This window comes from Ambystoma mexicanum, chromosome 6q (assembly GCF_040938575.1).
Source record: "Ambystoma mexicanum isolate Mex_15411 chromosome 6q, UKY_AmexF1_1, whole genome shotgun sequence".
In the NCBI taxonomy this organism is placed as follows: Eukaryota; Metazoa; Chordata; class Amphibia; order Caudata; family Ambystomatidae; genus Ambystoma; species Ambystoma mexicanum.
The window spans coordinates 217,716,546-218,528,228 of record NC_090937.1 but is presented as its reverse complement, the minus strand read 5'-3'; the positions used below and the strand labels follow the sequence as shown (position 1 = coordinate 218,528,228).

Genomic DNA, 811,683 nt, shown 5'->3' with positions numbered 1-811,683 from the left:
AGATTAAGGTGCATTTGAAACGCAAGGGGGATTTGTTCATGCCAGCTGTTACTCACTGGGGGATACGTCAGGGATGCATCGTGACGCCTGCCCTCTTCAATTTGTATCTGCTGGATATCCCTGAATAGCTAGGTCAAATTGTAGCCTTTCCTCCAAAGCTTGCGTCTCTGTGCATGATATATGATATATGCCATTTAAAACGCGTCTGTACACAAGTGTTTCTAGGCATGACAAGACAAGGGAGGGAAGACAGAGGGAAGACAAACCAAACAAGCTTACTAGGTCTTGTGACATTCAGATCGTGCAAGTGTGACAGCAAGGGAGATGGGAGGGGGGAGTGCCAGGGAGAGGGAGCGGAGTGCGATCAGGGTATCAATGCTCTGAACAGGTGCAACCAGGGCAGTGCAACTCTGGGAAAGTTCAGGGAGGCAGGGGACTGTAGAGGTTACATTTACAGTCACTAAGTGCATTGAAGACTGATCATGGGGGGGCCTGGTACCCGTTATGCTCAGAGGGCAGCCAGGCGACCAGTTGGTGCGGCAGACAGGTAAGTCAGCAGGGGAGGGAGAAAGAGAAAGCAGAGGAGGATAGGAAGGTCTTGAGCTGCTTCCGGAACTTCAGGTGGCCAACTCAAGTTTGACAAGGGCAGGGAGGCCATTCCAGGGGGAGGCACCTGCAGAAGAGAGAGATATACCCCCCACTCTCTGCCTAGCAAAGCGTCTGACCCTCAGAGGGTTGGAGGTAGTTGAGCGAAGGGCTCGAGAAGGAAGAAGGCCACTGGCCCCAGAAAGCCGTGTGGACGATTCAAAGGTTCTTCAACTTGATCCTAGCAGCCACGGGGAGCCAGTGGGGAGATTTCAGTGCTGGAGAGATATGGTCCATGAGCTTGAGGCTAAGTTCTGTTCTTGATTAGTCGCAGGGGACGAAGAGTAGAGGAAGGCAGATTGAGAAAGAGGCTGTTGCAGTAGTCTAGCCTAGAGAAAACCAGGACTCTGGAGACAGTGAGCTTCTGGGGGAAGGTGAGAAAAGGAAGAAGACCTCTGAAGAGGTGCAGCTGGTAGTGGGACCTCTTGGCGAGGTCCGAGATGTGAGAAGCGAAGGAGAGAGTGGAGTCGAAGATGACATCAAGGGTTTTTGCCTCAGAGAAAGGCAGAGGAAGAAGGCCCAAGGATGGTGGCCAGAGTGCGAGAGGGAAAGCGGGACCAGGTGTCACACTTAGCCTTGAAACTCACCTGTTTATCTTTTGAAGTCTTGGTCTGGGGTTTTTCTTTCTTCCGTACGACTCGGGTCTTGTAAAAGCACGGGCGAGTGTCCTCAGTCACCAGTGTGCAGGTAGGAATCCGACCGTAGATAAGCAGGCGTTCACAACTCCAGGAAGGATCAGGTAAGAAGTCCCGGGAAGAAGGAAGTCAGGAAGGAACCAGAACTCGTACCGAAAGCAGGTAGGGAATGAGTGCAGAAGGGCACCTGGAAGGCGGTGCGCAAGGGAATTACAAGCGGGAGGCGTGGATGGTAATTGTAATCTGCCTGGAAGGATAGAATACGCTAACAAGGAATAGCACGTAAAAGAAGGAAAGTACGACACGCACTTGCCGAAAGTTCAGAAGGCAGCATTGAGACGCGCAGCGCCGCGGGAGAGCATCTATTTTCAAGGAGATGGAGAATCCTTGGAAACACTAGAGCGGTAACTCAGCACTGGCGTCAGCCATGTTGGAATTACGCTTGAAGGAACGTTGCAGTGTCTTATGGACCACGTAGTCCAGAAAGGACTGAAAAGGAAAATCATGACAGCATGCCCCCTCTTAAACTGCGATCCACCTGGTTTGCCTGGATGGATTAAGTGGATTTGTCATAGCAAACACGGGGCATTCATGTTGGACATTGGTTCCCAAGTACGTTCGCTGGGTGGATATCCGTTCCATTCCACTAAATATTGTAGCCGACCCCTTCTATATCTGGAGTCACAAATCCTGGAAACTTCAAATTCAACTTGTTCATTGTTAAGTACGGGGGTAGGTCGAGCAGTAGTTCTGGTGGTTTGAGAATAAGGTTTTAGCAAGGATGTGTGAAAAACAGGATGGATCTTCTTCCATGAATCTGTTAATTGTAGTCGGAAGGCTGCAGGGTTGATGATTTCTTTTATCGCAAAAGGCCCATAGAAATGTGGAGCCAACTTGTTGGGTCTTAAGTGTCGAGGTACGAGTCTAGAGGAAAGCCAGACCTTGTCGCCGATGGCATATTTGGGACCGGGTCTTCTCTTGGTATCAGCATATCGTTTGACGTCCATCCTGGCCTTTTCCAAATGTCCTTTCACATCATTGTGAACTGTGACCAAGTGCTCTATCCAGGAATAGACCGATGGAACCAGGGTGGAGTGAGGCAGGACTGTAGGTAGGACAGATGGGTGAAATACTTGAGAGCGAAAGAACGGACTGGTCTTCATGGCAGCATGGTCAGAGTTGTTATAAGCAAATTCAGCCACTGGAATCAACACAGATCCATCATCCTGGACCTTGGAGGCAAAGCATCGTAGGTATTGTTCAAGTGTCTGATTTACTCGTTCTGTTATCCCATTGGTTTGAGGATGATATCCTGGAGACAAGGCACATTGAATACCCAACATCTTGCACAAGTACTTCCAGAATTTCAAAATATACTGTGGACCACGGTCAGAAATGATTTTGGAAGGGAGGCCATGAGGTCTGGAGATATGGCTTAAGAAAATCCCTGTCATTTCTTGTGCTGATGGTAGATTTTCCAGGGGAATGAAATGGGCCATATGGGAAAACAGGTCGATGGTAACCATAATGGTTGTGAAGCCCTTGGACGGAGGTAATTCCACAATAAAGTCAGTGGCAATTGTCTCCCAAGGTCGATCCGGTAATGCAGGTTGATACAGAAGACCAGTTGTTTTCTTATTGTCACATTTATTTTGACTAAAGACAGCGCAGGCTTGGATGTATGCTTTTATATCATCGGCCATTCTGGGCCACCAAAAGTTCCTCTGGATGAGTCTAAGAGTTGCCGTAATGCCCCGATGTCCAGAATGGAAGGTATCATCACACAGGTTTGTTATCTTGGAACTCAATTCTTGTGTAGGTATAACCAGACACTTGTCCTTGAAAAACTACCGTCTTTAGCCATGAGAACCCATCTGTTCATCTTAGAGTATTCCTTCCACAGATCAGAGAATGGGGTCTCTGTGCGGATTTTATCCAATAAAGAATTGGCCTGGGCTATAAAGACGGACTCGGGAAACATCTTTGGAAGGGCACAGGTTTCATCAGGTTCATAGTCAGGAAGTCTGGATAAGGCGTAAGCTATAATGTTGGTTGTTCCTGGTACATGGTGTATATGAAACTGGTATTGGGCAAAAAAGAAGGCCCAGCGAGCCTGACGACTGTTTCTACACACCAAGGACTGAAGGACCTGTACATTCTGATGATCAGTCCGAACTTGAATTGGAAACTTGGCACCCAATAGCAGATGGTGCCATTCGGTAAAAGCCTGGCAGATGGCAAGCAATTCCTCTCCAGCACTGAGTAATGTGTTTCGCTAGAATTCAGAGTACGAGACAGATAAGCAATGGGATGTTCTTTCTTATCTTCAGATTCTTTTTTTAGAACTGCCCCATAGCGTAATCCGAGGCATCTGTTTCCACCAGGAAGGGTTTGTTGATGTCAGGTTGAGCCAGGATGGGTCCTTGGGTAAACCTTTGCTTTAATTCTTGGAAGGCGGATTCTTGGTCATTTGTCCAGTTGAAAGGAACATCTTTCTTCAGTAATGCAACTATAGGCTATACAATAGCAGAAATGGTAGGAATGAATTTCCGATAATAGTTTGCAAGTCCCAGGAATGATTGCATTTGTTTTACTGATGTGGGAGTCGGCCACGAAAATATTGAGTTGGCAGGATCCATCTCAATTCCTTGAGGACCTAAGACGAAACCCAGATGATGAACAGTAGGAACATGAAAAATACACTTCTCTGGCTTAGCCAGTAGTTTATTCTCTCGTAAACGTTGTAAGACCAGAGACACATGTTCTTGATGTAGTTTGGGATTCTTGGAATAAATCAGGATGTCGTCCAGATAGATGATAACAAAAAGGAATAGCATGTCTGAGAATACTCTGTCCATAAAGCGCTGAAAAACTGCTGGAGCGTTGGTTAAACCGAATGGCATCACTAGATACTCGAAATGGCCGAAGGGTGTTCTGAAGGCTGTTTTCCACTCATCGCCTTCCCTTACCCGGATCAGATGGAATGCACCCCGTAGATCAAGTTTGGTAAAAATAACGGGCCGCGAACTACTGCCAGGATATCTGAAATGAGTGACAATGGATAACGGTCCTTATGAGTGCACTGATTAAGACCTCGGTAGTCCAGGCAGGGTCGAAGTTAATTGGTATCTTTCCTAGGAACAAAGAATAAGGATGTCCCTGTGGGGGACTTAGAAGGGCGAATGGTTCCATTGGTGAGACTGGTGTCCAAGTATTCACATAGAGCTCTCTTCTCAGGTTCAGAAAGTATGAACATCCTTCCAAATGGTATGACTGCAGATTCATCAGTGTCGATGGCACAATCTTCAGGACGATGGAGAGGTAATGCTTGAACGATATCTGATGAGAATACGTCTGAGAATTGCTGATATATCTCAGGCACCTGGGTAATGTTGGACACACTAATGGATGATTTCTTAGAATCCAGGTTTTTGGAGGAAATGGGTTGCATCCCCTGGGACAGGCAATGTGAAAGACAATATTCTGACCCTAGAAACAAGGAATCCACTGCCCAGTTGATATATGGGTTGTGTCTTTGAAGCCAAGGCATGCCTAGAACCATCGGGTAATGGGTAGCTTTTATAATGCCGAAATGTAGAGCCTCCTGATGTTTGTTTATTGTTAGTAGCAATTCCGTAGTTTGCTGAGTTATGGGCCCTGAAATAATGGTTTCCCATTGATTCCTTCGACTGCTTGTATGATATCCTTGGCTTCTCGGGGAATATGGTGTTTCAGAGCTCAATCATGGTCCAGAAATATGCCCATTGCTCCGGAATCTACCAGGGCCAGGACGGGGTGCTTTTCCTTATTGGTAGTTGACAGGAATACCTGAAGAATCACCAAGCTATTTGTGAGTTGACTGCTTTCGCTTGGAGAAGATTCAGAGCATGTACATTTCTCCCGAAGCTGGGCTCCGTTCAAGATCGAGAGCTGGCATTTCCCGAACGCTGAGGTGGAGCTATTGGGCAATTTCTTATAAAGTGTTTGTCAGAAGCACAATAAATGCAAAGTCCAGTATTGATTCTATGAGTTCTTTCCTGTGAAGAAATGGGTCCCCGTAAGGAACCAGGTTGCATAGGCTCAGAATCTGGTGAAGGAGTAGGAACTGGCTCCTTTGGACTAGGATAATCCAAGGGACCCCTTGCTGGTAAAGAGCGTGTCTTTTTCTTTTCTGCATTTCTTTCCTGGATGCTGAAATCGATTTGCAAAGACAAATCCAACAAAGCCTGGAAGGAACTTGGGCGGGTCACTCTGGTGAGTTCCTCCTTGATTTCATCTTTCAATCCTCTACAAAACAACGTGAAACAGGCTTCTGGTGTCCAGTCAGCCTCCTTGGCCAATTGTTTGAAGTGGGTAACACAAGACAACATATCTTGAGTGCTTGTTGGAATTCCAATAGCTTCTCTTGGGCACTGTATACTTGTTCTGGTCGGTCAAACATGGTTTTAATGGCGTCCACAAATCCCTCATAGTTGTCCAGGAGCGGGTCCCCTGAATTTACTAAGGGAGTTGCCCAGGCCAATGCGTTTCCCAAAAGGTGAGAGATTATAAATCCCATCTTGGCCCTGGGTGTAGAGAAGTAGTATGGGTTGAAGGGAAAGTGCACTAAACATGAATCAAGGAAGGAACTTAGTGCCTTGGTGGTTCCATCGTATTTGTCCACTATGCCCCTGACCATGGCACTTTCTTGGAACGCTGAATCCCTGGACAGCACAAGCTGTTTCAATGCTGCATTTTCAGCTTAAAGGTTCTGCACTTCAGTGGTTAGCTCTTGCATACCACTCATGAGGTCCTGAAAAGCGGATTCCATATATGTATCAATATCCAATCCTTAGCGTCTCAAACTATCACACTTAGCCTTGAATCTCACCTGTTTATCTTTTGAAGTCTTGGTCTGGGGTTTTTCTTTCTTCCGTACGACTCGGGTCTTATAAAAGCATGGGCGAGTGTCCTCAGTCGCCAGTGTGCAGGTAGGAATCTGACCATAGATAAGCAGGCGTTCAGAACTCCAGGAAGGATCAGGTAAGAAGTCCCGGGAAGAAGGAAGCCAGGAAGGAACCAGAACTCGTACCAAAAGCAAGGAGGGAATGAGTGCACAGCGGCCCAGAAGGGGCCCCTGGAAGGAGGTGTGCGAGGGAATTACAAGCGGGAGGCGTGGATGGAAATTGTAATCTGCCTGGAAGGATAGAATGCACTAACAAAGTGATAGCATGAAAAAGAAGGAAAGTACGACACACACTTGCCGAAAGTTCAGAAGGTAGCGTTGAGACGCGCAGCGCCATGGGGGCGCGTCTATTTTCAAGGAGATGCCAAATCCTGGGAAACACTAGAGCGGTAACTCAGCACTGGCGTCGGCCATGTTGGAATTACTCTTGAAGGAACGTTGCAGTGTCATATGGACCACGTAGTCTCGAAAGGACTGAAGCAGCGAATCATGACAGCAAGGGTCCCAATTAGAAGGATCTCCATCTTACTGGCATTAAGGCAGAGATTGTTGGAGGTGCACCAGTCCTGAATCACGGATAGACAGTCAGGAATGAGTGAGAGAGAAAAGGAGGCTCAAGGGAGCCTGCAAGAGAGCTGGGTATTTGCTGATCACAATTTAATGAAACTAAAATCTTGCCTCCCTTGCTGTACAATGTTTTTCTACTTTTCTTTGTGGAAGTTGGCAGCTGGCACATTTTAAAGAGCCTGATAGGGATAGGTGTTTTGGGCCTACCCACCTGTGTTCCAGCTGCAAAAATCCATCACATTTAGGCTTGAATTCCATCAGAGTGTGGCTAGATTGGAAAGCCTTGTCCTTTTAGAAGGAGATTAGGCTCTCGGCTCATAGTTCTCATTTTTTAGATCTGAATTCTATGTGTGACGAATCCCTGGATATCATCCCTTCACCACTAGGGAGAGCTCTTCCCATGATGCCAGGGAAGTGAGGCTGCTACCTGGTGGTGGTACTCAGCAGGTGGATCTCATGGGGAGGGATCTCCCATGTGGGACTAGGGACGACTCTCTGGTGAAATTGAGGTATTCTCATACTCCCCAAAAAACCCCCTCACCTTCCTATCCTATCCATGTCACCTCTGTGCTTCACACTTCTATGTACAGGAGTAGAATAGAAACCTCAACCTCTTTGAGAAGTACAGAGGTGAAGAAGAGTAGCGAATTCCCACTGGAAACATGCTCAAGTACTGGGATGAGGAAGAACCAAATAAATTGCATGGAGATTACTGAGATAGGTACTGGAAAGAGGAGGAGGTGCGGAAACATGAACACTGTTTCTGATGAAAGCAATGAGCATTCTAGTTGTTCGAGAATGCTCATTGGAGAAACCACAGTAGAAATAGAAGAAAGTCTCCAGAAGAAGGAGAGAACCCTCCCTGGAGGGGCCACGAGATGGGGAGCGGAGAACAGAGAAGCTTGTAGCTGTGGACAGTGCCCCACAGGAGGAGCTGGCCCTTTCCGGTCTGCCATGAAGAGATTGTCCAGAGCCGTGGAGAAGCAGCTGTTCAGACAGGAGAAAAAGCTGGAACACACAGTTGACAGGAGATGCGCAGCCCAGAGGAGCCAAATACTGCAGAGCCACTGCAGCGCACGCAGAAGCAGCAGGGGCTATGAGAGGTCCGAAGGGGCACGGAGAAGAGCTCCTGACTGGTTGAAGAACACTGGCAATCCCCCTCCAGGTACCTGGGTTGCCGGACAGTTGGTGGGTCTTCAGAAGAGCTGAAAAGTATCCAAACACAGGTACGGGACCCGCACCTTTTTATGAAGAGTAACGCAAGTCATCTTCATAGTCACAGTACCTGGCAGGATAGCGAACCAGGTCTACACCAAAAGGACAATGAAGTACATGTGTCTGTGTGCCGCACCCATAAGACTGGGAGTTAATGTTGTTTGAGGACTTTTTAAGTGCAACCCAAGCCAGAGGAAAGGAGGCATTCCCCTTAGTAACATTGAACTGTGAATTGTGAAACCAAAAAGACAAAAAGCCAGGGCAAGGGAGGTATTCTCCCTGGCAGTGTGAACTGCATACTAAAACCTGAGAAAGTCCAAGGGAAGGGAAACATTCTTGCTGGCATTGCGATGAGCCTGTAAAAGGCCAAGAGGAAGGGAGGCACCCCCCGCCGGACATTGTGAAGTGTGAGACAAAAGCCAGAGAAAGACCAGGGGGGAGACATTAGCACTTGAACTGTGACACCTAAAGAAAGTTAGGGGGATGGAGCCATCCACCTGACATTGTAATTGTTGACCAGATGGGAGAGACTCATCCCCCGGCCTACTGAACTGTGAAACCCAGTGTGGGAAAAAGCCTGGGGAAGGGAGACATTCCCCCTAGTACTGTGAACTGGAAAGCTAATGTTAATGACTTTATTTTCTAGTGTGGAAGAACCAACCCCACAGAGTCATTGGATCCTTTGTTTTGTTTTTTCATAAAGAACTCTTTTTTCCTCACCAGGAGGTGAACCTCGATCCCCATTCCAGAAGAATGGAGTCTTTCTTCTGGACCAAGATAGTTGACTTTTTGTTTAGTTTAATCTTAGATGTAAAGGACAGAAGTAGGTTTTGATGCAGGATGGTGGACTGTTACTTTTACAGACATTCTGACGTGACCCCTAGTATTTTAGGCAGGGAAACCCCTCTTAGAGATAGGGATAGATAGTTTTTCTCTTTATTTGATTTATGAATAAAATACTTTAACAACAACCATGCCACCTGTGTGTCATTCTCCTCCTTCTGCACCCTTAGATCTGGTGTCAGGATTGGGATGCTACCCAACCGAAACAGATTGGGGTACCCTCAAGAATAGTCAGCAGGACAATATGAATTCTAGGGCTCCGATTGATACACTCAGAAAGGAGTTGGCTAAAATTCTCTTCTCCACCAGTATAACATCCACACATAATAGGGACAAGACAACAAGGTCCTGTCCGTGCCAGGGGTCACAGACCTTTTTTCACTTGGGTCATAGGATGGCACTCACATTTGTACCAGTAACTTCCTTAGCCATCCTATAGGTGAGAAAGATGGTTGAGAGGAACGATTACAACCTTTTCTTTTCCCACAATTGGCCTGCTTCCGATAGAGATGGGATTGTACTCTCCTTGGACTTCAGAGTAGATATTCCTCCTTACTCTGTGATATATTTGTATTTGTATTTAATTGTGACTGATATATATTATGCCCCAGGAAGAAATGAGTGGAAAGAGAACATTAAAAGTGCTACCCTTCCTATCCTGTGGAGGCATGATTAAAATTGCCCTCTTGAATTTCTCCCCCAGTTTTATTAAAATTAAGAGGGGTCGAGTTGGTGGGACATCTATTTCATTTATTTATTTATTTATTTGTTATTTATAATCCCACTGTACATGAGAATTGTGTTTCAATGCGCAACAAGACAAGGTGGGGGACAAGGGGGAAACAGTATAGAAGATGAAGAAGAAAACAAAATCAGAACATTCCTGCTAGATCTTGAGACATTCCGATCGTGCAAGTGCTATGGCATATGGTATGGGGAGAGGGGACTGCGGGAAGGCTAGGGATAAGGAGGGCAGACACAAAGCATCCCTACTAGGCCGTTAGGTGATTTGGGTAGTGCAAGTGCTGCAACATGAAGTGGGTAGAGGGGGAGGAAGGGGAAGAAGGGAAGGTACATTTAGTGCAAAACAAGTTCAGCACAGACCGTACTGAGTCACAGTAATTCAACTCACAGAGTAAAGGGTTAAAGTAAGAGTATAGATGAGTAGGAAAAGTGAAACAATGGACTGCCACAGCTTCAGACGCAGGGGCCGAAACAATGGGGTTTAAAAGGAAAATGTGACATTTTGTAATGACTGCAAGTACAGAAGGTAGGCAATTTAGACAAAGCGTGTGTAGACCTTGTGATGCATGTGGTTGGTAAGTAGGTGACAGTAGTACAGTGTGATGAGTAAGCATGAATTCAGACAAGTCAAGCGTTAAAGTCAGTACTTCAAGGGGGCAATGTTGAACTCAGCGGTCAGGAAGGATACAACAAGGTGTGTAGAGTGGAACAGCACAGGTAAAGTGGGTACATAGAGAGGGTAATGCAGAAATTACATGCAGTGCAGGGATGCAGGGGAGGGATACCAGGAAGGAAGGGAGAAGAGGAGAACAGAGAAGTTATTGTCAACGTAAATGCACCACGTAGTAACGGCTACGTTAGAAGTCCGAGGACGATCACGGCAAGTCAATGCAACAGGAGTTAGCGGCAAAGTCCAAAGTAACAGGAAGGTGTTGGCAGAGTCACAGAACTGGAAGTTGTATGAATGACATGTACAAGCAGTGTCATAAGGCGTGAACAGAGGTAGGAGGACAAAAGACCTGAATCAGGGAGGCTAATCAGAGGTATGTTGCTTCAGTCTCCAAGGCATGATGGAGAGGGATCCGAAAGGCAAGACCTTACCCAAGTAGGCAAACTTGTGGGCGGCAGCGAAGCAGCAGGAACAAAACGATAGTAGTGTCTGTCTCTCAGTCCTGAACAGGGCTAGGTAAGCAGAAGTTGATGGAAACAGAGTGTGCCAGCCATGACGACCAGGCCCGCACAGGGTCAGAAAGGGGTATTGAAAAAGTCCTGAAACACAAGCCTTTAACGGGGCTGGCGTCGTCTGCTGGCTCCACTGAGGAAGTCACAGAAAAGATGAAGCAGCCCAATCAGTGCTCTGCAGAGCCAGAATCATGCTGGGCCTGCAGCCCCCAGCGTCATCGTCAGGAATCCTGAGACCATGTTAGAAGACCAAAGGATTCAATTCAATATTAAGCCCCACAGAGCTTACCTCTGGGTGATGCAGGTATGGGGAGACACAAGGCACTGCAGTGCCACAAAGATGTTGTAAATGAAAGGATGCTCTATGGGAAACCCCAGACAACAAGAACTGTAGAGAGGGAGAAAGAGATAAACCAGAGAAACAATATGTTGGGAATAGGATACCTGAAAATGTTTTCTGTTACCCGTAATTGGAGACTGAGTCACAACTTGACTTGGATAATGATAAAATTGAGGGCAAAGTTTCATTAAAAAAATGTAGGAGCTTCCAGTCCTCCGATGTCCTGAAAGATCTTCTTCCCTCTGAAAATCGGACATTTTGAAAGCCCAGAAGCCACAGACTCCATATCAGCCCACTGGGACAATAGCCTTATAGAACATCGAGTCTCGCAGGTACACCTTAAAGCTGAAAATAACTCATACAGCCCAATAAAGTTTGCAACACAGGAAACAGCAAAATGGAAATCTCAAACAACGCTCCAAATCAGTGAAGCCCTGAGTATAACACCTGCCAGAGAAACTAGTTGCAACCCTATCTCCTTAGTGTCATCACTACCCTCCACCCAAAATACCCCAAAACTACAGAGAGGTACATGGGAAACATTCCAGATGTTCCTTACGTCCACCACAGATACAAAGAAAAACTTGCCACATGGTACAGGGAAAGCCTCCAGATCTGCCATTTCCTGCAGGTGGACCAGAGAGTCTCGGAATCCCTCTGTTTGTAGTTTCATGCTAAAATAGCTTTCAGCGAGAACACGAAGAGAAGGGAAAACCATCTACCTTAGTATAACCCCTTCCTAATTCCCAGGAGTTGTAGATTTGCAAACCATACTGAGAGTTCATAATACCGGAAAGATCAAGGGATAGCAAATCCTCAATAGACACTCTCATAGTAGGAGGGGAAGAAGGAGATGTATGTTTCTCCACACCACCAGCACAGACCCGAAGCCGAACATGTTACTCTTGTGGATAATACAAGCATTTACCATTGAATTTGCTAAAGTCTCTCCAACCACCATCTACCCAAAACCACAAACAGAGTGGGGTAGGTAAAGAACCCAGGACTTGGCTGTCTTATGCTAGCATCCTTTGTACCCAGGCTAGGGAAATAAAAACAACTCAGTGGGAAGAACCACCTAAAGACCTCACACAAGGGAAGAATAATAAAAATAAGAAAAATAATACTGGGGCGAGGAAGAACCTAATAGGTCTCAGGGAGATTACTGTAATAGGTGTTGTTTTGTTTTTTCATAAAGGAGGAGGTGCGGAAACAAGAAGATTGCTTCAGGCAAAAGCAATGAGCATTCTAGTTGTTTGAGAATGCTCATTGGAGAAACGACAGTGGAAATAGAAGAAGTTCTCCGGAAGAAGGATCAACGCCTGCCATGGAGGAACCGCAAGACGGGAAACCGACCAGAGAGGAGAATTTAGAAGCTTGTAGCTGGGGATGCTGCCCTGCAGGCAGAGCTATCCCTCTCCAGTCAGCAGTGGAAATACCGACTGGAGCCATTGAGAAGCAGGCATACAGACATGAGAAGCAGCTGGAACACACAGTTGACAGTTGATGCCCGCAATCATCCAAATGCTGCAGAGCCACCACAGCATACAAGGAAGCAGCAGGGGCCGCAACAGACCCGAAAGGATTTGGATAAGAGCCTCCCTCCAACTCAAGAACACCGGCAAGCCCCTTCCAGGTACCTGTGTTGCTGGGACAGTTGATGGGTCTTCAGAAGGGCTGAAAAGTATCCAAACATGGGTCTGGGACCTGCAACCTTTTATGAAGAGCAACCTAAGTCATCTTCAAACTCACAGTACCTGGCAAGATAGTAAACCAAGTCTGCAGCACCAGAGAGGATCCCATGGGTCTGGGACCCGTACCCTTTTATGAAGAGTAACTCAAGCCATCTTCGTAGTCACAGTACCTGGCAGGATAGTGAACCAGGTCTACAGCAAAAGGATAAGAGAAGTATACAGGGCTGGGACCAGCACCCATGAGACTGGAAGTTAATGTTGTTGAAGGGCTTTTTAAGTGCAAATCAAGCATGGGGATGTGAGGCATTTCCTCCGGTAACATTGAACTGTGAATTGTGAAACCAAAAAGGCAAAGAAGCCAGGGGAAGGGAGGCATTGCCCTTTGAAGTGTGAACAGTGAACTGAAACCTTATTAAAGTCCAGGGGAAGGGCGGCATTCCCACTGGCATTGTGAGTAGCCTGAGAAAGGCCAAGGGGACAGGAGGCATTCCCCCGGACGTTGTTAAGTATGCAACAAAAACTGGAGAAAGACATGGGGAAGGGAGACATTCCCACTGGCACTGTGAAACCTAAAGAAAGTTAGGGGAAGTGGGCCATCCCTCTGGGACTGTGAATTGTGAATCGGAGGGGAGGGAGTCATTCCCCTGGGCAAATGAACTTTGAAACCCAGTGTGGGGAAAAAGCAGGGGAAGGGAGTCAGTCCCCCTGGGACTGTTAACTGGAAAGCTAATGTTAGATGCGTTCTTTTCTATTGTGGAAAAACCAACCCAAGGGGGTCGGTAGAACGTTTGTTTTGTCTTTTCATAAAGAACTCCTTTCATCACCAAGAGTCGAACTTCGATCCCCAGTCCAGAAGAATGGAGTCATTCTTCCCAGCCCCTTCCCAAATCTGCAGCTTCAAATGCCATTTGATATGCAAACCCTAATTTGAGACAGGCCTTTTTATGGGTGTGACTCTTGAAATATCTGGTCAGGAGACCTCCTGGTGAGAGCTCCTTTGCTTAAGAGTAAGTGCTCCCAATCTTCCCAGAGAATCAAATGAGTTACCATTCCTTAGTTTTGTCCCAATTGCTGAAATAAAGAAAAGAAGGCTAGCTATGACTCCACATAGCCTTTGCATAGATAATCTGAGCTCACAGGGTTGACTTTTGTATGATATCAGTTTGATGTGATTTTAATAATTGGTTGCACTATCAGTCACCATACAAAACCAAATATGGTTTATGTGTAGAGCTTACTCAAAATCAGACTAATAGAGCCATTTTTGGATTAGAGGTGCAGAAGTTATATTCACCCTCTGTCTTCGGAGGCATGGGGTCCTAGCAGCTGTCAATTCACATGTAACCTTTGAACATACCCTGTGCCACTGAAGGGCAGGTGATTTAGATGCCAGGAAACGTATGCAGCAAGGCACATGTGTGCACTATGCTTTTGGCATGGAGCTTTAATGTGAAGTGTGTCTGATAAGCAGACATCCCTTTCTAAAATTAATACACACATCATTTTATTTTTTTATAAAAATCAAAAACGCTCTGGCTATATCGCATTCACCAGATGGCAATCCTTCACATGCCACCCAGCCAAGTAGGTTGAACACCACCTTTTTAAATATCAGGCTCATCCTCAAGGCAAACATATTACTGAGGCCGTCGGCATTAGAGTGCTGTAATCTGGGCTTGTGGTGGATGCATATGTCCAATCCCTGTAGGGATATGGCCCTAGCAACAGCTTGGGATTCCTGCTTTGCAAAGCCATTAGCTACATCAGAGGTTTGTGGTCTGTTTGGACTGTAAAGTGAAAACCAAACCATGTGCATGGCCTATACCACCACAAATGCCTCTTTTCCAATGGTGGTCCAGGTAGTTGCTATCATGTTGTCAAGCTCCCACTTTGTCAAACTCCTAATTATATAGGGGCTTGGTTGTTCAACCACCTCAGAGTTTATTTGTACCAACACTGCACCAATTTCAAAATCACAAGGCTCTATCTGTATGATGAATAAGTGCCCATAATCCTGGATCTTCAGGACTTGGGCCTTGCACAAACCATTCTTCAAATTATGGAAGTCTGTTGGGCAGGCAGGAATCTAGTGACTTTCTTAGGCTTCTTTTTGGATGCCAAATCATTCAGAGGATGGGCAATAATTCCACACTCCTTGATGAAAGAACTGTAGTATCTGGTGAGGTCCAAGAAAGCTCTCACCTGGGTCGGTGTGGTGGGGATGTCCAAATCTAGCCTCCCCTGAACTTTGGCCTGGAAAGGCTGTTTCTTACCGACACCTACTTAGTGTCGTGGGTAAGTCACAGTTCTCTGCACTATCGGCATTTGGAAGCCTTGATAGTAAAGACAGCCTTCCGCATAGCTTGAAGCACCTGTTTCAGGTGGCATAGAAGGTCATCCCAGGTATTGCTGAAGACAGCAAAGTCATGTAAACAGGCAACACTAAAGTCCTCTAACCTTGATGACAAGGACTGATTCACCATCCTCTGGAAGGTGGTAGTGCCATTCTGGTTTGTAAAATGCAGACGCCTCCTTTGCTTTGTTGTTTAGACCAACCTGCCAGTACCTAGCCATAAGGTCAAAGGTACTCCTGAACTGCGCAGTGCCTAATCTTTCAATGAGTGTGTCTGCTCTAGGTATGACATGTGTATCCCTCTTGCTGACAAAAATGGACTTCAGCTTTCCCATTGCTGGACTTTTTGGTCCATGGGATATGGGAAGGCTCAATAAGCCGCACATCCAAACTCATGGAGACTTTCTCCTTGATGTTGTCCTTAACCTTGTCAAACATATGATGAATTCTGCTCTTCACCAACGTATTTTCCCCAGTGTCAATATTATGGATGGACAAATCAATTTGTCCATGAGTAACTGAAAACAGACCCATGAACTGACCAAGCAGCTGCTGGCCTTCCAACAATTGCTGTTCATTGAGGTTAAGGAAATCTGAAATCCTTGTAGAGACTAATTGGTGGATGCTGAGTGCAGCAAGCCTGCAAAGGGATCTGTCTCCTCCCCAGTCGTGTCATCTGTCACAAGTTCAAGCACCCAGTAATTCCAGCCGCAGCAAGGTTTTTGCCAGTTGACATGAAAGACTGTGTGTTTGTCAGGCATTTGTCAAATGTTTTATTTTTTTATTTTATTGGAAACATATATATAGGAGCCAGATTGCACAAGTGCCGCAAGGCGCTGGGATGTAAGATCTTGCACAGAACATTGATATTTAATTAGAGTTGATAAGCAAATACTTTCAAGGCAAAAAAAGAATACATTTTAGAATTGCTAAGGAGACATAGAGGGGGAAAGTGTGGGTATAGAGAGGGTAGGGTTGTAATGAGAGTAAGTATAGTTTACTTAAGAGGATAAGGTGCTATGGGGTCTGAAAGTGCTATTGCAGTAAAAGGGAGATGGAAGGAAGGGGTGGCAGAGGAAGTGTTAACCAAGGTATAAGAAGGGAGAGTTGGAGAAAAAGTAAACGTGGGTCTGAATGCAGGAAGGAGTGGAGTCATGAGGGTGGTGTGTTTCCTATGGTTTCCTATGTCAGTGGGCCATATAAAAGGAAGGTGTGCATGTGTTGGGTGCCAAAGACCATGACCCTTTCTTGCTGGAGGTGAGGCAAAAGTTGTTTTGCAACATCCATTTTTTGTATGGCTTTAAGGCATTGGCTAAAGGAGATGTTGGTTTCGATGTTGGGTAAAATGGAGAAGGAAAGTTGTGTGTCGTCTGTATATTATTGAAATGTAGGTGTGAATTGTTCTATAATGTATGTGAAGGGCTTGGCATTGAAGAGTCACATGGATGAGGAGGATCCCTGAAGCACTCTTTCTCTAGGGCTTGATAGGAAATCTCCAACTTGTAGTGTGGTGGTGTGGTTTTTGAAAACAAGCCTCAATCCATTTAAGGTCAGAGTCTTTTATGTCTATATTGGAATGCAGGTGTTTAAGAAATGCAGGGTGAGTGACTGTATCAAATGCTGAAAAGAGAGTTCTGCAGGTCGTAGTGTTATTATCTAGTGCGTGTATGATGTGTTCTGTCATGTATTGTAGTGCTGTTTCAGTGTTTTGGTGGTGTCTGCAACCCAATTGATTGCTGTGGAGGAGGCTGCAGGGCATTCAACCTCACTGACCATCCCCAGAATCACATAAAGCCCAGTCTACTCATCATGAAGGGTGCTGGGCTTGAAAGGTGTCAGAATCCAAATTATTTGTACTGGAATGTACTCTGTCACTACCACTTTCACTAATCATGCCGGTGCTTAGTGAACGTTGGTTGACCTTGAGGTTCTGTGTACCCTTTTCTCTGTGTTTTGCCATTTTGGATCTGACGCCAATAACATAATCCACTAAGCTGTGGGAAGGAGCTTGGAGATTGCCAACCCATTCTTCCTGCAGCAGTCTCAGGGGACCCCTAACAGGATGGCCAAATAGAGATTCAAAGGGACTGAACACTACTCCACTCTGTGCCAACTCTTGATAGGCAAACAGGAGACATGGAAGGGGAATATCCAATTTTCTCCTGTGCTGCTCTTCTGAGCCACCAATCATGCCAATCATTCACCACTCAACAAGCGTATTGGTTTGTGGGTGTAAAGTGATAGAGTACTTGTATATAACTAAACATTCCTCTCACATAGCCTTCATACAGGTATGAATGTAGAATCCCTGTCAGAAATTACATCTTTACGGAACACCACATGAGAGAATATCCTTATCAACGCCTTTGCCACAACTGTGTCCTTTCTGATTCTCAAGAGTACTGACTCTGGGTTGCGGGTAGAGTGATCGGCCATGGCCAAGATTCCCGTTCCCTGAGGAGGTCAGAGGATTTAAAGGATCCACAATGGCTATGCCTATTCTTTCAAAATGATGCCCAATAACACCAGGGAAGAGCGATAAGTGGGGGCGAGATTGTGGAGGCATTAGAAAATCATACAGAGAAAGTTCAATTTCAACCTGGTGTGAAAGGGTAACCTTCGAAGACAAGATGGCCTACATGCAAATTAAAAAATACCTGGAATTACACCACTTACTAGGAGCTAGACAGTCAGGATTCCACCCACAACACGGAATGGAGACTGCCCTCATTGATCTCAAGACCCAAGTCAATGTGCTCAGAGACAATAGCAAATCAGCACTGCTCCTCCTCCTAGATCTCGCAGCTGCGTTCGATTTGATGGATCACACGATGTTTGTTTGTTTATTTGTTTTATTACTTATATTGCGCACCAGACCCAAGGGTATAAGGGTGCATAGCATAAGGCATCATACAGCTTGGTTACAAAAACAGCTTGGTTACAAAGGCAATTTCAATGCAAAGACAATTTCAATACAAACACAATTTCAATACTCGAGTGGAACAATAATGATACAAACAGAGCAACTCAATATCATATATACATGTAGTGCCAGAGGTAGGCATACGTAGGCACTAGGAGGGGAGCCCCACAAGTCCATGTGGGTCAAGGAGATTGTAAAATATGTAAGGTGGCCAGGATAGCCCAGACGGAGCAGTCAAGGTGGGTGAAGGGCTAGTCCTTAGTAGTCATGATCTTTAATCCACCTTGTGAGGTTCTGTCGGAATGTAAAGTAGGGTTGATCTGATCGCAGAGCGTGAGGTAGGGAGTTCCAAAGTTGAGCTGCTTTGACCTGGAAGCTGCCTCCCCCAAATCTAGCAAGGCTGAATTTAGGTAGTGTGATGTGATTGGAGTTGGCAGACCTGGTCTGGTAGAACATTTTCTGGTGATTCTCTCAGAGAGATAGCAGGGAGCGGCATTGTTTAGGCATTTGTATACAAGTGATGCAACTTTTAGTTGGATTTTCTCATGTGTTGACAGCCAGTTGTTGGATCTTCTGGTGTAAGAAATATGGTCTCTCTTGGAGATACATAGTGCTGCTCTAACCGCATTATTCTGAAGGAGTTGGATTCTCTTAATTGTAGTTTTATTTGCCCCAATATAGAGAGAGTTACAATAATCTAACTTTTAGAGAATAAGTGCTCTGGCCAAAGTAATACAGCTGTTGTTGGAAAGGAAGGGTTTACCTGCTCTAATCAATTTGCAAGTATAAGCAGTGGCGGACGCCATCGCATTAACTTGCTTGTTAAAGGATAGGGTGGAATCGAGATAAAAACCTAAGGTTTTTACCTCATGAGCAGTGGTAATCAGGTTATTATCAATGTTGAAGGTGGAGTAATTAGGTCCCAGTTTTTTTAAGGGTAGTGGTTGTACCTAGGATGATGATCTCAGTCTTATCATCATTCAGGCATAGTCCATGGGTGGCCATCCATGCCTGAATGATGAGATACACCCTGTTCACCAAGGCCAAATCCTTGTCATAATCACCCGTAAGAGGTAGGAGAATCTGGGTATCATCTGCATAGTTAGTGTAGGTGATACCAAGAGAGGTCAGATCATCGAAAAGGGGCTTGGTGAAAATATTGTAGAGGGTGGGTGAGACACAGGAGCCCTGGGGTACTCCACATGTAATGGGGATGGGGTCTGCAGCCGCCGAGGGAGAGAAGACTCTCATGGTCCTGTTTTTGAGAAAGGATTGTATCCAAGCTATGGCTTCTTCGGGGAAGTGGGCAGCCATGTCAAGGTGCCTGCATAAAACCTTGTGATCAACCAGGTCAAATGTGGCAGATAAGCCCAGAAGGAGGAGTAGCGCTGACTTCCCTTTGTCACTAAGCTCATCAGTCTGCGCCTTGAGATCTATTAAGGCAGTTTCAGTCCCGTGCTGGGGTCGGAAACCAGACTGGTGTGCGCCTAGCAGGTGGTTAGTTTCCAGATGTTTTTGAATTTGTAGGTACGCCATTTTGTCTATAATTTTTAATAGAAAGTGTACTGTTGTGATAGGGCGGTAGTTAGTGGGAATGGAGGGTTCTAGCATCTGTTTTTTGAGTAAGGGCAGCACCCAGGATTCTTTAAGGTTACTGGGTATAGTGTTGTGTCTTGACTGTCATGTAGTCGAAAAGTCCTCTGTCCACAAGTGCCGCACAGAGAGAATCAAAGTCACTCTCTGTACAACATTTGAGGCCACAGGTGGGAGATGTTCTTCCAGAACTGCGGAACTCGTGGAACCCCGAACCACTGTAAGGGAAGCACTGATTAAGTATCAAGCCAAAATAGTATCAACAACCAATCAACAAGTAAGTGGAACGATCTTACCAAGAGGTGTCCGTGGCGTATCAGTTGGGCCTATAGGGGAGGTTCCAAGACCCAACAAGGCTGTTCCTTCAGCACTGTAGCAATCCCAGCAGTGTTGTAAGAGCCGGGCCCACCGGGTGCCAGAATCCGCAAAATGAAGGTGGAACGTAGTGGATAGAAGACCGAGAGGCAGTTGTGATCGTAACAATGAATCCAAGAAGCAGAAACCAGAGCCAGGGGTAATCCGATAACAGTCTGTAGTGAAATCCGAGTCCAAAATCCAGAGGTGACAAAAGATAAGTATAGCGCCGTACAGGAGTCCAAGAGAACAGCTGTGAAGCACCGAAGCACTACGATGCAGCCGTTTAAATACTAGCGCTGCTATTTCCTCCCGGTCACATGAGCCGCGACCGCATCACGTGAGCGTAGCTGAGAAACACACGAGCGGGGAACGGTGGTCATGTGACGCGGAAGAAGCCGGTCTCGCAACCGCCAGGGAAGACGCCAATGGAGCGGGCATCTCCGTGGGCAAGCAGCATGCCGAACAATGCGCTGTGGCACTTGGCGCCGTGGCACCTGGGGATTCGAGGAAAGCACATGTGAGTCCCAGAACCGGGCAAGAGGACGGGGGGAAATGGAGGTACGGGGGCGGGAAACGGGAACCCTAGAGGAACTGAAGGGAGAGTGAGTGGAATGCGTGACAGAGTGCGTGACATATAGTTTCGTTGGCAAATGAGGCATTAATGAGTTCTGAAATTACAGGGGCTAGGTCTCTCGCTGCATCCTTTATAAGTTAGGCTGGACATTGGTCTCCTTTGCAATTTGATGGTTTGAGCAATAGGATGATTTTTTCTGTCTTGGTAATGGACACTTTAGTGAACTTGAACGGTGGGTGGTTGAAAGTTTTAGGAGACAAGTTAGGAGTTTTGGGCATGGATGTTTGTGTTAGAGAGTCTTTTTTCTTGGCAATTTTGGCCTGATGAGTTGAGACTTTGTTGGCCAAAGTTTGCTGTATATTAGAGAACCAGTCTTTGTCTTTTGCACAGTTGTCTGGCACTGGGATAGTAGATTCTATTTCTTTCAGGATAACAACAAGTTCCTTTATACATGAATTGGCTTGAAATATTCTGTTGTTGTAGGTTTCCCGCTTAGCCATCAGTATTTCTTTTTTATAGGTTCTTGCTATATCTTTGAGATTATTTTAGTTTAAATCAGAGGGGTGTAGTCACCAAGGGACCTCGCATTGTCTTTTTTTGGTACGGAGAGTTTTCAGTTGGGGTGTAAACCAGGAATTGAGGTGGGCTTTGGGTTTGCTTTGTCTCATTTTGAGAGGTGCAATTAAGTCAAGAGCTGTAACCATTGATTTATTGAACTCATTCACCAGGACTTCAGGGTCCTAGTTTTCTGGTAGCGAGCTGAGTTTGGGTAAGATCAAGGGAAGAAACTTATCCGGGGTGATATTTTTTTTGTTGCTTGTAAGAATAGGTGGAGGCTGTTGGGAATGAGTGGAGTTAAATCTGTTAGTTTCAAGGGTAAATATTATGAGATGGTGGTCGGTCCAAATCTGGGGGGAGATAGATGAAATGGAGACATTACCATTGTAGTCCGCGACCCACTTGAGTATTCTTCCTTTGTTGTGGGTGGGGTAGAGTACTCTTTGGGAGATGCCTAATTCAGTGAGAATGTTAGCCACGCTAGTAGCACAAAGGTCTTTGGGGTTGTTGAAACCCAAGTTGAGGTCACCAAGGAAGACAACTTGTTAATGTTAAAGGATATTTGTACCGCGCACTATCACCACCGGAGTGGTCCCCCGGTGCTCTGGTGGCTCTGAAAAAGGGAAGGGGGGGTGAGTTAGTGGGAATAAGCTGGAAAAGTGCAAGAGAGCAGTGATGTGCTGTTGGCTGCCTCAGCCCGGTAGGTCAGTTGGCTGCGCTTCGGGTGTTTTACGGTCGGTAGTCGTCGTGTGCTGTTGTGCGAGTCTATGTGTCGTTTGTTTTGTTGTTGTAGTGTAGTGAAGTTTGTGCAGAGTGTTGTGTTGTAGGCTTGTGGTGTTGAAGGTTTTAAGTTATTGGAAAGGATAGTTGAAATATCCTCCTCAAAGGTTCCAATAGGGCCTGGCGGCCTATATATCAAGTGAATTGTTAGGGTCTAAGCGTTGTTGATCGATAATTTAGCTGTGAGGCTTTCGCAGGAATTGATATCATTAGATGGAGCTAGTCTGATAGGCAGACTCGATTTGACAATCAAGGCTATGCCTCCTCCATGTGCTTCGCTTATCTCCGCTCTTAGAATAGTGTATCCACTGGGAATTGCTAACATACGGGCTGGATCTGCAGCGGCGTGTAGCCAGGATTCGGTGACGGCCAGGAAGTCTAGATTATCAGTTTGGATTAGGTCTGAGATCTCTATGGCATGAGCTTCCATGGATCTAGCATTGATTAAGGCACCTTTAAGGTGAGGGATGGACGTTGTAGGTGTGCTTTTAGATTGAGTTGTGGTTATTACATTAGTAGTTTATTTGTGAACCCTCTGAGGGGGGTTGTGTGGACTTCTAGCACTCTTGTGCAGGATTACAGGAGTGGTGATTTTCCTGCGGTTCGAATTAGTGAGAGTTCTGGCTAAAGGTTCGTATAATTTGGTGAGTCTGGAGCATAGTCTGAGATTTCTAGAGGTAGTGTTACATGGATGGATGTTGTATATGAGATGCTGTTGAAGATCTATATGATCATTATGGTTAAGCAGTATGCAGGTTTGTATCTGTGTCATAGTGGAATAGTAGCCTACAAATTGGAAAGTTGACAGTTTCCCATTATTGCAGGCTAGGGTTAAAAGCAGTATGAGGAGGGGTAGAAAGACTCCTGGGGAACACATCTTATAGTGAAACAGTCGTCTAGTTGTGTAGGATATGCTGGGATAAGGTCAGATGCCTTAAACTGTATGAGCACAAGAATAGGTATGGTGTACCAGATGTAAGGGTGGGTTGAAGACAGTATATGTCAGTGAGTATGGCGCTGTGTGCAGCTATCAAAATAAAATAATACAATTGCGCACAAAGCTGTGTAGGGAAGCTAAATCTAACTTAACGTGCTAGGATATGTTGAATAGTTTAGGCAGCAGATGAGGTAGTACAGTGTGCACTATGTGCAGCTAGCATAGGTGCTTCACAGTGTATTGGGTACGAGGGCTTGAATCCAGTACTAGTGGTCATAGCTAGACAGCACACAGTAAAAACAGTACACAAATGCATTGCCTCTGTTTGGTCCATGCACACTGAGGGCTAAAGCAGACTGTGCAATAATTTCTGGTAGTTGTGTATAGAAACAGTTGGCCAAACAATAAGAGGCATGCCAGTATAGGTGATTGATTAGGTTACTGAGATAATAGTACAGTCAAGACGCAGGACTACGACGATGACCATTCAAACAGAACTAGCAGTTGAGCAGTAATGTTTGGGTGCATACAGCAATTAGGCAAAGCAGTGTTTAGGTCATGCACATATTGAAGGTAAAGGTGCAGTTGGCCTAGTGGGAAGCACTAGACATGGACATTAGGTGCTACCGACTGAAGTACTCAGTTTACTCAATGATTTTTGAATACGGAGGTCAGTGTACAGAACCTGAGAAACTGCAATAATGAGTGGGATACAAAGTACGGTGCCAGGGCTGCTAAAATACTGTGACAACAATGCAGGGATGTTCCGGCTGTAAGAGGTTTGTGTCCAAGTCGCCGGAGAGCTTGTAGCACAATGGGTTGTGGCGGTAGGAGTGCGGCACTCAAAGGGGTGGCAAAGCCGTACTATGAGCACTATAAACATGGGGGATCCAGAAGACAGGAGACAGTTAGCTGAGCCTACCTTTAGTTTAGATAATAGTCACTCTCTTATAGGCGTGGATCAAGTGGAGGTAAGTTGGGCAATGGCAATGTACTTACAGTTTTGATGAGCTTTAGGCAGAATGGGTGGCCGACGGCACGACCAGCATAGACAGGCTAAGACAGGTGCCTTTTTCGGGGTGCCTTCGTCGGGTGGGCCGCTCACGCCTGCTGGTCCTCCCTATTGGATTAAGAGCAAATGGGTGGCCAATCACAGGGTGCTATGGTGATTGTGGATGCAGTAAGTCTGGGCACAGCAGAAAAATCGAATCATGCGGCCATCTTGAACTGTGTGACAATATTGTTTGTTTGTTTGTTTGTTTATTTATTTGTATGGCGCACCTTACCCAGGGGCAACAGGGTGCAGGCAAAAGATAATTCGAAGCTTACAATGTTGCAGAAATATACACTTTGAAGTAGTAATAAAAATGATCAGAATTACAGGAATAAAAAATATACAAATCTTCATACATACAAAGTCAATATCTATGCAGGGGTAAATATACAGATATGTGCAGGGCTGTTAGAGGCGGGTAAACCTAAAAGAATATTCAGGATTACAGGAATAAGAGGTATACAAGTCTTCAAACATAAAAAGTCAATATCTATACAGGAGGTAAGTGTACACAAGTGTGCAGGGCTGTTAGAGGCGAAGGCAGAATCACGAACAAGAGTATCACTATCTATACATAGGTGTAGAAAGTGCAGCTAAATACAAGGGTTATTGGAGTTAAGGTGACTGATGAGGTGTCTTCTAAAGTGCAAGTATGGTTGGTCAGCTCTTAGGTTGTGAGGCAGAGAGTTCCAGAGCGTGGCAGCTTTCACCGGGAAACTGTTCCCACCAATGGTGGAGAGTTTGAATCTGGGAATTATCAGACGGTTGGAATTGATAGTTCTTGTTTGTCGGATTGAGGACTTTCTCTTTACCTTGTCCATCAGATAACTGGGGGCGGCATTGTTGAGGGCTTTATGGGTTAGGGAGGCCAACTTTAGTTTGATTTTGTTGTCTGTAGAGAGCCATTTCTGTTGGCGTCTAGTGGTATTATGCAACCATCTTAATACAGCAGCACATTTCTGGAAGGACGCTGTAATCTGGATTCGATCCTTCCTCAGTGGCAAACTATGAGTGTCTTTTCACCCTCTGCCGCTGCAGATCCCATACCTATCACTTGCGGTGTCCCACAGGGATCCTGCATTTCGCCCACACTGTACAACGTATTCACCAAGCCCCTTTTCGATGATCTGGACCATCTTGGTATCACCTACACTAATTATGCAGACGATATCCAGATCCTCCTCCCACTTTTAGGGGATTACGACAAGGATTTGGCCTTGCTGAACAGAGTGTACATCATCATCCAGGCATGGATGGCCGTGCGTGGTCTATGCCTGAATGATGATAAACCAGAACTCATCATCCTGGGTACCCGTTCCAACTTAAAAAAACTGTAACCTGACTACTCTTCATTCATAATTGACGGCAACCGCATCAAGGTAGCACAAGAGCTAAGAATACTAGGTTTTTATCTCTACTCTACTCTCTCATTCTCCATACAGGTCAACATGCTAGAGTCCTCCAGAACAGGCAAGCCATTTCTCTCCAACAACAGTTGCATCATCCTGGCCAGAGCACTCATCCTGTCCTGCCTGGATTACTGCAATGCCCTGTACATAGGCTCAAACAAATCCATCATTAGAAAAATTCAAACTTTACAAAATAATGCCCTTAGAGCAGCACTAGGCATCTCCAAAAGAAACCACATTTCTGAGAATAGACGACAAAATAATTGGCTCCGTACCAATGACAAAATACTTCTAAAAACCTTGTCACTCACTCATAAATCTCTCAATAACACAGCCCCTATCTATCTCTCCGAGAGATTCCACAAACAGACTTCTATAAGACCCACCAGATCAACAAACAGGGACCATCTGTCCATCCCTAAATTCAAACTTACCACGATCGGAGGTAATAGTTTCCCAGTTAAAGCGGCCAAACTTTGGAACTCCCTGCCTCCCACACTGAGAATAGACCAACCCTATCTCAACTTCAGAACTAACACCATCCTATGGCTGAAAGCCAATGACTACTAATTCACATGATGTCCACTGAACGGTAACCATTGCCTACCACTAGCTGCAACCCCTACCGGTGACTCTCAGTGCATAACTGTTGTAAATATTTGTAAATTTTGCCATTGTAAGAATTTGTATTCGTGACTCAACACTTGTTACCCTGCGGGGACTACTACTACTTTCTTGTACATAACACCTAAAATATCTTTAAATAGCAACTTATCCTGTAATGCATACATCACATTTTGACTCCCTGTAACTAAGCTTCGCATTATCCTGTAACTGTTGCGCCCTGTTACCCCTGTGTCTGGCGCGCATTATAAATAATAAACAAACAAACAACAAACAAACAAATCCATAAAATCCATAATAAGAAAGAGAGGAGAGAATAAGGGAGTGATCAACGGTGTCTAAAGTGGCTGACATATCAAGAAGAGTGTTTCGTATAGCAAGCAGAAAGAAGAGAGTCACAGACAGAGAGTAATACCATCGCTGTGGAGTGGTGAGAAAGGAAATCAAATTGGAAGCAGAGAAGAATGGGGTTAGAAGAGATAAAAGGAGAGATGTGGGAGTAGACACAGTGTTCCAAGAGCTTGAAGGCAAAGAAGAGATATTAAAAAGCGAGGTAAGGCAAGACAATAAAGAGAGATAGAATTTACAAATGAGAGAGAGGAAGGAATTGGATCAGAGGGATCAGAAGTGGGATGCGCTCTAGAAGCACAGTGTCTGAGGGAGAGAGTTGGAGAAAAGAAGACATACACGCAGATTGGGTGGAAGGAGAGGTGGTGGAAGTGAAAGAATAAGGAGCGATAGCAGAGCAGAGAAGGGCAACCTTGGAGCTATAGTAGGAGGCGAGGTCAGTAGCAGAGGGGGAAGAAGTAGGAATTGGGTCTGGAGGAGGAGGAGAGAGTTTACGTTACAGAATTTGGAAAAAAGCAACAGGAATTAGAAGAATAGGAATTAATAAGATTGCTTAGCGGAAAGAAAATCAACATCAAAGAAGTGTGAAAGGAGGAGAGTAAAGAAGAGTAGGAGTGTGATTTACGCCAACATCGCTTGATACCTGAGCATTTGTCCCTCCATCAGACTTTCCAGATGCTTGACAAGTATGACAGGACTTTACAAACTCCTTTATTTTTATGCCCATCTGAGGCCATTAAAATTGGCCAGCTTGTCAGCTGTCTTGGTCCCTCATAAATCGCCTGCCAAAGGAATGTCATGAGCCGAGTTCACAAGGGACATCCTGTAGCATTGTGGCACAACCAACCTCCAGTTAGCCACTGCCTCAGAATTCTTGAGTTCACTGTACAGGAAACCATTCTCCCAGGACAACCTGAGCATACCAGGAGCGTCTCCATGAACCTATTGCTCTGCCTGATCACAAAGATCAGCCAGAGTGGCGGTGTCTCTATACCCTGACTTGGTCCCCAGCAGATGACAACTCATTCAGTGCCGCCAGGCCCTTGAGACCTGAAACTACTGTGTACACCACCCAAGGAACTGGCTCTGTACCTGTGGGCAACCTTAAGGTCACTGAATCCAGTGCCAATACAATAGGCACCTACAGTGGCCACTAGGCCCAGTACAGCTGAAGAAGGCATCTCTGTGGATTTGGCTATAATGGGGTCTCAGGTCTTTCAACATCTCCAGCTGGAATAACCTCTGGGCTCAGCGCCTTAAGTGCTGCTTCCCTTGCCGCTTCGTTTGTCCAAGGTCTACTGACAGCGGCAATGATTTCTTAGTTGGGCAGCTCATTCCATAGCAGACAGTCCTCTGAACCTGCGTTCTTTACACCTAAACTCCATGGTTGCCAGTGGGCATTAAAACCCCTTTACTAACTTATCAGAGCTCATAATGATCTGGTCCTCTTGCACCCACTGTCACTAGACAGCAGTGATACTCATGCTGGTGCTTTGTTCCCATTTCTGAAGGCATGCTTCAAAAAGATCTGATTATTCACACGGACAAGGGCCTCCACAGGGGACCCAGTACCTTTCTCATTCAGAGTTACCATGGTCTTGGTGTAATTAATTGTCACAGATGCCCATGCTGACTATGGCCTCTTCTTCCCTGGGAATGGCACTGACTATGGCTTGCTTGCGTCTCCCCTTGCAAACTGGATCTCCCATCCTATCTATCAGATTTACGCACAGGAAGCAGCATCTTGGTGCTCAATGTGTCATTGCCACAGTGTTAGAGGAAACATCACTCATCTTTTCTTTGGCAGATGATGAGTCATGTGGTGGGGATTTTCCATTGTGCTTCTGGGGACCTTTCCTAGCAACCCGGTGAGGACCTTTACCCTTCTTTGGTTTACTTTTATCAGATACATTCTCATCTGGTTTGTATTTATTTGTCTGAGCCTTTTTCTGAAGACATGCTCACATACCTGTCGGCTGCCTTTGCAAGCACCCTAGTCTTTATGATACTCTTGTCAACTAAATGCAGGTGTTCTTGCATGCTGACAAAATGTACAAGCCACTCCTCAGGACCAAATTGGATAGTTACATTAGTTCCAGCTGTTGGTAGTGAGCTTATAAGGGCTCAACTCCTCTTCCACTTCCAATGGGCAGAGAGATAGTTCCTGTACCTTAAACCAATCAAAGATGTCTTTCCCACCCCATAGGGTAGGTTTACGTCCTTGGTGATGTGGCACCTAATGTTTCCTTGTGTTCCGCACTGGAAACACTTCCCTCCCCACTTAAAGTCTACTTGTGTGCCTCCCTCTCATCCTCCAGTTCCAGCTGCCCACAAACCCCATTGCTGCACCCGCTCCCATGCACAATACAATCCCCCAAGCAAATGCGCATGTTGTTTAAGGACACATTCAGTGCAGTGCACTGAAGTGCAGGTTTCCAACTTATTCCTACACTTTTATTTTAAAACGAATCCATTCCGGAATGGTTTCTTTTTAAAATAAAAATATAGGAACAGTAAAACATAATTTAAAAAAAGTAGAGGAGCAGCGCTCCAACCGCTCTTGCCCACTTCAACCACTGATTACATCATGTCTTTGCTTCTGCTCCAGAAGAGCTGCTGTCTCCCTCTGTCTTTGCCTTTAAGTCCTCTATTAGGGTCACCCTCCTTCACTCTAGGAGGGTGTTTCTAGTGGCTAGAGACCCTCCCCAATGAGACTCACCTGTGATATAACTTCAGCTTTGAATCTCACTGAAGCATGGAACCTAAATAATGCAAGGGATTTAACTGAGGTATGCAATCAGTGAGACACGTGGGATCTCATGGAAACTGCGCTACCCACCCTCTGGGAAGAATGTCACTACCTCCTTCACTTTTGTGCCTCTCAGTGAATAAGGTATTTAAACTGGAGGCTCCACATCCTACTGATCCCCTGGTAGGATTTCACTACCCCCCAGCTTATACAAACATCAGAAGGATATTTACTAGTTCACCCCTCTTTAATGCTGAATGGATTCACTTCTGCTGATATAGCTCATGAAGGTCCCTTGCTCTCAGGCCCTGCATGCCAAGTTGAACACTTTTTTAATTTGAGAAGGCCAAGCTGTAGGCACTGTCTGTCTCAAATTCCAACCTTTACCAACCAGTGTGATGAAATGACTACTGTTCTGCAGCTAGTGGCTAATCTATCTACACAGTCAACATACTACAACAAACCAACAGTGATCCAAATTACAAAGGTGAAACAGTCACAATCAAAAGATATACCTCCTTCGCCTTTAGTGGTAACATGAGTTGAGGGGAGCCTATTCTCTTAAGCGGAGTGAAAATGTTATTAGAGCAGCAACCCAAAAATCAATACTACAATGACTCTGAAATCCTATCAGGATTTCATAAAAATATATATACTTAATATAACAAACCAATATGCAATTAATTATCTAGAAAAACACTAAAAAAAACGACCCCTCATAAGAGAAAACAGACAATGCAGAACCTATATGTGATAGCACTATGGGTACCGAAGCAGGGGTGAATAGGCAAGAAATAGTCATTTGAAAAAATATGTCTATGAAAAGGTACAAAATAGTAGCTTATCAGTCACTAATTCCACAAAAGTGGACTGGGGTCCGGGCCTCTCAAAAGTGCCTTAATATGTTCATAGTTGGTTCAACAGCATCGAATTGGTCTTCTCAGTGCTGTTATTGTGGGTTGAACTGGATGAGTTTTGCAAGTCACGTTAATCCTGGTAGGAATTTGGCATAGAGTGGGTTTTGAAGTAAAGCTCTGTGCGCATTGATGTGGCGTCCGAACAGTGCAGTTTGAAGAGGCCAACAGGATTAGTAAAATCGTCGATCGGTACTGCAGGGTTGTGTTGGCTAGTGACACGATACTTCCAGGGGTTGAAGTCGAGGACCAGGTACAGATCGATGTGAAGGTCCTGGTGGCTCAATGCGTTTGCAAAGCTGAGGCAGTTTGATGACTTCTGCAGCAGTGAGCAATTTTTAGAGCTGAAGTGGCGATGAGCCCTTCTAGTGTGATGAGGTGGCAATCCAGTTTGACAGGTACACGAAGAAGTTAAAAGTTTGATTAGAGTGCTGAAGACAGCACTGCTGGTCCTGTGTGGTTCAAGTCTCACAGATTGCTCAGACTGGTTTAAGCACACTTGGCAGAATAGGAGTTCAGCTACATTGAGCTTCTCAGGTTGCCACAAGTCTCACTCCCACTTGATGGCAGTGAAGAGTACCAAGGAAAAGTAGAGTTCTTGCTACTCTTCACTCTTAGTCCAGGGAGTTTAATTCAACCTCCAGTGAGGAACCTGGTTCCAGTGCAGCAGGCAGAGTGGCAGGCCTTGTTGCAAACAGCAGCTATCTACAGTGTTTCCTGTGGATGTTTCGGAGGCAAAGCTTTCCTCTGACTTAGAAACACCTGTCTTCACCTCTGGCAGAGGACCTTGGAATGGACTGCACAACCAGTAGGGGCCAATTAATTATTTATGTCTTATAGAATGTCAAAAAGCAACCATGAAAGGAGTAGACAACCCAATTATTTATCAAGTTAAAAACGCACAGGGGATTTGACAATAGCTAGCCTGCTGTAGGGGGCTCCCATAACCATTGCCTTCTTGCACCATACCCAAACTGGTTTGTTCCACAGAAAGTGGGGTACAGGGAAGAGAGACAGAGCCCCCCAACAGCAAAGCAAAATGGTGAAAACCATCTCTGTCCTCTCCTGCTACGCCAACTCCGTCCCATCCCAAGCTTGCAGCTTCAAAGGCCCTCAAGACCCTAGTGTGAGGCAGGCCATTGTTACATGTGGGCCTCTTTATTATATGATTCCCAGGAGACCTCCTGTTGAGAGCTCTTGTGCTGGAGGGGAGGTGTTATCCATCCTCCCACAGAGTCTAAGGAACAACATTCCTGCCTTTGTCTTACTTTATTTATTTATTGTGCATTTGTAAGGTACTTGTACATCAAGAAAGTGTGTTTCAAATCACCAACAGGGCAAAGGGGAGGGAACAAGGGAGCAAAACACTAGAATAAATTAACAATGATGAGCAGAAGGCAGAGGCGATCCTACTAGGCCTTGTGAACATTTGGAGTGTGGAAGAGCAGAGAGAGAGAGAAGGGACTGGGGAGGCGCGGAGAGTGAGTGTTAGAGGTTTCACAGAGGGGGAAGTGCAAGAGAGCCAGTTGCAGGCCAACTGGTAGGTGCAGGGTGGTGAACCTTGGTGGGAGAGTGGTCACATGCAGTTGATTGGATAGAAGGCTCGGGCCCAGAAGGACGCATAAGTGCCCAGGCCACCAATCACAGCGACTAGGGGTTAGCACGGCAGGGAGAGTAGGAAGGAGGAAGAGAAGAGGAAAGTCTTGAGGAGCTTGCAGATTTTGATGCGATCCGGCTCAAGACAGAGAGAAAGTGGGAGGCTGATCAAGAGGAGGGAGCCAGCGAGGAAAGAGATTGACCACCAGCTCGCTGCTTAGAGAAGTGCTTGACAAGCAATGAGTTGGAGACAGAAGATCGCAGAGATCTGGAGGGAGAGTATTTGGTGAGAGCAAGATGTCGATAGTGTGGTTCCAGTCCCCAGACAGCCTTATGGATGATGCAGATGGATTTTAATTTGATACTTGCAGCAACAAATATCCAGTTAAGTGGATTTAGGGCTAGAGAGATGTGGCCCTCGGGCTCGAGGGGATGAGCCTTGCGGCCCTATTCTGGATTAGCTGGAGGGGGCAGAGGGAAGAAGAGGGTAGATTAAGGAAGAGGCTTTTGCAATAGTCCAGCCTAGAAAGTACCAGAGCTCTGGAGACATTGAGATTCTGCAGAAAATTTAGGAAAGGAAGGGTTCCTCTGAGGAGGTGGAGTTGGAAATGGGTCTTCTTGGCAAGGTCCAGGATGTGAGGAAGGAAGGAGGGCGAGGAGTCAAAGATGACTCCAATGTTTCTGCATCCAGATGAAGGAAATGGGGTAGAGCCCAAAGAGTGTGGCCACAGTGCAGGGAGGAAACAAGGAACAGGAGGCCCAATAGGGACAATATCAGTGTTGCTGGCATTGAGACACAGGTCATTAGAGGCACACCAAGACTGGACAGCAGACAATCAGTCAGGAATGGTAGAATGGTAGAGGAAGTGGGAAGAGATTTAGAGGGAAGTTTGAAGAAGAGTTGGGTGTCATCTGCATAACACTTGAAGTGTGGTGAAAAAGTGGATATAAGGTGGGCAAGTGGAGCAAGACAGATGTAAAAAAAAAGAGCGAGAGGATATCCCCTTGGGGAACACCACAGTAGAAGTAAAGACAGGCAGGCTAGCTATGAAACAACATAGCCTTTCTATAGCTGATCTGAAGCCACAGGATTGACATGTATATGATACCAATGTGATGGTGCTTTAATAATTGTGTGCTTATTCTTAGAGTTTACCCTGCCACCAGACTGACAGGGCCACCATCACAAGGTTTTTGGATCTGAGGCGCAGAAGTTAGTTTTAAGCCTTTGTCTGCAAGGACATTTTGTCACATCAGCTGTTCTTTATGATATTTTTATCATCAAATTACCACTATTCTGCAATGACCTTCCAAAATGTTCTGTTAGTTTTATGCCTTTCACTTTAGGTTTAGTGTAACATCAGACAACACACATCAAATGTTGTCAAGATGAGCACTATGCATTTACCCGCAACATGAACATATTATTAGCCAGCATGCTTATCTTGCTTTCATAACCTGCATCAGATAGCAAATTCACTGGTATTCACGGCAACACCTGGCACTAGCGGTTCAGCATTGGTTAGAAAGTTAGCACAAAAAATTTCAAATCTATTGTGCAGTTTGTTTGTGGCTAATTTTCTTTGAAATGATAGGGAATGCTTGAAGTTATAGCTGTATGAATAAATATACTTCAGCTTGAGAGCAGATGCTGCAACAATCAATTCTGGGGGGTAACCAGAGATTTTGTTATAGGAGGAAAAAAAAGAGTAATAAAATAAAGAGTACAAAATATCGAATTTGGTTAATAAAGAGGGCACAAAATATCTACTAGAGGTATAAATGTCAAAATACTGGTGGGAATGTAGAATTACAGGTGCAACTTTTAGTTGTAAAAAAAGTCCAATTAGACTTTAGCATAAAATATTCTAAAGGGGAGGGAGAAAAACAATGTTCACAGATGGAATTGGTCCAATGGGTTCAGGGGGTGTCCCCCCATAAAGGGTATTTGCAAGGCAAATGTAGGTAGAAAGTGGTGAACTTATGGTCCTTCATAACACGTCATGCAATGGATGGGATGCAGAGTAACTCTTACACCGAATAATAAGACTGACTCAGGCAGTTGGCAAAATTGTGTTCAACTGTTTTAATATCTATTGTCTAAAACAGGAGTTGCAACGGTCATCAACGGACGTTCGCTCATGTTCTCTCAAACATATCACATAAAAAACACATCTTTATACTAAAAATGTATCATCAGTGATGTCATATTACGTGGCAAATAAGACAAACCTTTGGGGAGTTGTGGTTGGACTAAGGGGAACATCTAAGTATCCTTTCTATGAGGGATCGGCTTGTGATTGGACATCTCCTATCAGGTGGACAATTTAAGCCTGCGTCTAGTGCAAATCATCCTCATATTAGATACACAGTATATTATTGGCTCTCAAAATATATGCCCCTTCATTATATGGCCCATTATAATTGGTTGGCACTTCTCATACCCCTCTGGAACATTCGATTCACTGGCAGCACATAAACTCAGACCCCTGGTGCTGGGAGGTGGACTTGACCAACCCTGTCTCCCCTCCCAATTAGCCCTACATCATTCACCACTCACACCCTCTGCCACGAAGATTGCCTTTGAACTTGGCCTTCAGTAGTTTCTCTTATCTTGGGAATAAAAGGGAGTGTGAGCACATACTTATCAATGTTCTCGTCCTCATGCCCACTTCTATTTCCATCCTCAATTCACGTGATAGGAGATCATGCTTCAGCCTGATTTTCATCATTTAATTGTCTTGAATTAATTAACTTGGCATTCATGGTGTTCTCTGTTTGCAACTTAACAAGGAGCGATTTTGCTTCTCAATATTACTGCCTTTGAGAATAGATAACAAGTTCTTGGCTGCCCCAGCCCTTGACACCGGGCCAGACAGCCCTTCTTGGTCCTTCCATGATTCTTAGCTACTTTCCATGCTGCGACACAGCTTCAGCTCTTGATCCTTCTTTCTCCGTGGACTTGAGCTTTCCTAGTATTGTGACATCGACGTCCATCTTCTATAGAATGGTGGTATCGCCTGCAGTCTATTCACTACGAATAGCCAGACTTTATGATTACTTAGTCTACTTGCATTGCTGCATCTGTACAGTTATCAAACAGCGTGCATTTTCTGCAGTGCCCTCTTCATTCTGCATATGAAAGTTACTTGTATCGTTATTTCATCATAGATTCCATAAATCTATACATTTTCATCTTTAGCCACTCTTCTTAGTGTGTCACGCTCACTTTTTGTGACATCACCAGGTTCCCCTTTTCTTGTTTTCATATTCCTTTGGGGGCTTTTTCCAAGAGGTTATCATCTTTCGGGCATACATCTGGTAGGGCTTTTTTAACAGATACCTTTTCTCAAACATTTGCCACGGTATGGTTACAATTACTGGTGTCAAATATGGAGAAGGTCAGGCTTCTAACATACAGGTAGCAGGGGAGCGGGATTTCCTGCAGAGGCCTTCGACTGCTCCTTTACCCTCCCCCCTCTGGTTGATTCATCAACCACTTCTTCACCAGTTTCCACAGCTTGAAACTGTTTCTTGAAAAAGTCCTTCTTTGATGTCCAGATCTTCATCACTCCTTTCAGGGACCCTGCTGATTTTACATGTTCATCAACACTCCAGGACCTGTAGCTGCACTGTCCATTCGGATTAAAATAGACCCATCGTACCACGTACTTCGTGTGGTTATTTGGATATAGGAACTTCGCTCCCTCAAGTGTTATAATGTTGGCCTTTATGCATTTTCTGATTTCTTCATCAGTCCATGGGCCCAAATCTTGATTCGACATTGATCATTATCTTCATTCCTACTGCTTTCTTTGCTATCTTCTTGCACTGTGTGATTATTATCCTTTTTACACAGAATCCAAACGTCACCATCGCCAAGATTGCTCTAAGAAACTTGAAGATACTTGTCATCCAATATGGAACCCATGAAAAGATAGAAGCAAACCAACTGTCATCTACAATATCTTCTGTCTCATCTTCCATTTTGTTGTGGAGGTTCGTGAGCAAAATTATGGCCTCTGTCAAGGTCCCATTTTTGTCATCGTGAGAAAGCATGAACGTGCAACATGATGGCCCGATTTTGGCACAAACTCCTCAGTCCATCGCTGTGATCATATCAAGGACATATCGGTTCTGGAGGGTCATTAGTCGTATGTCCCTCAATTCCTCTTTAATAGCATTGAATCCCTTTATGGGGTGTTGATCATCTGGAGGAGCTCACAGCAAGTGATTTGCAACCACTTAGCATTGTCCATCATCTGGATCGCAGGCATAAAGATAGTCGTGAAGATTGAAGCAGTATACGGCATAGCATCAAAGGCTCCTATTGATTTGGCTGAGAAGTAATTCTCCCTCTTGGTTCTATTGAGAGATCCAGGTGACCTTCTCCTTCTCAAATGGGCATCTGCTTTTGGAAACTCTCCAATGTTCAGGTCACTCTGAGGAATTACTAACACTGGAGCATGAATGATCACCAAGGAACACGTTCCTCCCCAATCTTTGGCGAGCTTCATGTAGGCTCTGGACCCACAAGCCCAATATTGATCCATCAGGACAGCCGTCCCTGCTCCCATCTTGGAGACATCAACTGTAGTCTTGCAACCTATGTTAACTCTCACATGCTTCTTTCCATCCCACTGAAAGCATGGTGTCACATTTGCCAATGGAATTATGATCATTGGGCCTAACTCTTCTTCTACCCATGTCAGCAGCTTGGCATGTTCAGCCCATGACTTCAAAGATTCACCATTTACCTTCTGTACTTCTTGCACGTAGTAGTATTAATAATAATAATAATAAATGAGCTGCACAGGACATCAATCCTTCTTCCTATCCCTTCTTGGTTTTCACTCGTCCAGCTCACTGTGCCTGAGAATAAAAGGGAGTGAAGGCATGGCCTTATCTTCTGGTCTCAGTGTAGCTCGCCCCAAAGTCTATTTTCACCTGATCATGTGACTAGAGACCACATTTTGTGCTCCTTCATTGTATTTAATATTATTAAATGAAGAAAATCTGGCACTTCTAGTGTTTTTCCATTACACCTCAAACAGGATTTAAGCTTGATTCTTACGTTCATTGTATCTTCCCGAGTAGATAACCAGGCTCTTGGCTGCCCCAACTTTTTACACTTGGCCAGGCAAGCCTTCTTGAATCTTCCTTCGCCATCAGTTTGTTTTATTCTGCTGCGCCACACTTCCAGCCCTTTCATTCATGGGGTCCAAGTTTGCTAAATGTGTCATGGAACATCCAGATTCCATACATTACTATATATATATATTGGTGGCACCACCTGCAGTCAATTCACTACATAGTTTGTCTCATGATTACTTCGTCTACTTGCGTTACTGCGTCTGTACAATTGTAAAATGGCTTTGCATTTTCTTCAGTGCTTCTCTGCACATCCAATCTTCATTTTGCTCCGAAATGTTGCTTAGTTTGCTACTTTGTCATCAGTTTCTATAAGGTCTATATACTTTCTTCATTGGCATCTCTCCTAGGTGCGTCATTTCTTCTTCATGTGATGTCATCAGTCTTCTCTTTCATTCATTTTCACACTTTTTCCTGAACGTCCTTCAGAAGACCGTCATTTCTCAGCGGGTACATATAGGGTTTTCTCAATGGATACCTTGTTCCAAGGACTCTTCGCGGTATAGGTACCATTATTAGCTTTTCGCATGTTGCAATTTATGGCTGCCTGTCCGGTAGAGGTACATAGCTCCTCCTCTACACTCCCACCTCTGGTTGATTTAACGATCACTCTCCCATCAATCGTCACATCTAGACATCCTCGTATGAAGAAGTGCTTCTTTGGAGTCCTCATCTTTATTACTCCTTTCAGACATCCTACTGATTTCACATGTTCATCAACACTCCAGGTCATGAGATTACATTGCCATTCAGGATACAGTAAATCCATCTTCCCACAATACTTATGGTTTTTCGGATACAGGAATTTCGTTCTCTCAGGTGCATGAATACTGGTCTCTGATTTCTTCATCTGTCAGCTCATTGGATTCAAACCTTGACTCGACATCAATCATGATCTTCATTCCTGTTGCTTTCTTTGCTGTCTTCTTGCACTGTATGATTATTATTCTGATTACACAGAATCCAAACATGATCATCACCAACAAGGCTCCAAGAAACTTGACGATATTCACCATCCATTGTGTAACCCATGAGAAGATCGATGCAAGCCAATTGTCATCAGAAATGTCTTCTACTTCATCTGCCAACTTGACAAGTACGTTTGTGAGCATCGTTCTGGCCTCTGTCAAGGTCCCATACTCTTCATCCTGAGAAGGTATGAATGTGCAAGATGATTCTCTGCATTTGGCACAAACACCACCTTCCATAGGTGTAATCATATCCAAGACATAGCTTTTCTGAAGAGTCATCAGTCTAATGGCTCTCAGCACTTCTTTAATAGCACTGAATCCCTTTAGGATAGTGTCAATTGCCTGCAGTATCTCCCATCTGTTTATCTGTAACCATCTTGCATTTGCCATTGTCTGGATCCCTGGCATGAAGATTGTTGTGACTATCACTGAAGTCTGGCTGGTATGGAAGGTCATTGATAGATTCTATCGATTTAGCTGAGAAGTAATGCTCTCTCTTTATTCGATTGAGGAATCCAACAGACCTCTTCTTTCTCAGGTGAGCATCTGCTTTTGGAAATTCTCCAATGTTCAGTTCACTCTTCGGTATCACCAATGCTGGGACATAAACAATCACTATAGAACATAGTCCTCTGGAAAATCTGGGCAGCTTCATGTATGCTCTGAATACCCAGGCCCAGCAGTTTTCCATTATCACTACTGTTCCATCCTTCATTCCTGGTATAGCGAAGATTTGACCACACTGCTGATTCTCACCAACTGTTCTTAGGCCATTATTTCTGAAGCATAGCTCTGCACTAGCCAGAGGCATTATCTGCAACGGGCTTCCTTTGTCTTCGATCCATGTCAGCAACTTTGCAAGCTTTAGACATAGAGGTTTGCATCCTTTTTCTACATGATCTATAACTGTTTTGTGATGTCCTGTTACTGCCACAGCTCTGCATACGACTATGCCTTCTTCCCAACGATCTGGAGAAAGTACTGTTCCCAGATCTGCATTTTTCCCTCTCCTCTTGCATCTTTGTATTTCTTCATCAGTTTTTCCTTGGCAATTGAGCTTCTTATTTATGTCCAATCTGATTCCAGCTCTTGTCATTCCTGGCTGCTCATATCTTATCACATGATATCTGGTGTGTGCTCTTGTTCTTTTCTTCAAATCCTGAACATAATCATATTCTTCTGGATCTGACCATTCCATCACCCATACCAAGTGGCTGTTCGAGCCTTAAATTTACCTCTTGTATGGCAGAGTGCAAGGTGGATCAGGCAATAAGCTGTTTGGACATCTATTTCTATAGCTATGAATATATTGGACTTCCCTATAGCATAAGGTAGGAGAGCACAAACATAGCAATCCTCATCAGAGGTTCTCTTTCCCACCTCTTTCATGTGTTGATACCACATGCTGTTTCCCAAATGTGCTGTACTATCTACATAATTATTTATCTCATAATCATCTTCCCTTGCACTTCTCTTGGGTCTCTTTCTTGCCAAAAGAATGCGTGCATAATGCTCATGGAGTATATCAGTCATCATCCTTCCTACAGGGGGAATCGTAGGAACATTTGTCAGAGAAATAGGTGACCATGCGTGTGTCACTGGTGTAGTGATAATCACATATGGCCTCTGTCTCTGTGCAACATCTAACTCAGCATATATCACTGGAGTGGGAAGAATCACAAAGGGACTCCTATCTTTCTAGGACCAGCATGATAAGTAGTGTGTATTAGCAAAAACAGAAAAAAAACAATGATAGATGCTGTGCACACATGTATTATGCACCAGTACTTGAGACCCCACCACTGGTTTCTCTCCACATGTCATGAGTCTGTTCACTTTCTAGAACTGCATTATTCTCACCGGACCACATTGTCGCTGTGTACCATTTTTTAAGGAAGGAAAAAAACATTTTAATCAAGAAGCCTTGTTAGATGCTCAGGTAGCTGCCAAATCTGCTCAATTATCACTGCAAGCAATCTTCTAATCGCAGGGCCATTCTTAGGATCCTGCACAAAAGTATGTATTTCAGTGCTATGTTCAACAAGAGCCGAGTAAGCTTGGAGTATGAAAACGAAGACAGCGAGAAGGAGTCTATGGCTATCAACATCAGATAGGACTATGAATCTAACCAAAGAAAAACTCAGTGAGGAACGAATCAGGGAACTGCTCTCTTTCCAGTAATCAAATATTAAATCAAGATCTCGCATTATTTGCACACCAGCACTTTCTAAAATTCCAATTAAAAAGATTCATGTGGCTCAAGAACGTCGACTTCTGCACTCCTGCTAAAATATGTATAAAGAATGTTTGGGGCAAGCCACAGTCCAAATAAACGCTTGCATCTATTTAATCAGCAATCTTAGCGTCCTTCTTCCTCATCATCGATCGAGTCTGCATGTGCTGAACTGCTTCTTCTTGTCTTGCTTCTGAATCAACAGGTGGGGTGTATCGGTCTCACCAGCATACGGCTTCACGACACTCAGGTGAATCCAGGCACCTCTTTCTTGGACTTTTACTGCTGAGGGAGTGACATTCTCGACGATGTATGATCCACTAAACCAGGGCTTGTGCCACTTCCTAGTGAAGTTACGTACTAAAACTGCTTCTCCAACAAATAACTTGGGTATTGATAGTAATTTAGTACATACGGTTGCTGAATGTTCTTCATATGTGCCCTGAGATCGACACCCCTTACGCTTGAGTTGATCTGAAATGACAGAGATACTAGCGGCCATACATGTTAAATACGCAAGTAGCTCATTTCCTAACAATTCTGTAGTTGTCTGGGCATCACTTCTACTCCTCGATGGCAGGGACAGGGGCATTCTCATTTTCCTTCCTGTCACTAACTTATGGGGTGTGAGGTGGGTGTCCAACGCAGGCTGATTCCTTAATGCATATAATGCAAGGGGCAGGCAATACAGCCATCCCTTCTTCAGTGTCAATTTGAGTTTAGCGATTCTTTCTTTGAGAAGACCGTTGAGTCTCTCACATTTTCTGTTCACTTGCGGGTGATAAGCAGAAGAAAATTTGTGTTTTATACTAAGCAATAGGCTGATCTGTTCAAATACTTCAGTAAGAAATGGGGCCCATTGTCAGATCTCAGCACCTCACATACTCCCCATCTAGGAAAGACTTTGCGGACTAAAAACTTCACAGTGCAAGTGGCATCAGGGTGTGTACATGGACCAGCTTCAATCCATCTCGTAAAGGTGGACACCACCACTATCATATACCTATATCCACTACAACTTGCAGCATATCGACATAATCGTTATGTAAATGCTGAAAAGGACCGTTCGGTCATGGAATTACTCCTCTGATTGTTCGCAGTATGTGTCCAGTGGTAAACTTTTGACATACGATGCAATTTACTACATAAAATGCAATGTGTTCTAACAGTGCTCTGCAATAGCTGCTGCAAGGCTTTCCCTAGTTACATGCACAGGGTAGTGCAGCTGTTCAAGTGCTACCCTTAATAAGGCTACAGGCATCACCGGTTTACCAGTGCTGTCCTGTCACGACAATGCTTCAGATGGGGATAATGAACACCCCCTCCGTTTCCAAAATTCTTGCTCTTCCTGAGGAGCACTGCCTTGAACTTCCATCAACTGTGTTCTGGACAAATTATTAAACTCCTTTATTTACAATCATAATCTTGACCACTTTTGCCTATACATCTGGAGTATCAAAACTAGAAATATCTGGAGAATATGCAACACTTTTGGCCTCTTCGGCTGCGGCTTCATTCCTGAAATGAAATGAGTTGTCTTAATATGTGCTGCACATTTAACTATTGTAATGGCTACTGGAAGTTGTAGTACCTTAATAAGCCAATCCAATAATGCAGCGTGTTGCAATGGAGTGCCGTCTGCTTGGAGGTAGCCCTCCTTTTCCAATGTGCTAGCCCTGCGTGCACGGTTGACGTCATGTAGGCAGAGTCACTCTACACTGTTACTTCCTGCCCTGTGTTTTTCTCGTGCGCGACAATAAATGCCACCAATTCTGCAACCTGTGCCAAAAAGTGAGACGTAGTCTTGCACTTGCTACCACTTCGAATTTCCCATTAGCTCTGTGCCTTACCACAGCTGAACCTGAATGCCTTTCCCCATCATTTCGATCAACTGTTGATGACCTGTCAATAAAGAGAACCCCCCCCTTCCCACTAGAGCATTCTCCTTTAACCATGGGATCTCGTTATAGAACTACTCATAGTTGGAGCAATCATTCAGTTGCTCATCCTCTGTCACAAGTTCGGCTATGAATATGGCAGGGTTCATTATTTTACACCTAACAATTTTGATTGCTGTGTTCGATATAGCTACCTCATATGCAGAAGCCCTCTGAGATGTCAGTGAACCCTTAGGTTTCTTCAAAACAGCAAACAGAGCATGCTCAGCAAATAATGTTATAGAATACCCCATTACAATGCTTGTAGACTTCTCAATGGCAGATGCGGCTGCTGCCAGCGATTGTTTGCAAAGAAAGTGTCCTCTCATAACTGGATCTAGAATCCCACTATGATATGCCAGAGGTTTGTACCCTATTGTAGTCCTCTGTGTAAGCACCGCTGTCATAACTGTTCTATTTGTGCGCGAAAACAAGAAATCCTCAGAATAATTGGGAATTCCTAAAACTGGAGCTATACAAATTGCTTTTCCAATTCTTCAAACCCTCCCCCCATTTCCTGAGTCCACTCTATTTTTTCCTTGTTCACTTGGGCTTTCTTTAAAGCGTACAAAGGGGGTCTCGTGTATGAACTATAATCAAATATCCATGCTCTAACATAGTCGCTCAATCCCAGAAACTGCTGCATTTGCTTTATTGTGTGTGGTCTTGGTGTTTTCATAATTGCCTCAGTTCTTTAAGCTGTGACTTTCTTTCCTTCATGTGAGATTAACTGGCCTATATATAACACCTCTTCCTGATAATATTTGAATTTGTCCTTGTCTACTTTATATCCTTTGTCTGCTAGGATAGTCATTAACTGAATAAAATCTTTTGTGCACTTGTCTTCTTTTGTGCTAAAAAACTAAAATGCCATCTACGTATTGCAGCACAACACTTTGCAAATCAATATTGCTTAGGTCCATCTGCAAGACTCTGTTGAAGATCGATGGAGATTCACAATACCTTGGGGCAAACGAGTATTCTTCATCTTAGTCTGACGAAACGTGAATCACGTGAGGTTTTGAGAGTATTTATTCAACGGGATTAAGAATAATGCATTTTTCAAGTCAATCACCGTGAAATATCGTGCCTTTGTGGGGATACTACATAAAATTGTTGCAGGATTCAGAACTAGAGGAAACTCTGCCTCTACAATCTGGTTGATTGGTCTCATGTCCTGAATTAATCTCCAGAACCCCCCTTTTGATTTTTTCACAGGATGCACAGAGGTATTACACGATGACTCTGACATCACCAAGATACCTTGTTGCATCATAGCTGATATAGTCTTAAAAATACCCTCATCCACCTCTTGAGACATCGGGTACTGTCATGCTTGAGGTAAAATTGCTCCTGGTTTAAGCTTAATATTAACCTTCTCCCACCCCCCTCCATAGGCCTATGTCATAGGGGCCTCTAGTCCATAAAGAGGTTGGCACTTTTTCCATGTCCTCATTAAAAAATGTTGGGTGCTATTGCATTATCACCATTAGCAGTGGGATTTCCCTTCTCTCTATTCAGATCCAATATATAATACTCATCTCAAATCCTACTTCATCACCTGAATGATCATCTCTAGACATATCTTCATGACCTGCCCTCGTCATCGGTTCCTTTGAGCATGGTCAATTCCCCTCACACTATGGCTGTCTGTAGCTCTAGGGGAATAATCTGCCCCCCTCTTCGTCTATAGGTACCTGTGGCCTGAACAAGAACTCATCAGGTATCCTCATAGTTTTGCCCACTAAGCCGGTAGCCATGTCAAACAAAATGCATGGAACACACTATGCCTTGATCAGTGAAATCTGGGCCCAACATATTAACCAGTGTCTGCCTTGAATATAATAATGGAACAGACATATAACACTCTCCGATAGACACTGGTAACTCATCAGTAAAAGGAACTCTACCTGCAGCTCCAGAGAAGCCCTAAGCATTCATGGCATTTCGTGCTAACAGATATTTTCCCTCTCGTATACATGAGCGAGTTGCCCCAGTGTCCACTAAAAAAGAAAATGATTTGCCTCCTATGGTAATATAAACCCTTGGTTCCTCTTGGGGGTTCGGTGCCACTGATAGTTCTGAACACATCAAGTCAACCTGTGAGCTGATCTATTGTGGGTACATGCTTATTACCATTCCTGTGAAAGGAATTCCTCCCACGACAGTGACACCCCCTACTCTAGGTGTCCATAACTGTCCCGTATTTACACTCTGCTGTATCTGCATGGGTGTGTGCTGTGACTGCCCTCGTGGCGTATTTAATGGTGTTTGCTATGGTTGCAAAGTATGTTGCATTTGCGGCACTTGTGCTTGATACACTGTCTGATCTTGGGAAAACCAATCCCTAATTTGTGAGCTATATGCTGGAGGATAAGCTGTCCCCAATCTTGAGAATTGCCCATTCTCTACATATCCTTGGCTCTAAACACTAATGCGCGATGTGCCCTTGAGGGGCTTGTCTGACTAGAACCCCCTTGATCAGAACCTCCTTGCACATTTTGGTTATCATTCTGCATATTGTGACACCCGCCTGGGTTATTTTGAAAACCGTCCTGATTATTCTGGGAACCACCTCTTTCTCTAAAATCCATTCCTCTGGCTCGTGGCGGGAACCCGTTCCCTCCTTGATCCATCTGACGTTGATTATTCGCCTGCGATATACATAGTGCTTGCTGCATTCCCAGTCCTTCACGCTTGTCAGTACCACCCCCTTCTATGGCATACTTTGACAATTCCTTCTGCACTAACTTAGCCTCCTCAAGTTTCCTAGCATCTTCCTTCTTTTTATTTTTCTCGTGTAACAATCTGTAGTGATGCTTGATAGTCAACTGTATCTCTGCCCATGGCTTTGCTTCCATTCCCACCAGGGACGTCATTTAGGGGTCACCAGAGGTCGCAAGAGTGACCGCTGCCAATTGGACAGCAACCTCTGCCAATCTCTTGCGACCTCTGGGATTCCTCCAATCAGAGGGAGGGGGCGTGGCCACAGCTATCTACGCAGCGGTGCTGCGTGCCTTGTTTCCTCCATTTTGGGAGAGCACCCAGCACTGTCTGCATGTGTCTGCACATGTGGTTCATTTAGTTGGTTTATCTGCGTCGATGGCGTGCCTCCAACTCCTGTTTGTCTGTTGTGTTGCAGCATCCAAGTGCGAAAATTAATCGGTAAGTTAATAATTATTATGTCATTATTATGTCATGACTGTATGACTGAGGCGGGGTGCTGCTGTTGCTGGGTTAGGGACCGAGACGGTCATGACAAACCGCACTGCGGCCCGTGGCATGGCTAATGCCGTCCGAGTTGCTGCCAAGCTGCAATGCAACGGTATTCCAAATGGCCGCGCGGCGCCGGTCCGGCTGCCACAGGTCCCGGTCCGAGGGTCCGCCGAGCCGCGGTGCGGCAGTATTTGAAATGGTTGCGTGACCAGCCCAGCCGCCGTAGGTTCATGATCCCCCCAGGCAAAGCGTGGATGTGAGGTGTACTGCGGTGTGAGTTGTGTACTGCAGCCTGATGCTGTGTTTTGTGCGACTGGCCCGTGACCCTCTCCAGCTCACTGAGGTTGCCATTAGCAATGATCACAGTTCCCACTGGCAGAATACTGGCATATATGGAAGCAGCTTCATGAAAATGCATTGGAAAATGCTCCAGTCCACTGTTGGTGACTTGACTTCTTTTGGATTATTACCCTACAAAACTGATTATAAACTGGGTGGCTTTTTACCCGATATTTCACAGTAATTTTCTTTAGGAAAGCCTCCCAACTCACCGTTTGTTGTTTTCAAGATCCTCGATGCGCTTGTTCACTCCTGAATATTCATGCTAAATGTTAACCCCCTCTAATTAAATAACTCACCAGCCCCCAACGGCCATGAGCAGTGAAGGCCAGTGGACAAACTATACTTACTAAAGCCTTTTGTTGTTTTGTGCTGCAACCAAAATGTTTAACCATAGATATTTCAATAAACTTCAAAGACATTTAGGAGGTAATTCATAGAATTTAGCGCACAAGTGGTGCACGCGACTGGCGCACAGTGTGCACATGCGATTGTCTGCGTCAGCCGCGTGCACTAAAATCCATTTCCGCGCACAGCGTATTCATGGATTTCAGCTACCAAAACCAGCCGTGGTGCAGAGTGGCACAGCGACCCTGCAGCAGTGCCAGTTACGCCCCCAAAAACGCCCCTCCCGCAAGGAAAAGCCATCAAAATCCCCAATCCAGCGCAAAGGGCTGCGCTAATCCCTGGACCATTATACAGGCCGCCACACAGCACACGGCAAGCAGGGCACGTGTATTACTGGGGTTCACGGGAATTATCACACGCGATAGGCCCTGTGCGAGTGGGGTACGTGTATTACTGGGGTTCACGGGAAATTTCACACGTGATAGGCCCTGTGCGAGTGGGGTACGTGTATTACTGGGGTTTGCAGGAAGTTTCACACGCGATAGGCCCTGTGCGATTGGGGTACGTGTATTACTGGGGTTCGCAAGAAGTTTCACACGCGATCGGAGCAGGGTACGTGTATTTCGGTGGTGTGCGTGAAGTTTCACACGTGATCGGAGCAGGGTACGTGTATTTCGGGGGTGCGTGGGAAGATTCACACGCGATAGGCCCTGTGCGCGTGGGGTACGTGTATTAATGGGGTTCGCGGGAAGTTTCACATGCGATCGGAGCCGGGTTCGTGTATTTCGGGGGTGCGTGTGAAGTTTCACACATGATCGGAGCAGGGTACGTGTATTTCGGGTTGCGCGTGAAGTTTCACACAGAAGGGCCCTGTGTGAGTGGGGTACGTGTATTACTGGGGTTCGCGGGAAATTTCACACGTGATAGGCCCTGTGCGAGTGGGGTACGTGCATTACTGGGGTTTGCAGGAAGTTTCACACGCGATTGGCCCTGTGCGAGTGGGGTACGTGTATTACTGGGGTTCGATGGAATTTTCACACGCGAAAGGGCCCTGTGCGAGTGGGGTACGTGTATTACTGGGGTTTGTGGGAAGTTTTACACGCGATTGGCCCTGTGCGAGCGGGGTACGTGTATTACTGGGGTTCGCAGGAATTTTCACATGCGAAAGGGGCCTGTGCGAGTGGGGTACGTGTATTACTGGGGTTCGCGAGAAGTTTTACGTGCGCTAGGACCTGTGCGAGTGGGGTACGTGTATTACTGGGTTTTGCGAGAAGTTTCACACGCGAAGGGCCCTGTGCGAGTGGAGTACGTCTACTACTGGGGTTCGGGGGAAGTTTTACATGCGATTGGCCCTGTGCGAGTGGGGTACATGTATTACTGGGGTTCACGGGAAGTTTTACACGCGATTGGCCCTGTGCGAGTGGGGTACGTGTATTACTGGGATTCGCGGGAAGTTTCACACGTGAAGGGCCCTGTGCGAGTAGAGTACGTCTATTACTGGGGTTCGAGGGAATTTTCACACGCGAAAGGGCCCTGTGTGAGTGGGGTACATGTATTACTGGGATTCGCAGGAAGTTTCACACGCGAAGGGCCTTGTGCGAGTGGAGTACGTCTACTACTGGGGTTTGCGTGAACCTTCACACGTGATTCCGCTATCAGAGCGGGTACGTGTATCTAGTGGGGTGCACTGAGAGTCCCACATGTGAATTGGCAGTGTGGGTCCTCCCAGGTGTGCCCTCCACCCCATCCATGGCCCCTGCAGGCAATCCATAACACAGGGGACTACCCTGCACCCCTGGCCATGCCCCTCCAGCCAGCAAACAAGTCACCTTCCACTAGTGATCACCAACTCATGTCCCCCTGCACCCCTACCCCCCATCAGTCAGGGGCATCTGCCAGCAGGCCCCCACTCATGTCCCACTCATGTCCTCCTGCGCCCCCACCCCCCAGCAGTCAGGAGCACCTGCCAGCAGGCCCCCACCTCATGTCCCACTCATGTCCCTCTGCACCCCCACCCCCCAACAGTCAGGGGCACCTGCCAGCAGGCCCTCACTCCTGTCCCCCTGCACCCCCACCCCCCAGCAGTCAGGGGCACCTGCCAGCAGGCCCCCACTCATGTCCCCCTGCACCCCCACACCCCAACAGTCAGGGGCACCTGCCAGCAGGCCCCCACTCATGTCCCCCTGCTCCCCCACCTCCCAGCAGTCAGGGGCACCTGCCAGCAGGCCCCCACTCATGTCTCCCTGCGCCCCACCCCCCAGCAGTTAGGGGCACCTGCCAGCAGGCCCCCACTCATGTCCCACTCATGTCCCCCTGCGCCCCCATCCCCCATTAGTCAGGGGCACCTGCCAGCAGGCCCCCACTCATGTCCCACTCATGTCCCCCTGCGCCCCCACCCACCAGCAGTCAGGGGCACCTGCCAGCAGGCCCCCACTCATGTCCCACTCATGTCCCCCTGCACCCCTCCCCCCAGAAGTCAGGGGCATCTGCCAGCAGGCCCCCACTCATGTCCCCCTGTGCCCCCACCCCCCAGCAGTCGGGGGCATCTGCCAGCAGGCCCCCACCTCATGTCCCACTCATGTCCCTCTGCACCCCCACCCCCCAACAGTCAGGGGCACCTGCCAGCAGGCCCTCATTCCTGTCCCCCTGCGCCCCCACCCCCCAGCAGTCAGGGGCACCTGCCAGCAGGCCCCCACTCATGTCCCACTCATGTCCTCCTGCACCCCCACCCCCCAGCAGTCAGGAGCACCTGCCAGCAGGCCCCCAACTCATGTCCCACTCATGTCCCTCTGCACCCCCACCCCCCAACAGTCAGGGGCACCTGCCAGCAGGCCCTCACTCCTGTCCCCCTGCGCCCCCACCCCCCAGCAGTCAGGGGCACCTGCCAGCAGGCCCCCACTCATGTCCCCCTGCACCCCCACGCCCCAGCAGTCGGGGCACCTGCCAGCAGGCCCCCACTCATGTCCCCCTGCTCCCCCACCTCCCAGCAGTCAGGGGCACCTGCCAGCAGGCCCCCACTCATGTCTCCCTGCACCCCCACCCCCCAGCAGTTAGGGGCACCTGCCAGCAGGCCCCCACTCATGTCCCACTCATGTCCCCCTGCGCCCCATCCCCCATCAGTCAGGGGCAGCTGCCAGCAGGCCCCCACTCATGTCCCACTCATGTCCCCCTGCGCCCCCACCCACCAGCAGTCAGGGGCACCTGCCAGCAGGCCCCCACTCATGTCCCACTCATGTCCCCCTGCACCCCTCCCCCCAGCAGTCAGGGGCATCTGCCAGCAGGCCCCCACTCATGTCCCCCTGTGCCCCCACCCCCCAGCAGTCAGGGGCACCTGCCAGCAGGCACCCACTCATGTCCCACTCATGTCCCCTTGCGCCCCCACCCCCCATCAGTCAGGGGCACCTCAGGCCCCCACTCATGTCCCACTCATGTCCCCCTGCGCCCCCACCCCCCATCAGTCAGGGGCACCTGCCAGCAGGCCCCCACTCATGTCCCACTCATGTCCCCCTGCGTCCCACCCCCATCAGTCAGTGGCACCTGCCAGCAGGCCCCCACTCATGTCCCACTCATGTCCCCTTGCGCCCCCACCCCCCAGCAGTCAGGGGCACCTGCCAGCAGGCCCCCACTGATGTCCCACTCATGTCCCCCTGCGCCCCCACCCCCCAGCAGTCAGGGGCACCTGCCAGCAGGACCCCACTCATGTCCCCCCATGCACAAAATAAAAAAGCACAATCATGGCCCACTTCTACACCAAAAAACCACATCACGCCACCCCATTCTTGAGACGCAATGATTTCCCAATCCACCCCACACTGACATGCCTATCTCAAGACACAAACCAAAAGTCAACTATGTACATCAAGACATGTCTGTCACGCAGATACACTTGTTGGCATTGATTGTGTAAACCCACATTTTCACATGCATCAACCCAATGAGCAAATCCCACACATGGAAATAAAACATGAAAATGTATTATGTACAAAAATAAATAAATGAAATGAAATCACACAAAATACCAAACATGAAATGAAAAGCATGTGCAAAAGATGAGTGAATGAAAGTTATAACCAATCCCAAAAAAATCGAAAGAAAAACAGTCCAAACTCTCCCTCCACCAACGCAAATCCAAAGGAAATGTAAAAAAAGAAAATCCATTGCTTCATGTCCATAAGAAAAAAAAACAAACAAATTAATCCATGATCAAACTATTCACAATCCATTATCCAAAAGAAAATTCCATGATTCCATGTGCAAAATCAAAAAAACATATCAAATCAATCCATTGTCCAACTATGTATAGGGTCCATGAGCCCAACCAAACAAATAAAACCTACGTAAGAAACTACCTAAAAATAGAACCATATACAAATGTGTGTGGCATTGTCCCTTGACCACAAATAAAAGGAAAAGGAAAAGGAAGCCTAACTCTAAAAACTATTTACAATGGCAGCGAGCAAGTCCGATGGCTCACTTCCTGATTTCCCGGGCCAGGGCATCATCGAACTCCTGCTCGATGTCCCGGAGGCGGTCCTCTTCCATGGCCGGAGGGTTCGCAGGGACGATGACATGTGGACCTCCAGGTCCCTGTGAATTTCCTCAAGGCACTCGGCCCGCCTCAGAGCCCTACGCATGGAATTCTCCGCCCTGACCATCGTGAGCCGTGCCTCTTCTGCCCGCTGCCGCTCCGCATCTATAGCATGGCCTAACCGCTGTCACACGGAAGACACTTCCAGTCCTAGGTCCTCGTGCCCTCTGGCCGATACCTGCCCCTCCGATGTTGAAGGCTCCAAGCCATCATGGGTCCCACCCTGTTGCTGCTGCTGCTGTGCCTCTGCCTGTGCCCTGGCTCTTGCTGCCTGCACATCCTCCTCCAGCTGGGGTGCAGTTGTTGAGGTGGCCACCCCTGCTGGATGTCCGACTCCCGACTGTGGCAGGGCGTATCCTCCACCAGCCTGGCGCAGGGTCAGAGGCAGATCCACAGGGTACCCAGGTGATACATGGGTGGGAAGATGGCCTGGAGGATGACTGGCGCGTAGGGGGCTCAGGTGAGGAGGGGGTCACAAGAAGGTCCAGCACACGGAAGAATCCAGCACTGGTGACCCGTCCCAGCAGATCAACGCGGTCTAAGAGGTACCCGAGATGACATGCAGACTCTTCACGAAAAGACGGCATGTCAACTCGCATGCCCCGTTGACGCAATGCTATCCCGGCCAGGACAGGGTCAACACGGTCCCGGATAGCCACCTCCGCAGGGAGAGGAAGGCCAGTTGATGTGCGCTCATCCCCTCCCTGAAAACGGGTCTGGACGTAGGCATCCCTGCTGGTGCCAGATGATGCAGTGACATGATCAGGGACAGGATTGCACACAGGCACCTCTGCCGTGGCCTGTGCTGCCTCCTGTCCATGGTCCTGCACTGCACCACTAGCACCACTGGAATCCCCACCTCCAGACCCTGTGTGTGTCCCTTCCAGGGCCTCCTCCTCCACCAAACCCCCCACCAACCTGGATGACTCCATGCTACCTTCCTCCGTCGGACCCTGTGGGGTCTCAGCTGCCCCTTCTGCTGCTGAGGAGTCCACCTGCAACCTCCGCCTCTTGGACCTACCCTTGGCAGCTGCGGCCAGGGACGCGGCACCAGACTCCTCACTCCCCGATGAGATGACAATCTGGGAGGGGAGCCGGGCCTTGCGTCTCCGGCTGGTGGTGTGATCCCTGCCGTTGTGCTCCACAGCACCCTCTCTGCCCTCTTCATCAGTCAACGCTGCAGACAGGGAGAGATAAAACACAGGCATCAGGGCGCAGTACATTGGACTGATACACACATGACAGTTGTACATGAGTGGCATTGTCAAACTTCAGACACGGCATCACACTCAACGACACACATGTCATTTTAACTCACACACATGAGCATTTACACAGCAATATTGCACCAGGCAGCACCATCCATACACATACAACAACATGTACAGCCAAAGGTGAGCCTGACATCACATGAAACACTGGGAGTGCACTAAACATGCACACACGCCACCACACTTAGATGCATGTATACATCTCCTCCAACTGTCGCAGTGATGAGATCGTCATACATGTCACATCTGACATTCAGCCTTCTACATATCAGTGTCACGTGCATCCATGTTGCATCACAGTTGCACACTTGTCAAATACACATACATGTACATGTACACAGTGCAGATACATGCATTATGAACCACCATCCATGCCACAACCATGCCAATGTACATACACAGAAATTCAAACATGTGTGCTCCCACACCTGCATTTGCCCAGCATGCTTACCAACACATACACCATCAATGCGTCTCACACCTGAGAGAACTCACATGTGGCAGCATCACACCCATTTTCATACACATCCCTACATGGCCCTACAAAAACACATGTGCAACCTGCACACTACTGGCACACCACGACACGCACAGCGTCCAATCACCATGCATGTACACTTACTGCTCGACTCCAGACGGGTCTGCCTCTCAAGGATCTGGATGTAGAGCGCTGGGCATATGCGTTCCAGGACCCTCATTTGGTGGTCCGACAGCTGGCCCTGGCGCCCCTTGGCATCCACTGCCTTGGAGAGGCGCCAGGCCTTGTTGAGGGTCCTGGACCTGAAGTCCTCCCAGCGCTTCTTGACATGATGTAAGTCGCGGACTGCCACCCCCTCCACGTTGATGGCAGTCATGATGTCCATCCAGATCCTGGTCCGTCCTTCATAGTTGGCGCGCAAACTTCCAAAGTGGGCATCATACTGCCCCAGGACTTGCTCCACCAGGACACCAACTTCCCTGGCACTGAAGCTGGTGGCCCTCTGCCTCTCTGGCTGGGGGTTGCCAGTGGTCTCAGATGGTGTTGTGCCTGACATGGCAACCACAGAGGCAGGAGTGGGTGGGCAACTGGGTCCTGGGGCTGGACTGTGGAGTGATGGAATCCCAGTCGGGAGTCTTCGGTTCCAGCTGGGGTGGTCACAGCAACTTTACCCCTGGCTGACGTACAGGCAGCAAATGGAAGGGCACGTGGGCAGCAGGCAGTCAGGCAGCAGCAGATGGCAGGTGGCAGCGTGCTCAGGGCTCTGGGGGCAGTAATTCGGCCTTCTGGGCAGGAGCATGGTCTTCCGTGTGTTTTCGCATGGCCAGCTTGACACGGAGTGATTTGGCACGTGAAAAAATTGCACGACAGCGTGTAATTGGAGGGAAGGCCCTTAGCACGTAAGCACGTCAGCACACGTACGCGTTTTCATTAGACCAAATGGCCTTAGCGCGTAAGCGCTTCTCTGACGTTACGTGCACGGGCATTTCCCTCATGACGTGGGCATAGTGGATCAGCGTGAAATAACTGCACGTCCGCCTGTGAATGCGTGTAATCCGAGAAAAGGGCCTATGCGCGTAAGTGATGTGATGCGCGCGGGTGTTTCCCACAGCACGGGTTAAAGGTGAGCGGGGCCAGCAGTTCGCTGTACGTGCCTTTCGTGGAGACTGACATGTGTAGCTGCTTCGTGTTGTTTCGCGCGCCATCACATCTTCACAGCGATCAAGGACGTATCTCTTCTTTTGGCGGTGGTATTGGCTACGCATGTTTTTCATTATCACGCTAGTCAGAGGGTGAGTCACGCACACTATTTTTCCCACTGCGGGTGCCCCTGTGTATCGCACCCGTTTTCGAGGTCATAGTGGCCTGCGTGTCCCACGCGTACGCATTTTTTGTGTTACTGGGTGCCACCGCGTACTGCGGGAGGTTGATTCCATGCACGTAGGCTGCAGGGTTGTGTGCACGCTTTTACTACAGTTTTGGGGTGCCTGAGCATAGCGTGACCCGTCACTACATCACCGGGGTCACATACAGCCTTGCAGGTGCAGGGGGGCTGTTAACATCTTGCATACCACCCCATTCACCCCAATTGCCCAGGTCAATTGTGGTGTGCACCTCCCATTGGCACTACTCCATCTGTGCCGGCACTGCTCCATCTGTGCCATGGTTGGGAGGCCACCAAAGGTGAGGGGTGCCTCAGCTGGGCGTACTCCTCGTGGCGGGCGTGGTCAGGGACTTGGGCAGGGTGACCAGGGAGTTGGGGGACTCCAGGGTGTCCAGGGTGGCCACAGAGGGGGAAGAGGCAGGGGTGCGACACTTGAGCACGATGTTGTGCCATGTGTCAGTGCAGCCATGCCACCACCCCCTGTGGTTCTGGGAGATGCAGCTTCTGCATCTGGCACTGGCACCCGTGTGACCCGGCAGTCCGTTTCATCGACTGCCACGGGCCCAAGGGTAGTGGTGGCTGCAGGTGCAGCTGTGGACACCACCACCCAGGTTCAGGGTCTGCCAGCGCAGGCTGCGTCGGCAATTCAAGAGCCCTTGGAAGATTTCCAACAGGCCCGGAGGGAAACCGTAGGGGCACGCAGGGATGCCCTGACCAAGACACGTGTCCCTGGGGCAGTAATGTCATCTGCTGCCCCGAACAGCCAGGTGTTGGCAAGTGCAGAGGCAGATGCAGCCAACAACACCCCGGTTGTGAGTCTGCCAACCAGGACCGTCGCGGGCAATGACCCTGCCACAGCGGATGTTGATGCGCAGGGTCCATTAGAGGGCACCCAGCTGCCACTGACACAAGTCAGCCCTTTGGTCATCCCTCCACCTGCCACTCCCTTGGCTCAATCCACCGGTCCCACTGGCCATACTGAAATGGGCGGCATCAGCCAGCCAGGGTCTGCGCATACAATCCAAGAGGAGGAAGGTTGCACCTGCAGCACAGGCTGGGACCCCACACACAGCCACAACCTCCTGCACATCGAGGAAGAAGCCTTTCTGCAACCAGGAACTGAACTTCCTCGTGGGCTACATGCGGGACCACAGCCGTGACATGCTAGTGGGTGCTAATTGTCAGACTACGGCTGCCCACCGTGATACCCACTGGAAGCAAGTTGCGCAACATGTGAGTGCATTTGGCCATGAGGTGCGCACAGCGCAAGAGTGCAAAAAGCGTTGGAATGACCTCAAACGCAGTGCTAAGGCTAAGCGTGCCTCAAATTACAACTTGACTCTGGTGACTGGTGGTGGTCCTTCACCAGAGGAGGAAGACCTCACTCCGCATGAGTCACTCGTTGCAGAGTTCATACCATCTGAATCGGTCGAAGGAGTGGGAGAGATGCCGGACTTTGATGCCCAGTCCAGTGAGTGTTGATGCGTGTTTGTCGAGGACGTGTGTGTTTTACTTGTGTGATGTGTTGTGCTTGACTGCCACTACATGTCACGTGTACATGGTTATGATGTGCAAGTAATACAATGCTTCCCTGATGCATGTCTACTCTGCTGGATGGTGGACATGTGGAGCAGACGGGGACTGTCCACATCACCAATTTTGCACCCTAGTCACATGCTGGTTACCAGTATGCCCCTCCGGTCCATGTTCCAGCTCACTGGCACTTCTGCATGTAGCGGGGGGTGACCTTCCTCTCAGCCCAGGAACTATGCATAGCATGACTGACGTGCATGTGTCCTCTGCCTGCAAGGGGGTAGCCAATGTAGGCATGCTCCCTTGCCCCTCAACCTCCTGCTCTGCACTCCAATTCCATCTTAGCACTGGTCTGCTACAATATTGCCCTTGGTTACTTCCCTGGTCATGCCCCCTGTGTACATTCTAACATCCAGCGGCCAATCTGCCAGACATATTCATTGAGGTACATCCTTAGTACTTGATGCAGGGTGTCTCACTTGGACTGTGCAGAGGTCAGATGCCCCGCAGGGACATGAGTGCCCATTCATGCTCCATGTGCATTTCACGCATGCCCATATGTGTCCATGACTGGATGATCACTGTTACACAAGTCCATGATGACCCAAATTGCATGGCATTTCATCTGCCTTCCCATGTCAACTGTGGCTCAGTACTGCGTTGCACACATGTTTATGGTCTGACAATCTGTGTGGGTCACAGGCCTCAGCCTGTTTAATGGACAATGACTCTGTCCAACTGGTGTAGTGTCTTCTTCACACGTGGGTGGACTCCAGAGGTTTCATCATGTGTCCTGCTTACTGTCCCATCATCATTTGCAGTGTTGTCACTTGACTCACATGAAGCTGTTGATGCTAGTCAACACTGTCAATACACAGGTCTATGGCCAGCCTTTTGATACCATGCTAGGCATCCCTGCTTTTGCACTTGGGTGGAGGGGTGCTTTGCTTGTAGATATGCTACCCATTGAATGCCCATTGCATGTGATGCCTGAAGTTGACCTTGCACTGCCTTCACATTTTCTGACACACACCATGAAGTCCTTGTACATGTAGATAGTGAGTGCCATACATATTTGCTGCACTGCATAGACCCACTTCAATGCAAACTGCCACCTTTCAACAGCTCTGATCACAGAAGCAATTTCAAGTTGACCCAGCATGCATGCCAGGTTCTATTTTGTGTGTCACATGTCTGCCTGATGTGTTTGGTGTCGGTGTGTGTGTGTGTTGTGTGCTTCTAACATGTGTAGTGACCTTTTTTCTCTCTATTTTTTAGATGATGACCCAATGGAGCCGGAGGATGGTGTTGTCATGCTAGGCACAGGGTTGTTGTCACTACATCTACCCAGCACAAGTGGGGGTAGTGGGGTGGTAGGCCACGAAAACCCCCAAGTGCTACAGTCCATCTTGTCTCTGGCTGCCTATGAGAAAGCCCTGAAGAGCACTCTGACGACCATGTCGAGTTGGATGAGCATCAGGTCCATATGTCAGTGGTGAGTGATTCTGATGTGGACACTCCTCTGTCCGCGACACCTGCACTGAGGGGTCAGACAGTCTTGGAACCTCCGCCCGTGGTGGATCAGGACGCAGGGTCACCCTCCACACCGGTCACTGATGTGCCTGGGACATCACGTCGACGGGGGCATGTAGTGGTGCAGCCGCGGGCGCTGCCAACACAACGAGGACACCCGGTCCTTGGGTCCCGCAGGGGTCAATCCCAGCAACGTGGTCGCCGCGCGCAACCACAGTATACTGAGTGGGAGCAAGACATGACTGCCAATTCTGAACGGCAGGGGGCAGCAATGGAGAACATCGCTGAGAGCATGGAGCGTGTGGCCCAATCTGTGCTCCCCCCTACTAGGCAGGTGCTTCTCCACCAGCAGGCGGCACAGTCCACGGCCCGCTCGCTCAGGCTGGGCATGGGGGCCTCAGACAGGGCACGCCAGGCTGAAATGTCGTCTCTGCCTCAAGCAATTGCTGCTCACGCAGAGGCACACATGAGGGCCCTGAGGGAGGAGCATGCTTCCCTCAGATCCACTCTGGGTGTCCTTCTGATGTCCCAGAGGGAGCGGGCGGAGGAGAGGTTTGCACAGCTTGAGCGTACCATCCCGGCTGAGCTACATGCTTGCTGGGAGGTGCAGCAGTTGTCAAGCCAGGCCTTGCAGGAGGAACTCCGTGTTACACGTGCTACCTTGCAAGAGGAAGCACGTGTATCACGGGAGATTCTGCATGCAGACCTACATGTCATTGCCACACAGCACCAGGCTCACCCGTCCGGCAGACCTGCTGCTGATGAGGAGCAAGCTGCGGCTAGACGTGGTCATGCTCCTGTGCCACGTCCTCCTTTCCAGGAAGAGCCAGACTCAGATGACAATCTATCTCCCACATAGGTCGGGCTTTGCAGGCGTTGAGCCCATGGAGGTTTTTTTTTTCCCTCAGCATCTTTGCATGTGGGTGTTGAGCAGCACCCTGTACCTCCCCCCTCCTGGGAGCCTCCCCCCCGGGTCATATGTGGCCATTTTTGATTTTTCTTTTAGTTTAGTTAGTTAAGTTTCTGTTTGATAGTTAGTTTAAATAGGTAAAGTAGGTTTTTTATAGTTAGTGTAATTAGTTAATATAGTTTAAAATTGCTAGTCTATTGGTGCTTTGTGGCTGTTGAAAGCATCCACTGTCTGTTCCAGCTGGGCCCTTCAAGCTTGTCTTTTGTATGTGTTTGCTGCTTTGGGTCCTTTACTCACATATGCCACTCCTCCTTCCCTTATCCATGGGCTTGCAAGGATGGTTCAGTGTAACAGCCTATTACACAAGGGCAATGGACTGTCATATCTGTGGCATGTCTTCTACTGTGGAACTTGTTTTAACACCCCTAGTGGGGATGATTGGGGTGTAATTGTCTACTGTTCTTCTTTTGCTAGATGGGGTGTTTCATGAGTACATTCATTGCTATGCATTGTGTAGTATGTTTCTTATCTTTAATGAACATGTGCTTGTTGCAAATCATGCCGTAGATAGTGTGTTCCGCACTGTTGCTGTGAAAGACAGACTGATGGGGCCTCATTACACGGTAGGCGGTAAAAAACGGGATTTACTGGCATGGCGCTATTAGAGTGTCCGCCCTCACAGGAGACCGCCAATAGCGTACCATTACGAGTAAGCGGACATGCGCATAGGGCCATGGCGGTAAATGACCCTACTGCCATGCCGCAAAAGCACCTTACCGGGGCCGACCAAAGTGCTGATAGCACCTCTGCCCTCACTCTACATGCTATTAGCGGTCACCGCTACTAGCGGTGACCGCTATTAGCATCGACCGTTAAATAGCGGAACCAGAAATAGCGTCATATCACCGGAACGGGAAAGAGCACAGCGGTCATCTTTAAAAACACAATCCATTGCCATCCTCTGCCCCCTGGACCATTTTGGAGTTGGGAGCTGTGTTAAATCATCCGTGACACCTGCATCATGCCCAAGGCCTTGAAGAAAACCTGTGACAGGCAGCGGAAGGAAAAATATACTAACGAGGAACTGGTCATGTTGACACAGACCCTTGCAGAGCATGCAGAGGTAGTCTTTGCCAATGACATGCCCGCGCTACCTCCTGAAGAAGAAAGCCATCTTGGAGGAGGTGGCTGTCAAAGTCAGTGCCGTGGGCAGCAGCACGCGCACTGTGCGCGAATGCAGGAAGAGGTGGGACGACCTCAGGCTGCGGGTGAGGGGCATCCTGGCGGAGAACCACCACATTGCCAGTGCCGGTGGAGATGGCTCCCCAATACGCCTGTAGGAATGGGAGGAGACATGCGCCAACATGATTGCCACCGAAAGCATCGAGAGAGTGGGCAGCATGGAGGTCGGCGTGGCTACCACTTCCGATGGAGGTGAGTGTACACATGACAGGATGCGGTGTGAATGTATAGTCACCCCCATATGTGAGCACAGACCCCACTCATGCATGGACACACATCCACACATGCATCCATCCATCACCATGTCAGTGTCAGACCCAAACACACAGACATGCACACATCACCAGAGACAAGTCCCAAACTCAACCATGCATGGATGAGGCACTGAACTGGCACATCACCTGCATCCACAACTGCTAAGTCCCAATGGCCACAACTGCATAATTCCTGTAATTTACATTGAGTATATTGAAACGCAACCAATGCCATCCCCCTTCTCGTCCCTGACAGGCTCACATTCAGATGTGGAGGATGCCGCTGATGCATCAAAGGCACCACCTACATCCAAGAGGCCAAGGGCACAGGAGCCGGAGGATACCCCTGCAACATCCAGTGGCAAGGGGGGAAGGCCACACCTGAAGAGTGGCAGCCTACGTCATAGTGCCACTGCCAGGGCAGCAGTAGCTGCACCACCAACTGTGGCTCCACCACCAGAGGCAAACCCACTAGCAACAATGCCAGACACCCAGGGCCCACCATCAGCTGCGGCAAGCTCCGCTGGTGAGGCAGCCGCCACTGGCCCCCTGTCCGATCCAGAGGACACCCTACTCCAGCACATGGAGATGGACACCCCAAGCCCCCCAGGAAGCCCAGAGGCAGTGGCATCCCAGACCCCTGGTTCTGATGGGACTTTCGAGGACACCAACCCTGCAATCATGTCACCCATGCTACCATCACCTGTTGCATTGGAGCCGTCTGAGGGCACGGCATCCAGTGCACGGTCACCCGGCACTGACCTCCAAATTTCCACCATCCTGCAGCGCCAACAGGAGCTGACCGTGCTGGTTGGCCAGCATGTCGCTGAGGCTGCCAATCTCAGTGAGAACATTGTCCAGACGGTGAGGCACTCCACTGAGCGCATGGACGCCAACACGGACAGGATATGCAATGAAATTGCAAGGCTTAGGGAGGTGCTTGTCCGCATGGCAGACACAATGGACCGCCACTTTCACCAACAAGGCCAGTCTGCCCCATCCTCGTCTTCCGGGTCAACACAAACAAGCCCCCTCAGGCGCTCAATGCGAACCACCAGGCGCACGTCTGGCAACCCTCAAGATCCTTCCAAGGACAATTGAAATTAGGGGGTTGATGGGGATACCTCGGTGTGCATTGGCCATGGCAAAAATGGCAGAGACATGAGGGACTGTTGTGGGGGGTGGTGGGAAGGGTGTTATGGGTCTGTTGTGGGGGGTGGTGGGAAGGGTGTTATGGGTCTGTTGTGGGGTTGGTGGGAAGGGTGTTATGGGTCTGTTGTGGGGGGTGGTGGGAAGGGTGTTATGGGTCTGTTGGGGGGGTGGGAAGGGTGGTGGGATGTTGTGGGGCTTGCACTTCTTCACCTTTATGTTAGTCAATACACTGGTTCTGATGAAAACACAGCCTTGGACATCTTCATTGTGTGTGTGTGTGTACTTCATTGGCGACAGGGTCCATTGCGTGCTCTGAGACATACACCAGTGCATTCCTCCCCATATCCATGTGACAGTACGAAAACATGTTCCGCTGATTGATTGGCTGATCAGATGCTGTCTCACAGCACGTGCCTCCTGGCCATCCCCTCTTGCAACACCTGCATCCCCTTCACCTCCGTCCTCATCAACATCATCATCCTCATCATGTGCTTCTATTCCAACGTCAGGGGGCAGTGGGCCATTCCGTCTGTCACACATATTGTGCAGCATTTCACATGCCATGGTGATCTTGGCCACCTTCTCATGTCCATACAGGAGAGCAGCACCAGACCTGGTAATGCACATTCAACGTGACTTCAAAAGTCCAAAGGCGTGCTCGGTCACGATGCGGGTACGGGTATGTGCACGATTGATTACCTCCTCGTGCCTGTTCTGTGGTCTCCGTACACGTGTGAGGAGCCAGGTTTTCAGGGGATAGGCCGCATCACCGTATGGGGGGATAAATGTGGTCCTGTTACTGTTCACCTCAAGGGCGGCCTGTTCACATCACACAAATTGACATAGCATTGTGATGCAAGTGCTGAAATGAGAGCATACATGCAGATGGTCTGTGTGACAGCAACGTGCAAGTGTGTGGCCGACCCTGCAAGTAGAAATGGCACAATAATGCCTACAACAGTAATTTTGACATGTCCTGGGTGTGGCCAGGTCTTAGGTGTCCCTGGCCCAGGCAAATTTTGTAGCACACTGCTTGTGTACTGACATTCTGACACCAATGTTGCCATGCTGTGAAGCATCACTTCCGTGGTGCTATAGGTGTGTGGTTCAGTGCTATGTCTGGGGGTGTTCCCTTTGCATGCATTCAAGGGTACATTGCTGGATTGATGCTGTGATGCGCTGATTCTGTATTACCATCTTGATGCCATGTTGCTGATTTGTGTAATATGTGGCGTGGCATGATGTGCAATGGGGATGGATGTGTAATATTTTGCAGCCTGCATTGTTCTCATAGTCGTGCACCTTCAAATTACATGTGGGTTCTTCTCAGGTACATCGTGGCCTTCCCTGAAGGACATTGGCGTACATCTATATGTCCATTTTCCCTACGGATGCCAGTCAACACCCAGTTGGAGTATGTATCTCCCCCCCCCATTCACACCCAGTTGGAGTATGTATCCCCCCCCCATTCACACCCAGTTGGAGTATGTATCTCTCCCCCCCCATTCACACCCAGTTGGAGTATGTATCTCTCCCCCCCCATTCACACCCAGTTGGAGTATGTATCTCTCCCCCCCCATTCACACCCAGTTGGAGTATGTATCTCTCCCCCCCCATTCACACCCAGTTGGAGTATGTATCTCTCCCCCCCCATTCACACCCAGTTGGAGTATGTATCTCCCCCCCCCATTCACACCCAGTTGGAGTATGTATCCCCCCCCCATTCAAACCCAGTTGGAGTATGTATCTCTCCCCCCCCCATTCACACCCAGTTGGAGTATGTATCTCTCCCCCCCCATTCACACCCAGTTGGAGTATGTATCTCTCCCCCCCATTCACACCCAGTTGGAGTATGTATCTCTCCCCCCCATTCACACCCAGTTGGAGTATGTATCCCCCCATTCACACCCAGTTGGAGTATGTATCTCTCCCCCCCATTCACACCCAGTTGGAGTATGTATCTCCCCCCCCATTCACACCCAGTTGGAGTATGTATCTCTCACCCCCCCATTCACACCCTGTTGGAGTATGTATCTCCCCCCCCCATTCACACCCAGTTGGAGTATGTATCTCTTCCCCCCCAAATCACGCTGCCATGTGCTTGCCCTGCTACTCACCAAGTAGCCACGAATGTTGTCCGGTGTGTCGCTCCATGTAGCGTGGGATACTTGAGTTCCGCAGAACCATGGAATCATGTGTTGATCCTGGGAATCTGGAACAGCAATGTGTGATTATCTTGTTGGCGTCACATACCATTTGGACATTGATAGAGTGGAATTGCTGCCTGTTTCGGTACACTACTTCATTGTGATGTGGGACCACCAATTCCGCATGGGTACAGTTGATGGCCCCGATGCAACTTGGAATGCCTGCCAGTGAATAGAAGCCAACTTTTGTGTTTGCAATCTCCTGGGCAGTCTGTGGCATGGATATGTGTTCAGGTGCATGCTTCAGGAGTGCATCGAGTACCTGGTTCAGCGTGCGTGAGGATACTGGTTGTGAGATGCCATGCATCTGTGCCACTGTATGCTGATAGGTGCCTGTGGCCAGGAAGTGGAGCACACTCACCACCTTCAGTAGCGGGGGGATGGCAGTTCTGATGTCTATGAGGCTCGCAATGTCGTAGTGGATCATATCCTCGATGCTGGTGATGGGAGGTGTGCTCCTTTTGAGCTGCCACAGTCTCCATTGCCTTCACCTGTGCTGATGTGGTCCACCTGTGGCAGGTGGGAACACTGCTCATTTCCCTTAAAGGGTGGCCCGCAATGCCGGTATTTGCACCATGGCGGTAAGGGGTTTGGGGGGATTTACCATGCCGCTATTAGCATGTGCACTGGCCTTGTGATGCTGTGCTAATAGCGGCATGGCGTAATTAACGGGATGGAGGGTCGCGCGCACGCGGCCTGCCCACTATTAGTGGCACCGTAATTAGCGGTGCCGCTAATAGCGGTGTGCCGGGTCGTGATCCACATGGGGATTTAACGTTACCGGTAATACATTACCGGTAACGTTAAATCCCTACCGCCATCCGTGTAATGAGGCCCACGGTGTGATTTCTGATGTACGTCTCTGACATGGTCCAGTCATGTAATGCCTGAAGAGACACACACAGATGAATATTAAGCATTAATCATGTGTTTCATGCACTTTCTGCGGGGGCATGAGCCTCAAGACCACCTTTGCCAGCAGACATGGGCCATTGGACGTCTGGAATCAGGACAGGTTTGGTGCTGCCGACATGCGCATGTGTGCGCAAGCAGAGGCACAGGGATTGCGATCATAAATCCGAAAACCGATGACGTGTTTCAAGGGACTCCAGGCAAGGTGAGCAGCACAGGGGGGTCACAACACAGCAAACCTTCCACCTGGCCAGTTGAACATGCATGCTCAGTAGCAGCACTGACGGTGAACTTGGACAAATATTGGTGTAGAAGCGCACAATACAGCTCAGATGTGTTAGTGGACTGATGGCTAGTTGATGTGAAAGTTGTCTGGGGCACCTGCAGGGGCAGTGGCACATACCCTCCGGTCCACCATGGTCCATTGAGGCACTTGTATTAGCCATGTAGCGTTCCCGAGACATGGAATGAAGCATCTTACAGGGACAGACAGCAAGGGACAGACTCGGGTGCAGTGCATTTCATTTCCAAGTAGAAATTGATACATGCATTGGCTACTTTATTTAGGTCATGGTGGTACAGGACTTGTTGTGAAGTCAGACCTTGCTATATGTGTCTGTCTGCTTATACAGGGAACATTGCATGTTGTGTGAACGGTGACACATTGCCTGATTTACTGCATTGACTGTGTATGAACCATCACAGGGGTAATGTTACGTATGGGTATGAAGCATCCACACAAGTTTGTCTGTTTGTAGTGTATTTTGTTACTTTGGGGCATATTTGGTGGTGTGTTTGTGTGTTTTGGGCATGCACAGATTATTAACTGTGGCTCTCTTTGCAGCATTGAAATGCTCCTGTTACCGGACTTGAGAGTGCGCAGGCAGGAGGCCAGCACTCACCCCAGAGATAAGTTTCTCTTTGACTTACATTTGAGTAATTTGGTGCTATGTGCATGTGAATAAGTTTGATCTAATTGTGTATGTGTTAATGTGTGTACTACATTTTGGTGCATTCCCTACTTTCCCGTGTCAATCCTACTCCCCTCTCCTGGCCCTCATTCCAGTTATCCAGTATGCCAATGCCTGTCCCGACTGCATATCCCTGACCCTCCTTGCCCACCAGGGTCTCAGAGGCCTGTGTGGGTTAGACCTTGCAGGCACCCAGACCACAGTGGGGGTGGTTGTTTCGTGCCACTCCTGCGCCTGTACACGGGAGCTGTGACAGTAGACATCCGTTCATCGTGCATCATTCTATGTTATGTACCACACATGGTTCAGATCCTGTTGTGACATTGTTTTAATGTGCTACCTTGATTGTTAACATCATTGTGGTTGTACTTGGCCTTTGTGGCGTATTGCTACTTCAAGTCATCTACTGGAGGCTGTTCTGGTTTGTTTTACTGCCTGCAGGATATTTGCTTGGCTTCTGTGTTGTCCTGCTTTGAGTTGTGTTGGATTTTGTGCTTTTGCAAATCTAGATGGACTCTCAGGGTGCTGGCAACTTTTTACACACAAGGTGGGAGATGGTGAAAAAGGGGAAAGGTGATCCTGTGGCCAGGTGGAATTCAAGGATGTCGGATGAATAACCGAGATGCAGTTGTTCAGTGGGTCGTGGTGATTTGTGAGGGGGGGGGGGTGTTTTGTTGTTGATAGTTGCCTTGCCCTGCAGTGTGATGGGCACCCTGAAATTGTAATTGTGCTTTCCTATTTACATGATGTATTCTGCTGATCAATGCCTGTTCATGTGTTGTGTGAGGGGATAGTTGTGATTTGACATGCTGGGGTATACACATGGTGAATGTTCACATGTGATGTGTAGAGGACACTGATGGTCACTTGATTTCACATGCATATGTTGAGTGCATGTCCCTACTGACCCACACACTCGTACTACGATCCACTACATGTACAAGCACCGTTCCATGTCCATGTGTACACTCTGTTCGCCTTCTGGTTCCCACTGTCTCCCTGCAGCACATGTTCTATGACCATTTGTGGATCCTGTACATGCCTATTTTTTTTTTATGTAGTTTGTCGCTTAGATGTGATGCTCAGGGTGTGCATCACACAAAATGGCTGTTCACTGTGCTGTGCGCTGAGCAGTGTGTTGCAGGAGGTGGACACGGCACACAGTAGCTGCAGTGTTGATTTTGCAATGCACATTGTGCATGTGGACAGGCATTCATTGTTATGTTTAAAATAAAACTTTTGGAATGCATTTGGGTATGACTTATTTTAGGTGGGAGGTTGTTGGTCAGTTATTTCATCTGATTCCATGTCAGGAATCATTGTCTGATGCCCATTTACATTTGTCACATGGCAATGTGTACCTTATTGGTACTGTGTTGGTGTATGGCTATTGCTTGCCATGTCATGTTGTGGTTTGAGAGGGTTTGAGTGACATACCAGTGATAGTCATGTCCTGTTTTGCAGGTCTGTGTGATTCACACCTTGCATGTGTGCATTTTGGTCACACAGGATTGCTTGTGTTTAAGTATCTAGGGATGCACACAATGTGGCAATTCCATGGCAACAATCTCAGGGTGGTAAGGTTGTGACAGTTGACTGTCTCTTTGTCATCATCGATTGTCACCTGGTATGTGCCAAGCCTGTGTGCAATCCGCAGGGTTGGGAGTTTAGGTGAAAAATCTGGCCACAAGCTGGGTCCGGTCTTCCTCGCCACGCGCCCTATCCCCTCCCATGGGCAGCGCCTGTGCCTGTGGTTGGGGATGTGGGGGCACCACCATGTCCACCGGTACGCCCTGCCGTGTTGCAACATTGTGCAGGACACATGCTGCCACAATGATCCTGCACACTACTGGGGGTGCATAGAGCAGCTGCCCGCCAGAGTGGTCAAGGGAGCGGAAGCGTGACTTGAGCACTACGAATGTGCGCTCCACTATGGCCTTGGTTGCAATATGGGCCGCATTGTATTGTATCTTACCTGGGGTGGTGTGGTGGGGTTCCGGATTGGCGTCATCATGTGGTTGCTCAGAGGGTAGGCACTGTCCCCTGGAGAGGTGATAATGGTTGTGATTATTGGGGTTTGTGTATTTGTGTGTGTGTGTGACATGCATGCATGTGCACGGGCATTTGTACTCACCTAGGAGCCATGTGTTGCCATGCTGCCCAGCTACCAGGGCCCGGCTCAGGGCGGACATTCTGTATATGAAACTGTCATGGGTGGAGCCAGGGTAGTTTGCATAGACAGAAGTGATGATTCCCTTTGCATCGCATACCACCTGTACATTGATGGAATGCCAGTGCTTGCGGTTTCGGTAGATGTGCTCAGTGGCCCTAGGTGGACGTAGGGCCACATGGGTGCAATCTATGGCACCGAGCACTTTGGGGAAGTGTGCCACCCTGTAAAAGTCTTGGACAACGGCCTGCCTTTCTGCGGGTGTTCTGGGCATGTATATGTGCCTGCGGACACATTTCTGAAGCTTTACAGTTAACCAAATAGAGCTCCCCTGCACTTTCCACAAAGCAAACATTGGCAGCCGTTTCTAATGGGTCTGTGGACAGGCCCGATATAATACCACAGGGTGATGAAACACTTCCTGGAACGGAATAGCAGTTATGGGTGGTACGAACGACTTCCTGCGGTCTGCTACTGAAGGAAATCCAACGGAAAGCTATTTATATACAGCATTCTGGAGAAATAGTTCCAGGTGGGGCTGCGGAATAATTTATGTCTAACATCCGGTCAGGCATGTGTGGTTGCTATCTGGCATCGAGTTACAAAAAACTGTGCTCTGTAGTTAGTCATACAAGATACGCAAAGAATATAAAGGCCTTTGGGGAAGTAAAGAGTGCTATAGTGCATATGTTGCGCCCCCCGAGACATCGGGCCTCATTACCACCCAGGCGCTAAGTGTTTAACGGCACCGTAAAAGGCTGCGGTGCCGTTAAACACTTAGCGCCTAATTACGAGGTCCCTTTGCGGGACCCGACCTTAACGGCTGGTTTTACCAGCCGTTAAAGTAGGGTGCCGCAAAGGGACCTTGGTGCTAAGTACGGTGCCGCAAATTGCGGCACCGTACCTAGCACCTTCCCCATTCCCATTGAGCCCTATGGGGCAAAAATGGGAATGGGGAAGGGCCCATGGTGAATGGGGAATTACCGCCCCGCCAACCTTGGAATGGGGTGGTAATTCCGCCATTCACCATGGCGGACCCCGGCATGGACCATGGTGCTAGTAGCACCATGGTTTAGCGCCAGGGTCGTAATGAGGCCCATCATGTTGTTGAACTTGGCAAGTCAGTGTACTTGGTAGCTTCTATCTGTATTGGAGAAGAATATAAAAGCGGAAGAAAATAGGTGGTAAATAAATAAGATAAAAAGATAAGTGTGTTTATTTGGAATTTTATAGTTTCACCACGTGCACACTGTTGGCAATTAACAATCCTACTCACTGAAATTGGGTTATGTGATTTACATGGCGAAACAAATAAATGGGGGCAGTGCTGGAAATGGAAATTATTAACTGGGGGATCCCATCAGCAGCCGGATGAGGGGACGCTGCCAGGAAAAGGCACTAGGGAGTTGGAGAACACTGGAGAACACTGGAAGCACCCCTCCCCATAAATACACTTTTCCAGTTCAGGAGCTCAATTAGTTAGTAACAGCTGGAAAATAATCCAGTAAAGAGTGCTTCCTATGATGCTGCACACCTTTAAACCTACAAAGATTGCTGACATTATTTCTGCAGTGTGCACTCCTAACAGAGATATTCAGAGGTTTCCAGATATAATTTCAGAAGACGGTTGGCAACACAATGTACTCCATAGGTGTCCTGTCAGAAACCACCATGGGTAAGAACCTTGGATGTGGTTTGAGTGTGACTTTATCTTTGTGAAAAACAGAAAGATTCTCTGCCTTGTTGACTTTTGACACCTGATGTCTGCACTTACCTAAGCACTTGCCACCTTGGCCGTTACTTTACTATTGTCTTTATTCTATGCCCATGTACTGTCCCTTCCCCCTTCACCCTGTACATTACCCTTTCCCCATCCAATGCACTTGCACGATCTGAATGACACCTGGCCTAGTAGGATCGTTCTCTGTCCTCCCTTTGTTCCCCCTTCCTTGCCTCGCCGTGCCTTGAAACACTTGTGTATAGGCGCGTTATAAATGCCATATCATATCATACAAGCCAGTGGGTGTGGAAACAAGTCCATTGGTGTAATTTGTACAGAAATTGAATTTAGCCCAGCAATGCTAACATGCACCGGGTGGCGCAGTCAGTGGAACAGTGGGCCCGATTTATAAAGCATCACGTGTGTCCCTTGCAATATTCTAAAATGTCATTGATATAATTTGATGTATAATATGGCATTTATAACGCGCCTATACACAAAGTAAAACACAGTACCATTGGAGAATGACAAAGCTTCTCTCCGCCTCTTTCCATAGAATTGGGGTTTTTGTGAATTTACCTCGTCGGCGAAGGAACGTGCATTCAATACAGCTACTAAGTGCGCTGCACACATCTGTAATAGCTCAAATACTTACACACAATTAGAGCTAAAAGTCTAAAATCTGATTCCTCAAGCAGAATATAATCAGGGTCCCAACACATTCCACTGGAAGGGTGCCTGTGGCCAAGGACATGGGAGCTCTGCTTTCGGGGTGAGGGTGCGCATGCATGCGAATGCCTGCTTGCACTAGTCTGTGTGTGCGTTTGTGGGATGTGGGGGGCCTGTATCCGGAGTGCTGCAGGGCTTGGTCTGCCCAAAGCAGGGGCATTTATCTGGAGTGCTGCAGACTGCGCTCTTGGCCCCCTTGGTGTGTGGTCTGTGCGCGCCCTGGTATCTGGTAGGGGCCCCTGTGCCTGGGGTGCTTCTCTGGCCCCTGGGTCTGTGCTGTGGAGGTGTGTCAGGAGTGTGGGGTTCTCTGTCTCTCTGTGGCCTCCCTTCTCTCACGCCTCCTTGACTGGGCAAGTGTGGTGGGAGTCTCGGGACCCTGCGGACCGGATTCCCATTATTTATGCCGTCCCTCGCACAAAGGGGACAATGCGGACACCCAAATACCTGCTCTCACTGAAGGCCAGAGGACCCAGGGACACTTTCACTGCCGAGTTAACAGTTAGCAAGTGCCCTGGTATTTTAACCCCAGTCCCTTGTTCTGCCTTTGTTTGGGGCCTGCTATTCTTCCCGGTACCCCAGATCCCCCGCACTTAGCCCTGAGATGACATGTTGGAAAATTAAAAGTCTGCCCTCTCCTCCCCCACTGCCCCGCCTGTCCAATCTCTGCATAAACGGCCCCTGTCTTTATATCTCCCTTTCCACCAAGCAGGGCTCTGTGGAACTGTTAATAAAGCAGTATTGTAAAATAACATATTGCATCTGCGGGGATCGAAATTAAGATTGGATGTCCATCATTAACCAATGGCCAGGAACTACTACAGGGGAACGAGGAGCTAGTGCACAGTGTTCCGCAAATCTATCTTTCAACGTAAACGCTCTTATGCTTGAAATGTCATACAGACGTGTCCTAAAGTTTTTTTGTAGATTGTCCCAAATGCGCAGAGTTAAATTCGGCATCAGTTGTTCCATCTGATTGTTCGAATGAAGGGGAGTTGGGTTTAATAATAATTATGGAACAAAATGTGTTTACTAAAGGCCCGCGTGATTATTTAATTTGTAGCTTGTTATACAACTGGTTAATATGGTTATTGACAAATGTAGACTTTTGAACAGAATCGCTCCGCAACACAATCGCTCCTTACCTGAGACAACTGTCCTTCTTGCATCTTCCTTGAAACGCCTCCTATGCAGCAGAGATTATATTGAGTTGTTCAGTTCTTGCTGGAATCCAGCTCTGTGCATTCGAAATATCACCATAAAAATAATAGGCCAATGAATATCTGCCGCAATAATCAGTTCTGCCTATGGGTAAATAGTGAGAGGTTACGCTGCACGCCCTAGTTTCCCAGTGTATGGCCTCACATGGTGATGGGACACCGCCATCCACCTCTGTCCTACCACATTAGGGTCCCTGGGTATAGGGTATTCAGTTTCGGGAGGATAATTCGATAATATCACTTCACCCCAAGTGCTGATGTGAGTGAGGAGAGGCTACAGGGGCTGGGTTGAGAGGTACCACAGGCTCCAGGGATGCCGGGAAACGGACAATGGAATGGGCTGCTAGGGTGGCCGAATTGCAAGGTCAGAAGCAGGGCACTGCAGTTAATGGCAGTGTGGAAAGCACACCTCTCAGTGTGTTGGCACTGTGATGTCACTTCTGCTACCCCAGGCATTTTGGTGAAATGACGTCCCTGATTCCCACTAACATTTTGAGCTGTCTCTGTACCTGCTCTGGCATTCCCTAACACAAAAATGTGGTAAAATACTGGCACTGATTTCCCCCAAGGCTCCCTTGTTTTCAAAGTCCACCGTTCCTGAATACTTTGAATGTAAGCAAGCAGATCTTCATCATCTTTCATTTTACGTGCCATAATTGCACCCATATCTGATGTATCAGGATACTGTACCCTGAATGCTCGCCAAACATCTGCTCTGCAATTATTAAATAGCACTACATCATGGGCTGTGTTCTGCGTTGTCACACTTGAGTAACCTTCTCTTGTCCAAATGTCATCAACTCTTTCCCCAAGAATAGCTGCTATGAGACCTTTAATGTCCCCTATGGCTAAAGTATTTCCTCCTGTCATTTTTTCTTGCTTGTAAATCCATTTTACCGTACCCGCCATTAAACTAGGGAGTTTACATCTTAAATTATCCTTGTCCATCTGAGGCCAAGGGATATACTGTGGTCTGGTCCCTCCTTTCGCCAATAAGGGGAACTCTGTGAACCCAAATTCGCAATTTGCTCCCATCGTCTGCCTATCCATAGTGGGGAAAATGGTTCCTGATTGCCTTCCACCTGGCAATGACCTCAACCTGTTTACATATGGTGGCGATTCCCCCCTCTCGCTATGCAATCGTTATTTAGGTTGCTCTGGGTACACCATGGGGTCTGGTGTCCTATCTTTAGGTTGCTCTAGATCCAACCTTCTCACTTCCTTGTCTGTCTGCAAAAATCCCTCTGGATCGCATGCACTTTCTCCCTCCTCCCAACAGAAGGTTTCTCTGTCTTCATCTGACATATCTAGTCCCCAACTAGTATAGCGTTCATCCTTTTCATCCCTATTTAAAGTCAGCCTGTCTAAAGACAAGGCTCTATACTCAAGACTGAATGGGCTTCCTTCTTTGTCTTGTGACTGGGCAACTATACATCGATCTTCTTTTCCTCTCCTTCCCAATTCACCTTTTGTCCTCATCTCCTGATAAGCTTTATTGATCCTATCTCTGATGCTTCCTATCTCAAAATTCCCATCTAGGTGTCCCCTAGATTGTCCTGGCATTACTCCTTGCGACTGGAGAAACTCCTCTATATCGCCCCATGATATTACTGGACTCCGTTCCATCAGCTCTTTCTCAATGCGATCAATATTGCATGCCCTCAGTCTCCTTTTCTGCTCCATTTCTTCATCTAAATCCCTTTGTTTCTTCGCTTCCCATCTAACCCTTTCCTCTTCTTGTCTTCTCTTCCCTTCTTTCGTTTGCTCTACACACTTCCTCTTCCCTTCGTCTTTGCATTTATTTATCCCGTAATATCTCAGCCTCTTCCTCTTCTCTCTTCTTTTTGAACCTGTCTTGTTCTTCAATTGCCCTCTGCCTGTTATAGTACTTCCTTTGCTACTCTGCCTGCCCTTTCTTCCTTTCTTAGCTGCTCCTCCTGATACATCTGTTCTAGTCTTTGTCTACTCTTCCTTTTATTCTCATCCTCCTTCAATTGTTTTTCTCATTCCCTGTCTTTCTATCCTGTTCGTCTTGATCTTCCCCTTGCCTTACTTCCTCGATACTCTTCCCATCGAGCTTGAGCAATATTTGTCCACCCATGCATTTGTTCTGTACGAGCGTAACCTCGTCAGCTCTAACTTTTTCTCCTTTCCATCTCTTAATCTCCTGTTCTATATCTAGGGTCACATTTGGTTGTTCACTTTTCTCATCTTTGTCTTGCAAGACCTTAAAGGTCTCCAATTTTCCTTTTGCCTTTTCTGAGCTATCATCACTGCTGTAATTAGGCAGTTCATGTTTCGGATTACTATGTCCTGTCGCCGTTTTAATTCCCTTAATGGATACAATCTTTCATCTTTTGTACTTTTTCCATTTACTTCGGGCGTAAGAGGAGCAGAAGGTTCAATACCTTCCAGCCTACACTGATTAAGCATCCAGTCTTCAGGAGGTGGATCTTCTCGTTTCTCCTGGTACATTTTCGAGAAGTCTAAACTAGTTAGCCTTTTCTCCAATTTATTTCCTCTGTACACAGCGTGCAAATATGTGGTCATGTGTTGCAAAACCGCTTTTGACAGCGATCTCCCTTGCAGCCATGGCATGAACATTTTATCTGCGGTACACTTAACCCATTCAGCACTATACTGTTTGAGCTTGGGTGCGTGTTTTGGCAGTTGCTTGCAAAGATCCATCAGTGGAGTAACATCCTCCATTGCGACAAGTCTCAATTGACTTTTGATACTTACTGTTGATTCACCCAAAATGCATGTCAGAAAAATAACAAATATTAGCATGCACCACTCTCGCCGCTCAAAGCCTCTATTTCTCAATTTACTTCAATCTACCTCTTCAGTCTGCGCTGACAATTGCTAAAAAGATAGACAACAACTTTTCATTTCTATTCAACACAGCCTATCTTTGTCGTTCTTCGACACTTAACTTTTTCATTACACAAAATACCCAAATGGACAAATGAGTCAACATTTACATATATTGTTGTCATGACACTCCTTTTATCTCAGCCCCTAAAATACTCCGACTAGAGTTTGAATTATTTACTCTCATAGACCTGTCTAAGTGCCACCTATGTACTCTCTGGGTTTTGAAATGACTCCTTCTAAAAGTTGCTTGAGTTTAGGACTCTGGGCTTCTTCTGACTCTCCTTGTCATATATCTCTGATGCTCCTCATCATATATTAACCAAACACGTTACCTTATACTTTTACCACAATTCCCATTCCCTTATTTTGCTAGCCCACTCAATCTACTCACCATTCGCCTTAAAAATCTTGACCCTCAGGATCATCTCCTCCTCCAATCAGCCACCGTTGCCTTTGGTCCACTCAGCGTCTGTGGAAACCAGGAGGGATTTTGTGAAAGAGGCACCTGCCCCAACTGTATCAACTTTTCTTTCAAGAGTTCTATATCGGCCACTCTCCACAGGAAGCCTCGTGATAAATGGCGGAGGACGCCCGGTTCAGAAATTCTAAAAGCCTACTGGGTCGATTGGTCTTTAACCATCCTCTTCTGCTACAAAATGAACCTGGAGGTCCTTTAAGATGAGGTAACAGTATCTGAGATGGACGGGAATGCAGATCTTATTAATACATCAATAATCAGATCTACTCAGGAGGTTTGGCAAAATCACGGCTGTTTTATTAACAATTATCTAAAACAGGGAGCACAACAGACATCAACGGATGTTCAAGTCTCTCAACAATTTACATGAAAAAACAACTTTATACTAAAAATGTGTCATAAGTGATGTCATACTATGTGGCAAAATAAGAAAACCTGCTAGGGGATGTGATAGGCTTAAAGGGAACATCTAAGTATACTTTCTGTAGGGACGAGGATTGTGTTTGGGTCTCTAAGGTCAGGTGGACAACTAAGCCCACCCCAAGTTCAAGTCATCTTCCTTGTTAAACAAATACACAATGTTCTATTGGCTTCTGAAAATACAGGGCCTTTGCTACATGGCCCTCTACAATTGGTTGTCACGCTTGTACCCTTCTAGAATATTCCACTCGCTAGCAGCAGGCAAGCTGGTACCCGAGGTGCTGGGGTGTTGTTCTGGTCATGCCTCCCCATCCAATTAGCCCAACATCCCTCATCACTCCTACACTCTGCCATTCAATTACTGCATTTGAACTCGGCCTCGAGAGGGCTCACTGTGCCTGAGAATAAAAGAGAGTGAAGGCATGGCCTTATCTTCTGGTCTCGGTGTAGCTCGCCCCAAAGTCTATATTCATCTGATCATGTGACTAGAGACCACACTTTGAGCTCTGTTGTATTTAATACTACTAATGAAGAAAACATGGCACTTCTAGTGTTTTTCTATTACACCTCAAACAGGAGCTCAACTCGATTCTCACGTTCATTGTATCTTCCCGAGTAGATAACCAGGTTCTTGGCAGCCCGACTCTTGACATTGGGCCAGGCAAGCCTTCTAAATCTTCCTTCGTCTTCAGCTTGTTTTATTCTGCTTCGCCACACTTCCTCACCATTCATTCACGGGGTCCAAGTTTGCTAAAATGCGTCATGCAACATCCAGATTATATACATTCCTATATATCTATTGGCGGCACCGCGTGGAGTCTATTCACCATGTAGCCAGCCTCATGATTATTTTTTCTAGTTGCGTTAATGCGTCTGTACATTTGTAAAATGGCTTTGCATTTTCTTCAGTGCTTCTCCGCACATGCAATCTTCATTTTGCTCCCAAAATGTTGCTTAATTCGTTACTTCATCATCAGATTCTGTAAAGTCTATATACTTTCTTCATTGCCATCTCTTCTAGTTGCATAATTTCTGCTTCATGTGACGTCACCAGTCTTCTCTTTCATTCATTTTTACACTTCTTATGGAACTTCCTTCAGAAGACATTAATTTCTCCGCAGATACATATAGGGTTTTCTCAATGGATATCTTGTTTCAAGGACTATTCGCGGTATAGGTACCCTTATTGGCTTTGCGCATGTCACAATTTCCATCTGCCAAAATATAGGCAGAATGAGGGCGGAACTTCCGGTAGAGGTACTTGGCTCCTCCACTACACTAGTGTATGTGAGCATATTGCTCTTCCATGCAGGTTCCTTTTCCATCTGCATAGTTTTAATATAATTGTCCTGAAATGGAAATGACTATTTCGATATCCATTGTAGAGTGGCCCAATTTCCTTGGAACTGTCCTTGAGGCATGCATGCAGCAAGGTGAACAAGACATCCGGCATCATATTCTGGAATTTCTTTGGCAATGAAAGTTTGAGCGGCATTCATGGCATAAGGTATGATGGCACAAACGTAACAACTCTCTTTAGACTTTCTTTCCACTATACTTTTCATGTGTTGATACCATATGCTGTGACCCAGATGTGCTGCATTATCTAAATATGTATTTATCCCCTCATTATCCTCTTCTACACTTATGTCTCCCTCTTAAAATGTTTGCAGCTCATGGAAATAATTCTAAAGCAGCTCTACTATGGGAAGACAATACAAAGGGCTTTAGCTCATTGGTAATAGGTAAATCAACAACAGATCCAGGAGTGGGGAGCATCAAAGGGATATCTGCCTTGCTTGGATTAATGAAATAGAAAAGGTGAATCAAGAGATATAAAAAGACACAAAGCATAATCGGACATATATACATCACGAACCAACATAGTAGTCCCCACCATGTATGCCACTCTTGAATTTCTTGGGGTTGCTCATTCTCAAAAACTATATTTACCTCGTTATTTCTCATTTATACTGTGATTGTTTTAAAGGAAAATTAAACACTTCTACTTCTATAATAACAATACTTGTTCAATAATTGCAATTAGCAACCCTCAGATCACTGGGCCATTCTTAGGATCCTGTAGAAAGGTACGGATATCAATATTTCTTCTGACAGGAGCAGGATAAGCTTGAAGAATAAACACAAAAACAGCAAAGACAAGTCGATGTGCATTACCGTTGTTCAGGACCATTGATTTAACCAAATAGATCTTCAGTGAGAAAATGAATCAAGGTACTGCTCTTGTTTCCAATTAATGAACTCGAAATCCAAATCAGGCATACTAGTGATACATCAATGTTTTTCTAAAGTTCATTTTAAAAGATTCCTGGGACTCCTGGCAAAAGATCTGCACGCCTGCTATAATATCTATAAAGAGTGTCCAAGGGGAATCACAGTCCAAATACAATCTGCATTTTTTAATCAATTTGTTGATTTATCAACCTTCTTCTTTGTCATTGATGGAGTCTGCAGCAGCTGAAATTCTTCTTATTGTTTTGCTTCTGGATCGACAACTATGGGAGGCTCGGTCTTGCGGCAGTATAGTTTAGTGTCATTCAAATGTATCCATGCTCGTTTACCTTGGACTTTAACTACTAAAGGAGTGACATTTTCGACAATGTGCAGTTCATTAGAGCGCAGCTCGTGCAGCTTCCTAGTGAAGTTTCTGATTAGCACGGTATCACCAGCAAATAACTTGGATGCTGATAATAGTTCATTTGCTGAATGGTTTTCATCTGTGTTCTAAGATCGACCCCCCTGGCGCATGAGTTGATCTGAAATTAAAGAGATTTTAGAGGTCATACATGTTAAATAATCACGTAACTCATTTCCTAACATTTTTGCTGTACTCTGGGCATCACTTCTACTCCTCGATGGAGGTGTAAGAGGTGTTCTGATTTGCCTCCCAGTCACTACTTCATGGGGTGTGAGGTGGTTGTCCAAACCAGGCTGATTCCTTAGGGCATATAAAGCTAAGGGCATGCAGTATAGCCATCCCTTTTTCAGCGTAAGCTTGAGTTTGGCAATCCCTTATTTAAGGAGGCCATTTTCCTATGTTTAACACCTCTTCTTGACAATATTGTTGTTTCTCTTTGTTTATTTTATATCCCTTGTCAGCTAAAATAGTCATCAACTGAATCAAGTCCTGTCTGCACTCATCTTCTGTGGTGCTACAAATTAAAATGTCATCTATGTACTGTATCACAGCACTTTTTAAGTCAATATTGCCTAAATCCATTTGTAGGACTCTATTAAAGATAGATGGAGACTCATAGTACCCTTGGGGCAGCCTAGTATGTTTCTCACAAGTCTGGCATAATGTAAATGAAGTCAAGTCTTGTGAGTCCTTGTGCAACAGGTGTCATGCATGCTGGACGCCACGCTCGTAGGACAGCGAGACCGTTCTACTCCAAATGGAGGCTATTCGATACGTTACCGGGAAAACGACGTTTACACTTTTCACGTCGCTAACTTCACGTGACTTTTGCTTCGTCACGTGAACTACGGTATTACGTATTTAAGCAGCGTAGAAACTTCACTCGCTGCTTCTGATCGTCTCTATTGGCGTTGTGTAGCTGAACCTCTGATCTACATCCTGGCATAATCCTACAGCTACTTTTGGGCCTTCGATAGCGTGTGTTCCGCCACACGCTGATTCCTGGAGCTATCCCTTCGCGTGATAATGCACACGCGTTCTCTGTCTTCAATTGCGGCTGGCCAAGGCTGCGTGAATCCTGCTCGCGTGTAAAATCCACACGCGCTCTTTTGTCTTCAAGTGCGGCTGGCCACGGCTGCGTGAATCCTGCCCGCGTGTAGAATCCACACGCGCTCTTCGTCTTCAAGTGCGGCTGGCCAAGGCTGCACGAATCCTGCCCGCGTGTAAATCCACACGCGCACGTTGTCTTCACACGCGGCTGGCCCAGGCTGCGCGAATCCTGCCCGCGTGTAAAATCCACACGCGCTCTTCGTCTTCAAGTGCGGCTGGCCAAGGCTGCGCGAATCCTGCCCGCGTGTAAATCCACACGCGTACGTTGTCTTCACACGTGGCTGGCCAAGGCTGCGTGAATCCTGCCCGCGTGTAAAATCCACACGCGCTCTTCGTCTTCAAGTGCGGCTGGCCAAGGCTGCGCGAATCCTGCCCGCGTGTAAATCCACACGCGTACGTTGTCTTCACACGCGGCTGGCCAAGGCTGCGTGAATCCTGCCCACGTGTAGAATCCACACGCGCTCTTCGTCTTCAAGTGCGGCTGGCCAAGGCTGCGCGAATCCTGCCCGCGTGTAAATCCACACGCGCACGTTGTCTTCACACGCGGCTGGCCCAGGCTGCGCGAATCCTGCCCGCGTGTAAATCCACACGCTCACGTTGTCTTCAAACGCTATTTTCTTCTAACTCCTGCATCTGTGGAATTAACAGAAGGATTGATCCCTAAAGTGGGAAGGAAGCCTTTCAAGGATCATTGGAAGTGACTTTGAACTGAACTTTGGACGCTATCCTGTGGTGAATTCAACCCGTATCTAGCGTGAGCCTCGTTCCGTTCGGGATAAGTCTCCCTTACTAATTTTCCCTTCCCTGTCGTTTTGTTCTTCATTTCAAATCCATCAAGAGACTTCTGGATTGTTCTACCCGGAGATACAGGTCAGTGTGATCATTCCTGTCATTATCTAATTCATCATACTCAGATTGGAGCAGTTATTCATGATACTTTAATTTGTCCTAGGCTGGATTACTATACCTTACCCACGCCCTTTCCAGTGATCCATCGCTCTGCCTGTTTTATCAGCCAGAGGGTTGTATCATTTGGAAGGTCTTTGTTGACTTCACGACTATCAAGTCGGGTGAACAGGGATCCGGAAGACCCTACCTCCTGTATCCTTTTGAGTATTGTATCCTTTTCAGTTGATACTTTGGTACATTTCTGACAGAATCAGAAGCCATGGAGGGTACGGATCCTTTAACTGTTTTGACACAGTTGATCAATGATTTGAGAAACGAAATGGTTACTGCACAGGACATGTTACGGCACCGTATGGACGTTATGCAAGACGCCCTACATGGTAGTCCTCAGGGAGCACAGGCGCCGATGGCTACTGCATCTGGATCTGGGACTACGGCACCCCCACAGGAAACTATTAATGTGGTTATGCCCACTCAGTTTCCCTTGGCCCCTCCGGAAAGGTTCACGGGTGATCCCAAAACCTACAGAACCTTTGTAAATCAGTGCCGACTCCATTTTCTTTGCCGTCCTACATCTTTTCCTGATCTAACCACAAAAGCAGCCTTCTTGCTTTCCCATTTAGGGGGCACAGCCGCTGCTTGGGCTAACCCTTTGTTGGAAACTAATAGCCCTTTGTTGTACGATTGTGACGATCTCTTGACTGCTATGAGTAAAGTCTTTGACATGCGTTACTCTACTCAAGCCACAGATCTAGAGTTGCTTAACCTACAACAGGGCAGCCAACCCCTTATGTCTTACGTTGCCCGGTTCAATCAACTGACGGCGGAAACCCAATGGCCTGACAGCAAGAAAACGGCTGTTTTTTACAGGGGTCTTTCTGAAGAACTGAAAGACGCCTTATCTACTGTTCCTGTGGTTCCTACGGGTTTCCCAGAGCTGCTCGATTTGGTTCTACAAATCGACGCCCGAAGGAATGCTCGAAAGGGAGAGAAAAAGCCCTTCATGCCAGTCTCGGGGCGGTCAGAGACACCAGCAGTCGTCTCTAACGACCCTGAACCCATGCAAATAGGCGCCGTGAGAGGCCGATTGTCCAATGCAGAACGGGAGAACCGAAGAAAAAACCACTTATGTATGTACTGTGGTTCTTCCGAGCATTTATTGGCAACATGTCCTAAAAAACCCGTCAAGCGTGCGGGAAACGCCAAAACTCGACATTAGCAGGAGTCCCTATGTCGAGTGTTTCATCGGACTCCAGTACCATTCCTAAACATGCACCTGTAATAGTTCAGGTGACGTTACATTGTGATGAGCGAGAAGTGGCTTCCAAGGCCATGGTTGATTCTGGAGCCACCAGCAATTATATAGACATCACCTATGCCAAGAACCATTCCTTACCCCTTGTAAACAAAAAAAGACCTGAAACGGTGAACACCGTGGACGGATCTGTTTTAGTTTCTGGTATGGTAACCCAGGAGACGGTACCGGTTCAGATGACGTTATCTAATAACCATTCAGAAGAAATCATCTTCGATGTTATTGCTGCTCCACAGTACGAGATCATACTTGGTCTTGCATGGTTAACCCTTCACAATCCTGCTGTTGACTGGGTTTCGGGATCGCTCCAATATCCTTCGACTCATTGCAATGAACATTGCTTTACCAGTCAGGAGGTGTCAAATAAACAACACATATTGGCCTCTATGGTGGAGGATTCTACTATCAGCGTTGTACATCGATGCGACAATATAATACCATGCGAATACGCTGATTATGCTGATGTCTTTGATAAAGGCCAGGCAGAACGATTACCTCCTCATCGACAGTACGACTGTCCTATCGAATTGATTCCTGGTGCCAAAATTCCTACAGGCCGTGTTTATTCTTTAACACCTAAAGAAGATGTCGTGTTAAAAGAATACATTGACAAAGCGCTAGCAACGGGCTTTATACGGCCCTCACAATCTCCTGCTGCATCTCCTCTATTCTTTGTTCCTAAGAAAGAGGGAGACCTCAGACCATGCATTGATTACAGGGCACTTAATGATATCACCATCAAAAACCAATACCCCTTACCACTAATAAACGTTCTGTTGGATCAGTTAGGCACTTCCAGTTACTTCACCAAATTGGACTTGCGAGGTGCATACAATTTGGTTCGCATTCGTGAAGGCGACGAATGGAAGACCGCTTTTAAGACACGGTATGGTCTTTACGAATATCTGGTGATGCCTTTTGGTCTGTGCAATGCTCCCGCCACATTTCAATTCTTCATGAATGACATATTCAGAGACATAATGGACCGATTTGTGGTTGTCTATCTGGACGACATTTTGATCTACTCATCATCTTTATCGGAACACGTCAGACATGTTTCTACAGTCCTACAAAGACTTAGGGAGAACCATCTTTATGTGAAAGCCGAAAAATGTGTCTTTCATTCACAGGAAGTGGAATTCCTGGGTTACGACATTACCAATCTAGGTGCTCGAATGAGTCGTTCCAAGGTAAAGGCCGTCTTGAACTGGCCAATTCCACATAACGTCAAGTCACTACAGTCTTTCTTGGGCTTTGCGAATTTCTATCGCAGATTTATCCATTCCTTTTCCAAAACAGTAGCTCCTTTGATGGCTTTAACTAGTTCCAAAGTACCTTTCTGTTGGAACCAACATGCCCAAGCAGCATTCGAAAAGCTGAAGGAAGCATTTACCACTGCACCCGTGCTTCAACATCCGGATCCTGATCGCCAGTTTGTCGTTGAAGCGGATGCATCCAGTGTCGCTATTGGCGCAGTGCTCTCACAGGTTTGCACGGAAACCAAGGAGGAACACCCAGTGGCTTTCTTCTCTCATAAACTCACCTCATATGAACGGAACTACACCGTTACTGAGCGGGAACTACTGGCTATCAAAGATGCCTTCCGAGAATGGCATCATCATCTTCTTGGGGCCAAACAACAGGTGTTGGTGTACTCTGACCATAGAAATCTCCAAGCATTCAAATCCATGAAATGCCTTACGGCCCGTCAGGCCAGATGGCATGTCTTTTTTGCCCAATACGATTTCCAGGTCACCTATCGTCCTGCCCGAGAACATGTTAAGTCGGACGCTTTGTCCCGTATGAGTAAAGAGGCGCAGGAAGAAAAACAAGTACAGACCCAGCTGTTGGCAGATCATGTGATTTGTAGTTGTTCGGTTCAACCATCCTTAAAAACCGAAATACAAGAGTGGGTAAAAAATAATCCACAAGTAGTCCAGGATATGAATCTGGACGTGCATAACGGTTTACCATTCACACAAGGAGTGCTTTATCTACCAACTCCTTCAATGCAGAATAAAGCCCTCAAATGGAATCATGATTCCTTGATTGCAGCCCATCCTGGACGGAAGAAAACACTGGACCTGCTCAAAAGGTGGTGCTGGTGGCCATCCATGGCAAAAGACGTTATAAACTACGTATCTTCTTGTTCTGTATGTATCCAATGTAAAAATACACCTGGTAAACCAGTGGGCTTACTCCAATCCCTGCCTGTCCCTACCAAACCATGGGACATGATATCTATGGACTTTGTGGTGGAACTCCCCCCAAATCAGGGATATGATACCCTATGGGTCGTAGTGGATTATTTCACTAAATTGGCCCTATTTATTCCTTGTATTGGTTTACCAACTGCTACTGTTCTGGCTGAACTGTTCATCCAACATATATTTTGTTTCTTTGGTCTACCGTCAGTAATCATTACTGACAGGGGCTCGCAGTTTGCGTCACGCTTTTGGGGAGCTTTAACATCTGCATTACTAATTGATGATAGAATGTCCAGCGCTTATCATCCTCAAACCGACGGACAGACTGAAAGGGTCAATTGTACTATGGAACAATATCTGCGGTGTCTGTGTTTGCAATACCAATCGGATTGGCTCACGGTACTGCCGGCGGCTGAATTTGCCTATAACAACTCTTATCATAGTGCCATAGGCACTTCACCGTTCTATGCTCTCTATGGACAACACCCCCGATCAATACCTCTGGATTCCGGTCTATCCCTGGACACGCCTGCCGCAGGCCGTACTCTTCGTGATCTGAAGAGATTACAAAGAAAGGTGAAGCAGCAATTGGAGCAGGCTAAACGACGTGACAAGTTCTATGCCGATGCTCATAGGGTATCCGCACCTGTCTATAAGGCTGGGATGAAAGTCTGGCTATCCACTAAGAACTTAAGGATTCCAGGCAAAAAGAAATTGTTGCCTAGATACATCGGTCCGTATGAAGTGCTCCATGTTCTTAATCCTGCTGCTGTACGTCTGGCTTTGCCACAACGATGGCGGGTGCATCCTGTATTCCACGTCTCGCTCATTAAGCCGTTCTCTGACACTACTAGACTGCCTGTACGGCCTGTTGCTATTTCTGTGCGGGGGTCTGATGAATACGAGGTACAGGACATACTGGATATGAAACTCCGTTCTGGTAGACCATATTATCTGGTGGACTGGAAGGGCTATGGTCCCGAAGATAGGTCCTGGGAACCTCTTTCCAACATACATGCTCCTGCTTTATTGAAGCGCTTTCACACAAGAAGGGCAGAGGTTGTCCCTTTGGGGGTTGGCACTGTCATGCATGCTGGACGCTACGCTCGTAGGACAGCGAGACCGTTCTACTCCAAATGGAGGCTATTCGATACGTTACCGGGAAAACGACGTTTACACTTTTCACGTCGCTAACTTCACGTGACTTTTGCTTCGTCACGTGAACTACGGTATTACGTATTTAAGCAGCGTAGAAACTTCACTCGCTGCTTCTGATCGTCTCTATTGGCGTTGTGTAGCTGAACCTCTGATCTACATCCTGGCATAATCTTACAGCTACTTTTGGGCCTTCGATAGCGTGTGTTCCGCCACACGCTGATTCCTGGAGCTATCCCTTCGCGTGATAATGCACACGCGTTCTCTGTCTTCAATTGCGGCTGGCCAAGGCTGCGTGAATCCTGCTCGCGTGTAAAATCCACACGCGCTCTTTTGTCTTCAAGTGCGGCTGGCCACGGCTGCGTGAATCCTGCCCGCGTGTAGAATCCACACGCGCTCTTCGTCTTCAAGTGCGGCTGGCCAAGGCTGCGCGAATCCTGCCCGCGTGTAAATCCACACGCGCACGTTGTCTTCACACGCGGCTGGCCCAGGCTGCGCGAATCCTGCCCGCGTGTAAAATCCACACGCGCTCTTCGTCTTCAAGTGCGGCTGGCCAAGGCTGCGCGAATCCTGCCCGCGTGTAAATCCACACGCGTACGTTGTCTTCACACGCGGCTGGCCAAGGCTGCGTGAATCCTGCCCACGTGTAGAATCCACACGCGCTCTTCGTCTTCAAGTGCGGCTGACCAAGGCTGCGCGAATCCTGCCCACGTGTAAATCCACACGCGCACGTTGTCTTCACACGCGGCTGGCCCAGGCTGCGCGAATCCTGCCCGCGTGTAAATCCACACGCTCACGTTGTCTTCAAACGCTATTTTCTTCTAACTCCTGCATCTGTGGAATTAACAGAAGGATTGATCCCTAAAGTGGGAAGGAAGCCTTTCAAGGATCATTGGAAGTGACTTTGAACTGAACTTTGGATGCTATCCTGTGGTGAATTCAACCCGTATCTAGCGTGAGCCTCGTTCCGTTCGGGATAAGTCTCCCTTACTAATTTTCCCTTCCCTGTCGTTTTGTTCTTCATTTCAAATCCATCAAGAGACTTCTGGATTGTTCTACCCGGAGATACAGGTCAGTGTGATCATTCCTGTCATTATCTAATTCATCATACTCAGATTGGAGCAGTTATTCATGATACTTTAATTTGTCCTAGGCTGGATTACTATACCTTACCCACGCCCTTTCCAGTGATCCATCGCTCTGCCTGTTTTATCAGCCAGAGGGTTGTATCATTTGGAAGGTCTTTGTTGACTTCACGACTATCAAGTCGGGTGAACAGGGATCCGGAAGACCCTACCTCCTGTATCCTTTTGAGTATTGTATCCTTTTCAGTTGATACTTTGGTACATTTCTGACACAGGATTGAGAAAAATGCATTTTTCAAATCAACCACTGTGAAATATTGAGTTTCCACCAGGATAATGCATAGTATCATCGCCGGATTAGGAACTAAAGGAAACCCTGCTTCTACAATCTAGTTAATCGGTCTCATATCTTGCATGAATCTCCATGACCCTGCCTTTGATTTTTTCAAAAGGCACACTGCGGTACTTAAACAATGATTCTGATGGTACTAGAATGCCTTACTTCTATATACAAAAATAAAGTCTGATATTTCCGTAGGTGTCACTAAACACTCTTCCCACAACCAAAATGGTATCAAATATCACAACATTTTATTAAGATTCTATATTTCATAAAACAATCATACACATGATCACAGTACATAAAACATATACATTATGTTTAAAACCACACAAGTAGAAACACCATAAGTGAGTCATATTTGCATTTATTCCTTAGGGATCTTACACTGTGTGTATATTTCACACTCTGATTCCTATGCCACACTACTAATGGCATATTTTCTATTGGTGTAATACAAACAACCCGACTTTTACAAGTTTCTGTCCTTGAGATACAGTCATGTAGGAAATTCTTCAGGGGAAATTGTCTTGTGCCGGAATTTAAAAATTCTTCTTTTCTAGGGGAGAACCCTGTTAATCAAAATAATGGACACCCTATTAGTATCTAGTAACCAAGTATCAATCTCTATTGCCATAAACAATATGTATGTACCCTCATCCCTCAAAGGGTAAAAGATATGTCTAGAATTACATACCTCTCTTCCCAATAATGAATCTTGGGCTTTTTCTGTTGTGTGTTGCAGATTCCCAATTTCTTCAGGAATTCTTGCGTTTCCTTTCTCTCCCTTCTCTATAGTAGTGTGCAATTAGGGCAAAATTAATGGGGAATTTTACAAAAACTCCCATATTTATTAACTTCCTAGGTTAATAAAAAATATCTATGTAGGTGGTCAATCTTACCTATTTCAATGCAGGATTATGCTGCAGTATGGCTAAACATCTTGGTCCCGAGTATTCCATAAGAATCTTGCCCATATATGGGTAAGTGCCAAAATCTCCACTCCCCTTAATGGGTCAATTATCTGTAAAGAATAGAAATAGAACCCCCATTCAAATACCTCTCATCTCGAAATTATTCAGTACATTGTCACCTCCAGAAAGGAGCTTCACAAAAGACCTGGCCTCACTTACTTGTAGGTGTCTTCCCTTTCCTGCCAAATCGCGCTCCTTCTATGTTCCTGCTAGGATCTGTGGCCCCGAGAAATTCGTGGGTAAAAACGACCCAAAACGTGACGCCGTGACGTCATCGCACACAAAACGGCACGCAATGACGTCACGGCACGTCCAAAACGTGTCGCACGGCCCTTACTTGGTAAACCCATGCAGTTCTGGGACTCGTAGGCACCGTGTATAAATACATCAATATGCCGTGAAGCTAGAAAACGGCAGTCCCGTGTCCTTCTGGGACTGAGTGGCTAACCCATGTGGTACTGGGATTTGTAGGCGCCAAGTGTGTACACACCAAAAAATGCCGTGAAGCAAAAGTGTCCTTCAGGGACTGGGAGGTAAGCCAACCCACCTAAATTTTAAAAGTTGACAGTCATCTCTCTTCTAAATTGACTCAAAGCACGGAAATACCGGCCACGTAGAAAAACCCCTCAGATTTCATTTCGAGCCTCCTGTTTTTTTAGATGGAAATGGTAGTGGCTATGTAGCCATCACGTGGTATTGTTACAACCTGCTATAATCGTTGGTCTTTGTGGCATCGCGGCAGGACGTGCCGTTCGGCATTCGTGAATCCCCCTAGCATGGTGACATATCTTTCTTGCCATCCTGTGAGTGCCGGTCTAGTTGTTTCACGCACTTCGAAGACGTCGCCAGCGGGTCATGTGACCAGATATAAGGAACCGAGCGCTTTGCCTCTGCGCGTCGCTACTCCTTTAGCCCAGACGCTTCGTAAGTGATTGCCTTCTAGGGATCTTTACTCTCAGACTTGTGTCCTCTTGCTAACTCTCTCCCTCTTGTGTGCATTAGTATTTACTTTTCCAGAATTCAGGGATTCTTTGACTTCAACTGCCAAGACCTCCTGCCGTGTATCTCCGGACCTCTATCCGCATTCAGCCCAAGCATTTTCATTCTATGGTATTTACTTTAAGATCCTTTCCTCTCCTCTTTGCCTAGCCCCGTCATTCTACTAACCTTCCTCCTCTTCCCTACCTTCCAGGAGTGTTCCTTCCATCTCTTCCGTCTTCCAAGTTCCTGAAGTGCAATTTGTCTGCACTATAACATCCAAGGCAGATATAGGTAGGCGCAGGGATTCTGGGGAACTCTCCTTTTCCGACCCTTACCTCTCTCATCAGCTCTTTCTCATTTCTACAGAACCCATCCTTCCGAGCTCGTACCTCAGTATGACAGTTCCCGCAAGATTCCAGGACATTGAACCCAGCCCAGAACCTGAGTCTTCAGTGCCGCGCAGGGTTTTTTTCCCATAGAGGGTTTCCCTGGGGGCACAGTCCTTCCTGCTCCTGGTTGTTCAATCCGGGTGAGGAGGATTTGGCTTAAAGGGAAGCCTTCACAATCATCAGTACCTTTGCCTTTCCTGTTTACGCTGGATGTGCAAGTTAGTGCATTCCTCTTTTAAATATCTAATCGCTAAACAGATAACAGATAGCGACGCCATAATACTTCTTTTTGTACTTCTGGCAAGTGACCATGGAACAGCAAATGCAACAACTCATGGCCGCCATGCAGTCCATGTCTATGGAACTGCAAAGTGTCAAGCAAGATAATGCGCAGCTCTGCCAACAAATAGCTCGAGTAGCCCCTGAGAACCCTCCGTCCTCTCTGCCCTCGGCCAAATTTGATGGAAGTCCTCATAAGTTAAAAGAGTTTTTGGACAGTTGCACTGTACAGTTTACTTTCAAACCAAGATATTTCCCTACTGATAAGGATAAGGTGGGTTTTTTAATTTCTCAACTTACCGGCCCTGCATCAGCATGGGCAACCCCTTTAGTTACCTCAGGAAATGCGATTCTGGATTCGTATCCAGCCTTTACTAACAGCCTTAAATCCATGTTTAACAGGCAAGAGATATCAGTGGCCTCCCAGGAGATCTTAGGCAAGGGAAAGAGGATCTCCTGGCCTACATTACCTTGTTTAAACAGTTATCCTCTTAAACTAATTGGACGGACGACACTCTTCTAACGCTATTCCGAAGAGGACTCTCTGAGGAGCTAAAAGATGAAGTGTCCAGAGTTCCCCGTCCTGCCAATTTAGCTGACATGATTACTATCACCATGCAGATGGACTATCGTCTCCATGAGAGATTAGCTGAAAGAAAGAAAGGAAAGGGGTTTTGTCCACGATCCGAGCTCTACCATCCACTTAACAAGACCCCACAGACAGAAGAGCCAATGCAGATTGGAACAGCCCGGGGTCCATTGTCATTGAATGAAAAGGAACGACGTAACACATTAGGTCTATGCATGTATTGCGGTTCCTCCACTCATGTGTTATGAGATTATCCGACTGTACCGCCCCACAGAGCAGGAGCACCAGCCTCGGGAAACTCCAAATCCCAGTCGTAGGAGGAACCACGGCTGGGAAAAAAGAAAGAGGTTCCTCAACCCAGATAGATGATTCACACACATCCCAATCACAAGATCTTACTATGGTGGTGGTATCAATGACTCTGATGTTCCAAGACCAAGTAATTCAGAGGGTCCCAGATTTAGTGGATTGTGGAGCCGCGGGAAATTTCATTGATGATAAATGGGCCTGAAGCAAAGGAATTGCCCGGATCGCTAAGACTTGCATTACGCCCATTCAAGGGGTGGATGGGAGCCCTTTAAGCTCTGGGCCTATTCAGGAGCAAACTAAACCCTTAACTTGTTTAATAGCGTCTCATAAGGAAACCCTTACGTTTGATTTGATCAAGGCAGCACATTTTCCCATCATACTAGGCTTGCCCTGGTTGCGGTTACACAATCCGTTTATTAATTGGTCCGCTGGTACCCTATTTCTGGGGTCAGAATTTTGTGTGACTCATTGTCTCTCCCATGAATCTGTGGGACTTCGCATCCCTCAACAGGAGCCCAGTCACACTCAGATCACAACGATTTCTCAGTTAGGAAACGTCCCTGTATACTATCAGAAATACCTATCGGTATTTTCCACACCGCAATTTCCTACCTTACCTCCGCATCGGAGAGATGACTGTCATATAGAGTTGCTTCCCGATCAGCCAGTTCCATTTGGAAGAATGTATGTTTTGTCCCAGCGAGAGAAAGAGGCTCTCAAGGAGTACCTTTATACCAACTTACAAAACGGCCTAATTACTGAATCCACCTCCTCTGCAGGGGCATCTCTGTTCTTTATTCCAAAGAAAGATATGGAGGAGCTCCGGCCTTGTATCGACTATAGAGGCCTCAATAGAATCACCATACCAGACAAATATCTGATGCCTCTAATTCCAGACATCCTTGAAGCAGTGCAAGGGGCTTCCATTTACACAAAGCTGGATCTCCGAGGGGCTTACCATCTCATCCGTATCGCTCCAGGAGATGAATGGAAGACAGCCTTCCGGATACCCTTTGGGCATTATGAGTATCAGGTAATGCCTTTTGGGCTCTCAAATGCCCCAGCCATATTCCAAAGATTCATGGACCATTTGTTTGCGGACATCTTAATGCACTATTTAATTGTATATTTGGACGACATATTGGTTTTCTCAGCAAATGAAACGGATCACACCCGACATGTGAGGGAAGTCCTAGACCGACTTCAAGCTAACCAGTTGTATTGCAAAGCGAAGAAATGCGAATTCCACAAGACCCAGGTTAACTATCTGGGGTTCGTGCTATCGGCTCAGGGAGTTTCGATGGACCCCAGAAAGGTATCGGCCGTTTTGGAATGGCCATCTCCATCAAACATAAAGGAGATACAACAGTTTTTGGGCTTAGCAAATTTCTATCGTAAATTCATCCCATGTTTTTCTGACATCATTCTTCCCATCACAAGATCGTTGAAAAAAGATGAACCTTTTTCTTGGGATTCAAAGACAGAAGAGGCCTTTGATAAACTGAAAGGATTGTTTTCCTCTGGCCCGATACTGTCAACCCCTGACCAGTCCAAACAATTTATTGTAGAGAGTGACGCCTCTCACTACGCTTTGGGAGCAGTCCTCCTGCAGAAGTCCAGCCAAGGGGTGGAGTTACCAGTTGCCTATTTATCCAAGACCTTTAATCCATCAGAAATAAACTACTCGGTACTGAAAAAAGAACTACTGGCCATCAAGAGATCATTTGAGGAGTGGAGGCAGTTGTTATTGGGGTCTCCATTCCCGGTGGAAGTCCGTACTGACCATCAAAACCTGAAAGTGCTTCAACAGGCCCAGACTACTAATAGTCGTCAAGCACGATGGGCACATTTCTTCCTCCCCTATCGTATCAAATTCACCTTCTTACCGGGAAGCCAAAACCTTAGAGCAGACGCTCTATCTCGGAAGGACCATCCTACGGCTAGCTTTTGCCCAGAAAGTCTGTTTCCGAGGGCTCGATTAATTTCAGTTCTAACTGATTTCCTCCAGACCCTTAAGCAGGACACCATTCTACATCTTCAATCCTGTGAAGATCTTGAGCGGAGATACCACTTAACAAGGAGCAATGGAAACTTCTTTCATAAGGAGCAAGTGCTAGTACCTTCCACCACCCTTCAGAAGGAAGTATTATATATGTGCCATGATTCTAAAGCAGCTGGACATCGTGGATATCAGTCCACATTAGATCTTATCCAACGTCATTTCTGGTGGCCTGACCTTCTCTCAGACGTGCATGATTATGTCTCTGCGTGTGTTACCTATCTGCAGTCCAAATCACCTAGACAGCCTCCGTTGGGATTACTTACCCGAATGCCTATCCCCGAAAGACCCTGGCAGCGGATCTCTACAGATTTCATAGTGGATCTTCCCCAATCCTCTCATCACTCTGTGATTATGGTTACGATAGACTATTTCACTAAGATAGCTCACTTCACCCCATTGTCTAAACTTCCTAATGCAGACCAGATGGCCAGAGTCTTCATTTCTGAGATCTTCTCACGTCATGGAGTCCCAGACACAATCGTGTCGGAACGAGGACCCCAGTACATTTCCCTTTTTTGGCAGTGGTTGAGTTCTTTTTTGGGAATCAGAAGGGCCCTGAGCTCAGGGTATCACCCACAGACTAACGGGCAAAAAGAACGCTTAAATCAAACGCTGGAATGCTATTTACATTGTTTCATATCAGCGGCCCAAGACGACTGAGTTGAACTCTTACCACTGGCGGAATTCGCTTATAATGACGCCAAGCATTCAGCGTTGAAAGCCAGCTCTTTCTATTGCACTTATGGTTACCATCCAGCTTACATTCCGACCATTTCACCTACTCCTTCCCGTTGTCCTGGAGTGGACCAGCTTGTTGCAGACATTCAACAGGGTCATCTAGTTGCCCAAAGGGCTCTTCGCTCGGCTCAGGATCGGGCCAAGGAGGTTGTGAATCGCCATCGAAGGCCAGCTCCCAAGGTGTCGATTGGCGACAATGTATGGCTATCTTCTAGGTTTCTTCCTCGCCATTTGGTTCCTTCTAAGCTGTCTCCCCGGTTCTTTGGTCCCTTCAGGGTGGTGTCTCTGGTGGGTACGGCAGCACTCAGACTCTCACTGCCTCCTTCTTGGTCTCGGATACATCCTGTGTTTCACCTCTCCCAGATTAAGTTGGAAGTGCCTGATCGTTTTCTACACTCCCCTGTTTCTCGTCCTCCCCCGGTATCTACTGCTACGGCTCCTGAATTTGAGGTGGCTGCTATTTGTGATTCCCGCTACCACTGGGGGCATCTTCAATTCTTCATCGATTGGAAGGGGTTTTCTCCAGCTGAGAGGTCCTGGGAACCAGCAACGGGGGTTCATGCCCCCCGTTTGGTTCGCAAGTTCTTCCGACTGCATCCCGGCCTTTGCGGAGGGGGCATACTGTTACAACCTGCTATAATCGTTGGTCTTTGTGGCATCGCAGCAGGACGTGCCGTTCGGCATTCGTGAATCCCCCTAGCATGGTGACGTATCTTTCTTGCCATCCTGTGAGTGCCGGTCTAGTTGTTTCACGCACTTCGAAGACGTCGCCAGCGGGTCATTGACCAGATATAAGGAACCGAGCGCTTTGCCTCTGCGCGTCGCTACTCCTTTAGCCCAGACGCTTCGTAAGTGATCGCCTTCTAGGGATCTTTACTCTCAGACTTGTGTCCTCTTGCTAACTCTCTCCCTCTTGTGTGCATTAGTATTTACTTTTCCAGAATTCAGGGATTCTTTGACTTCAACTGCCAAGACCTCCTGCCGTGTATCTCCGGACCTCTATCCGCATTCAGCCCAATCATTTTCATTCTATGGTATTTACTTTAAGATCCTTTCCTCTCCTCTTTGCCTAGCCCCGTCATTCTACTAACCTTCCTCCTCTTCCCTACCTTCCAGGAGTGTTCCTTCCATCTCTTCCATCTTCCGAGTTCCTGAAGTGCAATTTGTCTGCACTATAACATCCAAGGCAGATATAGGTAGGCACAGGGATTCTGGAGAACTCTCCTTTTCCCACCCTTACCTCTCTCATCAGCTCTTTCTCATTTCTACAGAACCCATCCTTCTGAGCTCGTACCTCAGCATCACAGTTCCTGCAAGATTCCAGGACATTGAACCCAGCCCAGAACCTGAGTCTTCAGTGCCGCGCAGGGTTTTTTTCCCATAGAGGGTTTCCCTGGGGGCACAGTCCTTCCTGCTCCTGGTTGTTCAATCCGGGTGAGGAGGATTGGGCTTAAAGGGAAGCCTTCACAATCATCAGTACCTTTGCCTTTCCTGGTTACCGCTGGATGTGCAGGTTAGTGCATTCCTCTTTTAAATATCTAATCTGGTTCTGCATTTTCTATGCCGTATTATTGCTATTCACTGTGGAATCTCCCTTTTCTCTATTCTAATCCAATAAGTGATGCTCATGTGAAACACTACTTTATCGTCTGTGGGGTCATCCCTAAACATGTCATCGTCAATAATGTCAGTCAGTCTATAACCTTCTTCGAGAGCTATCACTGTTCTCCATGATCTACCCTCATCATCCCATCCTTCAAGCATTGCCATTTCCCTTCGTACTATGGCTGTCCCCCCCTCTTGGTCCATGTGTATCTGTGGTCTGAACATAAACTCATCAGGTATTCTCACCGTCTTTCCCACTAAGCCAGTAAACCATGTTAATAGAATGCTCACCCCATAGAGGAAAACCTATGGCTCAATTGGAATGCCTCACAGAGCCACTTGCCCTGTGAATGCCAATTTCAATTCTCCCACATTTAAATAGTGTATCCCAGGAGTGGAACACACAATACCTTTGTCAGTAAATGAAATCGTCATGTTAAGTTTTGTCATCAAATCTCTTCCCAAAATATTAACTCATGTCTGTCATGAATTCAATAATGGAACAGACATGTCACACTCTCCTATAGAGACTGGTCATTTGCCAGTAAAAGGAACTCAACTTGTAGCTCCAGAGAACCCTTGAGCATTCATGGCAATTCCGGATATTGGATATTTTCCATCTTGTATACATGAACGAGTAACCCCAGTGTCCACAAAAAAAAAATGCTTTGCCTCCTATTGTCACATCGACTCTTGGCTCCTCTTGGGGGTCTGGTGTCACAGATAGTACTGAACACATCAAGTCAACTTGTGAGCTGTCCTATTGTGAATACATGCATACCCCTGTACCTGTGAAAGGATTTCACTTCCACTACAGTGACACCTGTATCTTAGTTGTCAACAATTGTCCCGTGTTTACATTCTGCTGTATTTGAATAGGGGCGTGTTGTGATTTCCCTTGTGGCAGGTTCATTTGTACTTGTTCTGGTTGCTGTGCTTGTGTCTGATACACTGTCTGATCTTGTGCAAACCCTTCCCTAATTTGTGTTCTATATGGTGGAGGATAAGCTGTCCCCCCTTTTGAGAATTGGCCATTCTGTACATTCCCTTGACTCCCACATAAGACCGCAATGTGCCCTACCATCCATGTCAAACGTACATGTGGTGAGTGTCTGACTAGTCCCGCTTGGTTAAATCCTCCTTGTACATTCTGATTCTCATTTTGCGCATTTTGAAAACCACCTTGATTGTTTTGAAATCCACCCCTTCCTCTGTATCCCATACCTCTGCCTAATGGCATGAACCCATTCCCTTGGTCCATCTGGCACAGATTATTCGTCTGCGATGTACCCACTGCTTGTTGTATCCCTGGCCCCTCTACACTTGTCAATACCGCCTCTTCTATGGCGTACTTTGACAATTTCTTCTGAACTAATTTAGGTCCCTCGGCTTTCCTAGCCTCATCTTTCTTCTTTTTTTTTCTCCTGCAAAAGCTGACAGTGATGCTCTATTGTCAACTGTATCTCAGCCAAAGGTTTGGCTTCCATCCCACTCATTTCTTCATCTTTCTCTGCACTTGCTCTGGTAACCCTTGACATAAAATGTGATAAAACAATGCCAGCATTTTTCCCATGGCTCTTTCATTTCAAGAGTCCAACGCTCTTGAATATCCCGATTGTAAGCAATAGGATCTTCATCTTCTTTCAGTTTATGCGTCATAATTGCACCCATGTCTGACCTATCAGGATACTGTACCCTGAGAGCCCTCCAAATATCTGCTCTACAATTATTAAACGGTGCTCCAACGTGTACTGTGTTCTGTGCTGTCACACTTGAATGGCTTGCTCTCTTCCATATGTCATCAGCTCTCTCTCCAATAATAGCTGCCAAGAGACCCTTAATGTCTTCTATGGTCAACGGATTTCCTCCTGTCATTTTTTCTAATTCATAAATCCACTTTCCTGCACCCGATGTCAATCTCGTAAGTTTGCATCTTAAATTATCCTTATCCATCTGAGGCCATGGAATATACTGTGGTCTTGCTCCCCCTTTTTCTAATGAGGCCAATTGCGAGAATCCTAACCCACAATCAGCTCCCATTGTCTGCCTCATCCACAGCATGGACAATCGTTCCTTACCGTTTCCTTCCTGGTAACGATCTTAACCTGCTGACATATGGCAGTGACTCTCCCTTCTCAATATGTAATCGTCCTTGGGAATGCTATGGATATTCCATGATATTTGGCGTTGGTCTGTCTTTTGGTTGTTCCAGATTTTACCATCTTACTTCCTTATCTGCCTCACTCAGAGGCACATGCACCTCCTTCCTCTTCCCCACGGAAGGATCCTCTTGTCATGGTGCGTGCTCCAAAACCCCTGGAACTGTTGGGCCCACTCCAGTCCCTGTCACCCAGAAGGACTTGTCAGGCCCCAAAGAAGTGCCCCAGAGCCTCATGATAGCCATTGGCGTTGGCGCCAGGCTCATGAAATGGGCTGAATTTATGGAACTACTTAATCTGCCTAGTGAGGCTGAGCCTTCTGTATATCCAGGGTGTGGCAGAGGGACTACTTTTCCTGAGAGACAGGGTGTGGTAAAGGGACTATTTTACCTGGAACTACTTGCAAGGCTATTTAAGCCACACCCTGCAGGCAGAACACGCTTCGCGTTATTCTGCACTCCTGCAGCGTAACGCTCACTGTGTCTGCTCTGTCCTCGAGTTTCTATAGCCATGCCCATCTGAGATTTCCATCCATCAGTGCCTGGAAGAAGAAAAGGAGAAGAACAGGTGTTACTACAGCGACAAAGCCTTACCTGCAATTCCGTCCATCGGTCTCGTCTCCAGCTGGTCCTTCGATGGCCGCCCCTGTTGGGAAAGGACTTCTGCGCAGGCTTCCAATACTCACCCGGGACTCTGCATTCCTCCGAGTTACTTCGGAGCAGTTCTTCCATTCTTCATATTGGGGCTGCGCTGCGCCTGCAAAAAGGGAACAGAAAACAGCAGGTTAGTCACGCACAATACAAAACGAACAATTGTTCAGCCATCCAGCGCCACTCATCCGCGCTAATACTCACCTGGAGGCAACCAGTTCAGCATCCTAGGAGAGTCAATTCTTCTTCTAACCTTCCGTACGAAGCCACGTCTGCAAAAAAGACAAAACACGTTTAAACCTTGGAACAATAAGACTTTCAGCATCTATACCAAGCTGTCATTGGGATAGAGACTTACCTGATTAATCCAAGCATTCCCAAAACACAGCAATAGACACTCTGGAACAGTGAAGTAACTGTGCCCAGAGGAAGACTGAGCCTAATGCGCCCCTGCTGAAGGTCAAGCAGGAAGGAGAGCCAACCTCACCAAACTCAAAGGTGAGCAGGAGAGGAGTCGGGCATCAGGAGGTTGCAGGAATTGGGACCAATCCAACCCACTCATTAGCCAACATCTTGTTTCAACATTGCAGGGAGATAACAGGGGAGAGGACACCATCATACCATCAAAACTACGCCAGTACAGATATCAGTCATACGGCTACGTGCTACGCCCCCGTGGAGACCAGGTGAGTGTGACACCTCTCTCCTCGTCTGACATGTCTAGTTCCCAATTAGTATGACTCTCATCCTCTTTACCCCTATTGAATGTTAGTCTGCTTAAGGATAAGGATCTTTGCTCGAGACTGAATGGATTTCCTTCTTTGCTTTGTACTTGAAATGCAGGGGATTGCTGTCCCTTCCCTCAGCTTCCTGATTTGCTACCTATTTTTATTTCCTGATATGCTTTATCGACCCTATATCCGATACTTCCTATATGAAAGTCCTCTCCACTCAGTGTTGCTCTAGATGCCCCTGATGTTGCTCCATTTAATGGAAGAAACTCTTCTATTCGGTCCCATTGCATTGGTGGACTTGATTCCTTAACTCCTTTTGAATGTGATTGATATCAAGCTCCCGTTGTCTTCTCTTTCATTCGAATTCTTCATCTAATTCTCTTCATTTTCTTGCTTCCCTTCTAATTCTCTCCTCCTCTTGTCTTATCTCTTCCCTCCTTATTCCTGCTCTCCTTTCTTCCTCTTCTCTTTGCCTCTTTATTCTTTTGTCCCTTCATTTCTGTGCTTCCTCCTCTTCTCTTTTCCTATCTTGCCTGTCCCTATTTTCTATTGATCTATGCTTGTTATCGTACTTCCTTTGTTCTTCTGCCTTTTCTTCTTTCTTTTGTTGCTCCTCCTGATACATCTGTTCCCACCTCTCTTTATTCTTCCTTTTAAGTTTGTCTTTGTTTGAACTTTCTTTAGGTTCCCTGTCTTTTCTATCTTGTTCATCCTTATCTTCTATTTGCCTTACTTCCTCAATGGTTTTCCCATCTAGCTTGAGTAAGATCTGTCCTGCCATCCATTCATTCTGTAAGAGCTTTACCTCGTCAGCTTTTTCCCTTTCTCCTTTCCATCTCTTAATCTCCCGTTCTATCTCTTTCGATAAGTTCGATCACTCACTTTTCTCTTCCCTGTATTGTATGATCTTAAGTATCTTCTCTTTCCTCTTACTCTTTTCTGGACTATCATCACTACTATAAGCGGCTGGTTCATATATCGGGTTACTATATACTGCTGCCGCTTTTAATTACATTAATGGATACAACCCTTCGTCTTCTATATCAATGCTTTCATTTCAGGCGAAGAAAGACGAGCTGAAGGCTCGACACCTTCCTCCTTTCTCTCACTAAGCATCCACTCCTCAGGTGGCATATCCTCTCTATCTCCCTGGAGCATTTGCCAAAGCTCTAAAATAGCTAACCTTTTCTTTAATTTCTTCCCTTTGTGTGCAGTGTGCAAGTATGTGGTCATGTGTTGCAATACCGCTTTTGACAGCGACTCCCTTTGTGGCCACGGTATGAACACCGTAACTGCTGGGCCTTTCACCAATTGCGCACTGTACTGTTTGAGCTTGGGCATATGTTTTGAAAATGCCTTTACATAAATGCATCAAAGGAGTAATATCTCCCATTGTAACAAGTCTGTACTGACTGTCAGTACTTACCAGAATTTATCAAATAACTTTGCAGCTTTTCAATTCTTAAACATAATAAATATGAGCGTGATCCAACAATCGCTGCTAAAAACCCTCTAATTCTCAAATTTTCTCTGTCTACCACTGGATTGGTACCAACCACTTTCCTACATAGATAGTATAACTTCTTGACTTTGTCTCAATTCTTACAGAACTGTTTGTGTTGCTCCTTGACACCTTAAACAAATACAAAAACAAACAGACTAGTCAACTCTTTACATAGAAACAATGGTGATCACCCTCTATTTTTCTCTGCCCCTAATTAATACTCTGATCACAGAGTTGAGGTCATCTCCTTATGCAGACCTGTCCTGAACATGGGCGAGTTTACTCCAATTGGAGTGTGAGACAACCTCTTCTGTACTCCTTGAGTAAGGACTCGTTAAGCATTATTTTTATTTCTTCTCACAATACTTCTCGTTACTCCTGCTACTCTCAAAATGACCACAACTTTGTTCCCTTAATTTGCCATTCTCCTCAATCCACTCACTATTCGATCATTCTGCTCAAGGCCTTCGGTATCGTCTCCTCCTCCAACCAACCACTTTACTCTTCAGTCCGCAAAGCGCGCGTGGAAACCAGGCAGGGATTTTGCCAAATAGGACCCTACCCACCATCTCGATTGTTTTGCAAGAATTCTATTCGCCCACTCTCCACAGGAAACCCTGCAATCTTCCAGCTAGATGGCAGAGGATGTCTGATCGTCCAATACTCTAGAGTCCTAACAGGTCAACGTGTATTACAAAACCATCCGACAGTGCTACCAAGTGAACTTATGGTCCTTAGTCAATAACACATCATGCAATGGATGGGATGTAGAGTAACTCTTACACCGAATAATAAGACCGATTCAGGAAGTTGGCAAAATTGTGTTTGACTGTTTTGTAATCAATTGTCTAAAACAGGGAGTTACAACAGACATCAACAGACATTCGCTCGTGTTCTCTCAAGCATTTCACATAAAAACACAGATTTATACTAAATATTCATCATAAGTGATGTTATACTACGTGGCAAATAAGAAAAACCTATGGGGAGTTGTGGTTGTACAAAAGGGAACATCTAAGTATACTTTCTAGAAGGGATCGGGTTGTGATTGGACATCTACTATCAGGTGGACAACTTAAGCCTGCCTCTAGTGCAAGTCAACCTCATCAGTTATTAGATAGCTGTATATTATTGGCTCTCAAAATATATGGCCCTTTGTTATATGGCCTTTTATGATTGGTTGGGTCTTCTCGTACCCATCTGGAACATTCAATTCACTAGCAGCACGTAAACTCAGACCCCAGGTGCTGGGAGGTGGACTTGACTGTGTCTCCCCTCCCAATTAGCCCTACATACTTCACCAATCATACTCTCTGCCACGAAGATTGCCTTTGAACTCGGCCTTCAGTAGTTTCTCTTCTCTTTGGATTAAAAGGGAGTATGAGCACATGCTTATCAATGTTCTACTCTACATGCCCACTTCTATTTCCTTCCTCGACTCACGTGACAGGAGACCATGTTTCAGCCTGATTTTCAGCATTTAATTGTCTTGAATTAATAAACTTGCCACTCATGGTGTTCTCTGTTTGCAACAAGAAACGATTTTGCTTCTCACATTTTTCTGCCTTTGAGAATAGATAACAAGTTATTGGCTGCCCCAGCCCTTGACAACGGGCCAGACAGCCCTTCTTGTTCCTTCCATGATTCTTAGCTGCTTTTCTTGCCGCGACACAGCTTCAGCTCTTGATCCTTCTTTCTCCGTGAACTTGAGCTTTCCTAGTATTGTGACATTGACGTCCATCTTCTATATAATGGTGGCATTGCCTGCATTCTATTCACTACGTATAGCCAGCCTTTATGATTACTTAGTATACTTGCATTGCTGCATCTGTACAGTTATTAAACAGTGTGCATTTTCTGCAGTGCTCTTCACATGTGCAATCTTCATTCTGCATATGAAAGTTACTTGCTTCTTTATTTCGTCATCAGATTCCATAAGTCTATACCTTTTCTTCTTTAGCCACTCTTCTTAGTGTGTCACGCTTACTTCTTGTGACGTCGCCAGCTTCTCCTTGTCTTGTTTTCATATTCCTTCGTGGACCTTTTCCAAGAGGTTATCATCTCTTTGGGCTTACATCTGGAAGGGCTTTCTTAACGGATACCTTTTCTCAAACAGTTGTTGCGGTATGGTTACAATTACTGGTGGCAAACATGGTGCAGGTTCAGGCTTGCAACATACAGGTAGCAGGGGGGCGAAGTTTTGTTATATGTGTATTTAGATGTTATCCCAGTGATAAAATCACAAAAAACCTTCTGAGGGTCAATACTTAGAGGCATCCCTCCAGAAGTAGTCATAGCTATCGAATTGTTCTGACTAATATGTGTAAGAGAAAATGTGCTGCAAGCACAGCCCACTTTGCTGAGATTGTGTGGTGTGGAAAGACAATTCTGCCTCGTGTAGCTGAACCTGTATGAGACCTCGACAATGCCCTATCTCCCTCCTTCTCTTGCCCAGTTGGTGTCTGCCTTGCTGGCACATGCTCTGCCTCCAGATGTTCCAGGTGGAATTTAGCAAGACTTTTGCCGGCCTGGGAGAGTGACCTGGTTCTAACCACTTTATGTTATCAATACCTCCTGCTAACTCTTAAACTTTTTACTTTACTTCTGAGCAAGATCATGTAGCTAGTAGCCCAAAATAATGTAGACAATATCTCAGACTCCACTGACAAATTGGTGACTCTTAGATCTTAGTCAGGCACCTAGTTTGCCTAGTGCACCGGCCATGAGCATCAATCCTGCATGAGGAATGAAAGCAAGTTTTAACATGCTTCACACAATGGGCCTCATTAGGACCCTGGCGGAGAGGGTGTTACGCCAGCGTAGTGCATGGCGTACCTCTCCGCCATACTACGAGTTCCCGTAGCGCCATGGAGGTTTTCTCCGCCTGGTTTTACCAGCCGGAGAAAACCATGGCGCTACGGGACCTCGTTGTTAATTACGCCACCGTATTTTACGGTGGCGTAATTAACTCCTTCCCCACTCCCATTATACCCTATGGGGCGAAAATGGGAATGGGGAAGGGCAGAATGGGGATTGGGGATTTACCGCTCCGCCGAGGTCGGAATGGGGCGGTAAATCCGCCAACCCCCATGGCGCTATCGGCGGCTTTCCGCCATGCTTCGCGGTGCATTTAGCACCGCGAAGTCCGCCTGGGTCGTAATGAGGCCCAATGTAAGAAAATGTCAGATTAGTAGAAAAGAAAATGGTTCACACAATTTTAGGCAATGAATCTACTCTTAAGAGCATCGCAAGGAACGGAGAAGGAATATTATGGAAGTGGAAAGCGTCTCCCCAGACGCGCCTGGCATGAACAAGTATTTTAATCAAGCAACCATTACATTTTGAAAGCAAGTTTACACAGTTTAACTGTAACTGGATACAATTGCTTTCATATCTGGGGGGTATGGTTTTGCTGTATCACACACACTATTAAATATGCAAGCATATACACTCGCACTCATGAAAAAAGGAATACCTGGAGATTTCTTTTGAAAACATTTGTAATTTAAATGTGAAACCCTAGTATGCAAAAATACACAAATGCACACAACATATGCCACATCTACTGAAGGAAAAACAAGTTATAGTGTGCGCATCGACGTCTTTTTCCCTCAGTAGCTTTGGCATATTGTTGCATAGTTTAAGAGAATGTTGTGTGCATTTGTACATTTTTGCATGCTAGCTTTTCAAATTTAAATTACAAATGTTTTAGAAAATAGCTGAGACACCACTAACAAATTGGTGAGTCTTAGATCTGTGAGCAAGCAGTTTTCAAGAAGGACATCATGCAGCTACTCTAAAATAAGATTGGTTTACTTTTCTGTTGTAATTCATGATAAAATGGAAAAACCTTCTGTTTGGCACCCCCTGCTGGCCAGAGCCCTAGTCAAGCACCTACTTTTCCTATTGCTTGCACCGGCCATGAGCTTCAACCGTGCATGAAGAACGAAAACAAGTTTTAACATGCTTTACAAGAAAATGTTTCACCACCTTTAGGCTATAAATCTGCTCTAATAGCACCACAAAGAAGGGAGAAAGCATTGTATGGAAGCGGAAAGTGGCTCCCAAGACACACCCGGCATGAACAGTTGCTTTAATCAAGCATTCATTACAATTTGACTATTAAACATGCAAGCATATACACCCACACTCATGGAAAAAGGAATACCTGTAGATTTCTTTTGGAAACATTTGTAATTTAAATTTGAAAAACTAGTATGCAAAAATACACAAATGCACACAACATACTGTTAAAATATGCAACAATACGCCAAAGCTACTGAAGGAAAAAGAAGACGTAGATGCACACACTGTTCAATAATTATGCATGCACACAAAACATACAGCCCCACATGCTTAAAACACCCCATCTACAATCATCCCCCGCACACGTGCTACGTTATTATGACCCGCTGAAATGTGTATTACAAAAGGTATTTGTCATATGTATCCGTCAACACACAACAGCTGTCTTGCTCAGTACTCTGACATTCAGCAATCTATATTACAATACCCACATCTTAGTATACAGACACCCCCTCCCACCACACACATCCACACAGAATCCATCAGACTACACATCAAGGGGGAAATTCATAGATTTCAGCAGAGGCAGCGCACGCGAGCAACGCAGAGAGGGATCGTGCGCCAGCGTGCACCAGCCGTGTGCGCTAAACAGCATTCTGACGCACCGCGTATTCATGGAATTTCCAAGGCAAAAAGAGCCCTGGCGCAGAGAACATCCCGCAGCGCCAGTTACGCCCCCAAGAACGCCCCTCGCGCAAGGAAAAGCCATCAAAATCCCCAATCCAGTGCAAAGGGCTGCGCCAAGCCTGGACCAGCTTAAAGGGCAGCTGCACAGCAAACGCTGAGTGGGGAACGTGTATTCCTGGGGTGCGCTGGAATTATCACACGCGATTGGCCCTGTGCGAGCGGGGTACGTGTATTACTGGGGTACGCAGGAAGTTTCACACGTGATTGGCCCTGTGCGAGCGGGGTACGTGTATTCCTGTGGTGCGCTGGAATTATCACACGCGATTGGCCCTGTGTGAGCGGGGTACGTGGATTTCGGGGGTGCGCGGGAAGTTTGACACGCGATTGGACCTGTGCGAGTGGGGTACGTGTATTCTTGGGGTACCCTGGAATTATCACAAGGGATTGGCCCTGTGCGAGTGGGGTACGTGTATTGCTGGGGTACGCGGGCAGTTTCACATGCGATTGGCCCTGTGTAAGCAGGGTACGTGTATTGCTGGGGTACGCGGGAAGTTTCACACGTGATTGGCCCTGTGCGAGAAGGGTACGTGTATTCCTGGGTGCGCTGGAATTATCACACGCGATTGGCCCTGTGCGAGTGGGGTACGTGGATTTCGGGGGTGCGCAGGAAGTTTCACACGCGATTGGCAATGTGCGAGCGGGGTACATGTATTCCTGGGGTACGCGGGAAGTTTCACACACAATTGGCCCTGTGCGAGCGGGGTACGTGTATTACTGGGGTACGCAGGAAGTTTCACTCGCGATTGGCCCTGTGCAAGCGGGGTACGTGTATTAGTGGGGTACAAGGGAAGTTTCACACGCGATTTCGCTGTCAGAGCGGGGTACGTGTATCCAGTGGGGTGCGCAGGGAGTCCCACACGTGAATTAGCAGTGTAGGTCGGCCCAGGTGTGCCCTCTACCCCCTCCACGGCCCCTGCAGCCAGCCCACACCACAGGGGACTACCCTGCACCCCTGGCCATGTCCCGCAGGCAGCCCATCCACCATGGCCATGCCCCCCAGCCAGGCCACATGTCACCTTGCACTAGTGATCACCAACTCATGCCCCCCTGCACCCCCACCCCCCAGCAGTGAGGGGCACCTGCCAGCAGGCCCCCACTCATGTCCCCCTGAACCCCTACCCCCCAGCAGTGAGGGGCACCTGCCAGCAGGCCCCCACTCATGTCCCCCAGCACCCCCACCCCCCAGCAGTGAGGGGCACCTGCCAGCAGGACCTCACTCATTTCCCCCAGCACCCCCAGCCCCCAGCAGTGAGGGGCACCTACCAGCAGGCCCCCACTTATGTCCCCCAGCGCCCCCACCCCTCAGCAGTGAGGGGCACCTGCCAGCAGGCCCCCACTCATGTCCCCCAGCACCCCCACACCCCAGCAGTGAGGAGCACCAGCCAGCAGGCCCCCACTCATGTCCCCCAGCACCCCCACCCCCCAGCAGTGAGGGGCACCTGCCAGCATGTCCCCCACACATGTCCCCCAGCACCCCCACCCCCCAGCAGTGAATGGCACCTGCCAGCAGGCCCCCACTCATGTCCCCAAGCACCCCCACCCCCGACCAGTGAGGAGCACCAGCCAGCAGGCCTCCACTCATGTCCCCCAGCACCCCCACCCCCCAGCAGTGAGGGGCACCTGACAGCAGGCCCCCACTCATGTCCCCCAGCACCCCCACCCCTCAGCAGTGAGGGGCACCAGCCAGCAGGCCCCCACTCATGTCCCCCAGCACCCCCACCCCCACCCCCCAGGAGTGAGGGGCACCTGCCAGCAGGCCCCCACTCATGTCCCCCAGCACCCCCACCCCCAGCAATGAGGGTCACCAGCCAGCAGGCCCCCACTCATGTCCCCCAGCACCCCCACCCCCCAGCAGTGAGGGGCACGTGCCAGCAGGTCCCCACTCATGTCCCCCAGCACCCCCACCTCCCAGCAGTGAGGGGCACCAGCTAGCAGGCCCCCACTCATGTACCCCAGCACCCCCACCCCCCCAGCAGTGAGGGGCACCTGCCAGTAGGCCCCCACTCATGTATCACTCATGTCCCCCAGCACCCCCACCGCCCAGCAGTGAGGGGCACCTGCCAGCAGGCCCCCACTCATGTCCCCCAGCACCCCCACCCCCCAGCAGTGAGGGGTACCAGCCAGCAGGCCCCCACTCATGCCCCCAGCAACCCACCCCCCAGCAGTAAGGGGCACCTGCCAGCAGGCCCCCACTCATGTCCCACTCATGTCCCCCAGCCTGCCACCACCCAGCAGTGAGTGGCACCTGCCAGCAGGCCCCCACTCATGTCCCCCAGCACCCCCACCCCCCAGCAGTGAGGGGTACCAGCCAGCAGGCCCCCACTCATGTCCCCCAGCACCCCCACCACCCAGCAGTGAGAGGCACCAGCCAGCAGGCCCCCACTCATGTCCCCCAGCACCCCCACCCCCAGCAGTGAGGGGCACCTGCCAGCAGGCCCCCACTCATGTCCCCCAGCACCCCCACCCCCAGCAGTGAGGGTCACCAGCCAGCAAGCCCCTACTCATGTCCTCCAGCACCCCCACCCCCCAGCAGTGAGGGGCACCTGCCAGCAGGCCCCCACTCATGTCCCCCAGCACCCACACCTCCCAGCAGTGAGGGGCACCAGCCAGCAGGCCCCCACTCATGTCCCCCAGCACCCCCACCCCCCCCCAGCAGTGAGGGGCACTTACCAGCAGGCCCCCACTCATGTCCCACTCATGTCCCCCAGCACCCCCACCGCCCAGCAGTGAGGGGCACCTGCCAGCAGGCCCCCACTCATGTCCTCCAGCACCCCACCCCCAGCAGTGAGGGGCACCTGCCAGCAGACCCCCACTCATTTCCCCCAGCACCCCCACCCCCCAGCAGTGAGGGGCACCTGCCAGCTGGCCCCACTCATGTCCCCCCACCCACTCACCCACCCAGCAGTGACATGCCTATCTCATGACACAAACCAAAAGTCAACTATGTACATCAACAAATGTCCTTCACACACACACACCCACACTGGTTGCCATTGATTGAGTAAACCCACATGTTCACATGCATGAACCCAATGAGCGAATCCCACACATTGAAGTAAAACATCAAAATGTATTAATATGAAAATCAATGTAAAGAAATTAAAGCATAAAATAATGGCAAACATGAAATGAAATGCATGTCCAATTGAAAAATAATGAAATCCCGAATAAATCCCAAGTGATCCAAAAGAAAAATGGCCAAAACTCTCTGTCCACCAAACCAAATCCAAATGAAACGCAAAAAGGTAAATCCATTGATCCATGGTTAAATGAAATTAAAAAGCCCAAATAAATCCAACGTCCAACTATGTACAATCCAATTTTCAAGGTTACATGAGCCCAACGAAATAAATGAAACCTATCTGATAACCTACCTAACAAAAAACCTGTATACAAAAGTGTAGGGCATAGTCCAAAAGCCCCAAAAGAAAAAAAAAAGGAAAGGAAACCTAACACTATAAACTATTTACAATGGGGGTGGGCAAGTCCTATGGCTCACTCAGTGATGTTGTCAGCCAGGGCATCATCGAACTCCATGTCTATTTGCTGGAGGCGGGCCTCTGTCCTGGCCCCGAGGTCTCGCAGGGAGTTACTCATGGCCTGTTCCAACTCCCTGCGAGTCGCCTCGAGGCACTCTGTCCGCCTCAATGCCCGACGCATGGAGAACTCCGCCCTGACCATGGTGAGCTGAGCCTCTTCGCCCGCCGCCGCTCCGCACCTATACGCTGGCCCAACTGCAGCCACACGGAAGACACACCCATTCCAGGGTCCTCCTGCCCTCTGGCCAATGCCTGCCCCCCTGATGTCAATGGCCCCGAGCCATCATTGCTCCCACCTAGAGCCTACTCCTGCTGCTACTTCTGCTGCTGCTGCTATCTATGTGCCCTGTCAGATGATGCCTGCACATCCTCCATCAGCTGGTCTCCAGTTGTGGTGTCTACCCCTGCTGGACCGCCGACTCCCGACTGTGGCAGGGATGGGATCTCCACCAATCTGGCTGAGTTGGTCAGGCCAGGTCCACAGGGGGCCCTGGTGGAATCTGGGCCGGAAGACGGCAGAGAGAACGACTGGCGCATAGTCTCCACAGAGAAGGAGTGGTCCGCCAGAGTGCGCGTCACATGTAGGAACCCACCGGCCAGGGCCCCTCCCAACAGTGCCACGTCGTGATGCTGCTGTTCATGATGGCGTGCGTTCACCACCCAGGAAGAACGCACGTCATCACGTTTATCACGCGTGCGCAACGCAACACCAATCAGGACGGAGCCCATACGGTTATGGGACCCCTCGTCTGCAGGTAGTGGAGAGGCAGATGACATGGCACTCTCCCCTACCTGCGGACGGGTTGGCACGGGGCATCCCTGCAGGTGCGTGGTGGTGCAGTCACAGGGTCAAGGACAGCGACATGCACAGGCCCCTCCGCGGTGACCTGTGCTGCCTCCTGACCCTGGCCCTGGACTGCACCACTTGCACCAGTGGTACTACCCCTACCAGGCCCTATGTGCGGCTCAGTAGCGGGCTCCTCCTCCTCTGTGGAGACCACCAACATGGATGTCTCCACGCCGTCTTCCGCCATTGCAAGCCCCTGTGGGGGCTCACCCGGCCCTTCCGCCACAGCCGTAGTGGCAGACGCGGCACCAGCCCCCTCGCTCCCGGATGATGGCAAGTCCTGGGAGGGTGGCTGGGCCTTGCGTCGCCGCCCGGTGGTGGCATCCCCGCCGCTTGGCTCCACAGCGCCGTCTCTGCCCTCTTCTTCACTTGACGCAGCGTAGAGGGAGACATAGAACACAAGCATCAGGGTACAGTACAATATTCCTCTAGACAGGAAGCAATAACACATGAGTGGCAGTGTCAAACGTCACTTCCATCCTGTCCCTCCACAACACATGGGTGAATGCACACAGCACACATGCAGAAACAGGCACGGCGCCTGCAATCAACATCAGCATCCATGTACAAGGGCCTCTATTAACCAAAATGTTGCCTTCAAACTCACATGCATCATGGCTCACCCTGATCCCATGCTCACACATCACTGGAGGGTCATGCATCATGGCTTGTACACTACAGACACAGTGGATAGACACAGTGGAAACAACGGTGACCGCACTGCATGAGTGAATCTACACATCATCACGGACATGTGTCATGCATCCATGGCGTTTCAAAGTCACACACACACTTTTCAGACACACACACATGTGCCCCATACATGTACATGACAGCAGCACCCATCCCTTACACCCCCTCCATGTCCAAGAACAGAGACTGGCATGCTTTCATGTGTGCATTCCGCATACAGCTCCCCATGTTGCATTGTAACACATGCACCAACCATACGGTTCACACATTACTGTTCTCACATGCATGACCATGATGTCCCTGCACACACACATCCATACATGGCCTATGTCACACATACAGGCAAGTATCAGACTACCAGCACACTGCAACATGTCCTGTCTCACACAGCAATGCTTGGCCACTTACCGCTCAACTCCAGATGGGTCTTCCTCCGAAGGATCTGGGCGTGGAGCGCTGGGCATACATGTGCCAGGACCCTCATCTGGATGTCACTCATGCTGACCCGGCACCCCTCCGCGAGGCGCCGGGCCTTGTAGAGGGTCATGGACCCGAAGTCCTCCCAGCGCTTCTTGACATGCTTGATGTCGCAGGTTGCCACCCCCTCCTCGTTGATGACAACCACTACATCGTCCCAGATCCTATCCCGTCCTTCCTTGTTGGCACATGATGTTCCGAAGAGGGCATCAAAATGCCCCAGGACATGCTCCACCAGGACACCAACTTCCTTCTCACTGAAGCTGGTGGCCCTCTGCCTCTCTGGCTGGGGGTCGCCAGTGGTCTAACATGGTGTTTGCCCCAACATGGCGACCCCCGAAGCAGGCGTGGGTGGGCAACTGGGTCCTGGGGCTGGGCTGTGGAGCGATGGTATCCCAGTCGGGAGTCTTCTGTTCCAGCAGGGTTGGACACAGCAACTGGAACCCTGGCTGACGTGCAGGCACCAAATAGCAGGGCACGTGGGCAGCAGGCAGGCAGGCAGCAGCAGATGGCAAGTGGGAGCGTGCTCGGGGCTCTCGGGGGCAGTAATTCGGCCTTCTGGGCAGGAGCATGGTCGTCCGTGTGTTGTTGCGTGGCCAGCTTGATACGGAGTGTTTTGGCACGTGAAAAAATTGCACGTCAGCATGTAATTCGAGGAAAGGCCCTTAACGCGTAAGCACGTCTGTGACGTTACACGTGCGGGTGTTTCCCTCGTGACTGGTGCATAGTGAATCAGCACGTGAAGACACATCACGTACGCAAATTCATTGGACCAAAGGCCCTTAGCGCATCAGCGCGTCTGTGACATGACGTGCAAGGGCATTTCCCTCAACACGGGTGCATGTTCATTGTACACGTGCAAAAACTGCACGTCCGAGTGTCAGCTCGTGTAATTGGAGGAAAGGGCCATTTGTGGGTGAATTTTGTACTTCTTGTCGGTTCACAGGCGATTACTTCACAGCGTTTCAAGTTCGTACTCCCTGTTACCTCTGACAGCGTTCAATTTTTTTGTTGGGCCTGTTTCCTCAAACAGCGTTCACTTCTTCTTTTGTCCTGTTTCCTCAGACAGCGTACAATTCTTCTTTTGGCAGCGGTGTTGCCAACGCACACACGTGTGTCTTTTTCACGTTCGTTTTCCAGGCATACGGTGAGTCGCGCACGTATTTACCAACTCTGCTTGCCCCGTGTGTCACGTACCGCTTCAGAGGTCATTGTAGGCTGCGTGTATTACGCGTACGCTTATTTTTGTATTTCTGGTTGCCACAGCGTAGTGCGGGTTCATTTTTCCACGCGCGTGATCTACAAGGGGTTGCGTGCACGTTCATTTTTGTTTTCGGGGTGCCTATGCATTGCGTGACCCGTCATCTTCCCCCAGGGGTCACAGACAGCCTTGCTAGAGCACTAGGGTACAAATTCCATCTAGTACCCTACCCCTTTCACCACCAATTGCCCAGGACAATAGTTTACTGCTACTCCCATACGCACAACAACATCAGTGCCATGGTTGGGAGGCGACCAAGCGGTAAGGGAGGCAAAGGAGGCCGACCTTCAAAAGGTGGGCGTGGTGGGCGCGGTAGGGTGCATGGCCAGTATTTTCAGGGTGCCCCTAGACCCCCATGTGTGGAGGACCAATCAGGGACACCCATGCCCCACCCCCCCATGGTTGTGGGAAACGTAGCTGACACCATCCCAGCTCAGCCCTTGTTGGACCGGCCCATTGTTGCACCTGAACCAGCACAGGATGACTCCCAGGCTGACTTCCAGGTCAAGCTCCCAGCACTGACACCAAGCTTACCTTTCAAGACTGTGGAAGAAGGGTGAGTTTCTCTCCTTCTATCCTTCCACCTCTTTTTTTTAAAAAAAGGGTCATCACAAGTTAGCCTTCCCATTCACAAACTCTAAGTGTGTTACTTTAGTTGAAACAAAGCACAAAACACCATGCTTTTTTGAAATTTTGCGAATTTTAACAAGATGGGTTCTGGTACCCATATTATAATTACTCACATAAAAACGTATCTCTTACAAATGTTTGATCACTAGATGATTGAGATTTAGGCTTTTCCAGACAGCCAATGACATAAAGGACATGTTATCCATCCTAGACCATTTCTTGGTTTGATTACAGAATCTGTGTTGAAAATTAAGTTTTGCTTGAATAAGAAAAGCTACTTTATATAAAAAAGCTCTTTGATTATTAAGGTGTGATTTTCTGAAAAATAGTATTGAATTTGATTTATTTTGTATATATGTTTCTTATAGATGCTTGTGAAATCCAATTTTGAAACCTAAGCCCCTGATGAAGAAAAAAGAATCTCGAAACGCGTTGGGCAACTAGAAATAATCAATAAAAAAAGAGAAGACCATCTTTCTCTAAAGAAAACGACCCTTGGAATTTCTCCTCTTTTTTGAATTCTTACACATTTGAACTTTAAACTTTAAGAGACACTAAATTACATTGTTGAAAACCTTTTGATCAACTCCCTTAGGCCTTTGGCCGTTTTGAAAGTGTGCAGGGGACGCAGTTATCCATAAATTGGATTTCTTCTTGCTATGGTGCTCAAGCCTGTTTCCATTTGTTGTATTTCATGTTTTTGCAGGTGATGACGCATTTGATGCTGGTGAGGTTGAGGAGATGGTGCAGACCCAGGAGGGATATCAGCCACCACCGGGCACCAGTGGAGGACGTGGTGTGGTGGTGGGTGTGGTGGGTGAAAACCCTTTGTTTCTGCAGACCATAATGTCCAGGGGTGTCTCTGGGTGCACCTCCCCAGACATCTATTCAGGTGCTGAATCGGATGATGAGACTTATGTGCTGTCGCAGGTGAGTGCTTCTGGCAGGGATTCTGTTCTGTCCAACCCACCTGTACCAGGGGTAGAACCCTCTATGGGGATGTCAGTGTTGGTAGGTCCGCCTTTGGCGGTTACGGATGCAGGGTCACACTCCACAACATCTGATCCTGTTCCTGGGCCAGCAGATCAGAGGGGGAATGCAGTCCTGCCGCCTCAGGCAGTGCCAGCACAGCAAGGTGCAGATCGCCTTGCCCCAAACAGGTGTGGTGCCCGCCAACACGGTGGCCATGCGCCACCAGGCAATACTGTATGGGAAAACTCCATGTACGGTATGGCAACCAAACAGGCAGCATAAGTTGAAATGATGGCTCAGGCAATGGAGAGGGTGGCCACTTCCATTCTCCCCTCTGAAAGGCAGATGGAGCAACAACAGCAGGCAACAGACTCCATTTGCCAATCACACGGGGAAGACATGTTGGCGTCCAACAGAGACCGACGGGCGGCACTGGAGACTCTGTGCGAGGCCATATCACTAGAGTCACAGGGCCACAGGGAAGCCCTGAGGGTAGAACTCCATAACGTCAGGGAGACTCTGCTTGAACTTAAGGCTTCCCGAAATTTTAGGGCAGAACAGCAGCTGGAGCAGCTCACACATTCGATATCAGCTGAGCTGCAGGCAACCCGTCAGGAGATCCGGGCATCACGCGAGGCCATGCGTGCAGAAATGCAGGCAACCCGTGAGGTGCTGCATGGGGATCTCTGCACTTTCATCCTCCAGAATCAGACCTTCCAGACCCGCATGCTTGCTGCCATGGAGGGCCATACCAGGGCTTTGCGTGGGCTGCCTCCCATAGCACCACCGCCTCCTGATGCAGCAGCAGAGGGTGAAGAGACTGACAGCAGTTCTCCCACAATGGCATAGCCGTGCAGGCCATGAGCCCATGGAGGTATTTTTTTTTTCGCAACATCCACGCAGGTGGGTGTTGGTGTGCACCCTGTCCTTGAACCTCCTGGATGACCTCCCCCCTGAACCCCACATGGCAATTTTTATTTATTTATGTATTTATTTTTTACAGTGTGTTGCCTTGTGTGGCTCCCTGGGCATCCACTGTGTATTACGGCTGGGCACATGCAGGCTTGTCCTGAGTTTGGGTTAGATGCTTGGGTTCGTGACACACACACCCCTCCTGCTTCCCATTTCCATGGGCTTGCAAAGGGTATGACCAAGTGACAGTGACTTACACAGTGACATTGGGCTCCCATGAGCTGTGTGGCCAGTCTGTAGTCAATACTGTGTGGACATCCCTAGTGGGTATTGTTGTTGTATTGAACACTGCATGGTGTATTGATATGTGCTTGTGCATCCATGTCTTCCTCAAAATTCGCAGGTACCTTCTTCATGTCTTCACAAGGTTGTCTCCTTTGCAGATGGAGTTCATGTTGTATGCAGTACACTGACACATTTGCGTGGCAGCAACACTCCGCAGTTGGAAGGGGTCGATGTGCTGGCTTATTCAGGTTGTAAGACTACCACAACTTTGACTTTGTACTGTCATGTTTTTGCAATGTTTCATGTTGTGTTGCTGTATTGTGTTGGTGGTAAGTATTTGGTCATGTGTGCTGTTTGTTATTGATTACTGGGAGCATATTGTCTGTGGGCTGTTTCCGTTTGGGACAGTGCACTTTGTGACACTTGTGTCAGGTCTTGTGCATTGCTTTGTTTGCTTTCACATTGCATGACATGCCATGGTGTGTTCGGTGGCGGAGATGGGGAGGGGTTGGGTGACATGGTGCTATTTTCATGTTGTATTTTGCAAGGGGGTAGTCATTCATGCAGCATGAATGTATGTCTTTTAATGACACAGCATTGGTTGTCTTTTGGTAGGTAGGGATGCACACAATGTAACACTTCCAGGTGACCAATCTCAGGCTGGTATGGTTGTGACAGTTGACTGTCCCTTATGTCATCATCATTGATTGTCAGCTGGTATGTGCCAGGGCTGTGTGCACTCCACAGGGGTGTGATTTTAGGTGAAGTAATTATCCACCAGCTGCGTACGGGCTGCCTCACCACGTGCCCTTTCCCCTTTCCACGTGCATGTGGTTGGGGATGTGGGGGCACCGCCATGTCCACCCGCAGGCCCCGGCGTGTTGCAAACTTTTGCAGGAACCATGCTGCCACTATGATCCTGCACACTACTGGGGGAGCGTATAGCAGCTGCCCACCTGAACGGTCAAGGGAGAGAAAGCATGACTTGAGCACTCCGAATGTGCGCTCCACTATGCCCCGGGTTGCAATATGGGCTGTGCTGTATCTTAACTCAGGTGGTGTGGTGGGGTTCCGAATTGGCGTCATCATGTGGGTGCTCAGAGGGTAGGCACTGTCCCCTGGGGAGGTGATGATGGGTATCATTAGTGGGGTTGTGATATTATTCAGTATCTGACATGCATGCATGTGCAGTGGCATTTATACTCACCAAGCAGCCATGTATCGCCATGCCGCCCAGCTTCTAGGTCCCGGTTTAGGGTTGACATTCTGTATATGAAACTGTCATGGTTGGACCCTGGATAGTTGGCATATACTGAGGTGATGATTCCCTTGGCATCACATACTACCTGCACGTTGATGGAATGCCAGTGCTTGTGTTTTCTATAGATGTGCTCTGAGGCCCTCGGAGGATGTAGAGCCACATGGGTGCAATCAATGGCACCTAGCACTTTGGGGAAGTGTGCCACCCAATAAAAATCCTGGACAACAGCCCTTTCTGCAGGTGTTCTGGGCAGGTATATGTGCCTGCGGACTGATGGCCGTGCAGTCATGATGGCCAAGACCTGGTGTAGGCAGCGTGACTGCGTGGCCTGTGACACCCCCCCACTATGGCACTTGTCCGCTGAAATGAACCAGTAGCCAAGAAGTGCAGTACATTGAGCACCTTTTCTCAAGGGGCTCAGTGCTTGGGAGCATATGGTGAGTGATGTGAGGTCATCCTCCCACTCACTCACCAGGTTGAGTATTATGTGAGGTGGAAACCTGTACCTCCCATACACCTGGTCATCAGGCATCCCAAAAAGGCTGGTCCTGGGTGTAGAAGTTCTGGCACTGACTATCATCCTCCTCCTCTTCCTGCGGTATCCCACGACCACTGCTGCGAGGAACGGTATATTCATCGTAGCGTCTGAGCTTGTTTGTTGTTTGTGCACACTTTTATGCTGCGCGGGTCTTCCTGCTGGCGTACGTGTTTCTGGATTAGCGCGTCTTTTTTGACGCATTCGTTAGCCCTGTTCGATTCCATGAATAGGTGTTGTAGGCGTGCGTGTGGGCGTTCCGCGCATTTGCCTCCAGTACTTCCCCCGTAAGGCCCACATTTTCACGCGTTGTTCCCCATTACGCATGTTACACCCCATGTTCCGCCTACTTTTGTTGTATGCGCCGCGCCATGCGCGCTTTCGGTGTGCGCGTAGCGCACGCTGTTTGGTGAAGTGTTTGCCCGCGTGCGTCACGCAGGATTTCAGCGCACATCCATGGATTTACACGTGCACAGACTTCCGTGAATCCATATGCATGGGTTTTGCTGCGATTTTTGCACTTGCGCTGCGATTCACACGCTTTCGCACGCTTGCACGGACATTTTCAGCGCACATTAATTCCATGAATCGGCCTGTAAATCTTAACTACATTTACACCACTATTTCCCAACACTTGCCTGCGTCAATAATATCGAGACCTTCAGTCTAGTGAAGTCGTGCGGTCCTGTATGTTACACATGGCTGTAGATGGTCGCTATGGTCCCGTACCCGCTTGTGCGGTAAACATGCCCGCTTGTGCGTTTGCCTTTGGAGAGGCAGTTCCAAGATGGACGCCCATAGGGATCTTCGAGCGGACAGCAGTGGTCCAGTCTTTCCACGCCTTTTCGAGATGCCGCAGACCGCTCACGTGACCCTATTTCCTGATTCGAAACCTACGGATCATTGCGTCGCTTCTGCTATTGACGCTCCGTGAGTTCGTTATTCTATCCCTTGTCTACTTTGCTGAATATTTCATGCTAACCCTGTCTCACTCTTCTAATTCGATATCTCTTAGACGTTTTCAACAGTTGCTCGACTCAGCCCCTGATCCCTATGAGTGCAGACCATAATGTGTTTATATGTTCAATGTTTAGCCTCACACTGACTCTTTTTTACCTTAATTATGGTATTCCCAAAGTTTTTAGACTGTGTATCCATAGTAACTGTAGCTCTTTGTAAAAAAATGGCAACAATGTTGTCATATGGGAACCGTTTTAAACACCACATTGTCACTTTAAAATCCCACATAAGATCCTAATTTTTTTTATAAGAATGCATACCAAAATACAGCTATATATTATTTGTCCTGATACTATTAGATTATGTGTACAGTTATGTTAGAACTGGTTGAATGTTTGGTTTCTGTACATTCAGAATAAGCATATATTATTCAATAAAACCATATTAACTAAGTGCAATATGCATATCACGCATGCGTTAATGTTTTACTAAACATGACTCATTATGGTAGCAAATCAAAAACGTGGTCACTCTTTTACCAAAAACAGGCTTTTTATTATTATAACGATTTTGTATTTAATTATTGTGTGGAGTTAGAAGGCGCATTCAATATTAGATACAAACTGATTTTTTAGAACTACTTAATAAAAGTATGGGCTACAATCAGACATAATTGCAAACATCAGGAGATCAAGGAATGTAGCATCATTTACCCAAACTGTACAAAATAGTCTCTGTTCAAGAATACAAATTAATGTCTTTGTATCACCTCACCAAGCCTCATACAGGTTTTAGAATTGTACACAAGATTTAAAACATGTCCACGCAGTGTTTCAGACCAAAAATAAACGGTTCAGCTATTACCTCAGTCCCACCAAGTATTTCACAAATAACCTGCATCAGGAAATGAAACCTATCTTACATAGTGAGCACATGTTTTCCCAGGCTTATTCATATTGCAATATGAGTTAGTATTAGCACCTATTCATTAATTCATTCATTCATCCACCATGTGCATCAAAGTGTTGTAGTGGTCTTACTCCCAGCTGCGGAGGAGCTGCGTTACAACTATTCTGTAAGGTTCTAGAATTTCTCAGAATCATTAAGTGACCAGAAAAACTCTGCCACAGCGGGTTAAAACCTGCAGCTCTTTTGTATCAAATGATGCAGACCTGTGCCGCCGGATGGAGCACATTTTAAATAAGTTGTAATATGTCGGTGGGAGCTGTTACATTATCACTGCCACCAGATTTTCATCAGTTGCACAGAGGAGTGCAAAAAGGGAGGTCAAAAGGCAGTGTACAAGCATTTATGCTGCCTTCTACCCTCCCTTTTTTCATTCCGCCATGCAAACAGAACAAACACTATCTGCCATGCACTCATGTGGTGTTTACAGTGGATCCCAATGGAGTCCTCCTGCTTTTTGATGGTGCAAAAGGCCAGCGGACTCCATGATCACCAGAATTTGTGCTCCAATAAAAATGCATGCCTGTGCAAATGCTGGAGCATTTATGTGGCGAAGAGGAAGAGAGCGACAGAAATGCAAGTTGCGTTTTGCTCCTCCTCTCCACCATATATACACAGGAAAATTAGAGGTGACGGGAATCAACAGGCTTGCATCAGGATTTGACACTGTTCATTCCCATTACGCTGAGCCAAAAAAGAGCTCCTATGTGTAATGAAGACTATGACCCTGATGTGGTCTATCAATCACAATGTGGTGTTCATTTCAAGAGTTAATATGCATAGTTTGTCAAATGCAATCTTTTGTGGAAATACAAGCTTACCTATATACCTTTTCCACCACCAAATTAGTGGCATATTACTTGCTGTATGTGGCATGTGCTGCTGCTGGTCTCTGCTGGGGTCTGGCTTCGGCTCCAGGTGTCCTGCCCCCTCCCACCCCTGGAAACCTATAACAACTCCTCCACAAAGTCCAGGCTAAGTCACGCTGTCTGTGGCTTGTCAATGGCATCACATTCGTCAACTATGATGCTGCCTGTAGCCGTGTTTCAACATCTATCGGTCAGCTACATTCTTGCCCCTGGCTTCCAACCTCATAAGTGCCCACTCTTCTTTCTTCATGAAGGGTTATTTGTAAAAGCTTGGCCCTTCTACATCTACTCCTGTGCAAATATGTATCTTTCTACCTTGCTTTTTGCTACAGTCATGCCCTCTCTCTTTAGTATACCTTATCTTAATTATCCTTCTTGTTCCAGGCGCTCCTGCCCTCAGGTCTCCTTTACTCGCAACCTTGGCAATTGTGTCCCCCTGACCTTACTGATTCTATTAATTTTGCATCATTACTCATCATTCTCTCGTCCTGTCCTCATTGTTTTTTTAGTTATCATCGCTGGACCAGTCGTTTCTTTCTGCGATCATCTTGACGCACTCTTGTTTCGTCTACAACCATCTGATCTCTCATTATTCCTTATGGGTGAGTTTAATGTCCTCCCATCCTTTGATTGTAATGTTCCTCTTTTAGTTCTTCTTGACTCGTACTCCCTGTTGCACGTTTATAATGCTCCCTCTCACACGTCTGGCTCTCCCTTGGATATATTTTCCACAATCCTGAATTTCTCACTCTGTCACATTGCGAACACTCTTCTCGTCACACCATGTTCTTCTCTCCTTTTTCATTTCTCTCTTCTTTGCCCTCTTACCCATCTTCTTCATCTACCTTTCTTCGTTGTGATATTCGCTCCTTTCAACTGTCTTCTTTTATTTCTGCAATTATGTCCCATCTTCCTTCTATTGACACCTTCGCTTCTCTTACTATTGACACTACTACATCTTCTTACATAACTAGTCTTACTGATACTCTTGATCTTATCTATTGTTTTTTTTTTAAACAGTTTTTATTATTTTTAAAACAAAGAAACAATACAAACCAAACTGGCAGCGCTTTTTGCAACAAACACATGAACATCAATTAGTCAAGACCACTGCTCCCCCAATCACTCCCCCCTCAAGCTTGTTTGTCCCTTTCATTCCGTATCTGCTGCTTGTGGCGGGGTATCACCTTCTTCTGAGACTGCAGAATCCGTTATTGTTCCAAACAGTCCTGCTATAAATACTCTCCATGCTAGCAGGGTACTCACTTCTTCTTCCCCACACTTGCTACATGCCTCCTGCCATACCACCGTTTCAGCCTCTGCCCATTTTTGCAAATCCCGCCACCATACCTCCACCCGTGGCTTATGGCACTGCTTCCATCCCATGGCAATCCTTCTTTTTGCAAGCACATATGCCAAGTCCTTCAATTTCCCAACATGTTTAAGTTTCCGTGGTCTGGTTAACACTCCTAACAGGCAGGCCCAGGCCGAGTCTATAGTGAGCGTGACCCCTTTGTCCGCTAGTTTTTGCGCCACTTCTCCCCAGAAACTCTCAATCACTGGGCAAGACCAAAACATGTGTGTCATATCAGCATCTTCCTTATCGCATTTTGGGCACGCTTGTCGTCCCGCATTTACAAACTTCGATATTCTCATCGGGGTCATGTAAGCTCTGTGCGTTATGTATAACTGTATTTGCTGTAATCTGGCATTTCTTGACACCTTCTTGTGGTATCCCATAGCACGCTCCCACATCCCATCTTCCATCTGTGCTCCCACCTCTGTTTCCCATTCCAACCTCAAATGCATCAATTCCTTCCCAACCCGAGTCATCACCATCTCATACAGTCTAGAGATCTCATGCCCTCCTTCTGATATATTATATATTGTCCCCATAATGGCGTCTGGTTCCTCCGCCAATACAGTCTCAGGCCAGATTTTACGAATATTCTGCACCAGCCTTAGATACGTGACATACTGGCCCCTATGCAAGCCCGCCTCTTCCCCTAGTCCTTCAAAATCCTTAATGGCACCCTCTTGCCAGACATCCCCCAATGTAACCAGCCCGACCGACTCTCAGTAGGTCCAGATTATCATCCTTAGTTGTGTGTCTTCCCCTGCCAAGGCAACCAACGGCACCTGCGGGGAACACGGGTACAGGTACTCCATCATTCGACATACTCTACGCCACATCTTCCACCCAAGCAACATCATACCCGGGCGCTCCTTCATTTCTGACCTAGGCAACCAAATAATTTCCTTCAGGTAAAACGGAGTGCAGTCCTGTCCAAACAGCTTAAATTCGGGAGTTACCTCATCAGAGAGCCATTTGACCACATATTGCAACTGGCCAGCTACATAATAGGCCTCAAAATTAGGCAGCTTAATACCCCCTTTTTCATAGAAATTCTGCAACTTCCATAGCGCCACTCTATTCCGAGTGCCATGCCATAGGACGTCTCTGCACATACTATTCAGCTTGGCAAAAAACTTCTTAGGTATCATGTACGGAATATTGCTGAAAAAAAGTAAGAGCCTAGGTAGGACCACCATTTTGAGCATCGCCCCCCGTCCCATCATCGCCAACGGCAACTTCTCCTAAAACTTCATACTTATACAGATTTTTCCCACAGCCACCTCGGTGTTGTGCAAATGTTCCTCCTCTACCGTGTGGTACACATCTATTCCGAGGTAGCGGAAGGAGCCAACCGCCCATGGTATCGACAAAACTGGCAACCGCTCCGGAGGGGTTCCTATGTAGCTACCCAATGGGAACATGATCCATTTTTGGGGGTTCACCGCTATGCCAGACAGTTCTGCATACCTTTCCATTACCTCCAGAATATATTGAAGATTTTCCTCCGGATATTTCAGATATAATAGCAAATTGTCAGCATACAGGGATATTAGGTGTTTCTCTCCCCCTACCTCAATGCCTATCATGTCATATTGTTGTCGAAGGTACACTGCCAGGGGCTCCAGGGCCAGAATATATAACATCGGGGACCCGGGGCACCCTTGTCTGGTGCCTCTGCTAAGTTGCCACCTCTCGGATATCACCGCTCCTGTACGTACCCTAGCCAGCGGCTCACTGTACAGCAACTTCGCCCACCTAACATAGCCCGACCCCATCCCGTATTCCTTCAGGGCCTCCTGCAACCACGACCACCTGACTGAGTCGAAAGCTTTGACTGCATATAGGGACACAACCGCCATTTCACCCTCGCTCCTGCTCCCCCATTTAATCACCCGGTGGAGTCGCCTATGGTTGTGGGTAATATTTCTGTTGGGGACATAACCTGTCTGGTCCGGATGTATCAATTTACTAATAACTCTCTGGCCAGAACCGCCGTCAATATCTTGCCGTCCTTGTTCAGCATTGACAAGGGCCTATAGGAGCCGCAGCTATGCCCTGGTTTGTTGGGCTTAGGGAGCGGTATTATTATCGCTTCTCTAAGCGATTCCGGCAGCCGGACCACCTCAAATGATTCATTAAACATTTCTAGCATGGGGGGAGTACCTCCTCTCTATATGCTTTATAAAATTCGCCAGGGATTCCGTCCGCACCTGGGGTCTTACTGGTGGGCAGCTGCCTCACCACCTCTTCCAATTCCTCCAAAGTAATCAGTGCATCCAGCTCCTCTCTTTCTTTGGCACTAATCTTAGTTAATCCCATATCTCTTAAAGTTTCTCTTATCTCCTCTCGGTTGCCCCCCCCCTTTTGTCTTCATATAGTGCCCTATATAAGAATGCCTCATTGACTTCTTCTTGGGTGTTCCCTACCTCTCCATCCTCTCTGGTTATCGTCCTAATCGGGGGCCTAGGGGTTTCACTCTTGTATAACCACGCCAAGAGACAGCCCGTTTTATCCCCACTGCATGCTGTCTCTCATCATACTTCTTATAGTTGAGGTTGCAGAGCCTTTCCCAAAGTTCCGCACACCGCTGCTGTTGTTTAAGTACTAGCTCTACATCTCCCCCTCCCCTATTGAGTTCCCGTTCCAGTTCATCCTCAGCTTCCCCTAACTCTGTTAGGACCCCACCTTGCAGGCCCTTTGATTTAGCAATGGCAGCACCCCGCAATACCACCTTAAAGGCTTCCCAGAGAGTGCCCGCCGAATCCACACTACCAGCGTTCTCCTCGAAATAATGTGTGATCTCATCCCTGATATCCTCTCTAAAGACCAGATCCTTGAGCGCCTCAGCCCGGAGGCGCCACATCGGTATCCGCGCTCTGGGGCGGCAGTACTGCCAACCCAGGACCAGAGGCGAGTGGTCCGACAGGACCCTCGCTTTGTAGACTATTTGGGTGGTCTCTATCACCACATCTGGCGTGGCAAAAAAATAATCAAGTCTTGTATGCAGTTGTTGCGGGGCTGAGTAATGCGAGTACTGTTCCTCATTAGGGTGTTTCAGCCTCCAAACATCTGCCAGCCCGAAGTCGTCGAGCAGTGTCTGCAATGCCCTGGCCGCTGGGGTGGGCCTATCAATCTTATCATCAGATCTGTCTACCCTGGGGTTCAGCACACAATTAAAATCCCCTCCACAAATAACCGCCCCACCCACACACCCACCCAGGTTGGTACACAGAGTCCTGAAATATGCCGCCGTATTCTGATTGGGGGCATGCGTATTTACAATGCACAACTCCCTATTCTCCACCAGTGCCTTCAATATGACCATCCTCCCCTCCGTATCCACCGCCTCTTGTGTAAATTGGAGCGGAACGTGCAGTGCCACCCAGACCAACACTCCCCTAGCGTAGGCAGAATACAGAGAGCCCACTACAGTACCTCTCCACTTCTTCCCACCAGTTCCAACTTTTGCCGAGTCAGATGCGTCTCTTGCAACAGTGCAATATCAATCTTCTGTCTTTTCAAATACATCATGACCTTGTTCCTCTTTAAGTAACTATTGAGTCCCCTGACATTCTACGTTACGATCTTAAGATCCCCCATAGCTCATAAGTATCCTCCCCCCTTCCGTGCAGCAAATCCCACCTGCCCACGCGATACAGATACAGCCCTCTGGTTTTTCCTTGTAGCCTCTTGTACAAACTCGAACTCCCCTTAACTATACACCCCCCAAACTCCCCACTTCCCTCCCCACCCTCTACCTATCCCTTCCCCAACACCACACTCCCCAACTGCTGCCCAGCTCCATCCATGGAACTCAGGCACCCCCACATCTAGCCCTGCAAGCACCAAACAATGCCCAGAGCTCAGTAGGGTGAAGTCGCCCTAATGGCCACTTAACTAAAGTTACTAAGTGGGGTAAAGAGATCCACTCTGCAAGGCTCCTCAAAATACAGCAATAGTCACAGTGCTCGTAATATATTGTGCAACAGTCTGACCTTTTCTGCCTAAAGCCGCGCAAATGACTATAATCAAGTCCCAGAGATCTATTCAGCGCCATCTTGTAGCACCCTCCTCGTGCACTACTTATCTCCTCCATCTCCTTTTCCCGTCCAAACGTCAGGCTCCTGGGGACATCCCTGCGTGTCGAGCCATCCCATGGCATCCTCCGGAGTCCCAAAAAACAAAGTTTTGTGTTTATGAAAAACTTTCAATTTCGGCGGATACAGCAACATGTATTTATGGCCCACCTCTCTCAATCTCCACTTTACCGTCCCAAAGTTCATGCGGCTATGCTGCACAGTCAGGGTATAGTCCGGGTAGGCCGTTATGTTTGCCGATCCTCGTGTAATCGTTCCTCCCTTACGGAAGTGTTCTAGTATCCTCTCCCGGTCCCGGGAATTAAGGATTTTGCCAATTACTGGCCTAGGTGGGTTTCCCGGCGGCGGCCTCCTTGTTAGAGCTCTATGCGCACGTTCCACCACGAATCCGTGAGATAAGGCTCCTCCGGGTATCTCCTGCAACAGCATAGATTCGATGAACTCCGTGGGATCGTGGCCCTCCGATCCTTCTGGCAGCCCCACAATGCGAATGTTGTTCCGTCGGGCGCGTCCTTCTGCCTCCTCCGCCCTGCTCTCCAAGTTGCCCACTCTCTGCACCAGGGCATGCAATTCGGCCTTATGGGAGGCATAATCCGCAGTGTTCGGGCTCACCTCTTTCTCGAGGGTCTCAGTACGCTCCGCCAAGTACCTGACGTCCTGCCGGAGTAAATTCACTTCCTCCTGCACCTCACCAACCATAAGGTCCAATGCCGTTTTCAGCTCAGTTACGGCCAGTTCAAGCTCAGCTTCCCAGGTCGCCTTCAAGTCCGCAATCGCAGCCAGGACCTCTTGGTTAGTACCCGTCACAGGCATGCCGCCTGTAGGCGACTTATCCTTACTCTTGGAACGTTCCGGACCAGGGGACGACTTGTCGAAGTCATCCAACGTGGGCTGCTTCGCCTTCGGTCTCACTGTTCTATTAGACATGACCCAGAGGACCTGCGTTCTGCACAAGTTACAAATGCACACCCAGTTTGCTCCTATTGCCCGACCACCGTGCGGCCTGCTCCTTCCTTTGTTCCGGTCATTGACCGGCACTCCTTATCTTTTTCGCACAAAGCTCCACCACCGTTTCTCCCACGCCTTTCAAAAGTTCACCAAGTGCAGTCAGACCGTTCACACATTGGCATGTGTGTTTTCAGCAGTCAAAGGCACATTGTTATGCACTATTTTGCCAGGATCATTTCAGGATCTCAGGAGCTCCTCCAGATCGCGTCCTCCTACATGGCCCTCGTAGCCACGCCCCCCATCTTATCTATTGTTCTTCCCCTTTTTCTCCCTCACATTAACATCTCAGCCTGGATGTCCTTCTCTCTTTGCTCTGCCCGTCAAATTCTAGGTAAAGCTGGGCATCACTGGCGTGAATCTATATCTACCTTTGATCTTCTCTTCATTCTGAGTATGATTTCTTGCTTCTTTCTGATAAATAGCATTACTTTCAAAGTCTTATTGACTGCTTCTCCTTTCATCCTCATTGTTATTCCAGAACCTTAACCATATTCTTTCTCCCAGTGCTTAATTTGTGTCAGTGTTTGCCGGTGGCCAACACCGCAGTCTTTTTTGGGCACTGGAACATCAGGGGGCCAGCGCACATGCAATTTAAATTGTTTTGTTTGTTCTTTGTTCTGCACCTCGCTTCCATCATAAATCATTAAAGGCCATGGACGTTTCCTGAAAGCAATTTGGCTTTAAATGGGATGATTTTATCTCCTAATGTGTGTGGGCTGATTTTCCTCCAGCTGCCTTTCATTAAAGTTTTACTTTTGTTAATTTCTTGCTGAGCTGCACCTATTGTGTCAGCTCTGCAGGAAACATGGTGCCATTTAAGAGTTCAAGAAGTGATACAGTCCTGCTCCAGCCCAGGTTGCATGGCAACAAGCCATTAATCAAGTTCCCGGGCCCTCACATGTGATTCCTGTCACAGGCCCGGCCTGCCGCTCTCCAAACCCTGCTTCTGACAGACACTGGAGCCTCGGAGATAAAAATGACCAAACTTGGGAAACTGAAGGTAAGCAAACCTTAAAAGGTTTAAGAGTTTATATACACGTAAGAGAATTTTTCAAATTGTAGAAGCTCTACAAACGGCTGCTCTATGAGAGTTGAGATGCAGCCCATGCATGCATTATTGGTACTCTAGGCAACTTGCAATGAAGGGTTAAAACGCTAGTCTCCCTCCACCTTTAGGCTGTAAACTGAACAAGAAAAAAAAACGTTTGTTTTACTTCAACATTTCCCGCCCTCTATCTGCATTTTGCATTTTCAAATAGTGCTTATGACAGCTGCTGTAATGTGAAGTGTTGAAGAGAAATGGATACCATTTTCAATCATGTATTTTCACGTACCAGAATTGATTGACAGATTTGCCTTTTTGTTTGTTTATTCTTCTCACTTCTGAGCCCTGTGATAATCATTTGTAACATGGACCTAAGTTATGGAAATAATATTTTGCTAGTAAAGTGGATGATAATAACCTATCAAATTGGGTATTCAGTTGATCAACTTTGAAGTGCACTTGTAGGGTTCAGACTGTGGCCATCCATCAGTTTGGTGGGATAAAATGACTCCAAAGTCTATGCACACCATTTCACAGTCCTGGGCTTTCATGAAATAACAATGTATTCTGGGAGCTGTAGTCTTTTAACTTTAATTAGACATAAGTAGCAGATTCATGTGATTTGCAAAAAAGGAAGCCCAGGACTGGAAAGTGGTGACCTGTTGTCATGAAGCTTTCCGGAAACTTTATCCTCAGTACTTTGTTAGCATGTCTTCTTGAGTGCCTCTGGACCTCTTGGGAAAAGTTGGACACTTTAATTTTTGGTGCCCGGATTGATTTTTTGTTCCAGTCCAACCCTGTATGTTGGTGTTTGTTTGTGTCAATGCTGTTTGGTTTTATGTATGCGTGCATGCAGAGTTGTGTGACTGGTGGATGAATGCATAGGTAAAAATGGTGTATGTGAGTGTGTGTGCCAGCCCCAACTCCTACATTTATTGGCCAACAGGCCACTAAATTTAGAAGTGGGGGCATGGCATCAGGGTTGCACCTAGGATACAATTTCAGGGGGAGGAGCTAAGACCTAAATGTTGGGGGAGGCGCTAACTTCAGAGGTTACGAGGCAGAGGTTAACTTACTGGTGTGGGGGCATCTAACTAAATTGCGCATTCAAATGAGACTATTCTGGTGATACTTCAATGTTACAAGCAGTTAACTCTCTCCTTCCTTTCTGAAATGTCACACTTATGGACTGGTGTGAGAATGAGCTGTTTTATATCCCATGTCCCCATTTGCCTTCTTATCACTCCCCTTGCATGCAAGTGCTAACCCCACATCATGATTTCAATTGCCTAAAAATGTATGCATATGAATGCAGGTGCTAACAGCGAAATGTTTTATTAATTGAAAGACCTTTATTATCAGCGAAGCCCAGGCACCATTTAACATCTGTGTCCTGTTCCATCCGCTCTGGCTCTGTACGTCAGCCAGGCAGGGGTGCAGTCAGCCTCAACATTTTGGGGGGCTAGATGACAGTTTTGAAAGTGGCTAGTGAGTGGGGTCAATAAACTAATTGCGCTGTTGGACTCTCCACTGAGGGATGGTGCCTGGGTCTTTCAGCTTTTACAGTTGAAAGGGTCCCTCAAGCAGCTGCCCCATATTGGCAGTCTTATGACACAGAAACATACTGATAGTCTGTAGCTTTTAACCTCCTTTCTGCATTCTTTTGATTTCATTATTGATTTAAGCACTCCATAGGTGCCTTGGCCTATTTTCCCAAATGGTAAGGCAAGGGGTGCCCCCACCAACATCAAGGTGAAATGGGCGCCCACCAGCCCTGACACATCTTCATCCAGTCCTGCTCCCACTTCCCTCCCAATTCCCTGAGCCCTGTTAGGAAGCTGAATAGCAGTTTCGTGTTCCCTTTGGCCATTAGTCGTACCACCCCAATTCAGTGGCTGTTTAATTTAATAATGCTATGCTAATCACTGGAGGCGTGAGCTATCTAAAAGCTGAGCCCAGAAGTTAAGACATGACCAAAGCAAACATAAGTGTTACTACGGGGCTAAACTGGATTACATTGAATGTAGGCAAGTCTAGCCAGTAATAACACTAGCCTGGACATGCTTTCTGCAGCATGCCATTTTTACTGGCTGGGAGTCCTTGTATGGTAATACTGGCATATATTGGTGCAGCCTGCATGCACATACATTGGAACAACCAGCATGAATATATTTTTATACTGGCATAAGTCGTGAGCAAAGGTTGGTGACTTGCAACTATTAGATTGTTCCATGTGCTACCATACAAAACCATTTGCAAACGGTATGGCTTTCTACCCAATTTGCAAAGAAAGTGTGGTAAAATGCATCATTTTAACCCAATGTTTCAAACATTTTCGTGGGATTGAGAAACCCCCTCAAGCGCCCCTTGGTTGGTTTGTTTTCCCTTACTGTGCTCTGTCGATCCTGCATAATTGGTGCAAACATTTAAGCCTCTTCAGTTCAGAAATTCACCAGCCTCTACTGTACCTCATCTATCTGTCACTGGGCATGATGTGTGTTTTAATGCGCACACAGGGGCAGGGTTCTCCTCATGCACCACACGCTGTCATGCCATCCTACATATTTTTAAGCATACGATACAAAAGTTAGTCTGGCATAAACCTCTCTTTAGTAGAGAAATCTAACATTGCTGTAGTTGATTTGCAGTTGTAGTAATAAAGCATATTTGTGTCTCCACACAAACTCAGGGGGAGATTTCTCGCATCTCCTGTTTGCAGCAGTGCCTCCGCTGGCCCAGTTCAAAAAATGGTAAGGGGGCATCACCAAATGTTTTGCCCCGGACCTCACCAACCCTTGTGACAGCCCGGGGACCAGCAATAGCAATGCAACAACAAACTGTTGCAAACAGCCAATGAAAACTACCATTCTGTTGTTACTATGCAGTATTTTGACAAATTCTGTATAGTTACCAGAATGTGCAGTTTTCATTGGCTGTTCAGACTGACATGGTGACGTGTTGTTGTTGCCAAAGGAGGTAGCAAAGCGCAACCTTCGTTTCACGAGTTACTGTGAACTGAAGGTGTCTAGGCAAGAGCCTGCTGCACTGCTTTGTTGCATGCGGTCTAATTGCTAGGGGCTGGGCCCTGCTTTTTCACTCACACTAGTGCCTGTCAGTCTGCCACTCCCCCCCCAGGCTCCGACAGGAGACAGAGAGTCCCCGCCAGGAGCCGACTTCAAAATCAGGTAAGTGGACACTCTCTGACAGTGTAATTTAAGCAGTGTGAAGATTCCAAGGTCCGGGCCGGGCCGGCCCGTAAGGCGGCGCAGTCCCCTGGTGGTGTCCACACTCCTCCTGGGGCCTGGCTGGGCCTGGGCCCTTGCCAGGACTAAGGACCCAGAGCCAGGACTCAGGAGTCACTGAGCCAGGAGGACACCAGGAGACCGTGCTGCCGCCCGAGCCCGGCTGTCTTGTGGTTGCGCTTCTAGTCACGGAGGTAGCCACCCCACCACATACAAAGGCAGATGTCTGTCTGGAAGCCCTTTCGAGAGGGAGAGCGAGTGCGCCACGAAATCGCTAGCTTTGGTCCTGGTGGTTAGTTGGACGCGACGTAAGCAGAGGACTGTCTGTTTGAGATTGTTTCGTTCAAGAGGAGTCAAAGAGGGACCAGCATCTTTGTCGTCATTCTAGAGATGTGCGTCAAAGTTCCCATCAGTGGCCATTTGTGTGGCTGTCCTTGAAGGCTCTGTTTTGTTGTAATTTGGCACTCCTACTCCTTTGAAGTCATTGGCGTTTGGTGTTTATTAGTGATTTTCATTTGCCTCACTGATGAACCCTGAAGTGACTTTATACATTTCTTCATCCATGTTTTTTTTACCAGGTGTTTGCTGCCAGTACTATGTGGCTCTTGTCCCCCAATGTGCAGTTTCCCCCCTTGGGAATTCAGGAAGGTGTATGTATGAGGTCAGTATTGTGCCCTCCAGGAGTGCTGTTTTCAGTGCTGCTATGTTGATTTTTACTGTGCAGAGCACACTCTTGCAGTTCCGAAATGTTTTTCTGTCATCAAAGTGAGTACACCAGTTGTGTTTGGACTATATTATGATAGGGTACCGTGGAACTCGCGTTTGTTTAACAGGCTGTTAGGGGCGCTCCGCCTTCGCTGGTGTTTCCCAACCCTTTATCATCCTGAATACAATGCTCGCATGGGTTTTTAATGTGCTGCCTATGGTGCTGATGTGAGGTACTCCAATCTTTGCTCCAAGGAGCATGCCATGTATTCTTTAGTCTTTGCTAGTCTTTGTAGTATGGGTCCAGGGATTGGGAAGGCACAGCGTCACCCGTCACATAGTCCCGTTATATGTAACCAAAGGGTCCCTCGCCACTACGTAGGGGGCTCATTATGTTGTCCTCGGTTTCCTTTCCATCTGTGTCCCAGGGAATTCAGGCGGCATGGATTGGGAGTCCAGCTGTAAGTGTTTCAAAAAATGATTACCATGTTTTGGACCCACAATGAATTTGGATGTTGCTTGGTTTGGGTGATCAGTACTGCGAACATTGGTTGGTGTGTTCTGGGGATGGAACTCATTTCTACTTGCTGGAGGCCGCAATGCTCTGAATACACATTTGCCAACATGATCCATTCCACTCTGTCTCTGTGGGTGATTGCAGTCCGTGTTTTTTCTTTAAATTCGGGGACTTGTAGTCTGAGTTTTATAAAGAGATAAGCAGAACTACAAGTCCCAGAATGCAAAGAAAAGACCCGGACTGGATAAGCACCAGATTAGAATGGAACATGTTGGCAACTATGTGAACATTAGTTGCTTGTGTGAGCTCCAATATGTTGTTTGTTATCATTCCCTGTTTTAGAGCTGCACTGTAAGAACATTAGCAGTAGTACTGGGAGCTGTGCTATATTATCATTGGGTTGTGGCCACAATACAAAGAGAGTGAATTTCGATGTATTCTCTTTGGGGGCTTGGGCCCTGCACAGAAACTACCGCAAATGCTGCATAGAGCTTCTCCAAAGAGGACAGATTTACCTCCCAACCATTTGCAACCCTACAGAAGTAATACAATGAAATAAACTGAGATCCATAAAAATAAAGTGTATGGTGGATTTTGATTCCCCCTAAACGATGTTGTTTCCCAATTTCATCCCCCTTTACCGATCCATTCACTTTGAAGAGACCATACACACCCATACAACTACAGCATTTTCTACCATTTTGTGACTTCCTCTTGCATCAACCACTGTTCAACTGCAAACAAATAATATACACATTATAGTCAGGTATATTACAGTCAAGGTATCCAACAATGATAACATGTCCCAAATTCCTAGCACTTCTCCATGAGTCAACACTTGACCCTTAATTATCTAAGAATGTTTCCAAGGGCCTTACTTTTTCATGCTTATAAATGTTGATAGATAATACCCAGACCCTATCCTTAGAGGGACCCATCATAAATTCCATGGCCAGGACGATTCATTCTAAACCTTACAGCCATCACCTCTTTGTTTTTGCAAATGATTAGGTACCACTGTGGGAACAAAATAAGTTTGGGATTTTGAAACAATGAATTATGTCCCCGCGAGTTCAAAGTCAGGGGTCTGAAGGTCGGCTTTTCAGCTAGAGGGAGTCATGTCTGTCATTGTCATACCTTTTGTTTGTAATAGCACAAGCAAGCCAAGACCAATCCTCCTTCTCTTAATTCCCTCTCGCATTACTTTCAATCAAATGTACTTTTCTCTGTGTCTCCTCTCTGTTTTCAACTGAAACAGTAATGTCCTTACATTTAATTTGTTGTTTAAAATGGGCCTGATTCTCCCGCTTTCGATCATTCACTGTAAAAATGTCATTCACCTCAAAGTCTAATTTTTTAATTTGGACCGATTCTCATAAAATTGCCTCCTTTAGCAAGTTGGATACAACATGGACTATTGCGACGTTAGTGCAGAAAGAGTGACAACATTTCACAAGATCAAGATCTCAGGTGTTTAAGCTATATAAATTGAGGATCTCAGAGAAGAGTGTTAGTGCGGCAGATTGATTCAAGATCAATCAAAGATCCTCCCTGAAAACACTTTCAAAGAGGATTGTTAGATTAATCTTCGTCTCACAAGACAGTGTCTTAGACCTAATTCTACCATCATGGTTAGTCACAATGCTACTTGAGGAAGGGAGAGCCTTAGAATTTCCCCCCTTTACCTCATATTTTCTGTTAGTAAGTAACTGCTTACCTTTGGCACATGATTTCAGATGTAAAGAGTTTGCATCATCCATGTACCCTGGTGAAATTATTGAAGAGTGAGCAATTGAGGAGCTTCATGCTTTTGAGCTGCTCCTGCTTTCCAGTGGTTCAAAAAATCTTCTCTCCTGTCCACATAATTTGTACCCATGCCAGACGAGCTTTCCTCATGTTGGTCTTGCAAGCTGATATACTTATAAACCACAATGTGCCCTGCTTGGGATTAAAACATGTGAGGAGCATTTTCAGTTTGTACTGAAGTGCTACATTTTAAAGTCTTTGTTGGTAGCTTACTTGGTACTACTGTCATTAGTTGAACACTTCATTCTTGGCATAGACTGATTTGCTGATTGGCGCCAATCAAGATGTTTTTCTCAGCAGTGGCTTCCAGGTCTATAACCAACTTACTAAAATCTGTTTGCACTGACACAGAGACCACCTCTCTTTGTATCCACGGAGAAGTGCTGCTGGTTAAGCATGAGGGATTTCCTATTGAAGACCAAAGGTAACTCCTGAGATGGCACCACAGATGTAATCATCAGTGAGTCGATCTCCAATAGGTCTCCAGCTTTGGAGAAACTGTCTATTATCACCTTTACAGAATGTTTCACTGGTAAATCCATGAACTTTTGCTGAATGGGTTTTACATTTGCAAATGTGTCTGTTATTGTTATGTTTCGAAGGAATTTTCTTGAAGAATTTTTGTTAGCCATATTACCTTTTTTAGGTGCATCTCCTTCTGTTTCTGGTGATGATTACGCTTTTGTGAAAACTTTCTATGCGTAGGCGTCATAGGATTGCTCTGCACCTTCTAGGGGCCTGTACTTGTAGAAACCTCATTCATGAATGCTATGTCCTGGGGTAACGTTTCAGCTGTTTTAGGTTCTGATGCTGGCAAGACTCCTACGTCATGCAACATTAGAATGGCTTGCGTTAAGTCCGAATTTCCGTCTTCCTCGACTCTGGATTTTGGGCAGAAAGTGTGCCTTTAAGTCGGCTTCATTTGTAGTAGTGTCCAATTTAGTCTGTATGGAAGCTAGGGCAATAGTATGAAGTTGGATCTCCTGCTTTATACTTTTATGCAATGTGTCGAAGGATGACAGGACGCAATTTAGGGCAAATCATTCTTTTTCAGCATCTGCAGAGGAAGCCTCATTTTCAACCATGTCATCTGGCGCCAATTGTTCTTGCAAAATCCGGTGTGGTGTGGAAGCATATGAAGTGCCTGAAGTATCCGAGTCACTATCTGCTTCCTCACAGTCTGAAAAAATGGGCGGAGAGGAAGGTAGGATCACTACTGTGGGTTTAACAAGAGGGACCCCCAAGCAGGTCTGGACGTCTATGAGATTCTCCAGTTCATCCAGTATTTTAAGGTGTTCTTTGGTGAAACTCTGGTCGCGTTCTCAGCTTGCTTAGGCTTACTTTGATCTAATTGTTCCATCTGTATTAACTGGTCTCTGGAGTTACTTTGGGTCGCCATATTTACCCCAGCATTTCCTTTCTGCAGAGAGATTGGCAAAGGCAATTTTCTTTCCATTTCGAACATTTGCACTGCGATTGTCACGTCAGAGTGTTTGGCAAGACTTTGTAGGGAATAAATAGTTTCAAAGTTCACCAAAATGATGAGGCTCACCTCTTTTCTCCTCTGTTCACTATCACGCAAGGTCCGTTAATGAAGCTGTTCACTCAGATGAAGATTTATTTTCCTTGCCACTAACCAAACCTCCAAACACACTGCGCCGCACACCACCCGTGCTCCGCGCTGGGACTGGAGTTTTGCATGTTAGGTACTTCCTACTTTGATGGAAAGCAAATTCAGACTCCAATTCTGCACACCAAGCCAAAGTCTCCTGCTGACACTTTGACTCCCAACACACTTCGCTGCACTGCAGTAGGAAGTACAACTAGACTGATCAGCAGCCTTCGACACAGTCTACCACAAACACCTAATGAAAAGACTCAGTGAAATAGGAATCAATAAAATAGCTTTATTATGGTTAAAATTCTTCCTCACAGAAAGGATGTAAACAATGTGGCTAAGTGCCTGCAACTCAGCTACGCACAGCAACCTGTGGAGTTCCACAATGCTTATCACTCTTGCTGCTGCTATTTAACATCTACATGACCCCACTCATCAATCTGATCAAAGGACATAGACTCACCTGCCACAACTACGCAGACAACACACAAATCATCTACAAAATCAGCACAAGTGGAGAACCAGACCTAACCCTCATAAACTGCCTCTCAGAAATAAACAAAATGGATGGACACCAACAGCCTTAAACTCAACCCACACAAAACAAAAATTATGATAACGCCCAACAACCCCTAAAACCCACTTTACATTCCATGGCCTATGGAAATGGGAAAGGAACCGGAAGCCTCCAAAGTAGTTAGGAACCTCGGAATACTAATAGAAAGCAACTTAACTCTAGAACAACAAGTCAACGCAGTTGTAAGGAGATGCCTTTACACCCCACACAATCAAAGAGATACTATCTTATCTGACCTCTCAACATAGAATGCTTGCTGTCATTTCCCTCATCATGCCAAGAATAGACTACGCTAACAGCATCTCTCAGAATGCCAGACCACCTCACCAAAAACTACAAAGAATTCAGAACACAGCCGCAAGACTACTCCTCAGGCTCAACAAGAGGGAACACATCACACCAGCACTGAGGACCCTTCATTGGCTGCCTGCAAAAGAGAACCTTCTTCAAGACACTCTGCATAACCCACAGAGCAATCCATGGGCAAGGAGCAGAATTCATATAAGAAACAATCTCCATTTACAAACCAAATCAACCATTAAGATCCAACCATGACATCCACCTTGAACCAAAACTGTACTCTAAGCTGAAATTTGGCGGATCAGCATTCTTCTGCATCACTGCAAAACTTTGGAATTCACTCTCAAAGGAAATATGAAGTACAGAAGAAAACCCAAAATATAGAAAACTACTCAAACATGACTCAACGAACTGAACAGAAACTCCATAGAAGAGAAACAGCCACCAAAACACAACACAACACAACCCAACACAACACAACACAACACAACACAAGAGAAACGCTTAAAACAACCTAAACATAATGAAACAAAACCTGGATATCCCAACGAAAATAAAACATCTTAACAAAGACCAGTATAAAAAAATCTGTACCTTGCCAACCAACATAATCCCGACTGAGAAGCGCAATAACCACCCTCCTCAGTACCCCTAATGAAATGTCAAATTATACTGCATCATACATCAAAATAAATCTCACACATCCATCTACCTCTACAGAAACCTGAAACCATCACAAACCACACACATTCTGCAGTGCAACACCCACTGCACCAAACACACCACAGAAAAACAAAACACTGACACACAAAGGGGGGATAACATAAAAGAGAAAGCAATTGATGAACTAAAAAGTACAATTTCTAAGGAAAAGTAGTCAACGAACTCGGAGACCAAGAGGGCAGAAAGTGAATCAAGATCTGGAGAAGGGGGAGAAAGCAGTGCTACATTTGTAAAAAAATAAGTGTCAGGGCCCAAAAAATCTTGGGCAAATAATTCCGGCCCCGGGGCCTGTTCAGTGCTAGACCTAGATCGGCCCACCACCAGCCCATCACACTGCTGTTGCTCCATGTCACATGTTTGGTGCTGCAGCAACTGCTGGTACATGCTAGTAGTGAGATGGATGGGGAAAGCATCGGCTGAGGCACACGATGCAGACCCCTGCACTACAGTGGCCTTCAGTCTGAGTACATGATGGATTCCATAATATCATGGGCAGCCATGTGATACGGGAAGGTGGAGATCATTCTCAGGTCCGTGAAGGCCAAAGGACTCAGTCACAAGGCCAATCGTTCAGCTGTAAAGGGTGTTTCGGCAGCCAATGAGTGTTGAGCAGCAATGTTCTGCGATATGCATGCAACACACACACTGCTTGCATAGTTGTACTTCAATAACCTATACCACCTTGCAACATGGCCTAAATAAACATTTGTCGCTTGCATTCAATCACTATTAAAAGAAGTGACACGTGTTCATGACACACCCTTATACGCGGTTATGCTATGATTCATTACTATACTTAGTTGTGTTATTTTATGAAATGTATGGAATGTTTACTATGGTGTGCCCATTACACTTGTGAGCAATCTACTGAATTATTTTCTTAACTTCAAAGAGCTGCACAAGCTTGTCAAATAGCACAGCAAGTTGAGTGCTCATTCTGACATCTGTGCACAGCTTGCTGATGCCGGTTCAAATCTTGTCAGGGCCAACCCAGTCCTTTATCCTTTTGAGGTCGAAGAATTGAGTACCACGCAATGGGATGATAATATCAACTTAGATACCTGAGGGTTTGTAGCATTATAAAACTATATGTTATTCGATAATATTATTTCAGTGCACCCGCCGCCCTGACACTGAACTATGTGTCCCAACCTGCTGCCATGGGGACACCAAGAAATTGGCCACACCACATGTATGTGCATTTTTGGTTCTTTAGCCTGAGGGCACGCTAACAAATGTTAATAAACTGCAATGGGTGTTATGTACTTGTGCGCTGCAATGCAAGCATGCCAAGCAACAATCACGTCAAGATGGCTTACCATTTTATTTATTTATTGTTTGCTTGTTAGGCGAACAATACATAAATCAATAAAATGGCCTGCCCTATGCTGGCTCGCTGCTGAGGAAGTGTGCGCGTGCGGCAGTCTGTGCCAGCCGCGTGCGCCAAAATTACCCTGCATCAGTGGCAGTTACGCCCCCAACCCCTCCCAGTGCGCCATGAACAGCGCACAAATCCCATACATGGCGCACAGGCCAGTGGACCAGCATACAGCCCCCAACCACAAAAACGTCTGTAAAACTCCCCACTCACCCCTTTGACACGCGATTGGCCCTGTGCGAGTGGGGTACGAGTATTTCTGGAGTGCGCGGGAAGTTTGACACTCGATTGGCCCTGTGCGAGCGGGGTACGTGTATTTTGGGGGTGCATTGGAACTTTCACACGCGATCAGCCCTGTGCGAGTGGGGTACGTGTATTTCGGGGGTGCGCGGGAACTTTCACATGCGATCGTGTCAGAATGCACCAAAGTATCAACCGAAAAGGATACAATATTCAAAAGGATACAGGAGGTAGGGTCTTCCGGATCCCTGTTCACCCGACTTGATAGTCGTGAAGTCAACAAAGACCTTCCAAATGATACAACCCTCTGACTGATAAAACAGGCAGAGCGATGGATCACTGGAAAGGGCGTGGGTAAGGTATAGTAATCCAGCCTAGGACAAATTAAAGTATCATGAATAACTGCTCCAACCTGAGTATGATGAGTTAGATAATGACAGGAATGATCACACTGACCTGTATCTCTGGGTAGAACAATCCAGAAGTCTCTTGATGGATTTGAAATGAAGAACAAAACGACAGGGAAGGGAAAATTAGTAAGGGAGACTTATCCCGGACGGAACGAGGCTCACGCTAGATACGGGTTGAATTCACCACAGGATAGCGTCCAAAGTTCAGTTCAAAGTCACTTCCAATAATCCTTGAAAGGCTTCCTTCCCACTTAGGGATCAATCCTTCTGTTAATTCCACAGATGCAGGAGTTAGAAGAAAAATAGTGTTTGAAGACAACGTGAGCGTGTGGATTTACACGCGGGCAGGAATCGCGCAGCCTGGGCCAGCCGCGTGTGAAGACAACGTGCGCGTGTGGATTTACACGCGGGCAGGGTTCGCGCAGCCTTGGCCAGCCGCACTTGAAGACGAAGAGCGCGTGTGGATTTTACACGCGGGCAGGATTCACGCAGCCTGGGCCGGCCGCACTTGAAGACGAAGAGCGCGTGTGGATGTTACACGCGGGCAGGATTTACGCAGCCTTGGCCAGCCGCGTATGAAGACAAAGAGCGCGTGTGGACTTTACACGCGGGCAGGATTCACGCAGCCTGGGCCGGCCGCACTTGGAGACGAAGAGCGCGTGTGGATGTTACACGCGGGCAGGTTTTACGCAGCCTTGGCCAGCCGCGTATGAAGACAAAGAGCGTGTGTGGATTTTACACGCGGGCAGGATTCACGCAGCCTGGGCCGGCCGCACTTGCAGACGAAGAGCGCGTGTGGAAAAGCACGCGAAGGGATAGCTCCAGGAATCAGCGTGTGGCGGAACACACGCTATCGAAGACCCAAAAGTAGCTGTAGGAATATACCAGGATGTAGATCAGAGGTTCAGCTACACGACGCCAATAGAGACGATCAGAAGCAGCGAGTGAAGTTTCTACGCTGCTTAAATACGTGATACCGTAGTTCACGTGACGAAGCAAAAGTCACGTGAAGTTAGCGACGTGAAAAGTGTAAACGTCGTTTTCCCGGTAACGTATCGAATAGCCTCCATTTGGAGTAGAACGGTCTAGCTGTTCTACGAGCGTAGCGTCCAGCATGCATGACAGTGCCATCCCCCAAAGGGACAACCTCTCCCCTTCTTGTGTGGAAGCGCTTCAATAAAGCAGGAGCATGAATGTTGGAAAGAGGTTCCCAGGACCTATCTTCGGGTCCATAGCCCTTCCAGTCCACCAGATAAAATGGTCTACCAGAACGGAGTTTCATATCCAGTATGTCTTGTACCTCGTATTCATCAGACCCCCGCACAGAAATAGCAACAGGCCGTACCGGCAGTCTAGTAGTGTCAGAGAAAGGCTTGATGAGCGAGACGTGGAATACAGGATGCACCCGCCATCGTTGTGGCAAAGCCAGACGTACAGCAGCAGGATTAAGAACATGGAGCACAACATACGGACCGATGAATCTAGGCAACAATTTCTTTTTGCCCGGAATTCTTAAGTTCTTAGTGGATAGCCAGACTTTCATCCCAGCCTTATAGACAGGTGCAGACACCCTATGAGCATCGGCATAGAACTTGTCACGTCGTTTGGCCAGCTCCAAATGCTGCTTCACCTTTCTTTGTAATCTCTTCAGATCACGAAGCGTACGGCCTGCGGCAGGCGTGTCCAGGGATAGACCGGAGTCTAGAGGTATTGATCGGGGGTGTTGTCCATAGAGAGCATAGAACGGTGAAGTGCCTATGGCACTATGATAAGAGTTGTTATAGGCGAATTCAGCCGCCGGCAGTACCGTGAGCCAATCCGATTGGTATTGCAAACACAGACACCGCAGATATTGTTCCATAGTACAATTGACCCTTTCGGTCTGTCCGTCGGTTTGAGGATGATAAGCGCTGGACATTCTATCATCAATTAGCAATGCAGATGTTAAGGCTCTCCAAAAGCGTGACGCAAACTGCGAGCCCCTGTCAGTAATGATTACTGATGGTAGACCAAAGAAACGGAATATATGTTGGATGAATAGATCAGCCAGAACAGTAGCAGTTGGTAAACCAATACAAGGAATAAATAGGGCCAATTTAGTGAAATAATCCACTACGACCCATAGGGTATCATATCCTTGATTTGGGGGGAGTTCCACCACAAAGTCCATAGATATCATGTCCCATGGTTTGGTAGGGACAGGCAGGGATTGGAGTAAGCCCACTGGTTTACCAGGAGTATTTTTACATTGGATACATACAGAACAAGAAGATACATAGTTTATAACGTCTTTTGCCATGGATGGCCACCAGCACCACCTTTTGAGCAGGTCCAGTGTTTTCTTCTGTCCAGGATGGGCTGCAATCAAGGAATCATGATTCCATTTGAGGGCTTTATCCCGCATTGAAGGAGTTGATAGATAAAGCACCCCCTGTGTGAATGGTAAACCGTTATGCACGTCTAGATTCATATCCTGGACTACTTGTGGATTATTTTTTACCCACTCTTGTATTTCGGTTTTTAAGGATGGTTGAACCGAACAACCACAAATCACATGATCTGCCAACAGCTGGATCTGTACTTGTTTTTCTTCCTGCGCCTCTTTACTCATACGGGACAAAGCGTCCGACTTAACATGTTCTCGGGCAGGACGATAGGTGACCTGGAAATCGTATTGGGCAAAAAAGACATGCCATCTGGCCTGACGGGCCGTAAGGCATTTCATGGATTTGAATGCTTGGAGATTTCTATGGTCAGAGTACACCAACACCTGTTGTTTGGCCCCAAGAAGATGATGACGCCATTCTCGGAAGGCATCTTTGATAGCCAGTAGTTCCCGTTCAGTAACGGTGTAGTTCCGTTCATATGAGGTGAGTTTACGAGAGAAGAAAGCCACTGGGTGTTCCTCCTTGGTTTCTGTGCAGACTTGTGAGAGCACTGCGCCAATAGCGACACTGGATGCATCCGCTTCAACGACAAACTGGCGATCAGGATCCGGATGTTGAAGCACGGGTGCAGTGGTGAATGCTTCCTTCAGTTTTTCGAATGCTGCTTGGGCATGTTGGTTCCAACAGAAAGGTACTTTGGAACTAGTTAAAGCCGTCAAAGGAGCTACTGTTTTGGAAAAGGAATGGATGAATCTGCGATAGAAATTCGCAAAGCCCAAGAAAGACTGTAGCGATTTGACGTTATGTGGAACTGGCCAATTCAAGACGGCCTTTACCTTGGAACGACTCATTCGAGCACCTAGATTGGTAATGTCGTAACCAAGGAATTCCACTTCCTGCGAATGAAAGACACATTTTTCGGCTTTCACATAGAGGTGGTTCTCCCTAAGTCTTTGTAGGACTGTAGAAACATGTCTGACGTGTTCCGATAGAGATGAGGAGTAAATCAAAATGTCGTCCGAACAGGTACCGTCTCCTGGGTTACCATACCAGAAGTTAACACAGATCCGTCCACGGTATTCACCGTTTCAGGTTTTTTTTTGTTTACTAGGGGTAAGGAACGGTTCTTGGCATAGGTGATGTCTATATAATTGCTGGTGGCGCCAGAATCAACCATGGCCTTGGAAACCACTTCTCGCTCATCACAATGTAACGTCACCTGTACTATTACAGGTGCATGTTTAGGAATGGTACTGGAGTCCGATGAAACACTCGACATAGGGACTCCTGCTAATGTCGAGTTTTGGCGTTTCCCGCACGCTTGACGGGTTTTTTAGGACATGTTGCCAATAAATGCTCGGAAGAACCACAATACATACATAAGTGGTTTTTTCTTCGGTTCTCCCGTTCTGTATTGGACAATCGGCCTCTCACGGCGCCTATTTGCATGGGTTCAGGGTCGTTAGAGATGACTGCTGGTGTCTCTGACCGCCCCGAGACTGGCATGAAGGGCTTTTTCTCTCCCTTTCGAGCATTCCTTCGGGCGTCGATTTGTAGAACCAAATCAAGCAGCTCTGGGAAACCCGTAGGAACCACAGGAACAGTAGATAAGGCGTCTTTCAGTTCTTCAGAAAGACCCTTGTAAAAAACAGCCGTTTTCTTGCTGTCAGGCCATTGGGTTTCCGCCGTCAGTTGATTAAACCGGGCGACGTAAGACATAAGGGGTTGGCTGCCTTGTTGTAGGTTAAGCAACTCCAAATCTGTGGCTTGAGTAGAGTAACGCATGTCAAAGACTTTACTCATAGCAGTCAAGAGATCGTCACAATCGTACAACAAAGGGCTATTAGTTTCCAACAAAGGGTTAGCCCAAGCAGCAGCCGTGCCCCCTAAATGGGAAAGCACGAAGGCTGCTTTTGTGGTTAGGTCAGGAAAAGACGTAGGACGGCAAAGGAAATGGAGTCGGCACTGGTTTACAAAGGTTCTGTAGGTTTTGGGATCACCCGTGAACCTTTCTGGAGGGGCCAAGGGAAACTGAGTGGGCATAACCACGTTAATAGTCTCCTGTGGGGGTGCCGTAGTCCCAGATCCGGATGCGGTAGCCATCGGCGCTTGTGTTCCCTGAGGACTACCATGTAGGGCGTCTTGCATAACGTCCATACGGTGCCGTAACATGTCCTGTGCAGTAACCATTTCGTTTCTCAAATCGTGGATCAACTGTGTCAAAACAGTTAAAGGATCCGTACCCTCCATGGCTTCTGATTCTGTCAGAATGCACCAAAGTATCAACCGAAAAGGATACAATATTCAAAAGGATACAGGAGGTAGGGTCTTCCGGATCCCTGTTCACCCGACTTGATAGTCGTGAAGTCAACAAAGACCTTCCAAATGATACAACCCTCTGACTGATAAAACAGGCAGAGCGATGGATCACTGGAAAGGGCGTGGGTAAGGTATAGTAATCCAGCCTAGGACAAATTAAAGTATCATGAATAACTGCTCCAACCTGAGTATGATGAGTTAGATAATGACAGGAATGATCACACTGACCTGTATCTCTGGGTAGAACAATCCAGAAGTCTCTTGATGGATTTGAAATGAAGAACAAAACGACAGGGAAGGGAAAATTAGTAAGGGAGACTTATCCCGGACGGAACGAGGCTCACGCTAGATACGGGTTGAATTCACCACAGGATAGCGTCCAAAGTTCAGTTCAAAGTCACTTCCAATAATCCTTGAAAGGCTTCCTTCCCACTTAGGGATCAATCCTTCTGTTAATTCCACAGATGCAGGAGTTAGAAGAAAAATAGTGTTTGAAGACAACGTGAGCGTGTGGATTTACACGCGGGCAGGAATCGCGCAGCCTGGGCCAGCCGCGTGTGAAGACAACGTGCGCGTGTGGATTTACACGCGGGCAGGGTTCGCGCAGCCTTGGCCAGCCGCACTTGAAGACGAAGAGCGCGTGTGGATTTTACACGCGGGCAGGATTCACGCAGCCTGGGCCGGCCGCACTTGAAGACGAAGAGCGCGTGTGGATGTTACACGCGGGCAGGATTTACGCAGCCTTGGCCAGCCGCGTATGAAGACAAAGAGCGCGTGTGGACTTTACACGCGGGCAGGATTCACGCAGCCTGGGCCGGCCGCACTTGGAGACGAAGAGCGCGTGTGGATGTTACACGCGGGCAGGTTTTACGCAGCCTTGGCCAGCCGCGTATGAAGACAAAGAGCGCGTGTGGATTTTACACGCGGGCAGGATTCACGCAGCCTGGGCCGGCCGCACTTGCAGACGAAGAGCGCGTGTGGAAAAGCACGCGAAGGGATAGCTCCAGGAATCAGCGTGTGGCGGAACACACGCTATCGAAGACCCAAAAGTAGCTGTAGGAATATACCAGGATGTAGATCAGAGGTTCAGCTACACGACGCCAATAGAGACGATCAGAAGCAGCGAGTGAAGTTTCTACGCTGCTTAAATACGTGATACCGTAGTTCACGTGACGAAGCAAAAGTCACGTGAAGTTAGCGACGTGAAAAGTGTAAACGTCGTTTTCCCGGTAACGTATCGAATAGCCTCCATTTGGAGTAGAACGGTCTAGCTGTTCTACGAGCGTAGCGTCCAGCATGCACGACAGATCGGCCCTGTGCGAGCAGGGTATGTGTATTTCGGGGGTGGGCAGGAACTTTCACACGCGATTGGCCCTGTGCGAGCGGGGTATGTGTATTTCTGGGGTGCGCATGAACTTTCACACGCGATTGGCTCTGTGCGAGCGGGGTACGTTTATTTCGGGGGTGCGCGGGAAGTTTCACACACGATTGGCCCTGTGCGAGTGGGGTACGTGTAATTCTGTGGTGTGCGGGAACTTTCACACGCGATTGGCCCTTTGCGAGCAGGGTACGTGTATTTCGGGGTGGGCAGGAACTTTCACACGCGATTGGCCCTGTGCGAGCGGGGTATGTGTATTTCTGGGGTGCGCATGAACTTTCACACGCGATTGGTTCTGTGCGAGCGGGGTACGTTTATTTCGGGGGTGCGCGGGAAGTTTCACACACGATTGGCCCTGTGCGAGTGGGGTACGTGTAATTCTGTGGTGTGCGGGAACTTTCACACGCGATTGGCCCTTTGCGAGCAGGGTACGTGTATTTCTGGGGTGCGCGGCAACTTTTACACGTGATTTGCCCTGTGCGAGCGGGGTATGTGTATTTCGGGGGTGCGTGGGAAGTTTCACACGCAATTTCGCTGTCTGAGTGGGGTATGTGTATCCAATGGGGTGTGCGGGGTGTTACACACGTGAATTGCCAGTGTGGGTCCCCCCAGGTGTGCCCTCGACGCCCTCCCCAGCCCGTGCAGGCAGCCCACACCAGAGGGGACTACCCTGCACCCCTGGTCATGTCCCACAGGCAGCCCATCCACCATGGGCATGCCCCCCACCCAGCCCACATGTCACCTTGCACTAGTGATGACCGACTCATGTCCCTCAGCACCCCCACCCACCCAGCATTGAGGGGCACCTGCCAGCAGGCCCCGACTCATGTCCCTCAGCACCCCCACCCACCCAGCATTGACAGGCACATGCAAGCAGGCCCCGACTCATGTCCCTCAGCACCTCCACCCACCCAGCATTGAGGGGCACCTGCCAGCAGGCCCCGACCCATGTCCCTCAGTACCCCCACCCACCCAGCATTGACAGGCACCTGCCAGCAGGCCCCGACTCACGTCCCTCAGCACCCCCACCAACCCAACATTGACGGGCACCTGCCAGCAGGCCCCGACTCATGTTCCTCAGCACCCCCACCCACCCAGCATTGACGGGCACCTGCCAGCAGGCCCCGACTCATGTCCCTCAGCACCCCCACTCACCCAGCATTGACGGGCACCTGCCACCAGGCCCGACTCATGTCCCTCAGCACCCCCACCCACCCAGCATTGAGGGACACCTGCCAGCAGGCCCCGACTCATGTCCCTCAGCACCCCCACCCACCCAGCATTGAGGGGCACCTGCCAGCAGGCCCCGACTCATGTCCCTCAGCACCCCCACCCACCCACCATTGAGGGGCACCTGCCAGCAGGCACGACTCATGTCCCTCAGCACCCCCACCCATCCAAGATTGACGGGCACCTGCCAGCAGGCCCCGACTCATGTCCCTCAGCACCCCCACCCACCCAGCATTGATGGGCACCTGCCATCAGGCCCCGACTCATGTCCCTCAGCACCCCCACCCACCCAACATTGAGGGACACCTGCCAGCAGGCCCCGACTCATGTCCCTCAGCACCCCCACCCACCCAGCATTGACGGGCAACTGCCAGCAGGCCCAGACTCATGTCCCTCAGCACCCCCACCCACTATTGATGGGCACCTGCCACCAGGCCCCGACTCATGTCCCTCAGCACCCCCACCCACCCAGCATTGAGGGACACCTGCCAGCAGGCCCTGACTCATTTCCCTTAGCACCCCCACCGACCCAGCATTGAGGGGCACCTGCCAGCAGGCCCCGACTCATGTTCCTCAGCACCCCCACCCACCCAGCATTGAGGGGCACCTGCCAGCAGGCACCGACTCATGTCCCTCAGCACCCCCACCCACCCAGCATTGACGGGCACCTGCCAGCAGGCCCCGACTTATGTCCCCCTGCACCCCCAACCACCAAGCATTGACGGGCACCTGCCAGCAGGCCCCGACTCATGTCCCCCCCAACACATCATAAAGATGCAAAATCATGGGCCTCATGTGCACCAAAATCCCACAGCACGCCACCCCAGTCTTGAGAGGCAATCAAGTCCCCAATCCACCCCACACTGAAATGGCTATTCCATGACACAAAACGAAAGTGAACTATGTATATCAAAACATGTCCCTCACACACATACACTGGGTGCAAGTGATTGTCTAAATCCACTTTTTCACATGCAGTAACCCAATGAGCGAATACCACACATGGAAGTAAGAACCAAAAATGTATTATTAACAAAATGAATGAAATGAAATGAAACCTTGACGCCCTCCCCAGCCTGTGCAGGCAGCCCACACCACAGGGGACTACCCTGCACCCCTGGTCATGTCCCACAGGCAGCCCATCCACCATGGGCATGCCCCCCAACCAGCCCACATGTCACCTTGCACTAGTGATCACCGACTCGTGTCCCTCAGCACCCCCACCCACCCAGCATTGAGGGGCACCTGCCAGCAGGCCCCGACTCATGTCCCTCAGCACCCCCACCCAGCCAGCATTGAGGGGCACCTGCCAGCAGGCCCCGATACATGTCCCTCAGCACCCCCACCCACCCAGCATTGACCGGCAAATGCAAGCAGGCCCCGACTCATGTCCCTCAGCACCTCCACCCACCCAGCATTGAGGGGCACCTGCCAGCAGGCCCCGACTCATGTCCCTCAGTACCCCCACCCACCCAGCATTGAGGGGCACCTGCCAGCAGGCCCTGACTCATGTCCCTCAGCACCCCCACCCACCCAGCATTGACAGGCACCTGCCAGCAGGCCCTGACTCATGTCCCTCAGCACCCCCACCCACCCAGCATTGACAGGCACCTGCCAGCAGGCCCCGACTCATGTCCCTCAGCACCCCCACCCACCCAGCATTGAGGGGCACCTGCCAGCAGGCCCCGACTCATGTCCCTCAGCACCCCCACCCACCTAGCATTGAGGGGCACCTGCCAGCAGGCACCGACTCATGTCCCTCAGCACCCCCACCCACCCAGCATTGACGGGCACCTGCCAGCAGGCCCCGACTCATGTCCCTCAGCACCCCCACCCACCCAGCATTGACAGGCACCTGCCAGCAGGCCCTGACTCATGTCCCTCAGCACCCCCACCCACCCAGCATTGACAGGCACCTGCCAGCAGGCCCCGACTTATGTCCCCCTGCACCCCCAAACACCAAGCATTGACGGGCACCTGCCAGCAGGCCCCGACTCATGTCCCCGCCAACACATCATAAAGATGCACAATCATGGGCCTCATGTGCACCAAAATCCCACAGCACGCCACCCCAGTCTTGAGAGGCAATCAAGTCCCCAATCCACCCCACACTGAAATGGCTATTCCATGACACAAAACGAAAGTGAACTATGTACATCAAAACATGTCCCTCACACACATACACTGGGTGCAAGTGATTGTCTAAATCCACTTTTTCACATGCAGTAACCCAATGAGCGAATACCACACATGGAAGTAAGAAACAAAAATGTATTATTAACAAAATGAATGAAATGAAATGAAAGCATAAAACATATTTCAAATGATGAAATGAAATGTATGTCCAAAACAGAATAAAAAAACATATGAATAACCAATCCAAAGTGATGAAAAAAAACATGTGTCCAATCTCAAGAGTGTAGATTGAGATGAGGTCGTGGTTGGAGATTTATGAGACCCATCACAATTGTGTAGGCCACTGATATCATCCATTGTGGTCCGACATATGGATTAAACATTCTTTCTATAAATGTTCTTGATGAATTACATGTCATGAATTTTCTTATAGATTTTATATTGTATATTTAATGTTGTGTAGTATGAGTGGATTATTGGACGGATGCCTGTGGATGAATGTTTGGACGATTGAATATGATGAATTTTATTACTTAGATGTGGATTTTTATAAATAAACTGTTTCCTGCGATGTAAATTGTATTTTACAAGTGCAGATTTAATCATGATTTGTTTCATACATTAAACTTGTATTAGGTTAAATAAAATTTCTTGATACCCAATCCTTGATTTGTATCCTTTGGATGCCTTTCCGTGATCCAATCTCACGGTCCACCAAATGAAATGCAAAGGAAATGGAAATTGAAAAATCCATTGATCCATGGTGATTAATAAAATAAAATCCTCACATGATCCACTGTTCAACTATGTACACCGAGTTCATCCAGGGTCCATGAGCCCAATGAAAGAAATGAAACCTATCCAAAAAACTACCTAAGACAAGAACGATATACAAAAGTATGGGGCATAGTCCAATCACCCCAAAATAAAGCAAAACGAAAAGGAAACCTAACACTAAAAACTATTTACAATGGCAACGGGCTAGTCCGATGGCTCACTTTCCGATGTCCCGGGCCAGGGCATCATCGAACTCCTGCTCAATGTCCTGGAGGCTGTCCTCTTCCATGGCCCCAAGGGTTTGCAGGGATGATGCCATGTTGGACTCCAAATCCCTGCGAATAGCCTCGAGGCACTCGGCCCACCTCAGTGCCCTCCGCATGGAGTTCTCCACCCTGACCATTGTGAGCCGTGCCTCTTCTGCCCGCCGCCGCTCTGCACCTATGGCCTGGCCCAATCGCTGCCACACGGAATACACTTCCAATCCTGGGTCCTCCTGCCCTGTGGCCGATGCCTGCCCCTCCGTTGTTGATGGCCCCGAGCCATCATCGCTCCCACCTTGTTTCTGCTGCTGCTGCTGTGCCTGTGTCCTGGCTCTTGCTGCCTGCACGTCCTCCTCCGGCTGGGGTGCAGTTGTTGTGGTGGCCACCCCTGCTGGACGTCCGACTCCCGACTTTGGCAGGGATGTGTCCTCCACCAGCCTGGCCGCTGGGTCAGAGGCAGCTACACCGGGTACTCAGGTGATACATGGGTGGGAAGATGGCATGGAGGACGACTGGCTCATAGGGTGTTCAGGTGAGGAGGGTGTCAGAATAAGGTCCAGCATACGGAGGATTCCAGCCCTGGTGACCCGTCCCAGTAGGTCAACGTGGTCAATGAGGCATCCAAGATGATGTGCAGTGTCTTCACGAAAACACTGCAGATCACCTTGCATGCCCCGTTGACGCAACGCCATCCCAGCCAGGACAGGCTCAACTCGGTCCCGGATTGCCACGTCTGCAGGGAGAGGAAGGCCAGTTGTTGTGCGCTCATCCCCTCCCTGAAAACGGGTCTGGACGTAGGCATCTCTGCTGGTGCAGGATGATGCAGTCACAGGATCGGGGACAGGATTACACACAAGCACCTCCGCGGTGGCCAGTGCTGCCTCCTGTCCCTGCCCCTGCACTGCACTACTAGCACCAGTGGAATCCCCACCTATAGACCCCGTGTGTGTCCCTTCCACGGCCTCCTCCTCCACAAAACCCCACGCCAACCTGGATGACTCCATGCCATCTTCCTCCGTCGGACCCTGTGGGGTCTAAGCTAACCCTTCTGCTGCCGAAGAGTCCACCTACGACCTCTGCCTCTTGGACATACCCTCGGCAGCTGCGGCCTGGGACGCGGCACCAGACTCCTCACTCCCCGACAAGATGACAACGTGGGAGGGGAGCCGGGCCATGCATCTCCGGCTGGTGGTGCGATCCCTGCCACTTTGCTCCACAGCACCCTCTCCGCCCTCTTCATCAGTTGACGCTGAAGACAGGGAGAAATAGAACACAGGCATCAGGGCACTGTACAATGGACTGATACACACATGACAGTTGCACATGAGTGGCAGTGTAAAACTACAGAAATGGCATCACACTCCCCAACACACATGTCATTTCAACTCACACACATGAGCAAATCAACAGGAATGTTGCACCAGGCAGCACCGTCCATACACAAACAACAGCACGAGCAGCCGAAGGTGAGACTGACATCACATGAAACACGGGAAGTGCACAACACATGCACACACGCCAACAGACTTACATGCATGTGTACATCTCCACCAACTGTCGCAGTGATGAGATCGCCATCCATGTCACATCTCGCATTCAGCCTTCTACATGTCAGTGTCACATGCATCCATGTTGCATCACAGTTGCACACTTGTCAAATACAACCACATGCACATGTGCATAGTGCAGATAAATGCAGCATGAACCAGCATCCATGTGTGACACCACAACCATGCCACAGTACATACTCATAATTCATTACATGTATGCACCCACACATACATTTGCACAGCATGCTTACCAACACATACACCATCGATGTGTCTCACACTTGATAGGAATCACATGTGGCAGGTACACGTCCCTGTACATATGCAGCCATACATGTTCCTACAAAGACATATGTGCAACCTGAACACTCCTGGCACACCACAACACGCACATCGTCCGATCAGTTTGCATGTACACTTACCGCTTGACTCCAGATGGGTCTGCCCCTCAAGGACCTGGACGTGGAGCATTGGGCGTATGCGTTCCAGGACCCTCATCTGGTTGTCGGTCAGGTCGACCCAGCACCCCTTGGCATCCGCTGCCTTCAAGAGGCGCTGGGCCTTGTTGAGGGTCCTGGACCGGAAGTCCTCCCAGCGCTTCCGGACATGTTTGATCTCGTGGACTGCCACCCCCTCCTCGTTGATGGCAGTCACAATGTCCATCCAGATCCTCTTCCGTCCTTCATTGTCGGCGCACAAACTTCCTAAGAGGGCATCATACTGCCCCAGGACTTTCTCCACCAGGACACCAACCTTTTTTTATTTTTTTATTTTCTTTTATTTTTATGGTTAATAAAATCAACCTTTCAAATGTTACACAGTATCAAAATATCAAAACACTACAATTGATACAATTTCTTTCATAGTCAAGATAAGGATATACATTGTCTAATTATTACAATAATAATGTAAAAAAATATAGAATTAATTCAATTAAATTAAATAGTACTAAACAGAAAAAAATGCATCCAAAAATTGCACAGTAGCTATTTTGATGCCTAATGATGTAGATGAAAAAATACATTGCCACATATTCTTTTGAATATACACATTTTGGTCTTCAAAATAATTTCCAAAACATTTTTTTTCGGAAGATGACTAAATTTGGACAATGAACTAGACAATGTTCCAACGTTTCTCTTTGGTCAGCATTTTTACAAAAATGACACACATTCTCTGCCTCCGTGATTTGTTTTCTACACGCCAAAACATCTAGGGTCGGCCAAAGGTTCAAACGGAAGCGGAGAAACTTCTGACGAGTCTTTGAACATGGAAATTTGGCCAGATAATCGGTCATTACTCTACAGCACTTGTGACCGAATAGAGTTCGATCAAAGTCCTTATAATTAAGGCATTTGGTCTGAGTTATGATCCAATCATGTTGATGGATTTTTGTTTTGGCTCGCGCTTCATTGGACAAGAGTAATTCCAGGTCAACAGACGCGTCGGACAGTGCATTCATAGTAAAAGCACACCATTGTCTAGAAAAGACCTGATTTTGTTTGAGAAGGTGTGATGCCACTTTTCCCAAAATGTCTAGACGCTTTAATGACAGTAGACACTTGCGGAAAAAAGCGCAATATTTCCAAATAACGAAAGAGAAAATTAAGAGTGAACCTAGTTCGAATCGAATCAGAGGTAAAGGCGTACACACTGGTAAATGCAAGACTTGTTTCCAGAACAAAGATTCAACTCTGTCCCACCACTCCACAGGTTTAGGACTGCGGGCTTCGGACCCATAAGTCAGAATTGGCAACACTTTCTGAAGATAGAAGGTGAGTATACGCTTAAGTGTAAATTTGCCAAATTTGCCCATAAGGATCCTTGCTTGGGCAACTAGAGAGCGCAATTTACCATTAATTTCCATATCAGGTTCAAGACTTGGTAAAGTATCCACTATTAAAGTACCCAAGTACTTGTATCCGGCTACCTGTTCTAAGGGAGCATTATGAAGTTGCCAGGAAAAAGATTTAACTTTACAAATTTTGTGCCTCTTGCAGACCATTATTTGGGTTTTGTTAATATTGATTTTCAAATGATTTGTATCTACTTATGATTCTAGACCATGCAACAATTTCTGAAGACCAGTATGCGTTTTTGATATGAAGATCAAATCATCAGCATAGAAAAAATAGGGGATTCTATGCGTACCCAAACATGGAGGATCACTTAAAATTTTACTGAGAGTAAGACCCAAATCAGAAATAAAGAAGTTGAAAATTGATGAAGCCAAAATACAACCTTGTTTCAGCCCTCTAAATGTTCGAAATTTCGAGGTCATATCACCACTTAAATTAAGTCGAACCTGCATGGTAGTATTGGAATGTAAAAGAACTATTAGTGATATTAGAGAGGGCGGACATTTGTATTTAATCTATTTGAGATATAGCAAAGTTTGATCGATTGAGTCGAATGCAACCTGAAAATCCACGAAGGCCAGATACTGGCACTGAAGCTGGTGGCCCTCTGGCTCTCTGCCTGGGGGTTGCCAGTGGTGCCAGATGGTGTAGTGTCCGACATGGCAACCCCAGAGGCAGGTGTGGGTGGGCAACTGGGTCCTGGGGCTGGGCTGTGGAGTGATGGTATCCCAGTTGGGAGTCTTCAGTTCCAGCAGGGGTGGTCACAGCAACTGCACCCCTGATGACGTGCAGGCACCAAATAGCAGGGCACGTGGGCAGCAGGCAGGCAGGCAGCAGCAGATGGCAGGAGGGAGCATGCTCGGGGCTCTGGGGGGCAGGAATATGGCCTTCTGGGCAGGAGAGTGGTCTTCCGTGTGTTTTCGCGTGGCCAGCTTGATACGGAGTGATTTGGCATGTGAAAAAAGTGAACGTCAGCGTGAAATCCGAGGATAGGCCCTTAGCGCGTAAGCTCGTCTGTGACATTATGCGTGCGGGCGTTTCCCTTGTGACGTGTGCATAGTGGTTCAGCGTGTGAAAAAACTGCACGTCCGCGTGTGAATGCGTGTAATCCGAGGAAAGGGCCTACGCGCGTAAGTGACGCGACGTGCGCGGGCGTTTCCCTCAGCACGGGTTAAAGGTGAGCGGGGCCAGCAGTTCGCTGTATGTGCCTTTCGTGGAGACCGACGTGTGTGTTGCTACTTCGTGTTGTTTTGCGCGCCATCACAACTTCACAGCGGATCAAGGACGTATCTCTTCTTTTGGCGGGGGTATTGGCTACGCATGTTTTTCATCATCGCGCTAGTCTGACGGTGAGTCGCGCATGCTATTTTTACCACTGCGGGTGCCCCTGTGTATCGCGTACACGTTTTCGAGGTCACGGTAGCCTGCGTGTCCCACGCATATGCGTTTTTCGTGTTACTGGGTGCCACCGCGTACTGCGGAAGGTTAATTCCATGCACGTAGGCTGCAGGGGTTGTGGCACGGTTTTACTGCAGTTTTGTGGTGCCTGAGTGTTGCGTGACCCGTCACTACATCACTGGGGTCACATACAGCCTTGCAGGTGCAGAATTGCTGTTAACATCTTGCATCCCACCCCCTTCACCTCCATCTGTGCCGGCACTACTCCATCTGTGCCATGGTTGGGAGGCCACCAAAGGTGAGGGGCGCCTCAGCTGGGAGTCCTCCTCGTGGCGGGTGTGGTCAGGGATGTGGCCGGGGTGTCCAGGGAGTAGGGGGACTCCAGGGTGTCCAGGGTGGCCGCAGAGGGGGAAGAGGCAGGGGTGCGCCACTTGTGCACGATGTTGTGCCATGTGTCGGTGCAGTCATGCCACCATCCCCTGTGGTTCTCGGAGATGCAGCTTCTGCATCTGGCACTGGTGCCCGTGTGACCCGGTAGTCCGTTTCATCGACTGCCACGGGCCCAAGGGTAGTGGTAGCTGCAGGTGCAGCTGTGGACACCACCACCCAGGCTCAGGCTCTGCCAGCGCAGGCTGCGTTGGCACTTGAGGAGTCCTTGGAAGATTTCCAACAGGGCAGGAGGGAAACCGTAAGTGCACGCAGGGCTGCCCTGACAAAGACACGTATCCCTGGGGCAGTAATGTCATCTGCTGCCCTGACCATCCGGGTGTTGGCAAGTGCAGGGGCAGATGCAGCCAACAACACCCCGGTTGTGAGTCTGCCAGCCAGGACAGTCACGGTCAATGACCCTGCCACAGCGGATGCTGCTGCGCAGGATCCATTAGAGGGCACCCAGCTGCCACTGACGCAAGTCAGGCCTTTGGTCGTCCCTCCACCTGCCACTCTCTTGGCTCAATCCACCGGTGCCACTGGCCATACTGATCAGGGCGGCCTTTGCCAGCCAGGGTCTGCGCCACAATCCAAGAGGAGGAAGGTTGCACCTGCAGCACAGGCTGGGACCCCACACACTGCCACGACCTCCTGCATGTCAAGGAAGAAGCCTTTCTGCAACCAGGAACTGGACTTCCTCGTGGACTACGTGCAGGACCACAGCCGTGACATGCTAGTGAGGCCTAATTGTCAGACTACGGCTGCCCACCGTGATACCTACTGGAAGCAAGTTGCGGAATATGTGAGTGCATTCGGCCATGAGGTGCGCACGGCGCAAGAGTGCAAAAAGCGTTGGAATGACCTCAAACGCAGCGTTAAGGCTAAGCGTGCCTCAAATTACAACTTGACTCTGGTGACTGGCAGTGGGCCTACACCTGTTGAGGAAGACCTCACTCCGCACGAGTCACTCGTTGCGGAGTTCATACCACCTGAATCGGTCGAAGGAGTGGGAGAGATGCCGGACTTTGATGCCCAGTCCATTGAGTGTTGCTACGTGTTTGTTGAGGACATGTGTGTTTTACTTGTGTGATGTGTTGTGCATGACTGCCACTGCATGTCATGTGTACATGGTCCTGATGTGCAAGTAATGCAATGCTTCACTGATGCATGGCTGCTCTGCAGGATGGTGGACATGTGGAGCGGACGGGGACTGTCCGGATCACCACTATTGCACCCTACTCACATGCTGGTCACCAGGATGCCCCTCCGGTCCATGTTCCAGCTCACTGGCCCCTCTGCATGTAGCCTGGGGTAACCTTCCTCTCAGTCCTGGGACTATATCATAGCATGACTGACGTGCATGTGTCCTCTGCCTGCATGCAGGTACTCCACGTAGGCTCCCTTGCCCCCCCACACCCTTCTGCACCCCAATTTCACCTTTGCACTGGTATACTTCAATTTTGCCGTTGATTACTTGCCTGTTCATGCGTCCTGTGTACATGTTAACTTCCACCAGCCAATCTGCCAGACATATGCTGTGGGGTACATCCTTTGTACTTGATGCAGGGTGTCTCACTTGGACTGTGCAGAGGTCAGATGCCCCGCAGGGACATGAGTGCCCATTCATGCTCCATGTGGATTCCATGCATGCCCCTATGTGTCCTTCACTGGATGATCATTGTAGTATGTGTCCTGGGTGACCTACATTGCATGGCATTTCATCAGCCTTCCCATGGCCAGTGTGGCTCAGTCCTGCGCCGCAACATGTTTAGGGTGTGACAGTCTGTGTGGGTCCCAGGCCTCAGCCTGTTTCATGGCCAATGGCTCTGTCCAACTGGTGTAGTGTCTTCTTCACACGTGGGTGTACTCCTGAGGTTTCATCATGTGTCCTGCTTACTGTCCCATCATCATCTGCTGTGTTGTCACTTGACTCACGTGATGCAATTGATGCTAGTCAACACTGTCTGTCAATACACATGTCTATGGTCATCCTTGTGATGCCATGCAAGGCATCCCTGCATTTGCACTTGGGGGGAGGGGTGGTTTCCTTGTAGCCATGCTACCCATTGCATGCACATTGCATGTGATGGCTGAAGTTGACCTTGCACTGCCTTCACATTTTCTGATACACATCATGAAGTACTTGTACATATGGATAGTGAGTAACGTACAAATGTGCTGCACTGCATCGACCCACTTCACAGCGATATAACACTCTTCTACATGCCTAATCACAGAACCAATGTCAAGTTGACCCAGCATGCATGGCAGGTTGTCTTTTGTGTGTGACATGTCTGCTTCATGCGTTTGGTGTCTGTGTGATGTCTATGTGTGTGTGTGTGTTGTGTGCTTCTAACATGTGTAGTGACCTTTTTTCTGTCTACTTTTCAGATGATGATGCAATGGAGCCAGAGGATGGTGTTGTCATGCCAGGCACAGGGTTGTTATCGCTACAGCAACCTGGCACAAGTGGGGGTAGTGGGGTGGTAGGCCACGAAAACCCACATGTGCTACAGTCCATCTTGTCTTTGGCTGGCAATGAGTCCAGCCCTGATGACCACTCTGACGTCCGTGTCGAGTTGGATGTGCATCAGGTCCATATGTCAGGTGTTAGTGATTCTGATGTGGGCACTCCTCTGTCCGTGACACCTGCACTGAGGGGTCACACAGTCTTGGAACCTCCGCCTGTGGTGGATTGTGACACAGGGTCACCCTCAACACCAGTCACTAATGTGCCTGGGCCATCACGTCAACAGGGGCATGTAGTCGTGCAGCCATGGGTGATGCCAACACAACGAGGACACCCATTCCTTGCGTCCCACAGGTGTCAAGCCCAGCAACGCAGTCACCGCGCGCAACCGCTGTATACTGAGTGGGAGCAAGACATGACTGCCAATTCTGGACGCCAGGGGGGCAGCAATGGAGAACATCGCTGTGAGCATGGAGCGTGTGGCCCAATCCGTGCTCCCCCCTGCTAGGCAGGTGCTTCTCCAGCAGCAGGCGGCACAGTCCACGGCCCGCTCGCTCAGGCTGGGCATGGCGGCCTCAGGCAGGGCACGCCAGGGTGAAATGTTGTCTATGCATGAAGCAATTGCTGCTCACGCAGAGGCATACATGGAGGCCCTGAGGGAGGAGTATGCTTCCCTCCGATCCACTCTGGGTGTCCTTCTGATGTCCCAGAGGGAGCGGTCAGAGGAGAGGTTTGCGCAGCTTGAGCGTACCATCTCAGCTGAGCTACATGGTTGTCGGGAGGTGCATCAGTTGTCCAGCCAGGCCTTGCAGGAGGAACTCCGTATTGCGCGTTACCTTGCAAGAGGAAACACGCATATCACGTGAGGATCTGCATGCAGACCTACGTTTCATCGCCGCACAGAACCCGGCTCACCCGTCCGGCAGACTTGCTGCCGACGAGGGGCAAGCTGTGGCTAGGCATGGTCAGGCTCCTGTGACACGTCCTCCTTTCCAGGAAGAGCAAGAATCGGACGACGAGGTATCTCCCACATAGGTCGGGCTGTGCAGGCGTTGAGCCCATGGAGGTTTTTTTTTTTTCCTCAACATCATCGCATGTGGGTGTTGAGCAGCACCCTGTACCTCCCCCCTCCTGGGTGCCTCCCCCCCGGGTTGTATGTGGTATTGCAGGTTTTTGATAATCAGTGTAATTAGTTAATATAGTTTAAAATTGCTTGTCTGTGGTGCTTTCATGTGACGGTGTGGTGCTTTGTGGCTTTTGAAAGCATCCACTGTCTGTTCCAGCTGGTCCCTTCAAGCTTGTCTCGTGTATGTGTTTGCAGCTTGGGGTCCTGACTCACATATGCCACTCCTGCTTCCCTTATCCATGGGCTCGCAAGGATGGTTTGGTGTAACAGCCTATTACACAAGGGCTTAGGACTGTCATATCTGTGGCATGTCTGCTGCTGTACTACTTGTGTTGACACCCCTAGTGGGGATGATAGGGGTGATTTTGACCGCAGTTCTTCCTATGCTAGATGGATGGTTTCATGATTCATGTGTGCATTCATTGCTATACATTGTGTAGTGTGTTTCTTATCTTTGCTATACATGTGCTTCATGTAATTCATGCTGTAGACAGTGGCTGACACACTTTGGCTGAGAAATTTGCACTTATGGAGTGATTTCAGATGTACGTCTCTGACATGGTCCACTCATGACATGCCTGAGGGGACACACACAGGGAAATTTCATGCATTACTCATGTGTTTTCTGCCCTTTCTGCAGGGGGATGAGCCTCCAGGCCACCTTTCCCAGAAGACATGTCCCATTGGATGTCTGGAAGCTGGCCACGTTCGGTGGTGCAGACATGCACATGTGTGTGCAGGCAGAGCCACAGGGATTGCGCTCATACATCATACAGAAGCTGACGTGTTTCAAGGAATTCCAGGAAAGGTGAGCAGCACAAGGGGGCCACACCGCAGCCAACCGTTGACCAGGACAGTTGCACATGCATGCTAAGTAGCACCACTGACGGTGTGCTTGGACAGATATTGGTGTTGAAGCGCACAGTATAGCTAAGATGCGTTGGTGGAGTAATGAATAGCTAATGGGAAAGTTGTCAGGGGCACATGCAGGGGCAGTGGCACATATCCTCCGGTCCAACATGGTCCATTGAGGCAGTTGTATTAGCCATGTAGCTTTCCAAGACAGGTAAAGAAGCAGCTCACAGGGACAGACAGCGAGGGACAGACTTGTGTGCAGTGCATTTCATTTACAGGTTTGAATTGCCACATGCACTACCTACTTTATTTAGTTTATGCTGGAACACGACTTGTACTGAAGTCATACCTTGCTAAATGCGTCTGGATGCTTAACCAGGGAACATTGGATGTTGTGTGAATCTTGACACATTGGTCTTACATTTGCCACGCACCCACCGGCGCATTACTTACTGCATTGACTGTGTATGAACCATCATGGGGGGAATGTTACATATGGGTACGCAGCACCACACCAGATAGTTTGTAGAGTATCTTGTTACTCTGGGGCATGCATGGTGGTGTGTGTGTGTGTGTTATGGGCACGCACAGATTAGTGACTCTGGCTCTCTTTGCAGCATTGAACTGCTCATGTCACTGGACCTGAGAGTGCACAGGCAGGAGGCCAGCACTCCCCCCAGAGATAAGTTTCTCTTTCTTTAACTTCAATTTGAGTAATTTGGTACTATGTGCATGATGTACACGTTTGGTCTGATTGTGTATGTGTTAATGTGATTATTATGTTTTTGTACATTCCCTACTTTCCCTTGTCAATCCTACTCCCCTCTCCTGCCCCTCATTCCGATTATCCAGTATACCAATGCCTGTCCCGACTGCATATCCCTGACCCTCCTTCCCCACCAGGGCCTCAGAGGCCTGTGTGAGTTTGACCTTGCAGGCACCCAGACCACGGTGGGGGTGGTTGGTTCGTGCCACTCCTGCGCCTGTACACGGGAGCTGTGACAGTACACATCAGTTTGTGGTGCATCATTCGATATTATGTACCACACATGGTACACATCCTGTTGTGACATTGTTTTACTGTGCTACCTTGGTTGTTCCATCATTGTGCTAGTACTTGGGTTTTGTGACGTTCTACTACTTCAAGTCATCTACTGGAGGCTTTTCTGGTTTGTTTTGCTGCCTGCAGGCTTTTTGCTTGCCTTATGTGTTGGCCTACTTTGAGTTCTCTTTGATTTGTTGTTTTTGCAAGTCAAGGTGGTCTCTGAGGATGCTGGACACTTTTTACACGCAAGGTGGAAGATGGAGACAAAGGGGAAGGGTGATCCTGTGACCAAGTGAACTTCAAGGATGAAGGCTACATACCCCATGTACAGTTGTTCAGTGGGTCATGGTGATATGTGAGGGAGGGGAGTATTTTGTTGTTGGACAGTTGCCTTGCCCCACAGTGTGATGGGCACCCTGACATTGTAATTGTGGTATCCTATGTACATGATGTATTCTGCTGATCAATGGCTGTTCATGTGTTGTGTTTACCTTTCAGGTGTGAGGGTATAGTTGTGATTTGACATGCTGGGGTGTACACATGGGCAATGTTCACATGTGATGAGGACACTGATGGTCACTTGATTGCACTTGCATGTATTGAGTGCATTTCCCTACTGACACACACACTCGCACTATGATCCACAACATGTACAACCACCCTTCCATGTCCACATGTGCACACAGTTAGCCTTCGGGGGGCAACTGTGTCCCTGCAGCACATGATCTATGACCATTTGTGGATCCTGTACATGCGTGATTTGTTTTTTTATTTAGTTTGGCATTTTCATGTGATGCTCAGGGTGTGCATCACACACAATGACTGGTCACTATGCTGTGTGCTGAGCAGTGTGTTGCAGGAGATGGACACAGCACACATATTATGCAGTGTTTATTTTGCCATGCACAATGTGCATGTGAACAGGCATTCATTGTTAGGTTCAAGCTACAACTGTTGTTATGCATTTGGGTATGATTTGCATTGTGTGGGAGGTTGTTGGTCAGTCATTTCATCTGATTCCATGTCAGGCATCATTGTCTGACGTCACTTTGCATTTTTCACATGTCAATGTGTAGATTATTGTTATTGTGTTGGTGTTTTGCTATTGCTTGCCATGTCATGTTGTGGTTTTGGTGGCTTTGTGTGACATACCAGTGATTGTCATGGCCTGTTTTGCAAGTCTGTGTGATACACACCTTGTATGTGTACCTTTTGGTCACACAGGATTGGTTAGGTTTGAGTAGCTAGGGATGCACACAATGTGACACTTCCATGGCAACATTCTCAGGGTGGTAAGGTTGTGACAGTTGACTGTCTCTTTGTCATCATCGATTGTCACCTGGTAAGTGCCAGGCCTGTGTGCACTCCGCAGGGGTGGGAGTTTAGGTGAAAAATGTGGCCACAAGCTGGGTCCGGGCTGCCTCGCCACTTGCCCTATCCCCTCCCATGGGCATCACCTGTGCCTGTGGTTGGGGATGTGGGGGCACCACCATGTCCACCAGTACGCCCTGCTGTGTTGCAACATTGTGCAGGACACATGCTGTCACAATGATCCTGCACACTACTAGGGGTGCATAGAGTAGCTGGCCGCCAGAGTGGTCAAGGGAGCGGAAGCGTGACTTTAGCACGCCGAATGTGCGCTCCACTATGGCCCTGGTTGCAATATGGAAAGCGTTGTATCTTACTTGGGGTGGTGTGGTGGGGTTCCGGATTGGCGTCATCATGTGGTTGCTCAGAGGGTAGGCACTGTCCCCTGGAGAGGTGATAATGGTTGTGATTATTGGGGTTTGTGAATTTGTCTGTGTGTGACATGCATGCATGTGCACGGGCATTTGCACTCACCTAGGAGCCAGGTGTCGCCATGCTGCCCAGCTTCCAGGGCCCGGCTCAGGGCGGATATTCTGTATATGAAACTGTCATGGGTGGAGCCAGGGTAGTTTGCATAGACAGAGGTGATGATTCCCTTGGCATTGCATACCACCTGCACATTGATGGAATGCCGGTGCTTGCGGTATCGGTAGATGTGCTCAGTGGCCCTAGGTGGACGTAGGGCCACATGGGTGCAATCTATGGCACTGAGCACTTTGGGGAAGTGTGCCACCCTGTAAAAGTCCTGGACAACAGCCTGCCTTTCTGCGGGTGTTCTGGGCATGTATATGTGCCTGCGGACTGAGGGGCGCACAGTCATGATTGCCAACACCTGGTGTAGGCAGGGTGACTGCGTGGCCTGTGAGACCCCCCCACTATGGCAGTAGTCCGCTGAAATGACCCAGTGGCCAAAAAATGCAGGACATTGAGCACCTTCTCCAAGGGGCTCAATGCTTGGGAGCAGAGGGTGGGTGATGTAAGGTCATCTTCCCACTCCCTGACCAGGTCTAGGATGATACGAGGTGGAAACCTATACCTGCCGTAGACCTGGTCGTCAGGCGTCCCAAAAAGGCTTGTCCGGGGGGAAAAAATGCAGGCCCTGGCTATTGTCCTCTTCCTGCGGTGTCCCACGATCAGTGCTGCGACAAATGGGGCATTCATTGTAGCGGTATGTACGTGTTTGTTGTTTGTGCATGCTTTTATACTGTGCGCGGGGATGCTTACGCCTGCCTTTCTGTGGCGGACGTGTTGACATCTGTGCGCGCCTTTTGCGTGCGCTTGTTTCCCGTATTCAAATCCATGAATACGAGTTGTTCGCATGCGTGTGGGCGTTCCGTGTATTTCCCTGCAGTACTTCCCCAGTTACGCCTTGTTTTTCACGCTTTGTTCCCCATTCCATGCGTTACGGCCCATGCCCCGCCCCCTTTTTGGTATGTGCGCGGACGTTGTGCGCTTTCCCTGTGCGCATCGCGCACAGCGTTCGGGATGTTGCAATGACGTGGGCGCCCGTGTGCGTCATGCACGGGTTTGGCACACATCCCGAGAAAAACACGTACAGAGACTTCCATGAATCGCACGCGTGCGCATGCACTTCATTTTTCACGCTTGCGCCTGCTTGCACCAGCTTGCAACACTTTTTTCGGCGCACATTTGTTCCATGAATCGGCCCCTCAATTGTTTACTGAATCTTAATGGTGTAGGGGCTGAAACAGTCTACTATTTCTACTAATTGTTGTCACTATGGGGGACAATAGAGCCTTGTGGAACAGGAGAACCATTAGTAGATTTAATATGAAAAGTGACTTGATAATGGCCTTTACTGATTTACAATGGGCTTGTTCACTATTGACACTTTGGATGAGTTAATGATGTCGAATTTGACTCTAGAAAATCATAAACCTCAAAATCAGCTAAAAATGAAATCTCACGTTTTTGATAAGCTGCTCGCTACAAAAAAATTAAGAAATGAGGGTCGCCCTACAGTCGTTGAAAAATTCTGGTATGTCTGCTATAGAAAAGCAGGAAATGACCAATAAAATAGCCTTACAATTCAAAAATTTGAACAAGAGACAGAGGGCAAGGCTACAGGGCCAGGACTCTTTAGTGATGCTGGAATCCCTAAAAAATAACAAAGCAAGCCATTTTTGGCATTTAGTCAATTAGGAATTTAGACCTGCCAATGCTAAGACTGATGAGGATTTTCAGGATTGCACTGATTTCCCGTCTCAGAGAATTCTGAATATAAAAAAAGATCTAGTGACTTTAGGGCCCGAGGTCCAAATAAACTCTCCAACAAATGATTTACTATATAAATATTTTGTCATTTTTGTTTTTGACATATTCAAAAAAGATAGTTTTCCAGCCTCTTGGAAGATTTCTTATATCATTCCAGTACACAAACGAGGCCCTTGTTCTGATCCTAAATTCTGCCCCTCTATATCAATTCTCGACACTGGTAGTAAGATTTTTGCTGTGGTCTTGTTAGAACATTTAGAGCAATGGGAGGTGAGCAAGGGTTGTCTGAGCTTGTGACAAACAGGTTTCTGGAAATTAAAAAGTGTCAAATGGTTTTATCCTGAAACTATGTGAAGACTTGGTGTATGAAGGGTGATATAAATCCATAAACATTGCCAGCATAGATTTCAGTTCGGATTTTGATCTTGTTAGCAGAAATAAACTTTGGATAATGCTTAGTGAATGGGGAATTCCTCTGGGGTAGTTAAAGCTCAAAATAAGGCTACATGAAAATACTGTGATTCAAGTTAGAAAGAATAAAGAAGTGGACATGTCGCAAGAAATCTCAGTGAAAAATTGACTAAAACAGGGGTGCATTTTGGCCCCCTGTCTTTTCAGATGTGTAGGAAACTTTAAACTCATCCCCTCTAATATCACGTAAATTGGGCCAAGTTCGAGTATCCTGTCTGGCCTACGCTGGCAATTTTCATTTGGTAGATTGTACTGTAGTGGGCCCACAGAGGCTATTATCAGCCTTTGAGGATTTTGTTGAGAAAAACTCCTTGAAAGTGAATTTTTCGAAAACAAAGATTCTGAATCTCACTACAGGTCGTATGAAGGTTAAAGGGAAATGGTTTTTAGGAGGTAAACAAATGTGGAATGTTAAAGAGATAAACTACTTAGGGTTTTACATCCAGAGCTCTTCAAATAAGGAAAACATAAAGAATTATTTTAGGCAGAAGACATTGGTGTTCCTTCCACAAATGTGTTTCAAAAAAACAGATATTGTAAATTCTCAGTGATACCATTAGTCAAGTTTTATGTTGGTACGGTTATACCAAAACTGATTTATGGAATTGAGGGTTACCCCAGCTGTGTTCAGGACTTTCTTGTTAAAATGGAAGGTCAACTGTGGAGAAGAGTTTTGGGGATTCCTAACTCTGTGCCCACTTTGGCTATATTCTTTGACTTAGGTCTTTGTAGCATAATTCTTGTGGTGAAGTGGAAAAATGTTTAATTCCATCGTACATTATTGTTACCTTATGTAAATACGATATATGCTGAACTTAATGCTGTACACAAAGGAGGAATTTTGTGGAATTTTTGACATCTTGTGAGCAACAGTTATGTGATTTAGGCCTGTCAAGAATAGATTTCCTAGTGGGGTAAAATGAGCCTTAAAACAAAATGAATGTTGTACACTTAAAGATGGATTATATCAACAGAAGAGTTTAAAGTTCTTGTCTCTTGAGCATAAGTGCATGGGGCAGTTGAAGCAACATTGGAAACTCTTCCCGTGCCAAGAAGTGAGTCAAGATATTTCTCAGTTTCGATGGAGTCTAGTCAAGACTTGTGAAGTTCTCAGGAAATATAAACTTGTGGAAATTTTGTCGTTTCTGCCGGGACACAGATTCAATTGAAACTTTGGAGCATTAGGTAATGGAATGGCCACAACTAATTCACAAAGAAGACCTATATTTTGTTAAATTTAAGAATAAGGTCTTGTTGCTTTTTAAAATAAATGTGAAACTTTATTTTTAACTTACACAGACATAACATCACAACTTGACGTTACATTATTATCATCGTCACCGTTACTTGCTTCGCATCCTGCGGGTTCACTTTACATACATTATTACAGTGTGTCTGAGTTTCCTTCCCTTATATATTTATCGGATAGGTACTGCTTGTATCTGCTCTATACGTCTCTGGGGCAGCTGTGTACGGGTAGTAGGCCGGAATACACTTCCTCAAAATCATTCGCCCATATCATGTCTCTTTTCCAATCGTTTTTCATGGGTGGTTCTTTACATTTCCATCGCATCAATATTGTTTGTTTTGCTAGTATCAAACTTAGATTAAGTAGCTTACGCCAAGCGGGGTTCATTCCTCTCATTGTACCCAACATGCATGTACCTGGATCCCACACCATGGGCTGATCTGACATTTCGTCTAGAACGCTACACACGTCCACCCAGTATTTAGACAGCCATGTACACAACCACAGCATGTGGAGCATGGCGGCCTCCTCACTTCCGCATCTGGGACATCTCCCATCTGCTGTGGGATATATGATGCTTAGGTTAGCCGGGGTGTAGTAGACCCTATGCAATACCTTATAGTGTATCAGCCGATACCGTGAGTTATATGAGATATTCCTTGTCAGTGTACACAGCTTTGTCCACTGCTGGTCATTGATAGTATGGCCCAGATCATTTTCCCATAAGGAACAGTTTTGGAAGAATTGCCGAAAGGTAACCCATCGTTTTCAGCAATAGCAATTGTGACCTTTATTAACTCTTCTTTGGACTTGCAAGAAGATCTTGAAGTAGGTGACAGTTGATAAGTAGTTTTAATAAAGAACATTATTTTGACTGTATTGTAATAAATTGAATTTGGAAGTTTTGTATGTTAAATTTGTTTACCTTTTTTACTATTTTTAACATCTAACAAATTGTGTCATGTGTTTTAATATTTTTGTACAGTGGCGGCTGGTGAGTTTGAAAGATGTGCAATTTACTGTCCAAAAAACCTATTGAAATATGAAAAAAGCATTCGGTTTTACATATTAATCATGGTACACTATTCTTACGTGTGCAAGTGTGATGGTGTATTTTACAGCAGCTTGTATTGAGAATAGCTGGTACTATGGTGTATGCATAAAGAAAGTCATTATATAGTCAGTAATGATGGAAACATATGTTTGTCATGCTGTTACTGGCATTCACATGCTTTCATCCTCTTACCAAGGTGGGATTTTAGGCATTTTCTGAAAGGGGGAAACTAAGCTAAAATATTACTTTAGTTTTTAACCACTTAATTAACGCAACATTTGTCCTACCTCTAATGGCTGTCTGCCTCGCTGAGTTGCCATTGCTTCAGTTGCTCAAAGTTGCAACACGTTGTATGCACATTCCCTGCCCTTTTACTGGGAGTGGCTGGCAGCCTGCAAATGGAAAGTGTGTTTCATCAACTTTCAAACAGTCTATTTATTGCAGAGAAATACCTGATCACAGGCTGCTTCTGGGGCGCACCCATTTAAACATTGTGTTCCAAAAAGAGAGATAACAGACTTACATGCTGACTAGACTCATCTGAAGCATTCACACACACAGCCACTTACTCTAAGGCACTGATTCACAGAATGTTTTCCAATGGGGTTTTGCCATTATGAAACGCTTCTGTGAATTAGGCCCTAAAGGTCTTTGCACATGCAGGATGGGTGGTTGATGCGCTGAGTATGGCGGCAGTATCATAATTTTCTTGTAGGACTGAATGGCCAGCCTGGACAGTAGCATCCATACTCTACACAGCCATTGCGTCATCCTGGCATTTGGGGTCCATCGACGGAAAGTTTGTGGCTGTTGATTACAATAGCAGTAGCAGAGTCTACGCTGTGCCCACCTAATCAGCCACCTTAAAGCTCTCCTCTGTATGTGCCTCAAACACTCCCAGAATATTAAAACCCATGCATTCACAAGCTACCATACAGCACGAGCAGCAGGCTGCTACTCAAGCATTTCAGACTCACCGCTCTCAGCAAGCGTCCTTAAAAATGATATCAGCTGTCAGTTATGGAGGGCAGGCTGATTGTCTAAGCTTCCTGTGCTCACTCATGTGTGCCCTGATACTGTTGTCTCATCCTTATAGGGCCTGCTTCTTATTGCCTAGAGGACAAGGGCTTAAGTAAACAGAAGCGGCTGAAACAGTCACTTTTAATGTCCCTAGAGGTACTTTTATGCAATAGGACTGTATGTCTTTTCACAGACTTAGCCCACTGTTCTCAGGTTATGCTAGTAATTGACAATTCAGCAGCAAAATATTTGACATCAATGTTGGATGAACTGCGCCTCCAAAGGGACAACCCCCCTGGGGCATCCCTTACAGCAGAATTCTGGAGCAAGTACCTGCCTGAACCCTTAATGGTACCACGAAAAAAAGACATTCCTCCGTGCCCCAGGCAGGCAGCCACTGCTCCTAAAGTGTAGGGCATTCTTTCATTGGAGGACGCGCGCTTCGTAGGGACTACCCCGCTCCCTGCTAACATTTCATGCGGCAGAGAAAACACATCCTCTCTAAAGAGTCCGCGAGGGTCCCCAAGTGAAATGTGTGCCACCAGCACTGGCAGAGAAATCGCCCCTTCTGGATCTCGTGTTCCCCTCACTACGCCTCCGATACGATTTGTACGCAAATATCTTTGGAAGAAACCAAACCTGCATGCACACTGTAAAATGTTTGCCCCAAGCAACTGATCCAGTCTGTCGCCTGTGACTGTTGAGGGGTGATGCTCTCCCACTGTGGTGGTGTGGAAATTCCCACCTTGCATTACATCGCCCTTGAGTAACAGAGGGATGCTTGCAAGCAACCAAACAAGCACTTACAACATACACGTCAACATCTGCCATGTTGTTTTGGAGTTGCTCATCTAGTCCTTGCTTTTGCGCTGCATTCTGGGACTTGTAGTTACAGATTTCTGGTTGGTGGAAAAAACATACCACAAGACAAAAATGCACAGAAAAAATCGACTGGATGAGCATCTCTTCTACTTCGTTCTCAAGCTTCGGCGTGGTCGTGCACGAGAAGGACAACCAGTCTTGCGTTTTGCCTTTGGAGTCTAGAAATTGTCTTTCTTACCCATTTGAAATGTACGAAAACTACAAGTCCCAGAATTCCAAGAAAAAACAGGACTTGATGGCCTTCTCACTGCATGGCCATGGGAGACATCTGAGCTCTGCTTATGCACACGCGCACAGGAGCAGATGCATCTACCGCGAGGATGGCAATGTTTGGTTGCATTCATTGTTGGGGTGTCTGAGGTGTATCTGTCAGCAGTGCATCGTGACAGAAACAGCCCAGTAAATAATACACACTGACGGGTTTTAAGCATTCCTGGGCCACATGTTAATCAAACATTATTCAGTGCTAATGTTCATTGTAAGGACCATGAACTTGCAAATTGTTCTGGTGCTTAATTACTCAAGGGATGCCTGCCACGTGGCTCTGACTTCAGAAGTGCCGAGTAGGGAAACATGCCATAACATCTGTAACAGATTAAACCAACAAGAAAAGGACATCCGTGACAAACCGTGCCCCTCGCATTTGAGCAACTAACCAAAGACCTCTGGGCACCGTATCAAAGCCGGTAACCTCTGAGGTGAATTTCTCACACTTCCTATATTTTTCACCCACCTCACAGAGCTCTTGTGAGATATTCTGTGCATGTGCACCTAACAGCATGCATGCGCTCCCCTTACACTGCTCTCTTGCGCTCTGGTACAGACTTCCCAGAGAATCAATCGCCTGTTGACCAACATCTCGATTGCAGTCTGATCAACCGGACCCAATCAGTGTGGAGCAATTTCATAAGTCCAAGAGAAGTTATCTCGGGACTAGAATAGCTCAGGGCACCGTGCTCGCCATAAAAGCAAGACGAGTGGAGCAACACAGGTTTGATCCCCAGGTCCGCGCTTAGAAACCTCTGGGTATTACGTGCGTTATAAATAATCAAGCATATCCTCAGACAGGGATCCGAAGCCAAGACGTTGGCCAATCCAATATGTAGCCCTTTCAGCGAGGTAAACTGATGCAGTCATTGCTCCAACACTGACCCCATTTCCAAGGGCTTCCTCAAACGATCCTTTTGGTCCTGAGCAGCCGCGGCCTGCGACCACTCCCGCATTTGCTAACTGTGCCGTTTTATATTTTCGGCATTTATTGTCGAAAAATGCCGAAAGTATAAAATGGCACAATTAGCAGATGCGGGAGTGGTCACGGCTGCAGTATGGGCAACAGCAGTGCACGCCTGCCTGCCCTGGGCCTTCCTTGCATACCGATCCGGGGGTAAACAAAGTAGGCTAGGCCCAGGCCGCGGTGGTAGTGGGCCGCCCGCTACCACCAAGGCTCGCCCCAAGTTGACGGCAGTCAGCTCGACAGCAACACTGAACGACGTGTAGGCCCTAGCCTACACGTCGTTCAGTGTTGACTGGGACTGGGCCGTGGTGGACCACATAGTTTGGGCCCGGGGACGGTAGTGTAAGTGCAACACTCCCGAGTCCCCAGGCCCAAACAGAGAAGAAACAATGGGGTACTTACTGCGGCGCCGCTTGGCTGGTCACTGTGCAGCAGCACACTCGTGTGTTGTTGTTGACTCATCATAGGGCTGAAAGAAAAGAAAGAGAAACAGTCAACAGATGTGTGAAGGCGGAGCAGGCGCACGCACACACCCTGCGCTGCCAATCATAGATACATTAATGTCATTGGCTGTTTGCCAGCCAATGACATTACTGTATCCATGGCAGGAGAGGGAATAAGTGTGCTGTTTGCGCACATTTTATACTGGCGGGGCCACCACTGAGCACCCCGCCAGGCTTCTAATTAAAGGGGCTACGTAGAGTGCGTGGAGCTACGAGCTCCACGTACTCTACTATAGAAATAAATATACTGAATTGGGACACGCCCCGCTGTGAAAGCTGGGCCGGCCTATTCCTATTGTTTCCTTGCCATAGCGCCCCCGCGCTGTTGGCAAAAGAAATGCAGCATCTTCTAAGCTTTTAGCTTCTCTCTTTTTTCTGGGGGGGCGGCACCCAGCCGCCCTATGATAGCAGCTGCCACTGTTTTTGTATACAATTGCTAAGGTTAAAACAAGGTTTATAGCAAATAAATAATAGTAAAAACACAAATTGCCTACTCCATATGGGTCAAGGAGGTGGTTAGCCAAGTTTCTGTGATGAGGTGTCAGTCATGATTGTGGGTGATAACAGTGACTGCAATGCCAGCTGATTGTGTGATTGATTATTGAGCATTGATCTTGAGCTTCAACGTCTGTGTGTTGCTATAGGGGCAGACCTCTAATCACCTTAACCCAGAGTAGGCCCACCTCTCAAGAAGTGAGTGCATGTTTGTCCATAAAGCAAGTATATTGTACAAATGGACAGGAGGGGATAGATGACGCTGTACAGTGAAACTAACCTAAGTCTCCTGAACCACACAAAATTTCACATTGTATACATTTGCAACAGTTGAAACACTCCCACATATTGTATTACAAATCATCCTCCCACATATGATTGGTCAAACCTATACAAAGGAAATCCAATCTTCTCTAATTCCCACATTCTTATTGTTAACATTTATTTAACTGTCATCATAAGCTCATATTCGTAACACACCCCTTTCCGAGTCTGGCCTGGGAACATCTAACCCCTGACGTGATGCACTGTTACGCTCACCTGGTATCCACAGGGACGCCACCCAGCCGGGTTACTCGCTGGTATGCTTCTCAGCTTTGCCCTGATGTGGTCTGAGGGGAAGGTTCTGCCTGAAAATACAGGAGGACTGTGTTCAAGACTGACCGACTGGGGTAAGTATCCTCCCTCCACCCCCATATGATTTCAGTCCCTCTGGCGCCCTCTCCTCACCTTGTGGTAGAATTAGGCATGCTCGCCATCCTGCCTTCTTTGCACGGGCGCGTTGTCTTTCATGGGCGAGTGCAGTCCAGTTACTCCACTGATGCCGGCCCGTTTCATATTGTTCAGGTAGGTATTATTGCTGTTCTTTAGTTTTGTTGCTATCCTGCATGCCTTTCTTTGTTTAAAATGTCTCTTTTTCTCCCTTAGGTATGCAGAGCTTCAGCGTGGCGAACTGGCTTGGTTGAGCCCAGCTGGTAAATGATGGCACATTAAGAGCGCTGTGATGCGGTAAGTAAGCGCTATGCGCAGCGCTGCGAAGTCTTGTCTTTGCTAACTTGTGTTTTCCTAGCTTATAGGTCGCGGTGTTCTTCAGCGCGAGTGGAATGTCCGGAGTGGTGCCAGCCGAGAGGCAACCAGCCAGGTAAGCCTTTTGAGCAGTTCGTAATTTGTAAATGTCTCTACTGCTTTCTTTAATGTTGCCTCTATCTTCCTCTTTCAGGTCATTCTGTCCGGGAGGCGTGCAGATTCGAGGAAGCTGTTCTCAGTAGCTCCGAGTGTTTAGAGATGAAGACTGCAGGTAAGATGCTGCTGATAATGATGTTCCTTTTGTCTCCTTGGAGCTTCTGCTTCTCTGAGGTTCGAGGGAATAGCTGGACACGATGAGCGTCACGTTGCAAGATGCAAAGTAACGCAAAGCGTGTTGTCTTGCTCGGGTGTGGTTTAAATAGCCCCTACAAAATAGTCCAGGTAAAGTAGTCCCTAGGATACCACACCCAAAACACTAGACTGCATAACTTGGTTCTTAGGAACCAAGCTATGTGGATGCCTCCATGTTGGCTGACAATACAATAAAGTAGTTCCAAGGCACATTGTTTTTCATGGTGCATGAGCCTGGCACCATAGGCGCCAGGACTGGCCCCATGAGTGCTTTTGAAGAGGATGCCAGGCTCTAGAGGCCCGAGTCCTGACTCCACATGGCCAATGGGTTTGCCAGAGGGGGTTTTTGGCGAGGGTCGTGACATGCACATGGTTTGCAAGAACACTTCAACACTTCAAACAATATGAGCAGGGGGATAAACAAGTACCCTTTGCACTTGAAATATCTATCTCACCCCCCCAGACTTGCTGGTGTCCTTGTTTCACTCCAATTGAAACGACTACCAATTCAACACGCATGGCCTCCGGACCCAACCTGTGAAAATAATAAAGTATTGGTCAACTCTACTTTTGAGTGAACCTTACACAGACTGTATTGCTGGGTCACAAACAGATGGCTGGACTCCCCTGGACAATAAATAACAAACTCACAGGCACATAAAAAGATTGCTTCTCCTTTCCGCAATAGTGCCAAGTGGTAAACACCCTGAGCTTGCCTGTGGCTGGTCATCTGATATTGTTGCAGCTCCTCATTGCCATTCCTCAACCTTCAACCTTGCTAAACCAGTTTTCCCAGTCACAGAGTTCCCCTTGCAAACCTTGGCTTCAGGGCCTGCCCAGACTATGAAAGGGAATGCAGCATACAGATGTGTGTATTTCCCATGCATCCCAACTGTCCCAAACATATGTCCCTTAAACCTCATGTATGTATGTTGGTGCATGCATGTTTAAAACTCCTGCAAACTCTTTACAGTGGTTTCTTCATTGTCAATCGCTTTTCCTGCATGCGCATGTGGAGCTTGTCGCTGCTGATCTTCTTGGTGCTTACGTGGCACACTACACCTATATTATGTTTATATTTCCTAAGCAGTTCAGACATTTATCTTGCTGCACACTTGCAAATCTAAATGTATCAACTTAAACACAAAGTAACACTAAAAGTAACACATAGCCCATTCTCATTAACTATGCTAGATACATGTAAAATTGAAACATCGCACCAACTTCCCATGCTCTCAGTCACCAATATGGCACATGCAACATGAACCCCTCCTTCTCATGGGGACCTTTAGCGACCACCCCATCAGTGGTAAGTTGTGTTTGTTGGCCTGGGGCAATATGGTTGAGGATGCTGTAAATAAAGTTCATGACAGTGACATAGTTGTATGTCATTTGCATTGTCTGATGAGAGTAGATATGTGATGTGAAGAAAGAAGGGTAGCACACACGATGTGTGGCTTATCTGAGGTGTCATGTATTGGGGTTGTGGATCCTCAAGTCCTGTAACAGGCCAAACAGGAGTCTGTCCTTGTCCTTGTGAGCCATTCGCTTCAGGCACCCCGGTGAGAGTTACCCTTGGAAGGAGGGTTTAAGAGTGGGAAAGGTGAGGGGAGGCTCAATAAAGAAGCCTGGTGGAAGGTCGGGGGAAAACAAAGCAAACTATTACTACAAGACAGAGAAAGAAGAGAAGAAAATAGAAGGAACAGCAAAGAGGGCTGAGCTTTGGTGGGGAAAAAGAGAAAAAATCTCAAGGAAAAGTGGTTAAGGAAAGGAGAGGAAATGAGCGAGGGCTGGAGGTGGGAGGAGAAAAAATCTGGAGTTGGAAAGCAGTGTGAGGAACAACTCAAATGTCTGGAAGTGGGTGGGGGAACAACTGAGAAAATAATTGTGGAAAATGTGGGGAAGAAAAGAGGAGGAACAGCAGAGAGGGCTGGAGGTGAGTGGAGGAAAACTAAAAAAAATGGGCAGAACAAGTGGAAATGGGGAGGGGAGGAACAGCACAGTGTGCCAGAGGCAGGTGGGGGCAAAAAAGAGATGAAAAGGAGAAAGACATTTCCGGTGAGCAACAGAACAGAGGACTGAATGTTAGTGGTGGACAAATATAATGAAAAGAATGGCCAGAAAAAGAAGGAAAGAAGAAAGGAGAAAGAACACATAGGGCTATCGGAGGGTGGTGGGTTAATGAGAAAAAAAAGACCACATAAATAAAATAAAAATAAATCAAATAAAATATCAATACATATTATAAGGAAGAAGAGGGGAGGAATAGCACAAAGGGTTGGAATTAGGTGGATGAATACAGAGAAAGAAGACTGTTAGAATTAGCAGGAAAGGAAAAGGGAAGAACAGAACAGCACACAGGCCTCGATGTGGGTGGGAGTAAAACTGAAGAAAAAATTGCCTGAAAATGGAAGAAAGGGATGGGGACCAATAGTCCGGAGAACTGAAGTCAGGTGGGAAAAACATTCAGAGCTTGGTCAGTAGCAGAGGTCACATGACGGATATCATAAAAACCAAAATCTCGAACTACAAAATAACGAACACAATAGATTTGCATTTTGTAATTCGACATTTTTCTTTTTTTTGCCATCCTCCCCAACCCCCTGCAACTCCTGCTCCCCTAAATCGTTTTTTTGGAATACAAGATTTTTTTGGTTCCCAAAATGCAGGACATTGGGTGATGCAGTATTTTAAATACAGTATTTTTTGTTGAATACCCACATGACCTGATGCTCCTTGGCCATGAGGCGGCACAGATAAATATGGAGAGAAGAGGGGAAGAGTACAAAAAGGATTTTCATATAGATTTTATTCAAACCGTATTGTTAGACTTTTAGTAGTGGGAAACCTAGGCTGTTCTTTGTGGATGAGAGTAGAGCACAGAATTGTCGCCCCACAAACTCATTCCTGTCACAATAGTTTATATTCAGCTGTTGGGTAAAAAGGAGTATTAACAACCAAATTTCCCTTCCAATACTTCCTGCTTTTCACAGGATTCACTGCCCAAATGTTTACGCAAAAAGAGCTTTCAGTCTAGTTTCTAGCAAACAGACCCTTAATAGTCAGGTGGGATATTACCCACTTATTGGCAATTGAATGTTAATATGGCTAGAAGTGGGGGTCAAAGAGCTATCACACTGCACATTAAGTTTACACAAAGAGATATTTGGGACAAAGAGTAAACCAAGATTTTTACTCCAGCCCTATTTTCCTTACATGATCGACATTTGGTTTTCCCGACCCATTCCCAAATTAATTGTTTCCATCACGTACTTATTTGTTCTTCTAGTATTCTAACATACTCCCACTCCAAATAAGGACCATATCATTGGCCTAGATCATGCTGGAGAGTGGTTTGCCATTGATTCAATGGGCAAATCCATCCATCCTTTTTAGTGTAATCAGGACAAATACAATAAAGGCAGTTGTCCGCAGACATCTGTTTCAATCCCACTATCATATTGACTCTGCTTGTGCTTCCTGCATCCCCTTACCACTTTTGCCTGTGTCCATGTCTTTAGGTGGAGTTTAAAGTTGATCATCTTTCATCTACTCATTTTCTTCAACTTGAAACCCATAAAATCCCTCATTACCAATGCTCAAGAATAATTGTGGCCATATAGCCTTTGGGCATTGCTCTCAGTGTATTGTATGGCAAGGTGAAATACAGCATGCTAGACCAGGAATCTTCAACCTGTCACTTTCCGGATGCATTGGATTTATGCTGTATACATATACAGAATGTGGCGGTAAGGATGCCGGTGCTGTTAACTCCTTACTGCCGCACTCGTAATGAGGCCCATTGTTTTGACAGAAGTACATTTTTCTTCAAACACTCCCGGACTATTCAAAAATATGTTTTAATTTAAAGATAGACGGACACACAAATCATTACAGAAAGAACCAAAAAACAAAATTGATAAACAGACATTTCAATTAAACATGCAAACAGTAAAATCGCTAGAGAAAACGCAAGGTAGAGAAAAATGTGTAAATGTCCACCAGATCCCTTAAAATAATGTGCACTGTCTAACTAGCAGAGAGGAATTTGAACTTTTCAAATGGGACCTTTCAGACCAGGGTATAAAGCCGGCAGACTCCTTAGGGATTTGTTGGGGGAAACTCCCAGGTATGCCAGAGGGATACTTGAAGTTTGTGGACCTGGAGGGCTCAACACCCTCCCCCAAGATACACAGCCAATGGCAAGTTCAAACTGTGGTTTATTACAGAAAAACCAACAGGGATCAGCAAAGGAACAGAGAATATTCATGCACATCTAGCTCTTCCTCTGTTTGCAGGCTGGTTTTACCCTCAAATGGCATCAGCACTTTGTCACAACCTTGGCCCTTCTCCAGAAAACCTATCGCACCAGGATATTGGATACTGGGCCCTCTATAACCTATACATGACACTATAGATATTATTCTACTGGCCCTGGCATGTCAGGTGGCTGGCCTGTCCGCTACCCAAACTCCAACTATAACATTGTTGCTGAATAGTGGACTTACCACAGGCTCTCCTTTCCCACCGTTGATCACTGTCCATTGTCTTCTCCAGCCGCGCCACATGTTCAGGGACCACGAATTTGAGTCGTCAGCTCTGAATTATGAGGATTTGTTTGTATTTTCTGCAGCTGGTCCCTTTGTTGTCTGGCGATTGGAATGTCCTCTGTATCTCTTGACCTTGGCTGCCGGTCCGTCTCACACTTCTTGCTCTCTGTCCAGCCTGAATCAGCTCAGCTCGACTCTTGCTCAGAGGCATGAGGCCTGCTGTAATTTTCCTAAACCTTATAATGTGGTTTCTACGTTGTTCATGCTATACTATATTCTCCATAGGTAAGTCACACTTGGCTCTGTCAGGTTCCATAGGTGCTCCTGCAGTTCCATACGGTTATATGCATGTAAGCATCTGAAAGCTTTGCTCAGGATCTCTTGCGCTTTGCGGTTTCTGCGTTGCTGCATTTGGTTAATGGCAAAAATAATAAAAGCAATGACAGTATTTATATGTATCTGTCTTCGAACTACAGAACTGTATGCTCGTGTTATTCATGTATTCGAGTGTGTGTTTGTTTCCCGAAGTGCGGATGGCAAGTGTGCTTCATGTCTAATGCTGCTATGTCGTGGTATCTCTATTGACGTCAGCAAGATAACTTCTTGGTGCTTTAGTCCAGACTGGCCATATAGATACCCCTGCCATGGCCTGTAGCACTACATCCACACATGGATAGATCTGTACAGCACCTGGTCTGTATGGCTGACTGAAGGGATAACTCTCAACGTATTTGTCAATCATTGGTCCCTTAGGAATTCTTCCGAAATAGAAAGGATGATTGCAGTGTTTCCTGGCCTTCTTTCTTGTCATGAATTTAGTGGGGGGGTGGTGGCAAGATCCCGACCCCCTCTTCAGATTCAATGTAAGTGCTGACTGCCATGCCCGAATTAGGCATATTTCATCATCATGTAATAGACACATTGTTCTGGTGCTATGTATGTACAGATGTAAGTCTGATCAACACATAATATGTAAACCGCCATTCAAAGCACAGTACGAATCATTAAACATAGACTTAACACACATTTGTATACATATGTTAAACCTTAATTTGAATAAATCGGCCTGAGATTTATTAATGTGGACTAAGGAAAATGGTGCTGCATTGCAAGCACCCTGCGTATTTACTGGTATATGGCATTTTAAAATAAAATTCTTGGTCCCTAATCATCACATGCTATTAAAACTTCTCTGTTCTGGCACCGACATTATGGAACTCCCTCCCAGTTTATCGTCAGTGTTAAGATGGATTTCTAAACTTTGACCTAGTGGGCAGAAGTTTAGGAGGCCACCCTAGTTTAGTGGAACAGGGGAACCTTCTGGACAAGCCAAACTAATCAAGGTAGCTTGGCGGCGGTCTAGACTAAGGGCCTCATCTCCAGTTGGGCAGTAACGCCGGCACTATTACCGCCGGCGCCATTAGCCCTACCGCCAACCCCCCGGCGCTATTAGCGCCGGATTACGGGTTTGGCAGAACGGTTAGTGCCCATTCCCCATTGGGCCCATTCGGTAATTCCTCATTCCCCATTGGGCCCAATGAGGAAAATTCACCCTATTACCGCCGGCGGATTTCCCACCAGCGGTAATAGCGCCGAAAATCGGCAAATTTGCTGCAGATTTCACCCCAGCTCACAGTTGGGGGGAAATACTCCAAGGCTATGATCTGTCAGACCATTAAATGTGGCGGTAATAGCACTACTGCCACATTTAAGGGTTACCGCCAGACTCGTGATGAGGCCCTAAGTCTCAGGAAGGGTGAGAGTGATCGGACGCCCACAATGAGCACACTGAGTAACGAGCCACAGATTACTCTTAGACAGGTGTATATCAAAAATACATATACATTTATGATAGTTCTTATAATAAAACTTGAATAACCACAGTAATAAGAAACAATAACCACACAAGCTTATCACTACATTACATCTATACAATTTCTTTTAGCCTAATGCAAGATGGGGGAAAACACATCCACAAAACTGTAAGAGATGGGGGTTAACACGAGTATTCAGTCAGTCAGTCAGGCAGTCAGAAAAACGTTTATTCAACAAGCAATTGGTGTCAGTTTCCCCATAACAAATTAGCAAAATCCCAGGGGAGTACAGCTGAAGGCTGGGCTCCACTGGAAAAAGTCAGGTTAGGTCAGTCAAACAAAAGCAAAAAGTTTGGGGGTCCATAATATGGAGGGAAAATTGCACTTAAGGAAATCTTTCCTAACACACACACCCCACCTTTAGACCAGAGACCTGGATGGGCCTCTTGTTCAGTTTGGGTAAACATTCTGGACAACCCATCAGCATTGCTATGTTGGACACCTGGTCTGTGATCAATGGGGAAGTCAAAACCTTGCAGGCTAATGGACAACCTGAGCAATTTTGGATTCTCTCCCTTAATTTTCATTGACGTCTTTAGGGGCTTATGCTCAGTTTGCACAGTGAAGTGGTTCCCATACAGGTAGGGCCTCAGCTTCCTTAGGGCCCACATTACAGAGAAACATTCTTTCCTACAGTGGACCACCTGAGCTCTCTGTCCTTAAGCTGGCGGCTAATGAATCCAATCAGTTGTTCCTTGCCTTTCTTATCTACCTGTGATAGCACAGCACCTATCCAGTGTCAGAGGCATCTTCCTGCAAAATAAAAGAACATTTGTAGTCAGGGGCCCTGAGAACAGGGGCCTGGCACAGCGAGTCGTTCAAGGCTTGGAGGGCCTTCCCACACTCCTCAGACCAAGAGATGTTCTTGGGTTTCTTTGGAGTAGTGAAAGCATTCAGAGGGGCAGCCACGGTCCCATACTCTGCCATGAAATTCTGGTAATACCCAGTGAGGCCCAAAAAGGCTCTGACTTGGGTTTGGGTAGTAGGGGTTGGCCAGTGTTGTACTGCTTGTACTTTACTGGGTAGAGTCTGTATCCTCCCTCCAACAACCTCATGCCCAAGGTAGACCACTGAACCCGACCAATTTGACACTTGGTGGCCTTTATGGTCAGGTCAGCCTAGTGAAGGACCTGCAACAATATTCTCAGGTGTTTCACATTGTCTTCCCAGGTGGCACCGAAAACTGCTATATCGTCCAGATATGCGAGGCAGAATTCACCCAACCCATTTAGAATATGATTCACTAGTCTTTGAAAAGTCGTAGGTGCATTCTCCAACCCAAATGGCATTACCCTGAACTGGTAAAGCCCATCTGAAGTTGAGAATGCTGTCTTCTCCTTGGCATGTTCTTCTAGGGCAATTTGGCAATACCCTTCAGTGAGGTCAAAAGTGGTGAGGTACTTGGAAGCACAGAGTGTGTCCGCCAACTTGTTAGTTCTTGGCAGAGGGTGAGCATCTGTCCTGGTGACAGCATTCAGAGCCCTGTAATCCACACAGAACCCCAATTCAGAAGTAACTGCCTTTGGCACCAAATACTGGACTGGATCATGGAATACTGGAGGGCTCAATCACTCCTAGATCCAAGATTCTATTCACCTATGTTTTGATGTTGTATGTTAATTTATCTGACATCCTATAACCCCTACTGTTGGTGGGAACACTACCCCAAGTGTCAATGTCATGTTTGCACCAAGGTGTCAAATCTGGAGTAAGTGAAAACAATGGGGTGAACTGCCTCAGTAAAGTTCTTACTTCCTCGTGTTGGTTAAGAGTCAGGTGAGGGGCCAATTTGACACCCTCAATGGAGTCATCTGAAGGACTACTCTGGAACAAGTTAGGAAGAGGTTCTGATTCCTCCTCTTCTATATCTGAGAATTTTTGTGGCACTTATGGGAGAAAGATTAATCAGTACCCCACCATCTTTCTCTTTGTGCTTCTTCCCCTCCTCCTGCTTACCAGAAGCAGGCTTGTCCTTATGGGACACTCTGTCTGACACCCATAAATCTGCTGCAATGGCCACCTTCTTAGGATCTATCTCCTTAGAATCAGCCAAATTCTGCTTAAGCTCTGGAGAACAAGAAGCACAAATATGTCCAAGCATGACTAAATGAATCATACCCTCAAAGGAGGTGACCTTGTAACCTTCTACCGAACCATTAAAGTTTTTCAAGGAATCAGTCACATACAAAATCAAAGTACTGCCTTCTTTCTTTTTGTATTCTATAAATCTTTTCAGGTATTGGGCAGAGTCTTCCCAAACTTCAATATCAGAGCTTGCTGTCATTTTGCAAAGTCTTTTTCTGTCAGATTTCGATCCATAATAGCACTGCAGCCAGAATAGGGTAGTCGACTGAGCAACCATGCAATCAGCATCTACAACCTTGTGTACCTCACATGCATACTCAAATGCAGTTAACCAGTCATGATGTCATTCTTGTTATGTGAGAAACCTGAAGGTGTCTCCCTGACTGGTCCCCGGGGATCTGTCATCCAGGTGGCCAGGTCACAGCCATCGCCATTGTTTCCAGTTTCTATGGTGGACCAGTGAGGGAGGATCTCCTGGATGGGAGGTCCTCAGGGAGTGGAGGTGGGACACTGACGGGTAAGACACATTATCCCCCTTCTTTGACATCTTTTCCCCAACCTACCACATAGGAACCGCAAACACTCTAGCCCCCCCTTTTCTGACGCAAACACTTTCGCACATCACAAAGGATAACGGACTAACACCCGACCCATTTACCTGATATGTGCCAACACAAGGGTCAGGCAAAGTCAGGCAATTGACCAGATTCACACACACCTGACGGTCCTTTCCCTTCCCCACAGAGATAAAAGGTGGAGTACAAGAGCACAATATGAGCAAGGCGGACCGCATGTCGAGAGAGCTAACTCAGCACGGCAGTTCAAGAGGAGGAGAACGACGGTGCAAACCGAGAGGGTGACGAGGAGAGAAGCGCCTTGCCCTTTCCAACCAAGGTCTATGAAACCTCTGCATAAGGAATCGTAAGAACACAAACAATAGCCAGCGCGTGTTGCAGCAGATGTCAACGGTACACAAGACCCTCCTCCGCTGATACCCAGGCCGGGGAGAGACGGTTGTCTCCGGGGTATCTACCTTGACTCCAAGGAGAAGAAAAGCCGAGCGGTTCATCACAGCTGGTGAGTCGAGGGGAGAGCCGAAAAGAAACCGAACTATGTTGAACAAAAAGTAGAAAATGGATAATTGAACCCAGACGAGTGAAGTCCACAGTGAACTGTGTAAAAAGACATTAAGATTTGTGAATGTCACAGACAAAATTACATCGAAAGCCCTAGTGAGCCTGATGAAGGGAAGTAAACCTTCAAGAAGAGTCTAAGCACGGAAGAGGGGATCCAGGGGTGGAAAAGGCATCACCCAATGTATGTACCAAAATTAACTTGTGTTCATTATTTTGAACTCTGACCTGGTGGAGAGAAGTTTAGGAGGCCACCCTAGTTTAATGGAACAGGGGAACATTCTGGACAAACCAGACCAATCAAGGTAGCTTAGCGGCGGACAAGACTAAGGTATCAGAAGCCCACAATGAGCACACACAGTAACAAGCCACAGATTACTCTTAGACAGGTGTGTATCAAAAATACACACACATTTATTATAGGCCTTATAATCAAACACGAATAACCACAGTAATAAGAAACAATTACAATACAAGTGTATCACTAAATTTAATATATAAAATAGATTTTAGCCTAATGCAAGTTGTGAAAACACATCCACAACTTGTAAGAGAAGGGGGGTTAACACAAGTATTGCATTGGGCGATCTTCAGCATCCAAACCCTAACTTAAGTAGCCTAACCCTACGAAGTGGGTAGCCTTGCTTAAAAATACAGCAGTGCAGATACAACACCGAGTCGTGATCAAGAGCAAAAACGTACCTCTTCAGGGGGCTGTAGCAGTTCAGGAAGGGGCTTGAGGTGATGAAGAATGAGGTACCTTCATTCAAGGAGGGTCTACCCTTGCAGGTAGAGCGACTTTCGACATTCACAAATAGCTAGGGAGCGCAGGCTAGCCCAGCCAATTGAGGATCTTTTTAGGGATTCTCATGCCTAAAAATGTATTGGCTGTGCCAGTGGCCACCAGTAAGGGAAGCAAGTACTCACCGTCCTTTGGCACAGTTCGGACCAAACTTTGTCAATTTAGTCGAGGTTGCTTCTAGGTTGGAGCTGTTTCTGAGCAATCTGACTTTCAGCAGTTGCAGGACAGGATGATCGTCCATGATGGGACAGTAGCCTTTTGTCAACTCACGAAGAAGAGAGGAAGAACATTCCAATGCAGCAGGCTTCAGGACAAAGGAGGGAAGATAGGCAAAGCACCTACAGCGACCACCACCACAACGTAGTGACGTAGGAATCACAAAGGCTTACGGCATGGCACACTCTCTTTGTTCGCGATCCAGAGGCGCTAGCAGCACAAAATATGGTGGGAGAGGGCCGAGGACCACCGATTAACGATTCCCGAAGTTTTGAGTGTCAACTCAGGACAGTGGTGCTCCTCTGTGATACCCTGGGGTAGAGCTAGTCAGTTCACTGGACGGCATTGGAAAAACTTCTGAGGAGGCTCTTTTGGCACATAATCAGGAGGTGCCGAGAGTAGTGGGTCCCACTACTCCAAAGGGTCAAAGCACCCTTGCAGGCCTTTGGGATCAACGACAAAAGAAGGGGTCCGATGGGACAGCAGCGGGCTCAGGGTTCCAAACCTTCCAGTGCATCTCCAGCAGTTCCACTGGTCTGCTTCAGCATTTCAGGATACTTGGATCCTTCTGTAGTTTGGAGTTAACTTCAGTTGATGGACCTGGAATAGATTCAGAGCCCCTTCTCTTATCCAATATTCGTTTTGCGCTCGAATCCAGTATAACCAATGGAAGATCTGTTCTGTTGCATGCACACCAGGCATGGGCCAATCTTGGCCCACAGTTGTCTCAGTCATTCAGGCACAACAGCCATCCTGGCACCAGTAGTGTGGATTGGACCCAGACAGTCCCATTCCTCTTCCTGGGCACTAGCACACATGACATGTAGGAGCCCGCGAAAGATGCTGTTTTCTCAGGAGACTGCATGCTCAATGTCCTGGGTCAGCTCGACCTGGGTGAAGAGTACGTACAAGATGACCAAAGGACAGAAGAAAGGACTTTGCGGTATGGCCATTTTCAGCATTGGCCACCATCAGGGACCAAACGTGATAAAGGTGGTATGGTTTGATCAAAAGAAGTAAACATACCAGTAAATTAAACTGCTGCTCCCAATTCGTCCTAGGCACACTTGTATAACCACCAGAAATCCTTAGAGGGTGACTAGGGCCTTCAAAATTAAAAGACCCCTGTGTGCGGTACAGTAAAGTATTTTGCTCACAGATAAAAAGTTACCAAGAAATGGCAACATAGTCAAAGACTAAGGGAAACATAGTTTACCAGTACTGACAATCTGAAGGACGTGTCAGTTTCCCCATAAAAAATGAGCAAAAGCCTAAGGGAGTACAGCTGAAGACTGGGATCCCCTTTGAAAAAGTCAGATTAGGTCAGTCAAACAAAAGCAAAAAGGTTTGGGGGAAATCTTTCGTAACAGTGAGGACACTAGATCATTCTCAATATCACAAGCTCCTGAAAACTCTTTTAAGTCGGTTTGTCTTCTCACAGTTCTCTGAGCTGCTTGCTTGTATAGTTTGTTTAGAGTCTAGATGCCTTTGGGCCATAGACCGCACTCTATAAATTCCGTACTATAATATACCATACCATATCAAAGGTGGCTTGATAGCATTCTAAGGTGCAGAAAGCCGTGCCTCTGAATATGATCTGTTCAGCAGGAAACCCATCAGATCTTTGACATGCCATAGCCGTGTTCATTTCACCGCATTTGTATGCGTTTTTTTAATGACTGTCAGCCCCAGCTGTAAAAACCTGGTAAAATGCTGTGAAATGTCATGTGATGAAAAGGGGCTTCTGTGGTTTCGGGGGAACACCAATCAATCAATTTTGCTTTCAGTCCGGTTTCTAAACAGCCTGAGATACAAAGCGAACAACATGCATACTTGCCAACCCTACAGATTTAGGCAGTAGGCTACTGCTTTTTAAGCAATCCTACCGCCTACAGATTTGGGTGACAGATCCTACTGCTTTTTACAGTGGCAAGTAATTTATGTGACTCTAAGGCAGGCTGCAGAACAAAGCATGCAACACATTAATTAGTCTGTATGTGCAGTGCGCTAGTAGGTGATTACTTTGATTGGGCTCAGACCAATCCACTGACCTGCCAGCTATGTGACTCTGTCCTGCACTCTCGTCTGGACAACCCTTAGGTGAACCACCAGTGAAGGCAAGTGGTAGAGCGTAATACCATCACCCAGCATCTGCCTATCAGACTGAGGGGGGTATCAGCCTCCAAGGCATCCAGTGTTCAACTTTCACTGAAGGAATACTTATGTATTGCCCAGGCTGCTGCTACAGAGCAGTGGCAAATGTTGCCTGACAGCACCTTCTGTGTAATTGAATTTGGTCTAAACTTACCATTCAGAATTATACATTTTTAACATTTGAACATCTTTCCATGTTGTGCTGTTTGCTGGGTTGTGTATTTTAGAATGCTTCAATGGTGCCAACAATGTATGTTTTTTATTTTCCTGTGATGTCATTGTTATGCGAATTATTATTTTTGAAACTTTAAAAATCCTACACATTTTTGGTCACAGAATGTTGGCAAGTATGAACATGGCGCTCTAAAAAAGAGGACCACCGTTGAAAAAAGTAATGCTGTGATTTATTGGGAACAAAGGAATCAGGGACCTAATAGTGCTTCTGGCTGTACCTTGCTTTGTCGTAGGCCGAGAACAGACGGCCTACTTAGAGATAGCGTTAATACACATTGTAAGAGGTGGGGCTCCACAGAGCTTGGAGAACGACTCAAAGGACCGAGAATGAAAGGCCCTGTTCCCAATCCTTCGCAGCTGCGTGATCGTGACGCATTTACCTGTCCTGACCTGCCATCCTCGCCTGCTATTTGATAACAGGGAGCAACCTGAAAGCTCTTTTTGTCTGATGCAGGAATGGACAGCCTAGAAGCAGTTGCCAAACCACAAAGAGCTCTGAGGTAAGAGCTCACGCCAGCTGGTATTTGAGTTATGACCCAATGAGTCAGTCAAGAGAGCCCATGCTCCTCCAATAGAGCTCACAAGCAAAGGTGTGTGCCCAGGGGCAGTGTTCACGTGTGGACAGCAGTAGAAGCTTATTTCATATTCATAAAACGAGTCGGTGATTTGTTTTGCCTCGTGCAGGTGACTCACATGTTAGTATTGAGGTTGACTAAAACATGATGCCCTTTTTGCTTTAATGTGAAATAACACAGCAGCATTATCATTTTCGAAATATGATTTGGGGTGCATTTTTGAAACAGTCATATTCTTCCCTAGCAGAATCTGTTAGGTATGCACTCCCTTTTCAATGGATCAAAAACCTGACAAGCTTTCCTGAAACCCTTGCTGAGAGACATGCACTTCTATTTGCGGAGGCGGGGATGCCCCAAGGCCACTCCCTCCATCTCTCCCCAGAACCTGTCCACCCACAATAGCATACGTATATATAGATATATATTCACTGAAAGAACTTTGTTAAAGGGACGTTATGGTTAAGTTGCACTAATAAAAACCTATGAAATACAGTGAAAGAATGTTGTTAAAGGGACGTTATGGTTACAAGTAAAAGTGGAAAACCTCAGAAATTCACAGTGCACTGCTAAGACTAACACCCAGGGCATCAAAAATGACATCACAAATGTCATTGATGGCATCACTGATGGCATCACATGTCTGGGCCACTTGTTTTTGTTTACTGACATGATTAGGCACATTTTTTGTTTTTACTGACAATAAAAATGTCCGAAGTTTAGAAGGTGCTATATATCTACACATTAACCTTTTTATGTGTTCTTAAAATACTGTTAAATTAAAGTTCAGAGTCAGAGCCCTGGTTTTACACATGTCTTTCAGTTGTTCTACTGTCAGGACAATCAGGGCTGCCTCATTAAATGTATCCATATTTGGCATGTTACAATTGTTTAACTTTTTGATGGAGCTTAGCCTTGTGGCTGGTTTAGTTGGGCACAAGTACAGCAAATAATCAATGTAACCACTCTACATCTATCCCACCGCTTGCCACCAGTTTTAGGCAAGAATTGATGTAGTAACCCTGTGGGAGACTACACAACGGTTTTCCTCTTGGTGTTAGGTAATCCTACTTTTGGTATAGGCCTGTACTTCACAAGATGGTAGTGTGACTGAGCAGCCAGGCTTATCTCAAGAGGGGTAAATGTGAGCTATAGATCTGTAGCAATGATATCCACACATAAAGGTAGACAAGTAACACTTACACTCAACAAGGTTGTAGTTATAAATAATTATTTATGTATTTAACAGTAATTTTTAAATAAGCATTCTTTAAAAAGGGCAATATATGTAACAATCAAATATACTTTAAAATACTTTTCCAGAATCAACACAAAGCTAGTAGATACTCTTTAGAGATGCTTTTTACACACTTCCTACATCCTGAGGTGACTTCACTAACTAGGACAGTAATGGCATTTAGATATCACTAGTACACGTTGCAGATTCGGAGGTTGTCAGAAAGGAATGGTTAAGGGAAGGAAAAAGGTTAAACAGGTTCTCAGAGCATGTGAGCACTTAAATCTTCCAATGAAATCTAGATAAAAATGTTTCCCATCAATAATAGTTTAAAACCAAGTTATCACCTCTGAGGGACAGAAAATATCAAACTCAAATGGACTAGAAGAGTCTGCATGGAGCCAGAACATGGAGCCAGGACAGCCCAAGTCAGTTGGAGCACAGCCTATGGACCTGAGACACTTCTTAGATAACAAAGTCTTGCACAAATTTAGAGAGTTTGATGAAGAATAATCACCGTAGGGTCACAAGCTGTTACACTTGTGAAGGATAGAGCTGAAATCAACTCTAGAAAAATATCTACTGCAAGTCTCAACTGAGAAGAGCAAAGCAACAGACTCTGAGGTAAGTACCCCAAGACGGAACAGTACCTTTGGTTAGAAGGAGAGTGGTCCAGCTCTTTGCAGTTTCAGCGCTTGGTAAACATCACCACTGCGGATATTGGACAATAGTTGGGCTTCCTTCACTTCTTGAGTCCTGTACTCTGGTGAGAGGACTCAAGCTCTGGTCGTCCTGCTTCTGAAGGGTCCTGGGGAGACTCCTGGAGATTCTGGTTGGCTTTCAGATGTTGCACTCGACTACAGATTTCTCGACCCCTGGTACTTGGATCCTGCAGCAGCAAAGAAGTAAAGCCAGTCGGGGAAGATGGTCCAGTGAAGTTCATCTCAGGGTTAATTGGTCCCACTAACCCAAGGGAAGAAGTCGTCCCTTCTGGAGTTTCTCTTGTCGATCAGAAAAAGGAGTTTCAGTACAGCTGCAGGGCCTACCGGGCTATTCAAAGGTCCAGGAGGATGCAGCAAGCTTTGTTCACAGTTTCTCCATCGCGTTGTTCTTCCCAGTGGTCGACTCTGCCTCTAGTTCTAAAACCCTTGCCTTTTAAGCAGGTTTCTCCCATTCATGAACAGCCTAGCTGTCACTCAAACAGCAGGGTGGCTGTCCGGTCAGCCAGCCAGCTATTCAGGACTTGCTGCATTCAGGCATTCCTAAAGACAAAGGACAGGAGAGTTTCAGGATCCTCCATCACTTCCTGCCCTTCCAGACACACTGGTGCCAGAGGCAGGTTTCAGTACTGAAGCCCACCAAAGGCAAAATGAACAAATGGCTCAAACCTGTCTTGGCACCCAGAGTAAAACCTAAGACCTCACAAAAAGAAAATGGTAAAAAAAGAAGACCGGGCCCATTTTGACAAAATGGTCACCCCTGGGTTCTATACTGCAGCTGAGGACACAGCCTGCAGTAAAAAAGCACAATGTTAGGAAAATTAAACCACTGCCACCAGCCATGCAAAGTAGTGAGGGTAACATAAACAATGTTACATGAGTAGGTAGGATAAGGGGCTACTAGGTAACTCGCCAGTACTCCACTTAAGATGGGGTGTGCTGGACCTATAAAGAGAAAAGGTAAGTAAAGTCAGTTTCACTTTACTATTCTTGGGAACAGTAGATCACACAAGAAAAGGTACTTAAACCTTATGAGAAATCTAAACTGAAGGTGCTGTGTGTCACCATACAAAAAGTAGATGCCTATGGAGTTTGTCACACTCCAAATACAAAGGAAACACATAATCCAAATCAGGTCAAAACACATTAGAGAGTGAGAAAAAGGTCTCACTCACTACAGAGTTAAAATTAAAAGTCCTAAAGACCAGCAAAAGAGCTGTGAGTCTCTAAGGTGGGAGGAATTAATCACTACAAATGAAAATTCTCCCTAACAATGTGCCCTTATGATGCATTACTCCGCTTCTCGGAGATTACCTAAATAAGCACCACACCCAAAAAGTTGCCACCAACAACAAGCTGCATGGGTCCTGTTGGTGGATGAGGACAACGGCACAGAATGCAGTGAGGGCAGAGGTGCTTTGACAGTTTCATAGGGTGTGGGACTGAAGGCCAGGTGTGCTGATGTGTCTTGCAATGAGCATATGTGTGAGAAACCTGTAGACACTCCATCATTGCCATCTTCATTGTTGGAGGATGCTGTGGAAGAGCGATCAGTGGAAGCATGTATGTGTGCTCTAGCAGTAGTTTAGCCATGCCTTTGATTCATGTGCATGTGCTTTGATCTGGTTCTTAAAGCCCAAACCTTCCTTGTTGTACCTCACTTGACAGGGATCTTGCAAAGTTTGCACATACATGTCTTTTAGTCCCTCTTCACAATATTTCTGTCAGGCAAGTTAAAGTGGAATTATGATGAGGTGTGCACTGTCGTGAATATCGATATACTTGTGTCCCAAATGAAGCCCGAGAAGGCAAGCCTGTGCCTCCTCTCTTAACTGATCTGCAAGGGCACACATGGGTACAGAGGCCTCAGACTACCTCTGTTACCTCCACCTGTGACTCTGCAGTTTCCTGCAGCGCATCACCAGCACCATTTCCACGCCTGCTTCTGTGCTGGCCCACCACCTTCCTGCTGAGTTAATGTCATATCCTCTACAATCTTGAATCATTTTCCAGCAACTCCTGTAGTGTACCCGTAGCTACAATGCCTTCCTAACACATAATCACTGTAAGTGCCTCCTAGTATCCCCAGACACCTTGCCAGCTCATTTCACCACCTCTGAAACAAGGTTTCCATGGATGCCCCCCTCTGGTGATTCTGCTTCCTTTAGCCCCGCCTTCATCTCCATCTCCACCTCCACCTTCTCCTCCTCCTGTGGCAATGTCAAATCCTCCTTTGTCAACCTCATCCTTTCCTCTTCCTGAATTGTCTCCCAGTGGCTCTCCCATCTGAGGCAGCTCTTGCTATGGATGTAGGCATCTGGCATCTGTTTCCACAAGCACAAGACAAACACCATTCTCTACTTAAACCTGACAGTAGAGAATAACATCCATGTCCTCCAAAATGAGAACTTCATCTTCCTCTTCCTGCAGTCCCACAAAGTACAACTCCCAGCTCTGCTTCATGATTTCAATTTGAGCTTAAGTAATTGTTTCAACCGACTGTTTTAAAAAATGTATGTTTATTGGTATGTTGGCATAAAACAACGCAAGAAACATCAAGAACAAAAACAGTCCTCCCTCCTCACCTCGCCTGCCTCCACCTCAATGTCAGTCGGAGCTTGACTCTGCTTACAGTTTTGCACCACCACCAACCAAGCGGCTGTTAAAAGAACCACGCATGCATTCTTTTGTTCCCTTGACATTAAACCATCCACTCTAACCCCTCATTCCCATCATCCATTCCCTGGGGCCCAAGCTCTTGCTTATACCAAATATTACTTCCATTTGCTTAATAACATCTTCTCAGTAGAGTCAGATCCCCGGTCATGACAAGGCCATTACCTTACAACCCACCAACAATAAGGGGATGTGTTCGGAAATGTCTATACAGCACCTCTGGTGTATAATGCCTTTGCAGCATTATTCTGTACCATGCCTCCCTTAACTGGATCGAGCACGTTAGCTTGGGTACATTATGCCACACATGTTCCCAATGTTCTTATGGTATATTCCATCCAGGGTAACTTCCCACTTCAACATATAGCGCCACTTATGGTGCACAGGGTTCTCCAAAACTGTAAAGCAGAGCATCGCGCTTGCGCTTCGTACCAGATGTTCCTGGTGACGGTGGAGTTGACGCCAAACTGCCTTGGGATCAGTAGATAAGGTGACGTGAGAAACCAACCCAAGACCCACCAAAATGGGACTAGGGGATGCTTGATCAGGTCCCCACGCCACGGGACAGCACTTCCCAGATTTACGTGGCACAGGAACAGTGCAAGCACTGACAAAGAAGGCTGATGGTGATAAGTCCAAGGGTCCGGTCAGAATGGATGATGGATCCAAAGGTCCCGTCAGGAGTAGCAGGAGACAGTAACCAGGCAGCATATGATCTGCACCAGTAGCACAAGGAGAAGGGAAGCAAGGCATAAAGGAAGGAAGGGAGCAGGCAGCACAAGGGGAATGGCTAGAAGGCAGGCCACAGGGGGGCGAGAGAGAGAGCATGGGCAGGCTGCAATAGGCCGAGGCAAGAGGGTCAGGGCATAGAGAGCAGGAGCAAGGCTTCAAGGAGCAAGGCAACAAAGAGCAAGGACCACATCCCGTGGAGTGAAGAGCAGGGAAATCCATGCATGCGTGGGAAGCCCTCAACAGACCTACCCTGGCACCGCTGCAACCCATACCGCAAAGCAGAGGGAACCGACAATGCGGGTAGAGGCACCAGGACCCTACCACGGAAGGAAGATGCCAAGAAGCCAGCCCCCGTGAGGTAAGTAAGGGAATACGGGGAGGGTTTTGAAGCGGGTGGCGGGACGAGCTGCGTAGCGGGGAGCTCCTAACACTATACCCCCTCCCAGGAAGGCCAGAAGCTCCAGGTTTTCCCTAGGTGCCGAAGGAGGAACTCTCGCACTAAGCTCGGAGCATGAACATGAGATCATGGTTCCCAAGTACGATCACTCGCCGGATAGCCCTTCCAATCAAACAGAAACTGAAGAGCCCCACGTCTAATGCGAGAATCGCAGATCTCCTGAACCTCAAATTTGGGGACCCCAGGACAGAGAACAGGAGCTGGGCGGAGATGGGACTTCCCAAAAGAATCCGGCACAAAAGGCTTCAGAAGGGAGACATGAAAGACAGGATGAATGTGCCAAGAAGAGGGAACCTGCAATTTGTATGCCACAGTGGACAAGCACCGAAGGACCCAGAACGGACCTAGAAAATGAGGAGCCAACTTAGTGGGCAGGTTCCGAAGTGGGAGATTCCTGAATGACAGCCAAACCCTGTCCCCATCCACAAATACCAGTTCAGGAGTACGGTGCTTGTGCTTCTGCTCCTTCATGCAGACCTTCGCCAACTCCAGAAGTTCCCTGGCTAACTGGTGTGGAGACTGGATCCCTGCAACCAAGGCATCTGCTAATGGAACTGTACTGTGTAAGACTGAACGGAAAGGAACTACCTTTGGATGTTGTCCATAAGTACAGTAGAATGGGCTGCAATTGATGGAAGCATGGAAGGAGTTGTTATAGGGCACCTCCGCAACATCCAGAATAGGATACCAATTGTCTTGAGTGGCACTGACGAAGCAAAGCAGATATTGTTCAAGCTTCTGATTGGTCCTCTCAGTCTGGCAATCGGTTTGTGGATGATATCCAGAGCTTAGGGCATGCTGCACCCCCACATGTTTGCAGACTTGTGTCCAGAAAAAAGAGAGAAACTGAGACCCACAATCAGAAAGGATCTTCTCAGGAAGGCTTTGAACCCGATAGATGTTGTGAAGGAAGGTTCTGGCCATCTGGACCACAGAAGGCAAACCAAGAAAATTAATGAAATGTGCCATCTTTGAAAAACAATCGACCACAACCATGATACATTTATGTCCCGCAGAGGGTGGCAGTTCCACTGTGAAATCCATGGCCCCAGTATGCCAGGAAAAAGGAGGTAGTTCTGTTGGTTTCAACAACCCCAGAGATCTCCTGCGCACAGTCTTGGTTTGGGCACAAATATGGCATGAATCCACATAATTCTAAACTTCAAAAGCCCATCCTGGCCACCAGAATTGTTGAGCAATCAGTTCCCGGGTTGCCTTCACACCTCGGTGCACCCTGACCTTGGAGTCATGGAATCCCTGTAGAATTGACAAACGCAGATCCAAGCTAGTTATGTACCGACGTTACTGGTGAAATAACACACCAGCTCACTCAGTAACCCTTTTCTTACACAAAAGATGAGGCCTAGCTGGGTTGGATAAGGTGTCACGTCATAAGCCTTCCAAATGAGGCTGCAATGTAGACAAAAAATGACTTAGGGCAATGACAGGTGTGTCGGGAGCATGAGGACACTTTACATTTTCCGTAGACTGGGACAAGGCATCGGCCTTTCGGTTCTGCCCCACTGGAATATACAAGATGGTAAAGTCATAGTGGGAAAAGAAAAAAGCCCAACAAGCCTGTCTGGTGTTCCGGCACTGAAGAGAACGCAGGAACTGGAGGTTTCTATGGTCAGTCCGAACCTCCACCGGGAACTGTCCCCCCAAAATATGGTGCCTCCATTCTTCAAAGGCCACCTTACTTTACTTTACTTTATTTATTTGTAGTGCGCAGCCATAAACCCATGGGCGTAAGGGCGCAAACAGAGACAGAAAAAAACAAATAACACAAGCAGCCCAAGACAATGGGAGAGCAGTCAAGCAGCAGAGAAATACTAGGTGTGAGCTGAATTATCGGAACTACCACTTCTTGAGCTCTTTCTTAAAGGATGTCAGAGAAGAGTAGTCTCTCAATGAGGAAGGTAGAGCATTTCATAGTACGGGAGCAGCGCAGAAAAGGCTCCTCCCTGGACCTTCTTGTTTTTACATTTTTGTAGAAAGAGAGAATTTTGGTTGCTAGACCTCAGATTTCTTTAGTTAGGTTTTTCCCTAATATGATCTTAGAGATAGGATGGCATAGTGCCCACTCTACATTTAAATGTGATGACTAAAACCCTGAAGATGATTTGTGCTTCCACAGGGAGCCAGTGGAGTGAGCGTCTAGCCTCCGTAACATGGGATCGTGAGGCCAGACCGATGACTACTCTAACTGTGCCATTTCGGAACTCTTGGAGTCTTTTGATGGTTACTTTGCTAACTCCTGCCAGGAGAGTGCAACAATAATCAATTTTGGCCCCTATTATTGCTCGTGCAATGGCTTCCGCATTGTCATGGGAGATGTACGGTCTGAGATGGCTAATAGTTTAATATAATAGATTGCTGTTGCAACCGTACTTCCCACATAGGATTTCATGTTCAATGCCTGGTCAAGAATAACTGCCAGGATTTTGACCTTGGGAAGCAGAGAAATATCCACATCCCATAGCTGAAAATGCGTGTAAACCGGGTCCAGTTTGACAAGTGTCCCTGTAGATCCCACAATCAATAGTTCAGTTTTTCCTCGGTTAGGGCGAAGAGGTTATTCAGCATCATCCGGAGTTCAATAATACAAAATATTCTATTCAATTCAATTTAATCTTGAACGCCAACAGTTCCTTCTCAATTATGGTATAGTTCCGTTTACTAGAGGACAGTTTCTGAGACAGGTATGCGATTGGATGTTCTATTCCTGTGCTGAGCTCCATAAGGAGAAGAACCGCCCTAATGGCAAAGTCTGAGGTATCGTCTTCAAGAATGAAAGGCGACTCCTCTGTGGGATGACAAAGAATGGGTGCAGAGACAAAGGCCTTCTTCAGATGATCGAATGCTGTGCTAGCGTCAGAGTCCCAAACATACGGCACCTTAGTGCTGGTGAAACGTGTCAAGACAGAAGCGAGATGGGAAAACCAGGGATAAAGCAACAGTAGAAATTAGCAAAGCCCAGGAAGCAGTGTAGGATTTTGAGGTCTTGAGGAGGCGTTCATTGTAGAATGGCCTTTATCTTGGCATGATTCATCTGTATGCCAGAGCTGCTGATCACATATCCCAAGAACTCAACTCTTTCCTAATGAAAAGGGCACTTCTCTGCCTTAGCATAAAGTTGATTCTTGGCCAAACGAGGCAGAACCTCCTGTACGTGAGGGACATGTTGCTCCAAAGAGGTGGAAAAACAAGGATGTCGTCTAGGTAGATCCAGATATTCAGACCAATAAAATCAGAAAAGATCAAATCCATAAAATGCTGAAAGACTGAGGGGGTGTTGCGTAGACTGAATGGCATCACTCTCTATTCATAATGCCCACTGGGGGTCTTGAAGGCTGTCTTCCATTCATCACCCATCCTGATCCGGACCAGATGGTATGCCCCTCTGAGATCCAACTTGGAGAAGACTTTGGCAGAATGAAGAGATTCAATAATGGTACATATTAAAGGCAAGGGATACCGATCTTTGCATGTTATACTGTTTAGTAGACGATAATCAATACAGGGCCACGGGGTGCCCTCCTTCTTCCGCACAAAGAATAAAGGAAAACCTGCCAGTGATCTTGAGGGAACTATATATCCCTTGGGCAAACAGTCATCTATGTAGGTCTGTAAAGCTTCCTTTTCAGGACGAGACAAGGAATAGGTTTTTCCATGTGGTATCTCCTTGTCAGGTAGGAGGTCAATAGAATAGTCGAAGGCCCTATGAGGAAGCAAAGGCATCAGATCTGGTTCAGAAAATATGTGAAGATACTGATGGTAAGCTTTTAGTATAGTTTCCAAGGAACAAAGCAGATGAGTCAAGTTGGCCAAGGAGGGTTTCAGCATGGTAGATCCTATTTTCGGAGACTAGTTCCTCACAACAATGCCAAATTGTTAAGGATTTCAATCAGGCAATACACCCGGGTCTCGCCTAGCATGCAATGCACAAATGAAATATTTATTGTGTCTATTTGTTCAATATTCTGAGTGATATACCACTCATATCACACCCCGTCTCAAAAAAAACCCAGGTAACAATGGACCAGGAATCAGGCTGGTTGTTAAAGGTAATATTTATTTATTTATTGAAAATTCAAATCAAACACAGGTTTTAATATATGGGGCAGCAATCACCAATGTGGTGACAATACAATTAAGAAAGTAGGTAAGTGTCAAGTTAGTCCGACTCGTGATCTGGAGGCCTGGAAGAAGAACTCGAAGAGTAGCCGTTGAGTTCTTCCTACCAATGTGTCCCTTTGTATTTCCAAGTAAAACTAAAAAGGAACCAATTAGTCAAAAGATGGATCTACTGCCGTAGCTGGAGATGGACACAGACACCGTGGAGCATAGACAATGCAGCCGATCAAGGAATGCTGTAGCGGGTGTTGACGTACACTGAGAATATGGGCAATGGGTAGACAGTGGGAAGGCACTACTGAGAAAACTCTGCAAACCCAACCTATCCCTAACTCACGACGAAACGAGGATGCCTAGACTGAAATTTGGCAGTCTCTAGTCCCAGACTATCCCGACGAAACAAGGACACCTAACGACCTGAGCGCAGGGTGTCAGTCTCTAGCTCGTGCGCTATTCTCTTCGGTATGCAGATTTACTCAGGTGAGGTGATGATGATGTCACATTGTAGAGAATTCGGTTGTTGTCCCTTTGCAGCCGGCGTGATGAATCTGAGGTGTTGAAGAAAGGTTTTGTTGGAAGACCGGTGCGAACAGTAGAGGCAGAGCAGGTCAGATCAAGTTCTGGGATTCGGCAGCATGCAGACAGAAATGCAGAACAGAACGGCAGGCAAAGTAGGTCAAATAACGTACCGAGGGTTGGCAGCGTGTGGACAGCAATGCAGAACAGAACGGCATGCAAGGCAGGTCAATAGCGTTCCGAGTTTGGCAGCGTGCGGACAGTAATGCAGAACAGAACGACAGGCAAGGCAGGTCAAATAGCGTTCCGGAGCCCGGCAGCATGAAAGCAGTTCAGGAGGTAACAAACAGTAGACAAAGGCAGGTCAATTAGTGTTCGCGGGGTTTGGCAACGTGTAAACAATCCAAGTGCAGGTAAACAAGGAAGCAAAAGAGTTCAAGAAACACAGACTGCGATCAAAGGCCAGGAAAAGAACAGGCGCAGTCAAGGGGGTCAAGACATGGGAACGAGAGCTTGCTGTGATTCAGATGAAAATCAGAAGCAGCGAGTACGGCTACCCGGAAGTGTTATAACGGGTAGCTGCGACATCGTTTGGCTCCTCCTCCTTCGTACAGCACGGTAGTTTTGTTTGTGGAGAGGACGCCATAGTCACCATGGCAACATGGCAGCACGGGTTCGGAAAGGGCATTTTGGCTCTTTAACAAAGGAACAGAGTTTCCTTAAAACGGGGAAGACCCGTTGTCGAATACTTTGGGCTGGATGTCTTGTGGCAATCTTGACAGTTCCCTGCCCCAAAGAAGGCCTCCCTGTCCTGGACCAGAAATCCGCAACCAACCGGGAAACATGTATATTCAAAGCAGGCTCCCAGGTCCTGTCCTCTGGACCAAAACCCTTCCAATCCACTAAGTAATGACAAACCCCTCTACGAACGTTGGTATCCAGGATGCGGCTTACTTCGTATTCATCACATCCTTGAACGTTGAACGGAGAGGGAGGCTAAGGCAATCAAGAGGAAGGAAGACAAGGTTTCAACAAAGAAACATGAAACACGTGATGGGTATGCAAAGTATCCAGCTGATCCAGACGTACTGCAACAGGATTAATGATAGCAGTGACCAGATAGGGTCCAAAAAAGCATGGCAAAAGGAAATGACGACCTGGAATACGAAGATTCCTAGTTGCCAACCAGACCTTGGAACCCACCCTACATTCAGGCGCTGGGAGTCTGTGAGTGCCGGCTTGAGCCTTCTGTTGTAACTTAGCCTTCTGCAAATGTGAAGAAACCTCATTTCGACTTCTAGCCAAGTCCCGTACGCAGGCCCCGGCCGCAGGGCTAGAGGATGACAGGTTTGGCTGCATGGGCAGGATACGAGGATCACGCCCATACATAGCAAAAAAGAGTGATGTTCCAGTAGGCGAGTGCACTGAATTATTGTATGCAAACTCAGATTTCCAACAAGGGCAACCAAGATTCCTGGTGTTGCAACGTAAGACACCGAAGGTATTGCTCTAGAGTGGCATTCAGCCTTTCGGTTTGCCCATCCATCTGAGGATGGTATACGGTAGAGAAACGATCTTCGATCCCCAAGGAGGCGGTAAGAGCTCGCCAGAAACGAGACGTGAATTGTGATCCACAATCCGTTACAATCACACAAGGAAGACCAAACACCCTCAAAACATGGTGCAAAAATAGTTTAGCCAAAGCAGGTGCCGTAGGAAGCCCTTTGCAGGGCACAAAAAGGGCCAACTTCGTGAAGTAGTCAATAATGACCCAAATAGTATTGCGGCCTCGATCACATGGCAATTCGACAATGAAGTCCATCGAGATCATGATCCATGGTTCTCCAGGAGTCGGCAATGGTTGTAACCGGCCAATGGGTTGGAATGCTCTTGCATTGAGCACAAACGGCACAAGTGGCGACATATTCCAGAACGTCCTTAGACATTGTTGGCCAACAAGACCAGCGTCGTAGTAACTCCAATGTTTTACGACTGCCAGGATGAGCTGAGAACTTGGTCTTATGACACCAGCGCATAGCAGTTATGTGTTTCTGAGTCAGGGAGATACGCCATTCCATCATGGTAAGGAATGCCAAGAAACACAGTCAGATTCAATTCTTGGATGACTTGCGGATTAGAGTTTGCCCATCGCATCAGGGCTAATCATAAAGGTTTTTGTATTCCACAAGCACATGCTACCTGAGCAGTTCGAAGAACAGTTTGTTCGTCCCCTGACGAGTGTGAAACACCATGTAACCTGGAAAGAGCATCTGCTTTAGAGTGTCGGGAGCCGGGTCTGTAGGTGATATGGAACGGGCATGTCTAGCGGTAGTGGATTTTACCGACTGCAGACCCAAGAGGTTGCGGTGATCTATGAAAACCTGAACTGGTAGAGCAGTCCCCAAGAGATGGTGACGCCATACGAGGAATGCATCCCTAATGGCCAATAGTTCCTTTTTTGTAATAGTATAGTTCGCCTCGTAAGAGGTGAGTTTCCTGGAATAAAAAGCTACCGGATGTAGGTGACCACTGTCTTTGCATTCCTGTGAAAGAATGGCCCCGACCGCAATGTCCAAGGCGTCATCCTCTACCACAAATGGTAGGTATGGATTAGGATGCATTAAAACAGGGGCGGAGGTGAACGAGGACTTTAGATGGTCAAAAGCCGTCTGAGCTGCTGGACTCCAATGGAAGGTTTGTTTAGAACTGGTCAAGGAAGTAAGGGGAGCAGCGATATTAGAAAAGGATTTTATGAAACGCCAGTAGAAGTTTGAAAACCCTAAGAAGGATTGTAATTGCTTAAGGGTAGAAGGAACCGGCCATTTCAAAACCGCCTTGACCTTAGTGTCGTTCCTTTGTACGCCCTTGTCTGTGATGTTATAACCTAAAAATTCAATTGAGGTAGCATGAAACACACATTTCTCTAACTTGGCGTACAATTGGTTTTCTCTTAACACTTGGAGGACTGCAGACACATGTTCAATGTGGGTCTGGTACGATGGAGAATAAATGAGGATGTCGTCGAGTTATACCACCACATAAGTGTCCAACATGTCCCGGAAGACATCATTGATGAAATGCTGAAAATTACCAGGGGCATTGCATAGCCCAAAGGGCATAACACAATACTCATAGAGACCGTATTTAGTCTTAAATGCAGTCTTCCATTCATCCCCTGAACGCATTCTCACAAGATTGTATGCACCTCTTAGATCCAATTTCGTGAATATTTTGGAACTGCCTAATTGGTCTAAGAGTACCGAAATCAATGGTATTGGGTATTTATTTCAGACCGTGACTGCATTTAATTCCTGGTAATCAATACAGGGGAGAAGATCCCCTTCTTTCTCTGGTACAAAGAACATAGGTGAGGCCACAGGAGACCGAGATGGACGGATAAAGCCCCTACTGAGGGCCTTATCGATATATTCTTTTAGGATAACATCCTCTTTGGTGGTTAGGTAATATACCCTTCCATTAGGTATTTTAGCACCAGGTATTAAATCAATTGGGCAGTCACAGGGTCGGTGGGGTGGTAGAACCTCGGCTCCTTTGGCATCGAAAACATCCTGATAAGCCGAATATTCGTGAGGCAAGGATGTGACAACAAGAGCCCCCACCGTGGACGCAACGTCCATGAGAGCTCGACAAGGACCTTCTTTAGTCATTTGGTGTTTTTTACAATGACTTTCACAGTACTTAGAGTCAAAGGAAACCGTCCCTTCGATCCAGTCAACAGTAGGGTAATGTGTTCTGAGCCAAGGTAAACCAAGGATGATTCTGAATTTTGGTGCTGTGATAACACCAAAGGTGATAGTTTCAACATGACCTGTGTGTGTGGTCATAACCAAGGGCACTGTTTGTTCAGTGACTAAGCCGGACAATAATGAGGTACCATCAACGGCATTCACAACCTCTGGGTGGGTTTTGGCCACAAAGGTCATGCCTTTCTCACGAGCGTAAGAGAGATTAATATAGTTTTCAGTGGCCCCTGAGTCCAGAATCGGACAACCAAACCAGGAAGAACCTGACATGGGTTGAAAATAGGCATTGAGCGTGACTGCAGAGTACATCATGGAGTCATGGGACACTGGACTCAGAAGGGGGACCCCATCCACTACCGAGTCAGTGCGTTTCTTGACTTCTTGGGTTTCTTTGGACAAGCCTTCAAAAGATGGTCGGGAGACCCGCAATAGAAACAAAGATTGTTCAAACGTCTCCTTTCTCTTTCCATGGACGTTACAGGACCCCGCACGGCACCAATTTGGATAAGCTCAGGAGCGTTAGGGGACACAAGAGAAGGGGTGACCAACACAGGCATTGTGCCCCTTTTTTCGCCCTTCCTTTCTTCTCTCTGAACATCTATCTGAAGGATGAGGTATAACAACTCATAGAAGGCCGTAGACACCACTGGAACCGTAGCAAGGATGTCCTTGATATTATACGATAAGCCCTTATAGAACAATGAGGCCTTCTTGTCCTCAGGCCAACCTGTTTCGGCTACCAGTTGGTTCAACTTAGCTATATATGATAACTGTTAAGATGGATTTCTGAACTCTGTCCTGGAGGGGCAGAGGTTCAGAAGGCCAGACTAGTTTCTTGGAACAGGGTAACCTCTGGACAAGCCAGACCAATCAAGGTAGCGATCGCGGCGGTCAAGACTAGGTCTCAAGAGGGGTGAGGGTGACTGAAAGCCCGCAATCAGCACACAAAGCACGGAGACTTACAAATTACTCCAAGCAGGTGTTATATTAAAAATATAGACACATTTATTACAAGGCCTTTGTAACATTGACCATAGCGAGAAATCACAATAAAACTCAAGTAAACCAACACATCACAATCAAATGCAACATATATACAATTACCAATGAGTCTAACGAGTTAGACGCACAAAATGTGCAGACCACCTAGATGGGGAGGAAAACAGGCAGTGCGAATAATGGTTAGACCCAGTCCGACTTCAGAGGCACCTAACTAGAAGGAAGTCCGAGCCCTACGAAGAGTGGAGCCTTGTGCTCAAAAGTACCTGCAAACGCGGGTGCCAATGGGCAAAGGGGAGTCTCCTCGAGGGAATCAGGCAGTTCAGTTCAGTGAACAAATGAAGATGAACAGAGCTCCGTGACTCAAGCGCAGCCTTCACTGTGGGCAGAAGCAGAGCGCGAGTACGGAAAGGCGTGCTGTTTGACACAGCGGGAAAAAGCTATGGGATACTGCAGGAGGGCGACCAGTTCCTAGCGATGCTACTCACCGGTCCCCGATGCAGGCAGACCCAGGCTTCTCCGCGTCAGTTTCAGTGCTGGCAGGTTCAGATACGAGCAGGGGACGTCTCGGCGTCGTGTAGATTCCGTGGCAGCAGAAGTTAGAGTTGAGGATGTCCCAAACGCAGTGAACCCGCACAGTTTGTTACCACAGCAGGGCAACGGAGCGGCCGTGTGTATTTCAGCCCAATGTACACTACTCACTTCAGACCTGGGAATGCCAAGAGTACGAATCGTGTGAGAGTGACAAAGACTCGTAATACAACACAACCTGATGGTGGTTACAGAGCAAGACTCCTGGGTAGGCTGGTCAGTCCACTGGATGGCCCAGAGACACTTCCGAAGGCTTACGTGCAGGAGATGGTGAAGATGCCGAGAATAGTTGTTCCCACTATTCCAAGGGGTCGAAGTACCAATACAGGCCTTCTCGTTCGAACAGAGGTAGAAAGGGTATCACCAAGTAACAGCAGTGCAGAGGAGCAGTCCTTCAGCGGGTCACCAGCGATTCCTCGGTTCAGCCTCGTGGTTGCAGGATACTTGGCTCCTGTATTCCTTTGTTCGTGAGAACTCAGGAGATCGACCTGGTAGTGGTGTTTCCAGCCTCCTCTTATCCACGGTTCCCTTTGCGCCAAAACGGAGGGGACCCAACGGGAGATCTGCTCACAAAACACTCATACCGTACGTGGACCTATCACGGACCACGGTGGTCCCAGGCATTCACGACACACTAGACTCTCTGGCACCCAGGATGTGTATTGGGACCAGACATCCCAGCCCACATCCTGGAGACACACACAAGGCCTGTAGAAGCCCGCGAAAGCATTTGTTTTTCACGGGAAAGTACATGCCCAAATAAGTAAGGCCCTGGGTCAGCTCATCCTGGGAAAGGTGAAGGGGGCAAGAAGGTCAGCGGGCAGGACAAAGAGCCTCGTGGTCTGGCCATTTTGGGAGTCAGGCCACCATTTTGGGCTAAGCGCGAGAAACGCGTTTAAATGCCAAAAGGAGCTCAAAAACACAAAGAAACGATTGCTGCCACCAGTCCCGTCCGTGATTCACATGCATCGTTCATTAACAATCCAAAGAGAGTATCTAGGGCCTGTAGAAGATTACAGACCCAAGAGAGCAGTAACTTAGCTTACAGTGCCCTCTTGAGCCATGCTGCGCGAAAGCTGCAACATGATAAAAGAACTACTGAAAACAACGTTTCCCGGTACTGACTGTCTTAAGGGCATGTCAGTTTCCCCGTATGAATGGAGCGAAAACCCAGAGGAGTGCGGCAGTAGGCTGCACTTCACTGGCAAAGTCTAGTTCACAGTGAAAACAACAGCAAAAGGTTTAGGGGTTGCCACATGGAAGGAACATTACTCACAATTAAGAAATCTTTCCTAACACTTGCCCCTCCCAGACTATGGACAGGGGGAACTAATCCACCCCTGGATGAGTCTCTTGTTCAGGTCGGTTAAACATTCTGGACAACCCATCAGCATTGCTATGTTGGACACCTGGCCTATGCTCAATAGTGAAGTCAAAGCCTTGTAGACTTATGGACCACCTAAGTAACTTTGGATTCTCTCCCTTCATGTTCATTACCCACTTTAAGGGCTTATGGTCAGTTTGCACAGTGAAGTGGGTCCCATAGAGGTAGGGCCTCAGCTTCCGTAGGGCCCACACAACAGAGAAACATTATTTCTCCACTGTGGACCATCTGAGCTCTCTGTCCTTAAGCTGGCGACTAATAAAACCAATAGGGTGTTCCTTACCCTTCTCATCTACTTGCGATAGTACAGCTCCTATCCCAGTGTCAGAGGTGTCCGTCTGTACAATAAAAGGTCTTTGATAATCAGGAGCCCTGAGGACAGGGGCGTGGCACAAGGAGACTTTTAAGCCGTTGAAGGCCTTCTCACACTCGTCGGTCCAAGTTACCTTCTTGGGTTTCTTCGGAGTGTTGAGGGCAGTGACAAGGGCAGCTATGGTGCCATAGTCTGCCACGAAGTTGCGGTAATACCCCGTGAGTCCTAAGAAGGCTCTCACTTGGGTCTGTGTAGTGGGGGTAGGCCAGTCTTGTACTGCTTGTACTTTACTAGGAAGAGGCTGTGTCCTCCGTCCACCTACTTCATGTCCAAGGTAAACCACTGAGCCTTGTCCAATCTGGCATTTAGTAGCCTTTATGGTCAAGTGTGCTTTCTGAAGAGCCTGGAGCACAATCCCGAGCTGTTTCACATGGTCTTCCCAGGTGGCACTGAAAACTGCTATATCATCCAGATATGCAAGACAGAATTCGTCCAACCCATTCAACACATGATTCACAAGCCTCTGGAAAGTGGCAGGTGCATTCTTCAACCCGAACGGCATTACCCTGAATTGATAAAGGCCGTCTGGAGTAGAAAACGCTGTCTTCTCCTTGGCATGTTCTGCTAAAGCTATTTGCCAATAGCCAGCAGTGAGGTCAAACGTGCTGAGGTACTTGGAGGCACCCAAGGTATCCACCAGCTCATCTGTTCGAGGCAAGGGGTGTGCATCTGTCTTGGTGACAGCATTCAGAGCCCTGTAATCCACGCAGAACCTCAATTCAGAAGTGCCTGCCTTTGGAACCAAAACCACAGGGCTGGACCAAGGACTACTAGAGGGTTCAATCACCCCAAGGTCTAACATCTTGTTGACCTTGGTCTTAATGTAAGACCGTACTTTGTCTGACATCCTGTATCCCCTACTTTTGGTAGGTACACTGTCTCCTGTGTCTATGTTATGTTTGCACCAAGGTGTCAAACCAGGCGAATGTGAAAAGAGGGGGGAAAACTGCCTAAGCAAACTTTTCACCCCAGCCTGTTGATCAGAAGTCAGGTGAGGGGCCACTTGGACACCCTCAAAGGAGCTATCTGAAGGACTGCTTTGGAACAGGTCGGGGAGAGGTTCAGATTCCTCTTCCTCAACATGTGAAGCGTTTGACTCTTGGGACGAAAGCCTTCAGCCTATTTAGTGGAACACTTTTGGAGCCTGTCCAGGCCTTCCAAGGTCCACTAAATAGTTAACCTCACCCAGGGGCTCCTCCACTGTGTAAGGGCCTGACCATTTGTCCTGTAAAGCTCGAGGCCATATGGGATTCATGATCAGGACTTGCTGACCAGCTGTAAAGTTGATGAGGGAAGCTTTCTGGTCGTACCAATGTTTCACCAGCGCTTGTCCTGCCTTCAATTTATCACTAGCCAAGCCCATCAGAAGTACCATCTGTTTTCTGAGCCCTACATAATCTACTACGTTGGTAGTAACAGGGGGAGTGGGCATCTCCCATCCCTCTTTGACTATGGCTAAGGGTCCCCGCACAGGATGACCAAACAGAAGTTCGAAGGGGCTGAAGCCAACACCCTCCTGTGGTACCTCTCGGTAGGCAAACAGTAAGCATGGTAAAAGAAGATCCCATTTTCTTCTCTGAGGTTCTTCCAGAGCCCCAATCATGCTCTTTAACGTTCTGTTGAAACGTTCCACCAGACCATTGGTCTGGGGGTGGTATGCAGAAGAGAACTTGTAGGTGACCCCACATTCTTTCCACATAGCCTGCATATACTTTGACATAAAGTTGCTGCCTCTGTCAGACACAACTTCTTTAGGGAAGCCAACCCTAGTGAAGATGCCAAGCAACGCTTTTGCAACTGACTTGGCAGTTACAGTTTTCAATGGGATGGCCTCAGTATATCTGGTAGCATAGTCGACTAGCACCAAGATAAACCTATTGCCTGAGGATGTCTGCAGGTCAAGGGGACCAACGATGTCGATCCCTACCCTTTCGAATGGTATTCCCACAACTGGGAGTGGTACCAATGGAGCTTGGATTGTTGAGCCACTCTCACCAGATAACTGGCAGGAGGCACAACTCCTGCAGTGACTTTCTACTTGCAACCCCATCTTGGGCCAGTAGAAGTGCATGGATAACCTTTGCTTGGTCCTCTTAATACCAAGGTGACCAGCAAGGGGCACTTCATGCGCCAGCTGCAGGAGGAAGGGTCTTACAGCAAGGGGAACCACCAACCTCCTATGGTCTCCTTCTGTAGACTCTGTGGGCTCACTATACAGGAGTCCACCTTCCCAACAAATCCGATGCGGCTCAAAGGCCTGTCTCCGTAGGCTTTCCAGAGATGGGCACTCACGTTGGCCTTTACTGAATTCTTCCCTGTCAGGACCACCTTCTACTAACAAGTCTTTTAGTTCAGGATGGTCGTTTGGGTCAAATACTTCAGGCATCACCACCTCCTCGTCAGGTCCGGGTGTAACGCTCACCTGGCTCCCACGGAGGTGCTGGTCTGGTCTGGACTGCTGTGGCCTCTTCAAGCGTGATGTGCAGAATTCGGACCACCGATTGAACAGGACCCCCAAATCTTGCTTGTCTGACCCGTAGGAATATCCTTCTGCAGATGAGAAAGGGGATTAACTGTCTGCTGAATAATGTGCTTGCTCCCTCCTTTCCCCCTTTGTGCTCCTCTGACTTCCTCCAAAACCCCCGATTTAAGCTCACCTTATGGTTTGGAAGGATGAACTCTCCATCCTGCTTCTGGTGCAGGGGCGCGCGTTCGTCCAGTTACTTCACAGGTTTTCAGAATGGCGCTGGCAAATCCACTTGACTTTACTGAGCGATACGCCGTAAGTATGAAGATGCAAAAGTTCAAGTGTGAGCCTCCTTTTATGTTGTCTTTTTCTGTCCTTTATTTCAGGTGCAGAACAAAGGCGATGCGTTGAGGTGTTAAATTGCCGGGGTAAAATCAGATGAGTTAGTGATGAGGGCGACCCCTCTAAATGTCTTTATAATTCCCCAGTAATGTCTTTTGTCCTTTCCCCATAGGGGCCGGGGTGCGGTACCTGCCAGAGATGTGGCGCCGACCCGAGATGTGGAATGGTTCACCAAGAATAGCCGGTAAGTAATATGGCTGAAAATTCGGCTTTCCTCTTGTGTTCCCTTGCTCACCTTTTGTCTCTTCTTCTCTCCCTTAGGTGCGGTGCAGAGATGTGGCGACCGGCACTGAGAGCCGCGATGGAGCTGGGCGGCGTCTCGGAAACAGGTGAGTGAAGCGCTGCGCTGCAGTGAGCAACGCAGTGCTTTTAAATGGAAGTCTTCCTTCAGGAATGCTGGCGTGAAGATTCCGGATGCAGGTAAGAAGGTTGAAATAGTTCTTGGTTTTCACCTTTCTCTTCTCTTATTCCCTTACAGGTGTTCCAGGTTCGAGGCGGGCGTGGCTGGAGTCCAGGTGCAGGAGCAGACACGGTGAACGTTCAGCTGCTGGGATGCAGAACAACGCGAAGCACGTGTGGCTGTCCGGGCGTGGCTTAAATAGCCTTGGAAGAAGTTCCAGGTGAGTATTCTTCCACAGCCCCACCCAAGTAACAAAATAGATCCTTCAGAAAAATAGTCCCTCTTAAGCCTCATTTGGCTTGGTTCTTCATGCAGCATGGTCTGCATCAGGTGAGTGTGCAGCATGGTCTGCTTCAGGTAAGTGCACCAAACACTTCCCCTTATGAGCCTGGCGCCTATGGCGCCAGGACTGATGTCCAACATGAGCCTGGCGCCAACGGCACCAGGACAGAGTCCAAAGAGCCCCTATAAAGGGCCGCTGGGCTTTTACCCGGGGGCGTGATGCCTGCTCCCGGGGGTGCTGGGCCTGGCCTGGTGCTCCGGGGGTAGGCATCATGACAGCACTCCCCCCCAAGGCCCCTCCCAAGGCCTTTTCCCCAGGAGGTTTCGGTTTGTTCGGGAAATTCCGATGGAACCTTTTTACTAGCCGAGGTGCATGTACGTGGTCGCTGGGTTCCCAAGATCTTTCCTGAGGCCCGTACCCCTTCCAATCAATTAGATAGAAAAGTTTTGATTTTGAGATCTTAGAGTCCAAAATGTTCTTCACCTCGAATTCAGGCTCCCCATCTATCTGGATTGGTTCTGGTGGCTTTATTAATCTGGTTCCTGGTTACACTGGTTTCAAAAGCGGCACATGAAAGACGGGATGAATCCGCATGTTAGCTGGTAGATCTAGCTTGACTGCCACTGGGTTAATTATAGCTTTGATCGAGTAAGGGCCTAAATACCTTGGATTAAAAGTCTGAGGTCCCTTGAGCGATAAGTGTTTGGTAGCCAACCATACTTGATCCCCTATTTGGTATGGAGGCGCCTCCTTGCGATGCAGATCCGCATTCTTTTTGTATTTCCCTTTCGCATGTTGTAAGTGTGCAGTAGCATCCTTGAAGGCTTGAGTAATCGTAGAATGCAAATGGTCCACTGCGGGCATTTCGAGGCTCAAAGGTGAGTCCAGGTCTGAAGTACGAGGGTGATGTCCATATAGGGTATAAAAGGGGCTCTGACCAGTTCCAGAGTGTATCGAGTTATTGTATGCATATTCAGCCACCCATAAAATGTCCTTCCAATTACCCTCCGATTGGTGTAACATACATCGTAGATATTGTTCAAGGGTCTGGTTCGTTCTCTCCGTCTGACCATCTGTCTGTGGGTGGTGGCTGGTTGAGAGTCTTATGTCGATTTGTGCCAGTTGACAACACTTTTTCCAAAAAAACGAGAAATGAACTGGCTTCCCCGATCAGAGATTAGTATGGACGGGAATCCATGCAGACGGATGACATTTTCAAGGAATTCCTTGGCAAGAACAAAAGCTGAAGGTAATCCTTTCAACGGAATAAAATGGGCCATCTTGGAAAATAAATCCTCCACAACCAGAATAGTATCATATCCATTACAAGAGGGCAGGTCCGTGATAAAATCTAGTGACAAGGTGTGCCAAGGTGCAGGTGGAATGTCTAAGGGTTGAAGAAGACCGGCGGGTTTAGTTTTTTGACCTTTGTTTTGGGCGCAAACTCCACAGGACATCACAAAAGATTTAATATCTTTTCGCCAGGATGGCCACCAGAATTGTCGTTGAATTTTTTCCTCTGTTTTGGCAATGCCAGGATGTCCTTCCATCAGAGTATCATGATGACGGGAAATAACCAGTTCTTGCAATTCCTTTTCTGGCAAAAATAAACGTCCTTGGAAGTAAGGTAAGCCATCGTTGATTGAAAAGGCAGACCCCCTTTTGATCCAATCCTGCAAAGCTGAAGAGTCCAGGAATAGTTTTACCCGTGCTTGAATGTCTTCAAGGTTTGTAAAGTGGTTATCCCCAAGATTCTTTGTTGGGGAATTATCGGCACAGGTTCTGAGTTTGTGTCCATTTCTCCCATTCCAATTCGAGATAGCGCGTCCGCTTTGCCATTCTTACAGCCAGGACGGTAGGTGATTACAAAATCGAACTCAGCAAAGAATAAAACCCATCGGAGCTGTTGTGAAGACTAAGTCTTGGCAGTTTTTAAATATTGTAAATTTCGGTGATCAGTGATCACGGTGATGGTATGCCTGGCGCCAAGAAGATAATGCCGCCAAGCCTTAAAGGCGGACTTAATGGCTAATAATTCCTTATCGGTGATTGCATAATTTATCTCCGGCGGCGAGAACTTTCTTGACCAAAATGCTACGGGGTGCAGTTGGTTGGTTTCGGGGTCTCTCTGAGACAGGACAGCTCCCATGGCTAAGCTGGATGCATCGGTTTCGACTATATATGGGAGATCAGGACGCGGATGTTTCAAAATAGGTGCGGACGTAAATTTAGCTTTTAATTCCTGAAAGGCCTGTTCAGCTTCCTCGGTCCATTCAAAACGTTTATTCTTCCGCAAGAGTGCAGTGATGGGTTGCACCACCCGTGAAAATTCTGGGATAAACCTGCGATAAAAATTGGCAAAATCAAGCATACTTTGGACACCTTTCACCGAACTAGGTGATGGCCATTTCAGGATGGCATCCACTTTCCGTGAGTCCATTCAGACCCCTTTAGGTGTCAAGATGAATCCAAGAAATTCAACCTCGGTGGTATGGAAAACACATTTTTCCAGCTTTGCAAACAGTTTGTGCTGGCGCAATTTCTCAAGGACGGCCCTGACATGTTTTCTGTGATCAGATTCCGAAGAGGAGTACACCAGAATGTCATCGATATACACGACAACACAGACATCGATGAGTTCCCGAAGGACATCGTTCATGAAGAATTGGAAGGCAGCAGGCGCGTTGCACAACCCGAAAGGCATCACCTGGCATTCGAATAGTCCATATTTTGTACGAAAGGCCGTTTTCCATTCGTCGCCTTCTTTAACTCGTACCAGATGATAAGCCCCCCGGAGATTTAACTTGGTGTATATGCAAGCGTCCTTCACCTGGTCAAGGAGTTCAGGGATCAAAGGCAGAGGGTAACAATTTTTAACAGTTATCTGGTTCAATGTGCGGTAATCGATACAAGTTCTAAGGTCGCCTTCTTTTTTTGGCACGAAGAACAAAGCCGAGGATGCCGGAGACTTTGACGGGCGAATGAAACCATTGGCTAGGTATTGATCTAAATATTGTCTCAAATGCAGATTCTCCGGCTCAGTAAGGGCATAAATCCTGCTACAAGGGGGTTGTGCACCGGGCACCAGATCGATTTGGCAATCGTACGATCTGTGAGGAGGTAACATGTTGGCCTGTTCCTTTTGGAAGACGTCCTGAAAGTCTTGGTATTCCGGAGGTAGTTGCATGGAGACAGAGGTTACTAATGCTAGACTGACCTTCAGATTTTCTGGGTAGCAGGTTTGTGCACACTCTGGAAAGGTTATTCTCTTCTCTCGCCAATCAATTCGAGGATTATGTGTCTCTAACCAAGGGATTCCGAGTATAACCTGAAACTGTGGAGCCTTGATTACATCAAACACAACTGCCTCCCGATGGCCGTCCGGACTTACAAGTGTTACCTCAGCTGTGGAATGTGTTACCGGTCCCGAGGCAATTTCGGTTCCATCGACTGTGGTGATGACATCTTTGCTGGTTTTAGGACGCAGGGGGAGGTTAATCCTGGAGACCAATTCACGATCCACGTAGTTTCCTATAGCCCCACTATCGATGTATGCCTTTATTGCATGCAACTGCTTAGGCTGTTCCGGATCTACGAGGACCATTGGCACAGTAAAATGCGAGGTCTGAGAGTTCGTTTTCAAGCTCGGCAAGCGGACCCCTACGCTTGTCGGGCGGGGTCGTTTCCCGATACAGAGGTTTCATGGATTTTTTCAGCGACTCCTACCACCTTCCTGGGTGGCCTTGCCGGGCAATCTCGTAGAAAGTGTCCAGAGGATCCACAATAAAGACCATAAGTGCATCTGCCGTCTTCTTTCACGTTCCTTTTGCGTTAAAGGTCCTTTAACTCCTCCTATTTGCATTGGCTCAGAGGCTTCAGCCCCCTTGAGGTTAGCGTGGGTCTTGACTAACACCCGGGTCTCAAACTTGGACCGATCTGCTTTTCTGTTTTGCAGTCTGTGATCCAATTGGACCACTAAGTCTATATATTCTGAGCACTCTTGGGGCAGATTTACAACTTGGGCCAGGACATCTTTAAGTTCTCCGCGTAGACCTCGATAAAATAACGTGATTCTTTTATCCTCTGGCCACCCAGTTTCCACAATTAGTCTATTAAAGGTTGCAATGTAGGAAAGGAGGTCTTGATTGCCCTGTCCATGCTTGCTTGAAATCTTTGAAAATCACGAAGAATCGGGTCATCTTGAGTTACCAGTGGAACTGACCAATCGGCAGCACTGCCGTTGAGATATGACAATACAAAGGCTACCTTGGTCTGGTCATTAGGGAAGGCCCCAGGTCTGCACAGGAAATGCAAACGACACTGATTCATGAATACGGCGAATCGTTTGGGGTCCCCAGCAAAACGTTCGGGTGGGGCCAGCGGCATGTTTCCAGGTAGATTAATCTGCACCGGGTTACTGTAAAGCACAGGAGCGGGGTTCCCTCCGGAACCGGGTAAAGGAGTTTGTCCAGCTTGACCTTGCAAAAGCTGTCTAGCCAGGTCATCAGCTCTTTCCTTTGTTACAATCACTTCCCTCCTGAGAGCATTAGTCTCTTGACGAGCGGCGTGTACTTCGGCCCGTAATTCCCCCAGTAGTTGGGCCAACTGGTCAGTCTCGGAAGTTTCCATAGCGCCTGGGTGGGAATTTGTAGAAAGGCTTCGCGTTCTGTAACGCTCACCTGGCTCCCACGGAGGCGCTGGTCTGGACTGGTCTGGACTGCTGTGGCCTCTTCAAGCATGATGCGCAGAATTCGGACCACCGATTGAACAGGACCCCCAAATCTTGCTTGTCTGGCCCATAGGAATATCCTTCTGCAGATGAGAAAGGGGATTAACTGTCTGCTGAATAATGTGCTTGCTCTCCCCTTTCCCACTTCATGCTCCTCTGACTTCCTCCAAAACCCCCGGTTTAAGCTCACCTTATGGTTTGGAAGGATGAACTCTCCATCCTGCTTCTGGTGCAGGGGGGCGCGTTCGTCCAGTTACTTCACTGGTTTTCAGAATGGCGCTGGCAAATCCACTTGACTTTACTGAGCGATACGCCGTAAGTATGAAGATGCAAAAGTTCAAGTGTGAGCCTCCTTTTATGTTGTCTTTTTCTGTCCTTTATTTCAGGTGCAGAACAAAGGCGATGCGTTGAGGGGTTAAATTGCCGGGGTAAAATCAGGTGAGTTAGTGATGAGGGCGACCCCTCTAAATGTCTTTATAATTCCCCAGTAATGTCTTTTGTCCTTTCCCCATAGGGGCCGGGGTGCGGTACCTGCCAGAGATGTGGCGCCGACCCGAGATGTGGAATGGTTCACCAAGAATAGCCGGTAAGTAATATGGCTGAAAATTCGGCTTTCCTCTTGCGTTCCCTTGCTCACCTTTTGTCTCTTCTTCTCTCCCTTAGGTGCGGTGCAGAGATGTGGCGACCGACACTGAGAGCCGCGATGGAGCTGGGCGGCGTCTCGGGAACAGGTGAGTGAAGCGCGGCGCTGCAGTGAGCAACGCGGTGCTTTTAAATGGAAGTCTTCCTTCAGGAATGCTTGCGTGAAGATTCCGGATGCAGGTAAGAAGGTTGAAATAGTTCTTGGTTTTCACCTTTCTCTTCTCTTATTCCCTTACAGGTGTTCCAGGTTCGAGGCGGACGTGGCTGGAGTCCAGGTGCAGGAGCAGACACGGTGAGCGTTCAGCTGCTGGGATGCAGAACAACGCGAAGCACGTGTGGCTGTCTGGGCGTGGCTTAAATAGCCTTGGAAGAAGTTCCAGGTGAGTATTCTTCCACAGCCCCACCAAGTAGCAAAATAGTTCCTTCAGAAAAATAGTCCCTCTTAAGCCTCATTTGGCTTGGTTCTTCATGCAGCATGGTCTGCATCAGGTGAGGCTTCGCGTTCTGTAACGCTCACCTGGCTCCCACGGAGGCGCTGGTCTGGTCTGGACTGTTGTGGCCTCTTCAAGCGTGATGCGCAGAATTCGGACCACCGATTGAACAGGACCCCCAAATCTTGCTTGTCTGGCCCGTAGGAATATCCTTCTGCAGATGAGAAAGGGGGTTAACTGTCTGCTGAATAATGTGGTTGCTCCCCCCTTTCCCCCTTCATGCTCCTCTGATTTCCTCCAAAACCCCCGGATTAAGCTCACCTTATGGTTTGGAAGGATGAACTCTCCATCCTGCTTCTGGTGCAGGGGCGCGCGTTCGTCCAGTTACTTCACTGGTTTTCAGAATGGCGCTGGCAAATCCACTTGACTTTACTGAGCGATACGCCGTAAGTATGAAGAAGCAAAAGTTCAAGTGTGAGCCTTCTTTTATGTTGTCTTTTTCTGTCCTTTATTTCAGGTGCAGAACAAAGGCGATGCGTTGAGGGGTTAAATTGCCGGGGTAAAATCAGGTGAGTTAGTGATGAGGGCGACCCCTCTAAATGTCTTTATAATTCCCCAGTAATGTCTTTTGTCCTTTCCCCATAGGGGCCGGGGTGCGGTACCTGCCAGAGATGTGGCGCCGACCCTAGATGTGGAATGGTTCACCAAGAATAGCCGGTAAGTAATATGGCTGAAAATTCGACTTTCCTCTTGTGTTCCCTTGCTTACCTTTTGTCTCTTCTTCTCTCCCTTAGGTGCGGTGCAGAGATGTGGCGACCGGCACTGAGAGCCGCGATGGAGCTGGGCGGCGTCTCGGGAACAGGTGAGTGAAGCGCGGCGCTGCAGTGAGCAACGCAGTGCTTTTAAATGGAAGTCTTCCTTCAGGAATGCTGGCATGAAGATTCCGGATGCAGGTAAGAAGGTTGAAATAGTTCTTGGTTTTCACCTTTCTCTTCTCTTATTCCCTTACAGGTGTTCCAGGTTCGAGGCGGGCGTGGCTGGAGTCCAGGTGCAGGAGCAGACACGGTGAACGTTCAGCTGCTGGGATGCAGAACAACACGAAGCACGTGTGCTGTCCGGGCGTGGCTTAAATAGCCTTGGAAGAAGTTCCAGGTGAGTATTCTTCCACAACCCCACCCAAGTAACAAAATAGTTCCTTCAGAAAAATAGTCCCTCTTAAGCCTCATTTGCCTTGGTTCTTCATGCAGCATGGTCTGCATCAGGTGAGTGTGCAGCATGGTCTGCTTCAGGTAAGTGCACCAAACACTTCCCCTTATGAGCCTGGCGCCTATGGCGCCAGGACTGATGTCCAACATGAGCCTGGCGCCAACGCGCCAGGACAGAGTCCAAAGAGCCCCTATAAAGGGCCGCTGGGCTTTTACCTGGGGGCGTGATGCCTGCTCCCGGGGGTGCTGGGCCTGGCCTGGTGCTCCGGGGGTAGGCATCATGACACCGGGCGATTGACCAACTTCCTCCACCGCAGTGGTAGGCGAGTTCGTGGGAATGTTCTCTTTCCCTCATCTTGACTTGCTTACTCCTTTCGCCTTGGGTTTCCCCTTGGGCTGGGGCGGCGTATTGGTCTTGGCCAATGCTGCCCGTGTTTGAGACCGTGTCCAGGGTCTGTCGGCAGTGTCTCCTACGAGCTCTAAAGCTCTGAGATCGTTGCCTAACAAGACCTTTCCTGGGACATTTCTCTGAATGCTCACTGGAATCCTGACTGCTGTACCATTTAAAGTAAGATTTACAGGTATTACTGGAAACATGCGAGGTGGGCCGTCAGCCAACTTAGTGGGCATCAGAGTAGCTCTGGCAACTTCCTCTGAGTGTACCAAGGTAGAATCCACTACAGTTCGACTGCACCCACTATCCCTAAGAGCTGGAGTATCTACTCCATTGTTCGGCACACTGTCTTTAAAGTAGTGCTTGGTATTATCTGGAATCCTAGCATAAGCCCCTGCGACTTTAGGCTCCCAGGAACCCAGGGAAACTAAAACTACCACAGCTTCTATCCCACTGGGTAAGGAGTCTGAGGAGAAGGATGCTCCTGTAATCTCTTCTTCCTCGTAGGAGGAGAAGGGCAGATTAGCGGAGTGGACCCCCAAAGGTTTAACCTTACACCGGGGATCCCCCTTCACGTGGTCAGTTGCTCCACAAGCAAAACAAGATCCATTAGGTCTGTATACATAGTGAGGCTTAGTGTAACCAGAATTCTGTTTCGGAGGCTGACCTCCACTGCCCTGTGAGTTCTCTTGTGTCTTACCCTTATTTTTCTTTTTGTGGCCCTTTTGAGAAGAAGATTTATCAGATTCTCCACCCTCTTTATCTTTGGACTTTTGCCCTTCCTCCTGCTTACCAGGATGAGTTTTGTCCTCATGGGACACTCGATGTGACACCCATAAATCTGCGGCAATGGCAAGCTTCTTAGGATCTATCTCCTTCGAATCGGCCAAATGCTGCTTAAGCTCTGTGGAAGAAGATGCAAAAATATGTTCCAGCATGACAAGACTTATCATGCCTTCAAAGGTAGAAACCTTATAACCTTCGACCCAGCCAGTCAAGATTTTTAAGGATTCGGTTACATAAGATACCCAATTACCACCTTCTTTTTTCTTATACTCTCGGAATCGTTTTAAATATTGGGCAGGAGTCTTTCCAAACTTTAAAATGAGAGTTTGCTTTTACATTGCAAAATCCGCTCGCTCAGCCTTCGACATTTCTATAATGGCACTACAGCCAGAATGGGGCAGTCTGCTGAGTAACCAGGCAATCTTATAAGCATTGTCATCTTGTTGAACTTCACATGCATACTCAAACGTATTCAGCCAGTCCATAATGTCATTCTTTTCCTCATACACACTGAACAGATCTTTTGGAAACCGTGGATGAGAGGAGGCCCCAGACCCATGTCTTGGACCCTTGGATCCATTTGCAACCTGAAGCTTGGCCAGTTCCAACTGGTGATCCCTGTCTTTCTGTTTTTCTGCATGTTCGATTTTTAGCTTGACCCTATTGAACTGAAGCTCTTCCTGTAGTTTGGCCATATTGAATTCAAGCTCCTTCTGCCTAAACAGCAGCTCTTGCTTCTTGAATTCAAGCATGGCCTCCCCATCGACACTGGCAGAGGAAACATTAGACATCTCATCCTCCCTGTCCTCGTGGTCACGGTGGACCAGTGCAGCGGCAGAACCGTCGGTTCTACCAGTGAGAGCAGCCCCACCTCCTTCCGCACTGTCCTCAGAAGTTATAGCCTCAAGCTGCGCTTCTTGCCACGCCACGATTCTTTGGATCATATCCAATTTGGTGCCTTGAGAGGATACACCTCTCTCTGCACACATCTTTTTCAATGTTTCGGATTTAGAAGCATTTAAAGTTAACAAGGTATTTGTTTCCAAACTGTTAGATAGGACTATGGCCTTTTAAAAGTTATACTACGACAATTCACTACGTGTCCTGGTAGGAATAACTTGAAATGCCTTCGCTCGTGCGCAACACTGGATACCTTCAATAGTATCCCACCGCTGTACACCAATTTGTTAAGATGGATTTCTGAACTCTGTCCTGGAGGGGCAGAGGTTCAGAAGGCCAGCCTACTTTCTTGGAACAGGGTAACCTCTGGACAAGCCAGACCAATCAAGGTAGCGATCGCAGAGGTCAAGACTAGGTCTCAAGAGGGGTGAGGGTGACTGAAAGCCCGCAATGAGCACACAAAGCAAGGACACTTACAAATTACTCCAAGCAGGTGTTATATTAAAAATATAGACATATTTATTACAAGGCCTTTGTAACATTGACCGTAGCGAGAAATCACAATAAAACTCAAGTAAACCAACACATCACAAACAAATACAATATATATACATTTACCAACGAATCTAACGAGTTAGACGCACGAAATGTGCAGACCACCTAGATGGGAAGGAAAACAGGCAGTGCGAATAATAGTTAGAAGAGTGCAGCCTTGTGCTCAAAAGTACCTGCACACGCGGGTGCCAACGGGCAAAGGGGAGTCTCCTCGAAGGAATCAGGCAGTTCAGTTTGGTGAACAAATGAAGATGAACAGAGCTCCGCGACTCAAGCGCAGCCTCCACTGTGGGCAGAAGCAGAGCGCGAGTATGGAAAGTTGTGCTGTTTGACACAGCGGGGAAAAGCAATGGGCTACTGCAGGAGGGCAACCAGTTCCTAGCGATGCTACTCACCGGTCCCCGATGCAGGCAGACCCAGGCTTCTCCACGTCAGTTTCAGTGCTGGCAGGTTCAGATACGAGCAGGGGACGTCTCGGCATCGTGTAGATTCCACGGCAGCAGAAGTTAGAGTTGAGGATGTCCCAAACGCATTGAACCCGCACAGTTTGTTACCTCTGCAGGGCAACGGAACGGCCGTGTGTATTTCAGCCCAATGTACACTACTCACTTCAGACCTGGGAATGCCAAGTGTACGAATCGTGTGAGAGTGACAAAGACTCGTAATACAACACAACCTGACGGCGGTTACAGAGCAAGACTCCTGGGTAGGCTGGTCAGTCCACTGGATGGCCCAGAGACACTTCCGAAGGCTTACGTACAGGAGGTGGTGAAGATGCCGAGAATAGTTGTTCCCACTATTCCAATGGGTCGAAGTACCGGTACATGCCTTCTCGTTCGATCAGAGGTAGAAAGGGTTTCACCAAGCGATAGCAGTGCAGAGGAGCAGTCCTTCAGCGGGTCACCAGCGATTCCTCGGTTCAGCCTCGTGGTTGCAGGATACTTGGCTCCTGTATTCCTTTGTTTGTGAGAACTCAGGAGATCGACCTGGTAGTGGTGTTTCCAGCCTCCTCTTATCCACGGTTCCCTTCACGCCAAAACAGAGGGGACCCAATGGGAGATCTGCTCACCAAACACTCACACTATACATGGACCTATCACGGACCACGGTGGTCCCAGGCATTCATGACACACTAGACTATCTGGCACCCAGGATGTGTATTGGGACCAGACATCCCAGCCCACATCCTGGAGGCACACACAAGGCCTGTTGAAGCCCGCAAAAGCATCTGTGTTTCTCGGGAAAGTACATGCCCAAATAAGGAAGACCCCGGGTCGGCTCAACCTGGGGAAGGTGAAGGGGGCAAGACAGTCAGCGGGCAGGACAAAGAGCCTCGTGTTCTGGCCATTTTGGGAGCCAGGCCACCATTTTGGGCTAAGCGCGAGAAACGCACTTAAACGCCAGAAGGAGCTCAAAAACACAAAGAAATGATCGCTTCCACCAGTCCCGTCCATGATTCACTTGCACCGTTCATTAACAATCCAAAGAGAGTATCTAGGGCCTGTAGAAGACTAGAGACCCAAGAGAGCAGTAACTTAGCTTACAGTGCCCTCTTGTGCCATGTTGCGCGAAAGCTGCAACATGATAAAAGAACTACGGAAAACAACGTTTCCCGGTACTGATTGTCTTAAGGGCATGTCAGTTTCCCTGTAAGTATGGAGCGAAAGCCCAGAGGAGTGTGGCAGAAGGCTGCACTTCGCTGGCAAAGTCTAGATCACGGTGAAACCAACAGCAAAAGGTTTAGGGGTTGCCACATGGAAGGAAAATTACCCACAATTAAGAAATCTTTCCTAACAATAACAAAGGCAAGTTCCCCTGTTGAATAGCCAGGAGTTCTAGTTTGGTGGCTTGGTTTCTATAGCGAGTATCAAATACCCGACTGATAGCCTCCAGCAAGGCATCACAATCAAAGAGCAGAGGGCTGCCGGCCTCCAATAGGGGGTTAGCCCATGTGGCTGCGGTACCGGCTAAATGTGACAAGACAAAGACTGCCTTTGTAGCCGAGTCAGGAAAGGCCATGGGGCGACACAAAAAATGCAGGCGACATTGGTTTAAAAAGGTCTGGTAAACTTTAGGGTCACCATGAAATCGCTCAGGAGGAGCTAATGGGAAATGTGTGGCCATGACCACCGAAAGTTGTATGGCTGGCTGAGGATTCGGAGAGGCAGAACCGGAGGCCACTGCCAGTGAGGGCACTGGCGCCATAGAAGGGGCACGTGCTTGTAGTTCGTCAATCCTTGCTTGAGTGGCATTATGAGCGGCCGTCATATCCGTCCTCAATTCAGCCATCAGTTGCATAAGATTGACCAAAGTATCATTAATATCCATCTTTCTATTTATATGGCTTCTGATTATGTCAAGATAGTCCGACTCGAGATCAGGAGGCCTGGTAGAAGAACTCAAAGAGTAGCCATTGAGTTCTTCCTAACAATGTGTCTCTTTGTATTTCCAAGTAAAACTACAAAGGAACCAATTAGTCAAAAGATGGATCTACTGCCGTAGCTGGAGATGGACACAGACACCGTGGAGCGTAGACAATGCAGCCGATCAAGGGTAGCGGGTGTTGACGTACACTGAGAATATGGGCCATGGGTAGACAGTGGGAAGGCACTACTGAGAAAACTCTGCAAACCCAACCTATCCCTAACTCACGACGAAACGAGGACGCCTAGATGGAAATTTGGCAGTCTCTAGTCCCAGACTATCCTGACGAAACGAGGACGCCTAACGACCTGAGCGCAGGGTGTCAGTCTCTAGTTCGTGCGCTATTCTCTTGGGTATGCAGATTTACTCAGGTAAGGTGATGATGATGTCACAGTGTAGAGAATTCGGTTGTTGTCCCTTTGGAGCCGGCGTGATGAATCCGAGGTGTTGAAGAAAGATTTTGTTGGAAGACCGGTGCGAACAGTAGAGGCAGAGCAGGTCAGATCACGTTCCGGGATTCGGCAGCGTGCGGACAGAAATGCAGAACAGAATGGCAGGCAAGGTAGGTCAAATAGCATTCCAAAGTTTGGCAGCGTGCGGACAGCAATGCAGAACAGAACGGCAGGCAAGGCAGGTCAATAGCGTTCCGAGGTTTGGCAGTGTGCGGACAGTAATGCAGAACAGAACGGCAGGCAAGGCAGGTCAAATAGCGTTCCGGAGCCCGGCAATGTGAAAGCAGTTCAGGAGGTAACAAACAGTAGACAAAGGCAGGTTGATTAGCGTTCCGAGGTTTGGCAACGTGTAAACAATCCAAATGCAGGTAAACAAGGAAACAAAAGAGTTCAATAAACACAGACTGCGGTCAAAGGCCAGGAAAAGAACAGGCGCAGTCAAGGGGATCAAGATATGGGAACGAGAGCTTGCTGTGATTCAGACGAAAATCAGAAGCAGCAAGTACGGCTAACCGGAAGCGTTATAACGGGTAGCCGCAACCTCGTTTGGCTCCTCCTCCTTCGTACAGCGCGGTAGTTTTGTTTGTGGAGAGGATGCCATAGTCGCCATGGCAACATGGCAGCATAGGTTTGGAAAGGGCATTTTGGCTCTTTAACAAAGGAAAAGAGTTTCCTTAAAACGGGGAAGACCCGTTGTAGAACACTTTGGGCTGGATGTGTTGTGGCAATCTTGACAGTAAGGTAGCTGAATTCACTTATAGCAATACAGAAGAGAAAACACAAGGAAAAGAACAGTTTTGACTGGTTGAAAGATAGCATTTAAGTTAAGATTTCCCCCTGCTAATTTCTCAACTCACAAACAAGCAATTCTACACAGATGTAAGTAAGCAGCAGGTATTCAGAACTATAGATCAGTGTACAGGGTTTGAATACAATCTTCCCTCCCAAAACAAGAGAGAAAAACGTTTTGGAAATTTTACACTTTTAAAATGACACTGGAAAATGGCTAGGCAAAACAATGAAAAATGTGCAAAAATCCTTAAATTGATATAAATCTCTATGGGAGCAACACTGAAAAGATCCTAACAAACATAATCTACAAGATGAACAACAATACACACTTTGAACCAGAATGGAAGTCTGGAAATACCTTGAATTGGAAATCACATGTGTAAAACTTTTGAAAAAATGCGAATTCCTGCCTAAATTTCACTATGTGATTTTTAAGAAATACACTGTTTTGGATGCAGTTTTTAGGTGCGGATGTAGCTAAGGGTCTTAGGTTTAAGTCAGAGTTGAAATTAAGGCTCTAACTATTACATTGAGGAAGTTATGCAAGTTTGAATGAGAGGCGTTTTTAGAAAAATAGAACAGAGAAAAGCAGAAAATCGGTTTTAAAATGACAGGTTGATTTTACTTAAACTAGATTAAGGGCTTAGTAAAAGAAGAATGCCACCCATGAATGTCCACAATTACTTGGCCACTGTAAACCTTCACGTGGTGGATACCCCGTTTTCTTTATGGGAATCACTTAATTTAATTCAAATAACTAATGGCTTATGGTCTAGTACAACACAATGAGATAAAATCAGTGCTAACACTAAGAATCACAGACAGAGTTGCAAGAATGGTTCGGATAAGATTATAGGTTCTTAAGTTAAAGAGGGGATAGGTTATAGGTTGAGATAGGACAAGGCAATATATGCTATGGTTTACTATGATTCCTATTGATATTTACAGTCCACTTTAATTTAAGATTGGACCGTCAAGGGATCTGGTCATCAGGGATCGGGTCTACAGGCAGCAGGGCACTTCTGGCGGGATAGGTCAGCTGGGTGGTTTTGGTCAACTGGACTGGCACCTCAGACTGGATTGGATTGGATTGGACCTTCTGGTTGCTGGCCACTGTCGATCAGTGGGATGCCAAGTTTCAGCAGACAAGCCTTAATGGTTGCAAGCCAAGCTGAAAAAGAGTTCAGCCATTTTGAGGCCTTGACTTTGCAAAGAAATCTGGAATCAGGAACAAGATGGAGAATTCAGGAAAAAGGTGCCAGTCGGAAATCAGGATGGAGTCAGTAATCAGTGTGTCTTGTGTGTTGTGAGGTTCCCTTATTTATCCTGCCAAATGACAACACTACGTTTATGGTAGGGGCAGACTTACAACCCATACCCACAAGTCTACAATTGGTCAAAGGCACAGTTCCTGCCTTGCTTTTCTCTGGTTGGATGACAGAAAGGGTTGTCATATTTTGTGATGTGACTTGGGAACCTCCCATAATTATTAGGACCAAAATTTAACTTTCCTACAAATACATATTTATATAATTATGCCCTCTAATAAAATCGGACACATACATTACATATTTTGTGGGTTACATTTACATCCAACTCCCAAGTCAGTGGAACCTGGCTTTGTCTTTCCGTGGAATTTTGTCAATTTTAATCATAAAGGTTTGGCCTAACATTTTCTACTTCGGTACATATATGTGCAATCACCCCTAGGATATGGGTACACAATATTAGATTTGCAGCATTAATAGTTTCTGCGCAATTAATAATTTTTCATAACTTCAGTTCCTTACGCAGTAAGAAATCCTATCAAGTCTTCAGATGTCTGTCATAAAGTCAGATTTCCATGTAGGTACTTTTCATTACTTTACTTATTGTTGCTGCCAAGGTAAATGTCATGAGGTTCTGTGGCAAAATAAGCAACTTAAATCCAAAATCACAGGTCAGTTTTATTTTTCTTGCTTCCCAAGTGTGAGCAAATGGCCAGTCCCTTGAAGTTCACTGAGAAGCCCCTCCCAACATCCTGCCCCTACCCTGGTCTGATGGGTGTCCAAGCCTTCTATTGTCTTTGCCTGGGACACAGCCGAATGTCTAATGAGTCCTTTGTCATGAGTATGAAAAGCCTCCAAGCAGCAATCAGTCCTTTCCTGCCAGCAGTGAAGTGTCAACCTTTCCCAGGCTGAGGATTGTAAAGGCAGAATTCTTTTTTTAAAATAGTTAATTAACTCAAGACTGGGTTACTTTAAGCTTCACCTAAATCTTTCATTTAAACATATAAAATGAACACAGTTAATAGGTGGATTTTTACATTAGCAATCCCTTGACATTTCTTAAAGAATTAGGCCTTTCAACAAAAACATGCTTTCAAAACAGGCGATTTTGCACTTTCTTCATGGAAAAACACATTAAACCGAGTTCTTTTAAAACCAATTTTCCTATGCAGCACATACACATTTGATTCAGCACCAGTTCTTCCCTGGAGTGCTGGGATTGTTTGCAGTCTGGATACATGTATTCAGCCTTTGTTTGGAGTTTCTGTCTGCACAGCTGATTCTGTTACGTGTTGCAATTTTAGCCGCGTTTTTCCCCGTTGAAATGAAAACCAATGTTCCTGTGCTGCTTTTTCCCTAGATACATTTCATAACTACTGTCAGTCAATGAGGCCCGGTTCCTCTGAGCCGCACTGGATGATCCTGACATTTCAGTATCCTTTTCAATCTCAGTGATTCAAAGGACATAAATTAATCTAGTGCCAAAAACAGCACTTTTGAAGGTTGCAAAGGCATTTTCAGTTTTCAGCACAATTCTGCTGCTTTGCTCCATGTTGAATGTAACAGAACCCACTGGCATGCTCCTGCAGTGAGAACTCTGTTTTTCACCCACCCTGACTGTGTGTGGCAGGGTGTGCAGCTTTTTGTGGTTGTGACCCAAACGCAGTTTTGCAGATTTTGGTGCGCACAGGAGTCAGTGGGCCTCATTCCGAGTACGGCGCTAACCAATGGCGCTATTAACGCCCTGGTTGACGCCGTACCCGGACCGGCAGCGCCTTGGTGGATGGCAGAATTACCACCCCATTCCAAGGGTGGCGGGGCGGTAATTCCCCAATCCCCATTTACCCTTCCCCATTCCCATTTTTGCCCCATAGGGCATAATGGGAGTGGGGAAGGCGTTAATTACGCCACCGTAAATTACGGTGGCGTAATTAACATCAAGGTCCCTTAGCGCCATGGTTTTTAACACCTGCTAAAAGCAGGTGTTAATACCTCCATGGCGCAAAGGGAACTCGGAGTATGGCAGTAAGGGATTACCGCCACCGCTCTCGTTAGCGGTGGCCGCTATCCCTTAGCGCCATACTCGGAATGAGGCCCAGTGCATCCATTTTGGGCTGTTTCTTTCACCATTTGTAAAGTGATGCAGTGGGGCACATTAGAATGGGTCAAAATATCACACAGAAGCCCCCCCGCAACTTCGGCTTGACTTCCTGTCGTGGGGAAGTCGGACACTTGAGATTTTTCTTTCTTCTCATGAAGAACACAGGTTTCTTCCGGAAGCTCTTCGTCCCTCATTGAATGATACAACACGCTCTCCTCACTGGCTCTGGTTAGAATAGGAACGATACCCCTGTCGTCTCTCATGCTTTATTTTCTGTTGTGTAGAGCGACACTCCGGGTCTCGTTGGTTTTTCCTCCTGGGTCCCTGAGAAGGTCCTGCTTGGTTATTAAGTATGATTTGTGCAACTATAAAACAGAACACAACCCAGTTATGAAAATGTTCCCACTACTGCCTCCAATAGGGATGACAGCCATGGGATATACATATGCATTCAGTTTACAATATTCCCTGCATGTATTTAATGACAATTTAAAATGCCCTAAATGTCATCATTCTCTCCCTGGGTTTTCTGTAGGCTCTTCTATTTGCCGCAAAGCATGCTTGGGGTGGGTCTGGTTGATGTGGACCCACTTTTTCTTTCATCCAATCACATCTGGGGATGTGGATTCTGTAGGTGCGGCCTGGGATGGTGACCCCTCCTCCATTTCTGAACTTCCATTTCCTACCGTAGCACCTGGGCTGACCGGAAGGCTTTCTTTAGGACTGTCAGGACCCTGAGATTTACTCTCCGGTTGGGACCGGGCTTGGCAATAACTGGGGTCCAAATTAATCTCAAGCTGGTTGAGGAGGTGATTGCCCATGTGCAAGGCGGAAGGAACACCTCGCATGACCCAACAATTATGTACTATGCTTTTCTCACCTCTAGAAATTTTGATCATGCAACTGCTAAGCAGAAGATGTTTGGTACGGGGAATTTCCAGGCCCCATACCCATGGACCAATTGACTCAACGGCGGCCAGGCTCTGGTCTTTTGGGAGTTTCTTGAATAACACTTCGCTGATGAAGCTTTCTCCGCTATTCAAGTCAACTCGGGCGAGGACAGACTCCTTCCCTTCATTTAACTGAATCGGGAGGAAGAGCTGTTCACCCTTCTTCAGAATGCCAGTTACACTTGGTGCTGGTTTGAAATCAATTTTGGCTATGGAATTGGGATTTTCTGATTGTGAATTAGTATAGAATTTTAGAGTATTTCCTTCCAGTGTGGAATGCCACTTGAGACTGGCGGGAAGGTTGATTTGCAGAAATAGAGAGGAGATCCCATCACCAGTTTGTTGTCCCACAGCAATTATGGTAATGTCGGGTATGTCATTATTTTGAATATAGAACTTAATTTGGTCTGGTTTTGTTCAACCATGTTTCATGTGCCATTTAGACTAACATGGTTGACACTCTGTTTTAATTTGATTGACCTGTGAGTCTGGGTCCAGAGTACCTTATTCACACAGCCTATTAGGGGAGACAATCTACGGAGGATGTCATTCCCTAACAGACAGGGGGTTCCCTCTGGCCCCACGATTAAGACCGGGTGCTTCATCTTGTGTTGCACAATTTTAATTTCCAGCTCTGCAGACCCCTCAACGGGAATTTCCTTCCCGTCGAAGTTCTGGAGCTGTCCAGGAAGAGGGGTGAGAGGGATTTGGTATCTCTCCCCCCTTCCTGACTTCAGCTGATCCAAGGCTCTCTTTGACCGAAGAGTGGCTTAGGATCCAGTGTCCACCAGTGCCGAAAATGTACATTGCCCTTGTACTTGGACCGGGGCATACAATCTTCCATCCTTCTCCTCAAGGGGGCAAGATAATGTGCATTTTGGGCCAGTTGGTGGGTTAGTTTCTTGACTCGTGATTCAGACACCTGGGTAGTTTGGGCAGGATTCTGTGTGGGAGCTTGGGGATCTGTAAGAAAAATATGGCAGTTGGATATTGGGGGAATTTTGGGCTACCCTGGTTCTGATTCTGAGCCCCCCCCCCCTTGTTGGAGGCAGTACCCCATAGGTTTGGGCAAGGTGGTTTTCTGGATTATCAGTCTGGGGTTCAATGAGGAGCGATCCTAACTCAGTCCCCACATTCACCCAGTCTTCATTAGGATCTATCAGAACCTATTTTTCTTTGGGAGGAGTTCCCCCATCCCTGAAGGAGAAGATCTTTTTCCCAGAGTCCTCTGAGGACCCCTCTCCTTCAAATTGGAGGACACTAACCTCCTCCACAAAATGGTTCTTTTTAGGTCCTTTATTTCCCCTACCCGCCCTCTGTTCCTTGGGTTGCAGACTTTCGGGGGCAGGAGATTTTGGTTACGGTTCCTGGGATTCCAGGGGCTTTTCACAAGTGGGGAAGGAAGCTTTCTCTAAGTCTTTACACCCACCTCCCTCTGTGCCTCCTCCTTTGGGTTATTAGGGTTCTCTCCCCGTCATTGTTCTGGAGTACCAGACCCTTGGTTTGTGGAGTTCTGAGCCGCCATGTTCATCTGAGGGTACTGCTGAGCCCTCAACATGTGACCCAGATCCTGGGACAAGTTCTGGACCTGGCGCTCCAGTTGGGACACCCGCTCTAGCTGGCACGGGGGTCTCTGGTCCATCCTAGGTGGATCACGGGAAGGGTAACTGTCCCTTCTCCCATAATACCCTGGGTTGGGATAGTTTGGATAACCCTCCACCCTTGGCCTCCCCTCTCCCGGATTGGGTTGTCTGGGCTCAGGAAAGTGGGTAAAGAAAGGAGGGTTGTTTTGTGGGTTGAAGCTTTGAGGGTACCGGGGAAAGAAACTCAACCCTGCATTTGGGGGATTACCGCCCTCCTGGGAAAGTTAGGAGGGAAGTTTCCCGGGGCGTACCTACCTGGTTGGATCCCTCCCCTTGGGCAGCGGGAGTCCACACATACCCCAGGATGGGTTTGTTGCCCTTGTTTCAGGGGCTAATGTAATCAGGGGAGTTAGGGGTCCCATTTGTGGGATTATCTCCCTGACTACCTGTCTGGGATTGGCCCGAGGGCCTTCTGGTTCTTTGGCTGGATGGATTCTGTGCAGGTATATTCTTAGGCCCCCCCCATCTCCAGATCTAAAATGGGGGCAACCTTCACCTCCACCACTTTAGCAGCAGTAGGGGTGTTGGCTGGTTTGGGGGTTTTATTGGTGTTTTTACTATCTACAGGTTTCTGCACTTCATAAATACGGGTTGCCTGTTCTATGACCCAGTTCAGTGATCTCTTCTCGTGAAAGTCCCTCACCAGCTGAGTCATGATGTATTTGGGGAGTGCATGGAAGAAGGTATTGATGAACTCCCTACTATCTGTGCGCACCCTCCTGGTGGTCTGCGCAAAGGTACATTTGAGTTCCTGCACAAATTCTTGTGGGGCCTGGTCTTCGCCACACTGCAGATTGTAGTCTGCCTTGTGGGCCTCTTGGGGGTTTCTATGGACAGAGAAGTGTTTTAAGATGGCCGCCCTGTGGCTAGACCATCTTAAGTGGTTCTGATCCACAAGCCCCGCAAAGAAGCTGGAGTCCTCAGGGGAAAATGTCCATTTCACATATTGGATGCAATTCTGACTATCTTTCAGATTAAAAGTATCCATCATCTGCTCGTACAATTCATGGTGTTCCCAGACTGAATACTTGCAATTTTTGTGATAGGGAGTTATAACACTGCTAATGTCCGTGATCTGCTCCAGGGGATCTTTTTGTATAGCCCTTTTCATTTGTTTGCCTTTTTGGTCTTAGTCACCCGGGTCCACTCATCCTCTGACTCAGAGGCACTACTACTGGAGGTGGCTATCTGATCCCCTAGGCCCTCCCTGATTCTGCGAGCTTGAGAAGGGCTTGCAGAATGTGGGGGCCTAGTTTCCCTATGACTGTGGTGCTCAGAAGCGTCTTCTGACTCTCCCCTGCTCCCAGGATTGGCAGAGTACTCCCCCAACTGCCCTACCTGGGAAGAGGTTTTTAGGATACTCTTTTTGGGCTTTATTTCCTGGAGGTCCCCACCAAATTTAACAAACTGATGTCTTGGAAGGCAGTAGTTTTGTGGATCCAGTTCCCGGACTCTCCCCACATAGGAGTCTTCCTAATCAGAGATGTTAGCCCTAACATTTGGGGATCTGTACAGAGACACCCGTCCATCAATTTCTGTCAGTCCCATCTTACCCATTTTGTTGAAGTCTCCATCCCCATGGCCCCTGGTTCATATGAGTCAGAAGACATGAAGGTGGCAGAGTTCATGGCACTGAAGGGGTCAGAATCCCTGATTACAGGGGTCCTGATGTTATGCTCAGGGGTTTCTCTGTCCCTCCCTACCTCTTCTCTTTCAGCCCTTATTCCCTGGTGATATGCCAAAATCTGAATCTTTTGTTCCTCTATCTGGGCCTTACTGGTCTCAATAATTCGCTATTGCATTGCTATCTGTTTGTGGACAACATCATTCTTTTCACAGAGAGCCTCATTGTCTTTCTCAGCTTCCTGCCTGGTTTGGAAATACTGGGCCAATTTCTGCTGCAGGAGACTCACCTCCTGAGTTTTATCATCATTGGTCTGGGTGTTCTCTTCCAGAGCATCCTCTATGCGCCTGGTGTGCTCTAGTAGCTTCTCATATTCTGTTTTTACTTCATTGAGCTCCTGGAGGGCCAGCTTTCTTTCCTCTAGCTTGGTTTTTAATTGGCTTACTTCCTGGCACAGGGTGCCCCTCTTCTGATTTAGGGTGCCCCTCTGTTCAGCCAGGTCATCCCTTTGTTTTTTGAATGCACTGGATTTCTGGTGCTCCTCATCAAATTCCTCTTGAGAGTGGAAGTCTTTAATAATGAATTCATTATTTTCCTCTTTCAAGGATTCCATGTGGTTTTGTAGGGTGACTATCTGTTCTGTGCATGCTCTATTATAATTTAACTGTTGCGGAAGTTTCTGTTTACTCTGTTCTAAAAAGTCAACCCTTTCCTGATACTCCTCTTTCAGTGCCTGTAAATGGGGTGTCTTGCTCTGCCCTCTCTTGCTGTAGGAGAGCCAGATCTTCTTTTAATTTTGTAAAATACTGCCTAGATTCTGTCTCTAATTCTTGGCTCCTCAGTAATAGTTGCCCTGCAGGGTCTAGATCAGTCTGGATTCTTTCTAGTGTTTCCATTTGATTCTTTACCAGAACTGTTTTATGCATGCTTTTCCTGCATTACTCATATGTGGAGGTATAGGTAGGGCGCAATTTTGGCAATTTTACTCTGCTCCTCTTTCGCTTTCGGGGCCATGTACAGTTCACTAAGAGGTTGGTGTAATGGGCCCTTGACCTGTTCTTTAATTTCCTGCAGCCAGACATGTTCATTCTGTTCTGGCCACTCACCCCTGACAAACAGTTTGTGCATGGTGTTCCCTAGCCATACTGATTTCTACTGGATCGCCATTTCGGAAATATCAATTTCTTTATGAATTATTTCAGGGTTAATTTACTTTTACTTTTACAAACAAGCCTGATTTTGGAGTATTTATTTTGAGAGGTGCGTGTACGGTGTAGCACAGCACACCAACCAAACAAAATGTCTGCACCCTGCAGGTAAGTCTGCTGTGTTAGACTGTCATGGGTGGTAACTCGAACTCAAAATCCCGGCATGAGCACCCAAATCTGTTAAGGATTTCAATCAGAGGATATACCCGGGTCCCGCCTATCATGCAATGCACAAATTAAATACGTATTTACTGTGTCTATAGGATCAATAATCTGAGTGATATACCACTCATATCACACCCCTTCTCAAAATACCCCCAGGTCACAATGGACCAGGAATCAGGCTGGTTGGTAAAGGTAATATTTATTTATTTATTAAAAATTCAAATTAAACATAGGTATTAATATATGGGGCAGCAATCACCAATGTGGTGACAATACAATTAAGAAAGTAGGTAAGGTAGTTGAATTCACTTATAGCAATACGGAAGACAAAACACAAGGAAAAGAACAGTTTTGGCTGGTTGAAAGATAGCACTTAAGTTAAGATTTCCCCCTGCAAATTTCTCAACTCACAAGGAAGCAATTCTACACAGATGTAAGTAAGCAGCAGGTATTCAGGACTATAGAACAATGTACATGGTTTGAATGCAATCGTCCCTTCCCAAACAAGAGAGAAAAACGTTTTGGAAATTTTACACTTTTAAAATGGCACTGAAAAATGGCTGGGCAAAACAATGAAAAATGTGCAAAAATCCTTAAATTGATATACATATCTATGGGAGCAACACTGAAAAGATCCTAACAAACATAAGCTACAAGATGAGCAACAATACACACTTTGAATCAGAATGGAAGTTTGGAAATACCTTGAATTGGAAATCACATGTGTAAAACATTTGCAAAATGCAAATTCCCGCCGAAATTTCACTATGCGATTTTTAACAAAAACGGGTCAAATACATTTGGGATGCGTTTTTTAGGTGTGGGTGTAGCTAAGGGTCTTAGGTTTAAGTCAGAGTTGAAATTAAGTCTCTAACTATTAAATTGAGGAAGTAATGCAAATTTGAATGAGAGGTGTTTTTAGAAAAATAGAACAGAGAACAGCAGAAAATCGTTTTTAAAATGACAGGTTGATTTTACTTAAACTAGAATAAGGGCTAAGGAAAAAGAAGAATGCCACCCGTGAATCTCCACAGTTACTTGGCCACTGTAACCCTTCACGTGGTGGATACTCCCTTTTCTTTATGGGAATCACTTTATTTAATCCAAATCACTAATTGCTTATGGTCTAGTACAACACAATGAGATAAAATCGGTGCTAACACTAAGAATCACAGACAGAGATGCAAGAATGGTTCTGACAAGATTATAGGTTCTTAAGTTAAAGATGGGATAGGTTATAGGTTGAGATAGGACAAGGCAATATATGCTATGGTTTACTATGATTCCTATTGATACTTACAGTTCACTTTAATTTAAGATTGGACCTTCAAGGGCTCTGGTCATCACGGATCGGGTCTACAGGCAGCAGGGCACTCTTGCGGGATAGGTCAGCAGGGCGGTTCTGGTCAACTGGATTGGCACCTCAGACTGGATTGGATTGGATTGGCCCTTCTGGTTGCTGGCTACTGTCGATCAGTGGTATGGCGAGTTTCAGCAGGCAAGCCTTAATGGTAGCAAGCCAAACTGGATCAAAATTGTTTCCCTTTGGTTGTGGGATAGTTTCAGGATTTTGGGCCTAGCTGAAAAAGTGTTTAGCAATTCTGAGGCCTTGGCTTTGCAAAGAAATCTGGAATCAGGAACAAGATTGAGAATTCAGGGACAAGGGGCCACGCGGAAATCAGGATGGAGTCAGGAATCAGTGTGTCTTGTGTGTTGTGTGGTTCCCTTATTTCTCCTGCCAAATGACATCACTAAGTTTATGGTAGGGGCAGACTTACAACCCACACTCACAAGTCTATGATTAGTCAAAGGCACAGTTCTCGCCTTGCTTTTCGCTGGTTGGATGACAGAAAGGGTTGTCATATGATGTGATATGACTTGGGAACCTCCCATAATTATTATTACCAAAATGTAACTTTCCCACAAATACATATTTATATAATGATGCCCTCTAATAAAATCAGACACATACATTACATATTTTGTGGGTTACAGTTAGATCCAACTTCCAAGTCGGTGGAACCTGGCTTTGTCTTTCTGTGAAATTTTGTCAATTTTAATCATAAAGGTTTGGCCTAACATTTCCTACTTCAGTACAAATATGTGCAATCACCCCTAGGACATGGGTACACCATATTAGATTTGCAGCATTAATAGTTTCCGTGCAATTAATAATTTTTCATAACTTCAGTTCCTTACGCAGTGAGAAATCCTACCAAGCCTTCACATGTCTGTCATAAATTCAGATTTCCATGTAGGTAGTTTTCATTCCTTTACTTATTTTTGCTGCCAAATTAAATGTCAAGTTCTGTGGCAAAATAAGCAATTTAAATTGAAAATCACAGGTCTGTTTTTTCTTCTTGCTTCCCATGTGTGAGTAAATGGCCAGTCCTTTGAAGTTCACTGAGAAGCCTCTCCCAGGATCCTGCCCCTCCCCTGGAGGGATGGGTGTCCAAGCCTTCTATTGTCTTTGCCTGGGCCACAGACAAATGTCTAATGAGTCCTTTGTCATGAGTATGTGAGGCTTCCCAGCAGCAATTAGTCCTTTCCTGCCCGCAGTGAAGTGTCAACCTTTCCCAGGCTGAGGATTGTCAAGGCAGAATTGTTTTTTTTAAACAGTTCATTAACTCAAGACTGAGTTACATTAAGCTTCACCTAAATCTTTCATTTAAACATATAAGTTTTTAGGTGGATTTTTACATTAGCAATCCTTTGACATTTCTGAAAGAATTAGGCCTTTCAACAAAAACATGCTTTCAAAACAGGCACTTTTGTACTTTCTTCATGGAAAAACTCATTAAACTGAGTTCTTTTAAATCCGATTTTCCTATGCAGCACATACACATTTGATTCAGTAGCAGTTCTTCCCTTGAGTGCTGGGATTTTTTGCAGTCTGGATACATGTATTCAGCCTTTGTTTGGAGTTTCTGTCTGCACAGCTGATTCTGTTACATGTTGCAATTTTAGCCGCGTTTTTCCCTGTTGAAATGAAAACCAATGTTCCTGGGCTGCTTTTTCCTTAGATATATTTTATAACTGCTGTCAGTCAATGAGGTCCGGTTCCTCTGAGCCACACTGGATGATCCTGCAATTTCAGTACCCTTTTTAATCTCAATGATTCAATGGACATAAATGAATCTAGAGCCAGAAACAGCACTTTTGAAGGTTGCAAAGCTAACATTTTAAAAGGCATTTTCAGTTTTCAGCACAATTCTGCTGCTTTACTCCATGTTGAATGTAACAGAACCCACTGGCATGCTCCTGCAGTGAGAACTCGGTTTTTCACCCACCCTGAATGTGTGTGGCAGGGTGTGCATCTTTTTGTGGTTGTGACCCAAACGCAGTTTTGCAGATTTTGGCACGCACAGGAGTTAGTGCATCCATTTTGGGCCGTTTCTTTCACCATTTGTAAAGTGATGCAGTGGGGCACATTGGAATGGGTCAAAATATCCCACAGAATACAATGACTGGATGCGAAAATTAGGGTCCATGATTCCTAGTTCACATGAGAGTTATGGTGCAATACCCAAGGCAAACCCAACACTACTGGGTAGTTTGGGATCTTTATAACATTGAACGAGATCTGTTCCAAATGATCGTTTATACGAACAGAGAGAAGTCCTGTGTGTTGACGAACTGGACCAGAAGATAGTGGTGTCCGATCGATGACTTCCACAGGAGTAGCTACCTCCTTCTGAAGCACTGGAAGGCAAAGGCTATGTCAATGTAATTTCTGGATGCCCCACAATCAAGCAATGCTGTGGATTCCTCACTGTAATCACCCCAAGCGATCAGGATCCCTAGAACAAAAAGAGGTACTGGCTGCATGGGTACCACAGGAAGAAGGGCTGGAGTAGACTGCAGGCTTGTTGTTGCCTTCTTATCCGACAACAAGCCGTCTTTTTTTCTGAATGCCTGGGAGACATAGTGGGCAAGTACCCAAAAAATGACCAGATGCTCCACAATACAACCAAAGGTGATTGATACGCCGGTGTTGCTTTTTCAGTTCAGATAACAGACCACATAGGGCACATAATTGCATGGGTTCCGGAGACGAATCTGCAGGACCAACCAAAGCGACTGGATGGACCAGGGGTCTTGAATACATCCACTAAATTCTCCTTCTCCCCCCTCTCCTTTCAGTTAAACGATGATCAATCTTCAACACTTGTTTGATGAGGTCAGGCAGGATTCCAGGTTCAGTAATATGTAGTAGTTTGTCCTTATATCCGTCTCTCAATCCTCTGAGGAATAAAGTCTTCTGGGTTATTTCTGGCCACTGAGAATCCGCTGCCAGTTGTTTAAACTGACTCTGATAGGATATGATGTCGCTTCCACCCTGAAAAACTTCAATCATCTGGTTCTGAGCTGTTCCGGACAAATTAGGGTGTATCTGATCTTGCTATTCTCTCAAGTGAAATGTGAGGGCCAAAACAGAAAATGGACCTTGCAGTGATTACATAATTCTGCCAAATGCTGAGGATCCCCATCGAACTTCATAGGAGGTGTATGTGCCAGGGCTGCTTCGGCTTTGGCTTTTGGTGCAGCAGAATCTCCCTGAGTAACCACCAATTGGCGTAAAGTAATTTTTTCCTGCTGAAGAGCTGACATTTCCTGATGGAGGGCTCAGAGTTCTTCCTGTATTTCCTGGTCGGGATCCATGTCAGAGCCTGAGGATAGGCGTATTAATCTGTTAATCTGTTAATCCGAGTGTCACGCTGGCGATTCAGACCTGATGTTCCTGGTGGCGGTGGAGTTGACACCAGACTACATCGGGATCAGTAGATAAGGTGACGTGAGAAACTAACACAAGACCCACCAGAATACGACTAGCGGATCATAGATCGGTTCCCCACACCATGGGACAGTACTTCCCAGATTTATGTGGAGCAGGAACAGTGCAAGCACTGACAGGGAAGGATGATAGTGATAAGTCCAAGGGTCCAGTCAGCATGGATGATGGATCCAAAGATCCGGTCAGGAGTAGCAGGAGACAGCAACCGGGCAGCATGGTATCCACACCAGTAGCACAAGGAGAAGGGAAGCAAGGGATAGAGGAAGGAAGGGAGCAGGCAACATAAGTGGAAGGGGTACAAGGCAGGCCACAATGGGGCGATAGAGAGAGCAGGGGCAGGCAGGAATATGTCAAGGCAAGAGGGTCAGGGCACAGAGAGCAGGAGCAAGGCTTCAAGGAGCAAGGCAACAAGGAGCGAGGACCACAGTCCGGGGCGAAGCAGGAGTGCTATGCACATGTTAAGACGCAATGCACTGTTCTCCCCCGGATGCATTTGTAATGGCGGCACTATAACGAGGCTTGCAACGCAAGCCCCCGTTGCTTAGAGCCTAAAAGACCACGCATGCGCGGAGAGAAGAGCAGGGAAATCTGTGCATGCGTGGGGAGCCCTCAAAAGACTTACCCTATAACCGCTGCGACCCATACCACAAAGTGGAGGGAACCGCCAATGCGGATAGAGGCACCAGGACCCTACCAAGGAAGGAAGATACCAAGAAGCCAGCTCCTGTGTGGTAAGAAAGGGCTTGTCAGGAGGGCTTCGGAGCGGGTGGCAGGAAGATCTGCGTAGCTGGAGGTGCATAACAAACACTAGTTTGCAAAGGGAAGATATCCGATTTTTTTAATCGTCATAAGTGGTTATGAATTTCTCAAAAGATTGAAGTGGTCTAGTCGCAGCCTCCCAAAGTGATTTCTTGACCAGCCAATGCCTTAGCTGAATGTACCTATGCCTGTCTTTTTCAGTCACTCCAAAATTCTGTTTGCATTGTTTAAAGGTCATTATATCTGAGACTATGTACATGTCCCCCACTTTTGTACACCCCACCCTCTTCCACTGCTGGAATTCCCCCCTGGCTCCATTCCCGGTGCATACTGTGGGTTCCAAAATAACAGGGTGAAGGGAGACAGAGAACTTGACAGTCATACACACACCACCAGGGAATCCCAGACTTCCACTCCCTCTGAAAGTATACAACTTATACACACATTGGGCGGCCTATCTACCCTATCTAGACACAAGGAACCCTGCAGTGGGGTTGACACCACCACCCTAAACATGCTTACCCAGCATTTGGAATTATCCCCTATTAGCCATTCCCTAAGGACCCTAATCTGGGCCACCTCAAAATACTTATGGAAGTTAGGTACCCCCATGACTTCCCCACCCCTGGCAGTCATCATAGTTCTGATTCCGACTCTAGGGCATTAGTTTCGCCATATGAATGCCATGATGATCTTCATGAGGGTTCTGAAGAAAGAGCTGGGAAGAGCAATTGGGAGAACCTGAAAATAATATAGGACCAGAGGGAGGACAACTATATTCACCAAAGCTATTCTTCCATGCCACAATGTGATCAAGAGGTTCCATCTTGACACATACTCTTTTACCTTTTGTAAAAGGGAATGGTAGTTTGTGTCATATAGTTGATCTAATGACTTACTGATGACTACCAGTAGATACTTCAATCCCCTCTTGGCCCATTTGAATGGGAGTCTGCCTTGTATTCTATACTTCCTCTCCGGTCCCAGTGAAAGGTTCAGTATCTCTGACTTCTGTATGTTCACTTTCAACCCAGCGACCCTGCCAAAGTTCTCCAGCTCCAACCCCTGCGCTTCCAAGGACGATTCCATCTTAGTATGGGTCAGTAGCATATCATCTGCACATGTCATAATCGGATGCGTTTCCCTGCCGAACTGAACCCCCCATACTACTGTGGATGCTCGAATTCTCAACACGAAAAGTTACAGAACCAAAGCATGGAGCAGAGCACAGTCTTGTTTCATGCCCTCGGCAAGGGGAATCTTCCTGGACAGGTGGCCATTGATTGCAAGTCATATTGAGGGAGAGCTGTAATTAGCCCTTAAAGATTGCACACATTTTGGCCCAAATCCCATGCAACTGAGGGCCCGGAAGAGAAATGGCCATTTTACGTGATCAAATGCCTTTTGGGCATCTAATTCAACCGCGGCCGACAGTGTCTGCTTGATCTCTATCTTTCCTATTGTTAGGCAGAAACCTGTGCAGTTCCCTTGGGGAACACTGCAAAAGATTTAAGACTACAGGTATAGCAGTAAACCCACTTGGTAGCAGCCTGCACCACCCTGATTTACCTGCTAGCTGTGGCTGAGCAGTCAGACTTCCCTCAAGAAGAGTTAGGCAGTATGCAAAGTATACACAATATGTACTCAGACACAATAGCACAAGCAAACACTGACCAGAGCTTGGTTTCAAAAGTATATAGTTATTTATTTTTTTAAGAACACATAAGTTGAAAACACTCTAGCAAAGTATAGTAAAAACACTTAAAACACAGTTATAAGGAAAGCAGTTTCAACCCTTACTCCTATCTAGACAACTCTAAGTTAACCCCACATAATTAAAACAGAGGTGAGCGCTTAACGTTAGATGACACTCTAGTAGGTTTAAGGAAGGGATAAAAAGAAACAGAAATGGGTTAAACACACCACTCTAAGGTCCAGAACACTTGCAATAGGCTCAAAGAAGCACAAAGTCACAGGTGAGCAAAAGTCACTAGGCAGGGCCCACTCTTAGAGTAGCCGGAGCGAAAATGTGCCCAAGATCACACTGTTATTAGGGATTCAAAGTCTTGCAAAGAGTTAGAAAGAGTTTAGAGTGGCTTAGAAGTTTAGCCAGGGTATTCCAGGCACTCCCAGGTTCGAAAGCCGGGGGCTAAATCTACCCCGTACAGTCGGTGGCAAGGGAAGCCAGGCGGAACACGGTACCTTAAGCGGGAAGGATCCTCCAGCGGTGGCAGTCGTTCCAGGCAGTGGCAGCAAGGCTCGACGTCGGTCAGGGGAGAAGAAGTTCTCGCAGAAGAGCAGATGAAGAAGGTCGTTGCACTGCCCGGGAAGAAACCAGCCGCGGAGTCCTCCGGTCAAAGGGTTGTACCGACTTTCGTGGTTGGGGTAAAAGTGGTGGGGTTCCGGTTGCCGGGGTGCTTGGCACTGGCAAGGCGGCCACGAGATACCTCGAGAAGCGAAAAGAAGGCGAAAACTGGTTGTCCCCACCAGTCAAGGGAAGGAGCCACTCCGTTAAGAGTTCTCCTCGGTCGTCGGGAAAAGTGGTGAGACGGTTCAGCAGGGCTCCACCGGGTGGTGTCGTCGAAGCAGGTCGGCTCAGCTCTTCCCTCGTCGGATTCTTGGTCCTGTGGCGACTTCTAAAGTTCCAGTCCCCAAAGCCCTGCTTTTATGCAGCAAACCCCCATTCACCCAGCCTAGCTGTCACTCAAACATGCTAAGTGGTGAGCCGGCCGGCTCACCACTTGGGCCAATCAGGACGGAGTGCGACTTGAGTTACCAAGGTAACTCAGTCCAGGGTGCCTAAACCCCCCTCCACCCCTCCTAAGTACCCCAGACAGAGTGGCACCACTTTGGAGGGCTTCTGTGGAGAAGCCCGCCAAAAGTGGAACAAAGGGCTCCACTTTGGGTCAGAGTTACAGAGGCGAACGCCAACGCCATTTTAGAATCAAGTTTTGGCAAAAAGTCCCAACCGGAGTTATAATAATAAATATATAAACCGGCGGTATGTTTAAGGCTACCGTAAATAAATAATTAAATGTGTTAGCCTAAAACAATGGGAAATCCCATAGGAAAATATTCGCGGTTGAATATAAAACGTAGTTTCCACTGCCACCAGCCAAAACTCGATCAGGGGGGACGGAGACGTGCCCCCTCGACTAACAGACCCTGGGGCAATCGAATTGCCCCAGCCAGTACGTCCACAATATGATGGTTTGTACTGGTTCTGTTCAGGATTCAAGACTAGCAAAGTCTTTGGTGACTTTACATGCCCTGGGAGACAGTAGTCAGTCCCAGGGTATGGAGTCTATGTTGGGGAGTCCCTAGGACGCCCCTGGGTCACGGCACAGAGGGTGCTGTGTAACCCACATCACAAAAATACATGAGGCCCTATGGAGTAAAAGACCCCATAGCCCATTCAACACAAGGTTTAACCAAGAAAACACACTTCAACATGTCCAAGAGTGAGGGTAAAAGAGTCTCACTCTTGGCAGGAGGAAAAAAGAAACCCCAGAAATCCAGCAAAGCTGCTGGGGGACTCACTAGGTAGGGAAATTCAGCCTAAACAGAGAATTCTCCCTAACACTCGCCCCCCCCAGACTAAGGGACAGGAGGATTTAATCCACTCCTGGATGAACCTCATACCTCTAGTCGATGATATACATCCTAGAGAGTCCATCAGCATTTTGATGGTGACACCCTGACCTGTGCTCAATGGTGAAATCAAACCCTTGCAGGCAGATTGACCATCTCAATAGTTTTGGATTTTCCCCTTTCATTTGCATTAACCATCTCAAGGGTTGGTGGTCAGTCTGAATAACAAAAGTAGAACCATACAAGTATGGCCTAAACTTCTTCAGTGCCCACACAATAGCAAAGCATTCTCTTTCGATAGTTGCCCACCTTGTCTCAGGATCCTTCAGTTTTCTACTGATGAAGCAAATGGGGTGCTCCCTACCCTTCTCATCCAGTTGGCTTAGAACTGCACCTATACCTACATTGGAAGCATCAGTTTGTACAATGAAAGGTTGGTGGTAGTCAGGAGCTCTCAAGACTGGAGCTTGGCAAAGAGCTCTCTTCAGTTTTTCAAAGGCCTGATTGCACTCCTCATTCCATTTTATCTTTTTAGGGAATTTGGGAGAGGAGATTACATTCAGTGGAGAAGCTATGGTCCCATAGTTCTCAATGAAATTCCTGTAATATCCAGTGAGGCCTAGAAAAGCTCTCACTTGGGTTTGAGTAGTTGGTGTTGTCCAATTTTGCACAGCTTCAATCTTGCTGGGCAAAGGCCTTATTTCTCCACCTCCTACCTCATGTCCAAGGTAGACCACTTTACTTTGATCAATCTGGCACTTACTGGCTTTGATTGTCAAATGGGCCTGTTCCAGAGCCTGCAACACATGTCCTAGGTGGGTCACATGTTCTTCCCAGGAGTGGCTGAAGACTGCAATGTCATCCAAGTATGCCATGCAGAAGTCTTCCATCCCAGCCAGAACTTGGTTCACCATCCTTTGGAATGTGGCAGGTGCATTTTTTAGTCCAAAAGGCATGACCTTAAACTGGTACAAGCCAACTGGGGTTGAAAATGCAGTTTTCTCCTTGGCATGGTCTGTCAGGGCTATTTGCCAATAGCCTGACGTCAGGTCAAATGTGCTGAGGTACTTGGCTGCACCAAGTTTATCCACCAACTCATCTGTCCTGGGCAAAGGGTGGGCATCAGTCTTGGTGACTGCATTTAGAGCTCTATAGTCCACACAGAATCTCAAGTCTTTGGATCCTGCCTTTGGTACTAACACAACTGGGCTAGACCATGGACTAGTAGAGGGCTCTATTACCCCGAGATCAAGCATCTTCTTGACCTCTCCTTTGATGTGGGTTCTGACATGTTCTGACATTCTGTATCCTCTGCTTTTGACTGGCAGACAGTCACCAGTGAGTATCTCATGCTGACCCCACGGGGTCAAGCCTGGTGACAGTGAGAACAGGGAGGCAAACTGATTTAACATAGATTTGCACTCCTCTTGTTGCTCAGGTGTCAGGTCTGAAGAAAGATTGACTCCTTCAACTTTTTCGTCTAAAGGCACACCTCTGAGGAGATCAGGGAGAGATTCACTCTCTTCTTCCTCTGCAGCTGAAGCTAGAAGCAAGGCTCCTACATCAGGTCTGGAGATGTATGCTTTTAGTCGGTTGGTGTGGAAGACTCTAGGAGCTTCCCTGGGTCTGCCCAGATCCACCAGATAGTTGACCTCTCCAAGTTTTCCCACAATCTTGAAGGGTCCCATCCATTTGTCTTGCAAGGCCCTCTGCCTTGTTGGGAGCATAACTAGAACTAGCTGGTCTTGAGTAAACTCAACCATGTTAGCCTTCTGGTCGTGCCAATGTTTGACCAGAGCTTGACCAGCTTTCAAGTTGTCACTTGCTTCTGCCATCATGTGTGACATTCTCCTCCGGAGACCTATCACATAGTCAGTCACTCTGACTGGCTTGAGGGGAGGAGCACCTTCCAATCCCTCCTTAATCAGGGCCAATGGACCTCTGACTGGATGGCCATAGAGAAGCTCAAAGGGAGAATAACCTACTCCCTCCTGAGGGACTTCTCTATAAGCAAAGAGAAGGCATGGCAGTAGAAGGTCCCACTTTTTCTTAAGGGGTTCTTCTAAAGCACCTATCATGCTCTTCATGGTTCTGTTAAACCTTTCAACCAACCCGTTTGTCTGAGGGTGGTAAGCGGTTGAGAACTTGTAGGTAACTCCACAGGTTTTCCACATGGCTTTCATGTAGTGGGACATAAAGTTTGACCCTCTGTCAGAGATTACCTCCTTAGGAAACCCAACCCTGGTAAAAATACCGAGGAGGGCCTTAGCCACAGCCGGAGCTGTAACAGTCCTCATAGGAATTGCCTCAGGGTACCTAGTAGCATGGTCTACTACAACAAGGATAAACCTGTTGCCTGAGGAGGTTGGAGGATCAAGGGGACCAACAATATCAATCCCTACCCTCTCAAATGGGACTCCCACAACTGGGAGAGGCACTAAAGGTGCCACATTCTTGGAACCAACCTTACCAGAAGTCTGGCAGGTATGGCAGCTCTTACAATATCTATCTACTTCAGCCCCCATCTTTGGCCAATAAAAGTAGAGTGAGAGCCTTTCCTTGGTCTTCTTGAAACTCAAGTGACCAGCCAAAGGTATCTCATGGGCTAGTTGTAAGAACTGTTGTCTGTTCTCTTGTGGGACTACAAGGCGTTTGTAGTCTCCAGGTTCAGACTCAGTGGGTTCACTGTAGAAGAGGCCATCTTCCCAGTGTAACCTATACTTCCCAGGCTCTTGCCCATCAGCTTGAGAAGCTGCCTGGTGGCGGAGACCCTCCAGAGTTGGACATTCTCTTTGCCCCTTACGAAAAGCTGCCCTGCTAGGCCCACCTTCTGCCAGCAACGACTGCAGCTCAGGATGGTCCTCAGGGTCCAAATCTCCAATAAGGTTGGGGCCTCCTTCTAGCTCTTCCTCAGAGTCTAGCTCAACCACACAGGGTTGTACCTCCCTCTCAGCCTCAGCTGGAGATGGAGTTACAGGTGTAACTTTGGACAACCTTGGGGAAGTCCTTGTTGGAAGCACTGGGGTGCTTGCTGCTGGCTTTTTCCTAGGAGTCTTGGGTTGCCCCTTTGCTCCTGATCTGGTAGTTACTGCAGTAAGTTGCTCCAGTGGGAGAGGAGTGATTTCTGTCATCATCTCCTGAGATAACCCTCTCAGGGTTTTCTCTCTTGCAGGTTTTGTGAGTTCCTGTAACCTTTTGCTAGGGGGTCTGGGGGTATGAGATACAACTCCAAGAGCTTTGAGGTCATTACCCAACAGAACCCTACCTGGCACTTCACATTGTACACTGACAGGTATTTTTACAGCCATATCATTACATTGGATGAGAACTGGTAACTGGGGACACATCTGCACAGGCCCACCAGCTAACTTGGTGAGGCATTTGGGTGCCTTAGCAACATCCTCTGCCTTGAAAAATGATTCATCCACCACAGTTATGCTGGCTCCAGTGTCCCTAATGGCAGGAGTCTCCTGACCATTCACCTGGACACTGTCCTTATAATACTCTTTAGTATTATCTGGGATAGAGTTATAGACATCTAAATTCTGTTGTTCCCACAACCCCAGAGAGACTAAAGAAACACTAGCTGAGACTCCAGTGGGTTCATCAGCTAGTAATAGAAAGTTTCCACTTGCCATATGTACTTCCTCTTCTGGAGCGAAGGCTAAGGAGGCAAGCTGGACCCCGGAAGGTTTACCCTTACATCTGGGATCTCCTTTCACATGGTCAGTAGCCTTACAAACAAAGCATGAGCCAAAGGCTCGCTGGAATGGAGGCTTGTTCTGACCTCCTTCTGGTCTGGGACCAGGAGGTATACTAGCCTGATTTGGTTTCCCTGGTGGCTTACCCTTATAGTTTTGTTTGGGGCCCTCTTTGGAATTTGTAGTATTAGAATTCTCTTTAGAGTCCTTTTTAGACTGTTTCTCCCCATCCTTCTTCTGAGTTACCCCAGAATCCTTGTGAGGGGCCCTGTTGGCAACCCACAAGTCAGCAGCCTTAGCTAGTTTCCGGGAATCCAATTCCCTGGATCAGCCAAGTGTTGTCTGAGCTCAGGAGAGCAGGCATCATAAATAGTCTCCAACATAAACAAATTCTTCATACCTTCATAAGTGTTCACCTTGTAACCCTTAATCCATCCCTCTAAGTTTTTCAAACATTCATTCACCCAGGTAGCCCAAGGGGTACCATCATGCTTTTTGAGGCTCCTAAACCTCTTAAGATACTGGGAAGGGGTCTTCCCAAACCTAGCTATCAAAGCTAGTTTCACACATTCATAGTCCTTCCTATCCTCCTCCCCCATCTCCATTACCACATCAGTTGCAACAGGGGGAAGCCTAGAGAACAACCAGGTGAGTAAGTCATTTCCTGTGATGTTCTGGAGCCCATGATTATATTCAAACAGAGACAACCAATCCAACACATCCAATTTAGGCTCATACATACCAACCAATTCTTTAGGCATCCGGGGTCTTTTAGGACTGGAACTTCTAGAGGAGCCGGAGAGAGAAGCATTCTCAACAGATAATTTCTTCATTTCCAAGTCATACTTGAGCTCCATTTCCCTTAGCCTTAGTTCTTTGTCAGTTTGAGCATTACGTTTCTTATACTCCAATTCTAGCTTCATTTTCTCCAGTTCAAAGTACTGAGGACTAAATGTGGGACCTGGTAAAGGTCCAGTAGGTACAGCAGGTAGAGCAGGCAGAGGCCTAGGGGGGACAGTCACAACAGCCTCACCCTCCTCTTCTGACTCTTCCTCAGAATCATCAACATTTTGCTCCATGTTAATTTCAATACTGTCATCTACAGTTACTGGAGTGGTAGGTTCCTCTGAACCATCACCCAGGCTTTGGTTAGCTAGCAATCTTTCAATCAGCTCCATTTTCTTGCCCTTAGTCAGGAGATCCTTATGTTTACAGAGCACTCTTAAACAATCAGCAGTTTTGGCTGCAAGGGACTCTTGACTATAGCTTTCTATAACTGACATGTTAGAGGATTACTTTTACAGTGCTAAGCTTTGTGGTTAGTTGCACTAAGGTATCTAAAGCACAATAAAATGTATACTCAATACAAATCCCACCGCTGTACACCAGTGTTAGGCAGAAACCTGTGCAGTTCCCTTGGGGAACACTGCAAAAGATTTAAGACTACAGGTATAGCAGTAAACCCACTTGGTAGCAGTCTGCACCACCCAGATTTACCTGGTAGCTGTGGCTGAGCAGTCAGACTTCCCTCAAGAAGAGTTAGGCAGTATGCAAAGTATACACAATATGTACTCAGACACAATAGCACAAGCAAACACTGACCAGAGCTTGGTTTCAAAAGTATATAGTTATTTATTTTTTTAAGAACACATAAGTTGAAAACACTCTAGCAAAGTATAGTAAAAACACTTAAAACACAGTTATAAGGAAAGCAGTTTCAACCCTTACTCCTATCTAGACAACTCTAAGTTAACCCCACATAATTAAAACAGAGGTGAGCGCTTAACGTTAGATGACACTCTAGTAGGTTTAAGGAAGGGATAAAAAGAAACAGAAATGGGTTAAACACACCACTCTAAGGTCCAGAACACTTGCAATAGGCTCAAAGAAGCACAAAGTCACAGGTGAGCAAAAGTCACTAGGCAGGGCCCACTCTTAGAGTAGCCGGAGCGAAAATGTGCCCAAGATCACACTGTTATTAGGGATTCAAAGTCTTGCAAAGAGTTAGAAAGAGTTTAGAGTGGCTTAGAAGTTTAGCCAGGGTATTCCAGGCACTCCCAGGTTCGAAAGCCGGGGGCTAAATCTACCCCGTACAGTCGGTGGCAAGGGAAGCCAGGCGGAACACGGTACCTTAAGCGGGAAGGATCCTCCAGCGGTGGCAGTCGTTCCAGGCAGTGGCAGCAAGGCTCGACGTCGGTCAGGGGAGAAGAAGTTCTCGCAGAAGAGCAGATGAAGAAGGTCGTTGCACTGCCCGGGAAGAAACCAGCCGCGGAGTCCTCCGGTCAAAGGGTTGTACCGACTTTCGTGGTTGGGGTAAAAGTGGTGGGGTTCCGGTTGCCGGGGTGCTTGGCACTGGCAAGGCGGCCACGAGATACCTCGAGAAGCGAAAAGAAGGCGAAAACTGGTTGTCCCCACCAGTCAAGGGAAGGAGCCACTCCGTTAAGAGTTCTCCTCGGTCGTCGGGAAAAGTGGTGAGACGGTTCAGCAGGGCTCCACCGGGTGGTGTCGTCGAAGCAGGTCGGCTCAGCTCTTCCCTCGTCGGATTCTTGGTCCTGTGGCGACTTCTAAAGTTCCAGTCCCCAAAGCCCTGCTTTTATGCAGCAAACCCCCATTCACCCAGCCTAGCTGTCACTCAAACATGCTAAGTGGTGAGCCGGCCGGCTCACCACTTGGGCCAATCAGGACGGAGTGCGACTTGAGTTACCAAGGTAACTCAGTCCAGGGTGCCTAAACCCCCCTCCACCCCTCCTAAGTACCCCAGACAGAGTGGCACCACTTTGGAGGGCTTCTGTGGAGAAGCCCGCCAAAAGTGGAACAAAGGGCTCCACTTTGGGTCAGAGTTACAGAGGCGAACGCCAACGCCATTTTAGAATCAAGTTTTGGCAAAAAGTCCCAACCGGAGTTATAATAATAAATATATAAACCGGCGGTATGTTTAAGGCTACCGTAAATAAATAATTAAATGTGTTAGCCTAAAACAATGGGAAATCCCATAGGAAAATATTCGCGGTTGAATATAAAACGTAGTTTCCACTGCCACCAGCCAAAACTCGATCAGGGGGGACGGAGACGTGCCCCCTCGACTAACAGACCCTGGGGCAATCGAATTGCCCCAGCCAGTACGTCCACAATATGATGGTTTGTACTGGTTCTGTTCAGGATTCAAGACTAGCAAAGTCTTTGGTGACTTTACATGCCCTGGGAGACAGTAGTCAGTCCCAGGGTATGGAGTCTATGTTGGGGAGTCCCTAGGACACCCCTGGGTCACGGCACAGAGGGTGCTGTGTAACCCACATCACAAAAATACATGAGGCCCTATGGAGTAAAAGACCCCATAGCCCATTCAACACAAGGTTTAACCAAGAAAACACACTTCAACATGTCCAAGAGTGAGGGTAAAAGAGTCTCACTCTTGGCAGGAGGAAAAAAGAAACCCCAGAAATCCAGCAAAGCTGCTGGGGGACTCACTAGGTAGGGAAATTCAGCCTAAACAGAGAATTCTCCCTAACACCTATAATGTGGCAGACCCTCTTGATATTATCAAAGGTCTGTCTCCCTGCGATAAAACCTGTCCGATCAGGGACTACCAGTTTGGAGAGCAGAAGGTTCAGTCTCCCGGCCACAATTTTGTTACACATTTTTGCATCCAGATTCATTAGCGATATGGGTCGAAAGGAACTGCAGCAAGGGGTCCTTGCCGGGTTTACGGAAGATAACCGTTTTTGCCTTTTCCTCGACCCGGTGACCGCCCTGTCTCCCAGAATGTATTAAATAGGTGTGTCAATCGAGGCACAAGTTTAGATCTGAATTCTTTATAAAAATAGGGGCGTATAAACATTCGGTTATGGCTCCTTGTTGAGTGTGCAAGACTTAGGGGGTAATTCATAGAATTCAGCGCACAAGTGGCGCACGCGGCTGGCGCACAGTGTGTGCGCACGACTGTCTGCACCAGCTGCGTGCGCCAAACTCCATTTCCGCGCACAGCGTATTCATGGATTTCAACATCCACTACCAGCCGTGGCGCAGAGTGGCGCAGCGAACCTGCAGCAGCGCCAGTTACGCCCACAGCCCCTCCCTGTGCGCCATGTACAGCGCACAAATCCCGTACATAGCGCACAGGCCAGTGGACCAGCATACAGGCCCCCAACCATGAAAACGCCTATAAAACTCCCCGCGCACCCCTCCGAATACACGTACCCCGCTGCGCGGGGAGAATCACATGCGATTCGCCTTGTGCGAGCGGGGTACGTGTATTTCGGGGGTTTGCGGGGAGTTTCACATGCGATTGGCCCTGTGCGAGTGGGGTACGTGTATTTCAGGGTTGTGCGGGAAGTTTCACATGCGATTGGCCCTGTGCGAGCGGGGTACGTGTATTTCAGGGGTGCACGGGAAGTTTCACACGCGATTGGCCCTGTGCAAGCGGGGTACGTGTATTTCGGGGGTGCGCGGGAAGTTTCACACGTGATTGGCCCTGTGCGAGCGGGGTACGTGTGTTAATGGGGTTCGCGGGAAGTTTCACACGCGATTTTGCTGTCAGAGCGGGGTACATGTATCCAGTGGGGTGCGCGGGGGGTCCCACACGTGAATTGGCAGTGTGGGTCCTCCCAGGTGTGCCCTCTACCCCCTCCATGGCCCCTGCAGGCAGCCCACACCACAGGGGACTACCCAGCACCCCTGGTCATGTCCCGCACACAGCCCATCCACCATAGGCATGCCCCCCAGCCAGCCCACATGTCACCTTGCACTAGTGATCACCAACTCATGTCCCTCAGCACCCCCACCCACCCAGCAGTGAGCCTCAGGCCCTGACTCATGTCCCCCAGCACCCCCACCCCCCAGCAGTGAGGGGCACCTGCCAGCAGGCCCCGACTCATGTCCCCCAGCACCCCCACCCACCCAGCAGTGAGGGGCACCTGCCAGCAGGCCCCAACTCATGTCCCCCAGCACCCCCCACCCACCCAGCAGTGAGGGGCACCTGCCAGAAGGCCCCGACTCATGTCCCCCAGCACCCCACCCACCCAGCAGTGAGCCTCAGGCCCTGACTCATGTCCCCCAGCACTCCCAGCCCCCAGCAGTGAGGGGCACCTGCCAGCAGGCCCCGACTCATGTCCCCCAGCACCCCCACCCATCCAGCAGTGAGCCTCAGGCCCTGACTCATGTCCCCCAGCACCCCCACCCACCCAGCAGTGAGGGGTACCTGCCAACAAGCCCGACTCATGTCCCCCAGAACCCCCACCCACCCAGCAGTGAGCCTCAGGCCCTGACTCATGTCCCCCAGCACCCCCACCCACCCAGCATTGACGGGCACCTCCCAGCAGGCCCCGACTCATGTCCCCCAACACCCCACCCACCCAGCATTGACGGGCACCTGCCAGCAGGCCCTGAATCATGCCCCCCCCTACATGACATAAAGATGCACAATCATGGCCCACATCTCCACCAAAATACCACAGCACGCCACCCCAGTCTTGAGACGGAATGATTTCCCAATCCACCCCACACTGACATGCCTATCTCAAGACACAAACCAAAAGTCAACTATGTACATCAACACATGTCCGTCACACACACACACACACACTGGTTAGCATTGATTGTGTAAACCCACATTTTCACATGCATGAACTTTAAGAGCGAATTATACACATGGAAGTAAAATATCAAAATGTATTATGGACAAAAATAAAGCAATGAAATGAAAGCTTAAAAAAATTGCAAACATGAAATGAAAAGCATGTCCAAAAGATGAGTACATGAAAAGTATAACCAATCCAAAGAAATCCAGAAGAAAAATAGTCCAAACTCTCCCTCCACCAAAGCAAATCCAAAGGAAACGTAAAAAGTAAAATCCATTAATCCATGGTGAAATCCAAAGAAAAAGTTCCAATAAATCCATTCTCCAACTATGCACAATCAATTGTCAAGGGTCAATGAGCCCAACGAAAGAACAGAAACCTATGAAAAAAACTACCTAATAAAAAATCTATATACAAATTTGTGGGGCAAAGTCCAAACACCCCAAAATAAAGGAAAACGAAAATGAAGCCTAACACTAAAAACTATATACAATGGCAGCGGGCTAGTCCGACGGATCACTTTCTGATTTCCCGGGCCAGGGCATCATCGAACTCCTGCTCAATGTCCTGGAGGCAGTCCTCTTCCATGGCCCCGAGGGTTCGCAGAGACAATGCCATGTTGGACTCCAACTCCCTGCGAATAGCCTCGAGGCACTCGGCCCGCCTCAGTGCCCTCCGCATGGAGTTCTCCACCGTGACCATTGTGAGCCGTGCCTCTTCTGCCCGCTGCCGCTTCGCATCTATACGCCGGCCCAACCGCAGCCACATGGAAGACACACCCATTCCAGGGTCCTCCTGCCCTCTGGCCGATGCCTGCCCCTCTGATGTCGATGGCCCCGAGCCATCATTGCTCCCACCTAGAGTCTGCTGTTGCTGTCCATGTGCCCTGTCCAATGATGCCTGCACATCCTCCATGAGCTGGTCTCCAGTTGTTGTTGGGTCCACCCCTGCTGGACTGCCGACTCCCAACTGTGGCAGGGATGGGATCTCCACCAAGCTGGCTGTGTTGGTCAGGCCGGGTCCACAGGGGGCCCTGGTGGAATCTGGGCTGGAAGACGGCAGGGAGAATGACTGGTGCATAGTCTCCACAGAGGAGGAAAGGTCCGCCAGAGTGCGCGACACATGTAGGAACCCACCGACCAGGGCCCCTCCCAACAGTGCCATGTCGCAACGCTGCTGTTCGTGATGGCGTGCGTGCTCCACCCAGGAAGCACGCACGTCATCACGAATGTCACTCGTGCGCAACGCGACACCAATCAGGACGGAGCCCATATGTTCATGGGACCCCACGTCCACAGGTAGTGGAGAGGCAGATGACGTGGCACTCCCCCCTACCTGCGGACGGGCCTGGGACGGGGCATCCCTGCTGGTGCATGGTGGTGCAGTCACAGGGTCAAGGACAGCGACATGCACAGGCCCCTCAGCGGTGACCTGTGCTGTCTCCTGACCCTGGCCCTGGACTGCACCACTTGCACCAGTGGTACTACCCCCACCAGGCCCCATGAGCGGCTCAGTAGCGAGCTCCTCCTCCTCTGTGGAGACCACCACCCTGGATGTCTCCACACCGTCTTCCGCCATTGCAAGCCCCTGTGGGGGCTCACCTGGCCCTTCCGCTACAGCCGTAGTGGCAGACGCGGCACCAGTCCCCTCGCTCCCGGATGATGGCAATTCCTGGGAGGGTGGCTGGGCCTTGCGTCGCCACCCGGTGGAGGCATTCCCCCCGCTTGGCTCCACAGTGCCATCTCCGCCCTCTTCTTCACTTGACGCTGCGTAGAGGGAGACATAGAACACAAGCATCAGGGTACAGTACAATATTCCCCTAGACAGGAAGCAATAACATATGAGTGGCACTGTCAAATGTCACTTCCATCCTGTCCCTCCACAATACATGGGTGAATGCACGCAACACACATGCAGAAACAGGCACGGCGCCTGCAATCAACATCAGCATCCATGTACAAGGGCCTCTTTTAACCAAAATGTTGCCTTCAAACTCACATGCATCATGGCTCACACTGATCCCATGCACACACATCACCGGAGGGTCATGCATCATGGCTTGTACACCACAGACACAGTGGATAGACACAGTGGATACAACGGTGACCGCACTGCATGAGTGAATCTACAATCTACACATTATCACGGACATGTGTCATGCATCCATGGCGTTTCAAAGTCACACACACACTTCTCAGACACACACACATTTGCACCATGCATGTATATGAGAGCAGCACCCATCCCTCACACCCCTCCATGTCCAAGAACAGAGACTGGCATGCATTCGTGTGTGCATTCCGCCTACAGCTCCCCATGTTGCATTGGAACACATGCACCATCCAAGTGGTTCACACATTACTGGTCTCACATGCATGACCATGATGTCCCTGCACACACACATCCATACATGGCCTATGTCACACATACAGGCAAGTATCAGACTACCAGCACACTGCAACATGCCCTGTCTCACATAGCAATGCTTGGCCACTTACCACTCAACTCCAGACGGGTCTGCCTCCGAAGGATCTGGGCATGGAGCGCTGGGCCTACGCGTTCCAGGACCCTCATCTGGATGTTGCTCATGCTGACCGGCCTTCAAGAGGCGCCGGGCCTTGTAGAGAGTCCTGGACCTGAAATCCTCCCAGCGCTTCCGGACGTGCTTGATGTCGCGTGTTGCCCCCCCCCTCCGTGTTGGTGGCAACCACTGTGTCCTCCCAGATCCTCTCCCGTCCTTCTTTGTTGGCGCGTGATGTTCCGAAGAGGACATCAACTTCCTTCTCACTGAAACTGGTGGCCCTCTGCCTCTCTGTCTGGGGGTCGCCAGTGGTCTCAGATGGTGTTTGCCCCGACATGGCGACCCCCGAGGCAGGCATTGATGGGTAACTGGGTCCTGGGGCTGGGCTGTGGAGCGATGGTATCCCAGTCGGGAGTCTTCTGTTCGAGCAGGGGTGGACACAGCAACTGGATCCCTGCAGATGGCTGATGTGCAGGCACCAAATAGCAGGGGACATGGGCAGCAGGCAGGCAGCAGCAGATGGCTGGTGGGAGCGTGCTCGGGGCTCTTGGGGGAAGGAAAATGGCCTTTTGGGCAGGAGCGTGGTCTTCCATGTTTTTTTGCGTGGCCAGCTTTATACAAAGTGTTTTGGCACGTGACAAAAGTGCACGTCAACGTGAAATCCGAGGAAAGGCCCTTAGCGCGTAAGCGCATAAGTGACGTTATGTGCGTGGCGTTCCCCACAACACGGGTGCATTGTGAATCAGCACGTGAGAAAACTGAACGTCACCGTGCTATTGTATTGGAGGAAAGGCCCTTAGATCGTAAGCACGTAAGTGACGTTTCACGTGTGGGCTGGCTTAAAAGGTACGAGTATCACGCTATTTTCTTGTACGTGCTTTTTGTGGAGAGCGAGCGGGTGTTTCTTGTAGTTCTTGTCAGTTCACAAGCGATTACTTCACAACATTTCCAGGTCGTACTCCCTGTTTCCTCAGACTGAGTTCTTTTCTTCTTTTGGCGGGGGTGTTGCCAACGTGCACACATGCGTCTTTTTCACGTTCTTTTTCAAGGCAGATGGTGAGTTGCGCATGTATTTTCCAACTGTGGTTGCCCCCGTGTGTCGCGTACCCCTTCAGAGGTCATTGTAGGCTGTGTGTAACACGCGTACGCTTATTTTTGTGTTTCTGGGTGCCACAGCGTAATGGGGTTCATTTTTCCACGCACATGGTCTACCAGGGGTTGCGTGCACATGTACTTTTGTTTTTGGGGTGCTTGTGCGTTACGTGACCCGTCATCTTACCCCAGGGGTCACATACAGCCTTGCTAGAGCACTAGGGTATGAATTCCATCTAGTACCCTACCCCTTTCACCCCATTTGCCTAGGACAATTGTTTACTTCAACTCTCATTCGCACAACAACATCAGTGCCATGGTTGGGAGGCGACCAAGCAGTAAGGGAGGCAAAGGTGGCCGACCTCCCAAAGGTGGGCGTGGTGGGCGTGGTAGGGGACGTGGCCAGGATTTGTAAGGTGCCTGTAGATCCCCGTGTGTGGAGGACCAATCAGGGCCACCTATGCCCCCCAATGGTTGTGGGAAACGTAGCTGACACCATCCCAGCTCAGCCCTTGCTGGACCGGCCCATTTTGTCACCTGAACAGCCACAGGATGACTCCCAGGCTGACTTCCAGATCAGCAAGTCTAATCCACGTGTGGCGGTGAAAGTTGCTGTCACCAGGCCACATGGATCTGGGGCAGCAATGTCATCTGCAGCCCCAAGTAGCCAGTGTGGGGAGGCTGCAGGGGCAGCTGCAGCTCAATCCACCCCAGCTCCGAGTCTCCCAGGCGGGATAGTGTCGGTCCAGGTCCATCACACCGACATTGGCCCTGCTGACATCACCCTACAGCCAATGCCTGCACCAAGACCTATGGTCATTGTGCCTTTACAGGCTTCTAGTACCCAGTCCACCTGAGCTTCTGCCCCTACTGACCAGAGCGGCGTAAGCCACTCAGAATCTGCACCACCTTCCAAGAAGAAGAAGAAGGGTGCTCTTGCACTACAGGCTGAGAACCCAGAAAGGGCTACACACTGCGGCACGTCAAGGAAGCCTAGCTTCAATGATGCCGAACTTGATGCACTTGTGGTCTATGTGTCGGCACATAGCCACGAAATGTTGGTGACTGCAGGCTGTAAGACTTCGACTGCTCAACATAGGGCCCACTAGCAGACCATCGCGGACCACATTAGTGCCCTTGGATTTGTGAGGCGCAGAGCTGATGATTGCTACAAGCGGTGGAATGACCTTAAACGCGGAGCAAAGAACAAGCTGGCTTCTAATCATGCCTCTACTCTGGAGACTGGAGGTGAGTCTCCACCAGAGGACGACCAACTCACTGAACATGAGTCTGTTGCTGGAACCTTCATCACAGAGGAACAGATCCAAGGCGTGGGAGACCTACCAGATTATGAGGCATTGTCCGGTGAGTGCCCATGCAAGTGTGTGTAATCCATGTGTATGTTTCTTGGGTGATGTGTAATGATTGGGTGCCAGGTGAGGGTGTGTACTCCTGAGTGGTATGGGTCACCCATGTGCTTTCTCCAAACCATTCACCGGCTTTGGGTTTGGGTATGATAGTATCCCTTCTGAACACAGTAGCCAATTAGCGCCACATTACTGCAGTTGCCCTTGAACTGTCATCTTGCAACAACATTGTTATGATTTTTCAGTGTTCATTCAGCCTGATTGTTTCAGTCCTCCCATTTTTGCAACGCATTTTTCTGCCCTAATGCCACATATGTGACATGCTTCTGTCATAGATTACAACCCACATTGCCCCACATTTATTACCTTGTTATGGGAATGATTTGACCATTCAGGCTGATTGAGTAAGGGCCTGCTCACATAAATTTTTGGGGCCTGTTTAAATGTGGAACATGATTGTTGTTTCTTGTCATGTTGAAGTGACCAACCATTGATGTATCCATCTGCCTGCCATCACTGTATTATTGCACACTGGATGTGTTGAAGTGTGTGGCACATGCATATTTTGTCACACTATTTTGCATTTTTCATCTCATCATGTCCATCTTACATGGATGGGTGACAGTACTCATTCACTGACATATGGCTGTACTTGTCAAATGTACCATGGCTACGCTACATGCCATCTGTGTGCTGGCATGTGTCATGTATGTGGATTGCCCATGCCACTCACAGGCTAATCTGTGATGCCAGTGCTATCCAGCATGCAGCACATGTGTTGATTTTCCATCTTGGAGTCCTCAGTGTCTGCTTTTTGCCTCCCCTTCCAACTCATTGACAGTGCATGCATGCCAGGGTTATAGTCGTGTGGGACATGTGTTATTCATGTACTGGATCTCTGCCTTGTCAGTCCTATGTGTGTGCTATGGTGCTCATGCCTGTTTCCATTTGTTGTCTTTCATGTTTTTGCAGGTGATGACGCACTTGATGCTGTTGAGGTGGAGGAGATGGTACAGACCCAGGAGGAATCTCAGCCACGACCGGGCACCAGTGGAGGACGTGGTGTGGTGGTGGGTGAAAACCCTATCCTCCTGCAGACCACACTGTCCACGGGTGTCTCTGGGTGCACCTCCCCAGACCTCTATGATTCAGGTGCTGAATCGGACAGTGGGACTTATGTGCTGTCGCAGGTGAGTGTTTCTGGCAGGGATGCTGTTCTGTCCAACCCACCTGCACCAGGGGTAGGCCCCTCTATGGGAATATCAGTGTTGGTAACTACGCCTTTGGCGGTTACAGATGCAGGGTCGCACTACACTACATCTGATCCTGTTCCTGGGCCAGCAGATCAGAGGGGGAATGTAGTCCTGCAGCCTCAGGCAGTGCCAGCACAGCAAGGTGCAGATCGCCTTGCCCCAAACAGGTGTGGTGCCCGCCGATGCGGTGGCCGTACGCCACCAGGCAATACTGTATGGGAAAACTCCATGCTCTCAGCTGAGCTGCAGGCAACTCGCGAGGAGATCCGGGCATCACGCGATGCCATGCGTGCAGAAATGCAGGAAACCCGTGAGGTGCTGCATGGGTATCTCCGTACTATCATCCTCCAGAACCAGACCTTCAACACCCGCATGCTTGCTGCCATGGAGGATCATACCAGGGCTTTGCGTGGGCTGCCTCCCATAGCACAGCCACCTCCTGATGTAGCAGCAGAGGGTGAAGAGAGCGACAGCAGTTCTCCCACATTGGCATAGCCGTGCAGGCCATGAGCCCATGGAGGTATTTGTTTTTTCGCAACATCCACGCCGGTGGGTGTTGGGGTGCACCCTGTCCTCGAACCTCCTGGGTGGCTCGGTTAGATGCTTGGGTTCATGACACACACACCCCTCCTGCTTCCTCTTTCCATGGGCTTGCAAAGGGTGTGACCAAGTGACAGTGACTTACACAGTGACATTGGGCTCCCATGAGCTGTGTGGGCAGTCTGTAGTCAAAACAGTGTGGACATCCCTAGTGGGGATTGTTGTTGTATTGAACACTGCACGGTGTATTGATATGTGCTTGTGCATCCATGTCTTCCTCCTTATTCACAGGTACCTTCTTCATGTCTTCACAAGGCTGTCTCCTTTGCAGATGCAGTTCATGTTGTATGCAGTACACTGACACATTTGCCTGACAGCAACATTCTGCAGTTGGAAGGGGTCGATGTGCTGGCTTATTCAGGTTGTAAGACTTGCACTACTTTGATTTTGTACTGTCATATTTTCCCACTGTTTCATCCTGTTTTGCTGGATTGTGTTGCTGGTGAGTATTTGTTCATGTGTGCTGTTTGTTATTGATTACTAGGAGCATATTGTCTGTGGCCTGTTTCCATTTGGGACAGTGCACTTTGTGACACTTGTGTCATGCATTCATTTGGTTGCTTTCACATTGCATGACATGCCATGGTGTGTTGGGTAGCTGAGATGGGGGGGGGGGTGGTGACATGGCACTATTTCCATGTTGTATTTTGCAAGGGGGTAGTCATTCATGCAGCATAAATGTGTGTCTTCTTGTGACACAGCATTGGTTGTCTTTCAGTAGGTAGGGATGCACACAATGTAACAATTCCAGGTGACCAATCTCAGGCTGGTATGGTTGTGACAGTTTACTGTCCCTTATGTCATCATCATTGATTGTCAGCTGGTATGTGCCAGGGCTGTGTGCACTCCACAGGGGTATGATTTTAGGTGAAGTAATTATCCACCAGCTGCGTACGGGCTGCCTCACCACGTGCCCTTTCCCCTCCCATGCGCAGCGGCCGTGTATGTGGTGTGGGATGTGGGGGCACCACCATGTCCACCAGCAGGCCCTGGCGGGTTGCAACGTTGTCCAGGACACATGCTGCCACTATGATCCTGCACAATACTAGGGGCGCGTATAGCACTCCGAATGTGCACTCCACTATGCCCCGGGTTGCAATATGGGCTGTGTTGTATCTTACCTCGGGTGGTGTGGTGGGGTTCCAAATTGGCGTCATCATGTGGGTGCTCAGAGGGTAGGCACTGTCCCCTGGGGAGGTGATGCTGGATATCATTAGGTGGGTTGTGACATTACTCAGTATCTTACTTGCATGCATGTGCAGAGGCATTTATACTCACCAAGCAGCCATGTATCGCCATGCCGCCCAGCTTCTAGGTCCCAGTTTAGGGGTGACATTCTGAAAATGAACTGTCATGGGTGGACCCTGGATAGTTGGCATATACTGAGGTGATGATTCCCTTGGCATCACATACTACCTGCACGTTGATGGAATGCCAGTGCTTGCTGTTTCTATAGATGTGCTCAGTTGCCCTGGGAGGACGTAGAACCACATGGGTGCAATCAATGGCACCTAGCACTTTGGGGAAGTGTGCCACCCGGTAAAAGTCCTGGACAGCAGCCTGCCTTTCTGCAGGTGTTCTGGGCATGTATATGTGCCTGCGGACTGAAGAGCGTGCGGTCATGATGGCCAACACCTGGTGTAGGCAGCGTGACTGCGTGGCCTGTGACACCCACCCCCCCACTATGGCACTTGTCCGCTGAAATAAACCAGTGGCCAAGAAGTCCAGTACATTGAGCACCTTTTCCAAGGGGCTCAGTGCTTGGGAGCACAGGGTGGGTGATGTGAGGTCATCCTCCCTCTCACTCACCAGGTCGAGTATTATGTGTGGTGGGAACCTGTACCTCCCATACACCTGGTCATCAGGCATCCCAAAAAGGCTGGTCCTGGGTGTAAAAATTCTGGGCCTGGCTATCCTCCTCCTCCTGCAGTGTCCCACGACCACTGCTGCGAGGAATGGTATATTCATCGTAGTGTCTGAGCTTGTTTGCTGTTTGCGTGCACTTTTATGCTGCACGGGGCCGTGTACGCCTTCTTCCTGCTGGAGTACGTGTTTCCGGATTAGCGCGTCTTTTTTGGCGCACGCGTTTCCGCTGTTTGATTCCATGAATACATGTTGTAGGCACGCGTGTGGGCGTTCTGCGCATTTACCTCCTGTGCTTCCCCCATAACGCCCACATTTTCACGCATTGTTCCCCATTCCCCGTGTTACGCCCCGTGTTCCACCCACTTTTGTTGTCTGCACCGCGCTATGTGCGGTTTCGCTGTACGCGTAGCGCACGCCGTTTGATGACATGTGCACCTGCGTGCGCCACACGCGATTTTAGCGCACATCCCAGGATTAACACGCGCACGGACTTCCATGAATCGATGTGCGTTGCTTTCGCACACTTGTGCTGCGATTTTCGCGCTTGCACTGCGATTTGCACGCTTTTGCACGCTTGCGCTGCAATTTTCGGTGCACATTAATTCAATGAATCGGCCTGTTAATCGCCTCCTCGACCTCCTCCAGCAGAATGCCCCTCTCCAGGTTATCCCTTTCCACGCTAGTCAGCTGAGGCAGCTGGACTGTATCTAAATAAGAGTCCTGCTCCTTTTCCTCAGGGAGGTCTGAGGCGTAGAGCCGCTCATAAAAGGCTGCAAATGGTCACCCCATTTTCGGTAATTGTTTCCCCAGTTTCTAATATTATCTTCAGGACTGTCTGGGCTGCTGCTTTCCCTTTGAGCTGTCAGGCCAACAGAGGATCAGCCTTGTTCACCGCTAAGTAATATCTTTGCTTCAAGTACAAGAGGGACTTCTCCGCTCTGTGAATCCAGAGCAGGTCTATTTGGCCCAAGCTATGTTAGTATTCCCTGCACAGCTCAATGGTCTGTTTCCCAACTAATACCTGCATCATCTTGTTTGACCAGTCATCTAGCTCCCTTCCCAACCATGCCCACTGCTTCTCCCGCATAGCCTTTATAGCTATATGTTCCCCCTCGACACTACCTTAAAGGAGTCCCACATCATAGCCTGACTAATCGGAGGTATGTCATTCTCTCTGAAATATTGTTCTATCTTTTACCCTATCAATTCTGCCAGGACCGGGTCCCCCAGAATATCACTGGGACATCCCCATCACCACTTCTTCTGCCCTATCCCTGGGGAGCTACGCATCATTCGTAAAGGGGCATGGTCAGCTATTGACATTGGGCACCGCTCCAAGTCCAGCACCCTCCCTATTTGTCAGGGAGTCACCCATGTGTAATAAATTTGTGACATTGTGTACATGTGAGTAATATGCATACCCTTGTTTCTCCACCTTTAGTACCCTCCAGGCATCCCGGAAAGACAGCCCCTCACATGTTTCTCTCAATGCCTTCATCGGGGCCCGTATGTCCTGAGCTCCTGCCAATCTTTGGGAACCAGGCCAAATTAAAGGTTCCTGCTAAGATCATCTTTCCATCAGCGAATTTTCCCAACATTGTGAGAACTTCTCTCAGAATGCCATCTTGGCCGCTATTCGGAGCATACACAAAGGTGAGTGTATACAGCTGCCCTTCTATTCAAGCTCTAACAAACAGGTACTGGCCTTCCTTGTCCCCTTGTGTGTTCAATACATGTATGTGTAGGGAGTCCATGAAGGCCACAAGCACCCCACATGTCTTCCCCTGTGTGTTTGCATTGTATATGTGTGGGTAGTGTGGGAGCCTTCCCACCAGTCGGTCCTGCTTCCTGATATGCATCTCCTGTAATAATAAGGCATCCATGTTTCCCCTCTTCATATAAATTGCTATCATTTTCCATTTGACCAGCATGTTCATCCCCAGAACATTATAGGTTATCATCTTAAAAGACCTCCCCATGTTTCCTTTCTCCTGTTCCCAGGCCACTGTTCATCAAACTTCCATGGCCTTCCTGCCCCCCTCCGGTTGTGCCCCATTCCTCCTTGACCCCCCAACAACTTTCCCCAAACCCCACCTCCAATTCACCCTAACCTCCCGGGTCGAATCACTAATCCTAAGGATCTCGGGGATTCGCGCTCCCTTGATTTGACCCAGTTGAATATGCGAACCATAATACAAAAACCAGATGAGCCCCTCCTCAACCACCCACCTTGCCCCTGTCCCGAGGCCTCATGAACTCCAACCTTTAGCACCCTCTCCCCTCCTGCATTATGTCCCCAGTTTCACTGACCGAGCAGTGGAACCCATTCATCCAACAAACACCCCTCCTATACATATGCATAATGATTCATGTCTGATCAGCAAAGTTAGATTTCTGAGCTTCAAAGGGCAATGACATCACCCGTGGCTCCATCCGTCGATACTCACACCGCTCTCCTACCTCACACCGCTCTCCTACCTCGGGACGAGTTCCCACTCCCAGCCCTGTCTGCTCTTCAACATCGGCTTCCTGGCCAACTTAGTTTTTACGCCCTCATCATTGAGCTGCAGAATTCTTTCCCCTTCTTCCACTGTTGTGATCCACTGCTGCCTGCCGTCCCAGGTGAAAAGCAGTCCAAAGGAGAAGGTCCACCGGTATCGGACACATATCATTGTTAGGAATTTAGTGATTGGGCCCATTGCTCACCTCTTTTGTAGTTTTAAATGAGCAGGGTCTTTTCAGAGTGAGATTTCCATCCCATTTACCATGAGGCATTGTTCCGCTCTTGCCGCTCTCAAAATGCTCTACTTTTGGCCGTACAAAGTCATGGCGGCCAACACATCCCACGGACTGGCCCCTGGTTCTGATCTTTTAGGGTCCACACTATGAATTCTGTCGATGCCAGTATCCTCACTTGGGAGGTCGGGGACCAGTCCCCGAAGCAATGTTGCATCGTGCCATTCAGATCCTTGTCCGCGATAGCTTTTGGAAGATCTTTTATCCTGATATTGGACCTTGCAGCGGATCTCTAGATTTTGCGAAAGAGTAGCAAGGTGGTCCAAGGCTTCATCAGTCTTTTTGGCATTGTAAATCAGGTCCTGCAGAGCCCATTCTGTAGTGTCCACTCTCTCCTCCATTTTCCAAATTTTAGCTTTCAACCTCCTGGTGGACTGCGTAATCTCCTCTCAGTGCAGTAAACTGATCCGCTTCATGAAGTCATTCAGGCATTGGATATGTTCTTCTTTGCTAGCCACCATGTTGTCCACACCAATGTCAGGAGACTTTGTCCTTGGGGAGTCTTGTTTACCTTTGGCCCCTACTACCGCCACCTGCTTGTTGAAGACACCCTTCATGTGTCTTGGGAGCAGGGGGTTGTGGAAGGGTTGCGTCCGGCCTCCCCTGTGGTGTCTTTGTCTTTGAACGTGGCATCAGCTGGTCCCCTGCCGGCTGCACACCTAACCGGGTCTCTTCCAGTGCCTGCTGCATACTGTCCTTGTGTCCCATATGTCACACAGTCCTGGATGGACCCTCAGCGCTTCTGCCCTGCTCCAATCCTGATTTCAATACAAGGGGTCCGCTGCAGCTTATGTCTTCCCCCTCCGTGGTCGAGCAGGCCGCTCAGGGCTCTCTCGCCATCCTCCTGTATGAGGCCCTGTCCTCCTCGCCAATATTGCTGAGAGATAGCCCAGAGACTGCCTGAATGATGCAGCTGCTCCCCTCTTACTGGCCCGCTACTGCAGCCACTACTGCTCAGGATCCACCTGCCCCCCCGCAGTCCACTCCTCACCTGCTTATCTGCATGGGCTGGGCCAATTCCATCATGTTGATGGTATCTCTGGGTGTATACCTCCCCATCCAGTTTCCTTCTCTGCAGGCCCTTCATCATCCAGCACAAGCAGGCCTTGCTGTTCGCTTCTCTAATTGGGGCGTAGGATGGCTCTCTGCTACACTCGCGAGTCTCTCGGTCGTGGCACTGCTACATCTGCAATGGCCTTTTCCCAGCAGGCTTTCACTTCAAATGCAAGCACCCACAATCTCACCGGCCATGCCTGTGGGGCACCACAGTGGCAGGGTCCCCCACACACCTTCTGGAGGAGTGATCCTCCACACGATGCGCCCACAGGTTTGCAAGTCGAGTGCGCGGTCCCCGGTTGCACACTCACTGTGTTGTCAGTCCCTTTGGTCTGGGCCCCGCACGGCTCACACCCACTTAGCCACTTTTCTTCTGGCCACACGTTACCAACACCCAAGGGTTGCAGCAGCTGTTATGGAGGGGGTTGTAGCCTCTAGAAGGTGCTTCACATGCTTCAAATCATTGCTGCATTGAGGCCTACAGGGAGAGCCGACTTCACTTCCTTTCTCATCCGGAAGCCATCTTGGAGTCCCTGACTGCTTTTTGAGTGAGTTGCATTTTTTATTATTATTGTCTTGATCTTCGTGTTTTAGTGCTGTCTGATGTTTTATTTTCTTTGTCCGAAATAAAATAGAATTGATTTGAATTCCTTTATAAGAAAGGACACTCACTAGAAGAAACAACAATGAAATGTGACGGACAAAGACAAACAAATGAATACACATGAGACGACAACTGAAAAGGGTTTTCAGAGTAGAAAACGAATTTAAATCTCTGGTTTGTATGTCTGTGTCATGGTGTTTAAGGTTTCAAACAAAGGCGCAGGAATACAAAAGGGGAACAGGTCTTTATTATGCGTATGTTTTGGTTAAAAGTCATGGTAAGGGAACATTTGGAAAAGAATTGGGATTAGGAATACGAAAAGAAAAAATTGGGATTAGGAATATAAAAGGAAAATTGCTTTTGTTGCATATTTTTACTTTTTGGATTGACAGAATGAGGTATAGGAAGATTTAAAAGACATTGTGCCTCATTACAAGTATGGCGGTAAGGCAACAATGGCGCTCGTATCGCTACCGGCACCATTGCTACCGTACCGGCATACTAGGAGTTGTGCTCGCGGGTGCCATGCTGCCCGCCAGGTCTGACCTGCCGGGCAGAAAGACACCTGCAAGCACAGCATGTCGGAGTCACCGGCACAGTTTGTAACGGTGCCGGTGCATCCAACCTCCCGGGCTCAATGGGAATGGGGAGCATTCCGTTCCGGCGCCCGCGAAAGGGCAATTACCGGGTCCGGCAGGGCCGTAAAGACCCGGTAATTACCCATTCCCGGGTACCGGAAATTTTCAGAAGTTTGGCAGCAGCCTGCCGGTTTTACCGGCAAGGCTACCGCCAAACTTCTAATGAGGCCCAGTATTTTATGTTTATAAACATTTTCTCAGGAAATGTAAGGCTAAAAAGGAAAGCCTAATAAACAAAATAAAGCAAATATGGGTCAAAAAGCTCTCAGAACTAATACACTGACAAATACCATCAAGGTACAAGAAAAACGGTGTGCAGTCAAAATGTCGAATCAATAAATTCGAATGCATTAAATTCGAGAAAAAAAATGTAGAAAAAAAATGTTGAATATTTATTTTTTATTTGATATTTTTTTTGGGGTTTTGATAGTAAAATAAGGATTATTAAAAAAAACAGGGGTTTGGGTGGAACCCCCCCATAAAAAAAACAATGAAACAAAAAAAAAGTCGAAATTTTTTTTTCGACATTATTGATTCGACAATAATGCATTCGAAATTACTGATTTCGAAAATATGACTATAAACCAAGAAAAACTCCACTGAAACACAAGATTGGTACCTGCCCTGTACAATCCTCCACTTACACCCTAACAAAACCCAGAAGAGGAAAGCGAAAGCAATCTGGGCCTTTAAAGGATGCTTAAAGGTAAACCTGCACCACAAAATCTGTGTTTGGGTACTGTTGTGGGCTACCGTAGAGTCCTGGTAGATCTTGTGGGTGTTCCATAACCCAACCATGAGATTTAAATCTGGCCTGAGAAATGCGACGGGTGGTGGATCGACCGCTCTCAACCAGATGTTAATGCTCCAATCATCACGAACTTCATTGGACAGATGAACCACAGTAAAGATACTTTAACATGCATGATCTCACACATTATGTAAATGATCCATATGTGCAAGACTCCCTCGCAAACATCCTACTACAACCTCATTTGGAATTATACCTCAGCCCTCAAATCCCCTTATGAATTGGTCTGGTTGTACACACTGTTCCCAAAGACATGTAAGCTTGCAAGGGACAGAAACCTTGTCTACTAAAAATGTGTCTCTATGTCTCTGCTCTTTAGTCCATCCTCCTTCTCTGTTCTCTTGGCCTCAGCCTCTTGCCTTCACGTTGTACCTTAAGCTATGATTTTCAGATTCATAACTTCTGCTTTCCTGCACTCCCCCGATTTCACACAAGTATTATTGCTTCTTTCTGTTCAATGTTCCCCTCGATACAGGCAAATATATTTATTCTCCAAGACAGATTTTTTAAGTATGGGGCACATCTTTGGCCATGTGAAGTATTTTACAGCTACCGACATTTTCTATGTGAAAAGCCCCCTTCTCTTAACATTGACAAAATCAAAAATTAGTCACATAACCTTTGTCTCTACACGTTCAATTGAACATGTCCGACCTATGTAGGGTCTATCAAATCTGTTATTTCCATTTGTGTGGGGCAGGGGGTGAGGGAGAAGCTCAAAGGGAAAAATAACCAAATGTGATCTCTGCCTGGGCACAAATGGGTTCCTCTATGATGTGTATACAAAAGTGTGCATATGTGTGAATGAGTGCACAAATGGTCAGACAGGGGAACATGGCCTCACATGTGTGGGAACATCCCATATTCACAAACTGGATGTGATCGCAACTACGAGAAGAAAATGTGTGTTGTGTTCCCTGTTCCTCCGGGAAGCAGATGCAGAGCAATGCACAATGCACAGGAGGACCATTCCTGACCCTTCTGAGCATTGCCACATCTCGAGGCCTCAGCAACACGAGTTGCTGCCGTCCAGAAAAGTGGAAATATAAATCTTTGTTTCATTTGATATTCAGCATGGCAGGCTGCTGACGACATTACATGCCTTCTAATCTTGTCATGCTGCTCTGCCCTATTGGCATGGGAGCACTGGGGCCTGCTGTGCATACAGCCTTGTACTCACACGCATGCTAGGATATGAACTATTAGACGCATGCTGCCCTACTCCCAAAGTTGTAAAGTTGAAAACGTCCCAGATTTTTAGAGTTGGAATTTGAATAGTAAATTACCCACACCTAGAATATTTAGACGGAAACAACTTCTTTTCTCTATCGTTTTTAATATACCTTTCTTAGAGCATTGTATAAATTGACCCTAGAATGGGTCTGGTGTGCAGAGGAGGATGCATTCTGCCAATGTCTGTGCTGTCTTTTTTTTTCTCAACTACTCTCGAGCAGGCACACTTAGGCGTCATTGCTTCAATACATAACAAGAAAAAAAAAACACCAAGTAATAAATATTGATGTGGCAATGCATCCACATATTTGTATTCGCCGATCCTTATTAAGGCTGAGTTTGAACATTAACAATTAGGTGCCTGGCTCGTGTGCTATAGCTACACCCCCTTTTTTAAACTCTCCCTTTTTTTTAATTTGCTGGTAAAAGGAACAGTCTGTTTTTCTCAGCAGCTAGAGTGCTGCGAAAAGCTGAAGAGGGACGGAAGCAATGGACACTGCTGGGAACGTAAGGACTCTTAAATATTTAAAATAGCAATAACGGAGACATTTTGTGTAATAATTCAATAATCATGCAGTAGGTTGTAATGAGAATGCACTTCCTAACGTAGATAGTTTCACGTAGGGATGGTCCACTGCTGGGAAACGCATGGTTGCTTTACCTCAATGGGAATTCCCTTGTGACATGGGTTTCTGGACCACGGGTTGCTGTACTTGATTTATGGTTGTTTCACCTCAATAGGAATTCCCTTGTGACACGGGTTTCTGGACTTGATTTATGGTTGTTTCACCTCAATAGGAATTCCCTTGTGACACGGGTTTCTGGACTTGATTTATGGTTGTTTCACCTCAATAGGAATTCCCTTGTGACACGGGTTGCTGTACTTGATTTATGGTTGTTTCACCTCAATAGGAATTCCCTTGTGACACGGGTTTCTGGACTTGATTTATGGTTGTTTCACCTCAATAGGAATTCCCTTGTGACACGGGTTGCTGTACTTGATTTATGGTTGTTTCACCTCAATAGGAATTCCCTTGTGACACGGGTTTCTGGACTTGATTTATGGTTGTTTCACCTCAATAGGAATTCCCTTGTGACACGGGTTGCTGTACTTGATTTATGGTTGTTTCACCTCAATAGGAATTCCCTTGTGACACGGGTTGGTGTACTTGATTTATGATTGTTGCGCATCAATGGGAATTACATTGCGACTTGGGTTGCTGTACTTGATTTAAGGTCGTTGTTCCTGAATGAAAATTCCCCTTGTGACATGGCTTGCTGTACATGATTTATGATTGTTGTGCCTCAATGAGGTGATACTAACCGAGGTGGCAGGCCGACCCTGTCGGTAATGACCCACTGCCCAAGGTAAGGGGCGAGCGTAGCGAGGGTCCCTTAACGAGGGCGGTTGGTGTTGTTACCGACAGGGTCGGCCTGCCGCCAACATTAATATCGCCATTAGCCCCCACGTGGATTCCCTACACGGGTGCTAATGGTGTTTCTAAGAAAATAGGAAGAGACTTACTTTTATGTTGCAGATCGGCTCTGGCAGTCCTCTCACGGAAGTACATTTTCCATGTTGATGACTGTGACATCATCAACATGGACAATAAACTTCCTGAAGAGCAGCACTGCTGGAGCCGAGACGCACCACATAGGTACGTTTTATTTTTATTATCCTTTTGGAAAAAAGGACACCATTAGCACCTGTGTAGGGAAAGTACACATTGCTAAACTGTGAAGGGGGATCAGAATGCGGGTATTCCTTGGTGAATACAGCCCACGTTCCAAGCTTTCTTATTGGTGGATGGCGCCTCCCACGGTGCAAATGAGAATTCCCTTGTGACATGGGTTGCTTTACCTGGGTTGCTGCACTTGATTTATGGTTGCTGCACCTCAATGATAATTGCCTTGTTACATGGGTTGCTGTACTTGATTTATGGTTGCTGTATCTCAAGGGGAATTCACATGTAACATGGGTTGCTGCACTTGATTTATGGTTGCTGCACCTCAATGATAATTGCCTTGGGACATGGGTTGCTGTACTTGATTCCTAGAAAGTTATTACTAATGTTGTGAAACTCACGTCATAATTTTATTGACTATAATTGTGTTGGAGTGAGGGTGATTTTAGACCTACTGAAGTGCGTTTGGTTCATTTTTTTTAATCTCAACAAGTTTTCACAAGTCATTCGAAAATATGTTATTTGTTGTATTGTATATGTGGAGCACATTTTTCCAGTTTTCATTTTTGTATTTAAGGTTCTTCAAAACTAAAAAATACTGATTAAAAACTCAGTAATGCAATGTAGCTATATATATCAAAGTCAAAGGTTGTGTGTGGGTTTGTGGGTGTGGGCAAAGCGTTCTTCCTTATACAATGCCACACAGTTTCTCCAATCTGCACCACATTTTTCACAGTTACCTATTAGGACCCTCCAGATAATACTGACTACATGACATGTGGACACCCCACCCCTTTAGGTGAATTTCAGCAAAAGTCGAAATGTGTTTGTGAGTTTGTGGCTTGGAGAAGTGTTGTTCCTTATACAATTCCACACCATTTCACCAATCTCAACCAAATGTTGTATAGTTAGCTGTTAGTATCCTCCAGACATTATTGGCCACATGACATTTGCCTAAGCCCCCCCTGTTCCCCGGATTTCAGCACAAGTCAACATAGGTTTGTGGTTTGTGGCTTTGCGAAGCGTTGTTCCTTATACAATTCCACACCTTTTCACCAATCTGCACCAAATATTGCATAATTGCCTGTTAGTACACTCCGGACATTACTAGCTACATGACATTTGGACACACCACCACTTTCCAGGAATTTCAGCAGCTTCACACCTGAGATGTTGCCTGAAATCAGGCAAACATCAATGTGGTCGTAGATGGACCGATCCAGACACAATAAATAAAACTCACGTTTCAAGTCCCTAGGTTGCACGGTTTCTGAGATATTTGCACTGCAACGTACTGCACCACGCCAGGGTGAGGCAACAGGTGGGGAGAAAGCACCGAAGTTCCCAGTATGCATAAGCACACCAACGCATGCTTCGCTCCGACGTCTGCTCCGGGATATGTCAGCCAGCCACGTGCACCCATTATCAGTGCAGTTTACTTCAGGGTGCAAAGTACACCCATTGATAAGCGAGATCGGAACATCGACCTACAGGATCAGTGCTATCACGTCTGTCTACAGAACCCATTCGCAGAACGCGTACTTCTGCTAGTATATTATAAATTTAAACATTTCTGAAATCATGCAGGTTTCAAAGCAGTAAATTGAACATGCAGCCCTCAAATCTACTCCTTTGCAAACCCATTCCTCAAATAGAGAGGTTTCTTTACAAATGATAGTTTTGAAGCAATGAAATCTAAAGAAACAAATGACTGTGATCATTCATTGCGTTATTAGAGAGGCTTTCAGGGTGATATTGAAGCGTGATAATCTCTGTCACCTTCTTAGCTGGGAAAGAGTCCAGATCAGAGGATTTGGCGTGGCTGTTGCTTTTATTTGTGTTCGCTTTGGAAACACACACAATTAAACTGACTGACTCAGGTTCAGGTCTGGTTACTAAAATGTCCACCTGAACGCAGCTTTGTGGGGCAATAACTTGGTGCCATGTGGAAGCTTGTGTACAGTTTCTTGGATGGTAAATAAGCTATACATTGATAGAGGACTGAAGTTGCCAGAGCCAGGATCTTTTCACATGATGTACATTATTGACCCAAAAGAGGCAGAAGCGAAGTGAGAAATGACAGTACTGTTCGTTTTAATATTAGAACATCGGCTGTTCCATTCTGCAAAATGAGGCGGGAGTAGGCCTTAATTGCTTTTAGAAGGCCTACTCCTGACTCACAGCAACGTTCCAATTTCCCTACGGTGACATCACTCCTGCTCCCGTGTTGTTGACTGCATGGCTTTGAAGCGCTTTGTGTATAGGCGCTATATAAATAAACTATCATATCATATCCTTTTTTCATCACCCCCGCCCAGATTCTCCTCCCGAGCCGTACTTTTGAATCTTATCAGCTCAGCCATTAACTCTTCTCCTCGACCCTCCCTCCTCATTGTGATTTTGCCCCTCCTTAGACCTCTGTGCCCTCTGTTCCATTGACTCTGGCAGGTGTAGCTTTCCCTCCATGTCCTGTCCCTCTACTAGTTCTCACCAACGCCTCTCGCCTCGCCCTATGCTGCACGGAATCTCCCCGTTGTCTCCCCAGCATCGCTTGCCATACCTCTTCTTTACCCGCCTTGCTCACCTTACACTGTCTTAGTTTCTCTTACTGCCAGCTCGTTGTCTGCTCCTGTGCTCCAGACCCTTCTATGGACATTGGGCAGTCTTTCCCTTTCTCACAACCTCCACGTCCCCACCGCATGAATGTGACATCCCACAGGTCACAATATGTCACTGTTTACAAGGAGCATGGAGGAGTCCTGCTCCCCTGTTTTTGTTTTCCTCTTTCCACTCCCTTGTTTTGTCTCCCTCATATTTTGGGTGACTAGCCAACAACATAATGCTACATGTTTCATTGTCGTCTCTCCTCTATCGCTAAATAATAACATGCATTCCAGCCCACAAAGGCAGGCTGGCACTCCTCATTGGAATATTGGAATGTTGGAATGTTGACGGGCCATTGTGAACAACGGGCCAGCAGCGGGCTTTACCACTGTTACAAAACTTGAGGTTTCTCTCCCAACATTTCACCTCATTGCTCAGTGTCTTTCTAAGCCACCATTCTACCAGGACAATGCTCACGGTAAAGCACCTTCTCCAAGTTTTTTTCTTTTATTTTGACCTGTTTTAGCATGTTTTTGCGATTCAACCAGATTACAATTGCAATACAGTGTGGTGGCCCTCAATCAATACAGGACACTTAGGTGAGGCAAGGGTGTTTATTGGGACACCGTGATGCAGCAGGGTAGGAAAGGATTTGTTCAGGGCTGGGGGTAGTACTCACAGTTAAGTCCTGTTACCCCTGTGCAGTTGACTTCACTGCACAAGAAATATACTGGGTAGTCTTTACATTCCCTGACTGCCAGAGCACCCACGTGGCTTTCCTTCAGGGTCAGACTGGGACAAGAAATAGGCCCGGACACCCCAAAAAAAAGGCCCACCCCTCACCTTCTCTCATCCGTCTCCAACTCCCTCAGGGTCAGCCGCTTCTCGAAGCAACGAGCTGGGGGTAGATCTCTCTCCGCGGCAGGGGCCTCCCTCTGGAACAGCCTTCCTGCCTCCCTGAAACTTGAGGAGAGCCATCTCCGGTTCCGGAAGCACCTCAAAACCTTCCTCTTTGCTTCTGCTTTCTCTCTCCCTCTCCCCTGTTAATTCCTCGCTGAAACTGCACCGCATCTGCAACTGGGCCACTCTCACTGACCTCGGTACTGGGCCCAGCCACTCTCCACTTGCATTGCCTCCCTGGCAACCCCTGCACTGCGCGACTGTCTCTGTATCCCTACACCCCCCCCCCTTCCCAGCACTTGTCTGCACTTACCTTGCACTTGCCACCAGCTGGCCCTTATTTATTTTATTCTACTTACCTTGTACTGCACTTTCCCCCTCCCCTTCCCCATGCACTTTCTCCCTTCCCCCTACCCCTGCACTTGCGCGATCTGAATGACACCTGGCCTAGTAGGATCGTTGTCTGTCTTCCCCTTGTCCCCCCTCCCTGCCTCGTCACGCCTTGAAACACTTGTGTATAGGCGCGTTACAAATGCCATATCATATCATATCATACCTCAAGAAAGTGGCCCACCCCTCGCCTCAAAAAAAGGCCCTCAAACCATCATCCGTGAATCGCGTCAATTCACGACTTTACAGAAAATGCAACTTATGGAGGGTTCATGTGTCTGTTACATTACAACACAACTCATAAAATAGCATAACGTTGCGTACAGTTCTGTGACAGGGTCCACAGATCCAAGGCGCAGGAGTGGCATGAACCAACCAACCCCACTGCGGTTTTGGGACCTGCTGCAAGTCGCTGCTTATACAGGGCTCTGCAACCCCAGCAGGGAACGAGGGTTAGGGTGACGATGGTTGGATAGGAAGGGGGAAATAGGGAAACCGGAATGAGGCTCTGGTAAGTGATAGCGTGTTAGTTAGGGCATGCACGAGTAAGCAGTTAGTAACGCCTTGGGGTTCAAGAACTAAACGGACATGGAGGCCGAATGTCATGAATGGCTCTGCCTTCAAAGTTTTAATACCCCTGTGCCTTCACGTCAGTATTAAAGACCCAATTCCCTGGCCTGCCCAAATCCATCTACCCCACATTTAGCAGACAATGGCTTAATACATTGCTCACTGTTTTTATTTTAGTTTTTGGGGGGGTTTGTCTATCAGGTGCCGCTTTCGCTTTAAGCCCAAACTATTGCATTAGAGTACATATAGGGAGAATGGTAAATGAGGAGGGACACAAAACTTGTAGGTGTTGTTTGGTTATTTGCCCACCCATTGACTGCCCATGGCCATGCTAATCCCCATGGCCATATCCACCCAGTTCCTGCCCCTTCCCTTCCAAAACACCTCTTCAAGGGAATTCTTTGAGCTTGCTTTTTTGAAGCCTTACCATCAAACTTTGCAGTATTTCCTCAGAGCAGCCTTTAAGAGTTAAAGACTTAATTGGAGCTGTAAACCCGGTAATGGTGTAATAGAAAATGTCTTAGACAGGTCTGCCTTCAGCCCCCATGTGTGTCCTTCACTGAAGTCCTGTTAAATAAATATACATCCTTGTCAAAACGCAGCAAAAGTATTCCTCTTCTGATTGTACGAACCATGACACAGACCCACCCAGCCAGCTTCCGACCCAATCTGTATGGGCGGCCTGACAAGCAGTCTACAGTCCAAGTTCCACTTTTGGCAAACGTGTTCTCTCGGTCGCCACAGCAGCCCACTGCCTTTCACCGCTGCCTGCACTGCCAGTCCAGCAGGCTGCGCAAACAAAGACCGCATTCTGAGCAAGTAGCTTCATTGGACACACATCTGCAGCAATAAACAAACCAAGTTCAGCGCCAATCTGAATTCACCCAATTGCCTTAGGCCACGGCACTATGCATAAAGGCAATCTGGCTGGCAGCAAGCAGGCTTCTTATAACATATGCTGTAGGGGACTCTGCCAACAGGCTGAATCGATTTTAAGATAGATATTATTTAATAATTTCAGTACTTTCCTTTAAGCGTTAGAAACCGCCCCCTCAGTGGGACCATTACACACTTTTCCTTTTCTGACAGGAAAAGGGCTTTGATGGTTGTAGTAACTCTACAGGCATACAAACTATCACACACTCCATCTCTTCCCCCATTCCCTTTCAAACCCGGACAAATCTTGCATGTGCCTTTAGCCTTTCTCCCCTTTTGCCTTCCCCTCCTCTGCTGCCCTTTTCCATTCTCTCGCAGAGACAGGTATGGACACCCTGGGCTCTGTGCCACTCTCCAGACAATCCTCTGTGTGGTTAGAGCACACTGTGGCAATTGACTAATACAACAAAAGACTCAAAATAATATATATTACACGGCACGCGGTAGCGGCTGTCTAGTTATGGTTAAGTTTCTAAACTCATAGGAAGAGCACTTTTTCGGCAGCTTCTAACTTTGCTACCCCTGGAGGAATCCTCACCAAACTTTGCAATAAAAGTATAGGGCCGGCTCTGAATTTCTTTGCCAAGTTGGGTTAGGTTTCGTGCAGGGGAGGCAAAGTTATAGGGGGGTCCCAAAACATTATTTTTTCCATAGACTGAATGGGGAAAAACTTTGTGCACGGTTACAGGCCAAACGGCTGGAAGGATTTTCACCAAATTTGTGGCAGGAGCAGGGGCTTGGGTCAGAAAGCATGTCTTTGTGTGTTTGGTCGAAATCTGACCGGTACTTTTGTTGCAAAGAACTGAAATGTATGTCCCTAAATATTTGTGATATCTGGGTCCGTAGACCCATTTTCCTGTTTGCTTCGCGGACCGAACTCTCATTGGCCTGCAGTATGCCGTGATGTCAGGGAACATTGGACAGAGCTAGTGGTTGGCTGCAGGGAAGCGTGCTGTGCCTCAAAGTTTTTGAGGAACACTGCAATGGTGTATCGGAGGATAGTATTGTGCTGTGTGTGGCAAGGCTCTAAGCCATTGTGTGCATGACTGGGCCTCGTGTACGTATCATTGTGCGCACTATAATTAGTCTTATCTGGCTCCGCTCCAGCGTCCCATTTCCCTGTTCGCCACGTGGTCAAAAATGTTATTGCAACGCAGTGTGCAATGACGGGATGTGTGTCAAAAGTGTTCCATGACGGCGGCATGTTGTATCACAGGACAATGCGGCAGCGAAAGGGCCTGAAAACATAGTGTACGGCATCTGGGGATGGGAAGAAGGGATGGAAAGGATGCGGGGGTGAGAAGTGCTTCATGTGATATATCTCATTAGAAGAAGACTGTGATGTGACAGCACTATCCATGCATGCTCTTCCAATGTGCAGATACCTCAACAGGCAACAATCTTGTGTGGTGATTGCAGGCAGCCTTCGTTATGGCATGCCAGCTTCAATGGCAATGTCTTTCTGTGATGAGTGGTGGCAAGCACATTTGCAGAAGGGGAGGGCATTCCACAAGACATGAGGATTTAAATATAGTTGCCCTCATTACAAGTCAGGCGGTGGACCATGGTGCTATCAGCACCATGGTCCATGCCGGATTCCGCCATGGTGGATGGCGGAATTACCGCCCCATTCCAAGGTGAGTGGGGTGGTAATTCCCCATTCCCCATTTGCCCTTCCCCATTCCCATTTTTGCCCCATAGGGCATAATGGGGATGGCGCTAATTACGGCACCGTAAATTACATTGCCGTAATTAGCACCAAGGTCGCTTAGCGCCTTGGACTTTGACGCCTGCAAAAAGCAGGCGAAAAAGCAGGCGTTAAAGTGTGAATCAGGCGTTAAGGGTTAACGGCGCCGACGGCCAGTGTGTACTATGGTATGCTGTATGAGGTAACTCTGTAGCCCCATCGATTCATGGCTTCAGCCCTAGCACAAAAAAGTATGTCCACTGGTTGAAAAGGTATGTCCACTGGTTGAAAGTAGGTGCCACATTGTTGCTTTTTGTGTGTGGTTTGGCTGCAGTGTACACAATGTTGTTTGCATGGGTTTGGTGATTGGTAGAACAACGTATAGTTGTCGGTGTATGGGTGGAGATGTTGCAGTGACCAGTCGTGCAGTGTGTCCACTGGGTGCATATGGAACAGGTCACGGTGCAACTGGTTCTTATATGTGTTTGCGTAGTGTGGATTTGGCAGATTAGTACGTGTTGCATTGCACTATGCACCATTGCTTCTATGCATGTACTAGAGTGTTGGGAGCAGGCCCAATGTTGTGAAGATTGTCTTGTTTGGTTGGCATGCTTATAATGCTTTGTGATTGGAAGTGGGTAGCGGTGCCAAACACAGCAATATGTTTCTGCATTACAGTAAGTGGAACACGTGTCCGTGCCTCCCTGATTTATGGTCCAGCAGTTGGGTGGAAGTGCTGGTGCGTATGTTGCCTTTCTGATTTTTGGCACATGCCTACATGGTTGGCTGTATGGCTCTGTTATGTTATGGTGAGTGTTGCCAAGGCCTAGACTGTTGGATGCATGGCCGAAGGGCATAGGCCGTAGGCCATGCACCCAACAGCTAAGGCCTTCATCACAACGACCACAACATCATGAGACGCAGTTGTCACTCTGCATGCATTTGAAGTTGGTGAGTAGCACACAATGGTTGTGGAGGACATTGTGCACTTGGTAGACCAGAAGACGTGAGCTGTTTTGCGTACATTAGCATATGGTGTTCATCATTGCCCCTGGTGCACAATAGGGATCCAGATGTCACCATTTGCATTTGCTATAGTTAGGCCCTTATAAGACTCTTGCTTGAGAAAGCGTTTGAACACATTGCTCCATGAAAGGAAGTCATCAGCAGCAGAAAGTTGCAATATGGACAATGTACACAGCCACTCACATACCGTTCAGCGCAGGCAACACAACGGCATGGAGCCTTGCATGTAAAGATGTGGCCAGGGTGAAAGTTGGCAGGCGCAATTGCAGATGGTGAGTGCATTACATATGACATGAGGAGAACAAAATGGGTTGTACTAGGGTGTGCTGTGTGTGGTGAGGCCCTAGCAGTCAGTGATGGTACAGCAATGACAGAAGGGGAGTACAATGAAGACCACATGAAACTTGAAACGTACACTGCAGTACGGTGTGTTGAGTGTGCTAAGCCCGTAGCCCCTTCGGTGAATGGGTGGCCACCTTGCACAGCCAAATATGTGCCCTGGGGTGAAGTAGGTTTCACATTGTTGCCTTCGGTATGCGGTTTGTGATCATTGCGTAAAATGTTGCTTTCATGGTTGTGGGGATTTGCGATTCTTACACTGTGTAGTACATGCCTGGACCTGATGGAGTGACGACTTCTCTAGTGTGTCCTGTGGGTGCAGTGGTGAAGAAGTGGATGCTTAGAAGTGGCTAGGGTTGACCTGCATGTACCTGGCCACTTGTTCACCTGCATGACTCTGTTATGTTGTGCTGGGTGTGGCCAAGACCTACACTGTTGGGTGTATGGCAAAAGGCCGTAGGCCAGACACCGAAGAGCCTAGGCCTTTGCCATAGCACACCACCATAACGCAGACATGCATTTTTAAGTATGCATGTCTCCAATGGTAGTGACACTCAAAAAATGGTTCTGCAGGACCTGTAGACGTGGTAGAACAGCACAAGTGACCTGATATACGTCCAGTACCATATTGTGTAGATTATGCTACCAACTTGGACATTAGGGAGGCAGATGGCGCTATTGCCTTTGGCATGAGTTGCCCTTTGCACCACCCATCATCCTATGTTACCTTTGTGGATTGTGGTATGTGGCAAATGTTGTGCTGGGTATGGGTAAGGCATAGACTATTGGGTACATGGCCAAAGGCCGTAGTCTGTTGGCCATGCACCCAAGAGCCTATCCCTTGACGACAGCCAGCACACCATACTGCTGCCATGCAGAGTTGCCTCTGCATCTCTCCGAGGATGGTTATATTTGAATAATGGGTGTGGAGAGCATTTCACACTTGGTGGAACAACCAAAGTGAGGTGCAATGCGTTCACAAGCACCTGGTGAAGGTCATTGCACATGTTGCACATTATGGAGCCATGTGTTAGCATTTCCGTTTGCTATGGGATGCCCTTTACAAGACCCTTGCTTGAGGAAGTGTTTTAATATATTGCGCCATGAAAGGACAACATCAGCATCAGAAAGTTGCAATATGGACAATGCACACAGCCACTCATATACCGTTGAGCACAGGCCACGCAACGTCATGGAGCCATGCATGTAAAGATGTGGCCAGGGTGAAAGATGTCAGGCGCAATTGCAGATGGGGAGTGCATTACACATGACATGAGGAGTTAAACGTGGGGTACACTAGGGTGTGCTGTGTGTGGTGAGGCCCTAGCATTTTGGATGGATGGCTGGAGGCCTTAGAGGAACAGCTATGTGGGTTGCTTGCAACTACTCTTCAGAGTGTTGCGTTTCGTGTGTGGTTTGTGAGTTGTGCATGCATTGTTGATTCCATGGGTGTGCTCATTGTTAGCACATGGTACATTTTCCAGTGCATGGCCGGAGCTTATGGAGGGAACAGTTCTGCAGTGTGTCCACTGAGTGCTGTGGTGAGAAAGTGTCTGTGTACCAGTGAATAGGGTTCACTTGCATAGTGTATATGCTTGGGTAGTGTGCATTGCGTAGATTACTAACTATTGGACTGCACTTTCAGTATTGTATCTTTGCATATGGTGGAGTGCTGGGAGGAAAATAAATATTGCCACCTGCAGTTTGTGATGCTGGGCGCCGCTCTGGGGGAATGTGGATGCTGAAAGCATGGATAGGTTTGGAGAACTGTTACCTGGAGGTACTTTCACATGACACAAAACCTGTACTGTGAGTGTGTAATGGTTCGTCTGCAGTGCTGTACAGAAATCATAGTGTTCGCTGTGGAGGACTTGGATGTGAATGCCACATGCATGTGTAACTATTTAATACTACCTAATTGGGAGTGTTACAAAAAGAATAGTGGAAACGGAAGAAGGAGTGGCTAATCTTTACTGGGGTGTGGCCCTTGCTGTAGCTGGGAAGGCGCACGTGGTACATTCTGCTCTTCTCACTATGGTGCCTTTGCAAATGGAACTGTGGGGATTATCCAATCAGGTGTCGAGGGTGTGCTTCACAGGAAGGGGTAGTGATATATTGCCCGAAACCTCGCTGCAGTGAGGTTGGCAGAGATGTACAGATGCAGAGTGCTTATCGTGGGTGATAGTTTTGTGCAAGATCTGCACAGGTATGCCGTGGAAAGAGGCTTTGATATTAACTTTCAGTTGGAAGGAGTGGAGGCTTCTTGGGGCACAGTGTATGAGTGGGGTTTCGGTGCCATGGTTCTCCTTTGTACATGTGTGGCCTCTGTCAGTACCCTGGATGTTGTGGTCGTGCATTATGGAGCACTAAATTTGGGGTACATGTTGTGCGCACGTTTGCTCCGTCACCTGAAAAAGATGATGACAGCAGTGATGCAGATTTTTCCCATGGCTATGGTGATTTTCTCACCTATACCACCAAGAGGTGCATGGGACCATGCAAGTGTAATTTGACCACAGCCAGAGGTCAGCAGGTGTTTTATAAACAGAAGCATGTGTGACTTTATGTGCACTGCTGGGATGTTCTGCACCGACTATGACAGCATTAACAAGCAAGATTTGCAGTGATTACAAGGAAATGGCATTTTTTTAACCTCCATTGGCAATGCTGTTTTGTTTGCCACTCTGCACGAAGCGTTGCAGAGAATCAGAGAAGTGTTGATGTCCATACAAATGTCAGCAGGAGAAGCAAACAGAAACACATCGAAAGAAATAAAAAATAAAAAAAATTGTATGCAAGCATGTACATAACATAAACAGGACAAAAAATATATTTTTTAAAAACATACCTTTTCTGGGACAGTACTACAGACCCAAACCCCTACCCTGTTTTACATTCAACTCCCACCCCTCCCCCGTCCCTAGGAGAGGAACTCAGCAGATTACGCTGTACTTTCACAAAAACACGTGCCACATCCAGCCATTTTCAGGATGGCAGCCATGGAAACGAAACTGTGGAGCGAAAGACACTACTGTATAAGGTTTGTGGTTCTGGTGTGTACGCAAACACTATGGCAGAAGGTCTCTTTGTACAAAGAAGTGCAGAAGGCTATGATGGAAGTGTGCAAGGTGAAGGGCATGCATCCTGGGTTTATGCATGACCTATATGTTTTTGTTTGAAGTTGGTAACATGCATGCAGTGCTGCTTTTGAGTAAGATTTTTGGAAAAGTGTGAAGTAAGAGGGGTACTGCGGAACACAAAAAAAAAACTTTGCAGTGTAAACATGAAGGGCCAGGTATCCTATTGATATGAATGTATTGTGTGTATGCTAACATATGATGTGTAATTGTATGCTATGGCATTTGTAATGCGTCTATACACACGTTTAGCAAAGCGCAATGACGCAAGGGAGGTGGAACAGAGGGAAGACAAAGACAACAACCCTACTAGGCCAGGTGTGACTTAAATAGCCCAAGTGCATGGGTGGAGGGAGGGGAAGGTAAGGTACATGGGAAGGAGAACAAATGACAATAAGCAAAAATACGGGTTGATTGTGCCAAGTGCACAGATAAGTAAACACATTAGATGGTGGAGGAAGTGTTAGGGGCACAGAAACCAGTCCCCAAGTGCAGGGTGTGGTAGAAAGGCAGGGGAGGGGTTAGCCTGGCAGGGTAAGTGTCATGGGCCCGACATCACAGAGTCACCAGGTAACCAGTGCAGAATCATTTTACACCAGGCAGTCCGCTGAGGTGAGGAGCAGAAACAGCAAACGCTAAAAGAAATGCTTTGAGGTGCTTCTGGAACCGGCAATGGTTCTCCTCATGTTTCAGTGAGGCAGGAGGCAAGGGAGGCTTTTGCAGAGGGAGGCCCAAGGTGAAAAAAAACATCTACCACCAACTGGGTTCTTCCAGAAACAACTAACCCTGAGGGAGTTGGAGGCAGTACAATTTCACCTTTGGTACAAGCCTGTACTACACAGTTATAGTGCTAGCAGTAGCGGAGCAGCCAGACTTATCTCAAGAGTAAGTGAGCAGTACAAATAGTTACACAAAGGACAGCAATTACTATGATTCAGGCAAACAATGACTCAAGGTTTCTAAGTAAAAGATTATATATTTATTTACTCAACAGTTGTATAACATTTCACTATTCTAAGCAAGGTCAAAATCACAATCATAAATACACCACACCACTTCCCTTAAATTCCAGACAAGTTAAGCTCACAAAATGAAGTGGGAGCAAAATGGCACTCCAGCAATTTAAAAGGGAGGGAAAGCCAAAGTTATCAGCAATTAGGCAAAACCAACAGGTCAGTATTCTGAGCAGTTGAACAAGAGAGACTACAGTGAGGAGATCAGCTAGAAAAGGCTTGGGGCCAAAGTCAATAGGTAAAAAGTATTTTGCTCCGACCTTCCTGGCTATCAGGCCCACTGTAGATCTGTACAGCACATTTTCGACCAGAGGAGGGGTTCTGACTTGTAGTTTGGGCGAACTGGTTGGTCCCTCCAGCTCAAGGGAAGGAGTTTCCTGGAGGATCTTCTCTGTCGTCGGATTTGGAGATTCAGACCTGCAGCAGGGCTTCACCGGGTGGTTCAGTCGTTGTAGGGGTCCTCTTCTTCCAGTTCCTCATTGGTTCTTTCGTTCCAGCCGCGACTCTGCTCGTCCAGTCCCAGAGACATGCTTTTTATGCAGTTTTCCCCCATTCATACAGCCTGGCTGTCAATCACACAGCAGGGTGGCTGGCCTGGCAAGTCCAGTCCCCTTAGCCAATCAGACAAGAGTGCGACTTGGGTTACCAAGGGAACCCATGGCAGGGGTCCAAAGATCCCTCCCTCACATCCTGCCTACCTAGACTCTCAGGCGCCTTAAGGAGGGCTTCTGTGCAGAAGCCCGTGAAAAGACAGCGAACAAAGGAGTCATCCCTGGTTTGGCGCACAGAGAAAAACACGAGAAAGACTTTAACAAAAAGAAATGATGACTAAACCCAGCCGGAACCAAAATAAGACATATATGGTCAAGCAAGTTTTATGTTTTAGGCTAATATAATAGCCTAAAACATTACCACGTTATGGAAGATAACCGGGGTAGAAAAGTTAGGATAGATACCACTGCCACCAGCCAAGTCCTAATGTTAAGGGAGCGAAACAAGGCTCCAAGAGGCACAGACAAAAAGGGGTAAGAGTTAACCCTTTCCAATACTCCACGTAAAATGGGGTGTACAGGGTCTGTGGTTTTCAGTGACTATATAAAGTTAATGGCAACTTTACCTGTATCTGGGGGACAGTAGTCAGCCCCAGGAAAATTGAGTCAGTGGGAAGTCTCATGTCATGATCTCTGCTTCCAAAAGGTCAGGGTTTTCCCAACTCCCTTGGAAGCAGATCCATAACCCAGGTTCAGAGTGCCAACCAGTCCCAATTGGGACCTTTTGGACCCAGTCCTGGCGCCAGTGGCACCAGGCTCATAAATATGCCCAGTCCCAGCGCTGGAAGCGCCGGGCTCATAATGCTTGGGTGGACTTACCTGCAGCAGACCATGCTGCTTACTTGCCTGCCAGTTGAGTCTCTGATCCTCTTCTGTTTGGAACTACTTTTCCTGTTGGGTGGGGCAGGAGCCACTCCCTAGATTCAGAACACTGGAACTCTTCTGGAAAGCAGGAACTCTTTTCTTACCTAGGCGTGGCTGTGGAAGGAGACACCTAAGCACTACAGGAGGCTATTTAAACCACACCCGATGGATGAATCTTGCTTTGCGTTATTCTGCATCCTCAGCAGCAGAACGCTCATCGTGTCTTCTGCATCTGATCCTGGGCCTAAGGAAAAAGGCTTACCATTCTGAATCCAGTCTTTAGCAACACCTATAAAGACAAGAAAGAACAGGTTAGCATTACGGTCTTCAGTGACAGCTCTTCACTTACCTGGTCCATCGGCTGTCACCAACGCCTCGTGCTGCATTCCGGCATCTGAAAGACAAAGGCATACCTACTCTTCGTGCTCTCCGGAGGTCTTCACACTGCATTCCGGCATCTGAAAGACAAAAGCTTACCAACTCTTTGCACGCTCCGGAGGCCTTCGGCGCTGCATCCCGCATCTGAAAGACAAAACAAGGTGCGTTTAAAGACATTGGGGAACTTTAATACTCACGTGCCATTACTCCTTTCCACATCTAACCCAGTGGGTATTCCGGCACCCTGCAGCCGCCCCGAACTTGTACCTGCAAAATAAAAAGACAGTTAGAGCGCATCGTGAAGCAGGCAACAAGCGCTTACTTACGTGCTTCCAGGCGCTTCTATTCATCACACGGGCTCCATCTTCAACTCACTTCAGCCCGCCATCGCCGGAACCCTGCAAAACAAGAGACATCATTACTAAAGACTTTAAAGATATTAGAATTACTCGAAACTTACCGTTCGTGCAGTAAACGACGGACAGCAGTCCTCTGAAGTCAAGAGGCCTGCTCCCCTTATCCAGTGAAGAAACTGGTTACAGCACCCTGCCTCGAGGCAGATGGAGAGCACGGCGTTCACTTACCTAAGGTGAGAGCGTTAACCTTTGGGGTTCTACAGGAGAAGAGAAAGGGAAGAAGAGAGAGACATTCAATAACCCAGTTCATTAATCCCACATTTTCTATCTGCAGACATCTTACCCTTCGAGCCAGACATACAGTGCACAGAGGTCCAGCCCAAAGAGCCAGCCGTGTGTTACACATCACCTTTGAAGATACGGTCTACGCCCAGTCAAGACCGGCGCCTCTACGGGAATCAGGTGAGCGTTACATCTCAAGGACAACCCTGTGTCACTGCACTGAAGGTGCTGTGTAACACACACAAAAAGTGGTGCACATGGAGTAGTTGAGGCTTCAGTGCCCAGGATCACACAGAAAGTAGAAATACACATAGCATAACACATGTAAGAGTGGGAAAAATGGTTCACACTCTTACCAGGTGAAAATAATACATCCTAGAAATCCAGCAAAGCTGCTGTGGGACTCTTTAGGTAAGGGAAATCAACCATTTATGAGAATTCTCCCTAACAGCGCACTCCTCTTCTGGATGCGTTCCAGAGGGAGGAGGGTAGAAGTGGGCAGATTTAAAAAAAAAAAACTGTTGCAATAGTGCAGCCTAGAAAAAAGTACAGCTGTGCAGACAGTGATATTTCAGGACAGTTGCTTTCGGTTGGTATGATACATGCAAGGGGAAGAAGGAATGCTCCTGCTTTACTGGGGTGCGGCCCTCACAGTACTTTGGGAAACGCACGTGCCCCAATCTGTGCTTCTCACCATGCTGCCCAATAGATATTGCACTGTGGGGATTTTCCAATCAGGTAATGTGGGTGTGGTTCACAGGAAGGGGTGGTCCAACTGTTGTACATCATACTCTGCATAGTGAGGGTAGCTAACATGGCGAAAAAACGCATTGTGTTGACTGTAGGTGATACTTTTGTCATATATCTGCACAGGTATGCCCTGGAAAGACACTTTGATGACAATTTCAGTTTGGAAGGAGTGGACGCATTGTGGAACGCTGTCTAAGAGTGCCATTTCAGCGATATGCATGCACTTTGCAAAGACCTGGCCACTTTTGCTAATGGCGATGTTATCGTCATCAACTACAGACAGCATGCATATGGGTTATGTGGCATGCTTAGATTTGTTCAGTCGGCTGAGGAGATTGCTGAATTTAGTGAAGAGGCTTTTCCCACTGCCTAGGTGCTTTTATCATCCATAATGCCATGAAGAGTATGGGGCAATGCTCATGGATGTTGTTCTGAGCCAGACGCAGTAAGGTGTCTTATCAGCAGAAGTATGTACACTTTTTTGTCCGCTCGTGGAATGTTCTGCTGCAACAATGACCTCATTAGTTGTAGAAATGTCCAAGAAAATTGCATTTTGTTGTCCCCCATTGGTAATGCAGTTTTTTTTGCCCGTCTACAGGATGCGGTGAAGAGTTTACTGTAATTATGTGCGCACAAGAAAACACAAAATCAAATGAAAACCCAAAAAAGGTGTTTCTCTAGAAGCATCTAAAATCTAAAAAAAATAATAATAAAATAAGCTCCTTTCAGAGGCGCCCCTTACAACGAAGTCCCCCTACCCTGGTTGCAAGTTATTCCACCACGCCTGCACGCCGCTTGAAAACCACATCCAGGGATGTTCATGTTGGAGGCCATGGAAATGAGACTGTGGGGATTGTCCAATCAGGTGCTCAGGGTGTGCGGCAATAGGAAGAAGGACTCCTCCTGCTTCACTGGGACACAGCCCTCGTGGTAATTGGGGTAGCGCACGTGCCACAATATGTGCTTCTTACCATGCCGGCCAATGGAAATGGGACTGTGGGGATTGTCCAATTAGGTGCTCATGGTGAGAGTCACAGGAAAGGGCGACAGTATATTTTCCCATTACTATATGTACTGAGGGTAGCAGGCTTAGAGGGAGAGACGCACTGTCTTGATAGTCAGTGACGCCTTTGTGGAAGATTTGGGCGTGGTGTGTACGCAGAGGACTTTTGTACAGAACTGATACTGTTACATGCAGAGCTCTTCAATGTCATTAGTGGAAGCATGTGCAACTTTTTGAGAGTACAGAATGACGGCATGCTCCAAAGAAGAAAGTCGAAATGGAAGAAGGAATGTTTGTGCTTCATTGGGACACGGCCCTCGCCGTCCTTGGGTAAAAACATGTGTGCATACTCCCGTTTTCCGCCAGCTACCCATCAGATTGGGACAATGGGGACTATCGCTACTGTGGGTGTGGGTCACAGCAAGGGCCGTTCTTAATTTTATCCATTGCTATGTGTGCTCACCCAGACTGGCATGGTTGCTATTAGTTGCAAACACACTGTAGCACAGCAGATTTGAAGCACCATGACTTACAGGGCAAACCTATGTGGCCTGCTACTCTGTTCTGAAAAGCTGCAAACAGATTGCAGAGCAGCTCTGGGACGTGCTCTTTTGTAGGGTTGCTGTGGGGAACTTCCACCTGGAAAACAGGCCTACATTGTTCAAAACCATACATACATGTGCAACGGCACATTGAGATGCGTTTGTAAGCGTGTACTTTATGAAAAACACCCAATGCATTACTCAACCCTGTACTTTGTCGAGTGTCCGGCTCGTGTCCCCGCAATAAGGGCCCATGTGCAGGGCGGGTACGGTCGCATGGTGATGTTGCCACTGTTCTCCTTTGGGACAGCTGCCCGCTGGACGTGTTTTGGGCGGAATATGTTGTGCGCATGTGCATGGGTGTCCTATGAACACCATTGACACTGCTCTACTGAATAATAGTGCTCGAAACGTGTGCCAACCATTTTGAGAGACACTGGCTATTTATAGGGTACAGCAGGTGGGGTGTTTATTTGTATAGCTACCTATAGGACATGTGTGGCTGCCTCGACTTAATTAACGTTCCTTTGCATATGCTGCACAGTGCCGATGTTACCAAGTCACAGAGGAACACATACACAAGCGTGTACTTGCACAACAAACAAACGTCTGGTCCCACACGCATTGATAGGTGGTGGACAACATGCGGACATGCAGAGCCTGCTGGCATAGTACAGATGCCTCCATTGTCATTGTGCATAGGACGGGCAGCTGTGGTGTCCATAGGACACCTACCTTTTTCTTAATTGTGGTCATTGCAACGAGGACTGTGTGCCGCTGAGTCAGAGCGGCATTTCAGGAATAAAACAATACCACACATACACACATCAACGTTTCTATTATTAATGTTTACTTGTTCACATTCATACACACCTTTAACAAAGGGAAGGGGTAGTAGAAGTGGATACTTATTGAGGGGAAATGGTGATTTGCACAACTTGGTTGTGAGGGGAGGAAGAGATTGATGTATCACCATAACGTCTCCCATCACATAGATTTTGAGGGGATGGTGGCATCTGACATGGGCAAGAGGTACACGTGCAGATGTGCCAGTGATGTTTGATTTTGTCCAAAATATATCGTAGTATGCAATCTTTAAAGCAGCACATTTGTTCACCAATTTGTCCACTTTAGCTTCCAGGCTGTCCATTTTCCTATGCACGGAGTTTCATTCCTTTCCTATGCTTGTATGCTGTTGTGGAAGTGTTGCTGCTTGTACTGCCTTGCTTTCCTTTCCAATATGTTCTCTTACCGAAAAGAGAATGAGTTTGGTGTACATGCAGCAATATATATTACATAATGTATGGTTCACACTACTGTGCATACCAAGAGGTTACTACATTAAGTCATTGCGGCATAAAAGAAATGTTCTTCCTGCCACTCTAAGGTGCTTGCCATTGCTGCGTTACAACAAACACACGTTATGCTTCTGTAACATTGTATACTACAGCACCTGTGAAATTATTAGACAAAGATTAGTGTCCTTACTACATTGTAGTGACGCTTTGGTTTTAGTACTTTCCACTCCTTACTCTGGGCGTTCGTTCTTTGTTCTCATTTACAGTAGCAGTGTGGTAAGATTGTTGAAGGCAGACGTCACTTCTGTTGTTGATGCATTCAGTTATGCTGTATTCCCTATGCCTTTGTCCTGTTTGCCTCATAAGTACACAATTTGAAAACCTACTCTATTTTCCCTTACAATTCTTGCAAATGGTGCTGTTTGTCTATTTCTTTGAGTTTGGTGATTGGTACCACTATGTAAGAGAGCACTTGCCTTCCTGAGCAGGTTCGATGCCACCCGAGCTCCACAAACAGATGCATAGTCTGCGACTGCTGTCCGCATTACCATGGTGCCAGCAGTTTCACTATGTTGCACAGTCCATCTTTAGAAAATAAGGGTATCTTGCTAAAAACCAATGAAATTCACTGACAAAAAACGTTGTTAAAGGGACATTTGTGATGTTATCTTTGAGGTCATGGGTGTTAGTCCGTGCAGAGCACAGTGGTTGCGCGAGTTATGTTTGCGTACCTTAATGGCACATTTCTGGGGTTTTTCAGTTTTACCTGTAATCATAACGTCCCTGTAACAACGTTTGTCCACTGAATTACATAGGTTTTTACTAGTGCAACTTAACCACAACGTCCCTTTAAGAACGTTTTTTGTCAGTGAATACATATATACACATACATATATCTTATTTTTTTTAAAGGGACTGTCAACTATTGATGTCACAAATGCCTAGTAGGATCATGTGCGGCAGGCAGCAAATAGGATAATGCAAGCTAGTCCTACCCGCCACACACCAAGAGCTGAGTTGCCTCTAGACGCTTGAACTTTAGACAAACTAGTGAAATATACCAGATAGTATTCATCTGCGCCATACCCAGTATAGGTTATCCCTCAAGCATACCATGACGGAGTCACCCCTGTCACCTGAGTGTGTGCCCTGTGCCTAACATAGCTTTGTATTTAACGCTTCTATTAGGTCAACACAAAACGATGCCTGAATCAACAAGCAGAAGGACAAAACAAACACCCTCTGCATGTCCAATCTAGCTCTACCTCTCACCGTTGCTACAATGTAACCAGTGTCCTGATTGCTAATCATACAGGTTCTGTGAGCAGAGCACGCTTGTGATAACGGATATAAGACCCGAAGGCTGAACTGTTAGTTACGTTATTTATCACTTTTAGATCACTTACTTGTTACCAGTTACAATGCTCTAAGCCCCTCTTATGCGGCTGCCTCCAGTCCCAGAAGTGCCCGAGGGCTGGGGGTGGGGGTTCATGGAAGAGGAATCTCTCGTTATTGGCTTTCATTGCATCACAGCTTCCGGAAACTGGAATGCGGCCAAAAGTGAAACCTGCCATGCACAGAGCTCACAGGCTGGGATGGCGCAAGGTTGGCGTGACACTCAGTGAATTGTCACTGATTGGCTGCTTGGCCTGGCTGGGCCAAGCAAGCTCACAAATCCAGGGCAGGCGCCAGTGAGGCCAGGCCACTGAGGCCAGCATGTTGTTGATGGTGTGAATCACACTGTGAAATTGACAGTCTTGAGTGAGCACCCCAGGACTGTCCTCCCTCCCCCCCAACTTAACCTTTGTTTTGTTGTGTGTCTGCTGTCTGCAGGCTGGCACTGCAGCCAGCAAATCAATGGCACACCTGCAGCCGTGCGAGGCCCGGGGCAGTTTGCCCCCCCTCTTGACAGGCCTCAGCATGGGCAGAAACCAGCCCCCAGGGCCTCGCCCACTTTCACATGATTTCGGCCCGGCCTTGGGCCGAGCAGCCGAAGGGGCAGTCTGACCCTGCAGAGTATATTATATTATGTAATGTTCTGTTCATTTACTTTTATATTGCACTCATCACCACCATAATGATCACAATTCGCTGAGACCTTAAGGGGCCTCATTACGACATCCTATCTGGAACGGCATAATCCGACAATGCTGGTAGGGGCCTGCGGATCCCCCAGCAGGTTTGACTTGGCAGGAATTCTGGCCCCTACCAGCATTGTCTTCATTGAAGAACTGGCACCGTTAGCAATGCTGCCGTTGCTTCAGTGCCACATTCCTGTGGAGTCCAATGGGACTCCACAGGAATGGCAAATTATCCTTTCTGCCACCTGACATCCTGGTCCGCCGCCACTTGTAATATCCCATGTGGCACCGTAATATCAGGAGGCGTAAACAGTGTTACGAGGTTGGTGGGGTACTGCAACCTGTCCATATGGGCGAACTGTAACCCCACCCAGGGTGTAAACCAGACCATGGTCTGTGAGGTGTAATGAAAAAGAGGAAAGGGTAAGTGGGAGATTGCAAAGAGGGAGATTGGAGAACAAAGCAGACAGGCAAAGGACACAACATAAAGGAAAAGAGAACATACGGTTCAGCGGTAGTGATTGCTGGGACTCATGTAAATTAGTATGGGTTTTAACCAAAAACGGTCATGAAAAGAGCAGGGAACTGTACATATTGGATGAGTCATTTGTCAGTTAGCAGTGCCATGTGTTGATGGGTTCCTTTTAAGTAGAGATATGGATCTGTGATGGCCTTGAGATGTGCTCAAGAGTTCCTGCGAGTTGTAGTGGCTTACAAAACAGATATTTGTAAGGCGTTCCCTTATGAGGAGTACTCAAGAGACCTGGTGATGCTGAGTCCGCTGAAGAGGTGTCAGAGCCAAGAGTTCTGGCATGCAGAATGAAAGCTGGGAGAAAATAAAATAGCAGCATGTCAAAGAATCTCCCCACCCCGGAGTCATACTAGGATATCATCCTATGAAATGCAGAGCGTGAGTGTGACAATGTATAATAGAATGGCCTGTCCTTGTCCTTTGCTATAGGGGACCACTGGACATTATAATGAGCATGGCGCTTTACTGTGCAGTGTTGGTTAGAGCCGGAACAGTAAATACAAATAAATATTAAGAGATTGTAACTTGGTGGCCATTGTTCCGTGACAAAGAGGAGAAAATACAATTTATAGAAACATTTCTTATAAGTATTTGCAAAAGAGAGTGCATTTCGTGGTTTCAGGGGTGTGCCAGCTTTTTAAAAATAAAATAAGGACATTACATATTGCAAAGAAATAGTCTTACAATCATTTTGTGGACAGGAGGAGAGAGAACCATGTGCCAAGTATACACAATCCACATCACTCTCTTGTGCAGACAATAGTAGTACGTGCTCAGATATTGCTTCTGGAGGAGGATGAAGAGGAGACTAATCCCAATGTCAGTGTAGAGTCTGCATCTACTTATGAGCAAGGAGAAACAAAACACAATTCAGAGGCCTAGGACAGTTTAAGTTCCTAGGCCCTTATGCTCCACAACCAGGCACATCTACTGCCAAGTCGTGATGATAAGCAAGATAAAGTTGACCTCTCTGAACAACACATGATTTGATTTTGTAAACAGGTTTTAGCAATGAAGAGAAGGAAGAGAATGGATCCAATTTCACAGTTGCAGGTTGCAGAGACGGGGGAGGGGTGGATACAAAGCTACTATTCCACCTTTGTATGTGCCTTACACGCATAGCCTGGAAGAGCTACAAGTAAAAACACTTCAGCACGTGGCCGCCATATCCACGGGTCCACCACCAATATCTGGATTACCAGATTAGCATAGTAGTATATTTCTTTAGTCCAAGCAAGAAAACTGAAAGGGTAGAACGTCTTCATGCAGGATAAAGAATGACAGTATCTTGGCTCTTGCAAAAAAACGGTGTGAAATATAAGTGAAGGCACCCGGTTAGGAACTGCATCTTTGCTGTGCCATATGATGCAGAATCATGCACAGGACTGGGATGAACCCAAACGACTGCTACTGCTGTTCTCCAACCAGTACCGGGCCACCCTAGCCCATTCTGTTAGCCCAGAAAACGTTGCTGCTGGGGCTTGGTCTCATTACCTATTGCAATGGTGACTCCTAATACGGCCCCAGGTGATTATTTTGTCTCTGTCTATTAAAAGAGAGAAGCAAAGATGAACATTTTTTGGTACTCCCATCACTGCTACTCAGGTTACGGTAGCATGCAAGTTCGATCGCCCACAGATGTTCATCCAGAATCGAAGCAAAGGTGCTTTTTAGATGGAGCATCATTCAGATTTGTTATTATACAACTTGAGAAAGTCATATGTTCCCAGTCAACATTATCTGATGTTATATTACAGTGTGTACCAACTGCACTAATTTCCTGTGGTTTGTTTTAATGTTCAATGGCAAACATCTAAACAGTTGCTTCAGAGAACAAACCATCATCATAAACAATGACAACATTTCAACTTCAATGAATTAAGTATGATATTCAAGCAGACTTTACACCCTTACATCTTTCACGGCTCTGGTCTTCGGCATCTCCAACTTATGGCCACCTGGTAATGCATGTAGCACACGCCATCATGACTCATCAGCCAGAACCGTTGTTAATGCATAAATAGTGACATGCACACAAGGCTACCATCACCACCAACATCAAGCTGCATTGGTGATGCTGAAAATAAGGCCAGCTGGTGGATGATGCCACTGGCACAGTGTGCTCACTGGGCAGGGGTGTTTGTGTAGGCTGAGAACATTGGGAGTACCAATGTTTACAGCAACAGGCATGTGTGTCCTCGTGGGAGGAACCTGCAACCAATCCATCATTTCCATCCACGCTGCTATAGGGTCTTCTGTTAAAGGGTCTCAGAAAGATGCCATGTGAACTCTAGGACTAGCGAGACCATGCCGCTAATTCATGGGCCTAAACATCGCAATGGTTCCCAATGCCCAACCCCTCCTCGATAAATCCAGCCTGATGTCTTCCAAGTGGTGCATTTCACTGTGCTTGCCTCCTGGGTTGCAATGTTCCTTTGCAGCAAGGGAAAGTGATTGAGGGCTAAATGGCAAAATACCAGAAACATATCTTCGAAGCCACAGAAGGTCTACCTAAACACAGCCAAAGGTGGTTAGAAATACAAATGGACACCCAAGGGAAAGAAGCAGGACAAAGGTCAGGGAGAATTATGGTAATTTATTTATGTTTTTATGAGGCAAAATAAGGGGAAAATAGGAAAGATGGCAAAGGCTGCATAATGAAAAAACTAAATGGACAAAGGAAGCACATAAGGTTCAAAAAGCACAAAAACGAATATACCGGAAAAATAGGCCACCAGACTCTGCCATAGTCTACCAAAACGCAGGATATGAGTTTTCTCTGTACCCTCCTACTCTTACAACACTTCACTACCCACAAAAGGAAAGGGAATATGAGGTGGACCTTTTCTAGTGCATCCTAAATCTCCTGCAAGCCTGTTAAATCCGCAGTTTGGCTTGACCCACTGAAGTAGAACACACGCCAGAGAACTTGTGTGCAAGTGTGTTTTGTTGTCTGTAATGGTTGGAAATACGTGTGCCTTCTGAATCCCAGATATGCGATGCATTTCAGCTCGCCAGATTGAGAAAGCATATTTTGCCCAGTCTTAATTATTTCATTAGTGAAAGGTTTTGCCATTCCTTATTCGGGATGATCTTACCAAAGGATTATTTTTGTGATGTGAAGTACCCGTCCGCCTTCCACTTCTTTTGCTTACTACCCCATGAAGATGTTCTTCTGTGGTTATATTTATTTCGCTCTTTCTCTAAATGGGCGATACACTTGTATCCTCTCTTTTGAAAAACGTGACAGCAAAGTTGAACGCAAAGTTGAACGCAAAAAGAACGCTACAGTCAAATGTCCAGGCGCCCTCATGTCAATTCTTGCAATCTTTTCATGGTCAAAGGTCATATGTGACTTAACAGGAGGAGGCAGAGGGTATGCAATGATAATTCTGATACCCCATGATTTTTATGAAATGACCCAAGTGTTCCATTGTTGTCAGACGGGCTCTGGGTGGAGTCAAAGCTGTTGTCTCAGCACTTCCACCATGCGTCAGACTTCGATATTGTGAGTTAGATTGAAAGGTCCTGTTTTGGTTCAAATACACGAGTAATACACCAGGCGTGATATCATCAACAAATCTCACAAATTATGTTGCAGTGATCACAATGGCAAATAAATAATGTGTGGGTGTGTTTGGTGTTCTGTATTGACAGAAATGACTGCTTCAATCATTTCCCTATTCATCAGAGACAACCTCATTCAACAAAGGTGTAAACAAATGCAGATTTCAAGCTGCCAGAGTAGAGTGTGAACATCAGTGCACTAAACGGTATGCAGTGTCTTACCGGCCCCCTGAGAACAGGGGGATCTGTTACAGTATTATAGCTGATTGGTGACTTCAATCATAAAGACCCAAGGGGTAATTGTACACCAAGTGCCTTAATGCTTTCATGTTGGGCCTCATCTCATGTTTGTGCCTTTCCAAGGTGCAGGGGAGCAGCAAAGTGGACTATGCATCCCTGCTTTGCTTTCCTCCACTGTCTTGGAACAGCACTTGAAGGGTATCGCTCCCAAGGCTGTGGGACCAAGAGGCAACCGCAAAACCTGTAAAGTGGAATGCAAGTGGAATGCAAATAATCGTAAGGGTCGTGATAAACTGGGTGAATTAATTAATGTTTGCAAGAAATGAAAAGAGGTTAATTTCAGCTTGTTTGAGTACCTGAGTCCGTCAATCCATCCCTCCCTTATGATATGATAGGTTATTTATAACGCGCTTAATACCCAGAGCTTTCTAAGCACAGACCCGGGATCGAACCTGTGTTGCTCCTTGTGGTCTTGCTTCCAAGGCGAGCACGTTGCCCCTGAGCTATCCTCCTGAGACTCTTTCCTTGGTTTCATATAAAATGAAATCTCCTGGTGATCTAATGAAAGTCACCTTCAGTCTGTGGGGTTTGAGTGTCCTCTGCACTTCTTTTTTATTTTACTTGGGTGCTTTCTCTTTGGTTGTTTTGGCCAGGATGCCGAGTCTCTAGGTGGTCCCTTCTACCTACCAGGCTTGCAGAGCCCTGACTTGACGCACATGGTGCAATGACTGGGTATGAATTTGGCAGATCTTGCTTCTTCCTGGGCAGTGTCTAGTGTGAGCCCAAGGGTACCGACATTTGACTCTGCCAGAGTCCATGGGAGCACTGTAGTCAGGTGCCTCATCCTCATACCTCTTGATTACTCTTTGATCTCTTGTGTTTGTATACGCTCTGTTTCCCCTTTTTTGTTGTCTCTTTTTACCTCCTTCATGCACTGAAAAAACTGTGCCCTCATTTGCTTCCCTCTTATCGCTGCTTCCTTCTCAACTTCTCTTTCTGCACCTTCCTCTCCTGAGGTTTAGCTGATCTTCCTTCTTGACTGCTCTCCCTGCATCTTTATCTCCTGATGCTTATTCCTTCTGAGATGGTTCTGCTTTTCAACCATTATAAACATTCAAAGCAATAACATTTCACATAATGATTTGATAGCATCAAAAACATCAGAGCATTTTTATAATGAACAACTTGAGATCTGTAACTTGGAACCCATTGAAAGTGCATTAAATCAGTAGGAGGAATGGTACACGCTTGCATAGAATGAAATGTGTATTGACACCATCTTATTTGCCTATGATAAAGTTGTCATTGTGGCACGCATGACTATTTAGTCCTCTGTTTATGTTTACTGCATATACAATCTGCCCATTTTTTTGGCAAGGCAGCAGTTTTCTAATTGGCATGATAGCACGGTATAAATGAAAAACATCGCTGTCAGTAATGATTAACTGTACTGTTGGTACGTGAAGGTAGAGATTTATACTGCCCAAAATTGTCATCTATATGTAGATACCAAGGCAAGGGCCTGTGTTACAATGGTTGTTGTGGTGCACGTGAACATTAATTCCATGTTGTAAACCTTTCTCTATGTTGATTGTTTATTCAACTCAGAGCCTTTTAGTGGCGAGAGAGTGGCATTGAAAACAAGGAAAAAAGTACAACAAAATTGAAATGCTGGCATAAATTATGATTTTAAATATTGATGTTGCCAGCAGTGATTAATTATGTTCAGGTATGTGGAGGTATTGTCCATATTGCATAAGCGCCTCATTTGGGTAATGGGCACATGGAGTCATGACTCTCTGCTTTACCACTTATAGCTATTAAGTCTTGATCAATGTCTGTGTCATAGCACTGTGAGTATAATTCATTGCTTGAACACATTGTAATTAAAAGCGTAGGAATATAAGTTGTGCATTATTTTAAAATTGAGCTAATTGTGTACAGTTCAGTAACCATGGGAATGATATTGCGCACCTTGGTCTTGATGTCGAAATCCGTTGGTGACAGTGTTTCAACTTGAAAAATCATGATGGATCGGAAAGAACTTTTCATGGTGTTGATGTCACCGCTGTGAATTGGGCCCCCTAAACCTGGGCCCTCTAATTGAACAAATATGATGTATTGACATAAGTAGTTATCATTGTAAGGTTCTTGTGGATTTAGGGTACTTTTTTGATGGGTTGCCAGACATTTCGTCGAAAAAAATTGGTCGACCAGACAAATGGTCGAACCAATTTGGTCGAAAACCAAATGGTCGAAAAAAAATTTTTTTTATTTTAACGCTTTTTTTTTTTTTTGGGGGGGGGTCATCCCCAACCCCCTTTTTTTCTCTAAAAACCCCTTTTTTAACTAAACGAAAACCCGAAAAATAAATATATAAATAAAAAAAAAATTCGACCATTTGGTTTTCGACCAAATTGCGTCGACCAAATTGCAGTTGACCAGTTTTTTTTCGACGAGTTGACTGGACACCTTTTTGATGCACATATTAGGACTCTACATATGAAATTGCATTGCTGTTGTCTGTATGTTTTTGTATATGTGTTGGAAATTGTTCTTACTTAACTTTTTACACATGTACTTGAGTTTTTTATGTTTCACAACCTTTTACCGTGTGTAAAATCTGTTAAAGGTGCTTTTATGTAGAGTAACGTTCATTTAGTTTAATGGCCCTGTTCATTTGCTGCTTGTTTTAATATGCTCTGAAGTTTGTTAAAATGATCAAATAATGATGTACAATTATTAAATGTGAAATGCTATTGTTTTGAATTTGTTTGTCTTCTCGTTAACTCCCGGTTTTCAGTTGGTTTAATTGAATCCTGCCCTTCTGTATAACACTGTGCTTTCTAACCAAAATTAACCTTCCCTCAGTCCAGCTCTCCTAGTCGTGTTGCTATTTATTTTATATTCCTAGTACCCCTGTTCATTTGTTAGATGTAGACACCATCTATATCCTCCACTGTCCATTCCCCTTGCTAGATATTTCTATTATCTTCTCCTCACTTCTGTCAACTTTCCTCTTCATCTGCTATTTATCCCCCTCACCTTTTCAAACTCTCCTCTTCAGGTCTCTTAGATTTTCACCTCCTGTGATTTATATTCCCCTCCCCAGCTCTTTCCAATCTCCTCTCTGCTTTTGCCTGCCTTCTTCTATCCCTCTACGGCTTCCTGTCCCTTTCCCTTTCCTGTTCTTTGAACCAGAACCTACATTCAGCCCCAAACATAGGCAGTTCAGTCCAGAAACAGCAAGCAGCTCTCAACTGTAGTGCAGCAAACATTGATAGCGTGGGTGGCCTTTTTGAATTTGGAGTGTTCTTCACAGATGTTTCTGGTTAGCCCATGTTCCCATGCATGAGTCCGGCGAATGAACCCACAAGAACGTTGTCTGCCATTTTGGATTTCATACAGCTTCTATTGTTCATTGTCCCCATGGCCACCGCCTGGCAGATCCAAACCTTCCCCCTGATTACAAGCAACCTTCCGTAAACTTGTAGCTAGGTTTTGAAAGGTAAAAGCTGGTCCTTCGTGCATTGGACCACTCTTAGATGTTTGCTGCATTATAGCTGCAGGACAACAAGTCTGTCCATTCTATATCAGGTTCTGCTGTCAATGCTGCACTTTCTTGATCACGCTACATATGCCAAACACATTTTGATAGTGAATTTTCATTTGAGTGGTGTTTCACTTCAGGCACGTGTTCCGTTATAAAGTCTTGCAGTTTTACCAGGCTTTAATAGGGAGTGGATGTTTGGGGAATCCAGGGGCATTGCATGTTGGTTCAGTTTTAAAGACGGTAGATAATGAGAGAACAGGGAATGGCAAGGGGGACAAGATGAGTCAACCCCTACTGATTCAGGAAATAAAAGGGTAAATTATTTCTATACCCTTGACTACAATCTGTAGGGGATTTGTTGGTAGGAAAATGGTCATTCAGGGTGGGCCCCTGTTTCTTCCGTAGTGTTTACCCTCGCTTGATCAACACATTTTTCCCCACCTTCTGGCATAGGATTCCTGAGCTTAGTCTTTTCGTCTCCTGCATAAAAATTACTCCCGGGGTACCAATGTCTCCTATCATGGGTCCCCTTGGGACTAATAAGAGAGTATTTCTCTTAAAACTGCTAATGTCTTGGGGTTTGTCAAGGCCTATCCATCTACCTCGTCAGGGTGCTACATCATGGAATGGGTGGTGGCACCCATCGCCCATGGTCATCCCAAACTCACCATCCAGCCTGAGAAATTAGACATTTTCACATCCTCTAGTTTCCACCAAACCAAACAAAGGATCTCTGTGCACTGACATTATCACAACACATGCACAATATGTTCATGGATTGGACAAATCATGAAACAGTTCTCTTTTGCTTGTCACTGTTTCTAAGTCACTTCTACTACTCAAGCCTGTAGCATTAATGTTTCTTATCAAAATAATAAAGCTTTCTGTTGACACATGAATTCCTTATCCAAACGATTTGATATTCATATATAATTGAAGAGCCCTAGACTGAGGGCAACACAATTATTTATAATACCCCTCTTTCGCCAACAATTGATAGGATAGCCTATTCAAGCAAAAATCATAAAAACAAAAACTATCTCGGTTGAAATCTCAGTACTAAAAAGACTCTCCAGAAAGCAGAACTGAAATGGAGAGGGGTTCAGAGTAAAATGATTTGCTTTTTTTTTAAAAAAAAGAAGCAGTCTTTAAACAATATAGACATGCCATTAGTGAAGCCGAAAGGTTGTTTGATGCTGAAGCAATAGAAGCATCATCTAACTCTGCAACCCAATTAATGCCCATGTCTCCTACCTCATGCTGGTGCAATAAATAACAGACATTCTTCTCTGAATTAGGTAAGCTCTCAAGCTCAAGCATCCAAGCTCAAACCATTGTGTGTCTGCACCATATTCACCCCTTACATTACACAAGACTTAACTCTCTTTATCGAGCACTGCACCACCCACTAAACTATTTTAAGGACTAGCTTCTTTTCAGTCTTGATCAAGGGCACTCAGGTCTGTTGATATTACTGATTAAGTCATCAGCGTTTGACAATCTGGATCATACATCAAACTTCATCATTTACAAGGGAGAGCCGGAGAGAACCACCTCCTGGCTAATGTCGTACCTGAGTAGCGGAATGTCATGTATGATGATAATAAATTACTCCTCTAAGTCAGAAGCCTTACAACACAGTGTGCCACAAGGGACATATCCTCATATCCTTTTTAGTATATGGATATACATGATATCTTACTAAAACTTGGAACAGAGTTCCAAATCTATGCAGATGATATGCAAATCATATTCTTGCTTGAAGGTGACCCTCAATCCTATCAATCCAAAGGCCAGTCCAGGTGTCAGTGCGTAGAGCACAGGATGGTTGGGAAATGGCTATGCGTAAACAAAGGTAAGAAATAACTTATGTGGGGAACTTCTGTGACATCCCTTTAAGACATGTTTGAGGTATGCCAAATGTTCTCACTATCAGCCTGCTGTTAAAACACAGACCACTGTTAAAATATTAGTCAATATGCTTATTTTTTATTTTATTTTATTTGAATTTTTGTTTAGCGCTGGCCCTACTCAGTGGGCGTCAGAGCACTTTACATGATTCAACGTTTGAAAAGGTGGGAGTTGAAAAAAGAAGTTAAAAAACATTTTCAGGAAAGGATAGGAAGATTAGGATAGATATGTGATAGCAGTGGAGGAGGGTATGGTTATGTGTAGGGAATACAATGCAGAGTCCTTTGAATTCAATTCTCTGTGGTAAGGGGAGTCAGTGGATCTGGGCAGTAGAGGAAGGTGATGTGTGAATGTTTGGGTAGGTGGAGGATGATTCTGGCTGCTGCATTTTTTATGATGACTTACAGGTGGGCATGTTTGCTTTTGGGGAGTCCAGTGAGGAGAGCATTTCCATAATTTAACTTGGAGAGAACCAGTGCTTGAACTGCAGTGTGGAAGTCATTTGCAAGAGGGATATGTCTGATTTTACACAGGAGGTGTAGTAGTAGATTGCATGTTTGGATGACAGAGCATATGTGGTGTGTGAAGGAAAGTTGTAGGTTGATGGTGAAGACAAAGGATGTGACAGGTGTGGAGAGGGATATGTGTGTGTTGTCTGCAGTGAGTTCTTGGAGGCAGACAGTGAAGTTTAGTTTGTACCTTTGGGATCAGATGAGGAGGTAATCTGTTTTGGAAAGGCTGAGTTTGAGAAAGTGGGTGGCCATCCAGTTGGTGATGGTGGAGAGACAGGTTTTGAGGGTGTGGAGTTATGAAGGGGATGGCATTTCCAAATCAATTTGTGTGTCATCTGCGTATTGGTGAAAATTGATGTTGTGTTTGCTAAGGGTCTGTCAAAGGGATCTAAAGTATAGGTTAAAGAAGGGTGGAAATAGGGAGGACCCTTGACAGGGGTGGGGTCTGATCGATAAAGGGCAATGAAGACAAAGTGTGTCATGTCAGTGTGAAAGGAGGTGAACCAGTCAAGTACGGTGCCAGATCGATTCATCCTGTGGGCTAGGATGTCTAGTAGAATGGTGTGCTCAATAGTGCAGAAGGCTGCAGAGGAGTCAAGGAGTATGAGTAGTGCTGTGTGGCCTTTGTCTGTGATGTTGTGGAGGTCATAGAGGATGTGAAGAGTAGCGTTCCCAGTGTTGGGCCCAGGCCGAAAGCCAGATTGGTCTTGAGTAGGTTGTGGTGATGTGTTGTTGCAGTTGGGTAGTGACAAAGCATTGAATGACTCTGGCAAGGTATGGTTGGATAGTAATGGGCAGAGTGTGGGGTTGAGCGATGGTTCTTTTGAAGAGGGTGAAATTTGTCCAGTTATGAGTGTACTGGAGATAGTACCCTGTGGGAGATAGGAGCTAATGATGTTTTGCCAGTGTGGAGATAGTGTGGTGATGCGATTGGGTGCAGCTTGAGGTAGACACATATCATCCAGGAAGTGTGCAGATTTTGTTTTGGCAGTGAGGGTGATGAGGGTGTCATTGTCAATGGGGTGAAAGGTGTTTCATGGTTTGGAATGTTTTGGAGTAGGATACCTGTGGGATGGCTGTCCTCATGTTGTGTATTTTGGAGTTGAAGAAGTTCATGAGGGAGTTGCATTCTGCAGTGGATGGGGGCAGAAGGAGTGGATGGTGTTTTAGAAAGGGGCTTGATGATGTTGAATAGTTTCTGGGTACAATTGATGGCTGATTGGAGTTCTTGGAGGTAATGGATGGCTTTGCATTACGTATGGCTGTTTTGTATTTGTTGCGGCAGATTCTGAGAGGTGCTCTGGTTGAGGGGCACAGTTATTTTATTTTTTACCATTTACATTTTATTGAAAAACATGAAAGCATATTACAGAAAATAATGCTATCAAGGAGACATGAAAATCAAACTAGTATCATATGTTGATGGACAGCAAAATAAATATCACATCTGTAATGATTGACCAAAAATCGTAATAATAACAAGCCTGTTACTGCATGGGACAAAACATAACATAAAACCACAAAGGTACTTATGAACAACATCCGGACCACGCATATCAAGTAGCATTGGAGGACAAACCGCTAAGGACTACAACTGTGGGTAGGCACGCGTGGACTCAGGAATTACAAAAGCGTAAAAGATCTCATGTCATGCAGCCTGTAGTGCAGAGTGGGATTATCATTTTGGGCTATACATTGAATAAACGAGTTCCAGTCTAACAAAAATGGGGATATTTCCCCTTTGGGAGTGGCCTAAATTTTGCACATAGCTACAATAAACCATATTTTAACCAACCGTTCTCTACTATCTGGTGCAGCAGGGGACTTCCAATTGCGTGCCACCAGCACTCTGGCTGCAATCAGAAAAAGCGCAAACAATTGGGCTGATCTAGCTTACAATTTATAGTGCCCCTCTAAATCTTCATATCCCAGTGGTATCACCAAGGGCTTTATTGGGAGTTCTATCCCAGTAATCAGCTTAATCTCAGCCAGATTTTCTTTCTAATATGTTTGAATTAGTGTGCAGGACCACCATGTGTGGAATAGGGTTCCCAGGGCTTGTTCAAACCTACACCCTCGGTCCGATACAGCAGGATTCATATTATGAATCCATACAGGGGTGAGATACCACTGGAATATCAATGTATAACTATTCTCCTGCAATAAGACACATCTAAATGATTTAACAGCTGTAGCCCATACAGCATACCATGCAAGGTCACTTATGGGGCATTCAGAACCTCCTCCCATTTTACCATATAAGTGTGCAGGGGTTTAAAACGTCAGGCATTAAGGACTTGATACAGTGCTGGAACTGTCTGGGACGGGGGATCACCTTCAAGGAGCTCTACAAACAGGGTTGTGTCCCACTAAGCATAGTGTCAGAATTCCTCTTCACTGGTTGACCCCGTAGTGTAGAAGAAGAATTCTTCCCACCAATGTATCCCTCTGAACGGTAATAAACCACATACAGAGGGATCAATTAATTGAAAGACGTTTTCAAGGATATTTGGAATTCCCTCAGAGACCACGTAGCTGTTTAGCGATATACCAGATATCGAGTTGATTGGCCTCAATCTCACAGGCTTCGGGAGACAATGGAAGTATTCTGCAAAAGATAAACCTCTCTAGTTACTTAATCCTTTTCTTTTCTCTACAATGAACAATCGGATAAGTAGAAAAGACACAAAGACTCTTACCAGAAGGAATCCAGGGTTTAGCTCTTCGTGGAAAATGTTCGTGATGTAAGAAAACGGCACAGCCGATGCTGTCCCGCGATGCAGCGGAGGCTGTCCCGCGGTGAGGATGAAGCAGTCCCGCGGTGCAGCGGAGGCTGTCCCGCGGCGCAGCCGATGCTGTCCCGCGATGCAGCGGAGGCTGTCCCGCGGCGAGGATGAAGCAGTCCCGCGGTGCAGCGGAGGCTGTCCCTCGGCGCAGTCTATGATTACCAAAAGCAGTCCTTTTAACAGTCCGGGTCAATCCAAGCGAGCAAAGTTAAACACAAGGAAAATACGAAAACCAATTCCAAAATCAGAAGGCACGGGTCAAAATACCGGGAGATCACTGAATTCCAAAACAGACTAGGACAATCCACAAGCAAGGTCGTTATGAAGGCAAAGGTTCAGGTAATTAGATAAACTAGATGCAAGAGAAACAAGACGTAGCTCAGAGAAAACTAAATCAGAAGCACTGAGCAAGCCAAGGAGCGGAGTTATATATCCAGTGTCACGTGATCACCGCCGTGAACCGAAGCGTACGTTGCGTCTTCTTAGCAACGTATCAGAAAGTCTCCATGGTAACCTCCAGCCACCTCAGAGGCCCGTAGATCGGGATCTTCCTTTCTGTGACCCATAACGTGAAACCCGATTGAGTACCGTGTTCTTTGTGGGGACACGAAAAATACGTGTCCCATTCCGGGAACCTGAGCGCATAACAGTACCCTCTCCCAAAGATGGGCCCCGTCTTCTCGAGGCCCAAAACTCAGATATCAACTGAGGAGCATGGATATGACCAACAGGTTCCCATGTCCTATCCTCCGGACCATAACCTTTCCAGTCTACATAATACATCCTGACACCCCTGGAAACCTTGGTGTCCAGGATCCTGTGGACTTCATACTCCTCCTCACCTTGCACAGACAGGGGAGGCGGACGGGAAGGGAGCGAGGTACCAGGATGAAAGGCCTTGAGAAGGGACACATGGAAAACAGGGTGTACTCTCCATTTGGCAGGGAGAGACAGTCGTACAACGACAGGGTTTATTACTGCTGTGATAACGAATGGACCGACGTACCGCGGGAGAAGAGCACGTCTACCAGGGATACGCAAATTCTTAGTAGAGAGCCAAACTTGACCCCCAACCACATACTTAGGAGACGTAGAGCGACGGGCATCAGCGTATTGTTTGGCAGTAGAGTGAGCATTGTTCAAGTGTAACTTAACCTGTGACTGTATCGAAGCAAGTTGCCGAATGCAAGAGGAGGCTGCAGGGTGGTGAGCAGGTAAGACCGGAGAAAGAGGCATTGACCTGGGGTGTCTGCCGTATAAAGCAAAAAACGGCGAAGAACATGTAGAGGTATGGAGAGAATTATTATATGCGAACTCTGCCATAGGAAGCAAGGATAACCAGGTGTCCTGGTACTGATGAGTAAGACATCTAAGGAACTGTTCCATTGTTGAGTTGAGGCGTTCTGTCTGTCCGTCCGTTTGAGGATGGTACGAGCTGGAGTACCGATCATCAATACCAAAAGAAGCAGTAAGAGATTTCCAAAAACGAGAAGTGAATTGCGAGCCCCTATCAGTAATGATAATGAAAGGGAGACCAAAGGAGCGAAACACATGTTTAAGAAACAGATCCGCCAATATAGGAGCAGTAGGAAGTCCTTGACAAGGTACAAACAAAGCCAGTTTAGTAAAGTAGTCAATGACCACCCAAATGGTATTAAAGCCCGAGACAGGGGGCAAATCCACCACGAAATCCATGGAAATCATATGCCATGGATAATCAGGAACAGGCATAGACTGAAGTAAGCCGACAGGTTTGGAACGAGGACTTTTACATTGTGCACAAACGTAACAACAAGCAACATGTTTAGTAACATCTTTAGCCATAGAGGGCCACCAGCACCACCGCTGTAATAGATCGATGGTTTTCTTAATACCCGGGTGTGCTGATAGCATCGAATCATGACACCACTTGATGGCCTTCGTACGCATATCCTCGTCTGGAAGAAACAGAAGACCCTTGATATGAGGTAACCCTTGTATGACTTCAATGTCGAGTCTAGTGATTTCCCCAGGATTATCTCTCGCCCAATCTTGTAATCCACCCCTCAAGGTGGGTTGTAACGTACAAGCGCATATCACTTGGTGAGGTAATAGCGGACGACCATCCGTACTTGGAGAAGACGACTCGCCATGAATGCGTGAAAGTGCATCGGCCTTCGTGTTTAACGAACCCGGCCGGTAGGTAATGGTGAAATTAAACATAGAAAAGAATTCATGCCACCTAGCATGCCGAGCAGTGGAACACTTAACGGACTGTAAAGCCATTAGATTCTTATGGTCGGAATAAACCTGAACAGGGAATGCTGTACCCAATAAGTGATGACGCCAGGTCAAAAAAGAATCCCGAACTGCTAACAACTCTCTTTCCGTTATGGTATAATTCCGCTCATAGGAAGTCAATTTCCTTGAATGAAAAGCTACCGGATGCAACCCCTTGGTTTCAGGACACTCCTGAGACAATATGGCACCAAGAGCAATGTCTGAAGCGTCGGCCTCTACTATGAAAGGCAGATTGGGATTTGGGTGTTGAAGTACCGGAGCACTGGTGAAAGCTGTCTTGAGAGTCCGAAAAGCCTGTTCACACACATGGTCCCAAATGAAAGCCATTTTGCTGCTCGTCAAAGATGTCAAAGGAGCGACCAGAGTGGAGAAATCCTTAACAAACCGCCTGTAAAAGTTTGCAAAACCCAAGAAAGATTGCAAGGCTTTCAAAGAGTTGGGCGAAGGCCATTCCAGGACTACCTTGACCTTGGACTGGCTCATTTGGATTCCTTTGCTGGTTATCTCATAACCCAAAAATTCCACTTCCGAAGCATGGAAAACACACTTCTCTAGCTTAGCAAACAGATTGTTCTCACGCAATCTGTGTAATACACGGGAAACGTGTTTAACATGTAATTCGTAGGATTCGGAGTATATTAATATGTCGTCCAAGTAGACTATAAGGAACTGGTCCATCATGTCATGAAAAACATCGTTGATGAAATATTGAAATGTGGCGGGAGCGTTACAAAGCCCAAACGGCATGACTCTGTATTCAAACAAGCCATACCTGGTTTTAAAGGCTGTTTTCCACTCGTCTCCACTACGAATTCTTACTAAGTTGTAAGCACCGCGTAGGTCTAATTTGGTGAATATAACAGAAGAACCCAACTGATCCAGAAGCACTGAGATGAGAGGAATAGGATATTGGTTCCGAACAGTAATGGAATTGAGAGCCCTATAATCAATACACGGCCGGAGATCCCCTTCTTTTTTAGGCACAAAGAATAAAGGAGAGGCCGCAGGTGAACGAGAAGGGCGAATGAACCCAGTTTTCAACGCCTGATCAATGTAATCCTTTAGAATGAGGTCTTCCTTATGGGTTAATGAATATATTCTACCGGAGGGTAGTTTACCCCCCGGAACCAAATCAATAGGACAGTCGTATGGTCTGTGTGGAGGCAAAACCAAAGCACCTCCTTCGTCAAACACATCTTTGTATGTCGAATATTCATTAGGCAATACACTGGTGAGAACTGCTCCGACAGTAGGAGCGATATCAAAAAGAGAACGACACGGACTACTCACTGGGAGTTTGTCCTTCCAACATCGGCTCTCGCAGAACTCTGACATAAGTTCTATATTGCCCGAGTGCCAATCAATGATAGGGTTGTGCAACCGTAACCAAGGAAGACCCAATATGAGCCGGAACTGAGGTGCAGAGATAAGATCAAAAAAGATGATTTCGGAATGCCCCTTTAAGGTTTCCATTTTCAGATTCTCTGTCTGGTGGATGACCATTCCAGAAACCAAGGAAGAACCATCAACAGCATTAACCAAAACGGTATTTGCTTTATCAATGGTAGGAAGACCCAGATTCTTGGCGTATAAAGAATCGATGTAGTTACCTGTAGCGCCAGAATCTATGATTGCTGTGGCTTGAACTATCTTGTCATGTGGTAACCTGAAGATTACCGCTATTTCAATTGGTTGAATAGCTATGGAATCCTTGGATACGTAATTGCTCGGCAACTGGACTCCTTTCATTGCCGAGCTCTCGCGTTTCCCTGTTTCTTGGAAGGTTTCTTAGAACAAACTCTCAACAAGTGTTCCGAAGATCCACAATAGAAACATAGGTTGTTCTTCTTTCGATACTCTCTTTCTTCTGGTGAAAGAGGACCGCGAATAGCTGCCCCAATTTGCATCGGTTCGGATGTACTGGGAGAAGGTAAAGGGTTGACTTGAACTTCCGGAGTTAGACCACGTTTCTCCCCTTTTCTAGCAGCTTTCCGAGCATCTATCTGAAGAACTAGTTCCAGTAGTTCCGGAAATGACGTAGGTACTACAGGTACTATAGCAAGGGTATCTTTGAGGGATTCAGACAGGCCCTTATAGAACAATGAAGCCTTCTTATCATCAGGCCAAGCCGTCTCAGCGGCTAACTGATTGAATTTGGCTATATAAGCCAACAGTGTCATATCCCCTTGTTGCAAACTTAGTAACTCCAGTTCCATGACCTGGGCTTTATATCGAGTATCAAACACCTTCCCCATGGCTTCAATCAAAGCGTCACAATCGAACAATAAGGGACTACCCTCCTCCAAAAGAGGATTAGCCCAAGCAGAGGCTGTACCCCCCAGATGGGACAACAAGAAGGCTGCTTTAGTAGCAGAATCAGGAAAAGAGCCTGGCCGACATAAGAAATGTAAACGACATTGATTCAGAAACGTTCTGAACTGTTTCGGATCCCCATGGAATCTTTCCGGGGGAGCCAATGGAAACTGGGAAGCAACATACACCGGACCGACCCCCGCCTGTGCAGGTTCAACGACCGGAGGTGTTGGTAAAACCGGTGCTGCATGAGACAAGGGTTGTATGGCTGTCTGGAGCTATAGTATTTGTTGTTGAGTGGCGGCATGAGCGGTAGCCATATCCGATCTTAAATCCGCTACTAACTGGAGGAGGTTAGCTAGGGTCTCATTGGGGTCCATGTTTAAAGGCTTCTGATTATGTCAGAATTCCTCTTCACTGGTTGACCCCGTAGTGTAGAAGAAGAATTCTTCCCACCAATGTATCCCTCTGAACGGTAATAAACCACATACAGAGGGATCAATTAATTGAAAGACGTTTTCAAGGATATTTGGAATTCCCTCAGAGACCACGTAGCTGTTTAGCGATATACCAGATATCGAGTTGATTGGCCTCAATCTCACAGGCTTCGGGAGACAATGGAAGTATTCTGCAAAAGATAAACCTCTCTAGTTACTTAATCCTTTTCTTTTCTCTACAATGAACAATCGGATAAGTAGAAAAGACACAAAGGCTCTTACCAGAAGGAATCCAGGGTTTAGCTCTTCGTGGAAAATGTTCGTGATGTAAGAAAACGGCACAGCCGATGCTGTCCCGCGATGCAGCGGAGGCTGTCCCGCGGTGAGGATGAAGCAGTCCCGCGGTGCAGCGGAGGCTGTCCCGCGGCGCAGCCGATGCTGTCCCGCGATGCAGCGGAGGCTGTCCCGCGGCGAGGATGAAGCAGTCCCGCGGTGCAGCGGAGGCTGTCCCTCGGCGCAGTCTATGATTACCAAAAGCAGTCCTTTTAACAGTCCGGGTCAATCCAAGCGAGCAAAGTTAAACACAAGGAAAATACGAAAACCAATTCCAAAATCAGAAGGCACGGGTCAAAATACCGGGAGATCACTGAATTCCAAAACAGACTAGGACACTCCACAAGCAAGGTCGTTATGAAGGCAAAGGTTCAGGTAATTAGATAAACTAGATGCAAGAGAAACAAGACGTAGCTCCGAGAAAACTAAATCAGAAGCACTGAGCAAGCCAAGGAGCGGAGTTATATATCCAGTGTCACGTGATCACCGCCGTGAACCGAAGCGTACGTTGCGTCTTCTTAGCAACGTATCACTAAGTCTCCATGGTAACCTCCAGCCACCTCGGAGGCCCGTAGATCGGGATCTTCCTTTCTGTGACCCATAACGTGAAACCCAATTGAGTACCGTGTTCTTTGTGGGGACACGAAAAATACGTGTCCCATTCCGGGAACCTGAGCGCATAACACATAGGTACTTCTGAGCTGCTTTGACCCCAATAGGTCATCAGGACCCAGGTCACCGGCAAGAGTACGGTTTGTATTATTTGAACCTTAGGGGACCTGCAGCACCAATCGAAAAGAGCTATCAGAACCATAATCTGATCAATGTGCAACCAATGTTTAGGGTTACAGGCTGCAGTCATACTGTCCAACAGAGGAGCTGTGTAGAGGTAACTGTCTTATCTTTAGCAGTCATCAGCATACGCCAGGAAACCCACAGGAATGTCTTTGCCCAAATACACCTTAAAAGAAGGGATTGCAAATCTCAAAGTACTTGTTTGGGAATCCAAATCAGAAAGGCTTGAACGACATATAAAAGTGGAGGCAACAACTTCATCTTAAGAGCACCCACCCGCCCAAGCCAGGAGATGTCTGATTGTGCCCATCGAAGCAGGACTGACTTAGATGCAGAAATCAAGTTGGGCACATTTTTAGCATAAACTTGAGAATGGCAGGGTGTAATCTGAAGCCCTAAGTATTTTAAAGACTCCCCAGACCATTGAAATTCAAACCTCCCTTGAAGGTCTCTCTCCACCTCTGGCTTTACTGAGATGTTAAGAATGGTGGATATAGTATAATTAATCTTAAAGCTGGACACTCGGTGGAAGGAGTCCATTAGAGAAGCTACATGAGACAGGGCCTTGGAAAACGGATCCCCTAAATATCTGCGGCCGACCAGATGCGGGCTGCCATGGGCTACATCGATAGTGTAAATAAAAGCGAGGACAATGGCCATCCCTGACGAGTCCCTCTAGACAAAGCCAGTGGTTCCAACAGGGCACCATTCAATTTTATCCGGGAGAACAATGCTTTCTCTGCATCAATAGATAGCGTGGCCAATTCCTGGCCACATTGCCTCGCATGCTCAATCACATTCAAGGTCCTGCGAACATTATCAGATGTTTCACATCCCGGAAATAAAACCTGTCTGGTCCAACTGGACTACACTGGGGAGGACGCCCACTAATCTAGCCGCAAGGACCTTAGAATAGATCAGAGTATCATAGTTCAATACTGCAATAGGCTGATAAAATGTACAAAGAGTATGATCTTTGTCTGACTTACCAATGAGTGTTAACAGGGACTCACCCTTAATAGGTGAGATTGTTCCAGTATTAGTGAAGTGGTAAATAAGGTAACCAGATGGGGTGCCAGTAGGTCTATAAATGTCTTATAAAAGAGGGCTGAGTACCCGTTGGGTCACTGGGCTTTGTTATTAGGGAGGGACTGAGTAACCAGAAGCACCACATCTAATGTGACAGCACTCTCCAGACTTCGCCAGTCCTCTGCTGATATGGAAGGTAAATTTGCTCCAACAACAAAGTCCTTTTGAGCTTCCGAGTTCCATGTGTCTGCCCCAAATAGGGACGAATAGTACCCCATTAAAGTGCACATCTTAGAGGCTTTGCCTTCCAGTACCTGACCAACACCATCCTGCAGTTGTGCAATAGTTTTCTTAGCCGTCTGAGCCTTCAACCTATAAGCTAGAAAGTGCAAAGATTTATTAGAAGTGCTGAAGTAAAACTGCTTGATCTGCAGTATTTTATAGGAGACGTCCACCGGCCAAAGTGTCTTAATCTCAGACATGGCTACCTGGAGCTGCCTATACACCCTTTTGGACCCTGCCTCTTTGTATTGTTGGCCCAGCTCTAACACTCGCTTCTCAGCTTCCTCCCTCTGAGACATCAACATACGCTACCTAGAAGTGCCAAAACAAATAAGTTCCCCCTCAGCATGGGCTTAAAGGCATCCCAAATTGTGACAATGGGCACGTCACCAGTAACGTTTTCCTGGAAATATTGGGCAATTCAATCCAAAACGGCAGTGCCATAGGCCACGTCCATTAGCAACAAATCATTAATTTTCCAAATATTTGTTTTCTTGGCTCCCAGCGCTAATGCATCAACACAAATCATGATTGGGGCATGATCCGATACCACTGTCAGCCCTATAGATAAGTCTGCCACCTTTGGGACAAGGGAATGAGAAACCAAGAAGAAGTACAATCAAGCGTGGTAGTGGTTGCACATGGGAGAAATAAGTATAATCCCTTGTAAGGGGGTGGTGTGGTCTCCCAATACCCACCAACTGTAGGTTCACCCAGCTCTAACTACCCCTCTGCCCCACCAGATCTATCCAATTCTCCCTCCAGCACCATGTTAAAATCGGCTCCCAATATGAGTTCATCCACTTGGAAATGAGTAGTATGCAGAATAATGTGGGATGAATGTGAAGACATGAATAGCAACCTTGCTGGTCCCTAGTCATTTTGATGGGGGTGAAGATTAGAGAATGAATAAATATATAATGTGAAGTAACCTAAATGCAACTTCAAAACAACAGGTCCAGTGCCTTATAGAATAGAAATAAAAGAACAAACCAAAAACCCCAAAAGAAAAAATGGAAGGAAACCGTCCCAAATGGGATAAACATTGGGCCACCAATGAACCCGATCAAGGCAGGTACTCCTGATTCCCTGCTCATGTATGCAAAAATATGAAACAGCAAGCAGCCCATTTGCTGCCCAAGTCCAAGTCATCCATAGCCAGAATTAGCAACAGCAGCAAACCCTTCGAAACTGGACCCTGAACATTAAAGAGCAAACACCAGAGAAGAGGGGCAGATCACATTATATGATATTATATGATTGGTTATTTATAAAGCGCTTAATACCCAGAGGTTTCTAAGCGTGGATCGAATCTGTGTTGCTCCATGTCGTCTTGCTTCCAAGGCGAGCACGTTGCCCTTGAGCTATTCTCCCTAGACTAGACAATCATGTGGGTACCTATGTGGCCCTACTTCTCTCTCCTCTGTCCATCAGGGTCTTCTCTGATCTTCACGCCTGCCCCTCCCGGGACGCACTCTTGCTCTGGTTCCTCGGGCAACTGTAGCTCTGCACGGGAGATCTTCAACACCTCCAAAGCCGCAGCAAGTGTGACAAATTGGTACTGAATCACCTCGTGTGTGAACATTATGTGGAAAGTATAGCCCCTTCTGTACTGGATCTCCTTCTTTATCAGCCACTGGGTAAATGGCTTCATCTGCCGATGACACTGAACAGTTCCATGGGAAAAAACCTGAAATATCTGCAGGCGGTGCCTCAAAATGAAAACATGCACTGGCCCCTGTGGTTCTGGAAAATGAGTTTCTTGGTCCTGAAGAAGTGAACTCTGGACAGTGCATCCAGGAGAAGGTTTTGACACTGCTGAAAATTGGAGAATAGCCTGTGTGTACGGTCCAGCATCAAATCTGTTTGCTCAGTGTCCCCAAGAATGCTACGAAAGAGATCTCTCACATATGCCTTCAAATCTTGGTCCAGGATGTCCCTTGGAAATCCGCAGATCCGGACATTATTTCTTCGAGAGCGATTCTCACTGTCCTCCAGTCATTCATCTGTAATCTTCTTGTGCATCTCCAGAGCCGCCACTCTTTGCTCAAGCTGATCATGGGAATTGGCTTGGTCACAAAAAGCAGTCTCCATGTCACTTAGCCGATGTTCCATCTACTGGACAGACAGCGACAATTCTTGGAAGGATCCTTTCAACTTTGAAGAGTGGACACCATCTCCTTCTGGATGGATTGGATTAGCTGAGCAATATCTGCTTTAATGACTGGTTGTGAGTTGGAATCCATTAACAAAGCTGAGTCTACTGCTAACTGCCCAGTCGACGACGGCCTGGAGGATTTGCAGCAGGTTTAATGCAGGCCATGGACTTATCTTTAGACTTGAAAGATTTCATGATCAAGCCTCACACCGCACCCCTGACAATTTGAAGCAAAACATTCACTCACAAGGGTGACCTCACAGAGCCACAGAGACCGCAACGTGCCACTTCCAAGAGGAGCACAGCTCAGCATGTTCAGTTATCCCAAGTCCAGGTATGACCAGTAGTCAAATATAGTTTGTTAAAGCACCCTCAGTGGCCTCAACCAGTGTGCTGAACCTTTCCAAACAGAGCCAGAATACCCCTAACACTAGCAAGTGTTGCCACTCCAAAAGAGCTTCTGGGCCACCAAAGGGCTATGGGGGGGATGCTACACAGTCAGTCGTGTAACCAAGGTGCCCGCCGAGGAAGGGGGCACATACTGTGAACCTAGAAACATGCGATTGGAGGATGCCATAAAGGGATAGGTCCCCACGATACTGCAACCCAAGCAGTAAAGTGCTCCCCCACAAGCTCACTCCCTGCTCCTCCTCAAATCCATTCCATTGACATGAGTTGGTCGGCATGAGAGAGAAGTGTGGTGCCCCCGCATCACAGCTTCACAACCTCGATCGAGGACCGTTATGGTGGTGATACGTTACACCAAGCGGGTGACAGACAGAGCTGGAGGGGGAGCTGGGGTAGGTCACACGTACCTGGAATTAGCTTCACTTTGTGCCCATACTGTGGGTATCAAGTATGGCAAAAAGTTTCAGGTCCACTGGGGGCAAGCCTGTCGCAAACATTCAAAAGCTACGTGTTGGGTGGGCACCCGATGGGGCGCTATCCATCCAATCAAGCATATGCCACCCGCTAGCTCACATGCGCAGGCCGCAGGCAGATGTTGAGATGCATTGCAGGCCCCACGTATCCTGCGGGAGTCCCAATGCACATGAAGCGGCTGCCAGCAGCATGTGGGTGAGCGGTCCAAAGCATTCAGTTCGCCTGCTGACACATGGGATCCGACAGCGCCACCACAGAATGGCAGAGCACGACAAGTCCTATGCTGTGGATGTCGCAACCATCTTAAGTTAGCAGGCAGGTTGGTCACTCAGCTGGGGATGCCTCCAGGAAAGCAGCGTGACCGCTGCATGAAAAAGCCCTGGAAATGCAGTATAAAATGCTCAGGCTCCTCTGACATCTGAATCCGGCTCAGGGACGGCAAATAGCTGGGCTGGGATGCTGCGGGGCTTCAGCTCCTTCGGCAGGGCTACAGAGTTTACGACTCCATTGGCATCCACCCAGGGACGCCCTTTGGGGGTCACCAGGGGCTGCAACCCCTGGCGGCCACAGTTGCGACCCCAAATTAAAAAGGAAAAAAGAAAAAAACAAAGCTCCTGGTATAACAGGGATGCCGCAGTGCAGTGGGCCCCACCACACCAGGTTGGGTGGGCCCCTGCACCAGGCCTCGCCCATCAGAGTGAAAGCTCAGTAGGGGTTGGGTTTGGAGCGGACCATGACATGTCACACATATCCCATGCCACGTTCAGCTCCAAACCCTTCTCCCTCAGCTTCCTTGCAGCTCAAATACAGGAACCAGGATGCTCTTGCAGCTTCCTAGATCGTGTTTGTGAGCAGCATGGAGGAGCCGAGGGTGGCCTGGAAGGATGGACTGAAGCTGCAAGGAAAAGGTAAGAAGGCTTTAAAAAAATATATATGATGTGTATTTTACATGTGTGAAGTGTGTGTCAGGTGTATGTATGATGTGAATGGTGGGTGAATGAGAATGACTGTGATTTGATGTATGTTTTCGAATGTTCTGGATTGGTGGGTCAGTGTGTGCCTGTGTAGAGAATGCAATGAGTGGATTGAAGAGAAGGTGTGATTGAGTGACTGGTGGGTGAATGAGTATGAATGTGATGGTGTGTTTTGGAATGTTGCAGGTGGGTATGAGCCTGTGTAGAGAATGCCAAGAGTGGATTGAAGGGAAGGTGTGAGTGACTGGAGGGTGAATGAGTATGAATGTGATGGTGTGTTTTTGAATGTTTGGGTGGGTGTGTGTGTGCCTGTGTCGAGAATGCAATGAATGGATGTTTCTGGCTGGGTGGGAGTGTGCCTGTGTAAAGAATACAATGGGTGGAGGTAAGAAAGGGTGTATGAGTGAGTGACTGGTGGGTGAAAGATTATGAATGTGATGGTGTGTTTTTAAATGTTCTGGTGGGTGCCTGTGTAGAGAATGCAGTGAGTGGATGTAAGAGAAGGGGTGATTGAGTGACTGGCGGGTGAATGAGTATGAATGTGATGGTGTGTTTTTGAATATTGTGGGTGGGTTTGAGTGTGTGTAGAGAATGCTATGAGTGGATTTAAGAGAAGGTGTGAGTGAGTGACTGGCGGGTGAATGAATATGAATGAGATGGTGTGTTTTTGAATGTTCTGGGTGGGTGGGTGTGTGCCTGTGTAGAGAATGCAATGAGTGGATGTAAGAGAAGCTGTGAGTGAGTAACTGGTGGGTGAATATGGAATACGTTTGAATGTGATGGTGTGTTTTTGAACGCTTTGGGTGAGTGTATGCCTGTGTATAGAATGCAATGCGTGGATTTAAGAGAAGGTGTGATTGAGTGACTGGTGGGTGAATGAGTATGAATGTGATGGTGTGTTTTTGAATGTTCTAGGTGGGTGTGAGCCTGTGTAGAGAATGCAATGAGTGGATGAAAGAGATGGTCTGAGTGACTGCTGGGTGAATGAGCATGAATGTGACGGTATGTTTTTGAATGTTCTGTGTCTGTGCCTTTGTAGAGAATGCACTGAGTGGATGTAAGAGAATGTGTTATTGAGTGACTGGTGGGTGAATGAGTATGAATAATATGATGTGCTTTGGAATTATGCGGGTGTGTGCATGTCTAGAGAATGGTATGAGTGGATGTAAGAGAAGGTGCGAGTGAGTGACTGGTGGGTGAATGAGTATGAATGAGATGGTGTGTTTTTGAATGTTCTGTGGGTGGGTGTGTGCCTGTGTAGAGAATGCAATGAGTGGATGTAAGAGAAGGTGCAAGTGAGTGACTGGTGGGTGAATATGTCTGAATGTGATGGTGTTTTTTTAATGTTGTGGGTTGTTGTGTGCCTTTGTATAGAATGCAATAAGTGAGTGTAAGAAAAGGTGTGAGTGACTTGTAGGTGAATGAGTATGAATGTAATGTTTTTTTTTTAATGTTCTGGGTGGGTGGGTGTGTGCCTGTGTAGAGAATGCAATGAGTGGATGTGGGAGAAGGTGTGAGTGAGTGACTGGTGGGTGAATGTGTATAGATGTGGTAGTGTGTGTTTAAATGTTCTGGGTGGGGGTTGGGTGTGTGTCTGTGTGGTGAATACAGTGTGAATGAACGTGAGAGGGGATTCATGGGTGAGTGACAGTTGGATGAATTGGGATGCATTTCATCCATTTCATGCATGTGTTGTAAGGCCCTGGGAGGCTGTAGATCACTGGAGCATTTCTGCCACCTCCTTTATTGACTTTTCATGTTTTACTGGTATTTTTGGGCACAGCCATGTTTATGTGTGTCGTTACCTGGCTGGACTGTCATTTTGGTGCAGTCAGTCTAGCCATTGCTTACAGTGCATGACATTTATTACTCTGCATCTTTAAAAAAGAAAGCATAATAAGTAGTGTTACCTCACTAGACTGATGTTTTGGTGTAGTTGCCTGTATATTTTTTACTGTAGCATGACATTTTATTAACTGAGTATCTATGATAAATCAAGCAAGATAAGTGTTCTTAGGGGTCCAGACTGGCTTACATTGGAAGCAGTTTTGACAGGTTTTCATATTGTCACATGTCTCTTTTAATGGCTAAACCATTATATCATATTAAGTTTATTCGGAAGCAAATTATCCATAAACCATACACAAAATAGAACTGCATAGTAATACAAAATCCAATTCAACATTTTTTTTATAAAAAAGTCCACTTCATTAACTTACAAACATTACATATGTATAAAAAAGATTGAAATATGCATGTGTGTAAATCAAGATAAAATCCACAGGAAGCGTCCAAACGATTCAATAACATTTTCAGGTGATCATATTTTGGACAGTGAATTAGGTTCTCTGATACCAGGCCCTTCTCAAGTAGTCCACCATGCCCCAGGCCACTGGCATTGTAGTGGCTGAAAGCAGATAACATAAAGCAGGCCTAGCCTGAGACAAGCCAGCGGACCTAAGTAGTGGCAGAAGTGTTTTTTGTTTTAGGTCTGTGTAATGTGGGCAAAACAACACAAAATGTAGAAGGTCCTCCACTGGCCACTGACAGCAGGTGCAAGCTGTAGTTGCACAATATGAGTCCAGCTTTTTGTTTGTGCCCTTAGCCATAGGCAATCAAACCGGGATCGAGTCAAGGCCCAGCGATCTGCAGGAGTATCACTGTGGAGCAAGTACGGCTGAATAGCATCTGCAGATGTTAACTCAATATGCCTTCTGTTTGCAAGAATACCCAAGGCAGCGGACTCCCTATTTGCCACCAAGATAGAATTAAACATTTGTTTGTATGCCCTGACCGCACAGGGGGTCAAGAAGATTGAGGGGCAGACAAGATTAGCACAATGTAACTGTCTAATGCATTTCTGGATGTACATAAACCAGGGGATTTTCTTTACAGCTGAGCTACTCACCAGGGCTCTTATGATCTTATGTTAAAGAGTGGCTTTCTGGTTAGCCCATAGTGCCAGCCAATGCGAGACTGGAGCCAATAGCCAGTCATCGGCAATGTGTGGACATCCCAGTTCTAAATGTGTCCCATAGTTTGGAGCAGACTGTCGTAGCCCAAGCAGTTTTTTAAGAAAGGAGTTCTCCACGTTTTCGATTTTTGGAATCCTTTCCATACCCCACAGTGCTGCCCCATAATTAGTGGCAGTTTTTGTTTGAGCCCTGTATACTTCGAGAATTAATTTGATTGGGTGCCCCACGCAGTTATGTTGAAAGCACCACAAACCCCCAAGCGCTGTCTCATCCTCATACATTGCTTATGGACATGGCCAAACCCTTGCCAATTCTCTGTAAAACAAATTCCCAGATAATCAAAGCTGGTGACCCTCGGGATAGGCTTGCCTCCACTCCATATCGTGCGCATCTTGAGATGTCTAACACCTGAACTCTTACATGCCATAACTGCTGATTTTTGTGAATTCACAGTCAGCTCATGAGAAGCCATAAATTGGGTGTAGACATCCACCAGGCATTGCAAAGCTCTGGAGGTACGGGCAATTAAAACCATATCATCGGCATAACCTAAGACTGGGAGGGGGACGGCACCCACTGTGATATAGTCGGTATGGGAGTTAACCAATGCCTGGTAGACACCATTTATGTAAAGGGCAAACAATACCGGGCCACAACACAGCCCTGGCGGACACCCAAGAAGGTCTCAAAAAAGGATGTGCACTGTCCCTGTTCCCCGAATCTGACACAAGCCAATGTATGTTCATGGATTATCTGGAGGACTTTGACCAAATCCTCCGGGCAACCCATGGACCTGAGCACCGCCGAGAGCATAGCCCTGTCTACTTTGTCAAACGCGGTGCTCAGGTCCATGAATGCTAAGTACAAAGGCTCACCCCTCACATGTACGGACGTAGCTCCCACCATATACAGGTTCAAAGCCTGGTCCCTATTTCCTAGGCCCGGGCGAAAACCATATTGAGTCTCTGTAAGAACCCCAGAGTCAGAAATCCATTGTTCTAGCCGTGCCAAAACCGCACGTTCGAAGATTTTGAAGGAGGTATCAAGCAGAGAGATGGGTCTATAAGAAAGGGGGCTACTAGGGTCATCCTTCTTAAAAATAGGAAAAATTATTGCCTGCCTCCATGTTGCCGGGTAGGTACCAAGCTCCAAAAATGCATTGAAGCACTTAGTCAAAACTGGGGCCCATAGGTCCACCTCATCACAGAAAATATCCGCAAGGATAGAGTCTGGTCCGGGAGCTCGATTAGGGAGTTGCTTGTTAATAGCCATCTCTACCTTGTTTATGGTTAATCGGAGAGGGGAATCACTGGGCCCACTATAGGAAGTTGAGGGATTTGCCCTATACAGGGTGCTAAAATGATTAGACCAAGCCAGTGCACTAACATTATTCTCTTTGTGTGTTTTTACTCTTTTGTGGGGGGTCCATTAGCCACAAATTCCCAAAAGGTCTTCGAGTCCTTTGACTGCACAGCCTGGATCAGGTCTTCCCAGGCTTGCTCTTCCAGCTGGGCCTTCCTTTTTGCCAAGACGCGTTTATACTGCGCCCGGGCAGTAATTATCTCATGTCGGGTACTGTCTTTTTTCTCTAAAATACCTTTAAGATCTTTCTGTGCTATCCGGCAAAGGTCATTGAACCATGTTTCCAGGTTCTTTTTCCCTTTTTTAAATTCCCTTTGAAAAGTGGCAGACATATAGTTCCAAATTGATTCGGATGCCAAAATTATGGAGCCTGGGGAAGATCCATTTGCCAAAATAATAGAAAGTTCCCCCAAATTGGATTTGCAAACGGACGATTGAGTGTCCACAGGGTCCAGTCTGGCCCATTTAATCCTCTGCTTGCACAGGGGATTGATGCCACACTGATCCAGTTGGGGAAAATTGACAAATGGGACCACTGGCGGGGCTATTCCTATGACCAACAAGGAGTGCATGATGGTCACGCTGTAGGTTATTAAGTACCTCAAATTCCTTAATTAAATGCTAATCCCTCATGTGGGCACAGAAGTAATCAATCGTAGACGATCCCTGAGTGCCCACAAAGGTTGGCCTCCCAGGTCGATCCGCTCCCACCCGACCATTCAATGAGTGAATGCCCCACTCCAGAAACCACTCACAGAGCTGGGAGTATGTTCTTACATAGGAGTACTGGCATATATTGGCAGAGCCAGTTTTGTGGCCAGTGCCAGTAATGATACTGTAAATAAAAATAGTAAAGCGAACATGAGTATGGTTTTATATGGGAATACCAGCATATGTTTGTGGAGCCAGCATGGAAATGTATGGGCACAGCCACATGAAAATGTTTTTTATACTGGTATATATTGCAGGCGCCGGCATGATAATGTATTGGGAAATGCCCTGTGCACTTTTGGTGACTTGCATCTATTGTACTTTTTTCATGATTTACCCTACACCCTACAACACTGATTGTTATCCTTTTAACCAAATTATTGGCCTTTTAGCCAAATCTTCACAGAAATGTGCTGTGTGATGCACCATTTTAACCCATCATTCAAAACAGTTTCTCAGGCGAGGCGACTAATCCCCCTGCCCCCTCCCAAACCCATTTTTGTTAGTTCAGGCTCCCTCGCTACACTCGCTCGCAATCGCATATTTGTAGCAAATATTTGCACCCCCCTTTGTGGACCAGGCGCTGCACCCTTCTTTCCAAGCTATGTGAAACATTTAAGCTTTGATTTAAAAATATATTTACTTCTTTCACTTGCAGCAGTGCTTGCCAATGCAGCGCATGATCATCATGGACATTGCACACACATGGTGGTCCGGGCCCTCCCATGGTGTGGCATGCCCTGTGCTTTGTTACAGATCTGGGGGGCGGGCAAATTGTGTGTTATGCTATTGGACACCACTGTGTCTGACAAAGGGATAGTGTGCAGTGCACGCCTTGAAGTTTGCCAGTGATTCCCTGGGTGAGAAACAACTTGTGTGTGTTTTCAATTTAAAATAACTGTGTGGTGCCAGATATATGTGTGCAGCAATGATATTACATTAAATGGTGGGAGCTTTTTAAGTCCTCTGGCACCCAGTATTATGCTTAGGTAATGAGAATATGGGGGGTCTTGAGTATATTGAAAGAACCTTTCCCAAGTATTGTACTCCAGCAAAGATAACATGATCAAGTGCACTCCTCTGTGTGCACGCAGAACAGTCTAATAGTGTTCTTCCATCATAGTGGTAGCTGACTCAAAGATACATTTATAACAAGGGAATTTTGTTGATACTAAATCCTGGTCAATGATTTAATTTTCAGGCTTTGCTCTTGCAGCATTTTTGCCTCCCCGGGTCAGTGCTTTTTTGGTGAGTTTAACACAGCAATAGCAGAGATTACTAGTACTTCTGTATCCATTGATCTATAGATGTTTCATACACTAGCTGCAGCCTGCGTTAGAGATTTTGTTTACCCTGTTAAAAGTACATCATAATGTATGTTTTACATAGGGACCCCATGTTGAATTTGGAAAATTACATTTCCCAAATGTGTGATTGTGAACACATTATGCCTCGCTCTGTGCCTCGGTTCTTATATCTGGGTGAAATGAGAGCATCTGGAAACAAGGGTGTTAGACACATTCCGAAAAATCTGAAGGTAATTTGGGGCGTGGGATTACTAAGTGTGAGTATGTCTTTATGTATGATGGCAATGCCACCACCTTGTAGGCGGTCCCTTTGGTGAATGAGACAGTGCAGGGGTAGCATGTCAGGGATAATAGGTGAGTGGTGGGGTTTAAGTCTTGTTTCTGTATGGAAGACTAAATCTGGGGGGTATGTGCTAATGAGCTCATTAATTTCATGTGTCTGATGTGAAGGGTCAGGAATAAAAGCTGCACACACAATTGTCATGTTTTTGGTTAAAGACTTTTATTTAAATGAAAATGGGTTGGGAAAATGCCCCTCAGACCCTATGCTGAAGAGGAGTTTTCTTACCAAAAATACAAAAACTAAGGATCTATCTGTGTCAGGATGTCAATAACTGAAAAGCAGTCCTTGTGTCCAAAATGTCCTATCCTGACCCTCACACAATAAACAAAACAATACAGTGTGCAAGGAAATGTCTTCAACCTGATATTGGCAGAAAAGTGTTCACAACTGAAGATTAGAATAACTCCAACAAAAACGTTCTCCAAGGTGAAAGCCCTTGGACCCAGAGTGTGGTTCCCTGCCCCTGGATTCGAAATAGATGGCAATGTCTCATTTAGTAGTTTATTTTGTGTCTCTCCTGGATTCACAATGTTCCTGGTATGTCTTGTACCTTGGCAACTCTCCTGGTATACTCCCCTGCCAAGACTCTTTGTGCAATTCCAAACATCCTTGCGTACTCCCCTTGCGGGGCTTCTCTTGTCATTTCACTTGCCTGCTATCTTTCCTTTGCCAGGACTTCTAATGCATTTCACAGTTTCTCTGTATCACCAACACAGCATATATCACTTTTGGCTCAGTATATCTTTGTGCAGTAATGTGTTTTCAAGCTTTGTCCCACAATTGCATCTCATGCATCCATATCTCATTGGGGGTTGAATCTGTACTTTGCCATTTCTGCATTCAAACAAGCTTCTTGTATTCTTTGTATAAGCAATGTCATTACCTTCAAATAGTCGTTTACGTGTTCACCGGACCGCCACAGGGTCCCCACTTTCTTCGGGTTCACTCACCGGTTCTCTCCAGCGTCTCTTTTCCTGCTTGCGCTTCAGCAGGGTGGCTCTGCTGCTCGCTTCCCACTGCTGGATCATGCAGATGTTCTTCTGGCTTCCTTCATGGCTCTGCTGTCACATGCCTGCTTCCTTTCAGGTCCGGTGTGGAGAAGGCTGCCTGTTTGAGCTGCTGAGCACCCAGGAACATTCTCGTGGCTCCCAGCATCTCCTTTCTGCTCAGGCAGTGCATTTCTCCTACTTCCTCAATGGATTCCTCTTCTCCACAACACCGGTGCATGTCTCTCACATTCAGAAGCCTCTGCATAGGAGCTAACGTCTTCTCCTGCACTGCCACACTCAGTAGTGTGGTTGCCATCTTTAAATATCCCTTGCACAGGTGATTCAGGAAATCCACTCACTAGTATACATATGAAGCTTTGAGGTCCTGTTACCTTCGATGAACTCCTTCATCTTCCTCATCTCTGCATTGCTGTGAGTCTATGAATGTCATCGGACATATAGCATTTTGGTAATTTTTCTCGGTTGTTTTTACATGAGAGAACACTTTATATAAAAACATGTATATCAGAATCAAAAAGGGTTTTGTTGGAGCTTTGTGCGTTTAGGTCATAAATGGGTTTAAGACCTAAAGATTATGGGGAAGAGGTTTCATTACTTCCTCTACGAGGTGGAACAAACAGTTGACAATAGGCCAATACGGTTGTGGACATTAAAGGGTCTTCCTCATTCGAAAGGGGGATACCACGTCTCGTCAAATGAAGTCATGGCACCTCCCCGGAGGCCGTCTCCCCCCATGTGATTCTCCCTCATACCACCACCCCCAGGGTCAGGATCAGGTAGCAGCGGCCATCCACTGGTCACATGGGATGAGGTCACTGCCAGGAAAACACTAATGAGCCCATCGGATTCATCACAGTGAGCAGTTGCAGAGTAGCAGTTGAGAAGAATGAAGGTGTATGCAATAAGTTGTTTTAGTTGAGTGGAGTGATGTGTTGGGGTTTGATTTGGATGTTGTTTGTGAGCTTCATTTGTGTGGCAAAGAAAGGCTAACAGTGAACACACGAGGAAACAGAGAAGACTTTACCTTCAACCCTTAGTTGTGCCTTCCCTTTTCTCTTAACTTCCGGGCTAATCAGCGCCAAGAGGAAATTGTTTTAATACCCAAATTAACCCAGAAGCAACTTTGTCAGAGGTCATGTGAGCAGTCCCTAAATTGATCCTGGATCCTTCTTGTAAGCCCCCTCACCTTGTAAGCCCCCTCACCTCTGCAGGCAGTCTGAGGCAGATAGAGAGTTTTTGTTGGTGTCCGATGAGCTCTGTGGTCCTCTCAGCCAAGTTGAAGCCCCTTTTGGAGGTGGAAGTCGCATGAGGTAAGCAATATATTAAGGTCTACTAATTAGCATCTCATGATACTTAGACACATCAAGCTGCTGCCATCAGCTGCCCATTGTACCACAATAGCCAAAGCCATAGTGGGTGAAAAGTTGGATTACTTTATGCAGTGATTGGTCATCACATTGCCTCGTGCCTACAACCACTGCAAGATACTGCTGCTTGTACAGTAACCAACACCACCAAACGTTTACATACCACACCAGTATCCAGATGGCTACACTGGCTGCCAGCAAAAGCAATAATCATGTTCCAACTTCTTATTATGGCTCATAAGGCTTCACATGGCAGAGCTCCTAAATATCTTAAGCAGCGCTTGAAACAGAATGTGTCCTCCTGACCTCAAAAGCAGAAAAAGAGGCACTATGAATATGGATTGTTTTCGCCACTCACAAGCAGTAGTTAAGTCATGCTATGTATTGACTGCTAAGCAGTGGAACATTGATCTGGTTGACCTGCGGAATACAAGTCACCTTTATGCTCCAAGTAAAAACCTTCTTGTTGTAAATGTTTGAACAGCTCCTGGTTCCACTTTTCTCTGATGCATTCCTTCTTTTTTCTGTTTCCTGCATCTCTCTTAACTCAACAGAAACCTTTTCCAAGCTAGCTACCACTGGCTAAGGTAGTCGCTGTCACGTGCTTAGATATTCTGGAGATGCAGTGCCTAAACTCCCCCTAACTAGCCTCGTTACCCGAATTTGTAAAGGGTGGGAACAATAACAAATAACAAAAGAAAATTGTTCATTGTTTTATTATCCGAAAAAAACACATAGAAGGCCAGTAACTATTTAAAGAAATATAAACATCTAACAACAAACGTAGCGCAGAGTTGCGACCAGTTCATCCCTACTGTCAAGTAGTCACACATGGTGAATCATAGGATGTAGTGCAAAGTGATCTAGGCATTTATTTGAGAACACAACTTCAATGCAACCTGTTATGAAACTAATGCAACTGAATACTCAGCTAGTGAGAAATCAGTGGAATGGGGTGGGGAAATCCAGGCAAGGGGGACCGTGAATACAACATTGCTGGGGAATTCAGCACCAGAGGGACAGTCACTAGATAAATAGGAGACCACCAACAGAGAAAAAACAAGATGGACCCCCTTATGACTTTGCTTCTTGATTTTGAGCTCTTCCTAACACAAAGAGAAGCCCTATTGTTATCAAACATTGTCCGACCATACTAAGAGAGATTAGTAGCAGGTTCTGGTTTATCCAGATCCTGAATCTTCATCAGGGTACTGTGGCTACCTCTAGAATGAGCTGGTAGGTTTTGTGAAGTTGAGTTTATGCATTTAATTCCCTTAAAAGATTCACACAAAATATTTTGAAACACTGACAAATTTGCTGCACTTGACTCAGGCCTGCGTTCATGCATAAAGATTGACAGGTTCTGTACCTAGGATTACTGTTCTGAATATGCTCATTCTTGCTTTGGTTAGGGAGATATGTTTATGTTTCAGCACAATTTAACTTTTGTTCATTATGTTTTCTTCCTTAGGTTATAAAATGCTGGGCAGCAATTGCCTGGGAGGCCAACAAACCACTCTCAATTGAGGAGATAGAGGTTGCCCCACCTAAGGATCATGAAGTGAGGATTAAGGTAAAGAAATAGTTTAATACATTACTACTTTTTATGAACATGTTACTAGCACTTTGTTTTTCAACAGTACTTAATATAGTATTGAAGGTTCCATTGCAGCTAATCCAAAATGATCTCACCACAATTGTCCATATCACGGGTTGAAGAACACCCTTTCTATCATTTGCAATCTGAAGACTGTGTACCGGAAGATTGAGACACAATAGGCCGCACACAGAAGTGCAATATGTTGGACATCAGGCGTCCGAGTTCTTGGGCTTCAGAATGTGATTGGATGCCTGCAGTGCCCGCAACAGGTGAGTGTGTGGCGGTGCGCAGGGGAAGAGGGTCAGTGTGGGATACGCAAAAGAGGAGGCAGCAGAGCAGGTCCCCCAAAAAGGACTGGGAGAGGGCTGTGAACAAAAGACTGTCGGTGCAGTGTTTTCAGCCTAGAATCTGCAAGGTTGCTCTTTTGTACACTGTCTTCAGCCATAGATCCTGTTCTATTTGATTTGTACATGGGTTACAAATGAATATACTAACATTATTCTAAATGGTTATAAAAGTATGACACACGAGAGATACCTGCTTTGTGCATGCCAGCAGGAGATCTGGAATCAAGTTTTGGATGGAGACTGATTATCTTCTTTTTCAAAGGGTATTGTATTTATACTATTCGTTGAGCAAAAGGAACGCCATTTAAACAGAAAAGTCATGCATAGGATACATAACAGATGGTGGCGGGATTCTCTAGGTAGGGTTTCTCTACAGTATACATGAGGTCAGCTGTACGAGAGTGCATCAGGTGATGGAGGAGTAATATAAAAAGGCATACATTGGGGACAAGGATTGGGGGATAGACATCACTATGATATAGATTAAGGGCCTAGTGCCATCATCTACTGAGATGGCTGAAGGGTAAACAAACCACTCAAAAGAAAAATGTGAATTCTCTAGTTTCTATATTCTTGTCATAACAGTGAAAATAGGGGACAACATAATGCTCTGCCCTGCCGTTTCCCTGATGAAACCTCTCTTTCTATGAATGTCTCTCCCGGGGACTCATGAACCAGCATATGTGACAGGCATGAGAAGAGGAGAAGAAAGTCTGTGCTTTGCGGTATGATCGCAAAGCACAGACATGCAATTTCTGGGTTGTAGACATGGTTGTCACCTACCCTCAACCTCGTGCAACCAGCTACTCATATAGTGGCATGGGCCGTACCTTGTTACTGAGGTAATCAGTGACTTCCATAATTGAATCCAATTATTGAGTTATAAGGTTGGTCCGCCATCATGGAATAATGGTGGTCTCATCTTCATGGCCTCCCGACTGAAGGAAGGTGTTGCTTGAGAACACTCACGCTGTGATACTCTGCATGCTGGCTTCCTTGTTCCACATTTCACACTGCAAGCACCCTTCCTCCAGCTCTGGGACGCTTTGTGGTGGTCTTCTCGAATTGTGTTTTTCACACATTTCATTGCAGACATTTTGTTTCGTTTTGATGAAAAAGGTGTCTAATGGAATCCTGTGGGGAAGGGCTCATGAACCAGATTTCCTGGGCCTGATGTTCTCCCACTCCTCAATGCATGCTGTAATTCACACTTAAGGGTCACAGGGTATGTTTATTGTGACTAGGTGGAGTACAATGCACTAAAATAGCATTAATGCAGCTGGGGCCGGAATCACAGAGCAGGTTGTGGACCCCAGTCCCCAGGGTTTCGGTTGGATACTTGGCTATTTGGGTGGATCTGAACCGTCTTCCTCCCCTCTGGGTTTACTTCCTGCACCATGGGATAAAAACATAATTTGCAAATGAGGTGCATTATCAGTTAAGCCTGTTGGATGGGGGTGACTGTGCTTAATATTTAATGAAAAAAGCCATTACACCCCAGTTGTCTTTATCATTCATCATGGCTCTAACACCAGCGTAATGATTAGCTGCCAACTCAAACTTGCATGTTGTCCACCTGTAGGTACCTCTGCAGAGCTGCATTTTTAAGTCTGTGCAGAAAGAACTCTATCTCATTCTGGTATGTCTATGGTGACTGTGCTTTACAAATAAAACCCAGTCATCCCTGATGTGGCATAATTAGATAGGTTGACCTGGTTTCATCCAATAAACACATTCTGCGGTGAAGGCACTGTGCAATTTGGGACTCTTAGTTTGTGTCCTTTTAATCCCACATAAGATGTGACGGCCGAGTGATCAACAAATGATTCAAAACCAATCATGAGTTCTCTAGTTTCTTTATCAGAGTGGTCAATAGGGTCAGAATAATAAGTGCCAGTTTCTTTTCTTGAGTCTGAACTTTATTTAGGTCTGTCATTCTCAGTCTGTCCCTCACATTGTAGATGAGGGTGTTCACCCTGCCTAGACCAAACAGTCACTCAAAGTCCCTGGAATTGTATCGTGCTCCTGAGTACTCACTTCTTGGTCTGAGGTCTTGCATGGCTCACAGCAAATTCATCAGAATGTTAAGTTGGTCCTCCTGGACTCTCAGTGCTAGCAGGTGCACCACCCCATAAATCTTATTAAATCTGATGGGGGTCAGGAGTCAGACCTTTAAGGAAACACAAGGACCCCATGTTCCTTTATCTTTCCCTTCCTAGTAAGGCTTTAAGTAGCCTATTCTAATGTCATGGCTGCACTGGAGATTGCTTCCACTAGTTTCTTTATGCTAGTTATGGCTCACCCGTCATTGCCACCTGCTCCATTAGCTCCTGAGCCCACTACTGGCCCAGTTCTTCAACCCCTTTTGTCTCTACTCTGTCTTTCCTTCTCCGCACTCCAAGCTTTCTCTTCTCTCTGAATTTTCCTGCCTACTCCTCCACTCTTATTTGTCTCCCATCATGTTTCTTCACTTCCACTCCCCTCTATTGATGTTTATCCACCTCCTCTGCTCTCTAACCTGCACAACTCCATCCTCTCCCTCCTCTTTCCACCTTCTCTCTTTCATCTTATTTCCTTCGCCTCTCTCCATATTTGCTTTCCAACTGCTAACTTCCTCACTACTGCTCTGCTCAGGCTGTCTTTTAAACCCCAGCCCAGAATGTAACTGGGATCCGAGAAAGCTTTTTAGCAATTTGGAGAGGATTCTCTGATTGGCAGGCCTGTGATTGAACTAATGATTTTAGGATGTGAGCCTCATTGAATGGTGAACCAGGTGGCCGCTCTGAGTTTTGAAGGCTCAAAAGTGTGGTCTGGCATTTTGGAGTGAGGCGTCTCATCTTAATGTCCACCTGTCTCAAGACAATGTCACCAATGCTGCTGGGGAACACTCTCACTGGGCTCCTCTGCATGTGGGCCCTCCTGTTCCTGTGGCACAACTCAGACCACCAGCTCCTATCATACAGACTGGGGTGCTTCATGGCGCACTCCAAAAACTAAATTCAGCACATTGCTGAGTGGACAGTTATCATCTGTTACCTCAATTTCCCACGGAGAGCTCTTGTAATCATCTCCTTGGTGTTATCTAAAATAGACTATGCACATAGTCTCTATCGGGAATGCCTGAACGCCTCACCAAAAAACAACAACACATTCAAAATACTGTGGCAAGACTAGTCCTGAACCTAAACAGAAGAGTACACATCACACCAGCCCTGAGAAGGCTACACTGGCTACCAATACAGAAACCTAGCAACTTTAAAGCTCTATGCATTGCCCATAAATCACTACAAGCACAAGAAGACAAATTCCTCCAAGCAAAAATCAGCTGATACCAACCGAGAATAGACTTAGGGCCTGATTCACAGAGCATTTTCAATGGGAATGCACCATTATAAAACACTTCTGTGAATCAAGGACTTCAAACCTAGAGCCAAACTCCAAATAGAAACAAGACACTAAGAGAAAACTATATTCTGAGGAACAGCCTTCTCGTACCAGATAGGCAAACTATGAAAATCCAATCTGAAGGCAATCAGAGCAACGGAAAACCACCTAACTTTTAGGAAGCTGCTAAAAACCTGGCTATTTAACTTGCTGTGATAAACATAGACCAACTATACAACAACCTTCCCCACGAGTAGCCCAACCAAACCACATTCAACGCCCAAACCTCATCTACAAACTGAGCCTGGAAAAAAGAAACTGTAAGTTAAATGTCTGCAAAAAATGAAATATCAACACATCAACGAAATGCTAAGAGACCACCCAAATCCCACTAACATCACCCTTTCTCTTCCACCCCCCCACAAACATCTCACTTGCCACACATGCCCAGAGGGCCAGCGAAACAACTTCCAAAACATGCAAACCACACACCGCTCTCTAACCAAGTTAAAAACCCAATACCCATCAACATCAAACAACAAAAACACTGGAAGCCACCTATCCCGATGCAACAAGACCCAGTGCACAAAATAGAGCACACTGAGAAAGCATAAACACACTGATGCTGATTTCTCTGGTTCTGCATTGATGAACAGATGAGCACAGCATCTATCCTGTCCCACTCTGCCACACTAACTAACCCAACTCACTTTACCTTGCAGAGCCATGTGAGTGCCTGGAAACTATGAAAATTACAGTGGTGCATAGTATGGATCAACTTAACATAACGTAACCTGTCATTGGAGATTATTTGTTTTCCATTTGGTGTGCAGAATGGCTCATGGAGTCCTGCAAGAAGGGTCTGGAGAAATAAATGTCTTTAAATAGATATTTCTCCCCTTTTAAATGCATACTGCATTTCATTCTCAGGGCCCTTGGGAAGGTTCCTTATGGTTAGGTGAAGTGTAATACTCAAGGCCAGTGATTGGGTGGAGGCCCTTGAGGGTCCCTTGTTTTCCAACTTGGGAGCCCATATTGCTGATTGGGCAGCAGCCCCTGGCCCAAAGGTCCGCCAAGGACCAATCCTCTATACTCCCTGAGTTTACTTTGACACACCACATAGCAACAATGTACATATTTACATATGTGTGATGCATAATTGCGAGAGTTAGGCTGGGAATATTGGAGTGGAAGGGGAGCAGGAACACCCTTCTCCAGCTAGCAAGTTGAGCTTGAGTCAGGGCTGTGTGGGAGAGCATTCCAGCCAGGTTGGTAAAGGTGTGGAAGTGAAGGGAGGCACACAGGGAGCATGCCATGGGAAGATTTTGGAGAGAGGCAGATTGTGGAGATCTAGGGTGAGAGTAAAGTGAGATGGTGTCAGCAGGTTAGTGGGGGCAAGCCTAAGGATCAATTTTCAGATGTGGAGTGCTACTTAAAGAGAGCTATTTTGAAAGGGGAGCCACCCTGTTTAGTGTCATTATGTAGAGGTAGGAGAGGTGGTAGAGATTGTGTCTGGCAAAGTTGAGAACTTTGATTGGGGTGCAGGGGTAGTGGCGGGGAAGACCAAGAAGTAGGTTGCATCAGTAGTCCACTTTGCTGAACATGAAGGTAGAGAGCAGATTTGTGGTAAAATCTTAAATGGGATGAGGGATTGATATTCTGTATATTTAGAAGGTTTATCCTATTAGTAATGGCAGTGGCCACAATACATCTATGTAGTCGTAGGTCACTGTCACAGCAAACACAAAGGGAGTAAGCCTTGGATGTTGGAATGAGGGGAGAATGTGTGAAATGGAAAAGTGGGTTAGCAATAGAGTTAGGGAAAACAATGACTTACATCTTGGGGAGTGGCAGTGTAATGCTATTGAGTGTCAGATATCTCTGAGGAGCCTTGTGATATATTTAGAGATATCAGGGATGAAGGAGGAAAGGAGATAAATAGTTGGGTGTAATTGACAAAGACATGATAGTGAAAGACAAGTTATGAGATGTGTTTTCCTATAGAGGAGTTATGGAGGGTGATGAGGAGTGGGCTGAGAACCAGTCTTAGAGGAGCTCTCTCGTCAAGGGGGTAGGTGAGGAGGTGTTAGAGTCCCATGAGATAGAGAAGGAGAAGCATAAGAGATAGGCAGCCATTTTGTCGAGTCTGGTGTGCTTAATTTCAAGAATGGAGAGGGTTTGTGGGAGATAGGCTTCACAGTGTTGAAGGCTACCGTGAGATCAAGTTGAAGCAAGATGGAGGAGAGATCAGAGTGAAGACCAGGGTTCACATGTGTGGAGCCATGAGTGAGACTAGTCTCAGAAGAGTATTTGCTCAGGGAACCTGATTGGAGGGATCACAGATTGAATAAACCTTTTGGTGGTTGGGGACAGGCATGGCTGTTGCAAAGTATACATAGGGGTCAGGTTCCAAACAATACTCTTGTAAATACCTTTAGAGCTGAGATGTCTACATTCACTTGCTTTTCCAGCAGCTAAGATAGTACCATAATAGCCCTCCAAGTACACCGGATGTTGCAGGCCCAGGAGACCGCACAACATCTACTGGAGCTCATCACATCTTCGATCAGCTAGGTAATTTAATGAAGGATCCAAGGCTTCCCTCAACGTAATCCAGTAAAGTAGAGGGCTAAAATGAATGGAGTCCTCTATGGGACTAAAGCATTATTACAAAATCCCTTGTTGTATCTGAGATACCCCCATAATGGAAAACCTTGATCTCGGTGAAAACCCCCAATATGTGCTGCTCATGGCCCTGGGTTTGTGTTTAAGGATGCCCTGACAACTGAGCCCATAGCATTTCATTGAAGGTAGTAATGCCAGAGTTAAAACACACTTAATGATGGCTGGATTCTCCCAGTGTGTTTCCTCCATCTTAGATAAGTACTAGGTAACCATAGTCTTTAATTCAAAAGGACCAAAAAGGCGGTGACCTCTTTGTGACTTAGTTTTGCTCTAACAATCAAAACCTTTAACTTTGCCACATTGGGCTTCAATGCATAATCTGCATAAAAGGCTGCATAGGCATTATTTGATCGCTACAATGAATTTCCTGTTTTGCTAATTCAGACTGCTCTGCCATCAAACAATTGAATTTGAACCCTGTGGTTATGATTTTTTGGAACACCATGTGTAACTTAATGATAGGTTTTGCACATTGCATTAATATAGCAAATACAAACAATAAGCACCACTACACAACACTGGTGAAGCACTCTGTCAATTAAGGAAGTTTTGTCAGAATGCTCTCTTAACCAAATCTTATTCTTGCTGTACTATCTTTTTTATTTTTTATTTTTTTTATTGAGCATTTTCTTAAGGTACAACAAACAATCGGATTAGGCATTAGCTCACAATGTTTTATCATAACATGAGATTAAACAAAAACTCCCCTCCCTCGCCCCTCCCCCAATAAGTGTAAACGGGTAGCGGAGGTTAGTCTGTGGGGAGGTAAGTTTCCCTTCAATTGGGGCAACTGCGGGGCAGTCGTCGTCCTCCTCTGTACTGTCTTTTTAACCCCTTAAATGCAGAGCTACATGCAAGTCTATGCAAATGGGACAAGCATACTCGTCCTCAGCACTTAAGGGATTAAAGGGCAATTGTAAAAGAAACTAAACACTCATCTATCCTCCAATGACTCCAGGACCTGACACAACTGGTTTTGATCTAAGATATCAAATGCTGTTCTCAGCTCTCTTACAGTCAAGCACAGTGGGAACACCATCAATAAGCAACCACCTTGCAATACTCAAATACACATTCATGCAGTGGTTAACTTTGTCAGACTGAAAATCATACTGATCCTGATATATCAGATTTTTAGTTTCCACCAATTGTAACAGATGATCCTGAAAAACCTTAGGGACCAATTTTGAAATTACATTCAGAAATAAAATTGGCATAGAACATGTTAGTGATAAAAGTAGCTCTTTTGAAAAATCCTGACAATAACAGCTTGTCTTCATGTCCAAGATATTATAAAAGATGCTGCTATTGCATTAAATACCCATTTTATTACTGGGGCTTTGAATCAGCTATTTTTTTTGAAACTTCAGCAGATATAAATGACCCTAATGCTCTCTTTAATTGAGAATACGGGTTAGGTAAAATAAAGTGAGTGTGAAGCAAGTAGAGACTAAGCATGTGAAGTATTTAAATGTTAAAATGTCAGAAGTATTTCATTGTATTTACTCCTGAAGAATGTCCAGCCACTGGAGTGATTAGGGACAGAAACATATAGAAAACAGTGGAATACAGAGACATGATGTCATGACTCTTGCCCCTGGCCCTCACTGGCCAGTCAGCCTTCCAGTTAGGGCCAGGTCAAAGGCCTTAAAACCTCATCCAAGACTCTTGTGGAGTCAGTCCTTTGGCTCCAGGCTCATAACCATCAAGAAGACCAACATTAGAATGGGACTATTTACTTGGGACTATTTAACTTGAGGGGGTTCAGCCAACATGGAAGCACACACATAGCTCAGTTACAAGGAACTGAGATATGCAGTCTAGTCTTTTGGCTGTGGCAGGCCTGGAACTACTTTACCTGGACTACTTTGGGTGTGGCAGGCCTGGGACTACTTTACCTGGACTACTTTACCTGAGACTATTTAAACCGCACCCAAGCAGCAGAACATGCTTTGCATTATTCTGCTGTGGGCAGAGTAATGCTCACCGTGTCCAGTTCTTTGATGCCAGTTTACCTGAAACCAAGGACCAGCAGAGAGAGAAAGAACACTACAAAACTTACCTGGAACAGTATCCTGTCTTCAATCCAACGCCGACATCATTTCCACTCACCTGAAGGTACGAACTCCATCATCCGGCACCGCATGCATCCTGGATTACCACAACCTGGAAAGAGGAGAAATAAAGACAGCATTAGTAAGCGTTTACTCACGTTTCCTCCCGAATGAAGAAAGCCACACAATTCTTAACTGTGAAGTCATCTCCTGGTCAGTATCATTGCTGGAACATTACGGCGCTCGGCGAGGAACATCGCAACCTGCAAGGAGAGAAAAGACACAGGTTAGTAATATAAAAGGCAAAACAGCGCCGCGCATCATGCATTACTCACCGGACAGCATCGCGCACAACGCGCTTTCGCCTACCGGCCCATGCTTATCTTCAAACTGCATGACAACACCAAAATACCTTTCCATACCTAAAAGAAAAGAAGCAAGACATTATTATTTGAACTAAGAGGAACATAAGAACTGCATATAAAGACTGTAAAGCAGCAAATCTACTGAGTCGCTGCAGGCCTGGAGTCCCACAGAGGGGCTTGCACCAGTGAAGTAACTTGGTTGCTGCTCGCCCCCACATCTACGCGCCCCTGCCACGAGGAGCAGGACGGAGAATCCATCTTTTACAATATTAAGACCCATCTTTAACCAGAGGCATTACCAAGGGACCAGGAGGGGGTTTGAGAGTGCAAATCACCCAACCAGGGCTGGGTGGCATTCCTGTGGATACCAGATGAGCGTAACAAAATGTCTCCTTTCCCATGGCCCTTCTCAAGCTTATTCGGCTATTCAACAACGGATGGGGCAATGTCTCCCTTACCCTTGCCTTTCTCAGGCTTATGCGGGAGTCCAACAACTGATGGCGGAATGTCTCCCTTCCCCTGGCCTTTCTCAGGCTTAGGCATCAGTCCAATAACTGATGGGAGAATGTCTCCCTTTCCCTGGCCTTTCCAGGCTTATGCAGCAGTCCAACAAGTGATGGGGGAATGTCTTCCTTCCCCAGGCCTTTCTCAGGCTTATGCGGCAGTCCAACAACTGATTGGGGATTGCCTCCCCTCCCCCTTGCCTTTCTTAGGCTTAGGTGGCAGTCCAATGACTGATCGGGGAAGGTCTCCCTTCCCCTGGCCTTTCTCAGGCTAATTCTGTGCATGGATACCAGACCCCTGCTGACATACCTGGTTCACTCCTGTGCCATGTACTGTGCCGAGGAAGAGGGATTGTATTTCTCTCCCTCTTTGGTTGTGGGTCCCAGACCCTTATGTTATCTTCTGTATATGATTTACCTGGCTCACCAGGTATTTTCTTGGCTCATTCTCTTTAAGATTGTCTCTGTCCACGCGTATGAGTCCCAGGTCATGGTTCTCTGGCTTCTCAGATGTGTCCTGCTTTCCCCAACAACCTTGTCATCTTTGGGTTCATTGATGAGTCTTCGTTGCAGGTGTGGCGCACTCCTGCAGCTCTGTTTGGTTCCTCATGTCCTCTTTTTCTCACAGGCTCTGCCCTCTTCACGGCAGCTCTGCAGTTATGTTTCCCCGTTCCTGTTTGCTAGGCTTCTCGCCAGCAAGGAGCATTCTTGTTGCACCCTTCTGTTTCCAGAATGATTTTTCTTCACAGGATGGTCTCTCTCTGTGGCGGCTCTGCAGTGGCAGAGGCTGGGCAGTTGCAGTCCCTCCCCACAGCCGCTTGGTTCCAGGGCTTGATTCCATTCTTCTCCCGTTCCTCCAGCTCTCTTTTTTGTCTGTCCACTGCAAACCAAAAAAGGGCATTGCCGCCACGTCCCATCTGGCATCCTCCTCTTTGTCCCAAGCCGGACTTCCATAAGGCTTTCAGGAGGATTTACCCTTTTTGGTAGTTCTTCCTTCCTTTTGATCACTAGGCTTGTCTTACTTGGTTCTTGTTGTCTAGACTGCTTAGGTTCGTTCTACTGTCTATTTGGTAGGGCTCAGCAGCTCTTCCTCATCTTAGAAGTGTTACACATTAGATCCTTCAACTCCTGCCTATTCTTCCTCATCTCTGTGGTTTCTATTTTGGTAGCTCTACAGAAACAGAGAGAGCGGGTTTGAAGGAAATGTGTGGGTGTTGTTTGTATACTGTGTTCTCCCTGAATAGTGGTCACTGGTCCTACCCAAGTACATGGGGTGGTTGGGTATGGTATGTTGGTGCCACAGGTGTAGGTGGAAGAGAGGTAATTGGGGAGCTGGTCATACTGTGTTCTCCCTAGATATTGTCCCTGCTCCCAGAGGGGGAGTCCCTCCCATGAGAGCCTCCCACTGCATACCACCCCCAGGGGGACTATCGGGTAGCAGCATCACCTCCCTGACCACATGGAAAGGAGCTCCGCCTCGGGGAGATGTGATGACATCTATGGATTTGTCACAGTATAAATACTTATCATTGTGTTTAGATGATTTCAAACAATGAAAACTATGAACATAGGCTGAATTCTGTAATTGTTGCACCTCTATGCCCCCGGGCTATTGACGCGGTACAAACAAATAAACAAATAGATATAAATGTAGATATTTTCTCCATCTTTTAAGTACATTTTTATGTGTAAACCAGATAGTGGGAGTCAGACCTCTGTACTGGGGCTTCCCCAGTTTTTTTTATTGAGGTAAAAAAAATACTCTTTGTTTGTGGTCTTCTAACTCCCCGAGATTGTACGAACTATATCCATGCTGGCAAATGGCTTACCCCAGCTTCTTGGTCAGGTGAGGTGGACCTCAATTTGAGCTTGGCAGACTTATAAAAAGGTGGTGGTAATTCCGTTTTCTGGTAGTAACGGACTTCTAACATTTTTTACCGCTCCACCAATACCCGAGTTTGGTATTGAAGTGGAGGATTTACCTGCAATATTGTGCTGGGGTAAATCCTCAACTTGAATGCCACAAAACAGCGAAATTACCTCTCGTGCTAATTCTGCCAAAATCCCCATGGGGTCCTATGGACTACAAAAATGGGGACTAACCCCACTTGTAATACCATGGTAAATCCACAGGAACAAGTGGTGCCAACTGTAAATGATTATGGTGGTAATTAGGCTAAATTACCACAGAATTACCACCAAACTCAGCTTTTATAATTGCTAGGCTTTGCCACGATTTGATAAAACATTCTTGTGTCATTTCTGTCTATTACACCAAGCTATTTCACTTAGATATTTGATCTGAACTTTTTTCCCCCTCTGAGTCAGACTCTTGAATTGCTTGCAAGTCTGTATTAAAACTGCCTTCTCTGAATTGAGACCCATAACGGTTACCATAATTGCTGCTTTTGCATTCAGTATCAAACCAAGATGAATGCCGGTCTTGGTTCATAGTTGTGTGCAATGACCCATATGTTCTGCTCTGCAGCAGACATGCCCCATCTCGATGGACATTTATTCATAGGCCATGGGGACTTTCATGGCCACGCAAGTTGGGTCAAGAATAATTTCCCTACTACTACTAGAAATATACAAGTCCCTAGAGCAGATACCCTATGTTAGGTTCAAACTAATCCCATCATATCCTTTCCTTTGATAGGAAACTGCATACTTTGCTTGCCTGGGAACTCATGAGCAGTAGCACTTAACTTAGTAACATTAGCTTAGGATCAAGCCCACTTTTCAGTATATACTGGAACTGGACATCAACTACCGTCCACAATGCCCACATTAAAAATATATAGGGCCTCATTACGAGTTTGGCGGGATGGGTTTACCGGCACCGGTAATGTTGCCGGTAAGCCCATTCCACCCTATTACGAGGTTCCCTTGCGGGACCCACACAGAACGTCTGGTCAGACCAGACGTCCTTAGCGGGTCCCGCAAAGGGACCAAGGAGCTAATAACGGGCCTGTTATTAACGGGCCCATTTTAGCTCCATCCCCATTCCCATTGAGCCCTATGGGGGCACATTGGGAATAGGGATTGGTTTTGTGAATGAGGAAATACCGGGTACTCCAAGGTTGGAATGACCCGGTAATTCCTCATTCACAGAGCCTGGAGCTGGAACCCGGTATGGAGGTATCCATGCCCTTAATAAGGGCATGGGTGCCTCCATACTCGTAATGAGGCCCATTTTTCAATGAAGGAGTGACTTTTTTCACTTCCAAAAGTATATCCTGCTCTGGTATCCCTCTTAAATCTCTGATTTAATAATAAAATCAATAACACATAGTCATTTTTAGAATCAGAGAACCCTTGTTCTTTCACCTGCTCTTTTCAATTCTTTGAGATGAAATCCCCTCTCCTTGTTCTTCCATATCATATTCGTTCACCCATTTCTACTATCCTAGTATTGACATCTTCAAGGACCATTAGAACAGGGCTTTCCAAGGAATCCATTATGTCATTAGTATTAGCCCAGCGCTGTGTCCATATGAATAGTGTCACAGATGTCACACAAATCACTCTAAGCCTCAGAGATGGCCAAGAGTCTTTATTGAAATTCTCGTGGCCCATCCCTCTCTCTCTCATCTTATATTGCACCTCCTCCCTAACTCAGACATCCGAGACCCCAGGTCAGCAGATACCTATGATTGATCCCTACTCTCTAGTTCGTCCTTCGACTAATCGTGAGGCCATAAAGGTAGAAATCATTTTCTAACTAAACTTCCTTAGGAACATTCTGACTGTCCCTACTCTATCCAAAGTTAGTGTTCTACTAGGATTTGGGGAAATGTGCCTCGCAGACACCCTTTTGGATTGAATCCTCCTACAATGCTCACTCTCACCTCTCCCTCTATTGCTTCCTCTTCATCTTTCCTTCCTCGACTCTACCCGCTGCTCCTCAAACCTCCCTTCGATCTTCTGTCCCTCCAACGTCTTTCACTCCTTCTGGGCATCGCATCCACACTTTGATGTTACTCCTCCACACTTCTACTCCCTTCACCTCCAACTACTATTCTCTAATGTACATCAATAGTCACTCATCCCCCCAACTACTACTCCATCCTCTACAATACTACTCCCTTCTCCATAGTACTACTCCCTCCTCTATCGAACTTCCTCTCTCTTCTGCGCTAATACTCCCTCCTCCACACCACTACTCCCTCCTCACTCCAACTACTGCTCACTCCTTTACACTCCTACTTCCACCTCCCTCCAACTACTACTCTCTCCTGCACACTACAACTACTAAGCCAACCCCCTTTCACTCAGTAATGTACCCTTCACAATCATTCCTTACACTAACCACACTCACCACACTAATGTGCACACTGCAGTACCACTTTCACTCACTAGCCAATGCCTCCTCGTCTCTAGAAAACACCTCCACCCTTTGCCTCTTCTCCCTCCTGCTGCTCTCTTGGTTGTCCACATCCTCCTCCACTGACCTCACCCGAAACACCCACCCTTCATGCTTCCTATGGTTTTGTTTTCATCCCTCATCCTCCTTCCTGGATTGGGCCTCTGCTCCTGGCCCACATGCCCCTCCCCCCCGGATATGTTGTATGCGGTCAAATCCACAAATTTGGGGACAGGCTCTGCTCACTTTCTCCATGCAGGCCTGCCGCACAACAGCCTTGAGGGCATGGGAGGCTGAAGGGACAAGTTCGTGTTCTGGCCCGTGGTTCTTTCAACCTCATAGGTAAGTCCCAGTGTTGGATGAGGTGGTATGCCCTGTATTAGTCCTGATGGTCTAGGGTTAGCTGTAGCTCAGGGTGCTTGCTGCATCTTCATGGTAGTGCCGCGTGGCTTCTCAGACAGCCCCATGCTGGAGGCGCAGCAGCTATCTCTTTCTATTGATCTTCCTTCTGCTCCAGCTGAATGCCAAATCCTGCAGGATTTGCTTTTGGTGGTCTGCTGGCGATTGGTCTGCAGCGCCGTATTATTGCTTCCAATCTTGCTGGTTTCTCTTTGGATTCGGATGTCACTTGGACAAATCAAAGAACACTGGCAAGTAACTTGTTGCAGAGGCGTGGCTTGAGTCAAAGGTGGACTGCTTAGAAACATGCTGGTACTATGGGAGGGACAGGACTGGTGGCCCTATCAATGCCCACCACCTTCCTCAGGGTAAGAACTGGCTCTGGATTTCTTCCATGAGACGGTCCCCTATCCCTGCTTGACAAGGCCCTGTCACAATAGTATTGGTAACACATTCACGTTATATGTCAATTTGTTTGGAGCAACTATCTCTGGCAATTTACTACAGGGGTGCACTACTGTAATTTCTTGCAGTGTTTTAGGTAAACGTCCAGCTCCCAAAGGCTTCAGTTTCATCCTTGTTTGCTAGTGATTAACATCAGATGGCAGTATTTGCCATAGTCAACGTTAAGGCTATGTCTATAGGTAGATTACAGGCAGTCTTCACCCGCCCCAGGATAGTCTCAGACATTATTGTGAGACAGCAAGGTACTTCATTGGATTATGTCAGGTGTCCATACTTTTTACTGCAGAAAAGTCTCTGTGTAGTTTTTGTACCATGCCTTTTTTTTTAACCGAAACCTTGCCGCAAAACGCTGTGAGGGAGGTTTGGGTGGGGCAATATGGGATGGGGAGAGTGTGAAGGGGAGAGAGGGGGGGGAGCGGGGGCTGAGCAAAAAGAGAGGGCCAGATTTTGGAGCAAAGAAAATCCGTAATAAATGTGCAGAAAATAAAAATAAACGTGTAGTGAAAATATATGAAATTATTGTGCATACTTGTAGACAGATTACATAGGCCTAATTCTAAGGTTGTCACTCTTGTCACATCTGTGAAGTGCATACGTGCCGCCACTGCGTTGCATGGAAGGCCCTTTACTATTCAACTCCCCCTTGTTAGCAACCCACGTGACCCTCTTAATGATGGTATTGTATGACGGTGATTTACTAAAGTACCTCTATATAGAGATGGACCTTTATCATCTGCAAAGGTGCTAGTGAATTGAGAAGTGATATTCTAATAGCTGGATAAGTGATCTAAGCCACCTAGTAACACAGATTTCAGTTCTTCTTGGTCCAGTCTAGTTATGGAACAGTACTAGTCTATGTTCCGTATCTGTACAGTCTTCCAAGTTTATTTCAAGGAGGATTGCTTCTGGGTCTTGGATTCTACCAACGTGAGGGTTTACCGCTTGGCAACCACCTGTTTATTTCTTCCCTGTACTGTTTATTGACATGACTGGCCATTATGTATAGCACCAAGAAGTCCGTGTTTTTATGTTCTCACATTTCTCTGCTGCTACTCCCCCATAATGCTTATGTCCCTCCTATTTCTCTCATTCACCAAACCGGTAGAAGGAATATTATTAACATTAGTTCTCCCCATTGCAGAAGCACCAGCGTTGCTCTTCTTCGTCCTCCTTTTTGTATAACCTTTTGTGGGCGATAAATAAATAAACTAATTATCATTATTCGTATAAGTTGCCATATTTCCATCTTCCAAAGCATTCACGTGAATCATGCTAATCAAAGCATCATTAGGGTGATCCAGTGCACCCATTAGTAATGACATTTTGGTTAGTGGCTTCTCTAAATTATTACTTTTGTAATACTGTTCACTACATCTTTTCTCTGAAGAGCATATTTTTAAAAGGATGCCATTCTGCTTTTTGATTTCTTCCACTATTTTACCAAGAGATCTGGCAAAGAATTGCCTCACATTTCATCTTGATTCTCTCATATGTAACAACCAAGCTAAACCTTTGTGTGTATGCCTGTGATGAACTGTCATCTTATTGAATAATAAAATGATGTGGGTAGTTCCATCTTAGAAAGGGTGATCTGCTGACCAGATTCCTCTTTTGCCAGCTCCATGCCAAAAACATAGTATGTATCGGTGGCCTGCTGGATCAGTATCCCGAGTCTCAGCACCTGCTCTACCCGTGGCACCTAGCAGGTTCAGAGGTCACAGAAGCCCATGTAACAGCGACAGTGACAGAAAATTCTCTGCCGTGAAAGGGCATCCTTTAGGACATTGTAAGGGTGCAAAAGAAGGAGACTGACAAAAAGGTGGCATTTTTCGGGCTGAATACTTTTATTGAATACGAAATAACAAGAAAACCTATCTATCTCTATGCTTACATGGGTTTTCCCTGTCTCATCTAAAAAGATAAGGTGACTGTCAGGATGTCTGTCATCTCAAAAGTCTCTACCATCCCGTGTCAAGAAAACCTTACTTCTACAAACTAAAGAATAAGGCATTACTTTTCTGGTAAATTAACACACAAGAGAACCACAAATTGGGAGACTAGAGCCTGTACACAAACCCAAATGTTTACGCAGACACAAAGTACATGACCAACATACTTAAATATGTTGTTCAGAAAGCCACCAATAAACAGCTTATATGACCCTCCAACCAATACTAACTGGGCCCTTTTTTATGGACTGTCCCTAGACGGAAGTGGTGTGGGTTAGGAGACAGAAAAGAGACTCACCCTCCTTTAGCTATGGCTGAACAAGTTCAGAGACATACGTGCCGAGGAGAGAATAGATTGAAAGTATGGAGAACAAACAAACTAACCGAATTGTCAGCTTGAGAATAAGAACATCTATTTGAATGCTTCTGCCTATTAGCTCAAGAACAAAATTAAGATCTGTGTTTATTCAAGGGTGTCCATTCGTTGACTGGGCCTCCCAATGGGCATCCCACTTCATTTATAAATATCTAGAAAAAGCAGGGTGGAAGACAGGCCAGCATCACAAGTGTGTACAAAACAACACATACCAATATCATCAATGTGTATGCAGGTGAGGTTCAGAAGAAAACACAGCCAATGTTCAAAAGAGGGAAGCAGACAGGCACACATGCTACCCAGGTTCACACAGCACTCACCAACATGGTCAAGTGGGGAGCCAGAGACCGAAGGCCCTCTTATAGGGTATTGTTGGGTCCTCTGCACTGGAACTGCGGATGTGCTATGTACGTGATGTGGCGGTGCATCCTGACATACAAGTGCAGCAACTGCTGGTGACCGTAGTCCTCCACGGGAGCCTCCATGTAAACTGCCACACAGAGTACAGTGAACAGAACCACTTAGGGTCATGTATTTTCGGTTTAAGTTTCATTATTTTCTAACACCAGTGAAGTTGGCTAATAGTGATTAGAAGAAGTAGGACATGGTCTAGCAAGTGGTGTCTTGGGGAAAGCAATGTAGTTAAAACCTAAGGGCATACAAACACTGATGGGGAGTCACTGCCATATCCTAGTCTACTGGCAGCATAGCAACCCAGTCCTGAATTCTCATCCTCCTTTCCATCCTGTGCAAGGTTAATGGGTTTAGCAAGTAAATGATGAAAATATTCTGCACATGTGCCAGAATGAGAGGCAGTGAGCAGGTTCCATTCACACTACAAATAACATTACCTCCTTTCTCCTCTCCTATTGTTTCTAATATATTCTGTAATTTAACCACTTTATAGGATATCGTCCAATCCATCTCTCCTGGGAGGGGTATGGCTATACCTCTATGCACCTCTGTACTCCTCCATGCAGTGCAGAACACAAAATGCACATCACGCAGTGGTGAACTGTACTGTATTGCATTGCGTTGTCCGTTACGGGAGCAATCTTATTACCACGTAGGCACCTTCGAGCAGATATTTCTAAAGAACACATATGGGGTCCCAAAATGTAGGGTAAGACTAGACTCTGGCAATCAGAATCATTTTTAAAATTGCTGGCATTTTGGGTCGTACCCCAAAAGTATGTGTCACAAGACTCGCATGACTGTTCTCTGAGTAGAAAATACCCTACCGGGGATTTGTTAATGTGCCATGATTAGCTTGGAGGCCTGCATCATTGGAGGTTTCCTTGCAGTAATGATAAAGGATTCATCGGTGCTGGCCTTTTCATTTTGCCTGATGCATTTTACGTTTCTGCTGCCTTTCCAGGTGAGTAACTTATTTATTTCAGGGCACTCTAGAGCAGTGTTAAAGCAGTATCGAGCAGGATGGAAGCCACATTACAACTCTTCCTGTTCTTTCTCACCTTGATTGCAGTATTCTTTGTATTTTCTTTTCCACTGATGCAAATGACTGATGATGATGATGATGATGAGCATTGTTTGTAGAGCGATCTGCCAACCTAGGGTATGCTGGCGGTTACGAGAAAATCATCCAGACAAAGAACATGCAAGAACGGAAGTTACCCCGGGAAGAGAAAGGTCTTCAGATGTTTGCGAAACTGACTGTGTTCTTCCAATTCTCTCAATGCAGGAGGAAGAATGTTCCGAAGCAGAGAGGTAGCAACTGAGAATGCTCTGCCGCCAACTGACTTCTTCTTGAATCGGGGTACAACTAAGTGGCCAAGATTCATTGAGCAAAGATTTCTAGTTGGGAGATAAGGAATGAGTTTTGCTTGAAGGAAATAAGTGCCCCATTTGCGGAGGGCTCAATGGGTCAGCATCGGGCCTTACATTTGATCCTACTATCTACAGGGTGCCAATGAAGCTGGTCAAAAGGTGGTGCTATGTGGGCATATTTTGGCAGAGCAACAACCAGATGTGCTGCAGCATTCTGAAGAGTTTGCCGCCTCTTGGTAAAATATTTGGACTAGGACAGAAGAGCAGCATTGCAATATTCAAGAGTGCCCAATATTGCTGAGGTGACACGAAAGCCACAAAGTGACTCTATAAGAAAAGGTTAGACTTTTTAAAGAGTTCTTACTTTAGAGAACCCAGCCTTACATGTAGCACTGACTTGCAGCTCCAGTGACAAAGATGCCGCAATTTTGATTCCAAGATTTTTCACTAAATCCACCGCTGTATGGAAGATCCCTAAGTTAGCAGGCCAGAAGTCAGGGATCCAAAGATGGCATACAGTATGTGGGCCCATGACTAGCACCTCAGTTTCTTCACCATTTAATGTAAGCCAATTGCCATTCATCCAATCCCCTATCCCCTATGGTTGCCAAACACGCTTTCAGGCGCCCAACTGTCTCCTGAGAATGTTGGCCTACTCTAAGTATAAGCTTGATATCATCCACGTATGAGTAAAAACTGCAGCCACAGGAATGGATTAGCCTGGTGAGCAGGTGAACATAAAAATTGAAAAGCAAGGGGGAAGTCGGCTTAGACCTAAAAGGTGGTAAAGAAAGTGACTGGGAATGATCTGACAAAAAAGATGTAAACCAACCGAGAGCTGTGCCTGATATGCCAGTCACTTTAAGCTGTTGACAAAATACATAGTGGTCAAAAGTTTCAAACGCATGCAAGAGGTCTAATAATATTAAGGGGCCAACTCCACTCTGGTCCCTAACCATAGTGAGGTCATCTATCACAGAAACGATGACTGATTCATTCCACATCGGTGGATGAAATACAGCATGATAATGATCCCGGATCAATGCGTCCTCAAGGAAGTTCCTAAGCTGAGGCATAACTATAGCCTCAAGGGCCTTCGTTAGGAATCTAAGAAGCGATATTGGGTGAAAAGTTGCCAGCAGTGCGAGGTCAAGGGTAGGCTTCTTGAGAAGGGGAAAGACGACTGGTAAAAACAACCCCAAAGAGTAGTTTATGGCAGAAGTCATAACTGGAGCTTGGTCTGAGCTGTTTACCGTAAGCACATGCAAAGGGATGGGGTCCAAAGGGGAACAAGATTTCAGCCGTGCCGTGAAACTACTTCAGCAAGATGAACATCCGTAATCTGTTCAAAGCAAGAACATGGCTCAAGCTGAGATAGAGAGAGGAGGGTGGAAGTCGAGATAGGAAGTGACTCAACAGAACCAGGGGCCAATATATTTGCTCTGATATTCAGAATTTTCAGAATGAACAGTTCTGACAAGGAGTCACAAAGTAATTGTGTGGCCCGAACTGGGGTGGAAATCCTATTTGAAGATGAAAGCTCTTATACCACTAAGAACAATTCCCTAGGTTTATTTAATGATACTTGAATCTGGTTGGTAAAAAAGACAGATTTTGCCTCTTTAATGTCAAGGTGATATTTGCGGTGACAGGTTGTTAGGGCAGCTTTATCCGCTGGATCAAAAGCGGAATGTCATGTACATTTGGCTGGTTTGTATTGCAGTTTAAGTGCCCAAAGTGAAAGCTATACCAACGAGCAGGACCTTTATGCAGTTTTGGTGCAATCATATCTGCTACATTGGAAAGCAAGTCCTGGAATACTGTGAGGGCATCAGTGGTCAAAGATGAGTAAAAGGGAGAGATAAGATGTTCACAGGTGTGAGCGGATAATGTAGACAGGTCAACCTAGCTCCAATCTCGACGAGAGCAAGTTTCTGAGCTCGATGTTTTAGAAGGTTGCAAACCACATTAGGTAAAAGGTACCAAAAAATGCGATTGTCTGACCAAAGCAGCGGGAGAACCGAGTTGACCTTAACGGTACTATTAGCAGCAACATTCAGATCTAAAGTATGGCCCTTCATATGTGTGGGGCACTTAGCATACTGGACAATATGGAGGCCTCTTAAGAAGGACATCCGATTGGAGGCTTGGGGGTCAGAGGGAACATCCACCCAGACATTAAAATCTCCCAGGATTACTAAAGAAGTGTGCTTCAATTTGGGGTCTTCAAGAAAGTCAGTGAACACTTCTGCAGAAAGAGGGGGCGGTATATAATCAAAACATAGAGAAAATGAACCAAAAGATGTTCAATTTTAGTGCTCTGTGGAAGAGAAATCAGAAAACATTGACAATATTGCCACCATCATGAGGCGCTGTGCGGTCAGTGTGAGGAATAGCATAGGATGGTGGAAAGGCCTGAATCAAGTCAGGGACCAAAGAATCAATAATCCAAGTTTCAGAAATGGCCATAAAATCAACCTCATGTGTAACTAATAGATCAAACACGTTGTGCTTATGTTTGACAGAGAAAACCAAAAAGTGCTAAATCAACACGTGGGGTGGAGGGTTCTATTGAGTGAACAGCCCAGGAAGGAGGTCAGACTTTGTCACCCGGGGTGAGAGCATAAAGGGATCATTTACTGTATAAAGGGTCAGTAATAAATGTATTATCAACCGCCCATAGATCAGCCGAGGCCTGGATGGGGGCAGACCGGCTTGACTTAGGTGAGACTTTGGCGTAAGACCGCCACAGGGGACTGCTACACGATCAGACTGCTTTCCTAATCATATGGCACATTAGTACCAATTAGGGCTCAGACCAATTTAAAGAGCAGAGTGCTGTGCAGCCATGCATCGAGGGATAGGATCAAACACCAGTTACCGACTAAAGTTGGGTCGGGAAATGTGTTGGTAAGGTCAAATGCCCATGAGTAGTACAAGAAGTAGGAAAAACAAGACCAGCTAATTAAAATGGAGCAATGTTAAAAGCAATTGAATAGTAATTTTTAAATATCTAAAATGCAGCAAACAAGCTGACCTAAATCACTTAATTTACTTCAAAAGCTAAAGAATAACAAATAATAATAAACTTCTACAGAGCTCCGTGTGAACAGCCATTTACCAGAGGTAACATTCACTGACATGTGTGCCCACTAGGTGCTTTTTCCTCCAGACTGATCACACTCTGCATACAACTGTTTTCCATATAGAGTCAAGGCGTGCCAACAGAGAAGGGTTGATTGCTTTGATATACCAAGAGGGATAGAGGAGTAGGTCAGTCCTTGATCCTAACTGTGGGGACAGTAGGTTGCAGGTCGATCCATCTGATTTTACATGGGCATTTCCTCTACTGTAGGGATAGATACAGAAAGATGGACTGTTTTGATGGGTGCATCTTCCGGACTGTGGCAGAAAATACAGCACAAATGGTTTTCTTAAAGTGAACTGAGAACATGAAGTCAATGTGAAAGATTGAGAGAGGCATTGCCCAAAAGAGTGTGCTTTGTGTAGGAGATTTTGCCTCTTGCTCACTGCCATGATGACAAGGGGCTGCTGTAAATTCAATGTGCAAATAAATGTGCTCAGACCCAAGAACATTTCTTAACAAAGTAAAATAAACTTTTACAGACTGATCTTTTGTAAGGCCTTTTTCCATACAGTTTATTGTCATTGTTAAGGACATGCAGTAGAAAAATGGACATTAAAGTTGGAACTAAGACACATGTAAAAGGAATGTTTTTAAAACTTCCAAAAGAATTTAGCAGACCTAAGGACATGTTTTCAAAGATTTAAAACCTCAAGGGACAATTCCATCATTTCATTGCAAGTGCTATATTCATGCATCTCCAGTATAGAAGGGAAACCCACGTGTGTATTACAAGCCTGTCATTTGTCTTCATTGATTGTATTTTGCTATACATTTCATTTAACTCTAAATAACAATGTTTATTATGTAACTCAAAATGGAACATGCCTGTACAAGTAAGTGAATTCACATTACTCCAGCAGCTGCCATCATAGGAATTGTTGTCACAGGCTAAGGCTTTTACTGTGTTCAAGTAAAATTAACATGCCAAACAACGATTGTTGAAACTTGTTTTCCAGGCTCTAGTCATAAGACCATGTTTACTTCGAATCAAAGTCATGTTAAGTTCCCTATGTTAGTAAAATGGAATGGAGTCCATTTCCCATGCACCATCAGTGACATCTGAAGGCAGAAATCAGCATTTATTTGACTTATAATTCTTGTCAAACTAAAGAAAACATTCTTTGTGGGCAATTTAAATTAAAAATGTAATCTTTCAATAATTCATATCTTTAGAAATGAAGGCCCTACCAACTTAATACAAATGATATCCTGCAACCTATTTAAAAACTGCCTAGGTTGTAATGGAAACAAATGAAGATACATGGGAAAAATTATGATCTACAGAAGTACAGAATGCATAGCAACATTCAAGCTGTTGAATTTCTCCTTTGGATCTACAGACTATAATAATCCTTATTTTATGAAAAACATATTTTAATCCAAGGTTTTTACAACAATAATATTGTCAGTTTACATTAGGAGTAAGTTTTCCCCTCCCTTCTAGGTCATGGGAAGTTGGAAGCCACTCCTCACACACATGATCGGGGGAGGAGCTGAAGAATAAATAATAGCTGTTTTACAAATGGAGAGTAATATTGGGAGATTAATGTTGAAGAAGATTTCTGGCTACATCTTGAAGAAGGTGCCTGGGGAAGTAGAGATACACCAATTTGGATGACTATACTAGGCAGGCTGGAGACAGAAACCCTTCCAGACAGAGGTGATCGACCCATATTGGAAATTGGGTTATAGCTAGCAAGTCAAAAAGTGTCCATAGTGAGGCTGCAGCTAGTGAGGGTCTAAGAAGTGTCCCAGAAATGAGAAGCCACCTTTCAAATGTAAGTGAGAAAACCTGAAAGGATGGCAGCCCAGAAACCGGGGAATAAAAACAATCCAAAGGACAAAATAATGACTGCACACTGGTGCAAGGGAAAGCAAGGTTTATTACATGTAAAAGGGTCTCTGATGGTCCTGTAGAACCAAACTGACACAGAGCTTCCTGATTTTCCAAATGGTTACAGGTTATATAGTGGGCAGACCACAAATTAACAATACTATGCATAAAAATTGAGTACAACAAAATCCCACCACCCTCATTGGCTACCACCTATAGAACATGCTAATCCCCCTAAAGTTCCTTGACCGATTGGCCAGATCTCTGCTACCAATATTCCCCTAGAAACCTGGTCCCCTACATTGTCACTATCGAACCCAGGTATATGATTGGTGGGTTCTTATCAATAACTTTGTAAATTTGGGACCATCACATGACGTGATCAAAATAACTTGGCGAGGCCAACTGTGTTTTGATTAGACAATAGGCTTTCTCATTATCCCAGATGCCATGGTACACATGAGCTGCACCCCTGACCTTGTATTAAAGTTATTGGCATCACCTCCGCTCCTTCAGTACCAAATCACAAGACTTTCCAGACACAGCTCCGCCCTGATCGCCTCCCAATACCAGGTACTCATGAATGACATGACCAGGATACTACTCTGCAGTCTAAATTTGAGGATTTGTTTGCTCCAGTTGTGTGTAGGTGTAATTCTTTTGGGGTGTCCACCCGGGGTAAGGGCAGTAGTGTTCTAAATCTTTGCCTGGCTCTTTGGCATCACAGAGCTTCATTCCCTCTTCTCATAAATGTGTCCTTCAAAGGGAGCATCCCTTCTTCCTCTTCTACCAAATAACATGCCATTCCCATGACGTTCAAGCCCCACTGCTGGATACAATGAGTGCTTGTCTGCCCACCTTGGGTGCCTCTGACCTCGACTTCTCTCCTGGGGAATAGGAAAGAGCATTTGTTTTTGGAGCTGTACTACCAGAGCCACAGCTCCAAACCAAGCCCTGCATTCTCTTCTGTTGATCATGGGCTAGACCTTAACATCCAAATTAGTGACACTTCTGCCAAGTTAAAATACCAACCTCACTTCTACCACACTATCTTGCTGACTCCATCTTCTGCTTATCTCAGTTCTTCCTGCACATAATGCTATTCTATGGCCCTACAATCCATCAACTGAACAATGGCCTATAATGCTTCCCTATCTATGACCTGTTGCTCTCTCTGTGATGCTACATGTGACTATCAAATATGTATCAGACCTAAGACAATAGTCCTCATTACAGTTTCGCCGGTAATTGCATCAAAATACCAGCAAAACTGCATTACTGTTTCCTCCGCCCGATATCCCAGTATTATGGGCAGCGGAGAAGCCATTAAGTTCCCATTCCATGGAATCCCATATGGGATTGCTGGAATCACAAGCACCGGTAGTACCAGTGCCATTGATTCCAGCAATTATTTGCCAGTAGATCCTGAGCTCCCGGTATGTCAGGCCTGCCGGTAGTTCACTGCCCCTACCAGCAAACTTGCTTAACAGGGCCAGAAAAAAGGCTGGTGCCGGTATTACCAGCATTTGTTCTGGGTAGGGGAACTTGTAATGAGGCCCAATGTATGCGCTGTCTGCAGCACAACCTTCACTCCTACAATGTTGCACTCTAATAGGTTTTCCTCAACCTGAAACTTTTTTGCCTGGATGGCACGCTCTACATGCATCCCAATAAACCCCAATATAACTCAAGATTGCCCATAGTGCTGACCTTGGTGAAATCCCGGAAATAGAGACCTGGGAGTCAGGGGAAATGCTGATTTGACAAAGCTACAAATGCAGCAGTAAATAAAATGAATTGTGTTTCCCAGTTAAATTGAGTTCAACGTGAGATGCCATTTCCTTAAAACCCAAGGCATTTTTAGATTGAGAGGCTCAACTTAAGACCAACAGTATGTTGTGCACTAGAATGCATGTTGCTATTGTAGAATCATACCAAGTTCAAATAGAATCCTTGGCTCATGACTGTGTTGAATCATCCAGAAGCAGACCCTCTAGGATTTAGCAGCATGAAATGGCAGATTTTGTGGCATGAAATGGCAAATTTTGCGGCACAAACCATTATTTATGGCAGCATTTTTGCAGCACCATTTTTATTGACTGGAGGGTGCAAGATTGGTACATTGCAGGAAATAGGCTGTGTGCAAGGCTACAAGAGAGCCAGGGTGGCAATATATGTATCTTTTATATCAAATAGGAAGAGTCCTAGATGTCTCTGGCTTGGCAGAACAGTGTTTGTTTTGGCTATGTTTTTTGGTTCAATGTGCATGCCTATTTAATATTATTAACGTTATTATTCATTATCAGTTGTAATGCTGAAAATATTCCCCTTCTATGTTCCCCAATCCCGCAAACACCCAACACACCTCACATGTCTCACCAATTGCCCATCACAACTTGTATTTGTGAACCTGATGCTCAGTCATACACATACTCACATGCTCTGGCACACTGTCAAGTCACAATTGGTGCTCTCTAGTACCTGCCAAACTCCAAATCATACTCCCAACTCACAATATACCCTCCCCAATTCCTCCTGCAATATACAGTCCTTCATTCTTGCATGTTACTTCTGCATCTTTAATCCTTTCTCCCATTCTATCACACTCTTCCTTCATCCTTTCTCCCAATCTGCAGCCCACTACCCCTGAGCCCACATTCCTTCCATTTTCTGTACCTCCGCTCTCTCTGATTTCTGGCCCACTGCATCTTCTCTTCTCTCTTGCCCACTGCTTCCCCCTCTGACCCACTGTTCTCCTTCTGATCTCCCTTTGCTTTCTTGCCTACCACGCCACAGCTCACCCATCACTCCCCTCTCATTCCTTTCTCTCACATATTGTGACCATTTTTCAATTGTTGAAGAAAACTGTAGATTTTGTCCACAAAGAATGGGGCATCTAAAAATAGAGCAGAAGATGTGCTGTTTTCAGATAAGCCATTTTTGGAAATTAGCAGGCCACCTTAATCTCAAAGGTGACCTGCGCATTTCCACGGGGCACAGCTGTAGCGCAAATGATGCGCTGGCCAGCCGCCTGGAATACGTTTGTGTTGGAAACGCTCTCCCGACAATGGTCTACAGGCTCCCCGTGCACTTCACTATGGCTGGCCATTAAGGGTCCTGCCACTGTAAAATCCAACCCAAAAAAAACACATTTCTATCCCATTTGGGGAACAGAAATGCTAGTGAGACAACAGCTGTCACACTTCAAAATGATTTTTTTTAAGTATTGCATGAGTCAGTAGGGTCAGTAAAGACCCTCTAAAGCAGTGGCACCCTTTGTGCATGTATATAAAGTGGGCGCATAGAGTGGCCTACAATTTCTGCACATTTAAAAGCGCATCTTTGTCAATTTGGGATGCGCATTTAAATGTGCAGAAATGCCCCTTGATTTGCCCAAAGGGGTGAAAAAGGACATCTGAATGGGCGCATATAAGAAGCATCCATTCAGATGTCCTTTGTGGATTGGACTGCTCTTTTTATTTGTTGCTCAAGTGATGAAATGTGCTTGCGCATTTCATTTCTTGAGTCCAAAAAATAAGAGTTGAGTCCCTTGGCCCCTTGAGTTTAAAAAAAATATATATTTTTTTCAAAAATGGACATTTATGTGGGTGTTTTTGCAAAAACAGCCTTTTTTCGTTGCATTTTGCGGGATCGCAAAATCGCTATAAACTGGAGGGTCTGGACAGTGTAATCATGACAGACTTTATCTTAGGTTATATCAGGCATATTTGCAGCCAGTGTGAGTCTAGTCATAAATTAGATGTTTGCACAAAAGAAATGAACACAGAGAATTAATTCTATTCATAGAAATGTGTGCAAAGTGTTAAACCCCTGCAGTCCCTTATCTTGAAATGCCCAGTATGAGACAGGCATGGTATCAAGAGAGACACAGACTCAAAGTATAAGCTTTCAAAACCTTTATTGCTAAAGATTCCTGGGTTGGTGCAATGCCTAACTGGCCCCAACACTAAAGGGATGGTTCCCTTAACTGATGTTTCTAAGGGACGTCCAAGTCTAGAAGACCAAAATAAAAATCTGTCTGTGTCTAAAACTATGCTTTCCCTCACAATTTGACAAAAATGTGTTAGGAAGTCTTTCAAAAGTAAAAGGTGGTGGTTCAACAAAAATAGGAAACCAGGATTGGTTTCAGGTGGTCTTCACACCAGAGGTAGGTTGGACAGCTTCAAAAGTATGTGTTCAATGAAAAGGGACATAGTCCAAACAATGTCAATGGGCCTCATTACGACCCTGGCGCTAAGTGTTTAACGGCGCCGTAAAAGGCTGCGGTGCCGTTAAACACTTAGCGCCTTACTACGGGGTCCCTTTGCGGGACCCGACCTTAACGGCTGGTCTACACCAGCCGTTAAAGTAGGTACCCGCAAAGGGACCTTGGTGCTAAGTATGGTACCGCAATTTGCGGTACCGTACTTAGCGCCTTCCCCATTCCCATAGAGCCCTATGGGGTGAAAATGGGAATGGGGAAGGGCCATGGTTCAATGGGGAATTACTGCCCCGCCCCAATCTTGGAATGGGGTGGTAATTCCCCATTGAACCATGGCGGACCTGTTACAACACCGGCACCAACCATGGTGCTAATAGCGCCATGGTTTAGCGCCGGTGTTGTAATGAGGGCCAATGTCTTTAATGCCATGGGGATCCCTTCCCCAAGCTTCAGTTCCTTCGGTAACACAAAACAGTCAAACATCCACATTGATAGGCCTCTTAGGATTCCCTTTCCCAAGCTTAGGCATCTTTCCAGTTCAAACACAAGTACACTTCTTGAGCCTCTCAGGGTTCCCTTCCCCAAGCTCAGGCCTCTTTGAAGTTAAAACACAAATACACTTCTTGGGCCTCTCAGGATTCCCTTTGCCAAGCTCAGGCCTCTTTCATGTTCACACACAAATACATCTCTTTGGCCACTCAGGGTTCCCTTCCACAAGCTCAGGTCTTTTCCAAATCCAAACACCAGTTCAGCTCGTAGGTTTCTAAGTATCCCCTTCCCCAAGCATAAGCCCCTCTTGAGCTTAAATGAAAACACGAGTTCAGTTGTCAGGATGTACCTTGTTTTTTAATACAGTTCTCTATAAGGGTTAGCATCAGAGGCTTTAGAAAACGCCAGGTTATTTTCTCCTCCTAAATGCGACCACTCCGAGTTTTAATCCCTCTCTTTGATTTTCCTGTTCCTGCACCCCTTCTTGTTCTCCTCGGTTTTCTTGACTTTTCTTTCTTCAGTTCATATGAACACTTGCACTTTTCTCTTCGTGCCCATTTGCACCTTTCTTTCCCTCTCTTGCACACCTGCACTTCTTTACCTCTTCATGCTCACTGGCACCTTCCTTCTTGCTTTCCTGTACACACTTGTGCTTTCTTTACCTCTTCATGCTCAGTGGCACCTTCCTTCTTGCTTTCCTGTGCACACTTGCACTTTCTTTACCTCTTCGTGCCCACTGGCACCGTTTCCACTCTGCCGGGTCACGTGCACCCTACTCTCTTCTTTTGGGTTACTTGCACCCTCTATAATATATTTTCCTTCACATATTTTGCATGCTCTGCTTTCTGACTTTCTCTCATTCTTGTTACTTTTTCTCTCAATCTGCTTTCTTTACTGGTTTCCGTTTCTTTCCTCTTGTCAGCTTCATGCCACTTCATACATTTTCTTCTACCTGCTCTGCTTCAGTCATTCGCATGCCCCAGAGTCTCCCGCAATCTCTCTCCACGAGACTCACCCGGGCAGCAGCGCGGTGACAAGCAGTCCCTCCTGGTTGTGCGGGCCAGAGGTCAGGGTCTCACCACCTTCCCCTCAGGCACCCTTGGGACCAGCAGAGGTCCCAGGAGAACGAGCAATGCTTTACCTACCAACAGCAGCCTGCAAGATGCCTCACTCTGGCTCTCTGGAGACACGGCTCCCTAGACATGCTGCAGCCCCTCAGACACACCGGGCCAGCGTCTCAGCAAGCCGTTCCCCTCTGAGCTGTTGTTCCTGCCGCTCTCTGCTCCGTGGCTTCTCTGGTCAAAACAACATCCCAAACTCACTCATTCAGCTGTGCAGAACCACCCCTTTTATAGTTGGAACAGCATTCAAGTGGAGTCAGGTGTGTGTGACAATTAGGGAATGGCTGACTCTGCCTGACTCTATCAATGAGACAAATTAAGCTCTCTCTACGGCCGGTTTCCCTTACATTCCCCATGTTAATCCTATAGGAAATCTTCACTACTGTCCGTTGTCTCTTCCTTGTATTTGTTGGAAGTAGGGAGGGGGTGATGGTATGGGTTTGAAAATGCCCCCTGAAGGCTGAGGGAAAGGGTTTTGAGGTAAAATGAGATTGTAGATGAGACTGCATTCCTGCCATCCCTCCAGGGAGTGGTCTTGGTTCATGCGACAATCTTTTAATCATGTCTGTGGAGTGATTTTAGGAATAGGAGCCTTGAGGAGGTTCACGACTCGGACAGGTAGAGAATGGAGGGATCTCAATATAGTAACTCTGCCCTTGTGTCACTTGGGTCTTCTTCCTCTGCTTTTCCAGGCAACTGACTCCCCTTTGGCTCACAAATGACAGGATAGGGATCACAGGTCACAACTCCTAAATAAAAGTTGTGAGAATCAACATAGCCCATGAAGGCGTCTGGGATTCCGTTTCCTCCTGTTTTTCCGCTTTGGGATACTGCTTCTCACGTAGGGTATTCCTCTTCAGACAACTCCCGGTTCCACTACCCATGTGATCCTCCCTCGCTCGTCCACCCCCAGGGTTGGGAACCAAGAGCGATGGTCCTCCCCTGGCCACCTGAATAGAGGACCTTAGAGGTTTAAATGGGAGAACACGCCTAGGTTTATCAAAACAGGCAGACCTATGCTTAATGTGAAAGGACAGGGTGGTTTGAGATGCTACCTGTTACTGGAGAATATTGCATCTCTAGCACAAACGTGTAGAACTGAAGGCTGATTCTCTTTTAAATCTTTTTTAATTTAGTGTTGTGGCATGCAAAACAAATGTTTGGCTTATAATTCAATACAAACAAAATAGAGACAATTCATATCAAACGACATCCAAGAATTCATACATGCTGATACTTATTTATTATTTCTCTTTTACAGTAGGTACAATTATAGGTCATGTATCTGATATTAGCTAAGCTCAGACACGTGAACGCCAGCCAATATCCTATTGCAAAAATCAAGAGAGATAACTGAACGTGAACAATAGGATTACAATGGCAACTACACACATGTACAGTGACAGTTGCACACCTATTTAGATTGAAAGTGGCACACATATAGCGAGTGAAAGTGAAATACACATGTTGGAGAACAATGCATATAATTTATCTGAGAAGACTGCACACGCATGTTCAATCCCTCAGAGTTTAATTTTTCTAATCCAAACCTGTATCAGTTAGATGCAATTGGTTTTTATCTGCATTTAAATGACCTGCACATAGCCAATACATTCACAACCCCACACTTATACAGCCAAATTAATATATGTTTATAAATGTTATTTGTTGAAGTAATTTTTCTCTGATTCCATACGTATGATACAGGAAAAGAAAATCAATTGTTTTTGAAGAGTTTTGAAATTGTTCTATATCAATATGCATACGCTGGTCAAATAGCAGCAATTTATCAATGAAGTAAACTGTGTTGCTTAGATAGAAACAATCATAGAAGAAGTGTATTTAAAATGACTGGTATATTTTAGAGTATAATATATATCTAGAACATATTATGGAATGGAACACTTGTGTGAGTTATATTAATGAGACTCATTTAGGCAGGTAAAGTCTCCTGTTCCTGACCAATGTTTTTGTACATATAACTTTGAAGTGATTTCCTTGGTATAAAGCTGGAGACGACTTTTCTTTGAATTATTTTTTTAAATAAATGTCATGTTTTGAGATATCAATGTCTGTTTATTGGCCATAATTGTAGCATGGGTTTTTCGGAAAGGGGCAACCTTAATGTAGTGTTTTCTAGAATAATTTGTGAAATAATTGTGCTCTGAGATATGTGACTTTATTGAGAACTCCTGTGACTTTCTTAATGACAACTGTACCAAGAGTAGAAACGATGGCTACTTTTCATGGTAATTTAATTTGCCCATTATCAGGGATTGACTTTCAATCTTTTTATGAATGTGTCCTTAAAAGGGCAATCTATGCACCACTAACTTCAAATGTAACTGGGGTCACATCCTGAGCCAACTGAAGCAATCATCTGTAATGCCCCGTCAAGATTTCCCATTGGACTGGCGTTTTTTCAAAACTGGTCTGCCTGATCCTTAGCCCATTTCCTCAGGCAATACAATCATTTGTCTTCCTTTTCATTTTTGGCTTTTAAGTGGTGCTTAAGAGACATCTATACAACTGAAACTATGGCATTGGAATACAGCTATAAGGTAGGTGACATGTAAAGAAGGGCACAGATCTTGTGGGTGTTGTTTGTTTATTTAGCCACCCATTGACCTCCCAGTGCCATGCTAATCACTATTGCCTGTCCCACAACTACCTGTCCATCCTCACACACAACACATCCTCCTCTGAACTCCTTGAGCTAGCTCTATCAATCAGTGACATCAAATATTACCCTGCCTGTGTCATTTCTTTTTGAATTTAAATTTTCATTGGTTAACAAAATACATCCAGAGAATATACCATAAACAAACTTCATATGTTGTAACTAATCTCATAAGAAAAAGCATTAGGCAATTACATGCAATAGTTCTAAGCAATCATTTATCTACTAATTAAAGTTTGTAAGTTATCATACTCTAGAAACATCTCATATCAGGGTTAATGGGTTTAAATCTGGGGCATTTGATGAATCGCTTGATAACCGTGCAAATGCACAAACTGAATGAACGGGGCCCAGGTTTGGAGGTATCAATTTTATTAATTGCAGATTCAAACAAAATTCTCGCCCACCACTCCTGAATGTTTGGAGTGGCATTGGAATTCCAATTATGGGCCACAAGGACTCTAGCCACCACTAAAAGTTGCATAATGAGCTAAGATGTTCCCGCAACCAACTTGTAAAGTATGTCTCCTTCCTTGTTGCTTAGTAAGATTACAAATAGATCGACTGGGAGGTCAATCCCCCACTGCAGTCTTAATAAGAGCCAAAACCTCCTTCCAATAAGTTTGGATAAGACTATAGGACCACCAAATGTCGAACATCGAACCGGTCCTCAGACTGCATCTCCAAAAAGAAAAAGGTAATTTGGGTTAGTCTTGTGAATCCTATCAGGGGTGAGATACCAACAAAGCATTATTTTATAACTATTTTCTGTCAGCTTAACACAGTTTGATTATTTTGCAGAACAAGACCATATATTGAATCAAGACATTTAATCTATCGCAGAATCAATCTCTTCTTCCCATTCCACCATGTATGAATGCGAGGGGCCAACTAGCAGCATTAAGTAATTATACATAGTTGAAAATGTTCCAGCTTGTGGGTCTCCCAGAAATAAGTCTTCTTTCTTTGTCGTATCCCTTCCTCCTCATCTGTCTATACTTACATTAGATTGTCGAAGCTGAATATAACCATATGTATCATCAGCTAATACAAAATCTTGTTTGCAATCAGCAAAGGATAGTGGTTCCCCTCTCACAAATAATTAGACTAGTTGAGATAGGCCACCAGCGGTCCACCTCTAGACTCAGCGAGGGCAAAGTCCAAGGAGGAATTCTGGATTCACCCAAATTTTAGTGAGCAGGGACGGGAATGTAGTAAGAGCATATTTCTCCAGCGCTCTATTTCATATTGCCAGCGTTAGCCGGGTCGTTGGAAGGATTTTGGCGATCCCCTTCTTGCTCTTTGAGGCAGGGTTAGTTGAATCGAGTAGAAGTAACTTTCTAAATCTGGAACACCTAAGCCACCTCTCTCCCTTGCCGCCTTCATTGTTCGACTGGACACCGTAGGAAAAGTTTGGCCCATATAAAGCTGGAAAGGTGAGTCTGGAAATCTTGCAGAGTCCCCTTTGGAATCTGTATTGGTAAGGTTGATAGAGTATATAAGGACCTGTGGATGATAGACATTTTTACCACTGCTGCTCTTCCCAACCACGATATTTCGAATAACCCCACTTTGTCATATTCACTTTCATTGCCTTAAATAGTTCTGTGATATTTTGATGATATAGTTGGTCATACAAAGGAGTAAGATTGATCCCCAAATATTTCAGTGATCCTCCCACTCTATGAAAACCAAACCTGTGTTTTAACTCTGAAATAGTGTCTTCTTCTTCTGATATTTTAAGAATCTGAGATTTTCTGTAATTTATTGTAAAACCAGATGTTTTGTGAGGGGTCTATAATGCGAGGTGGACAACTGTTTGATGATTTATCAAAATATCCAATTTTATTCTCAAATGAAATATGATCAAAATGCCACACTAGCCCTACTCTGCTGAGGATTTCCCTACCTAGCCAAAGCTAAGGGGAAACACTGTAGCCTAGAATAACTGGCCCTCACACTAAGCAACAAATACACAAACATAATATATAGCAATACAACATCACATGAACAACATTCACAGTCTCTGAATAAACTTCTAATGTCCTGGGTGGTTTCCCTTACCCAGGATTCAAGGTCAGGTATGTTAGTGTTCAACTAACAAAATAATTGTCTTAAATCAGTTGTTGATATTTCAAAGTTAATGTCAAAGTCTGTTAACCAAAGTTCCAATGGTAGAAAATCTCTTCTCCTTCGTGAAATTTGCACTTTCCACTTCCACCAAGCAGCACCAATAGTACTTCCGGCCAAGATGCGTTGTTACCTCCCCAAGAAGACTTGCCACAGTTCAAAAGAAATGTACTAGCCACAACCTTCAGTGATACACAGTTCTTGGTCAACAATTACTATTTTCTTAAGTTCAGTTCTAGAATTCACAATGGTATATTTGTCAGGATGACTTCTTAGTGCTGCTGCTTCCACTTCCACAACTTCACTTCTACTTGATTCACTATGAGAGCAGTCACCTTTGTCTCACAGTACTGCATTTTGTTAAGACTACTGCAATGTTGCATCCACTGACAACCAAACATACCACCACAGCTCCAGTATTTTGGACTACTACCACAGCTTCAGTACTTGTACTTCTAGATAGGCTTCGGCAAGATGCACCTCAAAGTACTTCAACAACTTCAATTAGGTATGGCACACATTCTCTGAATAACTCTCCTCAAAAGGGGAAAGCCTCTTTGCCTCTCTGTCTGCCACAGTAACAACCTGAGTTTGCCTTTAAGAGTCACTTCTCTCTGTCTTCCACAGTCTTTGGCATCACAGGTTGTGTCAACTTCAACAAAGTCTTTACAAGCAGCCAGTTTCCCATCCCCAACTTTACCTGTGCCTTTCTGCCAATTATCTGCCCAAGCAATTACCCAGAAGCCTCAGTACTACTCTCTTAGCTTCAGGTATTGCGTGCACTTTAAAAAATATATATATATTTGACTTAATTGTTTGTACAATTTTTTCAAAATAAAAGATCCAAAACAAACAACACAAACAAAACAAAACAAAAACAGAGTTCCTTCCCCCTGATAATCAGTCCTTTTAAAGACACACTATCTGCTGGATAAGTAAACCAAGTTCGTGCCGATGCTCCTGGTTCTAGTGTTCCTGGTGGAAGCTTCCTTCCAATTTTCATTTGTCCTGGTGGTCCAGGTCAATATGGCATGCACATTTGTATTTTTGGCCAATGAACTGTTATAAACTTCACAGTACAGTTAAATTGCTTTTACACTCGTTGAAAAGGCTGGTTTCACTGTTAATATGGGGAAGACTCTTGGCCTGGGCAAGGTGTGTTCTCTTCTTCTATAATACACTTTAACTTCTTAATAATGAAGGGTATGGCGCGGATAGCATTCAGCCTCTCTTTAGACATCACACTTAGGCATACAGAACCACTTCTTAATGTAGTTTTTGAGGTTGAAGGATGGAGTTCAGTACTCTTTTGTTGAATCACAATTAGGTACAAGCAAGCACTACTTGATGTAGTTTGCACAAATTACAAGGTTTGACAAGTGTATTATCAGGATTAGGTATTCAGTAATGGTCTTCACAGTGTTTCCTCTCCTTAAATAGGGACACACGAACACTCCTTCATTCAGTAACCGACTTTTCAAAGATTGAACAATCGGTTTAAGCAGTGTTAGCTTCTCAAATGAGTAAAATGACTTTCACGTTATACGCGAGTGCTACATTTCAATTGTTGGGTATTTCAGCTTCAACAAACAACTTCTACTCGCTTAAAATATTCCGTTAGTTAATAGGGAACTGGATACTATTGCTGGCAATGCTCGCTCAAGGTGTAAGACCGCTGTGCTTCACTCACCGCCTTCTTTGACACTTGCTCTGCGGGTCGCACTGCTTCCATACCTTCTGCCACAACTTATACTGCTTCTGGCTTCTTAGGGACCCACACCCCTCCTCTGTAAAGGTGTCTCCGGCCCGGCCACACTATATGGAGCCCCTCTCACTCCTGAGACCCATGGATTCACAACTGCTTCTCGCCTTGATCTCCTGCATGTTCACTGTGCATCAACCACAGCAATCAGGCTCACATGGGGAAAGACAGCTCTCTTGCATGTCTTCTGAAGCACAGCCTCTGCACTTCAGAGTGTGGGGGAACAGGACCCTTTCAGAACAAGCAGGTGAAATCTCCTGTCTCCTTGTTCCGGCGTCCCTCTTGTTCTCCCAGTGCTGCTTGGTTTGCCAGCCTTGTGCCTTCTTCCTTCTGCTACTATGGCTATAGCTCGCATTCCAGTCACAGTTCCAGCTCCTTCCGATTGCCTACACCCGAGGGGTCTTTTATGCCTCGCAGATTCCTTCAGGTGTGGGCTGTTAGGCTTAAATGCCTGACTACTGCTACAACCTGCCTCTTCTGCCCTCTTCCTTGTCCCAGGATTTATAATAATAATAATAATAATAATAATAATAATAATAATAATAATAATAATTATTATTATTATAATTTAGCATTTATATAGCGCTACGAACCCTCAGGTATCTGAGCGCTGCTTATTATCACTCACGGTGTGTGGTGCTCATTTATCGACCTCGGATGGATGAAAGGCTGAGTTTGGCCCTGCACAGATGTCAAAGCGAGCGCTCTACTCGCTGTGCTATCGGACCGGCATTATGAGATTATGGGACTTGTAGTCCCCTTCAGCAAAGTTAGCTCTTGTAACTATTGAGTTAATTGTAATGGTAGATTTACTTTCCTTAAACTCGTTAAAAGATGCAGAATTTGTTATAGAGGCCCGCATTGGATTTAAGGCATTTTCTATAGACCCTTTCACATTATACCTTAGGGAGTAAGAGTGGTGTTTATTCTCAAAAGATCTTTCTGTTGACAAGGCTTGCACATTTTTAACAGAGCTTGTACCCTGGGTTACAGATTTTATATGTGGGTCAAGGACAGTATAATGACAGTATGCCATTACCTGTTTTGGCAACCCAGAAAGTCACTTCCTTTCAGAGGACAAATACTGCATCTCATCCCACGGGATCACCTCACCACCCTGGACCCTGTCTCCTCCGAGCTGATCCCCCCACAGTAAACTACCCCCAAGGTCAAGATGAGGCAGCATCTGTTTTTCCCTGGCCACCGGAAAGTAGACTGTAGGCAGGGTTTCATTCAGGGATTCGTAGGATTCTTCACAGCTTCCTAAAATGATTCCAAGAGAGATACTATACGCGGAAGCGTCTGCCTGGAGTTTCCCATGAAGAACAGAAGATCATCTGCGTATAATGCCATTTTATGGTGTACCCACTCAACCCGGACCCCTGGATATTCTTATGCAGTCTAATCTGTTGTGCTAGTGGTTCCACTGATAGTGCAAACAATAATGTTGAAAGCAGACACCCCTCACAAGTCCATCTAGATAAGGATATTGGAGTAGATAACAACCAGTTTACTTTTATATTTGTGGTAGAATGGACACATCTTTCAAATAGTCTAGTGATAAAGGGGGCCCAAACAGAAATCCCATCAGCACCTCCTTTAGGTAGGCCCAATCAATCGCATCAAACGATTTTCCAGCATCAATTGATAACATTGCCATAGGTAGATGGTTCGTTCTAGCCCACTCCACTTAATCCATTGCCCTACGTGTGTTGTATTTGGGGCTATCTTCTAGGGATAAATCCCATCTTGTTGGGATGGATGATCTCTAGGAGTACTCTTGCAAGTTAGTTAGCTAGGATTTTGGAGTAGATGATGGCTTCGTAATTAAGAACAGCTATAGGCCGGTAAGACTCTGATTTAGTGGGATCTTTCCCTGGTTTACCTATCAATGTCAGAACCAATTCTCCCATCGTGGAGGTAACTGCCACTGTTGTCACAAAACTGTTGGACAAACAAGCCAAATGGGGAGTTAGGTGAACTACAAACCACGTATAGAAGAGGGAGGAAAGTCCATCCAGCCCAGATGATTTACGAGTTGGAAGCGATCAAATAACTCGGGAAACCTCCTCCTCTGATATGGTAACCTCTAATAGAACTTTACCCTGTTCTGAGATTTGCTTCATTTGTGCCTCCCGAACAAAGGCTAGTTGACTACCTCTATCTAGGTGTTCTCCTGCAAGTAATTTGGAGCAATATAATTGTCAGTAATTGTTTGGGTGGGAAGGACACTTGCCATGTGGAGCTCAGTCTGCTTTAAGGAGGTGAGTTCCCATGCTATATCTGCACCCAGCTGAGTCAGTTTAATTAACACACAATCTTCCTTTTTGCTGCTGAATTGTACATTCAGGACAATTATTTTAAGAAACAACAACCGTATAGTTTTCTTGCTTCCCAGCTTTTAAAAACCCATTATACACATCATGATAATCCCACTCACAGTCCAGCTATTAATTCCTGGGATTCATGGTTCATTACATTCACTCTCAATTTCCCATATGATACCAACTTCAAGAAATGCATTCCTTTTTCCTTGACTACATGTGTTCATGAATGCCTGATAGAGCAACCATCTTCAAATCTGCTTTGCAACCAATCATTCAGTGGAACTTTAGACAGAAAAAAGACCCTGTCATGCAAAACCATTAGGTGTAACACCCAATTTGGGATGCATGTTCCCAATGCAACCGCACGCTATGAACTAGAACTAATGATAATAATAGTGATAATTATTTGTTATTTATATAGCGCCTTAAGCCAAAGCACTTACAGAGAACATATTTACATACATTTATCATCCCAACCGAAGTTGGTACTCTAATAACTGTAATAACTGTAGCATTGGAAAACCTACACACCCTTCATTGTCATACCCATGTGTTCATCTTCACTCCCTGCCCTTTGTCTCCAAACACCCAAAACTGCTGTATCTGACTCAAAAGATGGCTCTACAACATTGTCGTTAATTTCTCTCATGATCACCCTGTTCAAAGGGTAGCATAGTACCTTGAGTTATATAATTGCATGGTATGATTGCCAATGGGTTATTTTCAAGAATTGACTCAAATGCAACTGAGTCCTCTCCACAGGTGTTCTAGTAATGGCCATCTTGTAGTCATCCCTACATTTTGCTGCTCTAGAATGGGCGGCCATGCTTTCTTGGTGTCCGCAAGCAAGCTGTGGAACGCACTGCCCATTGTTCCCGGGACACACGTGGAATCATCTTGAATTCAGACGCTCTCTTAAGACCCTACTCATCCAGCTCCTTCTGCTCTGCTTTGTTTTTCCTCACACCAAAATGCCTTTTGGTGAATGTGCGTGCTACAAATGTCTGTAACATAACATAACATAACATAGGTGGATATGTCTCGGCTTTTTTTTTCTAATTTGGAGACTGCTGCAACACAGTAAAATCCAGTTCCCTATGTTAAAAATAAATACTGAACAATCGATGGTGCAAACCATTTCACACAATAGATTGAATCCTAATAATTTCACTAGCATAGAAGGGCATCATTGAGTGGGATGTTCAGAGATAGGACCCAAAGGGAGATTCATAGGTCAGGTGACCAAATGAGGTATATGTGGACCTCCAGGATCCAATACATCTACCACCTCATCTGAATAGAGAAAATTGAGAAATTCAGAGGCTCTCAAAGTTAAGCAGGCACTCTGGTATCAGACAGACAAGGAACATTCTTTCCGCAAACAGCACTGTTTATGTGAAGGGCGGAAGGATCAAGCAAAATCAGTGGTGCAACTAAAGTACTGGCCCCCTGGCTCTCCTGTTGTGTTTTGAACATTGCAGGTGTTGCAGGTGGTGCAAAGGATTGCAAGACAGGAGGGAGCTGTGCTGTCTGAGCCATCTGCTTAGCAAGTCGATTTGGGCTTTTTGACTTTTTGCAATGACATTTATGGTTGTACACATTTTGCACCTGTTCATCCTGAACTGATCCTTGTCCTACGTTAAAAGAGACTCCTCTTCCTCTCCTCCAAGTCCTACATTAAAAGAGACTCCTCTTCCTCTCCTCCAAGTCCTACATTAAAATAGACTCCTCTTCCTCTTCTCCAAGTCCTACATTAAAAGAGACTCCTCTTCCTCTGCCCCTCCATCTTCCACAGGAGTTGGGTTCCGCTCTTCCTTTTGAAAGGATGGAGCTTCTGAATTTGCAATGCCATCAGTCTAGCTTCAGCAGTCTTTGTAAGTCTCTATGTCTTTTCATGGAAATACTGCATGCTAACAACATTTCATTCAAATTCGTGCCTTCCCAGGCAATGTACATCCCCAAAAACATATCAATACATGCATTTATCTTAGTCCAATCTGTCATATTGGTATGGAGTAGCCTGTCAGTAAACTCTTAAATTGTTATCAAGGGGTTCTTTTAAAGACCAGTTACTTCTTTGCTTCAATGAAATGAATGTGTCAATTAGTATTGTGACAATCGAACATTACTTGCAATTCTTCTTGAAATTAAACAAGGTCTTCACAGATTTTAGGAAATATTTCCACACGGTCAAATAGATCAGTGGAGCACTATGGCACATACACAGTGATTATGGTATTGCCAGTAGGAGTACCACTTAGAGCGTTGAATAATCTTAGAGGGTCTACTGTAAATGGTTCCTTTTTTAGCAACTTCAAAATGTTCCCCCTCTGCATGTAATTGCCTCAGCTGCTCCTGGAGCTTTCCCAGGGCATCTTTTAAAGCTCTTTCTTGGTTTTGGAACACCTTTTAGTGGCCTTGCGTACCACTCTTATAAAGTAATATTACTGGTTTTGGTGATCCATTAATACAAGTGACTCTAGAGTTCCTCTCAGTAAAACAACCTTATCAAGATTAAATGTACCTTTTTCTGGGAATAGTTTTATGGTGTTACGAAGGTTGCAAGTCTTGGGCAAATAATTGGTGTACATGACGTATGTTGAGGCACTGCTAGAAATGACAAAAGCTCATGACTGCGGGATTAAGGGAAGAGAAGGAAACAGGGGTTACACACATAATGGGGCACAGATAGAAACAATTTATCAGACCTGTTGCTTACAGAAATGTAGTAAAGAAAGAGTATTTGTAGAGTGTCTCTGTTCTAGCATCTCCTTTATGGAATCTGCTGGAACTGGGTTGACCCAATTGAATGTTCCTGTCACTTCCAAAAGAGCACATGAGAAGTGAAGTGAGTCGAGGGAAAGAAAGAAAGTTGTCAACAAAGCCACGAATGCAGAAATTATGCGACTTTAATAATTCTTTAATGTGATATAGATTGAAAATAAATTCAAATTTTACACATAACAGATTACATACATTAATAACAGATCAGGAAACACAAATCATCAACAGGTGTTACATACAATGAAAAAAGGAAAATGTGAATTAAAAGTACTTACATGCGCAAATAACAATAAAAATACATCATGTTAAAATACATATGTTACTATGTTTTCCAAGATTCTATCCTGGCTAACGTCATACCGTAATAACAAAAACATCTTTACAAAAGACTACTTGTATCAGAGTCATATAGAAACAAAAAATTAGCGAGAAGCCTACTCCCAATCACAGAGTGTCATGTCTAATTTAGACATCACCATTGACAGATACCTCAGATCAACAAACCCAGACGCACTTCAATCTGTTGACAGACATTATATAGTGCAATAAACAAATGCATGTTGCAGGTGTTCGTGCAATACAGCCAAAATGATGTTTCACAGATGGTTTGAGGATTGGGAGCAAATTCACCAAGATATAATAATATTGTGTGATTTAATGTCTGACATTCCGTTAAGAGATGTTTGGCTGTCTCTAAGCATTCTAAAGATTTGCACAGGCGACAGACTCGCTCTTTGGCAGGGATATTTTCCCTGGCTCCCAGATTGCTCAAGGTGGGCAGTTGTTCCAGTCTGAACAGAACAATAAAACGTCTGAGCCTTTTAGTGGGCAGAGATACAGGTATGCTTGGGGTTTCATAAAGGTGTATAGTCTACATTTTATGAATTGGTAAGTTTTTAGGGTGCTCAGATGTGAGAATAATCTCGAGTCAATCCCACAAATCCACCTTTTTCCCAAGTGCATTTAAGGCTTCCTTGGTGATGGTAGCCCCTCTATGTGTCCAGCCTATATCTGCGAGAAATGTAGTTACGGCTTTTAATAAGGATGAAGTGCTGTCTTTATTAGCCACTTCCTGGTGAATCACGGACAGTAAGGGATTGGTAGGATAACTAGTCATCTTAAAATAGAACCCTGCCCTCCTTTTAAGTACCAAGGTTTTCAATGAAGGAAGGCCCAATTCAAGTCTAATCAGGGCCATCGGGACCCCCGGGGAGAACCCCAGTACACAACGCCAAAATTTGCCCTCCATCACTTATAGCCATGCCAGATCGAATGAAAGGAGGGACTCAAGGCCATAAGTGATCATGGGGGCAAACACTTGTATGTAGAGATGTTGGGTCCCCCAGAGAGTAAAGCCACCCTGCTTATTAGTGAATGCAGATATTAGTGCGGTGACATGCGTCGCCCTGATAATGCGTCCCTGTCTACAATGAAGATAATCTCCCAGAGGCTCAATATCCACTCCCAGATACCGATAGGAGGGAGCATATAGTATGTGATTTTGATGCACCATCAGGTTAACTCGGGATACTCGCTTTCTGGTGAATCTAAGCACCTTGGTCTTGTCAAGATTGATGGTCAAGCCATTGGTCCTAGCATAATCCCAGAGGGTGGTACAAGATCAACAAGCCCAGGCGCACTTCAATCTGTTGCCAGACATTATATAGTGCAATAAACAAATGCATGTTGCAGGTGTTCGTGCAATACAGCCAAAATTATGTTCCACAGATGGTTTGAGGATTGTGAGCAAATTCACCAAGATATAATAATATTGTGTGATTTAATGTCTGACATTCGGTTAAGGGGTGTTTGGCTGTCTATAAGCATTCTAAAGATTTGCACAGGCAACAGACTAGCTCTTTGAAAGGGATATTTTCCCTGGCTCCCAGATTGCTCAAGGTGGGCAGTTGTTCCAGTCTGAACAGGATAATAAAACGTCTGAGCCTTTTAGTGGGACAGAGATACAGGTATGCTTGGAGTTTCATAAAGGTGTACAGTCTATATTTTATGAAATGGTAAGTTTTTAGGGTGCTCAGATGTGAGAAATTCTCGAGCCAATCCCACAAATCCACCTTTTTCCCAAGTGCATTTAAGGCTTCCTTGGTGATGGTAGCCCCTCTATGTGTCCAGCCTATATCTGCGAGAAATGTAGTTACGGATTTTAATAAAGGTGAAGTGGTGTCTTTTTTAGAGGGAGGTTTATGCGTCTTTGGCTGCACAAATTAATCGGGTTTAGAACGGTGGACGGACAGACACCAAACTTTTTCATATGGTCACTATTTAGCACACAGAACATCAAGAAGGTTGGAACTACATTCCAGTCTTGAGCCCCAGTCAAGCCCTTACAAACTATCATCAAGAAGTACAGCTTTTTTTCTTCACAGAGACGACTCAACATTTCTCCTCACCATTTATACCAGACACCTACAACCTTAAATATGTTCAATTATACCACATATTCACAGGCATTCTTTTACATTTCATTGTGAACTTTGTTCCTCCCATGGCAGCATTATAATGTTCTGGCCTTACCTGTTGTGTTAGTTGTGTAACAAGAGATATATAATAATTTTCATAAATCGTTTGCTTTATATATATATATATATATATATATATATATATATATATATATATATATATATATATATATATGCATATATATATATATATATATATATATATATATATATATATATATATATATATATTATATATATATATATATATATATATATATATTAAATATGAATATATATGGGAATCCCTCAATATTCAGATTTAAATTAGCCAGCCGCTTGGCGCAGTGCCATACATGCCAACCCTCACGATTTATGTGGGAGAGTCCTGCTTTTTCAATTTAAAATATTGCTATTTTTCACTTTCTCCTGCCTAAAATAATTCTAACCCCCATGCAATCCTTAGAGAATTCATTTCTCCCACTTTCTGTAACGAAATTGCCCACCCAGGTGCCTCAGAATGTTGGCATTTATGCAGTGCCAACCACAAGAACATTTAACAGAATAACTAATATGCATCTCTTTTAGATAAGGCAGAAACAAGGTCTCTCGGCTATATTGCTACTTCTAGCTTGCACGTTCACCCATAGGGCATCTTGGCGCGAGGATTCAGAGATCACAGCCCAAAATAGTAAACTAAAACAAAAAACTTTTCAAGGCCTACCGAAAGAGGAGAGGATTTTCCATTCCTCACAAGGCCCCCGGAAATTCATTCCACAATTTAGCGGCTGCAAATGAGAAAGCACGGTCTCCCACACGGGACAGTCACATTTTAGGAATGACCAGAAGATTATCTTCACTGGAGCGAAGTGACCTAACCGGGTTGTAGCGATGGAATTTTCCCAAAGGTATTCCGTCCCCTGTCCATGCAGGGCCTGACGAACCAGACAAAGTGACTTGAATTTAATTTGTTGATATATCGGGAGCCAGTGCAAGGCCCGTAGCACAGGGCTAAAGTGGGCTCCCTACAGAGAGTTAGTGGCTACTCTGGCTGCCAAATTTTGCAGTAGCTGTAATCCATGAATCATACCCAAAGGTTGAGCCAAGTGCAGGGCATTACAGTAGTCTATACAGCTAGTTATTAATGAAGCCACTACCATCGGCTGCAGGTGGGGAGGAAGGAAGGGCAGCACCTTCCGGAGGACTCTCAACAGAAAGTTGCCCACCTTGCATACTGCAACCATCTGCGGAGATATAGAAAGTGAAGATTGTTATGCTGGAAATGCATTGGAAGGACAGGGCCTCCATGTCCTTGTCCTGTACTCCCTTATCATGTCTGTTTGGTGTTATTTTCTGCACAGGAGTCCAGTGGGACTCCTGGCAGTGCAGCTCTTCTTCTTTCTGGTTGTGGTAAACAGAGACGCTTGGGATACCCTCATGGCACCCATAGGTGGGTATACAACCCAGACCTCTAGTGTATGTTTTGGGCACCTGTGTGTGGACTACAGAGCAGGGTATGGGCTGTTGGTAGCTCCATGCTGAATTTGACAGGTGCTCTGAGTACCCTCCATTTTGGGATACCCAGGCCCTGCCATAGGAATCAGTGAATTCCTGATAGAAGGCAAGATGCCCCCTGTGTACTATTGGTTTCTTTTCACTGTTATCTTGTTTTCCCAAAGTCTTGGGAAGCCTTGAATATGTCCCTTCCCCTGACTGGATGTTGGGTGGAAGAACCATATATGGTTGGTATTGTGGGGAAGTCCAGGCCAGACTTGCTGGAGACTTCCCAGTGACGGTATGTTGTGGGTGCACTGTTGGGGTGGGACCTGTGTGAATAGAGTGTGTGACCAATATGCATTCTATGTTATGGGTGTCTGGTTTCTGCATGTTTGACACAATAAATGAGACATCTCTGCCTGAAACTGACATGAATGCAGTGTGGTGTGCTGAAAGCCTGGGTGCTTGCCCCAATCCGCATTCCTTGTTATGGGCGCCTGGGTGGAAGTGAATACATGAATGCCTGTGAGCCTGATTGGCTGCCTGCCTGCATGAATGCCCTGCTGTCTGAATGGCCGACTGAGCTTGGCTCAGTAGAGTGAATGAGGGACAGATGTGTATATCTGGGGATCTCTCACTTCCCAATTGGTTCAGAATCTGAAGTTGAAACTTGAAGCTGCTTCTCCTTGAAGCCCAGCTGGAAGAAGAAGAATTGCTTCTGCTTTCCTATGACCAAATCTAAAAGCTGTTGAGTCTGTCGAGGTCTGATCTGACAGAGGCCATGGCTAGGAGACCTCTCCCCAAGCTCTGAGGGAAGGGGTTCACCGAGAATCTTGAAGTAAAGCACCCGGACATCACGGCCATCGAAGTCCATTGCCGTCAACTGGGATTAGGAGGATTTTTGTAACCGCTGGAAGCCAGTCGAGTCGTGTTACCCAGAAGCGGAGACAGGTTGACGGTGTGCTGCTCGACGACCGCAGCTGCACCGCTCCACCTTGCCTAAGAACATTGAACAAAGGGCTCTCTTGCCATCGCTGTTGACCGCTTTGTCCCGCCAGAGAAAGTCGAGGTCATCGACGACTGAGGAAAGTGCGCTGGTGGGTTTCCCGCCACCCGAAGTCTACAAAGACACAGACAAGTGAAGATCTGAAATCCAGCCTGTGGTCGAGTGCCGATCGCCGAAGCTATACTGACGCCCGCTGCTGGGCTTATGTTCCTCACTGAGTCTTCTTTGCAGCACCAAACTCTTTGCACTGAAGTGGACCGCACGCCTCATCTACACAAGACTTTCACAATCGAAGCTGCAGTCTAGACGCAAGTGTTCACATTTCTTTGAGGAATTTCGACACCGTGTGGCTCCTGCTTTAAAGGGAGTCCATTCTCGAGGGATCTGTAGATGAACCTTCGGAGAAACTCTTCTATCTCATGTACATTGGGGTGGTTGAACATTTTAACCAGGAAACAAGACTATTTAAACATTTATGGACTGGGCTTGTTAATACGTTTTATTACAGGTTGCCCAGGTGGGGGGATACTCACTCAGAACTGCCTCTAGGTAGAGGGGGACCGTATTCTGCCATTATTTAACCTAACTTGCCTGCCTTCCTATGATTTATGCTGATATACATTGCTGTATGATTTGAATGCCATTATAACTGTCAGCAGTTGATGCATTTTAAAGGAGTCAATAGCTAAGTGTGTGTTAGGGACAATTCTCACCCAAGTGCTAAATTCCCTCTACCTTAGAGCCCTGCAGCTTTTTTGCTATATTTTGGGACTTAGAACTTTTCATTTTTAATGTGTTTTACTTTTGTGTTCTTTGGATATGGGGTTTAAAACAACTCTGTAGGCATCATTTCTTTCTTGTGTGTCACACAGCACCTTTAGTGCAGTGGCACAGGGGTGTCTTTCAGACTCCCCAAGGGTTTAAAGACTGACTTCTGTCTCCCAGAGCATGTAAAGTTAAGTTGACTTTACTAGTCCTTTTAATTGTACAGACCCATCATACACTATTTTCCTATAGAGTGCTGGACGGGTTGCCTAGCATCCCCTGGGTCTAAACACTCATGTAACAGTCAAATGTTACCCTTTCCCTTTTGAAATGGCTGGTGGCAGTGGTTTAGAACAAACTACCATGATTTTTCCCGACTGAAAAACAGTAGCTAAAAATGGGGTCAGCAATGTTTTCCACTATGGAGCCCAAGACCCATCTGTAAAAACAGACTCCAGTCATCTTTTTTCGCCGTTTCTTTTAGGAAAGGTCCTTCTAGTGTTTGTCCCTGCATGCCAAACCAAGGCTGGTCCCTTTGTTCGTTGGCCTTTGGCGGGCTTCAGTGCTGAAGCCCTCCTCTGGCACCTGAGTGTCTGGGCTGGACAGGATGTGAGGGAGGTGCCCGAAACTCCTTGTCCTTAGTCTCCTAGGAGACCTGAATGCACTCTGGCGTGATTGATTGGCTGGCTGTCCAGCAAGGGCAGCCAGCCTTCTGGGTGAGTAACAGCCAGGCTGGAATGAACAGGGGAAAACTGTTTAAAAGCAGGTCTCTGGGACTTGGAAAGCAGAGTCGACCACTGGAACGAAAGAACCGAAGACGAGCTGAAGGAAGATGACTGCTGCAACTCCTAGTCCACGGGTGAAGCCCAGCTGCAGGTCTGAATTGCCTGAAACTCCACTGACAGAGAAGCCCTTCAAGGATAACTTCTTCCTTTGAGTTTGGTGGGAACAACCAACTCGCAAGCCACCTGGACACCGTCCCTATAATGGTCGAATTTTCTTCAGAATGCTGTTGAAAACCAGATAGCCAGTGGGAAGGATACCAGTTTGTGATCTTTAAGGCACTCACACCTTAAACCGATGTTTTGCCCAGCTGGTGGCCTCTTCCCTGAGCTGTGCAGATACCTCCTGACGTCCTCCTTGTTGTCCCCACGACTGAAGCTCAGGAACAGCGATATCTGCAAGAACTGCCAGGAAAAACTGCCTCAGCTACAGCTTTTCTTCATTTAAAAGGTACCGTGCAAGTGCGGTCAAGAAATCCTTTCTGCCGTGGTGAAAGTTTGTGAAACTTTCCCAATTTTGAAGGCTTGTCCTTCCCTAAACCAACATATAACTGTTCGTCTGACCATCTACTTCTAAAAAGAGTGGCAAAGACGTAACCGTTTACTACCAGAACTGTGCTATCCTATCCAAAACTCTGAACCATTGACTTTGGCCCAGGCTTATTGAATTGAATGGCTGGTTGTAATAAACTGAAACTATTTGCCCTAACTCTGACAGTATTTGTGCTTTAATTCTTTTAACCTTGTCTTTTTACTCCATTTAAAAGTAACTGAAGTGCCATTTAGCTCCCACTTCACTGCAGCTGAACCTGTTCAGAAACATATTGATTGTGTATTGTAGTGTATTAGATTGTGATATCGAACTGCTCTTACTAGTGGAATGTTTTCCAACTGACTGTGTAAATAAATGTATATTCTTTTACCAAGAAACCTTGAGTAAGTGTTTGTTTGAACCGCTGTGATTGCTTGTCCTTTTTGTAACCTCTTGTACTGCTCACTTTACTCTTGGGATAGGTCTGGCTGCTCAACCACTAGTACCACATTACTGTGTAGTACAGGCTTGTACCAAAGGTGAAATTGTAGTTACACTTGTAGTCTTAATTGTGTGTAGTGTTCCCAAAGGGTACTGCATGTGATTCTGCCACAGTGTGGTACCACATAGACACTGTATATATTTGCCATAATAGAAGTGCCAAAGTACAACGTGTGTTATTAATTCATGTATATATATTGAATCGTATTTTTATATGAAGAACTGTGTTAGTACATAACATAGTGTGTGGACATTCCCTTGTGGGGGCTTGGGGACTACACTGTACTTAAGAACCAGCCCGCATCACCTCCTGAGAGCTTAAGCCTTGGTTGCTCGTCCATTGCTACCACAATAGGAAACCTTGAAAGGGCAGGAGTACAGATAACCCCCCAGTCTTTAGAAAGATGAAACAACACCCCCAGATTTCTGACAACCACCACAGGGACAGGAAGCTCACCGAGTGTGAAAGGCCAGAGTGAGGGAGTCCAAGAAGAGATCCAGAAGAAGAACCCACCACAAGGACTTCTGTCTTGTCACCGTTCAGTTTGATCCAGTTTGCACTCATCCACTCTCCTACCACAGAAAGGCATTCACACAGCCCTGACGACTGCCATCCCAGTCCAGTCAGACCAGTACCTGGGTGTCGTCAGCGTAAGAGAAACACCTGAACCTGTCATAGCGGATGAGGCGAACTTGTGACTAAACATAGATCTTAAAAAGAATAGGGGACAAGGCAGAGCCCTGAGGAATACAGATAAGGACACGTGCCAATGATAGAAAAGCTGAACGCAACAAACACTGGCTCTTCTCAGACGGAAAAGAAGTGGCCCATGCCAGGATGGACCCAGAGAGGCCAGCCGTGACCAGCCTGGAAACCAGGATGGAGTGGTCGACAGTGTTGAAGGCCGCTGACAGATCTAACAAAATCAGGGCCCCCACTTCACCCTGATCCACCAGCATAGTCAGATTGTCAACTACAGACACCAAGACATTCTCTGTGCTCTGCCCCAGACGAAATCTGGACTGAAAGGAGTCAAAGAATAAGGAAGTTTCCAAAAAAGAGGAAAGTAGAGGTGAGACCAGTGATTCAAGTAATTTCATAGAGAAAGAGAGAAGAGAGACTGGATGAAAAAATGTGCTAACGCTGATGAGTCCAGGGATGGTTTCTTCAGAAGGGGGTTGACTGTTGTTTGTTTCAGTTCTGCTGGTATTGAGCCTGACTGACAAGCATGGTTCACAGCTTTGGTGACAAAAGGCAATATACCTGGCATCATTTCTTTAATCATAACCAACGGAATAGAGTCGGAGTGGCAAGTGAATTAAGCTTACAAACAGCCTGTGAAACGTACTCCGATGAAAAAATAGAGAAACCTGACCACAACTGTATAGTGTTCTCAGCAGGCTTCAGCGGGAGGGAGATTGCTCTACAAGGCCTCCTCATAGTGATAGTTTCCTGAACTTTCCCTACTTTAGAAATGAAGAAATCAGAAATGTAATCACATAGTTCTTGAGAGGGATGAACCCCTGAGGAGCAGTGGGAGATAGACGAGAACGATTTCAGCACGAAAAAAAGTTCCTTAGACTGGTTCAATGCACATTCCACTTTCTGGGTGAAGAATGCTTGTTTGGTAGATAGGATGTCTTTATGATAACTTGTAACAGTTAATCGCAGTGTGGCTTTCTAGGACAAGCCATAAGATCATCGCCATTTACGCTCCACTTGTCTAACGAGTAAGCGGTAAGCTTACAGTTGGTCTCTGAACCTGGACTCAGAAGGGGCTCTCTGTGCTTGCACCAATTGCAATGGGGCTATCTGGTCAGCTACCTCATTTTAAATAAGGGAGAGAGAGGACAGATTAATACTATTAGAACCTTTACATATGTACAAAATTAGCGGCAGTAGATCTTGGGGGTCCTGAGCGCCAGTTGCATCTCATCGATGCGCCGAAAATATTTTGCTAGGCACTGCCAACCTTAACCTTAAAAGAAAAAAGGCTAAGGTCAGACCAAATCACTTGCTTAACTGATGTAATCGTAATACTATCTACCACTGGAAAAAACAAATCCAGGATCCAACCCTTGATATGTGTAGGCTCGGCTATAGATTGGTGGAGGCCCAGGTCCAACAATGCCTCACAGAACTCTGTTAGCATAGGTGAAAGAGGGCAGTTAAGTTGCATATTAAAATCTCCAGGCACCACCAAATTAGCACATTTGACCTGAGAGCAGCCACCAGGTCTAAGAATGGATTCAGAAATGTTACATTGGGTCTGGGAGGCCGGTACACCACTAAAAAGTGCCAAACACTAGATGCTGACACCATGTGGTTAACTAGTAATGCTTCCATCTTCAGTTTATGCTCTAATAGAATCACAGAGAAGTGAAGGGTACTTCTAAAAATCACTGCAACCCCCCGCACTCCCACCAGAGTTGGGAGATACACGGTCCACATTTTTTTTTATTGTAATCAGCCGGAAGTGCCTCGACGAGGGCTAGGCCAGATGCTTCGGATGGCCATGTTTCGTAACAAATCTTTAAATGATTTAAAAAGAAGGTAAACTTGTGAGTGGGTATTACATGAAATAGAACGCAAAAAGATTAGCACACTGCCAGAATCTGTACCCTGTAATCCAAAGTGTTGCTTGGAATGAGAAGCCTTAAGCTCCACTAATGCCTATCCGCTCCTACTGTGGCTAGGCAATGAAGGCAGACTGCTCCCACTAGCTTGCATGTCAGATTGAAAGCAAGGAAAGACCTGCACACCTGAGCCGAGCCTCAGTGTGGGATGGAGGCCAGGCACCCTCTGCTAGTGCCTGACATACAAGGAAAACAATTTATAAAAGGTACGAAATGTTAAAATAACATCAAAGTTAATATACAGGCGGTAAGAGGTAGTGTGCATGCGTGTAAGTGGCATCAAGTCAAACGATGCAGCCCGGGAAACCTGGTGCTTTAAAAGGAAATTAAACTTGTGAGTGAGGACTGCATAAAGTAGAAAGCAAAAAGATTAGCGCACTGCCAGAAGCCGTACCTCGTAATCACTATGCTAAATCTTATGATGCATATAAACCGCTCTTGCCAGAGCTTGCAATCCCAATGTTGCCAATCCAAGATCAAGCCAAATTCATTCATTTGAGATTTTCCAATGGAGAACAAGAAGAGATCTCCAATAGGGACCTTCACCCCTTTTCAGGCTAAAATATCAAAAGCACATACCTCTAGTTTAGTTTTGTTTTATTTTGTTTATTATTTGTAGAGCGCATCTAACCCTGAGGTATCTGGGCACTTGAGCATAGATGATTTGTTACAGTTACATTTGCACAGAAATGAAAAGGCATGAGGACCAGGTTACAGAATGGTCAATGTAGCAACAACATGGCAAAGAGTACAGGTGAGCTGGGGAACAATACTTCCTAGGCTGATGAGCAAAAGTAATAAATACAGTAGTGATTGTACAGCAATTGATTAATCAAAAGGGATAGTAATACAAGTATCACAAAGTTCAAACAAAGGTCATAGATCAGAGTGATATGATCAATGGTCCGGCGTTGATAGTAGTTGAAGCCGTTTGAGAGTGACTGAGGATTAAGCTAATGTTGCTGGGCAAAGAGCCATTCTTTCACTTTGGATCTGAAGGTCCAAAAGGAAGGTTCAGCTCTAATGGCTGTGGGAGTGGGGGGCATTCCAGCACTTGGCAGCTAGCACCCGGAAGCTAGAACCCCCTGCCGTTTTCAGTTTGTACTTGGGAATATTGAGGCAGTGCAGGTATGACGATCTGGTGGGTCTGGAAGATCGGTTCCTTGAGAATTTGTCAGCTATTCAGGGGCAGTATTTGACAGGCATTTATGTGTGACAAGTGTGCACAGCAAGATTCTGGGCCTCATTACGGGTCTGGCAGTAGCCATGCCTGTAATAAAGGCACGGCTGCCGCCAGACCCATGATTTTACCGTCACCCACGAATGGGCAATTACCGGGTCATGCCGAAGTCGGCGGACCCGGTAATTGCCCATTTGTCAGTGCCGGCAATAAGGGACTCCGCATCCCCATTCAGCCCCATAGAGCTGAATGCGAATGGGGAGCTCTGATGCACCGGCACCGTTCATAACAGTGCCAGTGAATCCACGAGTTGGCTTGCGGGTGCCGCACTGCCAGCCCGGTCGGACCTGATGGGCAGAGCGAGACCCTCGAGCACAACTCGTAGTATGGCGGTACAGTAGCAACGGTGCCGGTAGCGATACCGGCGCCATTGTTGCCTTACCGCCATACTTATAATGAGGCTCTCTGTCACATACTGGTAACCAGTGTGAGTCACATCTAATGGCAGACATATGACTGGAACGCAGTATATTCAGAGCGCATCCAAGGGCATTGTTCAGGAGAATTTGTAATCTATTCAGATTACGATCGGTGGAGCCTAGGAATAGTGTGCTACAATAATCCAGTTAGGACAAGATCAAGGCCCTGGCTAGTATAAGGCAGCTATTCATTGACAGAAGGGGTTTGCAGGCGTTGATTAGTTTGTTGGTGTATACTGTGGTTGAGTTTGTAGTGTTGACTTAAACACCAAGAGTTTTAACCTCTTTGGCGACTTTGATGATGTTCCCATCAATGTTGAGGGTTTTGTACCGTAGGTCAAGTTTGTTCAAGCAGACTTGGGATCCAACGATCAAAGGTTCTGTTATGTCATAGTTTAGACAGAGGATGTGGGTAGCCATCCAGGCCTGTATTTCAAGGTAAATTCCGTATAGCTTTTTGGAATCTTTTTCATAGCAACCAGAGTGTCTATGCCATACAATACAGTAGGCATACATTTATGTATTAAAGTATGGATAGTTGTATGCATTAACTATGGGTATTTGTGTAAACACTCGATTGGCATAATTCCCTTAGGGCTAGCATTTGTTCCAATGTTGTCGCTATTTTCTTTTACTTCATTTTCTTTCAAGTTAGATTAGTTTTGAAAACTCCCCCCGAAGTAAGGGTAACTTCTCACAACTTTAATGGGTGTCCCCTTCATATAATGCTTATATGGTTTAGTGGACCTTCTCCTTCTAAAGAAAACAACATTTTGTTTTGGCTATGTTGATTTCTAGATCTATTTATTTAGAATATTGTACAATTAAATCTATTGCTCATGGCAAACCAATCAGTGTTTGGACAATGATCACCAAATTATCAGATAACCAAGACACTGACAAAAATATTGACCCATCCTAGGTGGGGGTTGTATCCGCATAAGTGCCGGGAGAAAACCCACAATATACATATTAAATAGCAAAGGTGCTAAGACACAGTTTAAGGCCATTGTTTGTATGTGTATTTTCACCAAACATTTTCATTTTTACCCATATTGAAGTGTTACCGTACGGTAAAACTGTTATCTTTAGCAGGCCTTGGGAAATACCCAAATTCCACACTTTCTTTGAGAGGTTATCTCGGTTAACACTATTAAAAGTTGCAGGATAATCCACAAAAGAGTGAAAAGGCACAGGCTTTTCTTCTTAATGATATCACTACCTCTGCAATACTAGAATATTTATGGCAGTAAAAACGCTGGGTCTAAACCCAGTTTGAAATGGAGTATGTGGATTCTCCCTACCAAAGTAATTAAGTTGTTCAACAAGACTTTTACAAATATCTTTGCAGCTGCATCTAATGGTGCAATTATTAAATATGTTAAGCCTTGCACACCTTTTAAATAGAGGCAACAGGTTCTCACATTGTTGTCTATTTGTGATCATTCAAAATTACTGATTGCCACGATAACCCAATATATTACTTTAAACCAAGTTAGGATCCATCCTAAGTGTTACATTACTCAGGCTGTCTCGCCCAGAAGCTCTGCATGGCTTTGCTTTATTTATTAGCTTCATAATATTGTTCCTAGTCTGATAATTCCACAAAGAGACCAATAATGTTCCCTACCATTCTGTGGTTTGGCTAAATGGGAAATAACTGTTGAAAAATGTTCCACATAAGCATTGGGTAACAAGGGAGTTGCTTGTAAAGTGCTTTGATAAAGGTTGTTAGAAGTAAGCAATGACCAACATTTTCTAGAATCATGGTTCCATCTAATTTCAAACATTACCTGAGCATTTTGGACTCATTTTATGAACCTAAGGAAGTTAGCCAGTCTGTACAGTACCGCTTTTCTCTTAGTGTGTCTACACTTTTCAAGATTTAATGTGATAGCAATCACATGCTGAATTACTTAACAAAGTCTTCATAACTGCAACTATTAGACATAACTATATCTTATGAACCTCCAAAAAGCACATTAAGATTTAGTGGAATTGAGATACCTTTTTCTCCAACCAGATGATTGGATGTTTTGTCTGGTTTATAATTAATCCAGAATTATTAGTCCCACATTTACTAAGCGTGACACTAACTAACCAAGCAAGGACAAGAGGATAATGATCACTATCCATACAGGGGAGGATCTTAAAGTATAAAGCTTTCCTAAAATAGTGTCCCAAAATAAGAAAGAGTCTATTAAGGAGGAAGACCTATCAGTCAACCTTTGAAACTGGCCATGAATATCACCCATTCTTCTGCTATTTAGCATTCACAAACCGCCAGTCTCCAAGTCTGTTGACCGACTAATTGTTTTTCTATTCATAGTTTTCTTTAGCAACGCAGGAGAAGTTAGACCCCTCCCGATATCCAGTGTTTTCTTGTCATCATCATCCTTCAAATATCTTAGACATTTTGCATTAAAATATCCAGTTTTGATAACTGGTGCATTAGGGTGCATTAATTTCGCTGTTAATTTTAAGTCACCCAGTGCTAAGCATAGCTTATCTTATTTTTACGTGAAAGTCGAGGGGGATCATAAACGCTAATAAACAATATCTCACATTAGTACAACTGATCATTCCACCTGACTAACCCTGTCAAAATATTATAATTCTTAATATCCAAAGTAATGTTAAATTCATTTTCGGCATCTATTAACACACCTCCACTGGGTCTACTACCATCCATCAATAATGGCTCAACCAGACATGTTTGCTGGAAGGCTATGGCATCATAGCAAGACACAAACTCACTAGAGCTACCTCCTCATACCATGTGGTTATTGCCTCTAGTGTTCCATGACAAGATAGTTAAGATGTTCTGACCATCGTTATAGCTAACGTCTTTTTATTCCTTCAAAGCTAAGTACTAAGACTGTCAACCATCTCCAGAAGGGTCATTTTCGGTCATTATTCCATGGTGATTCGTCTATATCTCCCATGCCTTACTTTTTCCATCAACCATGCACCATATGATTAGATTTGTATGTATTTGTTCTCGTTAAATTCTCATATTTCAATATTCTCTGCATTAATCATCATTTTGTTATTACAAACATTGTCCATGTGATGACCAATGTTTACAAGGGTTGCAAATACCACTTCATAACGAAACCCACATTTCTGGAAACAGTCCTGTTGGTCCAAAATCCAATTTTCTATAGCAGCACTTCTAGTAGCTTTTAATGCAATCAGCAGATTCTCTTCCAACAACTTCACCCACACAACGTCATCCGAGTGTATTACTCTCAGTTGTGGGATAACATGTAGGATAGCTACTACGTTTAAAATATTTCTTGCCACTATATTAATTTCTTTAAACATTACACTGAAGTTAACTGTGCAGGATTAATGTATATTCAGGTAGAAAGCATTGTTGGAATCGTCTGGATTTGAACAGGTGGGCCCTGCGCTACATCATTTATTGAAAAATCCTAGCACATCATATAGTAGACCTGAGCTATACATTCACTTTTTAGTCTTTGTTAGATAAAGCCCATGCCACTCTTAAGTCCTTGGATCGAGGGACAGGCAGACAACTTTCTATGCTTACTTCCTGGCTCTGTTTACAAAGCATAGTAGTCTCTACCCCAACTTTTACCACTCTGTTTTCACATGCACGTTGCACATGTGTATGCAGCTTTCATTTTTTTCAATTTTTGATTCTGCTCATTTCTTTTCCGCTTTTTCTGTTCAGTAATGTCAGGATTTAGTTTTTGCCCTAAGACAGTACACACGCATGGGAGGTTTGGCATACTATCATCATTCACACAGTCGTTAAGTGGAATCTTGCAAGGACCCTATGCCTAGCAGCGTTTCGCTAAGGGGTGCAGCTTAGTTAATGCATATGATTCCATCTGTACTTAAACTCCTCTCTGAGTCAGCCCCATCCAAGACTTTATTTATAAGTACATGGGCTGAATAATGTACACTGCTAATTAATCCAGGCTTCAAGCCAGAAGCATCATGAGGGACCTGCCTCTCTTGCTCCGCTTGATTCACACTCATACAGTTTGCTGGAGTTAGAGACAATTCTATGACTGTTTACCATCATCATCATCTTATACACTCATATTTATATGGCAATCACCCATCAAACATAAAAACACGGCCACTAAAATATTAACAATAAGCAAATCATCTTAAATTAATAAAATCATGCAAAATATTAAAAGAGTGTGTTTCGATTTAAATAATAAATATAATCCGTAGCTGTTGAAACCTTGTAAAAAATAGAATTCATATATCTGCTGCATATCTCGATTCAAATGCCCTTTCCTTTCTGTTAGATCTTAAATATGTGGCTGCAGAAAGGACATAGTCGAATGGGCAGGAAACTATCGGGGGTTGGCTAGCAGCATGTAGAAGATTAAAGTAGGATTAAATTGTTTAAAATCTAAAACCACATATTATCTTTGTCATGTTCCATTGTACCAAAAGAAAAAAACAAAAAAAACATTGTAGATTCAACAGAGGTATCATCTACACCTAGTCCATGTCCACCATCCCCAACCCCCCGTTACTTGACACAGGGTGATCTGCTCTGCACTGTTCCTCCCCTGGTTGTAGATGCCTCACTACCAAATTTCCCATCCTTCTCCTCCATATTCCCTTGTATCTCGCCTTCCCCCTGTGATTTGTAAAGTGCTTTGTTGCTTCCCATGGCTAGGTCCACGCACAATAAATACCCTAATGATAACACCGCTAGCTGCCTAATTCTCATAATAAAGTTCGGGAAGTTAGTGTAGTCTCAGACTCCTTCTCAGGTTCCTTGCATAGCTGTTTTGCGCCTACTTGTATTAATAATCAATATTTTTTTTAAAGCATACAAAAGTGCCAGAAAACGTTCCCACTGTGGTTTTAGACAATTCATTATTCACTCTATAGTGATCTCATTCTGTTAGCAAGATCTATTATTTGCAGTTTAGATGGTTTATGTCCTAGAGACTGCAAAGTATCTTTAACAGTTGTGTAACCTGTTAACAGCAGTTCCATTTAACAGTATTTAATAAACCTGTCACAATAATTTGATTCAGAATTGCACTGCTGTTTCTCCAAATAAAATTCCTTAATAATATTGTAGCTAAATGTAGATTAAAAAAAAACAATGGGCCTGTTATGGTTTTCAGGATACACTGATTAGTTTGTCGTGTATTTAGGTACCCCCAAAATTGATCTCAGAGATGTATGCCCCACAGTATAGATCGTTTAAAGTGGGGCTCCTGGACACACCCCTGCCTCAGACCGGGATATACGCCCTGATTTAGATTCATGAACCCTTAAGAGTCGGACAGGTGGCATTGCCACCTTAAGCATTTGAGAGTCGTAAGCTCTCTCCATTACCGTAATGCATGAATGTGCATATTGTAGTAGGCTGACCTATGACACACAAGCCAAGACAGTTGCAGGTGTGTGATTGGGTTAACTCATATAGCTCCAAGCTCAAGCTACAACCAATAAAGATTGTTCTAAAGAAAATGGAACCGAGCAGTGACAACACAAAGTTGGGCTCCTCTCTCAGAGCCAGGTTTTTTCAATCTCTTCCTTCTTCAGAAATTTAAATTAGCACCCTATTATTAGAGGTCTCTGGGGCTGATTATGAGTTTTGCTCTTTTAATTCTCATAATACTCAATTACCCTTACGACATGCAGTAACTAGAGGGTGCCCGGAAAGGGCAGCAAGAGTTATGCAAAATGTTATTGCATTACACAAAATGCAGCACTAAAGACAGTGTTGTAGTTCAGTGACTTCGATTATTTGCGGTGGTGTGAGGTGGATGAGAGATCAAGGGGGTGCTGTAACAAGTCATGAAACTTCATTTACATGATTTACTTGGATGCAACCTAAAGAGTGACAGGCATGGCTGTTTACCAGGGTGAGTGACCTGGCTCCCTAGAGGTGCTGCCAATTTAGCTGAGAGTGGTGGCCACGCGATCGGCTGACGGCAGAGAAGCAAGAGCTTCGGTCCATTCCCATGTTCTGAAAGAAACCCAAGATAAGTAGAGTGAATGCACAAGGGGATATTTTATAAACCTATGTATTTTAAGTACACTAGCCATACCATTCTGTAGTAGTATATTATGACTACCACAATATCTTAATAATGTATTCAGAAGATTATATCAAATGAATCACTAGTATGTATACAATCTTATTAGAAAAACAGGTTTCCAAATCATCCACTTTTTTCGTGATGTACAACATTTTAATTCCTGCCAGAATAAAACTCACCTTGCCTGAAAGCAAAGTAGTCATACTGTAGGTGTTATGGCCAGTGTTGAGTTAAAATGCATCAAATTACAACTAAAACCTCTATTCACAAAATCGTTAACCCTTCGGTCATTACCAGTTGTGTCAATATTATTAATTTCTCTGCACACAGTATGTTTTCCTATGCTGTCGGTCACTCTTTGCTTCACTCCAGGTACTTCACTATCAATTCTCACACAATTCACTCTTTACCCCAGCTTTTACCATTCTCCAACATCACATTCAGAGTCAGTTTCCTTCCCACTTTCACCACTTATTTTATCCTCAGATAAACTCAATTGAAGTACGCATAGCCCTTTTTGATACCTTTAGCAGAATCCCACAGGCAGTCATCTGACACACCATACTTCAGAGCTTGTCCTCCATCTTCATTCATTGTCTGGGTGCACTTCCAGTGCATGGTGCTGTCCGGTAGGAACCTGAGGGATTCCTGAAGAAAGATAAGATAAACGTAGACACATTGTACAGCAAAACACAGTAATTTGTACAACTGTCAGCATCAGAGACATCTTTATGAGAGGACAAAAGGGTCACTTTTGCAAACATCATACTGAGTCCAACAGTGCCTGTAGTTCCAAAGAGTACAGTATATGTAAGAACGCAGTTACTGTATCAATGAGTGGGTGAACGGATTGCAGTGCAGTATATAAATGTATCATGCCTGTAATTAAAATGATTATGAAATGCCGAAGAATCTCCTTGGTTGATGTCCAGACATGTTTTATTGTTATTCTGCCAGTTTTGGTGTAATTATAATAAGAACATTCGCCGAAGGGACCAGGCCTCACGCTTTATAAAATCGCTAAAATACATAAATAAATCACTGCACCGTCCCCTCCTGCCCTGTTCTCCCCAATGTTTAGCTTAGGAAACCTTGGCAAGAGCTACTTGCTTCAGGAAAATCAGGCGTGATCTCAGACAGATGGGGGTTAGATGCCTAGCCAAATTGAATGCATGTGGGGGCTTGAAGTCAGACACATGGACAATATAGTGGGCACTTTTGCAAACATCATATTGCACTCTGCTTTAAAGTAGTTGTCATTTTGTTTACAGAGCTGCAGGGATTTAGGCGTCACAGTAAGGATTACAATTTTGGGAGGAAGTCAGCATTACTTTAATACACTGCAGTTGCTTAACAGTAAACTGTCTAAAAAGTAATGTTCAGTAAGGGCAATACAGAGTACACAGTACCTGCCCTATTTTACAGGAAAAAGACCCACCTCACCACGTCACGGCTCCAATGTCGAAGTAAGCATGCTGGCAACAAGTGCATGCTATACTACCAAATCTAAATGCTGTTGAGTCTGTCGAGGACTGATCTGACAGAGAACCTGGCTACAAGACCTCTCCCCAAGCTCCGAGGGAAGGGGTTCACCGAGAATATTGAAGTAAAGCACCCGGACATCGCGGCCATCAAAGTCCATTGCCATCAACTGGGGTTTGGAGGATTATTGCCCAGAAACAGGGACAGCTTGACGGTGTGCTGCTCGACTACCGGAGGTGCAACGCTCCACCTTACCTAAGAACATTGTACAAAGGGCTCCCTTGCCATCACTGTTGGCCGCTTTGTCCCGCCGGAGAAAGTCGAGGTCATCGACGACTGAAGAAAGTGCGCTGGTGTGTTTCCCACCACCCGAAGTCCACAAAGACGCAGACAACTGAAGATCCGAAATCCAGCCTGTGGTCGAGTACCAATCGCCGAAGCTATACTGATGCCTGCTGCTGGGCCTACGTTTCTCACTGAGTCTTCTTTGCAGCACCAAACTCTTTGCACTGAGGTGGACTGCACGCCTCATCTACACAAGACTTTCATGATAGATGGTCGAAGAGCACCGCAAAGGTCGAAGCTGCAGTCTCGACGCAAGTGTTCACATTTCTTCGAGAAATCTCGACACTGTGTAGCTTGTGCTTTAAAGGGAGTCCATTCACGAGGGATCTGTTGATGAACCTTCGGAGAAAATCTTCTATCTCATGTACATTGGGGTGGTTGCACATTTTAACCAGGAAACAAGACTATTTAAACATTTATGGACTGGGCTTGTTAATACGTTTTATTACAGGTTGTCCAGGTGGGGGGATACTCACTCAGAACTGCCTCTAGGTAGAGGGGCACAGTATTCTGCCATTGATTAACCTAACTTGCCTTCTTTCCTATGATTTATGCTGATACACATTACTGTATGATTTGTATGCCATTATAACTGTCAGCAGTTGATGCATTTTAAAGGTTTCAATAGCTAAGCGTGTGTTAGGGTGAATGCTCACCCAAGTGCAACATTTTCTCTACCCTAGAGCCCTCCAGCTCTTTTGCTATATTTTGGAACTTTGAACTTTTCATTTTCAATGTGTTTTATTTTTGTGTTCTTTGGATATGGGGTTTAAAACAACTCAGCAGGCATCATCTTTTTCTTGTGTGTCGCTCAGCACCTTTAGTGCAGTGGCAGACTCCTCAAGGTTTAAATACCTTCTCTGGACTGACTACTGTCTCCCAGAGCATGTAAAGTTAAATTGACTTTACTAGTCCTTTTAGTTTTACAGACCCAGCACACACTATCTTCCTATAGAGTGCTGGAGGGGTTGCCTAGCATCCCCTGGTCTAAACACTCATATAAAAGTCAAATGTTACCCTTTCCCTCTTGAAATGGCTGGTGGCAGTGGTTTAGAACAAACTACCATGATTTTTCCCAAACGCGAATACTGGTAGCTAAAAATCAGGTCAGTAATGTTTTCCAAGACCTATCTGTAAAAACAGACTCCGGTCATATTTTTTCGCCGTTTCTTTTAGGAAAGGTCTTTCTAGTGTTTGTCTCTGCATGCCAAACCAGGGCTGGTCCCGTTGTTTGTTGGCCTTTGGCGGGCTTCAGTGCTGAAGCCCTCCTCTGGCGCCTTAGTGTCTGGGGTGGACAGGCTGTGAGGGAGGTGCCGAAACTGCCTCTGCTTAGTCTCCTAGGATACCTGAATGCACTCTGGCGTGATTGGCTGGCTGGCTGTCCGGCAAGGACAGCCACCCTGCTGGGTGAGTAACAGCCAGGCTGGAATGAATGGGGAAAAACTGTTTAAAAGCAGGTCTCTGGGACTTGGAAAGCAGAGTCGACCACTGGAACGAAAGAACCGAAGACGAGCTGAAGGAAGACGACTGCTGCAACTCCTAGTCCACGGGTGAAGCCCTGCTGCAGGTCCGAATTACCTGAAACTCCATTGACAGAGAAGCCCTTCAAGGATAACTTCTTCCCTTGAGTTTGGTGGGAAGAACCAACTTGCAAGCCACCTGGACACTGTCCCTATACTGGTCTAAGTTTTGTTCAGAGTGCTGTTGAAAACCAGATAGCCAGTGGGAAGGATTCCAGTTTGTGGTCTTTAAGGCACTCAGACCTTAAACATTTTGCCAAGTTGGTGGCCTCATGCCTGGGCAGTGCAGGAACCTCCCGACGTCCTCCTTCTTGTCCCCATGACTGAAGCTCAGGAACAGCGATATCTGCAAGAACTGCCAGGAAACACTGCCTCAGCTACAGCTTTTCTTCATTTAAAAGGTACTGGGCAACTGTGGTCAAGAAATCCTTTCTGCCACAGCGAAGGTTTGTGAAACTTTCCCAACTTTGAAAGCTTTTCCTTCCCTAAACCGGCATATAACTTTTCGACTGACCAACTACTTCTAAAAACAGTGGCAAAGACTTAACCGTTTACTACCAGAACTGTGCTATCCTATCCAAAACTCTGAACCATTGACTTTGGCCCAGGCCTATTGAATTGAACTGCTGGTTGTAGTGAACGGAAACTATTTGCCCTACCTCTATTTGTGCTTTCATTCTTTTAACCTTGTCTTTTTACCCCTTTTAAAAGTAACTGAAGTGCCATTTAGCTCCCACTTCACTGGAGCTGACCCTTTTCAGAAATGTATTGGTTGTGTATTGTAGTGTATTAGATTGTGATATTGAGCTGCTCTTACAAGTGGAATGTTTTTCAGCTGACTGCGTACATAAATGTATATTCTTTTACCAAGAAACCTTGAGTAAGTGTTTGTTTGAACCATTGTGATTGCACTGGCTACTCAACCACTGGTACCACATTACTGTGTAGTACAGGCTTGTACCAAAGGTGAAATTGTAGTTACACTTGTAGTCTTAATTGTGTGTAGTGTTCTCAAAGGGTACTGCATGTGATTCTGCCTAACAGTGTGGTACCACATAGACACTGTATATATTTGCCATAATAGAAGTGCCAAAGAACAAAGTGTGTTATTAATTAATGTATATATATTGAAACTTATTTTTATATAAAGAACTATGTTAGCACATAACATAGTGTGTGGGCATTCCTTTGTGGGGGTTTGGGGCTACACTGTACTTAAGAACCAGCCGCATCACCTCCTGAGAGCTTAAGCCTTGGTTGCTCGTCCATTGCTACCAAAATAGGGAACCTTGGCTGGGGCGCTCTGTGCCTCTGCTCTGCCATATGGAGGGCAGGAGTACAGATAACCCCCCAGTCTTTACAAAGATGAAAAAACACCTCCAGATTTCTGACAGCCACCACAGGGACAGGAAGCTCACCGAGTGTGAAAGGCCAGAGTGAGGGAGTCCAAGAAGATATCCAGAAGAAGAACCCACCACAAGGACTTCTGTCTTGTCCCCGTTCAATTTGATCCAGTTCGCACTTATCCAGTCTCCTACCACAGAAAGGCATTCACACAGCCCTGATGACCGCCGATCCCAGATCAGTCAGACAAGTACCTGGGTGTTATCCGCGTAAGAATAACGCCTGAACCCGTCGTAGCGGATGAGGCGAACTAGCGACTGAACATAGATATTCAAAAGAATAGGGGACAAGGCTGAGCCCTGAGGAACACCAATGAGGACATGTGCCAATGATAGAAAAGCTGAAAGCAACAAACACTGGCTCCTCTCAGAAGGAAAAGAAGTGACCATGCCAGGACGGACACCGGAGAGGCCAGCCGTGACCAGCCTGAAAACCAGGATGGTGTGGTCGACAGTGTTGAAGGCCGCTGACAGATCTAACAAAATCAGGGCCCCCACTTCACCCTGATCCACCAGCATAGTCAGATCGTCAACTACAGACACCAAGACATTCTACGTGCCCTGCCCTGTCCTGGACTGAAAGGAGTCAAAGAATAAGGAAGTTTCCAAAAAAGAGGAAAGTAGAGGTGTGACCAATTATTCAAGTAATTTCATAGAGAAAGAGAGAAGAGGGACTGGATGAAAAAAATAGCTAACGCTGATGAGTCCAGGGATGGTTTCTTCAGAAGGGGGTTGACTGTTGTTTGTTTCAGTTCTGCTGGTATTGAGCCTGACTGACAAGCATGGTTGACAGCTTTGGTGATAAAAGGCAATATACCTGGCATCATTTCTTTAATCATAGCCAACGGAATAGAGTCGGAGTGGCAGGTGAATTAAGCTTACAAACAGCCGGTGCAACGTCCTCGGATGAAAAAATAGGGAAACCTGACCACAACTGTATAGTATTCTAAGCAGGCTTCAGTGGGAGGGAGATTGCTCTACAAGGCCTCCTCATAGTTATAGTTTCCTGAATTTTCTCTACTTTAGAAATGAAGAAATCAGAAATGTAATCACATAGTTCTTGAGAGGGATGAACCCCTGAGGAGGAATGGGAGATAGACGAGAATGATTTCACCAGGGAAAAAAAGTTCCTTAGACTGGTTCAATGCACATTCCACTTTCTGGGTAAAGAATGCTTCACTTGTCTAACGAGTAAGCAGTAACCTTACAGTTGGTCTGTGAACCAGGGCTCAGAAGGGGCTCTCTGCGCTTGCACCAATTTCAATGGGGCTAACTGGTCAGCGACCTCATTTTAAATAAGGGAGAGAGAGGACAGATTAATACTATTAGTACCTTTACATTTGTACACAATTATCGGCAGTATATCTTGGGGAACCTGCACACCTGAGCCAAGCCTCATTGTGGGATGGAGGCCAGGCACCCTCTGCCAGTGCCTGACACATACAAGGAAAACAATTTATAAAAGGTAAGAAATATTAAAATAACATCAAAGTTAATATACAGGCGCTACATGGTAGCGTGCATGCGTGTAAGTGGCACCCAGTCAAACGTTGCTGCCCGGGAAAACTGGTGCTTTAAAAGGAAAGTAAACTTGTGAGCGAGTACTGCATAAAGTAGAAAGCAAAAAGATTAGCGCACTGCCAGAAGCGGTACCTCGTAATCACTATGCTAAATCATATGATGCATATAAACCGATCTTGCCACAGCTTGCAACTCCAATGTTGCCAATCCAGATCAAGCCAAATGCATTCTTTTGAGATTGTCCAATGGAGAACAAGAAGAGATCTGCAATATGCCCTACACCCCTTTTTAGGCTAAAATATCAAAAGCCCACACCTCTAGTTTAGTTTTGTTTTGTTTTGTTTATTATTTGTAGAGCACATCTAACCCTGAGGTATCTGGGCGCTTGAGCATAGATTTGTTACAGTTACAATCACACAGAAATGACATGGCATGAGGACCAGGTTACAGAATGGTCAATGTAGCAACAACATGGCAAAGAGTACGGTGAGCTGTGGAACAATACTTCCTAGGCTGATGAGCAAAGGTAATAAATACAGTAGTGATGGTACAGCAATTGATTAATCAAAAGGGGCAGTAATACAAGTATCACAAAGTTCAAACAAAGGTCATAGATCACAGTGATATGATCAATGGTCCGGCGTTGGTAGTAGTTGAAGCCGTTTGAGAGTGACTGAGGATTGGATTCACTTTGGATTTGAAGGTCCAAAAGGAAAGTTCAGCTCCAATGGCTGTGGGGGGCGTTCCAGCACTTGGTAGCTAGCACCAGGAAGCTAGAACCCCCTGTCGTTTTCAGTTTGTACTTGGGAATATTGAGGCAGTGTAGGTATGGCGATCTGGTGGGTCTGGAGGATCGGTTCCTCGAAAATTTGTCAGTCAGATATGCAGGGGCAGTATTTGACAGGCATTTATGTGTGACGACAAGTGTACGCAGTAAGATTCTGGGCCTCATTACGGGTCTGGCGGTAGCCGTGCCAGTGACAAAGGCATGGCGGCCGCCGGACCCATGATTTTACCATCGCCTGTGAATGGGCAATTATCGGGTCATGCCGAGGTCAGCGGACCCGGTAATTGCCCATTTGCGGGATCCGGCAATAAGGGACTCGCCATCCACATTCGGCCCCATAGAGCTGAATGGGAATGGGGATCTCGGATGCACCGGCACTGTTCATAACGTTGCCGGTGAATCCACAAGTTGTGCTTGCGGGTGCCGCACTGCCCGCCAGCTCGGACCTGGTGGGCAGAGCGAGACCCACGAGCACAACTCGTAGTATGGTGGTACCATAGCAATGGTGCCGTTAGCGATACCGGCGCTGTTGTTGCCTTACCGCTATACCTATAATGAGGCTCTCTGTCACATACTGGTAACCAGTGTGAGTCCCGTCTAATGGCAGAGATATGACTGGAATGCAGTATATTCAGAGCGCATCCAAGGGCATTGTTCTGGAGAACTTGTAATCTATTCAGATTACGATGGGTGGAGCCTAGGAATAGTGTGCTACAATAGCCCAGTTTGGACACGATCAAGGCCCTGGCTAGTATAAGGAAGCTATTCGTGGACAGAAGGGGTTTGCAGGCGTTGAATTTTTTGTTGGTGTATGCTGTGGTGGAGGCTATCGTGTTTACTTGTTTTTTGAGGGAGAGGGTGGAGTCTAAGTAAACGCCAAGAGTTTTAACCTCTTTGGCGACTTTGATAATGTTCCCATCAATGTTGAGGGTTTTGTACCGTAGGTCAAGTTTGTTCAAGCGGACTTGGGATCCAACGATCAAAGGTTCTGTAATGTCATCGTTTAGACAGAGGTTGCGGGTAGCCATCCAGGCCTGTAGTTCAAGGTAAATTTCGTTTAGCTTTTTGAATCTTTTTCATAGCAACCGGAGTGTCTATGCTATATACTAGAGTAGGCATACTTTTATGTATTAAAGTAGAGATAGTTGTATGCATTAACTATGGGTATTTGTGTAAACCTTTGGTTGGCATAATTCCCTTAGGGCTAGCATTTGTCCTGCTGCTGTCGCTATTTTCTTTTACCTCATTTTCTTTCAAGTTAAATTACTTTTAAAGCCTCCCCCCGAAGTAAGGATGACTAATCACAACTTCAATGCGTGTGTTGTGTCTTGACTGTCGTGTAGCCGAAGAGTCATCTGTCCACAAGTGCCGCACAGAGAGAATCAAAGTCACTCTCTGTACAGCCTTTGAGGCCACAGGTGGGAGATGTTCTTCCGGAACTGCGGTACTCGTGGAACCCCGAACCACTGTAAAGGAAACACTGGTTAAGTGTCAAGCCAAAACAGAATCAACAACCAATCAACAAGTAAGTGGGACGGTCTTACCAGAAGGCATCTGTGGAGTAGCGGTTGTACCTATGGGGAAGGTTCCGAGACCCAGCAAGGCTGTTCTTTCAGTATGTAGCGATCCCAGCAACGTTGCAAGTGCCAGGCCCACCTGATGCCAGAATCCGCACAAGAAGGGCGGAACGTAGTAGGAGTCCGTGAAGCAGTCGGTGGTCGTAACAATGATCCAAAAGCAAGTACCAAAGCCAAGGGTTATCCAATGCCAGTCCGTGAAACAAATCCGAGGTCAAGATCCAAAAAGGTGAGACAAAAGGTAAGTAGCGCCGTACAGGAATCCGAAGAAACAGCTGTGAAGCACCGAAGCACCGCAACACAGTCTTTTAAATACTGGCGCTGCTATTTCCTCCCGGTCACATGACCCGCGAGCGCATCACATGAGTGTAGTCCAGAAACACGTGAGCGGAAGGCGGCGGTCATGTGACGCGGAAGAAGCCGGTCTAGCAGCCGCCACGGAAGACGCCAAGGGGGTAGACGTCTCCGTGTGCAAACAGCATACCGACCCAAGCTTTGTGGCAATCGGCACCGTGGCAACTAGGGCGAAGAGAGAACCTGTGAGTCCCGGAACCGGGCAAGAGGGCGAGGGGTGTTCGGGGCACGGGGATGAGGAATGGGACCCCCAGAGGGACGAGTGGAGTGCGTGGGGGTTGTATCCGCATACGTGCCTGGAGAAAACCCACACTATACATATTAAATAGCAAAGGTGCTAAAACACAGCTTAAGGCCTTTGTTTGTATGTGTATTTTCACCAAACATGTTCATTTTTAACCATATCAAAGTGTTACCGTACAGTAAAACTGTCATCTTTAGCAGGCCTTGGGAACTACCCAAATTCCACACTTTCTTCCAGAGGTTATCTCGGTTAACACTATCAAAAGATGCAGGATAATCCACAAAAGAGTGAAAAGACACAGGCTTTTCTTCTTAATGATATCACTATCTGCAATACTCGAATATTTACAGCAGTAAAAACGCTGGATCTAAACCCAGTTAAACCCAGTTTGAAATGGAGTATGTGGATTCTCCCTACCAAAGTAATTAAGTTGTTCAACAAGACTTTTACAAATATCTTTGCAGCTGCATCTAACGGTGAAATTATTAAAAATGTTAAGCCTTACACCCCTTTTAAATAGAGGCAACAGGTTCTTACATTGTCATCTAATTGTGATCATTCAAAATTACTGATTGCCACGATAACACAGTATATTACTTTAAACCAAGTTAGGGTCCATTCTAAGTGTTAAATTACTCAGGCTGTCTCGCCCAGAAGCTCTGCATGGCTTTGCTTTTTTTATTAGCTTCATAATATTGTTCCTAGTCTGATAATTCCACAGAGAGACCAATAATGTTCCCTTCCAATCTGTGGTTTTGGCTAAATGGGAAATAACTGTTGAAAAATGTTCCACATAAGCATTGGGTAACAAGGGATTTGCTTGTAAAGTGCCTTGATAAAGGTTGTTAGAATTAATCAATGACCAACATTTTCTAGAATCATGGTTCCATATAATTTCAATCATTACCTGACAATTTTGGACTCATTTTATGAACTTAAGGAAGTTAGCCAGTCTGTACAGTACCGCTTTTCTCTTAGTGTGTCTACACTTTTCAAGATTAAATGTGATAGCAATCACATGCTGAATTACTTAACAAAGTCTTCATAACTGCAACTATTAGACATAACTATATCTTATGAACCTCCAAAAAGCACATTAAGATTTAGTGGAATTGAGATACCTTTTTCTCCAACCAGATGATTGGATGTTTTGTCTGGTTTATAATTAATCCGGAATTATTAGTCCCACATTTACTAAGCGTGACACTAACTAACCAGGCAAGGACAAGAGGATAATGATCACTATCCATACAGGGGAGGATCTTAAAGTATAAAGCTTTCCTAAAATAGTTTCCCAAAATAAGAAAGAGTCTATTAAGGAGGAAGACCTATCAGTCAACCTTTGAAACTGGCCATGAATATCACCCATTCTTCTGCTATTTAGCATTCACAAACCGCCAGTCTCCAAGTCTGTTGACCAACTAATTGTTTTTCTATTCATAGTTTTCTTTAGGAATGCAGGAGAAGTTAGACCCCTCCCGATATCCAGTGTTTTCTTGTCATCATCATCCTTCAAATATCTTAGACATTTTGCATTAAAATATCCAGTTTTGATAACTGGTGCATTAGGGTGCATTAATTTCGCTGTTAATATTAAGTCACCCAGTGCTAAGCATAGCTTATCTTATTTTTACGTGAAAGTCGAGGTGGATCATAAACGCTAATAAACAATATCTCACATTAGTACAACTGATCATTCCACCTGACTAACCCTGCCAAAATATTATAATTCTTAATATCCAAAGTAATGTTAAATTCATTTTCGGCATCTATTAACACACCTCCACTGGGTCTACTACCATCCATCAATAATGGCTCAACCAGACATGTTTGCTGGAAGGCTATGGCATCATAGCAAGACACAAACTCACTAGAGCTACCTCCTCATACCATGTGGTTATTGCCTCTAGTGTTCCATGACAAGATAGTTAAGATGTTCTGACCATCGTTATAGCTAACGTCTTTTTATTCCTTCAAAGCTAAGTACTAAGACTGTGAACCATCTCCAGAAGGGTCATTTTCGGTCATTATTCCATGGTGATTCGTCTATGTCTCCCATGCCTTACTTTTTCCATCAACCATGCACCATATGATTAGATTTGTATGTATTTGTTCTCGTTAAATTCTCATATTTCAATATTCTCTGCATTAATCATCATTTTGTTTTTACAAACATTGTCCATGTGATGACCAATGTTTACAAGGGTTGCAAATACCACTTCATAACCAAACCCACATTTCTGGAAACAGTCCTGTTGGTCCAAAATCCAATTTTCTATAGCAGCACTTCTAGTAGCTTTTAATGCAATCAGCAGATTCTCTTCCAATAACTTCACCCACACAACATCATCCGAGTGTATTACTCTCAGTTGTGGGATAACATGTAGGATAGCTACTATGTTTAAAATATTTCTTGCCACTATATTAATTTCTTTAAACATTACACTGAAGTTAACTGTGCAGGATTAATGTATATTCAGGTAGAAAGCATTGTTGGAATCGTCTGGATTTGAACAGGTGGGCCCTGCTCTACATCATTTATTGAAAAATCCTAGCACATCATATAGTAGACCTGAGCTCTACATTCACTTTTTACTCTTTGTTAGATAAAGCCCATGCCACTCTTAAGTCCTTGGATTGAGGGACAGGCAGACAACTTTCTATGCTTACTTCCTGGCTCTGTTTACAAAGCATAGTGGTCTCTACCCCAACTTTTACCACTCTGTTTTCACATGCACGTTGCACATGTGTATGCAGCTTTCATTTTTTTCAATTTTTGATTCTGCTCATTTCTTTTCCGCTTTTTCTGTTCAGTAATGTCAGGATTTAGTTTTTGCCCTAAGGCAGTACACACGCATGGGAGGTTTGGCATACTATCATCATTCACACAGTCGTTAAGTGGAATCTTGCAAGGACCCTATGCCTAGCAGCGTTTCACTAAGGGGTGCAGCTTAGTTAATGCATATGATTCCATCTGTACTTAAACTCCTCTCTGAGTCAGCCCCATCCAAGACTTTATTTATAAGTACATGGGCTGAATAATGTACACTGCTAATTAATCCAGGCTTCAAGCCAGAAGCATCATGAGGGACCTGCCTCTCTTGCTCCGCTTGATTCACACTCATACAGTTTGCTGGAGTTAGAGACAATTCTATGACTGTTTACCATCATCATCATCTTATACACTCATATTTATATGGCAACCGCCCATCAAACGTAAAAAAACACGGCCACTAAAATATTAACAATAAGCAAATCATCTTAAATTAATAAAATCATGCAAAATATTAAAAGAGTGTGTTTCGATTTAAATAAATAAATATAATCCGTAGCTGTTGAAACCTTGTAAAAAATTGAATTCATATATCTGCTGCAGATCTCGATTCAAATGCCCTTTCCTTTCTGTTAGATCTTAAATATGTGGCTGCAGAAAGGACATAGTCGAATGGGCAGGAAACTATCGGGGGTTGGCTAGCATCATGTAGAAGATTAAATTAAAGTATGATTAAATTGTTTAAAATCTAAAACCACATATTATCTTTGTCATGTTCCATTGTACCAAAAGAAAAAAACAAAAAAAACATTGTAGATTCAACAGAGGTATCATCTACACCTAGTCCATGTCCACCACCCCCACCACCCCCGTTACTTGACACAGGGTGATCTGCTCTGCACTGTTCCTCCCCTGGTTGTAGATGCCTCACTACCAAATTGCCCATCCTTCTCCTCCATATTCCCTTGTATCTCTCCTTCCCCCTGTGATTTGTAAAGTGCTTTGTTGCTTCCCATGGCTAGGTCCACGCACAATAAATACCCTAATGATAACACCGCTAGCTGCCTAATTCTCATAATAAAGTTCGGGAAGTTAGTGTAGTCTCAGACTCCTTCCCAGGTTCCTTCAATAGCTGTTTTGCGCCTACTTGTATTAATTATCAATATTTTTGAAAGCATACAAAAATGCCAAAAATGCTCTCACTGTGGTTTTAGACAATTCATTATTCACTATATAGTGATCTCATTCTGTTAGCAAGATCTATTATTTGCAGTTTAGATGGTTTATGTCCTAGAGACTGCAAAGTATCTTTAACAGTTGTGTAACCTGTTAACAGCAGTTCCATTTAACATTATTTAATAAACCTGTCACAATAATTTGATTCAGAATTGCACTGCTGTTTCTCCAAATAAAATTCCTTAATAATATTGTAGCTAAATGTAGATTAAAAAAAAACAATGGGCCTGTTATGGTTTTCAGGATACACTGATTAGTTTGTCGTGTATTTATGTACCCCCAAAATTGATCTCAGAGATGTATGCCACACAATATAGATCGTTTAAAGTGGGGCTCCTGGACACACCCCTGCCTCAGACCGGGATATACGCCCTGATTTAGATTCATGAACCCTTAAGAGTCGGACAGGTGGCATTGCCACCTTAAGCATTCTAGAGTCGTAAGCTCTCTCCATTACCGTAATGCATGAATGTGCATATTGTAGTAGGCTGACCTATGACACACAAGCCAAGACATTTGCAGGTGTGTGATTGGGTTAACTCTTATAGCTCCAAGCTCAAGCTACAACCAATAAAGATTGTTCTAAAGAAAATGGAACCGAGCAGTGACAACACAAAGTTGGGCTCCTCTCTCAGAGCCAGGTTTTTTCAATCTCTTCCTTCTTCAGAAATTTAAATTAGCACCCTATTATTATAGGTCTGTGGGGCTGATTATGAGTTTTGCTCTTTTAATTCTCATAATACTCAATTACCCTTACGACATGTAGTAACTAGAGGGTGCCCGGAAAGGGCAGCAAGAGTTATGCAAAATGTTATTGCATTACAAAAAATGCAGCACTAAAGACAGTGTTGTAGTTCAGTGACTTCGATTATTTGCAGTGGTGTGAGGTGGATGAGAGATCAAGGGGGTGCTGTAACAAGTCATGAAACTTGATTTACATGATTTACTTGGATGCAACCTAAAGAGTGACAGGCATGGCTGTTTACCAGGGTGAGTGACCTGGCTCCCTAGAGGTGCTGCCAATTTAGCTGAGAGTGGTGGCCACGCGATCGGCTGACGGCAGAGAAGGAAGAGCTTCGGTCCATTCCCATGTTCTGAAAGAAACCCAAGATAAGTAGAGTGAATGCACAAGGGGATATTTTATAAACCTATGTATTTTAAGTACACTAGCCATACCATTCTGTAGTAGTATATTATGACTACCACAATATCTTAATAATGTATTCAGAAGATATCAAATGAATCACTAGTATGTATACAATCCTATTAGAAAAACAGGTTTCCAAATCATCCACTTATTTCGTGATGTACAACATTTTAATTCCTGCCAGAATAAAACTCACCTTGCCTGAAAGCAAAGTAGTCATACTGTAGGTGTTATGGCCAGTGTTGAGTTAACATGCATCCAATTACAACTAAAACCTCTATATTCACAAAATCGTTAACCCTTCGGTCATTACCAGCTGTGTCAATATCATTAATTTCTCTGCACACAGTATGTTTTCCTATGCTGTCGGTCACTCTTTGCTTCACTCCAGGTACTTCACTATCAATTCTCACAATTCTCTCTTTACCCCAGCTTTTACCATTCTCCAACATCACATTCAGAGTCAGTTTCCTTCCCACTTTCACCACTTATTTTATCCTCAGATAAACTCAATTGAAGTACGCATAGCCCTTTTTGATACCTTTAGCAGAATCCCACAGGCAGTCATCTGACACACCATACTTCAGAGCTTGTCCTCCATCTTCATTCATTGTCTGGGTGCACTTCCAGTGCATGGTGCTGTCCGGTAGGAACCTGAGGGATTCCTGAAGAAAGATAAGATAAAAGTAGACACATTGTACAGCAAAACACAGTAATTTGTACAACTGTCAGCATCAGAGACATCTTTATGAGAGGACAAAAGGGTCACTTTTGCAAACATCATACTGAGTCCAACAGTGCCTGTAGTTCCAAAGAGTACAGTATATGTAAGAACGCAGTTACTGTATCAATGAGTGGGTGAACGGATTGCAGTGCAGTATATAAATGTATCATGCCTGTAATTAAAATGATTATGAAATGCCGAAGAATCTCCTTGGTTGATGTCCAGACATGTTTTATTGTTATTCTGCCAGTTTTGGTGTAATTATAATAAGAACATTCGCCGAAGGGACCAGGCCTCACGCTTTATAAAATCGCTAAAATACATAAATAAATCACTGCACCGTCCCCTCCTGCCCTGTTCTCCCCAATGTTTAGCTTAGGAAACCTTGGCAAGAGCTACTTGCTTCAGGAAAATCAGGCGTGATCTCAGACAGATGGGGGTTAGATGCCTAGCCAAATTGAATGCATGTAGGGGCTTGAAGTCAGACACATGGACAATATAGTGGGCACTTTTGCAAACATCATATTGCACTCTGCTTTAAAGTAGTTGTCATTTTGTTTACAGAGCTGCAGGGATTTAGGCGTCACAGTAAGGATTACAATTTTGGGAGGAAGTCAGCATTACTTTAATACACTGCAGTTGCTTAACAGTAAACTGTCTAAAAAGTAATGTTCAGTAAGGGCAATACAGAGTACACAGTACCTGCCCTATTTTACAGGAAAAAGACCCACCTCACCACGTCACGGCTCCAATGTCGAAGTAAGCATGCTGGCAACAAGTGCATGCTATACTACCAAATCTAAATGCTGTTGAGTCTGTCGAGGACTGATCTGACAGAGAACCTGGCTACAAGACCTCTCCCCAAGCTCCGAGGGAAGGGGTTCACCGAGAATATTGAAGTAAAGCACCCGGACATCGCGGCCATCAAAGTCCATTGCCATCAACTGGGGTTTGGAGGATTATTGCCCAGAAACAGGGACAGCTTGACGGTGTGCTGCTCGACTACCGGAGGTGCAACGCTCCACCTTACCTAAGAACATTGTACAAAGGGCTCCCTTGCCATCACTGTTGGCCGCTTTGTCCCGCCGGAGAAAGTCGAGGTCATCGACGACTGAAGAAAGTGCGCTGGTGTGTTTCCCACCACCCGAAGTCCACAAAGACGCAGACAACTGAAGATCCGAAATCCAGCCTGTGGTCGAGTACCAATCGCCGAAGCTATACTGATGCCTGCTGCTGGGCCTACGTTTCTCACTGAGTCTTCTTTGCAGCACCAAACTCTTTGCACTGAGGTGGACTGCACGCCTCATCTACACAAGACTTTCATGATAGATGGTCGAAGAGCACCGCAAAGGTCGAAGCTGCAGTCTCGACGCAAGTGTTCACATTTCTTCGAGAAATCTCGACACTGTGTAGCTTGTGCTTTAAAGGGAGTCCATTCACGAGGGATCTGTTGATGAACCTTCGGAGAAAATCTTCTATCTCATGTACATTGGGGTGGTTGCACATTTTAACCAGGAAACAAGACTATTTAAACATTTATGGACTGGGCTTGTTAATACGTTTTATTACAGGTTGTCCAGGTGGGGGGATACTCACTCAGAACTGCCTCTAGGTAGAGGGGGACAGTATTCTGCCATTGTTTAACCTAACTTGCCTTCTTTCCTATGATTTATGCTGATACACATTACTGTATGATTTGTATGCCATTATAACTGTCAGCAGTTGATGCATTTTAAAGGTTTCAATAGCTAAGCGTGTGTTAGGGTGAATGCTCACCCAAGTGCAACATTTTCTCTACCCTAGAGCCCTCCAGCTCTTTTGCTATATTTTGGAACTTTGAACTTTTCATTTTCAATGTGTTTTATTTTTGTGTTCTTTGGATATGGGGTTTAAAACAACTCAGCAGGCGTCATCTTTTTCTTGTGTGTCGCTCAGCACCTTTAGTGCAGTGGCAGACTCCTCAAGGTTTAAATACCTTCTCTGGACTGACTACTGTCTCCCAGAGCATGTAAAGTTAAATTGACTTTACTAGTCCTTTTAGTTTTACAGACCCAGCACACACTATCTTCCTATAGAGTGCTGGAGGGGTTGCCTAGCATCCCCTGGTCTAAACACTCATATAAAAGTCAAATGTTACCCTTTCCCTCTTGAAATGGCTGGTGGCAGTGGTTTAGAACAAACTACCATGATTTTTCCCAAACGCGAATACTGGTAGCTAAAAATCAGGTCAGTAATGTTTTCCAAGACCTATCTGTAAAAACAGACTCCGGTCATATTTTTTCGCCATTTCTTTTAGGAAAGGTCTTTCTAGTGTTTGTCTCTGCATGCCAAACCAGGGCTGGTCCCGTTGTTTGTTGGCCTTTGGCGGGCTTCAGTGCTGAAGCCCTCCTCTGGCGCCTTAGTGTCTGGGGTGGACAGGCTGTGAGGGAGGTGCCGAAACTGCCTCTGCTTAGTCTCCTAGGATACCTGAATGCACTCTGGCGTGATTGGCTGGCTGGCTGTCCGGCAAGGACAGCCACCCTGCTGGGTGAGTAACAGCCAGGCTGGAATGAATGGGGAAAAACTGTTTAAAAGCAGGTCTCTGGGACTTGGAAAGCAGAGTCGACCACTGGAACGAAAGAACCGAAGACGAGCTGAAGGAAGACGACTGCTGCAACTCCTAGTCCACGGGTGAAGCCCTGCTGCAGGTCCGAATTACCTGAAACTCCATTGACAGAGAAGCCCTTCAAGGATAACTTCTTCCCTTGAGTTTGGTGGGAAGAACCAACTCGCAAGCCACCTGGACACTGTCCCTATACTGGTCTAAGTTTTGTTCAGAGTGCTGTTGAAAACCGGATAGCCAGTGGGAAGGATTCCAGTTTGTGGTCTTTAAGGCACTCAGACCTTAAACATTTTGCCAAGTTGGTGGCCTCATGCCTGGGCAGTGCAGGAACCTCCCGACGTCCTCCTTCTTGTCCCCATGACTGAAGCTCAGGAACAGCGATATCTGCAAGAACTGCCAGGAAACACTGCCTCAGCTACAGCTTTTCTTCATTTAAAAGGTACTGGGCAACTGTGGTCAAGAAATCCTTTCTGCCACAGCGAAGGTTTGTGAAACTTTCCCAACTTTGAAAGCTTTTCCTTCCCTAAACCGGCATATAACTTTTCGACTGACCAACTACTTCTAAAAACAGTGGCAAAGACTTAACCGTTTACTACCAGAACTGTGCTATCCTATCCAAAACTCTGAACCATTGACTTTGGCCCAGGCCTATTGAATTGAACTGCTGGTTGTAGTGAACGGAAACTATTTGCCCTACCTCTATTTGTGCTTTCATTCTTTTAACCTTGTCTTTTTACCCCTTTTAAAAGTAACTGAAGTGCCATTTAGCTCCCACTTCACTGGAGCTGACCCTTTTCAGAAATGTATTGGTTGTGTATTGTAGTGTATTAGATTGTGATATTGAGCTGCTCTTACAAGTGGAATGTTTTTCAGCTGACTGCGTACATAAATGTATATTCTTTTACCAAGAAACCTTGAGTAAGTGTTTGTTTGAACCATTGTGATTGCACTGGCTACTCAACCACTGGTACCACATTACTGTGTAGTACAGGCTTGTACCAAAGGTGAAATTGTAGTTACACTTGTAGTCTTAATTGTGTGTAGTGTTCTCAAAGGGTACTGCATGTGATTCTGCCTAACAGTGTGGTACCACATAGACACTGTATATATTTGCCATAATAGAAGTGCCAAAGAACAAAGTGTGTTATTAATTAATGTATATATATTGAAACTTATTTTTATATAAAGAACTATGTTAGCACATAACATAGTGTGTGGGCATTCCTTTGTGGGGGTTTGGGGCTACACTGTACTTAAGAACCAGCCGCATCACCTCCTGAGAGCTTAAGCCTTGGTTGCTCGTCCATTGCTACCAAAATAGGGAACCTTGGCTGGGGCGCTCTGTGCCTCTGCTCTGCCATATAGAGGGCAGGAGTACAGATAACCCCCCAGTCTTTACAAAGATGAAAAAACACCTCCAGATTTCTGACAGCCACCACAGGGACAGGAAGCTCACCGAGTGTGAAAGGCCAGAGTGAGGGAGTCCAAGAAGATATCCAGAAGAAGAACCCACCACAAGGACTTCTGTCTTGTCCCCGTTCAATTTGATCCAGTTCGCACTTATCCAGTCTCCTACCACAGAAAGGCATTCACACCGCCCTGATGACCGCCGATCCCAGATCAGTCAGACAAGTACCTGGGTGTTATCCGCGTAAGAATAACGCCTGAACCCGTCGTAGCGGATGAGGCGAACTAGCGACTGAACATAGATATTCAAAAGAATAGGGGACAAGGCTGAGCCCTGAGGAACACCAATGAGGACATGTGCCAATGATAGAAAAGCTGAAAGCAACAAACACTGGCTCCTCTCAGAAGGAAAAGAAGTGACCATGCCAGGACGGACACCGGAGAGGCCAGCCGTGACCAGCCTGAAAACCAGGATGGTGTGGTCGACAGTGTTGAAGGCCGCTGACAGATCTAACAAAATCAGGGCCCCCACTTCACCCTGATCCACCAGCATAGTCAGATCGTCAACTACAGACACCAAGACATTCTACGTGCCCTGCCCTGTCCTGGACTGAAAGGAGTCAAAGAATAAGGAAGTTTCCAAAAAAGAGGAAAGTAGAGGTGTGACCAATTATTCAAGTAATTTCATAGAGAAAGAGAGAAGAGGGACTGGATGAAAAAAATAGCTAACGCTGATGAGTCCAGGGATGGTTTCTTCAGAAGGGGGTTGACTGTTGTTTGTTTCAGTTCTGCTGGTATTGAGCCTGACTGACAAGCATGGTTGACAGCTTTGGTGATAAAAGGCAATATACATGGCATCATTTCTTTAATCATAGCCAACGGAATAGAGTCGGAGTGGCAGGTGAATTAAGCTTACAAACAGCCGGTGCAACGTCCTCGGATGAAAAAATAGGGAAACCTGACCACAACTGTATAGTATTCTAAGCAGGCTTCAGTGGGAGGGAGATTGCTCTACAAGGCCTCCTCATAGTTATAGTTTCCTGAATTTTCTCTACTTTAGAAATGAAGAAATCAGAAATGCAATCACATAGTTCTTGAGAGGGATGAACCCCTGAGGAGGAATGGGAGATAGACGAGAATGATTTCACCAGGGAAAAAAAGTTCCTTAGACTGGTTCAATGCACATTCCACTTTCTGGGTAAAGAATGCTTCACTTGTCTAACGAGTAAGCAGTAACCTTACAGTTGGTCTGTGAACCAGGGCTCAGAAGGGGCTCTCTGCGCTTGCACCAATTTCAATGGGGCTAACTGGTCAGCGACCTCATTTTAAATAAGGGAGAGAGAGGACAGATTAATACTATTAGTACCTTTACATTTGTACAAAATTATCGGCAGTATATCTTGGGGAACCTGCACACCTGAGCCAAGCCTCATTGTGGGATGGAGGCCAGGCACCCTCTGCCAGTGCCTGACACATACAAGGAAAACAATTTATAAAAGGTAAGAAATATTAAAATAACATCAAAGTTAATATACAGGCGCTACATGGTAGCGTGCATGCGTGTAAGTGGCACCCAGTCAAACGTTGCTGCCCGGGAAAACTGGTGCTTTAAAAGGAAAGTAAACTTGTGAGCGAGTACTGCATAAAGTAGAAAGCAAAAAGATTAGCGCACTGCCAGAAGCGGTACCTCGTAATCACTATGCTAAATCATATGATGCATATAAACCGATCTTGCCACAGCTTGCAACTCCAATGTTGCCAATCCAGATCAAGCCAAATGCATTCATTTGAGATTGTCCAATGGAGAACAAGAAGAGATCTGCAATATGCCCTACACCCCTTTTTAGGCTAAAATATCAAAAGCCCACACCTCTAGTTTAGTTTTGTTTTGTTTTGTTTATTATTTGTAGAGCACATCTAACCCTGAGGTATCTGGGCGCTTGAGCATAGATTTGTTACAGTTACAATCACACAGAAATGACATGGCATGAGGACCAGGTTACAGAATGGTCAATGTAGCAACAACATGGCAAAGAGTACGGTGAGCTGTGGAACAATACTTCCTAGGCTGATGAGCAAAGGTAATAAATACAGTAGTGATGGTACAGCAATTGATTAATCAAAAGGGGCAGTAATACAAGTATCACAAAGTTCAAACAAAGGTCATAGATCACAGTGATATGATCAATGGTCCGGCGTTGGTAGTAGTTGAAGCCGTTTGAGAGTGACTGAGGATTGGATTCACTTTGGATTTGAAGGTCCAAAAGGAAAGTTCAGCTCCAATGGCTGTGGGGGGCGTTCCAGCACTTGGTAGCTAGCACCAGGAAGCTAGAACCCCCTGTCGTTTTCAGTTTGTACTTGGGAATATTGAGGCAGTGTAGGTATGGCGATCTGGTGGGTCTGGAGGATCGGTTCCTCGAAAATTTGTCAGTCAGATATGCAGGGGCAGTATTTGACAGGCATTTATGTGTGACGACAAGTGTACGCAGTAAGATTCTGGGCCTCATTACGGGTCTGGCGGTAGCCGTGCCAGTGACAAAGGCATGGCGGCCGCCGGACCCATGATTTTACCATCGCCTGTGAATGGGCAATTATCGGGTCATGCCGAGGTCAGCGGACCCGGTAATTGCCCATTTGCGGGATCCGGCAATAAGGGACTCGCCATCCACATTCGGCCCCATAGAGCTGAATGGGAATGGGGATCTCGGATGCACCGGCACTGTTCATAACGTTGCCGGTGAATCCACAAGTTGTGCTTGCGGGTGCCGCACTGCCCGCCAGCTCGGACCTGGTGGGCAGAGCGAGACCCACGAGCACAACTCGTAGTATGGTGGTACAATAGCAATGGTGCCGTTAGCGATACCGGCGCTGTTGTTGCCTTACCGCTATACCTATAATGAGGCTCTCTGTCACATACTGGTAACCAGTGTGAGTCCCGTCTAATGGCAGAGATATGACTGGAATGCAGTATATTCAGAGCGCATCCAAGGGCATTGTTCTGGAGAACTTGTAATCTATTCAGATTACGATGGGTGGAGCCTAGGAATAGTGTGCTACAATAGCCCAGTTTGGACACGATCAAGGCCCTGGCTAGTATAAGGAAGCTATTCGTGGACAGAAGGGGTTTGCAGGCGTTGAATTTTTTGTTGGTGTATGCTGTGGTGGAGGCTATCGTGTTTACTTGTTTTTTGAGGGAGAGGGTGGAGTCTAAGTAAACGCCAAGAGTTTTAACCTCTTTGGCGACTTTGATAATGTTCCCATCAATGTTGAGGGTTTTGTACCGTAGGTCAAGTTTGTTCAAGCGGACTTGGGATCCAACGATCAAAGGTTCTGTAATGTCATCGTTTAGACAGAGGTTGCGGGTAGCCATCCAGGCCTGTAGTTCAAGGTAAATTTCGTTTAGCTTTTTGAATCTTTTTCATAGCAACCGGAGTGTCTATGCTATATACTAGAGTAGGCATACTTTTATGTATTAAAGTAGAGATAGTTGTATGCATTAACTATGGGTATTTGTGTAAACCTTTGGTTGGCATAATTCCCTTAGGGCTAGCATTTGTCCTGCTGCTGTCGCTATTTTCTTTTACCTCATTTTCTTTCAAGTTAAATTACTTTTAAAGCCTCCCCCCGAAGTAAGGATGACTAATCACAACTTCAATGCGTGTGTTGTGTCTTGACTGTCGTGTAGCCGAAGAGTCATCTGTCCACAAGTGCCGCACAGAGAGAATCAAAGTCACTCTCTGTACAGCCTTTGAGGCCACAGGTGGGAGATGTTCTTCCGGAACTGCGGTACTCGTGGAACCCCGAACCACTGTAAAGGAAACACTGGTTAAGTGTCAAGCCAAAACAGAATCAACAACCAATCAACAAGTAAGTGGGACGGTCTTACCAGAAGGCATCTGTGGAGTAGCGGTTGTACCTATGGGGAAGGTTCCGAGACGCAGCAAGGCTGTTCTTTCAGTATGTAGCGATCCCAGCAACGTTGCAAGTGCCAGGCCCACCTGATGCCAGAATCCGCACAAGAAGGGCGGAACGTAGTAGGAGTCCGTGAAGCAGTCGGTGGTCGTAACAATGATCCAAAAGCAAGTACCAAAGCCAAGGGTTATCCAATGCCAGTCCGTGAAACAAATCCGAGGTCAAGATCCAAAAAGGTGAGACAAAAGGTAAGTAGCGCCGTACAGGAATCCGAAGAAACAGCTGTGAAGCACCGAAGCACCGCAACACAGTCTTTTAAATACTGGCGCTGCTATTTCCTCCCGGTCACATGACCCGCGAGCGCATCACATGAGTGTAGTCCAGAAACACGTGAGCGGAAGGCGGCGGTCATGTGACGCGGAAGAAGCCGGTCTAGCAGCCGCCACGGAAGACGCCAAGGGGGTAGACGTCTCCGTGTGCAAACAGCATACCGACCCAAGCTTTGTGGCAATCGGCACCGTGGCAACTAGGGCGAAGAGAGAACCTGTGAGTCCCGGAACCGGGCAAGAGGGCGAGGGGTGTTCGGGGCACGGGGATGAGGAATGGGACCCCCAGAGGGACGAGTGGAGTGCGTGGGTGTTGTATCCGCATACGTGCCTGGAGAAAACCCACACTATACATATTAAATAGCAAAGGTGCTAAAACACAGCTTAAGGCCTTTGTTTGTATGTGTATTTTCACCAAACATGTTCATTTTTAACCATATCAAAGTGTTACCGTACAGTAAAACTGTCATCTTTAGCAGGCCTTGGGAACTACCCAAATTCCACACTTTCTTCCAGAGGTTATCTCGGTTAACACTATCAAAAGATGCAGGATAATCCACAAAAGAGTGAAAAGACACAGGCTTTTCTTCTTAATGATATCACTATCTGCAATACTCGAATATTTACAGCAGTAAAAACGCTGGATCTAAACCCAGTTAAACCCAGTTTGAAATGGAGTATGTGGATTCTCCCTACCAAAGTAATTAAGTTGTTCAACAAGACTTTTACAAATATCTTTGCAGCTGCATCTAACGGTGAAATTATTAAAAATGTTAAGCCTTACACCCCTTTTAAATAGAGGCAACAGGTTCTTACATTGTCATCTAATTGTGATCATTCAAAATTACTGATTGCCACGATAACACAGTATATTACTTTAAACCAAGTTAGGGTCCATTCTAAGTGTTAAATTACTCAGGCTGTCTCGCCCAGAAGCTCTGCATGGCTTTGCTTTTTTTATTAGCTTCATAATATTGTTCCTAGTCTGATAATTCCACAGAGAGACCAATAATGTTCCCTTCCAATCTGTGGTTTTGGCTAAATGGGAAATAACTGTTGAAAAATGTTCCACATAAGCATTGGGTAACAAGGGATTTGCTTGTAAAGTGCCTTGATAAAGGTTGTTAGAATTAATCAATGACCAACATTTTCTAGAATCATGGTTCCATATAATTTCAATCATTACCTGACAATTTTGGACTCATTTTATGAACTTAAGGAAGTTAGCCAGTCTGTACAGTACCGCTTTTCTCTTAGTGTGTCTACACTTTTCAAGATTAAATGTGATAGCAATCACATGCTGAATTACTTAACAAAGTCTTCATAACTGCAACTATTAGACATAACTATATCTTATGAACCTCCAAAAAGCACATTAAGATTTAGTGGAATTGAGATACCTTTTTCTCCAACCAGATGATTGGATGTTTTGTCTGGTTTATAATTAATCCGGAATTATTAGTCCCACATTTACTAAGCGTGACACTAACTAACCAGGCAAGGACAAGAGGATAATGATCACTATCCATACAGGGGAGGATCTTAAAGTATAAAGCTTTCCTAAAATAGTTTCCCAAAATAAGAAAGAGTCTATTAAGGAGGAAGACCTATCAGTCAACCTTTGAAACTGGCCATGAATATCACCCATTCTTCTGCTATTTAGCATTCACAAACCGCCAGTCTCCAAGTCTGTTGACCAACTAATTGTTTTTCTATTCATAGTTTTCTTTAGGAATGCAGGAGAAGTTAGACCCCTCCCGATATCCAGTGTTTTCTTGTCATCATCATCCTTCAAATATCTTAGACATTTTGCATTAAAATATCCAGTTTTGATAACTGGTGCATTAGGGTGCATTAATTTCGCTGTTAATATTAAGTCACCCAGTGCTAAGCATAGCTTATCTTATTTTTACGTGAAAGTCGAGGTGGATCATAAACGCTAATAAACAATATCTCACATTAGTACAACTGATCATTCCACCTGACTAACCCTGCCAAAATATTATAATTCTTAATATCCAAAGTAATGTTAAATTCATTTTCGGCATCTATTAACACACCTCCACTGGGTCTACTACCATCCATCAATAATGGCTCAACCAGACATGTTTGCTGGAAGGCTATGGCATCATAGCAAGACACAAACTCACTAGAGCTACCTCCTCATACCATGTGGTTATTGCCTCTAGTGTTCCATGACAAGATAGTTAAGATGTTCTGACCATCGTTATAGCTAACGTCTTTTTATTCCTTCAAAGCTAAGTACTAAGACTGTGAACCATCTCCAGAAGGGTCATTTTCGGTCATTATTCCATGGTGATTCGTCTATGTCTCCCATGCCTTACTTTTTCCATCAACCATGCACCATATGATTAGATTTGTATGTATTTGTTCTCGTTAAATTCTCATATTTCAATATTCTCTGCATTAATCATCATTTTGTTTTTACAAACATTGTCCATGTGATGACCAATGTTTACAAGGGTTGCAAATACCACTTCATAACCAAACCCACATTTCTGGAAACAGTCCTGTTGGTCCAAAATCCAATTTTCTATAGCAGCACTTCTAGTAGCTTTTAATGCAATCAGCAGATTCTCTTCCAATAACTTCACCCACACAACATCATCCGAGTGTATTACTCTCAGTTGTGGGATAACATGTAGGATAGCTACTATGTTTAAAATATTTCTTGCCACTATATTAATTTCTTTAAACATTACACTGAAGTTAACTGTGCAGGATTAATGTATATTCAGGTAGAAAGCATTGTTGGAATCGTCTGGATTTGAACAGGTGGGCCCTGCTCTACATCATTTATTGAAAAATCCTAGCACATCATATAGTAGACCTGAGCTCTACATTCACTTTTTACTCTTTGTTAGATAAAGCCCATGCCACTCTTAAGTCCTTGGATTGAGGGACAGGCAGACAACTTTCTATGCTTACTTCCTGGCTCTGTTTACAAAGCATAGTGGTCTCTACCCCAACTTTTACCACTCTGTTTTCACATGCACGTTGCACATGTGTATGCAGCTTTCATTTTTTTCAATTTTTGATTCTGCTCATTTCTTTTCCGCTTTTTCTGTTCAGTAATGTCAGGATTTAGTTTTTGCCCTAAGGCAGTACACACGCATGGGAGGTTTGGCATACTATCATCATTCACACAGTCGTTAAGTGGAATCTTGCAAGGACCCTATGCCTAGCAGCGTTTCACTAAGGGGTGCAGCTTAGTTAATGCATATGATTCCATCTGTACTTAAACTCCTCTCTGAGTCAGCCCCATCCAAGACTTTATTTATAAGTACATGGGCTGAATAATGTACACTGCTAATTAATCCAGGCTTCAAGCCAGAAGCATCATGAGGGACCTGCCTCTCTTGCTCCGCTTGATTCACACTCATACAGTTTGCTGGAGTTAGAGACAATTCTATGACTGTTTACCATCATCATCATCTTATACACTCATATTTATATGGCAACCGCCCATCAAACGTAAAAAAACACGGCCACTAAAATATTAACAATAAGCAAATCATCTTAAATTAATAAAATCATGCAAAATATTAAAAGAGTGTGTTTTGATTTAAATAAATAAATAAATATAATCCGTAGCTGTTGAAACCTTGTAAAAAATTGAATTCATATATCTGCTGCAGATCTCGATTCAAATGCCCTTTCCTTTCTGTTAGATCTTAAATATGTGGCTGCAGAAAGGACATAGTCGAATGGGCAGGAAACTATCGGGGGTTGGCTAGCATCATGTAGAAGATTAAATTAAAGTATGATTAAATTATTTAAAATCTAAAACCACATATTATCTTTGTCATGTTCCATTGTACCAAAAGAAAAAAACAAAAAAAACATTGTAGATTCAACAGAGGTATCATCTACACCTAGTCCATGTCCACCACCCCCACCACCCCCGTTACTTGACACAGGGTGATCTGCTCTGCACTGTTCCTCCCCTGGTTGTAGATGCCTCACTACCAAATTGCCCATCCTTCTCCTCCATATTCCCTTGTATCTCTCCTTCCCCCTGTGATTTGTAAAGTGCTTTGTTGCTTCCCATGGCTAGGTCCACGCACAATAAATACCCTAATGATAACACCGCTAGCTGCCTAATTCTCATAATAAAGTTCGGGAAGTTAGTGTAGTCTCAGACTCCTTCCCAGGTTCCTTCAATAGCTGTTTTGCGCCTACTTGTATTAATTATCAATATTTTTGAAAGCATACAAAAATGCCAAAAATGCTCTCACTGTGGTTTTAGACAATTCATTATTCACTATATAGTGATCTCATTCTGTTAGCAAGATCTATTATTTGCAGTTTAGATGGTTTATGTCCTAGAGACTGCAAAGTATCTTTAACAGTTGTGTAACCTGTTAACAGCAGTTCCATTTAACATTATTTAATAAACCTGTCACAATAATTTGATTCAGAATTGCACTGCTGTTTCTCCAAATAAAATTCCTTAATAATATTGTAGCTAAATGTAGATTAAAAAAAAACAATGGGCCTGTTATGGTTTTCAGGATACACTGATTAGTTTGTCGTGTATTTATGTACCCCCAAAATTGATCTCAGAGATGTATGCCCCACAATATAGATCGTTTAAAGTGGGGCTCCTGGACACACCCCTGCCTCAGACCGGGATATACGCCCTGATTTAGATTCATGAACCCTTAAGAGTCGGACAGGTGGCATTGCCACCTTAAGCATTCTAGAGTCGTAAGCTCTCTCCATTACCGTAATGCATGAATGTGCATATTGTAGTAGGCTGACCTATGACACACAAGCCAAGACATTTGCAGGTGTGTGATTGGGTTAACTCTTATAGCTCCAAGCTCAAGCTACAACCAATAAAGATTGTTCTAAAGAAAATGGAACCGAGCAGTGACAACACAAAGTTGGGCTCCTCTCTCAGAGCCAGGTTTTTTCAATCTCTTCCTTCTTCAGAAATTTAAATTAGCACCCTATTATTATAGGTCTGTGGGGCTGATTATGAGTTTTGCTCTTTTAATTCTCATAATACTCAATTACCCTTACGACATGTAGTAACTAGAGGGTGCCCGGAAAGGGCAGCAAGAGTTATGCAAAATGTTATTGCATTACAAAAAATGCAGCACTAAAGACAGTGTTGTAGTTCAGTGACTTCGATTATTTGCAGTGGTGTGAGGTGGATGAGAGATCAAGGGGGTGCTGTAACAAGTCATGAAACTTGATTTACATGATTTACTTGGATGCAACCTAAAGAGTGACAGGCATGGCTGTTTACCAGGGTGAGTGACCTGGCTCCCTAGAGGTGCTGCCAATTTAGCTGAGAGTGGTGGCCACGCGATCGGCTGACGGCAGAGAAGGAAGAGCTTCGGTCCATTCCCATGTTCTGAAAGAAACCCAAGATAAGTAGAGTGAATGCACAAGGGGATATTTTATAAACCTATGTATTTTAAGTACACTAGCCATACCATTCTGTAGTAGTATATTATGACTACCACAATATCTTAATAATGTATTCAGAAGATATCAAATGAATCACTAGTATGTATACAATCCTATTAGAAAAACAGGTTTCCAAATCATCCACTTTTTTCGTGATGTACAACATTTTAATTCCTGCCAGAATAAAACTCACCTTGCCTGAAAGCAAAGTAGTCATACTGTAGGTGTTATGGCCAGTGTTGAGTTAACATGCATCCAATTACAACTAAAACCTCTATATTCACAAAATCGTTAACCCTTCGGTCATTACCAGCTGTGTCAATATCATTAATTTCTCTGCACACAGTATGTTTTCCTATGCTGTCGGTCACTCTTTGCTTCACTCCAGGTACTTCACTATCAATTCTCACAATTCTCTCTTTACCCCAGCTTTTACCATTCTCCAACATCACATTCAGAGTCAGTTTCCTTCCCACTTTCACCACTTATTTTATCCTCAGATAAACTCAATTGAAGTACGCATAGCCCTTTTTGATACCTTTAGCAGAATCCCACAGGCAGTCATCTGACACACCATACTTCAGAGCTTGTCCTCCATCTTCATTCATTGTCTGGGTGCACTTCCAGTGCATGGTGCTGTCCGGTAGGAACCTGAGGGATTCCTGAAGAAAGATAAGATAAAAGTAGACACATTGTACAGCAAAACAGAGTAATTTGTACAACTGTCAGCATCAGAGACATCTTTATGAGAGGACAAAAGGGTCACTTTTGCAAACATCATACTGAGTCCAACAGTGCCTGTAGTTCCAAAGAGTACAGTATATGTAAGAACGCAGTTACTGTATCAATGAGTGGGTGAACGGATTGCAGTGCAGTATATAAATGTATCATGCCTGTAATTAAAATGATTATGAAATGCCGAAGAATCTCCTTGGTTGATGTCCAGACATGTTTTATTGTTATTCTGCCAGTTTTGGTGTAATTATAATAAGAACATTCGCCGAAGGGACCAGGCCTCACGCTTTATAAAATCGCTAAAATACATAAATAAATCACTGCACCGTCCCCTCCTGCCCTGTTCTCCCCAATGTTTAGCTTAGGAAACCTTGGCAAGAGCTACTTGCTTCAGGAAAATCAGGTGTGATCTCAGACAGATGGGGGTTAGATGCCTAGCCAAATTGAATGCATGTGGGGGCTTGAAGTCAGACACATGGACAATATAGTGGGCACTTTTGCAAACATCATATTGCACTCTGCTTTAAAGTAGTTGTCCTTTTGTTTACAGAGCTGCAGGGATTTAGGCGTCACAGTAAGGATTACAATTTTGGGAGGAAGTCAGCATTACTTTAATACAGTGCAGTTGCTTAACAGTAAACTGTCTAAAAAGTAATGTTCAGTAAGGGCAATACAGAGTACACAGTACCTGCCTTATTTTACAGGAAAAAGACCCACCTCACCACGTCACGGCTCCAACGTCGAAGTAAGCATGCTGGCAACAAGTGCATGCTATACTACCAAATCTAAATGCTGTTGAGTCTGTCGAGGACTGATCTGACAGAGAACCTGGCTACGAGACCTCTCCCCAAGCTCCGAGGGAAGGGGTTGACCGAGAATATTGAAGTAAAGCACCCGGACATCGCGGCCATCGAAGTCCATTGCCGTCAACTGGGGTTTGGAGGATTATTGCCCAGAAACAGGGACAGCTTGAAGGTGTGCTGCTCGACGACCGGAGGTGCAACGCTCCACCTTACCTAAGAACATTGTACAAAGGGCTCCCTTGCCATCACTGTTGGCCGCTTTGTCCCGCCGGAGAAAGTCGAGGTCATCGACGACTGAAGAAAGTGCGCTGGTGTGTTTCCCACCACCCGAAGTCCACAAAGACGCAGACAACTGAAGATCCGAAATCCAGCCTGTGGTCGAGTGCCAATCGCCGAAGCTATACTGATGCCCGCTGCTGGGCCTACGTTTCTCACTGAGTCTTCTTTGCGGCACCAAACTCTTTGCACTGAGGTGGACTGCACGCCTCATCTACACAAGACTTTCATGATAGATGGTCGAAGAGCACCGCGAAGGTCGAAGCTGCAGTCTCGACGCAAGTGTTCACATTTCTTCGAGAAATCTCGACACTGTGTAGCTCGTGCTTTAAAGGGAGTCCATTCTCGAGGGATCTGTTGATGAACCTTCGGAGAAAATCTTCTATCTCATGTACATTGGGGTGGTTGCACATTTTAACCAGGAAACAAGACTATTTAAACATTTATGGACTGGGCTTGTTAATACGTTTTATTACAGGTTGTCCAGGTGGGGGGATACTCACTCAGAACTGCCTCTAGGTAGAGGGGGACAGTATTCTGCCATTGTTTAACCTAACTTGCCTTCTTTCCTATGATTTATGCTGATACACATTACTGTATGATTTGTATGCCATTATAACTGCCGGCGGTTGATGCATTTTAAAGGTTTCAATAGCTAAGCGTGTGTTAGGGTGAATTCTCACCCAAGTGCAACATTTTCTCTACCTTAGAGCCCTACAGCTCTTTTGCTATATTTTGGAACTTTGAACTTTTCATTTTCAATGTGTTTTATTTTTGTGTTCTTTGGATATGGGGTTTAAAACAACTCAGCAGTCATCATCTTTTTCTTGTGTGTCGCTCAGCACCTTTAGTGCAGTGGCAGACTCCTCAAGGTTTAAATACCTTCTCTGGACTGACTACTGTCTCCCAGAGCATGTAAAGTTAAATTGACTTTACTAGTCCTTTTAGTTTTACAGACCCAGCACACACTATCTTCCTATGGAGTGCTGGAGGGGTTGCCTAGCATCCCCTGGTCTAAACACTCATATAAAAGTCAAATGTTACCCTTTCCCTCTTGAAATGGCTGGTGGCAGTGGTTTAGAACAAACTACCATGATTTTTCCCAAACGCGAATACTGGTAGCTAAAAATCAGATCAGTAATGTTTTCCAAGACCTATCTGTAAAAACAGACTCCGGTCATATTTTTTCGCCATTTCTTTTAGGAAAGGTCTTTCTAGTGTTTGTCTCTGCATGCCAAACCAAGGCTGGTCCTGCTGTTTGTTGGCCTTTGGCGGGCTTCAGTGCTGAAGCCCTCCTCTGGCGCCTTAGTGTCTGGGGTGGACAGGCTGTGAGGGAGGTGCCGAAACTGCCTCTGCTTAGTCTCCTAGGATACCTGAATGCACTCTGGCATGATTGGCTGGCTGGCTGTCCGGCAAGGACAGCCACCCTGCTGGGTGAGTAACAGCCAGGCTGGAATGAATGGGGAAAAACTGTTTAAAAGCAGGTCTCTGGGACTTGGAAAGCAGAGTCGACCACTGGAACGAAAGAACCGAAGACGAGCTGAAGGAAGATGCCTGCTGCAACTCCTAGTCCACGGGTAAAGCCCTGCTGCAGGTCCGAATTACCTGAAACTCCATTGACAGAGAAGCCCTTCAAGGATAACTTCTTCCCTTGAGTTTGGTGGGAAGAACCAACTCGCAAGCCACCTGGTCACTGTCCCTATACTGGTCTAATTTTTGTTCAGACTGCTGTTGAAAACCGGATAGCCAGTGGGAAGGATTCCAGTTTGTGGTCTTTAAGGCACTCAGACCTTAAACATTTTGCCAAGTTGGTGGCCTCATGCCTGGGCAGTGCAGGAACCTCCCGACGTCCTCCTTCTTGTCCCCATGACTGAAGCTCAGGAACAGCGATATCTGCAAGAACTGCCAGGAAACACTGCCTCAGCTACAGCTTTTCTTCATTTAAAAGGTACTGGGCAACTGTGGTCAAGAAATCCTTTCTGCCACAGCGAAGGTTTGTGAAACTTTCCCAACTTTGAAGGCTTTTCCTTCGCTAAACCGGCATATAACTTTTCGACTGACCAACTACTTCTAAAAACAGTGGCAAAGACTTAACCGTTTACTACCAGAACTGTGCTATCCTATCCAAAACTCTGAACCATTGACTTTGGCCCAGGCCTATTGAATTGAACTGCTGGTTGTAGTGAACGGAAACTATTTGCCCTACCTCTATTTGTGCTTTCATTCTTTTAACCTTGTCTTTTTACCCCTTTTAAAAGTAACTGAAGTGCCATTTAGCTCCCACTTCACTGGAGCTGACCCTTTTCAGAAATGTATTGGTTGTGTATTGTAGTGTATTAGATTGTGATATTGAGCTGCTCTTACAAGTGGAATGTTTTTCAGCTGACTGCGTACATAAATGTATATTCTTTTACCAAGAAACCTTGAGTAAGTGTTTGTTTGAACCATTGTGATTGCACTGGCTACTCAACCACTGGTACCACATTACTGTGTAGTACAGGCTTGTACCAAAGGTGAAATTGTAGTTACACTTGTAGTCTTAATTGTGTGTAGTGTTCTCAAAGGGTACTGCATGTGATTCTGCCTAACAGTGTGGTACCACATAGACACTGTATATATTTGCCATAATAGAAGTGCCAAAGAACAAAGTGTGTTATTAATTAATGTTTATATATTGAAACCTATTTTTATATAAAGAACTATGTTAGCACATAACATAGTGTGTGGGCATTCCTTTGTGGGGGTTTGGGGCTACACTGTACTTAAGAACCAGCCGCATCACCTCCTGAGAGCTTAAGCCTTGGTTGCTCGTCCATTGCTACCAAAATAGGGAACCTTGGCTGGGGCGCTCTGTGCCTCTGCTCTGCCATATAGAGGGCAGGAGTACAGATAACCCCCCAGTCTTTACAAAGATGAAAAAACACCTCCAGATTTCTGACAGCCACCACAGGGACAGGAAGCTCACCGAGTGTGAAAGGCCAGAGTGAGGGAGTCCAAGAAGATATCCAGAAGAAGAACCCACCACAAGGACTTCTGTCTTGTCCCCGTTCAATTTGATCCAGTTCGCACATATCCACTCTCCTACCACAGAAAGGCATTCACACAGCCCTGATGACCGCCGATCCCGGATCAGTCAGACAAGTACCTGGGTGTTATCCGCGTAAGAATAACGCCTGAACCCGTCGTAGCGGATGAGGCGAACTAGCGACTGAACATAGATATTCAAAAGAATAGGGGACAAGGCTGAGCCCTGAGGAACACCAATGAGGACATGTGCCAATGATAGAAAAGCTGAAAGCAACAAACACTGGCTCCTCTCAGAAGGAAAAGAAGTGGACCATGCCAGGACGGACACCGGAGAGGCCAGCCGTGACCAGCCTGAAAACCAGGATGGTGTGGTCGACAGTGTTGAAGGCCGCTGACAGATCTAACAAAATCAGGGCCCCCACTTCACCCTGATCCACCAGCATAGATCGTCAACTACAGACACCAAGACATTCTCCGTGCCCTGCCCTGTCCTGGACTGAAAGGAGTCAAAGAATAAGGAAGTTTCCAAAAAAGAGGAAAGTAGAGGTGAGACCAATTATTCAAGTAATTTCATAGAGAAGGAGAGAAGAGGGACTGGATGAAAAAAATAGCTAACGCTGATGAGTCCAGGGATGGTTTCTTCAGAAGGGGGTTGACTGTTGTTTGTTTCAGTTCTGCTGGTATTGAGCCTGACTGACAAGCATGGTTGACAGCTTTGGTGACAAAAGGCAATATACCTGGCATCATTTCTTTAATCGTAGCCAACGGAATAGAGTCGGAGTGGCAGGTGAATTAAGCTTACAAACAGCCTGTGCAACGTCCTCGGATGAAAAAATAGGGAAACCTGACCACAACTGTATAGTATTCTAAGCAGGCTTCAGTGGGAGGGAGATTGCTCTACAAGGCCTCCTCACAGTTATAGTTTCCTGAATTTTCTCTACTTTAGAAATGAAGAAATCAGAAATGTAATCACATAGTTCTTGAGAGGGATGAACCCCTGAGGAGGAATGGGAGATAGGCGAGAATGATTTCACCAGGGAAAAAAAGTTCCTTAGACTGGTTCAATGCACATTCCACTTTCTGGGTAAAGAATGCTTGTTTGGCAGATAGGATGTCTTTATGATAACTTGTTACAGTTAATCGCAGTGTGGCTTTCTAGGACAAGCCATAAGATCATCGCCATTTACGCTTCACTTGTCTAACGAGTAAGCAGTAACCTTACAGTTGGTCTGTGAACCAGGACTCAGAAGGGGCTCTCTGCGCTTGCACCAATTTCAATGGGGCTAACTGGTCAGCGACCTCATTTTAAATAAGGGAGAGAGAGGACAGATTAATACTATTAGTACCTTTACATTTGTACAAAATTATCGGCAGTATATCTTGGGGAACCTGCACACCTGAGCCAAGCCTCATTGTGGGATGGAGGCCAGGCACCCTCTGCCAGTGCCTGACACATACAAGGAAAACAATTTATAAAAGGTAAGAAATATTAAAATAACATCAAAGTTAATATACAGGCGCTACATTGTAGCGTGCATGCGTGTAAGTGGCACCCAGTCAAACGTTGCTGCCCGGGAAAACTGGTGCTTTAAAAGGAAAGTAAACTTGTGAGCGAGTACTGCATAAAGTAGAAAGCAAAAAGATTAGCGCACTGCCAGAAGCGGTACCTCGTAATCACTATGCTAAATCATATGATGCATATAAACCGATCTTGCCACAGCTTGCAACTCCAATGTTGCCAATCCAGATCAAGCCAAATGCATTCATTTGAGATTGTCCAAGTGAGAACAAGAAGAGATCTGCAATATGCCCTACACCCCTTTTTAGGCTAAAATATCAAAAGCCCACACCTCTAGTTTAGTTTTGTTTTGTTTATTATTTGTAGAGCGCATCTAACCCTGAGGTATCTGGGAGCTTGAGCATAGAAGATTTGTTACAGTTACAATAGCACAGAAATGACATGGCATGAGGACCAGGTTACAGAATGGTCAATGTAGCAACAACATGGCAAAGAGTACGGTGAGCTGTGGAACAATACTTCCTAGGCTGATGAGCAAAGGTAATAAATACAGTAGTGATGGTACAGCAATTGATTAATCAAAAGTGGCAGTAATACAAGTATCACAAAGTTCAAACAAAGGTCATAGATCACAGTGATATGATCAATGGTCCGGCGTTGGTAGTAGTTGAAGCCATTTGAGAGTGACTGAGGATTAAGCTAATTCTTTCACTTTGGATCTGAAGGTCCAAAAGGAAAGTTCAGCTCCAATGGCTGTGGGGGGCGTTCCAGCACTTGGTAGCTAGCACCAGGAAGCTAGAACCCCCTGTTGTTTTCAGTTTGTACTTGGGAATATTGAGGCAATGTAGGTATGGCGATCTGGTGGGTCTGGAGGATCGGTTCCTCGAGAATTTGTCAGTCAGATATGCAGGGGCAGTATTTGACAGGCATTTATGTGTGACGACAAGTGTGCGCAGTAAGATTCTGGGCCTCATTACGGGTCTGGCGGTAGAAGTGCCTGTGACAAAGGCATGGCTGCCGCCGGACCCGTGATTTACCGTCGCCTGTGAATGGGCAATTATCAGGTCATGCCGATTTGCGGGATCCGGCAGTAAGGGACTCTCCATCCACATTCGGCCCCATAGAGCTGAATGGGAATGGAGATCTCAGATGCACCGGCACTGTTCATAACGTTGCCGGTGAATCCACGGTTTGTGCTTGCGGGTGCCGCACTGCCTGCCAGCTCGGACCTGGTGGGCAGAGGGAGACCCACGAGCACAACTCGTAGTATGGTGGTAGCATAGCAATGGTGCCGGTAGCGATACCGGAGCCGTTGTTGCCTTACCACTATACTTATAATGAGGCTCTCTGTCACATACTGGTAACCAGTGTGAGTCCTGTCTAATGGCAGAGATATGACTGGAATGCAGTATATTCAGAGCGCATCCAAGGGCATTGTTCTGGAGAACTTGTAATCTATTCAGATTACGATGGGTGGAGCCTAGGAATAGTGTGCTACAATAGTCCAGTTTGGACAAGATCAAGGCCCTGGCTAGTATAAGGCAGCTATTCATGGACAGAAGGGGTTTGCAGGCGTTGAATTTTTTGTTGGTGTATGCTGTGGTGGAGGCTATAGTGTTGACTTGTTTTTTGAGGTAGAGGGTGGAGTCTAAGTAAACGCCAAGAGTTTTAACCTCTTTGGCGACTTTGATAATGTTCCCATCAATGTTGAGGGTTTTGTACCGTAGGTCAAGTTTGTTCAAGCGGACTTGGGATCCAACGATCAAAGGTTCTGTCATGTCATCGTTTAGACAGAGGTTGCGGGTAGCCATCCAGGCCTGTATTTCAAGGTAAATTTCGTTTAGCTTTTTGAATCATTTTCATAGCAACCAGAGTGTCTATGCCATATACTACAGTAGGCATACTTTTATGTATTAAAGTAGAGATAGTTGTATGCATTAACTATGGGTATTTGTGTAAACCTTTGGTTGGCATAATTCCCTTAGGGCTAGCATTTGTCCTGCTGCTGTCGCTATTTTCTTTTACCTCATTTTCTTTCAAGTTAGATTACTTTTAAAGCCTCCCCCGAAGTAAGGATGACTAATCACAACTTCAATGCGTGTGTTGTGTCTTGACTGTCGTGTAGCCGAAGAGTCATCTGTCCACAAGTGCCGCACAGAGAGAATCAAAGTAACTCTCTGTACAGCCTTTGAGGCCACAGGTGGGAGATGTTCTTCCGGAACTGCGGTACTCGTGGAACCCCGAACCACTGTAAAGGAAACACTGGTTAAGTGTCAAGCCAAAACAGAATCAACAACCAATCAACAAGTAAGTGGAACGGTCTTACCAGAAGGCGTCTGTGGAGTAGCAGTTGTACCTATGGGGAAGGTTTCGAGACCCAGCAAGGCTGTTCTTTCAGTATGTAGCGATCCCAGCAACGTTGCAAGTGCCAGGCCCACCTGATGCCAGAATCCGCACAAGAAGGGCGGAACGTAGTAGGAGTCTGTGAAGCAGTCCGTGGTCGTAACAATGATCCAAAAGCAAGTACCAAAGCCAAGGGTTATCCGATGCCAGTCTGTGAAACAAATCCGAGGTCAAGATCCAAAAAGGTGAGACAAAAGGTAAGTAGCACCGTACAGGAATCCGTAGAAACAGCTGTGAAGCACCGAAGCACCGCAACACAGTCTTTTAAGTACTGGTGCTGCTATTTCCTCCCGGTCACATGACCCGTGAGCGCATCATGTGAGTGTAGTCCAGAAACACGTGAGCGGAAGGCGGCGATCATGTGACGCGGAAGAAGCCGGTCTAGCAGCCGCCACGGAAGACGCCAAGGGGGTAGACGTCTCCGCGTGCAAACAGCATGCCGACCCAAGCTTTGTGGCAATCGGCGCCGTGGCAACTAGGGCGAAGAGAGAACCTGTGAGTCCCGGAACCGGGAAGAGGGCGAGGGGTGTTCGGGGCACGGGGATGAGGAATGGGACCCCCAGAGGGACGAGTGGAGTGCGTGGGGGTTGTATCCGCATAGGTGCCTGGAGAAAACCCACACTATACATATTAAATAGCAAGGGTGCTAAGACACAGCTTAAGGCCTTTGTTTGTATGTGTATTTTCACCAGACATGTTCATTTTTAACCATATCAAAGTGTTACTGTACAGTAAAACTGTCATCTTTAGCAGGCCTGGGAACTACCCAAATTCCACACTTTCTTCCAGAGGTTATCTCGGTTAACACTATCAAAAGATGCAGGATAATCCACAAAAGAGTGAAAAGACACAGGCTTTTCTTCTTAATGATATCACTATCTGCAATACTCGAATATTTACAGCAGTAAAAACGCTGGGTCTAAACCCAGTTAAACACAGTTTGAAATGGAGTATGTGGATTCTCCCTACCAAAGTAATTAAGTTGTTCAACAAGACTTTTACAAATATCTTTGCAGCTGCATCTAACGGTGAAATTATTAAAAATGTTAAGCCTTTCACCCCTTTTAAATAGAGGCAACAGGTTCTTACATTGTCATCTAATTGTGATCATTCAAAATTACTGATTGCCACGATAACACAGTATATTACTTTAAACCAAGTTAGGGTCCATCCTAGGTGTTAAATTACTCAGGCTGTCTCGCCCAGAAGCTCTGCATGGCTTTGCTTTTTTTATTAGCTTCATAATATTGTTCCTAGTCTGATAATTCCACAGAGAGACCAATAATGTTCCCTACCAATCTGTGGTTTTGGCTAAATGGGAAATAACTGTTGAAAAATGTTCCACATAAGCATTGGTTAACAAGGGATTTGCTTGTAAAGTGCCTTGATAAAGGTTGTTAGAATTAATCAATGACCAAAATTTTCTAGAATCATGGTTCCATATAATTTCAATCATTACCTGACAATTTTGGACTCATTGTATGAACCTAAGGAAGTTAGCCAGTCTGTACAGTACTGCTTTTCTCTAAGCGTGCCTACACTTTTCAAGATTAAATGTGATAGCAATCACATGCTGAATTACTTACCAAAGTCCTCATAACTGCAACTATTAGACATAACTATATCTTATGAACCTCCAAAAAGCACATTAAGATTTAGTGGAATTGAGATACCTTTTTCTCCAACCAGATGATTGGATGTTTTGTCTGGTTTATTATTAATCCAGAATTATTAGTCCCACATTTACTAAGCGTGACACTAACTAACCAGGCAAGGACAAGAGGATAATGATCACTATCCATATAGGGGAGGATCTTAAAGTATAAAGCTTTCCTAAAATAGTTTCCCAAAATAAGCAAGAGTCTATTAAGGAGGAAGACCTATCAGTCAACCTTTGAAACTGGCCATGAATATCACCCATCCTTCTGCTATTTAGCATTCACAAACCGCCAGTCTCCAAGTCTGTTGACCAACTAATTGTTTTTCTATTCATAGTTTTTTTAGCAACGCAGGAGAAGTTAGACCCCTCCCCATATCCAGTGTTTTCTTGTCATCATCATCCTTCAAATATCTTAGACATTTTGCATTAAAATATCCAGTTTTGATAACTGGTGCATTAGGGTGCATTAATTTCGCTGTTAATTTTAAGTCACCCAGTGCTAAGCATAGCTTATCTTATTTTTACGTGAAAGTCGAGGGGGATCATAAACGCTAATAAACAATATCTCAAATTAGTACAACTGATCATTCCACCTGACTAACCCTGTCAAAATATTATAATTCTTAATATCCAAAGTAATGTTAAATTCATTTTCGGCATCTATTAACACACCTCCACTGGGTCTACTACCATCCATCAATAATGGCTCAACCAGACATGTTTGCTGGAAGGCTATGGCATCATAGCAAGACACAAACTCACTAGAGCTACCTCCTCATATCATTTGGTTATTGCCTCTAGTGTTCCATGACAAGATAGTTAAGATGTTCTGACCATCGTTATAGCTAACGTCTTTTTAGTCCTTCAAAGCTAAGTGCTAAGACTGTGAACCATCTCCAGAGGGGTCATTTTCTGTCATTATTCCATGGTGATTCGCCTATGTCTGCCATGCCTTCCTTTTTCCATCAACCATACACTATAGGATTAGATTTGTATGTATTTGTTCTCGTTAAATTCTCATATTTCAATATTCTCTGCATTAATCATCATTTTGTTATTACAAACATTGCCCATGTGATGACCAATGTTTATAGGGGTTGAAAATACCACTTCATAATCAAACCCACATTTCTGGAAACAGTCCTGTTGGTCCAAAATCGAATTTTCCATAGCAGCATTTCTAGTAGCTTTTAATGCAATCAGCAGATTCTCTTCCAATAACTTCACCCACACAATGTTATCCGAGTGTATTACTCTCAGTTGTGGGATAACATGCAGGATAGCTACTATGTTTAAAATATTTCGTGCCACTATATTAATTTCTTTAAACATTACATTGAAGTTAACTGTGCAGGATTAATGTATATTCAGGTAGAAAGCATTGTTGGAATCGTCTGGATTTGAACAGGTGGGCCCTGCTCTATATATCCCAAACCAGTTCCAGGGCTTATCCCAGCATAAGCTTCTACATCATTTATTGAAAAATCTTAGCACATCATATAGTAGACCTGGGCTATACATTCACTTTTCACTCTTTGTTAGATAAAGCCCATGTCACTCTTAAGTCCTTGGATCGAGGGACATGCTGAAAACGTTCTATGCTTGCTTCCTGGCTCAGTTTACAAAGCATAGTGGTCTCTACCCCAACTTTTACCACTCTGTTTTCACATGCATGTTGCACATGTGTATGCAGCTTTTATTCTTTTCATTTTTTGATTCTGTTAATTTCTTTTCTGCTTTTTCTGTTCAGTAATGTCAGGGTTTTGTTTTTGCCTGACGGTAGTACACACCCATGGGAGGTTTGGCATACTATCATCAGTCACACAGTCGTTAAGTGGAATCTTGCAAGGACCCTATGCCTAGCAGCGTTTCACTAAGGGGTGCAGCTTAGTTAATGCATATGATTCCATCTGTACTTAAACTCCCCTCTGAGTCAGCCCCAACCAAGACGTTATTAATAAGTACATGGGCAGAGTAATGTACACTGCTAATTAATACAGGCCTCAAGCCAGAAGCATCATGATGGACCTGCCTCTCTTGCTCTGCTTCATTCACACTCATACAGTTTGCTGGAGTTAGAGACAATTCTGTGACTGACTTGTATAACTGTTTACCATCATCATCATCTTATAAACACATGTTTATTTGGCAACCGCCCATCAAACGTAAAAAAACACGGCCACTAAAATATTAAAAATAAGCACATCATCGTAAATCCATAAAATCATGCAAAATATTAAAAGTGTGTGTTTTGATTTAAATAAATAAATATAATCCGTAGCTGTTGAAACCTTATAAAAAACACAATTCATACATCTGCTGCAGATCCCGATTCAAATGCCCTTTCCTTTCTGTTAGATCTTAAACAAGTGGCTGCAGGAAGGACATAGTCGAATGGGCAGGAAAATATCAGGGGTTGGCTAGCATCATGTAGAAGATGAAAGTAGGATTACATTTGTTTAAATCTAAAACCACATCATATCTTTGTCATGGTCCATTGTACCTAAAGAAAAAAAAACATTGTAGATTCAACAGAGGTATCATCTACACCTAGTCCAGAACCTTCACCTCCCCCACCCCCCGTTAATTGACAAAGGGTGATCTGCTCCACACTGTTCCTCTCCTGGTTGTAGATGCCTCACTACCAAATTGACCATCCTTCCCCTCCCCACTCCTTCGTATCTCTCCTTCCCCCTGTAATTTGTAAAGCGCTTCGTTGCTTCCCATGGCTAGGCCCGAGCTCAATAAATACACTAATTATAACAACGCTACCTGCCTAATTCTCATAATAACGTTCGGGAAGTTAGAGTAGTCTCAGACTCCTTCCCAGGTTCCTTCAATAGCTGTTTTGCGCCTACTTGTATTAATTATCAATATTTTTGAAAGCATACAAAAATGCCAAAAATGCTCTCACTGTGGATTTAGACAGTTCATTATTCACTCTATAGTGATCTCATTCTGTTAGCAAGATCTATTATTTGCAGTTTAGCTGGTTTATGTCCTAGAGACTGCAAAGGATCTTTAACAGTTGTGTAACCTGTTAACAGCAGTTCCATTTAACATTATTTAATAAACCTGTCACAATAATTTGATTCAGAATTGCACTGATGTTTCTCCAAATAAGATTCCTTAATAATATTTTTGCTAAATGTAGATAATAAAACAATGGGCCTGTTGTGGTTTTCAGGATACATTGATTAGTTTGTCGTGTATTTAGGTACCCCCAAAAGTGATCTCGGAAATGTATGCCCCACAATATAGATTGTTGAAAGTGGGGCTGCTGGACACACCCCTGCCTCAGACCGGGATATACCCCCTGATTTAGATTCATGAACCCTTGAGAGTCGGACAGGTGGCATTCCCATCTTAAGCATTCAAGAGTCGTAAACTCTCTCCATTACCATAATGCATGCATGTGCATACTGCAGAAGGCTGGCCTATGATACACAAGCCAAGAGGTACATGGGTTTAACCCCTTTATTCAGACAGTTGCAGGTGTGTGATTGGGTTAACTCATATAGCTCCAAGCTACAACCAATAAAAATTGTTCTAAAGAAAAAGGAACCGAGCAGTGACAACACAAAGTGGGGCTCCTCTTAGAGCCAGGTTTTTTCAATCTCTTGCTTCTTCAGACATTTAAATTAGCACCCTATTATTATAGGTCTCTGGGACTGATTGTGAGTTTGGCCCTGTTAATTCTCATAATACTGCCAAACTCAATTACCCTTACGGCATGCAGTAAATAGAGGGTGCCCGGAAAGGGCAGCAAGAGTCCAGGTTATGCAAAATGTTATTGCATCACAAAAAATGCAGCACCACATACAGTGTTGTAGATCAGTGACTTCGATTATCTGCAGTGGTTTGAGGTGGATGAGAGATCAAGGGGGTGCTGTAAAATGTCATGAAACATGATTTAAATGATTTACTTGGATGCAACCTAAAGAGTGACAGGCATGGCTGTTTACCAGGGTGAGTGACATGGCTCCCTAGGGGTGCTGCAAATTTAGCTGAGAGTGGTGGCCACGCGATCGGCTGAGGTCAGAGAAGGAAGAGCTTCGGTCCATTCCCATGTTCTGAAAGAAACACAAGTAAGTAGAGTGAATGCATAAGGGGACATTTTAGAGGATCTATGCATTTTAAGTACACTAGCCATACCATTGTGTAGTAATATATTATGGCTATCACAATATCTTATAATTTATTCAGAAGATTATATCAAATTAATCACGAGTATGTATACAATCCTATTAGAAAAACAGGTTTCCAAATCATCCACTTTTTTCGTGATGTACCACATTTTAATTCCTGCCAGAACAAAACTCATCTTGCCTGAAAGCAAAGTTGTCATACTGTAGGTGTTATGGCCAGTGTTGAGTTAACATGCATCCAATTACAACTAAAGCCCCTATTCACAAAATCGTTAACCCTTCGGTCATTACCAGTTGTGTCAATATCATTAATTCCACTGCACACAGTATGTTTTCCTATGCTGTCGGTCACTCTTTGCTTCACTCCAGGTACTTCACTATCAATTCTCACAATTCTCTCTTTACTCGAGCTTTTACCATTCCCCAACATCACATTCAGAGTCAGTTTCTTTCCCATTTTCACCACTTATTTTATCCTCAGATAAACACAATTGAAGTACGCATAGCCCTTTTTGATACCTTAAGCAGAATCCCACAGGCAGTCATCTGACACACCATGTGCCAGAGCTTGTCCTCCATCTTCATTCATTGTCTGGGTGCACGTCCAGTGCATGGTGCCGTCCGATAGGAACTTGAGGGATTCCTAAAGAAAGATAAGATAAAAGTATACACATTGTACAGCAAAACACAGTAACTTGTACAACTGTCAGCATCAGAGACATCTTTATGAGAGGACAAAAGGGTCACTTTTGCAAACATCATATTGAGTCCAACAGTGCCTGTAGTTCCAAAGAGTACAGTATATGTAAGAAAGCAGTTACTGTATCAATCAGTGGGTGAACGGATTGCAGTGCAGTATATACGTGTGACACTGGGAAAATGGTATTCATTCTGAGCTCTTGTGTTCAGTGCAAATGCAACATTTATCATATTAAAGATATTAATTTGTCCATAGTAAAGACACTAGCAAACTGCATTGCCTTTTCTTAAATTTGATCATATTGCAATCAACTGCCTGCCCTCTCCTCATCCGACCCCCAGTTTAGCATATTTGTAAAAGCAATCCCTGCCAATAATTATCTCAGCCTGAATGATGCTATTTCACTCATGTCGGGGAACAAGTTCCCGATTATACATTGGAACACTAAGAGCTTCACAGTCCCCAACTGGTGTGTACTGTCATCAGCAGTGTTGGGAATTGTGCCTGACCTTGTACCACCAAGCAGCGTGGTAGCCCCACTGTCCTGAGTAATGTGCACAGCAATGGGCTGTGTCCACTGTGCTGTAAGTAACTCTTTACCTGATCGGACTTGATGGCAATAACCAATTTTGTATTTTGCACTACTGCAGAGATTTGCATCTAAAATGGCCAACCTGCACACAACACAGTGCTTGGACGTAGGTGTCTATTTGTTATAACTGCACAATACACTGTGATGGAACTTGCCACTACGTTGTCTGAGTTCTCTTCAACAGGCTATTGTGATGCACAGGGCTGAGGGCGTTGTATCCCTTAATACATCTAGAAAACCAAATAGTGCATAACAACTCAGCCAAATTCTTTAAAATCTACAAGGAACTGGCCAATCCAGTTGCAGTCTCTACCTCTCCTGTTCCCACCCAGACCCTCTGTATGGCTCTGGCCTATCAATTCTCAGCTAATACTCAGGATATCCTGTCCTTTTCCTCTCCCTCTTCCTCTTTTGGCCCCCCTTTGACCATCTCTCCCTCTTGTCCTAATTTCTCCTCTGTCTCTCTGACAACACCTGATGAGGTTTCTAGACTAGTTCGATCTATGAAAGTGTTGTCCAAACACGTGCTCCCCTGCTCCTTAAGAACCATCAAGGTCCACATTGACAGCCTCGCTCCAGCCTTAGCCAATTTCTCTAATCACTCTTTCGCCAGTGGAAATTTGCCCTCTCCCCTTAAGAACTCCCTTGTGCACACCCCCCACCCCCCATGAAGAAGCTGTCTGCTGAGCCTACCTGCCCGGCAAACTATCGCCCAATCTCCATCACCCATTTCCTGGACAAACTCTTGGAAAAGGTGGCCATCTCCCAGCGTACTCTCCACACTGAATCTGTTGGTTGTCTCAATTACCATAAGTATGGTTTCAGAGCTGCCAGAGGGATGGAAACTGCCTTTCTGAACACCTGTGAAGATCGGCTCTCTAACCTTGATTCCAGCATACCTTCTGTCCTCATCCTCCTTGATCTTTCCTCTGCTTTCTACACGGTCAATCACACCATCCTGATCAATCAACTGTGTGAAAACCTGGGCATCACAGATCAGGCCCTCGAGTGGCTGACCTCCTTTGTCTTGGACCACCCCTCCCAGGTTCAACTTGGTCCCTTCCTCTCTACCTGTGGTGTTCCCTAGGGCTCAATCCTCTCAACCTGGTTTTCAAACTCTACTTGGCCCCTTTGGCCCATCTGATCTCTACCTGCTCCTCTAACTTTCAGTGTTATACGGATGACGCTCAGCTTTCCTTCGATCTCAGTCTTAATGCCATTAATACAGAGATCATTCTCATTGGGACCCCTGCCCTTGCTTTCCCTCTCTCACTCTGGCCACCCGCCTTGGGCCCTCTTCCTCCGCCTTCATGCAAGGCAAAAAACATTGGTGTCATCTTCAAATTGACTCTCTCTTTCTCTCCTCACATTTCCGACGTTGTCAAGAAGTCCCACTACCAGCTGCATCTTCTCCAAGGGACTCACTTTCCCCCAGAAGCTCACTGTCTCTATAGCCCTGGTTCTCTTTCAGCTGAACTTCTGCAACAGCCTCTTTCTCAATCTGCCTTATTCTACTGTCTTGTCTCTGCAACTAATCCAGAACAGGACTGCAAGACTTATCATTGGCCTCAAGACGAGGGGCCGTATATTTCCAGCCCTGAAATCTCTCCACTGGCTCCTGGTGGCTACAAGGATCAAGTCAAGACCCTTTGCATTGTCCACAAAGGCTTTCTGGGGCCGGGGCCCACACTACATCCAATGCTTTCTTCTATAATACCTTCCTTCTCGAGCCCTTCGCTCAGCTAACTCCAACTCGCTAAGGCTTAGACGCTTCTACAGGCAGAGAGTGGGGGGTAGATCTATCTCCTCTGCAGGTGCCTGCCTCTGGAATGGCCTCCCTGGCCCTCTCATACTTATGCTGGACCACCTGAAGTTCCGGAAGCAGATAAAAATGTTTCTCTTCTACTCTGCCTTCTCTCACTCCCCTGCTGACCTACCTGACCTACCTGTATGCAGTACTGAATGCTTCCTTGGCTACCCACAGAATCTGACTGGGTACCAGGCTCTTTCTGGATCAGTCACCATTACACTGCCTGCAGGCCTACCATGCACGTACGGTTTGTAACTGTAACCCTACAGTCCTTTGTTCTCCTTGCCCTAACCAGACCTGGCTGCACTTACTCAGAACACTGCTGTCCTGTTTTCCCCTCCCCCTCCCTTACACTTCCCCCTTCCTTTCCCCTTGCACTTTGTGTTCTCGCACTTACATGATCTGAATGACACAAGGCCTAGTAAGATTGTTTGTCTTGTCCTCCCTCTGTCTTGCATAAAATCTTTTTTGTACAGGTGCGTTATTAATGACTTATCATATACCATATATTCCACTGAAAATGCCTACAATAAAGTACTTTAGTTGAATGACTGCGGTGTTTAGGCACCCTGGTATGTGCTGGTACCAAAATCCCCCATTTGCTAATCTGAGGTAAAGAAATGTCGTTAAGTGGGTGCAGGGATTACTGTAAGCATGTTGAATGCAATTAGAAGCTTCATTCAGAAGTCAGAAAAGGTTCATTCAACTCCCATCTCTCCTTCTCTCCTAGCATCACAGAAGTTGCCAAGAAAACCAGCTTTCTGCTCCACCTCCTCAGAGGCGTTCTCCCTTTCCTCACCTTTTCCAAGAAGCTCAATTTCTCCAGAGCCCTGGTTCTCTCTAGGCTGGACTACTGCAGCAGCCTCTTCCTCTTTCCTCCATTTGCCCTCTTCAACTAATCCAGAATAAGGCTGCAAGAATTATCCTCGGCCTCAAGCTCAGGGACCACATCTTTCCAGCCCTAAAATCTCTTGCACGGGCTCCCAGTTGCTGCTAGGATCAAATTCAAGACCCTCAAATGCAAGACCCTCTGCATCATCCACAATGCTTACTGGGGCTTGGAACCATGCTACATCCTAATGTCTCTCCCTAAATACCTCCCTGCTAGAGTCCTATAGCCCCAACTCTCTACTGATTAAATGTTTCTCCAAGCAGAGATGGTGGGTATATCTCTTTCTTCGGCAGGAGCCTCCCTCTATAACGGCCTCCTTGCCCTCTCAGACTTCAGCCGGATCTCCTCTCAAGTTCCAAAAACTTCTCAAGACTTTCCTTTTCACCTCCCCCCACCCTGTTAAACTGTCCTCCTGCCCCGTGATTGGCGCCTGGACCCGTATGTGCCTTAATGGCCAGGCTCTTCTTCATCAGGTCTACCACAGTACTCTTCCAGCACTTTCCTGCGGCTCCCTTCCCTGACCTGCCTGCACTGGTCTACCCTCTGCCAGCACTATCTCACCCTTACCCTTTCCACCCCCTGGCACGTGCCCTCCCTGGCCCCCTTCAGCAGTTGGCCAACCCTGGATCCCCTGCCTTCCTGCACTTCTCCTCCCCCCACCGCCCTCACCCCTTGCCTCTAAACTGTCCTGCCCCCTCCCAACTGCACTTATTGTCACTGCACTTGCACAATCTGAATGTCACAAGGCCTAGTAGAACCGTCCCTTACTGTATTGTTTGTCCCCTGTTCTCCACCCGCCGTTGACAGTGTAAAGGCTCCTTGAAACACTTGTGTATGGGCGCCTTACAAATGTCAAAAAAATAATAATAATAATACTGTCTCGTGATTTCTCCCTACCATACTTGAGGTATTTGGTTCCATTTTGTGGATGCTGCAAGAACCAATTTTAGGGCTATTTTATATTTTTTTATCTGGCATGTGACGGTGCATCAGCTACCAATAGGAACCACTGTGATTATCCTTTTAGCTGATAGTGCAACGCCCCCAACCAGAAGCTGTTCTCGCACTAATAACCAACACTGCTATTGGACCTCTCTGGGCATTACCTGCTCAACCGCATTTGTTGCAGCACACAGTACAGTGTCATTAAGTGGGCATTAAGTGGGCAGTGGCTACAGTTATACTGTCGTGAATTCTGTAACATGCCTGTAATCAAAATGATTATGAAATGCCGAAGAATCTCTTTGGTTGATGTCCAGACATGTTTTATCGTTATTCTGCCAGTTTTGGAGTAATTAATTATAATAAGAACATTCGCCGAAGGGACCAGGCCTTGCGCTTTATAAAATCGCTAAAATACATAAATAAATCAATGCAGTCTCCCCTCAAGCCCTGTTCTCCCCAAATGTTTTGCTTAGGAAACCTTGGCAAGAGCTACTTGCTTCAGGAAAATCAGGCGTGATCTCAGACAGATGGTGGTTAGGTGTCTAGCCAAATTGAATGCATGTCAGGGCTTGAAGTACTGAGTCAGACACATGGACAATATAGTTTTGCACTTGTGAAAACATCAGATTGCACTCTGCTTTAAAGTAGTTGTCGTTTTGTTTACAGAGCTGCAGGGATTTGGGCGTTACAGTGAGGATTCCATTTTCGGGAGGAAGTCAGCATTGCTTCAATACACCGCAGTTGCTTAACAGTAAACTGCCTAAAAAATACTGTTCAGTAAGGGCAATACAGAGTACACAGTATCTGCCCTATTTTACAGGAAAAAGACCCGCCTCACCACGTCACGGCTCTAACGTCGAAGTAAGCATGCTGGCAACAAGTGCATGCTATACTAATGTACAGTTGCGTGCCCCTGTGACGGTGTGGCCCGCTGCGTAAATTATCCATAAAAGCACGTAAACACAAAACTATAAAAAGGACTAGCTGCATCAAGTACTACAACCAATTAATCTGTGTCACACAGTTCCTGAGGCGCTCGCCCAATTGATTGTCAAGCAGCAGCCTCGAACCCTGGATCCCACATCTGTTGCAAGTAGAAAGGCAGCCGTAACACATAGACGCCACCACAGGCATCAAAGTAGAGTTCCGGGACGCCTATGTGCTTGAATGGACACCTGCGTTGCTCTCTCCTCCCACTGGCACTGCCCCTCTGGCCAGCCCATGAAGGAATGGGAGCGGGCACTATTCAATGGCAACGAAAGGCCCAGCGGTGAAATGGGAAACAGCATCACGAAAAAGTGCATATGGGCAGTGTCACCAATAGATTGGAGTCAAAGAATCGCCAAAAGAGGTGCCTGATTTGGCATTTTCAGACGATAAAAAGACCACAATTTTAAGAGCTCAGTGGCATGTACTGTAGGCCTAGGCATTTTCAGTGAGTTTTAAATATGCTTAACTTGGTTTGATACAAATGCATTGAGCTTTGGTTGATCCAAAATATCGAATTGTTTTAATATGCTAAATCATTTAATGCTGTGCTGTTTATTATGAATGTATTGTGTGATTTTAGTTAAGGCATCATTTCTAGGAATATGATGGCACTCGCATTGATATCATTAGGCATCTAATTTCACACCGGTTTACCCCATTTCTTTTTACTTGATGTTCCTGGCAGGCGCTGCTCTTTTTACTGTCTGTCTGGGGAGACTGGTGTTACTTTTTGTAAGTTTACTATGCGAGACATAATCACCCAAATATGAGCCATTGTGTATAGCCATGGGGGACTTCAGATGGGGTAGTTTAGCTGACATCGCCCCACGCATGACAAATGTTAGGCTACTGCTCGCCCCTGAAGTTGAGCTTCCCTCATGCCATTCAGTGTTTACTGCTCTAGAAGGCCTGTGCATGTTTGGCGTAAGCACTGCAAGGGTTCTTTTATTCGTCTTTGCATAGCTGCAAAGTTGTACCTTTAAATTGTGAGGTTTGCACCATGGAAGGAGACACAGACAACAGATTCATGGTATAACAAATGTTTTATTAAAGAATAGGTTAGGTTGAATCGAGGCCTAACTTACCCTATACTTAGGTGGGATTTCCCTACCTAAAGAAACTAAGAAAAGTCTGTGTCATAGAGTTCAACTGAAAAGTCTGTGTCCAAAACCTATGCTGGCCTCACAACAAATGACAAAACACTGTGTAGGGATGTCAACCAAAAACTATACAGAGATCCAAACATAAAGTTCTGAGCTATTTCCAGCTCAAGCTTATTCGGATCTATGTGATCACTGAGACCACACATAATTGCGACGGCCGAAAATGCACCACATAGATATGCGGGGGAGACCCCCGCACACTGCCATATTAGTATAATATCCCATACCCCCCACATATATATGTGGTGTAAGGGGGGTATAAAAAAAAAAGTCGGCATTTTCGGCCGTCGCAATTCTCAGATCGACATTTTTGTACGATTCCGCTTATTCTCCAGCTTCTTTTTCCCAAATGTCAATATGTTTGTTATAATGTTCAGTTTACCTTACTTGTGGACTTGATATACAAAAGTTACATACTTTTAGACAGGTCAGGATGCCCTTCACCAATTTCAATATAGTTCCAGGGCAACACGTCTCAAGATTCCCTTCCCCAAGTTCAATATTAAAGAATGACACAAAAAAGACATCAACCTCATTAGTTGACATCTCAACAATTCTTTACAGTTGAGGGTTCTCTTCATCAAACCGTGTATGCACCAATGTTAGCGTTCCTTTTCAACACAACAACAAACTTCCTTGTTAGCATATAGAGCTCTCTGATCTAGGCCCCGTTGTTAGACCACACAGTTCACCCATTACAGGTCACGCAAACGAAGAACTTCCAGGTTTCCATAAGTATTTCAATATTCAGCCAAACATGTGGTTTCTCGACTTAGACTCCAGTGGTTTCTCAACTTAGACTCCAATTTTGCACTGAGAGTCTGTTATTCAATGTAGTTTCCCGTTTGCTTTCAGTTCATTATGTAATACTAGTTGTTGTGCTATTCCATATCACTCAACGTTCAAAATTGATTTGTCTTTCCTTTCACTTTGACATTCAATAGGTGCAAGTTTTACATATTTCATTCAGTTTGATATTCAATAAATGTATCTTTACTAGGTTTCATTCAATTCAGTGTTCAATAAGTGTAATGTTGCCAGTTTCATTCACTTTGATATTCAGTAAGTGCAACTTGACTTTGTTTCATTCAGTTCCATATTTGTTAAGTGCAACTTGGCTTGTTTCATTCAGTTCAGTATTTGATAAGTGTGCTTGCTTCATTCAATTCGGCATTCAATAAATGCAACTTATCTTGTTTCAGTCGGTTCAATATTCAATAAACATAGGCTTGCTTGTTTCATTCAGTTCGGGTGTCTCGGGTGTCCAACACTTACCTGTGTTGACAGCTCCCTTCTGTGCAGCTTTCCCCCAGATAGGAGAGCCTGTTCACCGGGTGCTTTATCCAGCCCCCTGTGGGTCTCTTGTGCAGCTTCGCCTCTGCTTCCCAACAGCTTCTGCTGCCCGCCTTCCCATTCAGGCAACCTCCTCCCTGGAGAGTCTCACCAACAGGACTCTGGGACTCTGGAGTGACATTTTGGCATCTCTGCCTCTTGCACAGCTCCTTCTGCTGTGTCTTCCTGCTCCCTGGTTTCCCTGTCTCTGTGCCTTTGTGGTCCACTTCTTATAAACCTGCAGTCTTGTAATGGGCTGCAGATGTCTTTCATTAATTAAGGTTCTGGTGTTCTGAATATAGGGAAATGATTAGAATTATGATTGGGCATTTATAGCGCGCTTCATACCTGGTGGATTCTAAGCACGGACCCGGGGATCGAACCTTTGTTGCTCTGCGTTGCCTTGCTTCCAAGGTGAGTGTGTTGCCCCTGAGCTATCCTCCCAAGACAATCATCTTCTTCGTCCCAGTACCAGAGTTTTGAGAGTAAATGGTGTCTATTAGTCTTAGTTGCTTCTTCCTCGTCTCAGTATAAAAGTATGGAAATTGTGTAATATTCCTAACGCTCAAGTATTTCTTCCCCATATCAGTATTGGAGTGTGTAATGTTTCTAACCCTTAGTTGTTCTTTCCTCATTTCGGTACTATTAGATACCCCATTCTCTGGGCCATGCCACTCCCTGCTCCTCCCTGCGATGTTCCCATGTGCCCCTCTTTCTTGCACACAGGTGTTGCCTGTTTTGCTTGATTCTTCTACCCTGCTCCCCTCCCCCACATCCAGCCTACTTCTGCAGGAGTCTGTCCTGATACATTCTGGTTTCACCATCATCGTCTTGTGAAAAATGCTGTATCTGACTTTTATGGGCTTCATTAATTCACGGTGTGTCACCCTTTCTCAACTCTCATGCTGAACTTCCTTTGCATCGTGTACTCATGGTGGCCCTGAATCATGTTGTACCCATCTTCATCTTGTATCTTGGCCTTCATTTTTATGTGTTACTACTGAATTCTGCAATTGGATTCGCTCTCCCCTCTTGCTTCTCCATTCTTTTTGACTGCTTACTCTCTGTTCTCTCCTCTGCTCCCTTTCCCCCTTTTCCTATTTCCTCCCCACCTTCCCTTACTTTCTTCTATGCACTTACTCCATCAGAATTGTCCCTGGACTTAGTATGATAGCAACCCGTCTGTCTCCTCCCCCACCTCTTAATTGTCCCCCAACCCCCAGCACTATCTGTACGGTAGTCGCCTGTCTGTTTCCACTTCCTTGTCACTCTCCCCCTCCCTTCCTTATCTATGTCTTAGCTCTTGCACTATCTGAAATGTCGTGAGGCTGAGTACGAAGCGCTTTGAAACACATTGTGTATAGACGATATATAAATAAACTATCATATCATCTCTGCTTCCCTCCCACCTCCATTACCTATATCCTCTCTCCCTGCCTCACCCATTTAATTGCAGTTATATCGACGACATTGTCCCTCGCTGCCAACTTGGGCTGCTGCAATGGCCTCCATGAACATAGAAAAGGGACATACATTTTGCCCTTTTTGTAAAAGAAATCAGGCTTTCTCTATCTTTCTGCTATGCTCAGGCCCACCATGTCTCGGGTTAGCAGGCCATCACGAGCTAAGCCCCCACTCCTCCTAACTAGGTGCTTAACGCTACAATGCAATCCAAAAATAGATTATTTCTCCTGATGCCCTCCTTCATATAAATATGTCTACTGAGACGTCTCTTTGTATTTGCCTTCACAGATTGAGGCTTCATCGATTTGTCGCTCAGATGATCAGGCGCTGAAGGGTCTATTACCTAATCTGAAATTCCGAGTGATCCTAGGCCATGAAGGAGCTTGGATTGTTGAGAGTGTTGGAAAAGCAGTGACATCAATAAAACCAGGTGATGAAATAAGTGCTACACGTTCTTTAAACTCCAACAGCTTTCAGTGAACAAGGCCTTGACACTTACTGTATTTCTTAAAGTTCATTCATTACTGCACACATTTTTGTTTTTATCATTTTAGTGAAGGTATACGTGTATGTGTTTAGCTGTTGTGCCTCAGTATAACTTGCAAATTACATTATGTTGTACACTTACATCAACATTTGAAACTAATTGTTTTAAAACAATGGACCTATTCACAAACAACTGGCATCTCAGAAAAGTGCAAATCAGTGCATTTATTTGCAAAGGTGACCCATGCCTTTAGGGAGGGCTGGAGAGCAGCACAAGCACTGTGCAGCCATGTCCCCATAAACACCTCTGGAGGTAATTTTCGGAGACTCTGGAGTAGGATTCGAGATGTCAAAACAATGCATTAAAAGTTTACATATTGTCTTATTCCTCAAATACCACAGAGTTGAGGCACAGAACAGAATTTCCATTTCAGACTGCCCACTTACGTCTGCCTGCAAACACTGGGGGGATCATTTTCTATAAAAACGTAGTTTGACGTCAGGGATCTGAAAAGATATATTTTTGCAGTGCAAAGTCTGTACAGAGTCATTTTTGCAGTACAAAATCACTTTGCACTGCAAAAATACACTTTTGCACAGTTCCATTAATCATGGGTTGTGTTACGTAGCTAAATTGACGTATTGTGTTTGTTAGCATAGCAAATGCATAGCTTATTACATCTGCATGCATACCTATCACAAACATTGTTTAGTTTTTTGTACCTGGCCGCACGCCTAGACCATAGCTAGACTGCACAGCTAAACTGTTCTCTTATAGTGTTCCTGCATCCCTAGCAGCACATTACTAGTTTGACGTATTGCAACGGACAGCACAGCAATTGCACGGCTTATTGGATCTGTATAACTAGATTGATTCATTTAGTTTGCTTGCACAACCGTTGCATAGCTATTGTATTTGCTTCTTGCCTAGAGCAACTCTAGATTGACACATTGTTATAATAATAATTGTTCTTTTATAATGCGCTTAATAACAGCAAGTGGTTTCTAAGTGCGGGATCAGGATTCAAACCTGTGTTGGACTGCGTTGTCTTGCTTCCAAGACGAACTCGTGGCCCTGAGCTATCCTTCCTCCTCTGTTTGCTTACATAACAATTACATAGCTTACTGTATGTGCCGCATACCTAGCACATAGCTAGATCGACTCATGGGGCCTCATTACAAGTATGGAGGTTGGCATGGTGCTATTAGCGCCATGGCTGCCTCCATACCCGGCTCCAATACCAGGTTCCTGCAATGAGGAATTACCGGGTCATTCCGACATTGGAGGGCCTGGTAATTCCTCCTTGCAGGAACCCATCCCCATTCCCATTTGAGCCCCCATAGCGCTCAATGGGAATGGGGAGGGAGCTAATAATGGCGCCATTAATAACGGCCCGTTATTAGCTCCCTCTTCCCCTCACGGGACCCGCTAAGGAAGCCTGGTTTTAGCAGGTGTCCTTAGCGGGTCCCGCAAAGGGAACCTCGTAATCGGCGCTCCCCTAATGAAGGGTGCCGGTCCCGTACCGGCACCCTTCATACGCCTGCGACAGGGTTATAATGAGGCCCATTGTGTTTGCCAGCATATCAAATGCATAGCTTATTGTATTTGCCTGCATATCTCGAACAGAGCTAGATTGGCCTATTGTGCTAGGCTACGTAACAACTGCATAGCTGTATGTTTGGATACATTGCACATAGCTTATTGTGAATGATTGTGTTTGCTACTGCAACAGTTGCAACACTCATATTGCTACCTACACCCCTAGCACTCAGCTGTATTTACCCATTGTGATTGACTGCATAACAACTGGCAAGCTAAATTGACTCATATTGCCAAGATGCATAACAATTGCATAGCTTGTTGTGTTCGCCTGCACACCAGTCAGATAGCTACATTAACTCATTTTATGAAACTGAAAACCTGTTGACTGCATAACATTTGCATAGTTGTGAAGAAATCCCATCTTACAAGGATATAGAACCCCGCCTTCTTTTTATTTGTATTAATTAATAAAATGATGCGGATAATTCCCTCGCAGGAGGGCTGGTATGATAACCAGATACTCCCTTTCCTTAAGCTTCACGACAAAAGGATAGGGACACCTATATATAAAAAGATAACCTGTGATTTACCTACTAATTATCGATTGCTAGCAATGATAGATTCTTGAGCGAAAATATTTTCACAACTCTTACTGGAAAAGTGAATGATTGGATAAGAGAAAACATTTTCAAAAATCAACAATCGGGATTCCGGAAAGGTGTTATAACCCTTTCCAATTTGTTCACCCTGATATACCTTATCCTTACCACTTTGAAAACTAAAGATAGTGCTTTGTATATCTGCTTTCTAGATTAAGCGGGGGCCTGTCACACTGTTCATCGTGATACACAATTGAAGAAAGTTGAGTGTTCGGGCTTGCACTCCTTAATTCTGTTTTTCATCAAAATACTCTACACCAACACTTCTGTCCAATTGAGAATGAACCAAGATGGGATCTTAAGCAGTGGGATTCAGACCAATCACAGCCTGAAACAGGGATGCTCCTTAGCACTGATTCTTTATAATTTATATGTTGCTGATTTAGATGATGAGCTAAAGACACGCAATAATTTTCCTCCTCTCTTTGGACGACAATATAATGCATGGTTATCTTAAGCAGATGATACCATTATGCTTGACCAAACTGAAATAGGATTTCAGTGCACCTCCAAAAATATTACACAGAAAATGACTGGTATATTAATTAATAAAAAAAAAACATATTGTTATTAAATTAAATAACAAATGTAGTAATAATTGAAGTTGGAAAATTAACCACAAAAATATTGAAATTGTAAGATCTTATACATATTTGGGAATTACAGTATCAGATATGGTTGGCCAAAATGACTAGTTATGTTATGTTATGATATTTAGCATTTATATAGCACCTAATATACCATTGGTATGGTATGAAGGCGCTGGTAGGTTGAACACCCTTGGGAACCGAAGTTCAAGTCAGTGGAGAGAGTAGAGAGAGTCAAAAGTGCATGTGAACACCGGATATGTGAGCAGCTGGTGTGGCATTCGTGTAATAGCTGCTTCTTAGCGGTAGGTGTGGTGGTTGAGAGATCACGAGTATGTGTTCGTACTGGCAGGGTTTATCCATACTGATTGTGGCTGCATTAGGCCTGAGGAGAACGCCTAGCTGAGGGGTGTGTAACCAGCAGTGTTTAGTTAGAGTGATGTGGAGTATGCGACAGATGTTGGTATGAGAACAGCTATACCGAATGGTGTCATAGTATCTCTGTGTTCTAGTTGAGTGGTGGTGTAAAGAAGAGAGTAAGCATGGTGATGTGATATGATGGGTTTACATGCTCTTTCAAACGTTCCATGCACTCCAAACCATTCCATGTAAGTTGCGCAGTTCTATGCGCTCCAATCCGTTCCACACACTCCAATCTGTTCCATGTACTCTGATCCGTTCTGTGTATTTCTAAGTTGTTTTATGCACTCCATCCACATAGTTCCCATACTTCCACAAAGTTCCCATACCATCCACATACTTCCCGTTCCATCCACATAGTTCCCGTTCCATCCACATATGTCACCCGTTCCATCCACATATGTCACCCGTTCCATCCGCTCTACGCACTCACCCACTCTACGCACCCACCCGTTCTACGCACTCACCCGTTTTTGCACCCTGCTCCGCTCTCACGCACCCCTCCGCTCTTACCCACTCATTCGCTCTTACGCACTCGTCTGCTCCATACACTCGTCCGTTCTACCAACTAGTCTGTTCTACGCATTCATCCACTCTACACACTCCTCTGTTCTTACACATTTCTTCTGCTCTGCGCACCCATCACGCTCTGCGCACCCATCACGCTCTATGGACTCATCCGTTCCCCGCACTCATCCGCTCTATGCACTCGTTCTTTATTTATGGTAATTTATGGTAATTTTACTTGAGTCCTGTGGTCACTGATTGAACAACTCACTACCATGAAACTATGACAACTAGCAAAAGGGGCAATACACTCGGCAGGACACACCCTATACGCAATTTTTGCCAAGGAAAAACTCATTACCATGGCACCGCAGATACAAATACTGTGGAGCGACCATCTCAACATCCCATTCGTGATCACTCTGCCTTCACAAGTCTGTATCCAACGTCAAAAGAAAGAAACCTATTCGAACAACTGGAGTTAACCAAGCCCTCAACTACAGAACTAGAGCTAGCTGACCTACACAGGAAAGCAGAGCTATTACACAAATGGATTGCAGATACAATTGACAAGATCACCCCAGAAAAGCCATTTAACCCCCCTTTACTAGTGGTAAACTACAGAAGAAATTCAATGCAGTTAGGAGATTTTTCAGTCACAAAAGAGATTATTCTGTATAGGGCCTTCTGCAGATTCATAAAGCTAGTATTGTGCCTTGTGCACTCTACAGATTAGAGGTTTTTCCAATAAAGAGACTTCATGGTTAAAGATAATGGATGGCAAAATAGTCAGATGGCTTTAGACCTTGCCAAATCTACTCCTGTTGAACCCATTTATAGTGAATTGGGTTTAAACTCCTTAAATGGGAAGTACGCTCAGTACACTCAGAAATGTTATTGCCCCAATCGATTGGACATGTATTTTTAGCATACAACGATCGATCTTTCAAAAATGTCCAATGCATCTTACCTTATTTGTTCTCACATTTACACATGCAAAAAAATGACGTGTCGTTTTACCGCCATTGTGTGCTAATTTTGTCTGTTGATCCATCGCCCTACGTTCAAGTGCCCTCTGGGCAGTAATTCAGATCACCCGCCCCTAAAGCTGACATCACTTCTCAAAACAATATGCTCCACCTATTTTCATGACATTCATGGGCAGTGCAGCCAAAAGTAACCTGTCATCAGCCACATCATACTGTTAACTAATGCAGAACCAGGAACATAAACAAACACATCCACACACAACGTGAAAGTATTGTTCCTTTTCACAAAAAGGAGAAAAAACATATGTTTTAAAGAAAATAGCAATAGTCGGGAATGTAACAAGTACTTTTATTTTTTGCATAACTGCTCAAAAGAGAAGATTATGGCCACTAAACATTGATACCTTTTGGCAATAGAAGTTATAGCTAGCAAACATTGCATGCTTCACATTTTATCTATACATTTTTGTATACATTTTCTATACATTTTTCTATAAGTAAATAACCTATCGTATCATAACTGCCAACGTTCATCATATAATGCAGATTGCGTCCATCGATCGATTATTTCCAGTATTTTCATTCTTTAGTGAAAGTTCTGTGTAGTTAAATTGAATACACTTTTACGCACATGGTGTTCCGTTAGTGAGAAGAAAGGAGTAGTTTCACTTTCATATGCAACACTTATCTGCATGTTTGCAAACCCTAAAGGATGCAATGTTGCTCCTTATAACTGTGACCGCAAAAGGAAAGATTGGTGTCTAGCTATCATCCCAGATAATGGTTATCACAGATGCATTGTTGACAATTGTCCAATTCCAGTTGAAGAAGCCATCAACTGTAATATTGTGCCCATAGCAAGCGCACATTGGTTGAACATAGCCATGTACATTTGAGAATGCAAAAATATATTCCAGCACCCAGTTAATAATAGAATATGCACAGTAAATAAATATGTTAACTACCAATTTACATTAAAATTAACAAGTACAATGTCTATTCTTTGCATTAAATTGAACATTCATCTGTCACATTGCTAATTATCAAGCATATAGCAGACATGCCATCCTCAGCCTTCTAAATAGTATGTAAAACTAGGCTCACATTATTTGTTGAATTCCCATTATCTCTATGTGATGGTTACTAACTGCTTCAAACTACAGATCTCAGTAATATAAACTTAACTTTATCATATACACTTTCAATGTATTGAATCTTATCAATGTGTTGTGGATATTCAACACGTTGTGTCCTTCACATTGTTAGTACAGTTGATTTAAGAACAAATAACAATCAGACCCTTTATTGTTTGTTCTCAGCAAGCCATGCAATGGTTTCATTTTTGGAAAAACATGCCATTAAATGAACAATATTATTTTCTGCTTTCTATGAAAAGCTGTGCAGTGAAACACAATGAAATATTTCAACTTTTCCACATAGCAAAATATTTACTTCCATTTTAATGGTATCAAGGTGTCTGGTCCCACAACATTCACAGATTATTTACCAGGCTTTGACTGGTCTACAGGGCAAAAGGACAATGCCTGAAACAAAAATGCAAAATGCTAGTGTGGGGAAGTTTTTTTCTCGAAGTGGGTCACTTTTTTGGCCAATCTGGAATACTTGGATGAGTTACTTCACAATGTGGCTAGTACTTTTGAGCATTGTAGATGAATACATATTCTTTAAATACAATTTCACAATTTGTATTTCATTTTATCATAAAAATCCCCCTTGGTTACTATTCAAACAGCCTGTTACAAAAGGAATGAATTGCCATTTGCAAATGTGGGCTACCTATTCATTTTGCCCAACACACTTTTATGCCCCAGTCCGACCCTTGGTGCAGAACACATACACCACACATTGCTAGTCTTCACAAACAAGCATTTCTGACCTGGGCGTGCATTTATTGTTAATATGGATGCACAGAAGGCCTTCCATCAGCAGTGTGGTTGGGGTGCAGATCTGTGTGCCCCTACGGTTCAGATCGGACTAGATGGTGATTGCATTACTGTTGAAAAGTATTTTCACAAACAAGTGCCAGTCTTTCTTCACTGTAAAGTCAAGCAACAACATCACAATGAAGCCTAATTGCATTGCACCTGTGCACATACACGCCATGTCCCCACTTCTCAAAAAACAGAATTCAAATACACACCATGAAAACAGGCTTTTAAACCTTGACACCAATACAATGACTTCTCAAATTCTGCCCATTGGTTAAATAATTGCACTGTTGGGACTTTGCAACCTATTCCCGGTGGTGGCACTCTCAGTTTAAAGTTATACCCATGCTAGTCTCCATTATTAAAAAAAAAAAACTTTTCTTGTTTTCAACATTAATTTTAAACACCCAATATTCTCGAAATCAAGGAGTCTGCAAACATATACAACACCCTGATGCTTGAAAATGTCTAACCTGCACAAGACAACCAGACATCGTTGTGTAATGCCCTACTTGTCTTCACATCACACAATTGTTTTAGAAAAGCGCCTTCTGAATAAAATGTGCACGTGTGCAATGCATTACACTGTTTCAGGCGTATGTGGGGCAGCCATTTACTGTGGAGAATATGAAGAATGAGGGACTTTGGAATACTTGTGGCCCCTTGCCAGTGAGCTGTGACTTGTCAGGGAAAAGGGCCATTAGCACTCTCCAATTCACATGTGTCTGTCCCAAAGAAATAGACTTCGGAATGACCTAGGGCATGCAAAGCCCAATTTTTTCTTTTACTTCGTTACTCCAAAGCCCATGTTAGTGCCAAACTGCATTATGCAAAAAAATCCAACCCTTTTGTTAGGATTTCAAGGAGGCAGACCTGCATGTTTTACACATCAAGAAAGCACCCTCTTTTATTGTTTTCATGGATAATGATTCATACCACAAAGCAGTTTAAGTGCCACCACCGGGAACCTATCACATTATTACTCAATGCACCTACTTCCCAAACACCTGATAAGTATGGATTTCTGTTAGCTAACTAGCTATTCACTACCCACCTTCAGTGCAGATTAAAAATGCACAAACTCATTTCAGAAATAATATTGGACATATAGAGATGGTTACAGCGTGAAATACAGATGCATGGATGTATAAAAATGCAAAGTGGTGGGTTAATATATAGAGACAGCACAGGCAGACTGGGAAGGGGGCAAAGGGGCGATTGCTCACCAGACTGGCGTGAATGTTGCTCCCAGGACCAAACATGCAAAGTGCAAAAGAAAATGAAAAAAAGACTAAAATTCCAGTGTGCCTAGAATGATCCGAGTTTTGAAGGGCTTACTGGCTTCTGTGTAGATCTATTACAGCAATCATCTTGAATTTTTGCAATGTTGCAGACACACCTGGGTGGGCCCCCACAGTAAGATGAAAATAAGCAAAGGCCACATGCATATTTTATCACTCATTATTTCAATGTTGGCTAATACTGTGGCAAGTAAACCTTTGATCTTTTTCAATTTGCATTCTGTACCATGATTCCTAGTTACCAATGAAGTTAGACTCCACACCCTAAAAGAGTGTTTCCTTGTTCTCATTGTGTATGACTGATTCTCCACTTTTCTGATGAGATTCTTGAGCTCTTGTGAGTTCATTACAAAAATTAGTGTGGTAGTACCCCCAGTAATAACCATGAATAATAACATGTTGGTAGATTGTGGTACACATGTTTGTGCACAGTTCAATAACAAGCACAGAAGGATGTAACAGTCAGGTACTACATATTTTTTATAATAGTACCATTATTGGTCATATGTTATGCAAATAATAGACAATGTTCTCCCCTTAAAGCATTTTCTGTTAAAGGCAGTGAGAAGGTGTGCATCCGAGATTCCATTCTTTTCACCCCTTTCCATGGCCCTTTCTGAAAGCTATGTTGTTTTAAGGAAAGCTTCTCTGCTTTGTGCACAACAAAAATACATATTATTGGTCAGACATACTCCCTCTCCATCACCACATCCATGGATGACACCCCACACAGTTACCTCTGCTTCAATTAATTGAAATATGCATATTTTCTCAGCGTTGTGAGCGTTGTGCCCTGGCAGACCTTAATCCAGTGTTCAAGTCCTTAAAAAAAAGGTTTGACTCTTTAAAATATCATTTGAATGTTGTTTCACCTGAAATTACCATATGAAGGTGCACTCTGAAAAAGTGGGTGGACTACTGGAAAAAGTGGGGCTACTCCATCCACACTAATGTCCTTTCGACTTCAGCCCAGGCATAATGCTTGATTACTATCAGTCACACAATTAATAGTTATTGTTCCATCAATCCATGCCCTGTGTGCAAGATCATTTCTAACAATTTTAATATTACATATTTCATCTGTTGCATTGTAAATATTCAAGTATGTGATTGCATTACTTTCAGTCGATGTTCTATTTCTCATAATGAACATTTTACCGAGACTTTTTACAAATTGTTTGAAAATCAAAAACATATGTATCTAGAAATGTAATAATATAAATAAATTATATTGAAGGAACAAAAATAATTTAAAAACGCCAAGAAAAATAGAAGATCACATCACAAAAAATGATTTCACTAAAATAAATTATTCAACAAATACATTTGGAAGTTATATACTATTACATGTTTTGTATCATCAAAACAGTTTCCAAACATTGGGCAAAAGTTTGAAACTTGCTTTGCAAACAATTGTGAAGAAAGCCACACATAATTTGAATCTTGAAGTCCACCTTTCAACAAGTTCAAGCTTTGGAGGTCAAACGTCTTTTGCAATGTTCTCTGGCATATACTGGGCCCTGGGAACAAAATCAGGAGCCATTCCATGTGTATGCATGGTCAGCACAGTCAATGTCAGATCTTTAACACATTCAAAATCGATCTGCTGGAATATTGGCTTTGCCACCCATTGTTTGCTTCTTTTTGTAAATGTCATGTTGTAGTGATGCATCCTGAAAGTTCCTGGAGTTTTTGTTCCCTACCCATGTTCTTACTGTGTGCAAGTACAGCCTGCCTTGGTCTGGCAATCATACCATCTATGCTGAAATGCAACATTTTAGGGGTGTACTTTAGGCAGATATTATGGAACACCTCCAAATCTCTAGTGTGGCAGAATTCAGTGAGTCCCTTCATGTCTCTGGAAAGCCTTTTGACATACACAAACTTCTAGGGTGGTGTGTGAGTAGGGGAGCCTGTCACCAACTACTTTTTCATAAGCTCCTGCTCCTTACTAAAAGGTCCATGTACACATTTTTGGAAATGTTTTTTTTCCCAAGAGTGTATGTTTCAACAAAGCTGCAGCACTGAATGCCAAGTATCAAGCAGAAAATGGACAGATCCATCCATCACACATATTTGAGTTCCACCAATGATTGTTGCTGAAAGACTGTGACAAATTTAAAAAAAATTCTGTACCCTTTATTTACCAGCAGCTGTAAAACAAATTAGAAATTGATTTTGCAACGTTTCATATATCATATAGATGCTGTATGTGTCGGAGCTGCTCTCACGTTGCCTTTGCTATTCCAACGTTCCTGTGAATGGCTATCAGATCTATTTGTATTCCTCTGGATGGCAGATGTTCAATAGATTTAATGAAACCATATTTCTCCATGACAAAGGAAGATGTACATTCAGACACTTGTACGACAACTGAACTTGCTATTTATTTTGCTTTGCATGTCTTGGAAGTGGTAAGTGCAGTATTAAGCAAAAACAGGACTGTCACACTGTCCATCACCAGCAAGCCTCAGGCGTTTGCCAATGAGAACATTGTCCATTGATATCTGTTTGAGATTCCAGGCCTGGCTAATAGCTGGGAACAAGAAATGGTTCTGATATGTGTGGTTTTGGGTTTTGGCAAGCAAATCAAGTACCATACATTTACAGAATCTAGAAATTTTACTAAACGCTTATCTGCCAAACAACACAGCAGATGAACAAAATAAAGTTGCTGCAGGCACTTTACCAAGCATAGGTTGAGCAGACCATGAAAATGTGTTATGATTCTGGACACAGCTACCCTTTATCTTCAGGTTGGTGTATTTGACTACACGAGTAAACTTAGCCAATGGCTCCCCCACAAATCCTCCTGCGTAATTTATGAGCACATTTAATCATTTTGCTCATCTCTATCAGGCAGCAGTCGAATACAATGGCCCTCATTACGAGTTCGGCGGTAACCATGCTGCTATTGGCGGCATGGCTGCCGCCGAAATCGCGTCGGGGTCCGGGTCCTTGGAATGAGGACTTACCGGGCCATTCTGAGTTCGGAAGGCCGGTAATTCCTCCCTCCAAGGACCCGGACACGGTCCTTCCCCATTCCTATTTCAGCCCCCATAGGGCTGAATGGGAATGGGAGAGGGAGCAAACAACGGGCCCTTACGAGATGGCCCGTTGTTTGCTCCCTCATCCCCTCGCGTGACCCGGTAAGCATGCCTGGTTTTCCCAGGAGTGCTTACCGTGTCCCGCGAGGGAAACTCGTAATGCGGCGGTATGGAGTGAATGGCGCTGGCACCTTTTACGGTGCCGTTCACTCTGTACCGCCAGGGTCGTAATGAGGCCCAATGTATCTTGGCTTCCTTAATAGCCAATCATCCTGCAGTAGAGTGCCTTGTGATTAGATGGTGGTGAACAAGTCTTACACACTAGGAAGAGGAAAGACCAGATCATGAGCACAATCTTTTATCAATTGCAAAGATGCTTCAGTTATTTCAGTCTGTGATATTTTCAGATTTTCCACATGTATTGAGGAAATAGGAAATATTGTCTCTTTCCTCGATAGCCATTTTTTAGACTGTGTGGATTGTGTGAGTAAGTCTACAAGCAATTGTGAAACATCTTCTGTGTTGTCGGTCCTTTCTGGGTGATGTTGAGTGCTGTAAAAATGATCCATAGTTACTTTCCATGGGTCACTGGTGACATTCCATTCAAATTCTGGCCACTGGACATCTGCATCACAACTCTGAATCTTGAGAGGTCCATGCTGAGCTACAAAATGTAGTTGCTCCAAAGTGACATCAGTTTGGCAAGGGATATCATTAGTTTGTGTTGTTGTCTGTGTCTTTAAGCTTCTCTTCTTCCTAGGTCTCTAATTGATAAAAAAAATAACATGCTTAATGTATAGCACACACACAGAATATATGAATTACAACCTCAAAAATGTAATATAAATAAAAACAACTTCTAAACAACTTCTTTAAAAAAAACATGTTTGTTAGTTACTCTTGTTTTCCTAATTTTCCTTGAAAAAGTCAATTGTGATTTGCCAACCACAAGACCAAGCCTACATATATACAAATCGTACCTAATTTTCACATGGGAACCATTTAAACATATTAAAAATTACATGAACTGAAAAATTGATGATAAATGAAATTTTACAATATGTTTATATATACCTCTGGTCCATGTGTTTCTTCAATTCCGACTGCTTCAGTAGTACATTCCTTGTACATAACAAATTCAACAAAAATAATTCAATAGTTATAAACAATTTAATGTTAAAATCTTTGATCTCACAAAGCAGATCTTGAGAAAGTTGATTTAATGATTGTCAACCTTACAATATCAGTTAAACATTGAAAACATATTTGTTAATCATTGGAATACAATTTTTACATTACTTTTAAGATATAGTGGAACACTCTGTACATGTAACATTTTAAAAACACATATTTGAAATTGTATCTAATAACCTTCCGATATGTCACAGGGAATTGGTATGAGATCATCCTGTAAAACATAGGCCCTTATTACGAGTTTGCCAGTCCGGAAACAACGGTGCCGGTAAGCTTAACAGCACTGTTGTTTCTGGATCAGCAAACTACAAGTCTGTGGGCGGGTGCCATTCTGCCTGCCAGGTTCAGACCTGGTGGGGTGGAATGACACCCGCCCACAGACTTTCATGGAAGCACCGGCACTGTGATTGACGTGCCAGTGCTTCCATGGTCCCCATTCCTGTGGAGTCAGGAATGGGTTTCAACATTTTACCCGCGCCTGCCTTAGCAGACCCCTGGGGCTGCAATGCCCTGGTGATTCCGGCAAGTCAGGTGGCGGTAAATCATTACGGGTCTGCCGGCTACCTGCCGGTTTTACCAGCATGATTTCCACTGGACCCATAATGAGGGCCATAGTCAGTAAATTGCTACCGCCTAAAGTATGTCGATTTGTGATTTTTTTGTTTTTACCTATTCAGCTTTTGGTTGTCAGCTTAAGTTTTGAACAAAAAAATAAACCATTCATATAGTGAAAGGTTCCATATTATTCAGTTACGAAGTATGTTTTGTGATGGTTTACTTTCATTGTGGCAGGTCATTGGGTGATAAATACAATGTGGTTGTTGATCGAATGCTTTGCAATTTGCTAACAATATGTACATTCTCAAAGAATTATCATTTATCTGAATTTTAAGCAAAATATTGTTGATCAACAACTATTAATATAATTCGATAAGTTCTCACTTTTCACATACTTCATCCTCCAGACCAGTTGCAATAGAAGAATAGTATGTTGTTGAAATTCCAGCACCCCCTATATCCAAGTAAATGTCATAATAAGTATGTAAAAGCAAAGTAAAATAAAAACATTTCATGCAAAAGATGGTGGATATTGACATACAATCCTACATGTCACTTTATATCAATAGATAATATTTTACATACCATTGATCAATATGCTTAATTGATTAGGTATTTGACCATATAAATATATTGCGTAGTTGCATCTGAATGATTAGTATAAAACAATGGCCTCATCACAAGGTTGGCGGAATGGGTTTACCGGCATCGGTAAAGGTGCCAGTGCCGGTAAACCCATTCCGCCCTACCACGAGGTCTCTTCGCGGGACCCGCAATGGGCGCCTTGAAAAAACAGGCGTCCATTCCGGGTCCCGCAAGGACACCTGGGAGCTAACAACGGGCCTGTCATTTACGGGCCCGTTGTTAGCTCCATCCCCATTCCCATTCAGCCCTATGGGGGCTCAAATGGGAATGGGGATGGACCGGGTCCGGGTTCCTCGGATGGGGAATTACCGGGTCCACCAAGGTTGCAATGGCTCGTTAAGCCCTCATTTGAGGAACCCTGCCCCAGAATGCGGTAAGGAGGCAACCTCCAACCTCCTGATGAGGGCCAATGACTTGAAAGGTGAGTGAGGCTGCTGTTGACTCTGGAATAACGGTTGATGTAGAATCTTGGTCCTTTATTCAATGTATATATTCATAACAGTGTATAATATAAAATGTACATTGGTATTATAATTTAGACCACATCAAACGCTCGAAAATAAGTTTATGTGCATGCCACTTGGCCTCACCATTTGCATATTTGACGTGTCTGTGGTTACCTCTGAGGTAACAGTCTGGACTTCCATCAGTGTGGTCTATGTAATGACAGATATGGTAATTAACACATTAAATAAAATAACCTATTTTTAAAGGACGCTATGTAAGTGTTTAGACAGGCTCCAATTGCACTGAACTATTAGTGTATCCCTAAAGTAGGGATACACAAAGTAATCTAAAGTGAAAAATGTATAAACTACAGTACATTTTGTCATGAAGGAAACGTGTGTAATAATATGTCAGAAATAAAGGCTTTGTGAGGTGTCATAGTCTTGCGTGGAATGCATGAAGAGATTCGCCTGATTAATGTGATGATTGATGGATTACACCTGGTGATAATGTCATGCATCCTTAAAACGAAATGCACTGACGAGACAGTGTAGGAATGCATAAGAGAGATATTATCTCCACTCTGTTCCCCTCCTACATCTTATCACGGGCTTCAAAATGGGACAGAGCATCATTAAAGCATTATGGGCCTCATTACGACTTTGGAGGTAGCTGCCTCCAAAACCGTGTCCGGGTTCCCTGAATGGGGAATTACCGGTCATTCCGAGTTTGGAGGGCCCGGTAATTCCTCCTTCAGGGAACACGAGCCCGGACCTTTCCCATTCCCATTTGAGCCCCCATAGGGCTCAATGGGAATGGGTGCGGGAGCTAACAACGGACCGATTCCGACCGGCCCGTTGTTAGACCCACGGGTCCCGCGAGGGAACCTCGTAATATTGCAGAATGCGTTTAATGGCGCCGGCACCATTACCATCGACGTTAAACTCATTCCGAAATTGTTTTAATGAGGCCCTATGTCTCACTTTTGTACCTCCATTTAATGCATCCCCCCATTTACAATGAGGCCCCTGCAAAACGGTAAAACCAGGCGAGCCCACATTTACTGTTCACTTTAACTCTCTGTTCACACAAATTACACTTTGCAGATGACTTACAATGGATTACTATGGAATCCTCATGCTTTTTTCAGGTCCTAGAAATTGCCAGATTCAATAGAAATCCATTGTCTTAGCACCTGCATGAAAGTCTCAGATGATCTTTGAAGTCGAAGTAAGAATGCGCAGATGAAATGGTAATACAGTTTGGGGCTTCCACTCCACCTCCAAATGGCACTAAAATGCACTGGAGTCTAAAAGTAAGTCACAAATTACTTATGTCTTGCTTGTATGCCTTACTTTTGTTCTTAACGGATTGTAAAATGTCCCCTGTGAAAGTTTGTCAGTAACAAACATTAGGGCTCATATTGTGAGTCGTAATGTGGTAAATGAGTATCAAGAAAAGGGGGGGAGGGAATTTTGCAAGGAGCGGAGTGCAGAATGAATCCATAATAGCAAGACGTCATATTTTACATTTTTATCTTGTGCTCCATTTCATTTGTGTACCCTTTCAAGGCTTGTGAGTGGCCCAAAGTGGAGTTTTAATTTTCGCTTTGATTTCTTCTTCCATCTAGGAAGAGCACGATGGTATACAACTGCATGCAGTTTTCATAAAGGTGTAAAATGCATTAATTCCTATTGACTGTCCCTGAGTTAGCACCTGCTTAAGAGCATGCAGATTCTATAGGAATCCACTAGTAAATGCCACCTGGAAAGTGTACTCTAAGTTTGTTAGTAAGCCTCCATCTGATACTCAAGTACTAGCTTGTGCTGCATGACATAGGCCCTCATTTGGACTCAGGCGGAAAACCATGGTGCTATTAGCACCATGGTCGATGCCGGAGTCCGCCATGGCGGAATGGGGAATTACCACCCCATTCCAAGGTTGGCGGGGCGGTAATTCCCCATGCCACCATGGCCCTTCCCCATTCCCATTTTTGCCCCCTAGGGCATAATGGGAATGGGGAAGGCGGTAAGTACGGTAAGTACGGTACAGCAAATTGCGGTACCGTACTTACCTTGAGAGTCCCTTTGCGGGCCCCTACTTTAACGGCTGGTCTAGACCAGCCGTTAAGGTCGGGTCCCGCAAAGGGACCTCGTAGTAAGGCGTTAAGGGTTTAACGGCGCCAACACCTTTTACGGCGCCGTTAACCCCTTAACGCCTGGGTCCTAATGAGGCCCATAATCTTTGTTTCTGCTCCACTAATGCTGCTTCCTTCCTCTTGCTCTGCATTTCATCCTCCTACTTCTGCCTCTAGTACTTCTCCTTTTACTGTGCTAGGGCCGCCCTCCTTTCCTCTAGGAGCATCTTTCTAGCCACTAGCTTGACTCAAATGAGACTCATCTGCGACCTGACAAACACTTTGGACCTCACTGAAGCATGGGACCTCACTGAGGCATTGGACCTAACTATGTCCTGTGACCGTTGCACATGGGATCTCTGGGAAACCACACTACCTGCACTCTGGGAGGAACAGTGGAAAACAATATCACTGTTGCTATCCCACTCTACATCAATGACTCCCAGTGGATTAGGTATTTGAGCCTGGGGCTCCAGATCCCTACTGCCCCCCTGGAATCCCTCTACCCATCAAGCCTCCCCAAAAGCATGGAGGCATTTTAGCAGTTCAGCCTTCTTTGCATTTCCTCCTCAGGGAGGTTCGGGAAGTCAGGCGGGGGATTTGGTAAGTCCCCATTCCCGTGGAGTCCTATAGGAGTCCTATGGGTGTAGATTTGGTTATAGTAGCAACCAAAACAGCGTTAGCACCCTGGGCGAGAGAGCCAGCCAATCAGATGGCTAGGTACGTTGGCATGAACCACTAGTGCAAGCTTGTGTTCCAAGCTGCCTGGCAGCCAGCTCCCCTACCGCCATATCTGTCACCCCCCCACACTCTGTCCCATTTTTTGTTCACCCCTCTCCTCCCCTACTTAACTATCCTCAGCTGCCGCATCTACTCCTTCTCTTCGCCTCCTGCAGGCCACCATGGAAAGGGAAGCGGGGCTCCGTATGGAGCCCCTCTTCCCTTTCCATGGCAGTCATCTTTGAAAACGATTTTCCTTCCTACAGCGGGATGCCGTGTGTGTCCTGTTGTAGGAAGGAAAATCTTTTTTCTTAACACCCTGGTTTACCGCTTTGGCAACCCGGGGTGCTAATTGACTTCATCCCCCGTTCCAGGGGCTGGAAATGGGGATAATGTAACGCTCACCTGATTCCCGTAGAGGCGCCGGTCTTGACTGGGCGTATACCGTATCTTCAAAGGTGATGTGTAACACACGGCTGGCTCTTTGGGCTGGACCTCTGTGCACTGTATGTCTGACTCGAAGGGTAAGGTGTCTGCAGATAGAAAATATGGGATTAATGAACTGGGTTATTGAATGTCTCTCTCTTCTTCCCTTTCTCTTCTCCTGTAGAACCCCCAAGGTTAACGCGCTCACCTTAGGTAAGTGAATGCCGTGCTCTCCATCTACTTCGGGGCAGGGTGCTGTAACCAGTTTCTTCACTGGATAAGGGGAGCAGGCCTCTTGACTTCAGAGGACTGCTGTCCGTCGTTTACTACACGAACGGTAAGTTTCGAGTAATTCTAATGTCTTTAAAAGTCTTTAGTAATGATGTCTCTTATTTTGCAGGGTTCCGGCGATGGCGAATGACGGGCTGAAGTGAGTTGAAGATGGAGCCCGTGTGATGAATAGAAGCGCCTGGAAGCACGTAAGTAAGCGCTTGTTGCCTGCTTCACGATGCGCTCTAACTGTCTTTTTATTTTGCAGGTACAAGTTCGGAGCGGCTGCAGGGTGCCGGAATTCCCACTGGGTTAGATGTGGAAAGGAGTAATGGCACGTGAGTATTAAAGTTCCCCAATGTCTTTAAACGCACCTTGCTTTGTCTTTCAGATGCGGGATGCAGCGCCGAAGGTCTCCAGAGCGTGCGAAGAGTTGGTAAGCTTTTGTCTTTCAGATGCCGGAATGCAGTGCGACAACCTCCAGAGCGCACGAAGAGTAGGTAAGCCTTTGTCTTTCAGATGCCGGAATGCAGCGCGAGGCGTTGATGACAGCCGATGGACCAGGTAAGTGAAGCGCTGTCACTGAAGACCGTAATGCTAACCTGTTCTTTCTTGTCTTTATAGGTGTTGCTGAAGACTGGATTCAGGATGGTAAGCCTTTTTCCTTAGGCCCAGGATCAGATGCAGAAGACACGATGAGCGTTCTGCTGCAGAGGATGCAGAATAACGCAAAGCAAGATTCATCCATCGGGTATGGTTTAAATAGCCTCCTGTAGTGCTTAGGTGTCTCCTTCCACAGCCACGCCTAGGTAAGAAAAGAGTTCCTGCTTTCCAGAAGGGTTCCAGTGTTCTGAACCTAGGGAGTGGCTCCTGCCCCACCCAACAGGAAAAGTAGTTCCAAACAGAAGAGGATCAGAGGCTCAACTGGCAGGCAAGTAAGCAGCATGGGACTGGGCATATTTATGAGCCTGGTGCCACTGGCGCCAGGACTGGGTCCAAAAGGTCCCAATTGGGACTGGTTGGCACTCGGAACCTGGGTTATGGATCTGCTTCCAAGGGAGTTGGGAAAACTCTGACCTTTTGGAAGCAGAGATCATGACAGTACCCCCCCTCAAGGCCCCTCCCAAACCGGGCTTCTCCGGGGGTTTTGGCTTGTCAGGAAATGTTCGGTGAAATCTTTTGATTAGGCGAGGAGCGTGGACATATTCAGCAGGTTCCCAGGATCTCTCTTGGGGGCCATAGCCTTTCCAGTCAATTAGGTAAAATAGTTTAGATTTGGAGATCTTGGAGTCCAGAATGCTTTTGACTTCAAACTCGAGTTCTCCATCAACTAGGATAGGTTTTGGAGATTTAGTTAGTCGGGTTTGAGGTTGCACGGGTTTTAATAGAGAGACGTGGAAGACCGGATGTATCTTCATGTGCGGGGGCAAGTCCAACTTGACCGCTACTGGGTTTACTATGGTAGTGATGGAATAGGGACCAAGGTATCTTGGGTTGAATGTGCGTGGCCCTTTTAGAGGTAGATATTTGGTGGATAACCAGACTTGATCCCCTACTTGATACTGAGGGGCTTCCTTCCGATGTTGATCTGCTCCTTTCTTGTATTGTTCTTTAGCCCTTTGAAGGTGAGAAACAGCTTCCTTAAAGGCTTGGGTGATTGTAGAATGCAGGTAGTTTACTGCTGGTGTTTCAAGATCTTGGAGGGGATCCAACTCCGAGGTTCGAGGGTGACTGCCGTATAAAAGAAAAAACGGGGTTTTCCCAGTTCCCGAATGGACAGAGTTATTGTAGGCATATTCGGCTATCCAAAGGATGTCTTTCCAAGTTTTTTCAGTTTGTTGTAGCATGCAGCGTAAATACTGTTCCAGAGTTTGATTGGTCCTCTCAGTTTGTCCGTCGGTCTGAGGGTGGTGACTGGTCGATAGTCTCACATCAATTTGAGCCGACCGACAGCAACTTCGCCAAAAATGAGAAATAAATTGACTACCTCGATCCGATATTAGAACCGAAGGAAAACCGTGCAGTCGGACGATGTTTTCGAGAAATTCTCGGGCCAGAGTTGCTGCTGTTGGCAAGCCTTTGAGCGGAATGAAATGCGCCCTCTTGGAGAATAAGTCCACGATTACTAGAATCGTATTGTATCCGGAGCATGGAGGTAGATCGGTGATGAAGTCCATAGAAAGAGTATGCCAAGGGCGAGGTGGGATGTCAATAGGGCGTAAGAGGCCTGCTGGTCTTTCCTTTTGACTCTTGTTTTGGGCGCATACTCCACAGGACATTATAAAGTCTCTGATATCTTTTTTCCAAGACGGCCACCAGAAGTAGCGCTTGATCTTTTCTGAGGTCTTGGCCATACCGGGATGTCCTTCCATTAAAGAATCGTGATAACAAGAGATTACTTTTTTCTGTAAATCTGTGCTGGGCAGGTATAATCGTTCTTGGAAATACAATAAGTTGTCCTTTACTGCAAAGTCCTTTCCCTGCAGATGCCAATTCTGTATGTCTGCTGGAGTTACAAGTTGCCTGGCTTTATCCTTAACTTCCTCTATGGATTGTGTGGCGATTACACCCAGAATTCTTTGTTCGGGAATGATTGGTACAGGTTTAGGGTTGATCAAGTGTTCTTCCACTCCCATCCGAGAAAGGGCATCAGCTTTACCGTTTTTTGTACCAGGTCGATAGGTAATTATGAAGTCAAACTCGGCAAAGAATAATGCCCAACGGAGTTGTCTAGAGGATTGGGCTTTTGCGGTTTTCAAATATTGCATGTTTCGGTGATCCGTAATCACAGTAACGGTGTGTCGGGCCACCAGCAGATAATGCCCCCAAGCCTTAAAGGCAGACTTGATAGCCAGAAGTTCCTTGTCAGTAATCGTGTAATTGATTTCAGGAGGCGAGAATTTGCGGGACCAAAATGCCACGGGATGCAACTGATTGGTTACCGGGTCCTTTTGTGATAGAACTGCCCCCATGGCAAGGCTTGAAGCATCAGTTTCCACGATGTAGGGGAGTTCGGGGCGAGGGTGTTTTAAGATTGGTGCAGAGATAAATTAAGTCTTCAAATCCCGGAAAGCTTGTTCCGCCTCGGTAGACCATTCAAAACGTTTGTTTTTCTTTAACAAGGCAGTGATGGGCTGGACTATTCGAGAAAATTTGGGGATAAACCTGCGGTAAAAGTTAGCGAAGCCTAACATGCTTTGCACACCTTTTACGGAGGATGGTGATGGCCATTTGAGAACTGCATCGACCTTCTTTGAATCCATACACACTCCGCTAGGTGATAATATGAATCCCAAGAATTCAACTTCAGTCACGTTGAAAACACATTTTTCCAACTTAGCGAAAAGTTTGTGTTGACGCAATCTTTCGAGGACCATTTTCACGTGTTTCCGATGTTCAGATTCCGATGAAGAATAAACGAGGATGTCGTCAATGTAAACAACAACACACACACATCTATGAGCTCTCTGAGGACATCGTTCATAAAATATTGAAAGGCGGCCGGGGCATTGCAAAGTCCGAAGGGCATGACCTGATATTCAAAATGCCCATATTTGGTGCGGAAGGCCGTCTTCCATTCATCGCCCTCTTTTATTCGTACCAAGTGGTAGGCTCCTCTAAGATCCAGCTTTGTATATATGCATGCTTTTCTGACTTGGTCCAGGAGTTCAGGGATCAAAGGTAACGGATATCTATTCTTGACGGTGATCTGGTTCAGGGAGCGATAATCTATGCAAGTTCTAAGGTCTCCTTCCTTTTTTGGAACGAAGAACAAAGCTGAAGAAGCAGGGGACTTGGAAGGACGAATAAACCCATTTGCCAGGTATTGATCCAGGTATTGTCGAAGGTGAAGGTTCTCATGCTCGGTGAGGGCATAAATTCTACTACAAGGAGGAGTAGATCCAGGTATCAGGTCTATCTGGCAGTCATAAGACCTATGAGGAGGTAGAGAGTTAGCCTGATCCTTCCGGAAAACATCTTGGTATTCTAGGTATTCGGGAGGTAACTGGGGAGTCTCTGAAGAAATTGCTGCCAGTGCAACACCAGGTGGAGGGTGACAAGTAGAGACACATTCTGGAAACTGGACCGTTCTTGCTCGCCAATCGATCAGAGGATTGTGTTTCTCTAACCAAGGTATTCCTAGAATAATCTGAAACTGAGGGACCTTGATCACATCGAACACGATCTTCTCATGGTGTCCATCTTGACTTACTAGCGTCACTTCTTGAGTGGTATGCGTTACTGGTCCGGAGGCTATCTCCGTCCCATCCACCGTAGTAATGACGTCCTTTACAGCCTTGGGACAAAGAGTTAGATTCATCCTCAAAACCATTTCATGATCCACATAATTGCCGATGGCACCGCTGTCGACGTAAGCTTCAATTGCATGTAATCGATCCGGATTATCAGGGCTAATGAGGACCATAGGTATCACGAAATGCGAGGTCACGGAACTGGTTTTCACGCTCGGCGAGAGGACCTCTATTCTTGTCGGGCGAGGTCGTTTCCCTGCTCAGAGTTTGTAACTTTGGTAACTGCAGCTCCTACTGCCTTCTTGGCAGGTTTCACCGGACAGTCTCGAAGAAAGTGCCCTGAGTTTCCGCAATAGAGGCATAATTGCAACAGTTTTCTCCTTTCCCGCTCCTTTTGTGTTAGAGGACCTTTCAGGCCCCCTATTTGCATGGGTTCCCCGGAGTCTACTCCTTTGGAAGGAGTTGGCGGTTTGGAAAATACTCGAGCATCAAATTTGGAACGATCGGCCTTCCTGTTCTGCAGTCTGTGATCTATTTGAACGACTAAGTCTATATAGTCCGAACAATCTTGTGGGGGATTCACTACTTGGGCTAACACATCTTTGAGCTCTCCACGTAGACCTCTATAAAACAGCGTAATCCTTTTGTCCTCAGGCCATTGAGTTTCCACTATCAGTCTGTTGAAAGACGCAATATAAGCCAAAAGGTCTTGTTTACCTTGTTGCAACGAAAGAAGCTCATTGTCCAAGGCCTGCCCCTGTGAATGTCTTGCGAACAGTTTTTCCATACTGAGCTGAAAAGCTTGAAAATCATGGAGGACCGGATCATCTTGATTTACTAGAGGGATCGACCAGTCTGCCGCATTGCCACTAAGGTACGAAAGCACGAAAGCTACTTTAGCTTGATCAGTTGGAAAGGCTGCTGGCAGGCATAAGAAATGCAACCGGCACTGATTGATAAATACTGCAAACCTCTTTGGGTCACCAGAAAATCGTTCGGGCGGAGCCAGAGGTACATTCCCAGGTAGGTTGATCTGCACTGGATTCATAGAGGATGTAGAAGGAAGATTTCCCCCAGATGCGGGTAACGGGGTCTGTCCGGCTTGTGACTGTAGCAATTGTCTAGCGAGATCATCTGTTCGCTCCTTGGAAATAATCAGTTCCCTTCTTAGAGCGTTCGTTTCCTGATGGGCTGCATGCACTTCTGCCCTTAGTTCCCCAAGTAACTGGGCTAGCTGGTCGGTATCCGAGGTTTCCATAGCGCCTGGACGGGAGTTTTGCGGTAGGCTTTGCGTTCTGTAACACTCACCTGATTCCCGTAGAGGCGCCGGTCTTGACTGGGCGAATACCGTATCTTCAAAGGTGATGTGTAACACACGGCTGGCTCTTTGGGCTGGACCTCTGTGCACTGTATGTCTGACTCGAAGGGTAAGGTGTCTGCAGATAGAAAATATGGGATTAATGAACTGGGTTATTGAATGTCTCTCTCTTCTTCCCTTTCTCTTCTCCTGTAGAACCCCCAAGGTTAACGCGCTCACCTTAGGTAAGTGAACGCCGTGCTCTCCCTCTGCTTCGGGGCAGGGTGCTGTAACCAGTTTCTTCACTGGATAAGGGGAGCAGGCCTCTTGACTTCAGAGGACTGCTGTCCGTCGTTTACTACACGAACGGTAAGTTTCGAGTAATTCTAATGTCTTTAAAAGTCTTTAGTAATGATGTCTCTTGTTTTGCAGGGTTCCGGCGATGGCGGATGACGGGGCTGAAGTGAGTTGAAGATGGAGCCCATGTGATGAATAGAAGCGCCTGGAAGCACGTAAGTAAGCGCTTGTTGCCTGCTTCACGATGCGCTCTAACTGTCTTTTTATTTTGCAGGTACAAGTTCGGAGCGGCTGCAGGGTGCCGGAATTCCCACTGGGTTAGATGTGGAAAGGAGTAATGGCACGTGAGTATTAAAGTTCCCCAATGTCTTTAAACGCACCTTGTTTTGTCTTTCAGATGCGGGATGCAGCGCCGAAGGCCTCCGGAGCGTGCGAAGAGTTGGTAAGCTTTTGTCTTTCAGATGCCGGAATGCAGTGCGACGACCTCCGGAGCGCACGAAGAGTAGGTAAGCCTTTGTCTTTCAGATGCCGGAATGCAGCGCGAGGCGTTGATGACAGCCGATGGACCAGGTAAATGAAGCGCTGTCACTGAAGACCGTAATGCTAACCTGTTCTTTCTTGTCTTTATAGGTGTTGCTGAAGACTGGATTCAGGATGGTAAGCCTTTTTCCTTAGGCCCAGGATCAGATGCAGAAGACACGATGAGCGTTCTGCTGCAGAGGATGCAGAATAACGCAAAGCAAGATTCATCCATAGGGTGTGGTTTAAATAGCCTCCTGTAGTGCTTAGGTGTCTCCTTCCACAGCCACGCCTAGGTAAGAAAAGAGTTCCTGCTTTCCAGAAGAGTTCCAGTGTTCTGAACCTAGGGAGTGGCTCCTGCCCCACCCAACAGGAAAAGTAGTTCCAAACAGAAGAGGATCAGAGGCTCAACTGGCAGGCAAGTAAGCAGCATGGTCTGCTGCAGGTAAGTCCACCCAAGCATTATGAGCCCGGCGCTTCCAGCGCTGGGACTGGGCATATTTATGAGCCTGGTGCCACTGGCGCCAGGACTGGGTCCAAAAGGTCCCAATTGGGACTGGTTGGCACTCGGAACCTGGGTTATGGATCTGCTTCCAAGGGAGTTGGGAAAACTCTGACCTTTTGGAAGCAGAGATCATGACAGATAATGGGCCAGAGCCCTCGTTATCAACACTTGCTTCGCTCGGCCGATAACGTGGATGCTGGGCGGTAATTCCCTGTTCCAGCCCCTGGAACGGGGGATGAACACCACAATAGTAGACAGATTGCATAATAAAATAATGTCAACTCAAGTCAAATATATCTACTTTCATTAAACAAACCAACATACACTTCACTTTCTAGAAAAACACTAACACAACCATATTTATGGTACTACTGTGGGTACTGGCGCAGGGATGAAGAGGAAAGTAATTGCAAAAATGTCACTTCAAAATGTCCTTTAGAAAAAGGCACAAAATGGTGACTTATCAGTCAAGTGATCAGTGTCTCTCAATAAAGATGGACCAGGGGATCAGGTCTCTCAATAGTTTGTTATACTGTTATTGGGTGGTTTGAAGCTGGGCTTCTTGGTGATGTTCTTGCGAGTCAAACTATGTTTGCGTGACGTGAGTCACATTCATCCAGGTGGCTAATCGGGTTTCGAAGTGAAGCTGTGTGCGATTCATTGAAGCATTCAAGCAGTGCAGTTTCGAAGAATCTACAAGGGTTTGTTTGGCGGTTGAGCTAATTCGAGATTATGGATACCACTGGGTTGAGATGGCATTTGGCACAATGATTTTTGCAAAGGTCCTGAAGGTCCGATGCGTTGTTCGAAGATGCAGTGGTTCGAAGGCTTCCACAGTGGTGAGCTCTTGTTCAAGCCAAAATGTAGATGAATACGGCTGCTGTAATGCAGCATCAAACCAGTTCAATAAATGCAACCAAGGGAATTCCAGGTCCGAATCCAGCTTCTTTGGGCTTTTCAGGGAACTGTGAGTCTTAGTCGAGGGGCTTGAGGACAATGTGAGTCCTTCTTACTCTTCACTCACAGTGCAGGATGCTTCCCTGTTACCTGCAGAGTTTTTTGTTTTTAATCTCCAGGGAGGAACCTATTTAGTGCCGCAATTAGGATACGTTTAAGTAGATGTACAGAAGTTAAATACTCTGTGTCCCAGTAGCTGTCGAAAAGGCACATTTGACCTTTGAACCTGAAATGTGCCACTGGAGAGCAAGTGGTGAGGCTCTCAGGAGAAGGATGCCTTTCTGATAAAGATTACCCGCATCCTTTCATTGATTAAAAATCAGGCTCACTAGATGGTAATCATTCACCATATCCGATGTAAATGCCATCTGCAAAGTGGGATTTACAGGTGATATTTTCCATTTTTTGAGTAAAAAGAGACTAAAAGAAAGAGTAAAGGAGCTTCAATGTTTCCTTTGGCACACTGTTTTTGAAGGAGGTAAACTACTTAGAGTAGAAACAACAGCAACAAAGTACCAATGTTGGAAGTCCCCTCTACGCAATTGTCCCTTTTTACAAAGTGTGCCAGATAAAAAAGCTAACTGTGCACACATTTTGCTTAATTTGCGCTTAATTGTTGCAACTTGCTGGCTGTGTAATTTCATAATGGGCACTGTTACAAATGATTGTTCGTTATAGTATGTAAAGTGATCCTTTATTTTAGAAGTCTGTTGTGTTACATTTCAATGTAGGCCACAAGTAGAATGGTGGAAGTTGAGCTCTGCGTTGACATCATAGCAGTATTGCATTGCACATGATGTGGTGGCATATCAGTGTAGAGGTTTGTCTTCTAATAAAACATAAGAGGCAGCTGCAGCCTCGAACAAGTTCTCCTCCTCTCCTACAAGAGACTATAGAGTATAAAGTGACATGCATGTAGATGTGGCTGCACCACCAAGCTTTGTGTCTACAGAGCCAGAAGAAGTAGTGGAAGGAATGACGCTCCATCATCATCTCACCCGCTGTCTCCTCTGCCCACCGAGGGTCTCTACAGGCATGAGGCAAGCCGAGGAGAAGCAGATGCACTTGGCAGCAAGTCTGCCATTCTAGCATGCCGATATAGCCAAGGGCAGTGGCAGCAAGGTGCATACTTCTTGGGAAGGTGAAAAAAGGCTGGATCTCAAATATTAGACAGGTCAGAGTGAACCCTGAGTGAGTGGAGAGAGTGGCAGGATGGTAGGCATATGATTAATAATGAAAGGGGCAAGAGGTCCGAATGGCACGGAAAGTGTTGGGAATGTGAACAGAAGTCCAGTTAGTTGTTGAATATTTCCAAGTGTTGGCGGAGGGACATCCCTGTTGAAAGTAGGGAAGGGTGACAGAATGACAGTTGTATGGGAGGAATTAATGGGACGGTTTAAGGGAGAAACCTGCTGAAGCAAGGAGAAGGAAAATGTGGCAAAATATGCTTTATATTTGCCAAGGATGGTGTGTCAAACTCAGCTGTAGCCGGCTGTATATTGGTATTGTCCAATTCCACCTCCCCTTCCTCCTCACCTGTTTCTTCGGGAGAGATTCCGTGTTGATGGGGTCTTCTGTCGATCCTCTTCTTTTTCGTGAAGAGAAACGGTGTTCCGTGGTAGGAAGCCACCCTGATTCCCTGAAAAAACAGGGAAGCTGGGGACCCCCCTCCGGAGAAACCAAATGAAGAGGAAAAAAGCCAAAGCTTAAAAAAACCTCTTCTCGCGGTGTGAAGCACTGGTGTGTGGTGAGGTAAGATGTTCCAGGACCACGAGGATCAGAGGCGTGGAACAGGTTGGATCAAGCCTCAGGTTAACAGTCTGAAGAGAGTCGCTGACAAACGGAACCAGAACTGCAGCGAGGAAAACTCCAGTGAAGAAGGTAAGTACCAGGAAGATGTCGATAGCGATCCGAGGAGCGGAAACGCTAACCGCAGCAGAAGAAAACTCCAGAGGAAAAGGTAAGAACCTGGAGGAAGTCGGTAGCGATCCGAGGAGAGAGCCGCTACCGGAGAAAAAAAACAAAAGGGCAAAAAGACACAGAAAGGAGAGGGAAATATACTAAGAGGGAGAAACAGAGGTGGAGAAAAAAGAAGTAAGGAAAACAGGCGGAACGAAAGCCGCCTAAAGATATCACTGAAAGCGGAACTCAGCGAGGAAGCTTAGCTCCAAAAAGCAGAGAGCGAGGAAGCAGGAAACTAAGCGGAGCATGGCAACAACAGGTAGCGAAGTTGCAACGCACCGAACCGGAAACAGGGGCGGGACTAAATAGAGGAGGAGACAGGACAAGAGACTAGAGCGATAACCAGGAAGCAAAAGGTAGACTGGAACATTCTAATGGTGGTGCCAGCGCCAGCCCTTCCAAAGCCGCCAATCACACCTGCGGTTCGGCGGGGGTGTGACATGGTGTTAGGAGGTCAGGCACCAATTTTACATTTCAAAGGGGAAGGGTGCAAGTCCTATGAGAGATGGGGGAAGGTAGCAGGAGGCTATTCTACATTTTGTGATGTCTGGCGGTCTCCCATCGACCCCTCTTCACCTCATCTCTCTTGGACAGTTCAGAGTGGAATTGGCCTCATAAACACCCTTAAACCATGAGAGTTTTCCTCATCCATGCTGAGGTATTTTCCAACTTTGGATCCTGAGTGTGAGAGAGCTCAATTGCGGATCTCATTGACTACCAGTCACTTAAAGCGCCTCAGTAGAAGAAGCTGCTGACATTCATGGGGAGACATCCCAAGGCTGATAATATAATAAATCAGTTCTTTGCAGCTGCCAAGGTGCCACCACAGGCTCCATAGAGGGGTTCCAAAGGCAACCATATGTCACCAAAAACATTAAATTGGTCCCGAATACAAAGCATTACATAATAAGAGTGTGTTTTCAATACAAGTGTTTGCCGTGGGTCATTCCACAACCAGCAAATTGTTTGGAAGTCCCTGTTTTGAGGATGTTCATTCTGTGAGGGTCATTTTACAAAAGAACTGCACGCAGGCGTAGAACCATGTGCTCCTTCAAGATGGAGGAGTAAAGCAATGAGGAGACCCTTCACTTTACTGCCCTTTTATCCCGTGAACTAGCAGGAAAATGGGACACAACGTTAAATGGAGGTGTTTTTACACCTCCAATTCATGGTCATTTTACAAAAAAGGGTTATTGCATGCACGGGGCCACCAACACTTGCACTTAGAAGCCGTTTGGTCCCCTCTGTGTTATTGTCTTCACTCTCAAAGTGGAGTTGAAAAGTGAAGAGCAAAACGAGGCGAAATCGTCTTTCCTCTTCAATTTTACTTGCCGCTTTGAGAGAAAAAAAACACTGCCTGCAAATTATGTTTATAATTGATTCCAATGGTATCTGCCTGCTGTTGGGATGTACGATGTGTCCTCGCCGCAATTTGCTCAAAGCCCATTTGTTTGATTTTTCTTTACCGCATTTTACTGCAAAGAGATGCAGGGGTGACGGACCACAACATCTCCACCCCCCCCCCCACCTTTCTAAATACCTAAACCCAAACACCCATCTACATTTGCGGTGAAATGTGGTAAAAAAAAACCTAAGAACAAAAGGGCTACAAACAAACTGGTCTGCGAGGAAATGGGCTAGTTCCGTGCTATTGATCAGGTGCAGTTTCAAGGTGCATTCAAATGGAGTCCATTGTTTATGCCTGCATGCAAAGGTCCTGCAGGCATAAGACGTGTGCTCCTTCAAAGTGAAGAAGGAAAGCAAAGCGCGGATGCACCCTCAGGTAATCGCTTGCAGGTGCTACTGTAACACGAGGGATATCAGGAGCAGAAGAAGAATTGGAGACGTTTGCTAGTAATCCGTGATGATTGGTTGAGATTGATCCCGAAACCATGATGTCACAGAAACCTCCATGCTGTTTTGCTGTGTTGCTGACATACGTCTATTGACCACACGTGGATAATCTTGCCATACATATAAGGTTAAATCAGTATTCTTTCCTCATGAAAGAGACCCGCAATGAGTGACAAACCCGCTATAAATACTCTGAGGGGTCCAGCAAATCTAAAGGAAAAAAACATGGAACTGGCTTAATTTGGATCCTTCTACAAACTCAAGGAATGGCTGATGGAATTCTCAGATAGGTAAGCTTTTTTTAAAGGAACAGCACTGGCAGGCAGCAGGGGTGGGATGCAAGGACCTGATGCGGCATCCCCTTGTGGAAAGACAAACATGTCTAAAAACCTGCTCAGCCTTTTCTAATCAAGCACTGGATGGAATTCTCCTCAGGGTTAATTCACTAGAAATAGAATGGAGAAAACCCTGCTTTGAGACCGAAGTGTGGCCCACTCATGATGTCATTCTTTGTCAGCATCCACTTTATAACCAATTGAATCATCTCGCCTTTGGCAGATGTCCTGGGTAGAGGCGTTACATAGAGGTTGGAATCTGATGGAATTTCCCTGCAGTCCGTATGAATCTCCTTCTATGCATCATTTTCTGTACCCACAAATCTGAGACATCTCATCAAGTCTCTAGAAAATAGACTAGCAGCCCCTACCGGAATTCTCTTCATAAAGTGGCATAGTCATGCTTTGTGGGATAGCCATAGTGGTGGGATGAGGACCCAATTGTCTTTCCTCGACTGGGCTCATCTCTTCCTCTTTCATGAAATGTACCTTGAGTGACCAGAGATTCCACACGGAGGGAATAACTCCTAACTGCTGGCTTAGTCAAGTATTGTTCTCTATCCCGAAATGACAAGACATATTTCCTGTTCATAAATTACTTCTCTTTGAACAAAACGGGTTTATCAAACTGTTCGGGGCCAAAGAACGATAGCTTGGTTATTACTAATTTTCCAGATGCTTCTGCTTTCCAGTTCCACAGCCACATGTTTCTCTGGTTGGCTATCGACAAGCTTCCCTCTAACAACATCACAATATGTGTCAGAGATGAACTGAACCTGCCTTTCAATAACCCTAAGCCAAGGACCAACATTAGGCTCTTAGTAATATACTGCATTGAGAGTCCTGAAGACCATCATCAGGTATTTCAGTGTGCACCCTAAGCCTGCTCATGGTCAATACTCTTTGATTTCTGAGGAGGTTATCTTCAGAGAGTTATCAGTCTGGCTAGTCAACACAATTTAAACAGGTATCTCAGGAACTATGGCTTTTCAATATCCCTCCATTCATTCTGGAGTCGAGTTTCCATATCATTAGCAAAAGGGAAAACTGCAGACAGGAGGTCATTGAAGTTCTGGCAAATCCTTTCCTCAGGTGACAAGGCAGATCTCAGGACTTGCATGTTTAAGGGGATAGGTTCAAGGACGCTCTTTAAATCCACTTTGCCTTATATATTTACCCCATAATTCTGCACCCATCTCAACATCCCATACATCCCAGGGGGGAAAGGGGAAGATGGAAGGGGGAGGGACTCTTCCTCTTCATCCTGTCCTCCATCTTGGACAGCAGAATTGATCCGTGAATCCTCAATAAGAGCTACCACTGATGCTATCGGTGAAATAGGTGGAATCTGTTCTTCCCACAATGCTTTTGCCACTGAGTACTTACACAATTCGGGCATCTGTCAGGTGACCAGGTGATCTGGAGAATCTCTTATGCTTGGAGTGGCGTTGTCTGAATCCCATATAAGGAACAGATCTATAGGAGTATGATGATACATGCCTTTTTTTCACCATCTCCTTTGTATGTTCCATGATTCCTGCAATAGAGATAGGCATCATTATGTTGTCAGGGTCCATAATCAAAAAGCAGGCTGGCAGTCTATTAGGTGGATCATAGCCCTGTTCTGATGCTGCCGCCCATCATTTTGTCACTTTTCGCTTGTGAGATCCCTGCTGATCAAAAGGTAGCACTGGAAATCTGTATTTTGTGCTTCACCTGTGTGTCAATTTGGCCCTTTCACGTGGAATGCTCTGCATGAGACTTGGTTGATTGATTATTCATGCTTCCATTCATACCCTGCCTTTGATTGTGCCAAATTCCACAACAGCTGAATTCAACTATCTGTAGCACTAACGAACGTTCAGCATTCATTAACCTATTTCTCCTCATGGGTCCAGAACAGCGGCAGATTCTAAGTGATCCGACCGCGGCTGATTTTGCCGCGGCTGGAATGTTCGCATGAGAAAGGTGCGAACTACCAAAAGTTTGCACCTTTCTCATGCGAACACACTTACATACTACAGGGGCTGCAGGGGTTTCTCCCGCAACCCCCGCTCACTATACTGTAAAGTATAGTCAGCTGGGTTTTGCGGGGGACACCCTTGCAGCCCCTGTATTTTTTTTCTTTTTTTTCTGGGTGTGCTGCGGGCGGGTCCCCCGCAACACCCCGCTCACTATGCCACACAGTATACCTTTGGTGGTAGCATTTTTTGGTCATTTTGTACAGTCTGACCTTTTTTTTCGGTCCGATCATACAAAACCACAGCGGCATGCCAGAGGCTTCTGCAATACCTGACAGTCACTGTGCCATCATCTAATTTCATCATAACACCACAACTATTTGGATTCTGACTTTTATCTTTTAGCAACACTCTTGTCTTATCAATTTGATTGCCACCTTGTGGCTATTTGGGCAGGTCTACAAAAGCATGCCCATGATCCAACTGAGACAACCATGTTGGGAATTCTAGGTCCAAGGATAGAACCCGTCTCATGCTCCATGCACCCTGTTTGTCAGCTTTGTATATTCGAGGAACGACCCCCAATTCTGCAAAAGCATGACCATTAGTACAGCACGGTTTTCTCCCTTACTTTGGGTCTATGCTGAAACTGGCAACAGCCTTTTCCCAATAGGTACGGCGTATTTGTCACAGACATAAAAATGCAGTAAGCAGAGAAGAATAGGCAGATACTCCTCCTCCCTTATACTCCCTTAACGTAGGAGTGCCCACATGATCCTAGTTGTGTGAATCAGTTGTCTTGTGGAAGCCATCATTAGTAAGAACTATGACGAGAGCAAGTTGGCCCGCGGGTAACGACACGCTGTGTGCCAGAGTGCATTATTCTATTTGCATTGCTAGAGAGATCTGGGAACACATGTTGTTGATTGTGGATATATGTGGACATCATTGGCAATGATTCAGTATTTGATTCTGCTTATTTTCGTCTCAGTGTCACACTGTACAAACATATGTATTTTATCTCCGCAGGTGATAAAGTGATCCCGCTCTATATGCCGCAGTGTGGAGAGTGCCATTGCTGCAAGAGTAAAAAAAGCAACTTATGCGCTAAGAACGAGTTAGTTTTTAGTTCCCATTTCTTGATTACAAACATTTAGACTAATTTCGATATAATTACAGCATTGGAAACTCCTAAAATGTCTAACTCATCTGGGCCTTTTTCCCTAGCGCTGCACTACACAAAGGCCTGATGGATGACAACACCAGCCGGTTTAGCTGCAAAGGGAAGCTTATTCACAACTTCATTGGCACCAGCACTTTCTCGGAGTACACAGTTGCAAATGAAAATTATGTGGTTACAATTGATGCCGCTGCCCCTGTGGAGAGAGTCTGCCTGATTGGATGTGGTTTTTCCACTGGATACGGGTCTGCAGTTCACACTGCCAAAGTAAGTCTCCCCAATGTTGTGATTAACCCTTACCCTCTATATCCCTCAGCACAATTGGGATAACCCGGTCTGTTAAAATTGTCAGGATCTGTGTGCTCTCATGATACGAAAAAGGTTTACAGATAAGATAGTAATACATTAAAAAAGAACCTAACTAAAATTCATACATTTCATTATTGATCTGTTTGGGAAAACATGCAACCACATTTTATTGTCTCAAATCTAATATTGGGGGGATATCCCCAGTGCCCCCTTACTATACATAACTTATAATGTCATACCTTTCTCCTTTATTCGCCTTCCTAGCGGTTTTTCTCACCAACCCCACTTCCACACCAATCGTCTTCACTAGCCATTCCGAACCTTGCCCAGCGCCCTCCTGCTTTTCCTTCCCAAATGCTTTCTCTTACCGGTATAGTGAGTGCAATGCTTTCAACATTTAAGAGTGTGTATTATTACATTTATATTTCTTTTCTTTTAATAAGTTATACTTCTGTTTATTGGTTCTTGCTTAAACATTTATTTTTTTGTTATACTTATATATTGTTTTACTGTAATTGCATCATTCAATGGCTTGTTGGTAAAAAATATATATTGAATATGCTAGCAAAGTCCAAAAGGCCTTAATCGTAGTATCCCCTATGCTGGTAGTTATTTTAAACATAACGGGCTAAATTTACACTGTTCAAAGACCAAGATAGTCGCCTCGGATGGTAATAAATTGAAATCTTTTTGGTCGTTCAACAACATTAAGATGGAGGTAGTGCATAGTTAATATATGGGGGTGGGTTTTGCAGGCAACTGCTCCTGGTCTCCTCATCTCTTGCCGGTGGAAAACTGCCTTTGGACAGACTTGGGCAGCCTGGCGAGATTTTACTACAAATTTGGTGGCCATTGTCTCGAAAAGTGTATTCAGGTTACGGAGGTCCAGGTCCATTCAGCCATTCTATACAGCAGCAAGACCTGGGGTAGTATGAACCGTCTTTCCTTAGATCGCATTCAACATGGGTTTCTTAGGAGACTATTAGACGTAGGTTCGAGTACCCCCAGGGCAGCCCAAAGGATGGAAACAGGCTTCCCCTGCTTCAGTGTGCGGATAGCCGTTTCGAGTTCTTTCGCAAATTATTTTTAAGCACATCAGAAAACCCAAATATCAGTAATGCTATCGGGGAGATGCTGTCAAAATGTTCCCAGGTTACCTGAAGAGTTGTACCATGATATGTGGAAAGTGGGGAGTAAACATTGAGTAGCTGACGAAGGGTATAATTAATAAACAACAGCTCAAAACAAACGCTAAAGTTATTGAGCTTGATTTGGCTCAAAATATTTTTAGGAACTTGTGCTCATTAAGATATTTAGTTACTATTCGCAGTTTATCTTTTGAACACGTGTCAATCTGCAAAATTCGATCACCGCCCCATAGGCGTATGATGGCAATGGTAAGGTTAAATATCTTTCCACTGAGTGCTCGTATGTCCTGGCAGTTTAAGGAGAAGCACTGTTCTTGTGATGTGCTGGTTGTCGAGATTTGACACACTTTTTGTTAATATGTATGTTGTTGTTAGATCTAAGGAGGCAGTATTTGTGCCGCCATTTTATCTGTAAGAACATTAGAACAATCTTGCAGGCTATGCAGTATATTTGATCAAGTAAAGAGAGTAGCTTTGTTTTTGATTTTAGCGAATATAGCAATGCCTCTTTTAAGCATTTGGGCAGGACATGTTAAATGCATGTTTAAACCCTGTACAAATGAAGTTTAGCTATGTATATATTTTAATTTCTGTCCAATTTCTGTAACATTTTCACTCAATTTTGTATGTATTAATGACTTGCATTCTGCTTTTGCATGTGCAAACTGTTGGTTACGTTTTATGTCGTTCATATTTTGCATTAAATGTAAATGGCAAAACCCGGATAAAGTCTTCCCCACCCATACTTAGGCCAATAGTGAAAGCAGGCGGTATTTATAATACAGGCTTGTTTCGAAAGTTGGCACCTGGCTCATCATGAGATCTACGTTGGCCCCTGGAGTCCAATAATTTGCAGCCAAAATAGTGCAAATTGTTATTTAGAAGAGGGCCATTAGGGATGATATAGTAATGCTTTGTGGCATACTATTGATGACCAGAATGGTAGGCATCTCAGTAAGTCGTTCCTAGGCAGATCTAATGTGTCTCCTCACCATATCAACAACTGCCTCGCTTCCTACAATAGGTGCGTGCCAAATGCTGGGAGAATAATCGCCTTTGGGTGCCTTTGTGTATGAAACCACTGCCCATGCTTTAGTATGGTGCATGAGATGCTGCCTGGGTGGCGTAGAGGCTTATGAAGCCAGCGTGTGGACTGACCTTGGCAAGTAGTTTGTTTAGAGTACCTCCCAAAGGGCGGGGAGGGTGCCAGAAAATATTTCTTTGATGATGGTGCTTCCTGATGAGGAATGGACCCACTGAGACCCTTTGGTAACGGGAACAAGGTGGAAGAAGGTGGAATTGTTGTTCATTGTCGTCATGGCTCAAGCTTCCATCACTTCAGATTCATCAACCCTTGCCTCTTCCTCTATGAACCTCTTACTGCCTGAAACCAGGAGATATTCCTCGGTGTGACTTTTCCCGTCACGAACATGTATGCTTAAATGCATCCACTTGCAGATGCTGCCCGGGGAACATTATATGTGCCAGATTCTTCCCCAATACGAACAACAGTTTCTTGGATTTCTGCCACTCCCTTCCATGTGTGGCAGTTTCTTACACTGTTGCTGCCCCCCAACACATTGTGAATATGGCCGTGCCCAGGCTTCCACAACTATCGCAAGGCATGTCTATCGTTAAGCAGCTCATCAAAAAGCATCCATCATTTGGCCGGCGCTGAGATCATCTCTAGGGTCTAGAGCGATGTACCGTGTCCGCACCTATTGCGAGCCAATCTTGCCAATATGCATTTTTGTTCTTTCTCACTCTTTTTTATGCCTGTTAAACAGGCTGCTTTATAACAAATCCCTCACATCTTTACCTCCTGTCGCAACCTGTACATAAAACCTAAAAACATGAAAATGCATAAATTCATGTTAATCTGCTCAAATGGCCATTAATTGCCAAGAATTTGGATGGTCCTATTCCAAAAGAATGTAGTTGGAACCTAATGAACAGTTATTTTGTAATCTTTAGGCCAGTAATCAATTCTATAATGTATCGTATTGTGCAGAATGCTGAAGTATATTTTTCTATTAGAGGTGCAATATTCAAGGCAGAATTGTGTTTTAAAAGACCTAAGTATGACTCTGTTACCTTAGGTGATGATGCCTGCCTCATTGCCACAGATGTATGTCATTGTGGAAATTATGCACATGCTGTGCTGCACTGCTTATGAGAATTGTCTTGCTGTGTACCGTTCCCTTAATAAACAAAGTTTTAAAAAAAGAAAGACCTAAGTATGTTTTCTACATTTCACAAATGAGGTATTGGGTGTTACGACAATAACCCCTCCCTTCTCCATTTAGGTGGAAGCTGGTTCTACCTGTGTCATTTTTGGGCTAGGTGCAATTGGCCTGTCAGTCGTGATTGGTTGTCATGTTGCTGGCGCCGCCCGGATCATTGGAGTTGACATCAAAAAAGACAAATTTGCTAAGGCAAAAGCTGTCGGGGCCACGGAGTGCGTCGACCCTGGGGACTTCACCAAGCCCATTCATGAGGTGATATGTGATATGACGGACGGTGGCGCGGGATATACCTTTGAGTGCATTGGAACCATCAATACCATGGTATTTCCAAGCAGGTATATGATTACCTTGTGTCTCTGCTGAACGCATGAGCTCATGGAATGTGGCGCAAGGCTGAGTAGGTGACAACCATACTGATATATTTATAGTTAAAAGTAGAGGTTCTGGCAAATTTCACTCAGTGGGGGGTTGGCATATTTTAAGAACCTGTCATCAACTGACACTCCATGAACTTCTTGCAGCCATTGGAATCTGGTTATCAACTGTATTCCAGCAGCTGGAACTCTAAGGACTAGGGTTCGCTATTGAATAAAGGACCCATTGAATTCCAGCAAACTCTTAACAGTGGAAGAGGCAAGATATCATTTTCAGAAACAAGGTTCAGAGCATCTCATACAATGAGATAATGTTCACCCAATATTCAATGCCCTTGTTTTGATGTAAATGTTCCCTTCAAAGAGACTTTCATTTTGAGAGGTCCACAGGGGGGCAGTTTGTCCTTGCTTTTTGCTGGTTTGTGTATTTAGATTATTTGGCTTTGAAGGGTGGATGTGCTGTGAATCTGAGCAATTTGTCTTGGCGTGGCAGTGCTGCTTCCCCAGTTTCTCTTATGTCATGATGCATATGTGTGACTGTGCTTCATGCATCTTAAATTCCACCTCAGAGCCCAGATTTTGCCAAGTTGGCAGAGAGTAAGATGCCTTGCTGGTGCCCAACCATGCACCCATAATCTTTCAAAAAGACTATATTCAACAGGGCAATATTATCTTGGAGCACTAGACAAGGATTTCCGTAATGCCATCTCTGTGTAGCAACATCACATGTAGTAAGTGCTCCTCCTGCTTCCTTTTACCAATGGTGCCAGCATTGTTAAGGTCACAACTTGTTCCAGACTGATGTGTGGCACCCACTTGAATCATGGTGTAAGGAAATCTCCCAGTTGCATCCAGCAGTGCTCCATAGTTTATGGAGCTCCTGGATGCCATTGGATAATGCGGTGCCTGGCTTTTGTGGGATGGTGGATGCAATGACAGAGCATCCCGATGTGTGTAACTGTTATAGAGTACAATATGGTGGGAAAGGTCTCTTTTGTAACCTCTCCTCTCTGAATGGCCCTTTGCCAACCATCTGAGGTCTCAAGCCCTTCAACATCTGCTGCTATTAAGGAAAGGGTTAGATGTCAGGCAGAAGAGACTTTTCATTATCGTATTTCAAGGGTAGGTGAGAGAAAGGGGGCATAAGTGTAACATGTTTTAAATAAAGCACTTTGTAGTCTACCCCCATTTCCCCCAAGCCACTGAAACGATTCATGCAGCAAAATTAAATCCCTCAGTTTTATAATAGGATGTATATTCGCACTGCCCAATGCTACACGTGCTTGCCCACTAAAAGGCATATTTATAATTCACCAGCTGAAATATGACCTTTGTGAAAGCAATTTCCTAGCTGTGTAAACTAGTTGCCAAATACAAAGCACGGTAAATGAAAATAGAATATGATACTTATAAAGAGTTCTTTGAAACTTGGCACTATGACACTTTATAAAGGTTTTTCAGAGTTCCCATATGAGGTGGCAGCAGAACATCACAGAGAAATATAAAATCCTGGCACGCTCCCTCTTACCCAGCAGGCAAAGTTGCCGCCTCTGGCGGTTAGCGCATCACCAGGAGTCAGTACCTGGTCAGACAAGAGCAGCATAAATGCAAAAATGAAAGAAGCAGAAACTAGTTCCCAAGACAATGCAATTCAGAAAGAAATTAAGACACCCCTCTTCGGGGAGCACCCTCTTTGCACCCTCTAAGACACCCCACATCCACCCAGCCAGTTATTTCTCCTGGAGACTAACATTTACAGTGCAACAACTGTGTTCATCCCCCTCTCTGCTGTAAGGACTGTGCCGCCCCATGTAACCATCTAACGTAAGCCGGAACACCTTTCACTGTTCAGTGATCTGGAGCTAAATTCATGCTAAAAAAAACACAAAACAACACACATAAAAAAACACCAAGAGGGAAAAATCCTAAAGCAAAAAGAAAGTCATTTTACAATGATGGTGAACAGAGAAAGTATGTGTAAGCCTCAGTGATCTGCACGTAGAATGACAACCTGACACAGTGTTCCCAGAACTGAGACATAGTCACCAAGTATAGTTCAATGGTTTTATTATCAGTTGTATTAAGCCTAAATAGAATGTGTCAGGATGGTGGCAAAGTGCAATAAACAATGTGTCCGAATGATGGTGTCTCTGCTTGTGAGCATGTAATGTTAGAGAGGGACCAGTCTCTCGTAACAGCGGGCCAACCCAAAAGGTTTCCTCCTCTTGCTCTAAAAGGGGATTGCTCGATCTTGCCAAGTTTCAGAAATCAAACCAAAACAATTCCGGCGATGGGTGCACAAAAAAGTGTTCTAAAACGTCCTCTTACAAAAGATAAAGGCAAAAATCATATGGGTTCCTCCTCCGAAGGATGCTGGTGCTCTACATGGAGTAGCAGCAACGAGGGTCATCCGCTCCTCTGACCCTTGGCTCTCGGTGTGGATTTTTCCCAGCATTGGCCCCACAGCTCATAGACAGTCAGTTGCTTTTGTACTACTCTTGCTTGCTGCCTACTTGGGGTTTCTTTGATGCTCTCTCCTGGCGGAGTGGACATACTTCCTGCTGGCTATGCCCAAGGTTGTTGCTTCTGGGTGTGTCTCGTGCCCTGGTGAGGTTTGGCAGAGAGGCGAGGCCCTACTCTCACCTCACACCTTCTGCTCCTCTTGCCATTCTCCCTTGAAACATTTTCCATGCTGGCAGCTCCTTGCCTGTCCTTCCTGTTCTGCACAGTAGTCTTGCCATCTCGTTCCTACACCTACTTCTTTATCCTCACCTGGACCAATGTGGTGCTCTCATTCCCCCCATTCCTGCTACCCAAAAGGGAGTTTTTTTATCTTCTGACTAAAATGGTCTGGCTCTATCCCCTTCATGATCATTTGTCTCTCTCCAGCTGGTATTCGTTTTCTTCCTCCTGCCAATAACACTCCCCCTCTGTGTCTACCTCTCTTTCTCACTGTGATTTTCTCTCACCTCCACATCCTCTCCTTTCTCTGCTTCACAACAAACCTTTCCTGCTAGCTACTGACTGTCATTGTGTTCCTGCGGACATATCACCAGCCTCCTTCAAAACAACACTCTTCTCCACAATTGCCTTCCAAATAATGTTCTCTCCTCTTTTCAGATCACGCCCCTCCCTTGCCTCTCTAAATTGATACCCATCTGCTTCTACTCCCAAGGCATTCCTCTCCCTTTCCTACTTTCTATTTCTCTCTACCAAACCAGGACCCCTGTCCTGCTTCACACAGATATTACTCCCCTCAAACTCTACATTTTCTTCATCCACTTTCTTGCTCCTCTCTCTGTCCTTGCCAAGCACCTGCAGGTCTCCATCACCCCACCCTCCTTGCACAGGTTCATAGAGAAGGGGTTTTTCAGTGTTTGCTGCTCTCCTCCTGTTAGCTCCTGTAAGATCCCCCAACCTTTCACCCTGGATGACTGCCTTCCTTTCAAAGGCTGATCTCTCCTCCCCTTTGGGTAGTGCCTAATGATATGAGTTGCACCTTTGGTGTAGGCTAGACAGCCCTATGATTAGACCATGTTTCTATGGTCATGTGAATTGCAAGGTGGATATTGCGAAGATTATATCAACGATGGTTGCCATCTTGGATTCTATTTTCTGGTGAAGATGTAGAAGCTATTTTTTGTCTTCTGATTTCAGTCTTCAGGCTCCTTCCCTCAAGAGTCATTTTTAGCGAATCTCTGTATCAAGCAGGTCAAGGTAAACACCATAAAATCCTTCAGGCAGTGGAGACTGAACCCCCATTTCTTCTTATTTATAATGTGTCTGTTTTTTCCTTCAAAAGGTGAGGGGGGGCTACAGCCTCTCCCTCTTATGTGGCTGATGGTGAAGCCATTTCTTCTCCTACCTTCAGGATTTTCTTTAGTATAAGGAGGAAGGAAAGTCTCCTCTGTTTATTGGGTACATTTATAAGGAAGAGCAATGCTTCTCTCTGCCACCACTCCAAGCAACTAATGGGAGAGGGACACCGGTTCTCGATGACTGTCCTCTTCAGAGTGTAGGAAGTTTCTCTGTGGGGCACTTTGTGGTATCAGGTCCTTCCATTCTCTTTTATCAATTTAATTTGTATCTGCATTTCTCAGGCCCAATTCAGATATTCCTTCCACAAAAGAGGGAGGGTGATGTAGTTCTTCCCTTTTTGGTCTCATAGCCAGGTTTGGGCATGGAACATGTTTCTTCTGTTCTCGGGGACGTGACTGGGATCTCCTTAAAATGTTTCTCCCTTCTAATCCATCGATGACTCTCCCTAATCCCTTGTGCAAAGAGGATAATTCTGATATATTCTGTTTTGTACCTTGAATTTTCTGAATTGCTTTGGGTTTCTTGGGGTCACCTGAGAGGTCCAGTAAGGGGCAGTGGGGCAACCCTGTGATACCCCAATACCCTAAAATGATGCGATGCATAGGACTTCATCACATCATCTTAAAGCAAAAAGCATCTAAATTCATCTAAATACAACAAACACCAAATACCAAGCTCAGCTTGCCAAGAGCATTCCTTTCTGGGGCAGCACAGCTCACCAGCCAACCAGTTCCTTTTATTTGACCAGAATCAGTTGGAATAAAAACTCAACATTGCTACTTCTTTTTGTCCATTGCTATTGGGAGAATCCTGGGGTTCTAGCTTAACAGCCAATAAATAACTGACATAAAAGGTATGTATTTTTAATATTTAGGGACACAATTTTAAACAGTTTTCTCTCGAGCTGTTGTACCCAGGACAGTTGAAAGCAGCACAGGTGGACAGATGTGCTGACCGTTGCGTCACGTGTTATCCATTCTTCTTGAATGTCTGTCTTCCACGAGGTCAGAGCTGAAGAAGACACAAAGCAAACGTTTCCTTGGTACATTTCATGATCAGATATGTCTCTAATTTTAGCTTAAGCATATGTGGGATGTAGCAAAATCCAAAAGAATTGATCCATTCTGGCCTTGAGCAGAAGAATTGTGGTTGTGAGGATCCTGCCTGCATGGGCACATTTTACTGGATGTTTTCATAATAAACGTTGCCATAGTTAAAGACCCTTTCAAATGAAAGTGATTCAACCTCCATCATTTACACAAGGTGTTTAAATATTTTCTCCTTTGTTCAACAATACAATCATTTTTTGAAGCTATTTATCACACTCCATTGTGCTGTTGGCTCGGCTATTGACATGGGATTAATATTAGCTCCTGCAGGTGTCCTTACACTTACCTCATCAGGCTGAAAAGTCTGAAGATGCTGGGGTGACAGTCAGATGTCTTTTAGAGAATTCTCCCTTAAAGTACCGCATGCCTCAGTTTTAGTGTCTCGGTAGGCATTTGGCATGACCCAGGCTATTGACATGGGATGAATATTAGCTCCTGCAGGTGTCCTTAAACTTGGTTCATCAGTCTGACAAGTCTGAAGATACTGGGCTGACAGTCTGACGTCTTTTGGAGAAATCTCCCTTACAGTACCGCATGCCTCCGTTTTAGTGTCTGGGTAGGCATTTGGCATGACCCACCTAGTGACATCAAAATCATCCATGAAGAACGGTGATACCTGTGCGAACGTGTTAGGGGCATTAATCTCTCTCATTGGCTCAAGACAGTGTAGGGATTTCATGGATGACAGCTAGGATACACCCAGTTTAATGATAAAGCACACATGTTTCTTGCAGTGTGTCTTAATTTCAGATGTCTCAATTGGCAGCGAATAAACACCTTCTGGGGCATTTTAGTCCTTGTAGGCATGAACTGCATCAGACCCCAATACTGTGTATTTAAATTAGAAAAGATAGCACTTTGGCCCAGAAAAGTGGATTTATTGAAAGGGCATGGGGAAGAAGAGGGCAGAGTTGCAAATCAGTATTGAATAAATACATATTTTAAATGGATTGGCTTGTCAACGGTGGGCCAAATGTGAGATCACAGTGCTGGGGCACAATACGGTCTGATCATTTCATGTGAAGAAGTAACATGGTTGCCTTCTGAACCAAATTGTTAATTCTGGGTTTTTTTTCTTCTCGTTCTGGCTTTGTCGTGACAAAAACAATGTCTGTTTCAGTTATCTGTTTATTTCAAAGAGAGAACCTGCAAGTGTTTTCACTGATTAAAAAATGTTATCTCAACAAAATATGGTACACGGATACCTAACAGGGATATTTGAGACCGTTCTGCTTGCTCAAGAAAAGACTTTTCCAAAAACGTGGCTGGCACCCGATTATCAATGTTAAAATCCATACAGGGATGGCTCAGCTTTTCCTTTTTTGGAGGATTTTAAGGTTAACAAATAGAGTAAAATTTATTTGTGAAATTATAATAACAATGATTTCGTAAGAATTGTAAAAAGCCAAGACTTCCAAATGCAGTACATATTGAGTGATTTGATACTTGCCCAAGCTTAACAGTAATCCTCCCAGCAGTTCCATTCCTTCCTCTTCTCCAGCATCTCTGTGCCACTGAGGACATTTTATAGGCACCCATCCACTCTGAATCTTTATATATTTTTTAAAACACTGGAGCTCATTTTCGAAGCCCTTAAAGCATAAATGTAGGTCTAAAGAGAGGCATAACAGTCATACCTATCTTAAGGCCTCATTCATGCTCTGGGCCACTTTCATTGTTTTTGATGGCGGAGGGTGGGGGTGTAACTGGAGTCACTTTTCCACCTCCTGTTAGTCCACCGCCTTCGAAAACAACTTGGTTTCACGCCAACATGAGATTTCCATGCTGGGGTGAAACCAATGATTTCCCATGGAAACCACCAGCTTGTTGCCCCAGCACCAGCAAGAAGCAGGCGATTTTCATAGGAAATTATTGTAAACGCCGCCTGGCATATATGCATTTACTCTATTTGCTCTCCGTAGTTCAATTAGAGAAATGTAAATAGGCTTTCACCATCTCTTTACACTTCTCATTTGCACTCTGCACTGCAAATTACGCATATTGCCCACAGGGGACCTGCTAGCCCGTTGTTGGAATGGATTTCGAAACTCTGGCCTGGTGGTCAGATGTTTAGGAGGCCACCCGTATTGTGAAGAGGGAGCAACCTGTGGGAGTTTAGCCAAACCAAATCAAAGTAGAATGGAGAGAGCATAAGGCTTAATCTTAGGAGAGGTGAGTGGGGTCAGGAGTCCACAAGGAGTCCACACAGTGAAACACCAAAGATCACATTTAGTTAGTTATAAAAGTATGAATGTTATTAATGTAAAGCGCTTTGGCGTAAAGCGCTATACAAAAGTTAATAAATACAAATAAAATAAAAGTAACACATTTATTATAGGGTCAGAAAACACATGAAAAATATATGCTAGCAAGTAACACTATCACACAATACCGAAATAATATACAACATATATATATGCAGTCAGTGTAGTTGGTACAGAACAATCCAATAACCCCCTTCCCCCACCAATACGTGAAAGAGAAGGCAAATGGTTAGATAATGCACCAACTGCGCACAGGCTTTACAATCCTAACTTAATGAGTCCAACCCTGAATTGTATGGGGCCTTGTGCCCTAAGTTCACAAAGTTCTGCACTGTTTTGTAAGTCAAGAAAAAGTTAGGAGAGGGTTCCTGGGGATGTGGAGATGAGTACAAAGGTTAGATAAGATAGTATTCTAGTGCCTGCGTGAACAAGCCATGGCAAAGCCAAGCTAATGTAAAAATTAGAAAAACATTTAAAAGGGGGATATAGGTAAGTACAACTGTATTTCACCCCCTGTAGACCTGTTTCTCTTGAGACTTGGCAGGTCTTCAGAGGGTCATCAGAGGTTGTGTTTCCCACTGTTTCTATTGAACCTCTGTGCTCTGGAGTTGCAGGTTCAAGTGAGTGGCTGGTCAACTGCAGATGATGGTGCAACGTGTTCCAGTGGAATAATGCAGCTCACTCAGATGCAGGCCGCCTCTCAGCACATGACAGGATGCAGGAAAGTAGTTGACACAGTTTTCTCAGTCGAAGCCAGCCTTGTATCTTGGGTTCCTTGGTTGTTGTAATGTTGACATTCGGCAGAGACGATGTCAGTAGGACAAGCTCGCCGTCTCCAAGGTTCCGGGTCAAAATGTGGAACCACGATGCTCCTATTGCGGTAGCTCAATTTCATAGTTGGTCAGCCCGCTGGATGGCCCAGGGACACTTTTGAAAGATTTCAATTGGCTTGGGCACCAGGAGATATCGGGACCAGATGTTCCCACCAGTCCAGAGGGTTGAAGCACCGACAAGGATCTTCTGGGATAAGCAGCTCCACAAGGCCCCATGTGTAGCCACTATTACAGGTATAATATATCCCACACAGGGCAGCTAACCTAGTGGTTATCGACTAATCAGTGGAAATGGGAGGGGTGCCTGGGCTTCCATGACCATTCAGGGAGGATTGGCTGTTGGGCTTTGAGTAGATTACCATGCATGACTTCTTACGTTGAAATCCTTTGTGATATTTATGGAAGTCTGAATAACCAAACCTTCCTTTCTTAAAGCCCCAGACTAGTATATAACTGGGATCCCGTGGTGCATTGCCATCACCTGGAAGAAGTTCTGAAAAAATCGTATCCATCTTATTGAACATAGATTATTTTAAAGTCAGGGGTAGGGATTGAGCAACATATTGAGCTTTATCTTGGCTTCAAGTCCCAGTTGCAGCCTTTTCCATTTTCCAGCACGTCTCTCCAGAGCCTGCACCTCCTTTAGTCACATTATTTTCCTCTATCTTCCTCAAGTCACATACTAACTATGCATATTTCAGTTTTTCAACCCTATCCCAGGCCTCAAAGTCACCTCTCCATCAGCCCATCGAAAGTGATGTGATATTTCGATTTTGGGCCAGTTAATCTTATGAATGGGCAGCCTTTCTACTTCCTCGGATATTGCTTTCAGGGCAGCACAGGTCTCGCAGGCTTTGATAAAAGCACTACCATGTTATCTGCATACAACAGAATCTTGTACTTTTTCCCAATCCCTAGTCCTTTCACCATACGGTCTTGCCCAATATACATCACCAGTGGTTCTAGGAAATGATAAACAGAAAGGATGAAACAGGGAAAACCTTTCTAGTTCCCCTTTTCAAGGAAAATATATAAAATAAAATCCCATTAGCCCATATCTTCACAGCTGCACTTGTGTATAGGCACTAAACCATTGTTAAGACGCAAAGCCAAAACTCCATCTGCATAGGAATCTCCATTTCACCCTATCAAAGACTTTCTCTGCTTCTACAAATACCAGTTCTGCTTCCCATGTATCTCTACCACTTAGTCCCAGTATATCAATGAGGTTTCTAATGTTATTATAACTATACATTTCATGTATTTTATTTATTTATTTATTGTGCGCTTGTTAGGCGCTTATACAGGAAGCAAATACTGTTTCAAAGCGCCCACAAGGCAACAGGGAGGGGGTAGGGGATGCTAGACAATTAAAATTACATTACATACAAATAATAAATATAAGAAAAAACAATGGGGAGGGAAAGACGAACCTACAATGCCTTGGGATGTTCAGAATGTGCAAGTGCAGAAGGGAGAGAGAATGGGATAGGTGCTGTGTTGCTCGTGGGTGAGCAGCATGTAATTTACAATGAAATGTAAGTGCAAGCCTCCAAGGGTGGAGGGAGAACCGAGGCAAGTGCTGAAGATGGACATCATCTGGGATGATACGATGTGGGAGGTCAGGGCCCAGGGGATGCAGAAGGGCCCTGCACACCAATCAAGCTACTGTGTGATTAGCAGGAGAGAGAGGGAGGGAAGGAAGAGGTAAAGAGGAAGGTCTTGAAGCTCTTCCAGAATTTAAGAAGGTTCTGCTCAAGACAAAAAGGGAGGGGGAGGCTATTCCAAAGAAGGGAGCCAGCTGAGGACAGCGAACAACCACATGCCCTCTGTTTAGCGAACCGCTTTACACACATGAAATTGGTTGCGGAGGAATGCAGAGGTCTAGAGGGGCAATATTTAGTAAGTAAGAATTGCAGATAGTGTGGTTCCCATCCCCAGACAGCTTTGTGGATGATATATTAGGATTCTCATTTAATCCGTGCAGCAACCGGGTGCTAGTGCAGACTCTGTACGGCAGGAGAGATGCAGTCCCTGTGCTTGAGGACAAGGATAAGTCTTGCTGCCCTATTCTGGATTAGCTGGAGAGGTCGCAGGGTGGATGAAGGTAGATTCAGGAGGAGGCTATTGCATTAGTCAAGCCAAGAGAGAACCAGAGACAATGTAACTTTGTGCCTCTGGGGGAAGGTGAGAAAAGGTAGAATTCCTTTCAGGAGGAAGAACTGAAAGTGGGACTTCTTGGCAATATCCAGAGTGTGAGGGAGGAAGGAGAGAGAGGAGTCAAAGATGACTCTGGGGTTCCTGGCTTCAGAAGAGGGAGCAGGGGGCTAGCCCATGGAAGAAGGACATAGAGAAGAGAAGAAGTACGGTGCAGGGGTCCAAATAGGAAGGATCTCTGTTTTGCTGGCATTGATGCAGAGATCATTGGAAGTGCACGAGGCCTGGTGGGAAGAGAGGCAGTCAGGGATGATGGAACGTGCAAGGGCATCTGCAGTAAGTTTGAAGAAGTGTTGTGTGTCATCAGCATAGCACTGGAAGTTGGGGGAGAGGAGGAGATGAGGCGTGCCAGCAGAGTAATGTAGATGTTAAAGAGCCAAGGCGAGAGAATAGAGCCCCGGGGGATGCCAGATCTGTTTGCAAGTTATGTACGATATCACTTATGCAACTTTCTACTTCATTCAAATATACCTTAATAAATATCTTAATATCAATTTTAGGTGGTGATAGCCAGTGATAATTCTCACATTTAATATGGTCCCTTTCTGGCTTGGGAATCAGTGTCATCATCGTCCCCCTCATGGTGGAACATAATGTTCCCTTATCTAGAATCTAGTTATACAGCCTGCAAACAATGGGGGCCAGATGTGTCAAGAAAGCCAGATCAAACTCTGCTGGAAGCCCATCAAGATTTGGAGATTTCCAAGTGTTCAGTTGACTGATGGCAGCAATCACCTCCTCTAGCACAACTGCCCCATCTAACATATTTCTAAGCAGATAAAAAGGGTATCTCAATCTTTCCAGAAAATGAGTCAAGATCTGATTGTTTGTTATTGATGTATTTAGAATACAATAATTAATTGAATGACCTAAGACCCTCACATGTTATACCATTAATCATCCTTCATTCCCAAGCCTCATACATAAAATTCCTAGTATATGTTGCAGTACTCCCTTCAAAATCCAAGCTTGCCTCCTTGGTCTCCATTTTCCCAGTATGCTTGTCTGGTATATAATATTTCTTTACCTACTACCATAAATGTACATTGATATCAAAGAGACCTGTTAATCTCTTCAACCCTCACAGTGACGTATAAACGTCTGCACTTTCCTGAGGTTATGTTCTAGTGACATCAACTCTTTTAATCCTTTTTGTTGAACAACTGCTACTTATAAACAAACCTCTCATTGCAGATTTGAACCTATCCCACACTACATGTGCACCTGCTTTTCGTCCAGGATGGAGTGTTCTTGAAATCCCCCAAATGCCTCTGTGAGGTCTGCTTCCTTTAACACGTCAGGCTTTAAAATCCATCTGACATTTCCTATTACTGTGCCGGTGCAATCCTTCCTTAGTAAGACATTTGCAAGATCTGATATTCCTCTCTCTTTTATATCAACTAGCAGTGCCTTACAAAATAGTGTGTCTAAGACAATACCATAGTCAATTCCAGAACCGGATTCATGAACTGGTGAGTGAAAGGAGTATTTGCTCACCTCGGCATATCTAAGCTCCCAAATATCAACCATATCATACACATCCAGTAATCTGTTAAGCCCCCTCCCAGCCGTCTTTCCAGCGTACCTACAGCCGCCGAGCGATCCATTGAGCAATCAATAACACAAATAAAGTACCCACCCAAAATTATCTTTTTATGTTTCAACCTGTTGACAGGTTTTTTGACAGTTCCTTAAAAAAGGACCACTGGCATTAGACATACCATATACTGAACCCATTTTAAATGGGGTGTCATCTATCGTAACATCCACTGGTACCAGTCTTCCCTCAGTGTCCTTAACTGTTGAACAGAATGCATACCCCTCTTTACTTTGTGGTAGAGTAGCTCGAGATTTCGTGAACATATTACCCAGCCTCACCACTTCCCCATCCCTTTGAGCCAGCCAATCTACATCCTTGGATGTAAGGATAAAACGGATGCAACATTAGTTAGCTCCATCTCATAGACAGCCTTTTATACAGAAGAAGCAGCAACTCGTAACACAGAGAGAGAGCTGTTGGATCCAAGAAAGTAATTATAGGCACCATTCGCACAGAACTTATGTTTTAGTGACTTATGTTTGAGTCGGGACTGCGCACTTCTCCCTGATACTTACATCGGTTTCCTTATTTGTTGTCTCCCCAGCATGGCATGTAACGCTATGACTCTCCCCCCACTCTTTCCCAGAAGCCCAGAAATACCCAGGCTGTTCGCTGTGCGTCTCGCGCCTCCCTCAGTAATGAAATTAAGTTTAAATAGAGAGGAAAGTCATTATTGTTGTCAACACTGTACATTGTGAACAATAACTCTAAAAGGTATGTTATACATTTCTAGTAATTGGGTAGAGTCTAATAACTATTACATTGAATAGTCGTCTTTCTGAAAGCGGGGAGCCGAAGTGTGATTGCAGCATTTTTATGTATTGGGCATGTATTGTAAGCTAACGCGCTATCTTTAAGGACTTGCTGAGCAGTAAATAGAGTGTGGAGTGCATGGAGTTGCGCTCAAATAGGTGTTTAAACTTTAGTTGTATTCCACCTAAGAAAGTACAGTCTTCTCCGTTAGACATGAGTAACCCGAAGATTGACCTTCCTGAAAAGAAAAATCACGCATGCAAACGCAAGATTATTTTTCAACCTGGATTGCTCATTGAATGCAAGCTGGCTAAAATGACCACTTTTTTTTAGTAAAATTGAACATCAGATAAAACAGTCTGGAGAAACTGGAGTGCAAAACATGAAACCCCAGGAAGTTGCAACCAGCTCATTGGAAAGTATGGGGGAACTAACCGCAGCCTTCCCATGTATCGGAAGCAAACTCTTTTCCCTAGTAATTTTGAGTCCACTGCCAGTTCGTGATACTAATGAGATCAACTGTGTGAATGATAGCCAGATCAATAAGACGGCTGAGCCGCAAATAGCAAAGGGCATTAACAAGATGGATAATGTCACTAGTAAAGAGACTACCTATCTATCCCCTTTGAGCAAAACAGCGGCATAGAATCTTCCACCAAAATGTTGTGTCATACAAACGGCAGATACCAATCTTATAGAGAATGATGGTCCATTGAAGCACGGTGAAAGATTTGAAATTGAACCAATAAATGGCCAAATAGTAATTAAACAAACAAGATTATCCATAGATAGGAATATATCTGATGAAACAGTGACGAGATCACCTGACGAAAGAATACTTTCTGATGAATTAGATGTCTCTGGCACTGTAAGCTTTGTAAGCATGAATACTGAAGAGCTGTTCCAGGCTTTAGAAAATGTATTGGAGAGACTGGTTGAAAAATATGAATCAATAGAGAGTAAATTAGCTATTCACTCTCTCTTACTCTGTGAGATTATTAAGAAAGAAAAGAAAAAATGCAAAGACTCGAGTACCAATACTTCAGTAGTATTAGAAGAAGAAAGTTTGCATGCATGTAATAATGTTGAAGATTAAACTATAGAGGGAGGGTCTAGTGCACAAAACAATGCATATACAATTATGGAATACTCACCGTTTAAGAATCAAACAAAAATAGCTAACCAAACATCTTGGAAAAGCAAGATGAAAAAACTGAGGCGGAGGCGTGACGAAGGGGAACTTGGTAAGATTTATTGTAAGGGGCCCGCCGTGCCCGTCCACTACTTCTCGGCTCCAACCGTCACTGCAGGGTCACGCGAGCTAAGCTCCGAAGCAAGACAGGGAGAATGAGTCACGTGCCCCCGCGTTCCGAACAGACCATCATCATTACACACCTCCGTCCTTACAGAACAACAAAATTAGAAAGACCGAAAGACCTAACATTACAAGTACATTTAAAATAGAAATAAATATATATATTTTTTTAAAACTGTTGAGCCAACATCACTTTAAGCTTTCGAAATATTAAATTAGAAAAAAATCCGAATCTCTACATATACGATTAGAACAATATTGATGCACCATATATCAATAGGATGCATAATCTTTCATCCACACAGGTTTTGACCTGAATCTCTGATAACCACCAGAATTTCCATCAACACTTCTCTCAACCACATTCTCATTTTCAACTTGAACACTACCATCAGAACTGTCATGAGCACTTCCTCTTTGTACGCGCTCACCCCCGCCTTGAACTCTTCCCCTCTTTTCATCTCTCTTCTTTTTTCTGTCATCATTTCCCACTCTCTTATCCTCAAAATATGCTTTAGCAATTCTCCCTTTAGACCAGACTTCTCCTCCTTCCAATATAACCACACTCTTCTTCACTGCGGTAATCCTTTTTGGACCCATGAACTTGCTGTCCAAACATTTGTTCACTATTCTCGGATTCCTTACATATATCATATCTCCTACCTTCCACTCACGCTCTTTCACTTTCTCCCGTGCATCAAAACACAATTTGTTTCTTTCTTGGCTCTCCCTAATACATCTCATTATCTGTTTTCTATCTACATGAACTACTCCCGCTACTCCCAACCAACCTGGGCAGAGTTTAGTTCCAGGTTCCCTTCCTTTTAGAGAAACAAATGGTGGCACCTTTGTCACTGAATGCGGGGTAGTGAGATAATTCCATGTCATTATCTCTAACATCTGCTTCCATGGCTGCCTTGCCTTCATGGCTAACTGCAAACCTTCCTTCAAAAGTCGCTTTACCCTCTCCACCAGGCCATTGGCCCGTGGGTGGTATAACGCAGTCCTAACATGTCTGATCCCATAGCTACTGAGGAATTTTCTCATTGCCACCGAGACAAACTGAACTCCATTATCTGAAACTAGTTCAGTGGGCACACCTTCTCTCAGAAAAATCTTCTCTAAGAACACAATTAGCTCTCTAGCCGTGACCTCTCTTACTGCTTCCCATTCGATCCATTTCGTGTGGAAATCCACCAACACAAATAAAAATTTCAATCCATCACCTAACCCCACTATGGGTCCCACAATGTCTACCGCAACCTTAGACCACGGTTGCTCTGGCACCGTGTTAAAGCTCAACGGTGTTTCTCTCGTCACCTTGGTTTTGTCACTCAATTGGCACTCCAGGCAATCTGTCAGGACCCAAGATTGGAAACATTGGTATCGTTGGCGGTTCCGCCGGTGATCGGTCTAGTCCTCACCCAACATGGCGGCCATCATGACGCTGAGCTTATATAATCCGGCTCCGCCCACTTTTCGGCGCGTTGTATCTGTGATTCACTCTCTCTCAACGCTCCGACTTTGGATTATCACCTTCCTGTGTATACCTCCTAGTCCTCATTTTCCCCTGGTTCCTTCCTTTTATCCCTATTCCTTACCTTTCTATTATCTCCGTATTCGCTACAGTTTTTCTCTGTATCCACGAGTGCTGCTGTTACATCTGTTGCGGTACCCTTCAGCTTCGCTATTTCTTTCTTTGCTCTAATACTTCCACTTACCTTACTTCAACCTGGGACTCCGGCCATGAAAGTGCTTCTCGCACTGTGTTTCCGTGTCCGAAAACAGGAGCTTTCTTACTGGACTTGCTATCGGCTGTTCTTTCAACCCTTCTGACTGGTATTTCTTTCTTTTACAAACACGGAAGCGCTGTGCTGGTCGCCGCAGCATTTCTCAAGCCTTTGTTACTTTTCTACCTTTGTCTACCTTCTCGGCGTAATACCTTCTGGCGAGTTGTCCCTTTCCATTTCGCCACAGGGGGTTAGCGCTGCTTCACACTACTTGAGACGTGGGTACAGTAGCCCTTTCTAATTACTGTTTCCCTTCTCCCTTTTTAATACTTTCCTTTTCTACCCTTATCTCCGGGTCAGCTACCCCTTTACTCCGTACCTTGCTTTTTTGCCTCTTGGATTCCTGCCTTTAAACACACTATCTACGTCATCACCCCTGACATCTTGGAACTGCAAGTTATAGATCCGAACCATCTAAAGGATCTACCTTCCGAACCCATCTATGGACTAGGGTTTTTTCCGCCTTCGGGCTTTTTCCCTAGAACGGAGGCTGGCCCCCTGGGGTTCCCCGGGGATAGGTCCACTCTTCTGTCACGGTGGCCTCCGGAGGGGCCAGACCTTATCTTCACGAAAAGAAGGCCAGAACACAGAAAAGCAGGGTTCCAAGGACTAAGGAGAAGCCAGGCAAGTTTGAGACCGATCCTTGTGTACGTACATCGGAGGAGTCAGGTGAGGAGAAAGGGGAGGTGGACTCGGAACAGGACAGAATACAAGGCCCGAACCCTAACATGGCTTCCTTGGAACAATATCAAGAGCTGGTGGTGGCAATGCAGAACCTCACAGTTGAAGTCCAAGCTTTGAGGACAGAGAACATAGCACTCCGACAGCAGGTAGTCCTACATAGAGACGACCGTGGAGATCTACCTGCGATGCCCCTTTCCTTTGGCAAGTACAATGGTTATCCGGGAGGAATGAAGGAATTCCTTGATGCCTGTGGTGTGTATTTTGCCTTCCGTACCCATGCCTATGAATCGGCAAGATCTAGGGTTGGATTCATCATTGCCAACCTCACAGGAAATGCTCTGGCTTGGGCCACTCCTCTGGTGGCCAGAAACGACCCTTCTTTGATTGATTATGATCGTTTTATAGAGGGCTTCAAGGAACGATTCGACAGACCAGAGGTATTATACTCCTCCTTAGAAGCTATCCTGGATGTCGAACAAGGGAACACCGACTTCCAGACTTACATTGCCTGCTTTCAGAGACTAGCAGCTAAGGCAGACTGGCCCGATTCAGCTCAACAAACTATCTTTCGGAGAGGACTCCATGATGAGCTCAAGGACGAGTTAGCTCGTGTAGCCCGACCAGTATCTTGTCAGGAACTGATGACCTTAGCATTACAGATTGAATTCCGATTAACAGAGAGACGACAAGAAAGAAGACGATTCAGGAACAATCCTCAGTCTCTCAGTCTACCGAACCCTTCTCCAGCAACCCGGACCAACGCCCCTTCTGAAGAACCCATGCAAGTCGGAACTACCAGGGGACCCCTTACACCGGGAGAGCGTAAACGAAGAAGAGAGACCGGGTTATGTATGTATTGTGGTTCCGCCAAACACTTATTGAGAAACTGTCCTGAAGTGCCACCCCGGAGGAAGGAAAACTTCAACCCCCGATCTACAGCAAGGGAAGTCTCGGGGGAAGTGCCAAGTACCCTTGCAACCACTCAAGAACCATGAACAACCCTGAGGAAAACAACCTGATGGTTTTCCAAGTCAAGTTATGGTTATCTCCTTCGAGTTCCATTGAGGTACTTGCTATGCTGGACTGTGGAGCTGCAGGTAACTTCATGGATGCTAACTGGGCTATAGAACATCACATAGCTACCAAACGTAAGATAACTCCCATTCCGGTAGAGGGTGTGGACGGTCGACCCCTGTCATCCGGTCCTATCACCACAGAAACAATACCACTAAGAATGGAGATGAGCCATCACTCGGAATATCTGGTCTTTGATCAGATCAGAGCAGCCCATTTCCCTCTGGTCATCGGTATTCCATGGCTAAGGAAACACAATCCCCACATTGACTGGAAGGCGAATAAGGTGAGCTTCGACTCACTCTTTTGTAAATCAACTTGTATGGGCAACATGGGTTCCTCCACTCATTCTGAAACAGAACCACTTCCTACACAGAGTTCGACAATTATCGCCTCAGTTCCACCTCGATATCACAAATTCTCTGAGGTATTCATAGACATCCAACCTTGTGATCTTCCCCCGCACAGACCAGAAGATTGCGGCATTGACCTAGTACCTGAAGCAACAATTCCTTTCGGGCAGATGTACCCTTTGTCACTCCCAGAAAGGAAGGTCCTACGAGAATATCTGGACTCTAATCTCCAGAATGGGCTCATTCAAGAGTCGAGATCAGCCTGTGGAGCCTCCTTATTTTTTATACCAAAGAAGGACAGCTCCGAACTGCGTCCATGTATTGACTATAGAGGGCTTAACAAGGTGACGATCAGAGACCGGTATCCTATGCCATTAATCCGAGACATCTTGGAGGCGGTGCAAGGAGCGGTATATTTTACCAAACTGGATCTAAGAGGCGCCTACCATCTCCTAAGGATAAGAAGAGGCGACGAGTGGAAGACCGCGTTTCGCACTCCTTTCGGATTATTCGAATACCGGGTGATGCCATTCGGCCTGGTCAACGCCCCCGCTGTCTTTCAGAGGTATATGGATAAGGTGTTCGCAGACATGTTGTTTGTCTCGGTGGTGGTGTATCTGGACGATATCCTGGTATACTCTCGGTCGCTAAACGAACACAGGTCACTGGTGAGAAAGGTACTCCAACGTCTTCTTGAACATCAGCTTTTGGTTAAACCGGAAAAATGCAAGTTTGAGACCACTTCCGTATCCTATCTAGGATTCGTTTTGTCAGGTGAAGGCATAGAGATGGACCCAGCAAAGGTTTAAGGCTATCATGGAGTGGAGAGAACCCATCACTATCAAAGAGCTACAAAGCTTCTTAGGGTTAGCCAACTTTTATAGAAGATTTATACCAACCTTCTCCAACCTAGTGCTTCCTCTCACATCCCTGCTCAAGAAAGGAGTCAAGTTTGCTTTGGGAGATGAACAAAGAAGAGCTATTCAGACTCTGAAGGAGCGTTTCTCCTCCGCTCCCATTTTGATACAGCCAGATCAGACCATACCATACATCCTGGAGACGGATGCTTCGATAGGAGCAGTAGGTGCCATCCTATTACAGAAGGCAGCTGATGACTATGAACACCCAGTGGCGTATTTTTCGAAGACCCTCACCAGTAGTGAACGGAACTACTCCGTCTTAGAGAGAGATCTCTTAGCCATCAAGTTAGCCTGCCAAGAATGGCGACATCTCTTACAAGGCGCAACCCATCCCTTCGTAATCAGAACTGACCATAGCAATCTCCGAGTTCTACAACAAATGGAGTGCACCAATGCCCGACATGCCCGGTGGGCATATTTTTTTCTACAGTTCGACTTCATAATAACCTATATTCCGGGCACGGAAAACAAGAAGGCAGATGCCTTATCAAGAAGTATCGTGGACAGTTCAGGAACCTACAATGATCATGACCACATTTTCCCAAATCTCAAGGTCTTAGCTTCCACAGTCTCTTTTTTCCGAGATCTGATACCTCATTATCAGTCCGGTGCAAGTCTACCCGCCACAGTCATTCAAGGCAAGGATGGACTGTACTATCATGATCACGCTCTTTTCATTCCCACCAAGGATCTCCAGAAGCTCGTCCTTTCATGGTGCCATGATACCCCCTTGTCGGGTCACCCGGGCATCAGAAAGACCTATGAACTCTTGCAAAGAGGCTTTTGGTGGCCAAAATTAAAGACTGATGTATATCAGTATGTTACCTCCTGCTCAATCTGTGCCTCTAACAAACACCGAACCGGTAAACCGCTCGGACTCTTACAACAACATACCTTACCGTCACGACCTTGGGAACATATCTCCACAGATTTCATCGTCGATCTTCCCCCTTCTGAGGGTATGACGGTGATTATGGTCACAATAGATTCATTCAGCAAACTGGCCCATTTTTCAGCTTTTAAACAAATCCCTTCTGCTTCGGAGACAGCTGATATCTTCCTTCGAGACATAGTCCGTCTACACGGTCTACCCCAGACCATTGTATCTGACCGGGGACCTCAGTTTACATCCAAATTCTGGGCTTCGCTTTGTCAGGCCCTGGGCATCAACAGAGCTCTTTCTTCGGGATACCACCCCCAGAGTAACGGACAGACCGAAAGGTTAAACGCTACCCTGGAACAGTACTTAAGGTGTTTCTGCAGCACACAACAAGGGAGATGGCATCGTTTCCTTTCCCAAGCTGAGTTCGCCTATAATAATACCCTGCATACCACTATCCAAATGAGTCCTTTTTTGTGCACCTATGGATTCCATCCCAAACACCTACCAGGGCTTGGCTCTCTAGCCACTAAGATCCCATCTCTGGACGGCGTGATACAGGAACTTCAGGAATTTCATAGCCTCGCCAAGAAAGCACACCAACTCAGTCAACAATCACAGAAGAGATGGGCAGATAGGAGCAGGGCTTCCAATCCTAAATGGGGACCAGGACAACTAGTTTGGTTATCTACTAGATTTCTTCCTAGATGGGTTCACTCCGGAAAATTCTCTCCCCGTTATCTTGGTCCATTTTCCATTCTCCAACAAGTCAACCCGGTTGCCTTCCGACTCAAACTTCCTGATTATCTCAAAAGGGTTCACCCGGTGTTTCACGTCTCTTTGCTCAAGGAGTACAAGGTAGACCCGTTCCTTAGACCCATCCGCAAGAGTCGAGCCCAGGTACGTTCCATTCCAGAAGAATACGAAGTGGCATACTTAGTGGACTCCAGATACCACAGAGGTCGGCTTCAATACCTGGTTCACTGAAAGGCTATCCGCTGGAAGAGAGATCTTGGGAACCAGTAAGCCATGTTCATGCCCCTAGGCTCTTGAGAAAGTTTCATCGCCTTCACCCGGGCAAGCCGGGGGTACCCCGAGAGGAAAGGGGTATACTGTCAGGACCCAAGATTGGAAACATTGGTATCGCTGGCGGTTCCGCCGGTGATCGGTCTAGTCCTCACCCAACATGGCGGCCATCATGACGCTGAGCTTATATAATCCGGCTCCGTCCACTTTTCGGCGCGTTGTATCTGTGATTCACTCTCTCTCAACGCTCCGACTTTGGATTATCACCTTCCTGTGTATACCTCCTAGTCCTCATTTTCCCCTGGTTCCTTCCTTTTATCCCTATTCCTTACCTTTCTATTATCTCCGTATTCGCTACAGTTTTTCTCTGTATCCACAAGTGCTGCTGTTACATCTGTTGCGGTACCCTTCAGCTTCGCTATTTCTTTCTTTGCTCTAATACTTCCACTTACCTTACTTCAACCTGGGACTCCGGCCGCGAAAGTGCTTCTCGCACTGTGTTTCCGTGTCCGAAAACAGGAGCTTTCTTACTGGACTTGCTATCGGCTGTTCTTTCAACCCTTCTGACTGGTATTTCTTTCTTTTACAAACACGGAAGCGCTGTGCTGGTCGCCGCAGCATTTCTGAAGCCTTTGTTACTTTTCTACCTTTGTCTACCTTCTCGGCGTAATACCTTCTGGCGAGTTGTTCCTTTCCATTTCGCCGCAGGGGGTTAGCGCTGCTTCACACTACATGAGACTTGGGTACAGTAGCCCTTTCTAATTACTGTTTCCCTTCTCCCTTTTTAATACTTTCCTTTTCTACCCTTATCTCCGGGTCAGCTACCCCTTTACTCCGTACCTTGCTTTTTTGCCTCTTGGATTCCTGCCTTTAAACACACTATCTACGTCATCACCCCTGACATCTTGGAACTGCAAGTTATAGATCCGAACCATCTAAAGGATCTACCTTCCGAACCCATCTATGGACTAGGGTTTTTTCCGCCTTTGGGCTTTTTCCCTAGAACGGAGGCTGGCCCCCTGGGGTTCCCCGGGGATAGGTCCACTCTTCTGTCACGGTGGCCTCCGGAGGGGCCAGACCTTATCTTCACGAAAAGAAGGCCAGAACACAGAAAAGCAGGGTTCCAAGGACTAAGGAGAAGCCAGGCAAGTTCGAGACCGATCCTTGTGTATGTACATCGGAGGAGTCAGGTGAGGAGAAAGGGGAGGTGGACTCGGAACAGGACACAATCCTTCACCCACCTCTCTGCCATCTTATCTATACGCGGCCACCAGAAATTCTGCCTGAGTTTCCTCTGCATAGCACTTTCCCCTGGATGGCCCTCATGGGCCAGCTCCAAAAGGGTCTGCCTGACTGCCAACGGAGGTATCACACAGCGACCTCTTCTCAATCTGCCTTCACTTATGTTTAATTCTTCTTTAACTTCCCACCAGTTGTTAAAATTCTTATCCAAATCTTCCCTGTGGGGCCATCCCTTCACAGTCCATTCTTTGATCAACTTAAGTTCCTCATCGGACTCCTCTCCCTGTAACCACTTTTCTTGGTCCACTGCCCCACTAACTTCAGCTATCACTGATTACTCCACTATCTCATCTTCCACTTCCTCAATTTCTCTTAAGGGCATTCTTGATAGACAATCTGCTACCAAATTCTTTTTCCCAGGAAGATAACTCAGATCAAAGTTGTACCCTTGAAGACACAAACCCCACCTGCTTATCCTTGGCGAGCCCAAAGCCCACCTACCACTCTTGAACAACTGTACTAGTGGCTTGTGATCAGAACGAACTACAAATCACCTGCCCCACAAGAAAAAGTTAAAATGTAACACAGCCCAAAACATGGCCAAAGTCTCTCTTTCAATCACTGAATACTTGAACTCCGCCCCCTCAACGCTCTTGGAGCAAAGGCAATCACCCTCTCCTTCTTGTCCACATCCAACTGTACCAAAGTGGCTCCTAACCCCTTCAAACTTGCATCTACTATTAGAACAGTCTTATCCCTGGGGTTAAACCTCCCAATAGACGGTGCTTTACTGATTGCTTCCTTGATCCCTTCAAATGCCTTTCCACATTCTGAAGTCCACTCAAATCTCGACCCCTTCTTAAGAATCATCCTTATTGGGGCCGACACTGTAGCAAAATCTTTCACAAAACGATGGTAATATTCTGCGAGTCCTAAAAATGACCTCACTTTGTCCTTATCTGTCGGTACAGGAGCTTTTTATACAGCTTCTACCAAACATTTTTTTGGTCTCACACCGAATTCATCAATCTCATGTCTGAGATACTCTACTCTCTTTACAGCAATCTTACACTTATCTCTTCTCAAAGTCATTCCAGCTTCCGACAACCTTCCCAACACTTCTCTTAACACTTCATCATGTTCCTCCTTAGAATTTGCAAACACTAGCATGTCATCTTGGAACACCACAACATTCCTCACACCCTCCATCACTTTGTCCATTATCCTCTGAAACACAGCCGCTGCCGAGGCAAGTCCGAATGGAATCCTTCGATATTTGAAAGTTCCAAAGACTGTAATGAACGCCGTCAAATGTTGGCACTCCTCCTTCAAGGGTATCTGGTGATAAGCCTGAGACAGATCAATCACAGAAAATAGTTGGGCCTTGTCAATAGTTGACAACTTGTCACTTATTATCGGCAAAGTGTGCCTGTCCACTAGAATGTTCCTGTTGATGTCCCTCAAATCAATGCAAAGTCTTATATCGCCATTAGCTTTGGCCGCCACAACAACTGGTGATAACCATTCAGAACTTTCACTTTCTTCATTAATACCCTTCTGTAATAGAGATTCAATTTCAGTCTGAAGTCTCCGTCTTAGGTCATGAGGTATCGGCCTCACCTTGTGCACCTTGGGAACCGCTCCTTCCTTTAAACGAATCTCATGTTGAAAGTCTCTAAACATCCCCAACTCTCCCTTAAAGACTGCTGGGAACTCTTCCTCCCATTTATCATGTACTTCAGCTACAGAAACAGGATCTTCCGCACTAGCCTGTATCCTTATTCCAAGTTTATGCTGTTCTTCCCATCCTAACAAGGATGATCCTTCTCTCGTGACAAACACGTCCGACTCACAACTTCTGCCTTTTGTTAAGACGGATTTCTGAACTCTGTCCTGGTGGCGCAGAAGTTCAGAAGGCCAACCTAATTACTTGGAACACGGTAACCTCTGGACGAGCCAGACCAATCAAGGTAGCGATCGCGGCGGTCAAGACTAGGTCTCAAGAGGGGTGAGGGTGACTGAAAGCCCGCAATGAGCACACAAAGCAAGAACACTTACAAACTACTCCAAACAGTTGTTATATTAAAAATATATACACATTTATTTCAAGGCCTTTAAAACAATGACCGTAGCGAGAAAATCATAATATAACGATAGTAAACCAACACATACCATATCAACACAATATATATACAAATACGACAGTCTCAAGCGTTATATGCACGAAATGGGTAGTCCACCTAAAAGGGAAGGAAGACAGGCAGTGCGAAATAATGCTTAGACCCAGTTCGCCTTCAGAGGCACCTAACTAGATGGAAGTCCGAGCCCTGCGAAGAGTGGAGCCTTGTGCTCAAAAGTACCTGCACACGCTGGTGCCAACGGGCAAAAAAGGGGAGTCTCTTCGAAGGAAGTCAGGCAGTTCAGTTTAGTGCACAAAAGAAGAAGAACAAGTTCCGCGACTCAAGCGCAGCCTCCACAGTGGGCAGAAGCAGAGCGCGAGTACGGAAAAGGGTGCTGTTTTGACACAGCGGGGAAAAGCAATGGGCTCCTGCAGGAGGGCGACCAGATCCTAGCTATGCTACTCACCGGTCCCCGATGCAAGCAGACCCAGGCTTCTCCGTGTCCGTTTCAGCAGCTGGCAGGTTCAGAAGAGCAGGGAACGCCTCGTCGTCGTGTTGAGTAAAAAGACGTCCCAATCGAAGAAACCCGCACAGTTTGTTACCACAGCAGGGCAACGGAGCGGCCGTGTGTATCTGAGCCAAATGTACACTGCTCACTTCAGACCTGGGAACGCCAAGTGTACGAAGCGTGTGAGAGTGACAAGGACTCGAAATACTACACAACGTGGTGGCGGTTGCAGAGCAAGACTCCCGTGTAAACTGGTCAGTCAGCTGGATGGCCCAGAGACGCTTCCGAAGGCTTACTGGCAGGAGATGGTGACGATGCCGAGAATAGCTGTTCCCGCTATTCCAAGGGTCGAAGTACCAGTACAGGCCTTCTGGTTCGATCAAAGGTGAAAAGGGTTTCACAAGACGACAGCAGTGCAGAGGAGAAGTCCTTCAGCGGGTCACCAGCGATTCCTCGGTTCAGCCTCTTGCTTGCAGGATACTTGGCTCCTGTATTCCTTCGTTCGTGAGAACTCCCAACACTTTCTCTTAACACTTCATCATGTTCCTCCTTAGAATTTGAAACACTAGCATGTCATCTTGGAACACCACAACATTCCTCACACCCTCCATCACTTTGTCCATTATCCTCTGAAACACAGCCGCTGCCGAGGCAAGTCCGAATGGAATCCTTCGATATTTGAAAGTTCCAAAGACTGTAATGAACGCCGTCAAATGTTGGCACTCCTCCTTCAAGGGTATCTGGTGATAAGCCTGAGACAGATCAATCACAGAAAATAGTCGGGCCTTGTCAATAGTTGACAACTTGTCACTTATTATCGGCAAAGGGTGCCTGTCCACTAGAATGTTCCCGTTGATGTCCCTCAAATCAATGCAAAGTCTTATGTCGCCATTAGCTTTGGCCGCCACAACAACTGGTGATAACCATTCAGAACTTTCACTTTCTTCAATAATACCCTTCTGTAATAGAGATTCAATTTCAGTCTGAAGTCTCCGTCTTAGGTCATGAGGTATCGGCCTCACCTTGTGCACCTTGGGAACCGCTCCTTCCTTTAAACGAATCTCATGTTGAAATCGACATGGTAGTGGTGTTTCCAGCCCCCTCTTATCCACGGTTCCCTTCGCGCCAAAACGGAGGGGACCCAATGGGAGATCGGCTCATCAACACTCACACCATTCGTGGACCAATCACGGACCACGGTGGTCCCAGGCATTCACACCACCCTAGACTCTCTGGCACCCAGGATGTGTATTGGGACCAGACATCCCAGCCCACATCCTGGAGGCACACACAAGACATGTAGAAGCCCGCGAAAGCATCCGTGTTTCGCGGGAAAGTACATGCCCAAATAAGGAAGGCCCCGGGTCGGCTCGACCTGGGGAAGGTGAGGGAGCAAGACGGTCAGCGGACAGGACAAAGGAGCCTCGTGGTCTGGCCATTTTGGGAGCCAGGCCACCATTTTGGGTTAAGCGCGAGAAACGCGCTTAGAACGCCAAAAGGAGCTCAAAACACAAGAAACGATCCCTGCCACCATTCCCGTCCCTGAATCACTTGCACCGATCAGATACAATCCTAAACGAGTATCTAGGGCCTGTAGAAGGCTAGAGACCCAAGAGAGCTGTAACTTAGCTTACAGTGCCCTCTTGTGTCATGTTGCACGAAAGCCGCAACATGATAAAAGAAACTATGGGAAACAGCGTTCCCCGGTACTGACTGTCTTAAGGGCATGACAGTTTCCCCGTAAGAAAGGAGCGAAAGCCCAGAGGAGTGCGGCAGAAGGCTGCACTTTTCTGGCAAAGTCGAGAACAAGGTGAAAAACAACAGCAAAACGTTTAGGGGTTGCCACATGGAAGGAAAATTACCTACAATTACGAAATCTTTCCTAACACCTTTATACTTAATCATTGCTTTGAATTTTCTTAGCACTTCTATCTTCACGTTTCTGTAGGCATATGGTTCTATGCCGTGCTCCTCCAATTTCTCTATCTTCCTTTGCAAACAGACTTCATATGTTTTCCTTGAGATCAGTGTCCATGGGGAGCAACTATCCACTTTCAATGCCACTACTCTTCTATTCATCATAAACACATCAGTCGGAGCACTTCGCTTGCCGGAAGGTTCTGACACTTCCAGCACGTGTTTGGTCTGGGTCATTTAAGCCACATCTGCGCTTTCTTCCTGCTCCGAAATTCTTGCACCTGACTCTATACACTGCACTTGCCCCGATTCTCTGCACACCCTGGCGAAATGCCCTTTTTTCTTGCACTTCAAACAGAAAATGTTCTTTGCTGAACAAAACGTGCTTGTAGATATGTGGCGATTGCTTCCGCGTTTGTAGCATTTGACTTCTCTGCTCACATTCGTTTTCTTAATTGCTCTCACAGCTGCTACTTCACCCTCCGATTTCTCACTCTTCATCGTGGACATGTACTTGTGAGTCTGTTCCATTCCTCTTGCAATCTCAATTGCCACCTCTAAAGTTACATCTTTAGTTAACAGTCTTTCTTGTATTTTCATATTGCTAGGGAAACCCACCAGCTGATCTTGTATCAATGAGTCTGTCAATCCTCCAAATTCACATGTGTGACTTAGTGACCTTAGTGCTGCCACAAAGTTTTCTACTGGCTCCTGTGCCTCTTGAACTCTTTGGAAAAACTTGTGCCTTTCAAACGTTGTGTTCTTCTTGGCTTCAAAATGGATTTCCAGTTTCCGCTCAGCTATAGTGTACTGGTCCATGTCGCCTTGGCCCTCCAAAAGGTGGCTGAGGTAAACCATAATATACACTGCGACCCTCCGTGCCCAGGTTGTCCAGAAGTATCGCCTCTTTCCTTCCTGCTGCAAATGTATCGCCTCCAATTGCTATCAGGTAGGTATCAAAGATCTTCTTCCACCTGTCCCACCTTATGGGTGGTGCTCCTGGCTCAGGTAGGAAAGGTGGGGGCGGGGCCATGCTTGCTGCCGCCATAATGGTTGCAGTGTTTCCCTTGCTGCAATGGGCTAGTCAAATTCTGTTTGTCCGTACTGGTTCTCTGCACACTGGCCTCTTGGTGCCTTAACTTTGTGTCAGGGCTTAACACCTGTCAAGAATTCCCTTAAAATCCTGCACAATTGTCTTTCTGCTTTAACCTTGCTTTGATTCAGGGCTAGACTCGTGCACTACTATTAGTGTAACTGGCTCCTTAGCAGTTCCCTGTGCACCTTGAAAGCTTTCAATGTTTATGCTTGCTTTCGTTTCTCGGCTTGTAGGGCTTGTTTTCCCTCTGTTTAGGGGTGTATCACTCCAGGTTCCTTGCCGACTCAGTCCAACTGTGCCATCTGCTGCCCCCTGCCCCCCCTCCTCCTCACCTCATGTGACGTCCAGGGAGGTCAGCTTTCAACTGGGCCCTGTGCCCAGGAGTGCTGGTCTGTGTCACCAGCTGCGGCACGGCCTCGCCCAGCCCCGGGCCTCCAGCCGTCCGCGTCGGCGAGGCTCTGTGAGCAGGGAGGGGCTGGGAAGGCGCTGCGGCAGCCCCAGCGAGTCCGCGCTGCGATCTCTGCGGCCCGCTGTGCCCGATGCCGTGCAGGCCCCCCGTCCTCGTCGCCAATGAAAAAACTGAGGCGGAGGCGTGACGAAGGGGAACTTGCTAAGATTTATTGTAAGGGGCCCGCCGTGCCCGTCCCCTACTTCTCGGCTCCAACCGTCACTGCGGGGTCACGCGAGCCAAGCTCCGAAGCAAGACAGGGAGAATGACTCGCGTGCCCCCGCGTTCCGAACAGACCATCATCACTACACAAGACTAAAAAACAAGCTAAACATAAAGCACTAAGTAAGAAAAAAGATATAATCAAACAGTAATGTATAGTGCTAGACTGTCACGTGGCAGTTCAAATGGCTGTATTATAGGTGCTAAGCGTACATCGTGCATTAATGTGATAGAGCCATGTATTTCTGTGGCAACTTTAAAAGGATCTATAACAGATCCCAAAATACAGTCTATTTATATAGAACCGAACTATGAAGGTGATCATCTTGACATGATACATGAACCTGTTGACCAAGTGTTAGGGAGAGTTATCCAGAATGGCCAATTTCCCTTACCTACTGAGTCCCTCAGCAGCTTTGCTGGATTTCTAGGATTTATTTTTTTGACCTGGTAAGAGTGTGAGCCCTTTTTCCCACTCTTACGTGTGTTTTGCTGTGTGTGTTTAACATTTTTGTGTTCATAGACTGTGGAGCCTCACCTACTCCACAGGCATCATCTTTTTACTGTGTGTTACACAGCACCTTCAGTGCAGTGACACAGGGTTGTCTTTTAGACTTCCCAACTCAGACTCCATTTTCTGGGACTGACTACTGTTTCCCAGAACATATAAAGTTGCCATTAACTTTATTAGCCTTTGTACAACCACAGACCCAGTACAAACCATCTTACATGGAATACTGGAAAGGGTTAATACATATCCCTTTATGACTGTTTCTCTTGGAGCATTGTTTCGCTCCCTTTTCATCAAGACTTGGCTGGTGGCAGTGGTAAATAACCTATTTTTCCTACTGCGGTTATCTTAAATAACCTTGGTATTGTTTTAGGCTATCTTGGTAGCCTCGAACTTAAACCCACTAGACCATATATGTTTTATTACGGTTCTGGCTGGGTTTATTCGCCATTTCTTTTTGTAAAAGTCTTTCTTGTGTTTTACTCTGCGCGCCAAACCAGGTTTGGTTACTTTGTTCACCTTCTTTTCGCAGGCTTCTACACACCTTAGGCGCCTGTATGTCTGGGGGACTGGCTGTGAGGGAGGGGTTTAGGACTCCCTGCACAGGGTCTCCTTGGAGACCCATGTCGCACTCTGAACTGATTGGCTGTGGTGACTGTCCCGGCGGGACAACCACCCTGCTGTGTGATTGACAGCCAGGCTGTGTGAATGGGGGAAAACTGCATAGGAAAGGCAGAGTCGCCACTGGAATGAAAGAACCGACAAGGAGCTGATGGAAGAGGACCCCTACCACAACTGAACCGCCCGGTGAAGCCCTGCTGCAGGTCCGAATCCTCGAACTCCAACGACAGAGAAGATCCTCCAGGAATCTTCTTCCCCTGAGCAGGTGGGACCAACCAGTTTGCCCAAACTGCAAGCCAGGACTCCCTCCTCTGGTCGAATTCGCTGTACAGAGCTACAGTGGGCCGGATAGCCAGGAAGGTCGGAACCTGCTTGGGTTTTAAGGAGCGCACCTTTTATTTGTTGCTTTGCTCTGCTGCTGGTTTCTTCCCTGGGCAGTGCAGGACCCTCCAATCTTCCTAGTTCATGTCAGTCCGACAGTCGCTTCAGGAACCGTGAGCCTGCAGGAACTGCCAGGAACGTCCGCCTCAGCTACAGCTTCTTCTCCATTTAAAGGTACTGTGCAAATCTGGTTGTTCGTTTCGCTCAGCCACAGTGAACGTGTGTGAAACCTTTCTCCAATCCGAGGGCTTGTCCTTCTCTACTCTTCAAACTAACTTATCTGCCAACCAACTTCATCCGGAACTCTTGGCAAAGACTTAACCACAAACTACCCTGAGCTGTGTGATCTTGAGCAAAATATGTTTGTCCCATTGACTTTGGCCCTAAGCCTTTTTGATTTGATTCCATCACTGTAGTTCCTCTTTCTAGATTGCCCTGATTACTTACCTGTTGGTGCTGGTCAATTTCTGCTTAACTTTGTCTTTCCCTCCCTTTTAAATTTCTGGAGTGCCATTTTGCTCCCACTTCATTTGTGAGCTTAACTTGTCTGCAACCTATTGGGAGTGGTGTGGTGTATTAAGAGTGTGATTTGTAAACTGTTTTACTTTAGTGAGATGTTATACAACTGAGGTGCAAATAAATGTATATTCTTTTACTCAGAAACCTTGAGTCAGTGTTTGTTTGAATCATAGTAATTGCTGTCCTGTGTGTAACTATTGATACTGCTCACTTGCTCTTGAGATAAGTCTGGCTGCACAGCCATCGCTACCACTTTTACTGTGTAGTACAGGCTTGTACCAAAGATGAATTTGACCTGTCACTTGTAGTCTTAATTGTGTGTGGTGTTCCCAAAGAGTACTGCATATAATTCTGCCTAACACTGGTGTACAGCGTTGAGGATCAAGTATAGTAATTACACATAAAGTGCTGCTATTACCTTGGATCAACTAACCACAAGGCTAACATCACTAAAAAGCAATATTAATCATGTCTGATATGGAAAGCTACAGTCAGGAGACCCTCCTTAGTTACACTGTGGATTATTTAAAAAATCTGTGTAGAGAAAGGAATCTCTCTGCCAAAGGCAAAAAGTCTGAATCGATTGAAAAGTTGTTGAAGAACCAAAGTCTGGGGAGTGGACCTGAAATGCCTGACTCTCCAGCAAATGTGGAAAATAATGAGGATGATAGTGTATCTATTTCTGATGAGTTAGAGGAAGTTAATGTGTCTCCTAATTTAGGCCTCACTGCTCCCTTGTCTGCTCAGCAACCTCACCCTTTGTCCACTGGGACCGCTACAGGTCCTACACTCAAACCTGAATTAATTGCTCTAGAAAAGATGAGGCTTGAATTGGAATTCAAACGTTTAAATGCTCAAACTGAACAAAAACACCAAGAACTTAAACTCAGAGAAATGGAGTTGAATCATGAACTAGAAATGAAAAGGTTATCTCTTGAAAATGCTTCTCTCCCAGAGTCTTCTAGGTCTTCCAGTCCTAAGAGTCCCTCTATGCCTAAAGAAATTGTGGGTATGTATGAGGTTAAGGTTGATATTTTGGATTGGTTGGCAATGTTTGAATATAACCACGGGATTCAAGGTCTTACAGGGAATCAGTTGCTTCCCTAGCTCTTCGCTAGGCTATGCACTGTTGCATGTGATGTTGTGATGGAGTTGGGGGAGGTGGATAGGATGGATTATGAGCATGTGAAGCTCGCTTTAATTGCTAGATTTCGGAAGACCCCTTCCCAGTACCTTAAGAGGTTTAGGACCCTCAAAAAGCATGATGGTACCCCTTGGGCTACCTGGGTATGTGAATGTTTGAAAAACTTAGATGGTTGGGTTAAGGGTTACAGAGTAAACACTTATGAAGGTATGAGAAATGTTGTTATGTTGGAGTCAATTTATGATGCCTGCTCTCCTGAGCTCAGACAGCACTTGGCTGATTCTAAGGAGATAGATCCCAAGAAGTTAGCTATGGCTGCTGACTTGTGGGTTGCCAACTTGGCTACCCACAAGGTTTCTGGGGCAACTCAGAAGAAGGATGAGGGAAAGCAGCCAAAGAAAGATAACAAGGAGAATTCTAATACCTCCAATCCAAAAGAGGGCCACAAACAGCAACATAAGGGTAAACCACAAGGGAAACCGAATCAGGCTAATGTACCATCTGGACCCAAACCAGATGCAGGTCAGAACAAACCCCCATTCATCAAGACATTTGGAAAGTGTTATGTTTGTGGGTCAACTGACCATGTGAAAGGGGATCCCAGTTGTAAGGGTAAACCTTCAGGCATCCACACTGTCTCCTTAGCCTTCTCCCCAGAGGAAGAAGTACCTATGGCAAGTGGAAACTTTCACCTACTGTCTGATGAACCCATGAGAGTCTCAGCTAGTGTTTCTTTAGTGTCCCTGGGCTTGTGGGAACAACAAAATTTAGATGTCTATAATTCCATCCCAAGTAATACTAAAGAGTATTATAAAGATAGTGTTCTTGTGAATGGCCAGGAGACTCCTGCCATCAGAGACACTGGAGCCAGCATAACTCTGGTGGATGGATCATTTTTCAAGTTGGAGGATGTTGCTAAGGCACCCAAACGCCTAACCAAGTTAGCTGGAGGCCCTGTGCAAATGCTTCCCCAGTTACCAGCTCTCATCCAGTGTAATGATATGACTGTCAAAATACCTGTTAGGGTGCAGAGTGAACTGCCTGGGAGAGTCCTGTTGGGTAATGACCTGAAAACTCTTGGAGTTGTGTCAAGCACCCCCAGGCCTCCCAGTAGAAGGAGACAGGAACTCACTAGGCCTGCAAGCGAGAGGACCTTGAGAGGCTCTCCAGAAGGGTTGATAGAGGACACTATGGGCCTCATTACCCGGTAGGCGGTGAGCCATGGCGCTATTAGCGCCATGGCTCATGCCGGTAAAATACCGGCACCGCCTTGGCGGAAAGGGGATTTACTGCCCCATTCCAAGGTTGGAGGGGCGGTAAATCCCCTTTCCGCCATTGCCCTTCCCCATTCCCATTTCTGCCCCATAGGGCTCTATGGGAATGGGGAAGGCGCTAATTACGGCACCGCAATTTTGCGGTGCCGTAATTAGCTCCGAGGTCCCTTAGCGGGTTGGATTTTAACGCCTGCAAAAAGCAGGCGTTAAATCCCCCAACCCGCAAAGGGACCTCATAGTAAGGCGGTAGGGATTTACCGGTACCGGTATTTTACCGGTACCAGTAAATCCCTAACGCCATCCGTGCAATGAGGCCCTATCACTCCCACTCCACAGGAGTTGCTCATTGCTATTTCTAGGAAGAATGAGGAAAAGGGGAAACGCAAGACCTCAAGGAAAAAGTCAGACAGCACCCCTTTGCTACCAACAAAGACATCCCCAAGATTGTCCAAAGTCACACCTGTGACTCCTCCACATGCTGATGCAGAGTGTGAGGTGCAATCTTGTGTGGTTGAGCCAGTTTCTGAAGAATCAGATCTGGAAGGAGACACTGTCTTAGTTGGAGATCTTGACCCTGTTGACCATCCTGAGCTGCAGTCTTTACTGGCAGAAGGTGGATCCAACAGGGCAGACTTCAGCAGAGGACAAAGAGAGTGTCCTACTCTCGAGGGTCTTTGACAAAAGGCTGCTAACCAACTTGATGGGCAAGAAGTTGGAAAGAATAGATTAAGCTGGGAAGATGGCCACTTCTACATTGAACGGACTGAGTCTATCCATGGGGACTGCAAAAGAATTGTAATACCCCTTGCTAACAGACTCCAGTTCCTACAGTTGGCCCATGAGATACCTTTGGCTGGTCACTTGAGTTTCAAAAAGACTAAGGAAAGGCTCTCCCTTTACTTCTACTGGCCTAAAATGGGTTCAGAAGTTGACAAATTCTGCAGGAGCTGTCACACTTGCCAAACCTCTGGCAAGAGTGGAGCCAAGAATGTGGCACCCCTGGTGCCTCTCCCAGTGGTGGGAGTTCCTTTTGCGAGGGTGGTCATCGACATTGTTGGTCCCCTTGACCCTCCCACACCTTCAGGAAACAAGTTTATCCTGGTTGTAGTAGACCATGCTACAAGATACCCAGAAACTATACCTATGAGAACTGTTAAGGCCCAGGCTGTGGCTAAGGCTCTACTTGGTATTTTTACCAGAGTAGGGTTTCCTAAGGAAGTGATATCCGACAGGGAATCCGGGTTTATGTCCCACTACATGCAAGCCATGTGGAAAAACTGTGGTGTCACTTGCACGGTCTCTACAGCCTACCATCCACAGACAAGGGGACTGGTAGAGAGGTTTAATCGTACTATGAAGAGCATGATAGGTGCATTAGAGGAACCCCTTAAAAGAAAGTGGGACCTTCTACTGCCATGCCTTCTATTTGCTTATAGGGAAGTCCCTCAGGAAGGGGTTGGTTACAGTCCTTTTGAACTTCTCTATGGCCATCCAGTCAGAGGTCCATTGGCCCTGATTAAGGAGGGGTTGGAGAGTGCTCCTTCCCCCAAGCCAGTCAGAGTGACTGACTATGTGATAGGTCTCCGGAGGAGAATGTCACACATGATGGCAGAAGCTAGTGATAACTTAAAAGCCGGTCAGGCTCTGGTCAAACATTGGCATGACCAGAAGGCCAGCATGGTTGAGTTTACTCAAGACTAGCTTGTGTTAGTTATGGTGCCAACAAGGCAGAGGGCCTGGCAGGACAAATGGATAGGACCCTTCAAGGTTGTGGGCAAACTTGGAGAGGTGAACTATTTGGTGGACTTAGGCAGACCTAAGGAGGCTCCCAGAGTCTTTCACACCAACCGTTTGTTTGAAGGCATATGTCTCGAGACCAGAAGTGGGAGCTTTGCTTCTAGCTTCACCTCAAGAGGAAGAGGAGAGTGAACCTCTACCTGACCTCCTCAGAGGCCAACCTTTGGATGAGAAAATAGAAGGAGTAAATCTCTCTTCTCAACTGACGTCTGAACAACAGGAGGAGTGCAAAGTTCGGTTAAATCAGTTTGCCTCCCTGTTTTCACTATCACCAGGCTTGACCCCTTGGGGCCAGCATGATATTCTCACTGGTGACTGTTTACCTGTGAAAAGCAGAGGTTACAGAATGTCAGAACATATGCAATCCCACATCAAAGGAGAGGTCAACAAGATGCTTGATTTCGGGGTTATAGAGCCCTCTACAAGTCCATTGTCTAGTCCAGTTGTTCTAGTACCAAAGTCAGGATCCAAGGAGTTGAGATTCTTTGTGGACTATAGAGCTCTAAATGCAGTCATTAAGACTGATGCCCATCCTTTGCAAAGGACAGATGAACCGGTGAATAGACTTGGTTCAGCCATGTACCTCAGTACATTTGATCTGACGTCAGACTATTGGCAAATAGCCCTGACAGACCATGCCAAGGAGAAAACTGCATTCTCAACCCCAGCAGGCCTCTCCCAGTTTAAGGTTATGCCTTTTGGACTAAAGAATGCACCTGCTACATTCCAAACGATGGTCCATCAAGTTCTGAATGGAATGGAGGACTTCTGCATGGCATACTTGGATGACATTGCAGTGTTCAGCCCTACATGGAAAGAACATTTTGATCACCTAGGATATGTTTTGCAGGCTCTTGAGCAGGCCCACCTGACCATAAAGGCAAGCAAATGTCAAATTGGTCAGAGCAAAGTGGTCTACCTTGGTCATGAGGTAGGAGGAGGTGAAATAAGGCCATTGCCTAGCAAAGTACAAGCTGTACAAAACTGGGCCACACCTACTACTCAAACCCAAGAGAGAGCTTTCCTAGGTCTCACTGGGTACTACAGGAATTTCATAGAGAACTATGGGACAATAGCTTCTCCCTTGAATGTGATCTCCTCTCCAAAATTCCGTAAAAAGGTTAAATGGAATGAGGAGTGCACTCAAGCTCCAGTCCTAAGAGCTCCTGATTATCACCAACCCTTCATTGTGCAGACAGATGCCTCCAAAATAGGTATAGGTGCCGTCCTTAGTCAACTGGATGAGAAAGGTAGGGAGCACCCCATTTGCCTCATCAGTAGGAAACTGAAGGAACCAGAAACAAGGTGGGAAACCATAGAGCGTGAATGTTTTGCCATTGTGTGGTCTCTGAAGAGGTTTAGACCATACTTGTATGGATCTACTTTTGTGATTCAGACAGACCACCAACCCTTGAGATGGTTAATGCAAATGAAAGGGAAAAACCCAAAACTTCTGAGATGGTCAATCTACCTGCAAGGGTTTGATTTCACCATTGAGCACAGAGCAGGATGTCGACACAAAATGCTGATGGTCTCTCTAGGATGTTTTTAACTGATTAGAGGTAGAGATTCATCCAGGAGTGGATTAAATACTCCTGTCCCTCAGTCTGGGGGGGGGGGGTCGAGTGTTAGGGAGAATTCTCCACAATGGCTAATTTCCCTTACCTACTGAGTCCTTCAGCAGCTTTGCTGGATTTCTAGGATTTTTTTTTCACCTGGTAAGAGTGTGAGCCCTTTTTCGCACTCTTACATGTGTTCTGCTGTGTGTTTTTAACATTTTTGTGTTCATAGACTGTGGAGCCTCATCTACTCCACAGGCATCATCTTTTTACTGTGTGTTGCACAGCACCTTCAGTGCAGTGACACAGGGTTGTCTTTTAGACTTCCCAACTCAGACTCCATTTTCTGGGACTGACTACTGTCTCCCAGAACATATATAGTTGCCATTAACTTTATTAGCCTCTGTAAAACCATAGACCCAGTACAAACCATCTTACATGGAGTACTGGAAAGGGTTAATACTTATCCCTTTTTGTCTGTTTCTCTTGGAGCATTGTTTCACTCCCTTTTCATCAAGACTTGGCTGGTGGCTGTGGGAACTACCCTATTTTTCCTACCGCGGTTATCTTAAATAACCTTCGTATTGTTTTAGGCTATCTTGGTAGCCTCGAACTTAAACCCGCTAGACCATGTATGTTTTATACGGTTCCGGCTGGGTTTATTCACCATTTCTTTTTGTAAAAGTTTTTCTTGTGTTTTACTCTGCGTGCCAAACCAGGTTTGGTTCCTTTGTTCACCGTCTTTGTCGAGGGCTTCTACACAGAAGCCCTCCTTAGGCATCTGTATGTCTGGGGGGGACAGGGTGTGAGGGAGGGGTTTAGGACTCCCTGCACAGGGTCTCTTTGGAGACCCATGTCGCACTCTGAACTGATTGACTGCGGTGACTGTCCCGGTGGGACAGCCGCCCTGCTGTGTGATTGACAGCCAGGCTGTGTGAATGGGGGTAAACTGCATAAAAAGCAGGTCTCTGGTTCTGGAAAGGAAGAGTCGCCACTGGAACGAAAGAACCGATGAGGAGCTCACGGAAGAGGACCATTACCATGACTGAACCACCCGGTAAAGCCCTGCTGCAGGTCTGAATCCTCCAACTCCAACAACAGAGAAGATCCTTCAGGAATCTTCTGGCCCTGAGCAGTTGGGACCAACCAGTTCGCCCAAACTGGAAGCCAGGACTCCCTCCTCTTGTTGAATTCGCTGTACAGAGTTACAGTGGGCCGGATAGCCAGGCAGGTCGGACCCTGCTTGAGTTTTAAAGAGTGCTCCTTTTATTTGTTGCTTTGCTCTGTTGCTGGTTTCTTCCCTGGGCAGTGCAGGGCCCTCCAATCTTCCTAGTTCATGTCAGTCCGACAGTCGCTTCAGGAACCATGAGCCTGCAGGAACTGCCAAGAACGTCCGCCTCAGCTACAGCTTCTCCATTTAAAGGTAGTGTGAACATTCTGGTTGTTCATTTTGTTCAGCCGCAGTGAAAGTGTGTGAAATCTTTCTCCAATCCGAGGGCTTGTCCTTCTCTACTCTTCGAACTAACTTTTCGGCTGACCAACTTCGTCCAGAACTCTTGACAAAGGCTTAACCGCAAACTACCCTGAGCTGTATGATCTTAAGCAAAAGACTTTTGTCCTATTGACTTTGGCCCTAAGCCTTTTTGATTTGATTCCATCACTGTAGTTCCCCTTTCTAGATTGCCCTGCTTACTTACCTGTTGGTGCTGGTCAATTTCTGCCTAACTTTGTCTTTCCCTCCCTTTCAAATTTCTGGAGTGCCATTTTGCTCCCACTTCATTTGTGAGCTTAACTTGTCTGGAACCTATTGGGAGTGGTGTGATGTATTAAGAGTGTGATTTTTAAACTGCTTTACTTTAGTGAAATGTTATACAACTGATGTGTAAATAAATGTATATTCTTTTGCTCAGAAACCTTGAGTCAGTGTTTATTTGAATCATAGTAATTGCTGTCCTTTGTGTAACTATTGATACCGCTCACTTGCTCTTGAGATAAGTCTGGCTGCTCAGCCATCGCTACCACTTTTACTGTGTAGTACAGGCTTGTACCAAAGGTGAATTTGTACTGTCACTTGTAGTCTTATTTGTGTGTGGTGTTCCCAAAAGGTACTGCATATAATTCTAACTAACAGCAAGTGAGCACTAAGAGTAAATCAAAAAGAAAAGAAATGTCTAAAGTATCACACATTAGGGCGTTTCTATCCAATCCTACCCAAAAAACCACTTCTAAATCAAGAGAACAATCGTAAGGTTTGCCAAAGATAACAGCAAAAAGGAAAAAGAAAACTAGGAAAGACACCAGGATAGTTGACGCTATATTGACAGATGTACATACACTTTGGTAAATCCCCAATTGTTCCCAATCCGAACCTGAGGTAAAAAGATCAGATAGCAATAGGATATTGAATAGTGGAGAGAACAATCACAAAAAAGTGTGATTTTCAGAAAAACCTTTGGGAAGAGTTAAAGAACCTTAGGCCAATAACATTGAAGAGCCAATAGATCATGTGTGTGCATTACAAATTGAAAAATGAGATGCTTCTAAATTTACAATCATAAATAGACAGCAAATATTAAAATCACGTGCATCAATAGTACCTTTACGTATGATTACTACTAATGATTTCAAAATTGTAGATCAGATGGTAGACTCTAGCAAAGTAATAACTAATGTATGGTGTACAGAAATTGCTATACATTAATACATACTAAGTCATAGTAGTCTACCTGAGAAACTTGGATATCACTGTAAAGAAACCACAATGTTAAAAGTAAAAAATCGAACAAGAGCTGATCCACAAGTAGATATCTTGAAAAATAGAGCCTACAATAAAGAGAGTAGCAGTCTTGCTCCAAGAATACCTAATGAGCTTAATGTGTCTGCAATAAAAAAAGATTACTGCTACATCAGAACGAACTATGGATTTGGTGAATCCTGATGGATATTGGCAATGGTTGTCCGTTGCCTTTAAGTCCCATTTTGATAAACGCCCCTGATGACCAAGATATAATTCTATCCTGGAAGACACGAGGGAACTCACACTATTTAAGTGAGGATGGATTGTTGGCAAATATTAATAAGTTTTGTTTAGCTGCCTTAAAAGAAACTTCGCTAACAGATGTATGTGATATCGATGGCCGCTGCACCCTCCAAAGTAAAGCAATACAAGAACCTAGAGGGCGACCAAAAGGCAGCTTATTGATAACATTCAAACATCCTTGGTACTGGCAGTAACTGTAGAGTGTAAACCACCTCATGTGCCTTTCCTTGTTTTAGTAAATGTTTATAATCCACCGAACGGTATCTATAACAAAGTAAATATAACAACGGTATCCAGAATTCTTGCTGAGACCGATAAGAATGTGCCTATCATTATAGTAGACGACCTGAATGCCAAGATAATCTTCTCTGACCAGTTGAGACCAGATGACTTAAAATCAGAGGCAGTCAGCACTGACAACTCTAATAGATTGGGGAAAGCATGGGTCACCATGTTTAATGAACATCAATTGATAGTCTTGAATGGAAATACAGCTGGGGGAGTGTAATAATAGTGCCACCCGGGTAAGAGGACAACGTTTGAGCACTCTAGACTATATGATAGTTAACAGAAGTGCCTATGCAATGGTACAAGATATGGCAATAGGGTGCAGAGAAGAAAGTGACCATCTTCCCCTTTATTTGTTACTGTCTACTTAAACAGAAATTAGCACATTTGAATTCCAAAGGAATGGCGATATTGGAATCAACAGTGCAGGAAATAGAATAATCTGGAACCCCACCAAACTTAATAAGGAGAAAATTACAGCTGAGATAGACCTTGAGAAGTTTTTAAAAAATTTTATAATCAATCCAGTTAGCTTGGCAAGTACGATGATCACTCAATTTGAACAATCGACTGAAAACATAAAAACAGCCATAATGATAAAATGGAAATACAAGTATAATAGCAAACAATGGAATATAGAACATGGGAAAAATAAAACATTTCATATAGTAATACATGCTGCGAAAAAAAACACTTAGACGCACAATCAGAGATTGGCAAAATGTTAAAAATATGGAAGTAGCTGATACTATACACATAGCTAAACAGCAATATAAATCCTGGCTTAGATGTCATCGCAAAAGTAAAAGAGAAACAATTTGGTGAAATCTAGCATGGCAGTCACAAAACAAAAATAGCCAAGCAATGTGGGCAATTATAAATAGTACTAACCAGAAAACACTGCCCATTAATGGTGTGTCTGAGCACGATTGGGGAGATCAAGTTAGGAAGTCATTGGGTATGATGGTGAATGACGACATAAATAGTCCCAGTGTAGCAACGGTATGGAGTGGTATGTACTCCTTAGAAACACTCACCAAAATCATTAGGAAGCATCCCAAGTCAAGAGCAGCAGGCCCAGATAGTACCTGCAATGCACTGTTGCGATTATCACCTGAAAAATTGGCACATGCCTTAAACATCCTATTCCATTGGATCGGAATGAATGGTCAGATTCCCGACTAATGGCGAAGAAGTATAATTCTTCCCATATATAAGAAAGACGAGAGGAAAGATCCAGGCAATTATAGGTTGTTAGTGATGCTTGACATCCCTGCAAACATTTTTGCCAAGATCTTATTAATTGAACTAAATCAGTGGATCTCATCCCATCAGATCCTACCACCATATCGGTCAGGCTTCAGAGTGGGATCCTCTACTCCTCACAATATTGCACTCTTAGTTTCAGCTGTAGAGTATTCATGGAAGTATCGAGGGCTACCAGTCTATGTAGCCTACATAGACTCCACAGCTGCCTTCAACATGGACCAAATTAAAAGCATGGGGAATTCCACCTGGCCTACTCTATATGATCCAACTACTGTATAAAGAGACATCAGTAAGAGTTTGTCCTGATGCAGAAGGAAAGTTGTCGGAGCCCATACCCACGCTTTGCGGAGCCAAGCAAGGTTACATACTAGCAGCAACACTATTCAATCTATACCTTGCTGATTTTCTGCGAGATGAACTAGAACCTATTCAAAATAACATCAAGATTGGAACATCTAGGTTGGGGTGGCTAGGGTACGCCGGCGACTTGCTTCTGCTTAATTATACACCTAAAGGACTCCAAGCAAAACTTGATGCGCTTGAAAAATTTGTCACTATAAATCATCTCACTGTGTATATAGGAAAAACTAAAATAATGAAGTTCCATGGAAAAACAAATATAAGTAACACAAAAAGTGCCAAGTGGTCTATAAATAATGAAATGATTGAAATTGTTGACCAATATAAATATCTGGGAGTAATCATAGATAATAAACTAAGTTGGAAATTGCATTGGCAAGAAACAAAGAAAATGCATGATAGCCACCATGGCACTGAGTAACTTTATAGGGCGTCAAGGTCATTTTTCTGTAAGTACTATCGTACAATTATATTGTGCGAAAATAGCGTCATGTCTGTTATATGGCGCAGAAATTTGGGGAAGCTATTACTCTAAAGAACTAGAGAAATTTGAAGCAAAAATGTTGAGGGTACTATTGCGTATGCCCAAGCATCTTCCCTGTGAATATATCTTGCTAGAATATAATATAAATAACGTAAATATTAGAGTACAATATATGATGGCTATTCTATATGTGAAATTGTCTAGACTGCATAATGATACATTCATAGTTGGGATAATAGAACAATATGAAAAGTTGAATTAAAAGCAAACCCTAATGACCATACGTAGATGGTATGTAGCTTATCTCAAATGGGCTACTGAGGACACACATAGTTGGCTATTATACTCTATCAGTAAGACCAAACGATTGCGGAAACAGCTAATATATGACTGCTGTAGAGAAAAAATAATGGTCAACCTGGCACCTAAAGTGAACAGTAACATGTACTTAGAATGTTGGTATAATAGAAAGTGTAGACCGTCCTATCAATTGGTTTATCCCGATTGCAAGACAATTCGATGGTATCTACTGTTTAAATTTAATATGTGCAATACATTAGAAATCCTGGGAGCAAAAGTGGGTATCCAAAAAGAGACTAGATATTGCAGATTATGCGGTAGGAAAAACAAAATTGAGTCTGCAAAGCATATTTTATGTGAATGTGAGAGTGAATCCACTATGCGGTCTAAATACTTATTAGCTTACAACAACACAAAGAATAACTGTATTATAAGTGACATCTGGGAAAGCCTGGTAATGATATAAATGATATAAATCTGATTTTCTATATGATGACATTTTATGAAGTAGTATTGTCGATTTTAAAAGAATTGTCGTATGGAATGTTATGTTTTAAATAGTAACCTTTTTAACCAGTTGAAGATTTTAGTTTGTTAGTGATGTGTACATTTTGTAATGTATGTTTATGTGTACATATGCAAAGCCTTATCGCCTGTGTGCGTATTATTAATGAATTAATAAATAAATAAATACATATTTTAGAAGTCGTGTTGATCGTTTGAATTTTGTTCCAAAAATATATTTGAAATTGCATCTAGCTCACCTGTATTCACTCTGCATGCTGTGTATGCTGTCCCTCACATTTTAAACCTTACCATTTGCTCGCCGCATTGTATAAAACTTTTCCTGCTGCTACCAGACCAATCGTTATTGTAGTTCAACGTGCTCATTTCTATAGTCCTTGGGCGCGTAGCGCCAGTGCGTTATCGGCAAGCCGGTTAGTGCCGGTTTGTGTCTGGGTTTGTCTGGCTACCCACTCTGTTCCTGCACGGATCAATAGTTACAAGCTCTTACTTATTTGATTGTTTTAAAATCATACAAGCACCTGGAGATAATATACCTCCAAATATTTCTAAGAAAATTGTTTCCCCATGACATGACACAAACATGTGTTTTTCTTTGCTCAATACCCATTCCCTACGAAAACATGGGATTGAAATATATGATTATCTCACCAGGACAACCTGCAATATTATAGGCATCAGTGAATCATGGCTCATGGACACGACTCCAGCAGAGCTACCCTTGCTATTCCCCCAGACTACTGCATCTTTAGATCAGATTACTCTGATCGTAGAGGTGGAGGGGTGGCTATCACTGCCAGAAAGTGTTTGGATATCCACGTTAACACTCACTCCTCCCTTGAAGGCTGTGAAAGTCTGGTCGCCAAAATTAAGCTTGATGCCAATAGCACTCTCACCATTGTGGTTATTTATCGGCCACCTTCTACTACTCCTTTCTTTGAGGAGCAATTCACCAGCTTGCTTACTAGCCTCACTAAAGTAACCACTCCTGTCATTGTCCTTGGAAACTTTAATCTTTGGGCTAATGATTCTCATGATAAATTGGCAGTCTTGTTGCTCTCAGCACTGGACACCATAGGCTTCACCCAAATGTTACTTGCTCCGACCCACAGAGACGGACATACAATAGATTGGGTTCTTACTCACCAGTTAGTTACATGTAACATTAATATTGAGCCTTGTTCCTGGTGAGACCATTTTCTACTGCATGGTACTCTTATAATGCCCACCTACCCTCTGTCCTCTGAGTCCCACCCTAAACACTCTGTCATCAACAGGAATTTAAAAAACGTTACTCCCTCAACCTTAGCCTCCCATTTACTGGCCAAACTATCCCCAGTTGACACTTTTAACTGCACCGACAATCGCGCCACCCATATCACTAATACCATCAACAATATTATAGACGTGTTAGCCCCTAGAAAATCTAAACCCACTAAGAATAAAGCTAATAAGGTTGACTGGTTTGGAAACTCGATTACAGTCCTGCACCGTATCAAACTAAAAGCTGAGAGAGCATGGAGGAAAAATCCCTACCCCTCCCTACTAGACCTCTACAAAAACTCAATTAGAACCTTGAAGTCAGCAATTGTTGCAGCTAAATCACAAAGTTACAATGATAGGATTTCCACAGCACACTCTAACTTGCGAGAGCTATTTGCCATCCTTAAAGAGTCCGAGGGGAAATACACCCAATGTGACAACTTTACCTAAGGACTCTGCTTGGTGCCAATCCATCCATGACGAGTTTAACATTCAAATTTCACCTCACCAACATTCCATAGCCACCCAGCAAAAGAAATGTATGGAAAGGAGCACTAGTCCCCCATGCTCTTTCGAGCCAATTGTTTCGTCCACCCTTTGTAATCACTCCCATGCGATATTTCAGTTTCAGCCATGTACAGTGGTCCAGATCTGTAAAATAGTAGCTGGCATGGAATGCACATTGTGCTTAGGTGATAGCTGCCCTTCTTCCATCTTTAAAGCTGTTGTTAATACCCTTGCCCCCTGGGTAACCACACTGGTCAACTTGTCCTTCACTGAATCTACTGTTCCTCTAATCCTAAGGGAGTCGCGGATTACCCCTCTCCTTAAGAAAAAAAACCTGGATCGTAATATAGCTAAACATTATCGACCAATCACAAATGTTCCATTTCTTCTAAAAATGTTGGATTGTGTTGCATATGTACAAGTCCATGTACAAGTCCAGGAGTTTATAGAAAATAATAACATCAATATTGAACCAGCGACAATCAGGTTTTAGGCACATGGACGGGACAGAAACTGCATTGATCAATCTTAAATCCAATATTGCAAACATTGTAGATAAAGACAAACATGCTCTCCTACTGTTGCTCAATCTTTCCGTGGCCTCTGACCTGGTTGATCATTCATTACTGCTTACCAGGTTGAGTGAACAGGCAAATTGCTCCCACGTGGTTGCTCAGTGGATTCTTTCCATTCTTGGCCCAAGGAGGGCCAGAGTTGTAGTATAGAATGGCAGCTCAATGCCTATGCTCACTACCGGTCATGAATTTCCCTCTTACTATTCAATATTTATATCATGTCACTGCTTGCTCTCTTGGATGTCCTTGGTGTGCAGTTTGCTAATTATGCAGATGACACACAGGTCATCATAGAGCTAACCAGCTGTCATAGTACGGACTCTGGTGCCATTAATTGCATCTATAATGCTATTCAGGATTGGATGATCATGAACTCCCTTGCACTCAATCCTGAAAATAATGAACTCCTGCTCTTAGCATCAGGACAAAGATTTAAAACTATTTTCCCTGACTATAATAGCTTTTCCATATCAGGAAATCAAATTCAAGTATCCAGGAAGATGAAAACACTGGGTGTGGTGCCCCATGTTGCCACTGTTCGGGCCTCCTGTGGATATGCCTCGAAACTATTAAACCACATTTGTCCATATATTTCAATAAAAAACAGATCCATCTTAGCCACAGCCCTCATTAATTCATGCCTCGATTATTGTAACAGCTTATTGGTTAGGGACATCCAAGGCAAATCTTCAGGCCTTGGAAGTTGCTCATAACGGGCCAGTTAGAGCCGTTTTTGGCCTTACTCAGAGGGATATCTAAATCAACATATAGAGCAACAAGGTAGGTCAGACACCAACAAGTACAGAACCTCAAACTTACAAGGTCTACAAAAAATATCTCAAATATTATTCATAATAATAAAATGATAAAAATCAAATATTTCTAAAAAGACAAAGTGCTTGTGACATAAACACATTTTCACATCTCAATTGGAACAATTCATAGCCGATGTTATATTGACTTTGGTATCGTACACCCCTCAGTTTACAATAACATGTAAAGATGAAATGTAATCCAAGTTAGGATACCTACACACAGAAAAACAAACTAGTACAATCAGTTACTAGTGTATTGCCTCGACATGTTTCAGTCCTTCATATTTCATACAGAACTTCTTCAGGAGAAAAATCTCAATTTGTCACCTCCACCTTAACGTTTACTTTAAGAACATCTATCTTGAAGTGCCATCATAATTACTGCACTTCATGTGTGGGTATACTCGTGTGTGAGTGGGTGAAGTCTTCAAAGGACAATGGAGTTACATATACTACCAGTCCCAACACATCCCAAAGTTAATTGGACATGGTAATCGCGAGTCTCTCTGACTACTTTTCCATATCGCACGGGTCTACTAGTATGATGTGTTCTGAAAACAGGCACTGAACTCGGGCTGCACCAGCTCCAATTTTGGCTGTAGTCATGGATTTTTTAGCCAAGTAGTTCTTTTTCTTTTCTTTCTGTGTCCCCATTTGTTCTACTAAAGGCCGCCCTCCGCTCTTGAGCCTGCTGCGATACGATCCCTCATCCACCTTCACATTCACTACTCAGAGAGTAGAATGCGAAGGTGGATGCGGGATCGTATCACATATAGATATTTCAGTTTGTAACAATTCGTCAGCAGGTGTCTGGCTGTCTTTATTTCTAGCCTCCAAATCCTGCACAATCACTCTGATCAGGGAACATGTTCCCAGGCACCCACTCAGGAAAATGTGGTTAACTGTTCTAGGCGCAGATGGAGAACAAATCTTCTGACTTTTGAATTATTAATCTTCATCGGTATCTTAAGGGGTTCTCAGCCGGAAAGCTCTGCTTTATGTAGTTAGTAAATGAGGACTTTTTACTCAGCTCTGGCATATTTTTGTTTCTGTCCCATATAGCAGCCTTCTGCTTAATTTCTCTTTCCGCTATACCAAGATGGAGGGGATATGTGATTCCAAAGTCAGTCTCATACAGAAACGTATATTTTTCTGTCAACCAAGGCTTCAGGGTTTTTTGGGAAGCGCTGCTTTCCAACACTTCCAATAAATTGGAATACATAGAAATCACATTACCTTTCTTGGTGAGCATTTTCAACATAAAAATTGCGGTCGCTGAATGTTTTCCTGTTGATAGCAAAATCAGACCCAGCTCACTTTGTACTGCCTCTAACAGGGTAGATCTTGATAGACCTAATGAGGTGCGCCATAAACCACCCACTAGTTTTGGAAGCCACAAAACCTCTTTGGTTAGAAAGATTTCCATACAATATAGCACACAAGGAACTATGCTTCAATTGTACACTTGCAGTAGCCCTTCGAGTGAATAACCACATCTTTGAGAACGTTTTTTATTACATAACATTTTCTCGATACCTTCCCCATAACATCCTGAGCCAGCTGATTAGAGCTAAGAATATCAGTAATAGGCGCCCCAGATATCGATAGTTCTTAATCAATTATACCGATTCCCTTTTAATATCACTGTTATAATTGATTTTTCTTTTAATCCTGCTTTTTATAGACGTAATGACCATGATCTTATTTTTTTCCGATTAATGATCAAACTGTTTCTGTCTGCATGTTCTTCCAGGTCCAGAATAATTTGCTGCAGCCAAATCGGTGTCCGATCAAAAGGACAATGTCATTCGCATAGGATTGCCATGTTATGGGATGTGGATCAACTCACGGTGGGAAGTTATTACAGTTATTTACTGCCTCTTCCAAATCTGCTGTGTGACGATTGAACAATACCAGCGCTATGGTGCAACCCTGTTTCAGGCTAAAATGAATTTTTATATTACGACTGAGTTAGGCTTCTTGATTACGCCTGAGCTGCACCATGGTATCAGAGTATAACTGTCTAATGAAGAATGAGACCCCCTGGGTGCAGCCCCCAACTCTTTAGCTTTGCCCAAAGCCTCTGTTGATTAACAGTGTCAAAGGCCTTACTGTAATCGATGAGGCAAATGTATAACGGGGTGTCCCTGCAGGCCAAGGAGGCACGAATCAAGTACGTTAGGGTATATACATTTGCTAATGTGCCAACCCTTTTCTGAAGTCCATCTGTTTACTCAGGATGTTTCTCTCTTTTATCCAGGATTTAACCCTCTCAAGAGGAAATGAGGAGAAAATCTTTGCTGCAGTGTCTATCATCGTAAGAATTCTGTAATTATCTGGGATATCCCAGGCTCCTTTTTTAAACACCAGGATAAACGCTGACTTTCTCCAGCTGCTAGGAATGTTTCCAGTTTCCATAATGATCTTATAAAAGTTGTACATAATCTGGGCCCAACCTGCCGGATCCTGCTTAATCAAGATGTTAGCTAACCCATCAGGACCCGGTGCTCTTGAGGGTTTAAGCCTAGCTATGGCTACTTCGGTGTGCAGTCAATATGTCGAAAAGATTTTTTTGAATTACAAATATGTCGAAAACATTTTGCCGAAAATGTTTTTTTCGAATTTATTATTTTTAATTTACAAGATTTTTTGGTTTCGTAAGTAAAAAAAGGGTTAAAAAAAGGGGGGGTTCGAAAATAAAATAACAAAAAAAGACATTCGAAATATTTTATTTCTGCAAAATGCTTTCGACATAATGGCATTCGAAAAAAAATGCCATTCGAAATACTCACTATAAACCTGCTACTTCAATATCTTCAATAAAGATAGCCGCAAAGTCTCTCTCCTCAATACCCTCAAGGGCTCCAGGGGGGTCCAGTACCTGAGTTACATCAAAATATGTTTCCATAATATACTCAATCCAAGTGCTCTCCATGAAGGGATTAATTTCTGCTTATATACTCACGGATTGGTATGTCGCTTAATTATTGCCCAGCATCTTTTTGAAATCATTGGAGTGCAACACATTAAACATGATCTGCCACTGAGCGGTCGCAGTGGACCCTTTATGCGCTCTAACCCAGTTTTTATAACATATCTTTAATCATGTGATGATATTCATTGCTTCCTGGGTGGATCTTCTAACTTCTTCTATCTCCCTTTCTATCTGTTTCCTTTCATTTACTATGACCACATCAATAATTCTATCTTTCTCCCTCTTACCATAAACTTGTTTTTTCTGGGTCATTAATCTCAGTTGAATCACTTCATCCAACCACTCATCATAGTTATTAATCTCCATAAAATTGGGGAGGTCTTCAGTTTGACTAATATTGGATATTCTTTCATTGAAAATGAAGAAATTTTTCTCCAACCAAAGTATTTCGTTTCCTGCTGAGTTCACTTTGCAGGACCCCACAAGTGTATCATGACTCTTTCTTTTGTCCCCTTGAAGGGGACGTTGAAGTAGGACATGATTGCTCAAGTTAGTTTTGCACATACTAAAATCAGATACAAATTGACATAGGTGTTTTTAGGGTAACATATGATCTAGCCATGTGTTACTCCAATCATTAGACCAAGTGTAGGGGAGATCTCCCTTCGTGCCAGGGATCTTAATTAACAGCACAAGATCCAGAAACACAAAGAGAGCCATCCAGTCATCTTCCACATCATTCAGACTCTCTGCAGTGGCCTCTATTGCACAGATATTGTACTTGTTATTTATCATTTCATAGGAGGAGAACTCATCCCACTTCCGCTTATTAAGGCTAGATTGGTCATTTAAAGCCCCCACTATAAGAAAGTACCCTCGTTGGTTGCTACAAAGCCATTCCTCAAGGGTATCTTTCAGTACAGAAATTATACCCTCCCTCAGAGTATTACCCGGGAGGCTTTACACATTGAAGAGCAATACTTCCTGATCACAAGTTTCCACTTTGAACAGGACTGTGTCAGCCAGATTGTTCGTATTTTTAGTTTTTAGCATGTATTCCTTCATGCAAATACTGCTCTTAGTTCCTACGATTAGACCCCCAGATGGCCTACCCCTTATTTCCACTTTGTACTTCTCTGTATTATAAGGTAGCTGTCCAGATGATATGTGTCAGTCATCCAGGTCTCCTGTAGTAGAAATAAGTCTGACGCTAAAAGGAAGGCCTGCCCCCTGGTACCAACAGTGAAAGAAATGACCTCTCTAATATTCCAGAATATTCCAGAACATGATTCGCAACTGTTCCTTGCTATCTTCATTTTGTCAGGCAACTTGATCAAACACGCTTTCCCTTTCTTGACACACACAGCTATCATGCTGATCATTTTTGTTATTTATAGCAGCCATCATGTTCTGTGCTAGATGGTCAATATCATGTACAGCAAATGTATAGGGCTCTTCCTCCCATTTAGGTTGTCTCTGCATCTTCCCCTTAGAGGTCCCACCTTTTTTTCTCTCAATAGAATACCCCATGTCTACCAACTCCTGAGAGTGTGCAAAAATCAGCTCCACAATTAGATACACCAATTTGACCATTGCCCAATTCGCTTCGTACGATTCTGGCATTTCAACCAGCACAATGTCTTTGGATGTGATTACAAGAAGAGGTTCGCAATGGTGGAATATGTCCAGGATGTTATTACGATTCAGGAATGTGCTATTATTATTTGCAAAAAGATCTAAAAATCTTTCTTTTTTTGGGTAGGTATTTTGTACCCTATTGTTCTTCAAGGGTCTAATGAAGTCTATTAGTTATCTTCTTTGCCGTTTGCCTCCTTTGGTTGTTATTTGGTGGTTTTTCATACCTTTCCACTTCCTGTATAGATCCCGGCTCAGCCGCATTAGACCTCAATTGAAAGATGTCACCCAAATGTTGTTTTGGCACTGGGGCCAAGACTTTTTTTTCCTAACCCAAGAATCCAATGAAGTATGCTGAGGCTTTTTGGTTGGATCTCTCTTTGGGGCAGCTGTTGTCTGAGTTTCAATAAGCTCAAAGCGGGTAGAAGTTTCTCTGCATCTTGAGTCAATCAAAGGGGTATTGGCAGGTGACTGTGTGTGGCTCCCTAGTATGGTCATATAATTTGTAGCCACTATCTGTTTTTTTTTTTATAGGGCCCTTTCATTTTACCATTCTTTTCTGATGGGAGTGGCTAAGATGGCCTCTAGTTTTCAACCCTTCTTCACACTCATATTCAGATACTGATTTGTTCCTTATGTCCTCACTTGTCTGTAGCTCACCCTGTCTTTGTATTGCCGGGCAGGATTTAGTGTGTATGCTTATAACTGAGTGTTGTTCCCTTATGTCTGTATTCTTCTCTCCCACTTTATCATCATCTGCAATCCAGTCGTTAGTTCTGCGATTGGCTTCTAGTACTGTAGCAACAAGACCTATCAGACCCTGCTTAATTGCCTGCTGCTCTTTTTGAATAATGTTGCAGAGAGCTAGTAGTGCCTTCAGTATGATAAATGTTTCTGTTTCAGCTTGTGGTTCCTCGTGCGAAAGATCTGGCACAGTATATGATGTACTATGAGCCAGTGACGAGCCATACATTCTGCAAACCTCACTAGGTCTGGTGACCTGGAGAGGTTCTCAGAAGTTGGCAGTACTGTCTCTGATATGCCTCTCGAACACCCTACTTGTTGTTCCAACATACCAATATTTGGCATGGCGATGGTTTTCTTTTGTAAGCTGAGGCACAGGTTTAAAAGGGAATTCCCACTGATAAGTTTGTTGGGGTCTGAATACAGTTGTCTCTGATCACAATAGGTTCTTTGATAGTGGTATCGGCATTCACTGCAGTTTGCACGTGTGCCTTGAGGCATGCTGGGATTTTGACCTTGTTAATGGTGTTTACATTTCCCTCCTCATTGATGATGCCTGCTGCAACTGTTTTGAGTTGTAATTTTCGCTGTTTATTTTTCTTAATATATTTCTTTTTTTAAACTAGGGTACAGCTGTATGCAGCCATGACTGTACTTCTTAATTGATATTTACTACCTACCGCTGGCATGTTATTATCAGGGGCTTTAGGAGGTGAAGTTGGAAGCCTTCTGTCTCTTGCCAAAGGAAACTCACGGTTTAACGCACACAAAGTAGGGGAGGGTCCCAAGAGCTGCTTTGCTGGATAACTACTTTTCCAACCAGTAGAGCTCCACTTATTACTTTTCAGGTCGTCAAATCGACCCACAACCAGTATCCTGCAGCTTTATCGTTCTAGGGCTAACCTTGTTTTAATCTGCCGTAATTAGTTGTGCAAACACTGCAAAGGTGAATCACCAGATTATTGGCTCAAAGGCGTGTCCGACCCGCCACTTCAGGTCATATACTTTCACAGCCTGGGCTTTGACTGCAAAACTGTGTTAAGAGTCGGGAGCGGGTTCAATATGAAATTCCGCTTAGCCAATGTTCCACTGCTAAGATTTGGTCAAACCCAATGTAATCGAAATAAACTGTCTTTATAGACGTTTTGTCCGATTTGGGTGTTACAGTTTTGGACGCGGCCGAAAATACTGAACTTGAGGAGCGGGGAGCTGCGGGGGTGTCCCCCGCTCTCCATGTTCAGTATTTTGGGGGTTCAAGGGTGCAGGGGTGTTCCTCACATCCTTAACATTGGCGGCAGGGGACAACAATTGCTCAAGCCCCCATTTTTTTATGAACGGTCAAAACGGGTCCCGAGCAGTTACACTGCGGGAAGTCCCCCGCACGAACAAAACATTCGCGATCAGACATCCCAGATCCTAAGGTTTCAAACAGTCCCCAAACCACAGAAGCTTCAGTCAGAATATGCAGGTTCCATTCAGATAACACTCCCCGCTTCTGAGAAAGTTGATGACTACTCCATTACGAGTAAAATGCAGAGAGTTTATGAGCGTCCTGGTCTTCCAAACTTCAGCTAACAGCAGGCACTCTGCTGCGCTCCGACGAGAGAACTTTATCTTGCTGACAGTTTTGATCTCTCAGTGGGGGATGTTGGATACCCAGGCTGTGCCTCCTTACTCCAATTTCTCTGCTTGAGAGTATAGCCGTGGTTTGAAATGCTTCTTGATCTGTGTTCTTGTCACAGTAGAGATGGGTTCACAGGGTTGGTGCTGTGACAAGCTGCGCTCCATGCCTAGGCTTTTTAAAACGGACTTGTGCAGCATACAAAGTGCTTCGTGCTTCAACAATGGGAAGAATCAAAATTGCACAGCCCGACTGAGCAGCTAACAGCAGGCACTCCTCTACTGCTTATTTCTATCTGTGAACGGCCGAGTCCTAACTATGTGACTCTGGAATAGAGAATTATGCCTTTACTTTCTCTCTTCAACTTCTACCAGGTAAATGACTTTTGTCACAGGATTGTAACTGGATGCCTTTATTATGTGAATAGGATACTGAATGCGATATCCTTGCATATGCTGGTCGGTTTGATTTCCATTCTATTTCCAGAATTGTGTAGATGTGTCCATATGTGAGTGCAAAGGCTGTATGTTATGGAGCAAATCCAGATGAACAGTATCCTCAATATCTATAGTAGAGAAAGAGTAGACGCAAGTGCTTGACAATAAAGTAAAAAGCGGCAGATACATCGTAGAGAAAAAAGTATGGATCAATGTTTGTGTGACAAAATGACTTCTGCTCTGCAAGCGTATAAGGATGACTAGTGGATGCACACTTAACAATGGAAAACACTATAAAAACTCAACTCTATAAAATTAAGACAGAGAAATGCACAATGTAGTAATGCTGTGCTCTGGTTACTTAGCAGGGAGGAAAATCAGCAAGAAATGTAACACTGAATTCAAGAAGGATATGCCTTGTAGAAAAAAGGCCAAAAGAGATCCCCGAGCTCAAAAAGGTGACCCAGAGGACTGGGTTACTTTAACGTGCCTAATTCCAAGTTTTGGCATTTCGACAGTGTTGAGCCAGTGTTCGAGCTGTTGAGCTTGCCGGTAAAACAAGTTTGGAGGCCGCGAGCTGCGTTCATCCAAGGTGGTGAGTCAACATCAAATGAGATTAGAGTGGGTGTTCAGTGCAGCTTGAGGTGCCATCAAGCGGTGCAGGTTCAATAGGCGCCAGGAGCAGTTAAACTTTTACATGTGGTTTGAAGCTATGGGTTCCACTCTGTAAGTGGTGCAATGGCGCAGCGGTTTCAGTTGAGTTACCATGCGAAGTCCTGGCGGTTCAATGCTTGATTTGATGCAGCAGTTCAAAGTCATCTGTACGGGGTACTGGAGACAGACAAGTGATCGGTGTTAGGCAGAGTTATATGCAGTACCCTTTGGGAACACCACACACAATTAAGACTACAAGTGACAGTACAAATTCACCTTTGGTACAAGCCTGTACTACACAGTAAAAGTGGTAGAGATGGCTGAGCAGCCAGACTTATCTCAAGAGCAGGTGAGCAGTATCAGATAGTTACACAAAGGACAGCAATTACTATGATTCAAACAAACACTGACTCAAGGTTTCTGAGTAAAAGAATATACATCTATTTACACATCAGTTGTATAACATTTCACTAAAGTAAAGCAGTTAAAAAATCACACTCTTAATACACCACACCACTCCCAATAGGTTACAGACAAGTTAAGCTCACAAAATGAAATGGGAGCAAAATGGCACTCCAGGAATTTAAATAGGGAGGGAAAGACAAAGTTAGGCAGAAACTGAGCAGCACCAACAGGTAAGTAAGCAAGGCAAACTAGAAGAGGAACTACAGTGATGGAACACAATCAAAAAGACTTAGGGCCAAAGTCAATTGGACAAAAGTCTTTTGCTCAAGATCACACAGTTCAGGGTAGTTCACGGTTAATTCTTTGCCAAGTGTTCCGGACGAAGTTGGTCAGCAGAAAAGTTAGTTTAAAGAGTAGAGAAGGACAAGCCCTCGGATTGGAGAAAGATTTCACACACTTTCACTGCGGCTGAACGAAACGAACAACCGGATTTACACACTACCTTTAAATGGAGAAGAAGCTGTGGGCGTTCCTGGCAGTTCCTGCAGGCTCACGGTTCCTGAAGCGACTGTCAGACTGCCATGAAGTAGGAAGACTGGAGGGTCCTGCACTGCCCAGGGAGGAAACCAGCAGCAGAGCAAAGCAACAAAATAAAAGATGTGTTCCTTAAAACCCAAGCAGGGTCCGACCTTCCTGGCTATCCGGACCACTGTAGCTCTGTACAGCGAATTCGACCAGAGGAGGGAGTCCTGGCTTGGAGTTTGGGTGAACTGGTTGCTCCCACCAGCTCAGGGGAAGAAGATTCCGGGAGGATCTTCTCTGTCGTTGGAGTTCGAGGATTTGGACCTGCAGCAGGGCTTCACCGGGCAGTTCAGTCATGGTAGGGGTCCTCTTCCGTCAGCTCCTCGGCTGTTCTTTCATTTCAGTGACGACTCTGCCGTTGCAGACCCAGAGACCTGCTTTTTATGCAGTTTCCCCCATTCACACAGCCTGGCTGTCAATCACACAGCAGGGTGGCTGTTCTGGCCGGATAGTCACCTAGCCAATCAAACAGGAGTGTGACTTGGGTTACGAAGGGAACCCATGGCAGGGGTCCTAAAACCCCTCTCTCACATCCTGCCTACATCCTGCCTACCCAGACTTTTAGGTGCCGAAGGAGGGCTTCTGTGTAGAAGCCCGCAAAGAGACGGTGAACAAAGGAGCCAAACCTGGTTTGGCACGCAGAGAAAAACACGAGAAAGACATTTTCAAAAAGAAATGGTGAAGAAACCCAGCCGGAACTGTATAAAAACATATATGGTCTAGCAGGTTTAAATTCGAGGCTACCAAGATAGCTTAAAACAATGCCAAGGTTATTTAAGATTACCACGGTAGGAAAAATAGGGTAGTTACCACTGCCACCAGCCAAGTCTTGATGAAAAGGGAGCAAACCAATGCTCCAAGAGAAACAGACAAAAAGGGATAAGTATTAACCCTTTCCAGTACTCCATGTAAGATGGTTTTACTGGGTATGTGGATTTAAAAAGACTAATAAAGTCAATGGCAACTTTACATGTTCTGGGAGACAGTAGTCAGTCCCAGAAAATGGAGTCTGAGTTGGGAAGTCTAAAAGACAACCATGTGTCACTGCACTGAAGGTGCTGTGTAACACACAGTAAAAAGATGATTCCTGTGGAGTAGGCGAGGCTCCACAGTCTATGAACACAAAAATGTTAAACACACACAGCAAAACACATGTAAAAGTGGGAAAAAGGTCTCACACGCTTACCAGGCGAAAAAAATAAATCCTAGAAATCCAGCAAACCTGCTGAGGGACTCAGTAGGAAAGGGAAATTAGCCATTCTTCAGAATTCTCTGTAACACTCGGCCTCCACTGGGGAGATTCTGGGTTTAGCTGGTTTGATGTGGCGAGCAGAGTGTCTGAGTGGAAGAGTGAGTTCAAAAGAGGTCCAAATTAATTCTTTATTAAGTCCTGGATGGTCAAAACATGAATCAAAGAAGGGGTTGGAGACCCGCTCTTTTATAGACAAAAGGCCCCATTGTGATTGGTTAAAAGCAAGCCTGATTTATTGTGTCCAAACCCTGCCCTTGTGACAAGTGGGATTTCCTGGTTGCATCATACCAAAAGTGCATGTTGCTGAAGGATAAGAGACAGGGAGGAAGAAGAGAAACAGAGAGAAACAAGATGTTTGAATCCTTCTTCAGTTGCTAATCTCCCTCTGGCTAAACTAACCCCACCTTATATGCATACCCATAACATCAAATGCTATTTGGTATACAACACCCTGGTGTGAGGCTTGCTCTTTTGTTTAGTGTGTGCCCTTTGATTCATGTGTTGCAGGACAGCTCATGCTAAGGGGCTGTCTTGCTGGGGAGAGGTGTTAACCAACCTCACAAAGGATTACAAAAGTGATAGCCAGTCTAGAGAGAATACATATATCCTGTCGATGGATGACCTGGGCTTGCAGGTTCAACATCGGATGTGGCTGTAATAATTATGTGACACACCAGTCAGTTTTAAAACGGAGGTGCAGATTTTAAATGTATCTTCTTTGCTGCAGTGATTTTTCTGTCACCTCAGCTCTCAAACAAGAGGGCAATTGAGACCTTGTCCTGTGACACTGGAGAGCAGAAGCTGCAGATTGCAGATTGCAATACTGATTTTAATTAACGGGGGGTCTGGCTAGCAGACCTCACTTTCTGAGATCGAAGAACCCACATAATTTTATTAATTGATATAAATATTAAAACAGGGTTTGTACACCATTGCCAAATAGCATTTCATCACACGGCCCTCTGCCAAAAGGGTTAGGAATGACCTTCTAAAGGGTCAGGCCCCTCCTCCAGATGAGAATATATACTGATACCATCTGCACTAGAATGGTGAGGTCCAGGCGTAAGTAGAATGCCCATAATGAATCTCTGTAGAGGTCTGGCCCAATGCCCAAAGCCCAAATTCTGGATGCTTCCCAATTGCAGCCCAGGTTTTCTCTAACCAATTCAGCCACCTTTCAAGGTAGACAGTGGAGTATACTCCAACTCCACATTCACAGGTGCCTATATGGCATTTATACCCCTGTCGATAGTCTGGAAGTTCTATAACTGAGGCCTGGGCACACAACTAAGTCCTGGCTGAGCCCTTCCTCAGGATTCTTGGACTGTGAACAGGTCAAGCTCTCAACTTGCACCTGTTCCCTGTTCCCTGTTCTGGAATAGGCCATGGCCTTTGCTCTGTATCTGTTCCCATTGTTGGAGTGGCTCAGGAACTCTGCCTTTTATCATCTCCCTTGTCTGCTTCCTAAGACCTGCCAGAGTGGGACTGTCCCTCTGCTCCTGGCAAACATCACCCTGACCCGGTACTTCAGCTGAAAACAACTCATTCGGTTCTTTCAGGCCCTTCAGGTCTGAAACTAACCTGTCCACCATCTCAGGTTCTTTTTATTTGCCAGTAGGCTGTCTTAAGATCACTAAATTTGGTGCTAATGTGAGAAACCAGAAGATGTCTCACCCACCAGTCCCTGGGGATCTGTCATCCAGGTGGCCAGGACACGGCCACCGCTTTTGGATCTAGTTCCTGGGGGTGGACCAGTGTGGGAGGATCACCTGGGTGAGGGGTTTTCGGGGAGTGGGATGCCATATGGCAGGGCACAGTATCCCATTCCCTGTAACACATTTACCCCATCCTGTCAGGTAGGATATTTAGGAACTCAATCCCCCCCTTTTACAATTCAAACCTTTTCTCATGGCCAACTTGCTATGAGAGAAAACGGACTAACACCCGAGCGGGATAGCTGACGTGTCCCAATACAATGTTCAGCTAAGGTCAGGCAATTACTGACTATCACACACCTGACTCCATTACACTTCAACAGACCGATAAAAGGTGGAGCATGATAGCACACTCTGAGCGAGACAAAGCACACAAGGAAATCCTTCCACAGCCACTGCCTTCATATTGTCTTGCTTTGTACCAGAGGAAATAGATAATTTTTAATTAATTCCCCAAGAACTATCTAGTCAACAGCAAGAAGACTTAAAAGATTTGGTCACAACATTCTCAGGGAGAATGCATGGTACTTATTATTATATCAGAACTCCAAAGGTAAAAGTGGTCCACCTGAAAACATATAGACTCCCGGAAGCCTGTAGACAGATAGTGGTTGAGGAAGTGAACAAAATGCTGAGGGCAAATATTATCGAACCCTCTTAAAGCCCATGGTCCTCTCCTATTGTGTTGGTTACTGTACCTGATAATTCCTGGAGGTTTTGAATAGACTTCTGACAGGTGAATGCCATCTCCGTCTTCGATGCCTATCCTATGCCGCGCATCGACAAATTGATTGATAAATTTGGAAATGCCACCTTCCTATCAACCCTCTACTTAACCAACGGGTACTGGCAGGTCCCAGTACATGGACCAGATAAGGAAAAGACAGCCTTCTCAATGCCCCTGGGACTATTTCAGTTCAAAGTCCTCCCTTTTGGCCTACACGTGGCCCCCGCCACTTTCCAATGGCTTAGAGACAGGATATTACAGCCCTACTCCAATTTCTTCCAGGCTTATATTGACAACATAGTCATTTATAGTAAGACTTGGGAAGACCATCTTTTCCATCTCTTTACTATTATGAGAGCTCTCAGAGAAGCCGGCTTGACGGCCATTCCATCCAAATGTAAGCTGGCTCAATCAGCTGTGAAATACCTCAGCTTCTTTGTAGGGAATGGCAGTGTCCAGCCCCAACGAGAAAAAGTGAAAACTGTCCTAGATACCCCCACACCGAAGACCAAGGGAGACCTCAGAGAATTCTTAGGTTTAATTAGTTATTACCGTAGGTTTATCCCTAATTTCTCGGACAGAACAGCTAAATAGAACCCCAGAAGATTCACTGGACTGACAAGGACCCTGTATGTTATAACAGCTTAAAACAAACCCTGTGCCAGAACCCAACCCTAAAGGTAAAGGATTTTTCAAAAGAGTTTGTGTTAGAAACTGACACCTCTCTTATAGGTTTAGGAGCAGTTTTGTAACATGTTTGTGATGGGTTAGAACACCCGATCCTATTCACTAGTCAAAAACTCTTCCCAAGTGAAAGAAAACGACTCTGTGTTAGAATTAGAGGCCATTGACATCAAATGGGCCATCACACATCTAAAATACTATCTCCTAGGAAGGAAGTTCACACTTGTCACAGATCATTCTCCATTAGTGTGGATAAGCCAACAAAAGGACTCTAACCGTCGGGTCATGCGATGGGTCTTAGACCTGCAACCCTACTGTTTCACTGTGGAGCACCGAAAAGGTAAAGACAAAGGGAACGCCAATATCCTTTATCGGTTTCCCTGTGAAACAGTTGTGGCTATATCACATAGGGGGAGGCCATGTGAGAAACCAGAAAATGTCTCGACCACTAGTCCCCTGGGATCTGTCATCCAGATGGCCAGGAACTGGCCATCGCTTTTGGATCCAGTTCCTGAGTTTGGACCAGTGCAGGAGAGTCACCTGGGTGAGGGTTTTTTGGGGAGTGGGACACCGGAAGTCAAGACGCAGTATCCCCTTCCCTGTAACACCTTTACCCCATCCTTTCAGGTAGGATATTTAGGAAATCAACCCCTCACCCCTTTTACAACACAAACCCTTTATCACAGACAGCCTGCTATGAGAGAAAACGGGCTAACACCCTAGCCTTATACCTGAAGTGTGCCAATACAATGGTCAGCAGAGGTCATTATTGACTATCTCACATACCTGACCTCTACTACACTTCCCCACATAGATAAAAGGTGGAGCACGAGAGCACACCCTGAGCAAGGCAAAGCACACGAGAAAACAGCAGTTCCAGGTGGCAGTTTAATAAGAGGAGAAAGACAGCGAAACAGAAGGGGTTTGCAAGGTGGGGAGTTCCCTTGACCTTTTTGACAAGGAACCGTTACTTTCATGAAACATCGAGAATAGAAAATGTACGACTAGGAAACCCAGCTAAAGAATCCTGTATTATGTGTCGGAGGTACCTCGGGTTCTCCCACTTCGATAATCAAGGCGGAAGAATCGCCAGCTTCCGTGGTACTGTCCTTGGCTCCAACAACAAAGCAGCGTCAGTGAAATCAACACAGCCGGTGAGTTGGGGAGACCGATACAGGACTGGTCTGTGCTGAAGTCAAAGTTGCAAGAGGCAACATTGTATGGCGAGCGCTGAAGCAAACATTGTTTGAAACGCGTGTGATAACCAACGTGAATGAAGTTGAACGGCAGATGAGTGATTGAACTTTGAAACCAAAATAAGATACCTTTGACAGAGTGGTCCGGCACCACGTGGGTGCTCAATCGAAGGTCTCTGCAAGGTATCCAGCTGAGAGTTAACAAAATTGAAATAGTGGCAAATGATTGTGAATCAAGGCGGTCCTGGAACGCGTCAAGCTAAATCCTGGGCACAGTCAAAAGAACATTATGGTAAAGTAGATAAAGTTGGTCCGAGCCCGGCAGAGGGAGCTCAATTGAAAACTTTGGGTTACATCAAGTGTGTGTTATTAGTCCGAGCCCAGCAGAGGAAGACTGATTGAAGATTTTATGTCAAAGTGGATCTGAGCCCGGCAGATGGGGATCTGGGGTGAACAGTGAATCACCCGAGAAATTGAATATGTGAAAATCCTAAGAAAATTGTTTAAATTGAATCTAAGCCCGGCAGAGGGGGATCCGAGGTGGAGAGTAACTCTACTAAGAAAATTGTGTATATGTGAAATACAAAAGGAAAGAAACTTTATTGTTTGTTTGTTGCAGCAGGCCGCCTGAAAGAAGAGACTTTGAATGGCAAAGAGACTTTGGCACAGAAGGCCATGATGTGGAAGTTTTGAACTGCACCCTCATGCTAGAGAAGACAGAGACTGTTCTAAGCTCGAGTGTGCTGCCTTGTCCCTTGCTAAAATGCGGGCAAGGGATGCCCATGGCTTGATTATCCTGACATGTGATTTCTTGAACAGTCTCTCACTATCTCCAGCTGAGAAAACCTCAGGGCCTATGCCCTCAAGTGCTTCCTCCTCTGGTGCTTGCAGATCTAGCGCTCTAGTTAGTGCCTTAACTACATCTGGGCCAGGGAGGTAATTACTCAACAGTCTACCTACTAGAATGCAGTCGTTGACTGCACCACAGTGCACAGAGGTACAGTATTAACCCCCTAACCGGCTGGTTTGGTCTTGGTATGTACGGCCCTTCCTTCACCCATTTTCTATGTCTCTCAGCAGTATTACACAAAGCAGGAGACGTTTCTCTATTCAGGGAAACAGGGTCCACAATATCTGCATATTGGGTGGAGTAGACACGCCCCCCCAGGGATCCGGTACCATTCTCAAGCAGAGTTATGGAACTTTCACCAACTCCCTGGGACAGTGGGAATGCATCTGCTAAAATGCCCACACCGACTATGGCCTACACCTTCAGGAGACCAAAAGTCACAATGGCCTGTTTTGGTCTCCTGTTTTATTTGTTAACTCTGCTGTGAGAAACCTGAAGGTGTCTCACCCGCTGGTCCCCGGGGATCTGTCATCCAGGTGGCCATGACACAGCCATCACCTTTGGATCCAGTTTCTGGGGGTAGAACAGTGAGGTGGATCACCTGGATGGGGGTGTTCAGGGAGTGGAAGTGGGACACCCGATGGCGAGACACGTTATCCCCTTCCCTATAACACCTTTAACCCATCCTAAAAGGTAGAATACTTAGGGATTCAACACCCACTTTTTCCAACACAAACACTTTCTCATGGACAACTCTCTGTGAGGAAAAACGCACTAACACCTGAGCCGTATACCTGACATGTCCCAACACAATGGTCAGGCAGGGTCAGGCAATTATTGATCATTGCACACACCTGATTTCCATCACACTTCCTCACACAGATAAATAGCGGAGCATGAGAGCACACTCTAAGCAAAGCACACGAGGAAGCAGCAGTGGCAAGATGGCAGTTTAATACAAGGTAAAAGACCGCAAGACCGAAAAGGAATGCAAAGGAAGGGCCCTTGACCTTTTCACTGAAAGGCCATAATTTTTATGAGCCTTCGAGAATAGACAACATAAGACCGGGAATCAAAGCTGAAGACTCCTGCATTGTGTCTCGGAGGTAACCGGGGCTCTCCTGCGTCGATAGTCAAGGCGGGGAGAAGCGGTTTCCGCTGTGGTACTGTCCTTGGCTCCTACAAAAAAGAAAAACCAGTGAAGGCAGCAAAGCCAGTGAATTGGGGAGACTGATACCAACCTGGGCTGTCTGGAACCCAAGTTTGAAAGCAGCAACATTTCATGAGGGAATTTGAAGAGGACAGTGCATGCAGCATATGTGGCAAAGGAAGCAAGCATAATTAATGCACTAAATGAGTGACTGAAACTTTGAAGCAGTGATAGATACCGTAGACAGAGTGGTCCGGCACCACGTGCATGCTCATTCAAAAGTCTTGGTTAGGTATCCAAACCCAAAGTGGACAAATGTAAACAGAAGGAATTGCTAAATCTAAGTGGTCCTGCAACGGGTCAAGCAAAACCCTGTGCACATTCAAAAGTCTGCGATACTTGATTGAAAATGATATGAGCTCGGCTGACGGAAACTAATTGTGTTTAAAAGGGGATCTGAGTCTGGCTGAGGGGGATCCGGGGTAAACCGTGAGTCACCCAAAAGAATATCCTACGAACATTGTATTAAAGAGACCCGAGCCCGACTGAGGGGGATCAAAAGGGAACGAACATTGTACTAAAGAGATCTGAGCCCGACTGAAGGGGATCTGGTTGAATGGTGAATCACCTAAAGTGAGTACTTATGGAACTCCAAATAGGAGAAAATAACTTATTATTTTTGTTTGGTTACATCAGGCCCTCTGAATGAACAGACGTTGAGGAGTAAAAAGACTTGCATAGAGAAGGTTGCCATGTTATGATTGAACTGTATCCTCGTGCTAAAGAAGACAGTGGGCGGTAAGGGGTAAGCGGTTAACAGCAACGGTAAGGGTGCCATTGCCGTTAACCCCTTACTGCCGCATTACAAGGTCCTTTAGCGGGTCCCGCTAAGGGCGCCTGTGTCATGATGCCTACCTCCAAGGAGCCAGGTCCGACCCAGCAACCCCAGAGGCAGGCATCATTTCCCCCAGGGGAGAGCCAGCGGGCCCAAGCTGGGGCCCTTTGGACGCAGTCCTGGCGCCTTAGGCACCAGGCTCATGTTGGACCCCTGTCCTGGCGCCTTAGGCGCCAGGCTCATAAAGCTAGCCATGTGTTCAAGTGTTTTAATGTGCACTTACCTGATGCAGATCATGCTGCTACATCCAGGCCCTCTTGAGGCCTGAATGGAACTACTTTACCTGTGGGACTACTTTCCACCCGGGTGTGGTCGGGGAAGGATACATACCTGATCGGTGGAAGGATACACACTTGGAACTTCTTCCAAAGCTATTTAAACCACACCCGATCAGCAACTCACGCTTCGCGTTGTTCTGCTCCTCGCAGCTGGACGCTCACCGTGTCAGCTCCTGCATCTGGACCTCAGCCACACCTGTCAGTGTCCTGGGTCACCTGCAAAGGGAGACAAAAGACCTTACCTGCTAAATCAGCACCACGGTGACATCACACTGACGATCCTGAAAAGGAAGACATCATTTTTAAAAGCATTTTGCTATGATCGCTGCAGCGCTGCATTTCACTCACCTATCCTGGACGCCTCCATCTTCAGCAGCGATCATCCGGATCCACAGCCACTACCCAGAGCCTAGAGAGAAAAAGACAAGAACAAGGTGAGAGAAGGAAAGGAATAGGAAAAGCTCAGTTTCCTTATAAGACTTACCTGTTGGGTCATTCCCATTTCATTTCCTTATAAGACTTACCTGTTGGGTCATTCCCATTTCATTTCGGGTCTTGCCGCTTCCAGGCATTTTCCGGACCCCGGCCCCTATGGGGAAAAAAGACAAAGACATTGAATGAGCAAATGCAAAGACATTAACCGAGCGCTCATCCAGAACTTACCTGTCATTTACTGGAACTGCACGTTTCACTTCGGGTCGGCGCCATATCTCCGGCATTCCGAACCCCGGCCCCTAAGGGGAAAAAGACATAAGCATTAGCGCTTGCTGCAACAAGACAATGAACATTATTATTAAGCTTGGACTTTTGAATTTGCAGCAGAACTTTTGCAGCACCTTACCTGAATAGTAAAGCTTACCTGAACTCCCATCAATCCTCAATCCAGTGAAGTAACTGGGTTTCAACGCGCCCCTGCATCAGAAGCAGGATGGAGAGCTCATCCTTCCTGACCCTAAGGTGAGACTTCACGGGGAATCGTGGAAGGGTATCGTGGAGGGTTGGAAGAGAGTGGGAGGCTTGAGCATAACTCAGTCAGTAGGTAATACTCCCTTTTCACGCACAGGGGAATATTCCTGCGAGCCAGAGAAGCCAAAGCAGAGGGGCCCTTCCTGTCCATCTTCAGAGTCCTGCGCTTCACCATTGAAGAAGCATCAGCACTGGAAGCCAGACCTGCGCATCCTTGGGAATCAGGTGAGCGTTACAGAACGCGAAGCCTACCCACAATTTCCCACCCGGGCGCTATGGAGACTTCCGAGACTGACCAGCTGGCCCAGCTTTTGGGGGAATTACGGGCAGAGGTGCACTCAGCCCGCCAGGAGACTAACGCTCTCAAAAGAGAACTGATCCTACCCAAGGAAAGAACAGATGACCTAGCCAAAAGGTTATTACAGGCCCAGGCAGGGCACACTGCTTTACCTAATTCCGGAGACATTTCCACATCAATGGGTTTGAATAACCCGGTACAAATCAATCTACCTGGACACATGCCTTTGGCCCCGCCTGAACTTTTTGCGGGGGATCCCAAGAAATATGCCGTCTTTATGAACCAATGTCGTTTACACTTTCTATGTAGACCCGGAGCCTTCCCTAACGACCAGACCAAGGTAGCCTTTATACTATCTTACGTAAGTGGCAGTGCTGCCGATTGGTCTATTCCATTGGTAAATCAGGATGATCCCATTCTCCAGAATTTTCAGGGCTTCCAGGCCAGCATGGAAAGATTGTTCGCTCGACACTCTCAAGGACAGGCCCTTGATAACGAACTGCTATCCTTACGACAAGGTAATCAGGATCTTCTGCCCTACATTGCCACCTTTAACAGACTGGTTGTGGAAACTGGATGGCCAGAAAACAAAAGGATCACATTGTTTCATCGAGGCCTGCGCGGAGAGCTTAAGGATGTTCTAGCTCAGATAGTAAACCCACCCCAGGTCTGCGCAGACTACATAGACTTGGTGGTTCAACTTGATCACAGACTTCAAAATAGAAAAGCAGATCGGTTCAAGTACGAAACCCGAATACCGATCAAAACCCACGCTAACTCCAAGAGTACCGAACCTATGCAAATCGGTGGTGTTAAAGGACCATTAACGCAGAAAGAACGAGAGAGAAGGTGGCAAATGCAACTTTGTCTGTATTGCGGGACTTCCGGTCACTTTCTTCGAAATTGTCCAGTTAAACCACCTAAGAAGGTGGTTGGAGCTACTGATAACGAATTATTGACACCTGATTCGGGAAACGACCTAGCCCGACAAGCGTAGGGGTCCGCTTGCCGAGCTTGAAAACTAACTCTTTGACCTCGCATTTTGTCATGCCAATGGTGCTCGTGGACCCAAAACAGCCTCAGCAGTTGCATGCTATAAAAGCATACATCGACAGTGGAGCTATCAGAAATTACATAGACCGTGAATTGGCTTCCAGGATTAAGCTTCCTCTCCGTCCGAAAGTAACCCAAGATGTCATCACTACAGTAGATGGAACCGAAATAGCCTCAGGGCCTGTAACGCATTCCACTGTTGAAGTGACACTGGTGGGTCAGGATGGACATCGGGAAGCAATCGTGTTTGATGTGATCAAGGCCCCACAATTTCAAGTAATTCTTGGAATTCCTTGGTTAGAAACACATAATCCCAGAATTGACTGGCGAGCAAAGAAGATAAGATTTCCTGATTGTGAACCAACTTGTTATCCAAGAAATCCAGCTATGGGTCTAGCCTCAGCAACTTCCACCCCTGTACAGTTACTGTCAGAATACCAAGAATTCTAAGACGTTTTTCAGAAAGAACAGGCTAACACGTTACCTCCCCATCGGTCTTATGATTGCCAAATCGATCTGGTACCCAATGCTCAACTACCTTGTAGTAGGATTTATGCTCTTACGGAACCTGAGAACCTGCATTTGCGTCAGTATTTAGATCAGTACCTAGCCAATGGTTTTATTCGCCCGTCCAAGTCTCCTGTCTCTTCAGCTCTGTTCTTCGTGCCGATAAAAGAGGGCGACCTTAGAACGTGTATAGACTATCGCGCCCTAAATCAAATAATGATTAACAATCGTTATCCTCTGCCCTTGATCCCTGAGCTTATCGACCAGGTGAAAGACGCTTGTGTGTACACCAAGTTAGATCTCCGAGGAGCTTATCACCTGGTGCGTATAAAAGAAGGCGACGAATGGAAGACTGCATTCCGCACCAAGTTTGGGCTCTTCGAATATCAGGTGATGCCCTTCGGTTTGTGCAATGCACATGCCGCCTTTCAGTACTTTATGAATGATGTTCTTCGGGAACTTATCGATGTCTGTGTCATTGTTTACATTGACGACATCCTGGTGTACTCTTCTTCAGAATCTGATCACAGAAAACATGTTAGGCCAGTACTTGAGAAATTGCGCCAGCACAGACTATTTGCAAAACTCGAAAAATGCGTTTTTCATACCACAGAAGTTGAGTTTCTCGGATTCATCCTGACACCTCAAGGAGTCCGAATGGACTCGCGAAAGGTGGACGCCATCCTCAAATGGTCATCTCCTAGCTCGGTGAAGGGAATTCAGAGCATGCTCGGCTTTGCCAATTTCTATCGAAGATTCATCCCGGAATTTTCCCGAACAGTCCAACCCATCACAGCTCTCCTAAAGAAAAACAAACGCTTCGAATGGACTCTTGAGGCCGAACAAGCCTTTCAGGACCTGAAAACCAAATTCACCTCTGCACCTGTATTGAAGCACCCGCACCCAGATCTCCCGTACATTGTGGAAACCGACGCATCCAGTTCGGCCATGGGAGCTGTCCTGTCGCAAAGAGACCCAAAAACTAACCAACTACACCCAGTGGCCTTTTGGTCCAGAAAATTTTCTCCTCCTGAAATCAACTACGCAATTACCGATAAAGAGTTACTGGCCATCAAATCTGCTTTCAAGGCTTGACGTCACTACCTTCTCGGGGCAAGACACACCATCACCGTAATTACGGACCACAGCAACTTACAGTATTTAAAGACGCCAAAGCTCAATCTTCACGACAACTCCGATGGGCTCTATTCTTTGCGGAATTTGATTTTGTAATTACCTATCGCCCTGGCTGCAAGAATGGAAAAGCGGACGCCTTATCCCGGATTGGCATGGAAGAACCTAATTCGAGCTTAGAACCTGTGCCCATCATACCTGAGCAAAGAATCTTAGGCTTAACTTCATTGCAAACTATTGAGGACATCCAAACGCAAGTAAAACAACTTCTAGACTCTTCAACCTTACTGGAATGGAGTCAAAAGGGCCCTCATTACACCGTTAAGGATGACTTACCCTACTTCCAGGAGCGGCTGTTTCTGCCAAGTAAAGAATTGCAAGAACTTGTTATTGCCCATCATCATGAATCTTTAATGGAAGGACACCCTGGAATCGCTAAAACGGAGGAAAAAATCAAACTCCACTTCTGGTGGCCTTCTTGGAGAAAAGACATAAAGTCTTTTGTTCTGTCTTGCGGAATTTGCGCCCAAAACAAAGCTCAAAAGAAAAGGCCAGCTGACCTACTTCAACCCTTGGATATTCCACTGGCACCATGGCATACCCTGTCAATGGACTTTATAACCGACCTGCCTCCTAGTGCTGGTTACAACACAATCCTTGTAATTGTGGACCTATTCTCCAAAATGGCCCACTTTATCCCTTTAAAAGGTTTGCCTTCAGCTTCCACCTTGGCCAAGGAATTCCTGGAGAATATAGTTCGCATACATGGTTTCCCTTCCCTATTAGTCTCGGATCGTGGAAGTCAATTTATCTCACATTTTTGGAAGAAGTGTTGCCGATTAGCACAAATAGATGTGCGGTTATCCACCAGCCACCACCCCCAGACCGACGGACAAACCGAGAGAACCAATCAGACTCTCGAGCAATATCTTCGGTGCATGTTACACCAATCAGAGTTAAATTGGAAAGACATTCTTTGGATCGCAGAATATGCATACAACAACTCAGTGCATTCTGGAACCGGACAAACCCCTTTTTATACTTTGTATGGTCACCATCCTCGGACCTCTGACCTAGATCCACCTCTGACCCTGAAAATGCCTGCAGTAAATCATCTGCATTCCACAATAACCCAAGCCTTCAAAGAAGCTGCAAGTCATTTACAGCAAGCCAAGAAAAAGTATAAAGAAAACACTGATTTGCACCGAAGTAAAACTCCTCCTTACCAAGTAGGAGACCAGGTATGGCTAGCAACTAAACATTTACCCCTCAAGGGCCCGCGAACCTTCAATCCCAGATTCATAGGACCTTATCGCATCAAGGCTATAATCAACCCAGTGGCCTTTAAACTGGATCTACCGTCCAACATGCGTATTCATCCAGTTTTTCATGCATCACTTTTGAAGCCAGTACAACCAGGAACCTGATTGTCCAAGCCTCCAGATCCAGTTCAAATTGAAGGGGAATTAGAATTCGAAGTTAAAGACATTTTAGACTCCAAGGTGGTAAAGTCAAAACTCCTCTATCTTATTGACTGGAAGGGATATGGACCTCAGGAGAGATCGTGGGAGCCTAGTAACCATGTCCACGCACCTCGATTAGTACAAAGGTTTCACCGGAGATTTCCGAACAAGCCAAAACCCCTGGAGGAAAGAACCTTGGGAGGGGCCTTGAGGGGGGGGTACTGTCATGATGCCTATCTCCAAGGAGCCAGGTCCGACCCAGCAACCCCAGAGGCAGGCATCATTTCCCCCAGGGGAGTGCCAGCGGGCCCAAGCTGGGGCCCTTTGGACACAGTCCTGGCACCTTAGGCGCCAGGCTCATGTTGGACCCCTGTCCTGGCGCCTTAGGCGCCAGGCTCATAAAGCTAGACATGTGTTCAAGTGTTTTAATGTGCACTTACATGATGCAGACCATGCTGCTACATCCAGGCCCTCTTGAGGCCTGAATGGAACTACTTTACCTGTGGGACTACTTTCCACCCGGGTGTGGTCGGGGAAGGATACATACCTGATGGGTGGAAGGATGCACACTTGGAACTTCTTCCAAAGCTATTTAAACCACACCCGATCAGCAACTCACGCTTCGCGTTGTTCTGCTCCTCGCAGCTGGACGCTCACCGTGTCAGCTCCTGCATCTGGACCTCAGCCACGCCTGTCAGTATCCTGGGTCACCTGCAAAGGGAGACAAAAGACCTTACCTGCTAAATCAGCACCACGGAGACATCACACCGACGTTCCTGAAAAGGAAGACATCATTTTTAAAAGCATTTCGCTACGATCGCTGCAGCGCTGCATTTCACTCACCTATCCTGGACGCCTCCATCTTCAGCAGCGATCATCTGGATCCACAGCCACTACCCAGAGCCTAGAGAGAAAAAGACAAGAACAAGGTGAGAGAAGGAAAGGAATAGGAAAAGCTCAGTTTCCTTCTAAGACTTACCTGTTGGGTCATTCCCATTTCATTTCGGGTCTTGCCGCTTCCAGGCACTTTCCGGACCCCGGCCCCTATGGGGAAAAAAGACAAAGATATTGAATGAGCAAATACAAAGACATTACCCGAGCGCTCATCCAGAACTTACCTGTCATTTACTGGAACTGCACGTTTCACTTCGGGTCGGAGCCATATCTCCGGCATTTCGAACCCCGGCCCCTAAGGGGAAAAAGACATAAGCATTAGCGCTTGCTGCAACAAGACAATGAACATTATTATTAAGCTTGGACTTTTGAACTTGCAGCAGAACTTTTGCAGCGCCTTACCTGAATAGTCAAGCTTACCTGAACTCCCATCAATCCTCAATCCAGTGAAGTAACTGGGTTTCAACGCGCCCCTGCATCAGAAGCAGGATGGAGAGCTCATCCTTCCTGACCCTAAGGTGAGACTTCACAGGGAATCGTGGAAGGGTATCGTGGAGGGTTGGAAGAGAGTGGGAGGCTTGAGCATAACTCAGTCAGTAGGTAATACTCCCTTTTCACGCACAGGGGAATATTCCTGCGAGCCAGAGAAGCCAGAGTAGAGGGGCCCTTCCTGTCCATCTTCAGAGTCCTGCGCTTCACCATTGAAGAAGCATCAGCACTCGAAGCCAGTCCTGCGCCTCCGTGGGAATCAGGTGAGCGTTACAACCTGGTTTTACCAGGGGCCCTTAGCGGGAGCCGCTAAGGGACCAGGTGGCTAAAAACGGGCCCGCTATTGGCGGGCCCGTTATTAGCACCTTCCCCATTCCCATTGAGCCCTATGGGGGATCAAATGGGAATGGGGAATGGTTTTCAGAATGGGGACTTACCGGGTCCTCCAAGGTTGGAATGACCCGGTAAATACCCATTCCGAGAACCCAGACCCGGTATGCGGAAAGGGAGTAGCCATGGTGCTAATAGCACCATGGCTACCTCCAACCTCATAATGAGGCCCAGAGACTGTGCTACGCTTGAGTGAACCACCTTGTCCAGCGCTAAAAACGTGGGGAAGGGAGGTCAATGGCCTGAACATCCTGACATATCATTTTGTACACTTCTTTTTGTGACATTATTCCTCACGCTGTTTGTATTTAGAGGTAATGGTTGGCAATAGGTGTTTTAGTTTAGGCCGTTTTATTTTGACAAGACACCACTAGGACTGTGCTATTTTTATTTGATGGTCGTAGCTTGCACCAGCTGTATATTTAGGATTAGATAGGCGTTTATCATACCCTTGTTGAAGTTCAATAAACACCCTTGAACTGTGGTCATTTGTATCAGTCTTACTATTGATGCCATGCCTTCCTTACACCCCACACAGAAAAAAAACCTCTGGGTGTTGAAGGTGCGCGTGCCCTGGTGCTAGAAGTGCCCTCACTCCTCTTCTCCATGGGGTTTGGCCAACCATGGGTTTGGGATTTCCCTACATGTTTCTGGGGACCTTTTCTGGAAGAAGGGTCAGAACCTCTGTCTTTTCCCTCCAAATGTTTGCTATTATCAGTTTCCTTGCCCTCTGGTTTGGATGTTTCACCTAAGATTTTTCTGGGTTTGTGTACTTACATACCTGTCAGCTGTTTCTGCAAACATTCAAGGGTCTGGGATACACATGTCCACTAAATGCTGGTGTAGCACTGTCTCTCAATAATTTTCTGGAATATTCTCAAATGCAACCATATTAAACATCTCCATATTAAACATCTCCTCTCTTGCCCCGGCTCTTGCTGACTTCTGTAACCGCTCCTTCACCACTGGCTCTTTCCCTCTATCCCTAAAGCACTCCCTTGTGCACCCCTCCTAAAAATGCCATCTGCTGACCCCTCATGCCTGGCTAACTGTTGCCATATCTCTACTGGCCCCTTCTTGGGTAAACTCTTGGAGAAGTTGTCCCTCCCCAATTGATCCTTCATACTGAACTTGTTGGTTACCTCCATGACCATCAATCTGGATTCCAAACATCCAGAGGCATGGAAACTGCTCTTCTGAAAACCTGTGAAGACTTGCTCGCAAGTCTTGACTTTAACTCTCCTGCTGTTCTCATTCTCCTTGATCTCTCCTCGGCTTATGACACGGTCAACCATTCTATCCTCATAAAACGGTTCTTCAATACCCTCAGCATCATGGACCGGGCACTGGACTAGCTGACCTCTTTCCTGACTAACTGCCCTTCCCAGCTAAAACAGTAATGGCTACAACTGGGACATTTCTACTCCACCATCTCACTCTCTACCTGTGGCGTCACCCAGAGCTCTATCCGATTGCTGTGGCTCTTCGATACCTATCTCGCCCCCTCTTGCTCACCCATCCCCTCCTTCTCTCCTCACTTCCAGTGTTATGTTGATGACACACAGTTCTCCCTCAAACTTACCTCTTTTACCTCCTCTCTGAACCCTGACTCTCTTACTGCCATCCAGACCTGGTGTGTGGGTAACGATCTCTGTCTTAATTCCAGTAAGATGGAGATCCTTCACATTGAGAGCCCTGCGCCCTGTTTCCTTCCTATGCTCTGGCCGCTCTCCTTGGGCCCTCTACCCTCACCATTCTGTGAGGCCAAAAACCTTTTCTCCGCTCTCTCCTTCACCCCTCACATCTTGGACCTTGCCAAAAAGGCCCACTTCCAGCTTCTCCTCTTTAGAGGCATCCTCCTTTTCCTCACCTTTCCCCAGAGGCGCAACGTCTCCAGAGATCTGGTCCTTTCTAGGCTAGACTACTGCAATAGCCTCTTCCTCAATCTCCCACGTTCCTCCCTATACCCCCTTCAGCTAATCCAGAATAGGGCTGCAAGTCTGATCCTTGGCCTCAGGCCCATGGACCATATCTCTCTAGCCCTAATGTCTCTCCACTGGCTTACAGTGGCTTCAAGGATCAAGACCCTCTGCATCATCCACAAGGCTTTTTGAGGCCTGGGACAACTCTATTTCCAACTTTCCCTCCCTAAATACTTGCCTCCTAGAGCCCTCCGTTCCTCTAACTCCAACTCTCTGCTTGTCAAACGCTTCTCCAAGCAGAGAGTAGGGGCCAGTTCTCTCTCCTCGGCTGGTGCCTCTCTTTGGAACAGCCTCCCTGCCCCCCTCAGACTTGAGCTGGACCTCCTTAAATTCCGGACACTTCTAAAAATTCAGCTTTTGACGCTGAAACTAGCGGCCCGGTCCTTCATGAATCTCACAGGTTGCCTGAACCGGCACTGAGTCAACACCAGCATGCCCCCCCCACCTCAGCACTACCCCTGCAGGCCCCCTGCCTATGCAACTGTGCATCCCACCTGTGGGATTCCTCCACCCTAGCACTTGCCATTGGCCTCCACCCTGGCTCCCCTTGCACTTCTCTCCCGGGCTCCCACCAGTGCTTGTCCATACTTTGCTCCCTTCCATCCCCTCCCTTCCCTATCCCCTGCACTTCTCTTCACAGCACCTGCACTTCTGAATGTCACAAGGCCTAGTAGGACCACAGATGTCTTGTGGCAATTGTACATTTACTGTTTTTGCCACTGTTATTTTACTCCCCTTGCTCCCTCCCCACTTTGTCTTGTTGTGCCATGAACCACCATTTTGCATAGGTGCCTAATACATGCTCAATAAATAAAATAAAATAAAATGCCCTTAAAGCATCCATTGTGTTGCCTGTTTGCCATCCATGCAGGTATATCAAGGTCTAATGTGCAAATATGTCACATGTTTGATTCCCATTCTTTTGAGCTCTCTTAAACTCCTGAGCTATTGTTCTGTGGTTTTACAAAACTTCCTGTGGACCGCAGCCTTTTTCTTTAGTGCTAATGTGCTTCCTCTTAAACTCAACAATTACATCAATTCCAGCCATCAGAAGGCATCTCATGAGGGCTGCTCCTCACAACTTCTCTTCCACCCCTTGGAGGATGATAGCTAGTTCTAGTATTTTGAGCTAGTCGAAAATATCCTTACCCTCCTCATGTGGCTGAACGAGATCGTTACAGATGTTGCACCTAGACTTTCCTTGAGTGTCACCCCCTGTTTCTGATCTGCCATGTCAAATTAAAATAACATCACCTTCTTATTGTCTGAGAGGAACTTCTTCTCGGCCATTTATGCCCAGAGAGACCATGCCGGGCCCTGGTGGAACCACTCGACCTATCATAAACCTGAGACATGACAGAACCCTGGGACCTGTGAGAGGCTACGCTGCCCACCCTCCTGGGGTTGTGGTGAGAACTGCTTTCTTCATTGCTGTCATCTGCCTGGGAGTACCAAATTGCGGCTAGATCGCTGCTAGCACCCTTTGACTCGTCCATCCTCATGGCTTTCTCCAAATCCTGGAGGCTGTTTAGCAGTTTAGCTTTCTTTACCTTACTGTCATGAGAGAGTGTCCTCTCTTGAATCATTCACGTGGTCCCCCTACTTTCAAGCTTTTCGCAGCTCTCATGTCCAGTTCCATGGTAGGAAAAATGTCTATCAGTGTTTCTAACATTAACTGCACAAACATTTATTTTGAAAGACTAAGCTGTAGGTACAGTCTGTCCCAAATTCCAACTGCTGCCACCTGTGTGTTGAAATGACTTCTAAGGATGAGTAGTAGCTAAATACCCTACTTAGCCACCATATTTCTACAAACCAACATTGATCCAGTAACAACCAAACAAAAATAGTACAGTCCCAAATAAAGGAATTTCCATTCAAGGTTCTATACAAATTTATATACACTAGATTTCCCCGGCCACGCGTTCCTGTGGCTCAGTCTGGTTAAATGGAAAGGAAATAAAAGAGAAAGCGCACGTTTCTAATATGTTTAATTTCACAATGCTTGTGGGTATACAATATTTTTTGTTGTTCCCTTGTCTGTGCAGATATGCCGACTGTAGAACAAACAACATATAATTGTCCATGTGAGAAGCAATCCGTGTCTAGATCTAAAATGTACAGTTCTAACGAGTGGCCATGATCTTTGTTGCTGGTGATTACAAACGTAAGTTGGAATGAATTGAGCTGTTACGATCTCTGCGCCGAACAACGTCATTTGGAAGCATGAGTTGTATTTCCTGATCTTAGATAGGAAATGCTTTGATTCATCGGTATATCCGGCAAGCGAAGTTTTTAATGGCTCTGGCGGTTCTCCAAGTTGAGGCAGTTTAATTTTCCTGGCGGCGCAACACATTCCTTTCATTTATCCATTTATCATTTCAGAGCCTTGCAATAAGGACACACTTCAGTCATGGTGCCGATGAGAACATGCCGGCTCAAACTATAATCATCAGCTGGGTTGTACCGGAATGCAAGGCGATTGTAATCGCGTGATTGCTGAGCATGGAGTCATGTTTGATGCTGATCTGCTGTTTTTCGTTGAAGTCTTTCAGCCACTGTTGCGTTCATTCTGTTGAGAACGGAGCAGATCTGAAGCTGCTTTTACGTCCAACAGATGGTGCTGTTTTTCAGTAAAAATCTGTTTTTACCTGTCACAGGTGTGACATCTATGTATAGTAGGTATATAAAAACACGCACCTATTTGAATACAACGTTGTGTCAAAATTTCAAAGCAATCGGTTTGGAACTTTCTGAGATTTAAGATTTTGAACAAACAAACATTTACATTTTTATTTATATAGATATAGATTAATTAAACACACTGCGACAAATCATGGGAATTCATCCCTTTCCCCCAAGGGGGAGCCTCCCCTTTTAGTACTAATGAGGTGAGCCAGCTAACCTTAACACCTCATAGGGGACAGGGCAAGTGGATTCCCAACAGGGGTGACTACCTCTGAGAGGTCACGCAATCCCTGAATAGAGATCTATGTTATCCTCCCTTGTCCCGAGAAACTGGCAGCTTTATTGGTTACATGGGAGTTAACCTTTGTGATAACGGGCAACAGTTTACACAATTGGCTGGTGTGTTTTATGGCCCTTTTGAGGCACTGCACACACCTGAGGAGCCAAGCCAACACCAAGGAACAACATAGTAGTAATTATGCAGTTTTCTTGGTATTTAGCTGGGAGGGAAAACAGGCAAGAAATGTAACTAGGAGTTTAAAAAAATATGTATCTTGAAGGGAAAAGGTGCAAAAGAGACTAAACCTGTGTCAAGGACCGCAAAAGGTGGGCCAATAGGAAAGAGTTACTTAAAATGATGTGATTCCAAGTTTAGCTATTTAATGGTGTTGAGTCAGACTTCAAGCTGTTGTGACTGCGGGTCAAACCGGGTTTGAAGATGACGTGCCACATTGATCCCAGGTGGCAAGCAAGACTCGAGTTGGCATCAAGCTGAATTCGAGTGGGTGCTTTGTGGGGTTTGAGGTGGCAACGAGCGGTGCAAGTATAATGGGTCAACAGGAGTAGTTCGATGATAGAGTTTGGTTCAAAGCAATTTAGTACTTCTGGTTCGAGTTAATGAGTGATGCAATGGTCCAGTAGAGCTGTGAAGCAAAGTCCTGGCGGTTCGATGCAGCAGTTTCAAGTTGCCTACATGGGGCACTGGTGTTCCAGCCACACTGTTGACGGGGCTCTGCTGGGGCAATACAGCATGGGCCGGGTTCAATGAAGCTAGGATTGAACAGCGAGTGAATGCCAAAGACAGTACCGACTTCTGGTTCGAATGCAGCAAACATGGCTCAAATGTGGCTCAATTGGTTTATTGTGGTAAAAACAGGGTTCCTGGCTTTTCCGGAAGTCAGGGCACGTTGGGACCAAATTTAGGAGGTCTTGCACAGGGTGAGTCCTTTCAGGTTATGCGTTGCCACCCGTGGGAGGTTTACAAGCAGAGTGACAGTTCCAGGTCCTCAGCAATAGTCACCGCAACATGCCCCGGGAGTGTCTACGGAGCAGAGCGTGGCTTTGCCTTGGAGCACTCCATCCCCTCGACATCTGAAGGCTTTGTAAAAATCCACACTCGCAAAGGAGGTCCAAATGATTTCTTTCTTCTGAACTCCAAAAGTGAATCAAATAAGGGGTGGGAGACCCCCTAATTTATGGGCAAATGTTCCAATGGGATTGGGTGAAAGCAAGCCTGCTTTAAGGAGTCCAATATTTGTCCTTGTGCTAAGTGGTCTTCGCTAGATTCATCGCACCCAAGTTGCTTTAGGCTAAATGAAGTGTTGGAGGCTGTGATTGAATTGGCTCAATGATGATGAGACTGGAGTTATGTCATTCTCTGTTGGGGTACAGTGTGGAGGTTGCCAACAACTGAAGAAGGACACGAAGAAGGGGGTGTTGACTGTGGAACAATCAGTGACATATAAAAATGTATGAAGGCTGAGCGTGCAAAAGTGCAAGGCCGATCCAAAGCGTTAGGGAGGACTTGGAGAGAAGGGGACCATTAACCAAGAATACCCTCACTGAGCATGGTATAGTGAGGCAGTGGCACATTAAAGAAGATGATGTCCATGTGGTTAGTGGAAGTGTGTTTAGAGGAGACTGTATGATACCCCCAAGGGAGGGAGAGAACAAATCATTGATTAAGCTCACAAATGTCATCAAACAATAACATAACAAAAACAAGGCAATGGGTGAGTGCAGACATTGGGTGGCCTGCATGTGACTTGGTGATGGAAATTAAGGTGAGAAATTGTATGCAGTGCAACAATAGTGAAAAGGCTCTCCATATGTAAGAAGTACCTCTGACGTACATGATAGTTCCATTTTTACCATGGGAAAGAGTTGGAAGGGTCATAGTGGGGCCAATATACATCCAAAGGGTTCCACATGTTTGTAATGTTTTGATAGATCTTCTGACAAGATGGGTGGAAGTGTACATTGCAGAAAATATTTCCAAATGAACAATAATCCATTTTCTATATCAGATATTTTTGAGATTAGGCTTTCCTAATATAATAATCCCAGACAATGCAGTCCAGTTTAGATCAAGCCAAATGGAGAAATGTTTAACAGAAAGTGGTACAGAACACTGTTTCGGTTCGGTATTTCATCTGCAGACAAATGGGATGGTAGCAAGGTTTAATAAGATCATAGCAAACTATATAAGGTGGGCATTAGCGAATGGCCAGGACTGGCAGAAATCTATTTCATAGAGACTAATGGCATGGTTTCTCATCTCACACAATGATAGGGGCTCCACTGTTTGAATTGAGTAGAGGTAGGAAACCGAATATTAGGGTGCAAAGTCCATGGATGCAGTGGGCGACCAAGACTCAAAGAGAGAACGAAAAATGTGTACATAGAATCACAGCTCACCAAATGATTGGAAAAGGGCAGTGAAGGATTGCGCCCCGAAGGAGTACGAGTGGGTAAGGATAGCACTTTTGCAGGAATTGTGGGAAGGACACATGAGATGGTTCAGACCAAGGAGGATTCCAAGTGTATATCAGAATGGCATCAGAACCTTGGACGGTAGGGTGTGGAATATGAATTGGGTGGTTTTGTGTTCGTAGCAAGGGTAGTTTGCTCACAAGGGATTAGCAAAACAAGATGCAATGGGAGCAGTTGGTAGGACATAGATGCTGTGTGAGCGAGAAGCAGAGGAAGAACACAAGGTAAAAGGGTTAGGTGAAATTCCAATGAGCAGGTAAAAGTTGGGCAGCCTCCATTAAAGTCCTAAGAATTGAGAAGACTATGTAAAATACGCAGAAGTGAAGTGACATTGGTTGTTCGCGGAACGCTGTTTTTGTGCTGTACTCAGCACTTAAAGAGAACACTCTGTATTTTATATTGCTAAGAATTTGTCTGAATTCCGCCTTTTTCGATGATACCCATACTTGAAACCCATTGTAATCTACCACACTACTGAAACGCCTATTCTGGACCTTGACAATAGCCCCAGGCTTTATTTACGTTATTTCTACAACACTCCTTCCTTTACACAGATAACGGTTGATCAATACCAATATTATATGATTAATTAAAACTTGTAGTCCTTATACCTGGAAAAAGCACCCCCTTCCCCCCCTAGGCAAAACACACAGCCATGCAGTCGGAAACGGCTACATGTTTCTGTGTTCGGCAATGGCAAACATTTTCTGTGTTTTTAGTATGGCAACGACCAAACACATTTTACGTAAGTGTTCATTTATTAAGTGTAATAGGAATTGGATTACACAATCACCTTACTAACCCTCGCAGTCAAAGTTTTGAGTCAATTTGTTTTGTGAATAAGTGGATTTGTTGAACCTTAGGCTTATGAATAAAACGTACAATATGTATATAATTAATTGTGACTAGTATTTCTATAAAGTGCCTGAATAGGGGATTGTGCTTCTTTTCCCACATATCTAAAATACACAGCAAAACCACTGGTCCATAAGAGGGGAGAGACTACAGGAAAGGCGAGTGCCAATGGGCTTTGTGGATATGTTCTAGGCAAGTGAGGTGTCCTGTACACTTGCAGGATTTTGTTTTAAATGAGTGAGGGGGAGATGTGTGGTATGCTAGGATGGAAGGCGTGGAGCTGGACTGTTGGGGGAGAGCATGGAGGTCAGCACGAGGCAAGAAAGACGGTTGAAGGGGAGAGCGAGTGGAGGAAGGACGTGAAGGCTGGCGGGCCTTGAGGGCCGCTACAGGCCTCCCACAGAGAGATCACATTTCTGCAATCAGAAGACAGGTACACTGGCTTCCCGTGAAGGAAAGGATTGTCTTTAAAACACTTGCTCTTACACACAAATGCCTTCATGGCCTGGCACCCTTGAACCTTGCTCAAAGGATCACCAAACAGATTGCATCCAGACCGTCGAGGACGGCCTACCTTAACCAGATTACTGTTCCCCACACATGCAGAGTGTGTGCTGGAGGGTCGAGTTTCCCAACCATGGCTGCGACCTTCTGGAACACTCTCCCAGCCCAGATCAGGACCATTGACTCACATGCAGCCTTCCGCAAAGCCATACAAACTGGGCTGTTTGTCTAAAATCCCAGCCCACATCGTGCTAGCTACCATGCATGTAACTTTTCCTTAGCCTAACTACTATATCATGAATGGACTGTCCTATAGGCTTTTCATCTTATATGTTACCACTATTCTTGCCTATGCTACTGTACTTTGCACTGTAACTTCTAGCATGTAACTAAACCTATCTGTATCAAGTATCCATATTTGGGCTGCTTCCTGTAACCCTCAAGCAAGTTTTCTTAAATTTCCTTATAGCGCCTCGATGCCCATGGGCTGCAGTGCGCTCTACAAATCCAAAATAAAATAAAATAAAAATAAAGATGATTCTTACAAATAAAGCACTATTTACAAAGCCTCAACAGTGTATTTTGCCTTCCTCACTTTTAAATACTATTGACCCAATTAACAAAGATTTGCACTACAGCAAATCATGAGTTGGGCTCCACATCTGAGATTTGCTCCTACTGCCCTATACCTTTTTTACAAAGCTAAAAACTGGAGCAAATCGAGAGCTGCCATCAGCATCCTTGAGAGGATCATGTGCCAATGCAGATCACATGACTTCTCAAAGGATTCACGGATATGCTCTCGGGGGCTCCAGATTTGCTCTAGTCTTTGCCTTTGTAAATGAGTTTGAGGTGGCGGGAGCAAATCTTCTCAGACCATCTCCTGATGTTTTCCAGAGCACAGCTTTATGAATTTGGCCCTATATGTTTGAGGGTTTTTTTCAGTAGTGGAGGAGAAGAGACAGGTTAATAGCAGGATTGTCTGGTTCAACAGTGTTTCTTAAGAATGGGTTGAACAGTATACATTTGAAAGAAATTGGGATATTTACTTGAGGAAAGTGAGTGGTTCAAGAGATAGAATAGGTATGTACAGAATGGAGAAGCTATACTTTTGATGACTTGAGATGAGAAAGGATCAATCAGAACACGGAAGCCATAATAGGAATAGGCATGGGGTTGGTGGGTACGATGGAGAGAGGTAACAAAAGCAAGTGATGAGAGGGGTGGGAGAAGGTGAGGGGAAGAAAGGGGAGGGAAAGGAGAATGGTGTGAGAAATCTTGGAGATTTTAGGCAAGTAAAGGGTGACGTTGGCATCTGAGAGAGATGAGATGGAGTGAAGGGGTAGCTTAGGTTGAACTGTAGAGCGTAGCTTCTGTTGCTAAAAGAATAGGGATGTAATCAGTATGGTAAAATAATCGAATTTGGACATATGCAGGGCAGTAGTGAGGTTACAGAGATCAGTATGGTTGTTGGCAAGGAGAGAGAGTGTGAGATAGAGAGAGAGAGAGAGAGAAGATAAATAAAGAGAGAGCCGAGAGAGAGAGAGAGAGAGAGAGAGAGAGAGGAAGAAAGGGGATTAAGAGGATTAGGAGCAGGAGGGAAAAGAAGAGGAAGAGGTGGAAGGTGAAGAGTAAGAGCAGAAAGAGAGGATGGGAAGATGTGTGCCATTAACATAGGTGGAGGTACATTTGGGTCTTCAGTAGTATGATTTCGGGAGCAATCTAGGGTTGGGGGAAATGTAGGAAGGGGTGAAGGTACTGACCAGGTTAGGTTTTCTGAAAAGGCAACTGAGGGCACAGTTTAGTCTTCAGAAATTGGAAACAAACATGTCCCAGTGAGAGCAAAATGAGAGGGCTGACATGTAGATATTTAGGAGGCCACAGTATCATTTGAATTTGTGTCTGATGGTGGCAATTATGGGAGTAGAGAGAAAGGCGGAGGGATGTTCATTTTATAGGGTGGTCAGAGGGGGTGCAGTCAATGGTGAGGTTGTAGGAGAAAGAGAGAACTTCAACATCACGGGAGTTGTTGTGGGCGATGAGTTTATGGAGTGAAGGGAGTGAGTGTTATGAAAGGAAAAATGTGGGATCAAGTTGGTGGGCATCCGAAATTCTGAAAGGTTAAAATTACACAGGAAACAAAAAAGAATATCAAAAGGGTGCGAATCAAGTAGGAGGCAGACATTAGCAAAGAAAGAGCTGGGAGGGACTGATGTATGCTAGAGAAGAGTAATTGTGAGGGGGTGGGAGGAAGTAGCTGAATGTGAGAACATTCAAAATACAGGAGAGAGTCTATGGGTGACCCTATTGATCCTTAGGCCAACTTTACTAATGTTTTCAGTAGGTGGGTGTGTGACGGATGGAGGCAGTGTCAATGTGGATGCTTGCTAAGATGTCAGCATTATGAAGGGAATTATTTTGTTGCAGATGAGATATCTGTTCCAGAACCCAAAGGTGAATATAGAGGGACTGGTTGGGAAATGGACTGAGTAAGGGGAACGAGGTGCAGAGGATAGATGAGGTTGCATTTCTGGCTCAACGGGTAGGTTGCCTGCTGCCGGATGTGCGTAGGATGGGATTGGATGGAAAGAGGGTGGAGGGTGTAGTAAGGGTAGGGTAATCTTATTATTTAATATGCAGTAAAAAGAAGAATACGAGGGAAAGGCGTACAAGTGATAGACATTGCAAGTGCATGGTGAGAGTAGGTTAAGGCAGGGGCTAGCAGCCCTGGATCTGTCTGGGCCGAACAGTGGCAAACCAAAGTTGTCCTTAACCTCTGTTTTCTTTGCCAAGAGCATCCTGCTTTAAGGATGCCTAATAGTGGGATATAGAATGTGGGTTTGTTGACGTGGTGCACGGGAAGCCTATGAGTGAACTGAAGGCCTAAAGTGGTAAAGGCCAATTCACTAAACAGCCAGGGTAGATGAAAGGTGAATAAGGAAAGTCTGGATGAGTGAAACAATGGTCCACAGTTGAAAACCTTGTTGACTAGATGACCTAGTTTCCAGTGAATTTCTTGTTGAGTTCGAGCTGAGGCGAGGTCCGTGCTGCATGGGGTCACATGATCACAGGTTTTGTCACATCATGCAAGAGGAACCTCTGGGTGAGTAATAGGCCTAAAGTGGTAATGTCCCCCACTGCTGTGAATTCATGGAGGGGGAGGGAGGATGAAGAAAAGAAGTCCATGGAATCAAGGGGTGGCCATCAAATCAGAGATCTTGTTTCGCTGGAGGACTTAGATTGCTGTAATCTCGCTGACTGGACAACGTAGGTCGCTGTAATCTTCTGGCTGAGCACTGAATGTGGAGACACCCAAACTGAAGCGATCACATGACCAGAGGCTGGGTCATATTTTGGAAGGGGAGCCTATAGGAGAGCCTCATGCATGGAGTAGTAATGCCACACTGCCACACATCTAGGGATGGTGGAGGGTGAAGAAAGGAAGTCCAAGGGGATGAATAGATGGCCTACCAGCTGGATATCTTGTAAACCTCAGTCCCTTTACTTGTGTCCCTTTTGGCATTATCCTTTGGATATCAGTGGGAGCCTGCAGGCATCTGTTAGATTTCTTGTGAGTGAAACTGTGTGTGAATCTTGGTGTTTGGCAGTATGTGACCACTGTTTCTTTTTTTCTCCCCACTTTACTCAGTTAGTGGTCTGTGTGTTTGAGGCCATATGAACATGTGTGTGGAGGAGGGTAATCTGTGTGTTTTTGGGCATATCCTCTCATACAGTCCTTCACATACACACAGAACATGTCCACGTGTCTGTCTGTTTTGATTTGTCTCAACTTTACTACCTCATTTGTGTTTCCTCTGTTGAACCTGCCACAAAAAGCGCCCAATTTCCTTTCCTAGTATATAGCGGCAACTGTGAATGGACATTATTAACAGCAATCGGGAGGAAAAACAGTATTACAATTGTTTGTAACTATAGAACATATAAAGGTCCTTCCTCTAGACTCCCGGCAACTATGTCCCTATCTCAGCGGCACTCCAATCAAGCAGACGAGGAAGAAGAGCACGTTTTCCTCAGAAAACACAGGACTGACAAAGGGGAAAAGTAAGTGGACAAGCGTGTATAGGCATGATGGACAGGAAATGTATGTGCATCCGTCCAACATCCACTACTCAGAATAAAGAGTCAAAGGCCTTTATAATTAAACACCAGAGCCCCAATCTTGGTATAGCAGTTCATTTGGCCAGCTAGCAAATAACATATGTTGATTTCTATCACGATTCTTCTGTGAATTGTTGTGTCTTTTGTATTCTACAAGAACTACTATAGGTTATGTGTAGCCTAATTTATAAAGAATGTCTCCAAAGCAAGTTTTTGACATGTCTGGCAAATTGTAGAATTAGCCTTCTATAGAGCCAATGAACAAAAACACAGCATTCACTGTCATGTCCCATATGTATTCCTAAGAATAATTAATGAGTCTCCACAGAGGCCATGCCCAAGATCACAGGTGGTTGTGTGGGGACTCTGCTAATTTGTCATAACAATAAGACACTGAATCCTTGTTTTCCTGTCACTGGTGCATTTAACACAGCTTCACAATTTTCCAAGGTCTATTTTCTCCTTCCTGTACATTCTTTAAATGTCACTCTGCGCATTTGGGATTGTAGTGTATAACTAGTTTATACACTGCTCTATCACCTCTCAAGAGCACCCTGGCACTCTTTGGAAAGTAACATCTATAATAAGAAGTATTGCATCCTATGATGACAACCAAGTAGCACACTACCCCTTTAAAAACAAGTGCTTTATTTAAGGTTTGCAGCTCAGTTATGTTTGTAGAAATGGCAACACAAAGTCATCGTGCAAACATACACATAAATCTGCCTAAGTTGGCTTGATTGTAATTGGGTGTCACATGCTTTCTGTTCAGCATGCAAAAGACCTTTCCTTAGCCAACAGTATCCCCTTTTATTCTCCTCAGATATCGGCCCTGCAGTCTTCACATCCCGGTTATGGAACCTGTGCCCTTATTGGAATAGCTCCTGCTGGTGCACAGTTGGCATTTGATCCCATGCTGATGCTCACCGGGCGCACATTGAAGGGATCCATTTTTGGAGGTAAGCCCCCAGATTCACATTGCCGCAATCTGTAATGGTAATTGGTTATTTATAACGCACTTAATACTCAGAGGTTTGTGAGCGTGGACACGGGGATCGAACAGAGGTTTCTGAGCATGGACACAGGAACGAACCCGGGTTACTATAGGTCTCTTGCAGCTAAAGTAAGCACGTTGCCCCTGAGCTATCCTCCCGAGACGAACTGCCAGTGTTCCAAATTAGTTTGAGAGAGTCAGAGGGTTATGTCAACCTTGAAGTGTCAAAAGAAAACTCGAAGGAAAGGTATATGTAGTTTATTTGTAACAACCAAAATGAGGGGATTAAGATCACTGAAACCACAGGAAGGGGTTCACACTACAAAAAAAGTCAACGGGCCTCATTACAACTATGCCGGTCCGGAAACAATGGTGCCGGTAAACTTACCGGCACTGTTGTTTCCGGACCAGCATATTACAACCCTGCGGGCGGGGAGCCGTGCCATCCGGCAGGTAAGACCTGCCGGGAGGAACGGCACCTGCCCACAGAGTTTTCACAGAGTTATTAACGGTGCCGGCTTCCGTGATCCACATTCCCATCCCCAATAGGACTCTATGGGAATGGGAACTTACAATTTGCCAGTGCCTGACTTCCCAGACCACCGGGGCTGTAATCGCCTGGTGTTACCAGGAAGACAGGCGCCAGTAAATCATTACGGGTCAGGCAGCAACCTGCTGGTAGCACCGGCACGGTTACTGCTGGACCCGTAATGAGGCCCAATGTATCAATCTCTGTGGCGCTCCCTCTCGGCCCCACAGACTCTGACTTTCCCGTTGTGGAAATAGTCAACTACAGTCTCTGAAGGTTTGCGTTGCCACACATTTTTCTTGGTCTTGCCTAGAGTATTTCTTGTCTTTTCCCTTGCTGATTTCAGGAATGTTCCAAAGACCTGGCTTTCCCTATTCGCCACCTAATCTTCCTCACTCAACATCTTAGTCTCTTCTCAGCAACTCAAGGAGAATGATGCGATTAACAAAGCACATAATAAATAGCCAGGTTACCTTGAAATCACTTCTTGACTTGTGAAATGCCTGGCGCCACCAACAGTGGTGTCCCAAGCCATCTGGATGTGGCCAGAATGTGCTTCAGGTGTCAGACTCCAAAGGATGCATTGCTGTTCTCTGGTGCAACCCACCTATTGATGCCGTCAGGGCCTGAAATTGAATCACTGTGCTCACTAGGGGCCTCATTACGACCCTGGCGGAACGGGTTAAACAGCGCCGTAAAAGGCTGCGGCGCCGTTCAACCCGTTACGCCACATTACGAGGTCCCCTCGCAGGACACGTTAAGCACGCCTGGGAAAACCAGGCGTGCATACCGGGTCCCGCGAGGGGAAGTGGGAGCAAACAACGGGCCATCTCGTAATGGCCCGTTGTTTACTCCCTCTCCCATTCCCATTCAGCCCTATGGGGGCTCAAATGGGAATGGGGATGAACCGTGTCCGTGTCCTCGAGTGAGGAATTACCGGGCCATCCGAACTCGGAATGGTCCGGTAAGTCCTCATTCCGAGGACACGGACACGGATGCGGTTTTGCCGGCAGCCATGCCGCCAATAGCGGCATGGCTACCGGCATACCTCGTAATGAGGCCCTAGTTTTAGTTTTGCTGCAGTTTCTGTGTGAATCAGCTCTGCGTGGATACATTTGTCTGGATGCATCACCTGCATTTTGATAATTTATCTTTCTATTGTTTGCATGTAGAGTTAGTCTACAAATTATATCATTTGTGTCATCAGCTGAACTTTATTATGTATAGCTTTACATTTTTTTAGTGTGGGCCTCATTACGAGTTTGGAGGCAGCCATGCCCTTACAAAAAGGGCATGGCTGCCTCCAAACTCAGGTACGGGTTCCTTGAATGAGGAATTACCGGGCCATTCCAACCTTGGAGGATCCGGTAATTCCTCATTCAAAAAACCCATCCCCATTTGAGCCCACATAGGGCTCAATGGAAATGGGGAGGGAGCTAATAACGGGCCAGTTAATAACGGGCCCGTTATTAGCTCCCTGGTCCCCTTGTGGGACCCGCAAAGGATGTCTGGTCTGACCAGACGTTCAGAGCATGTCCCGCAAGGGAACCTCGTAATAGGTCGGAATGTGTTTACCGGCACCGGCACCATTACCTGAATCTGCTCTGCATACAAGGGGCTAAATGTGTGAATAAAGGGGACCGAAGATTTTCAGTCTACGGTCCCAGAGCATGGAACAAACTGCCCAGAGAAATCTGCGACATTAAAACCCTCTCGGTTTTCCGGAGGGCTGTGAAGACCTATCTGTTCTGTTAGGCCTCTGATAGAGTATATTTGCTATGTAATTCTCATAAGATCCAGTGGACCATTCATAGACAAATGTCAATTGATAGATCTGCGCCCAGTTATGATTTAATTCGTCAGGTGCGCGTTACAAATACTACAATACAATACAATACAATTCAGCCCACCTCGTAATGAGGCCCTATGTGTTTTATGCCAACTGCCACGGTTCTATGTAGATTTGCTGACAGGAATTATTTCGATGGCCATTTTACACGTTTGTATTTCTGGGGTTTCCCCCAAGCGTCCCTTCCCTATATTTGTAAACCTACCCCAACACCATCCCTACTCCTTTTATCCCCTTACCCCTCTATATTTCGATTAGTTTTTTGATGGAATTCAGCTCTTACACTTCTATAAAACATTGACACCCATGAAAAGGAGGAACAGGCAGAGATAAGAGATATACCTCCTTTTCCTTTTGGGGTAACACGTGCCTGTGGCAGACTATACTTTTAAGCAGCGTGTGATTGTGACACAATAGTAACCCAAACAGCAATAGTGCAACCATCCAAAATTGTACTATAAAACACTAGCACCCCTGAAAAGGAAGACAGAGAAATGCAGAAGGAAGACAGAGAAATGCAGACTGTTATAATGCAAGCATTCTGGATACTTAGCAGGTAGGAAAGGTTCAATAAATCACCACAATCTACAAAAAGGATATGCTTCTTGAGGAAGAAGATGCAAAAGGGACTTAACCAGTCACTATGCTCACAACAGGTGGACCGGGGGGCCAGCGCCTTCCACCAGTACCTTTTTTCTTTTTTTTTTAAACATGTTTTTTTATTTGATTGTTTGGAGTGCAGGCTTAGCTTGAGAGCAGCAGAACACTGCAAAGGATGTGGGTAGCCAGCATTTGGGTTGGCATCTTTTAACAGTAGCATAGTACCGTGAATTGCAGTCTGTGTGTCACGTTTTCAGAGAATTTGCAAAATTGGAGAATTGTGTGGGCGTTCCGAACCAATACGGGGATCGAGTTCCAGAGGAGTAGTGCGTGACGAGGCAAGGATTGTTTTCGGATTGTCTCTTTGCAGATGAGTCAGACCTAATCAGTTATTAGTGGTTCGACTGTGCTAAATTGAGGCTACTTATCATTGAGAGAGTGGTTTGAATCAGGTTCAGATGCAGTGAGTTACAGTGGTCAATACAGGCAGAAGAAATTAAGTCAGGTTTGAAGTGAGGTTGGTTGCGGTTTGATGCAGCATTCTAATGAAGAGGGTTGATGGGGCCAGTAAGGTCGGTTCGATGTTCAATCACGGGTTGAACACGGAGATGCTGGTGACTCATGGATCGAGATGCAGTGGTTCAAAGACTTTCAAAGTGGTGAGCTTCTGGTTTGAGCCAAGGTAACAGTGCGCTCAGATGGCATGGTGTAGCAGTAAACTGCTTCGAACATACAACACCAGCAGTTCAAGGTTCAAGTGTGTGCCAACTTGTGTCCTTACTCTCTTTCTTCCAAGTAGGGTGATTTATACCTGAAAGAGTCCTTCACCTGCAGGTAACGTCCTAGGTACCAATGTAGCTGGCAGAGAGGCAGGTCGTGCTTCAGCATCAATTCGCCCCAAATGCGCCCTGGTATTGTGACAGGAGCAGAGCGTGCCTCTGCTTTGGAGCACTACTTCTTCTCCTTAATGGCTAAGGGCTTTTGAAAGGTTAATTCTGCCAAATAGGTCAACATGAATTATTCTTGCAATTCAGGGGTGAATCAAAGAAAAAGTGGGAGATGCCTTCCTTAAAGAGGCTAAAGTCCACAGGGAATTGTGTAAAAGCAAATCTGCTTTAGAGTGCCCAATCCCTATTAAGGTAACAAGTGGTCAATACCTTGTTTTATCATACCCAAAAGGGGTTTACGTTGCAGAAAGTGGAAGCAGCAGGATGGAGAGAGAAGTCTAGAGAAAAGAAAGATGGTGGAATCCTTCCACAATTATACTGAGGAATGTCCTACAGTGATGTCCATGATTGTGTTGCTGTAGAGTAGGATTATGCATTTAATTCATATAATTGTGAAAAAAAAACTGGCGGTGCGATTTCTAGACAGCCACATGTAAAGTGTTCTACTTCCTGATGTCCTCTCACTCCTGTACAAGTGTTCTATAACTGCAGGGGTATCAGGATCACACAGGTGCAATGAATGGCAACACAAACGTACAGTACCCAGCTATGTAAAATACTCTCACTATTCCTGCTCTCGTTACTGCATAATGAGGCATATGTATATATTTATTCAAAGAAAAATCTTTATGAAAGGGACCTTATGGTTAAGTAGCACTAATAAAAACCTATCAAATTCAGTGAAAAAAACGCTATTAAACGGACGTTATGGTTAGAAGTAAAATCGAAAAACCCAAGAAATTCGCAGGTTATGGTAATATATACAACCATAACTTACGCCACTTCCATGCACTGCTAGCACCTACACCCAGCACATCAAAGATGACATCACAAATGGCATAATTGATGGCATCATTGGTGGCATCACATATCTAGAACGGTTATTTTATTTTTAATAACAGCGTATTTTAAGCAGAGTATGCGATGTGCATTAAAAACATGATGCACATAGTGTAAAGGTGCTGTATTTGTACACCTTACCATTCTGCTCGGTTCTAAAGATACTTTCCTTAGGGTCTGGCCTGAGTTCATGGTGCACATACATGGGACAATGAGCAGGCCCCAGACAGACAATTCGTTTTTTGTATGTCATATTGACCTTTAATGTTAGTGTCATTTTCTGGTCATGGTGTTTGTTTCTTTCTTACTGGAGTTTTCCTGTTCGTGCCTGAAATCTGTATGCATTCATGCTCTCCATTTGTATTCCTTTTGCACTTACAGGTGTGTGTAGTAATGTTTGCATTGTTAACTGTTAATTCCAAGTTTAACATTACTAAAGATTTCGATAGGCTTGGATGTATGATTCTCCTGGCTAATAATCTAATTCAATGATGCATACTATAATTATTGTCTAAATGTACTTATTAATGTATTGCTGCTAACAGCAACACTTCAATAGAACCGTTATATTACAATAAGTACATTCTGTGATATATGCAGCAGTTGATGAGAGGTCTCACATTCACTGTTTATATGTTGCTAGCAACATTCTAAACAAAACCCTTTGCAAAAATGTTACACTGCAATTGGTGGCATATGTGATGTCATCAGTGATGTCATCAGTTATGTCATTTGTGATGCCATCGTTGATGCCCTGCGTGTTAGTGTTAGCGGTGCATGTCAGTGGTGTGATTTCTGGTTGCATAGCTTACCATAACTGGTGAATTTCTTGGGTTTTTCAATTTTACTTCTATCCATAACGTCCCTTTAACAAAGTTTCTGTCACTGAATTTATAGTTTTTTGAGTGAAAATCTTTCATGATCTTTCATCACTGTATGTAAGTTATTAAAGGTGAACTTCGCTCAGAAATGTTACTGGCCAAATCGATCTGACAAATATTTTTGAGCACACATTGATCGATCTTAAAAAGAATTGCAATGCATCTTACCTTACTTTTTCTCACATAAACACATGCGAAAAATGACAAGTCTGGTACCACCATCTTGTACTGATATTATCCGTTGATCCATCCCCCAAGCTCAAGTGCCCTTGCTTCACTTATTCACATTACCCACCCTAAATTTACAGCAGTAGTCAAAACAATATGCTCCACCCATTTTGATAACGTTGGTGTGGAAAAACACAGAACGAAGAACATACACACACACAACACCAAAGCTTTATTTTTTCCACAAAAAGGATTAAAAAAGTATATTTTGAAGAAAAAAGCAATAGTGGGGAACATAACAAGCATTTTTATTTTTCACATAACGCTCAAAAGAGAAGATTATCCATTAAAGATTGATAACTTGTCCCAATAAAAGTTATAGCTATAAAACATGACATGCTTCGCATTTTTTCTATAACTGTCAATGTTAGTGATATAATGTCGATTGCGTTGATCGATCGATTAATCCCAGTATTTGGAGTCTTTACTAAAAGTTTAGTGTAGTTCAGTTTAATGTTCTAATGTTCCATCACCGATGTTTCATCGACGCACATGGTGTTCCGTTAGTAAGAAGAAAGGTGTTCTTACAATTTCAAATGCAACATTTTCTCCTCTACATGTTTTCAGACCCTAAAGGCTAACATGTTGCTTCTGCAAAAGGACACACTGGTGTCTGGCTATCATCTCAGATAATGGTTATCACAGATGTGTTGTTGACAATCATTGTCCAATTCCAGTTGAAGAAGCCGTCAACTGGAAGATTAAACGAGGGCAAGCACAAATCGGTAACATAGCTATATAAATTTGTGAATGCCAAAATATAGTTCAGTACCCTGTTTATAATAGAGCATGCACAGTAAACAGGGCATTAAGTGGGCCAGGGATCCTGAGCCGGTGCCCTGCCATGGCCCACCGCGACTACCCCCAGCCATGCCGACACCACGGGCAGCCGTGTAGCCAAAGCGCTGCACAGTCACACAGAGTGCCAGCATGTGTGAGCACGTCAGAAGTACTGACATCTGCAGACATCCAGTGTAACTGTGGCTTTGGCTACACGGCTCCCAGATGACTCAAATCTACGAAACGAATAGTCATCATGCAGTATGGTGCCTTTAAATGAGGCTTCATGATGTGTGATGACTCTTTACTCAGAAACAAAAGGAGAGACTGGGCCGTCTAGCCATTGTCGAGTTTGGGAGTGCAGAGTAAATTCACAGTAGGCGTCCCTTACATTTAAGGAGCCTGTTGTTTTTAACCACATGGTGCCTTGAATCAAATGGCTGCATGCTGCATGTGAGGGCTGTGGCACACTGATGTCACACATTTGGTGTGCCCAGACACCAGAGGCTGGGTGCAGCAAAGGTACTGCCAATGCACCCGAGCTCCCCTACTTTCACCAGTACCCCTGACCCCCATTGGCAAGGAGGGATCTTTTTAGGGATCATGGCCTAAATACACACATACTTAGGTGATACCCCCTAATGAGAGCCCCCCCTCGATTTAGCATCTCACTTAATCCACTGTGCCCAGGGGAGAATTGCTTGTTTGTGAACACTAGCAAACAGCAATGTGTGGTGTACATGTTGTGCACCCGGGGTCGGACTGGGGCATACAATTGTGTTGGGCAAAAAATTAAAGGTGGCCCACATTTGTAAATGCCAATGTATTGCTGTTGTAACAGACTGTTTGAATAGTACCCAAGGGGGATTTTTTTGATAAAATGAAATACAAATTGTGAAGTTTAACACATTTCTATTCAGCAACAATGGGAAAAGCGGTGCATTAATAATTGGATTGGTACGGAGAGACCATAATGGGGGCAAAAGGTCAATTGCCCACCAGGCTGGGTGGACTGGTGCTCCCAGGGCCACATATGCAAAGTGCAAAAAAAAAAAAAACTATAACATCACTAAAATTCCAGCAGGCCTAGAACGGGCTGAGTTTTCAAAGGCTTCCTCTCTTCTGTGTAGATCTAGTCGAGCAATCATCTTGATTTCTGTGGGTGTCCTCCACATGTGGGCCTCCACACACTAACATGAAAATGAGCAAAGGCCACAGGCGCATGGTCATATTGCATATCAGCAAAGTATGCATTTTAATGCTATATTCTATCACCCATTGTTTGAATGTTGACTAACACTGTGGCTTGTGAACCTCCTTTAACAAACATGTTTTTTGCAATGCATAATGATGTGTATCGTTATCAGCAGCGCATGCTGGAAATGCAAGTCATGGTTGAATTGCCTACGCATGAGGCTCGACTATGACCCCACCCCACCAAACTACCCGTGTTATACTGCACCTACCCTGCATCCTACTTCGTTGTTCATTATACCCTCAGAATGTTACCACTAGCCAGTGCTCATGTCCTGCACCCATGACCAGTCTCCAAATTCCATGGGGCATGCCCCAATAAATAAAACAGAGTAGACATTTGTCCTTGCCGAGGGCTAGGCCCAATGCCCAGGCACCAAAGTTACAACACTACTGTTTGTACTTACATTTTGACACTTTCGAAAAAGTAAAACACAGAACACATTTTCAAAGCCATACTTTCACGTCCTTGCTGATGCTCCTCGCACAAATTTGCTGCAATCCCGTCCAGCACTTAGAGCTGGAAGCAGAATGTCTTTTGCATTCAAACCTTGGGCTTCGGGCATGCGGCATGCCCCAACAAGTAAATCGCAATAGACATTTGTCCTTGCCAAGGGCCAAGCCCTCTGTCCAGACATGAATGTTATATCACTATTTTTTGTGCTTACATTTTGACACATTTGCAAAAGCATGCTTTCATGTCCTTGCTAATGCTGCTTGTGCAGGTTTACTGTAATTCCGTCTAACACTTTACAATGTAGCCGTGAGCAGAATTTTCTTTCTCATTCAAACCTAGGGCTTAGGCCATGCCATATGCCCCAATAAGCAAATCAGACTACACATTTTTCCTGGGTCACAGCCAGGCCCACTGCCTGCCCATGCAATATTTTTTGTACTTATATTTTGACACTTTGGAAAAAATAAAATACAGGTCAGATTTCAAAAAGCATGCTTTCAGGGCCTTGCTGATGCTCCTCACGCAGGTTTGCTGCAAACCCATCTGATTTTTTTCCCCCATTGAAACCAATCCCAAATTTGAAAAAAGGTTACCATATACCCGGTCCCTGGTGGCCACGCCCATGTATAACCCCATTACCGGTCCCTCGTGGAGATCGACAGTGGCCAAAGGTATATCACTATTCTTTGTACCTACATCATGAAACATTTAAAAAAATAAAACACAGACACATTTGTGAAACCATTCTTCCGGGTCATGGCCAATGCTCTTCACGCAGGTTTGCTGCAAATCCGTCCATGTTTTATTTTTTTGAAAAGTGTCACAATGTATGTACAAAATATAGTGATATCACTTAGCCCCCACTTGGCAAAATCCATTCAAACTTTGCACAAACATTCAAGGTTGAGTCTATAATCTTTTTGTAAACATTTGTGCAGACTCATCAAATGGCACAAGAGTTCTAAGACATCTAAAAATGTTGAGAACCCCCTCTAACTTTGACCCCTCTTGACAAAATCACTCCAAACTTTGCAAAAACATGTTATTTGTTTATGTATTGAGCATTTGTTAGGCACCTATACAAGAGAATTGCGTCTCCGGGCACCAAAGGCAAAATGGGTAGGGAACAAGGGGAGTAAATAACATTGGCAAAAACAGTAAATATACAATTGTGGTGCTTCTTGTGACATTTGGACATGCAAGTGCAGTGAAGAGAAGTGCAGGAGATGGGGGTGGTAAGGAATGGACAAGTGCTGGTGGGGGCCTGGGAGGGTAGCGCCATGGGGAGCCAATGGAGGAGGCCTCAGGCTAAGTGCTAGTGTGGACGAATCTCAAGGGTGGGATGCACAGCATCCAGGCAGGGGGCCCGCAGTGGATAGTGCTGAAGGGGGGGTGCTGGTGCTGACTCAGTAGAGGGCCTGGTATCCTGTGAGATTCATGAGGACCAGGCCAACAGTCTCAGCGGAAGTTGGGTGCTTAGCAAGGAAGGGAAAGAGGGAAAGAGGGAAAGAGGTTGGGAAAAGCAGAGTTTTGAGAAGTTTCCTGAATTTAAGGATGTCCGGCTCAAGTCTGAGAGGGGTAGGGAGGCTGTTACAAAGGAAGCACCAGCTTAAGAGAGAGACCTGCCCCCCACACTCTGCTTGGAGAAGCGTTTGACAAGCACAAAGTTGGAGTTAGAGGAGCCGAGGGCTGTGGCAGGGGAGTTGAAGATAGCGTGGTCCCAGGCCCCAGAAAACCTTGTGGATGATGCAGAGGGTCTTGAATTTGATCCTCGTGGCCCCTGGGAGACAGTGGAGTGATTTTAGGGCTGGAGAGATATGGTCCCTGGGCTTGAAACCAAGGATAAGTTTTGCAGCCCTATTCTGGATTAGCTAAACGGGGCGTAGGAAGGAAAGTGGGAGATTGAGGAAGAGGCTGTTGAAGTAGTCCAGCCTAGAGAGGACCAGAGCTCTCGAGACATTGAGCTTCTGGGGAAGGCGAGGAAAGGGAGAATGCCCCTAATGAGTTGAAGCTGGAAGTGGGCCTTCTTGGCAAGGTCCAAGATATGAGGGGTGAAGAAGAGAGCAGAGTCGAAGATGACCCTGAGGTTTTGCCCTCACAGGACGGTCACAGTGGAGGGCTCAAGGAGGGTGGCCAGAGAGTAGGAGGAAAACAGGGAGCTGGTGTCCCAATGAGAAGGATCTCCTTCTTACTGGCATTAAGACAACAATCATTAGCCGCACAGCATGCCTGGATGAGAGAGGAGGAAGAGGAGGTAGTAGAGGGAAGTTTGAAGGAAAGCTGTGTGCCGTCAGCATAACACTGGAAATGAGACGAGAAGGAGAAGATCAGGTGAGCAAGAGGGGCGAGATAGATATTGAAGAGCCACAGTGATAGGATAGAGCTGTGGGTGACACCGCAGGTAGAGAGTGTGGTGGTGGAGGAGAAAGGGTCCAGTTACAACTGGGAAGGGTGCTTAGTGAGAAAAAAGGTCAGCCTTTCCAGTGGCTGGTCCATGATGTCGATGGAATCACAGAGTCGTTTTATGAGGATAGAATTGTTGACCATGTCAAAGACAAAGGAGACATCGAGGAGAATGAGAACAGCAGGAGTGTTAGAGTCAAGATCTGCAAGCATATCTTCACAGGTGTTCAGAAGAGCAGTTTCCGTGCCTCTGAATGCCTGGAATCCAGATTGATGGTCAGGGAGGCAATCAACATGTTCATTGTGGAGGGTCAGTTGGGGAAGGTCCAGCTTCTCCAAGAGTTTACCTAGGAAGGGGGCGATAGCCAGGCAGGATGGGTCAGCAAACAGCCTTTTCAAAAGAGGGTGCACAAGGGAGCACTTGAGGGATAGAGGGAATGAGCCAGTGGCAAAGGATTTGTTACAAAAGTTAGCAAGAGCCGGAGCGAGTGAGGATATGTTGTCCTTAATGGTTCTAGAAGAGCATGGGAGCACCTGTTTGGAGGAGACCTTCATAGAGTGGACAACTTTAGAGACCTCGTCCGGTGCTATAGGGAGGAGGGAGGAGAGTATGTGGTGTGGGATGAGGGGAGCCAAGGGAGGCAGGGGAGCACGAGCGGGAATGGAGGTGGGGGTGGAGCAGAGTGAGGACAGGATGTCCTAAGCTTTAGATGTGAAATGTGAGGCAAAAGTGGTGCAGAGAGCCTGGGAAGGAAGGAGAGAGGTGGAGATTGCAGTTACATTGTCGAGTTCCTTCCAGATTTTGAAAAGTTCAGGCGTGTTGTTAGTTGCTTCAGAGATGCAGGCTAGGATGTGGGCCCTCATCTTGGAGCGGATAGAGAAACGATATTGCCTTTGGAGCAGACGACAGGCCAGTTTGTTAGAGGATGAACCCGAGGTCTGCCACTTCCGTTCAGCAACTTTGAACTTACGTTTCAGAGATGCTAGATTGGAGTACTACCAGCCGTTGCACTTGTGGGCAGGTTTGATGTGGATCCTAAAGGTTCCGTCTAAAATATTCTTGCAAAGTTTAATGCAGATTTATCAAATGGCACCAAATCTATAAGCCGTTCAAAAATGTTGGGACAGCCCTCTAATTTGGCTCCTGCTTGGTGAAACTTCATCAACTTTGCAGAGGCATTCAAAGTTGGGTCTAGAATTACATTGCTAGACTTCATGCAGTTTCATTGATTGGTGCCAACGTTATAAGCAATCCAGAAACCCTATAATGCAGTTACTCCGCAGCAAGGTACCCAGAACATGTTCACAGACTACAGAGAAGAAAAAGTATCTGATTTTGGGCTTTTTCAGCACATATCCCATCCTCATCACTCGTCACGTCCCCAGAGATTGTTTCATTAGTTTGACAACTGTAATGATGTTTTTTAATTTGATTTTACGGCGATGTCCATGGACAACCGGGGCAGTTCGCAAATCCAACATGGCATCTGCTTCAAAGGTTTTGACGCATCTCACATTTTTAATTCACCAATCAGTAGGCACATACAGCGTCTGTGTTCGTTATGCGGCTCGCTCATTGGTGCAGAGCCGTCTGCAGACACTGAACCAGGAAATTAGTCTGTGGACAGAACGCAGATATCACACATTTTTTTCGCCTACTGTTTGTCCATTTAAAAAAAATATTGGATGGATTTACACCAAATTTCCAAAAGCATGCTTTTGGGACCAAGCCACCGCTCCTCACGCAAGTTTGACGAAACTGCACAAAACTTTGCAAAATCATTCCGAGGTAGCAATGTACTTTTGGTGAGAATTCGTCAAACAGCGTCAAAGTTATAGGCACCCAAAAACTGCTCTTACTATGAGTTGAGCAACTTAACCATAAATACACGGCTGCTACCGCAGGCCGTGTGATTTATATTGATATATATGTACACACACACACACACACACCATGGCAGATGTAGGGTAGGGCCCGTGGCTGTGTAGACTTTGATATCACTATTACAACAACACTGCTGATCTGGAAGGAGCCTTTGGCAAAGAAAAACAGGGCTAACAGTGACTTAACTAGTGGTAGCATGTCATGGTCTTGCATTGTGGGTGAAGAAAGGGCCCATCAAAATGACTACAGTATGATATCTGGTGGGAAACAGTACCTCTGGGTAAAGATTTTGGTAGTATATTCAATAGCGCTGTCACATATTATTAGATATTGTTCAAAAGTGATTCATCAGAATTTCTTTACATCACTTGGCTTCAATTCTTGATAGCACCAGGATTGTTCGAATTAGTGAGATCATGTATCATGTTAAATACTCATGTAAAAAAAATTGTCCACCATTAACTTTTTAGAATTGCCAACATGTGTTTTAAAACGTTGTCTTTTTCAATGCAATTAGAATCATCCTTCATATTACAGAAACGTAAGGGGAATACAGAAACAAAAATTGGGTAGAGAGAAAGAATAAAGCTATAAAGCTCATAAGCTCCATGCCAAAAGCACAGTGTGTATGTGTGCCCTGCTGTATCCTGATCTGCAGCGCCTGCTCTAGAAGCACTGAGCAGGTTCAGAAGTCACAGATGCCTCTTTCACAGCTGCAGTGACAGCCAAGTCTCTGCAGTGCAGGGGCTGCATTTAAGATATGCATCCCTGTGCCAAAACCCTGTAATTATGAGTGCACTGTCCTGGTAGCAGATATATAAGCCATAGCTGAATTATAGTATGGTGGATGGCATTTTTCATAATTATTACAGCCACAGCAATTTGATATCACACATGCATCAGCCCTGTGAGCCCAGCTCAGCTGTTAAATGATTATGTGTGTTCTTCCCAGACAGACTGACATTGCTGCTGCTACAAGACTGTAGCCTTGGGGATTGCCTCTCTTTGTTCCTTTATGAGGGCATCTTACACCTTCATCTGAGAGACATCCACTCCACAAGAAGCGGCCCTGGAAACAGGAATCAAAGGGCACACCCATTCACAACAGGAGTAGATTCATACCAGGGTACTGCATTTCTAAATGCCTTTTGATTCTATTGAGAAGCTAAGGGTTCGGGTTAGTGTTCACAGAGCGTGCTTTTCACTGCTCGAGGAATTTCCATCATCTTGTTTTTCTCTGCCTCTATCTTTCCTTACTGCCCATCCACTTGCACTATTGACAGGGATTGGATCTGTAAAGCAAGCTAGCTGTAGTCCAATCGCCTGTGAGTTTTTGCCTTTAAAAAAAGGGGGCTCCAACTCCTTCTTTGACTCACTCCTGCACAAAAACATAAGAAAGAGTTCATTGGATCTCAGTTGGGAGAGTTGATCTTTCCAAAGCTCTCCGCCAGTGAGGTGAAGACTGAATGCCCAAGACAGAGGAAAGCTCTGTCTGCTAACCATCCCCAGTGACCAGTAGGTGTGAACTACTGTTGGTACCAGAGCTGCCTCTCTTCCAGCTACAATAGTACCCAGGCCCTCAATGTGTTGAAGTACCTCTGCAGTTGTGTGCCAGCCTCTCCTTTGTTGGAAGACAGAGAACGAGAACCGATTTACCATGAATGCCTGGGATTCACAGCATTATGAGCTCCAAGACAGCCAGGACCCCAGTTTTCATCACATTGAATAAGTGTAACTGCTTTCTAACCAGGTTTCACAAATTATTTGACCCGGCTTGACCTCACACTTCTGCTTTGTTGATCCGCACTCCGGAGCATCAGTGTCATCGCATCGAACTGTCACTGACCATCAACTCTAACCACAGCATCTTCTCTCACCAATCCTACACAGAGGTTACAACCCTGACTCAAACTGGCTCGACTCCGAAACAATCCAGGTAAGTGATCCAATCTGCATCACTCGAATGCTGCCTCCGAACCGCTCTGAGCACTGCATTTGCCCCAGCTCGACAGCAGCTCAGCGTTTGCATCAGCACGACTCGTTGCACCCGAAAATGGCTCAAACCACTTGCAGAAACGCTGAAAACCTGGATTGACGCTGTCAAACCACCAAGAACAGCAAAAAGGTACTATTGACTGCTAATTAACCAGTTGGTCCTTTTTTGGGCCATAGAGATTGGTTAGGCCACTTTTCTCCCTTTAGCACATCAGGACATATCCTTTTAAAGAACCTTGTGGCTTTTGCTTGCCTTTCACCATTGATTCATTACCCAGAGTTCTGCATCTTTCTTTCTTTGCTGATTCTGTGTTCTTTCCACAGGATCGATGTATTTTTTGCAAGCAGCTATTAATGCATATGGAGTGTGTGATTAAAATATAGGGCCTCATCAGGGGTGGAGCTGTATCCTGGTGCTAATTGATCCGGGTATACCACCCAGCGCTATTAGCGCTACTGCAACTCGGGATCCAGAGGTGCGGGGTCCGGTAAATCCCCATTCTAATTGGGTCAATTGGACCCAATGGGGATGGGTAGCGCAATTATCGCTGGTGCTAATATCGCCAGTGATAATAGCACCACAAGTGCAAATAGCACTGGCGCATTCATCTCCAGCACAGAGCTGGATGTGAATCCATCGAGGTAGGGCCATACTCGGGATTGGGTGACGCGTTAAATCGGCGGTAATCGCGTTACCACCACTTTTTTACTGCTACGCCCAAGGCCCATATTCAGTGAAAAAACATTGTAAAAGGACGTTATACTTAAGTTACTCCAATAAATACCTTTCAAATTCGGAGAATACATTTTATTAAAGGGACAGCGCAAAATCGAAAACCAAAGAAATTCACCAGTATGGTCAGCTATGCAAACAGAAATCACGCCCCCACCATGCACTGCAACCATATAGTCACTTTCACAAGGATTTTTCGCTCAATTTCAGAGGCTTTTATTAGAGCAACTTAACCATAATGTCCATTTAACAATGTTTTTTCACTGAACTACACAGGTTTTTATTAATGAAACTTAACCAAAATGTCCCTTTAACAAAGTTTTTTCATGGAATTTCAAAGGTTTTTATTGGAGAAACTGAACCATAACATCCCTTTAACAATGTTTTTTCACTGAATTTCACAGGATTGTATTGCTGCAAATTAGTAATAATGGCCCTTCAACAATGTTTTTTCGCTCAATTTCAATGGTTTTGATAACTAACAGAGTTTCATGATGTTCCAGCACGGTATGTAAATTATTACTTTTTCCACTTAACTTATATTAAAGAACTCTCTTTGAGCAGCACACCTTGAGGATGAAAGTTATGGGTGAATTGCCTAGTGCATGAGGCTCAACCATGACCCCATCCCAACCAAGCCACCAACAATAGCCACTGGACCTAACCTACAGCCTGCTGCTGTTACCACTATACCAGCCACACATCCTTGCGCATGGGCTTCAGAGATGTTGCCAGCCCTGCGAAGCTACCCATGGTAGAGACTGGGCATACCCGGCAGCCCGGCCCAGTGGCCACTGAAGCCAATCGTCGCCCATGGCCACTGGTCACAATCCCTGGGTCATGTGATTCAGCCATGTTGCCTGACCCATGAATAAACCCAAAGGAAACAGCGCCACTAATCCTCAATAATGGCGCTGTAGGTCATTGTTCCTAGCTTGACACCATGGCCAGTGGCCACAATCGATGGGATAGGGTCTTCAGATGAATTGCAGGCCCACTATTGATCTCAGAGTAGACATAATGCATTGCCAGAGGCCAGGGCCAGTGCCCACTTTACTCTCATAGCCAGTCACCTGATGGCCATGGCCAGTGGCCAGATTATCCAGGACACTGCTTTCATGACCTGGCCGATGTTCATCGTGCAAATTTGATGCAAATCTGTCAAGCAGTTCGGGGTGTAGTCGTGAGCACAATCATTTTCCAGTTGAAGTTTATACAATTGCAAAAAGTTTGGGACCCCCTACAACTTTGCTACCCCTTGATGAAAGCCTACCAAACTTTTCAAAGAAATGTAAAGTGTTGTCTCCTAGCATAACATCGGCTATGTGTGCTGTGTGTCTATGTGAGTGAGCAGTGGAGCTTGGAGTGTTGGTGCGAGGCCTGGAATGGGGTGAGTGTAAGGGTTCCAGAAAAGGACGGTTGGCGGACTGCCAGGGAGAGAGCCAATGGAAGCAGAAGCACATCAACGGATCTCCTATCTCACTTTCCCACTGCATAGCTCTCAACCATTTGTCTCGCAAAGGCGGGTGAAATCACCCGATTTTGTTTTTGGCGGGTGAGACGCCCATTGGAATGAATGGGCGTGCAGGAGGCTTGGCGGGTGAGTCAGCCCTTTGCAAGGCGGGTGACACCCGCCAAAAGCTGGTGAGTTGAGAGCTATGCCACTGTAACTGTAACAATAAAGAAGACTTTACCTTTTTGATAACCCTGGCTCTGGTGTGGTTCCTGATTATCCTGCTTGTGTCTTAACCACACCAAGATACATCATTTGACGACGAGGATTTAAAGAACCTGAAGGAAGGTGAGAGACTGAAGAGTGATGAGAAATGGAGATCAAAAGAGAAGGAGAGGAAGCCGGTAGCCATATGCTGCGAATTGAAGATGGTGCCAAACAAGGAAATGACCGTGGCACCAGACAGGCTGTGGATGAAGCCTGTAGCCCATCCATGTGGCTGGAGGAGTTCTGGCCCTGGGGACAGGTTGGGGGCTAAGTGACATTCAGATGTAATCAACAGTGAGTAGCCCAGCATTTCCACCATTGAGCTGAGCGCCGGTGAGCTCACATGGAGAAAAGGCTCATGGGATTTGCAGTTCGTTAGTGAAGCATCGTATTTTTAAGGCACTGAAAAAAATAAAGTGTTTGCTGCGTCGGGCGATATTGCGAGAGGCAAAAGAGGGCCATGGGTGGCACGCGCCTGTTTGAGTCCCCTGCATTCCCGCCGTTGTCGTTCGGCTGGAATGCATGAATTTCACCTCTGCACCTTTGTTTTTGTCATCGTAGCTTCAGAGATGCTCTGAGAGGAAGAGACTAAGGAAAGGCCCTTAAATCGTGAGCCGACGTGATGACGTTCTGGTTGAAGGCTGGGCGATGCTCATCGTAGCTGTGAGGAAACAAAGTTGTTTATGCATGAGTCGAGCCTGAGGGAAAAATGCATGTTGTAGGATTTCCCAGCAGAAGATTCAATGGATTAATCTACCGTATTATGAAGTGTTCAGAATAATTACCTCCACGTCCACTCTTCCTCGTCCCAGTACTTACTTCATGAGGCACCTGCCTCCGACACAGGACCTTCTTCTATTTCTTTAAATCTCTATAACTCCTCCCCCACATCCATGTCACTCAGTTTTAATTTTTCCTGCCTCCGGCAGGTTGGACTTTTTCTTCCCGGTGCGGGGCACCAGGGAGCACCGATTGCTGGCCCCCTGGGGGGGGCTGTGTGGCGGGGCCCTCGGCTTCCTCAGGTGCGGCGCTGCTCCTGGGCCCCCTGCGGGGCTTGGGGTCACAGTTGAGCTGGATTGCCTCGCTCGGTTCTTTGCTGGGCTCCGGACCGCAGCGTGAGCATTGTGTCCCGGGTCCTGCACGGCCCGGGGAAGGTAAGGAGAGGGGAGGACTGGGCTTGATGTTTTTCCCCTCTCCTCCTGTTTTGGCCGTCTTGATTCGACTTGGCAGTATGGGCTGGCCTTCCCTTTTGTTGTGAGGCCTCTCTGCTTCTTGTCGTGGGGTGACAGTGGCAGAGAGTCTTTGGGAGTGCGGGGGCTCTGTTCTGTCGCAGGCATATCACATACCACCTGCTCCTCAGACACACGGCCCAGGATGCACCGGATGTTAGCTGCATTATCTGGGGGAAGGTAAGGAGAGGGGAGGACTGTGCTTGATATTTTTCCCCTCTCCTGCTGGTATGGCCATCTTGAATCCTTCAACATGCCGTTTTCCTCGTGCCTTGTGTGCACATCTTTATTGGAAATGATGGCAAGCACTTGGCAGTATGGGCTAAGCCTTCCCTTTTGTTGTGAGGCCTCTCTGCTTCTTGTCGTGGGGTGACTATGACAGAGTATTTGAAACTGCGGGGGCTCTGTTCTGTCGCAGGCATGTCACATACCACCCGCTCCTCAGAGACACACGGCCCAGGATGCACCGGATGTTAGCTGCATTATCTGGGGGAAGGTAAGGAGAGGGGAGGACTGTGCTTGATGTTTTCCCCTCTCTTGCTGGTATAGCCATCTTGACTCCTTCGAAAGGCCGTTACCTCGTGCTCTGTGTACACATCTTTATTGGAAATGATGGCAAGCACTTGGCAGTATGGGCTAGCCTTCCCTTTTTGTTGTGAGGCCTCTCTGCTTCTTGTCGTGGGGTGTCTGTGACAGAGTATTTGAAAGTGTGGGGGCTCTGTACTGTCACAGGCATGTCACATACCACCCGCTCCTCAGACACACACAGCCCAGGATGCACCGGATGTTGGCTGCATTCCTTGCGTGCTGCCTGTGAATACGGCGCAGATTTGGACACGTCTGCAAGCGGCCGGAAGGGTACCGGCCTGGCATAGTCTACACTTCGGGTTCGAGTATCAGCGGTGCTGACTCGGTCCTTCAACCTTCCTAGACCGACGCATTGGAACGATCTAGAGCATGGGGCTACCAGCTACTGGATACAGGGCTCAAGCCACCTCTCAGCCATGTGGCGTGTTAGTGGTGTGTTTGGGTCTGTGCTAGCTATGGATGCAGACTCCTTGTCCTGTCCTCTTCCTCTAAACTGCGCGAGGGAAAGTCGAAGGAGTTGATTTGCTTTTCCCTTGTCCGGCATGGGATTATGGAAAATGCATCATGGAAGTAACGGCCATGCAGGGGGTTCCCAGTGTCTCTTCTTTTAGGGCCTAGGTCCTCCGGTGCTGACGTGTTGCTTTCACGCCTCCTCTCAGACTTGTGGGAAGTGATAGGGCACATGGTGGCACATGTCTGTGCTTAGAGGGGTTCTCAGAACCCCTGGTGCCGGTGGAGGGGGATGTCACTTCAGTGGGTTTTCCAGTATAGGCATACCTCAGGTAGGGGGTTGCCTTTGATGTCGGCTATCCGGGATGGATTGCTTTGCCCCGCTTTGTGACAGTACTCTGCCCTTTTGACGCCAGCCTGGTGGCTCCTCTGTCAGCTGAGGGGGCCATAGTCTGCTGGACTTCTGGGCTGTCCAGTATCTTCCTTTTGATAGGTCAGATCTTTTTGTGGGCTGACAAGCATGCTGTTATATTGTGGCGCAGGCCTGTTTCAACGTCCTGTGATTTCCCTCTGGTGCAAGTGCAGTGACTGGCGGTTTTCCCTGGCTCCTCGTCTCTATCTTCTCGGAGGTGTATGGGACCGGTGGGGTTCGGCTTCCTGGGTAATGGGCTCCTTCTGGAGGGGGTATCAGTTGCCGTTCCTGTCTCCTCCTGTCCAGGTTTGCATGGTTAGGACTTTGGTACCCAGCTCATGGTCCAAGTAGTTGGCCATGGGATCCGTTCTCTCCGAACGGTTGTTGTGGGTTACCGTCTTGCCCGTTCCTCTCCCTGTTCAGGGTCAAGTTTTCTACTTGCGGGTGTTCCTGGTCCCTATGCCTTCTAGGATGTGTCACCTGCTTATGGGTCTCAAGAGCCTGCACTGCTTGTCCGGATGTCTGGGGAGAGCGTACTCTGGATGTTGTGCAGGGGGGGGCGCTTGCTGGCTGTTCTGGGCTGGGTTCTCAGAAGGCAGTATGTCTCGGCTCGCCTGTTGCTGAAGTTACGGGGCACGTGGCGTCTTGCATGTTTTCCAGTTCCTTGAGCCCGTCTTCGGTTACATCTCCTGGTGTCTTATACTCTCTCCCACTGGCTCCCGACATCTCAGCTTTCGTAGTTTTGTTTTCAGTGTCCCCAGCGCTGCGAGTGTCCCTGCTATGGTGGCGGGGGGTTTCAGGTCTACAGGCTGAGGTGTGCTTGGTCCTTCCTCCTGTTGCCTCTCCTACTACCAACACCAGCAGAAAGGGTCTACATTGGGGGTCCTCTCAGCTCAAGGGTTGTGAGATCTGGGGAGAGCCGGCGATCATCCAATTGGCAAGAGTTGTGCCATTGTCCAAGCTCTGGTGTACTTCGAGGAGTTGCTGGACGGTCGGCGGTTTTTGGTCCGATCGGACAATACGACGGCCTTGGCATATGTCAACTGCAAAAGGGGTTCCGGCCACTCCTTGAATGCTCTGGCAGCGCTGATAGGCACCTGGGAGGACTCTCATCTGGTGTCTCTGGTGGCCTCACGTATCAGAAGGGTGGACAATGTTCAAGCGGATCTTCTCAGACGCCGGTTTTCACTCCTCTGCGGAACTGGTCCTGTTGGCCCAGGTCTTTGCGGTGACCTGTGTCAGATTAGGGTCCCTGGTTCTAGACCTGTTTGCATCCCCGGCCTCAGCAGAAGTTCCCCTCTTCTGCTCTAGGTTTCAGGCTGAGGGGATTGGGGGATGGACGCCCTCTCTGTACAGTGGCCTTGGGGTTTTCCTTTATGCCTTTCCGCCTATTCCCCTTCTGCCCCGGGTGGTTTGGCGCATCAGAGTGTCCAGGGTGACTGTGTTGTTGTTAGCTCCGTTCTGGTCCCGCCGGAGTTGGCTCCCCTCTCTGTTGGAGCTTCGGTCCTAGGTACCTTGGCTGGTTCCGAGGTGGCCGTGTCCCCTTCAAGGGGATCTGCGGTTGGAATTCCACCAGATGCAATGGGCGGTGTGGCTATTGCTCAGTCTAGGTTGATATCTCAGGGGTTCTCAGATCCTGTAGTTGGGTCCAAATGGATGCTCTTAGACCCTCCACTCTGAAGGTGTTAGGCAGACTCTGGGGCCATTTCCGAGACTGGTATGGGCGGTCTGGGATCCCTCCCCTGCGTTCTGGCCTCTGCTATCCTTCAGTTCCTCCAGGAGGGGTTTTGACAGGGGCCTGGCAGTTTTTCCAGGCTTCGCTCTCAGTGGGCCTCCATGAAATTACTTTTGGGGGACTCTGACGGTCACTTGGATGGGGAGGTGTTGGTGGGGAAATTGATCCAGGGTTTTTCTTCTTCCCGTCCTTGTGCTGATAAAGGGCTTTCCTCTTGGGATCTCCCTCTTGTATTACGGTTCCTTCACGGGCCTCCTTTTGAGCCCATTTCCGAGATTGATATCAAACATCTTACACTGAAATCTACTTTTCTTATTGCCCTCACTTCTGCCCGTAGGCTTGGGGAGATTGGGGCTCTCTTATGTCACGCTCCTTTCCTGAGGGTGCTGCCAGACTCGGTGGTGCCGGGGTGTGGTCCGATGTTTCTCCCTTCAGTTGTCTCTCGGTTTTCACACCTCTCAGGGTCTCGTTCTCCCTGACTTCTTTCATGATCCAAGAACGCCTGAGGAGGTGGCTCGGCTTAACATTGATGTTCAACGGGACGCGTTGGAGTATTTGGCTTGGTTTGCTTTTTCCACCAATCTGATAGTCTTCTGATTGCTTGTGGTCCGGCTGGGGCTGGGCATAACGCATCTGTGGTTTCCATTTTCCGGTGGTTCCGGGTTGTGATCTCTAGGGCCTATGTGGCTTCTGGCCTGCCTGTGCCTGCGCACAATCAGGGGCGGTCTGCCAGGGGTTTGGCGGCTTCCTGGGCCGATGCAAGGAGGGTTTTTCTCTGCAAGAGATTTGTATGGCTGCCGCCTTGGCTGGTCTAGGCATTTTCATCAACCGCTATGGGTTGAGTTTCTCCCACTCGGGAGTTGGTTCCTTCGTGGTTGGAGTTTTGTCTGTGGGGATGTGATTTAAGAGTTACTGTGGGTGTGTTTTGCTGCACTGTTTTTGGCTCTGTGTCTCATTGGGACCTTTTCCCCGTTGCTGCTTTGGTATACCTCATGAAGTAAGTACTGGGACGAGGAAGAGTGGACGTGGAGGTAATGCTCTGATTACTTACCGGTAATCTTCATTACTCCTAGTCCTACTCTTCCTCGTCACAGTACTGACGACCCTCCTCACCCTCCCTCCGGGGAAGGTCCCATGCTCCGGCTTGGTAATATGAAACTGAGTGACATGGATGTGGGGGAGGAGTTATAGAGATTTAAAGAAATAGAAGAAGGTCCTGTGTCGGAGGCAGGTGCCTCATGAAGTAAGTACGGTGACGAGGAAGAGTAGGACTAGGAGTAATGAAGATTACCGGTAAGTAATCAGAGCATTAGGCACTAGGAAAATTTTAAATGCATTGCTGCAACGAAAAAAAATAAAATAAAGAAAATAGCAGAAATTACATGGAAGATACGCGCGCAGCATCTCATATAAAGTTGGCATATGAATTACAGCCGCACCGCTGCGTGATCTATGGTGAATAATGCCGGCATTCCTGAGCAGATGACATTGGTGAGGTGCATTTGGGGGAATGACATTTATTGTTTTTATTGATTTATGCTTATTGCGGCGTTGAAGCATTTCGGAGAAGTTGAAGCATTTGGTTTTAACGAAGTGTATTTATAGAATGAATGTTTAACATTCTAAATTTCAGGTGAGCATTGTTTTCATGAAGTTGTTGCTTGTAGTGCGGATTTACAGAGATTTCATAGTACAATTTTTGGAGATTAGTGTAGTTTATTTGAATGGGTGTGTATGCTGGGAGGGAGGCATGACGTGTATGTAAATTGTGTAGTTGCGTATGGCAGTTGTGAGTTGTTTTTGAAATATGGAGTTGAAATGCGGTTGATTTAATATTGAATTTAAGAATGCACAACATTTAAGTGTGATACTATGAGTTTAACAAAGAAGATTATGATGAAGCATAGAAATCTCATTCATGATGTTCCATGAAGTTAAATGGGGATATATGCTTATTTTCTTAAATGATGAACATGCAAAGAGTCAAGCTGAAGTTTAGCACGATGATGTTTTTAATTATGTCATTTTTTCTTAAGTGAGGTTGAGGTATATGTCCACAGTGTTTTTTAGTTTTGAAATGAAGTGCACATTTATATTGTAAGAACGTTGTTCTTTAAAATGAAAAGGTGGGATGTTTTTGTTTAAAATTCTCACACTTCCAGAATGGTGCCTGATCAACACCATGTCTGGTAGTGTCGGTCATCCCTTTAAGGTTTGCACATAATTGTGCATTATTAATGTTTAGTGGTCATGTTTTGTGTTTAATGCAATGTAGTGAATTTGCATGTGAGTTGAGGTTGCATTGATAGTATGCATCTGGATGTGAGAGTGCATTGAGAGTATGCAATTGAGGTATGTTGTGACATACGAGTGTAAGTATAAGTGTGTGAGAGGTAACACGTTTGAAGTGAGTGAGATCACATTGCGTGTATGCAATTGTGAGTACGTATGTTAGGAGGAAAAAGCGTGTGAGAGGTAGCACGAATGTAGTATAGGGTGAGGATCGCATGCTGGCCAGGTGTGATGCCTTGTGAAAACCCTAGAGTGACCGGTGATTGGAGGATTAACGCAACAGAGGAGTTGTGTTTTGTGGAGGATTAACACATCAGAGGAGTTGTGTTTTTGTGGAGGATCTTAGGATAGAAAGATCCTATAGTAGGACACTATATTAGGAGACTAATGAGGCATAAGAGTATGCGTGAGTTGTAGGAGTAGGTTTTACACAATTTGGTAGTATGCAGTCAGTGTTTTCGCATTTGTCTCCAGTAGGAGGTTATAGTGGCGGTTTAGGAGTGATGAGTTAGAATCCTAATGTCTGTGGTGCCAGGTAGTGCAGTTATTGTAGGATATTGTTCCTGAGAATGCCTAGTTGGGCTGTGGTTACTTTGAGTTGGGCACACAGACAGTTTGAGTTGAGTTTTTGAGTGTCACTGGGGACACAATGGGCCTCATTACGAGTCCAGCGGTAACCGCGGCGGTAAAACCACCTGGTTACCGCAGGACTCGTATTACCATTCCGCCTCCGTGACTCCCGGAATTACCAGGGCTTTACAGCCCCGGTGTCCCGGGAGTCACAGAGGCGGAATGGTGTTAATCCCCATTCCCATTGAGTCCCATAGGACTCAATGGGAATGGGGAAGTGGAAACACCGGCACCATCTCGTGATGGTGCTGGTGTTTCCACGTCCGCCTGCAGGCGGGAGGTGTTCAACCCGCCAGGTTATACCTGGCGGGAAGATCACCTCCCGCCTGCAGGACTCAGGATCGGGCGGTCCGGAATTAACAGTGGCGGCGGGTTTACCGCCACTGTCATAATTCCGGACCGCCTGACCCGTAATGAGGCCCAATGTATTTAACAGTTGTATCTAGAACTGTTGATGGCATGGTTGATGAGTTGTACATTTATCATATAATTTTATCATCGGAGAGGCACTACATATTCCATCTTGTTGTGCTTGCACAGAGTTTATTTTTGTAGCGGGAACTTTCAGCAGGTGCCCCAATACTACATCTTTTTGGTGCTTGGGCAGAAGATTAGTTTTGCACGGTAGTGGCTGTGCACTTTTTACGCACCACGCCTTTTGTGGTTGTGTCGTGTTTTTGTGCTCTTTGTGTTGTGAGTGGCTATCCGAAAAAAAATCTTTTCTGTTATATGTGAGGAGAGAGGTGGTGATGTTGCTAGAGGTTAGGAAGGTTACTAGCAAGGTTAGTGGCATTCAGACCTTAATTATTCTTCATGTGTTCTGTTTTTGATAAATTTCATAGGATGTTGGATGTAGTGAATTTGCTCGTTTTACAGAGACGGTAGTGTCCTGTGTTCGGTGGAGGTTGTGACTGGACGTGGCAGGTCCAGGGTTTGGGCGTGCTAGGCCCTTACAGAAAGAGAAGATGTTTTGTACTGATAGTTTAGGTGAGTTAGATGTTGTTTGCTCAGAGAGAGCAGTTTGTGCTTGGGGGTGGCAGCCCTGAGGGCCTGTGGGGCAGACCATGACAAAAGGTGTAATTGTTTCTCGAGGGTAATTACTTTTTATACACATGGATGCTTATACTTTTTTCTTTTCACCAAAGGAGGGGGATGTTGTTGTATCCTAGCATAACATCTGCTATGTGTGCTGTGTGTCTATGTGAGTAAGCAGTGGAGCTTGGAGTGTTGGTGTGGGGCCTGGAATGGGGTGAGTGTAAGGGTTCCAGAAAAGGATGGTTGGGGGACTGGCAGGGAGAGAGCCAAGGGAAGCAGAAGCACATCACCGGATCTCCTATCTCACTTTCCAACTGCAACTGTAACAACAAAGAAGACTTTAACTTTTTGATACCCCTGGCTCTGGTGTGGTTCCTGAGTATCCTGCCTGTGTCTTAAAAACACCAAGATACATCATAAAGTCAGAACAATATTTATTTTGCAAAGTTTCGTGCACATTTGTCAAACATTGCCAAAGTTAGAAGTCACCCAAAAACTGTCCTTCCTAGGGGGGAACCAACTTAGCCCTAAGCCCTAACATATCGCTGACCCCGTTAATTTTGACAAAACATGATTGCACATTCCTTTATTTTGAACTGTTATACTTTGCTGTTTGGTTTGCTACTGAATGAAATTCACACCCCACTTCAGAGTATAAATTAAGGTATGTATGGGTAGGACCCTTGTGTGTGTGCTAAGGTCAGTAAAATATGATGAAAGAGCCGGCTGCCAGTTCAAAGTCAAAAGGGTGTACCCAGAGACACCCTAACAAATCGAAACATGAAAGGTGTATGACTGGACTGCATGCTAGGCTTGAATATAACAGCTGACTACCTAATTTATTGGAATACCAATACAGCATTTCTGAACTTCAGCCTTAATTGACTGAATGCCATTGTTTCTGTTATATTCAAGTTGAGCGTGCAGTCCAGTCATACACCTTTCATGCCACTTCAGAGTATAGCCTTCCCTCGGCCCATGCTACCACAAAAGGCGAAGTAGGCATATCTCTTAACTGTGCCTGTTTTACCTTTATGACTGTGTTCGCTCTTGGTTTGTAGATGTGTGAAGACTGTCTAGGCCATGGGTGCACAACATACGGCCCGCGGGTCAGTTGCGGCCCGCCATGCCCTTTTGACCGGCCCGCGAGCCACAAAGACTTTCCTAACGAAGGGTGGCCCGCGGCCGCCCTCCATTAGGAAAGTCTTTGTTGTCTTCCGGGCCGGTGAAAACACTGGCCCTCATTGGCTCAGCACACACACGCACCACGTCGCTCCTACGAGCCACGTAATGCGTGTGTGCTGCACCAATGGAGGGCCAGCACTACGGCTGGCGTGGTCCATAAGGCTTGATGCCGGAAGGCATTTCAGCCTTGGACCACGCCAGCCGTAGTGCGATTCCAGCGTTCCAGCTTACCTGCCTTCCAGCACGTCTCCGGTAAGTGCTCCGTTTGTGTTTGTGTGTCGGGTTTGTTTTGCCTAATGTTTGTGTGTGTATGTTGGGGGGGGTGTCGGATGTGTATGAATGTTTGTGTTTGAATGTATTTTGTGTGTATGTTGAGATGCGGGGGTCGGGGGGTGTGTCGGATGTGTATGAATGTTTGTGTTTGCATGTATTTTGTGTGTATGTTGAGATGCGGGGGTGGGGGGGTGTGTCGGATGTGTATGAATGTTTGTGTTTGAATGTATTTTGTGTGTATGTTGAGATGCGGGGGTGGGGGGTGTGTCGGATGTGTATGAATGTTTTTGTTTGAATGTATTTTGTGTGTATGTTGAGATGCGGGGGTGGGGGTGTGTGTCGGATGTGTATGAATGTTTGTGTTTGAATGTATTTTGTGTGTATGTTGAGATGCGGGGGTGGGGGGGGTGTCGGATGTGTATGAATGTTTGTGTTTGCATGTATTTTGTGTGTATGTTGAGATGCGGGGGTGGGGGGGTGTGTCGGATGTGTAGGAATGTTTGTGTTTGAATGTATTTTGTGTGTATGTTGAGATGCGGGGGTGGGGGGGTGTGTCGGATGTGTATGAATGTTTGTGTTTGAATGTATTTTGTGTGTATGTTGAGATGCGGGGGTGGGGGGGTGTGTCGGATGTGTATGAATGTTTGTGTTTGAATGTATTTTGTGTGTATGTTGAGATGCGGGGGTGGGGGGGTGTGTCGGATGTGTATGAATGTTTGTTTGAATGTATTTTGTGTGTATGTTGAGATGCAGGGGTGGGGGGTGTGTCGGATGTGTATGAATGTTTGTATTTGAATGTATTTTGTGTGTATGTTGAGATGCGGGGGTGGGGGGGTGTGTCGGATGTGTATGAATGTTTGTGTTTGAATGTATTTTGTGTGTATGTTGAGATGCGGGGGTGGGGGGGTGTGTCGGATGTGTATGAATGTTTGTGTTTGAATGTATTTTGTGTGTATGTTGAGATGCAGGGGTGTCGGATGTGTGTCTGATGTGTATGAATGTTTTGATTTGAATGTTTTTTGTGTGCTGAGTTGGGGGGGTGGGGGTTCGGGTCTGTATGGGTGCTTGTTTGAGAGTTTGCTGTTTTGGGGGGGTGGGGGGTTCGGGTCTGTATGGGTGCATGCTTGAGTGTGTGTGTGCTGAGTTGGGGGTGGGGGTTTGGAGTTGGGGGGGGTGGGGGGTTTGGGTCTGTATGGGTGCATGTTTGTGTGTGTGCTGATTTGGGGGGTGGGGGGTTCGGGTCTGTATGGGTGCATGTTTGTGTGTGTGCTGAGTTGGGGGGTGGGGGGTTCGGGTCTGTATGGGTGCATGTTTGTGTGTGTGCCGAGTTGGGGGGTGGGGGGTTCGGGTCTGTATGGGTGCATGTTTGTGTGCTGGAGTGGGGGGTTCGGGTCTGTATGGGTGCATGTTTGTGTGTGTGCTGAGTTGGGGGGGTGGGGGTTTGGATCTGTATTGGTGCATGTTTGTGTGTGTGCTGAGTTGGGGGGTGGGGGTTCGGGTCTGTATTGGGGCATAGTGTTTGGTTGGGGGTGAGGGGGCCATGGGGCATAGTGTTTGGTTGGGGGTGAGGGGGCCATGGGGCATAGTGTTTGGTTGGGGGTGAGGGCCATGGGGCATAGTGTTTGGTTGGGGGTGAGAGGGACATGGGGCATAGTGTTTGGTTGGGGGTGAGGGGGCCATGGGGCATAGTGTTTGGTTGGGGGTGAGGGGGCCATGGGGCATAGTGTTTGGTTGGGGGTGAGGGGGACATGGGGCATAGTGTTTGGTTGGGGGTGAGGGGGCCATGGGGCATAGTGTTTGGTTGGGGGTGAGGAGGCCATGGGGCATAGTGTTTGGTTGGGGGTGAGGAGGCCATGGGGCATAGTGTTTGGTTGGGGGTGAGGAGGCCATGGGGCATAGTGTTTGGTTGGGGGTGAGGGGGCCATGGGGCATAGTGTTTGGTTGGGGGTGAGGACCATGGGGCATAGTGTTTGGTTGGGGGTGAGGGGGCCATGGGGCATAGTGTTTGGTTGGGGGTGAGGGACATGGGGCATAGTGTTTGGTTGGGGGTGAGGGGGCCATGGGGCATAGTGTTTGGTTGGGGGTGAGGGCCATGGGGCATAGTGTTTGGTTGGGGGTGAGAGGGACATGGGGCATAGTGTTTGGTTGGGGGTGAGGGGGCCATGGGGCATAGTGTTTGGTTGGGGGTGAGGGGGCCATGGGGCATAGTGTTTGGTTGGGGGTGAGGGCCATGGGGCATAGTGTTTGGTTGGGGGTGAGGGACATGGGGCATAGTGTTTGGTTGGGGGTGAGGGGGCCATGGGGCATAGTGTTTGGTTGGGGGTGAGGGGGACATGGGGCATAGTGTTTGGTTGGGGGTGAGGGGGCCATGGGGCATAGTGTTTGGTTGGGGGTGAGGAGGCCATGGGGCATAGTGTTTGGTTGGGGGTGAGGGGGCCATGGGGCATAGTGTTTGGTTGGGGGTGAGGGCCATGGGGCATAGTGTTTGGTTGGGGGTGAGGGGGCCATTGGGCATAGTGTTTGGTTTGGGGTGAGGGGGTCATGGGGCATAGTGTTTGGTTGGGGGTGAGGGGGCCATGGGGCATAGTGTTTGGTTGGGGGTGAGGGGGCCATGGGGCATAGTGTTTGGTTGGGGTGAGGGGGCCATGGGGCATAGTGTTTGGTTGGGGTGAGGGGGCCATGGGGCATAGTGTATCTAGGGTCAATAAAATATATATAAGTTAATGAAACAGGCGAGATACAATAACTAAATAGAAATAAATTATAACAATGGAAAATGTGTAGTACAAAATGTAAGTTTGAAATGCAAATAAAAATCGTTACCCCTCAAAAACATTCTTTTTCCATGTGTTTAGTACAAATTGGGGGTTTAAAAAGCCTCCTGCCACGCCCCGCCTACCGCCCCGCCCACATTTACTTTTCGTCCCACTATAGCCCTCATGTAAGGTACTTTCGGCCCTCTGTCAAAATCAGTTGTGCACCCCTGGTCTAGGCACTTAAGCCTCTACTCAGCCTTGTACTCCTGCAGGGCAGAAGTCAATTTGCCACAGTGAAACTCTTAGCCAATATCCTGGACCTTTTCCACCCCCTTCTATTTGTATGTGAATGGCACTCACGTCTTATTAAAACTGCCAAACACTCCTGACAAACAGCCAGATTATTTCATCGTGATTTGTATCCTAGCAAGACTGGATGATTGATTACCGCCTATGCCTACATGCGTCAAAAACAGAAGTTGTTTTCATACACCCACTCCTGTCTCCTTCAAACAACCTCTGCCTGCATGGGTCCTACTCCTACTCTTTCCACAGAAGGAAAGAACTTAGGTATTTCCTTCAACCGCAGTTTATCCTCAACAGATCAATGATGTATCCTAATCTTTTCTCTACCACCGTCACATGCTTAAACAGATCCTTCCATACCTTAAAATGCAATATGAGGTATAGATTGCTAGAGCTATAGTTTTGTCCAGGCTTGATTAATATACAAGTCTGTACATGCAAGAGTGTGTGCTTCAGTCTCCCGGGATACCGTGTCCGCATCCTGCATCTTGTGCAAAATAAGGTGGCCTGGCTGGCGCTTGGTCTTAAACCCCTGGACCATGTTTCCTCTGCCTTAAAGGCACTTCTGCCTTCTTCTGAATCAAAGGATTGACTTTAAAGTCCTATGCATCTCACTCAAGGCAGAGGTTCAATTTTCCTTAGGCCAGTCACTATGAAATATATCTGCTGGACCCTAACTTCCACTACACTGATGAAGCGCCCTAAATCTACCTTTGTGAAAAATAATTTGGTCTGGGATAAATAACCTTAGGTTGTTCCTCTCTCTGGAATAGCTTCACTTAACGCAGCAAATCTGACAAAAGGTCTGTGTACTTCTCAAAGAGACTCCAAACGCCCCTCATTTTATTGTCAAAGAGGGGCTAGACAGGGATGTCCCCTCTCTCCCTTGTTATTTATTATTGCTATGGAAACCCTTGCTATTTTACGGAGGAAGAGCAATGACATTCGTGGAGTTGGATGCAGAGGAAACTCGGGTATGATCTGGTTGCACGCAGATGATCTTCTGGCAGTCTTGCAAGAACCAGAATCGAGCATTGCCTTCCTGATGGATGTTACTGAAGCCTTTTCCAAGATTTCGGGGTACAATGTTAACTGGAGTAAATCAGAAATTTTGCCCATCTGTGCTTCCTGCGTGAAACACAAGTTTGATCACTTGAACTTTACATGGTGACCCACTAAAATTAAATATCTGGAAATCCGGCTCAACTCGGAGGCAAATGAGTTGATGCAGATGAATTTTTCTGTATTACCACCCAAAATCAAGACAGACTTGGTTATGAGTCCCTCTCCAAACTCTCATTGTGGGGGAAAGTTAATTGCATTACAATGAATGTGACACATAATATCATATATATCATTTCTATGCCATCTCTCAGAAGGCCCAAAAGTATTGTCAAAGAAATAAATACGTTCATGCAAAATTTCCTTTAGGGCGATAAGCCACAGAGACTGCCACTTTGGAAGCTACAACGACAAAGAGGATTGGGAGACATGAACGTACTGAACTTTTCAAATTATCATGTGGCTTTTTCTGTGAGACATATATGCAGGGTGACCAGATCGGAATAATGCTGAATCTAACCAAAGTACACAGCTGGAACTAAAGGCGTTGTGAACTGCAACCTCTAAGAATATGCCAAACAGGAAACCCCTCACAGAGTTTTTATGTGACTGTTGGAGGAAGATTTTGCATACATTATGCTCCAACGCTTATGTATTCTCAGATGTGCCAATATGGCTAAACCCCATCTTTACGCTACATGGGAAAACATATTCTGGCCAAATTGGTACCGGTGTGGAATCTGTTACATAAAAGACCTGCTGGAAGATAACAGCTGGATCCCTTTTGCCCAATTGTGCGAGTGGTATGACTTTCAGGACTGCACCTATAGAGAATACAGGCAATTAAAAGGGAATTTGGATGAAAAACTCTATCAGACATCTCATACATTTCACCAGAACGAGGTTTGGTCAAAACTGAAAGTATGCAAAAATGATGCCCATCCAGCTGCCTCGTTGTGTAGGATACTAGCTATAGCTACTAAAGAAGATACAGAAAGTGGACCAATATGGGCTAGTGAGCTGGAAGAAATTCTGAAACCCAGATGTTGGAAGAGATGCTACAACAATATTCAATTGAGAACCTCTGAGATTAAGCTACTATACAGGACATATTGTAAACCGGAACGGATGTATCAAAGACAGATCAGCGTTAATGATGTGTGTTGGAAATCAAGACAAAACAAAGGAACCTTGACCCATTTAATATGGTTTTGTTGCATGACTAGGGAATTGTGGAAGGGGGTGTTGTAGAGGCTGAGCCTGGTACTGTGAATAACTTTACCTATGAATGCTTCACTCCCCGTTCTTGAAGATACAAAAAACTGTGCAATATAAGTTATGCAGACAGAGCATGGCTATTCCGTGTCTGCATGCTGGTGAAGAAAATGGCCATGTGTGCCTGGAAATCACCAAATTGCTTACACACAGATGACTGGATCAAAGATGTCTAAGCCCTGTCAACCTTTGAAAAGGTCATCCCTAGGAACAGGGATGAGTTAGAGAAGTTCCAAGAGATCTGCGGTCCTGTCCTAGACCTAGGTTAATCCGGACACAGTGTATTGCTCGCCAATAGTGCACGGACAGTAATTTATCACCAGTACAGCTGCAGAGCCAATACTTTGAACGCAGGTAGACGACGCAATGACTTACAACCACACGCACACTTAGAGAGTAAGTAGCACTTATATGGCTATTTATTCATAGTTAGGCATATATACAATACAAGCATAGATCAGATAAATCATAGGAAAGACAGTAAATTAGCAGGAATACATCACCATGGGCGTAACTTGACGAAACCTCATCTCGCCAGAAGCGGCTGAGAGACCCCGATAACAGCCAGGCCGAGAGCACAACAGCCCACAGGTATGTCGGACCGCAGCGTCCCCCCTCCGACTGAGGTCTTTGTGCTTATCCCGTCTGACCGTTGAGGGTTTCCGCATATATGCCCTCCTCAACAAGGGGTGACAACTTCTCGAACCTTCTGGCAATGCGCTTGCGCATTGATGGGTGACCGTTGGTTGCCAGCTGGGTCAACCGACAGTAACCTCAAGGAGCAAAGCGCTTCCCTCTCCTAAACGCCCCGGAAAACAATTCCATAACTCATCTCAAAACCTTGGCGCAAGCATAGCAAACCAAAACAAACCTCGTTATCAGGTACCAGCCGGCACCTGCGGATCTTAGCTTTCCCAGCGCCGTGTCCTTGGCTGAGAAGGCCTGCATTCCAAACCCATCAGCGAATAACGTTGAAAACATGTTGTTTCGCAAAGCAAGTGCAGCTTTCCACTGAGGCATGGATAAATATCCATTATGGCTCTGAGTGCCCCCAGAATGCACTGCGCACCAGCGCCATGTTTTAGCTCGAACACCACACACAGGCAAATCATGGGTACTATATATTCTACTTGATACATACCCTCTCTATATACCATTGCTAATATGAGCACAAGGGCGTCAAAATTTAATCTTTTTTTCACTCTCTTTTTCCCCTGACCTGGAGTTTTATTGAATGTCTAAAACTTATCTGAGAGTTACTTTGGTGTTGGGATACACTTGTTAATCTATCTATACATTGGATGTTCCCTTTGTTTTAATGAGCATTGGGTCTTATGTAATCTTATGTAATACTTTTATTAAATGTAAATAAAAGATTTATGGAAACAAACTCCCCTCTGCAAAAGATTCATGACAAGTTATGGCCGCTACCCTGCTGTTCCTGGATGACATTGTCGGGGCCCTGCTGCTCCCCACCCACCCTTTGGCTAGAGTTTACTGACTTTTGTTTTATCTTTCAGCAGAGTACCCGTGACTATTTTCTTCTTTTTTTGTTTTTAAATATTTTTTATTTGATTTTAAAAGGGAAGGGTGTAACAATCAGAGAAGGACATACATCAAAGAAGAAGAACATGTAATTCTAGCATGCAATCTAAACAAGGGAACACTTGAGCAGGGACATGCACATACATAAATCAACAGGACCAATTTCATGGGAGAGTAAAAGAGATCTGGGATAAAGTGCTTACAGGTCAAAGCTAGAATGGGAGATCAGCAACTGCAGGGGACTCTGTTTCTTTGACTGAATACACCCCTTTCTTTTGTTGTGCACCTTGGTTGCTGTACTGCCATACGCCACTCTGCTCCCTGGCCTTTATTGCATACTTTACTTTCAAGACACTTATGTTCTTTTGTCCCAGGTGTGAATTATCAGTTCTGTGTACCCCTCCCATTCTTTTTTTCTTTGTACTCCCACCATCCTTCCCCCTTGGGGCTCACCAATGTATTCTGCATCCTGTATCCTCCACCACATAAATCATCAATAAGTAAATAAATATTGATCAGAAATCATAATAGTCAGCTCCCGCACTGCAGTGGACTGGAGGGCTCTAGAACCAGGAGACACAGGAGGACACGTCATGCTGCAAAATGTAAAATGCGGACGGATTTGGATTTCTGAGCTTACCTGCGGGGGCAGTTCCCATGATACATTTCCTTGAGGTAGAGGCATTGGCCAGAAGTAATCCAAGGAGCCATGATTATAATGAAAGTTTGTGTGCCTTCTGCTCTTCTCCTCTAAGGATTAAGAATGTCCTAGGTCGAGTGCATTTGCGACAAACTAAATGGGCACCAGTGGGAGTTAAGATGGACTTTAGAAGGCCTGTCAGTCATTCCCTCACATTGTGCTGTCATTTGGTCTAAGTTAGTCTACTAAGAGTCCCTGAGTTTTTTGTTGAATTTTTTATTGCACCTCAAATATGGAGAAGAGGGACACTAATGAGCATGTGTGGGGGATGAAGTATTATGGAGAAACTAAAACGACCAAGGTGGGTGGTGGGGAGCAGGAGAACAAGCAATATAAACAGATGGGTAAGATTGAGACTTTCCTGAGGCAAGCATTGGGGGCATGGTGGAAGAAAATCACTCCAATATGGAGGAGAGAAATACCCACATTTATACTTTAACCTGAACCAAATAGCGAACACTATTAGTAGAGCACCACGTGGTTTGGGGGTTATCCTCAGGGGTTCAACCCATGAAACATACTTGTTGGTTGGGCGGACCAAGGAAATGGGTGGAAAGAAATGAAGTTGGGTAAAACCACGGAGGTTCAGCACAAAGACGGTCGTAAAAAGGACAGACAAGAGCAAAATTAACATGTATACACCCAACTACAGAGAGGGATGACAACACGTTTTTAGGCTCCCTAAATGAACAAATGACCGTGAAAGAGACACATCGGGTGTCTTTGAGAGTGGGACGATGGTTGAATTTGAAAGAAAAATTGTACAGACAGAAAAGTAAGAATGATAATTTGTTTTATTGTTTAATGGGAGTCGGGTGTGCTTTGCAGCCCAGAAAATGTAGTTGTTAAAAAAAGAGACATGGGTATGCATCCCAGGAAAAATTATTGTGGCACAAATTCTTCACTTTGCAGATATATTTCAGAGCTTGAAATGAGATGATTTGTGTGGAGGATTTCTTGATTCTTATCTAATATTAGACAATGTCCGGAAGCAGTAATTGGTATAGAAGATAGGGGGACAAAAGGTGGAATATTTTGTCACATAGCATCGATAAAAAAGCAGACATCTAGCCCATCCAGATTAAGATTAAGGCTACCTTTGCAAGCAGCCCCTTTGGTGTTCGTCCTTACCCAGGTACCAACCTTAGAACATTCAGATAAGGAAGATAGGATTTCTTTAATAAAACCAGTATCACACCTGTTAACATGATTTGTGGCTCTATCTAAAATAGAGATAGTGTCATGATCTCTGCTTCCAAAAGGTCAGGGTTTTCCCAACTCCCTTGGAAGCAGATCCATAACCCAGGTTCCGAGTGCCAACCAGTCCCAATTGGGACCTTTTGGACCCAGTCCTGGCGCCAGTGGCACCAGGCTCATAAATATGCCCAGTCCCAGCGCTGGAAGCGCCGGGCTCATAATGCTTGGGTGGACTTACCTGCAGCAGACCATGCTGCTTACTTGCCTGCCAGTTGAGCCTCTGATCCTCTTCTGTTTGGAACTACTTTTCCTGTTGGGTGGGGCAGGAGCCACTCCCTAGATTCAGAACACTGGAACTCTTCTGGAAAGCAGGAACTCTTTTCTTACCTAGGCGTGGCTGTGGAAGGAGACACCTAAGCACTACAGGAGGCTATTTAAACCACACCCGATGGATGAATCTTGCTTTGCGTTATTCTGCATCCTCTGCAGCAGAACGCTCATCGTGTCTTCTGCATCTGATCCTGGGCCTAAGGAAAAAGGCTTACCATCCTGAATCCAGTCTTCAGCAACACCTATAAAGACAAGAAAGAACAGGTTAGCATTACGGTCTTCAGTGACAGCTCTTCACTTACCTGGTCCATCGGCTGTCACCAACGCCTCGCGCTGCATTCCGGCATCTGAAAGACAAAGGCTTACCTACTCTTCGTGCGCTCCGGAGGTCTTCACACTGCATTCCGGCATCTGAAAGACAAAAGCTTACCAACTTTTTGCACGCTCCGGAGGCCTTCGGCGCTGCATCCCGCATCTGAAAGACAAAACAAGGTGCATTTAAAGACATTGGGGAACTTTAATACTCACGTGCCATTACTCCTTTCCACATCTAACCCAGTGGGTATTCCGGCACCCTGCAGCCGCTCCGAACTTGTACCTGCAAAATAAAAAGACAGTTAGAGCGCATCGTGAAGCAGGCAACAAGCGCTTACTTACGTGCTTCCAGGCGCTTCTATTCATCACACGGGCTCCATCTTCAACTCACTTCAGCCCGTCATCCGCCATCGCCGGAACCCTGCAAAACAAGAAACATCATTACTAAAGACATTAGAATTACTCGAAACTTACCGTTCGTGCAGTAAACGACGGACAGCAGTCCTCTGAAGTCAAGAGGCCTGCTCCCCTTATCCAGTGAAGAAACTGGTTACAGCACCCTGCCCCGAGGCAGATGGAGAGCACAGCGTTCACTTACCTAAGGTGAGAGCGTTAACCTTTGGGGTTCTACAGGAGAAGAGAAAGGGAAGAAGAGAGAGACATTCAATAACCCAGTTCCTTAATCCCATATTTTCTATCTGCAGACATCTTACCCTTCGAGTCAGACATACAGTGCACAGAGGTCCAGCCCAAAGAGCCAGCCGTGTGTTACACATCACCTTTGAAGATACGGTATACGCCCAGTCAAGACCGGCGCCTCTACGGGAATCAGGTGAGCGTTACAGATAGCATGGGTCCTGCAGATGGCTAGGTTGCCTGTTTGGGCCAGAGAGGATAGAACACCCTTGCCTGGTGATTGCATTTCTCTCACTTGTAATAGTACCTGTAAGGTTCGGGAATTATTAGAGAGGGGAACCCACCAGGGCCAACTCAAGAATTAGATTCCACCCAATGACAATTCCTATAACCCAAATAAACCTGCCAGGTTGGTCAAGCATGTCAGAGAGGCCATCTTTAGACCACGGAATACTCAGGGCCCTGTGTTTGGCCATTAAAGGTTTATAAGGGAATCCATTGCAAGATGTCATCTTGCTACTTTCTGTACCATGTGACAAGGTTAGTATGCTGACCATGTCAAGGGAGGGTGGGAACCCCTCTTATTCTGGGTGGGAGGCATACCAGGGAATATTCTAGTGCCTGTCTTACCCCAGAGTGTGGCAGTGGCAGTTGAGAGGCCCTACGTTCCGGCTATACACTAAGTTCCAACTTGTTTATGAGTACTACCAGTTTGCATCACCCCATCCCTAATACTCAAAGTGCTTGCCAAGTCTTTTTCCTCTCTTCGAAACAGCATTTCAAGAAAGCCAGAGAAAAATCACCTGAAAGAAAGGAAAACATCTCCGAGTGGCACCAATCGAGCTCCCTGAGAAGCTACGCTTCCAGAGGTAATTGCTGCCGCCCCAATGACTCCACTGCTGGCACATCTGCAACCGCCATCCATGCTCTAGTTATTATACAGAGCCTGGTTGGGGATAGGTGCGGCCTGAGCACTGAGCACTGAGCCGGGCCTAGAACCAACGACACCCCTGTTGCGTGGTTGCCTCAGCTGGATCTGCTGCAGCCTTCACTATCCCGGCAGCTGTTGGAGCGGGGCGGTCCCTTGCCCACCCGGCCCTCGGCAGCCCTACACGGGACGACTGGTACCACACCGAGCGCCCAGCAGACTGAAGGTGAGCCTCCCTGACCCGATCTGCCATCCGCCACAGGCCCACCCCGGCTAACAATACAACCCTACATATAAACCCTGTCTGTGCAGTGCTGCGCTATGGGGCGCCGGCACCTGCCTGGTGGGGAGAACACTGCCGCAACCTGGGCTCTATGCTTGAGGCGGCGATTGCAGTCCGGACCCCCGTGCCACACATTGCCCCGAAGGGGACGAGCAAACTCGGCGGACCCCATGTATATTCCATGCCCATAGAGTAGATCGAGAACTTCCTTGAACCCTGCAAAAAGATGACAATCATGGCAGGAAGAGTAGCACAGTGGACCTGAACATCTAAATCCCTGTTGCATCCGTGAAGCAGACTCCCAGCCCCCACGGCCTCAGAGCGTCTACCAGATCGCAGTCCAACACACAATACGGAGGCACGTAGAAACTGATGCCCTGTCATTCTTGAGAACAAACATCCGAAACTAACGACCAAGGGGTCATACCCCTACTTAGGCTGGTGCCCAGCTTGCCAGGCCTATGCTGTGCCGCCACACCGATATGCCCGCCTGAACCTTGAATCAAATCAAGAGCATTGAAATTCGTCGCTCACCTAGCCTCTTAGATGGGTTAAAACCAATTAAGCTCACGCTGCGGTGACCTCATTTAAAAGAAACCCTCAGCTCCCCCGTCACAAACAATTATGACCAAGAGCTACAACAGCAGGAAGAAAGCAGGAGCAATGGATACATTCACGAAGGCTACACTGCGTAACAGCACAAGTCAGCAGAAACAACCTACATCGGTACCCTCCATTTCATCTCTTGAACCCTCCCCCACGCCTGATTTGTCGTGCATTATGGAAGCAATGGCAAAGGGATTTGCAGCTGTGCATGAGAAACTGGGTGACATTAACGCTACGGTGGCCTCCATCAAATCCCAACTGGCTTATGAAGGAGCTTGGATAACAGACGCAGAAGGAAGTATCGGCACCAATGAGGACAATATTGTATACTACAAGAGAGGGGGGATACCCTCTCAAAGGATATGAAACAAACCAGAAACAAGTGCGATGATCTTGAATCGCGCTCCCGCAGGAATAATATTTGCATTGTGGGAATTCCAGAGAATGCTCTGACAGGAAATATTGAGTTGGCTACCGAAAATCTCCTTAAAGACCTCCTGCACCAGCCGGCCCTCGCTCCATTCTTCGCCGTCGAGGAGGCTCATCGGGCATTATCGGCCAAGCCAAAACCTGGGGACTTCCCCAGACCTATAATACCTCAAATTGTTCTCACATTCTAATGGCCAGCTATGACTGCCCTGCTGACACAGAAAAGCATGATGGGCCACAAGCCACTGCCTATTACAGTGGCACGTTAGACTCAGTGATTCAGGGGAAGTTTGCTTGCGAACAGGTTCTTGCAGCTTTTCATTTGCCATCGAAAAGAGTTCTACAATTGTAATGGGTTGTTCAATAACGCTCTATGCGGAACATGCCATCTTTGCCATTTTAGAAAGGTCAAAATATACCCTGACTACTCAAAGAGCATCTGCATATGAAATCGTTCTGTCCAGCCCAAACATACACACTATACGATGCAAAACAGTGAACTCCGCAACATTCCTTACAGGAATGTGCACTGATGAGGATTTGGCTACACACAACTGTGTAACATACGAGGGGGAGGAGGATGACATCCCCAAGGTAAAAGACAGGCCACTCGTTTATGGGTCAGCAATAATTGACTAGGACACGGGCCTCAGGCATACGGTCGCAGCAGTAGCCCACCTAGTTGAAAGTGAATATGAGACATTAATTTTAAAAAGACTACCCATGCCTTATTCAGCACAAGTAGCGGAACACATGGCACTAATTGAAGCACTGCAATCATCACAGAATATGTCATCACAACCCCTACTCCTGACCAGCCACCTGTCTCATACAGCACTCTGCTCAGAGCGCAGATAATCGAGTTACAGCTAAGGGCCCCAGAGGAAGAGAAACAACTGTGGGTAAAAAGAGGATGCACGCAGTCCCTTACTGACTTATTGTGGGGGCAGGAGAGTACAGGCAAGGCAGTAATGCCCCACGAATTATTGATCATAGTGGTTGACCAACTACATCACACTTCCCACATCTCCAAACAACACATTGCTGATGACATACAAGAGGATTAGTTCATTCCAAACATGCAGGAGCATTTAACAAGCATGGTTATTAGGTACCCCACGAGTTTCAGTACAGGGATGACATTACGGAGACTCTGGGGCACCTTGCCCCACCCTACTGGACCATTCCACCAGTTGCTTATCGACTACGCAGACATGGGTAAGACGTACAGCAGGTCCAGGTACCTGATCGTTGTCGTCTGCCCCTTCTCATGATGGGTGTAGGCTGGTCCTTGTGCACATCCGGATGCCAAATGCGCAGCCACATTTCTGGTCCATGAAGAGTTTCCCTGATCGGGCGTGTGTGATGTGTTAAGGTCAGAAAAAATGGCACACACTTGTTTAATGAGTTGTTTAAAGAGAGTACTGCACTACTTGGCATTAAACGGACTGCTCACACATATGTTGTCTAAGATTTGCACCACATTGAAGAAAAGCTAGGTCCACTGCTTACCATTGTTACTGCTCAGTTTGTGGACACAGCCCAGCAAGGACCACCATTTATCACCCCATGAGGTGTTCAGTGGTTGCCACATTCACACACCATTATCCCCCATTAGGAAAGCATCAGACGCACATAGGGCAGCAGCTGTTTTAGGAGATGAATTCAAATACTATTTGACAACACTAACACAAGCACTCAAATGTATTTCCCGACAGATTGCACCACCCAGCCTTGAAGACGTGCCAGGTGCCACAACCAACTGCACGACGGACTCTTCACCCACTCAACCGCTGCTGCCAGGAGACCTTGGGCCTCATTACGACTGAGGCGGAACGGGTTAATGGGCTCCACTAAAGGAGGCAGACCCATTAAACCCGTTCCGCCTCATTACAAGCTCCCCTCGCAGGAGCCGGTAAGTAACGCCTGGTCAAACCAGGCGTCCTTACCCGGTCCCACGAGGGGAAGAGGGAGCAAACAACGGGCCGCTCGTAATCGGCCCGTTGTTTGCACCCTCTCCCATTCCCATTGGGCCCTGTGGGGGCTCAGATGGGAAAGGGGAAGGTCCGGGCCCGGGTTCCTGGAGGGAGGAATTACCGGGCCCTCCGAACTCAGAATGACCCGGTAATTCCCCATTCTGGGAACCCGGACCCAGAGCCGATTTTGGCGGCAGCCATGCCGCCAATAGCGGCATGGCTGCCGCCGAAGTTGTAATGAGGCCCCTTGTCTTTGTGTGGTCCTTTGTCCGCAGGTGGAGTAGCCCCAGATTTAATGAACCTTTTGAGATCATCTTTTCAACTCCCCTCACTGTGAAGGTGAAGGGTCTGCATTATGGGATTCACCTCTCAGACTTTCAGAAAGCGCCTTTGGATGCAGCACCAGCACTTTAAAGACACTGACAGTGGGCATCTACCTCTCTCTCTCTCTTTCTCTCTCTCTCTCTTTGTATGCATAGACTTTGCCTTTCAGGTTGGTCAACACAATGGAACCAGCGCTCTCAAATCGCTCATTATATAATAGAAAGAATTGTAGTTATGATATTTTGCCTACGTTTTCAAATTCATATATGTGTGCGATGCATTTCATAGCAGGTATATTTGCTATGTCGATGTTTGGTTTAAGGATTTATTAAGGGGTGTCCTTTATATTAAAGGAGGCAAATAAAAGGGGGGTGGGGGAGGACATTTCAATTTCCCTATAAATAACAGACAAAATGTTAGCTTAAACAAAAGTGAACCCCACTCAAGTAGAACTGAAATTGTATTGTCCACAAGGCCAAAGTTTATGCATCAACAAGTTAACATTTCTGAACATGGAAACAACTCCCCCCCGCACCCCCCCTTAGCCCTGGATTGTTAGAATATATTGCTAGGTCCCCATTGTTTCGCAAACTTCACACCACCTTTTACAACACCACTGCCATTGATGTAAATAATAATACCAATATTATTAATGTATATATAGATGCACCTAAACACACAAAGAGACAAGCCCAAAGGGCAAAGTACGACGCGTACCATGGGCTTGGTCTCGATGCCATAGAAAATGTGCATCACCCAGAGATGTCTAATAGTTGGTATACGGATATGAGCTCAGTGGGTAGAAATAAAGTAAATGGGAGGTGCTATGTGTGTTCGTGGCTACCACATGCGTCAAGGGCACCCAAGATCATAGTGCCACAGGAAGTACCAATTCTAAAGGCGTGTTGGCTAGTACATCTTGCACTATGTAGGCTCAGGGGCATGTTTCAAGCGCACAATGGAAAGCTCGAACTTGTTAATCCAGACCGACTGCAATGCGACAAAAACCCAAAAGGAAGCAAATGCCTGAGGAGACCATACCTGGTGATGCAAGCACTGAAATACATAAATAACAAATTGCAAGAAACAAAAGTGAGCTGCAAGGCAGAAGGTCAGGTGGGATACGAAGAAGGGGTTCTGGCCTGGGTGCAAGCAGTGTACGCACTGTTCTGGACTGCACATATCACAAAGCTATCATGGATTGAAGCAATGGAGAAACCAGTGAAAGTGCAGAGAGAGGTATCATACAAACTTTGCTTTTACAGTGTCGGAACAGTATCTGTAGGGACCAATGAACATTGCAACAAAAGATTGCTCATTCCTGATCTCAAGAAAGGCATGGCGCCAGTCATGGATTACTACTGTGTCTGCGGCCAACAATCGTACTTGCACCTCTCACCATCATGGAGGGACTATTATTTAGTGGCCACATTACACTCAGCCCTGCTTTTAATCCCAGAAGTACATTTGCAAGAGGGAACAATAGAGATGTTTGCCCCTGCACCCTTCCCAGCACCTGAAGTAGAAACAAGAAACCCATTGCCAGTACTGGATTTCCACACCCTCCCACCAAAAGAGAAAGGCATGGCTCTGTGAAGAAGGAAAAGAACAAACTATCTATCCAAAGACACATCAAGCTTGCTCTTGGAAATACGATGACTAACGACTAGCAGCCCCTACATCTATAGGCCTCTGAAGTTAGGCAGATTTGTATGCAGTACCCATTGGGAACACCACACACAATTAAGACTACAAGTGACAGTACAAATTCACCTTTGGTACAAGCCTGTACTACACAGTAAAGTGATAGCGATGGCTGAGCAGCCAGACTTATCTCAAGAGTAAGTGAGCAGTATCAAATAGTTACACAAAGGACAGCAATTCCTGTGATCAAACAAACACTGACTCAAGGTTTCTGAGTAAAAGAACATACATTTATTCACGCATCAGTTGTATAACATCTCACTAAAGTAAAGCAGTTGAAAAATCACACTCTTAATACACCACACCTTTCCCAATAGATGCTGGACAAGTTAAACTCAAAACGAAGTGTGAGCAAAATGGCACTCCAGCAATTTAAAAAGGGAGGGAAAAACAAAGTTAGACTGAAATTGTGCAGCACCAACAGGTAAGTAAGCAGGGCAATCTAGAAAGAGGAACTACCATGATAGAATAAAATCAAAAAGCCTTAGGGCCAAAGTCAATAGGACAAAAGTCTTTTGCTCAAGATCACACAGTTCAGGGTAGTTTACGGTTAAGTCTTTGCCAAGAGTTCCGGACGAAGTTGGTCGGCAGAAAAGTTAGTTTAAAGAGAAGAGAAGGACAAGCCCTCGGATTGGCGAAAGGTTTCACACACCTTCACAGCGGCCGGACGAAATGAACAACCAGATTTGCACAGTACCTTTAAATGGAGAAGAAGCTGTAGCTTAGGCAGACGTTCCTGGCAGTTCCTGCAGGCTCACGGTTCCTGAAGCGACTGTCAGACTGACACGAAGTAGGAAGACTGGAGGGTCCTGCACTGCCCAGGGAAGAAACCAGCAGCAGAGCAAAGCAATGAATAAAAGGTGCGCTCATTAAAACCCAAGCAGGGTCCGACCTTCCTGGCAATCCGGCCCACTGTAGCTCTGTACAGCAAATACGACCAGAGGAGGCATACCTGGCTTGCAGTTTGGGCAAACTGGTTGGTCCCACCAGCACAGGGGAAGAAGATTCCTGGAGGATCTTCTCTGTTGTTGGAGTCTGAAGATTCGGACCTGCAGTAGGGCTTCGCCGGGCAGCTCAGTCGTTGTAGGGGTCCACTCCTGTCATCTCCTCGTCGGTTCTTTCGTTCCAGTGGCAACTCTGCCTTTCCAGACCCAGAGACCTGTTTTTTATGCAGTTTTCCCCCATTCACACAGCCTGGCTGTCAATCACACAGCAGGGTGGCTGTCCTAGTGGGACAGCATCTAGCCAATCAAACAGGAATGCGACTTGGGTTACCAAAGGAACCCATGGCAGAAGTCCTAAAACCCCTCCCTCACATCCTGCCTACCCAGACTTTCAGGTGCCTAAGGAGGGCTTCTGTGTAGAAACAAACCTGGTTTGGCGCGCGGAGTAAAACACGAGAAAGACATTTTCAAAAAGAAATGGCGAATAAACCCAGCTGGAACCGTGTAAAAACGTATATGGTCTAGCAGGTTTAAGTTCGAGGCTACCAAGATAGCCTAAAACAATACTAGGGTTATTTAAAATAACCGCGGCAGGAAAAATAGGGTAGTTACCACTGCCACCAGCCAAGTCTTGATGAAAAGGGAGCGAAACAATGCCCCATGAGAACCAGACAAAAAGGGATAAGTATTAACCCTTTCCATTACACCATGTAAGAGGGTTTGTACTGGGTCTGTGAGTTTTAAAAGACTAATAAAGTCAAGGCGAACTTTACATGATCTGGGAGACAGTAGTTAGTCCCAGAAAATGGAGTCTGAGTTGGGAAGTCTAAAAGAAAACCCCTTGTCACTGCACTGAAGGTGCTGTGTAACACACAGTAAAAACTTGATGCCTATGGAATAGGTGAGGCTCCACAGTCTACGGACACAAAAAATGTTAAACACACACAGCAAAACACATGTAAGAGTGGGAAAAAAGGCTCACACTCTTACCAGGTGAAAAAAATAAATTCTAGAAATCCAGCAAAGCTGCTGAGGGACTCAGTAGCTAAGTGTCACGCCCCCATCAACATCCACATCCACAAGCCCTCCTGTTGCACCCCGTAATTCCATCAATACACGGCAGAGACATAGAGCACAGCAAGTCCCCACACGCACCATTGCACATCCTCACCTTCAGGTTTGGCGACAAGGGGCTGGCCGAACTCAGCGGCGCTGGTTTATGCCTCGCTCTCCATTTCTGCATTGGCGGTTGCCATGGAGACGCGCCACGGGCATTCCGCGTCTCCGCTGCCGGCGCTTGGAGGCTCTTCCTCCACGCGTCCAATCGCGTGTGCGCCAATCACGTGTGTGAGCCACGTGATCACTGCAGCGAGCGTTCAAAAGCGACGCGCAAACTCCCATCCGCGCTTCACAGCTGATCTTGGTTGGACTACGGACTACGGACTTGACGCTGCATTCTTGATCTTGGATTTTGCCCTGGGATTCCGACCCGCTTCCCCTTTTGTACCTCGCCTGGACCTGCTTCTTTCTGGCTTTGACCTCGGCTACTCCCACGGACTGCTTCTTGGATTTCCCTTGTTTGGTACCTTGTCTTGAACCGCTCCCCCTGGATACGACCTCGGCTTTCCTCCTGGACTGCAATTGGATTGCACCTTGGTTTAGACTCTGCTCTCTGGATCACGTGCCATATTGTTTGGCTCACAGTACCAGGTTCCGTATCAGGTGGTGATTCCATCCTTCAAGTGCATTGCCAGGCTGCTACCTTGTCGTCAACCCTGCCGGCTCCCTCAGACAAACACCCCACATCAACATTGGTTTCCAAACAACCACTCAGGGTAAGCTCCCTTGTAGATATTAGCGCGGCGCAAGTGGGCAAAAATGTGCGAATCGCAGTGGCATAGCGAAAATCGCAGTGCAAGTGCGAAAATCGCACGAAAAGCAGCGCACATCGATTCATGGAAGGCCGTGCGCGAGAAAACCATCGGATGTGCGATAAAAAAGTGCGCGGCGCACGTTGGCGCACAGGACATCTAACTGCGTGTGCCAGGTCACAGCGAAAATCGCTCAGGCCACAGCGAAAATCGCACATAGCGCGGCGCACGCAACAAAAGTAGGCGGAACACGGGGCGTAACACTCGGAATGGGGAACAACTTGCCAAAACGTGGGCGTCACGGGGAAGTACAGGGTACAAGTGCGCGGAACGCCCAAACGCTCGCCTACAACACGTATTCATGGAATAGAATAGGGCAAAAAAGCGCACGCTCAAACCAGCGCACAGGCACAAACACGACCGCCACAAGAAAGCAGGCGGTAGCGTCTCTGCGCCTGGAAGAAATGTGCGCCAAAAGGTGCGCCAACAAATAGCACCTATATACAGCCATGATGAATGTCCTATACTGTGGCCCTCCAGGACAAATGACGTGCAAAGGGGTACCCACAAACACAGACACCCGCTGACAAAAAATACGTGTGCGTGTATACCGGGGTGCGCGGGAAGTCTCACACGCGATTTCGGCAGGGTACGTGTATTTCAGGGGTGCGTGGGAAGTTCCACACGCGATTGGCCCAGTGCGAGCAGGGTACGTGTATTCCATGGGTGCGCGGGAAGTTCCACACGCGATTTCAGCAGGGTACGTGTATTTCAGGGGTGCGCGGGAAGTTCCACACGCGATTTCAGCAGGGTATGTGTATTCCAGGGGTGCGCGGGAAGTTCCACACGCGATTTCAGCAGGGTACGTGTATTTCAGGGGTGCGCTGGAAGTTCCACACGCGATTGGCCCAGTGCGAGCAGGGTACGTGTATTCCATGGGTGCGCGGGAAGTTCCACACGCGATTTCAGCAGGGTACGTGTATTTCAGGGGTGCGCGGGAAGTTCCACACGCGATTTCACCAGGGTATGTGTATTCCAGGGGTGCACGGGAAGTTCCACACGCGATTTCAGCAGGGTACGTGTATTTCAGGGGTGCGCGGGAAGTTCCACACGCGATTGGCCCAGTGCGAGCAGGGTACGTGTATTCCATGGGTGCGCGGGAAGTTCCACACGCGATTTCAGCAGGGTACGTGTATTTCAGGGGTGCGCGGGAAGTTCCACACGCGATTTCAGCAGGGTACGTGTATTTCAGGGGTGCGCGGGAAGTTCCACACGCGATTACAGCAGGGTACGTGTATTTCAGGGGTGCGCGGGAAGTTCCACACGCGATTTCAGCAGGGTATGTGTATTTCAGGGGTTCTGGGGAGTACTACACGTGAATTGGCCGTGTGGGTCCTCCCAGGTGTATGCTCCACAACCTCCACGGCCCCTGCAGGCGGCCCACACCACGGGGGACTACCCTGCACCCCTGCTCATGTCCCGCAGGCAGCCCATCCACCATGGGCATGCCCCCCAGCCAACCCACATGTTACCTTGCACTACTGATCGACAATGCATGTCTCCCACCACCCCCACCCCCCAGCCACCATGGCCAGCCCCCACCAGGCCCCCACTCATGTCCCCTATCACCCCCACCCCCCAGCAGTGCAGGGGCAGCCTCCACCAGGCCCCCACTCATGTCTCCCACCACCCCCACCCCCCAGCAGTGCAGGGGCACCCTCCACCAGGCCCCCACTCATGTCTCCCACCACCCCCACCCCCCAGCAATGCAGGGGCACCCTCCACCAGGCCCCCACTCATGTCTCCCACCACTCCCACCCCCCATCAGTGCAGGGGCACCCTCCACCAGGCCCCCACTCATGTCTACCACCACCCCCACCCCCCAGCAGTGCAGGGGCACCCTCCACCAGGCCCCCACTCATGTCTCACACCACCCCCACCATCCAGGGGCACCCTCCACCAGGCCCCCACTCATGTCTCCCACCACCCCCACCCCCCACCATCCAGGGGCAGCCTCCACCAGGCCCCCACCCATGTCTCCCACCACCCCCACCCCCCAGCAGTGCAGGGGCACCCTCCACCAGGCCCCCACTCATGTCTCCCACCACCCCCACCCCCCAGCAGTGCAGGGGCAACCTCCACCAGGCCCCCACCCATGTCTCCCACCACCCCCACCCCCCAGCCACCATGGCCAGCCCCCACCAGGCCCCCACTCATGTCCCCTATCACCCCCACCCCCCAGCAGTGCAGGGGCAGCCTCCACCAGGCCCCCACTCATGTCTACCACCACCCCCACCCCCCAGCCACCATGGGCAGCCCCCACCAGGCCCCCACTCATGTCTCCCACCACCCCCACCCCCCAGCCACCAGGGGCACCCTCCACCAGGCCCCCACTCATGTCTCCCACCATCCCCACCCCCCAGCAGTGCAGGGGCACCCTCCACCAGGCCCCCACTCATGTCTACCACCCACCCCCACCCCCCAGCCACCATGGGCAGCCCCCACCAGGCCCCCACTCATGTCTCCCACCACCCCCACCCCCCAGCAGTGCAGGGGCACCCTCCACCAGGCCCCCACTCATGTCTCCCACCACCCCCACCCCCCAGCAGTGCAGGGGCAGCCTCCACCAGGCCCCCACTCATGTCTACCACCACCCCCACCCCCCAGACACCATGGGCAGCCCCCAACAGGCCCCCACTCATGTCTCCCACCACCCCCACCCCCCAGCCACCAGGGGCACCCTCCACCAGGCCCCCACTCATGTCTCCCACCACCCCCACCCCCCAGCAGTGCAGGGGCACCCTCCACCAGGCCCCCACTCATATCTCCCACCACCCCCACCCCCCAGCAGTGCAGGGGCACCCTCCACCAGGCCCCCACTCATGTCTCCCACCACCCCCACCCCCCAGCAGTGCAGGGGCACCCTCCACCAGGCCCCCACCCATGTCTCCCAGCACCCCCACGCCCCAGCAGTGCAGGGGCAGCACCACCAGGCCCCCACTCATGTCCCCCTGCACCCCCACCCCTAAGCATCCAGGGGCACCCTTCACCAGGCCCCCACCCATGTCTCCCACCACCCCCACCCCCCAGCAGTGCAGGGGCAGCCTCCACCAGGCCCCCACTCATGTCTCCCACCACCCCCACCCCCCAGCCACCAGGGGCACCCTCCACCAGGCCCCCACTCATGTCGGCCACCGCCCCCACCCCCCAGCCACCAGGGGCACCCTCCACCAGGCCCCCACTCATGTCTCCCACCACCCCCCAGCAGTGCAGGGGCAGCCTCCACCAGGCCCCCACTCATGTCTCCCACCACTCCCACCCCCCAGCAGTGCAGGAGCAGCCTCCACCAGGCCCCCACTCATGTCTCCCACCACCCCCACCCCCCAGCAGTGCAGGGGCAGCCTCCACCAGGCCCCCACTCATGTCTCCCACCACCCCCACCCCCCAGCAGTGCAGGGGCAGCCTCCACCAGGCCCCCACTCATGTCTACCACCACCCCCACCCCCCAGCCACCAGGGGCACCCTCCACCAGGCCCCCACTCATGTCTCCCACCACCCCCACCCCCCAGCAGTGCAGGGGCAGCCTCCACCAGGCCCCCACTCATGTCTCCCACCACCCCCACCCCCCAGCAGTGCAGGGGCAGCCTCCACCAGGCCCCCACTCATGTCTACCACCACCCCCACCCCCCAGCCACCAGGGGCACCCTCCACCAGGCCCCCACTCATGTCTCCCACCACCCCCACCCCCCAGCAGTGCAGGGGCAGCCTCCACCAGGCCCCCACTCATGTCTCCCACCACCCCCACCCCCCAGCAGTGCAGGGGCAGCCTCCACCAGGCCCCCACTCATGTCTACCACCACCCCCACCCCCCAGCCACCAGGGGCACCCTCCACCAGGCCCCCACTCATGTCTTCCACCACCCCCACCCCCCAGCAGTGCAGGGGCAGCCTCCACCAGGGCCCCACTCATGTCTACCACCACCCCCACCCCCCAGCCACCATGGCCAGCCCCCACCAGGCCCCCACTCATGTCTCCCACCACCCCCACCCCCCAGCCACCAGGGGCACCCTCCACCAGGCCCCCACTCATGTCTCCCACCACCCCCAGCCACCAGGGGCACCATCCACCAGGCCCTCACTCATGTCTCCCACCACCCCCACCCCCCAGCAGTGCAGGGGCACCCTCCACCAGGTCCCCACTCATGTCTACCACCACCCCCACCCCCCAGCCACCATGGGCAGCCCCCACCAGGCCCCCACTCATGTCTCCCACCACCCCCACCCCCCAGCAATGCAGGGGCACCCTCCACCAGGCCCCCACCCATGTCTCCCAGCACCCCCACCCCCCAGCAGTGCAGGGGCAGCACCACCAGGCCCCCACTCATGTCCCCCTGCACCCCCACCCCCCAGCATCCAGGGGCACCCTTCACCAGGCCCCCACCCATGTCTCCCATCACCCCCACCCCCCAGCAGTGCAGGGGCAGCCTCCACCAGGCCCCCACTCATGTCTCCCACCACCCCCACCCCCCAGCCACCAGGGGCACCCTCCACCAGGCCCCCACTCATGTCTCCCACCACCCCCACCACCCAGCCACCAGGGGCACCCTCCACCAGGCCCCCACTCATGTCTCCCACCACCCCCACCCCCCAGCAGTGCAGGGGCAGCCTCCACCAGGCCCCCACTCATGTCTCCCACCACCCCCACCCCCCAGCAGTGCAGGGGCAGCCTCCACCAGGCCCCCACTCATGTCTCCCACCACCCCCACCTCCCAGCAGTGCAGGGGCAGCCTCCACCAGGCCCCCACTTATGTCTACCACCACCCCCACCCCCCAGCCACCAGGGGCACCCTCCACCAGGCCCCCAACTCATGTCTCCCACCACCCCCACCCCTCAGCAGTGCAGGGGCAGCCTCCACCAGGCCCCCACTCATGTCTCCCACCACCCCCACCCCCCAGCAGTGCAGGGGCAGCCTCCACCAGGCCCCCACTCATGTCTACCACCACCCCCACCCCCCAGCCACCAGGGGCACCCTCCACCAGGCCCCCACTCATGTCTCCCACCACCCCACCCCCCAGCAGTGCAGGGGCAGCCTCCACCAGGCCCCCACTCATGTCTCCCACCACCCCCACCCCCCAGCAGTGCAGGGGCAGCCTCCACCAGGCCCCCACTCATGTCTACCACCACCCCCACCCCCCAGCCACCAGGGGCACCCTCCACCAGGCCCCCACTCATGTCTCCCACCACCCCCACCCCCCAGCAGTGCAGGGGCAGCCTCCACCAGGCCCCCACTCATGTCTACCACCACCCCCACCCCCCAGCCACCATGGCCAGCCCCCACCAGGCCCCCACTCATGTCTCCCACCACCCCCACCCCCCAGCCACCAGGGGCACCCTCCACCAGGCCCCCACTCATGTCTCCCACCACCCCCACCCCCCAGCAGTGCAGGGGCACCCTCCAGCAGGCCCCCACTCATGTCTACCACCCACCCCCAGCCACCATGGCCAGCCCCCACCAGGCCCCCACTCATGTCTTCCACCACCCCCACCCCCCAGCAGTGCAGGGGCACCCTCCACCAGGCCCCCACTCATGTCTCCCACCACCCCCACCCCCCAGCAGTGCAGGGGCACCCTCCACCAGGCCCCCACTCATGTCTACCACCCACCCCCACCCCCCAGCCACCATGGCCACCCCCCACCAGGCCCCCACTCATGTCTCCCACCACCCCCACCCCCCAGCAGTGCAGGGGCACCCTCCACCAGGCCCCCACTCATGTCTCCCACCACCCCCACCCCCCAGCCACCAGGGGCACCCTCCACCAGGCCCCCACTCATGTCTCCCACCACCCCCACCCCCCAGCAGTGCAGGGGCACCCTCCACCAGGCCCCCACTCATGTCTAACACCCACCCCCACCCCCCAGCCACCATGGCCAGCCCCCACCAGGCCCCCACTCATGTCTCTCACCACCCCCACCCCCCAGCAGTGCAGGGGCACCCTCCACCAGGCCCCCACTCATGTCTCCCACCACCCCCACCCCCCAGCAGTGCAGGGGCACCCTCCACCAGGCCCCCACTCATGTCTTCCACCACCCCCACCCCCCAGCCACCATGGGCAGCCTCCACCAGGCCCCCACCCATGTCTCCCAGCACCCCCACCCCCCAGCAGTGCAGGGGCAGCCTCCACCAGGCCCCCATTCATGTCTACCACCACCCCCACCCCCGAGCCACCAGGGGCACCCTCCACCAGGCCCCCACTCATGTCTCCCACCACCCCCACCCCCAGCAGAGCAGGGGCAGCCTCCACCAGGCCCCCACTCATGTCTCCCACCACCCCCACCCCCCAGCCACCAGGGGCACCCTCCACCAGGCCCCCACTCATGTCTCCCACCACCCCCACCCCCCAGCAGTGCAGGGGCAGCCTCCACCAGGCCCCCACACATGTCTCCCACCACCCCCACCCCCCAGCAGTGCAGGGGCACCCTCCACCAGGCCCCCACTCATGTCTCCCACCACCCCCACCCCCAGCCACCATGGGCAGCCCCCACAGGCCCCCACTCATGTCTCCCACCACCCCCACCCCCCAGCAGTGCAGGGGCACCCTCCACCAGGCCCCCACTCATGTCTCCCACCACCCCCACCCGCCAGCAGTGCAGGGGCACCCTCCACCAGGCCCCCACTCATGTCTCCCACCACCCCCACCCCCCAGCAGTGCAGGGGCAGCCTCCACCAGGCCCCCAGTCATGTCTCCCACCACCCCCACCCCCCAGCAGTGCAGGGGCAGCCTCCACCAGGCCCCCACTCATGTCTACCACCACCCCCACCCCCCAGCCACCATGGGCAGCCCCCACCAGGCCCGACTCATGTCTCCCACCACCCCCACCCCCAGCCACCAGGGGCACCCTCCACCAGGCCCCCACTCATGTCTCCCACCACCCCCACCCCCCCAGCAGTGCAGGGGCACCCTCCACCAGGCCCCCACTCATGTCTCCCACCACCCCCACCCCCCAGCCACCATGGGCAGCCCCCACCAGGCCCCCACTCATGTCTCCCACCACCCCCACCCCCCAGCAGTGCAGGGGCACCCTCCACCAGGCCCCCACCCATGTCTCCCAGCACCCCCACCCCCCAGCAGTGCAGGGGCAGCACCACCAGGCCCCCACTCATGTCCCCCGGCACCCCCACCCCCCAGCATCCAGGGGCACCCTCCACCAGGCCCCCACCCATGTCTCCCACCACCCCCACCCCCCAGCAGTGCAGGGGCAGCCTCCACCAGGCCCCCACTCATGTCTCCGACCACCCCCACCCCCCAGCAGTGCAGGGGCAGCCTCCACCAGGCCCCCACTCATATCTCCCACCACCCCCACCCCCCAGCAGTGCAGGGGCACCCTCCACCAGGCCCCCACTCATGTCTCCCACCACCCCCACCCCCCAGCAGTGCAGGGGCACCCTCCACCAGGCCCCCACCCATGTTTCCCAGCACCCCCACCCTCCAGCAGTGCAGGGGCAGCACCACCAGGCCCCCACTCATGTCCCCCTGCACCCCCAGCATCCAGGGGCACCCTTCACCAGGCCCCCACCCATGTCTCCCACCACCCCCACCCCCCAGCAGTGCAGGGGCAGCCTCCACCAGGCCCCCACTCATGTCTCCCACCACCCCCACCCCCCAGCCACGAGGGGCACCCTCCACCAGGCCCCCACTCATGTCTACCACCACCCCCACCCCCCAGCCACCAGGGGCACCCTCCACCAGGCCCCCACTCATGTCTCCCACCACCCCCCAGCAGTGCAGGGGCAGCCTCCACCAGGCCCCCACACATGTCTCCCACCACTCCCACCCCCCAGCAGTGCAGGAGCAGCCTCCACCAGGCCCCCACTCATGTCTCCCACCACCCCCACCCCCCAGCCACCAGGGGCACCCTCCACCAGGCCCCCACTCATGTCTCCCACCACCCCCCAGCAGTGCAGGGGCAGCCTCCACCAGGCCCCCACACATGTCTCCCACCACTCCCACCCCCCAGCAGTGCAGGAGCAACCTCCACCAGGCCCCCACTCATGTCTCCCACCACCCCCACCCCCCAGCCACCAGGGGCACCCTCCACCAGGCCCCCACTCATGCCTCCCACCACCCCCCAGCAGTGCAGGGGCAGCCTCCACCAGGCCCCCACACATGTCTCCCACCACTCCCACCCCCCAGCAGTGCAGGGGCAGCCTCCACCAGGCCCCCACACATGTCTCCCACCACTCCCACCCCCCAGCAGTGTAGGGGCACCCTCCACCAGGCCCCCACTCATGTCTACCACCACCCCCACCCCCCAGCCACCATGGGCAGCCCCCACCAGGCCCCCACTCATGTCTCCCACCACCCCCAACCCCCAGCAGTGCAGGGGCACCCTCCACCAGGCCCCCACCCATGTCTCCCAGCACCCCCACCCCCAGCAGTGCAGGGGCAGCACCACCAGGCCCCCACTCATGTCCCCCTGCACCCCCACCCCCCAGCATCCAGGGGCACCCTTCACCAGGCCCCCACCCATGTCTCCCACCACCCCCACCCCCCAGCAGTGCAGGGGCAGCCTCCACCAGGCCCCCACTCATGTCTCCCACCACCCCCACCCCCCAGCCACCAGGGGCACCCTCCACCAGGCCCCCACTCATGTCTCCCACCACCCCCACCCCCCAGCCACCAGGGGCACCCTCCACCAGGCCCCCACTCATGTCTCCCACCACCCCCACCCCCCATCAGTGCAGGGGCAGCCTCCACCAGGCCCCCACTCATGTCTCCCACCACCCCCACCCCCCAGCAGTGCAGGGGCAGCCTCCACCAGGCCCCCACTCATGTCTACCACCACCCCCACCCCCAGCCACCAGGGGCACCCTCGACCAGGCCCCCACTCATGTCTCCCACCACCCCCACCCCCCAGCAGTGCAGGGGCAGCCTCCACCAGGCCCCCACTCATGTCTACCACCACCCCCACCCCCCAGCAGTGCAGGGGCAGCCTCCACCAGGCCCCCACTCATGTCTACCACCACCCCCACCACCCAGCCACCAGGGGCACCCTCCACCAGGCCCCCACTCATGTCTCCCACCACCCCCACCCCCCAGCAGTGCAGGGGCAGCCTCCACCAGGCCCCCACTCATGTCTACCACCACCCCCACCCCCCAGCCACCATGGTCAGCCCCCACCAGGCCCCCACTCATGTCTCCCACCACCGCCACCCCCCAGCCACCAGGCCCACCCTCCACCAGGCCCCCACTCATGTCTCCCACCACCCCCACCCCCCAGCAGTGCAGGGGCACCCTCCACCAGGCCCCCACTCATGTCTACCACCCACCCCCACCCCCCAGCCACCATGGCCAGCCCCCACCAGGCCCCCACTCATGTCTCCCACCACCCCCACCCCCCAGCAGTGCAGGGGCACCCTCCACCAGGCCCCCACTCATGTCTCCCACCACCCCCACCCCCCAGCAGTGCAGGGGCACCCTCCACCAGGCCCCCACTCATGTCTACCACCCACCCCCACCCCCCAGCCACCATGGCCAGCCCCCACCAGGCCCCCACTCATGTCTCCCACCACCCCCACCCCCCAGCAGTGCAGGGGCACCCTCCACCAGGCCCCCACTCATGTCTCCCACCACCCCCACCCCCCAGCCACCAGGGGCACCCTCCACCAGGCCCCCACTCATGTCTCCCACCACCCCCACCCCCCAGCAGTGCAGGGGCACCCTCCACCAGGTCCCCACTCATGTCTAACACCCACCCCCACCCCCTAGCCACCATGGCCAGCCCCCACCAGGCCCCCACTCATGTCTCCCACCACCCCCACCCCCCAGCAGTGCAGGGGCACCCTCCACCAGGCCCCCACTCATGTCTCCCACCACCCCCACCCCCCAGCAGTGCAGGGGCACCCTCCACCAGGCCCCTACTCATGTCTCCCACCACCCCCACCCCCCAGCCACCATGGGCAGCCCCCACCAGGCCCCCACTCATGTCTCCCACCACCCCCACCCCCCAGCAGTGCAGGGGCAGCCTCCACCAGGCCCCCACCCATGTCTCCCAGCACCCCCACCCCCCAGCAGTGCAGGGGCAGCCTCCACCAGGCCCCCACTCATGTCTACCACCACCCCCACCCCCCAGCCACCAGGGGCACCCTCCACCAGGCCCCCACTCATGTCTCCCACCACCCCCAACCCCCAGCAGTGCAGGGGCAGCCTCCACCAGGCCCCCACTCATGTCTCCCACCACCCCCACCCCCCAGCAGAGCAGGGGCAGCCTCCACCAGGCCCCCACTCATGTCTCCCACCGCCCCCACCCCCCAGCCACCAGGGGCACCCTCCACCAGGCCCCCACTCATGTCTCCCACCACCCCCACTCCCCAGCAGTGCAGGGGCAGCCTCCACCAGGCCCCCACTCATGTCTCCCACCACCCCCACCCCCCAGCAGTGCAGGGGCACCCTCCACCAGGCCCCCACTCATGTCTCCCACCACCCCCACCCCCAGCCACCATGGGCAGCCCCCACCAGGCCCCCACTCATGTCTCCCACCACCCCCACCCCCCAGCAGTGCAGGGGCACCCTCCACCAGGCCCCCACTCATGTCTCCCACCACCCCCCAGCAGTGCAGGGGCAGCCTCCACCAGGCCCCCACTCATGTCTCCCACCACCCCCACCCCCCAGCAGTGCAGGGGCAGCCTCCACCAGGCCCCCACTCATGTCTACCACCACCCCCACCCCCCAGCCACCATGGGCAGCCCCCACCAGGCCCCCACTCATGTCTCCCACCACCCCCACCCCTCAGCCACCAGGGGCACCCTCCACCAGGCCCCCACTCATGTCTCCCACCACCCCACCCCCCAGCAGTGCAGGGGCACCCTCCACCAGGCCCCCACTCATGTCTCCCACCACCCCCACCCCCAAGCCACCATGGGCAGCCCCCACCAGGCCTCCACTCATGTCTCCCACCACCCCCACCCCCCAGCAGTGCAGGGGCACCCTCCACCAGGCCCCCACCCATGTCTCCCAGCACCCCCACCCCCCAGCAGTGCAGGGGCAGCACCACCAGGCCCCCACTCATGTCCCCCTGCACCCCCACCCCCCAGCATCCAGGGGCACCCTCCACCAGGCCCCCACCCATGCCTCCCACCACCCCCACCCCCCAGCAGTGCAGGGGCAGCCTCCACCAGGCCCCCACTCATGTCTCCCACCACCCCCACCCCCCAGCAGTGCAGGGGCAGCCTCCACCAGGCCCCCACTCATGTCTACCACCACCCCCACCCCCCAGCCACCAGGGGCACCCTCCACCAGGCCCCCACTCATGTCTCCCACCACCCCCACCCCCCAGCAGTGCAGGGGCAGCTTCCACCAGGCCCCCACTCATGTCTCCCACCACCCCCACCCCCCAGCAGTGCAGGGGCAGCCTCCACCAGGCCCCCACTCATGTCTACCACCACCCCCACCCCCCAGCCACCAGGGGCACCCTCCACCAGGCCCCCACTCATGTCTCCCACCACCCCCACCCCCCTGCCACCATGGGCAGCCTCCACCAGGTCCTCACAATCCCCAATCATGTGCGTTATGGTCAGCCTCCACAGCCAAAAAGCCCTACCAAGTAACCCATTCACCCACATGGAAATGGAAACTACATGTTACACCCCCAATGTTCATGAAGCTAATGAACCCATGTCCGTCACACACAATGGTTGCAATTGAATGGGAAAACACCCAACATGACATGCATGAAACCAATGAGATGATACCACACAGTGAAGTATGAAAACAAAATTGTATTGAAAAAAAGAAAGAATGCTAAAGAAATGAAACAAACTACAATGGGAATGAAAAAAAATAAGCTGCATGTCCGTATAAAAAAAAAAACAGCAAATCCTAATCCAAAAAAATGTCGTCCAAAGTCAAATGTAAAAAAATATCTATCCAATTAAGAACTATGTAAAAAAACTTCCAAGGGTCCATGAGCCCAACTGAACAAAGGAAACCTACAAAAAAACCTAACTAAAATGCAACTATATACAAAAAGTGGAGCAGTGTCCGTCGACTCCAAATCATAAGAACAAACAAAGGAAACCTAAAACTAAAGAACTATATACAAAGGCGGCGGGAAAGTCCAGCGGCTCACTCCGTGGTGTTCCGGGCCAGGGCATCATCGAACTCCTGTTCGATGTCCCTGAGGCGGTCCAGTTCCATGGCCCCGAGGGTCCGCAGGGACGACGCCGTGTCCTCCTCCAACCCCCTGCGGATTGCCTCGAGGCACTCGGCCCGCCTCAGGGCCCTCCACATGGAGTTCTCCGCCCTGACCATTGTGAGCCGCGCCTCTTCCGCCCGCCGCCGCTCCGCACCTATGGCGTGGCCCAACCGCTGCCACACGGAAGACACTCTCTGTCCTGGGTCCTCCTGCCCTCCGGCCGATGCCTGCCCCTCCGATGTCGAAGGCCCCGAGCCTTCATGGCTCCCACCATGTTGCTGCTGCTGCTCTGCCTCTGCCCGTGCACGGCCTCCTGCTGCCTGCACATCCTCCGCCGGCTGGGGTGCAGTTGTTGATGTGGCCACCCCTGCTGGACGTCCGACTCCCGACGGTGGCAGGGATGCCTCCTCCACCAGCCTGGCCGCACTGTCAGAGGCAGCTCCACAGGGCACCCAGGTGACTGATGGGTGGGAAGATGGCACAGAGGACGACTGGCGCGTAGGGGGTCCAGTTGAGGAGGGGGTCGGAGCAAGCCCCATCAGACGGAGGAATCCGGTCTGGGTGACCTGTCCCAGCAGGTTGACGTGGTCAACGAGCCATTCGAGATGACGTGCAGTGTCTCCATGAAAAGACTGCAGGTCACCTCGCATGGCCCGTTGACGCAACGCCACACCAGCCAGGACAGGCTCAACCCGGACCTGGATAGCCACGTCCGCAGGCAGAGGAAGGCCAGTTGACGTCAGCTCATCCCCTGCCTGAAAACGGGTCTGGACGTAGGCATCCCTGCTGGTGCAAGATGATGCAGGGACAGGATCGGGGACAGGATTGCACACAGGCACCTCCGGGGTGGCCTGTGCTGCCTCCTGTCCCTGGTCCTGCACTGCACCACTAGCACCAGTGGGATCCCCACCTCCAGACCCCGTCTCTGGTGCTTGCACGGCCTCCTCCTCCACCAAACCCCCCACCAACCTGGATGACTCCGTGCCATCTTCCCCTGTTGGGCCCTGTGGGGTCCCAGCTGCCCCTTCTGCTGCCGAGGAGTCCAACTCCAACCTCCGCCTCTTGGACCTCCCCCCGGCAGCTGCGGCCTGGGACGCGGCACCGGACTCCTCACTCCCCGACGAGATGACAACACGGGAGGGGAGCCGGGCCTTGCATCGCCGGCTGGCGGTGGGATCCCCGCCGCTGTGCTCCACAGCACCTTCTCCGCCCTCTTCATCAGTTGACGCTGCAGACAGGGAGAAACAAAACACAGGCATCAGGGCACTGTACAATGGACACATACACACATGACAGTTGCACATGAGTGGCATTGGCAAACCTCAGACATGTCATCACAATCCCCAACACACATGTCATTGCAACTCGCACACATGAGCCATACCACAGCCATATCGCAACTGCCACCACCATCCCTACACATACAACAGCATGAGCAGCCAAAGGTGAGCCAGACATCACATGCAACACAGGAAGTGCACCACACATGTACACACACCACCACACTTGCATGCATGTGTACACCTCTGCCAAGTGTCGCACTGTTCAGACGGGCATCCATGTCACATCTGCCAATCAGGCTTCCACATACCGCTGTCACATGCATCCATGTTGCATCACTGTTGCACCCTTGTCAAATACACACACATGCACATGTACACAGTGCTCATACATGCAGCCGAAAACAACATACATGCGTGACATCACGGACATGTCTACTTACATACACATTCATCCAAACATGTGTGCACACACAACTGCATTTGGCATGCAAGCCTACACACACAAGCACCATCCATGTCTCACACATTACAGCCCTCGCATGCGTCAGCCCCACGGCCCTGTACACCCTCACCCATACTCGACCCCATACAAACAGATGTGCAACCTGCACACTACCGAATAATCACCACACGCACTGCTCACAATCAGGATGCATGTACACTCACCGCTCGACTCCAGACGGGTCTGCTTCTCTAGGACCTGGACGTGGAGCGCTGGGGATATGCGTTCCAGGACCCTCATCTGTTCTTCGGACAAGTGGCCCCGGCGCCCCTTGGCATCCGCTGCCTTCAAGAGGCGCCGGGCCTTGTTCAGGGTCCTGGACCTGAAGTCCTCCCAGCGCTTCCTGACATGTTGTAAGTCGCGGACTGCCACCCCCTCCGCGTTGATGGCAGTCACGATGTCAGTCCAGATCCGAGTCCGTCCTTCCTTGTCGGCGCGGGAACTTCCGAAGCGGGCATCATACTGCCCCACGACTTGCTCCACCAGGACACCAACTTCGGTGGCACTGAAGCTGGTGCCCCTCTGCCTCTCTGGCCGGGGGTTGTCAGTGGTCACAGATGGTGTTTGCCCCGACATGACAACCCCAGAGGCAGGAGTGGGTGGGCAACTGGGTCCTGGGGCTGTGGAGCGATGGAATCCCAGTCGGGAGTCTTCGGTTCCAGCAGGGGTGGTCACAGCAACAGCACCCCTGGCTGATGTGCAGGCAGCAAATGGCAGTGCACGTGGGCAGCAGGCAGTCAGGCAGCAGCAGATGGCAGGTGGGAGCGTGTTCGGGGCTCTGGGGGGCAGTAGTTCGGCCTTCTGGGCAGGAGCGTGGTCTTCCGTGTGCATACGCGTGGCCAGCTTGATACGGAGTGATTTGGCACGTGAAAAGTCTGCACGTCAGCGTGAAAATCGATGAAAGGCCCTTAGCGCGTAAGCGCGTCAGCACGCATACGCGAATCTATTGGACCAAAGGCCCTCAGCGCGTAAGCGCGTCTGTGACGTGACCCGCACGGGTGTTTCCCACACAGCACGTGATGACAGAGCACACGTGGAAAGACTGCACGTCAGAGTGTCATCGCGTGTAATTGGACAGCACGTCAGAGTGTCATCGCGTGTAATTGGACAAAAGTGCGCGTACACGCGATTGGCCTATGTACGTGTATATCAGGGGTGCGCGGGCACTTACACACGCAAGTACGTCAGCGCACCTGTATCCCGGGGTGCGCGGGAATTTCCACACGCTATTGGACTGGATACTGGATTTCAGGGCTGCGCGGGTCACACGCTCTCCTACAACACGCGCAACGCATAAATTTGTGCGCTAACAAAATAACAAGCTCAGACCCAGGATGAACATACCGTTCCTAGCAGCAGTGGGCGTGGGCTACCAAAGGAGGAGGAGGAGGATAGTCAGGGCCAGAATATTCACACCCAGAACCAGCCTTTTTGGGATGCCTGATGACCAGGTGCATGGGAGGTACAGGTTTCCACCACACATTATACTGGACCTGGTGAGTGAGTGGGAGGATGACCTCACATCACCCACCCTGTGCTCCCAAGCACTCAGCCCCCTGGAGAAGGTCCTCAATGTACTGCACTTCTTAGCCACTGGATCATTTCAGCGGACAAGTGCCATTGTGGGTGGGGTATCACAGGCCACCCAGTCACGCTGCCTACACCAGGTCTTGAACATCATCACTGCACGCCCATCAGTCCGCAGGCATATATACCTGCCCAGAACACCTGCAGAAAGGCATGCTGCCGCCCTGGATTTTTACGGTGTGGCACGATTCCCCAAAGTGCTAGGTGCCATCGACTGCACCCATGTGGCTCTACGTCCCCCCAGGGCATCAGAGCACATCTATAGGAACCGCAAGCACTGGCATTCCATCAACGTGCAGGTAGTATGTAATGCCAAGGGAATCATCACCTCAGTATATGCCAACTATCCCGGGTCAACCCACGACAGCTTCATTTACAGAATGTCCACCCTAAGCCGGGACCTAGAAGCTGGGCGGCATGGCGATACATGGCTGCTTGGTGAGTATGAATGCCACTGCACATGCATGCATGTCAGATACTGAGCAAGGTCACAACCCCACCAATGATACCAATCACCACCTCCACAGGGGACAGTGCCTACCCTCTCAGCCCCCACATGATGACGCCAATTCGGAACCCCACCACGCCACCCCAGGTAAGATATAACACAGCCCACATTACAACCCGGGGCATAGTGGAGCGCACATTCGGAGTGCTAAAGTCACGCTTTCGCTCCCTTGACCGTTCTGGCGGGCAGCTGTTGTACGCTCCCCCAGTAGTGTGCAGGATCATAGTGGCAGCATGTGTCCTGCACAACGTTGCAACACGCCGGGGCCTGGCCGTGGACATGGTGGTGGCCCCACATCCCCAACCACATGCACAGCCGCTGCGCATAGGAGGGGAAAGGGCACGGGGGGAGGCAGCCCGTACACAGCTAGTGGCTAATTACTTCACATAGAAATCACACCCCTGTGGAGTGCACACTGCCCTGGCACATTCCATCTGACAATCAATGATGACTCAACCTGACACTGATCCTGAATGTCTGGAGAATGAACCGTGAAAACCATATCAGCCTGAGATTGTTCACCTGGAAGTGTCACAATATGTGCATCCCTACCCACACAGACACCACCAATGCAGTTTTGTGAAGTAACACATTCAAGCAGCTAAAATGAATACCCACTTGCAAAATGCAACAAGAGGACAGTGCCATGTCAGCCAACCCATCCCCAGCACCGCCACATAACACACCGTGCCATGTCATGCTATTTGCAGGTAAACCAAGTAATCCCCACAACATGACACTAGTGTCACAATGTAGAGTGTCCCTAATTGAAACTTGCAACACCTGAAATGCTCACAGTAATGCAGGACCAACAACAAACTTGAGCAGGTACTACCATTAACATGACATCACAAATGTTATATATTAGTAGTCTCACCACCTGGAAATGCCTGCACTCCCACCACTACCAACTGTGCAGTGTTGGCGCCATGTAGAGTTGTAGGTGCACTGCTGCCAACATGGACCCCATCTCCAAACTAGAGGGCCTTGTGTAGACATGAGGAAGGGACCTGCAAATTGGGAGGTAGACACAGATGATGAGTTACACATCAATGCAACATGCAGTGTACAACACAACAGCAATATGCACTAGGAATGTATACACAGTATTGACTAGACTACCCACACATGTAGTGGGAGTCCAATGTCACCATGTACGTCAATGTCACTTGGGCACACCCTTTGCAAGCCCATGGAAACGGGAAGCAGGAGGGGTGTGTGTGACTCAAACCCAAGCATCTGAACCAAATACATGACAAGCCTGCATGTGCCCAGCCACAATGCAGCGTATGCCCACAGGAACCACGGAAGCCAACAAATTGTCCCAAAAAAATTGGGAAAAAAATAATTAAAAATAAAAATAAAAATAAAAAAAAAAAAAAATGGCCATTGATGGGCCCGGGGGGGGGGAGGGGGGGGGTTGGGGAGGCCACCCAGGAGGTCCGAGGACAGGATGCACACCAGAACCCACCTGTGTGGATCCTGGGAAAAAAAAACACCTCCATGGGCTCATGGCCCACACGGCTACCCTATTGTGGGAGTATCACTGCTGTCGCTATTATCACCCTGTGCAGCTGCATCCGGAGGTGGTTGCACTATGGGAGGCAGCCCACGCAAGGCCCTAGTCTGCTCCTCCATGGCTGCAAGCATGCGGGTGTGGTAGGTCTGGTTCTGGAGGATGAGTGTGCGGAGGTCCCCATGCAACAACTCACGGGATGCCCGGACCTCCGCCCTCGTTGCCTGCATCTCAGCTGAGAGCGTACGGGTGAGACGCTCCAGCTGCTGTTCTGTCCTTTGGTGTGTTGAAGCCTCAAGCTCAACAAGAGTCGTCCTGAGGTGAAGGAGCTCCTGCCTCAGGGCTTCCCTGTGGCCCTGGGACTCTATGGAGATGGCCTCCTGCAGAGTCGCCAGTGCCGCCCGCCTGTCCCTGTTGGACCCCAACATGTCCTCCCTGTGTGACTGGCAGATGGAGTCGGTTGCCTGCTGTAGTCGCTCCATCAGCCTTTCAGGGGGGACAATGGAAGTGGCCACCCTATCCATGGCCTGAGCCATCATCTCGGATGATGCTGCCTGTTGGGTTGCCATACCGTAAATGGATTGCTCCCATGCGGTATTGCCAGGTGGCGTACGGCCACCACGTCGGCGGGCACCACACCTGTCTGGGGCAAGGCGAACTGCGCCTTGCTGTGCCGGCACTGCCTGAGGCTGCAGGACTGCATTCCCCCTCTGATCTGCTGGCCCAGGAACAGGATCAGATGTCGCGGAGTGTGACCCTGCATCCGTAACCACCAAAGGCGTAGCTGCCAACACTGACATCCCCATTGAGGGTTCTGACCCTGGTGCAGGTGGGTGGGACAGAACAGAATCCCTCCCTGGAACACTCACCTGCGACGGCACGTAGGTCTCATCCGAATCAACACCTGAGTACAGCTCGGGGGAGGTGCAGCCAGAGACACCCCTTGAGAGCACGACCTGCAGCAGTTGTGGGTTCTCACCCACCACCACACCACGTCCCTCACTGGTGGTTGGTCGGCCCTCGGACCCCTCCTGGGTCTGCACCATCTCCACAACCCCAGCAGTATCAGGTGCGTCTTCCCCTGCAAAGACATAAAAACAAAGAAATGGAAACAGGCATTAGCACCATGGGACACAATGAGGGCTGAGAAGCAAGAGAACCAGTACTTGATTGACACATGTCCCACATGACTAAAACCCTCCCATGCATGCACCCTCACTGCATATGAAGGGCAGGCAAATGGCACACACTGATGACACCAAGATGGAAGATGAACACATTTTCTGCATGCTGCCTGGCAGTGGCATCACACATTGGCCTGTGATTGCCAGGTGAAACACACATGCCATCACACAGATGGCATGTACCATTGCTATTGAGTGAAGATGGAGAGGAGGGCAGCACCTATTCATTCAGTCCAGTTCCCGCATGTAATAGCTTTTCTAATTCAAACAGGTCAGATTTTTCACCTGGAGCTGCCAGTCCGAAATTGTCCAATTGCACAGGGACATGTGTGAACAAATGATATCCAGGTAACAAAGTCACTCCACTTTACCATAGCCATGTCAGACATGTGACTAGAGGACTGCGAAATGCCTAGTAAAAGTGGTGGAATGCAAACAATCTGACTGAATGAACAGTGAAAAATAAGCAACAATGTTGTGGCAAGGTGACACTTCAAGGGCAACTGGCGTGCAGTTGGGCTAGATGTCTACTGTTGGCAGAAGGGATACTGCTATGGCCAAATGCAGCTGCGCAGGATGTATTGCATGAAGCACATGGCTGACCCATACGACTCAGGCGCACACACTCTCACCTGGCACACAAACAGAAGCCCTCACACACACCATGCACATGGATGACACACACATGCATGTGCACTCACCGGACAATGCCTCGTAATCAGGCAGATCTCCCACGCCTTGGATCTGTTCCTCCGTGACGTAGGTCCCAGCGACTGACTCATGTGGAGTGAGTTCCATGTCTACTACTGGAGACCCACCTCCAGTCACTAGAGTTGCGGCATGACTTGAGGCCAGCTTACTCTTTGCCCTGCGCTTTAGGTCATTCCAGCGCTTATAGCAATCATTGGCTGTGCGCCTCACGATTCCAAGGGCACTTACGATGTCCGCAACGGTCTGCCAGTGTGCCTGGCGTTGTGCAGGTGTGGTCTTGGATCCTGCAACAATGACCATCTCGTTGTCATGTGCGGACACATACTCGACAAGTGCATTCAGTTCGTCATCCGTGAAGCTGGGCTTCCTCGACGGGCCGGACTGTGTAGCCGTGTCTGGGGCATCAGCCTGTGCCGGACGAGCACTCTTCCTCTTCCGCTTGGAAGGTGGTGGTGATCCTGAGTGTCCTGCGCCGCTCTGGACACTAGGGGCAGGAGCCCTGGTGGACTCTGTATCAGGAGTGTGGGATTGCACACTCAGCATGGGAGTTGGTGCAGGCATTGGCTCAAGTGTGATGGTGTCAGGGGGAATGTCAGCAGGATGGACTAGGACCGACACTGTCCTGGCTGGGTGTGTGAGGGCTGGGGTGGATGGAGCCGCAGCTGCCCCTGCAGCCTCTCCGCCCTGCCTACTTGGGGCAGCAGATGACCTTGCTGCCCCAGATGCACGTGGCATGGTGACATCAACGTGCACCAGCGCACGTGTCATAGGCCTGCTGACCTGGAAGTCAGCCATGGAGTCAGCCAGGTCTGGTGCCACAATGGGCTGGTCCAACAAGGGCTGAGCATGGATGGTGTCAGCCACATCAGCCTCAACGGGAGGGGGGGGGGATTATGGGTGCCCTTGACTGGTCATCCACACATGGGGGGACAGGCTCACCCTGCAAGTAACAACCACGTCCCCTACCGGATCCACCACGGCCACCACTTGTGGCTCTTCCACCTTTGCCACCCTTACGGAATCCTCGCCTCTCAGCCATGGCACTGATGTAAATGTGCGTATGGGAGTGGCTGTAAACTATTGTCCTCGGCAATTGGGGGCCAAAGGGGTTGGGTACCAGATGGTAATTGTACCCTAGTGCTCTTGCAAGGCTGAATGTAACCCCTGGGGAAAGATGACTGGTCACGCCACGCACAGGAGCCCCAAAAAAGGGAGATGACGTGCACGCAACCCCTCCTAGACCACGTGTGCAGAAAGAAAAACCTGCACTACGCTGTGGCACCCAGTAACACAAGAATGAACGTATGCGTGTCACACGCAGCCTAGAATGACCTCTGAAGGGGTAGGCTACACACGGGGCAAGCACAGATGTTAGATACGTGCGTGACTCACCGTCTGCCAGGTAAAAGAGCGTGAAAAAGGAGCGCGTTTGGTTGGCAACACCCCCGCCAAAAGAAGATTTGTACGCTGTCTGAGGAGAAAGGACAACAGTAGAAGGGAACACTGTTTGAGGGAACAGGCCCAGGTAAACCAGTAAAAGAGAAAAAAGAGAAAAAGCTGTCAGAGGTAACAGGGAATACGAACTTGAAACGCCGTGAAGTAAATCGCGTGTGAAACGACAAGAAGTACAGAATTCACCCACTCGCTCTCCACGAAAAGCACGTACAAGGAAATGGTGTTCTACACGTACCTTTTATACAGGCCCACACGTCCAGCGTCACTTACGCGGCGTGTACGCGCTAGGGCCATTTCCACCAATTACACGCTTTGTCACTTCTGCGTGTAGGGCCATTTCCACCAATTACACGCTTTGTCACTTCTGCGTGTAGGGCCATTTCCACCAATTACACGCTTTGTCACTGCCGCGTGTACGCGCTAGGCCCATTCCCACCAATTACACGCTTTGACACTCGGACGTGTCTTTCTTTTTTTTCACACGCAACATTTCAAACGTGTGCCCAATTCAACGTGCACGTGACTTCATAGACGCGCATACGCTGGCGACGCGTTTACGCGCTAAGGGCCTTTCCTCGAATTACACGCAGACGTGTTGGATTTTTCACGTGCCAAATCACTCCGTATCAAGCTGGCCACGCGTATGCACACGGAAGACCACGCTCCTGCCCAGAAGGCCGAACTACTGCCCCCCAGAACCCCGAGCACGCTCCTACCTGCCATCTGCTGCTGCCTGACTGCCTGCTGCCCACGTGCACTGCCATTTGCTGCCTGCACATCAGCCAGGGGTGCTGTTGCTGTGACCACCCCTGCTGGAACCGAAGACTCCCGACTGGGATTCCATCGCTCCACAGCCCCAGGACCCAGTTGCCCACCCACTCCTGCCTCTGGGGTTGTCATGTCGGGGCAAACACCATCTGTGACCACTGACAACCCCTGGCCAGAGAGGCAGAGGGGCACCAGCTTCAGTGCCACCGAACTTGGTGTCCTGGTGGAGCAAGTCCTGGGGCAGTATGATGCCCTCTTCGGAAGTTCCCGCGCCGACAAGGAAGGACGGACTCGGATCTGGACTGACATTGTGACTGCCATCAACGCGGAGGGGGTGGCAGTCCGCGACTTACAACATGTCAGGAAGCGCTGGGAGGACTTCAGGTCCAGGACCCTGAACAAGGCCCGGCGCCTCTTGAAGGCAGCGGATGCCAAGGGGCGCCGGGGCCACTTGTCCGAAGAACAGATGAGGGTCCTGGAACGCATATCCCCAGGGCTCCACGTCCAGGTCCTAGAGAAGCAGACCCGTCTGGAGTCGAGCGGTGAGTGTACATGCATCCTGATTGTGAGCAGTGCGTGTGGTGATTATTCGGTAGTGTGCAGGTTGCACATCTGTTTGTATGGGGTCGAGTATGGGTGGGGGTGTACAGGGCCGTGGGGCTGACGCATGCGAGGGCTGTAATGTGTGAGACATGGATGGTGCTTGTGTGTGTAGGCTTGCATGCCAAATGCAGTTGTGTGTGCACACATGTTTGGATGAATGTGTATGTAAGTAGACATGTCCGTGATGTCACGCATGTATGTTGTTTTCGGCTGCATGTATGAGCACTGTGTACATGTGCATGTGTGTGTATTTGACAAGGTTGCAACAGTGATGCAACATGGATGCATGTGACAGCGGTATGTGGAAGCCTGATTGGCAGATGTGACATGGATGCCCGTCTGAACAGTGCGACACTTGGCAGAGGTGTACACATGTATGCAAGTGTGGTGGTGTGTGTACATGTGTGGTGCACTTCCTGTGTTGCATGTGATGTCTGGCTCACCTTTGGCTGCTCATGCTGTTGTATGTGTAGGGATGGTGGTGGCAGTTGCGATATGGCTGTGGTATGGCTCATGTGTGCGAGTTGCAATGACATGTGTGTTGGGGATTGTGATGACATGTCTGAGGTTTGCCAATGCCACTCATGTGCAACTGTCATGTGTGTATGTGTCCATTGTACAGTGCCCTGATGCCTGTGTTTTGTTTCTCCCTGTCTGCAGCGTCAACTGATGAAGAGGGCGGAGAAGGTGCTGTGGAGCACAGCGGCTGGGATCCCACCGCCAGCCGGAGACGCAAGGCCCGGCTCCCCTCCCGTGTTGTCATCTCATCGGGGAGTGAGGAGTCCGGTGCCGCGTCCCAGGCCGCAGCTGCCGGGGGGAGGTCCAAGAGGCGGAGGTTGAAGTTGGACTCCTCGGCAGCAGAAGGGGCAGCTGGGACCCCACAGGGCCCAACAGGGGAAGATGGCACGGAGTCATCCAGGTTGGTGGGGGGTTTGGTGGAGGAGGAGGCCGTGCAAGCACCAGAGACGGGGTCTGGAGGTGGGGATCCCACTGGTGCTAGTGGTGCAGTGCAGGACCAGGGACAGGAGGCAGCACAGGCCGCCGCGGAGGTGCCTGTGTGCAATCCTGTCCCCGATCCTGTCCCTGCATCATCTTGCACCAGCAGGGATGCCTACGTCCAGACCCGTTTTCAGGCAGGGGATGAGCTGACGTCAACTGGCCTTCCTCTGCCTGCGGACGTGGCTATCCAGGTCCGGGTTGAGCCTGTCCTGGCTGGTGTGGCGTTGCGTCAACGGGCCATGCGAGGTGACCTACAGTCTTTTCATGGAGAGACTGCATGTCATCTCGAATGGCTCGTTGACCACGTCAGCCTGCTGGGACAGGTCACCCAGACCGGATTCCTCCGTCTGATGGGGCTTGCTCCGACCCCCTCCTCAACTGGACCCCCTACGCGCCAGTCGTCCTCTGTGCCATCTTCCCACCCATCAGTCACCTGGGTGCCCTGTGGAGCTGGCTCTGACAGTGCGGCCAGGCTGGTGGAGGAGGCATCCCTGCCACAGTCGGGAGTCGGACGTCCAGCAGGGGTGGCCACATCAACAACTGCACCCCAGCCGGCGGAGGATGTGCAGGCAGCAGGAGGCAGTGCACGGGCAGAGGCAGAGCAGCAGCAGCAACATGGTGGGAGCCATGAAGGCTCGGGGCCTTCGACATCGGAGGGGCAGGCATCGGCCGGAGGGCAGGAGGACCCAGGACAGAGAGTGTCTTCCGTGTGGCAGCGGTTGGGCCACACCATAGGTGCGGAGCGGCGGCGGGTGGAAGAGGCGCGGCTCACAATGGTCAGGGCGGAGAACTCCATGCGGAGGGCCCTGAGGAGGGCCGAGTGCCTCGAGGCAATCCGCAGGGGGTTGGAGGAGGACACGGCGTCGTCCCTGCGGACCCTCTGGGCCATGGAACTGGACCGCCTCCGGGACATCGAACAGGAGTTCGATGATGCCCTGGCCCGGAACACCACGGAGTGAGCCGCTGGACTTGCCCGCCGCCTTTGTATATAGTTCTTTAGTTTTAGGTTTCCTTTGTTTGTTCTTATGATTTGGAGTCGACGGACACTGCTCCACTTTTTGTATATAGTTGCATTTTAGTTAGGTTTTTTTGTAGGTTTCCTTTGTTCAGTTGGGCTCATGGACCCTTGGAAGTTTTTAACATAGTTCTTAATTGGATAGATATTTTTTTACATTTGACTTTGGACGACATTTTTTTGGATTAGGATTTGCTGTTTTTTTTTTTTTTATACGGACATGCAGCTTATTTCTTTTCATTCCCATTGTAGTTTGTTTCATTTCTTTAGCATTCTTTCTTTTTTTCAATACAATTTTGTTTTCATACTTCACTGTGTGGTATCATCTCATTGGTTTCATGCATGTCATGTTGGGTGTTTTCCCATTCAATTGCAACCATTGTGTGTGACGGACATGGGTTCATTAGCTTCATGAACATTGGGGGTGTAACATGTAATTTCCATTTCCATGTGGGTGAATGGGTTACTTGGTAGGGCTTTTTGGCTGTGGAGGCTGACCATAACGCACATGATTGGGGATTGTGAGGACCTGGTGGAGGCTGCCCATGGTGGCAGGGGGGTGGGGGTGGGGGTGGTGGGAGACATGAGTGGGGGCCTGGTGGAGGCTGCCCCTGCACTGCTGGGGGGTGGGGGTGGTGGGAGACATGAGTGGGGGCCTGGTGGAGGGTGCCCCTGGTGGCTGGGGGGTGGGGGTGGTGGGAGACATGAGTGGGGGCCTGGTGGAGGGTGCCCCTGGTGGCTGGGGGGTGGGGGTGGTGGGAGACATGAGTGGGGGCCTGGTGGAGGCTGCCCCTGCACTGCTGGGGGGTGGGGGTGGTGGGAGACATGGGTGGGGGCCTGGTGGAGGGTGCCCCTGGATGCTGGGGGGTGGGGGTGCAGGGGGACATGAGTGGGGGCCTGGTGGTGCTGCCCCTGCACTGCTGGGGGGTGGGGGTGCTGGGAGACATGGGTGGGGGCCTGGTGGAGGGTGCCCCTGCACTCCTGGGGGGTGCGGGTGGTGGTAGACATGAGTGGGGGCCTGGTGGAGGCTGCCCCTGCACTGCTGGGGGGTGGGGGTGGTGGGAGACATGAGTGGGGGCCTGGTGGAGGCTGCCCCTGCACTGCTGGAGGGTGGGGGTGGTGGGAGACATGAGTGGGGGCCTGGTGGAGGGTGCCCCTGGTGGCTGGGGGGTGGGGGTGGTGGGAGACATGAGTGGGGGCCTGGTGGAGGGTGCCCCTGGTGGCTGGGGGGTGGGGGTGGTGGGAGACATGAGTGGGGGCCTGGTGGAGGCTGCCCCTGCACTGCTGGGGGGTGGGGGTGGTGGGAGACATGGGTGGGGGCCTGGTGGAGGGTGCCCCTGGATGCTGGGGGGTGGGGGTGCAGGGGGACATGAGTGGGGGCCTGGTGGTGCTGCCCCTGCACTGCTGGGGGGTGGGGGTGCTGGGAGACATGGGTGGGGGCCTGGTGGAGGGTGCCCCTGCACTGCTGGGGGGTGGGGGTGGTGGGAGACATGAGTGGGGGCCTGGTGGGGGCTGCCCATGGTGGCAGGGGGGTGGGGGTGGTGGGAGACATGAGTGGGGGCCTGGTGGGGGCTGGCCATGGTGGCTGGGGGGTGGGGGTGGTGGGAGACATGGGTGGGGGCCTGGTGGAGGCTGCCCCTGCACTGCTGGGGGTTGGGGGTGGTGGGAGACATGAGTGGGGGCCTGGTGGGGGCTGCCCATGGTGGCTGGGGGGTGGGGGTGGTGGGAGACATGAGTGGGGGCCTGGTGGAGGGTGCCCCTGCACTGCTGGGGGGTGGGGGTGGTGGGACACATGAGTGGGGGCCTGGTGGAGGGTGCCCCTGGTGGCTGGGGGGTGGGGGTGGTGGGAGACATGAGTGGGGGCCTGGTGGGGGCTGCCCATGGTGGCTGGGGGGTGGGGGTGGTGGTAGACATGAGTGGGGGCCTGGTGGAGGCTGCCCCTGCACTGCTGGGGGTTCGGGGTGGTGGGAGACATGAGTGGGGGCCTGGTGGAGGGTGCCCCTGCACTGCTGGGGGGTGGGGTGGTGGGAGACATGAGTGGGGGCCTGGTGGAGGGTGCCCCTGGATGGTGGGGGGTGGGGGTGGTGGGAGACATGAGTGGGGGCCTGGTTGAGGGTGCCCCTGCACTGCTGGGGGTTGGGGGTGGTGGGAGACATGAGTGGGGGCCTGGTGGAGGGTGCCCATGGTGGCTGGGGGGTGGGGGTGGTGGGAGACATGAGTGGGGGCCTGGTGGAGGGTGCCCCTGCACTGCTGGGGGGTGGGGATGGTGGGAGACATGAGTGGGGGCCTGGTGGGGGCTGCCCATGGTGGCAGGGGGGTGGGGGTGGTGGGAGACATGAGTGGGGGCCTGGTGGGGGCTGCCCATGGTGGCTGGGGGGTGGGGGTGGTGGGAGACATGAGTGGGGGCCTGGTGGAGGGTGCCCCTGCACTGCTGGGGGGTGGGGTGGTGGGAGACATGAGTGGGGGCCTGGTGGGGGCTGCCCATGGTGGCAGGGGGATGGGGGTGGTGGGAGACATGAGTGGGGGCCTGGTGGGGGCTGGCCATGGTGGCTGGGGGGTGGGGGTGGTGGGAGACATGAGTGGGGGCCTGGTGGAGGCTGCCCCTGCACTGCTGGGGGGTGGGGGTGGTGGGAGACATGGGTGGGGGCCTGGTGGAGGGTGCCCCTGGATGCTGGGGGGTGGGGGTGCAGGGGGACATGAGTGGGGGCCTGGTGGTGCTGCCCCTGCACTGCTGGGGGGTGGGGGTGCTGGGAGACATGGGTGGGGGCCTGGTGGAGGGTGCCCCTGCACTGCTGGGGGGTGGGGGTGGTGGGAGACATGAGTGGGGGTCTGGTGGGGGCTGCCCATGGTGGCAGGGGGGTGGGGGTGGTGGGAGACATGAGTGGGGGCCTGGTGGGGGCTGGCCATGGTGGCTGGGGGGTGGGGGTGGTGGGAGACATGGGTGGGGGCCTGGTGGAGGCTGCCCCTGCACTGCTGGGGGTTGGGGGTGGTGGGAGACATGAGTGGGGGCCTGGTGGGGGCTGCCCATGGTGGCTGGGGGGTGGGGGTGGTGGGAGACATGAGTGGGGGCCTGGTGGAGGGTGCCCCTGCACTGCTGGGGGGTGGGGGTGGTGGGACACATGAGTGGGGGCCTGGTGGAGGGTGCCCCTGGTGGCTGGGGGGTGGGGGTGGTGGGAGACATGAGTGGGGGCCTGGTGGGGGCTGCCCATGGTGGCTGGGGGGTGGGGGTGGTGGTAGACATGAGTGGGGGCCTGGTGGAGGCTGCCCCTGCACTGCTGGGGGTTCGGGGTGGTGGGAGACATGAGTGGGGGCCTGGTGGAGGGTGCCCCTGCACTGCTGGGGGGTGGGGGTGGTGGGAGACATGAGTGGGGGCCTGGTGGAGGGTGCCCCTGGATGGTGGGGGGTGGGGGTGGTGGGAGACATGAGTGGGGGCCTGGTTGAGGGTGCCCCTGCACTGCTGGGGGTTGGGGGTGGTGGGAGACATGAGTGGGGGCCTGGTGGAGGGTGCCCATGGTGGCTGGGGGGTGGGGGTGGTGGGAGACATGAGTGGGGGCCTGGTGGAGGGTGCCCCTGCACTGCTGGGGGGTGGGGATGGTGGGAGACATGAGTGGGGGCCTGGTGGGGGCTGCCCATGGTGGCAGGGGGGTGGGGGTGGTGGGAGACATGAGTGGGGGCCTGGTGGGGGCTGCCCATGGTGGCTGGGGGGTGGGGGTGGTGGGAGACATGAGTGGGGGCCTGGTGGAGGGTGCCCCTGCACTGCTGGGGGGTGGGGTGGTGGGAGACATGAGTGGGGGCCTGGTGGGGGCTGCCCATGGTGGCAGGGGGGTGGGGGTGGTGGGAGACATGAGTGGGGGCCTGGTGGGGGCTGGCCATGGTGGCTGGGGGGTGGGGGTGGTGGGAGACATGGGTGGGGGCCTGGTGGAGGGTGCCCCTGCACTGCTGGGGGGTGGGGGTGTTGGGAGACATGAGTGGGGGCCTGGTGGAGGGTGCCCCTGGATGGTGGGGGGTGGGGGTGGTGGGAGACATGAGTGGGGGCCTGGTGGAGGGTGCCCCTTCACTGCTGGGGGGTGGGGGTGGTGGTAGACATGAGTGGGGGCCTGGTGGAGGGTGCCCCTGCACTGCTGGGCGGTGGGGGTGGTGGGAGACATGAGTGGGGGATGCCCATGGTGTCTGGAGGGTGGGGGTGGGTGGGAGACATGAGTGGGGGCCTGGTGGGGGATGCCCACGGCGGCTGGGGGGTGGGGGTGGGTGGGAGACATGAGTGGAGGCCTGGTGGAGGGTCCCCATGGTGGCTGGGGGGTGGGGGTGGGTGGGAGCCATGAGTGGGGGCCTGGTGGGGGATGCCCATGGTGGCTGGGGGGTGGGGGTTGTGGGAGACATGAGTGGGGGCCTGGTGGAGGCTGCCCCTGCACTGCTGGGGGGTGGGGGTGGTGGGAGACATGCATTGTTGATCAGTAGTGCAAGGTGACATGTGGGTTGGCTGCGGGGCATGCCCATGGTGGATGGGCTGCCTGCGGGACATGAGCAGGGGTGCAGGGTAGTCCCCCGTGGTGTGGGCTGCCTGCAGGGGCCGTGGAGGTTGTCGAGCGTACACCTGGGAGGACCCACACGGCCAATTCACGTGTAGTACTCCCCAGAACCCCTGGAATTCACATACCCTGCTGAAATTGCGTGTGGAACTTCCCGCGCATCCCTGGAATACAGGTACCCTGCTTGCACGGGGCCAATCGCGTGTGGAACTTCCCGCGCACCCCTGGAATACACGTACCCTGCTCGCACGGGCCCAATCGCGTGTGGAACTTCCAGCGCACCCCTGAAATACACGTACCCTGCTGAAATCGCGTGTGGAACTTCCCGCGCACCCCTGGAATACACGTACCCTGCTGAAATCGCGTGTGGAACTTCCCGCGCACCCCTGAAATACACGTACCCTGCTCGCACTGGGCCAATCGCGTGTGGAACTTCCCGCGCACCCCTGAAATACACGTACCCTGATGAAATCACGTGTGGAACTTCCCGCGCACCCCTGAAATACACGTACCCTGCTGGAATCGCATGTGGAACTTCCCGCGCACCCATGGAAGACACGTACCCTGCTCGCACTGGGCCAATCGCGTGTGGAACTTCCCGCGCATCCCTGAAATACACGTACCCTGCTGAAATCGCGTGTGGAACTTCCCGCGCACCCCTGGAATACACGTACCCTGCTGAAATCGCGTGTGGAACTTCCCGCGCACCCCTGAAATACACGTACCCTGCTCGCACTGGGCCAATCGCGTGTGGAACTTCCCGCGCACCCCTGAAATACACGTACCCTGATGAAATCACGTGTTGAACTTCCCGCGCACCCCTGAAATACACGTACCCTGCTTGCACGGGGCCAATCGCGTGTGGAACTTCCCGCGCACCCTTGAAATACACGTACCCTGCTCGCACTGGGCCAATCGCGTTTGGAACTTCCCGCGCACCCCTAAAATACACGTACCCTGCTCGCACTGGGCCAATCGCGTGTGGAACTTCCCGCGCACCCCTGAAATACACGTACCCTGATGAAATCACGTGTGGAACTTCCCGCGCACCCCTGAAATACACGTACCCTGCTTGCACGGGGCCAATCGCGTGTGGAACTTCCCGCGCACCCCTGGAATACACGTTCCCCGCTTGGCGTTTGCTGTTTGCCAGCCCGGTGAACTGGTCCAGGGTTAGCGCAGCCCTTTGCGATGATTTAGCGATTTTGATGGCTTTTCCTTGCGCGAGGGCGTTCTTGGGGGCGTTACTGGCGCTGCTGCAGGGTCGCTGCGATTCTCTGCGCCACGGCTGGTTTGGGAGCCTAAAATCCATGAATACGCTGTGCGCGGAAATCGGTTTTAGCGCACGTGCCTGGCGCACACAATCGCACGCGGACACTCTGCGCCAGCCGCTTGCGACACTTTTCTGCGAAATTCTATGAATTACCCTGTAAGGATTGTGTACAGGGTGTATTTGTTATCTAACCCGCGTGTTTGCCTTACAGTGGTCGGGGGAACATCTTCCGGCATTCCTGGTTCCGGCTGACGACATTCACCACCTGTGGCCTCAAGGGCTGCTCGAGCAGTATATTGATTGTTTGCTCGAGTGGAACTTAGGGACAGAGGTATCATCGCCTACACGACCATCAAGTCTTGACAGACTGTGAAGCCTCTTCTGGTCGTTCAGGCGATGGAACCCGCTGCCGGGGATCCCGTGGCCGCTCTAATGCAAGCGGTTGCATCCCTTAGAACGGAAGTGGCGGCTACCACAACGGCGATTCATCATCGCTTAGACAACATCCAGAGCAACCGCAACCCTTTACCGCCAGATGCCGAATTTGGGGATCCGGCACCACCAACCCCGGGCCCCTCTGCACCCCTCACGCCACCTGCTCCCGTGGTATTGCCCACCCAGTTTCCTTTGGCATCCCCAGAGAAGTTCCAGGGGGATCCCAGAAAATACGTACCTTTATCAATCAGTGTAAGCTTCATTTCCTTTGTCGGACCTTAGTCTTTCATGATTACACCACAAAGGCCGCTTTTCTGCTTTCCCATCTGTCTGGGGTTGCCGCTACTTGGGCTAATCCTTGCCTTGAAAACGATCACCCGGCCCTTTATGATTTCGACCTCCTGGTGAGTGAGTTGGCCAAAATATTTGACACCAGGTATAAAGCCCAGTCCCGGGACCTGGAGCTGCTAGAGCTATCCCAAGGCAGACAATCCTTGATAGAATACATCACACACTTCAACCAGTTGTTGGCTGAAATCTCATGGCCAGAAAACAAGAAAGCCGTGGTGTTCTACAAAGGTTTGTGTAACACTATGAAGGACGCCCTTTCTGTTGTTCCTTGTCATGATGCCTACCTCTAAGGAGCCAGGCCGGGCCCAGCAACCCCAGAGGCAGACATCATTTTCCCCAGGGAAGTCTCAGCGGGCCCAAGTCGGGGCCCTTTGGACTCAGTCCTGGCGCCTTAGGCGCCAGGCTCATAGCGGACCCCAGTCCTGGCGCCTTAGGCGCCGGGCTCATAGAAGAGGATATGTGTTTAAGTGCTTGGGTGCACACTTACCTGATGCAGACCTTGCTGCTTCATCCAGGCCCTCTTGAGGCCTGAATGGGACTACTTAACCTCTAGGACTACTTCACCACCCGGGTGTGGTCGGGGAAGGATACATACCTGATTGGTGGAAGGATACATACCAGGAACTTCTTCCAAGGCTATTTAAACCCCACCCGAACAGCCACACATGCTTCGCGTTGTTCTGCACCTAGCTGCTGGACGCTCACCGTGTCAGCTCCTGCATCCTGACTTCAGCCACGCCTGCCAGCACCCTGGAACACCTGCAAGGGGAGAAAGGAAGAGAATAGGAGAAGAAAAGCCCTTACCTGCTAAATCTGCATCCCGGAGTCATTTCTCCAACGGCCCTGAAAAGGAAGACATCATTTTAAAGGCATTTCGTTTCGATCGCTGCAGCGCTGCATTTTACTCACCTTTGCAAGGCGCTTCCATCTTCAGCAGCGATCTTCCGGATTCAGCTACGCCCCGGCGCCTAGAGGAAAAAAGACAAGAACAAAGGTGAGAGGGAGAAAAGGAATAAGGAAAGCTCAGTTTCCTTTTAAGTCTTACCTGTTGGATTATTCCCACTGCATTTCGGGTCCTGCCGCTTCCTGGCATCTCCGGACCCCGGCCCCTATGGGGAAAAAAGACAAAGACATTGAATAAGCGAATGCAAAGACATTACCTGAGCGCTCATCCAGAACTGTTTCACTTCGGGTCGGCGCCATATCTCCGGCACTCCGAACCCCGGCCCCTAAGGGGAAAAAGACATAAGCATTAGCGCTTGCTGCAATTAGACAACAAACATTATTATTAAGCTTGAACTTTTGAACAGAACTTTTACAGCGCCTTACCTGAACAGTCAAGTTTACCTGAACTCCCATCAATCCTCAATCCAGTGAAGTAACTGGGTTTCAACGCGCCCCTGCATCAGAAGCAGGATGGAGAGCTCATCCTTCCAAACCCTAAGGTGAGGCTTCACGGGGAATCGTGGAGGAGGTATCGTGGAGGGTTGGAAGGGAGTGGGAGGCTTGCGCATTGTTCCACAGTTGGTAATACTCCCTTTTCACGCACAGGAGGGTATCCAACGAGCCAGGGAAGCCAGAATAGAGGGGCCCTTCCTGTCCATCTTCAGAGTTCTGCGCCTTCGACGCCGCGCCTCCGTGGGAACCAGGTGAGCGTTACAGAACGCTAAGCCTTACCACAATTTCCCACCTGGGCGCTATGGAGACTTCCGAGACAGATCAGCTGGCCCATCTTTTAGGGGAATTACGGGCAGAAGTGCACTCAGCCCGCCAGGAGACTAATGCTCTCAGAAGGGAACTAATCCTATCCAAGGAAAGAACTGATGATCTGGCCAAAAGGTTATTGCAGGGCCAGGCAGAGCACACTCCTTTACCTGTTTCCGGAGATATTTCTACAACAATGGGTTCGAATAACCTGGTACAAATCAATCTACCTGGACACATGCCTTTGGCCCCGCCGGAACGTTTTGCGGGGGATCCCAAGAAATATGCCGTTTTTATGAACCAATGCCGTTTACACTTTTTATGCAGGCCCGGGGCCTTCCCCAACGACCAGACCAAAGTAGCCTTTGTACTATCTTACCTCAGTGGCTGTGCTGTCGATTGGTCTATTCCATTGGTAAATCAGGATGATCCCATTCTCCGGGATTTCCAGGGCTTCCAGGCCAGCATGGAAAGATTGTTCGCTCGACACTCGCAGGGACAGGCCCTTGACAACGAACTGCTATCCTTACGACAAGGTAATCAGGATCTTTTGTCCTATATCGCCACCTTTAATAGACTAGTTGTGGAAACCGGATGGCCTGAAAATAAAAGGATCACATTGTTTCATCGAGGCCTGCGCTGAGAGCTTAAAGATGTTATAGCTCAGATAGTAGATCCACCCCATGCCTGCGCAGACTACATAGACTTAGTGGTTCAACTTGATCACAGACTTCAAAATAGAAAAGCAGATCGGCTCAAGTATGAAACCAGAGTACCTATCAAGACCCACGTTAACTCCAAGAGTACTGACGTTTCCGAACCTATGCAAATTGGCAGTGTTAAAGGACCATTAACGCAGAAGGAACGAGAGAGAAGGCGACAAATGCAACTTTGTCTGTATTGCGGAACTTCCGGTCACTTTCTTCAAAGTTGTCCAGTTAAACCACCCAAGAAGGTGGTTGGAGCCACTGATAACGAGTTATTGACACCTGGTTCGGGAAACGACCTAGCCCGACAAGCGTAGGGGTCCGCTTGCCGAGCTTGAAAACTAACTCTTTGACCTCGCATTTTGTCATGCCAATGGTGCTTGTGAACCCAAAACAGCCTCAGCAGTTGCATGCTATAAAAGCATACATAGACAGTGGAGCTATTGGAAATTACATAGACCGTGAATTGGCTTCCAAGATTAAGCTTCCTCTCCGCTCGAAAGTAGCCCAAGATGTAATTACTACAGTTGATGGAACCGAAATAGCCTCAGGGCCTGTAACGCATTCCACAGTTGAAATCACTCTGGTGGGTCAGGACGGACACCGGGAAGCAATCGTGTTTGATGTGATCAAGGCCCCACAATTTCAAGTACTTCTTGGAATCCCTTGGTTAGAAACACATAATCCGAGAATAGACTGGCGAGCAAAGAAGATAACCTTTCCTGATTGTGAACCAACCTGTTACCCAAGGAATCCAGCTATGGGTCTAGCCTCTGTAACTTCCACCCCTGTACAGCTACCATCTGAATACCAAGAATTCCAAGACGTTTTTCAGAAAGAGCAGGCTAACACTTTACCTCCCCATCGATCTTACGATTGCCAAATCGACTTGGTACCCAATGCACAACTACCTTGTAGTAGGATTTATGCTCTTACTGAACCTGAGAACCTGCATTTGCGCCAGTATTTGGATCAATACCTGGCCAATGGTTTCATTCGCCCATCAAAGTCACCAGTCTCTTCCGCTTTGTTCTTCGTACCTAAAAAGGAAGGAGACCTTAATGCCTGTATTGACTACCGGGCCCTAAATCAGATAACGATTAAGAATCGTTACCCTTTGCCCCTGATACCTGAGCTTATCGACCAAGTAAAAGATGCTCGTGTGTACACCAAGCTAGATCTCCGAGGAGCTTACCACCTGGTACGTATAAAAGAGGGCGACGAGTGGAAGACTGCATTCCGCACCAAATTTGGGCTCTTCGAATATCAAGTAATGCCCTTCGGTTTGTGCAACGCACCTGCCGCCTTTCAGTACTTCATGAATGATGTTCTTCGGGAACTTATCGATGTTTGTGTCATCGTTTATATTGACGACATCCTGGTGTATTCCTCCTCAGAATCTGATCACAGAAACCATGTTAGGGCAGTTCTTGAGAAATTGCGCCAGCACAAATTATTTGCCAAGCTCGAAAAATGCGTTTTTCATACCACAGAAGTGGAGTTTCTCGGATTCATCCTGACACCTCAAGGAATCCGAATGGACTCGCGGAAAGTGGACGCCATTCTCAAATGGCCATCTCCTAGCTCTGTGAAGGGAGTGCAAAGCATGCTTGGCTTTGCCAATTTCTATCGAAGGTTCATCCCGGAATTTTCTCGAACTGTTCAACCCATCACAGCTCTCCTAAAGAAAAACAAACGCTTTGAATGGACTCTTGAGGCTGAACAAGCCTTTCAGGACCTGAAAACCAAATTCACCTCTGCACCTGTATTGAAGCACCCGCGCCCAGATCTCCCTTACATCGTGGAAACCGATGCATCCAGTTCGGCCATGGGAGCTGTCCTGTCGCAAAGAGACCCAGAAACTAACCAACTACACCCTGTAGCCTTTTGGTCCAGAAAATTCTCTCCACCTGAACTCAATTACGCAATTACCGACAAAGCTTTCAAGGCATGGCGTCACTATCTTCTCGGTGCAAGACACACCATCACCGTAATTACGGACCACAGAAATTTGCAGTATTTAAAGACGGCCAAAGCTCAATCTTCGCGACAACTCCGATGGGCTTTATTCTTTGCGGAATTTGATTTTGTAATTACCTATCGCCCTGGCTGCAAGAATGGTAAGGCAGATGCCTTATCCCGGATAGGCATGGAAGAACCCAATTCGAGTTTAGAACCTGTGCCAATCATACCGGAACAAAGAATTCTGGGCTTGACTTCATTGCAAACCATTGAGGACATCCAAGCTCAAGTAAAACAGCTTTTTGACTCTTCTGCCTTACTGGAATGGAGTCAAAAGGGTCCTCACTACACCGTTAAGGATGATTTACCCTACTTCCAAGAGCGGTTATTTCTGCCAAGTAAAGAATTGCAGGAACTTGTCATTACCCGTCATCATGAATCATTAATGGAAGGACACCCCGGTATCGCGAAAACAGAAGAAAAGATCAAACGCCACTTCTGGTGGCCTTCTTGGAGAAAAGACATAAAGTCATTTGTGTTGTCTTGCGGAATCTGTGCCCAAAATAAGAGTCAAAAGAAAAGGCCAGCCGGCCTACTTCAACCTTTGGACATTCCACCAGCACCTTGGCACACCTTGTCAATGGACTTTATAACTGACCTGCCTCCTTGTGGTGGTTACAACACGATTCTCGTAATAGTGGATCTATTCTCCAAAATGGCCCATTTTATCCCTTTAAAAGGATTGCCGTCAGCTTCCACCTTGGCCAAGGAATTTATGGAAAATATAGTGCGGTTACATGGTTTCCCTTCCATATTAGTCTCAGACCGTGGAAGTCAATTTATCTCTCACTTTTGGAAGAAATGTTGCCAACTAGCACAAATAGACGTGCGGTTATCCACCAGCCACCACCCCCAGACCGACGGACAAACCGAGAGAACCAATCAGACTCTCGAGCAATATCTGCGGTGCATGTTACACCAATCCGAGTTGAATTGGAAGGACATCCTTTGGATTGCAGAATATTCAGTGCATTCTGGAACCGGACAGACTCCTTTTTATACCCTGTATGGTCACCATCCTCGGACCTCTGACCTAGATCCACCTCTGACCCTGGAGATGCCTGCAGTAAATCACCTACATTCCACAATAACCCAAGCCTTCAAAGAAGCTACAACCCACTTACAGCAAGCCAAGAAAAAGTATAAAGAAAACGCTGATTTGCACCGAAGTAAAACTCCTCCTTACCAAGTAGGAGATCAGGTATGGCTAGCGACTAAACATCTACCCCTCAAGGGTCAGCGAACTTTTAATCCCAGATTCATTGGGCCTTACCCCATTAAAGCTATTATCAACTCAGTGGCCTTTAAACTCGATTTACCATCCAACATGCGGATTCATCCCGTTTTTCACGCATCTCTTCTAAAACCAGTGCAACCTGGAACCAGACTGTCTGAGCCCCCAGGCCCTGTCCAAATTGATGGAGAATTAGAATTCGAAGTGAAAGACATTTTAGATTCCAAGATAGTTAAGTCGAAACTCTTCTATCTTGTTGATTGGAAAGGATATGGACCTCAGGAAAGATCTTGGGAACCCAGTAACTATGTTCACGCACCACGATTAATTCAAAGATTCCATCGAAGATTCCCACACAAACCAAAACCCCCGGAGGAAAAGACCTTGGGAGGGGCCTTGAGGGGGGGTACTGTCATGATGCCTACCTCTAAGGAGCCAGGCCGGGCCCAGCAACCCCAGAGGCAGACATCATTTTCCCCAGGGAAGTCTCAGCGGGCCCAAGTCGGGGCCCTTTGGACTCAGTCCTGGCGCCTTAGGCGCCAGGCTCATAGCGGACCCCAGTCCTGGCGCCTTAGGCGCCGGGCTCATTAAGAGGATATGTGTTTAAGTGCTTGGGTGCACACTTACCTGATGCAGACCTTGCTGCTTCATCCAGGCCCTCTTGAGGCCTGAATGGGACTACTTAACCTGTAGGACTACTTCACCACCCGGGTGTGGTCGGGGAAGGATACATACCTGATTGGTGGAAGGATACATACCAGGAACTTCTTCCAAGGCTATTTAAACCCCACCCGAACAGCCACACATGCTTCGCGTTCTGCACCTAGCTGCTGGACGCTCACCGTGTCAGCTCCTGCATCCTGACTTCAGCCACGCCTGCCAGCACCCTGGAACACCTGCAAGGGGAGAAAGGAAGAGAATAGGAGAAGAAAAGCCCTTACCTGCTAAATCTGCATCCCGGAGTCATTTCTCCAACGGCCCTGAAAAGGAAGACATCATTTTAAAGGCATTTTGTTTCGATCGCTGCAGCGCTGCATTTTACTCACCTTTGCAAGGCGCTTCCATCTTCAGCAGCGATCTTCCGGATTCAGCTACGCCCCGGCGCCTAGAGGAAAAAAGACAAGAACAAAGGTGAGAGGGAGAAAAGGAATAAGGAAAGCTCAGTTTCCTTTTAAGTCTTACCTGTTGGATTATTCCCACTGCATTTCGGGTCCTGCCGCTTCCTGGCATCTCCGGACCCCGGCCCCTATGGGGAAAAAAGACAAAGACATTGAATGAGCGAATGCAAAGACATTACCTGAGCGCTCATCCAGAACTGTTTCACTTCGGGTCGGCGCCATATCTCCGGCACTCCGAACCCCGGCCCCTAAGGGGAAAAAGACATAAGCATTAGCGCTTGCTGCAATTTGTCACAACCGCTGGGTTCTGGCGGTTATGGAAGAGGTGGAAACATGGCGGTCATCAGACTGTGCCGCCACGTTGTGCTCGCTAGCGCTGTTTACGTTCTAGTCCTTTCCAACATGGCCGCCGTTGTGTGTTTTTCTCTGTTCAAGCTCGGCTGTTCGGCGCGTTGCAACTTCTGAATTCTTCTTCGTTGCTTGCGCTCCAAAGTACACTCGCTTAGCGGAGTTCCGCTCCTATCCTGTATTCCTCCTGTTGTCCTTCCTATCTCTTACCGGTGCTCCTTCTTGTACTCGGGCACGGTCGCTCTCCTCCCTTCTTCCATCTTTCCTTACTTTTTGTAGTTTCTCTCTCTGGCCTCCCCCCCCCCTTGCTCTACCTTGATTGCCTCTCCATATCGTCAGTTTGCCCGGTATCCGCATTCCAGCTGGCTTTGGATATTCCTCTCGTTCCGCACCGTCGGATCCCTACACTCAAAAGGGGTTTTTGTGCCGTTAGGCTTTTCCCCTTGCCGCACTTGTCTGTCGCGGGGGGGAGTCCCCGCGAATTTATTCCCAAAGGGTCGCGGTGGCTTCCTCCCGAGGCCGACCCTATCTACACAAGGAGAGAAGGACTTTTACTCGTCGACCTCGTGGAAAGAAGTTGGACTTCTCGTCTTCATCAGGTGAGGAGGAAGGGGAATTAAAAGACTCTCAGGGTTTGAGTGGGGTGGACCACATCACGGACAACCCTGCTGATACACCCACAGCATCAGACATTGTTGATAGCTTGCAACGCCTAAATACAGACATGGCAACTCCCCAGCAACTTCAAGAATTGGTCGCGGCAGTACAAAACTTAAACCTGGAAGTTCAAGCACTTCAAACGGCAAATACCGCTCTCCAACAGAGAGTCACCGCCAGAGAACAGCAAGTCACTGATTTACCGCCTTTGCCTTTGGTGTCGGGAAAATTTGACGGATCTGAGAAAAAAGTCAAAGAATTCTTGGAGGCTTGCAATATTCATTTTACATTCAGACCGAACACTTTTTCCTCTGATCATGCCAAAGTGGGGTTTATGATCACTCACATGACCGGAAATGCCCTAGCTTGGGCTACCCCTCTGGTGTCCCGGTCCGACCCAGTATTACAGGACTACGTAGCATTCAAAGATCTTCTCAAGCAGGCATTTCTTCGCACTGAAAGCGCTCACCAGGCTAGTGAAGACCTGTTGGATGTACGTCAGGGTGGCTCTGACCTACTCACTTACATATCCTCCTTCAAAAGACTAGCTGCTGAAGCCGGCTGGCAAGAAGAGGCTCAATATACCATCTTCAGGAGGGGTTTGCGCGAAGAGCTAAAGGACGAGCTCGCTAGAATCCCTCGCCCTGATTCTTTCTCAGATCTCATAAAAGCAGTGGTACGAATGGACTTCCGCTTGTCTGAAAGGAGAAACGAAAAGAGAAAGAACCGTAACGTCAGTTCCTACCCCGAGACTCACCCATCGACCTCCTCACCTGCTGCTCGTCCATCCACCCGGGAAGAACCTATGCAGATAAGAACAACCAGATCGCCCTTGACTGCTGAAGAAAAGAAAAGGAGAAGAGAAGGCAACCTGTGTCTATACTGTGGCTCCTCCACTCATCTCTTGAGAGACTGCCCAGATGTACCTCCCAGACGTTCGGGAAACGAACGCCCTCGGTAGTTGGTAGGACGGACTACCGAGGGGCTTTTCTCAGTTCCTATGTAACACTTTCCGTTACTTCTGCTCAACCCTCGGAGGACCAACGTCTTATGGTGTTATCCGTCCAGCTTCAGTTCAGAGGAAAGGAGATAGAGACCCTGGCCCTGCTGGATTGTGGAGCAGCCGGTAACTTCCTGGACACCCTATGGGCCGACAAGATAGGCCTTCGTAGGATAGCCAAGAAGGTAGACCAGAAGGTAGAGGGTGTAGATGGTACCCCTCTGTGCTCCGGCCTCATCACCCATACCACAGAGGAAGTACGAGTATCCATTCAACAACACACTGAAGTACTGTACTTCGACATAATCCGAGCAGCTCATTTCCCAGTCATCTTGGGCATTGGATGGCTCCGACGACACAACCCTACCATCGATTGGTCGGCAAATCTCCTAAGTTTTCATTCGGCCTTCTGCCAGGAGAAGTGTCTTCCTGGACCCTTGTTCGAAAGTGTCAAGACGGGGTGTGCCCCAGAGAGGAGCACGATCCACTGTATCCCAAACAGTTTCCAGGAGTATGCCACAGTGTTCCAAGACCAACAACCTATGGAACTTCCTCCTCACAGACCGGAGGACTGTAGGATAGACTTAGTCCCTCAGGCTCTGGTTCCGTTTTGTAGGATGTATCCCCTTTCAATGTCGGAAAAAGAAGTCCTTAGACGTTACTTAGATGACAACTTAGCCAATGGGCTTATCCGACCGTCCAGATCACCAGCAGGAGCATCTTTATTCTTCATTCCAAAGAGGGACTCCAAAGACCTAAGACCTTGTATCGATTACCGAGGGCTCAACAAACTTACCATCAAGGACAGGTACCCTATGCCCATCATCGCTGAGATCCTGGAGGCAGTCCAAGGTTCGGTAGTGTTTTCCAAACTCGACCTACGGAATGCCTATCATTTGCTCCGCATAAGAACTGGTGACGAATGGAAGACGGCTTTCCGCACTCCCTATGGACTGTTCGAATATCAAGTAATGCCGTTCGGTTTGGTCAACGCTCCCTCAATCTTTCAAAGGTTTATGGACCGTATATTTTCAGATCTCTTGGGTCAAAACACCGTAGTCTATTTAGACGATATTCTGGTTTACTCCCGTCAACCCGAAGAACATACCCGTCATGTGAAAGAAGTATTACTCAGGCTGCAACATCATCATCTACTAGTCAAGCCGGAAAAGTGTGCTTTCGCTAAGTCCTCTGTCTCCTATTTGGGCTTCATCTTGTCCAGCGAGGGAATCGCCATGGATCCCAAGAAGGTCGAAGCTATACTAGACTGGCCCTCCCCTTCATCGGTTAAAGAGATCCAAAGATTTTTGGGTCTGGCCAACTTTTACCGGAAGTTTATTCCCGAATTCTCCCGACTCACCCTGCCCATCACCTCCTTACTGAAGAAAGCCTCCAGACCATTTCAATGGTCCAGGGAAGCCGAAGAGAGTATCATCTGCCTGAAAAAAAGGTTCTGTTCAGCCCCTATACTGAGACAGCCGGACCAACTGCTCCCCTTTATTCTGGAGACTGACGCCTCGGCGGGTGCAGTTGGCGCCGTTCTTCTACAAACTAGTCAGGGTCGAGAACATCCCATCGCCTATTACTCTAAAACCCTCAACCCTAGCCAACAGAACTACTCCGTGATAGAAAAAGAACTTTTAGCCATGAAACTGGCTTGTCTTGAATGGAGACATCTTCTCCAAGGAAGCTTACACCCGTTCCTGATACGGACTGATCACAAGAACCTACAGATCCTATGCCAACAAGAGTGCTATAACACCAGACAAGCCCGATGGGCACATTTCTTTGCACAATTCCATTTTCTCATCACATACATACCCGGAACCCAAAATCAGGTTGCGGACGCATTATCTCGCAGAGATGAGGCCTCTCTGGGATACGAGAAAGAACTCATGTTTCCCCATATCAAGATCATTTCCGCCGTATCGTCTTTCCTGGAAAAAGTGAGAGAAAGTTCTCTTTCCCCTGAAGAAACACTCATGCAAGTGGGGGGGACTCCGGTGGATCTGAGGGACGGTCTATACTTCTCACGAGGAAGGCTTATCCTTCCTTCACAGGACCTCAGAATACAAGCTCTCCAGTGGTGCCACGACTCAAGGGTAGCCGGGCATAGAGGATTACGAGGGACCCTGGAATTGCTGCAGAGATCTTTTTACTGGCCCGGTATGCGAGCCGACACTCAGGCATACATCCAGACCTGTCTTATCTGTATGCAAAACAAGCATTCCACACAAAGTCCCCTTGGCCTGCTTCAACAAGACCCGATTCCTCCAGGACCCTGGAAGCACATATCTACAGATTTCATCGTAGACCTACCTAATTCCCAGGGCTGTACCTGTATTATGGTAACTGTGGACTCCTTCTCGAAGTTGGCTCATTTTTCCCCCCTACCCAGAATACCTTCGGCCTCCCTTATGGCGGAAGTCTTCATGAGAGATGTCTTCAGATTACATGGTCTTCCCAATAAGATCGTGTCTGACCGTGGGAGCCAATACACCTCAAAGTTCTGGACAGCCTTGTGCAGACTACTGGGTATCGAAAGGGCTCTATCTTCTGGGTTTCACCCACAGACCAACGGGCAGACAGAAAGGCTAAACGGTACTCTTGAGCAGTATTTGAGGTGTTTCATCAACCAACAACAGGACAACTGGGTCTCCCTCTTACCAACAGCTGAGTTTTCTTATAACAATTCAGTACACAGCGCACTGGGGATCAGCCCTTTCTTTTGTACGTATGGGTACCATCCTAAATCCATAGTACCTACCTTCTGGTCTGAGACTCCCATACCATCCTTGGAAAACTCTTTACCCTAGATTAAAGGAAGCCCATAACACCGCCAATCAAAGTCTTCTAAAGGCCAATACCCGTAACAAACTACAAGCGGATAAACACCGAAGACCTGTACCGGAGTGGAAAAGAGGATCTAAAGTCATGCTATCCACTAAGTTTTTACCCCGCTGGGTACGCCCTTCTAAACTATCCCCCCGATGTATTGGTCCCTTCGATATTCTATCCAGGATCAATCCAGTGGCCTATCGCCTCAAACTGCCTAACAATCTTAGTCGCATACATCCGACCTTTCATGCCTCTCAATTACGTCCCTTCAAATCAGGGAACAGGAAACAGAATACCCCCAGTCTCCCTACTTTACCTGCTCCCACCTCTGAAGAATACGAGGTCTCCCATATCCGGGATTCACGTTATCGCAGAGGTCGCCTTGAATATCTTATTCATTGGAAGGGGTATCCTTCCTCGGAGGATACCTGGGAACCTAGGATCCATGTACATGCTCCCCTCTTGCTACGTAAGTTTCACAGATTACATCCCGGCAAGCCGGGGGGTACCCGACCTCGAGGGGGGCATACTGTCACAACCGCTGGGTTCTGGCGGTTATGGAAGAGGTGGAAACATGGCGGTCATCAGACTGTGCCGCCACGTTGTGCTCGCTAGCGCTGTTTACGTTCTAGTCCTTTCCAACATGGCCGCCGCTGTGTGTTTTTCTCTGTTCAAGCTCGGCTGTTCGGCGCGTTGCAACTTCTGAATTCTTCTTCGTTGCTTGCGCTCCAAAGTACACTCGCTTAGCGGAGTTCCGCTCCTATCCTGTATTCCTCCTGTTGTCCTTCCTATCTCTTACCGGTGCTCCTTCTTGTACTCGGGCACGGTCGCTCTCCTCCCTTCTTCCATCTTTCCTTACTTTTTGTAGTTTCTCTCTCTGGCCTCCCCCCCTTGCTCTACCTTGATTGCCTCTCCATACCGTCAGTTTGCCCGGTATCCGCATTCCAGCTGGCTTTGGATATTCCTCTCGTTCCGCACCGTCGGATACCTACACTCAAAAGGGGTTTTTGTGCCGTTAGGCTTTTCCCCTTGCCGCACTTGTCTGTCGCGGGGGGGAGTCCCCGCAAATTTATTCCCAAAGGGTCGCGGTGGCTTCCTCCCGAGGCCGACCCTATCTACACAAGGAGAGAAGGACTTTTACTCGTCGACCTCGTGGAAAGAAGTTGGACTTCTCGTCTTCATCAGGTGAGGAGGAAGGGGAATTAAAAGACTCTCAGGGTTTGAGTGGGGTGGACCACATCACGGACAACCCTGCTGATACACCCACAGCAGCAGACATTGTTGATACAATTAGACAACAAACATTATTATTAAGCTTGAACCTTTGAACAGAACTTTTACAGCGCCTTACCTGAACAGTCAAGCTTACCTGAACTCCCATCAATCCTCAATCCAGTGAAGTAACTGGGTTTCAACGCGCCCCTGCATCAGAAGCAGGATGGAGAGCTCATCCTTCCAAACCCTAAGGTGAGGCTTCACGGGGAATCGTGGAGGAGGTATCGTGGAGGGTTGGAAGGGAGTGGGAGGCTTGCGCATTGTTCCACAGTTGGTAATACTCCCTTTTCACGCACAGGAGGGTATCCAACGAGCCAGGGAAGCCAGAATAGAGGGGCCCTTCTTGTCCATCTTCAGAGTTCTGCGCCTTCGACGCCGCGCCTCCGTGGGAACCAGGTGAGCGTTACATTCCTTCCCTTCCTGACACCTCTTCTGATCTGGTAGACCTAGCCCTACATGTAGACGCTCGGAAGTCCGAACACCGGATGGAGTCAGGCCTTTCTGTAAAACCCTTGCCCTCTTCCCCAGATGGTGCTGGTGAACCCATGCAAATAGGAGGTCTACGAAGCCCTATTACCCAAACCGAAAGAGAGCGTTGGAGAACCGACAATGCATGCTTCTACTGTGGCCTCAGTGGACATTTTGTCAAGGAGTGCCCTCGACGCCCGAAGAACAAGGCTTCGGGTTTTCAGAAAGCTCGCCCTTGAGTACGGGGGACAAGGCGAGCTCAGTTTATAACCCCGGGGTTCCTTCATTCGGTCCAGTAAGGCCAGTAGTTGTTCAAGCGGTTCTTCAACCGGCCAGGGAGTGTTCACATGAAGTCCACATCGTCATTGATTCAGGAGCTACCGGTTGCTTCATCGACATATCATTGGCCAAGTCACTGAAACTTTCACTGGTAACCAAGATACATCCCTCCCGAACCAGTCCAGACAGTGGACGGGTCCTCCCTCGTATCCGGTCCGATCAAGCAACAGACCGCCCAAATGGACGTTACCATCCAGGGCAACCATAAGGAACAACTGTCCTTTGATCTGATATCAACACCACAGTTCGGGATAATCTTGGGCCTTCCCTGGTTGAAAAAGCATAACCCTCTCATCGATTGGGGTACTGGTCAGGTCTCATTTGAATCTGAGGTATGCCAGCATTTTTGCCTACTGGAAGACGATGTCCTCATCAGTCCCGCAAGGGTACTCGAGGGGCTACGCATAGTGGATGAGAGTCCTCCTGAAGGGGCACACACAGTGGGAGCCACTGTGTCAGGGGTACCCCCGGAATACCACGATTTCAATTCGGTTTTTGACAAAGCCTCTGCCGAAGTACTACCACCCCACAGACCGTATGATTGTCCCATTGATCTGATCGATGGGGCAACGCTTCCCAAGGGGCACATATATTCGCTATCACCATCAGAAGAAATGGCCCTGAAGGAATACATACGTCATGCCCTTCAATTAGGTCACATCAGGCCTTCTTCTTCCCCTGTGGCTAGTCCCATTTTCTTTGTTCCAAAGAAGGAGGGTGACCTCCGTCCCTGTGTAGATTACAGACGCCTGAATGCGGTCACCATAAAAAACCGCTACCCTCTCCCACTCATATCGACCTTGCTAGACAAGCTGACCAATGCTTCTGTATATACCAAGTTGGATCCCCGGGGAGCACACAATCTGGTCCGTATGCGCTCTGGTGACGAGTGGAAAACGGCCTTCTGCTCCCGTCAGGGGTTGTATGAGTATATGGTGATGCCTTTTGGCCTTTGCAATGCCCCCGCCACTTTCCAACGGTTCGTAAATGACATATTCAGTGATATTCTGGACCTATATGTCTTAGTATATCTGGATGACATACTAGTCTTTTCCCAAACTATGGCCGAGCATGTCCTTCATGTTAGGGAAGTACTCACACGACTCAGAAAACATTCCTTATATGCCAAACCCGAGAAATGCCTATTTCACACAGCCAAAGTCGAATTCCTGGGTTTTCATATCTCCCCTGGGGGGCTGACTATGAACCAGTCCAAGGTCCAAGCCATCATAGATTGACCGATCCCTGTCACTGTGAAACAACTGCAATCTTTCTTGGGGTTCGCTAACTTTTATCGGAGATTCATCGCGAATTTCTCTTCCATTGTGGCACCCCTAACCGCATTGACCAGTCCCGCAGTATTGTTTGACTGGACCGCTACACATCAAGTAGCCTTTGATACCCTCAAAACCTTGTTCACCATGGCTCCTGTCTTGCAACACCCGGACCCAGAACTCCCATATGTCGTGGAAGCAGATGCCTCTTCATTCGCTTTGGGGGCCATCCTGTCCCAACCATGTCCCTCCACCGGAGCACTACACCCGGTGGCCTACCATTCCAGGAAATTCACACCGACCGAGACACACTATACGGTCACCGAAAAAGAGCTCCTAGCAATCAGAGATGCGTTTCTGGTCTGGAGACATCATCTCCTGGGGGCGAAGCACCAGACCACAGTCTACACTGACCACAAAAACCTACAGGACCTAGCGTCATTGAAGTGTGTCAACAGTAGACAGGTTCGTTGGCATCTCTTCTTTTCTGCCTATGATTTCCTTGTCAAGCATAGACCTGGGGCGATCCATGGAAAAGCTGACGCCTTGTCTCGTTCACCAGGGGGGGTACCCCTTCCTTCTTATCCCGAAATGCTTCTAGGCGAAGGCCATGTAGTTTGTGCTTGCACTCCACCCCCACCTATGTTGACTGCTATTCGACAATGGGTTGCACAACATCCCCAGATACTAGCTGACTGGGATCCTGACATACAAGATGGCTTGCCTTTTGTTCAAGGGAAATTATTCCTACCCACCAATGATACTCGTAACCAGGCTTTGGAGTGGTCCCATAATGCTCTCATCAATGGTCACCCAGGTCAACGACGAACCCTGGAATTGTTGAAACGCTGGTGCTGGTGGCCATCGATGCGACGAGATGTGGAGACTTATGTCAACACCTGCTCTACATGCGCACAGTGCAAAACACAGAGAGGCCGTCCATTGGGATTACTACAGCCCTTACCCATACCCCCGAGACCTTGGCATACGGTGTCCATGGATTTGATAACAGAATTACCACGTATTCGGGGTTATGACACGGTTTGGGTAGTAGTGGACTCGTACACCAAAATGGCCCGCTTTGTACCGTGTAAAGGCATCCCCACCGCTCCTTCCTTGGCCCGCATGTTTTTCAGGTCTGTTTTCTGTCTGTTCGGTCTGCCATGTGTCATTGTGTCAGACCGTGGAACACAGTTCACGTCACGTTTCTGGGTGGCCCTTACCAAACTACTGGGTATCGACGCACGCTTCTCGTCGGCCTACCATCCCGAAAGCGATGGCCAGACCGAAAGAGTAAATCAGGCCTTGGAACAGTACCTACGTTGTTTAGCCTTGCAATTCCAATACACCTGGCTTGATTCACTAGATTACGCAGAATTTGCCTACAACAACACCCTCCATTCATCCACTGGGTTCTCCCCTTTCTGCTCACTCTACGGCCAACATCCACGTACTCTCCCTTTTTCTGATTCCGACTTTGCCAATACCCCCGCACTACGGACCAGGACTCCTGCGGCAAATGACTGTGCCCGGGTTCTCGCATCCATACACGCCCAAAACCTTGTCCATCTCCGGGAAGCACAGGAGTCGATGCGGACAGCCGCTAACAAAAGGAGAAAGGTAGCCCCTTCATACTCACCGGGCGATCGGGTGTGGTTGTCTACGCGTCACCTACGCATACCGGGTTCACGTAAACTACTACCCCGTTTCGTCGGCCCATATAGGGTCTCCAAGGTCCTGAACCCGGTAGCTTACCGACGCGCTGTCCCCGCTTCATGGAGACTGCACCCTGTTTTTCACACATCCCATCTCAAACCCTGCCTCGATGCCACTCGCATGACGCCCACTCCCGGTCCTGTTCCACTGGCCTCCCAGGAGGATTATGAGGTTAGCGCTATTTTGGGGTCCCGGATTGTTAGAGGGCAGTTGCAGTACCTGGTAGACTGGTTGGGCTATGGTCCTGAGGAACGGTCCTGGGTCCCGTCTCCTGACGTCCATGCTCCGTTGTTGGTGGCTCGGTTCCACAGGGAGTACCCTTCAAGCCCACGGGGTCGTGGGCCTTTGAGGGGGTGCTCTGTCACGCCCCCATCCACATCCACAAGCCCTCCTGTTGCACCCCGTAATTCCATCAATACACGGCAGAGACATAGAGCACAGCAAGCCCCCACACGCACCATTGCACATCCTCACCTTCAGGTTTGCCGACAAGGGGCTGGCCGAACTCAGCAGCGCTGGTTTATGCCTCGCTCTCCATTTCTGCATTGGCGGTTGCCGTGGAGATGCGCCACGGGCATTCACGCGTCTCCGCTGCCGGCGCTTATACGCTCTTCCTCCACGCGTCCAATCGCGTGTGCGCCAATCACGTGTGTGAGCCACGTGATCACTGCAGCGAGCGTTCAAAAGCGACGCGCGAACTCCCATCCGTGCTTCACAGCTGATCTTGGTTGGACTCCGGACTACGGACTTGACGCTGCTTTCTTGATCTTGGATTTCGCCCTTGGATTCCGACCCGCTTCCCCTTTTGTACCTCGCCTGGACCTGCTTCTTTCTGGCTTTGACCTCGGCTACTCCCACGGACTGCTTCTTGGATTTCCCTTGTTTGGTACCTTGTCTTGAACCGCTCCCCCTGGATACGACCTTGGCTTTCCTCCTGGACTGCAATTGGATTGCCCCTTGGTTTAGACTCTGCTCTCTGGATCACGTGCCATATTGTTTGGCTCACAGTACCAGGTACCGTATCAGGTGGTGATTCCATCCTTCAAGTGCATTGCCAGGCTGCTACCTTGTCGTCAACCCTGCCGGCTCCCTCAGACAAACACCCCACATCAACATTGGTTTCCAAACAACCACTCAGGGTAAGCTCCCTTGTAGATAAACATTAAGGATTGTGTACAGGGTGTATTTGTTATCTAACCCGCGTGTTTGCCTTACAGTGGTCGGGGGAACATCTTCCGGCATTCCTGGTTCCGGCCGACGACATTCACCACCTGTGGCCTCAAGGGCTGCTCGAGCAGTATATTGATTGTTTGCTCGAGTGGAACTTGGGGACAGATGTATCATCGCCTACACGACCATCAAGTCTTGACACTAAGGGAAATTAGCCATTCTGGAGAATTCTCCCTAACACTCGCCCCTCCTCCCCCAAGACTAAGGTACAGGAGGATTTAATCCACTCCTGGATGAATCTCTACCTCTAGTCGGTTAAAAACATCCTAGAGATACCATCAGCATTTTGGTGGTGACATCCTGCTCTGTGCTCAATGGTGAAATCAAACCCTTGCAGGCGGATTGACCATCTCAGAAGTTGTGGGCTTTCCCCTTTCATTTGCATTAACCATCTGAAGGGTTGGTGGCCTGTCTGAATCACAAAAGTGGATCCATAAACGTATGGTCTAAACTTCTTCAGAGACCACACAATGGCAAAACATTCACGCTTTATGGTTGCCCACCTTGTTTCTGTTTCCTTCAGTTTCCTACAGATGAAGCAAATGGGGTGCTCCCTACCTTTTTCATCCAAATGATTAAGGACTGCACCTATACCTTTATTGGCGGCATCTGTCTGCCCAATGAAGGGTAGGTGATAATCAGGAGCTCTTAGGCCTGGAGCTTGACAAAGGGCTTTCTTCGGGTTTTCAAAGGCTTGAGTGCACTCCTCATTCCATCTAAAGTTTTTAGGGAATTTTGGAGAGGAGAACACATTCAAGGGAGAAGCTATGGTCCTATAGCTCTCTATGAAATTCTTGTAGTACACAGTGAGACCTAGGAAAGCTCTCACTTGGGTTTGAGTAGCAGGGGTGGCCCAGTTCTTTACAGCTTGTACTTTGCTAGGCAATGGCCTTATTTCACATCCTCCTACCTCATGACCAAGGTAGACCACTTTGCTCTGACCAATTTGACATTTGCTTGCCTTTATGGTCAGATGGGCCTGCTCAAGAGTCTGCAAAACATACCCTAAGTGATCAATAGGTTCTTTCCATGTAGGGTTGAACACTGCAATGTCATCCAAGTATGCCATGCAGAAGTCCTCCATCCCATTGAGAACTTGATTGACCATCCTTTGGAAAGTAGCAGGTGCAGTCTTTAATCCAAACCTTGAACTGGTAGAGGCCTGCTGGGGTTGAGAATGCAGTTTTCTCCTTGGCATGGTCTGTCAGGGCTATTTGCCAATAGCCTGACGTCAGATCAAATGTACGGAGGTACTTGGCTGAACCAGTTCATCTGTACTTGGCAGAGGATGGGCATCAGTCTTAGTGACTGCATTTAGAGCTCTATAGTCCACACAGAATCTCAACTCCTTGGATCCTGCCTTTGGTACTAGAACAACTGGACTAGACCATGGATTTGTAGAGGGCTCTATAACCCTGAGATCAAGCATCTTGTTGACCTCTCCTTTGATGTGAGATCTCACATGTTCTGACATTCTGTAACCTCTGCTTTTCACAGGTAAACAGTCACCAGTGAGAATATCATGCTGGCCCCAAGGGGTCAAGCCTGGTGATAGTGAAAACAGGGAGGCAAACTGATTTAACAAAATGTTGCACTCCTCCTGTTGTTCAGAAGTCAGCTGAGAAGAGAGATTGACTCCTATTTTTTCATTCAATGGTTGGCCTTTGAGGAGGTCAGGTAGAGGTTCACTATCCTCTTCCTCTTGAGCTGAAGCTAGAAGCAAAGCTCCCACTTCTGGTCTCGAGACATATGCCTTCAAACGGTTGGTGTGAAAGACTCTGGGAGCCTCCTTAGGTCTGCCTAAGTCCACCAAATAGTTCACCTCTCCACGTTTGCCCACAACCTTGAAGGGTCCTATCTATTTGTCCTGCAAGGCCCTCTGCCTTGTTGGCATCATAACTAATACAAGCTGGTCTTGAGTAAACTCAACCATGCTGGCCTTCTGGTCATGCCAATGTTTGACCAGAGCCTGACCTGCTTTTAAGTTATCACTAGCTTCTGCCATCATGTGTGACATTCTCCTCCGGAGACCTATCACATAGTCAGTCGCTCTGACTGGCTTGGGGGTAGGAGCAGTCTCCACCCCCTCCTTAATCAGGGCCAAGGTACCTCTGACTGGATGGCCATAGAGAAGTTCAAAGGGACTGTAGCCAACTCCCTCCTGAGGGACCTCTCTATAAGCAAAGAGAAGGCATGCAGTAGAAGGTCCCACTTTCTCTTAAAGGGTTCTTCTAAAGCACCTATCATGCTCTTCATAGTACGATTAAACCTCTCTACCAGTTCATTTGTTTGTGGATGGTAGGCTGTAGAGAACTTGTAAGTGACACCACCGTTTTTCCACATGGCTTGCATGTAGTGGGGCATAAAATAGGATCCCCTGTCGGATATCACTTCCTTAGAAAACCCTACTCTGGTAAAAATACCAAGTAGAGCCTTTGCCACAGCCTGAGCCGTAACAGTTCTCATAGGTATGGCTTCTGGGTATCTTGTAGCATGGTCGCAGGATAAACCTGTTTCCTGAAGATGTGGGAGGGTCAAGGGGACCGGCAATGTCGATGCCCACCCTCTCAAAAGGTACTCCCACCACTAGGAGAGGCACCAGGGATGCCACATTCTTGGCTCCACTCTTGCCAGAGGTTTGGCAAGTGTGACAGCTCCTATAGAATGTGTCAACTTCTGAACCCATCTTAGGCCAGTAGAAGTATAAGGAGAGCCTTTCCTTGGTCTTTTTGAAACTCAAATGACCAGCCAAAGGTATCTCATGGGCCAACTGTAGGAACTGGAGTCTGTTAGCAACGGGGACTACAATTCTTGTGCAGTCCCCAGGGATAGACTCATTCGGTTCACTGTAGAAGAGGCCATCTTCCCAGCTTAACCTATGCTTTCCAACTTCTTGCCCATAAAGTTTGTTAGCAGCCTGTTGTCGAAGACCCTCGAGAGTAGGACACTCTCTTTGTCCTCTGCTAAAGTCTGCCCTGTTGGGTCCACCTTCTGCCAGTAGAGACTGCAGCTCAGAATGGTCAACAGGGGCAAGATCTCCAACTAAAACAGTGTCTTCTTCCAGATTTGACTCTTCAGAATCTGGCTCAACCACACAAGGTTGCACCTCACACTCTGCCTCAGCAGGTGGAGGGATCACAGGTGTGATCTTGGACAATCTTGGGGATGTCCTTGTTGGTAGCACAGGGGTGCTGTCTGACTTTTTCCTCGAGGTCTTGGGTTTCCCCTTAGCCTAATTCTTTCTAGCAATAGCAGTGAGCAACTCCTGTGAAGTGGGAGTGATAGTTTCCTCTGTCAACTCCTCTGGAGAGCCTCTCAAGGTCCTCTCCATTTCAGGCCTAGTGAGCTCCTGTCTCCTCTTACTGGGAAGCCTGGGGGTGCTGGACACAACTCCAAGAGTTTTCAGGTCATTACCCAACAGGACTCTCCCAGGCACTTCACTCTGCACACTAAGACGTATTTTGACAGTCATATCATTACATTGGATGAGAGCTGGTAACTGGGGAACCATTTGCACAGGGCCTCCAGCTAACTTGGTTAGCAACATCCTCCACCTTGAAAAATGATTCATCCACCACAGTTAAGCTGGCTCCAGTGTCTCTGATGGTAGGGGTCTCCTGTCCATTTACAAGAACACGATCTTTATAATACTCTTTAGTATTATCTGGGATGGAATTATAGACATCTGAATTTCGTTGTTCCTACAAGCCCATGGACACTAAAGAAACACTTGCTGATACTCTCATGGGTTCATCAGCCAGTAGGTGAAAGTTTCTACTTGCCATAGGTACTTCTTCCTCTGGGGAGAAGGCTAAAGAGACAGTGTGGACTCCTGAAGGTTTACCCTTACATCTGGGATCCCCTTTCACATGGTTAGTTGACCCACAAACATAACATTTCCCAAATGTCTTGATGAATAGGGTTTGTTCTGACCTCCATCTGGTTTGGGTCCAGATTGTGCACTCGCCTGATTTGGTTTTCCCTGTGGTTTACCCTTATGTTGCTGTTTGTGGCCCTCTTTTGTATTGGAGGTATTAGAATTCTCCTTGTTATCTTTCTTTGACTGCTTTCCCTCATCCTTCTTCTGAGTTGCCCCAGAATCCTTGTGAGTAGCCCTGTTGGCAACCCACAAGTCAGCAGCCGTAGCTAAATTCTTTGGATCTATCTCCTTAGAATCAGCCAAGTGCTGTCTGAGCTCAGGAGAGCAGGCATCATCAATTGGCTCCAACATAACAAGATTCCTCATACCTTCATAAGTGTTTACTCTGTAACCCTTAACCCAACCATCTAAGGTTTTCAAGCATTCACATACCCTGGTAGCCCAAGGGGTCCCATCATGCTTTTTGAGAGTCCTAAACCTCTGAAGACACTGGGAAGGGGTCTTTCCAAATCTAGCAATTAAAGCTAGCTTCACACATTCATAATCCATCCTATCCACCTCCCCCAACTCCATCACAACATCAGATTCAACAGTGGGTAGCCTAGAGAGGAGCCAGGGAAGCAACTGATTCCCTGTAAGACCTTGAATCCCATGGTTAAATTCAAACATTGCCAACCAATCCAAAATATCAAGCTTAACCTCATACACACCCACAATTTCTTTAGGCACACAGGGTCTCTTAGGACTGGAAGACCTAGAAGACTCTGGGAGAGAAGCATTTTCAAGAGATAACCTTTTCATTTCTAGTTCATGATTCAACTCCATCTCTCTGAGCTTAAGTTCTTTGGTGTTTTTGTTCTGTTTGAGCATTTAAACGTTTGAATTACAGTTCAAGCCTCATCTTTTCTAGAGCAGTGAATTCAGGACTGAGTGTAGGACCAGATGGGTTCCCATTGGACTAAGGTTGAGGTTGCTGAGCAGATAAGGGAGCAGTGAGGCCTACATTTGGAGACACATCTACTTCCTCTAACTCATCAATAATAGACACATTATCATTCTCATTATTTTCCACATTTGCTGGAGAGTCAGGCATTTCAGACCCACTCTCCAGACTTTGGTTCTTCAACAATTTTTCAATCAATTCAGCCTTTTTGCCTTTGGCAGAGAGATTCCAAAGGAGGGTCTCCTGACTGTAGCTTTCCATATCAGACATAATTAATATTGCTTTTTAGTGATGTTAGCCTTGTGGGTAGTTGATCCAAGGTAATAGCAGCACTCTAAGTGTAATTACTATACTTTATCCTCACCGCTGTACACCAGTGTTAAGCAGATTTATATGCAGTACCCTTTGGGAACACCACACACAATTAAGACTACTAGTGACAGTACAAATTCACCTTTGGTACAAGCCTGTAATACACAGTAAAATGGTAGCGATGGCTGAGCAGCCAGACTTATCTCAAGAGTAAGTGAGCAGTATAAAATAGTTACACAAAGGACAGCAATTACTATGATCAAACAAACACTGACTCAAGGTTTCTGAGTAAAAGAATATACATTTATTTACACATCAGTTTTATAACATCTCACTAAAGTAAAGCAGTTGAAAAATCAAACTCGTAATACACCACACCTCTCCCAATAGATTCTGTACAAGTTAAACTGAAAACGAAGTGTGAGCAAAATGGCAATCCAACAATTTAAAAAGGGAGGGAAAAACAAAGTTAGACTAAAATTGAGCAGCACCGACAGGTAAGTAAGCAGGGCAATCTAGAAAGAGGAACTACAGTGATGGAATCAAATCAAAAAGGCTTAGGGCCAAAGTCAATAGGACAAAAGGCTTTTTCTCAAGATCACACAGTTCAGGGTAGTTCGCGGTTAAGTCTTTGCCAAGAGTTCCGGGCGAAGTTGGTCGGCAGAAAAGTTAGTTTAAAGAGAAGAGAAGGACAAGCCCACAGATTGACGAAAGGTTTCACACACCTTCACCACGGCTGGACGAAACGAGCAACCGGATTTGCACAGTACCTTTAAATGGAGGAGAAGCTGTAGCTGAGGCGGACGTTCCTGGCAGTTCCTGCAGGCTCACGGTTCCTGAAGTGACTGTTGGACTGACACGAACTAGGAAGACTGGAGGGTCCTGCACTGCCCAGGGAAGAAACCAGCAGCAGAGCAAAGCGATGAATTAAAGGTGCGCTCCTTAAAACCCAAGCAGGGTCTGACCTTCCTGGCTATCCGGCCACCTGTAGCTCCGTACAGCGAATTCGACCAGAGGTGGGAGTCCTGGCGAGTAGTTTGGGTGAACTGGTTGGTCCCACCAGCTCAGGGGAAGAAGATTCCTGGAGGATCTTCTCTGTCGTTGGAGTCTGAAGATTCGGACCTGCAGCAGGGCTTCACCGGGCGGTTCAGTCATTGTAGGGGTCCTCTTCTGTCAGCTCCTTGTCAGTTCTTTCATTCCAGTGGCGAGTCTGCCTTTCCAGACCCAGAGACCTGCTTTTTATGCAGTTTTCCCCCATTCACGCAGCCTGGCTGTCAATCATACAGCAGGGTGGCTCTCCTGGCGGGACAGTCACCTAGCCAATCAAACAGGAGTGCGACTTGGGTTACCAAGGGAACCCATGGCAGGGGTCCTAAAACCCCTCCCTCACATCCTCACATCCTGCCTACCCAGACTTTCAGGTTCCTAAGGAGGGTTTCTGTGTAGAAGCCCGCAAAAAGACAGTGAACAAAGGAACCAAACCTGGTTTGGCGCACAGAGTAAAACATGAGAAAAACATTTTCAAAAAGAAATGTCGAATAAACCCAGCCGGAACCATATAAAAACATATATGGTCTAGCAGGTTTGAGTTTGAGGCTACCAAGATAGCCTAAATCAAAAAGAAAGGGGAACTGGTGCGTAGTGGGTTGGCATTACAAGGTATACATTCTTACCCTAATTTCCTGGTACCATCCTCTTTAACCATCTAGATCATGCTTGCGCTATTCAATCATACATAACAAAGAACACCTAAGACGTCACCCGTTCTAATTTGAAAGAACACATTAATCGTACAGAAAAAAAACTAAATCAAAAAAGCCAAAACTAGAAAAACAAAATGAATATCATTGAACATATTATATTTATAGAGAAAAACCTGAAAAGTACATCGAAACAACATAAGAAACATTAAATCAAAATTTTTGGATATAAACATACAATACATGTATGGAAACCAACAAATTTAAGACAGAAAAACACCTTAAACCAATTGTTAAAACAATTACAGAAAAAGAAATAAAGCATTCCAAAACAAATTAGGCATGAGAGAAGGCATGAATCAATTTCATGCTCACACAATTTGTTCAGTTACACAAAAAAGGAATTTGTTCAGTTCCACAAAATCTTTTGAGTGTTTAACATTAAGATCAGGATATACTCAAGAGACTTATTCTTTTAAACAATCTATCACAAAAAACTAAATTTTCTGATTGTTCAAATCTAGGATTACCTAGATACCAAGATAGCCTAAAACAATACCAGGGTTAGTTAAGATAACCGCGGTAGGAAAAATAGGGTAGTTACCACTGCCACCAGCCAAGTCTTGATGAAAATGGAGCAAAACAATGCCCCAAGAGAAACAGACAAAAAGGGATTAACGTGCAGCTGGTTGAGATCCTGAATACATGCCGACACAGCAGGATTAGAGGATGAAGCCCCTAGTGGCATGGAAAGTGATCTGGGGTGACGTCACTTATAGCAAAAAATGGGGACACTTCCGTAGAAACATGAACTGAATTATTGTATGCAAATTCTGCCATGATCAAGACGGATAGCCAAGTTTCCTGATGTTGCAGAATCAGGCACCGTTTAAACTGTTCCAAAGTGGCATTGACTCGCTCAGTCTGCCCGTCCGTTTGCAGATGGTAGGAACTGGAATACCGATCTTCTACCCCCAGAGAACCGGTCAACGAATTCCAGAAATGTGACGTAAACTGGCTACCCCTATCAGAGATGATGATTTCTGGCAAACCAAAGAACCTGAACACATTCATTAAGAACAAATCTGCCAGTAAGGGAGCAGATGGCAGACCTCGACAGGGAACAAATAAAGCCATCTTTGAGAAGTAGTCCACAGCCACCCAGATAGTATTGTAACCTCGAATGACAGGGAAGTCTATGATAAAATCCATAGATAACATTGTCCATGGTAGATTGGGAACAGGTAGCGGACGAAGTAAACCCACTGGCTTAGTATGAGCATTTTTACTTTGAGCACAAATAGCACAGGGCATTATTTACTTTGTTACGTCACTGGACATTGAAGGCCACCTGCACCAATGCCTTAACAAATCCAAGGTTTTCAAGCAACCTGGATGAGTGGCTATTTTGGAATCAGACACCATTGAACTGTCTTAGTCCAATTCAAATCGACAGGTATGTAGATCGAACCTTGTACATAAAGTAGATCCTGGAACACATCCATGTTATATTCAGAAAGTTCCATGGGCTCGGAACGAACCCACTTCTGTATGTCAGATTTCATAGATCGTTGTAGTACACAAGCACATACCAATTGAGTGGGAAGAATGGGGTTTCCATCTGTTGAACCGACCCACTTTGTACTATCCAAATGAGATAAAGCGTCTGCTTTGGAATTAAGAGAGCCCGGACGGTATGAGATAGTGAAATGAAACATAGAGAAGAACTCATACCTCCAAGTATGTCTAGCCGTAGAACACTTAATGGATGGGACTGCAAGGCCAAAAGATTTCTGTGATCCGTGTAGACTTGAACATGTTTTATAGTACCCAAAAGGTGGTGATGCCAAACCATAAAAGCGTTGCGCACAGCTAAAAGCTCCTTCTCTGTAATGGTTTAATTCTTCTCATGTGAGGACATTTTCCTGGAATGGAAAGCTATTGGATGCAATTGACTGGTGTCTGTGCAGCCCTGTGACAACACAGCCCCCACCGCCACATCGGAGGCATCAGCTTCCACAATGAAAGGACATGTTGGGTCTGGGTGTTTGAGTATTGGTGCAGATGTAAATGTGTTTTTTAAAGTAACGAAAGCTAACTGTGCCTTCGAATTCCAGACAAATTTCACCTTATTGCTAGTTAAAGCCATAAGGGGTGCCACTATTCTGGAGAAATCCCGTATAAATCTCCTGTAAAAGTTGGATAATCCTAGAAAGGATTTCAGAGACTTAACGTCCTTTGGCGCTGGCCAATCTAACACTGCTTTGACTTTTGCTGAGCTCATGCAAACACCCTTATTAGTAATCTCATAGCCCAGAAATTCCACATTGGATACATGAAACAGGCATTTCTCCAATTTGGCGAACAGCTGATTGTCCCGCAAACGTTGTAACACAGTGGAGACATGTTTGATATGTGTTTCCACTGAAGGTGAATAGAGCAGGATATCATCGAGATAGACAATCACAAACCTATCAATTAGATCCCGGAAGACGTCATTCATAAATTGTTGGAAGGTGGCCGGGGCATTGCATAGCCCAAACGGCATAACACAATATTCATAGAGGCCATATCGTGTGTTAAATGCCGTCTTCCATTCATCACCCTGGCGTATGCCGACAAGATTATACGCGCCCCTCAAATCGAGTTTAGTGAATATCACTGCTGACCCTAATTGATCTAACAATACAGAAATCAAAGGAATAGAATATTGGTTACGCATCGTAATTACATTGAGGGCACGATAATCGATAAAAGGCCTGAGGTCTCCCTCTTTCTTCGGCACAAAGAATAGAGGAGAAGCTGTTGGTGACCGAGAGGGTCTAATGAAACCCATACTTAATGATTTGTTAATATACTCCTTAAGCACTGTGTCTTCCTTTATTGTGAGTGAGTATATCCGACCAGATGGTATTACGGCCCCTGGATTCAGATCTATTGGGCAGTCGTAAGGACAGTGTGGTGGCAGTGTTTCAGCACTCTTGACATCAAAGACGTCCTTAAAACCCATGTACTCCTTGGGCAAAGCGGTACACAAGACTGACCCAATAGTAGGAGCCACTGACATTAAAGGATGACAAGGCATGGTGGGCACGTAGTCAAGGTCCAGACACTTAGTACCACAATAATCAGAACTAAAATCCAAGTTACCCTTATGCCAATCAATCTGGTGATTGTGCAGAGTTAGCCAAGACAGGCCTAGAATGACTTTATACTGCAGGGCTGCAATAAGGTCAAATCGTATGGTTTCAGAATGGGAATCATCTATAACCATTGTCAACTCTGCCGCATTTTCAGTGATAAGACCTGAAATTAAGGTTGTGCCATCAACCGCATTAACTTGTTCAGGTCGTCCTTTCGTGGTGATAGCTACACCTAATTCATGAGCGTATTGAGTGTCCATATAGTTGCCTGTGGAACCCGAATCCAAAACTACCCGGACAGACAAGGGTAGTTACCAGAAAAGGATAGTTGAAAAGGGATAGTAAAGGCTGAGACTATGGGATCTATGTATAGATGACCCGGCACTTGGACCCCAATCATTGCCGAGCCCTCGCGTTTCCCTGATTTTTAGGTTTCTTTGGACAGGTCCGTAATAAATGGTCAGATGAACCACAATAGAAGCATAAACCATAGGACTTACGCAGCTCTCTTTCGGCAGCAGTCAAAGGGCCACGAACAGCCCCTACCTGCATCGGCTCGTATGTCCCAGAGCCAGACGTGGCTGGAAGCAAGGGAACTGGAATCTGAGTTCTGCGTTCTCCTCTTCTTTCTGCTCGTCTAGCGTCAAACACTAGATCCAGAAGTTCAGAAAACCCTGTGGGAACCACTGGTACCATAGCCAGGGTGTCTTTAAGGGAATAAGAAAGTCCTTTGTAAAACAATGAGGCTCTTTTTTCATCTGGCCAACCAGTTTCTGCTACCAATTGGTTGAATTTCGCCAAATAAGAAAACAAGGTGGAATCACCCTGATTCAGATTCAATAATTCCAAATCCGTAAACTGAGTCTTATATCTGGCATCAAAGACCTTGCTCATAGCCTCAATGAGAGCATCACAATCAAAAAGCAATGGACTTCCTGTTTCCAATAAAGGGTTAGTCTGTGCTGCCGCTGTACCCCCTAAATGGGATAGTACAAAAGCAGCCTTAGTAGTAGCATATGGAAATGTGTTAGGACGACACAAAAAATAAAGCTGGCACTGATTCAAGAATGTCTGAAACCTTTTAGGATCCCCATGAAAGTGTTCAGGCGGTGCCAATGGGAATTGAGTGGCCATATATACTGGACCCTGACCTTGGCTAGAAGAAGCTGACCCCGAAGGGGTAGCCCCTTCAGAGGAGGAAGCAATAGCTCTTGAATGGGGAATGGCTGCCTGTAATTCCGCCATACGTTGCTCAGTGGCGGCATGAGTAGCCTGCATCTCAGTACGCAAGTCAGTGACGAGTTGCATGATACCAGTGAGAGCCTCACTGGAGCCCATGTTTGGATGGCTTCTGATTATGTAAGAATTCGTCAACACCAAAGTTGCTCACGTAGAGTAGTCGACAAATTCTTCTGACCAATGTACCCCTCTGAGTGATAAAAACACACAGAGGAGTCTATTAGCAGTAAGAAGGGAACACCAGCCACAGGTCACGGAATCTTCCTGGATACACCGCCAACAGTTGTTCGCGAAGTCAGACAGTGATGATGGTAGCTGGCGACTATAATAAGGGAAATTACAATATCAATCTCTAATGCACCTGAAGTAGAAATAACTCAAAATGTGAATTAGACTTTCTAGGATAATGATCAATAATTTCCAGGAATAAGCTCCCTCAAGATGACAATGACTATGGTCTATTGGTGTTCCTGTAGAAAACAAAGTAGGACCCGTAAGTAACCAGATATGTATATGAGTATAACACAGAAGAATACTAGACCCAAACATACCACTGTAGAAGAAGGACCAGAAATCCCCAGTTGTGACCAGAAATACCCAGTTGTTGGCAGTTAAATAATAAGGCTGCCCTGACGGCACAAGGACACCTAACCTAAGGTGACCCAGTCTCAAGTCCCAATGGAGGTCACCAGTCCCACCGGCACGCGGACGCCTAATAGAAATCACACACTATAGGAAGTCACCAGTCTCTGTGTGTAATTGCTTGAGCCACCAACAACCAAGGCGAAGGCAAATCCAGGAAACAAAACCCCAAAGAAAGTCCCAGGCTATCCAAGAGTGGTCCAGAAGCAGTTCAAGATGAGTAGATCAATGGCTGAAGGGAAATCAGCAGAGAAATCCATGAAGCAATCCACTCGTAACAAAAGTACCAAAATCCGTAATGCAGAGGAAGTCCAAATAGCAGTTCCAAGGTCGCTAACAATGAACAAACAAACAAGGGCAAGGCGAGGCAAATCCGATCGTAGCAGGCAAGGTTCGGCAACAAGGAAATCAAATAGGAAACAAGAAGGTATAGGAACGAACCACTTCCGTGTAGCAACGCAATCAGAAGCTCCGAGTAAACATACAGCCAAACTCTTATTGGCCGACAAGTTCACATGATCGGGTTGGAAAGCGAGACGTGCGCCATGAACGTACAGAGGAAGCCAGTTTCCATGGCAAACTCCAACGCTCCATGAGTCTCGCTTTCCCTGCCAACCAAACCCTTAATCCGATCCTGTTGCTCATAGGCGCGGTGTCTTTCTTGCGGCTCATGCACTTGCCGGCCACACTGCCCCCAGAAGAAGTCCCAATGGCTAACTGCTTACGGCCATGACACAGTGCAATTGGCAACGCAGGACGTTTCCTGACACCTGGCACCAGGTGACCTTCGAACACCTACCCTAGAGTAACAAGTCCTTAATGTTCAAAGAGAATGGACATTGCACGTCTCTGAACCTCAATCATGTGATTTGTATTGTGAGGTGCTGGGAGCGATATATTATAGTTCAAAACGAGGGTGGGGACCTTGGAGCCGGATGGCACGAGAGGGAGTGAATGAAATGTGTGTGTGGAAGTCAGAGTGCCACAGAACGTTCCTTGTGCCAGCCTTAAAACCTGTCAGGTGCACAGTATCATGACAAAGTAGCATTGTGTTAGCAGTGTTGTTTATATGTTGTTTGACCTTCGTCGTGAGAAGAAGATGGTCTCTGTAGCACCCACGTGATGGAAGGCGGACGGACTGGGCTGGAACCAAAGACCTGGCATCTCTTATGGAGCAGGCGGAGTATGTATATAGGCACCCACCAACCAGCTGCACAGGTTTTTACTCTATATTTTGCATCATAGATTACGCTGTTTTCCTTTATAAGATGCTGCTTGTACTACCTTTTTTCAGCAGAACGTTCTTAGGAGCCGAGTTCTTTGCTGTTGCTGCTGCTCTCATCTGTGTGTGAGATTAAAACTTGTTATCCTTACAAGATTGAATTGGGCCTTTCTTCCCCAATGGGTTACATTCTCTCTGAGGTGAGCGTTCAGGGACTTGCTTTCAAGTGTCCTGGGCCTTCTACACTAGCGGTTGTATTTTTTCTGGTGTGAGCGTGTAGGGACATGCCTTCTCTTCCTATGCAACCCTTGTGATTCACCTTCTGAATCCACAAATCACCAATATCTAAAGAGTCAGATAGTGCAGATGAGAAAGATGTGATACTGTGTTGCAGTCAATTTGTGCGTAAACTTCACAGTCTACTATTTTTTCAAACAGGGTCTAACAATTTAGTTGAAAATTCCATTTTAGCAATTCACACATCTGCATCAATCTTTATTCTGGCTTTCCATAGATTACCCAGTGGTGTAATCCAGATATGGCTGGGGAAATAATTGCAGCCCCATAATAACCTTCTCAACCAATAAACCACAGAGCTATTTCCCAAACTCGGACCAGACTAATACGCCAGGAATAAAATACACTAGATTTAGGACTCAAGCAAATACTACAATGAACAGAAAGAAACTAATCACCAGACTATCCTATAAGCAATAAAAGGCACTGCAGTAACCAACAGAAAGAGGGACAGCCACACTACTAATATATTTTATTGTAGACAGACGTAGATTCAAAATGGCTGATAAACTGCTTCCTGTCCACTCAGTTTAAACAAACACAAAGGTGCAGAACACACACAGCTCCAAAACACGAACGCAGCAACATTGAATAAACAAATTCAACCGCTGCACAGTTGCAGTCCACATTCAAATGACACAAATATATACAACTCCGGCACCTGCACCCCCTCCACGTGTAAACAGAGCATCAACATAGAATGGTGTACAGCTGAGGAAAGCAGATAGTTCCAGCTCAGAATCCATTCACACACTTCACTTTCCTCAGTGACTATCCTGTTTCTACTCTCTGGTTGTATGGACGCCTCTGCCTATACCTAGCAATGACAACGACAATAACACAGCTGACTGGCGGGCAATAATGCCGAGCATCCAGTGCAGCATAGGCGGGGCGGGGGTTAGGGGGAAGTTCTCGAATCTCTTCCCTGCCTTGAGCGTGGCTATCCTGGCAACTCATCCAATGGAAATAAGGAAAGACTTGCAGAATTTGCTGGGTCAATGGCGGCCATTATAAACAGGGAACATAGTTGATAGTAGTTTGACAACAGGAACTGAGGCAGCCTCAACAACCAATAACACAAGCACAACATGATACAACACTAAAGTGGAAAAATGATTAATGTGTCCAGCAGAAAAGTAACAAAACTTGGCTTTAAAAGCAGGTTTCTTTTTTTTTTTTTTTATTGACATAGCTGACATTGTCAACTTTTCAATAAATAATTTTTTTTGGCATATTAAGAACATATTTCAAATTATTAACCATTTACATGACAAGAAAAGAACCACTTCATAGCAAATTATGATTAAAAACATATACATTCAAATGAATTAAACTAGAGGGAAGAAAAAGGAAGATAAAAGAAGATAAATGAAGATAACAGGAGATATAAAGAGAAATCAAAAGAGAAAGAAAGAAAGAAAAACAAACAGATACAGTAATAGAAAACCCTAAAAAAAACTAAACCTATGAGACGTATGAAAAAACGCAAATATAAAAGTTTCATGTCCCTTCATCAATTATTAAAGATATAGGGCCTCATTCCAAGTCTGACCACATGTCCCTTGTGGGTCCCGCCAAGGGACCAGGGCGCTAATAACGGGCCCGCTATGTGTGGGCCCGTAATTAGCGCCTTCCCCCTTCCCATTGAGCCCTACAGGGGCTCAAATGGGAATGGGGAATGGTTTACTGAATGGGGACTTACAAGGTCGGAATGACCCGGTAAGTCCCCATTCAGCCAGACCGGACCCAGACCCGGGTTTGGAGGCAGCCATGGTGCTAATAGCACCATGGCTGCCTCCAAACTCGCAATGACCCCCATAGTATATCAATTGTGATTGAAATCAATCAAGTGATTCTAGTGCAGGTAAATATCTTCAACTCACTCACGATACCATAGTTCTATCCTCTGTTAAATTTACGTGTCTTGCATCATTTCACTCGAACCCCATACATTCATTTGCAAATCTCCCCTTTTTTATCTCGATTCGTCCGTCTCTAATTTTAACACTTGAAGAAATGCTATGACATTGGCCCTCATTACAACACCGGTGGTAACCAATGGCGCTATTAGCACCATGGTTGCTGCCTGTATTGTAACGAGTCCGCCAATGGTAAATGGGGAAATACCGCCCCATTCCAAGGTTGGCGGGGCAATAATTCCCCATTTACCATTGGCCCTTCTCCATTCCCATTTTTGTCCCATAGGGCTCAATGGGACTGGGGAAGGCGGTAATTACGGTACCGCAAATTGCGGTACCGTAATTACCTCGGAAGTCCCTTTGCGGGTCCCTACTTTAACGGCTGGTCCAGACCAGCCGTTAAGGTCGGGAGCCACAAAGGGACCTCGTAATCAGGCGTTAAGGGTTTAACGGCGCCAACACCTTTTACAGCGCTGTTAAACCCTTAACGTCAGGGTCGTAATGACCCCCATTGTTTCTCTGAGAAGAATATAAACTGAATATAAACTGCCACAATGACTTTGTTGAAAGATTGTTATGACATTCAAACGTTGGTTTAAGATACTAAGGTGGTAATTCATAGAATTCTGCACACAAGTGGCACACGCGGCTGGCGCACAGTGTGCGCGTGCGACAGTCTGCACCAGCCGCGTGCGCCAAAACCCATTTCAGCGCACAGCGTATTCATGGATTTCAACATCCAAAAGCAGCCGTGGCACAGAGTGGCGCAGCGTCCCTGCAGCCGCGCCAGTTACGCCCCCAACCCCACCCGTGCGCCATGAACAGCTCACAAATCCAGTACATGGCGCAAAGGCCAGTGGACCAGCATACAGCCCCCAACCACAAAAACGCGTGGCAAACTCCCTGCGCACTCCTCAGAATACACATACCCCTCTCGCGTTAGCGAAATCGCGTGAAAAACTCTACCCTGTGGTGTGGGCAACCATTGGGGGCATGCACTGGGGTGATGGGCTGTCTGTGGGGAATGTTGAGGGTGGATGGGCTGCATGCGTGTATTCCTGGGGTGCGCGGGGAGTTTCACACGTGATTTCACTGGGCGAGCGGGTACGTCTATTTCTGGGGGTGCGCGGGGAGTTTCACACACGATTTTGCTGGGCGAGTGGGGTACGTGTATTTCTGGTGGTGCGCAGGGAGTTTCACACGTGAGTTCACTGGGAGAGCGGGGTACGTGTATTCTGTGGGGTGCGCGTGGAGTTTCACACGCGATTTCGCTGGGCGAGCAGGGTAAGTGGATTTCTGGGGGTGCGCATGGAGTGTCATACGCGATTTGGCTGGGCGAGTGGGGTACATGTATTTCTGGGGGTGCGCAGGGAGTTTCACATACAATTTTGCAGGGCGAGCAGGGTTCATGTATTTCTGGGGGTGCGCAGGGAGTTTCACACGCGATTTCGCTGGGCGAGCGAGGTACGTGTATTCTGAGGGGTGCGCAATAGATTTTCACACGCGATTTCGCTGGGCGAGCGGGGTACGTGTATTCTGAGCGGTGCGCGTGGAGTTTCACACACGATTTTGCTGGGCGAGCGGGGTATGTGGGGCCGAATTGTCAAACTACGGCTGCCCATCGTAATACCCACTGGAAGCAAGTTGCGGATGATGTGAGTACATTCGGCCATGAGGTGCGCACAGCGCAAGAGTGCAAAAAGCGTTGGAATTACCTCAAACGCAGCACTAAGGCAAAGCGTGTCTCAAATTACAACATGACTCTGATGACTGGCGGTGGGCCAGCACCTGAGGAGGAAGACCACACTCCGCACAAGGCACTCGTTGCGGAGTTCATACCAACAGAATTGGTCGAAGGAGTGGGAGAGATGCTGGACTTTGATGCCCCGTCCAGTGAGTGTTGTTGCCTGTTGGTCGACGACATGTGTGTTTTGCTTGTGTGATGTTTTGTGCTTAACTGCCACAGCATGTCAAGTGTACATGGTTCTCATGTGCAAGTAATGCAATGCTTCTATAATACATGCCTGCTCTGCAGGATAGTGGACATGTAGAGCAGATGTGGACTGTCCTCACAACCACACTTGCACCCTAATCACATGCTAGTCACCCAGCTGCCCATACAGTCTATGTTCCAGCTCAATGACCCTTCTGCATGTAGCCTGGGGTGTGTTTCCTCTCAGCACTGGGACTATGTCATTGCATGACTGACGTGCATGTGTCCTCTGCATGCATGCGGGTACTCCACGTAGGCATGCTCCCTTGCACCTCCACCAACCCTGCACCCCAATTGCAACATTGCACAGGTGTGCATCACGTTGGCGTACTTCAATGGCCTGTTCAAGACTCCTGTGTACATGCAAACTTCCACCAGCCAACCTGTCAGACACATGCAGGTGTACATCCTCTGCACTTCATGCAGGTTGTCTCACTTGGACTGTGCAGATGGCAGATGCTCCGCAGGGACATGAGTTCCCATTCATTCTCCATGTGTATTCCATGCATGCCCCTAGGTGTCCTTGACTGGATGATCATTGTAGTACGTGTCCAGGATGACCTACATTTCTTTGCTTTTGATCATCCATTCCATGCCCACTCTGGCTCAGTCCTACACCACACACATGTTTAGGGTGTCACAGTCTGTGCAGGGCACAGGCCTCCCCCCGTTTCAGGCCCACTGACTCTGTTCAACTGGTGTATGGGCTTCTGCACACATGTCTTTGCTACTGAGGGGTCATCATATGTCCTGCTTTCTGTCCCATCATCATCTGCTGTGTTGTCAGTTGACTCAGATGATGCAATTGATGCTAGACAGCACTGTCTGCCAATGCATAGGTCCCCGGTCGCCCTTTCGCTGCCATGCAATGCATCCCTAAATTTTCACTTGGGGGGGTTGCTTGTAGCCATGCAACACATTGCATGCACATTGTACATGATGCCTGGACTTGCCCTTGCACTGCCTTCAAGTCAATTGATTCACATCATGATGTACTTGTTCATGTAGATAGTGGATAACACACACGTTCTGCACTGCATCAACCCACTTCTGAGCTGTGTTACACCGTTCTACATGCCTAGTCCCTGAGGCTATGTCAAAGTGACCAGGTTCACATTGGTGTGTGACATGTGTGCTTCATGTTTTGTCAGTCTGTGTGATGTCTGTGTGTGTGTTATGTGCTTCTGACATGTGTACTAATGTCAATTTTCTCCACTTTCCAGATGATGACGCAATGGAGCCAGAGGATGGTGTTGTCATGTCAGATGAAGGTTTGCTATCACACCAGCAACCCCGCACAAGTGGGGGTCGTGGGGTGGTAGACCATGAAAACCCACATGTGTTACAGACCATCTTGTCTTTGGCAGGCAATGAGTCAAGCCCGGACGATCACTTTAACGACAATGTCGAGTTGGATGTGCATCGGGTCCATTCGTCTGGGGTGAGTGATTCTGATGTGGATGCTCCTCTGTCCGTGACACCTGCACTGAGGGGCCAGACGGTGGTGGGACCTCCGCCTGTGGTGGATTGGGATGCAGGGTCGCCCTCCACACCAGTCGCTGATGTGCCTGGGACATCACGTCGACGGGGGCATGTAGTCCTGCAGCCGTGGGCGGTGCCAACCCGACAAGGACAGCCGGTCCTTGGGACCTGCAGATGTCAAGCCCAGCAACGCGGTGGCCGCGCGCCACCGAGGTATACTCAGTGGGAGCAAGACATGACTGGCAATTCAGAACGCCAGGGGGCAGCTATAGAAAACATCACTGTGAGCATGGAGCGTGTGGCCCAATCCATGCTCCCCCCTGCTAGGCAGATGCTACTCCAGTAGCAGGCAGCACAGTCCACGGCCCGCTCTCTCAGGCTGGGCATGGCAGCCTCAGACAGGGCACGCCAGGCTGAAATGTTGTCTTTGCGTCAAGCAATTGCTGCTCACGCAGAGGCACACATGGAGGCCCTGAGGGCTGAGTATGCATCCCTCAGATCCACTCTGGGTGTCCTCTTGATGTCCTAAAGGGAGCGGTCAGAGGAGAGGTTTGCGTAGCTTGAGCGTACCATGTTGGCTGAGCTAAGTGCTTGCCGGGAGGTGCATCAGTTTTCCAGCCAGGCCACGCAGGAAGAACTCTGTGTTACACGTGCTACCTTGCAAGAGGAAACACACATATCACGAGAGGTTCTGCATGCTGACCTACGTGTCATCGCCGCACAGAACCAGGCTCACCCGTCCGGCAGACTTGCAGCTGAAGAGGGGCAAGCTGCGCCTAGGCGTGGTCAGGCTCCTGTACCATGTCTACTGTTTTCTTTTTGCCAGTCAATGTGGCCTCTGAGGGGGCTGGACACTCTTTACACACAAGGTGGAACATGGAGACCAAGGGGTAGGGTGATGCTGTGGCCAGGTATACTTGAAGGAAGAAGGCTACATACCCCAGACACAGTTGGTCAGTAGGTCATGGTGATGTGTGAAGGAGGGAGGGCCTTTTGTTGTTGGACATTTGGCTTCGGCCACAGTGTTTTGGGTACTCTGACATTGTAATTGTGGGGTACTATGTACATGATGTGTTCTGCTGGTCAATGCCTGTTCCTGTGTTGTCTTTACTTTTCAGGTGTGAGGGGATTGGTGTGGTTTGACATGCTGGGGTGTGCACATGGGCAATATTCACATGTGATGTGTACAGGACACTGAGTATCACTTGATTTCACATGCATGTATTGAGTGCATGTCCCTACTGACACACACAGTTGCACGATGATCCACCACATGTACAACCACCCTTCCATGGCTACTGGTGCAAACAGATTGCCTTCCGGGGCCCACCATGTCCCTGCAGCACATGATCTTTGGCCATTTGGGGATCCTGTACATGCGTCAATTGGTTATTTTTTAAATGTGTCCTTTTCATGTGATGCTCAAGGTGTATCTCGGACACAATGGCTGCTCACTGTACTGTGTGCTGAGAAGTGTGTTGCAGGAGACACACACAGCACACGGGTTCGGGAGTAGGGATTTTGCCTTGCCCAATGTGCATGTGAACAGGCATTCAGTGTTATGTTCATGCTACGATTGGTGAAATGCATTTGTGTATGACTTGGTATGTGTGGGAGGTTGTTGGTCAGTCCTTTCATGTGATTCCATGTCAGGCGTCATTGTCTGGTGCCACTTTCCATTTATCACATGTCACTTCGGATCTTATTGGTCATGTGTTGGCCTTTTGGTATTGCTTGCCATGTCCTGGTGTGGCAGGCAAGGGTGATGGGGGTTGGGAGGGTTTGGGTGACATACCAGGGATTGTCATGGGCTGTTTTGCAGGGGTGTGTGATACACACCTTGCATGTGTTCCTTTTGGTCAAGCAGCATTGTTTAGGTTTAAGTAGCTAGGGATGCACACAATGTACCACTTCCATGGCAACATTCTCAGGGTGGTAAGGTTGTGACAGTTGACTGTCTCTTTGTCATCATCGATTGTCAACTGGTTTGTGCCAGGCCTGTGTGCACTCCGCAGGGGTGGGAGTTTAGGTGAAAAATGTGGCCACAAGCTGGGTCCGGGCTGCCTTGCCACGTGCCCTATCCCCTCCCATGGGCAGCGCCTGTGCCTGTGGTTGGGGATGTTGGGGCACCACCATGTCCACCGCTACCACCTGCCGTGTTGCAACATTGTGCAGGACACATGTTGACACAATGATCCTGCACACTACTGGCTGGGCATATAGTAGCTGCCCGCCAGAGCGGTCAATGGAGCGGAAGCGTGACTTGAGCACTCCGAATGTGCGCTCCACTATGCCCTGGTTGCAATATGGGCAGCGTTGTATCTTACTTGGGGTGGTGTGGTGGGGTTCCGGATTGGCGTCATCATGTGGTTGCTCAGAGGGTAGACACTGTCCCCTGGGGTGGTGATAATGGTTGTGATTATTAGGGTTTGTGTATTTGTCTGTGTGTGACATGCATGCATGTGCACAGGCATTTGTACTCACCTAGGAGCCATGTGTCGCCATGCTGCCCAGCTTCCAGGGCCCGGCTCAGGGCGGACATTCTGTATATGAAACTGTCATGGGTGGAGCCAGGGTAGTTTGCATAGACAGAGGTGATGATTCCCTTTGCATCGCATACGACCTGCACATTGATGGAATGCCAGTGCTTGCGGTTTCGATAGATGTGCTCTGTGGCCCTAGGTGGACGTAGGGCCACATGGGTGCAATCCATGGCAACAAGCACTTTGGGGAAGTGTGCCACCCTGTAAAAGTCCTGGACCACGGCCTGCCTTTCTGCGGGTGTTGTGGGCATGTATATGTGCCTGTGGACTGAGGGGCGCGCAGTCATGATTGCCAACACCTGGTGTAGGCAGCGCGACTGCGTGGCCTGTGAGACCCCCCACTATGGCAGTAGTCCGCTGAAATGATCCAGTGGCCAAAAAATGCAGGACATTGAGCACCTTCTTCAACGGGCTCAATGCTTGGGAGCACAGGGTGGGGGATGTAAGGTCATCTTCCCACTCCCTGACCAGGTCTAGGATCATACGAGGTGGAAACCTGTACCTGCCATAGACCTGGTCGTCGGGCATCCCAAAAAGGCTGGTCCGGGGGGAAAAAATGCGGGCCCTGGCTATTCTCCTCCTCCTGCGGTGTCCCACGATCAGTGCTGCGACAAATGGTGCATTCATCCTAGCTGTATATACATGTTTGTTGTTTGCGCGCACTTTTATACTATGCATGGGGACGCTTATGCCTGCCTTCCTGTGGCGGACTTGTTGACGTCTGTGCGCGGTTTGTAGCGTGCGCGTGTTTCCTGTATTCGATTCCATGAATATGTGTTGTTCGCGTGCGTGTGGGCGTTCCATCTGTTTCCCTGCAGTACTTCCCCAGTTACGCCGTCTTTTTCACACGTTGTTCCCCATTCCACGTGTTACGCCCCGTATCCCACCCCCTTTTTGGTGTGTACGCCAATGCTGTGCGCTTTCCCTGTGCGCGTCGTGCACAGCGTTCGGGATGTTGCAATGACGTGTGCGCCCGTGTGCACCACGCACGGATTTGGTGCACATCCATGGGAAAACATGCGCAGGACCTTCCTTGAATCGCACGCGTGTGCATGCGCTTGCTTTTTCACGATTGCGCCAGCTTTCGCCAGCTTGCGCTGAGATTTTCGGCGCACATTTGTTCCATGAATCGGCCCCTTAATGCGTAATTCTGTTAATGCTTCACATTCAACCAGTAAATGATATAGAGTTTCTTCATGGCCTGGGCTAATGCAAAATCTGCATTTTGTATCTTGATTCTTAATCATATTTCTTTTTGTCTGTACTTCTCTTGTCAATCACAATTTCAATCTTTGACGCATAAAGTCACACCTTTTTTGCAGAGATGGAGATTGTTTTAAGTACAGTTCCGGCTCACTGTATTTTTTTGTCCGAATGGTTGATTGCAGAAATCGCGATATTTCATACACTTAGTTCAAGTTTCTATCCAGTCTATCTGGAGCAATTTTCTTTTGGCTTTTACAGGATTCTGTAATAGTTTCACTGAGATATTAGCATTGGATAGTGCTTGATTAATAGTTTCTCTCCATCTCCGCACAAACAAGTTGCTACTTTTGCACATATGATCTGCCAATATTCCAATTAACATCATCGAGCCAGTCGCCATACTGCATTTACGATATAATGCAATCAAGTTCCACATGTATCTGGCATATAGAGAAATTAAACCTACTTCGTGTCTAATCCACAAGTCTGGAACACAGCTTGGTAGTTTGAGAAGACGCATCCAAAATTTAGCTTCAAGTTTGTTCCACTCCAACTCTGAGATAATCCTCTTTGTTTCCGCTCCATATATTACAAAAGGAATAGTTTTCTGCATGAAAAATGTTAGAGCGGGAACTATTTAAAATTTCCCATATTTGCTTTGAATCAATATGGCTTGAGAGATGGACATATCAAGTTTTCTTTGTAAACACAACATATGTACTGCTTCATCATTACCATTCGCAATAGTTATACCCAAATAAGTGTATATGGTGACACATTCTAAAGGTATCTCTTGCAGGAGCCATTTTAATTTAGTTTTAACTTGTTTATTGTTTGGATTGCAGACCATGATCTTTGTTGTTTTATCACTGTTGATGTTGAGCAGATTCTTCTTAACATAGTGCTCCAATGCAATCAATAACTGTTGCAAGCCACTTTCGGTTTTTGATATGAGGACTAAATCGTCCGCATATAGCATATCTGCAAAAGAGTTTAGAAGCTAGCCTTGGAGCATCCGCCAACACCCCCACAAATGCAATCTGTATATATGATAGAAAGAAATTAAATAAGGCAGATGCAAGAATGCATCCTTGCCTAACACCTCTTCGTGTTTCAGTCGAAGGGGTTAGTGTACCCTTCAGATCTAACCTTACTTGCATCGTGGTATTGGTGTGTAGTTCTCGTATCAGGCTTAATAAATAAGAGGGACAACCTGCTGACACCATTTTCTCAAAAGGCAATCTTCTTGAAACAGAATTGATGGCTGCTCTCAAGTCTACATATGCAAGGTACATTGGTTGTTTCATTTGAGCATGCGTGGTGATAATGGCTTTGATTTGTCAGTAGGTTTATTGATGTGCCCATTTCAGCTGCACACCCTGTCTGAAAGGGATCATGTTGAGACTTCTTCAATGTCCATTGTTTGAAATCTATTCATATGAATCTTGCAAACATTTTTCCAGATGTCTCAAGAAGGGCGATTGGTCTGTAATTAGCTGGACAGTCTCGGTCGCCCATCTTGAAAATTGGAATGACTAGTGAACGCCTCCATGAATCAGGTATGACGTTACTATTTACAATCTTGACAAAGATGACATACAAGATTTTTGCCCACAATTCAGGATGTATTATGAACATGCAGTTAGACAGGCCATCCGGGCCAGGGGCCCTGGAACAACTTGATCTCATTGTGAAATAAAAAATGTCCTCCTCTGAAATTAATAGATTTTGAAAATTAGAACATGTTTCTAATGCATCCTGAGTACCATTGTCTGGACATTGATACACAAACTGGAATGCCCTACCTCCCACTATCCGTGGCGAGGACTCCCTCCCCACCTTCCGCAAAACACTGAAAACTACCCTCTTCACATAAGGACCGACACATCAGCACGAATACCTATCATTTATGTTTGCAATATACTATCAAATGCAATATTTGTAACAATAGTATGATTTCTTGTATTATTCATAATCTGTCAACAATCGCTATCATATGTACCATGTAACTAAGTTATTGCAAGTAACAGCTCCTCAATGCCCCTGGGCTGCTTGCGCGCTATATAAATTTAAATAAATAAATACATCTTAGAGAAATGTGTAATCCAATGATGCTGTAACACACCATTAATCTGCACAGCCTGTTGCCTTATCTGAGCAGCCGTGTTCAGTAGTGACCACATTTCTGCCATGTTTTTAGAGGACATCGCTTGGAGCATAGTTTCACCATCATGTTGATATAGAATTGTTCTATGTGAACGCAACCAATTTGTATACCTGCATTTTCGCTGTACGAATTGTCGCTTCTTAAGCCTTAGCTGGTAGTTTAAGAGCTGCTCTCTTTTCCCTTCGAAATTCCGCTTTTCTTATTTGAACCTTGGAATCAAAAATATGTTTTGGCTGACGGAATGAATGCATTGCAGAACCAGTGTGATGTGTATATAATTGTAAAATCGATGTGTATTGTTCACCTGCCCATGTCGTTTGCGACAGACTACCTTCACATCTATTTTTGAAGAGCACTAGAGAGTGTTCGTTCCACCGGAAACGAGATCGAGTGATGTTGACATTAACACTTGTTTGGAATCTTCCATTCCTATGGACTGTTGACTCCACACCATATGTCCAGTGAGCTTTCAAAAGTTCATGGTCACTATGAGGCTGATTTATAACTTCAAAAGTAGACGTTAAACTGAAGGCGTGTCTATCCATAAATATATAATCAATTATTGATTCACTATTTCCTCTCTGCCATGTGCTCTTGGGAGGATTGTCAGATTTGAAAGCACCTTTCAGCATAATAAATTGTCGTGCACTCATTAGTTGTAACCATCTCTGCAAAGCCATATTTTTTACCGATTTGTTTTCAGAAAAACACTTCAAATTCAAGTCACCAACCAATATTGTATTAGTGACTTCTTGTGTCGCTATTATTGTGTCTAATATTTGGTCCAGATCTTTAAAAAACGTATTGTCGGCTATTGCCAAAGGATTTCTGTACATATTAACAAGAGCCAGTACACTTCCCAAGTATTTGATTATGTGATTTTGAAGATGTCCATTCGGAGCCACCCAAGGTGAGATTTCAAAACCCTCTGTGCTAGACACTGCTACCAGTAGGCCAGAGGAGGGACGTCCCGCAGTATTAGATTTGGCCGGGACAAGAGTTAATTCATAGCCATCCCATACCGGCAGCGGAGTGAGCCAAGTTTCTTGTAGTGCAATGATGTTAAAACTTAAGGGATGTTCTGCACTTGCCTGAAATAAATGTGTGTGATCACACGTATTCCAACTTGCGATTGTTACAGATCCTACATCTTGAGAGAATGATAGTTATGATCTGGCCCTGCTCGTAATTCCAAGAATACTCTCACCCTTACTGGTGGCAGCTCCCCCATACATTTTTGGCGTTCTTAATGGGATTACTGGTTTGGACAAGTTGGATTGATCTTGTAGGGTATCTGTATTAGCTACCGAGGGATCTTGCGCAAGAAGGAACCCTAAAGTAAATAGTTCCATTTTTGCATGCCTGATTAAAGTTCTTATGACAGTAGATGGTATCCAAATTCTAACTATGGACAGAACATCGTTATTTAGATATTCGATTTGCATTAAATCAGTAGTGGAAATATCTCTCAGGCTCAGTATTTCTTTGAAAATGGCCAGCACAGACGTTTGGTTTAGATCATAACTTGTAAATTGAGCTGGTCTGCATTTCAGTATAAAGCACTCGTCATATTGTTTTGGTTGTGATTTCAAAACTGTTAGGTTTGAGTTTTGAGGCACTGTGGGACTCGAGTGGTGTTCCTCATCTCTTTTAATTCTCATGTTGTGGGTCGAAGAGATAAGAGGAACCCTCTCGTTGTCCAAGTATAGTCTGTCCATAATTTGAATTTTTTCTATTCATATTATTAGGCACACTCATATCTTTGTGCAGCAGAAATTCCTCAAGTGTCGATTGGATCATCATTTTGATTTGTGGGAATAGTTCATTAGAGATGTTTTGACTTTCTTTAGAGCCGGTATCCTGAACATGTGGCACAGTTGCCTCAAGTGGAACTGTTTTCCCACGTTCGGACTCTACGTTGCTTAACAAATGAGATTTTTTAGCATCCCCATATGTAAGAGCTGTGTGTCGGTCAATTATGGACATCTTAGATCCTGCATTGGCTAAGGCAGAAATTAATTCAGTTAAGTGAGTGTAGTCATTGGATAATTGATTATTTTTTGTTGCTCCCACTGTTTTACGTTGTGTTTTTGCTTTTAATTTATATTTGTTCATTATCTCTTGATCGGTGCAATCCTTTTATACCCATAGGGTAGTTTAGGTGCTTTTTGGTTAGTGGTTTTGGGTGTTTGTTTACCTAATTTATTCGTTTTTATGTTGGGTTTAGCTTGAAACAAATTAAACATGGAAGCTGCTTTCATAGGTAGTTCAGACAAGGATTTCTCTATATGTTCAGCCACGATCACTGGAGGGATATGCTTGTCCGGTATGGTGGTATTTAGGCACGAAAGGTTCACATCTACGCTTTTTGAAGATGTTATTTTCTGGGAGGCAATGGCAGATAAACTTGTCAGTGATGAATTATGAGTAGGTATTGCTACGTCATCTGCTTGTTCTTCGTTTATCAGGTACGTTTGTGAACTTTTCGGTTTTTTCATTTCTAAAGCATTTTCGGGTGTTCCAGATTTCTTGTCAAAATCTTCTATCCAACTAACAAGCTTGTTGATTTGTTTTTCTTGGTTGAGAAACTTAAGATTTAAAGTTTCAAAGAGTTTAGTAAGAGAGGACATTGTTGTGTTTGTTGCATTTAAAGTGATCACTAACAAAGGTGTCTGATCAGCAAATTCTGTCTGATGTTTGGGTTCAGCTAAGGCCTGTGGTCTACGGAGTGGGTACAATATAAGATAGTGAGTGATCGATCACTGTGTGTATAGATTGATCAAAGAGACTGTTTGATCTAATTGAGTTCCTGGTTCCAGCGGGCCATCAATAAACAGAGAAAAGCACTCCGGTATACCAATGTGTGTGTCATTTAAATTCCCTATTTCTTGCCCATTCCCATACTCATCAGAAACCTGGTTGGAAACGTGTTTACCATTGTTCAAACATGGCAATAATTTTTCATTCTCCGGTTGACCAGCTACTTCTACAATGACTGTTTCAATGTCTGGTATAGCCGGAGAGACACGATCCTCAGTTAAATCAATTAAGTCCGTTTCAACCTGCGGCTCACATATCGCCGCCTTTATACCAGTTACTAGTTGGGTATCTGTTAAGCAAGTGTTGTGATCGTTAGAATGCAACCCAGTAACTTTGGCTGGCAACAGACCATTATTTGTTAACTCTGCTGTCTCGCTGTGTTCTGGCACCATTTCACTCGTATCTTGGTGGCGGGTGTGACAAAACTCCCGTATATCTCCATAGGGGTTACTTTGGTCAACTGAAAAGGATGAAACTCCTGCCAATTTTTTAGCTACTTACAATGGTCAGAGAAGGTTTCATGGGAGTTGATTTAAGTGTCAAAGACGGACGCGATATAGCTGAATATCCAGGCATGCTTGCTTTAAGTGTATGCAACCCTTTCATCATATAAGACGAGTGCAATAACAGATCTAAATAAGCGAGGTCTGTTTTCTCATGCCACTCGCCCTACTCGCCCTAACAGCCACAACAGCTCTTTGCCTCGAATGCGAGCGCACGGATGCGTGTGCACTCTGCTGATATAGGAGGTGTGGGGAAGGGGGAGTGACTTTCTGAGACAGATGCAAGTTGTCACTATTTTTCCCTAACAAGGAGAAAGCAAGGAGAAGTTTAAGTATTCAGTCACTCTGCTTTCCTAAGGGTGAGTCACTGAAGAAGTCTTGCCTTTCTCACCAGAATGCAGCACAGTTCAAAAGCTCTGTCTTCACATCTCAGCTGAAATAGGAGTTGTGGGGAAGGGGGAGTGACTTTCTGAGACAGATGCAAGTCGTGACTATTTTCGCCAGAATGCAGCAGAGTTCAAAAGCCCCGTCTTCACAACAACAACAACAACAACTCAGCACGAATCAAGAGAACTCCAGCCACAACAGCTCTTGTCAGACAGCTCTTTGCCCGGAAGCAGATTTCACAAATCTGTTCCCTATTTAAACAGCTCAATTGGCTCTTAAGAAATTGGCCACTGCTGGAACTGAGCTTTCAGCTGAATGCTGGGGTCTTGATTGAGGGAGCAGCTTCTTCCCTCTAAAATGTGCCTGCAAAGCACTGACACAGAGCAAGCTCTCTCTTCATACCTGATCATTGATGCAATCATCAAATTCAAACCTCTTTTTTCCTGCACGTATGACGTCATTACAATTAGAATGATGCTTCCTTGGGAACCTGAGCTGATGTGTGGTACTACACTATCCTGCATAAAAGGCGTTCAGCCATCAAGATACCGTTAGTGTACTCAAAAGCAAAGAAGTCACAAAGGGGGAATGAAATGTGGCATGCAGAAAACAGTTTCTCCACATGAAAAAACAGGGCCCTTAACCAGTTGTTTTGTTTAAACGACAGTGTATTCCCACTGACTTCACTAGTAGACACATGTAGAAACAACATTGTGTGCTGTGAACTAATCAAACTTTCATCAAGGAACCTGGCTGTGGACTCCCAGAAGCAAAATAATTACACATTTGCACTGTGGTGAAGCTGAGCCTTTCTTAGGCACAGTGAGCAAGGGGTCCACGTCTGGATTACCCTTGGTAAATTAGGGTGAAACCCAAAGTTCTACAAAATTGAAAAGGATTGTGGGAGCCCCTCTACTGAGAACAAACATGGGTCAATAGGTCAAATGCCCTGTTCAGTGGAATGTTTTCCACTCAGGAGGGTCTACAACCACGTTTTACCTCACTGCACCCTTCACAAAGGAGAAATATCCATTTGCATATCAGTCTTTGTCCCACCCAAAAGTGCAGTCCAGCACCGAAAGGCTAGGCAATTCCCCTTTGAAAAAGAGTACCATCAGCAATGCGAGACACGTGTTTTGGCCTTGTTGGGCCTCCTCAGTGAGGTGAAGCTGAGCCTTTCTAAGGCACAGTGACCAAGGGGTCCACATCTGGATTACCCTTGGTAACTTTGGGTGAAAACCCAAGTTTTACAAAATTGAAAAGGACTGTGGGAGCCCCTCCACTGAGAACGAACATGGCTCAATGGGGCAAATGCCCTGTTCTATGGAATGTCTTCCACTTAGGAGGGTCTACAACCACGTTTTAGCGCACTGCACCCTTCACAGAGGAGAAATATCCATTTGCATATCAGTCTTTGTCCCACCCACAAGGGCAGTCCAGCACTGAAATGCTAGGCAATTCTCCTCTGAACAAGAGTACCATCAGCAACCAGAGGCACGTGTTTCGGCTTTGTTGGGCCTCCTCAGTGAGGTGAAGCTGAGCCTCTCTAAGGCACAGTGACCAAGGGGTCCACGTCTACTGCTGGTACATGAGTAGACATTGTGTATTCTCAGATCGCTAAGCCACTCAACACTGAACATAAGGCCCAGGGCTCACCTGGGGCTGTACTCCCCCCACTGCCAGCCACTTCATCCCTTGAGGGATCTGTCTGAGCTATCTGTGAGCTATACAACAACACCCTAAACGTCCCTTATGTTGTATAAGGGAGAATCTCCATTACATGTTATAGGATGGTGAGTTTAGAAATAAATAATACATAGTGCAGAGACATAGTCATGGAAGCCTCTTACCAGAACTCCTTCTGCCTCAGTGCTCTGCCTAGTTTTTCCTCCCACAATCAAATCCAGACAGAACCAACTGCCAGAAAATATCTCACAGAAAAATAGAACACACATGAAAGACATACATGCATACATGCCGATCATGGCCACAAGGTAAACATAGAGCTAGACTATGACCTCATGGTTCTAAATGTGTCCTCTATCTGGATAACAGTCAACCAGTCAGAACTGTTGCTCCTGCATTAATAATTCTTCACAAAAAAATCAAGTTCCAGAATTTGAAGAAACATACAAATGATACCACCCATCACAAACAAACAAGGAAATATATAAACTATCATATTACCTACTCCGTGAAAATGGTTGAAATGCAATTTGACAGCACAGAAATGTTACAGTAAAAAAATAAAATTACCTGGAACATTACTTCCTCCTTTTTTAATTATAGAAAATATGTTTTTAATGTCGTTTCTCATTGTTTCTGAGTTGCCAATGGGGAAAAGCCATCTGGATCTCAGGATCACACTTATCTAGCCCCAGATATTTCAAAGCTGGGAAATGTTGTTTTTTTCATTCTCACTTCAAACATTGGCATACAAGTCCCAGCGGGCCAAGAGTTGCTCCATCAAAAGCCAGTACTGGACCAAGGTGACACAAAAGACATGGGCAAAGCAACCTCTGCATCAAGTCTATCAGGAGCAAACATACTTCCCTAACCTGATCCTGTTTTTCTAATAATTAGGGGAATATGTACAAGTACAATAAACACTGATAAGTGAAAAATCATAGTGGGGCGTTTTACCAGTGCTTCTACGTTATAGCAGAATACTGGAAATCCTAATTAGTATCAGTATGTTTTATCTTTTTCAGGATTAAAGAGTAAAGATTGGGTCCCTCAACTGGTATCTGATTACATGGAAAAGAAATTTGATCTGGCTGAACTTGAGACCCACACACTACCATTTAAGAAAATCAATGAAGGGTTTGAACTTTTGCACGCTGGAGTGAGGTGAGTTGTTCTTAATTTGCACTATGAAGCAGCTGATAAGGTGTCTTGTGGCTAAGAAATCCCCAATGGGAAAAATGAATGAACTTACAAGTGTACAAATCCTTAACATTAAAAGGGCTTTACAGTAATAAGGCCCTAAATGTTTGGAATTCAGCACACTTTAGGTGGGATCACATACATGGAGATAGGAAGATTATTTGTATATGGGGCACACATTGCCAACTCATGGCTGAGAGCAGGATTACTCCCTTCTGGTACAGGTCTTCCGTTGTTGTAAGAAGGATCTGTCTTAGCACAACCCCTTTTTACTTTCTACTGCACCCAAAACTATGTAAGTCACTGGTCTACAAGCAGGGGTGTTGCTAGGTCTGGGGCTAATCTAATTTTGGTACTGTCGGGACTGGGGGCTAGCTAGCCTTTTTGGTTTTAATCCCCCAGTTTCTATCCGGGGCTACAACCAAAAGACCCAGGGCTATAGCCCCCCCTAGCAACGCCTCTGTCTACAAGTTTTTTGGACTACATCTCTCATGTTCCTTCAACTTGGAGTAGGCTGGCAAGGGAGGATTGGAGTGTTGGTCCAAAGTATCTGGAGGGCCAAACATTACAGACTCCTGGTGTAAGTGATACCAATTAGCAGTTATTTACATGGAGTAAAGAAAGAACATGATTTCACATCTTATTAAATACATTACTGACTCTAAAACTGAATATTCAAGACTGAGCTAAAATGTTGGTCTGTTATCATGTTAATGATCAAAATGATGTTCTGTATTCACTGTAAGCTTTGTAGAAAAAACATCACTTCTGCTTTACAACAAATATTATTTGTGGGTTGTGACATCACCAGTACCCATACAGCTGTAATTATCAGCTGAGTTACTGCCCTCTGCCTTCCAGATCTTGCCACAATGGGATGAGGCAGGTCTGCATGCAATGAGGTAGTGCATCACTCTTCAGGGTAAGTGCGCAGTGATCGTCTAGAGTTTTTGAACTGTGCCATTTTCAAGCCACAAATATGCCTACTGGATTAATTGGTTGGAGTGTCCTGTGTGTCGAGCTATGGTGTCATTTTTAGTCTGGGCTATTAGGTGGGGCTGAAAACGCTACCTTAAAAGCTGGAATTACTGTCATTAACATAAGAGCTTCAAATATGGGCTTTTTATGAGGGTCTGTAATGCATTTTCAATGTAGATGACATTTGAGGAGGGATGCACAGTTGTAATCCCTCCTATTCCCTGCCCCTAGCCAATCAAATCCCTATGGCTAATCCCACCCATTCTAGCCCATCTTGATTTGGTGTGAGCTCTTCCATGGAGGCAGCCATCTTGGAAACAAGGCAAAACTAGTGGCCCTCTTTGAATGGAAAAGATACTATGGGAAAGATATCAATTAGTTAAGCTTTGTTAGAGATTCATCATTTTTCAAACACATGATGTCAAATGTTATTGCAATTTCTAACTATATTTTTTAGTAAATTGATACAATGATTTTATATATACACAAAATCATTAAAGAGACATTATACTGGATACATTAAGAAATGGAGGTAAATGCCTGGCAAAATGCAATGAAGTATTGGTTTGGCTTTAATGTCTCCTTGATGCTCCGGAGTCATTGGAAGAAAACACAAGAACTACAGGAACCCATAATCGAGTCTGTGAAATATGACACATGAGGACATTGGTTTTTACTCAAAGGCGTCCCTTATCGTAATGCTTTATTTTTTGGGAGATACTGCTCCTAGTCTGTCATTGAGGAAAAGTAAATTAAAAGAGACACGTTGAGACTTTGGAACTAAACAGCTCATTTTCTAATAAAACAATACAAGACGTTGGGCCTCATTCTAAGTGTGCCGGTCCGGATACAACAGTGCCGGTAAGCTTACCGGAACCATTGTTTCCGGACGGGCACACTACAACTCTGCTGGGGGGTGGCCTCCCGCCCGGCATGTTCAGACCTGCCGGGCGGGATGCCAACCCACGCAGAGTTTTCACAGGAGCAGCGGCACCGCTAGCAACAGTGGCGGTGCTCCCGTGTCCCCATTCCCAGACTATATAGTCGATATATAGTCCGGGAATGGGGACTAACGAAATTACCAGCACCTGACTTCCCGGCCTCCGGTCTTGAAATAGCCCGGTTGCAGCGGCAAGTCAGGCACCAGTAATTTTTTAGGGGTCTGGTGGCAACCTGACGGACCTGTAATGAGACCCCATGACTTGTTTTTCCTCGTTGTGGTGTCCTTAGTGATGCAACAGTGACCAATGGGATTGCCGCTACTCTCAGTCTGCCCCCTCGCCTATACTTTCCCTGGTTAATGCATGAGACCGACAAGAGGTAAGTAAATTTGTGTGCCGCTATCTGAGCAAAATACTTATTCAAAAGTGCTCTGTATGTAGATAGGAAGAAAAGCTGCATGATTCAAGTTGTAAGGTGCCGTTTACATGCATGAAAGTAGCCCCCAGGTCAGAGGTGGGCAATGTGTAACTAATGTCGGGGTTGAGCTCTCATCTGTTTTACCCAGCTGCCAAAAGAACAGAATCTGAAAAAGTCCCTTCCAAAGTTTCATCTGAGGACTTCAAAACGGAGGTGCGGTATCCGGACAGAGGGTTTTGAAAGGGAGCGCTGACTAGCAGTACTGTGCTAAAGGTTTCACTGCACATCCATGCAGCTCTTAAGTAAACAATCTCAAGTGCATCACCCGTTAGGCATACTTAGTCCACTGAGTCGAGATTTTATTACTTGCACGCAGATACTTGTCTTCCATTTTTAGAACTACATGTCCCAGAATCCAGCTTAAAATGTGGCAAAGTATCCACAAATATTCTTTACACCTTAATCTTTAGCAATTTAAATCATGTGTGCATGGAGATGAGAACGAGCAAGAATTTCTCTGAACTTTGATTCGCTTCAGGTTTCCAGCATGTTGCTGTTTTGGTATTTGTGTTCAATATTAATAGAGGCAATGTGATACATATCTAACAATTCATCCGTTGCTATAATAGTCACCATAATCCTCTCCTAAAAATGTAGCCATGGTCAGTTTGTGCCCTCTGATTTGTAGGTAATTGATATGAATAACAAATATGGACTACGAGTGCCAGCATGCATTTTTCTGTTGACTAAAAAGCCAGGACTTCAAGGGCCCCTTCCCCCCCCAACCCCTCCCCCGCTAATGATATGGGGCCATGTGACCGCATTGGTCTTATAGTTGCTTTTATCGGGTGGTGACCTCTCATTCATGTTCAAAAGCAAATTGATTGTTGTTGTTGATTGTCCGATATGCAGGGTGCATTTTACACTTTTGGTGTTGATCATTTTTTTTTTTTTTTTTTTGGATATTTCTTGTGCGCACCAAGCAGACTAAACTGCATTCGGTCGCAGATGTTAACTACGATTCAAACTTTGACTGAGAGAAAGCTGTTTTAACCCATACCTCTTTGGCTCACTTAAATAAGAAGGTTTTAAGAGCCTTTCTAAAGCCTTCTAACGATGGGCATGACCGGATGGCAGTTGGTAACTGGTTCCATATCTTTGGCCCAAACACGGAAAACCTCCTGTCCCCCTTCGAGGTAAGTTTAGCCCAGTGTATGCCCATCAACAATTTATCTCCAGACCGGATATCTCTAGATGGCTGATAGCGGTGGATTCTAGCGCTCAGGTATTTTGGTGCAAGGTCATAGAAACATCTATAGGTACGACATGCCACTTTAAACTTAACACAGTCGTCCACCATGAGCCAAGGAAGAGCTCTACGTGACTCTGTGACATGGTCCCTTTTCCCAAGATGCGCTATTAGCCTAACTGCCGCATTTTGGGCCCTCTGCAATCTCATCATTTGTTTTGCTGGGATCCATCATCAGAATGTTTCAGTAGTCAAGATGAGAATTGGTCAATGCCCCTATGACCACTTAGTGGTCTTCAGTTTCCACAAAGGGGAGCACTTTCCTAAGCATACACAGGGAGTTGTACACAGCCTTTACTTTGTCCCCAACCTGGGCTTCACTGCCCAGTTTTTCCTGCCATATACATCCCAGATTTCTCACGTTCCTTGAAAACTGAAGTTCTTCACCCAGAATCCACGTTGCTATATTTTGTTCTTCACCTCTCATTTTTTTCCCTGGTCCGAATGGTACTACCTCTGTTTTAGCTGCGTTAAGCTGTAGCTGGATACATGCCATCCATCTTTTAATGTCTTGCATGCACAGGTGAATCCTTTCAAATGCCTCAGACATGTTCTCCGTCTCCACGTAGATCTGAGTATCGTCGGTGTAGGAGTGGAATCTTAGTCCATGTTTCCTCAGTATATCAAAAAGTGGGTGAATATATAGATTAAAAATCAATGGTGAGAGTGCCGAGCCCTGAGGGACTCCGCATCTCAGCCATAGTAGCTCTGAGAGGAAGGCTCCTAATGTCACCTGCTTTGTCCTATCCTTCAGAAAAGAGCCAAACCAGTCCACCACTACTTTCGAGGCTCTCCCAATTTTTCAAATACGTTGAAGAATGATTTTATGATCAATCGTATCGAAAGCTGCAGATAGGTCCAGCATCAACAATATTTTGGAGCCTCCCCTATCTGTAGCTTCAAGTAGATCATTCTGGACCGCCAATAGGACCGTCTCAGTTCCATGATTTTGACAAAACCCAGACTGGCATTCGTCCAGGAGACCCTTACTATGTACAAACTGCTGAAATTGATTACAGACCACTTTTTCTAAGATTTTAGTAGGCCAACATAAATTGGCAACTGTACAGTAGTTATTTAGAACTGTAGGGTCTGAGTTGGGTTTCTTTAATAGGGGTTCATCAGCGCTCCCTTCAGGTCACTTGGGACATGACCCTCCATTAGAGATTTATATATAAAGGTAGTGATAAATGGAGTGAGATTTGCTGCCAAACGTTTGACAGTGCATGCTGGCATAGGAAATGCCAAGTCCTTTATTGGTTTTAATTGGAGTATAAAGGCTAGCGCCGTTTCCTTATCAATAGTTTGAAAGCAAAAGCTCTCATTTTCTCCCTGGTGTTCTTCCATCTCTATCTCTTCTGGGGGTTCCTCCCATTTTTCAGCAACCCTCACTTCAGTGATACTTTTCTGAATGTCCGCAATCTTTTGTTCAAAGAAGGTATTAAACTTATATGCTTGTTCCTGGGGGTGGCAGTAGGTGCTGCCATGCATTTTGGGTTCCTAAACCTTGCCACTACGTCAAATAGTGCTCTGGTTTGGTTTCCTGCCTGTTTAATGTCTCTTTGAAGGAACTCTTTTTTTGCCATAAACAGGGCTGATTTATATTCTTTTAAACAAACTCTCGCCTTCTCTACATCTCTATCCTATTTTCAGACTCTCCAGAATTTATTAGCCTGACGCACCTGTTTGCGCATAAGACCCAATGCTCGTCCAAACCAAGATTTAGATTTTTTTGTAACCTTCAATTTTAAAGGTGCTTAATTATCACAGATCTCTTTTAAGCTTTCTGACCCTTTGCTAAAAAAACTCCTCACATCGAAGCTCGATATCTAAATTTACCAATCGGTTCTCCACTTCCTCCCTAGGAATTTTTTCCAGATCCATCACCTTCCGAATCCATACTTGCGTTCTCTCCCATCCTTTCCCCTTTTGTAGTTCTATTCCCCTTAATCCAAATAGTTGCAAACAGTGGTCTGACCACAGTAGTGGGATAGACTTGAGGAATTGTACAGCTCCTCCTCTTATTCCTAAGAGATCTAGACAATGGCCCTCATTATGTGAGGATTTCCTGGTGATAACCTCTAGGTTATGATTATCCAGAAGTTCCATCAGGGCGCCTGAATTGGGGTGAGTATCACTCTCCAACCATATGTTCCAGTCCCCTATGCATAATAATTCTTTATGTTTACTCCCCATTAGGGTGAGATGAGCATCTAGTTTTCCCAGAAAAGGCAACGTACATGCAACGATTTTGTTTCTGTGAAATTGGTGACATCACTGGACACTAGTACTTTACGGCGGGGGGCAGCGCCACACTGCCCAGATAAAAATGTTATCATCAAGAGTGGTGTCCTAAGTACAAGTACAAAACTTAAAGCAAAACTCCAAGCATAGCGAAGCATCTTTTGTTAAAACCAATAGGTTAAAGCAATAAAGGAAAAAAAAAAAAAAATAAAAAAAAAATGTTATCTAACGGGTGCTTTCCCACTTACATTTGCTGAGACCTGGCAAATGTCACGTCCTAGTCTGCCTGCCAGCTTCAGCCCAGACTCGTATCCCGGCTGGACCAGTAGAGGAAAGAAAAGGGCGTCTCTCTCTTTCCACTGAACAAAGAGCGTGATGTAATTTAAGTCCGTCACTAATCTTCATAATGCTCCAACATTACATAACGTGTGGCCAGCACGTAATGTAGCCATCTCCACCAATTCCAAACACCTTATCCCCATAGATGGTGCTCCCATGACCTCACTGAAATATGCAGGCCCCAAACTTCAATCACCCACTAAAATGTTGATATATAGTGGATAAAACTCCAAATGTCTTATTGAACCCCAAGGCAACCAAACATAACTCCTCAACCTGAATACCCCAAAACAACCCGCTCCGGAAACCCCAACCTTCGAGAGCTAAAAATAACAAACAGAACATCCATCAATCCCAAGCTGCCCCTTGGGAAATGGACCTGCCACACCCAAACATACCACAAAAAAAACATCCTAACATACTAACCCCTTCAAGCACTAACACCTCCCGTCTTGAGCTGCTCCTTGGGACAACGGACCTGCCACGTCCGAGTACATACCCGCTCAACCTAGAGCACTACCCGCTACAAGCTACAGAGCCCGGCCGCCCTCACGCTAAATTCCTACCTATATCCACATCGAAACAACCTCAGAAGTTAACATCAAAAATGCCTACCAACACTTGGCAACTTCCTTGGCCCCAAGCCATTGCCCAACGCCTAGCAACCACTATGGCCCCAAGAATCCAAATCCATTGGCCCTCACAACGATGCTAAAACATCAATGCCTGCACCTCTACATCTAATGGAGACATCACCGGTGAAACACAAACAGCTGTTCCACAAGCATGCACATATAATCACAGATTCATGAACACGTATTCCCGAACATGTGTTACGCAATCAGTGCCTACCCTACCACACCTAAAGGAGGCATCCCCGGCGAACACTCACAGCTGTTCCACAAGCATGAACATATAATCACAGATTCATGGACACATACTTTGACAAAAATGGAATACCAACCCCAAAACGCCCCAACCATAGGAACTACCTGGGGATGGGGAAACAAAACCACACAAAAGTTCACAATGAACACTACCTTGTGTTCCACCCACTGTGAAATAACATGTCAATTTGAATACAAAGTCCATGAACCGTTGCACATGACCCAGACAGTCCAACCTGTAAAAGAAATTTGCATGGCAAAACAAATTACGAAACGCTCAGCGAACATCCATGCTGAGAAATGTTAATACATCTTTCATATAGTTCATCCTGTAAGAACTAAAAGTCAAAATCCCAACAATCCTGAACCCATGCATCATTAAACATGCAATGGAACCCGTGACATCCCAGTACAATGAATACACTACATTGCAAACAGATCAAATGAATCCACAGTCTCCACTCTCTGCTCCTCTGCTAAAGACTCCGGCTGCCACCAGACCAAACCGCACCGAAAGACACAAAAGTCCGGAATCTCTCTGCGCGCAACGCTGGCAAGTACGCACCTCTCTCATCCAGAGGCACCGGACACCTTGCGTGGTCACCCGGGACCACAGGTGGTCCTCACTCACCGCCCTCACTGCCGAAACTGCAACGGGAGTATGAACAGGACCAACCTGAAGTAGCAAACTCCTGTCCGGGCTGCCAGCCCAAGAGGCCGTCTCCCGTCGCTGTGGGCACCCCGCCGGGTGGGAGGTCAAGACTGGAGGGCGGTGTCAAGCTCTGTCGGCTGCCCCCTCCGCAGCAGCACCATCCTCGTCGCCAGTGATGTAATTTAAGCCCGTCATGCAGGTAAGTAGAATAAGGTATGTTTATTTCTTGTTACAGCGCCGTTCCTTATTACATTAGATAGTCAGTGAATAAGTGACACCGGCACATCCCACCCGGCCGCAATAGTTAACCCCAACTGACACAAACAGAACGTAGCGCTCAAGTCATACACTGCACATTCCAATTATCAGCAACCTTCACGCGCGTAATATGCATTACGACAGAGCGTCAGCCCTTATAACTCTCCAGAAGTTTAAATGCCAGTAGTTGAGCACGGTAGTTCAAAGTTGCAGTAATGAATGTTGAGCATCCATCCATGTATAGTTCCCTTTTTGAATCTTCTTGCTTTTTTATGGTTACCAGTACAATGCAGGACTACACGCCCCACATTTTCTTAGGAAAAATACATGACTTGGTGATTTACTTACACTTGACATGGTATGATTTCATAGAATTGTATTAACAAATGTGTTCTTCCTCTGAAGTGTATGGTCCGCCTTATTGACATATCAGGCGTATTTGTAGAGCGCATGTTCACCCCCAGAGAGGCATCTTGGCCCTATTGACAGATAACAGATGTACAATTTTGCCCAATTTAAGGTTCTCATTTGATCAACCTCAGGAGGATGAAAGGCTGAATGGACCCTGCTGGGAATTCGAACTGGCGAGCACGAGGTTAAACTCAGGCCCTTGTAGTGAGTGCATATTTCCACTGAGCCACAGACCCAGCTATACATACAATTGTATAGTAGTATCCTGGCCCTCAAACTCTGGAAGCAAGATGTTGTTTTATGACATGTTCCGCCCTTTATAATTCTTGGATTCGCATAATTTGTCACTGTACTTGGAGTTAAATGTAAACCATCCTAAACAGCGTATTGGTATGGAATGTCACATAGACATTTGATTGTAGTTTGGCGTGTGCAAGTGACTGCATATATATGGTATGATGATGTTTAATGCACATGCCACTCAGTGAAATGTACCTAATGCTGGAAAAGTAAGTGCAACACATGTACTGAATCCAAAACCTCTCCACTAGTTGTGCTTGCCTTCATTTCTGGTGTTTCGCAAGGCGTTCCCCCTTTTGTAATCCTGAACATTGGTCTTGCAATCTTTTACAATATTAAGTGTAGATTTGTGTACATTTCAAACATTTCTCAAATTTACCTTACACCTATTTCAACTGCCCAGAACATTTAGCTTTAAAAGGTGAAGTATCTTGCCTTAGATCCCAAAGCATTTGTGTAGAACGTTTTCAGTAGCTGTCCATGCCAGCCTGTGACGTAGGCATACTTTTCTGCAAAAGGTGATATTGGCTCAGCAGGTCAGAAATAAGTGGGCTCGCCCATGTGGCAGGGCACGTCCTCTAACCAACCCGATACACTATTCAGGCACCCTAATCCCTAGGCAGACCATTAGCAGAGGCTCAAGCTGTCCCATGTCATGCGTGAGAGGTTCACCCAGTCCAGATTGTTTTGCCTTACCCTCAGGAACAACAAAAGTTCTGGTACTAGATTGCAAGAAATAAAAGCAGGACTGCGTGACCTTTTCACCCACGACATGGAACAACTAAAAGCTCTGGACAATCAGTTGATAATTGTGTTGGTTTTCATGTATCCCCTACTCACTCCCCAGCTCGCCCTGATGTCAGTATTGTAACATTGCAATAGTCTTCACCCACTGCAGCATCAGTCGTTTTGAGAATAGAATACACATCTTTTGCAGGTTATTCATACCTGTGTGAGCATAACAGGGTAGTGTGTGTTTATTTCCACACACTTGAAGGGATTTTCTGTCGTGGTGTGCACATTGTTTGTGTACATCGCGCCAAAAAGTCGGGACAGGTAGAACTTTTCAATGGTTCTGATAGGAGTGTGTCTTACATCCTGTTACAGACCTGCAGGCCTGTTCACAAGACCTGTGAGCGTGGTTTGTCCTATCGGAGATTTTAATCATGTGTGTGTTTGTGTGAAAGTGTTCTACTTGTTCTGAATTACTTTTTTTGTAGTTGAAAGTCTTCATTTTGATGGTGCACTTTTGGTCGACCACATTCCGGCTAGTTTTTTTATACTTTATTACAGGCGAAAGGGGGGACTACACTCTCCCCACCCCCCACATTCATCCCCTCTCTACATTACCCCCTACTTCACTACCCCTAAATACACACACATGTATATGTATATGAAATTGGTCTATTGCGATCAGAAATGTCTATCCAAAATGAAGACTTAAGAAAGGTAATTTAAATGACGGGATATCGTGCCAATTTTCTTGTGAGCCCCCTACATTTTTGGTGGCTTTGTTGGCTTTTCAATTTTTCTCTTGTGGCTAGAGGGATGTCTACTGAAGTCCGCCTGCCACTGTACCCCCTTTGTGCATGGGCTGCCTTTAGTAACCCATGTGACCATTAGGGAAGGTGTGCTTCTTAAGCACCTAATTTCGAACTTAGAGTGATTTCATCACCCTACAAGTGTGCTGTAGAGTAAGTAGCATGGGGGCAGCCGTACTTTAGTTTTGGCTCCACCAAGGGTGGTTACATTTTTCCCGCATTAGTAGCCCAAAGCACCAATGTGGTAGCCATTGGGTTACTAATGTATTTTTTAAGCTTCGGGCCTTCCCTTTTGTCTGTGTGTACCACAAGGGAGGTCAAATGTTCAGTAATGCCGAAGAGAACCCCCCCCCCTTAGCCCATCGGTGCACTCTCGGTTTGTTGGTTAAGCTGGTTTAGAGTCCCCAGACTTTCCAGTCTATGTCCTGTGGGGGTGGGCCAGTGTGTGTGTTGGCTTTTTACAGCCAGTCCGATTGGCTGGCTACCAAAACCTTTTTGGTCTGTTGTGTGATTGAAGGGCTGGATAAGGCTCGCCCCTTTGTGAATGTGTTTTCAGTGGGAGACCTTGAACATTCCTCAGATTCTTACTGTAAGTGCTTGTTTTTAGTAGATTCCATTAATTGGTGCATTCCGTAGTCCTGACCCATCACCTCTCAGCACGCTGGGAGGACCCTGCTGCTGAATGTACTTGACCTGCAATGTAATGTATTTTTTAGAATAGGAGCAGCAAAGTTTGGTAGTTTCTTCCTGCATGCAATTCTTTTCTGTTTTGTTGCGGGTTATACAATGGATGACATAAGTACAGGCTGAAGAGGTTCTTGGGAAGATTTGGCGAGCTTCAGTTGGTGCTTAACAGTGACGGCTGGTGAATTGTTTTACTGGAGGGGCGTACATATTTGTCCGAGATATGCTATAGCGACCGAGCACAGCGAGGGAACTCGCACCACTCAAGGGGGGTTTGCAGGGATTCTCCCCCGAGAAATAATTTTAAATAATGGGTGAAAATGGTGCATTTTAGAGGGGTTTTCCCCAAATGATCTAAAATAAAACATATTCACATTTATCCCAATACTGAATCCATGAATGGCAAACGTGGGGAGCGGGTGTTGTGGGGGTGTCAAATGGCTGCATTTAAATGCCAGTCAAGCTACATAATAACACTTATGCTTGTTTTACCAAAGATGACTAATAGAAAATGTCATGCCACAGTAATAATAATACCGCTGATCTTGCTTGCTTTATCAAAGATGCCCAATACAAAATGTCGTGCCTCCAATGGCAAGACTGGTTGCATAAATAATGCCAGTCTTGCTTCATAATAACACTTATCATGCTTGCTTTACCAAAGATGCCCAATACAAAATGTCAAACCACAATAAGAAATGACTAGACTGGCTGCATTAGAATGCCAGTCTAGCTACATAATAACAAGTATGCTTGCTTTATCAAAGATGCCCAATACAAAATGTCATGCCTCAGTAAGAAATGGATGAACTGGTTGAATTGAAATGCCAGTCTACCTATATATTAACATGTATCATGCATGCTTTATCAAAGATGCCTAATACAAAATGTTATGCCACAGAAAGAATTATACCATTGATCATGCTTGCATTATCAAAGCTGCCCAATATAAAATGTCATACCACAATAAGAAATGGCTAGACTTATCATGCTTGCTTTATCAACCCTGTGCAGTAAAAAATGCCATGCCTGCACCATGGTGTGCCAGTGCCTTGCAGTCAGACATAGTCACATTAATGATGAATATGATTGTGTGATTGTGAGGTGCTGAGGGCCCAGGGGGCATATGCCTGTTAGGAGCTGAGGTCCCAGTGTACAGTCATGGCATTTTCTATTGGGCATAGATGCAAGGGAAAAACTGCTAAGCCTGCCCCAGAGGCCCTCAGAGCCTCACAGGCACATATTAATTGTTTGCATGCGAAGTGCTGGGGGCGCAGTCATGGTATTTTTTACTGGGAATCTATCAGATGCCCATTAATAAATGGCATTCCTTCCCTCATTGCCCTCCAGCATCTCACATGCACAGATAATCAATTGTGTGTACATGCGAGGCACTGGTGGGCTTAGGTGTCAGGCTTGACATTGCATGTGAGGCACTAGGAATCCCAGCGGACTGGGCTGGCATTCTTTACTGACCAATAAAAAATGCCATGCCTGATCCCTGGGCCCCAGTGTCTGACACGCACACGATAAATGTGATTGTGTGTATGCGAGGCACTGGGGGGCACTGGGGTAAGGCGTGTTTTCTTTTTTACAGGACATCTATCATAGATGCCCAGAATATAATGACACTCCTATCCCCTGGGTCCTGAGCACCTCACACACACACACATTCAATGTGTTTATGTGTGTATGCCAGGCACTTGGGGTACAGGGATCGGGGATGGTATTTTTTTACTGGACATCTATCATAGACCTCCAGTAAATCAACACCATGCCCGTCCTCTGGGCCCCACAGCACCAAAAACACACACACATTCAAAGTGATTATGTGTGTATGCAAGTCTCTGGAGGTGCAGGGGGCAAGTATGGCATTTTTTACTAGACATCTATCATAGATGACCAGTAAACAAATACCATCCCTGTCCCCTGGGCCTTACAGCACCTAAGACAGAGAGCTAATTTTGGCTAGTGGGGACAGGGGTTGTGCATCAAAGGGATTTTTAAAATGCCTTTCTTTTTACAAACCTCCTACCCCACTCGCCAAAATCATTTTGAACCAGCGCAAACACACACACACACATACACTTACACAATATAAACCCAGCAAGCACTCTCTGTCTCATTCACATGCATATCCAGCATGCACTCAGTCATAAAACAAGCATACACATATCCATACACATATTTAAATAATAAACATACAAACACATATTGTGAACAGAAGATGGCACAGGGGCAACATGCTGGTCTTCAAAAACCCTGCCAACCTCGTTCTTGAACATCCAGCTGATGAAACGAGCGTCAACTGCTGCCTTTTCTTCTTGCTTCATCCCCCACCTCATACTCTACCACAACTCTGCTCTCAGCAACCTTCATTCAGCCATCACCAATACTTTTGACATCCTTGCCCCAGTCATCAGGATCCACCTGAAACCCACCTCTAAGTGTAACACCTAGTATGACTCCAAACTTGCAGCACTAAATCGAAAGTGCAGAGCAGTGGAACAGAAGTGGCAAACCTCAGGATCACCCTCTGACAAACTGGCCTGCTACCTGCTCCAAAGGCAATACAGACTCTATCCATGACATAAAAAAGGGCCCACATTCAGGCATGGGTATCTAGTGCATCCAATAACACGGCTGAACTTTTCTAAATATGCAGGGAACTAGCCAATCCTTCTGCAATCTCCTCTTCCCCTCATCCTTCCCAGGCCCTGTACAACGCACTGGCCACACATTTTGCCACCAAAACTCAGGACATCCTGAACACCCTTGTTACTCACCTGCCAAACCCATCACACACCACCTTGCCTCCCTTGGGCACTCGTCCTCCCCCTTCCACCTTCTCCTCCTTTACCCATGTCACACCTGAAGAAGTTACCAGAGTTGTCGGCTCTATGAAGGCCTCTTCAAAACAGGTTCCCCCCTGCACATCCAGAACCATCAAGGACAACATTGGCTATCTTGCCCCAGCACTTGCTGATTTCTGCAACCACTGATTCACCACTGGTTCTTTCCCCTCCTCCCTCAAGCACTCCCTTGTGCGCCCGGTCCTGAAAAAATCTTCAGCAGACCCTATATGTCCATCCAACTACAGCCCTATTTCAATCACTACCTTCCTGGGGATCCTGCTTGAGAAGCTGTCCTTGCCCCAACTCAACTTGCACACTGAACTTGTTGGTGGTCGCCACGATCATCAATCTGGATTCCGAGCATCCAGAGGCACAGAAACTGTTCTTCTGAACACCTATGAAGAACTTCTTGCATCGCTGGACTCCGACTACCCAGCTGTCGTCATCCTACTTGATCTCTCCTCTGCCTTCGACACTGTCAACCATTCCACCCTCATACCAAACTAAACTTCTATGCAATCATCAATGGAAACAGGTGACTGGTGGTTACTAGTCGTCTATGGCGAAGCAGCTTATAATGACTTGGAGGACAGAAAGTTCAGTCGGCTAAGCACATGCTGATGAGATCTGTGCTCACACTGCAGATAAACCCTGCAATGGTCAATTCAGTTTTTCTTTCCGGAGTAGATAAATTATGTAGCATTAAAATGAATAATCACACTGCTTCTGGGAATCACAGCAAGCAGCACAATATACAACACACTAACAAGGAGCTTTATATTTACCATGATGTGTGCACTCTGCCTTTGTATGTAACATATCTCTCAGATTCAGAGCAAGGTGTTTGCAATAGGAGAATAATCCATTAAATGGTGACAAAGCAATTTTAGCAATGAATGCTCAAGTATTTTTTTGGGCAGTGCTTCTGAGCGTCCAGGCATTTACAGTGGTGTGTTTGATGGGGAATATTTGAAAAGTTTTTAAACTGGGCTGGAAGGCAATACTGCCCATGCTACTGGTGACCTTCCAGTCTGCCCAAAGTTATGTGCTTGAAATGTACATTTGATTGAGTCATCGCAGGACAAGGCTGCGGAGTTGAGTGACTCAAGTGCGCAGGAGACGCTGCCCGACAATACATAGTATGCTTTGCTACATCCACGCATCCGTGCCTATAAGAACCGAGGTACAGCCCTGTGTGGCAAAGCCCTTGCAGGACAAGGCTGCAGTGTTAAGCGGTGCAGGTGCGCAGGAGTTGCTGCCTGACGATATGTAGCACACTTCAATACGCCCACGCATTCATGCCTATAAGGACCAAGGTACAGACCCACTGTGGCAAAGCACTTGCAGGACAAGGCCACACTGTAGAGCGATGCAGGTGCTCAGGAGACGCTGCCCGACGAAACGTAGCATGCTTTGCTACATCCATGCATACGTGCCTATAAGAACCGAGGTACAGACCCTCTGTGGCAAAGCCCTCGCAGGACAAGGCCACAATGTTGAGTAATGCAGGTGTGGAGGAGACGCTGCCCGATGATATGTAGCACACTTGCTACGTCCACGCATCCGTGCCTATAAGAACCGAGGTATGGACCCTCTGCAGCAAGCCTGCACAGGACAAGCCAGCAGTGTTGAGCGACGCAGGTGTTTGGTGGTGAAAAGGATGCGGCCTAGACAGTGGCCCTCATTACGACCCTGGCGTTGGACCATGGTGCTAATAGCACCATGGTCCATGCCAGTAACTTACCGACTCCGCCATGGCGGAATGGGGAATTACCGCCCCATTCCGAGGTTGGTGGGGCAGTAATTCCCCATGCCGCCATGCCCCTTCCCCATTCCCATTTTTGCCCCATAGGGCTCAATGGGAATGGGGAAGGCGCTAAGTACGGTGCCGCAAATTGCGGCACCGTACTTAGCACCAAGGTCCCTTTGTGGGTTGGTTTTTAACGCCTGCAAAAAGCAGGCGTTAAAATCGCCAACCCGCAAAGGGACCTCGTAATCAGGCGTTAAGGGGTTAATGGCGCCGCCACCTTTTACGGCGCTGTTAACCCCTTAACGCCAGGGTTGTAATGAGGGCCAGTGAGTGTGGACGACTTACCCTCCTGTCTGCAGACGCCAGGTAAGAAGTTGTGGGGAGTGTTAGCTTGCTTCACTCCATGTAACCCCTGACCTAGTGGCCCTTGTCACTCTTGCACACACATTGTTCTCCTCCTGAGACCTGTCCTTCTGCCCCCCCTTATCACCTGCTCACTACACTCCCTCACAATCCCAGATCATGTTCGCTCACTCGCACCCTAGGCCTTGCGTGCTCCCTCGCATCTTAGGCCACATCCGTTCCCTTGCAATCCTAGATTACATGCGCTCCCTCGCTTCATAGGCAACGTGTGTTACCTCACAAATCTTGATTGCGTATGCTCACTTGTGAATTAGGCTGCTTGCATTCCCTCGCAATCCTACATTGCGTGCGGTCACACACATCTGAGGCTGTGTACGTTCCCTCAAAATCAGTTGCGTGCGCTCCCTCGCATCCTAGGCCGTGTGCATTCCCTTGCAATCCTAGATTGCGTGCACTCACTTGCATCTTAGGCTGTGTGCACTCCCTCTGAACTCTAGGCCGGTCTTCTCCACTCAGCTGCACACCCTCTGCATCACCTGCAGGCCCTCTCCTTCCCCCTTTCCTTGCCCCTTTGCCCTGACCTATTGTGTACTTTTCTATGATTTTGATCTCCATGGTTGTTGGTTATATTGCATTGCCTGCATCCCGGCTGTATTCATTCTTTTCCTCTAGGTTCCTTTGGTCGTTTGTTCTATTCATATTGAAGTTGTTTTGTATAGCAATAAAATGTGAGTGTGCTGCTGTGATCTAGTGATTTCATTGTGTTCCAATGAGGCAGGTGTGAGACACCCAGGACAAAGAGACACACATGCAGCTGGTCGAGAAGTCCCTGAAGAGAATGAAAAGGCCAAGCTACTAGACCTTGCCCAGGACAGCAGCTCCGAAGAGGAGGGTGTGCACATGAAGCACACCACATCTCCATTGCTGCAGCAGACATCACAGCAAGCATGGCCTAACATCACCACTGCACCACAGACACAAATTCGAGAAGACATCAACTGGCTGTTTGTATCAAAACCAAGCCGGCTTCAGGCACATACACGCATCATTGTTGCTGCAACCAAAGCAACAGAAGATGAGACAGACATCAATGCACAGGTGATGGATGCCCCTCTGATGCCTAAAACCATGACTAGAGTATGGAAGACTCACCAGCGTACATCCCCATGACCACAGTCCCAACCATCACACAGGTTCCCTCACACTGTGCACATCAAAGCGGTACATTGAGGCCAGACACAGTCCGAGCTTTCTACAGCTGGACCCTTGTCACCAGTGTTCTTGCTGCTGCAGTGGGCGCTGCGCTTGACGCCTGCGTCTCCTATGTCCCTGGATCCTGCATCATCTGTTGGAGCTGATCTCCAACGCCACGGAAATCACATCTCTGCTTTCCCGACTGTTACACGGACAGTCCACCTCCACTCCGACTGCTTATGCCTCCCTGCCCGCCCTATGCACCAGAAAGTAAATAACTTCTCCACTGGAGTGAAGCGTCGGCAAAGACGGTGCAAATTCAGAGCTGTCTACAGCTGGCAGTAGCTTCATACGCTCTTCATCATGCTAATCTGGTCTTTCTCTGCTGTCTTCTGTCCTTCTGTTTGCTTTACCAGTTAGAGTCTCTACATCTCCCGGACATCCTACCTCACATATGTCTTTCATCAACTTCTATTTGAGCTTTTGGTTTGCAATACAATCTCAGCTGTTTGGATATTCACCCACCTAGTATTTATATATATATAATATTATATACGGCCAGTGATCGTACAATATTACTAGAAAACAAAACAAGTGGAAGACAAGCTAAAATTCATATCAGAAACTGAAGAGGGAAAGAAACTAAAGAACACAATGGAGAAAAAACTTGTCTGAATACGAAGAAACAGAGGAAGCAAAGAACAGTTCTGAGGGACAAGGAAGATTATGAGAAGGGAAGGGTCTATACCTTCGCTCGGAGGTTCGTCCAACTACGGCAAGCATCATTTAACAAACCATCCCCAACCACTGATGAAATAACAGCAAGTACCAGCAAAACTTTGTCACTATCAGAGTCGGATCTGACTGGCAGCGACACTGAGGAATCCAACACCCGTCTACATTTTTTAGACAAAATGCGTTTGCTATGCCAATATGGCAAAAAAAACAAGCAGACGAGAGGTGGAAATTCAAATCGGGGTAAAGGGAGAGGTGGCCGAAGCAAACGAGGAGGGGGCAAAGGAGCAGGAAGTTCCATGAAGAAAACCCCGGCCAGATCTCTGCGCTCTGGCAAATGAGCGAGACATGTGAGCGAGACATGTGAACAAGACGAGGGCAGTTTCAAGATAATAAATCTATCTGAACATATTTTATCTGCCAATCAACATAAAATATTAAGTTTGGGTCTCAACTTCTAACCCAGTGCAAAAAATGATTATGTCCAGATGAGAATAGATCTTGACCATTTCATATGAAAGGTTCATCTAAGGAAATTATTTGCCACAAATACCTTGAATCAACGTAAGAAAGAAGTACAAACAGGAAGAACAGAAATCGGCATAAAAGAACTTGATATATTATCAGATCTAATGGAACTCAAAAAAGGCACAAACGTGGGTGCAGAGCAAGAACCAACCAACTTACCTGAATTGGGTATCAGTACAGATTGGATGGCGAAAAGCAGTCTAAAACAAAAGTCCAGATTCAATCCAACCACCAACGTTGGAAGTTATATTGAGGTATTCCAATGTTTGGTGATAGAGGACTTGAAAAGTATGCACAGGAAAGAAAAGAACAAAATCCCTAAAGACAATATGACATCCCAGGATAGACAAGCATTGAAAGAACTACAAGAGCTTAAGAACTGTGTCATCAAACCCTCCGATAAGGGGCGGAATATAGTTCTACAAAATATAACTGAGTACATTAAGGAAGCGTATATATAGCTCAATGACCAAAGATGTTATACAAGGATAACTACCAGCCCTGTCAAAGACCTAGAACACAAGATCAAATTGTTTCTTTCCAAATGGGAATACACAGGAATTATATCAGAAGAGACTTGCACGTTTTTGATGACTACCAATTCCATAACACCCACTATATACTTTATCCCAAAAGTGCATAAAAACATAAAAAAAACCACCCAGGAGACCAATTGTCTGCCTAATAAATTCAGCATTGGAAAATATGTCTAAGTACATAGACGAAGTGATGTTCCTGTTTGTTTCTGTACTTCCATCATATATAAGAGACACTACTGACTTTCTGTCCCGAATTGAAAGTATACCATGGGAAGGAGAGTATTTAATGGCAACAATGGACGTTGTTTCATTGCATACTTCTACTGGACATGAATATGGCAACATTATCTGGACACTAAATCTCTGAACTACCTTGAACACACAAGAATGGTGATGGAAATGATTGATCTATGTTTGACGAATAATGTTTTCCTCTTCAACAGTTAATATTTCAAGCAGGTTTAGGGGACTGCGATGGGCACGACCTTCGCGCCCCGTATGCAAATCTCACGATGGGTGCATGGGAAGAACTGGAGGTGTGGTCTGACATTAATCAAGAAGAAACACAACATGTTGCGCTATGGCTAAGACATATAGATGATTTATTCATAATCTGGAAGGGGCAGAAAAAAGGTTGGTTGGAGTATGTCAAAAGGTTGAACTGTAATTCCAACAACCTAAGATTCACCGAAACTCTTATCCGGACACTAATTACCTTTCTGGATGTGAACATAAGAATTGTAAATTAAATGAGACTATAACTTGCAAACTGCACAGAAGAAATATTGGCTCCAATACACCGTTAAATGCCACAAGTGGGCACCCCAAATATTTGATATGGAGCGTCCCAAACAGTGAATGTGTAAGACTAAGAAGGAATAACACCACTACAGAAACCTATGATTGGGAGAGCAAAATAACGGCTGCAGGTTTTCGCAGACAAATGTATCCTAAAAGGGTAATTGAAAGGGCTTATCTGAAAGCAAGACAATTAGACAGACAGAGCCTCCTATCTGGATCCAGAAAAATGAAAAATTAGAGGCAGACAAAAATAGCACACCTCTCATCCTAACCTTTGATAGCCAGGTGACAACGATCAGACACATTTTACAAAAACACTAGAACATCCTTTTGGCAGATCCTGATCTAGCCAACAGCCTCAAAAACAATTCAGGGATCAGCTTCAGAAGAAACAGATCTCTTAAAGACACAATGGTAAAAATGTTTTATGCCGAAAGAAGAAGACAAGAATCAAACGAATTGGCTGACAATGAAAAAGAAGGGTTTTCACAAATGCACACGATGCAATATTTGCAAATACGCGATAAACCGTCGAACATTTAAACATCCTGTCACAGGACACACAGTTCTGATATCAGAAAAGATCACTTGTGAAACAGACTATGTGGTTTATGTCCTAACGTGTGCCTGCCAGAAATTGTACATTGGCAGCACAAAGTGCAAATTGAAAATCTGTATACAACAAGATGTGCGAGCCATTCAACACAATGATGCGAACTAAGCCATGGCCAAACATTTCACTGACTGCCACAACAATAACATAGACTGTTTTGGTTCTTCAGAATCCATAAAATAGAGATTGGTCCTAGGGGAGGTGACAAAGAAATTCTGTTACGACAAAAAGAAACTTGCTGTATTCTTGACTTCGAGAGAAAGCAGCCTAACGGGCACAATATCGATGAAGAACTTTACACCTTTCTGGGACATTAAACTACAAACAGAAAGGGAGGCAATGGAAACAAAACATAGAGGGAGGGGGTGGTCTGTTTGCCTGTCTGTTGTTAGGTATGTTGGCGCACCTCAGTACATTTGGTGTACCACTACCTCATAGTTTGACATGTGTGACACTCTGTTTTCCAAAAAGCTTCAGTGATCTGCTTTTTTGTGACTAAGCACACAAGCAATGACCATGATGTATTTTAAATGACTGGTTTTTCACTTTTTTTTAACTGGTGGTTGTTTCTAATGCACTTTGTTCAATGAGGTTAATTGAGCAAAATTCTTAGTGAAGAGAATACTAGGGTTTTGTGGTGGAAAGTGGACATTTTCAAAGTATTTCCAAGGCACTACAGTGAAACACCAATGCGAACAAACAAAGTCATGGACACATGATTGTTGAGACCATAATGGCCACAAAAGGTCAAAATATAAGCACTTCATAAATATTCATAGACTGTGGATATAATGATAAGATTGTAATCAATAGACTTAGTTAGGATTATACTATGTACTGTATATGATAACGCGAGCCTAATATGTACCCCAACCAAGTGTGGTATTGCACAATGCAAATTACTGCACTCTGATATGTTGCTACTGCACTATGCACTTTTTGATATTAGAAAAACATCTGTGGTATTGGGACTTGATTACATCCCATGCCGGTGCATAAATAACCACACAAGTTTCTACTGCAGTATGCATTTCAGAGATAACCATGGTACCTATTCGGCTTGATACATTGATACGATTATGACGTTTGTCAAGGTGGACACCCTCTGTGGGTAAAAAAAGATGGATTTGTTCTGATGCGATGTTGCACTATGCGCCTTTGCACATTTTTCATATTGTTCTTGCTGCTAATCTAGACACGTTCCATGAGCTAAACACGCACTTTATTCAAGTGTGGGTTTGCACTATGCACTTTACTGTATTCTGATATGCTGCTATTGCACTATGCACCTTCTAGTTATGAGAAAAACATTTGTGGCACTGGGACTTGATCATATGCAAGTCTTGATTGTCTTTGAGCAAATTATACACTTTAGTCCATTTTCATATGTTGCTGGTATACCATGTACTGCTGGCTATGGGAAAAAACAGGAGGGTAGTTAATATCAGCCCAGTCAAACACTTTGCAGAAGGGCCAGTTGTAATTCTATTGGTATTAGCAAGCTCACGCAATCAGGCGGTATAGCAATGAAACTATGAAACTATGAAGCTTACAACTGCGACGATGCAGTTCCAAACCTATTCCACTATTTATCTTGTATTGAAGAAAACTAGGCAAAGATGGCCGACATGTGGAGTACGTTCTGTGCAAAACGAGTCAACCCAGTCCTCTTTCCACGTTTAACCTTATTCCTTTTTAATGCAATGCTGAGAAGAGGCTCTCTGTTGTGAACAAGCGGCAAGCCAGCCGCGAAACACGTAAACGCCTCGACAATATTAATTGCTACACTTTGGGAGGACCTTACTCTGGTGGTCTCTTTTTAATTGTATGTGCTGTGATTTTCCCAATTTTTTGCTTAATAAAGGAAGAATTGTTTACATGAAGCAATGCAGATCCAGATCTTTTATTCCTTGATCGCTGTGGAGAGTGCTGCTAATCATTTGTCTGAAGGGAACAATCCAGCAACCCCCAAAAAAAATATATGCACTATGGGAGTGCCATATTTTGATGGCCTGTAATTTTTACTTTTAAATTTTGTTTGCTGAGCTGTAAGGATCCAAATAAAGAAAACCTTTTTCTACCAATTGACATTTTGGTATCCGGATGTTTTATTGACCGAAACAACTGTGAAGAGTGCCACTCACTTTGCCTGATGGAAATCAGTGCCCCAAAGAGATTTTCATGCTGCAACGTGTGAGCGCAGAGTTGAGCACCAGTGGGCATTTTTCTGGAATCGAGCGCACGGTTACAGGAAGTTTTGAAATGATTTAACAGTCCCGTTGCTGCTCGGGTTGTGTATACGAAGGCAAATTGGAAATGCGGAAGCAGCGCAGCATTTAAGGAAAACTCAGAGTGGTGTGAAACTGCATGTTGGAGAACGGACAGCTGAACTAAGCAGGGTGAGTACTCATGTTGGGCTGCGAATGCAATTGATTGCCACAGAGGTATTGGATTTGACCAGTACCACACTATACCACAACCATACACCAGTCCACGACCAGTACAGATCGATTAACACTGTGCCTGAGAGTTTCACAGTCGCATTCTGTGTTTTCAAATCAGCATCACTTCACAAGTGATTGGAAACACATTGTCAGCACCGGACCACTTACGGGATTTTCCCCAAGAGGATTTACAACATGGCTAACTCCCAGAGCAATAGAGAAGCAATCAGAAAGGCACAAGCCCTATCATTGTTCAATGAGACTCTGAAAATCGGCAACACCACTACACCAACTGCAATGGCACCTAAAAGTGACAGTGAAATTGGTTTATTAAAGGAACTGGAAAAACTGCAGCGCAAGGAAATCAGCAAATGGTGGGAAGAACACTTACTTCAAAATTATATCGAGGTGGGTAGAATCCTACGAGAGTTAAGGATTCTTACCATCCCCTCCTTTGAAGAACTGGACCCAATAATGCTGCAAGAATGGAGCGTTGCAACAAATGGATGCTCCAAAACCTTTCTACAGTTGTTGGTAAAATACGCAGGTGTTGACCGCATCAAAACATTGGAAAAAATAAGTGAAGTGGAAAAACAACTAAAAAAGATATCTGAAACAGAAGAAGGGAAGAAACTCAAGAGCAGTATGGAAAAGAATCTGGTCGAGTATGAAGAGGAAATAGAACAGAGGAAACAGAGGAAATTCTTGAGAGACAAAGAAGACTATGAAAGAGGAAGAGTCTATACCTTTGTGAAAAGGTTTGACCAACTGAGACAAGTATCCCTATCCAAATCAGCCAAATCCACTGATGTAATCGAGGAAAATATAAGTGAAAACTCATCAGCTTACGAGTCAGATTTAACAAGTAGTGAGACTGACGAGCCTAATATCCGAATGAATTTTTTAGATGAAATTCGTTCTTATAATGCCAAGGCGGCAGAAAAAACAAGCCACAAAGAGGTGTAAATCAAAGTCGGGGGAAAGGCAAAGGTGACCGAAAACGAGGAGGGGGCAGAGGAGCAGGCAGTGCAACGAACAATACCCCGGCCAGATCGCTGCGCTCTGGAAAGTAGGTGAGTTACCGGATGAAGACGGCACAAAATTCAAAATAATTAATCTGTCAGAACACGCTCTCACTGAAAACCAAATCAAGGTACTCAGTCTGGGTCTAAATTTCTGCCCTAAAGCCAAGAATGACTATGTACAAACACGAATAGACTTTGTTCAATATATACGCAAGATACATCTAAAGAAATTCTTTGCAACCAACATATACAAAAAACGCCTGAAAGAAAAAGAAACGGGGCAAACTGAGGTGAAGATCAAGGAGTTGAATGCACTAACAGATCTGGTAGATTTGGAAAAGGGAATAGAAGTGGGTAACAATGGTGAACCCATAGATTTTGATGAACTGGACATCAGAACAGATTGGACAGTTAAGAGCCAACTGAAATTGAAATCAAGGTTTAACCCCATGGCCAACCTTGGGAACAACATTGAGGCATTTCAGAGTCTAGTAGTCGAAGACCTGAAAAAACTGTGCAGGAAAGAACAAAAGCAAATCCCAAAGGACAATATGTCAGTCCAAGATAGACAGGCATTACAGGAGCTACAGGAACTAAAAAACTGCATCATTAAACCATCTGATAAAGGGCGAAATATAGTCATACAGAACAGAACGGACTGTATAAGAGAGGCATATAGACAGCTCAATGACAACAAATGCTATGTAAGGATCAAAACGAATCCCATCAAAGAATTGGAAAATGAGATCAGTATGTTCCTTGCAGAATGGGAAGAAAGGGCTCTATTAACCGAAGAGAGTCGCACGTTCTTATCGACTACTAACTCCATTACACCAATGATCTATTTTCTCCCCAAGGTACATAAGAACATGAGAAAACCACCAGGGAGGCCCATCGTTTGTCTGATAGGGTCGGCTTTGGAAAATATGTCCAAGTATATAGACAAAGTCCTCTTTCCTTTTGTCTCTGTGCTTCCGTCCTACTTAAGAGACAAGGAGGATTTCCTATCTAGGATCGAAGACATACCAAGGGAAAAGGAATATTTGTTGACCAGTATGGATGTGGTTTCGCTATACACATCTATTGGCCATGATTATGGGAAACAGGCGTGTCAACACTATCTTCATACCAGATCCCCAAACTATTTGGAACACATGCAAATGGTACTCTCGATGATTGAACTGTGTCTTACAAACAATGTCTTCCTCTTTAACAATGAGTACTTTAAACAGTTGCAGGGAACCGCTATGGGCACCACCTTTGCGCCATCGTACGCAAATCTAACGATGGGCGCATGGGAGGAACTTGATGTCTGGACAGACAATAATCGTGAATATACAGACAATGTTGTCTTATGGCTGAGATACATTGATGATCTCTTCATTATCTGGAAAGGGACGGAGCAGGGTTGGGTGGACTTTGTCAACCATTTAAACCTCAATAAGAACAATCTCCAATTCACGGAAACGCACAGTCGCACATTAATCACTTTCCCCGATGTCAACGTGAGAATTGTGAATGAGAAGATAACTTGCGAGCTGCATAGAAAAGCTACAGGGTCAAATACACCACTGCATGCGAACAGCGGACACCCCAAAAACCTCATTTGGAGTGTTCCGTATGGAGAATTTATCAGGTTGAGAATAAACAACACCACACTGGAATCCTATGACATAGAGAGTAAAATTACAGCTCATGGCTTCTCAAAACAACTGTATCCCAAGAGAGTGAATGAGAGAGCGTATCTCAAATCCAGCTCAAAAGAACGATCAAGTCTCATAGCAGGATCCGAGAGGAAGGACTTGATGAAGACTGAAAAAGACAGTACTTGCCTGATTCTAACTTTTGATACTCAGGCACCTGCGATTAGGCGAATTCTCAACAAACATTGGAAAATACTCATGGTGGACCAAGATCTTCGTAGTAACCTAAAGACCAGCCCCGAGATAACCTTTAGAAGGAATCGATCTATAAAAGACTCTCTGGTTCAAAGTTATATGATTAAAGAAGAAGACACCAACATGAAAAGCTGGTTATCAAATCAAAAGAAGGGTTTCCTTAAATGCACTTGATGTAGCATCTGCAAGTACGCTAAGAACTCTGGTTCTTTCAAACACCCTATTACAGGCCAAACTGTTTGGATATTGGACAAAATCACATGTGAAACTGAATATGTTGTTTATGTTCTCACATGTCCCTGCCAAAAATGGTATATAGGCAGTACAAAGTGCAAATTAAAGATTTGCATTCAACAGCACGTACGAGCCATCATCAACAGTGATGCTAATTACCCAATGGCCAAGCACTTTGCAGATTGCCACAACAAAAACATGGAGAGCTTTGGTTTCTTTGGGATTCACAAAATCGATACAGGTCCCAGAGGTGGAAACAAAGGAAAACTTCTACGACAAAAAGAGAGGAGGTGTATTCTGGACTTTGAAAGCAAATTTCCGTATGGGCACAATATAGATGAAGAACTGTACACTTTTTTAGGACAATGAAATCTGTACCTCCTGGATTTTCTTCCCTCTTTTGAGTCAACAAACGTATGTATTAAGACAGAATGTTATAATTCCCGCTACAATATGTCACTTTGCAATATTACAAAATGTGTTTTCTGATTAGGAGTCAAAGTTGGACACAACTATTTTAACATTTCTACAAAAAGTTTTCTGATTTCTTGGTGATTGTTTCTTTCGTTTTATATTTACACGTGTAATAGTTGATATTTTCAACATGCGGTGCAGACATTTTGGAAACTGTTGGATTTTAAGTGCCCCAAAGGCATGTAGTGGACAAAATTGGTAAATGTGCAACTTAGTAAAGAATTGTATGATTAGGTTCCTGTCGTGTGAGATACACTAGATGCAGGAGTTTAATGCACTTTGCAATGGGTAAATTCAGAAATGACTTTATGGAATAAGTATGCAACTAATAAGAATTGCTGCTATTGCACTATGCACTTTATGGATATGTATGCACTTTATGAGTCTAATGCAATTTTGCACAAAACCAACTATGTTGCTAACTGAAAGATTCAGTCGGGATATATTGCAATGTTGACCAATACTGCTGCTATTGCACTATGCACTTTATACATTTTAGAGCATCAGGGACATGAACACAATCACAATTATTGCTACTGCATGATGTGGTTCCCCGATATATTTGCATTTAAGGACTCTATGGCATTTTTATGAACAATACCATGTTGCTAAATCAGAAAAGGTTTGGCGCTCGTCGCTATTTGCACTATGCACCTTATGGAATCATCATAATTTTTGCAACTGCACGATGTGGTCTATAGATATGTTGGCATGTAAGGATTCTAATGCATTACTTACAAATAATATCATACTGCTAAATTAGTAAAGGTTTGGAGCCCGTCGCCATTTGCACTATGCACCTTACGAATTTCAGAGCACCGAAGACAGCCACACTATCAGAGTGACTGCCATTGGAGCATGCATCGCTTTACTACCCACACACTATAAGATTCCAATGTACTGCGTACAATAAGAATCGTGCTGCCGACTGTAAGCCAAAGATGGGATAATTGTATCACTAATATTACCATTGGTGCAATATGCATTTCACGAAATATAAAGGTTTCTGAGAAAGTCAATGTCATGCTGATGAATGAAGCCATTTGGCGTCAATCGCACATTGTGGTTGGGTGGCCCATAATCCTGTTAGTGCACTGTGCACCTGTTTGGTAGAACTCTGTGTCAAAATCTTTAAATGTCCATGTGGCTGTTTATAATTTTGTTGCAAGTCAGGCATTCATATGACATTAGATTTGAAAAGTCAGACATTGTGTTTTGGAAATGCACGGAACCCCCAAAACAGAGGCTACTCGAGCACAATACAAAATATTCGATGCACGAGGGCTACTGTTCATGTGTTTTGTATATAAAAACCGCATGTAAGAGTCAAAAGCACTACCCCTGTTACACTATAAGATGGCCACCATGATTTTGCTAGATAAGATGTGCATTGGCAAAGGGAGTCCTTTTTCTATCTTGGCTAAGTGGTTCCCATATGCTCTGCACTAATGTTTTACAACTCACTGGTTATTGGGGGCTCGCAGTTGTGAACAAGCGGCGAGATTTGCTGCGAAACGCGTTAACGTCCAAAAACGTGCACTTTTTTGCACTATGGGAGTGCCATATTTTGATGGCCTGTAATTTTAACTTTTGAATTTTGCTTGCTGAGTTGTAAGGATCCAAATAAAGAAAACTTTTTTCTACCAATTGACATTTTGGTATCCGGATGTTTTATTGACCGAAAGGACTGTGAAGAGTGCCACTCACATTGCCTGATGGAAATCAGTGCCCCAAAGATATATATATATATATATATAAAAAAAACACGAGCTGCGGCAGCGGCCGTGTAGTTATGCTTAAGTTGCTAAACTCATAGGAAGAGCACTTTTTCAGCGGCTTATAACTTCGCTTCCCCTGGAAGAATCCTCACCAAACTTTCCAAAAAAAGTATATGGGCGGCTTTGAATTTCTTTGCCAAGTTGGGTGAGGTTTCGTGTGGGGGGCAAAGTTATAGGGGGTCCCAAATTTGTTTTTCCCCCATAGACTGAATGGGGAAAACCTTTGCGCACGGCTACAGCCCAGACGGCTGGACGGATTTTCCCCAAATTTGCAGCAGGAGCGGGGCTTGGGTCAGAAAGCGTGCTTTTGTGTGTTTGTTGCAAATTACTGAAATGTACGTTAGAAAAAAATGTGTGATATCTGGGTCCGCTGTTCGCTCCGCAGACCGAAGTGTCATTGGCCTGCAGTACGCCGTGATGTCGGCGAAACATTGGACACGGCCGGTGGTTGACATTTGTAATGTCATCTTTGATATCATGGGTGTTAGTCGAGCCAGCACTTAGCAGAGCACAGTGCTGGCTCGAGTTATGGTTGCTTAGCTTACACAAAGGAGTTGAAGGAGGGCACTACGTGTCGTTTCTGTGCGTTAATTATACAATCGTATCGCACTTGTTGAAGTTTTAGCCTGGGGCTACCAGTCTATATAGGTCCTATGGCATAAGGATCCAAAAATGTAACCACAGAAAAATAGAGTGAATTGACTCTATTAGGAGTGGTGCTCTCAGTTTGCCCTAAAAATAGGGAATGTCCACTTTTGCAACGTATATTCATATTTTCGTGAAGATTCAAATTAGAAACTGTACATCATTTTCTTAAAAAATATATTTTTATTTCACATCTAATTGCTGTGACGTCTTTCTTGATTATTCTACTTCATATTCAATGAGGCCTGGCATAAAGATATTGGCTCGAATTCTATGTACGTTTGCCAATGCATTTCCGTTATTAAAACCTTTGTCAGGGCCATACAATTATTTCGTTATGCCTAATCGTTCTCTGTTTCAAAACAATGAATCAACATAATCATAGAATAATCATTTGACAGTAATTCCAAAAACAAACGCATGCAATCACACATACCCGTACCAAGATTTGTTTTTAAATATCGCAAGGAGAGTAACATTACCGATCTCTAATAAAGATTTCTCTTTTCTGTTTTTCCTATTCACCACCTCACTGTTGGAACATTTAAAAACACATCTTGGAACGGGCATGCAGAAAATAATAATCTTAGTACACTACACACCAGCCAATTAATTCTGGACAAGTTAAGCTCAAAATGAAGTGTGAGCAAAATGGCACTCCAGCAATTTAAAAAGGGAGGGAAAGACAAGGTTATTCAAAATCAAGCAGCACCACTAAGTAAGGAGGCAAGGCAATCTAGAAAGGTCATTCTACAACTTGGATTTAAATCAATAGGCCTGGGCCAATGTTAATGGTTCAGAGTCGTTGCAGAGGATCACACAGTTCAGAGTAGTTCACGTTTAAGTCTTTGCCAAGAGTTTGAAACTAAGTTGGTCGGAAGAAAAGTTATTCAAAAGAGCATAGAAGGACAAGCCCTCGGATTAGCGAAAGATTTCAAACACTTTCACCACAGTCGGACGGAACAAACAACCAGATTTGAACAGTACCTTAGTAGAAGAAGAATGCTGTAGCTGAGGCAGGAGTTCCTGGCAGGACCTGCAGGCTCACGGTTCCTGAAGCGACTGTCGGACTGACACGAAGGAGGAAGACTGGAGGGTCCTTCACTGCCCATGGAAGAAACCAGCAGCAGAGCAAAGCGACAAATAAAAGGTGCGCTCCTTAAAACCCAAACAGGGTCCGGTCCTCCTGGCTATCTGGTTCACTGCAGCGATGCACAGCAAATTCGACCAGGGGAGGGAGGCCTTGCTTAGTGTTTGGCGAACAGGTTGGTCCCACCAGCTCAGGGGAAGAAGATTCCTTGCAGATCTTCTCTGTCGTCGAAGTGTAGGAGATTCTGACCTGCAGCAGTGCTTCACCGGGAGGTTCAGTAGTTGCAGTAGTCCTTTTCCTTCAGCTTCTCTTTGCTTCTCTCCATCCAGTGGCAACTCTGCCTTCCAGTCCCAGAGACCTGCTTTTTATGCAGTTTTCCCCCATTCACACAGCCTGGCTGTCAATCACACAGCAAGGTGGCTGTCCTGGCCAGAGAGTCACCTAGCCAATCAGATCATAGTGCGACTTGGGTCTCCAAGGAGACCCTGTGCAGGGGGCCTAAAACCCCTCCCTCATATTCAGCCCACCCAGACACTCAGGCGCCTAAGGAGGGCTTCTGAGCAGAAGCCTGCCAAAGGACGGCAAACAAAGGAACCACACCTGGTTTGGCGCACAGAGTAAAACACAAGAAAGACCTTTACAAAAATAAATGGTGAATTAACCCAGCCAGAAGCAAATAAAATTAAAAGGGGTCCAGCGGATTAAAGTTCGAGGCTACTAACTTAGCCTTAAACAGTACCAAAGCTATTTTCATAGTCCGGGGTAGGGAAAAAATGGTAGATACCACTGCCACCAGCCAAATCTTAAAGAAAGGGGAACAAAATAATGTTCCATGAGAAAATGACAAAAAGGAATAAGTATTAACCCTTTCCAGTACTCTATCGAAGATAGTTTGTACTGGGTCTGTGGATTTAAAAAGACTTATAAAGTCAATGGCAACTTTACATGTTCTGGGAGACAGTAGTGAGCCCCAGAAAATGGAGTTTAAAGTGGGAAGTCTGAAAAAGACAACCCTGTTTCACTGCACTAAAGGTGCTGTGTGACACACAGTAAAAAGATGATGCCTATGGAGTAGGTGAGGCTCCACAGTCTATGAACACAAAAATGTAAAAACACACAGTAAAACACATGTAAGAGTGGGAAAAAAGGCTCACTCTCTTACCAGGCGAAAAATGTATCCTAGAAATCCAGCAAAGCTGCAAAACTCAGTAGGTAAGGGAAATTAGCCATTCTGGAGAATTCTCGCTGACACTACGGTACCGGTAAGCTTGCCAGTACCGTAGTTCCCAGACAGGAAAACTACGAGTTGTGCTCGCGGGTGCCTTTCTGCCCGCCAGGTCGGACCTGGCGCGCAGAAAGGCAGCCGTGAGCACAGCCTGTCGGCAATGATTCCAGGGCATCCGTGCCTGTGTTACAGGTTCGGTTACCGCCAGGGTCATAATGACCCCCAATGTGATAGACAGTGTACTCCATGTGTTTGGGAACTGTGTGTTGTGAAAACGTGTTCTCGCCTGAACAGTGCTGGTGACTGTGGAGGGTGTATAACCTCTTTGAACCAGGCTCTGTTTTTGTAGCACTGCCCCCCCCCCTTATGCTGTTGAATCTATAAGAGTTAACGTGATTTGTGGAGGTGGTTAATGAGAGCAACAGCTTTTTATTTGACTCTCAAATTCTTGGTCCATTTTTGACTCTGTGCAAAGAGAAGAGTTTGCTGTTGGTCAGTTTGTAATTTTCTGTGTCGGGGTGTTGTTCTTCTAGACTTCTGCAACATCAGCGTGCTAGCGGCCAAACGGTGCGGCAACCAATATGTCATTGCGGCCTGGGATCTGCAGCCAAACGCATCCACAAGTAGAGACTGATGGGAGAAATATTATTTCTTAAATCAATATGTGCAAATGAATTGGTTGAATGTCTGTTGTCCAATAATGAAGACTTGTGAGACCAGAACAAAGCACAAGTTGTAGTAGCTCTACATCACAACCTTGAAACACCTAACTTCCCAATACCATTAGCTGCTAATGTAAAGGGCCACCCAGTAAAATCCTCCTTAATGGGCCGTAAAAAGCGAGGTGTGAGAAACCTCACTGACTGACGAGATCCTACTCCCCCGCCAGTCCTCCGATTGCTGGTCAGTGCATCTCTGATTACTTTCCAAGATGAATAGGGACAAGCACATCGATTAAAGGCTTGGCTGCGATCTAGAAAACTGCCACTATTTATTGCACCCAAATGCAGAGTCTGAATGATCTGAGTTTCATAGAATTTGTAGATTCTATGGTGCACCCTCTGCTTTGTGTGAATGTTGAGAATGTAACCCAACAAACCTGTGATGCGTCGCGCATCGGTTCCCCCACAGAACTTAGTGATTTCATCTCACAAGAAAGGCGAAGATACCATTCAATCTCCTCTCCAAACTACTCTAACCAACCAAGTGATGATGTAATTTAACACACTCTAAGAGAGGCTGACGATTGTATAAAACTATCCTCCCCTAATCTATCTGCCTTAAACATGGTACTTAGTTAATTCGTCAAATTATAGGACAATATTTGGAAGAGTGTAAAGGTTCACTCAACAATGCTCTCTACCAGATGTACAAAGGTTGAGGACCTAGGAGTGTTTGTTGGTCGTTTGGCAGCTAATAACATACCTGACATTAATCATCTTGTCACACAACATGTGCAGGTTGATAACATGACCGATATAGATAACACAGAGACATGTGTAGGTGAAGTGTCTCCAACTTCTTGTCTCGGTCAGACCCAAAAATGTTCAGATCCCAGCCTGTAGTAGTTATAGAAATGTGTGATAGCCTAGAACATCCTCAGACAGATTCACATACACAACAAACTGCTTTACCTGACTGCCCTTCTGGCAGAGGTTAGAAGAGAACAAAAACTAAGAACCAAAAAATAATAAAGAGAAAAATATCTCTTATCTAAAATGGTTAAGAAATCGGTCTATCCTTTATTCATTGCAATGCCAGAACAACCACATTAAACACCTAGCACCAGTGTTGACACCAGTACAAGAAGAGAGTGGATCTGGTTTTCAATCTGACACACCTATATCATCTTGTCAAGTCCCCCCCATGACTATTCTAAAACCCGGTTGCACCCCAAAATCTAAAATGTCCTCAGCCCTTGGTGAGCCCATCAAATTGTACAAAAGCGCAACAGATGTGTGTAAAACAGAGGATGGGGGTTTAGAGTCCAACTCGCCAATCGTGCATGCAGAGACTGAAATGCTAATAATGCCTAGCAAGGATGCTTGTGTCCAGACTACCCCTCTTCTTGAATGCCTGAAATCCTTGTCTGAACTTTCTATGTGCTTACCAATTGACAAACTATCTTTCCTCAACAAAGATCGCCGCTTTATTCAAAATATAGCGTCTACCATTAATGCAGCGATCTCCATTTCAGACCCAAGTAAGTGTCCTAATAGACACTAATAGATTCCTTACCCTACCACCTTTGGTGCAGACGCATCTAATAATATGGAAAATCAACACACCAAAGACACCATAAGCAACAGTGATTGTGTCAACAAGGCGCTACATGATGGCCACAGTTGGAGAAAACTCCATAATAGTGTATTTGTGTCGCACCCCCATTCAAGGAAAAACTGTATGTGAGACTTTTCAAGTTCCTTATCTATCCACAAACATCACTGAATTAAAACCTTGCTTGTTGCCAATTCAAACTTGTGTACTACCTGCAGAAAGCTCTGTTAATCCAGGTGAAGGCTATCAATCTTGGGGCTTTATTGGATAAACTCTATATACCGTCAGTTCGAAACCATGTTACGGTTAGTAATGGTGCTGATATCAATTACGATTGCAAGCACCCCACCACTTATTCAACTTTTGCACATCCATATCAGTGTGCCCACAGCTGCTTAAGAACTAGATTACATGCGCTCCCTCGCTTCATAGGCAACGTGTGTTACCTCACAAATCTTGATTGCGTATGCTCACTTGTGAATTAGGCTGCTTGAATTCCCTCGCAATCCTACATTGCGTGCGGTCACAGGCATCTGAGGCTGTGTGCGTTCCCTCAAAATCAGTTGCGTGCGCTCCTTCGCATCCTAGGCCGTGTGCATTCCCTCGCAATCCTAGATTGCGTGCACTCACTTGCATCTTAGGCTGTGTGCACTCCCTCTGAACTCTAGGCCGGTCTTCTCCACTCAGCTGCACGCCCTCTGCATCACCTGCAGGCCCTCTCCTTCCCCCTTTCCTTGCCCCTTTGCCCTGACCTATTGTGTACTTTTCTATGATTTTGTTCTCCATGGTTGTTGGTTATATTGCATTGCCTGCATCCCAGCTGTATTCATTCTTTTCCTCTAGGTTCCTTTGGTCGTTTGTTCTGTTCATATTGAAGTTTTTTTGTATAGCAATAAAATGTGAGTGTGCTGCGGTGACCTAGTGATTTCATTGTGTTCCAATGAGGCAGGTGTGAGACACCCAGGACAAAGAGACACACATGCAGCTGGTCGAGAAGTCCCTGAAGAGAATGAAAAGGCCAAGCTACTAGACCTTGCCCAGGACAGCAGCTCCGAAGAGGAGGGTGTGCACGTGAAGCACACCACATCTCCATTGCTGCAGCAGACATCACCGCAAGCATGGCCTAACATCACCACTGCACCACAGACACAAACTCGAGAAGACATCAACTGGCTGTTTGTATCAAAACCAAGCCGGCTTCAGGCACATACACGCATCATTGTTGCTGCAACCAAAGCAACAGAAGATGAGACAGACATCAATGCACAGGTGATGGATGCCCCTCTGATGCCTAAAACCATGACTAGAGTATGGAAGACTCACCAGCGTACATCCCCATGACCACAGTCCCAACCATCACACAGGTTCCCTCACACTGTGCACTACAAAGCGGTACATTGAGGCCAGACACAGTCTGAGCTTTCTACAGCTGGACCCTTGTCACCAGTGTTCTTGCTGCTGCAGTGGGCGCTGCGCTTGACGCCTGCGTCTCCTATGTCCCTGGACCCTGCATCATCTGCTGGAGCTGACCTCCAGCGCCACGGAAATCACATCTCTGCTTTCCCCACTGTTACATCTACAGTCCACCTCCACTCCGACTGCTTATGCCTCCCTGCCCGCCCTATGCACCAGGAAGTAAATAACTTCTCCACTGGAGTGAAGCGTCGGCAAAGACGGGGCAAATTCAGAGCTGTCTACAGCTGGCAGTAGCTTCATACACTCTTCATCATGCTAATCTGGTCTTTCTCTGCTGTCTTCTGTCCTTCTGTTTGCTTTACCAGTTAGAGTCTCAACATCTCCCGGACATCCTACCTCACATATGTCTTTCATCAACTTCTATTTGAGCTTTTGGTTTGCAATACAATCTCAGCTGTTTGGATATTCACCCACCTAGTATTTATATATATATATATATATATAATATTATATACGGCCAGTGATCATACAATATTACTAGAAAACAAAACAAGTGGAAGACAAGCTAAAATTCATATCAGAAACTGAAGAGGGAAAGAAACTAAAGAACACAATGGAGAAAAAACGTGTCTGAATACGAAGAAACAGAGGAAGCAAAGAACAGTTCTGAGGGACAAGGAAGATTATGAGAAGGGAAGGGTCTATACCTTTGCTCGGAGGTTCGTCCATCTACGGCAAGCATCATTTAACAAACCATCCCCAACCACTGATGAAATAACAGCAAGTACCAGCAAAACTTTGTCACTATCAGAGTCGGATCTGACTGGCAGCGACACTGAGGAATCCAACACCTGTCTACATTTTTTAGACAAAATGCGTTTGCTATGCCAATATGGCAAAAAAAACAAGCAGACGAGAGGTGGAAATTCAAATCGGGGCAAAGGGAGAGGTGGCCGAAGCAAACGAGGAGGGGGCAAAGGAGCAGGAAGTTCCATGAAGAAAACCCCGGCCAGATCTCTGCGCTCTGGCAAATGAGCGAGACATGTGAACAAGACGAGGGCAGTTTCAAGATAATAAATCTATCTGAACATATTTTAACTGCCAATCAGCATAAAATATTAAGTTTGGGTCTCAACTTCTAACCCAGTGCAAAAAATGATTATGTCCAGATGAGAATAGATCTTGACCATTTCATACGAAAGGTTCGCCTAAGGAAATTATTTGCCACAAATACCTTGAATCAACGTAAGAAAGAAGTACAAACAGGAAGAACAGAAATCGGCATAAAAGAACTTGATATATTATCAGATCTAATGGAACTCAAAAAAGGCACAAACGTGGGTGCAGAGCAAGAACCAACCAACTTACCTGAATTGGGTATCAGTACAGATTGGATGGCAAAAACCAGTCTAAAACAAAAGTCCACATTCAACCCAACCACCAACTTTGGAAGTTATATTGAGGTATTCCAATGTTTGGTGATAGAGGACTTAAAAAGTATGCACAGGAAAGAAAAGAACAAAATCCCTAAAGACAATATGACATCCCAGGATAGACAAGCATTGAAAGAACTACAAGAGCTTAAGAACTGTGTCATCAAACCCTCCGATAAGGGGCAGAATATAGTTCTACAAAATATAACTGAGTACATTAAGGAAGCGTATATACAGCTCAATGACCAAAGATGTTGTACAAAGATAACTACTAGCCCTGTCAAAGAACTAGAACACAAGATCAAATTGTTTCTTTCCAAATGGAAATACACAGGAATTATATCAGAAGAGACCTGCACGTTTTTGATGACTACCAATTCCATAACACCCACTATATACTTTATCCCGAAAGTGCATAAAAACATAAAAAAACCACCCAGGAGACCAATTGTCTGCCTAATAAATTCAGCATTGGAAAATATGTCTAAGTACATAGACAAAGTGATGTTCCTGTTTGTTTCTGTACTTCCATCATATATAAGAGACACTACTGACTTTCTGTCCTGAATTGAAAGTATACCATGGGAAAGAGAGTATTTAATGGCAACGATGGACGTTGTTTCATTGCATACTTCTACTGGACATGAATATGGCAACATTATCTGGACACTAAATCTCTGAACTACCTTGAACACACAAGAATGGTGATGGAAATGATTGATCTATGTTTGACGAATAATGTTTTCCTCTTCAACAATTAATATTTCAAGCAGGTATAGGAGACTGCGATGGGCACGACCTTCGCGCCCCGTATGCGAATCTCACGATGGGTGCATGGGAAGAACTGGAGGTGTGGTCTGACATTAATCAAGAAGAAACACAACATGTTGCGCTATGGCTAAGATATATAGATGATTTATTCATAATCTGGAAGGGGACAGAGAAAGGTTGGTTGGAGTATGTCAAAAGGTTGAACTGTAATTCCAACAACCTGAGATTCACCGAAACTCTTATCCGGACACTAATTACCTTTCTGGATGTGAACATAAGAATTGTAAATTAAATGAGACTATAACTTGCAAACTGCACAGAAGAAATATTGGCTCCAATACACCGTTAAATGCCACAAGTGGGCACCCCAAATATTTGATATGGAGCGTCCCAAACAGTGAATGTGTAAGACTAAGAAGGAATAACACCACTACAGAAACCTATGATTGGGAGAGCAATATAACGGCTGCAGGTTTTCGCAGACAAATGTATCCTAAAAGGGTAATTGAAAGGGCTTATCTGAAAGCAAGACAATTAGACAGACAGAGCCTCCTATCTGGATCCAGAAAAAAGAAAAATTAGAGGCAGACAAAAATAGCACACGTCTCATCCTAACCTTTGATAGCCAGGTGACAACGATCAGACACATTTTACAAAAACACTAGAACATCCTTTTGGCAGATCCCGATCTAGCCAACAGCCTCAAAAACAATTCAGGGATCAGCTTAAGAAGAAACAGATCTCTTAAAGACACACTGGTAAAAATGTTTTATGCCGAAAGAAGAAGACAAGAATCAAACTAATTGGCTGACAATGAAAAAGAAGGGTTTTCACAAATGCACACGATGCAATATTTGCAAATACGCGATAAACCGTTGAACATTTAAACATCCTGTCACAGGACACACAGTTCTGATATCAGAAAAGATCACTTGTGAAACAGACTATGTGGTTTATGTCCTAACGTGTGCCTGCCAGAAATTGTACATTGGCAGCACAAAGTGCAAATTGAAAATCTGTGTACAACAACATGTGCGAGCCATTCAACACAATGATGCGAACTACGCCATGGCCAAACATTTCACTGACTGCCACAACAATAACATAGACTGTTTTGGTTCTTCAGAATCCATAAAATAGAGATTGGTCCGAGGGGAGGTGACAAAGAAATTCTGTTACGACAAAAAGAAACTCGCTGTATTCTTGACTTCGAGAGAAAGCAGCCTAACGGGCACAATATCGATGAAGAACTTTACACCTTTCTGGGACATTAAACTACAAACAGAAAGGGAGGCAATGGAAACAAAACATAGAGGGAGGGGGTGGTCTGTTTCCCTGTCTGTTGTTAGGTATGTTGGCGCACCTCAGTACATTTGGTGTACCACTACCTCATAGTTTGACATGTGTGACACTCTGTTTTCCAAAAAGCTTCAGTGATCTGCTTTTTTGTGACTAAGCACACAAGCAATGACCATGATATATTTTAAATGACTGGTTTTTCACTTTTTTTTAACTGGTGGTTGTTTCTAATGCACTTTGTTCAATGAGGTTAATTGAGCAAAATTCTTAGTGAATAGAATACTAGGGTTTTGTGGTGGAAAGTGGACATTTTCAAAGTATTTCCAAGGAACTACAGTGAAACACCAATGCGAACAAACAAAGTCATGGACAAATGATTGTTGAGACCATGATGGCCACAAAAGGTCATAGACTGTGGATATAATGATAAGATTGTAATCAATAGACTTAGTTAGGATTATACTATGTACTGTATATGATAACGCAAGCCTAATATGTACCCCAACCAAGTGTGGTATTGCACAATGCAAATTACTGCACTCTGATATGTTGCTACTGCACTATGCACTTTTTGATATTAGAAAAACATCTGTGTTATTGGGACTTGATTACATCCCATGCCGGTGCATAAATAACCACACAAGTTTCTAATGCAGTATGCATTTCAGAGATAACCATGGTACCTATTCGGCTTGATACATTGATACGATTATGACGTTTGTCAAGGTGGACACTCTCTGTGGGTAAAAAAAGATGGATTTGTTCTGATGCGATGTTGCACTATGCGCCTTTGCACATTTTTCATATTGTTCTTGCTGCTAAGCTAGACACGTTCCATGAGCTAAACACGCACTTTATTCAAGTGTGGGTTTGCACTATGCACTTTACTGTATTCTGATATGCTGCTATTGCACTATGCACCTTCTAGTTATGAGAAAAACATTTGTGGCACTGGGACTTGATCATATGCAAGTCTTGATTGTCTTTGAGCAAAATATGCACTTTAGTCCATTTTCATATGTTGCTGGTATACCATGTACTGCTAGCTATGGGAAAAAACAGGAGGGTAGTTAATATCAGCCCAGTCAAACACTTTGCAGAAGGGCCAGTTGAAATTCTATTGGTATTAGCAAGCTCACGCAATCAGGCGGTATAGCAATGAAACTATGAAGCTTACAACTGCGACAATGCAGTTCCAAACCTATTCCACTATTTATCTTGTATTGAAGAAAACTAGGCAAAGATGGCCGACATGTGGAGTACGTTCTGTGCAAAACGAGTCAACCCAGTCCTCTTTCCACGTTTAACCTTATTCCTTTTTAATGCATTGCTGAGAAGAGGCTCTCTGTTGTGAACAAGCGGCAAGCCAGTCGCGAAACACGTAAACGCCTCGACAATATTAATTGCTACACTTTGGGAGGACCTTACTCTGGTGGTCTCTTTTTAATTGTATGTGCCGTGATTTTCCCAATTTTTTGCTTAATAAAGGAAGAATTGTTTACATGAAGCAATGCAGATCCGGATCTTTTATTCCTTGATCGCTGTGGAGAGTGCTGCTAATCATTTGTCTGAATGGAACAATTCAGCAACCCCCCAAAAAAATATATGCACTATGGGAGTGCCATATTTTGATGGCCTGTAATTTTAACTTTTACATTTTGCTTGCTGAGCTGTAAGGATCCAAATAAAGAAAACTTTTTTCTACCAATTGACATTTTGGTATCCAGATGTTTTATTGACCGAAACAACTGTGAAGAGTGCCACTCACTTTGCCTGATGGAAATCAGTGCCCCAAAGAGATTTTCATGCTGCAACGTGTGAGCGCAGAGTTGAGCACCAGTGGGCATTTTTCTGGAATCAAGCGCACGGTTACAGGAAGTTTTTAAATGACTTAACAGTCCCGTTGCTGCTCGGGTTGTGTATACGAAGGCAAATTGGAAATGCAGAAGCAGCGCAGCATTTGAGGAAAACTCAGAGTGGTGTGAAACTGCATGTTGGAGAACGGACAGCTGAACTAAGCAGGGTGAGTACTCATGTTGGGCTGCGAATGCAATTGATTGCCACAGAGGTATTGGATTTGACCAGTACCACACTATACCACAACCATCAACCAGTCCACGACCAGTACAGATCGATTAAACACTGTGCCTGAGAGTTTCACAGTCGCATTCTGTGTTTTCAAATCAGCATCACTTCACAAGTGATTGGAAACACATTGTCAGCACCGGACCACTTACGGGATTTTCCCCAAGAGGATTTACAACATGGCTAACTCCCAGAGCAATAGAGAAGCAATCAGAAAGGCACAAGCCCTATCATTGTTCAATGAGACTCTGAAAATCGGCAACACCACTACACCAACTGCAATGGCACCTAAAAGTGACAGTGAAATTGGTTTATTAAAGGAACTGGAAAAACTGCAGCGCAAGGAAATCAGCAAATGGTGGGAAGAACACTCACTTCAAAATTATATTGAGGTGGGTAGAATCCCACGAGAGTTAAGGATTCTTACCATCCCCTCCTTTGAAGAACTGGACCAAATAATGCTGCAAGAATGGAGCGTTGCAACAAATGGATGCTCCAAAACCTTTCTACAGTTGTTGGTAAAATACGCAGGTGTTGACCGCATCAAAACATTGGAAAAAATAAGTGAAGTGGAAACACAACTAAAAAAGATATCTGAAACAGAAGAAGGGAAGAAACTCAAGAGCAGTATGGAAAAGAATCTGGTAGAGTATGAAGAGGAAATAAAACAGAGGAAACAGAGGAAATTCTTGAAAGACAAAGAAGACTATGAAAGAGGAAGAGTCTATACCTTTGCGAAAAGGTTTGACCAACTGAGACAAGTATCCCTATCCAAATCAGCCAAATCCACTGATGTAATCGAGGAAAATATAAGTGAAAACTCATCAGCTTCCGAGTCAGATTTAACAAGTAGTGAAACTGACGAGCCTAATATCCGAATTAATTTTTTATACGAAATTCGTTCTTATTACGCCAAGGCTGCAGAAAAAACAAGCCACAAAGAGGTGTAAATCAAAGTCTGGGGAAAGGCAAAGGTGGCCGAAAACGAGGAGGGGGCAGAGGAGCAGGCAGTGCAATGAACAGTACCCCAGCCAGATCGCTGCGCTCTCGAAAGTAGGTGAGTTACCAGATGAAGACGACACAAAATTCAAAATAATTAATCTGTCAGAACACGCTCTCACTGAAAACCAAATCAAGGTACTCAGTCTGGGTCTAAAGTTCTGCCCTAAAGCCAAGAATGACTATGTACAAACAAGAATAGACTCTGTTCAATATACACGCAAGATACATCTAAATAAATTCTTTGCAACCAACATATACAAAAAACGCCTGAAAGAAAAAGAAACGGGGCAAACTGAGGGGAAGATCAAGGAATTGAATGCACTAACAGATCTGGTAGATTTGGAAAAGGGAACAGAAGTGGGTAACAATGGTGAACCCATAGATTTTGATGAACTGGACATCAGAACAGATTGGACAGTTAAGAGCCAACTGAAATTGAAATCAAGGTTTAACCCCATGGCCAACCTTGGGAACAACATTGAGGCATTTCAGAGTCTAGTAGTCAAAGACCTGAAAAAACTGTGCAGGAAAGAACAAAAGCAAATCCCAAAGGACAATATGTCAGTCCAAGATAGACAAGCATTACAGGAGCTACAGGAACTAAAAACCTGCATCATTAAACCATCTGATAAAGGGCGAAATATAGTCATACAGAACAGAACGGACTGTATAAGAGAGGCATATAGACAGCTCAATGACAACAAATGCTATGTAAGGATCAAAACCAATCCCATCAAAGAATTGGAAAATGAGATCAGTATGTTCCTTGCAGAATGGGAAGAAAGGGGTCTATTAACCGAAGAGAGTCGCACGTTCTTATCGACTACTAACTCCATTACACCAATGATCTATTTTCTCCCCAAGGTACATAAGAACATGAGAAAACCACCAGGGAGGCCCATCGTTTGTCTGATAGGGTCGGCTTTGGAAAATATGTCCAAGTATATAGAAAAAGTCCTCTTTCCTTTTGTCTCTGTGCTTCCGTCCTACTTAAGAGACACGACAGATTTCCTATCTAGGATCGAAGACATACCATGGGAAAAGGAATATTTGTTGGCCAGTATGGATGTGGTTTCGCTTTACACATCTATTGGCCAAGAGTATGGGAAACAGGCGTGTCAACACTATCTTCATACCAGATCTCCAAACTATTTGGAACACATGCAAATGGTACTCTCGATGATTGAACTGTGTCTTACAAACAATGTCTTCCTCTTTAATAATGAGTACTTTAAACAGTTGCAGGGAACCGCTATGGGCACCACCTTTGCGCCATCGTACGCAAATCTAACGATGGGCACATGGGAGGAACTTGATGTCTGGACAGACAATAATCGTGAATATACAGACAATGTTGTCTTATGGCTGAGATACATTGATGATCTCTTCATTATCTGGAAAGGGACGGAGCAGGGTTGGGTGGACTTTGTCAACCGTTTAAACCTCAATAAGAACAATCTCCAATTCACGGAAACGCACAGTCGCACATTAATCACTTTCCTCGATGTCAATGTGAGAATTGTGAATGAGAAGATAACTTGCGAGCTGCATAGAAAAGCTACAGGGTCAAATACACCACTGCATGCGAACAGCGGACACCCCAAAAACCTCATTTGGAGTGTTCCGTATGGAGAATTTATCAGGTTGAGAAGAAACAACACCACACTTGAATCCTATGACATAGAGAGTAAAATTACAGCTCATGGCTTCTCAAAACAACTGTATCCCAAGAGAGTGATTGAGAGAGTGTATCTCAAAGCCAGATCAAAAGAACGATCAAGTCTCATAGCAGGATCCGAGAGGAAGGACTTGATGAAGACTGAAAAAGACAGTACTTGCCTGATTCTAACTTTTGATACTCAGGCACCTGCGATTAGGCGAATTCTCAACAAACATTGGAAAATCCTCATGGTGGACCAAGATCTTCGTAGTAACCTAAAGACCAGCCCCGAGATAACCTTTAGAAGGAATCGGTCTATAAAAGACTCTCTGGTTCAAAGTTATATGATTAAAGAAGAAGACACCAACATGAAAAGCTGGTTATCAAATCAAAAGAAGGGTTTCCTTAAATGCACTTGATGTAGCATCTGCAAGTATGCTAAGAACTGTGGTTCTTTCAAACACCCTATTACAGGCCAAACTGTTTGGATATTGGACAAAATCACATGTGAAACTGAATATGTTGTTTATGTTCTCACATGTCCCTGCCAAAAATGGTACATAGGCAGTACAAAGTGCAAATTAAAGATTTGCATTCAACAGCACGTACAAGCCATCATCAACAGTGATGCTAATTACCCAATGGCCAAGCACTTTGCAGATTGCCACAACAAAAACATGGAGAGCTTTGGTTTCTTTGGAATTCACAAAATCGATACAGGTCCCAGAGGTGGAAACAAAGAAAAACTTCTACGACAAAAAGAGAGGAGGTGTATTCTAGACTTTGAAAGCAAATTTCCGTATGGGCACAATATAGATGAAGAACTGTACACTTTTTTAGGGCAATGAAATCTGTACCTCCTGGATTTTCTTCCCTCTTTTGAGTCAACAAACGTATGTATTAAGACAGAATGTTATAATTCCCGCTACAATATGTCACTTTGCAATATTACAAAATGTGTTTTCTGATTAGGAGTCAAAGTTGGACACTACTATTTTAACATTTTTACAAAAAGTTTTCTGATTTCTTGGTGATTGTTTCTTTCGTTTTATATTTACACGTGTGATAGTTGATATTTTCAACATGCGGTGCAGACATTTTGGGAACTGTTGGATTTTAAGGACCCCAAAGGCATGTAGTGGACAAAATTGGTAAATGTGCAATTTAGTAAAGAATTGTATGATTAGGTTCCTGTCGTGTGAGATACACTAGATGCAGGAGTTTAGTGCACTTTGCAATGGGTAAATTCAGAAATGACTTTATGGAATAAGTATGCAACTAATAAGAATTGCTGCTATTGCACTATGCACTCTATGGATATGTATGCACTTTATGAGTCTAATGCAATTTTGCACAAAACCAACTATGTTGCTAACTGAAAGATTCAGTCGGGATATCTTGCAATGTTGACCAATACTGCTGCTATTGCACTACGCACTTTATACATTTTAGAGCATCAGGGACATGAACGCGATCACAATTATTGCAACTGCATGATGTGGTTCCCCGATATATTTGCATTTAATGACTCTATGGCATTTTATGAACAATACCATGTTGCTAAATCAGAAAAGGTTTGGCGCCCGTCGCTATTTGCACTATTCACCTTATGGAATCATCATAATTTTTGCAACTGCACGATGTGGTCTATTGATATGTTGGCATGTAAGGATTCTAATGCATTACTTACAAATAATATCATACTGCTAAATTAGAAAAGGTTTGGAGCCCGTCGCCATTTGCACTATGCACCTTACGAATTTCAGAGCACAGAAGACAGCCACACTATCAGAGTGACTGCCATTGTAGCATGCATCGCTTTACTACCCACACACTATAAGATTCCAATGTACTGCGTACAATAAGAATCGTGCTGCCGACTGTAAGCCAAGGATGGGATAAATGTATCACTAATATTGCCAATGGTGCAATATGCATTTCACGAAATATAAAGGTTTCTGAGAAAGTCAATGTCATGCTGATGAATGAAGCCATTTGGCGTCAATCGCACATTGTGGTTAGGTGGCCCATAATCCTGTTAGTGCACTGTGCACCTGTTTGGTAGAACTCTTTGTCAAAATCTTTAAATGTCCATGTGGCTGTTTATAATTTTGTTGCAAGTCAGGCATTCATATGACATTATATTTGAAAAGTCAGACATTGTGTTTTGGAAATGCACTGAACCCCCAAAACAGAGACTACTCGAGCACAATACAAAATATTCGATGCTTGAGGGCTACTGTTCATGTGTCTTGTATATAAAAACCGCATGTAAGAGTCAAAAGCACTACCCCTGTTACACTATAAAATGGCCACCATGCTTTTGCTAGATAAGATGTGCATTGGCAAAGGGAGTCCTTTTTCTATCTTGGCTAAGTGTTTCCCATATGCTCTGCACTAATGTTTTACAACTCACTGGTTGTTGGGGGCTCGCAGTTGTGAACAAGCGGTGAGATTTGCCGCGAAACGCGTTAACGTCCAAAAACGTGCAATTTTTTGCACTATGGGAGTGCCATATTTTGATGGCCTGTAATTTTAACTTTTAAATTTTGCTTGCTGAGTTGTAAGGATCCAAATAAAGAAAACTTTTTTCTACCAATTGACATTTTGGTATACGGATGTTTTATTGACCGAAAGGACTGTGAAGAGTGCCACTCACTTTGCCTGATGGAAATCAGTGCCCCACAGAGATATATATATATATATATATATATATATATATATATATATATATATATATATATAAAAACACAGGCTGCGGCAGCGGCCGTGTAGTTATGCTTAAGTTGCTAAACTCATAGGAAGAGCACTTTTTCAGCGGCTTATAACTTCGCTTCCCCTGGAAGAATCCTCACCAGACTTTGCAAAAAAAGTATATGGGCGGCTTTGAATTTCTTTGCCAAGTTGGGTGAGGTTTCGTGTGGGGGGCAAAGTTATAGGGGTCCCAAATTTTTTATCCCCCCATAGACTGAATGGGGAAAACCTTTGCGCACGGCTACAGCCCGGACGGCTGGACGGATTTTCCCCAAATTTGCAGCAGGAGCGGGGCTTGGGTCAGAAAGCGTGCTTTTGTGTGTTTGTTGCAAATTACTGAAATGTACGTTAGAAAAAAATGTGTGATATCTGGGTCCGCTGTTCGCTCCGCAGACCGAAGTGTCATTGGCCTGCAGTACGCCGTGATGTCGGCGAAACATTGGACACGGCCGGTGGTTGACATTTGTAATGTCATCTTTGATGTCATGGGTGTTAGTCTTAGCAGAGCACAGTGCTGGCTCGAGTTATGGTTGCTTAGCTTACACAAAGGTGTTGAAGGAGGGCACTACGTGTCGTTTCTGTGCGTTAATTATTCAATCGTATCGCACTTGTTGAAGTTTTAGCCTGGGGCTACTAGTCTATATAGGTCCTATGGCATAAGGACCCAAAAATGTAACCACAGAAAAATAGAGTGAATTGACTCTATTAGGAGTGGTGCTCTCAGTTTGCCCTAAAAATAGGGAATGTACACTTTTGCAATGTATATTCATATTTTCGTGAAGATTCAAATTAGAAACTGTACATCATTTTCTTAAAAAATATATTTTTATTTCACATCTAATTGCTGTGACGTCTTTCTTGAATATTCTACTTCATATTCTATGAGGCCTGGCATAAAGATATTGGCTCGAATTCTATGTACGTTTGCCAATGCATTTCGGTTATTAAAACCTTTGTCAGGCCCATCCAATTATTTCGTTATGCCTAATCGTTCTCTGTTTCAAAACAATGAATCAACATAATCATAGAATAATCATTTGACAGTAATTCCAAAAACAAACGCATGCAATCACACATACCCGTTCCAAGATGTGTTTTTAAATGTTCTAACAGTGAGGTGGTGAATAGGAAAAACAGAAAAGAGAAATCTTTATTAGAGTTCGGTAATGTTACTCGCCTTTCGATATTCACTTAAACCAGGTGGCAATTAGGTAATTAGTTAAAAGTACCTTATGGTTCAAAGGGCTCTGAGTCCCGTAGAAGAATTGTCCAATCTGAGTACATCTGTTAATGTTATTGAGGTATATCACTCAGCACATTCAAATGTGGAGCGCGAGTCACACTCTTACCGTTACTCAGCAAAATCGCTCTGTGCTGGTCAAACGCATCTGCAGGGGCGCAAGCGCGAATGACGCGATAAGAATGTATGCGTTGCCATGGGGATCCGAAGGCGTTGCGTGGGAACACGTACGCCTTAGGTCCCAGCCCTGTGCTAGCACAGTAGGCGGGACTGTCTCCATGACCACGCTGTACTAATTACAGTAAAACTGGATGTGGTGACGGGAGCAGAATTTATGCATTGCCATGAGGATTAAAAAAAATGTTGCGTGGCAACACGTACGCCTTGGGTCCCACCTCTGTGCATGCACAGAAGGCGGGACTGTTGCCATGACTACGCTGTCCTTATTGAAGTAGTACTGGATGATGTTCATCAGCGGTCTAACGCCTGTGTGTGTTGAAAAACTTGTTGTGCATTGCATGAATGCAGTGAAAACCAGTACTGCATAGTTAAAGAGGTACACATCTTAATAGCGCAATACAAGAATGCAGTGAAAACAGGTCCTTAGTAGTTAAAGTGATACACATCTTAAAAGCGGGGTGTCTACTACACCCAGGTGTCAAAAAATGTTCTAGAAGAGGACCCGATGTTAGGACAAGTTGTCAAAGGTATTAATGCGGGCAGAGGTCGAAACCAAATAGGGGGCCAGTTCAATGTCAAGGAGGGTGGGAGAGAGTCAATAATCTACAAACCAATGGGAAAGTTATGGCAAGGAAGGGTGGGAGGGAGTCAATGATCAGTAAGCAAGAAAGGAAAATTGCAAAGGCACGTGTAAGGGTCAACTCAAAAAAGGGGGCTGTAGATACAGTTAGGCCAAAGTCAAATTATGACCGGATAGTGATACTGGATTGGAAGAAGACAACTATACTAATCCACAAAGTGGATATTCATAGGTAGCACATATAGTTTATTTCTTCATTTAGTCCCTTGGGTGTCAGAGAGCTCAGTCGATCAATCCAATATGTTTCTCGTTGGTCGAGTCTTTTTTGAAGACTGTCATATTTGTTGTATTTGCGGACCACTTCTAAGATTACAAATTTGATCTGTGCCAGATTATGGTGTTTTTCTTGACAATGCCTGGCCACCGCCGAAATTACTGTGTGATTCCTCATGCATGAACGATGTTCATTCCATTGAATTTTGGCAGTCCGTTATGTCTGGCCAACATAGAATAGCCCACAGGGGCATTTGATTCCATACACAATATTCTGTGTGTCACACGTGGCATAGTCTTTCAACTTGATCTTAGTTCCAGAGTGTGGGTGGTTAATGCTCAATCCTTTGATGATGTAATTACAGTTACTGCAGTTAAAGCACGGAAATGTGCCTATCCACTCTGTTGCCCTTTTCTTGCGCATTGGTTTTGTGTAAACCAACTTATCTTTCAGGTTCTGGCTCCGTTGATACGTAAACAAAGGGAGTTTTTTGAAGAGATGTTCTATTCTCTGATCACAGGTTATGGTATTCAATTTTTCTTGATTATGGATTTTATCCAACTGCTTTGCCTTGAATATTTTGATACGAAGACCAGTGGGGGCAATTGTTCTTTTTTTGTTCTGGGTTTCAAGAGTTCTTCTCTGTTTTGTGTGGCTGTGCGAGCAGTAGCTATGTCTATTTCTTCTTGACAATACCCTCTTTCCAAATATGTGTTCCCCATCTCCTTCAATGATTCTTGGCAGTCCATAGGGTCACTGACTATTCTTTTCACCCATAGAATTTGGCTGTAAGGGAGATTCTTAATCAGGCTGGGTTGGTGAAAACTTAATCTTTGTAAGAGATTATTGCGATCAGTATTCTTGCGATAGATCGTGGTGCGGTATTCGCAGTTAGTAACTTTTATCTCCACATCCAAAAAATGTATGATTTTATTCAAGTGTTCATGTGTAAACTGGATGAGGGGATCTATGTTATTCAGATAGCCAAATAAATTTAGAAGTTCGGATTCTGTGTTTGTCCAAATGCCAAAAATATCGTCTATGTATCTGATCCATATCGACAGATTATTTTGCCATTGAGGATTTGTGAGTACATGTTCCAGTTCAAATTTGTACATAAACGCGTTGGCATAAAACGGTGCCATGATGGCCCCCATCGATGTGCCTGCCACTTGCAAATAATATGAGTTTTTGTATTGGAAGTAGGAGTTATTGCTGATAAATTCTAAGAGTGCCATTATGAATTCTTTCTGTGCCTGTATCTCACCTTCTTGTAGTAATAACCATTCCACTGCCTCCCAACCCAAGTCATGCGGGATGGAAGTATAAAGACTCTTGACGTCTACGGTGAAACAGATGTGGTTGGGATTAAATGGAATTGTCCTCAGTTGATGCAAAAAATGAGTAGAGTCCTTGATGTATGTGCTTGTTTTTTGGATTAAAGGTTGTAAAAAATAGTCAATATATTTTTCCAACGGTTCCAGAATACTGTTCATACCTGCAACTATGGGCCTCCCTGGTGGTTTGTGTAGATCCTTGTGGACTTTCAGTAGTGTATAAAAATGCAGTATACGAGGATGTGGGTTAGTGAGGAACTTTTTTGTGTTATGTGAGATCCATTCTAATTCCTCAGCTTTTGTCAATAAAGACTCCAGGTTCTTTCAAATTTCTTCTGTAGGATCTGTGTCCAAATGAGCATATGTGTTTGTATCATTCAGTTGCCATGCACATTCTTGGTCATAATCTTGACTGTTCAAGAGAACTATACTACCTCCTTTATCCGCAGCTCTTATTGTTAAGGATTCATCTCCGTATAGGTCTCTGATCAATTTAAATTCATGAGGTTTCATGTTGCTGTTCTTTGAATAGCCAAACTTGATTTTCTCCAAATCTCTTGTGACTTGTTTTTGGAATATATCGATCGATGGTACACTGATAGGTGGTATGAAGTTACTTTTTCCTTTGAATTCTTTGAGATCCAAAGGGTCCTCATCTGGTGAATTCACCGGTTCTAGTTCACTGAAGAGCACCTTCAGCTTCATTTTCCGAATCAGCTTATGCAGTTCGATTTTTGAATCAAAGAGAGTGCTGTTGTGCGTGGGAACAAAGCTAAGTCCTTTCTCAAGCGTTTGTGTCTCTGTGGGAGTGAGTACCCTGGAAGATAAATTGATTACTAATTTTTCTTTTGCTGTAGTCTTGTGTTCGGTTTTGCTTTTTGTTTTCCTTTTTCCCCTTCTGGTTCTCTTCTTCCTCTGTCTAAAAAAGGGATTCTATCTGCTCTTGGTAGTTCTGTTGTGCCTGTGGCTCCTGAAACGCTTGCACCTGTTTCTTCTTCCTGATTTGTACTATCTCTCTCTGTGTCTGTTTCTGAGCTGGATGTTTCACTTCTGTTGTTTGGCTTGGGTTTCCTCAGTGGTGGTCCATATTTATCCATCCAACTGTACACCTCATCTTTTAGATAATCATAAGTATCGCGTTTGAATTTTCTAATTTTCTTGTTCTCAAGCTCTGTTTTGTATTCCGACAATTTGGTGTTGATAACTTCAAGGATGGCATCCACCTCTTCCCTGTTGAGTGTGGCAACTAGTTGGGTTTCTATCTCCTCGATTTCCTTACTCAGATCCTGAAGGTTACTTGCCAGTTCTTGTATTGTTAGTAAAATAAGGTCTAAAGAGCACTTGTTAAGTATAGCTTCACATTTTTTTACAAACTCTTTGCTCTCTTTACACAAAGTGGGTCTCAATTGGATACGCAAGCCTCTAGGGATTCTTTGGTTTCTATAGTATCTGCCCAGTGTGATTGCATGCAATTTGCAGTTGATTTCCTTGCAGATTAGGTATTCCAGTTGCTTGATTTGGTGTGTTGGGTCTTCCTTATTGGTACTGATTGTGTTCAATCCAGTGTCTTGAATCAAACCCAGTATCTTGGTGGCCTCTTCGATTGAAAAGCCTAAAGTTATAGCTTTCTTTGTTGTTAAAGCTTCAATGTCGGCAAATGACATATTTAGTTCAAATGTTCAATGTGTGCCTCTACCTTGAGTTATGCCCAGAAGAAATGCAAACACAAAGGAGTTGAAGGAGGGCACTACGTGTCGTTTCTGTGCGTTAACTATACAATCGTATCGCACTTGTTGAAGTTTTAGCCTGGGGCTACCAGTCTATATAGGTCCTATGGCATAAGGACCCAAAAATGTAGCCACAGAAAAATAGAGTGAATTGACTCTATTAGGAGTGGTGCTCTCAGTTTGCCCTAAAAATAGGGAATGTCCACTTTTGCAATGTATATTTGTATTTTTGTGAAGATACAAATTAGAAACTGTACATCATTTTCTTAAAAAATATATTTTTATTTCACATCTAATTGCTGTGACGTCTTTCTTGAATGTTCTACTTCATATTCAATGAGGCCTGGCATAAAGATATTGGCTCAAATTCTATGTACCTTTGCCAATGCATTTCGGTTATTAAAACCTTCGTTAGGGCCGCACAAATATTTCATTATGCCTAATCGTTGTCTATTTCAAAACAATGAATCAACATAATCATAGAATAATCATTTGACAGCAATTCCAAAAACAAACGCATGCAATCACACATACCCGTTCCAAGATGTGTTTTTAAATATCGCAAGGAGAGTAACATTACCGATCTCTAATAAAGATTTCTCTTTTCTGTTTTTCCTATTCACCACCTCACTGTTGGAACATTTAAAAACACATCTTGGAACGGGTATGCAGAAAATAATAATCTTAATACACTACACACCAGCCAATTAATTCTGGACAAGTTAAGCTCAAAATGAAGTGTGAGCAAAATGGCACTCCAGCAATTTAAAAAGGGAGGGAAAGACAAGGTTATTCAAAATCAAGCAGCACCACTAAGTAAGGATGCAAGGCAATCTAGAAAGGTCATTCTACAACTAGGATTTAAATCAATAGGCCTGGGCCAATGTTAATGGTTCAGAGTCGTTGCAGAGGATCACACAGTTCAGAGTAGTTCACGGTTAAGTCTTTGCCAAGAGTTTGAAACTAAGTTGGTCGGAAGAAAAGTTATTCAAAAGAGCATAGAAGGACAAGCCCTCGGATTAGCGAAAGATTTCAAACACTTTCACCACAGTCGGACGGAACAAACAACCAGATTTGAACAGTACCTTAGTAGAAGAAGAATGCTGTAGCTGAGGCAGGAGTTCCTGGCAGGTCCTGCAGGCTCACGGTTCCTGAAGCGACTGTCGGACTGACACGAAGGAGGAAGACTGGAGGGTCCTTCACTGCCCATGGAAGAAACCAGCAGCAGAGCAAAGCGACAAATAAAAGGTGCGCTCCTTAAAACCCAAACAGGGTCCGGTCCTCCTGGCTATCCGGTTCACTGCAGCGATGCACAGCAAATTCGACCAGGGGAGGGAGGCCTTGCTTAGTGTTTGGCGAACAGGTTGGTCCCACCAGCTCAGGGGAAGAAGATTCCTTGCAGATCTTCTCTGTCGTCGAAGTGTAGGAGATTCTGACCTGAAGCAGGGCTTCACCGGGAGGTTCAGTAGTTGCAGTAGTCCTTTTCCTTCAGCTTCTCTTTGCTTCTCTCCATCCAGTGGCAACTCTGCCTTCCAGTCCCAGAGACCTGCTTTTTATGCAGTTTTCCCCCATTCACACAGCCTGGCTGTCAATCACACAGCAAGGTGGCTGTCCTGGCCAGAGAGTCACCTAGCCAATCAGATCATACTGCGACTTGGGTCTCCAAGGAGACCCTGTGCAGGGGGCCTAAAACCCCTCCCTAATATTCAGCACACCCAGACACTCAGGCGCCTAAGGAGGGCTTCTGAGCAGAAGCCTGCCAAAGGACGGCAAACAAAGGAACCACACCTGGTTTGGCGCACAGAGTAAAACACAAGAAAGACCTTTACAAAAATAAATGGCGAATTAACCCAGCCAGAACCAAATAAAATTAAAAGGGGTCCAGCGGATTAAAGTTCGAGGCTACTAACTTAGCCGAAAACAGTACCAAGGCTATTTTCATAGTCTGCGGTAGGGAAAAAATGGTAGATAATACTGCCACCTGCCAAATCTTAAAGAAAGGGGAAGGAAATAATGTTCCATGAAAAACAGAGCAAAAGGGGTAACTATTAACCCTTTCCTGTACTCTATGGAAGATAGTTTATACTGGGTCTGTGGATTTAAAAAGACTAATAAAGTCAATTGCAACTTTACATGTTCTGAGAGACAGTAGTCAGCCCCAGAACCGGGAGTTTAAAGTGGGAAGTCTGAAAATGACAACCCTGTGTCACTGCACTAAAACAGAGACACACAGTAAAAAGATGATGCCTATGAAGTAAGTGAGGCTCCACAGTCTATGAACACAAAAATGTAAAACACACAGTAAAACACATGTAAGAGTGGGAAAAAAAGGCTCACACTCTTGCCAGGTGAAAAAATAAATCCTAGAAATCCAGCAAAGCTGCTGAGGGACCAGTTCATCTGTCCTTGATAAAGCATGGGCATCAGTCTTAGTGACTGCATTTAGAGCTCTATAGTCCACACAGAATCTCAACTCCTTGGATCCTGCCTTTGGTACTAAAACAACTGAACTAGACCATGGACTTGTAGATGGCTCTATAACCCAGAGATCAAGAATCTTGTTGACCTCGTCCTTTATGTGGGTTCTTACATGTTCTGACATTCTGTAACCTCTGCTTTTCACAGGTAAACAGTCACCAGTGAGAATTTCATGCTGGCCCCAATGGGTCAAGCCTGGTGAAAGTGAGAACAGGGAGGCAAACTGATTTAACAGAAACTTGCACTCATCCTGTTGTTCAGATGTCAGATTAGAAGAGAGATTTACTCCTTCTATTTTCTCATCCAAAGGTTGGCCTCTGAGTAGGTCAGGTAGAGGTTCGCTCTCCTCCTCCTCTTGAGCTGAAGCTAGAAGCAAAGCTCCCACTTCTGGTCTCGAGACATATGCCTTCAAAATGTTGTTGTGAAAGACTCTGTAAACCTCCTTAGGTCTGCCTAAGACCACCAGATAGTTCACCTCTTCAAGTTTTCCCACAACCTTGAAGGGTCCTATCCATTTGTCCTGCAAGGCCCTCTGCCTTGTTGGCACCATAACTAGTACAAACTGGTCTTGAGTAAACTCAACCATGTTGGCCTTCTGGTCATGCCAATGTTTGACCAGAGCCTGACCTGCTTTCAAGTTATCACTAGCTTCTGCCATCATGTGTGACATTCTCCTCCGGAGACCTATCACATAGTCAGTCACTTTGACTGGCTTGGTGGAATGAGCACTCTCCAACCCCTCCTTAATCAGGGCCAAAAGACCTCTGACTGGATGCCCATAAATAAGCTCAAAGGGACTGTATCCAACTCCCTCCTGAGGGACTTCTCTATAAGAAAAGAGAAGGCATGGCAGTAGAAGGTCCCACTTTCTTTTAAGGGGTTCTTCTAAAGCAACTATCATGCTCTTCATAGTACGATTAAACCTCTCTACCAGTCCATTTGTCTGTGGATGGTAGGCTGTAGAGAACTTGTAGGTGACACCACAGTTTTTCCACATGGCTTGCATGTAGTGGGACATAAAATTGGATCCCCTGCCGGATATCACTTCCTTAGGAAACCCTACTGGGCCAATGTTAATGGTTCAGAGTCTTTGCAGAGGATCACACATTTCAGAGTAGTTCACGGTTAAGCCTTTGCCAATTGTTTGAAATGAAGTTGGTCAGAAGAAAAGTTATTCAAAAGAGTAGAGAAGGCCAACCCCTCAGATTAGTGAAAGATTTCAAACACTTTCACCATTGAACAATTCCTTAGTAGAAGAAGAATGCTGTAGCTGAGGCAGAAGTTCCTGGCAGGTCCTGCAGGCTCCCAATTCCTGCTGCAACTGTCGGACTGACACAGAGGAGGAAGACTGGAGGGTTCTGCACTGCCCAGGGAATAAACCAGCAGCAAAGCAAAGCGACAAATAAAGGTGCGCTCCTTAAAACCCAAACAGGGTCCGGTCCTCCTGGCTATCCGGTTCACTGCAGCGATGCACAGAAAATTCGACCAGGGGAGTGAGGCCTTGCTTGGTGTTTGGCGAACTGGTTGGTCCCACCAGCTCAGGGGAAAAAGATTCCTTGCAGATCTTCTCTGTCGTCGAAGTGTAGGAGATTCGGACCCACAGCAGGGCTTCACTGGGAGGTTCAGTAGTTGCAGTAGTGCTTTTCCTTCAGCTTCTCTTCGGTTCTCTCGATCCAGTGGTGACTCTGCCTTCCAGTCCGAGAGACCTGCTTTTTATGCAGTTTTACCCCATTCACACAGCCTGGCTGTCAATCACACAGCAGGGTGGCTGTCCTGGCTGGACAGTCACCTAGCCAATCAGATCATTGTGTGACTTGGGTCTCCAAGGAGACCCTGTGCAGGGGGCCTAAAACCCCTCTGTCACATTCAGCCCACCCAGACACTCAGGCGCATAAGGAGGGGTTCTGAGCAGAAGCCCGCCAAAGGACGGCGAACAAAGGAACCAAACCCCGTTTGGCGCGCAGAGTAAAACACGAGAAAGACCTTTTCAAAAAGAAATGGTGAATAAACCCAGCCGGAACCAAATAAAATTAAAAGGGGTCCAGCGGATTAAAGTTTGAGGCTACTAACTTAGCCTTAAACAGTACCAAAGCTATTTTCATAGTCCGCGGTAGGGAAAAAATGGTAGATACCACTGCCACCAGCCAAATCTTAAAGAAAGGGGAACAAAATAATGTTCCATGAGAAAATGACAAAAAGGAATAACTAGTAACCCTTTCCAGTACTCTATGGAAGATAGTTTGTACTGGGTCTGTGGATTTAAAAAGACTAATAAAGTCAATGGTAACTTTACATGTTCTGGGAGACAGTAGTCAGCCCCAGAAAATGGAGTTTAAAGTGGGAAGTCTGAAAAAGACAACCCTGTTTCACTGCACTAAAGGTGCTGTGTGACACACAGTAAAAAGATGATGCCTATGGAGTAGGTGAGGCTCCACAGTCTATGAACACAACAATGTAAAACACACAGTAAAACACATGTAAGAGTGGGAAAAAAGGCTCACACTCTTACCAGGCGAAAAAATGTATCCTAGAAATCCAGCAAAGCTGCTGAGGGACTCAGTACGTAAGGGAAATTAGCCATTCTGGAGAATTCTCGCTGACACTACCGTACCGGTAAGCTTGCCAGTACCGTAGTTCCCGGACAGGAAAACTACGAGTTGTGCTCGCGGGTGCCTTTCTGCCCGCCAGGTCGGACCTGGCGCGCAGAAAGGCACCCGCGAGCACAGCATGTCGGCAATGATTCCAGGGCAGCCGTGCCTGTGTTACAGGTTCGGCTACCGCCAGGGTCATAATGACCCCCAATGTGATAGACAGTGTACTCCATGTGTTTGGGAACTGTGTGTTGTGAAAACGTGTTTTCGCCTGAACAGTGCTGGTGACTGTGGAGGGTGTATAACCCCTTTGAACCAGGCTCTGTTTTTGTAGCACTGTCCCCCCTCCCCTTATGCTGTTGAATCTATAAGAGTTAACGTGATTTGTGGAGGTGGTTAATGAGAGCAACAGCTTTTTATTTGACTCTCAAATTCTTGGTCCATTTTTGACTCTGTGCAAAGAGAAGAGTTTGCTGTTGGTCAGTTTGTAACTTTCTGTGTCGGGGTGTTGTTCTTCTAGACTTCTGCAACATCAGCGTGCGAGCGGCCAAACGGTGCGGCAACCAATATGTCATTGCGGCCTGGGATCTGCAGCCAAATGCATCCACAAGTAGAGACTGATGGGAGAAATATTATTTCTTAAATCAATATGTGCAAATTAATTGGTTGAATGTCTGTTGTCCAATAATGAAGACTTGTGAGACCAGAACAAAGCACAAGTTGTAGTAGCTCTACATCACAACCTTGAAACACCTAACTTCCCAATACCATTAGCTGCTAATGTAAAGGGCCACCCAGTAAAATCCTCCTTAATGGGCCGTAAAAAGCGAGGTGTGAGAAACCTCACGGACTGACGAGATCCTACTCCCCCGCCAGTCCTCCGATTGCTGGTCAGTGCATCTCTGATTACTTTCCAAGATGAATAGGGACAAGCACATCGATTAAAGGCTTGGCTGCGATCTAGAAAACTGCCACTATTGATTGCACCCAAATGCAGAGTCTGAATGATCTGAGTTTAATAGAATTTGTAGATTCTCTGGTGCACCCTCTGCTTTGTGTGAATGTTGAGAATGTAACCCAACAAACCTGTGATGCGTCGTGCATCGGTTCCCCCACAGAACTTAGTGATTTCATCTCACAAGAAAGGCGAAGATACCATTCAATCTCCTCTCCAAACTACTCTAACCAACCAAGTGATGATGTAATTTAAGACACTCTAAGAGAGGCTGACGATTGTATAAAACTATCCTCCCCTAATCTATCTGCCTTAAGCATGGTACTTAGTTCATTCGTCAAATTATATGACAATATTTGGGAGAGTGTAAAGGTTCACTCAACAATGCTCTCTACCAGATATACAAAGGTTGAGGACCTAGGAGTGTGTGTTGGTCGTTTGGCAGCTAATAACATACCAGACATTAATCATCTTATCACACAACATGTGCAGGTTGATAACATGACCGATATAGATAACACAGAGACATGTGTAGGTGAAGTGTCTCCAACTTCTTGTCTCGGTCAGACCCAAAAATGTTCAGATCCCAGCCTGTAGTAGTTTTAGAAATGTGTGATAGCCTAGAACATCCTCAGACAGATTCACACACACAACAAACTGCTTTACCTGACTGCCCTTCTGGCAGAGGTTAGAAGAGAACAAAAACTAAGAACCAAAAAATAATAAAGAGAAAAATATCTCTTATCGAAAATGGTTAAGAAATCGGTCTATCCTTGATTCATTGCAATGCCAGAACAACCAAATTAAACACCTAGCACCAGTGTTGACACCAGTACAAGAAGAGAGTGGATCTGGTTTTCAATCTGACACACCTATATCATCTTGTCAAGTCCCCCCCATGACTATTCTAAAACCCGGTTGCACCGCAAAATCTAAAATGTCCTCAGCCCTTGGTGAGCCCATCAAATTGTACAAAAGTGCAACAGATGTGTGTAAAACAGAGGAAGGGGGTTTAGAGTCCAACTCGCCAATCGTACATGCAGAGACTGAAATGCTAATAATGCCTAGCAAGGATGCTTGTGTCCAGACTACCCCTCTTCCTGAATGCCTGAAATCCTTGTCTGAACTTTCTATGTGCTTACCAATTGACAAACTATCTTTCCTCAACAAAGATCGCTGCTTTAATCAAAATATAGCGTCTACCATTAGCGCAGCGATCTCCATTTCAGACCCTTGTAAGTGTCCTAATAGACACTAATAGATTCCTTACCCTACCACCTTTGGTGCAGACGCATCTAATAATATGGAAAACCAACACACCAAAGACACCATAAGCAACAGTGATTGTGTCAACAAGGCGCTACACGATGGCCACAGTTGGAGAAAACTCCATAATAGTGTATGTGTGTCGCACCCCCATTCAAGGAAAAACTGTATGTGAGACTTTTCAAGTTCCTTATCTATCCACAAACATCACTGAATTAAAACATTGCTTGTTGCCAATTCAAACTTGTGTACTACCTGCAGAAAGCTCTGTTAATCCAGGTGAAGGCTATCAATCTTGGGGCTCTATTGGATAAACTCTATATACCGTCTGAACGAAACCATGTTACGGTTAGTAATGGTGCTGATATCAATTACGATTGCAAGCACCCCACCACTAATTCAACTTTTGCACATCCATATCAGTGTGCCCACAGCTGCTTAAGAACTAGTAATTATACATCTTCGGCTGGAATTAATAAACAAAACGGCCCTAAAACAGTTCCTCCAGTCCAGATGCAGTCACTTAACTCTGAATCTAAGCTATTAAAAGCGAATGTTGTAATTCCTAGGCCACATCATCAGAGATGTCAACCTTCTGATTCTCAATATATCATCCTAATGTCTAGCATATTAGGTGCATCAATACTGAATTGTCTTAATCAAATGAATAGCTTATTAATATTAGTTGAAGTACCTACACTGAATGCTATATCATCTGCTGACATTGAGAAGGTTGCCTTCCCTGGAAAAAATGATGTATTGTTTGAAATATCCACCTTCGATCAAAATTGGTGCTCAATTAAGTTCTGGCTGAAAGAACCTCACTTCAAAATGTTGGCTTTTCAGTGGTTGAATGGGAGGTTGAACAGAAAGATGATGATCATACACATGAGACAATTAAACACTTCACTAATACCTTAAACGATGGAAGTAGGGAAACCATAATTTAGGTACGTGTTCGGAAAGAGCTGCATCAATTCATGTGCCTACCCAAACAAGCAACTGGTGGCTTCAACGAAGGAAAAGTAAATCTACAAAACAATGAAGTAAATGGGAACTGAATTTTATTTCGTGGAATACTAGGGGGCATTCCCATCTTTACACAAATCTGACAGCTCTGGAGGCACTGCAGGGCGCCCAGTGCATATTGTTACAGGAGACCTGGCTTACTTCTATCCCTGTGTTGAATGGGTATCAGCATTTTTTTCAGGTTGCAAAATCCAATGAGAGAGGTAGGCCCTATGGTGGCTTGCTAACTGCCTTAAAATCTGACTCTTCAGTAGCCTTGTGCCAAGTTGATAACTTACCCTATGGTATTTTGGCAGTAGAGCTTGAATTACTCTCAAATGAGATTCATGTCCTTCTGCTGAATATCTATTGGCATTTGCGAGTGGACAAATTGGCCGATTTTCTTTTGTCTATTGTTAATCTTGTCTGTGACTGGAGGGCTCGAAATGGAGTATGTTGTGTTTTGTTAGCTGGAGATTTGAATCCAAAATGCATTTCTGTCTCAGTCGACCACATGTTAGATAACGTTAAATCTGACACTTGGGATCTGCAACTATAAAATGGCTTGGAATGGAGTACCACTCTCTCCTCTCTGAATTTACACTCCTTGTATGATCAATTCAGAAAAAAAGACTCAATTCAGTACATGTGGTTTAGAGGTCGAAGTATTATTGACTATGTCTTTGTTGACTCTGAGATGATGGAACTCTTCGCTCTTCACTCTTCGCTGACTTTTCGATAAGCCTGACAGATTGGAGTGACCATTGCATTCTGCAGGTCTCCTTCGATCTTCCATTCCCGGTCTTTGAAAAGGGAACTCTGGGCCCATCCATTTTAAAAATTTGCACAGGGGGTAACGCTGTCCGATGTAAGGCTGTGAATTTTGACAAAGCCGCACAACATCTGCGCAAAGAAATAACCTGCACTACATATGAATTTAAACTTAATGCGTTTAATGCTGTGAATTATGAAGGCTTCATCAATTCCCTAACCTCGAAAGCGAGGTATATTTCGAACTTGGGCTCTGGCTCTAAACGTAAGAAACACCTTCATGCCTGTGATTCACAGTTAGCCCGAACTAAATCTTTTATGAGGCGAACTTTAAGATCCGACAGTCCATAAGGGATATCTCCGACTGTTGTACCTATGAGGCATTGATCGACCTATCAGCTGCCTTCGATCGTGTTGATCATGCAAGGTTACGTAGTAAACTCAAGAGTTGGTGGATTCCAAGCAGTCTTCTGGAACTTCTTATAGGCCTCCATGCAAACTTGTCAGTAAAGATAAGGCTAAACAAAGAAGGGGTGATGTCCCAACGCATTCCAACTGAGTCGGGCCTTCTCCAAGGATGCACACTAGTGGCATGCTTATTGAACTTACATGTGTCTGATGCTAGCGATTACCTAACTACTACTGCACTAATCACGCTGAAGGTGGGTTGTCAACATCTGTTCTGGCTTGCATAAGGCAGACGATTTTCTCCTTATTGATAAGTCGAGGGTGGGCTTGAAACGTCTACTAATTTCATTCTCCACATTTGCCTTGGATTAATAAAAAAGAAAACTAGAATTCTGATAATATCAAGGAGCCCGAAAAAACGAGAGCAAACATGGTCATGTGATGATACAAGCATTATCTGAGCTTCCCGAATGATATACCTCGGATATATGATATCAGCAGCCCCAGATATTGTTGATGTGAAGAATCTGCTCTACCATAGAGCGACTATGTTGGTTTCTCAAGCTTTGGCGATGGACAAAAAATGTGGCCCTTATTCCATTCTCCCCATCTCGCAATTTTATATAAGCAAGGTAGTCCCAAAACGAATCTTTGGCCAGGAACTGTTCTACGAGTCTAGTCTGAAATGCCTGGAGTTATGGGAAGCAAAGCTGTGGAGGTATGTGTTGGGAGTCCCACATTGTATTCCACTAGCGGCCATAAGATTTAAATTAGGCCTACTTCTATTGCTGCAGGGGTGGAATGGAACTTGCTTTCTTTATTTAGAAAAATACCCTGTTCTCTGGTGATTCTCTATATGTGAATCTGCATGAAAGCATGAAGCCACATTTTGGTATGAAAAACATAATGTTGTTACGTCAATTGGGTCACACTGTGCGCAAATTCTGGGTAAAATCAATTTGAATATAGATATGTTAATTTCAGATCCCAACAAGGTAAAAAATAAACAATTAGATTTCGACTGGATTGAAATTCTAGAGAATTCCGCTATGGCGCATATTAGTCATGAATATAAAAAAACAAGGAGAGATTGTACCATACCTTGCTAAATTCCATGACAAAAGTCATAGGCAAACTTTTATGGTAGTGTGCTGGAATCTATTGTTTACGAAAGAAGTTCTTGCAAAACACGCCCTAATTGATCCAAGGACTTGGGATGCCGATTCTGACACCAAGAGGGAATTGTTGGGTCAAGACACATCCTCTCATTCTGTAAGGAACTGAACACAAAAAGGGAATGCTACCTGACAAAAATGTATCCAAATCACCACTGGGCTAATGAGCAACAAATATGGCATTGCTGCATTAGTGGACGCAACTATAGCAAAACAAAAAGGTGATGGCTGGAAGGTTTCGGATTAATCATAACCACGGGCATGGCTCTGGGCAACCCTCCAGACCATTGTTTTTCAGCCTGCCAAGTCATTTCAGAAGTGGACAAACCATATTCAAATCAGGCTTGCTACTACCATAAAAGGGGCAGTCCAGCCCGAACTGCTAGGTCACATTCCTTCTGCACGAGACCACAAGCATCCCCAGATATGTTTCACCCTTGACCTCAGTGAGGAGTAGTTTGGGTCTCTAGGCTGGTGCAGACACGGGACCCACGTCTGGGCATACCCGTCCCTGCATACCTGTCTCACTTGTCAGGACACCAGCCTTCTGTCACCTTGTAACGCTCCATCTGCTCTCCAGGCTACTGCAACTGTGCGGTGTAGTGTGGCTCTGCACTCCAGGACTGCCCATCAGAGGTTCACCTTTGCATCCCATTCAGTCTCCTCCATTCCATATTCCCCCTGGTTTTATGTACATCATCACAAACAAAAGGGATGTGTCATTCTTATTCATCAGTGGCATTCAGACTGAATCCAGAATTACCTGAAGCAAAAGATATTGATGAAATGTCACTATTTGCTGAATCCAAAACAGTGTTAACAAAAGTCTTTCTGATTCCCATGTAGGTCTACAGTGTGTTCTGGACAGGGAGTTCCTCAAAGGAATGGGAGTCCTTGTCCCCAAGAGGGGAGCCACTCCCAGTGAGGTCCCACTTGCCCAGACCCCTTGGGAGAGTTTTGCTGAGCGGGTTCACCTCCCTAGCCTCAACGGTGGTGGCTCCCTTCTGGGGAGAAGTAACAAATAGTCTGGATTCGTCACACAGTGTAATAGCACTGTCCCTTCACTACCAAATGGTAGGTAGGGTAGTTGTTCAAGGATCTATGACCTTTACAAGTGGGATTTCATTATTTTCTTTTGCTTACATTTTACTTTTCAAATACTGTTGATTTATCTTACACAGATATACGAGAGGCAGTATTGTGATATGGTACATATGTGTATGGGGAGGTGAGCTATTGGGAGTGATAATTGTGGCAAAGTCCCCACTCTCACTCTGAAGAACACCGGTGGGGTGATCAAAGGGGACAGGTGCCCCCCCAAATTTGCAGATAATTGATCTGGGAGAAGCAGGTCCCTGTCTCGGGTAAGGGACAGTCACATGTCACAAAGTAGTGACGTGGTACCTTTAAGGGACATCACCTCTACACCTGGGTAGCAGAGCCTATATGCAATCAGGGAAAAACACTCTCCTGAAATCCACAGCATAGTGCTTCCATTTCCGCTGAAACCAGTGATTCTGCAGTTACAGTGCTTTAAGGGAATTGAGGGACGATGGTCCTTTCATGCCAGCACACTTGGCGTCCCTCGCATGGCTGCAGGAATGCCATCCAGAGTTAGAAAAGTGTTTCCTGAATTAGGAAGTGAAACTTGCTTGTCAACCAGCCATCCATCGTACAAGGCCTTGATTTTCATACAATTTGGAACAGATAAAATCAAGGGGTCCACCCAGAGAGCAGGGTTAGGTCATGACAACAAGAGAGAGTACCAGTGAAAAGGTGGGGCGTGCCAGCCTCAGGTTCCTCCTGACATCGGAAGCCATCCTCAGAGGAAGGTGAATTAGAATCTTCAAGATGGTGAATGCGGTCCTTAAACTTTGTCCCAGGAGACACTACAGACCCACCCACGCCCACATACCCATTTCTCACATGTTCCCAATGCCAAGCCTGCATACCTGCCTTGCTTAACCCATAGAGAGGATGAATGGTAGGGATTATGTATCGCAGATAGACAGAATATCACCCAAGGGGAGCGACAAGCCAATCTCTTATACAACAGCAAGATTGTTAGCCATCCCAGAGGGATGATCCCAGCAGTCAAGCTTCATCATATGTACCACATTTAAGTCACCTTTAACCAGAGAAAGTCGGGAGGCCAGGCTAACAAAGGCTCGGGCTACGTTTGAGATTGTAAACAGTTGGAGTAGTATCTGGGGAACCAGAGACAGAAGATAGGAGCTATTTTGGAGAAGGCTAAAGGGGAGTTCAATAGGACCTAAATCGGAGCCCAGGAGGCTGAAAGAGAGATCCAGAATACTGGCTCACACTGCAGACTGGGAGCTGGAGGGAAGACATAGGAGCCCATACCTAAAAGCCAAGAGAACTGGAGCTGCTGGTAGGGAGTCAGGGAGTGGTGACCAAACATATAAAAATGGACTGAGGTGAAAGTTGTGCCCAAAGACATGAAGAAGGTGAGTGAGGAAAAGATATGGAGAGTGAGGAAGGTGATAAAGAGAATGATATGGCAAGTGAGAAAGTTGTGCCCAAATGAGTGAAGAAGTTGACAGTGAGAAATATCTGTTCTTGGGGGATAATTGTTTTGATAAGATGGGTGAAGAAAGAATTTGCATTTAGAATACAGGTGATGTCCAGATAGGCACAGAATGTGGGGTAGATAAAACCTGGAGAACATTGATTGCAATGAAGAAGGTGCCCAAAGGTTGAGGAAGCTGGGAGCATTAGTGAGTATCTATACATGTGGAACTTGGAGAAAGAAGGTGTAGATTGTGGAAAAGAGAATAGAGCATATCCTACAGAAAGAGAGAATCCTTTTAATGTTGGTGGTACATTTCTCACTAACTTCCCCTTTCATAAGCGCTACAGTTAGAGGAACAAATATGACTCTTGATGACCCTGATGTGCCGCCTCCCTAATAGGGATAGATAAGCATGTGTAACCCTGAAATTACATCTACACTCTTAGATATATGTGTAACCTAAAAATAGTTAGGCATTACAGGAGGTTAGTTAACAAGGCTGGGTTTGGATGATACTTGGAAGGAGCAGGGAATCCCTGAGGACCACTTCAAGGAGACTCCTACTTGTTTCATTTTTGTGGGAGAAAGTATCAGAGATTTAGGGAAGCACTAGATAACAATCAGTGTCCATCTCCTAAAGTGAGTAGACGAGACACACCCTTTCCGGTTACACTTGCATGGAGGAGACAGAAGAGCAGAGAAGCCCTGATGGAAGCTTGTGTGAGAATCATGCTTGCATGATGTTTGTGGGAGGGTGTAGCAAAGATAAAGAGGTGGGAGATAACATTTAGTGTCAGTCTCTTGAATTGAGTTGATCATTCTCGTGCTATCAAGTGACACTTGGGAGGGGGGAGCAAAAGGAGCAGATAATCCATGAGGGCCTGATTTTGAGAGACTATAATTCTTAGTTGAATTTTGTTGGAGGAAGTAGCAGATATTCAGGAAGTGAGGCATTGGGACAAATTAGCACACAAAGGAATGATAGGCATAGAGAGACATGCTACGTTTGGCTTTTCTACATATGCAGCACCACTTGCAGAGTGCTTTGGGGATGGCAGAATTGTAATTGGTCAATACAAGCTATCATTCAACTCACATCCTATCCCACTGGAGTGTATTTACTGGTACAAGTACATACACAGGGATCAGACAATAGTGATGTACACCCATGGATACTGACAGGGGATGTTCCATCCACTTTATCAGGGGAACAGGGGGAGAGTTGCAGCGCTTATCTTATGAATATCAGGGCAGATGACTGCATGGTGTGTTTGAACAGCAGAAGGCACATCAAATGTCCAGGTATCTATCTTCACCACCGCCTGTTCTCAGGCAAGTTAATAATAATGATAATGACATGGATGATGGTCAAGACAAATTAGATGCCCGATTGGAGTCCAGCCAGTAAAGTGCTGTTAGAAAGTAGTCATACTGAGGAGAATGAGACTAAAAATACCCATGCTCCTTCAGTACTAGACGCTCACCCCCCACCTGTCTACAGTCTCATCTAGAAACAGCTTTTCTGCCAGAGGTCAGAAAGTACATCACAACATTATGTGGCATCTTGAAGGTTACCGCCACCAGCATTTTTCTGGAGGAGTCCAGTATGTGTGTTGGCAAACCACAATGAATGTCAAAAGTGTGTCAGCACTTAATACAAAATAAAAAGAAATATACTCTGCCCACTTGTGCAAATAGGTTGGTGTGCCAAGGGTATGGCGCAACCAAAGTTGGTCTCTCATCTAAGAGGTCCCGTATGCTGCTGCGGCACCACATGCGGACATGGGACGAAGTTGAAAGATGTGAAGTTCCGACCTTACTATAGTATCAGACAAGCAGCATACCAGCTCCAAAACACACAATTGCAGCTGAAAATACTGCCAATGTCTTCATCATTGGGAGTAGAACCCTTACACCTGTAGCCTCAGTAATGCATTTTAGAAATACCTCACTGTATCAAGCCAGTGTTCTGAAAGTGTTTGAGGGTGAACGAGCATTCCACAAGTTACATGAAAGATGGTATCTGCTCAGTGTTAATCTGGCTGTAATGTTGGCAAGGGATCCCTTGCCCTGCTTTTTTTGTTAAGTACTCTGTCTTCCAGTGGCTCATGAGAAAAGGCAACCACCCCTGGGAGGTTTCTAGTCATTGTTTTTCCTCCAGCAAGGCAGCACTGGAGTTGTACATTGAGGTTGGTAAGGCTGGCCCTACAGGAGTCCGTAAGCAAAAAAATCCAACTAACCATGGACATGTGAACCAGTTGTCATCACAGCACACTGGTTGGCCTTTCCATCCTTTAACAACTAGGAGGGTTCCAGTAGTAATGTAAGGCAGAAGTAGCCATCATCAGGGAACACTGTGCATGCAAGTGTTTCAGGACAAAAGCCAGGAGGACGAGGAAGCATAGAGGCTGAGGTCTCGTCATTTGCATTTGGGCTTTGTTGCATCATACAACGAATCTAATGCCCTTGCTGCCCCATGAACTGGCTAGAAAATGCACGTCTCCTGCTTTGCACAAGTCCATCGCCTAATGGTAACATGCTTAATCAGCAATCAATTGGCTGTGTTGGCCCAGAAAATCAGCTAACATTTCGGCTAAGATTACCACACCAAAAATCAACTATGTGAACTACAAATGCACTGCAAGTTTCACCAGCACAACCTGAATACCCCAATAGCCACCTGTTGGAACTTTACTTTGCATGAGTCGGAAGGGCTATGTGAGCAACAGAACACTGTAGCACTAACAGCAGAGCTGTAGACGGGTCACTTTAACATGTAATCAGTGGCAGTTGCAGTGTGATATCTGCTCTGCATTATAACATTTTGAGGAGGCCACCAAAGGGGCTAGATGTCACATCTCTGAGTGAGTTTCTCCCTCGTGTGTACCCACTTGAACTCAACCTGACCAGCATGGCATGTGTCTGTGCCATGAGACGTGATTCTGATGTGGCACAGCTGGTGAAGGACCAGCTTTCAACCTTACATTCTGATCCAAAGATCGTTGCATTTCAAGGTAACATTGATTAGCTGCTGGTTTGCTTTGTGGGCCCATGTTTCAAAGTAAAAGTGGCCACTGTTCACGTATATGTCTCAGGAAAGAGGTTTCATTACAAGTATCACAAGGAGGAGATGCAGTCCTAATGTCCAAGGCAGCTCTGATTCACAGCTTACAACATCAGTTGCCGCATGAATGCAGGCAACAGAAAGAACACCAACTAGCTCAGATTGTGTTGACTATGCTGGGTATGGAAAACTCATGCGGACTTACGGCATGAATGGGCGGTACATCATTGACACCTGTTTAAAGCTTACAGTACAGGTAAAGCCTATAGAAAGGAGAGCCCATGGGAAAGCCACCTCATCAACACGAACAGACATGGGGCCATCAGCCAACATATGTCTGATGCCTATCTATTGGACATTTCACCTGTGGGAAAGGATGACGCCCCATTACAGTATTAGAAAAACACACCTTTGAGGTCAACCCACATATATTATTTTGCTGCAGTGGATCTGTGAGAACCATAAACAAAACACAGAGAAGATCCGACGCACATTTATTTTGACATAATTTAATCTACAAATAATTTTCAAACAATGTGAATTTTTGGTATTTAAGAAAGGTGTGCAAAAGAAGCAATATGAAAATGCACATTATAAAACGTGTATATGTTCTCCTACACCTTGCAGCTATCCCTTAATGTTCTTGGGCTATTTCACAGGATGCATCTGCCCCTTGAGGTTCTCAGGCTCTTTCACAGAGTGCAGCCACTCAATAAGGTCCATGGGTTCTTTCACAGGGCACAGCCATCAACTAAGGTTCATAGGTTCCCCCACAGGGCACAACACCACCTTAATGTTCTTAGGGGGCAGCCGCCCACTAAGGCTATCAGGTTTTTCACAGTGCACATCTACCCTTTAAGTTTCTTTTTTTTTTTGCAGGACGCTAAGGTTCTCATGCTCTTTTATAAGGTGCAGAGGCCCCTAAAGAACTCAAGATCTCCCATTGAGCGGGACAATCTTGCAATTGAGTTAGTCCCTCTGTGATGTCAATTCCTCTATTACAGCCTGATTCCTTTATCTGCACAATTACCAGCTGAAGAAAGGACAGGGGGGCGCCATATGCCTCCTCAAGCTGCCCACTACCACTATGTGGTTTGGCTCGCCTGTGCTAATCAACTACCCATAATAAAGGCAGTATGTTACCCCATGTTGCAAGATGTGGTGCATGGGGTGATGCCCAAAGATGCATGCTGTTGGTTGTGGAACACCACTACCATGTGTGTTGGAGTGCTGACAAAAGGGGCCTGCCACATTTCAGTGGAATCCATTGCTGGTTTCCACTGACAACATCAATTGGGCAGGATGGATAGGTCCAAGGTTTGGTCGCTGGCGTACAGCATGGTAGGGACATCATGATGTCCAATGTCACTGCATCCTACACCCTAGCCTTGGGACATGCTAGGACCCATTCCTCACCACCAGTGAAGAGGCAGTTGTTGAAGCATAGTTACTTGCCAATGAGCACACATGAAACTCATATACGCTTGTGTGCCCCAGCCACACGTTACACGTCAGTCTCGGGAGGATAGCTCAGCGGCAACGTGCTCGCCTTGGAAGCAGGATGACACGGAGCACCTCAGGTTCGATCCCCGGGTCTGCGCTTAGAAACCTCTGGGTATTAAGCGCGTTATAAATAACCTATCATAGCTCATAGCTCATATTCCTCATCACTGTCATCCCTAGTGCATGGCCCCCTTGCTGATTGAGCTGTGCTCCATATGTCCTGCTCTCAACAGTCTTCCACCATGCATAAGACCTCAGCCTCCTCTCCCTTTTCCTCATCCAAGAACCTGTGAAAGGTGTAGGCGGTTTAAGGCCACAACTCCCTGGGAACCTCCTGGCTTCCTCCTCAACTATGGCAGGAAGAGGCTCCTATACACCACTTTTCCCTGTACCGGTTCCTACTCCAGTCCCTTAGGTAGGCCCACCTCCAGCTGTGGCACCTCTGCAGGCTAGTGGTCTCTCTGTGCTTCCTCCTGACAGCCTTTTTGTCATCCACAGAAGAGCCCTCAACATGCTGGGAATAGATAACACCCACATCTATGCCCTCCTCCCAGGCAGAACCCATCTTAAACACCTCTTCCAGCGTGCCTGCTGCTGCGCTCCTTTCCTGCCACATTAGGGTTGATCACATAAGGTCCTACCTCCCCTGCCTTTGTGCATGTCACTGCCAGGGCCTCCTCCTATGGTGCTGCCTCCTCTCCCACTCATGAGGCCTCTGCCAATGCACCTCCCACCAACTTGTAGGAAAGGAGGTGATATATAGAGCACATGCTCTACCGTATCATCAATAATGGGGGATTCCTCCTCTTTCTGTGACTCAAAATTCAGCCCTTTCTCCTCCTCCCCTAGCTTCTTCCCCTTCTAGCATTGCAGACATGCCATGAGTGCCTCAAACAACAATGCAGAGCCCATGTATATGGTGCTCATCACGTTTTTTGTCTCAACCTGAGACCCAAAGTGAGTACCCTGATAATCATAGAGAGAACCAACACAACCTCAAGTGATCCAAATGGACATACAAGGGAATAAACAGAAGCATCCTACACCTAAAACTACCATTACAAGGTTACATGTGTTAATATCCCCGCAGAAATATCATGATACAAAAATATTGCCATATTTTTGCAGCAATATTGAGACATGGACCCTAGGGGGACACCCCACAACCCCTGCATTATTTTTATTTTTAAATGTGCAGGGGACACCCCTGCAGCCCCTGTGTCCAGGCACTTGTGTGGCTCTGCAAGAAAGAGGCCAGTGTGGATTAAGCAGGGTCGAGTGATGGAGTAGGTCCAGAACCAGGAGAAACTGGCGTCTCTGTGTGTTAGCTTGCAGATGGGTTGAATGTGAGCCCTGGCTTGTTGTATCCGTAATAGAGTGCCTGGGTTATTTGTTGTATGATGAAAGTTTGTTATATTGGGTGTGTATTGTTGTGTTTTATGTGTAGATAGGCTGGTATTTAAGGTTGTGGGCACTGGCTTGTTGTAACCATAAGAGCAGGGTACAGTGCCTGGGATTGTTTGTTGTATGTGAGTGTTACTTGTGTTTGGAATGTGTTTGTGTAGTTGGGTGGCCCAGTGGGCATGTATAGTACTTAGGAGGTGTGTTGGAGGAGAGCCGCAGTGGAGTGGTTAGTACATTGGGTACTCAAGGTTCTTCGAGGTGTGTAATCTTCACAATTCTATATAAAAAGTGAAGCAAGGCTAATCTTCACAATTCTATCTAAATGTGGGGCAAGGCTCATCTTCACAATTTTATCTAAATGTGATGCAAGGCTAACAATCTTTGCAAATCTATCTAAATGTGGTGCAAGGCTAATCTTCGCAATTCTATCTAAATGTGACGCAAGGCTAATCTTCACAATTTTATCTAAAAGTGATGTGTGGCTAATCTTAAAATTCTATCTAAAGAGTGAGGCAAGGCTAATCTTCTCATTTCTATCTAAAGGGTGATGCAAGGCTAATATTCTCATTTCTATCTAAAGGGTGATGCAAGGCTAATCTTCGCTAATCACCTTTAGGAGATGTATTGTCTCTTATTGGCTGCACAAACTCAGATGAACTCAACAAATCACCTAATCAACTAATGGTTCCTAACCTTGCTGCTAAATTGCTCCTACTTGCTGTTACACTGCACAAGGTTGGCGGGGCGGTAATTCCCCCTTCCTCCATGGCCCTTCCCCATTCCCATTTTTGCCCCATAGGGCATAATGGGAATGGGGAAGGAGCTAATTACGGTACCGCAAATTGCGGTACCGTAATTAGCACCAAGGTCTCTTTGCGGGTCCCAACTTTAACGGCTGGTCTACACCAAATAAGTAAGACCTCGTAATAAGGTGGTAAGGGTTTACCTGTACCGGTGCCCTTACCAGTACCGGTAAACCCTTACCACCTACCGTGTAATGAGGCCCATTGTGTCTTGTATTTAGGTGAACCGTGCTGCTAATCGTTCCTAACCTTGCTGCTAAATTGCTCCTACTTGCTGATACACTGCATTTTAGCATACATTGTCTTGTATTTAAACTGCTCCACCCATTCACACCCTGCTTCTTAGTACATACTATGTTCTTTTGAACCCAGATAAACCCTGTCGCCAACTGCTCCAGCCCACTGCCCAGTATGGTATTCTAGATAGTCCACCTTATACAACTATGTATCTGCCAGCTATCTACACAGTCCTACTGATGACCATCCTACACTCGCTCATCATTTTAGACGTCAAATTACCTCACACTCTGCCTTCCCTGGTGTCTGCGACACTCTTGAACTGTAACACTCCTGGCCAATACTTACATCCTAGCTACAGGTCCCCTGAGACAGCTACCTTTGTATCACTACCATGTGCTACACTTAGCAGAAACCTTAGACTTCGTGCCAGACTAACCAAACTGCATGAACCTCTCCGTAGGTCTCTTCCTCCCACCAACATCAAAACTAACTATCAGCAGGTTAGTAAACTGAGCCCCACTAGGCCACCATTGCCACCCCCTACACCCAATTCTGATGACTACCCAACTCTTAATAATAAGCCTAATACATCTACTACTAAATCCCTCCAAGATACAGATGTCACTAAGACCCCATCCATCGCAGGAGCACTCCTGAATGTGAAATCGCTCGTCGCCCATGCACTTGACATAGCCGACCTTATTACAGAAGGCAACCTCGATTTTCTCGCGATTACTGAGACATGGCTACATAATGCCGCAGGACCTTCGCTTATGCTAGCCATCCCTGACAGTTAAACGATAGTCAGACAAGACCGTGAAGGTGCAAGAGGTGGCAGTATCGCCATTATTTCCAAAATGAGCCTCTCCCTCAGACTAGTCCCCACCCAATTGTTTCAATCATGCGAAAATGTATCTGCCAAATTCCAGATAAATAATAATCAATCACTCACTATTCACCTATTATATAGAACTCCAGGCCCTCTAGGTACCTTTGAAGAGGATCTCCATAACTTATTCACTAACAACCTTAAACCATGTTCTCAACTAAATCTTCTTGGGGACTTTAACCTAGGCATCCAAGACATTACAGATACTAATGCTTCAGTGGTAGCCAACACGATTCACGCACTAGGCCTAACCCAAAAAGTTGACAAGCCCAGGCACTTGAAGGGGAGAACGCTAGATTGGATAGCAGACTGCAATTGTGCAGCCACTATCTCTTCCATAATGTCCTTACCCTGGACAGACCACTCACTGGTGTCCTTTAACTTAGCCACTTCCAGACCTAACCATATGGCCCCTTTACTGGCGCCACCATGTTTAACCAGAAATAAAAAATGCATTACTGCAGAGAAAGTTATGCCAGCCATATTACCCACCCGCAACGCACTCAGAAAATCTAAATCCTAGCACCTTAGTGCAGGAATTTAATAACATTATGCTCTCTACTCTAGATAATCTGGCACCTCTCAAACTTAGATCAAGCAAACCAAAAGCTCATCTAAACAAAAGGTTTACACCACAGCTAAGAGACCTACGTATCCTGAAAAGAAAAAGCGAAACCATTTGGAGGCTCTGCCCTTCAATTGATAACAAAGCTAATTTAACCTCTTTCTCTGAGCCATACAAAAAAGAAGATTGCCAGGCAAAACGCAACTTGTACGACGATCGTATAGCCAAATCCAACTCTAGTATGATAGAGCTCTTTTCCATACTAAAAGAACTTGAGTCTCCAATTGCCGTTCAGGACCTGCACCAAGGACAAATCCTGGTGTACAGATATCCAAACAGCCCTAGCAAATAAAATTATCAGACCCCAAAATAAAATTCAGCAAAAAAAAAAACACTGAAAATTCAGGACCTGCCTAAAATGCCCCACACCAATAATTTATTGGAGCACAGTAATACCTTCCACTTTTCCAAAATGACTACCCTGGAAGTAGAAAAAATAATTCTTTCGCTCAAACCCTCCAATTGTAAAGGTGACATATGCCCAGCACAACTAATAAAAGATGCTGCTAGAGAATTATCACCCTTTATTACTAAACTGATTAACGCATCCTTTGCCTCAGGCACCATCCCGGCCAACCTTAAACAGTCCTGGGTGCTCCCCCTCCTTAAAAAGCAGACCTTAGACCCCCTCATCCCTACTAATTACCACCCCATTACCACAGTACTGTTTCTTCTTAAGATATTGGACAAAGCAGCATACAACCAGATTCAAAAGCATCTAGAACTACATAACCTCTTAGGAGAGAGACAATCGGGCTTCCATCCTTTACATGGAACAGAAACTGCTCTAATTGACTTGAAATCCCAAATTGACAAAGGAAGACAAAGGAAGGACAGTACCCCTGCTGCTTCTGGACCTCTCAGCTGCCTTTGATTTAGTGGATCATAAAGTCCTCTGTAATCACCTGGACTCGGCTGCCCACTTCTCCCCGGACGCCATCAGATGGATCGAGTCATTACAGAGCGAAAGAACCATGAGAGTCTTCTCTCCCTCAGCAGCGGCAGATCCCGCCCCCATCTTGTGTGGTGTTCCCCAGGGCTCTTGTGTCTCCCCAACTCTATATACCATCTTCACCAAGCCCCTGTTTGATGATCTGGACCATCTAGGTATCACCTACACTAACTATGCAGATGATACACAGATCCTCCTCCCACTTTCTGGGGATCACGTGAAGGACACAGAATTGGTGAACAAGGTATATCTTATTTTCCAGGCATGGATGGCCACTCATGGCCTCTGTCTGAACGATGATAAAACTGAGTTGATAATCCTGGGCACCCAAGCCAATATTAAAAAACTAGGCCAGCAATTCTCCTCCTTCAACATTGATGGGAATATCATCCAAGTGTCCAAGGATGTAAAAACCCTTGGATTCTATCTTGACTCCACCCTATCACTTGATAAACAGGTAAAATCCCTTACCTCATCTACGGCTTACACCTGCAAATTGATAAAAGCTGGTAATCCGTTCCTTTCTAGCAACAGTTGCTTAATCCTGGCCAAATCCTTAATACTCTCCAGAATTGATTACTGTTATGCACTCTATTCTGGAGCCAATAAAACCATAATTCAAAGACTACAAACATTACAAAATAATGCCTTGAGAGCTGCACTACGCATAAACAAAAGAACCCACATCTCCTCCGCCAGACGCCATCACAAATGGCTGACCACGGACAACAAAATACAACTCAAGAAGCTATCTCTGACCCATAAAGCCCTCAATACCTCCGCTCCTAGATACTTGATAGACAAATTTCACAGGAGAACCTCTCTCAGACCAACCAGAGCTGTCAATTCTAACTGTTTGACAATACCTAATTTCAGACGCACCACGATCGGTGGAAATAGTTTCCCTGTAAAGGCTGCAAAAACTTGGAATTCACTGCCACAAGACCTGAGAGGGGACCTGCCCTACCTTCGCTTCAGAAAAAATGTCATTCAACTCCTCACCTTAACTGACCTGTGTCATCTACCTCCCACTGTAATCATTTGCGTCAAACCAGACTGTATATGTCTATAATTCTGATTGACCTTACCTGAATATTGTTTATTTTGTAATGATCTGTGATCTAGAGACCTTTATTGTACATTGCATATCATTCTTTGTTGTAACCATGTAAGCTTTGCATTTTCTTACTGCTGCGCCCTGTTACCATTGGGTCTGGTGCGCATAAAAAGTGAATAAAACAAACAAACAAACAAACAGACAAGCCCATTAAATAAACTGTTATGCATCCGCTGAATGAATGGATCAGTAATATCCAGGGACTCACTTTCAACTATGATTTAACGATTTGCTCTCTTATATGAAGGAGTGAGGCATCAGAACTGCTTGATGGTCTAAACTCGGATTGTTGATCAAACAAAAGGAAGTTCTCCTTTCTGGGAGTTGTTTGAACGTCATGTTTTCCAGTTATTTCTCTGTAATAGGGATATGAGATATAGAGCAATTATTTAATGGGATATGTACTTGTTTTCTTGATAAGATGGTTGATGATTCTAAGAGAGAGAAAAATATACCCCGCACATGGTAAGCCATTGCAGAATGCTGTCAGGATCATGTGGCAGAGGCTTGAGGTTTTCATTGATGAATGCTGGACAAGTTAGGCAGTGCTCTAGAGAAGCCTTCATAGACTTATCAGTTGTTATTACATATTCAGGAGCAACATATGTCAAAGGCAAGAAACATTGTAGAATTCTCAGGATCTGAAATGGCTGAGGCTGTGGATCTGTGTTGTGTTTTCATGATTCCTTGAATGGTGACTGTTTTCTCTTGTAGCCAAATCATCTGCTAACTTGTTTCTAGGGCAGGTGCTTCAGGACATTTGAGATGGCTTTGCATGTTTGGTGCACATACTGACGATCTGACATTTCTTGGTTGAGGACTTGATGAAGAGGGTGATGTACATCTATGCCAAGCTTTCCACACTGAGGATGACTTTGGGTGCTGATCCCCTCTAAACGCCATCTCAACTGCAAACATAGCATTTAAAACATAAAAATATTTAAAAATGGCGGCCAACATAATCCGAGGTCTAACTATCAAACTTCGAGTTTCTCACCCCAACACGATTTTGCCTGATCCCACTACGAATGAAAAAGGTCTGCAATGACACCGATGACACCGTCAGACCATTTTCCCTGAGCTGTCATTTAATCATATTTATCAGACTCTGTAATAGAAGCATTGATGATGCTGAGAATGTATCCCATTAAGGACACCCACAAAGAAAATCAAAACCTGAAGAATGGAAATATGGCAGCCACTGGGTACTTCTATAGGTAACATTCCAAGCCCTTGTTTATCATTAGTCTGTGCTATTGCAGAAGGGGACCAACCTCATGCAAATCAGCCTTGTGCTCACCCCAAGGTGATCAGTCCAGCGATCAGTGCATTGCATCCCGAAATGTAAAGCTATGCAGTGTCTGTACTGAAACCCGGTACACAGTCGTCTAATTTTACTGTAAACATTAATTGCATGCTGGGGACCACCAATGTTAGTACTTATGTGCTGTGTGCGTCACTTGCATGCCATTTTAAATGTTTACAAGGCGGAGTAGACAAGGAAAGAGTAAAAGCAAGTCCTACTCGTTTTTTCTTTTGAATTGTCCTCTCCGTCTCGTGAACAAGTAGATGCTGCCTGTACATTATACTTTGAAGGTAACATTTACTAATGGATTCCTATGGATTCTGCCTGGTATTGAGCATGTGGAAAACAGAAGTTTTACACCTGCTTGAAAATCTATGGCAGGCGTAAAACGAAGTTCTCCGACAGGACAGAGGAGGAGAGCACCCAGATGTCTTATCTCCACTCCGCTCTGTAGCGCTCCACCACCTTATATCAACATGATCATGCAGCGGAGTGGGAAATAGAGGCATAAATACATTACACCTCAAATGTACGTCTCCATTTCCCGCGCCGCCCAATTTAGTATTAGGGTGATATTAACTCCCAGTGTTTAAGAAGAATTGACTCAAACGTTTCTATCCATCATATTTTAGTTATCTCAGTGAAATTGTAGAGTGATATCTCAGGAATGATATCACTTTGTCAACACATTCACCACTTCATCCCTATTCGCTCTTTCCCTGTGTGGTCTTCACATTCACCTTTTTGCAGCCAACTTCATGCTCCTCACAGCTCGTGTTTGGTTCTGTACATTATTCTACACAGTCGTCTGCTTTAGGTTGAGCATACACTCTGACTCTATATCTGTTGGCCATTTTCTTTGGTGACTGAATAGTTTCGACGTTGTCGGCCATCCTAATATTAATGGATTGTTGATGCCAATTGGGAGTGGTGCCAACGTCTGGCGGGCGTTGCGCTCAATATCTGTGCTATCCTGGCCATCGTTCAGACTTGCCCTATTTCTAAAGCTACCCAGTGCATGCTTTCCGAGCCCCTGCTCAACATATGTTGATGGGAGCTGTACCACAAGAAATGTATGTTTAAAAATGTAAGCTTGGCAATGGGACACAGTCATACTAAAGGAGAGACAGGCTTCTCTTTTTTAAATAGATAGTGGCTCCTTCATAGTAAAGTGACAGTTGCCACGTGCTCTAATTCACATGACTTCATGCAGAGCTTGCATTAGTGAACTCATCCACACTGAGTAACCATGCACTTAAGGCCCTTGAAGGGGGGGTGGGTTTACAATCCTTACTGCTGAACTCTCTGCTCCCTATTTCACCTTTACACAGCCAGTGCTTGGCTCTACCACGTCTGACCAATGGCTTGTCAGTCTCAGATTATTTCCCCGGGGAATGGCTGGGATTGGCTGGGAGTGCCTCAAGTGTTACCTGACAATCAAAACCCTCCACAGTTCCAGGGGTTTCCTGAGCACATCCCAGAGCCATTTGCACATCCATGCTGTGACGTATTCTAGTAGCACCTCCCACTATACTAGAAATGTCCACCACTGGGAAATGATTGTTACCAGAAGAGGTTGTATTTCCCTTCCTTCTGATCAGCATTCCACCTGATCCATTGCAAATTACTAGCCACACATCTGCAAATTATTAGCCACACCTCCATACAAAATCACACAACCCCTCCCTCAAGTCCCTTATGTTTTTCCAAATGCTGGTCAGGGTATCTTCTCCCCTGCTCTTGTTTCATTTCCCTTTCCTACAACCACAGTATGGTTAGTGGGTTTTGAATGGACCACTTCTGGCAAGCCGCAGCACTTTAAGTCCACTATTGTGGTGGTGGGAGCAATGCGAAAGCTTACTAAATTGATATGACATAAATAACATATATTTAGAGATTTCACAAAATGAATAACACATGGAGCGCCAGTTCCAATTAACGGCTTTTGCAGGAAATGAAAACTAACACAGATGTTTGATACCACGCGTATCCTGGTATAGGTATGGAACGTGTACACGTGTTATGCAATAAGTAACTGACACAACTTTCATTTTCATTTGCAGCATTCGCACTGTTCTGACATTTTGAAAATCCTTCCACTGGAAAGTTCTTCCGGCAGAAATCTGCTTCGCTTCAAAACCGAGATCATCCTTGCATTTCTTCAATGGAATATTAGGGGCTGGGTGATTTTAATAGGTTTCAGGGTAGAGACACACCTGTGTTTATTTGCAAGTATTCGAACAATCATAATCTGTTCAACGGTATTATTTTTAGAAAATAGTGGCTTCGTATGTATCCTGGAGAAAGTTGTACCATGTAGTTCATATTTCGTGCTTGGTATTTCTCCTGTGCAGAACTGCAGTGACTGTAGAGTGTGGAAATACAAATTGTATATATGCGTCTCGTGTGTTACTTAGGAAGTACTCCACACTGTACACATACTTTTATTGACTGAATAGTCTATGATTCATTCTAGTAATACACATTTTAATAAAACGCACGCATGAAATCTCGACTCTTTTTTTACCACTTTTTAATCAGTAATAACAAGCAGAAAACACACATGGGACCATAATCCCAAAGCATAGTGGACCAAGGATGAGAAAGGTTAGGTGCGTTTGCCATTCTTTGTCGAGTATGTCTCCATCATATGGAAACGCTGTCTGGAGTAAGGCCAGGCTGCAAGCACAAATGGCTCCACCCAATGCCTACAAGTATATGCAAGTGTCCGGTGGACGCCCATCATGTTTTATTGGTTTAATGATTATTTGTACACATGGTATTTTCCTTGTACTTAGAGTATTGCTCGGGCTGACTCAGCATCCCTCCTCCCCGAGGCATTCTGTACCTCATGAAGAAGCTATGGATAGCAGACAGGTAAAGAAAATTTGCGTCAGCCTCGATTGCAATGGATCCCCCTTCTCCTACCAAAGGAAGCCATGGTAGATGTGTGGGACTAGCAAACACCTTTCCCTCATTGGGTATGAAATGGAGTGAAGAACCCCGAGATGTCTGAAGTAAGGTGTGTTGCTTAATCACTCATAAAACAGAAGATTATTTGTTTCCAATGAAAGAGGTTATATTTAGTTATTCATCTTTTTTTCTGAATTGCAAACAGTGGCACAATGGATGAGAACACTTTCTAAAATGGCCAGACACAGTTTAATACAATGGCATACACACAAAAAAGGATACAAACCACCCTTTCATAAACAATCAATACAAGAACAATAAAAAAGCAGATCATAGCTTTGGAAAAAACAGACAAACTGAACAAAATAAAGTCGGGCTTTAAAGAACTTTCCAAAAGAAAGTAAGCAGATGTCAATCACAAAGATTCAGTTGCCATGGTCCATATAGTTAAAGGTGCTGCACATGAAGGACATTATGGATTTAGTGGTTTCTCCAAATTTTGAATCTTGATGTATGACCACCAATGACAGCAGATGTTGATGGGATCAGCACTCTTATCCTTCTGGATCTTTTGCCAAACTTGGATACAATTGGCCTCCAAATTAGCTGTAGGATGCTGAGCCCCTAACTGCCATCTGAAGTCTTTCACTAAATTTGGTGTTCACTTTCCCAAAATGCAGATCACCAAGGATCATTCTCACTCCATGCCCCCCCCCCTTCCTCCATCACCTGCTGCATCCTACAGGGTCCTACATAATCCTCCCTCCTCTTCAGCATATACTAAACGACTTCATCTACATCTTTTTATTTAGCTGTTACATGCTTTCTTATAACGCAAGGACTTTCTCTGACTGCAAAAACCTGATTATAATCGACTCTCTCCAAGAAAGAGCTACTGCTGCTTGTGAAGATCCTCATCACTACATTGCATGGGCACCTGGCACACCCTTATCATGACTGTAAAAGTCCTGGAATTAGTTATTGGCCATGATCTCAGTTTTACTTCACAGATCAGGGCTGCCATCAAGACCTCCTGTTTCTTTCAACTCCAGTGGCTTCACCAAATACTCTCTCTACCACTCCTTCCGAGGCAGAATTACTCTCGTCTACTGCCTCATCTGCACACCTCTGGATCTGGCAACAATCTGGTCAGCTGCAGGCCTTCTAACATGTCCAAAATGCAGAAAGGCAAAATGCCTAGAGTACGAAGTCGCTTTTTCCTCAAACATTCTGCTCCTGATTGATTTCTTATACACAATTTATCAATTCAAAACAATGGGCCTCATTACAGGTCAGCCGGTCCGGAAATAAAGGTGGCAGTAAATCTGCCGTCACCGTTGTTTCCAGACAGGCTGATTCCAAGTCGTGCAGGCGGAAGGTGTCAGTAACACCACCCCCCTGCAGGCGGACATGGAAACACCGGCTCTGTCATAGTCGGAACCGGTGTTTCCATGGTCCCCATCCCCATGGAATCCTATGAGACTCCATGGGAATGGGGATTTACAGAATTCCGCCTAAAGAATTGCCACGGGAATTCCGGCAATCACGGAGGCGGAATGGTATTACCGGTCCGGCGGCAGCCTGCCGTTTGTTCCGGCACGGCTGCCCCCGGACTCGTAATGAGGCCCAATCTATAAAACCAAAACTCAGAAGCCACCTGCATACCGTATTCATTTTTCATGTTTGATGAAATAGGCACACAACAATGTGTAACTAGACACACTACATTAAAAAAAGGATGAAGTATAATTTAACTTAAAAAAACAACATCTGTCAAATAAATATGATTGGATGGAGTTAATGTGACACAAATGGGTTGTGATATGTGGTGGGTCATTCATTTGATATTGTCTTAATAGATTTGGGCCTTCTTATAAAAACAAGTGTATGAATAAAACAATGTGTACTGATTATAAACTAATACAGTATGCAGGTGTATTAATACTTGCATTCAGAGTTTTTGGTTGTGGTATTTATTTTGAATTGATCAATTGTGTATAAAAAAATAAATTAGGAGCAAATTGTTTGAGAACAATGTAATATGATACACCCAGCTCTTAATAAAGGGGAAACCCACAATATGTAAAAAAAAATAGAGTACCAAGCAGGCCTCACTACAGGGAGCCCCTCTCACCAGCCCTTTCTGCTCTCCTATGGCTATGTTTTGCTGAATGTCAAATCAAAGAACCTATGTTCCTAAGCTGCAAATTCTCACCCTGATTCCTCCTCCCAGGCCACAGCACTTAACGGATGCCAAGCCTTTCTGTATCCTGAAAAAAGCGAGGCAGTGAAAGGAGGCAAGGCTTGCTCATTCATAACCAGCAAGTTATGGTAACTCATTCTTGATTTCTTGCCCTATCACCAGTTATCCAGAAATTCTGAAAGGCCTCTTGTCTTGACCCTTTCAGAATATACTGTATCTCTATGAAGGGCTTTTGTTCCTACTGTCAGCCATCTTGCTTGCGTGGTTTGAAGTCATTTCTGCAATGGAGTACATTTTCATGAAAGGCAACAAATGCATAGGTATTGGTAGTGTTTAGCTCTAACAAGTCATTCAGTATCCTGGCAGTTGCTTCAGTGCAGGTCTTTAGCACATGAAAATCGTTCATGCCAAATTCCTACAAGTATTAAAAGGCCTCATCAGAGTACTAATGACTGGCACCCCGTAGGTCACCAATCAGATTTCACAGTGGCTACATATTTTGATTTAATGGTAATGGAGTGATGAGGGAAAGACTCAAACCTGGCTTGCAATTTAGGTGAGGTAGGTTCAATAGCAGCAATAGCAGAGAATGACACAAATACACATCAAACAAGACTACTCCAGAGGAAATCCTGATCCTGTGCACCCTCCGCCTCTCATGTCTCAATTTATATAGGTTTCCTAATCAGTTGGAATCTATAAGAACAGTAGACAATGTATGGCTTCATCTGAGGAGGCTCATCTCACTTCCTAATTATCTCCCTGATGGCTTCTCAAGCAAGCAGCCAGTTCAAGGTTTCCCTAGAACACTCCCTAAACCTCATGAATATCATCACTGCAGCTGTGAGTGTTCGTTATAATTAAATGTAGAGCTATTGTCAACGCTCTGTTTGAAGTAGAGTCAGCCTGAACTGGATGAACATTTCCTGGTGTGAACAAGGTTGTGTAGCCGGTGGCACCACAGGGCCCGGCTAATGCGGCCACATGTTTGGTCTCTCAGGGAAAACCTAGAAATAAAGACACAAGGATAATAAAGAATATTATTTCAAGTGTAGTGTGTGTTATTTTGCATGTGTTCTCTGTGTGTGTTTTTAGAAGTAACCATCCAGCCCACCATGGGGCTGGATGTAGTGTTTGTGAAGAAAGGAGCACATTAATGGAACTCATCTGCCCAGGAATGGGCTGGGCAGGGAAGAGAAAAGAATCCAGACAGATCTGAAAAGAAAATGGTTGGAAAAGGACGGTTGAAAAAGAGAACAGAAAGCAGGGAAAGAGAAAGACTTATCAGTCGTGGGGTCGCTGCCTAGAGCAGCATCCCAGAGCCTAAATCCAGCAATCGGCGCCAGAAGGTGGTTGGGGATCCCTGCACAGAGACTGATCCAAGGGGGTTCGTGCTACTATGCAAGGGGAAGTTGGGCCAACTTGGGGCCGTTACACTTGTCGGCCCACGCAGGGGCCAGACCGGACGACCCTGTGGAATAAATGGCCCAAAATGTGAGCACAGGTACCGTCTGTGAAAGTCCCTTTAGCAGGGCATCAGAACCCAGGCCTTGATGTAATGGTCACGTGTCAAAGCGACAGTAGCAGGGCCGATGAGAAGGGTCGTTTGAGCAGAAATAGCATAGCCGTATGTTAGAGAGCTTCAGATTGATAGCGGAGGTATGGCACAAAGTACCACATAGCAGAATTCTTTTGTTTTTGATATATAGGTAACTAGCATAGGGTAGCTTGCTTTTTTAGCAGCATGTGACAGTGCATTTTGGCACACATCGCACCTCTCAGAAAGGACACTGCACGTTATTTTCTTACTTCGCAGAATGCACACACACAGCACACTGCAAAACAATTTTCATTGCATTATAATTTTGTTTGGAACACAAGACACATGCAGCTGATTATGTAAAATTTGTCCTCATGACAAATCTGAGCACCTTTTTTGCCTTTTGGATTTTTTACTATCATATAATGTGGCATTGCATTATTATGCATTGTGTCTGTAGGGATACTAGTTATTATGAACAAGAGCTTTGCAAATTTTTAGAAGACCTCAGCCGCAGGTGCAGAGCTGGTATTAGGGCGCATCAAGCAATAGTGTTATCAGGGAGCATTTGATTGAGTTTTGTTCTTCCCCACAAGCAAGCAGAGGACTCAGGGACGAGTGAGGAGGGGGATGAGATAGTTGTTGGCTTTTTTTTTGCAAGGGCAGCGTTTCCCAAGGGATGGAGGCCCAGTCCTAGATAGCAGATGCTGGCACACCAGCTAGGGTAAGAATGCATAATGTTTGTGAAGGCCATAGTGAGGGGTGGGAGCAGTTCCCAGGCAGCCACCAGTGGAAATTGGCTGAATAAATGGAGAAGCTCACTAGTGGACTCTGCACAGTGTTTTCTAGAAGGCCATGGATCACTGGGATGTTGCTAGAAGATGATGTGCCAGGATTGGCAACATGTATCGAGCTGAGGAGCAACGTACCGAGCTGGGCAGACAGTGGGAATAGGGGGTGAATAGATGAGGCGTGTGTCATGCTGGGGTGCACTAAGTTTCAACCTTGCAGATTTATTTCTCTCTTCTAATTGGTCAGGCGCGGTTGGACATTATGTCCCCAGTTGTCTAAAGTATCATGGCCCAATTAGAATCAAGCCCTCTATCAAACAACGTTCTCAAAATGGGATTGGTGGATTTTTTGATGACCATGGGGGGACGAGGTCATGTTGGGTGGGTGGTCTTCATTTATTTGAAGAAAAGCTAACTGCCAATCGATTTTGGATAATGTGTAGGATTGTTTAGGGGACCAGCCAATCAATCACACTGTCAAAATGATCATTTCTGTTACATGTAATTTGTGGTTATAACATGTTCAGGCCACTGTGGGTGGATTTGAGATGGATTTGGTCAGTTCATTCTGCCGCCCGAGATGTATCAATACATGGTTTTGTCTTGTATGTGGTGTACGCCATTTTGGACCTCCGTGGATTACTTTTTCACTATGTTTGGATTTGCATTGGGAATGCCCCTAGCTCTACCACCTCAAGGTAGTGTAAAACACTGACTGACTGCAGCAGTCACCACAAGAAAGAAGAGGTCACAGGGCCCCATCATTTGACACCCAGGACATGCCCAGCCTGCAACAAACATCCAGCCAGCATTGCCATCAGCCAGCTGTTTCAGCAGCCATCATTTTTCATCCAGCAGACAGCACAGAATCAGTGCCCCAGCACAGACCTCAAGGTACTGCGTAGGGGTAACTGACTGCAGCAGTCACATACATTTATATGTATGTTATCTTATGTGTATATAGAAAGGGAAAACTTGTAGTGTTTTTATTGAATAAAGAGGAGTCCCTTTGGCATCCCTATAAAATTCACTCTGGTGTCTGTGCCCCTTTTGATCAAAGAAATCAGGGTGTGGCCCATCTCCTGTTCTCAGCAATTTTATCTTAGCAGGTGTGGTGCTGGGAGGTGGGATTGGTGGTGTCCATGGGAACTGTCCCTGACCCAGGCCAGGATTGGATACTCCCTAGTTTGGGTTAGGGCCAGGAAACGGGGGCTACAGTTGCAAACCAAGCTTTGTCCAACTGTTAACAAGCGAGAGATCAAATTTATGTTTCAGTGTGTCAAAACGGAAGTCCACCTCGCAAGCAAGGATATATATTTTCAAGATGGATTCCTCTAATTGAAGCAGAGATTACTACAACTACATCTACTCTGAAAGTAGTACATTAGTACAGTCATTCACAATTGGATATAAGGCCTTTGTTCACATTGGTCGAGGGGGGAAGTGTACAGAGTGCTTTTATGTCGGGTTGGGGGTCCAGCAGGGGTGTGTGCTAGCACCAATACTGCTATACATAAGTGGGCTCCAGAACGCCCTGCTGGGCACCAGCATGGACTATTTGAGTCTGGGTGGCAGGGCCTTTCCGGTTCTGGCCTATGCCGATGATACGGTTCTTATGGACAGAACACCAAGGGCCCTAATGGCTGTGATTGACACCTATGCAACTTTCATGAAAGGGCTGGGGCTAAACATCAATTCCACCAAGTCAGCAGTGATGGGGTGTGTAGGAAGGAAGAGGACTGTGAAGATGCGTCCCATGGTTTGCAACGGGGAGATCATCCCAACAGTCAAAGAATTCGACTACCTAGGGGTAAGATTTTTGGAGGCCGTCACCTTAAAAAAATAGTCTTTGAAAATGAGTCAGCACACGGCAGGAATCTTTTGCTTTCTAAAAAGGTGCAAAGGCCAGCCCCTGAGAACAGTCCTGAAGGTTTATGCTGCTCAAACAAAGGAAGACCCTTTATACAGAGCTCCTTCGTGGGGGGTCATACGAAGGCTGCAGAACTCCAGGGGAAAGAAAAAAAGTTCCTTAAACAGCTTTTGGGCCTTCCAGGCTCAATCCCATGTGCATCAGTTCACAGGGAACTGGGGGTGGAATTTTGGGAGGATCAATGTGCTGCCGCTCCAAGTACATTTTGGCTGCACCTGTGGGCAAACGAGCATGCAACCTTATGCCAGTTCATCATTAGGAGTATTATGGGTTAAGAAAGCTGGCGCAAAATCCCATGGCTGATATACTTTCAGGAGTCTCTGTACTCCAATAACATCCAGGCCCAGTTCCCTGCAGATGCAGTGTTGTTACCCATGCAACTGAGAGTCTACAAGCAGGCACTGTACCCGGGGTTACACGAAAAGCGGCGGAATATGGAACGGGCAACTTACTCTGAAAGCCAACATGCGCTGATAAGCAGGGTGTCTGAGATCCAGCCTTACCTTTTATGGGGCTCGAAAAAGAACGATAGATGGTTCATAACATGGTCAAGGTTTGATTGCCTACAGTCAAGGGGCAACACATAAAAGTGGCCGGCTTTCCTAATGATCCATGCTGCCCAGCATGTGGGGCGGCTAGGGTAGACCAGAAGCATTTTTTACTATTTTGTCCATCATATGGGGCATTGGAAGGTCCACCATTTTGCAGTTTGTTAAGTTTACTAGCATCCACCTGTATAGGGCCGGCACTAAGCTTCCGTCTAACGGCAGAATCTGAGCTGACTGCTTGGACTCTTCTGTCCTATCTGAAAAGAGCTATTCATCTGAGAAAGGGAATTTTAAGGGAATAGCAAATGTTTTAACTGTACTGAGAAATGTGGTTTTAACATATCTGTGAAAGGTTTTGTCAATGATTATGCTGTATTCTTTTGCTTTTTGTGATGTACTAGCTACTGTTAATTCGTTTTTATGTGTATTGGACGTTTCTGTTTGATGGATGTTCAATCCGAATAAACTTTGAAGGATGATGATGATGATGATGATGAATTCACAATGTTATATTCTCCACAGTTTACAGCACATTGCATCCTAACATTCTCATATCCTCTCATTTCGCATTTCGATAGACACTTTTTCCCATGACAGAAGAATAGGATCAAAACCCTAGACACAATGTAGGGCACCAGGATGAATGAGAACGTGTATCACTTAAACCTCATAAACTAATAACACTCAGTCAGGAAGGAAGAGGCACAAGTTAATAAATAGAGCCTGAGAGCAAGTTGGTATAAATCCGATTTAAAGGGTTAATTATATCCACACAAAAATTATCCCCAGGCAAAAAAACATCATCCATCATCCAGCACCAGCAGATTCACAGACTGTATACTACATCCTGAATGATAGGTAGACTGACAGGGGTGAGAAAACCATGAGCAGAAACATAGTTAGCCATTTGTGAAGTCACTGAAAATGCAGTGAAGTATTTTGGCAAGACAACACCAAGCAACAAAGGACATCAGGGAGCTTTGTGTTGTGTACTGCCCAACAAGAGACAGTTAATATCATTAGTGAAGAGGCCTACAACGCCCTTGCCCGAAGCTTTGTGGTGTGTACTGCCCAACAAGAGACAGTTAATATTATTAGTGAAGAGGCCTGCAACGCACTTGCCCAGCCTCCGAAACTCAAAAAGCCAATGGTGGACATCTACCCCTATGGGTCAACCATTCCCTTAACCTGTAATGGTATAATAACAGCCTGGAGGACTCACAAGACCCAAGCGGCGAAGATCCCAATATAGGTCCTAAAGACGGAAGTCAACTGTGGCTGCATAATCAGCTTCACGACGGCTGTCGACATGGGGCTGGTACACATCATATACCAGCCAATGGCCCACAAGTACTTGGCCATTTCAGAAGACATAAAAGCGGCATTCCCGAAGTTGTTCAAAGGGTTGGGAAAACTGAAACACAGAAAGATACAATTGCATATTAATCATGAGGTTCGGCCAGTGGCCCAAAACTACCGGGGCATACCCGGGAATATACAGAGGCAAGTGGAGTTGGAACTAGACAAACTCCTGCAACAGCAGGTGTTCGAGCCAGTCGCGGGTCCCACCCCATGGGTTTCACGTATAATCCTGGTGCCCAAGAAGTCGCCGGACGGATCCATACGACTATGCGTAGACATGAGGAGAGCCAATGAAGCGATTGAGCGCAAACGTCTCCAAGCGCCACGGATCACTGACATGATCCATCTATTCCACGAAGCGAAAGTATTCTCCAAACTGGACCTCACAAAAGAGTATCACCAGATTGAGACAGCACCCGAATCTCAATATATCACCACATGCGTGACACACCTGGGGCTGTTTCAATACAAAAGACTCCATTTTGGCAGCTCCTCGGCTTCCGAGATATTTCAGGAGGAGATTCACAAGGTCATACGGCACGTACCCAACTGCCTCAACTATTCGGACGACGTGTTGATCTTTGGAAAATCCAAAGAAGAAAATGACGTAACCCTGCACAGGGTGTGTTCCGCACTGGAGGCTGCTGGCCTCACCGTCAACAAATCAATTTGTAAAAGTGTCGCTTGGATTTTTTGGGCATATCTCTTCAAAAAAAGGAATGCAGAGGGACCCGGACAAAGGGGCAGCATTCAACACAGTACAACCGCCTCAGAACATTTCCAAACTACGGTCCTTCCTGGGCCTGGCGAGCTATTGCTCCAGAAATCTCAAGGACTATGCCACAGTAAGCAACCCGCTTCTACTACTCACCCGCAAAGACCACCCGCTCGAATGATCAAGGGACTGCCAGAGTGCTTTTGAAATGATTTGCAACAACATCGCCCGGGCCGAGGATAAGGCGTACTTTGATGCACAAAGGAAGACTGAAGTAATTGTGGACACCAGTCCTGTGGGGCTGGGAGCAATCCTGACGCAGAGAGACCACGCTGACCTCTCCAATGTCTTCATCATAGCTTATGCCAGCAGGAGCCTCACGGCCATGGAACAGGCTTACACCCAGGCGGAAAAGGAGAGTATGGTAGTGGTATGGGCCTGTAAATACTTCCACCTGTTCCTATATGGGAAGGCATTTATGGTCATAACGGACCATCCGGCCCTCTTATTGATCTATGGGGGGTCGCCAGATGAGGTCTGCGCCTGCAAAACTATTAGTTTGACATCCAACGTTGCCCAGGCAAGGAGGACAATCCAGCGGATTATCTATCCCGCTATCCGACAGGCCCGGCCCAAGCAGGGCCATCCATTGCCGACTTGTATATTAACTACGTGGTGCACCACCTCCAGCCACTCCCAGAGGACTGGGCTGACCTCGCTGCCACGTCGGAGCAGGACAAGGCCCTCAGCATCGTGGCTCATTGCATCAAATCAGAAAAAACCTCACACTTCAAATATCAAGCCAGGAATAGGAGCAAAGCCGTATGAGATGACATCCGGTGTTCAGACCTGGTAAAGGACGAGTTGTCCATCGTCGATGACCATGTCGTCCTCAAAGGCTGCAAAGTGGTAATTCCAGAGGCACTACGAGAGAAGATAATCAGGCTGGCACGTGAAGGTCACCCAGGCGTGGTGTCAATGAAGCGTCTTCTTTGACAAAAGGTGTGGTTTCCCAAACTGGACACCATGGTAGAGGAAATGGTAGGGGAATGCCCCACTTGTGCACAAGTGGCTCCGCCTCCACACCCAAATCCATTACAAATGTCCCCACTCCCGGAAAATTTCTGGACGAGTTGGCGGTGGACTTCTTCACCAGAGATGTTGCATGAAGCCTCCGAGACTGATTGAGGAAATGGACTGACAAACTGTGAGTGACCTGTTATCTTAAAAAGGGGGGAGATGTCATGTCACGAGTGCGACTGATCAGCTCTACCACATCATTGTGTGGGTTGGCCCGCATTAGGGCTGTATCCCAGGGGAAGTGACGTTGGTGTTAGGGAGGTGGGCGGCGGGGGGGCAAGGGCAGTTCCGTCTTGTACGAAGAATAAAGCAGATGTTGATTACAGTTTCTCCACCTGCAGTTCCTTATTGTCACTGGAGGTGATACCCAGTGTGGGTGTGTCAGTGGGACGTCCGGCAGTCCCTGCTTGTCCTCGCCATCACATACGTAGCTTCAGTTCTTCTTTAAGCAAAATGTCTTCCAAGGAGGCAGGTACATAGCTCTAGAAACAAAAAAGGTTAGTGGGGAAGGGGTGTGTGCAAGGGGTATCCCTTGGGAGGTAGGGACTGTACACAAATCCCAATTGTACAACAAGAATGATTCATACAAGGAGAGTCATACCCAAGCACACCCATGTATTCTAGAAGGCTCCCACTTACAAAGGAAGGGAATCTACACTATCCCCGACATGTATCTGTTACAGGGATGGCGCCCCATCAACAGAACAACGCACCATGTCCATAAGTGGCAACAAAATTCTTCTTCAGACATTGACATAGTGAATTATCTCTGTATGTTAGCACTCTATTGAGACATCCTTGCTGTTCATGTTCAGTACATGCCGGGTCATGTGGGAAGCAAAGGGGTCCCCAAACTAGGCCCAAATAGATACCTGGGGGCTTTGAAATTGAAGCATTCCCAAAGAATTGATCACAATAGATCATACCCCTACTGTGTCTTTCACACAGGCTAGTGGGATTAGTGAATTATCCAAGTTTATGTGAGAGCCAGGAGGGGTCTGGTCAAGGGATGGTGTCACAGGCTGAGAGAGTAGCAAAGCGGGATTTGGTTTCCAGTCCCATGCTTCTTAATCCTCGCACAACTTGTGATCTCATATTGTTGAGCCTACAAGAGCAAGTGAATGAGAGGAGATGAGGACGAGGTCCCTATCCACTGTTGATGCAGCGGAACCATAGAGTCAGCCCAAGAGGACTGCTCTGTATCAGTTCAACTCAGCTTGAATTGAATGGTGGCGCAATCAGTGTTCAAGATGATGAGTGGTCTGATGGATGATCCATCGGACCCTTGCTTTTTGGTCAGTACTACTCCTGCCCTCTCCATACACTCTTCCCACTGCAACTCATCCATAACAGGACTGCAAGACTTGTCCTTGGCCTCCAGCCCTGGGACCCTTTGCATTGTCCACAGGGCTTTCTGGGGCCTGGGTCCAAAATACCTTCAACGTTCCCTCCGTAAATACCTTCCTGCTCTCCGTTCCTCCACCTCCAACTCCTTCAGGGTCTGTCGCTTCTCCAAGCTATGTGTTGGTGGCAGATCTCTTTCCTCAGCAGGGGCCTCCCACTGGAACAACCTCCCTGCCACTCTGAAACTTGAGGAGAACAATCTTCGGTTCCGGAATCACCTCAAGACCTTCCTCTTTGCTTCTGCCTTCGCTCTACCTCTCCCCTGTTTATCTGTCTGATTTGGCACAGTGCACCTGGTTTACCCTCTGATTTCATGCCCAGGTTTATGCCCACCCAGCCACTCACCCGCACTGCCCCTGGCAACCCTTGCACTTGGGTCTGTATCTGTTACCCTACAGTCCCCTTACCTGCACTTACCAGACACCCCGTGTCTGTGCTCAATACCTGCACTTGCCACATTGCTGCCTGCACTACCTTTTGTATTGTTTTACCCCTTGCTCAGCTCTTGCCATTTCTCCCCTCTCCCTTGCACTTTCCCCCCCTTAAATCCCCCCTGTGCTTGTGCGTTCTCAATGTCACTGGGCCTAGTAAGATCGTTGTTTTGTCTTCCCTTGTTCCCTCGCTTGCCTCGTCGCACTCTGAAACACTTGTGTATGAGCGCAATACAAATAAAATATCATATCATATCATATCTGCCGGGGTGCGCAGTGGAAGGGAGCATTACCATCAATGTCCCCACCTGGATCTAGTCACTCACCGTTAGTGGCTTAGGCCGATTTGCACCCTCCTTCCTGCTCCCCAACCCCAGAATCAATCTATATTTAGTTGTGAGTGGTGAGACCAAGGCCAGATTTGGAGGTTATCATGGCTTTGGATGTGGAGGTCAAATTTGCCTAAATGAAGACTGCAGGAAAGAGTTACATGTTTGAGTTTTTGGTTCTTTCTACTGTAGGAAACGTGGCGCAAACTTTAAAACCCAGTAAATATGTCAGTTTGAAAGGGGGCATGGGACAGGACAGGTTAATATTAAATTCAACTCTCCAAATACAGGAAGTGGGCTGTACTGTAATTGATAGACATTGTTAACAACAGCAGGTCTAACTCATCAATACAAGGATGGCAGTAACCCAGGAAAAACCGGAAGAAGAAGACGAAGACAAAGAAGAAGAGTTAATTACCAGCCTTTACCAGCAAAGAGTGTTGGAAATGCTTGATACAAAGCTCTTCCGTCCATATTGACACACCCTAGTCCATTCCATTTTGCCCTTCTCATCACCAATAAGCATACTTAGATAATTGAGCCCCCTTTCTAATATGAGGCTTTACCTCCAAATGAGCTGCTACACTCACATGCACACGGAAAAACAGAGCCACATTTTCAGTCAAGCTTGGGATTAAGCCAGACTGGGAGGAAAAACCAAGTCCAACAATCCAGAAAAGACACCAACAAGTATAGGGGGCTACCCCCTCAGGTTAAAAGTGGGCTTTTAACCAAACAATATAGGTTTTTGAATGACAAAGTTCCTTCTGGTTTTCCCGATGCCGTTGAAGGGTTGTATGCTGTAACCTGTGGGGACAAGGACCTCAATTATGTGTGAACCACATTTCTGTGATCAAGAGTGCATGTGTTGAGCAGTGCTGCAGAACATGCATGAGCTAATGAATTAGCCTGGGGTTGCATGTATGTTTGGTAGGTGGGTGGTGATGAGGGGCTTGTCAATGAGGTTGAGTGATCAATGGTGTTGAGTGTATTTTGGATGTTAGTCTGTGTGTGTGTTTGAGTGCAGCTGGGTCTGGATAAGTGGATGAGATCAGCTTCACATGGTGTGAATCAATATAAAAACAGCCCAGACACAAACTCAAACAATAAAACAAGCTTTTCTCACGAGCAAACATTAGCTCACAAGGTAGCACATGAAAAGAGTGTCCTCGATCCCTCACAAGACCCATTTTTATCTGTGCAATCATAATTATTTGTATAAATAGAAACTATACATACTCTAAATGAGCCTTTTTCTTATTGGTAACCTCACATACGGGAACAGCCAATTTACGACTATATGATGTGTCTTGAACTATAAATGTAAGCTGCTGCTTCTCCTGACCCGGGCCCATCAAACACTAGTTCCATAAAAAATAAGGCAGGCAAGAAAGCCAAGGGAAATGTGTCCAGCAAATGGACGAAGCTGCCACGTCGGACTTGTATGGTGAAGCAGGGGACACAATACCGGACCTTGGAAGGCGTGGGGGGGGGGGGCATAGAGAGTGGGGTGTGGAGTTTAAATGTTGGTGGAATATGTTTAAAAAATGCCAATAAAAATCATTTTGAAAAAAATAAATAAATAAGGCAGGCAGCCTTCACCGAAGCCAAAAGTGGTTCCACATTAAACCAATAAACCACATTTACAGAAAATGCAGGATTTTCCCATTGGTCACAACCGAAACATTGCATGCATGTCAGAAGAGCTGTTGACAATGGACAACTACAAAGGCTGCATATGCCATAGGGTGTAATTGGGCAGTTGTAGCCCTTGTACTATGAATCTCATCTCTTGGGGCACAACACTTTGAATACAGATTTGATGTTATCATCATCATTATCATATCCTTTGAATGGCATTTTGATTCTTCTCACGATTTATCCCGATGTAAGGGTTGAGGCATCTGCTCAGTTGCCCCATCTCCTGTGTCTTGGATATGGACCTCAAGGCCCGAGTTTTGATACTGTAAGGAACTCATGGTGGAAACAGTAAAGACACACATAAGTGATCACAGTTCAAGGGTGTATATTAAACTGTATATGCAGGTTAGAAAAACGCCTAATCTGAACCTAAATCTAAGGTAGGAGCAAGCGTCGACTATTAAATGAAAAATAAGGCAGTCCTAATGGCGTTGTGTCAAATAATCAAGGCCTATACTAATAAACCTATTGCCAAACCTTACAACTACACAAAAAGGATGTGGGATAGTTTTCAATAAAAGAAAGATTTGTTCACAAATAATAAGTCAGGATGTGATTGCCAGGGGTCTCCCTTCCCCACGTTTTTAGCCCAGGACAAGGTGGGACCTCGGAGAACACTACACGCTTGAGCTTTCTCAGCAATGGCCTGATAGTTTTGGACAAACAAACACAAAAAGTGCTGTTCCTCGTATAGCTTTGGGTGACAACTTCACCCCAGGTTCCCCCTCTTCCAGGCACAGACTCCTCAACAATTCAATTTAACAGTTATTTTCATACGGTAGTTAGGGTGATGACTTTCCACCCCTGGATCTCCCTCGGCCGGGCTCATACCCCAAATGACAAGGGGGACACTTAATTTCCACTTATCTTGCAATATTTCCTGCTTTCATGAATCTTCATGTCTTTTCAAATAATGCAGTGGGAGTCTCCATCGATTTGGTCCACCTTGTCAACACACTGTTCATAGGGACTTTGGGTTTCACCCCTTTTCGTTAGCCTCCCTCTGCCGGTTCACTCTGGCCAAACTTTACAATACACAGTCAATTATGGGACTTTAGACTTCGCCCCCTTTTCATTAGCATCTCTGCCGGGTTCACTCTTGCCAATGTTCAATGTCTTTTATACAGTTCATCTGGGTTTGCTCTTGGTTGTCAGCTTCCCTCTACGGGGTTCACTCTTGTCAACTTTACATCCACGTTCACATTTGCTTTCAATATCTGCAGATTCACTTCCGTTGCTTTCTCATGACGCGGGATTCACTTCCCTTGCTTTCTCCACAGTTCTTAAATCAAAGGTTTTTGAATGTATGGGGATTTTGCTAGACATCCTGTATGACATCTTTGACCTGTCTTGAGGGCTCTGCTGCGACGTTCTGGTATCTGGTGCTTGTCCCTTTTGCTGCTAGTCTCCCCTTTACAATTTTACAGTTATTTGAACTTCTTTCACTTTGCCACTTTGCAACTTTCATTAACGACAGCCCAGTTCATATCAGCTCTCCCTTCGACTCACTGGCTGTGATGAACTGCTTGGGTTTCCTCGTAACTGGAGGAAACAAGGCCGGTACCACGGTAGCAGGACTTTCCCTAGCTCCCGCTTATCAGCGTCAACACGCTACATGTACCATTGACATCTGCTGCAACACACTTGGGCTATTGTCCTCGGTCTTAAGGTTCCTTCTGTGGAGGTTTCGCAGGTCTGTGTCGAAAAAGACAAGGTTGTGTTGCTCCTTGTCAGCCTCTTGATATTTGTCGCCTTTCTCCTCCTCTTCAACTGCAGTGGTAGATTAGCTGTCTCGTTGTGCGGTCTGCCTTGCTCGTACTGGGCTCTTTTGCTCCACCTTTTATCCCTGTGGAAAAAGGAAAGGGTCGTCAGGTGTGTGTGATTTAGTTCAATTGGCTGACTCTGCCTGACCCTTGCGTCGGGACATGTCAGGTAAACATGTTTCACATTAGTCTGTTGGGGGGGTAGGTGTGTCAGAATATCCCACATTATAGGATGGGGAAAAGGTGTTGAAAGAAGGGGGATACCGCATCTCACCTGTCGGTGTCCCACTCCCCAAGGACCCCCTCAACCAGGTGATCCTCCCGCACTGGTTCACCCCCAAGCACTGGATCCAAAAGCGATGGCCGTGTCCTGGCCACCTGGATGACAGATCCCTGGGGACTACATAGGGAGACACCTTCAGGTTTCTCACAGTACAGATAAGCTTTAAGTTTTTATTCTTCAAGCACATGTGTAGTGTGAAGGCACTCTCAGTCAGGATGAGTTCCTTTTATGATGGCAAAAGGGGAAGTAGAAGCGTCTTTCCGCTCAAAGGGGACTGATCCATGAGAACTCCAGCCTCAGTATTATGCATGAAGTAGAAATACAGCTGTTAGACACATTCTGCAGTAGAGCATATTGCGAGGACAGACGCAAACAGGTATGGTGTACGAAGAATCATGGAAAATTGTCAGTGTCTTTGCATCTTCTAAAGGAGACTCCCGGGCCAACGGGGCAGGTGGCAGGCAAAGAATTACATGTATAGTCGAACATGGCTGATCACAGCAATGGAGAATACAATTGTGGAAAGCAATTCAGTTACCAAATGCTACTTCAGTCAGCACAAACAGTGTGAAGCAGTGACACCTTATTCGAAATCCCACAGAGAGCATGTTTGAACACAGATGAAGAATAGTCTGCTGGACACTGGGACTCATCAGGAGACCACCAGGCCTTTGGTTTTCGCAGTGGACTTCTAGCACTCTTGGCTCCTTGTTATTATGATGAGGGGTACACTAAAATGAGATATAAAGTCTCTGATGGGGTTTCTTTGGCACAGTGATAGAGTCAGAAATGGGTATGCATCCATGCAGCCAGTTAACATATCATTAACAACCAGGAATACTCAGATACATTACGCTTTGTTAGTTGGATGAAGTGAAGTTGGATGTTGATGAAGCGGCTTCAAGTTGGTGGGTGCGCAGCTTCTTTCTCTTTTAGGAGTTGCCACACAATATGCCGTATGCAGGGAACATAGCTGACCCACGTTTGGTGGGCAACAGAAGAGTAATTGGGAGCAAAGCAGAGCCAGCTTAGTTCAGATTCCACACCCCTTTGCTGGTGTCAGACACTGAATGAGTCACCCTTGCTAAGTACGGCAGCATAGAGTGTGGGGTGAAGAGTCTGCCACCTTCCGCATGCCACAATCGATCAGAGCATTGAAAACATCCCATGTTGGTAAAGTAATGTTTCTTCTTCGGGATGAATCCTCTCGGATGTCTGCCTATCAGGAAAGTGAACTGAAAGGATGATCGCCCATCAAACATCAGAAGGAGCCTAGGGCCCAGAAAGAGCTACCTGGTTGTCACAATAGTCTACCGGACAGTTTCCGGCAGTGATATCATCAGAAGAGCGCTCGCACATGCAGCACTTTTCAATGGCCACTGTATAGGTGTAGCAGGCATCCAAATAGTGTCCATTGGATTGCCACCAGAGCTGGTCGAAGTCATTGACAACCCCTAAGGCATACATCAAGTTAGTGTAAATGGTGGCAGAAGAACCCTTTGAGAGGGTACATGCATGGGTGAGTGCTACGCATTCTGGCTCTTGAGCAGAAAGAGCATGTGGTAGGTGATACATTTCAGGTTCGGAAGTGACAGTACAGACAGCAGAGACCACCTGGAGAACACCATTGTTATTTAAAAAGCAAGACCAATCCATAACAAGAACAGCATTTTTAGTGGTATTTCCTTCAAATTATTTCAGGGGTAACATTAAGGGCAGTGCCATGGGACACTTGTGTTTTTCCCCATCTTCATGAGTAAGAATGGCAATGCTGGGTTCAATGATGGGCAACAAGAAATGGAAACGTGAGGAAAAGCTAAGAGTCAATTCTCATATTTTGTGATGTGCTCATTGGACCTTGTTGAGTATTTCCTTTGAAGAGAGCAGAAACTGAAGTTGGGCCAGCCACTGTCATTGGGTGGGCCAAAACTAGGGTGCCATCTTTCTCTACAGAAAGAGACACTGCAGACAATGGCCCCTGCAGGCAAAGTTGTCATGGAAGCACTGGCACCGTTAGCAACAGTGACAGTCCTTCCAAGTTCCCATTCCTATGGGACTCCACGGGAAAGGGACTTACCAAATCCGACACCAGACTTCCCACGCCGCCGGTACTTGTAATGTCCTAGTGGCACGGGGAAGTCAGGTGCCGGAAACAGTGTTTCGGAGTCGACAGCAACCCGCTGGTGGCACCGGCGGGTTGCCGCCAGCCCCGTAATGAGGCCCAATGCATAGACAAGGAAGAAATCCAGAAGTGAAAGGATCAATGGAGATGCTGAAACAAGCCACATGCCTGTGGAGGCTGCCCTGTGGCTGATTGAGTACACCTAGTGCAAACAAATCACGCTCATGATGAATGAGAATGACAAGCTTTTCATAATCAGGCATCCCAATAGTAGGTGCAGAGGATAGGGCCTCCTTAATGGCTGCAAAAGTAGAAGTAGCCTCTGGAGTCCAGTCTAATCTAGCAGGGGAAGTTTGCAGTGTAAAGTCCCGCAAGGGACGAATAATGGCAGAGTAGCTATGCACTTTGCCATTGTTCCTTGTATTTGGCAATAGTAGTTCACCATTCCAAGGCAAGGCTGCAATTGCTTCTTAGTGTGTGGCCTAGTAATTTGACATATAGACTGTATGCAAGAGGGAGAAATGTGTCTTGTGTAGTGTGATATGGCATGCCCAAGATAGTGAATAGTTGTTCAACACAGTTGGCGTTTCTCTCGTTGGCCTTGTGGCAATGGAAAGTGAGTGTTATGAGTAGATTAAGAGGATCAGTTCTGAAACCTACAGGAGAAGGGGGCAGGTGCAGGAGGTCAACCATATACTGTATGGGAGTGGAGAGTGCATAATAGAGTCAAAAGTCCTTTTTTAGGAATTTTGAAGAAGAGGTTGGTTAAGAATTTGAAAGAATTTGGAAGAAGAGGTTGGGCCCTCAGTATACCCCACTGGACATCTTTTCCACGTATACTGTAACGCGGCATATGGAAAGCAGAAAAGGAACTGGCTATCAGGGAGAATAGGAATGCTAAAGAAGGTGGAGAGGTCCACAACAGTTTGGTGAGTAGCAGATGGATAAAACTAAGAGGGAATATATGCCAGAATGGGGGCTCCAAGAAAGGTGAGGAGAAAGGCTGTGTTCACTGTTCGCAGGTCTTGGACAAAGTGATAGGTTTCCTTGTTGAGTTTGCACACAGGGCAAATAGGTGTATTCCATGGGCTTCTTGTCTGGATAATAATGCTCTCTGCAAAAGGGAATCAGTGACTGGCCAAATGCCTTTCCTAGCTTTGTTAAAAAAGGGTTATTGGGTAATGCAAGTCAAAGGAACAGATATATTAAGGGTCATTTGAAGAGGTTCAGCAGATAACGCTTCCCCAACTTAGTAAGCATGTGAGGACCACAGTTAGGGGGGACGGCAGCAAGGAGATCAGTGAAGTTTAACAGCAGTGGGTGCAGAAGATGGGTGTTCCTGCAGTAGAAAAAAAATTCAGAGCTGAGGTTTGCAAGAAAATCCAAGTAAACACCATCTGGAGAGCAATACATTGTACAGTTTAATGGGCTAAGGTGCATGTGGTTAGAAATAGGCCCCAGAAAAATAAACAGAAGGGGTGTCTGGAATTAGGTAAAAGAGCAAATTTAGAAGCTTCTAAAGTAGAGTGTGATTCTCCAGTATCAACAATACATTTCACGGTTTTACCGAAAAGGGTGCGAGACAGATAGGGGACAGAGGTGTCCAAAGTAATCAGTGGAGCGATGATGTTGAAGTTACCCAGACTTTCCTATGGAACATTCAAAGTGAGTGGCAACAGTGAAGTGACATTTCATTTCTGAGGCCCACGGGCTGCATTGTTAATAGTGTGTGTAGTGTTGTTGGCATGCAGGCCTGATGGAACACCGAGAAATCCAGTGACCCTCCTGTGTGCAGTACTTCAAAAAGGGAGTCATTAGTTTATTGCTCTGCGAGCACTCCTCCCCCTACCCCTTGAAATTCCCAGCCATACATGGGTTGGAAGTTGACACAGCTGCATCCCTATGGCTGGTAATGTTTTATATTTATTGACATCAACTCTTCATGTGGATCATATGTTTGCAGTTCATATTTTTTGAAATATTCAAGTAACTTGGGCATTTCTTTTGCAAGCCAGCCAATCCTAACTTTCTTGATATTGACCTCTATTGGTGTCTGGAGGCCCAAAACAAAGGTGACACTAGCGCTAGGGGATCAAACGTTGCAGCATTTTGATGCTGGAATGTTGATCAAAACAATTAGTTAAGGTGCAGTTAACCCCGTGAAATTCAGCAGATGTGGGAAGTCATGACCAGCTTAACATGGCAGGCTCTCGTTTATGTCCCCCATAATGCCATTTTGTACGTCATTGTGAATCCCTTCTCTTATGATATGTATGTGCTAATGGGCTTTGCAATGGGAACATCATGACTTCCCACATCCACTGTATTTCAAGGGTTTTGTTGCCTTTGTAGAGGAGGTCCCAAATAAAGCCTGCACTCCAGTCACCCATTTTGAAGTACCTGGAACGTTCACACCGAGATATGTGATGTATGATGTGCAAATAAACCAGCAGAGAGCCGCAGTAGGGCTCTGCCCAGTACCTATCAGAAAAACAATACCTATTGAAGTACCAATAACCAGACAACCATGTACATTAAGGTACCCATTGAGAAAACCCTACCAGCAAATGAAACGAAATGAAAATTGCTTATACACTGTCCTGGAAGAAACCACAAAGGCCTTAATTGAAGACAAATGGTGACGTCATGAAGGCCCGAACGGACTCGCAAGTAGAAGATATGACGACCCAAGAATGACACACAGAGACGAAACGCCATGAATAAGGATATCGTGAACCTAGAAGGAGACACGATGTTGAAATATAAAGAAGCTTAAGATGTAAAGCAGGATGAAGCCATTCAACCAGCTAACGCCTGTACATATGCTTCTAACCGCAAGAAAGCTAAGAAAACAGTGCAGCTTGCTAAGCCTAGTAGAAGATGGACCGCGGCAAGTGCCACCTATACATATCTACCTCAACGAAGCACATTATACAAGTGCGAGTCCACTTTACACAGAAGCAGAATTAACTCAGTTTACGAGAAGAGATGGCTGAATCGAAACTCAGCCAAGGTCAGACCAATAGAGGAGTGAACAGTAGCTTCGCAGAATCAAAACTTAAGAACAGAATAGCCTATCTCAGGAAGGCCGAGATAACGAGGCGTAGGCAGGTGGCAAGCCGAATAAGAATTAAATGCACAAATTGAGAGAAACGAGGCAAATTCACGGTGTAGTAGCATGTGACCATCCAAGCGAGAAGAGGCACGGGTTCACACCTACACTTGCCAGCCACCCAGACAGAGATATCATAACTTTTCCTAACAAGAAGACACAGTTTCGAGGCCGACCACCACCAACTAATTGACACATAGCTACTAATGTAATGCTGGATTGAGGGAAGGCAGGGTGAATCTTAGGCAACCCTGCAACTGGTTGACCATTCTGCGTGCTGCTAAGTAAATGTTACACTCACCTGACTCCCACGGAGGCGCTGGCCTGGTTCGCGCTGCTGTGACCTCTTCTAAGGTGATGCGCAGGGTTCGGAAGACGGACTGGACGGGCCCCCAAATCTGGCTTGCTTGGCTCGCAGAAGTATCCTTCTGTAGGCAAAAATAGGGGATTAACTGTCTGCGGGGTAATGCAATCGGCCTCCCACTTCCCCCTCTCACCCTCCCCGAAACCCTTCTGTGATTTCTCGTAGCGTCTCACCTTAGGGTCTGGAAGGACAAGCTCTCCATCCTGCTTCTGATGCAGGGGCGCGTTGGTATCCAGTTACTTCACTGGATTTTCGGATTGGTGAGCACCAAACTTGCTTGGCTTCCAGGTAAGTTTTTTGATAAGAGGTTGCCCTTGTGTCCATGCATCAATGTACTAATGCTAGTGTCTTTTTCCCCATAGGGGCCGGGGTACGGAATGCCGGGGAACAGGCACCGACCCGAGATGAGAGGTGAAATCCTTGTAGAAATCAGGTAAGTCTTTAATGAGCGTTTTTTTGGTAATGTCTTTTCATTCGCTCATTAACGCTGATGTCTCTTTTTCCCCTTAGGGGCCGGGGTCCGGAAATGCCAGGATGCGGCGCGGACCCGAAATGAGGAGGGAATGAATCAACAGGTATGTCTTAACATCGAGATTTAGCTTTCCTTATTCCCTTATCTCTCTCACCTTTTGTTCTGGTCTTATTTCTCCCTAGGCGCTGGGGCGTGACTGCGAATCCGGATGATCGCTGCTGAACATGGAGGCGCCCTGTAAAGGTGAGTGGAATGCGGCGCTACAGCGATCGACGCGATGAGCTTTTAAATTAAAGTCTTCCTTTTCAGGATTGTCGGCGAGATGTCTCCGGGATGCGGATTTAGCAGGTAAGGACTTTTCCTTCTTCTGTTCTCTTCTTCTCTTCCTTTGCAGGTGATCCAGGATGCTGGCAGGCGTGGCAGAAGTCAGGATGCAGGAGCAGACACGGTGAGCGTCCAGCTGCTAGATGCAGAACAACGCGAAGCACGTGTGGCTGTTCGGGTGGGGTTTAAATAGCCTTGGAAGAAGTTCCAGGTATGTATCCTTCCTCCAATCAGGTATGTATCCTTCCCCGACCACACCCGGATGGTAAATTAGTCCCACAGGTAAAGTACTTCCTTTCAGGCCTCAAGGAGGCAGGGATCCTGCAGCATGGTCTGCATCAGGTAAGTGCACCCAAGCACTCCCATAATGAGCCTGGCGCCTATGGCGCCAGGACTGATGTCTTTTATGAGCCTGGTGCCATAGGCGCCAGGACACTGTCCAAAGGGCCCCTATATGGCGTTGCTGGGTCCTTCCTTGGGGACTGGATGTCCGCTTTCAGGGACGCAGGGCTTGAACCGGCTCCCCGGGAGCGGGCATCATGACAGCACTCCCCCCCAAGGCCCCTCCCAAGGTTGTTCCCTCTGGGGGTTTTGGTTTGTCTGGGAAGAGTCGGTGGAATTTCCTGACTAATCGAGATGCATGCACATGGTCGCTGGGTTCCCACAACCTCTCCTGAGGTCCGTACCCCTTCCAATCAATTAGGTAGAACAGTTTTGACCTAAACATTTTTGAGTCTAAAATGTTCTTCACTTCGAATTCGGGCTCCCCATCTATTAGAATAGGTTCTGGAGGTTTGAGTAGTCGGGTTCCGGGTACCACTGGTTTCAGAAGTGACACATGAAAAACAGGGTGAATTTGCATACTAGCTGGTAAATCAAGTTTAACAGCCACTGGGTTCATTATTGCCGTAATAGAATAAGGTCCCAGATATTTTGGGTTAAAAGTTCGAGGTCCTTTGAGTGGTAAATGTCTGGTAGCTAACCACACTTGATCCCCACTCCGATGTAGATCAGCATTCTCCTTATATTTTCTCTTGGCTTGTTGTAAATGCGTAGTTGCCTCTTTGAAGGCTTGGGTAATTGTAGAATGCAGATGTTCTACTGCAGGCATTCCGAGGTTCTGAGGTGAGTCAAGGTTTGAGGTTCGAGGGTGATGCCCAAACAAAGTATAAAAAGGACTGTGGCCAGTTCCAGAGTGTACCGAATTATTATATGCGTATTCGGCTATCCAAAGAATGTCTTTCCAGTTGCTTTCAGATTGCTGTAACATACACCGTAAGTACTGTTCAAGGGTCTGATTTGTCCTCTCGGTCTGACCATCGGTCATAGGGTGGTGACTGGTCGATAATCTTACGTCGATCTGCGCCATTTGACAACATTTGCGCCAGAAGTGGGAAATGAATTGGCTTCCCCGGTCAGAGATTAGTATAGATGGGAATCCATGTAGCCGAACAATATTTTCGAGGAATTCTTTGGCTAGGACAGAAGCTGAAGGTAAACCTTTCAAAGGAATAAAGTGGGCCATTTTGGAAAACAAATCCACAATTACCAGAATAGTATTGTACCCCGAACAAGGAGGCAGGTCCGTAATAAAATCCATTGATAGGGTGTGCCAGGGTGCTGGTGGTATGTCTAGAGGTTGAAGGAGACCGGCTGGTCTTTTCTTTTGACTTTTATTTTGGGCGCAAACACCACAGGACATCACAAAAGATTTAACATCTTTTCGCCAAGAGGGCCACCAAAATTGTCGTTTCACCTTTTCCTCTGTTTTGGCAATACCGGGGTGTCCATCTATTAATGTATCATGATAACCGGAAATAACTAGTTCGTGTAATTCCTAATGTGGCAGGAATAAGCGTCCTTGGAAATAAGGTAAACCATTATCTATGGTAAAGTCTGATCCCTTTTGTATCCATTCCTGTAAGGTTGTAGGGTCCAGGAGTTGTTTCACTCTGGCTTGAATGTCTTCAAGCGTCTGTAACGAAGTCATGCCTAGAATCCTCTGTTCGGGAATTATTGGTACTGGTTCTGAGTTTGTATCAGATTCTCCCATTCCAATTCGGGATAAGGCGTCTGCTTTGCCATTCTTGCAGCCAGGTCGATAGGTAATCACAAAATCAAATTCAGCGAAAAACAAAGCCCATCGGATCTGCCGTGATGACTGAGCCTTGGCGGTTTTCAAATACTGTAAATTCCGGTGATCAGTGATCACTGTGATGGTATGTCGAGCGCCAAGCAGATAATGCCGCCAGGCTTTAAAAGCGGACTTAATGGCTAACAGTTCTTTGTCCGTGATTGCATAATTAACCTCGGGTGCCGAGAATTTTCTGGACCAAAATGCTACGGGATGCAGTTGGTTGGTTTCGGGATCTCTTTGGGACAGGACTGCTCCCATGGCTAGGCTGGATGCGTCAGTCTCGACGACATAAGGGAGATCTGGACGCGGGTGTTTCAATATAGGTGCGGAGGTAAACTTAGCTTTCAAATCCTGAAAGGCCTGCTCGGCTTCTTCAGACCATTCAAAACGTTTATTTTTCCTCAAGAGTGCAGTAATAGTTTGTACCATGCGTGAACATTCCGGGATAAACCTGCAATAGAAATGGCAAAGCCGAGCATGCTTTGAACCCCTTTTACAGAGCTAGGTGATGACCATTTGAGGATGGCATCCACTTTTCTTGAGTCCATTCGGACTCCTTTGGGTGTCAGGATGAAACCTAGAAACTCGACTTCTGTGGTATGGAAAACACATTTCTCCAATTTAGCAAATAGTTTGTGTTGGCGCAGTTTTTCAAGTACTGCCCTGACGTGTTTTCTGTGATCAGATTCCGAAGAGGAGTACACCAGAATGTCATCGATATATACGACAACACAAACATCGATGAGTTCCCGAAGGACATCATTCATGAAGTATTGGAAGGCAGCCGGCGCGTTACACAATCCGAAAGGCATCACCTGGTACTCGAATAATCCGTATTTAGTACGAAGGCAGTTTTCCATTCGTCGCCTTCTTTAACTCGTACCAGATTATAAGCCCCCCGGAGATCTAACTTGGTGTATATGCAAGCATCCTTCACCTGGTCAAGGAGTTCAGGGATCAGAGGCAGAGGATAACGGTTTTTAACCGTTATCTGGTTCAATGCGCGGTAATCGATACAAGTTCTAAGGTTGCCTTCTTTTTTGGGCACGAAGAACAAAGCCGAGGATGCCGGGGACTTTGACGGGCGAATAAAACCATTAGCTGCTACAAGGGGGTTGTGCACCGGGCACCAGATCGATTTGCCAATCGTACGATCTGTGAGGAGGTAACGTGTTGGCCTGTTCCTTTTGGAAGACGTCCTGAAAGTCTTGGTATTCCGGAGGTAGTTGCATGGAGGCAGAGGTTACAGATGCTAGATTAATCTTCAGGTTTTCTGGGTAGCAGGTTTGTGTACAATCCGGGAAGATTATTCGCTTAGCTCGCCAGTCAATTCGAGGATTATGTGTCTCTAACCAAGGGATTCCAAGAATAACCTGAAACTGGTTACATTTTCCATGCAACCAATTACCGTTCAATAAGAAGATCCATCCGATTACAACCCAGTAAAAAGGATGACAAAACAAAAAATATAAAAAATTAGGTGTGTGCGGTGGAGAACAACCATAGATAAAATAATGTATTGAATCAACTAAATAGATCAAAACTGACTAGTTATATTTACCGTTGAACTTGTCCGAAAAGAAACTCTACGGCAAGAAAATAATTTAGTAAAGATTAGCTGTTAACATATACGTTCAAAGACAACCAATTTAACCACATTAATTATGAAAATTGATAGAAAACAAAATCATGATTACCCACGTATAAAAAGGAAATGTTACCCGTAGATTACACCACACAAGGTTGTAATCGGATGGATCTTCTTATTGAACGGTAATTGGTTGCATGGAAAATGTTTTATTTTATGAAATGTTCTTTTAAATCCAATGATATGGCATTACATAACACACAATTATAATTTTTCTTTTTTTGGCTAATCCCCTTGTAACCCCTTGATGTTTGCTACATTGGTATGTTGTAAATTCATTTATGAATGTATTATTGGTTGTATATATGCTATTGTGTACAGCCTTTGAAAAAGAGCCTTGCTCGAAACACGTGTCAGGCTGTGGAAGGGAATTAAAAATATAACCCAACTGTTACTGTATCATTGATAATTGGCGCAGTTCACTGATTACATCTAATTCCTTGTAGAAATCAGGTAAGTCTTTAATGAGCGTTTTTTTGGTAATGTCTTTTCATTCAGGATGCAGCGCGGACCCGAAATGAAGAGGGAATGAATCAACAGGTAAGTCTTAACATGGGGATTTAGCTTTCCTTATTCCCTTCTCTCTTTCACCTTTTGTTCTGGTCTTTTTTCTCCCTAGGCGCTGGGGCGTGACTGCGAATCCGGATGATCGCTGCTGAACATGGAGGCGCCCTGTAAAGGTGAGTGGAATGCGGCGCTGCAGCGATCGACGCGATGAGCTTTTAAATTAAAGTCTTCCTTTTCAGGATTGTCGGCGAGATGTCTCCGGGATGCGGATTTAGCAGGTAAGGACTTTTCCTTCTTCTGTTCTCTTCTTCTCTTCCTTTGCAGGTGATCCAGGATGCTGGCAGGCGTGGCAGAAGTCAGGATGCAGGAGCAGACACGGTGAGCGTCCAGCTGCTAGATGCAGAACAACGCGAAGCACGTGTGGCTGTTCGGGTGGGGTTTAAATAGCCTTGGAAGAAGTTCCAGGTATGTATCCTTCCTCCAATCAGGTATGTATCCTTCCCCGACCATGCCCGGATGGTAAATTAGTCCCACAGGTAAAGTAGTTCCTTTCAGGCCTCAAGGAGGCCGGGATCCTGCAGCATGGTCTGCATCAGGTAAGTGCACCCAAGCACTCCCATAATTAGCCTGGCGCCTATGGCGCCAGGACTGATGTCTTTTATGAGCCTGGCGCCATAGGCGCCAGGACACTGTCCAAAGGGCCCCTATATGGGGTTGCTGGGTCCTTCCTTGGGGACTGGATGTCCGCTTTCGGGGACGCAGGGCTTGAACCGGCTCCCCGGGAGCGGGCATCATGACAGTAAAGTGGAGATTTATGCATGGGGTTGAAGCCAACCCAATCACAATGGACCAAATAATCTAGGGTTCTATAGATAGTAGAACCAATGGGACGTCGTACTCATAGTGACGTCTGCTAGAGTAATGTTAGAAGGAAGGGCTTAGACGCCCACCTGCTAGTGCTTATCCAAACCTCTTACTCCGTTACCATACACAGATATAGTACCTATAGTAAAGTTACCTTTTTCTAACCAATAGAATTGCATGTTAACTTTTGAGTATTACACGTTAATGATGATGAGTTTTGGGTACAAATGTTACTGTTTGTATGAAGTTCGAGGGAGTTGAAGCGAGACGGACTTTCACATCACTGTTGATTTCCATGTTTCCCAGTTTTTTGTACTTGTCATTAGATGGACTCCCCTTTGCCAAACCAATGAGTTGTCTTCATTGATTGATGTTGGAGTAAGAAAACCTATACTCCCATCCATCTCAAGGTGCAGCTATCTTGTCTTAAAGTACTCTGGAGCAAACCCTGACTCTATGGGCTGGCCGGTGGTCACCCCAGTACACCTTGAATCTGCACAATTTAGCTAAGGTTTATTTCAGTGAATTTCAAGGTTTTTGTTATACCGTAGTTTTTTTTACAGGCCACTAGCCATGGCCTTCGGCTGGTGCCACTGTACATATTCCCCCAATATGTTTCTTTTGGACCCACTAGATGGCCACAGCCAAAGGCCATGGTCACTCTACATGTCTTTTGGTCACACTAGCTAGGGCCTTGGATTTTCGGCCGTGCACTTTTAAAACATTACTTTTCTTTCCTGCTCACTAGATGGCCTTCGCCCATGACCAATAGCCCTGGCCTTTGGCCGTGGCCTCTTTACATGTTGCCCCAATCGCTTTCTTCCAGTCCCACTAGCCATGACTTTCGGCCGTTGCCACTATACATATTGTTCCAATAGGTTTCCTAAATGGGCCCACCAGCCATGGCCTTTGGCTAAGGCCAGTGGCCCCAGCCGTTGGTCATGCCACTAGGTTTGATTTGGGCACACTAGTCATGGCCCATGGCCACGGCCCCTGACTGTGCCCACTTCCTGATCCTGTTTTCTACTATTACCCTGGTTATGAGAAAATGCTTGAGCTCTGAACTTTGTCTCCAGCCCCCCTCAACCCTGCAATTTTACATGGAGTTCTCTTTCCCCCTCCCCACCTCTAGCCTGATGCCATATCCACCTTTATCCTCCTCCAAATGTTTTTTTTTCACTTATTGTTTTTGGCTAACCTGGTCATTTCAGAAATAGCCCCAGTTATCTCTCGCATCAAACAGAAAATAAATGGGGGCTCTTTTAATTTCTGAGAAAGTCCCTCTGCTGCTCAGAACCATGGGATATACAGCTATAATTTTGGGAGAACGGGCACCCCCTTCTCCGTCAAATATTTCAATAACTACTGGACAGAATAACCCCAGACCCCACCCGGAAATAGAATCAATGCTTCATGCTTCGTTCCCAAGTTGTTTCATACCTGGTTCAATTCTGTCTATCGGTTTTTGCTGTGCACTGCACAGAAACCTTGACTTTTTCTCTATGGGGAAATTAAAACAGCGTTTTCTTTGCTTTCTCAATAGCTTTTTAATGAATGTTTTTAAAAAAAAATCCCAAAATCTTCAGGGTGCCTTGACAAATTTTTTGTTTGCAAAAGTGACATTAAAACTGGAAATCATCTTAGGTTCTTGAGTGCACTATTGTGATTATTTTTTTTTATTTTTTTATTGTTTAATCAAAAAATAAGATTTTACAATACAGTTTTGTAGAACAGTTCATCAGGCAGTCGAGATGAAGCAAGGCAGACTTCATTAATACTTTCGCCGAGCTCCTACAAGTGTTTTAGCGAGAAATTGACAAGGCTTTGCTATAGCCCGGTAATAAGTCGCATTGCAGCTGTATGCGGTGCTTTTGCAACTGTTATGTTGTGATTATACATGTACCATGGTGGTGTACCTTTTCTTTTTAAGGGTGGTAATTCAGTTGGTGTGCTCTGACCCCATTTTGTATACAGGGAGATGGTGGAAGGTCAGAGGAGAAATGTCTGTGTCCTTAAGTTGAGTGGCACAATGGAGCACTATGGACACAAGTCATTGTTACGGGAGAAGCACACAATGGGAGACAAAACAAGACTGAACAAAAGGGAAATGGGGTTGGTATGTCCGCTGAAGTCGCCGTAACCCCCTGGTCGACTGGAAACCCGACCTCCCCGGGAAGAACAAACCCAGGCATGGAGTAGAATAGGAGTAAAAGAGGTGTCCTCCAGTGCCAGTTAAAGTGAGAGAGCTCAGAACTAGACGTCTCTAAGAGAAAATGGAAAAATAAAACAAAACCGAATTCCCCTTCTGACCCCTATATGCATGACAGCCCAAAGACTAAGAAACGAGAGATGCCAGTCACTGTTTGGCCAGTAACTTCCACATATATGAGCAGATATTCTCTTAGACAACCGTTCAAACCTTATCCAGCTGACGTCTTCGCGGATACAGGTGCTTCAACACTGGACCTGGTTGACTAATGATAAACATCCAGCAATGCTGACGTCATTAGAGACACCACGGCATACTAACGTTATTCAAAAAGCAAACTCACATCCATGCACGAAGTTCCACGGACACACACGTGCACACATGTAGAACATGCATTCACAGTTCTATAGATAGAGGACAGATACATATACATACTGTCAAAAGCCTTTCTTATTTTCTTTTATTAGCCAAACACAGAAAGACAAGAAAGCAAGAGATGCAGAGCAATCTTGCAGCCGCTTATTGCAACTAACCATATGGAACTACAGGATCATATAAGGAACCTGGAAGAGCCAAGTACCACTAACCCATAAGGAAAATAATACAATATAGACATATAGAAATCATAGCATAACTATAGTGGAGTTATATGAAGCCATAGGCCTCATACTAAGGGACAAAGGAAAACAGATTTTACAGCACACTGTTCAGAACTGGTGCTTGCAGCCAAGGTCAGAGGCGAACAGAAAATTCCTAGCTCCGGGGACAGGGAGCACCTGCAAAATAGCAGAATAAATCCTCACTAATTGCAGACCAAAACGCTCATTTTTGTGGTCCTCACCCACGTGATACGGCCGAGCTGAATAATAGCCATTTACATGTGGTAGGAAGAGGAGCAGTTCCCGTCGAAGAAGACAAGAACTGATACATGTATTGTCTGACAATGTTGCAACCTGCAGGCATTCTCTCAGGCTGGGTGGATATACTGGTGGCAACAATGGGGACACATAGTCTTTCTCATCACCTTGAGAAGGTAGGCAGCGCGCTGAGAACAGAGGTGGGTCCCAGGCCTTAGGAGACCCACTGCAGCCAATCAGGGAACACTAATTCAGGGGTGGATGGCAAAGGACAAGAGCCAATGGTAGTCCTGCGACAGTGCAACAAAGTAATAGATAGTTTTTGGGGAAGTCTCAGGCGAGACCACCTGACATGCAAGGACCAGTCAGCTAAACTCCATAGGTGCCGTCTATAGGCACTTCCACCCCAGCCACCCAATGGTGTGAGCTCTTAGGTTTTTGAGGAAGAGCTAGCTCTCAGTCATGATGACCTTAGCTAACAAAAACTCCTAACACGGGTTCAGGAGCTGTGATTACTGGAGATTCTTTGTTTCCTGTATGATCCCCTGTATGTTATGGAAAATAAAGGACAGTACTAACTTGCTCTTGGCTGAATCCTCCATCATTTAACGGGGGAGAGTTTGTTGGGCCCTAGGTACTCTGCTGAACAGTGATTTGTAGCACAAACCTCGGTCCTCTGGTATACCATAGTTTACAAATTGGTAGCAGTGGATGGTTCACTACGCCCGTTCGGCATAAAGCTGCCTCTTCCGTCGCAACTCGTGGAGGGCTGCAAGGTGACCCAGGGAGCACCAGTCACACCCCGTGCAGAGGCCATGAGGAGCTGCCTTAAAAAATATCATGCCTGCGGTACGTGAGGAGCCCCGCAGACCAGAAGTGTGGTGTGGCAGTTTTGAGGAGAGCGGGTGGCTGAGCAGCGTCAGTGGATCACAGAGTGTAAGTATTGACTCAGCCACATGGCAATTGAGGGGGGCAGTAAAAATATGTTGGATGTGGGGTGGTGATGAGTTTTGTTCAGTATCGTTGAAGTATTGTTGAGTATTGTGAAGTATAGTTGAAAAAGGAGCGGAGGTAGATGTCATTTGTTCGTGGTTAGGGAACATTCAATCCTGAGGTAAAAGGTTCAGGTGGTTAGCCTAGACTATTGACTTAAGGGTACGGATGGCAGAAGTTCTGTAAATATTGGATTCCCTGTGGATTAGGTGTTTTAGCTCGGGTCATGGATGATGGTATCCCGGTATATAGGGTTTAGCGATTGAGGCTAGCTTGAACCGGAGAAGGTATTCTTCTGGTTAAGTCTTGCTGAGGCATTTTATCTACAAGGCAACGCTCTAGGTACAGATTGAGCACGTGAAATATTGGTATCCTGTGTTAGGAGGCAGGAGGACGGCCATGGGTGTATGTTTGGTGTGTTTTTGAAAATGTTAGTATAATGGGACAATGTCATTGTGAGCTCTGTTAGTGGTTTCTATCATTCACAGTAAGGCCTGTGTATAGGACGAGGAGGGCATGAGGAAGTGCAGAATTAGTAACAGAGTAGGGTGTTCTGTGGCAGTGCGTGGAAGGTGCCTGCACGAGACTAGTAGGTGTTGAAGAAAGGCGGTGCGTGGAGCACGCCTTAGATGTTGGTTGGGAGCCAAAGAGGCTTGTGATGTTGTGAAAAGAACTGGTATCTGTGAAATTGAAGAACAATATGATAAACTGTATTTTAGTGTGTGTGAATAACAACAGAACTGTCAAAAACCTCGACTTGAGGTCAAGTAAGTATTAAAAGCAATGTATTGTGGAAAAGGTACAGGGGACATGCCCCTACAGCATCTTTGCAGGGCCCTTCCACAATATAAGTACAAGATCTGTAAATATAGGGCCTCATAGAAGGTTTACCGGTCCGGGAACTACGGTACCGGTAAGCTTTCTGGTACCGTAGTTCCCGGACCGACAAACTACGAGTTGTGCTTGCGGGTGCCTTTCTGCCTGCCAGTGTGATCAGTCACGAATGGTGCCGGAGCATGCGGCTCCCCCATTCCCATTTCAGCCCCATGGGGCTGAAATGGGAACGTGGAAGAATTTTTCCCGGCGCCCTGCAATGAGCAATTACCGGGTCCGCCGTGGTTGTAATTCCCTGCTAATTGCCCATTCCAGGGTGCCGGGAAAAATCGAATCTGGCGGCAGCCGTGCCTGTGTTACAGGCACGGCTGTCCGCCAGGGTCGTAATGAGGCCCATAGTGCGGAATGGACACAGAGCACAGAAGGTAAATTGTGTAAGCCATGGCCAAAGGGCAGGAGCTTCTCCAAATATGTGCAGCAACCCTTACACACACACACATACAAGAGGTTTATAAGGGGAAAAAGTTGAGCAATCATATGGCAATACTCGGGCTCTGGAAGATGTTCCAGGAGGATGGAGGGGATGTGGCGCGAGATCAATGGATGCTGAGCTAACAGGAGACCACGGGCAAAAAGCCCTCGGCCCCCACTTCTCCTCCTCCTCCTGAACATGGGAGTAAAGTGGCAGCAGCAAGGGCACAGGGAGTATACCCAATACAGGAACTCAGAGCAGGGGTGGGGTACCCAAATCCAATATTCACACCTCCACCACAAGCCAAGGAGGATGGGCAGAAAGGGGTCGCACCAGCAGGAGGGGGAACAACAAGTGCCAAAGGTGAAAAAGAGGGATGCACCGAGGCACATATAAGGGTAAAAGACAGTGACCTGGGAGCAGAGCGAAGAAGAGAGGGGCTGGAAAATATAGTATTGAACGACGAGTGGTTGGGAGAACAAATATTGCTGAAATTAGATGGGATGCTGAGCTAACAGGAGACCACGGCCAAAAAGCCCTCGGCCCCCACTTCTCCTCCTCCTCCTGAACATGGGAGTAAAGTGGCAGCAGCAAGGGCACAGGGAGTATACCCAATAAAGGAACTGAGAGCAGGGGTGGGGTACCCAAATCCAATATTCACACCTCCACCACAAGCCAAGGAGGATGGGCAGAAAGGGGTCGCACCAGCAGGAGGGGGAACAACAAGTGCCAAAGGTGAAAAAGAGGGATGCACCGAGGCACATATAAGGGTAAAAGACAGTGACCTGGGAGCAGAGGGAAGAAGAGAGGGGCTGGAAAATATAGTATTGAACGACGAGTGGTTGGGAGAACAAATATTGCTGAAATTAGATGGGAAGACAGCAAGAGAAACAGGAGCAGCAAATAAGGAAGTAGCACGTCACAAGGAGACTAGTGAAGCACAAGAATGGGCAGAGATAATGGAAGAAGTGGACAGGCAAGAAAAACAGGAAAGGGATGAATGCAAGAGAGTGGAGAGGAGAAGGGCAGAAGAAGAGAAGGAAAAGCAGGTTTTGATAAAGAGGGAGAGGCGGAAGTTATAAATAGAGCAGCTCATAAGAGACCGCAAACACAAAGAGTAGGAGGAATGTGCAGTTAAAGACATAAAACTGAGATTGGGATTAGCAAATTTTAATGACAACGAAGGTGGAGATTATCAAGTAGGGCTGGATTGCAGTAGGAAAAGTGATAGGGCAAATACGCTGACAGACAAACCCAATACCTAGTCTTCCATGAGGGGGGCTGTGAGAACTTGTTTTACATAGAAGGGGAAACACAGGGAGCTGTGCGAAACTTGAAAGTGTCTCACCCGCTAGTGGGGGGTCTTCGGGAGTGGAAGTGTGACATCGACGGGTGAGACGAGGTACCCCCTTCCTTATAACAAGTTTTCCCCATCCTACCTTATAGGATATTCAAAAGTTCTACGCTCCTGGCCCCCCCGCTCCCCCTTTACCTACACAAACACTTTCTTGCACCATTAAAGACAACAGACTAACACCAGAGCTGTTAACCTGACATGTCCCAACACAAGGGTTAGCTAGACTCAGGCACTTGCCGATAACAACGCACACCTGACAGCCCTTTCCCTTCCCTGCAGGGATAAAAGGCAGAGCACAAGAGGAAACTTTGAGCAATGCCAAAAGCATGAGGAAGCAGCTATTCTGGGACGGCAGTTCAAATGAAGAAGAAAGGTGGAGGAGACCAAAAGGATGACAAAGAGGGAATTACCCTTGCCCTTTTCAATCCAGACTTACAAAGCCTTCAATAAAGGAACAGTAAGACTGGAATTGCAGCTGGCGATTGGTGTGGCAGATGTCAACGGTACACAGGGCCCTCCCGCACTGATAGCCAGGGCAGGGAAAAGAGCGTGCCACTGTGATACCGTCCTTGACTCGAGCGGAAGAAAAGCCAATGAGTTCAGCAAAGCTGGTGAGTTGGAAGAAACTGATAGTAGACCGGACTGTGTTAAGCTCAAGGTTGCAATGGCAACATTTACTTAAAGGAAAGAAGATAATAGACAAAGGTGTTTAGTGAACAACCGAGGTATTAGGGTTAGAGTGAACCGGCGCCACATGGGCGCTCATTCGAAAGACTCTAATGAATACCCCGCTCCTGAACAAGGAGGATGTGTTGAATTGAGAAAACTACAAGAACCAAGAGGCCCGAGGGGAGGCCAGCGAGAGAGGTCAAACTGGTCATACAAGGATTGAGTCAAAATCGCTTGTACAGTCGAAAGTCTTTGACGTATGGGGAATTGAAAAGCCAAGTGTACTGCATTGTGGTGACAAAAGTGAACCCAACTGAGGGATGTCCACAGTGGGTTGTTGGTCTGAGCATGAATGAGGGAGGCTGACGTTGTGAAAGGGATTGGAACCCTGGCTGAGCAGGATCCTCGGGGGAAGAGTAATCGCCCAACGTAAGGAAACATAAGGAACTTTTGTTTGTTGTTTGTGATGCATCAGGCCCTCCGAAGCAAGAGACTTTGCATAAAGAGACTTGCGAACAGAAGGGCCTGATAGGAGAAAAAGGAACTGTAAAACTCAGGCCGGAGAAGCCCCAGAAGTGTACTGTGCTCAAGAGTCCTGCCTTCTCCCATGCTTCAAACCCAGGGAATGGAGACCCCGGCTACAACATCCTGACTTATCCTTTTGAGAACACTTCTTTCTTTCTTTGTGAACATCATCCCACACTAGTTTGTATTTAAAGGTAAGGACTGGCCATAGGTTTTTCTTCATATAGACACTTTTTATTTGACTAGACTCCACTAGGACTGTCGTAACTTGCTCCCATCTTAGATTTAGGTTTAGATTAGGCGTTTATGTCACCTATTTTTACAGTTTAATAAACATCTTGAACTTTGATCACTTGTGTCTGACTTGCTTTGATACAATGCTTTCCTTACAGAGCCATGGTACTGAGGAGACTAAGCTTCCAGGATGATATTAACAGTGACTTGGGAGACACAGAGTCAGACGATGTCTTGGTAGGGAGTGAGGATGAGGGAGTAGGGCGACTTGTCCGTCGGTGGACAAGGAAGCGCAATGATCAAAGCTCGACATGGGGAGCAGACATAGACACGATGGGATAACGTAACTCTGTATACACAGAGACTTTGTGACCTTCCAGCACGAATGAGGGGAGAATTGGCAAGGGCATTCACTGCCACCAAAGACACTGGGAGATTGAATGGGGAGATTGGGTTAAGAGGGAGATTGGATGGGCAGATTGAGTTGACACAGTTCCCCCTACTGAAAAAGGGAGGGGGTGACCTCAATACATACCATGGCAAAATATTAACAAAGAAAACTTGAGGTGTAAGCTACCCACATTGACTGTGGTGCAGGCAAATGGATATACGAAATGGAAAGGATAACAGCAGGACGGACATTAGCGGTGGGGAACATTAAAGGTTTATTGGTAGCGATCCTCAGAGAGGCTGCCGATGATGTATGGAAAAGGGCAGGATACCCAGGAGTAACCACCAAGAACATGGCGCACAATGGTTTGCCGTTTAACAACTGTCAAGCAGATATATGGCAAGGTCTTCGGGTGCAGTACCGAGACACATCAGACATTAGCGCGATCATGGCATGCAAAATGGGGGAAGACAAAGACCCCTTGTAATATATTCAGGCTATTCAAGAGTTATGGAGACTTGAAACACGAGAACCGTGGGATAAAACAGTGGCAATATTTTATCATATACTAGGTCATGGGTTACAAAGGCAACTGAAGAAGTTGAAGGGGATGGAGGCAAAACTGTGGTCAGAAATACAACTTACAATAGTACATTACTGCAGGTTAATGCAAGAAAGTGCGATGAAGAAGCACCAGAAAATGAAAGCAGGAAGAGGCAAAGTTAGTGCAGAAGAACCTGTCTAAATACGCCATGGAAGGAGCAGTGTTAAAGAGCATGGGAAGACAAAGTTCACTACAGACACAGTATGCACCGCCGCCCGCGGGAGGAGGGTTCATGGGGTGGGTGGATGCGCAGCATGGATTCCGAGGAAGAGGGGGGCCACCTAGGGGATGAGGGTATGGGCACCAAATGCAACAAAGCCAAGAGGGGTTTTCAGGATGGTATCGTGGATATGGCCACCCAGTACAGCAAAGCCAAGAAGGGTTCACTGGGGGTTATCAGAGGCAAATGAGGGAACTATCCCAGTGCTGGGTGTGAGTACAGTTGGGCACATCTCTCGAGTGTGCAGGAGCAGAGGAAGGAAGCAGCAGAATGGGGGAATGCAATATCAGCCAACATATCAGGGGGACAGACTGAATACTATGCCCAAGACCAGATACAACAAGGATGACACATCAGCCCATGACACAGACATCCCAAATGCAGGCGCCAGTTCAACAGTATTCACAGGCACCACAGATACCGCAGATGCAAAATAACATGCAGCAATCATACATGTCACAGCAAAATGATGGGACGGTGGCACGCATGGACTCAATGGGAAGGACTCTGATTAGAAAACTTCAGGGGCTACCGTGGTTGGGGTTAACCCATTTGCAGGGAATGGAATGTCATTATACCCTCAATAGGACTCCTCATAGAGCGGCCTGATGTCCAAACTTAACATGACCTTCTCATTCACTGATAAAGTGATAGTGTACTCCACACCTGCGATCCACCTTTTAAATGTGAGGGAAATTATTCAAGCTTATTGTGGACACACGGTACAGAGGTGGGTGCCAGCAGATGAGGAGCTTTTTCAATATAGGACATAAGTAATAATAGCATGGCACCCAGAGATTCAGGGAAAAATGTGGTGCCTTCCAAATTAGTACATGTTCAGACCAGAACTATCACTTGACGAGAAGGAAGGGACGATGGTAACACTAGAATTAGAGGCAGTAATAGTGAGGGATGACAGGATAACAGTACATGGGACAGAGGACACCGGCCGAGCATGGAGATCAGTGATCACTGTGGCTGAAGGGTACAGATTGACTACCGTTATAGATGAAGAACTGTTTAAAGACAACCGATCAGATAACGAGGTAGTGTTTGACATTAGCATTACATACTGGGTGGCAATACACTACAGGTAGGTACCACAGAGGATGGGATGATGCTACAAGCACCACCGACATTTCTAGAGGAAGACTTGGAAAAGGTCCCCAGCGTCTTATGGACCACAAGTCCCTATGACATGGGGCTACTGAAAGGGATAGGAGAAGTGAAAATAAAACTGAAGCCAGGAGCCATTTTACCACAAGCTAGGCAAAATCGCCTGTCGACGGAGGCAGACGATGGTATTTATGAGAGAATTGTAGCACTAGTGAAGCAAGGCATCCTAATATCAAAATCACTGTGCAGCGCAGCGGGGAAACCCTGTCAAAAAGGCAAATGGGGTGTCATGGCATTGTATACAGGACTTGCGCCCTCTCAACCATATTGTCAAAGCAGAATTTCCTTTAGTTCCAAATCCAGCGAAAATTCTATGTAGCATTCGTAAAGAAGCTACCCACTTCATGGTTATAGATTTGAGGAATGTGTTCTTGGAAATATGGATATCTCCAAATGATAGTTTGAAGAATAGGAAGCCCAACACAACATTGTGCCCAGGATGGTTGAGAAGAGATGGAGCAATGGAAGTGGATGAAAGTTAAATGAGAGAGAGGGTGAGGAGAAGTTTCCAGTCGAAAGAGAGGTATGATAAGTTGGAATTGTGTAAGGGTGACACAAATGCCCCAAAGATCAATAGTGACTATAAAGTTGGGAAGAAGTGTGCAGAAAGGTATGTCTAAGTACTCAAGGGAAATTACAGTGATGGAAGATCTGGGAACTCCGTGGGACTGGAAAATGCAAAGATGTGGAACAAAGACAGGTTTAGTGAAAGTACCAAGAGGTGTTTGTAGAGTCAGAATTGGGACTGAGAGAGGAAAATAACATGTTCAAGTAAAGCAGTAAAGGGAAGGAGGTGTTTTGTATTTATAAGTGTGTACATATGTAGATATAATGATGTGATTAAAGAAGTACTTGTCAATGTTGGACAGTGGAAAGAGAAGCAAGATGTTCCAATGTAGTAGAAAACATTTAAGAAAAGAATGCTAGAATTCAAGAGAGAAAAGGAGTTGAATAAGTGAAGGAGCTGAAATCAGCCGAGGCTGAGGCTGCTAAGGTAAACTATGGACTTGTGACACTCGCCAACGTCTGGTACAGGATCCATGGGCCTCACCTTTTGGAAAATGTTCTTTAGTTAGATGTGCAAATGGAGCCTTACATTTAGTCAATAGTTCACACAGGGGTGTTCCATGATGTGTGCCTCGCAGTTCACCAGATGATTCCCAAGCATCGAAGGGGGACGAAAGCGCACCAAAAGTGTCATGGTTAAGGACTGCAATACTCACATTTCAGTACAAGTCACCAGAAAAGTTTTTTTTTTATTGGGCACAGCTGCAGCAAGTCAGTCTCAATCAGAAAGTCCCCCATACCCAGAGCATACACATTTTATAATGCAATTCTATCGTTATTTTGGTGAATTCCATAAGGCAGAGAGTAAGGGTCTTAACCTTCTCTCAAGCCCCTTGACTGTGTGCTTCTTTGGATTTGTATGAGTCCTTGACCACTGTGTGCTGTTCATATGGAGATTCCCCTACTTCATGTGGGTCCCAGACCCTGCTGTGCTGCTCTTGCATGGCTCGCCCGACTTTGTATGGGTCCCAGACCCTTGTTTGCTGCTGAACTTGCGGGGCATCCATAACTTCGGATGGGTCCCAGACCCTGGTGTGCTGCCCTTGCGGGACTACCCTGACTTCATATGGGTCCCAGACCCTGGTATGCCGCTCTTGTGGGGCTTTCCCAACTTTGGATGGATCTCAGACCCCTCTCTCAGGTTTATCGCATCTCATACCCAGATCTAGTTCACTTACCTGCCAGGCACTGTTTCTCATGTGACTGTCTCTTCGTTTTTCTCAAGTACTGTTATGAGGAATATGGGGTTCTTCAGACTTCCCCAACCGTCTCATTTGTTCTCTTCTATCTCTACCACCGGCTATGGTAACCCAAGTACCTTTTGTGGAATTGCTGGCTTGCTCGTGTGACCACGCAGAACTGCTGCTTCCTGCTGCGGGCTTCCACACGCCTTTGAACGGTCTCTGCATGTCTTTGCAGCAGTCCCGGGCCTGGTCCCTCTCAGAGTGTGCTTCTCGGTCCGACCACACGGTCTTCCCCGGGCCTCCAATTCTCCAGCCTGGACAATGGATAACACAGCATGTGTCCCCTACCTTGTCTGAGTGTTTTTGGCAATGTAGGGGAGAGTTCCACAGGAAATGCCGAGACCCCTCAAACAGAGTTCTGCAGACCCCTAGAGAATGAATAGTTTACTCGTAGGTTTTGAGAGGACATTTTTCTCTTTGAGAAACCCAAGTGTTCTCTTTCCAATTTGCTGCCCATAAAGAGGCCAGTCAGATCAGGTCCAACCACAGACCTAGAGCTCTCCCAGAGACCAGTCACGATCAAAACCATGAGTAACTTAGAGGCTCGGCTGGAACATCTTGTAACCCACCAAGTTGAAGCAGAGCCAAGGTTCCAAGAGGGTATTGCCAGAGTAGTTGCAGCCTAACAAAGACCCATCCTCCCTCATGGGATCTTGCAACCTTATAGGGAAGGGGAGGATTTGGGGAGTTTCTTCCTAAATTTGATATGCTGGCCTAACAGTATCATTGGTGGGAAGAACTAAAAACCTACTATTTAGCACCTCTGTTAAAAGGGGATCTACAGTCATCCTACCAGACCCTCAACCCGTAGCAACTTACTTCATTTGATGGAATCAAACAGGGCTTGTTATTCAGAGTGGGACAGACTGAACATTTTTATAGAAATACATTTCAAGAGATCAAATTGAACCCAGTTGAGACCACAGTGGAGTTAGGCGCCAGACTTCATAAAACTCTTTAACACTAAGGCTGGGAAAGAAAATCTATCTGTAGATGGTTGGAAGGCTTAGCCCTGGAACAGCTTACAAATAGCCTATTTCCATCTCTCCAGAGAACCATTTAGCAAATGAGCAAACCCACTCTGATAATTGCAATTGAAACCTCCCAAAATCATGCAGAAGCTAATAAGCACCTTAGGCTTTTAAATAAGGCAGATGAGGAAGGACATAAAAGCGGGATCCCCAACATTCTTTTCATCCCAAAAGAAAGACCCAAGCTATGGAAAAGGTTAATGAGGGTTTACTAAAAGGCAACACAATGGTAACCTGAGAATCTGAGAGAGAGGAAAGAAGACAACCTCTAACAAAAGATAGGGGAAGCCTGACAATCCCCCCAATTACCTGCTTCTCTTATGGAGAAAAAGGTAATTTAGCTAGGCAATGTCCCTCAAATAGGGAAGACAAACCTATGGAAATAGGCTGCAGGACAGGGGAAGAATGGGATGACCGAGAGTACCAAGTTGATGCAGTCATTGAGACCAAAAGCAATTATTTCTTTCGGTCTGCACCTTTTAAAAACACGAACCCGTCAACGTCAATGGAGTACGGGTATTGGCTTTGGTAGATTCAGGGAATAAGCAGACAACCTTAAGAGCTGATCTAGTTGGCGCAGACAAGTTGAAATGTAGCAAACCAATCAAGATCTCCTGTGTGCACGGGGACCAGGAAATATATCAAACAACTCCCACCGTTATTAAGATCAGAGGTCAAGAAACATTAATAGTCTCTGCAGTCATTCCCGGACTACCGGAAGAAACTGTCATTGAAACTGACTTCCCAGGGCTTGGGGAGGTTACGGAGGAGGTCAATAGGCCAGTAACAGTCTATTCTCCTGATGACACATAGGAAGAGGACACGTTCTCACCTGCCATGCCTATCTGCAATTGGTATACCAACCTAAAATCCCCACATAAGAATCTAGATGGAGAAACAAGCTGCATGAGGGGGAAGGGTATGTGATGAATCCCAGGGCATTGTCACTGCTCCGATGGGGGAAGCTCCTTCCCATGAGGCCAGGGAGGTGAGGCTGCTACCCGATTGTCCCCCTCGGGGTGGTACTCAGTGGGTGGATCTCATGGGGAGGGAAACCCTCTGTAGGACCAATAATGGCTATCTTGGGAGAAGGCGGTATGCACCCCCTCCATCTCTGTTCCCAATTTTCTCTCACCCCACTTAGTCCTCTGTGGTCCACCACACGTCTATATATCTCAGTAGGGTAGACGACCCCATCCATGCAGATTGTACTGGGATGAGGAAGAGTGAGGCTTTCCTAAATGGAGTTCATACAACCATTGACATCAAGAAGAACAGACAAGGAGGAAAAATCTCACTGCAAAACCAACATACGTGGTACAGGCAACTAGAGTCAGACCCAGTCATAAAAAGCAAAAAAGGACTGGTTACCTTGTCAGATCCTCCCTGAAATCCTCCTGCCAGACTTAACTGTAAAACTTAGTATTCTTCACTTTTGGCACCTCTCTCTCTCTCTCTCTCTCTCTCTCTCTCTCTCTCTCTCTCTCTCTCTCTCTCTCTCTTGTGTGTGTGTGTCCCAGACCGATCTGGGCTGTCTTGGGACCTGGCTGACTAGTTGTGTAGCTTGTCTCATTTTTGGGTGTGTCCCAGACCCCTCTATGTTGTCTTTGAACCTCACCGACTTTGTGTGGATCCCAGACCCTGGTGTGCTGCTCTTACAGGGCTCTCCTGACTTTGGGCGATCCGCGCTATTACCGCCGGATTTAAGGGTCCGCCAAATCAGGGCTTCGGCGCATTTCGCCCCAGCTCTGAGCTGGGGGGAAATCCGCCGAAGATTCGCACTATTACCGCCGGCGGATTTCAAAAATTCCCCATTGAGCCCAATGGGGAATGGGGCATTCCTGAATGGGCTCAATGGGGAATGGGGATTAACATTACCGCCGAACTCCCCGGCGCTAAGCGCCGGGGAGTTCGGCGGTAGGGCTAATAACGCCGGCAGTAATACCGCCGGCGCTAATGCCCAAGTCGTGATGAGGCCCTTTTGTATGGGTCCCAGAACCTGGTGTGCTGCTCTTGCAGGGCTTCCCCCCCGACTTCATATGGGTCTGAGACCCTGGTGTGCTGCTCTTGGGGGGCTTCTGCGATTTCGTATGGGTCCCAGACCCCTCTCTCATGTTTATCACATCTCGTACCCAGGCATGGTTTACTAACCTGCCAGGCACTGTTTCTCATGTGCCTGTCTCTTAGCACTGTTACGAGGGAGATGGGGTTCTTTAGCATTCCCCAACCGCCTCCTTGAATCTTTCTATCTCAACCACCCGCTGCAGTAACCCAAGTACCTTTTGTGGGATTACAGGCTTGCTCGGGTGGCTTTGCGGTACTGCTTCTTCCTGCGGTGGACTTCTGCACCGCTTCCAGCAGTTCCAGCGTGTCCTTGCAGCGTTCCCAGGTCTGGTCCTTCTCGGCATGTGCTTCTCAGCCCACCCAACGCGGTCTGACTCCCAGTCTTCCTTTGGCCTCAGATTCCCCAGGCTGGACAACGGGGAACACAGCATGTGTTCAGCGAGGATCCGTCAGCCTTTCCTGTCCTCCAAGGAGAGCCTCCAGCCGGCTCTCGGTTCATCCTGGAAGGCTCTGACTCTACTTGACTGTACCCCACATGTTGATTCCGTGGTGGGTTTTTCCCTCCTTGCCTGTTCTTATTTGTGTCAGTGGTTGTATGAACTCCATCTAGGCAAGCCTCACTCTTCCTGTTTGGGACCACATAGTGGGGAAAGGTGAGAGGAAAGAGGGGACAGAGAAGGTGGGGGTGCATGTCACATTCTCCCAAGATGCCATCACTGGTCCAATAGAGGATATGCCTCCCCATGATATCCATCTGCTGAGTACCACAACAAGGGGGAATATCAGGTAGCGGCCTCACCATCTGGCCTCATGGGAAAGGGCTTCCCCCATGGAAACGGTGACAATACCCAGGGCGCAGAATAGTAAGGTTTTGTTAAAACATAGATATCTTATATTTTCATGACATGTGGCTAGTCAACCTAGTATTACTGTCAGATTGAGAACCAACCTCGGTTGGGATGACGCATGTAAATATTTTCTATGTACAGTGTTTAGGCATAAGCGCTATATAAATTAACAAATCATTATCATTTTACTTGCTTTTTCATTCCTGCAATAAAGCGGCGATAGGGCACCCCATGGAAGGTTTCATTAAATGGGACTTTGTGCAATCAGATCCGAGAGTTTTGGTATTTGATTACATGTTTTTAAAGTATATAATGAATCTGGTGATGGTCCGGTATTAGCACTGGAATTATTATTGGTTGCACTCAAGGAGTCATTGAATATGTAGTGGCTTGATGTAACATTAATTTGTCTTGCGGGCTTCAATATCCAATATGATCCCTTGCCAGCACGGATCGTATTACAGGGAGAAGATGAAGTGTGTGCTATCCCAGAACAAGGACCCCAACAGTAAAATGCTGATATCACAATACCGTCCAACTTGCTTCATGCCTGAATGATTCAGGATCCATGGCTTGGAATGGAAGATGCTTGGATGATGATCTGGCCCTGCCCACCTGCATCACCTTCAGACCAGTCTCGAGAAGTAGGCATATCGACTACATTCTGGTGGGTATCCAGAGCTGGTATTTGGCTAAGAATTTTAAGGTTGACACGGATTTTGAGATTGGATAGTGAAACTGGCACCTTTGTTTTGTGTTTCTCTGGGTCTGTCAGTGGTGTTTCCAGTGAACATTCCGGCAAGATTTCTATTGGCTTATCAACCTCCACTGGCTGCAAAGCTCACTACTCCTTTTTTAGCCAGAAAAACAGATGTGCCCTCTTTGTAAATGGACCTTCTACCTGTGATTGAGAGAGTGATCAATTTGGAACCTAGAATAAAAGGGAAAACATTGGAAAATATGGTAAATGTCTGCAGTAACATATTATTAAATCAACTGATCAGATGGTGTCTTCAAAATATCCTTAAACGCTTCTGCAAGCAGTATTTCATCAGGTGGATAGGTACCATCAATCAGGCATTTACATTGCCCAATTATTGTTAAAGTTTGTTGTCCTAAAGAAACAAAATCCCTATGTTGTATTCGTAGAACTAAAAAATGCTTTTGATGATGCTGTCACAAACCATTTATGGAGTACTCTTTAAGTGCTGACCGTTTCACACCAAGCAGTTCAAAGTTTGTATTGGAATAATTTAACTTCTGTCAGGTAGGGAACGGCAGGAGAAACACCATGATCATTTCTTGTCAAAATGGGAGTTAGGCGGAGGTGTTAAACATCTCCTCTTTGCTTTGCTTCAACACAAAGTAGCGAAGGAAATCCCCTTAACGAAGTCGATGCTCTTTGTCTAAAAGTCAACAATCAAGGAATCCTTCTTATATGGTGTTTATTCATACAAACCATTTTATTGCAGATAATAAAAATGGGTCTTGTGCTTGATCAAGGACACTATTTTTATGTGCTATCCTTATGAGCTAGTGTTTGCTCTTGATAAAAGTTTGTTTTATTGTTTTACGCTTGGGTCCGGGCTGCATCGATATTGCTACACAGCACGTGAGGCAGGTCTCACCCGCTTCTCCCAGACCCAGCCACACTCAAACACACACACACACACCAACATCCAACACACCCCCAACACCATGGATCGCTCAACCTCAGTAAACTGCCTCTACTCTCCGCCCTCTGCAATTTATCCAAAACAGGACTACGAGACTTGTCCTTGGCCTCAGGCCCAGGGATCGTATCTCTCCAGGACTGAAATCTCTGCACTGGCTCCCATTGGCTGCAAGGATTAAGTTAAAAACCCTTCATCCATACTCTACAGGAGTGTTGTGTGTTGTGTCTCCTAATCACTTTCACCGTGCGAACCTCGTTGGTAGCACTGCGAGCGTAGCTCTTGCTGCAGTAATCCGCTTCCTGGAGGGGGCGGAGCTGAACTCCGACACGTGTCTCATCATGTGACTTCATCCAGCAGTGAAATCGCCGGCACAACCGCCCGCGAGGCGGCTTCATCCATACTCTACAGGAGTGTTGTGTCTCCTAATCACTTTCACTGTGCGAACCTCGTTGGCAGCACTGCGAGCGTAGCTCTTGCTGCAGTAATCCGCTTCCTGGAGGGGGCGGAGCTGAACTCCGACACGTGTCTCATCACGTGACTTCATCCAGCAGTGAAATCGCCGGCACAACCGCCCGCGAGGCGGCTTCATCCATACTCTACAGGAGTGTTGTGTGTTGTGTCTCCTAATCACTTTCACCGTGCGAACCTCGTTGGCAGCACTGCGAGCGTAGCTCTTGCTGCAGTAATCCGCTTCCTGGAGGGGGCGGAGCTGAACTCCGACACGTGTCTCATCACGTGACTTCATCCAGCAGTGAAATCGCCGGCACAACCGCCCACGAGGCGGCTTCATCCATACTCTACAGGAGTGTGTGTTGTGTCTCCTAATAACTTTCACCGTGCGAACCTCGTTGGCAGCACTGCGAGCGTAGCTCTTGCTGCAGTAATCCGCTTCCTGGAGGGGGCGGAGCTGAACTCCGACACGTGTCTCATCACGTGACTTCATCCAGCAGTGAAATCGCCGGCACAACCACCCTTGCGGCGTTAAGCCCTGGAGGCAGTAAGGGCTGGAGACGGTGTTTGGCTGTGTTCGTGTGCAGCGTGTCCTCCAGTCCAGAGGTACTCTGTTACGTTACGTTAGCTACATAAGCCCTTAATTGCCACAAGAGTAAGGGGGGAGAGACGGACTCTGGCAGCTCCTTAAGCTGTCGGGCGTTCCTTACCGTGTGGCTGGACAAACTGTGAACTCATACATGATTTTACAGATCCAAGTGTCTATCATATTCAATTTTTAAGCGATCCACTTGAACCTTGAAAGCTCCTAATCTAATTATTGTGCCTCGATTGTTGTGTTATCATTAAGAGAAATTTAATTTTGTATTTCTTTTAATTTTCAATCTTGAATTGTTGGGCATTTTAAAAGTTGATCCATATGGCCTATTTATTAACTTCCGGTATGCCTCAAAACTTGCGCCAGAAGGGCTTGACAATACCAGCGGCCCGACTCCCCTGTCTCTCTCGTAGAATTGTCCATTTTCCCTCTGCTACCATGCTAGGTAGCCCCGATTGCACAAAGATCCCATCAATCTTTGATCACACTAGTGAAGTTCTGCCAGTTCTGGGCATTCTGTCTCCCTCTCAGCCCTTAATGAAGGAGCACACTAAAAGTGACGCTATGAGAGCGGCCCTTCCCCTCTCAGACAACACAATGTTGCATACACCCTTGCCAGGTATGACTACGGAAAGAAGAGGCGCTAAGCATTTAGATAGACCTTTAACGTCTTCTCCATGTTTCGAGCCTGAACTCTCACTACATGCCAGACACTCTGATTTGGATAATTCGATACTGCAGGATTCTCAAAGCGTAATTAACCTTATTTCAGCTAGTTCATGTTTGGAGTGTTCACCAAATTCCCCTTCTATTTCTTTTGTTTATCCGACTCCTCGCAGAGTCCAAATACAAGTCCCACAGGAACTTTCTTTTCAAAGTGCTGTGGCAAAACCCATTTCTCAGAATCCATTCAACACTTCATTAGATAATTTGGTGGACAATACAAACATACTATCCAAGAGTCCATCTCCTACTATAATAACATCACCAATGCGGCCCATATTAGCAGTTGATTCTCATCTCCCACTGGCTACTCGCCCTACAGAAGCTAGGGGTGCCCCATCAACATCCGACATTACTTTGGCTGCGATGCAGCTAAATTTATTAAGTCTGTTTAAGCTATTTGAATGTCTAGATGCTAAAGTTACTTCACATTCAGCAGAAGCACACGAAACCTTAGTATTACTCAAGACTTTAGCCAATAATCTGTCATCAAATTCTCGCCATTCTTGTCCAACTAATAATGCTCTTGATGACGATATCTCAACTATGACCATCGGGTCTACAAGTCCCATGTCCTCTAATTTCCCACCTCCGCAGATTATACCGGCAATTGCGGATATTATTACTTCCGAAGGACGGCAGAATCCTGCCACCATTTGTGAACTGGTAACTGATCCACATATCATGCTCACCACTGATTCTTCTATTTTAGTGCTTTCACCCGCCCCAGCCCTTGTATCTTCCGCAATTACTGTTGAGAAAGAAAATGATACTCCGTTCTTACCAGGAAGAAGAAACAGAAAAAAGTTCTCAAAAATTTCTCATAATACCGAGAAAAAAAAAAAAATAAGAAAACTTCTAATCTGGTTACCTTAACATTACAGAAGCAAACCATGAAAACTTTCTTTCAAAAAGTAATTCCGGTATCCGAATCCTTGGTAGCACCACAAGCTCCCCAAGATTCAATACAAGCGCTGGTGTCTAAACAACTCTCACCTACGCTGGTTTCCGGTTCTGTTCCTACTATTAGTAGTGCAAATTCTTGTTCCTTGACCCAAGTAAGAACAGTTCCTTCGACAGGCAAGCCAGTTCAAATTCTTGATTCTACACAATCGATAGCAACATCCTCCTCTTTAGTGCTCCCTATCCCTGGTCTGCAGAATCCTAAACTCATTTTAGGAGTTCCCACTGTTCCTTTGGCTAATACTGAAGCGCCTTCCCCAAATCTGACTTTAATTGCCCCATCGCCGTATCAGAACCCTATCCAGTCCAATATTGAGTCCACTATCCCAGTGCTTCCTCCAGTGTCGATTATTACCATGGCCTCTAGTCATCCTCCCTTAGATGGTTTGATCCGCGAACTTGAGTTAGCCTCCACCTGCCAACTTACAAACAAATGTAAAGGCCAAACAAATTTAGCTGTTTGTGACAAAATGGTGTCTGCAGTCATCAAAAAGAGCACAGACTCTCCAATCACAGTCTCGACGGAACAAATACGTGAGGCTGTAGATGCATATTTGGCCTCATGCTCCCAGTCTATTCCTTCTAAGCTTCCCCAAAAACCAAGTGGTCTAAATTCGTCGTTGAGCCAGTGGCTCTTACCGAGTTCCATGCCAACATCCATAGTAACTCAACGACCTTCTCTGCGTACTGACAATCGCCCTCACGCTTTTCCAGCTCACGCCTCAGATCCACCAAAACCTAATCCAAAGACTCCTTTTCTTTCTGTAACCCACAATTCCCGAAATAACATCCCTGTGGTACCCACTTCTCTTCCCTTGTCACGGCGCAAATGCCATTCCTTAATTTTGAAGTGTCGAGGAGGAAACTTTGGCATCTATGATTTAAATCGCCGTAGTGTGCTCAACATCTTTTCTGAAGTGGTAGAGCTTGAAGACATAAGCTCGAGCGATATTGAGCAGATTGAATTCATCTCTGAGAATACTTGCTCGGTGGTGCGTTTGTGGATTCCTTCGGGTATCGTTCTAAATACCATCTGGAAATCAAAAATGCAACTATTCTCAATGGGGTTCCTATTAGCACAAGACCCCGCATTTATAAATGGGGACTCTAATGCAAAGCAATTATCATATCAATCCGGCGCAAGCCTCCCTTCGATGCAGAACAGTGTTCATGTCGAGCCGTATATGTCATAACCATTAGAAACACCTAAAGACATCTTATTAGTGTTGCTAGCTGGAATACTAGAGGTCATTCTCATCTACAAACCTCCATTGCTAACTTTCCAGCAGTTATGGACATAATAGCATTACAGGAAACCTGGCTGCTGCAAGCACCTGTATGGAACAATTACGAATTTGCTCTGCTTCCAGCTATTGGGAATCATAGAGGTCGACCATCATCAGGTTTATTGACAGGAGTAAACATATCTAGTGGTTTCGCTATTGAAGCCTGGGATTCTGTTTCTGCCTTTATTCAACTTGTCAAGATTACAGGTCCAACAAACATCATTGCACTGATTAATATATATCGCAATCCGTTAGGATTGACTGATACTGCTTTTTATACAGGTCTGTCCAGACTTTTGGACTTGGTATTCCTTTCTCAAGATATCACGGATACCCTTATCGTAGGTGATCTTAATTTGGACTGCATTAACCCCAAAGGAAAGATCACAATGGAGAAGGTTAAGCGCTGGTCCTCCTTCATGTCCAATCGCCATTTTAACATGGCCAATGGTGTAATTCAAGGCGATATTCCGGCTCAGCCCACATGGCATAGAGGCTCCATATCTACCACAATAGATTATATCTATACACATTCCAACTTATCTGGACAAATAAGCACTTTCAAAATATTCCCACAAGTACATAGTGATCACCATCTACTAGTGCTCACAATCAAGTGGAATTACTTACCCATCAAAAGGTCATACTACACGAATGACCTAATAGTTAACAATGCTAAAACGCGCCTTCGTTGGTCAAACAGTAACTCGTCCTCTTTGGCTCATCTAATCATCTTAAATGATAGCTCTACTTGTCCAAAACAGTACACTAACCTTCTCCACACTTTTGAGTCTCGTACAGAAAGTCATGTGCATCTTCCACACAAGCATACTTTCAATCCATTAATCAAGGCTAAAAAGATTGAATATCATCGTGAAAAAAGAATGATCATAAAAATGAACTTGCCTAACTTCATCCAACAGTTGCGAATTGCGAAGAGCAAATTCCATAATTGGATGAAACAACATTGTGCATACATTTTACAACTAGATGGTGAACATATGCTCAAATTAATAGCGAATAAAAATATAGCCGAAACTTGGGCAATCTTTAATCAATGTGCTAATACATCTCAAGGTATTTTACAGGTCTCTAGTGTTACTGAGACCCAATGGATTGAACATTATTCTAGTCTATATGCAGACTCGTCTTTTGTGCCTTTGGCCAAACTACCTATCGACTCCGAGCGCTGGTCTCTTGCTTGCTCCCCACTTATACTTGAAGACTATATTAGACATATTAGCTCCTCTCGGGCTAAAGGCCCAGATGGCCTCAGTAACCATATGTTTAAATTGAACCCTATAAAGTGGGCTAAAATACTAAATAATCTTTTTCAATCTATCATCAGGACTCGCGAGATTCCCAACTCTTGGAAAACATCCATTATAGTTCCTATTCACAAAAAGGGCGACCGCACTTTACCGTGCAATTATAGACCCATTGCCCTTCTTGATGCCCCTGGCAAGCTTTTTTCCAAACTTATTTTGAGGGATTTTAACATCTGGACCAAAGCAGCCCATGCAAGAGACCCGTTCCAAACAGGTTTCCTCGCAGGGTTAGGCACAAATATTAATTTGTTCTGTCTTAACGCCCTTAAATCTCAAGCGCAAAATACCAAACAAGCACTTTATTTTGCCTTTGTGGATCTCCACACGGCATTTGATGCCATCTCTCGTCCGATTCTCTTTGCAAAACTTATTAGAGACAAGTGTCCGCCCACTCTACAACAAATTATTCAATTGTTACATGGGGATACCTCAGTGCGCATTAGACTGAACCTAGAAGGTCTTCTATCTAGAGCAATTCCAACTGCTCGTGGCCTCAAACAAGGCTGCCTTCTAGCGTCCGCAATCTTTAACTACTATATGTATGACGTGCGCAAGGTCTTTAAGGAAATAACATCAGACTCCCCCAGGTTAAACAATTGCCAGATTCAAACTTTAATGTATGCCGATGACTTGGTGTTAGTCTCTAAAACTCCAGTTGGACTTCAAAAACTTCTTGATGGCTTTAATAGCTATATACGGGCCAATGACTTACATGTGAATACACCAAAACCCAGGTTGTCGTCTATAGACCCTATAATACAATAAGATCTCTTTCATCCTGGTCCATTAACCACATAAATCTGACGATAGTATCGAGCTATGTTTACCTTGGTATGGTTTTTGATTTCAGTATCACTACTAATGCTCACCTTGATGCAATTAAGTGTAAGCTTAACTCTGCCATCTCCCAAACCAAAATTATAATGCATCGGTACGGTGCCTTTTCTATGCAACCAGCTGTCCTCTTTTGGAAACAAAAAGCCTCCCCATGTATCTTATATGGTTTAGAGTCTCAATCACCATGGCTACCAAAAGTTTTTGACAAGCTCGAAGGTAAATTCTGGAAAGCCATTCTTCACCTGCCTCAATGTGTTCCGACCGTCTGGATACGATATGAATTGGGTCTCTCTTCTCTTTATGCTCAGTATCAGTGGAGAACATGTGCCTTACTTCGGAAAACTCTTCTACCCCACCATGAGTACAATCTTTTGCAATTTTTATCAAATTACATCTTTCACACTGATCACTCTTTTGTCAAACAGTGGTTGCGGGCAATTTATCGCACATTGGTAGACGTAGATGCATCACTTGAATTGCTCTTGACTAATCCAAATAAAGTAAAACAATTAATTTACCGCAATGATTGGATTAACACTCGAAACCAATGTTTGCAATACAAGTCTGCAATTCCTGAAAAATTTCGACATAAGAGATTGGGATGTATTGAACCTTATCTCTTAAAATTTCCTTGTAAGAGAATGCGTTCAGCCATTCTTAGAATGCGTCTGAACTTATGGCATACTCGTGACCTTTTGGCTAAACGGAAGGGCAGTGAAGAGGTGGTCTCCTTTTGCAGATTTTGTGGTGATACTAAAGTTGTAGAAACCTTAGAGCATATACTTTCACTTTGCCCGGCGCTAATTCAAAAACGCTTAACATTTTTCACCTGGCATTGTAGCTACCTAGGAAACTTGGATTCAGTAGAAAGATCGTCCACATTATTGCTAACGACCAACGTTTCTCTTCAACTTGCCATTGTCAAATTTCTTTACGGAGTGAACCTAACCTGTTAAATAATTGCTGCTGTTTATTCGACCTCCCGGTCCTTTATTTGAGAATGGCATGTTGAATCAGTATTTCTAGTTAAATGTGCTTTACATGAATTGAATTGAATAACCTCTTTTTCACTGTTTCTTGTCCGGTACTTTGTATATGTATATCATTTTAATGCATCAATTTCAATGCCCAATGAATTTTTATCCATCCTTTTCTATTTCTTAAATTCTATGTACTTTTTAAGATCAATTGTATGTAATATTTTGTATTGAAAAGTTGATTTATTTCAACGATATCAATAATAATAAAAAAATTAAAAAAAAAAAAAACCTCTGCATTATCCACAAGGCCTTCTGGGCCCTGGGGCCGCATTACCTTCAACTCTCTCTTCCTAAATACCTTCCTTCTCGGGCTCTTCGCTCATCTGCCTCCAACTCCCTCAGGGTTAGCCGCTTCTCCAAGCAACGAGTTGGTGGTCGATCTCTCTCTTCGGCAGGGGCCTCCATCTGGAACAGCCTTCCTGCCTCCCTGAAACTTGAGGAGAACCATCTCCCGTTCCGGAAACACCTCAAACCCTTCCTCTTTGCTTCTGCTTTCTCTGCCTCTCTCCCCTGCTGAAATTCCCTGCCGAATCTGCACTGGTTACCTGGCCACCCTTTCTGATCTTGCGGCCAGGTCCTGCCTTTTGCACACCTGCCCTGCCCCCCTGGCAACCTCCTGCACTTAGGGACTGGTTCTGTATCCCTACAGTCCCCCTACCAGCACTTATGTCTGCTCTTACCTTGCACTTGCCACCATCAGGCCTCTTTTATTTATTGTATTTATTCTTCTATCCCATGTACTGCACTTTCCCCTTTCCCTTCTCCCTGGCACTCTTCCCTTTCTCCCTACCCTCGCACTTGCGCGATCTGAATGACACCTGGCCTAGTAGGATCGTTGTCTGTCTTCCACTGTTTTCGCCTCCCTTGCCTCGTCGCGCCTTGAAACACTTGTGTATAGGAGCGTTATAAATGCCATATCATATCATATCCACAAGCCCCTCATCACCACCCACCTACCAAACATAAATGCAACCTGAGGATAATTCAAGAACTCGTGCATGTTCTCCAGCACTGATCAACACATTCAACTTTGACCTCACCACACCCTATAACCTAGACACACTCCTGATCAGAGACATGTGGTTCACTCGCACCTCCATGCACATAATTGGAGTCCTTGTACCAACAGGTTACCGCATACGACCCATCAATGGCATAGGGATAACCAGAAGTAGCTTTCAGTCATTCAAAAACCGATATTGTATGATTGAAAGCCCCCTGTACTTGTTGGTATCTTTTCTGGATTATTGAACTTGGTTTTTCTCCCAACTTGGCTTAATCCCAAGATTGACTAAAAATGTGGCTGTTTTTTATAAGCATGTGAGTGCAGCAGCTCATTCAGAGGTAAGGCCTCATATTAGAAAAGGGGGTCAATTATCCATGTTTGCTTAAAGTTATTGATGATGAGAAGGGCTAAATGTAATGGACTAGGGTGTGTGAATATGGAAGGAAGAGCTTTGTATCCAGAATTTGCAACACTTGTTGCTGGTGAAGGCCGGTAATAAAGTCCTTCTTCATCTTCATCTGTTTCTCTGTCTCCTTTTCCTTCCCTTGTATTGATGAGTTACACCCACTGTTGTTAACTATGTCTATCAATTACAGTATACCCCACTTCCCTTATTTGAAGAGTTGAATTTAATCTTAACCTCTCCTGACCCATGACTCCTTTCAAACTGACATATTTACTGAGCTTTAAACCACAGTTTGCGCAGAAGATAGGAACAAAAACTCAGACATGTAACTCTGTGATGCAGTCTCCAGTTGGGCAAATTCGGCCTCCACATCCAAAGCCATGGTAACCCCCAATTCTGGCATTGGCCTCACCGCTGATGAAAAGATATCGATTGATTATGGGTTGGGGTGCAGGATCGAGGGTGGAAATCTGTCTGTTAGGCAGAAACCTGTGCAGTTCCCTCTGGGACCACTGCAAAAGATTTAAGACTACAGGTGTTGGCAGTAAACCCACTTGGTAGCAGTCTGTACCACACAGATTCACTGTGGTAGCTGTGGCTGAGCAGTCAGACTTCCCTCAAAAAGAGTTAGGCAGTATATAGAGGATACACAATAGGTACAGAGGCACAATAGTACAAGCAAACACGGAC

General features: G+C 46.2%; 1 protein-coding gene across 1 annotated transcript; it reads left to right on the top strand.

Moving 5' to 3' along the window:
* The first annotated feature begins 260,409 nt into the window (after positions 1 to 260,409).
* LOC138515902 (alcohol dehydrogenase 1-like) lies at positions 260,410 to 756,333 on the top strand. The gene is made up of 8 exons (XM_069630663.1): positions 260,410 to 260,478; positions 317,494 to 317,595; positions 430,241 to 430,382; positions 462,807 to 462,894; positions 463,005 to 463,224; positions 551,154 to 551,289; positions 677,392 to 677,530; positions 755,906 to 756,333. Exons 1-8 carry the CDS (start codon positions 260,461 to 260,463, stop codon positions 755,928 to 755,930), a joined length of 870 nt encoding a protein of 289 aa, XP_069486764.1. The 5' UTR covers positions 260,410 to 260,460; the 3' UTR covers positions 755,931 to 756,333.
* The last annotated feature ends 55,350 nt before the right edge of the window (positions 756,334 to 811,683 follow it).

What these genes read in the sequence shown, in the direction of transcription:
- LOC138515902 (XM_069630663.1), top strand. An exon ending in AGTGACATCAATAAAACCAG is followed by an intron (nt 430,383 to 462,806) that starts GTGATGAAATAA and finishes TTATCTCCGCAG; the next exon opens with GTGATAAAGTGATCCCGCTC. An exon ending in CTTTTGCACGCTGGAGTGAG is followed by an intron (nt 677,531 to 755,905) that starts GTGAGTTGTTCT and finishes TTTCATTTGCAG; the next exon opens with CATTCGCACTGTTCTGACAT.